This window comes from Gopherus flavomarginatus, chromosome 6 (assembly GCF_025201925.1).
Source record: "Gopherus flavomarginatus isolate rGopFla2 chromosome 6, rGopFla2.mat.asm, whole genome shotgun sequence".
NCBI lineage: Eukaryota > Metazoa > Chordata > Testudines > Testudinidae > Gopherus > Gopherus flavomarginatus.
This window is the reverse complement of record NC_066622.1, coordinates 19,784,957-20,938,389: the sequence shown is the minus strand read 5'-3', so window position 1 is coordinate 20,938,389 and position 1,153,433 is coordinate 19,784,957. Positions and strand designations below refer to the sequence as shown.

Sequence of the window (1,153,433 nt, the reverse complement as noted above, 5' to 3'; positions counted from 1 at the left end):
CTACCTGGCCAGTGCATCTGAGTTCAGATTGCTTTCCAGAGCGGTCACAATGGTGCACTGTGGGATACCGCCCGGAGGCCAATACCGTCGATTTGCGGCCACACTAACCCTAATCCGACATGGCAATACAGATTCCAGCGCTACTCCTCTCGTTGGGGAGGAGTACAGAAACCGGTTTAAAGAGCCCTCTATATCGATATAAAGGGCCTCGTTGTGGGGAGGGGTGCAGGGTTAAATCAGTTTAACGCTGCTAAATTCGGTTTAAATGCGTAGTATAGACCAGGCCTAAGACACATTTCCAGTTCCCCTAAGGGCTGCTTTAATTCTAGTGGGTGATTGCAGTGATCTCCTAGAGACTACTCTGCTGGCTGAGGAACAGGCAGTGTGCAATGCATTCTGTCCTGCCTGCCACTCCTACCTTCCCAACCCTCTGCTTGTGTGGAAGAGGTGGGGAATGCATGGCTTTCTCCAGGAAGTTCTCAGCTGTTGCTTTAGAGCAGTTATTTGAGTGCTTTACTCTTTACAGCACAAAGCAACCAGAGCTGGGTTAAGGATTAAGTGCACAATTAGGGGAATTTTCCCTGGATATGATTAGAGATGACCCAAAATGGAACTTTGGGTCCAGCCCCGTGCTCCAAACTTTGTGGAGATTCATATCCAGACTTCATGAATCAAGGATATTGCTCCAAACCATAACGCTGGATTCAAACATATCCAATGTCTGGGAAAGTTTGGCCTCAGAGCTAATCATCCTGGCTAACTACTAACTCTGAAATGGGCCCAAACAAACTAGGGTAGCTGAGATTTGGATTCAGATCTGGATTTCATAACCCACAATTAAGTTATTCAATTATATGATCTTGAAATAAACTCTAGAACTATTTATTTTAATAATTCATAAGCAATATCTTCTGTAATGTGACCTATAAGAGGCTATTGAAGTCTGTAGATGCATCTAGTACTTGTTTTGTTAGTACAAAGATGGCAATTAGCAATGGCGCTATAGTTTAAAGCAGTGGCTCTTCAACTTGTGGTCTGTGGACCCATGGGATTCCCCAGACTGTCTAATATTTCCAAAGGGTTCTGCATCTCCATTTGAAACTTTTTAGGGGTCTGCAAATGAAAAAAAGGTTGAAAACCACTGATTTCAAGCATTATTGGCTTATTTACAACCATAGTTCAATTAAAGTATCATCCCTCCCCCCAAACTGACAGCACATCACTCTTAGTTCCTGCAAGACTGAAGCTTGCTAAGAAATCTGTTCACAGAGATCCATTCATCTGCCCTAATCAACACTGTCTCCCTCCATTGCAGAAGTGGGCCTGAGCTGCAAAACCTGCTTCTCAGCTGTCCTACATTTCAGGGGATGACGCTCATTTTAGACACAAAGTTACTACCTTCCAGGCAAATCTGATGTGCTCTCATATTTATTGCTGAGTATTTATGTAAAAAACAAGACTCACTGTGCTGATGTTGTAGAAGGAACTCTTTACTGAAGAGGAAGAAGTCCCTCAGCGCTTTATGATTCCTGTATGAATAATTCTTTTTTTGTCCCTCATTTTGGGACTTTGTCTTATACTGTTCCACATTGCAGCATGCCACTCCACCTACTATGGCTGGAATGTTCAGAGCCAGGTCCAGATTTCAGGCATGTTCAGATCCCAGGTCATACTTGGGTCTATCTCTGCTTTCCAGTAGCTATTGATATTAAATCTGGGGATGGCAGTGTCAGCTAGTTTGTGTCTTGCTATAAAGAATAGCAGCAACAGGAAATGATATCAAGAGGCCTGTAATCATGTCAACTGATTGCATTTTTTCTAGGGATAAAAACAAATTCCTATTTCTCTACTTTACATTTCATCTGATTGATTTAAGACCTGGAAGTATTCTCTTTCTGGCTTCACAGGATCAATGTGGAAATAGATTGGCATTGGAAGCTGATATACACTGGTGATGGGAGTCCAGATTCTGATCTCAGTTGTGTCTGAAGTTGTATTGATGCAGACTTGTTAGCTGTCCACATGCCCAAATTTATTAAAGTCCTAATTCAGTGGGATTTTTTATTGTTTAAAAAAGTCATCTACATATCATCACACACAATCCTTTTGAGGGAATGAACATCCTGAGGCCTAATATCTAACAAACGTCCCCTCTATGCTCCAGAACCCTCCCCCACTCTTGTATGGGGCAACAAACAGCTGGGGGGAATCATATCAACAAGGTTCCACCAGAAGCATTCTGGCAAGGAACCTAAGGACAACCAGTAGGCCTAAGAGGCATCATAGAACACAGCCCCTCATTATGGATAGCCTTGGTCTTGGCCTTGGCCGGATTCCACAAGATCTTGGAGACTGAGCATGTTCTGGTGGCTGATGCCCTTGCTTCTTACCTTGGGGGAGAGGGAGCAAACCTGCTGTCCCAAAGGAAGACATTGGAAGAAACTGTATGTGGGGAACTGCAAAGAGTCCTTTCCATGAGATCTGAGCCATTGGGCCTCATTCTCATTTTCACCAAGACCCAATCTACGCACAGAAATTGCACTGATTTAATGAACTCATTTTTCTAAGTTAATTTATATTGATGCAACACCCTTTGTGGACTTGTTTAAATTGGTTTCAGAGTGCCCTGCATTGACTTAGAGAATTAAACTAACAAACATGTCACAGCTAATGATGACTAAGCAAAGGCTTGTTGAATGAATAACTTCCTGACATAAGACTTTGTTACTCTGTACCACAGCCAGGGATATAATCCAGATCTACCAGCTGCCATGCCTTCACTATAAATCCACTCATTCGTTGAAGCCAATGGAGTTACTCCAGATTTACAGTACAGTGATTGAGAGCAGAATTTGGCACCTTCCCTTTAGAATTTCCTGATTCATTGGTGTTTGAGTTCCCAACCTTCATAGAGCATTAATGTTAATATTTTACTTAAATTCAATTAAACGATTTGATTACACTAATAATCTTTGAATTAAATCTTGATTTAATACCTAGTTAGTCCATTATTTTGCAAGTTGGAAAACAGTATATACAACCTTCTATTATTCCTGAAAAGAGCAAGAGAAGTGTGTGATCAATTATACTCATTAGCCAATGAGGAGAGAACAAGATGAAATCAGCTTAAGTTGTAGCAAGGTAATATGGGTTAAATGTTAAACCTTTCTGTTAGAACAATTAGACTATGGAGCAAGCTGCCAAGGGAGATTGTGGAATCGGCATAACTGGAGATCAAAGATAGACTAGACACCTATATAGTAGAGAGGATTGTGGGATAAAGAAATCACTCCTGCAGTGCTTGAAGCAGTGGTATATACTAGATGATCCACTTTGTTTTTATTATTTATTTGTATTACTGTGGCATCTAGAACTCCTTAGCAAGACAAGATGCTATATAAACACAGAACAAAAACCAGACATTCTTTTCAACCCAAATTATTCTATATCCATTCCTATTTAAAATACAATATCTTTGGGTTCCATAAAAAGGGAACTGATGCCAACTTTCCCTCTTCCCCTTCCTCAAAATGCTCAAATATGATAGGTTTTCAGGATGCTGAATGGTTTATGTTTTGGTGCTTATGCACCACTATACAGTCTCCAGCAGTGTTTCTCAACCGTTTTGATACCAGCTTGTTGCTGCCCTAAACCATGTCAGGAAAATCTCAGGAATTGGTTCTGGTCCATAAACTGGTCATTGAGAAACACTGGTTTACAGCACACACACAAAACCTGAAGTCTTTCGTGCTTTTCAAACTTGGATTCCTTCTAATTTTCCAACTATGCAGCAAAGAATTTGGCTGGATGATCTGAGACTAATCAGAATTGTCTCTTCAGATTAGGCTTCTGGTATTTACTGAATACCCCCACACTGGCCCTCGCATATATGTTAGGACCAATCTTTTTTTTATTTTTTTAAATCTATCTTTTTTCAAAGCTAGCATTATGTCAGAGCTTTCGGCTAACCAATGAGTGAAAATGTGTCCACAGCTATGGACAAAAAACAAAACAAAACACACAGGCAATTTTCAGTGCAAAAGAAATAAAATTCAGCATCTGTCAGACACTGCTACCTCTCATGAGGCTATGTTAATGGAGAACATGCAAAACCACCATCTCAGCTGGGTTTTTTTGCAGGAGAAAGTCTTCAGGTTTTTTTTTTTTGGCAAGATAATGTAACAAGCTAGGCCCAAAAGCATACAATGCTTGAACATCATGCTGAGCTTCCACAAAGTAAAATCAATGCCACCTTCTTACAGCCGTGCACGTCTTCTCTAACTCCCTTCATGACAGCTGATTAGCACCAACATCCCATCTACAGTTTACAAAACCATTTTACAAACCTGACAAGGGTCACAGTCCCAGTGTGCCACCTTTCCTGCTCCAGCTCGTGAGGTGTCTGATCTTTGCTGTCCTGAGGGTCTCCTGACTGGTCCCAGACCCCCCACGCTGGCAAGTTACAAATTCTCCAACTTTGTCTATGCAGATTCTCATGGAAAATGACATTTTTGGGGGATCATCTAGTGATCATTTCAGCATTGATGGGTCTTTTAGAGAATAAACAAGGTTACATCCAAGGCAATGGTTCCCTGTGTTGTTTTTATCAGATCTCCTTTGTGAGGGATTGGCAAAGGCCAGCCCCCAGAGTCGCTTTATGCCATGCTTGGCAGTTGTTACCATTTCTGTTCTGAGTCTCTCTCCAATCCTTGTGTATCTGCTCTTTGATTCCCTTCTTGCCCCATTTTTTCTTTTCCTATGTATTTTTATCTACTTTTTTATTCTTCTTTGACTTTATCCTTGTTGTTTGATGACCCTCTCCCTGTTCCTTTACTCACCATAAAGCTATGTGCTGCTTGGCTTGGGGAAGGTCATCCAATGGCTGCTGCATGGGGCCAGATTGAGTGATCTCTCCTGGCAGATGTGAGTACAGTGGGAGCAGAGAGGCTTGATTGCCCATGCTATGCCCTAATCATGCAGCTTTGTATCTTCCAAAAGCTCCTGCTGCCCACTTCAGTGCTCATGGGAGCAGGGAGGGTGGTAGGTAGCTTTCAAGGAACCCAGTACAGCTAAACTCACAGGAGTAGGTTCTCTCTGGGGTCTAGGAAGGATCTAGGGTCATGCAGCTGTCTCTCTACCCCATTTATGTGCCATGTGACATCACCTCCTCCAGTAAGGTGACCAAATAGCAAGTGTGAAAAATTGGGACACTTTTTTTTTCCAGGGGTGGATTGGTGCAGTGAGGAGTGAGATAGTTGCCTATAAAAGACAAAGCCTGTAATATTGAGACGGTCCCAATAATATCAGAATGTCCGGTCACCTTATTCACCAGTCTTCTAAACACAGACAAAGTCCCTCTTTGTGGGATAACAAAAGGGATGAGGGACAGTGAAGGGAATTGCCTGGGACACAGAGAGCTCCAAGTTCAGAGTCAGGGACTGAGAGGCTCTGTTGTTGCTTCTGCATGTGATGTTGTCCAGTTATTAGAGCCAAGGACTGGCCATCAGGAGTGCTGGGTTCTGTTCTCTGCTCTGCCAGTGACTCATGAGCCTTTAGCTTGAATCATTTCACCTCTATGTGCCTTCATTTCCCCCTCTCTAAAAATTAAGATAATGAGTTCCACAATTGTGAAGCATTTTGGTGGCATTGGATGAAAGGTGCAATATTAGCATAAAGTACTCTGATCGTTAGTATCCACTCAGTGAACACATTCAGGGGAGGCCTAAAAATGTTTATTTAAACCAGCAACACTTTGCCTGATTATTTAATCAGCCATGAATAAACCCACTTGAAGCTAGAACAAAAATACTTGGGCCTGGTGCCCAAGTCATTAAAAGGTCACAGCAAGGGCAGATGGAGCCTCTTTCTCCAGAGGGGTCAAATTGAGTCTGATTAATCCCTCTGACAGCCAGGTGGCAGACCTACATAAGAAACCTAGATGCTGGCACATCACAGCTTCTGGAAACCCTAAGAGACAGGTGAAATTGTCATGGGGGTAGGGAAGGGTCTGTAAGCTAGTTCAGAAATGGCTCAAACACTGGAGCTTAAATTGATGATACAGGGGGTTGCATTCAGCTGAGGGTGTAGGTTCAAAGTACGTTCCCCAGCTCTTTCATAATGTGAACAATCTAGTAAGAGAGAGACCTTCCCATACATATCTGCGCTCAAACACACCAGCTCCCCACTGGTTGGGTTTATCCTGTGATTCCCCTCCCGCTCCCCTCCACCCCTGGCCAGGTTCTGAGGATGACTGATGGTTTGAGAACCACTGGGCTAAATTATGCCATGTATGAGGCAGAGCTGGGCTGGTCGGGAGTTGGAGTTTGCTGTCTGAGCAGCAGTACCTATGTAAACCCTTCTAAGTGCTGGGGAAAGTGAGGTAATTCTTGCCGCACTTAGGGTGCTGGTCAGGGCGCTGGGGTCTAGCTATGCCCAGCCACATACAGACACTCTCACTCTGGTTTGGTCGGCTCTAGCTGTCCTTCCACTCTCCTCATACACTGGAGCTCTGGAGGCCAAATTCTAGCTGCCTTATGTGTACACTGATGGGGAAGGGTGCCTGTGTGTCCTGTCATCCATCCCCCTCCCCCACACTCTAGCCCATCAGCACAGAGCAGGCAATATTTACTCTTATAGCGCCAAGGCTGGTTCGCTGTGTGAAGCAGCTCCATTAGATTTCTTTCTTGGATGGATTGTCCGGCCTGCCTTACGTGCACAGAAGGTGTGTCATAGGCTCAGCAAATTCAGGGCAGCAATTTAATTGCACAAGCTCTGAGAATTATACTCATTCGTGATGACATCTCAGGCAGTGAGCAACAGTCCAGAATGTTTGAAGGTTTGAAGGCCAAACGTGAGGGAAGGGTGGAGAGATGTTGCCACTGCCCCGTAGATCCATGCCAGGTTCAGCCTGAACTCCCTGTCCTGAGCTAGTAACCACCTGTTTCCTGGCTTTCTCTGGAGGGAAAGGTCTGCCTTTCCAATCCTTGTGTACCAGTCCAGCTGCTCCCAGCAGGAGCTTGTTACAGATGGATACACTGTCAAAAGGTTCCCTCAGGCAAATTAAATTGTCTGTTTGGAAAAAAAAGAAAAAGAAATGGGAACTTGCAAGCACAGAAGAACTGCAGTCAGGAATCACCAGGGTGCAATTAGCATTTAGAATGAGTACTGTGTTCCATCCTCTCCTGTGGCTGCAAGAGACCTACAGTACTTTCCCAGTGGGAGCCCAGCCTGCAGCCCTGACTCATAGAAAAGCGGCCCCAGTAAAGTCAGTGGGGCCACTTGAGTGAATTAAGCCTGTAGGATCAGGCCCTAAATGCGTATAGAGAAAAGACAGCTACTGTAAGCTTCACCAAACAGGCTGAATGAACTGTGAGCCCTGGGAATTTTGCATTGTTCAGTGAAGGGGCTAGTGAATTGTATGTCTGTGTGTGTGCACACATATGAGTGTTATATGAATATATGTGCATGTAGAGGATGCAGATTATGGATCCAATTATGCACACCACAAATCCCCTTTGAAGTGAATGGGAGTGTCATGGTTCACAAGGAATGTAGGATCTGGCCCTCACTGAGATCCATGAGGGAGTCACAGGAGACTGGCATTTTCATGGAGATGTGCAGAGTCTACAGGAATTGTGTAATCTGCAAAGTCTCATGGAAAATGACACTCTGAAAGTGATGCAACTTTTGAGCCTAAATTCTCTAGCACAGACGTCAGAATACTGGGCATATATATACCTTTAGCAGGGCTGGCTCCAGGCATCAGTGCAGCAAGCTTGAGGTGGCCAACAGAAAGGGGCGGCACGTCCGGCTCTTCGGCGGCAATTTGCTTGGGGAGGCAAAAAAGCTAGAGCCGGTCCTGACCCTTGGAAACATGGGTTTAACTCAGTAGCCCAGTTCTACCCTCAGATACAAAGGTACAGCTTTCATTGTTTTCAATAAGGATTACAACTAGGTACCTGAGGACAAAATTAGGTCCCTTGTGTTGGACATTTGTCACCATTAATACCAGAGTGCTCCTGCAGGACAATTATTATTAGTCTACACTCTGCGTTTACAGCTTTTGATCTAAATTCACAATCTCACAGGGAGATCTGTGTTCCTGTGGGATCCTGTACCTTCAGGCAGGACACCAATGACTGGATGTGTAAATGTGCTTCTGTGGGAGTGTACCTGTGTGGATGTGTGCCTATATAGGTCTGGGAGAAAGGCTGTCATCCCCTTTGATTAGCAGAAAGCAGATGGGGTAGAGATGAAAGGAAATGGAGTTCGATATTAACCCACTTATTGCTGGTCTGGCCTCCAGAGGTGGGTTTGCCCTGTGCACTGAACACCAGTATTCGACGATTAATCGCATGATGTCCCCCCTACTCTGGCTGAGAAATAGCACATACCAAGCAGTGCAGAAGGAAAAGTTGCAAGTGAGCTTTTGTTTCGCTATGCACGAATCCTGTCCTCCATTACCCTTGCAATGAACTCCAACTATATTGAGTGTTTTCTGTGTTATCTACTGTATGTGCTGGGAGACTGGAAGCAAAACAAACCATTTATGTCAAAGGCTAAGGAGGGTAGGAGCATTTTCTATTCCAGCAAAGAATCCTGTGACTTAATCAAGCCCAGAACAGGATCTTGAAACACTGCAGCAAAATATTCACATTAGGCATAGACTTTTTTGTGAGACTTTTCATGTGAGAAAAGAAGAGTATCTTCCCTTTCTCCTCCTCCTGCTCCCCAGATTGAGTGAGTTATGGATAATTAATGGGTAATCAATATTAACAACAAGGGGTAAGGAAGCAAGTCAAAATAGGGACAGAACAGATTAAAGAATATTTAGATAAATTAGATGTATTCAAGTCAGCAGGGTGAAATTCATCCTAGGGTACTTAAGGAACTAGCTAAAGCAATCTTGTAACCATTAGCAATTATCTTCAGGAACTTGTGGAGGCTGAGTGAGGTCCCAGAGGACTGAAGAAGGGCAAACATAATATCTATCTTTAAAATTGGGAACAAAGAGGACTTGGGGAATTATAGACCAGTCAGCTTACCTTCGATACCTGGAAAGATGCTGGAACATATTAACCAATCAATTTGTAAGCATCTGGAGGATAACAGGGTTATAAGGAATAGGCAGCATGGATTTGTCAAGAATAAATCATGCCAAAACAACCTAATTTCCTTCTCTGACACGGTTACTGGCCCAGTGGATAAGGGAAAAGCTGCAGATGTGCTATATCCTGATTTTTAAGGCTTTTAACAGAGTCCTACATAACAGTGTCATAAGCAAACTAGGAGAATGTGGTCTAGATAGAATTACTATAAGGTGCACACACAACTGGTTGAAAGAGAGTAGTTATCAATGGTTCATTGTTGAACTAAGAAGAAGTATCTAGTGAGGTCCCACAGGGGTCAGTCCTGAGTCTGGGACTATTTGATATATTCATTTATGACTTGGATAATGGAATGGAGAGAATGCTTATAAAATGTTCAGATGACACTGTTACATTCTGGGGTGCTATCCAAACCAGTCAGGTGTTTTGTCACTGCCTGCCCTGCAATCTTGGGTGTTTTGCAATGCTTTGTTTTGGTAGCTCCCAACCAGCCTACCAGCATGCAGGTCACACCCTGAGGGTCTGTGTGCTATGCAGGGATCCCTGATTCAGCAGCTGTAACCCCAGGAGCCCCACTTCTACCAGCCTGGGTTAAAACCAGCAAGGTCACCCCAATGCACCCCAGTCCCAAATTTTCCCAAAATCACGTGCTCTGCAATCTCCAGCTCTCTCCTGGACAGTTCAGAGAAACAGTATGGTTTGTTTGTTCCTCTAAAGCAGTGTTTCCCAAACTTGGGATGCCACTTGTGTAGGGAAAGCCACTGTCAGGCCGAGCCAGTTTGTTTACCTGCCACTTCCGCAGGTCCAGCTGATCGCGGCTCCCAGTGGCCGCAGTTCACTGCTCCAGGCCAATGGGAGCTGCTGTAAGTGACGGCCAGTATGTCCCTCGGCCCACGCTGTTTCCAGCAGCTCCCATTGGCCTGGAGCAGAGAACCATGGCCAGTGGGAGCTGCGATCAGCCAGATCTGTGGACGCGGCAGGTAAACAAACTAGCCCGATTCAGCCTGCCAGGAGCTTTCCCTGCACAGCCGGAGTCCCAAGTTTGGGAAACACTGCTCTAAAGAGACAAAACACATCACAGCTTGATAACTTCACTGGGGTAAATACACCCTTCCCTTTAAACACAGCACTGAGTTGGTTTAAGGTAAAAATGAAAGAAATTTATTAACAAAATATACATAGGGTTAAGTGAGTTCAAGTGTAAGGAATAGATATAGAAAGAGTTACAAGTAACATAAAACCAAGTATGCATCTAAAAGTCTAAAACTTAATCTAGCAAGATACAGGCTTTGTTCAAGATGGCTTCTCTCCTCAGTCATTCTTCTTCTCAGTCATGGCTATCTTTCCCTCAACCAGGACCTTCCACAAAAGTACAAGATACTGGCTTCCCTTGTCTTCTTTGCCTAAGGAGGTTTCTCTTCTATATTCTGTTCCAGAGACTTCAAACTGCCCCCCACTTTGGTTGAAGGAGCCATCTTTCTCAGCTTTCAGGATCTCTGTTCCATGGTGTGTGTCTGTCTGATGGATGTGAAAGATGGCTTCCGTCCTTGCTTATATGTTCCAAAGTTCACTGAACTTGTTTCAAAAAGCAGGATCAACTCATGTTGTTCTTCCCTTCCTGTGGGCTTCCCCATCCTCCTGTATGATTTCTATATAAATAAGGCTTCCGTTGTTTCTGATTTCAACATGATTAATTTACACAGAAGATAGGTAGATAGCTGTGACCTTCCCTTCTATCTGGGTAGACTGTACAGCCCAATATGAATGAGATTCCATAAATCCTTACGCAATATATATACCTTTCACAATGATTTTAATCACCAGTCCATCATTAGCTTTCAGAAAAGACCTCATTCTATACACTTTTATAATACAGTAATATTGTATACAATCAGTTGATTCAATTGCTCATCACTTGATATACAGGTCTCCTGTCCTTATAGACTAGTAAACCTTTGACATGAATTCTTCTGAGGGTTACCCCTCAAAGTAAAGTTTATTCAAGCAGGGAGGAAGCATGGAGTCTGGTGGTGAAGGAGGCTTCATACTTCCCCCCCCACACACTTGTGTATGCTAAAATGCAAATTGTTCTGTTCCCTGCCATCCACACCCCTGCTGTCTTGATGATCCTGTTTACTACTTACCTGTAAATTTGGACCTTCATTATCTTTGCTTGACTATCAGGCTGCTCAGAGAATCAAATACACATTCTTTTGTCTGTGGGCTGGTCTACACTAGGAAATTAGGTCCGTATAACTGTGTTATTCGGGGATGTGAAAAATTCACACCTCTGAATGATGCAGTTAAATTAACCTAATCCTGGTGTAGACAGCGCTAGGCTGATGGGAGAATTATCCCATTGACCTAGCTACTGTCTCTTGGGGAGATGGATTACTACGTAGCCCTGGGTTTTTCTGCTGTGTAGACATACCCTCAGACAAAGCTGCCACTAAAGTCGAGGGGAATTTGACTGCCCCAAAATCATGTGATTTGGCTTATTGACCTCAGTAATAGCTTTCCCCAAGAAAGGATTTGGCCCACAGAAAACAAAGGTCTAGAGGTTAAATACAAAATTATAAAGCAGGATCCAGAAATAGCATCATGTGTCATGGTCCCCTCTGCCCCACCTGCTGACCGTGCAGCTGCCCACACATCAGATGGACCCTGGGAGTTGAGAGAGCAGCTGCTTTTGATGCATGTATTGTGTGCTTTTAAAGAGGTTTAAGTTCTCTGGGCTGGCATTCAGTATAACAGTATGGACTGATTGGAGCATTTCTGCCTTCCGTTGTCCATGTTCTGCCAGAAAAAGAATTTGTGAGAATGTGTTACACTGGCACTAGGAGTTTTCATATGGTCCAAGACAAGCAGATAGCAACTCCAGGAACTGCTGGAAATGCATGTCATAGAGCATCAAAATACTGAGCATGGGATGGGAAGCTGAGTTCAGAGTCATTGTGTGTGTGTGTGTCTATGGCATGGGTGATGGAACTGGAACCTGGGCTTCAGATGCATATCAGATGGATTAGTCATGAAGCCTGAAGAGTTTTTTGCTGCCAGCCCTCATCTCCCCACCCCTGGAAGAGTTTTCAGGTTATTTGGTCATATCTACCCCCAGAGGCAGAAGCTGCAGGGTAGAGGAGGAGCAGGCCAGTTGGTGTAATGGGTGGTGGTGGTAAGGGAATGGACCCTGAGAATGCCAAGCATCTATTTCTTAGGGACACAGTCTGTTGACAAGAGGACTATGTGAGCTTGGATCTGGCTGCACCTTTACTAAAGCTGAATGATTTGACGGGGCAATGTCATGCCTCTACAGTTTCATTAGGGTAGAGAATGGGAATTTCCTTTGCTCCTTCTAACTCCCTCAGCAACTATCGACTGCTTGTCATTTCCCCATCTGCAGCCTCTACCACTTATATCATGAATGAACTAGCAGGAGACAGAACACCAGTTACACCCACTCAGACACCTAATGCATTTGCCTCCTTATCTGATGTCCATCGTCCCAAGAAGTAGGAATCCCAGGGGTTCTTCCCACAATCTGGTCCTGACCCAGATTTATGTATGGCGCTGCCAATTTTGCTAACTACAAATTTCTTTATTTTTAATCCTTGCTGGTGGTTTTCAAATGAGAAGGGGGCCCTGGGTATCAAGCGGTTGGCTCAAGGGACTAGGAGTCAGGAGACCTGGATTCTATTTGCAGCTGAGCTACAGACTGTGTGAACCTGAGCAAGATAGGCTGTATCTACACTAGCACTTATGTCGGTAAAACTTTTGTCAGTTTGGAGTGTGAAAAAAACACTGCCCTGCCAGACAAAAGTTTTACTGACAAAAGCGCTGGTGTGAACAGCCCTGTGTCGGTAGGAGATGCTCTCCTGCCGACATAGCTACTCCTGCTTGTTAGTTTAATTACGCCAGGGAGAGCTCTCTCCTGCTGGCATAGAGCAACTACACATGAGACCTTACACCAGCACAGCTGCAACGGTGCCCCTGTAAGGTCTGTAGTTTCTCCATCTCTGCTTCCCCGTCTTTGTAAAGTGATTTCAGATCCTTGGTGAAAGGACACATATACCTTTTGATGCTCTTTAAGTGCAAGGTAATAGTGTTCATTTGGAGCCAAACCCCGAAGCCCCCCACCCCATACTTACTCAATCCTTACTTAGGCAAACAAGCCATTAACTTCCATTTGGAGTTTTGCCAGTGTAAGTACTGAGTAAAGATGTCAAGGTTGTGCCCAGAGCTACTACTTAACTCTAATGTAGCCCTTTTCATCTTCAAAGCACTATACAAACATTAACAAATTAACGTATTCAGGAGAAGCCTCTGCTTCTGCTCAGCTAAGTTTGTGTTTCAGCTGAGTTGGTTTCACCTTATGGATTTAAAACTGCCAAGGTTGACTGATATGGCTGATACTTAATAGCACATCAAGGTTGGAGGTGGAGGGAGTGTTCTGGGAAAGCTACAGTTTCAGCTTTTGCCTCTCTAAGGAGGTCTTGAGTGATCCTGAGCCCCAACTGGAGTCAAATGTCCACTTCCCGACAAAACTGGGGATGTCTGTGTTATTTAACTCAGATGCCACAGTCACACCACTGAACTTGATCCTTTTTGCCTTTGTCCCTTCTCCCTTCTTGTGGTTGGGATCTCGCCCACTGTTCTTCAAGAACAGGGAAGATTCCAAGGCCCTTGGAAATGCAAATGATTTCATCTGGCTGTGAGTCCTGCAGCAAGTTGCCATCCTTCCACGTGATACAGTTTCAGCCTTCCTGCTCTCATTGGCAGTAATGCTATATAGATGAACAGATGGGAGGGATACAATGGCAGGACTCAACGCTGACAGCTGCTTTGCCATTATAAATCTGGAATGCGATTTGAGGGTTCTAAGATACTTAGTGGTAGGGCCTTAGTGTGGGGAAAATATACCAAGTAGGTCAGACCATGCACAAAAGACAGAATAATGCAGGGGAGAGGCTGCTGCATGCTGTGATAGTTCTGTCATTTCATCACTCGGTTTGGGTTTTAATGTAATTCTTGTGCTATTTTGATCATTCACTTTTTAGGCTCCTGCTTTTTCTGTCCTTCGTTTCTTTGCTTCATTCTTTGTGTGCAGCTTGTAAACCCGAGTGCTCGTGACATGGTACTTCCCATTTCTGATCTACTTAGATACTTACCATATATGGCCCCTACTGCTGTATTGTCTGACGACTTTACAAACTTAATGGATCTATCCTGGCAAGACTCCTGTGAGATAGAGGAGTGTTAATATCCCTGTTTAATGGGTGGGGAACTGAGGCACACAGAGATTCAGTGATTTGCCCAGGAAATCTGTGACAAAGCTGGGAACTGAATCCAGGGTAGTCCTTTTACCACAGGAATGCCCTTCCTCCCTGGAAGTACCTGAAATTTAGAGTGAGGCTGAATGTGGCCAGGCCCAGTGCCAACTTCATTTCATCCACAGAACAAATCAGGGGCAGCGCCGGCCTCTCCCCAGGGGTCGGGAGGCTGAGGCAGGTTAGACAAAAAATTGAGGGGGTTGTGCCCCCCCTCACCACAAGGGCCTGCCCCTTTGCCGGGCTGGAGGCCGGAAGCTGGAGCCAGGCATTGCAGAGTGGCTGCTGAGCTAGCCGATGCTATGGTGCAGGCAGCCACAGTGCTCCCCCGTCTCCTTCTGCTGCTGTGCCCAAGGCCCTGGGGCTGCAGCTGCTCCTCAGCTTCCCACCACCCTTTGACTGTTTGCAGCTGGTAACAAATGCCCTGGTGGAGGGACCCGGTTCTGGGGCCAGCAAAGCCATCAGGGAACAGCAACAGCAGGAGGGTGGGGACCAGGAGCCCAGGATGAAGCAGGTCAGTCTGGGCTGCTGTGGAGAGCCTTGGACCCTCCACCTGCGCTGGGTGGTGCACCCCAGTGGGTGGGGACACGGGCGGGGGTTGCTCCCCCACTGCCTGGGTTTACTCCTGCGCTGCTGCTGGTGGCAGCACTGCCTTCAGAGCTGGGCACCTAGCCAGCAGCCACAGCTCTCTCTGCTCTGCATTGGAGCTGGGTGGCCAGATTGCGGCAGCTGCTATGGGACAATTATGGGAGGGCTAAGGCAAATTTTGGGGTGGCTATAATCCCCACAAAGGCCAATGTACCTCAACCCTGACTTGTAATACTCCTGCATAGTCCAGTTCTGTGATGCCTTCTTCCATAGCTCTGCCAATGCAGCTCAACCTAGTCTCACAGAGCCACCTGCTAGTCTAACCCTGGAACTCACACAACTCTACCAATGCACTTCAGTCCTGCCCTGCACCGCACCCTGATGTGCCAGTCCTAGGCCTTTCCAGCACAGAGGCTGAAGTTCTCGCCAAACGGGTGTGCTCACCACACGGAAGAAGGCAAGGACACATGGTATGGGTTTAAACCAAGGTGCAACTTTAGTGCTCAAATTACGTCCAAGGTTCCCATCAGGGAACGGCCCAGTGCAGTCACTCAGAGCCCATTGATCCTTTGCCAATTCTTGTGGGCTCCCACTGCAAGGGGAGCAAATCATCACACTAGGAGGTTCTCCGAGTGCCTTCACTCACCTACTAGGATCCGTCCCCTTTTTGGAGGTTGAGGTGAGAGGGGATCTTGTCCCCCAGCCAGCCCTGCTGTCAAGTACATTGGTGCAGTGGTCCCTCCAAGGTAGCGTCCCAGCCACTGATTCACATTTGCCCCCCAGAGGGTAAGAAACATTGCCCACATTTCATAAGGAGATGCCCTTGAGATGCCCACTATGTTGCCTTTTTGTATTTGGTGCCTAAGTCAGCAAGTTTCTGCACTGGCAGCTGCCACAAGGAGGCAAACCAGTGAGTGATTTTGTAGTGTGAAAGACTGTCCACTGGGGACTAGGTTGAGACCAAGAGTACATCCAGACTACCCGCCGTATCGGCCGATAGCGATCGATTTTTCGGGGATCGATATATCGTGTCTCATATAGACAATCCCCGAACGCGCTCCCGTCGACTCCACCGGAGCGAGTGGCGGTAGCAGAGGCAACGGGGGGAGCCGCGGACATCGATCCTGCGCGGTGAGGATGGGAGGTAAGTCGGAATAAGATACTTCGACTTCAGCTACGGTATTCCCATAGCTGAAGTTGCGTATCTTACATCGACCACCCCCCCCCCCCGCCGCCACCCCCAGTGTAGACCAGGCCTAAGAATACCCACATCTGGCTCTAATCCAGTGCTTTCAATTCATAGATCTCCAAGTGCTCTGCAAAGGACTTAAGTACCATTACCCCCATTTTACCGGTGGGGAAACCAAATCACAGAAAGCAAAATGACTGGCTCAAAGTCACTCAGCAGGTCAATGGGAGAGCCAAGAATACAGGGCAGGTTTCCGGGGTTCTACTTCACTTCTCTGTCTTCTAGGCCATGCTGTGTCCCCCTAAGAAACTCACTTCCCACGTGAACTATGGTGGGATTTGAACTAAGGTCCTCAGACGCAGAAGGCTAATACCACGACCCCAGTATGTGTCCATTTGCGTCCAAACAACGTGTCCCTTTTTCATTTGAGAAAGATTAAACATGGAACTGACTAGCTCAGGTAAGTTACAATAATGCTAAAATATGGTAATCAAAAATACTTTTTTTTATGATTTGCCAGCTTTACCTGGAATGGTTGTAGTTAGGACCTGGTTAATCTGTGCTTGTTTTTGCTTTGTCTGTCTATTTTGTTACCTGGAGATGTAAACAGGAACTCATCTCATAATATGCCATGCATTTTTTACTTTCAGAAGTGAACTTCATTTATGCAAACCTGTTTGCATATAAGTCCTAGCTGGCATGTCATTTTTATCTCCCACCCTTCTGTGCTCAGAGTTTTACCTCTAATACATCTCTGCTCTGGGATTCCTTTTATAGACAGAAAAAAGGAAGCAAACATAGTGCCAAAAGAATTGTAAATTGCACCAGGCAGGGTCTCAGAATGTCAACAATGGAAGCTGTACTGGATATATGGGCTGCCAGCTCACATCAAGAGAACTATTGGGGTGAGTGCTATTCACAGGAGGATCACAGTTGCATCTTGCAATACCTTCTGCATTTGCAAACCTTTCTTCAACTTCAGTTCCTGTTTCAGCATTTCTGATGTCAATTTCCAACTTCCATTGGTGGCAACAAACAGTGGGATGATGTCTGGCGGTACATTTTAAACTGAAATGATGAGTTACGCAGGGTTCCCTCTAATTTCTCCCACACATGTGAGGAATGAGTTCTGTTATGTGCACCAATATGGAGGTGATGTGTGACGTTTCAGCTCCATATTGGTGCACATAACAAAATTCATGTGGCGTGGGTGGGGCCGAGGGGTTTGGAGTGTGGGAGGAGGACTCAGGGCTGGAGCAGAAGATTGGGGTGCGTGGGGGTGAGGGCTTCAGATGAGGGTGCAACTCTGAGATGGGGATGAGGGGTTTGGGGTGCAGGCTCCACCCCAGCTCTCTTTCCCCATAGCAGCACATGGTGCCTCTCCCTGCCGTGGCAGGTCCGTGCTATGGCAGAGGCATCTCTCACCGTTGCAGCCTTAAGCCCCTGTTCAGGGCTTAATAGGCAGCTGCGCAGCTGTGCAGCTTAGAGGGAACTTAGGTTACAGGCCTCATGCTTAGGCATGGCTGAGATAGGAGGATTTGTGAGTTTCTGGTCTTTCCTAGTCATCTTCTCCCCTCATAGCATGATGTATTTTTAACATCAAAACAAAGATGATGATGATGATAAAGGAACTCAAACAATCTTTATTCTTGATCTTAGGAAATAGGAGTTGCCATACTACATCAACCCATGACATTCAATAAGGACAAATGCAAAGTACTCCACTTAGGAAGGAACAATCAGTTGCACTCATACAAAATGGGAAATGACTGCCCAGGAAGGAGCACTACAGAAACAGATCTGGGTGTCGTAGTGGATCACAAGCTAAATATGAGTAAACAGGGTGTGACAAAATGGCAGATGGTGGGTCCCACGCTTTTCCTGGGACTTATATATTTCCCCTCTCCCACCACTCCCTGGCCCTACTGTATCACAAGTGTAACACTGTTGCAAAAAAAGCAAACCTCATTCTGGGATGTATTAGCAGGAATGTTGTAAACAAGACATGAGAAGTAATTCTGCTCTACTCCATACTGATTAGGCCTCAACTGAAGTATTGTGTCCAGTTCTGGGCACTACATTTCAGGAAAGATGTGGACATATTGGAGAAAGTCCAGAGAAGAGCAACAAAAATAATTAAAGATCTAGAAAACATGACCTATGAGGGAAGATGGAAAAAATTGGGTTTGTTTAATCTGGAGAAGAGAAGACTGAGAGGGGACAGTAATCAGCTGGCGGGCTGCGAGATGGTTTGTTTACATTAACCGTCCTCAGGCACGGCCGCCTGCAACTCCCAGTGGCCGCGGTTCACTCAATTCATCCAAAATGGACTTCAGCGTGGTCCAAGCTCTGAAAATGTCTGGAGTCATTTCCTGATGAGCCTTATTCCCGCAAAACCAAGGAATGGCCACTGCATTGTGAACATACAAATACAGCTCAGGCCTTTGCATGCCTCTTTGCATTAAGGAACAGCAGGTGGTGCCAAACCTTGCCACTGACCAATACACAGGCTTTTTCAGATATTCAAGAGGGTCAAAGAATGCTTCACTGCAAATCTGCGTCAAATATACTTCAGTGATGACACCTCCTTATAAGGCTTAATCCAGTTGACCAATTGTAAGTGTTCATCCTGATGGCTCAGAACATTTTTTTAAAGATGTGGTCAGCTGCTCTGAGAATTTGGGTACAAATTCATAAGCAGTTAAACTAACTCTGCATAACAAGTGTTTGGGATCCACAAAAACCAATAGCATGTCCCTGAGCAATCTCAGAGTGGAGATGATGTCGATATAACCGGAATAATTCCACTACCTCTTCTAATTGCTTGAAATAGCATCCACTTATCCAGACTCTCCCTCTACCTCCCATTAGGAAGAAGATATTTTACCATCACACATCATGTGAAAGATCCATATCAAACTAGAGATGGTTTGCTAGTAAAGCCCTAGCAAATATACTAAAGGACACAATCCTGCATGGGCAGAAGATCACCAAACTGGTCATTTCCACTTTCCTTTTCTGAAGCACGTGGGCCTGATTCTTCTCTCACTTACACGAGTATTACCTGTGTCATTCCACTGACATCAAGGGATTACTCTCAAATGACACCCATGTGAGAGGAAGGATGGTCTTGTGGGTAAGTCTATAGTCTAGCATTTAGGAGGTGGAGGTTCAGTTTCTCATTCTGCAACAGCTGTCCTGTGTGAGCAAATCATTTAGTCCCTCTGAGCCTCAGTTCCCCCTCTGTAAAGTTAGGACAATAAATTCCCTTTCTCATGCCATTTCTGTATTAGAGCATAAGATCTTTGGGGGCAGGAACTGTCTCTTGCCATGTGTTTGCATAGCACCCTGAAGCACTGCTCTTGGTTGGAACTACTGTGATACAAATAATAATGATCAGAATCAGGCCCCAGGATTTCTTATCCACTGATGAAAACATGAAATGCTTGAATTTCCCTTTTGTGCCTTCCTCGTGATTTCCCTTGTCCCTTCTGCTAATTATCGAAGCTATTTTTGTCAAGATATGATTTGTGTTTTTTCCTCTCTGAGACCATCTTCTTCTCCTGATTGATCTTGCACTAAATTCAGAGGAACAAATTCTGCCTTCAGGTGCACCTCTGCAAATCTACAATAGCGCCATTCACTTCAATGGATTTGCTCAGGGTTTGCATTGTCATAACTGAGAGGTGAATCTGGTCCAGAGTGCTGAACTGCAACTCCCTTGGTAACAGACTGCACTATCAGAAGCATAACGCCATTAGGCAGAAATTGTTTACTGGTTAGAGGAGGAGACTGAGAATCAGGACTCCTGTGCTCTATTCTCTGCTGTGGGATGGGAATGGATTTGTGTTTACATCAAGAGGCTGGCAGTTGAGATTCCTAGGTTCTATTTCTGTCTTTACCACAGATTTCTTTGGAAAGTTCCCTTCCTGAGTCTTAGTTTTCCATCCATTAAAATGGATTTATTATTAAACCTTGTGAAGTGCTTTTAGATCCTCAGAGGAAAGGAGCTATAGAACTACAAAATATTGTTAATATGCCTTTACATTAGGATCAGATAGAAGAAGCTGCATTGTTAGGTGGCAAATTCCTATACAAAAGCAGGTGTTTGTAATGGTAGCACAGAGAATGCAGAAAATTACATGTAAAGTAAATAAGAGCTTTTGTATATTCTGATATGTATTATTTTATTCCTTCTGACCCAAAAGGTTCTGACACAGTTTACAGTCCCAGCTCAGAATCAGCCAATAAGTGACGTAATTGGACCCTGAAATCCTCTTCTTAAATTGGATAGAGCTGCAAGTATTATCCAGGTTCTCTGAATTCTTTTTTTAACACCAGGAAGGAAACAGGCCACAGCAGTATTAACAGCTGATGTCTTAAATTCATTATGGGAATGGCATAAAAAGCAGTGTATCAAGGGAGACTGAGTTCAGGTCACACACATACGTGGCCTTTGGTCTGAGTCAAAATAAAAATAGAAGTACAAAGCAAAGAGTCTATCTTAATTTGTGTGTTCACAAGAGAAGCAAATAGAATTTGTTAGTTACATTGATCCCAGGAAGAGAACGCACACCTGTCTGTACCCCAAGCATGCAAAACTGCCTCTGCTCCTCCAGATGTAGAAAAGAGCTACTGCTATCCTCTGTGCATGTGCTTTTACTGCTTTTTGGTTGCAGCAAAGGGTTGTGTTAACAAAGAAGAGCTAGGCAAACACCAGGGGAGACAGACAGACGGTAACAATAGCTTCCACTGAGTCAGAGTGGCTTTCATAGAGTCCTCAATTTGAAGGCCTGAAAGTACCATTATGACCATCTAGTCTGACTTCCTACATAACACAGGCCAAAGAACCTCACCCAGTAATTTTGGCTTTGGTTCTGTCAACACCAGGGACAGTTTCTCAATGAGTGGAGCTGAACTTATGATAGCAATGGAGAGAAATAGGTAGCAGATTTCCCTATGAAGAAGGTGACGTTCTCGTGCAGTCAATTTTTTTAACCTTTGAAAGAAAACATCCTTCAAAAGCACAACATAAAAAGAAAAATGGAGAGTATATATCGGGAGTAGAGATGGGAGAGTAGAAAAAAGCCTTTTCATTCTACAAAAATTTATTCAGAGGAATCTTTTTGGGCATCAGAGTGAAAAAGCCATGATTACTGAGGGATATCTCCACAGAAATTTTTTCAAAGAGAAAATACTGGCAGCATGGCTGGGCAAACTGACCATTGCTGGTGATATTCGTTCTCTGAAAAGCAAAAACAACTCTTTAGGCTTGTTTCCCTGCATTGCGCTACATTGAAAAGGGGAGTGGATTACAGTTCACTTCCTCACAATGGGCCAGACTCATTCCTTGTGTCTGCCCATTGACTTTAGCAAAGTGCCCCTAGGGACTACTCAGCATCTTCTAGGTTGTATAGTAATTTTATGTTCAGATACCGTGGGGACAGGATGGAGAGTGATCTGATGGGAGAGTCTAAGGGTACTTCTACACTACGGGATTATTCCGATTTTACATAAACTGATTTTGTAAAACAGATTGTATAAAGTCGAGTGCACGCGGCCACACTAAGCACATTAATTCGGCGGTGTGTGTCCATGGTCCGAGGCTAGCGTCGATTTCCGGAGCGTTGCACTGTGGGTAGCTATTCTGTAGCTATCCCATAGTTCCCGCAGTTTCCCCCACTCCTTGGAATTCTGTGTTGAGATCCCAGTGCCTGATGGGGCAAAAATCATTTTCGCGGGTGGTTCTGGGTAAATGTCTTCACTCATTCCTTCCTCCGGGAAGACAACGGCAGACAATCATTTTGCGCCCTTTTTCCCTGGATTGCTCTGGCAGACGCCATAGCACGGCAACCATGGAGCCTGTTCAGCTTTTTTTTTCACTGTCACCATATGTGTACTGGATGCTTCTGACAGAGGCGATACTCCAGCGCTACACAGCAGCATTCGTTTGCTTTTGCATAATAGCAGAGACGGTTATCAGTCGTTCTGTACTGTCTGCTGCCATTGTAAATTGGCAGTAAGATGATGGTTATCTGTCATTCTGTACTGTCTGCTGCTATCATGGGTGCCCCTGGCTGAGGTTGGCCGGGGGCGCAAAGGTAAAACTGGGAATGACTCCCCAAGTCAATCCCTCCTTTATGGTTTCTAAAAATAGAGTCAGTCCTGCCTAGAATATGGGGCAAGTGTACTAGAGAACCAGTGTATCAGAGAGCACAGCTGCTCCATGTCAGATCCAGCAGAAATGATGAGCTACATGCCATTCACGGGGGGTGCCTCTGCAACAACCCCACCCGTTGCTTCCCTCCTCCCTCAACCTTCCTGGGCTATCATTGCAGTGTCCCCATCATTTGTGTCATGAAGTTATAAACAATGCAGGAATAAGAAACAGTGACTTGTTAGTGAGATAAAACGAGGGGGAGGCAGCCTCCCGCTGCTATGACAGTCCAGGCAGGACATTAAGCGGTGCGAGGGAGAGGACCCCAGCATCCCGCTGCTATGATAGTCCAGGCAGTACAGAATCTTTTCTTTACACATGAAAGGGAGGGGGCTGATGGAGCTCAGCCCCCAATTTCTATGATGAGGACAGTTACCAGCCATTCTGTACCATCTACTGGGAATGACTGGGAATCATTCCTATTTTTACCCAGGCGCCCCCGGCCAGCCTCACCTGAGGCTAGCCAGGAGCACTCACGGGCTTATGACAAGGACGGATAGCAGTCCTACTGCACCATCTGCCACCAGGGAGGGGAGAGAAGCAGATACTGCTCTTCACTGCCGCAGCATCGCATCTACCAGCAGCATTCATTAGACTTAGGGTGACATTCAAAGAAGTCAAGAAATGATTTCTTTCCCTTTTCTTTCACGTGGGGGCGGAGGGAGTAAATTGTCGAGCTATACCCTGAACCACGCCAGACAATGTGTTTGAACCTACAGGCATTGGGAGCTCAGCCAAGAATGTAAATATTTTTCGGAGACTGCTGTGGACTGTGGGATAGCTGGAGTCCTCAGTACCCCTCCCTCCCTCCATGAGCGTCCATTTGATTCTTTGGCTTTCTGTTACGCTTGTCACACAGCACTGTATAGCCTGCAGATTTTTTTCAAACGCTTTGGCATTTCGTCTTCTGTAACGGAGCTCTGATAGAACAGATTTGTCTCCCCATACAGCGATCAGATCCAGTATCGCCCGTACGGTCCATGCTGGAGCTCTTTTTGGATTTGGGACTGCATCACCACCCGTGCTGATCGGAGCTCCAAGCTGGGAAAACAGGAAATGAAATTCAAAAGTTTGCGGGGCTTTTCCTGTTTACCTGGCCACTGCATCCGAGTTCAGATTGCTGTCCAGAACGGTCACAGTAGTGCACTGTGGGATACCGCCCGGAGGCCAATACCATCAATTTGCAGCCGCACTAACCCTAATCCAATATGATAATACCAATTTTAGCGCTACTCCTCTCGTTGGGGAGGAGTACAGAAACCGATTTAAAGAGCCCTTTATATCAATATAAAGTAGTGTGGACGGGTACAGTGTTAAAGTGGTTTAACGCTGCTAAAATCAGTTTAAACGCATACTGTAGACCAGGCTTAACCTTGCAGAGTAGCAGCTAAAGAAAGTAAGGTTAATGGAGCTAAACGTATACTGCCAGACCCTAAAAGATTATTATGACGTGATTTGAAAACAGTCTACAAATATCTGACTGGCATCATCATTAAAGAAGGGAAAGAATTGTTGCGGGAAGCAAAACTAGAAGTCAGGGACGATGCTGAGCAAAGAAAACCTAGGCGAGCCATTGGAAACATTATTTCCTAGCAATAAAATCAGTTTAACTGTGGAATACTATAGTTTGCTAAGGGATTGGGCTTTCATCACTTTCCTTGAGTTCCTCTATAAAAGACTGTGCAAAAGAGCTTGGTCAGTTAGCCCATTGTCTTACAGTCATGAAGATACTGTAGGAAATTATCTGGAATTGATTAGGAAATGAACTAGATGACCCAGCCAGCCTTTTCAGTCCATGATTCAGTGGAGTGGTCCATTCAGATCAAAGCTGAAAACAAGATTCTAATTCATAGATTAATAGATTCCGAGGTCAGAAGGGACTACCGTGACCATCAAGGCTGACCTCCTTTATAACACCGGCCAAAGAACTTCCACCACATAATTTCTAGAGCAGATCTTTAGAAAAACATCGAATCTTGATTTAAAAATTGACAATGATGAAGAATCCATCACAACCCTTAGTAAATTTTTCCAATGGTTAATTATTCTAATTGTTAAAAAAAATTGTCTTCTTTCCAGTCTGAACTGGTCTTGCTTCAGCTTCCAGCTATTGGACCATATTGTACCTTTCTCAGCTCTATTGAAGAGCCTGTTATTAAAGATTTATATCCTGTGCAGGTACTTATAGATTGTAATCAAGATGCTTCTTAACTTTCTCTTTGTTAAGCTAAATAGATTGAGTTCTGTAGGTCTAGCACTATAAGGCAGGTTTTCTTATCCTTTAATCATTCTCTTGGCTCTTCTTTGGACCCTCTCCAAATTTTCAGTGAATGAATAAGTAAAATCCTAATGAGTTCTAACAAATTAGCTCAGTAAACTGAGTGAAGTCTGCAGTGTCTGAAGAGGCAATGGACTTTACATTTCTACATTTGATTTGCAGTGGGACCTCACCATGGGCAAGTGGGGTTTCCATGAGAATATTATATCACTGATGTGCAGATGTTAGAATCTTCTGTCTGCACATGCTCGTACAAAAGTGCCAGCATGTGCATCCAGAGGGTGTATGTAAGTGAGTGAGAGAGAAATTGCACAAGCATTGTTGGAACCTGGGGACCAAAAATCAGGGCTTCTGTGTGCAAGTGAGAGGTCACCTTGATCACTTTGATCTATCGATCCTTCCGTCCTCACATAGATCATGCCGATCACAACACATTTTCCATTCTTCTTTTATCATGGCCTTTCTTCTCCACTTGCGGCCATGCTTTTTCACAATAAATCTTCTCATCTCTTTGGAGGTTGGTCGAGTGGTCATTTCAGTTCCCGTGGGTACCACTTGGTGACAGCTGCGGTTCATTGATTGTCAGTGAGCCTAGCTATATGTCCGGCCCATTGTATTTTATTGTGCCTGCTTTCAACAATGACATCCTGCACTCCACTCTGCTGTCTGATCACTTCACAGGGAACTCGGTCGTGGATTGAAATCCCCAGAATTCTTCTTTCCATCACCCTCTCTGTGACAGACAGCTGTTGCTTCTCTATCCTCATCAGCGCCCATGTTTTGATGCCATACAACATTGCAGTAGTACTGTTGAGTTCAAGAGCTTGGTTCATGTTGCCTTGTTGATTTTTCCTTGGAGGACGTCCTTGATAGAGTTGAATGCGCACCAGCCAGCTTTCTTTCTTTGCAAGAGTTTGCCTTCCTGATCATTGCGCATATTGGCTGAAGATGTGGCTAAAACAACAACAATGTGAGAGGTAGGGTACTAAACTGCAGTGAGCTTATTATTATTTGTTTAACATCAGCAATGTCCTTGGCATTGTGCAAGATTCCCCTCCCCCCCAAAAAAATCCCCTGCCCAAAGAGCTGTGTCAAAGTGGTGAGCAGTATAAGCTGTTCCCTGCCCTTGTCTTGGTTAAATTATCCTCCCAGGAAGATTAAACAGAGACAGGCATGATTCTCTCTAGCTGTCACTTCCAATCATTTAATTCCACTCTCTTGGGGATTTGTGGTGAGGAACTGCTCCAGCAAGTCCCCTTGTATGATTATGTGCCTGTTAGCTTCACACCCAGAGCCCAATGTCACCGTTCTCCTGAGAAAAGCTCTTAGCAGTTGGCTTGGGATGGTTCCCATGCTGTTGCTCACGGAATGTAGTCGGTTAGTGCCAGCAAAGAAACCTTTAAAAAATTCCATGCTCGGTCAAGATTTAAGCTTCAAAGATTCTTCTAATAATTTATAATGACAGGTGTAATTTATTTTTAGATTTTGAAAGCATTCCCATCACATTTGGTCTCGGTAAATCCTGCCCTAATCTCCTCAGGTGCAGAAAACCCCATACACAGTAGAACCATGGTGTAGGCATAGGGAGTCAGCTAGCCAAGAACCCTTGCAAGGAGAATGCCTTCCCTTACATACCACAGAAAATACCTCTGCAGAGGCTCATGATGCCAAGGTACAGGTGGGACTGGAGGATCCCTGACAAGGAGCATCTTCCCAAGGAAGGGATGAGGACGTGAACCATGAAGGCTGCTCCAGCCATTAGAGTATAGTAACAGTAAATGGAGTGACATGTATCCGACAAAGTGGGTATTCACCCACGAAAGCTCATTCTCCAATACGTCTGTTAGTCTATAAGGTGCCACAGGACTCCTTGCTGCTTTTAGTAAATGGAGTATGGATCCACTGTCACTCCACAGTCAGATTCATTATTCAGGTTTGGGGTAGGATTTTAGGCCCAAGTACATGTAATTTTAAACCAAATGCACATGACTGTATCACCAGCTATTACATTAGGACAGTAACAGAGTCTAATTATAACTAGAAAAAAACCTCAGCAATATTGCTGCATCCCAACAGACATCCTGGCTTTGCAATAACAAATATAAAAATACATCTGTGTATTTATAGCATGTCAGCTTTGTCCACTCACACCACAGGGACGGGCATGCCTCCTATCATGTCCTTGTATATCCTGCTGTGTTTAGCAGGTAGCAGATAATGACCATCACTTATGTAGTGTCTTTCATCCAAAGAGCCTAAACTGATTTGCCATATCTATCAAGCTATTTTATCAATAGTAATCCCATAATCTTGTAGGATTCTACACAAACCAGTCCCAGTGACTTTTAGATAAGCCTCCAGGGTTGTGGTGCTATGCCTATTTATGCCAGCTGAGGAGCTGGCCCCAAGAATTTTAGGTGTTCTCTGAACTGAACTTGCAAACTTAAGATTCACTCATTACTGCCCAGGATCTAATTTTGGTGATTTCTGTTTTGTTTGTCCACTGCCTGGAGTTTGCAGATGTGTATATGACATTCTTATTAGCCTCACTGAGTCTAATTTGTGCAAAATAATCAGGGATTATTGACCTTCAGGATGTGCTGCTAGGCTCATCTTTTTGGCCAGGTGGTTGAAGAGGTTAGAGTCTAATATAGGTTGATTGTTTATAGGGAAGGAAGGTTTGGAAGGTAAAGTTTTGTCTATTGGGTTGTACTGGGATAAAATTCTGTTGGAATTTGTCTGGGTGAGTTGCTGTTGGTTTTTCGGTATTGTTGTTTTAAAGAGTGTCATACTAGAAGAGCAAATGGACTCCTTTTTAGATATTATGAATTGCAACAAATAAATAACATTCTGCTTCTGTTGAAGTCAATGTAAAATTTGCATTGACTTCAATAGGATCGAGGGGTTGGCCCACTGTGATTAGTAGCAGATTGAATCAAACAGCTGTGTTTTGGGCTAATCCCAAGGGGTTAATTACATTCTGTCTGCTTAAACTCCCCCTCTAGTTTCAGTTGGGTACAGTATCCTTCACCTTCTGTCCTGGACTGCTCTGTTGTGTTGCTGTATGCTTTGAAAGAGTTACTGTGTTCCATTTTGGAGATGGCTACATTTTAGTAGAGGTGGAAACCTAATACTTTGTAGAAACAGAAAGCTGTAGATGGAGACTGGGTGAGCCTCAGTTTGATCAGTAGCTACTTGGTGTGGCAGTGCTTGTCAGTCGGCGTTCTGAAGCATAGTGGGATGCTTGGTGGCTCTGTTTGCATGTTAGGATCCGTCAGAATCAGTGAGCTCAGAGGTAGTGAGGTTTGGTTTCTAAAACACTGGGAGCTCACTGAATACTTTTGGCCTTCCTTGTGCTGTTCGAGCCAGAATTTGCAAGGCCGTCTCTGCACTTCTTGTCTGTAGAAATGTGCAGTGTTTGAATTTTCTTTGGATTAAAGAAAACATCTTGCATCAGCATTCATGTAACTGTTCATTGCCCATGACAACTGAATAAACACAATTTTATTTGGTAAAAAAAATATAACTGGCTCAAGGCCAGTTGAACTGGAAAGGTTTGTTTTCTGATTCTTTTTCAACTGCAAATTATTAAACTAGTTCCAGGAAAACAAAAGAGATGATCCTACCAATTTTACTTGTGTGTAACCTTCATTGGGCCAAAAGCTTTTATCAGTTCTTTCTCAGGCAAGTTTTCCCTGTAGTCAATGGGCCAAATTCTCATCTCAGTTATGCTGGTTTAGATCAACAGCAACTTCATTGAAGGTTAGCCTGGATTTTCATTGGTTTAACAAAGATTCAAATCTGACTCAGTGAATATACAAGTCATTGGGAGTTATGTCTGAATAAGGATTTAGTAAAACTGATTGAGAACCTCAGGATTTGATACGATGATTTCAATAGGATTATCTGCTTGAATAAGGTTAATTGTGTGTCTAAAAGTTGCAGGTTGGGCTCAAAATCCCCCCCCCCGCCCTCTTTTACAGGATTTGATTTTGAAGTCTTTAACTGGTGAACTGAGTTATCAAAATGCGCATTTATTCCTAGCGTAGGAGAGAATTACAAGAGAATTCTGTAGTTACGATCATATCTTTTATGTGTTCTAAGAATAATAGAAAGCAATTTCACCATTAGACTAATTTCTGGTTTCATTTGCTCCTGCTAATTAAGGAATGGAGATCAACATAATGCAGGCATCTGATGTGAACACAAGTCCTGCTATTTAGGGAGGGCAGCATGCTGTATATATCTATAGAAGAAGAGCAGCCTGGGCAGCAGCAGGGCAAATGTCCCCCAAATTGCCTCTAAATGCTCCTACAATATAAATATTAAATAATAACAATAAATGGCTTTCAGCACTAGAAACACGGTGGTATCTGAAACCACAGTCCAGTTGGGAAAAAATCTGTATCCTATGGATATGCAGTTCATCACCTTATGCAACTGAAAATAAATAGGATTTTTTTCTTTTTCTCCAATACTAATCTGCTTAGCTCCATCCAATTTCATCCAGCATTCAAAATGAGCTGAGCTAGCCAAAAACTGTCCTGTATGCAATCCTGCTATACTCCTACCTGCCCTGTGGGTGAATTGTTGAAGGGGAGGAGAGGATGCTGATGCCAATGAATGTGAAAGTCGGGAACGCTTTCAATTTTAGTGCATTCTGTGTTTTCCATGCAAGACATTCCCCAGATTTTAAGGGTGGAAGTTATGAAAAACTCACTGATAAAAGCTCTTCTGCTAAGCAATCAGGAGTCCTGCCAAATGGGAACAATTCTGGGAAACAACAATTTTCACTTTGGTAACTAACATTCATTCAAAAACATTATAATTAATATTAATTTCTTGCGCTCAGGAAGTTTGTGTGGCTGTTCTTGATTCCTTGATGTGGACCACTTGTCTCCCTGTTATTCAGGTCCTGCAGAGTTGGCACTAAAAGAGAAATGTTTTTCAGGCAGTGTTGTTTTTTTCTCCTCTGTGCTCCTTTAAGTCAGTGGCAAAATTAACCAAAGCATCGTACAGTGAGAAATCCTGAATCTTGTCAAAGGATTTAGAGGGATTTGAGAGCTTTAAAGATTTTTCATTGTCATGATTTGGAATGATTTTTGGGGGGGGTACATATTTTCCATGTTAAGCTCATGAAGAATATAAAATCCTATTAAGGAGAGCGATGGGGCTGAAACAGACGCTCCAGCTCATGCAGAATGCAGCCACCCACCTCCTCGGTGGGATGGGATGCTAAAGGCATATCGTCCCTGGGCTCAGGGCTGACCTTAGGGGCGGGCCACCCGGGTGACTGCCCCGGGGTGCCATGGTCAAGGGGGCGCTGTGTGGCAGTCCAGAGGTGTGTGCTGCGGATGTAGAGTCAGAAACTGCTCCTGGCTCGCAGGACAGTGTCGCATGGCAGAACACCCAGATGTCTCCCTGCTTCCTCTTGGTGGAGGAACATGGGGGGAGGGGCGAGCGGTGACACACAGATACTGTTCGCACTCCCAACATTCCTCTGTGTGTCCCCTGTAGGGGGGAGTGAGGCGCAACATTGAGCACTCCATGTATTCAGGTCACTTTCCCCACCTGGGCTGCTGCTCTCTTGTCCTCCCCTTACACAGCCCAGGTGGGGAAAGTGACCTGGATGCAGGGAGCCCTGACACGGCTTCTCGCTCCCCACCCCTTACAGCCTCCGAGGGGGACGCAGAGGAGCAGTGTTGGGGGCGGGGGGGAAGCAAGCAGCAATGCCAACTACTCCATGCATCCAGGCCAGTTTCCCCCTGTGGGTGCAGGAGTGGGATGTAGGGGTTAGGAGCACAGGAGACGGGGCAGGGCTTAGGGCTGAAGGGGCACAGTATAGGGCCTAGGGGTGCAGGATCGAGGGGTGCTGGGGTTAAGGGAAAAGGGGCATAGTGCAGGAGTTAGAGGTGAAGGGATGCTGGGGAACCTGGGGAGCCCAATGGAGGGGCACCATGGGGGCCAGGAGCAATAGGTGGGGGTGCCGCACCCACAGGGGCCAGGGGCACCAAAATATAAATTTGCCCATGGTGCCATTTTCCCTAAGGCCAGCCCTGCCAGCCTGGGCTTCCATCCCTCCTCAGGTGCCCAGTCCCCTTTCTTTGCCGGCTCAAGGCCCTTGTTCTGCCAATCAAAGCCATGAGCGGGTCAGGATCCAGCTACCGCAGATACTGTATCTCCTTCCAGATCCCACCAACACAACTGCACTTCCCTGGAACAACACTGCTTATAAAGCCACGATGAAGCTACTAAAACTAGAGATAAAGTGTTATTGGTTGAGGGAGTTCAGCTGCGGAAGGAGCTTCCAGAGGGGATTAGAGTGTTCTGAAGTCTGATGGCCCCTAGGGCATGGCCCTCTTCTTGGAAAAATCTTCCCCATAATAACTGGAACAATTTAAAAGAAAAATTCTCTGTCTACTCCAAGCAGAATGTCCTATAACCAGGGCCTGGAAAAGAGCAGAAGACTCCATGAAATCCACTAGGGACCTAATTTACCTGGCAAATGCTAAGATAGCACAGACACGGACACTACATTAAACCCTGAGAAAGAAAGAAGAAAGAGGTTCTCCTATGTTTAGGAGTAGGATGTAGAGGATTTGCATTGGAGGTTTTGGTTTGCCCCAGATTAGAAAAAGAGGCCTGTTTCCAAGTTCAGAGCTGGATCTGAACTTCCGCAGTGCTCAGGAGATGTTTGAATTCAGGATTTTGGTTTGGGCCCATGTCTGATTAAGGGTAGAAGGTTATTCAAAGATTCTAGCCCGGGATGGGCAAACTTTTTGGCCTGAGGGCTACATCTAGCTACGGAAATTGTATGGTGGGCCATGAATGCTCATGAAATTGGGGGTTGGGGTGCGGGCACTGAGGTGGGGCCAGAAATGAGGTGTTCAGGGTGTGGGAGAGGGCTCTGAGCTGGGCAGGGGTGCAGGGGGGATGAGGGAGTGAGGGGTGCAGGCTCCAGGCAGTGCTTACCTCAAGCAGCTCCTGGGAGCAGCGGCATGTCTCCCCTCTGGCTCCTACATGGAGGTGTGGCCAGGCTGCTCTGCGCGCTGCCCCATCTGCAGGTGCTGCCCCTGCAGCTCCCATTGATTCCATTTACTGGCCAATAGAAGCTGTGGGGGTGGCGCTTGAGCCAGGGGCAGGGTGCAGAACCCCCTGGCTGCCTGTATGCATAGGAGCCTGAGGGAGGATGTGCTGCTGCTTCTGGGAGCCACATGGAGCAAGACCCTCACCCCGCTTCCCAGCAGGAACTCCAGGGCCGGATTAAAATGTCTGAAGGACCGGATGCGGCCCCTGGGCCGTAGTTTGCCCACCCCTACTTAGAGCCTAAGCAAGTGGGTGAGACCCACCAGTGTACTGAGGGAGAAGTCTCCCACCATACAGTCAAATTACACTGGTCTACAATTTTTGAGAAGTCGTCTGCTTCAGAGATAAAATGTGATATTTATTATGTATTTTGATGTGCTGAATTCAAATATGACAGTTAAAGCAACTGATTGGCTACTGTTTCTAAGATATTTAAGTTTTTACATTTTATGTCTATGTATATTGTGTAGATAGTAGAGTTTTAATCATAAATTGTAAACCTAGGTCTTTTCATGTGTTTATGGTTGCTTTACATGATAATATTTCACCTGTCCTGTTTATGTAACGCTTTAAAAATCAGCAAAAGGGTTCTATAAATAAAATTTATTATGAAACAAAAGGCAAAAAACTATTATGTACATAGTTTAGTCCTATTCAGTGTCTACTCGGCGCTTCTTGGCTTGTCTCTTGTATTCATTAAATGGAGCATCTCTTGTCACTGTCCAGCAATAGTCTGCAAGCATTGATGGGCTCCATTTGCCCTGATAGCCTGCCAGGAGATTCCACTGCTGTAGTCTGGAGCCCAACAGCTCTGCCTTACTCTTGGGTAGTTCCAAATCCCTGACAAGGTCATTCAGTTCACCTTGTGTTATGAGGTGTGGTTCAGAGGAGGAGAATGGGAGAAAATGTGGGTCCTGTGACATTGATGGTTCAGGACCAGAAGTTTCATCCTCTTCCTCTTCCGACTCAAGTGAGAATGATTCTGGTGCATCAGGAACCGGTAGTCCTTCTCCATGGGGTACTGGGCATATAGCTGATGGAATGTTTGGATAATGCACAGTCCACTTTTTCTTCTTTGACACACCTTTCCCAGCTGGAGGCACTATGCAGAAGTAACAATTGCTGGTATGATCTGTTGGCTCTGTCCAAATCATTGGCACTGCACAAGGCATAGATTTCCATTTCCTGTTCAACTAGCGGCGAAGATTTGTTGCACAAGTGTTGCAGCATATGTGTGGGGCCCACCTCTTGTCCTGATCTCCAATTTTGCATCCAAAATAAAGGTGATAGGCTTTCTTAACCATAGTGGTTATACTGCACTTTTGTGAGGCAAAAGTCACTTCACCACAAACATAGCAGAAGTTATCTGCACTGTTCACACAAGTACGAGGAATCTCTGCTCACTTTGGCTAAACAGAAATGTGTCCCTTTGCAAAATCAAACACTGACAAATAGGAGAGCACGACACTGTATGATTTCTAGAGCTGATATAGGGCAATTTGTTCAGCAGAGTGATGTAAGCTTCCTTATGATTGCATCATCCATGACTTCTAGGAATAACATGATGCAATTCATATCATGTATGATGCAATACCAGCTTCAGATTGCATCATTCATTGTTTTGCCTAAAAAGCAAGTACTGTCCAAACCCAGTCATAGATTTATTCATAGATCCAGTCAAAGATGTATTTTAGTCATTTCTGGTTTAAATTGAGATCCCTTCCCTTTATAACTCACTTATCCTCCGCCATTCCCAAGTCAAGGGTCGCATATACTGACCCAATAGCATATCTTGAAAACTAGAGCCAGAGGTGTAGCGAGCGCCCTCCGTACCCTCCGACCAGAGGGGGCCCCGCAAGGAAGAGGGCCCCTAAAAGTGGCAAAAAAAATGTAAGGTATAACTAGGTAAGTGACATTTATTGACGCTATTGCACAATCCATGTCGGTTTTACTGACAAAACTGTGAAGTCATTATGATACATCATAATGCTATTGGCTACATCAGTTGTCTGTCGGTCAGTTTCGACTTTAGTTGGACCCATTCAAAGAATGTGTATTTGCGTTCATAATGGTGGTCGGCAGGTAAATGTTATTAATTTAGTTGTTTAGTTTTTTATCGTTTCCAACGCAGAAGCGTGCTTTGTGATGTCTAAGAGAATGTATAAGAGCGGAGCTAGTAAACGAAAGGCAGCAAAAGATGCCGAGAAGGAACTTGAGAAAATTCCAAAGTTGTCAACATATTTTGCGCTGCAATCCAATGTACAGGTACAGGCACATGAAATGGACAGCGCTAGCAGCGACGAATCGTATCCAGAAGTGCTTCAAGTGAGGTCGAAGGTGAAGCCAGTTGTTCTACCAAACAAACTGTGACAGATATTCTAGCTGCTGCCGGGAAAGAAGTATCTGAATCTGAACCACTGACTGATGATCCAGGAGATTGGCCGTCTATAATATCGGACAGGCAAGTGTGTGACATTGTTGCACGTGGCCCACCGCAGGAGAATGAAAGTTACAAATTGCCATTTAGCGAGGAAAGACAGAGGTTCACAAGTACTCATTTCTATTGAACCATGGCAAATGGCGAGAAAATAAGACATTCATGGTTAATGTACTCAGTTCAGAAAGATGCCATTTTTTGTTTTTGTTGTAAATTATTTGGCACTGGCAACATACCGCTACGTCGTGGAACATCTGCTTGGAAAGCACTGTCAAAAAGACTTCAGCAGCATGAAACAGGCAAAGGTCATCAAGACTGTATGGTGAAATGGTTTGACCTTCGATCAGACATAGTAAACCGTACATCTATTGACCAACTCGAATTGCAGGCTTTTCTGAAAGAAAGAGATTTCTGGAGAAATGTTGTCAAACGCATGGTTGATGTCGTTATTTTCTTGTCCGAAAGAAACTTGGCATTTCGAGGAAGTAATGAAAAGCTCGGCGATACTTCAAATGGCAACTTTTTGGGACTGTTTGAATTGCTTGCAAAGTATGATACTGTCCTCAGCGAACTTTTACAGAGGATTAAGAAGGCAGAGACACATGTTCAGTACCTCAGTCCACAGATCCAAAACGAGCTGATTCAACTTGTTGCCAGTAACATTCAAGAGGCCAACATAGCGCAGCTTAAAAAAGCAAAATATTATTCAGTTATTTTGGACTGTACTCCCAACATGTCACATGAAGAACAGATGTCTGTGGTGTTATGCTTTGTTGAATGCAAAGGTGAAGATGGTATCAATATTCGTGAAGCGTTTGTTGGTTTTCTTAATGTTCATGATACAACTGGCGAGGGCTTATTGGAAGCGTTTCTTGAAACGGCAAACAACTTAGGAATAGACATTGCTGACATGAGAGGCCAAGCTTATGATAATGGCGCAAATATGAGAGGAAAGAATAAAGGAGTTCAAGCCCGCATGCTAGAAATAAATGACCGTGCCTTGTATGTGCCATGTGGAGCTCACACTTGGAATCTTGTGATCTCAGACACGGCAAAGTCATCGAATTATGCCGTTGACTGTTTCGGTCTGATTAACAGAATATACGTTATCTTTTCTTCTTCACCTTCACGTTGGGATATACTTCAAAAACATATGCCAATATCTGTTAAAGGGTTATCGGACCCTCGTTGGGAGTCGAGAATTGATCCTGTGAAGCCATTGCATTATCACCTTGAAGAATTGTGCAATGCTTTGTCATCTTTGCGAGAATATGCGCTCGAAAAGAAAGATGGCAATACAGCAACAGATGCCGGTGCGCTTTTAGACCATGTTACTACGTGGCCTTTTGTTCTGACTGTGTACACGTGGTACAATATACTATTTCACATCAATAAAACCAGCAAATTAATTCAGTCACCAGATGTGTCAATTGACGTACTGCAGGCAGAAGTCGGTGCTACAATGAAGTTTTTGGAAGACTATCGAAATACAGGATATAACTCTGTGGTCACAAATGCACGTGAAATAGCAGAGCATATGGGTATTGAGCAGGTGTTTCCAGAAACCAAGGTGCGATGTAAGAAGAGAATGTTTGATTACGAATGTGCTGATGATTCGAGTCGTCTTTCTGCCGCAGAAAATTCAAATCGCAGTTCTTTCTTGTTCTCACTGATCAGGCCATATCTTCTGTTTCGTCGCCATTTGACCAACTCGTGGAGTGGTATAAGTTGTCTGGATTTCTGTACAACGCTAACAGCCTGAAGCAGTGTCACAGAGAAAATGAACTGGAGAATCACAACAAAAATTTTGAAAGAAAAATGGGAGACATTGATGCCAACGAACTCATAATGGAATTGAATTGTTTTATTTATGTCATCGAGGAAGAGAGAGGACTTGTCACGGCAAACAATTTTTTAATGTACATATACAAGAACAGCCTTCAGGAGATATATCCGAATCTTTGCATTTGCATCAGAATTCTTCTGACCACACCAGTTACTGTTGCTGGTGCTGAAAGGAGCTTCAGCAGAATGAAACTGATCAAGAATATCCTGCGCTCAACCATGACAGATGACAGGCTTTCTGCACTTGCAGTTATCTCAGTCGAAAACAAGATTGCCAGATCTCTGGACTATGACGCATTGATTGACCAATTTGCGGAGAACAAGGCTTGAAAGAAGTGCTTTGCGTAAATATGGAATACATGTACACTGTAGGCCTATGTATACATAATATGAACCCTGTATATTGTATAAAATAAATACCGCATTCCAGTTTCTGCATTGTAAGGGGCCCCGGACATATGTTTGGAGAGGGTCACGTTCTTTGTTGCTACGGCCCTGACTAGAGCCAATCAACAATTTTAAGCATCATTTTCGTTCTCAGTGATCCAGAATTAGTAAAGTTGGATTACATTTATTTCAGAAGCATTTTGGCTGTAGAGCAGTGTTATCAGTGTTGAGTCCAATTTTATTTAACATCTATATCGATCATCTGGAGGAGGTGGTAAAAAAACAGGCTAATTGGGAGGTGAGGCAGAGCAAACTCCAGTCAGGTCAGAGAAACAAACCTCGAGTAGCTAAACAAATGGACAGGAAATAAAATGTGATTAAACAAGGGGAAGTGTACAGGGCTAGTACATCTAGGAAAAAATATCCCATCATTTTAAGAAGCTGGAGATACTAGGAAAGCAATTGGGTGGGGAGCTTGCAGTGTAACATTGTGGCAAACTCACTTAAAAAGTCCAGTGAAATTTTGGATGGCACACACAGACCCATCATGAAACGAACCTGGGATGCAAGTCACCCCCCTACGCTGTATTCCACCTGCAAACTACATCTATAGGTGAATGCTGTATTTGGGCACCTCAGTGCTGGAAAGAAATGGGTACCATACAGCCCAGATGACAGTGGAATGGAATCTAAGCCCTTCATTTTCAGCTGGCTGTGCTATGGTGTTTGTAATGAAAGAGACTGGCTAGGCGTGATGACAAGCTGAGCAGGTTCAGTTCTCACTGTGTCTTAGGGGGCTAGCCAGAAACCTCAAGCGAGGCCTTGTCAATAAAACATTTCCCCTGCAGAAGGATAATAAAAAAACTAAGCCGAAGATATGAGCAAGGAGTTTGCTGTGGTTAGACAGAGAGACAGACAGAATGGAGGGCTCCATCTATCTGTCTGTCTCCCATGCCACTGACCGGCACTGGGTCTAATTCATTGTATCAGCTAGGTGACCATCACTAACTGTACCTTCTTTCCTAGATTAGTTGCTGTTAATGATTGAGCTTTTCCATCTAAAAATAAACAATCTGTGTGTGCAGTTGTTTTTCTTTAATAGCAGGTTACAATTTAATGCTAAACTCTTTTGGCATCTGATAGACAAGCTAGTTTTTTTTAAAAAAAACCAACCCACAAACAAAGTAGATTACTTTCACATAAGTAGCAACAATCTCTTCCCCGGGGGCTCCAAAGATTGGGTGGATCTCACTATCACCCTCTCCTTAGCTGATTAAGGGTTTGAATGCCTACAGGCAGGGATGTAGGCAGGGCCGTCCTTAGGCATAGGCAACATAGGCAGCTGCGTAGGGCACCTGAAAATTTGGGGCACCACTGGGTCTTAGTGTCCACCCTCTTGTTTTTCTATCCCTGTTTTGACCCTTCCTGTAGGCTCCCACAGATGGCTGCTCTAGCCTGGTGAGTCTTCCTTGGGAGGGAATCTAGTAGCTAAAAGTGAAAAAACCTCCAGCCTGCCAGACCTATTAGCACAACATTGAAACTGTTAAAGAGACATTCAAGGGGTAATAAAGCCATTTAACAGGCATTTGCCAACCCCAAGGTATATACTGACAGGTTTCAGAGTGGTAGTCCTGTTAGTCTGTATCAGCAAAAACAAGGTCGAGTCCTTGTGTCACCTCAAAGACTAACAAATTATTTGGGCATAAGCTTTTGTGGACTAGAACCCATTTCATCAGATGTTCATCAGATGTCCACGAAAGCTTATGCCCAAATAAATTTTTATACTGTCAGTTTCTGACTTTACTGACAAAAACAGTTGTGCATTAATGTAATATTTACACAGAACATGTCAGTCTACAGGACCTTAGTTTAAAATTTGCTTTAAAAATATTTCATTAGTGAGCTGGTGAAGATTATAAAATCACATTTCTAAAAAATGCTTGCATAGAGTTTTAGATGCACAATCATCTTTAGCCTTAAATGTGTGGATCTTCACACATAGTTTTTTAAATAAATCCTTCAAAAGACCTCCCTTATCTAAAATACACTTTTTAATTACTATAGTTAAAAAAAAAGTGCTTCCAAGTCTTCCTGTCCATCCCTTCACCACCTCTCCCCCCACTCCCCACTGAAGAGAGCCCTTAAAGGGACAACAGTCCTTCCCTTCCAGATAGCTGGACAAAGAGTTCCCTTTCTTTACTTCTGACTATCCGACAAACTAGTTTTAAAAGAAACCTCCAGCAAAATCAGTACCTTAGTAAGACAAAATCCTTGTTATACCTAAAATCTTTGGAAACATATTTTTGTAAAGTTGGTGAAATTTCATAACCATGTCTCTTGTTATGGAGATCACACAAAGTAAATTACTGTTCCCTTTTTCTAAAAGCAATGAACATTGTTATGAACACACTAAATCTCTCTGATTAATTTAAAAGAATGTCTTTGTTTCAGTGAGTTAAATATGTAGTAATCTGGAATGCTGGCTTAAGATTTGAGTACATTTAAAATATAAATTCAACTTAGAAATACTGATGAAGAAAATGTAAACCAGAGAAGAGCTGCATCATGTATTCCATTATATGTAATGTTGTATTCAGCAGGACAGCTGACTCACCCTTACTATGAAGTTTTTGCAAATAAATCTCTGACAAACTTCAGGGCATATCAAAAAACCTGTGACTGACATTTTTTATTCCCAAATTTTAGTGCTTTTAATTAGGTACTTTCTTCATGTCTGTTCTGCATGAGGGAGAGTGCATGGAAGTCTCTGCGGGGAACTGTGACTCTCCGCCACCATGAGGCAGGCTGGGCATCTCATTATCCTTTGCTGTCAAGTCCCTCCTCCCCCTCCCCCATCAGGCTGTGAGCTTGGGCTGCCATCCGGCATAGGGGCACCAGTTTAATAATACTGCCTAGGGCCCCATAAATCCTAAGGACGGCCCTGGATGTGGGATTGCGTAACAGGCAGTTTGTTTGGAGGCCTAAAGGACTAATGGACATTCTGGGCTTTTTAGGCAGCTAGCTAGAATTTGTCATTGTTTTCTTTTAATGATAACTCAGAAGACGGAGAGGATTAATGCAAGAAATGGAAAGAAGTAGCATTTCTCTCTGTTACATTTTCTCACAGACAAAGAGCAAAACATGAAGGGCCAGATCCTCAACTGGTGTAAATCTGTGTAGAGTCACTGAAGTCAATGGTTTGCTACTGATTTTTACCAGCTGCTGATCTGGCCCATTACTTTTAGAAAAAATGGGTTTGTCCCTTTTGAATGTTTTTTCTCATTTGTGGTATGTGAATAAGGCCTAACCTATTTTGGATTTGATGTTTTAAAGACTGTTTTTAATACACTAGACCTTTAGGTCCAGTTTACCCTGTTTTTGATAAGCCTTTATGGACAGATGGGGATCTGTTGGGGTTAGAGTATCAGAGACACTTGGAAGTTAAACTTGATTAACTGAGAGAAGTGATTTTTATTCAGACAGTTTAAAATTCTGCCTTTTGTTTTTTATTAACATCTATTTAAATTACACATCTTATAAGCAGTTGGAGTAAAAGATTTTTTAGTTAAAGAGTCAACTGTGTTTGCACCTTCATTGAAAGGTTGAGACTGCTCACACGTTTTGTGTGCTCTGACAAAAGCCAGACCAGACTTGAAATTCCTGATATATTTCTGAGATAAAACCGTAGCAGAAAAAATTGGAAGCAATATTTAAGCCTTCTTTATACATTATAAAGATGCAAAAGAAAGAGGGGATAGACAGTTGACCTGGGAGAGGAACAAATCCCAATTTTATTCCCTTTCAAGTCACATTGCTTCTTTGGAAACCTGTATGTACAGGTATCCATGGGTGGCGGGTGAACCCCAGGCTTGGGGATGCTAGCCCCTGGCCCAGCCTGCCCCTTCTGTCTGAGGCCCCACCCCTCCTGCCGAAGCCTAGAGCTCCCCTCTCCCAGCCCCAGAGCACTGGGCAGGAGGGTGACACCCCTCCTGCCCCCAGCCCCAGAGCGCAGGCCAGCACTCATTAACCCCAGCCCCAGCCTGGGGCCCCAGCCACGGGGGGAAGAGACCCCCACCCCCGCAGCATAGCACTGGGAAGCAGGAAGGGGCATGGGGCGGAGCATGGGCGGGGCCACACAAAGCTGTTTGGGGAGGCTCAGCCCTCCCTGGCCTTCGATACCCGCTGCCCCTGCAGGTATCTAGTAGCAGCTGTGAGTATTGTACTTCCAAACACATAGAGCAAAACAACGACTTTCAATCTACATTTACTTTTATTTTAGATTCAGGCAAGCAGCTATAAGAAAGGGCAAAAGTAAAGTATCCATTTGAGAAAGCACAGTGTGTGCCAACTAGTAGCAGGCAGCAGCATGTCTAAGAACAAAATGGCTACGTCTCGTAGACAGGCAGCAGCGTTCTTGGAAATTTAAGCTGAGGCACACAGAAAACAAAGATATCAGAGCTTCAAGCTGCATATACCACAGTGGCTGGAGTGAATGTACGGCGATATGTGGTGGTGAAGAGGGAAGGCAGGTGTCAGATGTTCAGAAGAAGGTAAGCTGCAGTCCCAGCCTAAGGTTTAAATGGCATGTATGTATCTCTCCCCTCCCCCAGATCTCTGTGTTCTGCAGCTCAGACTGAACTACAGGAAGGTCAGTGGGTCTCAAGGGAAACTGTTAGAAAGTAAAGGTTATTAAAGGGCTTTGTACACAGAGAAGGCAAAAGAACTTGAGTTGCCTTGAGCATGAGTGCTGTGATCTAGATATTGAAGTGTGGCCCTCACATGCCTGGAACAGCAGTGTTTTTACTTTTACGTCTATTAAATATCTGTTTTGGTGAGATTTCTATGGCTCTAGAGTAACAAAGAAAGAAAGGATTAAACAGACAAAGGTGCTAGACAGCAGCTTCCCACTGTACCAAAAGGACACAAGCCTAGGAGCATTCTGTTATATATCATGACAATGTGATGTCAGGAAGACTCCATGAAGCCAATGTCATAGTGCCCCAGATATGTGAGCTCAGCCTCTTCAGAAATGCTCTGCTGCTAGCCATTTGTGTCTGATTCTGCTAGGTAAGTGAAACCGAGAAGAGTTTATCTTGTCAGTCAGAATTGTAGCTATTTGCCTGTTACAAAAGGCCTTTTTAATCCACTGTGGTGAGCCCCTTTAATCCAAATCACTGAAAGACCCCTAAAGCAGGGAGATTGGTTTGATCTGTATGATTTAAATGCCTGATTCCAGGATCCTTTCCAGACATCAATTTATATTGTTGAGGCAAAATATTCCTGTAACATAACATAGGTCTTAACACACAGAGCTGAAAAAGAAATGGCCAGTAAGACATTCCATGTGCTTAAATACTCTGTGCTGAAGCCCCATTGGGCAGGATTTGTCTTGCAGCCAGTGTGGGTGTGTTCATCATTCTTTGCTTTCTGACATCACAGTGGTTAAGCTGACATTCATTATTCTGTGCTTGCTCTAGAAGTCACTATAATATTGCTATTAGCGGTTTCAGGTGAGATCAGAACATGGTCAATCCCTTGCCTGCCTCTTCAGACAAACGAAATGCTGGGGAATTTTAGCTCAAACAGGAACTGAAAATGCTCCTCCATTTAAGCTCATGTCATCTCACCTGTAACATTGTAGATGTCGCTCATGTGCTCCACCAGGAAGAAAGGCTGGTCTTGTGGATAGTTAATTATTTATACAAGGTGTCACCCTCTGACAAGAGAGCCTGAGAGAGAGATAAAGAGCCTGATCATAGAGCTGGCTGGTGAGGGCACTCAGCTGGGATGTGAAACAGGCAGAACAGGGACCTGAGCCTGGCTCTCCCACATGAATGTCCGAACCAGCAGGCTATTGACTTTGTGGGGATTGGGGCCTCTGTCTTGTTTTTCATGAAAAATTTGCAGTTTTGTGCTGATGCAAAATGAAAACAGTTTCTAAAACCGCCATTTGTCTCCAAGCAATAGAACTCTGGTTTTCCAGCCAGCCCTAAGCGTGATCTCAGAGGTACAGATGGTTGGGTTCCCTCACCTCAGACCTAACAGTGTAAGTGAAGGCTCCCTATGCTTTATGGTGATAATTCCCCCTTCTGCTCCCCAGAGAATTAGGAAGAAGTCTGCCTGGCAGGGGAAGCAACATGGTTCATACCCCCCACCTAAGGGTGAGGCAGGGAGGCTGATGAAGCAACTGTTCTGGTCTTTCTATTAGTTCCATTTGTGACTTCCTCTGGCTCCAACCAAGCCTGTGAGTTTGCCTGACACGTGCTGTGGACAAGTGAGTTCATGGAACATTTTCCCAGCCTCCCTCTTTAACAAGCAAGCCATAGCGAGGTGGTGAGAATGGAGTGAAGTCCAGTGTCCCTTACATAGCTCTGAAAGGCTGCCTCCAGCTCCCTGATCCAGCGAGGTCTTCACTTTGTTATTTTGGCAACACAGTTTGGCATGTTGATGAGGTCCTGCTGCTGTGTAGAGTGTACAGTGTCCCCTGGGTCCGGGATCAAGGGAGTTCCATGCCTCCCCATCCCAGAGCAAGTCAATTAATTAATGTCTCCACTCACCTTCTTCTCAGACATTACCAGTTGTTCTGTGATCACTGGCATGGTCATTATTATGTGGCCAGTCAGCAATAATGCTGCCCCTGTATCTTTTCAAGGCTTAGGATCTTTTCCAGGCCACCCCAAATAAGTGACTTCTTATCACAGATCCTACTGAGCGAGCACTCACTAGTACTGTGGGGGCAATCCAGGCCTCTGGGTTCTAGATGCCTGAGGTGTTTCAAGCTCCTAGAGCCTGAACAGAGTCCAGCCACTGCCCCAATCTTGGGGTCCCAAGGCACATTCTCAGGGTGCAGACCTGGCACCCCAAATCGAGAGCTGGAATCTGCTGCCCAGCTGCCTAGCCCCCCTGGGTGCAGCACTGGCCCTTGTCTCCCCTGTACTTGAACGCACTTCTCTCCCAGAACTCCACCCCAAAGATGTGAAGCATCTGGTTTCCAGTTTAACTCTTTCCAGACCAGGCAGTAGCTGAAGCAGTCTGTTAGTGCATGCGCGTGCGCACATACCACACACACACTCTGCCCAGTCTAACAACTTTATGCTCTTTTATATTTAATCGTGGTAAATTATTTTATTGCTAAAGGCTGTTTGCAAGCAAACAAGCTCTTTGTTTCTTTGGGGGCTCCTCTGCATATTCCCAGCCCCTAATGACACCTTTCTGTTGGTGAAATCACAATAATCACTGTTATGTCACAGAGGGCGGGGACTCCTGGTGGTGACAAGGGGCCTAGGGGGTAAGCAGAAGAAACAGATGGCTGTAGGCTATGGTTTAAGTGCACAGAGTGCATGTGTGGAAAGGCTGCTCGTCTTTGCTCCCTCCTGATGTTGGTGCTGCTCTGTGTAGGGCCAGTATACCCCTGCACTGGATTAGAGCTGACCCGTGTCCATAGGTTCAAAAATACAGGCAAGGAATGGTGTAGCACAAGGGCATTCTGGTCACACCTTTCCTCCAGCCACAACCCCAGTTCCCTGCTGCTACTGCAGCAGGGAACGTGAATGATGTAACAGCTACATTGACTCGATGTGACCAAAGAACCTGCCTCAAACTGAAGTGATCGTCCCTGGACTAGTCACTCTATTGCTGGGGTCTGAATGCAAATATTTTCACACCTCTCCGCTTAATGCTACGTTGCCCCTAGATACAAGCCCAAGTTTTCAGTTGCTCACTAATTATAGCCAAGGTTCTCAAAAGTGGCTGGTGATATTGGAGGCCCAACTTGGGACACCGTAAAGGGGTCTTATTTCCAATGGTGAATGCTCAATGCTTATAGAGAATCAGGTCCCCTTTCAGGTGTCAGTCTGGGCACTCAGGTTGGAAGCACCAGAAATTAGTTTGTGCTTTTCTAAATTTTGGTCATGATCTTTTATAGAAATATGCCGTGTGCTTTTAGTGAATCCTTGAGGATGATGCTAGAAAAAATGAATCTTGCCAGTCATCCCACAAAGAGACAGCCTCTTCCAGTTGTGGGAGAGCCACTGGTGAATGAGCTTCATGAGCTATTGGCCTTTGAATCTCACTCTAAGTATTTCATTTGCAAGGTGGTGATATAGCTTTGAATATATACAGGATAGTGTTGATTCCAGGGTAGGCCCTAAGAGAGGAACAGCACTAAATACATTTATACAGACACATGTATAACTGATGGAGGGAGTGTTACCAAATGGTTAGTGCGCAGGACTTGGGAGTCATAGCTCCTGGATTCTATTCACAGCTCTGACACTAACTCTCTGTTATCTTAGGCAAGTCACTTAACCTTTCTGCCTCACTTTATTATCATCATTTTTAGCTAAAATTGTGATAATACCTACCTCATATCGACAGTCTGAGGCGTCATTGTAAAGAGCTTTGATGCAGATATTTAATGTCTTAAACATACTGTATATATTTAAGGGTGAGAGATCCTTGTGTTTTTATTGATTTCTCTTGTGTTTCTTGTTCACTGGTGTTAACTAGGCTAAAACTAGACAAATTAACCAGAGTTGAGTGGTGACTCACCAAAGTGCTCTGGCCCATGAGGAAATACCGGGAACCCTGGGCTTGTTCAGAATGAGAGGAGACAGGGTAGCTGTTTACAAATACTGTACATCAGTGGTCGGCAACCTCTGGCACGCGGCTTGCCAGGGTAAGCACCCTGGTGGGCTGGGCCAGTTTGTTTACCTGCCACGTTGGCAGGTTCAGCCAATAGCGGCTCCCACTGGCCGCGGTTTGCCATCCCAGGCCAATGGACGCTGCGGGAAGCGGTGTGGGCTGAGGGATGTGCTGGCCGCGGCTTCCCACCACCCCCATTGGCCTGGGACGGCGAACCATGACCAGTCGGAGCTGCGATTGGCCAAACCTGCCGATGCAGCAGGTAAACAAACTGGCCAGGCCCGCCAGGGTACTGGCCTGGCCCGCCAGGGTGCTTACCCTGGCGAGCCGCATGCCAGAGGTTGCTGGCCCCTGCTGTACATAGTGGGACATTCAAAAGAGGATGCAGATCAAATGTTTTCAGTAGCAAAAGGACAGAAAAAACTGTTATGGACTTAGGCAGCAGCAGGAAGTGGTTAGGATCAATATCAGGGGAAAACTTTATAATTCCAAGAAGAGTCATAACAATTGGAACAAGTTGTCCAGTCGTGGATTCAGTTCCAACCTCCAGCCATCACGTCGGGATGATGAAATCAGTCCTGCTATATGGCACGAGTTGAGATGGACTGTGTGACCCTCTCACAGCCCCTGAGATGGGTCTCGGAGTAGAAGAGGATGCTTGTTTGCAGAAGTGGCGGCTTGTATAATACACTGATTGTTCTTTAGATTGTACATGGCCCTTCAGGGCAGGGTCCATGTCTTCCTCTGTGTCTTCCCAGCATGTTTTAGGCACTACTTCAATATAAACAATAATAATCCTCAGTCCCCAGTTGAATGGCAGGAGGAAATCGGAAGAAAACGAATGCTCTGGGTTTTGAACAGTGGAGCCAGATGGTAGTGCACTCCAGCTGAGCACAGTCACTTAACAGCTGCCTGAAGGGCAAATTACTGTGGCTATAGCCCCAGACACACAAGGCTTGTGTCACTGCAGTGGGAGTTGCTCTGATTCCTCTTCTCTCTTCGCTTTCTTGAGTAGTCAGCAGTTGTAAGAACTGAACTGCAGTATCTTGCACCATGGCCCCTTTGTAAGGAGCAATCCTGTTCCTTCCAGGGGAAAGTGGGGGAATGGAGACATGACGTCCTCCTATCATTACAAGAGCAATCTTGCCTGCACTGGGCAGGGGGGCTCAGGCTGGACAGCTGCACCAGTGGCATGGGCACAGTTGCTCCTGTGGATGACAGCACCTGTTTTAGCTGGCTGGGGGACTGGTCATGTCCTGTGCTGGCAGATTATCATTGCTGGGTAAGCACTGTGTGCAGTCATGGCCTTTTAAAACTCCCACTGGCTCTGTGGGGGATTTCCTACTCTACAGGGTGCATTTTGTTGAGTTCCTCTAACTTCTCTCTTGCAGGGCTGCAGGATTATTAAAGGGCCAGGACTGTAAGGTTATTTGAAGCCAGAGAACTCCTATACAAATTAAGTGGGCACAAAATATCCAGCTGAGAACCTGCGAGGAATGCGAGTGCCCTGAGGTTCCAGCTCTTCCACAAGGCCAGTGGAAAGGTAGGTGGACCTATCAGTGTTGCGCCATTGCCACGGACTCTTTCTCCCAGAGTCAGCAGTCTCTGGTCAATCACTTCCCCCTCCCCATCGAGGGGGAATGGGAAGTTGGTGGCTAGAGTTTAGGGAGGGAGAGGAAAACTGAGATGCTGCTCCATGTGGGGCCCATAGGAATAAATGTGTGCTGTGTTCCCTGTTTGCTTTACTCTTGTGCAGAGATATTTGACCAGGAAGAATCGTATGTAGCTGACTCCATCTAGGTCCTGTGAGGATGCAAGTTCCTTCTAAAGTTACCTAGTGGCACAACGTGGTGGTCAGACTGCCACATCCGACACACTCTTGATTACCAGTCCCAGACAGTCCCTGCAGGGCTGCCTTCAATCACAACCACTTTAAATAGCTAAGAATCTGCCCCTGGTTGTACACTGAGCCAAGTGTATGCATGCAGTGCAGACATGTTCATAGCTACCTTCCTCACTATGGAGGTGCCAATTCAATGCATTCCAGCAAAATGCACGCTCAGCAAGCGTGGATTCAATAAGCATAATCACAGGAACGCCACCATTCTGTATGGCTAATTCATTAAAAAAACCAAAAAACCAAACCTCTAGAAAGGCATAGCATGTTCCTAGCATTGTGCTGCTGTGGAGCTGATAGAGGTCCTAATGTCACATTATCACAAAGACAGTGGAAGGACCAGACCGAACAAAAAGTCTTCTCATACCTCACTGTTGCATGAAGCACTCCAGCTGCAGTAACAAACTACTGCTTCCTTCAGTGTTTACATCTATCCTATCCTGTATTGTTCTAACTCCAAACTGGAAACCATTCAAAACAGAGATCTGTGTGGGTGTGGGTGTGTGTGTGTGTTTTTAGCACAACACTCCTATAACCTGTAGACTCTCTATGCTATGTAAATAATATTGGCTACAAGTCACCCTTATGATGTGATGCCACATAATTAATACTGGTCTCAAAGCACATAGAGAAATCCCAGGGATGTCAGTGGACTCTGTGCTTAGGCAGAAGGTGGCATATGGCCTCGAGGTTGTGACCTGGGAGGCAGCAGATAATACTCAGAAATGCCCATTTACAAAGCACTGTTCAAACAGTAGTATCGCCCATATCTTCAACCCCATTGGGTTAGGTCACTAAATATTATGATCTCCATTTTCAAGAAGGAGAAGCTAAGGCGCAGAGACATGAAATGACTTTCCCAAAGGCCACACAGCGAGTCAGTGGCAGAGCTGTATGGAGTAGAGCTCAGTGATACCTGAGTCCTAGCACTGCTTAATCCACGCTAGACCCCACTTCATCTTTAGAAGATGAAAGTCCTGTTGACTTTTATACCACCTAGTGTGGAGGGAGCTCTCCTGACTCATGTGCTCTGATTACAAACCTTTTGAATGGTAGGATGCACCTTCTGTGGGTGCATTTGAGTTTATCAGGCACACGCTAATATTAACTAGGAAGGGACCCAGGAGATGAGATTCACATCTGAATCTAGCTTAGGTTTAGGCTTGTCTTTGGGGGGTTGCATTTAAAAGTGCCCATGGTTCCCCATCAGAAGATTTCTTCCACATCCAAACTGGAAGCTGCAAATATTGACTCTGATTTGGAACCAAAAACCATAGAGGAGTGGAGATGCAAATCCAAACACATCCCTTTCTCCCAGAATTTCAAAGATGCTTGGATTCCAGATTTTATCTCCTCCCTGTTATCAGCATTTCAGTGGGCTGTTGGTGGATAATAGCAGCACAGCAGGAAGGGAGAGTGAGTCATAAAATGCTTCTGCAGATAACAATTGACAGCAGACCCAGAGGATGGGCGTTTCAAAAGTGCTCAGCTTTGGCCTGGCTCTGCTCTCATTGAAATCAATACTCTGCTCCCCTTGACGTCAACATGAGTTTTACCACTGAGTTCAATGGGAGCAGAGAGAGGCCATTGCTGAGCAGTTTTGAAATCTCCAAGATGTGCATTACAGACTAACTCCATGATGCAAAGGCCATGTCTCAAGACGTTTTGCTTGCCGCTGTCTCTGGAGTGGGAGGGTGCTGTTCTGAATGAGAGACTAGTTTGTTTTCCAATTAGTCACCCCTGTTCTTTTCATGATCCTGGAGGATTTTCTGTTCTGTACACTAAGCCATCTCTTAACTTGTTACTTTTCCTATGAAGCTCAGTAATGCCCTTCTTGCTGCTATTGTACTTCTGGACAGCTTACATTTGCTGAAGTATTTAGCCAAGCTGCAGTAAATTCTGGTCTGGCTCCATTCCTTCCTTGTGGCCTGATTCAAAGGGAGGTGTGCAAAGCTGGGGAGAAGAAAAGGAGATTGTTCATGGCAAAATAACGTCAGTGGCATTTCTCCCATTGCAATTACAGAAGATGTTTGCGCCGGTGCAGAAGATTATTCTTTCCCACTCTGGCTTCTTTTTTCTGTTAGATTTTCCCATGCAGTTACGGTCAAACTTTATTCTTCACCCATTACAAGTACAAAAATGAACATTGTCAATACCAATGACTAGAGGACCAATGGTGTAGCACAGCAAAGTTCAGGTGCAAAAGGCAATGGCAGGGCTTTAGCTGTGGAACACGTGACTGGAGGAGATTAAAGTGAACTGGACACCCCCATCCAGCAACAAATCCCCCATCAGGCTCTACAGCAGAACAGAAGTAGTTGAACTTCTGAGCAGTGTTTAGGGGTATCTCCCACTTTGAAGGGATAGCAGGAATATAGCCTTGAAGTGATGGAAATAGGGATAGCCATCATGGGAGGTGAGGTCACAGCATCCCTGCCAGTTAAAGAAGATAAAAGGACCTGGGTATCCATTGCAAACCAATGAAACACAAAGGGCTGGCATATCCCCATTATGGTTTCTGTTTTTAGTAGGAAGAGAAATGGTGCTGGGCTGGGGTAGAAAGGAATGATCCCCTGGCTTAAAAACCAGTCACCAGTATAACAGAAAAAAAATGGGAGGAACACATTTAAAGGTAAGAGGGTTTAGATTTTTATTGGTTGAAAATGGGCGTTAGCTGCAAAGTTAAGGTCCAGATCTGAATCTCTCCAAAACTCAGCTGTGGGTGTGGAAGGGGTGTTGTCTTAGGTCCATCTGAGCGAAATCAGAAATGTTGGGTAAGTGTTTCCTTGAGAGAGGCACATGGACGCACACTAACTCTGGGATGACTGACTGCTGCCAGTCACTGCTGCGTTTCTCGTTAATTGAAACCTCCAGGATGCTGACTCTTCCAGATGAGAAAATACTAGAGCATAGACATCACAGCCCCACCTCTTTTTGCTTTGCCTGTCAAGATGCAGGAACATAGGCACACAGCTGAAGCTGTCCTGTACGCTGATCAGGAATTTTTTGAGGGCACCACTGTTTGGCCAAGTTGAGTAGCCTATATGTTTCAGACAAGCCCCAAAGAAGGAAAAAACCCTTGAAGTTGAATTTCTTTCAGACCGACCTGTCCATTACAAGAAGCGAAAACTTTCCATGCTCTATAAAGCCACAGGCCTTTCTTTGTTTACAGGGTCCCCTTGATGCAATGTCACCGAACAGCCTGTAAATCAAAAACACACAATGTGCTTTCATCTCTTAACTCAGTTAGGAATTTATTACTAGGAACTGCAAAATACACTGGCCTGCAGAGCATCTGCTACTGTTAGCAAAGGTAGGGAGAGAAGAGACAAAGAGAAACTGGGCAAGGGGACAATATACTGAAGGCAGAGAGTAGGGAAAGAAGTTTGGTGGGTTTGGTTTTGCAAAACCAAATTCAAACCAGGTGTACTATGGAATCAGATCCTCCTTTGGATCAAGGATTGGATGCGACTGGGTAAATAGTTCTAGTTTGGGAATCTCCCTAGGATAGAAATGCTGAAGGTTGGATAGAAAAGAAGGGAAGGGAAGAAAAAATGAAGGAGTGGGAAATGAGGGGAAAAGGAGAGGAACAAGGAGCAGGAATAAAAAAAAATTGGGTGGAGAGGGGAAAAAATAAGAGAGATGTTGGAAAATATAGTACTGGTTACTTTAAAACTAAAACAGATAAGTCCAAATCCTGAGATACCTGCCCAGGTCGTACTCGGTCAAAATTCCCACTGAAGTCAATGGCAGTTTTACCTGTGCAAGTACTGCAACATTTTCCCCATAGCTTTATAAATACTGACCTGAACATTGGGCTGCTTCCAAGTTTTGAAAGAAATTCAGCAAGAGCAATCTGATAAGAGATGGCAAGTAGCACATATGTGCCCACAGACCTAGTGGTGGGGACCATACTAAGCCTAAATCAATGCTCTCAAGTCTATTTACATGTGGTGCACTGCCGGAAATCACCCCCAGTGCTACCCAGACATTGCTTCTCCTCCCTCATGGTGTAAAATGGGCAGCTTGCTGAACGCTGGAATTCTGGAGATGTATGTGTATATCTTTGACGATAAATGATGCACTTAAGGTTGCAGTCTGAGTGAGCCCACTCGTGGAACAGGGTGGCATTAAGCAGTTTATTATTCTATAGGACTGAGTAATTCAGGGCATACAGAGCCTTTCACCACTAGGTCATAGTTTCAAAACTAGTCTATGTCAGGATTAACTGAAGGTTACTCTGTGACAGCTGGTTGATGGCTCATGGAAAAAGAAATGCTGGGCTCAGTCCAGTTCCTACTTGGTCAGATGTCAGCATCATAAAATCCCCCATCACAACTGACACTTACTGGCAATTTCAATGGAAAGCCCAAGGACTAAATAAGCCAGTGAGGCTGAACTTCCCTCTTACTCGTAGAGGTAGTCACACACGGTCAGGATTGAAGCACATTAACAGGATGGAGTAGGCGAACACTCTCCACACAACTTCCTATGCAACATTGTTCTGTACAGACAGAGGGGCCTTCAGTCTTTGGTGCTGCCAGTGTAGCACCTTTCAGGAGCACTGCATTCATTGTGATAAAGCAAGAGGAGGCTAGCAGCTAGCCTCAGTGATAGTCTGTGTATCTGAATTTATGCAGAGCGCAATAAGCAAAGTAGTCTCAGGACAAATATATTTCACAGGAGCTTTATGAAACTTGATTTTCTCTTGGATGTAAAGCGAAGTTCAGATTTGCAATCATGCAAGTTCTGCAATCACACACCTATTTTGCATACACAGTTATCATGACTGCATGCTCAAATCAGGTAATTTAGCATGCAAGTCTAATTTAGCATGCAAGTCTAAGCCACTAAATGTGTATGAGCTATTGGGCACTTACTCTGTCTGAAAATCTGGCCCTGAGGTTTCCACTGGTGAAAATGTGCACACAATAGTAAGATGTAAAAGTCACTGGTTCTACCATCAAATTCCACATGTCTATTCTATGTAGGTTTTTATACTGCACTTATCACCATAGTACCTGGTGAAAAAATGGTGGATGGCAGAAATGTTTTCAGATTCTTGCTGTATGCAAAATAGCACCATTTTCACATTGAGAATAATTGTTTTCCTCCAGTTAGTATGTGAAAAATAGCAGTTTTTTGCTTTTAATTTCCATGGAGAACAGAAACATGCAAGGCGAAACCCACACAATGAATTGTTTTTCATCAAAACAGGATTTTTTTCCCCACAGCCATTGCAAATTTTAATAGACAACTCTGATAGCATTTAATTATCAGGCACTCTGCCGTACTTGTGAGATGCTTAGATTCAGTAGCATTAATAATAATTTGTTTACAAACTAGAGTCACACATGGACCTAACCTTAAGAAAACCAAGTCCAAGAGGAGAAGAAAACGGGCTATCCTAATGCCAAGGGAAGGTGGTAAAGGCCAAGTGTACAACCAAAGAGAAAGAAAAGGGCCAGTCCAGAGTCAAAGAGAATTGAAAAGGACAAGCCAAAAGCTAAAGGGAAGACAAAAGGGCAAGTCTAAACTCAAAGGAAAGACCGAAATACAATAGGGAGACAGCAGAATAGGAGGCAAAACAATCCTTTAAGCAGGTGCACTGGTTGAGGTAGACTACCCTATCCTCCATAAAGTACTTGATCTTGTTGGGCTTTCAGTATTAAAATATGGTTGGGGAAGGATGTTTCTGCAGCTGAGAGGGGAGATATGCTGGAAGGCCTTCAGAGTTGATGGTGTAGGTCCTGTTAACACCAGAGGTAGTGCTGTCTGTGTTGTTTCCGGGTTCTCTTCAAGAAAGACATGATCTCTGTTGTAGTCACATGGGGGCGCCTCTGTGCTCCCTGCTCCTGTGACGTTTGCTGCTGGAATCTCACTGAGATGAATAAACATGGTAGTGGCAGTGAGTTGCCCTTTCTTAAAGTGGAGATTTATGTTTCCTGAAGGCTGGCTCCGAGTCCTCAGAGGGAGGAAGTGGTATTCCATTCCATGCCACTGCCAACAGGTCTATGAAAAAGATCTGGCGGTGGCTCTGAGAGAGAGCTGTTTATCTTCCCTCCTGGCAGGAGTATTGTCAAGCCAATTCCCAATCCTAAATTGCATTCTGAACGTCACAGTGACTCCTTAGGAATTCACTACACCCTTCTCATACAGCCAGTGCTATGCATGGAGGCCAGCAAGAGAATTCAGATCCTCTGCTAGGCTGGGTTAAAGAGTGGGATGTTCTTCTCTGCAGGGCACACCGGCACGGCTGGATGAAGATGCCTGTTTATGCTTGGGGGTGGGGGCTCAAATGATAACCATATTGTGTGTTGTGCAACTCCCACTGAAGTCAAGTTTGAATTCTGAATGCATCATTGTATCAATGGCACACGTATGAAGTGGGAAATGACGGCCTAGGAAGGAGTGCTGCAGAAGGGGATCTGGAGATTATAGTGGATCACAGGCTAAATACACCTCTACCCCGATATAACGCTGTCCTCGGGAGCCAAAAAATCTTACCGCGTTATAGGTGAAACCGTGTTATAGCGAACTTGCTTTGATCCGCCGGAGGGCGCAGCCCCACCTCCTCCGGAGCACTGCTTTACTGCATTATATCCGAATTCATGCTATATCGGGGTGTCAGCAGTGTAACACTGTTGCAAAAAAAAAAGTGAAATAATTCTGGGAGGTATTAGCAAGAGTGTTGTAAGCAAGATACAAGAAGTAATTCTTCTGCTCTACTCCATAGTGATAAGGCCTCAGCTGGAGTATTGTGTCCAGTTCTGGGGAAGATATTTCAGGAAAGATGTGGACAAATTGGAGAGAGTCCAGAGAAGAGCAACAAAAATGATTAAAGGTCTAGAAAACATGACCTATAAAGGAAGATTGAAAAAACTGGGTTTGTTTAGTCTGGAAAAGAGAAGACAGAGGGGAGACATGAAAATAGTTTTCAAGTACATAAAAGGTTGTTACAAGGAGGAGCGTGAAAAATTGTTCTCCTTAACCTCTGAAGATAGGACAAGCAGCAATGATCTTAAATTGCAGCAAGGGAGGTTTAGGCTGGACATTAGGAATAATGTTCCTAACTGTCAGTTAAGCACTGGAATAAATTGCCTAAGGAGGTTGTGGAATCTCCATTATTGGAGATTTTTAAGAACAGGTTAGACAAACACCTGTCAGGAATGGTCCAGTTATTACATAGTCCTGCCTTGAATGCAGAGGGCTGGACTAAATGACCTGTTCAGGTCTCTTCCAATCCTAGACTATGATTATGCTTATTGGAACAGAATGAATGAGCTGAATTTTTGGGACTTCTGGTCCAGCAACTGGCTTTTAAAAAATAACAGAACTAAAACCAAAACACAGGTTAAGAATTATAACCTGATTCAAAGGCAAAAGCATAATCTGAGGTGACTTGTTCGAAGATAGTGCTCAGTGTGGGTAGCTAAACATATCATGTATTCAGTTTACTCATCTATAGCAGTGGTTCTCAACCAGGGGCCTGAGGCCCCCTGGGGGGCCGTGAGCAGGTTTCAGGGGTCCACCAAGCAGGACCAGTGTTAGACTCGCTGGGGTCCAGGGCAGAAAGCCAAAGTACCACTGCATGGGGCTGAAGCATGGAGCCCTGAGTGTGCCACCTGGGGCTGAAGCAGAAGCTTGAGCAATGTAGCTTCCCAGTACCCCCTGGGGCCGTAGGCAATAGTCCTACTTGCTACCCCTTAATGCCGACCTGGCTTTTATATGCAGAAAACCAGGTTTTTTTTGGCCCAGGTGGGCTGTGGACTTTTCATAACAGTTTGGGGGTGGGGGCCTCAGAAAGGCAAAGGTTGAGAGCCCCTGGTCTATAGTTCTGGTGCCACAGTGTTCTCCTTCTTTAAACATGTTTAAGAGGAGAGGCTGTCTGAAAACATCTCAGATCAATAAAAGGAGTTGTGAGAACGAACAGATTCCCCAGATCTGAACAGCTCGCGATCTTCAGGGAAGGTTGGATCAGGATCTGGATTTTGTAGCTGGATGGTATCTCTGGCTGAACAAAAACCTTGGATCTCCTCAGCCACTACAGTGATGAGCATGATGTTAATCCTTAGGTAGAGAGAGCACTCGTGAACTTTGGAGAAATTCAGACCTGTGACCAAACTCTCTGTCTAGGTCCTGCCATAAATAGATATAAGATGTCACAGGGGTTGATAGTTTAGGAGAGATTAGCCAACAGATGGCCTCTCAGCAAGAGTTGGCAGGACAAAAGTAAATCTGTGGAAGTGGGGCTGTTCCAATGTGACTGTGGTGAAACACAAACCATGAAACATCTGCTGGTCTGCCAGCTCCTGGGCAAACCATGAAAGATCTTGCCACGGCTACAGGGTGGGCCATAGCATGTGTCGAACACTGGACAAACCTATGATTATAGTGAAAGGACACAAGAAGAGGAAGCTAGCAGGGACCTGATATGTATATAAGAGCTTGTCAAAAAGTTGATTACTATTCACAGAAAATTTAGAATAAAAAGGCTTTAAAAAAAATCATTACAATTTTTCAGGTTTTTTTTAATTGTTTTTTTTTAACTAAAACCTTTTTTTAACTGAAGAGCTAACAGAAAAGGTTTTTTTCCACTGAAAACTGAAATTTTTTACAGAAAACTTTGTTTTGTTTTGTTTGTTTAAAAGAAAATGGAAAATTTGGGACAAAATAATTTTTAAAAAATGTTCATTTTGGTCAGAAATACATTTTTCATTAAAAAAATGTTATGATGAAAGAATGTTGACCAGGTCTGCCATCTATACAAAGATCAATTACATATTTGTATTTGTAAAAAAGCCTCTCTGGTCATAACTACATCTGTTTGACAATTTTTAATGAAACTTCAAAACAATAAAATGTGACCGGTTTCATGTTTTGTTAGAAATTCAAAACTCAGGAACGTGCATCGGAAGGGTCCTGAGGATTACAAACCATTCAATGACCAATAGGGTTTAGCTTCAGGTGAACTTGAGGTCAAGTTTTAGGGTGAAGTAGGGCTGCTTTAGGGTTTTATGTATAGCTTGGTGGTTTTAGAGGCTTTTAGCTAAGGTTCACTTGAACCAAAACTCAAGAGTGAAATTAAAGGGCCATGAAACCCAGAGAAAGCAAACAAAGGAAAAATTTGCATGATCATCTGCAAACAGAAGCTGTCATGTTTCATATAATGTTAGCCAAATCCACAGATGTACTCAAGCCTCAAAAATTGGATCCAGGTTTCAAATAACCCAAAGTTCTGAACCATGGATTTGTATCAGGCTTACTTTAGTCCAAACACAACATGAGACTAAGAATGTTGTATATTATTGCTCCAGAATGGAATAACTACTGGCAGGTCTTCATAGAAGGCCTGAGGAATAACACTATGAGAGACAAAAGGCTTATCTTCACAAACCTGCTACATTGGTGCAGCTGCATCAATTCAGCTGCGCCAATGTAGCACATCTGGTGAAGACACGCTATGTTGATGGAAGAGAGTCTCCTGCCAATACAGTGTGGTGTAGATGGCACTTTAAGTCAATATAATTTACATCACTGGTGTTTTTTTCACACTCCCGAGGGACGTAAGTCACACCAATTTAAGCAGTAATGTAAACAAGCCCAAAGTGAGAAATAGGAGTAGAAACACAGATCTGATCTGTGTCATTTTAGTGAATGAACAACAAAGCCAGAAACAAGCTAGACAGTTTGAGTTTCTCCAGCTGTGCGCTCCATTCATGTAACCCTTGCAAACAAAATAGCTGAGAACTAAGACTGTTTTTTCCTCTAAATAAATAGAAATTGTGAATTCTACACCCATAAAGAACACCTTATTATAAAAACAAGAACATCTTGGTCATCTGAAAACTAAGGCTGGAAGGAATCCAACCCACTCAATGCCTCTCCTGCAGAGTGTGCCACTGTTATAATATAACGTGTTTTGGAAATAATAACTCTTGATTAACAGTGTTCAGTGGGGTGGAAGGAAAAATAATTAGAAAATGTTTTAAAGCTCCATATGAATATAATCCGTGGGCAGTGATTTTAAGCAACCTGTCAGCCTTAGAAATATCAAAAGATGACTCATGCACTGATGACATAAAGGATAGTGCCTGGTAGTACTGCTGGAGTTTAGCAGTAGTTGCTGTTTCTTCAATAAACACAGTAGTTTCAGGGCTTTGTAATTTTGCTTTTTAAAATGTGCTTAAATTAATGAAGCTGTTATTTAGAGTGACCTTCTCAGCAGGTGTAAATCAACATATATCCAGGGAAGTCAATGGTCTCATTTACACCTGCTGAGGATCGGCTCAGAACCGATAAGCTGGGATTTTTCAAAAGCTCTCAGCATTGACCCAACTCTGCCAATGGAGTTTGTTCCATTGAATTAATGGGAACAGAGGCAGGTCAGTGCTACTGATCTCTTCAGAAAAATTCCCCTGGGCACATCTCCTCCCAGATTTTGAACTAAGACTTTGGAACTTTTCCCCAGAGAAACCATCCCAGCAATTCTGGTTAATTCAGTCCATGCTGCGAGAGTATGTGTGGAGCTTAGGGAGCTCTGAGAAGATACTTATGCAGATCTCCAAGTTATGTACCTCAGTGGTGAATCTTAGGGACAAAGCCAGTTCTAATTCCCCATCCACAGAGCTACCCCCAGCAGCAGAACTGACTTCTCCTCAGCTGCACAGGTTGGGCACAGGGGCAGGAGGGTACAGATTAGGCCTTTAATAGTGCAATTTAGGGAGCTCGGCATGACACAGTATTTGTGGGTGCAATTCTTTTAACCTTTTTTGTGTGGATTAAGCAACTTCTGGCTCCCATAAAAAATGTTATACCATCATGTTACTATGTGGCAGGAGCAAAAAATACAGCTATAAACATAAAACTGAATTTATAGTGAGTGCCTGACTGACTGAATCATGCACAGCAGCACAACAAAGAAACATTTAAAGAGACATCTGGGGAGCGGGGAACGCTCTTATAATGAAATAACTTTAGAAGATGGGACAAAGTTGGAATCTTTGTGACTGGCTGCCAGTGACATCATGACCATCTCAACAATGCCAAATTAAAGGGCTGATCCTAAGAGACGCTGAGCACCAGCAACTTCAGGTCTTTAATGTGTATAAGCCTGATTTTCATTTAGTTTTATTCATACATTCCATTCCACAATGGCAGCCAGGTAATGCTTGGGTGTTTCTAGTCACTCAGCCTATGGTTTCATGTTTTAGCTGTTACATCACCTAAGATGTGCTATAATTGTTCAGAAATGCATTGCCTGCAGTATCTGCCTACATTCACTGAACATTCTCTAGTCCAGTCGAACCCCAACCATGTTGATCATCACCTTTTGGTCTACTGGAGAACATAGACCGTGCATGTGGTAGTACCGAATAATATATAATCTTGATCTATTTCTATTTCTCATCTTTTTCTTTTAAGTAGGTAATTGTTTAAGGAAGGCTTTGCAAATAGAGATGTCTCTTTAATTACAATCAGAATTTAAATACATTTGCAGCTGAAAAAGCAAAGTTGTTTTCAAGTGTATAATAAATACAATTGGCTTTTTTTTCTCATGGGGAATGGCCTGGAGGGATCATAAAACGATGATTCTGTGAGCTGTATTCAAACAAAGCCCAATAATCTCCTTGTTTATAATATCTAGATGACAATAGTACCACATCTTGCAGCATGGTAAACTTAGCAAGTGATTAGCTGACCGTGCATGCTATCAGTTTTGTGTTATATGAGACAAAAATCTTAAAATCATTGCTAAAATTCTCCTATCTGATTTCACTGTTAAATGTTGAAATAGAACTTTAGTTTCTTTTTAAAGGCAGAGGAATGCAGTTACACTGAGGGCTCAAGAAGCTGGACACGGAGCATGCTGCCTTTAGCCAGACATGCCTGCAGGGATACAGCTCTTCCATGCCACGTCTGCCAGAGATTGTCCTTCCTCTGAACCAAGGGTGGCTTCAAAGCATTGAAAAATACCCATGGGTAACTAGACTGAAGGCAGTTCCAATTCCCTTGTTGCTATTAGTTTCTCCAGACCAAATCTAGAGTCCTTAATGTAGCAAGTCTCATTGTCTTCTAAGAGAGATGTGTTTGAACCTTATGCACTGGTGAACTCAGGAGAAACTCCACTGAAGGAGGAAGGACAGTCTTGTGGTTAAGGCACTTGGCTGGTATTCAGAAGACCCGAATAACTTCTGGGGCTGTACCACCAGCTTTCTGTGTGCCGTGGGGCAAGTTAGGTAATCTTTCAATGCCCCACGTGACAGCCTTCTGTGTGACCCTTTCTCCAATCCTTTGTCTTGTCTGTTTAAATCGTAAGCTATGCATGGCATGGTCTGGCTCATTCTATGTGTTTGTGTAGCCCACAAGCCAATATATCACGTCACCATCTGTTCCTAATCCATAGAGGATATTGGCCTGTTTAGCTCCTAGCTAGACAGGCTGGCTCTTTACCTTAGGCTACAGAGATTCTGGCCTTTGGCTCTGGGGGTTCATGGTTCAATCCTGGGATTTGCCAAGATGGCTATCTGTCACATTTGAAATGTCACATTTGAAAAGAGCTTTGCAAAATAGGGCCCTGATGTTGGCTGAGGCCTATAACAGGTGCTACTGTAGTACAGATACATAATAATAGTAGAAGAGGAAAATGAGGCCTGGAGTAAGGTTCCAGGAGTTGTCCCTCTGTGTACAGGATATGGGGGTGGGGAGCCAAGAGGCTAGGTTCAATATGGAATGGTGCAGCAATCTACCACATTAATGGGTATTTTTCCAGGATCCTTTTATTTTTTTCCTGTTACTGTTTTATTTTAATCTGCTCCTGACTATTTCAAACTTCAGCTCATCCCCTATCCCCCACTCCACCCCCCGATAGGCAATGCTTTTTATATTTGCTCTCTCAGGCTTACCATTCGACAGAGCAGAACGCTGGTGTTAGCTTTCTCACAGGGAGTGACTCAGTGAGAGATTTGTGTATGGACAGGAGCCCAGGGAAGAAAGTATGCTGGCAATGTACCATTTAGCATGGTGCCACGTTCTTCCCAAACACTGTAACTTTCCTCTTGTGAAAGCTGCTGGGTGTCAGGGAGGAATGATGCACTGAATGAGGGAAGAAAGTGTCAGCAGATCCATATCTAGAAACTGAAGTGGTGTGTATGTGATTGCTACTGGCAGTAGGAAGGTATTTCTCCAGAGGACAAAAAAAGGGTCTCTAGTGTTGTCTGGCAATTGTTCTCATCACACCTGTTACATGGTTTACCACTCTTGTTTCATGCCAGAGCCCATTTTTCCCCCCACGTGCACTTACTCGGTGTCCTAGAGGTCTTTCGGTATGATGGAAGGATGGAGGAATTAACCAATGGAGGAAGAGATTGGAGGCAAGGGTGACTTTCACACACAGAAATGAATATAGCAGGCCTATCTTACTGCCAAAGTCTTCTCTGTGTCATAAAGTGCTATGGTTTTGCACATTACTTGTGCATCAATGGGAGTCCTGTGGACAGAATGAAAGCAGAGTGGAGATTCATAGTGCAGATAAAAGATCTTCAGGACTGATCAGGAGGAGAGTTTTGTCCTTAGAATTAGGTTAGATGCAGCTTCTCACACGTAATGCACTGACTGGTCTGTGCCTTCTGCAGAATGGAATGACAGACTTGCCTAAGGATGGGGATCATGTTGTCTTCTAATGGCTGTGACTCACATATGATACAGGACCTCTTTCTGGGGATTGGTCCTGCTTTGAGTAGGGGGTTGGACTAGATGACCTCCTGAGATCCCATTCCAACCCTGATAGTCTATGAACCTCACTGCTACAGTAACAGAGATCGTTTAACTCAGGGGTTCTCAAACTGGGGGTCAGGATCCCTCAGAGGGTTGCAAGGTTATTATATGGGGGGTCGTGAGCTGTCAGCCCCCACCCCTGACCCCGCTTGGCATCCAGCATTTATAATGGTGTTAAATATATTAAAAAGTGTTTTTAATTTATAAAGGGGGGTCACACTCAGAGGCTTGCTATGTTAAAGAAGTCACCAGTACAAAAGTTTGAGAATCACTGGTCTCGTTCAACTGGTAGAGGCCTATATATGTACTGCAGAAAGGGATCTGGGGGTCATAGTGGACCACAAGCTAAATATGAGTCAACAGTGTAACGCTGTTGCAAAAAAAGGGAACATCATTCTGGGATGTATTAGTAGGAGTATTGCAAGCAGGACACAAGAAGTAATTCTTTTGCTCTAGTCTGCACTGATTAGGTCTCAACTGGAGTATTGTGTCCAGTTCTGGGCACCACATTTCAGGAAAGATGTGGACAAATAGGAGAAAGTCTGGAGAAGAACAAAAAAAATGATTAAAGGTCTAGAAAAGTGACCTATGAGGGAAGATGGAAAAAATTGGGTTTGTTTAGTCTGGAGAAGAGAAGACTGAGAAGGAACATGATAACAGTTTTCAAGTATATAAAAGGTTGTTTTTCTTAACCTCTCAGGACAGGACAAGAAACAATGGGCTTAAATTGCAGCAAGGGAGGTTTAGGTTGGACATTAGGAAAAAATTCCCAACTGTCAGGGTGGTTAAGCACTGGAATAAATTTCCTAGGGAGGTTGTGGAATCTCCATAATTGGAGATTTTTAAGAGCAGGTTACACAAACACCTGCCAGGAATGGTCTAGATAATTAGTCCTGACACAAGTGCAGGGAACTAGACTAGATGACCTCTCAAGGTCCCTTCCAGTCCTATGATTCTATGATTTCTATAGCTAAAAGACCTGACTTTTATTTATGTTGAGGTCCCTTTAGACCTCTCTGGCAGGTAAAGGACTCTTAGCGTGGGTGTAAGGGTAATTTGCAAGGCCCTTATTTCTATCCTCAGTGTTGCATGTTCATGGCATAGCTGATGTCCATAAAATCTGTACTTGTGGAGCCCAGTGATTCAACACAGTGCCACCAACTGCTGTTATGCTGAGCCCGCCTTGAGGTGCATTCAGTTGCATAGATAAATGCCTCTGATGGACATTGACTATCCATAGAGTAAGGTGCCATTCAGCATAAGTAGGGATCAAAATCAGGCCCTTGGTATTTGTTAGCCAGGCATAATGTTCTCTTGATGTTCATGATGGGGACCATCACTTAAAGCCTCAGCAGGATTTCAGACTGAAATATTAATAAAGAAAAACTCATGGCACCAAGCTGACAAAATTTGTTCTCAGCCTGAGCAAGTGAGAAGAAAAAAATAAAGACTGAGACAAGAGGTTGAAATCCATTTAACTCTCTGGGGGGAAAAAGATATAAACAGAAAGTCACATGTCAAAGGGGTTCTTAGTTTTACGTGTGAGCTCCATAGATGCCAAGGCTGGAAGGGACCATTGAGATCATCAGGTCTGATCTCCTCTATAATACACACTCTAGAACTTCCCCAAAGTAATTCCTAGGGCATATCTTTTAGAAAAAAACATCCAGTCTTGTTTTAAAATTTGTCAGTGATGGAGAATCCGCCACAACCTTTGATAATTTGTTCCAGTGGTGAATACTTTCACTGTGAAAAATGTACACTTTATTTCCAGTCTGAATTTGTCTAGCTTCAACTTCCAGCCATTGGATTATGTTAGCTCTTTCTCTGTCAGACTGAAGAGCCCATTATTAAATATTTCTTACTTATGTAAGTACTTATAGACTGTAATGAAGTCACCCCTTAATATTCTTTTTGTTAAGCTGAACAGACTGAGCTCCCTGTGTCTATTCCTAGCTCTGCCACAAGCTTGTTGTTAGACCTTGGGCAAATCAGTGAACCTCCACTCACCTATTATGACATAGGATGTGGTAATAGTCACCTGCCTTGCTCAGGGTGTTGAATCTTCAAGTGTTGCAGCTGTGAAGGGATGGCGGCACAATAGAAGGGCATAAATATCAGACCTTGGGGCACAAACACTTGGTTCCAGTTAGATTTAAAACAAACGTAATAATACCATATACTCTGCTGTGTCGAGCAAAGACAAGGCACAGCAGAAGGAAAGGCTTTGTTAGGGAACTGATTTCAGTTCCTAGCCCTGGTGCCAGGTGTATCCTGGCCCCAGAAGAACTTAAAGCAACTTGGGGACTTCTCTGAACTCCACAAACTGATAATGCTGTCTACCAGCTGGAGATGGTCCAGCCATGCTATCTCACCCTCCTGACCACAATGTGGGAGCTGCAGTGGTGGAGATGGAAGAGTCATCTTCACTGGCTTTAAACCTGTTGGAAACCCTAAGCATAGGAATCCCCAGCAGTGAAGACACAGCCAGCGTATCTTCCTTGGGAGTTACCAGAACAGCACAAAGTGAGCAGGCTGGAAACCAGGATGTGGCTCAAAGAACAAGTTAATAAGTAAGAACCCTGAGTTCATCTCCTCGGTGCTGAATAGATCCACTGAAATGTAGCAAGTGGGCTACTGAACAAGAGCAGCTTGTCATGTGTTTGATGAAGTTGGGAAACTCTCCTCAGAGACACCACAGCACCATGACACCAAAGCATAAGAAACCAGGATTCCAAAGCTCCAACTTATTCCTGGGATGAAGAAACACAGACTGAGTTTTTGAAGCTGGTTGAGGCAACTTTAACTTTTTTCTGCCTGGCTCCTCAGTGCCTCGTTGGCTTAAGATGCCTTTAAGTGAAACTCTTCAGTTTCACTGTTACGGAAATATTGTTCCATTCTATTTTTAGAAAACTTAACATTACATGAATAAGCCAAAACTCACTGGGCTCAGGGAGTTCCAATTGGCTTTGGAGTTCTGGCAGAAATAGATGTAAGCTTGCCATCCCTGATTGCCAATTACCAAGTCAAACATATTTCTGTCTTTTCCTGGAAATCTTATGATTTTGGGATTCTGTGTGGATAGATTTGGCTGTCAGACATAACTGGGATGATCCAATTTTAGAAGCTTGGATCAGGAAAACTTGTTAAGAAATATAATTTCATTAGTGGAGGTTTTTTCTGGTAACCATCAACTTCTTGGAATGATTTTCCTGGGTTCTCTAAGAGCCAGTAATTGCTGAGATACCCAGTCACAGTCCGTGAGGAGAACGGAGGGTGAGTGTAAGCTCCAGGAAAGGGGATGACTTGAATAACAGGAGTAAGGGGATGAAAATGGGCAAAAGGAATAAGCTGAATCTCAGGAAATATTTTCTAATCACTAGATCTACTAGACTATGCAATAATCTCCCAAAACCTATGGTGGAAGCCCTGTTGCTTAAGGCATTGAAAACAAAGTATTGGAGAATAGAATGATCCTGCACTGAATCTGGATGGACTAGATGAACTAATATGTTTTCCTCCCTTTATAAAAGATCATGATTCCATATACCTGCAAGTATTCAACACAGTCTTTATCCATTTAGTAAAGCCCTGAGCTTAGTGTGGCATCTATCAGTTAGGGTCCTTTAAACCATGACCTTCTGACCCCTAGGGTCCTGGTTAGTTTCTCAGCTTCAGGAATGTCTAGATCTCACACAGACATGGTGATCCTAACCGCCTCATGATGGATTCTGCTAATTCTACACTATATTCTGACCACCAATGTGCCAGTTTCGTGTGGTGAAAATATCCCAATAGGCACATTCACAAAAAATGAACTGAACACATGAGTAACCAAATGAAACTATGTGCCTGAATTAAAGCAGAAGATGAGCCTTTCAAACCTCCACATCCCACCTCCACAGCATGCACACAACTCAACACATAACCACAACAGTAGCCTAGCCCTGCACGATATCCCCAATGTACTTTAGTGCATGTTGATCAGGGAGAGAAATCTAGAGAGACAAACCCACCCTGCAGAAGGACCGGCTTCCCATCTTTTCCAGACCATGTCTTGGGATGTACCTCTGTCCTAGTCCTCCCAAATTTCACTTCCATTTTGTCATGAGGTGAGAAGGGGTTCTTCAGGAATGCAGGCTCTAGATTAATTAAGGCTTTAGTTCAGGGGTGACCAACCTGTGGCGCTGGAGCCACATGTGGCTCTTCAGAGGTTAATATGCATCTCCTTGTGCCAAATCTGGGGCTGGAGCTATATGGGCCAACTTCCCAATGTGCTACAGGGTGCTCACTGCTCAATCACTGGCTCTGCCCCAGGCCCAGGCCCAGGCCCCGCTCCACTCCTTCCTGCAAGGCCCCTATCCCTTCTCCTGAGTCTTCCATGCCCTTAGTCCTCCTCCTCCCCCAACCCTGAGCCTCCTGCATACCACAAAACAGCTGATCGTGGTGGGCGGGAGGCGCAGGGATGGAAGGTTAGGCACTGATTGGCGGTGCTGCTGGTGGGTAGGAGACACTGGGGGTGGGGGGAAGCTTATGGGGGGCTGCTGATGTGTTATTGTGACTTGTTGGCAATGCACACTGGTAAATTCTGGCTCTTTCTCAGGCTCAGGTTGGCCAACCCTGCTCTAGTTACTAAATGTAAGACCTTGAAGTGCATTGACGAAGACCTCGATGAACATATAATGCATAAAATAGGCAGGGCATGCAGGGAGGATCCTGAGTTGGGGCCCTCTCCCTTGCTCACCAGCTGAATGGCATGTACAGCATGGCAGATATATTTATACTACACCAGTGTAAATAGCATTTTCAAATGAGTTTTAGTGGTTAAGCCAAAAGCATTTAGAAAACAAAAACCCAAGTGTTTAGAAATGTCCCCTCGTGTATCTGAAATCTGCTGTCAGTCACTTCAAGCCATTGCTGTAAAAAAACCCTAGTGGATGTAATACTAATGGACAGCTTAATGCCAGCATCCCAGACTGCTGATGCCCCTTAATGAACTTCGCTGACCCAAATCAGCAGTGCTTAGGGTGCTCCATGTTCTAATAAGGATGAAGAGAGGTGTCAAGACTGCCATAAAATCACTTCATCTTTGGCAGCTCCTGGAAAGGGTATTAGTGAGAGCACTCCCCTTATTACCCAGCACTGAGCTCACTGGGGACAAGAGGTGGGGTCAGAGCAGGCACAGAACTGATGCTTATCTGTGATGGGAGGCAATGGACCATTTAGATCAGGGCACAACAATTCTGCCTGAAGTGATCATGAGCCTTCCTAGAAAGTGAAGTGGAAGCCGATACAACCCTTGGACAATGGCGCTACTTGCCCAGCTAGTGCAGGACGGGACACCACACAAAATCACTGCTAAGCTACCCTCTAAACAGGTTCTGATGCCCAATAAGCAGTAGTCACAAACCATAGCTCCTGGGGATCTCTCCTGACCTAACTACACTACACGGATGTGTAACAACAATGGGCAGCCTACCTGACAGTGTCATGGGTTGCATCATGCTCACCAATCTGCTAACCCATAGGCCCATCTGCACTGAGATAGGCAAATTGTGAAGCATCCATGATCAGGTTTACATTGCAATGCCCATACAGTGGTTCTGAACGTATGCTTGTTGGCAGAACATGCAGCAAAGAACTGTCCCCTCCCACCTCATCGCACCTCTGCTATCTATAATCACCTTCACCTTTTCAGGAACATACCAGCTCTTGGCATATCAGCTATTCATTGTGGAGTTCCCATCATTGTATGGGTTGAGCACATCCTACCTGAGATGAGCCATTCTGGGTGGTATTTGTTACAACTTGAGCCTCTTCCTTTTCCAGTACAATATGCATCAGAAGAAACAACCTTGCCTATGGAAGCACTGTTCTCATCTTCCTTTGCAGAGCTTTGCCTTGCCCGTATTCTCTCTTTCAGACTAATTCACACTTTCTCACGTCTTAAAACTCCCGCAAGCAGGATGTTTTCCTGGAAATGTTATGATTTTGGGAATTTCTGGCTCTTGGGTGGGGCCAAGGATGTGAGAGTGCAGATCTGATTTCATAAAAACTTGGATCATACTGAATTGGGAAGAATGATCTGATTGAATAAGCAATGTTTGTGTAACCAACATGATTCTGGCAGCAATTTTCTTAAGTTCTCCAAATTCAGTGCACAGCACAAGTAGAGGCTGAAATAATCAGACTTGTCCTGTGAGGAGAAATGCAGACAGTATTGATTAAGATGAGAGAGGAATAGTTTAGGGGCTTTAATGAGGAGCGATGGGATGAATGTGAGCGGAATCACAGGAAGGGTTCCCTAGAGCTGAGACTTGTTAGATTGTGGAATAGCCTCTTGAGGGAACTGGTGGGTTATTTGTTTCCAGAGACGGTTAATACTGAACTGTACAGGGCAATGGAGAATAGACCTGATTCTGTATTGACAAAAGGGGATGGAATGAATGATACAATATATCTTCTCTGTATCACATAGCAGACTCTAGAACTTCCTTAAGGGCCTTAATCATCTCCCACTGAAGTCAATAGGAGTCTTTCCATTTGTTTCATTGGAGTTGGATCTGGCACTAAGTTAGAGGGGGGTTTAAGTCAATGGCCCCATACCAAAATATCTCTGAATTTTCATATGTTCTAAGTCCAAATCTCAAATTTTACAGTTTGGGCCCATCTTTATCTTATGTCCAACCAAAGAGACATGATTAAACATAGAAATCCCTAGGCCATGAGTGCTGTACTGATGCTCCTTGTGTAATATGGTAACAACCCATTAAACAGAGATCTGATGACTATATTACTGTATAGTGTCTCTTTAATCAAAATCTCACTGTTATAATGATTATTGTTTTGTTTCTGATCTTTACGTGTCAAGGATTTGTAAACCTCTTAAAATTTCCTAAGTAAATAAATAGTAGGAAAATAATCCCCATTCTGGATCAGAGCCAGGGTCCATCCAGTCCTGTGCCCTGTCTCTACCAGTGGCTACTACCAAGTATTTCCTTTATCATCTTTATATTTGCTGCCTTTCAATTTCCTTGCTTGTCCCTTTGTACTATGACAGAGATAAATAAGAGTGCTTGCTTTTCTATTCCATTCATGACTTTATATAATTCTATCATGTCTCTTCTCTAAACTAAATAGCCCCACTCTTTTTTAACCTCTCCTCAGACAGGTGTCTCGTTGCACCTCTGATCACTTTCATTGCCCATTTCTGCTGTAGGGTTCCTAGAACTGAACATAGAATTCCAGTCAGGGAATGCCTTTGATTCATGGTAAGAGCCTGACTTCTTTGTTCCTTCTCGCTAACACAGTGATGAATTGGACATGACTGCTGGAGAAAATGGAACTCAGGCAAGTGCCAGCAGATGCAGCAGCTTAGACCAACTTTGCATTTACTGATCTAAACTTGTATCCATGTAGGTTCTCTGGGCCAAATTCAGTCTTGGAACAACTCCACCGAAGTTGTCGAAGTCATGCCGTGTATGAATTTGGCCTCCGGATCTGGATCATTTTGTAGCCGGCGAAGTGTTTTATATTTTCTTAGGCTTTACAATGCATGTCATGCCACATCCTTGGAGAGATACAGATATGAAAGAGAAGAATGAAGATTGCCCAGGTGTGGCCACTTGTTTGACCAGACTTTACCCCTTCATTTTCCTGCCTCATGGTTTTTGTAGAGACGGAGCTCTTCTTTTTTGACATGCATGTAGGGGAGTCATGCAGGTACTTCACACAGGGATGGTAGATGCATACCTGTTAGTTATTCAGTGTGGAGTGAGCACAAAAGAGAAAGAAAGATGTAATTACCTGATAGTTCTGAGCTGTTGAAGTGGATAATGAGGGGTGCTGATGCCATGTATTATATTTATTTGTTTTTAGCATGTAAGATACTGCCAGGTTTTAAGCTGTATATGTGAAGCCAGTAACTAGCCCAATTTTTCAGTTGCTAGGCTCTCTCTTCCCCTCCGCCCCCCAACTTCCTTCCTTCCAACAATGGATGGTTACCCCAATCCATATGCTATAGTTTCAGCAGGGAGATCATCCATGAAACCTTCAGTCTGCTTCTAAAACCACATTCTGGCTAGCAAGGATCCTTCCCTCTTCTTCCCACACCTTGCAACTCTTAGCCACAGGCTATGACTGCATAATTGAAATCCCTGTGTTCTCCTGATGGCAAGGACTGTATTCTGTTAATTCCCTTGGGACAGTAACCACCCCCAAGAGGGCAGATTTGCTGGATTACAGCCAGCAGAATTTTGCCCAGTGTTTTGCTTTGTTAGGGGAAAAGCTCTAGGAGGGCTTCTTGCTGTTACTTAAAAAATAAATCAAGCATAATATGTGAGCTGGTCCTCAGCTGATGTAAATCGGCATAGCCGTGTGGAAGTCCATGGATCTATGCACTGACACCAAATGAGGATCTGGCCCATGTCTTTTAACTGGTTTCAATTTGTTGCATTTTCACTCTTGAGATTTACAAACTGGATTAAAGTAAGCATCATTCAGGTTTTCAGGACTCAAATATCTTTTTTTCTGTCTAGCTATATATTGACGACTGCTTCCTATGCTTCTGCATTGCTGGGAGCCCTGGATTTTGCGACTTTCTGTATCAGTGGAACTGGAGTCAGTGGCCCATGTTCCCTGGAGGTGCTGTTATTGGTGGCACACCATGGAAACAGGCAATATGAGGAATCAGGCTGGAAGCAGCTCAGCCCCATGGACAGAGCAGTGCACAGGATCGAATTAAGGCCTTGTCCGCACTATCACTTATGTCAACAAAACGCATGTTACTCAGGGGCGTGAAAAAAAACACACCCCGAGCAACATAAGTTACACCAATATAAGTGGTAGTGTGCACAGTGCTATGTCGGCGGGAGAGCTTCTCTAGCCACCAGAGCTACTGCTGCTCATTGTGTGTGTCAACAGGAAAGTCCTCTCCCGTTGGTGTAGAGCAGCTACACGAGAAATCTTACAGGGGCGCAGCAGTACAGCTCTGCCGTAACCTGTCTAGTGTAGACATAGCCATCATTCCACTTGTTCAACTTAATCTGCATTCAGCTGTACTCTTTGTGAATGAAACACTACCTTGCTGCCAATTCTCCAAACACACATACTCCCAATGGTTTCTGTTGGTTGGTCTGATTTGTTTCTCTCAAGGAAGGGGTGGGGTGGGATGGGGAGCTGCTTTCATCATTGATCAGCCCAATCCTGCAGCTGTTATTCAGGCAAAACCACCACTAAGGGCTACTCTACATTGGCAATGCTAAACCACTGCCACGGCAGCACTTTAACGTGGCTTGTGTGGTCGCGGCAGAGCACTGGGATAGAGCTGTCCCAGCACGCTAAAAAAACCCACCTCCATGAGGGGCGTAGCTACCAGCACTGTCTACACTGGTGCCTTACAGCGCTGAAACTTGCAGCACTCAGGGGTATGTTTTTTCACACCCCTGAGTGAGAAAGTTGCAGTGCTGTAAATTGCCAGTGCAGACAAGCCCTTAGGTAGATCTACTCAGCCTCTCTACTTCTCATCCCCTCATTTCTGCTGCATACAGCCTTTTCCATGGGCATGGAATTTCACACATCATTGGTCTCCTTTATCAGGGCCTGCTTCAAAGAGCCCACTGATGTCACTAGAAAGACTCCTGTTGATTTCAATTGGCTTTGGGTCAGGTCCTTAAGGGCCAAATCCTTTCCCCAGTGAGTAGCCCAAGTGCCCAGGTTGTGCATGGTTTGGGAAGAGAGAAACACTTCTGTCTCATAAGCACATCTGTTCTCCTCAAAGTGAGCTGTGGCTTGCTGTAAGGTGTGGTGCCCCTGTGTTCTGCTCCATGCCGAGCAGTTTGTTGGGTTGATGCATCCCTTTTTAAGGTGTACTTTCAGTATGTCTTTGAAACACTTCCACTGCCGGCTGTGAGCCCTTCTTCCCTGACTGAACTGAGAGAAGAGTACTTGCTTCGGGGGGCGAGTGTCAGGCATATGTACACTGCAGCCAGCTCCTGAGCAGTTTCATCACCTGAGCTTCTATACTGCTGATGCTGTCTGCAGAGAGAATGCTGATGTTAGTGCATCAGTCTTCCCAGCTGATCCTGAGAATCCTCTTGAGGCAGCGCTGTTGGAACCACTCCAGCCTCTTGAAATATCGTCTATAGGTTACCCAGATCTCACACCCATAGAGGAGGGTGAAAGTAACAACTGCCTTGTAAACCAAGATCTTGGTGCCTATTTGCAGATCCCTATCGTTGAAGACTCGTTCGAGTAGTCTTCCAAAGGATGTGCTGGCACAGTGGATCCTGCATTCAATTTCTGTGTCAGTGCTGGCTGTTCAGGAGAGGTGGTTTCCAAGGTTTGGAAAGTGGTCCACATTTTCCAAGGGTTCTTCTATGGTGATTTGTGGAGTACAAAGAGTAGTTTGTGCAGGTGAGGGCTGGTAGAGTACCTTGGTTTTCCCAGTGTTGAGAGAGACCTAGGCTGTGATAGGCATCTGCTAAAAGTTTTAGGGTGCTTTTCAGGTCGGCCTCTGTGTGTGTGAGAATGACGCAGTCATCTGCATACTGAAGTCAGTGATGCTAATTCTCAAAAATCTTAGATTTTGTCTGGAGACTTTGGAGATTGAGGAGTTGACCATCCATATGATACTCAATCCTGATTCCATCAGGAAGGTGGTCACGGATGAGAATCAGGATCACAGCAAGGTAAATGGAGAAGATTGTTGGAGCAATGACACAGCCCTGCTTGACACTAGTGTGAATGATGAATAGTTCGGTCTTTGAGCCATTGCACAGAATGGTGGCAGTCATCCCATCAAAGAGTAGTCTGATGATGGAAATGAATTTCTGTGGACAGCCAAACCTACACAGTACCTTCCATAGGACATCATGATTGATAGTCAAAGGCCTTGGTTAGATGGATTAATGCCATGAACAGTTCCTGGTGTTGCTCTTGGCCAGGGTTTCTCAAACAGGGGTCGCCGCTTCTGTAGAGAAAGCCCCTGGCAGGCCAGGCCGGTGTGTTTACCTGCCCCATCCACAGGTCCGGCTGATTGCAGCTCTCACTGGCTGCGGATCGTTGCTCCAGGCCAATGGGAGCTGCTGGAAGCGGCACAGGCCGAGGGACATACTGGCTTTCACTACAGAAGCAGCGACCCCTGTTTGAGAAACCCTGCTCTTGGCACTTCTCCTGAATCTGTCCTGCCACAAAGATCATGTCAGTTGTGCCATGGATGGCCTGAAGCCACACTGTGATTCAGGGAGGAGTTCCTCGGCAAGGGGAAGAAGGCGGTTTAGTAGGATCCGGGCAGGGATCTTCCCTGCGATGGAGAGGAGGGCAACCTCTGTAGTTCCCGCACAAAGATTTGTCCCCTTTCCTAAATATTGTGTAACCCTTCTGCCCCTCTGAGTTGGCAGCAACAAGGGCCGGGTTCAGTATCCAGGGCTTCCGTTTCAGTAACACAATGCATAACCGGCTCGAGCCCCCACCCAGTGACCTGGGACACTCACATACCACACCCCCCTGGGCGCCTCTAGGAGGCAATACTTCCCCTCTCGCAAGCACGGAGTCTGAGTGTAGCAAAATCTTTTTAATAAAGGAAAGAATCAATGCGGCATCCCATTGGAGAAACACCACAAACAGGGTTATAACACAAACCATAAACAAAAACCCACCTCCAAGTACATTTGGCACTGTCCTTTTTCCCCTTAGGGTTTTAAGTCCAATCACCCCAAAGTCCAACAACCCAAAAGTCTCCGGTCAATGCCACCCCAGAGTTCGAGAGTTTATCTGTAGAGGTCCCTCCCCCCAGCCTGGGTAGAAAGGGGCACCTTACGTGATCCAGGGCCAACTGCCCTGCCTCTCCATGGGTTCTGCTTCCGCCTTTTCCACGAACTGCTCCGCTTTACCAGCTGCTCCATTCTGCTCCTCCAGCCGTCCTCAGAAACTGCTCCGCTCCACCAGCTGCTCTGCTCCATGAGCTGCTCCAGTTCTCTCTGCAAACTGCTCGGCTCTGCTCACTCTGTGGGCCGCTCCACCCGTCCCACAGCTACTCCACTCGGCCAGCCGCTCCGCTGCCACCAGCTGTCCCGTGATCCGCTCCAGCCGTCCTCACAACTGCTCCACTCCGCCAGCTGCTCTGTTCCACAGCATAGCTTCAGGCTCCCCCACTAGTTAGCACAGTACTCAGTGCTCTCAGCTCAGTTATTTCAGCTCTTTAGTGATTTCAACTCTTAGTGATCTCAGCTCTTAGTAGGGGAGCCCCAGTGCTAGTGCACCATTAGCCAAAGTGAGTTCAGCTCAGTAACCTGTATTTAGATTCTTGAAGGAATAAAAAAATCAACTTTGACATTCCACAGTGGAGAGAGAAGGGGGTGGAACTGGTGCTTCTGGCTCCACAAGGCGACTTCACCACCAAGCACAGATATCTGTCCCCAGCCTCTCTCAATTCACTGGGTTTTGGAACCCATGTCCCTTGTCTAGCAAGTACCACCCAACTGAGGGTGAGTCATTTGTCACCAAGCAGTCCCACAGCTCGGCAGTCTGGGATAGGGTAGGCGTGCCTATGCAAATACACTCTCTGAAATTCTTTCCACCAGATGTCAGGGTAGAGCTTATCCTGACTCTGCTTACAATTGTAACAATGTTGGTGATTTTAAAGTCAGGTGGAATTTCTTTTCAGGTCCAGATTTTGTCGAGGAGTTGGCAAAGTTTGGGCAGGGGTTTGCCCCTGTAATATACTTCGATTATCTAAATGGCTAAATTATTTTTCCATGGAGGGCCGGGTGGCCACAAGGGGAGTTATTTCTTACCAAGCAAACCCCAGCCTGCTCCACCTGTTTTTGATGTTAAGAAAATAAATTTAAATCAGATCTGTGTGCTGCAGATCTGAACTGCTAGCTGTTGCCAAGACATTTGTTTATAAAAACCTTCAAGGAGGTGACGCTTATTTGTTGTGCGAGCTCGCACTCCACTTACCACCTTACAGGGAAAACAACGAACATCTCATTTGAGGTGAAAGTTTGACAGCAGCAAATACAGAATGGCTTGTCCCTGTGAACTGGCTGGTGGGTGCACAGGTAAGTAGGCACCACCTGCCTGTTGCTACAAGTCACAAGAATGTAAAACTTAGACCCTTTTCTGTATTGCAACAGTATCAAAAGGACAAAGCCACTAAGAATACTGCGCTCTTTTGTAATGCCTTTGAACCCAAGATCTCAAAGCACTTCACAAATAACCATGAACTATGTCTCAAAATCTGCCCTCCACATATTAAGTAGGTCAGCAGCATTATCCTTGTTTTATAATGGGGAAATGGAGGTGCAGCATGGCTAAGTGCCTAAGGTCACACAGGAAACCTGTGGCAGAGCCAGGGCCAGCTCTAGGCACCAGCGCTCCAAGCATGTGCTTGGGGTGGCACTTTCCAAGGGGCGGCACTCTGGCTCCTCTTTTTTTTTGCTTGGGGCGCAAAAAGCCAGGAGCTGGCCCTGAGCGGAGGTGAGCTGCGGCGGTGGGGAGTGCAGGGGGGGCCACAGGAAGTAACCGAGGGGGGCCAGAGGAACCGCTCCCCCCACAGCTCACCTCCACTCCACTGCCGCCTGTTCTCTCCAGCACGCCACTGCTCCGCCGCTCCATTTCTCCCCCCCTCCCAGGCTTGCTGCGCGAATCAGCTGTTTTGCGGCAAGCCTGGGACAGAAGGAGGGGGAGAAGCAGAGCGGCGGTGGCGCGCTCAGGGGAGCAGGCGAAGCCGAGGTGAGCTGCATTGGGGAGAGGGCTTGGGGAGGGCTGCAGGAAGTAATCCTGGGGGGGGCAAAGGAACTGCCCCCCCAGCTCACCTCCGCCTCCTCCCCTGAGCGTGCCACCGCTCTGCTTCTCCCGCCTCGCTCCCCGGCTTTCCTGGGAGGGAGGGGTGGGAGGGGAAATGCAACACGCCTAGGGGAGGAGGTGTGGCTGGGGATTTGGGGAAGAGGTTGGAATGGGGCGGAGTTGGGGTGGGGCCGGAGGGTTGTGGGAAAACTTTTTTGTTTGGGGTGGCAAAAAAATTGGAGCCGACCCTGGGCAGAGCCAGAAATTTCCTGACCCCCTAATTCCTATGCTTTACCCACAGGAACATCTTCTTTTGAGCACTGTTTCCACTGGTGCAAAGACACACTGTGATATGAAAGTTACACAGCAGCTGATACCTCCTGGTGACCTTTGAAACCATTCCCTTGGGAAACAATTCTTGCTTTGTTTGGGAAATCTTTTCTCCTCTCTTGTTCTTTTTGGATTAAAAGATGGGATCTTTATGTCCTTTACATTTTTTTTTTTGGTAATGTTTAGTCCTTATTTATTAAAGTTTCAGAGTAGTAGCCATATTAGTCTGTATCCGCCAAAAGTACAGGAGTACTTGTGGCACCTTAGAGACTAATGAATTTTTTGAGCTTATGCTCAAGTACTCCTGATTTATTGAAGTGTCATTAAAGTCAGAACTTTGTAAATTGGCATCATGGGGTTCCCTTTTTTCCATATTCTCTGTCCATGGCCCCAGACTGAATGTTTACCTTACAGTCCCCACATATAAACTGGAAGAGAAGGACATGAGGGACATTCTTCTTGTATTATCACTGCAGCTAAATAGTAATAATACAACAAATAGCCCTGCACAGACCAAGGCCTACAGGCACAGGTGCTGAAACCAGGGGTGCTGCCTCACCCCTGCCTTGAAGTGGGAATAACAACCCATATACATTGTTTCCACCATCAGTACCCCTGCCATAAAAATAGTTCCAGTACCACTGCCTACAGTGGTGGTTCTCAACCAGGGTATGCATATCCCTGGGGGTACGCAGAGGTCTCTCAGGGGGTACATCAACTCATCTAGATAGTTGCCTAGTTTTACAACAGGCTACATAAAAAGCATGAGCGAGTCAGTATAAACTAAAATTTCATACAGGTGACTTGTTTATATTGCTCTATATACTCTACACTGAAATGTAAGTACAATATTTATATTACAGTTGATTTATTTAATAATTACATGGTAAAAATGAGAAAGTCAGCATTTTTCAGTAATAATGTGCTGTGACACTTCTGTATTTTTTGTCTTTTGTATTTTTGTCTGATTTTCTAAGTAAGTAGTTTTTAAGTGAGGTGAAACTTGGGGGTACGCAAGGCAAATCAGACTCCTGAAAGGGGTACAGTAGTCTGGAAAGGTTGAGAGCCCCTGGCCTGCAGGACAATCTTTATGCTATAACCAGTGCAAAATATAAATGCCAGCCTATCTCCTCAGAGTGATCACCGAACCCTCTTTCCATGCTGATCTCCCATCAGGATCAGCATGAGAGACAAAAATAAAACCCACCCAAAAACATAACCAGCAGATGGGGACTGTGTTAGTGGAAGGTCTTAAAGGTTGAAGGGGGTTCCTGAGGGGTGGGGAGAAATTCCCACATGGTCCCACTTGCCAGTCACTAGTGCCATTTTCGAGATTTCAGAGGTGATATGATCATCTAGAGTTTGTCAGCACCTTTGAAATACATTAGGTTCACGAAAAAGATGTCTTTCCATGAACCTAACATGCCACCATTGGGCACTGACATGAACAAAAACTCTTGAGTGTGAGCTTCAGCTTTCCATTTAAGACTGAAATCTTAACCCGTTATCACTAGATGGCAAGACTCATCATAGATAGTAGCTCTGGGGCCAAACAGTAAACATACCAAAGAAATCCAATGCTCACCTCAATGTTCCAGCTTCTCAAACTCAGCTTTGAGCATAAACAACTTCAGGGAAAACAACTCATGCAGCGAGGTTATACACTTTGCTAGTCAACATTTTCCCTTTGCACCCACGACTTCCTCCATGGTAAATGGAGGAACCTGCGGTGTATGAGACACTCATAAAAGGATTAATTTGCATGAGACTGCTGCTTCCACAAAGCCGCTAGCAACAGCGTCAGGCCTCATGGTCTGATCAGCCAATGCAAGTTTGTGCTGGAGACGCTTGTGACTCATGGTAGACTCATGAACGTTCAGTGAAACTTGTCAAATTAATCTCTGACTCTTTTTAATGTCAGTTGTTACTTTTCCTATTTCACTTGCAGATAATTAGGGCCATGAAATGCCATAACTCCAAATTACAAAGAACCATCAGCCAAATGATGGGCCTTGCCCAGGCCTTGCCCAGGCAAAACTTTCATTGCTTGTGTAAGGATAGTAGGAATTGGATTTATAGTTTTGAAATCAGCAGCTGCTTTGCTCACCAGAAATCCTAGCAACAGCTGAATATGGTGACTGTTTTTGTGAAAAAGTTGGGAAGAAAGGAACAAACCTTTTTTTTTTCAAAGTTTTTCATGGAAATGTGATGTTTTTACAAATGAAATACTGATAAAAATCATTTTAATTAAAAAAAAATTCAAAAGAACTGAAAAATTTCCATTAACATGTTTATTTTGAATACAGACCCTACCTACTTCATCACAAATATATATCCAAATGAAAAAAAATTGAATGGAGGTTGGAACTAGAGCTGTTCAGAAAACAGAATTTGCATCCTGGGAAATGTCAACATTTGGAAATTAGTTTCTGTTCTGAACACGAACAAAAAATCAAAATATTGAAACATTTAATGGCACTAAAAATTCAGAAAGTTTCAAATCACAAATGTCAAAACAAAAAGTGTCAATTTTTTTATCAAAATGAAACTACTCCATCTTAGCCAAGTGCTTTTTGAGACTGTCTCATTGTGATGTCCGTGGCTATGTAACTGTTAAATCTTTCTAAAGAATTCTGCTGTCTGTCGAGTTAGGAAGGCATTTTGTTTCCAGAATTGCTGCAGTATATTATAGAGGAGTCACACAGGCTGTGCTGTATTCTGGAGACTTTCTTTTTGTTCTTTCTTGTTATTTCCCTTAAACTAAAACTCATTTTAGTCTTAAAGTAAAGGTCTTGCTCTTTGTGTGTGGAAACAGAAGATTCACATTCATTCTCCACCCCTATCCCTTCTTCCTGATGTGAAATACAAATAGACCGTAGTGGAAAATGTTGTGAAAAAAAATCAGAGGAAGTAGTTGAGAATGTTTTTGATCAAATAGCCGTGCTTTGTAACTTTGTGTTGCAAGGTTGCCTAGAAACACTGGAAGAGCAGGGACACTTCTATATATATTAGCTAGTTTAAGTGTTTACTCTTGGAACTTGGAATGTAATTCTAGGCAACGTTTACAAATGTGTTGGACCAACTATTTCAAGAAAACCAAACAGAACAAAAAAAAACAACCCACCCATTGTTTCTCTTTTTCCAGCCATGTTGCATGCTATACTGATGGAAAGTAGATAGTATCTTATATAAGAAAATCCAGAACTGATAATGGATATCCTGAACTTAGAATAGATGCATACATATGGCTCTCATTAAAATCAGTGGAAGCTGTGCCTGTTGTGAAGAAGGGCTGGATGAATGCTGCAAAAAATAAATAAAATTACAGTGTCTCTGGATTTGTGAAGGAATTCTCTCTGGCTGTGTTTGTGGAGTCATCCTGATTCAGTGCATAAGGCACTGAACTGGGAGTCAGGAGAGTTGCTGTTTTATTCTATATAGGTTCTTATTCAGCCCTTATCACCATACTGCCTGAGTGCCTTCCAGTATTCTAGTAGTGCATTGTATAGCATGATTAACATCTATCACATGTGGTTTGTTCTCTCTTCCATCCTGTTCCAGGGAGAGAATTGTCTGTGCAGTGGAGTGTTCTCTTTTGGTAGGGATTTTTTAAAAAACATCTATATATACACACTACTCCATGTTTATGTTAAGAAGGGCAGGCCATAGGAGCACACCCTTGTGATGGTCCCTGATTTCTTCAGGAGTTCTTTCCACAGTACAGGACCAGACCCCAAGTCTCTGTCTCCTGGATAGACAGGCTTTACCCTTGTGATAGAAAGTTCCATTGTGCTTGAAGAGCAGAGTTGTCAACTACAGCTCTCAGTCCAGAGCACTAGGTGATATTGAAGATATACTGGTACCGGGCTATTGAGCATCTTGGGCAAAAGAACCAAGACCTTGAACTTGATTCACTATTCTATGGGAAGCCAGCATAGGGAGCACAGGACAGGCTTGATGTGTTTGCAGTAACCCATGTTGATAAAGAGACACATTGCGGCATTCTGTCCTACCTGGAGTTTCCTAAGAGCTGATGGCTTCATGCATTGCTACAGTCCAAACAGGCGGAGACAGAGATGTGTATAAATGAGGCCAGGTCATCAACTGTTGGGATGGGATGGAGTCTCCTACCCAACCAGAGATGTGGATTATCACTTGTTTGAAGGAGGAAGAAGATTCCTTCCCTGAATGAGACTTGGCTTCAGTTCTTGCTTCTGTTATCCTAATCAAGGTACTTTGGTTCCTTTTATTTATTCTGTTTAATTGTTTGCAGAGGTACTGTTTCTAGGATATGTAATGTCCTTTCGATCTCACTGCATCATTTTTATTTGGGCCTGGAATTGTTCCAGTTAATAATAATGAATAATCAAATGATCTAATCCGCTTCAGGACGGAATAGAGCTGGATCTTCTTTATCTACCTTTTAAATTCACACTGCTTTGGGGATTTTTTAGCTCTCTGGAGGGATCACTGACATATTGTAAGAAATCCAGGGCCATCTGGGGACCTCATAGTTGTTACTGTGCTGTACAAAGTGACCAGATGTCACTTCATAGCAATACCAGGAGTAGAATGCAAATCTTCCTGCTCCAAAATTCCAGGATCCTACCACTTGAGCCAAAGATGAATCATAGTTAGCTGGTATCAGTATAGGTCCTATGACACAGTTAAACATTTCTGAATCTATCAGAGGGCAAAGATATATAGAATCATAGAAGTGTATGGCTTGAAGGGACCTGGAGAGATCATCAAGTCCAACACTCTTCCCCCTCCCTCCGACCCCCCCCAGCACTGAGGCAGGACCAAGTATATTCACTGGCTAGTTTGCTGCCGTATTTTGTGGAAAACATTATCATGGGAACCTCAAAATAAGCAAAATGTTTCATGTATTAGCTTTCTTTACAAAATTAAAACACAGACCAGTTAGTCAAAAAGTTTGTGAATATCTGTACATAAAATGTATACAGTACCAAAGATGTGCATGGTGCATTACAGGAAAATAAGAGAACTCAACCTCTGGTCTGCTAAGTTTACATGCCCCTTAAGTGGTACCAAACTCATCCTGTGGAGAGGGACAAAGTCCACTTTGAATTATGGTCTGTGGGGCAGGGAATAAATATAGGCCTATACATTATCCTCAATCCACATAATTAGGTGTAATTGCAAGTTCAGTTGGGATACTTTCAATCAAAATCAAGGTGGGATTTGCTGATCTAATCTTTTGAAAGTCTCCAGAGTTTTCTTTGGAGTAGATTTTAGAACCCTTACTTACACTGACTCCAATGTGTCTGGTCATGCAGTATGGTATTTCTCAATGCAAGGATATCAGAATCTAACTCTCTAAAAGAGGGTTAGTCAATAGGTGGACTGCGGGTCAAATCCAGACCTCCAGATGCTTTTGAATGGACCCCAAAATCTTTTTATTTACTTGTTATCATTACTTATTTTTTCAAATTATTTTCTCTGGAGTCTGGGCCTTTGTGACATCTCCCTGGTGTTATCCAGACTGGTGATCTGCTAGGTCACTCCAATCCTTGACTCTGGGAGCCAGCCTTACCCTGCTCTGCTGTGAGAACCCCCACAGACTCTAGTTTGTAAACTGCTCCTTGGATTATGCAACCGAATGACACTAGCCAATATCTCCAGACCCAACCCTAGGAACCTCCGTCTTGCAGTGTCCAGTTATGCCCACTGGACGCTGCACGCTTATATGAGTTCATCAATTTAACAAAGAAATTGACATGTACCAGGCTTGTTATCCCAAGGGGAGTCACTGATATACTTCAAACCAAGTGCACTGCTTCAGGTAATATAAACAAACAAATTTATTAACTACAAAGATAGATTTTAAGTGATTATAAGTCAAAGCACAAAAAGTCAGATTTGGTCAAATGAAATAAAAGCAAAACGCATTCTAAGCTGAACTTAACACTTTCAGTGCCCTTACAAACTTAGATGCTTCTCATTACAGGCTGGCTAGTTGCCTTCAGGCTCTCCCCTTTGATCAGCGCTTCAGTCGCTGAGTGGTGATGTCTGTAGATGGAGGTGGAAGAGAGAAAGTTTTTGCCTGGGCTTGTTTTAAGCCATGAGGACACATTTTCAGCCTCATAACTATATACATAAAATTACAACCTGTAACATTACTCTAACAACAATTACTATAACATTCCTATAACAACAATGCTCAGTGCATCATGAGCCTTCTGAAGACACCCGGCATGACAAACTTTGCATTAGATACCACACAATCATATTATAAGGATGAACATGGGGGTATATGGTGTTCGCCTGAGATACAGAGTGTCACAGTCTTGACTATACCTTGACACAGAAAATTTATACCTTGACAAAAAATAATTGACTCCCCCTGCTCTAAAAGAAAAGCCAAGTTAGGTTTTCTATGTGCTTGCATATTGATTCCTGTATAATGTAACCTGCAGTGCTCCCTCCAGTGCCGTATCTGCTGAAGATAATTAGCGTAGAAAGGCCTCATTTTGCAGAGCTATCAAGCCAACATTTTTAATCAGCACTTATACTGAAAAATTATTAGCGTGAAAAAGTCAAGCACTGAAACATTTAACCCCTGAAGTGTAAGAAGACCTTAATCAAAATGAATGCTCTTTATCAGGATAGATTTTAGATCAATAGATTTTAAGACTAGAAGGACCATTGTGATTTGCTAGTTGGACCTGCATGACAGAACCTAGGCCTTTCCGGTATGAATTCCTGCTTCAGTTCCAAGCATATCTTTAAAAACAACAACTTTTGATCATAATTTTAAAGTTGCTAGTGATGGAAACTCCATCACAACCCTTTGTAAATTAACCGCTGGAACAATTACCTTCACTGTTAAAAAATGTGTGACTTATTTCTGGTCTGCAGTTGTCTAGCTTTAACTGTCAGCCACTGGATCTTGTTATAGCTTTGTTGTCTAGATTGAGGAGACCTCTATGATCAGATTTCTGTGCCCCTGGGAGGAACTTGATCTCGTCACTACTTAAACTTCTCTTTGATAAGCTAAATAGATTGAGCTCTGTATGTCTCCAACGAGAAGGCATTTCTTCCAAATCCTTTAATCATTCTCATGGCTTTTCTCTGAATCCTTTTCAGTTTTTCCAACATCCCTCCTTAATTGTGGACACCAGAACTGGCCACAGTCTTCTAGTAGTAGTCACAACAGTGTCTAATACAGAGCTAAATAACAACAGCCACGGAGGAGGGTGCACAGCCCCTGCTCTGGAGCTGAACGCAGCTGCGAGACAGGGGCGCACAGCCCAGCTGCAGCCCGCCCCTCCACCTGCAAGCCACAGGACAGAGGCTGCAGGGTCCTGGTTCCAGCCGTCCAGCCCAGTTGCAGCAGGGCAGGGGCGCACAGTCCCACCTCCAGCCCTGGCTTCAGCTGCTGACAGCTGAAGTGGAAGAAGTCACGGAGGTCCTGTAAAATCACAGAATCCATGACTGCCGTAACCTCCGTGACTAAATCGTAGCCTTACCCATCAGTTCTCTCTTCTGACCCAACCTCCCTCAATTCAGTGCCCCAGGCCCCATCTTCACCACTCCATCAGTTCAGTCCTCCTACCCCATCAACCCTCTCTGCCCTCAATTCACTCTCTCAGCGTTCACCCCATCTGTTCAGGACCCACCATCAGAGGTCCTGGGTGTTTTTCACCTTCCTCCGCAGCATGAGGCATGAGTCACTTGCTGGAGGCAGGGGAGGCTCTATGTTTTTGGCCACCCCAAGCACAGCAGTCAGGCAGCCTTCAGTGGTGTTTCTGCGAGAGGTCCACCGGTCACGCAGATTCGGCGGCGTTTCTGCAGGTGATCTGCTGGTCCATTCCTTCATCGTACCCGCCACCAAATTACCGCCGAAACTGCGGGCGGGATCGAAAGACCTCCTGCAGAAACACTGCCGAAGGCTGCCTGACTGCAGTCCTCACAGTGACTGGCAGGCCGACCTCCGTGGCTTGCCACCCCAGTCACGTGTTTGCTGCACTGGTGCCTGGAACCGCCCCTGGCTGGAGGATTCTCTGCACCTTGAAGTCTTTAAACCATGATTTGAGGACTTCAGTAGCTCAGACATAGGTTAGGGGTTTGATACAGGAGTGGGTGTATGAGATTCTGTGGCCTGCGTTGTGGAGGAGGTCAGACTAGATGACGATAATGGTCCCGTATGACCTTAAGTCTATGATTCTATGAATACAGCTCTCCCGCCCCTCACTTCAACCCCCTGGCAGGTCCCAGCCTCACCTCTGCTCCTTTGGGTTCTTCACCCTCCCCAGGCCTATAGGGGCTGCAGTGGGGTCCCTTCTCCTACTTCCAAGGCTGGCAGGGGAGCAGCTTTTGTAGGGGCTGACAGCTGGAGCCCCAGCCAGCCGTGCCTAGAGTGGTTGATTGGATTTCTAAGTAAAATTAAGCCTCATTTTTAGAACTCTGATGTTAGGATTTTGTTTTTCATTTGATTCAATTCCTTATTTGAAGGTTGGCCCTCCTTCCTTCTTTGTATCTCTGATGAAGTTTCTCTTCCCTGCTGGTGTGTAGCCACACTGTCTCTTGTTAGCTTGGTAGCTTTGTTTATCCGATATGTAAATGAATTGAATTCTCATTGTCTTTTAAAGTATTTTGGAATTACCTGCCTGGTGGAGGAACCACATTCTTTTGTTTGGGATGGAGTAACTCCTGTGTGACTGGAAACACTTTTGCGCCAAAACTGATTTAAAAAAAAAAATCCTGACATTTGAGTTTTATCGAGAGATCATGAGTGGGGCTTAATTTTATTCAGAAATTGCGACTCTCCTGATCAATTGGTGGCACCTCTGTACTTCTGGCCCCAGAGTTGCACTGGGAGCTCATGTCCAGCTGATTGTCATTTATAGTATGGTAGTATCCAAAATGGGCGAGGTGCTGTCCCCTCTTATAAAGCTGGCAATCTTTCTCCAAGAGCTCGCAATCTAAAATACTCTGGCCACAAGTTACTGTACATTTTCACAGTTGGTGTCTTGTAAACTGTTCCAGTAATAAAACACTAATTTTCTGATATGGATTCCCATGTACCACCCAGTTTCCTGGTTCTAGAAAAAAAAGTTCTCCAAATAGACCATCGGATAGAACATATCACAGGCTATTTCCTTTTAGAATTTTGGAACTTTACATTGGGTTCTTATTGTACTACAGCTAATACTATTTGAACAGAACAGGCGTGAGCACATGCAATACACATTTGAGAACATTAAAAGGACATTAGGGAAATAGTGAAGAAAAGAAAAACAAGACAGTAGGAGATGTTGAGTTTTTTGTGAATTTCCTCAAATAAAGATTCCAGTTCAATACTACCGACTACTAAGGTCAGCCTACAACCACTTTTCTTGAATGTATTCCTCTTCTGCCCCTTTCTCTCTCCTGAACCTGAGTGACTTTATCATTCATCACATTATCCAGAATTCATGCATTCTTCCAAAAGTTTACATGGACTCACAAGAAAATTCTCCAAAGAAAAATCATCAGCCCCAGTGGAGTCGGAAGGAATAAAACAAATCAAAACCCAAACAAAACACAAAAACAGCCCAAGAGAGAATAGAAATTGAATTCAGTAGGGAGAACTCAGGAAAAGTGCTGCGTGTGTTAGCCAGCAAATCTTAAACAATATTAACTTCTTAGCAACAATAATTCTGTTTTGTTTAACTAACAAAAGATACTATAAGCAGATACATGTTTTTGGGGCAGATAAGGTTTTCATTGGACAGTTCTGTTATTGGCATAGGACTTGGCAATTAACTTGTATTTAGTTATGGGATGAAAATATGACATGTATTTGCATCTAACTGAGGCAGAGGTTAAATATAAGGCTGTCTGTAATATTCCAGTTCCCTGTTAAATCTAAGTCTGAATACACTGGGCCCCATTCTGCCCTCACATATATCTGTGCTAATCTTAATGAAATTGGGAAGTGTGAGAATAACAGAGAGCAGAATTTAGCTTCTATCTACCTCTGAGTAGAAGAGTACCATTTTGCACATTTATATTGCTTTTATCCGAGGACATAAGGGGTAAGCTTTAATAGCCACTTTTTATAGATGAAGAAACTGAGGTCTCGTGTATATGGTGACTTAGTGCACAAAAAAGTAGGATACAAATCTACAGCACTGTGTGCTGCTGTGCATGAAGTCACCATGTTGACCTTGCTACTGCACACTCGAAGTTCCGTACCGCACTCTGACCAACGGTCCACACAGTCAGCATGGGTTTGTCTGCACAGAGCTGGGAGCATGCTTCCCAGCCCGGGTTGGCAGACTTGCATTAGCTCTGCTCAAGCTAATGTACCAAAAATAGTGTGCAAATTGTGGCACAAGTGGTGGTTCGGGCTAGCCAGGTGAGTCCAATCCTGTCCAACCGCCTGGGTCTGAGTGCAGGTAGCTAGCCTGAGATGCTGCCCATGCTGCAACATCCACAATGCTATTTTTAGTGTGAGCTCAAGCATTAGTGGTGCACAGCTGTCTACACAGGCTGGGAGGCTCACTCCCAGCTGCAGTGTAGACCTACTCTTCGTGTGCAGCAGGCTAGAGCACTGTAGATTTCCACTCCAGCTTGCCGCACAGTAACTATCTGTATAGACATGCCCTGACTCAAAGAAATTAAGTAACTTGCCTGATGTCAAGCAGCAAGTTGGTGTCAAAGACAGGATTAGGAAACGGACCTCCAGAGTACCAGTCCTCTGCTTTAATCAGTAGACACCTCTGCTTCTCCATAAGACCCTCAAATGTTATCACAGTAACAGCCTTGTTGAAAAATGTTTGTTCAAAAAGACCACCAACGAGGGCTGCTTGGGAATTTTTTGACAACAATTTTTTTTGATGGAAAATGCCAATTCATCAGAACCAAATCTTTTTTGTGGGGAAGGGTCGGTTTGGACAAATTTTCAACTTGTCAAAAAAATTCATTTCAACTCATTTTCCAGTTAAGAAACCCTTCATTTAGAAAGGTAAGCTAATTACAGTTTAAAAATGATTTTAAACTGATCAGAATCAAAATAAAATGATTCATTTGACCTGAATAAATTTTTTATGGGTGAGGAAGTGGATTTTTGGTTCATGAACATTTTTGAGATTTCAACTTCTCATCCTGAATCAGGATGGGAAATTTTTCTGATATCTTGAAAATTTTTGCAGGACAGGAAAACTATTTCTCTCCCAATTCTATCACTGATTACTAAAAAACAAAGAAGTTTTAATGGGAACTTGCTTAGTTTACAAACTATCATTTCTCTCTTTTACTTCCTTTATCTCAATGCTGGGCTAGTAAAAATCTCTTGACACAATTGTTTGAGACTCAGCTGGCAAATCTTAGAACGTATGTTTAATCTGGTCTTTGTAGGGCACATCCATTTCTTTTCCCCATGTATCAACTAACCAATAATAGTAGCACTATCTTTCTGAGGATCAGCTAGACCTTTTACAGAAAGGTTCCTTAAAACCCCAATCCCTGAAATTCATTGCATATGGAAGTATAGCTGCATCTTGTATGCAATGAATTGCAGGATCAGAGCCTATAAGAACCACAAGTATCAGAGGGGTAGCCGTGTTAGTCTGGATCTGTAAAAGCAGCAAAGAATCCTGTGGCACCTTATAGACTAACAGACGTTTTGGAGCATGAGCTTTCGTGGGTGAATACCCATTTCCTCAGATGCATGTAGTGGAAATTTCCAGGGGCAGGTATATATATGCTAGCAAGCAAGCTAGAGATAACGAGGTCAGTTCAATCAGGGAGGATGAGGCCCTGTTCTAGCAGTTGAGGTGTGAAAACCAAGAGAGGAGAAACTGGTTCTGTAGTTGGCAAGCCATTCACAGTCTTTGTTTAATCCTGAGCTGATGGTGTCAAATTTGCAGATGAACTGAAGCTCAGCAGTTTCTCTTTGAAGTCTGGTCCTGAAGTTTTTTTGCTGCAGGATGGCCACCTTAAGGTCTGCTATAGTGTGGCCAGGGAGGTTGAAGTGCTCTCCTACAGGTTTTTGTATATTGCCATTCCTAATGTCTGATTTGTGTCCATTTATCCTTTTCCGTAGAGACTGTCCAGTTTGGCCGATGTACATAGCAGAGGGGCATTGCTGGCATATGATGGCGTATGTTACATTGGTGGATGTGCAGGTGAATGAACCAGTGATGGTGTGGCTGATCTGGTTAGGTCCTGTGATGGTGTCGCTGGTGTAGATATGTGGGCAGAGTTGGCATCGAGGTTTGTTGCATGAATTGGTTCCTGAGCTAGAGTTACTATGGTGCAGTGTGCAGTTACTGGTGAGAATATGTTTCAGGTTGGCAGGTTGTCTGTGGGCAAGGACTGGCCTGCCACCCAAGGCCTGTGAAAGTGTGGGATCATTGTCCAGGATGGGTTGTAGATCCTTGATGATGCGTTGGAGGGGTTTTAGCTGGGGGCTGTATGTGATGGCCAGTGGAGTCCTGTTGGTTTCTTTCTTGGGTTTGTCTTGCAGTAGGAGGCTTCTGGGTACACGTCTGGCTCTGTTGATCTGTTTCCTTATTTCCTCGTGCGGGTATTGTAGCTTTGAGAATGCTTGGTGGAGATTTTGTAGGTGTTGGTCTCTGTCTGAGGGGTTAGAGCAGATGCAGTTGTGCCTCAGTGCTTGGCCGTAGACAATGGATCGTGTGATGTGTCCGGGATGGAAGCTGGAGGCATGAAGGTAGGCATAGCGGTCGGTAGGTTTTCGGTATAAGGTGGTGTTAATGTGACCATCACTTATTTGCACCGTGATGTCAAGAAAGTGGACCTCCCGTGTAGATTGGTCCAGGCTGAGGTTGATGGTGGGGTGGAAGCTGTTGAAATCGTGGTGGAATTCTTCCAGAGTCTCCTTCCCATGGGTCCAGATGATGAAGATGTCATCAATGTAGTGTAGGTAGAGAAGGGGCGTGAGTGGATGAGAGCTGAGGAAGCGTTGTTCCAGGTCGACCATAAAGATATTGGCATATTGTGGGGCCATGCGGGTGCCCATAGCAGTGCCACTGATCTGGAGATATATATTGTCATCAAATTTGAAATAGTTGTGTGTAAGTATAAAGGCACAGAGTTCAGCAGCCAGTTGTGCTGTGGCATCATCAGGGATAGTGTTCCTGACAGCTTGTATTCCATCTGTGTGTGGGATGTTTGTGTAGAGAGCCTCTACATCCATGGTGGCTAGGATGGTGTTTTCTGGGAGGTAACCAATGCATTGTAGTTTCCTCAGGAAATCAGTGGTGTCACGGAGATAGCTGGGAGTGCTGGTGGCATAGGGTCTGAGTAGAGAGTCCATATATCCAGACAGTCCTTCAGTGAGAGTGCCAATGCCCGAGATGATGGGGCGTCCAGGATTTCTGGGTTTGTGGATCTTGGGTAGTAGATAGAATAACCCTGGTCGGGGCTCTAGGGGTATGTTGATTTCTTCTGGTATTAGTGTAGGGAGTGTCCTGAGTAGATGCTGTAGTTTCTTAGTGTATTCCTCAGTGGGATCTGAGGGAAGTGGCCTGTAGAATTTGGTATTGGAGAGTTGTCTGGCGGCCTCCTTTTGGTAGTCAGTCCTGTTCATGATGACAACGGCGCCTTCTTTATCAGCCTCTTTGATGATAATGTCAGGGTGGTTTCTGAGGCTGTGGATGGCATTGCGTTCTGCATGACTTAGGTTGTGAGACAAGCGATGTTGTTGTTCCACGATTTCTGCCTGTGCCACAATACAGCTATGAGGGCCAGCGGGTAGGTATTATACATCTTCTGCAGATGTGGAAACTGAGGCACAGAGAAGTTAAGTCATTTGCCCAAGATTACGCAGCAGGTCAGTGGCAGAACAGGGACTAGAACCCAGAAGTCTTGGCTCTGTTATCCTAATCTAAACAATCGACTCCTTTTCACCTTCTGCTGCAAGTACCCTTAAGCTCCTGAATGGTATATTTTTAAAAAATAGATAAAGGTCATATATGCATAGAACAAACCTAGTGATTTACCAGAGATTGAAGAATCCAAGATTCTAATATCAATTAGCTACTAGGGCCTAACATGAAATGAGTTGAAGGTCTCTCCATCCAGTTCCTAGTGGACAGGTGTCCCCATCACAAAACCCACTGTCGCATTTGCCTCTTTTGTTGACAACCCCAGCAGGGACGCCAAAGATTAATGGGCCAAAGAGGTTGAATTCTTCTCTTATAGTCACTCCATCTGATGGTTCAGGCAAACTGAAGGAGGAAATAGGGGCACTTAGGGTGACCAGACAGTAAGTGTGAAAAATCAGGACAGGGGGTGGGGGGTAATAGGATCCTATATAAGAAAAAGACCCAAAATCGAGACTGTGCCTATAAAATCGGGGCATCTGGTCACCCTACTTGCACAGCTACTGCCACTACTAAACCAGCTTTGTGAATAATCACAAGATTTCAGTCTCCAGGGCTTCAAGCCAGAACCTCTCACCAGGTTGAAACTCACTCCCCACAACCCAAACAAAAACACACCTTACCCCTTTGAGAAAAAGGAACAAGCTATTGATCTGTGCTCAGCAGCTCATATAAGGAGTGGAATTCATTCCTCAGTAATTGGGAAAATTAAATAAAGCTGAGGCTGCAGAACATACACATCTAAATATAGTTATTTTAAAAGTCCCTGTTAAATTCCTGGATTAGGTGTACAAGAAGGGCATGTCTCTCATATGAAATTGCCTTTCAGTCCAGCAGCATGTCCCTCCCTTTGCGGGGAGAGGGATCTGAATGTTGGGGATTTCTTTGGTTTCTTTCTCTGTGAATTCGAACACATCGCACCCCCAAATTCCACTCTGAGTGGGACCCAACAATTTCAAAGCAAAGCTAAATTGAGATGGCCAGAACTACACATGAGAGTATGAAAACCACATCCCTCCCTCGAGTCCAGCGCAGCTCCAGAAGATAGTGGATTTTCATGCAGATCTGGGCAGTTTGAGAGATTCATCAGCCTGGATGAATCATTCACTTGACATTGTTCAAGGTTTTTGATGAAACGGAGCAAGGTGAACTGGAAATCTTTATAAAACCCAGCAATGAAAATCTGTTTAAGTTCCTGAGTCATTCACACAGCATATGCACAGGCCACGTGCTTTCTATATCTCCAACTGGTTTATATTAACCTGTTTCACAGGGAGTTTGTGAGGATAACCTAATGTTTGTACAATACAAATAGAAGTGCAATATGTGAAGTTTTATGATTCTGAGCCAGTTCCTTGCTACTCACATTGCATGACCTGAGTAAAGAGTTCTGTGTTTCCCTACAAAATTCTCATAATGCAGCAACTTTCACATCTTTAGATATTCTAGGTTCTTCAGCTGGTACAGGAGAAATGCCAGTGTGTGAACTCAACTATTAACAGTTTCATCTTTCAGATAGGCAAATGTGTTTATTTTCAATAGCAGCAAAACTTCACTCTTCATTATATTAGGAGAAAAATATCCCCCCAGTCCTAGAAAACAGGGGTAGATATTAATAGTGAGCCAAATTCAGCTTTTGGTTTATGAAGAGTGGCATAGGTTTAACTTAGGGCAGAATGTATGGTTTAATATGTGCAGGCACAAGAGCTTGTATAGAAATTACTGGGGATATTATTAACCTTTTACTTCAGAACTTAAGTCGATCATTGGGAGAGTGAGGAAGAAATTTCCACACCTTGTCTTAGTATTGCATTAGTTAGGAAAGGTGCATTATGAAGGTTTTACATTTTTTCCTTGAAGAATCCAGAAGTAATGGTAGGACCTCTGGGTAGGGGACACAGGTTGAGAGGAACAAGCACAAATGAACCAGATGTTTAGTGGATGCCCCTGTGGTGAAATCCTGTCTACATTATGTCAATGGCAAAACTCCTATCAACTTCAGTAGGACCAGGATTTCACCCCTAGGCTCTCGTTATCCTACATCCAACCCATATTTATTGCTCAGGAAAGGGAAGTAAAGAAAGTTTTATGGTTTTCCTGAATTAAAAGAATAAACTCATCCTCTTTGCATGGTTGGTGCTTGTGTTCAGATATTACAGTGATAAGGGTCATACAAATAGGTAGGAAGGTAGGTAGATAATTCCAGTCTGGAAAGTCTATTAGGGGAACTATAATGAAGAAGTCCTAATGTTAAATCCTTATCTCCTTATTTTCAAGCAAAGCTCACATTGCCTTCATTTGACCAATAGTAATTAGAGGTGGGAAAGACCTGTTAGATCATTTTTCTTCCAGTTCCATGTTGTAATCAACAGTGCATTCCCCAGGGTTACATCCAGAGGAGGTTTAGTTACTAATTATTTTATTAGGGATACAATTGTTGGAAAACACAAATTATTTTTTGAACATAAGAATGGCCATAGTCCATCTAGCCAAGTATCCTGACAGTTGCTAGTGCCAGATGCTTCAGAGGGAATGAACAGAACAGGACAATTTATTGAGTGATCCATCCCTGGTCATCCAGTCCCAGCTTCTGGCAATCAGAGGCTTAGGGACACCCAGAGCATGGGGTTGTGTCTCGGCTAAGGGCTTGGCTACACTTGTGAGTTAGAGAGCATTAAAGCAGCCCCGGGCTCCCTAACTCGCGACCCATCCACACTGGCAAGGCACTTAGAGCGCTCTGACTCTGTGGCTAGAGCGCTCCTGGTGATCCACCTCGGTGAGAAGAATAATGCTTGGAGCGCCTCGGGTGAAACGCCCAGGCGTCAGTGTGAACGAGGTGTTGCATTACTGCACTCTTATCAGCCTCTGGAAATGTCCCATAATTCCCTTAAGTCAAGTGGCCACTCTTGTCATTGTTTTGGAATCGCTGCAGGAATGTGGATATCAAAGCAAACCGTTACTGTGGAATGTTGTGTGTGTGTGAGAGAGGCAGGGGGTGGGTATCTGCTGCTGTCTGAACTTACAAGACAGCATGCTGACATGCTCTCAGCCCCCCAAAAATCCACTCTCTCTCTCCCCACATACACCACCACACTCCCTGTCACACTCCACACCCCCCATTTGAAAAGCATGTTGCAGCCACTTACATGCTGGGATAGCTACCACAATGCACTGCTCTCTGTGGCTGCTGCAAGTGCCGCAAATGTGGCCATATCAGTGTACTTGCAGCTGTCAGTGTGGACAGATTAGAGCGCTTTCTCTATTGCGCTCTGCGAAGGCTGGTTTAACTCAAAGTGCTCTACATCTGCAAGTGTAGCCATGCCCTAATAGTCATTGATGGACCTGTCCTCCATGAATTTATCTAATTCTTTTTTGAACCCAGTTATACTTTTGGCCTTCACAACAGCACCTAGAAGCAAGTTCTGCAGGTTGACTGTGTGTTGTGTGAAGAAGTTCATCCTTTTGTTTCTTTTAAACCTGCTGCCTATTAATTTCACTGGGTGACCCCTGGCTCTTGTGTTACATGAAGGGGTAAATGACACTTCCTTATTCACTTTCTCCACATCGTTCATGATTTTATAGAACTCTATCATATCCCCCCTTAGTCGTCTCTTTTCTAAACTGAACAGTCCCAGTCTGTATAATCTTTCCTCGTATGAAAGCTATTCCATATCCCCAGTCATCTGTGTTGCCCTTCTCTGTATTTTTTCCAATTCTAATGTATCTTTTTTGAGATGGGGCAACCAGAACTGCACACACTATTCAAGATGTGGGCATACTATGGATTTATATAGTGGCATTATGATATTTCCTGCCTTATTATCTATCCCTTTCCTAACAGTTCCCAACGTTCTCTTAACTTTTTTGACTGCCACTGCACATTGAGCACATTTTTCAGAGAACTGTCCACAGTAACTCCAAGATCTCTTTCTTGAGTGGTAACAGCTAATTTAGATTCCATCATTTTGTACGTACAGTTAGGATTATGTTTTCCAGTATGCAGTATTTTGCATTTATCAGCATTGAATTCAGTCAGCCATTTTGTTGCCCAATCATCCAATTTTATGAGATCTCTTTGACTCTTCACAGTCAGATCTGGTACCATCTGCCACCTCACTGTTTAGCCCTTTTTCAAGATCATGTATGAGTATGTTGAACAGCACTAGTCCCAGCACAGACCCTGGGGGGGACCCAGTTGTTTGTCTCTCTCCACTGTGAAAACTGATCATTTATTCCTACCATTTGTGTCCTATCTTTCAACCAGTTTGTCAGGGTTACCTCCCCACTCTGAACTCTGGGGTACAGATGTGGGGATCCACATGAAAGACCCCCTAAGCTTATTTCTACCAGCTTAGGTTAAAAACTTCCCCAAGGCACAAATTCTTCCTTGTCCTTGGATGGTATGCCTGCCACCACCAAGTGAGTTAGAGAAAGATTCAGGAAAAGGACCACTTGGAGTTCCTGTTTCCCCAAAATATCCCCAAGCTCCTTTACCCCCTTTCCTGGGGAGGCTTGAGAATAATGTACCAACCAAATAGGTAAACAAGGTGGGCACAGATCAGACCCTTGGGATTTTAGGACACTACAAACCAATCAGGTTATTAAAAGCAGAAGTTTATTATAAAGAAATAAAAAGGGTAAAAGAAGCACCTCTGTAAAAGCAGGATGGAAGGTAATTTTACAGGGTAGTAAGATTGAAACACAGAGGATTCCCCTCTGGGCAAAACTTCAAAGTTACAAAAAACAGGAATAAACCTCCCTTTTAGCATAGAGAAAATTCATAAGCTGAAACAAAAGATAAGCTAATGCATTTCCTTGCTATTACTTACAATTTTTGTAATCTTGGATGCTTATTTCAGGTGGGGTTTTAGGAGATGGTTTTTCCTAACCTGGTCCCTCTCTGTCCTGGAGAGAACAACAAAGAGAACACAAACAAAACCTCCCCCCACAGATTTGAAACTATCCTCTTCCCTTATTGGTCTTTTTGGTCAGGTGCCAACTAGGTTATTTGAGGTTCTTAACCCCTTACGATAAAGGAGGGATTTTATGCTATCCTTAGCTGTATGTTTATGATACAGTTACTGATCCATGAAAGGACATTCCCTCTTATCCCATGACTGCCTACTTTTTCTTAAAAGCCTTTGGTGCGAGATCTGGTTAAAGGCTTTCTGAAAGTCCAAGTACACTATATTCACAGGATCAACCTTGTCCACATGTTTACTGACCACTTCAACAAATTCTAATAGATTGGTGAGGGGTGGTTTCCTTTTACAAAAGTCATGCTGACTCTTTCCCAGCGTATGATGTTCATCTATAATTCTGTTCTTTACTACAGTTTCAACCAATTTGTCTGGCACAGAAGTTAGGCTTACCTACCTGTAATTGCCAGGATTGCCCTGGGAACCTTTTTTAAAAATCGGCGTTACATTAGCTAGCCATCAGTCATATGGTATAGAGACTGGTTTAAGCAATAGATTACAAACCACAGTTAGTAGTTCTGCAATTTCATCTTTGAATTCCTTCAGAACTCTTGGGTGAACACTGTCTGGCCCTGGTGACTAATTACCATTTAATTTATCAGTTTGTTCCAAAACCCCCTCTACTGACACCTCAATCTGGACAGTTCCTCAGATTTGGCACCTAAAAAAAATGGCTCAGGTGTGGGAATCTCACTCATATCCCTACAGTGAAAGACTGATGCAAAGAATTCATTTAGCTTCTCTGCGAGAGCCTTATCTTCTTTGAGATTTCCTTTAGCAACTCAATCTTCCAGTGGCCCTACTGCTTGTTTGGCAGGCTTCCTGCTGCTGCTGTACTTAAAAAAATTGCTGTTAGTTCTTGTGTCTTTTACTAGTTGCTCTTCAAATACTTTTTTAGCCTGCCCAGTTATACTTTTTCACTCAATTTGCCAGAGTTTATGTTCCTTTCTATTTTCTTCAGTAGGATTTTGCTTCCAATTTTTTAAAGGATGCCTTTCTGACCCTTTTTGCCTCTTTTTAAAGAGCCTCTTTCTCATTTTTGTGTAGTTCCCCTTTTTGAAGTTAAATACAACTGTGGTAGGTTTCTTTGGTATTTCTCCCCCTACAAGGATGTTAAATTTAATTACATTATGGTTGCTTTTACTGAGAAGTTCATCTATCTTCACCTCTTTGACTAGATCCTGTGCACCACTTAGGACTAAATCAAGAATTACCGTTCCCGTTGTGAGTTCCAGGACTAGCTGCTCCAAGAATGAGCCATTAGTGGTGTCTAGAAATTTTATCGCTGCATCCTGTTCTGAGGTGACAAGTACGCAGTCAATATGAGGATAGCTGAAATCCCACCTTCTTATTGGTTTTTCTCTTTTTGTAGCCTCTCTAATCTCCCTGAGCATTTTACAGTCACACTCAATTTTCTGACGTATGTATTAAAACAAGTATTAAGTAACAAATGTAAAAGACAAGGGAATACTGCAGAATGAAGATGGTATAAATGACAACTCATAATTCACAGCCTGTGAGTTATAGGAGGAATGCATAGGGGCCAGATCATCAGCTGGTGTAAATCACCATTGGCTTCAATGGAGCTATGCTGAGTTATACCAGTTTAGGATCTGGCCCACTTATTTTTATAAACATTATCAATTTTTTTAAAAAGTAGTTAATCCCATTTGGCCCATAAATGACCCAAATTAGGGATCTGCTGCTACTTTCCTTGGGAGCTTATTCTCACCATTAGGAATTTTTTCTGGATCGTCATCCTACATTTTCTATTTCAAAAATTCATTCCATTTTTCCCAGTTGGACTCCTTGGACCTCCTTAAACGATTCCTCTCCTTTCTTGGTGTTTTCCCCTGCCAGACCCTGGCTAGCTATTATACTCTTCCCCTCATCCATTTGGCCATGCCACTCAGACTTACTTCTTTTAATATTTCCTTATAAATCAATTGCTCATTTTTATACTTTTCTTCTCAATTTTTGACATGTTGGTGGCACTGACCTGCCCAGCTCTCAATAAGATACAGAGAGGCTGTCATAAACAGATAGCTAAGGGTTAATGTCTCTTTCACCTGAAGCACCTGACCAGAGGACCAATCAGAAAATCGGATTTTTTCAACTCTGGGTGGAGGGAAGTTGGTGTCTGAGTCTTTGTTTTCTGTCTGCCTGCTTTCTCTGAGCTTTGGAGAAGTAGTTTCTACTTTCTAGTCTTCTGTTTCTAAGTGTAAGGACAAAGAGATCAGATAGTAAGTTCTATGGTTTCTTTTCTTTGGTATTTGCATGAATATAAGTGCTGGAGTGCTTTGATTTGTATTCTTTTTGAATAAGGCTGTTTATTCAATATTCTTTTAAGCAATTGACCCTGTATTGTATCATCTTAATACAGAGAGAACATTTGTATGTATTTTTCTTTCTTTTTATATAAAGCTTTCTTTAAGACCTGTTGGAGTTCTTTCTTTACTTCAGGGAAATTGAGTCTGTACTCACCAGGGAATTGGTGGGAGGAAGAAGCGGGGAGATCTGTGTGTTGGATTTGCTAGCCTGATTTTGCATTCCCTCTGGGGGAATAGGAAAGTACTTTTTTTGTTTCCAGGACTGGAAACAGAGAGGGGGAGTCACTCTGTGTAGTTTCACAGAGCTTGTGTTTGTGTATCTCTCCAGGAGCACCTGGAGGGGGGAAGGGAAAAAGGATTATTTCCCTTTGTTGTGAGACTCAAGGGATTTGGGTCTTGGGGTCCCCAGGGAAGGTTTTTTCAGAGGGACCAGAGTGCCCCAAAACACTCTAATTTTTTGGGTGGTGGCAGCAAGTACCAGGTCCAAGCTGGTAACTAAGCTTGGAGATTTTCATGCTAACCCCCATATTTTGGACGCTAAGGTCCAAATCTGGGACTAAGGTTATGATATGGTGTAGCAGCGGGTGGGATCTAGACAGAATCCAGAAGCCAGTAGGAATATTATATTTTTCTTTTCTCTGCTAAGGGCTTTTTAGCAGACAGAAACAGTTTGGTTTTAAAAGGGAACCAGAGAGAATTTTTTTTTCTGCTCTCTCTGGCAGTTTGTGGCTTGCATGTTAAGCGAGAAGCCATTAAGAGACTGTTGAGGGTCTTTTGTCACACAATAGCACTCCCATTGAGAGTCATTACAAGCACTATATGAATGCAAATAAAGTGGTTTTTCAGGTTTACTTAACAGTGAAAATTAGCTAAAGGCACTGTTGCTAGGCAGACTTCAGGAGGCAACAGAGAACCTGCAGTTCAGAAGATAAACACCGGAGGGCACCCCAACACAAGAAAACAGGAATCATGACTTCTAAGGCAAAAATTGAGGCCGAAGAGCAATTCAAAGAAGCTGAACACAGGTGACAGATGGAGATGAAAGAAAAGGAAGAAAGCATGAAACTGGCAGCCTTCCAAAGAGAACAGGCAGCCCAAGAGGCAGCACACAAAAGAAAACTAGAAGAAGAAGAGGTGGCCTACCGAAGGAAACAAGCAGAAGAAGAGGCGGCCCACCGCCGAGACATGGAAAAACACCAAAAAAGAAATGGAAAAAACACCAAAAAGAAATGGAAAAAACAACAAAAAGAAATGGAAAAACAACAAAAAGAGAATGAAGAGAAGGAAAAACAGAGAAAACATGAACTGGAGTTGGCCAAAGCTGGGCTGCATGTGCCAGCCAACCCTAACAACCCGGCGCCAATTATTGCTCCACAGCACAGGAAATTTCCCACCTACAAGGCAGGTGATGACACCGAGGCCTTCTTGGAAAATTTTGAAAGAGCCTGTCTTGGGTACAGCATTCCCGAAGACCAGTACATGGTAGAATTGAGGTCACAGCTCAGTGGACCTTTAGCAGAGGTGGCAGCTGAAATGCCTAAGCAGCAAATGAATAACTATAAACTTTTTCAAACCAAGGCCAGATACAGAATGGGGATAACCCCAGATCATGCCCGTCGGCGCTTCAGAACCCAAAAGTGGAAACCAGAGGTGTCATTTCCCAAACACGCCTACTACATTGCAAAAAACTATGAGGCCTGGATAACAGGAAACAACGTTCAAACCTTGGAAGAACTGCACCTCCTCATACAAATGGAGCAGTTCTTGGATGGTGTTCCTAAAGACATCACACGGTACATACAAGATGGAAATCCCAAAGATATCGCTGAGGCGGGGGAGATTGGAGCCAAATGGATGGAACTGGCAGAAAGCAAGAAAGCTACTGTCAAGGGGAACGATTACCCCAGGGGGCACACAGACCATAAACCCTACAACCGAGGACAGCCAAAGACCCCACATACCACCCAAGTAAAGCCACAGATACCCTACCCTTCAACCTCACCAGTCTCCAGTAACTCACCTCGGCCCAGTGACCCATCAGATGGAAGATGCTTTAAGTGTAATGAACTGGGACATATCAAGGCCAACTGTCCAAAGAACACCATGCGAGTGCAATTCATTACACCACCATCACACCAAAGATCCCCAGGCCCGGATGCCTCTCAAATACCCTTGGAGCGAAGGGAAAATTTGAGAGTGGGCGGAAAGAAGGTTACTGCGTGGAGAGACACGGGGGCACAAGTGTCAGCTATCCACCAATCCTTCGTTGACCCCAAATTCATCAACCCAAAGGCCAAAGTTACAATTTACCCCTTCATGTCACAAGCTGTAGACTTGCCTACAGCTCAACTGCCTGTCCAGTACAAAGGCTGGTCAGGAATGTGGACTTTTGCAGTCTATGACAATTATCCTATCCCCATGCTACTGGGGGAAGACTTGGCCAACCAGGTGAGGCGGGCCAAGAGAGTGGGAATGGTTACACGTAGCCAAACCAGGCAAGCTTCCAGACCCATTCCTGTTCCTGAACCGTCCACAGATGCCCCGTCTGGGTTACCAGAGACCCAGACAGAGGTAGTGGACCCGGATTCCATGCCAACCACTGAAACAGCCACAGCACCTCCAGTCCCAGGCCCGGAACTGGAACAGCAACCAGCACCAGCAGGTGCAGCCCCATCTTCAAACTCAACGCCAGAGGGCGCCAGCGAGCCAGAACTGGCAGAAGCCAAAGACAGCCATACCCAAAAGGCTCAGCCAGAGCCTGAAATACCCACAGGTGCACCAGCGGAGAGCGGTTCACCAGCAACGGAAACAAACCCATCACCTACATCGCTTCCAGAGGGACCAAGTACACAGTCTGAGGAAGAACTGATGACCCCAGCCTCAAGGGAACAGTTCCAGGCTGAGCAGGAAGCGGATAACAGCCTTCAGAAAGCTTGGGCGGCGACACGGAGCACCCCACCGCCTCTCAGCTCTTCTAATCGATCCCAGTTTGCTATAGACCAAGGACTTTTATACAAGGAAATTCTTTCTGGTGGACACCGGGAAGAATGGCAGCCACAAAAACAGTTGGTGGTTCCAACTAAGTACCGGGGGAAGGTCTTAAGCTTAGCCCATGATCATCCCAGTGGCCATGCTGGGGTGAACAGAACCAAGGACCGGTTGGGGAAGTCCTTCCACTGGGAGGGGATGGGCAAGGACGTTGCCAAGTATGTCCGGTCTTGTGAGGTATGCCAAAGAGTGGGAAAGCCTCAAGACCAGGTCAAGGCCCCTCTCCAGCCACTCCCCATAATTGAGGTCCCATTTCAGCGAGTAGCTGTGGATATTCTGGGCCCTTTCCCAAAAAAGACGCCCAGAGGAAAGCAGTACGTACTGACTTTAGTGGACTTTGCTACCCGATGGCCAGAAGCAGTAGCTCTAGGCAACACCAGGGCTAACACTGTCTGCCTGGCCTTAACAGACATCTTTGCCAGGGTAGGTTGGCCCTGTGACATCCTTACAGATTCAGGGTCTAATTTCCTGGCAGGGACCATGGAAAAACTGTGGGAAACTCATGGGGTGAATCACTTGGTTGCCACCCCATACCACCATCAAACCAATGGCCTGGTGGAAAGGTTCAATGGAACTTTGGGGGCCATGATACGTAAATTCATCAACGAATTCTCCAATAATTGGGACCTAGTGTTGCAGCAGTTGCTGTTTGCCTACAGGGCTGTACCACATCCCAGTTTAGGGTTTTCTCCATTTGAACTTGTGTATGGTCACGAGGTTAAGGGGCCATTACAGTTGGTGAAGCAGCAATGGGAGGGGTTTACGCCTTCTCCAGGAACTAACATTCTGGACTTTGTAAGCAACCTACAAAGCACCCTCCGACACTCTTTAGCCCTTGCTAGAGAGAACCTAAAGGATGCTCAAGAAGAGCAAAAGGCCTGGTATGACAGACATGCCAGTGAACGTTCCTTCAAGGTAGGAGACCAGGTTATGGTCTTGAAGGCGCAACAGGCCCATAAGATGGAAGCATCATGGGAAGGGCCATTCACGGTCCAAGAGCGCCTGGGAGCTGTAAACTACCTCATAGCATTTCCCAATTCCTCACTAAAGCCTAAAGTGTACCATGTTAATTCTCTCAAGCCTTTCTATTCCAGAGACTTACAGGTTTGTCAGTTTACAGTCCAGGGAGATGATGCTGAGTGGCCTGACGGTGTCTACTACGACGGGAAAAAAAAACGGTGGCGTGGAAGAGGTGAACCTCTCAACCACCCTGGAACGTCTGCAGTGGCGACAAATCAAGGAGCTGTGCACTAGCTTCGCCCCATTGTTCTCAGCCACCCCAGGATGGACTGAACGGGCATACCACTCCATTGATACAGGTAATGCTCACCCAATCAGAACCCCACCCTACCGAGTGTCTCCTCATGCCCAAGCTGCTATAGAATGGGAGATCCAGAACATGCTACAGATGGGTATAATCCGCTCATCTACCAGTGCATGGGCATCTCCAGTGGTTCTGGTACCCAAACCAGATGGGGAAATACGCTTTTGCGTGGACTACCGTAAGCTAAATGCGGTAACTCGTCCGGACAACTATCCAATGCCACGCACCGATGAGCTATTGGAAAAGTTGGGACGTGCCCAGTTCATCTCTACAATAGACTTAACCAAGGGGTACTGGCAAGTACCGCTAGATGAACCTGCCAAGGAGAGGTCAGCATTCGTCACCCATGCGGGGGTGTATGAATTCAATGTCCTTCCTTTCGGCCTTCGAAATGCACCCGCCACCTTCCAGAGGCTGGTAGATGGTCTACTAGCTGGACTGGGAGAATTTGCAGTTGCCTACCTCGATGATGTGGCCATTTTTTCTGACTCCTGGCCCGAACACCTACTACACCTGGAAAAGGTCTTTGAGCGCATCAGGCAGGCAGGACTAACTGTTAAGGCCAAAAAGTGTCAAATAGGCCAAAACAGAGTGACTTACCTGGGGCACCAGGTGGGTCGAAGAACCATAAACCCCCTACAGGCCAAGGAGGATGCTATCCAAAAGTGGCCTGTCCCGAAGTCAAAGAAGCAGGTCCAATCCTTCTTAGGCTTGGCCGGATACTACAGGCGATTTGTACCACACTACAGCCAAATCGCTGCCCCACTGACCGACCTGACCAAAAAGACCCAGCCAAATGCCGTGAAGTGGACTGACAAGTGTCAAAAGGCCTTTACCCAGCTTAAGGCGATGCTCATGTCTGACCCTGTGCTCAGGGCCCCGGACTTTGACAAGCCATTCCTAGTAACCACGGATGCATCTGAGCGTGGTATAGGAGCAGTGCTCATGCAGGAAGCAACAGATCACAACTTCCATCCTGTCGTGTTTCTCAGCAAGAAACTGTCTGAGAGGGAAAGTCACTGGTCAGTCAGTGAAAAGGAATGCTATGCCATTGTGTACGCCCTGGAAAAGCTACGCCCATATGTTTGGGGACGGCGGTTCCAACTACAAACTGACCATGCTGCACTAAAGTGGCTTCATACTGCCAAGGGGAACAACAAAAAACTTCTTCGTTGGAGTTTAGCTCTCCAAGATTTTGATTTTGAAATTCAACACATCACAGGAGCTTCTAATAAAGTTGCTGATGCACTCTCCCGTGAGAGTTTCCCAGAATTCAGTAGTTAAAAAGTGTTCTTAAAATGTAGAAGTCTGTTAGTTATATACTTAGTAGTATGTGTAAAGGTGCATGTGTTGTATTAATCTGTTTATTTTCAAGTTCTAGAAGGAAATCGCCGCCAGTGAGCTTCCCCACTGTCTGCAATTTGGGGGGCGTGTCATAAACAGATAGCTAAGGGTTAATGTCTCTTTCACCTGAAGCACCTGACCAGAGGACCAATCAGAAAACCGGATTTTTTCAACTCTGGGTGGAGGGAAGTTGGTGTCTGAGTCTTTGTTTTCTGTCTGCCTGCTTTCTCTGAGCTTTGGAGAAGTAGTTTCTACTTTCTAGTCTTCTGTTTCTAAGTGTAAGGACAAAGAGATCAGATAGTAAGTTCTATGGTTTCTTTTCTTTGGTATTTGCATGAATATAAGTGCTGGAGTGCTTTGATTTGTATTCTTTTTGAATAAGGCTGTTTATTCAATATTCTTTTAAGCAATTGACCCTGTATTGTATCATCTTAATACAGAGAGAACATTTGTATGTATTTTTCTTTCTTTTTATATAAAGCTTTCTTTTAAGACCTGTTGGAGTTCTTTCTTTACTTCAGGGAAATTGAGTCTGTACTCACCAGGGAATTGGTGGGAGGAAGAAGCGGGGAGATCTGTGTGTTGGATTTGCTAGCCTGATTTTGCATTCCCTCTGGGGGAATAGGAAAGTACTTTTTTTGTTTCCAGGACTGGAAACAGAGAGGGGGAGTCACTCTGTGTAGTTTCACAGAGCTTGTGTCTGTGTATCTCTCCAGGAGCACCTGGAGGGGGGAAGGGAAAAAGGATTATTTCCCTTTGTTGTGAGACTCAAGGGATTTGGGTCTTGGGGTCCCCAGGGAAGGTTTTTTCAGAGGGACCAGAGTGCCCCAAAACACTCTAATTTTTTGGGTGGTGGCAGCAAGTACCAGGTCCAAGCTGGTAACTAAGCTTGGAGATTTTCATGCTAACCCCCATATTTTGGACGCTAAGGTCCAAATCTGGGACTAAGGTTATGATAGAGGCTGTGCAGTGCTCCTGATCAGTAAAGTTCCAAATCACTTTAGCTATAGGTTGTTTTTATTAAAACCATGTTGCACTGCAAGTTCCTATCTAATTTACTGGCTACTATCACCCCGAGGTCTCTTTTGGCATTAATAATTAACCAATGATTCTCCTATTAAATATCTATGTTTTAAATTATTTTCCTCCAGATGGATTACCTTGCCTTTTCCCAGGCTGAATTTCATTTATTACATGCTTATATTTGTAACACCCTTTGTATTATTTCTCTGTCCTGGTGTTTGCAATACCTCTGAGGTTAGACTGATCATCTAGGAATTTAATTAGCTTGCTCTTTACTCCTATTCAGGTCATTAATACAATCCACCAGCAGCAAACTGAAAGGCTGGGCCTGGCGCAATGTACTCTGATGGGAATGATCAGACAAATGAACAGCATTAAGTGTTAACAGAGGAATTGTTAAAATCAATACACCGCCTAAGTGAGGCAGCAGTGCTGATGGGATTTAAAGGCTGGTGAAACTGAGACATGAACGTTTAGTCTTAGGTGGCAGTTTTGCAGATGAGTTTGTATTAAGCTGCAGTGTATTCGTGGCCCTGCCTGTTAAAGCTGTCAGCAGGGTGTGAGGAATCCAGCCAAGATGTAACCCAAGAATGGATCAGCATCTCAGCATTTCCCTGGGATAACACACACTATAATCTAGCAGCATTCCTGAGATAGAAGTAGGGCATTTGAATGACAGAATGTAGCTGATCATCAAAACATAATCCTGGACTGAAGATAACTTGAAGGTTCTGGACCAGCGTAAATAGATACACTGAAAGCCCTCTAAATAAGAATCAAAGAAACAACAGAGCTGAAAAGATTCCTAGCTTGGATATACTGTATATTTTGGTCTTTTGGCTGTTGGTCCTTCTGCATCAGCAGCTGTGGGGCCAATGTTCTGTTGATGTTCCATTACAGTCAATCAGTTGCTAGAACATGTTTTGCACATTCAGCAGCAAAGCAGGTGTCCTTTGCCCAGTCATTTCTGGAACATTCCTCAGCATGGCAGATGAGCTCTACCCAGGTGTTCCTCATGTATGTACCAGCAGCACAGTACGTGCATTCTACCCGGATCTAATCTATCTATCGTTGATTGACCAACCTAAGCATTTATATTGCATTCATCACCATAAACTGAGGGCCTGATTCACCACTGTGTTATTCTAGTTTTAAACTTGCAACTCCATTGATTTCACACTTACACACAACTGTAGTAACACAGTGGTTAAGCCAGACTTGAGTGCCTGTGTGGAGCATTCAACAAATTCACAATACACTGGGCGTGTTCTTCCTGGAAAACTAGCCAGCTCAGCCTACAGCAGCAGCTGTATTCTTGCTGGATATACCTGGAACATTCAGCAGCAACATTTCATTTGTTAAGAAACTCAGAAGTATATGGGATGTAACCTCCACCAGTCATTAAGAGAGAGAAAAGGTTAATTCACAATTCAGCATAAAACTCAAATCTGAGTAGTAATTTAAATGTATTGTATATACGGACATCAAAATTCAGAGAACAGGCAAATATAACTAGGCTGTCAGTGGACTAGCTGGCCCTTAAGGCAAACTGGGCTGAGCCTTGCTTGTGGCCTTCCAGTTCACCCTCAGCTGACTGGTGATATGGCAGCATAATGATAATTAGTGCCCCCAGCTGTGAAAGGGTCAGGACAAGACTATATAAACTGAGTGGACAGAGACTCAGGAGAGAGGCATAAGAAGAGTTTCCTCTCTGGGAAAGGCTGGAAGGAAATTGGATTGGAAGAGACCCCCAAGGAACAGGGTAGGCTTCTGTGGGTGAAGCCCTAAGATAGGGCCTATCTGGGAGATCTCTGAGGTAAACTGCCAGCGGCCTGAGGGAAGGGAGGCTGTAAGGGAGTCCTACTGAACAAAAACAGCAGAAGCAAAATGCTGCAGGACCCAGGAATGGGAGCAAAGCAGAAGAATTTAGAGTGGCCTGAGAGAGGTGGAAGAGTTATTAGTTTGAAGCTATTGCAAAAGGGCGGGGCTTGAACTTAATGTGACTCGGCCTGAGGGCCAGACATGGAAGACCCAGCCAGTTATGGAAGACCCAGACAGTCTACTGTGGGGTCAAGGGAGTGGCTGTGGCAGTGGGGTGCTAGAAGTGAAGCCCCCATCAATTCTTGGTCTCATGCTAGGAGGTGTAGGGTGAAAAGAGCAACAGCCTACAGGGGCCAGACACTGCCCCTGTAATTTGCTTTAGATCATCTCAGTGAGTGAGAAAACTAGTGTGGTGCAAAAGAATTCTAATGCTCAGGGATTAAAACAAAGGGAGCAGCTTCCCCTCTCCTGCAGCTTGGGTAGCCAGTGCTCTTCCTCAGACCCTCTCCTTAATGACTAGTGAGATGAGAACTTCTCTCCTGTTTCAATCTACTTTAATCTACATGGGGTCACAGCTTTAATTGATGATGATAGTAATTATAACATATGATGAATCCTTCCCACACCATGAAATGTTACTAAGGGCATGAACAAGGTTTTACCATCCCTGGCTATTCAGGGCTATTTTTTGCATGGCATGAAACTTTTACCATTTTTTCTCCCTCCCCTCTAGAAAAACCCTTCTGAAACGAGTGAAGTTTCATTATGAAAAAGGAGAAACTTCCACCCCTCAAAGGAGATGGCACCTATGAGAAAGAGTAATGGTGGCACATTGGAGAGTAGGGGCCTGCAGTAGTAATGCAAAGAGGGATGCAAATCAGAGATGTATTTCAAGACTGTGAAAACTGGAAGATGGAGCTAGTGCTCCTGGTCAGTCTATTGGTGCAAGGCTGTAGGTAAGAAGGTGACTGTAGCTTGTTGGAGGGTCAAATGTGGGAAGTGAATGACTTGATTCTAGGGTTGTGGATTGGGAAGTATTGCAGGGAGATAGGAGCCCAGTAGAGGGTCATCGTGTGGAATGTAGAAGTTGGGAGTGTTGGCAGTTGGGGGATGGAGGTTATCTGAAGGAAGCTGAGTTTTTGGATTGGCATAAGGGCTGGAGATGATTGAAAGTGCAGGAAGTAGTTGACGGTTGTAACCACTCATTTTTTCCTGCCAAAATGGATTGTTCTTTCTTTACTAAGGGCTTGTCTACACTTATTGGAGGATCGACGCTGCGGCGATCGATGCATCGGCAGTTGATTTAGCGGGTCTAGTGAAGACCCGCTAAAACGACCAGCGATCGCTGTCCTGTCGACTCCTGTATCTACCTGATCAAGAAGAGTAAGAGGAGTCAATAGGAGAGTGTCTCCCGTCAACATCACATAGTGCGGACTCCGCAATAAGTAGATCTAAGCTACATCAATTTGAGTTATGCTATTCATGTAACTCAAATTGCATAGCTTAGATCGACTTTTCCTTTTAGTGTAGACAAGGCCTCAGAGCCCCCCAAAATTTAGTTACACTTACAGGACACTTCAGTGGCAGATCTAGACTGCTGCTGGCTTATACTGTGAGGATCTCTGGGAACATCTGGGTACTTCTAAACAGTTGAGGACCTGTCCCACTGCTCATCAGTAGGAGCAACACCCTGCCTCTACTGCAGATTCAGCACTACAAGATAGCTACTTGCTTGGACTACAACTTACAGATATATGACTTGAATCAGCTGATGGTATGACACAGACCTTGAGAATCAGTATGGTTACTGCATCTCTCTTGGTCTCCATTTAACATCTCCTTTCCACTTCTTCATCCCCTAGATTTCTGAGTGGAAATTAAAGTGTTTCACATGTCGTCTTTCTCCCACTCTCCTTACTGGTTACTTGTAGGGATGGGAAGAGATCCCAACATCTCCAGTCTGTTTGCTCAGAGTTCTTTGTGCTGCCTCAAATGTTGCAATATGCAGTCTCAGTAAAAACAGCTATTATGTTAGAGCAGTGGTCTCCAAACTTTTTTGATCGCGCTCCCCTATCAGGAAAAATCTTTTGAGCATGCACCCCCTGCTGTGCCAAAGGGGAAAAAAAAAAGCCACTCAGACTCCTGCCCGAACTGCTGAAAGGGAGGGTATGGGGGGAAAGCACCGCTCGGACGCCTGACCGAACCGCCGAAGCAAAAAAAAAAAAAGCGCTCCTCCTGCCGTGCACCCTCAAGGATCCTTTTGTGCACCCCACTTTGGAGACCACTGTGTTAGAGGACTAGAGAGTAGCAAAAGCTGTATCTATCTTTGAAACAGGCACTTGGGGTGCTCTTACCAGTGAGTCTTATCTTACTACCAGGTAGATCGGTACATGAAGTATAAAACCACTATATGCACATGTCATGAAGGCCATTGGCTTCTGTAAAAACATGATACCTCTTTAATCTATTAGAATTTTTTGATCATGTCAATGAAACAGTGTCTAAAGGAGAACCAGCTGACCTGGGCCAACACACTATTTAATCCACTTTCACAGTGATGTAATTCCATTAAAACAAAAGTTCACATGAACACTTCTTTCCATGGTAGTGTGGTCCCATGGATTTGGCACTGGTCTGAGACACCGGAGATCTGGGTACTATTCCTGAGCAAATCCCTTAATCTCTCTCTGCTTTAGTTTCTCAATCAGTAAAATGAGGCCAACAACCTCTATCGACTTCTATTAAGCATTTGAACAGAGAGATTTGAAACATGCTGTGTAAGTGCTAAATATTATCTGTTGTTAGTGTTTGTTTAATGATTCTTTGGTGCAGAAACAAATTAGTCTCTCCCTTCCTCCACCCATCTCAGGGAATTTCTATAGCCTGAATATATGACCCATTTTATAGGGAGCTAAATCAAGATGCAGGGAAAATATTTCGGGACATGGATGTCCCTGGTTATGTTTGCAGATCTAAGCCACACTCGTGGGCAGCAGCAAGGTGAGATTGGCACTGCACTCCATGAAGTACACGTGTCTATTCAATGAGGCTCATGTAGTATGAAGACTTGATACTTGTCAAGTTGAATTAAAAGTCTGGAGTGTAAATCTGACAGGCTTCAGAGCAGTGTCCTTGAATTCAAAAAAAGCACAGCACTAACCTCCTTCCTCCCCCTCATCCCCCTTTCAGTCAGAAGATGTTAAACGAATTGTAGAGGCTTTTAATGTTGAGGATTGAGACACTTTAAATTTAGTCCCATTAACTTGTGTTCATTTACAGGCCACTTGGACACAATCTCTAGCTTGCCTGAGTCCTATCATGTACCACAACCAAGACGATACACTTGGAGAATCATGTGTTTTTAAAAAAAAAAAAAAAAAAATCCTCATCTGAATATGTGGTTTTGTTGTCTCTGTAACTGACTGCAAAAAACTGCTTGCAGCTAGACCCATTCTACTGAACATATTGTACCTGTCAGCATTGCCTCTGAATTGCAAGTGAGGAGCCATCTTTTCACACATGTATTTACTGGAGCTGAGAGAAACAACTGGCCTGTGCTTGAGAAATGTTGGCAGGCAGCTATAAAAACCTGAGAACGGGGGAGCCCTTAAATCCAAGACAGGAAATAAATGCACATTGCACAGTGAAGGGATTTTCTATTCCTTCACATCAGTGAGACTAACACCACATGCCATCTGCACTCCTAGTGAACCACGTTGTTGTGTAGCATGCGCAAGATTCAGGTTACATCTCTTCAGGGTCAGTACCACATTATCAGTGGTCCCTTAGACGTGCTGTGGGCTTGATTGTGATCTCTCATGGGGGTAACTTTGAATATTTTTAATGAAGTTGCTCCTGATTTTCATTGAGGTCAGTCTGGCCCTGGAGCTGCCATACCATTAGCAGTAGCTGTGCTCTGTACTGGCTGTGTTGTTCATAAGTCAAATGTGTTTAATCTTCACACTAACAGCTCCCTTCTCTCCCCACGTCTGGGTCAGATCACAGCTAGCCTCGCATGGGTGCATTGGAAAGTGGGAGGCAGGAATAAAGCACTTTCCCCCTTTACCTATACCGGGGCGTATCAGGCATAATCTCTGTCCTTCATTCCTAGTCTAGGAGAAATGAATATGTACAGTCATGATGGTGAATTCAGTGAAAGGGACAAGGAGAAGCCTGGTGAACAGAGCTGCACCTGTGAGGCTAAGTATCAGGGGCAGCTCAGGTCTGCACTGCCCCAGCTCTGACAGTGTTTCTGCCTGCCTTGAGCGCAATGCCACCGGGAGCACAGCCACGGCTTGCTCCATCAGCTGGAGAGGTATCTTAAATCCATGCTCTCCTCTCAGGACTCTGGGAAAGTTCTGTCACTTCTGATTCCATATCACTTTACAATCTTCCTTTTCTTATATACCCCAGCTGCTTAAACCCCAGTTCAGTCCTCAGTCAGCTCTTGCTTTGAGTACTGCAGCAGCCTCCTCTCCTCTCCATCCAAAGTGCTGCAGCTAAAGTGACCTTCCTCTCCCATTGCTCTGATCATATTACTTTTCCTCTTCCTCTCACTAATCCTTTCCCTGGCTCCATCTCTCTTTCTGCATCAAGTTCAGGCACCTTGTCCTTTCTCTCTCTCTCGGTGCCAGTAGATGGGACAGAACACCACACCCAGGAGATGTGTGGGTTACATATGCACTCATACATATGAACACATGATCTATGCTCTTCCCAAATCTATCTCCTTAAGTCCCTTTGCCTCTGTGTGTCTTGCTTTTCACACACCAAATAATATGAAGAAACCACAAGGGCAGGGCTGCGTTCTTAATAACTGTTTGCTCAATATATGCAAGGCCTATTACATACAGACTGCTGCTTTGGCAGATTTCTGGTGGTTTCTAAAAGCACAGAACACAGTGAGCACTACTTGAGGGCTCACAAACTATTTAAAGGGGTGCTAAATTATTCCTATACAGTAAAATATTCTCCCAATTCTCAGCTGCAAGCTCCTTCGCCTCCATCAGCTCCCTCCTTAAAGTTCACTTATTTCGTAAGTCTTCCCTTGATCCTCTTCTCTCTTATGCTGAGCATGTCCCCCATGTAAGGAGCATGCGTCTTTGCCCCTTTTTAGTGGCTGGTCCACAGAAGAGGTTTGTGAGTCTGCTACAACTACCAAGTTGGAGATTTACCCCTTTAGCTCAAGTGGTAGAGCTTCATGCCTTGAACAAGGAAGGTCCTATATGCCAGCTGTACTGGTGTTTGTTATACGTACTCCAGTTCTTCTGCTACCCATATGTATTTGTGGTAGAGGAATCCAAACATAAACCTGGGATCCAAATTCCTCAGAGTTTGGAGAAGTTTGGATCTGAACTTGGTAGCTCAGGCTCATCTCTAGTTTGTGTTTGTCTGAATTATACTGAAGCACATTGGGCAGCATGGAAATTACCAGACTAGATCAGACCAATAGTCCATCTAGTTTAGGATCCTGTCTATGACAGTGGCCAATAGCCACTGCTTGTACTGGTCCATAGTTGGCCATTTAGAAAGCTGTTTGAGTCATCTACAGCTGAAAAGTATCATGTAACTTACTTGATCTTCCAGTAGTGGACAAATAAGGCCCTACATATGGTTTTATCTGTCTGAGTGCAGGAGCTGGTGACTTACCAGCACTAATGCTAGTGCAGGAAAGAGGAGAGACAGGTTTATGGCACCCGTAAGTCTGTCTGCAGGAAGGGGAAGCCCATCATAATTTAATTAAACTAACATCAACTGCAAATCTTATGACCAAACATTTTGAAATCAGCAGAACACAAGAAAATAGCAGAAGTGAGTAGGGCAGATTCTGCCTTCATTTTCATGTGACTGAGTGTAATCCATGAAACACTGCTAAGTTACAATATGTCTGACTTTCTGCCATCTTGGGTTCAATAAGGAAATGATGCAAAGAAAAGCAACTCACAGTTATGACTCATTGAAATACAGGGCACTGCTAGAAATGTGTTTGAGTTTTGAGACGATTAGATCCAGGCAGTCAGTAACCTTTAAGAATTAGGTAGTTATAGTCCTGGGGAAACAGATGGACTGACATCAGTGGGAGAGGCACAAGTGAAAGTGAGCAGAATGTAGCCCTGTGTTTCTCAGCTGTGATCTGGGGGCACCACCTCCATGGAGGAGAGAGGATACTTGATGCTCCATTAAGCCCTTAATTTTAGCCCTGCAGAGTGACAAGTGCATCTGTGGCACTTAAATTATGGGATAGATTTTGTCTTTAGGCTGAACCCTGGGCAAGGGGTGAGGAATGAGCTGCACCACCTGAGAGTAGCCCTTGGATGCTGCGTGGGTCAGGTCCTCAACTGGTATAAGATAGTGTAGCTCCATTTACTTCAATGGAGCTAGGCTTTGTGACTGAGAGAGACATTGCTGATCACAGTGTCTTCTCTGCTTCCTTCATGCTTCTAGGGATTAGTTGGCCTATACCGTGGATAATTTATTACCCTCCCCACAGGTGACAGAACTGGTGGGTCTGGAGGGGCTAGCACACCTCACACGCATGAAAATAGTCGTATATATGTGGGGGATGAGAGCAGAATTTGGAGGGATTGGAGTGGCCACCACAGCACGCAGGCTCAGGATGGGAAGTGGGACCTAGAGGGGCTGGAGTGGTCCTGGGAGCAGGTAGGAACTCTCAGGACCCTCTATCCCAGCCTGGAGCCAGTTCGCCTCCCGAGACTGAATGTTACTCCCTCCTCTCACTCCCCTTCCTATCCCTCCAACCTAGGGTTACCAGACAACAAATGTGAAAAATTGGGGCAGAGGGTGATGGATAATAGGATCCTATATAAGAAAAAGACCCAAAAATCAGGACTGTCCCTATAAAATCAGGACATCTGGTCACCCTACTCCAGCCCCTCCCATTCCAAAGGAGCTTCTACCCCTCCTTCTGCTACTCTGGCCAGTAAGTGTGAATGGGAGTGGAGGCGATGGAGCCAAAAGCTGTCGATTCCTCAACAGTCTGCTCTGGAGAGGAAGCAGTTGGGCATTGCTTACTCCAATGTACCTGGATCCAAGGTCCAAGTAATCTATGTTTGGAGCTCTTCACTTCCTTATACCCTTGTGTATGGACTCAGTCACAATCTAGCCCTAATAAAACTATTGTTCAAATCACTCCTGATTGCTTGCTTCTTCCATGATGCTCGCGAGAAGTACAATGATAATGAATAAGAACACAAAATGTCCCAACCAAGCTGAAACCTTCCTCTGGATTTCCCAATGCATTATGTCATCTTTTGGAATCAGCGAAAGACAAGTCCAATTGGATATGTTGTTTACTACCATGGGTAGCTTCCAGTTAAGTAAGCACTACCCCCATAGTTAATGCTTGCACAATATGGACCTCTGTCTACCTTTTAAACTGTGAGCATTATTGTCTTAATCTGATATTGTCAACAGTCAGATGTTGACCTAGACTTGGACTGTCACCAACTCATTTCACAAAGAAGCTATTAGTTGATAACAGCTTCTAGCTATTAAAGACCTGAGCTGGTTTCCAACCAGTGACCTTGGGGTAAAAGGCTTCATGTCCCATAATCAGGGCCGTTCTTACCCATACGCAAAGTACGCAACTGTGTAGGGCGCCAGGAAATTTCGCCCCAAATTTCCTGGTGCCCTGTGCAGCTGCGTGCTGCTCAAGCCCCTGCCCTGCTTCTTCCCCATGGCCCCCGCCCGGCTTCACCCCTGCCTCGCCCTTTCCCTGCCCCTGCTCCACCCCAGCCCTGGCCCTCCTCCCCTGAGGAGCACAGGATGGCCAGGCCTGCACTCACCGGCGGTGGGAAGTGCAGACCCGACCCCAGCCGTGCCGTTGTTGAGTGCTGGGGGTGGTTTCCCCGTGCCCCCCAAGCCAGTCCCGCCCCCTCCATGGAGGATGGCCCTGCCCATAGTAGTCTCCCAAGTCTTCCAATGTTATAAATTATTTTATTTTAATTATTATTTATAGAGTATCATGACTGCAACTGGTACAGAATCTCAAGGAAAAGATATTAAAAGCAAAATTCTTGGCTCATCAGCCTAAAACTTCAGGCTAAAACCAGGTACAATATGGTTAACAAATGAAAGGCTAAATCCCAAACTCAGGCTTAAGAAATTCCTTATATGAGCAAAACTCCTTTTTCAGGTTGGATGTCTTGCCTGAACAAGGAGTGATTAAAAACTGAGTTCAGAGTTCAGGATTGGGCTCAAGGAGTGGTATATGGATGTTCTGGTAATTTGACATTTTTAGCTCAAGCAAATTGTTCCTTTGTGTGAGTTTAGGACTCAAACAGCTCTATTAAAGGTAGACATTCAAGTTCTCTCCCTTCTAATCTGATCCTCTTTTCGATCAACTAGCATGAAGTGTTTTGGGATGAAAAGAAGGATGGTCCAGTGATTGGGACACTAGCCTAGGACATGAGAGATCAGAGTTCACTTCCCTTCTCTACCACAGACTTCCTGTGTGACATTAGGTGAGTCACTTTGCCTCTCTGTGCCTCAGTTTACCACACCTAAAATAGGGATAAGCGTACTTCCCTGCCTCACATCAGACTTGTGAGGATAAGTATATTAAAGATTGTGAGGTGCTCAGATACTGCAGTGATGAGGTCCATATAAGTACCATAGATAGATTTCCTCTGTACAGAATCCCACAAAAGCTGATTGGACCCTTCCTGCAGTTTCAGATTTGTTTCAGGGAATTCTAATAGAGCAGGGGTGGGGTACCTATGGCCCGTGGGCCACATCCAGCCCAGTACTTTATTTCATGCAGCCTGTGGCAAGTCTCCAGGCTGGAAGCACCAAGCCTTGGCACCCCCATGCGGGGCTGTAGCCATGAGTGCTGGCTCACCCCACTGTGGGGGGAAGCTAGGGTTGCCAGGCCATTAAAAGTCTGCTCAGCTCCTGGCAGCAGCTGGCATATCCCTGTGGCCCCTAGGAGCACAGGTGATCAAGGAAGCTCTGTGCACTGTCCCCACCCCCAGCACCAGTTCTGCAGCTCCCATTGGCTGGGAACTGCAGCCAATGGAAGCTGCGGGGGTGGCTGCTGCGGGCATGGGCAGCACGCACCATGCAGAGCCCTCTGCCTAGGGGCCGACAGGCCAGCCACTTCTGGGAGCTGTGTGGAGCCAGGGAAGGCATGGACCCTGCCTTAGCCCTGCTGCACTGCCAACCAGGAGCTACCTGAGGTAAGCACTACGTGGCTGGAGCCCACTCCCTGAACCTCTTGTCCCAGGTTGAACCCCCTCCCAGACCCTGGACTCCCATCTGCACCCCTGCCCCAGCTTGGAACCCCCTCCTCCATCTGAAACCCCTCATCCCCAGCCTCACCCCAGCACATGCTCCTCCACCCACACCCCAACTCCCAGCCTGGAACCCCCTCCTCCACCTGGAACCCCTCATCCCCAACCCCACCCCAGAGCTTGCATCCCCGGCCAGAGCCCTCACCCTCTCCCACAACCCAACCCCCAGCCCAGAGCCCCCTCCTGCACCCTGAACCCCTCATTTCTGGTACCACCCTGGAGTCCCAAGCCTCTGCCTCCCCACCCTCTGCGGGGCTGTGTGTGGCCTGCAACCGATTTTTTTTTCTATGGGTCAGTGGCCCCTGATAGATAAAAGGTTCCTCACCCCTGTAATAGAGGATCATGGCTCCTGTTACTAACATCTTGATTCCAAAGGCTGAAACCTATAGCAGCAGTGAAGATTATTAAGGTGCATACGTCCACTGACATTTTCTGTAGCTGGCATTTGTGTCTCAATTACTGAAAAGTTTGGCTTGACAGATTTAAATATCATCAGAAGGCTTCCCTGACACTTCCATTGTGGATTTACAACAGCTGAGTATCTAGCCCCTTTTCTTTGCACCATGTTGGTTCACAAAGATCCTCATGTAAGATATCATTAAAAGTAGATGTACTTTGCTCAGTAGATGCTCAGAATTTAGGTGTAACTCAACCCAGAAAACAGCCTTCTTCAAGAGGGTTAATAAGTCATTTTTATGTGTATTTACACATCAGTGGAAATTTCAAAAGGCCAGAAACATGGAAACATTTAAAGCAAGCTGATATTAAAAACCACCTGGCTTCAGAACAGAGGGCATTTTATCTCCCTCTTGTCCTGGAGGGTTTAAAGGGGCCTAGCAATAATTGTGTTTTCATATTTCTGTCCGCTTTTCATGACCTTCACGATCAGCTTGATTGGTGCTGAGTCATTTAAAAAATAAAATCTCCAATAACTTTCCAAAATGAGATATTTAATGACAAGCCTTGTAAGAACAAACTTTATCACAGAAACAAGCTGGGTGAGGTAATACCTTTTATTGGACTATCTGTTGTGGGAAGAGCAGAGGTGAAAGTAAGCCAGTACGGTCCGATACAGCGTACCAGCAAGAGCCAGTACTCCGTGCCGGACTGCATCAGCTTCTGTGGCAGGGATTTAAAGGGCTTGGGTCGGGTAGACCCAAGCCCTTTAAATCACGGCCCACAGCTCTAGCGGCTGGGCTGGGGCTGGCATTTAAAGTGCTGCTCCGAGCTTCCTGCCACCTCTGCAGCTGGGAGCCCCCTGGGTGATTTAAAGGCCCTGGGACTCCCAGCCACAGTTGGTGCCCCAGGGCCTTTAAATCTTGAGGCCCTACCTCTTCCGGATGAGGCCCCGCCTCTTCCAGATGAGGCCACTCCCCCTTTTACCCCCCCAGGACTCTGACCATACCGGTAAGTCCTGTGAGTTACTTTCACCCCTGGGGAAGAGACAAGCTTTTGAGCTTACCCAGAGCTGCTCTTCAGGACTGTGTCAGCTTGTCTCTTTCACTAGCAGAAGTTGGGCCAGTAAAAGATTTAACTTCACTCACCATGTCTCTCTAACATTGTGGGATCAACACAGCTACAACACCGCAAACGTTACCCTAGTTTACAGACCACCTTCACAACTGCAGGGAACTATACAGTAAAGAATGCTGCCTCTTAAAAGTGTCTTTAACAAAAGTGTTTAGTGTCTACAATCATTCATTTTAAATAGCTCACTTCAGCTCGACAGGACAAAGGACAGGTGTCAACTTTCAATTTATGTGTAGTACACCTCTACCCCAATATAACATGACCCAATAGAACACGAATTTGGATATAATGTGGTAAAGCAGTGCTCTGAGGGTGGAGGTGGGGCTGCACTCTGGCAGATCAAAGCAAGTTCCATATAACGTGGTTTCACCTATAACATGGCAAGATTTTTTGGCTCCCGAGGACAGCGTTATATCAGGGTAGAGGTGTACTTAAAGGGAAGAGAGAACTCCATCCTCTCTCAATCAAGCAGTCACTCTGGAGCATGAGGTTTGAGTACTCTTATCACTTTCTTTTGTTTGCAGGATGTATTCAGCCTAGGCCATAGCATTGTAAGTACTAATGCTAATTAAATGGAGCAAAAGTAGGTAAATGTAACACGTGTGAGAACACAAGAGGGAGATGAAGGAAGGAGATTGCAGGGGCTGTTGAGAGCTGTTCCATTTATTTATGTCCTTGAATAAAGAATCCAGTTTTATCTCACTAGAGTTCACTCGCTGCAGATAAATTCATTGTTGATTCTCCTTCTCATAAATACAGAACAGGGGAACTACAAGGCTCAGGAGATTGGATTGACCTCCAGCTCACTAGTTCAAAAGCAGCCCAGATCAATAGTAACTAAGGCTATGTCAACACTTGGCACTGGGGGTCTGATTCCCAGCTCAAGGAGACGTACTTGTGCTAGCCCTGGGGTGGGTTTGTACTCCAGATGGATTCTTACTCAGGGCAGCTAGCCCATGCTGCTGCTGTGCTGCTGCCTGTGGTACCGCAGACACGCTACTATTTTTAGCATGCTAGGTCAATGAGAGCTAGCGCAAGTATGTCTTCTCAAGCTGGGAATCACGCCCCCAGCTCCAAGTATAGACATAGCCTGGAAGTCATCACCTTCTGGAGAAGGATTCTACCACTTACTCACTGATGTGTACAATACTGCCATCTGAAACTTGAGTGGCCGAGGGAAATGATCATAATGGTGGGGTCTCAGGTCAGTTCCCTGTGGCACACCATAAAACCCACCTCCATAACTGAAATCATTACTGGCAGCCTTAGCAAAGAGGCCAATAAAGTCCTCTTTCCCTTTTAAAGCAGTTCCTCCAGAATCGGTTTGATGTGTTAGCAGGCAGGGCAGTATGGTGAAGCTTAGGCTGCTACGGCAATCCTTGCTGTAACTAACTATTCTCTTTAGAAATACAAGACTTCACATTTGGCTCCAGTTCTTAAAGCCATTAGCCAATAATAATGATAAAAAAGGCACCAAAAAAACAATCGATGTTTCACCTCTCCCACATTAGCTATTAATAAGATGAATTGACTTCCTTGAATGATAGCACATGTTCCCCTTCCTGATCCCTTTCCAGGCATGTTTTAAGGAAATTAGAGATTCCTATCAAACTGATGTCAAAATCCAATGTCTTATCAGGCAGGCTTCCTTTGTTGGGAGTATTGTTTTCCCTTAAAGATTAATTTTTACAAGGTTTACTTAGTTATCTTTGATCCTTTGGTGACCATTAAAGATCCCAGTTCCAAATGCAATGAATGAACCTTTCTTTATTTGTCCTCTATGAATCGTTTGTCTTGTGCTTCATCAGGCTCGAAATCAAGGAATGAACTCTGGGGTTGCATATGAGGGCTCTAGGTGGATGTCACTATAGTTCTAGTATCGGTGTCCATGCCTGACATTTCTGGTTGTATAGATGTACTTGAAAATATATGTATATTTATTAGAAACAATATTAAAAAGCTACGGTTTTTTCTTTTTTCTTTTTTCTTTTTTAAAAAGGTGTGTTTAGTACTAATACTCTTAGACAGGAGAAATAACTGTGATGCGCCAAATCTTACTCACAATCCCCAAATGTGCCCACTAAAATGATTAGCAGTGAAATGGTTAACATTGTAGCCCAATTGGGGGCGTTTGTCATTAGTTAATAAATACTTCAGTTGGGCTGGAACTTACTGTTTCATACCTCTCTTGCTATTCAGGCTCTCCATCAGGAGTTTCCCATCATGGTTCAGTTCATGTTCAGAGGTGTTTCTTTTCAGCTACAAAAGCTAGCATGAAAGTTTAAAAACAGAAGAAAGGGATGCACGCAGGGAAGTATTCATTCAGTGTAACATGGGGCTTAGTCCAACCCTCTGCTTCTAGGATTTTAAAAGCTGTCCATTCATTTCACAGGATGAGTGAGTTCTGAAGTCACACATTAAGCAGCTCTCACTTGCGCTAAGGAAGAGAGATGTTCTTATATTCACAGCCATATATCTTAGGCACACCCATAAAGAATAAATACCAGGGATGAATGTGTCCTATTTTACAAATCATTTATATTCTAAATTTATTCCAGATGTGACTCCATCAAATACAATAGGGATACAGCAGGGACCAATATGGCCTTGACTGATAGCAGTTTTAACCCATCTGATTTTTCTCCTTAGCATAGACTGATAATGGCACAATCTCCCTTCCCTTGAAGTGGTACCATGCAATAGTGAGCTTAGCATGCTCTCCCCTGAAGCTGAAGTCCCTTCTGGCTCATTGTATAAAATCTGTCCCCCACCATTTTCTATTAGTACTCCTCCAACCCCTGCTCACCTTACATCCCCACTCTTCCCGTTTATTGATATTTTCTTGACCAAAACTGCAAGGAAGGGGAAAGGGGATTACTATATATTCAGATCTGCCCACAGGCTGCAGCTCGGAATGAGGTGACAATCATTTTCTGGGAAGTGTGGCTGCTTTTTGTGTCAACAGACACCTTTATCAAAACCACAGGCCCTCATGAGGAAGCCCATTACAGGAAGCAATTGGTTAATAAAGAAGGGATGATTTATAATCTTGGCATAGCCAACATTTCTCTCCCTGCCCCTTTGGAGAAAATGGAAGACTCCATTCCACTTTCCATAGGGGTGTGTGGGTTATTTAATTTCTTCACAATCTGCTGTCTCATTCTGAAGCTGCAGATTTGATGTGTTTTTATAGTAAATTCATACACACAGTCACAGATGTCTCCGATGTGATAAGAACAGTGGCCAGTGACTGTTGTAGCTTCAGAGCTTCTCAGGATTCTCACCCAAGTTGCAGATAAGATATCGTTTTCTTATCAATTAAGAAACACCCAGCAGCAACTGTACATATAAATAATGTGTTACCAACAGTCAGTTCTGTCACCTCCATGCGGGTGATGGGGGACTGCGGGGGGTAGAAGCTGTGTGAACAGGAGAGCAGGGAGGGAGGCTCACGCACAGCCTCAGGGGAGCAGGTGGGAGGTGTGGGTGGCAGGAGCGCTGTGAACATGGGCTGGAGGACTCAGGAGGAGCACAGGGCAGCCGCACAGCCAGCCAGAGAGAAGTGATGGTTTGAAGGGGAAACTGCCGCCTCTCTCCGGCCTCCGGCAGCTTGGCTGCCCCCTGCTCCTCCAGCCTGTGTTTGCGCCGCTTACCGCTGCCTGATGAGCGGCAGCTGGGTGCAGCCCATGGGGGAGAGTGGGGGAAGGGGTTGGCCACTGGAACCGGCACAGAGCCCACAGGCTACAAAAACAATCAAGGTAGCCCACTTTTTTTTCATTTATTTCCTATTACTTATAATATAGGAGGAGGATGAAGAAAAAAAGAATGAAAAACAGAGGGCGATGAAGATAAGAGAGAATGTTCTTTTTCTTGACTGGGTCCCGTGGGGGGACCCCAAAAATGAAGCAGAGCACAGGGCCCCACTAACTCTAAATCCGCCACTGGACTGGACTAGAACAGAGGTTTTCAAATTCTGGGACGCGGCTCCGCAGGGTTAGCCACTGGTGGACCAGACATTTTGTTTACCTGCGGCGTCCACAGATCTCAGCTCTCAGTGGCCACGGTTCGCCATTCCCTGCTAATGGGAGCTGCAGGAAATGGCGGCTTAGCCCACACTGCTTCTCACTGGTAAACAAAGTGTCTCCGATCCGCCAGTGCTAACCCTGTGGAGCCGCGACCCAGAGTTTGAAAACCCCTGGACTAGATGACATTCCCCTTATAAGACTAGTTCAGTATTTCATTTTCCTATCCTCCATCCTTTGTCCTCTTTAGAAAACCTAATGCTTTTTGTAATTTTTAACTGCTGTTGGTGCAGAGTTTAAAGGTACAATATCATGTTAAAATAATTAATAATGATATATTACTAAAATCAATGTCCTTACATATAGTACAAAGAACACCTAATTTATTTTTAACTATGTTTTTATGCTCTTTGTTTGCTTTCTGCATCTCTTCCCACTTGGGCAATGAAAATAGACTAGTCAATTTCACTTTCTGTTTCTAGTCAATTTCTCTCTCATCAGTCCTGATGTACTAACATCTTGTTGTAATGTTTGGTTGCAAATGCTGCAGGGGGAGGTTTACTCTTTGTTAAGTTTTTGCTGGACATTTAAAAAACATTAACATTTCTATTTGTCTTAAGTTTTGTAAAAGCCTGTTTTTAGAAATTGTATAGGGCCAAATTTGACATGTGTCCCTTTAAAACCTCAAGAATCACAATCACAGATGCAAACAGATTCATGCCTGCTAGGTCAATAACCTTTACCATTACCATTCTGGTAATTGATCTGCTTGATGTTTTCTTAGACCATCATTTTGCCAGCCAGGGGTGTGGTTATATTCCTGTTGCAAATTACCTTCCGAGGAGGGGAACTTGACTGCAAGAATATGATTCACTGGCAGGTTGCTGGTGACATGCAGGTTTTTATCGTTTTAAAACTCTAGTTTCACCTTTCTCATGTTTCTCCTGTTAGATAAGCAGCAACCACTAACTACACTGTGAGCTACAAATAAAGTGTGATATAAGAATTAAACTTATTATCTGATTGGCAAACTGGGAACGCTTTTTCATGTTAAAGGTTTGAATGTATTTTAACAAAACCAAGTCTTGATCTACATTTTAGAAAGCATTGTGCTCCAAAAGATTAAAAAAAAAAAAACCCTGGCAGAAGGCTGCAATTAATATCTGTCTCTGCACAGCACCGGTGGCACAGAGAAACTAAGGCTTGTGACTTTAATGGAGTTATTTCAGATTTACATTGTGATGGCTGAGACCGGATTCTGGCCCAGAGATTCTGGTCCACAGGTTCAACAAGTTTGATGGACTCAGCTCAATCTCAGTCCCAGTTGAGCATTGTACGCGTAACAAGGGACAGTTAGGCACCATAATTCGGGATCAGCATAAAAGTGAATGAACTCAGAGCTAAATAGGAAATTGCTTTATTGTCATCTTAGTTGACAAACCGAACTATACAGTCATGTAGCCCAGATTGTTAACTAGGTCTAGATAAGAATTTAGACATGATTGCCATTCTAATCATTATAGCAGCCTCGGAAGATAACATAATCCATTGATGACTCCCAGCATTGTGAATGATTTACAATGATTCTTATGGACACCCACTGTGTTGTGCACCAGCTTGGATAAAGATCACAATGGCAATCACACACACCCCCTTGGGGCACAGGCTGACCATGAGCTTGTGTCAGAAACAATTTCTCTAGTAGAGGCTACACTTAGGGTGTGTCTTCACTGCTAATGAAAAAGGTATGCTTTTTATAGCATGATAACTAACAGGTCTCAACTATCTTGCTGTAAAGCCCAGAGGGAAGCAAGATACCATCAGTTTTCCATGAGGTAAACTAGGAGAGGTCATCCACAGCAGAGGGTATAGCACTGTCCTCTTCTAGTTTTCCTTGTGGTAAACTGACAGCATCTTGTCTCCACTAAGGTGTTACAATGAGATAACTATTGCATGTTAGTAATCTTACTGTAAAGCAAAGACTACCCAGGCTTGTTGATAGGATAGTGGGGGGTCAGAATGAGGGCAGTCGGCTTCAGCGGTATTACTGGGCATGCTCAGTCCACATGAACATGCTCAGTACAAGCCAAGCAGCAAATTAGGGGGAGTGTGTGTGAATGTGACCTCGCATGCCCCTTCCCCCCACGTCACCTCTTCTGTAAGCTCCCACTTTTTGGTAGTGAAGACATAGCTTTAGATGCAGGACATGGGGCCAGGTGCAATATTGGTCAATTCTGCTACAGGTTTTACAGATGCTAGGACAGGACATTTTGGTGTTTCATTCCATAGAAACTTGAAGCTGTGAGAAGCATTTCAGTAAAGCTGCTGGTTCTTTACCTCAATACTGCCTCTTAGTGTATTAATTCAGAGATTACAGTGACCTGGGGCACAACTGAAGACGTGCTCACCTTCTCAGGATGATCTGCCCTATAACAAGATTTACACCATATTTAAAGGGAAGATATCTTGCTTACCACGCACCTTTACAAGGCCAGAGCAGCATAAAGAGGCCTTAATGGGGGTGGAACCAGTTGCCTGTGGATACTCCCTGTGAAGGGGCCCTTCCTAACCAGGGCAGAGCTGGCATCAAACCCAGCTTGGGGTCCATGCCTAGAATGCAGTGCACTTAGGCAGTTTTCTGCTTCCTTGAGCCTATAGTGGACCTGAGAAGCAGAGAATAATTTAGAGCAGCCTGAAGGATGTTCTAGTTTACACCATTCATGGGCCAGACGTTCTGCATGGACTCAGAATCCGGGGAGCACAAACTTGGCTTTAAAGCAAATTTCAACCCTGCTTCCTATCCCTGTCAGAAGTGCAGGAATTGAATAACTAGGATCAAGTTCCTAGTGATGATTTTTCATGTCGGTTTTGTTCATACAACCAAAATATACATTTCAAGTCTTTTACTGTAGAAGAAACCCCTACATCCAGGATCTCTAGCTTTAGTGGAAAGATTTCCCTTTCTTAAGGCCTGTGGAGGAAACTGACTTTTCTCAGGCAGCAATCTGCCTAGAATAAACCTGGTTCTTATGGTATATGTCAGCCAAACAGAGGAAGAAGACCGATTTAGTACAGGAAGATGTGCAAGTGTTATAAACCGCTGTGCGTTTCAAGAGGATAGCCCCATTCAAACTACACTTTGCCCCCCGGCTCCAAATAAGATCTGCCTCTTGTTGTTATCTGGGTCCTGTTTCATTCCAATGAAGCTTTAAACTGCTTTTCTCTTCATTTGCTGAACCGCAGTGCCAGGCTGCTGGGCTTTGCCTCTCATTGTGAGGCCAGGGGCTGGGGGGAGAAGGCTCTGATACTGGCTTCAATGGTTGTCTTTCATGCTGCAACATTTTCAGCCTAATCTCTCTTTTTGGCAGCAGCCAGAGTCAGATGCTTAAACCTCACATGGAGGCTGATTCCTTGTAATATGGGATTATACCTGCCTGGCTCACACACTCACACACAAGCCAGGGTAGCACAGGCAAAGACAAACAAACAAACAAGAATCCTTTCACCTTCTGCAATGTCCTCTTGTGCCTTGACCCCTTTAACTCCATAAAGGGTGTTAACTCTTGTAGCACATACAAAAGAATTGGAGCTCGTGTTCTTCCCTTGTACCAAAGTGTGATGGTTTGTGTTTGCCAGAGACAGATACAAAGGTTGAGATGCTCCAAGGTGCTGTGGGTACTTCTTAGCAGCTGCTGTGCATTCTCTAAATTCCAGCATGTTGCCTCAGAGCTGAGATACCTTGTCTGCTTGCATTTGCTTGAAAACTGTTATATTGGAATATCCTGAGGTCAGCTGCAAAGTTAAACAGCAGCAGTAAGTTTAGGACAATAGTCATAGGACTAGGTCAGATCTGTGCTGTGGAGGGGGAAGGTTCGAGGAATTGACCTCTTAGGTTGTGTTGCAGCCATGGAACTACCTTGAAGAGAGACAGTTTAAAAAGCATCGAATCTGAGAATGAGGCCAGAAAGCACAGCAGCAAATCCAGACTGCAGTTCCACCGAGTTGTTTGTCTGCAGTTTAGCTACAAAGAACATCTTGTTATATACAAATATTCTGTGTGGCTCTGCCTAGCATGATTAGTCCATCTAAACACTCTACCTCCAAAATTAGGGGATGCCAGCAATCAATTTAAGTCCGTTCTTTCTATTTCATTGCACTCCTGGGAACCGATTCTTTCTCCCCTCCTCTGGGCCTTGTGTTGTCATTTATACCTGTGCAAAGGCTACCACTGGCATGAGTGAATGGAGAATTCTGACTGAATAATTGCTTTTCACCCACTGTGTGTAGGTGTAAAGCAGGGGTCGGCAACCTTTCAGCAGTGCTGTGCCGAATCTTCTCTCATTTAAGGTTTCGCGTGCCAGTAATACATTTAAACATTTTTAGAAGATCTCTTTCTATAAGTCTATAATATATAACTAAACTATTGTTGTAGGAAAAGTAAATAAAGTTTTAAAAATGTTTAAGTAGCTTCATTAAAAATTAAATTAAAATGCAGAGCCCCTCCGGACCAGTGACCAGGACCTGGGCAGTTTGAGTGCCACTGAAAATCAACTTGAGTGCCGCATTTGGCACGTGTGCCATAGGTTGCCTACCCCTGATCTAGACAGAGGGATGATCAGTTAAGTGAAAACCCACTGGAATATTCTTTTTCTTTACACTAATGGTCAAACGGCAACAAAAGAGACTTTTAAAGAAGGTGAGAAAACACGGTTTATAGGAGGATGCTGTGTTTTTTAAAAAGAAGAGTCTCATAAACCTGCAGGCTCATTTCTATCAAAGTTAGGGAGGTGAGAGAAAGGGAACTGTAAAAGAAAGAAATGAGATAAGCGAGGTAGGGGCAAGGAAGGAGGGTGGGGAGGTGGATCCATGGGAAACAGCAGCTACTAACCAGAAATAAGAGTCAGTAGTGGTGATGAAGAATGAGAGGGAAAAACATGTTTTCTAATGTACCTATAAAGTGATATGGTAAAACATAATGGCCATATTCTGCTTTAGTGTTGCATAGGAGTACCTGAAAGGTCTCCTTCTAGTGCCCCTAAACCCTGAAATATGGAAGGTGTGCATGATTTTGACTGAATTAATATATGGCCCTGTAGTGGACGGGAATATTTAAGTATCCCTTTAAACAGCTTGTGAGCCCTCTAATGGCTCCCACTAACTTCCATGTTTCAGAAAGCACTGTAGCTAGGCCTTACCTGTTAAATGTTTAGTAAACAGTGATTTGAATTCCACGGTGCCAGTGTGGTTTCTTTACATTACAAATGTTGCACAAAGAACAAAAGACACAAGAGGCCTTAAAATAATAAATATACATTACAATTTTTAGGAGGGGTGTATTTGGGTTATGCCCCACCACCGTTTGTGAACATTTCAAATGTTAATACAGTTTGGGTTAAAGTCTCTGCATTCCGAATGCTGGGGATTTTTCAAGTCACTCCCTGACACAGTGGTAAGTCTTGCTGTCCCAAACTTTCAGCAACGACCCGTGATTTGAGATCCTCAATTATTGGGTGCCCTGTTTGGGACACCTAAACGGGGCCTGATTTTCAGAAAGAGCTGAGGACACCCTCGTCTCTCCCCAAGAATCGGACTGCTTTAAGATGCCTCAAAGTAGGCCCCCCAAAGCTGATGGCCTCCTAGATCACTAGCCTCTGCTGAGAGTTGAGGCTGCTGTTTGCTTTCCCAGTAAATCTGAAAAACAAACACAGCGTATTTTAAAGTCATGCGGTTTTTATGATGCTAAATTAGCTTCAATATGAAAGGAATGACTGTGTCACAAAATGGAGCATAGAGTAATGTCCACCGAGCCTGGCTTGCCAAATTTAATGGAAAGCAGCAATCACCTCACACAGGGGAGGCTCCAGACCCCAGCAAGCCAAGCACGTGCTTGGGGCGGCATGCCGCGGGGGGCGCTCTGCTGGTCACCGGGAGGGCGGCAGACGGCTCCAGTGGACCTCCCACAGGTGTGCCTGCAGAGGGTCCGCTGGTCCCGCGGCTCCGGTGGACCTCCTGGCAGAGCGCCTCCCGCGGCATGCCGCCCTGCTTGGGACGGCAAAATGTCTAGAGCCGCCCCTGACCTCACTTGACCCATGAAGGGAGGAAGCAAGAGAAGTTCAGTAGGGTCAGGAAGGAAGGTAGCAGGAACAATAGAATTTATGTCAGTCAGTGTAGGAAATTGGCCCCAGATGTTAACAGAGCAACCTGGGGTATCATTGAAAAGCAAATGTCTACTTCAGTGTGGTATAAATATTTTTATTGCTGTCTATGTGCTAAAGGTAGGAAACACAGAGGGAAAATCAGTGCCATGGTACAGTATTTGCTTACTATTTAATAGTGTTATGCTGAAAGGTGTTAATGAATGCCAGCAGGTGCACCTTAGATCCAGCTGTATTCTCAGACCTCATTAGAGCCAGTGGTGTGACAAGAACTCTCTTCCAGGCTCAACAAAAAGCACGATCAGTTCCCTTGATGTAGTAAAAAGAGATTTAACATTTTTATTAAAGTTCATGTTTAAAATCAAATGTGCACAAGTTAAGAAGGAAGGTACTGTATATTAAACTGCTTGGCAGCTCAGAGCTAACTTGTGTGGACCCGAGGTTTCTCAGGTTGCAAACAGAGGGGCGAGGACTTTGATTGCAGACAGTGTGTGGTGGAGACAGAGAAAGCCAGCAGAAGCAGTTGTGAGTGTGACCCTGAGGAAAAGCAGAGACTCAGAGGTTCTTGGGCACAGAACTTGCTGGACTGGCAGAGATTTCTGAGCAAGGAAACTGCCTGCTGTTATTGGTTTCTACTGTGTTCAGGGAAACAGGACTTTGTGGACATTTTTGTAAGTAAACAAGCTCAGACCAATAACATGCCTGACTCAGAACATCAATTTCTCATCCTAACGGAAACAACCCTGCAAGGCTCTGACTATTGATTGGCCACTTGGGCAATACGGACATGAGTCGCACCCAAAGGAAATACACCCATATGCCAGTGGGGGCTGGGTGGATTTATTTTTCAAAGTATCTGATTTTGCAGGGGACACTGAATTCTTAATTACAAGCGGCGCAGCTGCAGCACTGTGAGCTCTCTAAAGTAGCCTCTCTGTATCGACAATGGCTTAACTACTCCAGCCCCCCATGAGGGCAGAAGCTATGTTGACAGAGTGCCATCAACATCGGCTTTTATGTAGGGGCACCATTTAGGTTGGGCACTGGGTTGGGCAGGGGAGAGTCCTGCCCTCTCCACCTCCAAGTTTCATTCTGGAGGTGTGCTCCCAGGCAGAGCCCCTAACTACAGCACAACATTAGTCTGGAATGTGAGTTGTGCAGAAGAGAGGTGGGCCTGGGGCAGTGTTTTGTTTACAAACAGAGGCAGGGTGATTAAGATAAGAAAGAGGTGGTAATTAAATTAAGGATCAGGAAGTCAGTCCTTAGATGAGCCTGTAAAACAGGAATCTCTCTGCAGAGGGTTGGGGGTGTTGAAGGGAAAACAGAGGGGACTCAGAAGAAATACAGCTAAGCCCTCAGAGACAAGGTTACATTCAAAAAAGAGGGAGGTTTGAGGGGCATTGGTGAAAAGAAGGGGCCAAAACCTAGGGAAGGGATAGCAGTGGCATAGAGAGGTTCCTACTCTACCTGTGGTACTTATGCGGCCTCATCACCATGGTATCTGAGTACCTCACAACGTCCCACCTATTTCTCCTCACAGCCCCTCTGTGAGGTAGAGCAGTGCTGTTATCCCCATTGTACAGATGGAGCAGTGAGGCATTTAGTGAGGTATTTAGGCACCTAGTGGGATTTTCAAAAATGCCTAGAAGGTTGGGCACTTTGTAAACCCCACTAGATGCCCAGCTGCATCTTTGGGTGCCTAAAAGGCTTTGAAACTCTGTCCCTAAAGTACTGGCTTGAGGTCATACAGAAAGTCCATGGAAGAAGTAGAACCTAGGTGTCTCAGCGCTAGCTCTCTATCCACTGAACCAACCTATCTCTCTGCTGCATGCTGAAAAAAAAAGAGGGCTCTGATAGATGGGAGCAAAGGAGGCCAGTTCTCTGAGACTCCAGCAAATGGTCCCAGGCAGTTGCGAAGGACGTCATGCTGACAAAGCAGCATAGACGTCAGAAAGGATGAAGAAAGAAAGAGAGAGAATGAGAGTCAGATGAGAGAAGATCACTTAACCGCCAAGGGGTTGCAATTTTGCCCCAGGCTGGGCTGTAGAGCAACGGCTGCTGTGTAATTTTACATTTTAACTGAAATCTATTTCTGAGTTTGAAAACAGGAAGGAATGAGAAAGTGTCATATGAGTATCGGATGTGTTTATGCCTCAAATTCTTAGGTTTTCAGCTGTATCCAGGCCAATTCCAGAACAGAAATTGCATCCACAGAGTCGATAAAGTTGATTATTGTCATGATTTGTATTATTCGCTGAGCACCATCTGTGAGCTCAGTACGGTTCAGAACATGCCAGAAAATGTAGTCCCTGAACCAATGTGTATAAAATGGCTCAGATATTTAAGTATGAAGTGTTGTGATAGACCCAAGCCAGTTGGGAACAGCAGAGTAATCGAAGGGAGATATACTGGCCACTGGATAAGCAGTTTTCTGTTCCCTGAGGCCATGGCTACACTGGCACTTTACAGTGCTGCAACTTTCGCGCTCAGGGGTGTGAAAAAACACCCCCCTGAGCACTGCAAGATACAGCACTGTAAAGCCTCAGTGTAATCAGTGCCGCAGTGCTAGGAGCGCGGCTCCCAGCGCTGCAAGCTACACTGGTAAGGGATGTGGTTTACGTGCAGCGCTGGGAGAGCTCTCTCCCAGCGCTGGCGCTCCGACTACACTCACACTTCAAAGCTCTGCCACGGCAGCGCTCCCACAGCGCTGCCGTGGCAGCGCTTTGAAATTTCAAGTGTAGCCATAGCCTGAGTGACCAGAGCAGGGCCTGCTCCAGGCTAATGAGAACACCCGACTCCAATTAACCTGCTAAGAGTCAGGTGAGGCTGTTAACCACCTGACTCTAATTAAGGCCCCTCTGATGCTATAAAAGGGCTCACTCTAGTCACCCCAAAGGGGAGCCAGAGGAGAGAAAGTGTGTGCAAGGAACTGGGAGCAAGAGGTATGCAAGAAGCTGAGAGTGAGTAGCAATATGCTGGAGGACTGAGAAGTACAAGTGTTATCAGATACCAGGAGGAACATCCTGTGGTGAGGATAAAGAAGGTGCTAGGAGGAGGCCATGGGGAAGTAGCCCAGGGAGTTGTAGCTGTTGTACAACTGTACCAGGAGGCACTCTAGAGAGCTGCAGTCCACAGGGCCCTGGGCTGGAACCTGGAGTAGAGGGTGGGCCCAGGTTCCCCCCAAACCTCCCAACTCCTGATCAGACACAGGAGGAATTGACCTGGACTGTGGCTTCTATCAGAGGGGAAGGTCTCTGGGCTGTTTCCTGATCCACAGGTTGAATCTGTGAGGCAAGCAAATCTGCCAATAAGTGCAGGACCCACCAAGGTAGAGGAGGAACTTTGTCACAGTGTATAGTTATTGAGCACAAGTTAATATCTATGAGTGGAGGTGCTGATGGCAATAGAAGTTTTACTTGATTAAGGGCTAGAAGATTTGACCCTCCAACTTTCTTTCAAGAGGAAGAGCTGCCCAGAACTCTGGTGCCTGTTTATATTCCATTCCTGCCTGCAGTGGCCCAGACATACCTCAGAAGTCTCAATTTTTTTCTCAATTTTAAAATGTTGAATTTTCTTGGTGTTTGGTTTTAAATATTCTCCCGTGAGAACTGCAACTCGATCACTGTAGTGTTGTGTTTAAGAGACTTCTGAAAAGTAACTAGCCTTTAAATAGAAGTGAAAGCCGTGTTGCCAACTCTCATGATTTTGTCATGAGTCTCATGATAATTGTTTTCCTTAAAGCACCAGCTCCTGGAGTCAAGTGATATGTGATGATTTCAGCCTTCATTCTTAAAGATAAATGAAGTCTCTAGCCCTTGTGGCTGTGGAGAAAGCTTCAAAATGTGACTGACCCCAGTGCACCCTAGAGGCTCAAAAAGCAGAATAAAAAGAACACCAAATCAATTATTTTTACATAATGTCATGATTTTAAAGCCAATCTCATGATTTTTGTTGAATCTGATTCATGATTTATTAACATTTGGGGGTTAGCAATACTGTGAAAGTGACTTGAAAGTATCAGTTTCGCTACTGTTTAAAGTCAGTTTCTAGTCTATTATTTGTAGTGAGGTAACAGCCCCAGAGCCCCGAGCAGGTGCAGTATAAACTCATGGGGCCTTGCCCCAGTAGGATGTTTCCAAAAGTTTAATTAAATGATCCATTCTCTGCAAAAGTCTTACTTTTAAAAATTTAAATAAACTAGTGTTTTTAAAAGTTGAATATACGAATATAATTCATCTGGATAGATATCAATTTTCATGCATGCAACATTTCAAGAGTGTGTGTGTGTGTGTGTTACTTTCATATATAAATATGTATGGAAATAAAATTTGTCCCAAAATGGCCTAGAAAAAACAGCAACAAATATTTTGTGATGAAATTCAGTGATGCTCTCAGCATTTTCACACACAACTAGTTTCCGTCCAGAGTAATAAACCTGTGTACAATTTACACACAGGACATACATTTTGTGGGATGGCTGGGCGGGATGACTCAAATGATTGCTCGGTTTGGAAAAATATAATCTACAGATGGAAAAACCCTATTAGCTCATCCAGTCCATCTCCCTATTAGTATAGACTTCATCTCCATTGTATGTTTATTAGTTGGTTTTCCAGTCTAGTTTCAAAAGTCCCCTTCAAATACCCCACTACCACCCTTGCCTAGGGAGACTATTCCTCAGACCACCAGAGCCCACTATCAGGAAGGTTAAACTGATGTGCAGTGTAAATTTTCCCTTTCTTAGGGTCTTCCTATTACTAATTATACTGTCCATAAATCCTCTGTGTCTTTGGTGTTGACACCTTTAAAACAAACGATTATCATGTTCCTTTCTTAGCCAAGCGATGCCACATCTATTTAAAGGCCCATGCCTCCACTCCTTATGAAACTCATAGATGTCAATGAGAGCTTTCCCTGGGTAAGGCGTGCAGGATCAGGTCCGACATTTTTAGGGTCTGATCCAAAGTCCTTTGGAGACAATGGAAAGACTCCTGTGGACTTCAGTGGACTTTGGATCTGGCCCTTAATTATCCCTTATGAGGCTATTTCTAATTTTGTGGAGCACTGTGTCTATCAGGTAGGGACTTAGCAACAGCTATGGCTTTGTCCAGTGGAAATGAGAGAAGACAGGAGGGGCCTATGGACACAGGAGGACACCAATCGGGATGGGGGTGAGAGCGGTGCCTGTGTGGAATGAGACAGGCACAGGTAGGCCCATGCAGGTGGAGATGGGCTCACGTAGGTAGGAGTGGGTTCATGCAAATGTGCTGATGCAGGTGGAAGTGGGCGCACACAGGTGGGGCCAATGCAGGTGGGAACAGGCTTATGTTGTCTAGGGTGGGGATGTCCTGTATTTTGAGGATGCACCAGTGGCTACTTTAAGTCAATACCTTCCTCAGTCTTCTGTGTGATTCAGAGATTCATAGATTTCAAGGCAGAAGTGACCATTGTCTGATCCCCCCCTGTATAACACCAGCCATAGAACTTCCCCAAATAATTTCTAGAGCAGATCTGATAGAAATACATCCAATTTTGCATGGGTGGTGCATATAATAGGCTGGGGAAGCTGTGCCTCCTCCCCAAACAGCCCTGTGTGGCCTTGCACATGTTCTGCCCTGAGGCCCCCTCCTGCTTCTAGTTGGCCCCAGCCCAGGCAGGCTGCTCCTCTTCTAGGAAGTCATCTGGGGCTGGGGCCACCTGGCGCTCCGGGGGCGGGGAGGGAGCCTGTGCACTGCCCACCCGGTGCTCTGGACCTGAAGGTGCTACAACGACCCTGGGCTGGAGTGGAGGTTGATGGCCATGGGGGGTAGGGGGGAAGAGGTTTCTGGGCTTCAAGGGGGCAGGGGTGGGAGGTGCGGGGCCTCAGGCAGAAGGGGTGGGCCGGGCCTCATTTCCAGTCTGAATTTGTCTGGCTTCAACTTCCAGCCATATGAAATAGAAGGTGCCCAGCTGCAACAGTTAAGCATGGTAAAAATTTCTAATAAAGAGAGGAAAAAATAAACAAGCAGCTCTTCTTGCTATTGTGGCAGATACAGACAGCTCCATTCATCTAATGAAACCCCTGTGGAATGCGAGTTTTCTATTTGTGGACAACAGACAGTTTTTATATAGCAGTATTAACTGGGCTTTTTTCTGAGGAGCTGTGACCTTTAATCTCATTATGTATGGAACTGTGTATGTAAATGTGACCTATACATTTGTTACCCAGATACCATTTGAAGCAAACGTCCTAGGGCTTTCCAAGTTGGCAAGGATGGTAACTTCTGAGTCATCCCTACAGAATATTTTCACATTTTAAAGACATTTTAGGCTGTTAAAAGAACATTAGCCATCTTATCTGACCGATGCTGTCAGACTTCTTCAATTAGTTTCAGAATGAATATCATAGGGACAGGCTGGAGACACACATTTCAGATCTGAATGTAAACTTTTCTGAAGTTAGTGGGGAGGCAGTTCAGCTTATTATAAAGATGGGGACCTATAAAATTTAGATCCAAATGAATCCACAGGTTGATGTATAGCAGGGGTAGGCAACTTATGGCATGCGAGCCAAAGGTGGTACATGAGCTGGCTTTCAGTGGCACTCACACTGCACAGGTCTTGGCCACCGGTCCGGGGGGCTCTGCATTTTAATTTAATTTTAAATGAAGCTTCTTAAACATTTTAAAAACCTTATTTACTTTACATACAACAATGATTTAGTTCTGTATTATAGACTTATAGAAAGAGACCTTCTAAAAATGTTAAAATGTATGACTGGCACGCAAAAGCTTAAATTAGAGTGAATAAACGAAGACTCGGCACAGCACTTCTGAAAAGTTGCCAACCCCTTATCTATAGCAAGGTAAATTCTCACCATGTTCTTACAAGCTTCATATTTAACATATGTAGTTTATGTTATTTATGTAAATAAACATATATATATACACATACACACAGGAGAGGAGCAACTCTGTTTTGCTTGAAAGCTTATCTCTCACCAACAGTAGTTGGTCCAATAAAAGATATTACCTCTCCAACTTTGTGTCTCTAATACCTGGGACTGGCACAGCTACAACTACATTACATATGTAGCATCTAACTAACTACATGGGTATGGTTTGCATTTTCATATTTGTTGCTGCCCTCATCTCTCCCCTTCCTTGTCATCATTTCCTATGTGTAGGTCTAACTTAGGACCCAATTCTGTAAACATGTACTGCCAAGTGTAGCGGTCACTAGTGTGAATAATCCCACTGATGTCACTGGGAATAGCCATGACAGTACGGCTGCAGCCCGTAGTTTGTCAAATCTTTAAGGTAGAGACCATCTGTAATACCCTGGTCCCACTGAACTCTGTGGGAGTCTTGCAGTTGTGCCAGGATTTCACCCCACTTGTTTAGTTTCTTTAAAATGCCATTCATAATTAATTACTAATAGGTAATAACCTGCTAAAACACAGCTATCCAAAGCTTTCAAAGATCCCAAAAGAATGACAGTGAGACACTGAGCAAATTCAAAAATGTTTGCTTAACTTTTTTCTCAGTATTGTACAGGGTTTATTTCTGAAATCCCCCTGGGACCAGAGGTCTGATTCCAGTACCACTAAGGTCAGTGGGGTGGTTTCCATTGACTGGGGATGAGGACTGGAAGACGGAATGCCAAAATATACACCTCTACCCTGATATGACATGGTCCTCGGGAGCCAAAAAATCTTACCGTGTTATAGGTGAAACTGCGTTATATCGGGAGGGAAGGCTGTGCCTCCCCAAACAGCCTGGCCCTGCCCCCATTTGACCCCTACCTACTTCCTGCCCCCCGACTAAACTCTCAGAACCCCTGACCCATCCAACCTCTCCCTCCCCGCTCCTTGTCCCCTGACTGCCTCCCAAGACCCTCTGCTCCTTATCCAACCCCTAGGCCTCAGCCCGGCATCCTTAACATGCCGCTCAGAGCAGTGTGTCGGAGCCATCCCTAGAGAGGTGCAGGGCCCGGGACAAATCAGCCTCCCCACTAGTCTCCTCATCGTCCATACAGCGCTCCCACCTGCCCAGCCACCATTCGCTTCCTCACCCCATGTACTCGCCAGGCTGCCCGCCTCTCGCATCCCCGCTAATCTCAGTGTCTGTCCAGCACACCTCCCCGCGTCTGCCTGATTGTCGCTCTCCTGCTCACTGTCTTCCTGCCTGCCTGCCTCCTCACTCCCCTCCTGCCTGCCAATCTCTTCCCCATTCGCCGCCTCACCCTGCTTGCCCACCCGCCTCCCATCCTTAACACGCTACTCAGAGCAGCATGTCGGATCCAGACATGCTGACCCGCCAGAGCGTGCAGCCCTGCCCCCCAGAGCGCTGCTTTACCATGTTTTTGTGGACCTGTGTTATATCGGGTCGTGTTATATTGGGGTAGAGGTGTAGTGAGAGAAGCTGTATTTCAGGTACATCCAATTTGACCAGAAGCAGGAGTTACTGAAGATCTTGCAGAAAGCCTGAGGCATACCCAGCTGTCAAATTAATGACACTTTACTAGCAAAGTACTAGAGCACCCTAAATGATATACCTTCCTCAGTACAAATAATCAGATCTTGGGAGACAGGCCAATCAACAACAATAATAATATGTTCTTGGAGAAAATTAAAATGAATCCATTCTTTCATATTCTTAGTACAATTAAATCTTCAGCTAGAAGGTGCTAGCAGTGCAATTTATTATTAGATTTAATTAGCCTCTTTCCCAACAATGCCACCATTAATAATTCAATTAATGAGATTTCAGTCCATGATAAGTGAGCCCAGCACTTTAAGGGGGACTGTGTTAGGCCCAGAAGGGTAGTTTCTGGGTGTTTAACAACAAGTAATAGAAATGTTTTCATGTTTGCTTGTTTTTAAAACACTGTTTGGAAAAAATTTCACCTCAGAAAAATGGATGGATGGATGTAGGGTCTGATCTTGTGTCCACTGAAGTCAGTGGAAAAATTCCTATTTACCTTAGTGGGATTTAGTCCATAAAATTTCCATTGCAGTGCTGAAAAGCAACACACAGCAGCACGTTGTGATTAGTGCCTGGGAAATAGAAAGTGAAACTGACGCAGCTATTTACACAGCAGAAGAAGGCTGTTATCAATAAAATCATGTGATTCCCAGCAAATGACAGTGATAGACTTCTAGGTAGAAAAAGCAAGAGAAAACCTCTGTTGTGTAAGATATAAAAAGTTTATTAAAGCTAATGTTAAAATTATATAATATACAGGTTGAGAAAAGAGTGTTTGTACATCTCGGTATAGTGCTTAGATTATCCACAAATACAAAATCGTAAGATGCATATAATGCATAATCAGCAATAACCCAAATTTAGGTGAATGAATTTAAGAATACAGAATTTCAGAATGGTAGCAGTGTTAGTCTGTATCAGCAAAACCAGTGAGGAGTACTTGTGGCACCTTAGGCCATGGGTACACTAGAGAGTTGCAGCGCTGGTGAGGGGGTTACAGCGCTGCAACTTAGGATGTGGCCACACTTGCAAAGCACAGCCAGCGCTGCAACTCCCTGATTGCAGCGCTGGCTGTACACCCGGTCGAGCCTCGGGTGTAGCGATTCCAGCGCTGGTGATCCAGCGCTGGTCAGCAAGTGTGGACCCCACCAGCGCTTTTATTGACCTCCGGGGTATAAGGAGGTATCCCAGAATTCCTGTCCACAACAAACTGGAAGAAAGGGAGAGCTCGGAGTTCAGCCAAACTGCTTATTTAAAAAAACAAACACAGCTCCTGTTTGCTGAGCGAGCGGAGGCAGGCAGGGGAATTACTTTGGAATGTTCACAGCTGTTTGCTTGAAGAGAAAAACAGCACGCTCACACGGCAGAGGGGGAGAAGGGAGTCCGTGCTGAGCAGCTGCTTATCTGGTCTGACGGCTATTTAGGAGTACATAATTTGCATTTAGTGAATGAGAGAGGGGTGGGGGAAGGGGGTCAGAACTTTTAAAATGATTGAAGGTAGGCACTGTGTGTCTTCCAGTCCTTAGAACTTGCAAGGCAGGGAGCTGAGAACAGTGTCAACTCCAAAAATCCATTCTGTCTGTCTCCTCCACGCTCCCTGTCACATTCCACCCCACCCCCCTCTTTTGAAAAGCACATTGCAGCCACTTGATGCTGGGATAGCTGCCCACAATGCACCACTCCCAACAGCGCTGCAAATGCTGCAAATGTGGCCGCACTGCAGCGCTGGTAGCTGTCAGTGTGGCCACACTGCAGCGCTGGCCCTACACAGCTGTACGAACACAGCTGTAACTACCAGCGCTGCAGAACTGTAAGTGTAGCCATGGCCTTAGAGACTGACAAATTTATTTAGGCATAAGGCCACAAAAGCTTATGCCCAAATAAATTTGTTACTCTCCAAGGTGCCACAAGGACTCCTCATTTTTTTTTTAAGAATATAGTTAAATATCTATTTAACATCCAAGTATTTGGGTACATTACTAATGAAAAAGGTAATACAGAGAATTAGTGGCAGAAAGCAAAATATATCCATGAGTGAAGATTGTCCTTCAGTAACTGAGAATTTAGGATAGGGTGTCCATTTAGAAAAAACAGTCCATCAGGAAAGTATTTGAGTTCCTTTCCCTACTGTGCTTCTCATCAGCACTCCAGCTCATTTCCTTTCCTCTGTCCAACCTATTGCATTTAATCTTTCTTCAGGATAGGTATTTAGAACACTTGTTCTAACAAACATATGTTCCCTCATTAGCTCTAATGGATTCCTCATTTTAAAGTTGGTTTGTGTAATATTGCAACCTGGAAATTAATGTACAATTTATTAGACATCTGGGAGAGCACCAATTTGCTACTTAATCAAATCCATTTTCTCATCCCTAAAAACATGTGCACTACATGCATGAAAGAAACCAGGGAATTCTGACAGACATCTAACCTAATCAAGAACAGAGTCTTTAGCTGAAGGTATAAACCTGTGCAATAGGTCAGTATTGCCAAATGGTTTTGCATGGTAATGGATAGGGCAATAGTTTATGCATGGTAAGATCCTGGAGATATTGCCTTCAGTTTTCTGATCAAGAGTTTGGAAAAAACTAAAAACACTTTGCACCCCAGGGAATTCTTCCTATGTTTTACAGTGAATCAACTGTATATTCGGACACAATTTTGGGGGTTTAGTCAGAGTACTGGGTGGATACCCATGCAATGTAGACACAATAAAGCTCATAGTCATGAACTTAATTACTGAATTTGATCTTGGGAGACAGGCCAGTCCGAATTTTGATCAGTCAGAATTTTGATCAAAGGAGCCCTCAGTAACTGGGGACATAGCAAAAACATCAGAAAAGATAGCATAAAAAGGCAAGAGTCTTTTCTATGTGTATTGTATCTTTCTCTCATTCAACAGAAAATCCTCAATTACTATAGTCACAGCCTAAGAACATAAGAATGGCCCTACTGGGTCAGACCAAGGATCCATCTAACCCAGTATCGTGTTTTCCGACAATGGCCAGTGCCAGGTGCCCCAAAGGGAATGAACAGAACAAGTAATCATCATCCCCTGTCGTTCATTCCCAGCTTCTGGCAAACAAAAGCTAGGGACACCATTCCTGCCCATCCTGGCTAATAGCCATTGATGGACCTATCCTCTATGAATTTATCTAGTTCTTTTTTGATCCCTGTTATGGTCTTGGCCTTCACAACATCCTCTAGCAGGGAGTTCTACAGGTTGACTGTGCATTGTGTGAAGAAATACTTCCTTTCCTGTCCCTGTCCCTCTGTCTGGATGGATACCAGCCTGTTGAGAGTGGACCCAACCACTGAATTCCATGTGCTTGCAAGCCCCCGGGATCTGGATAATGAATGATCATTGTTCCTAGTTCTGGGTTCCTCAGGAACAGTCTCAGGTGCAGACCCTGTATCTGATGCCTTTCTTGGGCAGCAGGACCCTTCAGTGAGACTATCTTAGGCCCTCAAACTAGCGCCCTAGTCCTCCCACAAATCACGTATATATGGTCCCTCAGAGTTTCACCTTGCTGTGGGTGCTTTGCGCTTCCTGATTAACCCCTTCAGGGAGCACACGGAAGGCAAGCAAGAAACACAGGCTAGCAGAGGCTACAGGAACTTTAATCTTGAAAGCTCTAGAGCGTTACAGATCTATGAAAAACAATAAAATCCTTAATGTAACTTCTGGAGTCTGATCTCACCCCACCTTTGAGTCCTGGGTTTGGTTAGTGTCCTCAGGCTAGGAAGCCTTTCCTGCCTTCCTTAGACAGTCTGGTCGTCTTGCATGTGGCAGTGGTCTGGCCCTCGCTTAGAGGAGCAGCCCTCTTTTAAAACAGGCTCTGTCATCCTTTGTCCAAACAGCTTCAGCCCTGGAAGTTCTGGGCTCCAGCCTCCATCTCCTGTCTGTTTTTTGTGTGGAAAGTCATTCAAAGTCAGTGGCCCTATTGCTAGAAACCCCGTTGTTCCAATAGACTAAGGTAATTCCGTATTGATGACCGCTGATTGCTCTGTCATAGCTTGTTAGACATAGTCTTTCCACTAGGTGACAAGCCCCTGCTACAAAATGATGCTCCAGTCTACAAAAGAGGTTGCAATTTAGCATCAAGATCACACTGCAAACTAAAGATTACAATATAAAGTAGAGACCCTGAAACAAAACAGAGTTCCCACTTTGACAGTCATGTCCCCAGTCTGTCACAGCCTTCATGCTTTCCTATTTATTAAGCTATTTTGTTAACAATCTTTCTGAATCTGAAGGGCAGAGATCTTGCATGATTGCATCTTCATAGTGTACATGGCAGAGGGACATTGCTGGCACATGATGGCATATATCACATTGGTAGATGTACAGGTGAACGAGCCTTTGATGGTGTGGCTGATGTGATTAGGTCCTATGATGGTGTCCCTTGAATATATATGTGGACAGAGTTGGCAACAGACTTTGTTGCAAGGTTAGGTTCCTGGATTAGTGTTTTTATTGTGTGGCATGTGGTTGCTGGTGAGTATTTGCTTCAGGTTAGGGGGCTGTCTGTAAGTGAGGACTGGCCTGTCTCCCAAGATCTGTGAGAGTGAGGGATCGTCCTTCAGGATAGGTTGTAGATCCTTGATGATGTGCTGGAGAGGTTTTAGTTGGGGGCTGAAGGTGATGGCTAGTGGCATTCTATTGTAATCAAGGATCTATAACCTATCCTGAAGGACAATGCCTCATGCGGATATGCCCTTTGAAAGCTTCGTTTCTAACATCCGGCATGCTTATCTGGTCCGAGACAAAGCAACCATTACTGTGGAATGCTGTGTGTGAGAGAGAGAGGCAGGGGGGCAAGGGAGTCTGCTGCTGTCTGAACTTACAAGACAGCATGCTGACATGCTCTCAGCCCCCCAAAACCCCACCCTCTCCCCCCCAGATACACAACACACTCCCTATCACACTCCACCCCAACCCCTCCATTTGAAAAGCACATTGCAGCCACTTGCATGCCAAGATAGCTACCACAATGCACTGCTCTCTGTAGCCATTGCAAGAGCTACTAATGTGGCCATGCCAGTGCGCTCACAGCTGTCAGTGTGGACCGATTGCAGCGCTTTCCCTACTGCGCTCTATGAAGGCTGGTTTAACTCAAAGCGCTCTACATCTGCAAGTGTAGCCATGCCATAACTGGGCCTCCGAGTTGTAAATGGCGCTCATCTTTTAAATTGACTTTCAGAGCCTTGTAGATTGTTTTGAAACCAAGCTTTTCTCCCATTTTAGTTCTAAAAAAATCTGCTATACCTTTGGATCTGCTTTGGTGGGGAAGATATGGAGGAAATATATTTATACAACGAAGGTCTACTTTAAGCTTTTTGAAGATATTTTACTAAGACTCTATTACTTAACGTAATGTTCTTCTGTTATGTAAAACAAGGGATAACACTGACCAAAAGCTGAAGAAACTGAGGATGAATCTGTGCTGCATATCAAAGTAGCTACACAAATGTAGCATAGATTAGTCCATCATCTTTTGAAGATTATTTGCACCTGGTGAAATAGGTTTATCTCCCCTCATGAAGGTACATGTCTCTGCTGTGACTCAATCTAACTCTTTTTGTTGTCTGTCTTTCTTATCTTTGCAAATAAATACATAAATAAATATATTAAAAATCCTATGGTAACATCAAGATCCCTTAATGCTTTGCATGATGGGAAATGACATGTGGTTTGAGGAGTTTTATGGTTCTTGTGCTAATTGCTTTGTGGATTTAGGGCTCAATCCTACAAAGTGCTGCACACACCACACTCCCATTGAGGTCAGTAGCTGTGAGGATGGTTGGCCCCATTCAGGAGGTGCTCAGCATCACCTCATAGGATCTGCCCCTTTTCACCTGATCCTGCACCATTGATCTCAATGGGAGTTTTGCCATGGATTCCAAAGAACTTGGCATCAAGGCCTTCAGAATGATTTATCCTCTTCTGCCTCATCCCTTGTTCAGTTCATATTATTATGACTATGGGGTGAATGTGTGGTGCACAAAACCCTGTGAGGTGCTTGTAGTGAGGCCAAGTGGCCTCCTTCCAAGCTGGAGACTGAGGGACCATTACACTCTCGTTGGAGTGCGGAGCCTCCCTCACTGGAAGTACCGGGGAGTGGCCAGGAGTATAAAAGGCCAGCCCTGCAGAACAGTTGGGGCAAAGCCTGCAGAGAATTAGGACACTCCGCCTGTTCTGCAGAATCCCAGAGCACAATCTATGCCTGGCTGGTGCCGATCCCCAGACACCGAGAAGGACTGGCCCTGAGTGCCTGCCGCTGTGTATCCCGAGGAGCTGGAAGAGGCCTGGATGCCACAGGAAGTGGCCCAGAGCAGCCACCTGCAGAGCCAGGTGTGGCTCAGTCGGCGTGTTGTGGCTAGATCCCCACCGACGCAGGGGCAGCCAATCCTGCCCCTGCCAGAGCCATGGGCTGGAACACAGTAGAGTAGGGTGGGCCTGAGTCCTCATGCCCTACCCCCAGGGTGGCCAATTCCCTACACTGTGCAGGGAAGCTCTAGCCCTGAAGAAGGAGCCTACCGTACCAGCTCTCTTATAGACTTTGTTTGCTGGCTGCCTGAGCCCTGCTAGGGTGACCAGATGTCCCAATTTTATAGGGATAGTCCCAATTTCTGGGTCTTTTTCTCATATAGGCTCCTATTACCACCCACTCCCGTCCCGATTTTTCACACTTGCTGTCTCGTCGCCCTAAGCTCTGCCCAGGCTAAAGTCAGCCCTGAGACTGCTTTGTTTGCTGACAGCCTGAGTCTCCTCAAGCCCAGGCCCCAGCTCACCTATGGACTGTTTTGTTGCTGACTGCCTGAGCCTCATCAAGCCCAGGCCCCAGTCCACTGATAGACTGTTTGTATAGACCAGAGATCGGTAATCTTTGGCATGCAACCCATCAGGGAAATCCACTGGCGGGCGGGCACGGTGTGTTTACCTGCATGTCTGCAGGTTTGGCTGATCGCAACCCCCATTGGCCTGGCGCGGCAAACCGTGGCCAGTAGGAGCCGCGATCAGCCGAACCTGCAGACGCTGCAAGTAAACTGTCCTGGCCTGCCACTGGATTTCCCTGACGGGCTGCGTGCCAAAGGTTGCTGATCCCTGGTATAGACTCTGTTTAGGGGCTGGCAGCTTGAGTCGCCCAAATCCAGGCTAAAGCCTGTCAGTGACTATTGGTCGTCCAGCCCTATTGTGAGCTCCTGATGGTCCTGCGGACTCTGGTCCTAGTCAGCCGGGACCGGACTGAGTGGCCTCCCTTCCCACGGGAGAGTGAGGAACCATTACATGCTTTACAGAACATGCGAAAACACATAACATGATATCTGCCCTGAAGTACTGACAACCTAATTTTAGACTTGACACAGTGAGGGAAAGTAAAAGGCAAAAGGGGAGAACAGAGTAAGGGTTATAGCAATAATGAGATCTGATTTAGTAGGTACATATCCTGATAGCTATATTGTTTAAACAGGATAACTCACTACTTGTGGGCTATAAGGAAGAGGTAGGGTTTTAGAAGGATATGGTGCACAGAGATTGGGAGGACATTTCATGCACAGCAGGGAATGGAACAGTTTCTATATCTAGCTTCATCATTGCAGCCATTTAAAACTAGACTGGGTAAAACTCTAGCAAATATCCCATACGGAATAATCTTGCATTGGCAAGATGATGGCTTGGATGACTTCAATGGTCTTCTTGAACTCTTTCTTTCTCGAGTCTTCTATTCTAGACAAAACAATTTATTCGTGGAGTTTCATCTTTGTCTGAACATCCCTGATCTGAAATGTTTACATTAGACTTAAAATGAGACTGGCGAATTAAAAAGCACACCTCACAACCAAACACCTTTGTTACTTTGTATTTCTGACAACACACTTGATTATGAATAGTGGAGGAATTTTAAAAATCCAGCATACTGTTCTCTTTCATGCCTGGTTTATTTTATTTTTTTGTATTTCTCTCAGTTTGTACAATGAAAAAAAATCAAATCAGTGATGTCAATTTTACATTAATAGTCATTTTCGTTTAGAGTGTCTTAAAGATGCAACTTTGGCTTTCAAACACTGCAAAGGAATGATTATTTATTTAAAAAACCTAGTCTTTTAGATTTTTTTTTGGTAAGCTGTGGAAGGATCTTAGATTTTATAAAAAGCCTATTTTACAAAATGTAAAACTAGAGTAAATCTGAGCTGCCAAAATCCCTTTAATGTTACAGTAACTTACAGAGAGCATTAGCAGTAAGCTCAGTGCAGGTTGAAAGAGACAATGTTGCTTCAGTTTCCCTTGAATTTTTTTCATCAGTCTGGTCACTGCTTGATGACACATTCTTCTGGGTCACCTGTTCATGAAAGATGGGCTATATGGGGACACACATCATGGAAAGTATTCTAACCAGGGATCAGTTGTGTTGATGAGCTCCACACGTGTTATATATTTGTATATTTCTCAAATGCATTTTATTAATAGCACGAGACAGAGGGAAAGAAAGAACCAGTTATTATTCTTTATCCAAACAAAAAAGAAAGTAGTTTTTCCTCCTTATAATGTCATACCTACAAATGGCTTAGTATTTCACATAGCAGCTTGCATATAGCAGGCTGGCATTAGCAAATGCAGTGAAGGTCAAATGAAAGTCATAGAGCACAGATCCCCAAGCCTGCCTAATGGTGTCTGACAGTAGCAAGGAGGAAGTGAGGCCAACAGGAGCGAGAAGCCAGAATTCATAATTTGATACTGAATGGGAGGAAATGGGCACAGACAACTATTCTAAAAGCCTCTTTAGACACATTTTTTTTAGGACCAATCTCAAGAACAAGCAAAACTAGAAGCCACCTGGGGACCCATGACCCAATGCAAGCTTTGCAACTCCTGGGCCAGCCTTGTCTCCTGCTTTGGTCCTGTCTACCACCAGAGGGAAAGAGATCTCCCCACCCAGGTTACCAACTTCCTCACCACCAGTAGAGCAGGGGGATTCTCTCTGGTAAGGAGATTGGGGGAGTAAATGCTTTGCTGCAAGGTTACCTTTATAATTACCCATATCATGGTTCATCATCATTAAGTCTTCAGTACTAAAAGCATGGGCTTCTACCACTTGAGCTAAAGAAGTAGCTCTTAGCAGTAGAAAGCCAGAAGTATAGCTAAGTTCAAAAAAGAATTAGATGGAGGATAGGCCCATCAATGGCTATTAGCCAAGATGGTCAGAGATGCAACCCCATGTTTTGGGTGTCTATAAACCTCTGATTGCTAGAAGCTGAGACTGGACGACAGGGGATGGATCACTAGATAAATTGCCCTGTTCTGTTCACTTCCTCTGAAGCATTTGGCACTGGCAACTGACAAAAGACAGGATACTGGGTTAGATGGATCATTGGTCTGATCTAGTATGACCATCCTTATGTTATTTTCTTATATTCTTCCTGGAGTGAGGGACAGAAGCAGAAGATGGGAGGGGACACCACACAATATGTCATTGTGTTACCTTGACTTCCCCAGGCTTCTCAGCAGCCAGAATGGATCAGAAAACTTCCACAATAGTTTGGTCAGTTTTGATTTTTTTTTCCCAGAGTCAAAGGAAAAATACACAAATGGAAAGGGCTATTATTTGGTACAACTTTCTTATTTTAACTCTGGAAGTATCACTCACTAGAGATGAGTCTGAACTAGATCCAAAGTCCCCAAGTGTTTGGAGCCAAGGTTTTGGTTCAGGGTCAACTCTAGTATTCACAGAGTCAGGTTATATGAGGTTACGTTCTTTTAACATGCTCTTCAGGTTGTCATTCATAATGTGGTAAGTTAAGATGAAGAGTGCTACCAGTTACGGTTAGTAATGGGTGGGCAGGCCAAATTAAAAATGAACGATCATTAATAATGCAGCATCTTTGGATCCTGTCTACTCCTGAAATTCTTTCCTAAACAATATTATAGCTCACAGGCTTTCAATTCAAGATAAATTAGCTTTTCAGAAATTCTTTCTTGAAGCCATCATAGAAAGGGCAGATGTCTCCGGCACCAGTCATATCTAACTGAGATGGGAAATTCAAGTCAACCACACCATTTCAGTGTTTAGACAAGGGAATGAGTATTGTCCAGTGGATAGAGCAGGCAAATAGGAGTCAGACTCAGGATCCATGAGTTCTGTTCCCAACTCTGCCACTAATTTGCATTATGACTTTGGTAAGTCACTTAATTTCTTGGGGGCCTCAATTTAACTATTTGTGAAATGGGTATACTAATATATTATTTTCAGGGATATTGCAGAGCTTAATTAATGGTTGGATGAAACGTGCCTTGAGTGGAAGGATTAATATTATTAAACAGGCAGTATATTGAAAGGTTTTCTCTAAGGAAGAACAATTTATCACACATAAACCTCAAAGCCTCAAAGCCTAGAGCTTGGAGGATGGAAATAAATGAGAGAGACATATTTTTTCAGTGCCAAGCACATTATGTCAATAGGAATAATGCATTTACATTTGTACTGGAGGCAGGGAATTCAGCAGGGTCTTGTATATAGTTAAAGCTCCTAGGTGATACAGGAATACAACTAATAATAATAATTAAATTAAACATGCTAGGCCAGTGGGGTTTTCTACCATGTTTAGGAGGATGATTTACCTCCTCAGCTGTCAAAATAAAGACACTTTAGTGGCTAAGAATGTTTAGTAAGTCTTCCGAACTGACATGATTTAATTGTAAGGAAGAAATCACACATTTAAATTCCACACATTTCTTTTCTCTTCTGACAGAGTAAATTCCCTATATTTATTCCTTGTAATCCCCCTGCTGCTGTTACTTACAATGGGTTGGAAATGTCATGGCACCATTGAAGTAAGGAACTTTTCTCCAAGGCACTTTGCTAACTTAATTAGATTAAGTTAATTAACTTAATTGTTATTTCCTTCTCCCTAGTATTCTCTTAGGCCCTTCTGCATATCAGAAATCTTTCAGGTGCACCAGTCATAGGGTTGCCAAGGTCCTGCTGATCACTGAGGCCAAAAGCTACTTAATGTAGTAGTTCGCCCAAGCAGTTTGCAAAGTAGCTTGAAATCCCTGTGGCTAATATAAGAGGTCAAATGGTGCCTTTAGACACATGCATGCATGGCTCCTGTTGACGTTAACAGGAAATATGCATGTGTAGCCAAAGACCACACTTGTTCTAAGGTCATTACCATCTGAGGAGACACAGATGTTCATGACTATTCCTTTCACGCCATAGTAGCCAGTAGAGTTGTGTTAAAACTGGCAGAAAGGAGCATCTTCTTTTCAAAGGGGCAGTAGGGGAGCTCAATACTGGCAGCGTCAAACAGCTTGATTGTCTTAAACCATCAGCACCATCTACAAGGTTTTTGTTGTTCTTGAGCAAACTGGCAACTGTTCACCATTCTGAGCCCTGCAACCAATTCATATATTAAACAGTCACTGAATGAACATGGTGCTGCTCTAGGCAACTGCCTCTATGATTGGGACAGCTGTGATTCCAGCTAATGCTATTATCCTATGAAATCTGAGGTTGTAAGAGCCTGCAGTCTATGAAACTAAATGAAATACCCAAAGATTATGGACCCTATAAAAACTTTTCTATGGGAATCTATATTTGTGCTTCTTGGAAAAATTAGAGAACAATCTTGCACCAACCAAGAGAAAAATGGACTTGAAGAAGGATAGGCCATAGGATTTGCATTCCACAGACCTGGCTACTAATCCTGGCTCTGCCATGGATAGCCTGTTTGACTTTGGTAAACCACTTAGGCTGCTGTTAGATATTTCATACTAGGCACCCAATGTTAGTGACCACTTCTGAAAATGTTGACCATACCGTAGATACAGCAATCATTTCCTCCACTTCTGAAATGCAACCACTTCTGGGCAGAAACATGGCTGCTGTTTAACAACGAATGATGAAGCTATACAGCAGTTTGTGATAGCAAGTGAAAAATACACATATGCAATTGAAACTGCAGACTTTTTTTGTATAAGCAGAATGCAATAAATGTATAAAAGTTTCTGGACCTGTAATTTAATCAGAATGCGGGAGGCTACACATCGTCACTCTTCTGAAGCGAACAGAGTGACCTTTAATGACCACAAACCGCTGATCCAAAAGACAATGTGGAACTTAGAATGCAAAGATCTCAGTTCTACCATATCCGAACATTTCTACAGCAGCCATCATCAGATTCTAAAGCTGCTCTTCCTGCTGTAATTCCCAGGGAAGGGAAGGAGCAGAATTGCCGCCACTGATTCCCCATGTATATCTCCCATGCAGTGTAGCTATCCCTTTGGGATCAGAAAGGTGCAAACTGAACCCTCATGTGTCAGTAGATTTGAATTTAGCCCTATGGCTATTATTATTATACAGTTTTAATGCAGTAGCACTAAATGCCCCATGCTTCTGGGCACTATACAAACACAGAACATAACAGCCCCTGCCTAAAGATCTCAAAGCTTTTTGATCACCCATTTGCTGCAAAATATGGTGGACGTGGTTAAATGCAGAGCAGCTGGTAAATAGCCCTCTTAAGAAGAAGGATTATCTTATGTTTAAGGTAGAGGACTAAAAGCCATGAGACTGTGGTTTCATTCCTGGTGGTCCAAGCAAGTCAGTTCACTTCCCAGTTTTCCCATCAGCAAAATGGGCATAATAATACATCTTTACCAGAGCAAGGTGTTATAAAGCTTAATAAGTCAATAGGGTTTGTATTTTTGTAAATATCTTCAGTATCTTTGGAGGGAAGGTGCAAAGTTGTATTAGTCTATTCATAGGTGAGGGGTGAACCCTCCCTTCGGGGAGGCTAGCCCGCTTACCCCACCCCTTCTGTCTGATGGTCTGCACACCAAAGCCCCAATGTCTCCCCCTTGACCAGAGGAGCCTCGAGATACACGCCCCCGTGACCAGAGGAGCCCTGGCCTGCCCATCCCTGCCACAGTGATTGCCCCCCACCACAGTGCCAGGCTGAGCCACTGGCCCTCGACCCCAGTGTTAGGCCAAGCCGCTGGCCCCCTCAAGTGCCAGGATGGCCCCAGTGCCCAGCCAAGTTGTCAACCCCCTCCCCTTCCCAAGTGCTGCACCAGCCTATGCGCCCGGCTGAGCTGTTGGCTTCCCCAAGCACCAGGCCGGGCTGCTGGTCTAAGTGCCATCTCTGGCGGCCTGAGCTGGCTTCAGGGTAGAGGGGAAGGGAGGGCGAAGCCTCCTGGGGGAACATGGGTGGGGCCACAGCCTGGGTCAGGGGTGGCTTAGCCTGCTCTGTCCTTTAATACCTACCGCCCACAAATCTATTCAAAACATCACAAAGAAAGAAATGGTAGTGGGCCAACTTCAGATCTTGAGATCAAGAAGACTAAAGGGGAAAACTTTCAATATGTCTCTAGAACAGGGACAGGCAAACTTTTGGCCTGAGGGCCGCATCGAGTTTTGTAAATAGTATGGAGGGCCAGTTAGGGGAGAGGGTCATGACCTGGCCCCCACCTCCTATCTTACCCCACAGGACTCCTGCTCCATCCAACTCCCCCTGTTCCCTAACAGCCACTCTGGGACCCCTGCCCCATCTATTCCCCCCCTGCTTCCTGTCCCCTGACTGCCTCCAGAACCCCTGCCCCTGTCTGCCTCCTGCCACCCCACTCAGCCCCCCTCTCCTGCCTGCCTGCCCCCCCCAGGACCCCTGCTCCCATTCATCCCCCTATTCCCCCTCTGTTCCTGCCCTGACCAACCCGACCTCCATCCACACCCCTGTCATCTATGCCACCACCCCGAACTCCCCTGCCCTCTATCCAACCCCACCTGCTCCCTGCCCCCTTACCGCGATGCTTGGAGCACCGGTGAGCGGTGGTGCTACAGCCACAGCGCCCAGCTGGAGCCATGCCGTGCTGCTGCCACCACCACGCAGCACAGAGACTGGGTCAGGCCAGGCTCTGCAGCTGCACTGCCCCGGGAGCTCACAGTCCTGCCACCCAGAGCATTGCGCTGGTGGAGAAGCGAGCGAGCGAGCAAGCTGAGGCTGCAGGAGAGGGGGGAAGGCAGGGGAGGGGCTGGGAGCAAGCCTCCCATGCCAGGAACTCGGGGGCCAGGCAAGACAGTCCCACGGGCCACATAGTTTGCCTACCTCTGCTCTAGAATGTAACCAAGTTACTTTTGCACTTAAATAGTGCCTTTTACCTGATATTGCAAGGCAAGCTATAAAGGGAGGTAAGGATTAACTTTTCTTTTACTGCTTGAGAAACTGAGGCACAGAGAGGCTAAGTGACTTACCCAATGTCACCCAGCCATTAGTAGCAGAGCATAGAATAGAACCTCATGTGTCTTTCCTCATAATCCCTTCATCATTACCACAACTCAATTCTCCTTCCCTGGTGCTTTCTTTAAGTTTTCTTCATAATATGCGTGCAAAGGCAGAATTTTTAATGCAAAAATAGCTGTACCATTTTTGGCACATTGAAAATTTGACTCCAGAGGCATGAGCAATAGTAAGAGATAAAAGATCTGATCCAGAACCCATTGAAATCACCTTACTTTACACTTCTTAATATGGGCATGGAGATTGAGGGCTAGGCAATATATCAGTGCTGGTAGCATTATAAAAAAACCCCTAAAATTCCAGACTTTAATGACATCTACAAATTGTTCCAGCTTTGTTCCTCCATTTATAGAGCTAAAATAATAAAAATAAAAATAATCTCTTTCCTAATGTTGAGCACAGTTCAAAGTCTGTATTATAGGGATATTTTGTCTAAAATATTGTCAGTGGCAGACACGTGATTCTAAAAATATATCTAACTCCTCTAAAGGGATTTCATTTTTCCTGTTGGTCTCATCCTCCTTCAGGCATCAGTAGAAATCATTGTAAGTTACTACCCCCAGAAAAGAAAACATGCCTCTGATATATATCAAGTCACATTTGAAGTCAGTTTGCAATCTTGATAGCAATCTGCACTGATTTTGCTGAGCATAACTTTACCTTTACCAAATCCCACAGACAAATGTTGCATGACCCAGCAGACTGAACAGTGTTAGTCTGGAGTATTGTGTCCAGTCTGGGCACCACATTTCAGGAAAGATGTAGACAAATTGGAGAAAGTCCAGAGAAGAGCAACAAAAATGATTAAAGGTCTAGAAAGTATGACCTATGAAGGAAGATTGAAAACACTGCGTTTGTTTAGTGTGGAAAAGAGAAGACTGAGGAGGGACATGATAATAGTTTTCAGGTACATAAAAGGCTGTTACAAGAAGGGAGAAACAATTATTCTCCTTAACCTCTAAAGATAGGACAAGAAGCAATGCACTTTAATTGCAGCAAGGGTGATTTAGATTGGACATTAGAATAAACTTCCTCTCAGGGTAGTTAAGCTCTGGAATAAATTGACTAGGGAGGTTGTGGAATCTCCATCATTGGAGATTTTTAAGAGCAAGTTAGACAAACACCTTTCAGGGATGGTCCTGATAATACTTAGTCCTTCCATGAGTGCAGGGGCCTGGATAAGATGACCTCACTAGGTCCCTTCCAGTCCTACAATTCTATAATTCTAAGTCTTCAGTGGCTGAGCAATGAGGCTGCAATATGTCAGCAGAGTAAGCATGTAGATGGGCAACAAGGTCAAGATAAACCGCAGTAACTATGAAGGCTATTTATACCTCTGCATCTGGAGAGGTCACATTCAAATTCATAATGAAAACATATTGACACTATATCGTCAGCCAAGCAGCACTCTCCAAGCTTAAAGAACAAAGCATCTCTACAATTTTCCTAGAAATGTTTCTAGCCTGAGATTGGCAGAACATACATTCAAAACAATTTTATGGATTTTTTTTAATGTAACAAGAACAGTGAATTAAAGTAAACCAAAGCACATCTTGTCTACCTCATCTAATTGCTGTTCAACCTCCCCATAGACTGCAGAACTCCACACAGTAACACTTTGCACTTACATATACTGCCTTCCATTCAGAGACTTAAAAGTACTTTATAAATGTTAATGGGAGCAGGAAAGAAGCATTAAGTCATACAAAAGGTCAGACTAGAGCAGACTAGAACTGTGGGGTGCGCCCCCCTTAGGGGGCATGAAGGAACATTCAGGGGGCTGTGGTGGGCATGGGCCATCCCCCAAGGGGGGCGAGGAAGTAATGCCACCCTGCCCTGGCCCACCCCCAGCTCTGCTCCGGCCCCGCTCCCAGCCATGTCTCCAGCTCCCAGCTCTGCTTCTGCCCCTGGCTGCGGTTCTGTCCCTAGCCCCGCTTCTGGCCCCAGATCCACCTCCAACCTGAGCCTACTTACCCCATCCCTGTCTCTCTCCCACACCCCTGGGAGCCACACCCCACTCCCAGCTCTGGCTCTTGGTGGACCTGGAGAGGGGCACAGATGGGTAAGGGGAGGCGTGACCCTCAAAAATTTGGGGACCATTGGTCTAGATGATCTGGTGGTCCCTACTAGCCTAAAACTTTCTGACTCTAAGGGTATGTCTGCACTGCAATAAAAGATCCATGGCACAGCCCCAGCTGGCCTGGATCAGCTGTGAGGGGGTTAGTCTCAGAGCCTTGGCTCCAGCCAAAGCCCAAATGTCTCCCCTGCTTTAGCTCTGCAGTCCGAGCCCCCTGAGCCTGAGTCAAATGACCTGGGCTCTAAGACTTACTCCCACAGTTGTTTTGGTTTATTTCTGCAGTGTAGACATACCCAGGTGACCACATTTTGCCAGGGTGTAACTGACTTCAGGGGAGTAACAGCAGGGGCATTTGTTCCATTGCCCTTATGTTATATTTGGGGAAACTGAGGCTTAGAGAAGTTAAGTTATTTAACCTAGTTTGCACAGGGAATCTGTGAAACAATCAGAAATAGAGCCCAGATCTTCTGAATCCTAGCCCGATGAGTTGGCCACAAGCCCGTCTGTCTCTTGATGGATATGGCTTCATAGTAAGATTCTTATAATTCTTCACTTATTTCTCTATGCTTCCACAGTAGATTGGTCATCTCTGAACCAACATAAGGTGTTAGTGAGCCTTCTGTTCTGGAATTCATTTCTGATTAACATGCACTCGTAAAGGGTGAAATATATTCCTCCTACAGACAGCCCGAATGATCAGGCTCTGCGTGGGAGAAGTGTGGGTAAGCTGGGAATACACCTATTCCTGGGGACAAGTGATATGGCCAGATCCTTTGCACAGGGTACTGGAACCAATGTATGTGCATAAACATGGTTCTTGTGGCACCTTCCCATGCCTGTTGCTGCCTTTGCATCAGTCTACTCATGGTTGGCATGGAGACACTTTCAGCAACATCCAGGGGGATATTCAGGCATCCCAATATAGCATCTCTGCTTACATGTGCATTGCCGAGTTCCAGAGCTGGGCGTAAGCGTTGTGAATTCCAGTCAAAGGTAATATTTATCTGCTGATATTGACAAACCAATCTCAGTTCATCTAAACAATACAAAGATATTAAGTCTGATTCGCAATTGTTCTCCAGCCCCTTTCCACGAAGTGCCCAGAAAGCTGCCAGCTCTGGGCCATTTGTGAGTTCCTCAAGTATGGAGGAGCTTTCTGGTGCCAACAGAACCAGCATTCTGTGCAACAATCTCACCCAGGCAGGGCCTAAAGAAATGGCATGGCAGGGGCATAGAGTTACACTGGCATAAATCTTATCTTACCAACTGGAGAAACAGGCCCCATGTATGCAGTAAAAATGAAATGGGTGTTAGACTCAGCTACTAATAAACTTGTCAGCAAAGCCGACAGATAACCCCATACCCCTAGGAACACAAAAAGGCTATATCAAAGAAAGAGCATCTGAGCTGCATCAACCATCTCCCCAAAGTCGCCCTGTCCTGGAAATCAAATTTCAAGTTTAATGACATATAATAAATTGCCCTCTGTAACATTAAATCGAGGCCTATTAATAATTATTTATATTACGGGGTGCCTGGATGTCCCAGGCAAGATCGGGACCCCACTGTGTTAGGCCCTGGGCAGACATGGGCCAAGAGACAAGCCTTGCCCCTTAAAGCTTACACTCTAGAGAGACAAAACAGACTGTGATGGGGTGTCTTAACCCTACACTGGGACAGAAGGGGTTAAGGAACAGTTCCGGGCCCACCTGAGGAGCCTGCTCCAGCTGGAGGAAGAGCTAGAAAGAGACACAGAGCCCTGGAGTAGGTAGGAGAGGCTTGTTTGGGGATTGCCTGAGTAAGGCTGCAGTAGGCATTCTTGCTGCAGGGGAGAGGGCTGCGTGTAGCAGCCTCCCCAAGCCCTAGAGGAGGGACTGACTCTCTCTAGCACTAGGTAACCCTTCACTCTAACTTGGATCACCTGTGAGGCTTTTGACCATGCCATGGAATAAAGTGGAAGGAAGTGGCCCAGGGAGGCAGCCTCAAAGCACTCTGGGATGTTTGCTTTGGTGTTTGCTGCCTTTTGTAGGGCCCTGGGCTGTAGCCCTGTGAAGGGGCAAGGCCTGGGCTCGCCTACCAAGCACACTCTTGTGAAGGGGGAACAAACCCCTCATCCCAGAGATAAAGGGGAATAGCGACAATGTAAGCCCTGAGACAAGGGTGCATAACCCCCAGAGGCCTGGAGGTGGGCTGAAGACCTTTTTCTGTTGTTGGGATGTTGGATTCCATACATTTTGTTGGACATGGTTACCCCATAATGGGGATGGACTTGACTGGTGACCTGGCTGGAGGGTTGAATTGCTACCTACTGGAAGGGGGACATATCACAGTGTTGGCGTGATGTCCTCCAAGGGACACTGGGGAGAGGTGGGGCCCAGTGACCTGACCTCTAGGCTGCACCAGTGACTAGCTCAGCCCTGTCACCCAGACAAAGGGTAGGGGAAAAGGATGAAACATACTGAGTGAGCAATGTGATGGCCTTAAGTGGCATTGTAATGCCACAATGTTTGTGTTTAAAATATTTTGGGGTGAGGTCAGCATAGGGTGCGGGCGAGGTGGTGTAATTGCTGTTGGAATAGCCCAGGAGCAAATTATTGCTCCCTGCAAGAGGGAAGCAGGGAGAGAACTCTCCCTCAGACAGGTGAGTCAGAGGTCCACTGCCTGGTGGGGTTACTCCTGAGGTGATGCTGCCTGCATACCATTCTTGTTCAGGGCTGAGTTTAAAGGCACACTCTAGCTCTGAACTCCTGTAGCTCAGAATTGCCTTGTCAAGTTTGCCTCAAACTCCTGCTCTGGCCTTGCCCCACACATGGAGCATGTCAACGGATTTTGTTCTGCTGAAGTTAGAGGCTGGGATGTATGTGTGTTGTAAACAGGGCTTATAATAGCTTACTTTGACCTTCACTATCGAGAGATTAGCACCATTCCATAACTAAATACTGCACCTTGTTCTAAATATCCAGAGGCAATTTCTGTTTACAGCACTGCAAGATGTGCTGAGCTGGACGATCCTACTAGCATTAAAGCCAGTACTGTCCTGTCATGGGGCCATGGGGATTCCTCACCAATCATTTCTTTATTATGTGGACTTCTGCCCTGTTCACAGAGGATGCAAAACATGTTTGTGTGCTGCTGCTGCAAGAGATGACTTGTGTTATGGCAATTTGCTGTGTAAAATTGCATCGTGTGTGTCTGAAACTAGAGAATTGTGGAGTCTGTTGCTACTTTGCCCTTACCCATGAGACACCTTTGGTTTCTCCCATCTCATTAAAGTCAGAGAAATGGTTTCAAACTGCTTCCCGGTGGCTAGACCATATAGACATATAGACCAGTCTAGATTCTTCCTGGTCTATATGTGTTGCACACTGCAGGGAGGAGGGAAGTAAGAAGCTTCTTTCCCATTTGCTCTGTCTGTGCAAGGGGCAGGTAGATTTGCAGCCCCTGACAACTCCTTTCTCCCCGAGAGCATGTGATGCCACAAAGGGGACAGGGAGAGGAGAGGAGGAGGCAGGGATATGGCCCTGTCTCCTCACATATATTGACCGCTAATCTGCAACCCCAAAAGGAATTTAACAGACATGCAGCTGTTCTGTGCTTAGGAGCCATTCATGCTTGACATATGAGATTTTCACAGGCACAGTATTGGCTTATTTTGCTCCCACTGACTTTAATGGGGGCACAGTTAGGCCAGCGTGGGGCACTTTGGAAGCCCAAACACACAATGTTTGTAAGATTAAGTATGTATGGTAATGATACCATTGTAAATTTACATAGAACAGAGCCTTTTATATTGAAGGATCCCCCAAAACTTTACAAACACAGGGTCCGCTATTGTTAACACATCATACTAATCTTAGTGCTTCCTACAATGAGCAGACTCACTGCAGACAATGGCACAGCTCAAGTTAAAAAATGTTGGTAGGATCAGACCCCAAAATACCAGCATTCAGTGTTTCTTGAAAGTACTGATCTGCCTTAATGCTATTTATCTACAGATTTAGACAGCTGATACTTACATGGACTCCAACCTGGGAATTTTTCTTAGGTTGTACACAGACGACAAAGAAGAAAAAAATAACAAACCACACAACCAAATAACTGAAACCCACCCTGCTAAAAATCATTTTAATCTTATGCCCAAGCTTTAGAGAGTTCAAATTCCCCGAAGATAAAAGGATGGTCATTTGGCTGTCTCAATTCACTGACTTCTCTGGTGTCTCCAGTTTCTCCTACTAAAGTAGATTTCACTGAGCATAGACTGCATGTTTTTTGGTCCAGACGAGAATGCTACCAATATTCCTGCTTCATCCATCTATATCCAATTCACCGCTAGCGTTTGGCCAGACCAAACAGGCTAGTCTTGTGTGCTAGGTGCACTACAAGATAAATTTAATCCAATCCCCATCACAGAGTAACCCAATCTTTGCTCCCAATTACTCCCCTGCATTCCTATTGACATCATGGTCTAGATTCTCGGCTGCTGTAAGTTGGTGTAACTCCACCAGAGTCAATGAAGCTACATTGACTCACACGGCTGTGATCTGACTCCAGGTGTTTTACTGCAGTGACAACAAAGGTGAAGGTTGTACAAATTACCTGAATTACCAAAAGCAATTTAATTGGTAGATGAATAACCTGTAGCAATCCAGCAACAACTATAAAAAATGACCAGATGAAGAAGAATGAAGACCAAAAATCTCTATGGCATTGTTATTGCTATTTCCAAGTCAAGGACAACTCATACATGCACAAAATATATCATAGTATGCTACAAAAGGCAATGATGGGGGGAAAGAGTCATACCCACATGGTTTGCTTTTCTAAAACATTAACCTTATCAAAGGTCGCTTAGTAGCCAGGCCAGAGTCTCTGCAGACTAGCTGGAGAGTTGGGATGACACACAGATTCCTAGGCCTCAGGGTTTCCAAAATTAAACAAATAGGTAGATTTCACTGCAGCCACTTCAAGAATCCAGGGAAAGTTGATCAGACCTTTAAGGCATTTACCATCTACACTAAAGAACCCATAAAAATAACCTCTGAACTCTTCCTCTTTTGCAGTTGCTTGATTCTACTAGATAGAACACTGGATGCAGCCTTGCATGCCCTGTTTCTGAGTACTCAGAATTAAGCCTCATTCTGCTCACACATACACTGGTACAACACCACTGACTTAATCAGTATAAATTAATCTAGAACTGGGCCCCTAATTCTGCTTCTAACATGCCCATTTTTTTTCAAGAAGTATCAAAGATCTCTAGCATAGCGATCTGTAAAAATAAAGATGCCAAAAAGCATATAAGTTTGTTAATAGCATCAGCATTAAGTTTTTGAAACTTTTTATTTAAATTAAGAAATATAAGATGTCTTTTTGGAGTAATATTCTCTTCTTGTCTATCAAGAGTTCAATGCAGGTCAATAGAGCATAATTTGAGAATTGATGGGCCCAACCTGAAAGCCTTTTACTCAAGTGAGTAACAGCAGGGAGTAACAGGATCAAACCCGTAAGCTGTCATGCAGATCTGAGGCGAGAATTTACCACTAGCAAATATGTAGATGTTACTCAAGGAATTTTGCCTCTTTTCTTATTCATTAAGTTCCGAGAGGCAGCTAGCAACTTCCTCAAATTTATTCATTATTCAGAATTATGTAGAGAAAGGAATTTGCCCAATAATTCTTGGTCTGTAGATCATTTGTGAGCAGTTCATTGCTGGTATTCAATATTCAAGCTAATCTTCTATTTATATGGTCTCCCAACCCACAGTGAATCTATCCTCACAACTTCCCTGTGAGTTAGGGAAAGATTACTATCCACATTTTACAATGAAGTGGTTAAGCAACTTGCCCAAGTTCACAGAGAATCATGGAATATCAGGGTTGGAAGGGACCTCAGGAGGTCATCTAGTCCAACCCCATGCTCTAAGCAGGACCAGCCCCAACTAAATCATCCCAGCCAGGGCTTTGTCAAGCCGGGCCTTAAAAACCTCTAAGGATGGAGATTCCACCACCTCCCTAGGTAACCCATTCCAGTGCTTCACCACCCTCGTAGTGAAATAGTGTTTCCTAATATCCAGCCTAGACCTCCCCCACTGCAACTTGAGACCATTACTCCTTGTTCTGTCATCTGCCAACACTGAGAACAGCCTAGCTCCATCCTCTTTGGAACCCACCCTCAGGTAGTTGAAGGCTGCTATCAAATCCCGCCTCACTCTTCTCTTCTGCAGACTAAACAAGCCCAGTTCCCTCAGCATGTCCTCGGAAGTCATGTGCCCCAGCCCCCTAATAATTTTTGTTGCCCTCTGCTGGACTGTCTCCAATTTGTCCACATCCTTTCTGTAGTGGGAGGCCCAAAACTGGACACAGTACTCCAGATGTGGCCTCACCAATACCAAATAATCACTTCCCTCAATCTACTGGCAATGCTACTACTAATGCAGCCCAATGTGCCGTTAACCTTCTTGGCAACAAGGGCACACTGTTGACGCATACCCAGCTTCTCATCCACTGTAATCCCCAGGTCCTTTTCTGCAGAACTGCTGCTTAGCCCCAGCCTGTAGCAGTGCATGGGATTCTTTCGTCATAAGTGCAGGACTTGGTACTTGTCCTTGTTGAACCTCATCAGATTTCTTTTAGCCCAATCCTTCAACTTGTCTGGGTCACTCTGGACCCTATCCCTACCCTCCAGCATATCTACCTCTCCCCTAAGTTTAGTGTCATCCACAAACTTGCTGAGGGTGCAATCCATCCCATCATCCAGATCATTAATGAAGATGTGGAACAAAGGTCAACAAAGATGTTGAACAAAAGTCAGTGGCCGAGCCAGGCATTATATACTAGTCTCTTCAAGGCCAGTCCAGAGCCTTACCCATCAAACAAGTCTTCCTCTTAAATCATCTTCCTCCTTCCAGCTGCATTGGTTAGCTTTGTTTGGACTCCCAGGACACATGGTACTGTTTCTATTCACAGAGTGGATGAGCCTATTGTCTCCTTACTGAAAAGGGAAGAAAAAGCCTCATGATGCACAAAACTGTTTTTTATTTACTTCTTTAACTTCACTCATGCAACTGACTTCTCATTTCCGCTCCATTACTGTGCAAATATCTCTTTCTATCTGGACACCCAACCCCCAAGCAAGTTACTTCCTCCTTGTAAACCTCAGCTATCTTTTTCTTACTAGCTTCTTGCAAAATTATTTTTTTAATTTCGGTGTCGAATAATGGTGCATAAAAACAAATGGCATCTTGCTGAGTTAGACAGAATTGTTCTCAGCTGCACTGTAGTTTTCCTACTGATCATGAAGCAGTGCAGGTTGCACAATGATTCAGATGCACATTTGATGATTCAGCCAAGTTTACAAGGGTTGAAGCGAGAATTTGCCATGGAAATGTACAGAGTTTCTAAGTATCTCACAAACTTCCCCAATTGAACTTGCAAAATCCCAAAACTTCCCCCTAAGCCAGTTTTGTAGAACAAAACAAACGTATCAGTCTGAGCAACTTTGCTCTAACTTTCCCCATTAACCCCCTGGCTATTGCATATACCTTTGTATCACCATACGCACAGTGTTGGTAGTGAGCAAGAATCCGTGGTTTTCTGTAAGGATGAAAGAATCAGGAATTCACTAGTTAAGTGACCTAGGCAAGTACAAAGAAGATACAGACACACTGTGGATTGTTAAATATGTATTCGTGAAATTAACACACAATCTGACAGTTTTTGTGAAATGTGCACATTAGGAATAGGAGAAGGAGCAAATAGGGTTGTTATGTTTTCAAATACTGACCTGCTAAGAAGTCTTCTCCTTTATTTGTTTGTTTGTCTTTTATGCATTCTTACAAATAAATAAAATGTTCTTCAAATTATCTGAAATGAGGCACAGTTTTGATTTACGGGATAAGAGAGAAGTTTGTCTGACAAATGTCAAATTTGTCTGTAAGAAGAAGGCTCATATCTCCAGAACTATTAACATAATGATCAACACAAATGCAGGACTCATTGCAAATTAAAGTTTTGCGAGAGTATGGACTGAGTAAAAATTGATGGCACAGAAGACACATGAAGGCCAAATTCTGGGGTCATTACTCGAGCACAATCCCCAATGTATCTCTAAGTTAGGTTTTCAGCCCAGCGCAATCAAATTAAATGCCCACTCCTGCGCTCAGCAAAGTCAACAGGAATTTTGCCATTGACTTTAGCTGATGCAGGATCATGCCCTTAGTCGTCTTTATGTTGGACCTTATAGTATACATATCAGAGTGAATCCTGCATGTTTGTAAAGCCAGGGAAGGGAGAAGCAAAGTTTGTCAAAGCCAGAGGAAAGTGCCATAAATCTGTGCTAAGCCAGAAGATAGAACACAGCATGCAATTGAATTAATTTAACTTGTAAACAAGCTGTGGCTAGAAGCATACAACCACACAGGGCCAGCTCATCTAGAGAGGAGAGACCACCAGAACTGCTGAGACAAGCCCCATTAAAGAAGACAGTCAACGTGGCTTACATAACTCACTCAAATTCCAGTAAAAGGCCCTGATCCTGTAAGCAGCCCCTTTTATTGACAAGGACTCACAGGACTCTGCAGAGAGACGGGGTGTGCCCAGGGGTCCATTTGCATGAGGCTGCTTGCAGGATCGTGGATTAAATGTGGATAATTTTGTATTGATTAGAACAATGATCACTCACGTAAAACAACAAGCTCTGATCTCAGTTGAAGTCTCTTAGTATGACCGTAATAATTCAAATAGTAATTAGTAGTTTAGGGCAAGAATGAGAGAGTAATTCCAAGACATGCACACTCAAGTACTATTTTAAATGGACTCTCTTAGTTCACAGTTTTGTATACAGAATGCAGAATGGATTGAAAATTCTCCCAAGTCCACATAGGAAAGTTTTAGAGACTAATCCGAAAGAGCCAACAAAAATTTAAAAAGATATTGAAGACTAGAAAACATACAGCACAAATCAAAGTAGACACCTTAAAGGCAGGAACACTGTACAGCTCTGTGCATCATGCAGCTCATCATGCTGAATTGTTCATGCTCAGAGCATATATGCTCAGTCCTGGACAAAGTAATCTCTTTGCAAAGCTTCATAATGCAGCTGAGTCCATTAAAAGGTGGTTATAAATAAGGAAGCTTATTTAGTTGTCAAAGAAATTTTTCAGCTATACTAGAACAGAACACGATGGGCAAAATTCTGCAATGACTTATGCCCTGTGCTACCCAGTGAAGCCAATGGAGTTGCATGGATGTGAATCAGTGCAGAATGTGGCCCAGCAGTTTGCAGTGTGAGTGGAGCACATGCCTAGACAGTATAATCACCCCATCCCTGTCTCAAATCATGATATCAGTTACAAAATGGTTGCATAAATTGCACTCCTTCTGCCGTTGTGGATGTCAAAGTTCTGCCCAGAGCAGTGACATCTTTGTTTCCATAGTAACCAACACCCTTTGGTGTGTGTGTGTTGTGGGGTTGGGGGAAGCAGAAGGCAATTCAGAAAAGCAAAAGAAGTGTAACAGGAGAAGACAAATCCATGGTGCAAACAAATTAATTGATAGGTTGGACTTATTAACAAATGTGTATTGCCTCTTCATGAGGGATATATTTATCTCACTCGTGGTTCCACCACTCCGGCTAATGTAATCACTGCAATCTCTTGGCAATAAAATCTATTCAGCATCACATACCTTCATATGTACTACACATAGTAATAGATAGTTGGTAATAAATGCCTTTACTTAGTGCAGTGGCCCAGAGTGGCCTCCACTGGGACACTGTTGTGATTCATGTGTCACTAGCAGGTGTTTCCAAGCCTCATCCTCAGCATAGGAAGTAGAGGAAGGATTGGGAAGTTACAGATTCAAACTAAAATTAATCAAAATACCTGTCACGCTTTCCAAAACAAGATGTGTGTGAGATGTGTAACTCTCAGGGGGCAGGGAGAGGCATTCTGGAGATATTCTCAGATTGTTATTTTGTCCTTGAAATAGCAAAAACCCTGTTAAATCACTTAATTTACAAATTAAAAATCTTGGGTAAAACAAACTTTCTACAACTTTTTGACTACACCCTTATTGACTTCAATGGGGCCAGGATATCTCTTGCACTTTTTTTTTAAACCACATCCCTTATTTTTCCCCACTTATTTCCTTTATTTTTTCCTGTTCTATGTTTCCTGCCAGAAAACTCTCTCTAATATGACCTTTCCATTGTCTTTACCTTTCTTTTTATATCTTAATTGTTTTTGTATCACCCTCCCCTTCACTTCTCTGTCCAAATCTCTCCCCAAAGTTCTCTCTTCTCCCTTTATCCCCCCAGTTCTGTTGGGATAGGACCCATAGCATGTGACCATTTCAATCTCCAAATGTGAGTAGTGAGTGTCTTGAAGAATGAGTGGGTGACAGAGGAAATGTGCTGGTGTCACCCTTGAAATGCAAGTGACAGACATGAAACAGCATATAGAGACCAGAGTGGGAAACAGAATTAGCTCCTTGATGTTTGTAACAATTGATACCTAATGTGTCTATAAAATTGGTTTAATATAAGCTGAGACCACAAACACTAGTATGTATCAATCATAATTGTATTGTTATTGCAGGGCGTCTCTGTGAGGCAGAGTTTGCCTTAACTGCTCTTCCATACCTTAACATGCTTGGATTTCTCTCAAATTTTGTGTTAACTAACAATTTATTGGTTTATAATGTGTATTTTGGGGATAAATACAATATGCCTGTAAAGTTTTAATCTTAAATTATGGGTACGTACCCTCAAATTTAACTCCCATTTTATTGTAGTTTTGTCTTGGAATAAAGAGAGAAGAGAACAGGTCCTAACCATGTAAATATGAATGCTAATGGAAAGACATAGCTACATTATTCTCCAATGAGTATATTCTGGGGTATATGTTTATCCCACTTTAGATATTTACATTTTCTAGTTGGATTCCCTATAAATTTGTTTTCAGTTTTTTTAAAAAGTAGATAGAGACCCCAATAAATTACCTGGATTGGAACAACTCCAGACACAGAGGAAGCTTGGATTCTCAGCCAGCATCTGAGATGCCATTGACTGCTATCTCTGTAGTTGGCAGAACAAGATCCCAGCTCCAGAGGGCTCATTAATGCCCATGAAAAATATTTGTACTTTCTTCTATGTTCATCCTAAGGGACTTCTGTTGGTCACAAGCAGTTGGGATGTGAGGAATTTGTGCCAGTGAGAATTACGAGCAACCTACTTCACTCTTCCTGGTTTTAGAAACTGCAGTACAAATTGGCAGCAAGAATCCATGTTTTCTTGCAGGCTACACTCGGTAGCAGAGCGCAAAATAGCTGCTTCTAACATTTACATGATTAGAGCCCATTCTATTCTATGTCTCTGTATATTTCAAGTGCACCCATCACTATGGTATCCAAGCACCATAGGTGACAATTAGGGACCTGCTTGCCAGTTCCCCAATGATTATAATAGGAATATTAAGCTAAGTGATGGGAAATGCTCTTGACTTTGCTGGCCATCTTGCTGGCTTTAGTTATTTTTTTAAAAAAGGGGTGGAGGAACAGAAGCAGTTTTCCAATATCTGGACTCCGAGGGTAATGTAAAAAACTTCTATTCTAGAGAACCATGAGGGACAATAATGTCGTTCCTGTCTTTATTGCTAAATTTTTTTCTTCTTTTGACATCAAACTTCTCATTAGAACTGTGTGAAAGGTTCATCTCAGATGCACTTGAAATCAGCCATGGTTTGAATCTTACCTCCATTCGTGAGCAAGCTATGGTTCATTAGGCATTTTGTGTACCTGCAAACACTCCATCAAAGTAGTATTTTGGGTTTTTTTGTTAATTTTTTTGCTTTATCTGGATATCCACAAACTATATATCTGATTCTGTGTCTCGAGGTTAATTGGGGTTCAGTGGGGCAAGTCAAGTGACACTGTTGCATGCCAGTGCATCTTATCATACCAAGACATATGTTAAAATGAACTAATATATGCTTAAGAAATAATAACCCACTTGCACTCTATGCCAGTTTGTTTACTTATAATAGATATTCACCAGCTGTCAATACCGTTTCTCATTTAGGATTAATAGTTTATCTTGTGTGTGATTTGTTGTGCCCAGAGGTTGGGTCTCATCTCTGATTTCATGATGCACTTTGGTACCAACGACGAATACAGATAGAGAAAGAGAGACAGTCTCCAACGTTTGCCACTGGCAGGCTGGTTGTAGACACACCTCAAGCAGCAACACCACAAGAAGTATCAGCCATATTAAAACTGTGCTGAGCAGAGAAGGAGATTATGGGACAAGACCAAGAGCCTGATCATGCAAACCATATTCATGTCAGTGGTCTGTACTCCTAGAAATGGTCCCACGGAAGTCAATAGGACTGAGTAAGAAGTGTTTGCATGAGTAGGGCGGCAGGATTGTGCCTCTGCTGTAGGGTACGTCTACACTACCCGCCAATCCGGCGGGTAGCGATCAATCTATCGGGGATCAATTTATCGTGTATAGTGTAGACATGATAAGTCAATCCCCGATCGCTCTCCCGTCGACAGCTGAACTCCAGCTCAGCGAGAGGTGCAAGCAAAGTCGACGGGGAAGCCGCGGCACGCCACGAGGATGTGAAGTAAATAATTTTAATTTGATCTAAGATACATCGACTTCAGCTACACTATTCTCGTAGCTGAAGTTGTGTATCTTAGATCGATTCCACCACCCCCCAGTGTAGACCAGGCCTTAAACACAAAACTAAATGTAAAATATTAAAAGCAAAATAAGTACTAAATCAATTCTTATGTAACCCTGAATGTATTGTTTTCTGTCTCAAAACAACATTTGTAATATGCCTTAACTTGTATAAACAATTGGACTATTTGAAAATCAACACTCTATCCAGCACTGGCTTCAATCTCTTCATGTCTTGTTTTGTTTCCTTAATTCCTTTCCCATTCTTTGGAATTGTGTTCCTAATTTTCCTCTTAACAGTGAAACTAGGATTGTGGCCTAGGCACACTTTCTTGTACATCTGGATTCAAAATATTTTATTCCACAGACCACAAGAAAGGCACCAGGGATCATTGATGACTCCGAGCCTACAGCGCGAGACCCACTATCTTAACGCAACTCATTGAATAAAATATCCCCTTTATGTTTGTCCTTTCCATTAATCCCGTTTACGTGGTTTGGTTTGAGAGGTATCAGAAACCACTAATGGAAAGTCAGTGTACATGAAGGAATTCACATTGGCCTTGTTTCAGGAAAGCATGTGCACATATTCTTAAATCCATCATGAAAACATGTAGGGGAAACACATCTGGGGGAGGGATAGCTCAGTGGTTTGAGCACTGGCCTGCTAAACCCACCTTTGTGAGCTCAGTCCTTGAGGGGGCCATTTAGGGATCTGGGGCAAAAATCTGCCTGGGGATTGGTCCTGTTTTGAGCAGGGGATTGGACTAGATGACCTCCTGAGGTCTCTTCTAGCACTGATATTCTATGATTTCTATTGGAAAAATGGGAGCATTCTTGCACTTTAAGGATTAAACTAATCTCTGGCCATAGGGCAAGCACAAGGGCTATGCATCCTGTAAGCCTTCAAATAGGACTCAGGTCTCACTAACCTGTTGCATACACCTAACACTGTCTGTCTGGATGCAGGTAAATTTTACCCTAACATAATAAATAATACAGTTTAAAGTACATTAGTTCTGATTCATGATCTTTATTAGACTCAAATAAACATGTCATGTTGGAGTTGAAGTAACATTGACATAAATATACTGTGGAATGATGTAAAACCACAAAAATAGTGGGCGGGGAAAGAGACAACAAATGGTCATTCAGGTCTGGAAGAGAATGAAAATTCTCCACTAGTTCTGCTGGGTTTCCTGCTGGAAGATTATTCTTTTCACAAACAGCTGTCTGCATGTCAATGAGTGGCCTGCTCTTCATCTGGGAACTAATGTACTGACATCAAACAGGAGAAAAAACTCACTTCTGGGGCTTCTGTTTTCCCCCAAGTCTGTTTGCTGTAGCTCTTCCCTCCTGTGGCAGGCCACTCTCACTCCTACCTGGCTGGGGTCTTTTATTTCTCCTATGGAGTCTTCTATCATTTCACCAAAAACAGTTCAAAATAAAGTCTTCTCTAGTCCATGCATTCACCCTCTTATCAGGGCTCCTCCAAGGCCTTTCCTGCTTCTAGTCTGTCCCAGCCAAGACCCAGGAGTCTCTGATCTCCCTGAGCATCTCCCTCCTCTGCAACTTCCTGCTGGCCTTATAGGGAAATCACCTTCTCCCTGCTCAGGTGTGCCTGCTTACTAAAAGGCAGCAGTCCATCTAGCCTGTAAAGGAGCAAGCCATTACACTGCCTATTCTTTTTTTCTTGAGCAATTTTGTATATCACAAGGCACTGGTAATCGGAAAAGATTCCAACAGTACATTACTGGCTTCTGGAAGTTTCACTGGATGCTATCAATGAAAATTTGATTTACAGACTGATAAAAAGTACCAAGACCTTTTAAAATGTTTTTGAATATGCAGCAAAACATAATGGTACAAATGTGTCCAGTCTTTTTATTACACTCTGTTTGACTCCAGTCCTACAAATACTTATGAATATACTTTACTCTGGTTGGAGAAATATTGCGGGCAGGGCTATGTTTGTAAGATTAGCAGCAGCAGCACTCGCTAGGTGCTTTCCAAACACTTCAGAAGAACCATCTCTGCTCCAAGAACCTCACAATCTAAGTACAGAGGTCAGAGGAAGAGGAATAACAATAGGCAGGCAATTTTGATACAAATCAGCAAGACTCACTGTAGAGACCATACAATAGAAGTGGGTCTCTAAGGGGGAATTAAATGTGGATTGGGTATGGGCCTTGCAAATAAATGCAAGGAGGGTGTACCAAGCAGAGGTGGCCATATGGAAGAAGGCTTGGAGGTCAGTGTGAGAGAATTTGATAAACAGGTAGAGTAGGTTGGGAGCATTTATGGAGCAGAGGGGACATGAAGTTTAACACAGGAGGATAAATAGGGAGGGGCAGGTTATTAAGCTTAACTTTGATACCCTATCAGAGGGGAAGCCAATGGAGGGATTCAAAGTTCTGCTACATATATAGCTGGAATCACTGTAAAACACCTTGTATACTCATTCCCATCAGTCATTTTTTTTAAAAAGTGATATTCCCAGCTGGTATAAGTCAGTATCACACCGCAGACATCAATGAAACTGTGATTTATACAAGTCAGGTATCTGTCCCGCTGTTTACAAATCCTAAATGTTTCACACATGTGAGCACAAAACAACTAGCTATTTGAGAATTCATTACGGAACTTCACTAGTCATTCATTATCCTCATGTTCAAGAAGATTCAGCCAAAGAAGTGAAACAATACTATACTAGTTAGGTGACTAGTTGTACAGTATGTAAAATGAATGCCGTTTTATCAAATTCAGCACTTGATGAACAATGCATTGGTTGAAAATTATTTGTCCAAACTATTCAGCAAATGCGTATGAACTATGAACAAGTTCTCAGCCATCAGGACTGGTTTGGGAATGATTATTCATCGCAAAATGGGCTCAGCTTGTGAACTTATACCTTGTGCAGAGGCTTAGGATAAAGCTTAGGCATCACTTACGTCCCATTAAAATTCTCAGAATACATGCATAGATCTTGTTTTGGGCCTCTGCACGAGGATGATTTTCACCCTGGTTGGTCAACTCTTTAAGGGAAGGCCCGCTGGCTGGGCTTCCATAAGTAACAGAGGAGAGGGAGAAAACAGCAGTACAAAAAATGTTATATTCAAGCTAGAATATATTGCACAAAACACAGGGGTGGGAGGGGATAAAAGAAATGCAAACAAGAAAGAATTGGAGAGTGTCTCTTCAAGAATCCACAGCGAAAAGCCGGTGTAAGAGAAATACAATAAATCCCATAATAATTACACTGTAGACTTGATATTAAGTTTGCCTGAAGGATGCCACCTGGTTAGCGTTTTACTGACACAGCTGGTTATTTCCATTTTCCATGAAAGACTGGGGAAGCTGAGCAGCTCTCTGGATTGATGACTTGGTTTTATTTAAAGTCTTCAATAAATAAAAATAAAGGCAAACTATGTGAATAATAAATCTGATATTGGTTTTGTGGACGCTTTTGCATTTTCCCAGAAAAGCCCCTGAACCTCAGCCAAAGTGAGCGTAGCCAGACTATCGACGGAAGGAGTCCATACAAGGAGGTGTGGGGGATGATTCTAGCAGTTGCTGTTTAAGTACAGTATTAACTGTTCGGATCCACTCCATCCACCTAAAAAAGACACATTATAACAGGGGCAAAAGGGTAAACTGTCTTCTTGGTTACAACTGGAATCAATCCCGTGTAACCATGTTGACCCTGTGGAGTCACACAGGCTTTATGTACCTGAATCTGGGAAAATCTCACTTAAACCAGCCAAACTCTTAACTCTGTTGCCTTCAAGCAAGTTCCTCCTCACTAGAGTAAATGAGCTCAGAATCACTCTTAGGGATAGGGTTTGAAGGCATATACAGGCCTAAAGGTGCAGATAGGCGCCTGGTGGGATTTTCAAAAGCTCAAGCCTAACTCCCATTGCTAGCTAAATCTTTAAAAATCCGGCCTCAATTCTGGAAGCTGTTCCAAGCATACAGGCTGTTGAACACAAACAGAGCTGCATAGATTCAAATGCAGAGGTATACCCAGTAGAAGCAGTTTGTAGGACTGAAATCTTGGTTTTGGAAACATGGCAACAGAGGTAACAAACTAATGAATGTTTTGCTCCATGACTCTTGCATGATTATTGTTTGCTGTTTCATTTTAGGTGATTTTGTATCCCCTCAAGTGCTCCTTTTCTGGAAAAATTAAACAGCTGTTTTGAAATTCCAAACGTCTCCCAAAATAGAACTTTAATTTCAAAGCCACCTTACTCATCCAATGGGACCCAGATTGTTCAGGAACAGCTTAATTTTCTTTGAGGAAAGAAGTGTGAGGAGATTTTTGTTTTTAAAACAAAAATTAATCAAATATGGTGATTTTTTTTCAGCCTCAAGAGCTCAGGTTTGAGTGTGTGGTGAAATGAAATAAAAATAAGTAGTTTTGCCTTTTGTTGCCCAGTTTTTCAGACATCTCCAGTGGCAATGCTTGTTGCCAAGATAGCCTGAGAGAGAAATGAATTCCAGAATGAAACTCTGTGTGTGTGTGTGTGTATGTGTGTGTGTGTGTTTAAAATAAATAAATTATTCACTCTTTTTGAATGTCTGGAGACACTTACACACAGCTCTCCAAACTAACACAGATCAAGCTGATAGGTAGGTAATGTTGATAATATTAAAAATGTATCTTGCATTTATAAACTGCCTTTCACACCTGAGGCATCCCAGAGCATTCTGTAAATTAGGAGCCACATCCCGGGCCCTGCTTTATCTGCTTTATGACACTCCTGCAGAGTAAAGCTGCCCTAAACCTGTCTTAACCAGTACCTTGAAGACTCCCTAGTGGATTCTCGGGTGACTTAGAGCAGATGCACTGACTCCTGCCCTGCCCCCTCTGTGCTCATAGGGTAGAGGGAGTGGATGGGGCAAAGACTTGTCTGCATTTGGTCTCAATGTGATTTAAAGTCACTTCCAACATGCTTGTCACATGGCCTCGGGGGAGGATCTGGGCCTTTGGTTTTGTTAAATTTAACGACTAATGACATTTTGGTTAAAGGACATCTTTGCTAAAGCTTCAACATCACTGCACCTTCAACTAAGATCAAAGAGCTCACAATAAACATCTTCAGGGACATCCAGCATGTCCTCTAGGACAGTGGTCTCCAAAGTAGGGTGCACACACCCCAGGAGGGCACAAGAGGATCCTTGGGGGTGCACCGCAGGAGGAGCGCTTTTTTTTTTCGCTTCATCAGTTCGGGTGGGAGTCCGAGCGGCTTTTTTTTTTGGTTCGTCAGTTCGGGCAGGAGTTTTGTTCCAGAAAGTGGAGGAATTAACTAGGGGGACAGCCATTTTAGACTGGATTCTGATTAACAGGGAGGAATTGGTAGCAAATCTGAAGGTGGAAGGCAGTTTGAGTGACAGTGATCATGAAATGAGGATTTCATGATTTCTAAGGAAAGGAAGGAGTGGGAGCAGCAGGATAAGGACAAGGAACTTTAAAAAAGCAGACTTTAATAAACTCAGAGAACTGATAGATAAGGTCCCATGGGAAGCAAATCTAAGGAAAAAAGTAATTCAAGAGAACTGGCAGTTTCTCAAGGAGACAATATTAAAGGCACAACTGCAAACTATCCCCAGGCGAAGGCAAGATTGGAAGAATAGTAAGAGGCCAATATGAGCTCTTTGATTACTTAAAAATCAAAAAGGAATCCTACAAAAAGTGGAAACATGGACAAATTTCTATGGATGAATACAAAAAAACAGCACAAACATGTAGGGACAAAATCAGAAAGGCTAAGGCACAAAATGAGTTACACCTAGCAAGTGACATAAAAGGCAATAACAAGAGGTTCTTTAAATACGTTAGGAGCAAGAGCAAGAGGAAAGAAAGTGTAGATCTGTTACCCTGAAAAATGGGTTTTGGGATGCTGCTATAACCTTATGATTGCCCACTTAGTGTGTTCTTCCTGAGGTAAACGTTTCCAGGGTTCTTAAGGAAACAATAAAGGACACAGATATATATAACTCTTTCCCAAAACAAAATACCTTTTTATTGCCGTAACTAATAATCGCTAATACAGTGTGTCCTGAAATCCTAAACAAAACACAAAATCCCAGAGACAGAATCCCTTATTGCTAGTTAAAGAGCATTCAAACAACAGTAGCATATAGTTCAAATGATTTTAAGCAAAGTGATTTGTTACAAGTGGCCAGTTAGTAACAAATCGCTGACGGCAGATCTTAAAGAACTGTTTGAGATGCTGAACTTTTGTGAAAATTGAAAGGAAAGTGAATGGTTCAAGTAGAGGTGAGGCCACGATGCAAAAATTCAATATCAGATCCAGATTTCAACTGCCGTCCCTTTTCCACTAACGTTTGGGGGTAGTCCTATCTAGAGTTCTGAGCGTGGCCCATCTCATTTAAAACCTCCATGCTTCTCCCCACAGGCCCATTTACTATTAAAGTTGTTTTGCCATGAGAGTCACACCAAGATGGGACTGAATTTTTCATTGTAATGCACTGGTTTTACTATGGGAACAAAGGCAGGAACAGTTCATTTAAGACACCCTCATGGTAAAATAGTGTCATCAAGGTAAGTAGGGGGAGCTGTATCTTTTTTATAACTCTTTTTTCTGAGCTCTTCTTGTAAATTTAGTTAAATGTCAGGATGTTCCCACTGGTAAACTTGGCAGCACTACACGTACCATCCTGCTGAATGTAGCTGGTTTGTTAGACACAGTGTGCCTAACATTGTCATTTTGGATATGAAAATACTTTTTCCTACTGTGTTCTGCAACGGCACAAAATTCCTCCTTCTGTCACTTGTAGCTATATGCTTGGATCTGCTTCCCCCAGCACTGTGGGTTCCCAAAACACCAGCTGAGGACTACTGAGTAAGGGATCAGATGTGCATGGTTCCAGAGAAGAAAGCTATTTGATTAAATCTCTGGACTAAGAGATCGTCCTGAACCAGACCCAGCTCTGCTCTGATTGCCCCATCAGCGTCTCTGGAATTTTCTGTCATTTAGATGTTGACCATGTTTGTGCACTTTAACATAGTGCTCTTTGAAACAGTACGGCGAATCAGGGCGACCACTCCGGGCCTCATGCTTTGGGGGACCCCACAGGCTGGCGTGATTGGCCAGAGCAGTCAGTCCAAGAAGTGATGGGTTGGTCCCAGAAGTGACAAACGGCCCTGGTAATAGGGAACCTTTAGTGCATGCCAAATAGGGTCTACGTGGACCAATTAATGTACAAGATGTTAGTGCACTTTTAGAAATCACACCTATCTAGAGTGCATGTAGACAAGCCCTACGTTTTCTAGCCTTTACCATTGTGAGTGTAGCCTTACAAATGAGAAATGGTGCAGTGTTGCCTTCTTGAAACAATAACTCTGGGACACGCAGTCTCCTGCCCCTTCATCTCAGTGGGGAACTAACTCCGGAGACTACTGAGAACTCCCATATTAGAAGAAAGATCCCATTCTGGGACTGTAGGTAGAGTTGGGGAGTGTGGGGAGACTCTGTTCTGTGGTTGGAGTTCGGGCAAACTACCACCTTCTCCCCCCACACCTCTGAAGTGTGACGTAGCTTGAATCCTGGTAAACATGTGTGTTGCGACAATAATCCAAATCTTTGCTGCTCAAGAACCAGAGTTATGTACCCGAGGGTACTGCAATTGCACAGCCAGCTGAGTGGGAGTATGGAACATCCAACAGCAAACAAACCACAGACTGATGTTGCTGGGTAGTAGTGATGTGTGTGGTCAAGATATGAGTAAGCCTGTGTGTGATTGAGCTATGGACCTGGAGGGGAAACATTTGTGCCAGCAGGATTGAGTGTGTGCTCATAGTTGGAATTACCTGAGCTCATTTTTCACTAGGGTATTAATAAACAAGCGGCATTTCTGAAGCAGAAGACAAGTAGCGGCATAGAGAAGAAGTGGCACGTTGGAGACATTCTAGCTGTCTCACGCCTCCCTCCTATCACCCTACCCTACCCCGCAGCCGGTGATAATTCATCACCCTTTTGGCACTTCGTTGTTTATTTCAGTAAAATGGAATTTATGATGATCCTGAAATTTTCAAAAATGTGTCATTCCAAAGTTATAACTGAGTGAATTGGACAATTAAATGAAATGCTGGAAAATAGTTGCTCCTAAAATCTCTCTGTGTGTGTTTACATCTCAGTCTGGTGTCTTTTATTCCTTTAAAATGAGAATAAGTCAAGGATCTCTTATAAAGGATCCTTTGTACAGAGCTCTCGGGTACGTAGGGGAAAGCAAGCACCTGTTGTTATGTATAAATTCTCCAATGTGTTGTCTGTTTACTGGCGGGTTAGGATGGCCTTGTGTCTAAAGCAAGCTCTGGGAGCAAGTAAATGTGGATTCTAGTTTTGGATCTACCACTGTGTTGCTGTGGGGCTTTTCTTCCAACCATAGAGAAAACAGCACAGCAAAACAGCTGCTGTGTAGTAGAGACAGACTGAGGGAATGGTTTGGGTCCAGATATCAACTAGGTTTGAGGCCAAATCATGGAACTGATTTGAGATTTATGGTGCTGAAATCTCACAGGCTCCTAAGATCTTGCTCAAAATAGGGCAGTCCTCAAAGATTTCCAACATTAGGCGGAATCTTATCAGAGTGGTTGCTTTTTATGAAGTTCCATCCATATCTAAAACAGGCATCTTCTAACTCCAAGCCAAAGCAAGCTGGTCTACACTGCACTTTCGTCGTTAAAACTTTTGTCGCTCGGGGATATGAAAAAAACGACAAAAGTTTTAATGACAAAAAGCGCCAGTGTGGACAGCGTTTCGTCTGCGGGAGATATGTTCTTGGCAACAAAGCTACCCCTCCTCATTGGGGATGGTTTTATTTTGTCACTGGGAGAGCTCTCTCCCGGCGACAAAGAGCGGCTACACTGAGCACCTTAGAAAGGCACAGCTGCAGCGGCACATCCCCACCACTGTACGGTGTGCAGTGCAGACATAACCTAACAGGGCTAGTTCAGATCCATGTATTCAGAAAAGACCTCTCTCACCCTGAAATTCAGAAGTTCTGGTTTTGACCTATCTGCATATTGCTATAAGACCTTGTCTATGCCTAGAAAAGGTAGCGCTATACCAGCAAACTGCCTTAGTGGAGGCACAGCTCATACTGGCAAGAGTTCTTTGTCAGTATAGCTTAAACCAGTTCCCTGACTGCAAGAGGCTGTACTGCGACAAGGACTTTTTTGCCTGTATAACCATGTCTACACTCATAGGCGCCAACTTCTACTGGAACCAGAGGGAAGGGCTGCCTGGGGGGGGGGAAGAGGGGCAATTTGCCCCAGGCCCCAGGCCCTGCAGGGCCCCCCATGAGAGTTTTTTGGGGCCCCTGGAGCAGGGTCCTTCACTTGCTCTGAGGGCCCTGAAAAACTCTTGTGGGGCCTGGGCCCCCAGAGCTTCCTCCGCTCCTGGTCTTCGCTGGCGGGGGGTCCTTCAGCCCCGGAGCAGAATGACCGCCAGCTGGCAAATTATTGTCGAAGCGAGACCCGCCACCGAAGTGCAGCCGGGTCTTCGGCGGTAATTTGGCGGCGAGGGGCCCTTCCATTACGGGCGGCCCTGGGTTCTCGACTCCCCCTTGCCCCTGGCTCCACCCCGACTCCATCCCTGCCCGCCCTCTCCCGTCCCCATTCCAACCCCTTCCCCAAAATCCCCGCCCCAACTCCACCCACTCCCTGCCCCCATTCCAACCCCTTCCCCAAATCCCACCCTGGCCCTATCTCTTCCCCGTCTCCTCGCCTGAGCGCACCACGTTCCTGCTCCTCCCTCCTCCCTTCCGGAGCTTGCTACAGCTGTTTGGCGGTGGCAAGCACTGGGAGGTAGGTGGAGGAGTGGGGACGTGGTGTGCTTGGGGAGGAGGCAGAGGAGGTGAGGCAGGGTGGGGCAGGGAGCTTGGCTGCTGGTGGGTGCAGAGCACAAACTAATTTTTCCCCGTGGGTGCTCCAGACATAGGAATCGGTGCCTATGTCCACTCTAGGGATTTTGCCAGCACGACTATGTGCGTTAGGGATTAAATTTTTCAGACTCCAAACCGACACAGCTGTGCCAGCACACCCTTTACGTGTACACCAGGCTAAGTCTGAGCCTTATTTTGTATCCGTGCTTGATAAAAACAGTGTTACAGTATTGTTGAAAGTTATCACATTCTCCTACATCTCTCCACTAAAGACAGACCGAGCCTCTGTTGAACATAGGGCTAAAGGGCTCTCGGCATCTCACTGGACTGGGCTCTTAATTCTTTGGTTCCTGTTTAAAGATATATTTATAATTAATTCTTTGCCTCCTTAGTTAACAAAGTTACTTCTGTAATGTTCTGTTCAAAGCTCTGACACACTTCCTCACTCCCATAGGCGGATTGCAGCTCCAGCACTGTTCAATACCGCAGTGGGTTTGATGTTACCAGCAGAATGTAGGAGTCATGTGACGTTGCAGACAGTGACTGTGGAGCAGAGAGGTTTTTGTGGATATGCAGATAAATGGGACTGTGGAGAGGAGTACGTAAATAGCTAGCAATGAGTGTTACAAAGGTTGCAGAGTGACCAACCCTCCCACCCTGTTTGTTTTGGGGTGTTCTACATCTCAACCTGAAGCTATAAGGGTGTGAGGATTTGAGTTCAAATTTCCTAGTTTTGGGTGATTTGAACAATTCTGCTGTTTTAATAGAGATTTTTTGAGAAACATTTAATTCCTAGTGATTTGGGCTGATTCTATTAGTCATGCATGAGGAATCAGGGCACAGTCTAGAGTAGAAAGCATTCAGCTCAGAGGCATCCCATATACAGACACACACACACACACAATTTATGCATCTAGTCTGCACAGACACAGAATCAAAAACTCTGTAGAGTTACGGCTGAAATGTCATCCTTTGCTCAGCTGGCTATGCTTAAATGTTGAATGGCCCTTCAAATGGTAGGGAAATGTGCATGCAGTACCCCATGTGCCACAATAATTATGTGCAGCAAGGAGGAATAAGGGACAGTGTGACATTGCATATCTTGGGGGAGCGTACTGTAACCCCCATATTCCTCATTTTCATATAATCGTGATCTTATGTATAAAGCATGCCTTGTAAGGTATCAGGAGAAAGGTTATGATCTGCTGAAAGTCATTTCTCTGTCCATGTATGTGTAACATTAATGCATATGAAGTTATGAGAATTGTGTTGTATGGTTGTCACTAAAACATCCCATAAGTTGGGGAATCAGCCAGATATTAGCTCCCCAGAGGCAACAACAAGGAAAGTAAGCAACACCTAGGTGGGGTGTCAAGCCATTGTCCAGCAAGGGAACTACAATGCAATGACTCACCTGCATAAGGCCTCACCAGGGGAACTGCTCAACCATGCTTGGAGAGATTCAGCAATGCCCCCTTGGCATGCCTGGACTTGTGCTCCCCAAGAATGTGAACTGAGGGTATAAAACAGACAGAATAGACACATACTGGGCCCTTCTCCTGCTCCTACCTTTGCTGCAAGCAACCAAGACACTGAGAAGAAGACTCCAACAGAGGAGACTGGCCCAGGTTTAAGGAACAAATCTGTATATTAAGGACTGCAATATCTAGTGTGTGTGTGTGTGTGTGTGGGTGCTTAATCTAGTTGCCGCCCAGTCTAATAGGGTTGAGAGTTTAGACTGTGTGCTTATATTTTATTTTATTTTGGTAACCACTCTGACTTTTTGCCTATCACTTAATATCACTTAAAATCTATCTTTGTAGTTAATAAATTGGTTTATTTATTCTGCCTGAAGCAGTGTGTTTGGTTTGAAGCATGTCAGACACTCCCCTTGGGATAACAAGCCTGGTGCATATCAATTTCTTTGTTAAATTGACGAAGTCATATAAGCTTGCAGTGTCTAGGGTGATTAGACAGCAAATCTGAAAAATCGGGACAGAAGTGGGGGGTCATAGGAGCCTATATAAGAAAAAGACCCCAAAATCAGGACTATCCCTATAAAATCAGAACATATGGTCACCCTAGCTGTGTCCAATGGACATGAATGGACACTGGAAGTCGGAGGTTCCTAGGGTTGTGTCTGGGACTGAAGATATTGGCTAGTGTCATTCGGTTGCACATAGCTGAGAGCAGCTGACATGCCAGACGCTGTGTGTGAACAGCCCAGGAGTAGGGGTTCTCACAGCAGAGCAGGGTAAGGCTGGCTCCCAGAGTCAAGGATTGGAGTGACCTAGCAGATCACTGGTTCAGATAACACCAGGGGAACATCACAAAAGCTTAAATGTTGCATCACCCTTCAAATGGTAGGGAAATGTGCATGCAGTACACCATGTGCCACAATATTTATGTAGGTGCAGCAACAGGACACAAGGATAACATTTCCAGCAAGGGGGAAGAAGGGACGGGTCACAGTAATGGGCACAAGGGCCCTGAAAATTAGTTAAAGGTCATCAGAGGAAGCCAGCATCATCAAATGCATGTCAAAGTTGGATGCCGTGCAGGCTATTGGTTAGAGTAGAGGACTGTGTATATGGAGCCTTGTATTCTATCCTCAGCTCTGCCACTGACTAACCATGGGATCTTGGGGAAGTCACTCTCATTACTCAATGCCTCAGCTTCCATGTCTGTAAAATGCTAAAATTTACCCCAACTTTTTCACAGGCAATTAATTGATGAAAGTTTATGAACTGCTTTCTGATAATCCCATGGAAGATGCTATTCAAGTACAAAGAATTCATTATTGATTATATTAATTATATGACCCCTGCAAATCTGCCTCTTCTTCCTTTCTTCTACTATTTCTGGTTTAACTGGATGCACTGGTAATCACCCAAGAAGCCTATTCTTGTGAGCCTCCCAACCCATTTTTGCAAATTCCAGAAGTTCAGATTAGTTCAAAAAAGTTTGAAATAAGTTTCCAAACTTCGGGTTGCTTATGTGAATAACCACTTGAAGGCTAAACCTGTAACTAAATCTGAATTTTGCTTAATCTTGTATTTTTATAGGGAACCAAGCAAACCCCTCCCTGAACATCACTGAATTTGGGGGTGTTGGAAAGCCAGATACAGCTCTGGATCAGAATTCTGGGTGCCCCAGCCTGTGCTCTTTAATTGCGATTGTACGTGTTATCCAGCTGGTTACATAGTAATCATGGAGATTTTAGCGTATCCAGTTACAGCAGTGATGGAATCCAGGTAGGGTAGGCAGAAGCACAGTGCGGTCATATTTGTTGGTATTCATGCCACCACTGGGATTTAATGAAAATGCTCACAAACTGAAAAAGTTTCATGAATTTTAGCATGAATGATTATTCATGCCAGGTGATATTTCTTATTTGCTGTTCACTGCTGTCCTCTTGAGAAGGTTTGTCATCCAATCAGAGCAGAAACAATACCATCGGACTCCAATGACCATCAAATACTCCTATGAATAACCAGTACTGAACAGTTGAAGCAAAGAGTTGGAGAACACCCTATAAGTTGGAAAATTACTCATCCTAACTGTTCGGTGAATATTTGCTATGAACAGATCAGCAGCCTATTTCCTGGGTGCTCAGGCCTGGCTTACGTTTGTTCTTTGCTACAGCCATAGCACTGTAATTATCCATAGTGTTCATGGATCTTTTCCCTATTGTCATTTAGTGTGAGCGTTATTGGTAAGAGATTAAGTGTTTGTGACATCCATCTGAATTTGTCCAACAGATGACAACCTGCAAGAAGATAGGGAACTGGATGTCTTAGTGGATTTTTAATGGTCTACAGAGACCTTGGGTCACTGGTTCAGTTTAACTTGTATCAGTAATGTATGAAACTTGCACTTATATAATAGCTTACTGTGGTGGCTTACTAGGAATGAGATAGTGGCCTCAGTCCTGTTGCCTCTGTCTGTACATCATACAAGCTCCCCCACAATTGGTTCTTGTTGACAGTCTCAACAGAGATGCCAAGGAATGAATGAAGATGGGAACTGAACTCCTCTCTCTCAACCCTGGAAGTAGTTCCTCAAGTAATGATTGAAGCACATTGGTTGAACTAAGGTGCAGGGCAAGCTTGACAAGCCACTGCCCTATTGTACCTTTTCCTTGGGGAGAGGACTTCACGCCCCAGGGCACTCAATCCAGGACCTTTCACAAGCACTAAATGTGGGGTTCATTTCTCTAAGCTGGATATTGCCATGCATGGTCCCAGATCAAATATTTATCTAAGAATGCACCAAATCTGTGAATGGTTCAGGGTATATTTGAGTATAAAATAAAAACATGGCCCCAGTTTAAAGGGACAGCTAAGTGGCACAGTGTGTCCTCAAGATTTAGCGTGTACCTTTTAAACAGATTTCTATTTCTGTATAAAACATGAGAGGAGTTTAGTCACAATGGAAAACCAAAGTACAGTAACTCCTCACTTAAAGTTGCCCCAATTAATGTTGTTTTGTTGTTACATTGCTGATCAATTAGGGAACATGCTCATTTAAAATTGTGCAATGCTCCACTCTTACTTTGTTTGGCTGCCTGCTTTCTCCACAGCTGGCAGCCTCCCTATGCCCCCCTCTCCCCGACAGAGCCTCCCCCCGCCGGCAGACCTCGCAGATCAGTGGCTTCCCTCTCCTCCCCCCGCCTCCTGCCTGCGGCAATCAGCTGGCTAGCGGCATTTAGGAGGCAGGAGGGAGGGAGAGGAGCAAGGACTCAGCACTCAGGCTCTCCCTCCCTCCCCTGCCTCCTGAACACCACAAACCAGCTGATTGCCCTGGGCAGGAGGCGGGGGGGGGGAGGGAGGGGAGGCCTGCACACCAAGTCCTCGCTCCCCCCACCTTCTAAAGGCTGCAAGCCAGCTGATTGACCCGGGCAGGAGGGAAGTGGAGGAGCGAGGACTCGGTGCACCTCCCCCCTCCCTCCCCTGTCTCCTGCCCAAGGCAATCAGCTGCTTGCAGCGTCCAGAAGGGAAGGGAGGGAGGAGTGAGGACACAGAGTGCGAAGTAAAGGGGGTGGAGGTGGGGGGGAGAAGAGGCAAGTCAAGGGTGGGGGTTTGGGGGAAGGAGTGGAGTGGATGGGCTGAGGGTTGAGCCTCCTGCCCCCCGCAAAGACAGTTTCTGTGCTTGCAAGAACAGCAAGAGAAGCAGCCGGACAATCCGTCCTCTTCCACTCTGACTCCACCACCTCAACTAAGCTTCATATTCAGCAATGACGATTGTAGTATTAAATTGTTTCTTTAAAATTGCTTAAAACTTATACCTGTATTAAATTACTTGTTTAAAATTGTTTAAAATGTATATAATGCCTTTTGTCCGGCAAATTTTTTTCCCCCATTATATACATTAATTCTTATGGGGAAATTGGATTTGCTTAACATCGTTTCGCTTAAAGTCGCATTTTTCAGGAACATAACTACAACGTTAAGCGAGGAGTTATTGTACTGTTTGTTTACACTTATTTACAATCCCACATAGAGCAGGAGAGAGGGCCCTGATGTCCTGGCTAATTTCCACCTATGTACACTCCACTGTAGGTTCACTTAGATAAATTGTTTTCCTTTTCCTTTTCTACACTGTTGGTAGATAGTGATGTTGCTGTTAAACAGGTACTGTGGTTCCCTTTTGTTCCCCCCAATACGTTGCTGCATTTCAGTGGTGAAGGAAGTCAATCATACACATATGAAGCCAGGTCAGAACTGGTGTAAATTGACGTAACTCCTCAGAAGAGCAACATCTGCTGAGGATCTGGTCCATGAGGTCTTGCATGTAATTTTTTTTGCTAATTACAGGTGCTATATAAATGTTTGTTAATTCACTTTAATTATTTTATTGTAATATATATTTAAGGACAGACTTCCAAACAACTGGAAATCTAAATGGCCATTTACATGCACAGTCACAGGAACTGCATATACACATGAGATTCAAAACTGCATATACAACTGTTGCATGTAGTCTTTTAGTAATTCCCCGACTGTTCAAAAATCTGGCCTTTTAGGGACCTTCTGAGCTCATGCAAAACTTCCGTTACCTCCAATAAGTTAGACAGGGCCTGTGATGTGTGTTGTTTTGTTTTGAACTGTTAAAAAATGTGTAGTGTTTTTTAAAAAAATCTCTCCAAAGCCTAGCAAGGGAATTAAGAACATGGAAGACTGCCCAGTAATTACTCAGTATTGGGAGATGATACATGCACCACTAAGCCGCATGCCACAGTCAATGGTCATTTACCATTGAGAATTGCAGCATCCGGTGTGCTACTTACTATATCAAGAGATCCTACCCCTTAGTCTGCTTTGGCTCATAGGTTTCATTGCTATGTGTCTGGGATAGCTGGATGACCCATGGCGAGCAGGTGATGTTTATCATCTGATTCTGCAGTCTATCATACGTGCATTCATGTAGTTATCTGTGTCACATACATGTATAGGATAGATTAGATTAGAGGTCAGGTCACGACCCAGGTAGTTTAGCCATACAAGGTGAAGGTATTGGGGTCTGGGAATAACACCCTTCCTACATATATATGTCTTCCCTGAACTTTGGGTCCAGGTGCATAGGGGTAAGTGGGCACTGCTTTTTGATTCATGTTTCCTTCCCAGATCTCCTCCAGAAGTCGTTCTAACTTGCCACTGGATGTCAGACTGACCACAGGCCAGTTCCATGATCTGATGGAGAGTGTATTAAGGTAACATAAAAGCCACCTATACTTTCCTTTGGATCCTGCAGATCCTCTGGGCCCAAGGATCAGGGGCCAGGACTGGATGTGATCTGGATCAGAGCCCTGTAGTGGGACTGGGATTCTGTAGGTCCTACACGACCCACTGCCATAATAGATGGAGCTGGTAAAATGTACTGTATTGTGGACAGGATTGGGTGGTACAAAACAAAACCACTATGGTAATTTGTGGAAAAATACTTAATTTTTGTAATACTTAAATTTAAGTGAGAGATAGAAAGAGACTTGGTGTCTATTATAACAGGAGTTAAAGTATTTTTTTAACATACTTTAAGGAATATTTGTTTTATTCTTTTAGTGGTAAAATTGTGTCTGAATTCCATTTATAGATTTAATATATTCATTGACCTTTTTTTCTTTTTTGTAGCATGAGGGAATCTGTCTCTCTTGCAGGATTTAAGGTTTTTTTCAGGTGGGAGAGGAATAAAAATGCAAGAAACAATGTGGGAGCAGCTGTGGAGTTATTGTTGTGGGATGGGAGGGGAGCAGGATTTAAAAAATAGTCCTCTGCAGGGCTCTAATCTGGATCTCATTTTACATGAACTCCAAAGTTCATGGGGTCTCAGATAAATGATCCTGGTTTGTCCTGTTTCTGAAAATACTGTTTTCTCTGTTTTTGTTTTTTTTTAATCCATGTGGCAAACAATTTCAGATCTTCCTCTCCTACCTCAGGCTACTGAAAAGAATTGAAATGAACATGATGTTTTGCATTTAAAAGGACAACAGCCATAACCCCAATTCTGACCTCCACTTTCTCTTCCTTATTTAGTAGCTGTTTGCAAAGTCAGTGTAACTCTTTTTATGTGTGTGTGTGTGTGTGGGGGGGGGGGGTTAATGCTCTTCCTTCAAAACAAAAAGTTTATGGGTATAAAACAAAAATTCATTGTCAGCTGCCTCTCACTAACAACCTTCCTCTCTCTCACTCTCTCACACACACACACACACACACACACACACACTGCTTTTATATCCACTTCCATGAGTGACAAAGCACAGGTTCCCTACCAATGTGACAGAGGAGGTAAACAACAAAAGCATGTTGTATTTACCATGCCGTTTCATTCCATCCCGTATCTTACCAATGGCTCAGTACTCACTCTAGTAGCTTTCATGCAACAAATCAAAAATTGCTTTGTACATAACAGTTAATAAAACCAGATAGTGCAATAATTCGCTACTGGATTTTTTATTAACGCTCATTTAAATCATACAAGCCTCCCTAAGACTTTTTCCCTTTAAGCCCAGCAGGAATTTACCCACTAAAAGCTAAAAGAGAGGCCTACATTCTAAACTCTGGGCTCAGTATGGCCCCTTGATTTAAAAAAAGGAGACCTCTTTAGTCACATGCCAAAAGTCAATGGGCCACATTCTCTGCGGTGTCCAAGCTGTGCTTAGAGTTGGACAGGAGGATGAGGAGGGCAAAAATATCTTGACACCACTTGTGTGGATTACTGATACTGGCTCTAGCCAGGAGCCAGTTCACTAATTGGTGCAACTCAGAGCAGCCTCCAGGCTACTCTGAATTGTGCCTTGCTATCCCTAAGTGGCTTTCTGGCACATGGGGATCACAGCAGCATTCTGGTCATGGCCCATTTTCCCTGGACATGCCATCTATGCTGTGAGCCAGGAGAGGGGTGTTATTGAACTGCTACACAACCAGATTTCTCTATGTAGGGGCATTCCTCAGGATGCTCCTTTGCAGCCCATTTGCATCATCAGAGCAGCACAAAGGGGTCGTAGTGTTTGTGAAACTCTGGGCTAATGTCTGTAAAGTGATTTGGAGATGTAATGTGTCTGTGCACAGCTTTTGCACAGACCTCAGGACAGAACATGTCCACAGAGCCAAAGCTTCATCCTACCTCCTTCACTGGAACTACTAATCAAAGACAGGGTAGTAAATCAATGGGAGTAAGGTAACAGATTCAGGCCTGCAATGAGTGAAAAGGTAGCTGACCAAGATCTGACTCTAGCTGTACATATAAAAAGAACAAGTTTGAAATCAATATGTTATCTATCCAGTTGCCATGGCAGAGGTTTGAGCAGAATAGATGAAAGTCCTAGTGGGTGCATTTTGCACCAGCTGGAGTTTGTACATAGCCCTATTAGGGAAGCCAGCCAATAAAGAATTACAGTAATCTAATCTGGCTGTGATTAAAGCGTGAATAACCATTTCAGTGTCTCACTGGAAAATTACCACAATTTGCCGATGCTCCTTAAATGGCAGAATGAGAAAATTTGATGATGTAGTCAAATTGCTTCTCAAAAGACAGAGCAGGGGTCACCTAGGACCACCAGACTCTTAAACAATAAAGAGGAAACAGTCTTTTTTTAATCAGAAGAAACAATGGATTACTGGGTGACTGGGCAATAAAATGGCAGATGAAATTTAATGTTGATAAATGCCAGGTAATGCACATTGGAAAACATAATCCCAACTGTACATATAAAATGATGAAGTCTAAATTAGCTGTTGCCATTCAAGAAAGAGATCTTGGAGTCACTGTGGATAGTTCTCTGAAAACATCCACTCAATGTGCAGCGGCAGTCAAAAAAGCTAATAGAATGTTGGGAATCATTACAAAAGGGGTAGATAATAAGACAGAAAATATCATATTGCTTCTCTATAAATCCATCGTACGCCCACATCTTGAATACTGCATGCAGAGGTGGTCTCCCCATCTCAAAAAAGATATAGTTTGGAATTGGAAAAGGTATTGAAAAGAGCAGCAAAAATGATTAGGGATCTGGAACAGCTTCCACGTGAAGAGAGATTAATAAGATTGGGATTTTTCATCTTGGAAAAGAGACAACTAGAGGGGGATATGATAGAAGTCTATAAAATCATGACGTGTGGAGAAAGTAAATAAGGAAGTGTTATTTACTCCTTCTCAGAACACAACAACTAGGGGTCACCAAATGAAATTAATAGTCAGCAGATTTAAAACAAACAAAAGGAAAAGTATTTCTCCACACAATGCACAGTCAACCTATGGAATTCTTTGCCAGAAGATGTTGTGAAGGCCAAGTCTATAACAAGGTTCAAAAAAAGAACTAGATAAGTTCATGGAGGATAGATCCCTCACTGGCTATTAGCCAGAATGGACAGGGAGGGTGTCCCTAGCTCTGTTTGCCAGAAGCTGGTAATGGATCACTTGATGATTACCTGTTCTGTTCATTCCCTCTGGGTCACCAAGCATTGGTCACTCTTGGAAGACAGGATACTGGGCTAGATGGACCTTTGGTCTGAGCCAGTATTGCCATTCCTATGTTCTTATGTAAAAAGAACCCAAGGATAGGCCCAACTCTGTGATGAGCTCCCTTCGTTCCTATTGGTGTCAATGATTATCAAGGACATTCAGTGTCTCGCAGGATCTGCCCTGTCCTGCACTGCCCAGGATCAGTTCCAATATTCTTATAGCATTTGCTTGGGAGCGAACATGTCAGGTAAGATTGCAAAACAATTTCCATTCTAAGCACCTGTTTCCATGCCTTCATGTTTCCCAGATAATCATTTCTTAGGGTCACTTTGGAGCAAAAACCCTTCCACCATTTTGGAGTGTGGACGACTGAAGAAAAAGAACTCTTTTCATGGTTTAGAAATGAATTGTCACATTTTCACAGAGACAAGGTGGGTGAGGTAATATTTTTTATTGGGCCAATGTTGGTTGGTGAGAGAAAGAAGCTTTTGAGCTATCCAGAGTTCTTCTTCTTCTATGTAAGCTTGAAAGCCCCTCTCTGTCACCAACAGAAATTGGTCCAATAAAAGATATTACCTCAACCACCTTGTCCCTCTAATATGCAGGGATCAACAAGGCTCCAACAGCACCACATTTTTACACACAGATCATGTGTGGCAAAAGGGTTAGTTTCACTCTCAGTGTACGGGAGACTTTCAAATGTCAAATTTCAACATATGAAAATCTGGGTCATATGGTATTCATAATGTGGACAGTTTTCACTCTGAAATGGGCTAGTTGTCACTGGAAAAGGGCTTGTTTTCAAGCAAACAATTAATAAAATTATTCCCATCCACCCCCGACCTTCCCATGGAATGGAACTGTTTTTGAATTTCTAATTAAATAGAATAAAATTCCAACCCTTTTTTTGCAAATGTCTCACACCAGCCTCCCTATGTGAGCAGCATAATGCATGGTGCTGGGGCAGGGGTGGGCAAGGCACTTATATTAGCATTTCTCTTGAGTTAAAATTCAGTATCTTCTTAAAAGAAATAACAGACTCAACTAATCTGAGCATCCAAGTAGCCCTTTTCTGTTCCAGCATCATCTCTTCATATGCTTTCTTACTGGACTGCAGCATTCTATGTGTCTCCTTGCCTCCACCATCACTTTCTTCCTTCCTGTTTTGAACATTGGCTTGGCATATACTCAGCATATCCCTTCCAGGACATCTCAATCCAGACCAAGATTTAGACAGATCCTGTGTGGTGACAACAGGCAGGACAAGCCGTGCTTTAGTCAGTCTGGAAGCTGGTGAGAGTCAAGGAGAACTCCAGAAGCCGGAATGTGTCAAACAGCCTGACTAAAGGACTGCCTTTATGTTACTTACGGCCAAGTCCTGTCTCCTCTTCTAGTGTACATGGAAATGCATAATTTAAATGTAAATGGCCTGATTCTCATTCACACTAAGGCCACTTTATGCTGCTCTAGTTGTTTAAAGTGGCAACACTTTAAGGCCCCTCTCCACTGCCCTGATAGGGCAAAGTGACATTAGTGTAAATGAGGCACAGACCCCAAATGCAGTAAGATATAAAGCAAGTGAAACTAAGGAAACCACTTCAGAATGCCATTTCCAACCAACAGTCTATTCTAGTCCCTGTAAGAAATCACTGAGAAAGCTTTTCATTTTGTTTTTGGAACTTTCCACCAACTCACGACAGGCAACTCTGATGAATAGTTATTCTGAAAGGTACCCAAAGCAGGGCTCTCTGTTAGGAGGGAGAGGGCTGACATGTTTGGCTAGGTTAAGGGTTGGTCAGTGCTGCTACTGCTTTCAGCTTCTTTGTTCTGCTCCTAGACAGACTGACCTGCGCTTAAGAAACTAGAAACAGGGACTCGAGCCACCATGTGAAACCTCTCTGTTTTCTCTCACTAAATCCTGACAGGGAGTTATCATCTGGGATTAAACCTTCCATTTAAGGAACCGAACCATTGCTGATCTTGACATTTAGTGCAACATGACGCCTGCATTTACTATATGACCTTGCTTATTTTTATGACTAGTGTTGGAGGGTAAGGTACAACCACACTACATAGGAGTTACACATGACTATCAAGTGAGATGATAAGAGCCAGATCCATAACTAATGTAAATCATTGACTTCAGTGAGCACACACCTGTGTCCAACGTTGTCCCATGACTTTTTGGTGTTTGTTGTATCCCCACTTGCCCGTCACGTCTATCATTTAGATAGTAAGTTCCTCAGGACAGGGACCTGAAGTTTATGAGCCCGATTCTTCTTTCATTTACACTGGTTTAAATCAGGACTAATCCGCAGTTCTCAGCTGAAGTCAATGGAGTTATATCAGTGTAAAGCCAGCATAAGTGGGAGGAGAATCAGTCCCTGTTTATGTTCTGCTCAGTGCATTGCACAAATGTGGGTGCTGTAAAATAATGAATAACAGCTTCCACTAACACAGTGCTTAATGAGCCAGTCTGACCTTGGATTTTCAGACAAATTATTTTAAAACTTAGTTTAAGAAAATTGTCCCCTTCATTCCATAATACAGTGGTTCCCAAACTTGTTCTGCCGCTTGTGCAGGGAAAGCTCCTAGCGGGCCGGGCTGGTTTGTTTACCTGCCATCTCCACTGGTTCAGCCAATCGCGGCTCCCAGAGGCTGCGGTTCTCTACTCCAGGCCAATGGGAGCTGTTGGAAGCGGCGTAGGCCGAGGGACATACTGGCTGCTGCTTCCAGCAGCTCCCATTGGCCTGGAGCAGCGAACCGCGGCCACTGGGAGCTGCGATTGGCCATACATGCAGATGCAGCAGGTAAACAAACCCTCCCGGCCCACCAGGGGCTTTCCCTGCACAAGCGGTGGAACATGTTTGAGAACCACTGCCATAAAAGATTTGGGAACCTAAAGAATTTAAACATTTGTTACACAAAAGCCCTGCAACAAACTGTTAACATTCTTTACGTAATAGTGTGCAGAGTAATCATGACTATTTAAATCAACCATCTTAGATTGTTTAGGGCCTTGGAAAAGGGCAGTTCACTTGCATTGTCCTGGGAGAGAAGATGTACCATTAAAATAATTGGCCTGGCCTTATAGGGTATGTTATTGCTACAATTAAAAACCTGCGGCTGGCCCATGCCAGCTGACTCAGGATCACAGGACTCAGGCTAAGGGGCTGTTTATTTATCGTGTAGATGTTGGGGGTCAGGCTGCACCCTGGGCTCTAGGACCCTGCGAGGAGGGAGGGCCCCAGAGCTTGGGCTGTAACCCAAGCCCTAATGTCTACACCAAAATGAAACAGCCCCTTAGCCTGAGCCCTTTAGCCCAAGTCAGGTGGGCTGGCATGGGTCAGGTGTGGATTTTTAATTGCAGTGTAGACGTACGCTTAGATACAGCTCTGGGCAAGTGCGGAGGTGAACTGTCGGTGGAAGAGAGAGAACACAAACACAAAAGTAACACAACATGCTAAAGCCTATAAATAGGAGGAAATCAAGAATAATACTGTGATAAAATACATGATGAAATAAAGACCAATGTAGCAGAGCCCATTTCCCCTCCCCTTCACCCCACTCCTCTAAGATTTGCTTATTTCCCAGAGCCGCTGAGATCATCTGATTGCAGCCAGTTAAGCATCAAGTTAAGTACTTTGGGCCTTACACAAAGTATTTAAAAACCCTGTTCATTTTTCTCACTTGAAGTATGTCTACACTGCAGCTGGGAGGTCTCATTCCTGGCACAGGTGGACAGATTCACAGTAGCTCAGCTCGAGGTAACACGCTAAAAACAGTAGTGAGGACTTTGTGGCGTGGCCGGCGACTTGGGTCAGCCACCTGAGCTTGAACACAGGGGGTTGGGAGGACTTGGACTCAGGCGGCTAGCCTGGGCCACCGCCAGCATGCAACGTCCACACTGTTATTTTTAGTCTGCTTGCTGAAGTTGAGATAGCACAAGTCTGTATTTCCACACTGGGAATCACATCTCACAGCTGCACTGTAGACATACTCTCAAGGTCCTGCCATGGTATTTATTTAGTTACGTTAAACCGTTCCCAACTCACCAACTTGTCAAGGAGAGAGCAAAAGGGGGCATGGTTTTGGGGGAGAAGGAAAATAAACCCTTTTGGAGTTGTAGAGTCATGAACAGTCTTTATGAAGGATCAGATGTTTTTGTGGTAATTCTGTGATGAACTGGGGTTTATTTTGCCATCAGTGTAACTAAATGAGGCTGTTTCCAAAATATGTTTGATGTTTGCCAGCAGAAGGCTGGATGAAATTAGAACATAGAAACTAGAACCTTGAGTCCAAACCCTGTTTAATATTGGGTAATTCTCCCATTGCTGGCTCTGAACTGGCCCCTGTAGATTTGGTTCCATGCTGGATCCAAAACCAAAAGGAGTCTGTGGTTTGTATGCCGCCAGAGTTTCTCCATCGAGTTCCTTGATAGAGTGGACAGTACAAGATGTCCACCATTCCTGTTGGCAGAAACTTTGTGAGATCAATTGCTGCTGTGAAATAGCCACCCTGTTCATGCCCAGCCCTCAGAAGAAAACCTGATCTCATGAAATGTCTGTTATTTGGGGCTGAAAAGTCATGAGAACAGCTTGCCATATTTCAGTGCCATTGAATTGGAACCTCAGACCCTCATTCAGCCCTGAACTCAAATTCCTAATCCCAGTTTAAACATAATGCAGACCCAGGCCATATTGTCTAGAACTACAAACTCTTTGGGGCCAGGACCATGTCTTCCTGTGTATTTGTACAGCACCTGATCCCCACCTGGGACCTCTAGGGCCTACTGCCATAGAAATAACGACTAATAATTAGGCACACAGTTGAAGTCACTTTCCCAAAGCAAAAGATGCCAGGGAAAATCCTCAAGTGGGGTTGATGTAGTGCCATTTATTTCAATGCAGCTTTACTGACCTACAGTAGCTGAGGATTGGGCCCTTCATGTCAAAATGAGAGGATTATACTTACCTCAGAGTTAATGTCGCAGCTGGGACAGGAAGTCAGGAATTAATGGGGCTCAGATCACTAGGCAGCTTCTCTCAGCTTTAAAGAGGGATGTTCATGCTGAGGAAAACTTCCAAGTAGATCCGATTTAAGTGCAAATCCATTGACTTTTCATGTGTTTTTTTATAATTTGTCTGGCTGCCTGTTTGCTAAGGATCACGCCTATCTTGCTCCCTTCTACCCCATCTGACCTTCAAATAGGAGCCCACTGTGGGGAGACAAGGGCAAATTCTGAAGTGACGTCAATGCTGGTGTCATTTACACATCTGTTAGTGCATTTAAGTTGCTTTAACTCGCATGCTGAGGTCAGGGGCAAGGGAGGGTAGCAGCAATCAATAGCAACCAACAGCACTCTATGAGAAGACATACAGTAAAACAGGAGCTTTGGTTGCTTGGCTTGGCTGGCCAACACACCTGGTAGGGCTCCTCACTCCATGGTGGGGCGTGGCTAGTGATTCTGGAGGGACGGCTTCCCTACAGCTGCTGGGAGGTGAGGTGGGGATAAGCTTTTTCCACCTTTCTGCATGAAGTGTAAGTGCTGCTCTTCATCACTCTGCCCCCTGCAGTCTATTAGCCATTGCTCCTGATTCAGCCCTGTGCAGGCGGAATGCCTCACAGCACCTCCGTGTGGTAACTGCACCCAGCTCTTCCCTGCAGCGTGCCTCTGGCAGCTAAGGCCAGATTCTGGCCCTAATTAATGCTCACGATCCCCCTGTGTGCTAACAGATGAGCATTATTAGTCCCATCTTTTGTTTTTACAAATGAGGCACTTTTGGTACAGAGAAGTTAAATTAGTTTGCCAAGCTCTTAGAGGAAGACAGAAGCACTAGAACATAGGCCCTCTTTAGAAATTCTCTACCTTCCAGCTGTAGTGTGTTACTGCAATATTTGAATGCGATCATTGTGGCTATATGTTTTGTTTCATTCAATTTATGAAAATGTAGCTTATGCTGCTTGATCTTTAGTGCATGATGCAGCTTGCCTGTATGACTGAATCTCAATCCTTATCTGAATATTTACTTCTGTATGACTTGCTCCTTAGCACAGAAGAATGACACGCTGTGACAGACAATGGACCAGATTTTCTGGTGCTCAGCTTGCACAATTGGGGCCAGATTTTGAGTCCCACTTAGGCACTTAAATAAGAGGCAGATGGATATTCAAAAGAAAAAATATGGCACGGTATTTTGGTGCTTAAATGGGGTCTGAACTCCTTTGAAAATCTGGCCTACTATGTGTATTCCTCTTCCTGCAGCCTATGTTGTTCCAAACCTCTCACTTTAATGCCTACTTATGTCCTCCTCCCACCTCTCTCTTCATGTCTTCTTTCATTATACCCCATACACTTGGAATAATCTACCTCTCCTTGTTGCCAAGCATCTCTCTTATTATTCAGATGTTGTCACCGTAAACACACTCTTCCTCCATGAGACTTTTCAGGGCTAACCCACCAAGTGAAGAACATATGTTAAATATAAATTAATTGATAAGGTCAACATCAGTTAACGTTTGCTCTTGTGTATGTTCTCTTATCCGCTAACTGACAATAAGCAAATTCAGTCATGTGGGTAGCAAGGTTTTACCACAGGGGTAGGCAACTTATGGCACACATGCTGAAGGCGGTACACGAGCTGATTTTCAGTGGCACTCACACTGCCCGGGTCCTGGTCACCGGTCCAGGGGGCTCCGCATTTTAATTTAATTTTAAATGAAGCTTCTCAGACATTTTTAAAACCTTATTTACTTTACATATAACAATCGTTTAGTTATATATTATAGATTTATAGAAAGAGGCCTTCTAAAAACGTTAAAATGTATTACTGGCATGCGAAACCTTAAATTAGAGTAAATAAATGAAGACCCGGCACAGCACTTCTGAAAGGTTGCCAACCCCTGTTTTACCATAAGGAAATAAAGAGCGCTCTGGAATATGTAGATATCTGAATGAGAAGCCAATAATTCAGCTCTGGAAACCACAAAGTGAAAGTGTAGACTGCGGGTACAATACAGATTTCTAATAAAATAACTTAGTGTCAGTTCTTATTATTTACCTCATTAGTTTGTCATCCTCACTCCAAGGTTCCATGCTACAACTACAGGAACAAGTCCAAAATGCATCAAAATTGATAGGCTGTTTTCAGTGGGAGTTATGCAATGTGTTAGTACCTCTAGTTACAAAACCAGTAGGATTTCTACTTGTACAGCAGATGGTCCAGGCATCATTGCTGGAATGCACATTCTGACCCTAGGGCAGAGCCTGAATGGACTTCAAAAGAGAGAATGAGCATGTTTCAAAGTGTTATTGTTTAAATGTTCCACTAAATGGGGACTCCAGAACAAAATATCCAGCTGAGGTCATTCTGAAAAATGTCAACAGATGTAATGAGAAAACAGCATGTCATGAGAGGAAAATATTTCATAGGAGTATTTCTAGTGTTTTTGGTTTGTAAAAACACTTTTTTCATATGCGTCAGCAGGTTTTCACAATGTCAATGTCATGGAGTAAGTTGAACCTTCATTTGCTTTTGTTGGAAAGAGCAAGAAGGGTATGTGTGTGGTATAGAAGTCTAGGAAAGGTACAATTTGTCCACTAAACAGGTACACTGCAGCTACCGATACCAAAGCTTCTTCCATCACAGATGCACTTTGGGCTCAATCCTCAAGTTGTGACTCAATTTTCACTGACTTCTTCTTTAGTAAAACAAAATTCCCACTGACTTCAGTAGGTATTTTGCCTAAGTAAGGATTCAATGAAAAGCGAAGAGCTTGATCTTGTGGTTGGTAATAGTGAACCCTATTCTATTCTATTCTATTCTGTATAGGTTTTATGACCCTCGGTTATAATGAGATCCTTCACCGTTGAGTTCTGCAATTGATTTCAATGGGAAAAGGATCGGGCACTTACTCACATGAGTAGTCCTGATATCAGTGGGATTAATCACATGAATAAAGATTTCTCATGTGGGTAAGCATTTGCAAGATCACTTTTTAAACAAGGAACTTATGATTTGGCCCTTCATTCCTTATTTTTGTTGGTTCAACTCTGGGACAATGAAGGCATCAACGGTCTCAATAATCATCTGACTAGAGAAGAATTTCCTCTGCTGGAAGCTGCTAACAGCACCCTGAACTTTAACAGCACCTTAACCTGCTGAATCACCTCTTGGTCCAGAGCCTTTACAATGACATTGACACTGAAAGTTAATTTACATTGCACTAGTTATTTGTCAAAAATAAAACACCAGTGAAAGTAATAAGCCTCATATTAAGTCATAAAGGGAAGATTCATCAATTTGTCACATCAACATGCAATGAGATCAACAGTTCTGGTGCACCATGGCCACAAGACCACATGCGAAGCTAACACATCAAAGAATTTGAGAGGCAATGATATCTGTGGTAAGGCGATAACTTGGGCCCGGTTTATAAAGGGCTTATGTTGTAACTGGCATAAAAGTTGATTTGTGACCAATGCAACTGCGTCAAAAGTGGCATGGCATTCAGAATCTTGGTTGCTGAAGTTTATACAACTAATAGTCTGTTAATTATTTCCCTGAAAGCAAAGAACTTAAGCATGAATTAAGGCAATGTGTTTTCAGAAAAGTAGTTAAGTCTATACTTAACTTCAGCATATGCTTAACTTTAAGCATGTATACAAGTGTTCTGCTGAATAAGGACCTGAGAGCTAGGCAAATAATTCCTAGCAAATCATTCATTTAAAGAGTTTTGTCTCTTTTTCTGTTTGTGAAATGCCTGCAAAGAGCTGACACTCAGCCTGCAGGTTGTAGATAGTCAATTAGTTGCGGGTTTTCAATATTCAAAATTCAAGCTGTGTTGGTTAGTCATCGGTCACATGCTCTCTTTCAGTTCCCTAACTGGAGGACTTTTAGTGTTAAAACCAGTTTTCCAGTGTGCATGGTTGCACTGAGAATTCAAAATTAATTCCTTACCAGAAGCGGCACCAGGGTTTTGCCACCCTAGGCGGCAGCACTCCTCCTCTGAGCATTCAGTGGTGGGGGGTCTTTCCGCTCCGTGTCTTCGGGGCACTTCGGTGGCGGGTCCCAGAGTGAGTGAAGGACCCTCCGCCAAATTTCCACCGAAGACCTGGAACGGAAGGACCCCTCGCCGCTGAATTTCCGCCGAGGGTGGCAAAATGCCACCCCACAAATCCTGCCACTCTAGGCGACCACCTAGGGGCACCTAGTGAAAGTGCCAGCCTTGCTCCCTATAAATATTTTACAAATTTAAAAAAAAAGCACTCCTAAATCTAACTTTGTTAAACTGTTCATGGAACATTAAAAAAGCATAAACACAGGCAAAGTGAATTGGTTTAAAAATCCTAATGTACTTTGCCAAACAGGGAAACAGGTTCAAGTGAACTCAGAGAAAAGATATTGCATTCATGACCCTGTTCACACTATTTCCTTGAGTATCAATAGAACTATAAACATTTTCTGTCAACAGCTAACAAAGAAACCTGTTCTAAAAATGATGCATTGTGAGAACTTTTACATCTAAATGGGATTCTAGAAACAATATGGTTTCATAGGTGGCTGTTAGTTAGAGCTGGTCATATAATACAAAGAGGGATGTGAAAATAAGCAGAGAGGGTTTTCTCCTCCTATAATCATAGTGTCATTATATTAATTGTTCATGGGTATTTGGGTGACTGCCAGTTTATTTGTGAAATGTTTAACAAATCTCAAAAGTTTCATGAATTTTACCATAAATGATAATTGGCCCAAAAATTCATACTGAAAAATGTGCTATTTGTTATTTTCCTCTTAAAGTAAAGTACGTGTTTGAGTCCTTTGCTGAACAGTGAAGGATTTGCAGGCATGTCCTGAATCAAGTCCTACAAAATTTCATCTCTCCAGTCAGGGAGGAATATGGCCTATTTAGAGGTTCATTAAATTATCTCATTCATTTACCTTAAACAAACACCCCAAACCATGAAGCCCACAAATTATGCATGTAGTTCGCCTATGTAATCATATGTTCTCTTAAGTGAGAACAATAACAAACCTTCTTGTGTTCCTTCTTCCCTCCCAGCCTGATTATAAGGTTTTGAATTTTCATTTGTGTGTGGGGTGTGTGCGCGCATGTGTGTATACAGAACTTTAAGGTAAAGCTGAATTCAAAAAATGAGTTCTGCATTCAGTTTTCAACAGAGTGTGGGGGAGGTTGCTTTGGTGCTACACCTCTACCTTGATATAACGCTGTCCTTGGGAGCCAAAAAATCTTACCGCATTATAGGTGAAACTGCATTATATCAAACCTGCTTTGATCCACTGGAGTGTGCAGCCCTGCCCCCCCCCTCGGAGCACTGCTTTACCACGTTATATCCAAATTTGTGTTATATCGGGTCGCGTTATATCGAGGCAGAGGTGTATTGTCTGTTGCAGTAGTCATAGAGTACTTGGAGTGCTTCTCTAATGCTTCTTCTATTTGTTCCTGGTTGGCTAGTTTTCTGTAACTTTTGGAATGTGGCAAGGTGCAAAAGTTCTCAGGGACAGAGCAGAGAGATTGTTTCTCCCTGACATGCAACAGGAAGAATCCTTATTTCTGCGTGGAGGAGGAAGTGGACTGACCAGTTCATAGGAGAGGTGGTTCTTGCATTTCTTATGTCCAGCAAGAATCCAGTCCAGAATATGACTGGTTCTGTGTGCATGTGTATCTGGAGATTGCCCATGAGACACTTAAGGCAGGGATCTCAGATAGGTTGTTTTTGTCTATCTCAGTACAGGTGCTGTTCATGTAGTTATTGAAGTCTACCAAGATGATGAGTCTCATGAATTTAATCACTATGTTAGACAGTGTTTCTATCATCCCTCTGGAATGCCTTTGATGTCTGGTGGTTTATAGATTAGCAGGAAATTAGTTTTGTCTGGACTCGCATATTAAGGGGACCCACTCAACATTTTTTCACTTGGAGTCAACTTGTCCTGCAGTCTAGTCCAGAAGGGGAAAGAATGGCTACTTAGGTCTGTCTTCTGTGGGTCTGGATCTGTGTGGAAGAGACTTTCTTGGGTGGGCAAGGTGAGCTAACAGTTTTGTGGTGTCGCTCAGCCATATTTATGCAATGCACACTAGGTTGAGAGGCTAGTGGTCAGTAAGATTGTGGATGGTGAAGAGCTAATTGACCACAGATCAGCGTTCTAGTATTTGCATTTGGCCATGAACAGCAAAATGAATGGATCAGTGATATATTAAAAAAAAACCCTCATAGGTGAACCCATGCTGACATCAGCTGTCCTTACTGCCAGTGGGTGGGTACACCTACGTATAGGAAGACTCCATGAACACTTGCTGTCTCCAACAGAAAGAAACCCAATTTCTACCAAGGGATTAGAACTCCATGTGAAGAAGTTATCCATGTGCAGTCTTGCAATGCCTTTTTAAAGATCTGGAGTCTGGAAGAGAATTAATGAAAAAAAGGCTTATGTATGTCCCATGTTTGGGAACTAGATAAATTGCTTACTTACAGGAATGAGATGCAGTCTTGAAAGTTTTAATTGGTGTCCAGACAGAGAGCTGACAGCAGCTCATCATAGAACTAGTTTCAGCTCATTAGGACAGTTGGCTCTCATCAGATTAGCTGGGCTTAGAGATGGTGTGAGACAGGAAAATATGTGACAAGAACTGGCATCTCAAATCCTCCTCTTACAGATACTAGCTGAAAACCAAGGAATGTTGCGGTCAACATTATCATTACAATAGAATATTTCCTCATTTAAGTACAGGCTAGCCAAGTACCATATGTGAATGGGAGGAGATTGTTTCAGCATATGGTTGAGCACCGACGGTATGTATAAAAGTTATGGAATCAGTTCTGGATTAGTTGCTGGGAACTGGTAATGATGTTCTTGGCATAAAACCACTTGCATCCACATGCTTTGAAGGGTTCCCATGCATTTGTTCATTGTCTACTAGAGCTATGATATGAGTGAAGTGAATCCAGAACACTTTGAAGAAACAAGCAAAGATGGAGAAGTCTTCCTTAACCTCATTTTGCTGTCTTCAAGTGAGTTCAGAAATGAATGAGATTGGGACAGCATGAAGAAGGGAGGTTTTAGACCTGCTCAGAGACAACTGCACTTGGAATATTGAGGTCAGCTCTGGACATCTCAGGACTAGAAAGATGCCAACAAATTGGAGGGGATTCAAAGATGAACAACAACGACAAAGACTGATTGAAAGGCAAGAGGGACTAGTTTATGAGGATAGCTTAAACAAGCTATACATGAATAGCTTGGCAAAGTGACAACTAAATGTACCAAGAGAAACAGTACCTGCCTATGAGTATTAGAAGAGTGTACTAAAGGAGGTAAATAAATTTAGTGTGGTGCCTTTCCATACTTTGTATACAGTTCAAAATCCTTGTGTTTTAAGCATATGCATTTCCCATAAGCTTGTGCCTATCTCATTATTTTTGCAAGCCAAGTGATAGTGACAATACTTTGTACTTCTCCTCCAGTGATCCCCAAATGTTTTACAAACATTTTATTAAGCATCACATTAGGCATCTGAGGTAAGGAAAGAATATATAAGAATCATTTCATCGATCTTAAATGCAGCTACTCCTAGGGTAAAACCAAACAGGGGTCAGAGTCTCAGACCTGTTCTGCTCCCTTTGCACTACCTTGCTGACACAAAGGAAGTGGTCATCACCCTTAACTCCACTACTGGGGAGACCTCCACTGTGGATGCAGCCAAGAATCTGCTTCCACGTGTGCACAGCAACTCTATGCAACATCTTAGGAGTAGAAAGGAAAACTATATTATCAAATTAAAATGACAATGAAGAATTAAGTGGGCAGAATGCAAGTTACCTGAATGGAATTTGGTCAGGTCACTAGCTCTGTTACCCTTACTCTTATGAATAGCATTGCAGGACCAATCAAGGAGTACAAACGAACAGCATTCTGGTTTGATGTCTCTTCTGAGAACAGCACAGTCCCTGTAATACCATGCTAGTTCAGTAATGACTGAAGGCAAGCATGCCCTCTACAGAAGTACCAAAATCTCTTCTTCCTGTAAAACTTTTCCCAGCACACACTGACACTGTTCAGCTTGTTAAATCTGATGTGGAAACACATCACAAAGGGTTATAGATGGGATGCTATAAAGGAGATTTACCTTCCTCCTTATTAAACAACTAGTCAAAGCTAGAGATGTTTCTACTCTGGGTGGCCGCATCAAAACAACATTTTAAAACATCTCTCAATGTTTGAGACAACGTCCAATCTGTTAATAATCGAGGTTAGAAAGTGGGTGATCCATTAAAGTTTATCCTTGTAGATATCTAAATTAATGAGTCTAAACCATCCTGGGCCTGTAAAGATAAGATGCACTTTTGCATCAATCAATCCAAACAGTTTCTTAACGTGTGGACATTGAAAAATGCTTGTAGTAAAATCTTTGTGAAATTACTTTAAACTCTCTTAAATTTGTTCACATTTAGTTTAGCTTTCATTCGCTCTTCCTGACAACTTCTGCGAATGACAAAGGGATTAAGAGATCTGCTGTATTAGAAACTACCCTGGTATGGAGACATTCTATGATTCTCTTTCAGCTAACTTGTGCCTAAGACAACTGGATACCCAAAGTTGTGGATATCTGCTGCAAGAGAGGTCTTGCACTGGTTTATCTTGCACTCCCTACAGTGGTTAGATTAAATATATACCTGTGCAAGAATTATTATTAATAATTATCAGGCTAAATCCTGACATCCTTACTTAGTGTTTACTCAGTTCTTTGACAGGCAACCCCCCCGCCCCTTTGAAGTTAATGAGATGTCCATCTGTGTAAAACCTGAACAAGGAATTCAGGGTTTGGGCCACTTAATAATAACCCTTTCGACCCCATCATTTCTAGAGAATTTGATTTTCTACTTTGTAGTAAAGATGTATTTACTGGGGAGGGAGGGTTCGAGACTTGCTTAACCTTGAGTTTGTTTTCCAATATTCTTTCTCTTATATTCTACCAACAAAGGCAGAATGTCATAATTACTGTTGACACCACAGATCTGCAGGTGTTCATTCACTATTTTGGTTACTTTTCTGTAACAATAATACGGTGATATCAGCTTAATCCCTTCCAACACCCAGAACAATCCATATTTGCAGCTGAATATGCGGAGCCATCATAACAACACCGAGCATGGGGAAGTGACGGTCTCTCTCCATGCAGTTCTAATGCAGCTTCACCTAGAATATTGCATTCACTTATGAGTACTACTTTACTAGAAAGATTGACAGACTGAAGAACAGCAAAAAAAGACAAGGGCATTTGTGGGACTGAAACACAAGGAAAGATTAAAGTAGCTAAATACGGCATTTGGGCTAATAGACAATATGAAGGCTATGAAAGGCTATGAAAATAGTTTATTACTGCCTGATGGCTGTAAAGTTTCAGAGGAATTTTCCATAAAGGTATGACAAAGGCCTCATCTCTACTATAGCTATAACTGACCCAGTTAGAATGTTTGGCCCCTGATCAAGCTACAACATGGCTTAACAAAGTAATGTAGATGGGACCCAGTCATGCCTGTAATCAGGTCAAAATCTCAGACAGTCCAATGATTTAATGCAGTTATGGGCCCACTGTTAGATTCCATCTACACAACAAATGTTTACTGTGTTGTAGCCAGGTCGGGACCAATTTTCCTAACTATGTCGGCTGACTTGGTCATAGTTGTATCAAGGAATAAGAATACTTAGACAACATTAAGAAAAGGAAAAAATAGATTGAATACCAGGAAAAAACTTTCCAATAGTGAAATCTTTCAGGCTTTTAAAAAGTCTACTAAAAGCAGGACAAGAGCTCTATTAATTTTGAGTCAGGAAGGCATTTAAAATGTTAAATATTAGGGACTATGTTAGAAGCAACAATCCTGGCCAGTCAGAGAGCCATGTGACTAGAGAGATACTAGAGCAGAGGTGGGCAAACTACAGCCCATGGGCCGGATCCAGCCTGCAAGCCATTTTAAGCTAGCCAACAAGCCGCATCATGCAGCTTGGCCCCATTCTGGCGCTCCACTCAGAGAGCTGGGTCGATGGCTGGACCAGTGGCTCGACCCCACTCTTACCAGGGTGCGGGTTTGGGGGCCAGACCACACGGTTCAGCCCTGCTCTGGTGCTCCGGCCAGGACGCAGGGTCGGGGCCGCACCACGCGGTTCCTGGAAGCTGTGGCATGGCCCTGGTCCAGCTCCTATGGGCTCCAATAAGAGCTGCAGGGCCAGTGCCTGTGGATGGGACGGTGTGCAGAGCTGCCTGGTCGTGCCACCATGTAGGAGCCAGAGAAGGGACATGCCACTGCTTCTGGGAGCCGCTTGAGGTAAGCGCCGCTCAGAGAATGCATCCCCTGAGCCTCTCCCCATGCCCCAAACCCTGTCCCAGCCCTGATCCCCCTCCTGCTCTCCAAACCCCTCGATCCCAGCCCAGAGCACCTTCCTGCACCCCAAACTCCTCATTCCCAGCTCCACCCCAGACCCTGCACTACCAGCCAGAACCTGCCCCCCCTTCCCGCACCCCTGCCCCAGCCCTGATCCCGCTCCCACCCTCTGAACTCCTTGGTCCCAGCCCAGAGCACCCTCCTACAACCCAAATCCTCATCCCCAGCCCAACCCCAGAGCCTGCACCCTCAACCAGAGCCCTCACCCCCTTCTGCATCCCAACCCCAATCTTGTGAGCATTCATGGCCCGCCATATAATTTTTAGTTCCCAATGTAGCCCTCGAGCAAAAAAGTTTGCCCACCCCTGTGTCAGAGGACTATAAGAGAGCTTCGGAGGTCTTTTCTTTCTTATGCCTATGACTTTTTCTTTCCCAAATTTGAGTGCATTATCCTGTCCTATCATGTGAGTCATTTGATAACCCTGAGGGAATGGCTGAATTGCTTCCACAGCAAGAATATTTTTTTGTGATGCCAATGCCATAACCTTTATTCATGGCAAACAAAGTACCAATGGCAAAAGCAGGATGGAGACACCTCAAAAAATTAATGTAAACAACTACAAAGCCATGGCTGTTCGAGTCAAAAGCCAATTCACACCAGGTAGGAATTTGAGCAGTGGACGTTGCTAACATAGCAAATACGCTACCTTACATTTTGTTAGGCTAATTGCATACCTCTAAATGCATGATCTAATAAAAATTGCCAAATTTAATTTCGAGTTAGGGAAAAAAAAGAACTAGAAAACGAAAGGAAAAGAAAAAGCAATAACAGCTTATAAAAAGGGCTTTGTAGAAACATTCCCACTACAGGTGCATTCTCATGTTTAAAAAGAGGCTAGAGATATTTTTGGTTTACGTGAAAATAAAAAACAGTTGCTCTATGAGAAAAGCTTCCACTTTGTTGTGGAAACAAACTCTCTCACTGCACCTTGACATCTCAGCCTGGGGCAAGTTTGGAAAACAAGCACACTTTTGCTCTTTGCAAAATTCTGTAATGTTAGTAGCAAACAGCTCTGATGGTGGTGCAAATGGCAGAAATCTGATTTGGATTCAAATCTGTGCACTGTGCACTACTGCGTAGAGTGACCAGACAGCAAGTGGGAAAAATCAGGACAGGGGTGGGGACTAATAGGAGCCTATATAAGAAAAAGGACCAAAAATTGGGACCGTCCCTATAAAATCAGGACATCTGGTCACCCTACTACTGGGGAAACACAAGTAGTTTTGCATCCCTTAAGTGATGTGAAATTCATTAAATAAAGACTGAGGATGAAATCCTGGTCCCACTTACATCAGTGAGAGTGTTGCCATGGACTTCAATGGGGCCTGGATCTTGCTCCAAATTTAAACCTGAGATGCTGTGTAGGGGGAGTGTCCCAGAGCCCATGCGGTAGCTCAAGCTGAATGTCTACCACAAGCCCAAGTCAGCTGTGCCACGGGTTTTTTATCATAGTGTAGACATACCCTAACAGCTACTGGATGAAGAACATCCAAGGGATCACTATTATAACCATCCTATTCTATTTAGAGCTACTTAGTAATTTATGAGTCAACAGTGTGATACTGTTGCAAAAAAAGCAAACGTGATTGTGGGATGCATTAACAGGTGTGTTGTAAACAAGACACGAGAAGTATCAAAGGGGTAGCCGTGTTAGTCTGGATCTGTAAATGCAGCAAAGAGTCCTGTGGCACCTTATAGACTAACAGACGTTTTGGAGCATGAGCTTTCGTGGGTGAATACCCACTTCGTCAGATGCATGTAGTGGAAATTTCCAGGGGCAGGTATATATATATGCAGGCAAGCTAGAGATAATGAGGTAGTTCAATCAGGGAGGATGAGGCCCTGTTCTAGCAGTTGAGGTGTGAAAACCAAGGGAGGAGAAACTGGTTTTGTAATTGGCAAGCCATTCACAATCTTTGTTTAATCCTGAGCTGATGGTGTCAAATTTGCAGATGAACTGAAGCTCAGCAGTTTCTCTTTGAAGTCTGGTCCTGAAGTTTTTTTTGCTGCAGGATGGCCACCTTAAGGTCTGCTATAGTGTGGCCAGGGAGGTTGAAGTGTTCTCCTACAGGTTTTTGTATATTGCCATTTCTAATATCTGAGTTGTGTCCATTTATCCTTTTTCGTAGCGACTGTCCAGTTTGGCTGATGTACATAGCAGAGGGGCATTGCTGGCATATGATAGCGTATATTACATTGGTGGAGGTGCAGGTGAATGAACTGGTGATGGTGTGGCTGATCTGGTTAGGTCCTGTGATGGTGTCGCTGGTGTAGATATGTGGGCAGACTTGGCATCGAGGTTTATTGCATGGATTGGTTCCTGAGCTAGAGTTACTATGGTGCAGTGTGCAGTTACTGGTGAGAATATGTTTCAGGTTGGCAGGTTGTCTGTGGGCAAGGACTGGCCTGCCACCCAAGGCCTGTGAAAGTGTGGGATCATTGTCCAGGATGGGTTGTAGATCCCTGATGATGCATTGGAGAGGCTTTAGCTGGGGACTGTATGTGATGGCCAGTGGAGTCCTGTTGGTTTCTTTCTTGGGTTTGTCTTGCAGTAGGAGGCTTCTGGGTACACATCTGGCTCTGTTGATCTGTTTCCTTATTTCCTCGTGCGGGTATTGTAGTTTTGAAAATGCTTGGTGGAGATTTTGTAGGTGTTGGTCTCTGTCTGAGGGGTTAGAGCAGATGCGGTTGTACCTCAGTGCTTGGCTGTAGACAATGGATTGTGTGATGTGCCCGGGGTGGAAGCTGGAGGCATGAAGGTAGGCATAGCGGTCCGTAGGTTTTCGGTATAGGGTGGTGGTAATGTGACCATCACTTATTTGCACTGTGGTGTCTAGGAAGTGGACCTCCTGTGTAGACTGGTCCAGGCTGAGGTTGATGGTGGGGTGGAAGCTGTTGAACACGAGAAGTCATTCTTCCGCTTTACTCTGCGCTGGTCAGGCCTCAGCTAGAGTATTGTGTCCAGTTCTGGGCACCGCATTTCAAGAAAGATGTGGAGAAATTGGAGAGGGCCAAGAGAAGAGCAACAAGAATGATTAAAGGTCTTGAGAACATGACCTATGAAGGAAGGCTGAAGGAATTGGGTTTGTTTAGTTTGGAAAAGAGAAGACTGAGAGGGGACATGATAGCAGTTTTCAGGTATCTAAAAGGGTGTCATCAGGAGGAGGGAGAAAACTTGTTCACCTAGCCTCCAATGATAGAACAAGAAGCAATGGGCTTAAACTGCAGCAAGGGAGATTTAGGTTGGACATTAGGAAAAAGTTTCTAACTGTCAGGGTAGTTAAACACTGGAATAGATTGCCTAGGGAAGTTGTGGAATCTCCATCTCTGGAGATATTTAAGAGTAGGTTAGATAAATGTCTATTAGGGATGGTCTAGACAATATTTGGTCCTGCCATGAGGGCAGGGGACTGGACTCGATGACCTCTCGAGGTCCCTTCCAGTCCTAGAGTCTATGAATCTATGAATCTCTACTTTGCTCATCACCATAGTACCTGAGGGCCTGCTGCACCAGATTATGCATGGTCAGTGGTTTGTGGAGTATAGCAAGTCCTGCAAAGCCCGTCTGCATACTTCCCCTAACAGAGCCACTGCAGGACTTCAGTGGTGTAGAGAGGGATTTACATGGGCCATTTACCAAGGTGAATATTACCCTTAATCCTGCAGTTTTTTCACATGCAAAACTCCCCCCTCCCCCCAGCTTTAACTGCTGTTCATTGTGTGAAATAATGACACCAGAATTAGGCCCATCAAGATTACATTATTTTGTATAGCAAATGCCTACAGAAACTCTTGGCCTTTTCAGTCTTGTCTCTTGTCTATTAATAGTACTCTTAGACCTAGTTGGAAAATGCGATTCATATGATAAAAGAGGAATTTAAGAATATATCAAATACTGGGAAGGAACTGACATTCCGAGTATTGTTATGAACACAGAAGTGGCACTAAAGTTATGTTCCATTTGATCTGATTTGATTTAGTTAAAAAAAACCCTAAAACAAAAACAATACATGTATTGCTGATCTTGCAGCGCCACTGAAGTAAATTGGGACTTTTATGTCAGCACCACAGGATTCAGCTGAGGGCTATTGTGTGGTAGCTACCTAAAACTAGTGGAAAATTCCTTAAAATCGATATTAAAAAAATGTAGCATGAAGTGAGTTGATTTAGTAAATACTTTAACAACTAGAGTTTTCTGGGAAAGCCATGTAATTGTTTTTACCTGCGCCACATAAAATAAATGATGATTTGATTGTTAGCGTATAGCAAGCGTTCAGGAATGTACTGAAGGAACAACTCTTTTTTTGGCAGGGGAATGGTCAAAGGAAACAAATATTTTCTGTCTTCAATTGCTTTGATTCCGTGAAAAATGAGCAATACCACAACACTGAGCCCGTAGAACACTGTTGCGAAAGACGACAGCAAGCCACTCGTCATTTCGATGAGTAACAACAATAGCACACTTGGTTATTTTAACGTAAGGAAAAAGGATTTTCTTTCTTTCTCTTTTTGTACAACAGTGGGTCTATTCTCCCTCAAATATCCACGCATATTTATCATTAACCTGTAATCATGAAAGGGAAACATCAGCTTTAAAAATTACATTCTTTTCTGAATTTTCTAAAAGATCTGCTCTAGGACTTATTTTGAGGAAGCGCTACTACAGCCCGTGTTAGCCAGTTCAGACTCAATGATCACAGTTGTCCTTTATGGCCTTAGAATCTAGAAATATACAAAATTCAGTGTAAAAAAGTCTACTGAAGAGAAGCCCCTAATGGCCAGGCAGTTTCAAATCCAACTGACTACTGTACTTTCCAACAGTAGAAAATGTACTGTATTTATTTTGTACATTGTGCGTGCTTGAGCGCTAGATGTTTGGAATTATCTCTGGGAGGCCCAAGCCACAAAGCCTTGGTCTGGTCTCCTGAGTTCTTGTCTTGTGTCCTACCTGCTTGTCCACACGCCCTCTTCATTTATGGTTGTTAGATGTGTAACCTTCTTTGAAATCCCACAAAACTAAGGAGTGTTCAGGTGTGAGATTTTAGTTTGGAGACTACATAGATAGATCCCAGAGGTCTGTAAACATCCCTAAAACCTGAGTCTCAACCAAGCTGAATGCAGCCAGAATTTCAGTGGCAATCATCAACCTGGGAGTAAGTTAGGGTTGCGGGTTGTAGGTGCGTGTTGAGGATGTAGGGGAAGGGTAGAGCTTGATTGTGTTCCAATTATTGTTGCCCTGGTTTCAGTACAGCCTGATACTTGGTAACAGAGAAGGGAACTCTTTGTAGGGAAAAAAAAAAAAAAGGCTCCCCAGCCAAACCTCCACAGCCTGCAGCATGAGTGTGGGAAGGTGGTGATGACCCACAGCAACTGAGAACTGCAAACAGAGAGCGAGTTGTTATATCTTTCACACGAGACATCCAACCACCTAAAAGCCATGCAGGGAAAGAAGGTTTGCGGCTAGGGCACAACAAATTTGGATTAAATCTCAGGAAAAACTCCCTTTCAGAACAGTAGGACAATGGAACAGACGGCCTAGGAGGGGGGTTGGGGGAAGCTCCTTCACTGGAGGGTTTCAAAAGGAGGCTGGAGCCATCTGCCTTGAATGGTTTAGGCACAACAAATCCTGCCTATCTTGGCAGGGGGTTCGACTAGCTGACCCTTGTGGTCCCTTCTGACCCTGTGGGTGTAGGATTCTAGGAGCCCCCCAGTGCCTGGATGGAGACAGGGCCTGGCACCTAGGATAACTGGGGGGGGTGGGGAAGGCTTGGATTAGAGATACAGCGTGACTCCACTTGTCACTGCAACTAAACGCCTCCAACGCGGATCGGGGCACTTGGCGCCGCTGTTCGTGCCGCGCCGTTCTCAGTTACACCCCTGTCAATCCGGAGTGACTCCAGCGGGGGCGGGGTGATGCGCTGAAGGGGGGGGGGGCTGCAGCCTGCTGGGGGAGAAAAAAGGGGGGGGGGCGGGCTGCCCCAGCAGCGGGGAAAGCTTCCACTTTCCCTTTCGCCGAGCTCAGCTGCTGGCCTCGTGTCCGCCCTCAGCCTCCCTGCAGCAGCAGCTGTCCGCCCCCCCCCCCCCGCGCCTGCCCCCGGCCCTGCTGCCCCTCCCCGGAGCTGAGCAGGCTGCCTGCCAGCCCAGGCTCCCGGGTTGCGTGTCTGAAGCGTGGCCCCTCCTTCCCCCCACCCCTTCCTCTAGCACCCCCGCCCCTCCACCAAAGAAGAGGCTGAGCCGGTGTTTTTCCACTCAGCAGGATGGGTGATGCTCAACGCTCCCTCATTAGACAACAGAGAGGAGAGGTCAGGAAGAAAGCGCTTATAAATCACCCCTGCCTCCCTCGCAGCCCGGCTAGTCGGGCGCTCCCTTGCCCCAGGACACCGCGGACGGCCGCCTAGAGCCCTGGCCAGCTACCTGAGCCCGCAGCAGGTAAGAGCCCCTGTCTTGTCCGCCAGCCGGGGAGGAAGCCTCGAGCTCTGGGCGCTCGGAGGCAGACGGGAAAGGAACAAAGAAGGAGCTGTCGGGAGGCAGCGAGGTTTTTGCCTTTGCCGACGGAAGGAAGGAAGATCTGCCAGGCAGGAGAGGGGACGAGGGAGGACTAATTTGCTGCTTTTCTCTTGTTCCTACACGACGATGGCAAAGAAAGGACCCTGCGGAGGGACAGGGGGGCATCGCCTTGGTTGATCAATGCTGCAAATGTCTCAGCTATGCTCAGGGTCTCTTTCCCTCCTGCCCCCACCCCCCGCCCGCCCCATATTTTTGCAGGGTTTTGCCGTATCCTGTGCTAGATAGATTACAACGTGCTGTTGCTTTGCATCGCGCAGGCCACTAGCGCCGCTTCTTTCTTTTCAAGTGCCTTAAAAAAACAACACATCTACCTATATTTAATTGCTATCTAGGCTACCGTGCGGTTTCTCGAGCAGCTATTTCCATCTTGCCCTCCATACATGCTCCACCACCTTGTGTTAACTTTTTTCAGATACCAGTTTGCAGTGTGAAATTAACCACTTGCTTGGCAGCTCTCCAACTGTTAAAAGTACATTTGTTCTTTCCCCCCCTGCTGTTTCCTCCAGTGAAAAATGCAACATATTTTTGAAGTCTATATGCAAACCTCCAGTCAGGTCCAATTGAAAGACCAATACAGCCAGTAGTGCTGCAGCTGCTGCTGCTACTAATGGGTCTGACTAGGGTCTGACATTCTTTTCTTCATAGGCAGTTAAAGTTTCCATAAGTGTCATAACTTAGTTGGTCAAGATTCTGATTTCATTTATCTTGGTGTCAAAAAAGTAAATCTGTATTCACATCAGTGTGAAATGGATCAGAATTTGGCCCAGTGAGTTTAAGGTGATGAATATTCAGTGGTGTATGATAATATAACAAAAGACAGACTTTGGAGACAGCTTTAAGTTTCCATATATGAAGATAAGGGGTGTGTGTGTGGGAGTTAATTTGCATTCACACAGAAGATAAAACATGCATAAAAAGATGGAGCATTCAGAATATATTAACTTATTTATGCTTCCTCATTTTTGAGAGGTGAAAAATATATTTTTCTTTGAGAATTACTTTTTTCCTTCCAAGTGACAAAATTCTTACACTTATATAAGTTCTGAAATCTTGTTTCTTCTCTTTATTATTAGTTTTTAAATGACAAATGAAAACAGAGTGGGAAAAGAGAAGTTCAGAACCAAGTTTGAAGAAACACGACCACACACGTATGAAAGATTTTTATGTTTCAGGACAGTTCATGCCAAGGTGTAGAGAGGCTTTTTTTTTGGTTAGTTCCCATTTTTTAACCGTATTGGGAAAGGCATTAAGAAAATGTGCCAAGAAGAACTGGTTGTGTTTATAGTGCTATTTTGGTAACCACTGTATCTTTTTGCTTATACGTCAAAATGTTTCAAGTGTTGGACCAACAAAAAGTGGAGTCGTATTGTTCAGGAGACATGGAGTTAGTTGTAATTTGGTACTTGGATGACAATTGCTACCAGTTTAGATTCTATGGCTTTAGCACTGTAAGGAAATCAACCCAATAAAACTTGGTGTTATGGAATGTTGAGGAGAGACACTTTGGGCAAAACTTTTACGATTTTGGCATATGGATTTGTTACTTCTAGATTTGAATTCAAGCAGAATTGACCAACTCTTTTTGGCCCTGTTTATCTCCAAAGAAATATTATGGAAAGATTTTCCCCGGGGGATGTTGGTGGAAGATCATTTCCTTTTACAGAAGTGTACAGTATGGGCATGGCGAGAGAGAGAGATATTTTAGTTTTTGCAAGGGATAGCTACCGCACTGATAATGCCATTTGCCTCCAATATCAGGGCGCAAGTTGAGGGTGAATTATATGTGTCTGGAGGGAGGGTACCTTTAGTAAACAAGGGTGAGTAAATGTTAGCTAGGGCCTGTGAAACATTCAGAGATAGCCCCTCTCTCACGTCAGTCTTTATCTATCTTTTTGTTCACACCCCCCATCCTCCTCTCCTCTTGTCTCTCCGTTTCACCTTTTCCATCTTCACTACTCTCTTCATCTTTCCCATTCCCTTCCACCTTCTCTCTCTTATGGTTCATATTCTCTTTAGGCTGCAGCCAGTAGGGGGTGACATAGTTTCTCAGTCTCTTCGCAGGCAGATGGAACTATGACACTCCAGCCATTTGAGGGCAGGAAATGGAGGACAGGCAAACTTAATGTGCTATATGAGTGATACCCAGACCGAAGCTTCTGAGTTGAAAGTGGCTCTTTAATGTGTTTCCTGTGGCTCTGATTTAATTATTAACCAAACTAAGTTATTAACCAGTCAGGATGTTTTTACTGTGTTTTACTGTGTTATTACTGGTTGTAGTTGATAAAATAGTAATAATTATATATATATATAATTCTCAGAGCAAAATGACTGGCCTATAAATTCATATTTAAACAGTAGGACAGGGGAAATATTTAGTGTATATATATATTTCCCCATCATACTGTTTAAATATGAATATATAGCACTATAGTAAATTAAACAATGAATTCACATTACTGTGGCTCTTTTGAGTAATGTTGATCGCTAATTTGGGTACTGAACCACTGAGTCTGAGTATCTCTGTACTATAATATAGATGGGGAGAGAATGGAAAGGCAAGGGAATTCCTTTTTAATTTTTAAATTTCTGTTGTTTTCCATTTACCAACCTGCATTTTCCAGTGTCAGACAACTGGCTTCAAAATCCTCTAGCTACCTGCTGCTTAACTGCGTGCAGTGCTATGGTACTATATAAAGAGCAGTAAACCCCAGCCAGCATAAAGCAATCTGGAGGCATTAAGGAGATGGACAGATGGGTGGAAGTGCTTGTCTAAAGATACCCTTCTTTGGTTTTAGGGATATCATGCCAGATTCTGGTGTAAACCTGGAATAATTCTGCAGATGTTAATGTACACTAATGTAATAGAAGACAGAATTTGGCCCTTCAATTTTAGTTGGCAGTCATTAGTTTATGTATTTTTATTTTTTTTCAAGGTTTGAGATTATTTTTTTAAATGGCACAATGTATGAGCTGAGGTAAGAATGGATCTCCAGGATGTTTGAAATCATGTATGAACAAGAGGTGAGCACTGCTGTGGAACAATACAAAGAAACCTTAGACTAGTTTACTGTTTGTGCATGATGTTTGAGAAGTCCTGCCTGCCAGAATTTGATTGCTTCTGTAGGATTCTTCATAGTGACTTGTTTTACAGCTAAAACTAGGGAGAATTTCAAGGATTAATTCCCTAATTTGTAATCTGAATACCAAGCAGCCTAGTGATTTGCACTTAAAGCCTCCTTTCCACTTGGGAATGCTTTGCCAAAGAGGCTTTTAACTGAGCAAGTCCTGCGGATTAGAGCCCAGTTAGAAAACCCGATATAGTGCTTTGAAGCGATACTCCCTCATAGCCTAATTGTTTTGTGCTGTGTGTGCTTTCCATAGCAAGGAGGTGTTCCATTCTGTCTTTCTAACTTTGGCTGTTCCCACTTGGCTCTGCATTGAAAGTGTAATCTGCATTTTGCACCCAAGTGCACCAGCAGAGCCAACTGAGGGTATAGATTGTGTGGCAGAGAAGTGTAAACCGTAAAGGAAAACTAAACCATCATTGCACAGAGAACTGAATTTAGGGTAAACCAAAGTCTTTTCACTTTACTGAACATTCTGAATTTTCAATTTAGTACAATGGCAGAACTGTTTAAACCTCAAACAATCACATTTTATTTCATTAAGCTTTCCCTTCTCGGAGCATAACAATATAATCTTTCAATCTTCCAAATCTTTATTTTCCTATAGATTATTTGCTCTGCAGTGTCATTACATGTACCATAGCGGAAGCACTTTGGGGAGAAAAGCTTAATTGTTTTCTTATTCTATTGGATCTGACAATATCTTATTTAAAGAAATGAGTGCTGTAAAGGCAATCACTATCTGATGAGATTTACTGATAGAAAATTGTGCTTACAGAATGCAGGTTAGGGTCAGTTCTATTGCTAAAGCTCTTTCTGTCCATTGCAGATAATAATGCTGTCAACCCTAGTATTGCTTTGGAAAGCCCTTTGTTTCCAATATTAAAAAAAACCTACAGTATTCTGCAGTAATAGTGGGTTCAGAACACTGGATCTTTTGTCTGAGGTCTGTAGTATATTTTTAAAAAATGAGGCAAACAACATAGTCAACATCATTTAATTTTTAATTTTAGATATATAAAAATAATTAGTCCCTGAGCCTTCTCCTGTGTCTGTGATTTCCCCAAGAGCACTAAAACACCCTTTGTCTGTTTCTGCTAACAGGGTGGAGTTGGTGAAATGAAAAATTGGTAGCACAGTATAGCACCAGGTACTGCATTTAGTCAGTGCAAGCTCCTCATCCCACCCCTCTGCCAATGTTCCCCAGTTCTCATCTCCAGCACCTCGTTATTCCATTGCTGTCGCTTCCTTCCCAGTCTGCCAGCACACCTCAATCCTGACCTAACACACCTGAACCAATACCAAACAGGGGCTCTGTTCAGCTGTGCCATACTCTGTAGTGTTTTTATAATGTAGAGAAATGACTCCATAAAGATGTTTTTGCCTTCTTAAGAGCACTTTAGTTCAGTTTGAAACATGCAACAACTACAGATGAATGTGCAAGTTGGAGGAGTTACAGCTTTTTAAAAGTAATACCTTATCTGATTCATCACCCTAATCAATTGTAGATGCTTTAAAATTGCAGTTTTGAATAGATTACAATGGGAGATTAGTGATCAAAAAGGTCAAATGCACTAACCTGCATTTATGCTACAGGATGGCTTTTAAAAAGTAATCCTGTAGTCCCATCGTTTAAGCATTCCATACAGCAAATTCCCACTTAACTCCATTAGCACTTGGTATAGTACACTTATAGGAATCATCCCCAATGGTTTGGAAGGAAAGTCAGAGTATGAAGTTTCATTTCTATGTTCATTGAATTTCCCCCCAAAAATGTATGGTGGGATAGGTTAAGCTAGAGCCTCTGCTAGTGTAAATCACTTTAACCCCACTGATTGAGTTGAGTTATACCTGCTGAGGATCTGACGCAAAGCATTTTTATCTGTTCAGAGAATGTAAATGCTAAGCTCTGGCCATTACTACATTGCTAAACTTATACCGTGGTTGACATTGGTGTAAAATACTCCAGCAGAAGTTTGGAAGTAGAGGTGCAGTAAAGTTATCCATTACCTTATTTCCAAATTTAAGTATGGTGGTTGCCATTGGAGGGCCAACATTTACCTATATTATTTTACCTCAGGATCTGAGCTTCCAAGAATAAAAAGAGAGGAGCAATAGCAGTTGGCTTCTTCTATTGTGACCACTGTATTCATGTGGTTTTTGTCTTTCTGAGGGACTGTATGTACACCAGCAAAACGGAGATCAGAACGAAATGTATCTTAGTATCCTGATGGACTTTCCCCCTGTTTTTTATTTTATTTGTGTTATTTTATGTCTGTTTATTTATTTGCTTTCTGTTTTTTTTCTTTTTCTTTTTCGCCCCCCTCCCTAACCCCACCCCAAACAGGAAGAGAAAATCCATTCAGGAGAGACTCTTCTTCATGTAAGTGTTATTTATGCTCATTTATGAAATTACAAAAGGATTATAAAAATGATTAGAATGTTCCAATAGTGAACGCTTACCATCTGCTCATAGAAACCACTGAATAAAGAGCATGTAAAAATAAACTGCAGTTACACAATAGCAATACTCAATACCCGCTATCTCAAATCTATATATGCAGTTCTATTGTGTATATCATGGTAGTACCTAGGCACCATTACAAAGTATTTTACAGTATTGGTGGGCACACCCCTCCTGTGATGTAGGGATGTAGTAACGTCTCACTTTATATATGAGTGGCAACAGATGCATAGAGGTCGAGGGTCTCTACTAAAGCTCATTGAACTTGATGGAAAAACTTCCGTTGACTTCAGTGGGCTTTGGATCAAGCCCTAAGTGGCTTGGCCAAGGTCAAAGAGGGAGTCAATGTCAGAGCTCAGCTTAGAACTCAGGGGTCCTAACTCCCAGTCCTATGCTAAAAATAAGCTTCTCTCTCTTGGATTCTTCTACAAAATCCAAGTTGTGTCAGTAAAGTTGTTTTTGTTTATTTATGTGTGTGGCCTTTTGTAGCATACAGATATTTCAGGCCTTTTTTACAACCCATGGGCCCTCTAAAATGAGAGTAAATAATATCAGCCATCGATGAATATTGTTGCAAATTTTTTGTGAATACATTTGCCTCCAGAATAAATGCTCAGTCTACATCAGGCTGATGAATCTTGTACAGGACTCTCCATAGAGTATGTAAAGCTACACATCATGGAGCTCAACAGTTTTACACATCGCCTAGCAACTTGCTTTGCTTGCAGATCTCTGATTTTAAAACTTTTAAGTGGTCAAGTAAGTTCTGCTCCAGAATCTCTTTCTAGTAAGTAAAGTCAAGAAAATGTTTCAAGAAGCAGCATAGATAGATTAAGACTATTATTGCCTGAGTGCAAAATGAGCCTTAATGAGGAAAATGACTGCATTAATTGCAATGCAGGACCTGCTTTGTATAACTTTGAAGCACGCCCTGTATCAAGTGGCGTGGCAAGTCATGAGCATTCACATCAAGCTGACTTCTCATAAATCAACATTTTTTTTCAGAAAATAACATACGTCTCTGAATTATGGCACTAGATTAGACTCAGATAGCAACTCCTGGTTAATATGTAGCAAAATGCTGTGTGGTGACAAATGGGTTTTTTTTGTGTTATTGGCCTGGAATGTTAGTTCCGCTTTCAGATAAAAGGAGCTTGCGCAATGCACCCTTGTAGACCATTATTTCCCTGGCTAGTGTGGTAGTTATGTAGTCAACTGTGTTCAGCTGTTTCTCTCTTACACTACCCTTTATTGTGCATTTCTGTAAGAGGAGGGCTTAGGTGTAGGCAGAGATTGCAGCCTCTTTGAACCTAGCAAGACACAACTATGTGGTCCCATTGCTAGTCAAAAATCTATTGAAAACTCGCTCAATTCCGGCTATATTTCTGGCAGAAATGTTATAAGAATTTTATTTTGTATCTTTGAATCATGAACATTCTTTTGGCTGGTTTTATGGACATCACTAGGACAATCAATTGAGGATAAGCTTTTTCAAAGGAGAAGAGCATGTGTATATTAAATGAAAAAACCACACCAGCAATTAAAAAGAATTGTCTTTTACACTGGGATGCTAAAACTGAGACTGAGGGTATCTTTGAGAAGCTACGGTACCATTTTAAAAAAGACAATAGGATTGGAAAAATTCCAGGAGTCATATTACTCATATTTTTCAACATAGGACCCCAATATAGAAAATTCAAGTCTCTTGAAAACAGTTTAAAGGACACATTTCCCCCAGTTTTTTAAAGAGGAATCATCAGGGTAACAAAAAACATCTCTAAAGGAAGAGGCTCCAAATGGGAAAAGAAACCTAAAGACATGATGATATGGTATCCCGACATTGTACACCAGAATCTGGAGCCCATTGGAATGCAGATTCAAAGGTCTCCCTTTAGTGACTTTAATATCATAAAGCTAAATATCTGGATAATCTAGAGCTTTGTAACTGGAATATATTCCATAAAATGGATCTGTGATGCAAAATTTATGGCCTAGAAGCCACATGCAGTACAACCTTCTACCACCTGATGTGGCATTTCAGCAGCCAAAGGCAAGTTTTGAGCACCAGAGCCTCTCTCTCCTGGTTCTGTGCATGAAATAGCATGACTCAGATTTGATGTCTTTAACCTGTCTCTATATGTGCCTTAGTGCCTTGGCTCCCTTTGGCTTCTTCAACAGTATGAATTTCCAAAGGAGAGTTTACTCCAGGGATGTGAATAATCAGAATATTGTCAAGTGTCGGAATTATGAAACTTCCAGGATAGAAACCTCTCTGTGCAGTGTGAATTTTCAGAAGGGTCTAAACTTCTACGGATATGAATTCTAGATTGGGATTAACCCCATCAACTGTGAATGACCAAAATGAGGCCTCTTCAGTAATGTTAAACTTTCAGAAGCTAATAATCCCCTCAGAATGTGAACTCTGAAGAGGAAATTAAGCCCAGGGATTTCAAACTTCAGATGGTGGATCCCACTGATATATCTGAATTCTGAATCACAGGACACATGAAATATTTGCAGGGGCCACATCCTGCCATGTGACATTTTGAAAAAGGACTCCTTGTGATAGTAAAAAGGCATTTGTATTATAATGATAATAAAGGGACCGTCTTGTGATTGTCACTTTGCGACAAATACTACCACCATTCATTACTTTCCATCAGTGCCTCACCCTATGGAGGAATCACCACTGCCCATCCACAGTGAGGAGGGGACAGAAGTCCCAACTGGTGAGTGCAGTTGGGATGGGATATTTGTAAAGGGTGGGGGCAATGATGCTACATGGATTTATATGCCTCGTGTGTGTGTACCCATTTGTTCTAGGACTTGTTACCAGTGCCCCTTTTTTTTATATTTTTTAAGTGTTGTGTATTTTAGCGTTCCTGAAAGGTGATATATTGGCAGTATTGGTTCTCAGCTGATCCACAGACAAGGTACAACATGAACAGCAGCCATGTTAAGATTCCACTTCACATTGTCGTACTAATGTCTCTGAACTCAGAGCTAGAAGGTTCACCTTTATCTGTTAAAAAAGGGAAAAGGTAGTTCAGATTTCATGCCCTTTCAGCCTTTGGCCTCAGTGCTGAAACTGCCCATAAGTCTGCTTATTGGGATGATGGTTTTTGCAATGACGACACTTGTTCTTCCAGAAATCCACCAAACTCATTTTAGATAAGCAACAGGACAACCAACTGACCTGGGTTGGATTTTAACCAGATATATAGCAGCAGAGAGGGCCAAATACTGTGAGCCTCATATATTATATACCTCTGTGTAGGAGCACCAGCCTTTCAGATAACCAAAGTAAATAGAACATGAAAAAAACAAAAAGATTGCCTAGTGTACGCCTTTGGATTTTAAGAGGGCTATTGTCTACATCTTTTCCCCCTAGCTTCTTGTTTAACCTGTTCTTGAATAGAGCCAATGACTGTACCCACACTACCTCCTTTGGGGTTCTGTGCCATTGCTCAGGTGCAGCACTTTAAAGAACTTCTTACTTCCCATCCAGAAGTTTTCCTTACTTAATTTCAATAAACTGCTCCCTATTCTGCCATCTTTTGAGCCTGACTAATTACTTACCTTCACACATATGATTACCTTAAAGGTATTTATAGATGGTCTCATGGCCCACAGATTCTTCAAACTTCTAGACTGTATTAATACAATTCCTTCAGTCTGTCCTTGGATCACGTTTATTGCCCTTATTTGTGTTTCCTTTAATTTTTCTATATCTGTTCTGATCTGTGGAGAGCAGAACTGCACACGCTGTTCCCACTATGGTTGTGCTCAGACTGTGTTAACACGACACTGTTATCACTTTAGCTTTCCATATGATCCTTTTATATATACAGATCCCAAAATAGCATGGCATCTCCCCCTAGCAGCATCACACTGAGACTCTGTATTAATTTGTGATCACCCTTAGATCTTTCTTAAATTCACAACTAGCTACCCCTCAATTAATAGCTGTGCTGTTTATTTCCTCTCCCTCAATGCAGGAATTTACACTAGTACTGAATATCATCTCATTGCATGCAGCCTGCTTACTGCACTATGGTTTGGTTGAAGACATTATGATTATGTGTTCATTTTAATGCACCTAGATTTATCCTATATTTCATAGTGTAGTTGTTATTGTTTTGTTATTTACAGTGCAAAGAATTAATTGAGAAACATAACATTTTATGTTTTAATACCCCTCCTGCACTTGTCCTCTGTATATGACTCCAAACCCTATTTCCAGCTCCGTCATTTTTATCTGCATCCCTGCCCTTAATTTGTTTGATACTAGTTTTAAAATATTAGTAAATAACGTAGAAACTGACAAGTTTAGCATTTTTCTTTTTCTTCATGTTGTAGCTTTTCTCTCTGTATAGTTAGTATATTGTCATTATATGGCATGGAAAGAGGTAGCCTTTCACACAGTGGAGATAATCTCTTTCGCACCCATGTTGGAGCTCTGCTCATTTGAGCAACGGGGTGACATCAGTCCACCCTTATAGAACTGCTTAATCTAACTCCCTCATATACACTGGTATTTTTATCATGTCTCTTCCATTGCCCTGAGGGAGGCTGGATGCTGGGATTGTGGCATCTGCGCCAAGAATGAAATATAAAGTTTGGTGAATCATGAAAAATCAAACAAACATACAAATGTGAGTGAAAGCTTTTTATTTAATGTTTGCTCACTGCTGTCATGGAGTGCATTTCCTTGACTCTGTACTGAACTCTGGTGTAGCTGTCAGGTTCAGATCAAACCAGATCAAAGGTGATCATTAAAAGGTTAAACTAAATGGCTGTATTATACACATAACGCCTTGTAGCAGAGAGGAAACAAGTGGCCAAGGTGAACGATGGTGACAGAGATGGGTGAGAGCTGCTAAAAAGTTGGAATATGGGGTCTGAATATCCAGAGAATTGGATCTGGGGTTTTAATTGGGCTCATTGTATTGTGTAGAGCTAGATGTCAGCTGCAAGAATATGATCTGTGTCTGGGTTCAGATTCTGATTATAGTCTCCCTTCAAAAATGTTGGAATGATTCAGGTGTGAGGTTTCCATTTGGGTCATTTCCCGAAAATAGAAGGGAGTCTTGTCACAGGTTTAGGTAGGTCAAAAAGGACCAGTTAGTAATTCTCTCTCTCTCTCTCTCTCTCTCTCTCTCACACACACACACACTCTCTCTCTCTCTCTCTCTGAAAGTAATTGATTGTAATAACTACTTAATTAGAACAAAAAGTAATTTTGTGAAGTAATCTGATTATCTTCTGTTCCGGATGATAATTTGAATTACATGTTAAAGCTATCTTGTCTTGCCTCTCCCAGATATGAGTTGGGATGCCAAATCACTTTGCAATTCACATATTTGATGCAAAAGACTTGCAAATGGAGTCAGTAACACTCCCTATGCAGTAAATTTATTTGTTCAAAGAGTACATTTAACAAGGCTGATTTTAAATAATAAGGGAAAGAAACATAAATCCAGCTAGTTTATTACAGTTGCTACATGAAAACAACAACTACAAATAATACACACCCATGAAATATCACAAACAATAGATTCACCAATAAAAGAACCAACATGTGCTCATGCCTGAAACACTATGTCCTCCAGTGAAATACTGTATAGGTCCTCAGAGCTGAGGAATGGGAGGTTATAACAAAATAACATTTTCATCTCCTTGTGATCCGGTGAAGACATTGGCATTTCTGCTGAAAGCTCAATGAGACTTTGGATTAAAAAGGATCCTGCTTGTTCTTGATTTGTTTTTGCATTTTTATGAAATACATTCCCATGCAAAGCTAGGGGAGAAAAACGCCAACAAATGTGTTAATAAATCAAGTCTGTAGATGAAATGGTAGAAAATAGGAAGTACTGAAAAGGAGGCTATTTTATGCGTAATAATTATAAGAGAAGATAAAGAGTAATAATAAAAGAATACAGGGCAAATATCTGGCAGTCTTTGTTCAGGCAAAACTCCAGTTGGCTTACATTCTTGTGACAATTAAATGATTTAGTAGACTCAAGGTGAAAAAGCGAGCAGAACAGGTCATTAATTCATTCTTATTTATGTTAAGGTCATGGCCAAAGGCCCCAATCAGCAATTGGGTCCTGTTGTGCCAGGCACTGAAAAAACACATAAGACAACACAGTTACTGGAGGGTTTACATTTTAAAAGGCAAAACCCAGGAATGAGGTATTTGTAATTGCAGGAGTTTCATTTAAGTCACACAGTATTGAAAAACATCACTGAGGCAATAATTGTCATCCATGGGACCGAGGAGCAAAAGGGCTGTAGGAAGAGGTGTTTATTCATGTGACTCCAAGTCACAGGGTATGTGTACACTACCCGCTGGATTGGCGGGCAGCGATCGATCCAGCGGGGATTGATTTATCGTGTCTAGTCTAGATGTGATAAATCGACTCCTGTACTCCACCGCCGCGAGAGGCACAGGCAGAGTCGGCGGGGGAGCGGCAGCAGTCGACTCACCACAGTGAAGACACCGTGTTGAGTGGGTCTGAGTACGTCGACTTCAGCTACGTTATTCACTTAGCTGAAGTTGCGTAACTTAGATTGATCCCCGCTCCCCCCAGTGTAGACCAGGCCAAAGACTCCCTTCTCAAGTCCCTATCTTCAGATAGCATTAATGTTGAGAGGGAAGCTGTCAAAATTCTATTCCAAAGAAATGCACATATAGGACCTGATTCTGAGCTTATTTACACTGTGATAGCTCCTGACTGCAAGGTTGCTACTATTGATTTACCTTTGTATAAATGAGATGAGAATCAGGACCTTAATTTCCATAAACATGGGGCCACGTTTTACAGTCCTTACTTAGGATCGAACCTAGTCCCCTTGAAATCAATGGAAATCTTGCAGTAATGCTTAGTTGTTACTCAGACAAGATCCCATTGGGCCATATCATTCCCCACTTGTAAATCTGATGACCACTGTTGACATCAGTGGACCCTCTCCAAATTTACAATGGAGTAATTTAGGCTCTGTTTACCTGGGGAAAAATGTGTGTTGTTTTTTTTAGTCGAGTTACCGTAACAGGATTGAAGCCAAGTAGACACAGTTTAGCACCGTTTCAATTATTAGCTGGTTATGTTATAAGCTTAGTCTAGGCTCTACTAAGAACCTATGAATGTCCATACTAGGTCAGACCAATGGTCCATTTAACCCAGTATCCTGACTTCTGATGGTAGCTCGTGCCAGATGTTTCAGAGGGAATATATAGAACAGGGCAATTTCAAGTGATCCATTTCCTGTCATCCAGTCCCAGCTTCTGGCTGTTGGAGGTTTTTAGGGACACCTAGAGTATGGGGTTGCATCCCTGAGCATCTTGACTATTAGCCATTGATAGACTAGTCCTCCATTAACTTCTTTAATTCTTTTTTGAATCCAGTTATTGTTTTGGCCTTCATAACATCCCATGGCAATGAGTTCCACAGGTTGACAGTGCATTGTGTGAAGAAGTACAGCCTTTAGTTTGTTTTAAACCTGCTGCCTCTTAATTTTGTTAGGTGACCCCTGGCTCTTGTGTTATGTGAAGGGGTAAATAACACTTCCCTATTCACTTTCTCCACATCATGCATAATTTTGTAGACCTCTCTCATATTGTCCCCTCCCCCTTTACTCATCTCTTTTACAAGATGAACAATCCCAGTCTTTTTAATCTGTCCTCGTATAGAAGCTGTTCCATACCCTTAATAATTTTGTTGTCCTGTGCACCTCTTCCTATTCTATTATGTCTTTTTTGATATATTGAACTCAGGGCTTTAGAGCAGGATTTGCTCTATGCTGCATGCACTCTACTGTTAAGCTTCTCAAGGCTCTCATTAATGACGAGTTCCTTCCTGAGGTGTCAATCTATTCCTATCCTAGGTCAGACTGACTGAAAGACGGATGATCTATCTTCTTTCCCTTAATGTGACTGTGCTCCTCAGAGGCAGGGCTGCTCTTCAGGCAGAATGAGCAAAGATAGCACATCTTTGCCCTAATAGAAAGAACATAATTTGCTCTATGGAGTACCAGTTATCTGTGTCCCTTCAGTAGGCTGGCTGTTTTCTGAGGACAAAAGCAGAATGTTTGTCTCAACCTCTACTGATTTTGCCCCTTCATGGGAATGATCACACATAAAGGGCCTGACTTTGCCAGGGGCTGAGAGCCTTCTGTGAGGTGTTGAATAGTCTTTGCAGCCAAAAAGAGCTGATTGTTTTTTGCACCAGCCAAGATGTGCACTTGCAATACCTGCGGATAGCACTTACCAATTACGTGTTTTGACAAACTGGAAGTGGCTTGGATAGATTTCCCTGCAATGCAACATGTTTCGAGCATTCACGACACTTTCCAGCCACTAAAAACAGTACATCACCATTCGAAAAGAAGAATAAATAATAATGATGTGACTATTTCTATATGGCCTACTGGGAAATGACAATTAAAAAACCCCCCAAACAACTAGTTGTTTAAAACCACTCCAAATACATTACACAGTGAGTTATACCATCCGGAACTACCGTGTATGCCAGTTTACTGCGGCATGGGGAGCCGGTCACAGGACATGTTGTGAATGCAGTAATGATTATTTGGAATATGTTGTTACATTCAGCATTTTCTGTTTATTTAAAGGAACATGCTTTGTGCTTTGAAGATAAAATGAGTGTAATCTAATATAGTGCTAATGGGGGCCATTGCTATTTTATATTCAGCCCAGAACTGTAATTGATCACTAGGGTGACCAGAGGTCCCAATTTTATAGGGACAGTCCTGATATTTGGGGCTTTGTCTTATATAGGTGCCTATTACCACCCACCTCGTCCCGATTTTTCACACTTGCTATCTGGTCACCCTGTTGTTCACCCCTATGATAATGCAATATCGTCTCTAAATTTTTCTTTCCAATTACTTATTTTGAATGTGTGAAATATCGGAGCATTGAAATTTGCTTTTCATACAGTATTGTTGTTACTTACTTTAATCTTTGTCCCTCTTTTCCCTAAGCGCTCCTTCCTCTGTCTCTTATTTTAAGGCCCAAGCCACTTACAACAGTGTAACTTCATTTTAGATCAGATTCCAATCTCACTTACACTAGCGTAAAACAGGAGTTACTCCACTGAGGTCATTTGAGATCAGAATCAGGATCTTGATGCTAGAAATTTAAATTGTAAGCTGTTTGGGGCAGGGACCCTAGCTGATGTTTTGGTAGCATTGAAATCAGTAGTTTTGCCATTTATTTCAATGGCACTGGGATTTCATCCGATGGCTCTTTAAATCTCTGTTAAGTGCCATGAGACGTTATTGTGATCTAAAGTGTTTAATAAATAATTATGTAATAATGATTATAACAGTTTGGGACACTTAAATGATAGATACCCTTTCAACTCCCACCCTACCCTCCACCGATACGAAATTCCCATTTTCTATTGGTACAATCTTAAATAATTATGAAAAAGAGCCTCCGGACATTTAGGATCTATATAGTCACTCATTGCTCATGCCACTGTGCGATGCCTCCCTGCAGCAGATAGAGGTCACACAAGGTAGTTAGTGCTGCACAGAGCAGCTGCTTCTCAGCTTAGCTGTTTTTCAGTTCAGCAACTCCAAGCCACAGAGCCTTGGCTCTGAAGTGGGGCTTCTTTGAGCTTCAGGAGATAGCAAATGTTTACTGGCCAAATGGGCTAACAGAACATTCCTTTTGTCAGAGTAAATGTATTTTAACCGGCCTCAAAGATATGCAGAACTACGTACAATTTCACTTGTCACTCCAGGTAATTTTCAAAGGTATCCACTGCAAAGACATTACCCACAATCCCCAAACAATTATAAACAGTAAAACATAAGGAGATGCCTTTACTTAACTGCTGTTTCTACTCCAACAGCCCGACTCTTTCCAGGTCTCTGGTTTATCTTAGGGAAGGGTGTTGTTAATATGGACTCCATCAGGCCTTGTCAGAAGCCAAACCTACAGATATGGCTGCCATAATGGACTACATTTCCTAGCCTGCTCTGCTTCCCTGGATGTCAGAGAGAGGCTGATTGGGGGCTACTAAAAGCCAATCTTGCCCCTCTCCCTGGAAGGATAGGACAGGCTTATACACTAGGAAATAATTTAGCCCCATCTGTTCAGTTTTCTGAACTGTACCTTCATAAAGTGGTAAACAGCAATAGATTACATCAGTGAAATTTACAAAGCCCAATGTTGGAATATAAAAGCAATATATAACTAAACCCATCCGCTGAAATCTGTCAGAAATGATAGAAAAGATAAGGGATGGAGGAAAATGGTTGAGTTGCTATGTTTTGTCTAGTCACACACAGAAACATGTTCACCCACAAAGACCAACAACAGGGCAACATATGGACAGCTGAGGGGAGAGACACTGGCATTAGGCTGGCACTGTTGGAATTCTTTGCTCATATCAGAGGTGATCCTGTACTCCTCACTCGCACCAGGGTTGTTGAGGTCAAGGTGGCACTTTAGTGGACTCTTTCTCTGAGTTTAAAGTGTAGGATCAGGCCCTTTTGTCTGCATGTGGAGTAGCTATGCCATGTTCAGAGCATGGCAAGCAGAAGTGGTCTGCATGTTCAGTTTCCTTAGAGAAGTTAAATGTTTGCTTTAGGCACTATCTGCTTCTTATATCTCTCGATACATAACCAACAGTGCAGCTTTCCTTATATGAAAGCAGTCAAAGCTATGTGGCTAAGCAGAACTGAAGATATACTTCTGGTTTAAAAATTAATCAAAGCCATGTGATATTTTGGAGCGCTCATTTGTTTAAATCAGGTCACTAGTGACCAAAATTACTTTCTGTTGGAGGCTATTCAGAGGCCCTGTATAAAATGCGTGAATGATCTACCTCCAGTACAGGAATCCCCATCAGAGCTGACACCCTTGTAGGGAGTCTCAGCAGAGAATCCAAGCAGTGGATGGCCATGAAGGCTGAACTGCCCTTTTATGACTGGATATGATGATCCCTCCGGGTTATAACTGAGGCACATTGATGTTGGGGGGCGGGAGGGAATGCAGGGGAAATAGACACTGAACTGGGCTGGCCCATCCTTAACCATTCAGTACGTAAACAAAGAATTTCAGTCTCCTGGCTGTCAGGCTGGCACCTTTCACAAGATGCATGGAAACAGAAACAGAGAGAAAACATCATATGATTTTTATGATTTTGCTTCTTTATGATGTTTGACAATTTGGAGCAGAGCAAATTGTGCAAAGTTTACCGTCTCCACCAGCTTATGCAGCCAGTTAATCACTTCTTCTTTTGGCATATCCTCCTCTGCAGAAACATCCTGGTCTCTGTTTCCCTCTGTATACCAGTAACCACTGTTAGATTTCATTTCCTATGCAAATCTTGATAAAGTTTAAAGCTTCTGTTCAGCTGCTGTTTTCTTGAAGTAAATAAACAACATTTCTCTCCCCCCGGTTTCCAAACCGAATGAAAAGCTCTTATTGTTCAAGGGCTATGAACTAAGATTGTCTTATAAAGTGCCTTAGAAGCATTCTTACCTCAGTAGGAGAACCAAAGATTCTTATCATATCAGCGCTGGCCTGCGTCATTTTAAAAGTCTACAACTAATTTGTCTCACTGACTCATATTTCTGTGAACTAGAGGCCCCACTGCAGACAAGAAATCGAAACAAACCCCCAATGTAACTCATCATTAGAGCCCAGGGCTCCAGTTACGCTCAGTGGAATCACATTCTCAGCGCAGTTGGACTCTTGTTGTGTTCCTCTGCTGTGGGCACAGCTGACATGGCTCAGGGCACTCACACAATCCGGTGTCAGTACTGTTGGTCAACTCTAACCTGCTGTGCTGCACAACCATGTTGCTATTAGTGCATTCTGGGCAAATTTTTGTGCATAGACACCTTATTGGTGGCGGAGAAGGGTGGGGAGAAGTGTGATGCTGGGGCCAGGGCATGGATTTTTGTGAACAATGCATTTTGGGATGGCCTCCCTCCCACACAGAGATCAGGGATTTGGGAGGACTAGTTTGCCCAGCACACTGACATAATTAATACATAATTAACCTACAGAATGGAGTCCCTATGTTAGAAACCACTTACAATCTGTTGTTTATGTTATAAAAGTCCTCATAATCAGGATTAGAATAAGTCCTCAAATACTATCTAAAACTTAGATGGATACATAAGGTTAGTAAATAATGTAGAAATACAGTCCCATCCACATAGTTAGGATCTCATCCATGCTACAGCCTGGTTATAAAATTGGTCAAAATCTGTGAAATAACTTCTTGTATGAGATATTTATGCATTGCAACAGCTGCTCCTCTGCTTACCACTGGGTATATTACAAGGAAATTTGAATGTTCCTCACATTTCCCTTTTTTCTCTTCTTTGCATAGTGTCACATATTACTTATGGATAGCAATAGCCACCCCCCTACCAAACCCTGAATGAGATTTAAAACTGAATGTTTATTTTCCCCCAGAGAGAGAGAAGGTGGGTGAGGTAATATCTTTTTTGGACCAACTTCTATTTCACTCAAACATTTATTCTGATGTATTTGGAGTGAGTATTTGGAAAACATTATATGAAAAAATGTGACCAGCCTTTGAGACTAGCCCATGAGTAAACAATATGGGTAAATGTAGAATTTACATTGAGAATTTGTTGATAAAGCAAAGCATGCTAGGGGAAAATGAAATTATTCCCAAGGGGGAAAAAAAGCTTTAACATAAAATATTTATATATCTCTTTGTATGTTGCTTCATCCAATGCCTACTTTATTTTTACCCTACACATTTGAGACCTACTCAAAATGCACAGGACAGATTCAATATATTATTAATCACATACATAAAGGCAATAGGTACTATACCAAAACATTGCAAATATTCAAGTTCATAAGGTCTCTTTTTTTTTTTAGAGTTTACATTATATGATCAAGTAAATTTCTCCAAAGTCCATATTGTGTAAGTGTTTGCTTATGGTTTATCAGAGGTTATAGAAAAGGTTAATGCTCAGGCACACTAATGAACTGTAACTTCATTATATAACAGCCCCTTAGAAGCAAAAAACCCAAACCAAAATTAAAAGACTTTACTAGGTTTAGTAGGAAGGTGAATTATTATTTAGTGCAAACAAATCAGTCAAAAGGAAAAAAAAGAGATTTTAAGGGACAAAACTTGAAGGGTCCTCCTTAACCATACCAGCAACATTTGGGAATGTATCCATTGTGCCATGTATATTGCATGCACACATACATTTTGTGGGGACAGTCAAGGCACCACTCGTAAAAATTAGGGACTTTAGGTGGTATGTAGTGCTGTAGAATAATGTATTGTACTTTCAAACTTGGAAAACAGGTATATCAGGAGCAGTATAGCAGGGAAAGCAGCAGGAACATGGTGCTCACTTTAGCTTGTTGATAATCGCTATACTTTTAGCTAACACAGCCAGGGGATGTTAAATTAGGTCAGTAGTTGGCTTGATGTGAACAAAAACAAATTTTTAACTGGACATCCCCACTACACAGTTACCAGTACTATATATGAAGAGCATAATAGCTTTAATCAGTTCTTCCTACCTCTGCAAACCACCCACCACCATTGCATTACTCCTCTCCCCTATATGGGATCTTCACTTGTGGTGGAAGCACCACAAGAGTCCTGCTGATGAACTTACCTGTATCTGGGTGTGTGGTGGGACAAGCTGATTGGCACGAGAAGACAGTGGCTGAGATTTAGGCCTGTTGGCATGAGAGCAGATTGGCTGTGGCTGTATGATGCAGAGGAGTAGCAGTCACCCTGTGCAGGGATGCTCTGTACCCCATTTGTACCATTGGGAGGGTCTCCACAGCTCCTGGCTGGGGAAGGGGAAAGTGAGGTGGGTAAGGGAGAGGCCAGTAGGTCAATATTCTGTGATCTGCAGGGTGTGACCCAAAACAGCCCTGTGTTCACACCGTCCCCACTACTGTAATAACCCTTGTACAAAATGTGCCTTGTGAGGTATCATTTGAAAACTAGTAAGTCGCTGGTCAATAATATCATGGTGAAATATAGGTAGCAACATTATATGTAAAGTTATGAATTCTCCCTTGTGATGTTATTAGCACAGGTTCAAAACCAGACTGCCCTGCTGAGGTAATAGTTGTTAAGCAGCTCGGTCCTAAACAAAGGATGTGTGTTTACATATAAGTAGTAAATAGGACCAACAAGGCAGCAGAGGGAGGAGATGTCAGGAAACAGAAGAATTTGTATTTCAGCAAACACAAGTGGGGAACAAAAGAGCATGGCGCTTCCTTCACCACCAGACTCTGTCGTCTTCCTCACAGCTTTCATGAACTTTACTTTGAGGGGTGTCCTTTGGAAGAATCCACTTCGAAGAGTCACTGGACTATAAAAGAAAGGCACAGAGAACCCCAAGTTAGTTCTTTCACCTAAGAAGACAAAGGCACCAGCACCTTTGGGCCTCTGGAAGACATCGTGACCGAGGAGAGGGCCAATAACCATCTTGCTGGAAGACTGGGGGTGAGAAAGGGCATCTTGAACAAAGCTTTGAACTAAAACTTGCTAGATTAAGTGTTAGACTTTTAGATGCATGTTTTCACTTTTATTTGCTTGTAACCATTTCTAACTTCCTTTCTTATTATTGAGCTCACTTAAAATCCTGTCTTTGTTAACCAACTTGTTTTACTATTAATCTAAACCAACCATGCTGTGTTTGTGCTAAAGTGAATGTCAACTCCAGTTAATGTTGCAAATTAGTGGGGTTTGTTTCCTTAAAGAAGATTATGGATCTTATTATTCCTCAGAATGTTGCAGGAGAGGGCTGGATGAATCCGAGCACATGGGTCTGGGGAAGTTCAGGACTGGGAGTGTGTTGGGGTCACCTGCTAACATTAACCAAGTCTGGTAAAGACAAAGGTGTATCTGTGATAATTCCTGAGAGGCTGTTAGATTCATAGTGGTTGAATCAAAAGCTACAGCATACAGAACAGAAAGTGCATGCTGGCTGTATGTCGTATCCAGTTGCTCCCCATCGCCTGTACTGAACAGGCCTCTTGGTGCAAGACTCCCTCTCCATCCTTGCAGTAATTTCACATGGACCTTTTTTTGTTCAGCCCTAGGGTGTGGGGGGCCTAATTCTTCTCCCACTGAAATAAATGAGAGTTTTGCACTGACTTCAATAGGAGCTGGATTGGTTTCTGGCTTTCCCCTCTTCTGCTCACATGGGAAACGCTACAGAGCTCTCACTCCCCTCAGTCAGGATCAAAATACCTTCCTCCCTTTCCCCAAGTCCCATATGGAAAAGGTGACCTCTCACTGTGGAGTGTTTTGTTTCTTTAGGCTTCATGATCTGTTGTGAGCAGAACAACACTGCATTAAAATACAACCCATTGTATTCTCTTTGTAAGCACAGAGTAGTTTTAAGTCTTCATCCCCACCTTTATCCTCCAATTAGAGAGGCCAAATCCAAAGTACAAAGGGCAGTGGGTTTTTTATTTTCCCCTAGTCAGCTACTGTAATCTTCTGGGTTTAGTGGTGATCGATGTATTGGTTCAATAAAGAAATATGACAGAATAAAAATTCGGAGGATTATATGATTGCAGGTTTTCTGTTCCAGCTAGTGTTTCATAATAGCTCTGAGCTGAGACACAGTGCCCATTTACAGCACTTGACGAGTATGAACACAAGCGCCGCATAGAAAAGACAGCTGGAAAAAAATAGATGCCTTTTGTCCAGGATACAATTGATTAAAAAGAAATTGCAACAAGCCCAGGGCTTTCCTTTTGTAACATACCCCAGCTAAATAAAGGAATATCTGTTACTCCCGGAATTTTCTGTAGCAACTTTTTCAGATGTCAACCTTCGAAGGAAGAGAAAAGGAGTATAACAGTGAAAGAAACAGGCAAAAAGAGAAGCGGGACGAGAGATGATTTTGAAATGGGAGGGAGTAGAGTGAGGGAGAAGAAAGGAAAGAAAGGGAGGATGGATAGATGAATAAATAGACATACACAGAGAGAGAGAAAAGAAATTAAGAAAGGAAGATTGAAAAAGGACATAAATGACAAAGAGGAGAAAGTGATGGAGATGATAAGGAAAGTTTATAGAGAACCTTTAAAGAGTATTAGAGAGGCAATGAGTTAAATGGAGGGTTGGTATTTTCCAGAGAATATTGGGGAGTGTTTTGTCTGATGAAGAAAAAGAATTGGGATAGGAGTTAAGGACAGTAAATGGAGTCAGGCATTCTGTGGGTATTGGTACAGGCCACCAGGGTAGCCAGGTAAAGACGTGGATCAGTATTTCCCCCCGGACATAAGAAGAACCTGTAAAAAAGCCAGAACTTTTATCTGGAGTTACATGTTTTACTCATCTATTAAGTAGGCTAACCACTCTGATATTCTAAGGCGGGAAAGTGACAGACTGCAAAAGTTGCATGGTTTAGAGTTCTGAGCTCCTAGGAAATGAGCCAAATGTAATAAAGATTTTATTTGGGGCCTGATGCTGCTCTTATTGAAATCAGAGTTTTTCCCTGTTTTCCTCAGGTACAGCAGGAGTGGTGAACTGGTATGAGCTGGGAATCACAATGCTACTAATATTGAAATACTCATAAATATAATGATATGAAAATTAAAGGTGGTGCCAGCAGGCTTACAGTCTAGGGATGGCTGATTTTGTGAAAATATGAAATGGAGATGGAAATTTTACTTGTTTCACAAATGTACAGATATCAAATAGGAGCTCTGATAAAGCCTAAACCGGCAAAGGACACTCTGGTTAAGTAGGAGTATAAAATTAATTATAACGTGAGAAACAGAAGGCTTTAAACAGGTAAGTCTGGTAAGAAGGAAAATTAACAAACACAGAAAACACAACCTGAAGGAAGTTACCATTAGGGAAGTCTCCAAAACAGAAACAAAATCAGCTCCTGAACATCAGCCTGCAGAGAATATTCCAACCCTCAGTAAAAATCATGGGCCAGACTCTGCGGTCATTCTTCAGGCACAGTTCCCATTAAAGTCCATGGGAGCTTTGAGTGTAGATCAACTTCTCTTCTGACTTCACGTGGGGGTGGGGAGTAGCAGGCTGTAGAGAAGCCTAAACAAGGGGCCCAAAGCAATTTCTCAGTCCATATTCAAATAGGAAACTGGCAGAGTCAGATCTCACTCCTATTCGATTTGTATTCAGTCCTATATTAGACAAAACTTAGGCTGATTTCGGCAGAAGGTTTCCATGAGTAAAAACTGAGTAAAGTCTTCAGGACTTTACCCAATAACCATACTTAGTATTTACAGAGCACTTCACAAATACGCCTCTACCCTGATATAACGCTGTCCTCAGGAGCCAAAAAATCTTACCACCTTATAGGTGAACCCGCGTTATATTGAACTTGCTTTGATCTACCGGAGTTTGCAGCGCCCCCTCCGGGAGCGTTGCTTTACCACATTATATCCGATCACGTTATGTCGAGGTAGAGGTGTACTAATGATCTAATCCAGTGGTCCCCAACCTTTTCGTCTGGGCGGATGCCAGACGAAGGACCACTGTGGCGATGGAGCACCCGCCGAAATGCTGCCGAATTTTGGCGGCGACGCCTCTCGATAACGCCACTTGCCGTCGACAAGTGACCTCATCGAGAGGCGTCGCCGCCGAAATTCGGGAGCGACTCCTCTCGATGACGTCACTTGTCGACGGCAAGTGGCATCATCGAGAGGCGTCCCTGCCGAAATGCCACTGAAATTAGGCGGCATTTCGGCGGGTGCTCTCCTGGAGGCCAGGAAGCGGTCGCATTAAGATGCCCCTGTGGGCGCCATGGCACCTGCGGGCACTGTGTTGGGGACCATTGATCTAATCCTTCTCATATCCTGGTGAGGAAAAGAAGTAGCCTTCTCAGATTTTAACATATAGGAATGGAAAATAAATGACTTGGCCAAGGCTGCAGAGTAAGTTATTGCCAGTACCAGGATCAGAACTGAAATCATCCTGGTAACCAGTTTTGCACATATGCCATATATTGCTCCTTTGCAATGTTGCCTTTCTCTGGTTCTGCTAAGAGACGACTTAGCCAGTGTGCAGCTTGTGAGGTAGTTTTCAAGATGGCTATAATCTATCAATCACCTACACTCCGGAAGCTACTAAACTACCTGTATGTATCATAGCTTCTGCTTAAAGTGAGTTTTTACAGAGTATTTCTGGCCCTTTTAACATTCTTTCCTAACTAGGTTTCTTAGGATTTTGAAGGAACTTAAATAAAACTCCAGAGATCAGAACCAAAAGGGTACATGTTTGTTTATAATCTTCAAAGGCACACATGCAAAACTGTGTGTGTATTGTGGCATGCACAGATACTTGTGCAAAAAAACCCATGTGCACAAGCAAGCCTTGATTTGCACAAATGCATCAGTATATTTGCACACCTGAACTGGGTGCACATGCTTTTGCTGATTTGGCCCTTAAAGATAACTTGACTTCAGTGGAGATAAACCAGGGATGAATTTGACGTTGACTCCTATTGAAAGGTGCTGTTTTGCAGTGGTTCTCAGCCAGGACTCTGGGGACACTGTAAGGCTGCGAGCTGGTTTCAGGAAGGTCTGCCAAGCAGGGCTGGCATTAGACTTGCTGTGGCCAGGCCAGGAGAAGTCCCGCTGCATGGGCCTGAAGCCAGGTGCCCCGAGCCCTGCCACCCGGGGCTGACAGCGAAGCCTGAGCAACTAAGATTTGCAGGGCCTGCTGTAGCGTGGTGCCCCTGGCAATTGCCCTGCTTGCTACCCCCTAATGCTGGCCCTGGCTTTTATATGCAGAAAACCAGTTGTTGTGGCTCAGGTGGGCCACGGAGTTTTTATAGCATGTTGGCGGGGCCTCAGAAAGAGAAAGGTTGAGAACCCTGCTATTTTTTGTTGTTTTCCTTTATGAGAAGTGGGAGAGTGAATCATTATTCTAATGACAGAGGTAGCAGTTACGTAACTATACCAGAGATGATGTACTGTGTGGAGCTGCCTGGCATTAGCTGTGGGCATTCTCTGCCTAAGGCCGATCTCTTCTGGAGTTCTCCGCTGAGGTCCAATAGCTAACTGGTGGTGGGAGAGCAGCAACTGAGTCTGTGTTAATCAGACAGTGAGATATTCTGAGTAAGACATTTCATGCACCTGCCTGACAGGTGGGAGTGGGGCTGATGTATGTGGAGACTGAAGTTGTGCTGCAGAGAAAAAAAAGGAGCTAATATGCCAATTATATAGAGTGTGTGGAGCAGGTAATGATTATGCTGAGAGCCAAAGAGAGAAAAATGCAAAGGGCCACATTTAGCTACTGAATTATATTCTCCTACATTATACCAGCATAAATCCAGATTAATTACATTAGCTTCAGTGGAGTTAACTGAGTTCACCCCAGTGTAAATGAGAACAGAATTAGCCCAGCAAAAGTTGGATTTTTTTCCCCTTTTCTCCAGCGAGGTTCTACATATTTGGCTGCAGGCTTGGCTGCTGTTCATTGTTTATCCATCTTAACTTTAGCGGATCAAGCCAAGTCTTCCTGGAGATAGCCAAGGCTTCATAGAGGGAGCTGCTCTGGAAGGCAGACATGTGTCTCCTGGAAGGCAGACATGTGCCTCGTAGTTGGATTACTCATGTTGGACTCCACGCTTTTAAAAGTAGTTTTTTCCTTGGGGGAATTAGAGGGACTTGGATCTCAGAAAGTGCCCCACTAAGTGATTCCGTAAAACATAATCTATCATTCTCTTGTTCTGACCTGAGCAGTGAGCAAGTATTGTTTCAGCATCTCCATCAGGCTATTTGATTGTTATCCCTTAGGAACCTCACCCAGTGGAACATAACTGAAGGAAATGAAACTCCACCCCCATTAATGATACAGACAATGCCTTTCACTAAACAAACTCAGCTTTCTTGACTTTTCCTTGCCAAACAGAATGGCCCCTGCTCCTCCCTTAGAGACTCCGTAGGCACTTCCTGTAACTGGGAGTGGTTGTGTAGCCACCAGTAGTTGGCAGCTAATGGGATAAAGTCCCACAGTCCCTAAAGGTAACATATGACATAGGCTAGAATTGTAGTCACAAGTGGCAGTTTAGTGTTAATTCCTGTGGCACTGATGGACAGTACGTGTCTGCCAGCCATAAACAGACACTGTATCTTAATGGACAATAGAGTAGAGACCTTGCCAACAATAGATGAATAGATTCATAGCAAAAAATAAAATGTTACAATGAGGGAAATAAAAGATCCAGAGCTGCGCGTTGCACAGCTATCAGGTATGTACTGTGCCTCACTATGCAGCTGGTTAAATGCTATAAAGGCCTTATAATTAGTTTCAAATCCTGCTGTCTTCTTCATTCAGTGAAATTCCTACTGATAGACTAAAAACCTAGTGTAGAGCTGAGGGTTTGTCACTGCAAGATTGCAGAAGTGCCAAGATCCATCATCAAGTTCCAAGTTATTTTGGATCAGAAAATAAAACTCAAGACTTAAATTTTCCAAAACGAGACACCCAAAATGAGTGGACAAGTAGAGCACACCAAATAAGAATGCCCTTTAGAAAATGTAGTGCCATGTGTTACAAAATTAGACTCCCAAAAGACAGCAATTAGCACTTAGCCTGTAAGCTATTAACTCTAACTACAGGACAGTCAACCATCTCATAGATAGATAGAATTTATAGAACACAGCATGCAAAAACTTGGTTAGGTTTGCAAATTCTAAATGAAATTAACTTGCACTTTGGTTGAAATAAGACAACAGCTGGTAAGATTAGACTGGATTAGCAAACTCACTAAATAATTAAATAAAATAAGACCTCCATAGAGGAGCAGAAGCATTATCTCACTGCAGATCGTTGATCTGTTTAGTCAGGTATCTTGTCTCTATGAGTGGCCAGTTCCTGATGCTTCAGTGGAAGGTACCAACCCCCCCCCCCCAAACAAACAAACAAACAAAAAACCAAACCGTAATGGTTAATGATGTTTAAGGCTGGGAGTTGGTCACGGAAGTAATGGATTTTGTGACTTTCCAGGACTTCCATGACTTCTACAGCTGGCAGGTGCAACTGAACCCAGGGCTGCTCAGCAGCGGCAGTCCCAGGTGATGGGGCTACCTCCCGCCACTGGCGGCGGTCCCTGGTCGCTCCCTGCCAGCAGCAGCAACAGTAGTCCCGGGCTGCCTCCCCTCCTCCCAGTACCAGCGGGGGGTGCCCCAGAGGCCCCCCTCCCCTTCGAGCACCAGCAGGGACCCCGGAGCCCATCCAGCACCAATGGGCACCCCGGAGCCCCTCTCACCAACAACAGCGGGTGCACCAATGGGCGCACCAGAGGGCTCCCCCCCCTGACCAGCAGGTGCCTCAGAGCCCCCCACCATAGCACCAGTGGGAGCCCCAGTGCTCCCCCTCCAGAGCACTGGCTGCACCCCTGGAACACCCCAGAACACCCAAGATTTAGTCAGGGGTATATGGTACAAGTCATAGGTCATGGGGCTGTGAATTTTTGTTTATTGCCCATGACCTGTCCATGACTTTTACTAAAAATACCCATGATTAAATCTTAGCCTTAATGATTATCCAGCATCTTATCTTTCTCCTTCCGCAAGCTTCCCCTACGGTTCACTAGTATGTATATAATAACAGACCTTTCTCTGAGAATACCATAGTGATTAAGTAGTGCTAAAACAAATGGTTTGTTTTTTTAGCTGTCAGAGCAGTAGGGAGCTGTTGTTGCAGAGGGGCCATCTTACAAAAACACTGGGCTTTCAAATGTTTAAGGCACTGGGGCTTGACTGGCCCAGGTTTGACTGGCATAGAGATACATGGTGTATGGAAAGGTTTTCATCTCTATATCTCATACGGATGCATGAATCTCAGAATCATGTTCCAGTTAAAAACTTCTTGTAGAGTTAATGTCAACACAAGCTTCTAAATCTGTTTACAAATCAGAGAGCAGCAGGGAAGTACTAGGCTTACGGCTATCAAATGGGATAATACGAAACATGATTTTTATGACTGTGCCCACATTATAACATGTACCAAGCAAGGAATGGCTGTGGCATGGCATAAATTTGCTGGTTTGTTTGGGTCTGATGAAAATGTTTATTTTCAGCATCATAACACTGTGTAAACGTAACAAGCCAGAGTCAGCTGAAGTCATTTGAGTTGCATGCAGAAGAAATTTGACCTAATGTCTGAATTTGGGTTTACCATTTATTTGCCAACACATTTTAATGAATGCATAATTTTAAATAGTCTAGCTGTAAAAAATATATATATATATATTATTCCTATACTGTTTTAGTTAAGAACTCCTGGATAAAAAAGGCACTTATATGTAAAATTATGTCATGGTTTATTATTTTCACATGGCAATTCATCATTTGCCCACTATTAAATTAGCTGGCCCTTGTGGTTGCATTTGCTTTTGGTTTGAAATAAGGGTCAGTCATGCCCTCGGATTTTTAATTAACTAACCAACCAACCCACACAATAGGAAAATGTGTAATTTTATACATGCATATAAGAAGTTAACTGAATATGAAAGTTATTTGCTTTTACTGATGCCAAGTGAAAGCAGTGTCATTGTGAAAATAGAATAAATTGAAGATGCTTTTTCAGATCCTATGGTCCAATTAGGAGAAATGGCTTCCCATTCCAGCTTGTTAAGGATAAACCATCACAATACTTTAGTCAGAGCGAGACTATGGCAGGCTGTAAATGATACAAGATTCTAGGAAGAATTAGGGCAGCGGCAAAGAGCAATGGATGTTACTTAAAAAATGTGAGAGTACTGTACACTCCAGCGGAAGACATCAGAGTGCAATATGTATTTCATTTGGACTTACCCATTGAGAGGAGTTAAGAGGATTCAGAGATGCGTGCATCGAATAAGCAGCAGCAACCTGAGAAACTCTGCCCCTCTGGTTAAGGTGTAGTCAATGTCCAGACTCCAGAGAAACATTTTTCACACTGCAATAACAACAAGGACAATAAAAAGATTTTCTGGTCCGTTCAAAAGTGTCCGGCAGTCTGGATTTGGCCCGCACTCAGCCTGTTAACTATCTCTGCTGTCGGGGGTGCTGAGGCTTAGCACCATCACTTACTGGTGCAGCATGCGTTCCCTATACACCCACTGCCTGCAGCTAGTCAGCACACAAGGACTGCACATCTTTTACGCCTCCTAAATCTGGCAGCTGTCACCCTCTTAGAGCAGTGAGGCTCCAGTGCCAATGTACACAGCCTCTCAGTGCTCACTGGCCTGATCCCATGCCCAGTGTTGTCAGTGGGAGTCTGAGTCAGTGGAGTGTTGGCAGGGGTAAAAGTAACTTAAGAGACTTACTGGTACGCAGGGCAGCCAGGGTCCTGAGCAACGGGGGGGGGGGACCTCTGCGCCCCCGAAAGGGCGGGGCCTTGGGCAGAAGAGGCAGGGCTGGGGCCAGACTCCCCCAGCCAGCCCTTCAGCACTGCTCGGCCCGCACCGCCTGGGGCTCCAGGGGTGATTTAAAGGGCCCGGGGCTCCGGCTGCTGGCGCGGTAGCAGTAGTGGCGGCTGGGAGCCCCAGGCCTTTTAAATTGCTGCCGGAGCCCCATGGTAGCGGTAGAGGCAGCCGGGATCCCTGGTGCGCTGGCGGTGATTTAAAGGGCCAGAGGCTCCAGCTGCTGCCAGGAGCCCCAAGCCCTTTTAAATTGCCGGGTCTGGAGGAAGCTGCCCGTTTTTGCCTCCTCCCCCATCAGTGGCCCTGCCAGTGATGTGGGCTGTGTACTGGCTCTTACTGGTACGCCGTACCATACTGTACCGGCTTCCTTTCACCTCTGAGTGTTGGATCAAGCACAGGAAGTGTTTGCATCATATTCCGACAAGGTCTTGCATAGGTGGAGACTTCTGTGTACTTTATGAGGCTTATTTGTATCCTGGTCAGTAAAGGAAACGTGTGCATTAGTAATGGGTGACCTTTGAGGGAACTTAGTTTGGTAAAAGAAGTTTTGTACATTGGAGTTCTTCCAATAATATCTGTTTAATACATTCATGCCATTTTTTCTCTTTAGAAACCAGAAACATGGCAACAAAGGAGAAGTTGCAATGTTTGAAAGATTTCCACAAGGACATCCTCAAACCTTCCCCTGGCAAGAGCCCTGGGACACGCCCTGAGGATGAGGCAGAGGGGAAGCCGCCTCAACGGGAGAAGTGGGCGAGTAAGATTGATTTTCTGCTGTCCGTGGCTGGTGGATTTATTGGTTTAGGCAATGTCTGGCGATTTCCGTATCTCTGCTATAAAAATGGCGGAGGTGAGTATTTTTCTCTCTCTTTCTAATTCCTTTTCATTCAGCTATACATTCGTCCAACCATCCATCCTTCCAATACTGTAGCATCGGAGTGTCTCTCACATATTTAAAATCGAAATAACCGTAACAATCTCTTTTCTCTTTCCCAACCTGTAGGAGAAATCACTTTATTATTTCATAGGTAATATTCAAGCTCTGTTATGAAAATACCCAACAACCTTGAATTTTACTATTATTATAGTTGAACTTCACTTTTAACTTAAAAATAAATATATACATTAATTATATGGATCAATATTCTCAGTGTAAATGTAGAATAACTCCAATTAATGGTGCTACTCCAAATTTATAGTGGTGCAACAAAGGCAAGACATGCAATGAACATTTCTTTTGGGTTTTAAATAAAAATACTGTTTTAGCTTAAATGAAATGAAAGTAGATCTAATCCTCATCATCTTTATAGATGTTCACTTTAAAAAGGAATGAAAATGCCTTTTCACTTTGTTTTTTAACCATTCTATTTTTAATCTTTGAACAGGGGAAATAATCCCAGAAAAGTAAAATTGTTATATGGGTACACAAGGGTATCAAATGTGTTTCCCTGTTACATATGTCTACCGCAGCATGTGTATTATTCTTCATTTTGAATTCTCTTAATCTTTATTGTGCATCATTGTGTTTTCTCTACAGGTGCATTTCTTATACCTTATTTCATTTTCTTGTTTGGGGGAGGTCTTCCTGTGTTTTTCCTGGAGGTGGCGCTAGGACAGTATACCTCTGAAGGAGGAATTACGTGCTGGGAAAAGATCTGCCCTATTTTCACTGGTTAGTTATTTTCCTGCCATATCATGACACAAGACACAGTTAATGAACGTAATGACATGTTACTTGGAAATTTTCAAAACAGCTCTGCTAGACGCACCAATGGCAGAAGATGTTATTAATGGGTAATTTCCATTTCGGCAACCAGTCCTGCAAAGTGTGGAATGCTTTCAACTCTCATTTTTTCAACACCAAGGCCCCAGTTCATCAAAGCCCTTAAACATTGCCAAAGATTGCTACTGTGGGGTTTATGCATAAATTGAACTGCCTTTGTACATAAGAATGGGATTACTCAGCTGTTTAGCACTGTGAATGTGTTTAAGTGCTTTGCTGAAGCACTGAATACACCATGGGGGAAGTTCACCCCTGGGCAGAGGGCCACCATGAGGCATATATACCACTTAAGCTGCACTTAAATCCTCAGATATTAGGGCCTGATCCTAGAAAGGGACTCCCATTGATTTCAGTGGTCTTTGGATCAGGTCTCTAAGGTGCACCTTCGTTGTGGTTTATTGCTTAAAAAACAGGGGGCAAGTATATTCCCTTCATGTCCATCAGAGCTGCTATTTGTGGTAATAGCTGACTATAGGATATTGGTTCCTGGAAAGGTAGAAGTCTGAGAGTATAAAGGAGAAATCACAGTATTAATTTTTGTTGCTGTCATCTTGTTAACTGACAGAAGTGCCAATAAATAAGAAAGAAATTGCATGTTGTGCTCTAAATAGGCCCACAGCAAGAGGCTGTGCAATCTGTGAGAAAGAGAGAGGGCATTTCACATTGTGTTGCTGAGAGTTGGAGAAGGTAGTGTTCCCTTGAAATACTAGGGGATCAGAATCTTTTCCATACTCTCATATCCTTTTGCGAAAGTGCCTTTCCAAATATTACCCTGGACTGGAAACCAAACCCTTTTTGCTATGCAAAACCTTGCCATTGGCATCACAGTTATATTACATGCACAGCGGGAATGTGAATGGCTTTCTGTGGAAAGATTCTGGCATAGAGCTTTTGCAATAATTAGATCAGACTGTGAAAAACAACTCTGATTGCTCCATACTATTATTAAAGGACATTTGCCAACAAATGAAGAAACACTTGCCGTTCACAAGAATTGTGCTAATGCCACTCTGAAATTTAATGGGAATATAAAATTAAAAGCAGGTTACCAACATCCTTTAGAACCCCTAACTGCATCCCACACATTGACTGGCTTCAGAGAGACACTGGGAAATGAACTGATTTGTTAGAATTAACCCCCATTAATTATGAGTGATTACACTGGATAGCTAGAGATGCACTACTTTCCTTTTCAAAATTTAAGTGGGAATGGGCACCTTAAATTGACTTAGGCCTTGATTCTGCCACCCTTACTGATCCTAAGCAGTATCTTACTCCTTGAAATGAATGGAACTACCCAAGTAAGTAAGATCGTATCCAATGGGCCAAATTCTCAGCTGTTATGCTGAAGTCAGTGGAATTATCCTGATTTACACCCCTTTCTTTTCTCCCTCCCCTCTCACTAGGCCATGGGATGGGGGGAGAAGGGAATGCTCTTGGTTTAACTAAAAATCACCTTGGTATCCCTGGAAAAGGAAATTTATGGTTCTAATAATATGGCTAAGTGAATGTTCTGACTGAACTGTAGAATAGCTAGTACACTCTATGTGGGCGGGGGGAGGGGGTTGCACTCAGCACAAAATTCTTGGCTGTGGAGAATCACATTGCAATACGGTTTAAGGCTGTGCAGTATAAGGCAGATCTGCCAGGTGTTGACACAGTATATCAGTAAACACCTTTCATATAAACCTATTTATTTAATGTAATTCATTCATTAATTCATTCATTTTACAAACTATTGTAAGTCTTTGTTGAGAAAACAGTTTTTCTCACTCCCATTCCTAAATGGAACATTAGCTTCAGAAAGCCCTTTAAGATTCTAAATACTAGTGGTCAAAAGGTATCAGAAGAAGGATCTGTATACAGGCCTTTTGTTTCTTATTTTAAACAAAGAGACTGGTTCTCCTCTGACACAGAGGTATAAATCAGAACTAATGCCAATGAGATTACGATGGTGTGAGAGGAGTCAGACCCACAGAATAGTTTCGGAATTTAATTCTGCCAGAGCTGCATTCCATCACCTCCTTGACTGCCATTTTAAGTTGTGGAGGACGTGGCCTTATCTGCCCATGACCCTGTGTTTAAAAACAAACAAGGGACATTTTTTATTGTCAAGTATTGATAGCAGAGTTAAACATTGATCTCATTAGTAATAACAAGCACAAATAGCAGACTTTCTTTGCAAAAGAGAAATGAGTGCCTAGACTATGGCTTTCACTTCACTCGCTTTGGAATTTTTAAATACTCGTCTTATTTTGCACATCCACTGAACCTTCTTCCCAAAGATCTTATTAACACCGCTGCAAACACTGGTGCTAGTGAGAATCAGTGACAATAGCTTGATTATGCTTTAGTTGCATGTGTTGTTTAATGGGATTCAGTTTCTAATAGTGGTATATCCTACACCAGGATTTAAATCCACAGAGTATTAAAAATAACTTTAAATATCTGAGATTTCATAGTGTTGGAACAATAAGTGACCATTATTTATGTGCTTTATTTATTTATTTTGTATTAGGAATCGGTTATGCTTCCATAGTGATTGTGTCCCTTCTGAATGTGTACTACATCGTCATCCTGGCTTGGGGAGTGTACTATCTGTTCCAGTCATTTCAGAGCATCCTACCTTGGTCACTTTGTGGTCAGAAGTGGAACACACCTACTTGCGTGGAAGACACTCTCAGGAAGAACAAAACACTCTGGTTGTCATTGAACATTACGAACTTCACTTCGCCCGTCACAGAGTTTTGGGAGTAAGGACTTGCATTATTATCTTTTAGAGCACTTTATTTAAAGGACAGAAATCATAAATGCAAATAGCTTCTTCTATTGAAACTCCATGGGGAATTTTGAATACGGGAAAATGAATAGATCTAGGTTGGAGGCCTTGCCTATAGCCTGACTGAATAATTGATGGCCAGCAATTAGAGAGGGTGCACTGATGCTGACCCCAAAGTGTAGACAACAGCAAGCCAGGGTGCTGAATCAGGGTTATACCCAAGCATAGATAAGGCCATAGTGTCACCTTCATATAGGGTGACCAGATGTCTCGATTTTATATGGACAGTCCCAGTATTAGGGGCTTTTTCTTATAAAGGTACCTATTACTCCCCAACCCCTGTCCCTATTTTTCACACTTGTTATCTGATCACCCTACCTTCTTAATGCCAAATGCAATGTGCAGCACTGATCCTGGCCAGTCCTTTGTGTTATCCCATCCAGGTACTAACAATACCCAACTGTTCTAGCTTCTGAGATCTTAGCCTAAGGTGGTATGGCTGCAAAAACCCAGCCTCAAAACAAAAATCCAGCCTCAGAAACTACTTCTAAAGTAACGTTAAGGATCTTATTTGAACCCACAAAAGCAAGTGAAAGTGCAAGCTTGTGCTAACAGTATTGTCTTAATTCTTGTGGTACTTGGGTATTGCTGCACACATGAGGGTAAATTCAGACCTACTGTAAGGGCTGCAATGCCATGGATTTCACTAAATCCATTGTATTTGACCTGTGGCATAGAAGATAGCTCAGTCTTCTCAGATCCTTGTGAAAAAAAGAACAATGATCAGAGTTAATGGATAATGAACAGCCTGGGTTTTCAATCATACATTTAGGCCTGCTTTACACTGGGGGAGGGATCGACCTAAGATCCACAACTTCGGCATAGCTGAAGTTGACGTATCTTAGGTCGACTTACCTCGCATCCTCACGGCGCGAGGTCGACTGCCACTGCTCCCCCATTGACGTCGCTTCCTCCTCTCACCATGGTGGAGTACAGGAGTCAATGGCAGAGCAATCGGGGATTGATGTATCGCGTCTACACTAGACGCGATAATCCCCGATAGATTGATCACTACTCACCAATCTGGTGGGTAGTATAGATGTACCCTAAATTGTAAAAACAATGAGGAGTCTGAAGAAGCGGGTTTTTTTCCCACGAAAACGTATGCCCTAATAAATCTGTTAGTCTTTAAGGTGCCACCGGACTCCTCGTTGTTTTTGTGGATACAGACTAACATGGCTACCCCTCTGATACTTGGTACATTTAATTGTGATTTTCTTTGCTTCTGGAGAGAAGTGAACTTCTAAATATTACATTAAACCTCTTATTTTTCATTGAAGGGTGTAGGAATGTGAGAGGAGGCACAAAGGCCCAGATCTGCAAGGGTATTTAGGCACCTAATTTAGATGCCTAAATACCACTGTGTATCTGGGCCAAAAGATATTCATATGTAGTGTATATAAATGCATAGGTTCACCCAATAGAGTACAGCAAGTCTCCTCAAACCTGTCTTGGTTTGAAAGGATTTTGGTTTTGGTTTTTATTTGAAAAATACCCATTCATCTCTGGGGTGTGATTCTCTATATCAGACATCAGTTTGGAACACTTCACTTACAAGTACCTTGAGAATAGGAGTTTACAATGGAAACAACGACAGACCATTAATTATGGTTTTGTGAGCACAGCTGTTGTTGCCTTTCTCCTGCCCTTCCTTGTTAATACACTTTCTAAATGTATAACAAATCACTTACTAACCTGGCGAAGATGCCAGCCAATAACATGGCAAAGAAAACTGGCAGAGATATTCAACACTGCCCGTTATTGTACTTTTCTGTGATCATTTGTCTTGCACCAGCCTACTGTGTAACCTAGAAGAACATCTTGCTTTTGCCAGAAGCCTGGAGTTTATCAGGCTTAAGCTTCTTGTCACAGTTTCTTCTGCGTTTCACATTATAAATTCTGTTTTGCACAATCTGATTTCTGAATGGAGAGGCACCTCTGCAAACAATGTATTTGCACAGGCATCAAAAATTTGCAGAATAAAAGGGAATTCAAAGAAGATCTGTGTGATATAAGACCCCAAAGAACAGATTCAGAGATTATTTACCTGCTTGGCTTGCCCTGGTGGTTTATTAAGTGTAGCATATGCTTCGATCCCAGGTTGACTTCTTCAGGCCACTTAAATTCCAGTTTCACTCCTTGAATCAACTTGAACGCCCTTCTGTATTTTATAAATAAACGTAAGCTAGTTGCCACACCAGAAATGACATCCACGCTGCAAATATTTGGCAGGTGTTACATTTGGAAAAAGAATCCTAGAACTGTGCTGAAACTTGTAACCCAAGAGCTGCAGATGAGCCAGTAATGTAGAGTAGGTCTTGGACCATCAGGTGATTGGTGTAACTGACAGAGTGCATCTTGTATTACCAATTTTTTCAGTGTGTCATTAGCACTGAGTTTCTGCGCTACATGGCAGTTACTTTCCCAGTTCTGATTTCCTGGGTGGTGGACTGGTCCCTCTAAAGATATGGGGAGTTGAAATGATTTGCTAGACCGGGGGTCGGCAACCTATAGCACGAGTGCAACATGCAGCAGCATGCCGTTAAAAATCCTGCACGGCCCGGCCCATTCTTCTCCGCCCCCCCACCCCTGCCGCGGGGGTAGGGGGCAGAAGTTTGGTCCTGCCGGCTCCCCTGCCTCTTCCCACAGTGCGCTGGGTTCCTGCCCCTCCTCCTCCTCTCTGTCCCTCCCTCCCTGCAGGCTGATCAGCTGATGGCCCTTGTGAGGGATGGGGTGGGGGAGGAGCAGAGTCAGTGTGCTCTCTGCTCTCGGCAGAGGCAGAGAAGAAGCAGGGGCAGGGCCTTGGAGAAGGGAGTGGTGGAATCAGGGCATATCCCCTCCAGCCCCCTGTTGTGAGCACCCCACGACCCCAGCCCACACCCTAGCCCTCTGCCCTGCCCCCCCATACACACACCCAGCCCTCTGCCCTGAGCCCTGTAGCCCCGCACACCCTCCAGGCCCCTCCCCTAAGCCCTGTATCCCCCTCACACACACCCAGCCCTCTACTTGACTCCTTCACATCCACACCCCAGACCCCAGCCCTGACTCTGACATCCCACACAAACCCAGGCCCCCCACACTCCATGCCCTGACACCTGCACCACCCTCACATGCCCCCAGCCCTGTTTCCTGACTCTTACACCCTCCCCACATACCTAGTCCCCTCTACACCCTATGCACCCCCCACATCCTGACTCTTGCACCCCGCACATCCCCACCCCCACCCTGAGCACCAAACAGGAGCTCCTGCACCCCCCACCCCCAAACTCACATTCCCACATGCACCCCTCACACCAAATGGGAGCTGCCCAGGTAAGCGCTTCACACCCAAATCTCCTGCCCCAACCCTGAGCCCCCTTTCTCATTCTAGCTCCTGGCCAGATCCTTTACCCCAATCCCCAGCCTGCTGCTTCACCCCCAGCCCTGTGCTCGGTGCACTCCCACCCTCAGCTCAGTGCAGAGAGGAAGAGAATGGGCCAGAACCAGGGAGAAGGTAGGTACCCACTGTATGTGGGCAGGGCCAGGACCCCAGACCAGCAGCGGGCTGAATGGCTCTGGCAGCCAGGATCCTGGCTGGCAGGAACTGGTGGATGGAACCCCTGAGCGGCAGCGGGCTGAGCCGCTCAGCCCACTGCCGATCTGGGGTCCCTGTCGCTGTTCCCGCACAGCCTGGGTCTGGCGTTCTGGCTGCCAGTTCCTTGCCCGCCAGGGTCCCGGACGCAGGCCCCACTCAGTCCGCTGCCGGCCTAGGTGAACAGAACCCCAGACCAGCAGTGGGCTGAGTGGGCCGTCGGTGTAAGATCAACATTTTAATTTAATTTTAAATGAAGCTTCTTAAACATTTTGAAAACCTTGTTTATTTTACAATACAACACTAGTTTAGTTATATAATATATAGACTTAGAGAGAGAGAGACCTTCTAAAAAACATTAAAATGTATTACCGGCATGTGAAACCTTAAATTAAAGTGAATAAATGAAGACTCGGCACACCACTTCTGAAAGGTTGCCGACCCCTGTGCTAGACAGATATTCCACATCAGGAAGTCAAAGACCAACTGGAACAGGACAAAATGCAATCTTCTAGTGTGGATAACAAATCAGACTAAAGAGGTCTTGCAAACATCTAAGCATGAAGAAGGACTCCCTGTATCTTTTGCACTGCCTTCTCCTTACCTCTATCTTCCTCAGCTCTGTTAAGCTTATGCTGTCTCACTTTTACATAAGAATACCCATATGAGTCAGCCCAAAGGCTATCCAGCTCAGTATCCTGTCTTCTGACAGTGGCCAGTGCCAGATGCTTCAGAGGGAATGAACAGACCAGGGCAATCATCAAGTGATCCATCTCCTGTTGTCCAGTTCCAGCTTTTGACAGTCAGAAGTTTAGGGACATCCAGAGCATGAGGTTGCAGCCCTGACCATCTTGGCTAGTAGCCATTGATGGACCTATCCTCCTTGCACCGATCTCATTCTTTTCTGAACCTAGTTATACTTTTCTGCACATGCGGAACAAGGACAACTTACGAAAAGTCAATGATTAGAACCCATAGGATATACTTGGAGCTGGAGGTGTGGTTCTCAACTCAAGCAGATCTACTTGTACTAGCTCTCATTGAGCTATGACAGCACAGACAAGAGGGTGGGCTAGCTGCCCCGAGTACATGCCTATGGCCTTGGATGGGTACGTATTCACTGCAGCTAACCCGTCCTGCCATCCATACTGCTGCAGATTCCTTCTATTGTAGTTCGCTAGCTGGACGAGAGCTAGTGGTGAGTACATTTCCCTGAGCTGGGAATCACACCCCCAGCTCCAAGTGCAGACATACCCTTATGGGCAATTCCTTCTGCACCTGGCAGCCTCATTAACTTCTATGCTCAAACAGCCATGTTAAACATCATAGGCCAGATACATCTCTGGCTTCAATGGAGTTATGCCAGGGAGGAGTTTGGCTCCAGGATACTGTTGGTGTGCATGCACTGCCCTCGTCGACCATTATTCCCTCTTGCGTTAAACCATACCATCACGAGACAAGCCGTGTTTAGAACTGACAACTCTTACAGGAGAAGTAAAAAAAAAAAAAAAAGGACCTCGATTCCTTTCTATACAAGAATGCATATTAAAGAGTTAAAGTGTTAATGGGCACCTTTCAATATACCATATCTAAGGCCAGGCCAGACTTTATACAGTACATTATTTTTAATCTCCATTCGCTCCCAGCTCCCTAAAGTCTTTGATAAAAGGCAATGGTACAAACCAGCCAGGTTTCTCAGGTAAAAATATAGCTGCCGCCAGATATTCTGCCGTGAGAGGCCATGCTACCACTGTTAGTCAGCTATCTGAATAGGCTAGGAGGAGCCCAGTGTCCAGGAGGAGTTTTACCCTGGAAGGTAGAGGAATATCATCTTGTAAGGCTACCTGCCAAACTTCACTCATCCATGGGAATAAGATCATTGGCCCTTATCATTTTTATTTTTAAAAGCTTGTGTTATTGCCTCAGTCTTAAATATCTCATCAATGAGACCCTGCAGTCCCACAGCTGTAAGAATGACCTAGTCATGTCTGAATGAAGGAGAGAAGACACAGACTTCTTTCAAGAAACACAATAACATAATCTGGGGACAGTTAACAATAATTTGCGTTGTCAACCTTACTGGTCTTGGTGGACTCTTCGGGCCTGAGTTTTATTGGGACTTCAACATTGCTTCTCCTTGTGCACCACCATGGCCCCCATATACACACTTTTTGAGCCTTAACACACGTATTTTGCACATGCAGAGTCTAGCATCCTTGTGGCCAGGGCTGCCCAAGGAGGGGGCAAGTGGGGCAGTTTGCCCCGGGCCCCGCAGGGGTCCCACGAGCCCTGGCCCGGCAGCAGTCCAGGTCTTCAGTGACATTTTGGCGGCAGGGAGCCCTTCAGTCGCTCCACCTCTCTGGCAGCACTGAAGGGCCCCCCGCTGTCGAAATGCCGCTGAAGACCCGGACCGCCGCTGGGTGAGTACAAGTGCTGCTGCTCCCCCGCTTTTCCCCAGCCCCCCTGAATCTTCTGGGTGGCCCTGCTTGTGGCCCCAAAGTGTGTGCAAATGCTAGTTGTACATGCAATATGTGATTCTGAAAATAAAGCCCTTTTCCTTAGGAGCCAGTCAGCTAGGAAACTTGTCGCCCACGAGATATTTATATTTGCCACTCAGTGCTCAAGCATTAACAGTCATACAAAAAGCCCACAATGCTTGGAGAAGAGGCTATTATCCTGTGATTGAAGGAATCCACACTGTTTTGTGGTACAGTTAATATTTAATTTTTTGTTTCTGAAACTAAATGCCCTTTTCAAGCTAGGAAACGGATGTGGTTATCTTCATCACTAGTGCATGGTAAAACTGACACCACACTGACATAATTGGCCCCACTGATACATTAGCCTCTTCGTGCTGAATGACGTGCCCCTTCCCTATCCTGCTGGACATACTGTGGAGCCTGACATTTTAGTTAATCTGAATTAACATTCTGTGCAAATCACATGCTTACTTGAGCAGCAGTAAAAGGGGTTAAGCAAATCTGGCTTTATCTCAGGAGACTTACATCTTGCTATCATGTGCTTTAGGTCTTATTTCTTCAGATTTTCTTTTAAAGTTCTGAATTTTAAAGTCTTACAAGTGCAGTAACGCAAAAGGGGTGAGAATTATGGGACAGCTCCCATTAAACAAGAGCTCTGATTGTCTGATGCTGACCAAATGTTTATAAATGGCTGGTAATCAGCAGACCTTGTTCATCCAAATCCAAGAAAGCCTGTCACATGTTCCTGGCATGTAACCCCGAGGAAAGGAAAACAAAACTAAACAAAATCCGACTTAGTCTTATGTGCCCTTGGAGGCAAATAAGATTTATGAAATTGCTTCTTTCATAGCATTCCCTTTAGTGAGTTCCTTATACACCTGATTATAGTACTAGTTGTTATTGCTCGTTCTGTGTTAAAAAGCACTTCCTCTCTCTTGGTATGAAATGTCCTGATGGCATTCATGTGATTAATTGACATGAGACACCCTTCAAGGATTGCCTGACTCCGCTCATTCTATTTTTGTGCACATTCTGGAACCAGTTACAACTCCTGTTTTTACATTCTTTGTGATATTAGTCCATACTGCCTCTGTGAAAAAAAGCCCAAGAATCTATGTTTGATATGCAGGCTTGCTAATGGAAGTTTGTTCATATCATCAAAGCTGTTGTGCAATACATTTCTTACTCCACCTAGGAATGAAATTATAAAGGTGTTACAGATGCAGACTGAAGTGCTTCTGCTACAGAAATATGTTGGTTTTGGTTGCCTGACAAAACCTAATGCAAACACTGTAGTAGTGTGTGCTGAATTGGCTCCATGGTATTCTACCTTTGCAGGATAGGGTGGCTGAAGACAGCAAGGGAGCACATCAAACAGTGCACTTGACTAGTCCTATATAAAAGAAAAATCTACCTGGCTCCTAGCAGATTCTGTTCTCTTCCATAGAATGTGAGCCCAGAATCCTGGGTCCATTCTAGGTAAGGAGGCCATCTGCTTTTGAATCTATAAGAGAAAAACAAAGAGTGGTTCATGGAACATGCCACATACAGTCTTAGCCACATACATTCACAGATCTCCAGTTTCCGAAAGGAAAAAGGCTATTCAGTGTTTTCTTGCCCCAAGTCATGCTGGTTGCTTATTAGCATGTTATTCCAAACTGTCTTTCAGCTTAGAAAGTTAGGCTTCATTTTCTTCTTCCACATACACACACCGGGCTGGATCCTGCTGCTGCTGACTCCAGTGAGCAAGGACTCACTCATGTGAGCAAGGACTGCAGAATTATATAATTGTTTGTTATCATAGGGTTGCTATTATTACTGAGTAGCTACACTGTTTGAGGACCATCTGTTCTATTGAGTTCCATGAGTCTTTTTCCACAGCACCAAATACACTCAAAAAAATGTTTAAAAAATGTAAAGCATTTAGTTCTGAGCACACACACACACACACACACACACACACACACACACACGCTCAAATTATTGTAACAATTTTGCAAGCTAATATTTAAAAAAGGCAACCATTTGGGGCCTTCTAAACTGGTCCGTTTCTTTTTATTATCAAAAATGTATAGCACTTTTAGGTCATTGGTTTTATTTATTGTTATTGTTTTTTCCATTGGGAACAAAAAAGCTTGAGAGACCTGGGATAGTGGGAGAGGGGGTGAGGATGGGGGTGAAGCTTAGTGCATCAGATTGTTATGATCTTGCAGGGTTTGGTAAATGTTTTTATCCTGACAAAAATCTGTTTACACTAAACTTGTGTACCTCATCTGCATGTGCAGACACACTGACCTGGTGTGCCCCTTGCACTCCTGATAATGGGTAAAGGTTGGCTGCTGACTCATTGTTGGGCAAAAAACAAAACTCAGCGGCATTCTTTTATTGAACAAATTCGTCCATGGACAATGTCCTGCAGTTCCAACACTTTCATTGACTACAGTGAAAGTCTTGCATGACGAGTTCAGGACATGTCCCACTGATTTCAGCAGTTTTGCTTAAGTAAGGAATTAGTAAGAAAAACTGAATCAGGACTTCAGGATTTGGTCCTTTATTGTAGGCAATGAGTAAAGCCTCTTCACCTTAGAGAAAGTGATGAACGTGCCATTTGGAGTGTGTACATTGCCAGAGAAAGGAAAGGAAGAAGTTTTATTTCGATATTTGTTCTTACCCATGGAAATTGACAAAAGAAAGAAGTTAATAAAAACTTGTTTTTATGAACCTAGCAATTCTGATGCTCATGTTTTTGCCTCCCCAGTAGAAATTTGTGTTTATTTTCTAAGTTGAATAACTAAATAAAGTTTATCAAATATCCCTGGTCACCTAAACAAGGACCTACTTGTGATGACATTGACTACCCTTGGCACTCACCAGTAATGTTTGCATGCATCTGAGCCAAGATAAATTGAAAGAGTAACAGAAATGGTAACAAATCCAGGCTCTGCACTGCAAACTGAACTCCCTAATGTGTTAACTTGTCTCACTATTGTCTCTGATCTCTATAATGATAGTCAGCCTAACAGACTGAAAAGAAAACACCGATGTATTGTGGCCTTTTAGAATAAGTCTGTCAGACATTATGGGTGATATTGACATACAAGTACACTGGCTTCAAGGCTGTTTTGATAAAGATGCCGGCAGAGCAGTGGTTCTCAAAGCCGGTCCACCACTTATTCAGGGAAAGCCCCTGGCGGACCGGGCTGGTTTGTTTATCTGCTGCGTCCACAGGTTTGGCTGATTGCAGCTCCCACTGGCCGCGGTTCACTGCTCCAGGCCAATGGGGGCTGTGGGAAGCGGTGGCCAGCACATTCCTCGGCCCGCGCTGCTTCCCGCAGCCCCCATTGGCCTGGAACGGCGAACCGCGGCCAGTAGGAGCCGCGATCGGCCGAACCTGTGGACCCAGCATGGACTGGCTTTGAGAACCACTGCAGTAGAGGTCTGGCTTCTGTCTCCATGAAGAACAATTATAGTAAATAACTTCAACAATTGCAACATACTTATATGATCATTAGCTTCCAAAAGGAGCCTTGGTCAAGATGCTGTATAGTATGTTGGTCAGAAGAATCCTACAGACAGCAGACATACCCAGGGCTTAATCCTGCAAACCTTTAGTCATATGAGTAATGCTGAGTTAAGCAAGTACATATGCATAAGATTGCAATTCTGAAGTGCAACCAGTCCAGTCACTGCCATAAGTAATGTGTGTAAACTTGCAGAGCTTATAAGAAAACTCCTGACTAACTGCTTTGTTGCATCCTTGTCTTGCTTCTTTTCCTTTCATGCATTAAGGCGCAATGTACTGAGCTTGTCTACGGGGATTGAAGATGTCGGTGTTCTCAAGTGGGATTTAGCACTGTGTCTTCTCTTTGTCTGGGTGATATGTTTCTTCTGCATTTGGAAAGGCGTCAAGTCTACTGGGAAAGTAAGTGCTCTGTCTGCCCCTTTACGATCACTCCCTTAGAAAAGTCAGCAGTACAGTGAATACTAGGCTGTGTCTTTTGTCAATAAATAGCGACAGCTTCCATGCAAAAAATGTATTTTCACGCTGATTAAGAGATGGACTTGACTGGTGTTGGAGGGCATTGGCCAGTGCCACAGTACAGAATGCCTCTGAACCAAGCGAATATTAATGGAATGGCATCAAGAATCATATAAAGACAACTCAGCAAGCTTTTTAAACACCGTCATTTAAGACAGTGGAATCTAGCCAGTGCTCTCTATACTGGAGAGGTGCCTCAGGCTTTACTGAGCGGTACACTACTTGCCTCTTCCTACATAATAATAATAGTTATACCACGGTGTGCTTCTATGACATGTCATCCAAAGAGCCACCTTCAATTCTGGTGCAGTACCACTGGAATAAGTGGATCCACAGAGAGGACAAACTGAAGTCACTGAGAACTGCTGGATGCTTAGCACTTTTGGAAAAATCTGCCCACTTATTTAGGTGCCCAAAGACAGATTTAGGAGCCTAACTTTAAGCACTCATTTATTTAATGAAAATGTTCGTCCTAAAACAGCAGCACCATCTTCTTCGCTAGGGTCATTGTCCAAGGTCTGCTCTGACACTCAGATCGATGCCCTGTTTATGCAGTCATTTCGAGTGTGCCTCTCACTGAAGGGCCTATTTGGCGTATTGAGCTCAGGGCTAAGTTCAACAACATTGATATCTACACTCTATATTTTAGATGCCTGCTGAAGGCCACAGTAATTAAACATTCACAGACTCCAGACCTTTGGGTGCTCTGAGGTCTTTGTTGAATGGGACCCATCTGTGGTTCTTCCCCTCCCCCACGCCCTTACCACTGCACTCCAAAACCACGCCATTGCATATGGTAATAATTAGACAGCATCTGAACCTCATTCCATTCCAGTAGCATACCAGGAACAAAGTACAGAAGTTTCCACACTGTCGATTAACGACACGATGCCTGGTATTTATTTCCTCTTTAAATATATGGTAGTGGTTCTGCACCATCATTTCTCTCTCCCTTTGACTTTATCATAGGGCCTCATTAAAAACATGGCACCTTATCCTTCTGGTCGCCTGCTAGTTTTAGGCCCAAAGAGCAGCTTCCACACCTCTGAATCTGTGCTGACCGAAGATGGTTGTATTCCCTATTGTCACTGGTTGGCATGACCTGTTGAGTTGGCTTGTCAAGGGTCACGATGAAAGTGAGCATAGTAATCTCCCCAGCAATAGTAGAATGGAAACAGGCATTTCCTGAGTACCTTTTGCGATCGTGATGGCTGTTTGATTCACACCACAGTTCAGACAGCACCAAAAGATTTTCCAAGCTGCTTATTGTGTACAAAGAACAAACACTCACTATAATGCACCAGCATAATCAAAATCAGCGAGGGTGTATGCTAGTCTGAGAAGGTCAAAGGGCTGCAGTGACTTGAAAAATTCAGAGGTTTGCTGGGAACTTCCACGGGTTTTCCAATAAACAACAGCTGAATATCTATTTGGTGGGTATGTTTTCTTGTGCATCCCAAACTCCCATAGACTTGAGATGCACAACAAATGCAAGACTGGACTCTGAAATGTTCCCTCTGCTCTTGTATTTCTGCGACAGGAAATTAACGCTGAACCTTTTGAAGTTAAAAAAGCAAAAAGGAATGGTTAAAAAATATAAAATAACCAGCAGTTTTTTCTGGAAATTAGGTGTATCTCAGAACTTAATCAGAATTTACTATCTGTTCCTCCACTGCGTTTTGAGGACATAGGGCCTGGTCAAAAGTCCATTGAAGGCTATGGAAAGACTCCCATTGAAGTCAGTGGAAAGATTCCTGTTGACTTCACTGGCTTTGGATCAGGCCAAAGCAAAGTGAAGAACTCTAATGTAGGCCTGGAGTTATTGGATAAGTGATTAGCCCATAGTTTAATTTTATAGATAATTTTTTACACACTTAAGTGCTTTCCAATGTATGAATAACTTCCTGAAGGGGAAAAAATAATCTTTTAACAAAATCTTGTTGCAATATATTGAACAAAAGAAACAGTCACAAAAAATAATAGCCCAGTGTTTTGAGAACATTTTGTATAGAGTGCTGGAGCCTAAAAATGCCTTCAATCATGCAGGGGATTTCCTGCCCCCCAGGGGGGGAAGTCCATTGTGTAACACTGAGTTCCTATGAATGCAGACACAGCCTTGTTATTAGAGAGCACGGATTTTTATGAGTCAAGATTATATAAAAAGAGATCATACAGGACAAAAAGTAAATAACTTTTTGAAAGTTTTTAGATGAAACTAGGCTAATGTATAATCCATATGATTTATCAATGAAAAATATTACTGAGTTCCAAGAGGAAAAGGAAGAAAACCCATATGCATGAAAAGGTTTTCTTTGAATTTTATCAGTCTGGCTACCTGAGGTATAATATCAATGCCGGCTTTGATTTCTCCTGGTTACTCTCCTAGCACACACTTAACAGACCTGTGGATGCATCTCAGGAGCTTTTCCCTGATTAAACTAAATGTTGAAAAACAAAAATGTACTTTTAAATAAGGCAACAGTGCTATAATTACCTGGCAGAAACTTCTGACTCCATTGAAAAAAAGAAACCAATCCTTTTTGGAAGGCAGAGATTATCTGCAATAGAGTGTTAGTGCTTGTCTGCCCAGGGAAATTGATCAGCATAGCTATTCTGAAATAACTGTTCTGTAATAGTTGTTCCTGAATAGCTCCCTGTGTGGACACGCTGTTTTAGCATAAAAGTGCTTTTATTCAGGAATAATTACTCCATTCACAAAGCAGAGTAATTATGGAATAAAGTCCCTTTTATTTTAGAACAGGGTAGAATGTGGGTTATTATGGAAGAGCTATGCCAGTAAGCTTCCCTCCTCTAGGCTAGCCCTCAGCCTTATGTTCTGAAGATAGTGCCCACAAGGTTTGGGTGATTCAGTCTTTAGTTCTTAACTGTTGTATCGTACTCTGTCTCTCCAGCATTCCCAAAGCCTTTCAGCTGAATTCCTTTTTATTTCTGAGAAGTGCCTTTAAAATCCATACAGATGATAGCAGTATTCTCAGATAGAACAAGCCTGCAAAATCTTCAGTGCTCATGGACTTCACTGGTCTCTGCATGTAATCTTGTGTATATCTAAGCTGCCTCCCTGTTAGCAAGGTACATGGCAACACCTGTATCATGAGAGAGACATGTATATTGGCCTGATAGATTAGAAGTAGCGCAGTGCATAGCAGTATAAGAGATTCAACTCTGGGTGCGGGGCTGGCAGCTGGGGCCCCAGAACTCGGGGGAGAAGGGGGTGGCAGCCAGGACTCAACGTGGGGCTGGCAGCCAGGACCCTGCGTAAAACCTGGGGGTGCTAGAGCATGCCCCGCATCCCTAGTTCCCGTGCCTGTGACACCTTTCTTACATTCCCAGTAGTTAGATGAATAGGTAGAAAAATGCTTTAATTGCTCCCCAGAACCTGTCAGAGGCAGTGGGTTAGGGGAGTGGTTGGAGCAGGTGTCTGGGAAGTTCATTTCCTGGTTCTGCTCTAATAATAATAATAGGAGATATACCAATTTCTCAGAACTGGAAGGGACCTTGAAGGGTAGTTGAGTCTAGCCCCCTGCCTTCACTAGCAGGGCCAAGTACTGATTTTTGCCCCAGATCCCTAAGTGGCCCCCTCAAGGATTGATCTTGCAACCCTGGGTTTAGTAGGCTAATACTCAAACCACTGAGCTATCCCCCACTCCCCTTGGGTGAGTCTCTCTAGGCCACAGCATGCCTGTCTGAAAAATAATTCTTACCTACCTTACAAGAGGGCTAAATTCACTTATTTTTGTAAAGTACTTGGAGATCCTCCACTGGAAGGTTCAAAGGAAGCTTGACATAACCCATTAGTGACCCTTTGGAGTGGAGACTGTTACTCTTCACTGCCAAAGGTGAGCCTGTGATAAGAGAAGGTGGCAGGGGGCAAAAAGAAAATTGCAACTAGTGTGAACACTCAGCAGAATAGGCCTTTGCAGCTGTAGGCTGCTGGCCGGCAGGACTAATGCTCACTCAAATGGGTTCAGGCCCTTCCTTCAGGGCATAGCTTATTCTTCAGATAAATAACTCATTAACACCAAAACTCAGCCTGATCTCAGCCTGCTTCCAGGGTTCAGAGGCCTTTCTCCTTTCCGCTCCAGGGCCCACCACAGGAGGCTTCCTGCTGCTCCTTCCCTCAACAGTACTTTTTCAGCCCTTTTATAGGAATCACTTGACTCCTTCCCAGCTGGGTCAAACAAGCCCCTCTCCCAGGCATGAATAGCTCCCTTTAAGACAAGCACTATCTCCAAACAGAGCAGGGCGCTCCAGGCCCGGTGGGCCTCAAAGGGGCAGACCACCCTGTTCCAGCATCATCTTTGCCTGGAGATGTAGACAGCCACTTCCTGGAGACAAATCAGACCAGACTCTTATCTTTGCATAGACTGAAGATTGGAGGAATTTAAGGCACCAGTTGAACACTACAAGCCAAGAGGACAGTTGAGAGTGGAAGAGAGGATTAACTAAAAACGTGCTTAAACAACCAGAAACTCAAATCTGAGCCTCATGAAATGCCAGGGGGATTTGAAAATTCCTGGATCTCCGTCAGTTTTGGTTCTGGGTTGAAAGGACACTAGTTATATATTTTGTTTCTAAACTAATTGTCAAGGACTATACATATTGTCACTTTGTTTTGGCAGGTTGTGTACTTCACTGCTACATTCCCATTCGTCATGCTTATTGTGCTGTTAATCCGTGGTGTCACCCTGCCTGGAGCTGCAGAGGGCATCAAATTTTACCTTTACCCTGATGTATCACGGTTAGCAGATCCACAGGTATGGGACCACTAAGTAGGAGCAGGGAGACTTCCCGTGCTCTGAAACAAGAGGGACATTTAGAGGTGGGTGGTGGTGGTGCAACGTTGGGGGATTTTTTCCATGATCTTTATCAATCCAAATATAGCATGGACATTAAAACTGGGTTGTATTTTTCCATTGTATCTGGTTGAAAAGGTCATTGTTAAATGTGTTAATGCATCTTTCCGTGTGTGTATTTTTGTGTCAAAGGACTCTGAGGCTGTAGACTCTGTCCAGTTATAGAATCTCAGCTTTCTTGTTGGTATTAGGCTCTGGACAAGGTAAGGGAGATACATTTTTTTTAGGAGGATAGTCTTTAGTTTCGAAGGGAATTGAAAGAAAGATGAGAAATATGAGCGTAGCAGATGGCACACCAAGGAGCAATTGTGAGTATCTGTTTCACTCTGCCACCACCTCTCAGGAGCAGGACATTGGGGAGAGAAATGAACAGAGTAGTGGAAAAATGAAAACCATTGCAAACACGTGAGAAATCTGTTTTCTCATGCAAACACATGAGAGAATGCATGGAAGATGACTGCTTAGCACTGGGTAAGAGGAGTTGCAATGTTTTTTCTCTGCAAGCTACAACTGGAAAAGGAAAAGACTATTCATTTCCATGGTACTGGTGTAGCAATGTGTGAAAGGCTGACTGCCAGCTCTTTGGTAATCACATGAGAAATGCAAAACTCTCTAACCAATAGCAAAAAACAAATGCAAATGATAACAGTAACTTTTTTAAAGTGATGGACGGAGGCATAATAGGGTGAAAATGCCTTTCTTTGTTGTTTCTTTTCTAATGATTATCTAGTAAAAAGTCAAAATACCAAGGGGATTTGGGCCCTGTAAGTAAGCAGGTAAAGTGTCCTTGAAAGAAACTTAGCCAAATGTATGTATAAATATCTCCTGTCTGTGTGTTCCATTCTATGCATCTGAAGAAGTGAGCTGTAGCCCACAAAAGCTTATGCTGAAATAAATTTGTTAGTCTCTAAGGTGCCACAAATACTCCTGTTCTTTTAGCCAAATGTAACAGTCTCTGTGATCTGCCCTTCATTACACCAGCCATTCAGACATGCATCTGCCTCCTTCCCTGGTAGCATGTAAATGTTATGAGTTATTAGCCGTAAGCTTCATGCCCTAAAATGTGATGACTGACAACGCAGGAAAGATTCAGATTCTTTTAGCTCCCAGGCTCCCTCTTCCATGATGGCATAGCTCCCTCCAGAGTTAAGCTATCGTGGACTCCCCATTGAAAAGGCTCATCTTCTTTCACCAGGAGATCCCTGTGGTATTTTCAGGTGGATGAGGCTGACAATGGTAGGAGAGCTGTGCTACAAAGCTGCTGCTTTCCCCCCATTCAGACCTCCTGGATGTTTCCCCCGGTATTAGTAGAGAGAAGTACATGGCCATGAATGGTCAGGAATAGATGGAGGGGTTACCACATATGTATTAAGCTGGAGTTTCTCACTGTAATGATACTGTGTATTGCATGTTACTGTACTAATACCATCAGGCTGATGAGTCATGAACTGACGTTAGTAATGGTGTTATTGATGTTAAAGAAATGCATTGTGTTATGCTTGTGTCCCCTCTGCAACTGCAGTGTTTGTCCTTGTGCCACCGCTGGTTGAAAGGTATGGTTGGGGCAGCAACATGAGGCCATTCGGAAAAGTGACAGTCAGGGTGTTCGTGTTTGAAGTCCAGTGACTCTGTAGGCTGGTTCTAACCGAACTTCATCAGATACAAGTGTATACAGGACTTTACAGCTGCCTTGGTGTTATCCATTCCTTTGGGAAAGCATTGATGGTTGTGCAGTAAGGAAGGGATCAGCTGAATGGCAGACAAACTAGAATTATAGACCATCTTTCAGGCAGGGTTGTTTGAATTGCTGACAGAACTGTGAAGTTTTCAAGTGGACTCTGATGCTAACAATTTATTTTCCCTTACGATGTGGTCATTTTAAAATGAGATGCTCTCTTTTTTCTCCTCCTTTGCCCCAATATCTGGCTCAGTGGAAGCAATTTTTGTTGTTGCATAGCCTGACTGACTGACTAACTGACTGTGATGCATGTTGCTATGGGGATTGCCTTCATTAATGATGCTTTCTTCCATCTTTTCTTTTAGGTCTGGATAGATGCCGGGACACAAATCTTCTTCTCATATGCAATCTGCTTAGGAGCAATGACATCCCTGGGAAGTTACAACAAGTATAAATACAACTGTTACAGGCAAGTTTCTAACCAAGGGGGTTTAGTGTCTTAGCTAAATGATGTAAATAAGTAGGGACAATGGGTTAAATTTTTTTTTTGAATTAACTTGCTCCATGACATATGTGTGACTTAGGGACTGTTTGCTGCTGGGATGCCTGAACAGTGGTACCAGTTTTGTGTCTGGCTTCGCAATTTTTTCCGTCCTGGGCTTCATGGCACAAGAGCAAGGGGTGAACATTGCTGATGTGGCAGAGTCAGGTACGATGATATTGGTGGCAGTGGTGGTGGGCACTGCCACCTAGTGTGTGAGCAAGTACTGCGGCCTAAATCCGCCAAACAAAATAAAAGAAAAGAAAAAGAAAGACAAAAAGAATTCCCACAAGCATCAGAAAAATGATTAAATGCGCACGTTAGTCTGGTTTTCTTTTAGAACAGTAGTGGGTAGCTGATTAACATAGGACTTACTTTACCTTGATTAGTGTGGCAGTTTGAACACATTTTTCCAAAGTGCATTAATAAAGTTTAGCTCAGATTAGTTAAAAGGACCACACGCATTGTTGTCTCAAGTCCAGACATGTCAATCCCTTTTGGAAGTCTACACCAACCCTCTTGTTACTGTAGCTGTGATTGCCCACTGGTGAGAGATGCCGTAGGAATAAAGATTGGCACTTCCAATGGGACATATGGGACCTGGATGCCCAAATCTCATTGAAAGGCAAGGGAAGTTGGACACCTAAACCCCATAGGCTTCTTTGGAAAATGCCTTCCACCATGACACCAACTCTTGCAACTCTATACATTTGAATCTAGCTCCAAGGTGAAGCTGATACTCTTTGTGCAATGTCCATTCTTAAACTGTTTACAGAGACACATTTTCCCCTTCTTTTGCATGTAATTATTCCCATTACCACTCAGCTATACACATGTATCAGAGAGAAGATACATCCAGCTTGTGAATATACACTGAACAAGGTAGCCTACATCTTTCCCTTGGATATACTTGATAGGACTTGTGGGCAGGAGTGGTACTTTTAGGCTGTCATAATGATGGTGAACAATTATATCAGGCTAGATCAGTATTGCCAACCCCAAGTGTTCAGAAATCATAGTCAAGCTCCCAAAATCTTGAGATTGGCTTAAAATCATGAGATTTAAAAGAATAATAGCACATTTTGGGTGCTTTTTCTTTTCCTTCTGATTTTTTCAGCCTTTAGGGTTCACTTTTTCACTGTAGGGTCACATTTTTCAGCTATTTTTTTGTCACCAAGGACACTAGAAACTTACTTTTTTTTTTTAAATAAAAGCTGAGATTCTCTTGTAATTACAGTGACTCCTGGAGCTGGATCTTTAAGAATCACAAAATTCATTATGAAATTACAAATGTTGGGAACACTGCTAGATTCTCAGCTGGTGTAAATCAGCATAGCTCTATTGAAATCAACAGAGCAAATGCCATTTTACATCAGCTGAGTATCTGGCCCATAAAGATAATTTTGATCAGATACTGCTTTACTTGCATACAGGAACAAACTAAGGAAATAATTCTGGTGAATACACCCTAACAGCTCAGCACTCATTTCAGATGAACTCTAAGAATTTTTGTATATTTGGCATTTTTTCTATTCAGATTCAAAATTTACTGTAATTGACCCAAAATAAAAAAAAACATAATCCATTGTTAAATGGGCACCTTTGTCCATGATATTTGATATTTTTTAAAGTGGCACCACTGATCAATTTTAGACACTGGACTTCAATCCTTTATTTTGGTGACCATTTTAGTTTGTGTGATTTCAACACACGTTGATGGTGGCCAGAAGCTGTAGCCATCTGACGGCTATTCAGTGGATTACATAGTATATATCTATGATGGTTTTAGGCTAAATTTTAATGGACAGGTAGCCAAATCACAATCAATGGCCATCGAAACTGGTACCAGTTGGTATACTTGTTGCCATTCTCAGCTGAGAGGCCAAGAATTGAATAAACCTGGGAGCGTGCTCTACCCCTCTCATTCCTACGAGGTGGTTCCTTCAGTTCTTGGTAGTGGCACATTGGCAGGAGTTGTGGGGCAAACTTGTACTGCTGCTTCCTGTACTCTACCTGTTCTGTGTCAAAGAGGAGACTTCATTTTCTAGTGCGGGCAACCTGACACCATTTACCAGCAAAGAGAAATTGAAATAGATTTGTATTTTTTCCCAGATATATTCCCACTCCCATCTTTTTTTTTAACCCTAATTTTGCCAGTATGCAAATCCAGGCCTATTCTTCCAGGTAGGAAAAAGAGAGAGGGAGCAATGAGCGTCTGCAACTTGATTTTGCGGCTTGGCAGAGGAAGTTGTGTATTGGGCAACCAGACGATTCCTCCATTCTGTATCCTCCCACTTGCCTTACTCACACCTATGGTTCCATTGACTTCAGTGGATTATTCTTGTGATTTGGGCACAATCTAGTTCACTCACGACAGAACCCCAGCAGCACTCTGTTGCTTAATTACACCTCTGCCAAATTCACCCCTTATGTAAAGGTCTTGAGCTGAATTCTCAGTGAATTCACATATGAGTAGTGAAGAGCTGAAGACAATGGGAGTTACTCCTATCATTCATTGGGCAAAGTGGACTCATTGATTTCAGTGGAGTTACACAAGGACTGAATTTGGTCTGTCTCCATCCCACATCCCTCACTCCAGATTGGGAAACTGCCTGATTTTTTAAAGTTCATTTTTCTCCTTTATTTTTTCCCATAACATTACATAAAATAAAAGGCCAAAAGCATTGTTGCTTTTTTTTTTTTTTTTTTTTTTTTTTTACCCTAAGAAATGCAATGTGGGAACAAAGGAAGCACAGTGAGGCCTGGCTGTGTGCCTGGCTGGATGAAAGATATATTGCATGTACAGTATGTACTAGTGATAAAGCCATTGCAAGGCTTCCTTTGTTTTAATGCCATTTGCAAACTGATTCAGATTAACCAGGTCTGACTATCATGTCTGTCAGCTGATGGAGAAGGTTCGGCCTCCATATGTTGTATTAAAGAGTCCTGTGGCACCTTGTAGACTAACAGATGTATTGGAGCATGAGCTTTTGTGGGTGAGTACCCACTCCGTTGGATGCATGCGACAAAGTGGGTATTCACTCATGAAAGCTCATGCTCCAATACGTCTGTTAGTCTATAAGGTGCCACAGGACTCTTTGCTGCTTTTACAGATCCCCTTTGATATTTTATATTGTTGCAGTCTACAAGCCACAGTTCCTTCTGCTGACTGGATACAATTCCAGCCATAATATTTCATTTAATCAGCAAGTGGCCAACAAATAAACTATGGTTATTACTGTTCTTTTAACAACAACCGCAAGCACAGTGCATTTTAACAAGATTATATTTCAGTGGAACGGCACTCCATGTTAAATGCAGTTTTCAATTATTTACATTAAACTGAAAGGATGCCAGAAATGTTATGGTATTTTACATGGACTTTTCTCTTTATAGTTCAACATTTGCTTTCACAGAAAAATACACACAGACCATAGAGCACATGTCACCAGAAATTAACATACACAAACACACACTTTCAGCCCTGGTCTACACTAGGATGGGGTGAGGGGGAATCAATCTAAGTTACACAACTGAAGTCGACGTACTTAGATCGACTTACTGTGGTGTCTCCACCGTGGTGAGTTGACTGCTGCTGCTCCCCCATTAACTCTGCCTCTCGCAGCGGAGTATAGGCATCAACGGGAAAGGACTCGGGGGTCGATTTATCGCGTCTAGACTAGATGCGATAAATCGATCCCTGCTGGATCGATCGCTACCCGCAGATCCGGCGAGTAGTGTAGACATACCCTCAGTGAGTTTTAGCTAGAAATAGCAGTTTTACATCTGTCTCATCATTTGCGCAGACTGGCTACAAATGCAATCTAATAGCAGTTATAGCTGGGAATTCAATTTTTACTGAGAGAAGACATGATGTCCAGGGATTGAGGGAAAAGCAGAACCCCAGAAATTTTAGCTACTCAGCCAGTTTTGTGTGTGCGCGCTTTCTGTCACATAAAACCACAGACATGTTTCTTTTTAAAAATTAATGAAATAAAATTAATCAATCAATTGCTGGCTAATTTGTATTTATTTCTATTTAAATTACTTAAATTTTTCTTTTAATTTAAAAATGTCATCCTCCTGCTCTCATCTTTTCTTTTCCTTGCTCCTTTCTCCATCTTTCTTGTTGGAAAGGAAAAATGGGAGTTAGGAAGAGCATCAGTAGTGATTCTCCATGCAGATTAAACAAGAGAATTCTGCTCCTGTGATTTACCGGACTTTATCTTCCCTACCGAAAAACAAGTTTAATTTGAATCTTCTCACCAAACCTGGAAGATGTCAACACTCCAATCCACCATCTTTTGAAACAAAAAAAAAGTCCAGATTTTAATGTGCATGTAAATCTGTCCTTGCAAGATTTCCCCACTGTAAAAATTACAAAATCACTTTTAAACCAGTAGTGACTGTCAGATTCTTACTGCCCCTGTTGCCCAATCAGAGATGGCATACTCACTTTACAAAAGTTCTCATGATGTATAACTAAGAGTTATTTGAAACCTGTGTGACACCAGGTGAGAACTTCTGTGAAAAACAACATAGAAGTGCAGTGCGCTGATGCTCTGTGGGTAGGTGGGTGTGAGTGAGCCCTTTATTAGCCAGGCCGCAGAGCAGATAAGGCACATTCTGTTACTACTGGCTATGGGGGAGCTCCTTTAGCTTGAGTTTTAGAAGCCTGTGATTTTTGGAGCAGAAGGACCAAGGTTTTAGTCCCTGGTCTGTGGGTGTGTACAGCATGTTTAATTGGGCTAGTAGTTGTGCACGATTGTTGGCAGGACCCAGATTTGTTATGGCACAACTTAGGAAGCCTAGTGGTATAGGAGAATCTGACTAAGGTGGCTTGTTAGCAGTATCAGCATTAGTAGTATAATTTCCAAACAGCAGGGAACACTTTTGAGAACCCATAGGCCCAAATCCACAGCTGGTGTGAATAGGGGCAGCTCTATTGATTTCAGTGGTGGTTTACAGCAGTTAAGGACCTTGGCTATTGCAGTGTAAACCAAAATCTGGAAGGAAAGTGTATGAGAGATTTATGTTTTCAGAAAGATAGGTTGAGTTGGCTGCAGCATTGAAGCTTCAGGAGACTATTTGGAGCAGATTCCCTCTTGTTCCCCCCATCACTCAAATAGAGATCATGTGTGCTAGAAACAGGATTCCTTCATTCTACTGAGGCAGTTACCTTCATTCCTGTTATACCTCCTGAATGGCTGGTGCAGGAAGTGATCCATTACTGGCATGTTTGAGACAGATGTTAAAACTGGTGGTCGGTTAGCGATGGCCTTTGGATTTTCTTGAGGTTTCTGCTGTAGTCATGCGTGCTTCTTTGTCAGATGAAAGCTCCAAACAATTTCACTTCTGGTATTTCCAGCTGGGTTTGGGTTTATCTGAAAGGAACCAGGCATCCCTGCATTGGTGGGTAGCTATCTCTAGGCACGAACTGAGTACTTACTATCTCCATTCCCTTTCTCCCTGCTCCTGTTTTCTCTTTCTCCTCCTCTAGGTCCAGGCCTGGCCTTCATTGCCTACCCAAAAGCTGTGACCATGATGCCGGCGCCTACTGTTTGGGCTATCCTGTTCTTTATTATGCTTCTGTTGATTGGACTGGATAGCCAGGTTAGTAACCATGGAAATGGACATATATGTCTTAGTTGTCGCCATGATGCCAGCAATGGCAAGCCCATTATAAATGGGTGGATTAAAAATAATAGTAAAATACCAATAAGCCTGCGTAAATGAAGTTGCCTGTGCTGCAAAATCCATGCGTTTGAATGGAGAAGCTGCTTTAGTCTATACATAGAGACAATGAATAAGTTAGTGGTGGCAGGGTCAGCATGATCTTGTGCATTAACGTTTTGCTGTCGGGACCCGGGGGAGTCCAAGGGGTAGAGCAAAGCAATGCACCATGGCCCAAATGCTGCCCCACAACACACCACCATTTGTGGTTGGTGTGCAGCATTATCTGAGTCTGGTGAAGGAGAAATATTCATCACAAAAAGAAGGAACAGCAGGGGTCTGTGCCTGCAAGGTGCTGGGTGCCATTGAAATCAATTGGCACTGAGGTTTCTGACCACTGTAGGGCTTGTAGACTACGTGGGAGTGAATTGCAGAATGCGCCAAAATGTTGTGCTGTAACTGCTCCTCGTCGACCCTGCTCATGTGAACTGCAAGGTGCCTAGTTTGTTGTAGTATAGTGCTGTTCAAAGAGGAGTTTTTTCACAGAAATATTATCATAAATCCCACAAAGGAATCTGTTAATCATTTCTAGATAGTCACAAGTAAACAGAGGCAACCAAGGATTACGCAGTAACTATAAACTGAGATTGCCCGAGGTTTCAGAGCGACAGACAATTTTCTATACTCCAGTGGTAAAGTAACTCTAACATTATAAAAATTCACTCGACAAAGGCAACATGTTTATTGAACTCAAATCCTCTCTTATATGAGGAGAGATTCATAAGTGGATTTTTCCCAGTGGTTACCCGCTTAATCTCTCCAATTTGTAAAGTGTGGCATTTGTTCTAAATCACTCTTTACTGCTTACTCTTTGAACTCTACTAAATGACTTTCAGTCCCTTCCAAACTAATGTTACAATGCCCAGGGCTGCAGTTCTGCAATCAAGTGCTTATACAAATGTTAAGCTGTCTAGTAATTCTAAATAGTTCCTCACTGTGTAGAATAATTGAAACTAATTGGAGCGCTTAATTTCCTCTTCCTCCACTCCCCCTTTTTGGAGTGCACTCAAGCAGGGTTTGGGAATGCCAGAGCATCTTAAGATCAAATCCAACCAATGGGAAGTGTTACATGTAAAAAGAAAAACAGTTTTACATAAGACTTTAAAATAGGAGTTCAAGCTAGCATTCAGTATTTAACACTGGAAGCTAGCTGGGCCAATAATATAGCTGCTAGCCCTTGTCAGTGAAAGGTACAGAGTACAATGTGTTTAAAGGAAGTTTCTGGACATAGTAAGTATATTAATGCAAAGACTAGGATGATTTGTATACGCCAGAGTATTGCTGCGTCATGAACTCACTGCGATATGTCACTGACTGTGGGATGAGCCGTTTACTTATTGACAACTTAATGGGGCCAAACTGCCCTCCGATACATCAGTGGAGCTCAGTGAAGTCACCCTTGTAAGGGCCTGATGCAAAGCTCAGTCAGTGAGCTTTGGATTGTGCCAGATATGAGAGCAGGATTTGGCTGTCTGATTTCTTTGTTTCTATTAGATTTGTTTGTGCACCATTAAATGGTCCCTTTTCCTATACAAGAAGTTCTTCTGGCTGTCAATAAACTAGAGCCCTTTCCCCAAGGCTGAGTTTGTTTTATTTGGGCAATTCTAATTATATTTGTCTTACATTCATCTTTCTGTTGCAAAGATGTTCAGATAATTTTTAAAAAATAAAAACCATTCTAAGATGCTGAATTAGACAAAGTAAGATATTAGCTGGTCTGCTCCAGACTTCAGTTTCTGTTGCAAGTGAGAATATTTTACCTACTCCCTGTAAAGTGGCTGTATCATTACAGCTATTAGAGAAGCACCTAAGGGTCTCAGGCACGAACCAGATGGCCCTATTATGCTAGGAGTTGTACATGCATGTAAAGAATCATAGAATTGTAGGACTGGAAGGGCCTGCAAGAGGTCTTCTGTTCCAATCCCCTGCACTCAAGGCAGGACTAAGTATTCTATTTGTACAGCGGCCAAGGTCAGCCCTGGGGCTGTCGACAGCTCACCAGTGGCCCACTGCCCGAGCAGCAGTCTCCTGCCTGCCAGAGCAGTGGCCGGGGTTGGGTCAGCCCCTGGGGCTGGAACAGCAGTGGTCAGCTCCTGCCGCATGAGCAGTAGTGGGGCTGGAGCAGTTGCAACCCTAGCAGTGCTCTGTTTGTCCACTCCCACCGCAGGGTATTCTTAGTAAAAACAGGGACAGGTCGCGGGCTTCTGTGAATTTTTGTTTTTTGACCGTGGCCTTTCCCTGACTTTTACTAAAAATACCTGTCACAGAATCTTAACCCTACCCATGTGCGTTTCCTAAATAATTGGTCTATTTACAGTGTGTAAAGTATCTGCAAGAAGTTTTGCAGGAGTAGGGCCAAAGTTTATGACAAGATGCACTAGGTGGATGAAACAAACAAACAAACAGAGAGGAAGTGGGGTTTTGTGTAGAGAAAAAAGTTTGCAGGGCTTTATTTCATTGAATGAATGGTCACCAATATAACTGAAAACAGAATTTGGCCCTAACTATGTACTTTAACTATGTGGTTCATATAAATTTCACCAGCACATCAAATGAAGACAGAGATTGAGAGTTGCTGCCACAGTTCAGGAGGTTTAGCTTTTCAAGTATTTTTCTCTGTGTCTTTTCTAACATGCACTTTTTGTTCATCTGAAACATCTACAACATAAAAGCCATATAAGCATTTTCCTTTCATCACATTCATTTCCTTTAGCCTCGTAGCTTATGTTTATAAGAAAACCAACTTAATGTCTTATAAGTATGTGCGGAAACTGACTTCAATTCTGAAAGCTTCTTCCAAACTAAAAACTGACACACACACTTTAACCTTGAGGCTACAAAGAGAAGGACTGTTATTTGATTATTCAAAGTACTATATAGTTCCATAGAGTGTAAATGCAGAGCTTCTAGGCAGTGTGTAATTAAGACAAAAGAGAATGAAACGTATACTGTGTATATTTCAATTTGTTTTTTTTCCCCTTTAGTTTGTTGAAGTTGAAGGACAGATCACGTCATTAGTTGATCTGTACCCATCCTTCCTAAGGAAGGGTTACCGACGGGAAATCTTCATTGCTATAGTGTGTTTCCTTAGCTATCTTCTGGGACTAACTATGGTAACTGAAGTAAGTAACACTGGTGATGGAGAGCTTTAGTTTACTGTATTTATTTCTTTTACAATCAGCATATATCCTCATTGACATTTTGAATCAGATGGCATAAAGCAACCCAGTTGGAAGAACGCCACCACTTAGCTCCTACATAGCTCTTTTGATCCCTAGATCTCAAAATGCTTTGAAATGGAGGTAGATCTCTTTATGCCCATTCTACAGAGGGGGAAACAGAGGCACAGTGAAGTGAAATAGAACCCAGGACTTCTGACACCCAGTCCATTAGTTCTAACTTGGGGAATGGGGATGTCATGAACAGTTTCCGGGATATATGGCTACCCTTCCTTTCTTTATGGCTACATAGGATGAGGGCCCCAAACCTTTTTTCTGTTATAAAATGGGGTCACAGTATAGAACCATTGCACTAGCCAATGAGGCCTCATTGCAAGCCAAAAAATAAAGCACATGGAATTTCCAGACGTATCTACTCAGCAATATGACATATCTAGTCTGAACATAAAAAAATAAAAAGATGGAAAATCTGACTGTCACTCCTGTATAACCTAGTTTAGAGCTGCTTCCTAATCAGATAGTTGCAGAAGAACAGTTAAAGATGTTGGGAATGAAAAGCTTTTCAAAACAAAAAGCTTGAAAATTAATCACACCATTCATAATGCAATAAGAATGGCAGAAAGGGGCTTAAAGCAAAGATTACTTTAAAGAGCTTTGCATCTTATTTCTGATTCTGAAACTTTAAAAACATATATATAATTCTAATAACTCCAGATAAAGTCACTCATCTGCTCTAGTGTAATTTGTTTATTATGCTGTATATGTCTGTTTGATGTGGTAGCAATTTGGCTGGGGAACTACATTGTCCCTAGCTAAATTTCCTCTACAGTTTTAGTTGAATATGGTCCAATTTTTCATCTCTTGACCTAAACTGTTGGCTAGTGCTGGTCTGCCAAGTTGAATAGCTTCTGACTTTCTACTTCTTCCACAAGGAATCTCAGTAATTTCAATTGTGGTGTCTAAGGTACTCTACAACATGAGTGAAAATGCCAGAAATCTGGCCCCAAATCATTGAAAGGTAAAATAGGTTGAGATTTTTAAACTCAAATCTAGCATGATGTGTTGGGGTATATAGCTTCCATCTAGTACATTCAGTGAAGTAGGTTCTGATTTTGGTTACAGAGATTTAAATCAGTGAAGTTATTCTGGATTTAACTTGGTTTAAGTGAGCCTAGAATCTGTTCCAATAAGTGCACTAATGTGATAGTTATCTTAGAAATAACACAAGCCTTCTTCAGAAGATCAGATTTAAAACAAAATCTGAGGGATCTCTGTAGGAATTAAAATAATGTCCATAACTGATATTTTGAATACACTGACAATTTGTCCAGTAATGTTTATGTGAAACTAACATAAGGAGTAAAGAAAATGACATCCATATTGAAATACAGTTCAGCATATTTAGAGCAATATGTGGCAATGAGACTGGACATAGCTATGTAATATTTAAAAGTAATAGAGAGAGAGAGGTAACACTGAGAAAATATCTTTCTATTAGGCTCATAAATGGAATACCTCTATGAGGTGACGTTAGTCTCATTGGAGGAGTTTATGTTAAAGACCAATTATTTCTTTCCATCATATGTTTCTATAAATGCCCATACAAAAATATCTTTAAGAAGGAAAGACTTAAGTGTCTCAGTCGATTATACTAAGTGGCTTAATTTTGCTCAATAATCTTCTGCTTTAAAATGCTTTCAGTGGTAAACGAGCATCTTTTCTAGGGAGATTAATGCTAAGTACTTACCTTTAATAGTTGATTGACATTTGTACTTGTCAAAAAGCAATAAGATATTTTGGTAGAATTTTACTTTTTATAAACAGTAAAGAATTTGGTACAGCATGGTTTTCTGTTCATAAGGATATTTTATTTGGAATTGAGTATAGAGCACTCATGGTTTTAGTGACTGACCCTAACCCTTGTGTGTGTCTCTTTTACAGGGTGGCATGTATGTGTTTCAACTCTTTGACTACTATGCAGCTAGTGGTGTATGCCTTTTGTGGGTTGCATTCTTTGAATGTGTTGCTGTAGCCTGGGTTTATGGTAAGTAAGGATCCCTAGATCTAATATGAATCTTATCGTGAGTCAATAATACCAAATTTTATCTATTTGTTGGTCAAAGCTAGCAAGATGCTATTCAGCAGACTGAACCATCTGTTCCTGAATGTTCTGTGGAAGCACCTGATATTTTCTCTTATTGTCATTTTGTTCTTCATTCTGAGGGCCACATTTTCAGCTGGGCTCAAGCCAGCATCCAATTTTTTTCACACAGAATTGAATGTTTTTTGCATGCTCATTGGTAGCTAGATGTGCAATTAAGCATTTGCATGTGTAAACCTAAGGTCCAGAGCTGAACTTTCGGCTGATAGTGAAAAGCTCTGACTATGTCTCAATGACCTATCTTCTTCTAAAACTGTAATCTCTACATGGGTCAAGCCAGTCAAATGAAAAACAGCTAAAAGAGCCTACAGAAAAATGTATTATGTCTGGTTATTTTTAGGTGATGCAAAGTTCATAAGTCTGACAATAACCTATGTTGCTGTTTTAACTGGCTAGCTAAGACTGGTCATTTCCAGGTTCTTCGTGAACTATTAATATTATAGTATTAACTATAAATACCATTTTTTTTACTTCATATTGAACAACGGTCAACTTTAGATTGAAGTGGGCTGTATCAGTTGTTACTCAATGCTCACTTTTGCCAACTTCCGTGGTAGCTTTGGGGTTAGTATTCTGCTGTACTAACGCAGTATTCTACTGCAACAGTATGAGAAGAGAGACTTCCCTCAACCTTTCAGTGCCACCATGCAAGGTCTTTTTGAAAGTCTTGCGCATCACCCTTCTTGAACAACATTGTACACAACTCTTTAATGTAACATTTCCTCTTTACTGTGGAAATTAGCATCCCCACATAGCCACAGACACTCCTCTCTAAACATGAACAGCTCCCATAGACTCAAAACAAGCCACTATTTTCCCTCTTCAGCACCTTCTCAGCCCCAACTGTGCAGTTGTATTAGTGCAATACCACTTGGTTACTTATGTCCTATATTATGTGGCTTTCATATACAGGCTCCTGATAATGCTCTTTTCTTCACTAAATCACCAAGTGACTATGTATTCCAGGCGCTGATAATATTTACAATGCCATTGAAGATATGATTGGATACAGACCTGGTCCCTGGATGAAATGGAGCTGGATTCTAATCACACCACTTCTTTGCGTGGTAAGTACAGAATCACACTATGTCTCATCTTGCACTTGTTTCTCCTTCCAAACTTTGTCCTGGTTTTTTGTCCTGTAAAGGGGAACATCCCAGAGGGCCACTGTGTGCGGGTACCAAACGGAAAGGGGTACACGTAGGTTGGAAATGCTCCGTTTCTCATTCAGTATTATATGTAACACAAAAAGCTATGTTGCAAAGTCAAGCATTCAGAAGTTCCAGTACCAGCCTTCCTACCCAGCCACACACAGATCTCACCCCCCCCCCCACTAGCTCCCTGTTCTTGGCTCCTGATCCAGCCAGTCCTAGTCTATCCTCAGCTCCAAGTCCCAGTCTCCTCCATCTCCCAGTTACAGTTACTCACCCCCCTCTACTTCCAGTCTCACTAGGCTTCCTGTCTCAAACCACGTTTTCCCCCTGCTTTGTCCTCTCTGTATAAGAGTTAGACAGCTTCATCCTCCACATTGCCTGAGGACCAGGGGAATCACTGAGCGCACAGGAGAGATAGGTTTCCTATTCTAATTTCTGGTGCCTGACCCTGTGCTCTGTGTGGATGGTACATGCACAATCTGATCAGCACTAAGACCTGTGAGGGCCTTGAGCATGCTCAGTGAAGATGGACTCGTTGGAGATTTTAGTGTTGAGCTCTAGCAAGTCTCTACTGAGCATGTGTGAACTATGATTTTTAAAAGGCTTAGTTATAACTTGGTCATTGGGGCATTAGAGCATTTCAAAGAAAGGATCTCAAGAATTTTTTTAAATGGGCAAAACAATATATTTTTCCCTAGCCTTGTCTTCAGAAATGACTGAACCATTTTGGCTGAAATTTTCCAATCAATCAATATCACTCAACCTTAGGCTGACACTCAGCATGGAAAACTTCAACTCAAATGGTTAAAGTTTGGTAAAGTTACAAAACAGCTGAAAACAAGATCTTATACTGGGAAGTATTGAGCAGCCTTAAGCATAGGTAGTGCTACCAGCCCTAGCTATAGTGGAGCAGTGTCAGCTAATCTTGATGAAGATGTTGGATGTTTTTATGCCAATGCTGTGTAAATATTAACAATTTGAGGTGGACAGTTGTAGCACATGGCCTCAACCCAGCAGAATTCCTATATACAAGGCAGTGACTGGAGAAAATCAAGTCCCCTCATATTCATATTTCCTCTTTTCTTACGAACACACACACACACACACACACAGAGAAAATATTTCCTTTCTCACTGATGCATGTTAATGCAACACAGTAGATTCACATGTCCGATGTAAAACCTCATTACTGTCAAAGCAAGTGGGCTTGCTTGTTGAGTGTAGGTGTCTGATGAGTCATCTCCCTCCCAGTCTTTCTGACTGCTAGACTGCTTTGCTGTCATCCACCTGACCCAGCTCCAGGTCACAGACCCTTCATAATCTCCAGTGTCAAAGCTGACTTCAGCGTTGCAGGATATATAGCTTGACATGAGTGAACAGCACTGTGGGAAATACATAATATAGTTAGGTTAACACAACTGCACATGCTGAGTATAATGTAGTGTGCATGGCACCTAACATATATGTGTTGGCTAACACCATGCGCAGAAGCGAGCGCAGGTGAGGAGAGTTCAGGAGAGAGGAGACACCTTAAGAGTACTGTAATAATATCCTGACCAGGACTTTGGAACAACAAAAGAAAAGTTTGTCCCCTTAGAATCCATCACTGGGTTTACACTGCGATCACTGTACGATGGGACAGGACTCTGGAGGTTAGCCAGTGCTATATGGATGCCCATGCACTGCAGCCCTGACTCACTGGGCTTATGGCGAGCTACCTCACTGTTAAGTGGCTGTTTGATTTAAAGAGCATCCAAGAACCTGGCATACAAACTGAAGCACAAAACCTAGCTGTGTTGGTTGCAGAGCAGAAATAAGTAGTTTTCCTAAATTTGCAAGGAGAAAGAGCATAATATCTTTCCCTTTCAAAGTAACCAGTACTGGAGGACAAGCTGGTCAGTGTTAGGAAACGAGGTAAAGAACTGCACAGAGAACTTCATTTGCAATGCGCGAGGGTTATTGCTTCTACAAAATAGAGGAACTGTGCTACGTTTGAGTGCTATCTACTGGGGCCATATCTGTTAAGTGGCTATTTACATAAATATGCATATTAACTGACTATTTACGTACATATGCACATATAACGCTCTCTTGTAACAGTTTCAGTGTAGAATATCTTTCTCGTAGTTTAAAACGGGCAGCAAAGTTGGCCAGTGCTGCCTTTTACTGCCTTCCTTTTCTGGGTCCCAGGGATATCATATCCTGTGTAAGCTGCAGTGGATCCACAATGCTTGTACCTATGCTATAACCCTTCTTCGTGTTTTGTTTTCCCTCCCTCACAGGCGTGCTTTGTCTTTTCTCTGGTCAAGTATACCCCCCTGACCTACAACAAAGTTTACACATACCCTGAGTGGTCAATTGGCTTGGGATGGGTTCTTGCTCTTTCCTCCATGATCTGCATCCCACTGGTGATGGTCATCCGCATTGTTCAGTCAGATGGCTCACTTATTGAGGTAAGAATGACCACATAAATGGTGGGTGGATGGTTACTCTGTGGGTGTGGGTCTCTCTCTCTCTCTCTCTCTCACACACACACACACAAGTTTAACATTTAAGAGTAAATGGTGGCTTGAGTTGGGAGGGCCACTCTCTTTGTATCTGCTTTGTTGATTTGGCCCCAGGTATGTTATTTTAACATACAATGGATAAAGCAAGCCACATGGGAGAGGTACAATATGGCGCACACTTGTCCATGTCTTTAATAAGGAAGGGCTGCCAGTGGAGAATTCAGACCCCAGCATGCTAGCCTCCACCTTCTCCATCCTGATAAAGCTGGAGCATGGCATGATGTGACATGAAGTTGCCTTCTGTACAAAAGATAAGCCAGCTGCAGCCTGAGTCATGTTGTGCAAAATGCAGGCAAGTCGTATCTTACGCAGGGGTTCTGTTCTGCGGTTAGCACGTAAAGCGAAAACTGCGTATAGTCAAAATTACATTGAGTTGAATGACAGGTGGAATCACCCACACTACAGGTACAGTATTAAAATTGTTATTTGTATCTTTTTTTTTTGTTTTTGCTGACCGTGTAAAGCTGAAATTGCGCATGTTAAATGCGCGTAAGCTGTGACAGACCTGTAATCACAACCCTTGGAAAGCTGCCATTGTGGCTCTTGATAGGGCAAAGTTGAACACCTCAGTTTAACCAATATAAATAAATAATCACTTTTCCGTTCACCAGTTCTTTCAGCAAATATTATGAATCCTATCTAACTAAATTAAAACCTAAGCCTTCTGGCCTCAAAAAAAATATCAGCTGATATTACTTGCCTCTCAGGGCTGTATTCTTTTTGTTTTAACAGAATGTTACCTCTCTGAGCACAGTTGTTTTGTTTGTCTAATTTCACACAGGGACTGAACTATGCTTACATGCACCAGAGCTCAGTTCGCAAGGCAAAGGGAGCTCAACGCACAGGTGAATAGGTAAAATAGTAGTAGAGAGACAATTAGAGCTAGAAAAGTTAGCGAGAAGGTAAAATTTAAATCCTGCACCCAAGAACTCAAGGAATTTTGAGGCTATTTAGTACCACATGTGAAGGCCATGCCTAACCTCATCTCTAGTCAAAAACTCAATTCCCAAATTTTAGGAAAACTCTTTTCTGAACTTTTTGGCTCTTCTCGCTCTCCTGCTCTCTCTTGCTAAAATGAACCAAATGAAACATTGGCTCCAAATGCTCCCAAACTTTGGGGAAACTTGGATTCAGCTCTGAACTTTATAGCTTGATCCTACCACGGGCAGATATATGCTTAGTGCATCTCAAAGACAACTACATTCTTCTATTCGCTCTTTATAGTGTTTCTTCATCTTCTCTTCAAACTGTGCTTTTTTTTCAGTAAAGAAAGTAGCTTTTCCCAGAACACAGTAGTACACTTGAATTTGTGTGTTCTCCAAGTTTTAATGGTCTTTTTTAGTGCTGGCTAGGACATTTTGTTGCGGGGGGTTATTTTCCTGTCTGCATTCTCACCATCTATTCAGAAAGAGGTCTAAAAGTAGCCAAAGCTGCCTTTTAAGATCATCTTAGGGAAGAGAGGAGGTAACCACTTGTCTCGTTCCTGCTTTGTGAACTGAGAACTAGAAGAAAGGTTGCAGCTTGCCAATGAACTACCCTGTTTAAAGGCAGGCTTCTTTTCAATATGAGAGAGACCTCATGAATTGGAGGAGACTCTACAGCACTGAAATTCAGCTTGTGTTTAATCAGACAGTTTGACTTCCCATCCAGTGAGGCCTTGGTGCTCCTTTGTGAATAAAATATTAGGGTTGAAAAGGCCATTCTGGGTCATGTAGGCCACACTGCTGCACAGCAATAGTACAGTTTCCATTAGTCTTACAGCATCCCTGAATATTTATTTGCCAAGTTTAGCCTCAAATACTGCAAACGATGGTAATTCCACAACCTTTCTTGAACTACTAACATGCTTTTCCTCTGTGCTCCAGTACTTAAAGATACCGAGTTTCATTCTCTAATTGAGGCCAAGGGCTCAAAAATAGACTGGACTGCTACATGGATAATGAGATAGTTACATTAGCTAGGATAAAAATAGCTTTAGTGGAATATATATCCATATGCTTCAGAGCCTTCACCAGCTATGAAGTGGCTAAGGAAGCACGCGCGCTATTGTGCAGGTTGGTTAGCAGCTCGTACCAGCCAGTCTTGGACTCAGGCTACTGGACTATGGGCTGAGCTAGTATAGTGTTTAGTAATGACCTAGTCTAATTCAGATACTGGGTTTAATGATAAAAATGAACGTGGGCTCCCTGACAGTGATCCCAGATTAACTGGTAGCCTTAATAGAGTTGCTCATGGCAGTAGGCACTAAGCTTGCGGCAAAGCAGCTGCAAGATTAAACCCGTCATAAAATGCTCAAGATCATTTGTTTTATGTTTTATGACAACACACTTTTCAAGACTCTTGCTCTTAGGATCGATGTGGCCATTTTTCTAACCCTTGGCTGTTGCTCTTTCCCCTTTCAGAGAATAAAAACAGTGGCTGCCCCTAGGGAAGTGACTCGGTGGGCCAAAGAAACGGAAAGCACCACCTCGTTCTGCCCCAATGGAACTCCTAATGGTGGATTGATTAAGCCAACTCATGTCATTGTGGAGACTATGATGTGAGCTCTCTCTGTGAGAGGATAAACCTGCTTTAACTGCCATTTACTAACATAGATTCTCATAGGACCGGGTTTACAGAGCTTTATATTTGCACTAGGATTTATTTTTATTTCTCACAGAGAAAGTTATTTTTTGTGGTGTTTTTTTCTTTATTTTCCTTTTTTTTTTTTTTTTTTAACATATTTTGTAAGGTAGTCACAGCAGAAGCCTCTTGCAGGAGGCAGTTTTCATATCAGACTAGACCTATTACAGGAACTTACTACCATTTGGGTTTTTAACATGTGTTAATAGCTCTCTGAATATTATACATTTTATCACTTGAAATTGATTTTCTTGCCAGCAATATATTCAAAGCTCAGAAAGCAATTTTTTTAGGTGCTGATGTGGTTGGGAATAAGGTAAAACCTAGAACTCACAAGTGAGCTCTGTTGAGAGAAATTTCAAAAAAAGAAGAAAAAAGGTGGATGTTGCTTCAAGGGATTGGGTTTCAAAGGTGTAGTGCTTTTCTTCCTCTGGTTCAGGCAGGGTGAATGACAGATTTCTGAGTCATGATGTTACCTTTGCTATGTTCCATGTAAATATATATATCTGTTCAGCTGGAGGAGAGAAATTTATGGGGGAGGGGGAATGTAGTTAGGAATTAAATACCCAATCAGTATGCCTGTCCCTCCTGAGCATTGCGTAAAAAGTCCAGTCACCGTAGAAGACAACATACATATTGCCTGAGGAAGGAGTTTTGTGTACATACCCTTTAGTTTCCTGCACACTATAGGTTAGCTGAGTTGTTACTGGTTTAAACTTGCACTGTGTACAAACAGAGCAGTAGGAGGAGCTTGTGTGATAGCTAAGATCTGAATTATAGAGAGGCAGCGTTCGTGTTTTATGGAATTTAAAATATATATGTATTTTGTAAACTGTTGGGCTTTGGTATCAAAAGAAAAATATATTGAGGACAATGATTACACCAAGCTTAACACCCAGCATGTTATTCATTACCACAGGAGCAAAGCAGCCCACGTATATATTGTGCACCGGGCCTTTCAGGCAGGCGCAGTTTTAATAATAGTAATTAAATGAAGAGGACAATAATGCTTAGCACACCCATAGGCGCTGTTCATCCACATACCTCAAATTGGTGTCCCTGTTTATTTATGTATTTATTTGACTGTTGTTGGTGCACTTGGGGAAGCAGGGCCCAGGGAGGGAAAGTGACTTGGCCAGGGTTACAGCAACTCATTGGCAGAACTAGGACTAGAACTCAGCTCTCCTGACTGGCTTGTCCTGGAGGACCATGCTACCACCATTTTGTTTTTTGGGTAATGCATTTATGGGGGACAAAAAGGGGGGAATTCAACCTACTATAAACTAGGCCTTTATGTAAATTAAGAGAAAGAAGTATGTAATTTTTCTTTGGTTAAAAAAACATTACATACCATTCCAATTTAGACTTAAGAAAAATAAAAAGAAAGCATTTAATGCAGTACAAAGCTCCTCAATGGATTTTAAAGCTGGGTGGCTGTAGGTAAACTGACCACTGATCACATAGGCCAGGTCAAGAATTCCAGTAGATATTTGCTCCCTGAAGAATTTAAAAAATCTAGATCACTCTTGTTTCATAAACCTCAACACACGCTGAGAAGAGGCTCCCTGAAGAAATCCAGCCCTTTCCATTTGGGAGATAATCCTCCTAATCATAGTACTACAGTTAGGCTAGCCAAAGGGATCTGGGGAGAGATTCAGCAGCCGAGTCTGTCCCTACTTATACTATTGCCAGTTCAATTTGTCCATGGGTTGATTTTTGCAGTTTAAATGGGAACATAGCCAGTCCTTAACATTCCTAAATGGGCCATTTTAAAAAAGATGTCCCATGCATTAACTGTAGGCAGTGTTGTTACAGCCATGTCGGTCCCAAGCTGGGTGGAGTAATATCTTTTATGGGACCAACTTCTGTTGTCGAGGGAGACAAGCTTTTGAGCTACACAGAACTCTTCTGCAGGTCATGCGCTAACTGGTCATTGCAGCAGAAGCACGTCAAGTTAGTATTAATGTAAAACAGAAGGGTCAATTTGGAAGTCAGAAAGGGACCAAAAAAAGTGTCTTGCATAGCTAGAGAGTCTTTGAGTCTCTGTTTTGAAGTCAGAGAGGCTGAATTCCAGCAACAAAAACAGCCAACACCCGACTGCTTTTGCTTTCTTTTCCAATTACTGTATTGTGAGAGCTGCGGCTGAAACACTTTTATGGCAAATAGCACATGTCACATGCTAGCCTGATGGTAATAGCTACCCTGAAGCTACTCTGGGTGTCTTAACCATCTCAACAGAAGAATTTTCTAAGCCAACATGATTACAACTGGATTTTGATAACTCTACTTAAGGAAAAAAAATTAAAACCAAGTCCTGTGTTTAATTTTTTTTTTTATCTTTAAGTATCAAAAGGCAACTAAATTAAAGCTAAAACTCTGTCATGCATGTTGTTGTGTATTCCAGCCTTTGTGGCAACAGAGAAGACCTGAGCCAAAGCCTGCTGAAGTCAATGGAAGGATTCTCAGTGGGCTTTGGATCAGGCCCTTTGTCCTTCACAAGATCTCGTCAGACTTTGTGTATAGGCACAATGGCCTGAGTTAAGGTCAGAATAGCAACTCAATAATTAAATTCCTCGTTTCAGTTAGTGTAAAATATAGTAGCATATAGTAGCATATAGACTCACATTTTGTGTGTGCGCACATACTCTATAAGGGGTATATCTGAGAGGGACGCTAATTAGAAAAATAGTTTAAAGGTTGAAATTTCATAAGTAGCTGGTGCGTCAGAGATGGATATTTCACCATGCTTCACACATGGTGCAGGGGAGATTTGTATTAGGAACCAGAGGGTTAATACTACACCTTTAAAACTACAAATAAACAAGAACGAGAGCCCAACTCAATTGTGACTCAAACTGTGCCGTTCAAATCAGTCACTTCCAAATGAAAGTGTCTCACACACATATGCAATGACCTCACTGAAGTTCTGTTGTACGTTTCGCTGGCCCTGACTGTGCTGTTCAGCCTGACTGCAAGAAAGGGCCAGATTCATGATGTGCTATTAAATCATTTCTGTAAAAGTCACCCAGAACAATGCTGGTCACCATCTCATGGTTTTCAATGCATGTGAGCCTATTCACATTTTAGAATGTTTCCTAAAGGTTTATCAGATTTCTAAATTTTACCTGGTGGTAAACTTTCAACATTATAGTCTGCTAAATGAAAAAAAAACCCAAAACAAATGGTAAATGATTCTTTCAAGTTTATATTTTCTACATATTTATGATTGCAACAATAACTAATTTTCTAATTTACTTCGTAGCCATGTGTGACGTATTTTACCTGTCCTTTGCAGCTGAGGCACTAAATATCATGACTAATCATAGGTGAACTGATTTCAGTTAAGGGGAAAAATACCCCAGAGGTTGGCCCCAAAAATCTTTGGGGAAAAAAAAGGTCTCATTTCATGCACCTTTATACTTTGTGGTTTCTTTTGGGTTTGGAAATGGCAATATTTCCAACTTCACTGAAATCAAGTACTGAAAATTTCATGGGGGAAATCTTGCACCCATAAGATTTTTTCAGACCAAAGCAGTTCAGATAATCGAAACAGGATTCTTATCTAAACCAAACCTTCCAAACTCTTGCAGTTCACCTGTCACTTAGTCATGATCTCATTAAAAGTCACGCATAATGATGTATCCAGTAGACTGTATTGGTACAACATGGTTTCATGAACAGAATTTGTTTTGAGTCTCATTAATTTTCCTTTTCATGATAACTCTGATCCAACCAGATCTATGAGCTTCCATATGTTCTCAATGAAGTTTGAGATCTGAAAGCCAACATGGATCTGTCCCTATGCAGCAAATGAAAATAAAAAAGCACAGTAGTTCTATGTACCACCTTAAAATATGTTGCTATCCAAGATGCAGTGGAAGGTCAGCTTTTGAATGTGGGTTTGGGAAGTGGATCAGCATAACTGAGCTGCACTGATGCACTTGAATAAAAAAAAGGCTGCAGCCTTCTAATTGTTTTAACAAGAAAACAGCAAAGCATTTTATATCGTCACTCTAATCACATGATCAGTGGCTGATCAGAACTCTGGCTTGTTTTTTTAATATAGTATGTGCCCTAACTGCACACCTGCAGATGGACATGGCTACCCAGCCTCTGTCCCAAATAGCTCCAGATCTGAAGAAGAGTGAAAATGTCCAGCAGTCAGTAGTACGTTGTTGAGCAGAACTGACAATCTGGTAAGTGCGTTCAACTCCTGTACCCACTGATAACAATAGCTTAACCACCATTTGTCTTCAGTGGGTGAAGGACTGAACACTTGGAATAACTGGTTATGAAACCATGGCTTGTGGTCACTGTGGGATCAGGTGAGGAGACAGTGTAAATAAGTGTGTATTGAGTGGAGGGCACAGACTACTAAGGTATTTCAAGTGCACAGGGAAAAAAGATGGCCATCACCTCACATCCAGGAAATTCAGTGCATTTGGCACATTCCCTGTAGCAAACAACTATTTTCAATTAACATCTCAAATAAGACCCCCACCACAATTAAACACAGCCTTAGGGGAGGTGCTTCTATGTCCAGTCTTCAACGTATTTACGTCATTCTTGGGAGATGATGTGATCAGGTATTGCTGGCAAAGAAAACTGTACAAAGGAAAAGCTCTTTTGAATGCTCTGCAGCACCAATGCCACCCCACCTTGTTTGATGATTCACAGGAGTGCACTGAAGTAGGGTGGGACAGGTTAGCCAGTATTCATAGGTTGAGAAGCCTAAACTTCAAGGAGCCAAGATCACCTCTTCTTAACTAGGGATGGGGTGAAATAATAGCTGAGAACCAACCACCTTGAACTTGGGGGGAACCTAGGTTAAGACTCATGGCTGCCTCTGTCATAGGCTGAACTGAAATCCCAGGTCCAAAATACCCCCAGATTGTACAAGAGTTCAGCTATGGATCAGAAGGTCATAACTTGGGCCCATTTCTCCCAGAGTTCGATGCCAAAGCCTTGTATATAAAATTAAAGGTTATTTTTAACTCCCAGCTGAGAAGCGTTCAGGAGCTACTAAGACACAACCTTTAATCTAGGATATTTATTCATTTTTAATCTAGGATGAACATGCTCCTAATTGTACTAATTTGTTTACGGAGGAATTAATGTTAAATAGGACACGTTGGTTTACAGCTTTTCGATGTATTACTTTTGAGTTTATTCTAAGCTACTGTAAGAAGGACATCAAAGCATCAGATCAAATCCCTAGCTACAAAGCAAACATGCCTCAAGCATCTGGGGACATGGAACATAAGAGAGCAAGCCAAATGCATAAAATAAGACATTGATCCTGCAGGCCTTGGTTAAAAAGCTCACTGATTTCAATGAACAATTTAATTTCAGCAGAAATTGTACCCAAGACACTGTCCAATCAGGACTACAGCTGGGCAAAAAAAAAAATTTTTTTTAAGGAAACACCCTACCACCACCAAACTGAAAATATTTCATTCAAAGGGGTCTATTTTTTCTGAAGGCAAACATTTTCATTTTTTTGCTTGTCCACTTTTTTAATAATAAAAAAACCATTTTGAAAAAAAAATCTTCAAAATTTCCATTAACAAAAAACAAAAAACCCCCACCAAGGTGGCATTTTTTTCAACCATTTGTAATCAAAAGCTAAAACAAGATCTGAAAAAGCTTAACCAAAGTGCAGCTCTAGTGTTGGTTTTAAACCTGGAAACAAGCAAGGATCAAAGTCTGAAAAATGTGTGTGTGAGAAAAATTCTGTTAATTTAGCCTTCCATTTTTCCCCATTAAAATCAGAATTTTAGGCCCATTCAGAGGATACAAGACAACTAGGAAAAGAAACTGGATTTCTTTAGCTTGGCACTTCTTGTCTGTAAATCTTCTGCAACTGAGGTGTAACAAGGTTTTTACAATAGAAAAAGTGGCCGAACACCAGTGTTAAAATTTTGTTGGAAGGCTGAACACTGGGGGCCAGATTGAGGTGGTCCATCATTTGCTCTTGTCCAAGAACTCAAGGATGTTCTCTTAGCATTGGATTAATTGAAGTACTGATCTGAAATGCTCATTGTTTTGCTAGGATTTTTTTTCCACTGTGGTGTTGTGATTGTTACCCAATATGTCTCCAGGGACTTCACATAGTAAGCGGTGGTCCATCTTGTTGGATGTAGTTAGCTAAAAACAGTGGTGGTGGTGATTTTTGTTTTTTATTTAAATGCCTAATAACTGTAACTACAGTATGTGATAAGTAGCACATGGCAGAGTGAGGATGTTTAAGTCACCTGACCTTTTTAAAGACTAACAATCATTGTTTAAAAAAAAAAAATTCTGGTTTTGTTCTGAGCAGGACTGTTTGTATTTGAATAAGATCCTGGAGTGTAATTCAATCCTTAAAACTAGCCTTTGTGTATACAGTAACTGTTTGTATTTTGCAGTATCTGTTTTGATTTTTAGATAAATATGTATATTGATATTTTTAAGTCATCTTTGCTTTTTTAGATGGAGTTTGTAATCACCTTATAACAGAAAATAAATCTTTCCTTTATAAATCAAATGCATCCATCAGTTATTTTTAAGTTTCAAATGAACCTCAGGAGGCAATCTGTTATACTCTATGCTTATTGCAAAATACGCACAGGGCATTTTATGCTTTGGCATAGATTTCAGAATAGGATACTTTCAGATAACGGTATTTCATTAAATTGGGTCCTAACAGCTACACTACTGTTAAACTTAGCAGTCAGTGAACTCACCGCCAAACACGTTCAAGTTCCAAAAACAGTGGCTGATTATTCATACTCACCCAAAATTTGGGGTGACTTCCCCCAATGTGCTTCATTTCAGTCTTGCTCAAGGTTTCATAATTTCCTTGCTTTGGATTCCCCCCACCCCAGCACTTCCCTTAAGTTCAGCTCTGCTCACTCCATACTTCCTCATCCCCACCCTCACTCACTTTCACCAGGTTGGGGTGTGGGTGGGAGTGAGAGGTGCTGACTCTGGCCAGGTGGTGCTTACCTCGGTTGGTGGCAGCAGGGCTAAGGCAGCTTCCCTGCCTGCCTTAGCCCCACGCCGCTCCCAGAAGTGGCCAGCACAGCCCTGTTGTCCGGGGCGGAAGAGGGGCGCAGGGGGCTCTGCGTACTGCTCCTGCCTTCAGGCACCACCCCCTCATCTCCCATTGGCTGCAATTCCCGGCCAATGGGAGCTGTGGAGTCGGTGCAGGCAGCACATGGAGACCCCTGTCCCCTCCAGGGGCCAGAGGGATGTGCTGGCTGCTTCCTGGAGCGGTGCGGGGCCAGGGCAGGCAGGGAGCCTGCCTTAGTCCCACTGTGCTGCTGGACTTTTAGCAGTCTAAAATCTCCCAATTTGGCTTCAGTAGCCTCTGGGAGCTAAAACCCAATTCTGGGAGACTCCTAGCAAAACTGGGAGGGTTGGCAACCCTAGTTAGAGGCAGGACAGGCATATTTGTGTTCAGTGATATCAACCGCTGCAGAGAAGTCCCGCAGGTGAATATGATGCATTTCCCTTGTCTGTGGAGGAAATAGTGTAATGAAGATAGTAAAAATTGTTTTTCTTAACTTCTCAGGTTAGAGTGAGAAGCAATGGGCTTAAATTGCAGCAAAGTGTGTTCAGATTGGACAGTAGGAAAAGCTTCCGACCTGTAATGGTAGTTAAGCACTGGAACAAATTGCCTAGCGAGATTGTGGAATCTCTGTCATTGGCGGTTTTTAATAACAGGTTAGACAAAAACCTGTGAAGGATGGTCTAGTTATTACATAGTCCTGCCTTGAGTGCAGGGGACTAGACTACATGTCCTACTGAGGTCCCTTCCACTCCTACACTTCTATGATTCTATGGGTACAACAAATTTTCCATAGATTGCACTGGCTTCCAGTTCCAGTCAAAGTGCTCTTCATAGTGTTCATCTGTATGTTTTATATGACCTTGGGTGTATTAGAGATTCTTGCCCATTCTATTGCCATGACACTTGAGCTCAGCAGGACTGCTTTGACAAGGCTCTAGATTTGAATATCTGGGCAAGGGGAGACAGGATCTGAGTCTGACCCGACACCTGTGTAAATCAGGAGCCACTCTAGTGAAGGTCATGCAATTAGCTGAGGTTTTGGGTCTGTTACAGGAGTGGATGGCTGCGGTTCTGTGGCCTGCACTGTAGAGACAGTCCCTTCTGGCTTTATAGACTATGAGACTAGACTTCTGCACATGGGTTTAGTCATAGACATAGGAAGGATTAACAAGAAAGTCCATGCTCTTAAATTGGCATGTTTTTTCATTTTTAAATACAGAATTAGATACATACTATGATTTGAAAATAACACATCTGGTTCACAGTGAATTCAGTAACAAGTGGAGAGTAATTGCACAATCAGTTATTTCACAAAGAGCTTTCAGCCTTGGATAATCAGATCAGCTCCCGTTTGCTCTTTCAAAGAAAGGGACTAACTACATGGATCTGTTGCAGTTCAAACAAAAGAAAATCAATTCAGGAAAGGCCTAGGGCCTGTGTTATACAGACATTCCCTGGGTTATGCAAGACCCGACTTATGCAAATTTGCACTTACGGAAAAAGTTCTATGAGCCAGAAATAGGATTTTCGAGTTGCGGAAATTTTTGCGTAATGTACGGGTATATGTTTCCGACTTACGCAAAATCTGAGTTATGTAAGGCTTTCTGGAGTGGAATGATTGTGTAAGTTAGGGGGCGTCTGTACAGAGATCAGATGAGGTGATCACAGTAGTCCTTTGGGTCTGGGAATCTCTGAACTATCATGTACTGTTCTAGTGTTTTCAAGTGAAGTTTGTGAGCTAAAAATATGGAATATGTGCCCATCTTCTAATAAAGATTACTGGACTTGTTTGACATGGAAACGGCATCAAACACACCCAGTCACTCTCAGAACAGAGTTATATTGGGCATTACACTGCGGGGCATAAAATGAATATGAATGGAGAGCTGAAGAAAAGAACTACCAGCCCTGGAGATTTGCACTCTGTTTATCCCCAGAAGACTACAGCACAGGCAAACTTAGGGCTAGCTCCCCACCTCACCAGCACACATTCACCACTCATCTGGTAGCTGTAGGCAGCACCTTCTTCTCTGAGAGGGTAGTTCAGTTTCCACAGACAATGAGGTGACAGAGAAGTCTCCACATCACACATTCTAGGGAACGGACCATGAGGGTTCACCAGTTTATTTCACATATCTCACTGAACTACTTCTCTAGGGAAGCAACCTTCTGCCGTTACCGTCTTCAGCAGCATCTCAGATGGCAACTTAGGGAGAAATATTTCATCAGGAGGAGGGAGAAAACTTGTTCACCTTAGCCTCCAATGATAGAACAAGAAGCAATGGGCTTAAACTGCAGCAAGGGAGATTTAGGTTGGACATTAGGAAAAAGTTCCTAACTCTCAGGGTAGTTAAACACTGGAATAGATTGCCTAGGGAAGTTGTGGAATCTCCATCTCTGGAGATATTTAAGAGAAGGTTAGATAAATGTCTATTAGGGATGGTCTAGACAGTATTTGGTCCTGCCATGAAGGCAGGGGACTGGACTCAACGACCTCTCGAGGTCCCTTCCAGTCCTAGAGTCTATGAGTCTATGTGTCTATATTAACATCCATTCATGCCGGTATGGATGTTACCAGATCATCACAAACCTACAGGGATGCCAGTCTCTCTCTCACTTGTCTGAAGCCCGGGGGCGCGCAGTCACACTCTTGACTGTGAAATCAGGATCAGATTTGGTTCTGTCTCTAGTTTTCCTTCTGTAGCTAAGATTTAGTAGCTGAACTCCTTTAAATAGTTTTCATCAATATTATGATGCAGCTTAGGGCTGATTTCTTTTCAGAGAGAGAGAGAGATCCAGTGATAGGCACCCTGTAAAGACTGTAGATAGTAGGCCATGCCCAGGACCTGCACTAGTGCAATGACAAGTGTCCAGACTGTGCCTACAGATCATCTTTAAATTAAGAGATAATAACAGTTTAGACACTCCTCCCTCCTCACCCGTTTTTTTTTTTAATTTTTATTTATTTATTTTAAAGGCTTGGTCAATCAGGTAGGTTACCTGCCTACCACCGAACCAGACATCTCAAACTGGGTATTGATGGAGCCCTCTAAGCCTCTGACCCCTTTCACTTTAAATGCCTCCTTAATTTTCCCCACCTCAGTGTCCTCCACACTCATTTCTGAGCTACTGGTGATTTAAGCCCCAATCATAGCACAAGCAAGGGTTGCTAGAGAATGATGATCCTTATGAATTAATGTCTCCTTCTCCCTCAAACACTGAGCTCATTTGACCAAATTCATCCTCAGGGGCATAACTTCCAGATGAGCTAAAGGAGTCCCACCAGGGCTGAATTTAGCTCATACACGCTCAGCATGCTCTTAAGATTCCATCCATCTGAAGAACAAGAATCCTACAACAGCTGCCCAACCTCCAGCACCCGTGCCACCAAGCAGCCCATGTGAAGGAGCCACTGTGCAGTTTGTGTGACACCCAGAGAGCAGAATACTTACTCCTCCTCAACGAGAAGGTCCCCAAGTCCGAGGAGATTCTTCACATGATCTTGTAAAGTTACCAACACCACACAGCAGTGTGGTTTGTAAGTAAGGTTTTGTAGTGCAATGTGTATTTTATTACAGGGTAGGTGCCTCCAATATTAAGACAATCAAAAGCATTCCAGAGGAGCTGCCAAATGTGATAACTTCCACCTTGTGTACAAGGGAGGCAGGGTTAAGAGGATACTGAACTGCTGAAACCTCATTTGCTCCATTATACGTAACAAGATTTTATGCAATGCATACAGAGCCCTCGGGTTTGCCCTGCGTTGCTTTGGCCGTTGATTCCAAGTATCAGGTGCCAAACATCTAAAGGTCTTTGTTCTAAAGAATTTGCTACCTAGAAAGACAGCCAAAGATCACAGATAAGAGCTGTTTACTGTAGCAATGACCTGACCACAAATATTTCTATACAAAGATTAGGTAAATTAGGAGGAATTATCACAAGCCAATCAGGGGCTTGATCCTGCAAGGCACTGATCATTCTGGGCTGGATCCAGCACAGCATTTAAGCATCCAAGTGCTCCTACTGACTTCAGTGAAACTACAGATCTACTTAAACCTTGAGACACTTAACAGCGTAACAATGTGGCTGTAAAATGATACTGCCCAAGGCAGCAAATTGAACAAGTGTTAGGTTATGTCTACACCGCAATTAGACACCCCCGGCTGGCCCATGCCAACAGGTTTGGGCTGTGAAGTTGTTCAACTGCGGTGTAGGTGTTATGGCTTGGGCTGCAGCCAGACCTCTGGGACCCTCCCACCTTTTAGGTCCTAGAGCCCAAGCCCAAACTTCCACTCCCACTCCTGGGTCTGTTGGCACCTAATTGCAGTGTAGACATGCACGTAGTGGCTTGGGCAGCAAAACTGTTCAGCCACACAGTTACGTTAAGTACATGCTGTAGGGTGACCATCTTTTCAAAAGACAAAAGCGGGACATGCAGGACTCCGTGGCTCTGCCCCTACTCTGCCCTGCCCCCTGACCAGGCCAGAAGCAGAGCTGTGGTAAGAACTGCCCAGAGAGCCCAGTCTGCAGTGGGCAGCCCCAGACCCTCCACTTGCCCTGGGTGGGGGGACCAGTTGCCTGAGAGCAGCCTCTGGCTTTTGTCCGCCCCCACCCTCACCCCCTGAGGCACTTGCCCAGGATAGGTAGAGGGTCCAGGACTTCCCTTATTATTGCCCGGCTCTGGCGTCCGTCCGTGCCATAGGGTAGGGCTTCATATTGAGAGGGGGGCTAAGACCCACCTCAGACCCCTCCTCGCCCCACCAGGAAGAGGCTGGCACTACCCCTGAGCCTCGGGCAGGCGCAGAACAGGGCCACAGGTGATCCGGGACAAATGCTATCCTGGAATAATTCAACCTGGGACTGGAACTTGAACTCTTCATTTCAGGACTGTACCACCCAATTCAGGATGGGTAGTCACCTTAGTCTCAAGGTTGAATCAGAGGGTTTAACATAGGTACAGAAGAGTCATCTACTTCAAGCTTATTGTGCCACATTATACTAAAGACTGAGGGCTGCTTTTAGGGGTAGCAGCACATGGAGCATCATAGGAAACCATTACAGATGTGTTAGATCTGGAGCAGGAGCCCATGGATATTGAAAAATACTATGCTCTGGGTTTGAATTTGTGCCCTTCTCTAAAAGCACTCCTATTTCGCCAGTCTAAGATCAGATCCAAACTCACAAAGTGTTTCAGTCAAACTCACAGCCAGGTTGGGCCTGGTGCAAACATGTAGGGAAGGTTCAAGGAGCCTTTACTCACAAGTTCCAGGGACAAGAGAAAGACCCTGTCCTGATGTGGGGGAAGGGAAAGGATTTCTCCATCCTAGCAACCAGGAAATTGAATTCTCCACAAAGGGGAAGGGAGGAGAAGGGAAGGCCACGTCCCTAATCACCTCTACATTGAGTGAATGAACGTGCATGCTAGGGAGCAGGCTGGACCATCCAACCAGCCAGTATTATCTGGATTCCAACCTTTAGCAGAAATGGACTCAAGAACAAGGCCAGATGCATTTCACTTGTTTTTATTTATTTAAAAAACAAAGTCATTGCAATCCCAGTTAAATACAGAGATTTACAAATAGGTCCAAAACAGGACTAAAATATTCTTTGAAATGCTGTACCTTTAAATATTGTGCTTTCATAGATACATAAGAAAATTAGCATATAAAAATACTTTACAAGGAATACACTCTAATATATGGATAAAAATACACATTTAAGTAATGCATTTCAGTTTAGTATCATTCAAAATGCATAGGAAGGGATACAAGGACCAAGTTATTTTTTTAAAGCCTTTTTAATAAAAGTCTTCATCAAAAACCCATTAGAAGCCACACTGAGCTTCCGCCTTTTAGAATATTGCATATAAAAACACTTTCGGCTATACTGTCAATGCTCTGCAGTATCAGTTATGGCACATTATCTAGTTATGGCAGCAATGGTATGGGATATTGCATACTTGAGATGAGAATGGTTGCACCTACGAATAGCTGAATGTGAGAGACAGTTGCAAATTTGGCTAGAGTACAGACATGGGAATTAGTCCTGGCTCAGCCTAGGTGGCACAATGAACATTTCGAACTACATGGTATCCCGAATACGCAACAACAAAAATAGATAAATAAAATGAGAACAAGCAGAAGGAGGAGACCCAGTTCCACTAAGAAGGGATCTTAAAAGGATATTCCCCTCCCCCAGGAAAAAAAACAGGCCCTTATAACATCAGTTAAAAAATCATAATAAAGTGCAAATACATGAAACATGGAGCAGGTGATCACATTTGCCATGTGAAGAAACTGACACATGCCAGCGATTTTGTGTTTGGAGACGAGAAAGGAAGAGATCACGCCCTTGGTTGCATCGCAACTAGTTTGCTGCAGGCAAATTTTTAAACCAATTCAAATATCACACCCATATCTTCTACAAGGAGCTGGGCTGGGTGCAGGGAGATAGAGGGTGAGGAAGAGCTACCGAAAAAGGCATCGTGCTTACAAACCACAGAGAGGTTAACGATAGGCAAAGGAGGGCAGCTATGGCAGACTACAGGGAAGTGTCCAAAACCCGTCAGACATTTAAAAAGGTGTACACAGTTGTACTTGCACTAAGGTGACCCAATCTGGGGCACACTTGGGAACTGGAAACACAACATCAATCTAGCAGGGGACTTTTTCATGCCAGCATTTGGCAGGAGACAACAAGGATTTATTTATTTATTCAAAACACTGGAAAAAAAATAACCCCAAAGTTGGCCTGAGATGAATGTTGTTCAGCTGTTTACTTGGAGAAACAACCCAGGTTTTCAATGAGAGGAATCTCTGTGATGGTCTATGTGAACAAGAGGGCTAGTGATTCAGGACAGCCATTCAGTGACTTTCCTGGATGCTGTGTTCTACTAAGTGCTCTATAAAAATGTATGAAGAAAGACAACCAAATTGTGTCTTGCAGTCAACTAGGAGGACAAAGTGCTTCCTTGCATTTCCAAAGGGGTGGGATGAGGAGGGTAGGATTTCCAGCTAGAGACAGAGACGCTGATCAATCAAAAGGATTTAGCTTTCAAAAGAAAGTGCATCTAGCCACTAGCATGTGAGTTTTGAGCTGTGCTTTAAATGGGACGTAGTGCTGCCTAGTGGGTGGTGAATGTTCAGGTGGAAAGGGGATTTTCAAATGTCAGATTTGGTGGTAGTGTTTTAAAGAGGCCTGGGAAATGAAGTAGGGTTTCCTTTCAAAGAAACCAGTACATGATTAAGAAAACAAACAACAACAACACACACAAAAAAAAAATAGCACCATGTGTGTTTAAGGGATGGCCAGGTCCTTCAGGATGAGGGCGTTAGAGGGGCAAGGAGATGATCCACTCTCCATGAACCCATGCACAGTGAAAGCTCAGGCCTACTGGAGTTGAACGATGACTGAAGGTTGCCCTGCCAAAGGTGAATCACCCTGGATGCTGTTTTCTGTTATCAGCAGCCCGTTTTACCATTTGCATTAACCAAGGCCCACGCTGTTCATCTGGTTTAGCTTGCACCTTCAGAGCAGTGCCTGGTGGTCTGAGAGTCACAGCGAGTTGCAGACCCACCCGCAAGTTACGTTACATACAGCATTACAGTGACCAGTGCAAAAACAGAAAACCACAATGGATACTCATCAGCTTCCCACCCCGGCAGGGCCCAAAGGTACGTTCCATTCAAGTCTTCCCTCATAGTGTCTGCATGCTCATTTTGACCTCCACGCCCAAGGACTGTGGGACCAACTCCCCACTGGCCTCCAGCTGGGCATTGGCAGCGAGTGCCAGGGGATTTCGACTAATGACTAGGTCCAGTTTGTCTCCTGCCTCGGAAATCAGTGGAACAGCCAGACAGCAGTCAAAGTCTCTTGTTCGAATGCGATTTACCTGCCAGAAGGAGGCCGGGGAGTGTAGTGGGAAGGAACAAAAACACATTTGTTAACTGCAAAACCCCAGATGCCCCTAGAACTGAGACCTGGCACGGAGAGGAATAAAGCCTGTCCTGAGGCCCTGAAACTCCTTCAGCCCTGAATGGGATTTACCGGTATGGTAGGAACTGCAGCACCAGTCAGATCAATGCACCACCTAGTCCAGCTATAAAGTCTCCTTCATAGGAAAACTATACAATCCCACAAATAGAAAAGACAAAAAACTCCCTGAGCTTCCACATTCTGCAGGGTTCAGATCTGCGGGGTTTGTTTCAGGCGGATCTCTAATCCAATCTCATCAGATCTTGGATCTGGTATCAAAACAGAATCTTTGCCTGCTTTGAAGTGCTGTCCTACTCCCCATTATCATCAAGCTGCTCCCCAAGCCACAACAGATACTCCACCTATCGGCACAAGCAGCAGCAGGTCCACATTTTCATTTTATATCCAGTTTAAGCCTGGTCCTGATTCTCAGATTCTGAGCACCTGCAGCTCCCACTGACTAACTGAAAATAAGAGTGCTCAACAACTGGGAGAATCACACTTCTGGTCTTCTAACGCTCTACAGTTAGATGAACAGAGCAGCATCTTTCAGCAGACATGCATTTGTGTGGATTATAGGCACCTGTTTAAGACTCTCTTATATACATACTCAACTAAAAAAAAAAAATACACATGCATTGTAGAGACTGCTAAAAACAAGCTCTGTTCTTCCAAGGATTTGCAGAGCATAGCTGGTATGCAGTGGAGGCTTCTAAGGCATTCTCTGGAGACCGCAAGCCCTTCCTGCAGGACTCAGAAGAAAGAGCCAACTTTTCCAGCTGTTTTCAGTGGAAGTTCAAACCTATTCCAAGGTTAAATCACCTGCAATATGAACTACTTAGGGGCAAACCCTCCCCCTCCTGTGATTAGCCAGAGGAGAGGAGCTTGATGCAGGGATGTCCCCAGGGTTGGAGACTGGAATTTCCCTTCCACCTCAGCCCCCACCTCACCAGAGCTGAAATAGCATTGGAGCAAGGCTGGGCCTCCTTTACAGGGCAATGGATGGTGGATCCATGTAGCTCCCTCCCGCAGGCTCCTCTGGGCTCATTAAGTGCCCACGGAGCTGCACTCAGTGACACAGGATGGGCTCCCCAATTGCCAATTGGCACACGTGCTGTAGAACTGCTCTGGTTCCAAGGTAGACAGGCCCCTTCACAGCTATGGAGGAAGGAGTGACAGCATCTACTCCTCACTGAGAAGTGATATAGGAAGACCTTTAGACTATCAGCTCCATGTTGAAGCATCTTCAGTGCCCCTTCTCTGTGTTTTTCCCTTGGATTCATCTATAGCACTATTTCTGCAAAGTCTTCATTCAGCACAACACTCAACGCCAGTACAATAGCTATAACAGAAGACAACCTTGTCAACTTCTATGTCTACAATGGGCCAAGAAGAGACATTGACGTTGGGGATTGTCAAAGTCTCTGCTCCCATTAAGATTTCATGCACATACACACAGAACGCTTGGCATTCACTTGGATAACGACACATCCAGCATTCATCAGAAATGCGGCTGCAGAGCCTAATTGGTGCAAGAACGTACAAGATGCTAATCTTTTATTTGAGGCTGAGAAGGAATAGCTGTATAGCAGCCAACTGGCTACGAACCATCACAAGCTCAAATAAGGCTCCCTGTGTTGCTGCCAGTTTTTCAGTTACCGGATGTATATAATATATTTCAGCTAATTTGGGCACTGACCCCTCTCCTCACTTAAAATTAGTAAAAATAAAACATCCTTATGAGAGTTTCAAGACTTCTAACATGGTTTTGTAACCCGCATTTCCAAGCGGCAATGCCTGCTCTAGCTGACTGTGCTCTCCCTATTGTTATCAGAGTTGAGCTTGCTGCACTACTGCTATATATTTAAGTCTCTTGGAAATATCTAAAGCCAATCCTCACCCATCCCCCATTTTTATCCTCTTCTTGGTGGTCAAATATATCTGCACAGGTTGTTGACTGTGTTTACTGCATATTGTATTTAGTCTCTGCAGCAAATATTCAGGGGATCGGGAGTCATTAGGGGAAGTGAGTCTACGAACAAAGTTCACTTGAAGAGTATGTTCTCTAGAATTCTCTATGCATATGCCAAATGGTTATGTGCTGAACTTCAAGCATACCATTTACATCCATAATGAACTGCACATGCTGTCTTACTTTGACTGATGTGTGAAACTCTGGTATACCTGAACACTTCCCCTGATGCACCAGGGAAAGGATGAAAAAGACTTTACACCTAGCACTAGAGAGAAATCTAGGTGTTGTAGTCTGGATCTGGATGCCAACTACCCCAAAATGTGAAATTATGATCTGGAGCTCAGGTCCTATCCGCTACATAGTAATCTCTCAGTGTAAAACTCTAGCTGGCTCCAGATGCACTGTAATGCTAAGGGCTGAGTAGCTAGCTGCCTACCTACTAGCTTTTATAAAGCTGGTGTCACCTTAATGGAATCTTACAAACTTCTCTCCATCTCAGTCACTCACTCATTTCCTATCTCCAGAGATGTACTTTGCATCCCTTACCTGAAGGACTCTGTCGTAAGGTTTGAGGCCACACTGATCAGCTGGCCCATTGGGACGGATCATATTTACATAGACACCTTTCTCCAACAGGCCATCAGAAACGCTGAATCCAAAGTCTTCACTCTCTGGGTCCTTGTGGAGCGTCATCTGCATGGAACGGCATTGAACAAGAAATTCTAATGCAGTATGAGCCACAGATACGAGAAAAGCATGGCAGGAACTCCTCAGGTAATGTGTGCAGTACAGTGGTGTGATTCTGCTCTGGGTCTCCTGGTGGGGTTTTACTTGGACTGGGGAGTAAACATTGGTTGTCTATTAGAATTGGGAGGAGTTTAAATTAAACTTGTGCACACACGGCCAGCTATTTATATAGGGTCACATGTTCAGATGCTTTGGCTAGGGGCACATAAATCACAAACAAATCTTCTGCCCTTGCTTGGGGGAAACAAGAACAAAGTTTAAGTAGAGTTATAAATCACAAGTTTTTGGATAACCTACAACTTCAATATTAAGTCACAAAGAGGTGGACCGTGCTGGTCAAATAATGGAATTTTTAATCAATGAGGCAACTCATATTTGCTTTGAGCTACTCTAGGCATCTTGTGTGTCCACCAGGCATGCTTACGGTGCTGAAAATCTGAATGAAATTAATCAACAGACATTAGTGTTTCCAAGCAGGTTGTTGAATTATTTACAGCTCTTACAGATTTTTCATCTTGGTGGCTTATCCAATAGCTTGCTTCAGAGACATCACACTGATGAGTTTTACCACCATTAAGAAAATGTAGCAAAACGACAAAACCACAGTCTCCTCAAAATTGGGTCAGTGTTCACAATTTGTGACAGTGGATTGGGGTGCGACTAGGCTTCAAACTGGTCCTGTTTTCAGCTTTGCGCCATTTTGATTTTGCCCTTCTACCGCCTCAGCCTGCTCTGCTCTATCCTGGACGCTCCAATGTTAGGAATTGCCAGACTGTGGCGTTATCAGCACCGACAGCCAATCACTGAGTGAGTAGCACCAAAAATTCATAACAGTGCTGGCTGGGACAATAGAGCCCAGCCAGGAGCTTCTGCCTCCCTCCTGCTTTTCAAGAACTAGAGCATCTCCACCACCAGCCATTCAGATAGCTGACACAGAGCCAGCTGCCTGGGGTCAGATCAGAGAAGAGCTGCTGTACCGTGCTGAATCCACTGTAAGCCTCTCTCCTCCCTTCTTCCCTGCTCTCCAGCAGCAGAGGCAGTTGGTAGCTCATCCACCCCACCAGTGAAAGCCACATTTCTGCCTGACAGGAGACACATCAGGACAGTTCTTTTCAATGCCGCCAGCCAGCCAGAGAAGCAGTGGCCCTCAGCCAGTGAGAGCCAGCTCAGCCAGGAGCAAAGACCAGCACACCCTATTTTGAGTCATTTTGGCAACACAGTTGGAATTGTGGGGTTGTGGGCACAACATCTCCCCACAAATTAAATCCAGAAGGTGGAGGCAGTGTATTACTACCATCACTACCATCATTAGCTACCTGTGACAAATACCATTGTAGTCTCCCTTTGCCCCCAAGGAGCTTGGCATGCAGGAGCTATGCTCTAGCTCAGTGTTAGACTTTGACCTAGTAAACACAGAGGGGTGCAAGCCAAAGTTGGCATTAGAATTCTCCCAAAGTTTGGTGATGTGAGGTAGAGATTTAGGGTCAATATGTCTGAGTCCATCTCTAGGTGGGAACAAAGACTTCTGCTGCTGTGTTCTAGTGGGAGGCTGCCTTCCCATTAATCTGACACCCTGAGAACATGTACCAAAGAGATAAATGAAGTGTTAATTCAAAGTGACATTTGAAATGTTTCGTTTGACCCAAATGAAATATTTTTCATTGGGTGTGGGGTGGGGAAGGGAACCATTCCTCCCCTTCCAGTTTCAGTCAAAACCAACCAATTTATTTCATTTTTCAGTTTGGTGGCTGATCCGGGAAAATATAAATAAAATATTGGCTCAGCTGTAGACATGGCTGACTTGTATTACGTCAGGAACAAATCACAGAAAACTCACTTCCTAGCAGAATATTTCTCCTGCTGCCCCTTTTGGCAGGGAACATGCAGCATAAGCAGGGCTGGCTCCAAGTTTTTTGCCGCCCCAAGCAAAAAAATTTTCCTGCGTCCCCCCAGCCCTGCCCCAACCGCGCCCCTTCCCCCCCCTTTCCAACCCCTTCCCCAAATCCCTGGCTCCACCTCTGCCCCTGGGCACGCCGCATTTCTCCTCCTACACCTCTGTCCGAGGCTTGCCTCAGGGGAGCAGGTGGAGCGGAGATGAGCTGCGGCGGTGGGGGGCGCGGGGCGGGCCGCAGGAAGTAACCTTGAGGAGGGGACAGAGGAACCGCTCCCCTCCCAGCTCACCTCCGCCTCCTCCCCCAAGGGCGCTGCCACTCGGCTTCTCCTCTCTCCCTCCCAGGCTTGCAGCAAAACAGCTGATTCGCACGGCAAGCCTGGGAGGAAGGGGGGAGAAGTGAAATAGCGATGTTCTAGGGGGAGGAAGGAAGCAGTGGAGCAGAGGTGAGCTGGGGGGGAGCGGTTCCTCTGCCCCTCCCCCTCCAGGTTACTTCCTGTGGCCCTCCCCCTTACCGCCACAGCTCACCTCCGCTCAGGGCTGGCTCCCAGCTTTTTGTGCCCCAAGCAAAAAAAAAAAGCCAGAGTGCCGTCCCTTGGAAAGTTCCACCCCAAGCACATGCTTGGAGCACTGGTGCCTAGAGCCGGCCCTGAGTATAAGGGCAAGTTCCCTGACAGTTTGTCTTTGCAATCCCCACTGTAACCCTGACAATGTTATTTATAACCGAGGGATCCTCAGAATAACGCTAAAGTGAACTCGTTCTAAACACAGACCTTGTGCAACTCGAGAGGGGTTGGAGACATGATTTCCTGCACCACCTCCTCAATCTTCTTCATCTCCAGATTCCTCTCATTCTTCTTGGTGGGAGCGATGCTGCTGTCGCTCTGCCCTTCATCGCAGCAGTTGGAGTTTCCTTTCCTCAGTGGGCTCAGTCCAGACTCACTAACAGAGTCCACGAGCAGTTTGCTCCCTTCCAGGCCTAGACTGTGCACGCTCCCTGTCATGATGGATGCCTGTGGATAAGATAAGTTAGTTCAACTGGGCTAAACAAAAGTTTGAGTGGCAAGAGACTGATGGACCCAAGAAGAACAAAAGCAACTGAGAGAGAAGCAAGTGACACACAATGTTCAACACTAACCACAGGAGATGTAATTCTGACCCAAATGGTAGAAATGTGGTCACTTCTGGCTGACTACAGGAGCCACTTACAGAAAGGGCAGGTATCTTGGCAAATGCTCTTTGTTTCTCGTCAGAAATCTTTAGCCAGTTTTTCCCCCATGGAAAAACGGAGGGATCGTTTTTGATAACACACACTTGTACACATTTTATGTACACACACAAAATGAAGGTACTTGTTCAAGGAACTGATAGAAAAGAATGCTGAAATTAGTGCAGATCTAGCTGCAATTCCCTTAACACAACCATCAACTCCCAGCAGTCTTTAGGAGGAGTTCAAGGTTATCTTTTCTTGCATTCAGAATGGTCAACAGACAATGGAACAAGCTTATAATCAAACTATTGTACAGGAAAGTCCTTTATCTTTTCAATACATCAAAATATGCAAGTTATACTGCCAGCTACAGGTTGTTTTGAGCAAGGTTAGGCTTTCATGACAGAGAGAAGTTTCCTTCAAACAGTCTGGGCCTGGAGAAGTGATCTTTTTCCTCCTGAAACTGGTTTTCCTCTTAAGTGACAGGTTTTGCTTTTGTTTCACAGAAACTCTAGGTCATATTATAGACATCTTGGGAAGGACATTAAAGGGTCTGAAACACTGATTTGCTGACACCACTGTAGTTCACAGACTAACAGTTCAGTGAGGCAGCACCAGGGAAATGATACTGGCACACACATTATTGGGAAAGATGTGGACAAACTGGAGAAAGACCAGACGAGAGCAAAAATTTTCATCAAAGGTCTAGAAAACATTGCCTACAAGAGAAGACTGAAAACACTGGGTTTTTAGTCTGGAGAACAGAAAACCGATGGGGGAACATGATACAATAACTCCTCACTTAAAGTCGTCCCGGTAATGTTGCTTTGGTAATGTTGTTTCGTTGCTGATCAATTAGGGAACATGCTCATTTAAAGTTGCGTAATGCTCCCTTCTAATGTCCTTTGGCAGCTGCCTGCTTTGTCTACTGCTTGCAGGAAGAGCATCCCCTTGCAGCTAGTGGGGGCTTGGAATCAGAGTGGACCGGCAGCCCCCTATCAGCTCCCTTCTCCCCTAAGTTCCCTGTGCTGCAGTCACCCAGCAGGCTAGCAATTGCAACTGTTCCTCCTGCTCCTGCCCTCTGCCTTGGAGCTGCTGCCTGAGACTCCTGCTTGCTGTGCCGGGGGCGGAGGGGGAGGGAAGGAAGAGGGAGGCTAATGTCAGGATGTCCCCCTCCCTCCTGCTCCCCGCTTACTCCATCTTCCATAGAGCAGGGCTCAGGACAGAGGGAGCTTGCAGCAGCTGGTCTCAGCAAGCTGATCTAATTAACAAGGCAGTGTACTTAAGGGAAATGCACATATCTCCCTCCATTCCCCTGCCTTGCAGAGTGAGAGAGTTAACCCTTGAGGGCTCAGCCAATTGCTAGTTCATCATTTAGCAGTAAGGGAAATATCCCACCCTCTGACTCCTCCACTCAACCAAACTTCACAATCATCATCAATGTGTACCAGTATTAAATTGTTTGTTTAAAACTTATACTGGGTGTGTGTATGTATCTATATCTATAGTCGCGTGTGTGTGTGTGTATCTATATCTATAGTCGCGTGTGTGTGTGTGTGTGTGTGTGTATCTATATCTATAGTCGCGTGTGTGTGTGTGTGTGTGTATCTATATCTATAGTCGCGTGTGTGTGTGTGTGTGTATCTATATCTATAGTCGCGTGTGTGTGTGTGTGTGTGTGTGTGTGTGTGTGTGTGTGTAAGTAACTATAGTCTTCTGTCTGGTGAAAAAAAATTCCCTGGAACCTAACTCACCCTATTTACATTAATTCTTATGGGGAAATTGGATTAGCTTAACATCGTTTCACTTAAAGTTGCATTTTTCAGGAACATAACTACAATGTTAAGTGAGGATTTACTGTAACAGTCTTCAAGTCCATAAAAGGTTGTTATAAAGAGAAAGGTGATAAATTGTTCTCCTTAACCACTGAGGACAGGACAAGGAGTAATGGGCTTAAAATGCAGCAAGAAAGATTTAGATTATACATTAGGAAAAAAATTCCTAACTGCAAAAGTAGTTAAGCACTGGAACTAATTATCTTGGGAGGTTGTGGAATCTCCACCACCGGAGGTTTTTAAGAACAGGTTAGACAAACACCTGTCAGGGATGGTCAGAAAATACGTAGTCCTGCCTCAATGCAGGGGACTGGACTAGATGACCTATCAAGGTCACTTTCAGACCTACATTTCTATGGATTATGGGGCAAATTATGGCTTCTTCATTATGCAAACACACAGGAAACCTCCTCCTCTTCAGCATCCTTGTGCAGAAAGAGCTCAGAATGCTTCAAGCCAGCACTCTTTGAATGTAAGGGAGTGAGAGCCACTAACTCTGCAAATAGGGCTAAATATCCTGAAGAGATGTGACTGGATTGGACAAGCAGCAGGAGGCAGACATGAGGGGAGCACATGTTACATGTGTTCTAGAGATACAACAAAGACAGCAAGCAACATGCTTACCCCATGCCTGTGCCTGCCTACTCAGGGATAAAACCTTAAGCCAGCTGCACTCTGATTTTGTACCATCTCCCTATAACATAGCTCTGGGAATTTATGGCATTAAAAAGGATTGGAGGATAGTTTCTTGGCATGCCCCCATCCTTCCAGTTTGCTAGCCTGCTCTGTTCTTATGAGCAGGAAAGGGACTGAAATATACCAGAATCTGGATCACAGGGAAGGATTCTGATAGGTTTTGGTACTATACCTGCTTCCAGAGCTGCAGTATGTTGCATGTGCATTTGTCTGCAATGGCTAAGCAAGACAATACCTTGAGTTCCACAACAGCTTTTCCAGTAAAGAAATTAGAATTTTCTCAGGAGTGCTGGAACTATTTGTACAGTGGGGATACTGAGAGCCATTGAACCAAACTGTAAATCCTGTAGTGTATATAATGGAAACCACTTCAAGCTAGGGGGGTGCGGCAGCTCCCCAGCACCCTTAGTTCCAACATCAATGGATTTGATATGTCAAGAGGTGGCAGCCTTCATTTAGGAAAATTGATCAAGCCTTTAAAAAAGTTAATATGAAATTAGGTAGTATTTAGGACCAGTCACCCTTCATAGCATCCCTTTAAAGAGCCCTCTATGTAGAAAAGTCTATTTGGCAATGTTTTTCATTAAAAGGATTATACTGCTCAAAGCTAAGGAATGAATCAAGAAATCAGTGTACGCAACCTCGACTGGCTCTAGGTCACCCAATCAATTTAAATTAGTAATGAACATCTTAATTCCAAGATTCAAGCTCAGAAGTTCACTTGAATGTCAACAGGCACAAGAAAAAAAAAGAAAGGTAGGGAGCAGTTAGCAAAGCAAAGCTCAGCAGTGGCAAGTCAATGACCAGTCACTGGCATGCACAGTGAAAGAGCCATCTGATTAAGCATCTAAACAAACCCCACCCTCCCAAATGGAGGATTTAATTCACCTGTGCTAGTGTCAGATAGCTAGAGAAGATCAGTCTGCTTTGGCTTGGAACAAAGGAGGAGAATAATCAAATAGATTCTTGTGGCTGTGTGAATAGATCTGCAATATCCTCATTTTCCTAAAGAGGGTGCTGAATGGAAACCTTAGGTTTTTTAAAATTCCCTACCACTTTCACTGCCTTGTGAACTGGAAAACTCAAATACCCAAACTTTACTGGAGAAAATGGGAATCGTTCCATGGACTTCAATGGGCTCTGATCTTAAGTCTAGAAAGTCACTTTACAACAATGTGCTCTAAGTAGGGGACGAGGGGGCGAGCAAAGTGGAGCCAAGGATCCATGCAGTCCTCAACTGCCTGCACAGATCAGGGTGAGAAGCACCTGTGCAGAACCTGCTTCCATTCCAGCACTGAAAAATGTGATACAGGCAGCTTGCTGTACACCCCTCACTCCTTTGCATCACTGCAAAAGCCAGGCTATAGTCTGGTCTTCTGTAATGACTGAAACCTAGATTAGAAGATGGATACTCTGCCAGTCCTGCTAGTGCAGGGTTGTTCCTTACAGAACTTTCTAGTGGTTTCTGAAGAGGGCTTTTCTGCTTTACTTTCTCCACAAGGTTTTAAATTCCAACCTGCCCATCCCACAGCCATAGACAATAACAGGACTTTCAAATTGTTGTGGATAAAGACAAGAGAGAGAAGCTCATGAAGAAAGGAAACATTATGTCTACAGGAAGCTGCCACCTTCTTATACATTTTCAGGGGTGAGGGGCGAGGGGAGAGGAGTAGGGGGGTTGGATGAAAACCTACCATTTATCCATCTTACTGAACCAGCAGTGGGTGTAGACATCTAAATGAAAGGTACGTGCTGGGCTCTCAGGCATCTAAAATAACTCAACTGTTCAATACCTACATTGTTTGGACCCATTTTGGCCAACCTGCAGAGCTTGTCAATCAGAAATACCTCTTCAATAGAGTATTTGCCATTTGATAGGAAGATTTAGACATTTTATGATTATTGTTTGGTGAGCTCTGAAGCTGGTCAAAACAAGAAATGCTTTTTGTGAATAATTTGACAGTTGATGGAGAAAAAGGCTGAACAGACTATTAACAGATGAGTCGAGTGATCTGAAAGTAGAAATATTCCAAGGGATCAAACTCAGATAGAACCCTGGCCCCTCCCCCACAGAGATATGGTCAACAATTAGCATACAAGGGGAATCACTTACTACAAGTGGTGAGAATGGAGTGGTTAGAACAATTCCAAGTTGATTTACCTCAATCTCCCTCAAAAGTTCAGACTGGCCACATGTTTCCAAGTCCTCCAAAGCTTCTCCAAAAACACGCCAAAAACTATCCTCGTGAGCAGTCTCGAGGCCGTTTTGGCGGTTGGGATATCTGCTGTAACGTAGGAACCAAAAATGGTCAGCACTCTTCTGCAGCGGGAAGAAAGCCGCAAGGCTAGAGCAAGTGGTTCACCAGTAAAAGCAGAGACTTGAAGAGTCTTCATATACAACAGCAAAACAATATGAACTTTTCAGGCAAGAGAGTCCAAATACAAAACCTCCATGCACTTACTAACAGGGCAAAAGTCCTTCAAAGGAAGAATTAAGTTGGTGTAGCAATGTCACGTTCAAAAGGGTAAATAAAAAATGCCTGTAGGAAGACTGTAGGTTTGGGAAGACGTTTTGGTGAAACAGAGAAGTGAAAGAAAAAAGGATGCATTATGGGTAAACCAGGAGCCTCAGAGACTGTTAGTACAAAGGCGGATGGGACAGAGTTCAGATCTGAGACACAGAACACCTGAGAAGAGAGAAAAACACAGAGGGTAACAGACATGGTGAGAAAATGATAAATACATTAGGTCTCTGTGAGAGTAAATAATGTAGAGAGATGTATATAAAATGATTTTCCCTGGCCTAGACAAGTCAATAAACACTGCAATTAACAACACAGGGAACTTCAGAGTGCAACTCATATGACCCAGCATCTGCTTTAACTTAAGATGTATTTATCATATGGACAGTAACAAGGGGAACTGGATAATATAGTGAGATAGATCTTCTCTCATGTCTATAAAACAGTGGCTGCACTTACAACATTACTACCTGTTGAAATGTTTTCACCAGATGTACCAGGGAATATTGGTACATGTGGAAGAAATCTCTCTCAAACTGCAGTGCAATACTGGACAGATACAGACACTGCCATGATGGGAAAATCAGTATCTTCACTAGCGAGCCACTAAACATGATGCGGGAGTACTGTATTTAGACCTCTAAAGCAAATGGTAATTGAATGCACTGAAGTGGCTTGAGAGCTTCATGGAAAGGGAATTAGCAGCATTGTTTTGTGGGTTATGGAAGTGCCTAAAATATGCCAGGCACTGTGTAAAACAGCACTTGAGACCAGGAACTCTCGATCTAATATCTTAAGGTCTCCAAGAAAGTCCTCTCTATATGTCATACTGAGAAACAGCAACGCATTATAAACCCAGCAGTCAGATAGTTCTATTGCATCTAACCTCAGCAACGCTTTCTTCTACCAATATTATTAGTAACTGCATGTTTAAGATTCTATCTCTGTAGTGTCTGGTGACAGTTTACATAGCTAAAATTGAGCATTAACTTTTCAAATAAGAGACGCTTCTCCACCAGTCAATGCTATTTAAAAAAAGATCAAATATTCTATTTGAACACCAGTCAAAAAGGAGTTGATTTTTTTCATCCAATTAACTGAATACTCCCCATTTAAAAAGGCCCACTTCCAGATCCATACTAATTTAGGCCCAGATCATGCAAGGTTTTAAACACATGCTTAACTTAATGCACGTGTGTGTGGTCCCATTGGGGTCAGTGGGACTATTCACACTGCGTAAGTTTAAGCACACAAGTCAGTCAGTCTTTGCAGGACCAGGGCCTTAGTTTATTCCACTAGAGAGGTCCAAAATTACCCAGTGACCGATTTTATAAAAAACAAACAAAAACCCCTTTAGACTAAGACTGAAACCTGCTATTATAATGCCAAAGACTCAAACTTTGCTTCCCTTCCCTTCCTCATTCTCTTTCTTTGCTGTAAAGTTTCCGGTGAGATAGACACTCCCTACAGTGGGAGTCCCTCACGTCTTCAATCAGCAAGTCAAATCTATCATTATAAAAATGCATTCAGAACTCTAGATTGTGGATCTTACATCACGGGCACCAATGCCTTTTCCAGGTTGGAAACAGCTGGGGTTAGATAGGTTAATTGTTTTCTCCCCAAGATGACGACATGGTCGAATTGGCCCTCTGACTTGTGCGTGTTGGTTTTCCAGAGCTGAGTCAGAATGGGTTTGGCTTCAAGTGCCATTACAAAGGCTCAGATATGGTAGCTACAGCTGTCAAGCAGCCACCCTATAGGAACCCTTAAAGTTTAACAGCCTCTGTGATGCAAGCTGTTCTAGAAGGACCAAAATACAGACAAAATATCAACTACTGATGGCTTTCCTTCCAGCTTTACTATTTCTAAATAGGTGGAAATGTCCATGAGATGGTCTAATTTTTTGTTTTGACAAACAAAAATTAAAAAGAAAAACCACGCAACACACATAACTATGGGGCGTCTGGAGAATGTCAAGGGCAGGATAAGTCAATGAAGTAGGAATTCCTTTCATTGCGCATCACTCAGTGAGGGGTCAGCCCCTCTTCCCCCCTCAGGGAAGCCCTGCATAGAGCTGCCTAGCAATATTAGGGGTAGGAGCAGGGAAAAAGCAGTTGTGAATCTCAACAACAGAAGTTCCATGGGAAAGTGAAGAGTAGATTTGTTCCCTTGCACACCCAGTGTTTATTTACAGGCATTTCTGTAGCATCTGCAGTAGCCTGAACAAAGGGCTTGATTCTGCTACTGTTGGTCACCTTGACTTCTTCAGCTGGACTAACTGGTGGAAGAACATACAACTCAAGGTGAGCCAGAGTGGGAGCAACAGGTCATAGCTTTAGGAGGTAGTGCTACCAAGTTATTCTTTCATTGTAAAGTACAGTGAAACCAGCAGTAAGACCTGCCTCTAACAGGTAATGCATTGTTGTAGGCAACCATGAACAAAACTCCAGGGGGGTTGCGATACAATTTTGTTATAACAACTGAAGACCCGCCTGTGTTAGGAAGAGATATTCTGCTGGTCTTTAAAGACCATTTCACTGTATAATGTTCCTGGGAAACTGCAGTGTTAATACAAAGTGTCCTGCAAACGCAGTCCGAAGTGAGTAATTCATGGTGCATGATCTTTACCAAAGCCTGTTGGTTAAGTTACCAATTTACTACAGGTCTAATTTTTTTTTAAGAAGATTACATAACTGAAATGAGAGATTTGGTAGCAAACTGCAGTACTGCATGCATCTGATATCCCCCACTTGCATCCTACCCCCAACATACACACACCCCCAAAGGTGCATAGACTTACAAATCACCTGAGATTTAAATCTCAAAGACAAGATGGTTGAATACTGTAGACTGTCACCATAGTACCCATGGCAAGACATGTCATCAACACTCTGCACTGTACTTGTTAAATATTGTAGATAATAACTGAATTCTCAGCAGGGACAACACAACTTAAGAGTTTATATGAACTGGGCAACCATTAGATTGTAGTTGGGAAGAGATTAATAGGAACTATCCTGTCCATTCTCCATCCCCGACTCAACTGCTCCACCACACACATGCATGCACAAACACACCCTACACGTTGCAAATACAATATGATGGACAACACAGTCAGTATGGACGTGCACATACACACACACTCCTACCCACCTCCTCCCTGCTTCTTCCAGCCCCTACATACCTGGTGGGTTTGTCCCAGTCATCTTCACGGAAGCTTCCATCCAGATAGGGATAGTTCTTCCTGGGATCCCCAGGAGGGGTGCTGCTCTTCTGCCTGCTAGGTCTCCATTCATGCGGATGAAGGGCAATGCCAACAGCCTGAGGTATGTATGTACCTAGGAAAGGTGGGGAGAGAGGAAGAGAGGGGGAAAAAAAATCACACTGGGTTAGACAGTCATAATGAAACATTAGATCCCAGGGAAGGATGGTCATGTGGTGAAGGCGCTGGATTTATTCTTTAAAAGATCTGAGTTCCATTTCAGCTCTGCCACTGACTTCTTGCACGATCTTGAGGAAGTCACAATCTCCCAGCGCTTGGTTTCTCCCATCTGTAAAATGGGAATTTATAATACTTCTTTCCTCCCACCTGTAGCTATGTACACCATAGGCTCTTTGGGGGCAGTGACTATCTCTTACTAGGTGTCATCTTGACTGGGGCTTCTATGTGCTACAGTAATACAAACAAACAGTGAGATCAATAAAACCTGACCAAATATTTCTTGCTCCTCTGTTGTTTCCATCGTCCCCACCTCAGCAGGCAGGAGTAACTGTGCCCATTCATAATAGGAAAGCTGAAGGAAGATACCTATACTCTGATACTACGACTAAGAGCAAAGTTACCCTTAAGTGCTGAAGTGGGTCAAAAACCCTGGTCCCTCGCACAACTGCATTGCCATTGGGTCAGAACTTTTAATGTGAACCCACCTGCTGGGGTAATGCAGCCGGCGGTATGAACTGGACCATTGCTAGTTGTCATTTTGTACTTGGCAGAGATCATCCTTAATGGCAGCAAATTAGATGCAGGAATTATTTCTTGTAAATTTCCAAAGCTGCTTAAAGGAATTTGGACACTCAATTCCCGTTACTTTTAAGGGATTTGGATGCCAGGTCCCATTAGAGAGCTCTGAAAATCCCATTGTGACAGTGTACCCATAAGGCTTTATGGGGGGTGCTTATAAAAGGTATGTATGATGTAACTGGAATAGAGTTTTGCTACTTATGCCATGTAACATATCTATGTAAAGGTTATGATCTACTGGTTATGTTCATCCCAGTTGTATGCAGGCACCATTTGTGTGTTGAGAGTTATGAACATTGGCTGTATAATGGCTTGATTTATAAGTAGCCTTAGTTAGAACTTTTGGTCACTCCTTGGGAAAGGAATGTGCTCAATCAGGAAACATTTAACAGACAAAAGAGCTTGGAAGACTCCAATCCACATAAGAAGTCTACCTGAGGACATTCAAAGTAGCATGTGGGTAATGACTCAGGACTTGCAGGGAGCAGCCATGTATGGGCAGGTGACGTGCCCATGTGACTCCAAATCTCCATTTTGTGATTGGATTCTACACAGGGTGAGGAGGGGGTCTCCTCCCACAAGAGAGCGTCTATTTAAGTCCCTGGGAGACCCCTCCAGGTTGTCTTCAGCTGGCTAAAGAAGGAGTCTCTCCACCCCCCAGAATACCGAAAGGAAACTGGAACAAAGGACAGTGTGCAAGGGGTGTGAGGTGATTGCTGGACCCAGGCTAAAAGGAATAAGCACGCCCCATAAAGCCTTATGGGGTACATTGTCACACCCATTGTAGGTTAACTATTCCAGAGTCCTAATGAACACTCTCCCAGTTCACTTTAGTGTCTCAGACCCACTCTCAAGCTTCCAAATCTGCAGCTGTTGCCTCCCTTCCATGGGGAGACGGGCCCACTTCCTTCTAAGCAGGGAATTTTCAGGCTGCATAGTTCTCTGCCTTCAATGCATTTCCCACCACAAAGATGTTACCCAAGGATACCTGCTTGCTTTCTCATCAGAAACACAGGTGTGATAGCTATAGTTATAAAAGTAGCAAACAGCACTTCCTATGCAAGCCTCCTTTATTCTGAAGGTAAAAAGCATTACATAAAACATAATAAAAACAACAGAAGAACCTTCACACATGCTAATAAGTTTGCCAGAGTTAACCCCAACCATAACATGGAGTTTTGGGAGGATCAGTCCTTCAAACCTGCACCCAAAAGGTGATTTTTGTGCTTACCAGTTCATCACAGCTTCAGCTCAGAACAAGCACTCAGTCCTTCCAACCCCACCTCTCCAAGGGGGTGGCTTCAAAGGGTTGATAAAGGAGGAAGTTCATTAGCATCCCCCCATCCCTGGTAGAGAAGGTACATGCAATATCACGATAACCCATACACAACTGCATTTTTAATATAATGTACCCAAAAGGTATTAACCCTAATTCAATAAAGTTTAACTTAATTCCATAAGGTTTGTTCAGGATAACACAGGATATTGTCAGTCTGCCATAGACACAAAGGAGAGAAAGCCATAAGAAGCAGGACAACATGAGTTTGGAAATAGCATCCAAATGTTGCATTTCATATCTTAAAATCCCTCATGGTGAATGGAACTCTCCCCTTTCAAGGAATTTATCCATGTTGATGCAATCCATTGGTTGGTACCATCAGAGTCACCTGCCTAGGTGCTATTTTGCTGCAGAAAATGTGAATTCTTGTTGGAAGAGAGTAAGGCCTGGTCTACATATAAAAATTAGGTTGACCTAGCTATGTCACTCAGGGCTCTGAAAAATGTCATTGTGCTGTGGTTAGGTAGACCTAACCCTGGTGTAGCTGCAGCTGGGTCGATGTTGTGACCCCACTACCTTCTGTCACCAAATGGCAACGGGGTGCAGAGGGGTCACAGGAATCTTGTGATTCTGACCACCACAGAATGCCATGTGAGGTCTGAAATGAAACCCGATGTCACATCGATCATCAATAATCATTGTATAGACACTGAAAATGTGTTCTTAAAGTCTGTCTGGGGGGATTTGTCACCAGCAAAGGCAAAAAAACAGGTTCTCTGCCAGACAAGAAGATGTTTATATGTTTACATGTAAACTGAGCATTGCCTCATTCACAATAGGTCTCCTATCACCAGTCTGAACTGAAGGCAAATGAAGGATTGTGGGGACTTCAGAAAGAAACTAATAAGGAGAGAAAAATCAGCAGGGATAGGGGAGAGAACTCCATCTGTTGGGATACATATCAAAAGCTTTACTCCACTGTATTTGGGAGGCAAACAGGACACCCTGGTACCCTTCATTGAGGGGGAAAAGGATAGCGGTTTTGCTTCATGGGGTCTCAACTACGCTTGGCTGAAAACTCTGGAGAGAGCTTTGGGTAAGACAAACTTCTTTAGACAACCTGTCAGTTAAAGTTTAGTCTTAAAAAAAAATAAAAAGCATTTTATGATTTTGTTTGATATAGAACCATTTGTTTCCAATATTTTTTACTCACTATACCCAAATCTCTGGTCTTTGACAATAAAACATTCTTGTTTCACTTTAAATATATCTGAGTGCTGTGGTGTTAAGCCAAGCGATGCTCTGGAGTTGAGTCTTACAGGCTGGTTCGTACTAGTGGGAACAGTGGGCCTGATCGTTCTGTGAGTGTCCTGCAGGAAACGCTTGGAATATTCGGGAGTTGGGGTGCACCTATTGCTACCTGCACAGAGAGTGCGAGGCCTGCAGGGGCCTGGCAGTCATTGCTTGTGCTGCTTGAGGCTGTTGGTTTCAGGAAGCTGGTCCACAGCAGGAACAGACAAGACAGCTTCATGCTCAGGTCAGGTGATGGTGAGGTGCCTCCTACCCCTGAGGAGTACCACAGATGGAAGAACTCTTCTGCAGACCTAGCTACTGCCTCTCAGAGAGGTAGTTTAACTACGTCAATGGAAAAACCCCTTCTGTCCATGTAGGAAGCATGTACTTTATGGCACTACAGTGGCACAGCTACACTGCCAGAGCTATGCCGCTACAGAAACTGTAGTTTGGACATACCTTTAGACCCTGATCCTGCAATGAGTGCCCCAGTACAGACCCCTGTGCCTGTGAAGAGATCTGCAATTTATCTGGAGGAGACATGAAGAAGTGTATCTAACTAAAATCTACACGTGTGCCCAAAGAGCAGCAAGAGAAGCTGGTTCATAGCTAGCACAAAGTAGTATGCTACAAAGCAGTATCTCTCTTATGAGCACATTAAAGCCCCACTGATCCCATATATGATTAACTCCTCCTTCCCCTTCATATAGTAAAGATGAAAATATACAAGCTTCCCCTATTCCTTACGCTAAGAATAATTCTTCACATAACACGCAATTTGAGATACAAAGATTTGATGGCCCCTGAAGCAGCAGAGACAGTGGCTTTTCCAAACAGACCATTCATTGGTAATATAGGTGCTGTCGGCAAAGGAAATAACCTCACTTGCATCCCCCCTCCCCACCTTCCTCACTCTCCGGCCTAATCAGTGCGTTTTTCAGAGAAATTCTAGCAGCCTTTCCAAGAAAATTTGCACACTGCCATACACACTTTGCCAAATCAACAGGAAGAGGTAGCGGAGCAACACATAATTAAAGGAGACTTGACCTCCTGGACAGCCCAGAGCAATGGAAATGCCAAGGGACAATGCCAGTAATTCCTATGAAAATGCCAAGGTCTATTATTTTTCTTAGCTGAGTGTTCTCTGTGCTTAAAGGTTAGAGCGTCCCGGAGAGAGTGCCCCAGAAAATACCAGCAGCACACAAAAGCCGAGAGCATCAGCCATTTCCTGGGTCAGGAGAACATCATGGTCCCTTTGCCCAAACCCCTATGTTGCTAAGAGTCAAGTTCCCCCCCAAGTACATTAGAGCCAGAATACAGGAATATATTTGGCTGTCAACCTGGGTGTCCTCGAGCTCTCTCCTTCCATTCAGTCCCATAAGCACAAGTGTTTCTCTGGCTTCTCTCTTGGGAAATCCAACATAAAATCCTACTGCACTGGAGTCCCCTGGTGGTACGTTCATGCCACAGTCTAGTGCAAAAAGAACAGGAGTACTTGTGGCACCTTACAGACTAACAAATTTATTTGAGCATAAGCTTTCGTGGGCTACAGCCCACTTCTTCGGACACAGTCTAGTGCAACAACCTCAACCAAATCCTTCATATTTTGAGCTATTTTGTTCAGTTAACAGCGGCGAATTGTAGGTACAAATGGAACATGAGGTAGATTTATTTAATCTGATCCTGTGCTATTATTTCACTGAATGGGCTTCACAATCAGCCCTGTTAACCCTACTCACACACACCATGGCATTGACAACACTTCTGGCCCTGCAGTGGATGAGGACAAGTTCTGCACTATTACTACTCAATGCTTTTGCCCGCCAGGAATTTGAGTCTATGTCTGAGCATCCCTCTGTCCATTCCACACTCACTTCAGCCAGTGTCAGTATAATGCAATGAAGCATAATGCAATAAACAGAAAATACAAGAAAGTCCCTTTTAGCCAGGCTGCTTTTCGCCTGTGGTTCCATTGCCTCCAGATAGTGAGTCTCTCCTTTCGTGTTTGAGAGAGCCAATCATATTGAGTTACTTTGCAGTATCTTTTGCTGTTATGCAATGGTTTCATTAAGCCCTTTCCCCCAGCGATTAGGGAAGAGATTCTAATATATTGGTTTTTCATTATCCCTAACACATATAAAGTGACATATTTGCAGAGGTTAGAAAGATCCAAAGTGATAGTCATACTTCATTGAATGAGGTATTCAGTGTGTGGTGAGCCCAAGTGCTACTAATTACACAAAGAGCTTATGGATTTCAAGCAACTTTCCCTGCTACTGGCTAAAGACAGATATATTTCAAATTGATGAAAATAAACCCAAGCATCAGGTATGAAAGCTATTTAAAGTGGCATAATCCAGAAGCTAAAGAAAGTGGTTGGGTGTTAACAGACTTGGGTTCTATTCCCCAATTCTGTCATTGACCCACTGTGTGATCCTGAGCAAATCACAACCTCTAGTGGCCTCAGTTTTCCCCATCTATAAAATGAGGATATTCATTTATCTTTGTAGAGGGCTTTGAGATTCTCAGGCTAAAGGCACCATAAGTGCAAAACAACAATAGTAGAACTTGTAATGGTAGCAAGGGCTTGCTCGGATAAGCACCCAAATGTTGGTGGCTTTTGAACCTTTGCACATAATTGTTCCGGAAATCTTGCTTCACATTAGGCTGAAAATATCACAAGAACAATCCTGCCCATGGAATTTCAGCAATTCAATGCCCCAATGCAACCAAGAAATCACGTAAGAGGGTCAGGCTCAGTCTGAGTTTGGGGCAGCTCTTATTATATCCAGCTTGGCTCCCATATCTACAGTAGAGACCCTGACTCACCTTGGCTTCCATAGCCTGCATCAATGCCTGAACCATCCCAGGATTCCATAGCGCTATCCACACTGGGGATGGTGGTGGAGTAAATCTCGGAGAGTTTGCTAGTTTTCTGAGAGTCAGTCAGTTCATCTTCTGGGTCACTCACTTCATTCATACTCCCCGACTTCTTGGGATAAGACCCTGGAACCAAAACAGGTCACTTGTTCTTATGCATTTTATTGAGTAATGGGACACATTACTTGTCAAAGACCATCAAAGACTGAAGACCTGTTCAGATAAACATCATATTTACAAATGTGATGGGCGAGCATCAGAGAGGGATGTATGCTCAGATATTTTTGCAAGCCAGAGCAAAAATATCCACTTCCTGCTTCTTGGAAAAACAGGCCTCCTATGAAAGGAGTCATCACTCTTAACTGCAACTTTTATATTTTGCTAAAACACGCTAAACTTTGCCACCAGGTGGTCAACTGGTATTAAGAGTAGATTCTTGGCCTTGCAAATCTGAGGAAACACTTTGGAACATCTGTATCCGAGAAGGGAGATAATACTATTGGACAGTTAGGATGACTCCATACATAATATGGCTGCTGTCACAGAGCCCTAAAAAAACTGGCCATCTTTTTATGTTGTGCATCTTCTTATATACATGTTGTACATAAAAAACTAATCACTGGGCTTATTTTGGGGATTACAGAATGCAGAGACTTCAGAGCTACACTAAATCCCCAAATCCACCCCTTCTTCCTTCTGGAGCAGGGCCCATCAGGGCTTGCAATCCGGCCCACGGGATTGCCAGCTCCCTGCCTGCCCTGGCCCCGCGCCGCTCCTGGAAACGGCTGACACCATGTCCCTGCCGTCCCTTGAGGAGGGGAGGCACAGAGGCCTCTGTGCTCCGCCCTCGCCTGCTGGCACCATCCCCTGAAGCTCCCACTGGCCGGGAATGGGGACTTGTGGCCAATGGGAGCTTCGGGGGTGGTACTCACAGTTGAGGGCATTGCGCAGCGGAGCCATCTGCCCAACCTCCAGGAGCTACTGCTGGACTTGCTGGTCACCCCAGAGCTGCTCAAGGTAAGTGGCGCCTGGCTGGAGCCCACCCTCTACACCTGAGCACCCTCCTGCACCACACCTCTTGCCTTGAGCTCCTTCCTGCACACCACAACTGCCTCCCCCCACACACTCTTCCTCCTGCACCCCAACTCCCTGCCCCAGCCCTACTTTCATGGTCCTGCATACAATTTCCCCACCCAGATGTGGCCCTCAGGCCAAAAAGTTAGCCTCCAAAACAGGGGTGGGCATTCTACACACATCATCACTGATCAGATTCACCTCAGATAGGACTATTCCCTGTTAGGAAGGGCTCAGGGACTTCTTTCTCACCCCCATGTTACTTAGATTAGACAAGGCTTCAATGCAAACAGTTTCTAACATGGTTTGCCAGCAGAGACAGGACCCAAATTGTGTTTGAACAGTGGTCTAGCATGTGAACGGCATTTTGGACACAATGGGGGGCTTCACAGTGTTTGAAACCATTTTAGCAAGGTTATCCCAACGGGGATACAAATGCAATGTGGACAGGAACCTAAGCTGGTTAAAGTAATAAAATGCTGGAAGGTGAATATGAGTTTATTTAAATTCAAATGAACCACCCCCCATCAGAGGGGAGGGCTTGAGGAAATTTAAACTTGGATCAGGATCTGAATGTCACAGCTCAGGCAGGCCCCTCTGTATATATTATTTTAGAGATAACAGGCCCGATTACCATTATATTACATCCTCCTTTTAGCAGAAGCTACTGATGGGATCAGTTTGTGTGTGTCATGATTTAACTTTACTTAACACCTCATCAACTAGATAGGTTGTTGGGCTGCACCACCTCTGTCTTCCATCCCCAACATTTTACACTCAGTGCATCAGCATTGTCTATCCAATCATAGAATATCAGGGTTGGAAGGGACCTCAGGAGGTCATCTAATCCAATCCCCTACTCAAAGCAGGACCAATTCCCAACTAAATCATCCCAGCCAGGGCTTTGTCAAGCCTGACCTTAAAAACCTCTAAGGATCGAGATTCCACCACCTCCCTAGGTAACCCATTCCAGTGCTTCACCACCGTCGTAGTGAAATAGTGTTTCCTAATATCCAACCTAGACCTCCCCCACTGCAACTTGAGATAATTGCTCCTTGTTCTGTCATCTACCACCACTGAGAACAGCCTAGCTCCATCTTCTTTGGAACCCCCCTTCAGGTAGTTGAAGGCTGCTATCAAATCCTCCCCTGCTCTTCTCTTTCTGCAGACTAAATAACCCCAGTTCCCTCATGAGGACAGATGACTATTTTGCCAAGCAAAGTTTATTAGCCTTAAAAAGTCCCTGCATCTCTAGCAATAAAAGGATCGCTTGCTATGATTAACCTAAGATTACCTTGAGATTTCAATTACACAGCCCTTATACTTAGAATGTTAATGTGAAGCCACTTTTCTGACCACAACTTGGCATTTCTTCAACCATTTCAGTGACCTACAGAGAAAGCACCCACAGAGCATCATGGGGGAAAGGTTTGTTTTGGAGAAGGCCCTAGAAGTTAGGCCTAGCAGATTGATGCTGGACTCAGACTTGGGACACCTGGGTTTAATTCTCTGATCTGCCACTGTTTCCCAGGGTGACCTTGGACAAGTCACAGCTCTCCCAATGCCTCAGCTTTCCCATTTGTAAAATGCGAATGATGATACTGACCTCCTTTGTAAAGTACTTTGAAATCTACAGAATAGAGCTAAGTAAGAGCAAGGTACTATTATTATTATTATTTTGTCAAACCTCTTGGACTTGCAAATCTAGGCAAGAATAGGCTTCCTTGGAAGAGAGTTTCTGATGTTTTCTGCTATTAAGTAGAACAGGAAGAAACTGTCTCTCCCATGGCACTTCCATATCTGGCCCCAGCCAGACCTACAAAGTGCAAAGACATGATAAAAAAGGCAATACATAATATGGGAAGGGAAGGAGGGATTAGAGACTGGTCACGATATTTTTGCATATTGATGGGAGGGGTTTTGTGTGGTTTGCATTTGGCAGGGGCCCTGGAGGAGAAAACATATATATATATATATATATATTTTTAAAGCTTACCCAGATTGATTATCTTGTCCCTACTAAAAAATATTAATTTTAAAAATGACCTGTCTGTCCTACATATGCCTCCTCCTCCTCTGATGCTATATCAGAGTGGAATGACTTCAAAGCTACACAGAGGTAACTAGGTGGGGGAGAGTCTAATGTAAAAAGAAGGCAGCTTTGAAGATCTCAGGACCACAAGCTAGGAGAAGCTTTTAAAAGGATAACAGCCAGTGTGACACCGAGTCAGTTTCAAAAGGAAGAGTTAAAGGTTGTTTTTCCAGGAACTATACCTGCTAATTTTTGTAGCTTTAAAAAAAAAAAAAAAAAAAAAAAAAAAACCCCACATTTTTAATTTTAAAAAGATTTCTCTCTGCCCTCCCTTTTGTGGTGTGAGACACCCACACAGATGGGGAAACTGTGAAACCACTGACAGACAAAGTGCTATCTTGAAAAGTACATTTTAACTAAATTATACATTCCCCATCTAATCTCTTTTCATCTCTAGTCAGTTTAGGTGTTACTTGGAATAGCAGCAAGTTAACATTTGCAAACTGAGGTGCAATTTTTATTGCTGATTGTGTCCTATATTTTACTTTTAGTAAAAATAAGTTAGTAATTATTTTCCCCAAAATTGCTCCCCAGGCCTTTCTTTTCAGATCTGAATATATGGGATCTGCAGGACATTTTGCCCTAGACAGCCAGGTAGTAGAAAACCAGGGTGTGGAATTAAATCCCGATTCTCCTACAGCATTACAGAACACTACCTGTTACACCATGAGGCCCCAACCTCATTTCTACCGTAGCTGTAGACTTTGGACAGAAAGGTTGCAAAGGCTTCTGCCCTTACTTTCGGTTTGTTTCTTGATCTTCAGCGTTACAGTCTCTCCAGCCATTTGGAGTAGGTGGATGGCTTCACTAAGTGGTTTGCCCTTGAGACTCACATTATTAATAGCTAATATCCGGTCACCCACATGGATTGCTCCAGTCCTAAAGAGGAAAGACACAAAGTTAGAAACTTTAAGGAAGGCTGCTGTCTTCCCTAATATAAAAGGCTGCTAACAGATCGCCATTATTTTAAAGCAAACTAGCCTTCAGTACTTTATAAGAGCAGGGACAGCATCTTCTTGTATGTGTGGAGAGTGTCTACCATATTATGGCTGGCAGCAGAATACTAAAATTAAACATCACTAGGAATCTCTCTATATAAAGGCCCAGTCACCAGAATAGCTGTGAATCTGTAAGAGTGCAAATAAAGTTCAGCTTCTAAAATTGGCAGCTCCTATACTAAGTCAAATCTATATGAAAAGGACAAGCATTCACAGCGTGTGATTTCTGTGAATACACATGCATGCAACTTTTAATATTTCTTTCCACATTCATGGAAAGGACACAGAAGAAGGCAAAACCAAAGACTGCAAATGACTTTCAAAATTCAAACCAACGTATGTGCAAATTGTTTTGCTTGGCTAGCTGAGTTATCGCCTTGATTCAACAAAGCAGGTGACTTGATTTTAAGTCCATCCCTAAGCAAAAAGGACTTGTGCACATGTACTTAGATGAGTGAGGACCACATTGCCGAGCTTCTACTGGAAGACATTTGGTTACAGCTCTAAAAGTTTTTCCATGGTTAACTTCTGCGATCCAAGTTTTCAGACTTGAGAAATGGCTACAGTTGGCTTCAGCTTGTTAATTACACACTGTGGAAGCAATAATGAATCATGCCAAGTCTCACTCTTTATTGCTCAGTTATTGCATTACTAATCAACAACAGTGACACACATTCACTTCGCATTTGCCACTGATTGTTGTGCTGGCCGGCAGCTGTGGTAACTGTGGGAAATACAGCAATATACTCACCCCAACGACTGACAACTGGGAGGGAAGATCTAGGTGCTTGTTGGCTCTTACTTATGGTACCAATGTTAATGCTAAAACATAAAAATCAAAGGAGAAGCTTCTTTCCCCAGCAGTTCCACAATTTTTGGCTATATCGTGGGAAGCTCACGTGACTGAATCAGAAAGAGTGCGAGTCTGGAACATCACACCTCTCTATCAGAGCTAGAGTTCGCAGCTAGGTCACTTCCATTCATTTAGCAAATTACGTTTGACTGCAGTTCCTCTAAATACAAGCCTTTTGCACTTTGCCAGCTACTGACAAGAGCAGATACTTATCTCCTCCTTTAAAATCACATGCTGTTACAGTGAGGACAAATGAAAGTTGGAAACCACCACCTGTCAGTTTTAAAAATGTATTTTACAATCGCAAAGGTGCAAAATTAAGCCATATTCTAGGTAAGAATTTTCAGCTGAAGTACACTATTTCTCTAACTGGCCCCTAGATGTCACTATAGTTCCATTCAAGTTCCACAGAAAAACGCTTAGGGAAAAATTGAAGTCATTCAAGTAAATTACCGATTCAAACTGGATCTGGAGTATCTGCCTTAAAGTTTCATCTATACAGACAAATTAAAAAAAATTTTTTTTAAATGGTGGCACATTACAGCAGACACTTAACTTGCTACAGTAGTTCTAACACTTAGAAACAACCTCTCCTAGCAATAAAATCAATCACTGAACCATGAATGGGACCAAATTCCCCTCTTCCACCCACACCATAAACCAGCCTAGCTAGAAGCAATCTGAGTAATGCAACTATTGTTCAGCATGTATAAATTGGTTAAATGACTCAGCAGAAGGAAGAAAAAAAAAGTCACAGTTAGCAAGGTCTTTTCCTCAAGTATTAGGAAAAATAAACCAAAACACTCAGACTACCTTGGGTATAGAGATGGCCTAACCAAAGGTTTTCCTCCTAAGCAGCCGCTGATCTAGCCTGTCCCATAAGCACTTGTGCAAGGGAGAGGGAAGCTGAGCCGGAGCTAACCCCTTGTTAACTAGAGAGCATAGACTCAGATTCATAGAATTTAAGGTCAGAAGGGGCCATTATGATCATCTAGTCCAGTGGTCCCCAACGCAGTGCCCGCGGGTGCCATGGCGCCCGCGGGGGCATCTTAATGCGCCTGCGCCCTGGCACCTGGGAGAGCACCTGCCGAAATGCCGCCGAATTTCAACGGCATTTTGGTGGAGAAGCCTCTCGATGACGCCGCTTGCTGTCAACAAGTGACGTCATCGAGAGGCGCTGCTCCCAAATTTCAGCGGTGATGCCTCTCGATGACGTCACTTATCAACAGCAAGGTGGCATTTCGGCGAGTGCTCCACCGCCGCAGTGGTCCTTTGTCTGGCGCTCGCCAGACAAAAAGGTTGGGGACCACTGATCTAGTCTGACCTCTTGCACAACGCAGGCCACAGAATCTCACCCACCCACTCCTGTAACAAACCCCTAACCTATGTTTGAGTTATTGAAGTCCTCAAATCGTGGTTTAAAAGGACTTCAAAGTACAGAGAATCCTCCAGCAAGTGACCCGTTCCCCACCTGCATAGGAAGGAGACAAACCTCCAGGGCCTCTGCCAATCTGCCCTGGAGGAAAATTCCTTCCCAACCCCAAATATGGCGATCAGCTAAACCCTGAGCATGTGGGCAAGACTCACCAGCCAGCATCCAGGATGTAGGTCCCAATACCCTGTCTCACACCCCCCTATTTATTGTGAATCATGCTACCCTTTCTTTTAATGCTGCTCCAATGCAAAACAGTCTAAAGAGTTTCTGCTGACAACACAATAGACATCTGCTGCCAGAACCAAGACACAGAGGACTGGTTTGCAGTGAACGGGTCGTGGCTCTAGCAGTGGTCTGATGTGGATCTGAGACAAGGCAGCTTTGCACTCCACCAGAGGGTATTCGAAGAGCCCATGCAAACCTGAAAATTCTGGCAGTGAGACACACAACACTTCCTGGTGACCGATTTAAACCCTGGCCAGGATCTCACCCAAGCAGTGCTGACCTGACATGAGAGCTCACCATTGTGTGTGTTTCAGGGTCGGGAGAAAGCATTGCATTCCCACAGACTGTGGCTGCCCTTGGGTAGTGCAGTTGTGCTAACGGGCATAAGGATTAACAGTGGGATACAGCTGTTGGTTCACAATGACCCTGTTATCCTGAATCCTCCTCTGTAAGGTTTATACCAGATCAGACATTTGCAACATAAAAATACTCAAGGTTGAGATAAAACTAGTCACTTGATCTGGAGCCTTCTAAACCCAGCCAGACAGTCGGTCGTCCAGTATGACATACATGTGGCAGATCCTACAAGACACACTGCCTTCCCCATTATCCAGAAATCAGTAGCAGCTGCAGTCCAACTACGAGCCAAATCGGCCAGAACGTTTCCATTGTGATCACAGGAAACACATCCACTGCATGATGTGATGTCTACCGAGCGGCATGCTGTGCTCCTGCAAAAGCTATATACATAGGCTTGGGCTTCAGCTTAGCTCTGAATTCGCTATAAACCTATGGTATGTCTTCTGGGGGCCTGGCTCATTTCGAAGAGTCATTGCGCTAAGGAGGAAGGGAAGGAGGATTGCTGGATGCTGGGAGAGGGGGCAGAACAGGATGCTTGGGATTAGCTATTCCCATCCTCCTTCTCCCTGTCGCTCCCACCTCCCCAGATGTGACCTGGCAATGCCTCCCTTCGCTCCTAACTTCCTAGCCTATTGTTTTGGGAAGGGCATCTTAGAACAACAATATTCACCCTATCCTCCAGGCAGACTTCATCCCAATCATTCCCTAAAGGAAGCCAAGGTTACACAGAGATGTCCCTGCTGTGACTTTTCTATTTTATATCTATGCTGCTGCTATGGACAGGCATTTTTTTGCTAGATTGCTACAGTATACACACTAAAAGATTCCACTGCTCTTCTCGAAGGTTTTTATTTCTTGCTTTGTGCCAGTACCAGTCAGAATGCAATCTCACTGCAGCACTTGCCTGCCCCTGTGTGACATACAGTTCTTTACTGATCAACTGTGCACATCTCTGAGGAAAGAGGGGAACAGCCAGGAATGCTGTATAAGGGAAGAGAAAGCATTATGGGTATAAGACCACTGTGCGCTGATCCCAACAGTATTCCAGCTTCTCATACCGACGTTACTTTATGCTGTGCAGAATGGTCCAGCTTCCAAAAACAATGCAGAGTTTTTAGCCTGAAAAAGGGGAAAAATGCCAGAGTCCATCAAGTCCACTGAGGACGTTGCTACTGATATTCATTTTACATGGAAGACACATAGCTACTATGATGGGCTGCAGCATAAAATCCAAAAATAAACGAAACAAATTAAATCAAGAGGAAGATAAAGCCCTTGGATATAGCAATTTAATTCCACGTATCTCTCTTCCCTTCTTTCCCAGAGCACAGAATTGATTTGCCTTCTGTACAAAATGAAGCACATTGTTGGAAACATTTAGCTGGTACCTGCCAAGTGAAAATGAACGTCCGAGGTAAGCAGAGAATTTATGTGCAGAATTCCTCTAAAAAACCCAGCTGCAGGAGAAAATTTGCCACAAAAAGAAAGATGAACAGAGTTCAGCTCTGGGGTGCAGGGTTTTGAATGATGCCAGCCCCTAGTCCCTGCGCCTCCTCCCTAACTTGGGAGTTTGAGTCATGTTTTGATGCTTGCTGCAGCTCTACCCTTCGTGCAATAGGGGGCGCTGCAATCCTACAGAAAGTAGTCAACAAGCAGGTGTGGTGCAGAATACCTATACTTACCTACGCTTCAACATAAGAAGAAATTAATTAACATACAAAGTGTAATTCAACTCCACCTTAAATTTACAGAAGGAACAGTTTATATTCTGAGCAGCCTCAAACTCCTTCCACCCCCCCAAATTTAGGTTGCCCCCCCTTTCCCTCCATCTTATTGGTTGTTAGAACCAAAATAGCAGCTGTATTTACCTTGTTACAGAGGTACCTACTGTAGTGCTGTCCAAATCTACAAAATGAGCAAACCCATTCACATTTGGATCCAGCATTTCAACTAAAATAATGGAAATCTAGCAAAGACAGTGGCAAAGGCTTCTGGGATTTGTAGCTTCTGCAGGTGGTACTAGAAGCGGGGAGTGCAGCTACCACACTCGTGTGTTTAGGCAGAATCTCCAGAAACGTCTCACCAGATTAGATGAGGTGATGGTAGCTCAAGCTGACAGGGCAGTCTCCTAATAGAAGGGGAGGTGGAACTAAAATGGAACCACAGATGGGATTTCTGGGATGGTGCTCCTGCGGTTGCCGGGTGCACACCGTGTAGGGACCGCAGAGGCATGAGTGGAGAGCCCTACATGTATGTAGGTATGATAATACTTTGCACCTCTATAGCACCTTTCCTCTGCAAAGGTAGGCCTCGGGACTCTATGGACGAGACACTCCTTCAGAGCACATTAGACCAAAGAAACATCCCTTCCGTTGCTACTTTTTAAATTTTGCAATACAACACGACCCCCTCCAGCTTCCACCGTAAACCTCCACCCTGCTGGGGTTCCTTTGCACCAGAGACAACGTGTGCATATAGAGAGGGACATGTGGGGCCACATGTCCCCCATGATTGCTCAGTCACATGGTGTGGCCAGGCCCCCTCCCTGCGGGGCAGATGAGCAGCAAGGGGCAAGGAGAGGCAGCTGCTTTAACGGTGCTGGGAGAGACAAGACGAACAACTGGGAGCTACAGGGAGGGGCTGCTGCTTTCCAGGAAAGAGGGGTTTATAGGGGGGCATGATTCAGCTATTCCAGGGTCGTTTGCCCCCCACTATCAGCAGGCAAGAGTTGTCTTTGCTTTGCACCTCACCTTTCAGCCAGCCCTCGTTTGGTCAGGCCTGAAATGACGATCGGATCAAAAGGTTCCTCTGTTCCGGAGATTGTTATTCCCAGAGGGCCACCGTACCGCTTTAGTTCCACTGTGTAAATAATAGCACCGGTCGTCTCCTGCTCATCTGAAATGGGAAACAGGGAGGCTGGAAAGTATTTTAAAAATAAATAAGCCACGAGGAAAGCTCAGAACATTTAGGGGCAAAATCCTGACGCCTCCTGCTGTGCACAGGATGAACAGGATTTAAGCCTTCCATGCCGTATTTAAAAGAAGGGGGGAAAAAGATGCTCTATAATCAACTGGAAAGTGGTCAGCAGACTGACTGCCAGCCTCATCTTTGTTCTTTCGCATTATATCTGGGCAAATGTCATTAATATGGTCAGACAGTGCTTTGCGTCAGAATTTCTATACCAGAGTTATCTTCATCCTTCCTAATCTTCAATTTGACTAGGTCTTCGCACTGCCTTAGAATCTGCACTGCATCCTCCATTGAGCAGTTGTCAAGTCGGATGTTATCGATGGCTAACAGCTTATCCCCCGGCTCCAAGGTGCCTGTTCTGTGTGGAAAAGAACAAAAAACGGTCATTTCTGTTAACCTTTCAGATCTTCTGACCATTCATTCATTTTAAGGATTAAGGCAACAATATTGCCTTTTATCCTCCAAGACCACCTAGAAAAGCCCCATCAGGGGCAATAGAGTGTGGGTGCAATACCTGGGTCAATCTAGAGCTGTGTAAAAATATTCACATCCAACCCCATACCTGCTTGGAACAGACCACTTGTGCCCAATTTGAGGCACAGTGTAGGGGCCTGATGTTCAGTGCTTTTCAAGAAGCAGTCCTCTTTAAAATGATCTCAGAAGCTGCATATCCAAAAGCACTAGTCCTTTTGATAGCTTTGGTTTAGATGAGTTCAGGCCCAGGTTCATAAAGGCTTAGCTAATAAGGTTCAGGTTACACACCAGTTGAGATACACCACTGCTTCTCTCTTCTCACAATAGCTACCCCTATATCTTAGTGGCCCTCTTTTTTCCCCCCATAAGACAGCCAAGGTAAGGAGTAAGGTCCCTCACTGGACGGCAGATGGTGAACAGTGATTCCATGTGTGGAGGAGTGGGAAGAGACCTATTTGAGAGGCTAGGATTTATTTCATTTGTGCTCCACTGAAACTGCAGCGGTTTGCTGCAGCAAAACTCAACATTAAAACCCCTTCGAGAACTGAACGCTGCATGGTTAGCATAGACCAAGTAATCCACAGTGAAAACGTCTCCAAAAAGAGCACTTCCATGGCAGGTTGGGAAGGAGTTTGGAACCAGCTGGCCTTCTTGAGAAATAGGCCGCTCCCAGATTTATATATAAAACTCTAAGAATGTCCTCATAACATCACTTAACTCTACGGAAGGAAATACTGTACTCTGTTCACCTATGCAGGAGATGCTTGCACATTGGGACAGAGTGAAGGACAAGGCATGACACTTGATGCATTGTGTCTGACGAGCCACCTTTACTGAATGCATTGCCTTTAAATAGAGAGAAGGGGAGGTAAAAATCCATGTACAAAGGGGCCAGCTGAACAGTTTTGGCTCCAGATCCAGAGCTAACGTCTTTGTTGGCTTAATTCCTTTGACTGCAGTGGAGTTATCCCAGCAGAGAATTTGAACCCCAAACTCTATAATGGACTGAGCCAAACCTCTGTAACCGACGTTCCCTTGAACTATGATGTATTCCAGAACCAAACGCTATGACTTGGGCCTCTCTGCATTAAATTCAGGGCCGGCTCCAGGCACCAGCTGAGCAAGCTCGTGCTTGGGGCGGCAGATTCTAAGGGGCCCCTATTCCCTCGAATCCTTTTTCTTTTTTTTTGCACCGCTGCTTCAGCCGCACTTCAGGGTTTTTTTCTTTTTGGTTTGCCGCTCCAGTCGCCCTGTAGGGGCGGCGTCACAGAGGAGGGGAGCGTCCTGCTGGGAGCGGGCTGCACCCTCCATCTGCCCCAGTTGGTGCCAGATCTGTAGCAAGCTCGACAGGGCAGCTCGCGTCCTTCCCTCCTTGCCAACCGGAGTGGTGCGGAGCCCTCCTGGCAGGCGGCGCGGTGGAAGCCCTAGTCACCCACTTTCTGTCTCCCTCTCTCCCCCACTCCATCCCTCTCCCGCCTGGGGCACGTCTGCAGCGCTGGAAGTCCCCCTGCATGGTTTTTTTTGATCTACCGCTCTGGCAGCCCCACAGGTTTTTTTTTGGCTTGGGGTGGCAAAAAAGCCAGAGCCGGCCCTGATTGAATTACTGCATTGCAAATTGTCATACAGTAAACAGCTGCACTCACCTGTGAGCTACGCTCCCCTTCTTGATATCAGAGATAATTAAAGGCTCACCAGGCTTTCTACTTGCAGCTGCAAAAAAGAGATGCATGCATATAAAACACACTTCAGGCTCTGGAATCTATCACAGTGACAGCCAAGGGGAGAAAAAGAAGTTACAGGGAGGGGAAATTTACATTAATTTGACACAAGTGCAGCTTCACACTTGGAATTTATAAAAGACAGACCTGCAACAATAAGGGTTGAGCCCAAGCAATTTTTGCATCCTGTCTAAATTAGCCAGCTGGTTCCAAGGTGATAAAACTGTGGAATCAAGTGATTCAAAGCAAGAGCTTCTGATCTCTGTGTATCTCCATCTGCCCGGGTCTAACACAGATGTCCACATCTTCCAAAATCTGTGAAGGCCACCCAAAGTGAGCCTCACAGGGAGGTAACAATAAGGCACCTAGGAGCAGTTGTTTCCTGAATCTCTCTCTGTACATTATTATTATTTGGGTGGTCTGAATAAATGAATGGTCAGCCTGGAAATCTGCTTGATCTGCTAGTAGCTGGCAATCATGCAAGTGTTAAATAGTCATTCTTCTCCTACATTGTCTGTAAGAAATTGGATGTGACCCACTTCCCTGAATTCTAAATCACAAAAATGTGGCCATTCTTAATAAACGTGTCCATTGATCTGAATCCCTCCAGTACAGAGTGTCCTGTAACTTGTAGTTTCAGAGTTCAATGTTGCTGGCACTAGCCTGAGACCAGGCCTAATTTGTCACTATGTTACACTAGCTTGATGCAGATTTAACCCCACTGGTGTGACTCAGTGGAGGGTTTGGCCAATGATCTGTGATGACCATGAATCAATCTCTCTACCACAGGGGTTCTCAAACTAGGGGTCGGGACCCCTTGGGGGTCACCAGGTTATTACATGGGGGCTAGTGAGCTGTCAGCCTCCATCCCAAGCCCTGCTTCACTGCCGGCATTTGTAATGGTGTTAAATATATATAAAAAAGTACTCTTAAAGTATAAGGGGGGGGGCGCATTCAGAAGCTTGCTGTGTGAAAAGGGGTCACCAGTTCAAAAGTCTGAGAACCCCTGCTCTACCAAGACACATCTCTGAATCCCACCTAGCTCATGAAATGCTGATAGCAAGGAAAAGTTGTAGATCTAGTATAACGCATAAGGTGGTCATGATTCTCTCTCCCCACATCATCAGAGATGGTTAAGCCAGTTATGCACTGGGTCTCATTTGACTCAAATTTATGACTTTATTGGAGTGAGGATTCTGCCCACGGTGCTGCAGAGAGGGAGTACACACCAGCAACATTTAAACTGGTTCTCCAAACCCCAGGTGTTTTTATAGACTGAGTGGAGCCATTGCAAGCAAGAGAATGAAGGGAAAGATCAAGAAGCCGATCTAAGAAGCTGAACTCCAAAATGCCAACATTTAAATGAAACAAGATGGCAGCACACTGCCTACCATGACCTGAACTATCTCCCAATATCTTTATAAAAGGTGATCTGCAAAGCTTTTTCAAGTTTGATCATTTCAGCTCACAAGACTTGTGATCCATGAAGGGCCACATCTGCTTTATTTTAGTCAAAGCCTGCATTTTCATGATTGTTTACATTAAAGATAGTGGCTGTGGGCTCCCTTCCTCACTCAGAAAAACCCAGGTAAGGGATCTGCCCCCTCATGACCTCACTGCTATTCACATGCCAAGAACATATGCAAATAGCATTCTCCTGTCTCTCTTTCTCATACGCTGCACTTATACATTGCTACATTGCCTTGGTTACAGTTGCTATTGTCTCCCAACACAGGGGAAGGGGCGGGAGGTGGGGAAGACAGTGGAGGGCAAAGAAAGCTCAAAGCCTATGAGCATCTCAGCTTACAGCCAGGGATGAACATGTTGAGGATTTGTGATGTCACTATTTCACAGGGAAGGAATTTACATGAGCTGCTGCGAAAAAACAGCAGTCAAAAAGGAAATTCCAGAGGAATCCAAAGACAGGAAAAATTGTTGGCCTTTTTTTCCTTTATGTTCTTAATTTATTAGCATATATGTTTTTAAAATCCACTAATATGAAACTTGTTAGGAAAAAAAAAAAGCTTTGCAGGTCACTGTTAAGGATAAGCTCTGCCTGACTGCACGGTCGGCTGTATTTAATAGTGTAAAATGTCACCAATCCATGCTCAAGCACAGCAGAGAACTAAACACAATTGCGCGTACTGTGCTGTAGGAGTGCTTCTGTCGAGTGCTACAGAATCCAAAAGAGCTGTCCTCACAGCCTCTTTGACAATGCCCTGATGCACATTCCATGCATTTGCTATCTGCAGACTGAGTGCCCTCAAGTTCCATTTAGAGCTAGAAGCTAAACTGAGAGACGGTTTGGTTGCTCTAATTCACTGAGTGGTAGAAAGAGTCTAGAAGGAAAAAAAAATGAGCTAGTATCCTGGGTAGCATAAAGACCCAGGTCCATTATAAACCCAATCATGAAAGGGATCAAATTACCACGTGGTTGTACTTCACCATTGTTAAACTTGTTTCCATCCTGTGATGCAGATTGGATCTAATGGTGTTTTAACAGGATCCTCAAACCAGCCTCCTAAAACACCATTATGTGTTGACCATCGGGGTTGGGGGGAATGAATGGAGACAAGTCTGCTGTAAGCAGGTTTCCCACAGAAGTGGTTTTTTGAGCGCACAGACAGGGCTCAAGAGAGTTTGGAACCTCAAGCCTAACCTCTGCGTCCGATGGCAACCTAAGAGCTTAAGGGAGTGGGGGTAACACTGGAAGTGCCCCATTGTGTGAACAGACACCTGGGAACGTGTCCTGGGTGATCTTAGTCTTTGGGAGATTCTGTTGACAGAGAGGCTCAGATCCATGCTGCCTCACAAGCTTGGGAGAAGCCCCCTGTAAGCTTCCACAAAGCCACCTCATTGTTCTCCTTCGAATCCCTCCTTAATGCTCTCCTCTGCCATAATGCCTACAAAAAAACAAAACAAAAACAACTTTGCCAATGGCTAGGTGACTGGCACACGGAGACCTCTGCCTGTCACGCTGACTCATATTGTCTCATTGCTTCCATCTATACCATCTGTTGTCTCTTGTCTGATGCTTAGACTGCAATCTTTTTGAGGCAGAGATCATCTTTTGTTATGTTTGTATAGTACCTAGCACAATGGGATTCTGGGGCAGGACTCAGGCACCTAGCTGCTACTACAAAATAAAAGAAATAAATGACTAGGAGTTTGGGGTGAATACATTTCTTTTGTGGTGTTTTCCTGGGCATACCATGTGCTTTCCCTTCTGTTACAATGTCTACATAAACATTCTTGTTTTTATAATCCTCTTGGGGTTTTTAATAAAGCCAATTTTGCCCCTCACCTTGTGTCCACTGCATGTAATCATATGGAATGGAAATGAAGGGGGAATACAAGCAATGTCTTGTGACCAAAGATGGGACGAGGGAGAGGACGCATAGTCTTGATCACTGTACAGCCAACTAAAATGAAGGTTAGCTTAATCAATTAATACTGTGATATGATTGACCGCACAGCTATCTGGTGGTATCAAGCATTTGCCAGCTGCATTCACAAATCCCTATAGAAGCCCATATGCTGAGCCTTCAGCATCTCCCCTTCGGTCCCACCCCCTGCCTTATGACCCCTGCAACATTTTGTCATAGCTGCTGTCCTTCAAAGAGAAGCCTAACACTAGATCATTCTATTACTCAACAATAGGTGTCACTGTTGAGTGAAGCAAGACACTTCCCACTCCCAGAATAGAGTATGCAGCACAATAGGATAGTCTGTCCTTCTACTGAAATGTATTGTTTCCTAAAAGGGAATTGATCTACACTAACAGTTTAAATTACATTTCTCAAATACGCTTACTGATATTTAATTTAGATGTAACCAAACAAGTCTTGTACGTTATTTTACATAATGATAATTGAAGAGGAACCAAATTAAATTTTAACAAAGTGGTAGGCCTTCCAATTCATTTTAAATAAATAATTGGTTTGGCACATAATTGGCAATCTGTACAAAAACCAACCTTATTAATTCTAAAGAAGATGCAACAGCTATAGAAATGAAAGGTTTGCTAAATATAATCTAATGCCATAATCACTTTGCCCCAATGATGGCAAGAGATACAAGTCTATTATATCAGAACAAACCCTCAAGGTGTTTAACAGTCACTTAGTATTCAATTAACACAGAATAGCTCTTATTAACTAAATTAAGTCTCCAATGCCCTTCCCATTCACTGCAGTCCACTGAAGAGCTGGGCTCCTTACCTCCAAACCTTGAATACAGATTTTCCCAGTTCTCAGTTACATTAAGTCCCTTTATATTTCACTTCATATTCACTTTCAAACCCCTTTAAACTGCCGAAGTGGCGTGAGGGGTCTTTTGTATAACTGACGCCTTGTCCATACAAGAAAATTATACTGATTTCAGCAAGTCAGTAGAGAGAGCAAAGGTGGCCCAGTGGGTAGGACGCTAGGCTGGGACTCAGGCCTTGTCTACATAAAAAAATTAGATCAACCCTAGCCACATTGCTCAGGGCTGTGAAAAACTGAGTGCCTTGCACAACGTAGTTAGGTAGACCAAGGCCTCAGTTGAGACGTGGTTAGGTCAATGGAAGAATTCTGCCTCTTCGAGAGATGGATTTCCTTCATCAATGGAAAAGCCCTTCTGTCAATGTAGGAATCATCTACACTACGGTGCTACAGTGGCACAAGTGCACTGCGGTAGCTGTGCTGCTGTAGCAAGTATAATGTAGACATGCCCACAGGAGACCCAGGCTCAATTCCATCCTCAGCCACGGACTTCCTGTTTAATCTTCAGCAAGTCACTTAGGCCCAATCTACACTTGAAAGTTTAACCGAACTATTTCAGTCAGGAGTGTGATTTTTTAAAAATGAAATAGTTATATAGGTAAAAGCCTTAAGGTGGGCGCAATTATACAGATATAAAGGTGACTTATACCAGTACAGTTATTCCCCATCCTAGACGGGAATAGCTATTCCCATATAAACCATCCTTACATTAGTACAACTACATCCACAATAGGGAGGTTGTACCACTATACTAGCGTAATAAAAGTGGTAAAGCTTTTTAGTGTAGACAAGGCCTTAATCCCTGAGCGCCTCAGGCCAGGTCTACAGTACAGACTTATATCGGTATAACTATGTCGCTCAGGGATGTGACAAATCCACACCTCCTGAACAACGTAGTTATACTGACCTAAATCCCTGCATAGTCAGCGCTGTGTCAGAGCTTCTCTTGTCCACATAGCTGTCACCTTTCAGGGAGATGGATTAACTATGGTGACAGGAGAAGCTCTTCCATCGGCGTAGTAGTGTCTTTACTAAAGCGCACCAGTGCAGCTGTACCACTGTCTGCTCTAAGTTCCTCATCTGTAAAATGGGGATAATAGCACATCCTACTTCACAGGGGTGTTGAGAGGATAAATACACTAAATAAATTATACAGTATGAAATACTACAGAAATGGGGGTCAGCTAAATATCTAAGATAACAAAGACTGCCATCAGTGCAGGCCCCTCATTTATTTTATTTATTTTTTTATAAACTGCTTTCAGTTCCCTGCCATGTCTGCTGGGATTCTGGTGATCTCAGTGTTAACAATATGATGGATGAAGAGACTCAAACGCACGTCCACTTGGTGTTTTTAATAGGATGCATAATGATTTGTATTGGTAAATTATTCCCCTCCAAGGAGTCTGAGCACATAACGCACACGCACCAGCGCTTCCACCGGTTATAAACACCTTTTGTTATTGATTGAGACAAAACAGCATTTTGTCAATGTGTAATTAAAGAAATGGCACTAATGTCATAAAACTACATTCAAGAATAAACATGTATAATAGGGGGCAGGGATACCTAAGCAAAGGGACCAGGATAAAAAAAAAAGAGGTGAACCTGAGTCAACTACAATAAACTAGTCAAAATACAATTCCCACTACTTGCTTATTCCTGTATCATCCATTAACTTTAAAGACAGGTTCATAATTAGAATTGCTTCCAGCAGGATATTTATGCTACCATGTATCTATTTATTTTCAAAATCTTTAGATACTGGGCCAAGGAAGAATATTCTGTTTCTGTAAAAGTGCTGAAGTGGAACAGTTCCACATATTAGCTGAAACTGCAATATTACCAGAAAAGATCACTGTAAATTGCAGGCTGGCACAGGCCACGGGCCCCTCCCTAGACCCCCAAAGTGGTCCCAGTATGTGAGAGGGAGGTGTTGTCTGAGCACATGGATGAGTTCTAATCCTGGTTAGGACAGTGACTTCCTTAGTAACCGTGATCAAGTCACTTAATCTTTATCTCAAAATTCTGCCTCCATCATCTGCAAATGGAATAATACAGAGATTTACCTATAGCACCTTGCCAGGGGCACTGGGATAGATTTGTTATTTAATTTTCAAATTACCTTACATACTCTATAAAGTGTTACTGTATTGTTAAGAAGAAGGACAGTTTAAATGCTTATTTAACAGCAACAACAAAAATGCACCCTGCAGTAAGACTCCACTAGCCATTAGCGAAAAACATTTTATATAGGTAAAAAAAATTCCTTTTTCTAATCAACCAGCACTTTCCTGAGGCTAAAAACAATCACATGACTTATTTGAAGGAGATCAGATACTGACTACACAATAAAACGCAACAACTAGTTTGCATGCGCACCCACATTTGGAATACATATAGGGACTATCACTTGAAGAACCATTATTAGTTCTTACTGCCATAGATTTTAATCCGTAGAAGATTTAGAACAAATGTGTGTGATTTGAACAGAATGTACCCAGAAATAGAGGAGAGACTTCATGGCGCACATTCAGCAGTCTAGATGAGCAGACAGGTCATTATGAGCCTGTTCTCTGCATTGTTGGGTCTACAATCACACATTGCACTTACTTTCAACTGTACCACCCAGAGTACCTCAGAGTCCTTTGCAAACAATTAAGCTTCCCAACCCACATGTTGCTCTGAACCAGGGAGAAATAAAGTATTGTGTTTGGAGTCCATAAAAACAGTTGTTTTAAAAACAGGTGCACACTGCCTTGGGCTGCAGCTCTGGGTGCCTCACCTGACTGAAATATAAGTAATGAGCTGCCAGAACAAATAATGAAAAATATCGTTTTTAATTTTTTCCTTTAACAACAAGCCATGATTTTCAGAGAGAGGAGTCTAGAATTAGGCTCATGTTTAGGTCTGTAAATAAAAGGCCTGACATACAAAACTGTTCAACACTTAGGAACTTCAATTCACAACTATAGTGAATTCAGATTAGTTTTCTTGAGCATTCCTGTGTAGACAATTACTCTCCCCCTGCCTATTTAGTCCATCAGACTAGCTCTACTTAGATGTTATTATACAACACACAGGAATTACTGGGTGAAATTCTATGGCCTGTGTGCTGTACAGATGGTCAGATTAGATTATCACATTGGTCCCATATGGCCTTAAAATCTATACCCAAATTCTTGCCCAAATGTCTTGTCCCAAATCCATAGAGTGGGTCAATATAAGAAATGTGAATAAAAATCAGGAGCCTAGATGTCCAGTTCCCAGCTCTGAGCACTAGATATGCTTTCCTCCCTGAAAGGAGAAAAGATTTAGAAATTACCTGTGAAGCCTATTTTGGCATTTGAATCTACAGTAGTGACGGAAACGGACCAAGACAGAGGGTTTTGTTTTGTTTTTCTCTTCTCACTTGCTGCTTATATCCAGCATGTGCCTCTTCTCTATACCTAAAGGTTTGCAACTGTTGTGTTCATCTGGTGCATGGTGGATAGAGAGGAAAATGATCTAAACCTCACAGAGACTGACAAAGATAAAATCGTGAATCCAACTGCCATTTCTTAATTGTCACTGTATTTTCTGGCTGGCAGTTTAAAGAGTAGGAAGTAAACTGGGGTCTCTCTCTCTCTAAACACACATTATATATAAACATGACCCAGGCCTTGATTCAGCAAAGCTTATGCTTATCTTTAAGCATGTGCTTAAGCCCCATTGATTTCTAGCACATTGTGGGCACTATCAAAAGCAAGTAATTTCTGTCTTTATTGCGTTCCTCTAGCAAGTTAGATTGGAAGCCAGTGGCTGCTGCTACTGCCAGCTGTTGCAGCTATAATCTAAGCAATACTTACAGCTGATAGTAATTCCAAGCTCCACACCTCTTTTCTTGGGCAGTTTAACATGGAAAGTACCACTGCTGGGAATGACAGATTCTATAAAACCGAAAGAGAGAGAAGAATAAAAGTGGGAAAGGACAGATTTTTCAATTGTGTTGATAGACCATTCTGAACTCTCGAGAAAATTAGTTTTAAAAACATATATCATAGGTGTTGATAAATGTAACATACTACATGATTTAGTCCATTCAGTGTACTCATGGTTAACAATGGCAGTCTAGATTTTTAGAAAAATCTGATTTATTAAAAATATACATAATTGTATGTACTATATCAGTATAGAGAGAATAATCAGGATGTGCAGGATTCAGAGGCAACTCTGCCAACACACACACCACATGTTGGCACCAGCCATTGCCATTAGTCCTCTCACTAGCTTAAGTCCATACATTAATAAAATATCTGGAGGGGGGGGGGGAAAGATGGCCTCTTCACTTATTAAGCATGCATGCCCACTAAGAGACACAGTTTCTGGATAAAACAGGATTTAGACAGGGATCTATTGTATGTCTGCATTGCTAGCTCACATCAAACAGTGACTCTTACTAAAGCTATAGAATGTTTATGGAGGCGGCTTTCCCTACATTGGGGCTAATAAAGAACTACCAGAGCCTTTTGGGGGATGCTGTGAAAGAGGTGAATGCATTGGTTACATACCCGCCACGTCAAATTCTAACTCCAGCACAACTTTGTTGGTAAGTGCTGCATCACGCAAGAGCTGATTGGCTTCCTCCATAGTCCCATCTTCAGTTGCGATGCCATTGATGGAAAGGACTCTGTCTCCAACTTGTAGCAGCCCACACCTGCAGTCCAGATCAGAAAACGATGAGCCACCTCTGCCGGACAAGTCAGTCACAATCTACAGATCTACTTGGCAGAATTCCATTTTTATTTTTTCCAACCATTTTGATGGATAATATCAATGTTTATTTTTAAGCATTTTTTCCTAATTTTAATCCATTTAAATTTTCACAGTTGTGGGAAATAAGATGGGGGGGCAATCAATAACTATGATGACAGTAGTTGCTTAGATTAAAAAAGTTAAAGCTTTACATACACTGTTAAAATACAAATAGCCAATGTAACATGTCAAAAGATACAAAGTAAACATCCTTAAATTAAACTAATAAATTCTCAAGCAGCATTTTTCGTACTTTGCCTACCTGCAAAGTTCAGTTATCAATGAAATTTTGTTGTTGTTGGTTTGTGCGTGTACAGTGAACTAGACATTTACCAATAAAAATCTGATACTTCCAAGTCTATTTATAGAAGACTATAACAGCTGACAGACACGATACATTGGGGAGCCATGCGGGGTCATGTGACCTCCCAGATTTGCTACTTGGCTTGTACTGAGCATGCTCTGTAATACAGCTGAAGCCAGCTGCCCTTACTCTGCCAGTCCCCCTGACACCAGCAGGCATGGGTCATCTCTGACCACTGAGAAATGATAACATTAGGCCACAAAAACAAGATACATAGCTCTAAAATACACAACCCAATGTAGAGAACCTACTAAGATCATCAGGAACAAATTCACAAGCATGGATATTTTCAGAGTTTGACCAATATTTGCTCAGTCATGTTCTGCTCGCAAATAGCAGGTCTTCGGGTTTCCTGCAGTGTACAGAGAAATCTCCTTGCCACCCCCAGAAACCAAACCCACAGCTGTGAAATTGGATAAAAACTAATTGCCTCTCTCTCTAACCATATCTAATGGTACACAGCTCTCCATGTGTGCATGCCTGAGCCTCCTGGAACCCAAAGTAATGACACTGAAAATTACAGAGTCCTCTGATTAATAAAGGATTAACATCAAAGTTACAATCCAATGAACTCACCAAAATGTCTCAGCAAATTGGATAATCATTCATCTCTTGTAATTGCATTTTCTGAAGCCAAATGTTCATTGATAATGTATAATGGCCTTGAAAGGCCAATATTATTGTTTGATACTGTTCCAATATAACCACAACCGACACTTCCCTTTAAACATAACTGTGTAACAACTTTTTAATTTGGAAGAAACCAAAGAACTATAAAGTTGGGTTGGAGTTGCACAACTGTGGCATGCATGCCACATATTGTGGGTTGCATCTGTGCATATGAGCAGAGTTTTTGCAAACACTAAGCAACATGTTTGCAAACCAACCCCACTCTTATTTGCCTTAACCTCAGAAGGAAATCTTAAGACTTCTGTGCCATCCACCACAGCTCATCTGACCTACCACGTTATTCCACAAAGGCATGAATGCAGTGCTGTACCTGGGCTTTCCATTGCCCATTAGGCAGTTCTCTCTCTCTCACACAAACATTTAACCATTGAGTTATGGCTAGAAGGGACTAAACATGAAATCTTTCCAAAATTTTCTTCTCTTGCATTCCTCTTCAGTTACTACAGCCAAGCACTGGTGCAGAATTCCAGGAGTTGTAGGAAATTCTTCTTTCAGTCAAGTTAGGATGGTCTCCAAAATCTCTCCATGGTTATTGGGAGAGTTCTCTTTCTCCACCTGTACATTTAAAGCCGTGTTTCAGAGCTCAGGTTCTCCAGCTCCATGGGATCTTTATCTGTTACTAACCATGCAAAATCTTTACCTGCCCAATTTCAAATATCAGACTTTGTTGACGTTTCACAGAGCAACCATATCTTAACAATCCCATACCTCACTTCAAGCATGATGGGATTGTAAAAGAACAAGTTATCTGTGGTATCAAGGTTTGTACTACAGAGGCCATCGTGGACAAAGGAGACTAGGAAGTAACTGTCACTTCAAACAAGCCCTGGATTCAATTGGCCGGGTTGTCATTAGAGCACGCTTACATTGTGGTGTTGAAAAATTCACATGCTCATCTCTCTCTAGAGGTTGGAGAGGTGATTTTGCTGGGGGGAGGGCATTTATTAAATCTGTATTATATTATGGTGCTGCCTAGCTTACATTATCTATGGAAAAATGAAGACATCTATGAGATGTATTTTTAAAAAGTGTTTGTCAAGGAGACCCAGAGACTATGCCAGGCACTCTTCTGTGTACTATAAATGTGAATAAATGCAGTAAATTCACTGTGCAATCAGTTAGATGCTTAACTAGTCTTCAGTATGTGCAGCTACTATGACTTTATATGGCTAGATGTGGAAATTGTGGCTTATAGAATGTAAGATTCCCAACGGCTGTGACAGAAATATTTCCTTCAGCACTATGAACTCTGTTGCTGTGGCAGTATGTCTTACTTAGAAGGAACCAACAGCTGCGTGACAAAAAGGTATTACATTATCATCACAAAGTCAGATAAAAACCCAACTAGCTGTGACACAGCCATTGTTTTCATCACAGGACACCAGGGTCATTGGGTGCCTTCAAACAACAGAGAAGATAGCTGCCATTTCCCCCACTCAAGCTGCTTGGACAGGAGATGCAGGTTCTTACGTTCCTTTGTTCAAGTTAGATTTTCCTCACAGGTTTATAAAATGTTGTGAAGTGAAACAGTGACCTCATGTCCCCCTTGATGAAGGTGCTGAAGCCAGATGTGCCTTGTTAACTCTACAGTATCATCTAATGGTGAGAGGAGGAGACTGGGAGTCAAGACTCCTGGGGTTATTTTTCTAGCTTTACCACTGACATGCTGGCCTTATGCAGACCAAACCCTCTTTCAGTCATTTTCCCCACCAAGATGACACCCACCTTATGGGTGGGCTGTGTGGCTTTCATCATTGTTTGTAAAGTGTTGTCAGATCCTTGGAAGAAAAGTGTCACCAATGAAAAGAATGAGGAGGCTGGTGTATTCTTGAGTGAAGGACACACTTCTTGTAACACTGGAGTTCACAGTGTTGGATGCCTTCACTTGGGTTTAATGTCTGCTCTAAATGAGCTTTACATTTTGTTATGGCTGATACAATGCGCAGGTCGCATCCTAACCTGATTGAACCTTGTTGGCAACTTTCACTGGCCACTAATTTTTCTCACATGTGAGCTCTTAGCGTTACTGGCTTCCAGGTGCTATGATCAAATGACAAAATCTGAGCAGAGCTGGAGAACTTAGAACCTAACAGACTTAAGATTTTTGGCACCCAGACACAGACAAGAAAGCCTCGCCCATTCTCCTGGCAAACATGCACTCCTCAAAGGGCTGATTCTGCAGACTCTTCCTCCCACAGATACTGCCCTGAACATAGGCAGCAGGTTTGTGTAATTTTTGGTGGTGCCCAAAATGGTGGTGCCTGCCCCCTCACCCCCGCTCTCACCCTGTAAGCCGATATAAAATGAAGCTACAACGCGTCAGCACCACAAGATTACAAGGGTCAGTTAAAAGTGGAAAGTCAGAAGCAGCACTTGCCTGCTTCAATATACGGTATTATATTTTGTTGCACTTGTTGTGACAAAGTGGGAATGTTCTTAATGTTTTCTCTGAATACTGTATGGGTGCCTCAGTTTCCCCTGCAAGGTGCTAGGGACAAAGAGATCAGAAGAGACCCAGAAGAGACACAAAGACTAGAGGAGGGAGTGTCAGTTTGGAGCTGGCTGGGGAAATGGGGCGAGGCCCACAATTTGGGTCTAGGCTCCCCACCCTCCAAGATGGACCTGACTGAGGGGTCCTGTTTTCTGTACCTACAAGCTTTGTTTTAGACTGTGATCCTGTCGTCTAATAAACCTTCTGTTTTACAGGCTGGCTGAGAGTCACGTCTGACTGCAGAGTTGGGGTGCAGGGACCTCTGGTTGCCCCAGGACCTGCCTGGACAGACTCACTGAGGAAAGCGCACAGTGTGGAAGGGCATGCTGAATGCTCTGGGGTCAGACTCAGGAAGGTGTAAGCTTCTTGCCCTGGAGATAGTCTGCTCAGAGAGAGGAGGCTCCCCCAGAGTCCTGACTGGCTTTGTATGGAGTAGTTCCAAAGCATCTCTGCATCCCCTTCCACAACATGCACTTCCAGGAAGTCCACACAGGCACTGACACTCTCTCCTCTGGCCTTTGTCTCTTTTTCAGGCATTAAGAGGCCACCTGATCTCTTTGTTCTCCAACACCTTCAGTTGGCACATTGCAGGAGAGGGACCCAGGCCATCAGTTGCCCGGAGACAGAGTTTCGGCCATTCTCTGTGCAGATGGCATCACACTGGCACTCCAGGACTCTACAACAATCACACCCCCTTATCCCATCATCTAGATCCTTGAGAAATTCATAGGGGAAACTGAGGCACCCACACAGTATTCAGAGAAAACATTAAGAACATTCCCACTTTGTAACACCTTTATACTTTAAAGGGTGTAAAATAATCAAGTATTGTGCTAAACACAATGATACTCCAAACTGACCACCAAATTTAAGTTGCATGTTTTTCTCCTCAAGTGAGGGCTCTGGGATGGGGCTGGGGATGAGGGGTTCACAGTGCAGCAGGGTGCTCAGGGTTGGGGTGCTGGGGGCGCAGGCTCTGGGGTGGGGCAGGGCTGGGGATAAAGAACTTGGGATGCAGACAGGCTGCCCCAGGGCTAGGGCCAGAGAGGACTCTCCCCCCTCCTTACTGGCAGCAGGGGAGGGACTCCTCCTCTCCACCCCCTCCGCCCCCCCAGCACACTCACTCTGCACCACAGTCACTGCACATGCTCCTAGGGACTCTCTCAGGTCCAGAGAGCCCACTCGCTTCCCCCATAGTGGGTACCAGGGCAGGGGGTTGCCATCATGTGTGGCCTCCCCACCCCTGCTGCTGTCCCTGGGTGCGGGGGGTGGGGGAATGGGAGAGAGCTCCCAAGCACATGTGTGCCTCCTTCCCCCTCCTCTCTCCCTCTTCCCCTCCCCCGGTGCTCCAAGAGGCTGCCTGCCGCTGATCTCTGTAGCCTTAGGCAGAAGCAGCACAAACAAGGGAGAAAGGGCTTGTCTACATCACAAAGTTGCAGCGCTGGTGAGGGGGTTACAGCGCTGCAACTTAGGAGGTGTACACATCTGCAGGGCATCACCAGCGCTGCAACTCCCTGTTTGCAGCGCTGGCTGTACTCCCGTTTTGTCTCGGGTGTAGAGGATCCAGCGCTGGTGATCCAGCGCTGGTAATCAAGTGTAGACACTTACCAGCGCTTTTCTTGACCTCCGTGGAATAAGCAGGTATCCCAGCATACCTGAGGAAGCCTCTCTGGTAATCAAGCAGGTCTCCTTCCCCGCGGTTTGCTCCGGTGTTCTCCGAATCCCCCCCCCCAAGCGGGTCTCCTTCCCCGCAGTTTGCAGGGGGGTTCGGGGAACGCGAGAGCAAACCGCGGGGAAGCAGGTCTCCTTCCCCGGTTTGCTCTCGCGTTCCCCGAACTCCCGTGCAAGCAGGTCTCCTTCCCCGGTTTGCTCTCGCGTTCCCCGAACTCCCGTGCAAGCAGGTCTCCTTCCCCGGTTTGCTCTCGCGTTCCCCGAACCCCCGTGCAAGCAGGTCTCCTTCCCCAGTTTGCTCTCGCGTTCCCCGAACCCCCGAGCAAGCGGGTCTCCTTCCCCGTGGTTTGCAGGGGAGTTCGGGGAACGCGAGAGCAAACCGCGGGGAAGCAGGTCTCCTTCCCCGGTTTGCTCTCGCGTTCCCCGAACCCCCGTGCAAGCAGGTCTCCTTCCCCGGTTTGCTCTCGCGTTCCCCGAACCCCCGAGCAAGCGGGTCTCCTTCCCCGCGGTTTGCAGGGGGGTTCGGGGAACGCGACAGCAAATCGCGGGGAAGGAGACCCGCTTGCTCGGGGGTTCGGGGAACACGAGAGCAAACCGCGGGGAAGGAGACCTGCTTGCTCGGGGGTTCGGGGAACACTGGAGCAAACCAGGGAAGGAGACCTGATTCCCCGCGGTTTGCTCTCGCGTTCCCCGAACCCCGCTTGAAGCCACCCAACAGCGCTGCAGTGTGGCCACATCTAACACCACTTGCAGCGCTGGTTGCTGTAAGTGTGGCCACTCTGCAGCGCTGGCCCTATACAGCTGTACTAATACAGCTGTAACAACCAGCGCTGCAAAATTGTAGATGTAGACATACCCAAAGTCACTGGCTGTTTTCTTTCAGGCAGGGAAGCTCCGAGGTGGGGGCAGGGGAGAAACCCAGCTCCAACTCCTGGTGGAGCACAGCCCCCAGCCTTGAATATTCCTGGTGCTTGAGCACCTCGAGCCCATATAAGCTGCCGCCCCTGGCCCTGAAGTCACTCTGGTAAGGAAGAGTTGCCTTACTTGTTTCAGCAGCACGTTAAGTTACAGGAGGGAGAGGGAAATAGATTAATTTAGAGGCAAAGAGAAAATGATAGACACACATCTTACACCACGCCAGCTACTGATGCAGAGGGCTGAGTCAGTCTAATTTCAAGCCCAGAGGGCTCGACCCAGGGCTGCCCGGGGGAGGGGGGAGACGGTGGGGCAATTTGAGAGTTTTGGGGGCCCCTGGAGCAGGGTCCTTCACTCACTCTGGGGTCCCCGGAAAACTCTCGCGGGGCCAGGGTCCCCGGAGCTTCTTCTGCTCCTGGTCTTCAGTGGGAATTCAGCAGTGGGGGGTCCTTCTGCCCCGGGACCCGCCACCGAACTGCTGAGTCTTCGGCAGCAATTTGGCAGAGGGTGCCCCCTGCCACGGGTCTTCGAGGCACTTCAGTGGTGGGTCCCGCAGCGGAAGGATTCCCCCCCATCGCCGAATTATCACCGAAGCGGGGGCCCCTCGCCGCCGAAGACCCCAGGCCCCCTGAATCCTGTGGGCTGCCGTGGCTCAACCTGCCCCCATTAAGCAGAGTGACTGATGGTGAGGGAAGACCTGTAGGTGCCACCAGCTGTAAAACTGATCATGGAGGTGTCTTTCCCTTGAAATGTCTCTCACGTGGTAACTGAAAACAAACACTAGTTGGGTGACACCTTGACTTGTTGCTAAGGAGAACTTAGCCTCTTCCAGTATCAACTGAAAGATGCAGTAAATTCTCTTTCTAAACACAGCCTGGTGCTGCTGCCTAGTGTATGATGCTGACCTGAAACAGAGCGCTCTGGAGGGGATAGGAATCAAATCCTCTCTCCTTCGCTTGGATTCTCACAGATCATTCTACAGCAGGCACACAGCACTCTCAGCCAGATGTTGCATCTCTCACTCCGTAGCTATTGGGAACTGGCTAGTTGCTTTCAAGAGAATAGCGGCTATACCGGGAATTGACTCAACTCACCTGAATTGCATAACGTCCCACCCCATTAACCAGAGAAAAACCCAGAGGCGGTGAACGGGTGAGACCAGCCAATGAGAGAGAGAGTTATGATGGTATCACAACAGAGGCAGACTGCATGCCCCTGGGGGAAAGCAGGATGAGAAAAAGCAAAGACCATGGAAGGCAAAGGTACATTCCTGGGCCTTGTGTCCTTACTCACACTCAAAGGGCTTTCCTTCCCTGCTCCAGAACGGCTCCCCTGCTACAACTGCTCAGCCAGCCTCCTGTTCCACAAGCATAGCTGACCAGGCAAACGCATGCGCTCTCACATACAAACCAGGAAGCATAATTTGTCTGCACAGGTGGCCATCCAACTTTTGTGCAGCATAGTGACTGCACGCACATGGGCGAGCATGTAGAAATGAAGGCCAGCCACGAATGACGATTTGGTCTTGTAAGCGTAAGAAAATGGCTGCGATATCTGGAGTAGCAGTTAGAGCAGTACCTGTCAAGGAGGAGAGAATAAAGTTCCTGGCCTGAAAGGAGGTTAGTACAATTTTGGTCTCCCTACATATCTCCTCTCTCCCTCCCCCCAAACACCTTGCATTCTATTACACCAGGAGGGCAACAACATATGAGGAAGGTATTTTACAGTGACTAAGAGGCTAGAAAAGGTGGCCTGCCATGTTGAAGCTAGCACACATTTCAGAAGGTAATTTTCAACATCAAAATAATCCATACTGCAGAGCAGGACGGATAGTTCTCTGCAATCTGAATGGATGAAGGTGACGACTGGCGGAGCGAGAATCCTGCTGGGTGGGCAGTTAAGAAGAAAAGCTGCCTGCATGACATGTTAGATCCAGGCAAGACCATGCAGCAAGTCTCTGCTCTCGCTTGGGGCTTGGCAAGAGGATAAGAGAAGCAGTGCTGATTCCAAACCCTCCTGGGAGCGAAGGCTTTGTTAATGCCTGATTTATAAAAGCAATTTGGGATTTCACAACACGGTCCAACTCCACCACATTAATGGGAAATAAAACCACCGTTGCTTTTACAAATTAGATTTTAAATCCAAACAATAAAGGCTCAGAAGGCTTTAGCATTCCTACCAACTGGTGCCACAGCAGGACAATATTTTCAGGGAGACCTCGGAGAACAGAAGTTACTTCTTTTCTCTTTTATTTTTGCCACCACCACAGTCTCACAAAGTTTGATCTTAAGTACATAAACTATATCTGCTGTGATTAGGTACAACACAGGCTGCCCCACGACATGGATATCGCAAGACAAAGATGCAGATTTTTTTCTGCTAGGGATTCTTAAATGCCACTCGGCCCTCTCTGTGGAGTGATCAATGTTTTATTTGTGTGGTGTGGTTTGTGGCAGCTGAAGCCTTGCCAGGCAGATAAAACATTAATCAAGCCTGCAGAGATTTGTTGTGCTAGGGAAAGATCCACAGTAGGTACTGGGAGCTATTTGTTACTTCCATCACAGCATTAGACAGGACAGCTCATCAGTGTAAATCACAGCAGTTTAAGGAATTGTCCATAGGGGTGGGTGTGTGCCATTAGTTTTGAAGCTAATGTACTTTGTTCAGTGGGAATTAAAAAAGTGAGGCTGTAGCCAGAGAATGCTATGTAAAAATGATTTCTTATTCAAACCAGCAGTGGTCTTGTTTGAGTCCCCACTGGTGACTTTACTGGCAATATTTAAAGACAATATTTGGTCCTGTTATCCCACAGGAGCCACTGTAACTCTAGAAGTACAATCTGGATTCTATTCTGCTCTATGAATAATCATTGCTAATTACTCTGTCTCACTCAACATTGTCAGCTAAATTTGAATTGCAAGGGTCTTTTTACTGATAACAATGTAAGAGGGAGGAGGTACAGACTGATTTTTAGAACTTGAGAGTTATGTGGGGGGGGGAGGGGGAGAAGCCATCTGTGCAGTCCTTGGGCTGGAATACACAACTTGGGTTCATGACACCAGGATTTTAGCCCCAACTCCGGCACTGGATTGCTGCACCACCTTTGGCAAGTCATTTAACTATGCTGTCCCTCAGTTTCCCTGTCTGTAAAATGGAGATAATGAAGTTTAGCCACCTTTCTGAAGAGCATTGAGACTCTGAGCTGGAGAGCAGGATAATATTCTCTTCTGGTCTGTGAAGCAAACTAACCTACTCCTGAGTCTCAGTGATGTACACATGGAATCAATAGCATCAGTTTTAGAGAGTCATTTCTGTTTCCAACTGGCACTTTTTTTTTTTAAAGACGTCACAAAGCACGTGGCAGGCAGACAGAACGATAAACACCAGCATCCAACTGCCACAGAAATAGGTGCTACAGATAACGCTCACACACTGAAAAACAGATATCAGACAGCAGCACAACTCCTCCAGGAGGTGATGGAGCCATCCCAGAGAAGGAGCAAGGTGCTTTTCCGGGTGCGCCTGTGCAATGCCAGAAGATCCCGTGGTGCTTCACTAGAGCCCACACATAGTTTGATTTAGGGCACAGTGCAAAGTGTGTTTCTTTATACAGGTCTTTGACTAGTCAAACCACAGGCCTGCTGGGCCAATTACAGTTAATTTTAAATGAACTGTGACCATTTCGTGGTACACTGGCTTTAATGGTTGTGAAAACCCAAATGTTGCTGCAGTGGCCAGCGCCTACAAATAAATATTCCCGCTCTCCTAGATGAGAAGGAGATTAAAATTAAGCTCCATGCTGGAATATGAGGAAATGCAGCATCTGAAACAAACCACCGGCAAGTCAGCCCTCCAATACAGTAAAGATTTCCTTCTCTGTACTGAATGCACAAGCACTAAGCCACACCCAGTGAAGAACTGGTGATAATGAAAAGATGATAAATAAAAAGAAGAGTTATGGGTGAAAGACATCTCGGAAAAAGGAAACCATCAGCAACATCATGCAGTGATCAAGAGCAAGGGCTCTAACCTCTCTGCTGGGCTGTCGGGCTCAATAAATCGGACGAGGGGCGGGGAAGACAGGGTTTCAGTAGCAAAGATCCCCCCCTGGAGCTGAAGGCCAAAGCCATTCAAGGGGTCTCCCCTTAGGATCACCTCTGTTGTTTCTGTGTGAACAATCTGCCCACCGGGACCCACTGTACTAGAAGCCAGCGACACTGAAACGAGAAAAAGCATTAGAGGCTCCGGTTAGCAGCCAGCTTGGTGCAAGGTCTGTAGAAACATGGCTGCAAGCACCCACAAGCCATTCTCAACTGGCCATTCTGCATCATTCCACGGTAAAGGAACGCTGCCAGGGGAAGGGAGCCTGCCGTGAACACACATGGAGGTAGATGCAGTACGTTGCAGGAGCAACACTTATCAAGAGGGACAGGAGGGGCAAGCTCATGATTTGCAAGGTCTCAAGCGAGAGCAAGACCTAAAAGATGCAGGCAGGAGAGACTGGGGGATGAGGGTAGGGGGTTGATTAACTTGGGCCAGGCCTCTGGCCCCACTGCAGGAAAGGTTGAAGTAGGAGGAACAGTACAAATTAAGGGAGAGGAGCTATACCCATGACAAGTTTCCCCAAACTCTGATCCCTGCTGGCAAAAGGTGGGGAGGGAAAGGGGACTGCAAGATGCTGTCAGCACATCATTCACAAAAGCACAGGGCCCACCACAGTCTCTTCTACTGCTTGTGTCCAAGGCTGGCCATAGTGAGGGCACCTGAGTAGGAACAGGGAGGTGTTGGTGGCACTGAGATCAACACACTCATCTAGCCAGGCATCCCACTTACATGAGCTCTTGTGGTCCTTCTTCCTCTGTCTCCTCCTCATCATGGTGGCACGCGGGCTCATGGGGTGGGAGCTCCGAGGTAACGTATTCGAATTCTGGCAGGGGAAACCTTGCGTGTTCATGGTGGGCGATGAGAAGTTGGCAGCCACAAGAGCTATGCAAACACGGAACATGTTACATACCCACACAAAGAACACATAACTCAGCAGAAAGAGACAACAAACCTGGCTCACCCGCATGATTAAATGCAAACTTGTATCTTGCCAGTTATACATCAAGCAAGCAACTACTTCAGCAGATTAAAACAGGACGTGCTTTCTGCTGCAAACTTCCATTGCCTAATCAGGTGTGCACACAGTGGCGTGTTTTCTGTAGGGTTGCCCATGAATATGCTGGGCACACTGGTGCGTTACTGTAGGGCTGTCTCCTTGTTAACCAGATATGCTGTTATCATTAGCATAGAGCTGCCTCCTTTGCACATGTCATCATTATATTGTAGAGCTGCCCCAGAGCATGCCTAGCTAGATACACTGGTGCGTTATTATAGGGTTGCTCAGCACACCGGCTTTATTGTAAGGTTGTCCCTTCACTTCCCCCATGCGCTGGACTGCACACGCTCACTTAACAATAAAAACCTTATTACGGATTTTTGGACACAGATTTAGAGACCAAGGAAGCGGTGGGTCACGTTCTGGATCAACAATATTTTTTAAGCTTACTGAGGGAGGGGAGCGATCAGTAAGCCTGACAGCAGAGCTACTAGCTCTTGCAGAGCGACACACACACAAATGCTAAGTGGACGGGTTACATTTGCAATAATCTTGGCTGGAGGTCTGGTTCCAGGTGGGTGTCTTGCAGTGCCCTGGATGGTGGGTGTGGCAGTAGTTGACACAGGGATCCCAGCAATGGTGATGGTCACTTTTCTGCACCTTGACTGCAATCAGCACACACAAGAAACAAAACCACAGAGACAGGGAAAAGAAAATTAAGATAAGCAACAAGGAACAGAAGCCTTTGAGGAGTCAGCCATTGGGAGAGCTGTGTAAATCAGTGGGTCAATGCACTAGCCTGTGCCCACTGGGGACTTAGGGTCAAGTCATGTTATCGTCACTTTATTGAGCCAGGCATCATGCAGGCTTCTCATGCACACAGTTCTGCCAGTCTCGACAAGGGCTGCAACATATACCAAACTTCTACATCCCCACCAATGTCCCATTGGTAAGGACATCCATAATTTTGTTTGGGTAGGAAAGCAGTGTCAGGGTGCATTGACAGAGAGTGTCAGCAGCAGGGATGTGTCACTAAGTAATGTCACAGCACAACAATTGGATGATGCGGATGTTGGAAATTTGCTTCCCAAGAACTAGGCTTCCATTCACCTCAGAGCCGCTGGCCTGAATGTAACCCAAGTCGGTAGTGCCCAAAATTCATTACCATCTGAAAGCTGTTGTATAATCACAGGTATTGCTTACACTAGAGCATTTTAGCAAGAACTGAAAGCCTGTGGAGCCTGGTCTACACTGGGGCTCCTGCTGGTGCTAATACTACTTCAGGGGCACCATGCACTGGGAGCCCTACTGTAGACAAGGCTGCAGGAGGTTTTGGAAGGGAGTCTTGTCTTCTGTAGGGTTCACACTGGTGCAGTGGAACTAACAGTCACACCAGTGGGATTTTCCCCCTAAAATGCCCGTAGTGTAGATAGAGACCACAAATTCATTTTGTATTGGCCCTATTTTTTCACCGGTGAGCAGGCATCTAAATAAAAAATGACAACCAGAAAAAACCAAAGATTGAAGGGTCTCTGTGACAGAACCATCCTCTTACCAGGGCAGAGCTGAACCATATTAACAGAGCACCACAGGGGATTCCTGCCAATGCTGAACACTGTATGTGCATGCTGAAGGGAGGTCAGCTTTTAGAGCTTCATCTGGCACCTTTAACTAGCATTAAATTAACCAACCAACAGATAACGTTACACCTAGGCCAAGGCGAAGGGTGATGGGAGGGACTCCTGTTGTGTTGAGTTGTGGGCTCCAGAGTGCTCACCAAGGCAGAAGAAAGAGGGAAGAATTTGTTGTTTTGTTTTTCATAAATCTTATTAAACACAAAAACCACACCCACTGCAACCCCACCCAAACAGGAAGAAGGGCCTACACTACAGCAAGTCTACCAAAAAAAAAGAAAAGCTTTAAAAACCAGGGTGCTAACATGACGACACTTGGCAAACATGCAGGAAGCCACTCAATGGTTTTGCTTTTTATCTCTTTCCTCCAGTCCAGCACTTCAGGGGGTTCCATATAGGCACAACGGTTTGCCTGTGCAGATCTGATTGTAGGATTAGGGCCTTAGAGCATAGTCTCCATGCAGGAGGGACCTTGGCTTCACGATGTCTATTTACTGTGCCATGAACACACTTTGAGGAGAACAGATAAACGAATATCAAGATGTATGCACATTTTCACTTCTGTCTGAAGTGATATTTGAACATTTTCTTACTAAGGCCTGGACCAAGAACTGGTCATGAGCACTGAGAAGTTTGATTTCCTATTCCCAGAGCACTGGGATCTATTTCCCAGGCTATGTGCACCATGCTATCTATCTATATTTATTTTTGTTTCCTGCTGGGCAATGCTTGACAAAACAAGCAAGTTTGCAACAGTCCCTCTTTTCAGCAGCATACAAAACTGCATCCCACAGCAGACAGTCACCATAGCCATGACTTATACTGGAGCTCTTTTAACCTTGCACAGACTGATGACCATCCTTCACAGATGAACTATTTGCTGCGAATTGAACTCTCTCTCCAAGTGTAATTGCTGGCAGCGCAAGCAGGATCAGATCTTACCCAGGAACAGATCTCTGACACGGACACCCTCTCAACTAGTGACTTCGCCACACAGATTTGATCTCAAAAGTCATCTTCCCTGATGATTTAAACACTGGAAGTAAATTCCGCTGGTGTGATACTCATCACGCCATAGGCCTCCACAGGCACTTTATACCCATCACGCTGTTCAGCTCAGGCATTTCCTCTGCAATTCTGTGTGCTTGTGTCTCTGCTTCCATTGTGATTTATTCAGTGAATTGAGCAGATAGTTTTTCATCTGGTTATTAAAAGATATGGCTCCAGCTATGACGTTTGCATGCTGTGAATATAGGAACACTGTTCAGTAGTTCAGATTAGGGTTGCCAACTCTTCAGGCTCGGCCTGGAGGCTCCAGGGAATTAATGATTAAGCCATGTGTTGAAACCTCTAGGAACACGTCCACCCAAAATTGGCAACCCTAGTTCAGATCCAAAACACAGGAGCTTTGTTCTTATAAAACCAAATATTCAGCAGTGTTGAATGAATAGTAATGAACAGTCTTTATCTCTATGGGATGTCAATGGTGTCTACCCACCTACGCTCTGCTGCTTTCCAGAAGGCGATATTCTGGGCCTTACACACCTGCCAACCACTGAGGTTTACCCATTTTGCATGGCATGGCCCATTTTTCTTACTGCCCCCATTTGTTCCCAGATTCACACGAACAAGCTACTGCAAAGAGGGAGGCAGAGTGACACCCACACCCTGCTCCATGCACAGCACTATGTACCTGTACAAGATCAACCACCTGAAGCGTATTATGTCGCCCTAGGGGTTAATCACTATGGGGAAAATTCATCCCTGTGCTGGTGTGAGCACTGGTGCAGGGACAGAGAGGAGGCAGCTTGTGCTTCCCTTACTCTGAGCAGCCAGGGTCCCACCTCCAGCCTCCTACAGCCTGCCCCTGCCCTTGCAGTGGGGGAGAGGGAGGGACTCCCATGGAGGGGGCAATAAGACCCTTTGTGCAGGGGTTATTCCTGGGGGGTGGAGCTTTGTGTCTGCCCTACAGCCCTTTTATGCCATCTAGGTTGATTCAAAGAGGCTGCCAGGGAAATATCAGTTTGGCCCTAGGAGCTCAATCACTTACGATGCAGAGGGCCACTCATTCCCACTGAGGTCAACGGGAGCAGAACATCTTCAGCTTCTGCAGGACCTGTCACCCCAAGAAAGCTGCAGATGGCTGCAAGACAGCATGGTTCACCAGTTCTCCAGCTCCTGGACCCCGCAGATGGCAACCAATTACCCCACTAAGTGCTCAGCTCTATGGTCAGCTCTTCCTGGGTCAGAACTGTGCAGCTAGGAGATACCCTCCTTGATACACAGGAGGAGGGAACATTTAAGGACATACACTGCTCTGGATCCACAGCACACAGAGCTCTGCTTCATATCAACGGCCATTCAATGTGCAGCTCAAGGGCATGTTTGTTTTGACCCTTCGGTCGTTCAAGAGTTTAAATAACATGGGAAGAGCTGTCACTTTCATGCTCTTTGCCTTGAAGTGCCATGATCATGCTAAGAAATTTGCACTCTGGATTGCTACCACGGCTGGCTGATCTCCTAAGTGGGGATAGCGGAAAATGACTGGGCACATACACAAAGCCATCCCTCCATTAAACGTACCTCCTGAATGCATGTGTTTTGAAAGGAGATTATGAACTAAAGCAGGAAGGAGAATGGCTCATTTTAACAGCTGTTGAAAAAGGATTCGTTTCCCACTTTTTTTTGGGCACCTGGGTCAAGTCATTAGCCCCTCTGTTCAACTGCTATAATTCTGCACAAATTAATCTAGGCATTTCAGAGCTTTAAACTTCTAGAAAAGGAGCACTTATTAGGAGTTTTATGTTCCAGTAGATTATGCTAAAGGACATTACAAATTCCCCCTTTCCAAGTTATCCTGGAGGGGTAATGAAACGTGAGTTTCGTCTTGGGCTATCATCGGTCACCAATAACTGAATGTGTGAGAGCAAGATTGGTGCCCAGCAAACAGGCAACTGAGAAAGCACCACAGAGGTGATTGAAACTGGAGGTTATACTATCTGATCCTGGGCACCATGAAACACGAACAATCAGCCTCGACTTATCCAGGCCCCAGAAAGTGCAGGCCTGCTGTGCAGAATGTGACCTTTACCCCATAACAGAGCAGGCTGGAACTGCATTAAATATGATATCGGCACTGAAGTCAGCCTAGGTTTAGATGAGGATCCAACCCACTGCCAGCTCTGGTTTTATAGAAGGAGAGATTAAGGCAAGGTCTACACTTGGAGCTGGGGGTGTGATTCCCAGCTCACGTGGACATAATCATTGCTAGTTCTCATCTGAACCAGTGTGCTAAAAATTATAGCAGAGTCACAGTCACATGGGTCACAGCAGCATGAGCTATCAGCTAAGAGTATAAACCCACCTGGACCCCGTTGGTATGGCAGCTAGTCTGTGCCACGACTGTCTGTGCTACCATGGCTACACTACGATTTTAGCACGCTACTTCAGACTGGAGCTGGCACCAGTATGCCCACACAAGCTGGGAATCACTCCCCCAGCTCAGAATATGGAAGTAGCCTAAGGGCACATCTACAGTGCAATCAGAGGTGTGACTGCAGCACTGGTAGCTATACCCATGCTATCACAACTAAAAATATCGGCATAGGCGCAGCAGCACTGGCTTCAGCGTGAGCTAGCAACAGAAGTATATGTCCAGGGTCCCTGGCATGCTTGTCCAGTCTGCACTGAAGTCCATGCCACTGCATCTACATTACTATTTTTAGTGGTGCTGGTGTCGGTAAGTCTGCCTGCACTGAAATCACACCTTGGGTTGCAGTAGAGACTTCCCCAAAGATGGATAACAATGAGGCTTCCTAGGGTGAAATCCTGGCTCCATGAGGGTCAATGGGAGTTTTGTCATTGACTACTTCCTTTAGGAATATTTCCTCTCACTGAGTCTTCCTCCACTAACTTCTTCTGTTCAGACACAGCAGCAATTACAACAGTGCTGAGCTGGAAGACCAGCACTCACGTTTCAGCATTTTTTCCATAACTGGAACAACTTGTAGTCTAATTCTCTATCTACCTGCATCATTTACAAGGTAAGTGCCAGACCCTTCACAAGTAAAGGATGCACCTTGAAAGCCAGATGCCTAAGGATTGTTCAGTAGAAAAAAATTCATTTTGGTGTACCCTTGTAATAATTGAGTTTACACATTTATTTTAATTGTAAACTCAGTTATAATCTCATTATTATATATCTAAGTTCATAAAAATATCACAATAACCTATAACAAATATTGAAAAGTACGACCCCCCCAAACCTCCTAAATTAGTCTAAACAAAAAATATAGTTCAAGAAAACTTAAAATACCTAGTAAAAACAAAAAAAGTAACGCCAAAAATAAATCAAAATTAATCTCAAATGTTTAGCCCAATTAATAAACAAAATGACAAAAATAAGCTATTCCACCAGCCAGTTCCTTTATAAAGCCTTAAAAAACAACAACAAACTTTAAAACACAAATTAAAAGCTGAAGAAACTAAAGCCATTTTCACCATCATAACTGCCAGCCCCAATACCTGCTAAGGCCTCAGGTTTCATCAGCCCAGGCCTTCATCGTCATCATCATCATCATCATCATCACCATCACCATCGGGGCGGCGGCTCCAGGCCCCAGCATGCCAAGCACGTGCTTGGGGTGGCATGCCGCAGGGGGTGCTCTGCCAGTTGCCAGGAGTGTGGCAGGCAGGGTGCCTTCGGCAGCGTGCCCGGGGAGGGTCTGCTGGTCTCGCGGCTCCACTGGAGCCACGGACCAGCGGACCCTCTGCAGGCACGCTTGCGGGAGGTCCACCAGAGCCGTGGGAACGGTGAGTGGCAGAGCACCCCTAACGGCATGACGTCGTGCTTGGGGCGGCGAAACGTCTAGAGCTGCTCCTGATCACCTCCCTATGATGTCCTGACCAAACAGGGCAAAAAGATCATCAAGGAACAACATCACTTCCTCTACCAACTCCAGCTAAATCCCAAACACTATCTACAATAAAATGAAATCAGACTTTAACAGTAGCAGCAACAACGGCAGCTCCAGACTATCCCAACTAACTTTTCTCCTTTACCCAATAACCTGTTTGTACCATCTAAAATACTGTCAAACAAGGGTTTTTTTCTTTTAAACTCTCTCCAGCTGAAATTTAAAAAAAAATTAATTTAAAGCCTTAATACTTTATATTTCAAATCTTTTAACTGTTTTTCCTATTAATAATGAACGTTAATAGTATATTTGCACAAGAGTAAGGGGAAAGTCCCTGTAAACCAAACCTGCATTTAATGTTAAACAGTAAGTGAGTTATGTTAAAACCTTTAGCCCTTTTATTCCATCCAAATTAATACAACAGTACTAAGGATGTGAGTTTAGCACAGCTTGTGACACTGCACAGCAATGGATTCCCAAATCTAATGTGCCCATACAAGCCTAGAGGCTAAATCAATTTTTCTATTCATTCACTTGACAAACTTGGTCTCATCCAACATGTTTCAGTAAAACGTCTATTTTTCTCCCCAGATGTCTCTCCCTGCAGCTATCCAACATTTTATGAGAACCACGGTACAGATATTACATCAGCATTAAAAACAAACAAAGTTTGGCTTCTTACTGCAAGCACACACCTGTGTCTGGAGGTTTCAGGGGGAGTCTGCTCTGGTGAGCAGGGAGTATTTCCAACTTGACATTTTCCGAAGTGGTGGCTAAGAGCTGAGTGGCCTCTAACAAGGAACAGTGCTCTGTGCTGGTGCCATCGATGGAGAGGATGTGATCACCAATGTGCAAGGCCCCACATCTGCAGAGACAAGACACAGCCCATTATTTAAGAGCACAGATTTGCATCATGTGGTTAGGACGAGAGTTGGGCAAAATTTAGCAATTTTAGTTACCAGGGCTTTCACGTGAACCGGTTTTCTTCTCAGTTTTCTGATCTCCCCTTTAATTTCCAGCTTCTAGCAAATGAAGCCAAAACCTCAAAGGGTGACAATCAAGTCTGGATTGGTTCAGTTGAACACAAATCAAAAATCTATGAGTTTCTAATATTTTGCCCCCACAGCTAAGGAGGATAGGTTGGATGAAAACCCAGCCAGCTTTTTTTTCCTTTTCTTTTTTTCTTCTTTTTTTTTTATGAACACAGGCCGAGTTACAGTTATATCTCAAATCCTGGCAGGCAGTGAAGGAATTCAATTACAAGACTATTACACTAACCTGTGATTGTAGAAAAGCCTGTATTTCCTATACCCTAGCATAAAGCGATGAAGTGTATCTAACAAATGGGCTCAAGCCAGAAACGTCAGCTCTAAATTTGTGAACATCTCAAGGCTTGAAGATATTTAGATATAGGCTTTATATTTAGGCTCAATTCTCATATGCATTGGATCAAATTTTTGTTCCTGATGAATAAAGTCCAATGAGATTTTTTTTAATCCCACAAATTTTGCACAGAATCCTTGGACATCGCTAAAAAAACCCCCACAAGATTATTTTTTCTAGAAACTAGTTCCTTTCAAAAGGGGGAGAAGTGGAATGTAACTAAAGGGTACAAAGGAAGCAGCAGAGAAGACAAGTGCAACACTGCCATCTTGCTTGGGTTCATACCTGTCTACTACACTGGCTGGCTTGATCTTGTCAATGACTATGACCTGTTTATTCCGATGTGTGCCTGTTGTCAGAGTGATTCCTAGTGTCGATCCAGGAGTCTTGGCTATTTCCACTAATAATGGACCAGAAGCATTGGCTACGGTATCTGAAAAACAAAAACCGCATGGAGTTTTAAGACAGTTCTATTTAAGTTTTTCCAACTATAAAGTACTGAGGAAGGCAAAGACTTGGCAATTTGCACGTTTGCCACTATAGATGGAATCTTAAATACCCAGTTCTCTGTATCTGCCCCTTGCTGCACCTTTACTTCCTCTTGTCAATATATAAGCTCTGCAGCTTGTAAACAAAGATGTGGTAATAGGATCTAGCGCTCTTACAAAGTTTCACCAGTTTCCACATGACCACCTTTTACTGCATTGATGAAATAAGGTCAGGCCAGACAGTACTCTAAGACTATGTAATACTGACATAAATAATATTAAAAGCAAGCCACAATGCTCATCTCCTGGGAGGTTAGAGAGGGTTGCAGAGTGGAGAGACAATGCACTAGTTCTCGTCCTAGAAAGGTACAAAGAAACCCAGGGAGAGAACAGAATCTTACATTACCAGCTATTCAGAGACAGGTAAGTGGGTCTGCACACAAGACTGGGAGCCAGGAACTTCTCAATCATCATGGCTTTGGCACAGACTCCCTCTATGGCCTTGGACAAGTAATTTCACCTCTCTGCCTCAGTTTAATCTATCTATCCATCAAATGGGGCTAAAGACTCAGACTTGCCTATTACCTGACAGAAATGAGGAAATTTTGTTAATTTGTTAATGTCTGCACATGTATTTTCATTATAACGAACCATCAGATGCCGTATTAGACACTGCCTGCTCACAGACACACACACAGATTCATATATTAATATCTTAACTCCCTTCATATCCGATAAACTATTTCAAGAGAAGAGGGGGTAAAATCTGGATACCAGGCATCTGACTACCTAAATAAGGGTCCTCCTCATCCTGTGAGATTACCTAAGGCCACTGTAAAGCAGCAAGATTTATGAAGCAGATAAAAGTTTTAACAGTACGCAGTCCACAGCCAGAATTGGAGCCCTCCCCAGCACTCTGGGATGTGTGGAGGTGGAGAGCTTCACAGAAAGCCAATCATCTGCTTCAAAAGAGAAGCAGATAGAATCACCTCTGAGAATTCCTGCATTTGGTGCCTCCAAGGCCCTTGATTATTCTGGGCAAGGCTTTTCTGTTCTACACTGTGCGCACACCTACGCTGCACTAAAGTGCTGATATTATCGGACTGCAGTGAGAGACAGGGCTCACTCCAGCTTTCAGGTAAATGGGAACGCACTGATGTGGGTCTCAGAAGTGTCGCTGTTCCTCATAGAAACTCACTCTCTGGACACAACTAGGGACATGTCTACATTACGCACTGGATCGATGGGCAGCGATTGATCCAGTGGGAGTTGATTTATAGTGTCTAGACTAGACGCAATAAATTGACCACCGAGTGCTCTCCTGTCGACTCCGGTACTCCACTGGAGTGAGAAGCGGAATCGACGGGAGAGGGTCAGCTGTCGACCTACCGCAGCGAAGACACTGTGGTGAGTAGATCTAAGTACGCTGACTTCGGCTATGTTATTCATGTAGTTGAAGTTGCATAACTTAGATTGATTTCTCTCCCTCCCCCCCGCCCACCCAGGGTAGACCAGGCCTAGATGAGCAGAAGTTTCCATTATCTGGGCTTTTGCCAGGAGATGTGCAGCGCTTCAATTTTCTAGATCTCAGTTAGGCCCTGTTCACAATGGCTTTTTACTCCCAATGGGGATCCATGTTTAAGCTTGGTTTGAATAAGATTCGAGCTAAAATAGTTTTAACATGTTAGTGTCAATTAGTGTGCCAAAGCGTGTGTCACACATTCTTTCAGGATGCAATGAAAGGAGCAATTAAATTAAGCCCTCTTTTGGTAGTAGAGAGCTGAGTACAAACAATGGAGGTATTGCCCAAGGGACCTTCTAGGTTAGAGCTAAGCCATTTGGGTTCAGGGATTTAGGATAGACTCATAGACTTTAGTGTCAGAAGGGACCAATATGATCATCTAGTCTGACCTCCTGCACAAAGCAGGCCACAGAACCCTACCCATCCACTTCTATAACAAACCCCTAACCTATGTCTGAGTTATTGAAATCTTCAAATTGTGGTTTGAAGACCTCAAGCTGCAGAGAATCCACCAGCAAGTGACCCATGCCCCACGCTGCAGAGGAAGGTGAAAAAACTCCAGGGCCTCTGCCAATCTGCCCTGGAGGAAAATTCCTTCCTGACCCCAAATATGGCGATCAGCTAAACCCTGAGCATGTGGGCAAGACTCACCAGCTAGCACTCAGGAGAGAATTCTCTGCAGTAACTCAGATCCCATCCCATCTAACATCCCATCACAGACCACTGGGCATACTTACCTGCTGATGATCACAGGATATTGGTTTTGCAGCCTGTGGGTGTTAGATCTTGTCTATGCTGGCAAGTTTCTCCACAGTAAAGCAGTTTTCTGTGTTGTAACTCCCAAGGTGTACACACTGCCAAGCCACTTAGGGTGCAGAAACTGCACAGCTGCAGCGCTGTAAAAAATCCAGCCCCACTGAGAGGTGTACAGCTTTCTGCACCAGGGGTACAGAGCTGGTGTGCTAGGGTAGACTTCCTGGTTGATTACAGCACTGCAATTGGCCCCCGAGAAGTGTCCCACGATGTTTGTTCTTGACTCTCTGGTCATCAGTTTGAACTCTACTGCCCTGCCCTCAGGTGACCAACAATCATCCCCACCCCGTAAATTCCTAGGGAATTTGGAAGTCCCCTTCCTGTTTGCTCAGTGATGCATGCAGTCGTCTCAGCGCATCTTTCCAGGTGGCCATGCCTGCTCCATGCACCAGTTGATACCCCACTTGGAGCAATGCCAAGCTGCTGGACCTCATCAGCATTTGGTGAGAGGATGCTGTCCAGTCCCAGCTGTGCTCCAGCCGTAGGAATTACGATACCTATAGACAGATTTCACGATGCATGACAGAAAGAGGCTATGACCAGGACACACTGCAGTGCAGGGTCAAAGTGAAGGATCTGCGCAACGTCTACCACAGGGCACGGGAGGCAAGCCGCTGATCCGGTGCTGCACCCATGAGCTGCTGGTTCTACAAAGAGCTGGACACGATACTCGGTGGCGACTCCAGCTCCACTGAGAAGTCCACTGTGGATACTTTGGTGGCTTGCATGCCAGTCAAGAGTGGACTGAGCCAGGAGGAGGAAATCTTGGATGAGGACTTGGAGAGGGAGGGGGGCCCAGAGGCAGAGGACAACTTGGAGGCCAGAGACTCACACTAGGAGCTCTTCTGTACCCCAGAGTTATTCGGGGCAGGAAGGTTGCAGAAAGCAGGCTTGTGTCTATATGCTGCATGTACCACCACATACCTAGACTGAGTGGCGGAATAGGAATCTGCCTTGGAGATCTCCAGGAAACTCTCATTGAGATACTGGGCAATCCACTCAAAGTTTCCACACACACAGTTTCACAGAGTTAACTAAGTCAGTTTAAAACACACACCATTAGTAAAACCAGGTCAAACTTGTGTGTGTAAACAAGCCCTGAGTCACCACATGCTGCTGACCTCTAGGACAATGACCAGGGATTGCCCTCTGTTCATTTTAAAAAAGGCATTAGTTGAAGAGAGACCAGCCATTCAAACTTATGTCATTGTGCTAGGGAAAGACAATTTACTCTTCTCCCAAATTAGGATCAGACACCTGCAATTTAGCAAAATTAGTATGGAGCAATTAGCATGGGGCTATTAAGTTCAAAACTAATTTAAAAGAATTGTTGAGAAAAGTCAGCAGGCAAAGTGAACGTGCACATGATTGAATCAATTTCTATGTGTCCCTTCGGCATTAGGGAGATGTTACTGTGGCATTAGGCATTTCAGCACCTTCCTCAGGCATGGAAAGAAGGTGCTGGTGGCAGCAGCAGAGAGGGATAATAAAGGAGCCCCTAAAAAATTAGTCATCTGGGCATTTCAGGTGTGTAGCATAAGTAGAACAAGGCAGAGTAGGCGCTGCGCTCTGTAACAGGGGGAAGGTACACCAATCCCACTACAGATCAGAGTAAAGCCCAGTTCACTGTGGGTAAGATTCTCTCTCACAAACCAACGCAGTTTTAATCAGCTGTTTGGAGGCTTAGAGCTTAAGAGAGATCCAACTCACACCTTCAGGGTCCCCCCAAGGGCCATACGTCCGTTACTGCTCAGCTAACAAAACATAGCCCACTGCTGCACAGCCTAAAGATACACAGCAGCTTTTCTAATGCGTGTCATATTTTGTTAATCACTAAAGGAGCCAAGGCCCTGTGAATCAAGTAATACCTTGCACTATTATATTGACTTTCACATAGGGATCTCAAAACACTTTATGGCCCATTTTACAGATGGGGAAACAAAGACATTGAGATAAGCGACTTACGCAAGGACACAGTGAGTCAATTGGTAGCAAAGATGTGACTAGTAGAAGCCTTTTGACCCCCAATTCCCTGCTTTGGGCAAAACAAATCATCCATCTCCTGATAGGAATGGGTGTGCCAGCTTGGGGAAAAATTCTCTACCCTCACACTTTCCCCTCTCTTGAGAAGCAAATCTGAAATGATCCAATTGTGATCCAGGGAATCCCTCCGTGCCAAATGGCAGAGGACACAGCATACCATAAGCCACATCAGGCTGACACACTCATTGCCCCTGCTCACTGCTGTCACAATCTGTGTCTAAAAGGTGTCATGTGAGGTACCGCATGCAAATTGGTAACACACGGGACATTAATATTACTTGTATGATGGATGCACAGGCAGTGTATAAAGGTGTGTGCTGGAAATATGCTCTTAACAGGTGTTTGGAAAGCAGTGCCTAAGCCCAGCCTCTCCTAGATAAAGGAATTTTGTTTTGCCTGGTTTCCAGTGTCTCCAATGTAAATTGAACCAGGTAGTACTGCAGAGGACAATGAAAAGTACATCTACATAAAAGGCAAACAAAGCCATCAAGCTAAATGAGCAGGGGGCGGGGCAGGAAGACGGTTTAACTGTTATAATGGGAGTTGAAGCCTCCACCCCAGGAAGTCTTCCTGGCTCTTGAAACAGAGACAATAGATTTTAGGAAACATAAGCAGAATCAGAAAGGCATTTTGGCATCCATAACTTGTGGGACACAAGAGGCCAGAACTCTTGTATTCTAAGAAAGGCAGATCCTTCACCCAAAGGGATTAAAATCTCTGGGGCCCAACTATAGGCGAGAAACCTGCTTAGACAAGGACTGTAACTTGCTGAAATTAAGTTTTAGCCAGAAGAACACGTTTTGTTTTGTTTTACTTGTACCCGTGGCTGTCTCTTCTGGTTTTACTTCTCACTTTAACCTCTGCTCTTTATTAATAAACTGACTCTTGTTTTATTACCAAAGCATTGCAGTGCTGTGTGTTCAGCTGAATGATGAAGTCCTCAGCTAAAACTACCAGGTTGATGTGTGCTCTGTCTCTTCGGAGGCAGTGAACTTTATAACTTATGTGACAATCCAGCTAGAGGGACTGGACAGTGCAGGGGAGACGGTTTGGAGAAGACTCGGGAGTGGAAGGGCTATTGGTGTCACCCTGCAAGGAGTAACCAGGCTGGGGGAAGCCAGGGTGAGGCCACTGCAGCTGTGAGCAGGTTGCTGTGCCAAAGCTGCACAGCACAGAAGCACTCAGGGATATAGGGCAGGTGCTGACACAGACCCTTATTGGCCTGGATAACACCCAGACGAATCCCTAACTCCTCAACCTTTGTCATAAACACCTGTATTAATGGCCTGATACAACTGCCACTGAAATGAATGGAAGTGCTCCCATTGACTTCATGAGGAGTTGAATCAGGGCCTTATGAATTTCAACACTGGTTCAAGTATACCAGGAGAAAGGCCCATGATGAGGCTTCAAGCTGATTCAAAGAGGCGTTAACAGTTCACAAATGCTGCCAAATCCTTCCCACGCTTCTCCATACTGAAGCCAGCCCCTGACCCTGTCAAGGGCTGCCCAGCACTAGCTTCTAAGAGCTGCCTGAACCTTCAGGTTGTTCCCAACAATCTCTTAAACCCTAATTTTCTTCCGCAAAAACAAAGCATTAAACACCATCAAGGTTGTTTAGGTACAATGAATCCACCTCCCTGTCAACCTGGAGAAGAAGCATCCCAAGTCAGACCACAGCAGGATGTCCACACACACACGGTTTTGATAACTGGCTGCCAGCTGACAGGCTACTCATGGGATGAGTTCATGGATGCTATGGAATCAGTGTCCTCTTGGTTCAGTTCAGTCTGCCAAGACAAATGTTTCACAAGTACAGGAAGAACTTGTCAGCCAACCAGCCCACAGGTGGGTTTTGTGGCTGCATTTTAAGACCCTTGTCCTCAATCACAGACATAGGAGGCACTACAGCATTTCTTCTCTGTTTTGCATGTTGCTCTCGATCCCCTCCCAGTTTTGTTAAACTCCCTCTGGATAGATGCTTTGGCAGCCAAGCATGCACCGCGAGGAGCGCAGGGAGAAAAGGCATATCCCATGCTGAAAATGCACCTCCATACAGAGGTTCCTGCTTACTGACACTAAGTCAGCTGTAAATTCATTCAGTTCTCAGAGTTTATGTAAGTTTACACAGGTTCATGGGTCACCCCTGAAGGCCAGACAGATACTGCCACTACTCAGCTCATGCAGAGCAGTCAACCAGGGATGCCCAGAGGATTCAGGGGGCCTGGGGTCTTCGGCGGCGGGTGGGCCCCTGCCGCCCAATTGCCGCTGAAGACCCGGCACTTCGGTGGCGGGTCCCGGAATGGAAGGACCCCCCCTGCTGCCGAATTGCTGCTGAAGACCTGGAGTTCATATAATGCTGCAGGACATTAGTCTCTCTCCGCTTTCTCACCAGGAGAGTCATACAGAACTGTAGTCTGCAGCTAATGTTAGTGGGCTGGTAGGCAGCTGGGAAGGGAGAGAAGGTAGAGAACACAGCAACCCTCTGGTCCATTCATCTTCTACAGCAGATAGCTTCCCCAAACAGTGAGTCAATCTTAAAAGCCTTCAGCCCTGTGCAGCAGCAGATATGGCTTGTTTACAAAGTCACTATTTAAATGCTGCATATTGCTTTAGAAGAGCCCATGAAATATAATGTTGACACAGGAAAATGTTTGCTACTGCTGCTGCTAGATAAATGCTACAGTAAATACCAGGGCAAAGACTTTCAAAGCTGCCTTCAGGATTTGGACACTGAATTCCTATTCATTTTAATGGGAGTCCAATTTAACTCCTTAGGTGGCTTTGAAAAATCTCAGGTAGGAGAGCAATTTAATCATGAAAGCACCAGTTAAAAAGAGCACACCATGTGGCCCAGTTCCACCCAGGTTTCCACTGGTGAAAAACCTTGGAGCACAGTCCCCACAAATTTTCCCTCCTCCATGTGAAACATCTGCCAAGGTGGGAAAGTCCTGTGGCAATGGAACTCTACTGCAATCTCCCTTGCGTTTGGAGGAGCTGTATGGAGCCCAGTTGCTCTCAAAAGTGAGCAGTGCTGACCAGGAACAAACTGCCAGTGTATTTGGGAAACGCTATAATTCAGAAGATCCCCTCAGCACCTTCTATTGACCAGGCTCCTATGAAGGACAGCAATCAAAACAATACCTGCACTCCACAGTGGTCACTCCTCAACACGAGTTATATTTTACATTTTCCCAGATAGCTTATCAGTGTCCAAGTTCATTTGCTTCACCGCTCCAGGCAAATGGGTCTCCATGGCCCCAGTGAAGTATTAGGAAGTACCCGAGACACTTCAGCTTCTTCCTGCCATCTCAACTGAAGGGAGCAAATCCCAGTGGTTAGAGCAATGCCCATGTGAGAGAAGCTCTGGGGTCTGTTCCTAGCTCTGTCACCAATATGCTATAGGGCCTTGGACTAGTCACTCAGTTGCTCTGTGCCTTATGTTTCCCAGCTGTAAAATGGGGACTATTTAATTGAATGTTTGAAGGGGTTTTGATGTCCTCAGATGGAGAATACAAGCTGTACAAATTATTAATTTGCCAATGTTCATTCTGGCCCCTTGGAGGTCCATGTACCCTACTTCAGGAGCAAACTAGAAACTAACAGTTGAATGGGGGAGAGAGGAAATCCACACTCCTAGCACACACTTTCCCTTTATTATTGTCTGAAAGAATTAAGGTTGTTTCTTCTTTCAGGCCAAAACAATCTCAGGAAGAGTTAAACCAGTGTGAGAGGAACAAGCGATAAAGCAAGGAACTGTAAAAACTAAATTAAGGAAAAACCACGGAGGGACAATTAAAGACTCATTTTTAATTCACTTTAAATCAGTATAACTAAAAATGCTCCATCCTGCTTCAGGGGGCGAAGCCAGCATCTGCAGAGCCACAGGCAGCCTTGCCAGCTCTGTAGACAGAAGTTCCTCACCAAACATTGGTTGCACATCTATAAACATGCACATCCTGTGGGGAGACTGTTGCCTTCACGGACAGCAGAAGAGAGGAGACTTCTAATGGTTTCTCTGCCCCACCTCAAAATGTAAAACATTAGCCCAATCAAAAATGAATTTGCCCAACAAACAGAAGCTTAGAAATAGCATCATTTCCCCTCCTGTATTTGGATTACGGTAATAAAGAGAGTTAAAATAATTTCCCTTTAAGTTATGATCAATGATGCTGAGAAGCAATCAAAAACAAAGGAACAAACATTACTATCCACAGGACAAGTGGCAGGGGGAGCTCGCTCGCATATCAGCTGCTATTTTGATGTCTCACACCTTCCTCCTACCCCACTTCCCTTGTGGAAGGCTGGTGAACCGTCCTCTTTAGACAACAACATTTAAAATAACAGGTCACATTTTTGTGCTTCCCATAATAAATAAATAAATAAAAGCTCTGTCCTTCCAGTCTCAGACAACGAAAGCAAAGAAAGTACATCATGATTCCACTTCCACGGGATTAGAAAGAAACTCTTTATGGAGAAACTGTCCCATATCTATCTATCTGTCTATATCTATACATACATACATACACACACACACACACACACACACACGGACTCGGCTAAGATTGGCTGTACAAAGTCAGGCCACTATTCTGTGCTCCTTCAACCCTAATATTTAGGTGTAAAGTTATGAAGAAATGCAAGAGAGACTTGAACTGATCTCTCAGTGTGACTAAGTCAGGTTTTAAAACCAACAACCCTATATAAAATATGAACCAGGAATGTATCTTAGAAGCCTGCTTCTCACCCACCTTTACCTGTTTGCATTTGCACAGACTCTTGGAGTCATGAAACTCCACACAAGCATTCCACTCTGCAGAACATTCCTTAATCCAGTCCATCTGATTGTCCAACAAAAAGTTGAAAAATTGCAACAACTAAATGAAGAGAGTGGATCTTCCCTATTGAGATTTCTGGAACTGTTAGTATTCAGAAAATTAAGAATAAACTAGAGCGATAAATAATACCACAGAAACTGTGGAAAGGACTTATTCCATGTCAGGCCTCTCTCTGGTTCCCCCTTATGCCTGGAAGGTGCCCCACAGGAACTTAGCCTCAGCTTCCTGTCCTTCCTAGTGTCAATCCCTATGCTTCTGAAATACCACTTTCTTGGGTTGAGGACCCTTGTCATGGGGTAACCTACTACACTCTGATCAATGTAACTCAAAACACCTCAGAGTCTGCCACATTTTTTCCACTCTTGACTCTTCTTGAGTCTTTCTTCAAAGAAGGCAATAACAATGTCCAACCATTCTGGGCTTAATACAAGTTCTGTGCCTCCTGGGTGTTCTCTCTGCTCCCTAGCTCTTCTTCATGACAGCACACTATGTACTTCCTTTGGTCTTCCCTCATCAAAGCACTCCAAGAGATTATTAGCAAATGTCTCTTCTGCAGGCCTTTGGCTTTCTTCACGCTCAGTTCTCTGACCCTTACACAGGACAGTGGCCACAGGGCTGCTCCCCTGAGCCTTCCTTCCTGGAGCTTTTCCCAGCTCAAGGGTCTGCATGCAGATTCTCTTTGCAGACAATCCTTTTCCCAGCCATTTGCTGCAGCTCTTTATAAGGAGCCCCTATGCCTTTCATAGCCGTATCTGATTAATGACCTGGGCTGGCTGGCTCCAGGCATCTGGCCCTTAAAGGGGCATGCCACCCTGTTACAGGGCTCAAAAACCTTGTGGCAATAGATAAATTATGAAAGTGAGACTGCATTTGAAACATGGACAGAGGTGGGCAGTGGGCAGGTAACTACTGTGCAAGCTTCCTTCACACACCTCTGCCAATGCAAGTCAGAGTTGCCTTCCAACACCCAGGAGCGGCGCCAGTGTTTTTGGCGCCCTAGGCGCACGGCCATTTCGGCGCCCCGCGCGCCGGTCCGGCGGCTCCGGTGGACTTGCTGCAGGCGTTCCTGCAGAGGGTCTGCTGGTCCCGCAGCTCCGGTGGAGCTGCCGCAGGCATGCCTGTGGGAGGTCCACTGGAGCCACGGGACCAGCGGACCCTCAGCAGGAACGCCTGCAGCGGCTCCACCGGAGCCGCCTGCCGCCCCCCCGGCAAAATGCCGCCTCCCAATAATCCTAGCGCCCTAGGCGATTGCCTAGGTTGCCTAAATGGAAACGCTGGCCCTGCCAACACCCCTGGCTATTCCAGTCCCAGGTCACTCTTGAGGAGCGATTGTGGACTGTATTTATTGGTGAGGAGATTTTGATGGAAGCAAGAGAAACAGGAATGGGAGAAGAGAGATTTTAAGAAAGTGTGGTGGGAGGGAACCAAGAAAAAAAAAAACACTCCTCTGACAGACATTTTGTTTCTTTGTCTAATGAGTGAATAATTCTGGAGACATTTTCTTATGACCCAAAACACATTGTGCAAAGCTCTCGAAAAGATTTCAACTGGGAAAACTGCTCTTTAGCCCTCTAATCCTTTTCTCCTTGAGAAACTCATTAATGCTCTCTGAACTGCAGCCACGTTTGATTTCCTACCTTGCTGGCAAATCAGGAAACAATCTGACCTCATTAGCCTCTTCTCTTGCTGGCTCCAGACATGCTGACCCGGTACATGGTGTTGGCAGAAAAGGCTCCAGAAATAATTGTGACTTGTACATGCCATCAGAATCTAACCACAGCTCACTGGGCTTCGTAGCCAACACAGCTTTGGGCTCTGGTAACATTAAATTCATTAACTATGCTCGCTGAAGTAACGTGTGTGTTACAGAGCAGCTCTAAGCTGTTATACAGCAGCTAATTCCAATCCCTCCCCCATGGTCTGAAACTCAGACCCTCAAGGAAATTGTTTAGAAATATCTCCTCATCCTCTGTCCTTTTCTAGCAGGTGTTCTTTAATTGGGAGTTTCCATTGACCACTCATTGTTTCTATTAGAATCTGAACTAAAACCCCTGAAACTGAACCTCCCCAAACAGACATGGTCAAGTTCCAGAACCAAAATATGTCCATGCCCAGTATCCGTCAGTCTGTCTCCTGCCCAGATTTACTACAGGCATTTGCTGCACAGCCATATAGCCCCTCTTTCTGTACCTCTTCAGTCCCAGCCCCTGGGACTTCCTGTCTGTGGCCTTGCCTACACTAACCATTTCCTCTCATAAAATGAAACACTGTTGCCATCACTGATGAAAACAGAGCATCATCAGTTCCAGGTATTCCAACCCCTTTATCATCTAAACCTACTCAGAGCTCTACCAACCATGGGCCAGAGTCTGCCTTTCCTATGTTGAGAAGTACCTTACTCAGTGATTTCCCACAGAAATCAACTAATGCAGCTGGCATAATCCCTATGATCAAGTACTCAACCTCCCAGGCACCTGCTGAAATGTCCATCCCAGAGCAACTCTTTCAGTCCCCCCAATTTGCTTGTCCTTACCCATAATGGTGACATCATACTCAATCTGGAAGAGTGCCTCCTGGCTGCACTGACGCAGGATGTTCAGCGCATCGGCATGAGTTACACTGTGAAGGGGAATCCCATCAACACTCAGCAGTCTGTCCCCGATTTTCAAGGACCCTTCCCTGCAGGAAGCCAGAGGCAGAATTCAGTAGAAATCTTGATCAAACATGATCTGAACATTCCCCTGGACAATAGTTTAGGGTATTTATAGTCTGATGTCCATTGTGTTTAATTAGCAACATGAGAATAAAGATACTGCCTCAGACCCCTTGTTATGTTACCCTCTATCATAGCAATGGTGGTCCTTGAGAGATTTACATTCAGCTAATTAAGTGATCATTTTGGAAGAGGTACTCCTAGGCATAACAGACATCCCTACTGGAGACCAAGATATATCAAGATAGACATCCTATGGCTACAACTTCACAAGACCTCTACACTGAAAGCCGTAATTAAATACCCAGGGAAGACAGATGAGATGGGCCACAGGCTTTTATATCCTGAAGTTTGCTTAGAGTTGTGCATACATTTTGCTAATCTCAATTGCAAAAGGAGATAAAACCTGAGCATTACCTGTCTGCAGGGCCACCTGGCCTTACGTAGGTGAGTACTAATGGTCTGGATTTGTGCCAATCTTCATGGGCTCCCCCTAGAACAAAACCAGAAAAGCCATTAGTAACTAATCTCTAGAGCTGAACACCCTTATTGTCTTAATAGTGGTGTTGAGGGACTAGACACATTTTTCATGTAATAGTTGACAAAGCTTGCAAGCAAAGACGGTTCTGGATAGTCAGCCAGCAGTCCTTGAAGGTTGGTCAGTACATACTTCAAGGCAGTTTTGTGTCTCATACAAGATTTTCAACACTCATTTTCACTCGTCCCTTTCATTCCTGCATTCTCAGAGGCACCCCAACCAACATTTTGCACATCCAGTCTATACCATCCTCCTCTGAGAAGTCACTGACCTCTTAGCACGAAGCCAAAACTGTTGCCCTCCTTGTATAGGCACACCTCTATGGTCTTTGGAATAATGCCAGAGCTGCTCTCTGGTGCTATATGCGGAGGGAAAAAAGGAGAAAGATGCCTGTAACCCAAACATAAGCGCTCTTTCCTCTTAAGACTAGGAAATAATAGCATTAAAATACAGCATTTATATTCTAGATTTCCCCAAATCTGCCTAGACTAATACTTTGACATTGAAGTGAAACCCTACCGTATCTCAACCAGTTTCACTGTGTTCTGTGCCATTCAAAAGCCAACAGCCTCAGTCATAGAGATGCAAAGTTCTTGATGTTTTTAATTAAAACACAAACACAGTCAACTGTTGACCTAAAATATAAAAAAATTCCTAAGCCAACCTTTTAGCAAGGAGGATCTCCTCCCGCATATTTTGACTTTTAGAGGGGGAAAAATGAAAGTGAATGCTTTAAACTGAACCTAGGGGAAAATCAGTAACTTTATGCTGAATATACTGCTCCACTTAAGGTCGAGAAAGTACAGTGAATGAGGAAGAACAAAAATGTCCATTCTCTGATGCGCAGCCATTAAGGAGCGTATTTATTTTACCATTAATGGTGCTCCCTGCCACTCTTCCTCACTTTGGGTTCTTTACCCAGCTAGCTTAGGGCATGGCTACACTTGCAGATGTATAGCACTGTGAGTTAAACCCACCTTCGGAGAGCGCAGTAGGGAAAGTGCTGCAGTCTGTCCACACTGACAGCTTCAAGTGCACTGGCGTGGCCACATTTGCAGCACTTGCTGCAGCATTGGGAGCGGTGCATTATGGGCAGCTATCCCAGCATGCGACTGCAACATGCTTTTCAAACGGGGTGAGGTGGGGTGGAGTGAGACAGGGAGCGTGTTGTGTGATGTGGGGAGGAGAGAGTGGGTTTTTGAGGTGCTGAGAGTGTGTCAGCATGTTGTCTTGTAAGTTCAAATCCCCCTCCCTGCCCCCACTCACTCAAAGCAAACAGTAAATGTTTGCTTTTTCTCAGAGCAGACTTCTCCGAAATGGAGTTTGGAAAGGGCATTTCCTCATTCCTGCAGTCAATTTCACAATGACAAGAGTGGTCACTTGACTTAAGGGGATTATGGGACATGTCCGGAGGCTGATCACAGTGCAGTAGCGCAACACCTCGTTCACACTGGCGCCACAGCCCTCCAGCGGGGGCACAGCAAATGTTATTCCACTTGGTGAGGTGGAGTACCAGCAGCGCTGTCGCCGTGGAGTCAGAGCGCTCTATGTGCCTTGCCAGTGTGGATGGGGAGTGAGCTAGTGTGCCCGGGACTCCTTTATTGCGCTGTAACTCACAAGTGTAGCCAAGCCCTTAGAGAGATGTAGAGTGAGCATGCTTAGTAGAATGAGGGATTAATTTTATTAATTTATTTTTCCTTTTTGGTTTAGGTTGATTTGTTTCAAGATTTTATTTTTTTGGTAGTTAGTTTTTTTTGGGGGTGGGGAGAGGTTGGGGCGGGAAGGGAAATCACAGGAGATGGATGTCAATATTGAGACTGTCATTCTTATGATGGAAAGGCCTCAATGAATGAGTTTTCCAAAAAAAAATTTTTTTTGCATTATTGCTTTGCTCTTAATAACAATTTTTTTTGGCTTAATATTTCAACTCTCGTAACAGAATCCTTCTTTTATCTGAACTGGTTCATCTGCTTCTGGGTTTAAGACCCTCTAGCTACAGAACAGTTTTTCAGCCTACCTGTTGAAGACATGTAGCAAATGGACATGTTCAGAAGAAACAACGTTTAATACAGTTCAACAGAGAAAGCAGAGAGGAGTACTAATTGGGTAGTTAGGATTTGAATACTTTCCTATAACCACGGTACACAAAAGAGAAAAAAAAAAGGAGAGAGAGGGGGTAGCGTTGGGATGCAGATCAGGGATTTGCTGCCAAGTCACAGCAAGGCAACAGAAATCTAATCAGCCATCTCCAGCCAGTGTGCATGAGCAGGCACCCATTATGCTGGAAATAGAGAGAGAACTAACTGCACTTGAAGAGTGGATCTGCAGCCTCTACCAATGTTTCACAGACATATTAAGACAGAACATAATGATGCCCCATTACACATCCTTTTTGGTAAAGGGCATAACAAACAAATCCCATCTGTATCACAGAATGAGACAGTCAAGCAAAGAAAGTAACATTATCTTAGAGACACACACCAGCTGGGGGCAGTTCATACTCCACCTCCAGTACCACCCTTTCCCCTACATTCTTCAACAGGCTTATAATTTCATCATGTCGCAGTTTAGTCAGGTTAATCCCATTCACTGATTTGATGTAGTCTCCAACGTTTAACTGATCACTTCTGTAAAGAAACAACAGCAACAATAAGATTCTCTATTATGCTCTGCCTGGGACATCATCTCTACTGGAGAATTTTGTTAAAAAAAAAAAAAAGCCACCAAAGATTAACCAATTTTAGCTGTATTATCAAAAGGAATAGGAAATATTTCCACTTGGCTGGAAAATGTGCCCATCAACTATTTTTCTAGGGGCAGGCCTTCAGATTCAGACAAATAATAATAATTGAAAAATGTGTTTGCAACTTCCCTCCACGCCACTCACCCTGCTCTGAGAGGTTATCATGGGAAAACCAGAGACCAATGTCAAGCGCAACATCTGGAAAAAGTTCAAGCAAACAAGAAAAGCTCTGTTTTTTTCCTCTTTCTGCTTGCTCTCTGCAAAATTATTCTATTATTTCCCCCCATTGTCTCCCCTTCTTCACTCTGTCTGCTCCTCCACTTCGCTCCACAGTTTCCTAGTTGATCATGTGTCCTACAATGACAATGTTAGTGCTGGAGTTAAACTTTTAAGCCCACTGTTCGAGCTGGTTCAGAATTAGGCCAAGTGTATTCACTCCCCCTAGCCAGGATATAATCTACTATTTAAATGCATTCAAAAATAAAACTGCTTGGGTTTTGTGGAACCACTTATGTTTGTAACTGATGGGATTGAGAGAAACTACAGAAACTGGTTTTGTTTTACCATTCCAAAACCTGTTCTAAAACATTTCATGATCATTGCATGGCTCACAGGAAATAACTCCGAAGGGAACAACAGGCTTTTCTTATGAGATGAATAACTTGACATCTCAAGGTACTATTAAAAATAATCCAAAGCCAACTCACTTGTCCTTATACATATTCCATCGAGTATTCAATACATCCACATACAACACTTTCCACACAGATTTTCTCACCTTGCTGCCAGCCCTCCTGGCCTCAGGTTTGAGACCCTTGGCTTTCCATCTTTGTCTGTGCCACCGGATATAGTTAAGCCAAGGGTGCTTCCCTCTTTCTTAATCAGCTCCACAATGGTGACCCCTCTGAATTCCTCTGAAGAGAAATATCAGAAACAAAAACTATAACTGAATGTTTCAGTGGAAGGTACCTTTGGTTCACACCCTGGGAGCACTATATCCCAGAGTATGGTGGGACCGAGCATAGAACTAGTTAATTTCTTTGAAAAAATACAGAAAAATTGAAACTGGGGTATCAGTAGCAGAAGGTTAGAGGAAAGGGAGACAAGGGGGAGAAGAAGAAAAAAAATGGACAGTAGATGGTACCCTTTCCTGGCAACTTGTTCATCTCATTTCTCCCTTTTCATTTCTGAAGCAATATCTCCTTTTACGGAAACTCAGGCAGAAACTTATGGTTTCTTCCAGGTCACTCCTACCTATTTTGGATCATGACAAAAAAATTTGTATCTATTTAGACATTTGATGCTTCGGAGTAACCCAAACCACAATGTAAACAATTACTACTACTAAATATTACACTAGTGCCCAGAGGCACCAAACAGAATCAGAATCCAGTTATGGTGGGTGTTGTCTCAAGTCACGCTCCTCAGGGTAGTCAATAGGCGGACCGTGGGGCAAATCCAGACCTCCAGATACTTTTGAATGGACCTTTTTAATTACTTATCTTTATTGTTATTGCGGTGTGAAAAATGTTTTTCTGGAGTCTGATTATACCTTGACCAAGAAATGTGAACCTTGACAAAAGATAACTGACTACCCCGTCAGCTTACATTCTAAAACAAGTGATATACAAAAGTTGAGGTGAGTAGTGGGATGCAACCATATATGCACAATTGATTTTATATGCAGTTTTTTTTTTTAAGTGCCAGCTCATCTTATCTGCCCACACAGTGCCCATTGCACCATTAAATTGGCTGATTTCCTTTTTTCTGAGGGGTGGGGTGGGGTGGGGTGGAGTGCAGGGGGTGTCTACACAGCAAAGAAAAACCTGTGGCTGGCCTGTTCCAGCCAACTCGGGCTCAGGCTGCATGACTGTTTCACTGCTGTGTAGACTTCGCTCTAGGACCCTGTGAGGTGTCTAGCTGCTGTGCAGACATACCCTTACAGGCCTTGAAGTAGAATTGTGTCCTTAGGAGAGATTTGGTGTAGGCCTGGCTGTTTGGATCAGCTGAGGAAAAGTATTCCATGTATAAGTGGTGGGATGGAAGAAGGTGCTGGGGGAAGGCAGGGCGTTGTAAGAGCATGGAAGGCATGCAGATGGAGCAAGAGAGGCCAGTATTACAGACAAGACAGACAGTTAGGGAGGAGAAGAGCTGCGAAGGACCTTGTGTGTGAGGACAAGAAGATTGAACTTGATCAAGTAAAACAGAGGGAGGCAGTGGAGGGATTCAAATGTGATGTGATGAGATCAGAGCAATGGCCAAGAGCATTTGTTTCAGCAGCTCTGTTTTGTATGGACCAGAGAGGGGCAGCGTGGGTGTGAGGGAGGCTGGGGAAGAGAAGGTCACAGTAATCAAGAGGGGAGAGGTGGGCCTGAACAGACAACACACGATTGATCTTAGAAAATTTTGTGGTGGAAGAAGTGGTAAGATTCGGACGTGCAGGGTATGAGATGGGAAGGAGTCAGATTCTGTTGGCATATGGACAGGCAGCTAGGGAGATATGGATGGATGGATGAAATCCTTTCATTTAGGATAGTTTTCAATTGCAACTGTAGTCCACCCTTCTTCAGCTTGCCTGGCTTGTCACAGGTATTTTGACATTTTCCATATCCAGCTGGAGTCAAAAGTACTGGACACTTATAATGGATATAGGCAGAGCATGTTTTACAAGACAAAACGGTTAACAATATTTATAACTGAGTCAATTATGTGGTACTTAATCCCCTTGTCTACCGTGTTAGTGTCAGTTCTCTTTTTCCTGTGGAGATGACATTCCTCACTTCCCCGCCCCTTCCATTATTTTAAGAGTGAATATTTGTTTGTTTACAATTGGGGAACAATGTTGCCCTTGCATACACAAGAAATGTTAAACACTGTTAATTGGTGCCAGTTTTCGACACCTTACACCTAGTGTTCGAATGGTTTGAAGCCAGCCTCCTTAACAATTTACATTTGGATATATTACATGGACAGGGAAGCAGAAGGAAAACAAACGCTGGTGGAATTTTCAGAAGTGCCCGGTATTGGTGCAGAGGAAGAGGTAGGGCATTGCCTATCTCTGGACACTGGGATTCAAATCTCAGATGGGTTGCAGCTGAATTTGGTAGCCTCAGACTAGTCTCCTGGGGCTATTTGTCTGCATCACAGAAACAACATATTAGGAGCTCTCTTTGCTCAGGCAGAAGACTAGGAACAGCAGAAGACACTGGCGGGGTTGGGGGTGGAACTTGGGTGTCTTCTTGACAGAGCTTGGTAAAGGAAACTTGCACAGCATCTGCCTATGCTATGAGCTATTAGTCTCCATTTTTCATAAGCTTTCAAATCATTTACAATGTTTTAAAGAGACAATTTTTAACTGTAAGAGGAAAAACACTCTGATACAGAAGAAACTCACAAGAAGGGGATGCTGGCCACTTGCAATGCACTTTAAAGAGTGGCTCCAGATCAGGGCTTTGGAGGCTGCAAGCTAAAATCTTGCATCTTTACATTGAATGGTCAACAATATGCTTGTCTGGATGGAATAATGCAGGAGGCTCAAATAAGATTTGCTACAGAAAGGGGGAACATTTAAAGATTTGTAGAGTTTGCATTTTCAGGCCCTGAATATTGCTGTTATCATTTATCACTACAGTAGCTCTCTGCAACTGTAGGGTTGTTTTTTCCCCCTTTTGCTCAGTGTATACATTGTTTTAATACTTTTGGTGCCAAATGACAATCAGTCTGCGAGGTCTGGCTGGCGCTTTGCTCTTTGTGCGATGCCACAGTAACAAAGCAAGGTGCAATTTCTTTGAAGTCAATCTGCGTGTTCCTGTTTTGTAAAGCACATCCCCCCACCACCAGGAGTCTGTGCACTTGATTAATGTGAGCGGGGAACCCCTTTGTGACCTAGCATCGTTTGGAAGGTATTCAATCTCTGCTGTGCCCCCATTTAACATGGCAAGCATTGATTCATTCTCAAATGTTATGTCCATTATGCTCCTGGTCTTTAAACTCAAACAATTTTGATCCACCGCCAAGTACAGTAACAGTTTTCAATTCACCAATCCAGGATTACAGTAACTGCCAGAAACTTTCCCACTGTTCTGAACAGAATGCCATCCGGCACTATCTTGCAAATTTCCTCTTAACTAAAGAGACTACTGATCAACATAGATGGTGTCACAAGCGGTAGTTATTAGCTCTTTGATGTGGCTTGATTTTGGTCCTTGACAAGTGTTAAAAATGAGAAATCCCATTGTGCAATTATCCATCTTGTGGGTTCAAGGAGAAACTCAACGCCTAGAATGAAGTTGGAGAATTGTTTTTTTTTATCTATCCGTCAAGATAAAACAATGTCCGTTAAGTGAGCTGACTAAATGGGACCTAGGTCTTCTAAGATACCTAAGACAAGCCAAGACAGATAGCTAATTATTGGCAAGACACCCAAGATCCACCTGCAAAATCATTTTATGAAACACCTGACCAGGGGCCTATCTGAAATGAGTTTGGGGTTCCAGTGTGGTTCCCATCATAATTCACCACCACCTTCGTTAGTAGTCTCAGAAGAGAGACCAGTGACTGGCCAGGCTTGGTGAATTAACCACCCTCTCATCCCTAACAATGACCCCTTCTAGATCAGGGATACGTTACATCAAAACGGCTTCCCAACACCTTTTCGTCCCCTTCACATACAGTCAGGAACTGATTCAACCTCCAGGATGAGTTAAAATAGTCTATAGTTTCTTGCTCCAGCCCAGGATTGCAACAGCACAGCGCACACCAGGCATGAACCCTCCCATCCCTGGAATATCCACTACCCCAGGGAGGCCAAGAGCAGGAGGCACAGACCTGGCTATGCTAGCTTGTTTCCATCTGAGGACTCCCAAGGGGTGCAAAAGCAATGGAGAAGGGCCAAATAGCTGCCCCATCCCCACCCCTCAAAGACACATTTAGTACAAATCCCACAGATCCTCGCTCTACTTTTCTTACTTTCATCTTTCAACATAAATGAGGATACCAAGCCCCAATCTTTCTTAGAATGTGTTGTTCATTGTTCAGGGTGTCTCTCTGACACTGTTCAAGAGCATTGTAATGATCTACAGAAGAGGTCCACCACCAGTAACAGCAGTGAAAGAGTCTCCATTTCCACACTACATCTTTGGTCCCCCATGGGCTTTTCTGCACTGGAAAATTACATCATGTTAGAATGTGACTGAGGAGTCACGCTACCTAACACAATGTTAAACACAATTTAGAGGTTGGCAGAGACTCGGACTATCATATTTAACATTGCACGTGGTCAGGGTTAACCCTAGAGGCACGGCCGGCTCCAGGCACCAGATCAGCTAGCAGGTGCTTGGGGTGGCAAGTTGGGGTCTTCAGTGGTGGGTCCCTCGGTCTCTCTCAGAGGGAAGGACCTGCTGCCGAATTGCCGCTGAAGAAGAAAGCAGCGCAGTGCAGCTGCTGTCTATCGTGGCTTTTTTTTTTGCCACTTGGGGTGGCAAAAACCCTGGAGTTGGCCCTGCCTAGAGGACATCAGTCACAACTAACTACAGCATGAACTCAGAGTGGATCATGAAGAGCTGATATGCCTGCTAAACATCTCAGTCCCAGTCCACAAAGTGTTTAGCTCTGTTTGCTCCCATGATGCCTCAGTAAAATTTTTAAATCTGGTAGAAGTTTGTCAAAGCAAAAAAAAGTTTTTAAAAATGAAGAATTTCACAGGAACTGCCCTCCTCCCACCAGACTTTTCTTGAAAAGGTTTAATTTTTTGCAATTTTTCCATTGCCTTTAAAAAAAAAAAAAAAAAGAAAAGCAAGCAAGCAAACAAAAACAACCCTATTATAGACGTTTTTCATTTACTGAACACCAGGGATTTGGTAAACCATTTACTGAAAAACCTGGGTTTGGCAGACGGAAAACATCAAGCACCATTTTGATAATGGTTCTGATTAAAAATTCAGTGTAAACAAAGTCCCAAAAAATACAAAGAATGAGTGTTTGGAATCCTGTGAAATAGAAAAAGCTTAAAGTTTTAAATGTTTCATGTTTCCATTCTTCAGCCAGCTTCAGTACATTTGTACAGGGCCCAAATTTAAGAGCGAAATGGAGTCTCAAGTTCCAAGTTTAGTCATATCTCCAACTTCAAGCTGTACCTCCCAGATCAGCTGCCTTGCAGACACTTGCCCATTCAGAACTAGGCCTAGATCACAAACTCCTTTCACCGGGTTCCAATCATCACGCACTGAATGAGCAAATGGCCAGTTTTTGTCTTCTCACTGAATACATCTACCCTGCTGTCAGGAGGTGTGACTGGAATCTGCGTAGACATAACCAAGCTAGCTTTGATTGAGCTAGCTCTTTAAAAACAGCAGTATGGCAGCCCAGGTCATCAGCCTGAGCACGTATCCAGGATCTTGGGTGGGCTTTTATGGGCCTGTGCCACTGTAGCTTCACGGCCATTTTTAGTGAACTAGCTTGAGCACGTCTACATGTGCTGCAGTCACACCTCCAGATTACAGTGTAGATTTGTCCATTGAGCCAGAACCTCTGGAGTGGATGGGAGCAGAGGGTGGCTGTACTTCTCATGGGGCAGCAATGAGGGAGCTGATAGACTAAGATTCTTTGATCAGGACATGTGGAAGGGAAGGTTTTATAAAGCTTGAATTAATAGGCAAGGGGTAAAAAAGTTACCAGTATAAAATAGGCAAGGAATAGTTAGCAAGTAACAGATAATGGCAGTCAAGAGAACAACAAAAATTGCTGGGGAGACAGGCAGATGTGCGTAGTCATATCTACCAAATACATTAAAATATCGAACTAGCAAGTGTCATAGTATAATTCCCAAATCTGGACCTTAGCGTCCAAAATATGGGTACTAGCATGAATTCCCCTAAGCTTAATTACCAGCTTAGATCCTGTACTGCTGCCACCAATCAGGACTCAGAGTAGAGCGCCTGATAGACTCTGGTCTCCCCCAAAACCTTCCCTGGGGGTCCCAAGACCCAAATTCCTTGAGTCTCACAACAAAGGGGAATAAACCATTTCCCTTCCCCCTCCTCCCCTCCAGGTGTTCCCTCCCTGGGCTCCTGGAGAGATATACAGATTCAAGCTCCGTGAATCTAAACAAAGGGATTCCCCCTTCTCCTTTCTTCCTCCCAGATCTTTCCCGCCCTGGGTACACTAGCAGATCACCGTGATTCAAATTTCTTGAATCACAACACAGAGAAATCAGGTGGGTTCCCCCCCTTTCTCTCCCCCTCCCTTCTCCTTCCCTGTTAAGTACAGACTCAATTCCCTTGAGCCTCAACAAGGGGAAAAATCAGACAGGTCTTAAAAGCAAAACTTTTAATAAAAAGAAAGAAAAAATAAAAGGTCTATCTCTGCAATTTAGATGGTAAAAAGTTACAGGGTCTTTCAGCTTATATACAACAGAAAGAAAGCTTTCTCTAGCAGAAATACAATTGAGAATACTTTCACCCAAATACACAGTAAAACTCTACCAGCCAGATACACAGTTGCAAATACAGAAAAACAATTAAAAAGACTAAACTCTCTTTCTACTTTTGTACTTACAAAATTGGAACAGAAGATTAGAGAGCTTGTAGGTATGTGTGGTCACTCTCAGAGCCTAGAGAGAACAAAGCAAAACCCAAAAACTACAAACAAAGGCTTCCCTCCACCCAGATTTGAAAGTATCTTGTCTCTTGATTGGTCCTCTGGTCAGGTGTTGCAGGTCACTGTTTGTTAACCCTTTACAGGTGAAAGAGACATTAACCCTTAGCTATCTGTTTATGACAGCAAGACATTTGCCGACCACCCTCGCCACTTCTTTCCTCCTGCCTTTCCCTCCACCTCCTACCCCTCCTCCTTTTAAATTGTAAGATCTTCAGGGCACAGATAGTCTGTCTCCAGACCTGTATAACGCTTGGCACATTTTAACCACTATTGTAAAAAGAAGAACGCAGAACAAATCTGCACAGCTTAGTGCCTGTTACATTCCACCCACAGTGAGACCAACCATACAGCGGCTTGTTGCTCTGATTACTGCTACATCACTGGTTAGGGATGACAGCTACATTAGAGTGGGAACAAGCAATAGTTCTTTCATTTACCTGGAATGCTTTGCCTTCTGGAGACGAGGGCTGTGTCCAGTCCACCTGAGTCTTTGCTCCCCTTCGCGTAAGGGCCATCATCTTCCAGGGAAGAAAAAATAAACAGAAGCTAAGATTATACTGAAAGCAAAAGCTACTTTTAAGAGTTCAGCCGTGATCACTTCTATAGATAGTGTCTCATCCCAGTTCCTGGCTTCAGGTGAGAAAAAGGTTTTATTAACCACAGGACCACTTCACAACCTAAATTGGCTCTACAGCGTTTGGGGGAGGGAGAGAAAGAAGAGATAAGTGGGGTGATAACACACACGGATTTATTTCTCTAGGAGCTAATCCTTTAGGAGAGAGCAAACTCCCTTAGTCCTGTAATCATGTGCAACAGCAGAGAGGAGGAAGAGCTGTAACATCAGTCTCAAGTTTTAAGCCTGTCATCATGCTTGTGAAGAAACTCATGGTCTTTGGAAATGGAGTAATACATCAGGATACTAACAGGGCACTCAATCACCATACTTGAATTAAATTGCCTATTCTTAGAGATCCTGTTCTTTCAAAGTCACATTTCCTTGCTAAAGCTTCAGCTACTGTACAGTAGAGAAACCACCTTCTCTTAAAAAAAAAAAGGCTTAAAAATGCAGGAATAGAAGGAAATAGTATTAGAAAGAGAATTGTCTGACATCAATTTAAATCCACTGCAAGTATTAAGTATGATTTATCTATTCCTACTGGAAGATGCATATAGTTATTCATGGGGAAATCAGGATACTGAAAAAAAGAAGTGGAAAAAAGAGGTTTTTAAAATTGACTGAACCAAATACACCAGTCCTTAAGTCTTCAGGATACGTTAAAGCAAAGCAAATGTCAAGGAACTTAGGAATGCAATGATTGGTATTCCACTGTATCTGGTTTCTATAATCGACAACAAAGAGACTTAAAAACCAATTCTCTACAATATAGATATTTATTAAGTTTCTAATCATTGCAGTATCCACTGGGGATGGGTTTCCAATCATTTAGGATGGAAGAACTGATTAGATAAAGAATCAAGCTGAACTATCACTCAGAACTGGAAAAGCTAAAAATTGTAATGTTCTTGTTTAGTTTGAACTGAATAAACACTTCTACTCATTCCACTATCACACATACATGAAGTGCCTTTAGTAACTAGGGACTTTATAAAATGCTGAACATTGCAGAGCAATACATTTTCAGTAAATCCTGGTTTAGAAAGCTAAGGAGACTATATTAAAGCAATGCAGGATCAGATAAACCTGATTCCCATTCATTGCATTCCTGCGGTATCCTGAAACTCTTATCTTCAATAGCTGTAAAGATTACAAAATTTAGTTAAAATAAAAATCTGGAGAACAATCTCTCTTATTTCCTCCCCCCCCCAGTAAATTTACATACGGGTCAGAGACAACAGGAGTTTTGCCTCTCTACTAAGGTAAAGTACCCAATTTACACTCCATTTAAACTTCAACAAAAGACAATTGTAACTTGCTGAAAACGATGGGCTTCTATGGGGTATAAATCAGGGGAGATTTTGGCCCCACATGAGCAAAGAAAAATGCTTGGTTATCTCCTGCTGCTACCATTCTGTTGTTGTTATTAATGCAGGTCTATGCACTTCCTGCCTGACCACGTCATCAAGTGCTAGGAACCCAGCAAGTACAGGCACTCAAGATTTTCAGCCCGCCTGAAGCAGTCTTGGAGCTAGACAGCAACTAATTGCCTTGCCAATCTACAAATTTGCCATTAGCGCAACATGTAATGATGATCTCTAAAATGGAGTGAAAGGCACTTCCTTTAAAAAGAAATAAACGAGTGGAGCAGGTAAGGCCTCTTCGGAATGAAACCACATAGTGTGAAATCCCCCTTCCAAGATCTGACAGCACAACACAAGCAGTCTATACCAGCATTGAAACAGGCTACACTTGTTCAGATAATTAAAGCAATCAGGCCAAGCCACGATTGCTGATAGGAGCTTGTATAGCTTGGCCCCAATTCTAGGATCAAAAAAAGTGTGAAAGTTAATTTGCATTTATAATAAAAACAATCCCTTGGGTGATGCAGAAGTGGGGGATGGGTTAAATCTGGGCTTAATATTCTGGATATAGGTTTAATTTACTAAGGACAGTTTAGCTGCAGCAGCTGGTTTAAAAATATATAAGTCACTCTCCTGACCTCTCCTCCCCACCAATATGTCCTTGATGAGGAAGCCATAAGCACCAGGAGACCTTGCACTGTGGTGACCTCAGCCATGAAGGTCATTACTATGATAGGAACCACCTGCCTTAGAGGGGAGCCCCCAACTTTGACTCCTTGCCTTGCAGTGTCACTGAAAGGGACAGCTAAGAACAGCATAATGAATTCAGTGCTTCACAATGCTGCTCAAAATGCATCAACATACAGTCTAAACTGCCCCTCCAGTTTCGGTCCCTCAGTCACTAACTGAGGCATCGCTGTCCTTTGGCCATGGAGTATTGCCAGGCACCACAGCTGCTCCCCAGGCACATCTCCCAGCCCTGACCTCAAACTCTAGGCCTGCTGTGTCCCTGCAGCAGCAGCAACCAGCTGCTGGGCCCCATGCAGTCAGACAGCATCATCACCATCCTGTGGGAGGAACAGGAAATAGAAGGGGGGGAAGACATCTCCTACCTGCCCTCTAGCTAACTGGACTCTAGGGGGATGGAGAGGCCACCTTCCCTTTTTTTTTTTTTTTTTTTTTTTTTGCTACCCTTTAACTAATCCGGGCTCTGGGAGCAAGCCAGTTTTCACAGCACTGCTGCCACCATATAGAGTGGGGGCTCTACACTACAAACGGGCACGAAACTCCAAGTCTTCTCCATCTCTCTAGCAGTCAGGGGAGTGAGAGTACCTAGTAACCGAAGAAAGATTTCTGGAACAATAACACAGGGCCACCTCCTTTCTTTAAACAACCGCTTCTAGCACTGCTGACTAAGCCATATAGAACGCAATGCCAAGGTTCACACAGCAGTATCCATATTAGCCAAAATTAGAGGAATCCAAAAGCAAGAGAATGCTGCTTTGACCATGTGAACATCCAGCCTTCTGAATAACACACCCTGTCATGATGACAACATGCAGGACTTGCAGCATTTCCCTTGATCACCATAGCCTCAAACTTAAAGTAAGCAGGCCAACTGCTATGTTTCAAACAGGATTTCTGTTTCAGCAACCGTAGTCAGAACAGAGCTCTGCCATGTTTGGAGCACAAGGGATCAAGATCACGTCATTAGGAAATGGCATCTTTGGGTCTGAGGCCGCCAGTTAATTCAGAATGACACCAAGCCATTTGCGTTATGAACTTGTCAAGAGGAAAAAACACTTTTTTTAAAAAAAATCATGAAGTATAGTGCAAACTGGCCTGACAGAGACACACAAGGTGCTACCTTGAGGCAAAATGCTACCATATATAGCAAATGCAAAGCCAGCATTACCAGGAAACCACAGAAGAGGATCTGAAGCCAGCTCAGTAATCCGATGGCAAAGTACAGCATCCAACCATCTGCTTCACATGAACACACCACCCTAGACTAGTTAGCCACCAGAGCACTTCTATGCTTAATTTCCCTGCAGTAGCCCAAATAAACACTGAATGTGAAGTCTCACCTTAGTAGCTGCTATCCTCTCTCATCCAGAAAGTGCTATAGCTGTTGGCAAACAAATAGGCTTTCCATTCTAGGAAACAACCCAAAGTAACTAAATTTCCCTCATATTAATGGCAGCCATCATCAACAGCTAAGCAGCTAGGACAAGCAATGAAGTTCCATTCAGTGCTCATGATTAGATCTGCAGAAAGGATGCCTGTCAGCAAAATCCTCTGGTATTTCATTGACAGACAGTTCAGTTGGCAAATAATTAGCACCAAGATTTGCCTCCCTCATGCGTTCTTTCCTCCAAAGCAGTTTATTATGCTAAAACATTTGGTTTTGCTCATTATCTGGCTAAAATGTTTGTGGTGTTAAGGAAGCTGCCGCAGGAGGCTGTCGAAGTGTGAAATGGCTTTTGCTTGCGTTAGATTCCCCACTGTGCAGCCCTTTGTTCATTTTCGGCCAATTTCCTGCTCTGCCACTCAAACTGGCATTAACGGAGTTATTAAATTTGTTAAAGGTTTAATGTTCTATGCTTAGGAATCTCCATTCTTCTTATCTCTGTTCCCTTACACAAAACATATTCCTAAGAGGCTCTGGTAAGCACGAGAATCACTTCTTTGGCATACATGGTATTGCCAACTCCAAGTGTTCAAAATTCATGAGCCCCCGCTTCCTCCCCCACCCAAATAACAAAATTGATAAATGAGGTGTGGATATTAGCCAATAAAAAGAACCCAGTATAGGTTACTTTCTGGTGCTGGAGCCTTTGGGGTTCATGTCTTCAAGCTTCTCACAACCAGGACACTAGAAACTCATTAAAAAAGAAAAGTTGAGATTCTCAAATAGTCATGTGAATCCAGGAGCTAGGGTTTTAAAAACCAACAGATATCACAAGACTAGTGATAAAATCATGAGACAGAGCAACACTGCACGTGTTTTTCTACTAGGATCTGTGCCAATCAAAAGGGTTCTACTAAATTCTTATATGCCTTTTCCAAATTTCAGTTCCAGTATTAATACAGGACAACCTCCCACATACCCTTCGCACTATGGTATGGTGCTGGTGTTCTGCTGCAGTGTGAACATGTTTCTATAACAGGAGCACACCTGCAGTAATAAGCATCAGGTGGGACGAGTAGGGAAACAAGAACGGTGACAAAACCACTTGGAAGTCACCACTAGGGAGATGAGAAAGGAAGCAGAAGAATGCACCAGAGTCAGGAGTCAACTCTAAGGCCCTGGGAAGGTTACAATGCTTACCACAGTGGATAGACAGTTAATGGTATGATTGACTCAGAATGATATATGCCCAGACACCACAGGCTTACTAGCAGTTAGGTATAGCATTTTAGGTATAGCTAGAGATCTAGGTTGGCAAATGGTGTCTTCCTGGTCTCAGCACACCATTTTAGACCACATCTATCTAGCCAGCTTGGCTTGTGCTCCTATCTCCCAAGTCTGTGCCTAGGACATCACAGCAGCTGCACATACGACTGCTGGCACTCTCCAAGCATCTCCACCGGGCACTATCCCATGCTGAGGCAGTATGGGATAGCTACTGAAGTTTTCCTAGAATGCATAGGTGCAAACATAGTCAAGCAGCATGGCAGGTGTGGATACACAAACCTGTCAGCAGAAAAACTGCAGCAGGGCACAGCTGAAGAAATGATCATCGTACATAGATTAGACAAGAATGGAGGTCATGGTTGTGCTTATACGGACAAGACCAAGGTGCAACCCCACTTCTCCTTAAAACATTGGTACTTCCCTCTTCCCAGCAGGTTTCTCTCCATAGCCCCTGGAATCTGCTCCTTGTGATGGCATAATAGAGGGAAAGGTGGGGTGGAAGAATGTTGCTAAATTTTCCACATGCAGGGATACCTCAGACATGTGCTGCCCAGCCAGACTGTGCATATTGGGAATTTGAGAGAGGCCTGAGAATCCTAAATTCAATCTAAAATTAAAGTTAACTTACTGTTTATTTTTAAGGAAAAAACCAAACTATCAGGACACAAAGGGTCTTTCCAATTATGTATTTTTTCGTAGTAGAAACACACAGAAATCTCAGCAGCATCCCTTCAAACTTGTCCTGGCTATAAATGCTCTCATGGCATAGCACCAGATGAGGTCTATTTCACTCTGTGAGGTCAGTGGCAACATGACCACTGAGTGCAGAGTCTCAGGATACCAGAAAATCTACCACAGGATAACCGAAGAATGAGATGTCAAGGTAACACACTCCAATCAGGTTTCCTGGCAGCTCTGTGAACATCTATAGGTTTTCAATGGAAATTCAAAGACTGAACACCTGCTGAAAATTCTGAATGTCTGTATGGCTGCAATCAATCAATCAAGTAGTCTCCACAAGTGGAGTTGCCTTGCGATCAAAGACCTGCAATGCATTTATTAACATTACAGCTCAAAGAGAGGGAGGAGATGGCTCAGGGGCTGGTAACAGGATAGGGAGCCCTTCACATCCCAAGACTACAATTTGACAAGATATATGAACAGGGGGAGCAATAGCTCAGTAGTTTGAGCATTGGCCTGTTAAACCCAGGGTTGTGAGTTCAATCCTTGAGGGGCCACTTAGGGATCTGGGGCAAAATCAGTACTTGGCCCTGCTAGCGAAGGCAGGGGCTGGACTCAATGACCTTTCAGGGTGCCTTCCAGCTCTATGAGGTAAGTATATCTTCATATATTTTTATAGCTGGTGCCTGACTTTCAGCATGAGAGTTCTATTGTATTTAATGGGACAAATCACACTGAAAGTTGGGCATCTGCTTAAGTACCCTGCTGAATTCAGGTTTACATCACTAGTTCAAATCTTGCCCAGGTTAGTAGGGATCAAAAGATGTTCCTATGGTACAGCTGTTTGGTGGTTTATGTGAAAGAAACTAGTAATCGTGATCCAAGTTACTAACGAATATTAGTTACTATTAAATATTACTGCCAACCTCACTCCCTCCTCTCAGAGGTCCGTGACTGATTAACCCTTGTCAACAGCAGACAGTCCAAGGATGGCTGGGCCATAGAGACAGAGCAATCTCATCCCTCTAGAGGGGTTCCCTTCAGTTCACAGCTGAGGCACGTCATCCAGGCAACATGGGGCAGCATGCTGTGTTGTTTTCTGTTCCTTGGACTTCAGTCTCCAGAGCTGCCAGGCTGTTGGCTTTAATGATCATTAAACTCATGCCAAGTTGTAACAACAGAAGCCCCACCACCAGTAAATGCAGTTGGGTGCCAGATCACAAGGTACCTACTAGCACCCACACAGTGGATACTGGAAAGTAAAGTAAAGTAAATTCCCTTGTTGCTAGCAGTCTAACCCACTTCTCATCCTTGAGAATTTGGATTACATGTTCCAGGCCTAAGACAAAAAGTATGCAAACATGGAGATCCAAGGCCAGAGTTTTAGTCTATCAGCAGGCAGGGCCGGCTCCAGGCCACAGCGTGCCAAGCACATGCTTGGGGCGGCATGCTGCAGAGGGCACTTTGCCGCTTGCCAAGAGAGCAGCAGGCGGCTCCGGTCAACCTCCCGCACGCATCCCTGCAGAGGGTCTGCCGGTCCCATGGCTCTAGTGGAGCATCTGCAGGGCTGCCTGCGGGAGGTCCACCAGAGCCGCGGGACCGGCGAGTGGCAAAGCGCCCCCCACGGCGTGCCGCCGTGCTTGGGGCGGCGAAATGGCTAGAGCCGGCCCTGTCAGCAGGACCCTACCAAATTCACGGCCATGAAAAACGTGTCATGGCCCGTAAAATCTGGTCTCCCCTCCATGAAATCTGGTCTTGTGTGCTCTTTTACCCTATACTATATAGATTTCATGGGGGAGACCAGCGTTTCTCAAATTGGGGATCCTGATCCAAAAAGGAGTTGCAGGTGCAGGGGTGTGTCACAAGGTTATTTTAGGTGGGCTGCAGTGTTGCCACCCTTACTTCTTTGCTGCCCTCAGAGCTGGGCAGCTAGAGAGCAGTAGCTGTTGACTGAATGCCCAGCTCTGAAAGCAGCACCCAGCAGCGCAGTAGAAAGGGTGGCACCACCATACCATGCCATCCTTACTTCTGCACTGCTGCCTTCAGAGCTGGGCTCCCAGCTAGCAGCGCAGAAGTAAGGGTTGCAGTACCACAACCCCCCCTACAATAACCTTGTGACCTCCTTTCCCCCCCCCCACAACTCCTTTTGGGGTCAGGACCCCTACAATTACACCACCATGAAATTTTAGATTTAAATATCTGAAATCATTAAAATTTATAATTTTTAAAATCCCATGACCATGAAATTCACCAAAATAGGCCATGAATTTGGTAGGACCCTATCAGTATAGGGTAGGAGGCAGAGGTCAAGACAGTACATGTCATTCAAAAAAAAGGCGTCACCCAAATACAAGCAGATAGTAAGTTTAGTATGTCAATACCCATCTACCATACACAGAAGGCAGGCCCACCCAACCCATGTTTGATGGGATGGAGTACCTGAGAATTATGTCAGGTGTTCCTACATCTCTATTGCCTCACTTTCTTCTATGGCAACAGAAACCAACCTGCTTCTAAAAACTGCTGAGAGAGACAGGGTAGGTGAAGCAATATCCTTCATTGGACCAACTTCTGTTGGTGGAGAGACAAGCTTTCAAGGTCTGAAGAAGGGCTCAGTGTAAGTTTGAAAGCTTCACTCTCTCTCCACCAACAGAATTTGGTCTAGTAAAAGATATTACCTCACCCATTTTGTCTCTCTGATATACTGGGTCCTACCCGGCTACAACACAGCATTATGTCAATAGACAATCATCTGTTCAGACAGCAAGAGTCTATTTAGGAAAGACTATAACTGAAAGAACAAAGGGCACATCACACTGAGTATCTGTGAGCAGGTATGTCTAAAAACCTTGTTGGAAAGCAGCTGTGAAAGGTAGAGTCTGATGCAGCAATGAGTCAGAGACAGGCAGTTAAATTTTTCACTGTCTTCTTGTGCTTTACTGGAGTCTTTTCCGTTCCCTGATAAGAGAGATTCTGCTGTTTTGCATCGTAACACAGAATTTATTAGCCAGGAAACCAGGGTCCATGACTGTAAAGCACCACTCTGCTTCTTCCCTGCCTCCCCTTTTCATATTCAGAACTTATTGCCGTCAACTCCTGTACACAGATCCATGCCTAAGTGTTGCTAGGTTGTTGCAAAGGAGGACTTGCAGGTGCCCAGAACATACCTCTTGCCTGCTGTTAAAGGACACAGAACTACAGAGTCAGAACTGAATTGCTTAACTGTACAAACACCATGTTACCGAAGTGCTGGTCATATCAAATATGCATTACAAATTTACTGCTACCTGCTTTCTAAATAGCCAGTGCCTCCCTTCTCTGTTTCTTCAGCCTCACTAGCTGAGGATCTTTTGCTTTGCAATATCTTGGTGGGGGGGAGGGAGGTTGGAGGTAGGGAAATGAGAATGAGAATTCATAGTAAGGGGGATATCAATCCAATCAACTTAGTACATGAGGGAAAAATGGATCTGCATTATAAAACTCTCCTTGACTGTCTTTTTCACATCCAATGGATTGTTGCGCTGATAACTGCCCAGTTCAGATCTGAACTCCCTCAAAGATTACGGGCTGGGGAATCATTTTGAACACACAAGCTTTACAACCAGGTTAGCAAAGAAGATGAACTGTGCCCCACACCAATCATAATGGTTAAATATTGTACAGAAAGGGTGGTCCATTGATTAGGGTGCTGGCCTCAGCTGCAGGAGACCAGGGTTCAGTTCTCTACTTCACCATAGGCTTCCCATGTGACCTTAGGCAAGTCAATTAGTCATTCTGTGCCTCAGTTCCCCATCTGTAAAGTGTGCCTTGTAAGGAAGAGCGCCATTGTGAGAAGTACATTAAAGAGGAGGTGCTCAGATACTACAGTAGTAGGGTTTATGTGTATGTTAGACAGATGGAAAACACTCGAGGCCACCGCAGTTTAATGCCCTGCTAATGCAGAATTATTCCCTGCCATATATTTTCTATTAGTTTGCCCTTTTCTAGATTTAAATCATGTCCTAAATAATGGAACTTCCACAACTTCCCAAGAAACTGTTCTCAATCCAAAACAGATCAGTGCACAAATAGCAGGTGCTAGATCTGCTAAAAAAAATTAGAGACAAAGCATCCAACAAATAATCTCAAACAAAGAGCTGGTCTCAAAATAGCATTTTCCATGAAAAAATTCAATATATAAATTTTTTTTCCCCCACAGAAACGGACCATATACAAAAATAAACCACATCACAAAAATCTTGTTGGGGGTGTGGGAAATGAAATTTGCAAAAGAAACCCACTGTCTCATTTTGAATAAAGATAAATTTTCATTCAAACATTTCCCTCCCCTGCCCCCCATGTATCTTCTCCACTAAAAGATACCAAAGAATACACAAACATGCACATTCTCACACAAGATTCCCACCGATCTCAGACTGTTTGGCAGGGGACTCTCAGGGTATGTCTACACAGCAATCAGAAGGAAGACTGCAGAACACGTCCTTTTTTTTTTAAGTCTGCATCAGTGGGAGTCTTCCTACGGACTTCAGTCAGCTTTGGATCAGACCCCTAAGTACAGCTGAACAGATTTCCACTGTCAGGAAGCTTTCCCCAGTACTCAGTGCCTAAATTCCTTTACAAAAATTCCTAGTTTTGCTATAGCGACGCCTGGGCCTGGTCAATTACAAAGTTAAACCCAAGTTGATGTTTTTGTTGTACATTAAAAAAACCAAACACAAAAACCATAGCATAAATCTATAGCAATGAATATATAGAATTCTTATGCCAGGCACTCCAGGCTCCTGTTGAGGTTTTAAATGGAAGATTCACTTTTACTTTAGGCTATTGCAGCACATGCTCTTTTTATTATTCTCAATATTTTGCTCATTGCACCAGAAAAAAAAGGGGGGGGTAAAAATGTGTTTTGCATTTTTGTTCTCTAGGAAACTGGCTGGAAGCATTTAGAACTGCACAGGGCTATCTCAACCTCCACACAGGTAAACTTCACAAAACTCACATACATTTACATCCAGGAAGCGCCTACGCTTTCAAAAACTGTTTATCAGCATGATTCTCCCGTTGGGAGCTGCTCAGACCTGAATGGGCCTTTGAAAGTGGTGTTCTTCTCCTCTTTTGCATTTGAGATATTCTTAAAATTGCCATCCTAGCAACCGTGCAGTTCAGCCTGAGCAATTTCAAAAAGTTATTTCTATGTTAAATGAACATATTTACTGATCAATTCAACGGCCAGCCAGTGATGGGCTGACAATATTTTAAACAAGGGCTTAAAATTTCCCATTTAGTCAGTGATAAACCCACATGCGCCAGGTATTCAGGAGATAACAGAGAAGAGAGATGAGGGATTAGGTGGGGAGGCAGAGGACCTTTTCTCTTTTGGCTTCCCTGTTAAAAACTAAAACAAAACAAAAGCCACACACAAATGTTTTCTCACGACAGCATAACCAAGGAAGGATGCAATACCATATACAGAGTGCAAAACTTCTACTTTGTTCCTGAGAAATAGACCAGCAGAGTTTTCAGTTTGTAGAATTTGCAGTCGGATAGTGGTGGTGGGGGGGGGTGTCTGTCTCTCCCTCGTGGAAAGCTCCAGGGCTACCTTCCCTTGGGAAAACAACTTGATAATACCTGACATTTAGTGAATTCCAGAGTCTGTTTACTCTTCATAAGCATTTTTGAGGCCTAGGGATGAGTAATCTCTGGCAGCAACGATCCAGCAGCAATCAGAGAGGAGGGAGACTCCAGAGGCAGAGAAAAATCCCTCCCCCTCTAACCCCTCAAATCTTTTCTTCAATTTTGTGGTGGGACTTTAACTAGGGATTCCTGACAGGATCTTCCAGAGCATTGCTGGAGCCATCTGAAAGGGGTTTCTCCTCCCCACCCCAGAAAGGTCATCATTCAGCACATACCCAGGCTGTTTGCTAGACCGAAGAGCCACTGCATCCCAGCTACACAACCACCCGCCAACCCAGTGTCCTCTCACTCTCTTTCCATGCGACTCCGTACATCTGGAGGCCACTCAGCCTTCCATCTGCTATGCCTCCAACATACAAACATACTTCTTCCAAAAAGCATAGTGGGCCCTAGTTGTCTTCATTGTGTGACAAAATGCCATCTTCCGAGAAATCCCCTGAGCAGCTTACTTAATGCTCCAGTAAAGGATCCACGTTTTAAACAGAACGACTAACCCTTTATTATTAAAGCTGCAAGTTTGTCACGATTCCATGACATTCCGGGATCTCTGACTTCTGCAGCGGCCGGTGTGACTCTGGGCCAGCCACATCGGCCGCTGCTGGGGTAGTCTCGGGCCACTGTAGCTCCCTCCAGCAGCAGCAAGAGTTTGGGTGTGGGAGGAAGCTCAGGACTGGGAGCTGGATGCAGGAGGGGGTGAGGGCTCTGGGTGATGCTTACATCAGGGGGCTCCCTGGAAGTGGTGACATGTCCCTCCCTCCCTCAGCCCCTAGGCAGAGACCGTTCAGTGCCTCCACCTGCAGACTCCGCCTCCATAGCTCCCATTGGCCATGGTTCTCAGCCAATGAGAGCTGCGGAGCCAGTGCCCAGGGCAGAGGCAGTGCACAGACCACCTAGGCGCCGAGGGAGGGACATGTATCGGCCCTTCTGGGGAGCCATGTGAAGCTGGGTTAGGGTAGGGAGCCTGCCAGCTCCACCAACACCCTCCCCTCAGCAGAAACTTTGGGTCTCCTCCCCCAGATCCCCACCAAGATTTACTCAGGGGTATATAGTACAAGTCATGGACATCACAGGCCCTGAATTTCTGTTTACTGTCTGTGACCCTTCCACGACTTTTACTAAAAATACCTGTGACTAAAACGTAGCCTTAATTATTATTATTGTTCTTAGCAGCAAGACCTTGTATTGCACGTTATTGGAAAAAAGCGATGTCTCTTGTGCAGTCATGGTATAGTAAAATATGGACTGTCCCTGTAATGGAAAAAACATACACAAAAGCGGCGGCAAAAAGATAATAGGTATTTAGAAAGTTGGTCATCCTTTTTAGCATACTCGGAGGAGGGCTCCCCAGCTAGAAAGCCAGAATCCTTAGTTAAGTTATTTGAACATTAACCTGATCTTGAATAAGTAATAAGCAACGTACAATGTAGTAGGTCAACATTTTATAGCAACTTTGCCTTAATAATAAAAGCTTCAAAATAAAACATGCCATATGACCTACAAAACCTCTTCCAACTGTCACGTCTCAAACATCTGCTTTTCTTGCATCCTGTCTTCTATCCTTAATCCATTCTGGTTGTAAGCTCCTCAGGGTGTAAAAACAACAACAACAAAGTAATCTTGTCTGTAAAGCACTTGCTTTTGTTACTCAACAAGTAACCCCTCCGCAGAAGACCAGAGAAGTCTCAGATTTACCACTCTGTAATGCCTGCTGTATGATGGCAGGTCCTATTATTAGCATAGAAAAATGCCCCAGTAATTGCAATTACCTATTGCAGCAATTGTAGAGATTTTAAAGATGTCTGTGTCATCTATTTGTGCAATCGCTTCTTTCGGCACCTGAGCCACAGAGATTCAGTCTGAGTGTCCCAGCCCACTCCAGAAGCAGGTTATGTTTCTTATTAGTTCCCTTCCTCCAATACACACAGAACACATTCAATTTTCCCCCTTTCTTTCCTCTCAAGTCTTTATCCATTCTCCTACGAACCCTACTAAGGCATGTCAGTTTCATAACCCCTTGCTGCTTTATTCATGGCAAGTAGGTCTATAAAAGACAATAGCTATTGTTCAACTAAAAAGCTACATACCTGCTTTGTGTATTTGTTCCTTTAAAAAAAAAGTTGAATTTTAAAGGCACATTTCATTCAATACCATTTTAAGCAGCTATTTGAAATCATGACTGATGTAATGACTTCGGAAATTATTTGTACTGCAGTAGCACTTAGCACAATAGTCCATAACGAGGGTTCCTATCAAAAGAAGTGGGATTCTGATGGATATGACATTGTTGAGAAATCAGATGGGCAATTCTTCTCTACTGCATACCTTCCACAAGCGTATAAAGCCAGCGGAACAAAAAGTATAGGACTAGCAACTCTATAACCACTCCACACAAAACATTTCTGCTGTTCAGGGAAAAGTGGGAGGGGAAATTCAGTACCCTCTGTATTTGTGTGCACAGAGCCCATTTACTCTGGCTCTGCATAGAGTCCAGGCTTTGGCTCAATGTCTAACTCAGTGGTCCCCAACCTTTCCAAGTGGCAGGTGCTGGATGACTAGCCACCGAGGAGCATGGCCACTGGACAAGCAGCCACTGAAATCCCGCCTAGAAGCGGCGTCACCAAGAGGTGTCACCACCGAAATGCCGCCAAAATCAGCGGCTTCTTCATCACTTCTTGACGTTGCCACTTCTCGGCGGCATTTCGGCAGCTGCTTGTCTGGCGGCCAGTAGGCGGGTGCACATAAGAGGGCATTGCATTGGGGACCACTGGTCTAACTAGTAAGGGTTGGCATCAATGCCCATTGGCTTTAACAGGATTTTGAGCAGACTCCAAGGACCTGAATATTTGCAGTCACTCTGCCGTCAGCCTTATAACACCAGACACTGCTAAGAGTTATAGCCACAAATGCATTGCCTGTCGTCTATTATTGGTTTGGAGTCCAAACTAACGCCATTTATCTAATCAGTGTACCTGGGGAATGCATAATACACAGTTTCTAAAAACAAAACAGTCATTTAGTGTACATTGAGTGGAAACTAAAGAGAAGAATTACTTAAAAATGTGACTGCAAAAAAATTCATTTAACTGAGCTCATTATCTAATTTGCTCTTCTAATGAGGTTTTCACACCTTTAAAAGTTGTTGAAGAAAAACAGGTTGTGTGGTTTTTTCCTGCCTGTTTTGGTTCTTTTTACTTGAGAAAAAAAAAAAAATCAAGATTGGGTGTCTGTGTGTGTGTGTGTGGCCCTCCCACCTGAACTGAAAGAGAAGGCCTACTTTAACATTTTGGAGACAGGATGGCATAGTTAATTTTTCACTGAAGTTAAACAGATATTAACAAACAAAAAAACACACAACCCTTCCCCACAAAGTATCCAACTAACTATACCAGGGGTGGGCAACCTGCAGCACGTGAGCTGATTTTTAGTGGAACTCGCACTGCCCAGGTCCTGGCTACCAGTCAGGAGGGCTCTGTATTTTAATTTAATTTTAAATGGAGTTTCTTAAACATTTTAAAAACCTTATTTAATTTACATGCAACACTAGTTTAGTTATCTTCTAAAAACGTTAGCATGTATTACTGGCACATGAAACCTTAAATTAGAGTGAATAAATGAAGACTCGGCACAGCACTTCTGAAAGGCTGCCGACCCCTGAACTATACCTTCCCTGCCAAATTGCTTGGTTTTTCACTCTAAGATCTTGCCATATTACTATTTCACTAGCTGAGAGGTTCTCAACTGGGAGAAAAGGGGCCTGAGCAGGTTTAGGGGGGCTGCCAAGCAGGGCCACCATTAGACTCGCGGGGGCCCAGGATAGAAAGCTGAAACCCTGGTCCCTGAATCCCATCACCCAGGGCTGAATCCGAAGCCTGAGCAGTGTAGCTTCACGGGAGCCCCAGGCAATTCCCTGCTTTCTAACCCTGACCCCGGCTTTTATAAGCAGAAAACCAGTTACTGTGGCACAGGTGGCCCATGGAGTGTTTACAGCAAGTGGGGTAGGGGGCGGGGAAGGGCCTCAGAAAGAAAAATGTTGAGAATCCCTGCACTAGACCAGACTAACTTTGTGCGAAAAACCAAGCAGCAACACCCCTTCCTCCACCCAACCCTTTTCCAAACCCCTCTCCAGCATGAAGAAGTAATTTTAAGAGGGGGAGGGGGAGGGAAATCTTTTTCTCTCCCACTTGCAGGACACCTTTAAATACCCAGAAGAGTTTCCTTTTGCATGAGGGACATAAAAAAAAAAAAACGCTCAGAATCGAAACCTTCCAACTCATTGTGAGATTATATGCCAAGGCCTGGATTTTTAAAGGAGTTCAGGTGTTGCTGCGCTCAACGTTGCGATGCCTAACTGAATTAGGAAACTAAATCTCATTTTCAAAAATGATTTAGGCACTTCAGAGCCAAATTCCCATTGACTGTTGATGGAATTTAGATTCCTAAGTGTCTAAACTCCTCTTGGTTCCTAAATCAGTTAGGCATTGCAATGCTGTGCACAGTAACACCTAAATAGCTTTAAAAGTCTGGGTGTAGAACTATTGAAAAATAATAATAAAAGTGATGTTATGAAAGTTGCATTTTCCAGTCAATCTGGCAATTTCTCTTATTCAGCATTGCAGACTGTACTGGGGAGAATCCAGCAACAGGATAGGAAACTGAAATAGTGATAATACAGTCAACTGGTGCACCTGGGCAAACTACCTTTCAAACTAAAATTAAAAAGAAATAAGTTACAGTTCCAAGTCAGTCTTTTAAAAGCTATTCAACTGAGTGACTAAGACAGTGAGAAATGATGACTAAAATCTAAAGCCATTTCACAGGAAGAATGCCTCTCTAGATACAACAGGGTCTGTTAATCAGTGGAATAGACAGCAGTAAATCTGAGAGAGCAAAGGAATACATCTCTTCCTATTAATTATGATCTGTGGTTGACTCTCTTGTATTTGGGAATGGATCTAAACCCTCTTGGACTTTCAGGGGGAAAAACAAAACACACACTCTGATAAGAAAGAGTGGAGGAAATGCTACTATTGGTATTTCTGACCTGGATGAAGCCACAGAATTTCTTGTGAAGAAAATAAGTCAAATTTAATGACTATTCTTTTGAGATTTAGCATCTAAATTTATCGGAGACTGGATTCTTCAGGTAACTGGGAATGACTGTTAGGGGGCCTTTTCTTCCTGCCTGACTAAAATACTTTCCAGCATAGTCAGTCAGGAAAGGAAAGTTACCATCTATGAAATGAAAGCAATTTCTCTCTTCTTTTCCCCACCTCCAAAACTGATTTTAAAAAGTAAAAATAGATTTCAAAAGGTTTGAAATGACAAAATGTTGTCAAAACAAAAAAAATCTCTGACCAAACAAACAAGACCCCAAAACACACCCAGAGCGTTTGGTAAACAAAAAGTTTTGATAACTATTTCAGTTGCTATTTGCATAAAAATGTGTTAAAACAAAAAAAGCATCAATAATATTGATTAGTTTTGAAAAAATCATTTTATGACCTCCTCCCCACCCCACACATGCACTTTGAAAGATTTTGACCAGCTCTCCCTAGCACTGTGTTGGCTCGATCTTTAAAGGAGGTTAGTGCAATCACTCTGTTACAACAGTATGTCTGCAAATTGTGCAAGTACACACAACAGTTTGAGTGGCAGAAATAAGAGGGAAAGAACAAAGCTCTGTGTCTGTGGTACTGATAACAAGAGGCTTGCGGATCTTAAAATGCAAGCCCCAGTTAAACAGCAATCTTGCTGAAATAAAAATACATTCTTTGATCTATTTTACCTTTCGTGAACTCACTTTGGATCCTTAAGTGCTTTGGTAAGTCTGCACCTGCTAAAGAATTACCTGTTGTATTATGATGTTCTCCCAGGCCAAATCAAAGAGTAAGGGTTATTAACTTGCCATCTAGGAGAAACAACTTCCTCTGATTTTAGAGAGAGCTCCACTCTGAATCCAAATATTACAGGTCTGGAAAGCACATCTCATAGTAAGGATTTGAAGCAGCTCAATTTAATTTTGTTTATTGACAAGGTCAAGAGGTGACTTGATCATAGTCCACAAGTACCTACACAGGGGAGAAAGTTAGTACACAACTCTTTAATCTAGCAAAGAAAGAGATGAGAGCTAATGATCAAAAGCTAAAGCTATACAAATTCAGATGAGAAACAAGTCAGATTTAGTTAGTTAGTTTTACAGTGAGGATAATTAGCCTTTGGAACATTAATGGATGCTCCATTACTTGAAGTCTTAGACATCCATGCTTGATTTCAAAGCTATGCTACAGCTCAACCAGAAATTAATGAAAGATGAGCTTCTTTATACTAGAGGTACGATTACATCATCATAACAATCCCTTCTGATCTTAAAATATATTAATATGAGAAAGTCATTCTGAGTGGTGCTGGCTGAAAAAAGTTTGAAATTTGATGAACATAGTGACAATTTTTTCATGAAAAGTTCTCAGGAATTTTAACCCGCTCTAAATTTGAGCTCTAATTCCCACCAGAATTAAATGATGCATTAAGATCCATCTGGAGTAGACAAGCATTGGACATCACATTGAAGTTGTGCTAAAGTTTTGCTCCTTCTGTTACTAGTGAGTGTGAGCGTGTAAAAGAATAGCTCTAGAGCATGGAGCTGAAATACAAATATAAAGGCGGGATCTGTAGACCTCCTTACTAGATGCCCAAAATATATTTTATGAGGCAGCAACTATTTGTTGGACAGGGGCATTAAAAACAGAGGGCTGCATTGTGCTCTTGGTTAAGCCGAGCTACCTTGCCAAGTTCAGTGGGGTTCTCTGAGCAGAATTCAGCCAGTCTTGCCTTCTCAGATATAGATATTTATAGTACACATCAAAAAAATTCAACTTTCATATCCCCAGAATTCTACAAGCCACTTATAGGAAACAATGTGAATTTAAGGTTGGTAATTTAAAAAGGGGGCAGCCTTAAAATCATACTGCTAGAGCTTTTTTTTTTTAAAACACGTTCAGTACTTCTGAGAAAGCATACTACCCCGCAAAATAGAAGTGCTCCTGAAAGTATACATAAAGTTTTAGCTCCTGTGCTAAATTTTATGTGGGGTCTAGCCAAGTATGATAAAGCAATCTTAAGGAAACCTGAATTCCTTAATTCACATGTAGTGTAGACGATATTAACCCTTGGACAGGACAGAAAACATACCCCTTAGTGTAGTGAATCTTATCTGTGATACAGCATGGCCAGAGGGCAGCAGGAGAGGGTTAGAAGGGACCTTTATTCCCTGTAAGGGGAAGAAAGTTTGCTATAGATTAACTAGAGCACCTGAAGCCAATTAGAGCACCTGAAGCCAGTCACATGATAAAAACCCCTGCTTCAATCAGACAGTGTGGAAGTTGGAGTAGAAAGGATTGGTGTTGGAGAGAACAGTTTGAAGGAGTTGGAGAAGAGAGGAATTGGTGTTGGAGCAGAGAACAGTTTGAAGAAGTGCTGCGGGGAGCTAAGAAGTCCAAGACCCTAGGTAAAGGGGCACCTGGCTTGTACAGAGGGAGGGCAGGAAGCCCCCCACAAACTGAAGAGCAGGAGAGGGAAGTAGCCCAGGGGAAGGAAGTATCAGTTCAAGTGGTTCACCACTATCCTCAGGGCCCCTGGGCTGGGACCTGGAGTAGAGGGTGGGCCCAGGTCCCTCCCTCTCCACTCCCCTCCTCTAGGACACTAGTGGGGCAGTTAATATTCCACTGCAGGGGCAAGAAATGGTGCCCTGAACCCACCCCCAAAGAAGAGAAAGCATGAGACCCATCAAAATAGCAATTTACCACATATCCTAGTCCTCTTGTACTCCTCACCCCACTCCTATGTACATATCCCAGATCAATACATAAGCCTGATCTACACCGGGGGGGGGGGCAGGGGGTAAAGGGAAAAATCGAGCTGAGTTATGCAACTTAGCTACATGAATAATGTAGCTGAAGTTGACATACTTAGATCCACTTACTGCGGTGTCTTCACTGCAGTAGGTCAACAGCTGACATTCCCCCGTCAACAGAAGAGCGAGCGCTCAGTGGTCGATTTGTCGCATCTTCACTAGACTTGATAAATCGCCCCCCACTGGATTGATCAATGACTCTGGAGGTAGGTGTAAACATGCCAATCGTTTGGTACAACTGGCAGCTTCTGCTCCAGAAAGACCCAACAAGAGAGTAACAAGCCATAGTAAGTAAGGAAGTTCACAGTGCAACTGGCTCAACACAGCCCTGTGGCACTTTTACATGTACCAGATTCATCCCCAAATGAAAAGACCGGTTAGGAAGGCAATACAAGTCCAGAGAATGAAATGAAGAACCAGTATGAAAGATTAGGGTCTGGTCTACACTAGGGGAGGGGATCGATCTAAGATATGCAACTTCAGCTACGTGAATAATGTAGCTGAAGTCGAAGTATCTTAGATAGAGTTACCTACCGTCCTCATGGCGCGGGATTGACGTCCGTGGCTCCCCGTCGACTCCGCTACCGCCGTTCACGTTGGAGTTCCAGAGTCGACAGGAGTGCGTTCGGGGATCGATATATCGCGTCTAGATGAGATGCGATATATCGATCCCCGAGAAATCGATTGCTACCTGCCAATACAGCCGGTAGTGAAGACGTATCCTAGGTTGCATCAGGTGTGTAGCTGAGATTTATGCTCGTCCAGGTGTCCTGTGAATCAATCTTGATGGTAAAGGGGGTTTTGGGGTGGTGGTGGGGAAGAAGATACACAAGGTAAAATGAAAAAACACAATGACATTTAATAAAGGTCTGAATGAGAGATACAGGTGGGGTCAGGGAAAAAAGAGAACAGATACATATAAAAAACAAAAACAAACAAACAGAGTGGATGCCATCTGCCCTAGGATGAAAAAATCAAATGAATTATGAGGAGCAGCTATCAAGGCTGTCTAAGATACTGTTCGTTATTGTGCTGATCTTATCATTGCTATGCTATGCCTGCAACAGAGTAATGAAAATTAGGGCATTTAAGAGATCCAAGACAGTTCTGCCCAACAATAGCCTTATGCCAGGTACATATACATAACACTATACAATGATTTGTTACTGGGGGGTTGCTCAGGGGAGCTGGGATATTGATATCTTGCACCTATAGGGTATGGTGGGGGTGGGGGCAGAGGAAGTGTAGGGAAAGAAAAAAAACAGGAGCAAAGGCTCTGTTTTGGAAAGCAAAGGCTGATTAGGAATGAAAATGTATCATTGCAACACAAGAGATCAGATCTGGGAATTCACCACCAGTCCTTTGAGATGAGGTGCCCGACGGCGGTTGTTTTTGAAGCTGCCATCTACCAGTTTGTTTTGCAATAAGCCCAGTTAGAATTTGGTTATCAAGCTACACTAGAATGGAGCAATCCCCAGTTTTAGCCTCCAACTCCATTCCACTTTACAGCCAAAAAAGGATTTGAAATATTTTGAGATTACCTACGGTGAAGGCGGACATCTAGTACTGCAAACTGGAGTTGTGGGGGAAAATGTTCAATGCAGGAGGTTGCAAATCAGTTGCTTTAATAGGATTTGGACTGGATTTTGATTCTATGAGCTTAAAACAGTGAGAGCAGGAACGGGGAAGAGGCTTCAGAATGGCATCAACAACAACAAAAAGTTTCCATGCTCCATTTAGGACCGTTTCTAGCTTTTTAGGGTCTCCGTGAAGCTCCACTAAATCTTACTAAGATTTAATGCCCCAAATGTGATTTTCCCACCAGCATTCTGCTTGATAGTGATATTGCAAATAGTAAATACTGAATTGCTGGATTTGGATTATTCATGTTGGTGGGAAAAGCCGTTATGTATGAATATATATAGATGTTTCCACTTCACAACTGATCTAAACATATGTCAGTTTTAGACTTTGGCACACAAACCATCCACTGTGCAATGACCCATGTACGCAGCTGGGATCCTGTATGAGGAAGAATCATAGGGGTTGCTGAATAGATGGAATAAACTTATAGTTAGATGAGCAAAGAGCCAGGGCACATGCTCTATCCTCAGGCAATGGCCCCCTTAAAAAGAATTAAAAAAAGAGATGGAGAATGGCAGATTGAGATGTAGTAACACACAAGTTAACAATTTGAATTTTTGAGGCAAGACATTATCAGATGAATGCCAAGATTCTGCTCAGCATTGTACATGGCCCCTCCCAGAGTTTACCACATTGGGGTGAGATTCACCAATATCCCCAGATTGTGTTGTGCTGCTCCCATGATGCAAAGCAGCTGCAAACAGAACACAACTGACCCTTTGTACTGAGCTTTAGCAGCTTTACGCAAAACTGGTGAATCCAGCCTGCGCAAAATACTCCTAACAAAACCAAGTGAAACACATTGGCTAAAGTCAGGACACATTGCTTAAAAAGACAATGGGTTTGTGAACCCTTTAGCATTTCAGAGTACACGGGATAAGAAAGATTGCACTGTTTGGTGCAGGCTTCCCTATTAAATCTTACAAAGTACAAGAAAGAGTGCTCACAAAAAAAAAATAGTATCTAAGATGATCTCAGAATGCCTCACCCTATAACTCAGATTAAACTTGTGTTTAAAACACAGATTCTCACAACAGACATTAATAGCTCCAAAGAGCTTTAGGGCTCTGGATAGTACACAGAACTGGGAACCCACCGGGGCTATGACCCAACCACTAGTCATACAACAGCAGCTTCGCTCAACAGCAGCTACAATAGAACCTCAGAGTTACGAACACCATGGGAATGGAGGTTGTTCGTAACTCTGAAATGTTCCTAACTCTGAAGAAAATGATATGGTCGTTCTTTCAAAAGTTTACAAGTGAACAGTGACTTAATACAGCGTTGAAAATTTACTACGTAGAAGAAAAATGCTGCTATTAGCCATCTTAACTTAAATGAGACAAGCACAGAAACAGCTTCGTTACCCTGACAAATTTTTTTTTTTAAAATATTACTTTTTTTTTTAAAAGTACATTTAACATAGTACTGTACAGTATTTGCCTTTTTTTGTTTTGGTAGTCTCTGCTGGATTGCATACTTCCAGATCCAAATGAGGTGTGTGGTTGACAGGTTAGTTTGTAACTCTGAGGTTCTACTGTACCTCTTATCTTCTGGAAAGGGAGACCTAGCCCAACTTTTTTTTTGGTATCCTGCTTCAGTCTGGCTCTTTTTAAAAAACCTTAGTTTCTTATGAAACATCCCGTTTGGGACTTTATAGGCTTGACAAATTCATGGGAAACTCAGCTGCAACTAAAGACTCCAATGTTTTGAGCAGACAGCTAATATACTTTTACCATTCTAGAACACACACCATTAAGAGTAATGCTTCAGATTATGGTTCCCATATAAGCATTTAATTTAGATTCAACAAGACAATTGCATGTTAATAAAAATTAAAAAAAACAGTGAGTTCCATCAAGTGTGTAATAGATGCATGTGTGTCTCATAGCATATGAAAGTAAAGTAATCATCAAATTAACTACTAAAGCTGCATTATTACATTCAAAATTTTAAGTGTCCTATGAAACATCACAAACACATCATCCTGATACACATTCTGGGTGGAGTCACGCAAAACTATGTAGGTATTGGTGTGTAATATGTGAATGTCTCACAAGGTGGATAAAAATAAATAATTTATTTGAAAAAAAATCAGATTTAAATTTTTTCTTTTAAAAAATGAAGCTGTTTAAAATGAAATTTCAATTTATACACAAAATATGTTAAGGCCTAAAACTATAATCTCTTAAAATATTTAAATAAAAAAATGAGGAACCCATGAGTGTCTATCAAAAACTTGGCATTAAAAGCTACTTTTCTATCTGAAAAAAAGAATGTAGGGAAAAACAGCAGCTTTTGAAGTTAAGCTTTTTATATCTATATCTATATCTATATATATAAGCTCTTGTACCCAAGAGCACAGGCCCTTATTCTCCTCAGGATCAAGCCCTTAACACAGTGCATGACCTATTGTGCTTATAAGCATATTATAGTTATATGGCACAAATAGGTCATATACAATATTAAGAGCTTGATACTGAGGGGACCCAGGCAGCGGCGGCTCCAAGCACCAGCGCTTCAAGCTCATGCCTGGGGCAGCAAGCCGTGGGGGGCACCCTGCCGGTCCCTGCTAGGGCGGCAGTCAGGCAGCCTTTGGCGGCTTGCCTGCGGGAGATCCGCCGGTCCCGCGGTTTCGGAGGCAGATACTTGAAAGCCGTGGTACCGGTGGACCTCCCACAGGCAAGCCGCTGAAGGCTGCCTGACTGCCGTGCTTGGGGCAGCAAAAGCGCTAGAGCAGCCCCTGGACCCAGGAGTTATGCTACTGGGTACAAGAGACTGGCAAAGTGATCATAGGCATTGCGACCCAGCCTCCGACTCCAGGTTTATATTGGATAAAACCAAAGGATATTTGGCTAGATGGACCAATCTTTGGACAGTGATCTTCACAGCTGGAATTCATTTGCAAACTTGCCACCATCAAATTAGGCCTGAATAAAGACTGGGAATGCCTGAGTCACAACAAGTAGTAATCTCCCATCAACTGTTGAGCATGGGCCATTCATCCTGATGGAACTGGCCTCGTTAACACAAAAAGTAATCTTTACTCCGTTGACATTCACACCTTCTTGTCAACTATAGGAATGGGACACCTCCATCTTGATTGAATCATAGAAACTCCGCCCGCCCAACACACACTTGATAAGGCAACTCCCATCTTTTCTTGTGCTGTATATTTATGTCTGCCCACTGTAATTTTCACACCATACATCTGAAGAAGTGGGTCATAGCCCACGAAAGCTTATGCTCCAATAAATGTGTTAGTCTTTAAGGTGTCACAAGACTCCTCGTTGTTTTGACTGGTGCCAGGCGCTTCAGAGGGAAGGAACAGAACAGGATAATTTGTTGAGCGATCCATCCCGTAGTCCAATCCTAGCTTCTGGCAGTCAGATTTAGGGACACTCCGAACATGGAGTTGCGTCCCACACTTTCTTAGCTAGTAGCCACTGATGGAACTATCTTCCATGAACTTATCTAATTATATTTGAGCCCAGTTATACTTTTGGTCTTCATAACAGCCCCTCACAATGGAGTTCTACAGGCTGATTGTGTGTTGTGTGAAGTAGTATTTTCTTACGTTTGTTTTAAACCTGCTGCCTATTAATTTCATCAGTTGATTCCTGGTTCATGGGTTATATAAAGGGATAAACAACAGTTCAATGTTCACTTTCTCCACATGATTTTGTAGATCTCTATCATATCCCCTTTATTTGTCACTTTTCTAAGATGAACAGTCCCAGTCTTTTAAAATCTTTCCTCATATGGAAGCTATTCCACACCCCTAAATCATTTCTCTTGCCCGCCTCTGTTTTTTTTCCTATTCGAATACATCTTTTTTGAGATGGGATGACCAGAACCATACACAGCATTCATGGTGTGGGCATACTCTGGATTTATATAGAGGCATTGTGATAGTTTCTATCCCTTTCTTAATGATTCCAAACATTGCGTTAGCTTTTTTGAATACTGCTGCACATTGAGCAAATGTTTTCGGAGAACTATCACAAAAGTAGATTGACTGACTGCTTTGGCTGTGATAGTTCCATGTAGAACTGAAGAGAAATGTAGACAATATGCAGAATATCCTGAACCCTATTTCTATAGCCTTGGAGAAACTGCAGAAAGATTGCTGCTCTGTTACTGGTGTTGTTGAGATATAGGAAGAATTTCAAGAGACGTCAAAGAAACACCCAACAACAAAGTTAAATTGCAGGCAGTGAAGAAGTGGATGGATTAAGCACCTACTCCATCTCATTTTCTTGCCAATATTCTCAACCCAACATACCAGCATAGATACCTAACTACTGCTATGATATAGGCATCTAATAAGTACCCATCAGTCATGGCAACCATAATAAATGTCAGGGCTGGACATGAATAGTTTAAGCAGTACATATTTGCTGATCAGAGTCAGCTCCAGGCACCAGCGCAGCAAGCAGGTGCTTGGGGTGGCCAAAGGAAAGAGGCAGCATGTCTTGCTCTTTGGCGGTGGGTTCCTCAGTCCCTCTCAGAGGGAAGGACCTGCTGCTGAATTGCCACCAAAGAATGAAGCGGTGGCAGTAGATCACAGCCTTTTTTTTTCGCCGCTTGAGGAGGCAAAAACACTGGAGCCGGCCCTGTTGCTGATTTAAAGACAGTCACATCACTGACTTGCTGCAGGAATGTGGATGACACACTGATCTATTTTTTATACCCTTCTTTCCTAGATGATTGATGTCATCTTTTTCCTGTTCCTCTTCGGTGTGTGAGTGGTGGCCTTTGGTGTGGCCAGGCAGGGCATCCTGAGGAAGAATGAGTACCGCTGGGAATGGATCTTCCGATCAGTTATCTACGAGCCTTACCTGGCCATGTTTGGCCAGTACCCTGATGACATGTAAGATGTTTTTGCTTAATAAAATATATATTTTATTTGCGGTTTTGTGTGTTTTAATTAAATTTCAGTTACCGTCCTAATGCAGCTTGACACAAGCCATAAGCAAAAAGTTAATTATCTGGCAAATAAGTAATATAGCATTCATCTTTTCTAAACATTACTAAATATGTGCAATTAATAAAAATTTAAAACTTTAAGCTATATATTTAAGCATACCTTCCTTGGTAGTAAAAAGATGTACCGAGTCTAGTATAAAGGCTCTATTTAGTTGTAAATCAACATGTTTTAATATTATATCAACCAATGAGAATGCACCTTTCTGTAGAAAGGAAGTACCAATTGGAAATTTGAGTAAAAGATTAAAATCAGGGCTTTCCACTTGAATTAAGGAATCATTTACACCGCTGATTTAAATTGCCATGATTTTAATCAACCAACCTTGGTGTCTGTCTCATCAGCACGAAAGCAGGAGATCCCTATTACTGGTGCAATCCAGATTTCCTCAGACAACATAACCCCAGCCTTTAGATAGTGACTGAGCACGTCAGAAAGCAGACACTGCTAACAAGTTTTTCCTTACATGAATTGTCTCTGCTCATCATCTAAACTGAACCTAAATGTGGTGCCACAAACACTCACTTCAGAGGAATTGTTCTCCATTTACATCAGTGACAGAGGAGCAAAATCAAGTCCTGTGAACATTAGATACAACAGATCTGTTCAATCATTAAACACACATGATTGCTTATAAAATGCAAAGTCACATAAATCTGCTAGGAGCTAATTGCCTATTATAGCTCACGGTACTGCTAGAGTCAGCACAGAATGATAAAGGGACTTTTTAAAAGGAGAGAAAGCTAGCAGAGCAACTGCTGTTAGCCTGAACTTGCAGCACCTGACAAGCTTGGTTCTCCAATTTCAACCGAGGTATGTGCTTCTATTTCCCCTCCAGTTAATTGTCAGGATCCCTCTGCCTAGCTCCCTTCAATTTTAAGATAAGATCATAGGGGCAAAATGGAAGAGAGGCATTTTTTTTTTTAAATTCACCTAATTTCTTCATACCTCCCATGCCATTACTGCAGCTCTCTCAATTGTAAACTCCTATAACAGAGTTACAACACTGGATTGAGTAACAGGACGATGACAGAGACTGAAATGCTCAGTATTTCAACTTCAATGCAGGGAACTTAAGGGAAGGAGACGAGAATTGGCTGGTGCCTGCCAATGTTACTTTAAAAAAAAACAACACAACATTTAGTTTTTAATTGGCTAGAGTGGCTGGAAAAAGGATGGAACAAAACACAAGATAAACATGGGATGATATGAAATAGTGAGCAGCATAACTGAAGAAAATCATTTCCCAGTTAAGACTCGCTCTAATGAAGGTTTACCAGATCATGGCTTTACAAGAGAACTTTTCGGGACACAGATGTCTCTTCCTGTGAATCAGGACTAGAACATCTCTATCTCTTCAGATCCACTTGGGGAGGAGGTGGACTCTACGTGCATGGAAAGGGGGCTCATAAAACCCTTCTTCTCCTCATCCCCATATCTAGAAAGCCCTTGCCACTCAGTCTGGATGACAGGGCAGAGATTAGGCAACTCATAGAAGACTGCAAATAATTCTTTGTTTCTTCCAGACAAATTCTGTGGAAGAACAACATAACACAGGCTGGGGCTGTACTATTGTCTATGTAGTCCCACAGGCATCTTAAGGGAAGGGTATTGGGAGAAGTCATGGGGGTTAGAGCCAGCATGGATAGTCCTGGCCTTCCTGGAATCTGCCAAGTTTGGGAGCATGGCTCTCACTGTTTTCCAGGGGAGATGCCACAAGGAAATCCTCCTGGAGAGTCCCATCCTAAAATCTCCCTCTGGTGATTTTTAATGCAGGAGGGGATGATTTGGCTGCCTGACTGGAGTTTCTAGGTGCTACTGCAATATGAATAGGGAAGAACAATATACTGTGGGAAGGAATGTGTATTCTGAAGAGGCCGTGAAACGCCAGGGCCAGCAGCTTGAAGTAGGACATTTGGTTAGGAAAAGCAATTGACTGGAGTTATTATATAATTGCATATTCACCAGGGCTTGGGGGGGGGGGGGCGGGGAGGGCGCGCACAAAACTTGCAACATTCCAAAAAGGGATGGGTGGTGTATATCATACCAGCAAGATGGTTTAAGCTGTGGAACAAAGAGAGGAGGAAAATTAGTTAAGAGAAATGGAGCAGGAACTTGAAGGAAGGGTAGTAACAGAGTCATTTTAAATGGGATGATTTTTAGCAGGTAAGGGGAGGGTTGTTCAAAAGCTAGACTGTTGTATTAATCACAAAACAGTATTTCATAAGGCAGCTCAGGAATATTCAGCAGTTTTGACAAGGAGGGTATGTGGAAAGAATAATCTGCACACGCACACACACACGGAGTTCTAATGGAGCAAGGTACTGTCTCCCACAACAAGACCCTTATACCTCACATTTTAATATCCCAAATGCCTCCCACCCTAATTCCATTATTCCTTTCTCCAGACTGAATTGGCACTTAATGTGGTCTCATTTGACTATATTGAATGGTGATGCACCTCTACCTTGATATAACGCTGTCTTTGGGAGCCAAAAAATATCTTACCATGTTACCTGCCCCACCCCGGAGAACTGCTTTACCGCGTTGTATAACACCAATTTGTGTTATATCGAGGTAGTGGTGTAATTCTATCCATATTTTCAGACTGGGAACCTGCTGTGAAGAAAATGGACAAATTTCTCTCCCCTTTCTGGTGTCATTTCATGAACTTGCACGACAAGAACTGGATCAGTTGCAAGGCATGATTAAGTGAGATCATCTTGGCATCTTGATGAGGCTAAATAGCTTTCACAAAGCCATTTTGGGAACGGATATGCAAAGCAAATTAATGTGACTTAAGAAAAGAAAAGTGCATATTCTACCCTTTCATGGTTTCCAGGTGTAGGGACCAATTTGCTTTGTACCAATTTTCATTTCTGGACTCTTTTTACAAAACCCTGCATCTGCCAACTATGCTGGCATCTAATGCAGTTAGGAAACAAATTTCTCTGTGAAGCAAATTCTTCCAGGATGAATTGAGTGAAGGCAGAGTTCATAATTGCATATTACTGCAAACATTTCTGATAAAAACTGGAGAGATATTTTTACCCACATCTCCAGCTGAAAATTGCTGGGAAAGATGCCTTTGAAAAGCCTTCATCTCCAAGCATATAATTACCAGGTCCCTGAACAAAACCACATGACCAACAGGAAAAAAACCCCATTCTTATTACAATAATAAAAAAAAAGTTGGGGATGGCTGTTGGTGGGAATGGAGAAGAAGGCTATTACACTAACTCCTATATGATTTTACATCTCTAGGTAAAGTTATGCAAGTGACTTTCCAAATCACAAGTTGAAAGGAAAGCTGAAAAAGAAGTTACCAGTTTGGAAGTTGAGAACATTCATGTTAGTTAATAATAATAGTGATAAAAATATTAATGTATTAGTAAGTGAAGAATAAAAATGTCTCACACACACAGATAGAACAAACCAATCAGAAACAAGCTATCCATTATCTGTAGTTGGGAAGAGGGACTCAGCCTAGAACTAGAGAGATTTCCACACATACCAGGTGAGCTGTCTGCTCTTAAGCAACGGAACCACCTTCAGGTGAGGCGAGTTTACAGTAAAGAAAAACTTGGAGCCCCCATCCTGTAAAGACAGAACTTCATGCATTACCCAATGCATTTATAAAGTCAGGCATGGATTGCTTGCCGAAAGGGACTTTACATTTTTTTTTAAACTGAACTACTTTCTTGCTGTGCAGCGATCGCTGGTTTCTTCATTAACAGGGTGAACTGGCTCCTTTCAGCCTACAAAATAAATAAATATTATATATATGCATGCAGCTGGATACAAAACCAAAAAGCCACATTTAACATGTGGCATCCTGGCTGGAATAGCATCTCCTGCGACATCTTAGTCAAAAGGAAGCCAGAGCACATACAAAAGATGTACTTTTACTATTTGACAGTGATGTGAAAACAGGTGTTTAGAAATTGGACTCTGGCATTTATTGAACTGTTGACCTTGCAAAATAATGATTCCATTAGTAATGCTAAGTGGTGTCAATGGGGTTAACGACAATGCCCCTGCACTGGAACACCATCTTTGCAATGCTGGACTTAGATAGGAATGGAACACAGACGAGCCCAGAGACTGTCTGATCAGGGCCGGCTCCTGCGAAGGAAGCAGGTGCTTGGGGCGGCCAACAAGAAGGGGCGGCACATCTGGATCTTCAGTGGCGGGTCCCTTCAGTCCCTGGGAGTGAAGGACCCGCCGCCAAATTGCTGCAGAAGAATGAAGTGGCACGTTTGAGCTGCTGCCGAAGTGCCACCAATTGGCTTTTTTTTCCTGCTTCGCCACTTGGGGCGACAAAAAAGCTGGAGCTGGCCCTGTGTCTTATAACAGGGGCCGCTGGGCATGCTCAGTAAAAGGGCAAAAAGAAGAAATTTAGGCCACTGGCCACCCTGTTTGGTAGCCCTGGGAAAACTGGTGGGAAAGTTTTCCTAACGTTCTTCTCCTCCCCCAAACATGCACACTTTTTTGTTCTTTTGCCAGTTTTCACACCCCTGAAATTTCATTCCTTTGCACGTTTTCTACAGTGGAGAAAAAAAAAAACAGTTTAAACAGAAAAGGGCTACTTTTGCAAGAAAGCTAGAGACCAATTGCACTTTGTAGACAAGGTCCTTCAGATTTAGCAAAGAATGACTTAATGACACCAGGCAAGGCAGAAAGTCTGGTTGCAGGCGCAGCGAAGCAAGGTTGTCTGTTTATTTGGCATTACTGAGTTATCAGCTAAGAGACATTTAATCTGTTAAATGAAATTTAGATTTGCATCTTGTCTTTCTCTTCTTTGTCACTTATGCCAAAGTCAACAAGTGGTTAAACTGAGTTAACACCCCTCAAGAATAAAAGCTACTTTTGATAATACCACCCTGAAAAATCCAAACAAAATAAAAGGACTTCTGCTAGAAAATGCAAGGGTGCTTTGCGGTCCCTCATGGATATCTACTACAAAGCAGAGACCAAACGATCTCAGCACACCGCACATCCGATATGCCAGTTCCTTAACTACCAAGGCTCAGCGGCTTCCCGGTTAATAGTGCTAAGCAACTTTGTTTTCCATGGCTGAGTGTTTAACAGAGAGTGCTGCAAGGACTATACAAAACTGTAGAGTTACTTATCAACCGTATCAATAGTTACTGTATTAACTGTAATTGCTATGCTAAAGCACAGAAAAATTAGAACTAGGGCCTGACTAGGAAAGGGGATTTGTAACGGAATGTAGAGCTCATCACTTCTAGACTATCAGTGAAAGTCTAGCCTGGGTTAGAAGAGACTCAAAGTCATTATACCACGTACGGGGTGTTCAGTGGCCTGTATGAAGCCACTTGGTGGTCTCTAAAGTTTTCACACCAAAAGCCACCATCATAATTGACACCATAGTTGGCAGCTTCAGCAGAGAGGCCAAAGACTTATTGGTCGTGAAGAATGAAATGCTTGCTCAGCCCTAGAAGTCTTTACAGATGGGGTCTGAAGCACATTGGTTGGGGATAGCATGGAGAAAGCTTGCAGTACCACTATTCCTGTGGATGGAGGAATGGAGGGATATCAAGCCAACACTTTTCACTAGCACTAGAAATAAAGTCCTAATTATGGGGGGGAGGGGGAAGAGAGAGAGAGAGACTCTCTTATCTTACACATTTTTTAAAAAATTACACAAGCTAGCCAGATGCCTTACATTGCAAACACAAACTCTATGTGCATATCGCTTGCCAAATATATAAAACACTGGAAATTCTCCATCAGGGCTTCCACTGTGATCAGGAGAGAAGCTCATTCAAATAAATGAGAATTGACTCAAACTTCCCTCTAAATCTTAAACAACTCCCCTACCTTGCAAGTCAGATTATCTTTAAAAATGGTTCTGGGCTGCTCTGCATTTCCTGGTGCTGGCTGGGACTGTAAGAAAACATGACAATGGCCTACTCAGACTTTTTACCAGGGATCACCAAAAATCAGGAGTAGTTAGCCCAACTGGTCTGGAGACATCTGAACTTTTGGGTGCTTCTCCAAAATAAGCCATTGGACTTGATATTTTCCCATCACTTTTAAATGCCAAGTAGAGTGACTCATACACAAACTCACTTGAAAAAATGGAAACAGTGATTTTAATGCATTCATCTCATTCACCAGCCACCAAGAGGATTTCAAGAGAGAAACAGATTAAATATTTCTAATAGAGAAAAAAATAAGAATCCCATTTTGTTTTGAGTGTTCAAGGAAGAACTACTAACCACCCCCCCCCCCGCAATTAAAATATTGACCAGACATTAAAGATCCATGAAATGCTACTCTGTGTACACCAGTCTAAAAGAGGGGTCTGAAGAGAATGGAGGAGGACAGGGCTGGGAGACAAAACTGTCAGCTATCTTTCCCTTCTCTTTTGTGATACACTGAGTCTAGTTTTGGTAAACGAGGTCACAGCTCCGCTATATATTCACAGAATGGTGAATTCCTGGGCAATAGAAGTGAAAGCCTGGCCCTAGTCGCTCAGTGAAATGCCCCACCTGCAATCTGAAAGGGTCATCTCTAGCATACAGAGAAATTCTGATTTTAAGATACTGTAACACACTCATTCAACGTGGTTCTCTGTCTCCTTCTGGTGATTGGACCTGATATTGAGGTTGATAAACCTCCTGCAGCCTTATCCAAGAGCTTTGGGCCTTTTCTCAAGCCGTGAGTCTCCACTGTCTGAGATCCAGAGGTCTAATGTTTAATCCCCACTACCAATGACCCACTTAGGAGTGTCACATTACACCATCAAAGGGTACCAACTCTCAGGTAGGGGTCTACTTAAAAATAAATAAAAAAATCATCACAAAAACACCACATTTTTCACAGGTTGGTCACAGTATAAATAGCAAATTTCACAGATGTGTTCACACAAGTATTGCACTGTATTACTGTTACACTTGTAAGTCACCTTGGATAAGGATTCTCAAAGGGGCTCAAATTTTTTTTTGCTGGGATCCTGTCATAAACAGATAGCTAAGGGTTAATGTCTCTTTCACCTGAAGCACCTGACCAGAGGACCAATCAGGAAACCGGATTTTTTCAACTTTGGGTGGAGGGAATTGAGTGTCTTTGTCTTTGTTTTCTGGCTGCCGGCTTTCTCTGAGCTTTGGAGAAGTAGTTCTGTTTTCTAATCTTCTGTTTCTAAGTGTAAGGACAAAGAGATCAGATAGTAAGTTCTATGGTTTTCTTTTCTTTGGTATTTGCATGAATATAAGTGCTGGAGTGCTTTGATTTGTATTCTTTTGGAATAAGGCTGTTTATTCAATATTCTTTTAAGCAATTGACCCTGTGTTGTATCATCTTAATACAGAGAGAACATTTGTACTTATTTTTCTTTCTTTTTATATAAAGCTTTCTTTTAAGACCTGTTGGAGTTTTTCTTTACTGCAGGGAAATTGAGTCTGTACTCACCAGGGAATTGGTGGGAGGAAGAAATCAGGGGAGATCTGTGTGTGTTGAAGTGGCTAGCCTGATTTTGCATTCCCTCTGGGTGAAGAGGAAAGTACTTGTTGTTTCCAGGATTGGGAACAGAGAGGGAGATTCACTCTGTTTGGATTCACAGAGCTTGTGTCTGTGTATCTCTCCAGGAGCACCTGGAGGGGGGAAGGGAAAAAGGATTATTTCCCTTTGTTGTGAGACTCAAGGGATTTGGGTCTTGGGGTCCCCAGGGAAGGTTTTTCAGGGGGACCAGAGTGCCCCAAAACACTCTAATTTTTTGGGTGGTGGCAGCAGGTACCAGGTCCAAGCTGGTAACTAAGCTTGGAGGTTTTCATGCTAACCCCCATATTTTGGACGCTAAGGTCCAAATCTGGGACTAAGGTTATTACATGGTGTAGCAGCGGTTACGGGATAGACAGAATCCAGAAGCCAGTGGAAATATTGTATTTTTCTTTTCTCTGCTAAGGGCTTTTTAGCAGAGAGAAGCAGTTGGTTTTAAAAGGGAACCAGAGAGAATTTTTTTTTTCTGCTCTCTCTCGCAGTTTGTGGCTTGCATGTTAAGGGTCTTTTGTCATGCAATAGCCCTCCCATTAGGAGGCAAGTACCAGCACTTATAGGCATGCAAATAAAGTGGTTTTTCTGGTTTCCCTTCATTGAACATTAGCTAGAGAGAGAAAAGGAAAATTAGCTAAAACACTGTTGCTAGGCAGACTTCAGGAGGCAACAGAGAACCTGCAGTTCAGAAGATAAACACCGGAGGGCACCCCAACACAAGAAAACAGGAATCATGACTTCTAAGGCAAAAATTGAGGCCCAAGAGCAAGTCAGAGAAGCTGAACACAGGCGACAACTGGAAATAAAACAAACAGAGATGGAAATAAGAGAAAGAGAAAGAGAGGCGGCCCACCGCCGAGAAATGGAAAAACAACAAAAAGAAAATGAAGAGAAGGAAAAACAGAGAAAACATGAACTGGAGTTGGCAAAAGCTGGGCTGCATGTGCCAGCCAACCCTAACAACCCGGCGCCAAATATTGCTCCACAGCACAGGAAATTTCCCACCTACAAGGCAGGTGATGACACCGAGGCCTTCTTGGAAAATTTTGAAAGAGCCTGTCTTGGGTACAGCATTCCCGAAGACCAGTACATGGTAGAATTGAGGTCACAGCTCAGTGGACCTTTAGCAGAGGTGGCAGCTGAAATGCCTAAGCACCAAATGAATGACTATAAACTTTTTCTAACCAAGGCCAGATACAGGATGGGGATAACCCCAGATCATGCCCGTCGGCGCTTCAGAACCCAAAAGTGGAAACCCGAGGTGTCATTTCCCAAACACGCCTACTACATTGCAAAAAACTATGAGGCCTGGATAACAGGAAACAACATTCAAACCTTGGAAGAACTAAACCTCCTCATACAAATGGAACAGTTCTTGGATGGTGTTCCTGAAGACATCACACGGTACATACAAGATGGAAATCCCAAAGATATCGCTGAGGCGGGGGAGATTGGAGCCAAATGGATGGAACTGGCAGAAAGCAAGAAAGCTACTGTCAAGGGGAACGATTACCCCAGGGGGCACACAGACCATAAACCCTACAACCGAGGACAGCCAAAGACCCCACATACCACCCAAGTAAAGCCACAGATACCCTACCCTTCAACCTCACCAGTCTCCAGTAACTCACCTCGGCCCAGTGACCCATCAGATGGAAGATGCTTTAAGTGTAATGAACTGGGACATATCAAGGCCAAGTGTCCCAAGAACACCATGCGAGTGCAATTCATTACACCACCATCACCCCAAAGATCCCCAGGCCCGGATGCCTCTCAAATACCCTTGGAGCGAAGGGAAAATTTGAGAGTGGGCGGAAAGAAGGTTACTGCGTGGAGAGACACGGGGGCACAAGTGTCAGCTATCCACCAATCCTTCGTTGACCCCAAATTCATCAACCCAAAGGCCAAAGTTACAATTTACCCCTTCATGTCACAAGCTGTAGACTTGCCTACAGCTCAACTGCCTGTCCAGTACAAAGGCTGGTCAGGAATGTGGACTTTTGCAGTCTATGACAATTATCCTATCCCCATGCTACTGGGGGAAGACTTGGCCAACCAGGTGAGGCGGGCCAAGAGAGTGGGAATGGTTACACGTAGCCAAACCAGGCAAGCTTCCAGACCCATTCCTGTTCCTGAGCCGTCCACAGAGGCCCCGTCTGTGTTACCAGAGACCCAGACAGAGGTAGTGGACCCGGATTCCATGCCAACCACTGAAACAGCCACAGCACCTCCAGTCCCAGGCCCGGAACTGGAACAGCAACCAGCACCAGCCATTGCAACCCCATCTTCAAACTCAACGCCAGAGGGCGCCAGCGAGCCAAAACTGGCAGAAGCAACAGACAGCCATACCCAAAAGGCTCAGCCAGAGCCTGAAATACCCTCAGGTGCACCAGCGGAGAGCGGTTCACCAGCAACGGAAACAACCCCATCACCTACATCGCTTCCAGAGGGACAAAGCCCAAGTCCACAGTCTGAGGAAGAACTGGTGACCCCAGCCTCAAGGGAACAGTTCCAGACTGAGCAGGAAGCAGATGACAGCCTTCAGAAAGCTTGGGCGGCGGCACGGAGCACCCCACCGCCTCTCAGCTCTTCTAATCGATCCCGGTTTGTTATAGACCAAGGACTTTTGTACAAGGAAATTCTTTCTGGTGGGCACCGGGAAGAATGGCAGCCGCAAAAACAGTTGGTGGTTCCAACTAAGTACCGGGGGAAGCTCTTAAGCTTAGCCCATGATCATCCCAGTGGCCATGCTGGGGTGAACAGAACCAAGGACCGGTTGGGGAAGTCCTTCCACTGGGAGGGGATGGGCAAGGACGTTGCCAAGTATGTCCGGTCTTGTGAGGTATGCCAAAGAGTGGGAAAGCCTCAAGACCAGGTCAAGGCCCCTCTCCAGCCACTCCCCATAATTGAGGTCCCATTTCAGCGAGTAGCTGTGGATATTCTGGGCCCTTTCCCAAAAAAGACGCCCAGAGGAAAGCAGTACGTACTGACTTTAGTGGACTTTGCTACCCGATGGCCAGAAGCAGTCGCTCTAGGCAACACCAGGGCTAACACTGTGTGCCTGGCCCTAACAGACATCTTTGCCAGGGTAGGTTGGCCCTCTGACATCCTTACAGATTCAGGGTCTAATTTCCTGGCAGGGACCATGGAAAAACTGTGGGAAACTCATGGGGTGAATCACTTGGTTGCCACCCCGTACCACCATCAAACCAATGGCCTGGTGGAAAGGTTCAATGGAACTTTGGGGGCCATGATACGAAAATTCATCAACGAATTCTCCAATAATTGGGACCTAGTGTTGCAGCAGTTGCTGTTTGCCTACAGGGCTGTACCACATCCCAGTTTAGGGTTTTCACCATTTGAACTTGTGTATGGTCACGAGGTTAAGGGGCCATTACAGTTGGTGAAGCAGCAATGGGAGGGGTTTACGCCTTCTCCAGGAACTAACATTCTGGACTTTGTAAGCAACCTACAAAGCACCCTCCGACACTCTTTAGCCCTTGCTAAAGAGAACCTAAAGGATGCTCAAGAAGAGCAAAAGGCCTGGTATGACAGACATGCCAGAGATCGGTCCTTCAAGGTAGGAGACCAGGTTATGGTCTTGAAGGCGCAACAGGCCCATAAGATGGAAGCATCATGGGAAGGGCCCTTCACGGTCCAAGAGCGCCTGGGAGCTGTAAACTACCTCATAGCATTTCCCAATTCCTCACTAAAGCCTAAAGTGTACCATGTTAATTCTCTCAAGCCTTTCTATTCCAGAGACTTACAGGTTTGTCAGTTTACAGTCCAGGGAGATGATGCTGAGTGGCCTGACGGTGTCTACTACGACGGGAAAAAAGACGGTGGCGTGGAAGAGGTGAACCTCTCAACCACCCTGGAACGTCTGCAGCGGCAACAAATCAAGGAGCTGTGCACTAGCTTCGCCCCATTGTTCTCAGCCACCCCAGGACGGACTGAACGGGCATACCACTCCATTGATACAGGTAATGCTCACCCAATCAGAACCCCACCCTACCGAGTGTCTCCTCATGCCCAAGCTGCTATAGAACGGGAGATCCAGAACATGCTACAGATGGGTATAATCCGCTCATCTACCAGTGCATGGGCATCTCCAGTGGTTCTGGTACCCAAACCAGATGGGGAAATACGCTTTTGCGTGGACTACCGTAAGCTAAATGCTGTAACTCGTCCGGACAACTATCCAATGCCACGTACCGATGAGCTATTGGAGAAGTTGGGACGTGCCCAGTTCATCTCTACAATAGACTTAACCAAGGGGTACTGGCAAGTACCGCTAGATGAACCTGCCAAGGAGAGGTCAGCATTCGTCACCCATGCGGGGGTGTATGAATTCAATGTCCTTCCTTTCGGCCTTCGAAATGCACCCGCCACCTTCCAGAGGCTGGTTGATGGTCTACTAGCTGGACTGGGAGAATTTGCAGTTGCCTACCTCGATGATGTGGCCATTTTTTCAGACTCCTGGCCCGAACACCTTCTACACCTGGAAAAGGTCTTTGAGCGCATCAGGCAGGCCGGACTAACTGTTAAGGCCAAAAAGTGTCAAATAGGCCAAAACAGAGTGACTTACCTGGGGCACCAAGTGGGTCGAGAAACCATAAACCCCCTACAGGCCAAGGTGGATGCTATCCAAAAGTGGCCTGTCCCACGGTCCAAAAAGCAGGTCCAATCCTTCTTAGGCTTGGCCGGATACTACAGGCGATTTGTCCCACACTACAGCCAAATCGCTGCCCCATTGACCGACCTGACCAAAAAGACCCAGCCAAATGCCGTTAAGTGGACTGACGAGTGTCAAAAGGCCTTTACCCAACTTAAGGCAACGCTCATGTCGGACCCTGTGCTCAGGGCCCCGGATTTTGACAAGCCATTCCTAGTAACCACAGATGCATCTGAGCGTGGTATAGGAGCAGTGCTCATGCAGGAAGCAACAGATCACAACTTCCATCCTGTCGTGTTTCTCAGCAAGAAACTGTCTGAGAGGGAAAGTCACTGGTCAGTCAGTGAAAAGGAATGCTATGCCATTGTGTACACCCTGGAAAAGCTACGCCCATATGTTTGGGGACGGCGGTTCCAACTACAAACTGACCATGCTGCACTAAAGTGGCTTCATACTGCCAAGGGGAACAACAAGAAACTTCTTCGTTGGAGTTTAGCTCTCCAAGATTTTGATTTTGAAATTCAACACATCACAGGAGCTTCTAATAAAGTTGCTGATGCACTCTCCCGTGAGAGTTTCCCAGAATTCAGTAGTTAAAAAGTGTTCTTAAAATGTAGAAGTCTGTTAGTTATATACTTAGGAGTATATGTAAAGGTGTATGTGTTGTATTAATCTGTTTATTTTCAAGTTCTAGAAGGAAATCGCCGCCAGTGAGCTTCCCCACTGTCTGCAATTTGGGGGGCGTGTCATAAACAGATAGCTAAGGGTTAATGTCTCTTTCACCTGAAGCACCTGACCAGAGGACCAATCAGGAAACCGGATTTTTTCAACTTTGGGTGGAGGGAATTGAGTGTCTTTGTCTTTGTTTTCTGGCTGCCGGCTTTCTCTGAGCTTTGGAGAAGTAGTTCTGTTTTCTAATCTTCTGTTTCTAAGTGTAAGGACAAAGAGATCAGATAGTAAGTTCTATGGTTTTCTTTTCTTTGGTATTTGCATGAATATAAGTGCTGGAGTGCTTTGATTTGTATTCTTTTGGAATAAGGCTGTTTATTCAATATTCTTTTAAGCAATTGACCCTGTGTTGTATCATCTTAATACAGAGAGAACATTTGTACTTATTTTTCTTTCTTTTTATATAAAGCTTTCTTTTAAGACCTGTTGGAGTTTTTCTTTACTGCAGGGAAATTGAGTCTGTACTCACCAGGGAATTGGTGGGAGGAAGAAATCAGGGGAGATCTGTGTGTGTTGAAGTGGCTAGCCTGATTTTGCATTCCCTCTGGGTGAAGAGGAAAGTACTTGTTGTTTCCAGGATTGGGAACAGAGAGGGAGATTCACTCTGTTTGGATTCACAGAGCTTGTGTCTGTGTATCTCTCCAGGAGCACCTGGAGGGGGGAAGGGAAAAAGGATTATTTCCCTTTGTTGTGAGACTCAAGGGATTTGGGTCTTGGGGTCCCCAGGGAAGGTTTTTCAGGGGGACCAGAGTGCCCCAAAACACTCTAATTTTTTGGGTGGTGGCAGCAGGTACCAGGTCCAAGCTGGTAACTAAGCTTGGAGGTTTCTAAGGTTATTACAGATCCCCTTTGAAAAATATATTTCAGGCTGACGACACCCTCCATACCCTGCTACCCTTACCTCTGCGCTGCTTCTGGTGATGGCACTGCCTTCAGAGCGGGTGCCCTGCCAGCAGCCGCCGCTCTCTGGCTGACCAGCTCTGAAGGCCGCGCAGAAGTAAGTGTGGCAATACCACCACCATCCTACAATAGGCTTGCGACACCCAGTTTGGGTTGGGACCTCCAGTTTGAGAAATGCTGTGTTCTTTTACCAAAGTACACAAGAGACCAGATTTCATAGTCCATGATGTGTTTTTCATGACCGCGAATTTGGTAGGATGCTAGTCATCGGTGACACAATCAGAGGAACTGGAGTGAGACTCACCAACATTTCATTTAAACTACAGGACATCCACCCACTGGTAACCACTTTGCATCACTAGATAGCAACCAGCAGAGGTGAAAAGTCCTATATCCCATACTAATTCTCAGAGCCAATCAGGGTCCTACCAAGAAGTTTCCAGAAGTCTCTTCATGTAGTGCCTGCATCCATGGCCTGTTAGAGCAGCTTCTCTCTGCCTAGAGAGAGATACTTCAATGGTTCAATCAGCTTGAAAAATGGACATCTTAACTTGCAGATTTCCACTTACTGCCTCTCAGTATCTAACCTCCATTAATGTTATTAGCCATCACTTAAGCAGGGTAAACTAGCTTATGCCAGCTTCATTTTATCCTTTTATGGAGATCTAACAAGTGTATGTTATAGATTTTGGAGTGGAGGAAGGAAGAACGTAGCATAGTTTTTTCAGATCGATTGACCTGGGTTCATTCATTCAGGAGGTAGGGAAGAAGGCATCCCCCCACTAGATTGCTTCAAGCAATGCAGATTTATTTGGAATCCAAAATAACCCCTTTCTCCAGGCTCTGATGTTTTTGCTTTCACAAGGGGGAGGGGAGAAGAACACTTCATGCAGCATTATAAATGAAAAACTATAACAAGTAGGGCTGTAGCATGCAACCACGAAAGTGCTCCAACATTTTAACCCCAGTACATTTTCAGGACCACCCCATTCTGAAGGGCCTGGTGCCAGGCTTCTGTATCCAGAGCCTCATCCTCTTAAAGCCTTCATCTCTGCACAGGAATATGGGGGATAAAGGAGGCCTGTTTGATCCATATTAGTAGTTTACAGCCTTGTATGTCCAAACAGGGGTTTATCATCATACTAGAAAATTGCTAGTCTAAGATGAGACAAAATAATTCTGGTAGGCAGTGTAACAGTAGGTTAGATCTGTGACACAGAATGGTGTCAGGGATCCAGCTCTGCTCAGCAGGGTCCATTACTAACAAACGCTAACACACACATCTCAGCTTTTATACACCTTGATCTTTAAAGTAAAAAAAGAGAACAAGAGAGTACAGAGTTACATGAAGCCTCCATGAAACGTAATTGCCATACGATTGTTCACAGAAGAGCAAATACAATTTTTTGGGTGTCTTAAGAGCACACTGTACACCATGCAGCTTTTAGTCAGATAAGGGGAGAGGCAGAGCGGTATGCACGGTGCTCTCCAATTGTTACAGAGAGAAATTCTTTTCAGAGGAGCGGAGGCACATTTTACAAATCAAAGCAATTAAGACAGAGTAAAAACCAAGCTCTTTTGAAACACTCCAGTAAAGGTGGCCATACATTCGTTATTGGGTTTGATAGTTGTAAAAAGAAATCAAGTGACATGAAAGTAAACTGGTGGGGGAGGGGGAAAAATACAGGCTCACTCACCGAAGTCGGACTGCAAATCCTTTTTCAGTCCACAAAGCATGTTTGCTATTATCTATCAAAGCATTCAGCTAATTGCAATACCAGCTCCTTTCTATCTCTCCCCTGGCTGTACTGGAATCACTTCACAGCAAGCTCACTTTCAGTCTGTCTCCCACAGCAGAGCAGGGTTACAATGCGCACTATGCTGCTCTACTTAAAGGGACCAAAGTCCTATTGACTCCACTTTAGGAAGACTCCCAGCAAATGTTGCCCTCCCTTTAACAAAATTCTAAACAGGGCTAGTTAAAATGAGAAGCTCAAGATCCAGTCTTGTTTGACAAGAACTAAACCAAACCAGAAGCTAAAGGATCTTTAGCTGTTCTTAAAAATCCAGCAATAGATCTGTCAGACTGGCCACTTGGCATTTGTGGTACACAAAAGTTATAAATGCAATGATTAAAATGAACAGCTGGTTGAAGGAGCAGCGACAGCTGAGCACTGGCTCGCTGGCAGATGCAGCAAACAGGAAGCACACACTTCATTCCCAGCAATATTCCAACAACTTGGACCACGTTGGTTGAGAGCAGCCATCATTCCACATGGGCAGTGTCCTTGCCCTTTGCACAAAACCTTTTGTCCCGCAGCATGGAATTCACAAAAAATCCTGGAGATGGTGAAGCTCCTGCCCTGGAGGAGATTCCCTTCTGTGCCTCCAGGACCTTTCTGTGCACGAACCCAGTGGCAGAAGTTGGACGACAGCTAAACCTTATGGCAATCTCCAAGTTGCAGCAGCATTTCCGAGCATGGGAATAGGTTGAGACTGCAGTACTGCTTGACAGGCTTTCCTTTCCCCCACCCCCTTTGGCAAATGCCTAGAGAGCTTCCAGCACCTTTCAAGGCAATGTCAAGCTGCTGTCAAAGCATTCGACTCCCTCCTCAAAACTGAGTGCAAAAGAGAATGAAGCTGCAATTCTAGGTCCTGCCTCCTGCATTTTCTGAAAACTCAATTTAACCCCTTCTTGGAAGGGCAGACTGGCAACCTCTGCATGTTTTCTTTGCTCAGTTTAACTTTCTCTGGAGAGGAGAAAGGATTAAGATTTTTTTTGGCGGCGAGGAGGGAGGCTTTGGTCACAAGTGCACCCAGGGACAGATCTAAAAGATCTGTGTTTTGCCCAAACTCCATATAAGGTGACCAGATAGCAAGTATGAAAAATCGGGATGGGGGTGGGGGTGGTAATAGGAGCCTATATAAGAAAGAGACCCAAAAATCGGGACTGTCCCTGTTTAAAAAAACAAAACAAATGCACACCTGACATGGGACATCTGGTCACTCTACCCCATATACATTCTGGAAATGGAGAAAGGGCAAAAGGAACACAAGCTCTCAGATACTTATAGGAAGAATAGTAATGTCTGCAATTTGAGTAGGCAGGATACAAGATAATATGGTGATCAAGTCTCGTGCTTAGGCTACAAACTGATCGACAGCAGGGAATTTTATCCTCTGCTATAGGATGCGTGGCGTGTTACACTGAAGCATCAGACAAGAGTCACCGGACAAGAAATTGTCATAACAGACCAATATTCCTGCAAACTGCTTCCTTCCATTATTGGACCAGGAGCCACACACGCTGTCCTGTGAGAATGCCTCTCTGTTCCTGCCTCACCTTCTTCTAATGCTGAACCAAGACTGTGCTGTGAAGTCAGAACTTCTCACGTAAACTGGACCTTAAGAGCTCTTGCTGGGATAGCTATCTTGCCAGATACCGCTTAAGAGTGCTTTTGGCGGCATAGCTCATGACTAGGGCCCTACCAAATTCACGGTCCATTTTGGTCAATTTCACAGTCATGGGATCTTTAAATTGTAAATTTCATGATTTCAGCTATTTAAATCTGAAATTTCATGGTGTTCAATTGTAGGGGTCCTGAACAAAAAAGGAGTTGGGGGGGTGTCACAAGTTTATGATAAGGGGGGCTGAAGTACTGCTACCCTTACTTCAGCACTGCTGCTGGCAGCGGTGGCTGCTGGTCAGGATCCCAGCTCTGAAGGCAGTGCCCTGTCAGCAGCAGCGCAGAAGTAAAAGCGGCATGGTATGGTTTTGCCACTCTTAATTCTGCGCTGCTGGTGGTGGGGTGCTGCCTTCAGAGCTGGGAGCCTGGCTAATAGCCGCTGCTCTCCAGCTGCACAGCTCTGAAGGCAGCACAGAAGTAAGGGAGGCAATACAGTGACCCCCTAAAATACCCTTGTAACCCTTTGGCAACTTCTTTTTGGGTCACAACATCCTATCTGAGGAATGCTGGTCTGTGAAATCTGTATAGTATAGAGTAAAAGCACACAAAAGGCCAGACTTCATGGGGTGAGATGAGATTTCATGGTCTGCAATGCGTTTTTCATGGCCATGAATTTGATCGGGCCCTACTCATGACTTATGCTGGTTCTCCAAACAAAATAAGTCATACATGTATTTGCTAGTGCTTTCTTGTGGTGGTGGTGGTTTTGTTGTTGTTTTCTTGCTGGTATAACTGCATCTACAGTAGAACACTTGCTAGTATAACAATGTCATAACCAATGTTGTACTGGCAAAAAAAAGTTTCTAGTGTAGACCGGGCCTAAATATTCAAGATCCCTGTGGGCTTAGCAGTGGAGTGTGAACAGGCGGGCTTCACGGAGGGAAGCCTAAACTTTCTGCTGGGATTGAAGTGCAGCAACATCTTTATCTTGGCATGAAGGCAGCTGCTTTGTGCTCAGATGCCTTACACAAAAGAGATATAATTAGTAAAACAAACACAGATGATATTTTGGTCCATAATTTGTGTGGGTTTTTTTTTTTAAAGTTCTGTTCCATAATAGATGTAGTTAGTAATTGAGCTGTAGTTTGTAATTAAAAATCTTTTCATACTGCTATTAATGTCTTAAATTATATTGTGCTATATTTGAAGATTTCTTTTTAAGAAACAAATATAATCAGAAGCTGATAATTTGAGGAAGATGCACTGTATTGGTTGCAATGAAATGGACATTAAATCTACAACAGATTGCTTTTAAAAAGTATAAATACCCTGATATGTTTAGTGCCGCCATCAAAATGATCAGCTATTGGAAAAGGACAACCATAGAGGATGTGGGAGGAGGGTAGAAGAACGAATGAAGATATTTACTTTATGGATACTGGCCAATGCATATAAACACTATGCCTACTTGAAATTGATGACGGCAATATTTTATAGTGGAAGTGAACAGCTTGAATCTCTTCCAAATAATAATTTTTTAAAGTAGTACACCACATATGTGGAGACCAATTACACAGCCAAAAATATACATATAGATCTTCATGTTGTCATGTATGGTTACCAGAAACGTTAGTATGAGGCATCAATCCAAATTGTGGCTGGATGAACCAACGCAATAGTAAGTAGAGCTTTGATTTGTGATAATCTACACATCCTCTACCTCTTGACAATAACTTTGATTGAAGTGTCCTGAATTAAATAGCTATCCAACCATACTTCTATATGGATGTATGTATAGAAGTGCCTAACTTACAAAAAAGGGTTCTTACTGAAACTGGATGCCAATTGGGATCTTTTAGCTAGAGAAAAATAAAAGTGAATTGAATAGTAAATGAAATACCAAAAAACCTTTCACAGGGAATTCTGCATTCTTGGCACTCCCAAAACTTCCACTAACTTTTGTGAAAATGTTGGATGTGCAAAGAATGCAAGATCAGCTTAGCATTTGAAATAAGACGTGAGGCCTGAAGACAGCACAACTTCAAGACAGCTTCATCATAAAACCACATTCCATGGTTCATAGTAAAACACATTTCCCAGTCCAGCTTCTTGAGAATTACACACTACTACACCTGGATGAAAGCCAGCTGAAAGGCCATTAAGTTTATGTAAAAGGGTGATTTTTTCCCTCAGGGAGAGGTGGTCCCTAGAGAAATCACTCATCAGCCATCTGTTTAAAATTTAATTTGTACTAACTGTTGACCAGCAGCAACCAGGAATATCTAGATTTGCATATATTCACAAAGAAACATAAAAACTAAGTTTATACCTGCCATTTCTAGTCTTCCCACCTTTGAAATTTTGTAACCAATCACTGAGCACCTACATCTAGTCCAATGTAAAGCTCATTAAAAGTAAGTTCCATCGGATCTAGGTTGGCTTGGCACATTGTAAATACAGAATACACTTTAGACAAACAGAGGTGGGGGTAGAAGTGAGCTGAGAAGCAGCTTATTCAAAACATTGCTATGGTTCTCTGCTGTGAAGCACCAAAATTTGCTGCCCCATGCTGATCCAGCACATATTTAACAAGGTGTCTCCCCCTCCCCCCGATCCTATAGCAATGATCCAAACCCTGTGTGACATTAGAGCAAAATATTGTAATGGCTTATTAAGGAAAAAATACACACTGTGTTTGGAAAAATGTAAAAGCATCCAATATCTCTCTACAGTAGCCTATCCCAGGAGATTCTCCAAAGACAGCTATATTGCTGCTGTCCAACAAACAGCAAGCACAAAAAATGGCAAGTAGAAAAACATTGCATAGGAGACACAGACCACACGTGAACCCGTATTAGCAGCAAACGAAATGCTTGGGTTATGGCTGGTTCATAAGAAAAGGATCCAGAAACTTTCAGCTAAAAAGATGAGGTTCAAGGGAGTTTGGGTGACCTCCCACACCCCCAATCCTTGTTTTTCCCATTTACATAATCTGGCTCTATGGTTTCACCTGGGACAGGAGATCCAAAATTGCCACTTTTTGTCTTGGTCATGCTAGAAGTGTAAGAAATACTGGACATCTCAGAAGAAAGCCAGTTATTTGTGAGACTTCCCAACCCCGTTTTGCATAATAAAGAGGTTCAGACAGTTTAGATAACTAATCCCAACCTCACCCATTTTCAGAGGTTTGCCCACCTCTCCCTATATATTATCAACAGGATTTCCTAGCTGGTTACCTAACCAGCCACCACCTACTATAATTACTCCATTCTATTGCCACAGAAACCACACTTAGCTAGCTGTGCTTCTTTAAAATAGCCGGACACCTATGGGTCAGATTCAGACCTGTTAGTGGGGAAAGCAGATGCAGAGTTTTAGCTACATAGAGCCAAATTGCAACATACAACCACTAATTTTCTTTGCATGAGCAAAAAGCCTTGATCTTTAAAGATGCCTTGTATCCAAGAAACTTGGACACAGAGCCAGAGGACAAGCATTTCCGTATTGCTCTATCCATTAAGAGCAAATTCCACCAGCTAGTCTTAAAAGCAAATTTATTATCAATAAATGGATACTACACAATAAATTGACCCATCTAATAGGCAGTTAAGGCCCCTGCTTCACAAAGATATACAGGCTGTTAGAGCACCAAAAGGGAGAGTATTTTAAGGGGCTGCTTGCTAAACCCCCAATCTATTTTCCTCATCATTAAAGGGAAATAAAAATGATAACTATACATTTTTCTCCTTAAACAACAACATTCACATCTATCGTTGCCCACTAGCAACGACCATGTCTGTGAGTGGGAGCAAAAAGGGAATTGAATAGGGGATGCATCCCAGGAGTGTGATTAATGGTGAAAAAGGAGTGCTGCAATGACTCCTACATCTGACATTGGCCCATGGAAGTTTGAGGATTATGCATTTCACATGTCTGCCAGCCATCCCTACCGAGGCTGGGATGCACATTAAGATAATAGACTCTTATTCAATAACCCCCCCTTACATTACGGTAAGTGGAAGATCAGATTTTAATAAAACAACCCCCCCACGCGCACGCATACACACACACACACACAGAAGCCAGAGGTCATTTGGAGTTACAATGTTCCTGGTGAATTAAACAAACACTGCACTAATAAAATGGGGTAGAGGTGTCTTTCCTCTTCAATATGCATAACTTTACCAGGGGAAATTGTGTGCAAGATGCATTTAAACAAAGATAGGATAGAATTCATCCCAGGACAAACTCCACTGGCCTCCTGGGGTTTACACCAAGTATGGAAGTACCAGCCCAGCTTCCTGCATTCAAGCCATAACACTCAACTTGTGATAGTTTATTTTTCAGGCACCCTGCCTCTTTTAGTGCCCCCTGTGGGCCTCTTAAGAACTGCATGCAGGCTTTCATATGCACAAAACACCCACTGCCTGGAGCTGGTTTAACACCACACACAGTTCTTAATCTTAAGTGTCCCAAAATAAAGCCCACCACCACACAAAAGTCCATACTTCGCTCTGGTGTCTTCTCTCACCGTCAAAGCTCCTCTTCTTCTGTCCCAGTCTGGTCTCACCACCTGTCCTCCCAGTTCTTTCTGTCCGGAGCTGAGCCTTTCAGCACTAGCCTGTGGGCCCCCAAATGTCTATACCACCAAATTCCATCCAGGTGACCCACAAGAGCCTCCTGCTGCTGGGCTGATCTGTGTCACAACTCCCTTGGTCTCAGGATCTTCCCTGCAGGAGCTCTTCACACTCCCTATAGTCTCTCTACACTTTCTTCAGCATCCCCTCCTTCGTTGCAGCTACTTGCTGCTTTTCATAGGGCAATCACCCTGATCTCTCCCAGGTGCGACTCGTGTAATCAAAGCTGGCTAATCCCAGTCCTCCAGCAGTGAGCTGCCCTGTTACAGAGAGACAAGGTGGGTAACAGGGTCAAGCTTCTGAGTGTCTCTCACAACAGAACTTGGTCCAATAAAAGATATTACCTTACCCACCTTGTATCTCTCATATCCTAGGACCAACAAGGCTACACCACCACTACATATCCTGTTAGAAATATTCAACTTGAAATGGACTAATTTTAAAAAAACTACCACTGAGAATATTCTCACAGATTAACATAAAACTACCTAATTTATTGTCTAACATTTGAATAGTTTTTTCCTCCCTTTCCCCTGCTGAAGTTTAGAAACATCTTTTGGGTAGATTGAAGAGCACTACCACCAAATATGTTCAGGCCCACCTCTCCATCCCCTTGCCTTCCTCTCTAGGCACTCACCTGCCTGCTGCCTCTGCAAATTCAGCTTTGGTGCTGCCATTCCTGGAAAATGTTCTCTTGCAGGACATTGAGGAAAAAAAGGGAGCACGAGTACACCCTCCAGAGCAGGGTGAGAGTGAAGTCAGCAGGCAAGTGAATGAGATAGGAAGAGCAACTGCCCATCAGCAAAATAATGGAGCTGGACTACGTGAAACACTGTCAGATGGGCGTAGTAACCAAACCAGAAAAGCACTCTCCCCACAGTTGCTGTCCGTTATAATGATCTTGTGGTTACTTTTAACAATAAAAGTCAACTTTTTCAGGTAGAAAATGTGCTTTTAATTAGAAATGGCAATTTATAAAAAACAGTCATGGCAGAGGCGGAGTAGTGTTTTGTATATGCATGCCCCACTGTTAAAGAGGAACTTTTACAAAAGCCCTTGGGGTCTGAACATTCCACTGTGATGTGTCAGATAATTTTGCCTGGTGCTACAAAACAAACAACTTTGAATGTGGCCCAAAGATCATAAATTATAGGATACAACTCTTGTGCTGGCGTTGCAGCTACAGTGAAACCAGCTTTACGAAACAAACACCTTCAACAAGCAACTATCTTAAACCACTTCACGGTGTCTCCCAAGTTTCTATGTTTAACTTTATTTCACCTTTAGTTAGAGAAACAACTACATTAGATGTTTAAGGTCAAATTACAGTTTTAAATAATCAACTGCCCAAGAGTTAATTCCCCAACTTCCCCTAGCTTAAAGATCTCTGTAGTGGGAGGACGTTTTTCTCATTCTAATACATGTGGCTTGTGTGTGAGGTGTTTCTCCTTCTGCATAGACAATCTGAAGTGGGGAATGAGACAAGAGACTGGCCTGGTGTTAGTAGAGACCCTGCACTGTTTATGCTCAGTGCAGAGCTAACAAGAAGAGGAAGCACTAGTTTGAGAGAAAAGGCTAGTTCCCAGCCCTCCTTCCGAACCTGCAATGACACTACTGCTCAGGCCATAAAGAGGCGGCCATGGGGAAGTAGCCCAGGGAGTTGTAGCGGTCATGCAGCTGTTACAGGAGGCACTATAGACAGCTGCAATTAACAGGGCCCTGGGCTGTAACCCGGAGTAGAGGGTGGGCCCGGGTTCCCCCTAAACCTCCCAACTCCTGATCAGAGACAGGAGGAGTTGACCCAGACTGTGGGTTCCACCAGAGGGGAAGATCACCGAGGTGAGCAAATATGCCAATAAGCGCAGGACCCACCAAGATAGAGGAGGACCTTTGTCACACCTTATAGTTGAAAAGTTTTCCTAATATCTAACCTAAATCTTTGTCCTTCTTCCTCAGCCTTCTCCTCTTCTCTAGGTGCTCCTCCCTTATCTTGTTCTAATGCCTTGGGCTGTCCTCTGCTCTCAATGCAGAGTTGCACAGCAGTACAGGAAGTGTTCTCACCCTCCCTGCCAAACACATTGTTTTCCATCTGTCTTGCAGCATTGCTCTGGATTCTACAGCACTCATATGGACTTCTCTCTGCAGAGTTGGCTCAGCTTGGGCATTGGTGGGGGGCTGAACTCACCAGTGCCTTGAGGCCTTTTGGTGCTAGCCTCATTGGCATAAAAGGCCTGCAAAGTAGTCCACAAAGCCTCTCTAGGAATACCTTGATATGGGGGAGAGGCATCCCACTTCCCTGAAAGGCCTCTGGCCAGTTCTACTCCTACCCTCAGCAAAAATACAATATCTGCTGGTCCAATCTTTGCCTTATGCCCCCAGTTGTCAATACAATAAAATCCCTTACAAAGCTAGAGTGAATTGTCTTGTGTAAAGTACATTTTATACAGCCCAGACTTAACTGATTCCTTTTTGTATAGTGTGGGTAGAAACTTCAAAAGCTCAACACTGACCTGATGGGACTGCCATTCAAGTCACTGGGAGTTTTAACCATTAACTTCGCAAATTAGTTTTCAAAAGCTTATCACTTCAGCATGAGGTTGATCCCAGTTGCTTGTTGGATCCCTACATTTTCAAAGCCATCTCCCCTAGAAACTTGGAGTGCAGAGAGAAGGTGAGATTTATGTTTATTGATGTTAATCCCCAAACCCCCACCCCCTTCCTCCCCCAGGCCATTCCTCCCACCCCCACTCTGCCTCTTCCCACCAAGTACCACCCTCCTCCCGCAAGCGCACCCCATCCCTGCTCTTCCCCCTTGTCTCCCAGTGCCTCCTGCACCCCATGGAACAGCAGATCATGGCAGGCAGGAGGCGCCGGGAGGGAGGAGGAGGAGTGGATTGGTGGGGCAGCAGGTGGGTGGGAGGCGCTGGGGGGGCAAGGTGGGAGCTGACTGATGGTGGGTGATAAGCACCCACTAATTTTCAGCACCTATGCTTGAAGCACGTATAGAGCTTGTACATTACAGCAGCTTCTTTTCCTAGACTAAATCCTCTGTGTGTGTGTGTGTGCGCACACACACCTGCTTTAACCTCGTAAATAACATTTCTTTTTCCTAGTTAATAACATTTTAGTCAGTTTATTATAGGACTGGCTACAAACATTGTCTTTGGTGAGAGATCTGCAGTGCAGTTGACATAGGGTAAGTGAGTGGCCCTCCGGTACTGGGAGTAACCTGAATATTATTGTGATTTTTGGTGTAAGGGACTATCTATCACAAAGGCAAGTTCGTCTGGGTGGGAAGAGAGAATCATAGGACTGAAAGGGACCTCAAGAGGTCTTCTAGTCCAGGATTCCTCAATTTTTTTCCTTCCTGAGGCCCACTCCAACAAGAAATAAAAACTCCATGGTCCACCTGTGCCAAAACTACTGGTTTTCTGCATATAAGAGTCAGAGCCAGCAGTAGGGTAGCAAGCAGGGCAATTGCCTGGGGCTCCATGGCACAGGACTCCCCGTGAAACTAAGTTGCTCTGGGCCCCAGGCTTCAGCCCCATTCAGTAGGGCTATGTGCTCCTGCGGAGCAGCATATCTAGCTCTGTGTGGAGCCTCATGGTAAGGGACCCAGGGCTGGGGGGTTGGATAAGGGGTCGGGGCAGTTAGGGGACAGGGAGCAGGGTGGGTTGGATGGGGCGGTGGTGAGGGGCGGGGGGGTGATTAGGGTCATGGGTGTCCCGGGGTTTGTGAGGGGGCAGGGGGTGAATAGGGGTCAGGGCAGTCAGGGGACCGGGAGCAAGGAGGGTCCGTGGGGGGCAGTTAGGGTGGAGGGGTTTCTGGAGGGGGTGGTCAGGGGACAAGGAGCTGTGGGGGTTGTATGATTTGGGAGTTCTGGGGGTTCTGTCAGGAGGCAGGGGTGTGGAAAGGGGTTGGGGCAGGCAGGGAGTGAGGGGGTTGGATGGGTCGGGAGTTCTGGGAATCCTGTCAAGGGGCAAGGAGTGGTTGGGTAGGCATGGGAGTCCTGGGGGTCTGGCTGGGGACGAGGGTGTGGATAAGGGTCGGGGCAGTCAGGGGACAGGTAGGAGGTAGAGTCCAGTCTGGGGACAAGGAACAGGGAGGCTTAGATAGGGAGTGAGGTTCTGGGGAGCATTTGGGGGCAGGGGTCCCAGGAGGGAGTAGTTAGGGGACAAGGAGTAGTGGGGTTGAGAGTTTTTAGGGGGGCAGTCACCCAGCACTCTCCTCTGAGCCCCGACCCCCCCCCACACACACCATGCCCTCTGCCCTGAGCCCTGCACCCCTCCCTCAGGCCCCTGCCCTGAGCCCTGTACCTCCCTCATACATACCCAGCCCTCTGCTTGACTCCTTCATCCCCCCCCACCTGCAACCCTAGCCCTGACTTTGGCACCCCCACCCATACCCAGCACTCCCTCTGCCCTGACACCTACACCCCTCCACATACCCAGCCCCCAGCCCTGACTCCAACCCTCTGGGTCCTAGCTGCCAGTCCCGCACAGCCCACTGCTGGTCTGGGGTTCTGGCTGACGGACCCTTCCCAGCCGGGGTCCCAGCCACAGGCCCCGCCCAGCCCGCTGCCGGCTTAGGTGAACAGAACCCCAGACCAGCAGCGGGCTGAGCGGGCCAGCAGCGTAAGATCAACATTTTAATTTAATTTTAAATGAAACTTCTTAAACATTTTGAAAACGCTGTTTATTTTATAATACAACACTAGTTTAGTTATATAATATATAGACTTATAGAGAGAGACCTTCTAAAAAACGTTAAAATGTATTACCAGCATGTGAAACCTTAAATAAGAGTGAATAAATGAATACTTGGCACACTGCTTCTGAAAGGTTGCCGACCCCCGGGTTAGGGGTTTGTTACAGGAGTGGGTGGGTGAGATTGTGGTCTGCGCTGTGCAGGAGGTCAGACTAGATGATCATAATGGCCCCTTCTGACCTTAAAGTCTATGAGTCTATGGTGTGTTATATATTCTGCGGTTGGGCAGAGGAGCACTAGAATTGCTGTTCAACATGTGTGCACCTTGGCACCCCGTATTGTGCATAAGAGTTGTTGAACAAGGCTCATTCTCTGCATGTCATTCCTGATGAGTTTTTTAAAAAAAGGCAAGGTTCTGTCCAAAGTTATACCTGAATACTTCTAATAAGGCTTATTTCAGACCCGGTGATCACAAAAGGTAACATGAGGTGGTTTCTTGGCAGCTTTGTTGTTTAGGTGAAAGGCTGTTCCTGAAGTTTTGGAGGTATTGGGGCAGAGCTTCCAATATTGAAAGTATTCCGCCATTTTGAAGTCAGTCGAGAGGACATTGCCAATAGCGGTGAATAGTGCCAATAGTACTGCCGGAGGAACGTCATCAGCATAAGTGAATGTACGCGCAATTGCGTCAGGTAAGTCATTAATATGTACACCACTGAATAGGTCTCCCAACCATGCTTGTCCCTTTGGCCCATAATTCTTCAGAAGACAGGAGAAACACAGTCCTTGCCAGCAGCTGTTCTGCTTCTAGTGGCTAGAAGAGCCTCATTTATTTCTTCTCTAGCAGTGGTTTTCAATCTTTTTTTCATTTGTGGAACCCTAAAAAATTTTGAATGGAGGTGCAGACCCCTTTGAAAATTTTAGGCAGTCTGTGGGCCCGCCCAGGCTTCCATGCACCACTGGTTGAAAACCACTGTTCTATAGCATATGGGAATGCTAGTGGTGAAGTTGCAGCTCTTTTCAGAACTTCCTGTATAACCTTCTTATCAGTTTAGGTCTTTGAATTATGAAGACCACCAACAATATTGGCCATCACCGTCAGTTGATAGTGTTTTACGAAGTCAGTGGCTCCAAGCTTATGGAGCAATGCTCAGGTTTTACAAACTGAACGAGGGAAGTCAAGATCCTCCACTGTCTCATTCCATCTCTTCAGGTGAGCATAGTTCAGCGACTATTAGTCCTTTTTCATCTATTGTAATAGAACTGATCAAGAATTTTGCATTGGAATGGATTTTCAAAACAGAAAATGCAGTTTCCACATGAATTTTTTTATTTTCCATCAGGAAAATTGACATGACATTTAATTTAAGTCAGTTAGATTCAAAATCAGAATATTTCCATTTTTTAAACTGACTCAAGATGTTTTATTTTGAATCATTTTCACAAAACATTAGACTGCCTTACAGGAGGGGTCATTCAGGCTCCATTCCATCTAATGGATTGTGCTCCCTAGAGGACTAGATCTCCCATAACACAATGCAGATTCTCCTCTAAGTGAACTGTGTGCGAGCTGTAGTCCAGCCAGGGAGCTTGGTCCATATGGGAGAATGGGAGCATGAGGCTCCCAAACTACAGCTCCCATAAGTTAATGTGCCACAATGGGAAAATACAGTTTCATATTCAATTAAGTCTAAATTAAGCATTTCAGGGCAGTCCAATAAATCAAAACGAACACATTTTGATTTTGGAATGTTTGTATGTTTTGTTCCAATCCAAAATTCCCAAACGAATATTTCAACTTTCTTAATTCTTTCTATGGAACAGAAATTCTGAAATTTCAACTTTTCATCTCAATTTGGAACAAAAACAAAATGTTAAAGTGTGTCAGAATTTCCATCCCTCCAGAAATTCTAATTGTCACATTCACCGTTAGTTGTAATTTGTAACAGATCTGTGACCCCTAAAAATGCAGTGGTGCCTGTGCTACATGTAATGAGAATTCAAGACTTCACAACAGCAGCACTCACCCCCCTCCTGCTGAAGGAGCATAAAAGTCTTTACCACTGGAGCTAAAATAAGATCTTCTTTAGCTATTAGCAGTATAGGGCATAGGATGTGAAGTTGAGATATCCTAATTCCATCCAGTGGAGGGAAGTAGCTCAAACATATGCAGAAACAGTTCTTTATATAGTTTCAAGGGCAAGTACTATCGTTAGGCAGAATTCAAGTGCACCCCTTCCTCCAATTTACATAAGAACGCTCTTTTCCACTTGCAAGATTTCCCCTGGCACCACTATCTTCGCAGGGACATTGTGCCAAATCAAATGGAAAAATAAGCGAGCAGGTCACAACTCTTAATAGGTGTCACAGTTTCTTTTCAATAAGTAGCAGTGTAACAATGCATTAGCGAGAAATGAAACACCATGTTAACATGAATTTGCATAGTATTAAACCATGAGGCTTTGCTTTTCTAGTCTCCTTCCAAACCTTCCTGACTGGCATATGAATCAAAAATGAAATTTAAATTGCCAGGGTATTCAGCAAAATCATTGAGTTTCTGCTTAATAAAGTTTCATTTGTACGCTGGTGCATCAGACACCTCCCCTCCAAGGTACTATATTAACTAGTGCAGATGTGAAATATTTTGCAGGGTTTATTCTAATAAGCATTTCAACAGAGAAAAAAAAGAAGGAAGATGGATAGTGAAGTTTTACAGAAGAGCTAGAAGAAGTAGAAACTGAAACCTGCATTACGGTAACGCAAGCAACAAGACAGTACTATTTATACACGGCAGCTTAAAGAGCATTCACATAGAATCACAGAAATGTAGGACTGGAATGGACATCGATAAGTCAGCTAGTCCAGTTCCCTGCACTGAGGCAAGGCTAAGTATTATCTGCACCATCCCTAACAGGTGTTTGTCTAACTTGTTCTCAAAAACCTCCAATGATGGATATTCCACAGCCTCCCTAGGTAATTTATTCCAGTGTTTAACTACTCTTGCAGTTAGGAAGATTTTCCTGAAGTCTAACCTAAATCTCCCTTGCTGCATTTTAAGTCCATTACTTAAAATTACTCCATCGCCACCCCCCTCCTCTTTATAACAATCTTTTATGGATTTTGAAGACTTATGTCCCCTCAGTCTTCTCTTCTCCAGAAGAAACAAACCCAGTTTTCTCAGTTATTCCTTGTAGGTCATGTTTTCTATACCTTTAATCATTTTAGTTGCTTCTCTCCTAGGTCAGCCCTGCCTCCTCGTTAACACACAGGGAAAGATGATCAGTCACCAGAAATCGAAAGCCTTGCACTAGTTACTCCTGAGGGCATTCTGTGCCAAAAAAGTTTAGAATTCTGTCCATCCCCATCCCCCACCCAATTAAAAATTCTGCAAATTTTATTTGTGAAATAAAATCAGGAGTCTACACCGTGGCACTGGGGAGCACAGGCCCACAGGGAGATCACTGTGCAGCTCCCCCCCAGCACATGGGCTCAGTGATGAGGCTGAACCCAACCCTTACACAGTGCAAGGACCTGGCCTGCCCCAGAAACACCCCAGGGCCCTGCCCCTCTGTGTCAGGTGCACCAGGTGTGGGCAGGCAGGCAGGCAGGCTCAGCAAGGGAGGATGCAAGTGTGGAGGGACTTAGTGTGGGGGGGATCCAGGTGTGGGTTGAGAGGGTTCTATGTGGGACAATCTGGGGTGGGCAGCTCAGTGGGGGATCTGGATGCACTGGGGCTTGTTGGGGGATTCTGGGTGCAATGGTAATGGGACTATGCAAGGGGGTCCACATGAAGGTAGTTGGGGCTCAGCAGGGAGTACTGGAGGGCTCAGTGGGGGCAGATCCAGATGCTGGTGCAGTGGGGTGGGGATCCAGGTGCAGCTGGTTGGAGCTCAGTAAGCTGGGGATCCCGGTGTGGGTGGCTTGCTGGGGTGGTCCAGGGGAAGTGGGGCTCATCAGGGGGCTTCTGAGTCTGGGGAGAGGTGCAGCTCGGTGAGAGGGTCTGGGTATGAGGTGGTCTGGATGCACAGGGATTGGGCGGATGGCGGAACAGCTCCCTGTACAGGGATCCTGCACCCATCACACCTCAGCTGCAGGGGGAAGGAAGTGCGGGCGGTGAAGGGAGAGGAGAAAGAGTTTGTAAAGCTTCCTACAGCCAGGGGAGGGTCTGACATGGATGACATGCAGAGGAAGAGGAAGTTCCATCCTCCCCAGCCCAGCAATGACTAGCAGCTGAGCCCAGCACAGGGTAGGAGCCACCAGCCAGGTCCTCCTCAGTCCCACCCTCTGCTTCAGGTGATTTACCCCTCTACCAGCTGCCCTGGGCATCTCAAACATACTGCTGGGGAGGCTCTCATAAAACTGTTCTTGTGGCTTCCCTGTCAGAAAGTTAATTTTTTTCCTGTGGGAAAGCAAAGAAATCTGCAGGGGGCATAAATTCTGTGCATGCACAGTTACGCAGAACTCTCCCAGGAGTTGCTAGTGCACACTCTGTTAGGTGGTCTCTGCCCCAACTTAAAAGGTAGTATTCTTTTCTTTGAGTCAGCACCACACACTAAATGCAAACCAAATGCAAAACAGAGGTTTTAAACCACAAGGTAGCCCATGGAACTAGCCTCATTTGTCCAAGACAAAAGAGGTGAATTCCATTTTTGGGCAGTTGACTACGGTGTATAGTATTTCCCTGACATTTCAAGCATTTTTCACTTTGTCTTCTTAAATTGTGTAGTATTGCTGCGGACTATTAAAACAGCTGTCACCTTCCACCACAGGCAAGGCGCTGTTTCAGTACCAGGTAAAGGGATTCCTGTAAGAAAAATACTTTAGCATCCAAGGTACTGAAGAATTGTGTGTGTATATAAATTCCTGCAGCTGGCTTAGAGAAAGTAGAACAGGGTGATGCAGTGAGAATATGGGTGCTGAGGATGTACGGCTGGAGTGGCCAGAGGATCAGCACCAACCCTGTGGAAAAATGTGATCAAGTCTACTTAGGTTTTGGAGCTTTGAGCACAGTGACATGTTTGTGCCAAGTTTTATCATCATGATCCTTTTACTGTGTAATAAAAAAATGCATAAAATGGCATTGGGAGATTGCATGTTTTTAACTCGTCTAGTCAAGAGCCTGCCCTCTTTTCCCCTTCCCCCCCCGCAAAAATAACCTACAACCTAATAAGAGTAACCAGATGTATCAGAATGTTCTCAAGAACGTCTCACCTGTGAGAAGTGAAGGGACACCGATATCCTTGGTATAATGGTTCAGAACAAAGAGACCTGACCCCAAAACGTGCTGTCCCAACAGCTCACTATAGCTATTCATCATCATTTATGACACAAGATTTCCAACGTACAGGCACACATCACTACACAATTCACCACCAAAACTGCGCCCCTACCCCCTCAAAACAGGCCACAGAAACTAAGCTACCCTATGTTGCTACAGTTTGTCCCTCAGGTCAGGGATCATTGGAAAGACAGTATACACATGCAGAGCTCTACAGAAAAGTTTCCAGTGCTGCTGGTGGTGCTATACCTGTCCCAGGGACACAACCACATTTGCCTTCAGTCTCTAAGGCTGTCAACCAGATACCTTTGATATGTGCTAAATATAAGCAAAAAAAAAAAAAAAAAAAGAGTCTGAAATTTCCAATCCCATTTCATATTTTGTGATCACTTGTTATTGGATCAGATTTATGCAACATAGAGCATCTTGCTGGTTATAGGAGTCAAACTGTGATTCTTGAAGGTATCAAAATATATTTCTGTATCGAAGTCGCTAGGGCTCACAGAGCATCTCCTTAAAAGCTAATACACATACCAAGTCATGTATGTAAATATCTCTAAAACTCCATCAGATGAGGACAAGGCACACAGTTTGGAACCAGATCTGAATGTTTAGAGCAGTGTTGAGACAAGACAGTGTACCTAAATCCATATAAACTCATCCTCTTCTGGCTAGTTACAGCATGAGGGGACATATAATCAGTGAAGGCAGATTTTGATTCAGTTGCCCTCTGTGGTATTGCATATTGGTAGTAGCAGATTAGCATGAGTTATAAGAGGCCAGAATATGGCCCAGTGATTCAGCTTTGTTTTACAGGGAAAAGGGAGTAGAGAGGAGTAGTGTGGAGAGTAACACAGTCCTGTTATCTGAGGACAGCTAGCGATAAGGACATAAATGACTAGAAATAAAACACAGTCAATAATAGCATTTACGAAAAAAATCTGGAAGTGTTAGGCCATTATCTTTCCAGCTGAAGAGCTGTAATTGAAAGAGACTAATCTTCCAGTGGGTTCATGAAGGGTTTACAAGCTAATTGTTCTCTTTTTGTCTTCAGGATTAATACTACCTTCTGTGAATGGAGGGGCAGCAGACGTGCAGCCTTTGCTCTCTTTAATCCAAATGCCTGTACTGCCACAGATGCTCCCGACGGTGTACAGTGACATAATAGAATCTCTCTCTCGCACAAAGTGGCTGTTCTGAAATGAGATTCCAGTCATACTGATATGAAGAGAACAATAAGTTCCCTTATATGGGGAGGGCAGGTGAGTGAGAAGAAGATATATCGGGAATGTGGGACAACAGAGGAACTTCCCCTTCTCTCCTCTCATGACATGTTGTTTGTGCCATTTGGAAATTGACACGATGGGAAATTATCCCACTGAAAATCAGTGGAGAAACTCCCATACATTTCAGTGAGGTTGGGATGACTTATGCAGAGGTTTCTCCTACATCCACCAGGCCTAGTTACATCATAGGCCTGATTGTGCCAAACAGCAAAACACTGAACATCAACAGCACCTGACAGGAGATACTATGAGATAACAGCAGAGAGAATGTGTGATTTGTAAAGCTCTTTTAAAAAACAAAACAACCTCCCACTCCAACATCTGTTGAGCTATCCAGTTCAATGGAGATTTCTGAAATATACCAAAAGTCTGTGGGAAAGGGTTCAGGCATTCTACTTCATTACAAATCCCATATGAGAAAGGCACAGCTACTATCAAAGAGGAAGGGCTCAGAAGAGTTCTGGATCAAAACACTGGGCTTTCTGGTGTCTACTTCACACAGGGCTGGATTTAGGGGCAGGTAATCCAGGCGACCACTTGCCGGGTTTGGGGGTACCGGGCTCTCTGGCAGGAGCGGCTCCGTCCCACTTCCCGCCCAGCTGCCAGGGAGAGCGGCCAAACGTACCAGGGGAGAGAAGGACAAAACCCCACTCCCTCCTCACCCCCAGCAGGCCAATCAGGAGGGCATTTTACCATGCTCCCTCTACACATTGCCTCTGTTTGCTTATACATGGCATGAATAAATACAGGATTTCATAGAATCCTAGATTATTACGGTTGGAAGGGACCTCAGGAGATCATTTAGTCCAACCCCCTGCTCCAAGCAGGACCAATCCCCAACTGACCCTTTTACAGATCCTAGTGCACAAATCTTATATAACAGAGATAAATTATGCATGCAAATCATGCAAAGTCATGAAATGGACTACAGATGCAATAAAAAACAAACTATTCAAAGGTTTAAAAACGGGGGGAGAGAGGGGAGGTGCAACAATTGGAAATATCAGAAGTTCAAGTTCAAAATAGTTTTGATTCTAGAAGGACAAAGTAACTTCAAAACTTCTGATTGTTTCGGGCAGTGGTTATAAAAAGATGAACAGTCACTGGCCCAAGACTGCAGTTGTCCTACATCAGGCCTTTCACCTGCAAGGAAGATGGAATGTAGAGAGTGTTCAACTGACAAAGAATTTCTGTTGCCATGTCTATTAGAAAGTCTATCATGGTAACTGTAGTGAGCAACATCCCTTGTCTTTGCAATAAATATTTTTTATTCCAAGTACAAAAACTCCTTAGAGTAAGCAGAGATGGAAGGCTCTCCAGCAACACAGTGATAAATGATCTTATTAACCATCTACTAGGTCTTGTATCTTAAAACGGACACCCTATTATCTTAATGGGCTACTTTTTCAGAAAAAAAGGCCTGGCATTCGCGCACCTTTGACTGGGAGGTCTTCCCCTCCTCCCCATGCAATCATTTGCATGTGTACTCAACCAGTTACTTCTCCAACTGGCTATTTGTATGAGCCACTTTGGCACACAAATGACCTTCAATTTTTCACATGCAGTTGTTCCCAAATTCTTAGGGCAATATTTATACAGAAGCCATTTCCTTGGCACATCATTTTCTGTGCTCTTTGTATCAGCATTTGCAGTGTCTCTTAAGACAGCTCTGTCCCCCTATCAAATCTGCTATTCTAACATCAGTGCGTTGCTATGGGGAAAAAGTCCTACATGGAATAATATACCGACAGTCATAAAATATAAACCCCAGCAAAACTTTCATCCTGAGGTAGCAAAAGATTCTTGTGTTTTTAATATTTTCTAATCACAAGTTACTATTACAAATGAGCAAACACAGGAGAGACAAAAGCTCTCACAAAGCAAACATTACCAGGTTTTGTTACCTACTCAGAGCTTTGCCTGGGTTGCCAAACCTTGGCAAACTGATGGAGGTTATTTAAAGGAAAATGGAGGGGGTACCCTGCCAGTTCAGCTTTGCAGTTCTGAGCAAGTTTTTGATGTCTCTCATGCAAATGGAATACAGCAGGAGTTCCCAAACTGTGGCCCTCTGGGGGGTACGTAGGAGAAAATTGTGCAATGGTGGATTTATTATTTCTTGCATTTTCCTAATAGGCTCCTCAGACAAAGCGTTTAAACTTTGTGGGAATTTGTTATATAAAATACGGTAGTTAAATTTACTTCAAGATCTACCAACAAGAACAGAGATACACAGAGGGTACGTCTTCACTACCCGCCGTATCAGCAGGTAGCAATCGATTGCTCAGGGATCGATATATCACGTCTCATCTAGACGCGATATATTGATCCCCGAACGCATTTATATCGATTTTGTAACTCCACCAACCCGAACGGAGTTGCGGAATCGACAGGGGGAGCCAAGGACATCGATCCCGCGCCGTGAGGATGGTGAGTAATTCAATCTTAGATACTTCGACTTCAGCTATGTTATTCACGTAGCTGAAGTTGCGTATCTAAGATCGATTTTCCCCCGTAGTGTAGACCAGCCCAGAGACGCTGAATGTCCAGAGCTCTCATCTCCTATCACTGCACAGCACGAGTTCAGTTGCCCAGCAATTCTCTGGTCTAATTGAGCTCAGGACTTCGAATCTTTTTTTGGGTTGTATACACATTACGCTATATCTGTACTTAATAGTGAAATATGGACAGATGGCTACAGACAGGTAGTGTTAAGAACACACAAAGTATCAGTGATGAGAAAGGTACGGGAATGCAGGCTGCAGTTAGATCTGGAATGGGGTACATGGGCAGCGAGTAGGTCTAGAAGGGGATATGCAATAAGAAAAGTTTGGGGCCCTCTGAAATAGAGCAAAGTGAGCAAGAGTGCAACTCATTCTTGAGAACTGTACAGGGAGCCCAGAGGAAACAAGATTGGCCCATTTCATTTGCACATAGAATCTAGCTAACTCCTTGCACTGGCTCGCATCAGCCAAGCTACAGCAGGTTTGTTTTGACTTGTGGGGTGCTACTGGAGAATGTGAAACCATTAACCAGAATAGCTGTATTTTGCTTTCAAATACTATTTTTGCTCCCTTTGGGAGTTGGGGGGGGGGGAGAAGAGAAGAGGCAGGGTAGGACAAACAGTAGGGAATTAAGGGTTTGCGATAAATCCTGTATACCACACAAATCCCTCCATTCTTCTAAACAAAAAGCTGTTAACCTGTCCTAAAAATCAGAGGATACAGTACCTGCTGCTAGTGACATGGTACACAGCATTTTCACATGCAGATCTCCAAGCACTTTATAAAAGAGAGGCAAGTAGCAGCATTATCGCATTTTATAGATGGGGAAAAAGAGGCACAGAGGAAGATATGACTTGCCTAAGTCACAGGAAGAGTCAATAGTAGGACCTAGGTCTGATGTCACCTAGTCCTGTGTCCAAACCATCAATATCCCACACTTCTGATCAGGAGGCCCATTTTAGAGTACTAGGGAAAATTATATTTGCCCCTTCAAAATATACTATTATCACAAAAGATGCTATTTTGTTCATTTTGAGAAGGATAGTTTATTAAGATTTATGCTTCAAATCTATACCAGTTCAACAAGCAACAATTTCAGTGACACAAGACCACACTCTGCTATTAATTATCAGAGGGTAGCCGTGTTAGTCTGGATCTGTAAAAGCAGCAAAGAATCCTGTGGCACCTTATAGACTAACAGACGTTTTGGAGCATGAGCTTTCGTGGGTGCATCTGAGGAAGTGGGTATTCACCCACGAAAGCTCGTGCTCCAAAACGTCTGTTAGTCTATAAGGTGCCACAGGATTCTTTGCTGCTATTAATTAGTTGCCAAGACAAGGTGTGAACCTGCCGGGCTATGTGTGAGAATTGCTGGGTTTGAGAATTTAGTGGAGGGAGAACTGCAAGGTTCCTCTGTATATGGATGAGGGATGGTTGGAGGGGTCTTGAGGGGGATTTAAAAAAACAAACAAACAGACCAACAAAGCTTACAGATGTGCTGAACTAACAAGCAGCCACTAAGCCATGGTGGGGAATATTAATGCTTCCTTACAAGATTTCAGGCGCACATTAACATTATTAGCACACTCTTCTGGAAAGGGTTGTGCGCCAAACAGATGGAGAAGCAGGTGTAATTGTAGAAATTACAGTATATTTTCCCCATAATTTTCAATTGAAATTAGTGGCTCATTTATTTGGATATACTAGCATTTTTCTCTTAGGTCTGCAAGGGTTTCTTTTTGGGAGCAATAGTTCTTTTGCAAACCAGTGTTGATATTTAAATTGCATATGGATTAAGACTGCCTAAAAACCCACCTTCACAGCTTCTAGAGTACCTCAGGGAGAGACACCCACCCGTCCGTTGTAATGTATTCCTGGCATCGTGTCAGAGGAGTGTCTGTGAATGGGTTGAAATTTTCTGTCAACAAAACTTCCCCCCCCCCATAATGAAAAATGGTCTTTTGATGAAATACTTGCAGTGTTCAAAGAAGTGAACACCACACAAATTCTAGAAGTTGGTCCAAAGGAGTAAAATTTAGGGGTGGTCAAACTAGTTTTGAAGGAAGAATCATGCCCCTAAACCTTCACTCCTTTTAAGAATCACACCTGCAAGGATCTCAGCTATTCCCTTACCCTCTTCTTAAACACATGTCTACAGATCAACATGCCACTTTTCTCAGCTGAAGATCTCCAGGGGAAGAAACCCCACTGGAAATAAGTTTTCATGGTTTGCAGAATCCTGAAGTTCTGAGAAGGAGCCAATATTTTCAACGTGTATTTGAAACAAATGCCAAGAACTTGCTAAGGGTCACTCATCACAAGACAGAATTCTGATTGTGGCATCACTCCTCCTTCCTGATGCTTCAAAGTGTGCATGGGGTGGCGGTGGCGGGGAGGTGAGGAAGCAGGGCCGGCTCCAGGCACCAGCACAAGAAGCAGGTGCTTAGGGAAACCAATGGAAAAGGGCGGAACATCCGGGTCTTCATCGGCAATTCAGCAGCGGGTCGCTCAGTCGTACTTGGAGGAAAGGACCGGCCGCAGAATTGCTGCTGAAGAATGAAGTTAGAGCAGCTACCAAAGTGCTGCTGATTACAGCTTCCCCCCGACCCCGTTTGCTGCTTGGGATGGCAAAAAAGCTGGAGCTGGCCCTGGGCAGGAGAAAGATGATCACACACAGCACTCAGGGGTTGGTGGGCAGAAGGAGCCAGCCACACGTGATCCTGCAACAAACAATCATGTCATCAAAGGAGAGCAAACAGCTTAGGGCTCTGAAAGGGGCTTGTATCTCTCCAGAGCGCAAGGTGGGTTCACTAGCTTCACTCTCTTGTCTAAACAGGGAGTTTCTTTGGCAGGATTTTACAGACGAGCAAGAGAAAGAACATAATCCAAGATGAAACAGGCCAGATCAAGGGATTTCTTCATCATTAAGAGCAAAATAGGTACTAAGTACCCTAGCTCAGTGGCTCTCAACCTTTCCAGACTATTGTACCCCTTTCAAGGAGCCTGATTTGTCTTGCATAAGCCCAAGTTACACCTCACTTAAAAACTTACTTACAAAATTAGACATAAAAATACAGGAGCATCACAGCCACACTATGGGCTGATTTTCTCATTTTTACCCATATAATATTGCACTTACATTTCAGCATATAGTATACCGAGCAGTATAAACAGGTTATCATCTGTATGACATTGTAGTTTGTATGGATTTTGCTAGGGCTTTTTAATGTAGCTTGTTGCAAAATTAGGCAAATATCGAGATGAGTAGAAGACCTCTGTGTCCTGCCAGGGATACACACACCCCTGATTGAGAACCACTGTCCTAGCTCACTGAAGGGCAGTGTGCATAGCACTGGCTTCTTCCTTACTGCAGGAAAGCCAGACTAGGTCTACACTAGCACTTTTGTTGGTGTAACTTATGTCGCTCAAGGGTGTGAAATAAAACAAGTTACACCAGCGGCGGCTCTATGTATTTTGCCGCCCCAAACGCAGCAGTCTGATGGCTTTCGGCAGCTTGCCTGTGGGAGGTCTGCTGGTCCAGCACCTTCAACATACCCGCCGCTGAATTGCCGCCAAAGCCGTGGGACCGGCGGACCTCCCACAGGCAAGCCGGTGAAGGCTGCCTGACTGCCGCCCTCACGGCGACCAGCAGGCACCTCCCTGCAGCTTGCCACCCCAGGCACATGCGTGGTGCACTGGTGCCTGGAGCTGCCCCTGAGTTACACTGACAGACAGCAGGATGTCAGTGGGAGAGCTCTCTCCTGTCAGCATAGAGCAGCTACATGGGAGGAGATCTTACAGCAGTGCAGCTGCATTGGTACAGCTCTGCTGTGGTGGTTTCACTAGCTAGATGCTTTTCTTTATTTTGCTTTTAAAGACCTTGGTGTCCTCAGGACAAACCCTTCTGTTTACAACGTTAGGAACCCAAAAACCCTGTGCAATTCACAAAAGTTAGGGAAAAACAAAACAGATTTCCTTGACCAGATTCCCCCACCCCCAGCTTGGAGGCATTCTCAAAGCAGCAAGATGGCTTGTGTGTTTATCCAAGGCTTCCAGTTCAGTTACCATAGCAACACAATGCAAATGTAATCTAAGTGTTTACACAGCACAGATGATTTATGCCAGCCCAGCCTTGCTAAGTAGTTGAAGTGGGTGGTGGTGGTGATGCTACCTTGGTGCTTTGGAACAATCTCAGTGATTTATCTGGATAGTTTTTCCATCCCCCACCTGACACTCCTCCTCTGTCTCAGATTCTCCACCCATCAGAGAGCTCTTAGATCATGTTCATTCCCTGGTCTATAGATCAGAGGGTTGCCTGTTAACTCAGCCAAGGAGTAGGATAGTGACTGCTTTGCATAAACTTGGTCAGATCTGAAGCTTAAAAAAAAAAATCTTTCAAATCTTCTTGGCTACCTAAGCTTTTGGAAACATCTAGTCCAGACAGCACCTACATACTTAGCTGCCCTCTAGCCCAAGAAGTGGGTAAACACTTTGAAAAAGGATAAAGCTGCATAAGAACATTAAAACAGGACAGCTTTGCTTGCATAGTGTCTAAATATCCACTCAGAATTCCCTGAAAATCCCCCTGGAGTGTCAAAGTCATTATCGCTGATGTGACCATAAAGTTTCCATTCTGTAGCTCTGCTGAAGACTTCAATATGCAGGAAGGGAAATGACAGCGTTTGTGCAAAATGGGTTCTCCACTGAGCATGGCATGGTCAAAATCTAAAGGAGTGGCTAGCAGCAAACAGGGCTGTGACAGGTTGGATCCCAGCTCCAGGTTGGGAGCTGCCACCTGATGTGCCAAGACTACTTCTACCCCTGCTTCCCCTGACAGCTCAGGGTATGGCTACACTTGCAGCTGTACAGCGCTGCCACGGGAGTGCTCCCGTGGCAGCGCTTTGAAGTGCAAGTGTGGTCATGGCGCCAGTGCTGGAAGAGAGCTCTCCCAGCACTGCAGGTACTCCACCTGCCCGAGGGGGATTAGCTTACAGAGCTGGGAGCTGCGCTCACAGTGCTGGGGCACTGTTTACACTAGCGTTTTACAGTGCTGTAACTTGCTGCACTCAGGGGGGTGTTTTTTCAGGAGTCCAGCACCCTGTCTTGCTGAGCCAGACACTCCCGTCTGCTCCAACACAGAACGAGGGTCTGAATTACTTGCCCCAAAGCTGCAGGTTTACCTGAAAGCAGCTCACAGAAGTGGTCTTTAACACTCTGATGCCCAACTCCCAGTGGGGTCTAAACCCAAATAAATCCATTTTGCCCTGGATAAAGCTTGTGCAGGGTAAACTCCAATTGTTTGCCCTCTATAATAGAGAGAGAGATGTACAGCTGTTTGCTCCCTCAGTTATTAATACATACTCTGGGTCAATTAATAAGTAAAAAGTGATTTTATTAAATACAGAAAGTAGTAACAGACAGAACAAAGTCAGTCACCAAGCAAAATAAAATAAAATGCACAAATCTATGTCTAATCAAACTGAATACAGATAATCTCACCCTTAAAGATGCTTCAGTACGTTTTTTCCTCAGACTGGACACCTTCCAGGCCTCGGCACAATTCTTACCCCCTGGTACAGCTCAGGTGGTATCTAGAGGATTCTTAACGATGGCTCCTCTCTCCTCTTTGTTCTGTTCCATCCCTTTATATCTCTTTTGCTTAAGGCGGGAATCCTTTGTCCCTCTCTGGGTTTCCATTGCCCACTTGCCAGCATACAGATATACAGAAGGACTTACAGGTAAAAACACACTCATCTGCAGACAATGGTCCTGGTTAATGGGAGTCATCAAGATTCCAAACCACCATTAATGGCCCACACTTTGCATAATTACAATAGGCCATCAGAGTTATATTTCATATTTCTGTTAGACCCCCAAGTTGGGCCCTAGGGCCAGACAGCAGGTGCTCCGGCCTCCACCCCCCAACGGAATTTTCCCCCAGCCCCCAGAACTGCCACTGATCACATAGCTGCTCAGAAAGCAGAACTTGTAACAGGAAACAGCACCTTGCGGTCGGCCGACCTGAGGAGGGGAAGTTTCCCCCAGACGGTTGCTTCCTGGGTAGAGATGCTGGGGGCCGATTGCCTCCCTTGTATGGGCATGAGCCACTCGCGACCCTGCAATTGGCTTATTATAAATTATGACGAAAAATTCGTTATATATTGTTGGCCCCCCCCGGGGACGGGCAGAGAGAAATCGAATTCCCGTCGAACCGTATCCAGGCTTGATCACCCTGCAGTCTCTCTCCGGGCTCACGCGTTTCCTGAAGCCTGACAGCTTGCCGGCCGTAATGAAACTTTTGTGGTTTGTATGTGTAAGTAAAATTAGCTGTTAAGGATATCTGTATATCTGTATTGCTAGATAAGAGGCAGAGACTGGTTCCAGCCGCCCCAAGGCTCCTGCTAGGGGAAACCCGTTGACCAGGAAACCTTGAACGCAAGGGGGACCAGTTGAGCCTCACAATTTGTGTTTAATAAGATTAGTTGCTGCATTTATGATTACTAATAGCACCAATATCACTTTTACTAACCCCTGGGACGACCTGAATAATTACTGGGACTTAGAAAAATACCAGGGTCAGCTTCTATTTGTAATTGTAGTGTTTGTGTTATTTGTTCTAGTATTATATTGTAAGCCCAAGCTGTAACTAATTGTGTTATCCCTTATCCTTATCTGTGACTCATTTAATAAATCCTCAATCTTTAACACTACGACTGATTGCTTGCGTTATCCCCGTCACTACCCTTGGGCACTTGTCACCCCCCCCAGGGCATCCAGTGATCGAACCTCCGCCCTATTCCAACGCTCATTACCCGGTAGATAACGGGCACCTGGTGGCCATATCGGTGGAGCGAGGGGTGAGAGCAATCTGTAATCAACAATTTCTAGTTTCAGATACAAGAGTGATACATTTATACAAATAGGCTGATCACATTCAGTAGATAATATGCTTTGTAATGATATCTTACAAGAGACCTTTTGCATGAAGCATATTCCAGTTACATTATATTCACTCAGCAATTTTTTTTTTAAAATCATATAGACTGCAATGTCACAAGGGCTTGTTACTCCATGTCAGGGGTTGAGGTAACATGTCTCTGTCCCCAATGAAACAAAGACACGTGCAGATAATTGCCATTTAAAACTAGTGGTAAGCTGTGTCTTGCTAATGCAATGCTTTAGAGTCCCTTAGCTGCCTGAGGCAATGAATGTCTACAGGTTGTCATCGGCTTCAATATCACAAACTGAAATGAAGGATCATAGTGGCTATATTAGTTTATGGAGCAGAGAAGTACAAAAATAACCTCGTTCCATTAAGGCATCTAAACAAATTCTCCAGGAAGTGTTTCTTCTTGCTACCAGAAGATTAAGACAAAAGGTCATGCACATCTTGTTGCCAGTGTGGATATCTTGCAGGCCATTGTTGCACATAACCATTACATGAATGGTCTTTGATCACCTCAATTATGGACAAATGTCATCACACCCATAAATTCACATGGAAGCAATAAATATACCATTAGGTACCAAAGTGAGTTCCTTCCTTAAGGTAGAAGTCTCTCCCCGCATAAGGCTGAGGTCTTGTGATGATTACTATCTTAACTGATATTAGGGATTGAACCAGCGACCTCCAGAGCTAATAGCATGAGTCTCTACACTCGTATCATCTATGGATAGGGCACAGAGGGAGACGTAACACACAAGGATCAGTATATTTCACACACTCACTGAAATTTCTCCGTAAACTAGGGAAGATGAGCTCAGCCATGGCTTAAGAGGTTGGCCATCAGTAATAGACTGTGTGGATGTGTTCCATCTTACTCACTAATTTTTCCACATTACCTGTTTCTCCAACTCTTTCCACAGATCAGAATGCAACATTGGTATTGCCAGCATGTTCCAATTCTCGTATCTACTATTCTGTTTAAGATTCATGAGGCAGACTCTCTACAATCAGGGAGGTTCAGAAAAGTTAAAAGTAGAGATGGGCTGAATTGCTGTGTTTGAACTGGATCCAGACAAGACAAGACAAAACAAAAACAAACAAAAAAGCACACCACTCCAAAACTTTTCTAAGATTAATAGCTGGAGTTTTGATTCAGGCCCATTTGTACCTAGTCAAAGGAGATCAAGCATGCATAGAGGGTGTTGCTTCTCAGATAACATTTTCAGCCTCAAAACAAGAAAAATTAAGCAGCTCAACTGTTTTGCCAGTAAAAAAGAAAAAATATTTTGAAGAATTTCAAATGTGAGCAAGGAATTGAGCAAATGAATTTGGGAAAAAAAGGATCTGAATCTGGATCTGAATGTTTAGAAAGAATTTCGTTAACAGTTTTGGTCTTTGACTTATACATGCCTCTAAATTTCTTTTTTTCCTCCCATCCAAGTCCAGAGGCAGAAATGCAAGAATACTATGAGGAAAAGCTCATCTTATGATGGTTTGCTGGACAAAGTCAGCAAGTCCTAAAAATAGTTGCAGGTCACCTTACTTACAACCGGATTTCCTGAACCAAAAGAGCACCAGAGAGGCCTTCAAACAAACATCATGATACTTCTCAGGACCTTACTGTTGCAAAGTTTTGAAGTGCACAAATTGTGATTTTAAGCCAGAGGCAGCAGACTCACTAACTCGGTGTAATTCAGAGATTTTTAAAGCCAAAAAGGACCATTGTGATCATCTAGTCTGCAGAACACAGTAACAGGCCGGAGAATTTCCCCACAATCCCCACTCACCTACCATTGTAATGAGCATAATGTAAATGCCTAAATAGATACATCGCCTTTTTTAGGATAGCACGGGGGATTAGTATTGAGTATAGTAACACCTGCGATCCCTGCTACAAGATACCAGCCAACTACCTGACCTATATTAGGAAGCTTCCCTCTAACAGAGAGATGCTTTTTAAATTCTTGTTCCTCCTGACACCTCCATACCCTTCATGTCTCATGCTTTTCCTTCCCTTGGGCCATGCGCAACATTCTGCTAACACAGGTGGAATTAGCCCATCTGACTCAGGACTGCCAGCTCCTAGTACACATCAGTACTTCAGAGGGGCTTCATGGGGTGAAATAGGTGCTTTATTTTCATTCCTGGATGTGAGTCTACATGCTCCTGCTCCAGCTCAGTTAGCACCACCCGCATTTAGAGTCCTGGGCTTGAGGAGGATGAGAGCTCTTGGCATTAAGCCAACAGAAGTCAGGCTGCTAGACTCACCGAGCTTTGTCTGGGACTCGCATTTTCCCCATTCAGCCTCAGCTTAAGGCAACAAGACCACCAATCTGTTATCATGTTGTCCTCCTCCAAACAGCCTCCTCAAGGGCAAAGCTTGATTTGGCTTTCAGATGTCAGGCACCTGCATTGTGCTTCCTCCAGTTTTAAAGAGCTAGTGAAAACCTCAAAGCGAGCAGGTTTTGACAGCTCCTGAGGGCTCCCCCATTGCCCTTGTATTAATGTTTCCAGCTTCTGAAAAGATCCCCCTCTACATTTCCCCCCCACCCCTCATGGGAGCGTGGTGCACAGGCAGTTTATATGTTAAAATCAGGAGTGGGCAAGGAGAGAAAAATGTGTGGATTGAGGCGAGAGCAGATTAATAGCCTCACATTTATGACAGTTTAATAATAGAGCTGTCACAATAGGAGAGATTTACTAATTGCAGAGTCGTTTTCTACTGGGTTCCCATCGTGCTGCCATTTATGATCACTCTGCAGCTCTTTTTGGACCCCTCTGAGAAAAAAAGGCAAAGGGGGAGAGAAAACACCCACATCTCTTATTCAGCTAAATTTAGAAAACAATTGAGTTTCATTACAGAGAAGCGAGTATATGAGGACAGCAAAGAGAAGGCTTTGGAGCATGTAGAAAGGTCAAGGAGCCAAACCGCAAGTACCAGGACAAACCAGAAAAGCATCACGTGTGTGTGTGTTGGCCTTTGTGATGAAATTCAGCTGATCTTAGGCACTGAACTCAGGACAACCTTGCAAGACTTTCAAGTGGGCAAGCCCCACACAGGTTTAGAGATGACCCTCAGGTCTTCCTCTAACCTTGATCTATTGTTTCAAGCTGCTGTTCCTAGAATTAAGGTCTCCCTTAATCAGTATGAATTCTGGGAATGGCAGCAAGGAGTCACCAGGAAGCAGAGCAGACACCTTCCCTAAAGATAGTCAAAGGGACGAGTGGTTCTCCCACAGAGAACCACTTGAGAATCAGGTTAGCTGGAAAAAGACAAACCATCTTTAAAAAATAAATAAATAAATAATTAAAAAAAAAAGTTAAACTCTTAATTCAGGCATGTTCTCCTCAGAAAATGAAAGAGCCTTATATTATCTGGCCCCTTTCATCTGAACACACAAAGCTTGTGTGAACTTGTCAGACACAAAGAAGAGACAAAATGCCTATTGAAGAGAAATAATTTCCATACCCCATCACCTAGACAAAAAAAAAAATCTCCTCTCCCTCAGCCCCCCCATAACACAAAACAGTTGTGGCCTGTTTTTCCAGAAGCACCAAGCACCTACAGTTCCCTTTGAGTTTATAGGGTCCAGCTTGCTTTAGGATTTCTGAGGATCCATCAGCAACTTTGTTTGCACTACCAAAACCCAAGAGATTTATAACAGGACCTTTTGCATTTAAAATCCAACTAGAGTTCTGGAAGGAGAAGAAAACACATGAAACAAACGTTACCAAATGCCAAACTGGTAAAACTAATCCAAAAATAAAATTAGGAAACCTTGAGATAAACATTCCTTTTTTTTTTTTGCACATACAGGTGCACAAACATAAAACATATCTCACTGGTGATGAGAAAAACCCTTTGGCATCTGTTGGGAATTTGATCTGTTCCCCCCATTGGAGCCCCACCCCTCACTGGTATGAAGCGTACATCCTACATTAACAGTATTGGCCCTCATAAGCCCCAGTAATAATTGCACTGAACCATCATTAAAAAAAACAGACAAAAGAAAAAACCCCAACCCATGGCCTAAAGCTAAAAGTTGGAGAAATGAAAAACAAAAGAAATAATGCAGCGACTTTTTTATGGAGCGGGAGAAGAGAGTAAGGAGTGCCTAGATGTTTTTTCAAGTTTACTATAAGGGCTCGAAGGATTTACCTACCAACCAACATTTCTAATTTAAAAGAAGCCTAAATGCACTGTGCATGTTGTATTCAGCTTTTGAGCTGGGAGAGCTCATCTGAGATCTACACTAGTTTTTAGGCACTCTGCTAAGGGAACGGGCTCCAGCAGCAGGAGCAGCCTAAGCAGCTCCTTTGTTTTGGTGTCATGTACCTAAGTGTTCATTGCAAACTGACAGACTGCACAGGAAAAACAATTGAGCTTCAGAGCAGATGCTCAGCCAGAGATAAGGACCCTTTGAGATGCTCCTGTGGCACAGAAGGGGACACAAGGTAGCAGCAATGGTTAAGAATCCCCTTAGAGTAGAGGTCATTCTGAAGAATGTCAGGGCAGAGCTGGAGCACAATGTACTCCAACAATCCTGGCCAGCATGGAATAGCTTATTGATGGAGCAGCCCCAAGGTGTCTTCTCCTGCCTTAATGCAGGTGGCTGCTGGACAGGTTGGGAAAACTCATGCAGGGCCATGTACACGTAGTGTGCAAGTGCTGCCCACTCACCCCTGGGGAATTTAACACAGTGACTTTCAGATCAGTTACTGTGGTGCAATGCCATCCAATGGCTCAGGCCAGAGTGCTGCTGGCCATATAAGAAACAATGATGAGATTCAGTTTAAACGTATATTTTTATATTTGGGTGGTGGGGTGCAGAAATCATGTTTAACCCTTAAAAAAAAATTCTCTCACCAATACTAGTTCTGCCACTTCCTTGGGCAAGAGTGGTAGAGATGACTGTTTATTACATATGAGCCACCAAATTACTAAAGTTAAGTATATGAACAAGGCTGCCCCCTCCTGGATGGAATCATTGGCATTTTAGGCCCCACATTGTTAGAGGAGCCTGGTCTCTGGAGGAGGATCAGAGTTCTACCCTTGCCGTTCCTATGCAGTGCAGAGGCTCTGTAGTGCACTGCACGGTGGTGACTGTCAAGTCCTATGTGGCAATGGATTTGTTAGTATACACAAAGTCAAGTAACAGCATGGAGCAGTCTGAGAAGTATTGTTTCAAGGGTAGAAACAAAAAAGTAGGCTCACACCTCAGTCAGGGACACACAGAAAGCTGTGGTCTATCCAGTTATGAGATCGAGTTCTCTCAGCTCAGTTTAAAAGAAAAGCAAAGCCAATTTAATAGATGAAGGGATTAAAGTAACCCTTTTCATTGGGGGGAAAAATCTCACTTATATAACAAGTTGAGGTTTGGGATTTACAGTGCATCAGCAATGGGGCACTCTGTGACCTTTAAGGTCTCCATAATAGGATTATTATTAAATTTAACAAGGTAATACATAGAAACACAGAATATCAGGGTTGGAAGGGACCTCAGGAGGTCATCTAGTCCAACCCCCTGCTCAAAACAGGACAGTCCCCAACTAAATCCCCAACTAGGCCCCCTCATGGATTGAACTCAGAACCCTGGGTTTAGCAGGCCAATGTTCAAACCACTGAGCTGACCTCCCCCCACAAGCCAATGTCTCTTAGCACCCCCCCACACACACTGCACAAATTGCATTTGTGGACCACAGCACATTTTCATCCCTCCCCACTGTGTGTGTGTGTGGGGGGGGGGGCGGAAATCCCCACTTACAGGACTAATTGTAAGTGGAATTCTAAAACAATCTGACATACCAGATGCAGTTTTGATCACTTATGTTCAGTGTAGTGCCAGATCATTGCTGGCAGAAGGCACTTGGCAAGTATGTGGATCACTGTGTTGTCAGGGAGATATAAGTCACTCACTACCATCTTCTCCTTCAAGAAGAGATGGGCCAGAATCAGCCCAGACCAAACCATGCCCATCTTAATTTGAGGAAAGTTCAGATCAGAGCTCTGCAGTTCTTGCAGGTGCTATATTCAAGTGGATCAGAATCTTGAGATGGAAGAGACACATGATGTGACCTGTTCCTACCTTCATGATGATTGTAACAGGGCATGCCTGCTGTGTAGCATATCCTCCTGGACACGCACCACCCTGCAGCACCCTGCCATGGTTTCCCCTTCTCAGGCTCCCCAGTAACTCCACAAAGGAGCGTCTCTAACACCATCACCCCCTTCTTGGGGCCTGGTTTATTAACATAAACAACCCTCAGAAATAAAGTCTTATCCACCCCAGTCTCAGACCACTCACAAAGCCTTCTTCCTGAGGTCCATCTCTCTGCCCTCCCAGCACATCTTACTGGGAGTTTGGCCTTCTCCAGAAGACTTTTCATTGGCATCTCTCCCCCCACACTGACTCAGGGTCCTGCAGGAACCTTAGTACATCCTGCAATGTCCACAGGCATCACCCAACCCCCACCTTGGAGCTCTTTCGGGTCACCCGACCCACTGGTCACAGAACCTTCATTCTCTGCACTCTGTGTAATGGAATGATAATGAACGAACAGTATAATACAGTTGAAGTGGCATTATGTATAAAATACCTTATTTACACAAACCCCTGTTATACTTGACAGAGTATTAAAGGATCTTACAATGAATACAGCTGGTGTGTATAAGCAAGCTCTGACCAGTCCAGGAGTAAACCAAGAACAGAAACAGAAGGAAAAACAGCAACAAAGGCTGCAGTTGGAAGGAACCAAAAAGTTATAGGATCTCATCAACATGTCATTCTCCAATGCCCCAGAGAACTTCAGCTTTGACAAATGGGCAATGGACAGACTGGAAGCAGTATTTTGCAAGATTTCAAGTTGCAAACAAACTCTACAAAGAAACAGAGGATATTAAAAGGTTCCTTATGTAATTTATGCTATGGGGAAGCAAGCAGAGTCTCTCTTCAAAATCCTTTGACTTTACTGAAGACAGTCAAAGAAAACTATGAAAAGGTACTGGCTATGTTTGATGGACACTTCATACCCCAGAGAAATGCTCTTTCATAAATCCCATGTTTTCACCAGAGAATTCAGGAACCAGGGGAAAGTGTTGAATGTTTTATAACAGCTCTGCATACACTGGCTGAAAACTGTGAATTTGGAAATGCCAAGCATGAAAATAGCCCAATAATCAGCCTGTCTCCGGTAACAGATAAAAACCTTTTCACAGCAGCTACAATTGACGAGTGATTTAACCCTACCCACAGCTATTGACAGTGAACTGGGCTGAGGGCAGTCTAGTCTAGTGGTTGGAGTGAGTGTCAGTAGTTCAGAGCCAAAGATCACACTGGAAACAGGAACTGGATAGCAGAATCAAGAGTCAAGCCCAAGTCTGCAGTCAGAAGCCAGAACCAAGGGTCAGACTGAAGGGCAGGAACTGCAGCAAGCAGGACAGTAGGCAGGGCAAGGCTGGGTGCAAAGCAGGAGCAGCAGGAAAAAGGTAATATAGGAGCAAGCACAGCCACGGGCATGAGCACTGAGCAGCCATCGTGCTGGCATCTGCAGCCAGCCAAGCAGGCAGCATGGCTAATCAGGCAGCCTGCTGCAGGCTAGCTGTACTGATGAGGCTGCCTGGAGACTTGCTCTGTTGCGGTCCCTCATTCCTGAAAGCTATACAGCTAACAAAGCAGTCAGAATTAGTAAAAACAGAACAAAAAAGACAGGATCAACTTGAAAAACCTAAAACCAGCTCAGAAGCTAGACACACCAAAATGTTAAGAAGTCCTTTTCATAAAACCCCTGAGGCAAGCAGAGAGAACTCCCAGACAAATTCCAGCCTCTATGCACAAGGCATGGAAAAGTCATATCCCAAGAGATGATGCATGTCCAGCCAAAGGCATGTGGTGTAATAAATGTATGAAATATGGACATTTTGCAGCTGTTTGCTATCCAAACAGGCCCTATCATCACAAATGGTAGATCCCAGAAACTATTGCTCTTGATTGTCTGTAATATGAATCAACACCCTGACCGCTTTAGTGCAGCAAAGTTGAATATTCATGGTAAGACTATTGACTAATACTGTGAGGAGCTGATGTCAGTCGTCTCAGAAAGGATTTACAATCACCTTCAACCTCTCCCAGAGCTAAAGTCACCTGACAACTTTGATTAGCCCTGGTGATATTCTGATTTGCATGGGACAGTTCACCAAAGAAACAACTTACACAGACAAAAGCTATGCATTCAGAGAGTATGTGACCAAAGAACTACAGGCCAACAGCCTTCTCAGCTGCACCATGGTAGCCATGATGGCGCTAATGACTGAGAAAGGTGAGAGCACTCAAAATATTTGGCGATTTTGGACTTTTGAAAGGAGACCTGGTACAAATAACTTTAAGAAACAATACTGAACCGTACAGTGTACATCTCTCTCACAGGATTCCTATCACATTAGCCCAGTTATTTTATGGAGGAAAGAGAATGGAGTGAACTGCTATAATTGAGAAAACTCTGAGCCAACAGCATGGTGTGCCCAGTGGCACCAGTTATAAAAAAAAACAAACAACATGGAAAAATACAGATTTGATACTGGCTGACTTCCGCCTCAAGGTAAAAGGAGCTATAGAGTTCTTCAAGTTGGATGCCTTGAATGGATTCTGGTAAATTCCTTTAGCCAAAGAAAGTGTTAATGGACTACCTTTATCACACCCTTTGAGAGATTTTGCTTTCAAAGATTACCCTATGGGATTATCAGTGCACCTGAAATTTTCCAAAAAAGATGATGGCAAAACTGCTAATGAACACCATTGGAGTTGTAGTTTTCATGGACGATATTTTGAGGTCTCTCCCCCCAGTGGGAAAGCACAACAAAACCCTCAACAGCTCCAGTTCTCAAGTACTACATTGTGCACAAACCCACAATAGGGGGCGGGGGGATGTCAGTGGAGATGCAAGCAGCTGTGGCTTAAGTGGTGTAGTGTTGCAAAAACATGGCTCCGAGTGGAGGGCAGTTGCATTTTACTCTCTCGCACTTACAGAAGCTGAAAAACAATATGGATAGATTTTAAAGAGTGTGCCTGCCAAATGTGTGGGCATGTGAGAATTTTTACAGATATCTGTGTGGACTGGATTCATTTACACTGACCATAAGATGCTTGTAGCCAGGGGCAGCTCCAGGCCCCAGCACGCCAAGCGCGTGCTTGGGGCAGCATGCTGTGAGGGGCGCTCTGCCGGTTGCCGGGAGGGTGGCAGGCGGCTCCGGGGGACCCTCCTCAGGCACGCCTGCGGGAGGTCCACTGGAGCCGTGGCTTCAGTGGAGCCGTGGGACCAGTGGACCCTCCTCAGGCACCCCCGCGGGAGGTCCACCGGAGCAGCGGGACCGGCGAGCGGCAGAGCGCCCCCTGCGGCATGCCTCCGTGCTTGAAGTGGCGAAATGTCTAGTGCTGCCCCTGCTTGTAACCCTCATCAATGGGAAATATCTGGATGAAACACCACTGAGATGCCTATGTCTATTGCTAAGAGTAATGTGATTCAACCCAGTTGCTAAATATGTTATGGGAAAAATCCAATAGTTGCAGATACTGTCACAGAGCCAGGGCCATCCTTATGCATATGCAAAGTACACAGCTGCATAGAGCAGCGGCCCCTGCTCTGCCCCCACTCCCGTGAGCTCTGCAGCATGGCTGGGGCGCTGCACTCACCGACAGCGGGAGTGCAGCGACCTGGCCCCAGCCACGTCGCTGGCGAGTGCTGGGAGGTGGTTCCCCTTGCATCCCAAAATTAGCACCACCACCCCGCAGAGGCCTGGGGCCTGCCCCCCCATGGGGGGCAGTGTAGAGCCCCAGAATAGCTAGGGATGGCCCTGCACAGAGCCCAGCACTGCACTCAGCTACCTGTGATTTATAAGGTGACAAAGACAGTATGTGGATGCTGTAGTAGGGTGATTACATGAACAAAATATCTGAACACATAGGGTGGGCAGGTCCGGAGTGCCGCCAAAAGCAAAAAAAAAAAAAAGAAAGAAAAAAAAAAAAAAAGCAGCCCCGAGCCAGAATATCAAGACAAATGGCATCCTGACCATACATCCATCAGGATGCAGGACAAATGACTGAATATCAGGATGGTCCTGATTTTATTGGGATGTCTGGCCACCCTATGCTGTGGACTCATACAGATCAGCATTAGCCTCCCCCTCCACAGACACACAACTTCAGGAAGTTCTAAGGGATGGCTGGCTCAAGTACATAAAGGATACTAAGAAAGTGACAAAAGACTACTTGTGGTGCATGGACAATTCGAGTCAAATGGACTCATGCATTGTAATTCCAAATGACATAAAAGGAGAAATCAAACCTCATCCATGAAGGATGTCAAGTGCTAATTAAATGCCATGAATAGGCCAGCAAGTCAGCACGGTGGCCAGAAATCAGCAAGGACACAAAGAATAAAATATTTGCATGTGAACATTGCAGAACTAACAGATCAACACAAAATACCTTTACCTTCACCTTTACCAGACAGGCTTGGGAAGAGACCAGCTGCAAATTTATACAAATTCAGATATCATTACCTGGTCATCATGGACAATTTTTCCAGGTATATAGAAATAATGTACTTGAAAGACATAACATAGCACAGTGTTATCAAAAAGTGAAGTGCACTTTTTGATATTCCAGAACGGACTGACTATGGACCACAATTCATTGCAGCAGACTTTAAGTCATTCCAAACGAAATATGATTTTGTTCATATTACTAGCAGCCCACATTACCCACAAGTGAATGGAGAGGTTGAGAGAGCTGTCCAGACAGCCAAGAATAGATCTGCCTTCTGTAGGGTATTCTGTGCTCTGAGTTACACATCAACAGCGATATAGCCCAGCAGAACTCCTGATGGGAAGACAACTCAGAACTATTGTTCCAACTTTGGAAAGGGATCTATTTCCAAAATAGCCAGACATGCAGAGAGTAGTCAAATAAAATAAAAAAAGGCTAAAAGTGCATAGGAGCACTTTTACAATAGACATCACCCAGAGAGCTGCCAGGTCTAGAACCTGGTGACCACCTTCATCTCAAATTTGATGGAGAAAAGGGATGGACAACTCCAGCTGTTGTGAAAAAAAAAATAAAATAAAAAGAATTCAGTGCCCATATCATATGCGATCAAGACTGATAGAGAGTTCAACAGAAGCCACCAACATCTATGGTTTGTTCCTCAGAAAACAAAGAGCAAACTCTACAGATGGCAGATTCAGAACAAGACAACGATGACTCCTCAAGGATTCCAAACCGACCACAGCCAGTCATTGTAACTAAAGTACAGCTTGATAACCAAGTTGTTACACATTCGGGTCATGTAATTAGAAAGCCAGTATGATCCAGAGACATTTAACAGACTGAACTTCAAAGACCGTGAGATAGTTTAAATCCTAGGAATGTAGAACTTAAAGGGAGAGATGTCATACAACACTATGTTGTATTATACTCTTCAGTCACTTATCTAAAATGAACCTCAGTCATACCTGGTAGAGCATTAAAGGATCTTACCATGAACACATCTGGTGTGTATAAGCAAGCTCTGTGTCCAGTCCATATCTGGTACACAGACTTGACACCTGAGGAGATGAGTTAGCTTGTCACAGATGGATAGAGGCTCATCTCCCTCCAGGGGGCCAGTCACCCTGTGACACTGATGCAGGATTGATCCCCCTTTAACATTTATTTATTGCTGGATGGACAAAGCACTAGCGTCACAAGTAATTTCGGTAAGACCCCTGGTATAGAAGAAACAGAATTCTGCTGTAATGAAACATAAGAATATTCTGTATTGAGGTTGCTGTTGCAACCTAGGGGGAAGTTAACGCTAAAGCAGCTTCAGACATGTTAACCTTCATCTTTGATGGGGCTTTTCAATCATGTTGCTAAGCTAACTTGATTGTGCTAGCACAGCTGAACACACTTTTTGCCCCTCAAGACAGTTGCCCTCATTTCTCTGATTAACTGAACTGCTGTGTCTGTGGTTACCAAATTGTCTCCCTAAATCATACAATGAAAGGGACAAGTCATGCAGTTATGCAAAGGACTGCAAACATGCTACATTCACGCGGGCATGGCTGCTGTGTAACTCCCCCTGCAGGCCTTTGGGGGATCTCAAATCTTTTGTTCCCTCTAGGATGGGTTTTAATAATAAAACCAAACCATACCTGGAGTTATGGCCCCCTATATCATCACAGGGCTTTGTTCAGCACATACGTACAGCAATAAGAAAGTGAGTAAAACGTGCATCCTAGAAAATATAGTCTCTTCATTTGTGACATGAAAAACCTGAGGCCTAGTTTCCAGGCCCACAGGGCAAAGGGGCAATCTTGCCTTCCCTCGCTCTCAGCATCTAAAAGGCACCAACACATTTTGTCTCTCTTCCCCTCCCTCCATGGCTTCAGGATCTATCAGCTATTGTAGATCTAGAATATGAGCGTAGCTCTTTGCCTTCGACAAGGTACTTCTTTAAATGATTTATTCATCAATTGATTTCATAGTTGTGACAATTGCGGAGGATTAAGTCACCAAATCTCACAGGCAGAGGGCTAGAGAATACAAGAGCAATGGATAAATGATGAGGTAGATTCTCTAACTCTTGTGTTCATGAAATTGCAAGGTTTGGTGAGAGGATTAAAGTACATTTATTATTGATATGCACCCTAAATACCAGAACTTTTGCAGTTACATGAGTCTCCCTTCCTGCCAATTGCCTCATGTTAACCTTTATTATAGAAGTTTCACATTGCATCTGCAGCAGGAATAGGCAAAAATATATATAAAGGGTAAAATTTTCTAAATTGTCTAGGCGACTCAGGAGCTGTTGGGTTAATTTAGATAGAATATATGGGACCAACGCATTAATGGTGTGAACATGACCTTGTTTCTGTCCAACATTAAACAGCGTTAACATTTTGGGGTTTGGTATAAAGATCACAGCCTGCTTAGTACCATGGTAAAAACACCATTAGAAATCCTTTTAACCTTTTATTAAACACACAGAAAAGAAGGAAAAATGCAGTTGAAGTATTAAATAAGACTCTCTAACTTCCCTTGTGCCCTTTAGCTGGAGAGAGGCTTTAGAAGGAAGAAACCCTTGTTTGACAGTCTCTTAGCTGGTATTAAAGATGACAATAACTGTTCTTTGGGCTGGGGGAGGGAGGGGAGAAGAGAAGAGAAGAGAAGAGAAGAGAAGAGAAGAGAAGTTAGTTGAGATGAGTTGAAGCTGTTGGTGGGAAAGCTAGATCCCCATTTCCTAGAAGGCAAAACAAGACAAAAACACAGAAAAGAAGATAGGCAGAAACTGCATTTTGTTGGTTTTGTCTCTGATGTTGATTTTCAGTTGCAGCCTCACTGCTAGACAAATACAGGTACAGTGCACAGTCTTATCAGCCAAATCAAGACCTTACAAATTTGTACCAGCATCAGGCTGTTAAGGGCATTGCTTTCAGCCATCTCTTACAGGCTTACTGCAATGTTGTACAATATACAGCAGGGGTCGGCAACCTTTCAGAAGTGGTGTGCCGAGTCTTCATTTATTCACTCTAATTTAAGGTTTCGCGTGCCGGTAATACATTTTAATGTTTTTTAGAAGGTCTCTCTCTACAAGTCTATAACTAAACTAGTGTTGTATTGTAAAATAAACAAGGTTTTCAAAATGTTTAAGAAGTTTCATTTAAAATTAAATTAAAATGTTGATCTTACACCACCGACCCACTCAGCCCACTGCTGGGCTGGGGTTCCTTTCACCTAGGCCGGCAGTGGGCTGAGTAGGGCCTGTGGCCGGGACCCCAGCTGGGAAGGGTCTGGCAGCCAGAACCCCAGACCGGCAGCGGGCTGTGTGGGGCTGGTGGCTGGGACCCTAGACCGGCAGCGGGCTGAGTGGCTCAGCCCACTGCCGCTAAGGGGTTCCATCCTCTGGCTCCTGCCAGCCGGGATCCCGGCTGCCGGACTCGCTCAGCCCAGTGCCGGTCTGGGGTCCTGACCCTGCCCACATACAGTGGGAACCTACCTTCTCCCTGGTTCTGGTCCATTCTCTTCCTCTCTGCACTGAGCTGAGAGTTGGAGTGGACCGAGCACAGGGCTGGGGGTGAAGGGTCTGGCCCGGAGCTAAAATGAAGGAGGGGGATCAGGGTTGGGGCAGGAGATTTGGGTGTGGGGGCACTTACCTGGGCAGCTCCCATGTGGTGTGAGGGGTGCAGGTGGGAATGTGAGTGAGGGTGCAGGGGCTCCCATTTGGTGCTCAGGGTAGGGGTGGGGATGTGCAGGGTGCATGGGATGTGGGAGGGGCTGGGGATATGTGGGGTGCAAGAGTCAGGGGAGGGGGGCTGGGGATGTGTGGGGGTGCCAGTCAGGGCTGGGGTCATGGGGCAGTCAAGGAGTCAACAGAAGGCTGGGTGGTACAGAGCTCAGGGCAGGGGGCTGTGTGTGCGCGCGCACGCGCGTGTGTGTGTGTGTTGGGGGGGAATCAGGGCTCAGGGCAGAGGGCTGGGTGACTGCACCCTCCAGAACCCCCAACCCTCCCCTTGTCCTGACTACCCCCTCCTGGGACCCCACCCCCTATCTCCAGACTGCCCCCGCTAGGACCCTGCCCCCTACCTGTCCCCTGACTGCCCCAACCCTTATCCACACCCCACACCCAGACAGACCCCCTGGACTCCCATGCCTATCTAATCGCTCCCCACTCCCTGACAGGATCCCCAGAACTCTGAACCCATACAACCCCCCCACCCGCTCCCTGCCTGCCCCAACCCCTCTCCACACCCCTACCTCCTGGCAGTCCCTCCAGAACTCCTGACTCATCCAACCCCCCAGCTCCTTGTCCCCTGACCACCCCCTCTAGAGACCCCCCCACTGTAACTGCTTCCCCAGGACCCTCTTTGCTCCCTGTCCCCTGACCCTTATCCACCCCCCAAACAGACCCCGAGACTCATATGCCCCATCCAACCCCCCCTGCTCCCTGACTGCCCCCTCCAGAGATCCAAAATCTCATTTTCAAAAGGGATTTAGGCACTTAGGAGCCAAAGTTCCCCCAACTGTGTTAGTCATTGTACAGACACATAGTGAGACAGTTCCCCTCCCTAAAAGTTTGCAGTCTAAGTAGATAAATCCAAGTGTGAGGAGAAATTGAGGAACAAACAAATGAGGTGATTTGCCCATGTCCACATATCAGGGCCAGCAGCAGAGCCAGGCTCAGAACTCAGGTCTTCCAAATCCCAGTCCAATGGCTTATCCACTAGACTACACTGCCTTCCTTTTGCAAGGACAAAAACCCAGTCTCTTGGTTGAAGACAACCTTCAGGTGCTTGCGTTTCTCTGAGAGCAGCCTTAAAATACTCAAAGTATTTAAGTGGAGGTGTGGTTATTATGAGAGGCAGTCCATGGATTGTCCTCCCACTCCAGGGTTGGGGGGGGGAAAAAACAAATAAACAAACAAACAAAAAAAACCACCACACACCACATCCACTTGCATTCAACCCCCCCAAAGTCATATTAAAATAAAAAACCTTAACTGCCACATTAGCTGTGCAGTCATTTACTAACAAGTAGTAATGACCAAGGTACACACAGCATTCGTGAAAGTTTATCTCAACTCTTTGTATGCAGTAGGTCACATGATATATTCTTAGACAAGGAACTGTTCAAAATGTCCTATTGCTGCTAATTCAACAGGCATCTGCTAATGAGAAATGTTAATTAGGTATGGCACCTCTGCTATTTTAAATAGAAGTACAGACGGTCGGTTTTATTTATCACACTCATGTGGTCAAGGACAGACATTATGGTGAGCCTACCAATGCATAATATTAACAGTGCCATTCAAGTCATCGTTCAGATGTTAATTAGGTACCAATTTATATTTTCAAGTCCAACATCAATATTAATAGAATGCTGCTTGCAATGTCCCTATAGCCAAATGCTCAGGAGAATTGCATGGATACATAGCTGACCTTTCAAAGTTACTGAGAACATTCTTTGGTCAAACTTTTTTTACCCACTGATGACATCAGCACTGAGGGCCAGTCAAAAGTAGAGAACCACTTTTCTGTCAACAGCACGCTGGTCCTGCTGTGATCAACGCCATGGACGAGGCCTGCTCCAATTAACATCTGGCAGGTCCATGGGATTAGGGAATTTGGAAGCTGTATGACAACTCTGCCCTCTTGTGATACAGTAGGCCTTAAAGGGCTCAGTAAAATCACTGTCACTGAACTGGAGAGACAGGGAGCAATCCAAACCCTAGGCAGACACCGGCTATTGTCTGAACTCCCGGACCTATCAGAAATCCTTGAACAAGAGAATCGCAGCTGAAGGATGACCTTTTCATTCAAAACCGGATTATGAAGATCAGCTGTGCTCTATTCTGCACCAGACAGCAGCCTATTGACCAGGCTGGGAAATGTTATTGGTCTAATCACCCTGTTGTAGAAGAAAAAAAAAAAAAGTTGCCCATGACCATTAATACATTTCCACAAGCGTGAGAAGATTGGCAGGGTAGAGAGTAAGGATTTTGCCCTGCTAGTGCCTTCTCTCCAGCAGCAAAGCTGGCTGCAGAATCTTATGCACAGCTCCATTCCAGGTTGGAGATGCCACTGTTTCACAAGAGAAGGCTTTATTTGCCCCCGACCCATTTCTGTCAGACAAGGGACGGTTCCTGGGCTCTTGGTTTTCAGCAGTGTTGTGTTAGAAGGCTCATGCCACCAACCCACTTGGTTTGAGTTCCACCCCAAATGGAAGGTTGGGGCATTTTCCCTCTCTCTGATTCACTTAGAATTCCCCAGAGAGGTGACCAAGAGTCATCACCACTTATTCAGCCTCACACAGCTAAAGAGCTTTTATTCTGGCATGCAAATTAAGCCCAAGTGCCTGGTATGGAAAGCGCCCAGGGGAGGATACTTCCCTAGTTCTTCTAGGGAATTCTCATATTCACAGCTCTGAAGTGCAGAAGTTGAATCCTGGGCTCCCCGGTTTGCCTAGCACTAGGCACTTCACTGAGGCCTGGTCTACACTACGCATTTAAACTGATTTTAGCAGCGTTAAACCAATTTAACGGTGCACCCATCCGCACTACGAGGCCCTTTATATCGATATAAAGGGCTCTTTAAATTGGTTTCTGTACTCCTCCCCAATGAGAGGAGTAGTGCTAAAATCGGTATTACCATATTGGATTAGGCTTAGGGTATGTCTACATCTACAATTTTGCAGCGCTGGTTGTTACAGCTGTATTAGTACAGCTGTATAGGGCCAGCGCTGCAGAGTGGCCACACTTACAGCAACCAGCGCTGCAAGTGGTGTTAGATGTGGCCACACTGCAGTGCTGTTGGGCGGCTTCAAGGGGGGTTCGGGGAACGCGAGAGCAAACCGGGGAAGGAGACCAGCTTCCCCGCGGTTTGCTCTCGCGTTCCCCGAACCCCCCTGCAAACCGCAGGGAAGGAGACCTGCTTGCTCGGGGAACGCGAGAGCAAACCGCAGGGAAGGAGATCTGCTTGCTCGGGGGTTCGGGGAACGCGAGAGCAAACCGGGGAAGGAGACCTGCTTGATTACCAGAGGCTTCCTCAGGTATGCTGGGATACCTGCTTATTCCACGGAGGTCAAGAAAAGCGCTGGTAAGTGTCTACACTTGATTACCAGCGCTGGATCACCAGCGCTGGATCCTCTACACCCGAGACAAAACGGGAGTACGGCCAGCGCTGCAAACAGGGAGTTGCAGCGCTGGTGATGCCCTGCAGATGTGTACACCTCCTAAGTTGCAGCGCTGTAACCCCCTCACCAGCGCTGCAACTTTGTGATGTAGACAAGCCCTTAGTGTGGCTGCAAATCGACGGTATTGGCCTCCGGGCGGTATCCCACAGTGCACCACTGTAACCACTCTGGACAGCAATCAACTCGGATGCAGTGGCCAGGTAAACAGGAAAAGCCCCGCAAACTTTTGAATTACATTTCCTGTTTGCCCAGCGTGGAGCTCTGATCAGCACGGGTGGCAATGCAGTCCCAAATCCAAAAAGAGCTCCAGCACGGACCGTACGGGAGATACTGGAACTGATTGCTGTATGGGGAGACAAATCTGTTCTATCAGAGCTCCGTTACAGAAGACGAAATGCCAAAGCGTTTAAAAATAGTCTCCAGGCTACACAGTGCTGCGTGACAAGCGTAATGGAAAGCCAAAGAATCAAATGGATGCTCATGGAGGGAGGGAGGGGGTACTGAGGACTCCAGCTATCCCACAGTCCACAGCATTCTCCGAAAACTATTTGCCTTCTTGGCTGAGCTCCCAGTGCCTGTAGGTTCAAACACATTGTCCGGCATGGTTCAGGGTATAGCTCGTCAATTTACTCCCTCCTCCCACCACGTGAAAAAAAAGGGAAAGAAATTGTTTCTTGACTTTTTTCAGTGTCACCCTATGTCTACTGAATGCTGGTGGTAGACGCGATGCTGCAGCAGTGAAGAGCAGTATCCGCTCCTCTCCCCTTCCTGGTGGCAGATAGTACAATATGACTGCTATCTGTCGTCACCATCCGCCCGTGAGTGCTCCTGGCTGGCCTCAGGTGAGGCTGGCCGGGGGCGCCTGGGTAAAAATAGGAATGATTCCTGGTCATTCCCAGTAGATGGTACAGAACGACTGGTAACCGTCCTCATCATAGCAACTGGGGGCTGAGCTCCATCAGCCCCCTCCCTTTCCTGTGTAAAGAAAAGATTCTCACTGCCTGGACTATCATAGCAGCGGGATGCTGGGCTCCTCTCCCCCGCACCGCTTAATGTCCTACCTAAACTATCATAGCAGCGGGAGGCTGCCTCCCCCTCATTTTATCTCACTAACAAGTCAGTGTTTCTTATTCCTGCAGTCTTTATAACTTCATGACACAAATGGAGGGGGGACACTGCCAGGAAGGTTGGCGGAGGAGGGAAGCAAGGGGTGGGGTTGTTGCAGGGGCACCCCCTAGAATGGCATGCAGCTCATCATTTTTGCGGGATTGGACACGGAGCAGCTGTGCTCTCTGATACACTGGTTCTCTAGTACACTTGCCCCATATTCTAGGCAGGAATGACTATTTTTAGAAACCATAAAGGAGGGACTGACTCGGGGAGTCATTCCCAGGTTTGCCTTTGCGCCCTCGGCCGACCTCAGCCAGGGGCACCCATGATAGCAGCAGACGGTACAAAACGACTGATAACCATCTCTGCTATCTTGCAAAAGCAAACGAATGCTGCTGTGTAGCGCTGCAGTAATGCCTCTGTTAGTGGCATCCAGTACACATACAGTGGCAGTAAAAAAAAAAAGAAAGCTGAACGGGCTCCATGGTTGCTGTGCTATGGCATCTGCCAGGGCAATCCAGGGAAAAAGGCCGCGAAATGATTGTCTGCCATTGTTTTCCAGGAGGAAGGAATGACTGACTACATTTACCCAGAACCACCCGCGACAATGATTTTTGCCCCATCAGGCACTGGGGCAAACTCAACCCAGAATTCCAAGGGGCGGGGGAGACTGCGGGAACTATGGGATAGCTACAGAATAGCTACCCACAGTGCAACACTCCAGAAATCGACGCTAGCCTCGGACCATGGATGCACACCACTGAATTAATGTGCTTAGTGTGGCCGCGTGCACTTGACTTTATACAATCTGTTTTACAAAACCGGTTTATGTAAAATCGGAATAATCCTGTACTGTACATGTACCCTGACAGTGAGACAACAAGATTCTTGTCCCTCTTGGAATACGGCTCAAGGAAACAAATTTTGTTGTTATGGGAATCCACATTAAGAGAGATTCCCCAGTCCCTTGTGCCCTTTGCAAGCACATACACCCCAAGTCACAGGGTGCAATCAGAGGCTAACAAGGAAAATTTAGCTGTTAGAACGAGCAGCATCTCACCGCTTACCTGAAGTACACAAGCAGGTTTTGCAGCTTTAGGCTACCTACCCACTATTCAAACCAATGACAAGTTAACCTCTGTGCATCAGCTTTCCTTCTGTCTTCTCTGAAGGAGGCTTTCCCCAGGAGCAATATCTTCTATTCTTGCGTTACAGGAAACACAATCGCAATCACTTAAACCCCCCACTATTTTAAATTGATACTGTCTAGTCAAGGAGAAGGGCTGGCTGAAGAACAAAGAAATAAAACAACCCCCCCTCCCCCCCACTATTTTCAAGGCATTTTCCCTCCTAAGAAAGCGTATGGGAGATAACTTCACCTTTTCATTTATTCACATCTCTAGACGAATCAGTATGATACTAAAGTCCTGAGTCTGGTAGCGTACAAAAGAAAGTGGTGTGGTATATTTCTTACAGAAGCCTGTCTCATTGCAGTACCCAAGGATCCACTAGGGAGCAGTGTGCACCTTCATTTCGGATAGCATTAGTCTACAACATCCCTTTTTAAATGGCTAACGCCATAGTGAGGGTTAAGATTTATTTTTTGTTTTAAACATCCCTCCAAAGTCAGGCTGCAGTATCATTTGGCTGTGCCGAAGGAAGGTGGGTGCCACCGAAATAGTGAGGGGAAACTAGGAAACCCAGAAGTATATATTATACAGACATGTACATGAAGCAAGAGTAGAAAGCATATCCTACCAGTTCAAATGGACAATTTTCTGCAAGAAAGAATGCAGGGAAAAAGAGCCTTGTAATAGAAAAAATAAGGTTTCAAAGACAAATATGCAGCACTATTTCCCCTCTCCCCCTCAAATCCCTCAAAAAAAATTCATGGGTCAAGCCCTCAGATGTCATAAGATTGGCTTTAATATCATGAGATGTTTAAGAGATTACAAATTGTGTTCCTTTTATTTGTCTGCTTTCTGAGCCTTTAGCAGGCACTGGGGTCAAATTGTCAAGCCTGCCTCTAGCCCTCCTGGTTGTAGAAATTTACTTAAACTCGTCCACTCCCACCCCTAGACTCATGCAGTCACATGACTCCAGAAACTGGGTCTTGAAGGGAAAAAAAATTCAAATAGTGGGAGCCTTATGAAAAAAATATGCAAGAGATGCAACCCAATTCAGAGACTTCTTTCATGAGAGGCAAGATAGGCCAGTGGTTAGGGCCCTAACTTAAGACATTGCAGGCCCTGGTTCCAATTCCTTATTCTCTCACAAGTCTTTCCATGTGATTTTGGACAAGCCATTTAGCTTGTGTGTGACCCTTCTACAAAATGGGGCTAATACTCTTTCCCTGCCTCCCATACATTACAGACTAAGAAGCACTTTGAGATCCACCGATGCAAAGTGCAATATAAGAGCCAAGTATTATTACTACTTAAAGTTAAGCCTCACAAGTAGTAAACAGGCCAAATCCCATGGGTTATGATGGGAGGAGGTTAAAGCCACACACACAATAATTGTATCTTCCGATCATTGGGGAAGGGAATATCATCATCATCAACCCCATTTTTTGTGGAACAAGATGAAATCCCAAGAGCTGGAAAGCTGATAGCTCATCCTCAAGACATGGCCACAGGTACAGTGCCAGGGAAAGCCGTTCACATGGGAAACTGCTGAGACAGAGTTCTTCTCTGGGGCATACATTGACTCAGCAGCATTCAGCATGTTCAACGAATTAACTCCCTGCAATTTCACAGCTAAAATCAAGTTTCAATTGTAAGCAATTCAGGCCCAGTGCAAAGCCTTCTTAAGTCAATAGGAATCCTTCCATTGACCTTAGTGGGCTTGGAATCAGGCTCGCTGTTAAGAGCAAGAGAGAGGAACATTTGTTTCTAGTTCTGATTTACATTTGCTCCCCTGCGAGAGTCATTTGGCTATTGGCCAACACACTTCTCTCAACTTGACTGACTAGGCAGCTAGAGCATGGACATTTTCCTGAGAAGTGGACTAATTTTGCATAGAACTTGCCTATATTAAAGCCCTTGATTTGCAAGTCAGCTTTTCCTGATATTTGTCAGTCTGATTTCTCTCTCAGAAATAGCTGCCTGCCAGCCATCTTGGCCCCTTAAAAAAAAAGGGGGGCGGGAGAGAAAGAAAGAAAGAAAGAATGCACACATACAGCCAGAGCAGCTTCATGAATTAGCATAGTCCCAGGTCCGTCAAACTCAATAAGCACTGACTGATGTTGCCTTCCAATTAATATATTTTGTCAGGAAAAAGGAGGAAGATTACAGGACTGCCCAAACACTCAGTATAGCCTGGAGATGTGACTTTCCCCAAAGCTTCTGCTTCATTCTGACGACAGATCTTGGTTCCTTTCTCATACCATCAACTACATGAATTCAGGAAGATGGATGGAAAGTAAAACAAAAATAAAAAAACCAACCACACCATTTAGTTCCATCAAAACATCTTTCCCACAGCAATTACCTGAAAGGCTGGCTAGTGCTTATGGAAAAGACTAAGATCACAGCCCCCCTAAGTCTGTTCAGACCAATCTACTCCTATACATTTGTTTCTGTATTTCACTCGGTTAGTACTCAATCCGGCCCAGGTTAATAATAAATGAAGAAGGGAGACCTGTTTAGTGGTTAGACCCAGATGCTGGAAGTCAGCACGCCTGAGTTCTTTACCTGGTTCTGCTCTTGTTTTCTATGTGACTTGCAAGAGTCGTGCTCTACATTCTTTTTACTCATCCCTAGAATGAGATGTCAGGAGATTAGAGTATTCTGATGAACATTGTGGCGATGCCAAGAGACCAGTGGGGGCTCCATTGTGCTAGACATCATCCTCACATAAAAAAAAAAAAAAGAAGACAGCCCCTGCCCTTGCCCCTCAGCATTTACAGTACGAACTAATGTTTGCAATGAAAGGCATTACAGAAGCATGATGCAGAAGGCATCATCATCCATCAACTGTTCAGCATCATAGAATGGGTGTTGGTTGTCATTCAGTTAGTTCCTACATGAAATTGACAGGGTATCACTTGCAGAGTACTTAGTACTGATTGGGCCATAGAATCAGGGCTACCTTCTCACCCCTAGCTTTGACCCCTTCAGAGCAGGGTTGACAAACAGTATGCTGGCTAGAGGAAGCTTCCATCATCAGCTGCCAGTGCTGTACTGGTTCTGTGGATAAACTGATTGCTTCCCTCAACAAGGATGCCATCCATCATGCAACCTGTCACCCACACTTATTAAAATCAGTTTAGAACCATTAATTGAGGAGGCTTGGTAGTCTCTTTATTTTTCAAAATCAGCAATAGGTTCTCTGAATTGAACAGGCAATGCTGGTTAATAGGAAATGTGATTTCAGCCAAGAGTCTAGAGCTCCTAGTCTACCCCATTTCTGATCTCAAACTGCAATAGATCAGGACTAATCCCATGATGGGGGCTGAGAACTTCATTTCTTTAGCACAAAGCTTTTCTATAACCAAACATGCGATGCAAATAATTTGCCAGGGAGATGATACAGCCACCATCTGGGTGGACACATCAGGGACTGAACCAGGGACCTTCAGAGCTAAAAAGCATAAATTGCTACAGCTTGACATAAAGCTCTGAAGTCTAGGGCTATTACCCCAGAGAGGGGCCTGTAACACATCAGGTATGGCTGCGTGAGTGGAGGTAAACTGGAGTCCTTTAAAAAACACCACCACCACCACCACCCCCACACATTAATAGCAACACTAGTATGAGGAATGGTCAAGCAGCACTGAGCAAATACTTAGTTCCAGATGCTGGCAGCAGTTGGATGTTACCACATTCCATGGCCTGCAGCTCTGATTCTACTTACACCCTCAACCAAAAACACACACAAACCATCTGCCTCATCTTCCTCCAAACTACCCAAGCCCTCATGTGCGTCTTTTACCATTTAACGTCAGCCAAAATGAGGCTACATGGAAATCTCCCTAGGTGTGGCTGCCTTTTCTGAGGCATAGAATTGAATTTGGCCAAGCTGAAAGTAAAGCATTATCTCTTGTCCTGTACCCTCAGAGTCAGGGAGTTTTAAGGCATTTCATTTCATTATTTGGGGGGCCGGGGGGGCAATACCACTGCTGATTTTTGCACACCAATGATGCTTGCAGATGCCCACTATGGGTGCTTGTGATTCATCCCGAGGAAGTTCAGGATTAGATGACATAGACCACTGGTCTGGTACAATCAGTACTTTCTATACTGTTACAATTGGGCCAATAACCACCTTCTGACAATGGCCAATATGTTTCAGTACAAGCCTTAGCTAAATTGATCTAGGTAGTACTGTAATTAGGAAGAGGGCTCCTTTCCCTACCAAAATATTAATTTACACGCTGAAGTGAGACACTGATTACAAGAAGACTAAATTCTGTACCCATTTATATCCTCACAGCCTCCAGCGACTCCAATGGGGGAGCTTGCTGGGAGGTAATCAAGGGCAGAAGTTGGCTCACCAGCTCTTTGCAGAAAACTTGCCCTCATCCCACAGATAAACGATAGCGGTTAGAATAAGGGAATTGGGTGTTAGTAGCAGCAGTACAATGAAAGCTCACTATATCAGCATGCAGACAAATAGAACGTTCCTTACTAGCCGCGCCTGAGCTAGGAGCTATGCAGTAGGTCTGAGAGAGTTATAAAATTCTGTAGAAGGGTAGCAGTTATGCATGCCCACTGATTAAATCCAGAAACCTCCCAAATCACCCAAACAGTTAGCTTGATTGGGGACAGAACTGCAGAAGCCATAACCATAGCCATCAAGATAGGGTCAAGGAAGACACGTGAAGGGATGGGATGAGAACGTTGTGCCTTGCAAACAGTCAAGGTGCAGCTAGCTTACCAAAGGCCATTGCTTTGGCACAGCAAAGACAAAAGCAAAGTCTCTTTTACTAACATGCTCAGCCATACGGGCACGGCATTCAGCTTTGAGCAACAATGAGACCACTGTCCTCCAATTTTCACTGTTTTTCTGCAGACAGATAGTACAGCATCATCCCGAGCTAGCAGGGCTCATATGGAGCGAGTGACTGCTATGCAAAGTGAACACTGGAGACTGTCTTTTAGAGCCATCCATTGAAGACCTCCCAACCTCAGATTCAAGCTGGGGCAACCATGCTGGTAAAGTTACAGCCCCTGTCAAAACTGGTTACACGGGCTTTTTGGGTGCCAAGCATTCCTAGTAAGCCACAGGGCACTGAAACTTAAATGGCCATCAGCAGCTGGGCTGAAGGCTTGCTAGAGAGTGCTGTACTGTCACACAGGCGATCTAAACCTGTGTAATAGCCTTACAGAACCAAACCCTGGCTTTGATTAGACAGGGAAATCACCCCCTTCTCCTTCTGTACCCCCTTCTAGTAGATTGACAGAGTGGACAGGGATCCCAGGGTTAGCTCTGCACCCCCCACCTTGCAGGAAATGAATTGGTATCGCAGCTAGAGTGCAAGTGCAGAAAGTCTGTATAATCTAAGTAGTAAAACATCCAGATAAAAAGATTATACAGCACATTAAAAACATAATTATGGCAAGTCACTTCAGAGCTTGGATGTTAAAGTGACAAGGGTAATATTTTAAGCCTCCAGAAAGAAGAGCCGTCCTTCATTTTTAAAGCTGATGGCTCGTGCAGCATGTGGCTACCATCGTGAAAGGCAGGTGGCAGGGAAAAGTCACGGGAGCCTTTTGGAGAATTCTTTCAACTTCAGTCTGCAAGTTTAGGTCTTACCAACTCTAAGCCCTACTTCTCACCACACCAGGCATTAACAAAAAAGGAGTCTTGCATTATCAAAGCCACAGGGAGTTCAATGCTGAACTTTTCAGTGACTGTTCTGCAGTGTTACAGCAATGGGAATAAGGAAAGTGCCAAGTATTTTAATAGCACTGCACTCAAAGTGCAAGTGAAGCCCACGCTGTGCTTCAGCTCAAACCATAGAGGCTCATGCTTTAGTTCTGGTTCAATTCCCTTTGACTCTTAAGGATGGGCATTTCAAAGTAAGCCAGCCTCTGCCCTTAGGCCCATTACTACAAATGATACACCGCTGTCATTGTCCCAAGAGCAGACACAGGCATACTCCAGACACTGCTTCTACATTCAGTAGCACTGACAAAACTACTCCCTGCTAGAAAAGCAACTTCCAATCAATTCCCCCCAGGTGGTGATAAATTTTTGCCACGCTGCTACCTCTAAACAGCTAATGGGCAGCTTTTCACAAGGAAAAGCCTTGTGTTATTAAGCAACACAATTTAAATCCAGTGCTATTTACACACATTAAAAAAAAAAGAAAAAAAAAAAGGGTCTCCCAGTGGATATCATCTTTTGATATTACAAAGCCCACAAGAGACACACCCTAAAAAAAGAGAGTGATAACCTTGTACACAGACCCCACTCCACCTCAATTAACTCAAGCAGCACGTCAGTTTCCAGGCAGCCAAGAGAAGGTAAAGTTCTCCCTTGGTTAATAAAGCACCACCACCTAACAGTATGTGAGGCACACACATCTCTAGGAGGAATCAGCAGCACAATTCAAATACAAGCCATGGACAAGCATTTAGCAGCCCACCCAGGTCCCTCACAGAACAGGATTAATGAAGCCGTAAAACAAATGAAAACCACAACCAAGAGCACAATTACCTCCTAGTGCCCTCCCTCGGAGGAAGGTCTGCAAGAAGTGCATGCTCTTTTTCTTCAGCCCCAGAGGAGGTAGCAGCATTAGCCAGATGTGATCCACTCTACTGTTACCACCACTCCAGCATCCGTCAAGGCTCCTCAGGCCAGGCTTAATGAAGTGCACCTGGTCTGATCTGCTAATCACTGATGTGGAGACTGGGGCTTCTCTCTCTGCATTCTCTCTCCCTTTCCAAATAAGCAATTAGCATGAATAATTACAGCTCCGATGATAATACCCAGCCACCTTTGAGCGAGAGGAAAAGACTGTAATTAACTCTTTCTTGGGGATCAGTGTGAGGTTGAAATAGCACAGGGTCTATTTAGCTATTTCTGGGGATACCTCCCAGCTGCCAAGATGCTTTGCAAAGAGGGTGGGAATGAAAAGGTCAGGTAGCTGCCAGTTGGAAATCTGTCTGTGAAGCTGGATTTCATGTCTCACTTACCAAACCTGGCATTAGAGGCACGGGCTTACTGAGAAGAAAGCTGCCTTAGTTTTCTCCCTGTGCAATTAGTTGGTAGTGTCTGGAGGAGGGGACGGGTGGGCTCCATCGTATGTTTCAAGCCCCTCACGTAGTGAGAGGCTGCCTACAGCACCACAGGGTGACAAACTGTTGACCATTCAGAACTTTACAGCAGTTACATGCAGAGTCTCCTACTTCAAAAATCAGAGGCCCCTACCATGTGACCTAATGAGAGGCACTGTGAGCAGTAAAGGGTCTATGACACACTTCAGAGCAGTTCTGATTCCATACAGTAGAGGGGAGTGGTGTACATGCATACATCTGTGCACATACTAGCCAGTTCTCTACAATGCCCCTCCGTTACATAGCAGAATTAAGAGCTTGTGGCAACTCCTTCATGAACCTTTCCCTTTATATCATTTTCAGGCACCTCAATTGCACAGTGTATCTTACAATCTCCTCCCCTTTAGAGAATTCCCAACAGGAAAAATCACATCACCAGCCTCTGGTGGATGCTAACTGGTGACTAGACACTAAAGCAGACTTAGCGACACAGATTCTAAGCTGCATTTGAGTTGCAGGCAGCAGGGGTAAAAGTGACAGTATGGGTCCGGGGTGCTGAGCATAACAAGAGAACCTCGAAGGCTATTCTAACTGGCAGGCGGCTGCCCACAGACCTGTTCCAGTGGACTGGAACAGTTGAGTACAGAGGTGGTCTGGCCACACTCCTTCGGGTCAGGAGGTCCAGAGAGAGTGGAATGGAAGAGTTTCCACAACACATGGGAATTTGCTTTACATGAGACAATAATCAAAGTCTTCATCAAGTGGAATGGAGACACTGCATGTGTGTCCTGAACATAACTGATGTTTTCACTGTGTTAATTGAGAGCATTGGAAGTTTTACCAAAGGAACAACCAAAGGCACCAGGATGGAGGATAAACAGCAAATAGTTTATAACAAGGCAATCAAAGTTTGGCACTCCCAAGATCATCATGGATAAGTCCATCCATAACCAGGAACTGTAAAGTAAATGACACCCTTTAGACCTTGATCCAGACAACTGAGTTATGAGGCCTGAATCCGCAGTAAATCCTGCGTCTTACCCCCTGCACCCAGACCTGGCTGCTCTGTCGAAAGCTTGTGAGCACTGTGGCTTTCACATGGGTTATAATTTTTTCAAATGGCTCATTCCTGACAGCTCCATTGTGGATGCATTGCTTGACCTCCAGGCCTACACTTCAGTGTAAATCTGTAAAATCTTTATCTCTGGGGGCCTTTAAGCAGACACAGAGTTCAGAGAAAAATGGGCCTGGTGTGTGTTTTGTATCCCCACTTGGAGGCCAGAGTTTGCTGTTCAAAACTGCTCTATCCGAATGGATAAAGATGCTTACAAAGAAATAGGTGTGTGCACTGGACCTGAGGGGTTGGAACAGAATTGCCTGCTGGCTAAGCATCCTGGGAGTAGAAGCTGAGACCAGCCTGAAAAAAGAATGGGATGCAACTCTAACAGAAATAGTTTATAACAAGGCAATCAAAGTTTGGCATCTATGGCAAAGACAGGCATCTGCCTGATAAACTTCTTTTCTGCTTCTGCTAGCAGTCTAATGCCTACATGCCCCAAGAGTTTGCTCATTAACCCCCCTGAAATACAGGCATCTCAAACACTTTTAAATCTCAGAAGAATCTGGGCTGATTTGGGAGGAAGGTTCAGGTTTGTCCTAACACGTTCATCTGGGCTCATAATTCCTCATCATAGAACTACACTTACTAATGCTTGGGATCTTAGATGCTGTGGTTATTGTTATAAAAGGGGCCACAGCATGTGGTTTGCGTTTGTTTGTCTTGCTTGGGATGACTAGATACCTCACAAGCGGTGGATCAAAGCTATAAGTAATTTGCTAGTTCAAACCAAACCACTGAAGAGCAGCACATTAATTCAGCTCTTTGCCTCTGTGAATTATATTAAGGCTCCACTAGGAGAGGTGAATGGGTTTTGTTTGTTTTTTTTGAGGTTTTCCAAACTGTTTTAACGATTTGTTTCATTGTTAATTGTGGTGACTTGAAATTGACTGGGTTGCAACTGGGTTTGTGCAGCATCAGGGAGTGAGTCTGTGTCCCATAGTAATTCACGGTGTAGGTAACCCTAACTTTTACTGCCTGAGGTTTGTTTTGGTAAATCTAATATATGGTTCTCTTTGGGAAAATGCCTTTATTAAACTGGCACCATGGGACTCTATTGTCTCTTCAAGGGTTTAACTTTGCAGTTTACCGATGGAAGATTTTTTTTCCAGCTGTTTTTCTTTCTGGCTTGTGCATCATGGTCTAGTTATTATATAGTGCTGCCTTGAATGCAGGGGACTGGACTAGATGACTTCTTGAGGTCTCTTCCAGTCCTATACTTGTATGATCATTACGACCAATCATTCATATCATGGGAGTTACCCCACATAGGCAGATCCCTGAGGCTGAGTGGAATCCCACTGAAGTGACTGGAACTCCACAGTGGTGCATGCATCTACCCAAGCAGAAGAGTTTGCAGGATCAAGGCCTCAGGCAGGGCCGGCTCTACTGTTTTCTCCGCCCCAAGCAGCGCGCCGAATTGCCACCGCGGACGGCGGGGGCAGTCCATGCGCTGTTAGGGCAGCACGCGCATTTCCACAGCAACAGCAATTTGGCAGCAACTTTTGTCTTCAGCTGGAAGACAGAAGCTGTGCCGCCGCGGACAGCTGAACATAGAAGCTGCCGCCAAATTGCCACCACCGTGGAAACGCATGTGCCACCCTAACGGCACACGGACTGCCCCTGCTGTCTGCGGCGGCAATTCGGCATGCTGCTTGGGGCCAAAAATGCATAGATTTGCAGATTGCTGCCCCAAGCACCTGCCTGGGATCCTGGTGCTTGGAGCCAGCCCTGGCCTCAGGTCCAATTACAGAAGCATTACCACAGTGCACAGAGGTGTCCACCTCAAGCCTACATTAACTATGCCTCTAAATTATTCAGCTGGGCCAGAGCAGATGATGATAATGCATGAGCCAGAAAGAATTCATCTTGACTTCCAGATTTCAGGCTGAGTTTGCAGCCTGGCAGTTAGATTGCATAAAAAAATCATTTTACTGGCAATGTGGACAAATCCTGGAGAGACCCGTTTTCTTTTTAGAGCAGAACTGCCCTTTAAGGTTCCGATCCTGCAAACACTGAAATCAATGGGATTAGTCATGGTACTAAAGTTAAGCACATATGTAAATATTTGAAGAATTGGGATCTTACAACTCTGCTTAACTGCACACAGGTGCCTCCCATGCATAAGTGTTTGCAGGACTGGGACCTTAAAACTCAAAATATGTTAGGGATGTGAATACTTTCATCCTCTTAATTGTTCTTTTTTCTTTTAAGAACATGGGAGGGAGAAAAACCCAAAGTGCTCTGACAGAACTGTGTCTGGGCTAAGGCCAGATTTAAAATAGACATTCTGTGCAACAGCTTCGTAAGTCCTATTTAGAAAACTGTTAAAAAGCGCACAAATTATTGTCTCCATAAATATTTTATTGCATTTTAATTTGCTTTTGTACATTGTATGGTGCCCTGAGCACTTTGACTTCATAAATGAAAATATTGTTATATTGAGAGACTTTTCAATGTGAAAATTAATGTTTAAATGCTCAGGGGCTTATAAAAATTTCAGTAGTTTTTCTAATCTACTGATGGCACAGATTTCTCAGCTACATACCAGACATTGCTGGTCAATAGTCTACAGAGGAAAAAACATAGCTTCTCCTATTAAGAAGGGGCAGGGTGAAGTCAGCATTCTTATCCCCAACACAAAGTGACCCGCTCAAGGTCCCATGTAGTAGAGCCTTGTAGAAATAGAACTCAGATCTCCCAATGCCTAGTTCTGGGCTGTAACCACTAGACCATACTTCCACTTTTACAAAACTTCCCTTGTGACTAGGATACTGAAACCTTCTGCTGCCCTCTTGCAGCACTACCCAAAGCACTACTGATAGGCTGTAGCAAGAAGTTGCAATGAGAATAGCAGATAAAAAGCCTGGGGTGGGGAGGCGGAGGGGGAAGGGGACGGGGAAATCAATCCCTTAAGAAAATGTGGCTAATTTATTCCTAATTATTGGGTTGTTACTAAATGCAAAAGCTGTATAGATGTGGAAGTGTTATGTTGCATACACACAATAAGTGCAACTCCATTGAAGTCAGTAGAGTTGTGCCCACTTACATGAAGGCTCAATTTGGCAGGTGTGCGTGCACACACATACACAATGTATGAAACTCACATGCTCTAGTACATACCTATAGCATCTAAATTCGTCTATTGCTGTTTGACACTTGAGCATCGACAGATTGACACAAAAAGAATAGAGAGACTCACATACGTTCTAATAGAATCATAGACTTTAAGGTCAGAAGGGACCATTATGGTCATCTAATCTGACCTCCTGCACAATGCAGGCCACAGAATCTCACCCATCCACTTCAATAACAAACCCCTAACCTACATCTGAGTTATTGAAGTCCTCAAAAATCATGGTTTAAATATTTCAAGGTGCAGAGAATCTTTCAGCAAGTGACCCGTGCCCCATGCTGCAGAGGAAGGCAAAAAAACCTCAGGGCTTCTGCCAATCTGCCCTGGAGGAAAATTCCTTCCCGATCCCAAATATGGCAATCAGTTAAACCCCGAGCATGTGGGCAAGACTCACCAGCCAGACACCCAGGAAAGAATTCTCTGTAGTAACTCAGATCCCATCCCATAAACAAGCCATTGGGCATATTTACCACTAGTAGTCGAAGAAGAATTAATTGCCAAAATTAGGCTATCCCATCATACCATCTCCTCCATAAGCTAATCAAGCTTAGTCTTGAAGCCAGATATGTCTTTTGCCTCCACTATTCCCCTCGGAAGGCTGTTCCAGAACTTCACTCCTCTGATGGTTAGAAACCTTCATCTAATTTCAAGTGTAAATTTCCTGATGGCCAGTTTATATCCATTTGTTCTTGTGTCCACATTGGTACTGAGCTTAAATAATTCCTTTCCCTCCCTGGTATGTATTCCTCTGATATATTTATAGAGAGCAATCATATCTCCTCTCAGCCTTCTTTTGGTTAGGCTAAACAAGCCAAGCTCTTTGAGTCTCCTTTCATAAGACAGGTTTTCCATTCCTCAGATCTTCCTAGTAGCCCTTCTCTGAACCTGTTCCAGTGTAAATTCATCCTTCTTAAACATGGGAGACCAGAACTGCACACAGTATTCCAGATGAGGTCTCACCAGTGCCTTGAGGTCTCACCATGCCTTGCCCAGACATGCCCACACTCATGTGCAGACATACCTCGAATTAATATGCAAATTAGACACAATTAACTCAGGCCTAAACAGAGACTGGGAATGGTTGGGTCATTACACTAATTGAATCTATTTCCCTATGTTAAGTTCTCCTCACACCTTCTATGGGTCATCTCAATTATCACTTCAAAAGTTTTTTTTCTCCTGCTGATGATACCTCATCTCAATTGATTAGACTCTTCCTGTTGGTATGCATACTTCCACCATTTCATGTTCTCTGTATGTATAAATATCTCCTGTCTGTGTGTTCCATTCTATGCATCCGAAGAAGTGAGCTGTAGCCCACAAAAGCTCATGCTGAAATAAATTTGTTAATCTCTAAGGTGCCACAAGTACTCCTGCTCTTTTTGCGGATACAGACTAACATGGGTGCTACTCTGAAGCCTGATAAAGATCACTTGCACATGTGCACTCGTGAAGCAAAATAAGAAAAAAAAATGCTGGAGACGCTACAAGGAAAAGAGTACAGACACTTGAACTGAAAGCCGTTCAAAATGTATCTGAAATAGCAACAACAACAAAAAAAGTGTGGGGAGGTGGTGGTTGACATGTCTGGCTTTTGGAATAAAGTCACTTATCTGACAACGTATCCTCTTGTCTGTGGTTCGCGTGCCAGACTACATTTGGAGTCAGAGCAGACACTATCTAATGTTTCTGCGGCATGCAAGTCCACCTCGTAGTGAAAAAGATGACATTGCTACTGATAGAGAACTCAGGGACCGAACTCTCCAGCGCGCGCGCCACAAACTTTATTATGTGCATTAGTTGGAACTGATTGACGCCTTCAGCTGCCTGGGAGTAAAGAAAGGCTACAAGAGCCAACAGCATCACAGGGTTGAGCAAAGCAATGAAGCCAGTCAAGGATGGGGGAGAGAAGAGGAAAATGACTCACTGTTCCTTTAAGAGCCTGAATACAGAGCTCATCATTTTGCATTTGAACATGGCATGAAGCACTCGCAGGAAAACTGAAGAACCGTGAATCTCAGCAGAAACGAGGGCTGCTATTATACCCTGGTACCGAGGGAGAGGATTAAATAATTAATCACAAAAGTAACTGAGTGTTAACAAGCCGAGCTGGATCAAACTGCATGAAAGATGCAAGAGCCCCGCAACCCTCTTCAATATGCTGACACATCTAATTTTAATAACTTTACTATCAGGATTCCAGAGGATAGGCTGTAAATTAAAAAATACCAGCTCGATTTCACCAGCCCTCTCCTGCCGGAGAAGGAACGCAAATAGAGTAATTGAAATCTCTTGCTCCCTCCAGCTGGACCAGCACCCGCCTAAATCAGCATTTGGGGGTGGCAGAGCAAAGAGGCATGGCATGCAAAAATCTCCTGTAACAGAGGTTATGATTGCTGCTGGGATCTGGGACCCCTTGTATTCCAATGGTCTGGGATGAGGTGGAGTGAATGGGAAATCCAGATATATGGTGCTGACTCAGTTCCGTCTCTAGCTAAAAGGGGTTGGGAGTTCAGGATTTAGTTGCAAAAGTCTGGTGGTTGATGCCGTGGTGATGGGTAGGGGATGATTAGATAGATAAACAGATAGACACCTCCCAGCTCAGTCCATAATAAAGCTGGTGAGTTTCTCTCATTATTATTTTACACTGCTGCCAGTGCCCATTCTTGACCCAAGTACCTATGCTACACTATGTCATGACTACAGCATAAACATTATCAAGTCACCCTACTAGGTTGGGGCAATCCGTCCTGCCAGGACATGATTCTGGTTGGCAAACTGGGGGAACAGCCCCGCTGTCTTGTCCTACCCTTTCACTTTAGAGTGATGATCTCTTAAGTACAGCCATTCTCACTGAATGTATTTGACCTATTTCTGTCAGATTTTCCTCACCTATCAGCAATATAGTTGTGCCTACCACGGAGAATAAGATCAGTTGTACAGATAGTTCTGAAGGGCTCCACCATGCCAGTAGCTATAGAAATAGTCTAAATACTGAGATCTGTTTATATAGTAGCTTTTTTCTCAAAGGATTCCAAAGGGCTTTGCAAAATTAAACTTGCCTACAGACAGAGATAACTCTATCCTTCTCTAACATGGAGCCACAAATGGAAGGGGCACCTGTTAACCACACAGAGGAACTTGTAATAATAGGTGTAACTTTGTATACTTACTAAGGTACATTCACATGCACCACTGAAATAGACCCTCAGAGTGGTATTTTGGTTTGTTTGTTTGTTTTGATTTTGGCATTTTAATCCTTTTGAGGTGGACAGATTGATTTGAATGCAGTTGAGTGTGTGATGGTGTTTCAAATCAAGGTGCGATTTTCAAAAGCATCTAAGTGACTTTGAAGCACAAGTATCATTCCAAGTCTTACTGCAAGTCAAGGACCATTAGAGGAGTGAAGTTCTGGAACAGCCTTCCAAGGGGAGTAGTGGGGGCATATCTGGCTTCAAGATCAAGTTTGATAAGTTTATGGAGGGGATGGTATGATGGGATAGCCTAATTTTGGCAATTAATAGATCTTTGATTATTAGCAGGTAAACATGCCCAGTGGTCTGTGAAGGGATGTTTGATGGGGTGCGATCTGAGTTACTGCAGAGAATTCTTTCTTGGGTGCTGGCTGGTGAGTCTTGCCCACATGCTCAGGGTTTAGCTGATTGCTATATTTGGGGTCGGGAAAGAATTTTCCTCCAGGGCAGATTGGCAGAGGCCCTGAAGGTTTTTCGCCTTCCTCTGCAGCGTGGGACACGAGTCACTTGCTGGAGGATTCTCTGCACCTTGAGGTCTTTAAACCACGATTTGAGGACTTCAGTAACTCAGACATAGGTTAGGGGTTTGTTACAGGAGTGGGTAGGTGAGATTCTGAGGCCTGCATTGTGCAAGAGGTCAGACTAGATCAGGGGTCTCAAACTCAAATGACCACGAGGGCCACATGAGGACTAGTACATTGGCCCGAGGGCCACATTATTGACACCTCCCCCCGCCGTCCTCAGCCCCGCCCCCACTCCACCCCTTCCATGAGGCCCCGCCCCTGCCCTGTCTCTTCACACCCCTTCCCTGCCCCCATTCCAACCCCTTCCCTGAAATCCCCACCCCCACTCCACCCCCTCCCTGCCCCCAGTGGCTGCAGGAGGGGTGTGGCAGGGGCTCAGGGCAGGGAGTTGGGGTATGGGGTGCAGGAAGGATGAAGGGTGTGGCAGGAGGTCAAGGCAGGGGATGGGGTGCAGGAGGGGTGCAGCAGGGAGCTCAGGGCAGTGGGTTGGGATACAGGAGGGGTGTGGCAGGGGGTCCAGGGCAGGGGGTCGGGTTCAGGGTGCAGCAGATGGCTCAGGGAAGGAGATTGGGGTGCAGGAGTGGTGTGGGGTGCAGCAGGGGGCTCAGGGCAGTGGGTTGGGGTGCAGGAGGGGTGTGGCAGGGGGTCGGAGTGCAGGGTGCAGCAAGGGGCTCAGGACAGGGGGTTCGACTGGAGGAAGGTTTCGGGGGCCGGGCTCTGAGTTAAGGGTGCAGATTCAGGCTTTACTTATTCACTTCTTGACTTCGGAGCACCGTGCTGTGGAATCTCAACCAGGCACTAACATAATCATTTGCATTTCTCTATACACAACCCCTCCCCCCTCTCATCTAAAATGAGGTCAAGTCCCCTGTGGTGCATCATTTACATTAAAAACTCCCCTGTTTCTCTGAATTACTTTCATGTCCCCCATTCCATTTCTATCCTTGAAGTATGTGTGTATGTTAGGGGAGGTGCGGGAGGGAAGGCATCTCCTTCCCAAGCATTCCTTCAGCCTGCAGGCTAGAAAAGGCCAACATACAAAAGGTTCAGCTGATGTGGAAATGCAGCTTCTCTTTGAAAATGAGGAATTGAGCCACCAAAACAGGTTCAGTGCAGCTAAACTGATCCCCTGAGTGCTCGTGGTAACTGACGCCTTCAGCCCAAATAAGAACCAATGGAATATTCAGTAAATAACATTTGATACTTCTGTACTGAGGGAAGAAGCGATGAAACACTTGGAAACTGGCCATATCACGTTACCCTGGGCTAGAGTAAAAGACTTGGAGAAATTGATTGTTTGCAAACATACTATGTGTCAAGGAGTTTTGACTGCTGCATCAGTAATTGTGGTGTCCTGCAGGAATTTGAGTTGATACAATGATTGACTCACATGGATAGGTATTTTTCCTATGGAAAGGATGTTCTGGGGCTCCCCATCGCACACACTTTCCACTCTTCTGCCCCATTTACTCCGCAAGTGTCATATCATGACAACCCACCCTCTGGTAGAGAGTGGTTGCACTGGACTCCCCCCAGGTCCCATCAAAACTGCTCTAAGCAGGGTCCAGAGTTGCACAACAGTGACACGAGTTGCTCCTCCGGTCCTCTCCCCAAAGGCTTAACCGCTGCAGGTCTGGAAAGGGAGGGATCGAAACTGGGACCTCGCCTGCCTATGACACCAAAATGCACAGAGAGTAGACCCTCTAGGGCTGCCTCTGAACTTCATATCTAAGGTATGAATTTTTCCTTCAGCTCTGAAAGTATTTCAGCTGTTTTCTTATGGACATTTTGTGTCAGTGATGAGTGTTGAACTGGCAGCCCTGGTGACTGAGGCCAACATTTTCATACATTCAGTGTCTAAAGCTGGGCTCCTAAAACAATATTTAGGCACTGAGATAAAAGTGGCCTGGGTGCAGATCCTCTGCTGGTGTAAATTATCATACCTCCATTGACTTATCATAACAATTTGCACCAGGGGAGGATCTGCCAACTGATTGGGTGAGTGTGCGTTTTTTTAAAAATTGGGCCACTTACAATACAGGTAGATGCCTAATATGTGTTTAGGAGCCTAACTTTAGAAATCAGCTTTGAAAATGCTGGCCTCAAGCCCTCTGTTTCTCCACAGAAGAGGTATAGCATAGCAGCAGCCATGCCTCTCTCCCTTACTGGATCCTACCTTGGATGAGAGCAGTGGTTTGAGGGGATCTCAGGCTCCATGGCCCATTCGGTCCTTGGCTTTCTGCTGAGAATTCCAAAGGAGGTACAGGGAAGGATGTAGCGTTAATTGCACTTGTATGTTCACAGATTCGTAGCTTCTATGGCTAGAAGGGACCATTATGATAACATAGTCTGACCTCCTATATAGCACAAGCCAAGTAATTCCTGCATCAAGCCCAAAACTTTTCATTGAGCTATAGCATATCACAAAGCTTTGTGCAGCGTGGACACTAGCACTAGTTGGACTGACACTACTGACTTATTTCACACAGAGCACCAAATAGCCTTCAAATGGTGGTGACACCAATAGCTGCTCTTCTAGGCCAGATTTGACCTGTTGAACCAGAGCTAAAAGATTCTAGATCCCATTGTGAATGTCAGCAGTTTTAACTATCAATACATTCCCTATACTGCTTATGACCTGAAGCCAATAACACATCAGCACACACGCACGCGTGCCCACACACACAATCTGAAATTATTTGGCATGGCAAAAGCCCAGACTCTTGATTTCTTCCCAATGAAACATTTCACACAAATATCTAGAACACTCCAATCACTTTAATTCACTATAATCAGAGCAGATCTGCTGGAATTGCTTCTTATTCTTCAAAACAGTCCATATATCAGGTTACTGTTTAATATTAAACATAGAAAGGGCTTTATCCTAATCCCCTAGTTTTTAGGCTTTTGGTCTTGCCAGAAAAGAACAGGAATTCCGACTGCACAAGTGCCTGAATTTCTCAGGTTAGACCTGCTTTGTTTTGTTTTTTTAATATAACCATTGCTTGGTGACGCTCATAAGCAGTGGCCGTTTTCAGGATATTAAGGAGTTAATCAGAAAGCATGAGAGGAAATTCAAAGAAAGAAAATGCACAAGAGATCAGCTGTTCTGGGAAGGGACTCTCGCTTTGCAGAGGGAACATGAATATAACATTGATATTTAAATTACCTGCATTCTGCAGTTTTCTCATTTTTATGGAAACTTCGAATGATCGTTTTTCGGTTACAAGAAAGGGAAGAGGGAATGATTTTCCCCCTACTTTTTCATTCTGGGGTAAATTTGTCAAATGTCCCCTCCCCAAAAAACCCCCCATCAGACTCTGCCCATAGTTCTGGGGCAAAAGAAGAGGTGGTCTGTTCGATGCAGAAGGGCAGTATTTGTTAGGTTTGCTGATTGCCCACTGTTGTGTTTTCTAATTCTCACGGGGGTGAGGAAGGGCGTCTCCAATGATGAGAAAGGCCTGTGCTATTGGACCCACATCTTGTACCTATTGTTATATTGGCAGGCCTGTATGAGGTGGGTTAGTGAGTCTGTATCGCCTGAATGGAACTTAATCAGAGAGAATACGGAGATAAGGCCTGGTCTACACTACGTGTTTATACCGATTTTAGCAGCGTTAAACTGATTTAACGCTGCACTCGTCCACACAACTAGGCCCTTTATATCGATATAAAGGGCTCTTTAAACCGGTTTCTGTACTCCACCCCAACGAGAGGAGTAGCGCTGAAATCGGTATTACCATATCGGATTAGGGTTAGTGTGGCCGCAAATCGACGGTATTGGCCTCCAGGTGGTATCCCACAGTGCACCATTGTGACCGCTCTGGACAGCAATCTGAACTCGGATGCACTGACCAGGTAGACAGGAAAAGCCCCGTGAACTTTTGAATTTCATTTCCTGTTTGCCCAGCGTGGAGCTCTGATCAGCACGGGTGGCGATGCAGTCCCAAATCCAAAAAGAGCTCCAGCATGGACCAAAAGGGAGATACTGGATCTGATTGCTGTATGCAGAGGCAAATCTGTTCTATCAGAGGTCCGTTCCAGAAGACGAAATGCCAAAGCATTTGAAAAAAATCTCCAGACAGAGGCCACAGCAGGGACTCAGCATAGTGCTGTGTGACAAGCGTAACGGAAAGCCAAAGAATCAAATGGATGCTCATGGAGGGAGGGAGGGGGTACTGAGGATTCCAGCTATTCCACAGTCCCCGCAGTCTCCAAAAAGTATTTGCATTATTGGCTGAGCTCCAAATGCCTGTAGGGTCAAACACATTGTCCGGGGTGGTTCAGGGTACTGCTCGTCAATTTACCCCCCCTACCCCCTCTGTGAAAGAAAAGGGAAAAAAATCATTTCTTGACTTTTTTATATGTCACCCTATGTCTACTGAATGCTGGTAGCAGACACGATGCTGCAGCACTGAACAGCAGCACCCTCTCCCCTCCCCTCCCCGGTGGCAAACGGTACAATATGACTCCTATCCATCGTCATCATCAGCCCCTGAGTGCTTCTGGCTGGCCTCAGCTGAGGCTGGCCGGGGGCGCCTGGGTAAAAATAGGAATGACTCCTGGTCATTCCCAGTAGATGGTACAGAAGGGCTGGTAACCGTCTTCATCATAGCAACTGGGGGCTGAGCTCCATCAGCCCCCTTCTTTCATGTCTAAAGAAAAGATTCTGTACTGCCTGGACTATCATAGCAGCGGGATGCTGGGCTCCTCTCCCCCGCACCATTTAATGTCCTGCCTGGACTATCATAGCAGCTGGAGGCTGCCTCCCCCTCATTTTATCTCACTAACAAGTCACTGTTTCTTATTCCTGCATTCTTTATTACTTCATCACACAAATGTGGGGGACACTGCAACGGTAGCCCAGGAGGGTTGAGGGAGCAGGGAAGCAATGGGTGGGGTTGTTGCAGGGGCACCCCCTAGAATGGCATGCAGCTCATCATTTCTGTGGGATCTGACATGGAGCGGCTGTGCTCTCTGGTACACTGGTTCTCTAGCACACTTGCCCCATATTCTAGGCAGGACTGACTCTATTTTTAGATACAACATAAAGGAGGGAATGACCCCCCGGGGGGTCATTCCCATTTTTGTCTTTGTGCCCCCGGCCGACCTCAGCCAGGAGCACCCATGACAGCAGCAGATGGTACAGAACGACTGATAACCGTCATCTCATCACCAATTTACAATGGCATGGCAGACGGTACAGAACAACTGATAACCATCTCTGCTATCTTGCAAAGGCAAATGAATGCTGCTGTGTAGCGCTGCAGTATCGCTTCTGTCAGCGGCATCCAGTACACCTACGGTGACAGTGACAAAAGGCAAAACGGGCTGCATGGTTGCCATGCTATGGCATCGGCCAGGGCAATCCAGGGGAAAAGGGCACAAAATGATTGTCTGCCGTTGCTTTCACGGAGGAAGGAATGAGTGACGACATTTACCCAGAATCACCCGCGACACTATTTTTGCACCATCATGCACTGGGATCTCAACACAGAATTCCAATGGGCGGGGGAGACTGCAGGAACTATGGGATAGCTACAGGATAGCTACCCACAGTGCAACGCTCCAGAAATCGACGCTAGCCTCGAACTATGGACGCACACTGCCGAATTAATGTGCTTAGTGTGGCTGCGTGCACTCGACTTTATAAAATCTGTTTTACAAAACCGGTTTATGTAAAATCGGAATAATCCCGTAGTGTAGACGTAACCTAAGAGAGCATTTGCCAACAGCTATTGTATAGAGGGAGCTGAGATGACCACTGTTTTCCCCATCACTTAGCACAGGAGGTACCTCTGGTAACTGCATCGGTAAAGGGGTCACACTAGATAACCTCCTGAAGTTCCTTCCAACCCTGATTTTCTATGATCATCACAGCATTAAACGAATAGATGGAACTGCAGGGGTAAATGAGTCCAGCATAAATACCTAGACAGTTGGCATATATTGACTTTTAATTGCTTCTGTTTTCATACTACGGGTTTGCAAAGCACCTGGCACAATGGGGCCCTGATCCACACTGAGACCTCTGGGGTTGCTTTAAACGACATAGATGATAACTCATTGTTAATAAAGATGCTCATTTTCCTCCCTAGGCTACAGAGCTGCTTCTTTGCCTGACTCTTAGGAGTTAAATGGTACTGTGCTCTCATGTGGGGATGGTATTGTGGCTATAATGGCTCTCGATAACATGCCATTTATTTGAGAATGGGAGTTGCAGAGTGTTTCTTAAAAACCCTGTAAAACACCTGACATACAGACAGACTATCCTGGGCACTGTTCTACGTGTGTGGCTTTTTTTTTTTCAATAAGGAATAGAGTCCACACCACATCAATAATTAATCCCTGAATTATACAGTGCTGGAGAATTCTCTGGCTTCATAATTAATCCGGCTGCACTATGTAAAGGGGAAAGAGGAAGAAAAGGAAATCACACACACAAAACTAGGTTAAAATAACCTTCGAGGTCTGTGTGAAATCAGGAAGAGGAAGAAAGTTCAGCATTCAGGCTTTCAGTTGTGGACTGAGATGCAGTCCCAACTCTGGAAATGCTGAAGAAGTTCAAATATGTGACCCAGGATTTTAAAAAGTGTGACAATGACAAAATTTGGCAGACACAGCCAAGGAAGCATGACATGATGCAAGTGTCATTTATTTAAAGGGACAGAATCCATTGATTTAGGTCCTGATATTTATATTTTGTTAGGAGAAAAAGTTTTACAAAACCTAATGGGGGGAACCCTGAAAATAATTTTTTTTTTGTTTTAAACATTCACCACTAGTATTGAAAAATCCAGCTACTACAACACTGTTAGAGCAGATCGAAAAATGGATTTTCTGTCCTGGGGGAAAGGCCAATGGTTCAACATTTGTTTTTGTTTTTTTCCAAATCAGATGCAATGTTGAGACAGCAAAACTTTTTGCAAAATGAAAAGTCTCCCAGGGACACATCACAGCAGCTCAGCCATGCTGGTCACAACGTACCATGAGAGATGTAGTCTGGCCAGTGAACTGAACCTATATTGGAGAATAGGGCATGAGGGGACCTGGAACTACAGCTCCCAGGAGGCAACATGGCAGCTCATACAGAAATTAATACTGAGCTGAAACAAAATGTTTCATAGACTATCAGGGTTGGAAGGGACCTCAAGAGGTCATCTAGTCCAACCCCCTGCTCAAAGCAGGACCAATTCCCAACTAAATCATCCCAGCCAAGGCTTTGTCAAGCCAGACTCACATACAATGTTCCCATTCCAAAACACTCCCTCCCCTCAGCCCATATTGCAAACTAGATTGGAGGGACCCAAGCAAACCACATAGCTCTGTGGCATGCAAAACATGTGGACTTCCTTCAGCCCTAAGCAGGAGAACCATATTGGTTCCACTGCTTCTTGGGCCTTCCATGCCCACAAAGGATTGGGCAGGGGAAATAGAGAGGCCACGATTTTTGCTCCTTAAACTCTTCTAACCTGGGCTGAATTTGAATCAATGATCTAAGATCTGGTCCAGTTTCCACTGAAGACAATGGGAGATTTGCCATTGATTTTATCTGGAACAGGGTCAAACCCCTAGTTTCAATATCCTACTGCCAATCTTGATCTTCTTTTGTGTGTATCAATATGTTTGCCTTTTTCCAGCTCCCCACTCAGAACACACAGCAAGGGGACAGAACTCTCCTTATTAAAACAGGAGGTTCAGTGTTATGCATCTGGGGAAGGAACAGAAGGAAGGGGAGTGTCTGTTGTTATCAGACAATTATTGCAATGGTAGTGCTACCAGTCACCACCGTAATTGTTGCACTCATTAGAAAATATCCCTAAATTTAGCCTACAGCAAGCTAATCTTGTTCAGCTTTGTGCTTGTTCCTGTAATTTGCAGCAACATCTCCCTTGCCAGATTATGAACAGACAAAATACAGACGTCAGTGCTTATCCTACAGCCTTATTATTAAATTCAGGTCCCCCTCAGCTTAAATATCTTTCTGGGAGCACAAATTCAGTTCAGCTGAATGCTGAACCCTTATCTAATGCTATTGACATGTCCTGTCCCCAACTTTTAATAGAAACATTATCAGGCAAATTTTTTTGTAATTAAAAAACACTCCGATATTCACTTGGGTTCATAACAACTCATGGAAAACATGAAACAGAAACCTGCTTCCTCCTCAGACATTTTCTACTGGGACAGGGGAAGGAGGTCTACATCTACCGAAAGGGCAGCGAAACACACAGAATTATTAATGCCAGTCAGAGGAAGACTAGAATTCAATTTTCTGGCTCCCAAGCCAGTGCTCTGGTTTCTAGACCAAATGTCAAATAAGAAGCAGAGGAAGAGGATTCAATTTGGCTGTGTCTGGGGGTGTGTTTTGTGCATGTATGATGCTTCAAAATCATACTGGAGGTTTAGAGGGCCATGGGAGCACGGGTGGTATAGCACAGTAACAAGTCAGACTTTGAGACAGAACATTGTACAAGTTCTACTATGGATACGCAAATAGTGATTTTTGCTTTTAATGCAGACAGATTTGGATGGATTTTCATGGGAACAGCAAAAGGCTTTTCTATGTCCACAGGATTGTCCTCCCGCCAAACTTCAAGGCCCTAACCAAACCACAGCACTGCTTTGGCAGTTTAAAAAAAAAAGGCAGGGAATGTTTTTACAGTGACAAAAGTACCTGTTTTTGTCACACATTTCATTCATTTCCAAAAATATCTTGAAATACTTCAGGCCAGGTTTTAAAGTCTGACAGAGTTATAAGCCACTGAAAACAGACAGTCATAATATAAAGTGTTAGGCAACCTTAATAATAGGTCTCATTTTGCCTAGAATGACATGTATACATATGAGCACTGAAGCACTTCTTTTAGGAAAAATACTCAGCTAGAGAACTTCATAATAACCCTTAAACTAGGCTGGAAGCAAAAAGGTCCTGTCCTCCTATGGGCTTGGTCCTGTGAGGTGCTGAGTGCCCTCTAGTTGCACTGGGAATTGAGGGTGCTGAGTGTCTGCATTTTTTAACACATCTTCCTAATATGGAAAGATCATTCTCAGTAATACCACTATCAGGCCATCTGGGGAGAGTAAGCAGACTGGATTTTGGACTAGCTTGGATCCCCTACACCAGTTTCAAGCTGCACACCTTTTGGTCAGCCTCTTTAGAATGGAGGTTCTTAAATGTTATCGAACCGTTTTTGCTCATTTCTGCAAAAGTGTGACTTTGGAATATTGATTTAAATTGTTCGTATGCGTGAGAGACAGACAGATGCTGAAAAAAAGTTCTACAGATGACAGGGAAAGAGTAGATTTCCTTGCTTACTTTGAGTGACGGCACCCAGTCTGCTTTACGTTGTTCACGGGCTTAGAAAAGTTAGGCAAGCTTGCAGAACAGGATGTTAGGCAGTGGCACAGCACTGCTGTCATTACATACTGAACAAAAATCTGTGTTATGAAGGGAAGTCTGTAACCCTGACTTCAGGTTGAGTGTTTTAATGTGCGACACGCCCAAGTTCCTGGCTGTCCATACACAAAGGAGAAAGTCAAACCTCTGACACAAGTTTGGCTTGGGATTATAAACAGAAAGCTGTCATGTATTTAAATAATACCCAGAATGTATTGTCTGCATTGACCCTTGGGCTCCTGGCATCTTGGAAGCTTTGGAGAATTTTTTTGTACTTAAATGGCTCCTGTCAAACAATATTATCAGCCAAGTACATTATTTCCCTCTCACAACGAGATTCTGTATATTTTCCATAGACCGTACATTGGCTGGCAGTGATCTCGCTGACCTTCCACAACATCACACATTTCAGATCTGTTCTTTTTCGGTTTGTTTTAATTTGGGATGACCAATGCTCTCTGAGGACAAGGGATGTCAATTTTCCCAGCATCCAGATGATCACTGTCTGACCCTACACTAAACTCGAGGGCACTGCTCAGTTTGTCTGTCTGTAACGCGTTAGCTGTTCAATGCCACATCTGATCAATTCCAAAATTTCATGGAATGTTCTTGGTATCAATGGGCAGAAGCCTATTAATTTGGGTAAAAATCAGAAAATAAGAAGGGGGAAACAGGGAGGAGACATGGTTAGCATAAGCTTCAAGCAGCTCTGTAACTGTCACACACGCACACAAAAGTTGAAAGCAGCCATTTGCACATTACAACCTAACAATGTTCCCATCGCAGCTCTGCCTATCATCCCAATACAGTTTAAAATGTTGACACCCTTGGGACACTCACTGACAGGTGCCAGCTCATGCCAAGGCCCCTTAGGTCTCACTGACCACTGACAAATGCATAGCTGGAAACCAGTCTGCATCACCTATGTGTCAGTATTGTTAAACAGGAATTAGAGTTATAAAAATGTGTTTAGTGTTTAGACTTTATGAAATGCTTGTGAGTTGTTGTCTGCGTTAGTCTCACCTATAGTAGCTGTATCTCATGTTATAAGGTAGTAGTTAAGTGTTTGCTCTGAACAGTAAACCACACAGGCAGGAGAGACCCATCACCAAGTGTGAAATACTAGTTTTCCACAAGAGGTGTCTTCTCCTGCCCACCACAAGGCCCATAGACACCAGACAAACCATTGCAAAACTTCAGGGGCCCAAGGACTTTGCTGATTGCTCCCCCCACCCATGAAGAGGAGACATGCAGATGAACTTGCCCCATCAGCTTGAACTCTGGGGAAAGGGAATAAAATCCCTGACAAGAAGGAACTGCATCTCTTTATGCTGCTTGGCCTCTGAGGGGCAAAGATTTCTGAGCATAAGCAAGGCATCCCCAGGTGCTTAGCCTGAGTTAGCCCTAAATTACATATAGACCTTACTTATTATAGAAGCTTCTTTTCTCTTTTGAAACATAAGACTTTAACTCACTTGTGTGTGTGTTTACCTGTTTTAACCTTGTAAATAACTCACTCATTTCTCTCTCTCAGTTAATAAATCTATAGATAGTTTATTATTGGATTGGCTACAGGTGTTGTCTTTGGTGTGAGGTCTGAGCTGCAAATGACCTGGGGTAAGCAACTGGTCCTCTGGGACTAGGAGCACCTGAATATTGTTGTATTTTTTTGGTGTAAGGGATCATTTCTCACCAAGGCAAGTTTGCCTGGGTTGCAAGATAGACCAGAGTGCCAACGGGACTGTCTGTGACTCCATGTTAAGGTTGTTATAGTGCCTGAGGAGTTCACACTGGATACTTGGTTGGTGAAATCTAAATATAGAACTCACATCCAGTTTGAGGTGTGTGCCCTACTTCTTAACAGTCTGCCTGAGGTTGGTACTCATGCTCTTGAGCCGTTCCAGACAGCTTCACAACCCTAATGATCTATCTCCCAGATAGAAAGAAAAGAAAGAAGAATTTGTAGGGGTGGGGAAAGTTGGGGGGGGGGGCACAGAGATCCTGCAATGAAAGGGAGAGAATGGGGAACCCTGATATGAGGGAGGGGGAAATGGAGGTATACAGAGTCCCTAGCATGGCGGGAAGGAGGAATTGGGGGACACATAGAACTATTGATATGGGGGAGGGGGATGGAGTTGCATAGAGTCCCTGAAAAAGAGGTGAATGGGAGGGTGGCATACAGGAACTTGTGGTGGGGATGGAGGGATGCAAGGAACCCCTGGTGTGTGCAAAGTCCTTGGCCTGCAGAAGCAATAGAGCGTGTAACTAGCGTAGTGTTCAGCCCTTAAAATCACATCTTTGCAATCCATGTAAGATGCCTGTATGAAACATGTGGACTAATTTTTCCTTTGCCTAACGTAACTCATATTACCATAGAGCAGGCTAGTGATCTCATAAGAGGTTTATGAGTCTACTACCTAAGTGGCCCAACTTCTTCAGCTCATGTACTAGAGCAGTGTTTGCCAACTTGGGATGCCACTTTTTTAGGGAAAGCCCCTGGTGGGCTGAGCTGGTTTGTTTACTAGCTGCTTTCGCAGGTCCGGCCGATCGCGGCTCCCACTGGCAGCGGTTCGTGGCTCCAGGCCAATGGGAGCTGCTGGAAGCGGCAGCCAGTACGTCCCTTGGCCCACACCACTTCCAGCAGCTCCCATTGGCCTGGAGCAATGAACCGTGGCCAGTGGGAGCTGCGATCGGCCGGACCTGTGGATGTGGCAGGCAAACAAACTGACCCGGCCCGCCAGGGGCGTTCCCTGCACAAGCGGCGTCCCAAGTTTGGGAAACACTGTATTAGAGGTTCATGTTTTTGGTGCAAGAGGCCCCAGGTTCAGTCCCTGCTGATAATCCCAGGCTTGCAGGGCAGGCCCCTCACCAGTCTGGATTGCACCCCAGAGCATGACACATGCTAACACACCATACTCCCTCTGACACACCACACGTCAGCCAGAAAGCTACTTTAAAACACCAACAAAGATTATCAATGAACAAAGGTCTCTTTCTGGAAGTGAGAAACACTTCAGATATTCATTCTGAAGAAAGATAATGATACTGTAGTTTAGCAATCAAACAGCAATTTTATTTTGAGAACTACTTTATAATCATTAATCAATCCTCCCAACACGCCTATGAGGCAGGTAGTTGTTGTTACTCCTATTTTTCAGATCTAGCAAGACAGGCTGAGTGACTTGTGCAAGGTCACAGAAGGAATCAGAGCTGGAATTAAAACTCAGGAGTTTTCAGTTCCCAGGACTATGATCAAATCACTCTTGCTCTGTGATGGACATCAGATATTTTTGTTGTGCTTGTCAGACTCTCCAAATCCTTTCCACATTCTGACATGCTTTCCTCTTTTCAATGTGACATTTTGTTTGAAAAGCTGTATATTGCTGGGGGGAAAACAGCAATGTCCATAATTCGTTTCTCAAAGGTAATTCCATAGCCCTTTGCCCATTGAAATAAACCCTGAAAGTTGGTTTCCCCATATACTAAGATCAATTTACATTTCCAGAATGACAGACCTGAAGCCATTGGATCAAATTCATGGCTGGGGTTACTATTAGTAGTATTATTTGTATGACAATAGCACCCGGCTGCCCCAGTCCAAGATCAGGGCCCCAGTGTGCTAGGCACTGTACAGACAAATAACAGACAGTCCTCGTCCCAGAGCCTACAGTCCGGATAAGCAAGTGCAGTTGCATTGACGAAGAGTTGCACCCATTTACATCACCAGTGAATTTGGCCCATAATCTCAGCATGGGTTATAATTCCCCTTTTAAAAAATCCCTAAACATCATCTACTTAAAGGGTTTACCATTATTTTGAAAAACTGCCAGTGGTGCACGCAACAGGATCAAAAATATATTTTGAAAGGGCAAAATTGGTCTATTTCACTCGAAGTGAACTGGGAAAGAAAAACAGAAGGGGGCTGAAATAGTGCAGGTGGAGAGTGGTAGTACTGTCAACCCTAAGTGTTCAAAAATCAGGTGACATTCCCCCCTCCCCCCACCAAATCATACGATTATCTTTAGAATCATGAGATTTTGAAAAATGATATGTATCCTTCTGCCTTTAGCAGTCATGTCTGCAAGCTTTTCTCTGCAATCATGAGTGTTAGAAATGTTTTTTTAAATGAAAGATGAGATTCTCACCTAATCCCTGACTGCAGCAAGTGGGACCACCAAATATCAACAGACTCTTGATAAAATGGCAAGAGTTGGCAACACTGACCGGGTTATGCCCGTCTGAGGAGCTGCCCCTCAGTCAATAATGGCATAAGAAGGTAGCTCTTCTCACAGTCCCTTTCATTAGCCATGTGAGTGTGTTTCATCTCATCAATCCCCCTTTCTAGCACAGCCCCCATATTGCTCACTTCTGCCATTAGCTCATTTCTCCTCATTTACCCCAGCCTCCCTAATGTACCTCTCTCAACTCACAGCCAGGCTCTCCACTTCCTAATTACAGCCAGTTAACTGGTTTGTCAGGTTCCATCACACATTGATAAACCATCAGTGTTTTCTGACGAGGGCTTTCCATGTCATGCAGGACACGTGCTGGCCTGGCACACTCACAACACAGGGGCCCCTTCCACTTTCCCCAGCCCAACAAGAACACACTCAGAATACCCTCACAGTCTCCAAATCCTACAACTGGCTCTTTTTCGTTGTTTATTATCAATTATTATTATTATTATTATTATTATTACTATTGTCCACTTATATATGTAAAAATGTTTTTGGTGAAATTTGTCATTTTGGCAGAAAATGTATTTTTTGTGGGAAAAAATATTTCAGTGAAAACATTTTGACCTGGGGTAAAAATTTTCAAAAGGGCCTAGGGGCCACATTTTCAAAGGTTTCAAAGGTTTACATGTGTTACCCTTTTTGACCTGAGCAGCTAGACAAAGTCTAGGTCCCCCATGTGGGCCATTTCTGTTAAGAGGAGGAATGTATGTGGAATCAGGTATCTTTGTTGCAATCCTGTTTATTTACAAAGAATGCACCCAAAATCCTGTTTCCCTGACCACAGGAGGATCAGACAACTGGAGATAGTTTCTTTGCTCACAGTTCCAAGCCTCTTTCTACCAACACTCAGCCCAAAAGCTCTCTCTCTTAGCTCTTTGCTCAGGGTCATGCTACCAGTGCTGCGGTGGTGGTGGCTGGTGCTTCCCTGATGCCTTCTCTCCCAGCTTCTCTGATCTAGCCACTGTTTCTCTCACAGACACAAACAAAATACAGCTCCAATCCAATCAATGCCCTAGCCCCTTGTGTTAGCCATATCAGGGAAACTCATTGGGCCATAAGGTTAAGATTCTACCCAAGCCTTGTCATGTGCTTGTGTTTTTGGGGCTGCTCCTATTGCTTTAGCTACCTGTTTACATAAAGGAGTGTAAAGCCTTCTTATAACTACAGTAGAACCCCATTTATCTGACCCTCCATTAGCTGGCTCTGTGTGTTAACTGGACAACCAGTGCACACAGATCTAGAAGAGGTGATCTCTCCTGTGACCTCTAGGAGGCACTGCTGCATGGCACTGTCCCGTTCTCCAGTTTATCCGGATTTTTATATTATCCAATCTGGCCCTGATCCCAATTAGTCTGGATAAATGGGATTCTTCTGTATCCTAAATTAAAGGCAGTGGTCACACCCTCAGCTTCCGAGAGGTTTAATCCAACCCATAACATGCACCTTTATAGAGAGATGGCTAGTGACCTCCCTAGGCACTTAACTTCCATTGAAACTAATGGCATTTACACCTAACTTTACTTATCGGGGGTAGCCGTGTTAGTCTGTATCCACAAACATGAGCAGTCTGGTGGCGCCTTAAAGACTAACAGATTTATTTACATCTGTTTAATAACAGATTATTAATAAATCTGTCAGTCTTTAAGGCGCCACCAGACTCCGCATTGTTTTTCCCACTTAGGCACTTGGGAAAATCCCTCTTGGTGCCTATCTGCACCTTAGGAGCCTAAATACCTTTGAAATCTGACAATCTGCACTTTGGAGCCTATGCCTCATTGTAAGTTAGGATGTAAGCTCCTAAGTGCCTAAATCACTTGGGAAAGGGGAAAAGGCTCCTGAATCACTTTGGGTCATAATTTCATAGGTATTAGGCACCTTAAAGACGTAGATGGGCATGTGCCTAAGATGCCTAGGAGTTACTAGCAATTGGTTCTTAGGATCTTAATGGACCTTCTGAATTTTTTACCCCGGATCTACCATATACATAGGCTTGGAAGATATTGGTAGACGTCAATAAACGCTGATTTCACTGTACGCATACAAACCGATGAAAAAATATTTCCATCAATGATGATGACAATTTACAGCTTGGCAAAGTAAGAAAAATGCTATTTGAGAACTTATTACAGTTGATTTAAGGCTACTTACTTTGTATATTTTGACATGGGACATTGACAATTTGGGTTTAAATGGTTACAAACTTTAACTTTTTGAATCTCAACACTTACTGTTGTTAAATAATTATTGTCTCACCCCGCTCCATAATTTCCCACAGCTGTGAAAATTTAAAGGAAAATCGAAAAGAAATGCTTAAAACTCATAATTGTGCACCAGTGTGAAAATTTTAATTAATATATTAAAAAATGTTTTAAAATAAACATTCATAGTACTCGTTGAGATTATAAAAAATAAAAATAGAATTCTACCAAGCCTACATATACGTATCATCTGCATGAAATGTTGAGTATTGTTAGGTTTTCCTTGTTGTCTTTTGGGTCTCAGTGGCCCTCCACAGACAGCATTTAAAGAAAACACTCGGTTCTCAGTAACCTCTCATCCACTCCCCCTCTCACTGGTAGGCAATGGCACTTTCACGCCACATAGGGTGACCAGACAGCAAGTGTGAAAAATCAGGATGAGGTGGGGGTAATGGGAGCCTATGTAAGAAAAAGACCCAAAAATCAGGACATCTGGTCACCCTAACACCACATGACAATGGACTTTGTAGTCACATACTGTCAATGCCACTACATGAATTCTCCAATATGGAATGCGCTGGCACAGTGCCAGAAATCAAGTGGGTCATCCTAGCTTTGGATAGAGAATTTGTTTAGTAATGGTAGAAGGGACTCACAGCATGAAACAGGCACTCTGCAGTTTCCCCACACAGCTCTGCCAATGCGTCTCAAATGCTAACCTGCAGCCGGCCCTTTGCTATTCCAGTCCTGGGGCCCTTAAAAGCTCTGCCAATTACATTAGTCCTGACATGCAAACTCTCTTGCAGTTTCAGTCTGGGGCCTTTCCTGAACAGAGATTCTCAACTGGGTAAATTGGGTAATTGTTTTATACAGAAAATAAAAGACCCATTAAGGACCCTCAGATGTGGCCACAAAACTCACTGAACCCAGAACTCCCCAGTTGAGTAGCTAGTGCATTAATCCAACGGCTCTCTAGCGCCACTTTTTAAAAAGGTTCTTTTAAAAAAATGTCTACACATTTATTAGCTGATATTACAAAGAAAGAACCACCCTCTTCTGTGCTAAATTACTGTGGAGACATTGAAGTAACACTTTGCAAAAGCAGAATCTAACACTATGTGTGCAGTTTTTTACTTTATGTTTCTGCACGCACCATTTTCCATATGTAAATCTTTTGCACTTGAAAGCTGTGTGTTCAAATGGATTAGACAGCCAGGAGGTGAAGTCTACTAAACACTGACAGTCTGTTAAAGATTTGCGATCTCAATCTTTCTTTTTTCCTCTTTTTTTGCATTTATGCCTAGGGCATACTTCACTGACCTAGCCAATTTGCATGTGCAGATGAAGTGTGCATGCAGGGCCGGCTCCAGGCCACAGCACGCCAAGCACGTGCTTGGGGAGGCATGCCTCGGAGGGCGCTCTGCCGGTTGCCGGGAGGGCGGCAGGCGGCTCCGGTGGACCTGCCGCAGGCGTCCCTGTGGAGGGTCCACTGGTCCCGCGGCTCCGGTGGAGCATCCACAGGCACGCCTGCAGCAGGTCCACTGGAGCTGCGGGACCAGAGGACCCTCCGCAGGGACACCTGCGGCAGGTCCACCAGAGCCGCGGGACCGGCAAGTGGCAGAGCACCCCCCGCAGCGTGCCGCTGTGCTTGGGGCGGCGAAATTGCTAGAGCCGGCCCTGTGTGCATGCGCTACTCCTGTTCATACAACATTTTCACAAGGAAATTTAGAAGCGAGGTTCAGTCCTCATGGAAATGTGGCTTCTGATTCCCATGTGCAACAGAAAAACTGCTTTAGGCATAGCCCTGAGCAGTGAGTGGTGTGTAAGCTGCATCCCTGCAGCAACACTACTGGGAATCACTGGATCTTACAGACATGCCTTAGGCACAGGTTTCAGAGTGGTAGCTGTGTTAGTCTGTATCAGCAAAAAGAATGAGGAGTACTTGTGGCACCTTAGAGACTAAGGCCTGGGCTACACTAGCAGGCGGGGGGGGGCGGGGTTCGAACTAAGATACGCAACTTCAGCAATGCTATTCACATAGTTGAAGTCGAAGTATCTTAGTTCGATTTACCTGGCTGTCCTCATGGCAGTGAGTCAACTGCCACGGCTTTCCCGTCGACTGCACTTACTCCTCCTGCCAAGGTGGAGTACGGGCGTCGATTAGCGGATCGATTTATCGCATCCAGATAAGATGCGATAAATCGAACCCCGATACATCGAATACTACCCGCCGATCCGGTGGGTGGTATAGACGTTCCCTAACAAATTTGTGTAAGCATAAACTTTCGTGGGCTAAAACCCACTTCATCGGACCCATGTTTCTTGCCCCTTCCTGGCATTGGCCAACAGCAAATTATGATGCTGGCTCAGCTGACTGGCACATTGGAGGGGTGGGAGCCAGGGTTGCACCCACTACCCACCCACATGTCGTGGAGGTTGGGGAGAGCAGACCTTCTTACTCCTGTGTCCCTGGACCCAAAGTCCAGATAGATTGTGCTGCAGTGTCTAGCGGGTTATCACCCCCTGGTCTGGGCACATAGGCCCCACCATAATTTGGCCCAGATATTTTGATGCAGTACCCTGCATCCTGGAGTTGTCTCTCCATCTCACACCAGGAAGGATTTACTCTTTCTCCCCCAATGCTGCAAGGTTTTATTGCTTTTAATTTGATTACCAGTGTAATGGAGTAATACACTCTTTGCTATTGCTGCCCAGAGAAAGACTAGGGATGAGTATGGAGCAAAGGGAGCTGTGGAGAGTATAGCGCAGGTGATACTCACCTGGGAGGCCTCTCCATCAGTCTGAAAAATTGGCTTCATTAATAGACATAAATAAAGTATGCCTGGACATTAGTTATTAATGAATTATCGAAACTGCTGAAGCGTAGCTATGCTTACAAGAGCAGAATGGAGAGAGGGCAGTAATGTGCTCACCAATCGCTGGCTTGGATTCCGGTCGCTTTCCCTGGTCCCACATTAGAGGATATCCTGCTTGTGCTGCTGAAGAAGGAATGACCCCATCAATATTAACTGTAGCAGTTTCAGAGATGTCACCTGCTATGAAATATTCATCTGAAGTCAAACCCTGCAAGGTTCTGCTTCCCTTGAAGAGAAGGTGTATAAGAAAGTCTTAGGCCCTAGCCTAAAACTCGGGAGACCTTGGGAGTCCCTGCTTTGCCACAGACATCCTGTGGGACACTTACTTCTCAGTGCCTCAGTTTCCCATCTGTAAAATAATAGCGTCCCTGACTTACAGGAGCGTTGTGAAGATGAATGCATTCAAGACTGTTAGTTGTTGAGATGCTATCGTAATGGGGGAGCTGTACGTACCTTGGGGAGACAGCTCTATTCACTCTCACTTTTTAAAAAATGAAAAAGGTTGATTCAGCACCATGGTGGAGATTAAAGCAGATATGAGCCCTATCACGATATGTCCCTTATAATGGGATATTTCCAGTTCCTCTGCAGTGAGCAATTCTTATTTTGTGAGAATACCAGTCTTGATATGAGAAAATACAGTCTGCTGTGTAGCACAGCCGAAATGTAACATTGTGGTGATGCTATAGAGCAGGGGTGGGCAAACTACGGCTCGTGGGACCGTCCTGCCTGGCCCCTGAGCTCCTGGCCCGGGAGGCTTGTCCCCAGCCCCTCCCCTGCTGTTCCCCCTAGCGCTACACATAGGAAGACTTAGACATGACAAAAGTAAATATATTTTTAAACAAAATATTTGAAAATACATTTCTCCTTTATGCACAGGAAATCAGTTTAGGGTTCTGGATTTCCACTGCCAGAGATGAAGACACCGCTAACACCAAAAGCACAAAGAATGCAGGTGTTAGTGATCCTATCAGCTCTTGCAAGACAACCCAGCTCTCTGGGCTAAGGTTGTGGGAAGTAAAAAAGAAGTCAGTTAGTTCACCTTTAAATTCCATTCATTTGTATTTTTCAAGCCTACACATGTATCTTGTTAATGATTTAGGATCTCTTAACAGTTTTATTTATTTATAAAATCATGTCAGTTCACTTCAGTAACTTAAGAACAATTCAGAGAAGCCAAGACAGAGTAGAATTTAGGCCAGATTTGGTGACTGGCTGAACATCAGAGTAGGTCATATGGAAATGCCTGGCAGATGGACATACTGTAATAGCACAGCTACAATATTCACCGTCCAAAGGGGACCCTCTTAAAAGAGATGCTTGCACCATGGCATCTACAGTTTTTGCTGTTCTTGGAATGGAAAATACGCCAATGCTGAGGAAAGGTTCATGACTGCATGGTGGAAATGATCAGGGTCAAGTGGAGCCCGGGATCTGGGCTCCCCTGCCAGAGAATGGCTGGCTGCAGCAGAGAGTCAGGGACAGAGTAGTAGGCAGTGGTGGTGCCAGCCAGATGCCTGCTGGGTTAAGCTGGGATGCTTCCCTTGCCAAGGAAGATCAAGAACTCAGGAACGGAAAGAAGACAGGCATTCACGGGTGCTAAGAGGAATAATTTCTCCCAGGTCATGGTGCCAGAGGATTAGTTTGGGAAGAAGAGCCTGCGAGTTTGCCTGCTGAGTGAAGATGAGATAAACTTGGAAGAAGAGTGTCTCAGGGTAAGTGTGTGACTAGAAAGGACGAGAGGGGGGAAAAGGGCTAGCCTGGGAGGAACAGTCTGTCTATCTGTAGGGAGGGAATTACAATTAGTTTAGATGAAGCTGGTGTGTCCAACAAACCACCCTCAATATCATGCAGTTTAAATCTGACAGTTGCTATTATGGGTCATTGCTGAGGACTGAATCCTGGAATGATACCGTTGAAAACATCTGCCTCTGTCACTTGAGCTGAAGGAATAACTCCTCCAGCTGGTAGCTGTAGTAGACTCACATCCAGTATGGGCCTGCCACTTGAGTGGAACACACATATGGAACAGTGGGTTACATAAACACCTTAGTTAGATGATAAATAGGTGTGATGGGGTTGGGGAGGTATATTTGCTGCTCTCATGTCTACATTCTTCTCTGGCTACATTGGATATTTCTCCCTCTCTGTACAGACTTTGTTCTTTGAAGCATAAACTGATTGATTAGTTGAGGAGGGGTGTGGGGTTTGAGATTGACAGATGTCTTTTGCAGGGTTGAGCATCCCCAGGGATGCAATGAGCAGTTAGAAAGTATGCAAAGACTAGAGCAAAGTGGGTCCAGGGCTGAAGCCGAAGCCCGAGGGCTTCAGTCCTGGGTGTTGGAGCTCAGGTTACAGGCCCCATGCCTGGGGCTGAAGCCCTTGGCATATGGTTTTGGCCTCCCAGACCAGGGCAGTAGGGCTTGGGCTTTGGCCCCCGCACCCAGGGCGGTGGGGCTCAGGAGGCTCAGGCTTCGGTCCCCTCTCCTGGGATTGTGTAGTAATTCTTGTTGTCAGAAGGGGGTTGTGATGCAATGAATTTTGAGAACTCCTGGACTAGAGCATTTATGGATGGGCAAACTGCACAGTTCATTCCTTGCTGGTACAGTTCATATCAGCTACTAGTTCTTGGATACCTCCCATTAGTAATATCACTGATATGTTAAATTTAGTGAGACTGGCTCATACATTTTTCATATTTATTGTTTGGGGATTATTTTAACTTTAAACCAGATATCCCAATTTACAGACACTGGGTGTGTTCATTTGAAAGCTCTAGCCCCAAAAGCTAGTTCCAGCTCAACTTAATCCTTGATCAAAGCAGAACAATTTAGCATCAGATTAGTGATTCTCATATTTAAAGTGATGAGTAAGAAATGCAGGGGATCCAAGCCAACTCCAACTTAACCAAAGCTGGGGAAACTTTATAAGGTAGCACTGGAGTAACATTTTTTCTAAATCTCATTGGCCTTAGCATATAGCACACCGTTACCCCTCCCTCTGCTTTAGGAGTGTTTCCTAGCATTCCTCACAATCCATGTCAGAGGAAACTGTTCTAGCAGGTTTCATTCAACAGACATTTTCAAGTACACCTCTACCTTGATATAACGCTGTCCTTGGGAGCCAAAAAATCTTACCGCATTATAGGTGAAACCATGTTATATTGAACTTGCTTTGATCCACCGGAGTGCGCAGCCCCACCCCGCCGGAGCACTGCTTTACTGCGTTATATCCAAATTCGTGTTATATCAGGTGGCGTTATATCAAGGTAGAGGTGTATTTTAAGAACCAAATAGAGGGTTTTCTTTATAAAGGGGGAGGGGTGAAGTAGGGGAATTGCAAAACTTAATACCCAGGGGCCAAACTCTCCCCTGGAATAACTGCACTAAACAGAACTCTGGATGTATTTGGGATCCAGGGATTTCTAAATGTCTTCCAGTGTTGGAATCCTGAATACAAACAACAGAGCTGGGCACCAGAGTGGGCGTAGGAAACCGACTATGTGCTGACATTGAAACTGACCAGGTTAGTTACTTTGCTCAAATAGAAGTGCAATGAGCAAACAAACATAAACATACATTGTAAAAAGCAAATGGCTTAAAATAAAATCTATCCATTTTTAATAATCTGGGACCAAATGGTGCAAGATGCTGAGCTCCCTTAACTCCCAGTGACTTCCATGGCAGTAGAGAGAGCTCAAGACTCACAAGGTCAGACTCCTAAGGTGTTATCAGGTGAGGAAACTCTTATTTTTCATGTAGGATTTGGGCTATTCCTGGGTCACGCTGAAGCTGCTTTTCTGGTGCAAAGTGAGTGTAAAGCTTGCACAACTGGCCCTCACAGACTCACATTATTATCCGCTAGGGGGGTCGAGCTGTGGCTGGCATTGGGCACATGGCCATCACATCTGTGTGCTCAACCCATCCCCGGCTGCGGTCACAGCCCCTCGGGCTGCTCTGATTTACAGTATAGGCCAGAGTACAGCAGCCACAGCATTGGGGCCTTTATCTGGACAAGTCCCTTTTGCTAAAGGGACAAGGTGTGCACGGCAGTTATGCTCTGGACTCTAGCGCTGGTCTAGTTCATGGACATACATGCAATAAAATGCAGCCCCTATGGCTAATACAGATCAATGCCCACTGCTGTCCTGACAGAGTTCCAAATGCCTCTGATGCATCAACTCCCTGCACCAGGCAATAAGGCTCTCTCTAAATGAGGGAAAAGCTGAGTCTGTACCTTCCAGGATGCCTGAAATCAATAATACCTGAGTTACACTGAGCCCCTAAAAGCCACTGCTCTTTAAAGGTCCTTGTAAAAATGCACATCATTTTCCTTTATGTGAAGCAGGCTTTGATCCGCAGGAGGTAGACTCGGCATTTCTGACCACCTTAAAGGCTCATATGGCGGAGTATAGCCTCCTCTCTATAGGAAACTTTTCAACCCATTAATGTATTAGACATTTAAAAAAACAAGACAAAACTGAACTGAACACCTACTGCAGAGCACAAGAGCAAGTGCAGGACTTTACGATGACAGGAAAACTGTGTCACTCCAGCAGCGAAGTTCTGAAATCAATTTAACACTATTAAAACTAAAAGGCTTGCAGCTAGGGTCTACTTGCCCAGCAGATGCATTCATTAAATTTGTCTAGCATGATACTGTAAGTTGTAGGAAGAGAAACCCAGCCACGCCTGGAAATAGATTTTGTCTGAGATCTATTTATAATATTACTAGCTTCTCGTTTCACAGTGGCATTTCTTCCCAGAAGTAGATTTCCCCTGTACTCTATTGACATGTCTCTGTCCCACTTTTCCTTGAGTCCCCTATTCCAACCCACCCTCCAGAAGCTGCTCACGGGTGGGTCAAACATCAGAACTGGCAAACAATGCTATGCAGCCCAGCAAAACACAAAACTGCCTGTCTCTGCAAAGTAATAACTCTCTTCTGGGGGGCATGAGGGATTCTTGTAAGGGTCCGAGGCACATCTAAATCTACTTTATTGCAATGATAACCACAACAGATGGATAAAATAAAAACTCACAAGTCCAATGATCTCCCCTTGAAAACATATTGTACATAAAAAAATAAAATAACCCTCCAACCTACACCAATGGTGCAGATCAGTCACAGGCTATACATTATTTTTCTTCTTGTCCATCTATGAAAAAGTAAATATTCAAACTGGTCCCCACTGAGTCCCTCTTTCAGACAGGAGTATGCTGCTCCCTCTTCCCCATCCCACTGTACCTTTATTCTTCCGTCTCATCACCCCTAGCCGGCACTTCAGCGAAACAGCAAACATCTTCCCGCATCACAGCTTCCAGTGCTCCACTCACATGGCTCCGTGCAGCATCTCCCTCAACACCTCTGCCTGGCTCTGTGAGGGGCTGCTGGCTCTCAATTAATTTATGATTACTGTGAAATAGAGTCGCGCTTTGTGTTGTGGCAGAGGGAGCGAGCCAGAGAGGAGATCAGGGTGAGAGGGGAAAGGAAAGCGAGAGACAGAAAGAGAGGGGGCATGGTTTTCAGTGCTGACTGTTTTATTATCATTTTGTCCAGATGAACATGAAATCACCAATCGATATTTATAAATCTATATCCAGTCCTCTTGTTCTTAAGGGATGGGAATCCTATAGTACATTACCGTACCACTTTGCAAAGCAGTATTATTCCTTCCTGGGTGTGCGTGCACACTCACACTTCCCCGTCAAGATAATCCTTACACGCTTACTATAGCAAAGATTCAGAGCCCTTAATTTTGTGGTGCTGAGACAAATAAATAACCCATATGTAGCAAGGGCCAGATTCAGCCCTGGGTCTGTGTTGGCAAAGGCCCTCAGTAGCAGAAAGTCCACCAAGGGGGAGGCCATGACAGTGAAAAGCATCAATAATTTCCCCTTCAGTTAGGGGTTTAGTATGGTTCAAAGTGGGGGTGGCACTGGCTGGCCAGGGGGTAAGGCTAGGACAGGCAAGGGATGCGCTGGTTCAGCTGCTAAAGGGTTGGCAGGATTCCAGTGGAACCCTGAGCATCATGAAAAGCTGCTCCCTACCTTCATTATGTGGAACCCCTGTCAGAAGATGGCAGTAGAAAGACAGCTTGGGGTGAATTCCAGGTGGGGCGGAGGAGCCAGGCTTCTCCTACCAGTTTCAGTGAATCTGGCCCTTAGGATCCTCCTTTGAAGGGCTGGATTGGAATCCCAGCTGGCTGAGGGAGGACTTTTCTATAGAGGCTAGGAAATGGTGGGTTCCCATTTTACACTGGCTGCAGAAAGTGCTTTAACCTTTCTTCTCAGGATAACAGCATTTGCTGTTCCTCCTCAGTCAGCCACACAATAGCACTCAGACGACCTGCATTAGAGCTAGACTTCAGTGTATGTGTCTGTTATACCTGGACTTTGACTTCCTTGCTGGAAAAGAACAAAACAGTTCCACAACCAGGTATGAAAATAAATATAGACATTGGCTCCAATAGAGTAACGCTGGTGTCAAATTGCAGTAATGCAGTGAGGAATCAGGCCCCGCGTCTTGTAGTTAGTGCAGAGTTTAGGGTTTTTTTTTTTGTTTATTTGTGTGTTTGTTTTTTACGTGTAGGCCACTGCATCTAATAGAGAATTCAGGACAGGTTCTCAGCAGGAGCCCCGAGGACTTCAATGTGATAGAAAGAGTATGGCTGGCTCTGGGGAGGACAACCAGGGATTTCAGAGTAATAGAGAATACAGGGTTTGTTTTATGCAGAATTCCCTGGGACTTTAGGGGACTGGAAAATACAGGGCTAGTTCTGGGCAGTGACCCCAGGGATTTCCGTGGTTTACTGTACGTAATTCTAATAAGCCAGTGAACGTTTTCACAATATCACTGTTAGCCTCCCTGTACCTCAGTTTTCCAGTCAGCAAAACAGGGATAACAATCCTTAATTCATCAGTGTGGCTTAATACAGCCCATTGCACCCGGCAAGAGTTCTAAGTGCTAAGCGGGAGGAGGAGAACTACCAGCACTTTTGTTTATGGTGGCTCAGTAAACGACACCATCCCACATTGAGCGGTGGCACCCAGTCTTGTGAGCAGTAGGGTCCCTTTCCAGAGGGAATGGCAGTGCCCAGATTAGTAAAACTAGGCAAGGTCCTGAAGTGGGCTTCTTAGTGTTAGCCCTTTACTGTCAATAAAGTACTGATGATGAACTTCTCAGTGCATTCACTCAATGCTAACCATTAATATGGAACCACATTCTTAAGTTTATTGCGAGCAATGCTATATGGAGATGGCACCTCGAGAGATGACTTGGATTATTTTCCAGCTGCATTCCTAGGAAACTCTGGGTGGGTCCTGGATGCGAGTAAGAACCAGCACAAATCTGTGAAAGCACCAGCCTTGCTTTGTTGGTTTTATCTGGGGTGGGGAGCAGAATGTGTTTGAGAGACATACAGAAAGACTTAGGAAAGAGGGGTTTTGCCTTTACCCAAAGGTATAAACTACAGAGTGGATTTAGGATGTAAAAAGTAAATAAATGCTTGAAGAAAACAAATGTTCCATTCCCTTCCTTTGCGAAGAAATCCTGTGCAGTCTGGGAAGGGAAATGGAATATCAAGTATGCTACTCCTCTGGGTTACATTTTACTCCAGCGTAACTTCACTGAATGCAACACACTAGAGCTAAAATGCAAAGGAGTTATACATGCATAAAACTGAGGCAGCAGAGTGGAGAATCAGGCACTCTGAATCCAGAATAAAACACGAGAGGGACGGACACACACATACACACACACACAAAATTCACTTGGGATACAGAGAGATCCAGTTAACATCAAAGCAAATTACACTGTTATCTGTTCTTTTACTACTAGCACTGAACATCAGACAGCCAATTAACAAGACTGGATTTTTGACTGTCCATGGGAAGAAAGAAGGTATATTATGTATTTATAGTGGTTGGCCATATTCATTGGTTGAAGACTGTGGCAGACACATATAATCACCTAGACTGAACAATTCCTGGAGGCTGTGGGTTACAGAGCCTCAGTGGGTACAATTTTAATATGGTGCAAGATAATTGGGGTTATGGGTTGCATTATCACTGGACAATTCCCCGTTCTATATACTATCTCCAGAAATGTACCAGTTGGAGATGGGTTTTCTTTGCTTTATGTTATCTGTATACCCACAAAATACATTCTCAGTGCAATACGAGGGGTTTTTCAGGGCTAGAACAGTGTGCATTAGTGAATGTATCAGCTTCCCAGTGGCCTTCTTACATCCTTTTCTATTTCCCCTGCACCTTTCTTCCCACTCCCAACTACCAGCTGCTCCTTTCTTAACCCCAGGCACATTTAGATCCTCCCCTGCCTGATTATACAAATCATTGACGGCTTCAGAGGGCTGCAATCCTTTATGTGAAGTGTAGCCCTTTTTCTCAGTTGTTGGAGATACGAACCTGAGGTAGGTTGGCAATCCAAGGGGCAGAGATCCCAGCCTCTGCATCAGCTTAGCTTTGATCATTGTTGGAGTGCTGCTGCCTGGGTGAAATGTACCTTCATGCAGAAGACCCACACAAAGCCTATGCACCAGTTAAATCCCACTTAAGTCCTATTTTTAGATAGGACTTGAGTGGTACATAGACCTTGGCTGACCCTTTGCACAGGGCTGAATTTTACCCTAAGTGTTTAGCTGTTGAATAAAGCTGCCCTGTCTTGACCTCTCCTACACGGCGTGCATTCATACAATGGCAGCAAAGGTTTTGAGTGACATGCCAGAGTATTCCCAGCTAATGTTAGGGAAATCTCCAAAATTTATCCCAGGAGATGGAGGAACTTTCAAAGCAATGGTTTGGATAAGCACCCCAACATTTAAAGGTAAAATTGAAGGGGAAAACAAATGATGCAGGTTCGGATTTGATGTGAGCAAAAGTAAAACACCTGAGTCATTTTCTATCCAAACTTGTTCATCTACCCCAGCCATGATTTGGAAGGTTGCAGTTTGGTTCAATGGATTGACTGTAATGCTGACAGACCCCGGTCGTCGGTGGGCGGGATTGAACCTGGGACCTCTGAAGCTAAATGCATGAGCCTCTACAGCAGAGGTGGGCAAACTATGGCCTGCGGGCCACATCCAGCCCACGGTACTCTTCTGCCCAGACCCTGAGCTCCTGCCCCGGGAGGCTCGCCCCTGGCTCCTCCCCCGCTGTTCCCCCTTCCCCACAGCCTCAGCTCACTCACTCCTCCGCTGGCGCAATGCTCTGAGCAGCGGGGCTGCAAGCTCCTGGAGTAGTGCAGCTGCAGAGCCCATCCTGACCTGGTCTCTGTGCTGCACGGCTGGCTCCAGCCGGGTGCATGGCTGCCTGTCCTGGTGCAGTCATGCCGCCAGCCACTGGTGCTCCAGGCAGTGCAGTAAGGGGGAAGGGAATGGGGGATGGCAGTTGGATAGAGGCCAGGGGAGTTCGGGGTGTGGTCACGGGCCCGGGGTGTGGATGGGGTGGGAGTGGTCAGAGGGTGGGGAACAGGGGCGTTGAATGGGAGCAGGGGTTCTGGGGGCTGTAAGGGAGAAGGGGTGGTTGGATGGGGCAGGGATCCCGGGGGGGCAGTCAGGAAGGAGAGAGGAGGTTGGATGGGGCATTGGGGGGCAGTTAGGGGTGGGGGGTCCATGGGTGGTTAGGGGACAGACAGCAGGGGGGTGGATGGGGCAGGGGTTCCAGGGTGGCAGTCAGGGGGCGAGAAGCAGGGGGGGTCAGATAGGGGGCTGGGACTAGGCCACACCTGGCTGTTTGGGGAGGCACAGCCTCCCCTAACCAGCCCTCCACACAATTTCTGAAACCTGATGCAGCCCTCAGGCCAAAAAGTTTTGCCATTCCTGCTCTGCAGCATGAGCTAAAAGCCAGCTGGCTGTCAGTGAAGGCTGTAGAGCAGACTCATGCTATCACTCTCTCTCTCTGAGTGGTCTCGGTGCCACTAGATGGCACAGAACATCACACCCAGGAGGTGTGTGGGTTACATCTGCATCGGCAACAATGAGTAAATTCTGGTGCTATTTTTATTGGCTTCCCCAGCTTCCTCACCAGCTGAGCCTCTTCAACCACACACACTCCAATGACTGAGCTCAAAACATTTCACATGGGATGTAACTCCAAGAGCAGAAGGGAAGGGCCTAGAACCAGAGGCTGAAACGAAGCCAGGTGTAAATTTGGACCCAAAGCAAAACCTTACACAGAGTGATTCAAAAAACTTTCCAGCAAATAGGAGCAAAGAAAGACACCGTACTCTGTACTTGGTAAAATTCATTCGGCTATTTCCCCACAGTGAGTGGTTACAAGCGCAGCGGCTCCACTTGCTCAAGTGCCAATGAGGTCCCAGGTGAGCAGGGTTTGTCAGGATCACAGGGCTGCCCATGCTAGGATCCATAGACTCATAGACTCTAGGACTGGAAGGGACCTCAAGAGGTCATCGAGTCCAGTCCCCTGCCCTCATGGCAGGACCAAATACTGTCTAGACCATCCCTAATAGATATTTATCTAACCTACTCTTAAATATCTCCAGAGATGGAGATTCCACAACTTCCCTAGGCAATCTATTCCAGTGTTTAACTACCCTGACAGTTATGAACTTTTTCCTAATGTCCAACCTAAATCTCCCTTGCTGCAGTTTAAGCCCATTGCTTCTTGTTCTATCATTGGAGGCTAAGGTGAATAAGTTTTCTCCCTCCTCCTGATGACACCCTTTTAGATACCTGAAAACTGCTATCATGTCCCCTCTCAGTCTTCTCTTTTCCAAACTAAACAAACCCAATTCCTTCAGCCTTCCTTCATATGTCAAGTTCTCAAGACCTTTAATCATTCTTGTTGCTCTTCTCTGGACCCTCTCCAATTTTTCCACATCTTTCTTGAAAGGCGGTGCCCAGAACTGGACACAATACTCCAGTTGAGGCCTAACCAGCGCAGAGTAAAGCGGAAGAATGACTTCTCGAGTCTTGTTTACAACACACCTGTTAATGCATCCCAGAATCACGTTTGCTTTTTTTGCAACAGTATCACACTGGTGACTCATATTAAGCTTGTGGTCTACTATGACCCCTAGATCTCTTTCTGCAATACTCCTTCCTAGACAGTCTCTTCCCATTCTGTATGTGTGAAACTGATTGTTCCTTCCTAAGTGGAGCACTTTGCATTTATCTTTATTGAACTTCATCCTGTTTACCTCAGACCATTTCTCCAATTTGTCCAGATCATTTTGAATTTTGACCCTGTCCTCCAAAGCAGTTGCAATCCCTCCCAGTTTGGTATCGTCCACAAACTTAATAAGCGTACTTTCTATGCCAACATCTAAATCGTTGATGAAGATATTGAACAGAGCTGGTCCCAAAACAGACCTCATGCGGAACCCCACTTGTTATACCTTTCCAGCAGGATTGGGAGCCATTAATAACTACTCTCTGAGTAGGGTTATCCAGTCAGTTATGCACCCACCTTATAGTAGCCCCATCTAAATTGTACTTTCCTAGTTTATCTATAAGAATATCATGCAAGACCATATCAAATGCCTTACTAAAGTCTAGGTATATCACATCCACCGCTTCTCCCTTATCCACAAGGCTCGTTATCCTATCAAAGAACGTTATCAGATTAGTTTGACACGATTTGTTCTTTACAAATCCATGCTGGCTATTCCCTATCACCTTACCACCTTCCAAGTGTTTGCAGATGATTTCTTTAATTACCTGCTCCATTATCTTCCCTGGCACAGAAGTTAAACTAACTGGTCTGTAGTTTCCTGGGTTGTTTTTATTTCCCTTTTTATAGATGGGCACTATATTTGCCCCCTTCCAGTCTGCTGGAATCTCCCCCGTCTCCCATGATTTCCCAAAGATAATAGCTAGAGGCTCAGACACCTCCTCTATTAACTCCTTGCGTATTCTAGGATGCATTTCATCAGGCCCTGGTGACTTGCAGGCATCTAACTTTTCTAAGTGATTTTTTACTTGCTCTTTTTTTATTTTATCTTCTAAACCTACCCTCTTCCCGTAAGCATTCACTATATTAGACATTCCTTCAGACTTCTCAGTGAAGACCGAAACAAAGAAGTCATTAAGCATCTCTGCCATTTCCAAGTCTCCCGTTACTGTTTCCCCCTCCTCACTGAGCACTGGGCCTACCCTGTCCTTGGTCTTCCTCTTGCTTCTAATGTATTGATAAAAAGTCTTCTTGTTTCCCTTTATTCCCATAGCTAGTTTGAGCTCATTTTGTGCCTTTGCCTTTCTAATCTTGCCTCTGCATTCCTGTGTTATTTGCCTATATTCGTCCTTTGTGATCTGACTTAGTTTCCATTTTTTATATGACGCCTTTTTATTTTGTAGGTCACGCAAGATCTCATGGTTAAGCCAAGGTGGTCTTTTGCCACATTTTCTATCTTTCCTAACCATTGGAATAGCTTGCTTTTGGGCCCTTAATAGCGTCCCTTTGAAAAACTGCCAACTCTCCTCAGTTGTTTTTCCCCTCAGTCTTGATTCCCATGGGACCTTACCTATCAGCTCTCTGAGCTTACCAAAATCCGCCTTCCTGAAATCCATTGTCTCTATTTTGCTGTACTCCCTTCTACCCTTCCTTAGAATTGCAAACTCTATGATTTCATGATCACTTTCACCCAAGCTTCCTTCTACTTTCAAATTCTCAACAAGTTCCTCCCTATTTGTTAAAATCAAGTCTAGAACAGCTTCCCCCCAAGTAGCTTTTTCAACTTTCTGCAATAAAAAGTTGTCTGCAATGCAGTCCAGGAACTTATTGGATAGTCTGTGCCCCGCGGTGTTATTTTCCCAACATATGTCTGGATAGTTGAAGTCCCCCATCACCACCAAATCTTGGGCTTTGGATGATTTTGTTAGTTGTTTGAAAAAAGCCTCATCCACCTCTTCCACCTGATTAGGTGGCCTGTAGTAGACTCCCAGCACGACATCACCTGTGTTTTTTACCCCTTTTAGCCTAACCCAGAGACTCTCAACACTTCCATCTCCTATGCCCATCTCCACCTCAGTCCAAGTGTGTACATTTTTAATATATAAGGCAACACCTCCTCCCTTTTTGCCCTGTCTATCCTTCCTGAGCAAACTATACTCATCCACACCAACATTCCAGTCATGTGTATTATCCCACCAAGTTTCAGTAATGCCAACAATGTCATAGTTGTATTTATTTATTAGCACTTCCAGTTCTTCCTGCTTATTACCCATACTTCTTGCATTTGTACATAGGCATCTAAGATACTGGTTTGATCTTGCCTCCCAGCTTTGCCCTGACACTCCTTTCTCTCTGCCATTATAGCCAGTGCTCACTCCTGTTTCCGACCCATCTGCCAGGTCTTGTTCCCCATTTACCTGTGGGGTTTGCTCACCTGTCCCCATCGAACCTAGTTTAAAGCCCTCCTTACTAGGTTAGCCAGTCTGTGCGCAAATAAGGCCTTTCCCCTTCTCAAAAGGTGAACGCCATGTGTGCCTAGCAGTCCTTCCTCGAATAGCATCCCGTGGTCCAGGAAGCCAAAGCCCTCCTGGCGACACCATCTTCGCAGCCAGGCATTCACCTCCACGATGCATCTGTCTCTGCCCGGGCTCCTACCTTCGACAGGAAGAATCGAAGAGAATACCACTTGCGCTCCAAACTCCTTAACCCGTACTCCCAGAGCCCTGTAGTCACTCTTGATCTGCTCAGTGTCACACCTCACAGTATCATTTGTGCCCACGTGGATGAGTAGCATGGGGTAGTAGTCAGAAGGCCGGATAATCCTCAACAATGCCTCTGTAACATCTCAGATACGAGCCCCTGGCAGGCAGCATACCTCCCGGGATGAACGGTCAGGGCAACAGATGGGTGTCTCCGTCCCCCTCAGCAGAGAGTCTCCAACCACCACTACCCTACGTTTCTTATTATCAGTGGTGGCAGCAGACCTCCCAGCCTTAGGGGTACAAGGCTTCCCCTCCTTAACTGTTGGGGGTGATTCCTTCTCTCCTGTATCAAGAAGAGCATAACAGTTATCTATTACCACAGCAGGAGGGTTTGCAGCAGGGGTGGAGCACTGCCTGCTGCCAGAAGTAACGAGCTGCCAGTGTCCACCCTGAGCCATCTCCTCCTCCACTGGTGTGTCAGTAGTCCTGTGAACTGGGACAGCTACGTCAGCTGTCTCCACATGGACACTGTCCAGGAATTGCTCATGGATACGGATGTTCCTCAGCCTAGCCACCTCCTCCTGTAGCTCTCCCACCTGCTGCCTGAGAGATTCCACCAGTAGGCACCTTTCACATTGGATACCACCCCCAGCCTGGATATCAGTAAGTGGAAATTGAAAGTTACAGTCTTTGCAAGCCCACACCAGAATCTGGGTAAAAGCATCCATGCTTTGGTGCTCTGTCTGGCTACAGGCGCAGGTGGAGGAGACAGAAGCAGTGCTGCCACAGGTGTTGCGGGTCCTCCTCCTCACCATCGTAAGCCTCCCTCTGTCAAACTCTTTCAAATTCCCGTCTGCAGCTCCCTGTCCGCTCTGCTCTGCTTTAAACAGAAAGGTTTTGGATGTGGCTTGGTTTATAGGTTCAGGGGACCAATGGGTCACAGATGAGACCGACAAGGGACCCCCAATCCCTTCCTACTCCCCTTCCAAACTCCCTTGCGAAACTCCCTGTTAGCAGCTCCAGATTCAGTCTCTTCTTCCTTTGGGGCTCGAGTACTTTCTTGAGACTTTCACAGCTTCAGGTCTCTCTGTCTTTATCTCCAGCCCAAAACAGACCAGCCTGGAGAGAAATGGGAATGACTTACTAGCTCATCCAGTCACCCCTCCAAGCTGCTAATGCAAGATTGTTTCTTACAGATCATTTTCTAATATTTTGTCCAGTCTAGTTTCTAATGTTGCTGGTGACAGCGATTTTCCTTGGGAGACTGTTCTACAGCCTCATAGATCTCACTGTATTATTATTCAGCCTAATTTTCTTTTCCTTACTATCCTCATTACTTCTACTTCTGCCCATTCTACCATCCTAAAAATTCCACTCCCTACATGGCATTTGATCTGCAACCATCTGTAGAGTTTTATTGTGCCTCTGCTTAATCATCATAAGGCATACATTTTAAACTGTGAGGGTAATTAACCATTGGAACAATTTACCAAGGCTTGGGTGGATTCTCCATCACAGACCATTTGTAAATCAAGACTGGATATTTGTCTAAAAGATCTGCTCTAAGAATTATTTTGGGGATGTGTATGGCCTGTGTTATACAGGAAGTTTGAAGAGATGATCACAATAGTCCCTTCTGGTCTTGGAATCTATGAATCACTATACAAATTTAAGGCTTCAACTTGTCATGAAAGCAACAATCTCTTCAGAACCCTAATCACTGTTAGTCTTTTATTAACTCCCTTTGGATTTGCCAACATCTTGGTGGTAATATTCCAGTTGCAATGTTCTACAGAGGGATGCAAAATGGGCTACTGGATCAGGCACTGGACTGGGAGTCAGGAGAGCTGCAGTGAGACCATCACCTCACTCTTTTACAGCAGATAACAAGACTAGATCGGTATAAGGAGGTCCTAAAAATCCTGGATACAACTAAGTGAAGATTTCTACAGCGCAGGCACAGCAGTGACTATCCCCCACAGCTCCATCCTCCCAAATCCACTCCTATCCTCCCCATCTCTTGTCACTCTCCCCTGCTCCAGGCCCCTCCTTTCTCCTTTCACCTCTCAGTTCCTACCTCCCACCTCCATCTCCTGCCCCTGTCTCCTTGCCCTGCCTCTCTTCCCTCTCCCCTCATTCCTCACCCCTTTGCATTTGAGTCAGGCTGTTTCCTCCTTCATTTCTCTGCTGCCTTGGTGCCAGCAGTGGAAGCACCGCGAGCCCAGGAGACACACTGTCCTTGCTCAGCTCCTGCAGTGCCGGACTGGGACATGCTCAGTCTCTTTGTGGAGATGGTGAAGGAGCAGTTTGGTTGGCAAATAGGAACTGTGAGGGGATGACGCACGCTCCATGCATAAGGAATCTTCAGAGAACTTAGCTGCTGAACTCTAAAAAGTTTCTACTGACCATATGCAAACTGAAATTTTTCAGAGGCTTATAACTTGGCAAAGACACACCCTGCCTGCTAAAGTGATCCCCCCCCTCGCCAAATTTCAAGTCCTGGATCCAAAGCATGGATGTGTTATAGCTTCTCAACCAAAAGGGTTAATAATAAAAAATCAATGCGGGAAAAGCAACATATTTTTCCCTAACCTGAACTGTTTCAGACAACATTTTCCAAAACAATTTGGAAGACAGATGGCATGGAAATTTTCAGCTGGACAATTAAAGGTTAGCATGATTATAATCACCTAAAAAGAAGGTTTTTTAATATAAAGTGTTGGGCAACTTTAATGATAGATGTCACTATCTGTGGCACCTACAACAACAGTCTTGCTAACATTAGGAGATGCCACAAAATACAGAGCTCCAAACTGGATCCTTTTGTGTCCATACCACATTACTTCTCCCTGGTTTATTACAGTAATTTACTCCCCCCCTCCACCCCCCAAGCTGAATGATGTTTTAGACCAGTTTCTGCCTCCCTTACTCATACTGAGTGGTACATTTCTCTGCGAATAAGATTGTGATAGAACATGGCCCTTTGTTACTATCTGGCTATATTAATGTCTTTCCCTCCCAGGTATTATTTCTCTGTTTGGACTGGAGTTCACAACTGCTCCCATTAGAGTATCATCTGAGTGTTTCATTGCTGTTTACCTTCCGCCACCAGGAGATTCAAAAAAATTCTTCATTCTGCGGTACTACCAGGTTTCCCCCATACTGGTGTTTTGTCCCCACCACCACATCCAACAGGTGCAATTATAGCCACAAAGGAAGGAGGGCTGCTTCTCTTAATGTTGAAATCAATGCATTTCCAGCTCTCAAGCACATTCATCGGATAATGGTTGCAGGGACATTGGCCATTGAAAGTGCACAAGACATGGAGAGAGGAATGGAGCAATTGGAAAAAGAGGATAAAAGAACTTTTTTACAGGAAAATATCTTTTACCATTTATCACGTTTGGAATCTGAAACGTCTCCACCAAGCCATAGAATTCATTTCCAATAATACAAAGGAATGATGAGAAGATGTACACATGGAGCGCAACAGAAATAGTGTGAAATCCAATGTGGTTAATGCACATTCAATATCCAGAAACCTATAAGCAAGGTTGAACATGGTTATTAGGATATGATTATAGTGATTCAGTAATAACAAACTGCAAAACAATGGATTGCAAGAAAATAGCCTTTCACTATACATATATTCTATCTGAAAAACATATTTGAACAAAATAAAAAGACACAAAAAAGTAATTTGGGTTAAATACTTTGTTTATGTGCAGACTTATTTCATGCATTTCTTGAGGCTGATCAGCGGTTTGCAATTTTTCTCAGACATAATAATATAAAACATTGCATAGTATATGTACGTTTCACATACATTGACAAAATTACATATACCATTAAAAAGTATTACAAAAAGTAGCATTACTCCTCAAGTGTGCAAAAATACACTACACATTATTAAATTAATGACTTGTGTGAACCTATCTCCTTTGTGAATATGTTCAGATTATATTCTTTAAATTTATTCTTTATAAGTTTAAAAATAACACATTTTACTGCATATACACGACTTCAATTCTACACTAAATATGTATATATGAATATATAACTACAAACTGCATTTTGAAAATGATTAATAATTTTTTAGTGAGAACAGGTTTTTCTTTTGTTTGCATTTAAACATTCTCATGCAGTGTTTGCAGAAAGTAAAATGAGTTATAAACTAGGATTTTGCTTAGATTCCAAGATAACAGGCAATTTATAAATACCAAAGATTAGATTAATAGAGTAAAACTGACTAATCTATGTTTGTTTTCCAATTGAACGAAATATAAAAGTAAACAAAAAGGTGGCAACAAAGTGATTATCAGTTACAGAGAGACTAATTTACAAATTTTTAATAGTGAGGGTGACTCATCATTGGAACAAAATACCAGTGGAAATGCTGGATTGTGATGGAAGTGATTGGATGTCTCCAAATCAAGGCTGGATACTTTCTGGAACAGATGCTATAGTTGAACACAAGTTATTGGGCCAAGTAAAGGGACAATTGGATGAAGTTATTTGGCTTAAACAGAAAGTCAGACTACAGAATTGAATGACTCCTTCTGGCCTTAAAATCTATGACTGAATCTGAGATCAACATTCTCTGATGGTATTACTGGCATGTTGTCTCCAGTGGAGCTGTGCCAATGTACTCTGGCAGAGAATCTGGCCTTAAGGGAGTTGCCTAAAATTCACAGAGAGCCTGGAGCAGAGCTGGGAATAGAAACCACTGCCAGATTAGCGCCTTAATCATGAGACCATCCTTCCTATCTAAAAACAAATGATTTCTCCACCTTATTTTAAATGTTTTCCCATACATACAGGGCCTGATATGCCTATCACAATTAACTGCAGATGTAGAATTAAGGCACAAGTTTTGGTAGTCTTATGGTATCGCTTGGATCAAAGGCTCATTTTGCTGGACTTTGTACAAACACACAGTAAGCAGCAGTCTACCCCAAAGAGCTTACCATCTAAACAAGACAGAGAGCGGGAGAAAGGAAGTTCTACTATCCCCATTTTACAGATCGACGGGCAGTGATCGATCCAGCGGGGGTCAATTTATCGTGTCTAGTATAGACACAATAAATCGACCGCCAGTCACTCTAGTATTGACTCTAGTTCTCCAACTCAATGAAAAGCGCCAGGGGAATCAACGATACCACAGTGAAGACAGCACGGTAAGAAGATCTGAGTACGTCTACTTCAGTTATGTTATTCACATAGCTGAAGTTGCATAACTTAGATGGATCCCATTCCGTAGTGTTGACCAGTCCTATCTCTTCTTTCTTAGAAGCTGCAGAGATCACCGCCAGCTATTAGTTTTCACTTTCAAACCTCCGCTATATACTAGTAATTGTCTTTTTGAAACAATGACTGTTACAAACAGGGGAGAAGTGGTCTCCTGAGGGGGGCCATTAATAACCTAACTCTCTGACTGTGTTCGAGAGGAAAAGAAACAGAGATGTTGAGGGTTTTGAAAGAGCTTCAGGATTTGTATAGAAAATATAGTTTTCTCTTTCAACAAGCCTCCACAAGGGAAATCACTCTGAAAGGCAGAAAAAGGCAAATCTTGCTAGCTCTATAAAACATCTTGTAACATAAGCACATAAATATAACTGTAAAAAATCCTCCAGCTGACAGCATGCCCTCCAGTGCTGGACTCATGTGGGCAGGATATTTGGCTCCTTTTCCTGCTTTCCCTCCTTAAGGACCCTTTCCCCGACCCCATTCTCTGCGTGTGTCTCCTCTGCCTTCATAGTACTGACTATCCTTTTCTGACCCACACAACAGCTCTCTCTTTCTTGGGCTTTGCCTCATTCTGTAAGTCGTGTCTCTGCTACCACTCTTGGGACCTCTCTCTGAGCTCCAGATCTTTAAGATCTCCTTTCCTGTTACCTCTTAACCTCACCACAATATCTGCAGGCTGCACCCTTTCTCCACTGCATTCCAGTCTCATCAGCGCTCTCTGATATCACTCTCCTATACCCTCCTGCCTGCACTGCAGCACTGCTCAACAGCTAAGGTTTGAAGGGCTAGGGGGGTGTCACCAGCTCCTGGTGGGGTCTTTCAATGGGGCTCTGCTGCTCCTGACTGCCCCCTGCCCAAGTTTGCCCACAGAGCAATTCTTGGACCCTCACCTCTAAATGAGTCAATCAGTCTGCTTCAGTCCCTTGGATGCATTTGCAGAGACAGCCTGGTGCAGGGGTGTTACATCTTTGCTGTCTCACACCTTTCTGCCTTCCCTCTTGCTCTGTACTCTCTCCTTTATAGCCGTCCTGGTTTCCTCTCTTGACTGCAGCTGTGGGTGCCTGACTCCATGATTGGCAGTTATCAGCTGGGTGGGGGTGTGGTCAAGCTGCTTATCTGTTAACAGGAGAGGCTCTGCTCCCCCTTCCGTCCATGTTCAGCATGCTGTGCCCATTACAAGAGGGCATGAGCTGCCACTGAAAGTTCTGCCCATCCCCGTCCCCAAGCTGGCCTTAAAGAAACAGAACAGTGAAATAGAATTTCATACTCAAATAGTTTGGCTCTATCTGGAATTTTCAAGCTTGTGCGGGTTCAAACCCCTCCTCCCCCATTCAAACTTGTCCCTGCTGTGTGTAATTCTCCTTGTGTACAGCTAGGACAACACCAGACATTTATCATTTTTACTACCTGTAGGAGGGGATGACGGTGGGGGCAGGGCTACAAGAAACAAAGCAGGCAGCATGATCTAATCATTAGATCAGGGGCAAGGAATCAGGGAGGCCTCCTTTCCACGCCCAGTTCTTGACGTGTGATCTGGGTCACATCACTTAACCTCTTGTGCAGCCTCTTTTATAGATAGGGAAACCATAAAATGGGAAAACTAACAACATCTATATCATAAGCAAGCATTTTGCGGTTCTCCAATTAAAAGGCACAATCCATATACAAATTATTACTACTGCCATTTTTATCCAAACAACAACAACTTCTTTACTTATTGGGGGGAGGAGAACTGGCTATACAGGGAATGATACTTCTTCAAAGAAGAGAGATGTAGGAAGGAAGAAATCTCCTTTCCCAAAGACTTGATTTATTCCTTGAAACAAAAGCATCAGCTTCCCAGTGATCTACTGCAGCGCAAAGAGATGTGTGAGATATAAACAAAGGGGAGAACCAGGCAGGACAGTAAATTGTCTGTCACAAGCCAAACTATTGTAATAAAAACAAAAGGCAAGTGAATGCAAACTTGGTTGAGTGGCTCCATTCCTCTCTTTTTGTGGGGACCCAGAGGTCCTGTAAGGCAACTGCTCTTCTTCCCCACAGGTTCTTTAGCGTGGGGTACAGCAGGATTTGTGTCTATCACTTCTCCTGATCAGTGCTGGATGAGGTATTGTAGCTGTTTGGGCTGCACTGCCATCAATGTGCTGACAATACTCACTCCGACGTCTCTATTTCATAGGATCCAGAAGGTGCAATCTCTTGCCTTCCCCACTGTCCAGCCAAGACTGGGGCTCCGATGAGAGTTTGTTGGCTGAAGTTCAACCCAGTCAAGAAAGAGGCTGGCAGGGGAGGAAGCATCTGGGAGAGATGTCGTAGCTGATGTCCGCCCCTCAGTAGAGAGCATGCTACCCTGGGGAACAGGAACATCCCCAGCTGCTAGATGGGGATGAAGACACAAGTAGCCAAAACTGACCACCTGCCCCCACCTGAAAAAAAGAGATATCGAGCCTTTCTTATCAAATCCAGACCTCACAACAATGATCCGTGTCTTTGTCTCCCCCTGCCCCCTGATCACTGCAGCCTGCTCTATCTGAGGCTACACCTGAGACCACATGGAAACTTCAGCTGGTGCACAGCACGTGTCCACCTACTTGCTTAACAGTCTCCTTGCAGGGAACATGACACCTGGGCTCAGTCTGCACTGGCTCCCAGTTCATTTGTAGAGGCATGTCCAGGGGCTGATTTTGATCTGCACACACCACTGGGCTGATTTTGATCTGCACACACCACTGGGAGAAGATTTTCAAACAAGGTGAAGCACCCAGCCACTGTCAATGTAACATGTCTGGACAGATTTGAGAGAGCTCAGCAATCAACATGCACCCAATGTTGAGAGCTCTTTTGAAGATCATTTAGGTGCCTACATGGGAGTTAAGATCTTTTGAACATCTAGCCCCACTTGTGGGTGTTGACTCCCTCTGAAAATTCTACCCGTAGTTTGTAAAGCACTTTGGGGTTGGTCAGGACCAAAGGTGTGTTCCGCTATGAAAATACAAGCTATTACCACAATGATCATGCTTTCCTATCTGTCAAAGACAGAACGTCTCAGTGGGATCTTCACACCTTTTCAAATAGTGAACACACCAACTTCAAAGCCATGGGACAGCAAATATTAGGAGCAATGTGAGTGGATTTATGAAGACAGCTCAGGTTTAATTACGTGTCTTGGGGATTTCTTTTGTAAGGCTGAAGCGACCTGCTACTGATGGCATGGTTAGACTTAGCTGTGGGAGCACAGGAATATTTCCTGGGATGATCTGAAAGGCTGTGCAATATTCCTCTGAACCTAAAGACAATTTTTCAACATAGAAGGTGAATCTACCTTCCTATCTCTGATACGTCTAAGGCACCTGATATTCTGTGGGGAAGTGACAGAAATTCAAAGCATTTCAGTGTAGAGAGGGGTCTGAGAAACAGAGTTCAGGTCAAATGTAGATCTGAACTCTCTCCAAAATCCAGGATTGTTTGGATGGAAGGTTTTGATTCAGACCCCAAATCTCATATAAAGAAAACCACAGTAGAATATAAATAACTTTGTGTGAGGGACAGTCCCCACAAACTAGATTTTCCCTCCTCCCTTTAGTCTGTAGGTATAAAATACAGGTGTACAAGATACATCTCTACCCCGATATAACGCTGTCCTCGGAAGCCAAAAAATCTTACCGCGTTATAGGAGAAACTGCGTTAGATCAAACTTGCTTTGATCTGCTGGAGCGTGCAGCCCTGCCCCCCTGGAGTGCTGCTTTACCGTGTTATATCTGAATTCATGTTATATCAGGTCGCATTATATTGGGGTAGAGGTTTATAAATTAAAGGTATAAGGCAGTAATGTAAGAAACCAACAGGTCCAAGCCTGTAAGACCGGAGTTCTCAAACTGGGGGTCAGGGGGTCACAAGGTTATTACATGCGGGGGTCGTGAGCCGTCAGCCTCCACCCCAACCCCTCCTTTGCTTCCAGCATTTATAATGGTGTTAAATATATTTAACATTGTTTTTAATTTATTGGGGGGGGGGGGTGCACTCAGCATAAGGATGTGAGGCCTACAAGTTTTAGCATAAGTTAACCAGCAGTGACCTTAAGTCACAAGATATCATAAGACGAATTGCTGTAATGAATGAATATGCTGACAGGTAACTGCAAGGAATCAGTTGATGCCAGTGTGGTCTTTTAGGACAGGAACATCAGCAGATGTCCAACTGCAAGATTGCTGCAGCAACCAATTGATGTATACGTTAATACGTTTGAGGAAATTTAATATACTAACCTGTAGTTAGTATACTAACCCAGCATTGTTAGGATGAGGAAGTTAGGTATGGACAAAGGAGGCCAAATATAAGAGGGCTAACGATGGCCTAGGCCACTGAGACCTTGATCACTGGGATCCTTTGGCACCCCAGGGATAGGCTGTCACTCTCCTGGACCACCACCTTTCTCATTACCTCTAGGTCTCCCCAAGGATGGCATGAGTATGTGTATGACATGATGCTGGATGTTAAATTAATATTACATTACTGCTACTCACTTGTTTGGGTTGGAGCGTTTGTGTGTTTACACCTTGTGTTAATGAAACTATTGCAAATTCAGATGCTTATTCCTAAGTGTGAGTGTTGCAACTGTGGACCTCGGGGTGCCCAAATTAACAGTAATTCCAGCAACTCTGGTCCAGCTCTATGGACCACAGCCTACCAAACTTCAGAGTGTTAATTGGGAATTCTCAAGTAATCAGTGTAACTAACACACAATCAATAGATCAGGCAACATCCTGCAAAGAATCAGATGGATTCTTCCAAGTGGCCCTCTCCTCTACTGCTCAGTCTACTGCTGTTTACAGACACTGCAAAGCTGGTCAACTTGCATTTCTTTGAAAGAAAAAACCCAAACAAACCAAATCCAAACCAAAACAAAAACCAAGAGGGAATGTCAGTGGGGAAATCAGAAGAACTGCAAGAAGAAAGAGGAGGCGGGAGAGATCTTATGAAAATGTATGAGATAAGGAAAAATGACAGGCCAATTAAAAGACTAAAAGTAAGATTACAGATTATCCAAATGCCACCGCCATATCTTACTGTTATTTCCCTTCTCTTTCTTCCCCCTCCTCAGCCTATCAAAGAGCACCTCTCAGACATCCAAGAGTCCCCTGCTCTTCCTTCAGACCTAATTCAGCTGAACAAATTACCATCTCATCACAACTTGTATTTATTGTCTGCTGAAATATTTCTTACCAATCTTGGGCCAGTCGATGACATTTCTGCTTTCTGTGCATTGCTTCTAAAATCCTACCACTGCAAAATCCTACCTCAGGGCCTCATGGTGGTGCAGTGGTGACCCTGGCCATCTGACAACTATGGTAGCGGTGCTTATGCCCTGGTAGGTTTAACCATGCTACAAAGGTGTCAAACTATCCAATCCAAGGAGGGAGATTTCTCTATCAGAAGAAAGACCATTTTTCCTTCTCCTTAGAGGCTGAAAGCTAGCTAAGCTTGAGAAGGTATGCATGCCTGCCCACATAGCCAATAGGATGGCTTAAAGTTAACAGCTAAAACAACATGAGTAAATGAGTCTTAGTTCCCTGCATGTCATCAAACCGTTCTTCAGTGGTGGAGTGGAAACTAAGTGATGAGAGACTGCTAAAAATGTCACGTACTAGGCCAACATGGAAAAAGACAACCCTCGCTGTGTGTACTTACAATTGTAGGTCACTGGCGAGAGAGGAAACGTTAAATCATCTGAGGAGAAGAAAAGGATAAGATGCGATATCCTCGGTATCTGCGAAACCTGACGAAAGAAGGAGTTGGAAGTCAATTGGAAGGACTGAAGCACTGTCAACTGGAAGGATTGAAGCACTGTGAGGCTCGGAAAGGGAGATGGCGCTAGAAACATTGAAGGAGTCAGATTTATCGTCAGTAAGGATTGGGTTTCGAAAGTCATATCATGCCAACTAATATCATCACGTATTGGTGTGCTGCATCTTCAAATGGAGTCAAAAGCTATCCTCAAGGTCATCCAGGCCTACGCTCCCACAAGCGCAAGTGAGGACGAAGAAGTGGAAGAATTCTACCAAGAGCTCGAAAGAGCCCTCGCGCAAAAGTCCACTTACACTGTCACGATGGGAGATTTCAACGCTAAGGTCAGGCAAGGGAAAGCGAGTGAAAAGTTAATAGGGAGATACGGCAGCGGCGAAAGAAATGAAAGAGGAGAAAGGCTGGTAACGATGGCAGTAACGAAAGAACTGTACATGGCAAACACCTGGTACAAAAAGAAGATTGCAAAAAGGTGGACATGGATCTCGTCAAATATGAACAGTAAGAATGAAATCGACTATATTTTAGTCAATAAAAGGTGCATCATTCAAGACGTCTCTGTGGTGCAGCCCTTCAACACCAGTAGTGACCATCGCCTGCTTAGAGCAAAGCTGATTTTTGATGAAGTAGTGGAAAAGAAAGCTTTACAGATGGCAAACAGGAAACAGCGCCCAAAGACATTTGATGAAGCAAAGCTGAAGAAAGCGATTTCTGGGTTTGACTAGAGCCAGATGGAAAAGTGTGACGAGGACTATAGTATTTTTGCAGACAAGCTGAGACGATTCATAAAAGCAGCTGAAATTGAAAAGATGAAGGGGGCAAAGGGAAGAATCTCTAACAAGCTTTTTGTTTCATTCAAGAAGCAGAGAAATATGAAAAGATGCTCAGATAACAACCTCAAGTACTCCATTCTGTGCAAGCTTATATGGCAAAAACTGAAGGACGATTGAGAACTTTGGAAAAGAAAAGATCCTTAAAACAGCTGAATCACGCAAGAGCCTCAGGAACTGGCGCAGTATAGATTGAGTGTAACAGCATCGAAGAACGAGGACGGAGAGACAGTAATTGACAGAGCAGGGATGGAGGAGGTCTGCAAGGACTTCTATACAGAACTGTTCAAATCAAGAATCACCGTCCCTCTCCCAACGCTCCAAGAGCAATTGAAGAAGTGGAATAGTACATATATTTGGGCCAAGAAGTTAATATGTGCCAAGACATGAACGGAGAACTCTCGCGAAGGATTCGGGCAGGTTGGTGTGCGTTTAAATCCATCAAGGATGTCCTCAGAGGAAAAATTGACAAGAGCACAAGTACAAATATCTTCAGTTCAACAGTGCTGCTATATGGCAGTGAAATGTGGGCACTGACTAAGAGAGAAGAACAGCGGCTGTTGGTAGCTGAAAGAGCAATGGAATGAGCTACGTTGGGAATTTCCCTTCTGGACTGAATCACAAATGAAATGATTAGAGAATGCAGCAGTGTGAAAGATATTGTCGTGGAAAGCAGATATAATAAGATACAATGGGCAGGCCACATAGCACAGTTCACAGACAATAGGTGGACCGCAATCATTACTGAGTGGTATCCGTGAGAACAGAAAAGACCACCTGGTCGGAAGATGGGAAGATGACATTGTAAAACGTTTCAGATGAACATGGAGAAGAAAGGCAAAGAGGCGAGAAGAATGGCAGACGTGTTGTGATCGGTGCAGTCTTAATGACAGCTGAAGACCGATCAATCCAGGTTATCCAGGTGCTTCTAAAGAATCTATATAAATGCAGGCACCTTGGGGACTGACAGTTATGTAAATGACATGCTAATCTGTTTAAAGCATTACACTACCATATATGTCTTTTTTAATAACAAAGGCAATATTTAAATGCTGGCAAGGTATCAGAGAGAGAGAAGCAGAAGCAAGAGAGACCCCTCCATTATACAAACAATGGAAAATGCGGTCTTATCTTTTCACTCGGGGCTGCAAGATAATTTATTGCATTCATTTTCATTTTAGTTTTAAGATACAATTGGTTAGAATAACCGTCTTCAGAGAACGTGACTGCAAGAATGCTCAAATTTTCTCGGCTTTTGCTTTAACAGATGTCTTTGCAGCAATTCATCTCTACCATTTCCATATTCCAGATGGTGGCAGGTTGTCCTGACCCAATGCCTAGCTCCCATTAAAAAAACAAAAATGAAAGTACCAACATAGCCTGTTTTGAAACCACCTCATGACGGGCAACAATGTTCTATAACGGACCAGCTCAAAACACCAAAGCCAAATGTCTCCATACACCCACTACACATAAGCTGTCCACACATAGCCCATACACCCCCTACACATGCAATCTAAGGGGTTATCATAAGGGTGGACCATTACTTCCAGGTTCCATAGCTCAATTTAAATGCATTGCATTTAAAAGCCCCCATAATGATGGGATTTTAACAAGCCACCAACCAAATAGCCAAGTGAGTGCTTCGAAGGATACATATTAAATTTAGAAAGTTTGGATGTGATTTTTTCACCTGAAGCTCATCTCTTATAAATATAGAACAAAATTCATGTAAGAGTAGAAGTGGCAGCTAAAGTCAGCTACAGCTACCACTGAACCTAGGTTTGGATGGGATTTTCCATGAACCTTCGTGTTTTCTTTTCAGAGTGGTAGCAGTGTTAGTCTGTATTAGCAAAAACAATGAGGAGTCCTTGTGGCACCTTAGAGACCAACACATTTATTTTGGCATAAGCTTTTCATGGGCTAAAACCCACTTCAACAGATGCATGGAGTGGAAAATACAGTAGGCAGGTATAAATACACAGCACATGAAAAGATGGGAGTTGCCTTACCGAGTGGGGGGTCAGTGCTAACGAGGCCAATTCAATAAAGGTGGATGTGGCCCATTTCCAACAGTTGACAAGAAGGGATGAAAAACAGAGGGAAAATTACTTTTTGTAGTGCTAACGAGAAGTAATTTTCCTTCTGTTGCTATTCACCCCTTCTTCTCAACTGTTGGAAATGGGCCACATCCACCCTAATTGAATTGGCCTAGCTAGCACTGACTCCCCACTCAGTAAGGCAACTCCAATCTTTTCATGTGCTGTGTATTTATACTGCTTACTGTATTTTCCACTCCATGCATCTGATGAAGTGGGTTATAGACCACGAAAGCTTGTGCCCAAATAAATTTGTAGGTGCCACAAGGACTCCTCGTTGTTTTTCCTGTTTTCTGTTGCTCATAAGTTTCCAGTTAAATGGTCGAGCTATTTTTGAGCAAAGAGAGAGAGTGGGGGAAAATACACTTAAAAAAATGTGCCATAGACTTTTGAGCATCCTGGTGAGCTGCTGATTTTGATTTGACTGCATTCTGAGCCTTTGAAAAATCACACTTTGCAGATGCACAGAATATTTTGGCCTTGGTTTTCTTTGAACAAATTTGTACAGTGCACAGTTAAGGAAGAGTGGCTGCATATTGAAAGATACAACGAAGCTGCACTGGGACAGAGGTAAGAATTGCACAGGAACCCTTGGTTGACTCAGTCCTTGCGTTTCTTGTAAGATCAAAGGGGTTAAGAGGAGTTGAGGGATGTGTGGTAAAGTGTGCTGGGTCTAGGATGACCAGATGTCCCAATTTTATAGGGACAGTCCCGATTTTCTTATATAGGCTTCTATTACCCTCTACCCCCTGTCCCAATTTTTCACATTTGCTGTCTAGTCACCCTAGCTGGGTCTGACCTAAGCTTTGAGAGAAAGACTGTGTAATACGATTGCAATGTATTGTTTGAGAATTCATGCGATAGAATTAAAGGTGGTATTACACAGCAGAAACATAAGGTGACAGAGTCTGGGTTGTGCATGCAGCCTTAATCTTGCTATCTACTGACTTTCAATGGGTTAGTCATGTGACCTATTCTTTTAATATAAATTTTAGTATGAAATATTTGTACATACATGCAAAGAGAGAGGGAGTGAGAGAAATGCCAGGGGTTCAAATCAAGACACTGGTCTGGGACTCAGCAGACGCTGGAGTCAATTCCCAGCTCTGCCACAGACTGTGTTTGTGACCTTGGGCAAGTCATATAACTTTTCTGTGCCTCACTTCTCCATCTGGAAAATGAGGCTAATAATACTGTCCAACCTCACAGAGACACTGAGAATCACGTCCATGAGGTGCTCAGATACTGTGATGATGGGACCATAAAAGTAGCTGTACAGAGTTAGAGACAAAGAAATACATAGATTAGAGAGGGAAAGAGAGAGTCCATAAAGCGTGGGAAAATTGCACCTGTACTATTGTAATTATACTATCAAATATGAAAAGAAGGATGACATAAATCAAACACCACTACAGTTTCATCTGTTCCATATAAGTAGGTAAGATCCCTTTGAGGCTTTCTATATGAAACAAAGAAAAGCTGCATTTAATAACCAAGTCCACCAGCTTCTGGGATCATCCTCTTGTACTTTCACCTGGTACAAGATTGGGTAGATGACACACACAAGGTGAATAGATGAAAGCACAGATACACTGGAGAGGTGCCAGTGAATTCCATATTTTCTATGCATCATTGTTCCAATTGCCTTTTTTTTAAGTAGAACCATTTTTCTGATTAACACCCTCCTGTGAAAGTTTATGCAAAGGTGGAGGGACGGATAAAATGGCACCTGAGTCCAAATCAACCTTGGGTTTTGCAAATAAATTGATCAAGGAGAATTTGCAACCCCCCATTTTGCTCATTCCACATTGTTTCCTACACATTTTTCTGAATATAGAAGCACAGGACTTGGATGCTTTTTATAACTCCAATGCTTTTCAACCAAAAGCCTCGAGGAGCTTTACAAACTTGTTTTAGTTCTCAGAATGCATCCTGTAAGAGACGAGGATTACACCAATTTCATGAATGTCATAAAATGACTTGCTCAAGATCACAAAGAGTTGAGAGCAGAAATGAGGAAAGGACCCAGCGTTCCTAGTTCCCTGTCCTCTGCTCTAAACACTACTCCCTCCAACACTTTTAAGCTCTGGAAAAACTGAACAGTGATGCCTAATTTTAGGAGCGTCTTCCTGTAGTATCAGAGATTGACTTTAAATATAGATGCATATCTCCCGTTAATCAGTAAGATCAGTAACGTTTTTTCCTTACCACCAACACAGAGGTGTAGACTGCATAAGCCATCTGGCTCACACGATCTTTGGCTTTCCACCTCCTCCTCTACCCTGAGCTCCTCTTTCCATCTTCTCCTTCTCGAGGACTTTTTAACGATCTTCAAGACCTTGTTAATTTTATTCATTTGTCCACACAGCCACAGAGAGGATTACAAATCTTCCCCACTCCTATGTCTCAGCAGCTCCAGCTTTTCTTGAAGGAGGGACAGCTATAAAGCAGCCAGGTCACTTGGAGGCATGAAAGCACTGGTGTGTATACCAAAGCTTCTTCCCAGCCCAGGGGAGCGTTTGGGGGGACAAGGGAGAATGATTTCTGTAGCCACAACCAGTCCATAGTTCCCTCGGAAAGTGTGGGCAGGCATGTCTCCTCTCCGATGACTTATGAAAGCTAATAACTCATAGGGGCAGCAGCTCCTTTATAAGGTTTTCAATTTCTGTTTTCAACTATACATACATTCTGGCAGATTTCAAATGCTCCTCAGGCAAAAGAGTCGGCATCAGCTCAGAAGAAGCAGTGACTCCTCAAAACACACACTCACGCACACACACACACACAACTTGGCTTCATTTCAACAATTAGAAATAGCTAATGCAGAATGAACATAATGTCTTTGGGAAATGGTAAATATCTGTCCATTCCATGCATTCCCTCATGTTAATAAATATTTGCATGAGCACTTTTCTTCTAAGCCTTAATGCATTAGAGATCTCACATTCGACCCTTTGGAAACAGGAAAGTAGAACTATCCCCATTTTCAGATGTTGAAACTGAAGTGTAAAGAAGTGAAGCAACTTGCTCAAGATCATATGTAATAGATCCCTGAGAACAGTCTACCCCACTGTAAACTTTGGATGACATCTAGGGTATATACTAGAGTAGGTTAAGCTATCCCCCATCATCTCAGCCAGTCACCCCCAGGAACTTAGGAATTGCCATGCTGAATCATACCTGTGGTTCATCTAGTCCAGTATCCTGTCTCTGACAGTGGCCAGCAACAGACGCCTCAGAGGAAGGTGCAAGAACCCCATAGTTGGCAGGTGGTGCACAATATACCCCTCACGAAGGTCTCAAATATTCTCTATTTGTTAAGGATTGACTTAAACCCTGAAGCAAGAGGTTCTATATTCCTTCCACTACTCTTTTTTAGCACTCTCTAAACACAGTGAAACGAGTGTGGTTTCCCTGAAATAAACATTTTTAAACTGTGGTGTGGGGAGATTGAAGAAATAGCTCTGCATGCTCAGGACAGGCTGTTTGGGAAGCTAGCATTTTTAGGTGGATCAAAAGCAATGCTGGGCACATTCATTAGAGCTGCTAATCCTTACTCTAATATCAGCTCTTGTGGTCTGATTTTCTGAGGTGCTATATAACCACAACTTCTGTGGAAGCCAATGGGAGCTGTAGGTGGTCATCCACCATGAAAATCAGGTCATTAGTGAATTCAGTGGAGGCTCCGAGCGATGCATTATCCCTTCTCCAGCCCCAACGAGACATATGAAACATTCTAAACAAACAGTCTGGTTTTAAAAAGCTATCAAACTGACCCATGGGTAATTTCCAAGAAATTGTCTCCCAGTAATTTCTGGGCCAGAAGGGAGGAAAGATGGTTTCTTAGGGGGAAAATTCAGCTATATTCTGGCCAATGAACTAATAAATAGAAGGAGCATCTTCCACTCCCAAGAGGGAAGAGGTTAACCAAACACAAAGGTTCTTCTCCCAAGTAAGAACATAAGGCAAAAGTAATATTTACATGGGTCTGCCAAGTAGTGGGATTTGGAGCCCATTAATATGCCTAAAACTACGTTTATAGTGATATAATTAAGAACAAATCCTGCAGTAGATAGTATAAATGGACACACAAATTAAATTATTATGCGCTTCATTTAAGGCATTATAAATAGAGTTATTATTGTCATCATTGATCAACCCATAATCCTCCTCCTCAAACACACAGTGAGAGCCAGCCACAAAGCAAAAGGCTGCTCATCAGCTAAGCCACATTCAGTATCTTTTTAGCCCTTTGAGATCCGAACACAGTAACTGATGAAATGCAAAATCTCCACCACCATTTCTCTAACTGCTAGACGACGTTCCTTCCTAGCAGTAACTTTAATATATAAGGAGGGAGGGCTATTTTGTTTACCAGTAGCAAATATTCGGATACTATCCTGGCTGAGAGAATATTTAATTCCAAAAAATATGCAAAGGTCATCTTAGAACATCTGATCTAGACATCAACCAAGCCTCAGCCCCAACCTCGCAGGATTGAGAACAAAATATTATCTTTGTCCTCCAATAACTACCCTCCATTCCCACCCTCAAAACCCCCAACCTTCTCTATTCTCTTCTTTTGTTCTTTCCTGTGGATGATGGTTGTAATCCTTCAGAAATTCCTCATTGGTTTAGGAGATTTAGGAGTACAATTCCATTTTATTTTGATGGTTAATATTAGCATTAATACTGCTCTCATATCTACATAATTAGTAACAAGACTAATAATGCCAAACCAATCTAATAGTCATTTTAGTGGCCTCCAGCATCATTAGTTAGAGCTGACATAATCAATTTGCATTGCCACTCACTGGGCCAAGCCAGAAATAGCCCTTTTCTCTTGAAATAAAAATTGGGCTCAGAACTGTATAGTAGCTGGGATTCTCACAGCGGGAGTGATCAATGGAATATCATACGATGGTCAGTCCTCTTGTGATGCTATAATTAATATTATTGCAGTCTCCAAAGGATTACGTGTAGAGAGACTGCAAGATGGTTTGGTATGGTACAAAGGTTTTACTAGAGCGAGCTTGTGACAGCTGAATTGCTTCAGATTGACAAGATCTCACATCCACCTGAGTGTGGATGTAACCTTTGTATCAGATCTTCATGTATCCTGTGCATGCCATATGTTTTATAGAACACTGCATTACAGATGTATTAGAATTTTTTTTAAACGTCACTGTTCTTATACTTGATTAGTCTCTGCCTGTAAAGCCAGGTCCAGTAGTCCAAAAGAACAGGCTCTTTGGGGACAGGGACCATATTTGCACAATGGGGCTTGACTGGGTGCTACTATAATAGAAATAAACAAACCACAAAAACATAGGCCTTGTAGGGAGAGAAGAAATATCCATGGGGGGGGAGGGATAGCTCAGGGGTTTGAGCATTGGCCTACTAAACCCAGGGTTGTGAGTTCAATCCCTGAGGGGGCCATTAAGGGAACTGGGGTAAAAATCTGGGGATTGGTCCTGCTTGGAGCAGGGGGTTGGACTAGATGACCTCCTGAGGTCCCTTCCAACCCTAATAGTCTATGATTCTATGATTCTATGTTTGAGGTCTCTCTAAATGACCGAACACCACTGTTCATTGCATAGCAATCTTGTCATTTTAAGGCTTGTTACCTTGCAGGCTAACAACGCTAAGCCCAAAAGCCTTCTCTTGCTAGAAAGGGGAAGCGCTGACAGATTTCAAGATGTCACACTGCAAATGTGTCACTGGTTCAATACGGAACACAGCCCCTCGCAGGCCGGCGCAATTCTGAAACGTTTCTCTGGTTTGCTTTTGTTTTTTAAATGACGGCTGTTTGAAGCTGCTCAAAGATTTGGAATCCTAGAAGTGGTCCCGACAAAGAAAGAATAATAGGCAGAGAGCAGGTCAGGTGGTTAAAGGAGCATTACAGAAGCAACTGATCACACCATGAGTGGCCTAATATATACTGGGTGGGTTACGGTACACACACAGGTAGCCATAAAACCTTGGCTATGATCTCAGATATCATAACCTGGAGCTCATGCTAAGCAAGATCTCAGCCCAAAACAAAATGTGTAAGCAGTGGCTGAAGCAAAACACAAATCAATGTCTCTATTTTGGGGTTTAAAGAGTGGCAAATGTCCCCCTATCCCTATGGGAAGTTAGTACTTTTCGAGCTCTTTCCTTCCCTAACTCCAAAATAGCTTTGGTTTTCTACAGTGACTTTTTGCAGGCTATTAATCCACAGTGTAGATTAGTGTCCCTGGGTGCTTTGGAGGCCTGCCCAGCTCCTCGGAGTTGACTTCCCGCAGTGGGATTAGCAACTGCAGCATTCCTCATTTAGCAGCATGATTCATATTCAGCTCGCTGCTGCTAACTCCACTGATATTAAGATAACAATGCCATAGCGCTGCGACAACAGCCTCACCAGAAGAATGGAGGAAGGGACATAGTGCTCCTCTTCCCTAGTCTGTCTGGGTTGAGGCTCTGGAAATGGCAAAAACGGCACTTTCCTGCCACAATGGTATGCATGTGTTGATGTGTGGCTAATAAACACAATACAAAGGCAGGCTCCATCCCTGATTTGAAAGAACAATTTTAATCATCTAATTCCCTTTAGGTTACACATTTGCAGTACCACCTACCTTGACATTCAGCAATCATGAGTCAGGATACCCAAAAATCATGAGATTTAAAAAAAAAAAAAAAAGCCTTGGGTTCTTTTTATGTGCATCCTAGTTTCTGAGCTTTAAGTTGCACACAAGTCACATTTTCAAGCTTTTCTCTGTGACCATGAGGGCTAGAAACTTACTTATTTTTTAATATGAAAGTTGAAGTTCTTGCAAAATCACTTGCTTCCAGGAGCTGGGTCCTTAAGGAAAAACACTCAATATTGCAAGCCTCAAAATAAAATAGCAAGAGCTGGCAGCACAAGCATTTTGACTTGACCAGTGACGGGTCCATTTCATTGTCTATTCCTAGTTAGTTTTACTTTCTGTTTCTAATTCAAGGCATTTGGATTTGGGTTCCACGGTTCATTAATATTTAGAAAAAATAAAATACGGAAGGTTTTTTATTATCATTAGTTATAATGCAATATTTATTTCCTTCCCCTCCTCTGACCACAAAATTTGTGGAGCAAACTACAATGTCTCTAAGTTTTTCCAAAGCAAAACCACAGTCATTTCAAATTGGTCTCCAAGTAGCAGTTTTATTTTTCTTTTTTAAATGATAGGGCAACAGTGTTAACACAAGGGCCATTATGTGAGTCAGCAGCATGTCTCTTGCTTGACAATGCAGAAAACTGATGACTGTCATTGAGGGTAAAATGCCCTTCTATGCTGCTTGAATCATAGTTCTCCCCTCCCCAAACACCTCTTAATCACACCCTTGCAAGATGAACTGCCATGCACACCAAGAAAGACACTGTTTCCTAACTAGCAGTATTGTTACTGCTCAGATGTTGGAAGGCCAGTGTACTCTAGGATGAGAAAGCTGACACCTAACTGCTTTTCTACCATTGTTTCATAATTTGCATGGACCCAGATCATCCTGCACAGATGCCAGTACGGATGGAGCCTTGTGGAAGAGCTCTGCTTCCTCTATGACATGGTGCAGATTCTGAGTGGTCCACACTGGAAGAGTGGCCAGGGCGGGTGAAATAATGCACATCACGCCCAACCACATCTGCCCCACAGATAGGACTCAGAAAACATAATACAGTCCTTCACAGTATTAAATTGTCTATGAAGCCCTCAGTTGGAACTGGGGGCAGCTGACACCAGAGGACATCCCTGATATTACAGCCACAACAGGGTCTTGGTCTTGGGGTGCTGGGATGAGGAGGCACTTCCAGTGGCTCTAGTATCTGTGTGGGTCTCTGGAGATCTGCCAGGTTTGAGAGCAGACAAACCTTGTCCTTCCCACAAGGGCAATGCGGGTGGGAGATCTTGGCTGAGATTTCCTTCCCCTGCCACTTCTCCCTCAGATAGGAAGAAATGACCTATACCAATGCCCCCAAGCTGAAGAGAAAGGACAGAGTATTCACCCAGTAACCAGACCTCCTAGACAGACTATGGCCCTAGATGGGCTGCAAGAAGGTACGGCGTGGTTAAATCTCTCTTATACTGGGATGGCAATTACAAACCCAGCCCAGGTTGGTAAGATATTAAAAATCAAGATAATCTAAAGGCTTCTTTGCCAACCTATGTGAAACAAACTGTCTATCTCAGACCAGTTGCTAGTGACGGAGGGACTCATGCCACAAAACTCACCAGCACAACAGCCAACCTTATCAAAGAGGAAACTAAGCATAGAATGGGCCAAGAAGAATGAGTCTCCCCAATAGCCCAAAGATACCATGCAGTCCAGGCAGGGCTCAGGCTCATTTGCTGGCCATTGACCCTTCAGGATGAAAGACACTGTAGAAATGCTGACTAGATGGCCACAATATCCTAGATGAGTCCAGTAATATAAAATGATGGTCTCTAAAGGCCAGATCCCATAAAGTGCTGAGTGCACCTGAGAGGCGCTCATTGGCTTTCGGGCCAAAAGGGACAATTAGATCCTCTAATCTGACTTCTGGTATAAAACAGGCCACTGGATTTCACCCAGTTACTCCTATACTGTGTTTGGCTAAAGCATACCTTCCAGATAGGCATCCAGTCTTGATTTAAATATTGGAAGAGATGAACCCATGACTTCCCTTGGGAGTTTGTTCCAGCAATTCATCACTGTCACTGTTAGATATTTGTGTCTTATTTCAAATTTAATTTGTCTGTCTTTAACTTCCAGCCATTAGCTCATTTTATGCCTCTGTCTGCTTGGCTGAAGAGAGTCTTTTAGTCTCAGTATTTTCTCTCAGTGAAGACACTTCTAAGCCATAATCAAGTCACCTCTCTATTTTCTTTCAGATAAGCTAGATGAGCGGTATAAGTCTCTCACTCTGTCTTCTCCAGCCTGGAAATCATTTTTGTGGCTCTTTTCTGCACCGTCTCCAATTTTTCAGCATCCTTTTAAAAAATGTGGCTACCTGGACTATAGGAAATATTCCACTTTCTATCTCGCCAGTGCTGCATTCTGAGGTACAATCCGCTCCCCACTCCTACTCACTACTCCCATTTCTACATCTGTAGCTAGGCATAGCTGGGCCCCTCTCACTTCTGCCCCTGCTGTCCCCACAAAACCAATCAGGTGGATGCAATCACCCATGGTATTTTATTTATAGTTCTTTCCCACCACCAGCTTACTACCATCTATGTACTGGGTTTTCCAGCCAGACTTCACCAGCAACAGACCAGAGCCACCAGTCCCTTTCAGCCTCTGGCCTCTCTCTTCTCCCACTCTGGCTTCCTTCATCCTTCCCCCAGCTAATTAGGCTGGCAGCTGTTCCTAGCTGCCAAGCAGATAGGGCTATTCAGCCAACCCCAAACCATTGCCCTTGATTGGGTCTGACGTGGTCGGGACCTGATTAAGCACTTCATGCCCAGCACCCTGTCACAACATCCAAGGATCGCACTCACTCTTTTGGCCACAGTATCATACCGGGAGCTCATGTTGAAGTGCTTAATTTGTGCCAAGGCTTGCCAGGGCTGAGCCCTGGCACCTCTGGGCTGGGCAGTTCATAGTCCCGGGCATCTTCAGTTATGAATATAAAAAAAAATTGCTCAAGCCCCAGCACCTCTTTCATTACAAATTAAGCCCTGGTTGCTTGCCCACGGTGAGCCTTCCTGAACACCCTCAGCTTCCACTGAACTCGGCGGGAGCTGCGGGCAGTCCCAAGTGCTGTGTAAAGTAGAAGCCATACAAACTGTTTTCTAATCGACACTCGGCCTAGCGCACATTGTGTCAATCAGTTCATCAGTGAAGATTATCTGTCCATCCTGGTCTGCCATGCATCAGGTTCCTCACTTGCTCCCATCACACTGGAAACAAAGCCACTGGTGCTGGATATGAAAACCTCTTTGGTTTACAAAATAAACACACTGAGGCCTCTTATTGCAGGGGAGCTATAGGCAGCCCTGCACATCACTTCTTCCCCATTGCAAGAGATGGTCCCTCTGCACTAGAATGTATTCCACCCACTGTGCATAGCTCAAACACCAGGTACGGATGGGGTGTGGTTATGGTGGTGGCGAGGGGGAATGAAATTTCTGCTAGCTTATTGAAGTTATACATCATACCATTGGTGATCAGACAGCACACGTGAAAAATCGGGACAGGGGGAGGGGGGTAATAGGAGCCTATATAAGAAAAAGACCACAAAATCTGGACGTCTCTATAAAATTGGGACATCTGGTCACCCTGCACACCATGCATGAAGGCAGCAGATTTGCTCTCATGAAGCTTTTTGTTAGTTTTAGGCCAATCTGTATAATTGATTTCCTTGCAGATTTCTGCTGACACTGTGGCCTTTAACTTGTTTCCTTTGGATATTTTCTAGCTGTGGTTGACACCATGAAAAGTTCTGGAAATGCACCTGCTCAGTTTGTAACTGCTGAGGTTGGGAAGTGAGAATTAGCTAGAGAGAGAAAGAGAGAGAGAGTGTGTGTATGTGTGGTGTTAAAGTAACAATAAACCTAACACAACAGAGGAAGCAGTAGGGACTGAACTTCCCCACCCACGCCACCTCACCAGGGGGCCTGCAATCACAGGAGTAAAAGCCATGAATTTCAAAGGAATCCAGCTATGGGAGATCAGAAGCCCCTGGGGACGGAGGAATTAGGATTCAGTCTGATAGTTCTAGCCTCTCACTTTAAGTTCAGAGGTCATACACACACATCACATGTTTCTAGGAAAGATGAGATCAAAATAAAAACAGAACTGGATAGTAAACGTTCATATCCAGATCCAGACTTTGGGTCTCATGTTCAAATCGAGTTTTTTTCAATTATTCATGGAGGACTAAAGGGCTGTTACAGGCCAAAATCAAGGTGCAGTATGAAAACAATGTCAACAGCAAAATGGTAGCTCAAATGCCTAGACTGCAGGAGAGAATAGCCGTGTGAGTAGCATGTACCATTAGGGACGGTCCAATTTCTCTGGGTAAAATAAGAACTGCTTGTCAGGTTCTGGGGTGCAATTCACACCAGGAAGAGGTTGTGTCACTGCTTGCATTCTAACTGTGAGTGCCCCAAAATGTTTCTGCTACTTGTGGCTCCCTGCCTGGGACATACATACTGCCAGCAGACAGCATGTGCATTGAGTTCTGTATGCTGTACAGCTCTGATTCACTGTGAATCCAAGCCTGCCAGCAGTTATCACAGACACGCTTTTGTCTTTATCAGACTTGGCTAATGTTAGCAGATGACCCCAACCCAGTCCCTAGCATGTGAACACAGGGCTGCTTTCAGTCACACTGCTCCATCTATCTGACATATTTCCTTTCCTTACTCCTTTCTTGCATATTATCTTCATTTCCTGTGTGTGTCTGATGTTAGAAGGGAAGCTTTTCAGGCAGGAATTGTGTCCTTTTTTGCTGCTGAAAACTGTTATGGCCCCAGGACCGGCTTTAGGCACCAGTGTTCCAAGCATGTGCTTGGGGTAGCCCTTTTCAAAGGGCAGCATTCCAGCTCTTTGGGGGTGGCACTTTTCAAGGGGTGGCACTCCGGCCTCTTTTTCTTTTTTTTTGCTTGGGACAGCAAAAAACCTGGAGCCGGCCCTGTATGCCCCTATGTAAACATTAATATCAATCAACTAATAATCCTAATCCAAACCCTGCAGGCTGGATGAGAAATGCAGCCCTGGAGAGGTCGGGGCAAAAATGGTTTCATATCACCTATGCATCTCCATCATTTTGGACAGGTGCCTCTGGGACTGCTCTAATTTATGGCAGCTACCCAAAAGCACAACTGGGCTGCTCTAAAGTGTGAAGCCCAGATTATTCAAAGTGCAAAGTGCTCCATCCACTCTCCCTCATGCCCGTGGCCACTGTCTTAGTATGTCCCTCTGCAGGGGAGTAGCTAAAGGCACTCAAGCCAGCCCCTGCATAGGGCTATTCCCCAGGGGCTGGTTAAGTGGGCTTTTCCAGCCCCATTACCATGGCTAAGCTGGAGCAAAGGGGCTGCAATAGAGCCTAGAGTTAGACCCCAAATCTTTTCTGAGATTTCAGACAAGCTTAGCTCCTAGGTTCGGCTGCACTGAAGCACCCAATTAAATACAGGAAAAAGGCTGATCTGTCCACACCCAGGTAATACCAGAAATCTCACCAATGGACATCCCTTCCTGTACAATTTCCAACCTGATTTCCATACTGACTACAGTAATTTCAGAGAAGCATCTGAGCAATTAGGTGCTTATCCACATGGAACTCTGAGATTCATCCGTCATTAAACCCAATGGACCTGAGCCTACAGCCATGTCCTTCTGTTAGAATTAAGTGGATTTGTATAGGGCCTGACCTGCAGCCCCTATGCTGGCAAGATGCACACTAAAATGAATGACCCAAATTCTGCCCTCCTTCGCGTCCCTGCAGCCCCAGAGGCTTATCAGTTATGGGCTGAAAAAGGAAATGGTATATGGGCATTATTGTACTGAAAAAGAAGCAATACCAAAGCAAGGCAGTGGAGATGGACACTTGGCTTTTAAAAAGCGGAGCGGCTTAGGAAATTGCCTTGCCAGGTCAAATGTAGCTCTAGCCTACAGTGCAGAAAAGGCATTATCTGCAGGTTGTTTGTGCTAATGAGCTGCTGGACTCTGCCCAGATCCTCATAAACAGCTACCTACCTCACAAACGGCACTAACTGATACTCCTGTTGGCAGTTCAAACAGGCTTAACCGAACACAGACTAGAGTCTCTTTGTTTCTGGTAGGGAGGATCCAGAGGGTGTCTGCTCTGTAACAGCGTTGAAGCCTATTGGCAAAGTGGAGTACCCCATGGGGCCGTGGGTGGGAGAAGGTTGCCGTACTTCCTCTCAAGTCATATCTATTCTGTAGACAAACAGACCACCATCACCGTGAATTTCTAGAACATCCTCCACGGGAGGCTTTCAAAGCACTTTTCCAACATGAACCATGCCTCACTTGAGGCAAGGAAGTGTTGATCTCCTGTGTCCACAGATGTAGAAGCTGATACCTAAATTCTCAACAGCTTCCATTTAAGTTTCTCAGCCAATAATAGTGTGTTCCCTTCTGAAAACTGAGACCACAGTGGCTTGCCCAAAGTCTGAGGTAAAGCTGAACCTGCTCTCTCCCATGCTGGTGTCAACTAGAAACAACTCCACTAAAGTCAATGGAGTCACACTGGTGTAAGTCAGATTAGGATCAGGCCCTAAGAACCCATGGCAGAGTGAGGAACAGAATTCAGATCTCCCGACTCTGAGTCTGGCACCAGACCATCATTCCCTTTCTGTAGAAAAAATAACAAGGAGGCATATTCTTGACCAATGGGAAGGGCGGATTGCTCTCTTTACATGTAGCCTACACTGGTGCTGTATCGAGGGGCTTAGGAAATGAGACACTCCTTTAGGAGCCTTTATTGTAATTTCTGATAATAGTCAAGAAAGTGGGGATTAGGCATGAGGCATTTTTGGTTTGTTATTCATGCTGGGATATGCTCCTTAAATGGCGACACTATTTCTATAAATACCTCAGCTAACAGATAATTAAAACGTCCTTAAGCTGTAACGGAAACCAAATAGCAGGGCTTAAATACAGCTGGAGCTCTCAGGAGCAGAGCTCTGGTAAATATTTTCAAACCTGTGGGGTGACCCCGGCATGCCCCCCAGGGCTGAAGCCGAGCCCCAGTACCTCTTCAGCCCCGAGACCCAGAAGCCCTGAAACTCCTGCCCTGCAGCTGAAGCCAGGAGTCCAAAATGGTGGGGCCATTGGTGGGGGGGCTCTAGGAAATAGTATATGAACATTTAAACCCTGCCAAACACTGATGTAAAATTAAAAGGAACTATAGTGAGAACAACTATAAGAGGAAGGAAGGATGGAGTGCCAGTGATTAGAGTGGTAGCTTAGCACTTGGAAGACCTGGGTTCAGTTCCTTAGTGCTCTTCTAGAGATTTTATGTGTGATCTGAGCAAGCTATTTAGATTCTCTGTGCCTCAGTTCCCATCTGTAAAATGGGTATAATAGCACTTTCCTATATCACAGGTGTGTTATGAGAATAAATGCCTTAAAGATGTGTGAGCCGCTCAGATACTATGGTAATGGGTGCCATACAAGATAAATTAGGATGAAAAAATTTCCAAAGATGCCATTAATTCCCTAGAATTTAGCACTACGGGAGTTTATGACTCAGCTCTAGCTAAAGTGATTGTGGCAAAAGGGCTGTTCCTGAATATCTCTCTGCCCTTCCCAGCTGCTTTTGTCAAGAAGGGAGTCAAGAATGTGTAAACTTCAGTGCCAACATTTACCAGCTGGTTCTCTGCTCCATATTAATTATCATGCTGTCTGAACCCTGGAGCCCCTATTTTGCAGCTGAGATGCAGCCAGCTCGCTTCTGTAAAACTCCATGTTGCTATTAATGTTCTCAACTTGAGAGATCATTAGGAAATGAATTCAGCAGCTTATTGCAGCTGATCAGTAACTTTGCTCTTTGGGTTCGGTGCTGAGCAGATTTTTTTTTTTTTTTAATACTCAGAAAAGATAAAGCCACACAGGAAGGAAAGGCACTTTAATGCTTTCAGATGAGGGGACTGAAATTCTAGGGGGCAGGAAAGGACAAAATCTCCAGGCCAAATTCTGCTCCCATTTATGGCAGTGCAGTTCCACTGACTCCCATGAGAGTTGCACTGGCTTACATCTGGATTTGACTCTGGGAGCACTGGCAACAATGCCATGTGAATTACCGTGTGGAGAAGGGTGTGCTTTCTCTTACAAGCCCTGTTAGTTGCTTTTCATGCTCCTCTTTTATCAACATCAATATACAATTTACACTTGTTTTACCTGCCCAGAGAATGCCACTTACACTATTTCCTGACCTCTTTGCACCAGACAGGTTATTAACATTGTTGTTGACATTGCCATTCAATTTGGCTCACATACACTCATTGCAGTTGCACCCACTTATTCCAGCTCCATTTGGTTGGATGTGATCCCAGGTGTTGGGGTGATACCAAAGGCCTCTGTGTCCCAAATACACCACCATTCTACTGGTGGGGTCAAAACCCTGCTGTCGTGCAGCCTGTACCATCTTGGAATAGCCTTCACTTTACCATCTGTTTTGATTCCTTCTGTACAAATAATATCTGCCCTTCCTTGCTAAGCCCTTTGACATTTCTTGTCCTTCCCCCAGAAATATTTAGTGTTTCACTCTGTAATACACTTTGGGGTGTCGTTTGCAGCTGTCCCAAACAGAGCTACACCACCCTATAGCTATAAGAACATAAGAATGGCCCTATTGGGTCAGACCAAGGTCCATCTAGCCCAGTATCCTGTCTTTCGACATTGGCCAGTGCCAGGTGCCCCAGAGGGAATGAACAGAACAGGTAATCACCAAGTGATCCATGCCCTGTCGCCCATTCCCAGCTTCTGGAAAACAGCTCATTCACAACTGGAGAGAGAGGCATTATTAAGGTACTTTGTTCAAGACACTGGCTAGCATATTCGCCGCCCCCTCCCCCTTGGACACCCACGCATAAGTCCCATAAACACCGTAGAAATAGGAATGTGAAGTTGAAGCTTTTATGGGAACTCATCATCATGCTGCAGGCCAAAGCAGATTATTGCTCTTACAGCAAAGTTTTCTCATGGTAAAAGCCCCATTGACTCTGTCAGGATTAGGATTTGGCTCAATGGCTTTCTCTCTGTAACACCAACTGAAATATGTACATTATCATTTTGGCCAGCAGGTGGTGGTGATTGGGGGACTCATGTTCTTACGTTCTTAAACATACTTGACCTATCTCGTGTTTGCAATGTGTTGCTAGTCCAGTATTTTCCCCTACCAGCCAGGCCAGACACACAGAAGGCTCCTTGGAGCACCATTCTGCACTGCACTGCACTGTCCACCACAGCATCTTTTAGGAGCAGAGAAGAAGGAGAGCCATTGGCGTGGGACCTGCATGCTCCTGCCCGCAGGGGAAGGTGGGAATGAGATGATCCCTAGTGGTGAACAGGAGAGTGGTAAGGGAACCTCCCATTCCTTCCTGACTGCCCCCTGGGACTCCTGCCCCCATTCAACCCCTCTGTTCCCCGCTCTCTGACTGCCTTGACACCTATCCACACCCCCGCCCCTTGACCATCACCCCCAAACTCCCCTGTCCTCTATCCAACCCCTCCTGCTCCCTGCCCCCTTACGTGCTGTCTGGAGAGCCGGTGGCTGTCCTGCCCAGAGCACCTGAACAGGCAGCTGCGCTGCCCAGCTGGAACCAGCCATGCCACCGTGCAGCACAGAGCACCGGGTCAGGCAGCGGCTTTGCAGCTGCACTGCCCGGCAAGAGTGAGCAGCCCTGCCGCCCAGAGCATTGCATCGGCAGCGCAGTGAGCTGAGGCTGCGGGGGACGGGGAACAGCAGGGGAGGGGCCACGGGCTAGTCTCCCAGGCCAGGAGCTCAAGGGCCAGGCAGGAGGGGCCCGTGGACCAGATGTGGCCGCAGTTTGCCCACCTCTGATGTAGAGGAAAGATTGGGGCCGCAGTTAAAAGGAAGAGGTAGGGGAACAGAACAAAGGGAAAAGGAAAAGGGAGACAGAGTAAGGGGAAAGAGTGATGAGTAGAGAAAGGACTGGCAGGAATGCGAAGGAAAGATAGACAACAGTGAGATTTCAGACCAAGATGAATTTCAGGTCCTTTCCCCAAACCCTCAGTCAGTTCTATCACAGTCTTGAAAGCAGACTTGTTGACTGCATCACCAATCCACTTCAGCGTGAACAGCTGCCAAGTAAAACTCCTCCACACACATTTTCCAGATTGTTTAGTTCCCACATCTTCGTCACTACAAACATGGCCATCAAGCCTAGAAATGGCAAGGAATATGGGAACTCCCCTACCAGACAGCCCTCCCCTATACTGAAGGGCTCAGATGAAGGTGTAAAATGGCCATAATTCTCCCAGGAAAACTGAGCAATAAGATGGAAGGGAAATTTATTTCTGCTCCCAGATTTTGATCAGTGTGTACACTGAGTCCTAAGAATAGACTGCCCTTATTGCCTGTATCTTAGCTAGTATAAATGCAGATATTGTTTATATTCACCTAAGCCTCTCTCTAAATCTTTGCTGAATCTCACTTATATACTTCCCTGAACAATACCCAACAGCAGTCAACTCCATAGGTAAAGCATAATATAGTATCTCCACGCATCCATTTTGGACAGAACTGAAAACCCTCTTGTCAAGACAAAGGAGAGTGTTTTAAACTTTTGAAGAAAATATTATAGCCGGTGGGAGTTCAGATTTGTTATCACCATCCAACAACCCAAAATGGGATGTTTCAAGGGTACTGACTGACTCAGCTGTCAGAATTGTCCTCTAATATCTAGGCTTGTAGGAGCATGTGCATGTAATGGATCTTCATTCAAATCAATCATCCAGCCTTTAGCAAATAAACACAGCTCTTTTCTGTAGGAACTTACCAATGCATTGTCTTGCCTGATCAACAGGAAGCACTGGGTAAGTCAGACCCATAGCTCTCACCTTCTCCTCAGATGACAAAGTGGGATGGCTTTGTTTTATCTTCTTTCCACTAAATTTCCCACTAGTAGAAGTCAGAAAACTAAAAGATGGTTATTATGGCCTAGTGGTTAGAGCAGGACAGCTGGTATCTATTCCCATCTCCACCACACATTTGCTGTGCCTTGGCCAAGAGCTCATTGGACCTCAGTTTTTCCATTTGTGAACAGAGATATTTATAGAGGCCTGTGGAGAGGTAGAGAAGTGACCATTACTGAAATCTAATCTCTCTGGATTACAAAGAACTTTCCTTTTCATTCCGTGAACGATGAAGAACTGCCGAATCCAATCAGATATGTCTGAAAGAGGATATCTAATGGCCACACTGTGACAAGCTCACAGACTGAGATATCTATCCAAGATATTCCTAATATACCTTTCACTATAGTATCTAGGCAACAGTGAAATCTCACCAGGTGAGCAGGGTCAACTCTACTCAGTCCTTAGAGCTGTAGGAATAAAAAAGAATGCTGCAGAAAGTGGTGATGATCATTCATTTAAGACTTTCTTATCTCCAAGTCAGTAATGAACCAATGCTCTGAGCATGGAGCTAAGGGTCTCTGTGCTTCTGTAGGGGCCAGACATACAACTAAGCCTCTGACCACTTGTGCTCAATACAATTCAGTGGCACTTTCCCCCAACCTAAATCATCCCTTCTTAGTTCCAGCTAGATATTTGTCTTTATTCTTGCCTTACACTGCCGGGTAGCGTTGCTGTGTGCTCTTGAACACTCCAGCCGTGGCTGCATTTCAGTGATAGGTGATGTTATCATTACACAGAAATAGGAATAACTTCTGTGCCAACCATTCAATTGAGTTCAACAGGATGGCAGGAGATGTTAGAGCAGAACTGAGCAGCCCATAGTCTGCAAAGCACTTTGGGATACTTCTGGATGAACAGTGCCGTGTAGGTGTGTGACACAAATTAAACATGACTAGCCAGCAGTTGTTACTCAGAAGAGAAATAATTCTTCTAACTGCTGCTCACGGATCATTCTTTAATAGAAATGTGAACTAGGAGACGCTCTCAGTAACTGCATCACAAAAACACCAGCAAAAGGGAAAAGGCAGGAAAGGAGGCCAAACTTGTTGGGATGTGACTGAAGCTCCAGGACACAGCTGGCCCAGAGCTGCTGTGCTGCTGCTTTCTCCAGCACATAGATAGGGGCTGCCCAGTCTCATGCAGGATTTACTACCACGTTTCCCTTTGGTACTTTGCATTGGGCCTATCTTCTGCCTTCAGCCCTGTGACGTGTCATTCCATATTCTTTATGGAAATATGCTTATGAGATGTATGACGTATCAGAGATATACTTGATGCAAGATGGCTCGTGTGAGATATCATTGGAAAGGCGATGATTTACTGAATGCGATTATCCTATTTATATGCATGTTTCATTTCTGTATCTGAAATTAGGAATATTGACTATGTATCTGTATTTCACCTATGCTACGTTGTCTGACGCCCATGGCCAACACTTCAGGTACAACAATGGAAAAGCCAGACAGGGCGGATGGCCCAACAAGGTCAGTGGACTGTAAAGAGCCTAGTCTTCCTGTGAACGTGTGGGTCAGCCTGTGAAGAATGGCTAAAAGGGCCCTACAGAATCAGGTGGTCTGGTCACCTGATTAAAACATTACCTGGGACTTCCTGTAACTTTCCACTGTAAGGGGGGGGAAGGGGTCAAACTAGGAAACAAAGGGCTCCCGCGTTATGCAAATCCTACTTAAGGGCAGGGAGCGAGGTCATCCAGGTCATCAGTTTTCCCTGCAACCCCGCCCAAGATGACTGCTGGAAACAGCTAAGAACAGGGAGAAAGAACTGGGCCAGGCTGGAAGGGCATCTTGCCTGTGAAGAAGATTATTAGAACCACATTTAGGGTGAGAACTCACATGTAACCAGTTTCTTTGGTGTATTAAGCTTAGTTTGCATGCTCTGTTTCATTTTCTTAGTAACCTGCCTGTTCTGTCTGCTACCACCTTTACTTCTTAAAATACATCTGTTATAGTTAATACATTTCTGGTTTATAATATAACTCAGTTTATGTGATTCCTAACGGGGAGTGAAAAATTGTGCATACCTGACATAACCTTAGTCCCAGATTTGGACCTTAGCGTCCAAAATATGGGGGTTAGCATGAAAACCTCCAAGCTTAGTTACCAGCTTGGACCTGGTACCTGCTGCCACCACCCAAAAAATTAGAGTGTTTTGGGGCACTCTGGTCCCCCTGAAAAACCTTCCCTGGGGACCCCAAGACCCAAATCCCTTGAGTCTCACAACAAAGGGAAATAATCCTTTTTCCCTTCCCCCCTCCAGGTGCTCCTGGAGAGATACACAGACACAAGCTCTGTGAACCCAAACAGAGTGAATCTCCCTCTCTGTTCCCAATCCTGGAAACAAAAAGTACTTTCCTCTTCACCCAGAGGGAATGCAAAATCAGGCTAGCCACTTCAACACACACAGATCTCCCCTGATTTCTTCCTCCCACCAATTCCCTGGTGAGTACAGACTCAATTTCCCTGAAGTAAAGAAAAACTCCAACAGGTCTTAAAAGAAAGCTTTATATAAAAAGAAAGAAAAATAAGTACAAATGTTCTCTCTGTATTGAGATAATACAACACAGGGTCGATTGCTTAAAAGAATATTGAATAAACAGCCTTATTCAAAAAGAATACAAATCAAAGCACTCCAGCACTTACTTTCATGCAAATACCAAAGAAAAGAAACCATATAACTTACTATCTGATCTCTTGGTCCTTACACTTAGAAACAGAAGATTAGAAAACAGAACTACTTCTCCAAAGCTCAGAGAAGGCAGGCAGCCAGAAAACAAAGACCTTAGACACTCAATTCCCTCCACCCAAAGTTGAAAAAATCCGGTTTCCTGATTGGTCCTCTGGTCAGGTGCTTCAGGTGAAAGAGACATTAACCCTTAGCTATCTGTTTATGACACGCCCCCCAAATTGCAGACAGTGGGGAAGCTCACTGGCGGCGATTTCCTTCTAGAACTTGAAAATAAACAGATTAATACAACACATACACCTTTACATATACTCCTAAGTATATAACTAACAGACTTCTACATTTTAAGAACACTTTTTAACTACTGAATTCTGGGAAACTCTCACGGGAGAGTGCATCAGCAACTTTATTAGAAGCTCCTGTGATGTGTTGAACTTCAAAATTAAAATCTTGGAGAGCTAAACTCCAACGAAGAAGTTTCTTGTTGTTCCCCTTGGCAGTATGAAGCCACTTTAGTGCAGCATGGTCAGTTTGTAGTTGGAACCGCCGTCCCCAAACATATGGGCGTAGCTTTTCCAGGGCGTACACAATGGCATAGCATTCCTTTTCACTGACTGACCAGTGACTTTCCCTCTCAGACAGTTTCTTGCTGAGAAACACGACAGGATGGAAGTTGTGATCTGTTGCTTCCTGCATGAGCACCGCTCCTATACCACGCTCAGATGCATCTGTGGTTACTAGGAATGGCTTGTCAAAGTCCGGGGCCCTGAGCACAGGGTCCGACATGAGCGTTGCCTTAAGTTGGGTAAAGGCCTTTTGACACTCATCAGTCCACTTAACTGCATTTGGCTGGGTCTTTTTGGTCAGGTCGGTCAGTGGGGCAGCGATTTGGCTGTAGTGTGGTACAAATCGCCTGTAGTATCCGGCCAAGCCTAAGAAGGATTGGACCTGCTTCTTGGACCGTGGGACAGGCCACTTTTGGATAGCATCCACCTTGGCCTGTAGGGGGTTTATGGTTCCTCGACCCACCTGGTGCCCCAGGTAAGTCACTCTGTTTTGGCCTATTTGACACTTTTTGGCCTTAACAGTTAGTCCTGCCTGCCTGATGCGCTCAAAGACCTTTTCCAGGTGTAGTAGGTGTTCGGGCCAGGAGTCTGAAAAAATGGCCACATCATCGAGGTAGGCAACTGCAAATTCTCCCAGTCCAGCTAGTAAACCATCTACCAGCCTCTGGAAGGTGGCGGGTGCATTTCGAAGGCCGAAAGGAAGGACATTGAATTCATACACCCCCGCATGGGTGACGAATGCTGACCTCTCCTTGGCAGGTTCATCTAGCGGTACTTGCCAGTACCCCTTGGTTAAGTCTATTGTAGAGATGAACTGGGCACGTCCCAACTTTTTCAATAGCTCATCGGTACGTGGCATTGGATAGTTGTCCGGACGAGTTACAGCATTTAGCTTACGGTAGTCCACGCAAAAGCGTATTTCCCCATCTGGTTTGGGTACCAGAACCACTGGAGATGCCCATGCACTGGTAGATGAGCGGATTATACCCATCTGTAGCATGTTCTGGATCTCCCGTTCTATAGCGGCTTGGGCATGAGGAGACACTCGGTAGGGTGGGGTTCTGATTGGGTGAGCATTACCTGTATCAATGGAGTGGTATGCCCGTTCAGTCCGTCCTGGGGTGGCTGAGAACAATGGGGCGAAGCTAGTGCACAGCTCCTTGATTTGTTGCCGCTGCAGACGTTCCAGGGTGGTTGAGAGGTTCACCTCTTCCACGCCACCGTCTTTTTTCCCGTCGTAGTAGACACCGTCAGGCCACTCAGCATCATCTCCCTGGACTGTAAACTGACAAACCTGTAAATCTCTGGAATAGAAAGGCTTGAGAGAATTAACATGGTACACTTTAGGCTTTAGTGAGGAATTGGGAAATGCTATGAGGTAGTTTACAGCTCCCAGGCGCTCTTGGACCGTGAATGGCCCTTCCCATGATGCTTCCATCTTATGGGCCTGTTGCGCCTTCAAGACCATAACCTGGTCTCCTACCTTGAAGGAACGTTCTCTGGCATGTCTGTCATACCAGGCCTTTTGCTCTTCTTGAGCATCCTTTAGGTTCTCTCTAGCAAGGGCTAAAGAGTGTCGGAGGGTGCTTTGTAGGTTGCTTACAAAGTCCAGAATGTTAGTTCCTGGAGAAGGCGTAAACCCCTCCCATTGCTGCTTCACCAACTGTAATGGCCCCTTAACCTCGTGACCATACACAAGTTCAAATGGTGAAAACCCTAAACTGGGATGTGGTACAGCCCTGTAGGCAAACAGCAACTGCTGCAACACTAGGTCCCAATTATTGGAGAATTCGTTGATGAATTTTCGTATTATGGCCCCCAAAGTTCCATTGAACCTTTCCACCAGGCCATTGGTTTGATGGTGGTATGGGGTGGCAACCAAGTGATTCACCCCATGAGTTTCCCACAGTTTTTCCATGGTCCCTGCCAGGAAATTAGACCCTGAATCTGTAAGGATGTCGCAGGGCCAACCTACCCTGGCAAAGATGTCTGTTAGGGCCAGGCACACAGTGTTAGCCCTGGTGTTGCCTAGAGCGACTGCTTCTGGCCATCGGGTAGCAAAGTCCACTAAAGTCAGTACGTACTGCTTTCCTCTGGGCGTCTTTTTTGGGAAAGGGCCCAGAATATCCACAGCTACTCGCTGAAATGGGACCTCAATTATGGGGAGTGGCTGGAGAGGGGCCTTGACCTGGTCTTGAGGCTTTCCCACTCTTTGGCATACCTCACAAGACCGGACATACTTGGCAACGTCCTTGCCCATCCCCTCCCAGTGGAAGGACTTCCCCAACCGGTCCTTGGTTCTGTTCACCCCAGCATGGCCACTGGGATGATCATGGGCTAAGCTTAAGAGCTTCCCCCGGTACTTAGTTGGAACCACCAACTGTTTTTTGCGGCTGCCATTCTTCCCGGTGTCCACCAGAAAGAATTTCCTTGTATAAAAGTCCTTGGTCTATAACAAACCGGGATCGATTAGAAGAGCTGAGAGGCGGTGGGGTGCTCCGTGCCGCCGCCCAAGCTTTCTGAAGGCTGTCATCCGCTTCCTGCTCAGCCTGGAACTGTTCCCTTGAGGCTGGGGTCACCAGTTCTTCCTCAGACTGTGGACTTGGGCTTGGTCCCTCCGGAAGCGATGTAGGTGATGGGGTTGTTTCCGTTGCTGGTGAACCGCTCTCCGCTGGTGCACCTGAGGGTATTTTAGGCTCTGGCTGAGCCTTTAGGGTATGGTTGTCTTTTGCTTCTGCCAGTTCTGGCTCGCTGGCGCCCTCTGGCGTTGAGTTTGAAGATGGGGTTGCACTTGCTGGTGCTGGTTGCTGTTCCAGTTCCGGGCCTGGGACTGGAGATGCTGTGGCTGTTTCAGTGGTAGGCATGGAATCTGGGTCCACTACCTCTGTCTGGGTCTCTGGTAACACAGACGGGGCCTCTGTGGACGGTTCAGGAACAGGAATGGGTCTGGAAGCTTGCCTGGTTTGGCTACGTGTAACCATTCCCACTCTCTTGGCCCGCCTGACCTGGTTGGCCAAGTCTTCCCCCAGTAGCATGGGGATAGGATAATTGTCATAGACTGCAAAAGTCCACATTCCTGACCAGCCTTTGTACTGGACAGGCAGTTGAGCTGTAGGCAAGTCTACAGCTTGTGACATGAAGGGGTAAATTGTAACTTTGGCCTTTGGGTTGATGAATTTGGGGTCAACGAAGGATTGGTGGATAGCTGACACTTGTGCCCCCGTGTCTCTCCACGCAGTAACCTTCTTTCCGCCCACTCTCAAATTTTCCCTTCGCTCCAAGGGTATTTGAGAGGCATCCGGGCCTGGGGATCTTTGGTGTGATGGTGGTGTAATGAATTGCACTCGCATGGTGTTCTTGGGACACTTGGCCTTGATATGTCCCAGTTCATTACACTTAAAGCATCTTCCATCTGATGGGTCACTGGGCCGAGGTGAGTTACTGGAGACTGGTGAGGTTGAAGGGTAGGGTATCTGTGGCTTTACTTGGGTGGTATGTGGGGTCTTTGGCTGTCCTCGGTTGTAGGGTTTATGGTCTGTGTGCCCCCTGGGGTAATCGTTCCCCTTGACAGTAGCTTTCTTGCTTTCTGCCAGTTCCATCCATTTGGCTCCAATCTCCCCCGCCTCAGCGATATTCTTGGGGTTTCCATCTTGTATGTACCGTGTGATGTCTTCAGGAACACCATCCAAGAACTGCTCCATTTGTATGAGGAGGTTCAGTTCTTCCAAGGTTTGAATGTTGTTTCCTGTTAGCCAGGCCTCATAGTTTTTTGCAATGTAGTAGGCGTGTTTGGGAAATGACACCTCTGGTTTCCACTTTTGGGTTCTGAAGCGCCGACGGGCATGATCTGGGGTTATCCCCATCCTGTATCTGGCCTTGGTTAGAAAAAGTTTATAGTCATTCATTTGGTGCTTAGGCATTTCAGCTGCCACCTCTGCTAAAGGTCCACTGAGCTGTGACCTCAATTCTACCATGTACTGGTCTTCGGGAATGCTGTACCCAAGACAGGCTCTTTCAAAATTTTCCAAGAAGGCCTCGGTGTCATCACCTGCCTTGTAGGTGGGAAATTTCCTGTGCTGTGGAGCAATATTTGGCGCCGGGTTGTTAGGGTTGGCTGGCACATGCAGCCCAGCTTTTGCCAACTCCAGTTCATGTTTTCTCTGTTTTTCCTTCTCTTCATTCTCTTTTTGTTGTTTTTCCATTTCTTTTTGTTGTTTTTCCATTTCTTTTTGGTGTTTTTCCATTTCTCGGTGGTGGGCCAACTCTTCTTCTGCTTGTTTCCTTCGGTAGGCTCTCTCTTTTTCTTCTAGTTTTCTTTTGTGTGCTGCCTCTTGGGCTGCCTGTTCTCTTTGGAAGGCTGCCAGTTTCATGCTTTCTTCCTTTTCTTTCATCTCCATCTGTCGCCTGTGTTCAGCTTCTTTGATTTGTTCTTCGGCGTCAATTTTTGCCTTAGAAGTCATGGTTCCTGTTTTCTTGTGTTGGGGTGCCCTCCGGTGTTTATCTTCTGAACTGCAGGTTCTGTTGCCTCCTGAAGTCTGCCTAGCAACCGTGCTTTTTTCCTTTTCTCTCTCTAGCTAATGTTCAATGAAAGGAAACCAGAAAAACCACTTTATTTGCATGCATATAAGTGCCGGTACTTGCTTCCTAATGGGAGGGCTATTGCATGACAAAAGACCCTTAACATGCAAGCCACAAACTGCGAGAGAGAGCAGAAAAAAAAATTCTCTCTGGTTCCCTTTTAAAACCAACTGCTTCTCTCTGCTAAAAAGCCCTTAGCAGAGAAAAGAAAAATATAATATTTCTACTGGCTTCTGGGTTCTGTCTATCTCCCACCAGCTGCCACTCATGTAATAACCTTAGTCCCAGATTTGGACCTTAGCGTCCAAAATATGGGGGTTAGCATGAAAACCTCCAAGCTTAGTTACCAGCTTGGACCTGGTACCTGCTGCCACCACCCAAAAAATTAGAGTGTTTTGGGGCACTCTGGTCCCCCTGAAAAACCTTCCCTGGGGACCCCAAGACCCAAATCCCTTGAGTCTCACAACAAAGGGAAATAATCCTTTTTCCCTTCCCCCCTCCAGGTGCTCCTGGAGAGATACACAGACACAAGCTCTGTGAACCCAAACAGAGTGAATCTCCCTCTCTGTTCCCAATCCTGGAAACAAAAAGTACTTTCCTCTTCACCCAGAGGGAATGCAAAATCAGGCTAGCCACTTCAACACACACAGATCTCCCCTGATTTCTTCCTCCCACCAATTCCCTGGTGAGTACAGACTCAATTTCCCTGAAGTAAAGAAAAACTCCAACAGGTCTTAAAAGAAAGCTTTATATAAAAAGAAAGAAAAATAAGTACAAATGTTCTCTCTGTATTGAGATAATACAACACAGGGTCGATTGCTTAAAAGAATATTGAATAAACAGCCTTATTCAAAAAGAATACAAATCAAAGCACTCCAGCACTTACTTTCATGCAAATACCAAAGAAAAGAAACCATATAACTTACTATCTGATCTCTTGGTCCTTACACTTAGAAACAGAAGATTAGAAAACAGAACTACTTCTCCAAAGCTCAGAGAAGGCAGGCAGCCAGAAAACAAAGACCTTAGACACTCAATTCCCTCCACCCAAAGTTGAAAAAATCCGGTTTCCTGATTGGTCCTCTGGTCAGGTGCTTCAGGTGAAAGAGACATTAACCCTTAGCTATCTGTTTATGACAATACCCTTTTCCACACTGAAGGAAGAAGTGAATATAATATATCTTTGGGTCTGCACTCCAAGGGAGGGGGACATCTGAGTGCTGGAGCAAGTCCCTTAAGCTGAGTCTTCCCAGAGTTGATCTACAGCTGGGTGTGGCCCTGTGTGTGTGTGTTAGAGGAGGTTTTAAGAGCCTGGCTCAACAAGACAGGTTAAAGGGGCCCAGGCTGGCAGAACAGGTAGACTCAGTGGTATCTCAGCACATCAGGTGACTTCCCAAGGGATCCAACCCGTCACAATCCCTATTAACTCCTGGCTACAGGGAGCAGGTGATGGAGTAGACTGTGCCACTGGCTGCAGAGCAGTCCCCATATGGGGAAGTTTCTACTGCAAGCAAGGCCCAGTGCTGTGAGAAGGGGTTGTCCCATTTGGCTCACTAGGGCACACTTTGATACTTAGATATTACAGCGATAGACACACACGTTATGTGTGCCATAGATAAGACACAAGGGCTGCTGTGACCAAAACCAAAAATGCTCATAAACTGTCTCACTGTTTGATCACAAGAGCTTGGGGACCTTGGAGAAATGTGCCTGGTGACCACTGGTCTCTGGGGAGAACTTAAATAATGCCTTTTCTTCTGGCACTGCAAACCCATCTCAGGTTTGTCAAGTCTTTCCCGCTAGACGATGACAGCTGCAATCCGACTGGCCCACAGGCTGATTCTCTACAGTCCAAAAAGAGTTTCACATTGGTGCAATTACAATTCACTATACTGGCACATGGGCCAGAAATATCATGCCACAGTCTCATCTCAGCATAACAGACCTGCCCCTTCTTATCCTGAGCTACCTACTAACAGGGGCAGCTCCAGGTACCAGCACACCAAGCGCGTGCCTGGGGCAGCAAACCGTGGGGGGTGGCCTGTAGAAAAGCATGGGAGCACAAGGTACGTGATCTACAACACTGTAAGCAGAGTCAGGATGAGCTCCACCCTGACATCTCGGCCCACGTAAGGTGCCCCTTTACACCCTGTGTGCCCCCCCATGTCCCTCCAGGCTGCGGAGAGCAGTGGTGTAACACTCTACAGATGAACTTTTGAACTCTGGAGTGGCACTGACCAGGGACAGAGACTTTTGGGGTTGTTGGACTTTGGGGTGGTTTGGACTTAAGACCCTGAGGGGAAAAGGACATTGCCAAACTTACTTGGAGGTGGGTCTTTTGCTCTTGGTTTGTGTATAATCCTGTTTGTGGTGTTTCCCCAACGTAATGCTGCATTGTTTCCCTCCTTTATTAAAAGGATGTTGCTACACTCGGACTCCGTGCTTGCGAGAGGGGAAGTATTGCCTCCTAGAGGCACCCGGGGGAGATGATATGTAATTGTCTCAGGTCACTGGGTGGGGGCTCGAGCTGGTTTTGTATTGCGTTATTGAAACGGAACCCCTGGATACTGAACCCGGCCCTTGTTGCTGCCAACTTAGAGGGGCAGAAGGGTTAAAACACTCATGTGACCCCACAACAGCATTTCCAAATTGAATTATTTTAATATCAGCCAAAATGTTTTTGTTGTTGTTTTTGGGTTTTTTGGCCATCAAGTCGAGAGAGGCACAACTAAAGCCGTTGGGCTGGTGGGACTGGAAAAATGTCACGCTGTAGATGATGGTACATTAGCAGAGAAGGAAAGGGGACCCTAGGCTGAATGATAAGACATGTTGCAGGTCCAAATGGAGGTGAACAGCAGAGCTGTGTGGTACAAGACTGATAAAGAGGAGGAGATGCAAGTCAACATTGAGTTGTCATTTTGAGGCATCTCCCATAAGGCTTGCCCAACATTGTGCAAGTAGTTTCAGTTTCTAACTTTACAAGAAACAACAAAACCTAAACTCATCTGTGGTGGGGCAGATAAGTCCCCCAGCCAGCCAAGAAGATACTAAAGAGAGGAATCCAGCCTAATTGGGGGCAACACTTCGTAACAAACAAAACTGGGGCACAGGGCCCCCAGGTTACTGACTAAGAAATGGCTTGGAAGCATTGCCAGTCTGAGCCCTCTGACAAAGATGGGCTGGGGGTTTTCTTTCCTTGGAATCCCTGGGACTAAGCTTTGGCTTTAACCATGCGGAAGGGTAGGAGTTAAGACTTCCTTTGGGGGCCTGAAAGACTCCTTTCTCTTTCTGACATGAAGCTGTGGGGAGCTCAGCCTCCCTTCCATTTCGACTGCTTTGTCCTCCCAGAAAGGGGGAGGGGGATTCTAACCTGAAAAGCTGTACTTCAGACCCAAAAACCAGTCCACAGGACCACTGTCCCCCAGGGAATGATGGATGAGGTGAGATAGATGCCTGTCCTCACCCCACAAGGTTACTTAGAAGACTTAACCCTTAACAGCTTCCTTAGCAAATAACATATGGCAGCTATTTAAAAAGTTCTATAAAGCATATTAGTGTGTAAAGGGGGAGGGGGAGCTTGGAAACAAGAGCAATTTATTGGGGGATCGGATGGGGTAGATGATTCATTCTCTTCTTCAAGCTGCCTCTCTCTCTTCACAGTATTTCTCGTCCCATCCAATTATTGCTAGTTGCAGGCTGCATGTTGAATATACAGAGGTGATAAATGAGTTCCTTGCTTTCATATTCTCGCTCTTTATTTTGACAAATGATTCTCCTGGGCTCCAGGGTCATTGTTTCTTCAGATTTCCCCTGATGTTTTCCTGATTCTTCACTTGCAAGGTGTCACACCCCAGCCTCCAAAGGGCTGTTGGTGCATTGATTCCCTAAACATGAAAGGTGACACCACTCTGGAGGAGAGGAAGGGATATAGGTAGGTTCATTCATTGATGTGGGAGTTCAAAGGCATGCAAAGCTGTTCAGTATGCCAGCCATTTATTAAGCTTAACAGTTCACTTCCCCTTCACTGTGTATATATTGCAGGATTACAGCAGCCTGTAGCATTGCATTCTCTGGAATGACATCACCATAGAAAGAATACATTGATCTATATAATGTGGTGCAAGATAAAAAGAACCTGGATTTGCCCTCCTGGAAATGGGTTGTTTTCTAACCGTTTCCCCTCTCCTAAGAACACTAACTTGCTGACCTTTTTACATGGGCATCCCATGTAAATTTCAGATATTTTTACCAACATCTGGATGCTCAGATTTACATTGTGGCTCAGATGTTCTCTCCCATTGGACCTTAATATTTAGAGCATCTTCTGCCTCATCTAGAAATAAACCCAGAGTGTTCACTTTGATGTGTAAAGTCTGCATTAATGAAATGACTGAATTAACATTTCAAGTCACTTGGGAGGAGAGCAAGGGGAATCTGTTGGCCTATATTTAATCAGATTAATAAATTCTCTCGGTTTGCACATATTCAGCAGTGATATGATAGAATTTAGCCTCTAAATACTCTGAATATTCAGTCTTGGTTGAGCCTGCTCCATTCCTACACAGTTTCCATGTGCTGAACAGGCTACACATATGCCATCCCACAGAGTGACTGAGCATGCTTCTCCTAGGATTGCAGGGGCAGAGCAGGACTTTGCCTTCCGTTGCTCCTTCTAGAAACCAGGGGTTGCTGGACACCAGGCACAGGAATTGAGAGCAGAGAATGCTGCCCTGGACAATTAATTCTGTCCCTTCCTGTGTCACAGAGTTCCTAGATAATGCTAGTCAAGTCACTTGAACCTAACTTTTCACGGGTGGGTGGCCATTAATTGCATGTTCCTCATATTCTGGATTCCCAATGGGAGAGCTGGGCTCTGATTTGCAGTAATGCTGAGCACTCAGAACAGCAACTGAAGTCAGTGGGAGCTGTGCTTTGAACATATAAAGAGCTATAAAATGCTCAATTATCTGAAAAACATAGGAACTTCACATTGGATAACCAATATTAGTGTACGCTTTTGACATTAATGTCTCTGTGCCTCTACTCCCCATCGGTAAAATGTTTTGAACATACATTCATTAACGTTCCTGAAGCACTCAGACACTGCAGAGATGAGCCCCATAGAAAAGCCCATGAGGAAATCAGTAATTCTGTATTCAAAGCAGACTTTGAATAGAATGCAGCAAATAGGGCACAGAGTCACCGATGAAGAGTATTGTTAAAACAAAACATTGAATAGCTGCTCACCATCTAACATGTGCACTGAATGATGTAAGGGTCTTGTGGAAAAATGTACATGTGATCATGTAATGAAAGACTGTATCGCAATGCATATGCACAAATGCCTATGCGTGGCACAGACAAGCTTAATTCTGCATTTCCTAACATTTGATTGCTTAGCATTTCACTCTTAATGTTCTTTTAATGTGTTTTTTGTATGTAGTATACTTGTATTTCTGTCCACTGCTATGGAACAGGACTAGCAACAACAGTGTTTAAATAATGTTATTTCTAGTACAGTTTCAACCATAGCTGGCCAGGGCATAGAACTGTAATTCCTCCTTGTTCCTTGAGTCAGTGGGCCTATTTACATGTCAAATTTCCCCATGTGGGAGGAGCATGTCATGCCACAGGGCTCTGCCTATGTGGTAAAATGGCTCTCCCAGGGTTATGTCTACATGGTTAAAAAAAAAAAAAAAAACAACAACCTCATAGCAGCAAGTCTCAGAGTTTGGGTCTACAGACTCAGGCTCCTGGGGCTCACGCTACGGCATGAAAAATAGCCATGTAGATGTTTGGGTTTGGCTGGAGCTTGAAACCCACCCCTCTCCCCAGGCTTCAGAGACCAAGAGCCACCCTGCAGCCCAAGCCCAAATGTCCACACAGCTATTTTTAGTGCTGCAGCGTGAGCCCGAGTCTGTAGCCCAGGGGTCCCCAACATCAGGGTGTCTAAGTGTTCCCGCCGAAATGCTGCCGACAATCTGCATTATCCAGAGGCTTCGCCGCCGAAATGCCGCCAATTTTCGGCAGTGACACCTCAGGATGATGCTACTTGTTGGCGGCATTTCGGCAGTGATGCCTATTGACGTTGCCACTTGTTGGCGGAATTTCAGCAGATGCTCGTCTGTCGCCACAGTCCTCCGTGGGGCTCGTCGTCTGGTGCCCGCCAGACGAAAAAGTTTGGGGACCACTGCTGTAGACCCAGGCTCTTAGATTTGCTGCCGCAGGGGAAGGGAAGTTGCTGTGTAGATGTACCCTCACACACACTGTATTTTTCCCCAGTAAGCTAGGCAAATTAATTCCCTGGTTGTTCCGTTCAGATTTACACAGTGTTCTGTGGACCACATCCTGCAGGGTGCTGACCACCCTGTTGTCCTAATGCAGTCATTGGCAGGGACTTATTCGGTATTTTGAAGGAGTCGGTCAACCCCTCACAGGATCAGGCCCTAAATTATTGCCATAACTGCAGCAACTAGAAATTGCAGGAAAAGAATAGGGGGGCTTAACTTTTTCTTCTTCTGAAAGACTGGATCTTTTATTCTCCTACCATACAAAATTGCTGTAAGAGTTGTTACATTTTTCTCTGATAACACCGATTACTTTCCATTACACTCTTTGAGAGCCTCATTGCTGGGAGAATATATGTGGTTTTGGCTCTTTTTTTTCCTTTCTTTTTTCACACAAAATGCTCTCGGGAATTGATTCCGAGGCAATGGTAATCTAAAGTAACAGAACAGGCTTGAAATGAGTGGAGGAGTCCGCTGATATTGTCCCCATGCAGGATTTCCTGACTGCTAGCTAGTCCCCTTCATCATCTTTATTTATTCAGTAGAAACCTACTGAGATTATAATCTTTTCTTCCGGGGACACTTGATCACATCTAGCAGCTTTGAATAACAATGCTCCAGTCCTGAAACTGTCTCAAGGGTGAGACAGCCTGTTTCCTTTTGACTGTTTGCAATCAGTTCTGCTGCTCCGGGAAGCGGTAGATGGTTTCTGTGTTTGTTCCACACAGCTCAGTAAATCTTTCCTCTCGTGATCAGATTCCAACTTACGACTTTTCTAAGGATTTGTGAAGACTGTCCAGATGGGGACGGCAGTGAGGAGTGCCAAACAGCCAGTAAGTCATTGATTCATGGAGCAAGCAAGGAGCGCAACTTGAAATCATGGCCCAGCTCCCCTTGGGGACTCTTCCAAGCCCCTATCAGAGCTCTGATGATCCCCCTCCCATTTTTTTCATTGTACTCCTCTGACCCTGCATTGTGTCTACTGATCTTGTGACCTGACAAGGACTGGATAGCAGCTCCTTCTAGGGCTAGCCAATGACACAGGAGCAGGGGGTCACTGGAGCATTCGTTCCTTTTCCCTATGGGCCTGAACATTCACCTTGACAGATCTTCATCCTGCCAGCTCTTCGTCCTCCACCCTGCCAGATCTTCTGTCCCTTCTAGGTTCCATCTAGATAAATCTTGACCAAAAAGGCTTGACAGAAAAACTGGATCTGAACACCTGAGTTGGTGTTTCCTCCTTGCTTAAAATAAGCCTTCTCTCTTTCTTCCTTTTATTTTTTTCCTGGTTTGGTCAGATGATGATTTTGAGGAGGAGGCAGGTGAAGGTTGCCAGAGGCTGTTGGTTTCAGGGAGCTGCGCTATGGCAGGCATAGACAAGACTGCTTCATGTTAAGGACAGGAAGTGGTGCCTCACAACCGTGGAAAATGTTACACCCAGGACTTAACCACCTGCTTAAGTTAAGCATCTGCTTTAGTGCTTTAGGTGATGTGAGGCCTCTCTGAGTAGAACACCTTTCTTCTTCTTCTTTTTTTTTTTTTTTTTTTTTCAAACTCAGATACAGTAGAAAAGGCTGAATGGAACTTTTCCAATCTTCCCAAAATTTTCCTTTGGAGTTAGGAATAAACATGAGAAATTCTCATCCCAAAGGATATTGTTTTTTCTTTTTCTTTTTTTCTTTTTTGGAATGTTGTCTGAAAAAAGTCTCTCTAATGAAAGTGCCTGATCAGTAATAACAATTTCACTGCTCGTACAATGCTATAGCTGTAATTGTTTCTTTGCCGATGAAAGAGAATGTTGTTAGCTTATTTTTCAAGTCAAGAAAACGGTGAAGTAGGCATGGTGTAGGGAGCTTTCTTAGTGGCAATAACCTAATTCCACAGGATGTTATAATCATGACATAATCATACGCTTGAGATATTACAGACACTTGTCTGCTCCTTGTGCATCCAAATACCTCAGAGATGTATTTAGCTCATGGCTAGCATACTCCCCGATAACACTTCTTGCTTAAATATTGCAAGCCAGGAACAGAGATATGTACAGGAAAGCATTAAATATTCATTTGGTGGTTCTCTTATTTAGTAAACTATAATTTCTCTGTTGAATAAGTAATATCTTTGGGTCATCTAATTTTGTAGCTGTGGAGATATTTGACTGGAGGATTAAGGGAGTCCATGTTCATTTGAAGTCCTGTCTTCCATTCATCTTGAGAAAAATGAACTGAGTAGCTTCATGGATAATACACTGATTTGTCCCTGTTGTGGAGAGACAGAGAAATAAATATGTCCCATAGCACGGACTAGCTGGAAGTCAGCACACATGCCCCCCAGCCTAATTCACACACGCAAGGCTGCCATCAGAATTGCAGTTCTCTGTGTCCTCTTTAGGAGATAGCTAAACTGACAAGAGGCAATGATGCCCATGGTCTGGAGACAGAGGTCACTGATAGGCCATGAGGGATGAGGTAAGGCTTCTGCTACCCAGCTCCTTGACTGTTTTGAACAAATGAATTCATATTTTTTTATTTTGCAAAAATATTTATATTTTACTAAACATGACCAAACCTTTGAATGCTCCCTCCCCACTGAGGCCCCATAACTGACATAACAAGAGAACATTGTGTCCTCAGATCCACTGCCTTTCAGAATCCCTTTCCACCATTTTGAGCCATCTATTTCAAGGCCCAGAGAAAAGCAGTGTTTTCTATTACCAGGTGACTTCTTACTATTGTATCCAGCTGCAGAGAGCATAGGTGACTCATCATGTGGCCTAGTCAACACAAGGAAAAATGACTCATTGCTTGTACAAGTGTCAGACGTAGCTGCAGCTGAATGGATGCAGAGCATAGCTTGCCCTGGATCAACACCTGCAGGTAATGCTCAGGCTCAGCTGCACCTACTACTAATACCCATAGTAAGCAATGTGTAATTTTTCTAGCATTGGCCAGCCTTTGTGTGTGTGTGTGTGTGTGTGTGTGTGTGTGTGTGTGTGTGTGTGTGTGTGTGTGTGTGTGTGTGTGTGTGTGTGTGTGTGTGTGTGTGTGTGTGTGAGAGAGAGAGAGAGAGAGAGAGAGAGAACAAACTGTCATGCTCACTTTGGAGTCTGCTTCTGTCCAGTATGTCTATTCAGTTCCAGATATTGCTGCAGCAGCTGGCCCTGGGTAACAGGAAGTGTAGGTTTGTGTCTTTTGAGACACCCGTGATGTAGGCAGCTGCACCATTAAAAGGGGACCAAGGAGGGAACTGGGAATATCTTGGGCAAATCTTGATCTTGAATTTCATTCGCAGGAGCAGTGCATTAGTGTCCCTTCTGATATCATTGAAGGAACCTAGAAGAAGGAAAAGACCAGAGAACCCAAGAGTTAGCCTGGCTGATTATCTAGTGATTTGGAAATTGCTAATAAAGCTGTCAGAGGTGTGTATTTGCTTCTGGATGCTGCTTCTGGTTCAATACTCCAGTGAAAGTGATGAATAAAGCTGAAAGCCTGCACTTTCCTCAATGACATATTAAATCTTCCCATATATCATTTCTTGTGCTGAAAGCTGCCAGCTGAGCAATTGAACTTGTGCTTCGCCAAACAGCCAAGGGACAGAGGAAGGCAGGCAAGCCCTAATGGAACAAATGCTACTGAGGAAGATTGGCCTGCCTGTTGATTGTAGCCACTTGCCAACACATGAACGGCCATCCTGCCTAGATCCAGTGTGTGTAAAACATAGGAACATACAATTTGCCATACTGCATCAGACCATTGGCCCATCTATAGGCTATTATCTGGTCTCCAGCAGTGGCCAATAACTGGTGCTTTAAAGAAAAGTGAAATGCTTCCATAATACATGTAGTTATTTCTATGAGGAGGCAATTCTTCATGACTCTAGCAAGCAATCAGCTTGTGGCCTGAAGCATTCCATTTGCTTCCTGGTATTATAAGAAGTGTAATGGGATCCCTCAAGAGCAAGTGGAAAACAAGCCCCTGGTGCTGCACTTGCTGAAGAAACCAACCCCCGCTTTTTTAGAAGCTGTGTGGGTTTAAGCTGTGGGGAATCTTTTTAATTTGAAAAGGAGCCACACATCTCTCTTTCTATGCCAGGCACCGAAGTTGTTTTTCCGTCTTCCTGCAGCATTTTGTTGTTGTCATGCATTTAATTTTACATATCAAAAAGAAAAGGATCCCTTGGGTCAAATAGCTTCTTGTTTTGCTATGGTGTTTTTGTTCTGTGCTGAAGAAGCTCTTCCATCAGACTAAGAGCTTTATTGCTGAAGTATATAGATACTTACCTGTTGTTTGCAGGAGAATGGCCCTTTAATATCTGCCCACTTGGATTTTTTTATTCCAAGGGAAATTAAATAAACTGCTCCTTTTAGTCTTTTAAACTCTTCACCCCTAAAAGAATGTGAAGCCAGGTGGAACCAAGAAAAGGATATATCAAGCAATTTGCCCATGAAATGCATTTGTTTTTAATTGCCTCATTAAATCAAGTTATGATGGACTGTATGACCTAACTCAATGCAATCTGACATAATGGGATGCTTTCAGAAGTTCTAGAAAAATGAGAGCCATTCATTTAACTGAGATTTTTTTTCCAATGGCAAATAGCTGTACAGCTCACATGCAATGGTTACATGCATTAGGAGCACCCCTATCAGGAGAAAAGGCTGCACCATTAATGCAGTTTGTCATGCCCAGGCCACTTGATTGGTGAAATAATGGTTTGTAGGCAGGGGCGGCTCTATGTTTTTTGCCACCCTAAGCACGGCAGTCAGGCAGCATTCGGTCCGCTGGTCACGTGGATTCAGCGGTGCTTCTGCGGGTGAGCTACCGGTCCCGCGCCTTTGACGTACCCGCCGCTGAATTGCCACCAAAGCCACAGGACTGGTGGACCTCCCACAGACATGCCACCGAAGGCTGCCTGACTGCTGCCCTCACAGCAACCTATAGGGTAAGTGCCCTGGTCAGACAACATCTCCTATGGTGCGTCATGTTCTCCCTTCATCACAAGGGCAGGCAGTTGCACCAAGGGAGTCGCTGGCTGAGGTACATCATAGGAGATGTAGCCCAGCTGGGAAGCCAGGCTCATAGAGAAGAAGGGGGACATGAGGAAACTGAACTACAACTCCCATGAGGCATCACAGCAGAATATCCAATTGAAATATTTCATTTTTTCAAGCATTTTTATGTTTTTCACTGAAAATCTGAAAATGTCTACAGAAAGCTGACACTTTTTGTGAAAAATTTCTATCAAGAATCCAATTTTCTGTCAAAAAAACATTTTCATGAAAACATTTTCAGCCAACTTCACTATTGACACTAATAATACCTTCCTGTTTATTTCCATTCCATAGTGTAAACACCAAAAGACTGAGCCATATCAATGGTTCCCTGATGTGGCTGATTTGGCAGTGTAGATAGGATCTCTGGAATACAGCCACCCAACAGCTCTAGGATTTTCAGTTTTCATGGGAAAACATGAGACTTTCAACCATGTGTCCCTGGGACCTGGAAACTGATTCAAGGAAGGAGACAGCAGGAACCTGGCTCTGCAATTTCTTGCCAAGAGCTGAAGAAGACAATACAGGAGTGACAATCTTGACTGCAGCCCCAGGGCATTGTTAGACTGATGAAAGGAGGTGTCATTTGTTTTCCTTTTCCAGCACTTTAATTCCAGTTTCAGGAGTGATTGAGAGCACCCTGCATCTCAGGATTTCAGACCTCAAGCAATACAGGGTTTAAGCAGGGAATGGGAGCAGGGATGGAAAAGAAAGGCTTGTGTGAGTATGATTTGAACATTCTAGATGGCAATAGAAAAGCAAAGCAGAAATACTGACTGGGCTGATGAGCGACAAACACTGAATAGTTGACTCAAGGAGCCTCCTTCAGTTTAATTAGCAATTCATTAAGGAAGATCTCACAAAATCACGTCTCATGAGAGTATACATCTACAGAGCAGAAAAAGACCTGAGGCAGTGAGTCTCCGAGCCTGGGTCAGCTGCCTTGGGTCAGCTCCCCAGCTTGTTCTAAAGCAGAGGTTCTCAACTAGAGGTAAATCTACCTCTAGGGGTCAAACGCAGATTAAGGTTACCCAGGGCCCTGGGCCAGAGCAAGTGAGGGTCCCTTCCCCACCCGTTCTGCCTGTGGTCCCACCCCCATTGTGCCCCTTCTGCCTGTGGCCCTGCCCACAGCCCCATCCCATGGGCCCAGTGGCTAATCCACCATTGCTGGGCGTACACAGAGATCTTCACCTCATCTAGGTATTTGTCTAGTTTCACAACAAGCTGCATAAAAAGCACTAGCGAAGTCAGTAGAAACTAAAATTTCATGCAGACAATGACTTGTTTATACTGCTCTATATACTATACACTGAAATGTAAGTACAATATTTATATTCCAGTTGATGTATTTTATAATTATATGGTAAAAACGAGAAAGTAAGCAATTTTTCAATACTAGCGTGCTGTGACACTTTCATATTTTTATGTCTGATTTTGTAAGCAGGTAGTTTTTAAGTGAGGTGAAACTTGGGGTATGCAAGACACATTAGACTCCTCAAAGGGGTACAGTAGTCTGGAAAGATTGAGAACCACTGCTCTGGAACAGAGGTTCCCAAACTGTGATACATGTACCCCTGAGGGTACGCGAGACATCTCGGGGGGTTAAGCGGGAGAAATTGTGCAATGGTGGATTTTATTTATTATTTTATTTCTTGCATTTTCATAATAGGCTCCTAGATGAAGCTTTAAAACTCTGTGGGAATTTGTTAGATGAAATACTGTAGTTAATTTACTTCAAGAGGTACCAATGAGAACACAGATCCGAAAAGACACTGACGTACACAGCCTTCATCTCCAATCACCGTACAGCATGGGTTCAGTGATGAGAAGGGTAGGGATATGCAGGCAGCTGGTAGATCTGGAAGGGGGTACGCAATAAGAAAAGTTTGGGAACCTCTCCTCTATAGGGCTAAAAATAGCAGTGTAGATGTTCCCAGAGAGAGAGCCACCCCATGTGTACAAAACACCTCCATCTCTCTCTCCCTCCCACACACACATTCCTCACTTTTTAATGCACCTAACACAGACCCACAATAATCATGTCCAAAAATACACCAAAAAGAAAGAAAATCACCACCGCCACCAAATCCTACTCAAGCACTTCCTCATTAGAAGGATTCCTTGGCAAGTACAGTCCATCAACTTCGCCATGTGCCCAGAACTCAGTACAAAGCTGGGGAGTGTCAGCCTAAGAACCTCTTTTCTCAATGACGGGTAGAGTGAGAGAGGAGGTGTCTTAGGTGCCCAGGACCAAAACCCCAATAGGTCAAGACCACAGCTGGAACGTGCTCTCCAGGAGAAGTAAGTGAGCAATTGCATGCTGCACTGAGCTTTTCACAATGTCTTCCTGCACTGCAGAAATCTACAGTGCGCTCTCTTTCCTCTCACGCAACACAGGGCATGTCTACACTGCAATCAATCACTCAATCAATAAATAAAAAGAGAGACCTGCCACAGTGAGTCTCAGAGCCTGGGTCAACTGACTTGGGTTTGTGCTTCAGGGCTAAAAATAGCTATGTAGACATTTGCGCTTGGGCCGGAGCCAGAGGCAATGGATTCTATCTAAAAGTGTGGGGTGGGCATGAGGTTCTGCTCCCTCCATGGCCCTGCTCCTGCCCTTCCTCTTCCTCTTCCCCCGTCCCCTGGGCCCTCCACTCAGGGCAGCTGGAGGATCCGTGGCTCCCAACAGCTGCCCACGTGGCTCTTACCCCAACCCAGCTCCGTTTCTGGCCTAGACTGGGGGTGGGATCTTAGGGGCCAAAGAGACGCAGCTGGGCCATTGTAAGAGCCACCCAGGCAGCTGTGGGGAGCCGCAGATTCTCCATCTGCCCTGGGTGGGGGACCAAGAGGGCAGGGACACGGTTTGGGGGCTGTTCTCGGCCCTCCTCATCTCAGACAGATGGAGGGTCTGTGGCACCTCACAGCAGCCTGGACTCCCTGGGCCGGGCTCCAGCTTCTGGCCTGGCTGGGGCTCAGGAGGAAGAGGAGGGGCATGGGGCTGGGCTGGAGCTTGGGCTCTGAGACCTTCCCCCTTTGCTTCAGAGCCCATGTAGAGTTGGCAACTTTCTAATCGCACAAAACTGAACACCCTTGCCCTGCCCCCAGCCCCATCCTTTCTCTTAGGCTCCACCTCGTTCATTCTATTCCTGCCCCCCCATCACTCGCTCTCCTCCACCCTCACTCACTCGCTCATTTTCACCAGGCTGGGGCAGGGGGTTGCAGGGTGTGGGTTCTAGGAAGGAGTTTGGTATGGGAAGGGGCTCAGGGCTGGAGGTTGAGGTGCAGGCTGTTGGCTCTGGGAGGGAGTTTGGGTGCGGGAGGGGGCTCACGGCTGGGGCACGGGGTTGGGGCATGGGGGGGTGCAGGGTGTGGTCTCCAGGAAGGAGTATGGGCGTGGAAGAGAGTTCAGGGCAGAGGGTTAGGGTGTGGGAGGGGATGCAGGGAGTGGGGTCTGGGCGGTGTTTACTTCACGGGGCTCCCCAGAAGCAGTGACATGTCCCTTGGCACCTAGGCAGAGGCACAGCTGCGCGGCTCTGCACGGTGTGTGCTGCCTCGGTCTGCAGGCACCACTCCCACAGGTCCCATTGTCTGTGGTTCTCAGTCAATGGGAGCTGCAGAGCTGGCGCACGGGCAGCATGTGGAGCCCCCATGGCTCTCTCTCCACCTAGGAGCCAGAGGGACATGTTGCTGTTTCTGGGAGCCACATGGAGCCAGGTAGGGAGCTTGCCAGTCCTGCCAACCGGACTTTTAACAGCCCAATCAGCGGTGCTGACCAGAGCCGCCAGGGTCCCTTTTTGATCAGATGTTCTAGTCAAAAACCAGACACCTAGCAACCCTAAGCCTGCATGGGAACATATACACTGTTGTGCAAGCCTGAGTCAGTTGATCAGGGCTCTGAGACTCACCGCTTCTTTTGGGGGGCTTTTTTGGTGTTTTTGCAGTGCGGACTTAGCCACACGCACACACACACACTCCCTCACATGTACATCTCTTGCATCTGATTCTCCCCCTTGCTCATCAGGATGGACAAAATGATAATTTGCCACTGCAGGTTGCTAGCCAAGAATGTATGACTCAAAGGGCTTCAGACAACAATTAAGAAGGTTGCCCCTTGATTCCTACCTTGCTGAACAAAGAAAAACAGGAAATAATCCCTTTTTTGAATAGCACTTTAGTGACAAGCTCTATAATCTAAGACATGCAGTCCCCTTGTCATTCTCTTAGTTATTGATTCACAATGACTTGCCACAAAGCAATAAAGTCACCTCTTCTGTTCCTCTGCCAGGCAGACCGCAGAGCTGTTAACAATTACCCCCATTATCCTTTAGATAAGCGGGTGGAGGTTGTTAAAGCTAGGAAAGGAGGGGCTCCGATCTGTGGTGGTTCCAGTCAAACACTAAATCCGACATCTCTCCTGATTAAGCTCTAGTGATGTTTTGCTTAGATTGATTGGCTCCCCTAACCCAGCCAGTGCAAGAGGGTCACTCTGTTTCCGCTCCATCCATTCGGTTTGCGCTCGCTTCGCATGACAGATGAAGCTTTCCCGTATGCCCCCTCAGCTTGAGATGAAATTACAGACTACTCTGCCTCCAGTAACCCGTGCTCTTTGGAAGAAGTTTCAGAGATTCATAGGCTGAAGTCCGAGCTCCACTGCAGTCAATGGCAAAGCTCCCATTGACTTAAATAGTGCCAGGAGTACAGCCATTGATTTTAAGGCCAGAAGGGACCATTATGATCATCTTGTCTGACATCCTGTATAACAGACCCCATGATTCCTGCATCTAGTCTACCAACTTGCCGCTGAACTAGAATACACGTTTTAGAAAGACATCCCAGTTAGATTGCGCCTTCTCTTATACAATTTCCTTGCTATAGAAAGAAACAAGTTGAAAGTGGCAGGAATGAGGATCCACACACAGCTGGACAGATACTCAACAGGCATCCAAAGTTAAGTAGTGAAATTCTCTCTGAAGTTTCATTTTTTCCTTGTGCAACAAGGAACAGTATATAACCATATGAGTCAATATAAACAGGGCAGCTTTTTATGTCTGCAGAGCTCTTTGTCCCAGTTTCTGGTTCATAGGACTCTCTTGGTTTTTTTCTGAAAGGGGAAAAGCTTCAGTTGAATTTCTGGGTCCTCAGCATCTCTGAACATCAGTCCCTTAAGTGTCTAAAGTAGGGCTTCAAAACCTGGGGCACCCCAAAATTATATGCCATATATGAACGTTCTGGCCTCCACCTTTCTACATACTTTAGGTGAGCTAGTCACTGTGGTTTCCAAGTAGAACGGCTAAGTATTGTTATTATTGTATCACTGTTGTACTGCAAATTGCAATGAGTGTTCTTGGAACACAGTGGGTTTTTATACAAAATCTGGAGGTGTGCAATGGGCTGGTGGAATGGGCTGGTGGACATAAAAGAAAAATAAATAATGAAGATGATCCTCTGGAGAAAAACTGAGCAGAAATATCCCTAACAACGGTGTAAAAATGAGTCTCAACTCTGCAAAAACAAACCAACCAACCAGCCAAAATACACATACAAACAAAAAGAAACCAAAAAACCCAACAGATTTTACACAACACAATCCAGTTCTTTTGCCAGACTTCCTCATTGGAGTCTGCTGGCCTGTTCCACTGGACAGGGAGCCCCAGGGCTGGAGCTCTGAACTGATGTTTGAAAGAGAGAAGGCGTTTTACACTGTGTGGGATGCATTTTCAGAGAAACAAAAGGTTTGCAAGAAGCAATTAAGCATTTCCCATCAAATTTGACATTTGGCATCTGCTCAAGCATCTGTTGAGACTTGCTTTGTTTCCAGTTAATATGTACAACACAATATGATTTAGCCTTTAGCCTAGTAGCTCACAGAATACAAAATCTATTTCTGGGGATAAAAGAAGCAGGGAAAGACTTTTTTGGCTTTACTTTTAAATTAACACAGTCTCTTCTCCCTTTACTGCTAATATATTAGCTCTCCTGTGAATTTAACAAGGGGGAAGGAGAGAATTACCCCCTCAGACAGCTAATCCATCGACCTCTCTCTGTTCTCCCTTTCCTTTTGGTGCATTTCACTCAGGTTTGTAAATGGAGAACATTTCAAACATATCCAGCCCTAGGATGGTAGAGATGACACAAGAACAAGAAGGGCCAGAAAAAGACCATTTTGTGTCCATCAGCTCACAGCAATACTCTCTCATTGGGCCTGACTCATATACACAGCTAAGCCCCTGCTCAATCAAAAATATACCCACCTTTCTATATCCAGGTCTCCTCTAAGGAAATTTTTTAATCAAGGACCTGAGCATGGGCTTCCTCTTCTCCCCACTCCATGCCCTTTTTTCTGCAACCTTCTTTGTTTGAGAAAGGCTGCTTCTAATTCAGTCAGATGAGTTACTATGGGACCACATGCTTCCCTGTTACACAGGTTATACAGAATGACTTTTCTATGCTCTTAGTCTTGCAAGCTTGGGAAGCGAAGAGTCCAGCATATTGAACTTGGAGTTATTAGTAATACATGGTGCTCACTACAGAGCCACAGGCTTGGATTTACCAAGATCCATCTTGGATCACAGGAGAAAATTCCTGATAGCCTGCTACTTCTGCAAAGATCAAGGATTTTTACAGCAAGAAAAATGGTAATTTTATTTTGCAAAAGCAGTGACAACACAATGTAAAGATCTCAATAGGTGAGTGGATCAGGGACAAGTGCCAGGGCTCCAGGGCCCAAATAAGCTATCCTTCCCAGCATTTTCACAGAAGCCCAGCCAAGTATGGCACTCAAGGCTGGCTCCTGTGGATTGTGGGTACTCGGGTAACTGAACCCACCCAAGCAGGTGGCCTAGAGGCCAACACTTTGGCTAACAAGAGGACACGATTCTTTGACCACTTAGAGGTCTGATTTCTATGGTGTCGATCTTTCTCCAACCGCTGATAATACCTAGTCTAATGGATGGGACACTGCTAATTAAAGAGCCATTCCTTCTTAATCTTCCCCCTCCACAGGTCACAACAACTACAAATTGTGCTATTCATGTGTATAGCTCAGGTTATCCATGAATGGAAGCACTTTGCAATTAGCTTGAAAACATTTATTTCAAGGCTGCTTGCAGCGTAAAAGCAGGAAAGCAAACTGAGGATGCAGATGTGTCAGGTACAACTGACATAGCAGGATGAATATCTCACAACAGAGCTTTGCACCATTGATGAAATGACGGAGGAAAAAGAACACAAGGGAAAATATAAGTTCACCTCTGAGGATAACTCTCCGAGTCTAACCTGAGTGCCACTGAAAGGATATTTATTTGGGTTTCTGTTAGAAGTGTAAAAAGCAAAAAAGGGTCCTGTGGCACCTTATAGACTAACAGACGTATTGGTGCATAAGCTTTCGTGGGTGAATACCCACTTCGTCAGAACACATGAGTATTCTCCCACAAAAGCTTATGCTCCAATACATCTGTCAGTCTGTAAGGTGCCACAGGACCCTTTGTTGCTTTTTACAGATCCAGACTAACACGGCTATCCCTCTAATACTTGTTAGAAGTGTGATTCTCTAAGAATACATTCAGCTAATTCAATAATATAAATTCAAGTTTGAGCCTCAAGGGAAAGTTAGAAAAGACTTTTTAGCTTCATGAACCAACTAACATTGCTGGAAAAGTGCATTGGAGTATAGGCTTCTAAATGCGTGCACACGAACGCACGCACACACAAAAAGTGCAGAAAAACATACCATAGCTTTAAGCAGGTGAGCTATCCAGTTTCCTCGGGCTGTATGTTAGGATACAGGATCACCAGACTTCAGTTATGTAAAGACGACTGCTTCACTCTAGTGGTAGATCCACTGAGTAGCCCACCGCTCCTTACTCTTAGCAACCCAACACTGTTTTTCCAGCTTTGTTTAGAGATGGCATCTCTGCTGGCTTTCAAGTCAACCTTCCACCTGTGACCAGTCAGAGAGCCTCGAAACAAATAGTTTACAAGCCCACAAACAATGAGAAAGGGGAACGAATTGTGAATTAAAAACAATCTCTTTCATTTACCAAGGACAGGCAAATGATTTGGTCGTTGCTAGTCTAAGGTTGTGGTTAGCTCACCCCTTCTTCTCTTACAGTAAAAGAACAAAAGGTGACACTTCCCCTAATCCACAGAGGGCTGGAGCATTAAGTTCATCCAAGAATCAGCCTCCCTGGCAGCATTTTTTCTTTCTTTTAATATTCAATTAAATTTTAGCGTGCAAGAAAGTTGCTGGATCGGCAGCCCTGAAAACTGAAATCCTCTATTTAGGAAAGCAGGACCGGAGAAGCCTTCTGGGTCATGGAGTCTAGTCCCCTGTGTTTGCTGGAAACTCTGTCATATAATCCCATTCATATTTACCCAGAAAACAGGTGCAGGACAGGCAACAACAAGGCAAGCCCCTCCCACAGCACTAACACTCATGTCTGGTCCTGAGGGACTAATTTTATTCCCATTCAATCCTTGACCTCTCTGATGAGACTGTCAATAAGGGTGCCAGTTTTGTGACATGGTCACCTGTCCACTAGGGACTTTACGGAGGCCACCAAGTCATTTCACATAAGCCACTGACAGCTATTTTATGGTAAAGACTTTCATCTGGAAATGAGCTAGTGACCTAGAATGAAAAGGCTGCAATTCACCAATGAATGCCTGAAAACAATTATACAGGTCAGCACACGTCAAATTAGGATGTGGATTTGCTCTCCTCAGAAGATAAGCCTTCAGCATTTCACTTTGCCTTTACAAAAAGAGTAACCTCTGAGCCACAGGACAATAGTTTTGAGCACTTCTGCATAGTAACAGCAGCATATCCAATTAAAAATACGTATATATGAGACTAACACCAAAAGGCCTCACTTTAAAGAGCTGGCTGAGTGAACACTGCTCTGTACCCCTCTGTCCATAGCATGGCATGCTTATCCAGCATAGGTCAGATAAAGTAGATGGTGCCAATACACTCATTCTCTTTCATACAAACTGAGGTGATTATAGAAGGAAGATTATGAGAGTGTATGAATGGGGTTCATGTAAAATGATCCCTATGCCTCCTCCAGATAGACCTGGACACGATTTTGTACTCAGAAAATGCCAACAAGTACTGATATTGACACTGACACTAAACCACATTTGCTACCTGTTCTACACAGGAACGGTCACAGCAGTGATGCTGCCATGTAACAGAGCGTACAGATGATGAGTCTACAATAACCGTTCATCGGTAGTGTTTTCATCTGGGAATCTCCAGGACTTTAAAGTTAATTAAACTTCGCCACCACCTCACACTTTTCAGTGAGACAGGTATGATGATGATGATAATGTCTATTTACCGGATGGGTAAACCGAGGTACAGAGCGCAGCTCAGTGGCATAACCCAGGAGTTTCAAACCCCAGTCCCTTGCTCTAAAGAGAGCTCATATTGCCTTTATGTTCTACTATGTTAATGATAGTATACAGCAGTTGTGATTTCATTTACTCTCCTGTTAGCTGAGATATGGTAAATACCATTCTTTCACTTTCTGGTCATTACCTCCTAAATGGAAACATACTGACCACTTAATCATCAAGAAAAAATCCCACACAGAAAACAAACGTCAAAAGACATCCAGTTAGTTGTTCAGAAGGAAAAGGAAAAATTGAAACTGGCAAAGCACCCATCACAGTGGCTAAGCAAGCAGAATTAGAACAGAGAGGGTTGTAGGGCCACTAGCCAGACTGAGAACTTCTAACTATCTTAAAAGGAACTATAATCAATTGTACAAAAGGCGTGGCAAGACTTCCACTTTCCATTTTCATACCTTTATATTATCCTTAACCAAGCACTCCTGATTGCTACCAAACACTCCAGATAGCTCCAGGCACAGCACACCTGCTTACTGATTAACATTCCATTTACAATGCACCTCCTGGTCATTCCTGGAGCAATACACTTTCTATGCTCTGCACTGGTGTGTCCTTGATTTCTACTCATTTCACGGGCAAATGAATGGAGGCCAGCAGGATCACAGAAGAAGAAAAGGGAAGGTGGTGCACAAACCTTTGGAATACTGCCAGGCCAAGGATGAGTCTCAGCAGATTGTTAGAACATCCTTTCAAATCTATGCTATGTAGGGTGACCAGATGTCCTGATTTTATAGGGACAGTCCCTATATTTGGGGTTTTTTCTTATATAGGTGCCAATTACCACCCACCCGGGTCCCAATTTTTCACTCTTGCTATCTGGTCACCCTAATGCTAAGTAAATAATCCCTTTTGTCCCATTGACTTGAATGGATGTGCCATTAAAATGGATTCTGAAATGCCTCACAGCAGCGAATACGGTTAACATGGACATCTTCAGCAACAACAGCATGGTGTGTAATTGTGCATGTCAGCATCTTGAAGCGGCAACTAGTGCCAGAGCAAGTCAGTGTGAATGCATTGTTGTCAGTCCCCAGCAACACAGAAGATAATGTAGCTCCACCAGTGCAAGCCCTTCAGAGAGCAACTATGTTTATATTTTACAGTGTGTGCTCAAGGAGGATGCCGGATTGATAACTATCTGGTACAGCACAGACAGTGCTGAGGTAATCTTCCCCAATAGAACACGCACAGCCATTCTGCTTTTATCCTGACTTGAAGGAGCCACCTCTACATGCAAGAAGGGAGTTTATGCTCCCTGAACAATCAGATCTTTGGTCTCTCTACTGCAGGGATGCAGGTTTTGGGCGGCGCTTATCTCATGCAATTCCCGGAAGCAGCAGCATGTCCTGCTTCTGGCTCCTATGCGGAGGCACATCCAGGCAGTTCTGCATGCTGCCCCATCCACAAGTGCTGCTCCTGTAGCTCCCATTGGCTGTGGTTCCTGGCCAATGGAAGCTGTGAGGGCAGCACTTGGGGTGGGGGCAACATGCAGGAGCTCAAAGGCCGGATTTAAATGTCTGACGGGCCAAATGTGGCCCCCGGGCTGTAGTTTGCCCACTCCTGCTCCACTGAGCCTGTCAGTAAGAGTTCCAGTGAGGATTGGGGAATTTCTCCATCCACTTGGAGCTGAATTGAGACTATTAACACAATTTTATATAGGCTACCAAGAAGCCATCCGACCATAACAATGTGTAATCGCTAACAAACAGCAGACTTTGAGAAACACTACGACATGGTGAGGAACATTGGCAAAGGAATTTCGGGCTGAAGTAAGAAAGAGGCCTCTAGGACTAAACTGGATTAAGAATGTAAGCAAACCCTGCGAAGGTAACAGTTCTCCACTATACTGTTCTCTTTGCTCTTCTCCAGAGTTTTTCTTCAACCTCCCTCTAGTGTTCTTCAGTAGGTATTACTAACTATGGCTATTCTTTTAGCAGTAAATGAGAAAGAAAAAGAAAAAGAAAAAGAGGGATAGTGTGGAAGCAGATACATGTTGAAATGGGGAGGAGAATGAGGCAGTCCAAACCAGTTAAAATCTTAAAGTGTCTGACTCAGTTCGATAATCTAGCTGGGATTTAGGCCAGTTATGTTTTTTCTCAAACTAGTTCCCTCATCTCTCAAAGATGTATGTTCTTTTCCATAAGCAAAAACAGGACAAAGTTCTGTTCTGGAGATGATAAAAGAGTATTCCTTCTCTGAGGCAAAAATGAGAGTGATGCCAGCATCACTGACCCAGGAAGAAGACCCCAAAATGTCCTCTTTTATCTGTTAAAACAGATATGTCCCTGTCTGCTCCATCTATGCAGCTACTGATTTGTTCAGGAGTGTGATTAGGACTGGACCTATGCCAATCATGTAGCGAATATATAAGCACTTTGTGTCATTCCAGACACAATCAATATAAACAGGTTTCAATCATATAAACTGTGATTATCGGGGGCTGTCAGACATTCCTACTGATGTCTGATGCCATCTGGTAAACCTATCTATTGGCTTTGTTAAGTCAGCCAGAGGATTGTGCAGAACATTCACCACTGTGATTTCAGAATGCAACAGAACAGAATGCAAATCTTCCAGCTGGCCTGAAGGAAACTGGTGAATAATGTATCTGACATCTCTGCTGCTCTCAGCTCGACTTCCCTCTGTGGCATTTCATTCTACCTGAAGGGCCTTTTGCTATTTAGGCCTAGTTCACCAGCATACTACCACATTACATTTAAGTCATGTTGAATCAGGAAAGGCTCCAGACTTAAACTTTAAAAAGGAGAAAACGTGCTGCTAATGAGAGGTTCTCCTATAGAAAATTTCTTTGGTGACAGTTCACTTCCTCTTTCCCTTAAGTGGAAGGCTTCAAGTAGAAAATCTACCTCTTTAATTTCATTTCTTCTTTGCATTTATCGCCCATATCCCTAGACCCTGTAGGGGTTAAACATTGAGCCTCTGGGTTTTCATGATTATCTCCCTTGCAGTACAGGGGACATTTCTTGGTACACTGCGGTAAAGTGACCAGTCACACTAGCTCACCTCTTTATAATGGGGTTATTCCTAGGTTTTCAGGGAGCCATTCAGAAGATACAGCTTTGCCATGGCAGACCATTGGTCTGTTCCAGGACAGCAATTCCTATGGAGTGGTTCTGGTACTGATACATTGTAGCAAGGGCAAAGGGAAATAAAATCAAATTGATAAACATTTACATTGCAATGTTTCCTAAAATGATGTAGCGCGGAGGAATTTTTCCTGTTTTAAAAATCATTTATTTTATTCATGGTTTCTAATAATCTCTTGAAAAAAAAAGATAAAAATAAGAACAAATTGGTGGGAACAATTATCTTTGATAGTTTCCCTTTATGTTATGTCTTTGTTCCCTCATGTAGCTAGGAGGTTAATAATAGAAAGACAAAGTGAAAGCTAACTAAAAAAACCCATTAGCAATTAAAAGTAATTGGTCCATATACGGCTCTTGATAGTCACATGGAAGAATTCCATAAGAGCCATGTGAGGCTGTACATGGTCCCCAGTATTGTGTTTCCAGGGCTACACAAAGCAAAGGTTTGTGCTGAGACCAAACAAGGGTTACGGTGGAATCTCTGAAGGTGCTGGGTGGTGTGTGTGTTTGTTTTTGGAGAGGATTTGCCTCCTCACAGTTCTTTGCCCTGCTGCAGGGACTGAATATCCAGTCACCCAACATGGAGTCTGAGTCTGGGAAAGGGGTTGTAGAGCCACTGGATGAATCAACTTTTCCCCTTTGAAGTGTGCAGGGAATTTAGTGCTAGTGGATGGCCCAAAAGAGTGCTTGGTATCACAGATCACCTGTGTAGCACCACACCGCCCTACCAATCTAGAGATACCTCTTCTAGAGGCACGTGATGAGATCAATCTTCATGGCCATTCAATCCCTGGCCTCTTTTCTGAGAGTGCAACAAGGGTGCCAGTGATGGCAATTCTGTAATGTAGACACCTGCTCACTAGGAACTGCAACCAACTCACTGCATGTAGACTACTGAACAATAATGCTGATATCAACCTGGGGCCTTATTTCATGAGTATGCTCAAGGGTGTCAGGATGGGGAGAAGAACTCAGGCTGAGCTGGATCCGAACCTATGTACAAGTCTCTATACATTAATCCTCCAAGAATGGCTGTTCTAGCTACTTGTATTACTTAATATGTATTACTCTTATCTGGTGTCTGCTCTGTCCTTCCCTTCAATTCAGTGACTGGACTGAAGTCTAACTACTTGTTTCAGCACTTTATCCATCCATGCATGGTTTCTGTTCCTGAGAGGGATGGATCTATTACATTTTTATTCTCATCTCTCTGTGGTGATGCCTGAGGGAGAAAGCTATGTTCGTAAATATACTTAAGCAATTTCTGAGGGGTTTACAGGAAGCAAATCTACACCTTGCTTGGTTTATCTCATTTATCTTCTAGACACAGATTGTGCAACTCATCTTCAATAAGCTTTATTTCCTTTTTGTAGTCAAGCTCCAAGTAGTCAGCTGTGCTTTAAAGTCTCACCTCTTCAGAGTTTCATGCCCTGACACCCAGAGACACTGCTCTGACCCATACTCAGGTGACCCACCTGTTATTGGAAGAGTTATATACACTATTATAATTCATAGAGTTATACTGTCCCATTGGTGCAATTACCCCATAGCGGTCATTGGGATAGCTGAGCAAAGTTACACAGCTGCTAATGCACCAATGTCGAGATCCTGTGATTTACATGGTGGCTATTATTTGTATGTTTATGCTTTCCTATGAGCATCGTTACCTTGCTACTATTATCCGTGTAGTTAGTTATACCCCCCCAAGGGTATTGTTACATTGCTGGCCATGTTAAATTGTCTTCCACAGTTGTAGTTACATTGCTGGCTTTATCGAAATACTGTGGTTATACCACGCAGTCAGCACGCGGTGGTTGCCCTGTTACTATTAGTTATATAATACTAGCCTCCCACTGATATAAATGCCTCACTCTGAGAGTAGGTCATGGGAGTTATATTGCTCTATGTATAAATAAATAGTACCAGTCTGGTTCTATGATGTGTTACACTGTTTCTACATCAGTGTAAATCCCAGTGTAAACTGGTTTAGAGTGGAGAATCAGTCTCTCGGGGCACTGAAATCATCACACTTTGATAGTTCATTTGAAAAATAGGTAAACCTCCAACTCATCCTAATTAATTCAATCTCATAAGAAAAAACGGTTACTCACCTTCTCGTAACTGTTGTCCTTCGAGCTGTGTTGTTCACGTCTATTCCAATCAGGTGTGCACGCACTGTGTGCACAGTTGTCGGAAAGTTTTCCCTTAGCAGCTCCCATCAGGTCGGCTAGGGAGCCCCTTGGAGTGGCGCCTTCATGACGCTCAATATGTGACTCTGACGACCCAGCCCCACCTCAGTTCCTTCTTGCCAGCTACTCCAACAGAGGGGTAAGGAGAGTAGGTATTGGAATGTACATGAGCAACACAGCTCGAGGAAGAACAGTTATGAGAATGTGAGTAACTGTTTTTTCTTCTTCAAGTGCTTGTTCATGTCAATTCCAGTCAGGTGACTCCCTAGCTCCACCTTGGAGTTGGGGTCGGAGTTAAGGAAACGCTGATTGGAGAACCGCTTTGCCAAATGCTGCATCATCTCTGGTGTGTTGGGTGACAGCATAGTGAGAGTTAAATATCTGTACCGAGGACCATGTTGCTGCCCTGCAAATTTCTTGTCTCAGGACTTGGGCCAGGAATGCCGCTGATAAGGCCTGTGCCCTCGTGGAGTGTGCCTGGGACCTTGGCACATGCGGATGTCGGATGTGATCCAGGAAGAGATTATTTGAGATGAGACCGGGAATCCTTTCATCTGGTCTGTTACAGCTATGAACAGCTGGATCGACTTCCTGAATGGCTTAGTGCACTTGATGTAGAATGCTAGCGCTCGCCAAACGTCCAAAGGGTGTAGCTTCTGCTCACGGCTACTGGCATGAGGCTTAGGATAGAAAACAGGTAGGAAAAAATGTGTTGGCTAGTATGAAAGAATGACACTACCTTGGGAAGGAAGGCTGGGTGAGGCCTGAGTTGCACCATATCCTTGGAAGACTGTGTAGGGTGGATCAGAGGTAAGGGCCTTTAGCTCTGACACACTCCTAGCTGATGTGATGGCCACAAGGAAGACTACCTTCCATGATAGATAGAGAAGGGAGCAAGTTGCTATTGGCTCAAAAGGGGGCCACATTAATTTGGAGAGAATAAGGTTGAGGTCCCACACTGGGACACGCTGTCTGGTCTGAGGATGTAGACATTCCAAACCCTTGAGGAAACAGCCTACCATGGGATTAGCAAATACAGATTGGCCAGATGCTCCTGGGTGGAAGGCTGAAATAGCCGCGAGATGTACTTTGATGAATGCTGCTGCCAGTCCTTGGTGTTTTAGGTACAGAAAGTACTCTAGAATGAGTGGTTTAGACACCTACAGTGGAGGTGTACACCGCTAGGCACACCAGCAAGTGAACCTTTTCCACTTAGCAAGATATGTGGCCTTCGCAGATTGTTTCCTACTGCCAAGCAGGACCCCCTTTACTGGTTCTGAGCACAGAAGCTCCCTGTGGTTTAACCGTGAAGCTTCCAGGCTTTGAGATGGAGGGACCGGAGGTCCAGGTGGTGAAAGCGGCCATGGTCCTGAGTGATCAGATTGGGATGCAGTGGTAACTCAATCGGAGTGTCCACTGACAGCTCCAGGAGTGTGGTGTACCAGTGTTGTCAGGGCCATGCTGGAGCCACCAGAATTACCTCCGCTCTGTCCCTGTGGACCTTGAGAAGTACCTTGTCACGAGAGGGATCAGGTGGCCTCCCTGGCAAGCAGAAACACATCTGTGATTGAGCCAGGACTGTGACGCTGGAAGGAGCAGAACACTGGGCACTTTCTGTTGCTCCTGGTGGCGAACAGGTCGACCTGGGGAAACCCTCACCTTTGCAGGATGGACGGTATGACGTCTGGACCACTCGTGATTTTTTAATGATCTGCTGAGATGGTCTTCTAGTGTGTTCTTCACTCCTGGGAGATAGGATACCTCCAGGTGAATGGAGTGGGCTATGCAGAACTCCCACAGCCAGAGGGAGTGTGGGAGGAATGGGCTTTACCCTGCTTGTTGATGTAAAACATGGCAGTGGCGTTGTCCATCATCACAGCCATGCACTGACCTCATAGACGGGCCTGAAAGGTTTGGCATGCTAACCATACTGCCTTGAGCTCCTTGTGGTTGATATGAAGGGGAAGCTTCTCCCACGACCATAGGCCCTGTGTTTGTAGGTCTCCCAAATGCACGCCCCATCCCAGAGCTGACACGTCTGTTACAAGGGACAAGGACGGCTGCAGGCTGTTGAATGGGACTCCCTTGCAGACTGCCCAGAGGTCGAGCCACCATTAGAGTAAATAGAGTACTTGCCCTGGCACCATGATCACTACGTCCAGGCTGTTGCATCTTGGGTGGTAGGTCGAAGCAAGCCACGCCTGGAGTGGCCTGAGCCTCAGTCTGGCATGGCATGATGGACCACATAAGTACAGGCCGCCATGTGTCCAAGGAGACTCAGGCATCCCCTTGCTGTGGTGGTCAGGTACCGCCTCAGGTTTTGAATAATGTCTGTTATGGCTTGGAATCAGGGCTCTGGCAGGAATGCCCTTCCCTGTACCGAGTCCAGCACCACTCCAATATACTCTGTTCTTTGGGTCAGTGATAAGGTTGACTGGTTCACACTGAGGAGTCCCAGTCTCTCGAAAGTGGATCTGACTAATCTGACTTGAGACTCTACCTGATCCCTGGTGCACCCCCGTAGTAGCCAGTCATCGAGGTAGGGATATACCTGCACCTTCCTCAAGGCTGTTATGAGCGACATGCACTTGGTGAACACTTGCGGGGCTGTTGACAGGTCGAAGGGGAGGACTGTGAACTGATAATGTTTTTGGTTGACCACAAACTGTAGAAATTGTCTGTGTGCAGGTTGAATAGCTTTGTGAAAGTACACATCTTTCATGTCGAGGGTGGCGTACCAGTCTCCGGGATCCAGAAAAGGGATAATTGTACTTAGGGAGACCATGCAGAACTTCAACTTCATCATGAATCTGTTGAGTCTTTTCAGGTCTAGGATGAGTCTGAGACGCCCTTTGGCTTTGGGGATTAGGAAATAGTGGGAACAGAACCCCTTGCCCCTTAGCTGCTGAGAAACCTCCTCCACTGCCCATGCTGTGAGTTGCGTCTCACCTCCTGGATAAGGAGTTGCTTGCAAGAAGGGTCCCTGAAGAGGGACAGGGAAGGGGAGTGGGAGGGAGGGGAAGAGCAGAATTGGAGAGAATATCCCACTTCTACCGAGCGAAGAAACCAGCGGTCTGATGTTATTTGGGACCAGGCATAGTAGATTCCACCAGACTCCAGAGCTGAAGTGGGACAGATGATTCATAAAACAGGGGGAAGGAGCCGGTGTAATGGCAGGTGCACCATCCTCGGGCGCACCTTCAAAAGGCCTGTTTAGAGCCCGATGAAGGTTTTGTTGGGCCTTTGCCCTGCCCAGAAGGGGGATTGGAAGGTTTGCACCTGCTGTTCCTGCCCCTATGCCTATAAAAATCCTGCCTTGGCCGAGGAGGATATGGGCACTGCTGAAGAGGCTGGGGCTTGAAATGTTGTTGGATTGCCGGGGTGTGCATAGCCAATGACTTCATAGTTGCCTGGGGGTCTTTGAGACTGTGCAGCTTGGAGTCTGTTTGCTCCAAAAATAACCCTGCACCTTCAAATGGTAGGTCCTTCAGGGTTTGCTGCAGCTCCAGGGGCAACCCGGACCCCTGTAGCCATGAGTTCCTCCTCATGGCTAATCCTGAGGAAAGGATGCAGGTGGCCGAGTCTGCAGAGTCCAATGAAGCCTGAAGGGAGGTTTGCGCCACAGCCTTCCCTTCATCAATGATAGCTGAGAACTCAGCTCTGGAGTCTAGTGGAATCAGCTCCTTAAACTTCAACATGGAGGCCCATGAGTTGAAGTTGTGCCTGCTGAGGATAGCTTGCTGGTTAGCTATCTTTAGCTGCAGGTCCCTAGTTGCATAGATTTTCTTGTTGAAAAAAATCCATCCTTTTCGACTCTTTGGATTCAGGGGCAGGCTCTTGCTGCCCTGTCTCTCTTTTTCTTTCACCCCCGATACTATGAGGGAGCATGGTTGCAGGTGAGAGAACAGGTACTCGTATCCCTTGGAGGGAATGAAGTACTTGTGCTCTACCCCCCCGGCAGTGGGTGGGATTGAGGCAGGGGTCTGCCACAGAGTCTTAATATTGCTCTGGATCATTTTTATTAGTGGCAGAGCTACCCTAGATGGTCCCTCTGGCGCAAGGATGTCCACTATGGGGTCTTCGGGCTCAACCACCTCCTCCACCTGTAACCCCATGTTACGGGCAATCCTTCATAGAAGGTCCTGGTGGGCCCTGTGGTCAATTGTGGGAGGGTCCAAGGTTGAAGCTCCTGCCACCGCTTCATTCGGGGATGAAGATGAGGAGGCCAGAGGAGGTATGGGATCCTCCTGCCCTCCGGCTCCCTGACGTCCTCCTGTCTCGGCCGTCTATGGTGACCATAGCCGAGGTGGCAGTAGCCTGGTCTTGCAATGGGTCATGCCTTGGAGTTTCCTCAGCGGCGACCTGGGCCTGCTGTGGGGGTTGCACCAAGGTTGCCTTGGAACCACGGGGCATAGGCCAATCTTTGGCTGTCTGAGGTGGTCGGTGCTCTGAGGCCACCAAACAGGGGCCCCTGGAAAAGAAGCCTTGGGCCTGATGGTAAGCCCAGGGGGTACAAAAAGGCCATTATTCTGGAGGCTGCCACTGGGGTTGCCATGTCATTGGTGCCTCCCTCAGTGCCTCCCTCAGTCACTTGTCGGATATATGCCTGCTGCGATGGGAATAGTACGAGTCACCATCCGAGTCCGAAGACACAGATCTCAACTGAGATGACCATGGTGGCATCACATGATGCTGCACCGGTGACCTACGCCGAGTTGATGATGCAGGGGACAGATGTTGAGATGCTCAGGCCGGGGTCCAAAACCGAGAATCCAGCGTTGGATCTGGTGCCGGGGACCGGTGCTGAGGATCCGGTGCCAGGGACCAGTGCCAAGGGTCGATGCTGGTCCTCTCTTGGAGCCAGGGATCATTGCTACTCCCTCATCGATGCTTGGGAGCATCATGCCGCTGGTGCCAGGGAACCCCTCATGGAGTCCAGTCCGGGAGAGCAGTGCCTTGAGGATAGCAATCTGGAGAAGTGCCAAGGTGAATGGTGCCAGGCAGGAGATGGTGACCATTGCATCATGGCCGGCTTGTTTCCAGATGGCATCAATCGCAGTGACGCTGGGGGCCTCTCTGATCACCAGGGGCTGAGGAGCCGTCATCGCTATTAAGTCTCTAGCAGCTTCAAAAGTGTCCAGGGTGGAGGGTAACTCCAACTCCAACACCTGGCACTGCCCATCCTGAGAATTGCTGTGCGCCAGACTCGATGGTCCCCCCCGTGGCACCAACCAAAGTCGATGGTGCCAATTCTTGCTGCCTCGACACAGTGGGCTCCTTCATAGGATATCCTGGTACTGCTGTTTTCTGCACCGGGGAGCACCCCCTGTTTGGTTTTCCTATGCCACTTGTACAGCACTGGTGAATGCGAGCAGTGCTGGATTGTCTGTTCATCCTGAGGTGCTGGAGAGCACCGGTGCCAAGGGTCTCTTAGACTAGAGTCCTTCCTTGGCACCGTGTCACGTACCGATGTCGAGACACTTCGTATGGACGCGCTCGGTGCAGAATCCTAGCAGTTTACAGCAGACTGGGGACAAAGGACAGATTCCATGAGCAACTCTTCAATCAGAAATCTCACTCCTTTTTAGTTCTGGGGCGGAAAGCTCTGCAGATCTTGCACCTTTCTGTTTGGTGCGCCTCCCCCAGACACTTCAGACACAAATCGTGGGGGTCACTCATTGGCATAGGCTTGCTACAGGTTCCGCAGGGTTTAAAGCCCTGGGCTCTCGGCATGCCCTGGAGCCCACTAGTGGGGGAAGGGGAGGAGGGACTGGGGAAATCCTGCTCCCAAACCTCACTATATATGATATATATACTAACAACTAAGACTAACTACAACTAAACTAGGCTAATCTAACTATATGAAAGAATGCTAAGGGAAGCACTTGCTAAGCAAGTGACTGGAGTTCCAACAACCGTCACTGGCAGTAAGAAGGAACTGAGGAGGGGACAGGTCAGCAGAGTCATATATTGAGCACCATGAAGGCGCCACTCCATAGGGCTCCACAGCCGACCCGATGGGAGCTGCTAAGGAAAAACTTTCCAATGACTGTGCACACGGCACGCACACCTGATTGGAATTGACATGAACAAGCACTCGAAGAACAACAAGTTTTACTTTTTAGGGTCAAAAACTGTGTCCGTCTGTCTAAGGTATTTCCAAGGCACCCATCATTGCAATATCTATATGTCAAATACTAACTGGCTATAAGGATAACAATCAATAAAATATGGCCTTCAGTGAAAAATAACATAATTCTTGGGGTCTGGTGTAGTATTTTGGTTAATATTGCAGACTGAGGGGAATATGGAAAATTTAAGAAGCTATTTCTTCCAAGAACAGTAAACCTTAATGTTGTTATACTCACAGTCAGTCGATATTTAAGATCATATGGAAAATATACAAGACATGTTGGTGTAGTGGGATATAATTATCTTACTGGCATGATATTTTGAAGAGATTTTAATTATATATACAAATAATTATTATATAATTTCATTGTTTTCAATAGCTAGATAGTCCTGCTGTAGTTGTTTTTGGAGGAAAAATAATTTTTTTAAAAGCATGTTTCTAACAACTGGAAACCTATGCTATGCAAATGAGAAAGATTCTTCCCATAAATAATTTGCTCTCTGGCTGTAAGGCTACCGAGATGATACATGGTTTGTTTGTTTGTTTGGCTTAAATTTACCTGTCTTGAGAGGTGAAAGGGTACAATAAAAAGTCCAGAAGCTGTGTTCTCCGCTCAGCTTTCAGAGGGAAAGGTATGTTGGCATCATTCTATAGCGACATCTGCTGGTCTGTCAGCAGCAGCTTTACCCAGCTTTGCTCATTGCCCTGTCTGGAAGTATTCAAGTCCCTGGGGGTTAGAAGAAAGGGGTTACGCCAGCACGTAAAGCCAATGCATATTTGTGGAGCTTTACTGATGGGCTGGGAAGTCTCTTTGGAGGTGTGATTCAAAGAAAACAATACGAGTTCAAGAAAGTAATGTAATGGGCCACAGGTGAGACAAAGACCTTGATACTCCCAGCTGCTGGCTATGCATAAAACTATTTGGAAGCTGCTCCCTCTGTACAGAAGTAAAATGAAACGCTTTATCAGCTCCTGAAAAAAAGGAAGAGGGCACTTGGGAGTCCTTACTGACTCTTCTAGCCCCATCTGGCTATGTTTGTCATGACTCAGTGGTTTCCAAGCTGGGATACTTGGCATCACAGATCACATGGGTAGCACCTCACATGCCGAGATCAACGTCCCCACCATTTTTCACACCAATAAAAGACGGCAAGTGTCTTTCTTTAAACATCCGGAAAAGAAACAAGACATTAACCTACTGAAAATAATCTGCGGATAGAGATCTTGGCACATTTATTGTATAAATATATCACTTAGCAATGAGTGAGAGATGAAACATATTCCCCAAGGTGGCTGCACAGTCTCTTTATATCTTTCACATTTCTTCACACTTTTCTCCTCCTGTGGCGCAAAGGCCACAAACACATGCCCTTCATATTCAGGCTTTAATCAAACATCCACCAGCTCCATTCTGATCTCATGTGCAGCGCTCAAGCGAGACCTTCCAGTGCAGAGTCTGTGGGAATGCAGAGACTGTAGGTATTTTTGCATGCGGATTAATCACTTTTAATGTTTTCTATATATACTGCCTCTTTAATCAGAGGATCAGGATCTCAAGGCACTTTGCAAACATTAATGATACTTCACAGAACCCCTGTGAGGTTGGCAAGTATTATATCTATTTTACAGCTCTGTAAAATGAGACTCCAAGAAGTTAAGTGACTTGCCCAGAGTTACATAGCGAGCTGGGAATAAAACCTTGCTGTCCCGACTCCCAGTTCCTTATGTGAAGCATTACAGGCTTCCTGTATTATAAACAAGGATACATCCAATTTTTAAAGTACTGAATTTTTCCTCTCTGTCCACAGTGCTGTTCCCCCCAGAACTGTCTGACCTGGCTTGAGAGGATAGGGGGTGAAGGAAGCAATACGTGATTGAAACCTAAAACCAGACAATTTTTTTGAGGTTCAAAAAAAGTTCACGTTTTCTCGCTTTTCATTTTCAAGAGTTTCTTTTAAAGTTATGGTTTTGGCCAGGAACAGGCTCTGAAAGACCACAAGGAAAGTACCAAAACAAAGTTATCTTCTCATAATTTTTGACCTAGCTGGAGCCAACATGTATCAAATTCATAACCTGATTGCTTAAATTAATAGATTTTAAGGCTAGAAGGGATCATTAGATGGTCTAGTCTGAGCTTCTGCATATCACAAGTCATTAAATTTCACTCGGTTACCCCAACCTTGAAGCCAGTAACATGTGTTTGGCTAAAGCATGCCCTTCTTGATTTGACAACATTAAGAGATGAAGAATCCACTACTTCCCTTGGTATTGTTTATTCCAGTGGTTAATCACCCTCACTGTTAGCAATGTGTGTCTTATTTTTAATTCAAATTTGGCTGTCTTCAGTCCACCCATTGGTTCTTGTTATGTCTTTCTCTGCTAGATGCAAGAGCCCTTTAGCACCTAGAATTTTACCCCGGGAAGGCAGGAGCGATGGAAGCTTGCTAAAAGTGGGGTGGCCACCAGTGCCCAAATCATGGCTCCGTTCTCACACAGCCCATTCCCCTGAGGTCCCGCCCTCTCATCGCTCCTTCCCCTGAAGCCCCATCCCCATACCACCTCTTCCCCCCAAGGCGCTGCCCCCTGCTCACTCTTCCCTCTCCCTCGTTGCTCACCCTTATGGCTGGTAAAAATGAGAGAGCATAGCCTTCCCACTTTTAAAAGTCCCAGATCCCCATTCCACCCTGTTCAGGTGCCCCTGCATGAAAATACTTTTACATTGTAACCAAATCACCTTTCAGTCTTGTTTTCGGTAAGCTAGTCCAAAGGGGATCAGATAAATGATTGGATAAGAATCTGGACATCAGTCTGGTTATATGCCCTTGACATCTGAAACTCTGAAGTTTCACCCATCAGTATCCAAAAAAAACTTCTCTTGTATTCATCAGAGAGAGAGAGAGAGAGAGAGAGAGAGAGAGAGAGAGAGAGAGAGAGAGAGAGAGAGAGACACACACACACACACACACACACCTGCTACAGGCTAAGCTGTTAGCTAACACAATACCTTAGAAAAATTGAAATTCTCCCTTTATCCAAAAAGTTTATGACAAATGCCTAGATGTAAGATTTATCTCTACTTGAGTTAACAATGAGACATCCTGAGATTCTTCCTACTAAGTGACCTTCCTTTTTCTCCACATAGGAATGGATGGTTTTCTTTTTTTCTATCAAAGGTCCTATTAGACTAATACCCTTGGATACAAACTGGATGTTCTCTTGGTGTGTTAAATCATATCCTCCTCACAGATCTGTAGCCCAGATAAATGATTTTATGCCTATAGATCATGTTAGTCAAGCTTATGTGAACATTTGGCTTGTCCTCTCGGTATTTGTATGTTTCATTAAAATTCTTTGATCAGAAAAAAAATTTTTTTAAATGTCATATGCCTATAAGGATATGCTAGAGATCAGAACAGCCATTCTCCCAAAACCTCTGTCCTCTGCAGTGCCATATAACTGACAGGGGCCATCATTTCAATATTTGATTAATCCAAACCATAACCTTCTCAGAGGAAAGTGTACTCGGTACCTTTGCTGCTAATGAATACAATACCTGACCAGAACCTGTCCATTAAGCACCACTCTGAGCTACAATGCATAGGATGCATTTCTTGGCTTTTCAGAATCGCGTTGTTCAACAGCCTTTGCACAAAAATGCCCACCACAAAATATTTGTCCTTGACGCCATACTTTGCTTGAAGCCACACTTTCAAATTTAGATCCCAATCCTGCAAACACACATACTCATCACTATTTGATCAAGGTTACACATGTGTTTAAGTGTTTGCAGGACTGGAGACTTAGAAACAGGCCTACATATTTAAAAAAGTATTAATAACTGCTGTCTACATTTCCAATCCAGCATCTAAACAACTATGTTATTTCAAATGAATAAAAAGAGACATACTTAAGGTGCTAAAGGGCAAGATTTTCCTTCCCTGCTTTCTCAGTTTATCCATGAAAAAATGTGACTAGGAATGTCCACAGGAAAAATCAGTGGTGGAATGGCCAGAGTAGTTAATTGCAAAGGTAACACTGACAGGGCCTATTTTCCTAACTATTAAGGCAGAAACCTGTGATCCACAGTTATCATCTTTAAGCCACCGGTTCAAATCTGGGCCAGCTTGGTGGGAAAAGCTGCTACCATCAGATGCTTCTTTGCTAGCTTGTTTGAAGTAAGGTTGCAGTCCTAGTTTTTAGTGCCTGTTTGTTCACAACCCAAATCACATATAAATGCAAATATGTGGATGCTGAGAACCATTTGTCCACTCCATCTCTCTATTCATCAGGTATATCCAATTGCCAGTTATATTTCTGTATTGCTATCACAGTATTGCCACACATCCTTCATAGCAGTCGAAGGAGAGAGGGCTTAGAGCAGAATGGATGTGGAAACTGAACTATCTTCTCATCCATAGAGTTGGTTTCTCCAAAACAGGAGACAGAGCAGTATGAGGCTCTGTTTGTACAGGAACTGGGTGCCCCATCGCTGTTTTGTGGTTGAACAGAGGACGTCAGTCTGGGGGGTTGTTAATCTGGCACCTTTCATCAATAGAGAATTACCTTTACATTTTAAAGGTTGTGGCTGGTCCTGTGTGGGAGAACAAGGTGGTGACAGGGAAGATAGGGGACAAGGGACAATCTTTATCCCCTTGCATCAGTACTCAGGACTCAGACACAGTCCCAGCACAAGGCCTTCAAAGAGGATGGGGAAGGGCAGGGATGAGGGAATTGCTCTGCCCCAACTTCTGCACCACTCACTGGCCTTGCACAGCAAGAAGTGTGTGCCTGGATCCCCAGGGAGAGGTGGCAGAGGTCCCACTGCAGTGTGCACTCTTCCAGAGTCCCAGGATGAGTTCTGGATGAACTGGACAGTCCTTTGTATTACCGTAGAACGTAGAGGCCCAAAACCAAGATCAATTCTAGTTGCATCTGCCCGTCTAGCTGCAATAAAAGTGTTCTGTGTAAAACTGTCAGTGTCTGCTTTACTCAGAAATCCCCATGTCATTTAGGACAGTTGCTTTCAACCAGTCATAGTCTTTTCCAGAATCCTTGTCCAGGATCAATAAATTGTCTGAATCTTTCCTGTCAAAGACAGCCACCTAGATGACGCAGGTATCCCTTTCCACACAACTATAGTAGTTGCCCTTTTGGAGTCATCACAAGATCCCAGTCTGGAAGGGTGGGGTCTGGGACTGCCAGCCAAACCAGGAGGTAGGACTTCGCCAGAGGATGATAACAGACTGGTGAGCTTGTGGACTAACTGATCCTGGAACTCCAGTTGCTTCTGCTCATTCATGTGCCTTGACTTGTGCTTGCTGCTGTTGCAGAACATCTGCTTGATCTTTCACCAGCTATAGCATGGCCTGATGTGTCATCCATTTCACTGAATGTTCCCTCTTTCACCTACAAGGGACAAAGAGCTATCCAATGGAACCAAGGCCCAGATCTCCCTAAGTTATGGATACATCAGACCCTCTGGATGACTTTTTTTTAAAGTCTTCCCTGTTTCTTAAGATGCTGTGTTTCTTTTAGGCTGGTAGCACAACAAAACAAGCAGAAAACATAAGGCCCACTATAGGCCCCCCTCCTGGCCCCAGTCCCAGACCCACTCTTTCTTTATAGTTACCAGAAATTGTAACAAAGAAAACCCTCATACATAATCAAAAGTACAGGAGAGCAATTCCACAATCCACTCTGGAGTCCTTGTACGCTCCCTGGCCACACCCAGAAGGCTATACCATTCTGAGCTAGCCAATTAACAAGGCCCACCTACCAAGTCAACCCTCTTGTTCAACTCTGTTGGTCCTGCAGTGGCAGGAGTAGCAAGATTTCCTCATATGGACCAGTTAGGGACATGGAGATGTCGTTTCAGAAGGGTTCTTCCAGTGAATCCCAATGGGCCTCTAGACCCTATCACGGTGTCCATCACCATGGTATCTAACTGCTACTAAGGATATCTTCACTGAGCTGTACAGCAAAGAGCCGGATTTGACACAAATGGAAATTGGCAAAGGAATTAAATGTCACAGAGTGATACACTGGGATGGCAGACTTAGCAAGTCGAAAAAAAAAATTTCAGCTAAATGGAAAAAGTAGACTCTGAGGAGATATGGCTACAATTCCAGAAGTTATACAATAATGTAACCTCATAAACTGATTCCAACAGTATGTAATAACTTCCTATAAATGTATAGCTACCCCATTAGAAAAAGGGAAAATTGGCTTCTTTTGGATCATTTTCTAGCTCTACTCTAATTATCGTGGGCTCTTCCTCAGGGACCTAAGCCTGGCTATGAAACTACGTTCTTTAAAACTTATTACAAGTTTGCAGGATGCTTCTGCCTTAAATCCAGCCTAATCCCAGTGGGGTCTTTCACTGTCAGGGCTCTGCCCCACTCAGGAAATATTAGAAAATGCAATCAAATTAAAGTAACATAAAAACACCTCCATTATAATTCAGAGTAATCATAAATTAACAGTGTAACTCTCTCCAGCCAGTGGATCAAGTGATTCAGGTGATGTTGGATACATACCATAGGGACACTCAGAACAGAAGCAGGACTCCAGACAGTGGCAACTACCCGTCTTTCCATAGCCAGCCACACTGGAGAACTAAGGGACACTGTTAAAACAGCCCTGAAATGATAAGCACAAGGTATTTCTCATTCCCTCCAGGAGCATGGGTCTCTCTTTGGATCAACAGAGTTTTTCCTTTGAAGGGTTGAGATGGGGACTACAGCTTTGGGACAATCAGGCTATTTGCAGCGTGCAAGATGTGGGATGAGTGTTTGGGGATTAATGTGGTCCACTGCATTGTATCCTAACGTGCACCAGAATGTTGCACTTGGCATGCAGAATTTTACTATTTCCCAGGCAACTGTGTGTCTCCCTTAAACCCTGCAGCGATTTTTAGTTCACAGTGCCCTGCCTATCATTTTTACATGGAGCCAACATTGTGCATTTCCCTTTCTGCAGGAAGAAGAACATTTACTCATTCCCACGGGGTCTCTTCACAGAATATGGACGGCTTCCAAATCATGTGTGAAAATAGTGTGCTTATGGCCAAGATTTTCAATAATGCTGTTCCCAACATCAGGTTCCTAAATCTAGAAATAGGCCCCTAAATAAATGGCCCAAATCTCAAAAGCGTTGGGCACCTGCAATTCGCACAAACTCAGATGGCGCAAAGGCCCCAGGTGCTTATCAATTAAGGCCAGTTTTGACTTCCACAGATTCCTCAGAACTTTTGAAAAATCGGGCCATTTATTTTGGTCCTGCATATGGACTTCGGAGCCTACTTCAGTCAGCCATTTTGGAAAATCCTGGCCTACTTACACAGTGCCATAGGTGAGCACAGTGCTTACTCAAACAAGAAACACTTTAGCTAGGGAAATATGAATTACATGGCTATAATGCTACTGCGATCTTTATGGTGCTGGCATAAACCTTCGAGCCAGGCTTTCCTAAGTCATCTTTTTTACATTTGATAATGCCGTGCATGTCTCTGAATTTTATTTTCATGTCCCCTCCAATCTCCCACTTGATCATACTCACTCATGTTCCATCATATTCCCTTCCTTTTCCCTCTCATTCCATATCCCCCCTTCTTTCCCCTCTGTTCTCTCTCCAGTTTGGCTTAATTCCAAATGGCTCTGTTTCAAAATGTAAACATATACAAGTAAAAAGGCGGGACCATGCCATCATGAGAACTGGTTCAGCAGCTGATCTCCTACCCTGGTATGTCAGATCCTATTGTATATGACAGCTATGGCAATTTCACTCTGCTCTTCATGCACTATGGGTGTTTGCACAGAAAAACAAACAAACAAACAAAAACAATCTGTGTGCTGGTCTAATGCTAATGGGAACTAATTAGCACTGATATTTTCTCTTTCCTTTTTTCTCATATATGCTCCAAATGAGCTCAAATTGCTCATTTCAATCTGAATCTCTTTGAAATGCACTGGTAATTTCACTGTCAAATTCCTGAATTCAAACCAGGTTTGGTTCCTTGTCAGTTCAAGTTGGGATGTGGCAGGAATCTCCTGAAAATGGCTCTCTTGAGGAGGAAAAAAAAAATCTCTCAAGACATGAGGTAAATTGATCCAATGACATTTCTGTTATTCAGGGCTGAAATCTTATGAAAGTTGCTCATGAGATTTTGGTGCCATTTTACATGAACATTGATAAGCCTAATCTAGATGCAAGCACCACCTGCTTCAGCCCATCTCAGATATATCCTGTATGAGCAAAAACACACTTTGTCTGTCTTTTAAGCCTGGATTTCTCCCTAGATATGCAGTGAAACTTGCCTTGTTGGAATAGACTGTCCCTGTGTCTATCAATCTGTCAGGGATAGTCTAGGTATTTTAATCCTGCATCAGTGTGGAGGATGGATTAAATGACCTCTCTTGAGGTCCCTTCCAGTCCTACATGTATAGGAGCTGTATTAATCATAACTATTGCTTTATTCCCCCCAAACAACTCTGTATCCTTCTAACTCCATGACATTAGTGACTCAGATAAAGTGTCACCATAATAGGGAGTCAACCATCTCTCACTGTGCTGACAAATAACCTGCACTCAACAAGCTTAACGCAACACTGTACCAAACAGGTCACATGTGGACTGCAGAAAAAAAACAACAACACAGTGATGTAAGACCCCTGCTCACCACCTTCATGTAGACTGATTTTCCTGTCATCAGTAGAAAAGGAGAGAGCGGTCACATAAATCACGGAGATGCAGAATCATTCATGGCACATGCCAGAAGGAATAGTCCGCACATGCCAGAAGAAATAGTCAGAAGAAATAGCTGAAGAGTAGTGCAAACAGAGGTTCAATCAAAGCGCCATTATACTTAAAAGTGGGATGCAAAGCAAGCTCAATCTGTGTCAGCATGAGGCACGCAACAGAAATAGAAATCCAGAGCATCCTGCATAGAGTCACTAAGCCGAGTCATTTCTGAAGCTTTAGATCTGTCCACAAGAAACACAAGTCCAGTCTTGGAGCAGGACAGGTCTATCTTTTAAGGAGCAATACTTCCATGAAAGATACGTAAAATGCACTGTCACTATGAGAGCGATATCTGGGATTACGAAGAGAGAAAGAAGGCAAATGCTAGCAGGATCAAGCTACTCCAGTAATGGGCACATTAGAAAGGCATACGTAGGTTAGAGAGAGAGATTAGATATAGGCATTCATCAATGCCCACCCAACATCCCTGCAACTGTAGGAAATTAATCTTAGGGAATAGGTCCGTCTGATGTGTATACTGTAGGTTGTGAATGTCTATATGATAAGGCTCATTCAGGCTGTGTGCTGAGGAGGAGGAAGGAATATTTATATTGGGTAACCTTTTTTTTCAAAAGCATCTAAACCCTATTTTCAAAAGCAGGTTTTGGCATTTAGGCTCCCCAGTGCCTAAGTCTGTTTTGGAAATGGTCTAGATCTAGTCTATGCTAAGGGGATTTTGGCGGTTTAATTATACCAATATATTTAAACTAGCAAAACCGCCCTAGTGTAGACACAGATCATTATAACAATGGGTGCGTTCCGCAACCGATATATGCCATACCAGTAAAAGCACTTTTATATAGATATAATTGGGTCTGCATTAGGGCAATCACTGGAATAACTATACATGCAAAAAATGACACCCCTAACTGACACAGCCATGCCAGCAAAACTTCCTAGTGTCAACCTGTCCTTAGGTTCCAAAGTCATGAAGGTGCTTTTGAAAATTTTACTCATTGATCTCTGAGGCTGAGATTCTTAAAAATATGAGGAAAATTGTAGCAATATCACTAAGGCAGGTAGCATACTGTATCTAAGAAACCAACAATCATTTTAAATTATTTCTTTTCATAATATATCTTTTCAACTGAGTCCTCTAGGGCAGGTGCAGATGAATGCGAAGGCACGAAAGGGTTTTCTCTGGAGTAACTGAGCTTTCCATTTATTAGCAGTGGTCTGGCCAAAAATCTAGAGAAGATCTCCACCTTCCCAAACCTGCAAAGAAATTTCTCATTTCTGTCTTCAATGGTGAGTTTTACATCCAAACCTCTGTAAAAATGGCCCAACACTCTCAGTGTGCCAGATGGTTCAGTGCTTCAGGCAGTGAGGCTAATGATCAGGAACGTAACACAATACAATTTATTTTCTACATAGCATCCTTGATACAAAACAAAAAAATGGTTCTAAAGAATAAGGGACAGAGAGGTTCAGGGAGGATACCTCATGCCAGGAAGAAAGAACACCTTAGCATTTAAAGGGGCACATTTAAAATGAAGTTGCTGGACATCTAAGGAGCTTCAAAAGCTGTGGACAAATAAGTACCCGTGTTGGGTCATACACTGTGACACAAAGGCCTTTTGTTGATGTGCTGGAGGAAGTCCACGGCAAATCTTTAAACCCACAAATCTTCTGCAGCATGGGGGGTGGGTGAACCGCCAGTTGGGAGACCCTAGCCACCGGCCCTGCCCCCCTGCCTGAGAACCAGCCCTGCTTCCCCTGCTGGAGCCCTCCACACCACCCCAGCCCCCGAGTGCAGGGCAGGTGGGCGGTATGCAGCCCCCCCATCCCACTCAAACACGGTAGGCAGCCTCAGCGCCTCCACTCCTCCCCCACCCGAGTGCCAGACAGCACAACCCAACATTCGGGGGCCCCCAGCGTTAGGCAGCCCCAGTCACCCCAAGTACTGGCCACCCTAGTCCCAGCCCCAGCACACTTCCCTGAAGAGGAGCAGCCTGTCTGGGCTGGGGCCAAGGGGGAAGGGCAAGCAGAGATTCAGGGAGGAGCATGGCGGGGCCAGGCCGGGCTGTTTGGAGAGAGAAAGCCTCCCCCCAGGTTATGCGCCATGCCACCCTGTCCTGGAGGGCTATAATAGAGCCTCACCATAATCACAGTAGTTTATTTGCCACTAAAAACACACCACTGAATTATGCCTAACAAGTTTCCATGCATTAAAATTGCTAATTTGCTCTTAGCACAGCCATTTCATTGTCATATATAATATCACACGCCAGTGTCACAACCATAAAGTCACATGTGACAAATGTTATCCAAAGTTAACATGCAACATCATGCAAGATGAACAAATAATTGGTGCTAACATTGGATTCAACGATTTCGTTTTTTTTTTCTGTTTTTCAACTGTCCATTAGCAATTTATGATTTTTTGGATATATTTATTCAAATTATTTGTGATTTTATTTTTGTGAATAACTCTTACAAACAGTATGGGACAGGGATGGGTTTTCATCTGCATTTGCACAACACCTAATACAATCATACCACAAGCCTGACATCTGGGTACTATTGTAATACAAATAAACACAGCATAATAAGGGATGAAATCTGGGCCCCATTGTACTGAGTGAGAATTTTGCCATTAACTGGAACGGAATCAAGATTTCGTGCAAGAAGAATATGGCGGTAGATTGTTTGCAATCAGTCATCGTGACCATTCAAATTGGGCTGGCTTGTTCTGATTGAACTCATATGTCACATGGTACTGTTTCTGTTCCTTGATTGGATAAGTCTTGGAATTATCTTTCCTGTGTAAATATTCACATCTACAAGTTCAAAATTAGAGTTTGGCAAATATTCTCTCATTATCTCTTAACATTTCCTCTTTCTGGGTGAAATTTCCACTTGTACAGAGGGGTTAGCAGAGGGCAATGCACCACTTACACTATCAAATTAAAGCCTTGTTCTGGCTCATTTATGAATATCCCCAGTGTTGCAAACTTGCAATTTTATCACAAGTTTCACAATCAGGGCTGCCCAGAGGGAGGGCAAGTGGGGCAATTTGCCCCAGGCCCCCATGAGAGTCTTTTGGGGCCCCTGGAGCGGGGTCCTTCACTTGCTCTGGGGGCCCTGGAAAACTCTCATGGGGCCCGGGCCCCCGCAGCTTCTTCCGCTCCAGATCTTCGGCGGCAGGGGGTCCTTCCACCCCTGGACCTGCCGTCGAAGTGCCGGGTCTTCAGCAGCAATTCAAAAACCCCAGGCCCCCTGAATCCTCTGGACAGCCTGTCATAAACAGATAGCTAAGGGTTAATGTCTCTTTCACCTGGAAAGGAGTAACCTGAAACACCTGACCAGAGGACCAATCAGAAACAAGACTTTTTCAAATCTGGGTGGAGGGAAGTTTTGGGTGTGAGTTCTTTGTCTTGTGTCTGACCCTCTTGGCTATGAGAGTGATTTTTCTATCTCCTGGCTTCCTAATCTTCTGTTTCCAAGTTGTAAGTACAAGATAGTAAGACGATAAGGTTTATATTGTTTTTTTTTGTATTTACATGTGTGTAGTTGCTGGAATGTTTTAAATTGTATTCTTTTTGAATAAGGCTGTTTATTCATTTTTTTTCTTTTAAGCAAATTTGTCACCTTAATACAGAGAGATCATTTTATGTCCTTTTCTTTCTTTTTTATATAAAGCCTTCTTTTTAAGACTTCTTGGAGTTTTTTCTTTAGTGGGGACTCCAGGGAATTGAGTCTGCAGCTCACCAGGGAATTGGTGGGAGGAAGAAGTCGGCGGGGGGGAAATCTGTTTGTGTTTACTAAGCCTGACTTTGCATACCCTCTGGGTGAGGCGGGGGGAAGTACTTGTGTTTTCCAGGACTGGAAACAGGGAGGGTGGAGTCCCTCTGTTTAGATTCACGGAGCTTGCTTCTGTATATCTCTCCAGGAACCCAGGGAGGGAACACCTGGAGGGGGGAAGGGAAATGGTTTATTCCCCTTTGTTGTGAGACTCAAGGAATCTGAGTCTGGGGGTCCCCCAGGGAAAGTTTTGGGGAGACCACAGTGCGCCAGGCACTGTATAGATTCCTGGCTGGTGGCAGCTTTACCAGGTCCAAGCTGGTAACTAAGCTTGGAGGTTTTCATGCTAACACCCATATTTTGGACGCTAAGGTCCAGATCTGGGAAAAATGTTATGACACAACCCTACTCACAATATTAGGTCTTTTTCCTTAAATCCCTAGCTCTTGGAGTCAAGTGATTATGTGAGATCCTCGGATTTCCTTTAAGAAAGTAGTAACTTTCTTGCCTTCATGGTGACAGAATAAAGCCTAAAAATGTGAACCAACTGTGCCCTAAAGGCTTACAAAGCCCAAAGTGAATTTTACAAAATCCCTAATGTTTTTATTTATTTATTTATTTGTTTTGGAGCCAAACTCAAGTTCTGAGCAGGTGGCATTAGCCATACTGTATTCCTGTCTGGTAAAGGTTTGTTTAGTAGAATATTCCTGAAAATGAAAAAGACGCAAACAAAGTCAAGTCAATATTGTATTTGAGCAAATGTCCTCAGAAACTCATGCTGAGATATTTATCCAGCTCTAGTGGTAATAGCAGGACATTGAGAACACTATGATAACAAAAAGGCAGCCTATTGCTCAGTGGGGGGAGGGGGGCCGCGGGGAAATGGGGTGCCTTCAAAACAAGTGCTGAGTCCAATCAGGTGAGATAATGTTGTTTTTATACAGTACTGCAAAACGCGTGAGGCATTTCTATACTAAGCCCCTGCCTGAAACAAGGAAGTCTGTAGTGCACTAGTGATTCAATACCAGCACCATACACCCAGAAACAGCAGTTTGCAGGGCCTTAGCAATTACGTATCCAGAATGTTGATTTCAGTTAATGAATTATTTATTGCACTTCCTTTGGCGCTCTTGAAAGCAAGGCACTAATTAACACTAACACCACTGTCCTTCGCGCAAGGATTCCGCACACACAGCTACTTGTCACTGCGTCTCAGCCATCACCCCCCGCTACGCTAGTTCTTGGAGTGCCCTGCTATCGCACTACACAGCCCCCACAACATCGCCAACGCACCTCCCTCTGAAACCGCCCCGGTGCCATTCCACACACTCAGAGTCAGTTGTGTGATAGTCTGAGTTGGTGCTGTGACGTGGAGAAATGTATGGCAAGGCTGAAATTTTCAGAAGTGGCCACTGATTGCAAGTGCCTCCCTTTTTGGGTGCCCAACTTGGCACACTGTGGATGTGCTTTCCAAAAGTGCAAGGCACCCGCAATTCTAATTTGAAGCCAATAGGATCAATGGGTGCTCAGTACTTTTGAAAACCAGTTGAATCAAGCTGGGATATCCAAACTCCCTAGCCACTTTTGCAAACATTGGGCTCAGTGATTAGGCTGAGATCCTCAAGCATATTTTCATTTACAGCCCGAGGGTAAAATTTCCAAAGTGACTTAGAAGACTCTTGACTTTCAATGGGACCTAGGCTCCTAAGTCACTTAGGTTCTTTTGAAATGTTTACTCTAAATCAGGATGTCAAACCAAGTCTCTTGATGTGAACTGCTAGAGCACAAAACCTTGGAACCAATCATCCCTGAAATTATTTGGGCAGGATTCTGACCTCATTTACACAGCTGTAAGTCAAGAGTTAACTCCATTAAACTCACTGAAGTTACACCGGTATAAAACCCTGTGAGCAGAGGCCCTTTATTTTTAAGTGAATAATCTTGCCTGGTAACATGAGGATGACATTTTGGGCTTAAAAAAAATGCTATTGCAACTGCAAGCTGCCACCTGAAAACAGCCTTAGAAGTAATGAACGATGCCTGTTGTTACTAGCAAAACAGGGTATCGCTCATTCTGATAGCATAATGTATGGATTTACCACAGATACACAATGCATGAAAAGACCTATACAATTCATAGCAATTTTACAGTGGATTATTATACAACATATTTGTATATGTTTAGGCAAATTCTCCATTTCTTTATTGCTTATTCAACCCAGAACCATTTAGCTATTAGGCAGGCCCCTTTGTTTTACAGACCCCTGGTAAGTGTGACACAGAGCGAGGCTTAGGTAATGCTTTGCTATTCTGCTCTTTGCACAAAGGTTACTAGACCTGTGGAAGACTCTGGGCTGGTTTACATTAGGGGAGGGGACCGATCTAAGATATACAACTTCAGCTACATGAATAACGTAGCTGAAGTCGAAGTATCTTAGATCAAATTACCTACCGTCCTCATGGCGCGGGATCGACGTCCGCAGCTCCCCCTGTCAACTCCACTACTGCCACTCGCTCCGGTGGAGTTCTGGAGTCGACAGGAGCGCATTCGGGGATCGATATATCGCGTCTAGATGAGACACGATATATCAATCCCCGAGAAATCGATTGCTACCTGTCGATACGGTGGGTAGTGAAGACGTAGCCTCTGAGAGCTTCCATTGGTATACACAGGGGCCCAATGTGACAACATGTTAGCTAGAGCTCAGAGTCAGTGCCCCCCCAAAACCGTGAGCCATTATTACAGCTCTGACAGGCCCCAACTGAGATCAGCCTCATTGTGTTAGATGCTGGGCCTGTCCCAGAGAGAGGTTACAATCTAAATAGACTAAGACAGACAAAGGATAGGAGGAGAGAAGTTCTTTTTTAATTTCCCTTTGTACAGACACACAGAGATTGAGGGACTCGCCAAGGCCACACAGCAGGTCTGTGGCAGAGCCAGCAATTGAACACAGATAACCTGGTTCCCAACCCAGTGCCTTAACCTCTCTCTGGTTAATGGTAGGTAGAGCTCTGTGTGGAATTAGCATAGAGTCCTGCAGTAGAACCGGGATCCCATGAGTCCCACAGGACCCACTTCCATAATAGCGGGAACGGGTGGGAATGGGAATGGGTATTGCAGGCAGGGGCAGGAGCAGGATTAAAAATAGAGCCACGCAAGCCTCTAATGATAGGGATGAACACACCAGCTTTGAATAAAATCAGAGCAACTCTGAATCTTTGCCCCTGAAAGTCAAATTGAAACCCTGGAACTTGGTTAAGACATGCAAGATACTCATTAGTTTCTCTGGCCATCAGTATTTCCTAGTTTTGGTCACAACAGGAAGTACAAATCCATTGAAAAGAGCCAGTCTCTTAGCACTTGCAGCCTACATCACAATTAGGAAGCACATGACATTGCACTAGGAAACCAAATCTCAGGTTTTTCAGCCTGATTGCTAGAAAGAAAAAAGAAAAGTTGACATCATTCCAAGTTATTCCCTCCTCTGGGCCTCCCAGCGTCTCATCTTCTCCAAGTCTCGCTTTCAGACGGCAAGATCCTCAGGGTAGGGGTCATCTTCTGTGTGCGTTCTGAATATTACTGAGAACATTCCTGGTGCTTAACAATATATTAAAGAATAAATTAACAAAATAACAAACACTAGAAGGAAGAGGTCTGGCTATGTTTGAATAAACATGACCTTTCAACTGTGGAAACATGCAAGACACACACATATACTCCTGGTTTCCAGACAGGAACCCAGCTGGATCCTGTTTTAGTCTCTGGCCCCTAGTCTGCCACGTACTGAGCTGGTTCTAATGCTGCTGCTACTGGCTAGCAGCAAGCAGAGGGCATGTGGGAGGACAGCACAAAGAAATCCCTCCAAAACCCAGATCATTATTGCTGTTTTGTCCTATTTTCCACTAAATACATTTCTTCTGATTGCCCTTCAGCAAACAATATGACTCATGTCTGACAGGTAAACTCCAAATTCTGCTGCTGTGCCAGAGCCACAAAAAGCTTTAAGAAATTGCAAGGGGGCTGAGGGTGGAAGAAATATATTTCCTTCTCTCTGATAAAGCCATCATGCTCTCATGACAGATAGTTGCTGTTTCCCAAACTCTTCTCCTGCAACAGAGATTAAGGAAGCACATCAGTAATCAAAGGCAGGTGCCAGAGATACTGCCACCGCTGGGAGGGATCCCAGGACACACACAATCCCAAACAAATTGGAGAGAGATGGCACCAAATCAGATAGAGTCAAATGAACAACCCCAACCAGAGACCAGAGAACTTTCCTGGGTTCCACAAAGGAGCATGTGTGTTAACTCACACAGGACTCAGGCCTGACTAACCAGGCAGGACTTTTCACCAAAGACCAAGGCAGACCCTCAGAGGGAACCCAGGAAATGATAAAAACAGCCATCAGAAGCAGCACTTGCCTCTGAAGAGAGAATACTAAAGGGTGGGTTTATAACTCAAGTTGGGGGTTTTCAGGCGGGAGCTCCAGTTACACAAAAGCATTTTTCTTTGTCGTCTTCTTATTGCAACTCAACACGCCCTAGGCCTCCAACTTGAAATCTTAAGGACTGTACTGTCACTGCTCAAGCAGCTTATATCCCTTGTCCCAGATGCTGGCACACATTCCCACAATCCCCTCTTCTCAAATCCTTGCCCAACCTCTGCCCTTCAGCTCTGGGTTTGAGCTGGCACCAAAACAAACTGTGAGAAAGGCTGGTTCTCATGGGATCTGCAGCCCAGTCAGAAGCAGATATGGGAAACCTTGGAGTAGCTGTATGTTACAGACCCCAGAATAGCACTGGAGAGTTGGAGATGGGCAGTGGTTAAAGCAGATTGAAAAAGGAGGGAGAAGCCAAGCCAACCAAGGAGGATGAGGAAAGCAAGGGAGATCCCTTCTACTTTTAGCAAAGATGGAAAAGCTGTGCCCCTCCCCTCCCGGGCTCCCGCTCCCATTAGCCCCTGGAGAGCACTTAGCACCCAAACTTTTAGACACTTTTCTGAACTGAACCCAGGGGCGGCTTTAGGGATTTTGCCGCATCAAGCACAGCAGGCAGGCTGCCTTCCGCGGCTTGCCTGCGGAGGGTCCGCTGGTCCCGCGGCTTCAGCGGGACCAGCGGACCCTCCGCAGGCAAGCCGTCGAATGCAGCCTGCCTGCCGCCCTCGCGGCAACCAGCAAAGCGCCCCCCATGGCTTGCTGCCCCAAGCACGCGCTTGGCGTGCTGGGGCCTGGAGCCGCCCCTGACTGAACCTGAACTCCAAACCTTTTGAAGTTCACTCCTGCTAGTGTCAACAAAGCAAGGGATTTCAGCAAAGGCAAAGTCTATCTGACAGCGTCTTATACCAGACACAAAAACACTAGCTAAACGCATACATCTGGGAAAATGCCTCCCCTCAAAACTGAGACTTGCATTTGCATTTAAGATGACTCTCCAAACCGGAAACTTAGGTATCACTGTGAGTTACTCGGTAGCACCCTCTCCTGAGGCGCAGTTGTGGGTTCAAATCCCCCACTCTCACATAAAGCCCATGGAGGGCTGACCCTGTTGTGCAGAACTAAGGGCATGGTGTAAACACCCTACTTCCTACCTTTGCTGAAATCAGTCCGAAGCCAGCAGCTGCCTTTAAATCTTGCAAATTCAGGGGTTGCTCTAGGTTTGGCAGGCAGAAGCCAATATGCTCTCAAGCCCCTTAATGCTGCAGAAACGCTGAAGGTGCAAGATTTCACTACAGAAGCTGACCAAAGTTCTAGAGACAAAATGTGCCAGAACTAAGACAACTCTTCCCTTCCCACACTGGAGTTGACAATAGGCAGGCAGAAAAAGGAGAGGGATCTGTGTGGGAGAACAGAGAAAGGCCTTCAAAGTTTGAGACCCATCCAACCTTTTGAGGCCTTGCCCATTTGAGCCACTTTTCCTTTTGTTGTTCACCACCCACACCCTGACGAGCTCACCTGCCTCGCAGCAGAAACAACGTCAGCTAGAATAGCAGTGGTAATGCCACAACACTGCTCTTCACAAATGGAGACAGCTCTGTTAACACACTTGTTTAGCAAAGCAATGAAAATCTGTGTTGATTGTCATTACCATTCCATTTACACTGTGTGCAGAACGTTAGGCCGGATGGTTTACTCAGCAGCATATGATTATGTGATTGCTCAGATGCAAGGTGGGTGGAGGAAGCAAGAGCTCAAGCAGGAGAGAAAGGAGGTGGAATAAATTGTATTTTTCCCAATACCTTTTGGACAGAAACTCACGGAAGTTTCACTCATATTCCTCCTTCAAGCAATCGTAACTCATAAAACCTAATGCAATATACAGTACGAAGGAAGATCTTTGGGGGAAGATTCAAAGGAGAAGGCGACTCTGTGCCTGGTATGAGAAGCATTCCAGACAGTTTACTGTCAGGAGTGTTGCTCCACAATCCATCTATTTACAGACACCTGAGGGACACATCCCTCATCGGGTATAAATCAGCATAATTCTACTGACTTCAGGGATGAGACATCAGTTTACACTGGCTGAATGAGCCATAGAATTAGGCCATGGACAGTAAAATCCTTTCCATGTCACCTCCACTGCAATCAGAGCTTGAGGAAGCAAGCAGGACACGACTGAAGAGTTTGAAAGGCTGCCCCCAGGCAGAGCTCTTGCTGCTCCATTTGCTCTCCCATGTACCCCAGCGACTGGAGTACTGTAGCTCACTTTCACTCAGATACACACTCACAGAAAATTGAATAGTTTGGGGTTCACATCTGAGAGAGTTTTTGGAATGAAGTAAAAATAACAGTATATTATCTATCCACACCCTGCCTTTCACCTCAGGGTCCCGGAACGCTCTACAAACGGTGTCTCTAATTGCTGTGTAATGACACCAGCCAGAGAAGGCAGAAAACTCCCAGAGCTTCAACTTTAATTCCTGGCCATTCTTTCAATGGGGAAAAAAATGAGTTGGACCCCAAAAGGGAAGGAGGGGGAACAATGGCTCTTTGAAACTGGAGGATCTTGGGAGTTCTACAAAGGCCTTCTGTTTCCAAACAGCCACACTACTGGCCTTCTCTCACTGTCAGCATGGCTGCGCAGTGGTTGCTGGCTCATCTTCCTTACTCTTCCCTTGTTGATGGCTGGTTGGCTCTACATAGGCATTCACGATATCTTGATCCCATTCAGCTTTCAAGTCGGAAATCTGTGGGCTAGAGAAAGGAGAGTACCTGCTCCCTAGTGCCATTCCTCCTACCAGAATGCCTTGGTTTTCCACCTTATCCAGATGGTATACAGGACTGCTAGCTAATGGAGAAGCTAATGATGGTGCAGGTATAATGGTGCAAAATGCAGTCTGACCTGCCAACTGGCTGAGGACACAAAGACTATCAGTCCTACTTTTACTGAGATCTGTTAGGGATTTTCCTTCATTTCAAATCGTAGAGCTGCTCTTCATGATCTCTTGGTCCCTAATTTAAGTCCCAGTGGGGAAAAATACCTTACAATACACACAACGTTTTAACTGCAAAACACAGATTTGGGTCCAATTTACTTTTTCTTTTTTAATTAAAAAGACTTTCTAGGGACAGGTGAACTGGGCTGGATAAAAGCAACCCCCCAAAACCAACCTGAAATTCACCCCAAACCCACCTGAGAGTCGGTTAATTTCTCACACTGATTTTTCCTATCTGCACAACCTTGGTTCAGTACACCCTGGATCAGGACAAAGCTAAAATAAAAGCATCCCAGAGGGAAGGAAGTGAAATTCTGCTGCTGCCGGGAGCTTTGTGTTACCCTGGCCAATTACTTGGCTCATTGACCTAACCTTCCTTGCAGCTTCCTTGCAGAGCTACACCCAGTGCTGGATACAGTTGAAGATTGAACCTAGAGTCTTTTACTTCCAGGCTGCTAATTTAAAGCTCACTTTGTTTGCTAGCAACTGAAAGCTGTTACCATCCAATGGCTATTCAGTGGCCAATTGTGTTAGTCTTAGTGCATTTCCCATCATACAGGCCACTGCCACACTTTGCCCCTGTGTTGGTAATCTCTGCAGAGCTCAGTGACAGACTTGGGCAATGGGAACCCAGGCACACAGAATATGGTATATTGGCTGGGGGGGTCAGCATGGGGAAGTGCAGCCAGCCTCGGCCATGCTCTACCTGATCTGCAGAGAAATGCAGGACTCCGGTCTCCAGGTCTCTCAACTCAGCCCCTTTCACAAACTCTTTGTTAAAAAAAAAAGGGGGGGGGGGGTTACAGTATCTGTAACTATTTCCATTGTCCGAAATTAAAAACCTTGATAAGTCATTTAAATAGGTCCCCAGCTAAAAGAATAGAAACTCTAGAAAGTTGAAATAGAGGGTGAGTGGGAGGGAATGGGGTTTATGGATTATAATATCAGCTCAGAAAGTTTCCAGCCTTCTCAGAATTTTGCTGAAGAAATCACTTGTGCACAAGTCTTCTCCATCAACAGGCTGTGAGCTCTTAGGGACTAGATCTTTAAGCTGGGTGCTTTCAGGCTGTATAAAATACTCCACTCCGTTCTCTCAAGTAAAACTACACAGCTGTTCAAAAGGGCCTTACTAAAGCAGTGCAGTGATTCACAGAAAGGGAGTAAAATATATAATACATGTACAGATTAAGAATTTGAGTACTGACAACAAAAGTACCTGAAGCTCTTGGTGCTGCTGCCAACAATTTCAAGTCTTTCTTAACTGACGTGTCTTTAGGGTGATTGTTGTAGCATAAAGACATGGTCAGGCCCATCATAATTATCATGTGAATTATTTGTACTAAAACAGAATGGCAGGCTGGGATCCTCGGAGATAATTTATCACCAGACTCTAGCTCAGAAGGAGATGAAAACAGTGCTTAGTTCTGCGTTCCTATGGTTGGGATTTATTTTGTTGTTTTTTTCCCCCCCCTAGACACTAAACACCTCATTAAAATCCAGTCCTGTAAGGTACAGTTTTAATTAGTCAGTCACTGGATCAAAGTGATAAGTGGCCACCCAGAATTTCAAACTCAGAGTTCTTTGGCACTGCGCAGAAGGGAGTCCCTACATCCCCGAAGCTGAAAGGGGAGTAGTGGGGGCAAAAGACATATCTGGCTTCAAGACCAAGCTTGATAAGTTTATGGAGGGGATGGTATGATGGGATAGCCTAATTTTGGCAATTAATTCGTCTTCGACTACTAGCGATAAATATGCCCAATGGCTTGTTGATGGGATGGGATCTGAGTTACTACAGAGAATTCTTTCCTGGGTGCTGGCTGGTGAGTCTTGCCCACATGCTCAGGGTTTAGCTGATTGCCATATTTGGGGTCAGGAAGGAATTTTCCTCCAGGGCAGATTGGCAGAGGCTCTGGTGTTTTTTTGCTTTCCTCTGCACCGTGGGGCATGGGTTACTTGCTGGAGGATGCTCTGCACCTTGAAGTCTTTAAACCATGATTTGAGGACTTCAATGGCTCAGACACAGGTTTGATACAGGAGTGGTGGGTGAGATTCTGTGGTCTGCATTGTGCAGGAGGTCAGACTAGATGATCATAATGGTCCCTTCTGACCTTAAAGTCTATGATTCTTTGATTCTGTGTGACCCTACCTCCCTAGCTAACAGGAAACTCACTAGGAAAGCATTCTTATGCTGTGTCTTTATAAACAGGACATAGGTCACAAACTCAGGACAGAATGAAACAGTCTTTCACTTAATCCTTAGTTATTATGGACAAAATGTGTCTTGAGATGCTAGGGTCCTTCATCCCCATAAGTGTTCTGCGTTTTCTGCTGCCATTGTTCCATCAAACACATCCAATTTCTTACTTCATCAGTTCCTTCTGTCCAATCCCTGATTGGAGGGGAAGAAATGACATCAAAAGGTCTGATCCTTCTTCCCTCCTAGAATTTTAAAGAGATAGTGGCTTATTTCTACAGAACCAAATTGTTCATCCACATGATCATCCATAGCATATTGCAGTGGTAGTGGTGGAAATGTCTGGGTGGGGACTTTAATACCCTTATTATTTCTTCATCTTCATCCGATAACCAGATATTCCAAATTAGGTTCTCAATTAAATCGGCTATAATTTTACCAATGATATTTCCAAGTTCCAAATGCAGGCCAAAAAGTGATCGTGACATTTCCTACACCTTCAGATATCACTGATGCAGGGCCGGCTCCAGGCCTCAGCACGCCAAGCCTGTGCTTGGGGCGGCATGCCACGGGGGGCGCTCTGCCGGTTGCCAGGAGGGCGGCAGGTGGCTCTGGTGGATCTCCCGCAGGTGTGCCTGTGGAGGGTCCGCTGGTCCCGCGGCTCTGGTGGATCTCCCGCAGGCGTCCCTGCGGAGGGTCCGCTGGTCCCGCGGCTCCGGTGGACCTCCTGCAGGCCTGCCGGGAGGTCCACCGGAGCCGTGGGACCGGCGAGCAGCAGAGTCCCCCCCGTGGCATGCTGCCGTGCTTGGGGCAGCGAAATCGCTAGAGCCGGTCCTGCACTGATGTGGCTTTTTCCATCGTCAAAAACCAGCAGCTAGGAAAAAGCAGCCCTCAAAAATGTTGGTCGACTGGTTCAAGTCTCATCCAAACTCCTCAACTCAGCAAAATCTGGCTAGAAACCTTGTAAATCAGTGGTTCTCAAACTTCTGTACTGGTGACCCCTTTCACATAGCAAGCCTCTGAGTGTGACCTCCCTTTTATAAATTAAAATCACTTTTTAATATATTTAACACCACTATAAATGCTGGAGGCAAAGCGGGGTTTGGGGTGGAGGCTGAGAGCCCACGACTCCTCCTGTAATAACCTCACGACCCCCTGGGGGGTCCCAACCCCCAGTTGGAGAATCCCTGTTGTAAAAGGCTCAATCCTATAAAATGCTGAGTAACTCCTGGAGATGCTAAGTGGAGTTGATGATATTGAGCATCTCCACTTCTTGTTCAGCACCTTGCAGGATTGGGCCCCCCAAACAGGGTTCCACACAAGCTTGGTCTCTCAGATGTTCTGCCCCAGGAGGATAATCTCTCAGACAGGAACTATCACAAGCTTCCAGCTGGAGGAGCTTGGAACTTCTTAACCGTCCATTTCAAAGCGTTTCAGTATGTCCGATGGAACCCGGAGATGGGGAAATAACATAAAAATGAAAAGTAAATAGCTACATGTTTAAGAAAAAAGTTAACTCAACATTATTACAGCGCAAAGGATTTGGTTAGGTTTTGTCTGAATTTTGAATGAAAGTTCTGGTTGATTTGTTATTGTTCACAACCCGATCCACTCATTTTAACCACGGGAGTGATACTGGATGGCACAGATCAAAGTCCAAATAAATATACACTAGCCTCCAATGCAATTAATGTCTCCTTCTATTCTCACTCCCCTCCAACCGGAAAGCCTCTGTCAGTATTGTACTGAAAATCCTGCAGTAAACTACATTGAAAACTAGCCAGCCTTTCAACTCAGCCTGCAGGCTGCTGTCTGCGTCCTCCCCTGAACTCAGCGTACTTTTCACCTCTTTAATTCCGGTGACCATAAGACATGTAACATTAAGCTCACTTTGCAAACTGAAATGGGAATGCATATAAATAAGTCATACCTAAAATGAACAGACAGGCAAAGGATTCCAAGAACATATACAAGCTAACTGATCAGTTACTCTCAGACACTTACATTCCATAATTTAAACTAACATCATTCACTATTGCATTCCAGTGTTGCATAGCGTCTGTTCATCACATGCCACAGAGGACCAGACACTACTCCTGCTTATCTCAGAGGAAATCTGCTAATCCATGGTGTAAGCAAGAGGGGAATCAGTCCTCAGCTAGTGTGCAGTCTGCTGTATGTAATTCCTATGGATAGGAAGTGGTGTATGACATTCCTATGGCACTGAGAAAATACACACGATGTCATAATAAGAGAGGATAGTTTAATGTTACAAAAAATCAGTTTTTGAATAACATCAACAAAAGAATCAAAAATCAATATTGTTACCACTCACAGCCCCCAGTAAAATGTATCATTCCTAAGACTACTGGCATAATTTCTATTGTTTCTGCCTCATTTATCACAAGCAACAATTATCAAAAAATCAACACTGACATATCTGGTTAGCAGAATGAAACGAGTCTGGGTGCTCAGAAGCCAGGCTAGGCCTGTAGGGCACAGAGTTCTTCCAATTCATTTGTTACCACTAAAGCAAGAAAATGTACATGACATGTTGTAAAGGGAATATGGGTGGGCAAGCAGCTACAAAGAATCCATTGTTTTATAACTAATGGCCATTTTCAACAAAAAGTGGGGTCATGAGGGAAATAAACTCGCCCGGGGGTGCTCTGTGCTTCACTTCAGCTTGGACTCACCTCTACAATCTTCCAGTTGGGTTTTATCTCATCTGTCAATGGAAAAAAGGGTCAGACCTGCAAAAGTTACATAAGCGGGACTTAATTTTCAGAGGTGCTAAGCACCCACAGCTCCCAGGAAAATCAACGGAAGCTGTGGCTGTTCAGCAGCCCTAGAAATCAGGCCTGTAAATACTACTGTCTCCTAATGCCTTTACATCAGGCCCAATCAGGAGCAGCTGAAGCGACCAAAAAGTGGTGATGGGTGGGGACCCCACAGGTGCCTGAACCATGGCCCCTCCCTCCTGTGCTGCCCCTTCTCCCGGAGCCCCTACCGTCATGCCACCCAAGCCATCCCCAAGACCTGGCCCCCAAGCCACCTCTTCCCCCCGAGGCCCCCTCCCACGCTGCCTCTTCCCCCCAACAACCTGCCCCTCCACCCTTATGGCCAGTAAAAAGTGATGGGACCATGGGCCCCTGAATGCCCCTGTTCCTGCATCCTGGGCCCAATTACTCTCTGAATTATTTGATGTCACTGTTGGCCCTAAATAATTAACACTCGGATGCACGTTTAGTCTAGCTCGGTTCTGCGTGGTCATACAAACTGGGATCTGATACAGCTACACGCGCTTCGTCGGGAAGCTTAGATCATGCTTATATTCAAGATGACAATGAAAGAGGGACTAGGGCTAGAGGATCTTTCTCACATATTCTCTTCCTGCCACAACCCAATTGCATTTCCTCAGCAGACAGGCTGCTGTTCTTTAATGGCAAGGAATACTTTCATGAGTAGATTCAGTCAGGTTGCACACTGTGGAAGCATAGGTGCTGGAAGGAGGGGTGCTGGAGGTGCGCCTGCACCCCCTGGCTTGAAGTGGTTTCCATTATATCCAGGGTTTACAGTTTGGTTCAATTAGGGTGACCAGATGTCCCGATTTTATAGGGACAGTCCCGATATTTGGGTCTTTTTCTTATATAGGCTCCTATTACCTCCCACTCCCTGTCCCAATTTTTCACATTTGCTGTCTGGTCACCCTAGATTCAATGGCTCTCAGCACCCCCACTGTACAAACTATTCCAACACCCCTGGGCAGAAGCTATCAGAGGCCCTAGGAAAACTAGGGTTGGTGGGGACTTTGGAAATGCAAGACAAATGCAGTCCCCTTTCCCCCTAGGGGAAGTAAAGAGCCAGCACAGCCCCAAAAGTGGGAAGATCTGCTGGGAATAGGGCATAGCTAGGGGTATGCTGATTTTGTACATCCTCCACCAGCAAAGCTTCTATAGACACAGACTAAGCTGCTTTCCCTAAAGTCCCAAAGAAAATCCTGAGGATGAAAGTGGCAGTACTATCCCCTGCTCTTCCTCACATTGATTCTGCCCTGTGCTGCAGGGTACTAGATTACCACTTGCTATGCCAATCAGAGTGAACTAGTCCCTGTTATATCGAGAGTAGACAATGAATATGGTTAGACATTTACATAGCACTTCTCATCTCAACAGACCCCTGTGCACTTTTGGAAACATACAGATGGGAAGCAGTTCACCAGCTATGGACATGCAGCAACTACAGGTTAAACACGACAGCAGTTTAACGGCACAATGGAACACCACACAATTTATGACAGGAAGTAAAGAACACTGTTTAATAAGGGTTAACATTTGCTCCATTCTTATTTACTACATTGGTTAGTATTTGCTACATAAAAAAAAAATCAAATTGCAGAATTCATAGCCTGCATTTCTGAGAGGTGAAATCAGGGCTTCTGTAGGCACTCTTATTACCCACAAACACACACACAAATCAGGGCAACTGTATGCAGACACACACGCACTCTCTCTACCCACAATGTGCAATACATTTGATCAGACATATGCCAAATGTGTGCAGCTGCTGTCTCTGAAAAAGGTTAGTGTCTTGTATGGAATGTGAGACATCCCCCTTCTCTCTCTCTGTAGGGAAAAATGCATTGAAATCTCTGCTGCTCAAACACTCGCCCATTCTCTTCGGCAGGGATTACCTATTGTCTGAGTTCAACCCTCGGCAACAGCCCAACAGCTTATCGATGTAGTAAAATGTGAGATACATCTAAGGAAGAAAAGGGTCAAGCCCTCGACATTGAACCTGTAGGGTATCTGAAAGGAGAAGAGTAGAGACGTTGTTTAACATCACTGAAATCCAGCTCTGTGCAAGGGCAGAGTGAAAGAATGATAAGTAACCTGCTCAAAATCACGAGCTATCCTTCTTAAATTAGGGGGAGGGGTTGGTTGGCAGCCATGCCTGCCCCCGCCTCATTCCTCAGTTACAGCTGGAGGTAGGTGGGAACTGGGTTGTTCATCTTAAAGGGAATTCTGCACATTAGAATTTTTTTCCCTAGTCTGGAACAAGAAAAGAAAAAATTCAAAATTTCATCATTTCAGGTGAAAACATTCTGTTCCAATTTAAATATATAACACTGACACTAAAACTTGTTTCAAAAATGAAAACTCCAAGTCCTCTGTTCTGAAAATGTCCAAAAGATACATTTAAAACCTTATTATTATTTTTTTCTTTTTCCTCCCTCAAAACAAAATGTAGTGGCACTTGATGCATTTCCACAAAACATCTCACTTTTGCCAAATCTGCATTTTCTGACGGAAAGACATTCCATCAGAAAACTCCAGCTCTGGTTGTAGCCCAGCAGCTTGTTGCACAAAACTAAGGCCCTGTCTGCACTGGTAAGTTTCTGCCCAGTAAAGCAGCTTTCTGCGCTGTAACTCCTGAGGCGTATACACTGCCAAGCCACTTAGTGCGCAGAAACTGCACAATTGCAGTGCTGTAAAAAAAACCACCCCAACGAGAGGCGTACAGCTTTCTGCACTCATGCTACAGCACCACGGTGCCAGTGTAGTGTGACAAAGTTCTTCCTTTACCTTGGTGGGTCCTGCGCTTATTAGCAGATTTGCTCACCTCAGTGATCTTCCCCTCTGGTGGAACCCACAGTCTGGGTCAACTCCTCCTGTGTTTGATCAGGAGTTGGAAGGTTTGGGGGGAATCTGGGCCGGCCCTCTACTCCAGGTTCCAGCCCAGGGCCCTGTGGATCGCAGCTGTCTATAGTGTCTCCTGTAACAGCTGCATGACAGCTACAACTCCCTGGCCTACTTCCCCTTGGCCTCCTCCAAACACCTTCTTTATCCTCACCACAGGACCTTCCTCCTGGTGTCTGATAATGCTTGTACTCCTTAGTTCTCCAGCAGCACACCTTCTCCCTCTCCCTCTCTGCTCCTTGCACCTTTTGCTTCCAGCTCCTCACACGCGCCCCTCACTGACTAACTGGGAGGCTTTGAACTAGTTCCAGCCAGCCCTTGATTGGCTTCAGGTGTCCCAATCAATGTAGCTATCTCCACTGCCTTCAACAAAGATCTTAACTGGCCCCAGATGTCTTGATTAACCTAGAGTAATTGCCATCTTGTTACCATGGTACCAGGGATTTGTTTAGCCTGGGGCTAACATACCTGTTCCTCACTACTTTACTGTAGCCATCTGGCCTTGCCCCATCACAGTAGACACCGCAGGTTCTTTGGCAGAGCTGCTTTGTTTCTTGCCCCACTAAGGGTAACTTTCCTGCACCACTCGACTGTCACTTGGGGCAGGTGGCGGGGGGTGTGGAACTTTGCTGCACACAGACAAGTGGCATAAAGGCCAGGCAGAAGCCGCAGTCTTGGAGAAGACCCTCCCTTGATTCCCTGCTCACCCTCAGCAGTGAGATATCTTCCATAATGAACACAGCCTGTGGGAAATGTGGGAACAGTAATGATTATAAGGCTCCCCCTACAGTGCTGGCTCTTCCCAAGACAGTACGGTTCTGGAACACTGACTTCCCCTGCCCCTGCGCTTGCGGCTCACCATTTTGGGGGTCTTGTGACTCATGTTTGCTTGCCTGGGGTCAGCCAGATAGTGACAGGTGTGTGAATAGTGGCTGTGCTTTAAATCACTGATTCAGTGGTCTGTTTGTTGCAAACAATCCTGCTGCTGTAAAATGTTGCATTTTGACTTCACAGATATGACTTGGGAGCCCAGCCTCCCTCTTTGTTACAGCTGCTTAGAATTAGAAAGCGGCCATGAAGAACTAAGGAGGATTTTCCGCATGATGTCACGATGCACTCTGTGGCTGAAAAACAAGAACTGAAGGAGTGGCGGGACAGTGAGAAGAAGGACCGAAAGGAGAATGCGGCACACCAGAAAGAAGCCATGGAGCAGCTCTTTAAAGTTATGGAGCGCCAAGTGGACACACTCCAGGCGCTACTAGCACTGCAAACCAAACAGATCCGTGCTCACCCTCCCCTGCAGCTACTGTCGCAAAACTCTTTCCTATGTGCCCCCCAGACACCACCAACACACTGTTATCAACCTCCTGGCTCCAGTCTGTACTCACTGCATTCCACTCCTCCCTCGTCACAGTCCAGCACTGTGGACTCCCACTACCCACTGCACTCAACACCCATCCCTCTACAGTTTAGTTCTGCTGAAGTACAGTACCAGCTGCACTGTACTCCAAAAGACAAGACTGAATATGATACCTGGACATACACAAATCTTAAACTGTCCTGGGACCCCACCTCCTTCTGGGACCCTCCATTCCCCCATCCCCTACAATGCTGATGTGTTTTCTTGTTAGTCTCTCTCCTCCGGTTGTTGTTTTTTAATAAAATAAAAGTATTGGTTTGAAAGTAATCTTTATTCCATAAATTGAAAGCAAACAGAGCCCTGCAAAACAACAGGCAATTTTCTTAAACCTTCATAGTGCATCATCTGCACCAATCACAATCACCTTCTAGCTTTACAAGCACTGCACTCCCAAGCACAGCAACAAATATTAGCGCTTTCAGCTTCAAATTACTGCCTGAAGGCACCCCTGATCCTTATGGCCCTGTGCTGTGCCCCTCTAAAAGCCCTGGTCTCTATGTTCAACTTCAGACTCCAGGTGCTGAGCCTCAGCAGTCCAGCCCTGCGTGAAGCTTTCACCCTTCCCTTCACAAATATTATGGAGCGTACAGCACGTGGCTATAAGCATAGGTATATTGTCATCGGCCAGGTCCAGCTTCCCATATGCGCAGCGCCAGCGGGCCTTTAAACTGCCAAAAGCAAACTCAACAGTCATTCTGCATTTGCTCAGCCTGTTGCTGAACTGATCCTTGCTGCTGTCAAGGTTCCCCATGTATAGCTTCATAAACCGCAGCATTAAGGGGTAGGCAGGGTCTCCCAGGATCACAGTGGGCATTTTGACTTCCCCTACGATGATCTTCTGGTCTGACAAGAAAGTCCCTGCTTGCAGCTTCCAGCACAGGCCAGTGTTCTGAAAGATGTGTGCATCATGCACCTTTCCAGACCAGCCTGCATTAATGTCTGTGAAATGCCCACAGTGATCCACAAATGCCTGGAGAACCATTGAGAAATACTCCTTGCAATTTATGTACTCGGTGGCAAGGTGGTCTGGTGCCAGAATTGGAATATGCGTCCCTCTATTGCCCCTCCACAGTTAGGGAAGCCCATTTGTGCAAAGCCATCCACAATGTCACGCACATTGCCCAGAGTCATGCTTTCAGAGCAGGATGTGATTAATGGCCCTGTACACTTTCGTCAACACGAGTGCAATGGTCGACTTTCCTACTCTGAACTGGTTAGTGAGTGATCAATAGCAGTCTGGAGCAGCCAGCTTCCACAGTGCAATTGCCACGTGCTTTTCCAACGGCAGGGCAGCTCTCATTCTTGTGTCCTTGCACCACAGGGCTGGGGTGAGCTCATCACACAGTCCCATGAATGTGGCTTTCCTCATCCAAAAGTTCTGCAGTCACTGCTCGTCATCCCAGACGTGCATGATAATGTAATCCTACCAGTCAGTGCTTGTTTCCCAAGCCCAAAAGTGGCATTTCACTGTGGTCAGCACCTTCCATGAATGCCACAAGCAATCTCGTGTCATAGCTACTACGTGCGGCGAGATCAATGTCGCACTCCTCTTGCCTTTGTAGTTTAAGGAATAATTTCTCTGACACCCTTGATGTGTTAGTGAAAGTGAGCAGCATACTGGTCAACAGTTTGGGATCCATTCCTGCAGGCCAAAGAGGCAGAGCGCATAATATACAAACCGTTGAAAGATGGTGCCAGATGCGGATAGAAGTACAGGGATTACTGGGATGAGCAGCAATGCATCGTGGGGCATCGGGACAGGACCCAAGATGCCCCATGACCTTCTCCACCTTCCCACAACTCTTAGCGGCAGAAGAGGAAGAGATGCTCTGTGGAATAGCTGCCCAGAGTGCACCGCTCCGAATACTGTTGCAAGTGCCGCAAGTATAAACATGCTATTGTGCAGGCAGCTGACAGTGTTAACACACAACAGCGGTTTCTCTTCAGCGCTTTCTGAGCAGCACTTTGACTGCCAGCAATGTAACTCTGCCAGTGTACACATATCCTAACTTTCTGGTCCCTGAATGAGCATTTCTTCACATGGGCACCAAGAACAATGCAACTGAATTACATGCATCTGATGAAGTGGGTTTTAGCCCACGAAAGCTTATGCCCAAATAAAATTGTTAGTCTCTAAAGTGCCACAAGGACTCCTCGTTGCTTTTGCTGATACAGACTAACACGGCTACCACTCTGAAAACTGAATTTGCAAGAAACTCTAGTGCCAGAAGAGTTAACTACTGCCCACACCGGCCTCTTCTGACATGAGGGTAAACTCACGTGGTAATAATTCCACCTACAGTTCCTCTGCATCAAATATTAGTTATCAGTTAACTTACTTATTAATCTAACTGTATCCATTATCGTCTCTGGAATATTTCACTCTCTGTACGCCTTCTCTGGGGTTTTATGCCATCTGCTGAAGCCTGCCGTCCATGCACGTAATGTTCAAACCAGAATAGATGCTAATGCCAGTGCTCCAAGGAGGCACTGGAATTTGTGCGTGCGCATTGGGAGAAGAGAGAATCTTTTGGGGGGACTTTGTTGGCTGAACTATCAAAATTCTTCCATATCATTCAGCCACCAGATATAAACACAAGCTCACAGAGGGCTCGTGCAACCCTTTAGCTCCTGCATTTGCACATGTAAATTGGGGGACCGTGCGTGCAAACAGATTTTGTACAGTGGGCCTGGTCGAACCTCAGGCAGTGCAACCTTCCAGAACTATTTTCAGAGGTGCACAGAGCTCGAGTTCATGAACATTTTCCCCCTGGAATTTGAAACCACGATAGAATTAAGCCTTTAAAAAACAAATCTAAACATAAATAAAATACTATTTTAAAACAGTTCTTCTAGCTGGAGGGCTGCCTGTGGTTCATATTGTGGATAGATGAACACACCACAACCAGTACCCCCAGAAACCTAAGTTGGTATGGGTAGATGCCTTGCAGCATACAGCTGAGGAATGAACGTTCAGCAGAATGGAACACATTTTCATTAGAATTCACTACCGCTGTTCTTTTTCTCCCCCCAGTTCCTCTGCTAAGCAGAACAGGTGGGAATTTCAAAAGCAGCTCAGTGATTTAGGAGTACAGGTCTCACTCAGACTTGTGCTCCAAAATCACTTAGGTGGTTTTGAAAACCACCCAACATGCACAATGTGGTGTGTGAATGAATATGATGCCCTCTAGTGGTGGTCCATAGGTAAAACGTAGGAACTACTACAGTAGAACCTCAGAATTACAAACACCTCTGGAATGGATGTTGTTTGTAATGCTGAAATGTTCGTAACCGTGAATAAACATTATGGTTGTTCGTTCAAAAGTTTACAACTGCACATTGATTTAATACAGCTTTGAAGCTTTACTATGCAGAAGAAAAATACTGCTTTTAACTATTTTAATTTAAATGAAACAAGCACAGAAACAGTTTCCTTACCTTGTCAAATCTTTTGTTTTTTTAAACTCTGCCTTTATTTTTCAGTAGTTCATGTTTAACACAACACTGTACTGTATTTGCATTCCCCCTCCCCCCTCCTGCTGCCTGACTGCGTACTTCCGGTTCCAAATGAGGTATGTGGTTGACTGGTCAGTTCATAACTCTGATGTGCATAACCGAAAGTTTCTACTGCATTAGTTTTTGTGAAGGAATTTCTCCTTTAGCTCATGAAGTGGAGTCTATATTTCTGGAGATGAAGAATCAAGGCAATAATCACAACTCCCCAAGTGTCTCTCTGTGTGATATATATAGGAATTGTGAGTGGGATTTTCGAAAGCACCTAAAGCTCCAGTCCTGACACATTTTACAATAAAGGAAACTGAGGCACAGAGCAGTGAAGCAGTTTGCTCAAGGTTACACAGGAAATTTATGGCAGAGGCTGGAACAGAATACAGATTTCCGGGCTCTTAGACCTGTTTATTAGACTGTGCTTCCTCTCTAATTCGTTGTTGTAGTTAGCTGCTGTTGAAAGGTGTCGTCCCAAACCACCAATAGCAAATGCGTTCATAGTTTTCCCCCTCACCCCGCATTTATCTTTTTCTTTTTTTAAAAAATCACTTATATCACATAGCACTAGGGCACACCCCAATGCGCTTGTCTAGTGGTGGAAGTGTGGCCCAAGATTTGGTATTGTGCCTCATGCCAAGACACCTTAATTATTCATATCACTCTTCAGCCAATTAATTCCTTCCATTCCCTACCTTCTCTGGGCCCTTTCTGTGCCATATCTGTGGCCTATACTGTGGAAATGGAATGATCCATCTTCAGAGAGGGGTGCTTGCTATTCAATTTATTTGTGAATGCATTTGGACCATGAAAATGTACATGGAAAATTCTCTCTTTTGACATCAACTCCTCAAATGATTTATAAGGAAATGGATTCCTCTGCACAATTTTTTCCCCCCAGATAGCCCCTCTCTCAGGGGTGCACATGGCAAACCACAACTGCCTTTTGTTGCTGTTGCTTTGCACACGCTAAATGACTGGCATTCCCAGAGCAAAGTTTACAGTAATTCAGTAATCATACTGTGTTTGTTGGAAGGCTTATAATCTGGCAAGCAAAGACATTCAAGCGGCTTAAAGAAGCAAGAAGCTGCTGACAGCAGGGCACGCAAAGAGTCAGTCATAATGGCTTCTTAAAAAGGGTCTGTAATCAATGAGATACACATGGCACCGGGAGTCAGATTAAACGTGTACGCTTTTCTAAAGTGATTTGAAATGCGACATGGGCATGAAAATGAGGCAGACAAATAAAAGCCTGCTTAAAACTAGGGCTAGCAAGAGAGACAGGCTTGCATTATGATTTTATTCAAGTCACCCGTGAACGTTTCAAGGCAGAGTCATTCTGTCTGTTTCCTGGAAGTTCCTTGAGCATTTAAATTAAATGGGAATTTTATTATAATTTACTGATTTTCAGTTCTGGTCAGCTGGCATTTATCTCTCTCCCCTCCATTCCCTTTATACATTTTTATTTTCTTTTAGTGAATTTAGTGTTGGGGAAAGGTTCCATATTTATAGCCCTAGAGAATGCAGTCTGTCCACAGAATAGACACAGCGTCAGTTCCAGCAGTGCAAGCTCCCTGTTGATATCCCACCCACACACTTTATGTTTGGGAACACCTCGAAAGTTGAGAGGGGAGACCAGCCTCCCCAGTTCATTTAATCCTCACCCTCTCTGAGCAGACGCCCAAGAAGAGTGCCAATCAGTTCTTCTGTTTTCTGTGATGTCTACATCTGTCCCACTAGGAACTAAACTAAGCCTACCAACTAATTTCACATACATGCTGAAGAGCTATTAGCAGGGCCCGGGAGATGCCTTAAAGCCACTATTGACCCAGCCTGGATCTGAACCAGTGATCTAGAGACAAAAGACTCAGCGCACCGTGAGATGAGAAGAGAAAATTATCCCCTAGTGAAGAACAGAGCACACGCAAAAAAATTTCCATCAGTTCCCAGGGCTCAGACAACATCTGTGAAATTGCTGCAAGCTGGAAGAGCTGTCCAGGATGCTGGCATGCATGTCAGTGCAGACCTTGCTTCCAGAATTCTGAAGATCTGGAACCAGGGTTCTGAACGCCACCTGCAGGATGCTAAGCTGTTTCAAACCCCACCAACTTCAATGAGATTTAAGGAAGTTCAGCACTTCTAAGGATCCCACCTTACATTTAATATTGCTATAATAAACAACAATTAGCTCTTCAGATCTCCAGGTGCTATATACAAAGAAGGTTAAGCATCATAATCCAGCATTTATGGATGGAAAAACTGAGGCACAGAGAGATGATGCGACTTGCCCAAGGTCACCCAACACAGCCATTTTAAATATATAAATATTTATATTGGTGGAACCTAGAGGCTCCAATAAAGGATTAGGGCCCCATTATGCTGGGCACTGTACACACACCTAACAAAAAGACACTCCCTGCCCCAAGAATTTTGCAATCTATAAGCTGAGACACAACAGGTGGATACAACCAACGGATCAGGGGAGCACAAGATAACAGTGTAGCAATGGAGCCAGGACTAGAACACAAATCTCCAGGTTCCCAGCCCTGTATGTTATCCATTTACTTGGTATTTAGTATGCAGGGAGGTAAAGAATGTAAAACTAATGAAAAGAACAATGTTTTTTGTCAGTTACACTTGTTTTGTAATATCGTCTCATCTTAATTTAAAATTAAGGCAAGTGTCTAAAGGAGCATTTCAGCTATGACATTATTCAAGGGGATGAGAGGCGCGCGAGAGAGAAATATTATTCATAGACATCTGAAAAGCAATGAAAGGTTAAAGCAGTATCCATTAACAGCGAGTCAAACTGGCCGACAGTGACCTTTCATTCATCACAGGTCCCAGAGGTGATGCAACTAACCAGGTTTGCGATCCACATCAACAGTGCAATCAAATGCAGAAGTTTAAGGGGGAAAAGAATTCCTGGGGAAGGAACAGAGGGACTAAGTGATATGAAAGCTAATACTATTTAATACTTTGCACTGATATAATGCCATCCACCCGAGGATCCCAAAGTGCTTTACAAGGACTAGGAAATTCAACTACACACATGCCAGTGAAATAAGGAAGCATCCTCCTTGTATAGATGGGGAAACTGAGGCACCAAGAGGTGACATTAACTTGCTAAAGGTCATCCGGAAAGGCAGGGGAGTGCCCAAGTCTCCCACCTCCCAGTCCTGTGACTTAACCACAAGGCAGTCCAGAAGGACTTGATTATTCCTAAAGGTCTCCAGCGTCTCTGGATTCACTGGTAAGTAATCAGAGGTGGTTTCCAGCCTTTGGAATAACTTGTGACTAGCAATAATTGCAATAAGGAGGAAAGTTTCTGTACCCATGTGTTGACTGGACCCAAAGAACCCATGCAAAATATGCCCTACAAGCATGAGGCAATTTTGCGACTGGAGTTTGGTCTAGTTGGGATGGGCAGGGATGTCCAATTGGGTTCATCACATGAATGTCCAGGGAAGAGCTCCCTTGTGTTCTTGACCAGGTCTGTAGACTGAGCAACAGAAGAAAGAGACACCCCCCCCGGCAAGGAGTCTACTCGGGGCTTTACATGAGATTCAGTGCCTGATAGGACAAAACATTTGGGAATGTTCAGACCAGTGGTCCTCAAACAGTTTCTTCAGAGCACTAGCTGATGGCCTGCATAGAACTGCCTGGTTACATGTTGTTACAAATACATTAAAAATACTTCGCTAATGTCACTTTGCCATGTAAACGATTGCCCTTGCCACAGGTTTGTTGGGGACTCATCAAAGGGACGGGGTAGCTCTGCAGTTATGAATGGAAGGGAGGTGCTCCGTGTGCTCAGCTATGGCAGAGAAGATGCTCTATCAATTATTTCTGTATTAGGATGTGGTCCAACTCATGCTTAGTGCTAGATTCACAAAAGGACGCAGGGATCTAACTGCTACTTTAGGCTTTTAAGCCCCAGAATCGTCTACCAGGGCCCAATTTGGCAGAGATCTTACACAAAACAGAGGCAGGGCAGGAGCTCCCTCATAACTATTCATCCCAGTGGTTAAGATACTCACCCTGACTTCTTGCTAGTGTGGGCACCTGACCCCAGAGACGCTGAGAATCACAAGCAGAGGAAGGCGCAGCCTGGCAGTCCGGATTTAGGCCCCTATCTCTGAGAGACGGGCGGGGCTTAGCTCACAGCTCTTTGCTTCGCACCCCCTTTTGGCTAGCTAATGCATGGCGCAGCCTAGCATGCTGGCTTTTGTGAATCCCATTCTGAGGCGCCATCTCCCCCCATTCGCGGTATAGGGAGCTTAGGCACCAAACTCAGGCTGTGCGAATCCCAGTGATTTGCTAGGTGAATAAAAGTGAAGTGTGGTGACACTCGGCATCATGGCGCTGCAGATCCTTTGTGAATCTAGCCCTTACACCATTCCAACCAAGACCTCCAGCCCATGCTGGATGGTTCAATAAAGTTGCCCTGTCTTTAACTGAATGGTGACTACTCTTAGGCCTGGCCTACACTTAAATTTAGCTCAACATCGCTACAATGCTCGGGGTGTGAAAAATCCACCCACCCAAGTGCTGTAGCTATGCTGGTCTAACCCCTCGAGTGGGCACATCTAGGTCCATGAAAGAACAATTCCACTGATCGAGCTACTATTGCTCCAGCAGGTGGTTTTTCTACATTAACAGAAAAAAAACCCTTCCATTGCAGTAGGTTGCATCTCCGCTACCGGGTTAGTGGAGCTACAGCATTGTAGCTATGCCACTCTAGCCCCTGTAGCGTAGACAAGAGTTCAAAGTATTCAGCGCTCCCTGCAACACAGACGCTCATGCTATTGATGCCTGATCCAGATCTGCCCTCCTTTATTGTACAGAAATCCAATGCATTCTGGTTCTTGGCAGGCACAGCACCAAAATGCAGCACAGCAGCACAGGCACTGGAGCCACTGGAACTGTTTTTTGTGGTCTCAGCTGATCTGAATCCCACTCAGGGTTTGGTCTTGCCCGCAATGAGCATGTGGCACTGAGACCCCTGGGCCAGACAAATCCCTGGGTCAACTAGACATAGCACAGATTTCATTTCGGAGACAGTTCTGCAGGATACACAGGCAACAGCATCGTGACCAGTCAGTCACATGTCTGTCATCTATCATGATTTGACACATATGCTTTCCAGAGCGCGCGCGCGCGTGTGTGTGTGTGTGTGTGTGTGTGTGTGTGTGTGTGTTGGGGGGGCGGAGGAGCAGATGTAGGGGTGGGAGGAGGGAGAGGTTTATACTAGAAATATTGGTTCAAGCAGGTTCCAGATTAATGTGTCTCAGAATCTGGGCTGGATACAACCCTGGAAAACAGGAAGCATATCTTCATTGGCCAGAGGTGGGGAACAAAGGTGGATAGGATGACTTCATGGGTCTTTTCAGTCTCTACAAACTATTATTCTGTGATCTGATGAGACAGGCGGTATTTCAGAATTCAAAAAAATCACCTTAGATTTGTAATCAATTAAATAATCCTGTTAAATAAACACTGGAAACAAAATTGCTGCCAGTGTAAAGAAATCTCTCTCTTAGTGCTAATGGACCAGAGCTGCTTCAACTGGTTTAGAAAAACAAAAATAAAAATCTTTGTGCACCTCTAGACTTGAACCCAAATGTAACCTTTTGCAAACTTCCACAATGTTCATCTAACTATTCCCTCCCTTGTTCTCTGTCATTTTCCTGGGCATCTTCATGTCTGTTTCCCTCCAGGGATCAAAGCACAAGTCTCAAACTACTCCAGCAGAGGCGCTGCTTCTGGATACCAGGCCTTTGTCCCAACCAAAAGCAGAAATCTCACACAATGGGCTGTTCTCTCAAGATTCTTTGCTCCCTTCTGCTGATCACAGTCAGCTAGTCCAGATAAACTTCAGCTAAACAGTCCAATATTTAAATGCTTTCCAGATTTGAACCCACATTCCAGATATTTTAAACCTTAATTTACATTTGAAAGGGCCCAAGGAAGAATTAAATTGGATTTCATAATGCACTTTATTCTGGGAAAACAGCGATTAGTTTCAAAGGCAGATTGGAGAGATGCTGGAAAAAGTAAATGCTAAAAACAAAAAACTCAGAAAAATCATGCAAGAATCCTTGCAAAAGGTTCCAAGCGCAGTCTGGTTGGTGTTAAAAATAGGTCTGACCTTAGGCAGTGTCTGTATAAATTAGGTGCTACCTAATGTTAAATGCATACGTTTCTCTGGGGCTCTCTCTCAATAAATAAATGCATGGGTCCTATGTGTGGATACAGGAGATCCAAACCCTGTTCATCCATCACCTCAGGATGAGCCTGCAGCTAGAGAAACCTGTTCCTATGCTACTGTAGTGCTTCTGCCTTCAAAGATCACAGGGATTTCCCAACTTGTTATGCAAAACTTGAAGCCTAGGGTCTATTCTGCTAGTAGATCATGTTTTCTGTTCTTCTGCTTCACCTGTTATTGTTACTTACGGGTGTTTATATGTAAATGGGTTGTCCACCGAGGACCAGTTCATCTGCTCCTCTCCTACTGGTTATTCTTCTCTTTAAATCTTCCTCCTCTGTGTGTGGCATCATGATTATTGACAGAACAATTGTTACATCCACAACAGAGGATTTATTATAGCTCCAGATGGGGCTGAAAAAGTAGATGAAGTTTTACTTGGAGGTGCCTTTATTACATCAGGTCTAGATTAAGGTGATCAGATGTCCAGTTCTGAGCCAGAACACCCGGTCAAAAAGGGATCCTGGAGGCTTCGCTCAGCACTACTGACCAGGCCGTTGCCTGTCCGGTTGGCGGTGCCACTGTGCCATGCTGCGGGGCTGGCAGGCTCCCTGCTAGCTGTGATGCAGCTCCCAGCTTGGGAAGCAGTCGGCAGGTCTGGCTCCCAGCCTTAGGGGTTGTCAGGGGGTCCGGATGCTGCCCCGCCCACCGACCGCAGGTGCAGCTCCCATTGGCTGGGTCAGGGCCAGGGAGGAACTAGTGCAAGTGCGACTCATGAGTGCTCGGCAGGCAGCTGTTGAGGGGTCACGTGGTGCACGTGCCTCTCCCGCTGCTGCCAGGCCCTCTTCTCCTCGTGTGGCTGGCTTGAGCTGCGGTGCATGCCCTGCAGCGAACCACGGTCTGTCTATCGCTCCATTGCTGGCACCCGGGAGTTAGAGATATGTGTATCCCCATCTCTGAGTGCTGGGAATAGGGCTGCACCCCATTCCCCTCACTTCATCCCTCCCCATCCCACCCCTCACCGCATCCTTCCCTGTCCCAACCCCCCGCACCCATCCCCCTCACTACATCCCTCCCATCCCCACACTTACCTCTGTAATCCTTACAGTGCTCTCACCCATCTTCTCCACGTCCCAGAGCCGCCACCCCATGTCCCTCACCCCCCACAGCCCTGCACCCCTTTCACCGTCATACACTGCTGCAATCCCATTATGCTGCTATGCACCCCTGTGCCCTCCACATCCTCATACATCTGTAGCCTTTTGCCTCCCCCTGCATCCCGATCCACCCCACATCCTCTCCTCTCTCCTTCTCTGCCCCCTCTCACCCATGCCCTGCTCTTGTCCTTGGCCTCTTTCCTTCCCCATCCTCTGTCCTCCGCCTCCCTCCCCCATCTTTTCCCCTCCAGCCCACCCTCCTCCCTTCTCTCTATGCAAAAGAATAAATGGACACAAATCTGAAATCAGGAATCATAACATTAAAAAACCAGTAGGAGAACACTTCAACCTCTCTGGCCACTCAGTAACAGACTTAAAGGTGGCAATTTTGCAACAGAAAAGCTTCAAAAACAGACTCCAAGGAGAAACTGCTGAACTTGAATTAATATGCAAACTAGATACCATTAACTTTGGCTTGAATAGAGACTGGGAGTGGCTGGGTCATTACACAAATTGAATCTATTTCCCCATGTTAAGTATCTTCACACCTTTTTGAAGAGAAGTTTAACCTGGAGAAGTGGAGTCCCGGAGCGGGATCGGGAACCCAGAAAAGACGCTAACCCAAAACCCAAAGGATGTTCAAGGGTAGTGAGGAAACTGAAGCAGTGACTTGGTGCAGGTGTTTCTTATTCTGCCTAGATCTGTATAGCTTTTGTGTCATCTAAAGTAAAGTAAAGAGAAATCCTATACATAGGGCCCTACCAAATTTATGGTCCATTCTGGTAAATTTCACGGTCATAGGATTTAAAAAATCTTAAATTTAATGGTTTCAGATATTGAAATCCGAAATTTCATGGTGTTGTAATCATGAGGATCCTGACCCAAAAGAGCATTGTAAGGGGTCGCGGTATCTCATCCTTCCTTCTGCACTGCTGCTGGCAGCAGCGCTGCCTTCAGAGCTGGAGGGCTGGAGAGCGGCGGCTGCTGGCCAGGAACCCAGCTGTGAAGGCAGCGCCGCTGCCAGCAGTAGCACAGAAGTGAGGGTAGTATGGTATGGTATTGCCACCCTTACTTTTGCACCAGCGCCAGCAGTAGCGCAGAAGTAAGAGTGGCAATATCATATCATGCCATCCTTCCTTCTGCACTGCTGCTGGTGGCAGTGCTGCCTTCAGAGCTGGGCTCCTGGCCAGCAACTGTGGAGCTTCCTGCAGTCAGAAGAGATTCCTGGAGGTGGTCTGACCTGCCCCTGGGAGTGCCCCTGCAAGGGAAGAAGTCCCATTCCTCCCCAGTCTAGCCAAGACTAGCAGCTGGAGCCCAGTGCATGGTAGGAGCCCCCAGCCAGGATGCCCCAACCATAGCCCTCCCCAGCTCTGGGCTTAAATGGTCTTTGGGCTGGCTGTGTGGAGGTGGGGTGGGAGGTATTACCACAGCACCCCCTGACCACAGTGCCCTGGGCAGTTACTCACCCATAAGGCCAGCCTTGCCCCCCCAAAAGTGACCATCCTCCCCATACCATGCCACCCTCACTTCTGGGCTGCTGCTGGCAGTGGCGGTGCCTTCAGAGCTGGGTGCCTGGCCAGAAGCTGCCACTCTCTGGCCACCCAGCACTGAAGGCAGCACAGAAGTGAGGGTGGCAATACAGTGACCCCCCACCCCAATAGTCAGATTTCATGGGAGAGACCAGATTTCACGGTCTGTGACATGTTTTTCATGACCGTGAATTTGGTAGGGCTCTATCTATACAACAGTTCTATCTGCTTAAACTGTTATGGGTCCCCAAAGGAGTAAATTGTAAACCAGAGTGCCCCCAAGGTTGGCACTATGAGAAAGGTGTGGAGCCTGGCACTAGTGTCAGCCTGGGGGAGCCGGCACTAGTATCACAGCAGAGAAGTACCAGCTCTCAAAATGAGGGTCTAAATGGAAGATCTGTACCCTGAACGTGTGCCTAGGGACCCACAGCCAGAGACAGTGCCTGGACTAGGCTCAGACCCAGCAAGCCGAAAGCACACGAGGCTAGTGTTGGGATCCAAACGCAGCTGCCTGGTGAGTGTCCAGAAGGGGAAGCTAGACCAGGCCTATGAAAATCATAAATCTAAGGGTACATCTCTGCTATGGCTAGGAGTGTAATTTCCCTGCTCATGTACACAGACTCATGCCAGCTCTTACTGAGCCTGTGTGTATATAAACAGCAGCGTAGCCACAGTAGCAGAGGCAGAGCTGAGCTGTGCTGAGTACGGACCCACCAATTTCAGGCAGGTTTGTATTCGGATCAGCCACGCCTCCACTGCCATTACCTGTGCTACCACAGCTACACTGCTCCCAATAGTCACACTAGCTCAATGAGAGCTAGCACAAGAGCATGTACACAAGAAAGAGACTCACACCCCAGCTCAGAGTGTAGACATGGCCTCTGAGCCATCATTTTGGATCATGCAGGGAATGGAATGAACGCTGGTGAGCACAAGAGGCCCTAGGTTGTTTGGTTTGAAGACAAGCTTCCTTAAGCTCTCTGTGGAGAATTTTCCCCAAGGGATATTTTAAGTGTACATGATTTCCTTGTTCATGCCAATTCACCCTAGGGTGACCAGACAGCAAATGTGAAAAATCAGGACAAAGGGTGGGGGGTAATAGGAGCCTATATAAGAAAAAGCCCCAAATATCAGGACTGGCCCTATACAATCAGGACATCTGGTCACCCTAATTCACCCTAGCTCTGAACCAGGCCTGGGGAACCAACAACATTCAGTGACGGATCCAGATTAAAAAGCAGATAGACTGGAAGGGAGCAGACTCCTTCTTTCAAATAGAGATTGTGCCAATCCCCAGTATTTAAAAAGAAATACCTAGAAACCTAAAGTCACTACCAGCAAAAGCAACAAAGTCAAAAAGTACTTGAATGTTTATCCATTGAACAAAACCTGCTCTTTAGAGGCCACAGCTGTAGCAGCCTCCATTGCTTTGAATTTCCTGCACTGTGTAGGCTTATGCCACAACCTCTGTGTGGATTTCACATTCAGCCTAGCCTTTAAGTGAAGGTGCTCTGTGCAATCTGCCCTTTGCCTGTACAAACTAACAGAGCATCTGTGTGCTTGACATTTCAAGTGGCATTACCACAGCCTTCCCCATCCCAGCGACAATGTCACAAGGAGAACCGATGGAAGCGAGAGGCAGGCAGGACTGGTCCAGTAGGTTATCATTTTAGCTGCCAAATGTGTTTCATGGAATAATGATAGCAAATTAAATCAAATTAATGAACTTGTAGATGAATGAACTTAAATGTCTGCTACCTGCAGTCTTTTGTATTTGAAACAGAAAAGGATATAATTAATCCAAACAGAAAACCTACCAAAGCCTGAATATTTATTGTCATCGTTCAAAAAATATTACTGTTTGACATGTATAACAAACAGCCCCTTATACTCTGAAAGGTCCCAAAAGGCTTTAAAGACTGCATGCAGGGATCACTTTGCCTAGCACTGCAAAGCATCCATCTCTGTGATGGAAAAAGAGCAGCTCTTCTGTAGTAGCAGCAGCACCATCTAACAGCTGAGAGGCAGCGTGGCTAATGGACAGAGTCCTGGCTGGGGCTCAGGAGACCTGGGTTCTATTCCTCACTCTGCCATTAGCCTGATGGGTGACCGTAGACAAGTCATTTTACCTTTGTGTGCCTCAGTTTCACTATTTGTGAAATGGAGATAATGGTCCTGACTCCTTTGTAAAGCACTTTGAGAACTACTGATGCCAGGGATGATTATTATTTAGGACAAGTGGGAAATAACACACAAATTAAAATCAAAGGGAAAGATCGCAACTTGGGACCAGATTCAAAGCCCATCAAAGTAAATGGGAATCTTTCCAGTTACTTCTATAGGTTTTAAACCAGGCTCAAAGTTGCGTACGTTTGGATTTGGTCGGGAAACCATCTCTTGCAAAAAAACAAAAAACAAACAAACCAAAAACAGCACCAAAAACCAACCCTGCCCCTCAAACAAAACCACCAGCCCTTTGGATTTTGAGTGGCCACGCTTCGCAAAGGTGGTTTTAGGGGGGGAAATGGTAAAGAGACTGGACTAGTTTAATTGTCAATAACCTGCTACTAATGATGGATGAAAATCAGCTGTCTCTGCTGATTCCTTTCGCTCTATCAGCTGTCAGTGATGCTGTTGACCAAAATGTGTTGTTGACACAGCTACATCCTGGCAAAGAGATGGAAGCATTAAGAGGTGCCTGATTTCTGGTGGCGAAGACCATGAGGTTAGTATTGAGAGACTGTTTTCTGCCCTAAAGGCAGGGTTCTGGGGCTCCTACTGCTCCTACTGCTCAGAAGGAACGTGAAGCCCATAGGGGATACAGTGAAGTGTGGTGTGTCCAACACCTGTCACTTAGGTTTGCAGCCTCTGGCTTCATCCGGACCCAGTCTGTTTCTAGATGTTCCAGAAGCAGCAGTGGCCAGGAATGCTGCCGATCATGTGGCTAGAAGGTCGTGAACTGTTCTTTCAGCTGTGGGGACCTTGTCACAGTGATCTCTGCCTTTGTCACCTGAGGTTGGACTGCTGCAGGGCATGGTACATGGGAGCGTGCCTTCCACCTGCACGGGCCTTCAGCCTGCGCAGAACACAGCAGCCTGGCCATGGAAGGGCATTTCCTTCCGGGACCCAGGGCCAGCTCCAGTGTTTCTGCTGCCTCAAACGGCAAGAAAAAAAAAGCCCCTGTGATTGGCGACGCTTCTACTGCTGCCGCTTCATTCTTTGGCAGCAGATCCTTCCCTCCGAGAGGGACTGAGGGACCCGCTGCTGAAGAGCTGGACGTGCCGCCCTTTTCCATTGGCCGCCCCAAGCACCTGCTTGCTGCGCTGGTGCCTGGAGCCGGCTCTACCGGGACCACATTGTGCCCTTGATCCATGATCTGCACTGTTGCTCCAATTGGAGGTGTTGCATTTAACCTATGAGCCCTTTCAGAACATGTGGTGGGTTCTCATTACCTCTGATACTGCCTTTCCTTTCTGTCATAAAGCTGTAGTTGAGATCAGCTAAGGCTCCTGAGGTAACAGCCCCCTCATCTAATCAGGAGGGACCTGTAGACAGGATATTTTCAGTGTGGGGGAGGGGGCAGGGGGGGCTGACTCTGGAATTCAGTCCCCAAGGCCTGGATTTCACTGATTTTCAGGTCACACCACAAAGCCTGTCTGTTTTCCCAGGCATGGGTTTAGCCCTAACCCAGAGGGATGAGTGCCAGCCAAAAATCAGACAATATGACTATCTGCAGCACCTGTTCTTTCCCAGGTCTCCCCACCAACACAGTGCAAACCAGATGCTGCTTAGCTTGTCACAGGGTGATACTGCTGGATGGCTGTAAAAACAACAACTTTGGTGTTCCATATTTATTTCCCTCTCAATCATTTTCATGCCCTACTTGCTCTGGTTAGAAATCTGAACATGATTTTTCCTGAACAGACAGAACCTAGCATGCTCAGCCTGGTATCAGAAAAATCAAGCAACTTTCTTTATGCTTCACACATCATTGCTGACCATTAAGTTTAAGAAATCCGAACCAATTTGGCAACAGTATTAAAGATGCATGAGCGGGACTCGCTCCAACTCACTCTTCAACAGCTACAGCACATTGATTCTGTGGCATGAAGGGATTTGAATAACAAGACCTGAATCTTTGCCTCAAATACAAACTGACTCTTTCATCAAAGTTCCAAAAACCATAGAGAAAATTTTTCTTTGTTGTTTCTCATTCTTATGCCTCCTCTACACTTCCTGTTAGCAGACAGGACAGGAAGTTTGAATTCCAGTCCAAGTCTGGAGAGTCAAGGGGCTAACAAAATGCATCTTGCCTTGCATTGGTCCTTTCCATACATAGCTTTGCTTTGCCACTCCGAAAAGGAGCAACTAAGTCCTAATCAGATCACTCTTGCCCACAAAGCATTTTTTTTTTTTTACAGTGAGTGCAATTTGGTACTATTTTACATGATGACTTTGGGTTTTCAGCTGTGGGAACAATGAAGAAAAGATGGCTTTGAAAGACATTAAAGAGGAAAAAAAATGACAGCATTCAGGAAGAAACTGCACATGTGAGAGAGGAGAGACAGAGAGGAGCCAAAGAGGACACTGAAAATATGGGTCAGAGAGACAGGAATGATAATGAAGATCTCAGCAGAGATAGAGACAGGGCTGCCCAGGGGAGGGGGGGCAAGTGGGGCAATTTTCCCCAGGCCCCACAGGGGCCCCGCGAGCCCTGCCCTGGCCGCAGTTCAGGTCTCCGGCGGCATTTCAGTGGCAGGAGGGCCTTCAGTGCTGCCGAAGATGTAGAGCGAGTGAAGGGCCCCACCGCCACCGAAATGCCACCAAAGACCTGGACCGCCGCTGGGTGAGTACAAGCGCCGCAGCTCCCCTCCTTTGCCCAAGGACCCCTGAATCCTCTGGGTGGCCCTGGACAGAGAAGGGAAACAGGGGAAAGAGAGAAGGGGAAGTGTAGAAATTCAGTTTTAGAAAGTTTGAGTTTGAGATGGCAGCTGAACATTGAAGAGGTGTCACCAAAGAGGAGAGGCTGGACAGATGGGGAGTTGCAGATAGGGGAATAGTCAGCACTAGGTGGCAGGAGATAAGCTCATCACAAGAGGAGCCAGAACAGACCACTGAGGCCCAGAATACATTTACTTGTCAGTTACATATCATATTATGGTGCAATCTGTACAATCTTTTGCCTGACCCTAAACCGCACACCAAGGTTGTCCCCCCTCCAGACTTGCACGTCTCCCCTACAGCATAGCAGGGCTGGTCTGAAAGGTCAGCAAGGAGTTATGTTCTATTGCTGTGGGTTTACTATCAAAAACAATCAATAATGCTGAACAGAAACAACCTGATCCTGCTGGCAAGGCTAAATAAAATAATAGATTAGAGCTCACCTTCAACATCCAGCGTGTTCAAAGAATGCAGCTAGTATTAGTCCAAGAAAATCCAGTCCACTCCTCCCAGAGGACTGATGTCTCAGAGAACATCTGGACATAGGTTACTCATCAAATCAAATCCAGCCCAGGTCAGTAGTGGCAGAAAGCCACCATTTCTGCATTGGGTGCCTGTGCGGTCACTTATGAAATGGGTTTGGTTGCCTTTCTCTGTGCTTCCCAGTGGATATGTCTTATATAGCAAAAGCCATTACCATACCTACTGACATAAGTTACCAGCGGAGATAAGAATAACCTTGGATCTCACCTGCTCCCAGTTTTGGAGGTGACAGGGGGAAGGTCAGATTTAAAATCTCCAGATCTGAACCCGCCCCTACAGTTTTAGTTCCAGGTCTGCTCCAAACCCAGAATGGTCCTATTTTCCTGTTCAGGATCACAGTCACACCAATTCTCATGAGATATCAGTTGAAGGTGCTGGAAATCTTGGGAGAACAGCTGATCCTATAAAATTTCCACCGCTTAGGGCAGAGAATTTGTAAGGTGAGCGTGCCAAATGTTGGTGTGATTGACTACAATTCCTTGCTTAAGGCTATTCTGGGTTTGAACACCAAATCCTCAGCTCAGCTCTTCTAGATACTTACAGTAGGGAAGACTTAATGGGCATGATCACTGAGCTACCTTCTCATCCCTAAACATAATCCCCCAGGTGAGCGTGAGGGAAGCACATATTGCTACTACACTTGCCGTACCTATTCTGTGGCAAAAGGTTGCCAGGAGTTGTCAGTACAACTCCCTTCACTAGCACTAAATTCACTTGATTTGTTTTAATTGAAGAGGTCTAAATCCTTGCTGCATTTTAATTATTGGAGTTAGGCGGTATAAGGAGGACAGTCTAGTGCCTAGGACACAGGACTGGGCCTCAGAAGACCTGAATTCTATTCCCAGTTCTGCAAGAGACTCCATACAACCTCTGCTAAATCACTTACTCTCTCCCCATCTTACTTTCCCCTTCTGTTAAATGACGTTAATCAAACTTTGCTACCTCAAAGGGAGGATGTGAGACAATGTCTGCAAAGTGCTTTGCGAACCTCAGATTCAGATATATGGATTTACTATTACTAGTCAGATTAATTGCCTTTTTCCCCCTATTCTTTTTAAGTTCAGAAGCAAAGCAATGTAAAATTGAACCATGTGCATGTTTCACGTAAGACCTTCCTAGCTTTGGGGGAGGATGGGAAAGAGGGGGCGTTTTGCTCTCTCCTGCTCAAGATCTGACTATCCAGAGAGAGAGAGAGAGAGAGAGAGAGAGAGAGGAGCCCACACCTGTGAACATTAATTGCTTCCCTATACTCTGCACTCAATGAAGAAGTTGCCCAGGATTAAACAGTGCAGCACTGCATACAAATATCCCTCGTTGCTTTCATTATAGTGCAGTGCTGCAAATACAGTACAGACCCGTTTATGCGCAAATTTGCTTAATGCGTGGTAGCCCCATGCCTCCCAGTGCTACCTATTTAACACGCGAGACTCGTTAACACGCGGTAAAGGAACTTGCTACGTAGCACTACAGATTTGCTCACTAACTCACTGACATAGAAATCGACAGGAAGTGCGGAGCGGAAACGTGTTGTACGTCTTTACCGCCGATGGGGCGGATGTTAGAGCACTGCCGCAGCAGCGCTTTAAGGACAGTCCTTTGCTCAATAGCGCTGGGCTGCCAATGGAGGGTGGGGGCGCAGCAACGTTAAAGCACTGCCACGGCAAAGGACCCTGCAGCACTTTAAGGTCCCTGCCCCTTTTGGCCCCCCCTTGGCCGCCAATTTAAATGGGCCTGGGGTTCCGGACATCGCCACCGGGGCCCCAGGCCCTTTAAATTGCCACAGGAACCCCAGGTGGTGTGGACCAGACGGCCTGGAAGGGCTGGCTGGGGGATGCTGACCCCAAGCCCCGTCCCTTCTGTCTGAAGCTCTGCCCCTTCAGGGGCCAGAGCCGCTCCCGCCCCATACTGGTAAGTGTCCTGAGTTACTTTCACCCCTGTGTAGTAGTAATAATATTTTTATTAGATTACATATTTGAATTTATAGTCTTACAAAGCCTTTAACAGATAGGCCTGCAGTATTTGGGATGCTGTGAATACGTACATAATCCTAGATAATCATACATGTATATATTGATATCTTAATATTAAGATATTTCAGCATGGCCCTCTTAACCCGCAGTCCGTTAACACGTGGTTGTGACGGCTTGACTCCCGAAATCCATGTGTAAATAGGTCAGTATTGTATAGCCTTCCAAGTTTACACAGAAGTAGTGACAGCACTTCAGCTTTCTGCCAGAGACCAGTGAACCTCGCAGCTTTCTAAATACTCTGTTATCTGAACTATTATGCACTGAGGTGCTAAAGACAAGTACAGTTTTCTCCCGTGCCACCCCTAATCCCCTACTGCACCATGAGCCCTTCCTCTCCCATAGAGACAGGTCAGAAACAGAACCCCAGATCTAGTCTGAGTTGGGAAAGTATTGGTGTGAATACAGATCCTGATCCAAAACGTGTGAGTCCAGCCTGTCTCTCTTCTCACAGCCAACCTGTTCCCTCCCACATCTCCTTTCTCCCCCCCTCCCCTCTGAAAACTGCCAATGCCTGCACTCTTCCACCCCCTTTCCCACCCCAGGCTTCCACGGTGATTTTGCCATGGCCTCAACTACCAATGTGACCCACGTTCTCCTGCTGCCTCCCACCTTGAGGGTCAGGTCAGGAACCAGTAGGGGAAAAATCAAGTCATATCAGCAGCCCACACTGGGGCTAAAAGCAAGACAGGGGTTCTGGTGGCCCAGTGGTAAGTGGAGTCCTAGGGAGAGCAATTCTCAAGCCTCAACAACTGGAAACCATCCCTTTTCCCTCTCTGCTAACTCCTAAAGAATGCATCACTCCAGCTCTAAAAGGGAGCCCTTTTATCTTTGCTTGGGAGAATGGCAAATGTGATGTGAGAACTTGAGTCCAGGAGAAGAGGGGTTAAAAACAAGGACTAATTGGGGGTTCTTGGAAGCAGGCTGGACTAAACGTTCTCCTCTTCTATGAAAACCACAGTTAAGTCAATACTAACTGATTATTACAAGAACAGCCAGCAATGGTCAGGACGCAGCACTCCACAGTTCTCAAACTGCGTTTGCAGTGGGAAGGGTAATGGTTTTGTGTTATGTAATGTGCTGAGCGAGGAGGCAGGGAAGGGGGCGGAAAAATATCATTCAGCATTTCATCTACCCCGGCCTTTCAGTACCAGAGTCAAAGCAATTACTTCCACAGCTTCACAAACCTTTGCACCTCTCTGTTAATGTGTCAGATTTTATTACTTTAATTGTACCTTATTTTGCCTGTGGAAACAGAGAGTGCTTCACTGGAACATAAACAAGAACTCGCTTTCATTTCTTTCATTTGCTCCTTTAACACTCTATTCTATTGTCTTCAAATTGTCCTGTGATGAAACAGGTTCCTGAAGAGAGATGGTCCACTGCAGAGACCCTTCTTCCCTATAGCCATCCCATTCCAACAGAACCATACATGTTAACTCCATAAGTTCCCTACGGTTATATAGCGCTATTCATCAGAGAATCTAAAAGCACTTCACAGAACAAGAGTAAATATTCATCATCCCCATTTTATATATTGGAAAATGGAGAGAGGGGTTGAGAGACTTGTCCAAGGACACAGAAGGTCAGGGTTGGACATCTCTCAATGCCCATCCTAGTGCTTACGCTACAAGACAGCACTGGCGCCTGTTAAAAAGTACCACTCTTATAAATATTATCCATACCAATGGGATGAAAATCCATCACCGGCTAGTGGAAAGGAGCAACGGGAGTTAGCTGCTTTTGAAAGTCCCACTAGATGCCTATCTACATCTTTAGGCACCTAAATACCTTTGAAAATCTGGCCCTAGAAATCTATTCACTCCATCCTCTGCCTGTCAGGTAAATATCTTCTGTGAAACTGTCATTCCTTAAGCACTTATCCATTCTAGGATTCAGTTCTGTTGTCCTGTAACCCCATTGTGGGGTCAGCAATTCCACATAGTAATAAAATGATCTTCTGGTTGGGAGGGAAAAAACCTTCCTGAATTACAAAGCCTATATCCAGAGCTTTTCACTCCAGGCTAGTTTCCGGATTCTAACCATACCAGCAAGGCTGGAAAGCAGGGTTCTTGTCAGTGTCATGAACACGAATCAGCCAGAGATGACTAGAAGGATGGTGATTCATGCTCATGCTTCCTGCAAAACAAAACTGCTAAATTTCCCCTTTTTAAAAAAAATCCTTGATTGAATTTGGTGCTATTCACAAGAAGGGACTAAGCGGCAGCATAAGCCAAGCAAAGCAGTCGTTTGATCTCTCTCCAGTGTGTAAAATGACAGTGAAAATGTTTTCCTACCTCCCTGCTGTGCCACAGAAATAACTCAAGTGCACAGATACTACAGTGACTGGAGCCTCATGAGATGCTCATTGTTGCGCTGGGAGGAGTCCAACAAGTTTCCTCATGATGCACCTCTGTCCTGCCTTGCAGCACCCTGTTCTACACTAGCCATCACCACATACTGCCACATGCGGGTTTGGTGTTCTGGACAAAGCTGAGAGCTTCACTGTTAGCATCACTGCGTATTGCACTGACATTATATGCAGTGTTAGCGCCACACTCAGACTGTTAATGGAATAAACTCACCCCTCTGTAGAGTTATACCAGCCACTGGCTTGTGTCAGGTCCTACATAAGCAGAAGCTCTCAGCCACACGTTTGGCAAACCCTTTGTCATCTCCGGAAGCACTGGTCTTTTTGTGTACAAAGGCAGAGGGGTTTTGATGCTAGTTGACAACTACAGAGTAGAAGAGGTCGTTCAGGTTTGACAAATGTTTTTATTTATATACCTGGCAGAGAATTCCTGTTCTTCCAGTGTCCCACCAATAACTAGTGTCAAGGCTGAGCAGTGCTGACCAGCAACAGATTTTCCTGCGGCTAGGTCAGGTTTTAGCTTATGATGACCAAACACATCCACAGGATGACCACAGGATGCTATTGGAGGAAGGACTGCTAGGCAGAGATGGCGTTCACCTTTCGAGGAGGGGAAAAACCCTATTTGCACACAGACTGGCTAACCTAGTGAGGAAGGCTTTAAACTAGGTTCGACGGGGACAGGTGAGCAAACCCCACAGGTAAGTGGGGAACATGAGGACCTGGGAGATGAGTCGGAAACAAGAGGGAGCGTGGGCTATAATGGCAGAGAGAAAGGAGCGTCAGGGCAAAACTGGGAGGCAAGATCAAACCAGTATCTTAGATGCCTATACACAAACGCGAGAAGTACGGGTAATAAGCAGGAAGAACTGGAAGTGCTAATAAATAAATACAACTATGACATTGTTGGCATCACTGAAACTTGGTGGGATAATACACATGATTGGAATGTTGGTGTGGATGGGTATAGTTTGTTCAGGAAGAATAGACAGGGGAAAAAGGGAGGAGGTGTTGCCTTATATTAAAAATGTACACACTTGGACTGAGCTGGAGATGGACATAGGAGACGGAAGTGTTGAGAGTCTCTGGGTTAGGATAAAAGGGGTAAAAAACAAGGTTGAAGTCGTGCTAGGAGTCTACTACAGGCCACCTAACCAGGAGGAAGAGGTGGATGAGGCTTTTTTCAAACAACTAACAAAATCATCCAAAGCCCAAGATTTGGTGGTGATGGGGGACTTCAACTATCCAGATATATAGGCACAGATGGCGTTCCCCTTTCGAGGAGGGGAAAGGCCTTATTTGCGCACAGACTGGCTAACCTAGTAAGGAGGGCTTTAAACTAGGTTCGACGGGGACAGCTGAGCAAACCCCAAAGGTAAGTGGGGAACAAGACCTGGGAGATGGGTTGGAAACAGGAGGGAGCACGGGCTATAATGGCAGAGAGAAAGGAGGGTCAGGGCAAAGCTGGGAGGCAAGATCAAACCAGTATCTTAGATGCCTTTATACAAATGCAAGAAGTATGGGTAATGAGCAGGAAGAACTGGAAGTGCTAAATAAATAAATACAACTATGACATTGTTGGCATTACTGAAACTCGGTGGGATAATACACACGACTGGAATGTTGGTGTGGATGGGTATAGTTTGCTCAAGAAGGATAGACAGGGGAAAAAGGGAGGAAGTGTTGCCTTATATATTAAAAATGTACACACTTGGACTGAGGTGGAGATGGACATAGGAGATGGAAGTGTTGAGAGTCTCTGGGTTAGGCTAAAAGGGGTATAAAACACGGGTGATGTCGTGCTGGGAGTCTACTACAGGCCACCTAATCAGGTGGAAGAGGTGGATGAGGCTTTTTTCAAACAACTAACAAAATCATCCAAAGCCCAAGATTTGGTGGTGATGGGAGACTTCAACTATCCAGACATATGTTGGGAAAATAACACCGCGGGGCACAGACTATCCAATAAGTTCCTGGACTGCATTGCAGACAACTTTTTATTGCAGAAAGTTGAAAAAGCTACTAGGGGGGAAGCTGTTCTAGACTTGATTTTAACAAATAGGGAGGAACTTGTTGAGAATTTGAAAGTAGAAGGAAGCTTGGGTGAAAGTGATCATGAAATCATAGAGTTTGCAATTCTAAGGAAGGGTAGAAGGGAGTACAGCAAAATAGAGACAATGGATTTCAGGAAGGCGGATTTTGGTAAGCTCAGAGAGCTGATAGGTAAGGTCCCATGGGAATCAAGACTGAGGGGAAAAACAGCTGAGGAGAGTTGGCAGTTTTTCAAAGGGACGCTATTAAGGGCCCAAAAGCAAGCTATTCCGATGGTTAGGAAAGATAGAAAATGTGGCAAAAGACCACCTTGACTTAACCACGAGATCTTGCGTGATCTACAAAATAAAAAGGCGTCATATAAAAAATTGAAACTAGGTCAGATTACAAAGGATGAATATAGGCAAATAACACAGGAATGCAGAGGCAAGATTAGAAAGGCAAAGGCACAAAATGAGCTGAAACTAGCTATGGGAATAAAGGGAAACAGGAAGACTTTTTATCAATACATTAGAAGCAAGAGGAAGACCAAGGACAGGGTAGGCCCACTGCTCAGTGAGGAGGGGAAAACAGTAAAGGGAGACTTGGAAATGGCAGAGATGCTTAATGACTTCTTTGTTTCGGTCTTCACTGAGAAGTCTGAAGGAATGTCTAATATAGTGAATGCTTACGGGAAGAGGGTAGGTTTAGAAGATAAAATAAAAAAAGAGCAAGTAAAAAATCACTTAGAAACGTTAGATGCCTTCAAGTCACCAGGGCCTGATGAAATGCATCCTAGAATATTCAAGGAGTTAATAGAGGAGGTATCTGAGCCTCTAGCTATTATCTTTGGGAAATCATGGGAGATGGGGGAGATTCCAGAAGCCTGGAAGGGGGCAAATATAGTGCCCATCTATAAAAAGGGAAATAAAAACAACCCAGGAAACTACAGACTAGTTAGTTTAACTTCTGGACCAGGGAAGATAATGGAGCAGGTAATTAAAGAAATCATCTGCAAACACTTGGAAGGTGGTAAGGTGATAGGGAATAGCCAGCATGGATTTGTAAAGAACAAATCATGTCAAACTAATCTGATAGTGTTCTTTGATAGGATAACGAGCCTTGTGGATAAGGGAGAAGCGGTGGATGTGATATATCTAGACTTTAGTAAGGCATTTGATACGGTCTCGCATGATATTCTTATAGATAAACTAGGAAAGTACAATTTAGATGGGGCTACTATAAGGTGGGTGCATAACTGGCTGGATAACCGTACTCAGAGAGTAGTTATTAATGGCTCCCAATCCTGCTGGAAAGGTATAACAAGTGGGGTTCCGCAGGGGTCTGTTTTGGGACCGGCTCTGTTCAATATCTTCATCAACAACTTAGATGTTGGCATAGAAAGTATGCTTATTAAGTTTGCAGACGATATCAAACTGAGAGGGATTGCAACTGCTTTGGAGGACAGGGTCAAAATTAAAAATGATCTGGACAAATTGGAGAAATGGTCTGAGGTAAACAGGACGAAGTTCAATAAAGACAAATGCAAAGTGCTCCACTTAGGGAGAAACAATCAGTTTCACACATACAGAATGGGAAGGGACTGTCTAGGAAGGAGTATGGCAGAAAGATCTAGGGGTCATAGAGGACCACAAGCTAAATATGAGTCAACAGTGTGATACTGTTGCAAAAGAAGCAAACGTGATTCTGGGATACATTAACAGGTGTGTTGTAAACAAGACACGAGAAGTCATTCTTCCGTTCTACTCTGCGCTGGTTAGGCCTCAACTGGAGTATTGTGTCCAGTTCTGGGCACCGCATTTCAAGAAAGATGTGGAAAAATTGGAGAGGGTCCAGAGAAGAGCAACAAGAATGATTAAAGGTCTTGAGAACATGACCTATGAAGGAAGGCTGAAAGAATTGGTTTATTTAGTTTGGAAAAGAGAAGACTGAGAGGGGACATGATAGCAGTTTTCAGGTATCTAAAAGGATGTCATCAGGAGGAGGGAGAAAACTTGTTCACCTTAGCCTCTAACGATAGAACAAGAAGCAATGGGCTTAAACTGCAGCAAGGGAGATTTAGGTTGGACATTAGGAAAAAGTTACTGACTGTCAGGATAGTTAAACACTGGAATAAATTGCCTAGGGAGGTTGTGGAATCTCCATCTCCGAAGATATTTAAGAGTAGGTTAGATAAATGTCTATCAGGGATGGTCTAGACAGTATTTGGTCCTGCCATGAGGGCAGGGGACTGGACTCGATGACCTCTTGAGGTCCCTTCCAGTCCTAGAGTCTATGAAAAACACAAGAGGACACACTGTTGTCCTTTCATTCTGCCTCCCCCTTGGGGGGCAACTTGCTCAACAATGGAGTCAACTCTGGCCCATTGATGTCAGGCTATCCATGTAACAAGGTTTCTCCTACACAACTGGACGCAGTCTCTATCTCAGTCTCCACACTCTCATACACTGAAGCCATCTGTATCAATGAAGTTCCACCAGCACCAGTATTTCCTTCCCTTTTCCCAGGGATGTATTTATTATTCACACCCAAACAGTTTAAACATCAGTTAAAACATGTAAACCAGGCCCTGTCACATAGTCCCTCCTAAGCCCTCTGCCTCTGAGGCTTCTCCTACTGCCTATACAGCAGATATCCCTCGCCAGGTTTTTCACCTAAGTGGTGTGCCAATTCCCCTTCCAGGCCCCTTCCCTGACCACGGTCTCCTCCAGGATCCTCCCTAAAACACTTTCCCCAACTGACCTGTTTAGTGATGTTTTATCTCACCATCTGGGAGGCAGCTTGTCAGTCACATGTAAGGGCAACACTCAATTCCCTTCAAGGGGCCATCTGTGCCGGTAACAATGCAGTATACGGAGGACACAGATCACAGTCCGCTCCTGAAAGTCAGAGAGCTTTGCTCCTCTTCTTGAATCCGTCCACTAGGATTAAGCCTGGGATTGACAAATGTGCTCAGCATGGGCCTAACCACTGAAGTCAGTGGGAGTTTTCATATTGACTTCCATGGCAATGGAGTTAGGCCAACATTGAGCGCTCTTGAAAGCCCCACTCCAAGCTTCTGCTCCTCACTTTCAGAGCTATTGACAACTCCAACTCCACCTCCACCTTTTCCCTCTGTCCTCATTTCCTCCTATGTTCTCAGCCAGGCCAGGCCAGGCCAGGCCTACACTACAGTCCTGTACCAGTATATACATCCCTCAGGGGTGTGAAAAACCCACTGTTGAGCAACGTAGTTATACCAACCAAACCCCCTGTGTAGACAGTGCTATGTTGATGGGAGAGCTTCTCCTGTCGACAAAGCTACCACCTCTTGAGGAGGTGGATTAACTAGGCCCAATGGGAGAAGCTCCCCGTTGGCGGAGGAGCATCTTCACTAAAGCACTGCACTGGTGCAGCTGCGCTACTGTAGCACTATACGTGAAGATAAGCCCTCTGTCTCCACAAGTCTCTCTCCTCATCACTCCTCCCACTTACCTTCCTTCCTCCTCTGTATGCTTGGGACTTCTAATTACTGTCACATAGGCCACTCCTTTCTTCCTCCCAATCTCTTCTCAAACCTCAACTATTTTTTGTAGCACCAATGAACCAAGTGCAGCCAGGCACTGTGGCTTATATTTTATGAGCGTACATTGGCACGCCTTTCATAGAATCATAAAAACATAGGGCTGGAAGATACTTTGAGAAGCCATCTAGTCCAGCGTGCTGTGTGTTGAGGCAGGACCAAGTATACCCAGATCATCCCTGACAGGTTTGTGGTTAAAAATCTCCAACAATGGGAATTCTACAACCTCCATTGGGAGCCTATTCCAGTGCATCCTTTCCTCAAGTATTCTACTGAAAGAGCTTTACAAGTGTGAATACTCAGGAAAAGCAAATTTTATGCTCAAGTGTGCAAATATTTGCAGGCCACAACTTCCAAACTACAAACTAGCCCTTTGCAAACATTATACTCAGATAGGGTATTAAAAAATTATGCTGTGGATAGTAGATACATAAATTGTCCAAACAGGGAACAGAACCAATGCCATGTGACTTACATAACTAGTCAACACAGCACGAACTGCAAATAGTTGTAAGGAACAAGTTGCAGATAAGGAATTACAGGCTGTAAAAGTTTGCTAATACATTTGAGTGCTGAATAAATATGGGAATTTTGCAATTTTTTCACAGAGAAAAGAGGAAGTTAAATTTATGGAATAAATTACTTGATTCAAATTTTTTGCCCCTCCCACTCCCACGTCTTCTCTCCTGCATTTGCTCAGTTATGTAGCTCAATCTCTGTTGTCCTTCTATCCCCAAACTCCTGAAATGAGTTTCTTACTGAACGTCTTCAAAAGGATTGCATTTGGAGAAAGTTACAGAGATTAAACTAAACCATCTGGTTCCTATGAGAAAGAGAAAATGATTTTGTTTATGCCTTTGCCTATAGATTACAGGTCACCAAACTGAGATTTATTCGAACACAAAAACATTTACGGATTTGCTATATTTAGGAGAATAAACATAGATTTATTTTTGAGATAATTAACAAGCTACTATTTAAAAAACAATCTAAATCCAGCTGCAAATTTCAGTATGAGCCACATGCCTACAACATCGACTTTGTCCATATTCAGAAATCCTGGCAGAGCTGCTCATCTGGAAGGAGAGACAGGCCCATATGCACGTTGGGTCTATGGCATCCATTCAACAATAAATTCTACATGCTGAAAAGTTTTTTCTTCCTTTTTTGCAGACCAACTGGCTGCAGTTCCATAAAGCAATCCTGTTCCCATCAGCCTGGGCAAAGGCAGCCAGGGTCAGATTTTTCACAATTGCAGGTGTGTAAAATTGTGACTCATTTGTGCACACACACAGCTACAGCCACTCCACACACAATGGCAGTAATCAATGTGCAAACATGGCACACGGTCACACATGTGATGTTATGCAAATCTGACATTTAGGGGCCTGGTAATTCCCCTCAGTGCAGCTGAGTTTAGCTGTGGGCCACTATCTTTGGCATCACATCTAAGGGAACAGTAGTGCACAGACCATGCTAGTTTTGAAATAACTAAGGCCATATCATTGTCAGGTAACTGTGTTTGGGAGCACCATGTCCCGCATTCACAAGGAAACCAGCCCAGTCCTGCCCCCTTGATTCCTACACATACTTGCCGTACACATGCAACACAATGAGAACATATAGCAATCCCCCCAGTTTCTTCTTCACAGATTGTTCAGTCCTCACATATGAATCTGTAACTGTTTCAAATGGGGCAGGTTCCCAGGGGGATATGGGAACTCATGGGAGACATGGAGCTTCTCGTTTTCTCCTATCAAACAGTTCTGTTTTTTCATTCTCTCCTTTCTGTCAGAAACCATGATGGGGATAGTTGAGCCTAGTGATCAGAGTCAGGGGCCAGAGCCAGAATCAAGAGTCCAGAGCTGGATTGGAGCAAGACTGGAACAGGACTGGAGTGAGAACAGCGCTGGAGCAGGCTATAGCTTGGGGAGTCTATTGCCACCATCAGGCAGGAGAAAGTTCCAAGTCCTGGAGTGACATTGAGCAGACTGAGCTGCTGTTCTTTCTGTGGGGCTTATATACCTGCCCTGGCTTATGGATTGGCTGGAGCCCAGCATAGGAGTGACTCATCACCTTGCACTTTCCCTTCCCCACTGGCAGGGCTGGCTCCAGGCACCAGCAAAGGAAGCAGGTGCCTGGGGAGGCCAATAGAAAGGGGCGGCACTCCGTCCATTATTGGGGCGGCACATCCGGTTCTCCAGCAGCAAGTCCTTCTATCCCTGTATACCTCTTCGGCACAGGCACCTCAATCGCTCTGGTTCAGTCTTCGTCAGCACCTCAATTCCTCCGCTTCAGTCTTCGGCGGCAATTCGGTGGCAGGTCCTTCACTTCCTCTCAGTCAGGTTTTTCTTTTTTTTTTTTTTTGCCTTCACTGCTTGGGGCAGCAAAAAAGCTGGAGCTGGCTCTGCCCATTGGGGAGGCAAGACTTGGGGAGGCAAGACAGAGCATATTCCATATTTATCAGTGTCAGGTGTTGCTATTGGCCAGTGTTGCCTCTGGGGTGATAAATGGCAGCTCTGTAACAGTGTACAAGAGTGCTACATACTGCTTTAGGACAGGAAGTGAAGAAGAATATTGCATCCAGAGGAAAAGGCAAAGAGAAGTTTTAGCCAGGCAAAATATAGACTTAGAATCTAGCCACGGCACCACAGCTAGCACCTCTATTCCCGTGAAAGGTACCCTGGGATATTTAATAATTACAAATTGTCACAAGATCCTTGGTTAAAGATTAACCCGGAGGAAGGCACCGTCACCACGACACTGCTCCCCAGCACCATACCAGGGCATTAGCTCACTAAAGCACAGAGCAGAGCTCCACCCGTTGGGTTACTACGCCCCTTCCTGTAGCAGGGCTTTCCTTGAGAGGTCTTCCGTCCCAGTACTGACTATGCTTGAGCCCTCATTTGCCATCAACCTAATAAAGAGTCTTGTCCTTTGCAAATGACTAGGCTCAGTCTTTATAACAGGACACATAGCTATAAGATGGTGCTTTTTTCAAATGAGTATTTAATGTCCTGGAAAGCTTCATTCTTCACAACACAGCCAGCAAATGTCAGTGAATGGCAAAGACATACTCCTGTTCAAAAACCCTTCTGGATGTGATCCGAGCTGTCAAGAGGAATCAGAGCAGGACTTCATTCATGCCAGCAACTCCTCTCAAAATGCCCTTTCTCTCGACGAGCCGAGTGCAGTGCTGGCAGAACCCTCTCCTGCAGGCGAGTCTGCAAGGCCTCAGCTCTCCCGCACTCACGGATTTACTGTCATGTATCGCCTGAAAAGTCAGTCTTAATAGAAAGGAGAAACCCCAATTCATTATCTAAAAGAAAGAGCAAGAGAGGAAAAGGGGTCTGCAGAGAACAAAGCAGACCAGTTACCAGCTTTACTAAGTGATTCCCTCAAACAGCATGTGGATCGGTAACAAATTACAAATAATAACTAACTCTATTGGAATAAAACAAGCAGACAATTCTGCTGCAGTCTTATAAACCAAAGCCTTTGGGAGAAATTTTCAGGCTTTTGCTTGGTAACACACGCGTCTTTGTAAGCTACTGTCATAAACAGATAGCTAAGGGTTAATGTCTCTTTCACCTGAAAAAAAAAAGTATCCTGAAACACCTGACCAGAGGACCAATCAGGAAACCAGACTTTTTTCAACTCTGGGTGGAGGGAAGTTTGTGTCTGAGTTCTTTGTCTTCTGCCTGAATCTCTCTCAGCTAGAGAAGGATTTTTCTATTTCCTGCTTTTCTAATCTTCTGTTCCAAGTTGTAAGTACCAAAGATCAGATAGGGGACTTTTATGTTCTTTTGTATTTACATGTCTATAGTTGCTGGAGTGCTTTGAATTGTATTCTTTTTGAATAAGGCTGTTTATTCATATTTCTTTTAAGCAATTGACCCTGTATTTGTCACCTTAATACAGAGAGACCATTTGTATGTATTTTTCTTTCTTTTTTATATAAAGCTTTCTTTTAAGACCTGTTGGAGTTTTTCTTTAGTGAGGGACTTCAGGGAAATTGAGTCTGTACTCACCAGGGAATTGGTGGGAGGAAGAAGTCAGAGGAAAATCTGTGTGTGTTAGATTTACTAGCCTGACTTTGCATACCCTCTGGGTGAGGGGGGAAAGAGAGATTAATTCTCGGTATTTCTGTTTTCCAAGGCTGGGAATGGGGAGGGTGGAATCCCTCTGTTTAGGTTCACGAAGCTTACTTCGGTGTCTGTCTCCAGGAACACCTGGAGGGGGGGGAAGGGAAAAGGTTTATTTCCCTTTGTTGTGAGACTCAAGGGATTTGGGTCTTGGGGTCCCCAGGGAAGGTTTTTGGGGGGACCAGAATGCCCCAAAACACTCTAATTTTTTGGGTGGTGGCAGCAGTACCAGGTCCAAGCTGGTAACTAAGCTTGGAGGTTTTCATGCTAACCCCCATATTTTGGATGCTAAGGTTCAAATCTGGGAATAGGTTATTGACAGCTACAAAGAGCAAAATTATATTATATGTAATCTCTCTCTCTCTCTCTCTCTCTCATACAGACACACACACATGGCCAGACTCTGATCAGTTACACCAGTGCAAATCTAAAGTAACTCTAGATAGATATGGGTGGGTGTAAATGTAATTGGAATCTACCCCAGAAATTGACACACAGTTGTACAACAGAAAGCTAAATTTGGGGGAGACAAGGAAATTCCATTGGAAAAAAAATCAACAATATTTGATACATAAAGAACCGATATCCCACATCAGTAGCAGCTAGCGGTTCTGCTGCAAAACACTGGAAATAAAAAATCCTCACGCAACATATAGGTATAACAAAATTTGGGAAACATCAAAGATGGAAAAAATATTTTAAAAAACTCTAAATGTGTAAAGATATCTTGAAATGTGGAGAGTTTTTATGAGATCCATATTTTAAAAAAGCCCTCCCAGATAGTCAAGCTCACACAGTTCAACTCATGCCAAGTTCAATTTAGTGCATTTCCTTTTTTCTGCAATCATTATTATATTTACACAATAAACTCAATAAAATAAGCTATCTAAGCATTTGTAAGACACCTGTCTCCAAAATCTTTAAGGGCAAAATAATACACAAATATATATTAGTATCATCATAAATATAGAATCAATAGTAAAGTATATATTAAGGAGAAGGTTGTATTTTTATAGAAGTTTCTGGCAATAGTATGAATCAGAACTAGGCAGTTATGTGCATGTGTAATGTACTGTACAGAGAAGCAATATATAAATATATATCATCTGCATCTTTTACTTTTGTACTTCGCCATGGGGCAGGCAGGCTCTGTACTGCTAGCAAGAGGTTGGGTCTGAGTCTGCAGTGAGCTGGAGTATTAAGTCAGTGCTCATCAATGTTAACTGCAGGTCATCAGCTTATACTCAATTCAACTGACTGACTCAGCTTCGCCCTCAGTGTGTTTCTATGCAGCCACACATCGATCTCTCCTGTATTCACGGAAGAACAAGCAGAACCCCTTCCAGACTGTCAAGCCAATTACCTATTGAAATGGTGCAAAGCCATTTCCAGATTCTCAAGAGCAAAACTGAGCACCTATAAATCTGCTCCTCTCCTCACATCCTGGGACAGAGTGACTCTCACTGCATTAACTCTGGCACCAGTAGGGGCCATCAGAAACAAACCCGCAGGCCTGTGTGGCTAAAATAGAGGCTTTCCAAGTCAAATGAATTCTGCATGAGGGGACATTGTCCAAGAGGCAGATAGAGAATTTAGCCCTGCAGCTAATGTTGACTTCAATATCAGGAGTAGATGTGCTCCCTACTTATTAGGGAAGGGGAGTCCATATCACAGATGCCAATATCAAAATGAGCATTAGCAGCTCCCCCATGTTGGAAATCTCAGCAGAGAGGCCAGGAAATGAATTCAACAGCAAACTAACCAACCAGTTATCCCAAAAGGAAGTAGCAGGATGAATTTGTAGATCTTGGTTCTTAGGTGTCCCTCACAAACATTGAAGGGATTATCTTCATGTTACACCTGTGAGATAGGAGAGTATGATCCGTATTTCACAGATGGGAAACTGAGGCAAAAGAGAGATTAAGCGACTTTTCCAAGGGAACTGAAGTCAGGTCACCAGTGTCTCAGACCAGTGCCTTAATTACAAGATTGTCCTCCTTTTCCCTCACCAGAAGTTAGCACAAGGGGCTGGGAGTCACAAGCACAGATTCTATTCCTAGCTGTGCTGTGTGAATTTTGGGCCAGTCACTTAAATGTCATGTGCCTCAGTTGCTCACTGATAATAATGGCATCTGTTTGAAAACACTTATGAAGCCCAGACGAAAGGCATTATACAAGTGCAAATTATTATTTCAAAGAGGGTTCTTCCAAATAAGGGGAAAGGCATCACAAGGGGGGCAGCACTGGGAGAACTTACACTACCACTGCCCATGTGGTATCTGCTTAGTAGAGAAGTAGAGAATGCCCCTCTCTAGGGCAATCAATCCTGCCCCTTAAATTCAAACGCTTTATTGAATATTTATTAAATGCAAACAAACAAACTTCTGCATAGACACAAAAATTAGAAAAAGATACTTGACATATTTACAATGTAGTTTAGCAAGACCTAAGGTACATTAATATTTATAGTGCACTGAGAAAATTAACAGAAACATTCTAGCTACTGTGTTAAGAAATGGACCCAAATGCTTCCTATGTGGCAGCATTTATTCTCTCAAACACATACAATCTCAGGATAGACCTACCCAGAGATGAGAGGAGTCTTTCTGGTGCAAAGGAAATTTTTAATCTCGGCTGCTATTAGGATATCTATAATCTGGCACCTTTCACCAGTAATAAATTCACATGGAAATTGTAAAAGGAAGATGATTTAAAGAGTGCGCGCGAGAGAGAGAGTCTTAAATATGAGGTGAGTGGCCAAGACATCACTCAGTGGTTTAAGCCTTTGAAAGCTTTCTATGAACAGTAAGCTCAGGCCTCAGCCAGCCTACTTCTTAACATCTCCTGGACAGCAATACACATCTTGCCTCCTTAACTTGGTCAATGAAAATGCCACCTTGTTCTGCAACTAAAATCCTCCTTTGCTTCCCTGACTGAAGGCAGAAGAACTGCAGAAAAGGCTTGACAAAGCATTAAACAAAGATAAAGTAAAAAAACAATCCTGCTCTGCTTGGATGGCGCAGGAGTAGATAACTCAATAGCTGTTTTTCATATCCAGCTTTGATGAGAGGCCTGGCAGGTTGGTTCCTGGTGATAGTACCTGAAGCTATTAAAGGAGAGCTCTCTTTGAACAGCGATATTCTAAAAATCCAGTTTACGAAGCCATAAGAACCAGCAATGGAAACAAACAAGGAGGGAGAATTTCATTACAGATATAAGACTCCTACATTTTTTCATTTTCACCTGTTTTTCTCTTCATTGAATTCAACCTGCCTGGATTGATTCTATCCTAACTACCTGATTTCAATGGGGACACCAGAATATCGAGATAGATGAGCTAGACAGATTCAAATTTGCAAATTCTTATCCAAATTCTGAATTTATAACCTGAAATTCAGCCTAGCTCTAGTCAGATGGTAGAGACAGGGAAACCAGAATGGAGAAGACAACCCACCTATTGGTATTTATATTTAGTTATTCCCATCAATACACTAGAATGCTTTCACAGTTCGTATCCCACTGTGTATTCCACAGAGCTGAGTGAATGATTTGTAATTGATCATTTATATGAATTTCACATGTAAACTTATTTGCTAGAATATTCACAGAAAGCAGAGCCAGAAAGGAGGGGAAAACACAGCCTCCGATAGCAGTAAGGAGGGCAAACACCTAACTAGTTTTAAGATGCCGCTTGATATGTTTATGAATGGGATTATGTAACAGGGTAGCCGACAAGACCTGATGACCCCAGAGATCCCTTCCACTCCTGTGTCCTATGTAAACAAAACAGAATCTTTTGGAAAGTTCATGACAGTTTAACATATTTGGGCTTAAAGTACTTTTTTCCCCACTCTCCCACTTACTGATTCCAGTGCACATTGGAGGCACAAAGAACACAGTGGTTGTTACTGGCAAAAATAAGCATTTGCCTACTTTTTGCACAATGGTATCAAAGACAGATGCTGGCTCCCTTCCCCACATAAAATAGCAAGCAACTGGTGACTATCCAGGAACTTGGCAAATGCTGAAAATTGAGTGGTGACTGCTGTCCCACAAGGTGGATTTCTTGGTGGTACTGGAAGCAAAGAGTATCCAAAATCATCCCAGAAAGCCCATTCTCATGACATTCTCACCCAGTTTTGCCAAACCAAGAGATGGTGACAGTTTGGAAAGCAGCCAAAAGGTTGGGAACTGTTCTGAACAAAACCTCAATAGGTTTGGAAGTTCAAGTCAGTAATGCTCAAGTTGCAAATATCATTGCTTGCATTAATCACGCTACTGTCACTATATGACTATTATTATTATGTCTTAGCTGTATTATCGTATTGCCTAGGAGCCCCAGTCACGGAGTAGGACCCCATGGTGCAAGGTGCTGTACAAACACAGAATAAAAAGATGGTCCCCACCTCAAAGAGTTTACAATCTAAGTATCTGTGTGCATTTGACATGTCTTAAATTAGATCCCTACCAGTCCCAAAGGGTAGACCAAAAAAGAGAGAGAGAGAGAGAAAGTCTTTATTCCAATGATCTTACTAACTAATTACTGATTGGCATTTGGAATTTCAGCCAGAGGTCTATACACAGCAGGTGCAGGGAAGCGAACATAGTTGTCAGGTGTTCTAGTAGGCCCACTGGACTAGGAAGGCCCATTCTGCACTAGGTGGAGATTCTGATGGCTTTCAAGGTTACTCTAAGATATGGCCCATTGCAGCAGACAAGTCACTAGATAACCAAGGTGTGGGGTTACTAAAACAAGATCGAAATTGCAGATGTGGGGTGCAATTTCATTGTGGGCTATGGATTAAACACCTTTGCTCCCCCAGCCCCCGAGAGTTTTCTGTCTCTTATAAGGAGGCCATGGATACTAACAGACATTACTAATGTTCAGTCTCCCCAGACTGTTCTCAAACTTACTTTCCTTGCTTTGTATTCCTTGCAATCACAGCTTCAGTGCACCAAAGCCAGCACAAATATAAAACACACATATTCAGATTTGATACTATTACAGTGGCCGCCCAAAAGCTTTTATGACATTAAACCTGCCCTGATGATCTCTTTATAGTTTTATATACTGCATGCACTCTAATGAAAGGATGTCAAAGCCATGTTATCTGGGCAATTCACACTTGCCTTCATCACCATACGCACAGCATGCAGATCACTGGCTCTGATACTAGATTGCAGGACAGGTTTTTTATTAATGAGAGTATCTCTGCACAACGGGAATTGTGTGTGTATGTAAGCAAGTGTGTGTGTCTGTGTGAAAGAGAGAGAGAAAGGAAGTAGTGAGGGGGGAATGAAGTGAATCAAGGATCTTTCACAGCAAAACTAAGAGAGGAGCTTTAAAATTAAAAAAAAATCAAGAAAGAAAACAACATGAAACAAGAAATAGTTTCCTCAGCATGGCACTTGCAGAGAAGCAAATGGCAACTACATTTCATTTCCTCTCCTCCGCTGAAAGCAGAGGTAGACTGCCCTCTCTCCTCCCTGCTTTGAGTAAACACTGTATCCTCTGATACTGTTCCCCTTCCTGTTCCAATCTGCTTTAACCTTGTCAGTTATTATCTATCTACTGTTGTTATTCATCTGTTTCTAAAGCACCGCCTGCAGATGGATCTCAAAGCACCTGGGAAACATGAACAAACATAGCCTCACATGGCAGGTAGAGAAGTATTGCAGTTCCTGTTTTTCAGATGAAGAAAGTGGGGGACAGAGAGGTTCAGTGACTATGGCCACACTCAGAGTGAGTAGCATAGCACAGAAGAGAAACCAGGTGTCCTTATGTCAAGTCTTTTGTCTGATCCATTAGACCAGTGGTTCTCAAACTAGAGCCGCTGCTTGTGCAGGGAAAGCCCCTGGCAGGCCGGGCCGGTTTGTTTACCTGCCACATCTGCGGGTTTGGCCTATCACGGCTCCCACTGGCTTCCTGCAGCCCCCATTGACTTCATTGACTTCAGTGGGAGCAGAATCAGGGCCTAGGTGCTAATTCTGAGCTTTGATCTTCGCAGTGTGAAGATCACATTGGATCAGAGTGGTGGAGATGGTGCCTGTGGTGGTGGATATAATTAAAAGAGGATGTATGGAGCACAAACGTCACTCCTGAAACCAAATCTGCCCTTTACAGACATTCTTAAAAGAAGATGTACACTTTGCTCTAGCCCCAGTTCCACTTATTTTTTTCCACATTTTAAATATTTTTGTCCATTACAGCTATTCCCCTATTCCATTTTGTTTCCCCAGACTCCATTTTGTTTTCTGTTCTCCTGTGGCCGCCCTTCCCTGGCTGTTAAGTTGTTTACCAGGGCCACTGCCCTTCTCAAAGGGAGGGCCCCTTAAGTTGTTTAACAAGAGCCATTGCCCTTCTCAAAGGGATGGCCACTTGTGCTGCATGCTAAGTGGGACCACTGCCCTTTTCAAAGGGTTAGTCCTGTTATCACCTCGTTGAACCTGGGCTTGGTGTAGGGTAGGCAATATCCAGAGCTGCAAGGCCTATTGTGGTTTTAAGATCCTGGGCATGAGTCATAGTCTCATGTGCTCTTGAGTCACCTATTGCACAGGACTATGTCCAGGCATGTCTCTGGGCTTACCTTCAGTTTTTCCCCTGTGCCCCCTCCCCTGTGACAGAGGGAGCCTATCAGGATTACTGGTGGGAAACTGCCCAAGTTTGCCTTTAAAACCAGACATTTTTGAAACACACCTCAGAAAGGTTCCTGCATTGCTGCCTGGTCTGATCAGCCAGGGGTTCTGGGGGGTCCTTTCTCCGCTCTCATTTTATTTTTGAGCATACCCCCGTTTTTGAAAACCCCCCCACGAAGAACGAATTGCTACCTGAGAGATCTCCTGATTATTGAGACTGTACTGAACCCTCCTTGCCTCTTCTGATGTTGCTGCTGCTTCTGCCTTTGCTGCTGCCTTGGGGACTGGTAAGAATCCCTCTGTAAAACTTTCTATACTTTTATTTTATTATTTTAGCTGCTGGCTCTGTTTCCCCAGCACAGAGACTCAAGCTAAACCTTGGTCTGTGTCTTAAAACCTCTCTTAAACTACAGGGCTCTTTGCCACTGCTAAGCTCTGCTCCTGTGGGCTTTGCCTTGGGGCTCTCTGCTTTCAGCTGTATCCACCGCTGTAGCCACCATCCCTTGGCTTCCTTGGGAGCTGGGTCCTGGATACATACCACTCTGCCCTCTGTAACCTCCCCATAGCATAAGGTGCACCATAGGTCTTGTTTTTTTTTAATTTAATAAGTCATAGTTTGTTAAGATTGTAGAACTTGTAAGTTTCTGTGATATTTGTTGTGTTGCCTAATTGTTGGTTAAGATAAGTTTAGAAAATCATTGCCTGGTTGTATTCTGTAGCTGCTTGTCATTTTATATAAGTTTGATTAAGTTAGGGGATAGATAAGGTTTTTACTATTTGAATTTGTCTTCCCACTGCCCCAATCCCCCCCCTCGAGCTCCCCAGTCACTCATTACAGTCTCTCTGCTGTTTAAACTTGCAGCCTGTCTGCTCTCTGTGTCTCCCTGAGTTTAAATCTCCCTCTGTAGCGCCTCTATCTTTGGTTTCTGCTCCACCACGTGCTCCTCTTCCCCCATCCCCTAACCTCATTCCTCTACCACTGCCTTTCTCTCTCTCTCTCTCTCTTTTAATCCCTTCCCCCACGTGTTCACCCCGCTCCTACTGCTGCCAAACCTCAATTGTATTACTGAAGTCTAGCATAAAACCCCATTGGTTACCCTTTTTCTCTCTCACACACCTCACATTTTATATTTACACCACTGTGACACATTTTTACCTAGAGTTGTTGGTTATTTAACACATTTTACCCATAACTGTTAGTTGGTTATATGCTGCTGTGACACACCCTTTACCTAGAAATTGTTAGCTACCTGTTACATTTATACTTCAGTGTTAGTTGGTTACCAACTGTATTGTACCCCACTGTATTGTACCCCACTATTGAAACCCCCTATACTATACTAAAAGAACTCCCTCCCCAATTGCCTACCTTAACAAACCCCATACTCCTCACTATTAAATTTTCCCTGTTTTTGCATTTTCTTAATAAAGTTTATTTTGCACCCCACCTGTGTGGTAATTGCTCCCCAAGATCCCATATACCTGCAGGCAGGGACAATTTTAAATTTAACATGTTAATTATACCATGGAAATAACATTTTTTTCCCCTTTCCAGCAGTGGGTACAGACAAACATTAAATTGCTGACAGCTCAATCTCATTTTGTCTGCCTAGGGATGAGGAAACAGCAAAGCAAGACAATGAGGGCATATTTTTTAAGAGAGTAATTCTTCTGCTCCATGCTAATGATAGCCAGGTGAGTGATTTGTGGAGTAAAGACACCACTCTGTGGCTAAAATGCAAGTGTGCAATTTCTTATCTCAGCTGATTTTCATCAAGGGCAAGAATTTAAATACAGGTATGTGCACATTAGGAATTATCCCTCTTCTCAGAAAGTCCCAACTATACATATAAAATGATGGGGTCTAAATGAGCTGTTACCCCTCAAGAAAGAAATCTTGGAGTCATTGTGGACAGTTCTCTGAAAACATCCTCTCAATGTGCAGCGGCAGTCAAAAAAGAGAACAGAATGCTGGGAATAATTAAGAAAGGGATAAATAATAGGACAGAAAATACCTTGTTGCCTCTATATAAATCCATGTTACACTCACATCTTGTATACTCTGTGCAGATGTGGTCGCACCATCTCAAAAAAGATATATTGGAATTGGAAATGATTCAGAAAAGGGCAACAAAAATGATGAGGGATATGGAACAGCTTCCGTATAAGGAGAGATTAATAAAACTGGGACTTTTCAGCTTGGAAAAGAGACAGCTAAGGGGGGATATGATTGAGGTCTATAAAATTATGACTAGTGTAGAGAAAATAGATAAGAAAGTAACAAGGAGTTTGGTGGCACCTTAAAGACTAATAGATTTATCTGGGCATAAGCTTTCGTGGGTAAAAAACCTCACTTCTTCAGCTGCAACCCACAAAAGCTTATGCCCAAATAAATCCATTAATCTTTAAGGTCCCACTGGACTCCTTGTTGTTTTTGTGGATACAGACTATCATGGCTGCCTCCTGATACTAGATAAGAAAGTGCTGTTTACTACTTCTTGTAATACAAGAATTAGGGGTTACCAGATGGAATTAATAGGCAGCAGGTTTAAAACAAATAAAAGGAAGTATTTCTTCACACAATGCACAGTCAACCTGTGGAGCTCCTTGCCAGAGGATGTTGTGAAGGCCAAGACCATAACAAGTTTCAAAAAAGAACTAGATTCATGGAGGAAAGGTCCATTCATGGACCCTAGCCTCATTTAGACCCCATCATTTAGACCATTCCTGCCAGAAGCTCGGAATGAGTGACAGGGGATGGATCACTTGATGATTACCTGTTCTATTCATTACATCTGGGGTACCTGGCACTGGACACTGTTGGAAGACAGGATACTGGCTAGATAGACCTTTGGTCTGATCCAGTAGGGCCGTTCTTATGTTCTTGGCCTGTTCTTTTAAACAATGAGCACAGAAATTTCTAGAGCTTTCTGGTCTTGAAAATGTAAACTGATCATTCAGGATTGCTTTTGACCTTTGAATCCCATGCCCATCACTTCTCAGTTCTGGAAGTGTACTCAGAGCAGTTTTCCACTGAGGTGGTTAGCTGTCATTGATGGCCCCAGAGCTGCTTACTGACTGACTGTCTCCTCTAGTGAACAGATATTGTGTCATCTGAACAGGAGAGGCACAGTGTAGTATCTTAGGGGACTGCCTGGACTAATAGATTATGCAAGGGATTCACCTTAGTCTAACACCAACTCCCTTAGCAACCTTAGTCAAGTCACTGAACCAGCCTGCCTTCATTTCCTGCCATTTTTAAATGGGGATGATTACTCCCTCCCTCATACGGGGGGTCGGGATTGGTAGCTAATGTTTATAAATTCCTACTTTTTCTGTGCTCCCATTCACCTGAATGCAAACGAAATGCTCCAGCAGTTGGTAGCCTAGTGACCTCCACCTTATTTGAGTGGCTGTTCTTTGTGTGTGGAGGGGGGAAGGGGAGGCTGTTTTTAAACCTTGGTGGTTATGCAGGGACCCCAACACAGGCAGCTGGGCGCCACTTCAACTACAGGAGGGGCAGAGGGAGATGGTCTAAGATCCCCAACTCTCTTTATATATAAATAGTTAGCTATGTTTGGGTGCATCTACCCCCTTCCCAAACTCCAGAAACAATCCAAAATGTCACTTACATCGAGTGGTGTTATTACATGGACAGGAGTCAGATATGTAGAGGGGAGGGGCTGAAAAACTGTTTCACGGCTTCATCCAAATCTCTTCAGACTGACTCTTTATAACCAGTAAGTCAGGGAGGCTGGAAGAAGTTGTGAGAGGGAGCAATAGCTACCTCAATAGTCCATGGATCTACTAATTCTGGCCCTTCAAACTAAGAGCGAGGCCTGGGCTAGATGAGTTCAGAGCCCTGGCCAAAATACACAGTGCAACAAGCTCAGAGTAATAGGACGGTGTCAGCCCTGGAAGACTTAGAAATTGGGTTGTTAAGAACCAGAACTTTCAAGTGCATTGATGCACAATGCCAGCTGACTCAAGGGATAAGTGATATGGTCCCTATGCCATGCTTTCAAAGTCTGCTCAAGTTGGGAGATTTCAGGTCAGGGATCTGACAGGCTGCAGATGTTTTTCTGATATTCCTGCCTGACACGTAGGAGTGAGACTTTCAGATTTGCTGCCAGACCATAGACGAGGCTGTATGGAAGAGGCCCTCGGCAGGAGCATTAGTGTCAATGAATGGCGATTATCGAAGCAGGACAGGATGCTCGGTGTGAGAACTCTTCTGAGGGATGGTGATGGATTGGTGTTCCAGAGAACAAGCTGCCGTTCTGCATGCTGTCCACAGCAGCTGAGCAACATTAGAACTAATGGACCTGTTGCAAACTGTGGGGATAGGAAATTATGTTGCTGCTGCTGTCTCAAAGAAGGAGACAGTCTGATTTGTGTATAGCTCTGACTAAATTCCTTGCTTTTTTTTTTTTAACCATCATTTTGCGCAGGAGTTATTCCTCTTAGACTAGACGCTGAAGCAAACATTAGCTCAAGACAACCAGATGTTAAAGATTTATGGCCTAGCTTTGAAGAGGCATTGAGCACCTGCAGCTCTGATCTGACTTCAAAGGTAGATGAAAGTGCTCTGCATTTCACAGGATCAGGCCCTAAAACAGATACCAATATTACTGAGATGCAACACTCTGCCATAATATTGCCCAGTGAATTAAAAACCAACACATACCCCAATTTCTGTTTGTTTGCTTGCTTGCTTACAAGGTTTACTCTGGTTTTCATCATTGCAATGTCTCAGGATACAGCACTTTGGGAGAAAGGGACATATCTTATCCCTATTCTGTAGCTAGGGAAACTGAGGCACAAATTTCCTGCACTTTTTGGGGAGGGTTGGGGGGGGGGATTCAATGGAAAAACTGGAAACTAACACAATTTTGGAAACTTGATACATACAATTATTTTTTAAACTGAAAATTTTCAACTTTCAAATTTAACTTTTAGCTCCTTGTTTTTCATGAATTTTTTTGTTTTGGTTGAAAAGCCATTTTTCTTTGGAAAAATGTTCTGACAAAATATTTTCAGCCACCCTCTGCTTTCCCACACATGCATTACACACACTCAGTGTCTCTTATCCACGCCACACTCACTACATCACACATATACTCTGCCATGTTTTTGTATTAGCAGTTTTAAGGAAAATTCTTTTAGTTATTAAACGCATTTCCAGCCCTATAAAAGGCTGCACCATTTCACCATTCAGACACGGAAGGAGGAAAGTGATTCCAATCAGAGAGACTAAAGTTAGTCTGTCCTCTAACTTATTCAGGATTGGACAACATGACACCCAGAAATGTGCTACTCCCATGCAAATAGACCCACTCTATAACCTTCAAATTAAAACTATAAGAACTGCCATACTGGGTCAGACCAATGGCCATCTAGTCCAGTAGACTGTCTCCAAGAGTGGCTAGTACAAGAGCTTCAGAAGGAATGTACAGAGCAGGGCAATTTTGGAGAGATCCATGCCTCTCTTCCCCTCCCGGTTTCTGGCAGACAGAGGTTTAGGGTCACCCTACACACTGGGTTACATCTTTGACCATCTTGGCTAACAGTCATTCAATTTCTCCTGCAGGAAGGGAGGTTCTTTTTCACAGGAACCCAATGCATAGGACACACACTGCAAGCTGTGGGATTTTAGAAGATCCTGTCTGGTGCTTCTGAATGTTCATCAGAATGGACATTACAGAGGAAACAGCTACCAGAACATCTGCAGATTCCAGCATCCCTGAAAGGGTTAATCATCACCAAGGGACATGCTGATGAAAAGCTTGTTAATGAGAATTGCTGGAGTTTTCATCCCAAGAAATCCCAAAGAAGTGGAGATACCTAGAGAAATTAATTAGAGTTCCCCCACTTTTATATAGTGCAGTACAAGAGAGATTTCTCTCCCCTCCCCCACTCACCATAGACTCATAGACTCAAAGGTCAGAAGGGACCAATCTGATCATCTAGTCTGACCTCCTGCACAAGGCAGGCCACAGAACCCCACCCATCCAATTTTATAACAACCCCTATCCCAGGACCGAGTTATTGAAATCCTCAAAAATGGTTTGAAGACCTCAAGCTGCAGAGACACCACCAGCAAGCGACCCGTGCCCCACGCTGCAGGGGAAGGCGAAAAACCTCCAGGGCACATGCCAATCCGCCCTGGAGGAAAATTCCTTCCCGACCCCAAATATGGCGATCAGCTAAACCCTGAGCATGTGGGCAAGAGTCACCGGCTAGCACCCAAGAAGGAATTCTCCGCAGCAACTCAGTACCCATCGCATGCAACATCTCCCCGCAGACCATTGAGCAGACCTGTCTGGTGGTAATTCAAGATCAATTGCCCAAATTAACGATCCTATCATAACATCCCCTCCATATACTTATCAAGCTTTGTCTTAAAGCCAGGAAAGTCTTTTGCCCCTACTACTTCCCTCGGAAGGCTATTCCAGAACTTCACTCCCCTAATGGTCAGAAACCTTCGTCTAATTTCAAGTCTAAACTTCCTAATATCCAGTTTATACCCATTCGTCCTCGTGGCTACATTAGTACTAAACTTAAATAATTCCTCTCCCTCCCTAACGTTAACCCCCTTGATATATTTATATAGGGCGAGCATATCCCCCCTCAGCCTTCTTTTGGCCAGGCTAAACAAGCCAAGCTCTTTGAGTCTCCTTTCATAAGGCAGTTTTTCCATTCCTCGGATCATCCTCGTAGCCCGTCTCTGAACCTGTTCCAGTTTGAATTCATCCTTCTTGAACATGGGACACCAGAACTGCACACAGTATTCCAGATGGGGTCTCACCAACGCCGTATACAACGGTACTAACACATCCTTATCCTTGCAGGAAATACCCCGCCTGATGCATCCCAAAATCGCATTTGCTTTTTTAACAGCCGTATCACATTGGCGACTCATAGTCATCCTGCTATCAACCAGTACCCCAAGGTCCTTCTCTTCCTCCGTCACTTCCAACTGATGCGCCCCCAACGTATATCTAAAATTCTTATTATTAATTCCTAAATGCATGATCTTGCACTTTTCACTATTGTATTTCATCCTATTTCTATTACTCCAGGTTACAAGGTGGTTCAGATCTTCCTGAATAGTATCCCTGTCCTTCTCCGTGTTAGCAATACCCCCCAGCTTCGTGTCATCCGCAAACTTTATTAGCACATTCCCGCTCTTTGTGCCAAGGTCAGTAATAAAAAGGTTAAATAAGATCGGACCCAAAACCGATCCTTGAGGGACTCCACTGGTGACCTCCTTCCAGTCCGACAGTTCACCTTTCAATACGACCCTCTGGAGTCTCCCCTTTAACCAGTTCCTTATCCACCTTACAACTTTCATATTCACTCCCAGCTTTTCCAATTTAACTAACAGCTCCGTGTGCGGAACCGTGTCGAACGCCTTACTGAAATCTAGGTAAATTATATCTACCGCATTTCCTTTATCTAAGTAATCCGTCACCTTCTCAAAGAAGGAGATCAGATTGGTTTGGCACGATCTACCTTTAGTAAATCCGTGTTGCAATTCATCACAATTCCCATTGACCTCTATGTCCTTAACTACTTTCTCCCTTAAAATTTTTTCGAAGACCTTACATACTACAGACGTCAAGCTAACAGGCCTATAATTACCCGGATCACTCTTATTCCCTTTCTTAAAAATAGGAACTACATTAGCAATCCTCCAGTCATATGGCACAACCCCCGAGTTTATCGATTGCTTAAAAATTCTCGCTAACGGGCTCGCAATTTCACGCGCCAGTTCCTTTAATATCCTCGGGTGGAGATTGTCCGGGCCCTCCGACTTCGTCCCATCGAGCTGTTCAAGTACGGCCTCTACCTCAGTTGCAGTAATATCCACTTCCATATCCACATTCCCGTTTATCATCCCTCCATCATCGCAAGGTTCCTCACTAGTCTTATTAAAAACCGAGGCAAAGTACTTGTTTAGATGTTGGGCCATGGCTAGGTTATCCTTAACCTCCATTCCATCCTCAGTGTATAGCAGCCCCACTTCTTCTTTCTTTGTTTTCTTCTTATTTATGTGGCTGTAGAACCTTTTACTATTGGTTTTGATTCCCTTTGCAAGTTCCAGTTCAATGCGGCTTTTAGCCTTCCTCACTTTATCCCTACATGTTCTGACCTCAGCAAGGTAGCTTTCTTTACTGATCCTGCCTTCCTTCCACTCCCTGTAAGCTTTCTGCTTTTGTCTAATCCCCTCTCTGAGTTGCTTGCTCATCCAGTTTGGCCTACAACTCCTGCCCATGGTTCTTTTCCCCTTTCTCGGGATGCAGGCTTCCGACAGTCTCCGCAGCTGTGACTTAAAGAAATTCCAGGCCTCCTCCACATTTAAATCCACTAATTCCTCCATCCAGTCCGCTTCCCTAACTAATTTCCTTAACTCTTTAAAATTAGCCCTGGAGAAGTCAAAAACCCTAATCGCAGATCTACATTTGTTTATCCTTCCATCTAGTTTGAACTGAATCAGCTCATGATCACTCGAACCAAGGTTATCCCCTACCACCATTTCTTCTACGAGGTCCTCACTGCTCACCAACACCAAGTCTAAAATGGCATCCCCTCTTGTAGGTGCTTCAACTACTTGATGAAGAAATCCATCCATTTTGAACTGCGGTATATACTGGAGATTATCTCAATGGAACTTCCTGAAACTAGGCTATCCTAAGTTCCCTCAGAGATTCTGAAGACATTGATTTGTCAGTATTCAGGGTGAAGAGCCAGTTTTGTTTTTTAACCAAGGTGATGACCCAACACACATGAGTTCAAAGCCCCTCCAAAATAGATCGTTGCTGTTTCATGTTTGGGTCCAGGGGTTTTGTGGCGATTAAGAGTTTGGTGACCTTTCTGAACCTCTAAGGCAATCACACTGGAATGAAGCCTGCTGCTTCATGCTAGGGCATGAACTGCACAGCTGAGAGCTGTTTCAGTCAGCTAGCACAGAAAAACAACATTTTTAGCCAAAAGCTCTTTTCAGTTTTTGGCTGTAAATTTTTGATTCTTGGTTTTTTAGCAGAAAGTGGGAGACTGCTGTGGAAAATTTAGACAAAAAACACATCCTCACCCCCAATTTAACTGACATGTTCTGTTGGAAAAAACAAACATTTTCTGACCATCTCTAGTTATTTCATCTACCAGGTCACTCTGAATCTTGGCTATCACAACTCAGTGAATGGCTCTTTTATTTGTCTGAGGCAGAGAAACCAGGCTAGACATCAGTGGGAAAATCTCAATCAAGTGAGCTTCTGTGAAGAAAAGTGTGCTGTTATTGCAGGGAAGCAGTATTTGAATAGATTAGCTGGTTTCTCATTACTCAGGATTCAGAGGCAGTACTGCAGAAGTTTCCACACTGAAGCTGGACCAGCAGGGTTTCTTATCAGCCTGAAGCGGGAGTAGATCTTTGTTCTACATAGTGGAAATGATTGGCAGCAAGAACTTTTGGATAAGTTAGTCATCCCCTTTGCTAGGCATGCACACGTACATCACAGGTCAAGGAGATCTCTTCCTAGATTTATCCTTATACCACTTCTGATGAGGGATCCTACTTCTGGACCTCAGCTGCCATCAAGAAGCTCATGAACTCTTGTCAGAGCAAAGATCAGGGTGGGTCCTACCCATTTGAGAATGATTGGCATGACACTCTTCCTGCTCAGAGCGCTGCAACCAAAGCCACCTCAAGCTTATTGCGGCCCCCTATTCATTAGCACTACCCCTTCCTCTGCTCTGAGTTGGGAATGATCTTGTGGGATGCAGGTGGTAGCATGCTGAAATGAATTCCTGCCTTAGCTTAGATATGTCACAATAGGCACTGTAAACATCTGGTCCCTGGAGTAAACATGTTGGATTAGACAGATCTGGGTAGTGGGAAAAAGCAGCTACTGGTCATAAACCACTAGCTCTGGACTGGACCATGAGACCACAAACTGTACTGGCAAAGATCAGATGTACACCTCCAATAGCAAGCCTCCCTTGTGTAACAACTGAAGGAAGGATTTATGTACACGCAAGTAGCAGTTTAGCAACACAAGATCAGAGTCAACCTGGCTAATCTAAAACATGCTAGCAGCTGCAGCACAGAAGTCTGGATCCGTAAGAAGATCTGGCTTGCTTTAGAGAGGAAGGAGGGTCTTGTGATTAAGGCACTGGATGGCAACACTCCAGAGATCTGGGCTTACCACAGACTTCCTGTGTGACATGAAACAGGCTGCTTAATCTATGTGCCTCAACTCCCCATCTGGAAACTGGGGATAACACTACTTACCTACCTCGTGGGGGTGCCGTAAGGTGCTCAGACACTACTCTTACATTGTAAGCTCCTCAGGACAGGGAACCATGTCTTTATACAATGCCTAGCACAACAGAGCCCTGATCCAGGCCTCCAGGCACTGCTGTAATATCATCAACAATCAGCAGCAGCTCCAGGCACCAGCGCTCCAAGCACGTGCCTGGGGCGGCAAGCTGCAGGGGACACCCTGCCGGTCCCTGCGAGGGCAGCAGTCAGGCAGCCTTTGGATTCGGCGGCTTGCCTGCAGGAGGTCCGCCAGTCCCATGGATTCAACGGCAATTTGGCAGCGGGTACGCCAAAGCCATGGGACTGGTAGACCTCCTGTAGGCAAGCCACTGAATCTGCGGGACTGGAGACCACCCGCAGGCAAGCCACCAAAGGCTGCCTGACTGCCGTCCTTGGGGCAGCAAAAAAGCTAGAGCCACCCCTGTCAACAACTGCGGTGACAGGGCCATATTAGTGCCTGGGTGGAAACAATATCATGGAACTAACCCCTGGAAGTTTTTCCACTCACCACAATACAGGATATGCCAGATTGAAGCTTTTCCTTGGCTTTTGAATCCTCATAGGCTGCAACCCACATTCTGAAAGAGATGCTGCTGTGAGAAGGAATAGGGTCCCTTTTTGTCTGGTGTGTGGTGGGGAGAGTTGGGAGAAGGGGAGTAAAGGAATAAGGATTTTGTTACATTTAATGGCTGTGATTTTTCTCTTTAACTAGTCTGTTGATCCTAGTCACTCTATACTATAAACACATGAGTTCACCCAATTAAATTAAAAGGCAACACATTTAAAATAGACTAAAAAGGTATTTTCTTTTAACACAATTATAATCAACCTGTGGAATTCATTGTCACAGATTATGATCAAAGCAAACAGCTTAATAAGATTTTTAAAAAGTTAGACATTTAAAATGAATCAGAACCACATCTGCAGTCACAGTAGTTGGAACAACAACAACAAAATTCCCATGGCGTATCAATCCTTAGGCTTCAGGGCAGAACCTGATCACCAGCTGGAGTCAGGAAGGCATGTCTCCTGTGATATGCAGTACCGCATGGTTAGTTGCATCATATGGGTTTTACAACATCCTGTGATGCAGGCAGCATTGGCTGCTGTTGCAGACAGGATACCAGATTAGGTCGACCACTAATACAGCGTGCTGTGGTATGTCAGCTCCTATGTTCTTGTAGTGTAAAACTGTATACTCCCGGCATTAAATACACAAACACATTCCCTAACCTAATGTGACTTCAGAAGGCCGAACTGCACGCTATTTCAGGAAACATGCCTTGAGCAACACTTTCATTAATCTACAGCTGTTTGAGCGAATTATTAAGGGTAGAAAGCGACAGATTTTTTTCCCCTTTAAATCCAACATAATTGCAAGTGAATATTTCTCATGGGCTTTGAGAGTCTGCTCTTCGAGCAGGAAATGTGTAACAGCCACTCCAAGTACAATTTTATGGTTGGATTTTAAACATGGGTAAATGAAGCAGACACAATACATGAAACACAACTGGAGCAGCGGCTTTAGACACTTGCATGATGGCATCTCCAGGATTTTAGTACACAATAAATGTTCACCACAAAACCCTCTTGGCTAGTCTAGTTCTACCAATCTATGCTGTAGAGTCCTCCCACTCCACCAGACCCACCACTGTTTGCCTTCATCACATGATACACTGACAAACTCCTCTGAAATTGCACAGCAGTCCCTCTGCTCTATGGGGTTCCCTTCATAATCCACCTTATTTCTTCCTTACTGAGTGTGGCAGAGAAACACAACCCTTTGGGGGGAACAACTGTCAGTACAGCACCTAGCACAAAGGGGACCCAAGCTGGTTGAGGATCGTAGGCACAATCATAATATAAATAATAAGGTAGGAAGAACCAAGATCCTCACATTGTCACCCACACTGTCCTTGAAATTGAAGGTAATAAGTAGTGCCTCAAAACCGTAAGTTTTGTGATAGACTGGACCCTCTGGGTGTCAGTAAGGATGCAGTGGAGCCCAGGAACCTGTACTCCAAAAATATAAGTCCCTAATATCTGAGATCAAGGAAGATCTCCAATAGCTGTTGTGATAATAGGGCTGTAAGCAGAGTCAGGATGAGCTCTACCCTGACATCTGGTGGTGAATTATGGGGAGTGTGGAAAGGAATTTCAGGTATTTGCATTGGCACACCCACCCCACCTAGCACAGCCCACGACAGCCTGGGATGGTTATTTTGACAGCTCTGGGATCCCCAATTTCTTTGTTATTGGGGCAGGAGGAATAAAGTGTTGTCGCCCCTGATAGTGTGAATGAGGAACTCTGAGACTGCTTTTTGACGGAGAGTCTCACCTTCAGTGAAGTACCACTCACCAGACAAGGGACATGGGTACCAAAATCCAGTGAATTGAGAGAGGTTGGGGATTGGTGTGTGTACTTGATGGTATGGGCCCCTTTTGAGGGCCTGGAACACCAATTGCACAGCCTTCTCTCTCTTTCTCTCCACTGTTGAAGAGCAGAGCTAATTCTGATTCCATCTAGAGGCTGCTGAGCTGAATTCAATTTGGGCCAATGGTGCACCAGCACCAGGGCTCCCCTCCTACAAGCTGAAATCACTAAAAGAGTTAAGCTTACTGAGCTGAGATTACTGAGCGCTGTGTTAACTAGTGGGGGAGCCTGAAGATCTATCGCTAAGCAGCTGGCAGAGCACAGCGGAGCAGTTTGCAGCATGTTGGAGCAGCCCATGGAACAGTGAGCAGAGCGGAGCAGCTCACGGGTCGGCTGGAGGAGCGGCACAGCTGGTGGAGTGGAGCCGGTCGTGGTGAAGGCTGCAGCAGAACTCCACGGAGAAGCAGAGCAGTCAGCCCTGACCCATGTCAGGTGCCCCTTAACACACTGTGTGTGCCTCCCCCCCATTTCCACTCAGGCGGAGGGGGTAAAACTCTGCAGATAAACTTTTGAACTCTGGGGTGGCACTGACCAGAGACAGAGACTTTTGGGTTGTTGGATTTTGGGGTGGTTGGACTTAAGACCCTAAGGGGAAAAGGACATTGCCAAAACTTACATGGTGGGTCTTTTGCTCATGGTTTACATTATGAATCGTGTTTGTGGTGTTTCCCCAATATGATGCCACACTGTTTCCCTCCTTTATTAAAAGGATTTTGCTACACTCAGACTCTGTGCTTGTGAGAGGGGAAGTATTGCTTCCTAAAGGCGCCCGGGGGTGTGGTATGTAATTGTCCCAGGTCACTGGGTGGGGTCTCGAGCCAGTTTTGCATTTGCGTTATTGAAACGGAACCCCTGGATACTGAACCCGGCCCTTGTTGCTGCCAACTCAGAGGAGCAGAAGGGTTACAGGGCTTTTATTTTCTGTGGCTCTCAAGCCATCAGAGGGTAACATGCCTACATATATCTCAGCAGGCCTGACATTCCATCTAGTAGAGGGCTGTGGTGATACATGAACTGGACAGTACATTGCAGACTCCATAGCATCTACCATCAGAGCAACTCAAAACAAACAATTATTTCTTACAACATCCCTTTGAGTTGAGTATTATTATTGCCATTTTACAGCTAGGGAAACTGAGGCACAGAGCAGTGACTGGCCCAAGGTGGCACAGAAAGTTAGTAGCAAAGTTTCTACTTTCCTGGCTTACATATTTCTAATGCAGCCATCACTTTAATATCTGAGAGCCCTGGAAATGGAGCTAGAAATCTTGACTCCTCATCCCCTGCTCTAACTAGTAGACAACACTCTCTTTAGCTGATAGGCCTACTTTATACTAAAGGCTGGATCTTTGCTCATTGCTCCTGAGGAAGGTACATTGCACAGTTCTCCTCCAACATCCTTCTCCAGTCCAGTACTTTTGCTGCCTTTATTAAACCCCTCCCATTGGCAAATCCTCTTTCTTCTTCTGCTCCGCTCCATAATTCTTGACTGCCTAGAATGACTGTAATCTCTCTCATGCAATGTCGCACACAGGCTATAATCCTTGTCCTCCTACATCAAACGCACTGGGGGTGTAATCCTTCACTTCATATGTCAGAGGCACTGCAATCTTCCTCCAGCATCCCTGGTGCCCTCTCTCTTGTTCAATCATTCACACACGCACGCATACACAGATGCTAAAGTTCATCATCATCTTCCCCAGGCTCAAAGCAAAGTGCCTATTTTGGCTCAAATAAATGAAAGTCTTCATTTTAAATAGGAAAATAACCATTTAGTTTATGGTCCCATATTGACTATTGGGTGCTGCTGCTGCTTAGCAAAGCCATTCCAGCTGTTCTCCTGGAGGTTTGCCATCCGGACAACCTGGGGTACTGACTAACACACTGCTGATTAGATTTCCACTGGTAGGGATTTTATATCTATCTACAGATCAAGCCAGATATATACAGTAGAACCTCAGAGTTACGAACACCTCGGGAATGGAGGTTGTGTGTAACTGAACAAAATGTTGTGGTTGTTCTTTCAAAAGTTTAAAACTGAACATTGACTTCATACAGCTTTGAAACTTTACTGTGCAGAAGAAAACTACTGCTTTTAACCATCTTCATTTAAATGAAACAAACAGAAACATTTTTCTTACTTTGTCAAAAAAAAATTTTAAACTTTTCTTCTTTTTTTTTAGAACCATACTGTATATTTGCCTTTTGTGTGTTTGTCTCTCTGCTGCTGCCTGATTTGCATACTTCTGGTTCCAAATGAGGTGTGTGGTTGACCGATCAGTTCATAACTCTAGTGTTCATAATTCTGAGGTGCTACTGTAGATATATAGATATATATAGCTTGTTGTTCAAACATATATTTTATTTGCTATGCCACTGCAGTTCAGTAAGCCGTGCACATTTTCAAGCAACTGATCAATATGACTGCAGGTTATACTTGCTCTTCTGAAGTGACTCTTGCTCGGTGTTCAGTGGTCTATATTTCCACATGAGACAGTCAGAGAGGCCTGTTTGGTGCTGGGCAGTCAAAGAAGTCTGGCAGATCACCCTACTGCACACAGTCCCCAAACTTGCAAACCCAGTAGAATAATGAAGAATATTACATTCTCAGAGAGGGGTGTTTATTTCCCAGCTAAACCATCTGCCTTGCTAGAAAATGAACTGGATGAAAGACACACTAATGGAAAACTTGGACCTAACTCGACTGAATTCAGTGTAGTCACACCAGCAGAGTATCTGGCATGTAGGTAGCAGACATCCTAGTAACAGAAGAGAATCAGGTCAGATTCTGATCTAAGTTATGCTGGTGTAAATCCAGAGTGACTCCACTGACCACAGTGGATTTACTCCATGTAACTGATTTAAAAATCTGTTCTTTAGTTTTATATAGTCACTTTCAACCATGCTGGAGAGAATGAGTTCCTCCTTCCCACAAAAGGTAGTGTTTTCATAAACCTACTACAGCTGTTGGGGCCATAGGTGCCAACTCTGTGGGCACTCTGGGGCTGGAGCACCCATGCAAAAGAATTGGTGGGTGCGGCAGCTCCCCATGGCCCCACCCCACCCCCCTGCTCCAGCTTACTTCCGCCTCATCTGCGAGCGTGCTGCCATATCCTGCTTCTCCCTGCCCCCTCTCAGAGTTTGCGCCATGACATAGCTGATTTGTGGGGCAGGGAGGAAGGGGGGGAGGGGAAACGTGGTGCGCTGGGGAAGAGGCAGGGCTGGGGCAGGGATTTGGGGAAAGGATCCAATAGGGGCAGGGAGGGGGCGGAGTTAGGGTAGGGACTTTGGGGATGGGATTGGGATGGGGGTGGAGTCAGGGGCCGGGATGAGGTGGAGCTGGGGCGGGGCAAAGGGTGGGGAAAGGGGCAGAGGGGTGCAGGCACCCACCAGTGCCGAGAAAGTTATTGCCTATGGTTGGGGCTTCTTTGGATTTTTCTACTCCCACCCCCAACACGTTGCCCTTCAGAAATTACTAGAGCTTCAAGTGACAGGGCAAACTCTTTATCCATCACCTGTGTTTAGATCTTGGGTTTAATATTCCACCATTCAGGCTAATTCTATACATTGCTGAGCAGATCCCAGTGTGTCAGCTCCAACCCTTCTATGCTTCTTCCAGCTGGGTGGCAAGCACTCCCTGATCCAAAGCCCTATGAAACCAATCAGAGTCTTTCACCCCATGCATCTGAAGAGGTGAGGTTTTTTACCCACGAAAGCTTATGCCCAAATAAATCTGTAGTCTTTAAGGTGCCACCGGACTCCTTGTTGTTTTTGTCGATACAGACTAACACGGCTACCCCCGATACTATTCAAAAGACTTTGGAACACCAAGCTTCCAGAGCAATGGCTGTTCTAGCATTCTACTGCCTAGGTTGAAAAGGAAAGAAAATAATACGAATAGCCTGGCAGCCCATTCCTCTCTAGTAACACTGAATACATTGAAAGTCTTAGCTGATTTCACCGGCATGACTCATACATTATCCCTTCCCACTGAAATGATATGCAGGAGACACTGAGACCACCACAAATCCAAATCTCAGCTCTTCTCAATTCCGCCCACGGGACATTTATTCACAATTTACATTCTCCGCACTGGCTCCCAATAAAGCAGTGTAATGATTTTAGGCTTCTATTAACATTTCATGTTACTCCTCTGTCTGGTCCCTCTATCAGCAAATTGCTTGTCCTAGAAGTTCCCGAGCCAGCCATTCATTCTGCTGGTGCCGACATGAGTTCTTAATACAGTTAAATGTTTCAGCTCTCCCAACAAATAGGAACATTGTTGCTATGCTACCACATTTCAATTGCTTTGTTGGGACATAACGGGTGTAAGAACAAGCCAAAACCTTGGTCAAGTTCAAGACCTCCTTTTTCAGTGTTGTTTTTCCCTGGACAGGTAAAGATAGCAGCCTGTGAAGACATTCATAACATCGCTGCAGGAATGCGAGCTATCACTTTAAATGGTCTTTTCACACTACTGATTTAGAACAAGGCACAACACCTGGATGCTATGAATGAAGAAAACAAGTATCAGTTAGATGTTAATGAAACTCTTTAGTACAGGAGCGAATAACCTCACCGGTATAAACCACACAACAGGCAATCACAGACATGACTCAATTTAGGTATAATGGTTCTTTCCATTACTCATCACTCTCTATTCTTTTCCAGGGATGGGGGAGTTGGGCAGAGGATTCCTCCATATCCCAGGTGGAGCTCCTAAAATTTCCCCATATCCAGAATTTTAACCTTTGTGTTCCTTCAACGTCACAAGCCAGAGCTACAATCCTTACAGCCAAGGATGCACTCATCAATGCGCTAATTATTTCTTAAATGACTAACGAGATCCCTTAATGCAGCTGAATGTGCTATTTCTGTCCAATACTTCACTATTCAAGGAGTGAGAGGCCAAGACGAGGATCAAGTTCTCTCACTGGGCAAGCCTCACTCATAGTACTTAGAGAGACAAGGGGGATGAGGTCGTATATTTTGTTGGACCAACCTCTGTTGGTGAGAGAGACAAGGTTTTGAGCTTACACAGAGCTCTTCTTCAGACCAAGAAGAGCTCTGTGTAAGCTTGAAACTTGTCTCTTTTACCAACAAAAGATATTACCTCACCCACCTTGTCTCTCGGGTATCCTGGGACCAACATGGTCACAACACTGCAAACATCCTAGTACTTTTCTCCTTTGTCCCTGGGCTCCCTTTTATGACACTGATCATAGCTTGTTCTAAGCACGTTGTAACTTTAGAAGTACAAAGCCAATCCAAGCCAAAGCTCACTAAAGCCTTCCAAGGCTCCGCACATCCTGCACTGCAGGGGCCTCAGTGCATAACTGCACAGCCTGGACTCTATAAAGATTTTGTCATTTGTCTGTCCAGGCTTTTATGCTCTAGGACCACCCATCTCTTACGCACTCACTCACTGCCCTCACTGTCTCCATCTTCCTTCCCTTGCAGGAAAAAGTCTAGGCTTAGAATTATGGTTCAGAAGCTGTAATTTAATGCATCTAACCCAGCCTACTCTACATATACATGCAATGTAGAGTCCAAACTCACCATCTTCCCATCTTCTGCGAACAAAGAGAACAAGATTAAAATAGCATAAAAAGCAGCTCACACCATCTCCCCAGGCTTAGTTGATCCTAGAGTTCCTCCCTGAGGATTGCTTAGCCCATACCTTAGGTTCCCTCTTTCTAGAGGGTCACTCTCTCCCAGAGGTGGGCAAACTACGGCCCGAGGGCTGCATCCAGTCCTTCAGATGTTTTAATCTGGCCCTCGAGCTCTCACCGGGGAGCAGAGTCTGGGGCTTGCCCCATGTCCGCGCTCCAACTGGGGAGTGGGGTTGAGTGCTTGCTCCCACACGTGCCATGGCTCTGCTTGGCTCCTGGAAGCAGTGGCATGTCCCCACTCTGGCTCCTACGCGTAGGGGCAGCCAAGGGGCTCCGCACGGTGCCCACCCCAAGTGTTGACCCCACAACTCCCATTGGCTGGGAACCACAGCCAATGCCAGCTGCAGGGGCAGCACCTGCGGACGGGACAGGGCACACAGACGCCTGGCTGCACTTCTATGTAGGACCCAGAGGGGGGACATCCTGCTGCTTCTGGGAGCTGCTTGAGGTACATACTGCCTGGAACCTGCACCTCTAACCTGCTTCCATGGCCCAAACCCCTGCCCCAGCCCTGATCCCCCTCCAGTCCTCCGAACCCCTTGGTCCCAGCCTGGAGCACCCCCCTGCACCCCCAATCCCTCATCCCCAGGCTCACCCCAGAGCCCGCACCACGAATCAGAGCCCTCACCCCCTCCCACACTCCAACCCCCAATTTCGTGATCATTCATGGCCTGCCATACAATTTCCATACCCAGATGTGGCCCTTGGGCCAAAAAGTTTGTCCACCCCTGTTCTATCCTGTCTTATGCCCTGGTAGATCCAGCAGAACCCTCTTGACCTTATCCAAGCAAAATCAACATTTGTCAAGAGGATGTGAGTGTTTCAGACCGACACTGCCAGCCTATTGCAATGTTCAATTATGAACATGTATAATTCTGCACAAACAGTTCTAAAACTCCAAGCCTCAATAGAATTCAAAAGTATCCACCTTGGAAAGGGTTCTGCCTTCCTTTTTTCAATGCATCTTTTTTCCATAAACCTAATTTCGCTTTCTAGTACATTTCTCACAAGCCTGACAAATCCTCTACACCTCCCTAATTGACAGTCACTTTATATTTCCTGTGGAAATATACTTGCAATTTCCCAAAGCATAGTCATCAGCAGAGAATGTTCCCTAAGACATATCAGACAGGTACAACATACTGTCCATGGTACTTTCAGCCTCCCACTGGGGAATGGTATTTAATGTATTTCACTCCACTATGGCTGTTGGATTACTCTTAAGCAGCAGTAGCTATATTATGAACATGATTACTAAAACGGTATTAATATTTAAAGTGGCCATTAGCTTCACCAGCCTGGGAAGAAAACCAGCTAATATTCTGAAAGCAGTTTCTGAAGGCAGCTACTACTAGCTAAATATCACGAGATAAGTAAAAGGAAATAGAAGGACTCAGGAAGCACAGAATTATAATTAGGAATGAATTATCCAATTGGGTTAAATTAAGAACTTTGCTCTTAGTTCAGACTCAGTCGTAACTCTTTGTTTGAGGGGCAGAGGGGTCTTGAAAAGAAAGTTACGTTAAAACAAAAAATTCCTGGTTTATATAGAAATGAATGGAACAATACCTTCTGTGGATATTTCCTTATATCTATATCCCCATTTAGCAGATGCACTTGGGGCTATTCAAATGATCATACACTGAAATACAAGTGGTTTTGATCCTTCCAACTTCTGCACCTGCAAAGCCTCATTCCTATGTGTGTGTTAAAGGAAGTAAGATCCTGCTCAATTCTATCTGAAAATACTGTAGAACTCCAAGGCCAAAATTTTATTTTAAATGTGTGTCTAAAGTTAAGCTCCTAAATCCATATTTATACATCTCTTTTGGCCATAAGTGGCCAAATGTTATGAAATGCTGAGCACCTAACAGCTTCCACTGACTTTTCAGTGGGAGTTGTTAGGTGCTCAGCACTTTCTGAAAACCTGGCTGCTTATATGAGTGCCTAAATACGGACTTAGGAGCCTAACTTTAACCAGACATTTTTTGAAAATGTTGGCGTAAATTGTCAGGGCTCCCTTTTTCTATTTGGAAAATTCTCCAACATAAGAGAGAAAGAGCATTTTGAAATTTATAACCATTTTAAAAAAAATATAAAAACATTGAAAATTTCACACGCAAAAGAAACACAAACTTAAAAGGTACCCAGAATGTACAAAAGCAAGCTCAGGGATAAACAGTCTGCTATCAATTTCTCTTGGGTGTTCCAGAGGAAAAAAGAACCTTTCAGCACTTCTAGCTGCATGAACATCAGAGATTTTGGTACAACTGAATCAACTGCTTAAGAGGTATGTTTAACATATGGAACTCCCTGCCACAGGATTTATGAAAGCAAAAAAATTAGTACAATGCTTAAAAAAATTAGACCAGGCATATGAATAATTGAAACACTTGCAATGATAGGAACTGAGCTAAAAAATGGCAAGTGATATTGATCCTCATGCTCCAGAGAAAAAGCTGATCACAGGCTGGGATTAGGATAAAATCCTCTCTTACATACCTCCCTATGATACAACACTGCACAACTATAGGCCTGATCCTGCAAGGTGCAGAGCACTCTACTTCCATGTCAGTGGAGACAGAGTACTCAGCACTGCAAAGAAAGCACAGCTTTTTTCAAAGGTTCAGATTCTGATTCTATTGTGGTGACGTTGGGAGGCGAGACGCTGGGCAAGATGGACTGTTGGTCTGTTCCTGTCTTTCATGTCAGCACTGAAGAGTGACGGGATGGCTTCTCATCACACAGTGTTGAGGAGCAACCTCCGTTAATGCCTGAATAATGAGCTCGTTAACTTTCTTGCTATTCAAAGCAGCAAAAAGAAGCAAAGCGACTCATATGCCTGATCATGCTGTACCTTGGTCATTATTTATTTAGGTATCAGGTTGTCTGTGATATATTATTTATATAAATATGAATATTTATTAGAGAAGGGGGAGAAATAAATTACTTGTTGTCTGCATCTATCTGCCTAAATTAAACCACCCTCATGCCCTATGGCAGTGAGCGATCTTTCCACACTGGTGGTATCATTCATCTGGTGCTTACACCTCTCTTCCAGCCCGAGTAAGTGGGTATACCTGGAAACTTAGTGACAGAGGGGCAGTGAGTAGATCTTTGCTGACAGCACAGAGGTGGCAGGGTAATCATCGTTCAGGGTTAGTTCCATGGGGCAAAACACAGTTCCTCACAGCACTCTGAGTTTTATGTCATGATAGATCACAATGACATAATGTCCTGGCATGCTATAACTAGAGTTGTGTGCATAACTAACTTTTTGGTTCACTAGCCAAATTGAAAAATTTGAAAATATTTGTCTCAGGTCCAACAAAATGTTTTAGTTCCATTTTTGAGGTTTCTTAAGCTCTTTAAAAAAACTGAAGTGAAATTCTAAATGAAAAGTCATTTCAAATAAAAAAAAAGTTTCAGTTTGAAAAGGTCAAAATGAAATGTTTTTATATTTCAGAATTTTTTTCTTTTGACAGAAACAATTTGGCAAATTCAACACACATTCACGAAATGTTTGGTCAACCCAAATCTACAGTTTGTTGAAAAAATGTTTTGTCTGAAAACATCACCTAGCTCTAGCTATATACTCCTTGGCAAACCAAATCCTAATACGTACGTACATACGTACGTACGTACGTACGTGTGTGTGTGTGCGCATGCACAAATCAAATCCTAAAAGGCGTGCATGCGTGTGTGTAAGAACATGAAACAATTTTGCAGGGCATTGGAGGCATATGAAAATCAGGAGTTGGAATTCAGGATGGGAGGTAAGTTAATACTGAAGGATCAAAAGCTACGATGCTGCTATCTGAGGATCGGTCTTATGATCAGAGGCTGTGATCTTCACAGCATTCCTTAAGAGTGTTAATGTTTATACTTAAGAAAATGATTTAACTGGCCAATGATGCACTTCCAATATTTTAACAAGACACTATCACCTACCGATTTTTTTTCTTGTTAGCTTGTGAAAACCCTGTGTCTCAAGAGTGAAGCTGTTTATAGAGAAAAGGGGTGAGAAAATAGGGAAATCATTCCACATCCTGTCCCATTTAAAGAAAATCACTCTCTCGTAACTACAAGCATTTGACAATCAAAGCACTATTAAGTGTACGTGTTCACATGCCAAGGTGATGAGTGCCATGGAAACACCTGCACAATAAATAAATAAATGTGTTCTTATATACACTTTGTTCCTGAAACCTCTAAGTATGTTGCTCAGATAGTGTTCAACTTCTGTGGTTTGAAACAGAGTTGATGAGTGAAGACCTTAGAGGAGATTTTCAGAAACAAGTGAAGGTTATGCACCTACCTACCATTTGTGCCTTTGAAAATCTGTCCTTTTGTATTATCATCCTCCTTGGGTTGTTGTGGCAGTTTTTTGTAGACACGTGTCAAAATTTTCAGATGAGGCCAGTGACACTGGGCGCTGCCTTGGGCCTCATTTTCAGAGGCAATAAATATGTGCAGCTCTCAAACACTTCAATTGGAGATGTGAGCCCTTCAACGCCTCTGAAAATCAGGCCCAGGGTGTCTCAAGTTGGTCACCCAAAATCTGTGGCACCTAAAATCAGTGCTCACTTCTGATAGTGCTGGCATAAGTATCTACCAGTGTTGGCCTTGAAGCCGGTGCATTTTAAAGGCCCCTCTGAAACACTGTCTATGAGTTCTAAGGACAAGCTCTCTCTGGCAGAAATGTTTTAGCAGTATATGATGGCAAAATTGTAACAAGGGGCTCATAGATGCCACTTCCAACACAGTCCCTTCCTGAGCAGTCAGAGTTGCACACTTGAGCGCTAGTATAATATAAACCAGGCGGTTCATTTTTCAGTGATTACATAGCACACTGCCATTTGTGCTATGAGACCAAGACCAAAAACTACCACACACAGCCTAGGAGCTTCCTTAATGGTCCTAAGAGTCCAGAAATATAGCAGTCACCATCACAGCAAAGAATCTGCCTGCTGCTAAAAAAACCTCCAAATAGCCAGTGGTACAGCAGTGACTACCCTCTGCTACTGGGCCATTATTGCCTTGCATGCCTACTTTTTAAGGGGATACAATATTCTTCACTTTATTATAGCTTATAAATATCACTGCTTTGAAGAGCAGATAAAAACCCCAATGGGACATGCCTGGCTCTCACAGCTCAGAACTGGCAATCCCACCCTTGCTGGGCTGATGGGGAAGAAAAGCAGAAAGGTTTTGTTTGGTTAATTAAAACAGGCTTCAGAATGGAAAGCATCATAAAGCTTTTAATTAAGGATCTCAAATAGGCTTTAAATGCCAGGCTAATAAGACAATCAGTTCATGTTAATTTAATAGCAATTAATAAAGCACAAGCTGACCACAACCTTTGCCCAAAACTTGAACCAAACTTTTTCTGAGGTTCCAGAAAATCCTGATCATGATGACTTCAGCTCTTTCTAGAGTTAGCCGTTCAGTGTTACCAACTTAGTTTTAACATGAGACATACTATGTTTGTTTTTGTCTTGAAGCCCCAGATCCTGGAATCATGTGACTACAAGAGAATCTTAGCTTTCATTAACAAAAATATAAAGTTTCTAATCATCATTGTAGAGAAAATCTTGAAAACATGATCCACACGCACCCTACTGGTTCAAAAACCAAAAGGTAAATATAAAGATATGGATTTTTTTTAAATGGTGATTTTTTTAAAGTCAATCTCATGATTCTTTGAACCCAGGGTCATAATTCTGAGCACTTGGGGTTGTCAATATTGGTAATTTTGACCTAAATGGACAAGATACAGACACAGGATCATGGAAGAGCTGCAATTAATGCGCAGGGAACAAAGAACTGACTTTCAAAACTACCATCCTCTTCTTACTTAAGGAAAACTTGGCTTTCCTGCTAACTCCCTCAGCACAGGCTCAATCCTCAGCTGGTGTAATCACAAGAGCTCCACTGAATGCAACAGAACTAAGCTGATATGCACCAGTCTGTCTGCAAGCACTGGGCTTCAACTATGCTATCTAAAAGTAGGGAATATATCAAAAGCCCACTTGTAGCCACTAAAACTCGCCATCTGAGAGAGATGCTCTCACTGTGAGCTGTTCATTACAGTAATACTTTTACATACAAGTGGCATCTTTCTTCCCAAAGCATCTCAATTCACTGGATGTTATAGGTGATGCTGTCATCGGTCGTTAAGATTGCTCAGTACTTTCCTTTATGAAGACCCTGCTTTCAGTTGCTAATAACTTTGCCAAATGTTAGCTGATTAGGCTGAAATTTTGCATGCTAGGTGTCTGTGTCAGGCTGATTTCATTTCTTCTTCTTCCTTTTTTTTTTTTTTTTTTTTTTTTTTTTTTTTACAGTTTCTGTTTAAATGGTTCGGCTGTTTCTCAGAATGAGGTTAAGGAAAATGTGTTTCACCTGCATTAAAACAATTCTTACAAGCATTTCATTGAGAAACTCTTGAGACACCAAGCTTTGGAGCAAAGGCTTGAAATTTGGCAGTGGTTACGGTCACCTTGGTTTCAGGGATGTGCCTTTTGCTGCTCCTTAGAAAGTCTGTCCCAATTTGGTCAAATCAGAAACCTTTGCAAAACTTCCATTCACACATATTCAATAGAAACTTCTTAAGAGTTTGGCCGTAAATTCTATTCCATCTGCACTGGGCATCTCCTGCAATTGCTCCTCTTTTCTGCTGAGGGTACAGGACCTGAGGGCAGGGAGATCATTTCTACTGTGTCCTCAGTGTTCCACCTGCTGCAGCCAAAGGGGGTCTTAATTCTGGCAATTCTTAACATTTGATTTATTGACTTTGCAACCTTCCCTTTCCTTCAATGTAGTTTTTTGGATGTAATAGGCACAGACATCACTCCCCTCCCCCACTGATAATTATTTTGGTATTTGCTTAGCCATAACTCCAAGGTCGGATGTAGTGGCTGTTTAGTTACACAGGACAACATTAACCCACAGTTTATGGCAGGAAATTTAATTCCTTTTTCCAAACAAAAATACAGGGGAAATTTACCTTAACAGGATGTCATCACCCAAGCTGGAATGTGGCCAGAACACTTAAGTTACTACCCCTCCTAAATCCCATAGAGCACAAGTATATAAATGTGTAGCCACATCCTTTCATCAGGGGGCCGGCAGTCTCAGGCTCCCTAGTGCCATCCCATATCCATGCCTGTTGCTCTCCATCCTGAGCCTGACCTCGTGATTGGACCTTCCTACCTTCTCTCTTGCTGGTTCCTGTACAAAGGTAGAAATCAAGGAGTAGCAGCACGGAGAGGATCCTCATACTGTGAGTAAGGTGGAGGAGAGCCAGTCAGAGTGAAGTCAAGTGAAGTCCCTCTGCGTTTTATGGCTCCCAAGCGGCCCTGCCTGTCAGAAGCTAGATGCTATCCTCTCCAAAGCCCCCTTTCCTTAACATTAGGAAATCAATCATTCATCATTAGACTGAGAGACATAGAGAGGGGGAAACAGAGAGCTGAGATTTCAAAATAGATGGACTCCATGCTCCTTATCCACTTTTAGACAAACTCCAGCCACAGAGCCAAACTCTGCTTCCTCACAGCATCTTGTCTCATGTGACTCTATTGACAGCCCCATCAACACCACTGTAAGAACACCACTACTGCCGTTCAATACCAGAAATTACTGTTATTTAAAAAGAAAAGAATGGAGAGAGAGGAGGGAAATAAAGATACCATGAAAAGATGTGAATCCTCTCTACAGGGAGGAATCCTTAAAAAGGCATTACATGTAATTGCTTTGAAAAAACAATCACCAGTATCATAACAACTACGGGAATCAAAGCAACTCTCCCCCTCACAGAGTAAATCATTGATGTGAGGCCAAAGGCAATCCGGTTCCTTTGCAGGGCAAGAAGGAGGAGGCAATTACCTCCAGAACCATCTTCTGTATGCCACTAGAGATGCTCCACTAACAGGCCAATCATGTTCACATTTCCATGGTAAAAGGTCCAATTTGAAGTGTGGTTGTGCCGGAGGGTTGGAGGTGGGGTGCTGTGCTAATGATATTCTTATGCCAAGAACTATGTATCCTCCTCTCAGGGATGCACAGCAAGGGCAGGAGTTGATAGCCCAAGTGCTACTGATGTTAATTCAATGGAATCTGTAGAGTTTAAACATGGTTTTAAATCTTTTATAGAGCACCATAAATCCACTTCTCATTACTTTTTCACACTCCCTCCAGGACATGTGCTGGCGCCTCTGATTCTGTTCGTTCCTTTCATTAAGTTAAATTGCACCCTAATAGAAATTTGTTCCCACTCTCCTTTTCCATGTTCACTAGCAGAAAAAAACAGAACTGAACCCAAACAGAGTTTTTGAAAGGAGATAAGATAAATTACACATACAAATAAAAAAAAAAAGCAGGAGATGGCTTTTTGAGTGACAGGGTCACAGGAAAGTACTCAGGCTGTGAGTCGTTGTGGGTATGATGGGGTCCTCCTGCTATCAAAAGTCTGAAGGCAACAGCAATCTCTTGTCCTGGGTGTGCACAACACCAGTCCTGAACTTATTTATTGGTGGCCACTGCTGTCTCCCACACACATAACATACGTATTTATTAGAGAGAGGCACACATCCCACTATGCTACCAGTGCTCTGATCAGTCAGTCATCTCAACATTGCCTTCCTGTCCAGTACCACTCCTTGGCCTGTTTATGCAGAACTTCGGCCAGTAGCTTTAGATCTTTTTAAAAAATCATATATATATATATATATACACATGAATACAATAAAGTTCACTTTGATTGAATTACAGGGCACCTGGTTAGGTTAGTTCTTGAGATGGCCTGAATTGAAACCTGGGACACAGATACTTCAAACTTTGAAGCTGTTCAAAATCTGAACCTGAATCTAAATTTTGTAAATGGCCCCTCTTCGCAATGAACTGAACCACCATAAAATCCCTCCCTGGCTTTATTCTGAGCCAAGGACATGCTGGGAGAGGACTTGGGAAGTTTCTATATGGGTACCTATGCACATAAGTGCTGGAACTAGAGCTGCTAGGGGTGCTGCCACACCACTGGGCTTGAAATGGTTTCCATCACATACAGGGTTTATAGCTTAATTCATTGACTCTGAACACCCCCACTATAAAAATTGTTCCAGCACCCCAAGCTATGCAGCACAGATGGGATCAGTGGACCACACAGTCATGGATCTCATTACTGATGAGTTTCAAATGCCTTGGTTTTAGGAGAAACCAGTGACAGACATAACACCAGTCCCAAAGGATCCAAAGAATGAGCAGTGATTACATTTTTTGAACAAAGAACAATCAAAAGAAGGGAAGCAATCAGCATAAACCACCCAGAAACTAAGAACCATGAACAGCCAACAGAAAAGGTAAGTACAGATCAATGCAGCAATGAGACAGCAGTAAAGGCTCGCTGTGAACCACAGAAGGCAACAAAGAAATGCACAAGAGTATACATACTTGTTCTGAACACTTTCTCAGCTTGACCTGTATATATGTTTGTGCAGCTTCTCTCAACACAACACTAAAATCAGATATCCAGCACATATATAAAAGAGTATTGAACAGCACACTCGGTGGGGTTCCATATGATCAAAATACAGCTGGAAAATTACAGCCATGCACCCTGTTATTTTAGGCACTCGTAAAATAATCTCTACCATCATATCCAGAGTGGTCACTTTTAAAGGTAAAAAAAAAAAAAAAAAGAGGAGGAGGAAGAGGGGGATTTGTCCCCTTTTTTCTTCTTCATGATGTAGGCCGGACAATGTTTATTTATCAGAGTGGTAGCCGTGTTAGTCTGTATCCACAAAAGCAATGAGGAGTCCGGTGGCACCTTAAAGACTAACACATTTATTTGGGCATAAAAAACCCACTTCTTCAGATGCATGGAGCGAAAATTAAATATTTATTTAGTTTATATCCAACAAGAGAAATTTAGGTATTGAATACTCTGTAAACATGATGGAGCACTGTTAGGACTGTCAGGTTCATGATATCACAGATTCCAAAGAAGTGAAGTGATTTAAATGCAGACTGCTTTCAAAAACAATTTTGGGACTGACTCTGCTCTCATTCTGGTGTAAATCAGGAGAAACTCATTTTAAAATCAATGGATTTACACAAGTCTAATAGTGGTGTAGCTTAGAACGGACCTGAGTTTCCAGTGTTGACTTATTTTTTAATTAACAAACCTTTAACGCAAATGTCCTACTAACCATGTTCTTTTTGTTAAAAATTCAGTGTGCATGTAACACCAACAGACCCCGCTCGTTGGCAGGATTGAACCTGGGATCTCTGGAGCTTCATGCATGAGCATCTACTGCATGAGCCTCTACTACATGAGCTAAAGGCCATAGAACAGACTCATAACATAGAATCTAATTTAATCTCTCTCTCCTCTCCTCCGCTCCCTCTGTGCCATTAGATGGGACAGAACACTACATCAAGTAGGTGTGTGGGTTACATGTATACACTCTCACTTACTCTCACTCTCTTCTTCTCTCCAAATAGTGTTGAAAAAGCTCACAACACAGTGGTCTGAAATCTCTAATGAGTTCTCAGGTAATATTAGGGGAGACCAGATAGAAATATCAATAATGTCCTAAAGTTCAAATAAAACAAGAAGGAAAAAAAATTAAGAAAACAAAACGAAACTCTTCACAGGCCTTTTCTGTATTATAAAGAAGGGGAAAGGGCATAAACATTTCCCCCTCTTTTTGATCACTTTTAACCTATTATAGGTTTTCTCTGGTACTTTGTTGTACAGTTGGAGAATGCATCCACCTAGGAGGCAGATCTCCAGCTGGTATAATTTTCTTAGCTCCACAATGGTGCTTTGGCTATAACCCCAACTGAGGATCTGCCTCCTGGTGCTTTAGATAGTGCTCTCCCCACCGTGTCAGAGTGTCCAGCTCTTTGCACCATTTCTATTAGAGAGCAGTAATTATTAACAACCTCAAGAAGAAACTTGGCTAATAATAAAGGGAAAGAGATCGTGAGCATTTTAAAGTAGGTTCATCATTTTCACCATCTTCCATTGCCATGGCTGTCCCCATCATAATACAAAGTGAGAAATAAAAGACCACCACCACGTTTTTCAGGTGTTTCATAGTCCACTTTGGAAACTCATGCATTGTTCATTTTAAAGTGATGTAATGGAATCTGATCAGCTCTGCTAGACCTCTTCTTTTGCAGCTTTGGCATAGTGGTATAATTGGCTAGTGGGGTATTCCAAAGCAAGAAAATAGCAGCAAACCCTGGGGGATTTCTTAGTATATTCAGCAAGTCTGTTATCCTGCTGCAGACCAGGGTAGAGATAGTTTCAGATAGGCAGGACTGAGTAGATTAGCAGATGAAGACCATGTGCTTCAAAGGGTCCAACAAATTCCATTAAAAGGTTCCCCAATTGTGCGACTCCAACTTTTTCCACTCTGGAAATGTATAAATAGACCCTTCATTGTGGCTGATTTCCTGCTGGCTGAGCCTGAATCCATCCCTGCCGACCTTTAACACTTGCAGAGTTCTTTGCCACCCTCACATATTACACTCAATCAGTTGAAGCGCAGAGGCCTTTGATCAGAAGCCACTATTCAATGCTGGATATAATCATTTTTCCGCAGTAGCTTCTGTTACACTAGACACCTGGATCATAAAACCAGACTATGTTAGAGCACATCTCTTTGTGTTTAGTTTAGTTGATGATCTGGTCTCTGGTTCCAGCAGCAATTCTTCCAAGCTGTGTTACACATGGACTACACTTATGGCTACACTTGCAGCCATAGAGCGCTGCTGCGGGAGCACTCCCGCCGCAGCACTTTGAAGTGTAAGTGTGGTCTCAGCGCCAGCTCCACCTCCCCGAGGGGATTAGCTTGCAGCGCTGGGAGTCGCGCTCCCAATGCTGGGGCACTGTTTACACTGGCGCTTTGCAGCGCTGTAACTTGCTGCGCTCAGGGGTGTGTTTTTTCACACCCCTGAGAGAGAAAGTTGCAGCGCTGTAAAGCGCCAGTGTAGCCAAGGCCACATGGAGAAGGTTAAATAAATGGACCATCTTTTACGTCTGACCTTTAGGAATCCTACAGAAAGATTATCAACGGCCAGCTATGTGGAGCCTATTCTAGCTGCCTTTTCTCCTGTTTGAAGAAGAATACAGGGTTTCATTGGCATGCTGTGCAGGAGATATGGGGGAGGGGCTAGGGTAACTCTGGAGGCCATGAACACAAGTTTAATGGCTTCAGAACAAGAGGACATAAAAGTATCTAATAATCTAACCCAATTCCATCTCTCTGCCCAGGAGACTGCAACAAGGATATTACCCAGCTGCAGGAAGAGGGGTTTCAGTACAGCTAGGGGCAGTGAGAGGAAAGATTGGAGTTAACAGAGGTTCCAAATTGAGATCCATTAACAGCTGCATCAGATGCATACACAGCATTTGCCCTCATGATGCCTAGATCCACTGACATCATTCCTTCACATGACACCATTAACCCCAACATTATTAAATTCCTTTTGTAGTACAGCTGGTCAAAAAATTTCATCAAAACTGTTTTTGCAAGAAAATAGGATTTTCAACTACATGAAATTTTACATATCCACTGTCTGCTTTCCATGGGGGAAAAGAGATTTTTGGTTGAAAAACTGAACATGCAAAAACCAAATTATTTTGGTTGATAACCAAATTATTTTGATTTGGATATGCTCTTGCAGCGCCTGCTGGAAGTAGTAGTTTGGGTGCCTCTTGTTTCCATTCCCCTCTGTGGGCTGGACTCTCTAGCCAGACTACTTCTCCCATGATGCACCACAGTCAAAGTCACCCATGTTGCACCACCGTCACTCTGGAAGACTTTTGTTCATTTTCATCAAATTTTCTGTGACAAACCCCTCATTTTCCAGCCCCATTTTTTGACCATCTCATACGTAGATATGCAAATGTTTAGGCTTTTGTGTATGTGTTCTACCATGGGCAGGTCTAAATGGGTAAGTATTTTCTGTGAAAATTTTCAAGAAAATCACATCTTTTTGTTTGACATTGTCACAGATTTTTATTTTATGATTAAGTGAACCAAGGACAAAAGTTTACTTTGTTTTGATTCATTTGGTCAAAACATAAAAATTTGTAAATGAAAAAACAATTTACTAAATATTTTGTCATCTTTGAAAAGCCATTTTACATAGTGAATGAAATTCTAATGAAAGCATTTCAACCAATTCTAATACTGAGGTCTCTAGGGGTCTCCTACTCAGCTGCCATTTTGAGAGACAGAAATGAAGTAGCATGTTAAGGGGAAGACTCTCTTACAAGGGACACTTTAGTTCTTTCTCGTTTTGCCTTCATTTCCAATAAAGGTCAATGGAAATGAAAACATTCTGCAGCTGCTCTTTGTGTGTTACGATAGATAGCTACTGTCAAGGTTCTGACAGAATAAACAACAAATTAAGCTATTTAAACCCTTTGGGGCGGGAAATGTCTTTTTTTGTTCTGTGTTCGTACAGCACCTAGCACAACAGGAGTGAGGTGCTACTGTAATTCAAATACATAATGATAAATATTATTAGTATAGCAGCTGCTGGGATAGTCATCCAAATCTCACATTCCTGAACTTCCGTTTTTAGCAGTTGTACGGTGACCAAATTGTCAATCTTTGCCAATAGACATCCCAGAAGTACCACATTTATTTTCCTATCCTGAGCACAGAGAATAACTGTGGTATCACAGAAACCAACATGTGGGGAATGTGGACAATGATGCCCGCTGTTCTTAGCTGCCGGAAAAAGGCATTGCCAACTGTGCATCAATGAAGCAACTGCGACATCTAGTGACCATCTTAAAAAACCTCCGAGTCTGTATTCTTCAGTTTGTTACAAATTGTATGCACAAACTTGTACCGAAACTGCCAAAGTTGTGAATTAAAATGGCTTTAGTTATTTCACTGCAAGTCTGCTTGAGGGCACTCTTATTTCAGAATGGGAACGGCTAAAGTCGTTAGCTACACGGGTCTTAGTTAAACCAGCTCTTATTCTAAAATAAAAGTGGCCATACACAGACTTGTACCAAAGTAATGACATCAGTTTTAGAAAGCTGATTTAGTTAAATCAGAGCAAGTTGACATATAGGCCAACCCTTAGTGGTGGAATATTGTCCATAATATTTTTAAATTAGGGGAAACAAAGAGTCGTATTTGAAAAGTTATTATGGCAGAGCCGGACATAGGATACATGCCTCCGTCATGCAGGTTGGTTTTGCACAAAAATCCAATAATTAATTTCCAGCCTACAAAAATAGCTCTTTATAATTTCATCCACCCTGAAGTTCAATACTGCTTTCCATTTAATTTCCTCGGCGCTCAGGATGTCCGTCACTTTCTTCGCTCTGCAGTTAATTATTGTAATGTATTCTGCTTTTCTGCTGGTTCAATATTTTCTTTTCCACCAGGACAGTGCACAGTAAGTTTTATGAAGGGTGACTCCAGGCAGCTTCATCCAGATCTATTTCTCTTTCATGCACACGCCATCATATTTGATCCTATGTGTGTGTGTCAAAGAACTCTGGAGAATTACATGACCTGAATTCTCCTAATGTTGCCCTTGGGAGTTTATCCTACATATCAAAGGTTCTCTGTGTAACAATCTGAGGCCGCCACTGCGCTGCCATAAAGGGTTGTAATAATAGTATATAATAATAATGCCTAGCTTTTATATAGTGCTTTCCACCAGTAGATCTCAAAGTGTGTTATAGAGGGAGGCCAGTATCATTACCCCATTTTACAGATGGGGAAACTGATGCACACAGCAGTGACATGATTTGCTCAAGGTCCCACACCCAGGCAAGAAGCAGAGCAAGGACTAGAACCAAGGCCTCCTAGGTCCCAGCCAGATGCTCTAGCCTCTAGGTCACATTTGCAAAAGTCTTTACAAGTGAGAATTCACCCAGTGCAGGCACTGTGTACAATGACAGCAGGCTGCTCTACACAGGCCCCCTCACAGGCTCTGCTGCAGTGGGACTGTAGAGGCGAGAATGGAGTTCTCTGCTGCTGTGGAGCTCTGCATAGACAGTCCTGTGGGGAAAAGGTGGGGCCACCATACATTGAAACAGCTCCTGGCTGCTCTATTTTATGTGTGGGGGGCCATACTAGGATCTGGAGCAGAATTAGAAGGGCTCAAAGTGGGTTTAACGCCACTTTGGTCTCCCCTCCCCATAGGAGTGCATTAGTGCGTGCAGTCTCCCGAGGCACAGCCCAGAATCTCAGCCATGATATCTAAATATCATGCCTGTCCAGCAGTTAGTGTTTTCCCTATCCATCACTGAAACAATCGTGTGCCATCTCTCCCCTTTCACCACTGTTTAATGCTTTCCCTGCATGGGGCAAGTAATAACCATTGCGTCACCATATTGTAACTAGACATGGATCGGTACCAGAACCCTGATTCTAAAGCCTACTAACCTCTGGGGAACATCAGGTCCATTTTCAAATTTTGCAGCTCAGGTCTATCTCTAACTGTAACATGTCATTGCACCCAGGGCCGGCTCCAGCTTTTTTGCCGTCCCAAGCGGTGAAGGGGGGGGGAGGGAAAGATAAAGCTGTGATTGGCAGCACTTCAGCAGTGGCTCTACCGCGCCACTTCATTCTTCAGCAGCAATTCAGTGGCTGATTGTTCCCTCCGAGAGGGACCAAGGGACCTGCCACTGAATTGCTGCCGAAGACCTGGCCCCTTTCCATTGGCCGCCCCGAGCACCTGCTTCCTGCGCTGGTGCCTGGAGCTGGCCCTGATTGCATCATATTAGCATACTGCACATAACGGGATTTTGTTGTTGTTTTTTGGTAGACAATGAGGCAAATTCTTCTCTTAGTTACACTTGTGAAACAGAAGACACCAACAGAGTCGCATGTCTGTAAGTGAATACCCAATTTAAACTAGTGCGCCTAGTACTAGAGAAAGAGACGAGAAGGCCTGATTCTCTTCTTACACCAGTGCAAATCAGGAGACACTCCACTGAAGGCAAAAAGCTGAGTTTTTCAACTTGTTACACTGGTTTAAAATGCTGATGTAATGCCACTAAATTCAACAGTTACACCAATGTTACAGATGTAAGGAACAGAGGAGAATCAGGCCCTAGGATTCATTTTTAATCATGCAAAACATTCCAGGATGTGGATCAGATCAGATCCATATAATCTCTCTTTTCTCTCTCTTTCCCTTTGCTGTTGATCAGGCACATGGCACATTAGTATTAAGTGCTGTCATGTCCTAGACCATATATGCCAGGGATGGGAAAGTCCTATCAGATCACCTAATGGCTCCTCAGTGAGGCAGCATTGTTCTCTACAGTACCTTTTATATGGACTTACAGTTTTATATATAGCTTCCCAATCCTATGTACAGGGTAAATGTCGGGAGTTTAATTAAATAAATCCACTACCAAGCAAACTGCCTGTTAAAAACCAAACCAAACCAAGCAGGTAGCAGATAATGAAAAGATAAACATGTGTCTAATTCTCTTTCCGAAGTGGGAGTGTAGACAGGTCATTATTTATTATTTGTACAGTGCTCAAAAACCTAATGATCAAGTCCACTGTAGGAACATGGCATTTACTTTGTATTTGATATTTATTAAATCAGTGGTTCTCAACCTTTCCAGACTACTGCACCCCTTTCAGGAGTCTGATTTGTCTTGCGTACTCCAAGTTTCACCTCACTTAAAAACTACCTGCTTACAAAATCAGACAAAAATACAAAAGTGTCACAGCACATTATTACTGAAAAATTTCTTACTCTCTCATTTTTACCATATAATTATAAAATAAATCAACTGGAATTTAAATATTGAACTTATATTTCACTGTATAGTATATAGAGCAGTATAAAAAAGTCATTGTCTGTATGAAATTTTCGTTTGCATTAACTTCGTTAATGGTTTTTTAACAGCCTGTTGTAAAAGTAGGCAAATATCTAGATGAGTTGATGTAGTCCCTGGAATACCCCCAGAGGTACACATGTGAAAGAGACACACCTTTAGGCTAATTTGCCTGGAAGCCAATTCACAGTGTTATCCCTTCTGTTAGAGAGCAGACTGGGAACTGTGGGTTTGGGGCTTGTCTCATTAAGAGGTTGCTTATTTGGGTTTTTTGTAATAGGTGACCAACATAAAGTTATAGTTTAAAAATGGTTGTAGGAGTGGTTTCAGTGACTGATTGGTGTCAATGTATATGCACTTCCTTAGAATTTTAGAATCTTTCTTTCCCCACTCCTGTTCAACTAAGATAAAACACCTAAATTTGTGAACTTTCTGGCCCGGCCACTCAGCACAGCCTATGTTCCAATTTTTTGTCCCACTCTAGGATATGCTTCAAAGGGTCAACATGGCAATGTACCTGTCACAGTACAATTCCCAAATCTGGATCTTAGCGTCCAGGATATGGGTACTAGCATAAAGTCCTCTAAGCTTAATTACCAGTTTAGAACAGGACCCTGGCCTTCCGCGAGGCCCGTGCCCGAAAGCTCAAAAAATACACCCCCTTGGCGGACACTCTGAGGTCAAAGGGCTACGAGGTCTATACCGACGCCCTGATCGTTGGGGCCCTGGGCGCCTGGGACCCTTGTAATGAACGCGTGCTTCGGGCTTGCGGGGTAGGCCGTCGCTACGCGCAGCTCATGAGACGCCTGATGGTCTCGGACACTATCAGATGGTCCAGAGACATCTACACGGAGCACATCACCGGTCACCGCCAATACCAGAAGTAAGCGGGCGTGACTCCGTGCACCCGAAGGGGGGAGGAGATCTTCACACTCCCCCGTTGGACTCTATCCCCTGAGCCCTGAACCCACCAAACCAAACTCCACTATGTGAGGGTCGCCCTATCCTCATCACCCAGCTCGCTCCTTTATTCCCACGACTATCTGTAACCTGTTTGTATGAGCGATGTACCCTCACTGCCTCTCGACTGTATCTTGATCTCACCCACCGTTCACCCCACATTGGGGACATGACAGACTGTATATGGTATATGCTGCCCAATACCAAAATACTGAACCCCCCCCGTAGTCTGTATGCTATCCCCGATGAAACAATAACTGATGCTTTAAACTCTCTGTATCGTTTATTTTCAAATATTCACTAATAAACATTAAAATCTGTAGCGCTACCACCAATCAGGAATTTCCAGGGCCTGATACCCTCTGGTCCCCCTCCAAAACCTTCCCTGGGGACCCCAAGACCCAGATTCCTTGAGTCTCACAACAAAGGGAATAAGCCATTTCCCTTCCCCGCTCCTTTCTTCCTCCCTGATTACACTAGGAGACCACCGTGATTCAAATCCTTGAATCACCACTTCCCCTCCCTTCTTCCCCGGAGAGAGATACACAGATAAACACCGAGAGCAGGTTTTTCTTCCCTCCTCCCCCAGGGGCAATACAGATTCAAGTTCCGTGAATCTAACACAAAGAGGAAATTTATCTTTCCCTCCCTGCTCTCTTTCCCTTCTCCCCACCAATTCCCCTGGTGAGTACAGACTCCCTTCCCTGGAGTCTTACAAAAGATAACCAAAAAAAAAAAAAAAATCAATTAGATTCTAAAAAAAAGAGGAAAACTTTAATAAAGAAGGAAAACATAAAAACCGTCTCTGTAATCAAGATGGTAAATATACACGTTTTTTCTAGCTATTAGCCAATAGAAAGAAGCTTTCTCCAGCAGAAACACAATTTAAGCTACTTCCAGCAAGTACACATATGCAAATGGAAAAAAAAAACAAATTAAAAGACTATGACCGCCTTTGCTTACTTACAATTCTGAATAGATAAGAGACTGTAGCAGGGAGATTGGCAGAAACCTGGTTGCACCTCTAGTCCCTTCCAGGACCCAGAGAGAACAAAGCCAAACCCAAAACCCACAAACAAAGGCTTCCCTCCACACGAGATTTGAAAATATCTTGTCTCCTGATTGGTCCTCTGGTCAGGTGTTACAGGTCACTGTTTGTTAACCCTTTACAGGTGAAAGAGACATTAACCCTTAGCTATCTGTTTATGACAGTACCACACTGAGGCAAGAAACCATGAAGGATGGAAAGAGCAAGAATGACCTTTTTAAACAATATAAGTGCACACAAATTTATTATGTTGATTTTTTTTTAATGTGTAACCATGTTAGGGTGACCAGACAGCAAATGTGAAAAATCTGGACGGGGTGGAAGGGTAATAGGAGCCTATATAAGAAAAAGACCCAAAAATCGGGACTGTCCCTATAAAATCAGAACATTTGGTCACCCTAAATCATGTTGTATGAAGCAAAACTAGAACTACTAAAAACATGGAATTTGTATAAACACCCCCACTGCTCTCCCTCTGAAGCAGGTAAGGCTTGTTTTGAAAAGCAGTGCCACTTTTTTTTTCTCTTGAGACTTGGCAACACATGATTTTCTAACAACAATGTGCAGCTGCTATATTTCTTATCTGTAACTAAATGCACGAGGAAAGATTACAAGAGATAAACATGGATAGTTTGGCTTAAGACAACAAAGTGGAGAAGTAGAGAAGACTTGGGAAAACATGTCGACTAGCTGTTAGGGAGACCAGATGTCCCGATTTTATAGGGATAGTCCCAATTTTGGGTCTTTTTCTTATATATGCTCCTATTACTTCCCACCCCATCCCAATTTTTCCCATTTGCTGTCTGGTAGCCCTACTAGCTGTACAAATTTGGAGAGCAAAATGCTAAGGGAGTGAGGATTATTTAGGGCAATAGATGGGGATATGGAACTAGGACTGATGGGAAGAAACTAAGAAAGAGAAAAAACAGGCTGAATATCAGGATAATACTGTTATCTTTTTAAGGCAGGCAACTGGTGTCTGTAAAGTGCCACTTATGCACATTCCAAACAGTGAGCTCTAGGAGGCTGTGGAGGGGTCTCTAAAAGGAAGTGGTAAAAGCCCCATCATTTTGCCAGGTTTAAAATTAGATTGGGTGGAACATTAGGAAATGTATTGTAAGGAATAATCCCCTACATTAGCGAGGGATTTGCAAGCATAAATCAGGCATGCACATAAATACATGAATGAATGTAACTGCATAAGTATATGTGCCAATTTTTGAAATGTTGGCCCTAAAACCATTAGTTATTGAAATTTTTGCCAGATTCAAATGCACTAAAAATAATGTAAATTGTATCAACACAAGGCAACACATAAGTAGACCAGGGCACTTTACAGACGCCAGTTGCCTGCTTTGTAAAGATGACAATTACCTCAGAAAACAGTGACAGTGGTTCAGTTGCAAAAATCCGTGAGGCCATAAATGAGCAGATCAGAACACTCAGTGAGTTATATCAATGGAACTGGAACATGTGCTCATAAAACGCAGAAGGGCTGCTTTTAGGTTGGCACAGCTGGATACCCAAATTAGAATTCATATCCATTGTAATTCTTAAATAAGAGCTTTCAAACTTTTGTGTGCTTACGTTTTGTAACGCTGACTCCCTTTCAGAGCTCTGTTGGGTCAGAGGGGAACAATTTAGCAGCCTTGGCCCAGCTCCTCAGCTGGTGTAAATTGGAATAGCTCCTCTAATGTCTAATGCAGCTATGTTGATTTACACCAGCTGCAGAATGGGCAACTGAACTCAAAGCAAACAAAGCATTTTAATTAGGAATTTCAATAGATACAGACAAGCACTAGGGAACTTGAGGGCAGAGAGCAATTAATCAAGGAATGAGAGTTTACTCATCCATAGAGTGAAGAGCAAATTTAAGAAGCAGAGTATGTAATGAACACTTAACCCCAACAGAACTGAAACCTCAGCCTTCTATACCAAAGTCAGTCTCCTGACAAAGCTACAACCTGTTTTGATTTAAAATAAAACAAAACAGACTTTTACGCTATCAAATTAGCCACCAGAGGGAGTTCTGGAAATGTAAAAGAAAAACAGTTTAATTGATCAAAAAACCCAACAATTAATTAAATGTTGTAGAACTTAAGATACAGAGTTCAAACAAAGTGCTTCCCTCATTCTCTAGGTCTCACCAGCCCCTTCATGCATGCAAATAAAGCTGAGACAACAACACTTCTGAAGCTGTGTCTGGGCCTCACTGCTTGAATAGAGATCCAAAGAGAGCAAGCTGTGGCATGGATTTCCAGGTTCAAAACTGCAAGTGCATCATTTGTGTGCAGTCATAGTGAACATGCATGTAGTCACAGCAATTGGGCATGTGAATTACCTGGATGTGTGCTTGCTAATCTAAGTATCCAGGCTCAGATTTTTAGACTACCAAATGCACATACAGGTAATTTGCACGTATGCATTATAGGGTTGCCAATCCTCCAGGACTGTCCTGGAGTCTCCTAGAATTAAAGATTAATCTTTAATTAAAGATTATGTTATGTGATGAAACCTCCAGAAATACATCCAGCCAAAATTGGCAACCCTAGACTACTTAGCATCAAACATTCCAAAAAGACCTTGATGCCTTATGGAACACATTGCGTTCAGCAGCGATTCTGCTTTGCAACCATTTGCCCTTGTTGCTTACTCCTCACGTGAAGTCACAGTCCCCTCCTCCTGCTGTTTGTGTCCAGTAATTCTGTCCAGTAACAAACCACTATACAGTGCCCAGGGCTGGTGCAACCACTTAGGCCACCTAGGCGGTCGCCTAGGGTGCTAGGATTTGGGAGGCCGCATTTTCTTCGGCGGTAGCCAGACCTTCGGCCACCCTGGTCACCGCCGGCATTTAGGCAGAGGGAGCTGGTGCAGGGAGGGCCACCTGCAGCAAGTAAGGGGGGTGGCGGCAAGCGAGGGAACTCCCTGGCCCAGCTCACTCCGCCCCGCCTCCTCCCCGAGCACACAGTGGCTGCTTCACTTCTCCTGCCTCTCAGGCTTGCAGCACCAATCAGCTTAGGCGCCACAAGCCTGGGAGGCAGGAGAAGTGAAGCAGCGACGATGTGCTCGGGGTGGAGGCAGAGCAGGGGTGAGCTGAGGCTGGGGGGGGCCTCAGGGCGGAGGTGGGGAGCTGCCGTGGGGGGGCACCTCAGGGCGGGGGCTCGGGGACAGGGGAGGGCACAAGGTGGAAGTTTCACCTAGGGCATGAAACATCCTCGCACCGGCCCTGAGAGTGTCTATAATGGGGCCCTGATCCTGATGGAGGCCTCTGGGCATTCCCGCAATATAGTCATTAAATAACAACAATAATAATTAGTGCAGGGAATGCACTACGTAGAACTAAGCCCTGCTTTTTTTTGTGTCCAATTGCCAGGATACTGTGCTTATCAGCATGTCTGTAGTAGCAAGCTGTAATGTGAGAGCTCAGTTTACCCAGGAGTAGTTGCTCCCTCTGGGAGCACAGATTCCTTGTTCAGCCATCCCAGAACCCCCACTCACTTTGGAAAGGGAGATCCACCCAACAGGAAAGAAAAAGGACAGGATCAGCTGGGAATAGGAAGGGGGAGAAAAGAGAACTGTCCAAAGCTTGCAGAAGGGGAGGAGCCTATGTAAAGTTTTAGATGAAGTTTTGGATGCTTATCTCCTTTCTAGTATAAAATACAGACTTTTGTTAGTGACACTTACGATTCAAGTTCTTCACTTTTTTATTTCAGTTTGAATAATTGCTTTAAAAAGACACCTATCCAAAGCTCTAGGCACTCTGACACACAATATTACATAATCATTGCTAAAGGAATTCTGCCAGCCTGCCACTCACAGAAAAGTTTCTTGGAGCTGCTGGTACGGGAACCCACAAGGGGAGAGGCAACCCTCGATTTAGTCCTGAGTAGAGCACAGGAGCTGGTCCAAGAGGTAACTATAACAGGACCACTTGGAAATAGTGACCATAATATAACAACATTTAACATCCCTGAGGTGGGAAGAACATCTCAACAGCCTCACACTGTAGCATTTAATTTCAGAAAGAGGAACTATGCAAAAATGAGGGGGTTAGTTAAACAGAAATTAAAAGGTACAGTGACTAAAGTGAAATCCCTGCAAGCTGCATGGACACTTTTTAAAGACACCATAATAGACGCCCAATTTAAATGTATACCCCAAATTAAGAAACACAGTAAAAGAACTAAAAAAGAGCCATTGTGGCTTAACAACCATGTAAAAGAAGCAGTGAGAGATAAAAAGGCATCTTTTAAAAAGTGGAAGTCAAATCCTAATGAGGTAAATAGAACGGACCATAAACACTGCCAAATTAAGTGTAAAAATGTAATAAGAAAAGCCAAAGAAGAGTTTGAAGAACAGCTAGCCAAAAACTCCAAAGGTAATAACAAAATGTTTTTTAAGTACATCAAAAGCAGGAAGCCAGCTAAACAATCAATGGGGCCCCTGGATGATCGAGATACAAAAGGAGCGCTTAAAGAGGATAAAGTCATTGCAGAGAAACTAAATGGATTTTTTGCTTCAGTCTTCATGGCTGAGGATGTTAGGTAGATTCCCAAACCTGAGCTGTCCTTGTAGGTGACAAATCTGAGGAACTGTCACAGATTGAAGTGTCACTAGAGGAGGTTTTGGAATTAATTGATAAACTTTACAGTAACAAGTCACCGGGACCGGATGGCATTCACCCAAGAGTTCTGAAAGAACTCAAATGTGAAGTTGCAGAACTATTAAACTATGGTTTGTAACCTGTCCTTTAAATCAGCTTCTGTACCCAGTGACTGGAAGATAGCTAATGTAACACCAATATTTAAAAAGGGATCTAGAGGTGATCCCAGCAATTACAGACCGGTAAATCTAATGTCAGTACCGGACAAATTAGTTGAAACAATAGTAAAGAATAAAATTGTCAGACACATAGAAGAACATAACTTGTTGGGCAAAAGTCAACATGGTTTCTGTAAACGGAAATCATGTCTTATTAATCTATTAGAGTTCTTTGAAGGGGTCAACAAACATGTGGACAAGGGGGATCCAGTGGACATAATGTACTTAGATTTCCAGAAAGCCTTTGAAAAGGTCCCTCACCAAAGGCTCTTACATAAATTAAGTTGTCATGAATAAAAGGGAAGGTCCTTTCATGGACTGAGAACTGGTTAAAAGACAGGGAACAAAGGGTAGGAATAAATGGTAAATTCTCAGAATGGAGAGGGGTAACTAGTGGTGTTCCCCGAGGGTCAGTCCTAGGACCAACCCTGTTCAACTTATTCATAAATGATCTGGAGAAAAGGGTAGCAAAGTTTGCAGATGATACTAAACTGCTCAAGATATTTAAGACCAAAGCAGACTGCAAAGAATTTCAAAAAGATCTCACAAAACTAAGTGATTGGGCAACAAAATGGCAAATGAAATTTAATGTGGATAAATGTAAAGTAATGCACATTGGAAAAAATAACCCCTAATATATATACAATATGATGGGGGCTAATTTAGCTACAACAAATCAGGAAAAAGATCTTGGAGTCATCGTGGATAGTTCTCTGAAGGCGTCCACGCAGTGTGCAGAGGCTGTCAAAAAAGCAAGCAAGATGTTAGGAATCATTAAAAAGGGGATAGAGAATAAGACGGAGAATATATTATTGCCCTTATATAAATCGATGGTACGCCCACATCTCGAATACTATGTACAGATGTGGTCTCCTCATCTCAAAAAAGATATACTGGCACTAGAAAAGGTTCAGAAAAGGGCAACTAAAATGATTAGGGGTTTGGAACGGGTCCCATATGAGGAGATATTAAAGAGGCTAGGACTCTTCATCTTGGAAAAGAGGAGACTAAGGGTGGATATGGTAGAAGTATATAAAATCATGAGTGATATGGAGAAAGTAGATAAGGAAAAGTTATTTACTTATTCCCATAATACAAGAACTAGGGGCCACCAAATGAAATTAATGGTCAGCAGGTTTAAAAGAAATAAAAGGAAGTTCTTCTTCACTCAGCGCACAGTCAGCTTGCCTGAGGAGGTTGTGAAGGCTGGACTATAACAGCGTTTAAAAGAGAACTGGGTAAATTCATGGAGGTTAAGTCCATTAATGGCTATTAGCCAGGATGTGTAAGGAATGGTGTCCCTAGTCTCTGTCTGTCAGAGGGTGGAGATGGATGGCAGGAGAGAGATCACTTGATCATTACTTGTTAGGTTCACTCCTGCTGGGGCACCTGGCATTGGCCACTGTCGGTAGACAGGATACTGGGCTAGGTGGACCTTTGGTCTGACCCAGTACGGACGTTCTTATGTTCTTTCTGCCCTCTCATCATATGGGAAGCATAATCTTACCTGTTTCTAAATGCACTATGGTACAGGTTTCTGTTCTAACATGCTCATGAAGTCATCAAATTTAGACTATTTCAGATCAAGTGGAAGAGCATGTTCCAGAGACCTGCACCCCTCATGGCGAATGCCTGGCCAGCTGCCCCTGTTCTTTTATAACATGGGGGAAGCTGGTTCAGGACCCCGATGACCTCAGCTGTGGCTGGGTACAGAGAGAGGCAATCCGTCAGGTAGGCTTGTCCCAGGCTATTTAGGGCTTCATAGATCATAACCAATACCTTAAATTCCATCTGCCAGGGCAGATTCCAGCACACTGGTGTCAGTTACTTGTCTTACACTCTCTCTTAGGAACAGCTCTATACCCTTCTTCTCTCTGATGACAACTTCTGGCTCCTGACTGGAACCTCACTGACTGAGGAAACTGACTCTTCCGTTACATTAAAAGTCTCATGGACCTTGCCCTGTAGTTTCTCAGGTACTAAATAGGCATTCTGAGAATGCCACAATGCCTCCTATGATACCATTAATTCATTTATAGGCAAGAAAAATCATCTTGAGAATTGGATGGCTATATGACACATAAACGCCTCAATGCCAACTAGCAAGGGGGTATAAGAACATTGTCATCTGAGTACATACATTCTGATATACCAAAGAATGTCATGTGTTGTATTAAATAAAAGCCAGGGTCACATGGCTCATCAATATAGTTGTGAAATGTATGTACAGATACCATGTAAGGAGTCATGTGTGTATATATTGAAAATATGCCCTAAAGTCTGTCTCAAGGCAGAGTTGACAAAGGCTTTCTGTCAAACTAATGATGTTTATGCATCGGTATCTTGCTTCGCATGTAAATTAAGCCTTGAAAGCCAACACAAGGGAAGTTCTACATATGCATGAGAAATCAACAGGGAGACAACACAGTGGAGAATAAACTACAGAGGGTTATTCTGACTCTCGGTACAAACCATGAACTTTGGAGGATGTAAGGAGAAGGCGAAGAAGACACCCGTTATCCTGTGCCTAAGAAGTAATCAGGCAACGTGACTACATTTGTGAAAATTGGATCATAACCCGCCCTGGTTGAAACACTGCAAAGGGCATTTAGAGTGAGATAAACTTTAGCCTGTTAAGTTTAGTCTCTAGAAATGGACTTATGATTTTCTTTTATATGTAACTTTTTTGGTTCAATTATCCTCACTCATTTTTTCTTGAGCATTGATAATAAACTGACATTTCTAGTGAAAACAAACGATATCTCAATACTGTGGTATTATACAAGGAGCTGATCTTGAGCTGAATCATTCAAGTTGGTGTGTGTATTGTTCCATTGGGAACAGCAGCCCGGGTATTTGTTCAGTAATGAGGAGGTCTGGACACTGCAAGGGAATGCTTCAAAGGGATGGGGATCTGGGTACATCTATTGGTAGCCTGCAAGGCAAAGTAAGGGCTGGCATAGTCCAGAGGAGATTGTTTGGGTGGCTGACAGACTGATACTCAGGCAAGCATGAGCAAGTCTCCCGCTCATGGGTGGCAGGGGGGAAACTGTGACATTAAGCCCTATATTTTTGATAGAAATATTGTTATGATATGAATATGGCATAACTAAGATATGTTTTATGCAAGATGGATTGTGTGAGATATCATTGGAAAGGTTATAATTTACTGAATGTGATTATCCAATTTGTATGCATGTATCATTTCTGTGTCTGAAGTTAGGGATATTGACTATGTAACAATTACAACTGTGTGTGTACTTGGGGAACGCCCACCAGACAGTATGTAATCAGCCTGGATGGGCCATTAGGAAGGATAATAGGACTTTGAAGAAACTAATCTTCCTCCTTCCTGAGAAGTTTCCTGGGATGCTGCTTTGACACTGCAGGGTCAGGTGATCATGTCACCTGGTACAGGATACCATCCTGAAATGCTGGTACTTTTCTATGGGAAGGGGATGGGCTCAAACTAGAAAACAAAGCACTCTCGCCATATGCAAATCCTATTTAAGACTCAGGACTGGGGCAAAGGGTTCAGGGTGTGGGCTCTGGGCAGCACTTATCTCAACTGGCTTCCAGAAGTGGCCAGCACGTCTGGCTCCTAGGCGCAGGGGGCTCTGTGCACTGCCCTCACCTGCAGGCACCGCCCCCACAGCTCCCATTGGCCATAGTTCCTGGCCAAACGGAGCTGCAGAGCTGGAGTTCAGGGTGGGGGCAGCCCCTGCGCCTAGGAACCGGACATGCCAGCCACTTCTGGGATCTGCAGGGAGCCTGCCTTAGCCCTGCTGCACCGCCAACCAAACTTTTAGCAGCCCGGTCAGCAATGCTGTGGGGCTGTAAAATTGCGGGGGGGGGGCGGGAGGGGGCGGTCCCAGATCTTGGGTTCCAGCCCAAGTCTGAATGTCTACACAGCCATTTTTAGCCCCAGGGACCGAGCCCTGCAAACCTGAGTCAGGTAACCTGGGCCAACATGCCACAGGTCTTTTATTTCAATGTGGATGTACTCAGAGGCACTTACAGAGCTGGCAGCTGTGACGGGTTGGATCACAGAAACCCCCTTGGGAACTGCCAACTGATGTGCCAAGACTACTTCTGCCCCTGCTTTCCCTGACAGCTTGGGACTCCAGAGCCCTGCCTTGTTGTGCCAGACACGCTTGCTGGCCACAAACCCACACCCAGATCTGAACCATGTCCCACAAACTTAAGTGAAAGCAGCTTAAGAAGTGTTCCTGTCTTTAACACTCAGATGTCCAACTCCCAATGGGGTCCAAACCCCAAATAAATCCATTTTACCCTGGATAAAGCTTATACAGGCTAAACTCATAAATTGTTTGCCCTCTGTAACACTGATAGAGAGATATGCACAGCTGTTTGCCCCCCTCAGATATTAATACATGCTCTGGGTTAAATGATAAGTAAAAAGTGATTTTATTAAATACAGAAATTAGGATTAAAGTGGTTCCAAGTAGTAACTGACAGAAAAGAGTGTATTACCAAGCAAAATAAAATAAAACATGCAAGCCTATGCCTAATACAGTAAGAAATTGAATACAGACAAAATTTCACCATCAGAGGTGTTTCAGTAAGCTTCCTTTTACAGACTAGTCTCCTTCTAGTCTGGGTCCAGCAATCACTCATACCCCTTGCAGTCACTGTCCTTTGTTCCGGTTTCTTTCAGGTATCCTTTGGGGCTGGAGAGGCTCTCTCTTGAGCTGGCTGAAGACAAAATGGAGGGATCTCCCAGGGGTTTAAATAGACTTTCTCTTGTGGGTAACACCCCTTCCTCCCCCTGTGTGGAATCCAACTACACAATGGCGTTGTGGAGTCACATGGGCAAGTCACATGTCCATGCATGACTCAGTTTTTACAGGCAGCATCCATTATCCACATTAATAGGCAGCAGGTTTAAAACAAATAAAAGGAATTTCTTCTTCACGCAGCACACAGTCAACTTGTGGAACTCCTTACCTGAGGAGGTTGTGAAGGCTAGGACTATAACAATGTTTAAAAGGGAACTGGATAAATTCATGGTGGTTAAGTCCATAAATAGCTATTAGCCAGGATGGGTAAAGAATGGTGTCCCTAGCCTCTGTTCATCAGAGGATGGAGATGGGTGGCAGGAGACAGATCACTTGATCATTACCTGTTAGGTTCACTCCCTCTGGGGCACCTGGCATTGGCCACTGTCGGTAGACAGATACTGGGTTAGATGGATCTTTGGTCTGACCCGGTACGGCCATTCTTATGTTCTTATGCTATCTTGAATGTCTCCAGGAAGACTTCTTATGTGGATTGGAGCCTTCCAAGATCCATAGTTCATTAAGTGTTTCTTGATTGGGCACTTAATTTGCACATTCCTTTTCTCAAGAAGCCGACCAAATGCTTTACTAAGGCTACTTAAAATCAAGCAAGCACACAGCCAATATTCATAACTTCAAATACAAAAATGATACATGCATAAAAATAGGATGAATAGATTCAGTATAGCATAACCTTTACAGAGATATGTTACATGGCATATGTAGCATAAAACATATTCCAGTTATGTCATATATACATTCATAAGCATATTTCCATAAAGCCTTATGGGGTGCACCGTCACAGCAGCTGTCTGCCTTCCACACTCCTCCTCAGAGCCTTTTCCTGAGGCAGCAGCATCCAGATTAGAGAGGCGAGTGCCCCTTTAGAGATGGGTAGGGCGGGAGTGCTCTTCTTTGTATCTAAAGAACCTATTGGGATTTATACATTTTTAAATGCCATCATCTCCAGAACTGCTGCTATTTTCCTTCCCCAGTACCCACCACTATCAAGGCCTTGACAAAGCTGTCCTGTTATTCAAGCTGACACTAAAAGCTTGGATGGGAAATTAATATGAAGACAATTTAGATTCTTCAGACCCAGGAAGCATCCATTATAGTTTACCAGTAGAATTTCAAAAGCTGATGATAGACCTGCTTGCCACTGGCCCATCAGACAGCCAATTCCTTTCCCATTTTCACTGAAGCCAAACAGGCATCATGGTGCAAAGTCTTATCAAATACTCTTGCTGCAGAAAATACACAATATAATCCTCTGGTTCATTACCAGATAAGATCACAGGCAGTATTTTTGGAGATCCATCAGCATTTCAGTAACAGCAGTGCAGATGTTCTTGGGCTCTTTTTTATCTTAGCTTTCTCTCTCTCTTCCCCTTAAATTTCCCATCAAATTGGTACATTTGGCAGATTATCCATTTCTGGCACTACCAGAGGAATTGTGCTTGAAGGTCTTTTTCAGGATTCCTTGTGGGTGTTATGATGAAAAATGTTTAAGTGCAGTATTGAATTTCCCTTTAAAACTCATTTTTTTATTAATGAAATGTGCCACAGCACACAAAACCCACTGGGAGAGCCATAATCCTCATGTGGGAGGGATGACAGAACATATCTGCGACCTATCTATTGTAGGCACTTATATGGCCTCCATCACTATAGAATCCAAGCATCTCACAATCAAATATAATTACCCTCACAGCATCACAAGTACACAATAAAAGAGAAGCTGGACAGCTCAGGGTATTGCTATAGAGCCAGGTTGCCAGCTCAGATCCAACACAGATCTTTCACAAACAAAACTTGTTACCAAGTGAGGGGCGTTCAGCCAAATTAATTTGGTTATCATCTATATAAAAAGATTCCAGGATTGTCACTCCATGTGTCACTCAGAAGCCTAGAATGTCTGTCGAGTTTGTGTGAAGTGATGTAAACAGCTACACACATGGCTGAGATCTCTTTTCGTACTGAATATCACCAGGTCAAATCATCACGGGGATTCGCAGTCTCTTAGCATCTGATTTTTAATTTCACAGCATTTTCTGGCTTGTTTCCACTTACAAATTATAACTGTTCCACAGCACAGGCTTTCACCTAGTTACTATTTGTATTTCTAGAGCAACTTAAAAGCCTCAGTCAGGAATCAGGCCCCCTTGGGCTCGATCCTGTAGAAACACAGAACAGAAAGATGGTTCCAGCCCCAAAGAGCTTACAGTCTAAGAATAAGACAAGACACAGACAGGGGAGTACAAGAAAACAATGAGAAAATATTGGTCAGCAAGATAGACAGTGGTCTCACCACACCAAAGGCCTAACGTTATCAACTTTATTGTAGGTGTCATGACAAAGGAGCGTTTTAAGGAGGAATTTGGAGGAGGAGAATAAGATAGCTTTGCTGATATTTATGGGGAGCTCCTTCCAAGGGCGAGGGGCAACATGGGAGAAAGCATGAAGGTGCATGTTTGAAAATTCAACAAGTGAGCAATAGGAGAACATAAGAGGTCTCATACTGGGTCAGACCAAAGGTCCAGCTAGCCCAGTAACCTGTCTTCAAGAGCAGCCAATGCCAGGTGCCTCAGCGGGAATGAACAGAACAGGTAATTATCCAGTGATCCATCCCCTGTTGCCCATTGCCAGCTTCTGCGAAACAAGCTAGGGAGACCATCCCTATTCTCCATTAATTTATCTAGTTCTTTTTTGAACCCTGTTATAGATTTGCCCTTGGAGGCTGGCATGGACATTTTGATAGTGAAGAAGAGCTGATAGGCTATGAAGGGTATTCAAAGTGAAAAGCTGCAGCTTACATTTGATATTATAGAGAATGGGGAGTCAGTAGAAGGATGCATTATGAATGCACGGTGACTGGACGCTGAATGATCATGAGTTGGGTAAGACTGTATTTGTCAAGGCCAGAGAATAGGATGTTGCATTGATTGAGACACTAGGTGATGAAAACCTGAGTGAGTTTTAGCCGTGCGGATGGATAGGAAAAGCCATGAGTTACAGATGTTATGCAAAGAATCTGCAATGGAAAGGTGTCTGTACCACTAAAACCAGAACCAAACTTGGCAATAATTGCTCCTTTGTTGCCAGTATCAGCAGAGAGGCTGAAGATCGAATGGCCCATGGAAATCAAGCTCCTCCACTAACTACTAGAGCTGTTTCCTCCAGGTAAGGACAGACACACACTGGTGGCGTTGTGTGCGCCTAGCCTGCCACGCTGCACTCATTCTGTGGTTGAATAGTGGACTTCAGTCTCCAGGGCTGTTTGTCTAGAACTTTTCATCAGCACTAAATCCACAGGGCCAGGATCTCAGCTGGTGTAAGCCAGCATAGCTACTCTGCTGTCAATGGAGCTGCATCAATTCACACTGGCTGTGGATCTGTCACACAGGGTCTGTCAAACAGAACCAGAAATCTCTAATCCTTGGGACTTGCCAAGTCACATTACGAGGACAGCATGTAAGAACCAGGTTTAGTGGTTCAAAATGGCTGTGAAATGTCGTTACCTGACTTTACATCTTTGAGTAGAAGAGCACGTGAGTAGCCCCATTGCAGCACTCTGGGAATGAAGGAGAAAGCCCTGATTGCATTCTCCCTTTTATCCATATGTATCAGAATTCTTGCGGATGACAGGAAGCATTGATCCCTGAGTTCTTTGATCAAAGAGGGAGGCATTAAGATTGCCTTTTAACAGTCCAAACAAAATGATGGGATAGCTCTGAAGAACAGTTGTGGCACTCCTTGTCCCTGTAAAAACGTCATGGTTTTCGTGCCATAGCTACAGCAATTCTACCCACTGGGCTTGACGGCTCATCCTGACAACAATCCAGGACAAAAAAACCTCACAATCGTTACCATCGAGTCCTTCCTAGGAAGAAAAACATGCTGAGCTGTCTGGGTTTAGTGTCTGCTGATTTCCCTGTTTAAATTCATTTTGCTCTGACAATAATAGAAAAAGAAGGGGGGTGGGTTAAGATAGAAACTCATCATGCGTGCAGAGGAATTCAACCAAACCTTCGCCCTGTGCAAAAGGATTTTGTGGTTGCTTAGCATACACATAGCTATGAACCCTTAGGGTAAAATCTAAAGAAGTTGCACTGATTTTCAAATGTCATCAGCAGGAGCATTTGCATGCATATTTTGGATCTTTACCAGCAAAAGGGTTTAAAATCAAACTAAAGAGGTCCCTTCCCCCACCCCTGCTGTGGAAGGAGCTAAACAATATTGCACTATTTTATGTGATATTTGATGTATTCCACGCACACGTTATCAGCAGAGTGGTTTTGATTATGAGGAGCCTAGAAATGCTTTTCTACGGAAAAAACTACACTCGGAGGGGACTGTGCTGAGCTGCTTTCAGTTTCCAAAGGTTCCACTTGGTTTACTCAGAGGTATTACAGGGGCACTCATCACCAGGGTACCTGAGCATCTCACAAATACTAACGAAGGGACGTATAGCCCCATTTTACAGCATGGCAAACAGGCACAAAGAGGTTAAACCCGATTTGCTCAACAGCGAGCCAGCTGCAGAGCCAGGAAAAAGCTCAGGAGCCCTAACTCCTCATCCAGTTCTTTAACCATCTGATCTTCCTTCTTCCTAAATGAAGCAAGGGGCTTAGTTTCCAACAGAAGGCACTCTGGTTTGACAGCCGTAAAACAGAGCCAGGAGTGCCTGCTCTAGATAGCATTGTCAAGAGTGTTATATAAACCATGACTGGCCAATCCAGCCATTCTGAAAACATTCTAATCTCTCTGTTACTGTTGTTTTGTGCTGCAGTTGTTGTTTGGGAAACAAAGTCCTGATTGGCTGGGGTATGGATGCTGGGAACAGTGTTGTGTCTTCAAAATATGCTCAGCCAGGGAATATTTGCTCAAAAGCTTTACTACTTCTCTCGCATGGGAGAAAGGCCCATGCAAAGCACTGCTCACTTGTGACAAGAGCTGGGTGAATAATGCAAAACCATTGGGGGCATCTCCACTGGAATGGTGCTCCTTCTATCTGCAAACATTTTACTGGCACCAACCTTCATGAAAAGCATATTGCAAAGTCACAAGAGCCAGTAGCAGCAGAAACAAAGTTTGACTTATCTGACCAATCATAACCAAGTGACACAGAGTGAATTTTCTAAATATTCACAATTGGCTCTTACTGGAAAAGTGATTAAAAAAAAGACATCTTGTTTTTATCCTTAAACACTGAGTATGTTTGAGGAGATTGCCCCGCCCTTTCATGGTGGACATAATTCACTCAGCTGGCCTCAGACAGAGAGAAAAAAATCTCATTGTTTCCAAAAATATAGAAATTAAACTTGCACCCATTTAGCCACCTGGATTTTAATTACTTTATGATGGAGGCAGTGTTAGAAAAGTGGTTAGAAAAGAGGAAATGAAAATCAGGACTCTTATGGTATGTCTACACTGCAATTAAACACTCATGGCTGGCCCATGTCAGCTAACTTGGGCTCATGGTGCTTGGGCTATGGGGCTGTTTAATTGCAGGGTAGACTTCGGGCTCAGAGACCCTGAGGACGTAGCTACACTGCAACATATACTGTTGATTAGTAGAACTTGAGATAGCAGACCCTGGGTTTGTTAACCTAGAGCTTCAGCATGTATACTCATTTGTAAACCTAAGTTAGGAATTGTTGAACCCTGGGTCCCAACTTGAGGCTCCAGCATCTGCACTGTATTAGACAGGCCTGAGTCCAACCACTCATATTCCAGACTTCCTAGCACCCTCCCAAAACATGGCCACTCTAGCCTTTTGTTTGTGGTGATTGTGGGAACACTTGACTGTCCAGAGGACAAAAAGTCAGCCCATTTGGTGGACTCTCAGAGTGCACATCCAGTGGGGATCCATCTACACTGCAAAGCAATAGGGCTTGAACCCTAGGTCCTGGCTTGACTTGGGCTCATATCCTCCATCCCCATGGGGTCCTGGGACCCTGGGTCTGAGCCCTGGGTTAGTGTGATTTGTTTGTAGCTGGAAGGGGAGTTAGCCTTGAGCCTGAGTTCAAACCCTGGACTTACATCACAGTGTAGACATACCTTCTGAGTGTGTCTTCACTGCAGAGTTAACTCAAGCTTTCACTCGGGTGCTGCCCCATGACCCCTCCTGTCCAGACACAAAGCCCTCTGATTCAAGTTTAGTGGTGCTTTCAAGCTGGACTAGCTGGCATGACTTGGAGTGTGGGTTAGGTGCCGCTTTCACTTGGACTATTAACCTGCCCACTTTGAAATGAGGATGCAGGCTAAACCATTCAAGTGCTGATAGTCCTCCAACATCTTCCCACAATTCCACCCAGGTACCCAGAAAGACAGACAAGTTCTCCCACAATTCACTGAGGATCACTCAGAGCAACTCAACTTATTGCAGCACAAAGAACCATAGGGTACGCCCCCAAAAGTCCTATCAACACACCAGGGAGTTCAGCACCATTGAGCACCCACTATCTCAAGAAAGGCTTTGCAGTGTTGCTGCTCACAACAGGGCAAGGTTAACCCAAGAGTCCAGACCTGGTTGCTAATCATTTGAGTGTATTCTGTAGCAGAGATATCCCTTGGTTCTATTTCCAGTGTTCCACCTCTGGGAGGCAATGCTTTTAGTGGAGAGAGTAGAAGCACAGGGAATCAGGACACTCCGGTTCTGTTTCCAGCCCTGAGTGGATTTTTGTGTGATCTTTAGTAAGTCACTTAACAACCCCGTGCTTGTATTTACCTGTTTGTTAAGTGGTTCATAAAAACCCATATCATAGTTGGGTTATGAGATTCAATGAATCATTAGGGATCATTAGATGTGAAAGATGCTACATACCACATTTTTATGTATGTAATAACTAAATCCTGTTTAATGGACATTTTCCCATCTGTACTCTGGCACGTAAAAATAAGCCAGCCCTGTGTATCTTGGGGGGAGGGGTTGTTCCTCCGACATGAAAATGTGACAGTTCTGCATCTTCCAGTGAAATCTACAAATAACCTTTTGCAATTATCTTGATTACAAAAGGTAAAAATTTCAAAAGTGTCTAAGTGACTTAAGCATCTAAGTCCCATTTTCAAAAGCCATGTGGGCATGTAGGAGTCAAAGACTTGTTGAAAGTTAAGCCAGTTTGAAAATGGGACTTAGCCACTTTTGAAAATTGTTGCTGCTGCTACTCAGACACACTTTTTTAGTTTTGAAAAAAATAATCCTTCTCTCTCTAACCCTCTCTAACTTCCCCCTCCCCCCAGGTAAGAAAAAGCTAGTCACAGAGAACATAACACAGAAGCAACAGGAAACCCTCATGCTATACACAGGAAAGGTTGTTTAAAAAGAATGGAAGTTCTTCCTTGGTAACGAGCGTGCCTTCTACTGCCTCTTTAACTGTCAATGTCTCCAGCCTTCCAACTGTGCTATGAGCTGGTCCCTTCATCTAAAACTCAATTTACAAGCAGTTTTGCTTCAGATTCCCTTCTGCTTATTACAGATGCCATTCTCCTGGCAACACGACATCACAAAAAGCCACAGGCCCTCCTGTCATAAAGCTTTTCGCGACATCCATAAGCACCACTCAACTACCCGACTCATCAGCATGCTGAGATCTTGTTACAGTCAGTATTTACTGTGCAGCATTGTCTCTCGGCCTTTGTCCATCACACAGTAATACTAATACATTGTAATAACATGGTTTTTAAAGTCTCTTTCTCCATCACCAAGCCCTTTGGAGTGATGCACAAATAGCTGGACACAATTATAACCATAAACCCCATCAGAATTCTAAGATTCAGACGTTCACAAACTTTTCCATAGTGTGGGTCACCCTTTAGTAGATATTTAATCTCTTAGGCACCTCTTCATCCCATTCACAAGTAGCTCCCTACATCCCAATAGATTGTTTTGTGGGCCCCGTCCCTCGTATGCACAAATCAAAGAATCATAGAAGATTAGGGTTGGAAGAGACCTCAGGAGGTCATCTAGTCCAACCCACTGCTCAAAGCAGGACCAACCCCAACTAAATCATCCCAGCCACGGCTTTGTCAAGCTGGGCCTTTAAAACCTCTAAGGATGGAGATTCCACCACCTCCCTAGGTAACCCATTCCAATGCTTCACCACTCTCCTAGAGAAACAGTTTTTCCTAATATCCAACCTAGACCTCTGCCACTGCAACTTGAGACCATTGCTCCTTGTTCTGTCCTCTGCCAACACTGAGAACAGCCTAGCTCCTTCCTCTCTGGAACCTCCCTTCAGGTAGTTGAAGGCTGCTATCAAATCTCCCCTCACTCGTCTCTTCTGCAGACTAAATAAGTCCAATTCCCTCAGCCTCTCCTCATAAGTCATGTGCCCCAGCCCCCTAATCATTTTTGTTGCCCTCCGCTGGACTGTCTCCAATTTGTCCACATCCTTTTCTGTAGTGGGGGGCCCAAAACTGGACGCAATACTCCAGATGAGGCCTCACTAGTGCTGAATAGAGGGGAATAATCAGTTTCCTCAGTCTGCTGGCAATGGTCCTACTAACGCAACCCAATATGCTGTTAGCCTTCTTGGCAACAAGGGCACACTGTTGACTCATAACCAGCTTTTCGTCCACTGTAATGCCCAGGTCCTTCTTTGCAGAACTGCCACTTAGCCAGTCGGTCCCCAGCCTGTAGCAGTGCATGGGATTCTTCCATCCTAAGTGCAGGACTCTGCACTTGTTCTTGTTGAACCTCATCAGATTTCTTTTAGCCCAATCCTTCAATTTGTTTAGGTCACTCTGGACCCTATACTGACCCTCTAGCATATCTACCTCTCCCCTCAGCTTAGTGTCATCCACGAACTTGCTGAGGGGTAATGCATCCCATCATCCTTTGTGGATTTGAGCCACAAATATAGTCAAAAGCACCATCTCCCCGTCATAATCACATATCATCCCTGTGGCAACCATATGGAAAAGTAACTTTAGGAAAACATTTGATGTATTTCCAGCTGCTGTTTAATGGCATGCACTAGCTGGACTGATGGGAAGAAGCCAGAACCACCACTTATTAGTCTGTGGATCACCAGCAAGCGCGCCATAAAGCAAAGTTTGGAAATTTCTGCTCTGAGTATGAGAATCCTGGGCAAAGGTAGGCAGGACTAGTAGCAGGAGCTAAATAGGCAGGAACAACCACTGGGGTTTGGAGTCAGTATCCAGGTGAACAGTCAGGCCAGTGGGCAGAGCTGGGGACAGGTCAGGGATCAGACTGAGGGTCAATACCAAGTATCAAGGTGTGAGAGGGTGTTCCAGTGGAAGTCAAGGTCCAAGGCAGAGCAGAGGCATTCAGGAACAGACAGTGCAGTGTAGTCATGGCAGCTAGATAGCTAATGATCTGCTTTGTTGTCCAGGCACTTCCTGGAATGGCTCCTGGGTTCTTATAGGACAGGGAGCCAATCAGGTGAAAGAAATGTCAAAATATTAGAATTCACCTGGGGATGGAAATTCCATTTTCTGACAAATTCTAGCCCAGAACCTGAAAGCTCCGCCACAACTCTGGCTTGTAGGGTATCCACACCCAACTCAGGGAACCCATCTGCACTCCAGACCATGAAAGAAGATAGCTAGAGCTGCTACATCATCACTGCTCTCATGTGGCCAGGAGCTGGAAGACAATGCTGGGTGCTGATACACACATGAGCACTCAGAGAAATCTCCAAGGCACTTGTACATCCACCTTTGTCGGGACAAGTAGTTTTAGCTGTTACACTAAGGTTTATCCAGTGCAGGTGTGAGACAGAATGGGCTCTGCTACAAAACTAAGAGGAGTATGAAATCCTTCCTTAACATGGTGTGGGGGGAAGCTATATGGATTTTGCTGAGGGGATCAGAAGCCTTTGGATGGACGATGTGAAAAAAAAAGCCGGACTTCTTATATTGCAGGTATTTTGTCTTCCTGCACAGAAGCCTGTTTGTGCACTGTGCCAGCATCTCACTGGCAAAATGACTGATCTAAGAGATTCAACAATGCCACTGCCCTCTCTGTGCCAGCTCCACATGCCAGGCCACCACTGCCCCTGCCTTGTATCTGTCCCCTGTGCCAGAACACCACCCCAGCTTTGACTGTACCTGTCCCCAGTGCCAGACTTCTACCCAGGGCCGGATTAACTCTCCTGTGGGCTTGTAGTTATTAGATTTTGTGAGGCCCCTGGAGGTTTGGAGTGGGGGAGTGGGCTTAGGGCTGGTGCAGGGAATTGGGATATGGGAGGGGGTGCATCTCCAGCTGGGGGAAGGTGGGATTTAGGGTGGGGCCAGGGATGGGATAGGGGGTTGGGGTGCAGGAGAGGGTGCAGGTTCCAGCTGGGAGGAGCTTACCTTGGTCAGCGGTGCAGCAGTGCTAAGGCAGGATCCCCGCCTGTCCTGGCTCTGCACTACTCTGCTCCTCGAGGTGGCCGGCTTGTCTGGCCCCTAGGCATAGGGGCTAGGCTGCTATGCATGGTGCACGCTGCATGTGTCTGCAGGCTCCGCCACTGCAGCTCCCATTGACCACGGTACCCAGCCAATGGGAATTGTGGAGACAGCGCTGGGGCAGCGCACAGAGATTCCATGTACGCCCTTTGCCTAGGGGCTGCAGGGGCACATTGGTGAGCCAGTGCTCATGGCTCCAGCCCCGGGAGGGGAGAGGAGGGGGCGGGTGATGAGGCTCAGGGACCAGTGTGCGGCCCAGGGTGTGGAGACTTGCCATGGGGCAGATTAAAAGAAGCAGCAAGCCGCCTGCGGGGCCCCCCTTAGCCTGAGGCCCCGGGCTGCAGCCCCTAAAGCCCCTGCATTAATCCGGCTCTACTTCTGCCTCCACCCTACCTGCACCGGGCAGCCACTGCACTGCCTGCATCTGCCCCATATTCCAGGATACCACCACTGCCCTGCCTGCCGTGCACTACAGCTGTGCAGCTGTAGCACCTGGAGTCTAGACAGGCCCTCAGTCCACATAGGGAGTGCAGAATAGCTATTATGCTTTGAAATCACACCTTCACTATTTCACACTAACTCATCTTTGAATTCCCATGTAGATGACGGGGCACTAGCTCCACCCAAGAGGAATAACGTACATGACAGTGGGCACAAAAACTTTAATCACATTAATCATTCTGACACATGGATTCGCTTTACACGTCTATGTACACTGTGTAACATGGGTGGCTCTGTGGGCAAATTCTACTTACCAAATGTATTAGAGAGAGCTGGGCAGATACAGCAGAAAACTTGCTACAGCTACTTAATGATTTAAGGAATTTATTTCAGCTACATTTGAGCCATGTTTGCATTCCAGAATCCAGATTCTGGCAGCGGCATGGTATGAACAGGCGCACTCGAGGAAAGATAGTTTAAGCTTGCCCCAAGTCCTCACAAAAACAGAATTTTCACTTTTCTTTCTGTGAGCATTCACAGTACAAACCCAACCCAACTGGAGCACCAAAACAATACCACGTGATTTATGTGACCTATCATAACTAAGCCACACAGCTCCATAATGAACGTGACCCATAGATAAAAGGAGATTGCAAATAATCTGTATGATCAGTTTGGTGTATGGTTTTGTTTTTTTTGCTGTACATCACCATTTAGTTAGATTATAAACCAGTTCCATCATAATCAATCATAACAGTAGGCTATTTAGCACAACAAAGAAATACCAGCTTGCCTTCTTGACAGCAGGCATTCTTTCGTCTTGTTTTGTTACACTTGAAGGGAACAGCCACCAAAATCATTTGAAGAAACACACAGCGGGAAGGGAGAAGAGATAAATTAAGTTGTAAATAAAATGGAAAAAGCTACAGCTGAGTCATCAGGCAGCTCAGACTTTTGCAGTTTCAGAGATTTGTCAGTCAGTCCAAAAGTTCGGAGATGACACTGGTTCAATGACATGATCACTGCCGATGAGAATGATGCTGCAAAACTGGGATTTTCTGCACCCAAGGGTTAATTTAAGGAGCAGAAATCCTGGAAAAAGACCACAGTCTCAAGACTGGAAAATGCCACCTTGGATCCCCATTTCCAAGGCCTTACGGTTCCATTCCTTAGCAGCTATTTTCTTGTTTAACTTGCTTTAGATCAGATTATTGAGATATGCATGAGCCAGAACTATAGCATGAAGTCGAGCTGCAGAAGTTGGGCATCACTGCCAGACATCTGGGTACCAGAGAACCTCCCAATATATCCTGGCCTACACCTTCCTGCCTTCTCACTGATAAAAACCCTCGGCACTACTGAGACCACCTGTGCTCTGTTCCAATCAAACTCCTTCAGCTCTTTTTTTTCCACAACAGGAGTATGTAAAACGGTAGGGTCACCCAACAGAAGTCTAGTGCAGGAAGAGAGCTCTCTCACAGCTCCATGTTGTCAGGGAATTTAGCAGATCAAGTTTCAAACTAAAACAAGGGATTTGACACAAGAAGGGAAAACAAACAAACAGAAACCAGGCCTGCTCAGACAGACATAAAACTAGTCTTTCTACCTTGAACTAGCTTATCCAAGGCGCCTCCTCAGCTGGTTTGCTACTGATCTTCTCCCATGCCTCTAGAATGAGAGAGAGACTTGGCCTCCCAATTGAGCCTTCAGTTGGATGCCCCACTTCCTTACCCAAATCCCTACCTGTTTGGATGTGGGGAGCAGGAAGGTGTAACAAGGAGTTAGCTCCCTGTTGGCAAGCAGTAGGTTCTCTGCTCACTACCACCTACAGAACAGAATTACTTCAAGACTGTAACAAAACTCCCATTCCCTGCTCTTGAACTGACTTATGGGTTAAATCAAAGGCTTAAACAAACAAACAGAGAGGTCTTACTTTCCATTCCAAAGCTCACCAGAAAGTCTGTCTCTGAGAGACAACCAGAATGCCAGAGGTGCGAGCTTCCACTGGGGACTCCTGGTCACTGGTCTTGGACAGCTTTGCCCCAGCAACTGGCGGTGAGGGTGACCCAATAGATTTCAACCAAGAAAATCCTAAATAGATTCACTGCAATGCTGCTACTCATACGTTAGGCTCAGTAAACAGTTGAGTTTTCCTCCCAGCTCTTGATATACTGAATATGCAATGGTTATCTCAATTCACTCCCATTCCAGGGTTTGCCATTATCATTAATTCAAGCAACCAAATCTTTCAAGAAGATTGTATTTACAGATATAAACTGTAGAAAACTTTGCACTCTTGGTTTGGCCATGTTAAGGGATTTTTCCTGCAGGACCTTTAATACTTTCCCATTTCTTCCTCTTGCCTCAGAAAGATTCATCCTATTTTTTACACATCTGAGTTTGAGTGAATGAGGCCCACCTGCTCTAATTGCCAGTGTGAGTCAGAGGAAGGGTTGTGTATCCGCCTCCAAAAGCCTAACATTCTGACGCAGGCTCATTTGGAGAGGAGGGACCAGAAGAGATTTGGTATCATGCAAGTTAATCTGCCTGGCCCTGCATTTATTTTGTAGATGCAGTCCATATGTGAACCTTCACAAAGGCCTTCTGAAAAGTTTTGGCCATGCCTATGCTTACAGGTCAGGATGTAATGTGAGCAACACGGCATATCCACTGGCACACAGAAGTCCAATCAAAGACATGTAGCTGCAGCTCATAAGCACAAACCCACTAGAACCTGACAAACTTAGCTGAGCTCTGAGCCCTTTGGTGACATGAGATAAAAGAAATAATGGAAGTGTTTCACACAAGAGGCTAAAATGGAGAGGGTGAGTGTGAAGAGAGGTGGGGAAGAGAATGAATTATTTCACAGAGAAACCTGAGCAAAATCCCCAGGTCATAACAAGATGTGAAAGCTCAGCTGTGTAAGCAGTTTAAGGCCTCTCTAACAAAAAGAATGCAACACAAACGATCATTCAAAATCACTGTAAATCTTCTCATTCCAAAGCTGACCACAGTCAGTTTTTTCTAAAAATCAATCAGATCAAATGCCTTCCCCTTAGATCAACAGACTGACCTTCAGAGATGTTCTTTCCTCTTTTTTGGTTTACAGATGATCAAAATGGCTCATTCATTTTGACAGTTTATAATCCCATAAAATATGCCTCTCTAGATTCAGTACTCAGTGAATGAAATGTTGGGGGCCCGATTCTCTGTGGCTTTGAATATGGTGATGTTGTTTACACCAGTGCAAAGTGAACACAAAGTGGGAGTCAAAACTACCCAATCAGATTGGCAGTGTTCTACGCACACCTGGCACTAGTGTAAATGACTACATATGGTGCAGGGCGATGGCTCATTAGCTCCTCAACGTTGCATATTTATACTCCAAACAATGGAGGTCCACTGAGGTCCTTGGGAAGCCTCTCATGGAATTGAGTGGGAGCAGGAACAGGTTCTGTCCTTGCATTATCTTTGCCAATGGCGATAACCAAGAAGAAATCGGCCAGTTCTGCCGTCCTGTTTCCCCGTGCAAAGAAACACAACCTTAGCTCTGTTCATGGAAATCTGAGTTTGAAAAGGCGAGTTTCTTGTTTCTGACTGTGGAATTTTAGCTTAGAAAATACAGTGATGAATGAGGTTTCATGTACTAGCATCACAGCTATCAAGGACTGCCAAGCAGCTACTTTGATAAATAGCTCTGATGGAGAAGAAGGGGATAGTAGGAGAAAGGAAGGGGCGGGAGGTAAGAGTGGATATCAGCCTATTGAGGGCAGCATTAGTACATGGAAGCGAGATGCAGAACACCATCAAAATGCTTTGACATGCAAAGGAACCTGATCGTGATAACTGCCTGATTTATTTTGCTCCTTTCTGGACACAAAATGTTCCATGCACAGTGGCCCTAGATGAGGTGGGGTGATGTGGGACATGTAATAATGTTAACGTGAACTTCCAACTGCATGTTTTCTTGTTGTGGGAAAATTTGCTCTGGGCAACAGAAGGGAGTTAATCACAGCCACCAGATGTAATTTCTAACAGAGTGAGAGCTCGGCAATGCAGCCAGCTGAAACTGGGAGAAATGCCCTTTGACTTAGAGAAAGTCTGTTGCAACCCAAGCCATGCCACCTTGGTCAAGTGGTTGACTTCAATGGGATTATTCACATGCTTAAAGTTAAACATGTGTTTAGCTTCTTTTGTACATCAGGACCAGAGTGCTGAGCCACTGATTAGATCTCACAAGCTAGGCAGACAGAGGCCTGGTCAAACCTTGGATGGGAAAACACCACGTGACAAGTCAAATTTAGGTGCTGCTGGACATGGTTCAGTGAAGGAGACAGAACTGAACCACTACCAGGGCTGGTGCAACCATTTAGGCGGACTAGGCGGTTGCGTAGGGCGAGATTTGGGGGCACCAAAAAGCGCCCCCCAATTTTTCTTTTTAAATGGTTGAGCAGCCGCTGCTGCTGGGACAGAGAGAGAGTCTGGGCTGCCAGCGGCAGCCGGCAGCCCAGGGGGTCCCCCGGGTCAGGGCGCCATCGCGGCAGCCGGCAGCTCAGGGGGTCCCTGGGTCAGGGCGCTGCCGCGGCAGCCCGCAGCCCACGGGGTCCCCCCGGTCAGGGCGCCGTTGCCGGCAGCCCAGGGCTTCCTCTGGGTCAGCGCGCCGCCGCAGCAGCCAGCAGCCCAGGGCTTCCTCTGGGTCAGCGCGCCGCCGCAGCAGCCAGCAGCCCAGGGCTTCCTCTGGGTCAGCGCACCAGCAGGGCCGTCCAGAGAGGGGGTCAAGAGGGCCAATTTGCCCCAGGCCCCGCAGGGGCCCCGACGAGTTTTTCGAGGCCCCTGGAGCGGGGTCCTTCACTCGCTCCGGGAGCCCCGGAAAACTCTCGCGAGGCCCAGGCCCCTGGAGCTTCTTCTGCTCCCAGTCCTCGCTGGCGGGGGGTCCTTCCGCTCCGGGGCGGAAGGACCCCCCGCCAGTGAATTACCACCGAAGCGGGACCCGCTGCCGACATGCAGCCCAGTCTTTGGCGGTAATTCGGCGGCGGGGGGCCCTTCCGCTCTGGGACCAGTCGCCGAAGTGCTCCAGAGACCTGTGGCGGGGGCCCTCCGCCACAGAATTACCGCTGAAGACCCGGCTGCACTCGGCAGCTGGTCCCACTTCAGTGGCAATTCGGCGGTGGGGGGCCCCGCGGCGGGTCTCCGGGGCACTTCGGCGGCGGGTCCCAGAGCGGAAGGGCCCCCCGCCGCCGAATTACCGCCAAAGCGGGGGCCCCCCACCGCCAAAGACCCCAGGTCCCTGGAATCCTCTGGGCTGCCCTGGTGCCCCATTGGCAACCCAGGGAGGAGCCCTGGGTCAGCACGCCACTGCCGGCAGCCGCCAGCCCAGGGGTTCCACTGCGCAGTCCTGCTTGGAGAGGATGCGGAGCAGAGGTGAGCTGGGGTGGGGAAGTACCGCAGGGCTCCTCAGGCCAGGGGGTGAGGAGCTGCCATGGGGGCGGGCGGCACACTTCAGGGCTGAGGGGGCGAGGGGCGGGGAGCTGATGAAGGGCTGAGAGGGGGTTTAAGGTGGAAGTTTCGCCTAGGGCGCGAAACTTCCTTGCACCGGCCCTGACCACTACCCTAACAAAGGGCTATGAGGTGCTGTGTTTCATATGAGATACAAAACTAAGATCCTTTCTACTCCTGGTGACAACACATCCCATGATACTTCAAAAAGAGGAGTAATAGCTTCAGCATCCTGACCAAACTCCATTTTAGGTTCACACATTTTATATGCCTAAAATTCTCCTTAATGTTTCCACTGCATACAACAGTCTTACTCACTTTCTGTTCAAAACTACTTTCTAGTATTGCTGCCTGCAGTTAAACAGATGCTAAATTTTATCCCAGCGGTGGCTGCATTTTAATGCTGAATGAAGCAATTCTTGTATATATGCACTGTATTACATAAAGCATGTCAAGTGTTTTGGGATAACCCAATATGAAAAATATCATACACATGTGCTATTACTACAAACATTTAAGAGCACTATCATAGCTTATCTGCATGTCAGGCTGTGGAGTTACAGAATCAGGTCTATTTTTAAATGAGAATTAGACAGGGCATAGGGCAAGCTAGCTATAAACTAATAACATATGTTAACTGGAAGTCCAAAGCCCTAGTAAATGGGAGGTACAGTACAGGGTGGAAAAGAAGGGCAATGAAATACAAACCCCCTGGAGTTCAATTACTTCTGACTCATCCTCCCAAATGAGTTCTTTTCCTCCATAAATGACAGGAAAAAGAAACACTAGCATTGCTAAGATAGAAGGTAAATATTCTTGCACAGTGAGAGAGGAAAACACACGTTAACGACTTTGGCTCAGGGGACTGTGTTTGTGTCAGGACAAAGAAAAAAACACTCTTAAAAACGGGCTTGGCTCATGGTACTGCACAGGTATGTGCCACTGTCGACATTACTGGACTCATTGTTAAGTTCCGTCCGTGTCCTTGGGCAAGAGAGTTTGAGATCTAGATGACCGCAAAGGGTAGAGGACTTGGAACTAGGGTTAGAGTTCCTATAGGTAGGGCTTCCCACCCTAGGGTTATGGTTCCTAAGGGTAGGGCACTTGGAGATAGGGTTAGGGTTCCTAAGGGTAGGGCTTCCACCCTAGGGTTATGGTTCCTAAGGGTAGGGCACTTGGAGATAGGGTTAGGGTTCCAAAGGGTAGGGCTTCACGCCCTAGGGTTATGGTTCCTAAGGGTAGGGCTTCCTGCCCTAGGGTTAGGGTTCCTAAGGGTAGGACTTCCACCCTAGGGTTATGGTTCCTAAGGGTAGGGCACTTGGAGATAGGGTTAGGGTTCCAAAGGGTAGGGCTTCACGCCCTAGGGTTATGGTTCCTAAGGGTAGGGCTTCCTGCCCTAGGGTTAGGGTTCCTGAGGGTAGGGCACTTGGAGCTAGGGTTAAGGTTCCTACTGATAGGGTGCTTGGAGCTAGGGTTAAGGTTTCTGTGCGTAGGGGTTCCCACTCTAGGGTTAGGGTTCCTAAGGGCAGGGCATTTAGAGCTAGGGTTAGGGTTCCTATGGGTACAGCTTTCCATCCCAGGGTTAGGGTTCCTAAGGGTAGGGTACTTGGAGCTAGGGTTAGGGTTCCTATGGGAAGGGGTTCCTGCCCTGGGGTTAGGGTTACTAAGGGTAGGGAAACTGGAACTAGGTTAGGGTTCCTATTGATAGGGCTTCCTGACCTAGGGTTAGGGTTCCTATTGGTAGGGCACTTGGAGCTAGGCTTAGAGTTCCTATGGGTAGGGCTTCCCCCCTAGGGTTAGAGTTACTATGGGTAGGGCACATGGAGCTATGGTTAGGGTTCCTATAGGTAGGGCTTCCTGTCCTAGGGTTAGGGTTCTTAAGGGTAGGGCACTTGGAGCTAGGTTGGGGTTCCTATGGGTAGGGATTTCTGCCCTAGGGATAGGGTTCCTAAGGGTACGGCACTTGGACCTAGGGTTAGGGTTCCTAAGGGTAGGGCACTTGGAGCTAGGGTTAGGGTTCCTATGGGGAGGGCTTCCTGCCTTAGGATTAGGATTACTAAGGGTAGGGAACTGGGAGCTAGGGTTAGGGTTCGTAAGGGTAGGGCACTTGGAGCTATGGTTAAGGTTCCTATGGGTAGGGCTTCCCGCCCTAGCATTAGAGTTCCTAAGGGTACGGCACATGGAGCTAGGGTTAGGGTTTCTACGGGTAAAGCTTCCTGCACTAGGTTTAAGGTTACAAAGGGTAGGGTACTTGGAGCTAGGCTTAGGGTTCCTATAGGTAGGGCGCCCTGCCCTAGGGTTAGCATTCCTGTGGGTAGGGCACTTGGAGCTAGGGTTAGGGATCCTATGGGTAGTGCTTCCTGCCCTGAGGTTAGGGTTCCTATGGGTAGGGCTTCCCGCCCTAGGGTTAGGGTTCCTATGGATAGGGCTTCCCGCCCTAGGGTTAGGGTTCCTAAAGGTAGGGCCATTGGAGCTATGGTTACGGTTCCTATGGGTAGGGCTTCCCGCCCTAGGGTTAGGGTTCCTAAGATTAGAGCACCTGGAGCTAGAGTTAGGACTCCTATGGGTAGGGCACCACACCCTAGGGTTAGGGTTCCTATGGGTAGGGCAATTGGAGCTAGGGTTAGGGTTCCTATGGGTGGGGCACTTGAAGCTAGGGTTAGGGTACCTTTGGGTAGAGCTTCGAGCCTTAGGGTTAGGGTTCCTTAGGGCAGGGCACTTCGAGCTAGGGTTAGGGTTCCTATGGGTAGAGCTTCCTGCCCTAGGGTTGGGGTAGGGCTTCCCGCCCTAGCGTTAGAGTTCCGAAGGGTAGGGCACTTGGAGCTAGGATTAGGGTTCCTATTAGTACGGCTTCCCGCCCTAATGTCAGGGTTCCTATGGGACAGGCAGTTGGAGCTAGGGTTAGGGTTCCTATGGGTTGGAGTTCCTATGGGTAGGACAGGACTTGGACCAGAGTCACAGCAGAACTCAGGCTCTGATCTATGCCCCTAGCAGGGTCCTAGGACCTTGGTCATGAGTGCTTGCTGACCTGAGTCAGACTGAGCTGTGTCTGCACAGAGGAGTGGCTTGGGCTCAAACCTGAGCAGCAGCCCAGATTCAGTGTGCAGTGTAAACATACTCATGAAGATGCTCATTCATTCTTAGGTCACCTGCTCTGATCTGGCTCAGGTCTTTAGTACCTGACAGCAGGTTTGTAAGGAGTGTGTCTCAAACCAAATTCCTTAAGGAGTCCACACCACAAAAGCCATCATCACAAGGAGGACGTGTGCATAAACAGAGGTGTCTAGTTTCTAGGAGAGAAGGCTTAGCCAGCATGTGACGCTAGAAAAATCTGGCTAACCAATAAATTTCCAAACCAGGCAAAATGCACATGAAATCCACTCGTGACTGTGTGTACAGTTGCTCCTCTGTGCCGATCCACACAGAACATGAGTTGCTACAGACCGCAGCATTAGAGCCCGGGCTCTTGTATTCAAACTGTAGCAGCTCATGCCTTTAACTCTGGAGATCTCTGGGTCAACCCCTGGTGTGTTGACCATGAGTGTGGCTCTCGCACACACACAGAGACTAAATATGCTACTCCAAAGAACAACAAGCAGAGACATAGGTGTGAGTGACAAAATCTTTGTTAAAAGAATCTTTGTAACAACTAGCCTAACCTGTTCCATCTTCATTGTAATACTACTGAAAGAACTTGACCACCAGCACATGTAGCTTAACGAACAAAAAGTCGTTAGATAAGCCATTCACTCTGTCTTTCCCTTCACAATTTGCTTAGAAAACAACAGCAGCTGCAAAAATGACAAATCAACCTGAACAGATACTGTTTCTTCTGAGATCTTTCTGGGAAACTTTCCACTGTCTGGTCTCTCTGTTTCTCAGGGATTGTATCTGAAGAGTGTGTTTGCACATCAGATGACATGCTGTGGCCAGTTGGTCTGATTTCCAATCTCACTTACAATGTACATTGGCAGTAACTGAGGCTCAATACCTGTCAGGTTATGTATTGTGGATACAGGATAGATTTAATGAACGTATGGTGTTCTCAGCTCCCCTTCTAAGCAGCACTTAATTGGACTTCTCAGGAACCATCTCTTTTTTTCTCTCCAGAGCTGGAGGTTAGCTAGGTCTTATCTACCTGTAAGAACCTGAGTGAAATGCTCAATTTCTGATGCCTGGATTTAAGATTTTTGACAGTTGTTCCTTTAAAACTTGGAAAATCAGGAAATTTCTGTGACCTTTCCAGAGAAGTGTAGATTTGATTATGAAACATTTGGTAGTCCTAAACAGCATGGAAGAAAGAAGAATACAATCCTTCTTGTACCATGTGTTACTCACATATGAAAAACATACTATTAAACACCTTCATCTGGCACAAATTATGTGCATCACTGACCAAGAAAAATATTTGGCCAGCTCCTGTATAGTATGGTTACTTTTATGTGCCTAAATAAGAAAAGGGTTTTATCCTGTATTTATTAATTCCAAACTTAGTTTGTGGGAGATTGAATTTCCTTTATGAACTTTGCCCTTCCTTAAAAATTTTATTACAATAATTCAATGAAAGACAATAGCTGAGGAGAAATCTCAGGTCAAGTATCCAGAAGTCCTTACATTTTTACAGACTCATTTGGCTGAAGAGCTTAAATTTAAAGTTTTCTTGGAAATTAGAGCTGGGATTTTCAACAGAGCATGCAGGAGCTAGGCACCCAATTGAGATTGAAGTTTGTAACTCACTAAAGCTCTTTTTAAAATCCAAATGTAACAGGGTATTTTCTGAGTGCAATTTATAGGAGTGAGTGCATGTTGGGGGAGTGGGGCAATCAAAATCCCAGCTAGCCCTCAGTTGCCAGAGCATCAGGCTCTTAATCTGAGGGTGTAGGGTTCAAGCAGAGGGTTAATTTTGATAAACATCTGAATGGGATTATATGGTGGGGCTGCCTGTGATAGGAGAAGATTGGATTCGATAAATGAATTAAACATAAAGGAGCCTTTTGGGTTAATTTCTCATAAACATCTACATTTTGGGATTCTTTTCCCAGAGTTATCAGAATGCTCCAGAATCTGTGAACCTGCCAAATTGGATAAAAATGCTCAAAAAGAAACACAAAAGAAATCAACCACACACAAGTGGAAGGAAAGTATCTGAGAAATAAATATGAGCAAGAATACAGCCCAAAGAGACAAATTCCTACACATTTATGAAAACCACCCACTGCCCCCATCTTAATCTTCCCACAAAAGCAATTCAGGAAGTACAACATTAATAGCAAATGGACAACAAGTAGGAGTCCTACCACTTTAACAAGCATAGAGAAAAACAGTAACATTATGAGTGGCATACAGTTCTAGATGGGTCACACATCCTATCTGTCTGGTGTCTATGTGAGCATGCAATGAAAACTATTCACTGAAATATGCTGTGTTTATTTGTAGGGAAGCCATCTGTCTTTGTTACATGCAACAGTAAATGCAGATGGCTCTAGGATGTATGCATACCAACAAAATGCCAAAAAGAGTACTCAAAAAAGCCTTAGCACGCTGACTAGTCAGATGCATTCATGTGAATGGATCAATCTGTAAATGATAATATGGAAGAGGAATGCAATACATTATTATTACATTTATATAGCACCATTCATCCCCAGGAGTCTCCAAGTGATTCACTCTAATAACTGATTCCTCCCCTTCCCCACAAGACTGAAATGCAGCCACCTCTGCTGTGGAATACAGCAGCTACGACTACTACATTGCAAAACTTCACAACCGTTTAGGGCAGGATCTGGAGAAAAATACTGAGTCCTACTAAAACTGCAGGAAGGATTTTCAGTAGGATGAATATCCCCAAATTAACAAGGATCCCAGGATTAGCATGGTGCCTACACTTGCAATGTGCGTCATGGAGGCTGCGATGATCACAAATGGCCACATCCTCCATTTTCTATATTACCTAAAAGACATCCCTTCCAGCAGCACTGCTGTGGGATGACAGGCCCATTACTAACTCAAAAGGAAAACCACCACTTACTGAATCACTAATGCTGTTTCCTGAAACACACTGGGTTTTCTTTGAAGATTCCTCCATACATGCCTGGACCCAGGCCAACACTACTTGTTTGTTAGATCTGACAAGATCACAGCCAGAGGCGGAAAGAATTCAAGTAGAACAGAATATTGGACATCTAAGAAGAGCATCACTCTGGCTTCAGTAGAATTGAGAGCTTCCTTCAGTTTCATGTTGGACCCTCCCAATGAGTAGACCATGACTGGATCCACACAGATTTCAGAAGCCACCAAGAGACAGGTAAGCATATGGTCACGTTAATAATTACACAGCCAGCAAAAAGGCACAGATTCCCAGAGCAATCACATGGAGTTAAAAGGTCAAAAACAAGACAGAGGGAAGCCAATGGAATAGCAGTTTGTGCTAAAAAGCAGCACAGTAACACATGAATTATACTGGCAACCTTAGGGATACTTACAGAAATGTGTCCAATAAAATACAAACTAACAACAGAGAACAAATCCCAAAATGGGCCTTGGCTTCCATTGCTCTCAAGCTTTCCTATTCTAAAAAACCGTTAATACACTTACACTGAGCAAGGGACTTTTCCCCACTGTATTTTAACACTCAAGTCCTCTTCTGGGGGCGGGGGGTGTCAGTGGCAAGGTGCAATGAATTTAGAAGTCTTTTCCCCCTTCCTCTAATTTTTTCTTTTTTTAACATGGAAAAAAAAAAGACTCATGATAGCCAAGAGCAGACTCTTGCCCTTGATACTTTGCCCAATGTCTGACCTCATTTATACTGTAGTAAATCAAGAGTAACTCCAAATGGAGTATATTATCCAATGGTGTAAACAGAGCTATACCAAGACTGCATCATAGACTCTCAGACTATAAAGCCAGAAGGGACTGTGATAAGCATCTAGTCTGATCTCCTGCACCTCACAGGCCACAGAACCATACCCACCCACTGCTGTAATAGGACCATCTGTCTAAATTACTGAAGTCCTCAAATCTTGATTTAAAGACTTCAAGTTTACAGATAATCCAGCCTTTACTCTAATTCAAACCAGCAAATGACCCTTGCCCCATGCTGCAGAGGAAGGCAAAACCCAGGGTCTCTGCCAACCTGACCTGGAGGGAAATTCCTTCTCAACACCAAATAGAGTGATCAGTTTGCCCCTAAACATATGAGTGAGACCCACTAGCTAGACACCGGGGAAAGAATTTTCTGTAGTAACTCAGAGCTCTCCCCATCTAGTGTTTTATCTCTGGCCACTGGAGAGATTTGCTGCTAGCAGTTGCAGATGGGCCATATGCCATTGTACATGTTATCATTATACCATCCTCTCCATAAAACTTATCAAGCTCAGTCTTGAAACAAGTTAGGGGAGTAAAGGGAACAAAAAACCCTTGGAAGGCTGTTCTAGAATTTCACTCCTCTGGTGGTGCGATGTTATTGATATAAACTGGAACCATATAGAACATGGTCTGCAATCAAGATCCTCTAGTGGCACCAAATCTTATGTAAAGGGGGTCAGATAAGGTGTCTAAGACCAGGTTATGGGTTGCTGGTTATGATTATGCTGTCTGTATGTCTGTATCATTTTGTAGTTGAAGTTATGAGTATTGGATCTATACTATGTGTATTTCAAATTTGTGCTGTGTTTCTGGGAAACATCCCAGACAAGATGGTGTTAGCTCTGCCTAGCCTGCTTGATGGCCCGTTAAGAACCATCAGCTACACAACTGACCCACGTAGAGAAGGCAGATATGCCTTGTAACTCAGCAAAGTATGCAGGGACTTGCCCATGTGACTCCAGATTCCATTTTGCTGTAACTTTCCACAGTAAGAACAAAGAGGTTCTTACACCTGAAAAAGCCTATATCAGGCTGATGCCTTATCTCCATCTTGTCTTCAATCCTGCTTCTTACCTCTGCAGGGACTTTGCTACAAACTGAAGCTCTGCATAAAGGACTGATGACCCATCCCAGCGGGGGATGTTCTCCAGAGACTTGATTTAAACCTGCAGTTTATTCTATCACTGCTACAAGCCTGAACTAAACTTTGCCGTTACTGTATGTAATTGATTCCATTTAATCAATTCTAGCTCTCATCTCTATCTTTTTCCCTTTATGAATAAACCTTTAGATTTTAGATTCTAAAGGATTGGCAACAGCATGATTTGTGGGTAAGATCTGATGTGTATATTGACCTGGGCCTGGGGCTTGATTCTTTGGGATTGAGAGAACCTTTTTCTTTTATTGGGGTATTGGTTTTCATAACCATTCATCCCCAGGACGAGTGGCACTGGTGGTGATACTGGGAGACTGGAGTGTCTAAGGAAATTGTTTGTGTGACTTGTGGTTAGCCAGTGGAATGAAATCAAAGTCCTCTTTGTCTGGCTGGTTTGGTTTGCCTTAGAGGAAGAAAAACCCCAGCCTAGGGCTGTAACAGCCCTGTTTAAGCAATTGGCCCTGAATTGGCACTCTCAGTTGGGTCCCGCCAGAACCGCATCGTCACAGGTGGTTAGAAATCTTCATCTAATTTCAAGCCTAAACTTATTGATGGTCAGTTCATACCCATTTGTTCTTGTGCCAATAGTGGCCCTTAACTTAAATAACTCCTATATCTCCCTGGTGTTTATTCTCCATCTGTCCCCTGAGCCTTCATTTTATTAGATAATACAAGCCAAGCTTCTTAAGTCTCCTCTTGTAAGGTAGGTTTCCCATTCCTCTCATCATCCTAGTAGCCATTCTCGGCACCTGTTCCTACTGAATTCATCTTTTTTAAACATGGGAGACCATCACCATAGCTGAGTGCAGAATCTGGTACAGCATGTCTTACTATGCATAAAAGCCAGAGATCAAATAAGGTGGATACAGGTAGGACTCTCTCATGTGCAGTTCCACCAGTCCTGAGGTGTAAGCCTTCCATCTATTTGGCTGAAGTCCATTAGCTTCTGCTGAAGTTAATGGGAGCAGTGTCCACACAGGAATGTAGAATACAATCTATCCCTCAGGTTTTTCAGCACCCCTTCTAATACAAAGTCTAGGCTATTATTAGGGCTCTGTATCTGTCACAGAGGTTGCAGAAGTCCTGGATTCTGTGACTTTCTGTTACCTTTGTGACTTCTGCACAGCCAGTGTGGCTGACCTCAGGGCCACCCAAGCAGCTAGCCCCAGTGACTGCCTGAGCAGCGGCCGATGCGGCTGGCCCCAAGGACTTCCTGAACAGCGGCTGGCTCTGGGGACCACCTGAGCAGCGGTCCTGGGAACGGAAAAGAGCAGCTGCAGCTCGGCAGCCCCCAGCAGTGGTCCCCGTGGGGGTAAGCCCCCAGTGGTGGCTGAAGCAGCCGCAGCTTGGTGGCCCCAGGGCTCCCCTCCCAAGCAGCGCCCCCTCCTCCAAGATTTAATCAGGGGTACTTATGGTGCAAATCATAGACAGGTCAAGGGGATGTGAATTTTTGTTTATTGCCCACGACCTATCCATGACTTTTATTAAAAATACCCATGACTAAATGATAACCATAACTATTATTGAAAAGAAACTGCCAAGTAAGAAGTGGTCTTGTGATAGGGGTAAACATCAACTGATGAGCAGATTGGACCACCATTACAAACAAGACCACAGTAAGGAGAAATAAAATTGACAGGCCCAGCATACACCTCTTTGCATATTATGCCCATCCACTATCCAAAAAACACTTCATTAAATATTTGTTGTGTGTTTATACTAACTCCCATCTGTTCCTGTGGGTCACATCTTATTGTATCTACAACCACTAAGGGCTGGTCTACACTGGGAGGGGATCGATCTAAGATATGCAACTTCAGCTACGTGAATAGCGTAGCTGAAGGTGAAGTATCTTAGATCGATTTACCTCAGGTCCTCATGGCGCGGGATTGATGTCTGTAGCTCCCCCGGTTGACTCCGATACCGCTGCTTGCTCTAGTGGAGTTCCGGAGTTGATGGGAGCGCGTTCGGGGATCGATATATCGTGTCTAGATGAGACACGATATATTGATCCCTGAAAAATCGATCGCTACCTGCCGATACGGCGGGTAGTCTAGACGTACTCTAAGCTAAGGGCTGCTCTACACACAGTTTTTGTACCAGTATAAGTATTTAGATTAAGGGGATGATTTACTGAAATCATTATACTAGTACAACCCCCTAGTGTGGATGCAGTTATAACTGTGTTTGTTTACAGCAGACGTGGGCAAACTACAGCCCACGAGAGGGAGCAGTTAGGAGACAAGGAGCAGGGGGGGTTGGAGGTTCTGAGGGGGGGCAGTCAGGGAGCAAGAAGTGGGAGGGGGCGGATGGGGGCTGGGGCCAGGTTGTTTGGGGACGCACAGCCTTCCCTACCCAACCCTCCATACAGTTACACAACACCAATGTGGCCCTCGGGCCAAAAAGTTTGTCCACCCCTGGTTTACAACTTGCTATCTCAGCACTTGCTATAAGTTCTAAGCTTCATGCGACTTTGTGGAAAATTTTTGCAGAAACAGATGTTTCAGATGCTTTGGAAATTTGCTCAGCCACACACAAGAAAAATATGCCCCCATATGCTTCCTGTGTAATCTCACAAAGGCTCCTGTCCCCATCTACCTTTGAAATTATAAAGCAGTGGTCGGCAACCTTTCAGAAGTAGTGTCTTCATTTATTCACTCTAATTTAAAGTTTCACCAGTAATATATTTTAACATTTTTAGAAGGTCTCTTTCTATAAGTCTATAATATATAACTAAACTATTGTTGTATGTGAAGTAAATAAGTTTTTTTAAATGTTTAAGAAGCTTCACTGAAAATTAAAGTAAAATGCAGAGCCCCCCAGACCAATGACCAGGACCCAGGCAGTGTGAGTGCCACTGAAAATCAGTTCACATGCCGTCTTTGGCATAAGTTGCCTACCCCTATTGTAAAGCATAAACACTGCCCAGACATCGCTACAAATTCTAATACAAACATTTTATTTCATCTCTTGCTCCTAAGCCTCCTCAGGGAGTACAGGCTCATCTAGCTCTAACTTTATTAAAGGCTGGTGAACATCTCATGGCAAATATTTACTTGGGCACTGACCCCTGAAATAAACTCAACTCATTTCATTGCTGATTCAGTCAGCACTTCAGCACCTGGTACTCACAGTGTGTAAGATTCCTGGTGGCGTGAGGTCTTTAGACTCTCTCCCTCTCTGGCTGTCTAGGAATTTTAAATGGCCACTTATCTTAATGGTGCCAAATCTGACTTGTGTGTTTAAGGAGAGATTTTTAAAGAATCCTACGGGCGTTAGGCACTTGCCTACTATTGAGTTTCAAAGGTATTTGGGCATCTAGCTCCAATGGGAGCCTTTTAAAAAGCCCAGTCAATGTCACTGCCCACTTCTTTAGAGTAATTAGCATTTAGACATCATGGTGACAGGCAGACAGAGTAGTTTAGATAGACAAATCAAGCAATAGATTGCAGCTCACTTGAATTTTGTCCTGGAAATCATGGATTCCATCTGGGATACCAAACAGCACCTGTGACTTTTGATTTCCTCCCCAGCCTCATTCCAAAATTTTCCAACGGCTTTTTCATGTTTTTCGCTGGCACCTGCTAAAATTACCATGAGGAGGAAAAATGAGCCTTTGATCTAGGGCTAGATCAGTGTCAGCTAGGGGGAGGGATAGCTCAGTGGTTTGAGCATTGGCCAGCTAAACCCAGGGTTGTGAGTTCAATCCTTGGGAGGGCCACTTAGGGATCTGGGGCAAAATCAGTGCTTGGTCCTGCTAGTGAAGGATGCAGGGTCCCTTCCAGTTCTAGGAGATATATCCTATCTCCATTATTTTATTTTATTTTTTTTTATTTAGTGTTCAAGTCCCTCAAATCCCTTCCTTGAGCAGCTCCCAACTCTCACAAATTTCCCAGGCCAGTGACTCTTCACAGACTTGCAGATGTGACATTTGGTTGGGTGATCCAATTACAGATTATTTCCTGGATTCGTGGGCCAATTCAAGAAGCAGCATTGTATGAGGATAAGATACGTCATGGAGAGTTACAAAAGAAAATCAAAACTGTGGGGGGGGAAATGGGGGAAGGAGTAAGGATAGTGCAGAAAACGAGGAGACAACTGGAAGTAGATGCCAATGATGTCACAGATTGAAAGTAGAGTCTGGTAGGGGCAGGGGAGAGTGCTGTATTGTCTAGGTGCTCCCTGGCTTCTAAGGGAGCCACTGCAGATTCTTGGGGTGGTGGGAGGGAAGGGGCACAGGCTGGTGCCCTCACTGGCACCTATAGGAGAGGCTGCAAGTGCTGGCTGCGAAAGATTTGACAGATGGATAGACAGAGGAGAAGGTGCTTAAGGGAAATGTGCACATGCCTTGAATTCCACCTTACATTCAAATGAAGTTTAAATAGACCTGAACATGAGAGAACTTCTGCTGATGCAAAATGCTGACCTTTTTATTTCTGTTTGGCTTCTCTTTTGCCCGTGTATCCCCTGCAATTACTGTAGAGTCAGATCCTTCTGTAGAAGTAACAATTTCCCAAGAGTCGCCTAAAAACATGAACCCGAGTTCTACTGCAATTTGCAAGAGACAACAGAACACTACATATGTACCATGCAATAGGAACTAAATCTCCTCATTATGGTTTACAATGCTGGGCAGACAGTTTTGCATTTTAAAATTACATTACGAGGGGAAAAAAGCAATTTCCCCACAGCAGTCACAGAATACTAATGTTTGTTTGATTAATTTAGAACTGAGAGTGGGTGGGGTCTCTATAGATTCAAGATGATAAATAATGACATCAAAGGTAAGTCTGCAAGTTAAGAGTACCTGTTGTCAGGAGTCAGGGCCTGCAGCTGAGTCTGGGACTCCTCTCATGTATAAAGTTAGCTATGTTCTTAAGTATCTTGCTGAATCAGGGTCCAAGAGCCTGACCCAAAGTGCATTAAAGTCTCTGATTCTGGCCCAAAAGGCACTGGTGACAAAGGATACCAACAATATCTTGCATGGCATTGGTGAGGCCCCTGAAAAAGCTGGCCAATGCCCATAGTATTGATGAAAAGCAGGAATTCATTTCCACTGCACACAATGGAGATCACATAGGGCAAGAATTCAAGAGTAATATCTTTCTCATTTCCCATGCAAGCAAGATGCAGAATGAGCAAGAAGGTGCCTGCAGTTGAAGTGTCACTGGAATTGAGCAAATAGCAGACTGGGCCAGGAACATCAGGTCACACCTTAAACCACAGAATAATATTTAGAGAGCAGATAGAAAATAAGAAGCCCTGAAATAGGACATTCCTTCTATATGCTTAAAATACCCCAGATGAAGTAAAGTAAAAAACATACAAGTGGGAAATTGAACAAGGTGGAAAACAGTGTTTGCTGTTGAGGGTGGATCAAAGGGGGGAAGTGATTAAATACTTTAGAGCTATCCAAAGAGAAATGAAGACAAAGGTTAGAGGCCAAGTCTACACTACATAGTTACTTCAGTATAATTATGCAGCTCATGGGTGTGAAAAATCCACCCCTCTGAGCGACATAATTATATCAATGATAACCTCCCATGTAGACAGCTATACGTCGGCAGGAGAGCTTCTCCACCTGACGTAGCTACCACCTAGGACACTACACCCAATAGTCTTCATAGCGATATTGTTATGATATGAATATGGCATAACTAAGATATGTTTTATGCAAGACAGATCATGTGAGGTATCATTGGAAAGGTTATGATATACTGACTGATTATTCTATTTGTATGCATGTATCATTTCTGTATGTGAAGTTAGGAATATTGACTATGTATCAATTACAAAAGTGTTTGCACCTGGGGAACACCCACCAGACAGTAGGCAATCAGCCTGGATGAACCATTAGGGAGAACAATCAGACTCTGAAGATGCTAATCTCTCACCTTCCTGAGAAGCTTCCTGGGATGCTGCTTTGACACTGCAGGGTCATGTGATCATGTTACCTGGTACTGGACCCCATCTTGGCCTACTAGTATTTTTCCACTAGTAGGGGGCGGGGACCAAACTGGGAAACAAAGAATTCCTGCCATATGTAAATCCTATTTAAGGCAGGGAAGTGAGTTAATCAGGGCTCTTTCTTCACTGAATCCCCACCCAGGATGACTGCTGAGAATATTTATAAAACAAGGACCCGGGGGAGCTGAGCCCAGGATGGAAAAGGTGTCTGGCCTTTGAAAGAAAAGCCTAAAACAACATTTAGAGTGAGAAACTACCACTTGTAACCAGTTTCTTTAATGTATTGAGCTTAGTTTGCCTATTTGTTTTATTTGCTCAGTAATCTGCTTTGATCTGTTCGCTAACCCTTATAATCACTTAAAATCTATTCTTTGTAGTTAATAAACTTGTTTTGTTTTAAACCAGTTTGTGCAATTCATAACTGCAGGTAGGGGAAAGTGGTGCAGATCTTCCTCCACTTTGAGAGGGGGCAATTTTCATGAGCTTACACCGTACAGATCTCTGTGTGGCACAAGACAATTTGGGGTTTACCACTCCAGGGGGGCTGTGCACTTGAGTGCTGGGCAATCCCCGAGCTGAGTCTTCTCATCCAGAGCTGATCTCAGTGTCTGTGTCTTTCTGCAGCTGGGTGTGTCCCTACCTGTGTGTGCTGGAGGAGGCTTGAGAGCCTGTCTCAGCAGGACAGGGTGAGGGAGCCCAAGCTGATGGAACAGGTGGGCTCGGTGGTATCTCAGGATATCAGGTGGCACCCTGGAGTAGGGGGTAACCCATCACACTGCCTCTCGCAGAGGTGGAGTTATTAAGACAGCAGAAGAGCTCCCTCCTGTTGGCTTAAAGCATCTTCACCAGAAGCGCTAGAGTGGCGCAGCTGCATCGGTGCATCTGTGCCAATGCAAGTTTCTAGTGTAAACCTGCCCAGAGTGTGGCCCCATGTACGCTGATGTAAGTCTGGAGTAGATCCAGTGCCTTCAATGCAATTGCTATAGATTCAGATCAGCACAGAAGAGATGAGAATCTGGAACAATGCGAAGAAAAGAAGACTGCAAAGGAAAGCCCACAGAGAAGATGGCAAAGAAAACTGTGGCTATGCAACATGAAGTGCTAGCTGGCAAGTAACATTTTCAAAAGCCCTAAGTGATTTAATAATCTATGGCTAGGTCTACACTTAAACCACTACAGCGGCACAGCAACAGTGCTCAACGGCACCACTGTAGCACTTCAGAATAGACACTCATCCCAGCAATGTGAAGAGTTCTCCTGTCACTGTAGTTAATCTGCCCTGAGAGGCAGTAGCAGGGTCAATGGAAGAATTCCATCAAACCTAGAGCTGTCTACACCAGGGGTTAATAATATACTATGTCACACAGGAGTGTGGATTTTTCACGAACTTTTTAGTGTAGACCTGGCCTAAATCCTGTTTCCAAAAGGGACTTAGACTCCAAAGGGCTTGTCTGCTCTGCACTGAAAACTACATGGGTGTGAACTGCAGAGTTCTAACTGCCCCGGGTAGATGCTGCTGGCATGAACTAAAGGGTACCTACATTGCTTAACACAGTCCTTTTTCAAACAGGACTTTTTGAAACGCAAACTAGATACCTTTTAGGTTCTTGCCAGCAACCACATCCCCCTGGCCCGTGGAGGGGATCACAACCCCTAGGTTGAGAACCCATGAGTTACATTCTTACTGAGACTCCCATTGGAGACTTACTTGGCTGAAATGGGATGGAAATCTAGAGACTGTGTTCTGCATCCAGCACAAGTGGATCAGTGCCTTCAGAATCCAGTTCTTCACTGTGGTTCTCTCTTAGAACCACTTCGTGAACACAGTAAGAGATGCATGGCCTTGCTCGCTAAATTAAAATGACATCCACTCACTTAACTCTTAGGAAACTGGATGTAACCTGTGGACTGGTTTATTTCATGGATTTTTGTAAGGCCATTAAGAGCACTGCACTGGGGAAGAGGGAGGGTCTGTCACCAGTGTGGGGTCAGGACCCTTGACTGCAACATGCAAGCTTCAGACCCCCACCTTAAAAGGGATAAAACCTGATCTTCTGATTTAGTTACCCATCTGCCATGACAGACGGTGTGTCAGAAGGCTGCATGACTCATACTAGGTGAACAGAAAAGTTAAATATTTCTGATTGCCCAGTGATTGCAGTTTACATGTAGACATGACAGTTCTCTCAACTGAGATGAACTCTCTTTATGCACAGGATTCTTCTTTAAATCTAGACAATATGACGGTTGTGTGATGATATAATTCAGTGAGCTCCCTCCTCCCACATCTACTCCAGAGGACAAAACAGAGAACTCGAAGTGGGTTCCAGTATAAATACATATCTGTCCTACGCTGCTATTTTTGACAAGCTCCCAATTTCAAGTGAGGCCACCAATGGAATGCTTGAGTAATTACTTGAATGATTCCCTAGTGTCTCTCCTCCTCTTGCCAACTAATTCCACAAATTCTAAATGCAAACATAAAAATCTGTGCTTTTAGCACAGATGTCCTAAATGTGCCCATTGGGCCTTGCTCGCATGAAAGCATCATGGTAAATTGCATGCTTAAATTTGAAACCCTGGAATTTTGAAAATCAAGGCTTCTGTGCAAGATGACTTAAACAACAAACAAAAGCGAGCTGAGGAGTGTGGAGGATTTGGACCAAAGCCGAATCTGACCACGTGTCAGAGAATGGAGAGTTGGGGCTGACGTCCATCTACAATCCCAATTGTGAAATGAAGGGTCTCCTCACATCACTTCATCTGAATATTTTCTTGGAAATGCACTGGAAATTAGTTCCCTAATGTGTGACCTTTATTGTAAAAAATGTCTCAGCTCTCGCTTCTATTTTTGAATATCATCTCAGGCAGCTGATCTACTTCAAGTTCACTGATCAAAACAAACAAACAAACAAAAACACAGGCAGACAACATAACATTTGATGTTGGTATTTAGCCTTAATGTTAACTTTGCCATTTGTCTGTGATGATCTGACACAGGAATCTTTTTACACACAAAGAACACAAGATAAAAGTTTAAAGATGCTAGCAAGGAGGGCATGGAAAAAAGAAATCTATGCACCTTTCTAAGCCAAAGAAGGGGAATTTACACAGCAATGTGACTGAGAAGAGCCAAGCCTTTGCAGTAAGAGAGGGTAAAGAGCACCCCAGGTGTGGTAATCTTATTTTCAGGCAAGGGCTATGAAGGATTTGTTCCTATGGCTTTTCGGAATCTCATTTTGCATCTTCCTTTACGTCTCCTGTACAAACAGTGAGCAGCATAAATCTTTCAACAGCTCCGTAATAAGCTTAAAATCATACCAGAGCTTTCTCCTGAAAAAAATGATAACTCCAACACTTCAAGCAAAAAAACCGAGGCTTCCCATCCAGCAAATGCAGATTACGATGAATGGAGTTGATGGCAATTACTGAGAGAAGGGCAGTTCATCTAGCCCATGAAATTGCAGACTGCCATCGGAAGCTATTTCCTCCAATTCAGAGCATTCCCTCCCTTTCTCCCCTTTAACAATAGGCCTAGAAAAAGCCTGAGACATCTGTCAAACCCAGATGGCTGGCTCTGAAAATGACTGTGTGTATGTTTGTAAGGAAAAAGAGACAGCGACAACAGAGAACGTTTGGATATGAGGAGCTTCCAAAAATATTGGAGACTTGATCTCACTCCCAGCTGAGTTGGGACTAGGGAAAACATTTAAGGAACCAGTTAGCAGTACACAATGGGCCAGGTTCAGTAATGCTGCTGCACAACGTGGTAAGTTGTGCCTCCCTGAACCAACAAGGTCTCTTGACCCGCAGGATGGGAAATTCACTTTGAGTGAGGCTAGAGGATGTTTACTTCCCCACCCATCCTCAGAGTTTCCACGAAACAAGAGCAACTGCAACTCCTGTTGAGGTTCTATAGGGGATCTGTGAATAGGAGCAGGTACGGTGAGGTGCTTGCAGCCTTGGCTGCACCCACTTACAATCCAACTTCATCCATCGTTGGGGCTTCATTGGCTCCCTACAGGCTTTAATGCCACGCCTGGTCCTCTTATGGATTTCCTGCTGCCAAGGTTTTCATTGGAACACATCCTGGAATGTAGCTAGGTATATCACAGATACATCTGATATAAGAAAACCACACTAGAGCATCAGTCAGGTTGCAAAGTGAAGTGCTAAACAGCCAGGAAATGTCAAAGTTAAGGCAGCCTGAGTAACCTTAACTCTGCTCCTTCTGTATTTGCATTACGATGCACTCTTTAGCTACACAATCACAAAAATTATCTATGAAAATTGAAATTCTATCCCACACAGTGATGCACGTATGTGCACACCCAGTGGATTCCCAAGACATCATCAGTGAGGTGGACATTTTCACGCAGTTTACATACACACTCATGCACATCACCAGCAGGAGTGGGTGGTGCGAGTGTGTGTGACATAATCCAGCTCACTTGAGCAAAGTATGTTTTTTAAAACCTTACAACTCTGACAAAGTTAATCAGATTTTGACTGGATTGATGAAAGGCAAATCAACAACGTAGGGGCCTGCAGAAGGTGCTGCCTAGTGCAGTGGTTCTCAAAGCTGGTCCGCCGCTTGTTCAGAGAAAGCCCCTGCAGGCCAGGCCAGTTTGTTTACTTGCCACAACTGCAGCTTCGGCCAATCGCAGCTCCCACTGGCTGTGGTTCACTGCTCCAGGCCAATGGGGGCTGCTGGAAGCAGCACGGGCTGAAGGATGTGCTGGCCGCTCTTCCCGGACTGGCGGCGAACTGGCTTTGAGAACCACTGACCTAGTGGTCAGGTGAGGTTGGCAGGATGTCTCCCCACTGAAGCACCGGGCTTAATTCAGTGCCCCTGCCCTGAGGGCTCCCAGTCCTCCCTTTTAGCACAGAGGCTCTCAGAGCTGGGCACTTTAACACTCACAGTCTTTTCCCTCTGGCCTCTTACTGGATTTGAAGACTCTTGCATTGTCCTCTCGGAGTGAGTAGGTGAGCTCAGGCCCATTCTCTCCACCAGGCTCTGGTCCAGGGCCCCATGATGGGCAGCTACACGCAACACTTTGGGGTGCTAAGCCACTGCCCCCCTCGACCACTTCCTACCCCAGTCTCTTTCAGCTTCCCAGAGGAAACCACCCTAGCACATTCTGTCCCCTGCTCCTCCTTTGTGGGTTTACACAGGTCTGCGTTGTCAGGTCCCAAGCAACGAGCCCCTGGGCAGCACTTTCCCCTCAGAGCAGCCCTCTGCACCTTTCCACTGCCGGTCTCTGAACTGCTCAACTTCCCCTTTTAAAGTCCTGCCTGCAGCATGTGCAGGCTTGGCAGGTGTGCCTGGGTGGGGCTGCCTGGGCCTAGATCTGTTCCTTAACCCCTTGCTCTGTGGTGTGCGGTCTGCACACCTCATCAAAGGCCACGTCCTTTCTTTGAGCCATCAGAGCTGTTCAAAAGTGAACATCATTTTTTCTTAGCAGGACAAGTGATTTCCCCCGACCCCTACCCCTATTCCTTCAGTGCTTGAGAGCGGCTCAACTGTTTTGAGTGGAACTTTCAGAAGAAAATTGCTCCCTGGCTCAGAGTAGGCGTACCAAATTTCAGCCAGACAGGTAAAAAGTTATCATCAACATGAAAAGACCTTTTTATAATGGCAACCTGAAGTTAGGTATTCCATATGCTCCTTGCATATACTAGGGAGAGAACAGGACAGATGGACAGGTCTTCGCCAACTAATCTTTATGATTAAAACTTGGAACTCAACCCATATATTCATGACTTGGTTGCAAGTTATGTGAATTTGCACAACTGAAACTCTGGATTTCTCCTAACCTGCAGCTGGAAAGAGTAATATTCAGTGAGTCAGTATATGATGGAACAGAAGACTTCAGATCCTGGGATGAGCTGTAAATAAAATGTAATTCTACCCTGACATTTTTTTAAAAAAAAGTATGGGGGGGACGACACAAAAATAGCGTAACTCCATTCCAAAAAATGTAATTTCCATCGGATTAAGCTATTGTGCCATTTGCTCTTGTCTGTTTTAGCCTCTGCTCAAGATGTTAACCTCACTATTCCAAGTGGAGCAATGAAAACAATTATCTAGCTGGCAATGAGATTTGCTGCCACAAAGAAAAGTGTATTACGAAAGGAGCGAACGTGCCAATATAAATAACGGTTTCTAGTCCCAGCAGTGAGCTATAACCTGCGATAATGCAATTGTGTAAGCAGCACTGGCCTTAGCAAGGGGGTGGATATGTGGGATGGGGAGGAAGGGAGTGACACAACCACATATGTCCATAGAGGCAAGAATACAAATATTTCAGAGCTGGAAATGCAAGAAAAGAAAGTATCCATAAGGGACTTTGTTGTTGCTCCAGGGCTCCTTTTACCACAGGTGCCACTAGAGCTAAGTTGTGACAAGAAAACAAATAGTAGGAAAAGGAGTTAAGGGCACAAATTCCCTTAGTGCCTGGCACCGACATAGACAGACAGCTACATTTGTTGAAGATATTTAAATCAAAAGTAAGATTTACTTGCTAGCTGGGTTTTTGCAGGGGGAGTGAGGGGTAGAGAAATCAAATGTTCCGGACCCAAACCCCAGTGGAAATAGGATAACTATTGATTGATATAGACACTTGTGCTGTGCCAGCATGCAGAATTTGTGCTATAGAAAAAAAATGTGATTAACAAGGCAAATGAAAGGGAACGATGCTGAATTCAGCGCACAGTCTTAATGGCTTCTCAAAAGCCTTCATACTGTCAGCCAGCTACAGTAATGCTGAATAACCCCGCATGCTATTTCACTGGAAATTAACTGAATGTAGTACTTGTGAAAGGTGGCAGATTGACAGGACTAGAAACAGAAGCCCTCTACTTAAGCAAAGAGGACGGAGGCAGAGAATGGGCCCTTGTCGACAGAGGCCATCTCTAGGACTCAGGCAGCAGTTCACATTCCACGGCCCACTACAACCGTGGCAAATTCTATTGTGCCTCTCCAATGCTTGATCCTGCGCCACCAATGTTGACGGGTGTTTTGCTACTGACTTTAACAAGAGCAGGAGCTGGTATGAGGAAGCCATTATTTTTCCTGATTTCGTCTCACAGGAGAAGAGATGAAAATTCCATGTTTCTTGGGAGCAAACACTCCAGTGTTGCATCTTTCTGGTTTTCTGTAGACCAGAGAGTTCTGAAACACAAATCCATTCACTCACACTGTTTGCGCTGCAAGTAAATAAAGAGACAGCTTTTGTCATTTCCACCAGCGGGATGATGCAAATACCCCTCACAAGCGTTCTATCCTCTTGAAGATTAACAGCAGCCATGCACCATAGACCATTAGTCAGTGGAACAAGACCCAGCAAGGTCCTGGTAGCCTGCCATCCCCAATAAATCTCTCAGATATTTCATTGTCTCCCACCAGCACAGGCTGTCACCATGCTAGTGATGAGTCATCAGGGACCTTCCGCTCCATCCTGGCAGTTTCCTTGCTGATTACGGAATGGCTAATGGCTAATTTCATCTGACGAAGTGGGTATTCACCCACGAAATTTTATGCTCCAATACATCTGTTAGTCTATAAGGTGCCACAGGACTCTCTGTCGCTTTTTACAGATCCAGCCTAACACGGCTACCCCTCTGATAATAGCAAAGAGATCATTTTAACTGCTTTGCGGAGTCCTATGCACTTCCTCTGTTCCACATCAGAGCTCTAAGGGTTGCTTCTTTGCGGGCTCCCTTAGGTTAGTTTGATTAAGCTGCATGGGCAATGCTTTGCTGAAGACATATCCAGTACATTGCTTGCAGGGAAAGAATATTTTTCATTATTTATATATTGAAATTTAAACAGAAAACACCCATGCAAAACTCTAGGTGCCTTAACAATTAATAAGAGATAAAACCATATAGGAGCAGAAAATAACCAAGACACAAATAATAAAATAACTCAGTCAGCCAATAAATCAGAGCAGCAAAACACCCCTTTAGCTTCACCGCAGCCTTCCCCCAAAACCCTGTCAAATAAATGGCATTTGCTGCAGGACCAGAAGGTCATTGAGTCTGGGCTATTTTGAAACAAAATAGGGGTGGGAGGAAATCATTACTATTGCGGAAAAAGTTGGGGAGTTACCGTTCTGGCACTGGTTACATTCTTCAGCTTTGACTAATACTAGTTTGTGCAGCCGATCACTTGAGCAGATGAGACAACCTGCTAATAGTCACCTTCGGGCAATCATGTAGGAGCACACTACAGTGAGGGCCACTTTCTCAGATCGAGCTACATGGCTTCTCTGCAAATTCTTTTAAACAACAGTAAACGGAAGCTACATCAGGAGAAATTATTTTAGGTCAGTTGTCAAATCATGTCCTGTGGAACCACATTGGTCCACAGGCAGCATGGTGAAGTGGAGAGAAGGCAGGATGGACTGGGATTTACAAGACTTGAGTTATACTGCGGCCTCTGCCATTGCCTCAGTTTCTCCCTCTGTAACACAGGGGTAATAACATTAACCATTGCCCTTAGTAAAGCACACTAAATTATACAGAGGAACGTCAGTGCTAAGTGTTACTGTTGTTAATCCACAAACACACTGTTCAGGTTCCGTGAAATCTCACTTCAAAGCACCAGATTCCAGTCATGCTCCATCTATACACACAGAACTTTCCTTAGAACCAACCAATACCATCCTGGAGGCATTGCTGTCGAGCAATGCCAGGCACTCTTTCCCGCTCCCATGATCTGAGACCGCAGCTTTCAAATGACTGCCAGGCCCTACTACCCACAGGTCTAGTAAAACCCAGAGATGGGCCTAAGCCACAAAATGTAGATCTGGATACAAACTTCCCCAAAGCCCAAGGAGTTCAGATCTAAAGTTTTAGGTCATGTCCTTTTCATGTAAACATGCGTTTTAACAGCAAACTAAAGACGTACAGTTTAGAATTCCATTAAATTGAGAAGAAGAGGATCCCATTATTCAATCTAATTCAACACGATCTGTTGAATTTCATTAGAAGTGGCTGCACTGGAGACCCAGCAATAAGACTCCAATACTTGGGGATCCTGACTGTTTCTAATCCAATCTGCTAACCTGATGTGGGCAGTTGTAATTGCATGCATTAGCTATTGCACCTGTAATGTACCCTGGCTGCATTTTAGGATGAAGACAGCAAGATTATAATGAAACAAAATTAATGGGAGAATATCAGCTCACTTACCATACACTCCTCAGCAGGGGGGATCACAAACCTGTGGGGGTCAATTTCAAATGTTTGCAGGTGCCTTCCCTTGACTCAGGCTGGGGAGAGCTCAACACAGGGAAAAAACAGCCCTTGTTAAGTTCAGCTAATTAGTTTAATAAACCTAAGTACAAGACAGAAGATAGGGAGAGTTTCTCTACTTAGACATTCCTCCTACAAGCTCTGCCAATAGCTAGAAATCACACATTGGAGTCATTTCTGAGGATACCTGAATGTTATTTCCAAAGTAAAGCCTACTTGGTACTTCACAGGCACAGAAGCCCCAAACCAAATTTATTCAAAACTCCACTGAAAGCAATGGGACTTTACTTTGAGTAGGAATTAATCAGGACTACAGGATTTGGTCCATAGGAAGACCAGATTCCTGCTCAAAGGAGTTTAAGGAACCAATCCAGTAATCCCTTCATGGGCAAAGCACACATCAGCTTCAAAGTTTTGTGCAGAAGCTATAAAATCAGGACAGATATTATCTGCGGTTCTAAAACGCACCCTGTTATATGTCTCCAGGCACTGTGAAGAGATCACTTGAACCCCACCATCTCAGGAAAAGCCTAAACAGTAGACACCCATTGCACCGTATCAACAAGTATGGCCTTTACTGCACTCGGGAGGAAGTGAATTCCAAAGTCAGAGGTCTTCCATGAGTAAGCTCAGCCATCAACCCACAGACCATTAAATATAGGGACTGTTTGCTTGAGAGCCCCAGCTGACCTCATCTGGGTGCAGTGCTTGGAGAGAGGTTAGAGCTCTTAAGATGGCCAGCACCCAGACCAGGGCTTCATAAAGCAACATCAACAGCTTGGCTTACTCCTGGAAGTGAGCAGGGAGACAATACTTTCTCCCCTTTGCTGAGAAGCAATAGTTTGGGAGGCTACAGAGTAGGGGAGGTTCTTGTTGGAAGACAAGTTAGTTGTCACGATTCAGGATATTTCCTAGGCTAATTTGTTTATTTACAATATAGACGCAAGATCTGTTTGCCTTGAAAACAGGCAAGAAAAACCACTGCCAGGCTACACGCAAGGAATTCCACATGTAGAAACCGCAGTCAAGACACCACAGAATCCAGTCCTATAGCCACTTCCTCTCTGACCTCTCTCTCCAGTTCTCAGCACAGTCCAGTCCTGTGTCCCGCTTCCCTCTGTGTCCTCACTAGGAAACCATCAGACCTCACTCACCCACCTGATAACCTAGAGGCCACTGTTATCAGTACAGAGCACGGGCTAGTTCAGATGGGCCTGGCTGTTAACCTGCTTTAGTCCAATTACACTGAAGCACAAAGGGCCTCTTCAGACTGGTTAAGCCATAATCAGTGTCCACGGGAGCTGGCTTCAGTGCGAGACTCCATCCACATCGAAGAGAGTTGTATCCCACACAACCTCCTTAACAATCATCCAAGTGCAGTTGCTGAAGCCCTTTGGGCAACACCCTCTCTACTGAACCCTTTTTGTACAGATGTTTCAGATCAAACACTCAGATCAAGAATTCACAGCATGTCTTTTGCTATCACAATAGTAATATATTCCCTATGGCCTTCACCGTCAGGCAGGCAGCCTGCCCCATTCTGCCCTAGCTGCAACCACCAAAGCACGGATCACATTGGCACACATAGCTTCCCAGCTCTGTCCTTCCCTCTGTTGTGTATCGGTGGTGGCAAAAGAGCAATAACTGAGAGGTCTGCACAGGCAGTGTGCTTAGCTCATGAAATGGAGGTATCATCTTGTGGCCACAACGAGCTGCTAGCAACCCCACCTTATGCTGATAGTAAGAGTGACCATCATTGGCTTCTGCGAGAGATGTGATTTCAATCCCCTGAAGTCAGATCAGGAGAGGCCCTTGAGGAACTGATAGAACAAAAGGTCAGAAAGGACCCTTGTGATCATCTAGTCTGATCTTCTGCATAAGACAGGCCATAAGACTGCCCTGAATTAACTCCTGTTTGAACTAGAGTGCATATTTTAGAAAAAATCTTAATTTTAAAGTTGCCAGTGATGGAGAATCTACCAGAATCCCTGGCAAGCTGTTCCAATTGTTAATAACATCACTGTTAAAAATTTGCACCTTATATCTTGTCTGAATTTGTCTAGTTTCAACTTCCTGCCATTGGATCTTATTACATCTTTGTCTGCTAAACTGAAGAGCCCATTATCAAAGTTTTGTTCCCCATGTAGGTATTTATAGTCTGTTATCAAGTCATCCCATAACCACCTCTTGGTTAAGCTAAACAGATTGAACTTCCCGAGTCTATCACTATCTGACATGTTTTCTAATCCTTCAATCATTCTCATGGCTCTTCTTTGAACCCTCTCCAATTAATCAATATCCTTCTTGAATTGTGGCCACCAGAACTGGCCCAGTATGCAGGATAAAGAGGCGGAACATTAACGAGGTGACTTGTGGCAACCCCAAAGACAGAGAGCACCCTGGCTGTGATGGGGCTGATCATATTTATGGCTGTAAATATAGCCTCCTTTAGGATTATCAATAAATTCCTAATGGCGGAGTGGAACATATTTCAATATAAAAGCAAATACAGCTGAACCCACTCAAATCATTCACATTCCATGACAAAGTCATATTGCTATTGATTTCAGAATTATCTTTGAATTACAAGCATAAGATTCACTGTATGAATTTCAAGAGTTATGCTTCTCTTGCTATTTGACTTACTGATCAAGCTGCTACCGTGGAAGCATTAAACTCTGAAAAGCTAACAATGATGATTACTGTGCTGCTACTGCTCTCTTTCCATTTAATTTTAGGAATGTGCCTTGCACCAGGTATTCTGGGAATTGTAGTTCAAATGCCTTTCTTTGACTTATGCTTGATGCAGATGCTTCCAAGATCATAGAATCATAGAATATCAAGGTTGGAAGGGACCTCAGGAGGTCATCTAGTCCAACCCTCTGCTCAAAGCAGGACCAATCCCCAACTAAATCATCCCAGCCAGGTCAAGCCTGACCTTAAAAAACTCTAGGGAAGGAGATTCCACCATCTCCTTAGGTAACCTATTCCAGTGCTTCATTACCCTCCTAGTGAAAAAGTTTTTCCTAAAATCCAACCTAAACCTTCCCCACTGCAACTTGAGACCATTACTCCTTGTTCTGTCATCTGGTACCACTAAGAATAGTCTAGCTTCATCCTCTTTGGAACCCCCTTTCAGGTAGTTGAAAGCAACTATCAAATCCTGCCTCACTCTTCTCTTCTGCAGACTAAATAATCTCAGTCCCCTCAGCCTCTCCTCATAAGTCATGTGCTCATAAATCAAGATGGAAAATTGCTCCCAACTTAGCGGACAATAAACTCTTTCATATCAAACAACAATGAATACTTATACGGGGTAAATAGCCTGCTATATTTAGCACCCTGCGTTGATCAGATAGGTGGAAAAAGTTACACAGCCCTGAGGAACAAGAGATCTCAAGGGTTTATTCCTGGAGGACAAGGTATATTTTAAAAACAGCTCGGACCAAATTCATCCCTTATGTAACTCTGTTGGCATCAATGGAATTACACTCAAGGTGAATATGGCTCATCCTTTAGAAATCTGAAGAATAAGAACAAGTTTGCTGGCTTCTGTGCTTCTCAGAGCAACACACAAACATTTCACAAACTGCATTCACGGAGCAAGAACAGTTGGAAAACCTTGTCTGTTACAGGTACAGCCTGTGAAAATGACTTGGCATTGTACTCATAGAACTAATTGGGTTGAGCATATTATTCCCTTTGCTGTGTTGATGCTGCTGCTGCTCAAATTCACCTACTAAAGCTACCGTTACAAATGCTCAGCAGCCTTCAACTCATATCTCCAACTTCCTCTGTCTCCCTAATTAATACAGTGTAGCTGAAGTTAAGACAGAAAACAATTACAGCAGAGGTTTATCTGTCCTCCCCATTTATCATTTTGGAACAGGTTTGACGCTAGCCTTGACTCCAGGCAGGAAGGTTGGATACCAAAAGTTTTCTAGTATTGTGTATTTTAGGGGGAGTTTGCTTATTTATTTGGAGCAAGCTTCACAGAGTCAGATCTGGCTGCAAATGCAAGGATTTGTGTAATCTCGCTATACTGCATATAGGTCTTGTGAAATTCTGCCTGGCAACTGCCACCTTTGCAAAGCTGGTGTCTGAAGGTTGGACTCTGTTGCTTCCCTAATTATTTTGTTTTTCCAAACTAAACTAAGCTAATAAGCTATACTGAATGCTCCTAGCAGTCCTTAAACTGCCAAGAGAAGTCTCATAGTACTTATATTCTAGAAATTATTCTGATGATTTAGGATCACACTTTTCCTTCCCTTTTCTCTATTGTTTCATGAAGAGAGACCATCTGCATGAAAACTAGACACCTGCTTTCACCACTGTCCTGCACTCGGTGTAGTAAGTTATACCTGTGCAGCGTGGATACAAAAGGCTACCCATTGCACAGGTGTAAGTGACTATCCAAAGTGCAAAGCAGTGGAGAATCAGGCCCAGGATTTACTGTTTAGACTTGAAATGCAACAATATAAGAATATCCTGGGCCAGATCCTCAGCAGGTGTAAAACAGTGCATCTCCATTAAGCTCTTGAATACTACACTGATTTATACTAACTGTTATACTAACTGATGTTGCTCATTATTATTACTATTTATCTCTGTCATGGTAGTGCCTGAGGCAGGACCCAATGTGCCAGGTACTGTACAAATACAGAACAAAGAGACAGTCCAGCATGAAAGAATATACAATTTAAGTATTCTAAATATCTTGAATGCCCCCTTCTGGCAGTACAAATTATAGGCTCAGTATAGGAAATACCTGTCAGCCAACATTAGTCAGAATCCTCTAGCACAAGGGTGGGCAAACTTTCTGGGCCGAGGGCCACATCTGGATGGGGAAATTGTATGCAGAGTCAGGGCAGGGGGATGGGGTGTGGGAAGGAGTGCATGGTATGGGAGGGGGTGTGCTGTGCAGGAAGGGGCTCAGAGCAAGGGATGCAGGGTGTATGGGTGGCTCAGAAGGGGTTTGGGATGCTGGAGAGGTGTGGACTGCAGGACGGGGCTTAGGGCAGGAGTTGGTGCAGGAGGGGTGCAGCAGTGGGCTCAGGGTAGGTGGTTAAGGTGCATAGGGGTGCAAGGTGCAGCAGGGAGTTGGGGTTCAGGAGAGGTGCGGGGTGGGGCAGGGGGATCAGGGCAGGGAGTAGGGTGCAGGAGAAGTGTGGGGTGTAGGTAGGGGGCTCAGGGCAGGGAGTTGGGGGGTGGGGTGCAGGCAGGGTTCAGGCTCCGGCTCAGCACCGCGTACCTAAAGCAGCTCCGGGGAGGCAGCAGCGCACACCGGGGCTGAGGCAGCCTTCCTGCACACTTGCCCTGGCCCTGGCCCCATGCCGGTCCAGGAAGTGCTGGGGCCCCTGGGCGAGGGGAGGGGAGAAAGAAGGCTCCGCACGTGCTGCCCTTGCCGTGCCTCCAGGTACCTCCCCCGAACCTCCCATTGGCCACAGTTCCCCATTCCCGGCCAGTGGGAGCTGCGGGGGGCGGTGCCTGAAGACAAGGGCAATGCACAGAGCCCTCTTCCCCCTCCACCCTGGGATGGCAGGGACGTGGTGCTGGCTGCTTCTGAGAGCAGTGCGGGCAATCCCGCAGGCCGGATCGAAAGCCCTGAGGGGTTGGAATCAGCCTCTGGGACGTAGTTTGCCCACCCCGCTCTAGCAGGAAGTTGAGCATGTCTATACGTAACCCACACACCTCCTGGGTGTGGTGTTCTGTCCCATCTAGTGGCACCGAGACCACTTCAAGAGAGATTAATGGGTCTGCTCTACAGACCTTAGCTAAGGGCCATATTGCTTTTAGCTCATGCAGTAGAAGCTCCTGCACTAAACTCTGGAGATCCCAGATTTGATCCCACCCGCCAACAACCGGGGTCTGTCAGTGTTATATATGCATGAAGAGAGAAAAATAAAGTGTGATGTATTGTTAGCAGCAAACCTCAACGTGTCCACCTGTCCTTACAAACATATACCCCCTCCAAAAAACCTCATGTATGCACAACAGGCCCTGGGAATTTGTTGCCTATTCCTCAACTGAGATTATATCCTCTATCCATGACATCAAATTTGAGGGGAGTATGATGTAATAAGGAGAAGTGAGGTTCTCTGGTGGGGAATAAGCAGCAGGAGCAGAGGGAATTCTAAGCAGCAGAGGTCTTCTTGTGTTCATGTAAACATCCTTAATACAGCTGCTTGCAAGGCACTGTATCATTCACCTTGTATGTCTGCACATGGGCAAGCTCATTGTCAGTGCTCAATAAATAATGAACAAGAGAAGGTAAAAAACAGACAACAAACCAGCACAGCCCTCTCCAACGGGAATGCTTTTCAAAGCTTGTTATGCACAGGCATGCATGGTTCTTTACTCTGAATCTTATTATTGACTTTAAAGAGGAGCTCAACTTTAAATTTGCATCCATGGTTTCCCAAAGCTCAAGGATGTCTGTGTGCAAAGTTTTGGTGTGTGCTCATCTCCAGTTAAAACGGAATTCTTTGCCAATAGGGAAACATTTTCCGACAACAAGCAGTGCGGGGAGGGGTCATTGTTTTTAGTTTGTTTGGATTTTTGTTTGGTTTGTGTCACATAGACAAACATACCCATTCCACTTGTCACTGTCATCAGGACTAGATGGGAAAAGACCTTTGCAGTCACTACCTGAGGGCAGAATGCTGCTATACTGATGGTACAAACTACCTCTTCATGCAACTCTATGAGATACCATATCACCAGGTAACTCCTGTTAATCTCTTGAGGCTGGATTGTAACCCTACAATGCAACCTGAAAACGGGGCAGTGCATAGCTACACTGCCACAGGAGCAGGACAGGAACCACCTGATGATTCTAAGAGGAACAGTCCAGTTCCTCAGGACTCTTTGCTGCTGGGAAAAGCAGGGATATAATCTATGCTACCACTTCCCCCTCTGTGCTAGCTCCTGAGATGGATGGGTTAACTCTAACCCATGGATTGTCTATGCCTTCTTAGTGGGAACATGGGCTTGAGAGAGAAAAAAATTCCTTATATGAAATTGAAATGTCTGACTGAGATTTTTGAGTGTAAGGTCCCTGCATGTGGGCAGAAATGAACATTCTCTCGTACTCACTGGCACTTAGCAAGGTGCAACAATCTGTATGCACACTTTCAATACCTGTGCACGCAGTGTTAGAATTTGCATTCCACTTGCCGCAATGGGTTTTGCATTGCGAATTCTAACACCTGCATGTGCGTGCCCAGGTGTTACAATTTGCAATGCATATGCAGTGGTCAGACCTACCAAGTGTGGGCATATGTACCTTTCCAATTTTAGGGACATACAAGTAGGAGCCATGTGTGCAGAGCTCTTTTGCTGATTTTTGCCGGCATCCAAACCAGGTGGGTCCTAAGGAGTAAAGAAAAAGAAGCCATCAAATCAGCATTTGATCTGACTTCAGTTAAATGACTGAGCTCTGAGATGGACTCAATATCAAATCTAGCTCATGCCAAAGAATGTTATCTAGCTATTGAGTAAACAGCCTTATAGCTGAGCATAACAGGGGGTTCTAACTTGATTTATATCAGGGACACTAATGCATTGAATAGTACAGCTTCTCCAATGAGAAAAAGTCTGACAATTTACATATTTTGTCCAGATAGGAGGGAGGGAACAAATGATGGAAGCACATGTGAACAATCTGGTTCTGCTGAACTGCTAAGGATTAGATAATTAATCCAATGTAAGATTGGAGAAGTGTTTCCCCATGCAGAGAGGATTTTTTTAACTAGGAAAATAACATGAAATTATAACAGCTGGACCCATCATTATGCTGAGCCTGTTAAGTGAGATGGTTTGCAGCAGTCACAGAGCCATTAAAGAATGGTTCTCAGACACTGACTTTCTGCAGACCACGAAGAATGAGGGAGAATTTCTCAGTCAAACCACTGCCTCTTCTCAATCATTCACATTCCCTGCAAGCATCTCAAGGGCTACTGATATGCCAGGATGATACCCCACAAGAGCATTCCGGAAGGAGAAATGGGAGTACTGGCAAGTGTTATTTTGCTATACCAGTGTTACTGGTATCTATGCAGATATCCAAATTGTGTGGGCATAGCAGAAGGAAACAGATGTCAGGAGAAATATCTCCAGAAAAATGAATCTGTTTGCAAAGATGCTGTAGATCCATCCCAAAGAAAGCTACAAATGCTCCTGACCACCCAGAGGCAGAGAGCATTTCTTTCTGAACATGATGAATTTTTCAAAAAGATGTCTCTGACTTTCTAGGATTTCAAGGTTGTGAGTCACTTTACTACATGCCGTGGCTACTAAAAACTTCACAGTGGCAACAAAGATAAAACTTAGATCCTTCTCCTTCCAAAGCCCAGTGCCCTGCCATTGAACTATTATACTTTGCCTTGTAGTAGTATAGGGTCTATGACACACAGCTGAGCTATTCTGACAAAAATCCAGTAGAGGTCAGGGGCAGTTCATTGTAACACAGTCCACCTCAACAATCCTAGAGAACTGGATTAGAAATATGCAACCTGCATGATCTCCTGGGGCTGTAGTTGCAACAACTAAAAAAGGCCTGAACAGGCAAACTCAGACTCCCTTAGATTCTCTGAGACTCACTTCTGAATTGGGGCCTACATTTTCTTTTGGCTTCCTCAGCATGACAGGCACACTAACAGTCTCACGGCACATCTACACTGCAAGAAAAACCACAGCACAGAGTCTCAGAGTCCAAGTCAATAGACTCAGGCTTGCGGGGCTCAGGCTGCAGGGCTCAAAATAGCAGCAAAGATGTTCAGGCTCTGGCTAAATCCTAGGATCCCAGACCCTCCCCATTTGCTGGGTTTCAGAGCCTGGGCTCTGAATTCTGAGTATTTTACTGCAGTGTAGACAATACCCACAGACCCCTTGTAATGGCACACAAGGTTCTAAAACCCTGCACCAGCTGGTCTGCTGTTTGTCCTTGCTGTCCAGAACAGGAAGATCCTGTTTGCTTGTGGGTTTGAGCATCTATCTGAGGCAAAGAGAAGTAGGGGGAAAGGATAGAAGGATTGTACAGGGAAAAACCCAGTGAACAAGCAAGCACAAGAGAAAAACAGTCTGAGTTTCATGCTTTGTTGGTGTCATTGCTGCAAACACTAAAGACGAATCCCTGGAAAGGGGTAAAAGTTTGGACCAGACAGAGAGTGCGTGTGCGCACATGTGTACTGTCACTGACAGAAGATGCAAAGCCACCTAACTGTAGTCTGTACTCCCGAGACTTAGCTGGTGTAATTAAGCTAGCAGAGCCCCCTAGTGGAGACGAAGCCAAAGCTGACACAAGGAGTTCTGCCAGCACAGCTACACCACCCAATGATGTTAGCCAAGTCGCTTGCCAGTGAGCACCATCGCTAGGGGGTGAGATTTTTTCACACTCCAAATCAACATAAAACTATGCCAGCAAAACTTTGTAGACTACCCCTTAGACTCTCCCCCATGCACCAACATGTAGCTTACTCCTCTACTTCTACGACTTCTGAATTTGGCTCTGAGGGTGCGTCTACACAGCCTGCAGCAGGGAACTTCCCAGCTCAGGCTGACAGACTCGGGCTTGTGGTGGCCTCACACGACCATGCTAAAAATAACTGTGTAGATGCAGCAGCTCCAGAAGCCTCGGGGGGGGGGGGGGGCTTCAGAGCCACAGCTGCAGTCTGTCCACAGCTTTAAAACAATGTCTACACAGCTATTTTTAGTGTGATAGCCCAAGCCCAAGCCTGTGGAGCCTAATACTAATTTAACTTCCTACTGCGAACATTCCTATTGCCCATGCAATAGTGGATGGAAACTTACATAGAAGCTCCTGTCAGTTTTGCAAAATAAGGAAGCCTTAGGAAACAACATAAAGCTGCCATAGATTAGAAATTTCCTAATAAACTTATTTTTTCCCCCTCCATCCTCTAGTGTCAGCCTTGGGATAGATAGAAGGGGATACCACAGCAATTGAGGCAGATAGATAAATTATTCAGGAATAAAATACTAGTCCCTCTAAGGCTGCACCTTTATCTGCTGCTCTCCTCTGCTTCGTCTCCTCTCCCTGTCACCTGCTCTTCCAAAGTAATTACATTCCCCAGGGAACATGCGGCAGATGCTGTTTGATCAGTTCCATGACCTCTGTGGGGAGTAAATTAAAAAACCAGGGGGATCAACCACCATAGGGGGAAGACATCCTTCATGGCTAAGTTTCTGGCCTGAAGGTTAAATGGCTGCTGTTAGCCGTTCTAAAGTCAACTTTGAGATGGGGAAGTCTGCCGCAAGGGCTCCCATCTTTCTGCTCCCGCCCTCCCAGGGCTGAAGGAGGCAGAGGACAGCTGTTAATGCAAATGACTGTATCATCACAGTTGCTTGCTCTAGGACATGGGACTCCACACACCATTAATCTGCATGCCATGCATCCTATTAGGCCCCCTCCATGGTGTGGAATGATAAGCACATGCCTTTCTGGGTAATGGTCTGGATGTTTGGTTCAGATAATAATATAATCCTAAAAACCAAAGGTCTGGCTGTTTAGCTGGACCCCGACAGAGCCACTCAAGTTTGCAAATCCTAACAGAAAGCGCCTCTCTCACAAGATTTTGGGGATTTCCTTTTTCCCCAACTAGCCAGAATACCCCTCTTGTGGTATGTCATCTCTTTCACGCACTACATTTTGGGTCCTGGTGTGAACAGAACTCATGAGCCTTCTGAAATTAGCCTGCTACTAGTACTTTAGCAGAGATCGCTCCGTTTGTACCAGATGCTGCAGATTAACTGAGGTTGGCTCAGGCAGCAGACAAGTCCACCATGGATTGCTGGGAAGATCCTTAAATCCAGGTACTGTGGCCTGGTCCACACTACAGCGTTAAATTGATTTAAACAGCGTTAAATCGATTTAACGCTGTACCCGTCCACACTACAAGGCACTTTAAATCGATTTTAAGGGCTCTTAAAATCGATTTCTGTACTCCTCCCCAACGAGAGGAGTAACCCTAAAATCGATATTACTATATCGATTTAGGGTTAGTGTGGACGGAAATCGAAGTTATTGGTCTCATTCTTTTACTGAGCTACCCAGAGTGCACCGCTCTGGAAATCGATGGTAGCCTAGGACCATGGACGCACACCACCGAATTAATGTGCCCTAGTGTGGACGCGTAAAATCGATTTTATAAAACCAGTTTTATAAAACCAGTTTTAATAATTTTGATTGTATGCTGTAGTGTAGACGTGGTCTGAGACTTTGAACTTTATTGATCATGTCTGCACTGCACAGCTATTTGCATGCCACTGACTATACCACTCAAAATCTTGTCCCAGCACGCACTGTGCTCTCAGTCAAACCTGCAAATGATCCGCTGGGGGTAAGCTACTCTTGGTTGGGAATCTGGAAGGGTATTGGCAAGATATACTAATTCAGTTGCAAAACAGGTCAGTCCTGAAGATAAAAGAAATCCTGTTAAAGGAGAGGGATAAAGCCGTGTGCATGTGGAAGAAACAGACCTGAATTCCACAACTGCAGGAGCTGCCAAAGCAGGAACAGGGATCCATGCTGAAGAGTGTTTGCCAGATATTTTCATGCAAGGGAAGTGTGCAGGGGTAAGCTGGGCTGTGCCAACCTTTCATCTTAGCTCTTTTTTTCCAACTGCATTTTGGGAAAGGACTCCCTTGCGTCAAGCAACTACCATGTGAGGGAAAAGTGACAGTGGTTCCCCCAATTTGTCAGCATCAACTTAGGAAGTGCTTAACCACCTTAACGTCAATCACATTCTCCAACCAAAGGTCCACAGAGAGGCCAAGACTTTCCATACAGGGGTCCAATGTGCTTATCATCCCCCTACCCCTTAAGTTTTAACCCCATTCAGTGATCTGAGTCTTAGACTACAGAGAGGATGTCCAGGAGCTGCAGGGATTTGTGTTGGAGAGAGAGAGGGGATGTTCATATTCTGGAGGGAATAAAGACGTTGGGCTAAAATATATTCTTAGAGGGAGATTATAATGATTCTGTGATCACGGACAGAGCACTGTGACTAAGTACATTTCATAGTCTGCCAAGCATCAAAATACCAAAATGCCTGCTACACAGGCTCTCTGTAGCAGAGGAGGGTATAAGAGAAAACCTTTAGGTTTAATGGAATAAAATTGCAACAAAACCCTAGGTGCTCAATTGCTCGTGCACGCTTGGTTGCTTCCTTACTTGCCTGTCTGTGGGCGGGGGGCGGCAGTATTTTTGGTGCATGTACTTAATTTGCAGCATGACAATCTTCTGCCCGTTGGGACTCTTTCATGTTGCTTTGCTGATCCCCAAAGCATCAGATATTTACTAGCACTTGAAACTTCCCCTCACACTTAGCCATGAGCTCATGCTCTGTACAGGAGGAATATTGCAGCCAAGCTGCGGAGTTCTCTCCCCATGCTCAACTGACTTTGGTAAAAAAAGGGGTGAGGAGGGGGTAGAGAGAAATTCTAACCACTGCCAACCTCTTCTACTACAAGAGAGGTGGAGCCCAAACATTGAATTGCCACCATCTGAAAATGTTTCCAATCATCAGTTTTCCACATAAGTTGGGGATCTGGCTGGTTGCCAGGCCTTGACCATCAAGGAGCTGCATGCACATCCAGGTCAATTTACAGTGATTTTCCCCATCGTTTTATTAAATCATTTAACTCCAGAGTCGCCGGCAGTATGAACAGCAGTGCTCAAACCTGCCAACCACACCCGTCCCCAGAAGGTACAGAGCTATAAGACACCTGCCAGGGAAGTACAGTAAAGTAAGGAAGCCTAAATACAACCTAAAATCTGCTTGGGCCTGTGTATATTATCTTGTTTTTTTCCTTCTCCTTTCTTTCCTTTACCCCTTCCTCTCGCTCATCCCTCCTCTCTCTCCCCCACACATAAGAGGTGGGAGCATTTATTCCATCTCTCACTTTCAAGTGCCATCCCTCACTTTCCTGGACCTTTCCTTTGCAAGCGGGGATACCTCATTCTTGGCTACTTAAAGGCACAGTCTCACCAACGAAGGACTAGTAGGGCTGGTTGAAAACTTTCTGTCAAAACTGATTTCAGCTGAAAATTTCAGGTTTTTGGTCAGAATAGTTGGGCCAAGAAGAGAGAGAAAACATTTGATTTCCAGTCAACACCTTTCAGTTTTTGAGTTTTCAGTCCAAAACTCCAACATTTCCATGGAAAACTTGAAAAGAAATTGAGTTTTTGTTGGTTTTCATCAAATATTTCTGTGGGGAAAAATAGTTCGGACCAGCTCTAATTTACTACAGTCAGCCAGTAGTTGTGTTCCCTGCCGTGTTTCCCTGTGCTCATCTGGCTGCACAGGCTCTTAGCTTAGCCACTCTGAATGGCACCTTGGCCCCAGTGCTCCTTTCCCATTTTAAGTTGTTTATATATTCCAGGGTTTAAAATTAACCATTTTCTGTTCTTTGTTAACTTTGCCATGATTTTTGTTTTGACAAAAAAATTAAATCAAAGTCATTTTCAATTTTTTCCATTTACTGAAAACCTATAAGTGGGAAATTCAAAAATCATTTTGGTTACCATGACAATAAAAAATGATCACCAAAAATTTCTTGTAAAAAAAGAGAACATTTTGATAAAGGCTAATAATGTTTGGTGGAAGTGTCGAGGATTTTTTTTAATGCCATTTTTCCAACCAAAAAACCCAACCCAACCAGCTCTGCCAAGTACCCAGATGAATTATAGCCCTCTGTGAGTTATTTTCCTGCTATTTCTTCCAAAGGAAAGGAAATAATCAGTGGTATTTCTTTTCCTGTATCCCACCTTCACAGGGATTTCCACAGTTTTCTCTTCTTCCCACTTTGTGAGTGTTTCCCTCCATCTCTGCATGACCGTTAAGTCATGCTGGCAGGTTTTTAGTTCCCTGCCTCTTCATTCCAACCATCCTTGACCATGCTGCAAGACATCAGCTTCACTCCAGCCTGTGCAGGCCTGGTCTCTTTCCAAAGCTGTTTTGAAATATATCTGCTGAAGGCTCCCCTATCTCTTTTGACACTTTATTTCGAGATCTAGGGATTTGCAACCTTCAGACATTTGGATTTTGTGATTAGCTGTTTTAGCGTGACCCTAATTTCCTTCAGTAACTCCATCATGCCTTGGAAAATTGGTTCTGGCATCCGTCCCTCATTCTCTCTGATGAACATTAAAGCAAAGAAACCATTGCTTTTATTTATTTTGTTAATCAATGTCTCTCTGATCTGTCAAAAGATCCTCTCTTGCTGTCTCTTAAAGGCCCTGTTGGCTCCCTGACTTCTTGGTCATGGAGGACATGTGTTCTTCAGCACAGCTCTTGGACAATCATCTTCTTTCCCACTTTTTCCTTTTATCGCATTTTATTCTCTCTCTTCAGTTAAGAACTTTGTACAGCTCTCTAAACCCTAAGCGCTGATCTCGGAGTACTCTCTCAGGGTATGCCTACACTTAGTGCTAAGGGTGTGATTCCCAGCTTGCCAGAGTTGTCAACTGCCCAGGATTGTCCTGGACTCTCTAGGAATTAAAGATTTAATCTTTAATTAAAGATTATGTCATGCGATGAAACCTCCAGGAATAAGTCCAACCAAAACTGGCAATTCTATTGAGGAGATATGGAGATATACTCACACTAGCTCTCATCAAGCTATAGCACTAAATATAGCCACGTAGCCATGGTAGCAGAAACTGTGACCAGCTGACCTGCCAAACATCCCCAACATTGTAGTGTTAGAAGATCGTTTCGATGCTTACCACCTTTGGGCCCAATCTGGGGAGTTTTTAGGTGCACCAGGATCAGGCCCAGAGAGTTTGACCGGCTATACAGGAATCTCTGTGCATTTCTATTTTAATTTATTGAGCAGTAATTTAGCAGCTTGTCTGCAGATGGCACCTTGGATCTTGGAGGAAAAGTTCCCATAAAAGTGAACGGAGCTCATTAGAAAGAATGCAAACAGAGCATGAAACTGTCATCAGAGGCTATTAATGTTTTCTTAAATGTGTGAATTGAGCTGGAAAGAGAGAAAAAACAAAAAGCTTGTGCAGAGTCGGACTGCGCCTCCCTTCCCCCTCCTCCCTCCCTGCACATTCAGAGACGTTTACATCAGAAAAAACTTTGCGTCCCTCTTTCCCTCAGTATCATTGAGGAGGCACAATGAGGCTTCACGGAACACTATGAAAACCAAAACTGCCTAGTGAGGGATTATTCTGGTTTGTATATCTCTTATTGTACTTCCTTCCCTAGTTATTCACAGTGAGAAAAATTCATGCTAATGCAGGATCTTCCCTCCTTTAAATAATACTTTGCACCATCTCATCCTGAGTACTTTATAGAGGTGGGTGAGCATGATCAACCCACTTTTAGAGGAGAAAATTGAGGCACTGAAAGGTAAAGTGACCTGTCCCAGTTCACACTCATTGACTGAAACAAGAGTAGGGCGCACGTCTCCCACTTCCATTGTGATGCTCTACTGACTGGACCTGTCTCTCAAAACTCCTTTAAGTTTTCCCTGCGCAGCTGTTTACTCATCTCCTGCTGTTTGCGCCATCACAATTAGGTGGCGTAGCAAGGTGTCATAAACATGCAGATAAGGGTAGCACAAAATCCCTCCTGGGCAGTTATACTGAATCTTTACCTGTAAATGGTTAAGAAGCTCAAATAACCTGGTTGGCACCTGACCAAAAGGACCAATGAGGAAAGAAGATACTTTCAAATCTAGGGGGTGGGGTGGGCTGGTGAGGGGGGGGGGAGTTTTGTTTGTGCGCGCTTTGTTTTGTTCTCTCTCCAGATGGAGAGAGAGACTAGGCAGGGACAACATCTCCTGAAAACATACCTGAAATGATTCATCTAAGATTACAAAAATTGTAAGAAAGGCAAGGAAATGCGTTAGATTATCTTTTGTTTTAGCTTGTGAATTTTCCTTATGCTAAGAGGTAGTTTTACTCCTGTTTTTGTAACTGTGAAACTGAGTCCAGAGGGGGGTCCTCTGTGTTTTAAATCTTTTTATTACCCTGTAAAGTTATCTTCCATCCTGATTTTGCAGGGGTGATTCTTTTCCTTTTTTTCTTTATTATAAAGTTCTTCTTTTAAGAACCTGATTGATTTTAGTATCCTAAAGATAAAGGGTTTGGTCTGTGCTCACATTGCTAACCAGTTGATTGGTATATTATTCTCAAGCCTTCCCAGGAAAGGGGGTGAAGGGGTTGGGGGGGATAGGGATTCCAAGTGACCTCTCCATGTATTTTTGTCTAAATCACTTGGTGGTGGCAGCAATACTGTCCAAGGACAAGGAAGAATTTGTGTCTTGGGGAAGTTTTTAACCTAAGCTGGTAGAAATAAGCTTAGGGGGTCTTTCATGTGGGTCTCCACATCTGTACCCCAGAGTTCAGAGTGGGGAGTGAACCCCGTAACACTGACACAAGGATTATGCCTTAGTCTACACTACAAAGCATAGCTACAATGGCTAGAAGTGTGGGGAGGGGAGTGGAAATTACACACTCCAGCTGACAGCTATGCCAGCAAAACCCCTAATAGACAACTACGCTAGACTGGCGGCATGGCTAAGCCACCTCCCAGAATGACATGAGCTATGCCAGCACAAAAACTCCTTCTGTCAGCATAAACTGTGCCTACAGTAGGGGGCTTTGCTGGCATAGCTGTATTGACAAAGCATTTGTAGTATAGGTGGGCCCCATGTCACCATGGACTTTGGATTAGTTTGGAAAAGGGAATTTCAGAATGAGAGGAGCAAATGATCTCCTAAATCAGGGAGATATTCTAAATGCAAATGTCCTTGGAACAGAATATGATAGAAAAAAATTAAGACACTTGAAAATATAGGATATATGGGGGGCATAATTGTGTCTACATGGCATTTTTTCCTAATTTTCTAAGAGATGGCGGGTCTGTAAGGAGGCTAAAAGATGTGTCATTCAGAAAATCTGACCTCTGATGAGCTGCTCTTTTTATAGCTCAGTTGCTCTCTGGGATTATCAACCATTTGAGGAGCGGCAGAGGTAGGAAAGGATGGGTAAAAATGTATATATATTTATTCTATTTGTGTCAGTGCAAAAAAAGGAGGAAGCAGCACCTCATAGCATCTTGGGATTCTGAAGAACTGAGTTCTAATGTAACTTTTGCCATTGCTTCTCTGTGACACCTTGGGCAAGTCTGAGCCTTGATTTCTCCATGTGTGAAATGGGGGTGAAATTCCTTTGACAAGTGCTTTGAGAGCCTCGGATTAAAGACGCTATGACACATGTACATCCCTTGTGCATAGGTAGCCACCCATTTCAGTCTGCTTCCTTTTCAGTCTGTCCCTAGTGGGTTGTTTTTTGGAGTGAGGGTTATAAATGGGATAGATTTGGATGCCCAGGAAAGTGACAGATTAACTGAACTTGTTGCAGGTGGACCTATTAGTGGCTGCACTAGAGAGGTGTCCTACACATAGCTGTGCTAATGTACCGCAGTCCTGACCTTCTAACCCCACTACTAGGCACAGAATGCCTCAGCAGCAAGCTCTGCTTTGTGGACAAGGATCAGAGAAGACAACTATAAATTTGTACCAGAGACTCCTTTACGCACCAATGGGAACATGGGATGGGATTTCCTGGAAACTTTTAGAGGTTATCTTCACAAAGTTGCACTCATTTAACTACAATCAGTTCAGCTACAAGTGGGTTGATTTAATTAAACTGGTGTCAACTCCTGTCTGGAGATTCATAAGTCAATTTAACCCTAGTTTTATATCAATTTATCTTAAACTGGCAAGGAATTAACATAAAGTAAATTGATATAAACCAAGGTTAAATTGATTTAAAGAGTGTCTACACAACCGGGTCTTGCACCAATTTAACTAAATCAATTTTTAATAAAAAACCCAAAACACACTTTCATTTAAACTAGAGAAACTATGTGAGTGCATAAATGCACCTGGGGAAGAGAAAATGGACATTTGTGCATTTGAAGATCCATTTTTTTCAAATTCCATTTGCCAACACAAGAATCCATCCCTGTCACTTACCTCCTTGGTTGGAGTTTTATTTCATTTTTTGTTTACACATAATTCATTTTATCAATGATTTTAAAAAATATTTGCCAAACAGCACTGATAAAATGATTGACATTTCTTGTTTTGATCGGTACAAGGCACGCTAGCTGAAGATCATGATTTCAGAAAGCATGCGCTACACAGCTGCAAACTGAACTGGAAAAGTGTTGATATTTGCTGGGATAATGAAAAGTGCTGTGGTTTTGTGAACATTAAATAATTGACCTCAAATTAATTCACTGCTCTGAATACACGTATAATTCTAATTGGAGGCTTTTAGTACTGTGAAATTTTCAGTACAAGAGGAAACACACATAGCCTGCAGACAATGAGACACAAGCTTTCCACAGGCAATTGTTACAAGGGGGTAGTACTACGTATCTTTTTCATATAGCAGCAATTCCAGTGGAGGAAATGAATTTAAAACTCATCTTCACATGCACTAGAAACACTTCACTTTGTATGATTGCTGGAGAGCAAGGAAATGTAAATACGGGTTGGTTATTAACACATGTTGAATTTATATATGCATCATAGCACATAGTCAACGTAGTCTTTTAAATATACTAAATCATAACTATGTGCTGGGAACAACTTAATTTTCCTCCCTCTTTCGTATTCTGCAGGTGGATATGGGCTATTTCATTTTTGTTCATTTCAGGTGAATTTCATGCTGGTAAGAGGTGCTAATCAATTTCAGTTCTGGGTTGGTGGGTAAAGATCACCAAAATATAAAAAGTCACACTCCAGATGAGAGAGGGGCCACAGCAAGGGCGGCAGGCATCATAGGCTGGGGGAGGCTGTGTGCCTCCCTAAAGCCAGACATAGCCCCACCCACAGTCCATCCTCAGGCCCCCCTCCTTCTTCCTTCTCTGTGGTTCCCCCTGTGCTATGGCCCTGGATCGGGTTGCGCTGCCCACCCTCCCAGTACTCTAGGGCTAGGACGCCAGCTTGTGGTGGGGGCCGGCAGATGGGGTGGGGGCCTCTGGGCTCTGGCAGGTGGGTGCAGAAGGGGCGGGGCCTCAGGAAGAAGGGGCGGGGCTGGGGGCTAGCCTCCCTCAGCCAACAGTTCATGTGCCACCCATGGGTCACAGTGAGAGGTGCTGAGCTATTAGAATCCTGGAAAGGTGGGTGGAGCCCACACAGAACTAAAGACCCGCCCCCTCAGGTAAGGGAGGGGCCACAGTGAAGTTCGAGTTGACAACACCAGAGGCTGAAATCTTCTATCTATCCACTCTCAGTGATTGCCATCCATACAAGCTACACCTCTACCCCGATATAATGCTGTCCTCGGGAGGCAAAAATCTTACTGCATTATAGGTGAAACCACGTTATATCGAAGTTGCTTTGATCTGCCAGAGTGCACAGCCCCGCCTCCCGAAGCGCTGCTTTACCACGTTATATCCGAATTCATGTTATATGGGGTCGCGTTATATCAAGGTATAAGTGTACTTCTACAGTCTCCCCATCTGTGTAGGTCAGCCATACAAAGCAAAGTCCTTCACATGGCAGGAACCACAGTCTCTATGGCCCATTCACTCTCTGTCGAGTGTGTCAACATGAGGTGGCCAAACAAAATGGTGGTTTTAGTGAAGTGGAGCCAGCCTCCTGAGAGGTGGGCTGAGACAAGAACCAATTCATTTTACATGGACCAGCACACAGAATAATATAGTAACAATTTTTGGCCTCTGCTGACCTGAGCTGCATTTAAATAGACAACCTAGCAGCAAAAGGCTCTATACAATCCTGTTCCCAATCTCCTGAGCCATCTGTTTCCCCATTCCCTTATATTCTGTATGTGAAAGTAACACAGTGGGTCCGATCTAGCAAAATCATTGTGACTTGAGAGTACTCAGCCCCTCTCAAAGAACTGAGCACCCAACTGGACTATATTTCCTGTGGCAAGGCAGTGAAAACACCCAATACAAAGGCAATAAAAGCCAGATATTGCCAGCACTGATTTATAAACACACTGTGTACAGTGCAACTACCAACTTAATCCTTAGCTCAGCTTTTATTGGGTGTGTCAGCCTGGAACCGATCCATTTTGGTTTAACACCAACCTCTCACCCTCACCCCGTGAAAAATGAATTCCCTCCTTGTATTTAAACACCACAGAGAAGAGGCTGAATTGGTGACTGGGCACCTTGCTACAGGTCAACACAGAGAAACCAAACTGATTTATGCCCAATTTAACATCACCACAGAGCCTCAATACTTCTCTTTCCTCCAGGGAAGAGCCATTTCAAGGCTGACCTCTGCAGAATGTGACGATGTGGAGTGTGGCCATTATGTGATGGTGTAGTATGGGGCCTTGGTCTGTTAGCACCCCATTGTGGTGAGATGGGGAGTAACACCAACCTGGCTCCATCCCCCTTATGTCACCAATTCTGCGTTTCTCAAATCCTTTTTATGACCTGAGACATCCTGGCTGGATCTTCAATAGCCTCTGACTCCTTCAGGATGGTAGGGAGTCAGAAGTTCTGTGGCTCTGGCAAGGGCTAATCAGCTCTAGGTCTCCTGGATTTAGGTGCGTCTCCAAAAGCCCCTGGCTGGCTTAGGAAGGGGAACTCAAGCCCACCCACTTCACTGGATCCCACCTTAGGGCCCTTTCTTGGAACAGCCAGAGCCAGTCCTTCTCTATGCCTTGCCATTTCCTGAGCTACTTTCTACCTCTCCTCCTCTGTAGGCTCCCCCAGTGTCTTGCCCAGCTTCTCTATCTCTAGAGTGTTGGTTTGTCTGGCAGCTTCTCACCTCTCCACTGAAGGGATCCTCTCTCTGCTGCTCTGGCAGTTGCCCCGCTCTCCAGCTTTGCAGCCCTTTTAACCTCACAGCTGCTGTGAGGCCACCAATCCGCTCTGGCTGAGTAATCAGGCAGTTGCTTCATTAATCCTTTGGCTGCCAAACCACCATGGGGTGTATAGACCTTATGGCAGATGGGTACAAACAAGTGAGACAGAGGTTCTACACCAGATCCCCTCTGCAGGACACTGTGCCTCCTGCTGGACATTCCCCGCAGAGCCTTGGAGATTCCTTGACACAAGAAGAGGAACCTCTTGGTAGTAAAACCCACAGATCCTTCATTGCAAAGTTTTCACTTGCAGAGGATCTCCACTCTGTTTAGAGCACTTGCAGTGTGGCCCAGTAGATAGGGCATAGGGGTGGGAGCCGGAATATTGAGGCTCTAGTCCGGGGTAGGCAACCTATGGCATGGGTGCCAAAGGTGGCACGCAAGCTGGTTTTCAGTGGCACTGGCATTGCCCAGGTCCTGGCCACCGGTCCGGAAGGCTCTACATTTTAATTTAATTTTAAATGAAGCTTCTTAAACATTTTTAAAACCTTACTTACTTTACATACAGTAATAGTTTAGTTATATATTATACAGTTATAGAAAGAGACCTTCTAAAAACGTTAATGTATTACTGGCACATGAAATCTTAAATTAGAGTGAATAACTGAAGACTTGGCACAGCACTTCTGAAAGGTTGCCAACCCCTGCTCTAGTCCTACTGCAGCATTGACTTGCTCTGCGACCTTGGGCAAGTCACTTCACATCTCAGTGTCCCCATCTGTAAAATGTACCCCCATCTTTATAAAGGGCTTTGATGCAAAGTGCAATATAAGTGCTAGGTACCAGTATGTGTTGTCTAGAGATTGTATATAATCAAATACTGCAAACTATCTTAATTCTCAGAGCGGTAGCCATGTTAGTCTGGATCTGTAAAAGCAGCAAAGAATCCTGTGGCACCTTATAGACTAACAGATGTCATCCATCTGACGAAGTGGGTATTCACCCACGAAAGCTCATGCTCCAAAACGTCTGTTAGTCTATAAGGTGCCATAGGATTCTTTGCTATCTTAATTCTGTATTTATATGAAAGGTTGTGGGAGAGATTGGTTGTTTTGGTATCTTTACAGATTTCTAAATTTTCTCTTACAATGGATGCTTTTTGGACTTCAAATGTTCGATGACCCTCCTTTCTTTCTGCCTAAAAATAACCTCATACACACTATCATTTAAGGTCTGGAGGGATTGTTAGTTTGTTTTAATCATTTTATATAAAGACTCAGCATCTAGCTGGTTCATCAGTCTCTGTGTGTGACTGTAAGAGACATTCCTCTTCTAATATTAGCCACATAGCTGAGATCATGGTAATTCCACCACTACCACCACCTCATAGAATCCAGTCACTTTCTCCCAATCTGAGTTGGATTTACTGCCATGCTGAAGGAAAAGTAGCTGTGGCTGAGCTAGAGAGAGAGAGAGAGAGAGAGAGAGAGAGAGAGAGAGAACAGGCCCAATGACTTTTCACTGCCATTGTGGTGATGCAAAGAGGGCCTGGATACATGGCTACTTGCCATTTGGAACTAAGCAAGAATCAGTTGTCAGATGATGAACCTATCTGTGACACTTCTCACCTGGGCTGGATTTGAACTGGTGTCCTAAGCCCAGGGCCAACTCCCATTGAGCTCAATAGGAGTTTTTTCACTGACTTTAATGGGAATTTGATCAGGCTCGGAGAGGTGGAAGGCCATGTTTCCCATTACTAATCTCTTGAGCCATCTAGTCTCTCATTTTAAAAACCAGATCTCTATCTCCTTTACCATGATGGGTATCTGGCAGAAAGATACAATGGACAGGATTGCTTTGTTGCCACATTTAACAACTCCATTTTTCAATCCTAGTGATGTTATTGTAAATGGCTCCAGCCCAGGAGTAGCAAGGGACAATATCACTAAATGCAGAATCAAAACTGCTGTTAACTGCTCTATCTGGTGTCATACATAAGTTCACAGGAAGAAAAAAAATGGGATGAAAGATAAGAGGCTTGCTATTATCGGACTTTTGAAAAAGAATAAGAGGCCGGGGGCCTCCTAGTTACAGATAAAATCTAGGAGGCTCCTCCATTACTTTATGCACTGGGTAGTCAACCTGCAGAGTCCCTACTGTTACAAGAGTGTTTTGTGTCTACGTGTCAATAGAAAATGTGTCAGGTGGCACTAAAGAATATGCAGCATAGTTTATGGATTGGTAGCACCAATCTAGTTCATTGTCGTTGCGTGCTGCAAATGACTTCTCTTGTGCAGCTCTTAACAACTGTTACTGTTGAAGATCATGTAACTTTGGACAGATAATTTTGTGATCGCTGACAACAGTTTTAGTTATGGTGATTAGGGCAAATCAAATCTCATGCTTCAGGATGTAAGCCAATCACCTGACAGGATCCTGGAGAAATTTTTCCTGTGGCAGCCGATTACAACATTACACAATTTGCTATGGTACATTATCAGGCCAGAAGGAGTTGACTTTCTCTGAAGCATCAGATGAGGTATCATACTGGATCAGATCCATGCTTCATCTTTTCAACTGTCCTGTATCTGCCAGCACCAGATGCTTTGGAGGAAGATGTTAGTATCCTGTAGGATAATCTGCCTCCCATGAAGGTCTCACCCTAGTCCCTAATAGTTTGAGATTGTTTTAAGCACTGAAGCATGAGAGGTTTTTTATCCCTTCCAAAATTCTTTGTTTGCATGAACTAATAGCTCTGGATATTCTTGTTACCCAGGTAAACATCCAGTCCCAGTGGGATCTTGCTAGGTTCTTGGCCTTAATGACATTCTGTGGTAGTGAGCTGAACAGTCCGATTATGTGTTGAATGAAAAACTATTCCCTTTAATCAGTTTTGAATTTGTCACCTTTCAGTCCCCCCTTTTTTTGTGTGTCACGTGACAGGAAGAATAGATGCCCCGACTTACTTTCTAGGTGATTATATAATGATGGTTATATAAAAATGAGGAATATGGGGGTTACAAGATGCTCCTCCAAGGTATAGTATGCCACATGTATCACTGTACATGGTGCTGTAATGACCACCATCTTGACCAACACTGGGGATTGATCTGGGCACCTTCAGAGCTGAAGGCATGAGCTACTCCAGCTTCAGCTAAAGCTCTTTAATTGGGGCTGTAACACATTTGTAGCCTCTTTGGATTGGGCAGAGAAAGGGGACATGTCATACCCAGTGGGTTACGCTGCTATAAAGTGAGAGATTTGGGTTTGAATCCCTGACAAACCAGCTTTAATTACAAAGGAAGAGGCAAACTCAGCTTCAGCCCAGGAGAGTATGTGAAATAGGGAGGGTGATTAATCATTATGTCATTCCTAGCCCCTTGCCACACATGATGTGTAGAGATCTAATACTATATATTATCACATGCTGTCCAGAGGGAAGCATCTGGCAGACAGTCCCTAGATACACCCTTTCCTAGGCAAGTCACTTTACTTCCATACCTCCAGTTTCGTCATCTGTAAAATGGGGATAAAAAGACTTACCAACCCTCTGAAGATGTTACGGGTGAGAGATGCATAGCATGTTGAGACCCTAGAATAAAACACAACAGAGTAGAGCAAACACCTCCTGAGTCATCTTGAGTACACATTGCTCCAGTATGGATTCAGATTAACCTGTTGCCCCTAATGGTCCAAATGCAAATGAGATCAAGGTCACTGCATGCAGTAGTATTGTGCTTGCCTAGGCCAGTGGGACATTGAGCTGGAGAGGTGTTTTCATAAGCATAATAATATTCATGAGCACATAATTTTAAAAATGCACTCTCTCTAAATTATATTTATGCACATAAGAACGGTAGAGCAGGGACTGTCATTTACTATCTACGTGGACAATGACCTACACAAGGCCTCTCAGTGCTACCACAATATAAATGTTAAATAGGACACACATCATACAAGAGACAGCGAAAGAAAGGGTGAGGGAAACCCAAACCTTAACTCCTCCCCCAAATTATTCAACCAGCTGCACCAAACCTATTTCCTCTGCAGTGCTGAGAGGCTGCCATCCACATTTGCTCCTTGATGCAGGTGCCTTTTTTTTTTTTTTTTTTTTTTTTTTTTAATATAGCAGCCTCCTGTTAAGGTTGCATAGATCAATAGCCAGGAATGGCACTGATCTATCTTTAAAGGGAATAACATATTCTCTCTCCTTTAGTAAACAGCTGCATACATATGATATGCCGTTGCTGCCAAAACTCTAAAAGATTCACTGGGGATCACACTAATCAATTTTTATTTCTAATTAAACGGATGCCTGCATTATGTTGGAGGAATTATGGGCAGAAGAGACCACAGTGCACTTCGATCCTTTGGAAGGAGGTGGTGGGGTGGGAGGAGGGATTTAGATGGTACAGTTGGTCGTAGGAGTATGAAAAAAATTAAAAAGGGCAGCAGCAAGCCACCTGCAAATCCAGATTCATTCATTTTCAATTTCTCCCTCCTAGTCACTTTCAGAGGTACATGGCTTCTGAGATTACCTTGCAAAAGCTTGGTAAATACAGCCTGGTTTAGTACAGCAGGCTGTAATATGCTAGTTGGTGTGTTTGTACCACTTGGCACAGAACTGCTGAAGTTCTATTCCGACTGAATTCTGACTACTACCTTTTATTGGTGGGCAACTAATACGGAGATGTGCTGATTTCATTTTTGTCCCTTTCCTGGTCTCTCTGAATGCACCCCCTCCGCTATTAGGCCTTTACCTGCCTTAGTGCAACTCCCCCACTCCTACACTGGGGTCTGGGTACAACATCCCATGTATGCCAATCACTTATTACTATACAGGTCCAATTTGGACACCTGCTTCTCTTTCCCTTGGGAGTCCGTGAGCAGTGACCATCAACCTTCTTATAACAGGTACGTTTATTAGCAAACAGAACAAAGCATTAGAGAAAATTATTTCAAAACAACAGACAGTTTACACACATATTTAGTCTTATCTAATCTTAGGCTTCCTTATAAGCTAATTTGATGAATTTCCCTCTCAAGTTACACAGGAACAGAGTGCTCCCAACTTACATTCTTTTAGGAGGCCCCAAAGCTCTTGGAACCCAGTTAGGTGTGCAGTTTCCTTCCAGACAATGTGACCTCCCAATTGATTTACTTCTCCCAGGGAAAACTTCCTAATGCCAAAGACCCACCCTCCTTGTATTTGCTGAGCCCAATTAATATATTGCTCAATGGCTTTTGTTACAGGGCCGGGTATGAAGTCTTCCTTTTGCCTCACTCCAGTTTCTTTCAGCCAGCCAGCTAGGCCATCTCAGAGAATGCCCCTGTGGGGGTTGCTCCATCATTTCCCAGGTAGATCGACTCACCCTTAATGGCTTGTGGCAGTCACAGGTCTCCTGCCTGTGGGGGGCACACTGGAACTGTCTGCTTCCTTGACATTCCAACATACCACCTCAGAAATCCTATACATCAAATTTTGGGGCACAGATCCATAGTCATTACTGAGCACTCCCACATTCATCACAGGAGGCCATAAGCCCCAACATTATCAATTACTAATTGAGATTTGCCTTTTGCTCACGTGAGGCAAGCCTGTGTTCTCTGAGCTGAACATCCCGCGTTCTAGTGAAGGTACTGCATGCATGTGCTTTAGCAGACAGATATAAGTATGGATATGGCTAAAGGTTCATGACAAATACAAAAGGATACTTATTTTCTGAAAATATTTCCACTCCATCAATTGTTAAAAATGGGACGGGGGGGAATTAATAATTACACAGTATCCTGTGAGGTCTGGCTTGATTCAATTCCACAAGCGTAATGCTCAGAGTGTAATCTGAAGAATGTGATTCTTAAGGTCTAGAAAACAGCTTCTGGTCTCCCTGTGTGGTACAACATAGCTTTATATCCCTGAGGGGCTACAGAAATTATAGCCTGAAAGGGTCACAAGTTCCTTAGAGCAGGCAAAAATATAGGCCTTTTAGCACTCCAAGTGTCTTGAGCTCACCCACTCCTGCTCTGAGCTCCAGCCATCAGATAACATCTTCCCATACAACTTCCTCTTGTGAAATACCTGCCAAGCACACCGTATCTCGACACCATTTAGGAAACTAAATCATATAGCTGCACAGGTAAATGGGTAATCAGAAGGGAGAAAGAAATTAAGAGGCAAAGGAAATAAGGAAAGGACAAAGGTTTTCAAGTGACATTTGAAATAGAAAGATGATAAGGCAGAGAGATGCAGGGAGGCTATTCTGGATGGCAACTGCTTTAGAGGAGAAGCTCACACACCAGCATCAGTGATGTTGTGTGATGGGACTGGAAGTGCAGGTCACAGGTAGATGGTCAGGGAGGAAATTAGAGAGACAAGGTAGTTGGAGCAAGTCCATGGGAGGCTATAGATATCAAGGAGGGTTGTTCTAAATTGGAGCCTGAAATGTATGTACTTGCTCCTGTACTCTTCTCCATGACCCTCACCCTCTATGGCCTTTCTAAGCTGGGAGAGGGGGAAAAGAATCAGACATTCAGCTTGCACATACTCATGGAAATAGGCACAGTTGGCTCAGCACTGAGAACCCACTGTCACTGGCTGTTCAGGAAACTGGTGAAAAATGATTGACATTCACTGCCAAACTCTGTGAATAATCAATGATTGCACCCCACACCCCTCCACCTCTTCTCTCTCCCTCCTCCACAAGACCACATTGATTCTGTATCCATTCAAGTGGACTGACACAGCGCTACAAGGTCAGGCACAAACTCTGCTGCCCTCAGTCTAATCTCAGTGCCATAAATTTGCCATTGTTGGCGGTAAGATTACTAACACATCATGCAAGGTAGACCTGGACAAAACGTCTTATATTAAAGTGGCAGCTGTTGTCTGTAGATGCAGACATCAATGGGTAGATGTGGAGAATCACACAAATGTGTCGGAAAAGCTTCTTTGTTACAACAGCATGACACTCAAAGCCAGGATCAGGACACCTGGTCCTTACTTGGTTTCATGGAGTTTGGTTACTCTCCAGTTAGGCAACTTTGGAATGCTTCAGATTTCATACCTATCGTGAAGGGCAGGCTTTATGTTCCACACTCTAATGAACAGACTTGCTTCAAGTTTATTCAATTACAACATGGTCTTCCCTTCATCCCTGCAAAAAAAAGAGTCCTTTTGAAAACTTCCACCCCCCCCTTTTTTTTTTTCTTTTTTTTACCAAATTTAAATTAAAAACACTCTTGAATTTTCTCTTTTACTGAAAACCAAGTTTTTTTCAGGAATAATTGACTAAAAACAGGATTTTTGGTAAACAAATTATGGAAGCCAATTTCAAGAATGTTTTCATCAAAAATTTATGCTCAACAATTTTCCAGAAAAAAAAAGTGGGGAGTGGGCTGTTGTACCCTGAGAAATGAAAACAACATGGATATACTGAAATTTTTCACAACAACTTTTTCCCTCATTTTTGATCAGCTGTACCAATGAAATATAGTCAAGCAAAAGGGAAAAGCTAATAGCTACTGTATCTCAATATGTGATGGTAGAACTGGTTTAGATAAATTAAGAATATATTTGAGACTTCACCCAATATTAAAAACAGAATTTAATTTTTAAATTGCTGGAGACAAACTGCTGTTTCCAGCCACAACTAGACAGAGAAGAGATGAGCTTTCAAGATTTCCAATTCAGTTTTGTAGACCTGAGAGGTTTGGATATTGTGGAGAAAGTTTGTAGATGCATTTAAATGTCCAGGTATTTGCCTGAGCCAAACTTTAGAGGTTTATCCATTACTAATAGGATTATGTAACACCAGATTCAGATATAGAGTTTTCTTCATTTGGTGGGTTCAGATCTGCTAGGCTTCCTTGGCTGGGGTTGAGAATTTGAGAGAGTTTCCAATAGCTAGAAAGGGAGAGCTAAGGTGAGTGTTTTGGTCATGGTGGCAGAGGAAGGAGTTGAGATGGACTTCTTGATTGGGAAGGACTGCTGGCATCTGGGAGGAAGGATCAGGTGTGTGTTTTGGTCAAGAATGAGCATGAGGGTTTATGGTGTTGGGTCAGGTGGGAAGTGGATCAAACTGAGCATCCTTGGTTAAGAGGATTAGGGACCTGCAGTAGATACTAGTTAACATTAATCATGAGGCTGAGAAAGAGTGAGTGCTTCCTTGTAGATAATGGTCCTCATTTCCATGGAGGGGAGAGAAAAATCAAAAGAATTTCATAGTTAGGAAGCAGGCTAGAACCAACATATGGAAATCTCAGTGATTCAAGATGAGAACATTTCTGATCCTTTGATTCCAAAAGCTGCATTATATTTGGGATTCTTTTCTTAAAACAAACAAACAAACAAACATACATACATAAATTTCTTTCCCCCACACACACAACGTTAGGTGCTATGTACGTCCCCCATCCAGAGAAAGCTGAGCAGGACAACTGAAGTACCAAATTTTTTAAAGTAACCATTAAAACCAGGAAGGAATTTGGGAAACTGGTAGCACCAGTTTATTCAACAGCCTGTACGAGTTGTAGACCAAGCCTCAAGAGCTCTGATTTAATCTACACATTCCTTGTAATTTCTCGAACAGGCGCACATAGTTAACATGACAAGGAGCAACATGTTGAGAGAGTGTGTGTTTCTGGTAATTTATAACCTCAATTTTATTCCCAGTGACCAACATTTAAAATACAACCTTAGCCAAGTACCTCCACGGCAAGGCTTCATAAAAACACTAAAAGATAACAATTGTAAAAATTCTGAAAACATAAATTACAGACCCATAATGGGAGGTTTAAGTCTCCAGTTCACTTGGAACAGAAGTGAAGCCATAAATTAGAAGAAATGCATGCTCCAGAGGAATACCTCCTTGCTAGATTTCACTTTATACACTCAGAATAAATTACCATTGTAGACAGGAGTAGAGCTGTTTACTTATTTTGCTAAAAAATGGATGCCGTGGAATGGATTTATTGAGAGTACAATATATTATTTCCTAGAGTACCTTGCTGGATGGCAAACGGAAATGTAATTACTGTTAGCTAAACTCTTAGGCCAGCGTGACAGACTTTTTGCTAAGTGTACAATAACCGTTTAGCAAGAACCTGTTGGAAAACAACATAGGGATCTGGAACACATCAAGAGCAGCCAGCTAAACCCTTGAAATACTAATAATGCTCTTTTCATTTCTATCACTTAAAGTTTTAAAACTCCAGGAAATGTCATGCTCCTGTAGCCTCTATGTAGAAATTGGTGCACATTGGCTGTAAAACAACTAAGCATTTATATTGAAAATGGGAATAAACAGATTATGTGTATAAGAAAGAAACATTCTTATTTTATTGTGACCAAATGTATTCTAGATGCTAGAGAACACACACAGAAAGACAGAATCCCCATTCCAAAGATCTTACACTCTAATTAACTCAATTAACCACATTATTTCCCTAGTTATTGGGGAACTCCTTAAATCAAGGCACTGAGAATCAGCGGTGAAGTAAATAAACTATAAGCTTTATTGATCATATCTACAGTTCACGGGCATGTACATAAACTACATCACTGACTGAACTCACAAAGTCCGATCCCAGCATGCACTGGGCGCAGCATGGAGAACCTGTGAAAGATTCTCTGGGAGCAGGCTCCTCCTTGGTTATCAAGCTTAGGAAACTAGGAGGCAGGAGAAGGTGACAGTGATGAAGGCGCAAGATGGTTTAGGATTTTAACCGTGAGATAAAACGGAGAACAGCAGCAAATAAAGTACAAGATGAATATTAATCCCAAACCACGGGAACTGGTCTGAATTATTTAAATGTGCTCACTTTTATCTCACACTGATTTACATTTATTTAGCACTTCTCATAGAAAAGGATCCCAGAGCATTTTACAAACCGATTAATAATAATGATTCACATTTACAGAGCATTTTCAATTCAAATAAATATCACAAGATGCTGCTCAAAACTTTGATTCCGCCTCATAGGTTCCTGTTCTATCCACAAGACAACATTTCCTTGGTGCATGTGGATCACTTCATTTTCCACTACATAATGTATCCCGGTCTGGGGTGTTACATGCTGATTGTTTAAACAGGCTGCAAAGTTCTCTGAAGAGGAAACATGCTGTAAAACTGATTACATGAAGCCGTGCCAGTAATACTACTCAGCAGTTTGAGACAGGAAGTTAATATCTCAAAGTACAGGAAACACTTTGCTTTGCCCAAGAGGGATGACAGCCATGGCCCCACTGCCATTTCCCGGTCCACCCTGCAGATGTAGCAAGCATTTAGTAGCACCAAATCAGTGGATTCCCTGAGATCTACAGATCCCTTGTGCCTCTACATTAACACCACACTCTCTTTGGGGAAATCAGGTAATTTCATGTAGTAACTTACCTGCTAAAGTTCCCCCAGGTTATCGGGGGAGCCTGACAGTACAAACAGGGGTGGCGGGTTTGTAGAAATTTTGGCGGTGCCCAGAACCTGTCTGCCCAAATTCCATGCCCCCACCACCTGCCTAAGGCTCTGGGGAAGGAGCTTGGGTTGAGGAGGGGGTCTGGGGTGCAAGCCCTGGGGTAGAGTTTGGGTGGTGGGTGCAGGATCCAGGCTGGGGCAAGGGTGGGGTGCAGGAGGGGGTGAGGAGTGCTGGCTCTGGGAGGGAGTTTGGGTGCAGACTCTGAGAAGGAGTGTGGATGTCTGGGTCGCAGGCTCTTGGAGGGAGTTTGGGACAGGAGAGGGTGTGTGGGAAGGGGGTGGGGGTGCAGGCTCTGGGCTGGTACAGGGGGTGGGTGTGCAGGAGATGAGGGGTGCAGGCTCTGGGAAGACGTTTGGGGGTGGGAGGTGGTGCAGAGGGAGGTGATGCAGGCTCTGGGAGGGACCTTGGGGGCTGAAAGGGGTGTTTGGGAAGGGGAAGGGGGTGCAGGCTTTGGGAGGGAGTTTGGGGATAGAAGGGGGTGCAGCGGTGAGGGCTGTGGGTGGGGCTGGGGATGAGGGGTTTGGGGTGTGGGAGAGGCCTCAGGGCTAGGGCAAAGAGTTGGAGTGTGAGGTGAGGGCTGTGGGGTGCAGCTGGGGATGAGGGGTTTGGGGTGTGGGAGGGGCTCAGGGCTGGGGCACAGATGTGGGGGGATGAGGACTCTGTCTGGGGCTGGGGATGAGGGATTGGGGGAGATGGAGAGGCTCAGGATTGGGGCAAAAGGGTTGGGGTGTGGGGAGTGAGGGCTCTGGCTGGGGGTGTGGGCTCTGGGGTGGGGCAGGGCTGGGCATGAGGAGTTTGGGGTGCAGGCAGGCTGCCCTGGGGCTGGAGCCAGAGAGGACGACTCCCCCAAGCCCTCTCCCCACTGGAAATAGTGAGCTCTGGGGGAGGGGCCCCCTCATCACTGTCACTGCACGTGCTCCTAGGGCTACTTGCAGGTCCAGGAAGGCCCCTCTCTTCCCCTGTGGTGGGTGCAGGGGCAGGGCTTCCATCACCTGTGTGCTCCTCCCCTGCTGCTGCCCCTCACTGCAGCCTCACTGGGGGTGAGGGATGAGGCTGCCCCTTGCCCAGTCTGGGGCAGGAGTGGTGCCTGTGGGCAAGGGGGGACCTGTGCTGGTGGAGGGTCCCGCCAGAAAAGGGAAGGGTCTGAGGCAGAAGGGCAGGGGAATGGCAGCCTGCTCTGCCACTAGTGGTGGCAGCATTAGGACCCTGCGGCAGCACTTGATGCCAGGAGCCAGCAGAGCAGAGTCAGCGTGAGCTGCAGGCTCCAGGCCCGGGTAGATGAGTGGGGGCAGCAAGTGGAGGCCGGAAGACACTAGGGGGTGGGGGAGAGGGACAGCAGGCGGGGCAGGAGAGAGATCCGGACCCAAACATTGGTGGAGCCGGGCCCCCAGGCCCTGAATATTGCTGGAGCCCAGGCACCACAGGTCTGTACAACTCACCGCCCCTGATTACAAAGACTGTAAAGAGTGTGGCATGGGAGACCAGCTGTTCAGGGAAGGGCTGCAATGAGCCCTAAATATAGAGCGTGTATCCTCAGTTTTGCCTCCCAGCCATATAGTGGCATCGGGATTTGTTTCCTTGATGCTGATGACTCTCGAAGCTGCCTGCTTCTGCCCAGAGTATAGTAGGTAGAAGCATGGCACACAGTCAAGAACAGCGGTTCTCAACCCGCGGCCCAGTTAGCACACAGCTGCGGCCTAGCTGTGTGCTAAAAATAAAAATAAAAAATTCAAAATTTGTGGCTCTGATCTGAAAGGGGGCAGGGCTGGCTGAGAAGGAGACAGTGTCTGGCAGCCTGCTGGAGTGCTCCTGCCAGCAAGGGGCTGGTGAGTGTCGCAGGGGGAAGGATGTAGGAGAGCGGGTCTCTGGGCAGGTTTGTGGGGAGGGGGTACACTCTGGGCAGTGAGGGGGTGGGGGACGCTGGGAACTAGGGGTTTGTAGTGGTGCTGCAGCTCACCAAGATTTTAGGCTGCTTGGCCCCACGTGGCACGGCCTGGCTGCCTGGCCCTGCAGTGCTGAGTCCAGCCCTGCAGTGCGGGATGCGGGTCCCAGCTACCCAGCCCCATGCCCAGGGCTCTGCTCCTGGCCCCACTCTGTGGAAGGATCTCTGGGCGTGGGGCACTGGGCATGGGGACTGTGGGAAGCTTGGGGGGCACTATGGCTCTCAGCCTGTGGCCTACATAACACATTGTGGGCTGAGGTTGAGAACCAGTGGTCAAGAGCAATGGCTGGCGTGAAGGAGCATCTCTAATTCCCCTTTCAGCAGGCCTCATTCAGGTTAATCCAGCACTAGCGTTTAATGACAGCATGAGGGGGTTGTTCCTTTTCCAACAGCTCCTTATTTTAACCCACTTTCCCCTACTAAAAGAAATCAATGAGCCCTTGAAATAATATTATCCCAGCAGGGTGGGGTTTTATCATCTTTCTGACACTGAAAGCACACACCAGGTTAGGCTCCTCTATTGCGGTGCTCGCTCACTTGTGATGAGACACAAGAGTGGACTTAAGCTCCAGTGGGAGACTGCTGTGAGTTATGCAAAGGGCTGGGATTCAGGATACCTGATTTGTTCCCTGACTCTGCCACTGACTTATTTTGTGACCTTGGGCAAGTCACTTTGCCTCTCGGCTTCTTATTTCTCTCCTCTGCAAAATAGGAATAACTCTGACTGGAGCAGAGCTGAATTTTACATAACAAATATAGCAATTTCACATTCAGACAAAGCAGTCACAATCTCAAACATGTCACATTTAGCTGCAAAACTCAACAAACTCCAATACATCCAGAAATCCAATTAGTAAAAAACAGTGAAAACATTTTTTAAAACCCCACCAGTTCCCCCACCCCAAAAAGTTATTCTGCACTTTTGCTTAGTTAATGCTTATCCACATGCTCCTAGGGACCAAGTCCTCACATGCCAGAGATCAAGAAACAACCATGATGCTCTTGAATGAACTTACACAGAAAACTGATAGATGACAAAAACACCATATCACCTGTGGGTGAACACTTTCACACAGTGCTCACTCAATATCTGATATTTCAGTCCTCAGCCTCAAAGGAAACCTACACAACACCTTCAAAGACAAGTGTAGGAGTTTAAATTCATAACTTCACTAGATATTAAAAATCATAGTCTTAATAAAGATGCTGTATAGATGACTTAATACAATCTGTATCTCACTAACCCTCTGCAGAGGCTGTCAGGGTTGCCTCCCCACTCTGAACTTTAGGGTACAGATGTGGGGACCCCCATGAAGACCCCTAAACTTATTTTACCAGCTTAGGTTAAAAACTCCCCTATTCCTTGGATTAAGTAATGCTGCCACCACCAATTTTTTAAACAAACATTTAGGGAGGGCCACTTGGAGCCCTACCTTCCCCAAATATCCCTCCCAAACCCCTACACCCCTTTTCCTGGGCAGACTTGAGAATAATCCCCCAAACCCCGCACCCCCTTTCCTGGGGAGGCTTGAGAATAATATCCTCACAGATTGGTACAGGTGAACACAGACCCAAACCCTTGGATCTTAAAACGATGAAAAAACAATAGGTTCTTAGAAGAAGAATTTTAATTAAAGAAAAGGTAAAAGAATTACCTCTGTAAAATCAGGATGGTAAGTACTTTACAGAATAACAAAAGACTCAAGAACATAGAGGATCTCCCCTCTAGGCAAAACCTTAAAGTTACAAATCCAGGGATAAACCTCCCTCTAGACAAGGAAAATCACAAGCCAAAATAAAAGTAAGCTAACGCATTTCCTTATTATTACATACTAATTCTAATTGAGTTGGATTTCTTGCCTTCTTGATCTTTCTCCAGCAAGCACACAGAACAGCCAAAGAACAGACTAAACCAAAGCCTTTTCCCCGCTCCCCAGATTTGAAAGTATTCTGTCCCCTTATTGGTCCTTTTGGTCAGGTGCCAGCTAGATTACTTGAGCTTCTTAACCCTTCACAGGTAAAAGGATTTTGTGCCTCTGGCCAGGAGGGATTTTATAGTACTGTATACAGAAAGGTGGTAACCCTTCCCTTTATGGTCTGTTAACATATATTTTAACTGCTTACTCCAAACAATCTATTCCACCAATCGATTTAACTTTAACATTCTGAGCACCTTTCCCACACCTGAAGAGTTCTGTGCAGCTCGACAATTTGTCTCTCTCACCAACAGAAGTTGGTCCAATAAAAGATATTACCTCACCCACCTTGTGTCAACACCACAACATACCACAGATCAAGGTATTTATGCTATATGATAGGAGCTATTTTACCTCCAACATGCAGCCCTGGCTAACACAGTATGTCGGAACTGTCTAATATTTTAATATCTTGCCCTTGGCTAACCAACTAAGCTGGCTAGCAGCAGGTTTACAAGGTGACAGGCTGCTAGAAAGCAGGCTTCATAAACTGTCTGTCAGATCAGCTCTGTGGAGTATTTTATCACAGGATAATCTGCAGCGCTCATATGGTAAATCTTTAATAAGGAAAAACTACGAGAAGTCCTTGTGGCACCTTAGAGATTAACAATTTTATTTGGGCATAAGCTTTCATGGGCTAGAACCCACTTCATTGGATGCATGAAGTGAAAAATACAGAGCAGGTATAAATACATGAAAGGATGGAGGTTGCTTTACATGGACTCCTCATTGTTTTTGCGGATACAAACTAACGTGGCTACCACTCTGAAATCTTTAACAAGGGGAATTCCTAGCAAAGAGGGAGGAGGGGACTTAGCAATTTGGCAATAGGAAACAGAATCTTTCACTTCTTAGGCATGGTCTACATTACAGAGTTAGGTTGCTATAAGCTGCCTTACGTCGATCTAACTCTGTAAGTGTCTACACTACACTCCCACTGATGTAAGTCACCCATTGTGCCGACATAATAACTCCACCTCTGTGAGAGGTGTAGCACTTAGGTCAATGCAGTTAGGTCAAAGCAGTGTCAATGTAGACACTGTGTTGTTTACATCAGCCTGTTTTGGCTGTCAGCCAGGGCCGGCTCCAGGCACCAGTGCAGCAAACAGATGCTTGGAGTGGCCAACAGAGAGGGGCGGCACATCCGGCTCTTCAGGGGCGGGTCCCTCATTCCCTTTTGCAGGGAAGAACATGCCACTGAAGTGCCACCGGAGAATGAAGCGGCAGCAGTAGAGCTGCAGCCAAAGTGCTGCCAATCGTGGCTTTTTTTCTTTTTTTTTTTTCCTGCCACTTGGGGCAGCAAAAACACTGGAGCCGGCCCTGCTGTCAGCTCCCCCCGGGGTGAATTTCCCACACCGATAGTTAAATTGGTGCAAGCACTCCTGGTGAGACATGCATCACTGACAGAAGAAGCTAGTGTGGACATGCAAAACTGATTTAATTACTGCAGTGGCTGTGTGTCGACATAACTGAAGTCAACTTAATTTTGTAGTGTAGACTTGCCTTTAGTCACTGGTTCAAATGTAGCCCAAATCTGTAACAACCAAAACTCATGACTATCTGGAAGCTGTTTTGTGGTGTAAGTGAAATTAACTGATGGTCTGAAAACACAGTTTTTAGTGGAAGAGAGTTCACATCACAGAAAAAGCCACTGTCATAACTGGCATTAACTGGTACCATCATGAGCCATGGAAGCAAGGACTGAGTTGGTCCTGAAAGCTGAACCATCCTCCAAAAGTCTCCTGATCAGGTTTGAGGCTACATTACCAGGCGACAGCATAGGGGAAACGTGCACTGCTGCTGCCCAACACATTTGCTTTCTGGATATGGAGAGGACCTCTGCTGCCAGGTCTAATTTAATCCAGAATTACATTTACTAAAACAGGGGAGTTCCTTAGCAAAGGAGGCCATCTTTCCCCTGGTCCCTTTTAATGTAAGTCCCGACACAGACTGGCTGAAGAAGTCGGTCTCCCATTTCTATTTAGATGGGCATGTTATAAACACCCAATCATTCTAGTACCTGAGCACAAATGACCTCCTAGCAGGGTAATTCAGCAGAGCTCATTCACACAGGTAGTTGAATGGCACCTATTGCCCACTGCTGAATAGGTACTAAAGTTGGGATTTCCAAGGAGTTACAGGGAGCGAGATGCCCTGTTCCCATCGAGTCAGCAGCCTCAAATAGGAAATAACTGGCAAAACAGAGTGTTGCTGGAGCTCCACTCTTCCTGAACAGCTGGGTCCTATTTGCTCCCTCCCTCTCCAGTCCGTTCTTTATCACGTTCTATTTCCCTGCTCTCTTCCAACAGTGCATGGGTTTTGTGCAGTCAGGCAATAAATACAAAGCACAGTGTTGTTAACTATCTTCCATCTTTCACTCAAAGCTCACAAACCTCGCATCACATTTTACAGATTGAAAAAGAGACCCAGAGAGGTTCCACACAGATGACTTGCCCAAGGTCACACAGCAAGGCAGTGGCAGAGCTGGGATCAGAACTCAGATTGCCTGACTCATAATCAAACCACTAGGCAACACTCCTTTTATTGTGCTTCTTACTCCTACCAGCCCAGTCCCCATATATGACAGGCCACAGCTGCTCTGGACAACAATGTTGTGTGGGAGATAGCATTTGGGGGAGCAGATGGATAGCAAAGAATGGCACAAATTGCTCCCTTGCTGAAGGCACAATTTCTTCTTTTAATTATTTAAAGCCATAAAGAGGATGCCATTTGCGGCAGTTTTGTCTGCCCTAAATTACTACTGTGCAGTGCCTGAGCCTTGGCAAGAGCTAAACTCACTGCCCAGGCACGCCACCCTAAATTGCTTTCTCTGTTAGGGTGGCATCTGGAGTGGCAGAGCAAGGGAGATTTATATGCAGGCCCATGGAGTATGTTCAGATTTTATTTAAGAGGCCATGATATGCCCACTTCTGGCAGGTGAGGGCTGCAAGGGAAATGTTTCAGTGCATAAACCTTTGAACTATAATCCACTAGTGAGTCCTAGGAAGCAAGGAGAAGAGCTCCAGCTACTGCCTGATTTCTACAACGTAGATCTTATCTTCCCACTCTGGGCTCCGCTCTCTGCCAGCTCCCCTCATAAATATGGTGATGTTGGAGGAGCGAACAGACAATACAATCAAAGTGGGACAGGGAGTGTCAAAAGCAAAATTATAATGGACATTCAAAAAACATCTCCATAAATACTGCGCATCCTTGACAGCACATGGGAGTGGGGGAGGAAAGAAAGAAACAACTGATCATCCTCGCACTGGATGTCAAACTCAGATAGTACAGGCTAGGAGAAAGCACTGTGGAAGACAAATTAAAACCCCAAGGCAGTTGTGCAACTAGAGTTATGGGTTGAGTTGTTAACAGTCCCTGATCTGTCAGGAGTTGATTGCTTGGCAGAATCGTTGGAAATGGGGTATGTATGTCAGGAGGCAAAAATACAGACACTTAGAGGGTAAATTGGTGACAGTGACTGCAACTTTTAGGGCACTAAAAACTGTTTGCTCAGTAAAATGATAAACAGGGTGGCCTTTCGTTCTCAGGACCTTCTGAAAAAGAAAAATACAAACTGCAAACTCTGGGCACAATGGGATGTCCCAATCCTACATGGGCGAGATGGGGAGTGAGGTGGAGAAAGAGACAGACACTACGGTCTAATAGTTCTCTTTGATTCTGTGGGCCAAGTTCTGCAAGTTCACATCCCCATGTGTAATTTCCACCCGAAACAGTAAAAGTTGTGTGAATGTAATGGCAAAACTTGGCCCTGTGGTAGGATCAAGCTCCGCTCTTTTATTCGATGGGTTCTAGAAGTGTTTTATTGATTTCAAAAAGATAGCATCAAAATTGCTGAACACCTGGAGAAGGACCTGGTTGCTCCCATTCCTGCAACTCATGTAGTTATTCTAAAATATTTGTTACCCCAATAACAGTAACCCATTATCTACTGCACTCTGGCCACTCTTTTCTAAGAGTTCAGTGCACCTACAAGCATTCTGTACACAGCGATGAAATGCAGTAATGAAATTACACCCGTAATAATACACTGCACTTATATAGCCGCTGTGATCAAAGTACTTTTCAAAGATTGCCATTATCCCTCTTTTACAAATGAGAAAATTGAGGCAGAAAAAGGTTAGTGACCTGATTCTCAGAGTTGCTGCCAGTTCCCACTAATTTCAATGGGAGATGTGGGTTCCACACAGCTTGGAAAATCAAGCCGTACTGTTTTTTGTTCCTAGCTACCCTCCTTCAGCACCAGTCAGTGGCAAAGCCAGGAACGGAACCTTGAAGACTTGACTCCCAATCCCCCTGTGCTAAGCTAACTAAAATGGCCCTTCTACTTAGGGATCACTTTGTTCACTACTGAAATGCAGCCAGTTCTGGGGTGCAATACAGAAGCTATTTAACAGATCCTGGCAGCACTTCACAAGAATTTAGGGTGGGAAATGAAGAAGGACACCATATCCAACTGACATCGCGGGGAGACAGAATATAATTACCCACAGTGGAATTGGCCCAGACCATCAGGATTAATACCTCCACTTGTCTGAACAATTTCACAGGATTTGCAGTGGGCCTGAATTTAAGTTTCCTTTGAAGGATGGCACCTAAGAAGCACAGCACTCTCCTACCCACTCTGGGGCACAACGTGCAGCTCCAACTCACTCAAAAGGAGCCTTGCTCTTGTGTTTATCATCAGTTTAAACTGTTCATTTAGCCAAAAGCTGGTTACAAATGCTGGTTTAAAAAAGGGTTGAAAATATTTCTCTTTAATCCTCATTCACTTTCCAGCAACTGCTATTGATTTCTGCATTACGGAGTTAAAACGGCTCTTGTCTTTTATCTTCTCTCAATACAAACAGCTCCATTGTCATATTTCCTGGGACAGAGCATTAGCTCTGAGATTTGCTCTTCCGAGCCTGGATCTTTCAATTGATCTAAACTAAAGACTGTTCCTTATTTAAAATCATCCTGTAGGTCGACAAGGAGCCCAACAGAAATCTCTTTTACCTGTAAAAGGTTAAGAAGCTCAGTAAACCTGGCTGACACCTGACCAGAGGACCAATAAGGGGACAAGATACTTTCAAATCTTGGTGGAGGGAAGTCTTTTGTTTGTGCTCTTTGTGGTGTAGTTGTTGTTGTTGTTCGCTCTCGGGACTGAGAGGGACGGGACATCTATCCAGGCTCTCCAAATCTTTCTGAATCAGTCTCTCATGTTTCAAACTTGTAAGTAATAGCCAGGTAAGGCGTTTTAGTCTTATTTTTGTTTTCTCAACTTGTAAATGTTGCTTTTTTGCTGAGAGGATTTTACCTCTGTTTGCTGTAACTTTGAACCTAAGGCTAGAGGCGGTTCCTCTGGACTATATGAATCTGATTACCCTGTAAAGTATTTTCCATCCTGATTTTACAGAGATGATTTTTACTTTTCTTTCTTTAATTAAAAGCTTTCTTTTTAAGAACCTGATTGATTTTTCCTTGTTTTAAGATCCAAGGGGATTGGATCTGGACTCACCAGGGATTGGTGGGGGGAAAGGAGGGAGGATGGTTAATTTCTCCTTGTTTTAAGATCTAAGGGATTTGGATCTGTGTTCACCAAGGAATTGGTAAAGTCCCTAAAGGCAACCCAGGGAGGGGAAAGTTTTGGGGGAACAGAGAGTGCTCCAGACACTGGAATTCTGGATGGTGGCAGTGTACCAGATCTAAGCTAGTAATTAAGCTTAGAAGTGTTCATGCAGGTCCCCACATCTGTACCCTAAAGTTCAGAGTGGGAAAGGAACCTTGACAAAAGCATAGAAGAGACAAGGCTCGTGATTAAGGCCATGCTGATGTACCGCAGGTTCCTACTCACCATCTTGGTCCCTCAGAGCATAGAACAGTGTTATGGATTAATTCCATACCAGTGGTGAACTCTCCTGCTCTCTGACAAGCTCTCTCCACAGACATCAGGACCACGGGAGCAGTTATTTATCTGGCTATAGAGCATCCTGTTGCTGTAAGAATTCATGACATTTGACCCAAGAGTTTGTCCCTCATGTCCCCACTGAAGACAGATAGCTAACTAGGCCTGCTTGAAGTGGGAAATTACCATTTCTTAAAGGAAAACCCACAAAAAGGGGTCCTGAAGGGAGGAGAGCTCCATATGGTTTCCTCCAGTTGCTCTGTCACAAGGATGATCGGTCCTGTAGTCAAAGCCCACCCCCTGCACAAGCAGAGGCAGGGTTGGTTCATGTGGATCTCGGGGGCACATTTAGGCATGCAAGAAAAAGGATCACTGCTTCAGGTTAGGAGATTAAATTAAGCAAGCAAAATTTAATCTGAACATGAAATATATCCTAGCAGGGGCCTCTATTAAGGTGCTAATCCCTAGCATGGATATAGCCATCTACAAACATTAACTGATTAGCCTGCATAGCCCCCTTGTAAAATAGTGACAAGGAAACTGAGGCAGATTCATGTGCACGGCAATTTTCAAAGGACCTCAGTTGGGCAACTCAGCAGAGAACCTGGGGACTCATTCCGGGCACCCAGACAACACAGCGAATTTTTGAAGGATAGAACAGGCAGTGCTTACTCCTGCAGGATACCAGGACTGTCTGGAACAGAAGCAATAGCAAATGATCCTGCCCTGGCCAGGTATGTGTGGCCACAGGGTACGTCAACACTGCAAAATATATATATCCCACAGTAGCAATTCTCAGAGCCTGGACCAACTTGATTTGGGCTCTGTGACATGATGAGTGTAATATAATATCTCATTGAAAGGTGACATAGGGCCAGAAAGAGTTAGTTAACTCACAGACTGACCTCACCCATGGCCATCTTTAAAGATTTGTTAGGAAGATATGTAAATGAATAGAGCTTTCAAATGCAAGCCTGCACTGTTAGAAATAGAAGGGTAGATGTTTGTTCAGGTCTTGTGATGTAACCAGCAACTTTTGTCTGTTACTATGGCTTTGATTCAAAGCTCCAAAAAAAAAAAAAAAAAAAAAAGTATTAATATTTAGGAAGACACTTGAATGAAACAGTATTATTGTCTATATGTCTCTTTGAAGGTTGTGGTAACCTGTATCTGAACTGTTTAATGGATAAATTACCCTGTGCTAATTGCCATAATGTTTAGAAGGAAAGTTAAGCCTATTGTTTTCTCAGGCCAAAGGGCTGCTGAATATGTATAAAAACCTGAGACATGATCCTTCTTCATCTCAGATCTGCTTTGGGTTTCAAGAGGGGGAAACCTTAAGCCACAAGGTTTGAAGTCCCCAGTCACTGACTGGAGTCACGCTTAATATGGACATTGGACTATAACCTATGGACTATTTCTGAAAGGACTTTTGGCAACTACAAACTCATCTCTGCTATGTATCTGAACCTCAAGTACTGAATTCAAGTCTATAGGTATACTGATCTTTTAATCAATACTCTACATCTTTTCTTTTTTAATAAATTTTAGTTTAGTTAACAAGAATTGACTATAAGTGTGTATTTTGGGTAAAATCTAAACTATAATTGGACCTAGGTGTGTGGCTGATCCTTTGGGGTTGGAAGAAAGTTTTCTTTTATATGATGAGATAAGATTTTCAGTAATCATCATATCTGACATGTGTGTCTGGATGGAGGCCTTAGGCTGGGCACTTTACGGGAAATGCATTATTTGGACTTCTGAGCAATCAGTGAGGTAATATACAGGCTTTTTTGTGCTGGCTTGGTAAATCTAAATATTGGAATATGCACCAGCGTTTGAGGTTTGTCTGCTCCATTTTGTTTGCAGTTCACCCTGATTGAGTGACCTCCGCCAGATCCCACAGGCAGCATCGTTACAGACTCACAGGCCTCATGTTACTCAACTGAAAACAGCAGTGTAGATGCTCCCATGTGGGCTGGAGCCCGGGCTCTGAAACCTGTCAAGATGGGGCAGGTCTCAGAGCCTGAGTGGGAACAACTACACCGCTATTTTTAGCCCTGTAGTGCAAGCCCCACAAGCCTGAGACAGTTGACCAGGACTCTGAAACCTGCTGCCCCAGGGGGAAGGGTTCTGCAGTGCAGACACACCCAAAGTACCTAACAGGAATTCTCCATCTCCAATGACACTTGCTGCACTCACTGACACCTTGTTTCACTCTCTCGTTGCGCTTTATCTTTTACCTCTTTTTGCCCAATAGTTTTGCTAAAGCTTCATTAGAGACAAACAGGCATGGAGGAAAGCCCTCCACAAGATTCCCCACATCTCACTCTACCATTCTGCCTTTCCCCGTATCATACAACATTCTAATCTTCCACTGCTGGGATTTTCCTGGGCAGATGCTGCCAATGGTGCTAAACTGTGTGGTGTTGCAATGATTATTATTATCTGTCCATATTGTGGAAGAGGCCTCAACCCAAACAGGGGCCTCATTGCACTAGATGCTGCATAATCATATGGTCCTCCTTGCTCCAAAGAGTCAGTGTGGACAAATGTTGATAGAGATCTGAGAAACTGTGCTGAGCTCCTCCTCTCCCCGCTACCCCCACAACTCATCTCACATAGGATCCAAGTTGAAATCTCCCACAGGTCTCCAAAAGCTGAACATACAAAATAGGAAATGACTGCCTAGGAAGGAGTACTGCAGAAAGGGATCTGGGGGTCACAGTGAATCACAAGTTAAATATACAAGTCAACAAGTGTAACGCTGTTGCCAAAAAAACAAGGATAATTCTGGGATCTATCAGCAGGAGTCTTGTAAGCAAGACATGAGAAGTAATTCTTCCACTCTAATTTGTGCTAATTAGACCTCAACTGGAGTATTGTGTCCAGTTCGGGGTGCCACATTTCAGGAAAGATGTGGACAAATTGGAGAAAGTCCAGAGAAGAGCAGCAAAAATGGTTAAAGGTCTAGAAAACATGACCTGTGAGGAGAGATTGAAAAAACTGGGTTTGTTTAGTCTGGAGAAGAGAAGACTGAGGCTACGTCTTCACTACCCGCTGTATCGGCAGGTATCAATCGATTTCTTGGGGATCGATATATCGCGTCTCATCTAGACGCGATATATCGATCCCCGAACGAGCTCTTGTCGACTCCGGAACTCCACCAATGCGAACAGCAGTAGCAGAGTCGACAGGGGGAGCCGCGGACGTCGATCCCGCGCCGTGAGGATGGTAGGTAACTCGATCTAAGATACTTCGACTTCAGCTACGCTATTCACGTAGCTGAAGTTGCGCATCTTAGATCGATTTCCCCCTCAGTGTAGACCAGCCCTGAGAGGGGACATGATAACAGTTTTGAAATACATTAAAGGTTGTTACAAGGAGGAGGGAGATAAATTATTCTCGTTAACCTCTGAGGATAGGATAAGAAGCAATGGGCTTAAATTGCAGCAAGGGCGGTTTAGGTTGGACATTAGGAAAAACTTCCTAACTGTCAGGGTGGTTAAGCACTGGAATAAATTGCCTAGGAAGGTTGTAGGATCTCCATCATTTTAGATTTTTAAGAGCAGGTTAGACAAACACCTGTTAGGGATAGTCTAAATAATACTTCGTCCTGCCATGAGTGCAGGGTACTGGACTAGATGACCTCTCGAGGTCCCTTCCAGTCCTATGATTCTAATTAATTATTCCATGTAGGGAGCAGTTCCTCCCCTTTTCATTACACAGGCAGTGTTCAGACATTAGCTGAGACCCTTATTTCCTTGTGCAGATGAAATGAAGTGTCACTCAACTGACTAAAAGCATCGCATTAGCAGAAAAGGTGGCAACATCTATAATCCAAATAAATACGTATCTTCTAACGTCTGCAGCCAAGAGCACACCAAGGTTAATATAACTGCTAAAACGAAGCTCTGTAATACTTTGGTCACTATAGCAATAGCATAGTTTGACAGAAAATGTACATTATTTAACAGGACAACACAACAACTTGAAGACCATGCAACTGAATTTATTTTGCAGCTTCGGAGAGAGTGTCTTCTGCTGTATTATCTTTGCCCTCTGCTCACCAGCAGGGAGCAATTAAGTTGGCAGGGTCAATGACACCTTCCACGTAATGCCTGGATTTAATTGCATTCTTATCCCTAACATTCCTTTGAACTCAAACAGCACATAGTAGCCCCTTCTGCTTAAATGCAGTGCAGGCTCACCTGACGCTGAACGTGTCAGTGGAAAGCATGTTCGATTGAATGAATTCGCTGCTGGAAGGCAACATTTTCAACACTGCCATTGGAATCAGTGAATTTAGTTTGAGCCAAAGACAGTTCTGGCTGGAAAAAATCAGAGCCAGTAGTTACTGGATGCCAAGAATATCTAACATTAATGAGAGGGGGAAAAAATAGAGAAAATGTAAATAATTATGAACTTAGAAATTGTGTATGTTTCTTTTGTTCTATATAAATTACTTCATATTCCAGGAATAAAAGGATAGAGGTAGCTCACTTCCCTGATAAAGCAAGATGACTGGAAAAATTATTACACATGAATTCTAAAACAAAAAGCTTCATTACTCTTTCTTTCTATGGAACGAATCCACAGGAACATCAAAAGTAATTGGACAAAATGCAAACCCTTTGAATAGAAACTGTTTTAACACAGCATGAGATTCAGCTGACTTAAGCACCGGAAAGAAGAAAATCTATCATCCTCTATAAGGACCAGTGCACCAGTGTGGAATCTACTCTCTTACAATGTTTCTCATCATAACCCTCAGCCAAGGCTGGGACTCGCTCTGATTTCAGTTATACTGATGTAAATCCACAATAGCTATATTAGTTTCAGGAAAGTTATTCCTGATTTACATTGGTGTAATAAGATCTGTATTTTTCCCCAGCATGTGGGTCTAAGAGCATATGCAGTGTTGTTGTAACCATGGTGGTCCCAAGATAATAGAGAAACAAAGTGAGTGAGGTAATAACTTCTATTGGACCAACTTTTGTTGGCGAGAGAAAAGCACAATCTATAGACAACCAAGGCTTGATTTTCAGAAGTGTTAATGTAACGCCAATAGATCACGGTTGTTGGTAGGCAAGATTGAACCTGGGACCTCTGAAACTAATGCATGAGCTTCTACTGTATGAGCTACAAGCCACAGGCCTCTTAGCCAAGGCTGTAGCCAACTCATCCATCTTTAGGTGGTTTAGGTGCCACTAGAGGGAGACAGAGCACCATACCCTGCAGGCATGGGTTACAGCATTAGTGTAGACCAGCCCTTAGTTTAAGTCGAACTAAGATACACTAGTTCAGTTACGTAACTGAAGTCAATGTAAATTAGGTCGACTTTCAGACAGCGGTGTCTATACCGCACCATGTAGATAGGAGACAGTCTCCTATCGACATAGCTTCTGCCTCTCACGGAGGTGGAGTACAGACGTCAATGGGAGAGTGCTCTGCCATCGACTTAGCATGTTATCAGCAGACTCACTAAATCGATACTGCTGCATTGATCGCAGCAATGCCAACTTAGCTGGTAGTGTAGACATGGCCTTAGTGTCTGCAACTCCAGTGGAAGTCAGTGGGAACTGGACTTGCTCAGTTCATATGAAAAAAAATGGCCCTTAATGATTCAGGGGTTATTTCCCATTACATTCATGCCAGTTGTTTGTACCCACTAAGGGAAGATTATAGTAAATAAGCTTTCCTTCCCCTGCAACCAACCCAATGGTTTGCTGGACATTCCAAGTCATGCTTTATGTACCTTGCCTAACATAACGTGTGATATGGGAACCTTTAAAGCTCAAGAACTAGGACTGCAGTCTCGAGTTACCATACTGGACTTTAACCTCTAAAGGCCAAGGCTCTGTTTAAGTGAATTTAGTGCTCTAAAACCTGCCTGGTTGACAGTCTTAGGACTTGTCTATATGGGGAAGTTCCCTGGCATAGCTACACCAGAATAATTATCCCACTATAGTTATACTAGTATGAGTCTCTGTATGGACACTCAATACTAGAATAAAAAAGTGACTTTATTCCAATATAAATACTCTGCTTTATTATAGCTATTATAATATAACTATGCCAGGAAATTTCCACATGTAGGTAAGGAGGTCCTGGATGACTGCAAAAAGGCTAATGTAGTGCCCATCTTTTAAAAAGGGAAGGAGGAGGATCCAGGGAACTACAAGCCAGTCAGCTGCACCTCAGTTGCTGGAAAAATCATGGAGCAGGTCCTCAAGGAATCAATTCTGAAGCACTTAGAGGAGAGGAAAGTGATCAGGAACAGTCAGCATGGATTCACCAAGGGCAAGTCATGCCTGACTAATCTAATTGTCTCCTAGGACAAGATAACTGGCTCTAAGGATGAGGGGAAAGCAGTGAACATGTTATTCCTTGACTTTAAATAAGTTTTTGATGCAGTCTCCCACAGTATTCTTTAACTTGCCAGCAAGAAGCATGGGCTGGATGAAAGGACTATAATGTGGATAGAAAGCTGGCTAGATCATCAGGCTCAACGGGTAATGATCAATCGCTCCATATCTAGTTGGCAGCCAGTATCAAGCGGAGTGCCCCAGGGGTCGGTCCTGGGGCCAGTTTTGTTCAACATCTTCATTAATGATCTGGAGGATGGCGTGGACTGCATCCTCAGCAAGTTTGCAGATGACACTAAACTGGGAGGAGTGATAAATATGCTGAAGGGTAGGGATAGGATACAGAGGGACCTAGACAAATTAGAGGATTGGGCCAAAAGAAATCTGATGAGGTTCAGCAAGGACAAGTATAGAGTCCTGCACTTAGGACAGAAGAATCCCATGCACTGCTACAGACTACGGACCGAATGGCTAGGCAGCAGTTCTGCAGAAAAGGACCTAGGGGTTACAGTGGACGAGAAACTGGATATGAGTCAACAGTGTGCCCTTGTTGCAAGAAGGCTAATGGCATTTTGGGTTGTATAAGTAGGGGCATTGCCAGCAGATCGAGGGATGTGATCATTCCTCTCTATTCAACATCGGTGAGGCCTCATCTGGAGTACTGTGTCCAGTTCTGAGCCCCACTCTACAAAAAGGATGTGGAAAAATTGGAAAAAGTCCAACGGAGGGCAACAAAAATGATTAGGGGGCTGGAGCACATGACTTATGAGGAGAGCTGAGGGAACTGGGATTATTTAGTCTGCAGAAGAGAAGAATGAGGGGGGATTTGATAGCTGCTTTCAACTACCTGAAATGGGGTTCCAAAGAGGATGGATCTAGACTGCTCTCAGTGGTACCAGATGACAGAATAAAGAGCAATGGTCTCAAGATGCAGTAGGGGAGGTTTAGTTTGGATATTAGGAAAAACTTTTTCACTAGGAGGGTGGTGAAGCACTGGAATGGGTCACCTAGGGAGGTGGTGGAATCTCCTTCCTTAGAGGTTTTTAAGATCAGGCTTGACCAAGCCCTGGCTGGGATGATTTAGTTGAGGATTGGTCCTGCTTTGAGTAGTGGGTTGGACTAGATGACCTCCTGAAGTCCCTTCCAACCCTGATATTCTATGGTTCTAAGCCCTTTGGAACTGAAGGGCTCTATTCACCCACAAAACAAGTATAATATGAGCAATGAATGGCAGTGCCTGTTTTTCCCACACCAGTGGCCTCTCTACTGAGAACCAGACTTAAAGAACTAAGGCCACAGACAGCCTTCGGGTGGTTTTGTCACTAACATGCTGATCTGAATTTGAAACTCTGAGCTACAAGTGAATGGCACTATGGACAGGACTCTATCCTGTGAGTCATCCTTCTCTCCAAGAGCAGATTTGGATGTCACTAGGTTGCCAGTGAAAATTAGCATTGAACCTCCTCTCGGGCCCATCTGGATATTGGGCCACATCATATAAGCTGCCCACAACTTTGTGGTAATTTGGCATGCTCAGCAGCAGCCTCTCAGAACAAGCCCAGAAATGGAAAAGGCAGGGTGCCAGCAGCTAGAAGCGTGGCATATTTGCAGAGCACCCACGCTAGATTACTGCGATTTCTATTTATAAAAAGGCAACTACTGGGAACTCTCATATAAATTATATCAACCCCCCCCACCATTTCCCACTAACAAAATTCCCCAACCCCACAAAATTCTCAGCCCCATCAAGAAGCCCCTCACTCCCCATAAGCTTTTTCAGAGTTTTACCCTCTTTGCAGCGTGCTCTGAGCGCCAACAGACCCAGGCTATTCCCGAACCCAAGAGCAGGGAGAATAGCTTCCAAAGCTGAAGGACCCCAGCTTCCTCTCTTTGAAACGAAGGTTGAACCAGCTTGAGTATCTCCTCTGATTGCAACTGCCGCAGTATGACACAAGCAGAGTGGAGGTCTCCGAAGTCAGATAGTGCCAAGTCGTTTCAGCCAGCACTATGCCACTGCATGTAGTATTGTGCCAGGATTAACATCTTATCACTACTCATGAAAAGCCTCTTTTCTGGAAAGACCTGAACAACAGCCCGTCCAAGTGAATACAAAATTATAGCCATGTTGGAGAATTCTGTAGCCTTGTTCAAAAAGACAGTTATAAACTATCTTGTTTTTATAGCCATTTTTCAGAATCCCAGGTTTCATCCCTATGAAAGACTTTTCCGTAAGGGTTGACTGTTATGGCAAAGTCAGGGACCAAACACCACACCTGAAACAGGCACAGGGTGACAGAGAGTTGGGGGCGGGGACGGGAGGGGTCCCAGGAAGCGCTTACCCAAAACACACTGATGTCACAGCCGTTTGTCCCTCATTTTAAGTGGTGCTGCATGCACATCAACATTTTAATGAAAGAAAAAGAACCCATCACGGTCTAGTAGGATTTGCTCTGCCTGTCCTATCAGTTTGATGAATGAACATTGTCCTTTATGCATTACTACCACAGACTTAAAGCCATTCTAATTCCCCACCATACGTTGTTGGAGGTCAGAACCTCTATTTGAACATTTTGTTTAAAAGCAGTGGCCTGTATAATTAGTATTGCCAACAAACTGCGGCCCATAAATTTTTAAGCACCATGTGTGCAGCTCTTCATCTCTGGCAAAGATTCACTGTAAAGTTAGGTGCTGGTATCTAGAAATATATTAGAAGACACACTGTTTATACAGACAGCCGTAAAGTCTTTTCAGTCTTTCAGCACCCAAACACTATTTGTACTTACTGCAATCCAGCAGAACTTCTATATTTAAAAGGTGCCAATAAGATATTAAACCACATTGCTATAGATTCAAATGCAGGGATTCTTCAAAGCAAGACACTATGCTAAAACTGCATAGCATCAGCCTGCTATTTAAATGCATTTGTAGTAAAACCTTGCTAATTCTCATTAATAAGTAGGAGATGTATTGTGAGTTACTGAGTTAGGGCCTGATCCTACCCACACTAATTTAAGCAGGTGAATAGTACAACTGATTTCAAGTTAAGCATGTGTGTAAGAGTTTGCAGTATTGGGGTCTTCAGGAGTAAGTGAACAAGCACATTAAAAAATAATGCAAGTTCTTTTCCATTTGTCGGATTCTTTTTATACTTTATTCTGTCTTACAGTCTCATGTACTACATACATTACATATATGTGTGTGTGTATATATATATATATATATATATATACACACACACACACACACAGATGTCATTTTTATGAAGTCCCTCAAAAATCTGTATATTTTCTGATAAGTTAATTGTGAGATTCACAAATTCCCTGGCTTTGACTTACTGGGGCACTGCACTTCGAGATGTTATCATACATAAATAGAATCCCAGTCCTAGGCAGGATCATATCATTTCACAGTTCTGAAAAAAATTGCCATCATTTATGGATATAACTGAGGACAGAATCTGGACTAGATTTTTATAGCACAGCTGCAGCAGCTGAGATCTTCAACATATAGATGCTGTTACATTTCAAATGTAAATTTAAACACTTCCATCAAAATCATTAAAACACCCCTTGTAAACAGTCAAAAACTACTTCCAGGTTCCCACTTACTATGTCAAGTTTAACCCGCTGATATTTAACATAGATTATCCCACTGCAAGGTAAGCAAGTAAAATTTTATCCCATAATTTCATTTTTTCTTTCATTTTACAAATCAAAACACATTATCAAGCATTTCCTCTTCCTGGGCTACATATGCACGGATCTACCATGGGAAACCTCTGCCCACAACCCTAACAATCAGTGTGACCACAAAGCCAATAAAATTACATCGTACACTGCTACAGCTGTTTCCTAGGTAACTAGCATGAAGCCACATAAACTGACTGGATGCAGTGGATGGAAATAAACAGCAGCGACATAATCCTGTAACATTTTTACTTTTCAAGAACAGCTTTAACTTGTTACAAATTTATTCTTTTATCTTCCCCAGTCGATTTGCACGTGAGGAGTCAGTAACTCACTTTAGATTTTATAATCCCCCTGTATTACTACTCATGTGGTATTCCAAGGGGGCGGGGGAGCAGAAATCACCACACTGGGCTTTGTAATGTACAAATTATAGGCCAAACCTTGAAGTCCTTACTCAAACAAAATGTCATTGAAGTCGGTGGGAGTTTATCCACAGTAAAGATTTAATGATTTGGTTCTATATTAGTGACCTACACCTTTATAATCACAGCCTATATTTGTCTCCAGTAGTATATGAATCACATCTAAGGACTGTGTAAGTGTCTAGATATGAAAGTGACAGCATAGGTCAATACAGATATTATATTACTCATACTTGTTATGACAAAAATGTCTTATTCTCTTGTTCAGTATACATGACTTAGTCCTATGTCATTATGGCCACACTCTGCCCTTGGTTGCTTAGAGGTACTGAAATCAATGGGAACTCTCCCTCCCACCCACCCACATGTATGCACAGTCCTGAAATCAGAATGTGGCCTTTATTTTTTCCCCCACTACTGACATGCTGAGAAAACCATGAATAAGGGCCCAGTCCTGCAGTCCTTACTCAAGCTAAATTCCCATTAAGAACTGCAGCATTAGGTAGTTAAATCCTACTTACAAGCATTGTGGGCCATAACCTGCAGTCTTCACACAGGCTTCATTCACAAGCCACTGAAATCAGCAGAATAGTTTTCTCCAGCAGGACTGCAAGAAGTGGCCTGACAACTAACCAGAGATGAGCAGAATGAACATGACCTAGTTTGTTCTGCCGTTCTTGAGTTATCATGATCGTTAGAAATTCAGCGACACATAATATTGCTCCAACCTTTATTAGTTTATAATTTATGTGGTACTATTTGGCAAATAATCCAATATAATAAACTATAATAAGGGAATTATATCTTAATGTGTGATACTGTAATTAAGGACATGATTATAAAGCATGAGTACAAAATGTGTAATTAAGGACATGATTATAAAGCATGCAGATTTGTTTGTGTGGCTGCCTTACCAGGGAATTTCCAACCTTCAAGCCAGATCCTGCAAACAGTCAGCTGAGCAATACTTATGCAATATGGCCTGACCCAAAGCCGCTGAAGTTAATGGGAGTCTTTTCATTGACTTCAATGTGCTTTGGATCTGGCCCGTAATGGTGCTGATGGACCTTTTCATACGAATAAGGAAGTAGTCGCAGGAACTGGTCCTTGACTTGGAAAGAATAAGGCTGTTTACATAGAGAGCATATGTGTTGGGAGTAAGGTAACGTGGAATCTTACTGGCAACATTCAACTTCTTTAAAGTAATTAATGTCAATTCTTCCTCAAAATTAAAAAAAAAACCCAACAATTGTACATACCATGAAACTCTTTTTTGATGGAGAATGAGAACTTATTCATGATCACAGCCATTTTGTGCTTTCTCCTGGGATCAGACATGCCAGACTGTAGCCTTTTTACAGCAAAACGAGTGTATAAAGAAAATACCTGTGGTTGGTTTTCGCTTAAAATATGAATGAATGCCATATTTCAGCACAGCCTGTGTGAATTTTACGTATTTTAACTATGTTACTTAATGCACTTGACCCTTTGAACACCGTTCTCAATAAATGAAGCTCCCACTCTTGTACAGAATGGCTGAAAGTAGCAAGCGATGCCCATTGCAGCAATATGGAGTAACCAAAACGTACCACTCATTTTCATTGACTTAAATATACTCCTTTTCATGACTAGCAGAACATTTACTTTGGAAACTCAGGGCTATGGGCTATGTGCAAAATTTACACACTGAGTGGTGAGCGTGTGTTGCTCTTGCAGTGCTGTTGCTCCTAGTCGTGGTATGGCCGAACTGAAATTGCCACATTTGAACAATCACAAAGCGACAACAGGCAGAGATGATTTGTTCAGAAAAAGGATAACTAGAAAATAATATTAATAGGATGTTTGGAGTTTGGCTTGACCAAAAAAAAAAAAAAATCTGAATAAAATCCTGTTTTCAGGATGCTGTTATACAAGATGAGATGTGAAACTTTCTCTGGAGCTTAGTTATACATTGTACTGTGTCTGTTCAAATATTAATACTACAAAATTTTAACTGGGCCCATATCTGTTTTCCCCATAGAAAAACAGAGTCTTACACTGAAATATGAACAGCTGACTATTTAGCATCGTAAAAAAAGAAAATCTCTGGTAGAAAAGGGATGGAGATCTCTTCCCTGCATGCCCTCACCACTAGTCCATTGCCATACATATAGCTTGTCCTCTACACATCAAACCAGCTTGTCATGCTCCCTATCATGCAAGATTTCTTCTTTCAGATGGTTAATCAGACAGTAGTTAAGTCATAACTTCCAAAGACAAACTGCTCTTGAGCTGTGCAAGGCACTAAGGACAATGTTACAGGGGAATCTGGTAAACAGCCTATAAGAATATGGATAATGTAGTGGCATACTCAGGTAAGAAACCCACTGCAGTGCTGTGTGTCAGAGGAGGGGGGCGGCAAATGAGGGGGAAATCAATTTCAAAGACACAGGAAGGAAGAACCATTAAATATCTGTGAAAGTCATAGAAAGTAATAAAACCAATCATGTTAAAACAGTGCAGCTAGTACTTCAGGAGCTCGGTACTATAAATACTGTTCAAGAATTACTGGCCTCCAAACCTCCACTGGTGCAAGAGCACCCAGATGTATTACTGCAGACCAGTGTTACATAGCACTATATCCCACGGTGACTGCATCAAAGGACTAGTTTGAGGACACTATGGATTTGTTGAAAAAATGCTTTTTAATAGAATAAAATCTCTGATTTTCAGCAGAATTCAAGTTCTCAGTTTACTGAGCCTGGAGTCCAAGTTAAGTGGAAGCAGTAGACTCAAGAGGTTAAAAAACACTATGTTGTTATCTTGAAACAGAGTGCAAGAAAGAGATAAGTAGCATCAGAAAAAAAGACTCACTAAATATATCAGTTAAACTATTCAAACCTGACCCGTCACAAAGCAGGTAACAGTGAAATTTGTTTCTATTACTGGTAACCAACAGGGTTGAAAAGTCTGATTTTTGCATTACTCACTTGGTGCAACTGTAATGCTTTAAATCATTCTTGAGCCCTGCTTGGCATTGCAACACAACTCACTGCTAACCATCTGTAGCAAAGCAGCTGAGGGGCAGCATTGAAAGGAGAAGCTGCAAAGGCAACCAGAAAAGGAATTCCTGCTCATCTCTGACCCTAAAAGCTTGTCTCAGGTTAACTCCCTGAAACTACTGTCATGGGATTGAGACAGAATTATACTCCATTTCTGACATAGGTACTGTCCTCAACACTATCATCCCCATTCATACATACTCCCCATGAACCAAAATAAACTGGCATGTAAGATTTTAAACATTCTTTAAGTTGCCACCTTGTGAGAGTTTCCTTCCAACTTTTATGAGCTGCAGATCCAACATTAATTTAACATCACACTGTAGAACATAACTCCCAGATGCTGGGAGTAATAGTATGAAAGATATTATGAGCAGTAGTAAGCTTGCAGGACCGCAGTGAAATTCACAAGACCCACATCGCTGTTTGAAGTTAAGCACTGAGAATAATTGCCATTTGGAAGCAGCAGCAGCTTTAGAAAGTTACATGCAAGATGCTGCATGCTACTCGACTGCCAAAAATAAATATTCAATTTCCCCTCTTTCATATCGTCTCCCAACACTCAACACACAAGTAAAAGAACACCACCTCCAATCTTACACCCAGCATGACGGCTGGAGGACAGAGGTGCTGCTTTAAAGTTTATTGGCATTTGGTGTATTTCACCCCCTCAGCCAGAGCATCGGACATCTGATTTATGCTGCTGTTCCTGGCAAACAGGTAACCACCAAACAGGGCTCAAAGTGATTTGTATTTGGGGAGGGGGGGAATCACTACCAGAACCATTGTAAACACGCAGTTCAAACAGGGGCCTCAAAAGAGAGGCTGCATTTTCAAGCATCCCTCCAGAGACAAAGAAACAGACACACACACACCCCTTCCAACCTCATGAAAAACTCCAAGGCAGTTTCTCAATGCAGTGTAATATCCCCCTTGCTTCTGTAGCCAGCCTTACCTTCCTCCTGCATTCTCTGCAGACACAGGGTCAGATTCTTCCTCCAGCCTGGCATCCCGGCACCGGAGCAACCTGCGGAGGAGGCGAGGGGGCTTTTTTCTTCCTTCTTCGGCAAGTCTGGACAGGGCCCCCGCCCCCACTCCAGAAGTGCTGTGGGTACAGCGCAGCGAGACCGAGGGCTTTACAAGGCTAGACATTGATGTGCGATGTGCTCCATCAGTGCTTGTGCAGGAACAAGGATGGGGAGGGGGGGTAGCAAATGAAAACACCTCGCCGTGCCGCTGGCTAGTGCTGCTTCAGACGATCCTCTCCTGGCCCGTGGCATGGGACTGGGGCTCTGCTGAGGCTTGTTACTGCCCTTAGTGTAGCCACGGGAGCTGCAGTTCCCAGCGTGGGGGTGGGGATCGTACTAAGTGGCAGGAGAAGCCAGGGGGGCGCCACGATAGCGAATTTCCTTCCTCCCTTAGCGAAGCCTTTGGCCAGGGGAGCGCAAGCAGCGTGCTGCTAAGGGGCCCCCGGAGTGGCTGCCCTGCGGGGAGATCCTAGCTGCGTGCCGCCCTGGCTGCGATTCCCGGCAGGGGTGCCCGAGGTAGTACAGTCCGGCTCCAGGCTGTATCCGAGTCACTCCGTTTCCCACAGCTGGGCAGGTAAGAGCAGCCGGATGAGCCTTTCCCCCGGGGTTGGGCGTGATTTTCTTCTGGCCCGTGCGGGGGGGGGGCGTTAATTTGGGGAGCCCTGTGCATCGCAGGAGGGTGCACCCCGAAGAATTCCAAAGGGAGCCGGGGCAGGGAGGAGGCGACAAAGAGCGCTTTGGTCTGTCCGTGGGAAGCGCATGGACCATTTGTGTCTAAACGGGAGCTGCGACTGAGGGCCCGAAACCGCGATACTGAGACTGATTACACCAGGCGCCGCTCGCACGATGATAGGGAGCGATGCCTCTGAGTTTTGCCTTTGATCACTGTATCATCGCCTGGTTTGTTTGGCAACGGAGAGAGGGAGAAAAGACACGCAGCCACCCACTCTGCTGAGCACAAATGAGCCTGCTGCCGCCTCAAAGCCCCGTGGCAGGTGTGTGTCATCAAGTCCTAGAAGATCGCACGTTGCGGATTATTCAGCCCCCGCCAGATTCCAGAGGTGTCAGACCAAAAACCCTATCACACGCTATTTTAATTAGGTGTTTTCTCTCTGCTCAAGCCATTTCAATGGACACTTTCAGTTTGCAATCTAATCTATCTGAATAACTCTACTTAAAGGAACTACACCTGCTTCTTAGTTCTTTCCTGCTAATTGTCCTGGTTTTACCTCCACATTTTCTTATTTTTTTCCATTATTTTCTCTCCCCCAGTGCAGTGTGAAACCCCACATAAATAATGGAGGACTGTCTATTTTACCATGTGTTATCAAATGCACAATGTAAACAGATCTTTTAAAGGAAAATATTTTTCTGTTCTCTTTTTCTCTAAGCTGAGGCATTACTTGTAACAATGGTAGCTTAAAAATCAATCAGACTGATTTTAAGTTGATGGTGTCCCTTTAAAAATTGTTTAACATTTACATTTTATGATGAAAACCTGAGACCAAGAGAAATATTTGCATGAGTAATTAATATAATTGATTTTGAGCATAAGCATTTCCTGGAATGTCTGAAACTCAAACCCTGAAAGTGAAACTGTCTCTAAACAAAAAGTGAAACGTCGATTTCAGTTCAAGCTGAGCGAAATTCAAAGAGCAAATGAGGAGCACAAAGAGGGACCAGTAAATAGGACTGTAAAAGTTCTTTCACCTCATAAACTAAGAAGTTATTAGTAACGTAGGGAAAGAAGTTTGATAAATAACTAAATTGAATGTATCCCTTTAATCTGACATGTTGTGTGTGTTTTTACCACAAAGATGTGATTGTAGCACAAATAGGCATAAACAAGTTAGCACAGGAAACAATAGTAGCGAAGATGTAGTGACACAGGCTAGCAACCCAAGCATGAGCCCATCAGGGATCCTGGGTACATATTCTTGTTGCTAGCCTATGTCACCATGTCTTTACTCTTATTGTTACCTCTGTTAGCTTAATTAAAGTCAGTCCAGCTGTGCCTACCTGTGCTACAGTAACACCTTCACTTTGGAGTGAAGACACATCCAAAAATGGTCTCTAAAGCCCTGATTCTGCACCTATGTCCCAATCCTGCTAACATGCCTGTATGTTACATGCAACATGTACTGTTGCAAAAAAAGCAAACGTGATTCTGGGATGCATTAACAGGTGTGTTGTAAACAAGACACGAGAAGTCATTCTTCCGCTTTACTCTGCGCTGGTTAGGCCTCAACTGGAGTATTGTGTCCAGTTCTGGGCACCGCATTTCAAGAAAGATGTGGAGAAATTGGAGAGGGTCCAGAGAAGAGCAACAAGAATGATTAAAGGTCTTGAGAACATGACCTATGAAGGAAGGCTGAAGGAATTGGGTTTGTTTAGTTTGGAAAAGAGAAGACTGAGAGGGGACATGACAGCAGTTTTCAGGTATCTAAAAGGGTGTCATCAGGAGGAGGGAGAAAACTTGTTCACCTTAGCCTCCAATGATAGAACAAGAAGCAATGGGCTTAAACTGCAGCAAGGGAGATTTAGGTTGGACATTAGGAAAAAGTTCCTGACTGTCAGGGTAGTTAAAGACTGGAATAGATTGCCTAGGGAAGTTGTGGAATCTCTATCTCTGGAGATATTTAAGAGTAGGTTAGATAAATGTCTATTAGGGATGGTCTAGACAGTATTTGGTCCTGCCGTGAGGGCAGGGGACTGGACTCAATGACCTGTCGAGGTCCCTTCCAGTCCTAGAGTCTATGAGTAACACTTTGCTCATGTGCGTAGGACTACATATTTGAAACTGCTTATGTAAAGTTGCATGACTTGGACCAAAGTTTACAATGTATTTTTCCAATTGTAATGACTATTCACAAGTATTTAAAAAATCTGGGGGTGCTTGCAAACTATCTCTGATTTTTTTTTTAAGGATACCAGAGTTTTGTTCATTCTTGAACATGCAGTTAAAAAGGAGACATTTATTGCATATGCCATGATCATGTTTTTAAATTTCCTGAGGGCAACATTTCTTATAGTGATTGACAGGCTTTTTGTTCTTTGTCAGGCCTTTTACAGGCACTGGTAGGCCTTCATGTATATCTCTGCCTTCATGGTGGTAGCTATTTTAATGTGTGTCATGGCAGTTGTAACCTTATAAGATTATGGACCAGATTCTCGCTCAGACCCCAGAAGGTGGGGTGCAGTAGATCAGCCAGTTTGTGTTACAGAGAGCTGTCCCTCTGGCCCACTTTGGATGGTTGGGACAGCCGCATCACTATAGGGACACAGTAACCTAGGGTGTCTGTCTATTGCAGCTTAGCTGGGGGGAGGCAGGAAAAAGAAATTGCAGTTTTGTTTTCCCTTTGGGTAAGAAAGGGAAAAGAGAACATAAGAACAGCCATACTGGGTCAGACCAAAGATCCATCTAACCTAGTATCTTGTCTTCTGACAGTGACTAATGCCAGAGGGAAAGAACAGAACAGGTAATCATCAGGTGATCTAAGTCTGCAGCTAGGAGACCCATGATTGCTGCTGAGGTAGCAGTAACTTCTCCCAGCATCTTTGGGTTAGATCTCAGAATGTTTACAATGTGTAGCATCAGGGGTGAAAGTAACTTAAAGGACTTGCTGGTACTCAGGAATCCTGAGGAGCAGTGTGGCCTCCACCAGAAGAGGCAGCCTTTAAATCAGGATTTAAGGGGCCCAGGGCTGGGGCTGTGGTAGCAGCAGCTGGAAGCCCTTTAAATCACCTCTGAGCTCCCAGCTGCAAAGGTGGCTGGGAGCCCTGGGGTTTGGGAGCAATTTAAATGGGGCAATTTAAAGGGCCCAGGGCTCCAGCTGCCACTACCCTCCAAGGCCCTTTAAATCATTTCTGGAGCTCTGCTGCCGGAGCCCTGGGGCAGCGGTGGCAGGGCTCCAGTGGCTATTTAATGGGCCCAGGGTGGTAGAGGCAGCAGGAGCCCAAACCCTTTCAATAGCCACCAGAGCCCTGCTGCCACTACCCCAGGGGTTTGGCAGGCTCTGGGGGCCCTTTAAATTGTACCCAGAGCCCTGGGGTAGTGGCAGTGGGGCTCCAGCAGCAATTTAAAGGGCCCCGGGGCGGTAGCAGCTGCAGGAGCCCTGGGCTCTTTAAATTGCCACCCAAGCCCTGCAGCCACTACCCCAGGGCTATGGCAGCAATTTAAAGGACCGTGGGCTCCAGCCCTTTAAATTTCTGCCTCAGGAAGCCAGTCCACCCTGGTATGGTGCACCAGCTCTTGCCAGCAGGGGTGGTAGGTTTGTAGAAATTTTTATGATGCCCAGAACCTGCCCCTGCCTAAACTCTGCCCCCCAAACTCCACCCCCCACCTGCCCAAGACTCTGGGATGGAGTATGGGTGAGGAAGGAGGTCTGGGGTGCAGGCCCTGGGCTGGGGCAGAGCACTGGGGTGCAGGAAGGATGCAGGGTGCAGGCTCTGGGAGGTAGTTCGGGGATGGGAGGGAATGTGAAGGGAGGGGGTGCAGGTACTGGGAGGGAGTTTGGGGATAAGAGGGTGTGGAGGGAGGGGGTGCAGGGATGAGTGCTGTGGGGTGAGGCTGGGGGTGGATTTGGGATGTGCTGGGGATGAGGAGTTTGGGGTGTGGGAGGGGACTCAGGGCTGAGGCAGAGGGTTAGGGTGCAGGGGAATGAGGGCTCTGGCTGGGGCTGGAGATGAGGGGTTTGGGGTATTGGAGAGGCTCAGGGCTAGGACAGAGGGTTGGAGTGTGGAGGGGATGAGGGCTCTGGCTGGGGGTGTGGGCTCTGGGGTGGGGATGAGTTTGGGGTGCAGGCAGGCTGCCCTGGGACTGGAGCCAGAGAGAAGGACTCCCCCCAGCCCTCTCCCTGCTGGCAGCAGCGAGAGCTGGGTTAGGGACCCCCTTCTCGCCTCGCAGCAGCACAGTCAGCCCCCCAGTCACTGAATGAGCTCCTAGGGCCCCTCTCAGGTCCAGGAATCCCCCTTGCCTCCCCCGTGGTGGGTGCCATGCCGGGGGAGGCTGCTATCACGTGTGCCTCCTCCCCGCTGCTGCCCCTCGCTGTAGCCTCATTGGGGCTGCCCCTTGCCCAGCATGGGGCAAGAGCAGTGACTGCAGGCAGATGGGTTGCTGTACTGGTGGAGGGTCCCACTGGAAAATGAAAGGATCCTAGGGGGAAAGGCAGCCTGCCTTGGCAGTCGTGGAGGGGGGCACTAGGACCCTGTGGCAGCAGTTAATGCAGGCAGGCAGCATGGAGCTGCAGGGGACAGGGAGAGACAAACACTCTGCTCAGGGACCCAGGGAGGTGCATGGGGGCAGCAAAGGTGGGGTCAGGGGGGAGACCCAGCCCTGAACATTTGTGGAGCCGGGCTCGGACCCTCAGGATTGCTGGAGCCAGGAGAAGGAGTCAGAGAGGGAGAGAATGCTCCATTTTCTTGCCTGTAGTTACTGCACCTTTTCTTACCGATCCTCCGTACTGGCCCGTACCGGCTTACTTTCACCTCTGTGTAGTGTAGAAGCCAATTGTTTTAAGGGCAACATAAGGTGGATGGATAACATAGCCCACCGCCAAACTGATTAGCAACATTCCTCTGCATTCTTGTGAAACGTGAAGGACTTTCACACACAGACACTTTAATCCCCCTGCCCCCTTAAGGAACCAGTGCTGCAGCTACCATCCCCTGGCTGAAAAGGATTCCTTTTGAATGTCACACCTGTATTGGCCAGAGGAGCGGGTGGTGGTGAAAACAAAACTGTCCCCCTCTTTTCAAAGAAGAGTGACATCATCAGTTCCTGCAGACTTAGGCCTTGATCCTGCAAACATTTAAGCACCTGCTTAATTTTACTCACATGAGTAATCCTATTGTATTCAATAGGACTACTCACATGTCTAAAGTTAAGGACCTGCGTAAATGGTTGCGGGACTGAGGCAGTAAGCAGTCAAGCCCAGAAACTGCACTCAAGTTCTCAACATAGTGGTGCAGTGAACCACCACTAACATTGCTCCCTTTGCCAGTAATTTCTAACTCCTGGAGCTATCCCAACCGGGAAATATATCTAGATGCTGGCAACTGAAGATATACTTTAGAAAATCAGCTAATACAGTCGGTAGGCAAAGGTGTGCAGCTTGCCTCTTTTTCACTGTAGCCAGCTCTAAGGGACATTTCATGATGAAAATCAGCTGGTAGCAACAGCACCGCTCTCTCTCAAGCTCTGGCACATCCACTAGTGGCAGCCCAGCAGCGAAGATTACAGAGGATAGGGTGGTTATGTTGAAACACAGAGGATGAGAGGGAGGGGTACATTTCTTGTCTGACCTGCTGCTGGAGGAATAGCTAGACTGCAACCCCAATACAGTAAACTCCTGTTTATCCAATGTACTGGGGGAGAGTGGAAACTTTTGGCTAACCAGGCCTTCGGAGCATGGAAGGGCTGTAGCCTAACATAGTGTGACAAAGGAACATGCTGTGGATTCAGATAATTAGAGCCCTACAAATTTTGCATCTTCATCCAGTCTGTGATCTGCAACAATGATCCACAGATTTGCAGCGCTTTAAGTATAAAATTTGGATCCGCGTGCAGCCGTGATCTGCAAAAATGGTCTTTGGGTATCCACATCTGTGAGTTCTACAGATAACTAGGATTTTTGGATAAAGGATTCAGATAACTGGAATTATACTGTAGTGATGAATCCCCCTCGTCACCAGCTGGAAATCTGACATGCAGAAATCTCTTGGAAAAACAATTCTCTGTAGTTTTGGTGCAAAAGTATGTGATAACTTGCAGAGCTACAGTAAATCAGAATTCTTTAGCTGAATTTGATCAGTGAACATCACCCTAACTTGCAGAAAGTTTGTGATGCACACCAAATGTACTAGCTGACAACAAAAAGATTAGACAGACCCTTATCAAGCCAAAATAAATGCTAATGAAGGAGACAATGTTTTCTAGTAGTTAAAACATGGAAGTGGAGTTCTGGACTGTGGTGTTATATTCTGGCTCCACTACTGACCAAGACAAGTCCCTTGACCTTTTGGTGCCTTAGTCTCTCCATCTGTTAATTGGGTACAATACTCAAATTCCTCACAGGGCTGTTGTGAGGCTTATTCAGCATTTATGGGCTGCTCAAAAATATTCACAGGAAAGGTATAGAATTATTAGGAAAGGATTTTCAGAAATGGTCCATGGTGGCCCAAATCCTCTGCTCCCTCTGAAGTCAATGAGAGTTTTCAGAAGTGTGCTGTTTGAACATGTGCGAACATGAAGATGACAAGTGTCTACCTTTTAAAACAGCTGAGTGCCAAGGAAATAAATACAGATACAATAAGCAGAGTATTAGCTGAAAATATCACCTTATGAGTTTTACAATTGTATGTGCTATAGTCATTACAATTAAAGTACCAATGCTACTAGGCTGGGATTTTCAGACGCAGCCTATGTGAGTGTAACACTGTTCCCTTGAAATCAATGAGTCAGTGCTTGAATAGGAAACTGCTACCTATTGAGCCACTAACATTTTTGCTGCATTCTGGCTTTTCCTCAAAAAAATCTTCCCTCTGAGTCAGTACTGAATCAGTGCCCCAGCCTGGTGGTAGAAGGTTCTATCCTTTCGCTGGCAACCACCACCAACTGATTTTTCAGGCAAATGGAAATTGAGAAGTGCTGATTGGATACATCTCCTGAGCTGTGTTCTGCCCACATGGCCTCTAGAATCAGTGCTGCATTTTCAGAATACCCAGCTGAAGGAATAAGGTCGGCTTGGATACTGCGATGATACTGATATGAGCCTAACAGGGGACATTGACTTGTAAGTGCACACTACAGCTGGGTACAACGTACTGCAAGGGTTGTTGTCAAACAAATGATTTCTCCTGGATGACATGCACTGGGACCTGGTGACTAGTTCATGTCAGTGGCTGATGGTACTGAATATGTCCTCGTGTGTCTTCACGCTTGCCTAGTGCTCCCCTCCTTGCTAAAAGGAGGACCCAGGCAGACTGCAAGACACAGCACAAAAGCCCGGAAGTCCTCATAGTGGTACGAGCTGTTTTGCTGACAGTTATAGCCAAGTTCATGGCGCTGAGGCTGAGAGAAGGACACAATCTAAGATAGGTAGTTATGCTGCTTGAATAGGGGGGAAACGAAGCTGATGATCAGTTTGGTTCAATATCACAGCTGCTCGAGTGGAGTGGGTTGTTGAACTCACAGGGGCTGAAGCTAGTGATGGAGGAAACATCAACGCTCCATTTCAGCTAAGCTCCATGGTGTTCGGCTTGGGGGATAACAACCCAATCTCATTTGAAAAATTCTAGTGAAAATCTCACTAGAGGAGAGGCTCAGTCAGGTGAGGCTTCTCGTGCTGCTTGTTTCATTTGGGCAAGAAATGTATTTCTAGAGCCCCAGCTGTGTGCTAGTTGCTTTAAAGACAAATAGGTGCATAAGGGCCTGGCCCTGCAGAGCTTACAGTCTAAATGGCAAGGACAGTGGGGCTGGGATATGGCAAACCGCAAGTGATTAAGAGGTGAAGTTGATTATAAGCATTGCAGCGTGCACACAGCAGCATTTTACAGGTGTAATGGAGGAGAGAACTTGGCCCAATGCAGTTTAAGACAGAACTCAAGGGGTTTTACAGCCCCTTTCAGAAGTTCTGTTCCATGCCCTATGCATGAGGTTAGTGATGACAGTAGTGTTTGCATGTCATCATAAGAGGTCTTCCAAGCAATAAGAATGGAGCTCATTAGAGGGGTCCTCACTTCATCAGCCTGTGAAGAGTGGGAGCTGAGCTGCCGGCACCCGAGAAAGGCAGTGGAGTGAGAGCTCCCCCCACTGTCCCCCTTTAACCTCTGACCATGTGGGTTGAGAGTTTACTTCTGCAATGCTTCTTTATTTGTAATGAAAGAGGTGCTGGGGCTCAAGCAATTTTTTTTTTAAAAAACACACTTTCATAAATGACTCAAAAAGCCCAGAGATGCCGGGGCTCAGCCCTGGCACAAATTAAACAGTACCCTTCTGTCCTAAATTTTGAACCTGCAAGGACCTTCACCCCCACACTGAGCTCCATGAGAAAGAAAGAAAGAATTGGTGATATACCAGTCTCCTAGAACTTTAAGTTACCTTGAAAGGTTATTGAGTCCAGCCCCGTTGCCTTCAATAGCAGGACTAATTTTTGCCCCAGATCCCTAAGTGGCCCACTCAAAGATTGAGCTCACAACCCTGGGTTTAGCAGGCCAATGCTCAAACCACTGAGCTATCCCTCCCCTTGTTTGCTTGACTGTTTGATCCAAACTTAGTGGTTGGTGATGCATTCTTCCTACCCCCTCTCCTTGACTTGTTTTAAATAAGTACTTTTTGCTATTCCCTCCAAGCAAACTTCCCTGTCCTCTAAGCCATGTTACCCCACCCTTGATGGAGTTCCTGGACAGCCCTTCTGGGAAATGGGAGGGACTGCTGAGGCAACAACCCAAGGTGCATTTCATTTTGGAGCAGGCTTAGATATCTATATGTGGAGGCTTTACCTTACTCAGTGAGCTGCTGCCATACAACAGTTAGAAACGACGCCAGCACAATGTTACTAGCTTAGTTTTGTTTAATTCTGCAGAAAGGAAACATACTTGGATAATTATTTCCAGACTCATTCTCTCTCACTACTGGACTTAATTTCATTCATTCAGTTTATTTTTTTCTTTCACTAAAAGTTCTTGCAGGGCAAACAGTGTTTTGTAAATACATCAAGGGAAAAACAACATTTACATAGGGCCATCTCTGGTCATGGGTTTTGATGCAAACTTCCCATTGACTCTCAGTAGGAGTCTTGCACACAAAATGATGGCAAGATATTGCATGTAAATTATGCTGTCACTGTAAATTAGTATTTAAAATTGATTCCACCTATAATTCAAGTATAACTTGTCAGTAAACACAATAAAAACTCAGATTTTAAAGTGGGTTTACATGGCTATATGTAAATACTAATACAAACTAGGTTTTGGGGGGAAGGGACCTTGCCTAACTCTATGGTTGTACCATGGGTAGCATAAAAAAAGAGCCCCAGTCCTGGTGGGGGTACTATTGTAAAGAAAAGGAAGGATAGCCAAGTGGGTATGGTATTAGTCTGGCACCTAGGAGATCCAGGTTCAAATCTCTGCGCTTCTGCAGACTTCCTACATGGTGATGGACAACTCAGCCTCTCTGTACTTTGTTTCCTTATCTGTACAATATGGATAATGGCACTGTCTTATCTCACAAGGGTGTTGAGGATTGTGAGGTGTTCAGATACCATGGGGATGAGAGGCATAAGCACCTAAGCTGATAAATAGATATTTAGTAGTTGTTTACAAAATGTTACTCACTTCGGAATAGTTTGTGGCCAGACCTGCACAGGAGGAAGAGAATATGAGCAACCATTTCTGCCATAGGTCCTTGCAGAAAGGGCTGGATGTAATCCGGGCTTTGCACTTAAATTTCACTAAGAGCCAACAGAGTCCTCTCCTTCATTGGCTAGTTCAGTTGGCCCTGGGTGGGGATGGAGAGGAAGTGCACTCTGCATCTTGACTGATCCACCACTCTATAATGTTCCCCACAGCTCCAGGAAGCTTTGTGTCTGAGTAAAGCAGGATCTTTCCAGAAGTTTGTCATGCAGCAATCTGCCTCCACTGTGCTCTATTAAGTAAATGTTTATTTTCAGGCCCCAGCCACATGAAAATGAGTCATTGTTAAAAAAGTAAGTAAGTCCAAATATTGGAAACATCACAGTAGAATTTTCAGAAGCCTTCACGATTGCTAACTTCAAGCACTCAGCAACTGACCTTCCAGTGAGCTGCAGATGATCCATCTATCTTCTTGCTGGTCATTCCCTACTACAGTGACCCTCTACCACGCCTTTGATAATAAACTTTCACAAGGTTATTTCCATTTCTACACATAACGTGACAAAAGTTTGCATCTGCTGATCTCCAACATCAGGGTCTGCTTCTCTCCCATAATATTTCAAACATCAGCAGTCATACTTTTCTGTCCAGGAGATACTCAGGGGTCTTCACCAGCGCCACCTTTCAAAAGCTTCAGTCTTCTTCTTGTCAGCAGCATTAACTTCCATTGATTCAAATCCATAAGTCACTACAGAAAAAAATTAGGATTTTCACCAATTTCAATATGCCATATTTTTTCCCCACACTTTCTTAAAGGAGCCCATATCTGAGAAGTCATCCCTACTTCTGATTTCTTTGGAAGAGCGTCCTTGATTGGATATATGAGATCCAGATAATTAAATTCATGTACTACCTCTACAGCTTGTCCATTAATCGTGATGTCTGCACGCATCTTGTTTTTGTTAGTCATGTCACCATACATGCATTTTGTTTCATCACATTCAGAAATAGTCCATATCCCTCACTAGCTGTTTTCAAAGACTACAACATTTGTTGCATTGTATCAGTAGTGGTAGCAAAGAGTATGATGTCATCAGCATATATGAGGTCAGATAAGGGGCACCACAGTGGAACTCCCAGCTCCTTCCTCTTTGTCAAAACCTTCCAAAGCTCCTCTCAGAATAAATTCTGTGTCTGTGTTAGAGGGCCATGGTTACAAAAGGTTAATACCCCTGTTCTGTAACAAGGGATCAGAATCAATTTACTTCAGTGGCTACTGTTACAACTCCCTCCTATGTAAGTCTGTGCCTTGGGGGTGGGTGGGGGAACACAACTGGTTCATCTAAAGCAGTGATTCACATTCACTGTGTAAATCACATACCTTGAAAGGTAATACTACGAGGTTAAAAATCACATCACCTTCCTTCTGTTACTGACAACATGCAAGATTGATACAAAGTTTACTTACTGGTGCAGCTTATTTACATTTTGCACTTCACTCAGTATGGACAATACACTGGTCAGTTTCACATTTGTGTAGAGTGGGGCTATGTCTATGCTGCAGACTCTGTTCCGGAGGAGCTCCCCAGTATAGATGCAGTTTACACCAAGTGAGGGAGCTTTGCTGCCAGTGTAGGAACATAACAGTCACACCGGGTCAGACCAAAGGTCCATCTAACCCAGTATCTGTCTACCGACAGTGGCCAATGCCAGGTGCCCCAAAGGGAGTGAACCTAACAGGCAATGATCAAATGATCTCTCTCCATCTCCATCCTCTGGTGAACAGAGGCTAGGGACACCATTCTTTACTCTTCCTGGCTAATAGCCATTTATGGACTTAGCCACCATGAATTTATCCAGTTCCCTTTTAAACATTGTTATAGTCCCAGCCTTCACAACCTCCTCAGGCAAGGAGTTCCACAAGTTGACTGTGTGAAGAAGAACTTCCTTTTGTTTTAAGCCTGCTGCCTATTAACTTCATTTGGAGACCTAGTTCTTGTATTATGGGAATAAGTGAATAACTTTTCCTTATCCACTTTCTCTACATCACTCATGATTTTATATACCTCTATCATATCCCCCCTCAGTCTCCTCTTTTCCAAGCTGAAGAGGCCTAGCCTCTTTAATCTTGCCTCGTATGGAACCCTCTCCAAACCCCAAATCATTTTAGTTGCCCTTTTCTAGTGCTAAAAATATCTTTTTTGAGGTGAGGAGACCACATCTGTACACAGTATTCGAGATGTGGGCGCACCATGGATTTATATAAGGGCAATAATATATTCTCAGTCTTATTCTCCATCCCCTTTTTAATGATTCCTAACACTCTGTTTGCTTTTTTTGATCGCCTCTGTGCACTGCGTGGACATCTTCAGAGAACTATCCACGATGACTCCAAGATCTTTTTCCTGACTCGTTGTAGCTAAATTATCCCCCCCCCATCATATTGTATGTATAGTTGAGGTTATTTTTTCCAATGTGCATTACTTTACATTTATCCACATTAAATTTCATTTGGCATTTTGTTGCCCAATCACTTAGTTTTGTGAGATCTTTTTGAAGTTCTTCACAATCTGCTTTGGTCTTAACTATCTTGAGTAGTTTAGTATCATCTGCAAACTTGGCCGCCTCACTGTTTACTCCTTTCTCCAGATCATTTATGAATAAATTGAATAGGATTGGTCCTAGGACTGACCCTTGGGGAACACCACTAGTTACTCCTCTCCATTCTGAGAATTTACCATTAATTCCTACCCTTTGTTCCCTGTCTTTTAGCCAGTTCTCAATCCATGAAAAGGACCTTCCCTTTTATCCCATGACAGCTTAATTTACATAAGAGCCTTTGGTGAGGGACCTTGTCAAAGGCTTTCTGGAAATCTAAGTACATTATATCCACTGGATCCCCCTTGTCCACATGTTTGTTGACCCCTTCAAAGAACTCTAATAGATTAGTAAGACATGATTTCCCTTTAGAGAAACCATGTGGACTATTGCTCAACAGTTTTTTTCTATGTGTCTGACCATTTTATTCTTTACTATTGTTTCGACTAATTTGTCTGGTACTGATGTTAGACTTACCGGTCTGTAATTGCCAGGATCACCTCTAGAGCCCTTTTTAAATATTGGCGTTACATTAGCTATCTTCCAGTCATTGGGTACTGAAGCCGATTTAAAGGACAGGTTACAAACCTTAGTTAAATGTTCCGCAACTTCACATTTGAGTTCTTTCAGAACTCTTGGGTGAATGCCAACTGCTCCCGGTGACTTGTTAATATTGAGTTTATCAATTAATTCCAAAACCTTCTCTAGTGACACTTCAATCTGTGACAGTTCCTCAGATTTGTCACCTACAAAAGCCGGCTCAGGTTTGGGAATCTCCCTAACATCCTCAGCCGTGAAGACTGAAGCAAAGAATCCATTTAGTTTCTCTGCAATGACTTTATCGTCTTTAAGTGCTCCTTTTGTATTTCAATCGTCAAGGGCCCCACTGGTTGTTTAGCAGGCTTCCTGCTTCTGATGTACTTAAAAACATGTTGTTATTACCTTTGGAGTTTTTGGCTAGCTGTTCTTCAAACTCCTCTTTGGCTTTTCTTATTACACTCTTGCACTTAAGCTGGCAGCGTTTGTGCTCCTTTCTATTTGCCTCACTAGGATTTGACTTGAACTTTTTGAAGGAAGTCTCTCTCTCACTGCTTCTTTTACATGGTTGTTAAGCCACGGTGGCTCTTTTTTAGTTCTTTTACTGTGTTTCTTAATTTGGGGTATACATTGAAGTTGGGCCTCTGTTATGGTGTCTTTAAAAAGGGCCCATGCAACACTACCTCCCTGAGTCTTCTGTCAACATAGCTGCATCTACACTGGTTTTGTTGGCATAGCTGTGTCAGTAGGGAGTGAGGATTTTTCACAGCCCTGACCAACTGAGCTATGCTGGTGTAAGTTAAGTGTAGACAAAGCCTATGTTTCATTCTTAGTTCTCATACACAATCACACTGCTGCAGTGCTTGGTTGCAAACACTGCTGAGGAATCCATATAGGGTTTGCTAGAATTTTAAAGAGTAGTTTCATGAAGATATTCCTATTGCAGATTTGGTTTAAAAAAAAAATAAATAAAATAAGCTTCTTTTTGTGCCTTTCTACTGTGGCTGAGAAAGGCTTACCCATCCAAGATACTGGTATAAAGTACAGAATCATCTTACATTACCAAGAGTTTATGCACAAGTATAAGCTTTGTTCACAAGTATGGAAGTGGAAGCATCCATTTGCCTGCTGTGTTTCCAGAGGGCACAGCAACAGTTAAGTTGCCTTCAGCAAGAGGTATGTTATTTCTCTCTCTCACACACACACACACACAATCCCTGCTGTACAGGAGAACTACAGCATGAGCAGCAAAGGGCTAAGGTCAGTTCATGGTTACTCTCCAGTGTGTCTGTGCCATGAGGGTCTTGCAAGATAAGGACTCAAAAAGGTTCTTACTGTTAAAGCAACAAGTCTGCCTGCCAGCCAGAGTCAAGACAGAGTGAAAGTCAGAGTGGGTTGATTGGTAAAAAAACAAAACAAAAACACGCAAGATATCTTTGCTTATTTCTGAAAAAAAAACTGTCAGCTCAGCCTCTTCTCATTATCACACGGCCTGTCTGTAGTCGATCAGCACTTGTGGCCAGGGCTGATGGTGTCTTCAAACAGGTCTACAGACATGCTATGTCTACACTACAGACCTTACAGTGGCACAGCTGTTTTGAGTCTGCTGAGCCATTCCATCAGGATAATACCCTGAGATCTATTAGAGAGTCTTAACAGGATTTGTTCTGCAATGCTGTTTCCCACTTCAATGTAATCTTGTCCCCCGACAGCTGACGACTGCAGTACAGCATTGCAGGAGTTCCACACTTCTTACTTCCAGTTATGCACTGGCACTAAAGGTTATGGGCCTATAGGACTATGGCAGAGAGCAAGGCAGAGCCAGAGGAGCCCGTGTCTTGGTCAATGCTTACTCGAAAACATCAGTGTTTAAGCAAGCCAGAGAGGACTGGCCTTTTTCCTGCTAGCACTGTATTGTTTATAATAGTGTTGTGCACACAGCTCCACTGTAGCTGCTGTGTATTGATTTCAGGTCTGCTGAGGCAGATTCTAGTAATTCAATACACTGTGGTGACTGACCATGTTAGTCTATGAAGTCTCCTACTCCAAGTAGTCAGCAAAGTGCTTGAAGCACTAGTTGCTGACACAATTGCTTAACACCATTAACATTTGCTTGTAATTATATAATGTAGGGGACAACAGCTACTGGTCCAGTTGTTTTTCTGTTTGGAACAGTCACAAGGTTGCTAGTCGACATCTTCCTCACAGTACAGCAGAGCTACTGCACAACTTTGTGTGTTGCTAAACCAGCCTGAGTTCAGCCAGCAGTATGTTTAAGGGCTACTTCCATCTTTCCTTGGAATAGGTAATAGTAGTGTTAGCATTCATTTGTCTTTTGAAAACCTGCATGTTTTCTTGTAGTGGGATGGAAGCTCTTTGAGGAGAGAAAAAAAAACTTCTGATAAAATTCTGGATATTTTTTCATTCTTACAGATCGGATGTTATCTCCAATATCCTTGTCTCTCCTCCCCAGCAATCCTTTCAATATCCCCCTTCTTTCTTCTCTGTTAACTCCTATCCACCCTCAACTGTACATTCAGACATGGTGACAGGAGAGAAGTTGCACTTGCTTACACCAGTCCACATTTGGCCCTTGCTGCTGGGTGCAATTATATCCATAGTAAAACATACAACTAAAAATGGGTTTACCACAGTTGTCAAGCTCCCTGTACAATTATATGTGCATTGCTGGAGGGAATGCTCTTTTTACAAGGTTCAGTGGCATTAATGGCTAGTACATAAGGGTTTCATCTCGACTCAGCTTCTCCTTGGACAGGTGCTCAAGGAAAGTTTCATAAGTCAGCTAATTGCAAAAGTGAGGGGCATTATGGAATGCTCACTTCTCATACACACTCAGGTCATAGGTTGTTGGGTTTAGTGAGCAGATGCCAGGTGGTGTTGGTAGCTTGTGATATACAGGAGGTCACACTAGATCTGGTGGGCCCTTCTGGCCTTCAGCTCTAGGACTTGGCTTAACCCCAGTCAGGGAGAGTTTCCAATTAGTATGTGATTTTTTTGGTTTGATCTCAGCTTTATAAACATTTTCACTTGAGGGGGAATAAACCCTTGCTGAGTTTGTCTACAGTTCTACACCCGTTGAGCCATTCTCCCAATTGGCACCTGTCTCTTGGCTGCCAGCCCTGCAAGTAAAGAAGTTCCTCACCTGGATCTCTATCATCTTCTGGGAGCGTTCTTATGCCTGTGACACTTTCACATGGTGACAATTCGCAGCTGCTCCTAGGCCTCCTTTCTAACAACAGCCAGGCCTGCCATGCTGAGAACATACAGACTCCTTCCTGAGATGTCATTAAAAAAAACTCAGTGGTGAGGACAATGGACACCCTGACCACTCTGCCTACTGAGCTATTGAAGTTATTATGATTGGTGTATTTACCATACACTTCACAGTAAACAACTTCAAATCTTGTATCTTATATAAAGGCAACCACCTCCATTAACAGCAGATATTAAAACATTGTCTCAGATCCACAAAAGGACATAGGCATCACAACGCTGAAGAAGAATCACAGGAACACCACTGTGATCCCCAGCGCTGGAGTTAAGTGCTTAGGCTCCCTATACAAAGAACAGAGAGAGATAGGGGCCTTAGAATGCAATCCACAAAAGCCACCACTCTAGACAGGGAACTGCCTAAGCTAGCCATGGGAGATGCCTACAAGAGAACAGTGTCTTAAGCCTCACCCCTCTCTTGGAGATAAGCACCTGAGCCAGAACTGCAGGGAGGCACCTATCTCTGCCTAGGTATCCACGAACAGGCACCTGTCTCCTGGAGGCAGGGGGCTCAAGTGCCTCAGAAATTGCTTGTACAAATGAGTTTTGGCATCTGTGCACAACAGCAGGAGAAGATGGTGCCACCCACCTTATAACTTTTAGCCCAGTGATTAGAGCGCTCACCTGGGATGAGGGAGATCCAGGTTAATTTCCCCTTCTGCCTGAGTGGGAGACCCTGCTCAAATCCTCTCAGGAGAGTGCTTTAACCACTGTCCTGTGGGATGTTCTGATGTGGGGCTCTCAGTGACTCTTCTGTTGAAGCTGTTCCACTGTGGATGATGAATTCAAGAATGATTGACTCAGGGGGATGGTCCCTAGGTTTCCCATCTCCCACGCAAGTGTCCTTACCACCAGGCTATGGAGTCTGTCATGTGCATGCATCTGCTGACTGTTCCACTTTGGATAAATAAATAGTCATTAAGCCAGTGAGAGAGAGAAAGACACACACACTCTGTAGCCTGGGATTTATATATGGAGATATACCTATCTCACAGAACTGGAAGGGACCCCAAAAGGTCATAGAGTCCAGCCCCATGCCTTCACTAGCAGGACCAAGTAGTGATTTTGTCCCAGATCCCTAAGTGGCCCCCTCAAGGAATGAACTCACAATCCTGGGTTTCGCAGGCCAATGCTCACACCACTGAGCTATCCTACACCCCAATCCACTAATGTACTTTCCTTTTTCTGACAGCCAGTCCAGAAGTGGTTTGACAAATGTATTAGTCTGGAAACTATATGCACTGATCTGTCTGTACTTCTGCACCCCTTTCATTCTGACATCGATTTTAGCTCTCAGTATCTCACTAATGGTTAGAATTTTATATGAACAGATCAAACCTTTTCAAAATAGGGAGGGGTAGCTTGAAGTTAGCTCTCAAGAGAATGACTGAAATCATATTGGAAATGGGGTGTGTGTTGGGGGGCTGGGAAGCAAAACAGAAATCCCATCATCCTGATTACATGTTCTAATGCCTCACAACCCAACTCGAGTGAAAACAAAGTGTTATGATAGAGTGAGAGAACTGAGATTACCCCCAGCCTTCTACTGACACTCGCATAATATCCTGCTCTGATGTTCTGCAAAATATTGGACTTTAAAGTCTTTGTGGATCCTTAGTTTAACAGAGTCATTTCTTGACATTGATCCAGCATGGACCTTAACCCAATGTAATTTTCATCTCCTCGGAAATATCACAATTCTGTCTCATTCTGCTCCTCTGTATTGGGCTGGTGATAGCATGCAACATACACTTGTAAGCTCCCCAGGGGCATAAAGCCTGGTTCAGTTTCGCTCCTTACTTCAATTCCTAGGGGAGATATTAATAATCTTACTTTGAATTTTCTTTGCCAGCCAGCTACACAGACATTTTTTGTGCCTTCTGGATTTTTATTTTAAGCCAATTTAGTGCTGGAGTGACAGTCCTGGAGATTGGCGTGCTCCAATCCAAAGACAGAAAAAGAATAGTTCAGGCAGGAGCAGTGCTAGCTTCCCACAAACTGTCTCACTGATGTGCCTTATTTCTGCTCTAGAGGGGTTACCCCTGGGGGAAACAGAAATTCAGTTTCCATGTCTCTTTGGTCCTTAGCCTTGCTGCAGAGACTGCCAGTGTCAGTTGCTGCCAATTATGGGGGTGATTGGAGATGTAAGCACTTGTTTTCCGATCACTGGCTCATTTCACATAGGCTACCAAATCACCATTAGAGGGTAATGACTTTTAGCCCCTATTGACCCATGCTGAACTGGCAGTGGCCCATCATCTGAACTAGTTAGTCCCGCTCACATTTTTGAGTTCTTCTTTTGCCATATTTCCAGCATTATTTTATTTCTATAAGACTATGGAAATAGAAGATCAATGCCATTTATTTCTCATAAATGTAGCAGTTTGAGAGAGAGGGTGGGCTATGGAAAGGTAAAGATGTTCTCATTATGCAGAGTAAATTCTGCTAAGAGTGCTGTGCTGTGCGGATCTAACCAGCCTGTACTGCCATCTACTGTACTGAGAGCGAGCAAGTCACCAAAGGGGGTGATTACCTCCAGGCTGTTGATGCAGATGGAAACCAGGAATGTGTTTTTGACCACCTACAGCTGGCCCTTTTTCTTCCCAACAGGTGGACCCCTTTTTTCTAGGTAAGTTTTACTTGATAATCTCAACAGTAAGTGTTAAAAAAAACCAAACAAACCACACACAAACACACCAGCTGCTTTGACACCAAACATAATTCCTTCCCCTTCCCAAAATGTGCTACAAAAATATCTAATTGAGAAAATGTTTACGTAGGCTATAATAAATGAGCAGATCAAGACTCAAACAATATACCTAGCCACTTTAAATTTCAGGGTGCATGGATGTTGGAAGGGAAGGGGGAGACAGAGGGGCATGTTCTTCTAAGTGATCAGCTATTTACTTCAGACATAGAGATGGTCCCAAACTAGACTGACCAATGATTTGATATACTATGAAAAGTCCTTCATTTCTAAAATGTTTTATAATGTAAAAACATATACAGGTTAACAGCAAGTTCTTGAACCAAATAATAGTTGCCAGTTCCCATGCTGGCAAGAATGGTTGAGGATGACAGGTAATCCTGTGGGCATGGTATTTCCAGGGATGAAAGTAATTTAAAGGACTTGCCAGTACTCCAGAGTCCTGCAGAGGGGGAGGGGGCCTCAATCGGAAGAGGCATGTCCTCTATCGGAAGAGGTAGGACCTTTAAATCTTGATTTAAAAGCCCTGGGATTTAAAGGGCTCAGGGATTCAGCTGAAGCTAGGAGCCGGACCTTTTAAATCACCCCTGGAGCTACTAGCTGCAGAGGCAGCTGGGATCCCTGGGGTTTGGGCAGGGGTGAAAGTAATTTACATTTCTTACCCATATGGTCCAATCACAAGCAACTCATCTCTCCTATGTACTTCATGGATCCCTCCCCATTGCATGACATAGATAGAGAAAATAAAGTTACTATTACTACTATCAGTAATAAAACTTTACTGTTGGAATAAGACTGAAAAAGTGAAAACTCACTGTCACATTTTTCTCCGTGTCTTCTCTCCTCCTCCAGCCAGGCTGCTGACACTAGGCTCCATGCTTTCTCCCTGCCTGACACTGAGCAGCAGCTGCAGGGGCTTCCTTCTAGCTTGCAGCAGGGAGACTAGCTGAGGGAGGGAGAAGCCTGCTTCCTGTGTAAGAACAGTTTAAACTCAGCTGTTCCCTGTGTGGTTCAGTAACATTTCAAAGAGGATCTGCAAGCAGTTTGGACATCACAACCATGATCCTCTGCTGGGGAGTGCATGGGATAGATCTGAACTTGGAAATGGTTCCTGATTTTGATTGTGTTTTTTGTGTATAGGAGATCCCCTCATCCCAGGGGCAGAAAAGAACTGCCCCTGCCATGGTCACACACACACACCCCCTCCTCCCCCAAAATGGGAGTGATATTAACAAGGATGCCAGAAAGGTCTTCTAACCCTGGGGGCTGAACTGCGCAGAGAACAGCTGAATTTAAACTGTTCTTATGCAGGCAGCAGTAGCAGGCATCTCAGCCAGTGTCCGTACTGCAAGCTAGAGCCTAGAGGAGAACCCCTGCTGTGGGGGAGGAATGCAGAGCCTTGTCTGCAGCCTGGCTGGAGGAGGGGGAGGGAGGAGATGAGAAACCAATGTGATATTGAGTTTTCCCCTTCCACCTGCTTTTATTAGCTCTGGATTTAAGCTGTGCAGCCAAATGTTTGTTGTGTATATTAGTACTGGAGAGATCCCTTCATCCCAGGGGCAGACACACTCTCCCCATTCCCCTCAGCTACTGTGAGTGAAATTAACAAGGATGCCAGAAACCACTCCTAACCGGAGGGCTGAACCACTCAGGGAACAGCTGAGTTTAAACTATTCTTATGCAGGGGGCAGGCTTCTCCCTCCCTCAGGCAGTTTCCTTTTCTTACTAGTCCTCCCTACCAGCCCCCGCTTACTTTCACCTCTGGGTATTTCTCTGGCAAATACCCTGATTTAACCATTTCTGTGCATCAAGGAATCACATCACACATGTGGAGCCACAATCTCATTAATTAGGCCAGTCTACCTCCTCTTTACTGAGCATCAAGAATGAAACCCTCCATAAGCAGAAATTGTGCAGAATACTTGGACTTTATGCACTAGCCATCAAAACCCATGTCAACAATTGCTGATAAAACTGACATGGCAACAGAAAAAAAAATTAAGTAGGGCTTTTTGGGGTTTAAGTGCACTGCATGTATTTTAAAAGGAATTTCCAGCCTCAAAAGCTAAAGACAACCTCAGGTTAGTTTGCTCAGATTTCCAGAACAGAATCTGCTACTTTTCAGTTCACTGCAATCTTGCCCATGTACCCATTTCAAGTTCAATATATAATTTATCACTTCTCAGCCATTTATATTTTTAATGCCTTAATAGCAGTTCAGAGGCATTGTACTAGGGCTAGTAAATTCCCAAAAGCATTCCATTGAAAGAGGCCAAGGAACATTCTGTAGGACCCAGATTCCTGCCACCTTGTGGGGATGCAGCCATGAACCTTCTGGTATAAAAATAATTCTATCAAACAGTGGAATATAAGCAGAATCATGTCACAGGCAGTGCCACTGCTATAGATACAGCTCATAACATCACCCTGAGGATGTCATTGGAGGAATGTAAAACAGGGTTTAAACACGGAGGTTAGAAAACAGCATCTTTGGAAAGAAACAGCCACAGTGAAAGGTAGCATGTGCTTCTCTGCCTGCCACAATCAGTACTCCAAAGATTTCTTTAAAAGAAAATCAAATCGTGCTTAATGATGATCTTAGTTAAGTTTCCAGCCATTTGATATCATCCTGTCATTAACTGCCACTTAACATGTACACTTCAACAGCGTAAAGCTACATTTTTAGGCCAGGTACTGATTTTAGGAAGACTAGTCTAACAGGAGTTAGAGTTCCTCTGGATTTACACCAGTGTAATGAAGATTGGAATTGGGCTTCACCAAGGATTTCTTTGGAAAGATCATTTGATTGGAAGAAATTTTGTGCTGCCCCCATTTTTTCAAGAAAGCTCTATCAGAATTATATTTTTAATACTCAGTAGGCAAAGGTTTTGGAAGAGAGATATGGAGTTGGTTGAATCATCCATGGATAAAAAAAAAAGGGGGGAACACTGGATCCTCTTTTCCCATTGCTGCCCCAAGATTACAAAGCATTAGAATCTCCACTTAGTAGTAGTCCTCTCCAGCCTCACTTCCATGCTGCATTCTCTGCAGACAAAGAATAAGGCTTTTCCTCCAGCCTGGCATCGCAGCGCAGGACAGACAGAGAACTGCAAGTCTGTAAAGTGGCTTGTAGATGTGCAGCTGGAATTGGAAATCCAGCTTCATTTATAGGGCTAGACATTGATGCGCAGGCAGTTCCCTCAGTGCTTGCGAAGGCATGAAAATTCTCTGATGTGAAGCACCTAGACCAAATTTTGCTGCGGGGATGGAGCAACTTCCTGTCCGAAGCAAAAGAAACAGAGGGCTGGAGAGAGGAAGGCTGGATGGCCCGGCAAGTTTCAAGAGGGCAGGTGAACCTTTAATTCCTGTTACAAAAGTAACTGATGATGGCAGAACAAAGGGGTACATGATACAAAATATTTGAATGGCTTAGAGAATGCTTATCTGTGGGGGTGAAAAAGTGTTTTTAAATCTATCACAGTACACAGCTATCTATTTTGTTTTAAAATTATTTTTCCCTGCTTTTTCAGGGCCCAGGTGGTGAAAGCACTTGAGCGTGGACTTAAGCCCAGGCTTAAAGTTAAGGACCTTTGACTCCAATGAGACTTAAAAACATGCATAGTTGCCTTCTTAAGTAGAGCTCAATATTCCCATGTTCAAAAGAACCTACCAAAAATTTTATTAAAAATAAAAAAGATTAAGGATGTCAACACAAGTTTACTAGAAAAATTATAATTGAATTACATTCCTCCTCCAGTTTCTATCCTATATGGTATTATTCTCATTTCCTATCAAAATTGTTGCACACTGTTGAACTATTGCTTTCTAGCTGTGTTGCAGTGATGGAGAAATACAGTTCACTTCTATTTATTTTATAAAGTGCCTCAGGGTCCTTTTGGATAAAAAGTTGCCCTCTCTCATATGTAGAGAGAGACAAATTTAGGACGTACAAGTTTATAATGCACTTAGTTAAGACAACCACAGTATGTAAAATGCAGGGTTTTTTGGAGGGGAAGGGAGGGTTAAACTAGAGAGTTGCTTAATGTTGTAGTTATGTTCCTGGAAAATGTGACTTTAAGCGAAACGATGTTAAGCTAATCCAATTTTCCCATAATGTAAATAGGTTAGGTTCCAGGGAAATTCTCACCAGACCAAACAAACTATATTATATAGATACACAGTATAAGTTTTAAACAAACAATTTAATACTGTTCACAGCTATGATGATTGTGAAGCTTGGTTGAGGTGGTGAAGTTAGAGGGTGGAAGAAGGAGGGATATTTCCCAGGGAATGCCCTGCTGCTAAATGATGAACTAGCACTCAGCTGAGCCCTCAAGGGTTAACACATTTTTAATGTAGCCTCTCATCAGGCAGCACAAACAGGGAGGTAGGGGAGACAGCATAGCAGACAGACACACAGACCTTGTGTGTGGGAGAGGGAGAGGGAGAGGGGGAGAGAGAGAGAGATGCGCATGCTGCCTTTAAGTAAGCTGATCCACTCTTAAAGGCACTGTCTTTTTAAGTGGATCAAGACGTTGAGACAGCAGCTGCTGCCCCAAGCTCTCTCTGTCTGTCCATGTCCCCTCCCTGCTCTATAGGGAGAAGGGGTAAGTGGGATGCAGGAGCAGGGGGACACCCTAACATTAGCCCCTTCCCCCCTGCACAGCAAGCAGGAGTCTCTGGGAGCAGCTCCAAGGCAAAGGGCAGGAGCAGCATGTGGCAGTGGGGGGAGGGAGAGCTGAACTGTTGATTGATAGCCTGCTGGAGGCTGCAGCACAGATAACTTAGGGGATTGAGGAGCTCATGGGGGGCTGCTGGTCCACCCTGGTTACAAGTCCCCATCAGCTAGCTGTAAGGGGCTACTCTGCTTGCAAGCAGTGGACAAAGCAGGCACCTGCCAAATGATCTTGGAAGGGATCATTGCACAACTTTAAATGATCATGTTCCCTAATTGATCAGCAACGTAACAACGTTAATCGGGACGACTAAGTGAGGAGTTACTGTAGTCTAGGAGCAGAAAGAAGCTAAAGGATTCCATAGCAGCATCCTTTAAACCTAGTTCTGAAGGTTCAGGCAGGCACTTATTACAGACACTCAATGCTTATGTGCTACTCCTGATCAGAGGTTTTGACTTTCTACCTAGACTCAGACAACAGAAGTAGTAGTGTAACCCTTCTGCCCCTCTGAGTTGGCAGCAACAAGGGCCGGGTTCAGTATCCAGGGGTTCCGTTTCAGTAACACAATGCATAACCGGCTCGAGCCCCCTCCCAGTGACCTGGGACACTCACATACCACACCCCCCTGGGCGCCTCTAGGAGGCAATACTTCCCCTCTCGCAAGCACGGAGTCTGAGTGTAGCCAAATCTTTTTTAATAAAGGAAGGAATCAATGCGGCATCCCATTGGAGAAACACCACAAACAGGGTTATAACACAAACCATAAACAAAAACCCACCTCCAAGTACGTTTGGCACTGTCCTTTTTCCCCTTAGGGTTTTAAGTCCAATCACCCCAAAGTCCAACAACCCAAAAGTCTCTGGTCAATGCCACCCCAGAGTTCGAGAGTTTATCTGTAGAGGTCCCTCCCCCCAGCCTGGGTAAAAAGGGGCACCTTACGTGGTCCGGGGCCAACTGCCCTGCCTCTCCGTGGGTTCTGCTTCCGCCTTCTCCACGAACTGCTCCGCTTTACCAGCTGCTCCACTCTGCTCCTCCAGCCGTCCTCAGAAACTGCTCCGCTCCACCAGCTGCTCTGCTCCATGAGCTGCTCCAGTTCTTTCTGCAAACTGCTTGGCTCCGCTCACTCTGTGGGCTGCTCCACCCATCCCACAGCTACTCCGCTCTGCCAGCCGCTCTGCTGCCACCAGCTGTCCCATGATCTGCTCCAGCTGTCCTCGCAACTGCTCCACTCTGCCAGTTCAGGCTCCCCCACTAGTTAGCACAGTACTCAGTGCTCTCAACTCAGTAATTTTAGCTCTTTAGTGATTTCAACTCTTAGAGATCTCAGGTCTTCGTGGGGGAGCCCCAGTGCTAGTGCACTATTAGCCCAAAGTGCGTTCAGCTCAATAACCTGTATTTAGATTCTTGAGGGAATAAAAAATTCAACTCTGACATTCCACAGTGGAGAGAGGGGGTGCAACTGGTGCTTCTGGCTCCACAAGGAGACTGCACCGCCAGGCACAGATACCTATCCCCAGCCTCTCTCAGTTCACTGGGTTTTGGAACCCATGTCCCTTGTCTAGCAAGTACCACCCAACTGAGGGTGAGTCATTTGTCACCAAGCAGTCCCACCGCTCAGCAGTCTGGGATAGGGTAGGCATGCCTATGCAAATACACTCTCTGACATTCTTTCCACCAGATGTCAGGGTAGAGCTTATCCTGACTCTGCTTACATCCGTGTATAATAAACATACAATCATTCTCATTCAGAACCCATGTCCATCTACAGAGGATTGTATCAAACTGAAAAATAATAAGTCTTCTCTCTTTTTTGGAAAAGAGACATTATTAAATGAACATCCACCCCTCCTTACTTCTAATCTGCAAATGCAGTTTTGACCAGTGAAGGAGACAGCTTAATTTTTACTGGAGACATTCTTGACACTGCCACAACCACAACACTACAATCCAGACTTCCAGATTCTACTTTAGGTGAACCACAGAGATTTAGGTTTGGGGGATCAAATGTAGTTACTTCCTTGGACGTGTTGTGAACCTCATTCTTCACTTCGTAATCCAATTGCTCCTCCTTCTCTCCCTTTGCTATGACGACAACGGCAATCTATCCAAATAATATCAGATATGAATAAGGGTCTAATTCTGCTTCCACTGAAGTCAATGGCAAAACTCCCAATGGACTTCAACAGAAGCAGGATCAAGCCTCAAGAGACCATTTTATTAGAAAACCTCCTGTCAAAGACTACCCTAATGCATCCCCAAATGTATTCAGTACAACCAGAAGACCACTTCTAGATCATATCAAGTGTAATGGGCAATGCACATTAGCAACATGTAGCAATTTGGCAGTTTCTACAACATAAAATTCAGTAAAAATATTGAATATTAGGAACTAGTGTGGAATCATGAGATACAGAACGAGTTAGAACTCTATTTGTGCCGTGATTTTTTTTTTTTTAAATATAAGAGACTACCACAAAGCCTCCTTAAAAATGAGCTGTCGTTGTCTTTGGTTGTATAGAGAGATTGTCAGTAGAAAGTGGGAAAACTCTTGTGACCCAGTCTGACAAAATGCACCCCTGTATTCACACCCAACACACTATTGTAATAATCTTTGTACAAAATATGCCTTGTAAGGTATCATTTGAACAACAACAACTTGGTCATTAATGTCATGGAGAAGTATATGTAGCAACATTAGACAAAGATATTAACCTATGCTGAAATCATGACTGAAGTGTGTTTACCAGACAAGGATGGGAGTGGGTAAACTGTTTCTCAAAGACAAAGGACAAGCTGATGCCTTTAGCCAGGTGTCAAAGCTGATGTACCATCACCTATCAAGTGGCCATTCTTTGGAAAAGAAGGGGGCAGGAGCAAATAGATGGGCATCTTAAACAGCAAAAAACCTCTCCCCCACCACACCCAGGTCTCATTACTCTTATCTAGGGGTCACTCTCAGGAAAATGCATTTCAAAGGGTGACTGAACTATAAATGTGAGAGGCAAAGATATGCCAAATTATCACTCTGTACCCATCTCTTTTTGTCTCCTAAGAAGACAAAGACTTTGGGAGGAGATCCTGGCCTGAGAGTTTGGTCAGCAATGTACTGAAAACATGGTAATGGCCTTCACTCTCAACCAACGCTAGCTTAAGTTTTTTAATCTTAATTTTTCTTGTAAACATTTCTGACTTTAATGCCTCCTTACTTGTACTTAAAATCTAGCTCTCTGTAGTTAAATAAACTTGTTTTCTTTAATTGAAACTAATCTAGTGTTGTGAATTGTTTGGGTAACTCCCTTTTTAAAGGTAGCAGACTGTTGTATGTCGATCCCCTTAAAGGGGCAACAGACCTAGTATCTGCACCGTCCAGAAGAAGGCTGGACAGTGCAAACAGGCTTCTGGGAGGAAGTCCAGGACTGGGAGTGGTTTGGGTTCACCCTGTAAGTACTAACCAAGGCTGCTAGAAGCCAGAGTGCAACTGCTGTTTGTTGACAGGCTGCTGGAGTCAGAGCTATGTCTATACAGACAGTCAGGGTGTGACCTCCATGCTGTTCAGTTGTTCGTGAGTAGCCCAGGGTAGGAGGTACAGCAGAAAATCATAGGAAGGCACTCCAGGTTGCAGGACAAGTGGTGACACAGCCCCTCACTGGTCTGGATTGCACCCCGGGTGTCATACCCACTTTTAAAGGTGCATGTTGACGTGGTGCAGATTGCTTCCTAAGAGCAACTTGAACATGAATGGGGGTGGGGAAAGAGCTTGAAAATTCCATGAAGAATTTCTCTCACCTAAAAGTTGTGTGGTATATGAGATGAGATGTTGTAGGAGAAGGTGGTGTGCCAGACCAGAGACCGTGGGTTTATAAAGTGTATGTTTGTTACCTGTCCATAACTTGAATCTTAAGCATGTTTTTTAAAGCAAAGATGCAAAATAGATGTTTTATTGTATTTTGAGGCTTCACTGTTCCCAGCAGCTATGGTATAAGCATCAATCTCAAAATAGCAAAATCCATTAAAAAAATAAGTTGTAATTTTTTAAGCCACATATTCTAATTTTAGTTGATACAAAAAAATCCTAACTTCGCATATGGCCCATTTTAAGATAGCTCAGGATTCTACCCAGAATCCTGAAAGGTGCTGAAACTCCTTAGTTCTCACTGACTTTATTTTTAAAGCTCCTTTAATGCAATCCACTATGAGCATTATCGTCACCAAAAATAACAACCAAGCTCCTGTGTTAATGCAGCTACATGGAAGTAAACACAGTTAGGCCTCTAGTATGCTGCTCATTTTAGCATAAAAATGAGACATACTGAATCAATTATTCCTAAGAGAACCATGGCCATCAAACAGCTTTCGGTTATAAAAGCTAGTTTATTTAGACTTCACATTTCTGATAAGAAATTGTGTTAAGCAGAAGACAAGTACATTGAATTTGAAAAATTCACCACTTTATTAATCCAGTTCATCTGGTTTTGCTTCACAAAAGTTCAGAGCTGTTCTTATTTTAGTCCCCCCGGTGCCCACAACTACTATATACACACATGAAAACCCTTGATAAATTGCTTGTATGCCAGAGACTAAGACAGTCCCCAGTAGGTTGGGGTTAACATCAAGCCTTCTTGATGAAACCATGTGTAAAAGCTTGTCAGTTCTTAGCAAGAATGGGACTATTGAATTGACATTTATAGAGTGCTTTTTAAATCATCTGTCTGAATGCACACTACAGAGCATTGAATCACACATCTAAAACAGCTCTTGTGTGCAGACCAATCCTGCACCCATTGTGAGCTCAACAATCACATATCTGCCTAAGTTTTCATTACTGCCTGTTGGTCTTCCTGATGTTAATTGAGGAAGGGAATGCTGGCTAATGGTTCTCTCATAGCTTGAGTCCATAAGTTACACAGTATAAAAGAAATGAAATTGATTGACTTGCTCCAGAACATATTGTAGAGATGGCAAACCCATGCCTTTCCCACTTCCAGTATTGAAGATTCCACTACACTTTTTGCAACTACTTAAATTCCTCCTGCAGTTTCACCTGGGTACTGTTCTTCTGCAGCTCCTTTCCTAAAGGAGTTATGTAAGGCTTAGAAACATGCATGCTTATGGCACCTGCAAATAGACCACGTGAGGACTTCTATGTAAATGAGGCATTGCACTGCAAGAGTTAGAGGCTCTCAAGTGGAGAATTCCCCATCCCAGAAAAGATGTGGGGAGATGGATAGGTTACTAAAAAGTCAGAACCTGCACTCGGTTCAGGTTAAGGGCAATTTATATTTAACAATTTGCCTGTGGTGGGGTGCATGTATCTGCATGTCCTGGTGTGATTTGTAGCAGTTCTATTTTACTGAAATGAGAAGGGGTGGGGTGGGGGAGAGGGGAAATCTATGCTTTTTTCCTACTTTCCAGCAATGCTCACTTTTCTTCCTCCCCCCACCCCCCCAGCCTGAAGGAGGCCAATTTTGCAGATATTATGGCCATAAACTTCTGCTTCTGTCCCTGCAACTTCAGTTTTCTGTTACTGAACCATAAGTGAGTCCAGTCAGCTTTATTCAGTTTGTTCTTTCAGAATTTCATGTTTATTCACTTATCTCTTAGAATACAGACATACTGTATTAAATTCCCAAGTATCTAAAAACAGGATGATTTGTTGATTTTTCCCATAAATGTATCTAAATACACTTAAATAGATATGGGCCTGAACCAAATTCCCAGATCCAAACACAAATGTTGGAGACATCAAAATTAAATTTTAGACGTAATGTTTAATGACAACTGTCATACATAATAAAGGCCACAATGTTCTAGTATCTTACTTTTTTTGTTCCATGAGTTAAATGAGATTTTCACATTCCTTTTCTAACACTGAGACTAATTCCTATTCCTCTACTCAAATGGAGGAACATCTACTGCCACAAATGGTCCCATTTCTTCATTGGGAAGATGAGTGGAGTAAGGAGCTACTCAACACAAATAAGGAAATTGGAATTAAGTCAACTGAGAACTATCAGAGTTCTTCTTCCTTTCCTCCTGCTATGTCCATTTTTAGGTCTGTCCACTCTGGGCCTAATCCAGAAACCACTAAAATCAATTGAAAGAACCCATTTGACTTCCATGGGGTTATAGCTGGAAGCCTAAATACACAATGTATTGGGTATCAGATCCCTTACTCATCACAGCTCAGAGAGATTGTAATCCACAGGTGAATGTGCATTACAGGTTCCCCTCTGTGCTGATCCACAGAGGATACAAGTTTAGTTACAACCCCTGGCCATAGAGCCTTGGCTCATGCTTTGTGTGTGTTTGCCACAAGGATGGCAATCACAGGATCAAAAAAGGAAAAACTATTTTTATTCCCCACAACCATGACACTTGGTCGTTGTGGAACTACAATAATAAAATGCTGTATATATAGCAGAACCTAGACTACCTACAATGCCTTGTCATATGAAACAACTTTGTTTCCCAACATTATTAATTATATTGAAAATTCCTTCCGTTATCTAAAATCCTTGATTATTCAAACTTATTCTCCATCTACTGCCCCCTACTCCACCCCTTCATGACATTCCACTAATTCAGGTTGTACTGTATTGCCAACCTTTAAACACAACCAGATTCCGGACAGATGTTGAGCATCCATAAGTACCAGTGGACAACCCCCACTCTTACACGAAAGGCCACAGCATCCTTAATGGCCAAGCAGATGGGACCTCAGTTTTTTCCTCTCTCTCCAAAAGGAGAGAGAGAGACAGACAGACAGACACGTAACTTGATTTATCTATCTGAACAAGACAAAGTGCAGAGCTGGTCCTGTGGCTATTTGAACAGCTATTCCAAAAAGCTCACTCTCAGAGAGGGAGGGAGATAATCCAAAAGGGAGTAGTTCTTGGGCAGATTTTAAAGCTGTGTTAAAGCAGTGGCTCTAAACCTTTCCAGACTACTGTACAGTACCCCTTTCAGGAGTCTGTTTTGTCTTGCGTACCCGCAAATTTCAACTCACTTCAAAAGTGCTAACTTACAAAATCTGATATAAAAATATTAAAGTGTCACAGCACACTATTACTGCAAAATGCTGACTCATTTTTACCATATAATTGATAAAAAAATCAATTGGAATATAAACATTGTACTTGCATTTCAGTGTATAGTATATAGAGCAGTATAAACAAGTCATTGTCTGCATGAAATGTTCGTTTGTACTTTTTATGTAGCCAGCTGTAAAACTACACAAATATCTAGAGGAGCTGATATACCCCTGGTTGAGAACCACTGTGTTAAAGCTTGTTGTACTCTGGTTCAATGAGACATTTTAAATCTCACTTATTTCTCATTGTCACTCACATATATTGACTGCTGTAGGGATATAGTCTTCTTTTCTTGTTGCAAATAAGTGTAGGTACTGCAAAACTAATGCCTAATCCACTAAGACCAGTATCCTGGTTTAGGCCCAAATTGAGTTCTGTGAATTTGGATGCTTTCATCTGCACTGGATCCCATTACTTCATGGCCACAGTGGGGTTCCAGGGGTGCACCCACAAAGATCCCCATTGAAGCCATTAAGTTAATAGGGCTTGATTCAGGCCCAGTGTTCCACCCTAACAGAGCCCACTGCAGGATCAGGGATTTGGTAATCAATATACGATAGAACTAGGATTTTTTTCTGAAGAGTTACAGTCAACTAAAAAGAAAAAAAAATACCAAAATGTTGTTATGTAGTTGTTGTAGGAATATCACCTTAAAGGACTATAAGATCTCATGCAACAAAAGGGAAGAGAAATCATTTTTTAAATGGGAAAAAAAAATATAAACTTCCCAAATTGGCAGGGAGACTCAGGAGGAGGGGCAATAAGGAACATAGCCATACTTTTGAAGTTGAGTCGATTTCAAGTTGCCAGTATCTCTTTAAATTACTCTTTTTCCTTATGCAGCACACAATAAGGATTCACTGAAATTTTTAGTGGACAACACTAACTCACTTAGGGGATGATCATTACTCCAGCATAGCATTTCGTTCTTAAATAATGGAAATTGTGTATACTGTAATTCAGGGAGTGTAATTTCCTTTGTGTGGCACTTCATATATAGATATATTATAGAAATAAATAAAACTTGGCAGGCAAAGTCAAAATATGGCTGTTAAATATCCATGATTACACTTGTCACATGAATGAGCGGGCACGGCAAAAAAGGGCACTGGATTACTAGCTAATGAGGAACAAAAACCATGCAAGCCCTCCCCACCCTTATCAATTGCCTCTCTCACAATGTTTGGTCGTTTTCCTCTGAACCCCAAGGGATTTTGAGAGCTGAGGGGTTTTTGTTTCTAGACAATGTAAGCGTCTTGCCTTCCAGGCTGCAGAGAAAAGCTTGAGAATGGCCCCTGTGCCCGCTAAGGGCTCTATACCCAAAGGCAGATAGAGCCCCCGACTGGAGAGAGAAAAACAAAGTCTCAGGGTGTCCGCGGGCAGCCCTGTGCCCTGGTTTCTGGGCGCTGCTCAGGCTCCCTGCGGGCGCACGCGGCCGGTCCGTCGGCTTTAGCGCGTGGTTCCCAGGCAGCTGCCGGCAGCGCCACGGCGGGCTGAGGAAAGCGGGGGTCTCTCAGGGGCAGGGCGCGGTGACTGGAACGAGGGGCCGCGCCGGGACTGCGAGCCCGGCGATTCCTTCCCCCCCCCTTGGAGCGCAGGCTGCGGGGCGGGGCGCCCGGGCGGGGAGTTAGAGCGCAGCAGCAGGACGGTCGCGGATCCGGGCAGGGCTGAGGGCTGCTCCCTAACCCCGTAGGCCTAAGCCACAGCAACGCCCGCCGACCTCCCCATCATGGCGCCGGGGAACCCACCATCCTCCCATTCGCGCTTCACGGCACTGTCGCGATCAGTCAGGCTGTCTCCGCTCAGCGGCGCTTTACGGCAAGATGGCGGCCAACAGGGAGCCGGGCTCTGTGTTGTTTACGGGCCGGCTCTGTGCGCCGTAGCCGGTTTCCTGTGCCCCGGCGCAGAGGCGCCATGGACCGTAGGAAGAAGCCACTGGAGGTCACGGTCGCCTCGGTGAGTGCTGCTGGCCAGGGTGGGGAGGTCTCTGGCCTCTTCCCCCGCGAGCCCCATGTCCTAGGCTGGTTCCCGCTGCCCGCCCTGCTCCGTTCCCCAGGCTGATTCCCCCTGCCCCAGCTGGGGAATGGGCCCACGGGGGTGGGGAGGGGAAGGGGGAGACTACACTCGCTCTCCTCTCCCAGGGTGCTGAAGAAACGCACCCCCTGGGCCGAGCAGGGTAGCTGCGTCTAGCTGCTCGTCACCCTACCAGCCTGGCTCCTCCTAGCGCTGGGAGCGCATCAGAGCCAAGGTTCTGCACAGTGCAGGAACTGCCGTCGTGTTGTGACTGTACAGCTCCAGCTCATCCCCTTTTGGCCAGGGTATGTGAATGGCAAGTCTCCAGCTGGCTGGAGTCAGTGTGTGCAGTGATTCTGCTATGTGAAGACACAGATTAAAGTGACGTGGTGCATCATAAGACAGCGCCACAGGGTGTTACCAAGATGCAAACATTTGTGGGGGTGGGTGGGGGGGAAGGAGGGTGTCCAGATTCATAGACTTTAAGGTCAGAAGGAACCATTATGATCATCTAATCTGACCTGCACAATGCAGGCCACAGAATTTCATCCACCCACTCCTGTATCAAACCTATGTCTGAGCCACTGAAGTCCTCAAATCATGGTTTAAAGACTTCAAGATTCAGAGAATCTTCCAGCAAGTGACCTGTGCCCCACACTGTGTTTCTGCTAGTCTGCCCTGGAGGAAAATTCCTTCCTAACTCCAAAGGCCAAATATAAAAAACCCCTCTTACTTTCTGATGTACTGCAGCAAACAGTAAAGGATTTTAGAACCATCTATAAGATGTTCAAGGTTCAGGCAAGAACAATAGAAGGCCATTCACATCAGTTTTAGTCCCTCCTGAAAAGTTCCCTTGGGTTTTTAAGTCAGTTGGTTTGTAGCTCATTACAGATAAATTAAATGGTTTTGTATCTGAGCTATTTTATTTTATTGTGGTTAGTAATGACACTTACATGCAACACAAATTAAATTAAGCAAAACTTGTACTTACCCAGTTTTTAAGAGCCTTCTAGGAATTCTTTCCTCCTACCCAGGTAGTGCCTCTTTCTGAGAGGATTTGTATTAGAATTGCAGCACTCATCTCTTTGCCCTAATTGGGTCCTGGTAAGAACACAGTAACTTTATACCCCCTCTAGAGTAGGTTTGGAGAAACAGCTGTGCCTTGTATATCCCAGCTTGTGATCTTTATTTTCCTCTGCCTATTGAGTGTGTTTATTATTTGAAATAGGGATGAGGTGCTACTGGACAATGAAGGTTCCCTTAAGAGCTGTAAAATGGTCTGTGTGCCCTGTTACATACCCACAAAGTTATATAATCCTTGGGTTGGTCTAAATACAGAAGGTTCAACATCATCTAAGAATAGTCTTTCTCCATCCTTCATGAGAAAACAAAATGCCATTAAGTAAACATGGGGTATTGTCTCTTGCCTCACCCCCAACACCTCAACCCTATTAATAAAAAATAAATCATAATGTAAAAAATAGTTTGCACTTAATACCTTTTATCCAAATATCTCAAAGTGTGTCTTTCTGTGGGATGCTGCTGTGCTTTGGCATGGCAGTTGTAGCCTTGTGACCTTACACTTTCCCCTTCAAACACAGCACACTGAACACTTTACCTGTGCACGTATGTCAGTGCTGAATTTGCTAATGTTACTCAGGCTATATTTAGGGTTTGTATTTTGTGAAGGAGATGAATGTGAATGTATTTTCTGATTTATTTATTTTTTGGAGGCACAAGAAATTTTTGTGAAGATGCATAGTCTCTGACTGTCATTGGAAATGTCTTCTGTGGACATTAGGGTACAGCTAAGTGATTTCCCATAGCTTGATATATTCCCTTGCTGTTAAGGGTATGCTTAAATGGAATTAAAGTTGGTTAAGTGAGACATTCCTATCAAACATTAAAGATTTGTTTATGGAGCATCCTTCATGGGAGGTTAAGTTTCTACAAAAGTCCCAAATATGAAAGCAGTAGGTAACTTCATTCATACCTAAGAGGTTGTCAGAACTTAAACATAACCTGAAATAAGGTTGCATTTTGCTGTTCATTTATTTTCTTTGGTATACTTTTGTTTGCAGTCTAAGCATCTTTCATTGATTCATTAAAGTCTTTGATAGTTTCACTCCATTATTTTTATTAATGCTGCTTCAGCGTTTTGTGTGTCAATATAATGTAGCAACTTAATTGAAACACAGCAGTGAAAATAAGTAGGGTTGTATCCAAAACATACATCTAATTAACTTTTGCATTAGCACTTCTGACAGTTCAGGAAAAGCTTGGATGGTTAGCACCATTGTGTTTGTGGAAAATTTTAATATCAAGGGCAACCAACAGCTTCGTTAAATTTCTTGTAGAAATCAGTTTACTGTAGGACTGGCTGAAGAAGCCATCAGATGATAAATGTTTGTTTTGGTTGGTTGGTTTTTTTTAAAAGGGCCTCCCAAAGTCCTGAAGGCAATTGTTCAAAAGCAATGCTCCTGCTGAGTGCAGTTTCTTGGGCCCAGATTCTCAAAGGTATTTAGACACCTAAGTCCCATTTAAGTCAATGGGTGTTAAGTACCTAAATACCTTCGAGAATGTGGGCCTTGATAACTAACATTTGTGGTGGTGATTAATACCAATGGGATTTACATATTCATATTTATAAAAAAGGAAGTCTAAAAGCAGCAGGGAAGAATGTACTTTTAAAAAAGAGTAACGTCTATCAGCTAGTTCCTTTTTACAAAAAAACCAAAAAATTTTTGCTTGGCAGCAAATCTCCTTAGGGGTTACTTTTTTAAATTAAAACAAACTATTGTTTATTACAGTCTTTGGTTGCTGAAAACTTTGCAGGAGATTATGCCCATTTTGTTCCTGCAGATTTTCCATTTTGGAGTGAAGGACAGTAATATAAATGGAAGTTTTTAATTAATTTATTTAACCACCTAATCATAAATTATGTCCTATCTCATTATTTTGGATTACATATTGCTGCAAATGTCACAACGTTCTTCCTGTTCAAATCACTGCTCCTATTTTCTACATCAGAAATGCAATCAGTGTATTTTTTTACAGGTGTAAACTCTTGATTTCTCACATAAGACTAGAAATTCCCCAATTATTTTGTTAAAATGACTTTTTGTTGTTTTTTATTGTGGCTGATGTAGTTGGTAGATTTAAAAGCTGAACTCTTCCGAAAGCAAGAAGAATTCAAGAAGGAAAAACTTCTGAAAGATGCTGGACTTTCTGTAAAACCCCAAACAACAAACAAGGTAGAAATAAAATATCCATCATTACTCCTTATTTTTCTGATTCTCTTTCAGTTTTTCTAGGCATCTCCCAGAATTGAAGAACAAGCCGTTAGAAAATCTGAAAAGTTATTAATACAATGTTTCATTTCCAGTTGTAGGACAAAGGTTGTGATGGCTTTATTTATCAAAATTCTATTGACTCATTTCCGGTTGAGTGTCTGTCTCAAAAAACAAAACTCACCATTCAATTATATTGCAAAGCTGCATTTAAATAATCTCTTAATCGATGTACTCGACCCATCTGTGAGCCCCAACTTCCTTAAATGCCAGCAAGAAAAAATGAGCTTTGAATTTTGACAAATCCATGATCAGTTGGACTAGGAAAGCAGTTTCCGGAGTCAATGAACCTTCTTGGAAAATGCCCTGCCATCAGCTCCTATTCATTTATATTGAGGGAAATAATATCAGATGCCCTGCAATCTCATACTTCAATCTCTACTGCAGTAAAACCTCTGTTCATTTTTCTAAAATAACATATTGCATAAACCTGACTTTTCAGTCATGTTCAGACTTACTTTTAACATTCAGACCAAATGAATTTGTGTGATCTTGTGGCTATCTTGTTGTAGACTGTAGTATTATTGCTATGTTTGAAGACCATGCAGCACTTTTGCTTTTACATGCTAAAAGTTAGACTTGTCACTATGTTTGTTATGTGTAGAACTAGAAATAGACATCTGGAAGAATTATGCAAACAGATCGGAATTAGGTGTCATTTTGAAGAAAATGGTCAGGTTATAATGCTGAAAAATATCAGTCTCATAACAGGCTATGTAATTCTGTATGAAAAGGTCAGTGACTAAGGTATATGAAGCTTTAAAAATGTTATTTTTGTTGACCGTATCTAATTAAGAACCCGAGTTCTCATAGTATATAAGAGATACTGTACACTATACTTGTATCAGTACTTCTCACACCAAGTCTTTGGCTTCCTGATAATCTTCACCTCCAAGAACAATATGAATTTATTCTTAGATTTGCTTTTCCTTTAGTAATATTGTCCAGTAAGCAACTATTATCTTTATCTATAGCTGTTCAAGAATAAAATGTGTTCCAAATTTTTTAAATAAAAAATCATAAACTCATGTTAACCCCTTTGTTGGTTCTCCTTCCTGTGCTGTCATAAATTTAAGACGCACATGCTATTTGCCACATCACAGCAGCAGGATTATACGAAGAATGTTTAAGCAGATAAATAACTCCAGAGCCTCTCTTTGTTTTATTTTTATTTTTTTTAGTGGTCAAATAAGCTTGAAATCCTGTGTTTTAAAAACCTGTGTTCCACAGAAACCAAGCATTTGGAATAAGCAGAACACAGGGGTTTCAAGTCGAGCTGAGAAAGATGTTGAGCAGAAGATAGAAGAAGATCAAACATTCGAGAAAGCGAGGTAAACTTTAAGTTACAGCAATACAAATAACTAAGAGGAACAAACGCTTTGTAGAATTTTTTTACATTTGTAACAAATTGCATAAAAGAAATCATGCAAATAGCAGAATGCAGGTAAAAGTGGTAGCTATTCAGTTTTTACTGGGAAGCAGCTGGTTCATTGCTTGTTCATTGCTCCACTTGCTGCACTGTGAGACGTCTACACTTACATTATTGTATCCACAGAAATTTGACAGAATATAGATTTTCTTTTAAAGCATTTTCTTCCATTTCAGTAAAAGCATGGATACAAACATCACAATCAGCATTTTGTACTCCAAAGAATACTTATTTATAATTTTTGCAGAAAACTGTCTCTTACCTATTTAATAATATATATATTTTTGAGAAAATTACAGGTCAATGACCTGTTTTGGTTAGTTGTACAATTAAAATATACATTGAAAATGTGACATCTGCTGGTTCTCTGCTATAAATTCCCCATCTCTTATGAATACATAGGTGTAAACCATTCCAGGAGCTAGTTTTAAGATATTCTCCCTGGTTTCTGTGTCCATTTAGATCAGTGGTGGGCAACCTGTGGCCCACGGGCCACATGTGGCCCGTCAGTGTAATCTGCTGGTGGGCCACGAGACAGTGTTTACATTGACCGTCTGCAGCTCCCAGTGGCCACAGTTCGCCGTTCCCGGCAAATGGTATCTCATGCCTTGTACACTGTGCTCCATATCTTGTTGCCTTGTACACTGTGCTCCATATCTTGTTGCCTGAAAGTAATTACCATAGAGAGGTTCTGGGCTGATGTACAGTTTATCTTGGTCTGTCATCTAGATAATTGTAATTACAGAGATGTACAATATTTACATTATATGTTGTTGCCTATTTGATCATTTCATTGAAGGTGAACTATGTTACTTTTTATTAAAAATTGTTCACAATACAGAATAATCAGGAATCTGTATGTTCGTAGAAATGTCAGTTACAGTTTAAACAAAATTCCTCCTTTGCTTAGCAGTTAAGATCTGAATTCTGGGTTCTATGATTCCACTTGCTATGGTTGATAACTTCACTGATACCTTCAGCAGTATAAGAAAAATAGTGCTTTTCCTGCAGTGTCCCCTAAGCCATTGTTTGGTTAAAAACTCTTGCAGTTCATCTCGAAGGGAAAGTATCAAACATTATTACCATTTATTCCATTGTGGTCTAAATACTGAACGACTATTCTGTTTGTGATGTACTTGGAATCATACTATAAATATAACCTGCTTTTCCTTTAGGCAGAAACTGGAAGAGAAAGCAAAGCTGTATGAGAGGATGACAAAAGGAGACTTTCCAGGTGAACAAAACCTGCATAAAACCAGTATACATTTTAAAAACCTTGCTTTTATTTGGTCACTTTAGAAGCTGGCCACCTTAACTGTCTCATAGTTGACAGCTATTATGCTATAAAATACAGTACTTCTGTTAATCAATAAATGTAGCTTTTATACTAAATAAGCTTTTTGGAGGCATAGCGTACAAGCTGATTGATAAAGATTATTTTTGCTGAGAGAGAAAAGCCAGTGCTAAGGAAAGAATATTACTTTTTGAAGGACAGTCCGCCCTAGGAAAGAAATATGGGAATCATTTGGCTTGATCATCAAGAAAGAGAAATATATTCTGGTTTCTTAGTATAGAACCCTAGAAAAGTAAAGTTACTTTGTCATTTTGACATCCTTGGCTTTTATCTATGCTTCTGCATGCTTCCTTTTCACTATATGAAGAGTTTAACTTGGGAAAGAGAGGAAGTGACTGGCTGGTCCATATGTGAATGCCACTAGCTAGTAGGGTCTGACTTCTCACCTTCCAGCTTTAACCATCTCTAATGCATATATACACTTCCACTTTCCTCTCAGCACATGTCCAATCCTTTGTGTCATGTGACAGTTAATAGTAGAAAGGCTCAGATTCAATTTAATCCTTCAGTGCTATCACTTTCACTAGTTTCTATGTGCAAGATCCATCATATACAATGTAGTCTCATCATTCTTCCCCCTTTTGCAAAGAGAACTCAAGTGACTGCTTAGGTGCATTCTACATGCAGAGTACATCCTTATGTTAAATTCAGTCTTAAGTAATTGTCCTCTATAAACACCATCATTGGAAACGAACTATTGAATGTAGTGGCCTGCTGTACCCGTTCATCTCTTTCATATTCACAGTTTACTTGTCAAAGAACTATTTTGTTCTCTCTTTAATAAAATTAGCAATTTTAAATCTGTTACTTCTAGTTTCATTTTCATGTTAGGACTTGAATTAGTATTGTAACTGTTAATTAGCATAAAGATATTTTTTTTAAAGATGGTATCAGCACAGTTGCTGTGAAACTTTTTTCTAGGGTGTATATATATAATTAATTGCTTTAAACAAACAAAGTTTACATACAGAAATACGATTCATCCCATATAGCTGAATTTTCTTGACACTAGATGAGATTAGAGCATTGTCTGATAGTATAGTCAAGGGCATTGTTGGCAGCTGCGAAACTGATTGTGGCTATTCCATATTGATTTCTTGCTCAGTTGTGTTCTTTTGATGCGTGTTATCTGAGAATTGATTTTTCTGCCCTAGATGAAGAAACTGAGGATTTGTACCTTGTGGATTTCACTCAGAAGATCATAGACAAACGGAGAGAAATACATGACCTGTGTGAGAGTGAAACTGCTAGAAAGGCATCAGAACAAGAGGAAGATAAAGAAAAGACACTACCTGAAATAGAAATACCACCCCTACAGGACCCAAATGAAGAATGGTTGGTCATACTGTATGGACAGAACAAGTCTGACAAATCTGTTTTTTCATTTTTTTTTATAATCTCGTGCATTTAGTCTAGTTTATAAAACATCTTGAATAAGAAACCATTCTGGCTGATACGAGTCCATCACTTGTGATTATAACATTCTTTCCCTTTAAGAAGCATTTTTTCACATGTGTCTTCTCATCCTGCAGGAAAGACTCCAGGTAGAATAGGTTATTTGTGTATAGTTTAAGATTAAGTTGTTTTTTAAATCTTTGTAAAATTTTTAGTTTAGTTTTATCTAAGCACAATTATAGTCTCTCTTCTTATGTCAAAACTAGGAGCATGTAATTGTGTGAAGATACCTCCTCAAATCCAACTCTTTCCTTTGGATGGATAACCATGCAGGCATTATTGAGCTTTATGAACTAGCTCAGGGAAAGACTTCCATTACATAGACCAGATTATGTAGATTGACCTCCTTTCTAAAATAGGGTTACATTTTCAAAGTGAGGAAATGGGATCTTTAGACGCCAGTCCTATTAACAAACAAGATTTTGGGGTCTGATACCTGTGTAGCTGTTTGATTTTCAAATAGTTAAAATTTAGCTTCATAGGGTTCTTGTTTTTTACCCTTGAGATCACTGAGACAAAATGTTAAACTAGGTAATCTACCAGTTATTTTTCTTTTAATGCCATTATATAAAAGAGAATGCAATAGGTTTAGAAAACATAATTTATATGCCTTACGGAACACATTATTTCCCCTCACTTTGTCTCATCTCTCAACAACATTGACTTGCTTAGTGCAGCTGGACTTGGGAATTCTAGAAGTTTCAGTGTGTGGGGAAGGCTAGGCTGTATGAAAGCTAAATCATTCTTATCTAGTGCATAAGGTAACTAATTTAAACTGAGCCTTTTTAGATTGAAAAGGGAAAACCTTTGATCTTCCAGAAAGAGATCCAGAAGTTCTAAGTTTCTCAAACTGCTAACATATTTGCAAGTAACATTTCCTTCCACAACTATGAATTTTAAACTGCTGACCCACAATAGATGCTGTTTTAAGTACCCATGGTTTTGAGATGTAGATGTACCCATGGTTTTGAGATCAAGAAAATGTGCTGTAAATAAGAATGGTATTAAAAGGGCTCATATGTTTTCCTGCTGAAGTTATGGGAGTTCTGATCCACTTATCGATGCAGATGGTACATCAGACTTCCTGCCTGGAAGCATTATTTAACTAGACTAATTTTTACTGAAACAACCCTGCTCCCTTTCAAGTAGTAATTTCCTCTGATCACATGACTTTCAAAGTCAGCAGGAGTTTTGGGTTTCTGGCATTACTGTATGTACAGATTTTCTCTATATGGAGGAAGACAGTGCTTTACCAGCATTTCTTTAAGTTCCAGAATTTTAAACTACCCATAAAAACCCTTCTGTAGTTAAGTTTCAGGTGGCCAGTAGTCTTTCAGCAAAGATACTATAAATAATTATGAAACCTAGCTAGGTATTTTTTTCTTGTCTGTTCATAAAGAAAACAGTGTATGCAGATGGAGGTTTTACTCCTGTAATCAGCTTTGAACGACAATAACTAGTCTGAAAAGTAGAATTATAGTTTTTCAATTTATTAGTTTAAGACAGGAGAGAATGTCATTTTGTTTCTTACAGCGTATGGGGGTAGTAGGCCCATAGTGAAGAATCAGAAAGCTGAAAACCTGAACAGAGTAGAAATATGTAATACTAGTATACTTCTAGGTCTAAGGTGAAACTGTCTAGTTATTCTGTGCCCTTATCAAGTTTAAATATCAGAAATGTAAGCCAATGTGTTCACCTTCTATATACTTGTCTTCACCCCACCTCAAGAAAATGAAAAAGACAGTTCTAATTATTTACTGATAAGCCTCCAGGAACATTATTGTCTCAGCACCCTGCACAGTGGGGCTCCAATCTCATTGGAGGCCTTTGGGCAGTACCATAGGATTAATATATACTACTAATTATTCTCCAGCCATGTGTATACTCTTGGACCAGAGGTCACAGATAGAAATATTTTTTCAATTATCGTATAATTTACTTGGTAAAAATAAATGGCACTAATACTAAGCTCTAAGAGTATGTCTGCCCTGCAGTTAGACCCACAGCTGGTCTGTGGCAGCTGACTTGGGCTCGGGCTAAGAGGCTGTTTAATTCCAGTGCAGAAGTTTGGGCTCGAGCTGGAGCCCACACTTGGGAGCCCTCTCCCCTTGCATGGTCCTAGAGCACAGGCTCCAGCCCGAACCTGAACGTCTGCACCACAGTTAAACAGCCCATTGGCCCAAGCCCTGCAAACCTGCGTCAGCTGGCACAGGCCAGCCATGGGTATCTAATTGTAGTGCAGATATACCCTCAGTGCCCTTAACATTTATTTAAAAAGCATAACTTAATGAAAGAATAAATCTTTAAAAGTTTAGTATTTTGGGACTATTTTGTACTCTGGTTCAGCGATATTTTGTCGTCTGTGTGTCTTGAGTTTCCTAAAACGGCATAACTAGAACTGCTTAATGCTAAAGAACTATGTAGGATTGGTGGACAATAAGTACCTCTGTTTCTTATTCTCCCCACAGTTCTAAGTGGAGCATTCACTATGATAAAGAGCTTTACCTAAAGCACACTATGTAAAGGGAGCTTCAAAGGAACAACATTCTGCTTGATTTCCTAGGCTTTTGTTAAACCAGTTGAATGATTACTGAAGCTCTTAGTAAATGAGCCATAGACTGATAATTGCATTAGACTATAGCAGTTTAATATTTGTGTGAGAAGTCAGTGCTGCATCATTATTTTCACCACAGGAAGCAAATATTATGCTTGCAATGTTATTTTGACTTGGGAACTACGTGACATTGTAACTTGTAAACAGTTTTCAAACTGTCTTATGAAGGAAGACAGTTGGCTCAAAATGAGTGATATTTTATTCAATGTGATAAATCTGTCAGAAACCTTGTTTAAAAATATGTCGTTTTAATTGTTAAACTGGGCCTGTTAACTGTTAGGATGGAGGTAACTTTAACACCCTGAATGTGAATGTTCTCTGTGGAAGGTATTCAGTTAATTTTTTTATTCTTTGGATAAGAGTACTATAAATATGAGAATATAAATTGTGTGAAATTCTTTTTACTTTCATTACAGGGTTGATTATGTGGATTCCTTAGGCAGATCTAGACGCTGTATGAAGAAAGATTTGCCAAATCTGCTTAAAATGGATAAAGAACTTCAGGGGAAAAGGTATGGCTTCTCTAAAGAAAGATTGGTAGTGGTTTTATGAAAACTTCCTCTGTGAACACATGCATTTGTCCTAAGCTATTTATTTCACTGGCAACTGAATTAATCCTCTAAAAAGTGTGTGGTAGATTCACATTTTAAATGGTGCCTGAGTTGAGGCCATGTATGCCAAACTTAAATACAATGAATTTTTATAAACTACTAAAGCTCAGAGTGTGATGGAAAATGCTAATAAATCCAAAAACTTCACTGTAGAGCATAGGCTCATATTTGTCCTACAAACAAAGGTTTATTAAATTTAATTTAGCAGCCTATCGGGTACTTGACTTGTTTTTTTTAAAAACTGTCGTCCTTCTATAGAAGTTGTATTTTAGTGTGCCCTAAACCTAAAGAATCCCAGCAGATATATATATTTTTGTCCTGGATGATCTGATTTCAAGGCTTTTAATAAAGTCAAATACATGACGTTCTGAGTGAATTTGTTAGAACTCCAGTTGAATAGTTAATTACAGCTATTCTGATAAAACTAATGGCAGAAGTGAAAATTATATTGGAATGAAATGTGCCATAATTGAGCATTTATATTATTGAATTGTAAGATTTGCTCCTTGAAAATTCTGCAGCCTGTTCTTTATAATTCAAAACAGAATGAAGAATATAAAATTGCATAGGAAGTACATTCTCTGTATTCACCTAGATAAGTGGTCTGCAATCATATTTTGCTCTAGCCTAGCTAGATTGAGGGAGAGAAATGTTTCTGCCTCCCAAGGGAAAACATAAGTATTTTCTCCCTCAGCTACTGAGGTTCCTCATTTAAATGTTTCGTTATTTTACATTAAACAGATAAATGCTATTCACGTTTTTGTATCCAGTTCACACTGGTGAAAGTGTTGCTGTTGTTCTACTTTTGGTGACTATTCTATTGAGTACTGGTCATCTCCCACTTCTATTTTCAGTTATTAGTGACTTCACAATGCCTGTGAAAATGGTATCAACTTCTTTTTAAGGATGTTTAATTAGAATTATTTTACTGTGCTGTGCCAGATGTGGTATCATATCCTTTCCTCCCTCCTCTATTCTGTAATGTACTATAAATTCCCATACTGTGCTCACAACTGTAGTATCTTGGTGCCTTCCTTTAGTGTTCTGCAAACTATGTCCACACTTCTGTTGAGTAATTAAAAATGGCTTAGCTGTTGTCATACTTTCATTGTTCAAATAATACCAAAGAACCTTTACACTTTGTTGTTTGGGTTTTCTTTTTTACTAGACAAGGCATTGAGGAGAAGACTCTGTTGTCTGAAGATATGAGACGAGAACTTCAGCGGCAGCAATGGGAAAGAGAGGAAGAAGAGGCCCTAAAGAAACCTGTGGGACCCATACATTATGAAGACATTAGAGAGAATGGTTTCTATTCATTCCTTTGTGTGGTTTATCTTCACTGGAAGATGGTTTTTAGAGGAAGAAGGTGTAATTTATCATGAAGTATAAAAAATACTCCTGTATAAGTATATTCTCACCTTGTTAAACTGTGTTAGAAATAGCCACCTAATTTACACAGGGATAGCATGCATTCATCTACTGACAGAAAAAATAAATAAGGAAAAAAGCCTCCTAGTCTCCTAAGAGAAGTTGCTGTGAAGCATCATCACATGAGTCAATTAAAACTAAACTGGACATAACACACTAATGCTATTGTTAGGCAAGGCAGTGGGCAAGATGACCTAATGAGTCTTTCTCCAATAACTTGTACCCTGGTGATTTCAAGGCTGCTGCAGCTGTAAATCTGATGAAACCTAACTGCTGAAAATTGTTCTTTTCAGAGGCCAGACAACTTGGTGTTGGCTACTTTGCCTTTGCTCGTGATGGAGCACAGAGAAATAAGCAAATGGAGACTTTGGAAATGCTAAGAGAGCAGGTATGAAGCTAAAAGTAGATCCGTAGCCTGTGCTGGGAACAGCCTTGGCTCCCTATCTTTATATAGAATTTTGGAACCTTGCACTGTATACCATGTAGTAAATGTGTTGGAAAATAGTAGCAAAACCAAAACTACTTGTGTAAGATGTTGAACTGCAGAGCATCGACACCTGTAGTTGTCCACTCATGATCTTTGATGCTGAAAGGCAAAATATTTAGAAATAAATTTTTAGTGGAAGTAACCTGAAGTTTGCATGCAAGAAAGTGTTACTGTAGTTGTCAGTGAATGGATATTTTGACTTCAGAAAGCCACTTGCTTGCACAGTTGCAATAATTGTACATGTGCAGTCTTGATAAATACACAACCATGGCTCCTACCCACTGGAATTTGGCCCCTAAAGTTGGGGAACTACTTTTCAATTATTACATTTTTGTATTAATTTCTCAGTATAAAAAAATGTTTAAAAGGCTTTTATCCCATCAATATAGAGAGAGGATTGCAGGAACAGGTACAAAGTTACATGCATAAAATAAATGTTGAAATCCTAAAATAAATCTCTCCCCCATTTTGGCTGATCATTCATGGATTTCTTTTGAGTTGAGATTAGGTGTAGCTTCAGTGAAAAATCTGTTTCTTCTACTCTCTGGAAGTTTTCATCTTGTATGTGAAATAAGTATCTTTACACCTCTTCCACATGCCTCTCTGTAGCAAGCTGCTTAGAACAGAGACATGTTTTGTTTGGCATACTTAGCCAAATTTTACTGTACCATGTTCACAGCTTAAATCAGTGGTAGTAAGTATTATGCCTGGTAGAGTGTGCAAGTTTGGATTCAAGAAATGGGGTCATTTTCCTCCCCATTGAGACAGTGCAGCTGATAATCAGTTCATTTCTGGGTAGAATTGAAGGAGATGCACAGTTGACTACAACCAAATACAGGATTAACTAATGAACATTTTCGGTTACTGTTAAGACCACAGACCAGAGGACTAAACGTGAACATTTAAAGGAAAAACGAAAGGCAGTTCTGAAAACAAGGCTTTCTAAACTTAAAGCAAGAAAGATAAAGAGACTAAGAGAAGATGGATTAGAGGAAGAAGCAAACAAACTAGAAAATGAAGGTATGGTCTGTAACAAGTATCTTGGTTCTATAACAATCAGTCTCTCGGTATCGTGGAAAAGTATTCTGTTCAGATTGAATATCTGTGTTTGAATATCAACATTATATATTTTGAATATATTAAATTATATGGCTTTGAAAAAATTAACAGTTGAAATTAATTGCACATAGGTATAAAATCATATATACTAAAAATAGTTATTTCCATGGAGAGGAAAGTGTTGTGTTATGTACATTGTCCTGCCCTTTAGATTCACACCTGCCAGGAATTATGCAGGTCACCATTTAAATATATGCAATTCTAGCTTGGAATGATTTTTTTAATGAGCTAGGATAAAAATGATAGGCAATTAATTGAGGTGTGAAGAAATACAAGCAATTTGTTTAGAGCTGTCTTGTAGGGAATGTCAGATACTGTATATTCATAGAGTTAAAGTGATTGCAGGTGGTAATTAAGGACCAGAATCTGTATTCAGATGACTGTGCACAGCTATCGGAGGCATACGTTTGCTATTAAGCCTATAGCTTAATTTATGTATGCAGAAAAACCCCTTCTGCCATGTGATTTTTGTGAGTTTTTTTAAGTAAAAGGTTCAGTATGTACAAATGGACACATTCCAAAGCTTATTTGTAACTTGGTGGTATAAAAAAGAATACCCTCTAGTAACAGCAGTCTGTGGGTGAGCATGATGAGATTAAATAATGCTACACAATTGAGTGTGTGTCTTCACTGCAGAGTAAACTTGAGTTATCTTTTAAATTAATTCCACTTTAGTGAGAGTGGCCACACTGTGAAATCACACTCAAGCTACACAGAGTGGTTGTGTTCGTAGCTAAGTTGTGCCAACTCAACCTTTAGCCTAGACCCTCTGATGGGTCAGCAACCACACTCAAATTAAGGGTTTTTGTGTGGAAAAACTCAAATTTGAGGCAACACGCAAATTACAAGCTCTGAAAAAGGTGAATGTCAGAAATCATGTAAAGGGAATGTGGCCTCAAGTCACAACTTGCAGACATGAATTTTTGAGTTCTAATCCCAGCTCTCCACTGGCTCCATCTATGGTATTAAGTCACACTATCTGCTTCCTCATCTGTAAAATAGATTTAGTACTTTCCACTTCCCAGTAATGAGAGAGTGCTTAAATGTAAAGTGCTTTGGAAATGCAGAACAGTAGTATATCAATGTTAAGTAGTATTCTTTCAGATCAGAATAAGAACACAACTTTTTTCTAAGATCACTGAAGTGGAGATATGTGCGAGTAATGTTTTCACTCTTTCCTAATTTCCCATTGCCAGTAGAATACTCAGCCTATTCCTAGGTATGTTATTAGGCAATACATTTTCAGCCATCCCTTCTTTTACACTGAAAATCTAATGAAGGGTCGTAGATTCATTTCTAGATTATCTGGCTTGTCCACTATGGCTTCTGAACTAATACACAGTAAATTAAAAACAAACCAACAAAAAACACCTGCCCAGTGAGGAGCATTTCAATCTGATTAGATAACTGCTGTAGACATTATCAGTGTGAATGTGGAGTAGCTCTTGTCATGTATTCATCCTATACTATTTGAAAAATAAACCTATAACAAATTTCTTTTCCCTTTTTCAAAAGAAGAGGAAGAAGTTATTGGACCACTGCCAGCTGAACCAGAAGCCCCTGTGGCTCCTAGAGTTGCAGAAAGTAGAAAAGTGGAGGTGGTCATTCAGGAGAGAAAAGATACAAAGGCTGGTGTGCCCTATGTTCGAGAGTGGGATAAAGGGAAAGGTAAGAAAACTGAACTATGAACATAACATGGTATAGTCAAACACTGTTTATTAATGGTATCAGAACTAGTGTCATTTTTATACATTATGATCCTGAGAAGTAAAGTAATCTACTTTCCCTTTCGCTTTTAAATTTACAGTGTCATTACTTTATGGTGAGCCCTAGAAAGAGATTAACAGCCTTGACTATGACATGAGCAGCTGCTGTAACATAATAGTCTTACCCTTCACACAGGTTTTTGCTTTCCATATAAAGATACTGATGGAAGAAGGTCGAAGTGTGAATTTTTTTTTAGTTTATAACCTATCCTGATATGCAAAAATAATTGCTGTAACTTTACACTATGCCAGGGGTAGGCAACCTGTGGCACATATGCCGAAGGCAGTATGCGAGCTGATTTTCAGTCACACTCACCTGCCCGGGTTCTGGCCACTGGTCCGGGGGGACTCTGCATTCTAATTTAATTTTAAATGAAGCTTCTTAAACATTTTAAAAACCTTATTTAGTTTACATACAATAGTTTAGTTATATATTACAGTCTTATAGAAGGAGCCCGTCTAAAAACGTTAAAATGTGTTACTGGCGTGCAAAAAACCTTAAATTAGAGTGATTAAATGAAGATTCAGCACAGCCCTTGTGAAAGGTTGCCGACCCCTGCACTATGCGGTATGGATGGGCAGGATGTGTCACACAGAAGAGTCTAAGCCCTAAATGCATGAGTAGGTAGAGTATTGCACCAAATTACATAAACAGACACCATAGAGGCAAATGTAGTGCGAGGTCACTTTCCCTAAAGCGCTTCATGGTAGAAGTGAATTTTAAGGGAAGGATTTGAAGGAAAGGCAGAAAGACTGTTGGCACACAGTGAGTGGAGGCTGTTCCATGGTTCTTGTGAAGGAAAGTGCATGTAAGAAGATGGGAAAAGTGGGGGAAAGAGCGGAAACAGTGAGAGATGTAGGCAGCGTTGAACAGATCCTTGAAGGTGTGGACAAGTAGTTTGAACTTAATGCAAGAGTGTGTATGTGTGTGTGTTAGAAAGTAGTAAATTAGGAACTGAAGAGAGGGCCCTCCCTCATAATGAGGTATAGTTACAAATTGCTGTAGCCACATATTCATCAAATTGTCAAGAGTTAAGTGATGTAGTTAGGACCACCATATTAATTTATAGTGAATACAAATATCTGGCCTTTGGCCTTCTGGTTACAAGGTAACATCAACCCTACTACAGCACATGGGGGTAAACTTAGTTTAACTGGCCAAACTTTTTCTTAGAAGTGAACAGAAGTGCTCTATGAAGAAAGTAACTAACTTTATATCTCAGTCTTTAATGTATGTGCGCCCTCCGCTCTGCCCTTGCCTTTATTCATGCTGTGGTAACACTTGGCAGCATCTTCCTTTTCCTGAATGCTAAGTGACTTTGCTGTCCTTCAAATCCTTTCTCAAAACTCACTCCCTGCCATTAATCTAATCTCAGGCACTCTGGCCAGAGTGCACCAAAGGAGCATTGTGACAACGCCTGACCTCTAGGCGCTAGAAAACCACTGGAACAACACTGGGATTTACAAAGTCTGAGTTAGGCACTTAGGCTCATATACAATGAATGGGGAGAGAGGCACCTTAGACTCTGATTCACAAAAGCCAACATGCTAGGCGGAGAGCTGCCTAACCTACCCCAGGGGAAATGCTGACGAGGGCTGTATACATTTGCATGCTCGCTCTTTCTCTCTCACCCAGTGACTGTTCCACTGTGGATAAATATTTAAATAGTCATTGGGCCAGAGAGCAAGAGAGAGACTCTGTAGCCTAGTGGTTAAGATACCCACCGGGGAGGTAGGAGACTCCGGGTCCAGTCCCCCTGCTCTAATCATTCCATTATTTATCCACAGTGGAACAGCTTCAACAGGGGAGACAGAAGGCCCCACCTCAGAATAGCCCACAGCATAGTGATTAGGGTGCTCTCCTGAGAGGTGGGAGACCCTTGTTCCACTCTGTTCTCCCTCTCTGTCTAAGGGAGGAAATTGAAGTTGGGACTCCCACATCCCAGGCAAGTGCTCTAATCACTGGGCTAAAATTTATAAGGTGAGCTGCACCATCCTCACGTTTATTAGATCAGGCCACAACTTAAGTGGGCAAATGCTTATCTTCCTCTGGTTTGTGAATCACTCTGGGGCATAGGTGGAAGACACAGGCATCCAGACACCTAGAAGGAGGCAGTAGTGCACATGCCAGAGGCAGACACACAGATGCCTAAGGACAGTTACCCTGAACCATGAGTGAGTTTAGGTGCCTACAGAGATGTCACAGTTCTCAGGCTGCTGACGGGCACCTCCTACTGGGCAGGCACTGGAAAATCCTTAGGGCTCTCCCATCTGCCTAGGTAAGAGTCCCTGTGATACTAATTATGTTAAACAGTCCTTTTATGTAGAGGTGACTCTTGGCTCCCATTCCCCATGTCCGTTGTGTATGGTCTCAGATTCCCTAACCGCAACTGCCTGTTAAGTTCATCTTGGGACTTGCTGAATATACTGTACCTGGCCAGTACCCCCGGGTTGTTCTCCTTGTAGGCACAGGGTAGAGGGCTCCCTGAGCCATTCTCCGAAGACTACCAGATGGCCTCTTTAGGAACTGTAGAGCTGCCATCTGCTCTCTCCCAGACCTGCCCAGCAACTGTTGGGAACTTCATGTTTTTAAGCCCTTTATTCAACCCTTGACATTATTGATAGGGCTGGAGGAGTGGAACCAGCCTTTCCCACAGCAGCTCTTTAACCCTTAGTTACTGGTTCAGCATTTATACATTCCGTCACAGGGGTTTAGGCAGCAGTTTTGTGCATCGCATTGGAGCCAAAACTAGGTCTTAGGTACCTGAAATAGGGAATTAGGCACCTGAGCATTCAGGCCTCTTGCTTCACATTCTGGCACCTGGGCCCCCTGAAACCTACTCACTCCGCATAGGGTGTCCCGGACCCCTGGTTGAGAACCACTGGTATAGATAATACTTATTCCTGCCTCAGTGCAGGGGATTAGACTAGATGACTTACTGAGGTCCATTCCAGTCCTACATTTCTGTGATTCTATACTATCGCAGTACTACTAATATAAATGGTACTCTACAACAGGGGGTTCTCAACCTTTTTCTGAGGCCCCCTCAACATGCTATAAAAACCTCTATGGCCCACCTGTACCACAACAACTGGTTTTCTGCATATCCAGTAGATTAAAAGCCAGGGCTTGTGTTAGGAAGTAGCAAGCAGGGCAATTGTCTATGGCCCCACACCACAGGGAGCTCCACAAGGCTAAATTGCTCAGGCTTTGGCTTCAGTCCTGTGCGGCTTGGGCTCTTGCTTTCTGTCCTAAGCCCCAGCGAGTCTAATGCCTACCCTGCACTGTGGTTTATTTTGGGGGAGGCCCTGAAACCTGCTCACGGCCCTCTAAGGGGCCTTGGATCCCTGGTTGAGAATCACTTCTCTACAAATAGTGTGTAGACCTAAATTACAAATAACATTTGAAAAAATAGTTACAAATCAGTGATTTGTAAATCATTTTGTAGGACCAAAAGCACTGTAAGATGTGCAGTTCCTTGCTCTGTTTAGAAACTTTTGTTTGCTGAAGTTAACATTTGTATTGGAATAGCATAAAAAGGCTGTCTTCAGAACCAGAGCCCCTTTTTGCTGTATGTTGTACAAATCCCCAGCTTATAATCAGTTGATAGGTTCCTGTACCACTGTACATGGGGTAAAAAGCTGCTCAGGTCATCTTCAATGTAAAACGTATTTATCGTGAACTTGAGCTGTCGTCACGTCATTTCATAGCTACCTTTAAAAATTTGTCATGGGTAACGATTGACTGTAATAGAAGTTAAAATGCCTGCCATTGTAATGAAATAGGCACCATCGCAGGTCATAGCACATTCTGACCTCGTTGACTACCCTAGCCTCATTGTCATTTTTAAATATCTTTGGGTTGTTACTGCTCTGATCTCATTTAGAACATGGGCTTCCCCTTACAATTAGCATCTGTCTTCTTAAAATAACCAACATTCTTTAACATAAAGAGTAAAAGTTGTCTTAAAATATTTTTTAAAGTGATTTGGTTCCTAAGGTTTGAAGCAAGTGGAGTGTCAACTTAATACTGATGAAATTAAGTGAAAGGCTCTAGTGCAGATTGCTTCAGTGTTTAACAGAAATGGAAAACTGAATTGCTTGAAGAATAAATCCCCTCACAGGAAGGGAACATAAATTATCTTTGTACAGTAAAATTTGTTTTCAAGTTACCATGTTTTTCCTATCTAATAGAATTTACTTTTGGACAATGGTCAAAGAAATGTGCAGATGAACGAGATCCAGAATTTGCACCACCTTCCAATTACTTTGTTTGTCAAAAGAGAGCCAATAACTACCAAAGCCAGAGTTGGAACAAGCTTGGATCCTCTCATGAGAAACTGGGACAGGAGTCAACACAGAACAAGCCGTTTCCATCGATGCAGAATTACAGCAACAATTCGGAGGATCAGCAACCAGTTTACCAAAGTCTAGATGACATGTTGTCTTACTACAAACAAATGACTTGAGCTTATCAAAAGCATAAGCAAGAATCTTAACTTAAATAAGTGAAATAGAATTATGTTCTTAGCATTCACCTATTGTTTCTCTCAGCTTTTGGGGAAATAAGGTTCCTGTAAATAGTTACCTTATTAATTAAAGAAATCTGTCATGTGAAGTAATGCTCTCTGAACTGTATCACACAACAGCCACACATTTGCTTCATCAGTGCTGTATTGTATTAAAAGGATAAGTTTTGATGGTGGTATTTGACACTTATTTTTTTACCCTATAACCCTATTCTTTGTCATTTTCCTGCATTTTGCCAGTTTTGAAATTTATGAATAGAGATGTTATTTTTAATAGGTAACACTTGTTTTAGTCCTTTTTCAATGACTCTCTTCCCCCCCACTCCCCCAAAAAAAGGATGTTATTATAAGAGCTAACTTCTAAGAAGTGTCAAATTGAGAATACTCTGTCAAACTGAAAATCAAGTCCAATGATTATATGGTAAAATACTTCTAAAGAAACAACATTCAGCCAGTTACTCCTATTTGCTAATTAAACCATCTGGTGTTTAAATACAAAACCTTCATTTTTTTTTTATGAGAAACTTATTTGCCTACCTAATGTCACCTGTTGACTTTACTGGCTAAGGTAGTTCACTTCCTATCCCTAAATAGTTGTGTGGGGTTCCTTATGTTGTTGTTATGCCTGCTGCATTCAGGAGATGTGTGTATAATCTGTAATTCTGTAAAGCACTTCAAAGCTTGAGAGGCACTGCATAAATCAATATATAATATCCATATGAAGGGGTAGACCAATCATAAACACATGTTTCAAGCAGAAGCCCTAGCACGTGATACTACCATCTTAATAGCTTAAACAGATCTGATATATCAGTGTTTCCAAGATACATTTTTTTCTTGCTAGGTGTATATGGCTTTATTTTATGTTTAACCCATTTACCAACATACTGACATTACTTTTATATGCTATTCCAATAATTATTGTATAACTAAATTGATATGCACGCTACTACTACACTTCAGATAGCTAATAGACGGTGGTACTTGATATTTAGAAAAAATAAATTTGATTGCAGGGGGCAATTTGGATCATTGGAGTTATTTTGAAAGCTTATACGAGGACACCAAGATAGAGTACATTTGAAATGAAATTTCCCAGATTACCACTGTCACTTAACCTTATAAATACTATCAAAGTGATAAGCATGACAGAAAATACTCAACTTGGCATGGAGACTGTCAATGTTTTACTCTTGTAATAGTGCTTTTCATCCTAGGGTCTCAGAGTGCTTTGCAAAGGTTGGTAAGTAATAGTATCCCTATTTTACCAATAGGGTCAGGAGTGTCAAAGTAATTTTAGTTTCATATTGCTGTTTAATAGATTTAGTGCTTGTAAAAGATGTTGCAGAATGAAAATTTTAATCCACCCAGTGTGTGCAGCTCAGCTAACAGTGCAAATTTCTGTGCCTTCCTCACTGATGTTTCAACCCTGACCTAAACCAATTTTTAAGGGTTGAGAGGGGACATCCATCCGCATATCCCTCTCATCCTCTGAGTTTGTCCCAATGGGAATGAATTTGAAGCAGCAAACTAGAAGCAAACAGTTCTTTGATAATAATTGTTTGGACCATCCAATCCCCTCTCCTTCGTGCAAAACAAAAACATATAACCATGGATTTCTTTTTAAAGAACTCAAAACAATTAGCCAATTTACACTGAAGTAAAATGAGAGGAAAATGTTCTAAATGTGGCCACTTTTACTGACCGTCAAAGTTTAACTTTCTTTATAATGATAGGTGGCACAACAAAAACATGCTTTTCAATTCTGATCTCTCTGATTTATGAGTCAAAGTTAACGTCCACCAGATGGCAGCGTAGTACTTACTTGCTAGTAACATCTCACTGCAATTGCTTTCATCCATGTGTGCAATTTATGTACCATTCCCTTCCCATTAGCATTGAGGAATTATCTATATGTATCTCCAGTACATTGACAGGCTATTACAGAACCCATAACAATTATCCCAAACGGTACACTGAAGAAGGTATAGCTCAGGAGCTTTGGGCTAGCACACAGCCATTTCTACATTTAGGCAGCTGCATTCAACAACGCCATCTGCAGATGGAACCCAGAGCTGAACATGAAACGGGCAGGGTAGTCTCAATAGAGTGCCATCAGTTGTGGAATTCACAGACATCAAGCTAAAGTTAAATCTTGCAAACTTTAGGAACTAATGCATGGCTGAACTCGTGTAGCAAATAGCTCAGCTATACAATGTCCCCAGCACTGTGCCCCTGGAATAAATAACTTAGATTCCTCTTATAAACAGCTTCAGTGTATGAAGGAGGGGAGAATGGTTTGCTAGTCTAGAAATGTTGACATATTTAAAGAATGTAATGGTAGCTAGAATGTACGGTAATGGAATCTGTTGAAAAACATAATTGGCTTTTGATCAGAGATTCAGGGATCAAAGTCCTTTACAAATATTAACTAATAACACCTTCAGGAGGTAGGGAAGTAAATATTACCATCTCCATGTTATGAGAAGGGAAACTGAAACCAGTTATGTGACATGTTCAAGGCCACAAAGAACCACCAGCTGAGGAGGATGAAGATTTGGGAGTTCCTGATTCCCAGTCCTATGTTCTGGCCATTAAGCCATACTGATACTCTACTATATAATTCTGAGGCTCTCTTTCCCCCTAATTTACTGCTTGTTAATTTACCAATCAAGATATGAGAAGAACTCTTCTCCTCTCACAGAGTCAGTTGAAGCCTATGCCCATTGTGTACATTCTTAAATTCCTCTTAAATTTTAGGCCAGAGTAGTTTTGAAATTTAGGTGAGCAATGCTCTGTACCAGCCAAGTGGTTTATACTGTAGGGTTCTGACCTATTGTGACATGTAAATGTTCAATTTTAGAATGTAGAACTTGGAGAAAATCACCTATTCTGTTCTCGTTGACAACTAATATAGCTTATAATAGCAACATTCATGTTTGGAATACCTTTGTTGTTTTTTTTAATCAAGAGTAGGCTGCATTTAAAGCTGTGGGTTTGATGCATCTTAAATGATCGAGGTAAGAAATTCAATATATTTTACTGTAAAAAGTTCTAATCTACTGTTGATTCCCATTTTGAAGCTGTGTTTTGTCATTACTGAAAAATAAAATCTCTGGTGTTCATTAACTAGATGTTTGTAGTAGACTTTTGTGTTCTGATCAAAATTGGATCAAAACCACATCCAGAGTACAGGAAAAAAAAAAAAAACAGGTTAAGAAAACCAACAGTTGGTTGCAGCTAAGTGAGCAAATCACCCAGGTTGGAAAAGGGTTATGTCATGGTTAAAACACAAGACACAATTAGAGCTGATACACATGATGTTTAGAGGCCCAATGCAGATTTCCTTGTCTGAATGGCTTGAATAATTTGGTATTGGACTTGTGCATGTGAGTGCACTAGTGGATTTTTCTGCATGTTTATCACAATCTGACCCTAAATATCTTGTGCAATTAGGTATAAAGGGTGGGTTTTTAAAGGTGCCAGGCACCCAACTCTTGCTAAATTTCAATGAGATTTAGGTGCCTAATTCCGTTGGGCCTCTTTAAAAATCTAGCCTAAAGGTATACGGTGAGCCCACAAAGATATGGCAGCTAGAAAGTAGCAACATGCCTTGTGTGTTGGACATTTAACATTATTTTAAAGTGGAAAAATAGACGTGAGTGCTGTAATAGACCTGCAGCAGTATAGTCCATTCATCCTCCACCGTAGGAATGTCTCCTCCAACCCAGACTTCAGTACTTTATCCAATTCAGGTTTAAATGACCCAAGCAATGTGAGCCATTAGGGTGTTAATCATGGAATCCTACTCAAATTCCAGCAGGAGCGAGCCTGCGTAGTTTAAACACCACACTAGTATTTATTTATTGTCCTAAGCTGGTGTGCAATGTTGCTATACACTTTTACACTCCTATTGGATTCCACATCAGAAGTGGCTGCATTTCTGCAGTGGGTGAAGCAATTCCTGCATGAACGTTTTTTTGATTGAGTAATATGTTTGCGCTACTACTTTCCTCCTAGGGTCTCAACGCTGCAACTATTTATGAATCAAGACTCACATCACTGTTCTGAAATAGCAGAGTGTTGCTGTCCCTACTTTACAGATGAGGTGAAATTGTAGCACACTATGTCTATCATTCAAAGTCACACAACGAGTCTCTGGCAGAGCAGAGATTTGAACTCAGGTCTCTTGTCTCCCAGGTCTGAGCTTAGTGCACTACTAGACAATGCTTCCTTTAAAGGCACTATGTAAATCAACGAATGTAAATCATAATTTGGAGTCGAAGCAGAGATTTAATTGGATCTGAGCAGACTCGTGCAAAACAGCAGCCAGAATGTTTTAAATGTTGGCCTCAACTTGAATAACAAGTTGTTCGTTATTGTTTCCTTTGAACTACATTCACGTCTGTCCCTGTTCTATGTTCCTATTTTGCATCCCATTTTAATCACTGACAAAGCTTTCCACCATCCCCGTTCCACTCAGGCTTCCTGTTTTCTGGACCTTTCTGATTCTTGGGTATATGTGACTTGAGAACTGTAATGTCCTGGGTTTGGTTCTGAAAACTTGCCTGAAAAGCTAGACTTGGAATAAAATAGAATAACTGAAGGCAAAGGGTACAAATTTCTCATCTTATATAGTAAAAATGGCAGAACAGAAATTAAAATGAATGTAAAAATTTATCAGGAGTCAATTTGCATGCCGATGTCTGGATTAGCTAACCCCTAGCCAGCCATAGAAATTTGAACTTACATAAAAATCAGACTGACACTTCATTAGTTCCAGCTGAAAGTTTACTCTGTAATTGAGAAAATTTGCTTCCTTTTCCTAATTAACCCAAATGTAATTGATCTTTCACACTGAGGCACCTGCAGCTATATTTGGGATAAAAGTAACCACTACCACTCTGGAAAGTTTAAAATATCTTTAGTTCCAGGATGGTACCAGACTTAAGCTCTGCCACTAACTCACTCAATGGCTTAATCTGTGGCACAGATATACCTTGCAATAGCTACCTTTATAAATTCACTAATTAATGGGAAAGTGCAAGGTGATGGTGGCCTTATAATGCATTTTGGTCTCTTGAAACCCAGTCTTTGCCCTGGACAACACTGTCATCAATGTGGTAAGGTTGGCATGTTCATGTTGAAGACGTGTGCTGACCTCCTTGCTTCTTAATGACCTAAAGTCTTTATCATCTCCTTCTCCTCTTCTATTATTCTTTGCCTCCTTGCCCCTTCTGTATCTGTAATTCAGTTTCCAGGACCCATACAGTTCTCAGCATCTCTGCTGGGTCTGCCAACAAGAGTACCTAACTTTGGGAACTGATTCTCTGAGGTGCATATCTGTGCAGCAGAACTACAGCAGTCAGCTTACTTCCTATACCACCAAAAAGCTGTCAGAGGTAATAACTTTGAAAAGCAGGCCTAAAAAATAAATAAATGATATTCAGTGCATCAAATAGTTTAGTATCCAATTGTGCACCCAATATTTCAAATGCCAGTACTATGATTACACAAGTATTTGTGCATGCAATTAGCTAATTAAATACACATGTGTACAACATCTGTATGATTTCTGCATACAGGTATAGCAACTGTCTATGCAAATTAGGGATACAGCTGTGCCTTCATTTTGCATCTACAATTGCATACCTCAACTATGAGAATCAAACCCTATTTTTCAGTTGATCTAAATATGCACACAGAGTTAGATCAGGCATTAAATACATAGTACTGGCCAAACAAATACTCATATACTCAATTAAGAGAAGCTGGTGTAGCCTCATGTGTACAGAACGGGGGTTGTCAAAATCATCTATAGACGTAATCTGATGTTTATGACAAGCATTGCAGTTTGACAGCCTCTGAGACCTGGTACCACAAATGACTCGTATTCAGAGAACTCTTTTTATATCTCATATACATTTAAATTCCCTTTGCTGTTTCAGCTGCATATGATATTCCCATTCACTTTGTCCTTCAGCTGAGACATTGCACTAGATTCTGTTCTCATTAATACTAATGTAAGTCAAGCTGATTTATCTAAGATACATGTAGCATGCAAAACATTAACTTTTAGAGGCCAAATCCAGAGTAGATCCAGTGCATCAGGATTTGGCCCACTGTCCATAAATGTGAATACATTAATTTTAAAAAGTCAAAACAAGTCAAGTACATAGCAATTATAGCTATCTTTTTATTATCTTTCACCTTTCTACCCTCTGTTCTCTCTCATGCTTTACCCCATCCCTCGTTTTGATGTGACCAACTTAAACTGTAAACTCATGCACACCCAGGGCATGCTTGAAACAACAAGAAAAACAGTCTGAAATTCCTCCGTTGAGTTAAATAATGGCCACATTCCAACAGAGGTGGCTTCATTTCAGTACTGGGGGAAGCGATCCATTTGCAAAGCTAATCCACTTCACAATCCACCAGGATCAATTAATACCTTCATCAGTAAACTATTAATCAAATTTAACCATTACTAACACCTTTTACTATTATTCCAGTGGAGCATATTCCTTTTGGTCACCTCGTCTGCAGTGTAGGTCTATGATGGAAGATAGATGATAAAACAAAATCTGTTTTCCCATAGATCACATCCAATGAAATACCCACAAGTGAAATAGCTACGTGGGTGATATGAGTGCCAAAAGAAGTGATGCCAAGTTATATGAAAAGTTTAAAGTGACAGCACCGGAAATGCTGGCCCAAATCATCCAGGTACTTGCATTATGCCATAAACTGGACATCCATGTGCCACAAGGGGTCAAGAACCTCTTTGAGTTCACATGGGAGGAGCTAACAATAACGACAGAGAGGAAAGTCATCATTGGAGAGTACTGTCCTGTTGTCCATTTAGTCCGTACCATGGAATCATCTTTCTCTAGCACTACCTACAAGAGCCATACAGTGAGGAAATCTATCCCCAAAAGCACAATATCAGAGCCCAGCTATCTGTCTCCTTCAGCAGAAAATCAACAAATACTCCTCAAGTTCCAGCAAAGGTCAGTCCACCTGCTGAGCGAACTCCTCAAGCTGAAGATGAAGGCGATGATTGATTCTGTTACTGGTAAGGACACCTCAGTTACCTTTAGTTTTCTTTCACTACATCGATAGAACACAGCAGTCACCACAATGGAACCTGCCCCTGGTCTGGGAAGCTGTGCTAGAACCTCTATGGCAACCCCTTGCCCTCATTAACCATGTTAAAATATGATTGTAGCAAGTGTGCCTGTGACCCTAGCATGGCGAAGCCCTTAGATATTCATTCAACCCAGTTATCTCTACGGCCTAGTCCACACTACAGCGTTAAATCGATTTAAACAGCATTAAATCGATTTAACGCTGTACCCGTCCACACTACAAGGCACTTTAAATCGATTTTAAGGGCTCTTAAAATTGATTTCTGTACTACTCCTCAATGAGAGGAGTAACCCTAAAATCGATATTACTATATCGATTTAGGATTAGTGTGGACGGAAATCGAAGTTATTGGTCTCATTCTTTTACTGAGCTACCCAGAGTGCACCACTCCGGAAATCGATGGTAGCCTAGGACCATGGACGCACACCACTGAATTAATGTGCCCTAGTGTGGACGCGTAAAATCGATTTTATAAAACCAGTTTTATAAAACCGGTTTTAATAATTTCGATTTTATGCTGTAGTGTAGACGTGGCCGACATCTGTTCAATGCCTTTGAGCAGATAAGGCAATTCAGGTAACTTTCTACATAGTTGTCAGTCACAGAGTTTAAGGCCAGAAGGGATCCACAGATCATCTAATCTGACCTCCTGCACATCAGACTACTACCCACACCTTGTTACTCTTGAACTGAGCCCCATCACCCGGATTAGACTGAAGTCTTACAGCCCTCTGGAGCAGGGCAGCCCAGGGCGGGGCCAAGTGGGGCAATTTGCCCCAGGCCCCACAGGGGCCCTGCAAGCCCTGGCCCGGCGGCGGTCCAGGGTCTTCAGTGGCATTTCGGTGGCAGGGGGTTCTTCAGTGCTGCTGGAGACGCAGAGCAAATGAAGGCCCCCTGCCACCGAAATGTGGCCGAAGACCCGGACCTATGCCAGGTGAGTTCAAGCATCGCAGCTCCCCCGCTTTGCCCCAGGCCCCCTGAATCATCTGGGCGGCCCTGCTCTGGAGAGTAAACTACTGTGTGCCACAGGCAGAGAATGGGAGGGATCTAGGTGCATCAATGCCTGAGGCCCCTGCAATGGCAGAGAACCAATGTGGTGAGTGTGCCCAGATGAGCCTAGTAAGCAAGCACTCCCCCCACCCACATGCTAGAGGAAGGTGAAACCCCCCTCTCCCAAGTCCCTGCCAATCTGACCCGGGGAAAACTTCATTCCCACTTCCTAGAATGGTGATCCCAAGCATGTGAGCAAGACCCACCAGCTAAGCATCTGAGAGAGACAATTTTCTGTACTGCCTCATATGTCAAACTGTTTGAATCACATCATTATCGGCTCTAGAGGAGAAAGCATATTAACACTTCTATGCACTTGTTATCTTAGGGAGAAACTCTGATTTATTGATAGAAGACGGCATTAACAGGAAGAGACTTCTAATTTTTTTCAACTTGATTTTTTTCCCCTCAGGATGTAGTTCCGATGAGGTTACCAGAAAGTTTTTGGAGGCAGGTCAGCTGCTATGTCCCAAGAACCAGGAGGAGGCTGCTGAATTAATGGCACAAGCACCCAGAAAAAGAGGTGGGGATAGAAAATGGTATCCAGGTTTTTGAAGGCTGTGATACAATTGTATCCTTCTTATAGGAAATAAAATAAATAAGCCTAATGGTTTGCCTGTATAAGTGTGCCTTTTCTTACAAGGATCTCAAAAGGGATTTACACATACTGATGAATTCTCACAGTATTCCATGAAGGTATCCATTTTACAGAGAGGGGGGACTGAGGCACTGAGAAATTACTTGACAGAAAATTAATGGCAGAGCTAGGAAAAGAACCCAGGATTCCTCAGTCCTAGTGCCCTCCTCTGTCCACAATAAATAGATTTCCCACCTCTTTAGTACTATTAACTGTACTATATTCATTATCATTAAGGGTTCCAACCAAATGTGGGACCCTACTGTGCTAAGCTGTGAACAAAGAAGAGCTCCCAGGCTACATAGACAAGACAGACAAAGGGCGTGGAGAAGAAAGTATAACCATAACCCCATTTTACAGATGAGGCAAAGAGAGATTGAGTGACTTGCCCAAGGTTATGCAAAAGGCTATGAAAAGTGGGGAATTGAGCCCAGATCGCCTGAGTCCCAGTCCAGTGCTTTAACCCCAGGAACATCTTTCCTTTCTTCCTCCAGCCCCGGGTTTATGAATCAGGCTGGCAAGAATTGTGACACAACTGAGGCATCTGTCTTCATTTCCACAGCTAGTTTCATTTGCAAGTTCTTGGTTGGTTGGTTTTAACTTCTAAACCCTGGTTTCTGCTTAATCCCAGTGTCACATGGCAGCTGCAAGCCCATCCCTATTTCCTCCACCATTCAACTAATACACCAAGTCTCTGTGTCCTGCCTCACCTTCTCACTCGCATCAAAGGAAAACAAACTACCAAAGGCCTCAGGTAAGCACGATGCCCTCACCATGAATAGCAAGTGCTTTACCTTCAGCTAAAAGAAAGGCCCATATAGGAGTTTGTGGCAGCCAGGGTGGGGGATCCCTCATCTGCATTATTAATATCAGCTTCACTCCTGACTACAGTCTACACAGGCAAATATACCAGCAAACAATGGGAGATGCTATACAGCCTGGGTGAGGTTTTGCCCTGAACTATCCATCTTAGGTACATATATGGCTCCCATTACTATACTAAGTGCCTTACAATTTTTTAACATATTTATTTACCCACCCAGTGCCCCTTTGAGATAGGGTCAGTGCTATTCTCTCCATTTTACGGATGGAGAAGTAAGGCACAGAAAGGCTAAGTGACTTGTCCAAGCTCATACAGGAGATCTGTAGCAGAGCAAGGAACTGATCCCACATCTCCGATTTCCTGGCTAGCAACCTAACTCCTGGATCATCTTTTCTCCCCCCATCTAAACAAGCAATCTTCAGGATCTTTTTATTCAAATGACGGTACCATTGTGTTCCATTTTGGTATTCTACTTTTTTCCTCTTCAAGGCTTCTTCCCAGAACCCCTTCTAGTGTTCCCATGTGTGTATTGCATATACTGACTTCTACTTTATTCCATTACAGTTGCAACTGCTCATAAATTTTCTCATGAGAAAGGCGAGAACATTTTCATGAAAAATATTCCCATTTCAGATGGCTTTAATTACAGTAGCGTGTAGATGTGACAGAGCAGGGGCTGAAAAGGGTACTATGAGGGGGAATTAATATAGCTTTCTGATAGGTACAACTTGTCTATGGTGAAAAGGGGGTTAATGTAATCTCAGCTCCCCCATCCCTTTGCACAGATTCTCAAGGCAAGGGCAATAAGAGGGACGGTTTAGGAGACTGGCTGCTTTTAGTCTTTGTCTCAACATTTACTTTTGCAGGTTCCCCTAAATTCAAACCTATGCAGGAAGCGATAAATGTTGACCATCAGCATGACCCGTGCCCTGAAGCCAGGCAGAAGCTCAGAGAAATGTGCCGACATATGTAAGCATCTCCAATGACCAAGGCTAAAGCCTAAGGCTTGGGTGGGAAAAGGACTAAGTGGTGGGACAGGAACACAGAAAAGTCCATGCCAGATCAGATCTATGGTCAGTCTTGTTCAATATCATGTCTCCAGCAGTGGCCAGCAATATATTTTTGATAGGAAGACAACCCCATAAGGGACAATTATGGAATAATCCACCCACAGGAGAAGTTTCTTCCTAATCCATCTCAGTTAGTGGCTGGTTTACATTGAAGCATGAGGGCTCATATCTCTAAAACTATTTTTGGCTGATAGGTTTCTCTTGTCTGATTAACTTCAGGTTTCAAGGAAATAGGCATTTTAAAGAGTTGTGTTTGTTTATCTGTCATAACACTCTGTATTGGCCATGGGCTATAGGCCCTCCCTCTCAGGTAGCTGACTTGAATTGAAAGACTAGAATGCCAGCAAGGTTCTCTGGAAGATAACTTCTCACAACATTATATATTCTATCTGTGGAATAGAACATAATATATATAATGTTGTGAGAAGTTATCTTCCAGAGAACCTTTATATATATATATAAAATTAATTAGTGCCTGTCATCCTAAGAATGCTTTAAAGACCACAGAGATTTCAGCCATATCTGGAGTAGAAAATAATTTCCAATCTCTGTCCCACAACAGTATCAGAGGAGGGGAAGCAAAAGGTTAGTTTTTTGAAATTGAAACTGCAGGGGAATTTATGATGACACACTCTGTAATTACTCAAATTGGAATTGATTGAGGATACTATGGTTAAGGCTTCTATTTGTGAGAAATGTTCCCTGTGATCTTTTCTGACCACAAGAAGATAGTCTAAGAACAACTCTCTTAGAAATTTAAAGCAGGGGAAATGATCAGTATTAGAAAATGGAAGAGGATGAATTCAGTCGGAGAATAGAATATTACTTTCAAGAAGTATAGAGTATTACATCACTGGGGGCCAAAAACAAAATTAAAACTATAGCCAGTAGAGTGCTATAAAAAGAAGAAATGGGTGGTTCAGAGAATTGCTAGTGAGGAATGATCTTTTCATGTCTATATTGCCAGGCTGATAGTTGTTACAATCGGATGGCTAATTGGTGACCAGTCTCTCATCTGGTACCCATTGGCTAGATATCCACATGACAAAAAATTGGCACTGAAAGATGCCCTGTGTGGTAATCCCAATAGAGAGGCCAAGAACTGACTGAACGAGCCCTTGTGTTTGAACATCCCTCTCATTTGTAGAGATGTTCCCCCTCAGGTCAGAGATGAAGCACGTTAGCAAGTGGAGAGGCTTGGCAGTAGCTTGCACTGTATCTCATTGTGTGTTATTTGTTTTGTGAATGCATTTCTTTTCATCCGGTACCTTTCAGAAGCAGTAAACTCGCCACTTTAAAACAGAGAGAGAGAGAGAAAAATTAGTAAGATTGTTCAAAAAGAAAAGTGGGCAGAGCCCTTTCTTGACAAAGGAGTCAAAAAAAAAAAAGCCTGACTTGTACAATAGTAATTTCAAAATAAATGCAGAGGGCCAGACCCTCAGCTGGTATAAATCAATGAAATCAATAGAAACACACCTGTTCATGCCAGCTGAGGGCCTCGCCCCCTGGCTTCATGAATTTGGACTGTTTCAGGGACAGACAATTCATTTATTCCTGTTCACTTTAGAGAGGAAGAGAAGGCTGCAATGAAAGCAAAGGGCCATACCAAGCCCCTAATAGTGCGAAACTATACCACTGTGCTCGGGTTACCGTCCATCTCCTCTAGAAGAGGTGGGCAGATGGTCCCACTGCCAACAGAACGCAAGCCTAAACCACCAAAGCTCTATTTTGCCTTTCCTGATGGGACAGCATTTATTTTGTATCCTTCTAGTGAAACCAAGGAAGAAGGGGGGGTTATAACAGGATTTACAGGGAGATGCTTCTTCTGTGCCACTCCACAGCCACAAACTGGTCACTTAGTATCTGGCCCTAGATTAACATAGGCTCTGTCGACACTAATCCCCCTGAGCCATATAATAGCAGCGCAAGTACAATTGCCTTTCCTTGGTGAAATATCCAAATGTACAGTACACAGTACAAAGAACGAGTTGCTGAGGGAGCCAGGCTTTCGGATTAGTTCTCTATGGATGTCCAAAGAGAAACAAAATATTGTAGATAGTTACTGAATGCTCATACTAAGGAGAAATCAACCCATGGTATATCCTAGAAGAAAATAGTGTTCATACATGATTTAGATATTTTTTGGTGAGGGACTGGGAGGGGAGGATTTATAGTGGCAAGATCTTGAAATAGAAGGAGAACAGTGCTTTTTCATGGGTCTAAGAGAAAATTCAGACTGGACAGTGATCAGATTTAGTCAGGCATACACATACACACACACGCACTTCTGACTGTTACACACCCTTGTATTACATAACAACTCAGGCTAACACATTTGAGAGAGAAGATGAGTTCTCCAGGTGCTTTGAGGCTCAGTGGATTCCTGCAGGCTACTTTGATCTGATTTCCTGCAAGCACCCAATGGCAGATTAACCTTTCCTAGTCCCTCAGTTGAAACTAAATTGTGCCACCCTTCCAACACAGCCTACTGCATTTGTCTTGATCCAAGAGATCGGAAAGCCAGCCAATGGATTCTAATAAAAGATGTGCTCAAGCCACGTTGAAACAAAAGGTGGAAGCATGGTCTATACAAGCATCGTATAGCATTTGTTTTGGTTCTTTCCTGACTGCTGGATGAAGTCCCACGTTTAGGACCTAATCTCCCTCTGACTGAAGTCAGTGGGAACTGGAGAAGGTAATTTGCTTTTTCCATGTGAACATAAGAACAGCTATGCTGGGTCAGACCAATGATCCATATAGCCAAGTATCCTGTCTTCCGACAGTGGACAGTGCCCCAGAGGGAAGGAACAGAACAGGTAATCACCAAGTGATCCATTCCCTGTCACCCATCTGGTCCATTGCTAACAGCGAGGGATGGGTGAACGCCAGAAGACTCAACCGTTTGGTTTACCAGGCACTAAGAAGCTCGGATACTCAGCCAAACCTCCCCTAAGGCATCCAGATATCATTGGCCAGCCAAACTGTGATGTGAATCTCATGGGAGCAGGTGATTCTTGAGGCTTTTTCCTGGGCTGGAAAGACCATAAGAAAATCCCCTTTTGAGACATTTACTACGGTCACACTTAAAATGTTTCTATTCGTTTGAAAGATTTTACTGGCCAGAGAGAGATTTCTATTATAACTGGTGGAATCTCTCAAACTGGTAGAAAGTGCAACCACTGCTGGCACTCAGATGCTGGGATGATTGGGGTAGTGTAAACATTTAGATTAGATAGATGGAATAGATTACATTAGATTTTGTCCCTTATACTTCTGGTCCTAATTATGATCAGGCTGCTCAAAGACATTTAAAGGTATTATTCTTCATATGGTAGTAGTACCTGGGAGCCCCAGGACCCCCTCTGTGCTTGGTGCGGTACAAACTCAGAACAAAAAGATGGTCCCTACCTGAAAGTGCTAACAATGCACTTTAGTACGTTTAGAAATTTAACCAGGCTGTTTTGAATCCCCAGATAATTCCAGTTCAGGTTCAAAGAACACACCAAGTTTTGGATCCATTTTTTGTGCTCCCCGAGCAAGTTTTCCCAATGCTAATTGTAGGCCGGTGATTTTCACTGAAAACCCCTTTGCAGAGCACAGCTGGAAACACTGGTGTTCAGCTGCCATTCATAATTAATAACCCCGTCCATCCCCCAAAAGACTCTGAAATTGTTGGGGATAGTGGGGAGAAATGCAGCTTCTTGCCCAGCATAATTTAATTTTCATAAATTAAACTTTCAGTTCCAGTCCTTCAGGGAGTTCACAGACTGTTAAGAGGCAATGAGGGACAAGAGTACTGTCTGAACTACCACTGAATCCCTCACTCCATCTCGGAGCCAATTTCTGCCCACTACCGTTCAGCAACTTTGTCATTCAATCTGTGGTAGTTTCACAAGAGCTCATGTTCAGTTTGACCTTTTGACTGAACTGGCAATTAAGAATTTAAAGCTCCTAGTCAAAAAATTCATATCATTTCTCTAGTTTCAATGAAGCCATTCATCACGTTTTATCCAGTCTCTGCTTTCTAACACCGTATATAAAACACAAAGGGCTCATTTGGTGTCACACTTCCTTTTTGGATTCTGTTTCTAGCTCCTCACTTTGGTTAATAGAATCAATCGCTGCAGTGTTGGTTGTGAAGACGTCAGTGAATTAAGCCCTTAAAGAACTGGCGCTCGAGCGAGAGACAAACCCTGTGCTCCGTCAGACAATCTTTATTCAGCCTAATCTCTAATAGTTTAGCAACATGCACATATCATCAGTACTAAGGATGGAAAGGAGCTTTGGAAGTTTTTGCAGCCAGGATCTGGTGTTTGCCACTATACCAAGGTGCTATATAATGGGAGTAATTGGTAGCATGGCAGTAACTTTGTAGCTGATAGTTATTTCTAGATGGAGAAATTGCTCTTAAGTTTTTCTGCACACAAAGGCCCACCCAATTGCCTTTCAGGCTTAGTGACTTATTTTAGCATCAGAAAAACAGCAAGAAAGAACAAAAGTAAAGTTTCCATACAAGAACATGGTGTATGTTACCCTCTTTGTGACAGTCTGCAGCAGAACTGGTTGGAGATTTTTTTTTTTAAACATACACGATTTTCATTAACATTTAAAAAAATCATTCTTGTCAAAATTGTAATTTCAAAATTTTGACTTTTTTTAAAAACTAAAACCCCCACATTTTTGGGAAAACATACCATCCAAACACCCAAAAATGTTCAGGACCAAAAACATATAGATTTTTTACTGCAAATTTTCAGGTCTTTTGTTTTCTGATGAAAAATCAACCATTTTCAAGGATGCAGACACTCCCTGCAAAAATTTTCACGTAGTCAATTTTCTGTTGAAAAATAGTTTTGAGATCTTCATCTAATTCTCATCTGCCTCAACCATGAGAACACAATAGCTACTGTCTCTACCCATAAACAAAGTTCTTTGAAGTACATGAGAAAAGATATTCCAGTTTCCTAACTACAGACACCACACTTATTATTTATTTTAGTAATGGATATTGGTGCTGTTTATCAGTAAAGCTGTCAATTACAAAAGACATTTTAACAAACTCCTTGCTCGCTAAGAAAATTCTCTTGTTCCTTAATATTACAAAAGTTTGATCAAAAGTATAGCCCAAAATCATAGATCTCATACTGTGCCCTGAATATTGTCAAACTCTGGTTCGAGTGGACATGTGAATGGAGCTGGTTCCAGAGATGTAGGGCAAAGGTATTCACTTAGAGGCTATTATGTGGTCCAGAACTTAAGTTTCTGCCAGGGTATTGTGAGCTTTAGGAAATGGGGCTGGTCTGATGGTGAGGAGAGGAGGGGAACAAAACTAATACAGTATGATTGCCTTGGAGGCCAAAAATGTCTGTGAGGTCCAAATGCAAGAACTGGAGTTGGTGCTACTTATAATGTGGCAAGATGTAGTTGAACAGAGCATCCCAGAAGGTCTCTTATATACAAGTGTTGACAGTACTTAACAGTATGTATAAGTTACCCAACAGGAAATATTGCTGCTTGCCAGTTCCCCATGTGCTGTGTGGGAAAAACAATCACCCTTCTCTTTAATAATGCTCCAAGTCTAGCACTTCTGGCTTCTTTTATAGCTGACTACCAGGCATGTGTGCGTTATTCTTTCAAAGCCAGGTGAGTGGATTTTAACCTCCTTCTATAGTGTAGATAATATGTATGCGGGGGTGGGGGGGCCGGAATACCGATGCCCATTTTCCAGAGCTGTTGAGCAGCTTCCATTGAACCCTGGGAAATGTAGCAATTCAACACCTCTGAAAAATCAGGCCAGGGGGATCTAATTTCAGTAATTGACTGAGTCCCCAACAACCAGAAATGGTGGCTTATTGCACTGGTATAGGTAGTGGTGGAAACAGTGGGCAGAGCAGTAAATGATACAGTGGCATATATCAAAAACAGATTGAAAGAAACAAGAACCATAGCTCAAACACAGAAGAGCATCTTTCATGAGAGAACTTAAAATATTTGCAGCTAGCATTGTAACCTGTGCAGTACATAAAGGGAGAAAGCCTACTGATGCCTAGTGCATGCAATGACTTTCAGTTACAGGTGCAACCCTGTCAGAGCACACAGCTGACAAATGGCAACCCCAGGGGTTTTAAAGCATCCAGAGGGCTGATGGCAATGGGGCTGGGCGGGAGAAGTCTTTCTAAACTGTAACATTTCATGGTCTGAGGACTTGTCAGTGCTCTCGGATTTTGATTTTTAATACTTTATGATTATTTATTTATTTGTATTACCATAGCACCTAGCAGCCCCAGACTTGGATCAGGATCCCCTTCTCTAGTGTATCAAACAGATGCTGCTTGTCTTTACTTTCAAAGCCCTTGCAGACTGTCAAGGCTGAATCCCCACTCTGTCACTCCAAGTGCAGTAAGTGGGGGCTTTCAAGGATTTTAAAAATTAATACTGGCCCCTCCAGGCTTGTATTAAACTCCCAAGGTTACAGCTTCTGTCTGACCTTGGCTAGGTAAACGCTGCCACCACTTAAATGCAAGAAAACCCCTTTGAACTCAGGAAGGAGCACTTGGGAATTCGGTGTCAGGTACCTTCAAGCACTTTCACACTCTCCCCTCCAGGGAAGAGCTGAGAAAGAAAACAAAGGAAATTAGCTGTGGCTATCAGCTAATCAAACAACATATGCACAAGCCTCTTAGGACACCATAAATCCAATCCTGTTCTTTAAAAAGGTAAACGTAGGCTTTTTGCTTGATCTTAAAAGATACAATTACAAAAATTAATCACCCAAAATAGCTTTCTTGGGGGCTCAACTTAAAGATTACAAGCAAACAAAAGCATCTGGGGTTAGCACAGAGCAGATCCACAAGCCAAAATAAAAAATAAACCTGATAGCATCTAACTAAACATTCCCTATCCAATTAATTTCTTCTAGGTATGGAACATGAATTTTCATACCTGGTTCAAGCCTTATACAGCATTGCTGCTCTGTCCCTGCAGCTCAGAGAACAACAGACAAAGGGAAAGTTTCTTTCCAAAATTTAAAAGTTCTAGCCTTCCCATTGGCTCTTTGGATCAAGTGCCCACTCCTTTCCTTTCACCTGTGGGCTTGTTAACCCTTTACAGGTAAAGCAAGCAGAGAACAGACACCAAGAGGGATTTTACAGCTAACTGGCTGGCTGGGTGTTCATAAACAGGGGCTTACCTCCCTCCACCCCCCGCTTCATTTATCTCACAGGCCTTTCCCCATCTTCTGCTCTGGATGTTCATTAGACAATGTTCCCATATCAGTTCAAGAAGAGGTGTGCAAGGACATTTTAATTATTAGTGGTTATTTTGGTGGGTTCTCATCAGTTTAGACCTCAATCCTGCGAACACTTAATCACCCAAGTAACCTTTATGCACATGCACAACTATCCCAGTGACAGCTCATGCATAAATTTACTCATGTGCTCAAGTGTTTGCAAGACTGGGTTCTTGGTAATTCTGTATTGCTTCCATTTGTGTTGTGCATAAGACTCTACACTCCTGGAGTGCTTTCCCATTGGAGGATACCAGCATACTTTACAAATATTACCTAAGTAAGCCTCTGAGCCCTGTGAAGTAGTCATTATCATCTCTATTTTACACATGAGTAGGCTGAAGGCACAAAGAAGTTAAATGATTTTCCTGAGGTCACATAGCTGGGGAGGTGGGGGGAGAAAGCTGGTACAAATTACCAGGCCCCTGTGGTCCAGAAAGGGGCCCGGGGCCCAGCTTCCCTGGCTTTGTCAGCCCTGTTTAGCCGGCTCGCCCTTGCTGGGGGGGCCAAAATATTTTTTTCACAGAGGCCTGAACCCACTCTCAGTGGCCCTGCACATTGATGGCAAACAAAGGAACAAAACCCAGAGGTCTCAATTCCAATCAAATGGTTCCTTTTCATTAATAATAACTGAATATACTATTAAAAAAGTCTCCTATTACTAAGGATAGGATTCTGTCACAGAGGTCACGTCAAATAGCTGGCCGGCAGTCAGGCCTGGGGTCACTGAACAGCTGGCCAGTGGTCAGCCCCGGGGCTACTGAACAGCCACCGCCAGCACAGCAGCAGTGGTCAGTCCTGGGACTGGCAGAGCAGTAGTCCCCAGCCTGCGGACCAGTGGCTGAGGTTGGGTCAACCCATCTGGGGCTGAAGCAGCAGCAGTCAGCCCTGCCAGAGGAGCTGTGATGGAGCTGGAGCAGCTGCAAGCCCTGGCAGTGCTCTGTTTGTAAAAGTCAGGGACAGGTCACGGGCTTCCATGCAATTTTATTTAGTGCTCGCAACCTGCCCCTGACTTTTACTAAAAATACCCATCACAGAATCTTAACCTGACCTTTTGCTTACTGTTTATGATGATCATCCCCATCATTCTTTCTTTAAGAAAGATAATTAATTCTCCTGACCATTAGTCTTTGCACAGAGTGGTATTGGTGCTTATTAATGGGGCATGTAAGAGTTGAATACCAGTGGGCGTAACTGATGGTTACAATGCAGGCCATAACTCAGGTAGAAAAGGTCATCAGAGAGCTGAGCAATGTGTATGAAAGGGGAGGGGAGCAGAACAGAGCAAAGCTGTTGAGTAGTGAAGCCCAGATTTGCACTGGTTTTATGTGATTCTCCGTAAGAGTGTAAAGATCTTCATTGAGAATTTTCCCCTGAGTGTTGGATGTTTATTATTATCATTCCATCCAATCAACATAAATCTAACAAGTACTTCCCCTTCTGTCCTGCCCAGCTGTTCACTTGCACTGATGATGGATCCTGAAGGAGGAGCAGTCAGGGACAGAGATGGATATTTGACTCACAAGTGGAGCTGGGCTTCAAAGACGCAGACTTTACAGTCTTTAGAATTTCAGGTACAAAACTGAACTCCCGCTAAGTGCCAACATTCACAGACCTAACAGAGTCAAAAATTATGAACATTCGCAGACTATAAACTAGCTGTCTGTGTAGTGTGGTTTTGCACCAGGAACACCTTTGATCCTGTCTGAGTTCTTCTGTTCGATGTGATGATGGTGGATGCATTGTGTTTTATTTCTGCCTATTCCCTTTGATGCTACTTTTGCACCCAGACTTAACCTGCAGATTATTTCTAATTTGTCAAACCTGCAATGATATGGCCTTGGAAAGATGCAACTTGTCATTTCAGTTTCCGGCTATGGCTTCTTGGAAAAGATGGGTCTGGGGCATTATTAGTTCGAAAAGAAGCTGTGTGCCACCAAACTGAGGAGACCTTCATAAATTCAGCTGAAATTTCCAAAGTCTCCTAAGGGATATGGGTGCCTAATTCTGATTAGTGTTAATGGAAGTTGGGGATTGGTCCTGGTTTCAGCAAGGGTTTGGACTAGATGACCTCCTGAGGTCCCTTCCAACCCTGATATTCTATGATTCTATGAAATTTGGCATCCAAATCACTTAGGTGGCTCTAAAAATCTCAGTTGAATTATTTAACGTTGACTCGGGACAGGTTGAATGGACCGAAGATTTGCAAACCAGAAGCTTCTTTGGTTTGTGCTCCCTGAAGAAAATGTAGCTGACACTAGGCTATCTCCCAAGAATTAATTACCCTGTGATTCTAATTTGTTTCTGTTTGAGGGTGTTCTCCTGGAAAACTACAGACTAAAGCCCTAATCCTGTGAGATGTTGTTTTGAGAACCCTCAACTTCTGGTCTGAATGAAGCATGTCAGAAAATCACATCTGAACATGTTGGAAATCACAACCCTGTGGGGCTGTGACAAATTCACATAATTTAACTTTGAGGAGTTTCTCATACTTCACCTCATGTTACAGAACCCTCTGCATTTCTTTTTAGTCACAGTTTTGACAGAAGAGAGATTTTCCCATCAAAATCATTTGAATGTCTGCATGTTTTCAATATAGAAACCTGCCCTTGATTAACAAATGAACTCAGTTGTGCGCTAAGGAGGCACAAACCCTGGCAAAATGTGTTAGAGGTGTTTCACAGACCTGGGAAGCTGTCAGGTGAAGAGATGGATAAAAATCTCCTGGAGTACCATGTAGTAAGAAAATAGTGGCAGCAAAAACTAAGGCTTAATTTACCGTGTCCATTATCTTCCTCAGATAAATGAACAGCTAAAACTGAAGGTACTTGGTCAAAATTCCATTACTCTTTCTTTTTCCTGTTTGAGTGAGACCGTCAATATGTCTTTGTCAAGAGCTCCATGCGCACACACCCCCAAAGCTAACAAACGGGTAAGCAGCAGTCATGCATGTATGAATTACATCCGGAAGGATGGCTGATGGGTGCCCAACTAATTGCTAACCAGTTTTAAATTAATTAACCAGCCGTATTATGTGAAATATGGCTAAACTATTGCTGTTTTCACTGACTTAGTCAAGCCTGTTTACCAGAGTGATAAAATAAGGACGGATCCTAACCTTGAACCAAACATAAAACTTGTTTTGTATAATGGAAGCCATTAAAACTCCCAGTGTTTGTTCATCTCTCCTCTCAGGTTTTTCAAAGGTGCAGGTCACCATGAGACACAGTGCAATAACTAAGGAGCTATCTCCTCTTCTAAGAATAGGAAGGTACCATAGTCATTGCAGGGGACTAGAGAGGCAAATGTTGAGGTTTTAATGGTGTCTACTCTAGTTTTAGATAAGTTCAGTTAATATTTTGAACTATTGTTTTGCATGTGACTTTGCATTTCTTGATTTTGAAGCAGACCAGAAGCAGAAACGATTCAGTGTCAGGCCTGATCCTACATTCCTTGTGTACCCCAAATGCCCAATGAACTGTCAGACTGTACTGGTGCTGCACCTGGTGTAACTGAGAAAGGGGCAAAAATAACTTTTTCCTACCTCTGACCCCCAATCCACTGGCTATCTGGTTACAGTGTGCTGCTGAAGCAGTGCAGGAGGGAGCTGAAGATCTGGCCTTGGGTGTGCAAAAAATGCAGGATCAGGCCCATAGTGAGACATAAATGACCTATTTCTAAACTATAGGATGTTAGAGATGTCCTTTGCATTTGTAATTCTTAGACTGTGAGCTCTTCAAGCAGGGAAGGTACTTACTGCACTGTGGTGTGACTATACTAATAATAATCAGCAATATTTCTCACTGGCTTGCAACCAGAAATGCTAGAATTCACATGAAAGGGCAGTTTTCTTCCAATTTCCAGCCTATTTCCTGAACTGAGGGGGTGTAGCTAAATTGGGGGCTATGTTTCACCCACCCTTCCTATGCACTAGTGCTGAAATTTACCCCAGGACAAGGGGGCTAGTGCCAAGCCTTATGCACTTGAAATCCTATGTTAAGGGATGGGTCTGTCTGAGTGAGGCTTTTTATGGTACATAAGTAGGTAGTCAGCAGGAATAAACCTTGCATGGGACCTCTGTACTAGAGAGAATTGCCCCCCGAGCTGCAGGCATTATAGTACAGTGCTGTTTTGCTTGCAGATGCTTTTACCTCGGGTTTTGACTTATCAGCAAAAGTAAACATTACATTTAAGGAAAGTAGATAAACAATACATCCCCGTTTTAAGACTGGATGTTTTTAAATTGCTTCCCAAGGCTCCCATTGACCTTTGAAAAATAACCCCTGGGAACTACATTGAAACCTGCCTTAAAGACAACCCTCTCTTAAGAACCATTCACAGGTCCTTCCCTAAATATTTATACTGTGGATGCACTTTTATAGAAAGACAATCTTTCAATGAAAATGCTTTATTAGCCCAGAGGCAGCCTTCATAGGCTGCCTGAGTGACATATTTCTCCACCATTTGGTGTTAATTGGCCCAGACTTTCTACTTAGAATTCATCATCCTCCCAGCTGGCATTTTTGTTTTTACTATTTTCACTTTTAGAAGACAGATAAAATAAAAAGATTTATTCATCATGCAGAGAGGAAATCTGTCAACTTCAAAACCAAACAGTATGTGGCAAATAAATACGTCTGTACTTGCTGCTAACCTCTTAGCCAGTTTAAGCTGAAAGAATGTTTGAAATCCCATTTATGTTTTAAATCTTTTCTTTGCTTTTCACATTTCTCTCTTGGTGACATTTTTGTTTATGGGCAACTTCATTTTCAGGTTTTCAGTGCTGAAAAGGCAGGACTGCAGGGGAATGTTTATTTGATGGGAAAACGAATGTTACCATTGAATTAAGAGAGGGTAAAATCTTGGAAGCATTTTTAGTGGTGATAGATTTGTAAAAGCTTGTCTAAATTTTGGGCCTGATTATAGAGTCCTTTAAGAACTTTAGATTTGGAGTGGAATGCTAGCTTCATTTTTCTGGTATCTGAGAATGGGCCAGATCTTCAGGTATAAATTAGTGTAGCTCCATTGACTTCAGTTTACACTAATTAGGGATCTGGCCAATTTAAATCACATATATGTAGATGCTAGACATTTTGGATAGCTTTCAAAATGTTCTTGCTCTCCATGTTTGAAATTGCAAGTTTCACTGAAATATATAAATATCTATTAAATATTTAAAAATCTATTCTCGCTATTGTCAAGGAGAGTTTGCATTCAGTAGGAAACATTCTTCATATTCAGTGCTGAGTCAATATGGAACTGTTACGCTGTAGGAGGTCACAGAATTTAAGGCCAGAAGGGACCACCAGATCATCTAGTCTGACCTTCTGTATATCACAGGTCACCAACACCACGCAGCACCCGCTCACTAAACCCAACAACTGAAATTAGACCAAAGCATTAAAGCCCACAGCAGACTAGATTATTATGTGTCACAGGCAGAGAACAGGAGGGACAGGTGCATCAATGCCTGAAACCCCTCAATGGCTGCAAACTGTTTATGTGAAATGTACCCAAAGGATCCTGGCAAGCAAGCAACATCCACACACTGCAGGGGAAGGCAAAAAAACCCCAATGTCACTGCCAATCTGACCTGGGGGGGGGGGAATCCTTTCCCAAATGTATATATGGCAATCATTAGACCCTTAGCATGTGAGCAAGAACAAGCCAGTGAAGCATGAGAGAGAGAGAAAGAGAGAGAGAATGCACGGTGCCACCTCAGAGCACTGGCACATCCTGTCCAAGGTTTCATCTCCAGCTGTAACCATCTCTGATGCTTTGGAGGAAGGAGACAACCCCCCCAGAATACATGAGGGGGGAAGGAGGGCAGAAGGGCAAGATCCCTTCCTGATCTCTGCAGGTGTCTGGCTGAAGCCTTGAAGCAGGAAATTTTAGGAACATCCCACATGAACCAGAAGAGACCCTCAGGGCTGCCAAGCCCTGCCCTCCACCATCACAAGTGACACTGTCATACAATCCCACTCGTACATTTGTCCAGCTCTCTCTCAAAAATAATCCTTCCACTTATCTGAGTCTCTATGGACTTGGTCTCTTCTTTTATATACCCCAAACTCTTCATAGTTAGTGGTCATTCTCACTTTGTACAACACTTTACAGTAACTTCAATGCCCTCTGTGTGAGTTAAATCTTCTCTAAAGCTCACCTTAAAACTTCATTTACCTTTGTTTAAAACGGACACATTTCTACTCAACCTTCCCTTTCTATAATTACATCCTTCAAGACATCTCTCACTACAAATAAATACAATAATCAGCCTGTAGGAATATTTACCTCTATCTTTTATCCCATTTAAATTTCTGTTTAAAACAAAATCACTCTTTCAGTTTTGTACATCATTTTCCTTTTCTCTGTATCCAACTCTGTCAAATTTTTCTATTTCACCTCTCACTGTAGTGCTTGATACTTGGTAGGAAAGAAACTATATACAAATTTATGCTGCATATTTAGTGCCTCTGGTTTGTTTATTATTATTTTTTTTATTTCAGAGATTTTGGTTTAGTGTTCTAAATAATCTATTTTATGCAAAACAGTAATAAGTAACAATATCAGACACACATCATTATGTGTCTTAACTAATATATATTAATTAATAAAATCCAACAATAAACCGAACTCCCTTCCCACTAGACCCAGAGACCACCTCTTCCCTCATTCTCATGGAAACAACCAGAAAGTGTTCATCCGGGTGAATTATGGAAATCCTAGATGCTAAGGGCTCCTTCCCCAAAGCACCGAGCATCAGGTATAGCTCATCCCTCTTACTGTGTACCCAGAGGATGCACCTGTAACACCTGTAGACTCCAGTTTCTCTGTAGTAGTAGAAGCCAGGAGAAGCTCAGACAAGAAGACTACAGAAATCTCCAGACTTTCAAGTCTCCTTCCTCAAAGCAGTGAGTACGAGATACAGTCAGGTGTGAAGTGATTAACCAGGGCCTCCTCACCTCTGAGATAGAGAACAGCAGTAGCCAGGAGGCACCTTCACAGACTCATAACACCATTTGCTCAACACTGAAACTGGATGCTGGATTTGTCCTTTTCATTTCATAGAATCATAGAAATGTAGGACTGGAAGGGACCTCAGTAGGTCATCTCGTCCAGCCCCCTCCACTGAGGCAGGACTAAGTATTATCTAGACCATCCCTGACAAGTGTTTGTCTAACCTGTTCTTAAAAACCTCCAGTGACGCAGATTCCACAACCTCCCTAGACAATTTATTCCAGTGCTTAACTATCCTGACAGCTAGGAAGTTTTTCCTAATGTCTAATCTCCCTTGCTGCAATTTAAGCCCCTTACTTCTTGTCCTGTCCTGAATAGTTAAGGAAAACAATTGATCACTCTCCTTTTTATAACAACCTTTTATGTATTTGAAGACTGTATCACGTCCCCCCTCAGTCTTCTCTTCTCCAGACTAAACAAACCCAGTGTTTTCAATCTTCCCTCATAGGTGATGTTTTCTAGACCTTCAGTCATATTTGTTGCTCTCCAGACTGTCTCCAATTTGTCCACATCTTTCCCAAAGTGTGGTGCCCAGAACAGGACACAATACTCCAGTTGAGTCTTACCAGTGTGGAGTAGAGGGGAAGAATTACTTCTCATGTCTTGTTTACAACACTCCTGCTAATACATCCCAGAATGATGTTTGCTTCTTTTGCAACAGAATTGCGTTGTTGACTGTACTTAGTTTGTGATCAACTGTAACCCCCAGATCATTTTCTGCAGTACTCCTTCCTAGGCAGTCATTTCCCATTTTCTATCTGAGCAACTGATTATTCCCTCCTTTGTCCTTATGAAATTTCATCCTATTTATTTCAGACTATTTCTCCAGTTTGTCAAGTCATTTTGAATTCTAATCCTGTCCTCCAAAGTGCTTGCAACCCCTCCCAGCTTGGAATTGTCTGCAAACTTTAGAAGTGTACTCTGTATGCCATTATCCAAATCATGTATGAAGATATTGAATAGAACTCGATCCCCATAGGACCCCATTCAATATGTCCTTCCACTTGATTGTGAACCATTGATAACTATGCTCTGAGTACTCTTTCTCAACCAGTTGTGCACCCACTTTATATTAGGTTCATCTAGGCTATGTTTCTCTAGTTTATTTATGAGACAGTCATGAAAGACAATATCAAAAGCATTACTAAAGTCGAGATATATCACATCTACTGCTTCCTACAGGCTTGTTACCTTGTCAAAGAAGGATATTGGGTTGATTGACATGATTTGCTCTTGACGACTGTTACTTATCACCTTATCTTCTTGTTGGTGCTTACAAATTGATTGTTCATTTGCTCCATTATCTTTCCAGGTGCTGAAGTTAAGGTGACTGGTCAATAAGTCCCTAGGTTGTCCTTATTCCCCTTTCTATAGAGAATTACTATATTTGCCCTTTACAGTCTGCTGGGATCTCTCCCATCCTCCGTGGGTTTTCAAAGATAATCACTAGTGGTTCAGAGATATTTACAGCCAGTTCCTTAAGAATTCTAGGATGCATTTCATCAGGCCCTGTCAACTTGAAGAATTCTAACCTGTCTAAGATTCTTAACTTGTTCTTTTCCTATTTTAGCCTCAGATCCTATCCCATTTACGTTGCTATGTTAGTTGTCCAGTCACTGCTAATTTTTTTGGCGAAAACTAAAACAAAAAGGTAATTTAACATTACAGCCACTGCAGTGTTTTCTGTTATTTATTTTCCCCTCCTGATTGAGGAATGGATGTACCCTGTCTTTGGTCTTCCTCTTGCTTCTCGTGTATTTGTGAAATGTTTTCTTGTTATCCTTTATGTCCCCAGCCAGTTATTTAATCTTTTTTTTTCCCTTGGCTTTTCTAATTTTGTTCCTATATGCTTGTAGTTTATATTCATCCTTTGTAATGTAACCTATTTTCCACTTTCTGTAGGACTCTTTTGAGTTTGAGGTCATCATCTTTCAGATGAGAAGTAAAATCAGCAGGTTTGTTAGCAGCCATATTCTGCTTTGCCTTCCTAAACTCCCCCTGCAGTTTCAATTGGGCCTGCTCTACACTGGGTCGGGGGGGGGGGGAGTGTCGATGTAAGATATGCAACTTCAGCTATGGGAAAACCGTAGCTGAAGTCGACGTATCTTATTCCGACTTACCTCCCTTCCTCACGGTGTGAGATCGACGTCCGTGGCTCCCCCATCGACTCCACTACCACCGCTCGCTCCGGTGGAGTTCCAGAGTCACTAGAACACTGTTTAATGGCAATCAGTTATCTGTCTGCATTTGTGTGCAGAAAGGTCCTTCTACCATTCTCAACCAATCTGCAGGAGAGAGTGGCCTTTCGAATTGCATTTTTCTGTAGCTGTTCATGGCCCTAAAATAAAACTGAATCAAAAATGTAGTTTATAAATTCTAAAGAGCTACAAGAATTTGAAGACATTTCCATCCATAGGGTTTCAAGATGCAAAGGCATTGGAGAAAAGAGGGAGATTGATTATTTGGCTAACTTATTTTTGATGTCACGTTTCCATTGGATAGGAAAGGAAAGAGGAGTAACACAGGAGTGTTGTGATTAGGTGATTTATCTCTGATATCATATTCCTGCTACCTAATAATGAACTATTATCAGCAGAGGACAGGGATTAAAGGAGAAGATGAGGGAAAATGAAATCATCACCGAGTCTTCCTCATGCTGGGAGGGGCTACCAGTTAAATGGGTAAAAGATCCACTCTTTCTGTGAGACTTGAACACAGGACCTTGGATCTTGACTAGAAAGTAAGACTGTTACCAACTGAACAGGTCTCTAACAGGACTGCACCTGCCTCCCCTCAGTCATGATGTCATTCAAAGTTTGCAGGGCTGGAAACTTAATTCCAATCTTAACTAACAATGGTTGGGTTTCTCCTTTTACTCTTTAAAGATACTTGCAAAAACAAGTGACAGTGAGAAGAAGGAGGAACAACTGGAGAGAGCCTTGGAAGAGATTAAGAAGCGATTTCAGAAGACAGTGAAACAATTTATAAATGCCATTTTGATAGCTTCAGGTATAGTATTTTTTGCTGCATGCCAACAAAGTACTTAGTCCTGTACATACGTATATAAGGTCTGGTGTCTCCACCAAGGGACTTACAGTTTAGCTCTGGCGCATATTAATATAAGGATGATGATGTAAGGTCAAAGTACTGGAGAGGCTGGGAGAAAGAATTGCAGAAAGGCTTTCTGGGAGAAATGGGCTCAAAGGAATGAGTTGAAGGGAAAGAATGATGTGGGTACTGAATAGAGTGGAGCAAATAATTGATTCCTGGTTCAGTGTCTGAACCAAACAAATCAGAAAAAAAAATCATCTTGGATTGACCCCAAATGGAAATGTTTTGGGTTTTTTTGCTGAAACAAAAAACCTGAAAAAATCTTGTTATGGGTCAAATGAAATGTTGGTTTTGACCTGAAATGATTTTTTCCCCCAGTTCTTTGTTTTTGTTTTTGTGTGTTTTTATCCTTTTTTAATTTGTTAAATTTCTAAACAAATATTGTTTCAAAACTAAAAGTTACATTTTCAAAAAGTAACATATCAAAATGTTTTGAATTTTTTTGAACAACTTTTATTTTTTGGAGCCAAAACTATTATCCAGATTTGACCTGAATTCGTGAACACATTCGATTGACTCTGAATTTTTCAGGGAATTATTTTTTTCATCTGGAAAATTTCAACCAGCACTAGAGCTGAAGTTACTTTGATTAAAATATTTGAAGTCATTTAATACTGAAATATTAATGGGTATGTTGAACAGCAGATTTCAAATGGGTGAACTAGAAGACCTAATAGAAAATTTGAATAAAGCCATAGAAGTTGGAGGTGGACTGAGTAACTCCAGAATACCTACGTACACTTGGGAAGGTACATGAATCAACAAGTTACTCAGTGTCCCATTCACCTTTGGGAACCTTGCTCAAGTTCTCTTTCTTTCCCAAGTGAGCATACCCCATTTTGCTTCATCAAACTATCATGGAACTCAAGGCTGACTGACTAACATGAACTAATTTTAAAAAGTGAATTAAGAGCACCCAATATATGCAGCCAGGACAAGGCCAATCACACACAACCTGTCAGAAATAGGGGAGTGTAGGCATAGTGCGTCCAGGGTTGTTTAGATTTCATAGGTCAACAGCTAAAGAGTCACTGTGGTTGTATGGATTTCTGCAGGGGTAAAACGCTGGTGGCCTTTCAAACCAAAAGCCCAAAGCACCCCCTTCAACTTGAGCTAAAGAAAATTCTCTAACAAGCACATCCTTAAGTGTTGTTTTTTATTTGTCAGGTATGATTCCTATAGAATATCCAATCCTAGAAGGAGCAAAGTATGTCAAATTTAAAAGGAAGGAACTGTCATCTCAGGCCTGGGCTAAAAGAGTGAAAGAAGAACATGCTCCAATAGCTTCAGAAACGAAAAGGCCTCAAAAACCTCCTAGCAGACCGATTGACCGAAGGATTCCTCCCAAGCCTTCTCACGGACCCGTGGATCAAAGGAAACCTTCCAGTCACTTGGATACCATGACCCAACCAAAGCCTGCACCAAGGTTTGCTTGGAGATGCACACACTCTTCCTGATAGGGTAGAGGACACAGTGTCACTGAAATTTTGGGTTCACAGTTTATTTTGATCATAGAGGAAATGGTTGTGTGGTGAATGAGGTAAGCAGGCAACTGGCAGGATTAAACTGGATTCTTTGAGACAAATCCTTAGCTGGTGTTCATCAGCATAGCTCTAATGGATTCAATGGAACTCTGCTGACATACAGTAGCTGAGGAACCAGCCCTTTACATCTTGCCTTCTTTTTCAACCTGCTCCACTATTCCTGCTGCAGTTCCCACTAGAATTTCTAAGTGCATAGTACATTCATTCCTCAGTGGGTAGATGAAATCCCCATAGATCTCTATACACAGGAAGACTGAAGAGAGTTTTATGATCCTATCCTACAGAAATCATTTAACAACAGTTGCCCAGTTTGTTTGACGAGTCAGACTATCTTCACCACCACAAGCCCTAGAAATTGAATGTTCCTGTAAGATAAAGCTTAGGTGCTACAAGAACTGATAAAGGGCCATCAAAAGAGTGTGGGTATAGGCCCTGATCCTGCATCAGTAGAATCAATGGGAGCTTCACCACTGACTTCAAAGATTGTAGGATCAAGTCTTAGTGAACCACAGTGAACCAGCTCAATCTGACCTGATGCCCTCGTATTAGTTTCCAAGGGTTCGTCTGCACCTGTTGGAGGATTCTTCCCCTCTGCCACACATTCCTGAATGAACACAACTGTTAGTGGGAGAGAAGTTTTGCATCTTCTGCCTCTTAAAGAGCCACATTCCTTTGATGTTAGGGAATATGATGCTTTTTAAGTTGAGACAGCCCCAAGATGCAAAATCAGGCTCTGGATGCAGGTTCAAAGCCTTCGGCAAAATTTTGGAGGTTCAACTGAATGTATTTTTGGTGTTTTGAGTTTTTTTAAGCCTCTATTTTACATGCGAGCCCACTCAACTTTTTAAGGGTCAGATTTCCATGTTTTAGACATACTGGAGCCTCTGCCTGAAATCATGGTAACAAAGTGACTTGTATTTAACTACTTTCTTGGATTACTGTAGAATACATAAATATATACTTCTGGTATATATGTATCTAAACTGAACTTCATATGCTTTGCAGAGTTAAAACCATTTCAGGTGCAGGTGCACGCCCTGCCAGGACCTGGGCATCATCTATTGCTGACTGCCCAGTTGTGCTCCGGAGGCTGCTATCAAAACAGGACGCTGGTCTGGGTTGCAAGTGCGTCGTGAAAATTCCATTTGTTACCGACTTGGAGTTTGACAAGTTTATTTCAGCCCCCAGAAAGTCCGATCAGATCCTGGTGATCTTTGTCTTGTCATCCCAAAACCCTTCCTATTCTCCCTTCTTGGAGTGGATGTTACAAAGCCTGTACATGGAAAAACAGCATGGCCGCCCATCCCCTTGTGTTCAGGTAAATTGTAGTCAGGGTTAAGAATTGGAGGACAGGAAATGCACATAGGTGATCCACAGCAAGGGGACTGCCTAGTGATTTTCAAGAAACATAAAATGCAGAGTGAGTGACACTAGTGAATGGTGTTAGACTGACAGTCTTGGGGATTATTTTGGGGAAGATCTATGGAAGATCTATGGCCTGTGTTACACAGGAGGTCAGATGAGATGATCACAGTGGCCCCTTCTGGCTTTGGAATCTATGAATCTGAGATGGAAGAACTCTTCATGGAGCAGCTACAACACACAGCAGCAGCAGTTCAAGTTTTCTCATGCTGTCCACTAATGTGCTCCAACTTTGACTTGGGGTGTGGTCGGGGGAACCATTACTAGCAATGAGTGGGGTAGTTCAGACTCCACATTCATTACGTCACTGTTAAATTATAAAATTTGTCCCCAAATGACTTGATCATTTCCCCTTGAAATGATAAATATGAGGCTTTTTGCTTACCACTGAGCTGCAGAATGTCACTGGTGTGATAATATGCAGAGCCCAGGCGGAAGAGATGTCTAATCAACACAAGATGTCATTCTGATTGCTACTATTAAAAGATAAGGCTTCATAATGGCTGCACCCACATTTTGCAAACTAGCCACCAGGATATGCTGCTGTTCTAGCAGAAACAATTGCAAGTGCAATTATCTCAATCTCACTAGGGGTCTCTAGTGATGTCTCAGAACCAGCTGCATGTGCACTTATAAGAAAAACAGCCCTTAAAGAGAGAAACTCAAACTGTACATCAGTGTCTTCAGTTCAGTTCAAATATTGAGGATGTTGCTACATCCGTATTATACATATTCAGAAGATAGGTTCTACTCAAATGAGAGTATCAGATTAATTACTGAGTTAACACTTTATGGTGAATGTCATTCCAGACTGGATTAATAATAAAACCAAGCAAGTTTCACTCGACAGTGACAGTGAAATGTTACAGCAGTGTCAGAGCTCAGAGCCAGCATATATGTAAGGATTTGAGAATTGAATTTCCAACCATTTTGACACACAGCCCTACAATTTAAAGGGAGTCATTGAATGCTGGCCTGGATTCCAGACATGGTGACATGAGAGGTTACAGTCCTGTATGTACATGACCATGTCAAGTCTGAACCTTCCAGCGTTCTTTAGCGTATCTGGCAAAGTGTCACAGTCAGTGAGAAGAAAGAAATGATACAATCAAAGAGCATTTTCTGTGCCGCTAAGGCTAGCTAAATGACATCTCTTTTGCTGCAGTACTTCAAGGCCCTGATCCAAACAACCTTGCACCTGGCCCCAGATGTAGCAGAGTAATTAGACTGTAATTTCATAACACTGTAGTCCTAAACCCCAACCCCCAAAAAAAATCAAAACCCCAACTGCTCCCCTTACTTTGAAAAGGGAGAAATGCCAGAGACTCCAGTCGGGCCTCTAGTCGGGCCTCTGATTGTTGCTATTGGTTTTATTTGGAAGGTGCTCAAATACTATGGTGATGTGCAGCAGTAGAAAATCCTAAAATAGACAGGTTTCAGAGGGGTAGCTGTGTTAGTCTGTATCAGCAAAAACAACGAGGAGTCCTTGTGGCACCTTAGAGACTAACACATTTATTGGGCATAAGCTTTCGTGGGCTAAAACCCACTTCATCAGATGCCTGGATTGGAAAATGCAGTAGAAGCAACTCTCATCTTTTCATATGCTGTGTATTTATACCTCTCTACTGTATTTTCCACCCCATGCATCTGATGAAGTGGGTTTTAGCCCACAAAAGCTTATGCCCAAATAAATTTGTTAGACTCTAAGGTGCCACAAGGATTCCTCATTGTTTTTGCTAAAATAGACAGATGTCAACCTCTTCTGCTTCAAGAAATGCAGTGCGGCAACTCATTTCTATCGAAACCTTCACAGATAAAATATTTTGGTGACTCCTGTTGACTAGTGTGATGTCACTTGTATCATCTAAAACTAGACTGAATACGTCCCTCACAAATACTAGTAGGGAGCAATACCTTTTCATCGGTGGGATTGAGAGAGGCTGACAAAAATCACTTACGTTCTTCTCCATCGTCAATTTCAGAGATTCTAACACTGTCCATTTTTAAATGACAACGACCAACACTAGGGCTTTATTTTTTAGCTGAGACCTGCACTAGAGTTCCCAAAGACCTATTTTATTCTATGCAAGTTTTATACCATGCTCATCACTGTAGTATTAGCCCCTTCCATTAGTGCATCTGTCATATGGAAAGAATGAGTGTGTTTGTCCATCTCTAGTGCAGGTGTGACCCTTACCGCTTGCTGAGGTATGACATGGACAGTGTCACAAGACGAAAGCCCCCCCTGCCACCTCTGCTTGTGCGGAAGCATGCTGTCACTCCGGGAATGGTGCTGGTAAGTCTGGAAGTTTTGCTGCTTGGAAGGACCCTGAACCTTTGACTCAGTGACTCAGTCAGAACACTATGTCTCTGTGATGTATGGTACTCATGGGTGACTACATTACACATAGTGCTGCCTGCCAGCCAGCTCCATTGTGAATGAGGCTGAGTGCCAGCATGAGCTGAAGGAGAAAGAGTCACTGACTCATTAAAACATCTGTTTGTTGGCTATGAATCGTATTAACCCTAGGAAGGATGGTGGTTTAAGGTAGGAGGAAAGTTCCTTTACAAAAAGTTGAGATGGGCCAAAGCTGAAATATTTCAATATGGATCCTGATCCAAACTTCCCCACTTTTGTGTGGATTCAGATTTAATGTCACACAGTTCAAATTCATTTTATAAAGATGGGACCACACCATGAATTTCCCCCAAAATTTCAGGCGGCTGAATCCAATGCCTCTAAGAGGAACCAAGGCCATGCTGTATATGTTCCTCCAGTGCACATCTTGTCGTCTTTCATTATCCATATGCATTACCAAATCAGGAGGTGAATGTGTGACAGCAGAGTGTCTACAACTGAAGAACAGAAGGCACTTTTCTGTTCGGTCACCAGTTACATTCCTGTTCGGCTGTAGAAGTCGTCCTTATTTTGTTTTTACCAATACAACAGCTATTCAGCTTCATCCAGCACCTTTTGTCCCAGGCTTTCTGAATGATGTACAGTCTATGTCAAGACTCACCTTACCTCTCCCTGAAATGAAGCCACTTCTGTGGTGGTTTGCACCAGAGCAAGACTACACAGCCCAGCAAGACTACTGAACACTTTAGGACAGGCACTGAAGAATAACATATCTGGATGAAACTGCAGTAGCAATTTAGGGTGGCAGAATGTTACCCACACTGGAATTTGGCTAGGACACAGGGGTTGGCATCCTTATATTATGAAAAGTTCCTAAAGGGCTTTTAATGACCACAAGTGGCCCTGTCTCACCTAAGTAATGGATTTTATTGTGAAATACTCACTCTGATTCTTCTACCACTGAAGTCAATGGCAAAACTCTCATCCAGTATTGCAGGGTCAAGCGCTCTGTGTGGTAATATTGTGCCTTTATAGCCCTCTAGCTTAACATTTAAGTCCATGCTTAAAGTGAAATAAGTAACCCTAAAGAGCACTCACTCATGATTAAAACACCCTACAAATAATAGACATAGCCATCTCAACTCTAACAGTAACAGCTGCCTCACAAAATAAATAAGTATTCATCAGATATTCTAGATAATCCTTGTGGGTCAAATCTCTCATTCACATCAATGAGAGTTTTAACCAAATAAGGACTTCAGGATTTTGCCTTCAGTATTTAAGCACTCAATGAATTTCTGTTAGTATAGACTCTTCAGCAGTTCTACTCCAAAAATGTGCCAGTCAGTGTTAGTATGTTGGCTATTCCTAATCAGCTGATGACTGTGAATAATTTCACCAGCCCTCTCTAATATCCAGCCAAAACCCTGCCCTCACCCAGTCTCTGCTGTTACATGGCACCATCTACCCAAAGATCACACAATTTACAATGAATCCAGTCGCTCAAGCTGCCCTGTGAAATAAGCACCATCTCCATTTAGCAGCTTGGGAAACGGAGGCAGGAAGAAATTAAGGGCTTTGTCCGTATTTCGCACTGAGTCAGTGACAGAGCTGAACTCACTTGCCAAAGGCCCAGGTTTTGTACAGAAGAAACACCGTGATATTGAACGGCTCAACATTCCACTGCTTTGGGAAGGGCCATTTACATGGAAGTACAGTTCCCATCTTGGGAGTCCTGGCTCACACAGGATTTTATTTGGGTTCACTGAAAGAGGTGCCAAGTCAGATAAGACTGTATTAGAGAGCCTTTTAATGAATGCCCTTCTGTGTTCTAGAATGGCTCTTTTACAGCCTTTTAAATCTCAGACTGTGGAAGTGTAATGCTCTTGTTTCATTGGACAGACGAGACCAGGGATTAGAATGGTTATAAGGCTATTATTCATTCCCTTTAGCAACCAGAATCCATTGGCTGACCTCCTCAACACAGTTAGGCTTATTGTTAATATACAGTCTGGATGTACAGGCAAATAAGATTTTATGGTCAAAACAGAGGTCATTGCAGAAGCATTTGAACTTCATGAAATGGTTTTGCTTGAAAGGACTTTGATTTGTGTAACCAAGAATTTACTGCTAAAGCTTTTCGAAAGTAAGGACCTAGATGAAGGGATGAAATTTTAATGACAGAATTGTTTAAGTGTAGTTATTAAAATAAGGTTTTGATCATTGTCTGACATGAGGAACTTTAAAGCACAAGGGAGGGGGGAGGATTTCAATTTTGAAAAGAAAACTAGGGATGGTTGAGGGAGACAGAAATATAAAAAAACTGAGCCAAGCCAAGAAATCAGCATGAAAGTCAGGAAACCTTGATTCTCATTGCAGCTTTGCTACTGACTCACTGTATGTCTTTTGGCAAGTCACGTAACTTATCAGTGCCTCAGTTTCTCCATCTGTAAAATGGACACAATAATATTAGTTTGCCATTGTGTAAAGTGCTTTGATAGCCCGAAATGATAGCTGCTGAATAAGTGTCAGTTATTCCAATTGTTCAATAGCTCTTACTATGCCTGTTTAATCTCCCCTCCATGTGGCACATTGCACCAATTTTCATCATGCCACTCAGTCCAGCTCCCACACCCTTGTCCCTGCCCCACAATTTTTTTATCTTTGCTGCCAGCAGTAAACAGATCCCACACATGCCCATGTCTGACCCCATGAAATGCACCAAATCACTTGGTAGGATTTAAAAAGCCCTGTGTGGGTGGTGGCAGGAAAGGGGAGAGGAGTGTCTAGGAAAGGTCAGTTGGTCTGCTTGGCTGGGCAGCATGGTGTGATTTCTTCCTGGACAAATGCCACTGTTTGAAAATGTGTAAATGCCTCTTGACAGCAACTGCATTGGTGGGTATCATGTGCTGTGCTGAATAACTGAGCTGAGCTAATCCTGGGGCTGGAGTAGAAAGCAAAATTGTAAGGCTCTCACCCAGGGAGGAGTTCTTTATCTAGGAGTATTTGAACAGATGAAGCTGACATTGCCATTCCACTCTAAATGACCCTTCCTGATTCCCCTTCCTCTTCCATGACAGTCACAGAGAGACTGACTCTTATGGACTGATAATGGTGTTTCACCTTACCGAACCTCTTGCATGGGGCTGCTTGTGGACATGCGCTCTAATAGGTACTAGTGTGATGGGAACCACCCAATTGTCTTTTGTGACGTTTGCAGTTTCTATCTTTCTGCTGCATTATTAAAAGCAGAAATGAGTTTGGTCCTGAGATGCAGATACTGCCTGACATCTCCTTTGTTATCCTTGAGGGTAGGCCTCCTGACCCTTGTACCCAGTGCTTAATGGGTAACGAAAGAGGTGTCAGAAATCAAGCAATTAGGTGCCAAGGCTCAAGCAATTTCTTTTTACTTTCAAAACTGACACAGCAAGCCCAGAGGTGCCGGGGCTATGAACAGCCAAGCCTAGAGGTACTGGGGCTCAGACCTGGAAACCCTTGGCATAAATTAAACATTGTTTGTACCCCCAGTGTAATTAGCACTGAACTTAATAGTTTGCTAATCACTTGAAGAATTCTCCAGCCTAGCCCCACAGCAAAGAACTATCAGGCGGAGCAGAGCCAAACAAACACTGCTCTGAGTCTTTTGTAAATAATTTGGTGACATCTAAATCACGTTCCCTTTCCCATCATGCACAGCCCTTTCCCACAAACACTTCTGAAAGCCATTTCTTTTCCTGTTTGTGCACAGCAAAAGAACTCGGGTAATGCCCCAAGTACAGATTTGGGGCAGAGAGGGTTTACCTGCTGACACCTCTATGACTGTGTGTTTGCATGATGGTTCATTATAGGAGTGCTCAGGTGGCCATCTTGAAATGTCTGTCGGGGGTAGAAACAGGCCCATGCAATTTAGGTGACCAATTCTATAGTGTGATTATCATATTGTGACTATCCTGTACTTAGAAGAATTCTTACACTGAAGATTTCCTGAACAAATGGTGTGCTGGAATTTTGTTTGTGAATAGCCAACACACTTGTAAGGAATGCAGTCCTGGCTGGGCAATAAGACTGTGGCCGCTCCAAAAGACCTGACAAACCCTCCTCAGATTGTGATGTCGCCACAGGAAGGGACTTTTAAAAGTCTAATAGCTGCAGTCATTTTACCGAACTGTTGCTTTGCCTGCAGGTGGGCTGGGAAATTAAGTATCTCCCTGAAAGGGGCTTATGAGAAAATAGATTGATAGGGTCAGATCCTCAGCAGGTGCACATTGGTGTAGCCTCATTGCCTTCTTTAACTTTCATGGAGCTACCCAGCTTTATACCCGCTGAGGAACTGTCCCATAACATATAAAATGAATTAGGGAATCTTGATTATTTTTCTTACCACCTTCCTGTTAGTTGTTTTTTCCTGCTAAGTCCCTTCTGACAGAAGCACACACAACGTCACAGAATGAGCTAGGATTAGAATCCAGGAGTCCTGGTCCTCCATCCCCTGTTGAAGCTACCAGACTGTTGTTGGGGTTGCTTCTACACAGCTGTCAATTGAATGTCTGCCAAACTAGCTGAGGTTTGCTGCGGGATCTGTAGATGCAAAGAGTTGGGCTTAACCTGAAACCTGGTGAAAATTAGGTTGCTTGCTATGAGCCCTCCAACAACAAGGCCCTGCTGTTGCATCCTGCGATGGTGAACCTGGACTCTATCATCCGTAACATTCCTGTGGAATGCAGTCGTTGCAATTAAAAGTGGAAAAGGAGATGGTGCCTGGGATAACATGGTCCTTCCCCTTTCCAGGGCTTAGAAGCTAAGCAACAGATGCTTGAACATTGTGCAGGGTCTGATGGGCAGCCAGTGAAGATCACACATTGGGGACATTAAGCACTCTGGTTGGCTTGCTCCTTTTAGCAGATAGGATGCTGCATGTTCACCCATCTGTAACTTGAAGTTGGCCACCTGGTATAGGCCAAATTAAACAGAGTTGCCCAAGCCTCAAGGTAATAAGCTAATTCATTCAACACTACTACTTTCCTTCAGTGCCTGCAGTCCCCTGTGCTCCAGGGGTTGATGAATACAGCAGCCAGAGATGCAGAATACTTGAGCGCATTGAGACTCATTCCAGTTTAGAAAGACCACCCTGCAATGAGAAACATATTTCAACTCCCAGCCCCCTTACGTCTCCCACCTCTTTCACACGGAGGGTAGATCTACAGGGAGAAATCAGGATATGTACCTGTAACTATCTCAGGAGACACTGAGTGGCACAATAGCTTTGTTCAAATGGACATGGAAACATCTATCCAATATTGTAAAGTGTGGGTAGGCGGGATAGGAACACTGTAATTCAGCTTGAAAGTTTTTCAAGTAAATGGGTATATTGCACCTCGGTTTCAGACACACCTGCTCCTTTTCCAGATACTGTAGTTAGATGCCTGATGTCTTTGGTTTTCTAAACACGGAGCCCTTCTGGCTTTCCTTTTGTGAGAAGGTATGAAAGTGCTGGTAGCAATCCTAACAGCAGCGCTGGCTTTCAGTGCTTTCTACACCCTGTGCTGCTGCTCCTCACAGTTCAGACAGATTCATCGGATAACGCCAGAGGGAGCTGCTGGCATTCAGAATTCAGGCCAGCTGCCCACACACTGCACTTTGAACAGAAGAGAGATTAACTTGTAAGGCAATCAGTGAGCTTCAGCTTTGAAACAACCCTTTTCTTCCTCACACAGATGTACAAATTGAGCGAGCATGTGGTATCCAGTGATCACCACTGACAATTGCCCATGCACTTTCCATATCTCCCTGCATTCTGTGCCCCACCATCCTGATCTCTCATCCTTCTACTCCCTCCTCTCCACCCATTCACTCCACTCCTTTTGTCCCACCCTGCATATATCCACCTACTCTCTGCCTCCACCCTTTTGCTTTGACCTCACATCTTCCTACTCCACCTCCTTCCCGCTACCTAATCATTGTGCTCCTTCGATCTCCACCTTGCTGCTCTGATCTCATATCCACTGACTCACTCTATCCTACAGGTCTCCACACCTGTTGTCCCCCACATCCACTTGCCATCTCACTTCTCCACCCATCTTTGCCACCTTCATTCCAGATCTCCTCCCCAGGATGGTCTACAGCTGACGCAGCGTGGCTCCTTCATTTGTGCTACCCCCTGGGCTGTGTTCCACTGAATCACCTCTCCTCTGTTAAGTCTTGGCTTGAAATCTTCCCTTTCCCTTATGATTTTATGTGCAAAGGACACTATGGAAAAAATAGAATGCACAGTACTGAATTGCAATACCGCTTCTTCTGCACTGCCCCAACCTGGGAACAGAGTTTCTAGGGCTGTCAAGACTATGTTATATCATATTATTATATATTACATTATATGGATCAGGTATATATCTATTCATTGCAAATCCTGAACTACACAAAAGCCGCTGCAGAATGTATCCTGCTGTAAGGAGAAAGTGGAAGCTGAAGGGCCTGCTACCATGCTGTGCCTAGCAGGAGGCTCAGCCCAGGAGAGGTGGGTGCAAAGGTAGCTTTGTGATAACTTTGAGGCTAGGAGAGCCCTAGTGGCCTAATGGATAAGGTAATGGCTTTCTAAGTGAAACATTGTGGGTTCATGCCCCATCTGGGGTGAAAAAACTTTTGAGGATAGGGATTTGGCCCCCAGTGTAAGCTGGAGCAGATTCTAAGGCTGGTCTAACTGATGGCAGTTGCCATCAACCACAGCTGTGCTCTTCTGTATTCCACAACAAATGAAGTACTCTAGACCGGGGTCAGTAACCTTTTGGAAGTGATGTGCCAAGACTTCATTTATTCACTCTGATTTAAGGTTTCGCATGCCAGTAATACATTTTCACGTTTTCAGAAGGTCTCTTTCTATGTCTATAATGTATAACAAAACTATTGTTGTATGTAAGGTAAATAAGGTTTTTTAAATGTTTAAGAAGCTTCATTTAAAATAAAATTAAAATGCAGAGGCCTCCAGACTGGTGGCCAGGACCCAGGCAAAGTGAGTGCCACCGAAAATCAGCTTGTGTGCCGCCTTTGGCACGCATGCCATAGGTTGCCTACCCCTGCTCTAGACACGCCTCTCTTCCTGCACCCAGCCAGCCCCTTGTGCTCAGGGTTGCACAGGTTGTGCTGTAGGACTACCTATGTCGTCCCCTTCCTGAGGGAATTTTCCACAGGTCCATTTAGGGTGACCAGATAGCAAGTGTGAAAAATCAGGACAGAGGGTGGGGGGGTGTAATTGGCACCTATATAAGAAAAAGCCCCAAATATCAGGACTGTCCCTATAAAATCAGGACATCTGGTCACCCTAGACCCATTTCAACCCTTTTTGACACATATACATCACTGGAGTGGTATGAAGAAACTGCAGAGAGGGCTAGAAGACTCCCTGTAGTAGAGACTGATGAATCTCAGCAGACTCAGCGGTTCAGCTTGAGTTTTACCCAAGAATTTAGAACCCAGATTTGTAGAAAGTTGAAAATCTGGGCCCAGCTTTGGACTGATTTCCGAGCTAGAGTAGGAAAACCAGAAAGCTCTGGATTCAAATGGTTTCTAACTAGAGATCAGACCATGGAATGTAAGCAGAGGTGCCCATTACTAAAAAGGTTGCCCACAATCCCCATTACCTGGAGGTTTAAGTTAAAATGGTCAGCAGTGAAACAAGTTATGTTTCCGAGTTAACTTGTCATTGATTAAAAAGGGTGAAATGTTCATGAATATTTTTTTGTGAAAAATACATCCCAGTTTTCAAGAGATGCTTGAAAACATTCAAATTTTGACACACACACACACACACATAGAGTTAAATTGATGAATTTTTGCAAAAGTTTTCACAAAAAATCTTCCTATTTTTCAGCTGGCTGCAGTTTTCATCCCAACCCAGGAAAAAAACAGCTGTTTCCAGTGGGTATTATTTTGAGAATTTGGGTTCATTTGGCCTTAAATTCCAGGGAAAGGGGTTAATAAACCCACATAGACTAAAACAAATGATCAAAAGAAAATGTAAATAACCCTTAATTTTTGCACTGCTCTAGTGCTTCCTTGATCCTCTGATCTGCAAGATTAGGCTCGAGGTCTCAAGAAAACAGGGCCCAGGAGTTACCTGATATCATATAAACAGCATCCATCTTGAATTTTCAGGCTTCTGTTTCTATTCCTAACCAGCACTTATAAGTAAAGTGAGGCATGCAAATGGAAAAAGTTGTCCTGTATCGACACACTCACATCACCAGCTTCATATTTGTCCCATTCACACGTCTATTAATTGCTCAGACATCCTGTCCTCCAGCCTCTATGATGCTTACAACAGTTATTCCAGAGGAAGAAGAGGGAATGTTTTGAGATTTGAGATTGGCTCAGACAAAACTCATTGGGTGTAAAACTACCACAAATCAGAACTTACAATATTTTCCCCAAAAAAACTCCTGAGAAGGGAAATCACCAAACTCTGCATAGCTTTCTGATCTTGAATAGCTCCGGAATTCATGCAGCCATATGTATGTTATGATCTCATCCAATCTACCCTAGGCTGTTCCTAAAGTACAGTGTAGTATCTAGCTGTCACTGATGTCCAGCGGTTTCACAGAAACATTGCCGGCAAAAGTGCTTTCACAGTGTGGAGGACAGTCCCATACTTTTCCACTTCAAAACCCTAAGTTGAATTCCAGTCAGCACTGATGGTGTTAACTGCTCTGAAGACAGAAAGTGTGTTTGCAGCACTCAGAGCCCCTAACCACTGAGTGAAAACATCCAAGAGTCCTGTGCAAAACAGGAAAGGGAAGCCATTTGGCCGAAGCTTTCACGCTTGGTTTTATTTTTTTTTTTATGGCAAAGCATTTTTTTCCTCTTTCTTCTTCCTGCCTGTTTGTCAACAGATGTACGCTGGAGGGAAGCTGCTCTTCGGGGGCTGTGTTTTCAACGGATATGGCTGCAGCAAGAAGGACCTGCTGAAGCAGATCGGCCAAGCTCGCCTCTACTGCAAGATGGGTCACTTCCTGCCAGAGAGTTTCAAATTTAGGTAAAGCAGGAAATGCGGGGAAGGGGGCCCCATGTCACACTGAGGTCTGTTTGTGACATGAACCTGGCTAACTAGGAGAAATCGAGGGGGCTGTGATAAGGAGCGTGGGCGCATTGATAATGTCATTATCGGCCATTCCAGTTAATAAACAGGGTGAACGGAAAAAATAATGGAAGTAAAAAAGTAAGACCAAGTGGGATATTTTTCCCTCGTGTGTTCCTGGAAACTCCTTAATTCAGAGCACTGTGACTGAGGTATAACTAAGAGCTTTATCGATCACCTTTCTGTGTGGGCATGCCCAGAGCTCAGGCACAACTCCCTAAGACCTGGCCTAGCACATACTGGGAAGGATGCTGTTGAGGGATGTGGAGGAGATGCTGCCATGTTGTTACATTTCAGTTAAAGAAGTCAGTGGGCTGCCTTACACTTTTGGGTTGAGCTTTTCAAAGCCAAGTTGAGAATTTAACCACAACTGAACATCTCCATCTTGACTGCCTGAAATTTCAACAACCCCTTACTCTGCTACACCTGCCATCAAGACATGGATATTTTGCCACACTGAGGCGTTCACCTTTATTCTGGTATTTGCGGGTTTCCTTATCTTTGGAATGGGAATCTGTTCAACTTAGTTACTGCTGGGAGTCAAACTGCAGTTTTTAATGGCCCACCACTATTCCGCTGGGAGCTACATTGTAACATCATGCCCCACTTGCAGTTCAGAGACATAGCTGAACTATACCACAAGCAGGACATGTCTACAGTGAGAATTTAATTCACTTTAAGGTAGGGTGTGAATTTAAAGCAAAATAATTATTCCGGATTAACTCCATGTGTGGATGCCCTTATTCCAGAAGTATTCTGAATTAAACTGATTTGGAATAAGGCACTCTTATTCCAGAATAAGAGCATCCACACAAGGAATTATTCAGGAATAGATATTCCAAAATAATTCCCTGTGTAAACAAACCCTTAAACTTTCCCATACTTTAGGCTGTATCTTTTAGGTAGGGAGATGCATTCATTGGAGTCACCTTGAGACATTTACTACTATGCATATATTTTTACATTCATTGACAGGTTTTTCTCCCTTTATATCTGAAGAAAATATATATATATAAAATGTAGCCCTTACATTGTAACCAGCAGGCAGTTATCTACTTCACTGCACCACTCCAGCCTCTGTGCTCTTGCCATGGTGTTTTAGCGGTCCACAGAGGTCCCAAGGGAACTGCCTGGCACATGCAAGATGCATCAAGTGTGTGCTTGTTTGGCCAGTTTACATGACATATTAGATGCCAAGGAAATGGCAGTTTTATCACTTAATTCAAAGCCAGTTATACAGGCAGGATGGGAAGCTAGTTCCCTCCCCATCCACCTCAAGCACAGTCCAGGCCTTTGAGGGTGCTTCAGTATCAACACTCTCCTCTCTGTTTTATAGCAAGGCTGGAGTCTGAGCTCCGGGACCTGACTCAAAGTTTAGGGTTATGCTATTGAGTATCTTGACTTCAGTGTTTACAAGCCAGGCACATGGAAGGATTTTCCCATTCTGAGCCCCTTTGCTTTTAGAGGCAAATCCTGCTCCCCTTCTCCCACCCCACAGGCAGGGACGGCTCCAGGCACCAGCAAAGGAAGCAGGTGCTTGGGGCGGCCAATGGAAAGGGGCGGCACGTCCAGGTCTTCGGTGGGAATTCGGCAGAGGGTCCCACAGTCCCTCTCTTCCTCTTTGAGCTGCAGCCAATGTGCCACCGAAGAGGAAGAGAGGGAGAGAAGGACCCGCTGCCGAATTGCCGCCAAAGAATGGAGGAGCACGATTGAGCTGCCACCGAAGTGCTGCAGCTTTATCTTTTTTTTTTTTTTTTCACTTTGCCGCTTGAGACAGCAAAAAAGCTGGAGCTGGCCCTGCCCACAGGCATAGAAAAATCCAGAGGTCACTTCAATCTAGCAAACAATAGCAGTGAAGCCAGAGCAGCGTGGGCTGCACAAGCCTGCCTAGGACCCTGGCTATGTACTCAAGCAGCTATCAATCTGATTTTCAATGAGATTTGTGCTTCTGAGTCAGGGTTTGTCTACAGGGGGACATCCAAGAAAGTTAATCCAGATCAACTAAAGGTGTGAACTTGAAGTGGGCTAGTCAAACCGCATTAAGTTCTTGGCGGATACTGTTATTCCAAATTAATGTGATCTTAATTCAGTTTATCTTAATTCACTTCCAAAGTGAATGTCTACACATGCTGCAGTCACACCTCTGATTACAGTGTGCACATGGATACTTTTGAAAATCCCATTCTAAATCCAATTAAATGGATGCACAAAAGGTGCACTAGACAAATCAAAACCACAGCTCAGCTATAAGTAAAATAAAATAAATGAAATCTACAGTAAAGAAATAAATATACAAATGAATCAAATAAACACAGTATTCAAAAGGTAACAGCCTACTTGAACTGGGGGCCAGCATGGCCCAACGGATAGGACCTAGACTGGCAGTGCAGAGATATCAATATTATTTCCCACTCTGCCATTATCTTGATGTGTGACGCTGGGCAATCACCAGGTAGATTTTCAAAAGCACCTAATGGATTTAGGCGCCCAATTCCTTTCGGTGAGAGTTCTGCTCCATAAAATCCCTTAGACCTTCCCATGTGTAAAATGAGGACAATAATGCTGAATCACCTTGGTAAAGCACTTACAGAGCCCCAGAGGAAAAGCATTAAACATTAGCTGTTATTGAAAACAGGTAACTCCAAATAAACCCCTTCCCAGTGCTTCAAGGGAATATGTCATGCTGTGCATGCAGCAGGCATTGGTCTGTAAACTAGCAATGAAAGGTCCGTGCCCAGATTCCATCCACAATCACTGCACTATGCTAAAGTGTGTGCCCCAAAAAGCACATCTAGCATCCAAAGGGTTAATTGGTGCTGGGTGTCGGGAGTTTATTAGGTCAGATGAGAAAATCCTGAGCTGCACGTATTATATAGGAAGGGTATGAACTCATTCGCAGTCTCTTACAGTAACCCTTCCCCACTGCTGACTAATGGCTGTTCGTTCCTCTGGTATGTAACATTCTCTGCCGTCATGTGCATGGAGGCCGACGTTATTTTTAATATAGCTGTAATATGGGTAGCAAAAATATCCAGGAACAGTGTTAACTTGTTTCCTTTTTCACTTTAATCTTGCTGCTCTTGGACAGGAAGCACAGACTGCACTGTGTACTGGAACCTGTCTCAGTGTAGTAGATGGATACAGCAAGGGTGGTTGAACCTTTCACTGCTGGGCACTAGTGATTTGCCTGCAGGAAATGTATGCCTTTGTAGGGCTAAGGTAACTGAAACCTCTATAACTGCAAGTTCCCTTTAAGACACTGACAAGGTCAGTGCATGCACTCTCTTTCTTTCTCTTCCTTTGTTGTTCATTTTCTTTCTTGGCATCTTATATTTCTGAACTGTACTAAAATTTGAGGGCCTGATACTTTATTCAGTCCTTGCTCCAAGCAAAATTCCCATTGACTTCAATGGATGTTTGTCTGAGTAAGGACATCAGGTTTAGGAAGAAACTTTCTCTCTGGGCAGGTTATTCTATAACTGTTTTCTATGAGGTTTCCTGCACCTTCCTCCAAACCATCTGATGTTGTCCATCACCGGAGACATAATAGTGGATTAGATGGACCCTGGGTCTGATGTGATATGGCAGTTCCTATGTCACTGTGAATAGAACATAGAAAATCCTGCAGGTTCTATATGGTATAGGGCAGGGATTTGCAACTTTTGGCACACAGTCCATCAGAGAAATCCGCTGGCAGCGTGGGCTGAGGGATGTGCTGGCCACCGCTTCCCTCAGCCCCCATTGGCCTGGATCTGCAAACTGCGGCCAGTGGGAGCTGCGATCAGCCAAACCTGTGGACGTTGCAGGCAAACAAACCATCCTGGCCAGCCAGAGGATTTCTCTGACAGGCCATGTGCCAAAGGTTGCCGATCCTTGGTACAGGGCTAAACTGATCAGCCCTTTTAAACCCAGGACCATAGACATTTTCCAAGCTGCTTACTTGTAGTAGGGGGTCACCTCAAAGGGGCACTACTTTGCATGGCCTCCAGGTAGACAGAGCAAATTTATCAGATTTTGTCTGGGGACCATCATACTTTCTCACTGTGTGTTTGGGTATAAAGGTTTAATAAAATGCATTCTCAGAGCCGAGAGGAAAGCTGCTGACCCAAATCATGCACATTCTGCAAACCCCCTCTCTAGAGGAGGAGAGCTCAGTGCAGCCAACTCTGGAGCCAGTCCATGCTGCTTGGCTGTATGACTTGGGGGTGGGGGTGATGGTCAGTCAAGAGTAACACAAAGCACTCGGGTCCCAAATCCATCCCTGCTCCATTTCCATTAATGTCAACAGGCCTAAACCTGGGATAGATTTGGCCCTATTTCTCTTCTGGGTCTTAGTGTGCTCCCAGCCTTTGTGCATTTGGAATGGATTTGAGAGCTTACATGTGAGGCTGTGATCACTGTGGAGGGAAATTTGGAGCCAGCCCGCTAGTCTTAAAATAAAGGCACAGGATAGATTAAATTGGATTAAAAAGATGATAGAGGAACCTCATTGGGATGGACTTTTAGATCACAGCCAGGCACTAACCAAGTGCAATGAGGCTCAGATGTCTGGGGGGTGGGGTCTGTTCAGAAGGCACAATGATGGCATAAGACTCAGGTATATCTGGGGGCTGTTGTGTCCCAGGGAGTGACCCTCAGTAGCGATGTTTGCTGTATTTCAGACTGAACAGCGTTTCACACAGCCCTGGGGCAGAACGCTACAGAGCCCCAGACGGCCCCATGTTTCAGCACACATCCTCTTGGAGTGGGACAGTAGCATGCTGATAACAAGATGTCTCCGTGCGGTGGGATGGCAGAGCTTTGGGAATCAGGAAGCCATTTTACGTCACTGGGGCTTGTCCGTGATCTTACACTCAGACTGACGGATGAGGCCGAGATAAGGGAGGAAGCAGAGAAACATTGCGTCATGGCTGCAAGCATTCATTCTCCCTGCAGAACGTGCTGAATGGGGAGGAAGGACGGGTGGGAGAGTGAGGTGGAATGTGGCTCCTCCTCAACCAACCCCTCCCATGGTCATAAATATATTGGCTCACAAAAACAGGAGAAAGGATCAACTGTTTATTCCTAAGGGCTTCCACCTTCCCTTCTGCTGGACTGAAGCCAGGAATCTGTAGTGTGGAAAATGTATAAATGTAAGGCAAAATTCTTCCTTCCTGCCTCAGCTGTGGACCCCTAGAGACTACAGCAGGCGCAGGTGAGACAGGGAGGAGGGCTCAGTAAATGGCAAGTCTTTTAGCTGTCAGTCTGGAGAAGAAATCACAGCTTGGCTAGATGCTGCAGTGGAAGAACGAATAGAGTTTGGCGACAGCCTAGAGGTGCGAGGGAGATGAACAGGGCTAAGTCTGATAGCAGTGCCCTTCCAAACATGGGTAATGGGGAGAATGGCACATTTGGTGATGGAGAAAGGAGACAGTGGAGGAGTTCAGTTCCAATTGTGCTGAAGTTGACTTGGGAGTGGGAGTAATTGGAGATGTGGGACTGTGCAGAGGGGAGAGGTGAGGGCCATCAAGTTTTACACGAACCTAATAATTAGAAGATGACTTGTCATAGACAAGAAGAGAACAAGGGCTGCAGTCAATGGCTGGAGTCTCCCAAGGATTTAATGCAGGTTAGTGGTGGTGTATTTTTTAAAAACAAACAAGAAAACAGAACCATGCTACCACGTTCAGCCAGTAACAGGAAATGACCACAGCTGTGTTCTCTTCTGTGCGTGCCATTGTGAACTGCCTGGGGAGAGGGCAGGAAAATAAGCTGAAGGCTTGTATAATAGGATGTATTCAACATAGAAAAGGAATGCTAGAAAGTGGCAAAAAAAAGGAAAACCTGTCAGTCTGAAGGTCAGTGAGACAAATCTGTGGCACTGAGTTTTCAGGAAAGGTCAGACGTAGCTGAACTGTTTATGAAACATTTAAAGACAGGTCCATATCCCACCCCACCCGCTTGGGTTCCTAAGAAGTCATAGCAAGTGATCAATATTTTTCTTGTTGAAATAAGTCAGAGAGTGGGAGTAAGAGGAAGGTGAATACATAATGGCTTTGTCACAAGACAAATATACAATCTAAGACAGAACTGAGCTTCCTAGAGTACTGCCCATTTTGTACTATATATTTTAAAGGCTCAACATGACAGCAGCAAAATATGCAGAAGTCATAAGATTTGCTCAGCTGCTTTAAGAGTCTGAGGTCCCTGCTGTTTCTCAGTGCTACTGCTATTATTTTTTATTAGCATTAATAATATTGCAATAGTGTTGCTATTGCATTGAATGCACCTACAGTGAAATTTATCCCAGGAGAGGGTATGCAGAAAACAATACAAGACTGTGTCTCGGGCAACCACTGGTGCCTTAAATCCCACCGAGACTAAGGAACTGGGTTATCCAGTTAATGTTTCAGGTAGTGATGGATTATGCATTGCACATTTATCGTAAGTAAAGTCCCTGAGTTTCTGCTGGTCTGCATAATCGGCTGTAATAAATTATCAGAGTGCCAGGCGCCCCCAGTCCTAAACTGCATTAATGCCTGTGCAGTCCGTCAATGTCTCTGTCCATTGCTGTGAATAATTGAGTGCGGTGACACAGGCTGGAACTTTGCTAATAGTTAAAATGCTTTCAAATTAAAGCAAGTAATGGAGGGAACAAAGGAAACTGACTGAAAATCAGGTCTATAGGCGGGTCATTTGGAGCTTTGTTCTTGTTGTTGGAAGTTTGACTAGCCCTCCATATACATTGGGGTGAAACTTTCTGACATCCCCCAAAATCAAACCAAAACAACTTCTGCCTTTTAAAGGCTCTTGGCTAAAGCCAATGTTGATTTGATCCCAGCTTTTCTTTTCTTCTGACATTCATTTTCGTATTTCATTTCTTTCCTGGTGCTTTTCTTCAATATTCTGGAGGAAACTTTCAAAGCACCATGCAGGAGAATCCTGAGAATGATGTTACTTCAAGCATTAATTTTATGGGAATATTCCCTGAAAAGCACAGCCCACTGAAAACTGAATCCAGGTCTTCAGAGAACTTGAGTTCTGACTGATCTTAGTGCTTAAAACCACAGGAAATCCTCCCCCATAGTATGCAACCACAGAGCAATTTCTTGCTCAGGCAAATACCGGGTGGCAAGAGTCTATGCTTGCATGAAGGATTTCCTCAGCTTTATAACACTTCATAGGATGCTTTTCATTCATGGCTTTCAAAGCACCTTACTACAGTGGGAAAGTGTCATCTCCATTCTTCAGGGAAACTGCAGAGTAAAGAGATTAAGTATGGCTGGTCAAAAATGTTCTGTCAAAACTGTTTTTCAAAGGAAAAATTGGTTTTTGACAGACTGAACCTTTTGGTGAAGCGTCACCTTTCTCTGGAAATGTTTGATTTTTTTCATCAAACAGGTCCCCCAAAACTGAAAAGTGTGTTGTTCTTGGCTGAAAACTGAATGGAGTTTACTTGCAACATGTCCCCATTCTCCTCTCTGGGCTGGACTCTTCAACTAAACTTCATCTTCTGTGATGCACTGTGGCCATGGGCCTTACCTGATGTACTGCCTTCCCTCAAGCGAAGGGAGTGATTCATCATGAGAGATGGAGGCTGATCAGGGAGTCTGGCCTATAGAGGAGAATGGGAGCATGGAACACCCAAAGTGTAACTGCCATAAGGCACAGTAGCTGCATTTCCACACTGAATATTTCATTTTTCATCTGAAAGTTTTCAGGTTTTGATTTTTGGCCAAAAATTCAACATTTCAGTGGAACTGCACCCTCTCCAATATTTCCAACCAGTTCTATTATCAAGTGACTTTCCCAAGCCCAGTCAGGGGCAAATCTGTGAACAAAGCCTAGATCTTCTGTCTTCCAGTCCTTTGTCTTCGCCGTTCAATCACAGTGCCTCCAACTTCCGAATAATGTGGACATTGTTGGAAGGAACAGAAAAAGAAGATGTAAAAGACTGCTAATTGCACTGGTAATAAACAGCTCATATAGAATGTGCCTGTCTGAGCCAAACGGGCAGCCTCTGTCCAGTGCTCTGAAAGCAGGGTTACAGCTGACCATTTAAAATGTGTATCAGACTTGCTGATCCATCAGTCTCCTCTTTGCAGTATCCCCATAAGTCTCCTGAGGTACAGTCACCTTCGCACACAATATGATCATTGACACAGTCGGTGCAGTTAGCTGGAAAGACCCAGTACTAATGTTAATAAAAATTCTGACAAGAATAATGAAAAATGTGCCAGTTGCAACACAAAATATTGTTCTTCTGGAAAATTAGAGGTTTTATTCTATGGCAGTATCCATGACTTATACCCACCACACCCCTTTTGCACAGGAAGATGACAACAAAATCCTAAAGCCTGTGTGAATACATTTTCCCCAACCTAGGACACAGTTTAACCATGCCCATGTTGACAGCAATTGCCACGGCTAGTCATCTCATTACATTATGCCCAAGATACCCTCAGTATCTAAATAACAGACCATAGCAGCTGGAGCACTTGAAATTAAAGCTGTTAGCTCTTGATTGGAAAGGGCAGCAGCTCCAAGGCATGGTCTCACCTGTGGACTGCTGGCTTTCCTTGGATAGCAGCCATTTCTATTGCTTAAGCTGCAAGTTCCTTTATGGATACTTCAAAGAGAAATCTCATTTTGTTTTATCATGAACAATCCAAGATAAAATGAGGCAAGTAGTGAAAAATAAAGCCCAAAGCATTTCCACCCTTAATGTAAGAGATCCTCCACCAAGCTGTGATTTTCCACAATCTATCCTGCAAAACAGCATGTGATAACTATATCAGGTCAGTGCAAAAGGGAACTAAGCTTTCAATATCTTCCTCCCAAAGATCTCATAAAGCAGGCTGATTGGGGTGCTTCTCAAAGGACGTGGACCCAGCTGAGGGATGCAATGACTCCTGCTGTCATCTGTATTGCAGTGTCACTCTGCATTCCTTCATTCAGTGCTGATGCAGTTTCTGACCTGGACTGACATAGCGAGATTCCAGCTTCTAACTTGGACAGCAGTGCCTCCCTTGGCACTGCTATTGTATTATATAGCTGAGGCCATTGATACGATGTTATATACTGAGGGCTCTTTGCTAGCATCTAGCTCTCCAAATGTGGTATAGAGTCTCCTTTGACATGTTTTCCTCATCAATTTCAGTTGCAACTCTGCAGTCCCTCTCTCTTGCTCCATACACCAGAATCTGCCTATGTACATGCTGAGATGATACCACAGTGACAGGTGTCTTAGAAAAACCTCAGCTAGATGGGTCATTGTGACCTTGGGTAAAGCGAAACTCCACTTGTAGCGAAGTAGAATGAAAGCCTTGACCTATTTCAATGCATTACAGTGTACAGACGTCTACTTATAGCTGAATGAGACCTCTGCCTACCAGGTAAGTCTTCTGTGGAGATAAAAAATTTCTTCTCTGTGATCCCTATCCTGAAAAACCGAGCAAACCCCAGTTAAAGGAGTAGCATGAAAATGTGCTAAAGCACAGCAGAGCTGAAGGGGCGGATACTCAGCCCAGTGTTGATCATAGGGCCCAATCATATGTGTCCAGCCAGCTCGCTGATGGCTAGTGCTGGGTGTTAGGGCTGTGGGAGGCTGCTACAGAGTGTGTGATACTTTAGAGATGCAAATGACTAAATTTCCTGCCCTGCGAAGATTATACTCTACATAGGCATGGGAGCAGTTCTCGTCTGTCCCCTCCATAAGGTAGATCCATATTGTCTTTGGACCATGTGGCCATTTCGCGTTCATTTCTCCCTCCCCAACTCTGCCTCCATTTCCCTGGAAGGAGACACCATGGCTATCACTTTTCCAGCATGCAAGGTGGGTGTACTGCTTTGCTCCCCTTCCCTCCCCCAGCCAATGGAAACACACTGTTTCCACTGTTTTAGGCCCTTATGTGCCTATTTAAAATTCCTGATGCTTTCACCCTATAAAGAGGGTTCACGTGTGCATGGGTCTGTGACTGCCCATATTTACCACAGCATATTTTTTTAATGGTTTGTGTTTAGCTACAATTGGTTTGGGTAAGCTACAGCGAGTGTCCAGATCATGGACAACAGAACTAAGACCCATGAAGTCCTATAGCGCAGCCAGCGTAATTGCTGATGCAGGGGTGCTGCCTACAAGGAGTTGTCAGTGCTGTCTTTACTTGGGCAAAGTTTGATGCCTCTGATCCAGATGGTCTGTTTCAAGTACTAGTACTAAATTGTACATCAGGAGCCTGCTGGGATTGTGAGTAATAAGGCTTATGAATTAATTTAGCTAGGAAGAATAAACGACACAAAGTCAGAAACTATTAGAAGGGAATAGCAGGTATGCATTCTCCCTTAACAAGAGAATGTGATCACAGGTGGATTTCATAATGGACTCTGCTCATCACTTCATTACCCAAAAGCTATCTGCTCCATTTAGTGTAATGAAGTTTCACTATTCACTTCACCCTTTAGCAACCCTCTGGAAATTCGGTTTCTTGTAAAGCAAGTGCTGCTTTATCTGGGGGCTAGCAAGGGTATAAAGAACTAGTTAGGAAAAATGCATTTTAAAGGGAAATTGTTGAAGCTCAATGAGCCCCAAACTTGACTTTTGTCTCACCTTGTTCTCTTTGATTCTTGCATGTGATTTCCTGCCCCCATCGCCCAGTGCTCTCTTTTCTATAAACAATGCCAGCTACCCAGTCCTAAAATCTACACCACCACCGGAGTAACCCTCTGACCACAAACTACTGGCCCTGGCTTAGTTCTCATGAGTCACGCTGCAAAAATGAACGAAAGTCTAGCACTTATAAGCAGCCCTCCTTATCAGCACAGATCTGCTTTACATGGATGAATACACATAACTGTCTCCATTTTACAGGTGTTCAGAGAGGTTTACCTTTGCTAATATGGTGAGGTAATGGCACAGCTGTGAATAGGACCCAAATATTCAGGCACTGTGTACACTATCCGCAGAATGATGGTCCCTCCCTCACAAGCCGCTGTGAGCTTCTGGAGAGATTTAGAAAAGGGTGGTAAGGTTTTAGTTCCAGCTTGCAAGGAGTGATGATAAGGAATTGTGTGTTTGGCTTTGTATTAAATAATGTCGCATTTAAAGACCACACGTTTATTCTGAGGCATGATTCCACTCACAGCTCTGTGGGCAATTCAGGACAAACTTTGGATCATTTCCACCAGTGAATATGGTGCTTTACTAGGAACAAGGCAAAATATCAACTTGGGCAAAAGCTTTCTTTTCCCCCTTTCACTTTGACGCAGCAAATTTTTGCCATTTTCCATGGTGAAGCCTAGTTTTGTTTAACCATTTGGCAGGGATTTAGTCTCCCTCACTTTTATAGAAACCAGATAGAGAGTGGGCAAGATTCAGAACTGGTGTAACTGGCTGCAACAAGAACAATGCTGGAGTAAATGGTGTGTATGTGGACACAGTAACTCTGAATTTTACTGCTACCATTTATATTACAGTAGCATCTGCAGGCCTCAACTGAGATCAGGCTCCCATTGTGCTAGGTGCTGTACAAACACAGAGGAAGACATAATCCCTGTCCCAAGTTCCTTACAATCCAAATAGACAAGACAGACAAAGGGTGGGATGTGAAACAGACTGAGAGAGAGGTGACGTGACTTGCCCAAGATCACACAGCTAGTCAGTGATAGAGTTGGGAATAAAATTCAGCTCTCCTGACTCCCAGTCCAGTGTCCTATCTACTAGACCAGCTTGCCCCTCTCCATTTGGCTATTGATGGAATTCAAAAAAGGGCTAGATAATTTTAGATCCAATATTTAGTGGCTGTTTAGGCTTAGGTAATAACAGTTACAAAATCTCATTCTTCAGGATGTAAGATGATGATCTTGTGGTCAAGGCAGCAGACTCTGGATTCTGCTCCTGGCTTTGCCCTAGACTTCCTGTGTTCAGGTCTGGCCATCTGGTTCTGGCCCTCCGCTGGCAATGCCAAACATGCTCTTGAAATGCTAGTCAGCAGTGCCAAATGCAATTCCTTTTGTCTCTGCAGCGCTATCCCTGTGGAGGACCCTGACCAGGACAAAGTGAAGAACCAACAAGATTCAGCAGAGGCAGCTAGTGAAGAGTCTTCCTTAGTGCCCAAGAGGGAGGACACTCCCCGCTCAAAGCTAAAGATGTAAGTAGCTGTTCCAGGGAAGGCTGCTGCCTAAAAAGCCAGGAATTAACTGAAACATCTGCAGGTGTTCCCTATTAGCTGCCCTCTGTTAAAGACTTTTTTTAAACCAATGGCTTGGTCTTTAGAGAAAGAAGAGGCATGGGAGTGACTTATTTTGCAGGCCTCCTGGGGTTTCTGCTAGTTCCTCTCTAACCCTGATTGTCAACTACATCTTTTTTTTAAAAATTGGTGCAGGGAGAGGCTAAGGAAAGTATTGGTGTCTTTTTAGCTTAGGATGCCATTTCTCTCCCTCCACTCAGGAGACAACTTGCTACAGCGGAAGTGGCGAGCTTAATGGAAAAGGTGACTCTGTGTAATCTGACCTTTCCTTAAAAGTGCTGTAGGGAATGTGGTGATGCACAGAGATCCTCAGGAAAACATACCATTCGTTTTCCTGCCTGCACCGCTATGTTAGTGAAGATGAACTTTTAAACACTCTGTGTTTGGACTGATGAGGGTCTCTCCTCTGTCTCACCCTTCACCCACTGATTCCATTTGGATATCATGCCACCGTGTGATACCTCTTGGTAGATGCTGACTTTAGCACAGTGACCATAAAACTGAGCTCAAGTCAGTAGAAGATTTGCTTGTGAGAGGCATCATATACGTATGAGAGTTTTGGAAGGACAGAGTTGTATTCTGCCACTGGGCCCAATTATGCCCTCACTTGCTCCCATTAAAGTCAAAGGGGTTGTGTTGCATGAAGAACTGGGTTCATTGATTTTGTGGTACTTTCAGCACCTAAACATGGGCTTCAACCATGTTAGCTAAAGGAGAACCCTTCTAGTTGTGAAATAGTAGGAGGCTCCATAATCACTAGAACTAACCAGTGAAGGGAGACATTATCTCGTGCATTAGGCCAGTGCATTATCTCAGATACTGTGATGATGAGCACCTTTGAATTGTGATGGCTGGTACTGATGGCAGGATGGATATGGGGATCAGTTATGGCTGATGAATTTTTCCCCACTATTGAAAAGGTGCTGGATAGTCTGACGAGCTATCTTGCTGTTCCACATTAATTTTCCATCAGTGGCTTCCATAACTACGATTGCCCAAATTCAAGTCAACCCAAAATTTGTTTTATTTACAGTGTCATCATAATTTCCATATCTGTCCATTACTCAGCTGCTTCAACATTTAGCATAAATGATATGTTCTACTTAGGAGAGGCCCAGCAGTGGCTTAACAAGGGGTAAAACAGGTCAGGTATGAGGCACACTGGCAGACCTGTGTAGAGATCTGAAGATTGCAACAGGGGATATGTGGGGCTATGTGCCATTATATTGAGATGCATTTACCAAGCTATGAGTGCTTGAGGAAAGCCTGCACAGAAGTGGAGGAGCCCACTTGGTCCTGTAGTTCAGCTGACTGGTACATCACCTCTTAGATGTTGGACCCTTAGATGTTCTTGTTCTGATGAGTCAGTACTGATTACATCAGTCATGTTATGGTAGTCAGTATTAAAACAGGACTGACAGACTGGACATTCACTCCTGGGGAATTAAAAAGCATGCTTTTCTAAAAGGAGTAAAATTGCATTGTCTTGTGAAAAGCCACTTGCAAATTAATTTTTTTTAAATTAATGACACAGTTTTTTTAGTGTTTCCACAATAAGGGGGAGAAGGGAATCTGATTTTGTGCCTCTGAAGCCCTTAATAAGTAAAGTGGTGTGTCTACAGAAACATCCCCCTCATCTGTAGAGTTCAAGATGGCAGATCTTAGTTGTAGAGGGGTGCTGTCTAAATTTTTAGGCACCCTAAATAGGTAGAACTTTTGCAATCATCATAATCCTTAGTAAGGGCGAGAAATTGTTTAGGGTGGCCCAGAGGATTTAATGAGGAGCAGTGGGAAGAAACTGAAAAACTAACACGTTGGGGGATTATTAGTAAAAATGTCCTCAGAGTGAGGTCTCAGACTGTAGGATAATCTGCCTGGGATAGAAACTCCATCCCTTGAGTCATTTAGAACTAGCCTAGACAAAGCAATTGACTGTACACTCCAGAGAATGGTTCTGGATGAATAGGTGAATGCTAACATGCAGTAGGCCTCTCCCAACTCTAAATTTCTGTCAGATTCCACACTGACATATGCCTGTGAATTTCCTACTGGACACAATGGGAATCTGCCCACAGAGCCTATCAAAGCCTAAAATGAGACATTAGAGGTTGAATTCTGCTCTAAGGGCATGTCTACACTGCCCCGCAGTTTGGACTATGAGGGTGTGAATATCAGCATGCAACAAAATGCTGCGCTGTAACTCCACCATCTGAATGCTGTGGGCTCAGATTTACACATCCCTAGTTCACGCTAATGTACTCCTCCTCAGATGGGACTAACTGATTTGATAGGAGTTTCTCTGGTATAATGGAGAGCTAAAGTCAACCTTATGTTGTGCCTTTCATTTGGTTTATGTGCAATTTGCTCCAGCTCTCACGGGTAAGACTAATCTAGCCCTCTCCTATTTTCTAATCAGAGCCCCAATGGGTGGAGTAGGAGTGTGGGGTCAAGTCAAATAAGACACAATTAGGACTGTCTTGGGCATTTAAATGAGTTAGCCCATTTCTAAGGAGGCTGTATTAATAGGCATCATATCTTTATATTGCTGAATTGTGCTCTTTCTAACACGGCTTTATTTTTCTCATATGAAATATTTAGGATCTGATTTATAGATACCTTCCCTCAAACTACAAGACAGTTCAACCCCCTTTACCCTCTCTGTATTTTCCTTATTAGATTAAAGACTTTGACAGCCATGAAGTGCATCTTTTCAATGCAAGAGCAGCAGCAGCAGAAGCAGAAGAAAAACCAAAAACCTCAGATAGCACAAGCAAAAGACAGCAGAAAAAATAGTGACACTAGTAAATAGACACCCCAGGCCTCTACTTTGTACAGAGATATAGACATAGCTACATCTTTCTAAACCTCCTCTGCCATTTTGTCCAATCTGTTATATTTTGATTGTTAGTAACAGGAAGTATTTACTTTTCAAGTCTCAATATAAAATTGCAGTCAGCAAATGCTTCTTGGTTTGCTTGATCTTGTTGTCCTCACTTAAAGAATGTTCCTCCCGATGTGCACTGACCCCGGTGATTCCAGCTCGATGGAAGAACCAGTGAGAAACCAAATCATTGAGGATCCATGTGAACGAAGTGTCTGCTTTTAACAAGTGTCCAAAGACATCCTAGAATGTCTTTGCAATGGAGGTAGGGGAATGAGCTGACACAGAACAAGTCCAGGTGAGTCAGGAATATAGAGAAATCTCTGCAGTAAGCTGGTTTGAGGACCTGCATTTTCGAGGGCTTGCCGTAAAGGTTCAAGAAGCAAAAAGGAGAGGATAACAGCCTGTTTAGATAATACTCCAGCAACCAGTGTGATAGTACACTCAGTTCTATATGACTGGAGAGTCCCAGGACTGGGATAAACAAGAGATGCTGGTGAGCAGTACTGAGGTGCCCTGGCAGAGTTGTGAGAAGGGGACTCTCCAAAATAACTAGGAATAAAGCAGGTTGGGATAGAGGGATTTTGACAGAGCTATGGGGGTGACCCCACAACTGGAAATGAACTGAGTTTGATCCATTTCAGGATGAAGGCACATTGGCAGAGATACTTCAGTGCATCTCCAGGCAACCCCAACCAGTGGGCTCCTGCCATATGGCACTCTGTTCAGAATTTAAAGCTGCTGCACACCCTCTGAAATAGGATTCCTATCCAGTGCAATCTGTGTCTGTCAGGAGGACATTTCAAATCCCTTTGGCAGCAGAAGTGAACCTGCCGCATCGTCTATGGATAAAAGAGGAAGGACAGCAGGGAAGAGCTCCCAGCTGATTGGAGGTGGAGTTTATCTAAGGTTAAACACATAACAAAACTGCACTGGCATAGTGTCCTGGTTTTTAAATACATGTGGAGACATACCTTACAATGGCATTTAAAGAGAAAAGGTGAGTGAGGTAATATCTTTCATTGGACCAATTTCTGTTAGTTAGGGAGATAAGCTTCTGAGCTTACACGGACCTGAAGAAGAGTCTCTCTAATATCCTGGGACTGACCCAGCTACAACACAACTGCAGTGGCATTTAAGGCAGGCTTCTTTCCCCATCAGTACCTATAGCTAGGCTTTTCTCTAGCACATTTCATTAAACTCACTTGGCTTCCAGGGGCACAACAGCCTCAAAGAACTCAGTTCAGAGTCAGCCACTGCAATGTCTGTAGATGCCAATGTTTTTTTAGCAATATTTGTTGTTTGAGTTTTATTAATACATTTGTTATGAACATCTATCCAGACAAGGGGCGAAAGAAAAATCTTGGAGCTCTTGTCTTATTAGATTTGAATTGTCCAGTAGATCATCACCAATTACACAGATCTGGATTTTCCTCTTGAATTAAAGTGTCCCTTCAGGGCTCCCAACTATTGTACATTTTTCTAGGAGCCAAAGGAGTAAGAGGGTATCCTCAAGCAATGGGAGGCACATTTACTTTAAAAGAAGAAATGGGTGAAACAAAATGGACGTGATCACTGTCTAATTATAAGAAAAGTAAAAGAGGGTAAGATTTTCACAAGCTAAGGGATTTAGATTTCAGAAATCTTGAACAGATATTGTACGTTTGGGTCAGCCTGATTAATGAATGTGGTTGAATAGCAAATATTGAAACTCATCTTGCAATGAACGCATGTGCTGCAGACAGCAGCTACAATTACTGTATAAACTGCACACCCATACATATGGGGAACTGAGCCCAGACCCTCAGCCTTAGTGTCAAAAAACACAGCCCTCTGCCACTTTAGATCTCCTTCAGCTAGTAGTAGTAGCAGAACTCTTATCTTCTCTCTGAAGTAGACGCTGGAGATCAATATTTCTCATTCAGAGTATTACAGTATTTCTTTGTTTCATCACATTTTTTAGTGTAACATTTTTCTGTAGACCATTAAGGACATATGTCATCATATTTAAAGGGACATTACCACAATTCAGATTCTGGATTTTAAAAAAGTGTTTTATACAAATTGGCTAACATAAAGCAATCTGGATATCTCTGAAGAACTGTGTAAGTAGTAAATATTATCATCTAATGTAGTTTACTAAGATGTAATATGCTTAGAACATTTCTGTTTCATTTAAACATTCACACGCATCGTTTGCAACTCAAAAGAGTATCAGAATTGTCTTCGGGCTGCTGAAAAACCCCAAAGTGAAGTGAAACTGTGAAGTGAAACTGATTACGATTGAGAAATGAAATTGATCCACTTAGTTTTACTGTCCACTTTATATGAAGTGTAAGGGGGATGGGGGCAGAAAAGAAACAATAATAGTGAAGAAAACAAATTAGAATTTTAAAAATTCTTTCATCTTTCTGTTATTGGTGTCACAGACAAAGCTTTTTCTGTTACATTTCTAGGTCTAGAATTTGCCCTGACTTACATTGTAATTTCTGTTTTCACGATGTCCCTTTAATTTGTTCACTTAAAGGTAACTGAAAAAAGCAAAGGACTAGTACTAGGTGTGAGCGCATTGCTAAAGCACAGATGTGTGTGGTGGGGAGAGGGTTATGTGCTCCCTAGGAAGGGCCCCACCCTTACAGTGCTGAGCACTTCCTCGAAGGTGCTGAATACCCTCAAGTGCAGTGGGGAGTTGAGAATGCGCAGCTCCTCACAGGATGGGGACCCAACCTTGAGTATCTGGGAGACACCTCTGTGTTTCAGTAATTGAAGGGGAGTGCCGGGCTGAAGAGTCTCCCCTTCCGGCAGCTTGTTGCGTTGATTTTATTCTTGACTTCATTTGATTATTTCCCTGTCGTGTTTTGTTAGTGTCAGCAAGGAAGAAAATCAGTGCCATGAACTATCCATCAGACTTACAAGTTGCCCTCCAAGCCATAATTCCTAATTATTATCCAGCTGCTACATGTATCCTGTGTGGATTGACAGGGCAGATGGGCACGAGAGTGAGATGTACAAAGCCATTGTCTGAAATGTGCTGTGACCTTTATTCCTTTGTTAATTTTTTTTCTTCTCTAGGAATAAAGATACCTTGGGAGCAAAACATAGATCTTTAAATAGAACAAAGGGTACAAATAAAAAGCCCCTGCCATGAGAAATGTGCTTGCCAAAAGAGCTCATGTGAAGAGCGCACATTGCAACTATAGTGATCCTGGATCAGAGTGCTGACCTTTTAAATGATAATATTCTATCAGCGAAGCATGATGTACAGCTTGGATGTCAGGGCTGTATTACCGTTATTGTTCCTTATTATGTAGCGTATAATAATGCATTGCGCTAGTATAGCACCTTTCTGCTGAGGATCGCAAAGCTATTTAGAAATAATTATTAGCCCCACTTTACAGGTGGAGAAAATGAAGTAAACAGAGATTAAAATGCTCTGCACAAAGACACCCAAGGTCTGTCCACATTGCATGGGACAATCGCTGGACTCGGGTGTCACAGACATGCTAACGTGGCCACACTGCACTACGAAGACTTTCTGATATGGGTCTGCAGCTTGATCGGCATCCATACTGCAAAATGACAGGATTTGGACCGTAGTTACAGCAGGACTCAAGCTGTGATCCACTCCCCTAGCAGGGTTCTAGGACCCAGGTCCTGAATGCTTGCTGAGCTGAGTCGGACTGATTTGTGTGTGGACTGAAGCACAGGCTTGGGCTCAAGCCTGTGTCAGAGCCTGGACATAGTGTGCATAGACACAGCCATCAAGACAAAGGTGAGATTTGAAGCCTGACTCCAAGTCACTTGCTATAATTACATAGCAATGCCACTTCTCTGACTAGCAATAGGAAAGAGTGAACCTCAACAGCTTTGGAGTTTCAGATAAGCATCAAAAGTTCAGACGTCCCTGCTCCATCCCAAACTGTATCTCTTGGCTCCTCTTCTGTTCCTCAGTCTCTTTGAATGGGTCTTTTGTCTGCTTTTCTCCATACACAATTCACTTTGATGGCTCCTTTCATACCATCACCCACTCCCACAGTGTGACAGAGTTGCTTGTAAAAACATTTACAGTTGGAAAAGCAGATAAAATCAATGTGAACATTTCCTCTGTCACTTTCTTCTGTCTCCGCTTCCTCTCTTAATTTTAACCTCAGCAACGGATGACAATAATAATGTAAACATCTGGATTTTTTTTCCACACCATAAGGTTCCCAAATGGAACCTTGGGAAGTACTGTGACTTCTGTTCCAGTGCATTCCCAATAGGAAGAGGGAAATACTGTAAGGAAGGTTCTAACTCTGAACAGAGATAACAAAACAGTGGTGACTGATCTTACATTTTCTGTGTGCTAAGAGTTTTAGTCTCCCCTGGTATTGTGCTGTAGTTTTATGATTCAGGACAATTGTTATGTGAAATTTGCCCTTTGAATTGTGTCTCCAGCCCTATAGGTTCCTTGGGGCTCTCCAGGGGTCAGTGAATAGTTTCCAGAAGTCAGATATGTAAATGTGACCTAATAGTGTGGAGTGAGCTAAGCTTTCATTTCTTCTTGGCCTTCCTCATACCAGAGCCAGGGCCAGCAGGCAGACTTGGATGGAACATCATTTGACTCTGTTTTGGTGATGCAGCCTTATGAGCCAGCATAGCTTACAAGGGGTGAGTGAGGCATAATTGTTCAAACACATGCTACAGGGGCCTCCTATGGATGTTAGTGGGTATTTAATGGGTATCAAAGGGACAGATTATATCTGTAATTTTCTGACAGCAGATTCTGAAAACTGGACATTTTTACCCAAGGGCAAAACTACTGAGGAGACACCGCAGACAGCTTTAGACATAAGTTATGTAGGGTTGCCCATCTGAGGGCTGTAGTACTAGGCCCACCAGAGTCACATAGACCCAAATCTCCCTTCTTCGGCTGTGAAGCTTCTGCTTGCCCCAAATGGCATAATGTGCATCTGAGGCCTTGATTCTCAGCTACAGCTAAGAATGATTTGTAGAGTTCCTTAGAGCCCATGCAAAGGATTCTGGGGACCAGGAGAACATGACTGGAATAGAAACAGGGATGTCTTTGGGAGGGAAATGACACTGGGAGGGGACTTGTTATGTTGCTGAACTGGATAAATTGATGCAGGGGGGAGGTGGCTGGGAGCAAGAGGCTCAGGTCCCCTCTTCACCTACCTCAGCTCCCGGGCCCTTTCCTGGAGCAGAAGTTTGAGCTCTTTCCTTGTTTTTGCAATGGGCTAGAGTTACTCCTCCAGACGCTCCCATCAGTGATCTTTAGTGGCTGCTTCCATATCCATTCAATACAGACAGCAAGTTATCAAGATTGTGAGAACAGTTATAAAATTCCTCTGCCAGCTCTCGGAACTTTTTTGTTCTTCACCTTTCAATAAAGCAGGCAAGCGTTGGATGCAATAGCTTCATAACAAAGTGCCCTCTGAAGCATGTGATAAATTAATATGGGCCAGAAAATTGCCATCATTAAAACAACATTTTATTGCTGTAGCTGTCTATTTCTTCTTCATATTATCTAAGCGATGCTGTGTGATTTTACACAACTGATGCCTGTATTAATCCTCTGGGGCAGAGGAGGACAGAAAGGAATCTAGATGAATAGTTAAGATCACAAGGGAATAATTATCCTTTTGTTTATCATCTATCTATGATATTTTTGAGTCACTCACCATGGTATCTAGGCAATATAATCACACTAGACCAAAGGGAAACAATCTACCCCACCATGCTCTTGGAGAACATAAAATACTGGATTGCTACTACTAAACTCAGCCCTAAGATTTAATCTTTCTAAAGCAGTGAGCATGAAGATATTAGGCCTGATGCATGTCTCACCTGCAGTGATGTAAAACCAATTTAACTCCATTTAATTCAGTGGAGTTACACTGGGGTAAAACTGGTGTGAGAGGAGAATCCAGCATCCCCAGACCTTTAAACAATAGCCCAATTATTTATCAAGGAACTACACTCCCAAAGGGGGAAATTAATCTCTTCCCTTCACAAAGCCCAGGTAATCAGACTTCAGGCAAGGAACTAGGCAGACATCAAGGGAATGGAATTCCCCAATACAGCACAGCCCCTCTGCCAGCTCATGGGCTCGAATAACAACTAGTGCCCCTGCCCCTCTGTACCCCCTTCAAGGAGGTTTTGGCTACTGGATCTATATAGTCACAGATCCTCTGAATTTGTGATGCAACCTCCCACACCCACACTTTGTTCCAGCTTATCTAGAGTGTTGTTCTGGTGTACATTGGATATGGGTAATTCCTCAATGTACACCCAGCTTCAGCAGAACCAACAGCTGTCTGGATTGTCATCTTCAGGTAGGGTGACCAGATGTCTCGATTTTATAGGGACAGTCCTGATTTTTGGGTCTTTTTCTAATATAGGTTCCTATTATCCCCCCCCCCTCCCAATTTTTCACACTTGCTGTCTGGTCACCCTATCTCCAGGCATCTCCCTCCATCTGAAAACTGACAGCAGAGCCTCAACCCGGGCTGCAGCTATGCATCCAGGAAGTAAAATGAGGCAGACTCTCACTTACTACCCCTTGGGTTAGCCTTAAAGCTGAAGCCACACAATTTCCCGTAGAATCATCTCTCACTTGAAGAAAAACCACCCTCTCGTCAGGGTGATTTCATGTGAATTTTGTTGTATAGTTTCTTAGCAGCTTCCTGAATCACAAGGACTGAAACAAGAGAGCTTTTGGATTCACCATAGCCTGCTGCCCTGAGAAAGGGATATCATCAGCCATGATGAAGACATGCTGCACCACATCTCCCTACCGGAGACACTTACAATCTGTGTACCTCAGTGATGCGCTCTGGTAAGGGAAACCAATGCCAGCTGGGAAAATGTAACTTATCTCAGCATGGGAAAATGTAACTCATCTCAGCAGCCCAAATCCATGTGGAACACCTCCCAGCCATATATTCTGTAGACAGCCTGGATTATTTATACTGAAAATCATTGGTATGTAACAAATTCAAGCCTCCATTTAGTACAACAGCATAAAAATCAATATATTTAGCCAGTGGCATGCACTCAACCGTGAGTGCCAACCTCAGGGCAGGCTGTCAAGCAGGGCAGAGCCCCCTAGACTGGTTGTATGTTCTATAATTAGATTTTACCAGCCCAGCAAGAAATGTGAACTCCTGAAGCCCTATAACAGTCTTACCACAGCATCACAATCAGTCCCCTTGGACATGCCAGTCTATCTTGCCACCCAAGCAAGCTGGACTTAGTTATAGTTGGTTGCTATACACCAATAATCTAAAAAGATTCAGGTTGCTTCCTGTCTCAAGGGACCAGTCACTTACCCCATGTCAATTTGTACCCCATCTCTCACCAAAGACAATGCTTGTAGCCAGTCCTATAATAAACTAGCTAAAGATTTATTAGCTAGGAAAAATAAATCAGAGGATTATTATAAAGTTAAAGCAAGCAAACACATATACACAAATGAGTCATAATCTCTCTCCTGCCATCCATCTCCACCCCCTGACAAACAGAGGCTAGGGCAGGGGTAGGCAACCTATGACACACATGCCAAAGGCGGTATGCAAGCTGATTTTCAGTGGCACTCCCACTACCCGGGTTCTGACCACCAGTCCTGAGGGGCTCTGCATTTTAATTTAATTTTAAATAAATCTTATTAAACATTTTTAAAACCTTATTTACTTTACATACAACAATAGTTTAGTTATATATTACAGACTTATAGAAAGAGACCTTCTAAAAATGTTAAACTGTATTACTGGCATGTGAAACCTTAAATCAAAGTGAATAAATGAAGACTCAGCACACCAGTTCTGAAAGGTTGCCTACCCCTGGGCTAGGGACTCCATTCCTTGCCCATCCTGGCTAATAGCCATTAATGGACTTAACCTCCATGAATTTATCTAGTTCTTTTTTAAATCCTGTTATAGTCCTAGCCTTCACAACCTCCTCAGGCAAGGAGTTCCAAAAGTTGACAGTGTGCTGTGTGAAGAAGAACTTCCTTTTATTTGTTTTAAACCTGCTGCCCATTAATTTCATTTGGTGGTCCCTAGTTCTTACATTAGGGGAACAAGTAAATAACTTTTCCTTATTCACTTTCTTCACACCACGCATGATTTTATATACCTTTATCATATCCCCCCTTAGCCTCTTCTTTTCCAAGCTGAAAAGTCCTAGCCTCTTTAATATCTATGGTTAAAACCATAGTCTATGATTTTAAAAGGTGACAAAGTTCTAGTAACCTCTCAGCTCTGAATGGCTTTTAGGACTAACCAAGGTTGACCCTGGGGAATCTCTGATTCTGTTTTGTAGCTCTGGCCTTGTGACAGTCCAAACAGCAAAGAGAGATGAACATTTTTCTTGTTTTTATTTCGTTCGGAATTCAAGATAGTGGGACAATCCCTGTTGCATTACCCTCTTCATGGGTGTGTAGAGGCAAATAAAGTTTTTCCATTGTGATGTCTCACAATGGCCCAGTTAGTTTTGATAGGCCTTCTTGATGGTTACAAGACAACCCCTCCTGACTGGGTTCACAGTTTCAGAACAAATATTTTTACAGGCCTAAAGAAAAAAATTAACTATTACTTTACAGCATGTGATAACGATACTGTGAGTGAGATTAGTGCATGCAGTAATTTACAAGTCTTAACACATTTTTATAAATTCAACACCCATATTAACCATACTAACAAACAGGTGAAACAGACTGATTTCCAGCAGTGAATTTCTCAGTGCTCAGCTGAGGCCTAAAGCCTTGGCAAGAGCGGACACCTGATCTGCCACACTCACAGACAACTGATATGCTCTGCAACCATTGTGGGAATTTGTAGTAATGGTGTCTGCTAATTAAAGCACAGGACCAGGAACCAAGAGGACTAATCTCAGATATTTAAAATTGTACACAGGCATAATTTGCACATGCAGTTACCATAATTAGCCATGCAATTGCAGACCTAAACAATGCATATGTATAAGCACTAAAAAAACCAGAGCCCTGCATTCACTCCATGTGAACTTGGACAAGTCACTTAACATCCCTGGGCCTCAGTTTCTCAATCTACAAAACAGGCATCATAAGAACTCATTTCACTGGGGTGTTGCAAGGCTCAGTAATTAATGTGTTTAAAAAAACTTTGATACGCTCAGTGAAAGGCACTAGAGAAACAAGAGCCATGCTGTACATCCACTCTCCTGATTAAAAGATAACAAAGAACTGGCTTTCCAACCACTTTTAAACAGAATACGGAGAATTCCAAAGTCTAACACCTGAGAGAAAATCGGAAGAGCTCAGACAGTGGATGCACTCTTTTTTGTATACCTTCCTGAGTATGCTCTTCCAGTCCATTATTTAGATGTCAGAATGAGTCAAGGTTTACATTCCTCTTTCCTCTCATATCTGTGCTTGAGGCTATATAGGTCATCTCCTATACCATATGCTCCCCCCCGCCCCCCATTTATACTCATTCATTTACACCAGAAGCATTGCAATACATAGTACCTTGTGACAGCTGTGAAGAAAGCTGTCAACCACCCCTACAATGTAACAGCAACTTCGGGAGGCCAGGAATAGCCATTTGAAGAGGTGAAATAACCAGGATAAGGCTAATGGAGCTCCTACCGTCAAAGATACAGCACATCTAGAGGACTTCTGTTAGAGGGACCCTGTGCACATGTTCTGTTAAGAATGATGAGTTCCCCTACCATGACACTAGACTTGACTGATTCTTGCTGTACAGTATAAAAGAGTACCTTCCAGATGACTGACCAAAGCTAATTATTCATACATGTTCAAAAAAAGCAAGTAAAGTGGTAGTTCAAGGAAAATAATACCCAATTACTGGATGTTCCCAGAGAGGTCCAGGACACTAATCCAATAGAAGAGGTTTGGTGCACAATGAAATCTCATCTGTGTATGTAAAATCATGTAACAAGTTTAGGAAAAAAACAAACAGATTTAGTGGATGCAATAAGGCAGGATGGAAAAAGTGGAGGGGTGGGGAAGATGTCTGGAAGAAATAATGGGCTAACCTCCTCCCCCAGATTAACTGGTTGTAATAAGGTTAAAAAAACCCGAATTAATAGTGGACAGTTAAAGAAGGTTCATTTATCACAGCTACATGGTTCTCTTAGCCTCAGTGGAGGAAATTATCTGTTAGAATTTATAGATTGTAATGTTATCCTAAAAGCCACCATTGCAATTGGCACAAAGTGCACCTGAGCAGAGAGGCCAAAGATCGATGGGACACAAAGACTCAATTATTATTTCAGCCCAGCAAGGGGTCCCTCCCAGTCTGGCAGGGAAGCACATTGCTGAGGTGCTGTGGGGATGCTTTTATTGCTGCTGCTTAGTCTAACGACTGACACTTTTGACCACCACCAGCACTAAGGCCCCAACTCCGTGAAGTATCTACCCACTTGCTTCACTTGAAAAATGTGTTTCTGTCCCATTGAAATCAGTGGGCTTTAACCTTGTGTTTAAATGTCTTTTGAATAGGGCTAGAGTTAAGCACATTAATTTTAATTATTATTATTATTTGTATGGCACTAATGCCTAGTAGTGTGTGAGTCATGGACCAGGACTCCTTGTGCCAGGCGCTGTACAAATACAGAACGTACAGCCCTCAAAGAGCTTATGCTTAATATTAGCACGTGTGTAAATGCTTTGTTGAACAAGCACCTAAGTCTTTCCTGACATACCATATTACTAAGGGGAAAAATCAACCATAAGACAAAGTATACATTTTATTCATGCCAAACAAAACAGAATTCTTAGAATGCTGAACGTCAGTGGAGTTTTCTAACTGCCTTCCAGTCACACCTCACCCATCTCATAACATAGGCACTGACTCTGTGGGTGGAGTCAGGGCTGGAGCACCCACGGAAAAAAAAATAGTGGGTGCTCAGCACCCACTGGCAGCCCTGTGGGTCGGTGCCTCCCCCTCCCCCCAGTGCCTCCCATCCACTGATGGCACCGCTTATCAGCACCTCCCACTCCCTTCCAGCACCTCCTGCCCACCACGGATCAGCTGTTCTGCAGCGTGCAGGAGGTGCTAGGAGGGGGAGGGGAACTGGGGCAGGAAGAGACGGGGTGTGGGGCAGGGACTTGGAAGAAGGGGTGGAGTGGAGGCAGTGCCTGGGGCAGAGGTGGGTTTGAGCACCGCCTGGATAGAGAGGAAGTTGGTGCCTCTCATAATACCCAATAAACAGCCATATAACCCTAAGCCCAATGGAAATGTTTCTGTTAATATTTAAGAACTCCAATCAAAATAAATGATTTTAAATAATCATTTTTTTATTCCCCTTCTCTGTGTGCAACAAACATTTTTCAGGACTGAGAACCTGAAAGTGAACTGGAGTGTACACTAAAGTGAAGCTGACTTCATTGCTTTCCTTTGCCGCACTGAAAGAAGTACACAAAACAAACAGGCTCAAACAGTGAAAAGTAAATTGGATTTTTTTAAATTCTTGCAGTTGGTTACCTAGGTAAAACCATTTGTTATATGACTTAAACCAGCAGTGTCCCCTTTAAAAAAAGGCCAAAAATGCAGAAAGAACATAAATTTGGAGTCCCATGTCTGTAACACTTCAAAATAATGGTGACGCTAATGAATGCTAAATTACAGTGGAAATCCGATGCAAGGATTCCTGGCACCTAAATTATAATGACAGGACTTCATAATGCATAATGAATATACCATAGGAGTGAATAATGATTAGCTCATTATATTAAAATGTTACCTATTTTTCTCTATTAAGGAAACATTCATTTCATTTGCTCTCCCAACAAAACAAACACTTCAGGAGTCCCTGTTCTTTCTACAACATTGTTTGGTTGTCAGTGGTAACTGTCTTCTTGGGTATTGTGATATATTGAAGGAGATAGCAAACATCTTGTTGTTGTCTTAGAACAAAGGAATATATTAATCTTATAATGAACAAACAACTAATTGCTGAGGTTTTTTGGTTGCTTTGTATGGATTTCACTTTCCTGTTGTATTTTTCAACCCATCTTCATTTTTTTTTCTGTTTCATTGAATGTATTTAATTAGTGCTGGTGAAAGGCACCAGAGTGACAGGGAAATGACGTCTTCTACTTATCCACAGAACAGAGGAAGCAAGCACAAGGGCAGGAAAACCTCCCCAGTTCTGACCCACTCAGCTCTGTGCTAGAGGAATCACCTCTAGGGGTTAGAGGGTAGTTTGGTTTTTCCAGGCCCACTCACTCTTCTGCTAAGACAAAGAAACCAGATATAGTTTTGGTGGGTTTTATAAAATGGGTACATGTCCACACTAGGAGCTGGGCTTAGAGCCCCTGAGACATATAGGTCATGCCTTGGCCATCATATAGTCATGACTCTCAGTGATTGGTCTCCTGGCTTAGATTTAAAGCAGAGGCCTAATAGTGAAAGGATCATCTATATATTAATTGTTGTAAGTGTGTTAATGTAGTTATAGACCCAACAATATCTTCTCTTAGAGGGTTGCTGGCAACCCAAAGAAACCTAAATATTTTCAGAGAGAGAATGGGTGGCTTTCATGTGATCTGAGAGTGGGGCAGTAGGCTAATATGACAGATGTCCTCAGGACAATATTATTATATACTTAATGAGGCTTTACATTTGTCAGCCTAAACACTCTAAGGTTAGAAAAAATAATTAAACTCCCCCTCTATTATAGCAGCAGAACATTCACTAGGTGGAGATGTCTTTGTTTGAAAAAACAGCGTTCAGCTAACGGAGTGTTCTGGCCCTCTGTGGGTGCTGTTGTATTAGGGAGATGAACCGAGATGCTTGTCCTATTCCTGAGCCGACCCTCAACTGGTTTTGATTCACATTTGAACCGATAACAGGTTTAGTAGCTGCAAGTTGGATGAGATTCATAAATGCTTCTGTGGTCCAACCACCAGAGGGAGACAAAGAGCAACCCTCTTAGTGTGAGTTACATTGTTACCAAAAAGATGGGCCTGAACCAAAATTCTGGATCCAAACACTCCAGAATTTTGGGGAATCCAAGGTGCTCAAGCCCATCTGTAACTGTCACAGAAAACGGACATCTCTATCGGCTATAACAGCACGTCTGCTGGTTCCCAGTCCAGCACAGAGGAAACTCCTTTGGATATTACCCCTGTGCCTACAACTTCTTCCAGTGCAGAGGATGTATGAAAGTGACATCCTATGACAGACATCCCCCCTCAGTGACTGAAGACCAGGCCAGAAGCAGCAGCTGTGAAAATGTGTGCTTCTCTTTTAAATAGCAAGATGGAAGAGGAGGAATCTCCTCAGGAGAGGTTGAGTGCAGGAGCCTCACACTATGAGGCCAGATGAAGTAGAGGGGTAAGGAGACAGACACTTCCTCAGGAGATTCTTGCTGCTTCTCTGAAAATCCATTAAACTAATGGTGTTGAACATGTTGCGTAGTGGGATTGGGGTTCCTGATCCAGGCAGGAGCACAGCAGCCTCCAGCCATGGAGACTTCTGCAGGGAAGGCTTCACTGTCTGTCTGGTTAATTGAGTGATTAATGAAATATGCCCCTGACAGACAGTTGCATGTACCCGGCAAGAATGCTAATTTCCATACGCACAAAGTTTACCAATGCAGCAGGCAGAAAAAGTTCCTACTTTCTTCTTAGAGCCTGTATCAGGATCAATAATAACCTCAAGCGAAAATACTGGACCCCTCCATCCTTTCTCACCCTTTCAGCTACCTGTAACAATATATGGGGTGTCAACATGTCCAAGATTAGTGATTAGTCTGAAGCAAAAGCCGAAACTTTGCTCAAGGTCTGAATATGGTGGCTCAGACCTGTTTCTCTCAGGTATTCTAGTGAGGGACATTGTTGCTCTGCAGAAAAGCTACCATCAGTGATTCTTTACTTCAATATCTATCATATTTGCAAAGCACTTATAAACTTGGTATTCAAGTGCTGGAAATATAAATCTATATAAAAGATGGTCATTCTGCAGAGGAAATCCTACATCCTTTCGACCATGTGTTTGTAGCCCGTATTTGGTAATGTCAAGAATTAACATGTTATGGTCAGAATAGTGATAGTGTTAAAAAGGCACCATCTTACTCAATTTATATTCATTCTTCCCTGAGTGTCTTAAAGTCACATCTGATTACTGGGAGAAAAGCAGTTTATGCTGTTCTTCAGGAGCCAATACAGCTTCTGGAAGCAGGTTAGATTCCATTCTGCATTGTCAAGAACGCCTGAGGAATGTTAATTACTAATAGTGTGGGAAACAGAAAGAACCCAGCTTGATTTTCAGATCCCTGGTGGAGATTGCTGTGGTAGAAATTAGAAAAATCATGTTTTGATTTGCAAAATGAGCAAATTTGATTTGGAGTCACTGAAAGAGACTACAGAATTCTGTTGTGCTGGTAGGCACTGAAAGTTAACATTAGAGACCTCACAACAACCCTGCAATACTGAATGAACAAGTCCTCTTTCCCTCACATTTGCCATCTCTAAATCCCAACTAGAAATGGTAAAAACAATTCTAATGTTGCTGAATTTTTTAAATTGAAATCTCAAATTTCAGCAGAAAAAAAGCGGGGGTGGGGTTCCTGAAAAAGTTTTTAATCAACTAACCAATGCCAATTATGCAATCACTCTTCTGAATTCAAAGTGCAATGGTAGTTGAAACAAAGTGACTCTCTCAATATCTGGTCTCAAGAGATTTCCAGCCCAGTTTTGCAAATGCAGGAGATGCAGATAGTTGGGATAAACACTGAAACTTATAGGTAGTCACCTGACTTGAAACTTTAAGCGGTTTGAGGGTCTCCAGTTGTCACGTGAGGTTCTCACAATTTCTTCAGTGTGACTTTTAGCTCTTCCTTTGACTTTGCATTTATTCTCAGCTCCACATACACCAAGCTAGAGGCAAATGCGATGTTAAAAATGTCAGTAAAATAATTATAACTCTTGTAACCAACTGCAATGTAAAGGTTTAGACAATGCTCAGCTAAGGAGGGAGTATGACATCTATATGCTATGTTAATATAGTGAGGAGTCCTGCAAAATCACAGTATGGTCCTATTCTAGCTTTTCTACCTATAATCTGTGGTCCTCATTCATTGTGTAATTCCCACTGCTTTCTGCTGTTCTGACACTATAAAGCAACAGTAAAATCAACTTAATTGGCAAGTTGAGCTGAGTTTATGGCTGCTCTGCATCATTGGAGAGGCTCAAAACAACCAGAGTATTCTGCTTAATCTGGCCCTGTATCTTAAACAGAGATCTATAAAGAAGTCATATTAATCAGCTTTTATATCTCTCCGCCACACTGGCTTTCTTATTTGCTCAGTCCTCATCTAGAGGAGTCTAAATGCAAGTGAATGTGTGGGGGTAGCATTTTCCAGGTGTGCTACTGTCCACTAGGTATTTGAAAGTCTCTCCATTAATTAAGATTCATGGCATTTTGGGGATGACTTTAAAACAAGGACAAAATGATAAAAAGCTTTTCCCCATTGCCCTTGCTCCAAATATCCTAATCTGTCACTAGGCTAGAACATGTGCCAACAAGGATGCAACTACTTTATAGTAACCACTCTCCTTTATTCCCTTACTGACCCCATGCGTGTTATCATTTGTCATAGAATCATAGAATATCAGGGTTGGAAGGGACCTCAGGAGGTCATCTAGTCCAACCCCCTGCTCAAAGCAGGACCAATTCCCAACTAAATCATCCCAGCCAGGGCTTTGTCAAGCCTGATCTTAAAAACATCTAAGGATGTCAAACTCTTTGGGGCAGTGACCATGTGTTTTATTCATATGCACAGCACCATGCACACCTCTGGTGCTAAGTAGCTATGCTTGTATAAAAAGATAACGCTGTGCAGCAGCAGAAGAAATAACTTTATACTTCTTTTGTCCTTTAAAGGCAGCCCCATCCAGGAAGGCTGGGGCACACTGGAAAGTTCAGAGAAGGGTAGATCTTGCACTGCCACTGTCTGAGGTGTGAATAAAGAGTGTTTTTTCATTCTCCAGGGCAGTCAACATGGCTGACGCTGGCCGACCATGTGCCAGCTCATGCAAGGCCCAGGACCTTGCTGAACACTGACAAATACATAGCTGCAAATCATCTGTGGGTTAGTGTTGTTAAAATAGATAGTAGTGTTATAAAAGTGTATTTAATGTATAGACTTTATGGAATGCTTGTAGGAGGCTGCATGTATTAATCCTGCTTATAACATCTGTAGCACATGGTATGAAGTTATGCTGAGTGTTTGCATTGTAAACCTCTGTAATTGTGTAACTCACAAAACAGGGAAAAAAGCATTAATTAAGGTAAAGTGCTCGGTCCTGCATTCAAGATGGCCCACTGAAGGCAGATGCGGCATTGGGTAGCATCAGAGGACAAAGACCTTATTTGCATCCCTAACTCCCTTAAGGAAGGAAAAGCCCACACATGAACTCACCCATCAGCTTGGACTCTGGGGTGAGGGGGGGATAAACATGGAGAAACTGGGTGGATCTATGCTGTCTGAGCTCTGAGGGACAAAGGTTCCTAAACATAAGCAAGAGATCCCCATGCTCCTTGGCCTGGGTCAGCCCTAGAGGACTTATAGAGCTGCTTATTACAGAAGCTGATATTACCTTTTTAAATCTAAGACTGTAATTCATTTGTGTGTGTATATTTCCTGTTTTAACCTTGTAACCAATTCAGATTTCTTTTTCCTTGTTAATAAATTCGTAGTTAGTTTTTTACAGGACTGGCTACAGGCATTGTCTTTCGTTTGAGACCTGTGTCCAGTAGACCTGGGGTAAGTGACTGGTCCTTTGGGACAAGGAGTAACCTGAATATTGTGATTTTTGGTGTAAGGGACCATCTGTCACATAGTCCAGCTTGCCTGGATGGCAAGATAGTCTGGGATGCCCAAGAGAACTGTCGGTGACTCCATGATAAGACTGTTATTTAGGAGTTCACGCTTGTTACTGGGTGATGAAAGCTAATTAAAGAACATCTTGGGGTGTCTGCCCTTCTTTTTTGACAGTCTGCCCTGAGGTTGGCACTCATGATCGGGAACCACCCCAGACAGAATGACAGTGGCTATGGCTGCCTGTCTGCCTGTCTGCCTCTGGGAGAGAAAGAGAAAGAGCGATGGGTGGGTGAGTGCACACCTGCAATCAGTTGCTACAAATGAGCTCAGAACAAGATATCCCAACACATTTCATGGCGGAGGAGGGCTAGAATCTGAATCCTGAACCACACCCACATTTTGCAGCAAGACCAGATCTCTAGACTGGCCTGACTCTCAGCCTCACTTTGGGGCGTTCCAAATCCAGAGCCAAATTCAGTGGCTCAAGCCCACTTATAGGAATTTCCTTCTTTGCCATATCCCCAGCTATGGAATGATAAAGAGGGTCACATACAATGTCTTGGGGAGCAGCACCCTAAGGGAAACACACCTGGAGAAGCTGCTGAATGGCAGATTTTTCTCATCCAGTCAAACTTAGATTAGAACTGAGCAGCTGCAGTTCCATTCAAATGAACGGAGTTGCCTCTGCTTGCAGCAGTTTGGAATTGGGACCAAATATTCATCATTATGATTTCACAGCATGTGCCTATTAAAGGGCTGTTTCCACTTCATTTATATCAATGGCCAAGCTCTCGCTGTCGACCATAGGAGTGGGAGCGGGTGCCAAAGTGCACAAGTTTATCTTAGGGTGAGCAAGCAGGCGTGAGGACCCTGCTGTTTAGATAATAAGCCAGGCAAATAACTTATCACATTCTTCTCTGCCTGAAGATATCTGGTCTGTGCAAGTAACCCACGCACCCGCCTCAAAAAAAATCCAAAGGCATTTTCTTTGTGTGTGTTTGACCGTTCACGTTCAATAACCTTGCCATTTAAGAAATAGGGTCATTAATATCCTCTTTTTTTATTGGGATTCACTTTAATTCTCCATTATTTATTTCACACATAGTCAGACTCAAAGTGCTGCAAAGGGAACCAATATCTGGGTTTTACAGCAGGTCTTGGCAGCGGTTGCTGCTGCATCAGAAGTAAATATCTACGCCTGCCCTCTGCATCGAACAGAAGTTTCATGACTGTTGCATGAACGTTGGACTATCTGACGTAGTAATTCCAATAAGCTTCTCTCTCGAGCCTTGGGGACAGGGGAGAAAAGCTAATATATCTTGATGTTTATTTCAGGCTTCACTTCTTTCACACTCTGATGAGAGAGAGACAACATTGAAAGCAATGTGGAATTTTACTGCTCTGGGGAGGAGTTCAATATAAAGTGAAAATTACAGTGTATGGAAACCACGAGATTGGAATAACAGACATACAATTTTATTAATACCCTAGAGCCATAATGACTGCAGGGCAGTGTCTCCAATAGACACCACTTCTCGTTTAAGGGCTGGTTAATAACTGCATTTGCTTCATTAAGGTAAGCGTGTGTTAACAATTAGACACAGATTCTGATGGCTTTTCTCTTGCTTTTGGCTTTTACACACAGGAGATGGCAATTTGTATGGATGAGGACAAAATGGGGAAGGGGGGGAGCCTAGAATGGGAAAGAATGGCAGTTAGTTTTCACATTGTTTGAATATGTAACTCTCTGACGTCTGCTTTCCCGACATGTGACTGGGACTGTGCAATTTCCCCTTTCCACTAAACAAATATGCTAGAAATATACACAGCTATGCTTTACTATCATTCCGTCCATAAAGATTAAGATCACACCATTTAAAGCTGAATGACAGTTCCTGGCATTTACCCTAGCGCCAAGTGGAAGTCTACTGTATGGAGCTTCCTTAAACTGTAAATTTGAGGGAATCCATTGGGAACATTCAGATGACCCACACACCAGTTGCTTTCAGAATCTAGACTTGAACAGAGAGAGCAGGGACTTGTTTACTAAAGAATGCAGGATATAAAAAATAGCCTAGGTTAGTGATTTGCAGGCTGGATTCTATATATCCGAACACTGAATAAACCCAAAGAACTTTATGCTGATGGAACAATGAATACACACACACACACACATGCGTGCACGTTTGGATCTAGATACTGACCCAGATTTGAACATCCACAAAAAGATGAGATTTTAATTTTGGTTGTTTTTCTGTTTTGTTTTTTTGTTCAGGAGACCGGGAGACAAATTCGCATCTGATTCTAAAATTTCCCTTAATTTATGGGTGTTTGGATCAGAGGGTTGGTTTGAAAGTGTCCCTTACAAGTATCAAGGACCACTCCAGCTGTATTATATAATTAACCAAAGCACTAATTGTTTTCAAGACACCCTGATTTAAAAGCAGCCTGAAAGTTATTAATAGATATCTAGGGCCAAATTCCCCTCTTGGTTACATGAGGGGAGAATTAAGCATCTGAGAGTAGTTCTTACAAAAGTTACTGGGAGAACAGAAAACATGTCAAGGGACCATGATGCTAGCAGGCTGTGCCAGATCAGGATTTCCGCTTATAGTTACATAGTCTTAAATACAGTTGCTACTGAGTAGCACAGCAATGAATCGTGCTGTGGCATGTGCTCTTAATTTGTAGGGATTCATTTAGTATTTATGAGGTGTTGGGGATTTACAGTATTAAAACCAGGGTGCTGTGTGCTGCTCGGCAAATGCAAAATGCTGGCTTCTCCTTCTGCTTGTCCTCTCTACCTTCTCTTCAGCCCACCAAGGCAGTGCTAAGAGTGCAAAAGAAGTTAACTCCTTACAACTTCCACCTATGTAAAAAACTGCCCCGGTCTTTTCAACTAGAGAAGTTATTCCACTCTCCCTCTTTTAAAAATATAAAGGCTGCACCACGGTGTGCAGAAGGGCTGCTATGTTCCATCCTAGAGGTGGCTACAATTTCACTGGTGAGTGGATAATCCCTATATTGTACGTGGAAAGCTCCCTTTTCAAATATATTCTTTTGAACATCCATGTCCCACATTTTGATGCTCACTTCAGGGACTAGATGTGGAAATTCATAGTTTACATGCCTGAGTGTTGATTTGCAATCCAGCTGCATGATTTGTATTTCCAGTTGACATCCACAGTCTGAAAACGGGGCCCACAGTTAATTCTAGGGTCCTGCGGGGTCAACTACAGTCTAAATATAACAATGTTATTATTATTCTCAATGTATTATTATTAGAGATGGTTTCAAGCAGCCATATTTCTGCTGGATCTGGATGGTTTGCATCTGGATTTTTAATATCCCCAAAGTTCTAGGGTGTCTGGGATTGAGATTGGAGTTCAGATCCATCTTCATTTATTACATTAATGCTACTAATTTTGTTGGCTAGTTCTGGTATGTCCATAGTAATAAACTGCATTAGGTTTCCTGGTCTGCTCTATTGATTGTGTGTAAGCAATGCAAGAAACTCACAATACCTTATGTGAACACTACAGTATTTACATTTTGTTATGATCCCTTGTCCAGCATGACACCAAGTGCATTAATCTTACAGTTCATTCAAAAGTTTCTTGGGCACAAATCAGTGGAACCTACATTACAATGCATTGTCTCACTGTTCCCTATACCAACAGAAACAGGAAAGTTTGAAACAGTCTCCATTGTATTTCATTTTATAGCTCAATGGAGATTAATGTCTAGGTCCCAGATACAATTAACCTTTCTTTGGGATTGCTACAATCCATACACTCTTCCCAGACCCAACCAACTGTATTTAACTGAATATACCAGTAGGTGATGGAGATGTACATTGCCCAGTGAAATAGGCTGTACGTCTGAGTGTAAGCTTGGATATGTCACAGAGATTAATGCGTAGAGGGGACTGGATAGCTTGGGGTTGATAATGGCATACAGAGCCTGTTATCTTTAGGTTGAAATCCAGCCAAGTCAGCAGTGAGCAAATGTCATTACCATCTGAGGGCTGTTTGGCAATGCACATACAATAAATGAGTGATTTCAGTCCACATCCTATAAACAAGTATACGCTTTACAATACTAGCTTACTAGTTCCCTCTCAATTGGACAACAGATTGATCAGGGACTGAATGGAGATGAACCCTCCCCAAGCTTGCAAGGAGTCATTTCAGGACAGGGGAGAGGCACATGGGCAGGATGGTGGAGAAGACACTTGAATGCTGTACTTGCCCCAAAAGTATTCAGTACTCCATGCTGTCAGCCTCAGGACCTTTCACCACCATGGAGGGTATGACTGCACTGCTATCGGACATGCGATTGTAGCTCATGTAGGCATACCTGCATGGGCAAAAAGACACAGCAGCACAGATCCCTTAGCAGGCTAGGAATTTACTAAGGGTTATATAGCCTGCACGGAAGCCCACACTGCCATATTTTCACTGCTATTGGAACTCATCCTAGGTAGATTAAAGCTTGAGCAGATATGCTGCAATCACACCTACAACTGCCATATAGATGTACCTTCCATTCGCTAGACAAATGAAAACACAGCTGGCCAGTTTATTTGCTGGGTAGGTATGCAACGGAAAAGGGGGAAATCAATGGTGCTTTTATTTTTGCAAAACCCAAAGCAGTGCAGATCTGAGTCCAATTTTATCTGATCTCCCAGATTTGAAGGATTAATTGTTCTGGATTTCCCTGTTTCCAATGTACGGCAAAGATTAGAAAAGCCAGGAAAGGGTTTTTCTAACATGAAAACGAAGAGCTGGAAGCAGTTATGCAAATCTCATAATATATATTATATTATAAATATAAATTGTAGCCAATCTTATTATTATAGATTATTATATTATTATTATATTACAAAAACAAACAAATATTCCACCTCAAACCATAACAAAAATAACATTAATTCTGAAGTCGGGTTATTTCATTTGGAGGTTTGCGCTAATGCATGAAACAATTAATTGCTCTGTCTGTCTAATGATAATCACATCATGGCTCTTGTATTTTTCATCACCCATAAACATTGTAACAAAGGGCACAAGATCCTTCCAGGCCTCAGCCACACTTCATGCCCGGTGACATCTTATAGCACATTTCAAAAATTCATACAGTACATACGACAAGAGGGGATATTAATCAGTGACACGTCTTTGGTTTATGAGTCACAGTGGTTCTTCCGATGGTATAGGGAATGCAAAGCAAAGGTGGAATTGCTCATATCTGACAAAAGCAATGGTTAATATTCATAACCATCTGGGCAAAATACACGTTATCTGATTGCTTTGCAGGAAATAAACTCCACGCTCAAATCTTTTAATCTGCATTCGAAGTATTTTTTCTCTTCTTCCCCCAGCAATGTTATGATGCTCGCTGAAGGAAACAAAGCCCCCAAGCTCATCTCCATATGTGCGAATAAATGTTGAGATCATCTACTGGCTCCTCTTCCTCTAGCTGAAGCTGGGTACCTCCCCCACAGCCCACTGCTGGTTTGGATTGTGTTTACATGTAGTAGCACTATGTCACTCAGTGGCCACTATATAGTGTAATGGGGTGTCCATTTAAGGACACCATAGAGATGCAAGATGAAAAGTCTATCCTCTGCTGGGTTTATAAATATTACTACTGGCCAATTTCAGAGTGCCCTTCATCCAAGGATCTCAAAGTGCTTTGCAAACAGGACTAAATTAAGTCTTACAACTCTAGCAAGAGAGATAGAGATATTTTTATTCCCATTTCACAGATAGAAAAGCTGAGGCACAGAGGTCCTGCCAATGGTCACACAGAAAGTTTATGGCAGAGCCAGGGGCCTGATCATATAACCTTGATCCACTTGAGTAGTCCTATTGATTGCTCAGTGGAACTAAACACCCTAAGTAAGGAAGATAAGTGTGAGTAAGGGTTGCAGAACTGGTCCTCACAGGTCCTGAATCCCAGTCCTGCACTTTAACCTGACCACTCTCCCATCCACCATTGATTAGCCCTCTGTATCTGGATTTACTTCCCATGAGGTAGTACTTGCCTTCTTGAGATGAGTTACTGCCCATCTTGTTATTGCCATGAGCAGGGTAAAGCTCAGCAAGGACTAAGACCATTAAAAAGAGAGTATAATACAATGGGAGAAGCCTTAGAGACTAACAAATTTATTGGAACATAAGCTTTCGTGGGCTACAGCCCACTTCATCAGATGCATATAATGGAACATATAGTAAGAAATATATATACATACAGAGAACATGAAAAGGTAGAAGTAGCCATGCCAACTGTAAAAGGCTAATTAATTAAGATGAGGTATTATCAGCAGGAGAGAAAAAAACTTTGGTAGTGATAATCAAGATAGCCCATTTTAGACTGTTGACAAGAAGGTGTGAGGATACTTAACATGGGAAATAGATTCAATGAATGTAATAACCCAGCCACTCTTAGTCTCTATTCAAACCCAAGTTTATCTATTTCCTCACGTTGTTATCACTACAAAAGTTTTTTTCTCCTGCTGATAATACCTCATCTTAATTAATTAGCCTCTTAAGGTGCCAAAAGTATTTCTGTTCTTTTTCCTGGATATTACAGGCATCCACCTTTGTACATTCATTAATGTTACTCATTTGGTTAGCCATTTCTGAGTTAATGGTGCACATTGCATCCATTCATAACAAACAAATACGTTTTTTCTCTAGCATTGCACCAAGCCTATGCTAAGTGCACTGCACACATTAGAGGTTCTCACCACTCAGGAGGCAGGAAAGCATTTTGATTTACGAAGAGCCACTTTCTAATTTGATCTGATAGCCAATAGCTAGGAGTCACACGACTGACCAATTGGCTAATCATATACAGGAGGAAATGGTTTGGAGGATGGATTATTAGAAGTTACCCCAAGTCTCCCTTCTGTTTCAGAATACAGAAATGGATTACAATAATCCAACTAACCACTCTGGTATATTTGATTATAATGGCTCAGGATCTCCCAATGTCACAGTCTGTTGCATCCAGGTGTGATTGGGTGTTCCAAAATCCAGCACATTGAGGATTTTGCCTACAAGTTCAAAGATTGTTGCACAGGCCTCCAAGGCAACTCTGCAATGCTCTCTCCTCACCTGCAGTTCGCCATGATGTTCAGGTCCTAAGCAGCACCCCCCCACCCCATATTCAGCTGTAGTCGGGTGGTTTGGGAATGAGCAGTAAAGTCCTTTGAGCTGAAACCACCAAACTTGTTTTATCTGTAGCCTAAGACAAAGCAACTTTTTTCTCAGGCTAGTTCTATCAAGCACTCGATATGTCCACGTGAATCTAGAGATTGGCTGAATTTCTTCTCTATCTCCTCTTTATTGTGCCAGGAAGCAACCTGAAAAAAATATTGTTGTAAAATGAATGAGAATTTTTCTTTAAAAACCAACCACTCCTGCTGGCTGAGATTCTGGGCTGCATCTTTGGGGGAGGAAGGGCAAAGGGAGCTTCACAAAATTTTGCCAGAGATATTCAGGCTACTCTGGAGGCTGAAACAGCCCCCTCGTAATTTAGCTCAGGCTCTGCTCCCTGAAAGCCCCCTCTCAGCTCCAGGGCCAGCTTTAGGAACTGTGGGGCCCAATTCAAATACCCGGCAGCGGTCCTGGTCTTCTGTGGCACTTCGGTGGCAGGGGGTCCTTCACTCTCTCCAGATCCCCTGCCGACAAAATGCTGCCGAAGACCCAAAGCAAGTGAAGGACCCCCTGCCGCTGAAGTGCCGCCGAAGACCTGGACCGCTGCTGGGTATGTAAAAAAAAATTAAAAATTAAAAAGGCATCCACGGTATGGGGCCCTCTTAGGTGCAAGGCCCAATTCTGGGGAATCAGGGGAATCCGCCTAAAGCCAGCCCTGCTCAGTTCCACCCTGGACACAGATGCAAGACTGTCACAATCCCTATAACTCTGTAAGGCCTGGTCTACACTAGGTGAGTGATCGATCTAAGTTACGCCATGTCGATGTACTTAGATCTACTTACCCCAGTTGACTGCTGATACTCCCCTGTCAACTCTGCCTATGCTTCTCACTCTGGTGGAGTACCGGAGTTGACGGGAGAGTGCTTGATTTATCAAATCTTCACTAGACATAATAAATCAACCCCCACTGGATCGATCACTCCAGAGGTAAGTATAGACTTGTCCTTAGATACATATACAGTATTCATCACTAGAATATCCAAGCACTTTACAATCATTAACCTATTTATCCTCCCAACAGCCCTCTGAGGTAGGGCAGTGCTATTATCCCATTTGACAGATGGAGAACTGAGGCACAGAGAGGCTAAGTGACTTGCCCAGGGTTGCATAGGAAGTCTGGTAGTACAGGGAATTGAACCCAGATCTCCTGAGTCCTAGGTGAATGCCCTAACTATTGGTCCATCCTGCCTCCATTTGCTCAGGCAGCAGTATACAGAGGCCAGGTTTGTGAGGAAGCCTCCCACCCCACATTTGTTGAAGTTTGCCAATAAGCATCAAGAAATATGTGATCGATTTTCTCTGTGTTGCATAAAAAAGCAAAGAAGTAATGCAAATCTATGAATAATAGTGAAGAAATAATGTCTGCTCTCATAGACAGTAAACATTGGGGGTCTAAATTCTCCTCTCCGAGCCACTGGTACAAACCCATGGATTTTTGAAACATTGCACTGGTATAACAGAGGAGAATTTGTTAGTAACACACTCCACAGAAAAGACATTCTCGCTGTTCATAACATGTCTGGGGTAAATCAATTTTCTCTCTAATGGGGAGTTTTATTATAAAAAGACCGACAGTTTTCAGATCATGCCCAGTACTTAGCTATGAAACACTGCATTCAACTTCCTAAACTAAGGATTTGTACTGTGATATTTGGACAAGTCCTCGATCACTATATGGGACATAGCCAGGTGAATTACATGTATAACCAATGCAGCTGTTCTCTGCCAATGCCCATGTGCCTGTCACATAGACTGTAGTTAGACGAGGCACGCTCGGTTGATTTGTGGCTGTCCATCACTCCTGTGTGGTGATAACTTGATGATGAGCCTCTGAAACCAGAAGCAAAATGTTTCCACGCTGCATTGCCCATTTGTATTCATGTTCCCTTTTTTTATTGAGAGAACTCCACAAGAAATGGAAATGCTTTATCCAGGGGACATCCATTAAAACCCAGTTTGCTCCATGGAAATGTTTTCTCTTTGAAGCCTCTCTGATAATGCTAATGCCACAATGAGACTTCATGTCTTAGGGCAGAGCCATTCTCTGTTGCTCGTGTTTACCTGATGCTTATATACAGATCCCATTTCCTGAAGTCAGGGTGTCCTTCATGGTCCCAAGTGTACAATCTATTGCTTTTCTGTTCTCTTATGCATAAACTCCTGATTATGTATTGCTTCTCCCATGCACCACTAAATGGCATTTTCTCAGGTGCTGAATCTGACACCTCATCCTGTCTAATCATCATACTCTAGAAAATGACCTGTATTTTAGTGTTATAGACTTTAAGAGATGGATAAAACCTATTAGATCATAGCTTGTGTCCCCCTGCTAGGGGAGGGTTAAGCTCCCAAAAAAAGACAACAGATATTTAAGCTGAGTCTTTTAGAAATAAACACGACCCCTTTGTGAATTCAAGTCACAAGGCTTAAATTAAGACATTATATGGACATGAAAGCAGCATAATTCTGAGGTGCAGTGTGGGAGGCAGCTAGGGAAACCAGATATCCGGATTTTATAGGGACAGTCATGATTTTTGGGTCTTTTTTTTATATAGGCTCCTATTACCCTCCAGTGCTCACCCTGCCCCAAGTTTTCATATTTGCAGCATATTTTGTGATTAGAGTAGGAGTCAGGAGACCCGTGATGGGGCCTACATAAAAACTTGCCCCTGTTTAAATAATGGTGTGTTTTTAAACTCATTGTGTGCGGACACTTTTATTCCAGTTTAAGAATGGTTTATATCAATTAATTGATTCCTTAGCAACTTATGCACAATCAAAATAAATCAGGTTTCAATCAAAAAGAGGTCTGCAGAGGGTTTGGGCCAGTTTAACTAAATCTGCTTTCAAACACTGGTGCAACTTTCTTGTTCAGGCAAATACTGAGTCAGGAAGCTTGACCCTGCCCCACTGACTCATTGGGTGATGCTAAGCAGGTCACTTAACTCTCAGTGCCCTCCCTTTCTCCAGCTGTAAAATGCAAATAATAATGCAACTTTCACAAAGCACTTTGAGACATGCAGATGCTAGATAAGTGCAAAATGATATAACCTATTTCTGTCTTCTGACATAGAAATTAAGATGACCAAGAAACTGATAATTACATAACAGCGACGCTTGAAACTACTTAGGGACTTTGTGTATCAATCTCAAATAATCTCCTGGACGTACAATGGTCAAGGTAATAATCATAGCAGTTTTGCATTTGATAACTAGATAATGTCACAGAGGTTCAACATCTGACTCTAGACCATCCTTCAGCAATCACCCACCTCAGTTTGCCCTATCTATTAATTACAATACACGATGGAACTGCACGTCATTGGACAACAATAAGTCATTCATTTAGAAAATAAAATGCACATCCTCTCTGTTCTGCCATTTCTGCCAATCCCAATGTGAGTCTCCAGTGGGCGGGGCAATGGACTGGAGCTCAAAAGCGCTAGGAACTATTTCCAGCTTTGCCATTGGTCTGCTGGATGACCTGTAGCAAGTCATTTCACCTATGTGCCTCCGTTTCTCCCTCCTTTGAAAAGTGCTTTGAGATCAATGGATGAAAAGCACCATGCGAGAACTAGGTATTATTACAGTTATTGTCACAGTATATTTTCCCAGCTCTTGCCATCCTCACCAAGGGTTAAAGTGCTCAGCCCTGGCTCCACTTCATACCGAGCCTTTAAAACAACCAAGATGTCAGCATGTTTCTCTATCTGTTGATAATCACTTCATCTCCCAGTAGATCAGGCAGTAGGAAATGAAACAGCCCCAACAGCAGCAGTATATATTTAATGATGGAGGCCACATGAAATTGGCTGTGAGCTGTCTGTGAATTTTAATGACTCCTGGTCCTTCACCCTTTCATTCTGCAATGGCTATTTCTTTTCCTAGAGCTTATTTTTGAGGGCCATATTGGCAGATCGTTGTCAAGTGCATCTTGGTGCAGGATGGTTTTGCAGCTAAGCCAGTTTAGCTGGTTAACGATAGCTGTCAGATCCAATGTACTAGAGGGATTAGGCTATCGTTTCGAGAAAAGTAAAATACTTATGTCTCCAGCCTCCTCTGCTAGGCAAGATCAAAGTGACATGGGGATTTCTTGGTGGGGGCAGGGAGAGGTCTTCAGTGAGGACTGGGACAGTGAAGTAGCAAACAGCATAAGTCTCTCTTCCTGCTGAGTTTTTTGTGCCCTTTTTTCTCTCTTGCTCAATAATCTCCTTTGCGCATTCTTAACACGATACCTCTTTCCTCAGTGAACATAGCCACTGCATCATCCCCCTCATAAATATCAGATCAGAAATGAAAGGCTCAAGATGTCTTGCAGAAGCTGCAGCACGTTGCAGGGGCAAAATCTAGGCTGACCCTTTCCTGCTGGAAGCCAGATAAAACAGAGCAACAAATCAGTGAAATGTTTAAGTTGCTATAATAATTCTAGTAGCTGTGGCAGGAGTTCCCTTTAAATTGATGTAATGTGTGTGTATTTCTGAGCCAGAGGGTCCAAACTTTCATATGTGACTCAATTCTCTCCTTTCATTTTGTTTTTTAATAACCTGACCAATGTTGGGACACAAAGGTGGAGGGTGAAAAATTCTGTAGGGAGTAGAGCTGGTACATATCTCCAGGGACTAAGGAAGGTCAAGTATGACACATTGCCTGAGTAACACTCGGTGTGACCAATCGTGCATCCTTGAAATTAGACCTGTCAGGTCACTGAGTTTAAAGGGCCAAGTTTACCTGCATCCCACAGAAATCCAATATACACTGACATTTTTCTTGTCATTTTTGTAATAAATAAGCTTTGGCAATTTCTGTAGCACTTTTCACTCTATCAATATGCTTCCTGGCCCTTAGTTAATGGAGCCTCACAACATCCTGCAAGGTAGAACTCCTGGTTTCTATCTCTGCCTCTGAAACTGACTAACTCTATGATACTGGGAAAGTCACATGGACCAAAATTCTCAAAATCAGACAGTGCTTTGGGGCATCCACTCAGAGACACCTTGGAGTCTAACTTGGGCACTCAAAAGTGGAGATACTCCAGATCAGTTGGCATTTGGGAAACTTTGCGGTTTAGCTTCTCTATGCCTCAGTTTGCCCATCTGCAAAACAGGTATAATAATGTCTATCTCACAATGATGTGGTGAGGCTTCGTTAGTGTTTTTAAAATGCTTTGGCATCTTCAGACATAGGTGCTGCATACATGCAAAGTGTTATTAACGTGTGATCCCCCCTGAGCTCAGAGAGCCATATAAACCATCTGAGAGATATCCATTCTTTGAAGGGATAAACAACACCAGGATGAAGACAGGACTGGAATCACAACTCTTGACAGGCATATTGAATTCCTTGGCATAACGGCATGCTTATGAATATGAAATTCCACATTGGGGCGGGCCCTTCACATTACCGGGTAAGGAGTCACAAGAAGTGGGCCTTATTATGCAAACATTTCCACCTTAGTTGCACAGTTAGTGCAGTGTAATTAGAGCTTTCTTATGCTTCAACAATTGTTCCAAATTCATCAACATTCCTGGATCATCCTCCAAAGGTTAGAAGACTATTGATTTGAGATCTGTTTTCTGAAAGATGGATGCCTCCAGCCCAGGCAAAGGCTACAGAGAGTAAGCAAGATGCACCTTTGACATGCCCTACGAAAATTAACTTTGCAACAAATAAGCTGTCCTCCAACAAAGTATCATTCTACACATGTATTTGTTATAACCACATTATTATGCTAGTCTTCAAACAGTAGCATCCTGAATCTGGCTTGGGGGTATATCCATGAGGAGGGACCTGAAAGGACACTGATCTGTAGGAAAGGTAGTGCCAAGTATGAATATTACTTGGTTGCCATGTTTAGTAGTGTTTCAGTTGTCATTCCCTGACCTTTCAGTCTGACTTTTCTCTTCTGCCTCCTTCCACTCCTCTTGTTGCTGTTCTGTCCTTTCCCTCTCTTTGAGGCTATCTCTAGTTCCCTGCTGCTGAACCCTCTTCCCCTGACATCAGTACTCCCGCAGGGACCCTGTGGGACTGTATCTGACACTTGCCCATGTCACTTTCCCTTGTTTCTGGCCCTGTCTCTCCCGAAGCCTGGGAAACCATCCTTGGCACATTCCTATGCAGTTAGCATTGTGTGCTGCTGTGCATGTCGTAGCATGGTGTTTAATGGTAGCTGAATAGTGAATAGCACAAAAGTAAATGTGATACAAATCTGTGAATCCTTTACAGAGCCTAAGGAGGGAATGTAGATTCCGCTGTGGAATGCATCCCAAAATGGGATGGCTACAGGATTAAAACTCAGGAGACTATGGTGTATCAGGCAGACAGACTACATGAGAGAGGAGAAGGAAGAAGATAGGAAACTAGGGGTACGTCCAGACTACCAGCCATATCAGCAGATAGCAATCAATTTCTCGGGGATCGATATATCGTGTCTCATCTAGACGCGATATATCGATCCCTGAACGCGCTCACCGTCGACACTGGAACTCCACCGCAGCGAGCGGTGGTAGCGGAGTCGACACGGGGAGCCGTGGACGTTGATCTCACGCCGTGAGGACCCGAGGTAAATCGATCTAAGATACTTTGACTTCAGCTACGCTATTCGCATAGCTGAAGTTGCATATCTTAGATCGATACGCGCCCCATCCCCTAGTGTAGACCGGGCCTAGCAAGCTGCTGGAAGAGAAACATGTCTGTGAGTTTCCTTGAGTGAAGAATCCAGTGTCGTTCTGCTCACTGCTCATTCACTTCAGTCAAAATAGGAAGAAGGGTAAGATGCTCAGATGATGCCAATAGTGCCTCTCCACTGGAACCATGCCAGTGAGGATGTAACCCATAGGCTCCTCCCCTTCACTTTGCTAGGCAGTGGTCCTATCCTGGAGCCCTGGTTTCCAGGAAGAGGATAGCTTCTTCACAAAGACACTATAGAAATGAGTAAACAGAATTGATTCAATTTCTACAAAAGCTGCCTTGGGAATCATTGGCGTGGCTGATGATCAGCTCCACAAGAACTCTGACCTATATTAAATCTAATGCAGGAAGTAGAAATCTATAGTCCATAATGCCAGATTTGCTATTCATTCTTATTGACAACCCTCTCCTGGAGCAAACAAGCCTTCATCCTACTTAGGGTTCTACTCAGGGGAGAATGATGCAAAAGATCCCATCTGTTTTACCTTATTATTCTTGCATGAGCACTGTCCTCTCCCTGAAATCGTCACGGTTGGGAATCTGCTACATACACCATATATCAGTTGTGTGGCAGGAAATTTACAATGTAAATTAACTCATCGGCCAGTTTGGTTTCCTGGACAAAGAGGTGTAAGACACACAGCAACATCCAGCTCAGACAAGTTCAGCACAGTTGCCACCATGTCAGCCAGGCAGAGGCTCACTTGTGGCTTGGCCATCTGGTAGAGTTGCTATCCCTACTTTGTGAAGGTCCTGGTTCAAGGCTTGGCAGCAGTAACATGCTGCATGTAGACAGGTAAAGTGTGGTCACCAGATATAAGGCTCTTAATTGTCTATGTATCTTCTAGTGCCTCACCCAAAAAAAAAAAAAAAAGAATATCACTATATATGGTGTGAGTAGCCAGGACTCTTTGCCTGTGGGTGGTGAGATGCCATGCCCCCTATTCAGCAGTGAGAAGAGTACATATCTGTAACACTCATTCAGAGTTGTGATATTTCCTTCCAGCCCTGGTTTGGTCCTTCCTCATTAGGGAAGCACTGGGTGGTTTTTCTTGTCCTGTTTCTCACTGAGCATAAGCCAATATGGCTTTATTTCCATACAGTCACACCTTCTAGGATGTCTTCTACATAGATCTGAGAATCAGGCTCATCAATAGGTGCCTGTTTCCTGTCCAGAGAAAACTCTGTGAATGGCTCCAGTTTTGAGGCAAGATTCTCCATCATTGCAGAGAGAATCAAGTGGGCTAGTCACCATGCAAAATGGCTAAATTGGCACAGCAGAAGGAGAAAACCTGGAGCCAGGAAAGCTGATCTACTCTGTATTATTTTCTCCCTCTCCTCCACTCCAACAGTGTGCTGTTCACTGATTATCCATTCAGCGGCTGCCCTCCAACCCACAGCTGGCTGCATTTCATTGGTGGTGTATATATGATATACAGCGCGTGACGTGCCAAAACTTTGAAGTTTAGAGCTGAGGCCCATCTCGAGTTAAAGGTTAACCAATAGCATCAGCAATGGAGGGGGAATTAAATGAATACAAGCTTCAGATTGCACTCCATGTCCCTCGTGAATGTCTCTTTTGATATGGGAACTGCAACGTGCATACATCCAATCAGCCCCAGTGTGGATGGGTTTCTTGGCATCTCCGAACCATAACAGCAGAGGAAAGAAAAGAAAACCACCAGCGAGGGAGAATCCAAGTTTATTTCTACACCACTACCACTACATGCCAGTGGTTCATGCTCATTCAAATTTCATAGGAGGCTGTGTGCGTTCTGGTTGAAGACAGCATCTGGTCATTGTGTATGTTAGTGGCAGTGCAGGAGGGCTGGCGACCACCCAGCAGATCCAGAGAAGTAAGCAGTTATGCAGCGAATGACCTTTCCAGGGACAGCTCAGAAGGAAGTTAACTGTTTAGCTACTGAATTTTTTATGCCTCGCACCAGAGTCTGCATAGGGCAAAATTATTACAAAGGAACCCGACTACTGCACTCGATGCAAGGCTCAAGGGTGCCTCTGGCTCTCTCCCTCAATGCCCCACCTTCCCTGTCCCAGCCTTGCAATCGCTGAAGTAGCCTCACTAGGCCACAAGATGCTGCACATGGGGCCACTGTTTCTGAGATGACACAAGCCTCGCAAGAGCACAAGTCAATCTTTAAAGATAAATTAAAGGCGGTTAGCCAAAGGCGGTTCGCACAGTTCTCCCCTCCATGCAAACCGCTCATTCAGACAAACTAATTACAGCCATGTTAGCTTTTTATCACTCAGATGTGGTACTTAAAAATGCAGACAAACCTAACTTAAAGCATGTCATAAATCCACCCGGACAGAGAGTCAAGGTTGTGAAAAAAATGGCTTTGCTGATGCATGAAATATCAACTGTAAATGAACTAGTGTGGCTGATGTTAGTGTCAGCTTTTACATGGTTGAGGACATGGAGGAAAGCCAATAATACACACCTCGCTGTGAGCTAGGCGGTAGTCAGAAGCTTTGGTGTCTTTTGGAAGAAAAACAGGGATTTAATTCACAGACTGCAAGGCAGTTTTTGTGAAGAAGCAATTACACAAGCCTCGGTAATTCATGGCAATGCAGATATTTATTTCCAAATTAGTTGCTTGTTGTTCTAGGGGGAAGGGGGGAGTTTGTTTTTCTTACAATGCTGTGATTTAAAAAAGAAATTTTTTTGCAAATGGCTCTGAAATCTTGCATCTTGGCAGGGGATTAGACTAGAGGACCCTTGCGGTCCATTCTAACACCCTATGCTATTGCTTTAAAAAATGGAACTGCAGTTGCATCAGCTCAAGCTGTGAACTCATCCAGACTCAAACTCATATTCATGCAGGGCGTCTTGTGGGCCATACAGAAACTGCTCTGACAGTGAGCAAGAAGGAACCCTTTCTCTGGCTGAGCAGATAGGAGCCATGCAGTGCTGGAAGTTGCTCTTCGTACAATGTCATTTTACATGTGATCAAAGTTTATTGACATTTGGTGAATAGCTATAAATGGGAACAAATCCTTATTAAGTGAACAGTTGTGAATTAAGTTGTAGTTACACTAAGGAATTCAATATGCTGGTGATAAGCTGTGATTCCAGGATTGAGACACATATTGTAGACGCAAACACTCCTGTACTCAAGAATGTTCAAAATGCAAAGCGGGACCAGTATCTATATTTTGCAAATGAGCCTTTATCTTTATAACCGGCCAAAGACCTATCATCTGAACATCTCATCAGAGCTTGGATTAAAACGAGAAATTCCTGGACCCTGATCCTGTGTGCTGCCCACACTTAACTTGATATACAAATACTAAAGATAGTTTTCCTTATAGCAGAAATTATGTCATGCAATAATGAAGTGTCACATTTCTCCAGGGGAAACACAATGCCACAACTCAAAAGAGCTTGTGTCTTGCCTTGTTAGTATATGTCAGAATTCTGTTTTTTCCAGGTGAGGTGCAATAATTGTAGAAATCCATACTCTGGAAGTACTATCACTTGCAAATCATTGATTTAAAAAAATCTGATTTAATGGACTCTGCAGGAACTTTTATCTAGATTTTGCTTTACGTAAATATTTCGATCCTTTAATCATGTTGAAACTTGTGGGCTTTACATCCTCATTCTATGTAATCTGCTTGGAGGTATGTGGATATCTGTGGCGATATAGGAAGATCCACCAGACTCTAGGGCCGTATCTGTGCCTCCAACTTGGCTGGTGCCCCCCTGCATCTCTCCCCATGGCCCTGAGAACATGGCCCTAATGGAACCTTGCTTCCAAAACTCCCTCTACCAGTCACTGTCTTTGGAATTCCATGCCCCCCCAGGCGTGGGAAGGAGGAACACCCAGTTCAGAGAAGAATCCACAAGAAGGTTAATGAAACCCTTGGCAAGATTTATTTACTTTAGTGTTCTCTGCCCAGCTGGTGGGGGAACAATTCATGTCCCACACACAACCAGCCCACTCCCAATCCCAGTCTCTCCCAACATGTGGAGTCCCAGACTTGTGGAGGGTCACAAGCAGCATCTATGATGGATGGGGACAATGCCATGGAGACTGATGAACTCCTCCTGCATCTGGAAGGGATGAGATCAGCGTGTGGAAGTTCCTCTCTGTGTCCAGAGCTTGAAGATACAATCCTCTCCCCATATCCAATCATTAGGGCCCTACCAAATTCATGACCATGAAAAACACATCACGGACTGTGAAATCTGGTCTCCCCCTATGAAATCTGGTCTTTAATGTGCTTTTTACTATACAGATTTCACAGGGGAGACCAGCCTTTCTCAAATTGGGGTCCTGGCCCAAAAGGGAGTTGCAGGGGGTCACAAGGTTATGGGGGGGGGGTTGCAGTATTGCCACACTTCTGTCTGCATGGCCAGAGAGCAGTGGCTGCTGACTGAGAGCCCAGCTCTGCAGACAGCAGTGCAGAACGAAGGCTGGCAATACCATACCACGCCAGCCTTACTTCTGTGCTGCTGCTGGCAGTGGCTCTGCCTTCAGAGCTCAGGTCCCGGCCAGCAGCTGCCGCTCTCCAGCTGCCTCGCTCCGAAGGCAGTGCTGCCACCAGCAGCAGCGTAGAAGAAAGGCTAGCAGTACCACATCAACCTTGAGACCCCACCACAGCTCCTTTTTGAGTCAGGACCCCTACAATTACAACACCATGAAATTTCAGATTTAAATAGAAATCATGACATTTATGATTTTAAAAATCCTATGACCATGAAAATGACCAAAATAGACCGTGAATTTGGTAGGGCCCTACCAGTCATTATTTGGTCCTGATCCAATGTCCATTAACCTCTATAAGTGTCTTTCCATTGACTTCAGCAAGCACTATCTCAAGATCTAAGCCAATAAACCCTTCTAGGCAGGGACCGATCATTTTCAATATGTCTTCAGATTGCCTTCCATACCTACGGTCCAATAATCATCATCATCATCATGCACTATGATTGCTATGATTCCTTGACCAATGCAAATTAAAAGGGCTGAGATAGCAAACCCAGAAATCTATGGTTTGATGCTGGAGACATATGCTGATTCTGCATTATGAATAGGTAGGAATGAGTCTGTAAAAGACCTTTACGTAAACAGATGGGGCAAATGAGGAGTATGAAATGTAATTGTCATTTCCAAGTGTGTGATTTGCATAATGATTAAACAATAGACATTCTGGGAGGGCTTACTAAATAAATGTCAATTACCAGGATATACCGTCCTTGGCTAATTTGCAAAGCAAAAGGAATTCATTTGTCCTGCTATGCAAAATGATAACAGGATTTATGTTACTGTCTGGTGCACTAGCAGCCTTCCCAGAAACACTAAGCAACCTTTACAGTCTGAGTTATGTTCGAATTTATTGACGATACATGGCACATCAGACACTCTTCTACAAAGTGCCTTTATTAAATGTGCCTTTTGGTAGAAGCTGGCAATAGAGGAGGAATAGCTTGGTTGTTACAAGCTAAGAAAAATTGTCTGTTCAGGAAGGGGCCCTGAGGAAGGACATTCGCTTAAGAAAAATAATTGGGGATAATGGAGGAAATATTGGGAACAGAGAAAAGTAATGATACAAGAAGGATCATCCAGCACTGAAATGCAAGGACTCCTGAGGGTGGAACACAGCAGCTGTTTAACACTACACAAAAGTTTAGGACAGGAAGTGAAGAAGAATACTGCATCCAGCGGAAATGGCAAGGGGAAGGGAATTTGGCAGAATTAGGTGAAAATTTGGCCAAGAGACTGTCGTTAACATTCCAATCTTTGCAGAACCCGCAGTGAGATCTTTAATGACCCCAGGCTGTCAGTGGCTTGGCTATAAATTGTATCTAATACTTGGCCCCTCCAGCAGCCACTGCGCTCTGGGGCATTACCCAAGTATCTACTTACAAATAGCTCACCTATAGAACCACGAAGACTGTATGAAAAATTCAAGCCATAGGATTTTGGAGGCTCTTCATTTTACTTCAACCATTATTTTCCTTACGTGTGATTTCTTTACATTTGCAAAAAGGTTTTGGTCCTACATTTAAAAAAATTATGTATCATAATGGCCACTCTTCTGGGAATGCTGCCAGCTAGGCTTGTAAGAAAGTCATTTTAATTTTCCAAACTCAAGGCATTCACAACTGCATCCAGATTTTTGGATACTTATTTGAACTGAGCCTTGGGCGGGTCACACATCACTAATCTGAGCAAGCCCATAGTAAGTTGGTTGCATCACCAAAGTAACACCTCTTTGGCCCTAAGTATCACATGGAACATGGAAGTGAGTCATCAGGTTTGGATCTGATTTCATTTAGAGAAGAACTTTTCACCACACACTCAGACACTCCCAAACCTGAACAATTGAACTTTGAGAACTTTTGGGAATCAAATCTGCTTCCAGATCTAATTTTCCAGCTGGTTCCCATCTTCAAAACGAGTCAAGCTAAAACCCTTGATGCAAATCCCCCCACAAACTCAAAATACAGATTTGGACCTGGAATTTTCAGCTTTGCCTGCATCTATGTACACAGCTCTGTCTCTTTAATTCATATTCATTTTGATCTCTCAGAGCAGAGCACTACATTACGTGGAGGCCTCTTGAATCTTGTAGATTTCTGGGAATTTCATTCAAACTTTTCAGATTTATTTGAAATGGCCTTTTATTATTTATAATGCTTGGCTATATTATTATTGTCCTTCAAGACCTTCAGCCATTATTCCAAGGCATAAACACATTCATATATCAATGCTAACCCATTACATGATGAAAACTGAGGTCAGCTCACAGGGAACAAACTAACTGCTACTGGCCCTGACTATTAAAAGTCTCCCCTTCATTAGAGAATATTCAGGGAAAGTTTATATTTTATGCTCTAGAAGTTGGCTACATGACTTTTCCCCTGCAAGGAAGGACAAATAAAAATTGCTGTTTGTTATGTAAAGCAAGGAAAGATCTGCATCTATGTTCAGGATCAGCACATTGGACTGACTGAAGAAGAACCCTCACATAATTCACCCCATGATTAAAATGAAACCCAGTGCATGCATGGCTGACCCTGTGGAGGACTGTGGCTAGTTACAGGCCAGCCATACTGACTGTGACCAGTAAACACCTTTGAAATCTAATACAGAGCTGTAGTAACACTATGGGACCAGACCATAGGGCCACAAACTTTTAAGATCTGTGAAATCCAGATCAAGCTCCAGATTTTGTTGCTTGAACCCAACTCAAATCTTAACTAATGGTTCTCAGTAACCTGGAACACAGTGGAACACACAAGAAGCCAAATTCTGCCTTAGCAAATATGTGCACTACCCCTTGCTTGCTACTAATGGGGTTATATTGGTGTAACAGGGTAAAATAGATCCCGATTTTTCTAAGACCTGGAACATTGTGTAATTCAGGGGCAGCTCCAGGCCCCAGCATGCCAAGCATGTGCTTGGGACGGCAAGCCACGGAGGGTGCTCTGCTGGTGCCGAGAGGGCGGCAGGCAGGTTGCCTTTGGCAGCTTGCCTGCGGAGGATCCGCTGGTCCCGTGGCTTCAGCGGACCTCCCACAGGTGTGCCTGCAGAGGGTCCGCTGGTCCAAAAGCCGCAGGACCAGCAGACTCTCTGCAGGCAAGCCATGGAAGGCAGCCTGCCTGCCTTGCTTGGGGCAGCAAAATGACTAGAGCCGCCCCTGGTGTAATTCTTGCCACTAATGATGGGTGTTAAAGCCAAATGAAGTATCTTTTCTCCAAGCCTCCCAAACTCACAGGGCATTTCAAAGTCACTCACTGAATAGTTCTGGGTGGTGTAAAACTCATGATCTGACTTCTCTCCTTCTGCTTTCCTTCCCAGCCAGCAGCTGGCCGTTGTTGATAGCTACTGGATTTGAACTGGCATTTTACTCCCGACGGGCTGTGAGTTGTATGATCACTCCCTGTTTTCCCTCTGCTATACTTCCTGCTCTAATGCTGCCAACCCAGACTGTATACTACTTTTCTGTTTCTTCCCATCCCTTTGCTAATCTTTTGCACAGAAACGTTGTGGGTCCACCCGTTTATCCTCATTACATCAGGCGTTAGGTACAGGCATGCAGCTCGCCAATTAAACTGAGCAGTGGCTTAAATACTGGCTGTAAAAACTGCCACAGTCACTATTTAGTTTATCAGTTTTATTGGGTCACCTGTGTTTAGTTGAGGGTCAAAAATCATAACTCCCCTCTATTTAATATGCCAACTAATCATCGCAAGTGTTACAGTATGAGAAGAAAATAAAAACAAGCTGATGATCATTTTTATGGCCTCCTCTGTCACATCTGTGGCTAAAATAAATCACCCAAATAAAGGCTTTAATTTCATGTTAGTGCACGCAGCAGTTTATCGAGTTTATGGCTGATGGTTAAGCTTTGCAAAAGCACTGCAGTATTTCAGGGCTTCAAGGAAGGAAGTGCTGAGTGTAGACCGTTTGCAAGGAGTGATAATAGGATAATAAATTACTGCAAGGTAAAGAAACTCTCAGCTCCGTAGACTTATCGCTCTTATTTATGAAGCAACAATATCTTAATACATTGTGTAATAAGTTGTCAACAATGCCTTGCTGGTGTTGAAAGATGCATAGATACAGGACACTCTGCTGGTGCTTAGGGGATGGGGTTTGTGCTTGTTTCATTCAGCGTGATTGCAGTGTTCCCTATCTCTATTTCTTTGAGTCCTCATTTGATAATACAGGCTGAGCAGGTAACCCAGACTGAAGTTCAAGGATGCAGTTGCAGAACTTTTGAGATTGGCAGAGGGGACACTGGGTAGGTTTCATCGGAGGAGAAGATAGTCTATTGCTTGTGTCACCAACAAAGGGGGAGTGACTAGTGATTCCACATTTGTCCAAGTAAAGTCTAAATGGTGTTCTTCCCAGTCTGAGTGGTTCACACTTAAGAGTGCCCAGAGCCATGGATCTGAACCCATTAGACTTGGAGAAAGGTAATTCATACCTGGCTTCTATCTGTCTAATCAGCTGACTCTCTGCATAACATACTTTCTTTATATAGCCTATCCCAGCAATGTTCCCAAACCAGAATCCCAGATCCAAATACTCTTGAACTAGAGACAAGGGCAGATCTGGGTCTGAATTTCATAGCATGGGCTTAGTTTTGCTTAATATGTGAGTAATCACAGTGCAACCTGAAGAGTTTTGCCCTCTCTCCTCAAGGGCCAAATCCGGTTCTACTGAAGTCAATGGAGACACTCCCATAGAGCCAGTGGGAGCTGGATCCCATTGTATTGCACTACTGGGGTACATATCAGCATGGCGCTGCACACCCCAGTATGGTATCAGGGACTTGGCCTTTAAAGGCCAAGTTTCCTAGGCAGAGTCTGCATGGAGGGCTATGAAGTGCTAGTTGCTGTTATGCCCAGGCAGTTGGAACTAGGGCAGGCACAGAATAAAGCACAGAGGTTGCAAGCACCTTACGTGCTGAGTGATCACTGAACCCCACATCCAAGATGTCTGGTTTTGTGGGATTGTACCACCATTCAACATCGTGTGAAAAATGTAAGATAAAATTCACTTCCATTAAAAACCCACTGTTCAATAGAGGTTATAATGGTTGTAACTTTGATGTTTGCAGAGCTGTTGTAATTGTTGTCCGCAGGATATTACAGAGACAAGGTGGGTGAGGTCATATCTTTTATTGGACCAACTTCTGCTGATGAAAGAGTCACCAGCAGAAGTTGGTCCAGTAAAAGATATGACCTCACCCACCTTGTCTCTCTATTATCCTGGGACCAACACAGGTACAGCACTACTGCAAACATCAAATCTACAACCATTATACCCTTTAGGATCTGGAGAGGAGCTCTGTTTGGAAGAAGAGCTCAAAAACATTTCTCTTCCACCAACAGAATTTGCTCCAATAAAAGATTACCTCACCTCTTTGTCTCTGTAGATTTTATGACTTTACGCTTTTATATCCAGACACAATTTTGCAAAACAGGTGCAATGAGTTGGTTCACGGGGAGGTGTCACAGTGGCCTTTGATGGAACAAAATCTGGCCAGCTATGACGTTTAATTGCCTTGTTTCTACTAGCATATGTGATTATCCTCTATTTGATCAGAGTGAGAACTGACAGCAGATACATTCTTGCATACGCTACCTAGCCACGTTCCTTAACATGTGTATCAAAGTTGTCACCACTTGAAATTCCTCAGAAACTCACAGGTCTGTGAGTCTCTTTTTCTTGCTTCTTCCAGGTAGATCATAAGTGAACCCACTGGAGCAGAACGAATGCACCTTTCTGAGCACTATCTGTGTTTGGGGCATGCATGGGTTATGTGTTTCAATTAATTTCAGTTCAACACACTTGCTTTTATTCCCCCTGGTGCCAGCAGACGATGTGCAAAGGGCTGTGGTAGGCTGGAATCACTAATTAAACTGCCTTTCTCATTTAGAAGACAGAAACTCCCTGTGAGGCAATTGTGCTTAACAGGCAGGGGGAAAAATACATTACGGCAGATCAATAAGTAAAATGTTCTCCCTCTTTTCTGCCAAGTTTGCTGCTTTTCCAATCCCTGTTTAAACTAGTCACTTTCTATTACTCAGGGATAAAGAATGTGAGAGAAGTAGGGACTTTGCTTACATCCTGTAGAGAGGTGCAGGATAGACTTATGATGAGACATTGGACTGGTATTTGGGAGCCCTTCCTGTGGGACTGTAGACATGTCACTTACAAGCTCTTCACCTTAGTTTCCCATCAATAAAATCTCCCAACCTCTCCGGGGGTGGAGTGAGAATACATACATGAATGTTTATGGTGGTCAGATACAGTGGTGAAGGAGGCAAGGTGGACACTCGTCCATCTCATCTATACACTCCCCTGTTGGGACTATGAGGTCACTACAAGTCTACTTAAAAGTTGAACACAGTGAACATGGGGTCAGAGGAGTCAGTTCTGACATGTTTCCAGCATCCCCTAGTCTCTAAGTGCCAGTAATTTATCTGCGACTCATTCACCGGGTGGGAGGGGAGCCACTGGCTCTGGCATGCACTGGCTTCAGATTGCAGTCATTCATATTTATTATTCAGAAGGCATATGTAAATTTCAGAAGGGGGATGTATGGGCAGACAAATGTTTGTGAACAGTGCCTGGCTCCAACACCAGCGAGGTCTGGCTGGAAGACAATGGGTTTGCACAGGGTGTAAGTGCCACAGACACTCTGCTCTTTTTATCTCATTAATACTGTCTTGCACTTTACAATCTACAAGCCCCATTCCCCTTTCCAGGGATTATTCCCACCTGAGCAGGGCAAATTTCTCAGGGTTTTAATCTCTCCATGGATAGGGAGAGGAGAGGCAGTTTTCTCCTCCCTTCACTTCATCCGAGGGCAGTGACACGGAATCAACCTCTGTCACTGACCTGCAGACCTCAGAGGGCCTGCTATGGGCAAGAGGCATCTGCAAGAAGGCAGCTTATCGCCACGTTGCTGTCTGGCTCCTTCAGATCCCTGAGACCCCAGCACAGCCCCTACCCTCAGGGACAGAGGGTGCACCATGGCACAGAGGGAAGAGCAATATAAGTTAGTGCAGAGTCAGGACTTGATTGTGCTCTCGCTCTCTATGTTCATGTAAGTCAGAGGAAGTCCAAGGCAGCCCGGCCAAGTGATGCCCGTGTAAAGCTTTTGTGAGCTGAGAATCAGGCCTGAGTCTGCCATAACTTATTCTGCTTGTCCCTGCATGTTTACAGATGGGGAGAATCCATCAGAGACAACACCCCCTCATATATGAAACTTCCCAAAACCGCCTCTCTGTTGTCTCTCAGTGTGGTCTTGAACAACAGGCAACATGAAATGAGGACTGAGTAAAATATTTGCAATGAAAGTTGAAAACCTTGACATTTGGGATTTTTGTGTTTTGTTTCCATTTTGTGAAATTCTCGACCTCAGCGAAAAGTGTGAAATGCAGAGATTTTTCAGTCCAAAATAGGCCCATTTCCAAGTGAAAATGAGCCTGTTCTCATACCAAAATGGTCCTGGTTTTGAGAGAAATCTTCAAAATTGAATGCTGATGAAAATCCACCCTCATGCTGAAATATGGGAAAGTTTCAGGAGTGGCAAAACCAAATGAGGAGGCACCAAATGAAATGATGAATATTTTGAAAGACCAAATGGCTATTTTCAGACCTGAAAAAGACTGGAAGGGATCCTGGAATGGCAACTTTAACTAATATGTAACATGCTGCTGATCAAGCATTTCTCTCTAATGGCTTCTTTTTTTCCTGTCTCTGTACTTGCCTCTATACCTGCTAAGCTCCAAATATGGGGTGCAATGCATGACAAACACCCCAAACAGACGAAACAAAAAAATATGTCATGCAGGAAGCTTACAACGCTGCGCGATTCCTACCATTGGTGTGGACAGCTCCTTCTAGAATCTCAGTGCCATGTTTCTTTATGCCCGATATAAACGATTTCCAGCATTAAAACTGAGGAGATGCCACATTTGTGCAGAAGGTAGGAACAGCTGGGCATGAAAAGGGGACATTTGAGAGATAAGCCTGCACTTGTCCTTTTCTTTAATTACTAGCCTTGCACTTTGCAATGTGACCTTAACTCAGATCCATTAATAACACCAGTCTTGTATACTAAAGAAGAAAAAATGCTCAGCTACCAAGTGCTGAGAACAGCACCCCTTGTGCCTGTGCTTTGCTATACATAGTGATGAAGGCTAATGAAAGACGTGGTAGCATATTGAATTTTCTGGGTGACTGGCAAGAACACGCTGCATTTAGTCTGCATCTTTAATATATTGACTAGAAAGATATTTTGACTACACAGAGCCAGCAAAATCCATTATCCGTTTTATTTTTTGATCAATATGATCACTCTATTATTCTATTGGAAAAGACGGATCATTGAGGTTGATTTCAGAACCCATCACATGAGTCGGGCTCTATCTATAAGATGATCAGCCTTGACTGTGCAAGTCTGTGGTACACAGAGCAGTGGTGGAAAGTTGCCGAAAGACCTACACTGTGGTACTGCAAAACCACAGCTCAATGGAAGGCTGAGCATCTGAGCAAAGCAAAGGCGGTGCGGAGTGGTATCTTCCAAGTCTTCAGAATTCTGTATCTATAAGCTGTGCAGCCACCATAAAAAATTGTCCAGATATATTCACACTCTGTCCAAGTTTGTGCCCCCTTCATGTGTGCTTCCCATGAGCATTCAAGTGACCAGCTCACAAAGAGCTAGCACTTCGGAGTACTTGTGAAAAGAACTGTTTGAAAAACATAGGTATTCTGAAAAAAATTTTATCCTGAAATGGGACAAAAAATCCAACACTTTGAAATTCCCCCCCACACACACACACAAAATTAATTTGGGGTCAGTTAAAATGTTTTATTTTCTTTTTAAAATGTTTTACATACAGTGCAGTTCAAAAAGAAAGTTGTTTCAAAATGAAAAAAATCTAAATTTTCTTACTTCAGAAAATGTCAAAATGGGACAGATGGACATTTTCAAAACGTTTTCCCCAGTGCTTTTCTCAACAAAGTGTTGTCGAACGCTATACGATTTCACAAAAAGAATTCAGTTTTGTTGAATGGTATTTTCCAATAGAAAACTCTTTCAACAGTTTTTTTCCTGCCAGCTGTCCTTGTGAATGGAATCCTGGTTAACAAGGCATGAGGAAAACCCCCACAACATAGCCCTGGTACAGAAGCCATTAGATGACAAGGATCGTAGCACTAAGTTCACACAGTAACACACAGCTGGCTTTGTGTGGTCAACTGTGATGAGACAGTTACATAGCTGGAATATTTTTGCTGGGCTGTGAGGCTGCTTGACAAGCCAGAGGGGTGTGTGGGTTTTTGGAACAGTGATTCAGAGCCTGGGCACAGAGGCAATTAAATAAGGATCTTACCCATTTATAGCTAGGACAGCACATGCGTGTGCAATTATTTTCTGTGCATCTAACATACATTTTACACTAGCTGAATTTTTCTAGGAATGATGTCTTCTCAGTCAAAAGCAGTGTGGCACAGACAGGTAAAGTTTTTAAAATGTCTAATTATCCATAACCCTGTTTATCTTCTCCCTTTTCCTGAGAGATTCAAGGGCCCAATGGCTGATTAAAACAGTTATGCTCATCCAGTCAGGTATGTAAGGCAGCTAACCATAAAATCTAGGGAGTATGAGGAAGAGGCAGGAATTGAATCCCGTTCTCCTGGCCCCAATCTTTGACTTAACTAGGAGACCATCCATCTTCCCCTCCTGTGGTGTACCTCATTATTTAGCTCATAAATTCATTATTTACACTGTAATCTCTTTAGGCCAGGGCACTTGTCTAGAGAGCCCCGTGCTCAGCAGCGCCACTAAATAAATAAAAGAGTAATCACGCTAACCAATGCTATCACCATGGAGGACACTTCCTAGTGCTCTCTGCTGACCTAAGGCACATGCTTCCATTCCTTTATTAGGCCTCCTGGGAGAGCGAGAGGGTTTAGAAGCGTCATTAATATTCATCTTCCTGTGATATGATTTGGTTTCAGAGGCTCCATGGGAACCGGTCAGATTAGAATAATAAAATAATAGCAAATTGCCCACAGCAGAATTTGTATATAAAGTCTCTCTAATACATTCAGTCTCTGGACAGCAACAAGAACATGATAACTGAATTATACTTTTAACGAGATTTCAACGATTGATGAAACAAATACTGCCTTAAAAAAATAAAAGGTTTCCCCCCTCCTAGCCATGTCTGAACTGTCAAGCAGGGACATCTGGCCCAGCCCCTTCATGAATTAGTCATTGTATTTATGTATTGCCTCTCTCACGCTCTCATAATTCCCATTTGCTGTGAAACAGCCCAACCCAGCTTATTTTGTCCAGGCATTATTAAAATTACTATTACCATTGCAAATGCTTCCAGGGGAGATAGTATTAATAACAGTCTGTTCCATCAGATCCTGTCAGTTCCCAGGGTGATTAATATTCCTGTCTGCAAGAAGCATTATATCGTTTAGAGCGAGCATATTGCTTGGCTGGTAGGCCATTCTTCATCGGCTGTGATAAGTGCATTGTGAGCTGCCATTATTGCATTACTGTTTACACAGCTTGAGATGCCTCATAAAGCAGTTAGGAATGAGACCAAATGCACATAGATTCAGATCTGCAAAATGAGCAAACCCATCACAGTTATTGTTGCTTGGACTGTTTGGCTCCCCTTCCCCCGGTAATTGTCATACGTGTTTTCTCTTTCCTCTTATGTTTGGTGGGCGGGACACATGAATTCCCTTGAATAAGAACAGTGAAGGAATTCTTACAGAACAAAGGTGGCTAAAGGCAGACTATGTAGTGCCACAAGACAGAGTGTAGCTACCCTACATTGATGCCAACCTGTAACTCACAGCAACTACAGGTCCTACCATGCAAGGTTCCAAGTGATCCAAGTGATCCAAGTTATCTCCATTCAAGCTGTTTAGCATATGTTGGCTCAGGTTAGTTGAAATCCTGCTTTTATTATGTCAGAGGCATCCAAACTTTGAATGAGATGGGATTCCTGAAGAGTGTCTTTTATTTGTATAATAAAGTAGGTTTCAGTAGTTCTCACTTTCAGTAAACAGGTATGGCCCACAGATACTACAGTGCCCACCATACAACACTCTACCCAGAGATATAGAAAAGACCAAGGCTGATGCACTCAATTCTATTTTATATAAATGATGTATAACCCTCAGGTTCCATAGCAAGTCGCCAGAGCCATCCATGTCTGGGTAAAGTCTGAAGGTTCCTGCCATAAACAAACTAGGTTCTGAGCACCTTAGGCACTTGGTTTTACTGTCTGGTCTAACACAAATCCCCAGGAATGTTCATCTTCACAATGTTACAGCCATCTGATACCTTCAGTGCTTAGGCTGCAGATTATGTAGATGGACTCACCCCTTGAGCAGTTGCCTCAAGGGATCTTTATGGAGTCGGTCAAATCCCATTAACACCACAAGGCTGGACAGGAGGGGCTAAATGGAGTCTGGGAAGCTGGCCAGATTGCCTTTGTCTTGAAAATAGCATGGAGAAATGGGGATGGATGCAATATTTAAGTTAGGTGAGAGCATTTTCAGTGACTGAAGTCTCCACGGCACCTTTTGTTCAGAAGAAAAAGGGATGGATGCAGCAGCCATCGAAGCATACAGCAGAGGACTAATTAATTGCCATTTTCAGCTATACCTTCCTACCCATATAGACAAACAGGAATGCAAATGAGCTAACTTCCTACCTAGCCCTAGAACACAGTAGGAGAAGAGAATAGACCACCTCCATTTCAGTGACCTCCAGGGAAGTAGGAGTGTCCAGGAATTGGGGAGAGAGAGTTTATGACAGGGATAGGGAGATCTGAGTGAGCGTCATCAGCCTCTCTTTGTGTAATCATAGAATCATAGAATATCAGGGTTGGAAGGGACCTCAGGAGGTCATCTAGTCCAACACCCTGCTCAAAGCAGGACCTAATCCCCAACTAAATCATCCCAGCCAGGGCTTTGTCAAGCCTGACCTTAAAAACCATTAAGGAAGGAGATTCCACCACCTCCCTAGGTAACCCATTCCAGTGTTTCACCACCCTCCTAATGAAAAAGTTTTCCTAATATCCAACCTAAATCTCCCCCACTGCAAGTTGAGACCATTACTCCTTGTTCTGTCATCTTGTACCACTGAGAACAGTCTAGATCCATTCTCTTTGGAACCCCCTTTCAGGTAGTTAAAAGCAGCTATCAAATCCCACCTTATTCTTCTCTTCTGCAGACTAAATAATCCCAGTTCCCTCAGCCTCTCCTAATAAGTCATGTGCTCCAGCCCCCTAATCATTTTTGTTGCCCTCCGCTGGACTCTTTCCAATTTTTCCACATCCCTCTTGTAGTGTTGGGCCCAAAACTGGACACAGTACTCCAGATGAGGCCTCACCAATGTCGAATAGAGGGGAATGATCACGTCCCTTGATCTGCTGGCAATGCCCCTACTTACACAGCCCAAAATGCCATTAGCCTTCTTGGCAACAAGGGCACACTGTTAACTCATATCCAGCTTCTCGTCCACCGTAACCTCTAGGTCCTTTTCTGCAGAACTGCTGCCTAGCCACTTAGTCCCTAGTCTGTAGCAGTGCATGAGATTCTTCCTTCCTAAGTGCAGGACTCTGCACTTATCCTTGTTGAACCTCATCAGATTTCTTTTGTCTCTAATTTGTCTAGGTCCCTCTGTATCCTATCCCTACCATCCAGCATATCTACCACTCCTCCCAGTTTAGTGTCATCTGCAAACTTGCTCAGAGTGCAGTCTACGCCATCTGCCAGATCATTAATGAAGATACTGAACAAAATGGACCCCAGGACTGACCCTTGGGGCACTTCACTTGATACCGGCTGCCAACTAGACATGGAGCCATTGATCACTACCCGTTGAGCCCGACAATTTAGCCAGCTTTCTATCCACCTTATAGTCCATTCATCCAGCCCATACTACTTTAACTTGCTGGCAAGAATACTATAATCCATGCCGGAGTGTGGCACTCTGTCAGTCTCTAATGGTGGCTGAGCCACAAAGAGCTCAATGAGCCTGCTAGTGCCCGGGCCGACAGACAAGCAGTAGAAGCTCGTGTGGTAAAATCGCAAGGTCCCAAGTTCAATCTCTCCTGCCAACGATCCACTTGGTAACCAGGTTCCCTAACATGTGGAACACTGAATCCATGGCTCAGTTCAATCAGGTTTGAGGTTCAAAGTTAGTCTTTCCCATGGTATTGCTAGGATGGGGTTGGGGCAGAGGGATAGCCAATCTGTCTTTCCTTCCTTCTTTCCTTTTGTCTCATAAGGATAGCCAAAGTGCCTTTATGAAATGTTTTCACAGCTCTCTGCTGCTGAACTGTAACAGTATGTTCCAAGTTGCAGCCTGGAGCACATTTTTACAACTAAGTTATAAACTCTTGTAAAACAGAGTTTATAATGGAAATGCTGACAGACCCTTAAACCCAAGCAGATGCTGCTAGAACACCCCATAAAGATTAAAAAATGTATCTCCAGCTCAGATGACCCACTCACTGAGACAGGTCACCTGCCAACTGGTACACAGAGGGGACTCTAAAGAAAGTACAGTAGAAATTACAGAGCTCTAGAGACAACTAAGGGGTAAATTGTAGCTACATCATCACAGCCTCTGTGCCAGGAAGGGTGCGCTCTACAGGCACACTAGCCCAGCAGAAGCTCCCAGAGTCACTGGGCCTGACTTGGGGGCATCTGAGGGGAAACATGAGCCAAAGCATCTACTCGCTTTGAGAAGGGGTAGCATATAGTTCCCTACCCTGCACAGCTTAGCTCCACTGCCTGGTGCACAGCTCCAGCCTCCTCTGCAAGGGGTTCAAAGGCTGAGACTATGACTAGTGCCACACGCTCTCTGTCACCCATGCAGGCTTAAGCACAATCTAGCCCTTAACATTTGGGCAGGTATATCCATTAGGAAACAGATTTTATTAAGCCGTGAGTTGCTTGTACATTTCCCTGATAAATCATTTTATTTGCATTCCTCTGTGTGCTGTCTCCATCAGGTCACAACCTGAACATCTGACTCAGGGACCACTAATCCTTACTTCCGAACCATTCACCTCACCAGAGCACACCCACAGGAACCAAACATGTTGAATCTCTGGCACTCGCAGACACACACACACACAAAATGAATCATTCTATTCAGTTTCTGTGCCTCCCAGGCAATACGCAATGAAACCAAAGTCTAAAAAGATCTTTACAATGTCTCTAACTAGCAGGGGTGAAAGTAACTTAAAAGTACTTACCGGTACACCGGAGTCCTAAGCAGGGGGTGATGCCTCAACCAGAAGGGGGCGTGGCCTCAACCGAAAGAGGTGGGACCTGTAGATCCCCCGGGCCCTTTAAATCTCAATTTAAAGGACCCAGGGCTCTGACTGCAGTAGTGACAGTTGGGAGCCCCGGGCCCTTTAAATCACCACCAGAGCTCCACTGCCACTATGCCAGGGCTCCAGCAGTGGGGCTCAGGCAGTAAATTAAAGGGCCCAGGGCTCTGGCCGCTGCTACTGCCCTGGGCCCTTTAAATTGCTTCCAGAGCCCCACTGCTGGAGCTGGCAGAGATTTAAAGGGCCCGGGGCAGTAGCAGCGGCCAGAGCCCTTTAAATTGCCACCCAAGCCCCACTGCCAGAGCCCTGGGGTAGCGGCGGCGGGGCTCCAGTGGTGATTAAAAGGGCCAGCTGCCACTACTGCAGCAGAACCCTCAGCCCTTTAAATCGCCACCAAACCCCCAGGGGTCCCGGGCACCTCTGCTACCAGGGGCTCCAGCAGCGGGGTTCTGGTGGCAATTTAAAGGGCCCGGGGCTCCAGCTGCTTAAGCACATGGTACGGCACGGTGTAGCGGCTCTTGCCAGTACACCGTACCGGCTTACTTTCACCCCTGCTAACTAGAGAAAACATTGCTAGTATTCCCAACATTATTATAGAAGGTACCAATCCCAGCTGACTCCCCATCCTGACGTGTGTATGTACTATGGATGTGAGCCTACTGTAGCTGCACAGGACGTTTCTTCTGATATCCAGTAAATATCAACATCTAGAATACATTTTAGGACACACAAATTTCTGCTATTATTGAGTTTAGAGTGACATGGCTTAATTTGGCTGTGGACTTCCAGAAATAGAATTGCTGCTGCTCAAAAAGACTGGATGGGAGCTGGAAATGCACGTCTTTGCTGCTGAGACACACATGCATTCATCTTCCCTAGCTGACGCTTATAGCTTACTAATATACCCGTGGCCTTGGCAGTCATGATAATGATGTGCAAGCCTGTAATTTGTGAGCATAACATACCATTGCGCCCACTGGTTTATATACTGCATGGCCCTGACAGTCAAAAAAATGGGAGCACAGTTGCATGCTCAAAAGTACACTGTTAGACTGGTGGTGTTATTCCCATTTTACAGATGAGGAAACTGAGGCAGAGAGCCGGTTTCATCTTCAGACAGGAAATCAGTGGCAAACTAGAATAGAACCTACCTCTTCTGATTTCTAACCCTGTGTTTTAACCAGTAACCCCTGCGCATCTCAAGAGCTGTCCTCCTGGTGTAGATCTCAAATGACAATAATTGGTCTACATTTGTCACATCACAAAACCACCACATTTTCTGAGACAGTCTGAAGTCTCTATTCAGGAGAAGCCCCAGTCGGGGTACTGTAGGTCAGAATGGAGTTACACTCAGAAAGCTGGGTGTGGGGTTGGTTTAGGCGGGAAGGCTGCGCTGCAGGTCAGAGTTGAGGTGCATAGGCAAAATGAAGGGCAGGATATTTTCACAGCTCAGCTCCGTTCCATGCTATTAATCCCTCACTTTTGTTAATATGAAAATGACTGATTCAGAGACAAACCCCAAAGTCCTTGTTCAGGCAAAACTCACAAAAGCTCAAACTCTGATTGGTGCCAAGCACCATTAAGTCTCTGAGAATTACAAATCTCTCACGTTGACCCATTGGCTTGAAGGGGAGTTTTGCCTGGGTGAGGCCCTCAGCATGTGGCCTTTAGAAAGTGTTCTCAGGAATAAGTGCTGGGGTGGGGGACATAACTGCCGGCGTGTCCACGGGTATGTTGTGCTCAGAGGATTGGGAACAGATGCAGGGAAGATTAAAGGCAATAAGGTTAAAAAGAGGGGGGTTGGGGGTATATAATACAAGCAACAAGGATTTCTTTGCTGGTAACAGACAGTGCAGGAGTGACCGGTTGCCTGTAAATTAAACAACGGCTGATGGAGTGTGCTCGTGTGGGTTCAGATGGGAGATACGATAATAGGTGTGGCAGCTTGCCAATGCCAGGGATTTACAGTAGAGTGCTGTTGAATAAACTATGCTTTATTGTGAGATTATTACACTGCCCCAGCACTTGATGGCTGTGTGGTATTTCAACCTGGCAATAGACCCCAGTGTCTGGAGCATTATTTGATTGAACAACTTACTCTGTGCCTTTGTAATCACCTTAGTGCCTGGGCTAGCCTAAAACAATGGTACTCTGGAGTGTAGTTCACTTCCACAGCTGCCTGTTAAATCACCTGTACAGGGATCATTCTTAGAAAAGGTATCTGGGCATTTGGACCTTGGTTAATGGTGTTGCTGCTCTGTAATTATTGTGATAGGCTACTCCATGTGGTGAGACCCCAGCACAGGGCATCTGGAAGATAGATTCACTAGCGCGCTGTGTTTGTGGCCCGGTGTCTCATAGATGGCAGCCCCCCAAAGTAGTTAAATCTGTTTATTAAGCAAACAATCCATATGGTAACTGAACTTCAATTTGTTAGCCTTGCTAATGCAGGACAGCTTACTGATAGGGCCCAAATGCGGCTGGTTCATATACTTGATCTAATCAGGCTTCCCCTTTCTGTTCCTCTTTGTCATTTTAAGCTTTCAGGTGCCCTGTAGAAAATTGGCCTAGGGCCGGAAAAGCACCTGTACTCTCTCTCCCGCCTCTCTCTGGCCGACTTTGCCTTTCTGTAACAGACTAGGACCTCTGGTCATGAAAGGGAATTCATCAATCACAGATAACTGTGCTCAGCAGTCTTTGGTCACTGCTCTGAGCACTTCTTATGATGGAGGTGCCTGAACCAAATCTCTAAATCTTAATGACCACAGACTTCTGGGAGGTTCAGCTTTGGCTCTGAACTTTGTAGCTCGTTTCTATACTGGGCTAAAACATGGCCTCCTCGGCCCTCCGCTAGGTATTAGCCTGATGCACACAGGCCAATGAGCTGCTGTTTTATAGCTATCCTAGTAACCCACTATCAGTACTGTCTGTAAAGAAAAACTCATGAAGTGTCTGCTCATCAGGCGATCTATATCTCTGACAGCTTAGGCCAGGGTGGTATATGACTTGTCATGAAGGAGGCAATGACAGACACACAGAAATCTATCTCTCCAAAGATAACCAATGGCAAAGCTAGCGACTAGAGAGGCACGTAGGAGCAAGAGTCATACTTTTTGCCTGTGTGGGATCAACAGCATCTGAATACCTGGCTCGTGTCAAGGTGACATTTAAGTTGCCATTCAAAGATAAACCCACTGGTTGTCACCTGGGGAACCCTTTCTCCTTAGACAAAGAGCAGAGGCCTCCCCTTTCATTCCTTGAAAAAGGGCAGAAAGCATTTTGTTACTTGCATGGTTAAAAGGAATTTGATGTCATATCTGGGGGAGGGGAAGCAATGGCTGTATTTTTAATTCGCAGGTTCTTGGATGTCAATAATATCCACAATGGGAAACTAGAAGACAGAGCATTTTCCTTTCAGGGCCTTTAAATCATCACATTTAATTTTACCATGGTATTTGCAGCATTCCCGGTGCTTAGAACGGGGATGTCAGAAGAAATGTCAAGACTGCCACTAGTAATTGTCAAGCTCTTAATAGTGCTGGGTGTAGCTATGCTGTGTTGATGATATAAATAAGAAAAGGCTAAGATACAACTGTGTTACCAGTGAAGCTCCCTATTTTAGCAACAGGGATAAATTCAGCCCTGGAACTAATAAGAATTCTTCACTTTGGCGCCCAGTGGAAATGCAGAAGGCTTGTTCTACCCCACTGCCTTCACAATGCAATAATTGATCCTTTGTGGTTGCTAATATGCTTTAATAATAACCTTTCTTATCCCTCTTTTTGTGAAGGAAACTTCCCTGAGGATCACTAGCACAGTTTATTTGAGCATAGAGAACTAATGGGGTAAAAGCTAGTGATGTGGAGTCTTAATGGTTTCCAAAGGATTCAAATATGTCCTGTTAAGTGTCCATAGAATGACTTTGTTTTGCAAAAAGAACAAAAAGTACTTGTGGCATCTTAGAGACTAACACATTTATTTGGGCATAAGCTTTCATGGGCCAAAACCCACTTCAGCGGATGCATGCAATGGAAACTACAGTAGGAAGATATATATACACAGAAAACATGAAAAAAATGGGTGTTGCCATACTAACTATAATCAATTAAGGTGGGCTATTATCAGCAGGGGAAAAAAAACTTTTGTAGTGACAATCGGGATGGCCCATTTCAAAGAGTTGACAAGAAGGTATGAGTAACAACAGGGGAAAAATTAGCATGGGGAAATAGTTTTTACTTTGTGTAATGACCCATCCACTCCCAGTCTCTATTCAAGGCTAATTCAATTTATACTCACTTCTTCAGATGAGAGCTGCTAACAGCACAAGAAATGCATCTACCAGTGTGGCACTGTAATAAAATCCCTAAATTATTGTTAAGGCCAGGTGATCGTTTGCGTACTCTTTTCACTTCGACTTCTTGGAGTCTTCACTAGAGCTGGGCAAACTATTGATTTTTTAGTTCGCTGGCAGCTATGAAAAAAAAATCAGTTTGGCTTAAATTAAACATTTGCTTTTGAGCAGAGCTAGCTTCACAAGCTACAAGAGGAGACACCCACACACACCCCCCTTTAAACCCTGTGGCCAGGGCACACATTTTCAATATGAGATACGTGAGTTCTAATCCCCTCTCTGGTGCAGGGGTCTCTTCCCTACCCACCAGGGTATAGAGTGTTCTGGGGTGAGGCACTCTCATTCTATCCACTTGGCTGACCTGCTACTGGAACTAAAGGATCATTTAACCTAATCTGAATCAGAGATTCTGAGTTGCATAGAAAGTTTAGGGTGGAGAGAGCCACCTATCTACCAAAATGCATCCTCCTGCTCTTAGCAGGTAATCCTACCTATATCAGTACAGTATATTCTGATATACTGTGGGAAGTCTAGGAAATTGCCATTTTCTTAAGCACCTTTGCACTAACTGCTTCTGCTACTCCTTGGACAAATTGTTCCAGACTCCTGTAACCCTCTGAAAGTAAAAGCTCTTCCTGACTTCTAGCCTAAAGTTTCCAGTCATGACCATGTGTGATGCTCTCTTTCTGAAAGCTGGCAAAGTCTTTTCCTAAATCCTTATATAACCTCTGATGGTATTTACTGCTGTATGGCTTTATTATATCTCTCCTCTCTGTCTTCAAAAACTGTTACATCGGAGTCAATACCTACAGTCAATACCGACCGGCTAAGCAGCAGTTCTGCAGAAAAGAACCTAGGGATTATAGTGGATGAGAAACTGGATATGAGTCAGCAGTGTGCCTTTGTTGCCAAGAAGACCAATGGCATATTGGGCTGTATTAGTAGGAACATTGCCAGCAGATCGAGGGAAGTGATTATTCCCCTCTATTTGGCGCTAGTGAGGCCACACCTGGAGTATTGGATCCAGTTTTGGTCCCTCCACTACAGAAGGAATGTGGACAAATTGGAGATACTTCAGCAGAGGGCAACAAAAATGATTAGGGGGCTGGAGCACATGACTTACGAGGAGAGGCTGAGGGAACTGGGGTTATTTAGTCTGCAGAAGAGAAGAGTGCAGGGTCAGCTCCAGGCCCCAGCGTGCCAAGCGTGTGCTTGGGGCGGAATGCCGTGGGGGGCGCTTGGCCGGTTGCCGGGAGGGTGGCCAGCGGCTCCGGTGGACCTCCCACAGGCATGCCTGCGGAGGGTCCGCTGGTCCCGCTGCTCCGATGGAGCATCCGCAGGCACGCCTGCGGGAGGTCCACCAGAGCCGAAGGACCAGCGGACCCTCCGCAGGGACGCCTGCGGGAGGTCCACCGGAACCACAGGACCGGCAAGCGGCAGAGTGCTCCCCGCGGCGTGCCGCTGTGCTTGGGGCTGTGAAATGGCTAGAGTCGGCCCTGGAAGAGTGAGGGGGGATTTGATAGCAATCTTCAACTACCTGAAGGGGGGTTCTAAATAGTATGGAACTAGGCTGTTCTCAGTAGTGGCAGATGACAGAACAAGAAGCAATGGTCTCAAGTTGCAGTGAGGGAGATCTAGGTTGGATATTAGGAAACACTATTTCACTAGGAAGGTGGTGAAGCACTGCAATCGGTTACCTAGGGAGGTGGTGGAATCTCCATCCTTAGAGGTTTTTAAGGCCCGGCTTGACAAAGTCCTGGCTGGGATGATTTAAGTTGGGGTTGGTCCTGCTTTGAGCAGGGGGTTGGACTAGATGACCTCCTGAGGTCTCTTCCAACCCTAATATTCTATGAAGCTTGGGAGGACCCACATTCACTGCTCTTTGTCTTCTACCTCGTTGCTTCCGGCAGAGGGGGGCATGTAGTAGGACCATGGGGCCTCCTGTAGGGAGCCACAAAGGCAAGGTACACCCTTCCCACCTTCCCTCAGCTACTGAGGGTTAAGACAGTTAGGCCATATCTACACTACTGCAGCTGTGCCCATTGTAGGACTGTAACACAGATGCTTCCTACATGAATGGAAGAGGTTTTTCCTCAATGTAGTTAATCCATCTTTCCAAGAGCCAATAGCTAGGTCAACAAAAATTCTTCCATCAGCTTAACTGCATCTACAGTGGGGGTTAGGTTGACTTAATTACATCACACAAGGAGCAAAATTTTTTACAGCCTAGAGCAATGTTGTTATGTCAATCTAATTTGTAGGTGTAGACCGACAATAACATGCCTGACTTGCTCATCAGTGTAGATGCAATCACTAATGAAAAGGAGGTTCAGCAATCATCTTTACCATCTTCACTTAAACACCTTATCCCTCAGTAACATTCCACAATATAAGGTCCCAGTGGAAGAGGGCAGCAATCCATTTTGTGTACAGCAAGGCAGCAGGCATCATTGAGCCAAGGTGCTAGCTGCTTACTATTGTTAATATGACAATGATGAGCATGTCATATTAGCAGCAAAGAAGAATACAAGCTCCCTACCCTAAGGAGCTTACAGTCTAAATTAAACACCTAAATTAACAAGTAATAATATCCAACACAGGCAGAGAAGGAGCAAAGAGTAAAAAGGAAGATGGATACTGCCCCAAGGAGAGATCAAGGACATTAGATCATCTGAGTTGCTTTGTTTAATATATTATGTGTTCATCACTTCAAGAAAAACCCACCTGGTCCAAGTGCAGAGCAGGACTGGATAGTGCAGGAGTGGAGATCAAAGGTAGAATACTGCCCAGAAGATATATCTTTGGAGGATGGACTGTGGACAATTTAGTGTATAGTCCTTGGTGGGCTGTGATCTAACCCAATGTGGATATACCATCAGTTCTAAAACTTTGGGAATCCACTAGACACTAAATGATCCCCGTTCTCCAGAAGTATCTTTAAATGTCCAGAGTGAAATTCAACTCAAACTCTAATGGATGGCTTCTTTTCGGTCACTTAAGACAGTATTGGTTTTCTTCTTTTTAAGACAGAGGAATTATCATAGAGTGCAGGGCCTGAATTTTCACTTCTTTTAGAATAGTCTGTTATGATCCGATAGAGTGTCCTCCAGGCCGGAGAGAGAGAGAGAGTGTGTGTGTGCCATATAAAATCAGCTATTTCAGATCGTGTGTGTGTACACCATATAAAATCAGCTATATCAGCTACACTACAAGAACATTGTCTATTTTCTTAAACTTCTGGGTGTAAGCATTTTTGCTTTAGAACGTCTGGGCTGTATGACCAGCTGCTGAGGTTTTGGTTGGTTGGTTTTTATGTAGGGATGTAAGACTGAAAACCTGCTCCCAATGCCCCAATCTCTGACCTTCTGATGAAATGGATCAGTTCAGATATTTTACAATCTATCCGTTTATCCAAGTAAAGCATTCATTTTGCACTCATTACCATAGTGTCTAAGTCCCTTAAATACATTGTGTAAAATCCTTTATATACTCTAATATAGTTTCCTCCTTAACCTCCCATTCGTAAGCACCTGGAAACTAATACAAAGGATTCTGAGAGACAGCATGCATTCGAATTTGAGGCTGTGAAATGAAAAAAGAAGAGGAAACTTATTTAGATTCAGGGCTGTGATGTTAATTTCAACCTCTTCCTTACTCTGTTTGAATAAAATACAGTGTATATTATATTCGTTTTTAAAAGTCATTGGCTCTCTCCGTAAAACTCTTTTTGCTCTGTAATCGTAATGATGTGCTTCCACTTTTGGCTTGCTAAGGTCAGTAAATATAACTAGTAAAACAGCTGTTTTGCCCAGGACTTGATTTACTTAGCTCCAAGAAGCCAGTTTGTGAGGCTGAAAATGTAGCAGAATTCCATTCAGGTGCTAGTCTGAATAAATTGCTCCAATCACCGAAGACAGGGATGCCAAGGAATTCCCAACAGCACAATGACACATACACACTCTTCTGGCACCTGAAAGTAAGAGCTTTCTCCTGGGTAGACGCTAGTTGCATTGGCAGGGCAACAACATGCCTCCATCTCAATTTCACAAGACACTGCTGATTACAAACACAGATTTTCTCATTCCAGACAGTCGCCAGCTAATTTTAGCGTCCCCAAAATTGTGGCCATCATGAAGGCAATGTTGGGAGACCCCTGTTGCCTCACCACAAAAATTTACTCCACCTTTCCTCAGAGTTCTCTTACTCCAAGGGGGCTGTAATAGCTTGTAAAGCTTACAGCTGTACTTATTAGCTCCTGCTAACATTATATTGGGCATGAGTAATCCACAATTAAATCTGAGGCGCAAAATCCACTGATCATTCACCTCCAGGAGGTTGTACGATATTTGACTGGCAACGGCTCAGTGTGGAAAGCAATCTCAATTTAATGGGAACTAATTATATGGGAGAAAAATCAATTTCCACAAAGTCTTTTTGTGTGTGTGTGTGTGGATGTATTTCAAATCCTTGCAGCTCCTCCCATCTTCTAGTCTTCTCACAGTAGGAAACACTTTTGTAATGAGCTGCTCCTTTTCCAGCTGCACACTCTGATAATACTCAGGGGGAAGTGGCAAGGATAAGATACCATTATGTAAAGGGAGCGCAGTCAAGTGGCAAGTTAGGGGAAGTGATGGAGGCAGAAGGGTAACTGGACCATGGAGAAAGGCCTTGAGCAGAAATAGAGAGGCCTTGAAGGACAGAAGGGGACTTACAGGAGACGCAAAGAATAGCGAGAGAAGCCGAACTGCATTAGAGAGGGGAAAGAGGCTCACAACCAGAGGGTAGCAGGAAAAGAGGGACGTTACCACCTGCAGAGATGGAGAGAAAGATCCAACTGGAAACTATCAGACCCATTTTTGCTAAGATAGGGTCTATGGGCCCGATCTGCAGCTGGAGTAAATCAGCATCTTTCCATTGATGTTAATGCCACCACCAGTTGAGGATCTGATCCTATATATTTGCTCTGAGATTTTTTTGCTTTTCATTCCATATCATGTTGATTATTCTCCTATGGTTAGTAAGAAATAAATACTTGGTGCTGCACTGAGGAATTTCCAGTTGCAGTCAGAGTTTTGGGGACTACTTTAAAGTAATCCAGACTGAAGAAATAATGTCTCCTCCCTCCCCTCTACACACACACACACACACGCACATACACACACACACACAGAGTGTAGATTAATGCAGTCCACACTTTATGACACTGGACGTCCAACATTTGAAACTCACCAGATTCCCAATGGCAGCACTTGACTTGAGTTGGGTCTGAGTGTTCCTGTAGATTGGAGATGCATCTGAGGTGCAAAATCTGGATCTGGATTTTGAATACTCCCTAGTTCAGGAGTGTTTGGATCCAGGGTTTTGGTTCAGCCCATTATAGAGAGAAGAGCCTCCTGCACAATTCAAATCCAGATCTCAGATCAGATTCCAAAACTCCCTTCTTTCAGGTGCGTTCAGGCCCAGGGTCTAGGTTTGGGGCCATCTCTCTGGAAGATTAGATAGAGATTATAAATACAATCCTCCTATTTACTTTCATATTGGTTAAGGATTTCTACTTGGGGGCAGAGAGGAGGAATGGAAACTTTTCTAAAGTTTTCTCAGAATGTTTTCCCCCTTTTCTGACCAGATCTGATTTGCCCAGACTCATATTTTCCTCAATAGATGGTGAGGAATTGCTACTTTTGCAGCAAGAAACTCCTGCATTTCATCTGCTGTGTTGTCACCTTGCGCATACAGGAAGATGACAGCTCTTAGAACATGGTGCTCATCCTTTTGGTCTTAGATTATTCATAGACGAATGTGTGGCATTCAGTGGCAAATGATTTCCCATTTCTCTTCCCTAGTTTCTGGAAAGCATCTCTTCTTCATCAAAAATTAGACCTCTGTTGCCAGACAGCAGCTTTCTTCTCATGGTACAGCATGCCTTCAGTTCCAGAAAATCCCCACTCACTAGGCTGATGATGGTCTCCTGGAGTCTCCCTTGGCAATGGTATTAGGCCATTGTGCTGTTGTATTGCTAATTGATATATAATCCATGTACCGTGTCTCACATGGGGGCACTTTCAGGTGATTTTTTTTTCACCGTGTTCTTTCCATTTATTGTAGCTCTGGAGAAGAGCTAAGCCATAAAAATTGGAAACAGGCCCAAGCTACAAACCTCAAATCCAAAGTTGAAGATGTTTGGATTCAGGTGGCGGTTTGTGCCCATCTCTAATAGAAACACGATGTCTTTCGGACAATAGCAGTGTGCACACTTCAATAGCTGTGCATACAAATGAAATCCTAAGTGACTGTCCACCTAATTAGCATATGTGCTAAGTGATCTGCAAGTTCAGAGAATGGATCACAACCATATCTGTGGCATTACACCCATACACACCCACAAAGCCCTATGGAAAAACCTGCACCCTAATAATAAACACTTTGCATTTCTACAACTTCTTTATACCTGAGAAGCTCTAAGCATTTTATTAACGTTTATTAAGCAAGCTTCAACACCTCTCTTATATAGATATTATCTCTGTTGTAAAAATGGCTCCGCAGCCGAGAGGGATTAAGTTACTTGCTTGAAGTCACACAAGTCAGTGGCAGAACTGGGATTGGAACCAGTCCCAACCTCCAGCCATGAGGCCACATTTCCTCCTAGAAGGTTAGTAATTAACCATTTTCTGAAGTCCTCTGAACTGCAGTGGCTGCTGCTGGTATTAACCTGCTACCCAGGTCTTAACTCTGCAGCACTAGCAGAACCTGCTCCTAGTCAGTGAGAGAGAAAGGACTCAGCTTCCAGAAATAGCAGGCCACCCTGACAGCACCAGAGCAATTCAAGCAAGAGAAGTTAAGCACCCTATGTCCAATGGAACAGACAGCACAGGAGGAAGGGACAGAGGAAGGCAGGAGGAAGGAGTGAGAATGCCACCCACCTGCCTCAACATGTGGAAAACTTGAGGGAACCAGTGGTGATTGCAATAGTCTAGTAGGAATGTGGGAGATGAGCATTCAGTTAGTTGAAGCCCCAATTTTCCACCAAAAAACAGTTTAAATGGGAAATTTTCAACTAGCCCTACTAGACATAGATGGACTAGTGGTCTGGTAACTGCTATAATCCTCTGTTTCTCTGTGGAACATCAAACCCACAAAGTGGCAAAATTCACTCTCTCTTGCACCCACCCTCAAGACAATTCCATGAAAAACCAGCCACAAAAAGTGGCTGAATAACTACTCTCTAGATCTGACTCTGAGAGCCAGGCACCTGCTTTCCCTATGTGTTGGAGGAGAAAGATACATACCCACCAGCCTCCTGTGGAAAAGAGAAAACTGCAAAAATAGGTTACCAGACAAGAAGAATGATACCCATACCCATCCTGTATGATGCTGTGCATCCTACTGACTTTTAGTGAGGAGTGAAAGTACTCTGGACCTTGCTGACCTAGAAGACTGAAAGACTCCAGCAACTAATGGGTTTTTACAAATTGATGACTTCTCCTATCTCATAGTCTGGCTTTGTGACATGATTATAAAAAGCAAAATCCAGCTCACACCCTCATTTTCCCCTGCCCTAAATGCTTCCATTGTTTGAGAAGGACCAGCTTGCAGAAATCTCTAAAGAGGAGTGTGTTTGAAGAGTGAATTCCCTCTCCTCACTAAACTGTGTGAAGCACAAGCCTTCCTACAATGGATCATCTTTGCTACAAGTACCACAACAGCAAGCTCTCGAGTTAGCCAAGAAACACGAAATGCTTTTAACAGAACAGTCAGGAAGCTGGTGAGAGACCCAAACACTGTTGCTGGGAAAAATACATTCCAGACCTTCACACATCTGGATTTTGCAGCTGACAAGGTCACCTTGTGTGCAGGGATGCTGGCAAGATGCTTCAGAAGTGCACTGCTATCTTTAAAAGGTCAAGCTGCACGCAGCATGGTCAAATCAAAATAGAAAATGCAAATGGAGAGAACTGTAGCAAACGGGAACATTTAATTGTTTCTGCTTCTGCACAGCTCCTATATTTAGAACTTCTTGCCAAGGTGTTGAGTGGAAAAGACAGTTTTTGAATCTTAGTTGTAAACATTCATCTCACTCGTGAGCTTTTTTTATTCTTTTTTAAAAACTCTTCCACAAAAACATGACTGACTTCTTACACGGTGCATGCAAACGAGTGTACGCACGCATGCACACACACACACATAATCAAAACACAGCCTTTTTTATTCTAGGTTGAAATTCATTTTCTTTTTCTTTTTCAAGCTATTTTTGTAGCTTTCTTTGCCCCTACGAATGTTGTTCTGCTGAACAGAAGATTATTACTGTATCTATTTCTCAGAAGTAATCGCAGTAGCATTTGGGTGTCACTTGCAAGTCCCATTAACTCAGCACCCTTCAAGACCAGGGCCTTAACTAGCAAATGGAACTCAATGAGAGCTTGCATGGGTTGGCAGATGGTATCACCTTGGTGTTAGCAGAGCAACTGACTCTAATACAATAACCAATGTATCAGACAATCAATTGACCAATTCAGTTTAATTCAATGAACTGAGGTCGTCTATGTGACACTCAAAATTATTCAATGATAGAAGCACTGAGCTGAAAGGGGATGCAAGAGCAGACCCAGGGACCAATTAATTCCTGGTGTAACTTCACTGAAGCCACTGGAGTTACACTAAGGATGAATGTGTCCTATTATATCAGATGAGCCAACTATTGCTTTGGCTGAGGGTCACCTGGTGAGTCAGTCAGACCCTCAGGGTAGCAAAATGAATTTATCTTTACAATCAATCTATTGTATTTCAGTAATGAGATGGGAGGTTTATGGGGGACTTCTGCAAAGAGCAGGGTTGATATTATTACCCAATGTAGCAATGTCAATTACTCTTGAATCCACAGACCTTAGGGCAGGTGCCATGGCCCTTCTTTTATCACAGGAATACTGGTAGCGTTACATGATACTGGGAATGGTGCAGCAAATCTCTCCTTGTCTCTCGATCTTAATGCAGAAGGTGATCAGAGTCAGAGCCATTTGTATAAATGTCCCCACTCCCTGCCTGTTTTTCTGCGCTGCCCCTTAGTCACAGAATCCATTCCACATTATGATCCACCTATGTACCACCGTCTCCATACTCCTCCTGCAATGCCCACAAGAATGAGTCAATAACAAGGACGACCTTAATAAAACATCCAAGTCAATGCTGCCTCGAGCTTCCCCTCGCCTCCTATCTGCTCTGTGCCTGTCTTGTGTAGACTGTAAACTCTGTGGGGCAGGAGCTATCTGTTTTTCATGTGCTCTGTAGTGCTGAGCACATTGAGGGTGCTTAGCAAATACTAGTAGAAATTCCAGCTAAGAGCTCCTTAATGCACAGACCATGTCTACTAGTGTGTTTGTAAAATGTGCAGGTGGATCTTGATCCTGATTAGGGCTTTTGGGTGCTAAAGGTCACTGAGTATTTTGGCAGGAGGCACCTTTATAGTACTGATTAGTGTTAGTATGGATTGCACTGTCCTGGGTTTCTTGTACACATAAGAACACTGCTTTTTATTCTGTTTGTAACAAAGTAGATTATTTGTTCTATTAATCTAGATTATGCATAGGAGATTAGGGATTTAGATATCATGAGGATGAGACAGACAGACATTTTCTTTCACAGATGATAATCCTTGAAAATGAAATCTCCATTCTGAGTTTAGATGATTAAAGAAAATTAAGAAAAGGGCTAATTATTATCAATAGATTAAGTAAATTCCCACTGATCCTATCTGCCCGTCAAGCCATCACTGACTGGCTGATTTCTTACAGGTCTGTGGCTGAGGTGGGTCTTGTGGAAGGCTATAAAGGAGAAGGAAGTGTGGATTGGTTCAGGGATGGCATTCTATGTAAGGAGGAGGAGGAGGAGATGTGGAGCTATTTGCAGGGGAAGCTGAAGGGCAGATGAGGCTTGCAGGCAGGTTGAGTCAAAGAAGCAGAGAAGCCTATGCGGTAACAGACAAGCAGAGCTGTGAAGGACCATGAAAGTGAGGACCTGAAGGTTGAATTGGTGCGATGAAATGGGGAAATATGGAGGAATTCAAAGTGGCATGGGGTAGTTTGGTCCCAATGGCAAGCAAGGAAGATGATGATCAACTGTGTTTTGTATGGAATGGAGTAGGGGTGATGCGTGTGTCAGGGAATCTGGAAAGGAAGATGTTACAGAAATCAAGAAAGAAGATGTTGAGAGTCTGGAGAAGAATTTTGGAAGAGAAAGGACAGCTCTTAGAAAAGTCATGGAGGCAGAAGTTATTCTGTATAGCCAAATTATCAGTTCCCCTGTAGCATTTACAGATTTCCCAGGATTTTGTTTACTCTTTTAATTTCTATTTGATGCTGTTATTGTCAAAGCGCTTTCGAAAGCCATGTAAATTTAGTAGCAGGAAAAAAGTTTGTTGAGTGTAGAATCCACCCCTGTTGCTCCGAAACAATTGGAGACAGGAAAAAGTAATCAAAGGGGAGTTTAATGAGTTATAGAGCCATTGTTTACTGAGGAGAGCTGAAAGACTGAAGCCCAAGCCTGCAGGACCTCCATGACCCTGCACTGCCTCTTGGTGGCAAAATATTTGCTTGAAATTACGTCAAAACAACACAATGTGTATGTCTGAAGGCCAAGAGGAAAAAAACGTTGAAAAAAATAGTGGAAATTCCCTAAGTCTCTGAATGTACTGGAGGCTGCTCTTGAAAAACAAGGAGGTAAACAGCAGCTGTATTTACATGTTAAGCTTACAGTAGGCAGTTTCTTTCTCAACCAATGGGAAGGTGCAGGCTTTATCTGACTAGCACCTCTAAAAATATTTCTAAACCTTTGTTCCACTCACCTATTAGCAAACCTAACCCACTTTGGGTGTCAACAGAGGGACAGAGAGAGAGAGAGAGAGAGAGAGAGTGTGTGTGTGTGTTCTGAATCAGGAAGTAAAGAAAAACACTAGTAGTAATCCAGAGTCTGTCATGTATGCAATAGTTCCAGCTGGGAGCTTGCCTACAAACTTCTTTGATCTGGAAAGCCCTGGTTCCCGCTACAGTAGCTCAAGCAGGACATTTTGGGGTTTGGCTGCTTTGTGAGTGAAACAAGCCACCCCAAGACAAGACACATACTCAAAGTAGAAGTGTCAATCGGTCTCAATGAAGTTCTTGTGGAGAGGTTCTAAGAATAGGAAATTCATTTTCTTAGGAAATAAAAGTATGAAAGGGTTTTTTTGGCTCTTTTGTTTAATACCACAGCAATTCCCTCCAAGGCATACAAGCAGTTACCGCTAAATGGTAATATTTACCCAAAGGAGAAACAGAAAAATTGCCATGATGGAATAGAGCAAAGGTTCATTTGATCAAGAATCATGTGTCTTTCAGTGGAGAATGCCAGATGCTTTTGGGTAAGATATATCAACCCCAACAGCACCCCATGATGCATTTCATTTTGGATGTAAGGATTTCTTCCTGAACCTCCATGTCATGATAAGTCTATGTCCAGAAGAATGAAGATTCAGTTATCTTTGCCAGAAGCACTGCAGATGCTATGTCTAGTCCTTAAACTTACTAACATATTTGCATTAATAACTCCCTGCAGCAGTGAGTTCCACACATTAATAATACATTTCCTATTCATTCATTCCATGTTCTCCTCTGGGAAATCCAGTGAGAGGTACATGGTCTGAGGAGTAATAACATTGGTTGTTTTGTTGTCACTAATACAAACTTAATTACATGCTAGAGTTAGTTAGAAATAAGCTTGAGCCAGGAGGTGTCAATATTTTATTGAGAACTCTCTGTAAGCTCGCTCTCGAAGCCATTCCACCCTGCATTTGAAGGCAAAGACTAAATATTATATTTGTGCTGTGTGTGTTAAAGGGCCTGATCCTGGATCTTCATAAGGAACTATCATAGAAGTAAATGGGAGCTCTTTACATTGGGGGCTAGGCAGACTGAGCATCTAGCCTTTATTGCAGACCGCAGGATCTACTATACAAATGCAGACCATTGTACTATCCTGTCCCGTATCCTGCCTACAGAGTGGCCAGTGCCTGACGAAAGCTGAATCTATTACCCACAGTTGCACAATTGTGCAAAGCTTTATCAAGGGGGGAGGGGAGAAGCAATTCTTTGTACATTTGATCACTTATGCCCTGAAGCATGTGGGCTGTTATCCTTCGTGTTCCAAGCTGTATCTAGCTTCCTTAGTTCTATGAAGTTTGATGTCTCTGTCATGCTTCCTTATATCTGGTCCTTCTGGAAATCCTTTTTGACAAATGGTGCAGCTAGCAACTCAACAGGAGAGCTGCTTTTAATATTCTGCTGAACTGCTCAGACTGCATGAGAGCCTCCTCTACAGTGAGCTCAGATGCATTTTTAATACAATATATTGATTTTAGAAAAAAAATTGAGCTGAGATTCTGCTGGTGGTGCATCTCAGTGTCTGGAATTCTCATTTGCAACAAATGATTATAGAAATCCTTTTGGATCAAAAGTCAGACAGGGAATGGAAAAAAGAACAATGGATTTATTGGGACACAACAAATAAATAGACATGCTGCCTCTGCTGCCACCCCAGCTTGATCGTGGTTTGCTTCGTGGGTTCGCTAAGAAGGCATGCTAAAAGGACCCATTGCATTTGCCCAACATCACAACCAATAGGCAGGTTTACAGGGGTTTCACTCTGCAGAATTAGACCAGCGTATGGTGCAAAGCTGATGCAATGGTCAGTTAATGGCGAAGCAAATGAGAATCAATGAAAACAAAGGTGCCAGAGTGGGAGAAAAGTCAATGGGGACAAAGATAACAAAGATGTTAAAATGTTCGGGGAGGAAATGTCCTGTTTAAACCACAGTAGACCTGCTACTAAAGAAGCTAGCTCAGAGAACTATTAAAGACTCAGTGAGCTGAGCGGGCTAGTGATTGCACTGGCAGCATGAAAGCAGATGGATTATGGCATAAAATCATAGAATCACAGGGTTCAAAGGTACCACAAGCGTCAGCTAGTCTAACCCCCTGCCAGGATAGGCAGGATTTGTTGTGTCTAAACCATCCAAGACTGATGGAAAACCTTCTGAAAACCTTTAAAAAGTTTAAAAAGTGGAAGTCAAATACTAGTGAGGTAAATGGAAAGGAACATAAACACTGCCAAATTAAGTGTAAAAATGTAATAAGAAAAGCCAAAGAGGAGTTTGAAGAACGGCTAGCCAAAATCTCAAAAAGTAGTAACAAAATGTTTTTTAAGTACATCAGAAGCAGGAAGCCTGCTAAACAACCAGTGGGGCCCCTGGACGACTGAAATACAAAAGGAGCACTTAAAGACGATAAAGTCATCGCGAAGAAACTAAATGGATTCTTTGCTTCAGTCTTCACGGCTGAGGATCTTAGGTAGATTCCCAAACCTGAGCCGTCCTTTGTAGGTGACAAATCTGAGGAATTGTCACAGATTGAAGTGTCACTAGAGGAGGTTTTGGAATTAATTAATAAACTTAACATTAACAAGTCACCGGGACCGGATGGCATTCACCCAAGAGTTCTGAAAGAACTCAAATGTGAAATTGCAGAACTATTAACCTATGGTTTGTAACCTGTCCTTTAAATTGGCATCTCTACCCGATGACTGGAAGATAGCTAATATAACGCCAATATTTAAAAAGACTCTAGAGATGATCCTAGCAATTACAGACCGGTAAGTCTAACGTCGGTACTGGGCAAATTAGTTGAAACAATAGCAAAGAATAAAATTGTCAGACACATAGAAGAACATAACTTGTTGGGCAAAAGTCAACATGGTTTCTGAAAATGGAAATCATGTCTTATTAATCTATTAGAGTTCTTTGAAGGGGTCAACAAACATGTGGACAAGGGGGATCCAGTGGACATAATGTACTTAAATTTCCAGAAAGCCTTTGACAAGGTCCCTCACCAAAGGCTCTTATGTAAATTAAGTTGTCATGGGATAAGAGGGAAGATCCTTTCATGGACTGAGAACTGGTTAAAAGACAGGGAACAAAGGGTAGGAATAAATGGTAAATTTTCAGAATGGAGAGTTTAACTAGTGGTGTTCCCCAAGGGTCAGTCCTAGGACCAATTCTATTCAACTTATTCATAAATGATCTGGAGAAAGGGGTAAACAGTGAGGTGGCAAAGTTTGCAGATGATACTAAACTGCTCAAGATAGTTAAGACCAAAGCAGACTGAAGAACTTCTAAAAGATCTCACAAAACTAAGTGATTGGGCAACAAAATGGCAAATGTCATTTAATGTGTATAAATGTAAAGTAATGCACATTGGAAAAAATAAACCCAACTATACATACAATATGATGGGGACTAATTTAGCTACAACTAATCAGGAAAGAGATCTTGGAGTCATCATGGATAGTTTTCTGAAGACGTCCATGCAGTGTGCAGTGGCAGTCAAAAAAGCAAACAGGATGTTAGGATTAATTTAAAAAGAGATAGAGAATAAGACGGAGAATATCTTATTGCCCTTATATAAATCCATGGTACACCCACATCTTGAATACTGCATACAGATGTGGTCTCCTCATCTCAAAAAAGATATACTGGCACTAGAAAAAGTTCAGTAAAGGGCAATTAAAATGATTAGGGGTTTGGAACGGGTCCCATATGAGGAGAGATTAAAGAGGCTAGGACTTTTCAGCTTGGAAAAGAAGAGACTAAGGGGGGATATGATAGAGGTATATAAAATCATGAGTGGTGTGGAGAAAGTGAATAAGGAAAAGTTATTTACTTGTTCCCATAATACAAGAACCACCAAATGGCCACCAAATGAAATTAATGGGCAGCAGGTTTAAAACAAATAAAAGGAAGTTCTTCACACAGCGCAGTCAATCTGTGGAACTCCTTGTCTGAGGAGGTTGTGAAGGCTGGGACTATAAAAGCATTTAAAAGAGAACTAGATAAATTCATGGAAGTTAAGTCCATTAATGACTATTAGCCAGGAGGGGTAAGGAATGGTGTCCCTAGCCTGTTTGTCAGAGGGTAGAGATGGATGGCAGGAGAGAGATCACTTGAACATTACCTGTTAGGTTCCAGGGCCGCCAGGGGGAGGGAGGCAAGTGGGTCAATTTGCCCCAGGCTCTGCAGAGGCCCCCACGAGAATATAGTATTCTATAGTTTTGCAACTTTTTTTAATGGAAAGGGCCTCTGAAATTGCTTTGCCCCAGGCCTCCTGAATCCTCTGGGCAACCTTCTTAAGTTCACTCCCTCTGGGGTACCTGGCATTGGCCACTGTTGGTAGATAGGATACTAGGCTGGAGGGACCTTTGGTCTGACCCAGTGTGGCTGTTCTTATTTTCTTTTGAAAACCTCCAGTGAAGGAGCTTCCACAACCTCCCCGATCTGTTCCATTGTCCTACTGTTCTTACCATTAGAAATTTTTTTCTGAGATCTAATCTAAATCTGCTATGTTGTAGTTTGAACCCACTGCCTCTTGTCCTGCCCTCTGTGGCAAGAGAGAACAATTTTTCTCCATCTTTTTTATGGCTTCCTTTCAAGTATTTGAAGACCGCTATCAAGTTCCCCCTTAATCTCCTCTTTTCCAAACTAAACATACCCAGTTCCTCCAGCCCTTGGTCATATGGCTTGCATTCCATCCCCATGAACAGCTTCAGGTTGAGTATTCTTATCCTAAGTATAGCAGTGAAAAAAATAATATTTTGCTTGCCCATCAAATTAATTTTCTCATCCCAAATCCTACTCATGTTCAATATGGCGTGGCTTGACTTCCATGGAGCTATGCTAATTTATCCTAACTGAGCATATCATCCCACATCTATATTGATGGCTCCTATTATTCCATTTTCAATGGTGATACCTGTGCATGGATTTATGATGTCAACACCTGGACTGAGACCACCAAACAGTTAGCAAAGATTAAACTTTTGCTCACTGCTGACACAAGTAGTGGCCTAGAAGTGAAGTGCTTCCTACCTCCTGATCCCTCCAGTTTCCTTGCAAATGTAAATTCTTCCAGTAACCATCAAGGAAGAAAGCCTTCCTTTGGCATATAAAACTCCAGCTGGCTTTATTTTACTAACAACCTCTAAACACTGTAGTTATTGCAATAAATAAAGAGTCAGCCGAAACAGATATCTCTTCATACTGTCCATTAATGGCAATAGGGATGACAGCCAGCAGCTCAAGTGGTGAAGGGAGGAGAGGCATGCTTGTTGTTATAGACTATGTGAGTTATGGGAATTGCATTTGCCACAATATTTGCAATGTTAACTCTAACTTATCAGCTCTGAATGTTATTATCCCCATTGATCTACATCTTTCAGGACTCCAAACTGGCCCAGACCTTTTTATTTAGCCATACAATTGCCATATTACTCATAAACTAGCTTTCATGGATCATTACAACGGTGTAGGTACCTATACATTATTCCTGGTTTGCCTGTATGAAATCTATATTTTGCTATATAATATAATAGGATCATTTGCTGGAGTACCTCATCATAAATGGGCATGGCATTTCCAGGCAAATGTATGGTCATGTCACACACACACCTGCAATCCCATCAGCAAGGGTATTTGCATGAGAACAAGGGTGCAGATGTAGGGTCCAAGTTTAACAGAGTATTTAGTGATGGAACACACCTGCAAGATCAGGAACATACATTTTCAAAAGCCTCCATTTCTGGGAGTCCATTTTGAGACATTTGGACCTGCTGAACTTTCACAGCCTCTCTGACCTCAGATAGAATATCACACTCTCAGGACCGCCGAAAATTGAGCACAAGGGGTCTCAAGCTGGACTCCACAAAATGAAAGCACCCATAATCAGTGACTGTATTTCAAACTTCACATAGACTATCTATAATACATACACATATGGCCCTGAGTCTCTATTACCTTACACCAGTGCAAAGTGCACGTAAAATACTACCATTCTGAACTGAGAACTCTATAACACTAGTGTAAATAACTACAACAGGTACAGGACAATGGAGAATCAGCCCCATATAGCTATATACATATATAAAGTAACCCGCACATCTATTACCTACAAATATGTGCCTATATACTGTAATGTTTTTGATTACTACTTAAGCTATTAAAAGTTTACCTAAATATATACAGCATGTGTAGTGTAAACCAGCTGATGTTACTATGAAACTCTTAACGCTTGTATTGCTGATGTTTTGGGTCTGTCTAATTCTGCTTGCAGTTCTGCCAGTTAAAATCCAGGATAATTCCAATGAAGCCTGTGGATTTACTCCAGATATACATGGTGCGAATGAAAGCAGAAGCTGGGAATTTCTGTTTATATATGTAAAGTTAAGTCTCATGAACACAGGGCTTTTTTTGCATTTACAAGTCATCACAAGCACTCATATGGTTGTCAGTATGGAAAGTGCCAGCATACTGCAAAATATTTACAAATGAGATGCAGGTCATAAAGGTAATTTCTAGGTTAGAAGGGGGAGGTGTTTGTTTTTTGTTGGGTTTTTTTTTTTAAGCTCTCAGAAAAAAATAGCTGTAATTTCCTTTCTTAGTGAAGGAAAACATGTTTTGCCTTGTTTTATGTCTGTAAGCAAAATTGGATTAGGGAAATAGAAACCTAAAGGTAAAAGGCATGATTATCCCCTACACTTTCCTAGTTGCTCTTTTAGAATTCTGGTCTAAAAATGAGGAAGTAAAAGGCTCAGACCGACTGCAAAACTGTTTTCCTGTTTTCCTTTCCGAGTCCATCTGTAGAAATATTTCTAAGTTGTTGGGAAAACACCAAAAAAACGAAAAAGTCAAAAACAAAAGTGCCCCCTTTCTCTGAAAAACAGAGGATGTTTGAAATATTTGCAATGAAAACATGTTTTTCAGATGCTGGTTTTTCTGTTTCTTGCCCATTAGAAGTGGTTGAACTCACCTTGCCTGCCTCTCAACTGTTTTCCCCAGGCTGAAATATTATTAACCCCACAACAGACTGGTTTGTTCTGACCAGACACGATCTTCACCCTGTAGGTGTGTCTACAGTGCAATTCAGCTCAGGTAGACGTAGCTGAGCTAGCATTGCTAAAGACGTCAGTGTAGATGTGGTGGTGTGGGCTTCAGTGGAAGCTGCAGAGGCATGCTGGAAATCCTGAGTACATACTCATGTTGCTAGTCCTGGCGGAAGTGAAGCCTGTGTGGCTGCATATACACTGCTATTTGTAGCCATACTATAGCAGGTAAAGATAACACAGGCATGAGAGAGAGGGCGCCTGGGAGCAGCCCCACCAATGGACCAGGTAAGTACTGTGCAAACACAGAACAGTCATGCCATGGAGGTTAAGAATCCCTTTGATGCCCCTGGATGGTCCACCCAGATTTTGGGTCTAGGTGTGCAACAGTACACATGCATGCCCCATAAAGCCAGTGGACAAGCAGTGCAAGGGGGCCAGGTGAAGCCTCCAAAGCCTCCCTCTGCATGAGCTGGCCAGCACAGCTGAGAAGGCAGATGGAGTGCTATAATTCCCTGTTGCCCCAGGCCAGCAGCAAATTATTAGATGCATATTCCCAGAGCAAGGGCAAAGCAAGACATGAATGTTTCCTCAGAGGTGTCTTTCTGGGCCACGCTGCCTCCCAAGGAGGCGTGCAGTTTACTCATCATCCCTTGACCAGGGTTGTGCCAGGCATGATCTAGCCCATGGTAAAAAGCCATCCAAGAGCTTTTGTTAATTTATGCATTCATTTATTACATGCCCATCCCATTATGTGGGGACAAACATAGCAGCTGATAGAACAAAACACTACCCAAAATGGACACTAAATGAAACCGTTCCCCACCGACTGATATTAACACACACACAGGTGGCCATCATTGAATGGATGTATCTTGCACCATGCTCTAAAAGTTGCTGAACTGAAGACTTCATAGTCTGCCAGAGGGAATGAACTCCAGAGCCTAATAGCCGTGATTCTGTTATGAAAGCATCCTGCTGTCCAGTCCCAAAAGTCCTGTCCCTGAAACAGATCACATCTTCTATGCTGGGGCAAAGAGAGATGAGCCATGAGAGAATTATAATGGCTTGCTTTTAAAGAAGTGGAAAAGAAGGCTAAGGGCCAGATTCATTTAGGATGCTTCAGATCTATTAGATGTGATTAAGTTAGGAGTCTGGGTCTAAATAATAAACAGTAGGTAACACGACTACTTTGTCTGGGGCTGGACTTATGGAAAACCTGGGTCAAAGTCAGAGGTGATGTGTGTGTGGGGATAAATGAGTCCAAAGAATATTTATCATTTATATACTGGGGTAGGGGGGTAATCAGAAAAAAACAATTAGCAAAGAGGTGTGAGATGGCATAAGGTGCAATAAACCCCACACATACACACTGCAATGTATACCTATTTCCAGCTCCTCACCATGTAAATTATATATACTCAGACTCCCTTAGAACTGCTTACACTCACATGCCAATCCATCCCCATGTGGGGACCGTTAGGCACTCTGGATGGTGCTAGCCAGTCTGTGAGTGGAGCCAGCAAGAACTGCGGAGATCTCAGTATCTTTCAGGTTTTACTTTTATATAAATAAAACTAATTATGATGTCCAGCTTTGAACAGTCTGTTGAGGCATGAGAAAAGCAACCTGACAGTCCGTGAGAATCAGAGAACAAAACTGCCAGGAACCGACTGAACGAAACCAACTACTTTATTTTCAGCAATGAAGCAAAGAGCAAAAAAAAAAAAAAAAAAAAAAAAAAAAGAACACTCAGCACTAATGCAGAAAATATATTTTAGGAACATTTGCCCATTTATAATAATCTCAGGGGTTATGACGTAAAGGGAAAATGTATGAGCTGGCCAAATTCTGTGTTCAAAGACATACGCAGACAATCCCAGTGATTTTATTAATGTCAATGGAAGCCTGATTTGCATATCCAAGGAAAGAATCTGAACCAATATGTTTTAACAAAGAACTGAGCGTTTATAGGGCTATACAATTTCTGCCACAGTGGGGCTCGAACTTGACTGGGGCTTCTGAAGGGACCCGAATTATGAATATTAAATAATAATGATGATACAATAATTAATGAACAAAACAGATTTGACTAAAATAAGAACCATCCCAAATCAAATTTTCTCTTGAGGTTTAATATGGCTGCATCTCAATGGTAGTTAAGCCATTCAATCACATTATTACAGCAAACTGATGTCCACTTAGTTAGTCACAGCATTGTATACCATGTGCTGTATACCATGGGCATTCAGAGCTGTTGAATTAATTAAAAAAAACAAAAAAAAATGGTGAATATCAGCTCTTCCTGCTTCAAGAGCCTAGCTCCTTAGTGACTGCCCTCATGGGGCTATGACACAGTAGATTAGTTAAGACTCTCCTGAAAAGGGTGGTGTGTGAATACACACTAGACCATTCATTACACTATCCTGTCTACACAGATTCTGAAGTGCTTTTGGAATCCTTTAGGCTAAGAAATACGGTACAGATGCAAAGTATAATTATTACCAGTGCTACATATGGGTGAAATGCAACTTGATTCTACTCCAGAGTAGCAATTTACGGGTGATTTCTTCAGAAACTCAACACCTGACCATCCTTTTTCAGGAGGCTGTTGTTTCTGACTTTGAAACCCTGGATGTTCTGGGTATTTTCCTGTTAGTTTAAGAGGGTGGGGATTATCTCAAATTCCATCTCCTTTGTTTTCCTTCATAAACTGATGATCAGTGAGACTATTCCCTGCTTCACTGCACGCTGTTGATTAGCAGCTTGGCTAATGGCAGCTCTCAGCATCTTGTATGGTTTTTGTCTTGGAAAAGAGCAACACAAAGTAGGAGCCACTTTCCTATCATACCCTGCTGCCCAAGTAAGAGTCTTAAAAAAATGTGCTCTCTCCTCTGTCTCTCTTGGTTCACCTTATGCTGGGAAAGTTGTTTCTGATCCCAAAGAAAACAAACATTTTGAATGTTCCCTAAAGAGAGCTCAGTGTTACCCTCCAAACTGGACTTAAACTCTCCTTCCTGGTGCCCTGAAAAAGGGATTTGGAACAATGTTCTTTTCTTCTTTTCCCACTCCATTTCCTAAGTGTCCATTATGCTGAAATTGCAGCAGTTCTTGAGACTGTGTAGAGCACTTCACTATGGGACAGAGAAGGCCTCTTAGAAAATGTGGAGCTTCAGGGCTTAAATCTCCCAGGACTGCCATTCCCAGAATCCCAATAACTTCAATAAAAAGTTGTGTAGAGCACTGCAAGAGATAAAAAGAAACCGATGTATCTGCTGGCTGGAATTATCTGGAGGTAATAGGCCAAATCCACTCCTTGTTTAGGCTGGCTCCTTCCTGCTATCTCTCTTTTGCTGAGCCACCAGTAAAACTTGGCAAAGATGTTCAGGGAGGGGTCATGGCTAACAAGGCCGGGACATGCACTGATTCAGTGCATCCCTTCAGTACTCTCCTGCAGAGGAAACTGAAGCTATCCTGTGCTGGCATAACCCCAAGGGATGGCAGTAAAAACATTGACTGCCTCAGGCTGAGCGAATTCCCCCTGGAAGTGAAAACCCTGACCTTTCTGAGGTGCGGACATTAAACAAAGCCCCCTGACTTCCAGGGGAGTTGGCAGGTACGCGGCAGTTCTGAAAATCAGCCCATAAAGGGTGAAGGTCAGAACACCCAAACACGCTGCTGCCACCAGGTAGCTCATACTGAGGGAGGAGACACCATCCCCATTATTAGACTCAATTAATTATATTAATGGGTATCCGAAAAGAGGGAATAAAGAGAGCCACAGAGCTGCGCAAGCACATCAATAACAAGTTGGGTTGTCATATCCCTGCTTGTAAATTGAAACACTTAAGCAAATTAAATGGCCTCTAATAATGTTCCTTGATTTAATGGCATCCTCTTTTTTCCAGTTACATTTGGTGTGAAACCTCTGGCTCAAGATTAAAACAGCAAGAAATAATGGAACCCCAGCATTAATGGTGATAATTTCTCTCCGGGTTTCTTCCACCACCACCCCGTGTTCAAATCCTATAGGCTTGTTTCCCCCCATTCGTCCACTGACTCACCTCTTCGTCTCCGGGGTGGAAGGAGCAAGCCTGGGATGGAAAGAGTATATGTGAGGAGCATGGCGGGTGGGTGGTTTCTCAAGCTGATCCTGAACTAATTATAGGTATTAGGGATGGTGAAAGGAACATGTGAGTTCATCTAGTTGCCCTCCCCACCAGCTGGCATTGGCCTCACTGGCCTTTGCCTATTAGATCACTTGTACAGGAGAGTACTTATGCCACCAATCTACTTGACCATATTCTTTCACCTTGGCCTGAACCTGAGCAGCCTCAAGCAATTCCCTCATTGGGACACCACACACATAAATGACACAACACATCACATCACCCTTAGCAGGCAGACCACCCAGCAACTAATGAGCTGACCTGGACTAAGCCATCTGAGCCCAGGAAGATAAATAACAACGCACATCACTGCGGATGGCCTTTCAAGCCAATCAGAACATATTGGATCACTTTAATAACAGTTCAGCTTTGAAAGGCTGCAGCATTTTGGAAAAGCTTCTTGTGAAATGCTCAGTGAGGCACAATCATTCCGTTTGGAACAAGCCCATCATGCTCTGCTCATGTTCCAGAGGAGGAGCTTATCAGAGGTGCAGAAAGCAAGGTTGGTTCTGTGCAATAGGTTTCATCTCCTCTGTGTTGTCTACCCTGTAATCCCAGATCAATGCTCAGATGCTTTAATTAATGATCAATGCCCTAGAGCAATCTGAAAAAACTATCCCAGAGTGCAGTGATGAGTGAGTCAACATTCTTGGAATGCTTCACGCCCTTCCTCAGAAGCGCGCCCACTTGAAGTGTATTGGGCTGCATTGCAACTCAGCAATATATTAACCCACATGCAATCAAGAAAGCACAGGGTTGGGTCTAAACACACTGGAATAAAAAACAAATGGTCTTGCTGATAAGGACAGGAGAACCATATAAGATGAAATAAGCAGATATGAATCATCAGCCAGAGCTCACAATAAAGCCAAAATTAATATTTTGGGGGTTCAGAATTGTGGAGCTAACTTTTCTTTTTTGTTTCATACTTCTGGGCCCTGGCAGGACTGGAAGCAGAGGATGGAAATACCATATGAAAGGCAGTTCTTGCAGTATTTCCAGCTCACTCTGAAATATGGGGTATAGATCTGTAATTGTTATGGCTCTCTTTTCCGAATACTGCTCTTCAAATTTCTAAGGAATAGGCCTGCCTGCGTGCTATGAGGCCCTCTATTTTAGACAAGTTTCATTTTCAAGATGGCTACTCTTATGGAATAAGTCACACTTACTGTGATAGAACAAATGTAATGTCTCTAGTTTTTCTTGTCTCATTGCGCTCCTTAATTTAAATTCAAAGTCATTCATACTAAAAGGACATATTTCCTTCTGTGTATATGGAAGACATAACAGAAAGTACAGAAAATATCATGAACACTGACCAGTTTGCATGAGTATCTGAGTTTTGGAGATAGGTTGGGACAGATTTGTGGTTTTGCACTTGATAGTGAAGGTGAACCAAGGAGCAAACTTTAGTTATGAATAAAGATTTAACACAACTGTTGTTTTACTTGTTTTTTTCCCTAGTCATACTCTGTCTGCCTGTGTTCCAGATTTATCTGATCTATATGTCTTTAACGGAAATGAGTTTTACACCTAAGTGGGTAAAATTTTCTATTCAAATGTGACTGTTTATATTAATCTGAAATTACCAAATTTAATCCATATCCAAATTTTGACCAAACTCTAATGGATATAGTAGATGTAGATATAGCCTCAGACTCTGATCCTTCAAAGTCACATATGCTTATCTTTATGCGTGTGTATACATTTTTGCAGGATTGGGGGCCTACAATTTTCAAAAGTTGCTAGTGATTTTTTTGAATGCTCAACTTAAGAGTTCTTAAAAGGGCCTGATTTTCTTAGGGCGGGTGCTCAAAGTCTGAAGTATCAGATATATTGAATTATATTGACGATATATAAATGTATAGTATACGACCTAGACTGCGCAATAAATATTATGCCAACATCTTCACAGATTGTGACCATATTGCTATTTAACATCATATCTTGCCCATGAGGTTTGATGTACCGTATTATGAAATTATGTTTCAGATATAGTTGACAAAGGGTCAGCCCTTAGACACTAAGGTGAAAGGTGTCTTTAAAATGCTTCACATAGTTAACTAGGACAGTCATCCTCTAATTAGCCTCCAGCAAATTTAATGATGCAGCAAAATATATAGAAAAGGACATTGAGCAGTGATGATGAGGTAGAGACTACACAGTGAAGGATCATTCCACCCTTCAGGGCAGGATTGTGGTTTAAATTATTACCTCCTACAGTATTCATTATGGCACCCCAGTGGTTAATAGAAGTCCACTTTGTCCAGCGGTTGCTAGGGAAACAGTTCCTGTACTTCAGGAAGCAGGGAGAGCAGTTTCCTGTTTTGAAGAAGGTTTAAGGACTGTTTTCCTCCAATCAGACAGCAGCTGCCTGAACAGGAAATGGAGAACACAGCTGCCAACACCAGTTTGGGTTTTTTAACTGTTGTAATAGGCAAAGTTTACAACACCTACACCAAGCCCCATAAGATAAATGGGTTACTGAGTTAAGGGAAGGACTTGCTGTGGAAGGAGGCCTGGTCTGAGAATGACACTGGATGAAGACCAAAACAAATCCAAATACTCCGAGGAACTGGGCGTTTAGTTTCCTCCATATATGTATCTGACACACGGTACATCACACCCAATGTATAGCCACAATAAACGTGCTACAGGGGCTAGCAGGAGTTTAAATAACTGCATCTGACTCAAAACAAGTGTGATTGCCGACAGTGTAGTCACTTTCTCTCTAGTAAACGATTCATCGCTGAGGACTTGTGTATGGTGAGGACTTCTGCATGTGTCCGTATGTGTCAAATGCAGGAAGCAAATCAATTACTCTAGACACATTCCTTTCTCTTTAAGATCAAGTTAAGTGCACATTTGTTTACCTCAAAAATTAAAGTTCAGCTCCAGGCCACACTGAAGTTAAAGATCCTGTTGATTTCAGTTGTAGCAAGATTCAGCTCTTACAACTCAGGACCTGTTTTGCTTTCACTTATATCAGTTTTAGGAGTGATGTACCTGAATATTTGAATCCTGATATTCAAATTGTACTGTTAAATGTATTAACTCTAATTTGGGATTTTGCAGATTATGTACTATATGCATATTAAGACTTTTTAAACCGAACTTGCTCCTTTTGGATAATGTAAGCGTTATGCCCAGATGTGCTCCCCCATGGCTGAGTTTTGGAGTAAAGAACCCAATCTTACCCAATTACTGTGTTTGCAACTCATCAGTTACTTTAGTAAGTGCAGGTACAGTCAAGGACATGTCTGGTGGCTCAGTTGTCAGCCCTTTTGTGCAAGGTGAGTACTCTTCGCCAGTGTGAAAGTTTGCTAAGAAATTCAAAAGGGAGAAAACCAGTTTTCTGAGAACTAATGCTGGCATCCTTCTAGGCTTCCCTAAAGCACTAATTGTCTTTATATTTCAAACTTCCTTCGAAATCTATTGGCCTCCTACGGTATGTCTTTACAGCAATTAAACAACTGTGGTTGACCCACATCAGCTGATTTGGGCTCGCAGGGCTCAGGCAAAGAGGCTCTTTAATTGCAGCAGAGACATTCGGGCTCAGGCTGGAACCCAAATTCAGGGGTCCACATAGGGAGGAAGGTACCAGAGCTCAGGCTACAGTCCAAACCCAAACATTTACATCACAATTTTACAGCCCTGCAACCCAAAGTTGGCTGACATGGGCTAGCCTCAGTTGTTTAATTGCTGAGCAGGTATACTCACACTGCTCACAACAAACTCCCTTTTGCACATAATAGCATGTTTTCATTGTTATTCACGAGTAACTGGTCATCATAATTCTATTTACAAGAGAATTTTAAAAGCCTACAACAGATCAAAATAACTAACTGCCAAGTTGTGTGTGGAATCATCAAAGAAAATTCATCATCTTGTCATTGTAACCCTCTTCTTCCTCTCTCCCTACCCACTTCCTCTCTGTACGTCTTCACTTGTCTTTTCTTGTCTTTGTGTAGAATGATAATTCTTCAAGGCTGAGAATGTGACTTATTTGTCTGGTTGAGCTCCTAGCTCTCGTCTTGGGTAGAAGGAGAAGAGTATAAAACAGAGCAAAGACATTGAGTAAGCTGTCTATAATGAAAAGCATGTTGACTCACAGGGGAAAAGAGATGAATTTTGCATTCAAGAATGTGTTGAGCATTTCACTGAGCTGAGGAACTAACCCTGTTACCTTCAGCAAAAGCAAGCCCAGAATATCTGATAAAACAGCAGTAACTCAGGACTGTCTTTCTAAATAGTCTGTAGCATTCTGCACTGCAGAAAGTCAACGATCTCAGCTCATCACCCGAGTGACTTAGAATGGTTCTTTGGCAGGTATTTGCATTAATTTATTCCTTTCAGTAAAGTAAGGGATCAACCACTCTAATTTCAGTCAGGCCAAGAGTAACTAAGTGTCCGGCGAGCCTTAACTCTACCTACACACAAACAAAGTTCTGCTAATGAACCTCAGTCCTGAACTGCAACATCCCACCTGGTATTTCAATCCTAGGTCACATGTGCATTCCTCCCAACACTCCTCAAATCTTAATACTGAGCATCCCTTGCTAATGGTCTCCTGGGTCCCCATGAAACTCTGCCAATTCTGCTCAGTCCTGATTTACAGCACTCCCTTCTATTCTGGTTTTGACCCTGTCATGAAAAGAAAGACTTTTGTGGAGTAGGGAAGAGGGCTGGAGAGTTTACATCCTTTCCTTCCCCCCACCCACCCACCCCCAATTCATATGATAACAAAAAAGAAACAGTAGCAACTGCAGTGAAATAATAAAAATACAAAGGTAATGTCAGTATCAAGCCATATTAATCACTCCACACAAAACTGTTTTCCGTTTGTCCACTGCTTTATATTGGGAGAAAATTTAGGGAAAAAGAACAAAAGCCAAGAAGAAGAAGAAACAAGGGATAGGAAATGAGGGAAAGATGACACATCAAACATTGCAGGGCAGACAAAATGCCGGGAACACACGGAAGTTGTCATCATGCAGCAATGACATCAGCTTACAACTGTCTCTAGCATTGTCATAAAAACAAAGATATGTCCTGAAACACAAAGTCACCAGCTGTTGTGGCCTCAGGGGAATTACTATATGCAGCTGGTCAAAGTCACCCAAACTTTTAACATATGTTTTATTTCCAGTCATTCAGAATGCAAGTTGTCTTATAGTAGTGCCTAGGGACTCCAGCTGAGATCAGGGCCCTATACAGACATAGACTCTGAAGCAGACCTTTCCTCGAAGAATTTACCATTAAGTAGACAAGACAGACAAAGGGTTGGGTGCAGGGGAAGGGTTCTCACAGCAACTTCCCCTTGATCAAAAGGTTTTTCTTTTTGCAGATTCTGTAGCAGGATGTCTGCATAGGGAGGCCATGACAGCTATTCCCAGATAGCCTTCTTCAAGCTCCACGGATATAGATTTACTCCGTAAGCTGATGAACTACACTAATATCATGAGCTGACATATCCAATATTTAGTCTTCTGGGTGATCTGTATGGTGGATGGGAAGATGAGGAAGTGTGTCAAGTTTTACATTCAGTAGGTGCCAATAGGACCCTGTGATTCGTGTATTATAAGCCATTTAGGAATGTGCAAGATGGAGAACACGCCTGAAAGTTTTCTAAAGGCCTCTTTTTAAGAGATGACATACTGACTTGTACAGTGAATAGCAACAGGCTTTTAGATTATCACTCTTTTGAGGAAAGAGTTCTTTAAACTGTTTCTGAACCCTGCATTATTCTTCTGTTTCAAAAAATCAGCTGTGAGTGAATTAACACACCAGAGTCAGATTCATCACAAAGGTTGATACAAGTTTAAACTCTCATTTACTACAGTTTGAATACTACAGCAGCATCTCTAGGAGGTACCATTAACATCCATGTCTCCCACTGGCACTTTATGTGATATATTCTACCAATAAAATCAAATCTGAGTAATGGGTTCCATAAAAAATATGATCACATTCGCCCAGGATGTATGAATGCCATTCAGAGCTGGCCAGAAAACAACAATTCTGTTTTGGAGCAGTTTTCAAGGTTTTAATTTTGAATTGGAATGAAAACAAAACCTTTCAAAAGATTTCCCAAATTGGAATTGCATTGAAATGTATGTTTTTGGATTGCAGAGATCAGGGTTTTGATTTGGGTCTCTCTCTTTTTCTCTGGAAATGACCAAAGAATCCACCATGGACTTCAGAAACTGTCCCACAGAAATGGATACATATCTGCAAAATGTTTTGGCTTTGATGAAAAAAGTTTCATCAAAAAATGTTCCAACCAGTTCCAGTGACATTTATTCAGCTTATTCTGAATTTATGAAATGCATCCATCAGTTATCCCTGAACAATTAAAATATCAAACTACAATATTAATTAAATTGATTGATACCAGATTAATGGATTCACCTTACAAATTAACCCATTTATATAACCCAAGTACCCCTTTAAGGAAAAACCTGAAAGATTAAATGCACCTTACAATGTACCCTAAAGGTCAACAGACTCAGGCTTGTCAGGACACTGATGGAAGTAAATTTCAAAGTCAAGAGTTCCTCCCACTGATTACATCCAATGCCTAGATTTTCCAGTTGATGGATTGTTAATAAGAGTGCTCCCAGATAATCTCAAATAGTATGATGCGTGACTGCACTTAAGAGAAAGTTTCGCAGGCAGCCAAGACCTGATCCATGCAGAGATTTATAGAACAATGTTAGATTCTTAAATTGCACCCAGAAGGAAGTAGGACATTCAGTGGTGTCTTTGGAGAACTTATTGTATTCTTAGTGCAGCTGCCAGAGTTTATTTTGGCCATTTCTGTGGCTCTTTACACCCTAACAGTGGAAGGGATGCTATTGGATGTAAGCTCCATCTCAAAAAAGATATATTGGAATTGGAAAATGTTCAGAAAAGGGCAACAAAAATGATTAGGGGTATGGAACGACTTCCGTATGAGGAGCGATTAATAAGACTGGGACTTTTCAGCTTGGAAAAGAGATGGCTAAGGGAAGATATGATTGAGGTCTATAAAATCATGACTGGTGTAGAGAAAGTAGATAAGGAAGAGCTGTTTACTACTTGTCATAACACAAAAAGTAGGGGTCACCTAATGAAATTAATAAGAGGCAGGTTTAAAACAAATAAAAGGAAGTATTTCTTCACACAACACACAGTCAATCTGTGGAACTCCTTGCCAGAGGATGTTGTGAAGGCCAAGACCATAACAGGGTTCAGAAAAGAACTAGATAAGTTCATGAAGGATAGGTCCATCAATGGCTATTAGCCAAGATGGACAGGACTGGTGTCCCTAGCTTCTGTTTGCCAGAAGCTGGGAATGGGCAACAGAGGATGGATCACTTGATCATTACCTGTTCTGTTCATCCCCGCTGAGGTACCTGGCACTGGCCACTGCCAGAAGACAGGATACTGGTCTGACCCAGTAGGGCCTTCTTATGTTCTTTAATGAAGTGCAAATATCAGGGTGAAAGACTATGAAAAATGCCCACAGGAGGCTGCTTACAATGAAGTAGACCTCGTCCTAAGTAACCCCATCTGTAATAGTACAGAGAAGCTTTAAAAATAGCAATTAGGATGCATAGTTAGTGTAGTATGATGGATGAAGGTCTTGGAACTTCATTAAAATGGCAAGAACAGTGGTAGTCTATGGTAATGTGACAATGGTAGGAAATAAAAGAACTCCACACTGCTATAGAGTCCTGATCCAGCAGAGTACTTGAGCATGTGAGTAACCTTGCTGAAGTAAATAGGACTGCTCACATGTTTAAAATTAAGTATGTGCTCAACTGTTTGGCTGGTTTGAGCAATTTAAAGCTAGTCAGACTTACCAAAAGGACACTTAGACTGCAGATTTTAGAGTAGTGCAGCCCTGTTAGTCTGTATCCGCAAAAAAAACAGGAGTACTTGTGGCGCCTTAGAGACTAACATATTTATATGAGCATAAGCTATCGTGGATGAAGTGGGCTGTAGCCCAGGAAAGCTTATGCTCAAATAAATTTGTTAGTCTTTAAGGTGCCACAAGTACTCCTGTTTAGATCACAGAGTAGTTTAATAGAATTTTAGATTATTAAACCGAAAATAATTATAAAAATCTCATTTAGTTTTCACTGTTACTTCATTTGTTTACCTTTTGCATTTCTTTGGCTTGGGCAATGAAAATGGATTAGTCAGTTTCACTTTTGTTTCTAGTCAATTTCACTCAGGTACTCATCCACTAACACAAGGCCAGAGTGGTTGGATTGCAAATCTTGCAGGGAAATGTTTACTACTATTTTTCTCTCACACACACACACACACACACACACACACACACACACACACACACACACACACACACACACACACACACACACACACACACACACACCATCTCTTTTCATTGCACTTTAAGGGGAGGTGTAAAGAAAAGGTTTTTGGTGGTTTTAAAAGCTTGTTTTGACCCAACATTGTTCCTTGAACGTGTTCACATTTTTTTCATAGAATCTAGAACTGGAAGGGACATAGAGAGGTCATTGAGTCCAGTCTCCTGCCCTTATGGCAGGACCCTTTCAGTCCTTTTATTTTTAACAGTAAAGGCTAATCCAGTTAATTCTCTTCTGCATTTGCTTGTTGGTGTGGGGCCAAAAAAATAAATAAACACACAGACAAATGTAAGCAGTTTTATTATTCTTATTTGCATTTAGCTATAAAGCTCTTAAATCTTTTCATTGTCTTTGGTATAGGTAATTATACCCTAGATTATCTTTTAAACTGACAATAAAAAGACCGTGGGCCTTTTGCTTGCTGCAACAGTTTCAGATCTTTTAAGATGGAAACCGCTACATGGAATATTTTTTCCCTTCCTGAATTGTAGCCTAACTTCCCATTGAATTGAGTTCTCTGATTCAAGAATTAGAATGAACTGATCAAAAATAAATTATTTGGTAAATTAGTAAATACAGATTTACCTACTAATGGCAATTTTAACCCAATATGAACCAACAGGGATCCAAGTTCAATAACAATTGGATTGATTGCTACCCAAGAGCCCAGTCTATGAGGTTCTGGGTGCTTTTTGTGAGATGCCCAGGGTTGTAGAGCTTTCACTGTAGTGCAGGGTGTCAGGGTTCCTTCCCCACTCTGAACTTTAGAGTGCAGATGTGGGGACCTGCATGGACACTTCTAAGCCTAATTACTAGCTTAGATCTGGTATCGCTGCCACCACCCCCAAGTATTACCTTTTTCCCTGGGTAGTCTTGATGGACTTCACCAACTCCCTGGTGAACACAGATCCAAACCCCTTGGATCTTAAAACAAGGAGAAATTAACCATCCCTCCTCCTTTCCCCCCACCAATCCCTGGTGAGTCCAGATCCACCCCCGTGGATCTAAAAAACAAGGAAAAATCAATCAGGTATTAAGAAAAAGGCTTTTAATTAAAGAAAGGAAAGGTAAAAGAAAACCCTCTGGGAGAGATTAGCATACCAGCTACTTTTACAGACAACAGATTCAAAACACAGAGGATGTTCCCCTGGGCAAAAATCTTAATACACAAAAAGAATACCCAAATTTGATAATTATGGTACCATTATGATCTTAATGGTACCAAGACAAGTTACATAGAAAATAAACATAAACCTATTTATCCCTTTCTAAAACTTACTACTCTGATAAGAGGCTGCTTCCTTGATCTTTTTCACTCCGGGCTGAAACTGAAACTCTAAACAAAGGAAAACTTCCCTCCTTCCTTTTGAAACATCTTGTTCCCCCATTGGTTCCTCTGGTCAGGTGTCAGCTAGGCTAGGTGAACTTCTTAACCCTTTACAGGTAAAAGAGGCATTAACCCTTAACTATCTGTTTATGACACAGGGGTAGGCAACCTATGACACGTGTGCCGAAGGTGGCACGCCAGCTGATTTTCAGTGGCACTCACACTGCCCGGGTCGTAGCTGCCGGTCCGGGGGTGCTCTGCATTTTAATTTAATTTTCAGTGAAGCTTCTTAAACATTTTAAAAATCTTACTTACTTTACATACAGCAATAGTTTAGTTATAGATTATAGACTTATAGAAAGAGACCTTCTAAAAATGTTAAAATGTATTACTAGCACGCAAAACCTTAAATCAGAGTGAATAAATGAAGACTCAGCACACCACTTCTGAAAGGTTGCCGACCCCTGCTGTAGTGCATGGAAGTTGAGGACATTCAGCACCTTGTTCGAAGCACTCAACATCTCCAAGGTTCAGCTCTCAAAGGCACTGTTAAATAAGGCCAATGTTCAGCAAAGCTCTAAGGCACGTGCCAGTTTAAGCATGAGAAGAGTCATATTGTATTAAAGTTAAGCATATGCTTAAGTGCTTTGCTGGATTGGAGTCAAAGTGCTGAGCACCTTCTGGAACTGAGTACCATAGGATTTAATGCAATTTAAACACATGCTTAACTGTAGAGAGATATAAGGACTTGCTTAAGTATTTCTCTGAATCAGTCCTAGAGCACTGAGCCTGATTCTCCTTTGCCTTGCATCTTTCGTAGTCATTTACATCGGTGCAATGCGTGGGTAAACCACTACCATTCTGATCTGGTAGCATTTTACACTCACTTTTCACTGGCGTAAAATAACAACCATGGAGTGAGGGCATTAAAGTACCAGTCCTATTGCTTTTAAAGACTGTTTCCTGTCAAAAGCAAGAACATGGGAGAGAGGACTTCCTTGTTCAGCATTAGAAGAAAGCAGCTCTTTCCGTTTTGCTTTATAATCGTCACACAGCATCTTCCCTCTTAACATAAGTTAAATGAAAATATATGAGAGAAACTGACATATTAGTGAGATGGAACCTGGCTTTGTATTATAAGTCTCATATTCTGCACTCTACTCTTGCAAAAACAGGCAAGAACACCTATTGTTTGAAGCGATCTGGACTATATGTTCATCTTTTCTTATATTAAAGAACACATATTTTTGTAACTTTTAAAATTATTTCTTCTCTCACAGTAATTTAGAATTAGCTCCCAAGAAGCTTGAAATTAATGTGTTGATTCTTACTGGTTTCCAGGGGGTGCTGTACAGAATAGCAGAACAGATGTCTTGCACTCCTGAGATATCTGCTAATATCCATTTTCATCCAGAGTCCAGGGCCCTGACCAAACCCTCTCGCAATAAAGGAATAGGTACCCCCAAAATCTCAGCAGGCAAAGGTTTGTCTAGTGGGAGCTCTACAAGTTGCCAAAAAACAAGGAGAACAGAGACCATGCACTCCCTGAGCAAGATGGTTGGCTGCTGAGGGCACTGTGTCTATGATGACCATGCTGGAGAAAGTTGCTGCAGACACAGCAGATATCAAGGCCACAAGACAACTGACTGTTACCTTGATTAACTCCTCTCTACAAGCACTGACAGATGGGTGAATGAAGCGGAAGGAATAATATAATGGGGGGGGGAGATCAGGTACAAGGGCTCTCTGTTCAGGTGCAGAGAAGCCTCACAAATTTAGCTTCTCTTAAATCTAAAGTAGCAGACCTTGAAGAAAGGTCTCACCACAATAATTTGAGAATTATAGGAGTATGTGACGGAACAAAGAAAGGCAACCCCCTACAATGAGTTCACCAGCTCCATTCAGAAGTGCTTAGTCTGCCAAATGATTTTAAATTTGATTTAGAGAAAGCTCCTAGATCCCTGGCTCCTAACCCAGCCTCAAATGCCAAACCTTGTGCACAGATTGTCAGTTTTTTAAGATTTACCGTAAAAGAAAGAATAATGCTATCATGTTTGGGGGGATGCCACAAAATAAGATAATGATTTTTCAAGACTTTGCAAAAGATGTGGTAAAACAGAGATCAGCCTGTAAATGATCAAGGAAACTTGCCAAGCAGCAAGGGCTCAAATATTGTATGAAGTTCCCAGGTGAGGAAGTGCATCTGGTCCAAAAGCCACAAGACGCAGAATGTTTTTTAAATAGCCTGTTCTTTAAATAGCTTGAGTACCTGTTCTGTTTTATCCCAAGTTTACTTCCCAGTTGTTATGTTTTCCCCAGCTGCACTGATGAAGTTATCCAGTTACTGTTACTAACTTACTTACAGATTTAGGTTATCTCTGGTGCGCCAAGCTTATACTGTATAACTTTGGGGACATGCATATCAATTCTCATCAAATGGCAACTTATTGACATTTTATCAGTGCAATATGATGACCCCAAACCATATTAACCTTAGAGATGGAAAAGGTGCTTGACAGAGTGGGCTGGAGGTCTATGTTTCATACCCTACAAGAATTTGGATTTTGACTCATATTTAGCTCCTGATCCAACTGTTATAGTCTCACTTATCCTTTTGCATTACAATCAACAATGTGACCTGGGATACCTCCATCCTCTTCTGGGCGCCAGGCAAGGATACCTATTGTCTCCATCACTTTTTGATTTGGCTCTAGAGCCCTGGCAATAGCTATACAGACTCATTCAGATATCTGAGGCATTCAACTTGGTTCCATGGCGTATGAAGTGACGTTGTGTGCAGACACCTTTTTGTGTATGCGCAAACCACAAGCCACTATTCTAACTCTCCTATCACTAATTCAAAAATTCAGAGAAATACCTGGTTACAAAATACACTGGAAAAAAATTGGAACCATTAGAAATCTCCCTGTTGTCATGTAGTGGGGCTTTTTCTTAATGGAATTTCCATAGGACAAACTGACGCAAATAAGTTCCTAGGTATAAAAGTACCAAGAAACCTTAATAAACTAGTGAAGATAAACTCAGATCCTGTAGTCTCTCAAATAACTAGCGATACATAGGTGGTATATATATACAAATACATACATATAATATCCTTCTGTCTTAATTTAGAAAATGTAACATTATCAGAGCCCTTCTGTGGGGCTCTGGTCAATATCCACAACTATCACTTAAAAAACACCAGCTCCCTATAGTCAAGGGACTTCCAAAATTACTATTATGCTTTTATCATGTCACAAATGTCAAATTGGTCCCAGCATGCTAACACCCTTATTCCCACATGGGTGGAAATTCAATGGGTATTAATAAATCCAGTTCTCCCTGTGGATCTGCTTGGTTCCTATTTTTCTCCATCAGCCAAAAAGAAGGTGCCTGCAGTGATGGCTACACAAAGTATCTGGGCTATCCTAGCTAAGAGGTACCAGTTTCATTCTCACCATCATGAAAAAGCATGTAACTGGAGTAACCCAGACTTGCAAGTTGGGAAACAGCCTGATTTGGAAGAACTGACTGAGCAACAGCATCATATGGCTTTCCCAGTTAGTCAGCAATAAGGGCTTTGTGTCTTTTCTAAGATTAAAGCAGTGGTTCTCAACCTATTTACCACTGCAGGCCGCATAAGCAGCTCTCTGTGTGTTATGTGGGCGCCGCATCCACACAATAGATACAATACCTGTATGGCTCTGAGGGTGTCACATGGGCTGCAACCGTGTGCTGATGGGGCCACCGAACGTGGCCCGCAGGTTGAGAACCACTGCTCTAAAGCAATGATATGACCTTCCACCCTCAGTGGAGTGGCAGTACTTACAATTCAAACACTTGCTAACATTATCAGTTTGGTCCAGATGCCCTAGGATTGCCAGAGGGAAATTTGGGAATGCTTCATAACTTCACCAGGCCAGTGTCCACTGAGAAAGAGGAACTCCATTACTTTGGAGTTCTTTGTGAAAATGTGTGAAGAGGAGTTATCACAGCCCTTAAAAGAACTCCAGGGGTAGAGCATATTATGGAATGTTAAAAACACTTCTGCAGATCTCAGGCTACACCTAATACAGCAAAAGATTCTGTTCAAAACATAGTGGACACCACAGAGGTTGTGTGAGACAGGGGCCTCGGGTTCTGATAGTTGTTGGTGCTGCAGAAAAGAAAAAGGAACCCTGATGCATATGCTGTGGGGCTGTCCAGCAGCCAGAAAGCAGTGGGAAGAGGTGGACATAGGGATGAAAGTAGTGCTTGGCCTCAGACATAGGCAATACGTGGGTGGGGGGAATGTGGGGTCAAGTGACCCCGCAGGTTGCTGCTTGGCTGCCAGTGCGGTTGGAGGCAGAGGGGCTCTGTCATTCTCCTGTTGCACCTGCTCCCCAGCACCCTCTGCCCGTCCCTGTCAGCAGGGCTTGAGCAGGGAGTAGAAGGAATGGAACTAGTCACATCTCCTGCTGGCTGCTCTGAGTTGATGCTCTGTGCAGCAGAGCAGCTGCCTGAGAGAGCCAGGCTGCGGAGACGGCAGTGGCAGCCGCCCCCTGCCTGGGCTCAGCTGCAGGGGACGGGGACCATGCAAGCCGGAGTCCACTCCCCCCTCTGACACATTTCTAGCTCACTCATCCCCTGTCCCCAGCAGCCAGGACCTGGCATGGAGCGGGCAACCCCTACCATCTCCCCAGCCAGGGTGTCTCCGGCAGATGCTGCGCTGCACAGAGCAGCGACCTGGAGCAGCGACCTTCAGCTGCACGAAAAGTGGCTCCATTCCACTCCCTGCCCAGGCCTGGCTGCCAGGGAAAGCAGCAGAGCATGCCGGGGCTGAGGCACAGGGGGAGAAGGACAGAGCCCTCCCCATCCCAGCTGGTAACATTGGGTGGGGAGAGTGCAGCAGCCCCAGGCTGGGCACAGGGCAGGGGGTCGCTGGGCAAAGAAGACATGTGGGGCAGTCATGTGTCCTCCCCTTTAGATTGTGCCCCCCCCCCCAAATATAGAGAGGCACAAGTCATCTATGGTCAGCAATCAAACCTCAGCTGAAACTGATATCCTAGGTTATGTGCCTACTACACCGGGTTTACCCCACCAGAAAGACTTTGGTGCTTGAGGGCCTCAGTGATGCCCTGGTGCATGATTTTACAAAAATAGAGGGGTATGCGTATGCCCAGAATAGAGCAGCAGTATTCAGACCTGTCTGCATTTTCAGCGGAAGAAAGACCAGCTTATCAATGTAGAGAGCAATTACATAATTCAAAGAAATTTGGACCCTGTTTCTTGATACATTTGAATAAAGAATGCTGGGGTAGTTCAAATAAAGCCAAACTTCCACTCCACCTGACCTCTCTGCTTTTCCCTCTTCCCACCTTTCTAGTCCCCTACTTCCTTTTGGTGCCTATTTGTGTATGTCTTTTATTATTGTTGTTACCCTCACCCTACCATGCTGTGGCTATGCAAAATGGTCTGATTTTGTATTAGCTGGTCTTAGAGCTTTGACAAGTTGTAAAGTTGTGTAATTGCACAACTTTATTGGATATCCTGAGAAATGCGTGATATCTCGTAATATAGACAAGCTGTAAGTCATTTACCTTTTGGTATGTCATTATTTGTTTATGAAAATTAACAAATTAATCACATCCTCCCCTACTCCCGAAAAAAACAGCAACAACTGTAGTCACTTTTAACCTGGACAGGATCCTTTCAAATTCTAAAAAACAGGGCTCTGTGACTGGAGAACATATTTGCTGGCCCTCTTGAACCAACTGCAGAGTTAAAACCAATTGAAGAGACTCAGATGTAGGTGAGAAATATCCACTCTGGTTCCACAAACAGAGGAGAGAGGGACAGTTCAATCACACTCTCCATGAAAGGCTGTTGAGATTTGGGACAGAGATCTGTGAATTTTCCTGGCTTCTCTTTACCCTGTAGAAAAATGCAAATCATTATGGGTGAAGAGAACTTTGGACAAGCTGTGTTGGAGAAGCTTCTATGAGACCTGGTGGTCTAATATTTGTGACACCGATTGTTCTATTAACTTTCCAACATTGTTCAAATAAAATATTTGTCAAATATTTTGTCCATTATCTGTCTAGCTCAAGTTAGGACCTTTGCTGCTCAGAATTAGTTATGCACAGTATAACCATACCCAAGCTTGCTTCAGTGGACATCTCCTATAAAAACAGGATAAGAAAATCTCCTTTTGTGTGTTACAATATGTAGAAACTGCCTGTTTCCCTTTGAACAAGTTCTCTTTGCATGAATACTGGAAAAATAATAAGGAGCACAGCTCTTAAATTTACTAAAAATATGCCAAATGATATCTAATAACCAAGCTAATGACATGAATTCCTCTGATTCAGAGTAAATCTGCTGCAAATCAGTTGGTTGACGTTGCTCAATAGTAAGAAACTTTTTTTAAAAGAACTGATCAGGAACCAATTATTTTTCCCATGAAACATTTTGAGAAGAACACTTTCTTGCTTGTTTTCAGGAAAAAATTTCAGTCACTGAAAACCTAAAGAAATTTGGTGCTTCTTTTCCATTTTTTCCAACCAAAAACCACTTTTTCACAAAAGTTGATTTTTTTCATGAAAATTTCTGTTGAATCAAAAGGCCATTTTCCTTCAAAAATGTGTTTCAATTGACATTTTTCAAACCATTTCTGCTTTGAATACCTGATAACTACAGTCTCTGGACCCTGGTCTACACTACGGAGTTAGGTCAAATGTAGCCGTGTTAGATCGATTTTAATATGAATGAGTCCACAAAACCAACTCCATTCTGTCGACTTAAAGGGCTCTTAAAATCAACTTCTGTACTCCTTCCCGGTGAGGGGAGTAGCGCTAAAATTGACCTTGCTGGGTCGAATTTGGGTTAATGTGGACACAAATCAACGGTATTGGCCTCCGGGAGCTATCCCAGAGTGCTCCAATGTTACTGCTCTGGACAGCGCTTTGAACTCCATTACACTAGCCAGGTACACAGGAAAAGCTCCAGGAACTTTTGAATTTCATTTCCTGTTTGGTCAGCATGACAAACTCAGCAGGACTTAGCAGCACAGGTGACCATGCAGTCCCCCCAGAATCGTAGAGCGTAGAATGTTTCTATGCTCCCTCTATCATCTCCATCCCTGAGGTTATCACAGGTTAGAAGGTGAGAAAAACACACTCTTGATTACATGTTTTCCAAGCTCATGCAGTCCGCCCGCACTGATAGGGCACAGCTTAATGCATGGAGGCATTCAGTGGCAGAGGCCAGGAAAGAATTAAGTGAGCACAAAGAGCAGAGGCAGGACACGATGCTGAGGCTAATAGGGGAGCAAACAGACATGATGAAGCATCTGTTTGGGGAGCAAACAGACATGATGAAGCTTATGTTGGAACTGCAGGAAATACAGCAATAGCACAGACCACCACTGCATCCACTGTATAACCGCTTATCCTTCTCCCCATGTTCCATAGCCTCCTCACCCAGACGCCCAAGAACGTGGGGGGGAGGGGAGGCTCCGGGCACCCAGCCACTCCACTCCAGAGGATGGCCAAAGCAACAGAAGGCTGTCATTCAAACAGTTTGATTTTTAATGTGGCTACAATAAGCAATGTGGCCTTGTCCTTCCCTCCTCCCCAATCCCACCTGGGCTACCTTGTCCATTATCTCATTTTTTTTAATTAATAAAGAAAGAATGCATGTGTCATGGTATAATTCCCCACTCTGAACCTTAGCGTCCAAAAGATGGGGTACCAGCATGAATTCCTCTAAGCTCAGTTACCAGCTTAGTACTTGTAGCGCTGCCACCAACCAGGAATTCCAGTGCCTGGTACACTCCGGTCCCCCCAAAAACCTTGCCCGGGGATCCCCAAGACCCAGTCCCTCTGGATCTTAACACAAGGAAAGTAAACCCTTTCCCTCACCGTTCCCTCTCCCAGACTTCCCCTCCCTGGGTTACCCTGGAAAATCACTGTGATGCAAACTCCTTGAATCTTAAAATGGAGAGGAAAATCCACCTTCCCCCCTCCTTCTCTCTCCCCTTCCCAGACTCTCCCTGAGAGAGAAAGTAATCCTAACACAGAGAGAAAATTAACCTTTCTCTCCCCCTTCCCTCCTTTCTCCCCACCAATTCCCTGGTGAATCCAGACCCAGTCCCCTGGGGTCTCACCAGAAAAAAAAAACAATCAGGTTCTTAAACAAGAAAAGCTTTTAATTAAAGAAAGAAAAAACAGTAAAAATTATCTTTGTAAATTTAAGATGGAATATGTTACAGAGTCTTTCAGCTATAGACACTGGGAATACCCTCCCAGCCTAAGTATACAAGTACAAATTAAAATCCTTTCAGCAAAATACAAATTTGCACTCCTTCCAGCCAAATACACATTTGTAAATAAAGAAAACAAACATAAGCCTAACTCACCTTATCACCTAGTACTTACTGTTCTGAACTTATAAGAGCCTGTATAGGAGAGATTGGAGAGAAACCTGGTTGCACTTCTGGTCCCTCTGAGCCCCAAGAGTGAACAACAACCAAACACTAACAGCACACACAAAAACTTCCCTCCCTCAAGATTTGAAAGTATCCTGTCCCCTGATTGGTCCTCTGGTCAGGTGACAGCCAGGCTCACTGATCTTGTTAACCCTTTACAGGCAAAAGAGACATGAAGTACTTCTGTTCTATTAACTCTTAACTATCCATTTATGACAGCATGGTTTCAAAACAATAGTTACTTTATTTCGAAGGGGGGAGGGTAGTTGGCTTACAGCGTATTAAAATCAACAAAGATGGTGGGTTTGCATCAAAGAGAAACATACACAACTGTCACACCGAAGCCTGGCCAGTCATGAAACTGGTTTTCACAGCGCGCCTTGGTGTGCTCTTTTAATCACCCTGGCGTCTGGCTGCTCAAAGTCAGACACCAGGCAATTTGTCTCAACCTCTCACCCCGCCATAAACGTCTCCCCCTTACACTCACAGATATTATGGAGCACACAGCGAGCAGCAATAACAATGGGAATGTTGGTTGCGCTGAGGTCTGACCTAGTCAGCAAACATCACCAGAGAGCTTTTAAACATTCAAAGGCACATTCTACCACCATTCTGCACTTGCTCAGCCTATAGTCGAGCTGCTCCTTACTACTGTCTAGGCTTCATGAGCCACGGGAGCAAGGGGTAGGCTGGGGTAGGTGCAACCGCATGGTGCTGCTGGCTGGGAGAGCAGCCTGAGGCCCGGTGCTGCTGGCTGGGAGAGCAGCCTGAGGCAGAAACCTCCAGCTCACATGATATTCCAGGCAGGATTGAATCTCCATGAGATGAAATTTAAAGAAGAGAATGACCTGGAGTCTCTGGCTCCCATTCAGTGCTCTAGGAGGAGGGTATCCATATCTGTCCAGGTACCCCTGATTGACCTCACCAAGGTCTGCCAGGAGCACCCAAGAGACATACAATAGCTATCAGTCCTACTGCACCGTCTGCCGCGAAGGCAAGGAACTGGTGCTGTGTAGCAATGCTGTACCGCGTCTGCCAGCAGCACCCAGGAGACGTACGGTGACGGTGAGCTGAGTGGGCTCCATGCTTGCCATGGTATGGCATCTGCCTGGGAAACCCGGGAAAAAAGGCGTGAAACGATTGTCTGCTGTTGCCTGCACGGAGGGAGTGGGGCCTGACAACATGTACCCAAAACCACTCACGACAATGTTTTTGCCCCATCAGGTATTGGGAGCTTAACCCAGGATTCCAATGGGTGGCGGAGATTGCAGGAACTGTGGGATAGCTACCCACAGTGCACTGCTCTGCAAGTCGATACTAGCTATGGTAGTGAGGATGCACTCCGCCAATTTAATGTGCTTAGTGTGGACATACACAATCAACTGTATTAAATCGGTTTCTAAAAATCGACTACAATAAAACTGATCTAATTTCATAGTGTAGACATACCCTGGCTGTTCGTCATGTCCCTGGCCTTAATTTCCACTCCCAGTTTCTTCTTATGTAGGTTCATATTTAGCATTTTTCTGAAGTTTTTAGTTTCTTGCCAAAATTCCAGACATTCTGCTCTGTAATCCACCTGAGTGCTATTTGAAAAGCAAGTATTAAGTTTGCTCATTTTCAGATTCCATATTTTGCCCTAGATGATCAGACACTTTGGATTCACACAAACTGATGGTTCTGGAAACATTTCTTAGATTAATTTGATTTGACTAGGTGGAGTAGGGCCTGCCCTGGTCAGATACCATAGTGATGAACGCAGTGCAAGGCCAGATTATTCACAGTGGCCAAGGAGCACTCAACACAAGTCTAGTCCTAACTGTTTTGCTCCTGTTACCTATACCTGTTTAGAGTGAAATCTGTTTAATATCAGTCCCAAGGAAACAACAGTGAAGAATGTTTTGGAATGTCTTTAGTCTCTCTCTTTTCAGCTGTGTATTATAAATTGGCAGATAATAATGATGTTTGTTATTAGATGCTTTATAATAAAATAAACATGAAACAATGCTGCATCAAATAAAGCTGCTGTACACCATCAACTCACTGATAAACCACCTTTAGTAATACTACTTGTCTTCTAACATAAACCACCGAACACAAATAATCCTTTCAGTGCATAAACTATTTATGTCACTTGTAAGATATCCTAGGGCCAAGTATGCTGACCTTCTCACTTTGCAATCTTACATCTGACTTTTCTGCTTCTCAGTAAAATCAGGTTAGACCCAGCCATCTTTGGGACCAGACAGATTGCTCTGTGTTGCACCAGTGCAGAGACCTGTAGGTGTGAATGGGGCTATAGCAGGCACCTACCTGCACACCGAACCCCTTGGCTCATGGAGCTGCAGCCTATGATGATCCTGCCATTACAAGAGGTCAACAGACCAGCGTTTCCTCTCTTAGCCCCATAAATTCATAATAGTGAGTTTACCAGATTGGGAGGGGGGATCTCTCACCTTTGTAGAATGGACATTTTCTAGCCCCACGGATTTATTTTTGAAATTCCTGAGGACAGTGGGGGACCACGCCAAGGTCTTGAAGCTTTGGACTGAAGTTACCCGAGCTGACAGCACTCACTCGCACGAGTAATCCTTACTCTCCTGAGTAAAGACTGCAGGATCGGGGCTCTATTTTGCAAAGTTTACTGCAAACCCCACAACTATTGAGCGGGGGGGGGGGGCGCAGGCGGATTCACGGCGTGTTTAGAGCCAGGACACAGACACACGTTTGGTGGGAAGGAAGGAAGGAAGAGGGAGAATTGCTGTCTCCCCCGTTAGTTCTGCGCAGAAAAGGCTGATCACAGACACGAAGGCAGGGCTGGCTAAAAAAAGGGGGAGACCACGCACACCTTTCCTTTAAAATGCCTTTGCGTCGGGGCAGGGGCTGCTCTAGCTTTGTGCGGGCAACTCCTCCCTGGTTTTCACGGCCTGTCACTTGCCCCTTATCCACGCACTCGCCCGGTGGCTACCGATCGTTTCACACAGACACTCTTTGGTTCTTCTTGCGGGGACGGGCTCCGTTCTGGGCTCCAGGGGAGGTGGGTGAGCCGCCCTCTCTGCCCGCGGGGTGGGGGGGAACGCACATCCCGGGCTAGTCTGGGAAACAACCGGTGCTTTGCGAGGCTCGTTCAATCCTCCGCACCCTGCGGCTACAGGACCTGGGGAGGAACGGCCGAGAGTGCCGGCTTCCCTGGCCTTTTAGCTTCATGCACAAACTTCCACATTCCTGATTTCTTTTTCCAAACTCAGCCAGGGAGGAGAAGCCTCTCCCGCGCCCCCCCCCCCGGCTTGTGCAAGCCCCATTCACACTCCCGGAGCGTCTGCAAGATCCTGAACTGTGTGTCTGTGTGTGTGTGTGACCTACAGGGGGTGGGAGACAGAACAGCTGCTGTCCCTTTAAATCTGTTTGTTTGGCATCCGTGCTCTCTCCACCCCCCCACCCCCCCTTGTTTCACTGCAGCTTTCAATCCCTGAGCGAGCCAAAGGGCTTCCTCTGCAGGAAAGGAAGGGAAATGCCTGTGAGGAGGAGGCGGTGGCGAGCCGGGGCCAGTGCGCTGCGATCAGAGCGGGACCCGACCAGCTGCCTGCAGCCAGTCTGCCTCGCCAGGCTAAGCATGGGGCAGGGCGAAGGCTGCTAGCGGCAGTGATCTCCGGCTCCCCCCCACCCCCCCAGCCAAAGAGGGCTCCAGCCACTGCTGACTAGTTCTCCCCTCCCTTCTCAGCCCCACACCGGCCCCCGCCCCAGCTTCGGGGGTGAAGGAGGTGCGCCCGACCCAGGCGTGCAGGACCATGATCTGAGGGCGGGAGCCCTGAAAGTTGGGGGAGATGAGCAACGCAGGTGAGTGCCGGCTCCTGGGGGCCTGATGGGGCTTGGGAACCGGGGGGTCTGGGGCGGCAAAGGGCTCACTCCTGGGGGGGGACACCTGACCCACGCTGAGCGGGTGCAGTGTCTCCTCTCGCCAGCACAAGTTGCTCCGATAGGATATTATTGCCTCGCTAAAGTTGAGCGCAGCTCTTGTGTAACAGGGCTGTGCTCAGCATGGCCACAGGACAACCTAGGGGGAGAGCGCTGCGCCTTCCCCCACTCCTCTCTCTCTCCTTTTCTTTAGCCCTTCACCCCCATTTCCTTCTTGGTGGTGTTTGGCCCCTGGCAAATCAGGGGCAAGGGGCTTGTGGCGACTGGGAGGCTAGGCACGCATTGGCTTCCACTCCGAAATGATGGCCCGGTCCTGGTCTGCTCAAGATGCGGGTTATAAAGGGTGCCTTGGTCCAGTGAAACCTGCCAAACAGTGCGGGGGGCTGCAGGGGGTGGTGGAGCAGTTCCTGCAGTGGGGCGCTGAGAGCCACTGAACCGAACTGTACCCTGGATAGCACGGAAAGCACTTCAAGCCAGGGGGTGGGGCCGCTCGCCTAGGTGCACTAGAAAAGTAGGTGGTTGGAAGGTGGATTGTGTTAATCACTAGCCGGGAGCTGCCTGGCACACACACACAGAGAGAGAAATGCGCTGTAGGCTCGGGGAGGGTGGCTGGGTGATGTGAGAAACTCTTTGGCAGGCTGGAAAGTTGACACCCTGATGCTGAAGCCTTAAGGGCCGGTTTAGCTCCTTGCTGATTTGGCGGCAACTTGGAGATGCCCAACTTGGAGATGCCCAACTTTTCTCCCCCGCCTTGCCCCGTTTGCTCCTCGGCGAGTAGGCGGGCTGGGAGAAGGGAGGAGCGGTGCTTCACTGCGGTGTCTGTTACCCTGGTCCTGCCTGACTGCGGTTTACTTTGCGGTTGACTTTGTGGCCAGATTTGCGGTTTGGAGTAAAGTGGGCGGGGGGGGGGTCCTTCCTCTTCTCCCTCGGCGGCGAAGTGCTGGCTGGGGGGACTGAGCACATGTGACATAAACGAGACACTTTGAACCTGTAAGATCACAGCATCGTTTGCCACGAGCAGGGATTGTCCGCCTAGAACGCACCTGATGCAAGCAGAGGACGCTCCTAACTGCGCGCCTCAGAGCAGGCGGATTTTAATCCGACCCGTCACGTATTGTAACATACGAGTTTCCGCCGTCTGTCTCTGGCCATGTCTCCTCCGTTCTCCTGCCCTGAGTTCCAAAAAGCCAGGTCCTAAAGCGACCCTGCCCGGTAGCAGGAGGTTCACCAGGCGGAATCTCTTTGCCCAGAGTTAGGGGACAGATGTCAAAATTGCTCAGCTCCCATTGAGAATGAAGAGGTCGGATTTTGAGACGTGCTCAGGACCTAGGAGGTCCCACTCAGAGCTGGGTGCTGAGTAGAGCTGGAGAAAAGGGAAGTGTTTATGGTGAACATTTTGGAAAGAAAACTTTAAAAAAAAGGTATTTCCCACATTTTTTGACAACACAAATTTTTGTTATTGCGTTTTTCCCTCTTTGGTCTTTTTTTCCCTACTGGGAGAGGGGGCAGAGGAAAAATAGTAAACCCCAATTTTTGAAAAATAAAAAAGGTTTGGTTTTTCATTGAACGATAGGAATGTTTTGGCCAAAATGAACATTTCCCAGGGATCCGTTTGTTTGCGGGGGGGGGAGTCAATGAAAAATTGCAATCAGCTCTAGTGCTGAGCTCTTTTGAAAATACAGTGCCACATCCAGGGGGTTGGTGGAGACAAACAGGTCCCCTTCCCCAGCCCCCAACTCTTCCATTTTGTTTCATTCCCTCAGATGATGAAGGCTATTCAGTGCCCTGCTTGAGATGAAGCGTCGTGGAGCCCAGAGGTTTTCCTGCCATAATCACACTCACTTTCAGACCCACATGCGTTGGGAACTGTGAATCGGTGTTTACCAGACTAAAGGTTTCAGAGTAGCAGCTCTGTTAGTCTGTATCCGCAAAAAGAACAGGAGTATTTGTGGCACGTTAGAGACTAACAATCTTAGTCTCTAAGTACTCCTGTTCTTTTTATCAAATTAAAGGCTCCCTAGACAGGTGGTGGTGGTGGTGTGATGGGGGGGGGGGTGGTTGCAGTCTCTTTGCCCACTCAAAAAGTAACATTTTAATTCTCTTTTCCTAACCCTCCCTGGCCAGCTTGGACTTCTTTCTGCTTTGTGCCAGAGAAACTCATTCCAAGTTTAGCCATCTGGTGAAGAGTGGCTTTCTGGCATTGGTTTAAAAACTTCATCTTGACACAATTTAATACACAGGGACTCCAGCCTGGTCCCAGTCTCAGAGCAATGTGTACTGTCAGCACTCTCAGGCTTATTACTTTATAAGACTGTGTTATTAGCAATAATTGTTATTTGATCCACACCAACATGAAGAATGTGTGAACATCAGTGTGAAGCACAACTCTCCATTGAGTTCAGGGGAGAGTTTTGCTTATTAATTGATGCAAGTCCATGTGTTCCAATATATTATTTATATTACAGTAGCAATTAGTGGACTCAACCAAGATCAGAGTGCCATGGTGCTAGGCACTGTACTAGCATATTAGGTATAGTCTACGCCTCCAAAGAATTGACAATCTTCATAGAAAAGGGAGAATGGAACTATGATTATCCCTGTAGAATGGGAGTTGAGGCAGATCAAGATTAAGTGACTTGGTCACTTGAAAGAGAACTGGATAAATTCATGGAGGTTAAGTCCATTAATGGCTATTAGCCAGGATGGGTAGGGAATGGTGTCCCTAGCCCCTGTTTGTCAGATGGTGGAGATGGATGGCAGGAGAGAGATCACTTGATCATTACCTGTTAGGTTCACTCCCTTTGGGACACCTGGCATTGGTCACTGTCGGTAGACAGGATACTGGGCTTGTTGAACCTTTGGTCTGACCCAGTATGGCCATTCTTATGTTCTTACTCTTATGACTTGTTCAAGGTCACAGAGGAAGTCCATGGAGGTTCCAAAAATTGGAACCAGCTCCGCTCCGCTCCAATCTAATCCAATCCAATCCAATCCACAAGGGATCACTTGGGGGAGAGGGATAGCTCAGTGGTTTGAGCATTAGCCTGCTAAACCCAGGGCTGTAAATTCAATCCTTGAGAGGCCATTTGGAGAACTGGGGTAAAAGTCTGGGGATTGGTCATGCTTTGAGCAGGGGGTTGAACTAGAAGACCTCTTGAGGTCCCTTCCAATTCTATGACCATCCTTCCTCTAATTATTCAGTGGCCTTGTGAGAGCTGAAATCATGCCACACAAAAGGAAAATTACAGTAAGCAAAATACTTCCAGTTGTTAAAAAATGTAAACCACCTGGTATCATTTTAAAAATTCTTATCGAATATAATAAATGTGAAACCACTTTAAGAAAGCTGCAGGAAGCTACCAGCATACCTGCTCTTTAAATTGAAGCCATATCCTACTGCCATAGACTTTCATGAAACACTCCTCTTGATTTCAATGGGACCTCAGCATATGAAATGACTGGAGGGTATAAGCTCTCTATTTTTGCAGGCAGGGCTTCCTGTTGGGAAGTAGCAGTAAAATTGTAGCTTTCATTGAGACACCAGAGCCATTTAGTTATTGGGATATTAAACTAATGGCATATATTAAGTTTTGATCATTTGGATGTTGTACATATATTTTTTTCTAGATATCCAGTCTAAGCCCCCAGTCCTGCAAATATCTGCAGGTGCATAACTTTTCAACCCATTGAAGCAATGATACCACTCACATGACTAAACTTCGATACATGATTAAGGACCAGAGCTTCTGGTATTTGAATTAATCATTTCCATTTAAAAGCAGGCTTTCCACTCAGTTTGGTACATGTGGACTTTAGGTTGTAGCTTTCCCCAGTAATGCTCCTCTGTAGGATGGTATATGACTGTATTATGTTTATGAATTGCGACAATAAAGTTCAATAGTAAGAGAAAGTTGGAACCTATTGTTTTGATATTCCAAAGTCATAAACCATTGATCCTATCTCAGAACAACAGAGTCCAATAACTGTATTAGAATGCATTTTTATCTTTGCAGAGTGGTATCTGCTCTGAAATCCTGGCTACTAATGTTCCAATTAAAAGACAAAATGACGTAAGAGAATTATGGGCTTTTTTTTTGAAAATTCAGATCTGCCACTTAAATGGGTATTCAGAAGACCTTATTTTAAAAACAGTCAGGTAGGGCCTGATCTAAGCCCACTGATGTCTGCTGAATTCTGACAGGCCCTTAAAGCATAGACTCTAATAAGTGAGAGTAAAAATTTTGAATGACTTAGGATCCACAGTCCCACAGAAAATTTTATGTCTAGGCTCCTAAATCATTTAGGTTCTTTTGAAAATCCCATCCTATATCACTTTCACTTATTTCAAATGGTTTGAAACACACAGTGAGGGACCCATATGTCATAAATATAGAACAACAAAAGATCTGCAGTCAGCGGTGTGAAATTAATGACATCTTGAAGTTATTTACCGTACATCCTAGAGTCCTGGTGATGACAACTCCAGTGGTTTACAACACAAGTGGTGTCCCCTCAATGGAATTACACTTTCCTTGTAAATCACTCTAGCTCATCTAATTTCATCTCTGTAATGTATCAGAGCAGGTTGCACAGCATATGCTACATATTTATCTAAATTCTGAATGATGGTAAAATGGCTTATCTACAAAGGCCTATTAAACATTGGTTTATTGGCGGGTTTGGATAGCCTGCAGAATGATAATTGCCATTTTGGACCCAGCGCTTCAATGTGGACATAAAATAAATGAGGTTTAGGATTCCACTCTCTGATTACTTTATACACCACATAGCATACACCATTATTGGTGGCAGAGGGGGCAGGGGGTTGACAACAGGCTGACCAGCTGAGAAGCTAACTCTGATTTTAGAACTTTAATAGCTTGCTGTCCCCTCCACGCGCACAAATTCAGGATTACACTTTCTATGGAAACATTATTCTGAACAAGAGTATCTCTTTACCATATGCACATGGGGCCAAGTTCATTCCTGGTTTTGCTCCATTAAAGGCAAATGGAGGTAAGCCAGGGATGTTGTTAGCCCCTGAACACAATCCATTATTGACAGATACCTTTTCTTCAGTTGTGATCACAGCTGCATAACTGAGGAGCTTGATCAATCCACCAGTAAATACAGGTCTGAGGAGCAAATTACAGTGGTTCAGTTGAGCATTTTGGCTGGGTTTGGTAACTCCAGAGGGAAGGAGAAGAACAGAGGAAGAATGTGTCCAGTGATTAGGAGACCCCTATTAGTTCTATGGCCAGCTGGAGAGTAGGAAAAGACACATCCATTCTGCCTTTCATGCTAATGGATAGTACTCTGAGCTTTCCAAGCTAGAGGTTGGGACCCATCTATATTCCTACATTTCATTCAGGTCCAGAATGTTATGATGTGACAGATTCAAAGCATGGCCCAGTTTTCCATTGCTCCATCATAGTGTGTTCAGGGAGTGATTGACATAGCATTCCATTGCTCCATCCCCTGTGTTCGGGGAGCGATTGACTATGCTCAGAATTCCACTGTGGGAATCCAGCAAAGAATGCTTTGACAATGTCAGCCCTCTCTTTGCATCCTTCTACTGGCTCTGCCTTCTCCAACACATCAAGCAGGAGTTATTTGTTTTCATTTTCAAGACCCTCCATTGCCTATCCCACCCTACCTACCATCTCTCATTTACTATTAAGATGTCAGCTCCCCCCTCTGATAGGCCGTTGACGCCAGGCTCCGTCGCTCGCTTGTTAAATTTTCAAACAAGCACCTTTGTGCTTTTTCCCATGCTGGCCCTCACACTTGGGAGAAGCTCCCTGCAAACATGGTCAAAACTACCTCACTATCCTCCTACAGATCCCCCCTTCAAACTCTCCTTTTCCATGATGCCTGCACAAACCGTGACAACAGTTAGACCACTAGTGAATTCATACCATCACCTATCAAACTGAATATTGTACCACTGTTTCCTTGTACTCCCCCATCTGTCTGCGTCTATTGTCTCTTGTCTTAGATTTAGATTGTAAGCACTTTGGGGCACAGACTGCCTTTTTGTGTTTGTGCAGCACCTGGGACAAATGGGATCCTGCTCCATGCACGGGGTCCTACGTACTATGGTCATACAAATACATAAATATTAATAATAGTGCTGAGAGATATGAGAGACTATTTCAGCAACATGAACATGCAGAGATTCTGAATTGCCTAGAAGGCTGGTCCTCACACTGTTTCTTCATTTCCTTCCCTGAATCCTCTGTATTCCTTACAGCAATTACAGTGTTTGGCTACATGGATGAAAATGAGTTTGCTTTGGGTGATTCTGGCCCTTTCATTCAGTTTATATTTGTGCTACTTATTCCCTGTCCCTCTGGGAAGGGATTTGTAAATGTGGAAGCTGCCCAGGTCAAAAGCCTGATTTAATTCTTCGAAAAGATACAGGTTTGGTTTATAAAGGTAACTGAAAAAAGAATAGGAGTACTTGTGGCACCTTAGAGACTAACAAATTTATTTCAGCATGAGCTTTCGTGAGCTACAGGTCACTTCTTCGGATGCATAGAATGGAACACACAGACAGGAGATATTTATACATACAGAGAACATGGAAAGGTGGAAGTATGCATACCAACAGCAAGAGTCTAATCAATTGAGATGAGCTATCATCAGCAGGAGAAAAAAAACTTAGATTTCTGTAAGGCTTTTGACTCAGTACCACCTGACATTCTGATTAAAAAATTAGCACTATACAATATCACTAAAGCACACATTGAATGGATTAGGAACTGGCTCACTGACAGATCTCAAAGTAGTCATCAATGGGAAATCATCATTGAATGGTGATGTGTCTAGTGGGGTTCTGTAGGGATCAGTATGGCCCCTGATGCTATTCAACATTTTCATCCAGCAGAAAATATAAAATCATTGCTGATCAAATTTATGGATGACACAAAGATTGGCAGAGTGGTAAATAATGATGAGCACAGAGCTGTCAGACAGAGAGCTCTGAACTACTTGTTAAGCCACGCCCATTCAAACAAAATGAGTTTTAATACAGACAAGTGCAAAGCTATACATCTAGGAACGATGAATGCTGTCTGTACCTATGTAATTGGGGACTGTGTCTTGGAAAGCAATGACTCTGAAAAGGATTTAAGTTTCACAGTGGACAAGCAACTCACCGTGAGCTCCCAAGTTCACTGCTGTGGGAAAGAGGGCTACTGAAATCCTTGGTTGTATAAATAGGGGAGTAATGAATAGGAGCATGGAGATGATTTTGCCTCTGTATGTGGTATTTGTGAGACTGATCCTGGAATACAGTTCTGGTGTCCTCATTTTTGAAAAGCTGTTGAAAAATTAGAGAGCACAGAAAAGATCCTCAAAAACGATTCAAGGATTGGAGAAAATGCCTTATAATGACATCTACCAAAAAGGGGTTGAGGGGCGACCTGATTACAGTGTATAAGTGTCTTCCTGGGGAGAAGTTACTCAGTACCAAAGAGCTATTTAATCTAATGGAAAAAGGCATAAAAAGAACAGATAGCCAGAAGGTGAAGCCAGACAAATTTAAGTTGGAAATCAGGCACCCATTTTTAATAGTGAGAGTGATTAACCACTGGAACAGAACACAAAGGGACATGGTGGATTCTCCATCGCTTGATGTCTTCACATCAAGACTGGATGCCTCTCTGGAAAGCACGCTTTAGTCAAACATACATTATTGGGCTTAATACAGGAATAAGTGGGTAAAATGTAGCGGCCTGTGATATACAGGAGGTCAGACTAGATGTTCTAATGGTCCCTTCAGGCCTTAAACTTTGTGAAACAAGGAACTATGCAGCTTGGTCTGTCTTCCTCTGTGCTAGCTGCCTCTCCAGTTTTGGGTTGTCTGAATATTTGCTCGTGGTTGAATTTAGAATCATAGAATATCAGGGTTGGAAGGGACCTCAGGAGGTCATCTAGTCCAACGCCCTGCTCAAAGCAGGACCAATCCCCAATTAAATCATTCCAGCCAGGGCTTTGTCAAGGCTGACCTTAAAAACCTGTAAGGAAGTAGATTTCACCACCTCCCTAGGTAACCTATTCCAGTGCTTCACCACCCTCCTAGTGAAAAAGTTTTTCCTAATATCCAACCTAAATCTCCCGCACTGCAACTTGAGACCATTGCTCCTTGTTCTGTCAAGTTTATGCCAAAGAAACATCCAACATAAGAAGTGGAGCTGCTAAATGGGCTACACGGAGGTGCCTGAATTTCTGTGGTACACAAAAAGCCTTTTGGAATTCTAAAAGATTCCTGAACTGAATCCTAGCTACCAACAACCTGGACTGTTGCTAACAGCATCTTGAAGACTCATGGATGCTTCACGCTTGTAGCCAAAGCAGCACTGCAGACCACAGCTCAAGAACCATTGGCCTAGAACATATTTACAAATGTGCCTGCTTTGCTTGAAATATCAGCATTCAACTAGATGTTCAAACCAAGTCCACCAAGTCCCTGATGGCTTTACTTAAACCTTCAGTAAATATGAAACCATATTCATTTTGACGAATGACCAGGTTTGGAGAATATTAGTAAATGGACATTTTGCAGTGTTTCAGGCGATAACAGCTGCACCCTGAAGAGCACTTTCCTTCTCTTTTCTTGCCTTCAAGCTCCAGCACAAAAGATATCTAAAGGGACACATGATCAAATCTACATATCATTAAAAGGATCTTTAAGATGATGGCAGTGTGGTTTGGATGCCATTACCGGATGGGTAATGAGCTGCCGTTCACTCCCTGATGACTCAGCTGGTGGTCAGGGATTGCCATTTAATGTGCATTGTGAAAGAGATGCAGCCCTGTTGGAATTCATGCTCACCAAGAGGAAGGTAGTCAAGGAGAGGAAGAAACAGTGGCTAACTAGGAAGCTTCAAACAATGAGGGGAGGAGAAGACTAGAAGAGCATCTGGTCCCAAACAGCTTCCCTTGGGCACAGGGTGTCTCTCTCTCCCAAACACAAAGATTCACAACTTGAAATAAGCATGCATACGTATTACTTATAAACAAGCACATTTCTTATGGTGTGATGTTATTTTTGCCCTTTAATAAGTTATGTTAGAATCGTCTTAAGTGGCTCAGAGTCCAACGGAAGCAGAAACAAACATACCCAAAGTGGAATTGCCCTGATCATCAAAGGCTCATAGGGATCCATTGTGCTGGGACAGATTTGCTTTTATTTCATAATTTTTTAAAAAGAAAAGAAAAATAAACATTTGTAAGTAAAAAAAAGAAGTAAACAAACAATTTCACAAACTCTGTGAAGGGCAAGAGCGACATGGTGAGCAGTTATAACAGAGAGAGGAAGCATCCTGAAGTGAACAAAGGCTGGCACAGTGGGAAAATTAGGCCACTGATCGCTAATTCATACCAGCAAATTACTGTGAACAAGGCTACAGACTGTACCAGTCATGCCACTGAAGGGCTCTTCTGGTAATCACTAAATCCACACCATTTTTTAAACAATTGAAGTTTGTGTATATGGAAATTATTTGAGAATAATTAAATACTCCTTAAATACTTTACATAAAATGATGCACATATTGCTGGCAAAAATTTGGGAGTTTTGTATGTAATTCTAGAAATGCATCTCTTAAACATGCATGAGATGGATAGATAGAAAAATCCTGGTTCCCTGGCCAGATTCAGATACATTCTGTGTCCCTTCATTTTCAGCTGGGTACAGTATTCTTTACTTCCTGTGCCGAAACGATACATAGAGTGGTTGCTTTGGTAATGGTAAAATTATTTCATTCCAAAAAGTTTGTAAAGTGCTTTGGAGTGAACAGTGGTCTATAACATTTAAGACATTATTAGTCATACAACCTGATTATTAGCAGCAGAAGGTGGTGTGGAGAGGAAGAAAACAACTATATTGGAGACTGTGAGATTATATAGCTTTCTTTTCTTACTGCACACCTGCTTTAAGCCTCTCTTATTTCCCCCCATACATTGGTATTTCTCTTCAACTCCACTGAGGCAAGATATCTCCTTCAATATGTGTGCTTTGTGCTTGGCCTGGAATGTCTAGCTCCTTCAAAACAACTGGCTACAGAGTTGACTACCTTTGAGTCACAGATGTCTCAAATGAAAACTAAGGAAGTAGAGGACTGGAAGAAAAGTCTCAGGATCAGTTGAGAGGCAGAGAAGTTGTCTCTCTTGTTTTTTGAGCTGTTATCTCTCACTCTGCACCCAAGTCTCCAGCCCAGCTAATGATGGGGGAGTGATCAAGGTGAAGAGCGATTCCTCTGTCTTCTGATGGACCTTCAACATGCTGAGATTCTCCAGAGACCATCTGATTTGTGGAAAGAAAAAGTCCTCTTTTATTAATGGAATCACTGGTGTAGCAGATTCCTAAAGTGAATAAAATGATCATTGTTTAGCTGAAATAATCCAATCGGTGGATTTTTATTTTTACAGACTCATTTAAAGATGCCAGTTGCAGAATGTGTTGATTGAATTCATTTCTGGAACTTGAGGAGGTAAGCACCTGCAGAATGTTATACTCTGACTGCTAAGCAGAGGAACATCTCTGATGCAGATACTGAAGACAAAGATGGAAATAACAGAAGCCCAACTCCCTTTGTCTTCAGAACAACTGTCTGATTTGGTATTAAGGAATCATCATAGAGATTGGACACTGGAAGCTACAAATACTACACTAAATGTTTGATAAGGATGTGCTCATATTGTCATTTTACCTTTGAATATATGTAGCTCAGTTTTTTTGCTATGTGTAATATTTCTAGAGCTAGCATATATGTTATCCAGCCATTGTTATACATTTAGTTGCATTTTGTGGCATGTTAAAAGTACATCAAAACTCCCAACATTGACAGTTAAGTGAAATTAGACTTTTTTTTCTTTCCTTCTTAGCATCCAGTAACTGTAATCTTCTTCCCTTATCAAGCTTGGTTTTAGTGGTCAGTGCCTTTGCAACTGGCTCAGCTGAAGTAAGGATAAGTGTGTTGAATGACCTCCAATAGTTGCCCATGCAGAATGCTGGGATTTCCTCATCTTCCTTTTACCCAACCATCAGAGACCTTGCCCCTTACATTTGCATTTCCCCAATTAAAAGCCAATATAAAGAGCTGCCAGAAGCCATTTGCATTGTGTAACAAGTTTTATTAGTTCTACAAGATTCCAGATCTAGGCTACATATTCCTGAGTGCCATCTACTGGCATTTTATCTATTAACTATTTACCTATATATCATTATAGAGCACTCCTGTAACATCCATCCAGTTTGTCTTAAAGTAGCCAGAACTACTGGCAGTCTGGACCCTGCTACTATATACATGTGACTTCTAGATAGGATTTCTCCTCTATCTTCCTGATCAGGAGACATGTATCTGATGAACTCAGCAGCAGCAGTTTTGTTTGAATAGGGTTTCCTTCTTAGGAAATGGGAAACTAGATAGGACAAATCATTAGAGAATGTACTGTAATAATTTTTCATTGGTTTCTGTGAGATTGGGATGGATCATCCAATGAACAAATTTATTCTAATTCTAATTTCTATGGGGCAAATTCTGAGATCCTTTGCTCAGTTTTAACTCAGTTCTTAAATCTCATTGGCTTCAAGATGTGGCTTTATGGTTCTGTGAAGATTGTTTTATGAATAAAACAAAGAATGCAAATCAACAGCATCAACCAGCATATTAGAAGCAATTGCAGCAAGGGTAGGAATTTCAGAAAAACACTCCAGTCATGTCTCTGAAAGTCCAATAAGCCAAATATACCCTTTATCTAATAACAATGTATACTTATGCATGTGCTTTAAGAAACAGAAACTTGGTTGCAGAAGTTTGGGAGCAGTGCCATATAAAATCTTACTTGTGAGAAAAACATTATTTTGTTGAATGGAGTTATCAGTGTATTCTGAGATAGTAATTCAAATGACTTTTGATTAAAAATGGGGCACCATGGAGGCTATGGGATAAGAAGCCTTTCCATTCTAGGCTGTTGGGTCAAATCCAGTCCAGGATGGTTGTGAGGTAAAATTGTCACCATCTGTTGACTATTCAGTGGCCCAGGTTGGGGTCTCAAGTCCAGTAACAGTGGGCTGATATGTCTACATCACAGGCATGATGACCACCACCACATCTCACACATATTGACCACCTGATTGGCAGTCACAGGGGAGCAGTGTGAATGGGCACAGATGCTCTCCTCCCCTCTCCCTCATTGAGGTGGCTCCTCTCTTACAGAAATGAGACATCTTGCCAGGGCTATATAGCAACTTTCACTAATGCTCTCCATGCTGAACCTCTTCCAGGGATGAACAGGGCATCTGTAAATCTCTGGCTTGTGTTCCTGACATGTCCACATACAGGCATGAATGATGTATCTGCTGTTCATTAACAGACTCGATCCCCCATCCTTGAGTCACTTTATTCTGGTGCTTACCTAGATGACCAGCATAGTTAAACGCAAACCTAGAGTGCAAGAAACTGACATTTCACCTCAGAAGACTGCAGTGTGTGTGATACCCTGTAGAAAACTTCCCAAATCACATAGCTTGCCACAAATTGTATCAAAGAGACTTAATGCTTTGTAGCCCACATAGGCCATTAACACTAATGTAGAAAAAGTCTTGGTGAATCCGAAAAGTTGCAGGATAATATTTGACAATTTTAATATTGCAGCCCTGCAGTTTCGCTTCTGAATATCTTTGGGTTTGGTGGGAATCCCAATAGAAAGATGATTTTAATCAGGATAGTTTTCTTGGCTCTGATTAAGGTGTTTCAAAACAATGCTTTTAGCATTCTAAAAATCATCACCAAAAAATTGCATTTGGTAAAACTTCTATTTTCACAAAATGTTGCAAGTGTCCATGAAGTGCTTGAGGTGCAGGGTATTAGAAAACTGCAGTTTATTGCTAACTTGCTGGGTAGTTCCACAAGGGAAGGAAGCTTTAAGTTCTGGCGTTAGGAAAAGGAATCAGTGCAACTGCTAGTCACACTGGCCATGAACCCTAGCATGGTCAATGGCACCCATCTGGGGTCTCTGATATTCAAATTCAGAGCTCTCCCCCAAAAAAGACTGGAGGTTGCAGATAGCCTGAACTGCTCCAACCCCTCTCTGAATAAACTTTCTGTCACCAGGGAAATATGGGCATATGCTGGGATGAATACAGCCTAACAATGGGCTTTTAAAGTATCAATAGGACCTTAGTACTGTACACATTTTCCCCCCAGATAAGGAACTCGTAAATTAAATTGTTTGAGAAAGGTGATTGGATAGCTCATATGAATAGTGATGAGATATTGAGCCTTTCTTCTCAACCTCACTGCTTCATGCCTTGCCCAGGTCATCTGATGGCTATTCTGTGGCCTGTGTGACCTGAACTGAGGGTCTCAGTCTAGTTTGTAGTGAATGAGTCTCTACATCACAAAACTCACCACAAATTGGCATTAAATGGCTCTCTTTTTGGCAGTATACCACCAGAGGGCTGAATGTACATGGATAATTAAATACCACCTCACCCTATAGGTGGGTGGCCACGCAAGCCCAGGTTGACATACTGGCGTCTATATTGGTGGGCTGGAAAAAGCTTGCAGTGTCCTATGGTCTTCTTCAGCTAAAACATGGTCTTCAGTTTCCAGGGCCATCCATGTGCAACTTTTAGGAGCACCAAAATGTACTTTAAATAAAAGAGAATTGCTTACCAAGTGGGATCGTCATTTACATTGTTGTTGTGTCTTCTGAACAGTGAAGCAACTGAAGAAGTTATACATTTTGAAAACTGAACTTAAGTTGACACCAATTACCTCTTCTCATTTTAGGGCACAGAGATTCCATTCAGTGTCTTGTAGCTCAGCTACATAATTAATGTAAAGACTTAACCAAGCCTTCAGAAATTCTTTCACTCTGGGTGAATAAATTAGTTGACCATCAAGTAACATATCATTCAGCTTTTCATTATCAGTCACCATAGTAAAGGTGGGAGAATAGATTTTGTGCTGGTAAACATTCATGTCAGTTTTACAAGTCTGAATTAACCATTTAAATTGCTGGCAGAACAAACTGAGCATTGGATTTTTTTGTTTGTTTGTTTTTTTGCAGTCTACAATACAGATAAAAGCATTGCTACAAATTGCTTGCACTGCATTTTTATGGATTAAAACTAGAACTGGTCAAATTTTTTTTGTTGAAAGACTGTTTTATGATGGAACTGGGTGTTCCAATAAAGATTTGTAAGTGTCTCCTTTCCACTGACACTTTTGATTTTTAATTGAAAAGCTGAACATCAAAAAACTGAAAACATTTGGTCAAAACCCCAACATTTCATTTTGGAAATATTTAAACATTTTTTCTACATTTCTGATTGAAATTAAAAATTTTGACATTCCTGTATTGATAAGTTTCTGTTTGGCTCAGCCTAATATTAAACTATGTCCTCCTGAGTGGCCGCAGTGCTTCATGGGAGTTGTAGTTCAGTGCTTCCTGCCACCATTTTTGTCTATGCTGCGCTACAATTCTAGTCAAAATTACTATAAACAAATAAAGTTAATTGGCGTGGATTCTCTGGTGGCTTCACTGCCACTATGTTTCTATTAAACCAGCGAATAGATATTTGTTGAAACCAGGATGGCAAACTGCTAATATGGCTTTTCTTTGTTTCTTTTCCAGACTTCACAAAACCACCACTAGCACCAAAACCAAAGATTATCAGTCATCTTTCTTCCGTGGCGGTCTCCAAATTTCCTCCTTCATTGTCAAGGCCTGATATTATTCATAATCCAAACTCTATGTCTAGGGGTCCAAAACCACCCATTGCTCCCAAGCCAAAACTCTCAGCTGACACTGAGGGGAGATCCAGTGTTTATACCAACAATAACTTAAATAAAGTCACAAATGGAAAACTGATATGTCCCGATGGAGAGCTGTATGAAGGAAATCAATGCAACATTGAGTGCTCGGAATCTGAGGCTGGTGATGAATACATCGTAGTTCCTGAAGCTCAGCTGACTGATAAAGACTGTGATGACTTTGAACATGTACATGACCCGTGTTTAGAGTCATCTGCAGAGAATGAGGTCTTAGAAACTGCAGAAGCATCAGGGGAGGAAGAGGATCATAGCATAGCTAATGACGAGGAGATCTGTAATCCAGAAATAACTGAAACCGAGGACAATGATTCTTCAGATGCTGTGGAACCAGACTCAACTGGAGCAACAGAAATGAAAGACTGTGACAGGTCTGAAGCACTTAATCAAGTGTCTTCAGGAGCCCTTGAAGTAGAAGATATTGCTTCTAAGAATATGGATGAAGAAGTGGACTGTGTAGATGACCCCAAAAACTATTTCAAAGGTGAGGCTGAGGAAACATTTAATAACCTCAATCTGGTAAAGGACAATAATGAGTATAACCTGGAAAACTGTAAGATTTTGAATGGAGATGAGGATTTGAAGGGCAATATCTGTGAAGACATTATTCTAACACATTTACCTGTAGATGATGAGTCAACACCAGAAGAGAATGATGAACTGCCACAAACTTTAGAAGATGAGCTATCAAACAATGACACAGAAGTGAGTCCACCAAACAATGGTGACCTGGATGATAATGCAGAGTTTGTATTGAGTACAGAAATGGAATTAGTAAATTATGGTTGTGCAAATCCTGATATAATTCCTGATGATGTTGATGAAGAAGAAACAGACATTGGGTTAGGACTGAAAGAAAATGAACCTGATGCAGAAGAGGATTTGGGAGGTTCTATCAATGAAGCTGCTGCTGAAGAAGAGAAAGTAAGTCCAGATAGTGACAAAGAAACAAATGTGGAAAGGGAAGACTATATAGATGATGGGTACCAAACCATTGAGATGAAGAGTGAGGAGGAAACATCAGAGACAACATGTGAGGCTAGAGAAGACTCTGAAAAAGAGGAAGAAGTGGTGAAAGCAGAGAATATAGATGATAGTTGTCAAATTGTTCCTTTTGAGAGTGAATGCAATGAAGTTGTCACTGATTCACCCCAAGAAAACTTAGATGAGAATTTGCAACTGGAAAGGACTTTTTTGGGTAATGATAGCCAGCTCTCCAGCCCTCAAACTGTTAGTGAGCCAGAGCTGGAAGTGGAATCTAAACTAAATGTGTTTGTTGAAGATTGTGGTGACAATGAATGTGTCTTGGAAGAATCTGAATCAGATGAGCAAGTTCTTGAAAGCAATAAGGTCAGTCATAGTAGTTTTGAAGAAAGCTCCCCAAATCCACCTGAACAAGCACCAGTTGAGAATAAATACCATACAGCAGAAGAATTAACTAGATGTAATCAAAGCAAATATAAAGCAGACTGTGCTAGCGAACATGAGTCTAGTGAGTATTTAGCAGTCCCTGAAGTGGTTGTTGTACCTGAGGAAGGAGAAACAACCAGTGATTCTCTAGACGATCCTTATGTGATGCCCTCAGAGAATGCAACCCCTCATGTTAGAGAAGTGGTGCAGACTAATTTAGAAGATATTCCATGTGATTACAGCATAAGAGAAGAACTAATTGTCGACACTGAAAACAACCTGCTATCCATTGATCGAAAAAGTATGGTCACTAGAACAAGGTCACTCTCTGGGAAAGTGCCTGGCTATGTGCCAGAAACTGTTCCAGAAGAAACTGGACCTGAAACGGAAGTACAGTCCTCAAATGATAACTCTCTGACTGAATATTTAACCAATAACTTACCGCTATTGGAAGGAAAACCAATGGAAGTCAATAGGGCCTTACCAACCACGTCAAGACGCTTTATTTTATACCCACGGTCTTACTCGGTAGAAGGGAGAGAGATACCAGTCTCTGTTTACAGAGAAACCGATGGCTCTACATTGGATGACAATAGAATAAAGAGGACAGAAGACAACCTCTTTTTGCCCTGTGTAATTGGTTCTTCAGGTAGCTTTTCGCAGAGGAATCACCTTTCATCAAGTGGTGTGTCCACACCATCCTCAGTTGTTGATATACCACCTCCTTTTGAACTAGCCTGTATCACCAAAAAGCCAATCACTAAAAGTTCCCCCTCACTTTTAATAGAGAACGAATCTCCTGATAAGTACACTAAGAAAAAAAAATCATCTTTTAAGAGGTTTCTCACCCTCAAATTCAAGAAGAAGACAGAAAATAAGGTCCATGTAGATGTTAATGTTTCCTCTTCAAGGTCCTCTTCAGAATCTAGCTATCATGGGACTTCTAGGATTATGGAACTGGACAGAAGGAGCTTGAGTAGTTCACCTCAGCTAAAGTCCCATACTGGGAAGCTGCGAGCTTCTGAGTCTCCCTCTACTGTTCTTTTCTACAAGGATGGTAAAAGAAAAGGGATACCCAAAACCTTTAGCAGGAGTGTGTCGAGAGTGGAGTCCTTTGAGGATCGATCTAGACCTCCTTTCATGCCACTCCCCTTAACTAAACCTAGGTCTATTTCATTCCCTAATGCTGATACTTCTGACTATGAGAACATTCCAGCTGTGAGTTCTGATTATGAAAATATACAAATACCTCCTAGAAGACCAACCAGAGCAGGAACTTTTACAGAATTTTTTGAAGATCCCAGTAGGGCATTATCTGCTGCTAATGAGAATGACGGCTATGTGGATATGAGCAGCTTTACAGCCTTTGAGAACAAGCAGCAAACCACAGACCAGGAAACAGAAAGGTACTGTAGTAAATTATTATGTAAGACCTGCTAGCCTTGACCAATCAAGACTTCCTCTGTTAGGTGTCATAGGCAGATCCTCCGTTTTGCTTGGCTTATTCTCCTTGTTCAGGCAATGCTTTCAAGAAAGAGTTTGGAAGAAAACAAGATAAACCATTATCAGTGAAAAGAGACTAAATTAAGATGTATTGAAACTCTTTTTGTAAACACATATTAACAAACCCAGTGGAATTGGATGATCATATCTGGGTAGAGGACATAAGTCAAACAAAGTTCATTTAAAAATAATCATTTTACTCTGGTGGATCTATTCTTTTATGAGCAATATTTCTGAGTTCTTGTTTGAATGGAATTTATTACAGATACAAACAATCTTACTGGGTCCTGAAATCTCTGCTTTCATTTCACCATTCTTGCCAATTTCCATATGCAACATTGTGTACTTAATTTATCCTTCAAAGTACAACAATTAAATATGGACCAAAAAATGCCAAGCAAACCAGGACCTAATCTGAACAGTCTATAAATTTATTAAATTGCTTAAAAGTCTTTCATTATGGAGTTTTGGGAGCTTATGACTTCTGAATGAATTACATAAATGGTTTGTCTGAAACTGCATGTGTTGCATTTTGTGATTTTTCAGCTTCGCTGTAACTATTTGTTCTGGTGCGACTCTATTTGGGACCATCTGTCTTCTCCTTGATATTCCACCATAACCTCCCTATTAGCATTTTATAATCAAGCCAGTGGGGTGAGACTAGCGTAAAGGAGAAGGGAATTTAATCCACTGGCTCCAGTTAGAACAGGTAACAGGGAAAACAAAGGAAAAAGCAACTGAATGAAAAATCTGGGGTGAATGAAATGAGTCTTCCAACCATGTTTTAAATGTACCTTTTGTTCTTTCCCCCCCGAGCTGTTTCACACTCATGTTTCACTTTTTCATGAAATGTGTATTTTCAAATCTCCTCCTCCCACACATTTTGCATGGGGCAGGAAATCAAAATATTAACTGCTTGGGGAAGCTCACATTAGTCAGATCTCACTAATGAGCTGCTAGTCATTTTCCTTTCAGCAGCTCCATTTCCATTGGCAAAACTGATATTTGCTTTGCAGCTGGGCCATTTGTTTGTATCAGAGACATACCACCCATTTTGGGTTATTCTTTAAGGTAAAAATATCGAACTTCGTAAATTGCTATGACTTAGACATATTTGTTTCCAGGGGAAAAGCCAACCGGAACTGGTTCAAGGAAGTCTCAAGGTCAAGGCGTGAACATGATATTTCATGTTGTTTTTTGTGTGTGCTGTTTCTGCTGCTAGGGGAGAAATGAAAATTGGGCATTCCTAAATAGCCCCTTTCTCAGTAGAAGGCTGTTTGGGAAGCAGAGATGTGCAGGTTGCTAACAAGTTTTTATTGAGCTTCAGTCATGATTTCAGTGCTGTAAAAATGAAAAAAGACCATGCCCAAAAAGGATTATCAAAATGGATGAACAATATAGTCAGTTCCATAATGCCCTGGGTTAGAACAGAACAGTCTAATCTCAAAACAGGGTAATTATACATATTGTGTGTGTGTATGTATGTATATGTATGTGTATATACAAATATATATACAGTTAAAATGTTGCTTCTTAAAATGGATTTCAAGGGACCTAAACCTTAGAATATGGAATCATATGAGAAGTAACCCTGCCACAGAAAACCACATGATGCTATTAACTTAAAATTCCTGGCCTACTTTTATTATGATGCTTATTTCACTCATCTGACTTTTTTGACACAGCACATATGTAACACATGTGGCACTTCCTGTCCTCACTATATTCACCTGCATTGTGTTGATAGCTAGCATCTGTCCGTATATTGGTGAAGGGCTACGTATTTGATGAATGAACCAGTGCAAATCTTCATTAAAGTTTCAATTAACAGAATTTGAAGAGGATATAGAATTATAATGATCCAGAAACCACCACGTTCTGAATGTTTGTGATTGGGTGGGGGGCATTGAAGCTGACAGATGAGAAGATTCACTTTTTAATTTTAATACGTAAAAGAAAAACCATATGGAATAGATTTAAACCAATAATTTTTAATTAAATGCAATCAAATTTCTAGAAAGAGCTCAATAATGCAAGTCTGCTAGAAATACATCTTATCTTACAATTACCATCGCGAGGCTAGTGCTTGCTATATTGTCCTCTGATGGGCAGTTACTGTAGATCCCCCAAATTTAGCTATGTGGTATTAATAATTAAAATCTGATTCAGAAATGCAACAATACAGATGGTCATTAGCACACTGCGCTGTGGGGAAAAGAGTTAGCCGTATGTGGAACCAGCCTTTAGGCCCCTCAAACCCCCTTACCCATTAAACCTTCCTGATTTGGGCAGCCAAGAAATGTAAATTTCAGCGTTTGCTTAGTTTTTAGAAAGGAACTGTCCAGCCCTTTCCTTTTGCAGAGATGGCCTTGAAAATGTAAATGGACGTAAAACGACAGCTAGCTTGGAAAGGAACATACAGCTGGGCTCCGCATCTGCAGTAGGAAGCTGATCTGGCCTAAGCATCCTCTTGCCACCTATACACACATTTTGGGCTAGATCGCTGATGCTAATGGAGCTATGCCTATTTACAACTAGCCAAAGATATGGCCTGTTAAAGAAAACAAATTAATTATGTTTGGGGTGTATCCCAAAGAACCATTTCATTTGCCCTACCCAGAGGGCACCAAGTGGTGTGATAATGGTTGAAAAGAAGCTGCTATTTTGGGGAAGGGAAACAGGCACAGCAAACACTTGTTTCATAGGCCGTCTCCAGTCACAAAACTTCAGGAGAAACAGAAGGGTGCCTTTGCCACAGTTTTTAGAGTGATGACAGGAAAATGGTGCAGTGAAGCATCTGCCAGAACTGCATTTCCATCATAACCTTCCTGTTACCAGGGTTTATCACTTGGCTCCAAGAAATTTGCTAGGCCCAAATAGTCCCTTCTGCTTCTCTGCTCAAACAGTTAAAGGGAAGCAAAAGGAAGATAGCAGCAGCCCCATACAGTGTACTTTCACCTGGGAATTCAGACTTCCTGGGAGGAGATGAGCTGGGAAGACGCTGCTGTCCCTCCTGGGCATTGACCACCCAAAAGTCCACAGGGTTCCCATCCACAATGGTAATCCATTCTGCACACAGTGAGCCACAGTCAGAGGACTAAGGGTAGCCAGCAGCAGGGACTATATGGGACAGGAGTCCTGAGGTTGTGGTGCTAAGTGGTCCAAGGAATGGTGTGGAGACCCCATGCCTCTGTGCAGATGGTCCAAGGCCCATGGTATTTCCCAGTAGGTCTCACAATACATGAGGGTTTAGAAGGCCAAGCACCAATCCTCTGATGGGACAGTTTGGAACAAAGTCCAGGTTCCTTTCCACAGATGTCTTTATGGAAGGGGAAAATCTGGTCATCCATTTGCTCAGCTAGTGGCACATTCCTCTCTCTGTGAATACATGCATCTCTCTCACATACATGGTGTGGGGAGTCCACAGAGTTTGAGCCTGGGAGTAAATTTATCTACAGGTCTTTAGGAGAAAGATGAGGCCACAGGAAGGCTTACATGGATAAGGCAAGTGGGATTTGGCCTTTGATTTGACCAATCCAGACTGAGCATTTGCTCAGTGACCAGCGAGCAACGTGGCTGAGCTAAAACATAAAACATTTAAACTGGATACAATATTTAACATTGCAAAGCACTGACAGCCCACGTGCAGGCACTGCTCAGTAAAGAAATTTCACATGGATTTTCCCCACAAATACTGACTGCACATACATGCTGTACTTGTGCCACAATAAGTACACACACAAGGGCTCTGTCAGCTCAAGTAGATCCAAAAATCTAAAATGTATAAAGTGCCAGATTCCAAAGTTCCATGCTAGGTAGGGCTGTTATGGTCTACTCAGCACTTAAATTACATTTAAAATAAACCAGATCTAACGTTACATTTGAACAGTTGGTTTTAACAGCTAAGAAGGAACACACAGTTTTTAATTTCTTCAATACTTGTTCATTTCCATGGGAGATTCCCCTGACACACATACACTTTATATTTTTTTTAATTATACAGTGGATTTAGTGGCAGTGACAGGTACAGGACTGATAGCCCTGCAGAGTGAAGTCCTCTAGCAAGAGACATGGGGCACAATGGCCAGTGGAAATGCACACTTGCCCCACTCCACCAAGATAGGAATAGAGATCAACAATGGGGTGAGAAGGTACTTTAATCTCCAGAATATGTTTATTCCTCTGCCTCCAGGATGAATCTACTGACAGAGGGTTTAACCAATTAGCGCCACTGGTGATGGTGGCTTTGTAGTACAGACACTTGCCACTAGGAAGTGGACTGAAACCATCAGCTCCATTTCACGTAGGTCACCAAACAGCTATCAAATGGTACAAATGGTTAGTCCCAGCTGTCTGGGGGCAGAGTCAAATCCGCAAGCTAGAGGTGATAGGCTCCAGATCTCATTGGTGAGGCTCCTATCACGTTTTTCCCCCTTTCCCCTTTTGTAAGGAACACTAACAAGGCTCAAAGAAAAGTCACACAAAAATATACTTAGAAGGTGAAAATTCACGCCATTGAAGAGGGCCTGGTTAACAGACTGTGCTTCTTAAAATGCATTTAAAAGAGCGGAGATTAATCTAAGCCACGGTGGTAAATTTCACTCAACTAGCATTCAGAACCCAGTTTTGACCAATAATCAGGAAGCTGTATCCTCAGCTCTCCCGTATTGTTCCTTGAAATTGCCAGCACATACGTTATATAAGATAAAATCACTCTCGCTTCGGAGACTGAGTGCAGTGTCCACGTGCAGTAAGCTAAGGCTAAAGTGCGGGTAGAGAGATAATACATGCAATGGATGGTCCAGGGTAAGTGATGTACATTTTGAAACAGCCAAACCAAGGAAAGCATGATCAGTGTTTGTGTATTGAAGCGGAGCAAGAAACCTACTGAAATTCTATAGATTGCTTGCCTAATAATAAATACAGCGAATCACTATTGTTGATATAGCAGAGCGGTGCACGATATGTTAATGTATGTAACACACTAGCTAGCTTGTAAACAGAATGTTCTTAGGGACACCGTTGAGACTGCCAGGCCAGAAATGTGCCGTGCTAGATACTAGAGAGATGAGGGATTGATGTGCAGATTATGGGAGGCAGCCATGAAAGAAACTGGAATGGGTATCTCAATGCTTTTATTCACACTTTTACCATCAGCTCTTTATCGGATACATAGCCAGACCTCCAATTCAGCTCTACTCTCTGCAATTATTGTTAATCAGATTTATTACGGCAGTGCCTCAGGGCCAGGCAAGAATGAGGCTCCACTGAGCTAGGCACTGTACATAAGAACAGCCATACTGGGTCAGACCAAAGGTCCACCTAGCCCAGTATCCTGTCTTCTGACAGTGGCCAATGCCAGGTGCCCCAGAGGGAATGAACAGAACAGGTAATCACCAATTGATCCATCCCTGTTGCCCGTTCCCAGCTTCTGGCAAACAGAGGCTAGGAACACCATCCCTGTCCATCCCGACTAGTAGCCATTGATGATCCTATCCTACATGAACTTATCTAGTTCTTTTTTAAACCCTGTTATAGTCTTGGCCTTCACAACAGCCTTTGGCAAGGTTGGCTGTACGTTGTGTGAACAAATATTTCCTTTTGTTTGTTTTAAACCTGCAGTCTATTAATTTCTTTGGTGACCCCTAGTTCTTGTGTTGTGTACAACCACAGTAGACAGTCCCGGCCTCCAAAGAGCTTGTAACATAAACAGACAAGACAGACACAGGCAGGGGGGGAAAGTAGAACTCACAAGCAGTGTGAACAATGTGGTAGCAGCAAATGTCATGTTAGTTCCACAGAGTTGTGGGGATTGGATGGGTTACTTACAAAGATTTCAGCTAAAAGAGAAGGGAGGTGCGGGGAGCAGGGCAGAAGAGAAGAAGCGGGGCAGATGTGGAGTGAACTCTCAACTCAGACTAGCCATATACTAAAAGTTAGACAAGTCCAAGTATGGATGAGAATTTTGCCTGGTGATCAGAGCAGGAAGGTCGCGCAAGAGGAAACGTTCAATGTATGCCAGTACACACGCCCCTGTGAATGTGCAGCACCAGACTTTGGTTTCAAGTATCAGAGGGGTAGCCGTGTTAGTCTGGATCTGTAAAAGCAGCAAAGAATCCGGTGGCACCTTATAGACTAACAGACGTTTTGGAGCATGAGCTTTCGTGGGTGAATACCCACTTCGTCAGATGCATGTAGCGGAAATTTCCAGGGTCAGGTATATATATGCAAGCAAGCTAGAGATAACGAGGTTAGTTCAATCAGGGAGGATGAGGCCCTGTTCTTGCAGTTGAGGTGTGAAAACCAAGGGAGGAGAAACTGGTTTTGTAGTTGGCAAGCCATTCACAGTCTTTGTTTAATCCTGAGCTGACGGTGTCAAATTTGCAGTTGAACTGAAGCTCAGCACTTTCTCTTTGAAGTCTGGTCCTGAAGTTTTTTTGCTGCAGGATGGCCACCTTAAGGTCTGCTATAGGTGGCCAGGGAGGTTGAAGTGTTCTCCTATAGGTTTTTGTATATTGCCATTCCTAATATCTGATTTGTGTCCATTTATCCTTTTCCTTAGAGACTGTCCAGTTTGGCCGATGTACATAGCAGAGAGGCATTGCTGGCATATGATGGTGTATATTACATTGGTGGATGTGCAGGTGAATGAACCGGTGATGGTGTGGCTGATCTGGTTAGGTCCTGTGATGGTGTCGCTGGTGTAGAGATACACCATACCTGAAACATATTCTCACCAGTAACTGCACACCGCACCATAGTAACTCTAGCTCAGTAACCAATCCATGCAACAAACCTCAATGCCAACTCTGCCCACATATCTACAGATCAGCCACACCATCACCGGTTCATTCACCTGCACGTCCACCAATGTAATATACGCCATCATATGCCAGCAATGCCCCTCTGCTATGTACATCGGCCAAACTGGACAGTCTCAACGGAAAAAGATAAATGGACACAAATCAGATATTAGGAATGGCAATATACAAAAACCTGTAGGAGAACACTTCAACCTCCCTGGCCACACTATAGCAGACCTTAAGGTGGCCATCCTGCAGCAAAAAAACTTCAGGACCAGACTTCAAAGAGAAAGTGCTGAGCTTCAGTTCAACTGCAAATTTGACACCGTCAGCTCAGGATTAAACAAAGACTGTGAATGGCTTGCCAACTACAAAACCAGTTTCTCCTCCCTTGGTTTTCACACCTCAACTGCAAGAACAGGGCCTCATCCTCCCTGATTGAACTAACCTTGTTATCTCTAGCTTGCTTGCATATATATACCTGACCCTGGAAATTTCCGCTACATGCATCTGACGAAGTGGGTATTCACCCACGAAAGCTCATGCTCCAAAACGTCTGTTAGTCTATAAGGTGCCACTGGATTTTTTGCTGCTTTTACAGACTTTGGTTTGTTACTGTAGGGTTGTTCATATCCAGCAAAGAGCAAGCCACTTGCGTAAAGTAAGTAAAGTGGAGCTAGACCCAGGGTCATTCTCTGGATTTTTTTTTTTAAGTAATCAAATAAACCAGATTTACAGCTGTAATTCTGTTACTTTCTTCTCTTTCTTTTTTCATTAGCAACACATTTGAAACAAATTAATTTAACTTTTAAAATAGATTAAAGCCTCTTAACACAGATTTAATCCCCAAGCATGATAGACTGATGCTTTTGAACATGTGCACTATGTCTATAATATGCATGCTCTCTCTTCATTACTGGTATCTGAAATTTTGTTTATTTGGCAGCCTAACGTTTGTATATTCGGGCTGTCGGTCAAGTAAATGTAGCTGCAACAGTGGCCCATAAACAGCTTTCTTCCCTAGAAAAAAGGATGATAGCTTTTTACAGGAGTGAGGTCTGTTTTACTGCTTTTGTGAACAGACACAGTACAGTTGAACTTCTTCCAAGAATATAACAGAACTGGAAAAGGTTTCCAAGGAGTGTATTTTAGAAATGTTGGAAATCTCCTCTTTATGATTTGTAGGTTAAAGATCCCTCAGATTTAAACATTGTGGGGAAAATTCTGATCTTAGTATAAATCCCCTCAAACAGCATTGATTTCAATGGAGTTTACATCAGCATCACAGAGATCAGAATCTGTCCCTGTTTCTTCAGAAAAAGGCTCTCTCTTCTGATTATAAACAAAAGCACGTTTTTTACTTTAAAAATATAGTTGCATTTTATTCTTTTAAAAGTTTTGTCTTTCAATACCATTTTAAGAACATAGGACTTCCCTCCACTCCTGTGCTTTCTGGCCAACCCACTTATGCTTGGGCCACCTCCTCCTCTGCTGCATTTGTTTTAACTGATTGGATCTGTAGTCAGTCGCAGGTGGATGGGTTTGTAAAAGCTGGCAGAAGCAAGTGGGTCAGGAAGCAGCGTGGTTACATGCTGCAAAGCAGCAGATATTCCATCTGTTGTGGGTTTAGCTGTGCTGCTCCCCAAACTTACTGGCTGCACAATGTAGCCCTAGCGGTCGCTGACTTCAGAGGCAGTAGCTCTAAGCAAGTTGTTGTTATTAAAGGTGGATGTGGAGAGGAAGTCAAAAGGTCTCTACTACAGAGGCAATTGTTAATAATTGAGGCAGGTTGTTTCTCATGAGGGAAAAGGAAAGGGGAATGGCTTGCAACCACAGATTTGTCATCTTAAAAGCTTAATTATGCTGATCCTTCCTTGAGCATACAGGGTAAAGGTGTTAATCAAATAGGGTTGGAGAGATTTATGCCCATGGTTCAGTTCCAGGAGCAGAGGTTACCTGTTAGCGTTAAGTGAGCGTATCTTGGGTTCTCCTTACTGTTGCCCTGTGCATGAATATCCCACATCCACACGGTCTTTCTTTTCTTATTACAAGATGCAAACACAGAGTCCCTGCCCTAAAGCATTGACAGCATAAACAGACAATATAGACAAAGGAGAGGAGGAGGAGAAAGAGAGGAGCAGTGATCTGACCAAGGCTACACATAGCTGGTCCAAGGCCCAGCTGGGACTTGAATCCTAGCCTCTGTATTTTAAAATGGAATTAGTGCTGGTGACAGGTGCGGGATTGGTAGCCCTGGAGAATGAAGCCCTGAGCTGTAGAACAAGGGCACGTGAACTATCTACTAGACCACACTGCCTCCTCTCAGGTATGCATTTGCCAGATACTGCTATTGTCTTGGATGTAATGCACAAATTCATTTTAAGGACAAACTCCTGGATCCCTGGGCTATATCATAGGGGATTTCCGCAAGGGTGGGAAAGAAAAAACCTTTCCCCTCTGTGACAGCAACACAGCTGATGTCGAGCCACCACTACTGCCAGATGATCCCACACCAAGGGAAGAATAGCTAGTGAATCTATATAGCTGTGCATTCAGTGGCACCAGCCACCCTTACCCCCACTGCAACCCTGTGTGGTGTGGTGCAGTGCAAGAATTCTCCAGGGAACAGTGCTCTGTGGTACACAAAAAGTGTGGACTACCCACGGCTAGCCTGGCTCCTGTCACCATTTTCTGCAACAGTTTCACTGAGCAAAGGCTCTCTGTGGCTGAGGAGGAGGGGCAGGATCTGGCCAAACAGAAATGATCACTAGTTGCTAATGTATTTGCTGCCTACAGAGGATCAAGCCAGCATAGGCTCCTCAGTAAATTAGTAGCAGATGGACTAACCAGGTAATGCAATTGTCTACCATTTGAAGGAGGCTTGTATGTGATTAGCAGAAGGAGAAAGTCCCATCAGCCACAGGTGGCTCAAAGGATCAATTCTGACTGAACAAAAAGGGTGTGACTGGGCAACATGCTGCTGTTTCCTGCCATACTTAGATTATTTGTTCTGTAGTTGTACAGCACCTAGCACAGTGTGGTCCTGGGTCCATGGCTAGGGTTCCTAGGGGCTAGAGCAATACAAATAACTGCTACTACTATTACTTCACAGGAGAACTGAGCTGGAGCATCACTTGGGGCTTCTATTTCCTGGACTAGCAGAGAAGAAGCAATCAGTTTGGTTGAAACATGATCTCTGTCTCTGAAGGTGAAAAATGCCCCAGCATGGACTGGGCAGACAATGGAAGGGCAGAAACTCTGATCTTAAAGGGAACCGCCTGCCTTTTTTGTTACTATGGTTCACAACTCTGGTGAGAGCAAAAAGGGCAGTAGTGGCAAATGAGAGGAGTAATATCAGAGCTACATAGGGAGAAGTCAAAGTTCCAGCACAAAGGGCTGGGCCTGCTACACACTCTGGAGCCCAGGGCTGACCTTCCAGCAAAGAGAGAACTAGAGCTTGGGATTTGTGTTTGTGAGTCACTTCCCCAGGAAGAGTCAGCTCAGATAGAGCAGCTGGTTTCCAGGGTGGTCTCAGGTTTTCCAGCTGCACAGGCTGAAGCACAAGGGAGCCAAGCGACTTGCTAAAGTTACATAAGGAAGCAGTGAGCCCAGCTAGAGTTTAAAGAAGGTTTGGTTGGGTTTTGCCTTCCTTATTTTCCTCTGGGCATTCTCTTCTGATTGGGGGAGGGGGAGCTGGACACATGATGCACTCTCAGGTCATGCTCACCTCATCTCCTCCCTTCACCTCCATTTAAAATGTGAACAGAGAAATTAAGCAGCCATTTTTGGAGAAAAGTCTCCCATATTGTCCTCCCTTCTTTCTCAGGAGCAGCATTACTGGTAGGAAATTCTACCTATAAATAAGTATAAGCTAAGCCTATTTCTCTGCCTCTAGTCATCCGCTGTACCATCAAACTAGCTACTGTGCATCCATGAAGTGCTGAGAGACAGCTTCTCAAGATGGAGAATGTTTTTTTATAGGAGAAGCCCTGCCCATGGGTAGGGACTATGTTAATTAGTGAGTGGATTGCTTCTGAGAGAAATGGAGCTGGGAGGCCCTAAGGAAGTTCCAGCCCTTAAATCAAAGTAGCTCCTCAGACTCTGCAGAAGGTTAAGCAAGGGAGAAACAAGGCATATTAGGTTGCTTTAAGCTGTTTTTAAAAATATATATGGAGCTTTTCCTGCATTCTTGCTTTCTCTGATTTTTATAGCATGCTGCACCTGTAGCACTGTGCTGTGGATATTCCAGTACCACACAGCCCAATGGGCTATTTTACGTTTGTCCAGCAGAGAAACCACCACCTCCAACAGGCTACAGGAAGACATTTTTAGTAGGTACTTTGTGGAGTGGCTGTGCAGCTCCTCAGTGGGTCAGTCATGCTGTCCTTGTGCTGATCTTGGGATGATGGTTGTGCTCAAATCTCCCCCTTTCTGTGCTCCATTGAGACTTCTCCAGGGACAGTGCTCACATTACCTTCTGGGATGCTTTGGAGCAGGATGCTCCATACTGATAAGAGCACAAGGGCTGCTCATGTATAATGCAGGGCATGCAAGGATCAATTTGATGAAGGGAAGGCTAGTTAGAAGGGCAGGGTGCTACTCTAGGAGTTAGGAGACTTCGGGTTAATCCTTACCATATTACTGGCTCCCTCTGTGACCTTAGGCAAGTTTCTTAGTCTCTCTGTGCTGCACTTCCCCGCTGTAAAATGGCAAGAATGTTTCCGTAGCTCTCAGGGGTGTTGTCAGGCTAAATAAATTACAGTTTGGGAGATGCCCAGATGCTAGGGTGATAGAAGACCAGTATCCTAGGCAGACTTATTTCAGGAGCGATGTGGATAGTCTTATAGTTGGGACACAAGGGGTGTGTGTTCAATTTCTGCCTCTACTCCAAACTTCCTATCTGACTTTAGACAAGTCATGAGATCTCTCTGTGCCTCAATTTCCCTTCTGTAAAACCTCCATTAAGATGGTGGGGATGGGACAAGTTCATTAGTGTTTGTGAGGTGCTCAGATACTAAGCTGATAGGGGTGCTATACATACCTAGATAGATGCAAGGGTGATTCCTACTGAAGACACTTTTGTGCCTTTCATGTGTGACCCTTGCTATTTTGGAGCCCCAGATAATACAAAGTATGGACAGGAAAACCAGCCTGGACCTTGCAAACCTGTTAGGACCCCAGGATGCAAATATCACCAAAGTTGGGCCTGTTGGGGGTCTGGGAAATGGAAGAGAGCTTTGTAAACAGAGACTACATCTTATTGTACTTCAAGGAAGGGAAGCGGGGTTTGGGGTTAGGTCCAGAGCGGGGTGGAGAAAAAGACAGATTTCCATTTGGAGTCAGTGGAGGGGGAGGATGCAAAACAATGCAAGAAGGAGACCTCAGAAAATTTAGATCAGCTGCTGAACTTTTGAGGATTCATCCGAACCAAACTTTTTGAGGTTCACCCATTGCAAATTAGAATCCAGGTTCCCAGTGCTTTACGCTGACCATCAGACCACACATAGCCTCCTATTTAAACCCTTGACAATAGATATGGTCAGCTCAGAGATGAGTCACATTTTTCCATCTGTTTACTTTAAAGTAGTTTGAAATGCCACTGGGAGTTAGAAGGTGATGGCATTAACACAGGATTTCCAGCTGCTCAGTGTGAAGAGCAGTCTGCATGGAGAGAGAATCCTTCCATACTCCGAGATGGGCAGAAATTGTGCCTCTGCCTTGTATTGGATGTAAAAAAATAGAGGGAACATTGCTATGTAGTGTAGATCTAGCCACAGACTTTGCAAATACAAACTACGTATGGTACTGGAGGTGAAATTTGTACCTACCTAATGTAACAATGTCTTTGATTATGTCATCAAAAAGAACCCCTTTCGAGGTGTTACTTCTCAAAGCATGATGCCCTTTAAGATGTTATAAATTATTCTTTGCATAGGCCAGGAGACCACAAGTGGGAAGTGCAAAATTCAGAGCCAGGTGAACTTGAGGCAACTATTTGGATGCAATAGCAGGTGAGCTTTGCAGATGAAATGCAACACTGGCATATTGCATTGTAATGCTTTAAAGGTGTAAAATCCAGCACATGTCCCACACACCACTTAAGTCTTCATTTGAGCCGCCCTTCAGAGAACACCTTGAGCCTATCTATAAATGTACAATTTAATAGAAGGCACATTGGATTTATATAAGCTGATTTCTTAGTGAGTGAAGCTTTGTTGTCTGGTACTTCTAGTCGTGGGTAACCCTGGTTCCTCATCCCTCACAGTACATGCTCCCAGCAATCTGATAAATTGTAACACACTCTAATTCGATATCATTTTTCTTATAAATTGGATATGTTTCAGAGAGTGACTTTGTAATCAAAATCAGAGTGCTGAAGGGTGCCTACCACATACTTGGGGCCCTTCATTTGGGGGTTTTATTTTATTTTTTCCCTGGAATTTATCAGAGTTTATTACTCCAACAACAAAAACATGTGAAAATTAGTGGAAAAAGCTATTAATAATTTTTCTTGGTAAATATTGAGGTTTATTTTTTTGGATGGCAGCACAAGGGGGAAACTATTCTGTAGATTCAAGCTTTGATGAACGGAATTCAGTGTGGTTTGTTGCAGAATTAAAACAGAACTCAAAACACAATGTCACCTCGGAGTTTAAGAAAACAATAAATCTCTAATCTCCAAATAAAACTTTTCATTTGAAAAACAGTTTACTATTGTTAACTTAGAATTATTAGCCTGTAAATATTTAAATTTAGTAATTGGACAATACCATTTGCAGAGCATACTCTCAACTTTATCCTTTTCTTCTGTTTTGGACTTTTTAGAAAACTTTTGAATACTTCCTTGTGTTCCGAAACATATTCTGCTACAGATTTTCATTTTCTTCCTGTAATGGGGTTCGCTCACCACTGTGGTGCCTCCTGCTGGCTGTCTTGAGAATTAGCTCTGCATGTGAGTGTGCCCTCTTTCAGTGATGCCTCATCACCATCACACCTGCTCTAGGACCCACGTGTCTCCAAGGACTGCAGCATCCTCTTCAGTGACACAGTCCTCCAGCCATACCACACACTGTGCTCCCTTTCGGGGGACCTGCAGTCCGCTGTTCAACCACTTCCCTTAGTGACAACTGCAGCAAATTGTTCAGCCACTTCCTCATGGCCCCTGCATCCTCTTTGCCCTCACCTCAGGGCCTCAGCCTACAAACCCCAGCAGCCAGCCAGGAGCTGTCTCTCACTCCTCTGGTCCCTGCTAGCAGCTAGCAGCACTGCTCTGTCCAGCGTGCTGGCAGTTCTCTCAGCCCTCCAGAAACACAGCCTTTCCTCCCTAGGCTCCCAGCAGAGAACTACCCTCCTCTGCCCTGCAGCTCCTTTTTTATATGGGCCTACTTGGCCCTGACTGGTTGCTCCCCTCAGCCCTTCTCTGATTGGCTGCCTTCTGCACAGCCTCCCTAGGGCTCTATTAATCCCCTAGAGTCCAGTGTGGGGCAGGTGCCCCATCACACTTCCCATTTTAGTGTGTCAGATCTTTAAACTGTTATCTGCTAACAGCTTGAAATGTGTACATGGTGGGTGTGAGATTCATCAGTACATTCAGATGTGCATGCATTTCTGAGTTTGCATGCATGCCTATTTGTTTATTGTGTGTATCTTTTAGACTAATACATAGCCTTACTTCAACAGGCAGCTTTGCATCTACACACAGACTAATGTATTATCGTAATACATATATCTCATGCAATGTATTATATTTTCCTAATAAAACAAGTTATATTTTATATATTTGAATAATACAAAAGTAGAGTGAAAATCAGAAAAAAAAATGAATAATTCTTTTTGTAAAACCTAGGACTTGTTTGATAAAAGTTGGTTTAAACTGAAAACGAAGGGGCTTGCACAGGCTGTATCACCCGAAGCATGGATATAAGAACCCCTATGCCATTTATTCCACAAGGTACAATTCTTAATTTCTTGGAAGTAACGTTTCTGATTACGGTGACCAGGACATTACTCCTTTATTTGGCACATGCCAGATTTCCTTGAACTAATCTGTTCGCGATCATATGGGACAAAAGTCAACCCTCCATCAATTGCAAGGAGTTAAACCAGGGTTGAACTGGATCTCTTGTCCATAACAACAGAGTTACCTTGGATGGTGATTAGAGGACATAGGATGAAGTCAGCGAGGCATAATGGTACTCAACACTGTGTGAAAGGAGCTCAGCTTCAAATAGAGGCAGGGAGATGAGGTGTGAGAGACTGGCCAGTGCATGTACAGATTTCAAATGGCCAGGTCCATCCTTGTGGCAGAGTATCCCAGGCATGTGTTATCTCCCACACAAACCCTGGTTGAGTCTTATATTTATATTTGAGATTTATAGAGTGAGAGATTGGTATCACAATTCTGTGGCTGTTCCAGAATCCTCCTTCCTTCGCTGCTAAATAATACAGTGTATATATACCATAGCATTAAAAATGCAATTGCTTTTTTGTTGTTGTTACAAATCTAATCCAATAGTTTATGGTTTGTTGTTCACTCCGACAAAGTTATTTATAGCTGATAGTACACTTTTAATTATCCTGTAAGAACTCTGCTTTCATGGGACCCATGGGGGTTTAATGTAAAGCGGCCTTAATATTGACTTTTCAGTGGCACACAACAATTAATTTTATCTTAATGGACTAATTAGAGTTAATGGATGGGAGAAGGTATTTAAGAGGCACTGTCTGTTTTGCCAGGACCCCCTTTTAAAGAGCTAATAAAAGGACCCTTTCACTTGGGTAATTTGTTGGCTTAATTAGATGGTATCTCTTCAAAGGCCTAAAGTAAGCAGACTGAGACCTATCAGCAGTGAACACCTTTCTGTGCTGTCACGCATATGCTGAACCTACTTCACGTTTGGTTTATGGGTAGCACACAGGGGTTCTTCTGGCTTATCCTTTGCCTCAAAGGGACAATAATTAGGCTACCAGTACCTGCCAGGCTGTTAATTTTTAGATCCTTATTTCTCTGGCAGTCTTCATCCTTCTGCTCAACCATTTCTTCTTAGCCCTCTGATAATAAAGGCTTCTTCATTTATTCTTCATCTTGCTAAAGGATTTGAACCCATCTATTGGACACAGTTAGCCAGTTTGGGACAGCAAATCATGTCTTAGCCCACTGCATCTCCCTGCCAACTTCACCTTCACTGTCTGACCTTCTGACCTCCCCACCCAGACTATCACTCCAGCTTCTGGAATGGAACTTGAATTCCATGAAATTAAAGCAAAGCTCTGAGTCAGAAGAGGACAGAAATTTCTTCCTCCTCAGCTGATTTTACTTTAGAAGCAATGAGTTGTAAATAGTATGACACCTCCTAAGGGCCAGATCTTGTAGACCTTACATGGGTAAAACTCTGATTGAAACCAACAGGAATTATGCCTGCGTAAGTACTATAGGATTGGCCACTATAAAATCTTTCCTATAAACTTGAACCCCAAATGCTTCACAGACTTAAATAATACAAGACAGTATATGGCAGTGATGTAAAGAAATTACAGGGTGAATAAACTCAGGCCAATGATTGAAAATGAGATAGACACATAATGAGACAAGGGGAGAAAAAGACATTTTAAGCAGACAGCTAAAAAGGGGGCTGGAGGACTGATGAGGTGAAGTGTTAGCAACGCTAGCCTGGGATTTCTGTGAATATTATGTAAGGTTGAGAGACTTAGGAAATGCATAGAGTGCCTTCAGAACTAACTGTGCAACCACTTCACTGTCCAGATTTCTTGCTGTCAGACATTACAGCAGATAATTGGAAGCCCAATTTCCTACACCACACACGTTAGCAAATCTGACTTCCAGAGACTGGAGGTTTAAGGGAAAGATGAGGGGATGGGAGGAAGTGTTCAGACTCACACAGCTTCTTGTAGAGTCCCAGATGTTAAGCATTCACTTGGTTTCTCTGCTTTGGAGAATTTTTCAGCTCCTCCACTATTACAGAGAAGGTTACTGCAATACAGGGAAATTAATGTTACTACATGTTGCCCCCTAGTCTTTGGGAGATATAAGCCAGAGAGTAAGGCCCCAATTATCTGTATTCATGCACTTGCAGAAGAGACCACTGAGCAGCTTCAACATTCCAGAAGCTCAATTTATTTTCACAGTAGCTGAGTCATTAAGTCTTAAATCTGCCATGTGCTTTCATATCCAATGGGAATCCCTGCCAGAAGGACATCCATGAAGATAATAGCTTTCTGACTAGGGCTAGCAGTTTACTCCATTCCAATGTCTTCCCCTCCCTCTGACGCTTGATAGGAAAGGCTGCCACACCTCCCCCTTCTTCTGATATGGACACACTCACATCACATGCAGGTAAAGTGGCCTAATAACACTGAAGCATAGGACCCATGTCATGTTTTCAGTTTTTGGAGACAGGTGCAAGGGAAAAGGATGGCAATCTCATGAAAATCTCTACATTTTTTTGAGCTCATTTTCCCACCATGATGGAGTTTAGAAACCGCTATTATATATGGATATCAGAATAAAACACTTAATAAACAGTGAAAACATTCTCCTGCCTCATGCCCAAATATCAGGGCAACAGCATGATGGGCTGAGAACGACCTGGGGACTCACATTTGCTTATGCTGCCCTGCAATCTAAACCTTCTAAGGTGCTCTCTTGGTAACAAAAGGACATTGCCATTCATAGCATGGAGTTTTCAAAAGCATTCATCATTGGCCTAACTTTGCTCCCATTGAATGCAATGGTAAAACTCCCCATTGATTTCAATGGGAGCAGAGTTAGGCCTTGCTGAATGCTTACAAAAGCACCACTCACAAAGCGCAATAGACTTTCAGTCAAGAACAAGCAAGATTGCGTAACCTCTGTAGATCTTTTTTCATTGACCATGCAAACAGCTGGAAGATTCATGCTGTGGGCTATGGTAGATTCACTGCTTAATCTCTCACTCCAGTCGCAAACAGTTTTAGGGGGGGTTTAACCAGGGGAAATACTTCTGTGATCTTTACAGGTTTCTATGTGAGCCCACCACGGTATATTTTCCTCACCCTGTTCCACCTGTTCCCAAGCTGGCTGCACACAGTTAATAAAGTAGCTGATCCTGTTAAGTCCATACTGCTCCGGGGAATGACAGTTCCTCTTCCATCTTAGAGTCCTCCAGAGCAGAATGGAGCTGATTATGTTGAACTTGTGGTGAGTATTTTTTATGGAAAGTATGGAATAGAAAACTGGCAATAAAACCAAAATAAAATGTAAAGAGTCTTGTTCCAAGTTTTAGTTACTAAGTTATGGTGCCAAAAGTAAACAAAGGAAGATTAATCGTTTGGCTAAAAAAGGAAAGAAAGGGAGGAAAAGAATAATCAGGGCCATGCTCACAGTCCCAGATCTACAATATGTGCTATGTTATCAGTGAATTACTTTGTGTGATATGTTCTGTCTTCTTCCTAGTGAATCTAGAGTCAGAAAAACAGGGAGAAGCCTTTGTTATAGTCAGAAAAGGGACCACACAAATGAATCCAGATGAAAAAAGAATGAGCTAGATGCTTATTCCAAGTAAAGTAAATTGGTGTTGCATTATTGACCTAAATAGCACTACGCCATTTTATACCAGCTGAAGATCTGACCTGATATTTCTAATTGTCAGCCATGCTAATTCAGCATAGAACCTGCAAACTGAAGTTGGTCTGAAATAGTTCTGACTATATGAAATTTTGACAATGGTAAATGTTGCTCAGAGTTGGATTGGTTTCGATATGTGATTCTCAGATGCTATAGCTGGTGGTTGGGGTACTAGCCTGGTTCGAGTACCTACTCTACTATGTCAGAGGATGAAAAACTCTGTTCTAAATCAGACAGGGCAGGGCCTGGGTCTCCCATATCCCAGGGCAGTGCCCTACCCGCCAGGCTATACACACCCCTCTCCCCAAATCAAGAAGCTTAGGTTTTAGTCCAAACATGGCCATTTTGACACAATCCTGTTTTCATGGAAACATTAAGGTTTTGGACAAAACCAAATTTTGAAACCTAGAAAGTTCCTGCAAAATGGAATTGCCATCCTCTGGCCAGCTCTACTGAACACCACATTGGGTTCTTTCTGCCACTTATATTAACAAATATTCTGCAATCAGAATTTACCATTCTGCTGGTTATGCAAGAAGCAGAATAGAATGCAGCTTCCTCTCCCGTCGCAGCATTGATTCTGCAGTGCTTACGGAAGTTAAATCTTACGCTATCAACAAAGCAGGTATGTGACTGCATACACATGGGGTTGCAGATCTGTTGAGTGAGAAAGTACATTTCTTAGACACTAACTTGAATGACTGAAACCCTGGAGTTTTTTATTGTTGGCGGCATTCAGGAGCTAAGACAGAGCTTGAAATGATTGTGTTAAAACAATTATCCTTCTCTTTTTTTTTTCTGTTAACCTCTTCATGTGAATTTAAGGTGATATGGGGACTTCTATTTACCCAGAAAAATGCATGGGTATCCCCAATTCAGCTCCAACAATAAGCCTCAACTCAAACATAAGAGGACCACAGCTAGGTGATAGAGGGTAGTTCCATCTCCGTGGCCTTTTGGCCTCTCTACTGAGGCCTGGTTTACCCCTAAAATTTAGGTTGCCCTAGCTGTGTCACTTAGGGGTGTGGAAAATTCACACCATGTGAGACTGAGTAAAATGGACCAAAACCCTGGTGTAGACACTGCTAGTCGGCAGAAGAATTCTTCCATTGACCTAGCTACTGCTTCTTGAAGGAGTGGATTTACCACAGAGAAGAAATAAAAACCTACCATTGCTGTAGCAAAAGTCTGCAGTACAGTGGTACAGCTGTAGTGCTTGTAGTATAGACATACCCTGAGACTGCCAACAAGGGGACCAATTAGACCCAACTGTGCTGATGGGTTTTGTGGTATAAACACTGAATCCCTAGGAACTATGCCGAGGAGCCACCAATTCCTTTAAAATAGGTCAAAAAGGACCCATCAAATAATAGTAACTCGCAGTCAGTTTTCCTTTTTGTAGGGTTTCCTTCCTCTCTTCCAAGATTTTACAGGATCCACGCCATCATTGTCAGGTGACATTTTGTCAGTGCAACAGGCCACGAGCTGCAGCAGTACCTCTCAAGGCATGACACTTAATTGTGAGATACCTCATTGCCCCATTGTAACATGTTACAGAGAGTCCCATCTCATAGGAGAGATACTCAGAGAAGTAAGAGAATATCCAGGCTCTGCATGAGATGAAATGTCTCTGATGAAAAATCAAGAGAATGGGATGATAACCCTCCCCTCAGTGTGCTACAGGACTAAAGAGAAACAACAGGATGTTTGAGGGAGAGTTGGGAATGCATATTCCACAGATGATGGTGATATCACCTGAGCCATGGCTAAGACACGTGGGTGGATTCTTTTGGAGGAGGGACTGAAGGAAAGTAGAAAAGAAAGTCTTTGGGATATGGGAGGAGGCTTGTTAGGTAAGGAGTGATTTACTGGGAATTCGTTGAGTGGTCCCAGATGAAAGATGCCTCTATTTGCGGTGTGTTTCATTTCAACAAATGATTAAACAAAATCATTTCTGATCTCCCATGATTTTGCTTCCCAGCTTCACCTCATGTGATCTGGTACGGAGCTGGGACAAGCTCTTTCTCTTGCTAGCTGGAGCTACGCCTTTGTCTGTTTGTAGCCTTTCTGCCAGTGTCTTCAGCATTGTGGTTTGTGCCTGACTACATATACACAAAGATATTCTTGAATTGGGCAGCATTTTTCTTTTTTCAGGCATCTACTTTATGTGTAGGACTAATTGGTACCTGTGAAGAGCAGAGATGGCTGGACTACTGATTATACTGGTATGCTTCCATCCCCGGAGAAAGCGAAAACAAATAATTCACTATAATGCTCCCATAGGGTTTAGGGATAACTGTTATCAATCAGTGTAGAGTATTGTTGTAGAGAATCACAAAGCAGAATTATAGCAGAGTATACTTGGACACTTTCCGAACCTGTGATGAGATTAGACAGCTTCAGGGCTTTCATCCAGGCTCTCACAGATCGCATTTTCCAGGGCAAAATTCTCCTTTCTGATTCACTCTATGGTTCTGAGCTGAGGATTCCACACTTGTCAGTTTGCAGAGCTCTCAGTAAAGTCAGTGGACGTACCGCTCACAAAATGATGGCAGAATACATTGCAGAGGCAGGTACGGTCACTGAAAGATGAGAATTTTGCCCCCTGGCAGGTAAAACAATAAATACTGAGTTAAACCAAAATTAATCGGCATCCAGAGCATTTTGTTACATAAGCAGAATCAAGTTTAAGAAATAGAAGAACCCTTGGCTCTTGCTAGCTCTTGTCTTTTGTTTTCCTGCCTAAAGTGGTTATAACTGGGCCATGGCTTCTGGCCATTTAACTACACAGGCTCCATGAACTGACACTTCTGATGCTGCTTGTATTGCTGGATCAGTTGTTTGTGGGTTGGAAAGGAGTGATATGTGGTGTGGTAGAGCACTGCTGATCTCTTTCTTGGAGTTACTGTATTTACAATTCTCCTTAGATTTGTTTCTCTGTCCCAATAACACTTCTTACTGCAGCAGGTTCTGTTTTATACCTCTGCTTATTTCCCCTCTGATCTTGTTCCTTTTTAATGCAAGTATTTTTTTCTTTGAAACCTTTTGCTCTAAGCCCTTGGAAGGCTGCCACAAATCATCTATCTGTCTATCTATCTAGACATTTATACTAGCTCATCACTATAACATATACGTTTGATGAGAGCTTTGGTCTCCATCTTAAGAAATGACCAGGCAGATTCCTGGTATTTCATCCTAACATAAATATGTCCATTAAGTTTTGCCTGTGTCTCCCGTTCTTCCCTCCTTCAACACTTTGTGTCAACATTCCAGTTCTGGATCTGGGCAATAAAGATATAGGATTCAGTGACTGTGTGTATGAGCAGCATCACATGTATTAGAACTGTCCATCATCTGGGTGTCATGAAAAGTTCTCGGTTCCATATCCCTACAGCAGCTGATGATATCAAACAATACCTAAAATTAAGCAGTTAGCATTTTCCAGAAGTGCCCACTCTGCTGTAAGTGTTTTTAAGTGTCCTTATTTGTTGCATGGGAACCATAGAATCCTAGCCTCAGGACTTAGTAGCTAAGTGGAGGGGACACTGAATTTAAATATTCCATCTTCAAATGTCACATGTAGATCTGGGCCTGAACCAAAACCCATGATACAGGGGTTGAAATCAGCAGCTGAATGTTGCAGCTTATGTCTATCTCTAATAGCCACAGAGTTTTAAAACCGGCATTTGGGGTCTGCTAATAATTTGGGACCTTAAACCCTTTGTTTAGTTAGGTTCTCTGAAGCCCATGAAAGCCCATGTGAGTTTTACTGTTGGTTTCAATGGAAGCAGAAGGGGGTACCCTTCACACTCACACAAAGCCTGGGTGGTAGCTGCCTATTACTAGATTTCCTTCCTGCAGCATTCTTGTTGCTTTTGCCTTTAGGTCCAATTTGACTCTTCATCAGAGTCACATTCCTGTAGAACACCTCACCCGAATTTCACTTCTTCCTTGCGGTTCTGGAGGTGATTGTTTACCACTCTCCAAAACATACCGGAAGTCATTGGTTTCTGCCTGGTTACTAAAAGGTTAACCCTTTGATGACTGGAATTGGATCTTCCAGATGTAATACAACAATATGAAATGCACTGTGGGAGACCCCACCAGCTAACTCCAAAGCTTAATAATTTTGAGAGGCACTCCCCACCTTCTCTCTCTTAGGAATAGCCCTTGGACCTTGGACATTGATGTTGTTACTGCACTGAAGAAAATACCCTTAAGCAGCCTAACAGAGAGGTTGTCTCCACTTTAGAAGTAGTAAAAACAGACTATGGGTTTCTCCATATATTTGGCACTGTATTGCTTTTGAAATTCCAAGTTCTGTTCTCCATTGTCTTTCCCTCTCTGCACATATCCAGCTGTTGGCCGATTTTGTGCAAGGATGAAAGTGAACTGAAATCAATAATGCTGTAAATGTTTAGAGGTCATGCTCTGATTTGGGCTTACTTACATGCAGGTTGTTTGTAATGCCAGTTCTAAGCAGGTTGATTCTTTTGAGGAATCTTCATATTCACTTGCACTTGCTGACTCAGCCTTTGTGAAAATTCTGGCAGTGCATCATTTTCCCTTGATATACCCAGCAACCTTTCCTGATTTGAAAAAGATCATTCCTAGGTTACAGAACTCTTGAAAAAAAGATGAAATATGGAAATTCATCATCTGCTATGGAAAGATCTCTGACTCTATTATCATAAACACTTGAGGAGCACTAAATTTTATCCTCTTTCCTGGCATTATTCCCAAAAGTTGTAGAAATTCAAGAACTCATCTCACTGTTAAATTCTGCCCTCCTTCTTCAGCCAACTCTGTTGTCATCTCAGGCCTGTTGAGTTAGATGCCAAACATTTAGGGCTGTCTATTAATAAAGAGATTATTAAAAATGCTGACTACAGCAAGTGGTGCTTGAACCTTTGTACCTGGTACAGTGTGTTGTTTGCATCCCATTGTGTCTGTTTCTAAGGTGGCATCTTTTGTTTTAAGATTTCACTCTCCTTAACTCTAGGGGAATTGTGCCAAATTGTGTTTTCTGTGAGGACTATAATGTGTTGCCTTGCTCCATTCCCCTGTTTAATGATCAGATTTACCTAATCCGTTAAACTGAGTTCCTCATATCAAAATCCCGAGTAGATGAATCAATGCAGGGCATATCAAGGCCTACAGTTTTAGAATTGCATGTGCAAAGATACATGTGCAATTGCCATATTGTTTACACCGAAAGCCACCCAGAGAACAGAGCTTCAGAAAGTAACACTTGATCCATGTATCTCCCACAAGGCTAAATTCTCTTTCCAACCCACAGGGCATTGGTGCATTGCACATTCTTTGAGAGTCAATTGCATGCATGGAGCAAGACAGCAAAATATCTGACTCAAGATCTATTGTGTGAATTTACTCTCCAAGCACTGAGCAGTTCAAGCAAACTCCACTGCATGCTATTATTATGTCTCCACTCTGTCTAGCCTCATAGCCTTGTGAAACTTCCTCAGGATGACATGATTTTAATGTGCTCTAAGATGCTTTACTGCATTTTTCTTTAACTTGCGATTCTATGGGCAACAGCAGTAGATAAATTTTCCGTTGTTTGGCGCTCTTGTCCTCCATGCGTATTTGTACAGAAAGCATCATGCCAACTGTCTGCTCGAAAGGAACTCAGGGCACCCATAACTCAAGACAACCCTCCAGCAAGAAATGACGAGATTAGCAAACACACATGCTAAATACTTCCAGATACATTTCTGCATCCCTGATTGACTACAGGAATGTTATCATTAATCCACAAACATTTAAATAAACATGGCTCTGCCACATCAGGATAGAGCCATGGGGGATGAATCCTACTTACCTTGGAATAAATGGCAGTTTTGTTACTGGCTTCACTGGAGCAAGACTGTGCCCCCAAGGAGAGTGCCCCCAAGTTAAAGAGCCAGTACAGTTTTATGTTAGATACTGTAGTATCTGAGCACTTCACAATATCCCTGTGAAGCAGGGTATTGCTATTATCCCCACAGGGAACTGAGGCAAAGAGGGGCTAAGTATCTTGCCCAAGGTCACACAGGATTTTGGTAGTGGAACAGGGACTTGAACTCAAGTCCTTGGCTAGTACCCTAACCATTGGGCCATCCTTCCTCTCAAACATAAATATCCACTGAATGACAGGATGATGGCCAGATCTCCCAAAGGTGTAAATAACCCTCTTCTTTTTTCATATAATATTATGCACTATTTTCTTTGCTGGGTAGCACTGTCAGGGTTTATGGGAGAAACGATTGACAGAAGGATATGACCAGAGACAGAGGGGGACCATATTCTGCGCTCAGTTCACTAGTGTAAAGACCATAGAGTTACTCCAGATTTACATCAGTGTATCAGAGACCAGAATATGACCCAGGGTGGTCATCTGACAGAGAAGAAAGGGAAGAAAATGCCATATGATTTCATTGTCGGTGGCAGTTGTACTTGAGTTGAAGGTACAGGATCAATTCAGGCATGTCCTTCTGAATAGTGGGCATTTTCCCTATTTTCCTCTAGTTTTCTCTAGATGAGATAATAGGAATATTCAGACATGATACAGATAAATGGCCCATACTATCTGAAGAAGGCAGAGGGGTTTCACATTAACAAAATAGAGATTCCTATTGTTACTAGCTTGTAAGATCTTCATTTTACTTACGCTACCTAAGACTTCCGAGTGGTACCAGTGGGTTTGTGCCTCAGCTTTGTTCACAGTTAACTACTGGAGCTGTTCAAGTGTGAGACCCATCCACAAAGAAGGGGAGGAGAGAAAAGAGAGAATTGACAAAGTATAAATAGTTGTGCTGATCCTTTAGAAGAGGCTTTGCCAACTGTGTCCCTTACTATTTTCTTTTGATAGAAAAAGCTCTTTCTATGGAAAGCTAATAATTTAATGAAAGCAAAAGCTCTGCAATTGCTAACACTCAATGTAAATAATGCATGCTGAGGAGTCTATAAAGGGCACAGCAGATTTTAATAACCTATTATGTATTATCAGCCTCCCATTGTACCTTCTGGCACAGCAGGGCTTTGGGTGTGGTGCATCCTAACGTCAGCCATTGCTAGTTCATTGCCAGGTCATCTCTAGGGAGGAAGTGTTCCCTGTTTACAGGAAATGCAGGACAAGGGCCTGTGAGCCAGGCTGAGCTGCAGGCAGAGGTCTGAGGCGGCTGAAAACCTTGTCAAAGTTTGTGGTGGAACTGTGGGTGTGTGCAGCTTGTCAGCGTCCCAAGGACACTGTGTTTGTTTTCCAAAATTCCCTAAATTTTACTGGTACTTTTGTTTTTCTCAGACGCTTTAGGTTTCCCCTCCTTAACTCGGGGAGTTGAGGGGGGTGGTGGTCTCTTTTTAAATCAAGGTCTAGATCCTGATCATGTGCCAAGCCCAATAAATAGGTTTAGTACAGGGGTTCCTGCTGAGAACAGGCTTCTCCTCACAGCCTCTGCAGCCATTGGAGTCTCAGGGCTACAGTAACTTTAGCAGCTGATGTGCACCCCCTTTCTGTTACGTTTGGGGCTCTGGCTGGTGAATTCACACAGTCAGAGATCCAACAACTATGCCCTTATCTCTCCCCTACTTCCGTATCCCCTACAGGCCGGAGTAGAAGCAACACAGAAATATGGAATGCAGACCTCCCCTGAGTGCTCCTTGTATCCTGCCCTACCTCAGAGAGTGGGAAACTGCCCAGCTGGCAGCATGTACACCTGGGATGGATATTTGGGCAGGGGAGGAGAAGGGGAAAATTTTACCTCAAAGTAGGTCACATGGGAGCCTAGGCTTTGCCATATCTGATCAGACAATTCATCTATCAAATCTTGTATTGCTCCACATCAGGACTAAAAAAAACCCAAACAAAAATGAAATGTACCTAACCAGCTGCACAATTTTGTGATCTGGGAGAAACAATTCCTTCCTGACCCCTGCAGGCACAGACTTAATGCCCTGAAGCATGAACTTTGATTATCCTCTCATAACCTTGGCTTTCACAGCTGCAGGTATTATTAGCAATCATAAAATTATTTTGGCATCCTTCAGAACCCAGCTGCAATATTTGTCCTGATGATCTGCCTTAGCAGTGGGTTGGCTGGTGGGATTCATGCTACATTAATAAGTCTTTCCTTTGGTTGGCCTTTAATGTCCTCAGATAATGAATCACTGGGGGGGTTTTTTCCCAGAAAATGTTCCAAACTAATTTACAAATTGGGTCAAAAAGAGAAAAGAAATATGCAGTTTTTCTAAAACAAGGAAATTCCATGGCTATTAATTTCTGTCAATTATCACTGGTACATTAAGTTGATATGTATTTAAGATATTACAAAGGGGAAGTCACTGCCTGAAAAAGATGGAATCTGATATATTAATTGCTGGTCACGGGCCTTTAAAAATAAGGCAGTGGATCTGCATTTACAACAAGAGCTGAATTTAATCCTTGTTCTCTCTGACTTTGTTGATAAAGGGCTAACTGAAAATTTCCCACCAGCTTTAATGAAATCTGGGCTCACAACGTTTTATTTGTGTTGGCCCATATAGGTACAGGTGAGGGAGCTGGAGTTTATTCTGATGCATTGTCAGCTACATTCTGACTGAAGAATCTTGTGATGGAGAATGTAAAAAGGGCACAGCTGGGTTCTCCAACCCCAAGGAGAGTTTGTAGCAATGGCAGCTAGAACAACTGCCTTTTGACTAGTGAATCAGACACATCTGATTTTAAACCAGTGCCTCAAAGCCATTCCTGGTACAACTCTATTGGCTTCAGTAAAGCTGCATATATAGACAAAAACATATATTAGATGAGGAAACATTATATTCCCTGATGACAGCGGAGAATATACAGTGGTAGCCATTAAAAATCAACATTTATCAAAAGATACCTCATACACAGCACAGTTTTTTTGCTATTCTAAGTACAGTGGAAATGTGAGTATCATATATATATCGATAACTGTTGGCCAATAGCAACTTTTTAAAGGCAATTGTACTGTAGAAATGGATCAATGGATGTGTTTGTTTGCTTTCCTTCTTTCTTACATAACCAGATTCTGCCCTGATTTACACTTATCCACGCCCCTGTGAAGCCAGTTGTAATGCAAAGGAAATAAATCAGTGGATTATTTGGCCCTTTAACTATTTTGATGATGCTGGGAATAATTAAATTGCATCATCCACTCTGCAGTTTGCTGTGAATCCAAAAAGAGGGGGAGGGGGAATGGTGGATGGGAGAGAAAGACTCTCTTGAAAATGTTGTTTGTGGTCTTTTGGGGGGAGAGGTTGTTGTTATTTTTATTTTTTATTTTTTTAGGCATTCCTGTTAATAAACAATTGAAGACATTTATCTCTTTTTTTCTGTCCTGGAAATGCCAGCTGACTTTGGGGTTTGTTTTGTTTTTTTGTAATTAATTGAATACTGCCACAATATTAACCAGGCATATGTTTTAGATCATGTTTCTGGGAAAAGTTACAGGCCGTATCATTTCGCTGACCTCTGAATGTTGTTAGCTAGTGGTGTCCTTTTCACTGTATATAAGTCATAACAACAAGTTATGAGTTTGGTTCAAGTGTGAATGAAACAGAGGTTCCTTAAGTGCTACACCTTTTTGTATCCGTAAGAAGGCATTCTAATCTACCTTCCAAAAGAACTGATTCAGTTCCAGGAAGCTACCTTAACTTAGCTGATGTTGGTGTGTAACGTTCCTACATGTTCTTTGATTAGGAATACGGCATCAACAATCCATATCTGTTTCTCCAGACATGGCATTCTATAACACTTGTAAGGCAACTTCCAAAGGTCCAAATTTTAGAAACAGAAAACTGGGGCCCATCTGTCTCTGTGAGGTAGGTGCAAGAATGAGGGAGGGGTTTGGCAGCTGAAATGTGAGCAGTTCAGCTGTCTTTTTGGACTTCATCCTCTGGCCACGCCATGCCCCTTTGGTCCTGCAGACTGGAGGCATGGGACCAGAATGTGTAGACTCTATGGATCTAGTACAGCCACAGAATTGTCCCATTGTTTTGTTCCCCTACACAGGGTTCATGCAGGAAGGGTCCCCACGGCCAAAATGACAAAATATATAGATCCTGCAGAAAAGATCACTAGATCCACCTTACGCAGCTTCCTGGAGGTGCCAAATCACCTCTATTCACCTCGGGAAGATACTGAATCAGTCCTTACCTCCCGCTTGGCCAGACAATTTCTTTCACAGTTAGACTATCAGTGCACATTCAGCCGTAAGAGATAAATGCCTTGTAAATGTCTTCTGGTGTTCTGAGGTCATGTGCCTGTGCACAGCCTGTAGATATTATTTCTTATGAAACTGCGGTGTTGGAGTTTGCAGGTACATTAACTGCGCTGAGCATCCTTTAACAGCCAACATTTAGATAACATAGGCTAATAGGTCTTTTCCATCTTGGTAGCCAGCTGCCTTCCAGGCTTCTAAGGAGCCATCTGATGGAGAGATGCATGCTTCAAATGTATCATAAATCATAACTGAGAGCCCAAGGGGGACATTAATGCAGACACCTTATCAAACAGGCATGTTGCCCCAGGAGCATCTGAGGAGCAAGAACAGTGAAGTGGAAGGCAAACAAGATGAACTCTCTTTCCTATCTGATCAGACATGTCATTGCTGTAAAAACTCATTTAAAGAAAATCACAATGTGCCAATCCTGATAGGTGCTGAGCACCCTCAAATTCCGCTGACACCAATAGGAGCTGCACCCCTCAGGTTTTGGCCTATGTTTCCTTTTCCATTTTATCTTTGAGACAGCTGGTGATTCCAGAGCAAGACATTTGGAAACCGGCTTTCCATCCCCGGTGTCATGCATGTACGTGGCTAGACAGGTGTGCAGTTAGCCATGTGTGTGTGCAGTTGTGGATTTGCATGCACACTTCCAGTGCGTGAACACAAATGTGTAGCCTCCTTGGGCACTGAAATGTGGTCCCCTCATTACTGAAGTCCTCTTTGATTCCCTTCTTCCCTCTCAAAGCCCCCAGTCAAATTCATATTTCTCTCTAGTGTTGGGTGAATTAAAAAAATAAGTTTAAAAAAATCATTTGCTCATCAATGGGGCGAAAGTCTGCAAGCAAGTTATTTGATGAACCATATTTGGCCATCCATAGAAATGCTTGAACAGCAAAAATTTTTCTTTGGGAATCGTTTATTTGGGGATCATTTATTTTGTCTATTTATGAATAGCATTCAACCAGCTCTTCCCTCTGCTGGGTATACCAGTGCTCACTGCATTTTCCTGTCCACTTATTGCATGTGTTCAGACACCTTTGCCAACCTGCTGTTGTCATAACCTAGTCCCAGATTTGGACCTTAGCGTCCAAAATATGGGGGTTAGCATGAAAACCTCCAAGCTTAGTTACCAGCTTGGACCTGGTAAAGCTGCCACCACCCAAAAAATTAGAGTGTTTTGGGGCACTCTGGTCCCCACAAAAAACCTTCCCTGGGGACCCCAAGACCCAAATCCCTTGAGTCTCACGACAAAGGGAAATAAGCCTTTTCCCTTCCCCCCTCCAGATGTTCCTGGAGAGATACACAGAAGCAACCTCCGTGAATCTAAGCAGAGGGATTCCACCCTCCCCCGTTTCCAGCCTGGAAACACAAGCACTTTCCTCTTCACCCAGAGGGAATGCAAAGTCAGGCTAGTAAATCTAACACACACAGATTTCCCCCTGACTTCTTCCTCCCACCAATTCCCTGGAGTTCCCCACTAAAGAAAAACTCCAACAGGTCTTAAAAAGAAAGCTTTATATAAAAAGAAAGAAAAATACATAAAAATGGTCTCTCTGTATTAAGGTGACAAATACAGGGTCATTTGCTTAAAAGAAATATGAATAAACAGCCTTATTCAAAAAGAATACAGTTCAAAGCACTCCAGCAACTATAGACATGTAAATACAAAACAACAAACCAACTTTGTACTCACAACTTGGAAACAGAAGATTAGAAAGCAGGAAATAGAAAAATCCTTCTCATAGCTGAGAGGGACAGGCAGAAGACCAAGAACAAAGGACCCACACACAAACTTCCCTCCACCCAGAGTTGAAAAAATCCTGTTTCCTGATTGGTCCTCTGGTCAGGTGCTTCAGATACTTATTTCCAGGTGAAAGAGACGTTAACCCTTAGCTATCTGTTTATGACAGCTGTACAGACACTGAGCACACACTATGCAGAGTCCACACTTGGCCCCTTCTGGGGTTTCACTTTAGTAACACAATAATCAATAATATAATGATCAGCTCAGACCTTCTCCTTCTCCTATAGTTCCTCTCTTGCTTGGGATTGCTGAGGCCACATATTAGATCCTTTCTCCCCTGAGAGCTACTCCCCTCTCCCTTATATCTAATGAGCAAGTTACTTTAACCCTTGCCCAGAAGCATCAATAGCTGCTAATGGAGTAAGGTGTTTCAGGCAAACACTGCCAGTCTGTTACGCTGCAGGTGTACAAGTTCTCTTATCCTGGATGTACCAACTCTTCAGCTACTTATGATGTAAGTGCTGCTGAACAAAATGACTTTTGTTGCAAAGTCTCCTTTTGTACTGATTCAGTCAGTTTAAGGTTAGCCTGTCCCAGTAGGCCCATTGCTTCCTCTGTTGTACTGGCTAACTCTTGGAATGATTACAGGCAATTGCTGGAGGAGCCGCAGATAATGTGTCTGCAATCTGCTCTCATTCAGCCATATCATTGCTACAAGCAAGAGAATTAGTTGGGGATTACAGTCTCTGTTGAGATATTGTCAGCCAAGGAACTTTTTGTCCACCCACTTTTATTAGCATCTTTTGCTGCATTCAAGTTGATTGCTTACATTAAGTTTTACTTTGCAGTAATTTTAATGATCTAAAGAAGAGTATCATTTAGCCGACTTAAGAAATGCACATCGCCTTTTACAGAGGCTTTCAACATTTATGACTCTATAATAGATAATTTTATAGAAAATCTTAGCCTCGTTTCAGGGATAGTTTACGATAATAACTTCGGGGAGGGCACATTTTACATGCTGAAAGTATGTGCTTTTTACGTTGACCTAAGTACCAGGGTCCATTTGAACACAGTGTGAGAAAGGTAACACAACTAGAGTGGCGGATGAACATTAGTATCTCAATAGACTGCAGTCTCATCATGCAAATTCCTGATGACTTTAGAGGTGCTGGGTTTTGAGCTGAAATAACAGGGAAAGTGAAGATAAATTTCCTATTGTAGCATATTTTCCCCTCCAATCCCACTAAAGGGACATTTATTTTGCAGTAGGCTGGCAAACAAACACGAACCCCATTGCTGTTCTTTTTGTCTGCACTCCAGCACAACCAAAGAGCTGGTTGCTTTCTAGAAAGAGATCCAAGTTCGCCCAGCTGTGTATGCTCCAGTTCGGGTAATCTGATGCTGATCATCTGTAAGGGTCAGGAAGGATATTTTCCCCACCACATATAATATTGGCCAAGTGCATTATGAGAGATTTTTGCCTCCCTCTGAAACACTGGCTTTTTTCAGAGATAAGATTCTGGATGTGATGGACTTACGGGCTGATCTAGTGTGGCAAGCCCTATATCCCTATGCTGTGGGGTTTTAGGGAAGGAAGTATCAAGATCTTTTCCTAACGAGCTCCAAGGGAACACCAGATGGCAGCTGAGATGAGAAATGCCCTAGCAAAGATAGTTCAAACTACAGCATTTTAGTTGGGGCAGCTGCTACTAGATCTGAATAGGCTGCTTGGCAAAAGATTGTAGCTAATAACAAGTTGCTAATCAGCTGTTAAGCAGTAGTACTGTCCATCTTGATCAAGATTCAAGGCAAAAGACAAAAGAAATAGGAAGCTGCTCGGGATAATGTGTAACTATTGTGGTGCTCCACTTTACTGAGAGCTTCTTAATTCAAAGCACTGAGACTGGATAGTGAGGTGCATAACTATGAGTTTTATTGATCATGGCTGCACCACTTGGGTATTCATGCTGCACTTGACTCACCAAACTCCTGTCTAAGCATGTCCTGGGCTCACTGTGAAACCTGGCATGGATTCCCTCCCTGGCAGTATAGGGGGAAGGAGACGGGACTCATCTTCGATAGTTCCAAAGACTCAGTCAGGGTCTATTATCTACTATTATCTTTTCAAAATAATTTCTAAACAGATTTAGTATTGAAATATCAAGAGTAGCACCAGTTCCCTTATCAGCAGAGATTCAAACCCCCTTGCAATAGAAAATAAAGGCCAGGTTGCTCTTAAAATATTCAGAGTGCCTATTGAATTCTCAGCCTTATCCTGTCTTCCTAATGACACTGACCTTTGCAGAAGACGTTTGGCCAAGAAGATATTAAAAGGGAGCTATCTCGTGGGACCCACTCAAGGGGTTCAGTGAGAGAATCTCACAGTAAACTCAGAAGAGTTTTCAAGCAGAGTTGCAGCCTTCACTGGTTACTGTTCCAAGGGTGGAAGCCAGTGGAAAGACATAAGCATGCATGAGCCGAAATACCTTTGGAGCTCTGGGCCAGAGCGCTTTATTAAAAAAAGTTGGATGCACAATTCCACATGAAAAATGCACATGTGATTTTATGCCCAGGCCATGTGTGCAATTGCCAAGACTGTGTGTGAAAAGTAAGTGCATGTTAATTATGACTGTTGGGATACTCTGTTACCCTATTCGCACACATAATATAAAGTTAGTTGCATGCACAAATAGAGCATGTAATTGCTCCAACATTTTATATATACTGTTGCATGCCTCATTGCTTTAATAAACTATTCAGGCCCATTGAATAAAATTGGGGTGGATGATCTGAGATGCTGAGACCATTTGAAGTGTGTGGTTTTATGGGCTACACTCCCTGACAGAGGAAAAGTCTGCTCACTAGATGGGTTCTCCTGAGGTCTCACAGTTCAAATGGAGCACATGGTACCAGAGAAACTCCCGCTGAAGTAAAAGGGGTGATCATTTCTCAGATTCAGCATCTCAAGGAATTCTTTCTTAAGCAAATTTTCAAAAATCTCACATGGCATGGAGGAATCCCATTTCCCTTGGACAGATGTGCAGAAGAGATTGTCTGCAGGGATATAGAACACAAACTACTAGAGTGAGTGCATTCGAACCCAGGTCCATTTCTTAATAGTTTGAAGCAGGTCTATCGCAGATCCCAGCTTCCCAGATTGGTGGCTATCAGAGAGTGAAGCCCTATATTGTGGCGCAGAGAAACCAGCATGCAGGGGCGGCCCCAGACTAGCTGCCAGCAACTGGCGCCCTAGGTGAACCATGCAATCGGCGCCCTCCACCCCCAAATCCCAAAGGCAGATCTAGGCTCAGGTTTTTGATAAACTGGGAAACATTTTGCCCTTTTTTTCCTTTTAATGTTTTTTAGGTTTTTTTTTTAAACAGAGGCTTAATTATTCAGTCTGTCCATCCATCCATCCATTTGTCCAACCAATGTTTTTTTTTTTTTACAATTTGATTTTTTTCCCTCAAATTTAGCACCCCATTTAACTTGGCACCTTAGGCAACCGCCTAGTTCGCCTATATGGATGGGCCCCTGCCAGCATGAGAACCAAAACAAAAGGACCACAGTGCGCAGCAATCCGCAGTATGTTCTCAGAGATGATAGAATAAACATGTGCTCTTTCCATGCAGTTATTTAGGGCCAACATGTGAGTGGACTGGAAAGAAAATAATCTCTGGAGAGCAAATGTTAATCAGCTTTGATTCTGGACTGCAATCTTTCCAATGTTGCCAAACGACAGTAACAAAACATGTACTTAAGAAAAGTGGAGAGCCATTTGGATCCCAAAAAAAGGAGTTTACTCCATGCCCAGGGTCAGCTGAGTAGTTGGATGGATTTAACTTGAGCAGCTGCAACAGCCAGCTAGTTCTGTGTGAGTCCCAGGGGCTCCAGAGGGAAAGAGAAAAGTTTAAGGATGAGTTTTTCAGTGTCATCTGAGGGAAGTGAAATACAATGGGAGTTGTGTGCCCCAGCACCTTTGAAAATCCCAGCTACAAATTGGACGTTACCCATGAAATTGAAATTAATGCAAATTTGTGCTGAAGATGCAGCATTGCAATCTACTGCTCATGGCTCTTTTTCCTATTTACCTGTAATTAAAATAACACTTTCTTGTAATTGAACAAACCATGAGACTTCCAAAGCATAGTACGGGGGGGGCTGATGTGAAAGTAAAAAGGCAGCCCCCAGTCAGTCAATGATGAGGTCATTAGTAGGACAGAACAGTGTAGATCACAAACCCTGGCCTCTCCTCAAAGTGATTATTCTCCTGTTTGGCAATCAAGACGGTCTGTGCTCCTCATTACATAATAATTCCTTACACTTGTACAGCACATGTCATCCTAGATCTCAAAGTTCCTTCTAAAGGTGGGCAAGCATTATTATCTCCATTTTTCTGAATACCTAAGAGAAGTTAATTGACTTGACCAAGATCACACAATGAGTCAGTGTCAGGGAGGGGATTAGAATTTAGCTGTCAAATTCCCTGCTGGAGCAACTGCACTGAACTCAGTGGAGTTATACCGTAACAGAATTTAGCCCTAGCTCTCTTGATTTCCATTCCCAATTCACGCGCCCATTACTCCCCTTCATTCATTTCTTTCCTGGGTAATAATAGTGTCTTACCTGTAATTCTGGAGGATCTTAGCATACTTTAGAAACTCATATGCAAGCAACACACACACACACATTTCTCTGAAATGTAGCCACTTCTTGAATATGACAGGGATTTTTTTATCTCCAGTTTTCTTCGCCTCTTTAGCAAGACCCAGTAACCATCAGAATTTGTTTGAATTTCGGGGTATGTGTGTGTGTGTGTGTGTGTGTGTGTGTGTGTGTGTGTGTGTATGAGAGAGAGAGAGAGAGAATGTAATGATGATGGAAGGTGCTGAATTGACAGTCCTGGACAATTAAGTCCTTTGTTTAGCTATAGAGCAGGTATAGCCTGGTCAGCTGCAGTGAAAACTTCCCCCACACACTTGACAGGATCATATAGGAGTGAGAAGTGATTTCATTCTCCATGGTCCATTCCATCTTTGGCTTCTCTCCAGAGACTATCAGCAAGGGGCCAATTAGTGCTACTTGTTATATGTACATCTGCCCTTTAGGAAATGGACTGAGATCCACTAACCCATTTCACACAGCTCAGTGTTTTTGTCCTGGGCTGGAATTGAATGGCACTTTAGAGGTGTAAGGCTCAAGGAACCTTAATTTGTTAGGCTGCAGAGCTTTACCATAGCTTACTGTTGGGGTCCCTGGAACAAATTCTGGTCATAGTTTGTCCATGGATGACTACTGTCGCCAATATTCTACACCAAAATCCTTGACAAACACCTGGAAATGAAAATGTCAACAGGCCTAAACCAAGTCCCCCAAAGAACTGCAATGAAGTTGGCTGTGATTGTTTTCCAAAGCCCTAGAGTTAGAGATGAGATTGTGTGTCATGATCACTGGAAAAATCTCATGAATACAGACTGATTCACTTGTCTTGATTGGGCATGCTTATTTTTCCATGCTTAAATATCCAGAATGAGAAGATTCCCATAGCAGTAGAAATTTAACAAAATTTAAGGCAACTTACATAGCAGCTTATCATGTGCCAAGTCATGGCCAGGTGATTGTCAAAAGATATACATGAGATAAATGACTGACTGACTGTTCACGTCTGAAAGGTCTAAGCACTGAGAGGAACGTTCCGCCCTGCAATAAAGCTACTTTGCACACTCCTTGACACAAAAACTGCTTTACACCTCATGGATCTGGCCCTAAAAAGGCTCTCTCTTTCACAGGGGGATCTTCACATGGCAGAGCTGCCACACTGGATCTTAAGTCACCCCTGCAGCTGGCACAGGCAGCATGACCAGGGGAAAGGGTGTGTGGGTTGGGCATCCCTGCACCCTGGTGATTATCCACCAGTGGAACAGCCCCATGTGCTCTTAGACAATCAGCACAATTTATAGCACCCCACAGGCTGCTCTAAGCAGCCCCAGGCAACGGGACCCAGTGCAGAGACACCAAGAATGAGGGAGTGGAAAGATGACAAAGACACATTTGCACAACACATCCCTTGCCTAGTGTTCTCTCAGCTGCAGCTCAGGATCCATGCGCCAGAAGGGAGAAATGTTTAGCATAGCATAAGAACATGGGAGCATAACTAGGAATAATGGTATGTAGTTAAGCAAAGGAAAATGGATGCTGAATGTCAGGAAAGACTTTCTGACACTGAGATCTATTAGACTATGGAATAGTCTCCCTAGAAGAATGGAAGATGCCCAAGGCCCGCAGTCATATTGGTCAGGAGAAGGTGCTGGAGAATATATTGTAAGGAACAATCCTACATTGGTTCTGGAGCTAGACAAGAGGACCAACTAATTTCATAACAGTGCAATCCACTACTATCCCTTTAAAAATAAACCAGTGCTGCTAGAATGAAGTGCTCCTGTAAATGAGGTCCCGTGCCACAGGAAGACAATATTGCAAGGTTTGCTAGTGTACTAGCTTTTAATAGCCTCATTCATAATGATTACCACAGTAATATACTCCGGCATTCTTACCAAATTATAATGTGCTCTTACATGAGCATAATGTAGTCATTTATCTTTGGGAGAGAGCGGGAAACTTAATTCTGCGTCTGCTGGGACAAACAATTACAAATTGCAGAAAGGCAGTTTCAGAGAGGCAGGAGAGAGAAACAGGCTAAGCTGTTCATAAGCCTCCCAATCTATTCCTCTATCTGCTTCGCTGGTGCTTGTGCTTGTGCTGAGCTAGCAGCTCAGATCATGGCAGGCCACACTGCAGCCTCTTTGCCACTTCACAGCTCATCTCTTTTGTGAGTTTTTAATAAAGAAAGATACAGGGCCACGTAAATATCATCTGCAAGTTAACAAGACAGTCTCCCATAGGTTGCTCTCTGGCTTCACAGCTGTCATCATGCTATTAGGTACCCTTCTTTGGGAGCAGGTAGAACTGTCCCCCTACACAGCCAAGTATTCTTGTAAGCTGTAGTCTGTTTCAATCATTCACTTATGAGAGAAGGGGACCATGACCCTGGAATTTCACTGTTGGGATGTAGGAGAGCTGGTCTAAAAAATGCCAATTGTTTTTCACTGGAAATATCAAAATGTTTTCATTTTTTTAAAATGTTCCTGCAAATTGTTTGGTTTTTGTTGAAAAACCATAACCAAGAATGTTTAAGTTTTCAAAAACTGTTGTTAGCTAAAAAAAGGTTTTACTGAAAATTTAAAATTTTCACTTTATTTTGGGGTTTTCATTAAAACCCCAGAATATGTCAGCCATAAGGGACATTTTCCATAGACATTTTCATTTTGATGCAAAAGTCATTTCTCATCAGAAATGTTTCAAACAATCAGCTCTCCATCGAAGAAAGGGGACATGGAGGCACTCCCATCTCTTTACAAGTGAAGCTGGGTGAAATAATAGAATCAAACATGCTCCAAATCTGTTGGTGAACTTTGAGAACTAATGAAATAGATGGGGTACATTTTTCTTCTCTGATCTGAACTTCTGATCTCTATACCTTTGATGGAGCTTCTGTCTTCTGTATGGACTAGAAAAGAGAACTTTGCCCCACCCATTTCAGAAGTAGACTTTCACCACCCTTTGGGTAGCCCCAGGAAGCAGTCTGCCTCACATATAGCCACTGAGTCACTATTCCTCACCCCCTTCCTTTGCTCCAGGTAGTGCTAATTTTCCTCTGGGCTATATCAGCAGAGAATGACAACATTCAAACAAGAAGGGGGGTGAGGCTAAGGTTCTACCCTTTCCCCACACTCTCCGGATCCACCTGTTCCAGGATGGGAGTAAGTGGGTGTGGGGCAACTGGTTACTCCAGCATGGATGCAGCTGATAAATGGGTTTTACTCTCTGTTATTCCCTGCATGGACATGTGGGGCAAGTCTAAGTATCTGTCCCTTAAAACACCGAACAGAACATTTCAGAACAATCCATCAGTCCGCAATGTATTTTGAAATGCATTTCTAATGAGCATGGAAACCTCATTGCAGGCAAGTCTTCATTCCCTCTAATGGGAGTTTTTGCCTAAAGAAAGTTTCCAGGATCAGGCCCCCATATCTAGGGAGAGGGGCACAGAATGAAACGGAAATTCTGTCGGCTTTAGCAGTTGAGATTGGCATTTTTGTTACTGAAACTGCATTTCAGTGGTGCCTTCCCTCCAAAGCCTCACAAATTGCTCTCCTTTCCCAATGGCTGCACTGTTCTCCTCCGCTGAATTCTGCTGACTTCTGCTCTGTGTTCCAGTGTTTCCTCTGGATGCTCATTCTCCCCGGCTGCAGTGTTGATTCCTCATGCTTAGCCCAGAATTTGGGGGATGGGGGAGAAGCCAACAAAGCAATAAGTGGAATGGTCTTGAGTTTGCAGCACTGCTTGCCTCCCAGGATGGCTATAAAAACAATCGTTCTGGAGTTATTCTCTGAATGAAGCAGTTGCACAACCACAGTAGCTGGCAGAGCCCTTGGGCAAGTTTGCAACTGATATAGTTCTGCCTCCTTTAGCATAAAGAGCTCTGCAGAATTAACCAGATTTTGCACATTGAGTCTGAGAATCAAAAGATCCCACTGATACTCAAACATCTTCTGTCCTAGTTAAGTAAAGCTAAAGTAATGAGCTACTTACAAGTGATAATAAATGGTCTGTTTGGGATGAAAAAATGAGACGGAATCAGAGTTCAAGGTTGAGCATGTTCCTTTGTAATTTGGACAGATACTGAGACGTGATCTGCTCAGCTCCTGCTTGGCAGGGAACACCCTATATCAGCATCCCATGGTTCTCTGCACATGGGACAAGAGCAGCGGGAGGAATTGTAGAGAACCACATCCATCCTTCTTTGGTTGGAGCAAGTGTCATTATTATGCAGGACCTGTGGAGCGGAAAGGCATATATGGCAAGGGTGTGCAGTCAATGAGACCAAGTTTGGGTTTTGCATATTTGGGTTCCAAGTTATCTGAACCACCTACATTCAGGGGGAAGGAGGGGAGTTGTCAGGTGAAGGTCCAGTTATGCCCAATCTCAGTAATGGTTTAGGGTTTCAAAAGCAGAATGAAAATGAGGTGTGATTCCAACCTGGGCTTCTTTTTATCTGGATCATTGAAGTTCAAGGGGATGGAGCAAAAAGTTCTAGTTTTACTCCCTCTAGTAAATGGGAGAAGAAAATGGAGGGACTCCAGAATGGCTTGCGTTCTCCCGCACTATACAGTGGAAAGGAGAAAGTTTGAGTTCTGAGACTCTTGTAGTGAATATGAGGAAATGAGGGCAATAATACATGTTCAATAAAAAGTGACAGGTACAGCTCCCGGCAGGTACAACTCCAGGGCTTGGATTGCAAACTCAAAACCAGGAGCAGTAAATAGGATTAAAACATGATTAGCTTTCCCCTCCACATGGTCAATGGATGGATTACCTAACAGGCTAAGCAAAATATCATCCATCATTATTTTAGGTCTAAGTCCACAGATGTTTTGTCTGAATGAAGGAACAGTTAGTTTCTTTAGCTTCTTTCCCAAAGGAGCACATAATTTTATCAGTGGTAATAGACAGCAGTTAAGGGGACCTGGGCATGAAGCAGAATAAAAACATTTGCTACTAGAACTGTGTGAAAAGTTTATGGAAAAACTAGACATAGGCCTAAGTCTCAAAGTTTGAATTCAGATTTAAATCCAAACTTGTCTGAAGATCAAGAGGGTTCAGATTTTTGGAGTTGGGGTGGGGGAGCAGTTTGGATTGGTTTGTTATATAAACAAAGGGCCAGCTGCTAAATTAATATCTAATCTGATTTTTCCCCAAGTTTGTGAGGTTTTGAGATGTGGGGCTGAATGAATACCTTAAACTAGAGAAAATATAGAGGGCAGTTGTTGCCAGTCCAAAGCTCACTCTAAATTTACCCAGATCTAGGAACCTTTCAGCAAACTTGGAGTGGAGTTTCAAGCAAATTTGGAGTCAAATTACAGGAGAATCCTAACAATTTGAGGTTTTGGGGGTAAATGGCACGAAAGCTGATTTTTTTGCCTGGTACAAATTTAAAATCAGGCAAATCTCTTTTGTCTGAGTTTATCTTTGGATCCTGCAGTCAAATACATATGAAGCAAAACTGGGGATACAATGTACACAAAATCTCTGTGAACCAAACCCGTCTGAATTTCACACACTCTGGTCACCTCTGTCCCCAAACATATAGGACATCTGTGATTTTCCTAGGACCTATATCTTGCCAGCCTAGCACTCCGACAGCAGTCAGATAATTTGGAATATTACAGTTTAACATTGCAATAAAGCTCCTAAATGCGATGATATTGCACCTTCACAGTGTGACTCCATCAGTACATGACACCTTTTTACATCATCATGAAGCAACGGGGGGGGGCACCTTGGTGTATTTCATCTTGTTGATATAAACTTCATAAGAACTGCCACACTGGATTAGATCAATGGTCCATCTACTCCACTATCCTGTTTCCACCAGCGGCCAATACTGGCTTACTCTAGAGTTAGGAAGATGCAAGTAACCCTGCAATTATGGGTTAGCAGTAGGCAGTTGTTGGGATATCATGGCACAACAGCATCCTGAGCAATTTTCCCCCTGAGCAAATATGAATATTAGACAATCCTTGGTGTGTGTGAGATGTATTTTAATTTCTAGACTCAGCGATCCAAGACATTACTATCATAACAAGTCATTGCTCTTTATTTCATCATCAAGACTCTGGCGTGGCATGTGAAGCAAGGTGGCTTTGCAACTTTGTTTATTTCTTTTACGGTGGCCCCCTGAGCAGTATCCAAGATCTACTAGGTAAACAGATAAGCTTGTCAGAAAGAGGGAATTCCTGATATCTCAAACCCATTTAGTTTCTGATCTCTGACATGGGACTAAGGGGGATTTTAGGAGCACTTATTTCTCTATTACTGGCCTATTGCCCCCTAGTTCATAACCCTGAACAGGCAAAAAAACTTAGCCCAGCTCCTCTGTCTTCTTCCACTGCCCTTTCTGAGAGTCTTTCTGCTTAAAATTCTTACGCTGTAGAGAATAATAGCTTCTGAGGAGAAGAACATATTGCCCACCATAAATAATCAGGGTCCAATATGAATGGTTGCAGAAGGGATACATTTGTAATTGTGCAGTTTGCGTGCCCTGAATATCTATGGCACCAAAACCCATATCTCATTCATATATCTTTCCTGCCCCATTCAGAAGATAATGCCACTAAATCACTTGTCATTTTAAAAATGCATGATGGAATTAATGAGATATTATTAAATTATTAATTGTTATTATAATCCTTTGGGAAGAAGCTTTAGGTTACCAGGTCTTTCCTCATCCCCAAGATCTTGGATAACAAGTTATGGTGGATCCTAAATGAAATAATCTTTAATCTTTTAAACAGGCAAATTTCAAACCAAAACTGGCAGAAGGAGATGGAATTCAAGAGCCTTTTTGTTCTTTCTGTTTAACTCATGGACGTTTATAATGAGAGATGAGTGAACCAGTTCAGATAAAATATGATCCTTCAGCCAAACTCAAATGGCACATTTTTGGGTAGGGAAGGGAGGTAGAGGAAGAGAGAGGAGTTCTCTTAACTTTTCTTTTTATCACAAATCACCTTTGCCTGGCCTCAGAACTTTCTGCCCTCCTCCCCCCAGCTCGGGATCAGAAGTTGAAATGCCAAAATATCAATCATCATCATGTATTGTCAGGACAACCATCCCCATAGTACATTGATACAATTTGCACAGCTTAGATTCTCATCAAAAATATTTCCCAAGTATACGGAACTAGTACCCCATGACCTTATCTTGCCCTCAGTACTGTAATTGTAAAGGGAGAAGGAAAATTTGTCCATAGAATAAGTGTTGTCAGGAGAAAGATCTGGCAGTTAGTGAAAAGCCTGGAGAAAGATATGGATATTTCAATACTTTCAGTGTCATCAGCTTCAAGTAATTGACGCTGCACTGTAGTGAGTGAAAACTTTTGACTAGCACTCTAGCATAATTATCATCCTAGTTTATTGATGGTGCATTACACAGAAAAGTAAATCAAGACAGGTCAGGAAGTGAAGGATTCAGAACCTACAAAGATCCTGAAGGGAACCCTGCCTTACAGCATATTACATTCCAGTATCCAGTATTTTCCTTGATTCATGGAATCAGTGGTCCTGAAAGGCTGGAGGATCTAGCCAGAACAATACTGCATTTTCCAGGCATCTTCATTATACATCATCATAAGACAAAGTTCATTATCTTTGCCCTTTCCAAAGCTAATGAGGCAAAATAACTTAAGAGGCTCTAGTGGCCAAACTTCCTTCTCCTCTCACTTACAATAGTTTTCCATTGATTGCAGCAGGGTTACTCCCTCTGTACGCTGGTGTGAGTGAGATCAGACTTAAGCAGGCTTTGGCTCAAGCAATTTCTGTAGGTGATTGTGGCATGTTTTTATTTCTTATACTTAGTCTTCTGTCACTGTTCACCTGAGGACTGGCCAGCGGTGATGGCCCAGGATCAGAATGTGCGGCTTTATCAGAGGGCTGCGTCACCCAGCGGGTTACAGAAGTGGGGGAATCCCTGTCTATTCACAAGGGTGGAAAGAGGAATCGAAAAATAAAAGCCTCACTCTTTTCACTAGTGACTCATGTGCCAACAATTAACAGAGGTTTTCAGCTACCGTGCTGTGATATCACACAAAAAGCCCCCGCAGTCATTAGAGCAGTTATCACTTAGCACAAGTCATTCACCAACCAACGCGCTCTCTGCTGGTTAGTGTGTCCTGAGAATAAACAGATGTCATTACGCATCAAAGAAGTGGATACTCTATTCCCAAACTGTATGTTATTTCAGGCTCTTTGGCCAGCATGGCCAATTTTTTCTTCCGAATAGTCAGTTCCTTGCCCAGGGTACCCAGCTCAATAGGGCATATCTGTCCACTGCAAAGAAGGCTTCTGTACATGGTGGCTCCATGGTCCCCTTTCCCTATTGCAGGCAGGGTTGCCAGGTGTCCAGTTTTCGACCAGAACGCCCGGTTGAAAAGGGACCCTGGCAGCTCTGGTCAGCACCGCCAACCAGACCATTAAAAGTCCAGTCAGCGGTGTTGCGGGTCTAAGGCAGGCTGGTCCCTAAGTGTCCTGGCATTGCACTGCGCCCTGGAAGAAGCCAGCAGCTCTGGCTCCTAGGTGCGGGGGGCACAGGGCTACATGTGCTGTCCTCACCCTGAGCACCGACTCCGCACTCCCATTGGCTGGGAACTGTGGCCAATGGGAGCTGGGGGGCAGTGCCTGCGGGCAAGAGCAGCGTGTGGAGCCTCTTGCCCCCTCCTCCCCACACACATCTAGGAACTGTACCTGCTGGCCGCTTCCAGGGTGCAGCGTGGAGCCAGGACAGGCAGGGAGCTGCCTTAGTCCCGCTGCATCACTGAGCAGGAGCCACCTGAGATAAGCCCATGCCCCAACCCCCTGTCCCAGCCCTATCCCCCAGAATCCTGGAGCCCCCTCCTGCACCTCAAACCCTTCATCCCCAGGCCCACCCCAGAGCATGCACCCCCAGCCAGAGCCATCACCCCCCCACACCCCAATCCCCTGCCCTAGCTCAGAGCCCCCTCCTACACCCTGAACTCCTCATGCCCGGCCCCACCCCAGAGCCCACACCCCCAGCCCAGAGCCCATACCACCTCTCACATCCCAACCCCCTGCCTCAACCCACAGCCCCCCACCCCACATTCCAAATCCCTCAGCCCCACCCCCCAGCATGGAGCCCCCTCCTGCACCCCAAACCCCTCATCCCCAGCCCCACCCCAGAACTTGCACCCCCGCCTGGAGCCCTCCCCTTTCCCCCACACTCCAACCCCCTGCCTCAACCCGCAGTCTCCTCCCACATTTTGAATCCCTCGGCCCCACCTCCAAGCCTGGAGCCCCCTCCTGCACCCCAAACCCCTCATCTCCAGACCCATCCTAGAGCCTGCACCCCCAGCTGGAGCCTTCACCCTCACACACACACTCCAACTCCCTGCCTCAACCTGGAGCCCCCTCCCACACCCCGAGCCCCTCATTTCTGACCCCACCCTGGAACCTGCATCCCCAGTTACAGCCCTCACCCCATCCCGCACCCCAACCCCCTGCTCCAGCCTAGTGAAAGTGAGTGACAGTGGGGAGAGCAAGCCACCAAGGGAGGGGGAACGTAGTAAGCTGGGGCAGGGCCTTGGGGAAGGGGCGGGGCCTTGGGGAAGGGGCGGGGCTAGGGTGTTCAGTTTTGTGAGATTAGAAAGTTGGAAACGCTAATTGCAGGCCCTCAGACTCCTCGTGTGGGTCAGTTGTCATGCCTGCATTCTCCACCAAACAGGGTCTACTCGTCACTGGGCCTCCCCCTTGTGGCTGCATCTGGGGATTAGCTCTGCCTGGGCGGAGGCCCCGTTCTGTCACTCACTAGTGCTGCAGCCCCTCTTGCTGTCTAGGAGTCGCAATGCTTCCTCTCCGAGGCCTGGATTTCTGGCCAGGACACTATACAGTTTTCCCCTCCAGGAGTAACAAAGTCTCTTCAGACCTGCTGTCTGGTACTATTCCACACAGTCTTCCCAGTCAGGACTGTGCCACTTCCACAATAGCTGGTAGGGAAACCTGGGCCTGCCCACTACTGTGTTCCAACCCAGGGACCTTAAGGTCTGTACCATCTCAACCATTGCTGCCATTTCCATGGCCTTCTTTCAACTCTGCCCTCTGCTGGCTTTCTTCTCCAACACCCTTCTGGGTAACTCCTTCCCTCAATGTATGGATCCCCAGGCATCTGCTCCACCCCTGGGTTTCCTCCTTCACTCCTCCCTAGACCCAGAGAGTGACTGCAGACCTCCACTCTGTCCCCCTCTGCTCTGACTTCCTGGCTTTATTCAAGCCTCCAGCTACTCCTGCCCAGATGGGCTACTTGTCATCAGGCCTTAATCTCGCCCAAGGTGCAGCCTAGCCAGCTAATTAGCCCTTCTGAGCCACCTTAACCTCTCCATTATAGTGTGGGGTGAGCACCCCATCATAGAGGACTAATGGCCATTAGGAACAGCTGGGCTTTCAGAAGGATTTTGAAGGAAAAGAGAGAGGGCATGAAGTTTATATTGGGTTGGGAGGCTGAGGCATATGTAGATGAGGGAGAAAGGAGTGGACAGAAAAGTCAAAGAGAGCAATGAGGAGAGAAGATCGGGGCTGGTAGGGAGTAGGAAAGGGTGTAAGATGAAATGAGGCAGAGCTGGTGGAGCAGAGTTAATACATGAAAAGGAGACACTTGTATTTAGGGCCTGATCCAAAGCCTGCTAAAGTCAATGGAAAGCCCGCCACTGATTTTAATGAGTTCTGGATCTGGATATTAGGATGGGAGAAGAGTTTAAGACAATCAGAGGCCTTGGCTACACTGGTTCTTTACAGTGCTGCAACTTTCTCGCTCAGGGGTGTGAAAAAACACACCCCTGAGCGCAGCAAGTTACAGCACTGCAAAGTACCAGTGTAAACAGTGCCCCAGCGCTGGAAGCATGGCTCCCAGCACTGTAAGCTAATCCCCTCGGAGAGGTGGAGTACTTGCAGCACTGGGAGAGCTCTCTCCCAGCGCTGGCGCCGCAACCACACTCGCACTTCAAAGCGCTGCCACGGGAGCGCTCCCGCGGCAGCGCTTTGAAGTTGCAAGTGTAGCCATACCCAGAGATTTAAGAAGAGAGTTATGCCTCGAAGCCTGACTCAGCTTGAGGACAGACCATAGGTAACAGAACCAGAGAAGGATGGGATAGCAGTAGAAATACTAATAGAGTTTGTCTAGACACCCCTTTAAAATGATGTGCTTTGGGAGCATCTGCCCCTAGCGTTCTGCTGCTAATGCCACCCACATACATCACTTTTAAAATAGCAACCTGTGACTCCACATAGTCAGACTCCCTGATGGATGAGAGGGTTAGTGAAGATAAGCTGGCCTTCGAGTTGTATATATTTCAGGCACTGGGAGTGAGGAAAGTAAAGTAATAACGCAATTACCATCAATAAAAGCTTGGAAGTGAGGGGTGGAGCTGATCCACAGAGGCTCCTTTGTTGTTGCAGCTAGGCAGGGTTTAGGAAGTGCAGTGATGCCGCCCACACTGAAAAACCACAGACACTAATAATAAACAAGGGAAAACAATGCTTAGGAACAGAAGAGGCTCAATCTCTACCTACCACCATCCTCTTGCAGCAGAGTATGCAGAGCAGCTCCCTGAAGCTTCTCTCCCCTCTGAGCCATTGGAGGGATCTCCACTGCAGTCCGGCAATGAGGATCTTGGAGGAGCTGTGGCAGAGCTGTCTAACTGTTTATAAACAAATGTAAAAATCAAACAATTTCTCCTCAGCAGGAGAAATTGCATTCCTGAATGAAAAATCAGGCCTGATCCAAAGCCCATTGAGTCTCCTCCGTCATTCTCTTCAGCAGGTTTTGGATTGGGCCCTCAGAGAATTGGGACTAAGGGCTAGATTCATACTCTACCTTTGGCAAAAAAACTTTTTCTGTGTCAGTGGGTGTCCAGTCACTGTAGTGCTCAGGGGTGGCTCCAGGCCCCAGCACGCCAAGCAGACCTCCCACAGGCGTGCCCCCACCCCAGGCCTGCGGGAGGTCCGCCGAAGACGCAGGACCAGCGGACCCTTTGCAGGCAAGCCGCGGAAGGCAGCCTGCCTGCCGTGCTTGGGGCAGCAAAATTCCTAGAGCCGCCCCTGGTAGTACTGATTCATATTGAGGAAGGGCAGGTGATGTTTCCACCAGCAGCATCACAGTATCTAAGCTTTATTATTAATTATCATTGTTAGTCATTATTATTTTATTATATTCATTTTGGGGTAGTTGTATCTAGCAAAGGGCAAACCAGTTAGAATTGTGGCCCTAAAATATGAACCCGGTCAAACTTCTGCCCCAAGTTTGGACTGAACCAAAACTCCAAACATTTTGTGAGGTGTAAAGAGTTTCGTTAACTTTCCTCCTATTATTACTATCAAAAAGCAGGAAGCTCCAAGAATCCTGCTTCCCAAGTTTAACAAACCTACAGGGTTTACCTCCCACTAGCTGTGTCTGGGCTGCCTATGGAATACTTATGTCTGAGTAACAGTGACGAGGAGTGCATGGTGAGAATGTGATGGGCTGATCTGTTCCTTTTGCTTACAGTGCCTATACCGAGCCTTACAAGGTGTGCCCTGTCTCTGTGGCACCCGTGGAGGACGTCACATCAGACGAGGAACAGAAGAGTTCAGAAGATGAGGAGAGTAGCCAGGGGGATCCCAGCCTCGTCCATAAAGTAAGAGATCTGGAACAATCTGGGGAATATAGGAAACACTCAAGGGGGAAGGGAAGAAAAACAAGGATGAAAACATCCTTGACTCTTGGATATGTTTTCACAGCCCATGGCAGCGAGCCTCCCAGCCCAGGTGGACAGACACGTGGTTGCGAGGCTCACGGTAGCACTTTAGAAATAGCTGTATAGACAGTGCTTTGAAATTGCTGCTCAGGCTGGAGGTCAGGATCTGACATCCACCCCCTCTCTAGGCTTCAGAGCCCGAGCTCTAGCCCACGCCTCAATGTTTCCACAGCTATTTTTAGCATCGTAGTGCAAGCCCCATGAGTCTGTCCACCTGGGCTGGGAGACACACTGATGTGGGCTGTGTAGGTGTACCCTCAGGTAGCCATCTCTCCCCGCTCTGTGCTTACAGCTAGCCCAGGAATATCAGAGCTATGATCATTGCATTTCTTCAGAACTATGGTAAGGAGTTACTTCTGTTGAATATGGCAGAGCCCACAGACCTAAGAAGGGAAGCTGAGGCAACCAGCCAGCAGGCTCAGGTAGGTCCTGATCCAATGCCCACTAATGTCAATGGGAGACTTTCTATTGACATGAGTGGATATGGCACCAGATTCACAGATCTGGAGTCTCTTGGAGGTTGAGGGATGACACATGTGATCGTTGCAATGAGATCTGATCTGAATAGTTGTGAGCCTCTTTCTTAGTCCTACACTCTAGGGAGTGGAGGCAGGGAGAAGTTGCTGACAGATGGGCAGAGAAGAGCCCATGCCATAGAACTTAATCTGCAGAAGGAAGAGAGGGGTCACAGCACTGAGCCCTCCACTTATGAAGGAGAATTCCACCCTCCAGAATTTCAGGATTATGGAATTCTGCCCGTGGCCCTGCATATTCAGCTTTCCAGACTCCCCAAAAAAACCTTGGGCCATTATTGGTCATTGTGATTGATGGTGAATAGAATAAATTCCAACTCTCTGTTGTCCTTCCCTCAGAAAGTGCTGGTATAGTTAAAGAATACTGACAGTGGATTGTATTTCCTACCCCCACCACTCCCACTTCCTTTTGTTGTCTTCTCACACAAATCTTCTGGATGATTAGCTAGTTAAAACACAGCCTTGCAATGATGAAGTGCAGAAAAATTGTCCAACTACCCAATGAAGTGATGTCTTCTCCCTCTTGTAGCAAAATCTTCAGACAACACAGAGCGGTTGTAAAACATGAAAGAGTTCAGAAGCACAGTCGCTTGGGGAGAGTTGGCAAAGGTACACATGTCTGGATGCCAAAAATAGTACCATGAATTTGGAAATGAGCTAATCTTGCTAAAACAACTGTTTTGGGCTGGCCTAGTAGAGCTGAATTTGGATTAAAAAAAAAACTCCAACAACTGGAGTTTGTTGTTTTGGTTTCTGGTTTCCCCCTCACAAGGGAAAATTAGCCTGAATAAAGGCATGAAATCACCTAGCTGATAAGATCTTCTTGCTCTGTCCAGAACATGTGATTCTGACTGGTGTCTAGCTGGGATATACTTACTTCACTCTGCTGAAATGTGGATTGTCAATCCCCAAGCATTATGATTTGCTTTGCACGCTTGCTTTTTGCCTGTTCATTGGAGACTTCCAAGGCTTCCACTTTGGGGTTTGGGGTGGGGGAGGTGTTGTTTTCTGTTGTTTCTTTTTTTAAGGCTCATTTTCTGAAGAAGAAGGAAAAAAAAGTCAGATTTGTACAGAGGTTTCCTGGAATTGTTTGAACAGCTGGCCCCCTTTGAATCCCTGCTCTCCTGGGGATGAGCTCTGTGTGAGTACGAAGGAACCTTTAGGACTTGCCGGCACCTCCATTTTGCAAACAATTTAAATGATGGACAAAATGATACATTTGGGGTGTATTGGTGTATTCGTTTTATAGTCAAACCAAGGGCTTTGATTTCCACTGGGTTGCATAATTTTTACAGCAGTCTAACTCCATTGGACCGTGCTGGAATTGGACTGGCATAAAAATGATGTAAAGATGTAGAAAAGCAAGCCTGTCTTCTCCAAGTTTTGTTTTGGTCAGGGTTCTATAAGTGCACCCTTAATCCAGAAACCCTTAGTAACATCACTTGGTGCTTTTGATTATTCAAGTTAAAGCTGATTTTGAGAATGTGCTCTTTTTGGTTAATTATGCACTTGAATCCCCTTCTTTAAATCTCTGGCAGATGGTATCAGGTTAGAAAACTCCCAGATGAGGATGCTGTTGTTTTTTTAACCTCTGTGATTCTACTTGGTTAAAACCACCAAAAGGGTGCACTTCTCTTACATAACTGAGGGAGATTGTCTCTTTTTCCACCCCCTGCTTAACTAATTTATAGGAGCTCTGGAATCATCCTCAATGTGCGTGCCTGCTACATATGCTTATTTATTTACATCCATCCAACTGGTAGGAAGGTGACACTTGACCTTTCTGTTGCAGACTCCGAAGGATAAACAATGGATTTTGAAATCTTCTTTGCCTGCATAGAGGAAAGTATCAGAATTAGGGATGGCAATTGGCAAATCTGGGTTCCAGTTAGGTATAGGCATATACAGGTTCAAGTGACATAAGGGATCTTTTCATTTCCAAACCTTCACTCAGTACTAGAAAACTTCCAAACCAAATCCATCCCACCCTTTGAACTTGATCCAGACTTAAAATTGGTGCTGGTTCTTTGTGCTACAGTGAGATGAACTAACCGCATAGCTGTGAACTTTAGGGATGCTCAGATCTGGATATGAACTTGCAGTTCAGATCCCACTAACCCACAAACTCAGACTGCCCTCTCACTTTGCCTATGCTAATACTTTTTGCAGTTTTCTCTGAAATTCCTACAGGACCAGAAATAGAAACAAGACGATGCCCTCAGAAGGGCTGCTTTTGTGAGATAACCAGCCCAGTGTTGTTCTCTCGAGATTCAGAGAAGGTTTGGAGAAGCACAAGTCTTTGGGTTCTCCCATGCTAGCTTTGCTTTGAATGCCTCAGAGCATCCCAAAAATCTTGAGGAGAATCCTGCACTTAGAAGGTCTGAACCACAACCTAGGTTTAAATTTAACTACTCTTCCAGAGATAAGGCCTCAGACTTTAGTGTCAGGACTCGGGGAGTCCAAGCGGGAATATTCAGCCAGATCACCCCTCCTAGCTGCCACTTAAGACAAGCTGCCCTTCCTGATGTGATCCCATTCCCAGCTACACCTTTATCTCCTCAGCAGTCTTCACCCTGAAACTGAAGTGATTCCAAGGACAATTCCTTTGCTAGGCCTGACACTTTGCCCACGAAGACAAGAGACTGTGTGTGTAGGGAGTCACTTCCACACTGGATCATGAAAAGAACAAGTGAGAGGATGCTATAGACTAGGGTCACATTTTAAGCTTTAATAACTGGTGGCGAATTGGAAGGGGTTGTGGGGCCAGTGTTGGGGTTCATTTGGGGAACTTCAAATCCAATGGAGTTTGCTGGATGGTTTCAGTTCCCCGGCCCCTGAAACACCTCCATCCTTCTTCTGCATTGTAGTGCCAGCATGTTGAGAGCTCTGTCAAAGACAAACAAAAGCCCAGTAGAAAAGAAGCACTTTTCGGAGGGTTCAGTGGGAATGCACGCATCAATGCGTGCACCTCCAACACACCCACAACAATGCGTGCGCTCTCACTGCAGCCACAGAACTCCAATATCAAGCAATATAAGGCTGTGAAGCAAAGATTGTGGGGTGTGAGCTTGTGGGGGATGTAGATGCAGCCCCTGAACTGGGAGTTAACTTCTCCAGCCTCCTTTGTTGGGAAGCCAGGCCAAGGGAAATGTGACAGCTGCAAGGCATGAGGATGCCTCAGGCTGTGTTTTGTGATGTCTGGCAGCCTGACCCAGCCTGGGTGTCGCACACATCGAAAAGAGTGTTGGTCACAGGAAAAGGCAATGGGCTTTAAAATAGCCCTAGTAGTCAATGGAAGGCATTTAGACTGACAAGTTGCACCATTGCTGATAAGGAGCCAACCTTCCTATACAATGGCGGCTTTGGAAGGGTACAGTAGTAACAGGGTAAATATCAGCTCGCTAGGGAATATTGTATCAGCATCAGCTATTTCAGTGTTCCTGTTATACTCAGGGGTGATATACAGTGAATCCTACAATAAACCAGCACTCAGGGAAGAAGGGTCTATTAATAAACGTAGCTGGGTGTTTGACATGAAGAATTGAAGGGATTCCCAGGAAAGATTCAATTAGCCTGGTTTGATGCTGCAATAATGTGATTGTTTATAAAGCATCAGAATACAAATACTGAAGTGCTTTCATTGTAATACAAATAATAAAGCCATATTTTAAATGCAGAGAGAGCCACGTGCATCCGCAACGTGGATCTGTCTGCCAATTAACCTCAGTATAGGGAAAATAAAATAGTAAAGTTGATCACATTTAACTACTGCTTAGTGTTTCAGAATAAAAACGTGAAGTGATGCATGGAACTATGCACAGAGCAGTGCACAAATGATCTGATCCTCCCCTCACACTGGGGGAAATCAAGAGGCACTCCACTGACGCCACTAGCCATACAGCTGTGTACAAATGGTGTAAACGAGAGTAGAATCAGGCTGTGCCTTATGGCCCTAGATGTCCCAAATCATTTTAGCTGCTCACCTAGGACAGGGTGCTGTTATATGTGGATACAATGCTGGTCATGCTGGAGAAGTGGTCACCTACTAACTTACCTTTGTGTAATGCTAGTGGATACATTGGCATAGCAGAGGCTTAATAGAGGAAATTGGTAAATTATTTGATCCTGAGGGCAGCGTTGGAGATAAACTACCATGATCCTCTCTGAGGTGCCAGGAATGTAAGGCAGCAGTGGGACAGGGAAGGCCGTGAACCATCACAGTACACAGAGGCGACCTGTGTTGTGTGTAATGAAGGAAATATCAGGCTAGAATACAAAGGTTTTGCAAAGAGCAAGGCAGCAACCATCTCACTATTACTGCATGTCAAATTGCCTTTGCTGTTCCTTATCTTTCCACTGGGTGGGGTCAGTTTCCAGGCTCCATTAATCACTCTGTTTTGCAAACCTTTAACTTTCATACGCTGAAACACACACACCCCACACAAAACCCAAACATAAGCTGTACTTGGGAGCAATGGATTTATGCCCCGTAAGGAAGCGACAAATTTAGACAGCTCTTAACGGGCGATGTTTGGCCTTTTGTAACTGAACAGATTCCCCAGGACAGGTTGCACTCGAGCCTCAAGAGCAAGCCATTGGAAGACGACTCTCCGGGATTCCATCTCCAACTGTGTCACTATTTCATTATGCAGCCTCAAACAAGGCCCCTGCTATTTCAGTACCTCCGTTTATCTATCTATAAAATTATTAATAAGAATAAACCTCCATTACAGCAGTGTTGTGAGGGTTATTTAATATTTATAAATCACTTTAAAGTCCTCTGATCATCATGACAGCAGAATTGTGCTAGGTGCTGTACAGACACACAATCCCTACTGCAAAGAATTTATAATCTAAAGCAGTTAGACAGACAAATGGTAGGAGGGGAAGCAGAGAGACAAAGCAACTTGGCTAGAGATACACAGCCGGCCAGGGGCACAGTTAAGAATGAAAACTAGCTTTCCTGACTCCCAGTCCAGTGCCTTATGCACTACACCATGCTGCCTCTGACAAAACACAAAACATTCTTATTACTGCTCTGTTTCTTGAAGCGCTAAGAACTAGGGAACAAAGTGCTAATACTTCAAGCTACTTGGATCTCCCTGTTCTTGTGTCATGTATGAAATGTGTAATCAGATGTCCACTTCCATGCTATGCACTGGCACTTGGGCAAGTGACATGTTAAGCATGCAGATGAGTGGTAGGCAACGGGTATTGACAGGTCCAGTAGATGTCTTAGGCTTGGTATTGCCCAGCCCAGGTGCAGAGTACATAAATACAGTCAAATGTGATGCTCTGGAGGGATAACCTCGTTCCTGCCTCAGTGAGTTTACGGCTTTGTCTCTTCCATGCCACTGCTGTCTCACTGGAGCAGTGAAGCCTAACAGGATGCTTAAGTGCTGTATTAGCATGCTGAGAATGGTACCTCCACCTCCCTTTCTCCTCAGACATGCTCATACTCTGCTCACCCTAGTCTCACCATCACCCTTTTTTAGCCTGAACCCTTGATATTAAGGAAGTAGATGCAGAAGGGACTTGAGACCCAAGACTGCTCAGTGCTGAGCACTAAGCCTAGCACTGAACCTCAGCTGGGCTCACACATGACCTCTGCTCACCCCTGCACACAAGTGCCACAGTCTTGTGCTCCCTGCTTGTGCACTCCATGTAGATCTAGACCTTAGTCTGCAAAAGTGAAAGAACTGATTGGCCACCATTGAGCTGTTCTCTAGACCTTTTCCACAACACTGGTAACCTTTGGTTTGGCCCATTCCTAGTTTGTCTGTTTTGTAAGCAGGCAGCTGAGACTCTTCTAACAATAACTGTCTCCTCAGAAACAGGACATTAATCATCAAGTCTAGTTTACAACTACCTGGAAAGAGGTTATCCTGCAGGAAAAAAGGGAGCATGGTCACTGGAAAGCAAAGATCCTATCACCCCCATGAAGAGTAAGACAATGGGATGGGAGGATGTGATCAATGTGCCTTGTGCATGTTAACACCCCGTGAAAGTGCAGCTCTGTTGTGAAGCATTCATGGGCTCCTGATGTGTATGAGCTTTTGATAGCCTGCAATGCTGAGCATCAGCCACTGGCCTTCGTTTCCTCATTATTCATCATGTTATTCAGCTCCCTGGCAGACAATGAAATAATATCGATAATAGATGTCTATTCAATCAAAGCAGAAAATTGCTGTTTTTAGCCAGGCTCTCTGTGACTTTTCCTGTCTTTATCTGTGTGATGCCACCTGAGCAAACATTGTCTCAAACAAGCCAATTGCACTCTGAGAGCAACGAAAGGGAAAATAAGAATGTGAAGAATGTCAGGAGAGGACACAGTTAGGGTTGCCAATTTTGGTTGGACGTATTCCTGGAGCTTTAATCACATGGCATAATCTTTAATTAAAGATTAGTCTTTAATTCCTGGGGGACTCCCAGACAATCCTGGAGGGTTGGCAACCCTTGTTGGAGTCTCCAGTCTCAGCAGGCAAGGTCTGCCTCTCCAGCACTCTTGCCACCCTCCTTTTACTGGTCTACTGAAGGCCATTAGAGCTTTGATGTGGAGTCCTACACAAATTGTGAATCATGCTGTTTGCTAGAGTTTGCTTAGAGACAGAAACTGACCTTGGGCAAGTCACATAGCATCTCTGTGCCTTAGTTGTCCCATCTGTTGGGGGGATTGTAAGACATAGTTCATTAATCTTTGTAAAAGCAGTTTGAGATCCTTGATGAAAGCAGCTATATATGGTATGTGTTGTTATTTTTATCTGAGGTAATAAATATAGTAATTGTGTTAGAGTATTAACATTAAAAGCATTAACACTTGACAGTCAATTCCTGAAGAAAAAAGTTGATTTTAGTTTTCTTAATATTGTAATGAATCAGAGTTTGTGTGTGTGTGTGTGTGTGTGTGTGGCCATGTGTGTGCACACATCACTGCCCTCTTCAGGATGGAATCAGAATTGCTAAAGTGTGTGTCTTAAAACCTATACTGCTAACAGCTGAGAGGCGAGTTCTCATTGGTTCAAGGCCTATGCTTTTGGAGTGGGATGGAATCTGAATTCTGTATATTTTGTCACTGTGAAGTTCTGGGTGGCCATGATATATATCATAATGACAAATGTGTTGTTCTAGGTGGCCATGGTTTTGTTATAGTACAATATCTATTTTTCTTTTCTTTCTCTTTCTCTTTTATTTAATCCTTTTTATTATTTCATTTTATCTTGTTTCCATTTCATATTGTGAGACCTTAATTCTCAGTCAGGAGGACATTCCTCTGGAGCTGCTTTGTGACCCAGATCAGGGCACAGGGGTGCCATGAATTGAAAAGGGGTCATGTGGAGAATATCCAGGTCATCATCATTCCCTTGTGACCAGACCATGCTGCTGTAATCCTTGAGAGCTTGGAGACTGAGATGAGAAATGCAAGAAGGTGGAGGAGTTCTTAGAACAAGGCTCTGAAGCACTAACAGAGCAGGGAGATTGGATAGAGATACACCAGAGCTAGCTGCTTTCTGGGTCAAGTAGTCTTTTTCCTGTCCAGCAAGACCTTCAATCTTTAAGAAATAATCCACTGATGTGGCTTTATACTTTTCTAAATGAAGGACAGTGCCTAGGCTGAGCAAACTCAACATTTCCAAGTCTGGTACAGTGAGCTGTCAGTTACACAAAGCTCCGTGTCTTTCGGAAGTCAATGGGAGTTCTGTATGCAAAAGGCTTGCAAAATCAGGGCCATTCGAGTTTTAGGTTCCCATCCTGCTCTCATTGACTGCTCTGGCAGAAGACTGGGCCCTAAGTTTCAGGTTGCTATCTCACTATGCACAGTGTGTAACCAATTAATCTGCTGATTCTTTATCCTAATACAGAGTCTGTGTGTGTTAATTAGATGCTTCTGGTAATTTGAGGCACCACATCTGCCCCTTCTGTCTATTGCGCCATCTATGAACTGGAATAGGTTATGTCAAGTGACTTGCAATCAGCTGTTAGTATCCATATATGATAGTTAAAGCACAGTGTTTGATATGCAAACTAGAGATTGCCATTGAATGAGGAATATTGTGGCCAACTATTTGGGTACAGTTTTGGAAGAGTCACAAAAGCATATTCTTTGGGTAGGTGTTGGATATCAGTTTTGTCTAGGACAGGGGTAGGCAACCTATAGCACGTGTGCCAAAGATGGCACGCAAGCTGATTTTCAGTGGCACTCACACTGCCTGGGTCCTCGTCACCGGTCCAGGGGGGCTCTGCATTTTAATATAATTTTAAATTAAGCTTCTTAAGCAATTTTTAAAACCTTATTTACTTTACATACAACAATAGTTTAGTTATATATTATAGACTTATAGAAAGAGACCTTCTAAAAACATTAAAATGTACTACTGGCACGCGAAACCTTAAATCAGAGTGAATAAATGAAGACTAGGCACACCACTTTTGAAAGGTTGCCGATCCCTGGTCTAGGAAAATGTGCAAGACAGCTTGATGATTAGATTTCCTGCTTTGCACTCTCTCTCAAGAGATAGTTTAAATCCAGAGAGTCTGGTTTTATTCCCGTAGGCCAATGGGAGTTGGAAGCAGCATGGAAATCACATGCTTAACAAACAGGGCACTACATGGCCCTCCCCAGACCAATAAGATTTCATAGTATTTAGAGATGGAAAAGGCCTTTAGAGTAGTTTGTCTACGCAGTGCTCCCCAGCATATTCTCCAGTGCTCTGTTCAGTCCAGTTTTAAATGACCTAGCAATGAGGCTTCCACAACATCCCTCAAGAGACCATTACCCAAAGTCAGAGATCTCACTGTCAGGAAAGTATACCTGATATCCTGACATAGGAGCAGCTTCATTATCAAATGAAAACTCCATTGACTGTTGAGGGCAGGCAATCTGAGGAACCATTTTGCTTGTATATAGCATATATTTTAGATTGTGGGGCAGATGAGGCTAATAAGGACAACAAAACTCAGTTAGGCACAGAGCCAGAATCCTCTGTCTAGATCCATCTGCTGAGTACACACAAACAGCAAAGATTGGAGTACACAGCTACTGAAGCAGCAGCCTGGGGAGAAAGAGTACAGAAGTGCTTACTGCTGGGCTGAAGAGTACACAGTAAAGATCACTACAAATAGGGTAGCTCAGTCATGTTTTAATAATCACTTGGGCTTTGTTTTAGAAAGTTGATAGTTGAGGGACCCGCACCCCCTACCTCCCGCTATTCCCAGAAGTCCGTCTCCTGACACTGTCGTCAATCCCAGAGTTCATTTCCTGGTTAAGCAAACAGTAATTAAATAACACAAGACGGGCAACGCCTAGAGACACTGTCTCAAAACTTGCCCTAGACTGGTCATGTGACACCAGGGGTCCCAGTGTTTTGTCTCTCGACTAAGACATATTAATCACAAGTAGAATTGCAGACTGCGACAATCTGTATACACAAAAGGCGAGGGGGCCCACACCAACGGTGAAATATACTTCGCTTCTTGGTCAAGCCTGTCAATAGAGGACGTGCAAACTGGCCAGTATTAGGTTTGGTAATCCAGAAATAAAATTCCCATTCAATTGATTTATGTCTGCAAGTCAAAAGGGCGAGGAAGAAAAAGAGCCCAGAATATTCTGATGCTGACCAGCGACATGTGGTAGCTCCTGTGTGCCAACACTAGTGTATGCCATGTATCGTCACTGGTGACAAAAAGAGAGAAACAGGGTAACCCTTTAGGAATGATTGTAAAGTGTAAACACAAAAATATAGTGTAGTACAAGGAGCATACTACAAATAGTGGAATGAAATTAACAAAGGGAAAAGATGACTTTCAGGGAAAAAATGCTTATACTAGATCTGTTCAACTGTAGTAGAACTGTCTCCCAAATTAAAATAGGAGAAGCACCACTCTTTGGACCATTTAAAAAAGAATCAACAAAGCACTAGGTAACATACCGTAGGCAACAATCTTGTATTGGCAGAGAGATGGATTAGATGACTGAATCTAACAAATGATTAGATCACTAATTTCTTTGAGTCTCTAAATCTTCCACTTGGCTCCCCGTCAAATTACAGTGAAGCAGATGAAAGAAGGAAAAGACAGGTTATTTCCTTCTCTTCTGAAGTCTCATTCACCTCACATAGTGATAGCAACCCTCCCAGACCTGGTCATAATCTTCCCCACTATGGGATCACCACCCCCAGGTTGAGAACCCGTGACCTAACAAAATGGGGTTCCTGATTACTTTCCTGGTGGAAAGTCATTCCTTTCCTTTACTCATTTGTACAGTAAAAAGAGATTTACTTGCAGCGTATTTTGAATAACCCTCTGTTGCTCTGTTATAGACAGTTTTAGGATTCATTTGTTGCTGCTGAACATTTTTATATTAAAGGGGCACTGACAATATAAAATGCACTACTTTTAAAAAAAATAATCCTTGTGTAGGACACAGCACCTTAAAACTGAAAGAATTTTTAAAATGTAACTTTGCTTTTCATTACTTATTCCAAATATTTTCTTTTTGTGATTTATTAATGATGGGCATGGAAACAAGATTGGTTGGTTTCATTTCCGTCAATTTTGCATCTGGGTTTTCATGGTACAGCTATCATGCTGCTGGATTTCAGTTTCCAGCACTTCTAGGGAAAGCTTAAATCTTCACTAAGCTGTTTTCAACCTCTCTTATTTCCAGTTTGAGTGAAAGCAGGAAGGAGCAGAAACATTGGGTAAAAAAAAACCTGATGTCACAAGATTACTTGTTCAGAGATGCAAAAGGCTGGGGGAATTTGGGGAATTACTGTTCAGATTTCTGTTACTAATGTTTAAACACTGGAGATGAACTGCCACGCTTGAATGTGCTCTAAACTTTAGCAAAGGTTGATGGAATTTGAATCTGGGATTTTGGTCCGGGGCCCTACAAATTTTTCTCATTGAGGGGCTGAATTAAATGATTTCACCATGACCCCTAACAACCCAAGCAATTCTCATCCAGAATCGGTGGTGATGAAGGACACTATTTCAGGCTGCCACCTGAATTACAATAACCAGCCTAGTGCACGACAGCTCAGCATCTCCCACCTTCTAAAGGAGGCTCTTTAAGCAATGGATTAATGACACACCTGGTCCCTTTAAACAATACGCTTGATGCTGCCTCCTGCTTGTTAAGAATAAATGGCATGTTGTATGGCCTCTTGTTCATTGAAGGTTGCTTCCTTGCCTTGTTATCGCTGCTGTGTAAGTCAAACTTACTTTAGTATAAGATTTCTTTCTCAATAAAGGTTTCAACGCTTTGTCCATTTCTTACCTTGGTAAAGAGGCTCACTCTGTAATATGGTAACATCCTTTTAAATAGAGGAACCTGCTGATGATATCACTATATAATGTTTCCCTAAACAAAAACTCATTCTTGTAATGATTAGCATTTTGTCTCTGATATTTATATCGCAATGATTTGTAAACCTGTTAAAATGTCCTAAATAAATAAATAGACTAAATAAGTAAATAGATTAAAAACAAATGATTCATGAAACCAGAGCAAAGCAGCATAATTAGCCTCTTGAGCCTTGAAGAACCACTGCCATTGCTTCTTTGGCAGGTTTCTGTGTCCTCTGAGATCTCTGCTGATTTAAATGCATTCCACTGTGATCTCAAAGTGATGTTATTTGCTTTAACACTGCACTGTTTGCTTTCAGGATATAGGTACCACAGTTTAATTTAATCAAATCTCCTTAGCACGCAATAAAGCCCTTTGAACTTGTTTGCTTCTGTAGCTCGCACTGCAGTGGGAACAGTTTGGAATATAACTATTTAGAAAACAAAAAACGTTTCCTTGCACATGATTGGCCTGAAGAAACTGGATGAGCTTTGCCTCCTGCAGTCATGAAATTACCCTTCTGCCTTTTTGCCCTATTGAAATCAATGGGAAAATTCTCTCTGACTTCAGTAAGTCAGGAGTCAGTCCATAGCCACCAAAACAACTTCTTGAATCTTGAGAGCATGACCTCATTTCAGACTGTATATTTTTTATTTATATTGAGGTAGCAGAGCTGCAGTTGTGGATCAGGACTCCATTCTGCTAGGCAGTGTGCAAACACAGAATGGAAAGCCTCAAGGATTGAAGTCTGTTTAAGCATTGGCCTGTTAAACCCAGGGTTGTGAGTTCAATCCTTGAGGGGGCTATTTAGGAATCTGGGGCAAAAATCTGTCTGGAGATTAGTCCTGCTTTGAGCAGGGGGTTGGACTAGATGACCTCCTGAGGTCTCTTCCAACCCTGTGATTCAGATTCAAGGATCATGTAGATTGAGGGCATTCTCTGGCCCTTTCTGTTTTGGGATGGGAGATTTCTTAACACTTGTGGTTTCCTTTTCAACAGAAAGAAGGACAGTCCAGAGCTTACCTCATCGCCCAGGAGCTGGTGTCTTCGGAGAAAGTGTGAGTTCACTGTTAAAATCTGGCTGTTATCTTGCAAATGAAGCTGTACATTCCACCCTGATTCATTCAGCGCTAGCTTGATGGCAATTAATATAATTCTGTCTCTTTCTGCAGATATGTGGAGATGCTCCGGCTGTTACATGTGGTAAGTAAATCATTTTAATTGTTGAAACCTAATTGCCCTCTTACTTAGCTGTAATTTAGGAGACAGAAAAAGCATTGAAGAGACTAAGGTGAATTCTATTAGAAGTGGCTTACAGCAGGGAGGTGCTCGCTGAGGCATTGCAAAGAAATCTGTCTTCTGATAAACTACTCTTTCTGTGGGTGCCAAACATCTGGAGTTTCTCATCCATAAGAAAGAACTATGGGCAACAAACCTCACCAGGCTTTTATTTGTGGAGAGTATTTTTCTTTAGAGAATAACATTTCACAGGTAGAAGAGAGAAGGAGACTGAGTCAGAGAAGGAGATTGTGATTGAGATAGAGAGATAAGAATTCTATCTTAGGGGAAAGAAATGTAGGTGAAGATGACTTGCAGAGGGTCCATGCGAACTAGCTTTTGGTTCTTGTTTGAGTGGATTCATTTTGCTCCGATTAAGTTGTGTTTTCTGTTTGGGGTACAGACAATCATGCCATGGCCAGGGCTAGGCCCCCACCAAGCCAGAGACAGCTAATGGAGAGCAGGCAGGCTAGGCAGTGCTTGAGGTTTGCTCACAGAATCATAGAAATTAGGGACAGAAAAGACCTAATAAATCATCCTGTTCATCTCCTGGCCAAAGCAGGCCTGTTTCCTAGGTCCTCTGATGTTTTGCCTATATTGGTTCTAAGTGCCCCAATCCACATTGCTTCCCTAGAGACTGTGCCACAGCTTACTAGATCTCATTCCAAAGTCTTGCATGGCTGTGTTTGGGAGGCAGGAGGGGAGAGCAAATGAACAGAGTTTACCCGCCACTGCTGAGGAATAAACTCTGTGACAATGCATAAGATAGCACTGGGGTGTCCTTGGAAAATTCCCCAATCCTTAACAGTGGGGAGCGTCTTTCACAAAGAACAAAATAAGGAAAATAGGAAGTAAATAGAGCATTTCTGCCTCCTCCTTGTGCCTCTCTCGGGCCGGTTGCCAAGGCTGAAAAGCCTGCCCAAGCTTGGGCAGCAGGACAGCAGTCTCCAGTATGATGAACACCTTGCAGACAATTGCTTTTTAGAAAACAAACTGGAGATTGCTGAGCCTGCCAACTGGTAGCCAGTCATTAAAAGAGACTTCACCAGTTAGTGGAGTCTCTCATCCATTGGACAAGTTGGTAAAAACAGCACTGCTGCCAATTTTGTCTACATGGGCACTCGCAGCAGTACTAACCCCAGTTCAGCCAAACTGGTGCTAGCACATTTTTTTAATAGAATTCCCTACCTAGACATGGCTAGTAGGTGTGTAGCCTCCATGTTACTGCAGTTGGGACTTGCATGAGGAGCTTCATGATCTGGAGGGAACAATTCTGTGAGGTAAGCCAAAGGGGAGCTTCCCACTGGCTAAACTGGCTGGAGTTATGCTAAAGTCCATCTCAACTGAAAGCTAAATAGCACCAAAAGTTATAGGGTGTTTGATTCTGGGGTGGTGTGCAAGTTATAAGAGCATTTACTGCCTGGGAAAACCATTTGGAAAGAACAGGAAATGTCTTTTTTGCTCTCACTTCCAAGCTGACAGCTATATCCAGGGGATGGGGCTTTTGTTTTATGCCTGTGCTTAGAAGGTTTTAACTTAGAAACATTCATGTGAGAGAGTGCACACTGCTCCATTCCAGCTGGAAAGAATCCTAAACTTCTGGTAATCCATAATGGAAAGAACTCCCATAAAAATTACAGCTCGTGGGCTAGTTACTGGAAAACTGAGCTTTGACGCTAATTTTATCTACTTAGTGCCACAAAGTTGGCTTGAAGGTACAAGTGAATGAAAACAAAGAGGGCTTTCCTGGTCTGACCCCAAATGTAAACCACTCATTGCTATCCCTTGGGGGAAGGAGTATAGTTTCCACACAGCCAATGTGTATTGCAGAAACTGGGTAGCATTAGCTGTAGATTTGTTAGCCAATATTGAAATGCTGTTTTAAGACAGGAGGGAAATCAGCCCAATTTTCATGATGATTAAAACATATGGCTTAGATCAGCCAGTTAGCCTCATTAGAGCGAGGAAAGGATACCTGTGATAGCTATGTTATTATGCCGGGTGATTCTCTGTGTTCTTGTTAGTCATCAGTTTCATGCGGAACAGTTGGTGTTTTGCTTTCAGTGTAAGTGTCTGGGTCTGTAACTCAATGTTTCACTAAATGATCTTCAACTAGGGATTTCATTTTCTTCCTTGCCACTCATTCATTCACTCTTTGAGGAAGAAGCATTGTTGTTTCCCTTTGTGCTTTATTATATTAATTTTTAAAAATTTAGGGAAATAAAAGAACAATTTTAAATTTAAAAGGAGAGTTGGAGCCATGCTAGTCCCTTGTGTTTGAAGACCTCAAACTCCGAAGGACTCCAGATCCATATTTCACAGCTCTTTCTCCCTACACCCTTTCAATTTCCTTGATGAGCCAAACCTCAGGATCCAAACAACCTCAAACTTTGGTCTTGAACCTTGCAGCTGGGGTTCATCTGTGGGGTGCTGAGAAGCTTCTGCTTCAAGTGGGTTTATTTTGTTAGCCGTATTTCATTTTAATATTATTACACACACAAAACCAAAGTTACTCATGTCAAAAGAACGTTAAAGTTGCAAAGCTAGGAACTCAAAAGTTAGAAAATACCACAATTGATATTGGCTGTGCACTCCTCCCCTAACCCGTTTCCACACTTCCATGTTGTTCATCCCAGTCAGATGCCATTTTTAAGATAAGGTTCCACCTTCACAACTTTAGTTAGGTCATGTTTCTGTGCTGGAAATATGCCCCTCCATCTTCCCAGAAATCTACAGTTGCTGAAAGAGCACAAGACTCTGGAGGACTGTTGTCCATAGAAATAATCAGCAAGTTTATTTTTTCAGATTAATCTTGATTGTTTCTGTTCGTTAACTATCTCACTTCTTGTGAAGAGACAAGGTATAAATGGTTCCTTGGAAATAACATCATGAGAAGGATGAATTCATCAGAAAACTGGAGAGGGGAGATTCTTTCACCTCTTGGTCACTGGTTCAAATCCACCTCAGGTTAGCAGGGATGGAAATCCTTGTGAAATGAGTTTGGTGGTGTCATTCACATCCTTAGTGCACAGGTGCCTACATCACAAGCAAACTTCATCACATGTGGCAGCAACTGGTACCCTTGCTGGCTACCGCAGCACAGTGGCACTCAAAAATAGCCAGGCAGTTGATACACTGTGACAGCTGCTTGTTATACTAAACATGATCATGTCATTATGACCGTGTCTTCTCCCACTGCCATTCATTTGTTGTATCCAATTATTGCCTCTCAGCATATGCTGAAATTGTAAGCTCTTTGGAGGTGGGACTGTCTTCTTTATTGCATGTGTGTGCTGTCCTGAGACCAATGGGTTCTTGACCCCAGATTGGAGCTCTGAGATGCTATTGTAATACAAATAAATAATAATAATAAAGATATTGCTTTGTGTATTTGCATAGTATTGGGGATGCCACTATAAATACAAAATAGGACTTCTCTTTGCACCTCAGGTTGGTGTAAGTACCACATTGCATAACTGAAGCTGGTACAAATACCCCTTGTGCACAAAGGTCCCAAGAAAAGCAGTCACTCCTTATCCACAACAAAAATGGCATTGAGGGTGCCCCTGAGGAAAACTGAGCTTGGACAAACTATTATTTTTGTTTTATTACCATCTCTCTCAACAAACCCTTTTGAAAGTGCTATTTTTAATGTCTCGTCTTCTTTTACAAATCCACATCTCAATAATGAAGACTGAAAACTAAACCACACCCTGACTGGTTTTGGAGGGGGCGAGGAATTCTTTTCTTAAGACTGCAGCAGGAGCTGCATTTTCCATCTCATTTGCAGCCTCGTCCGGAGCAGCTATTTGTTCAGCCTAACAGAATCAGTTTGGCCTTTCAGCAGAGACTTTAATAGTTTGATTGATTGCCAAAATGATGACATTTCCATACACCCACTCTGCTATTGAGCTGAAAGAGTGGAAACATTGTGTTAACTAAGAAATTCTGTATCAGTTGGCATGGTAGTTGTGATAATAATCTGGAGGGTTAGATGTTATTTGCCCTACTCTAAGGTAATGCAGTTCTGTGGGGTATGTTCTTTACAGGACTCAGACCAGGTGAACAAATCAGGCAGTCTGGACCTTGCATTCCAAAGATTCCCCCAAACTCTTGGTAATGGGGCTGTCTTTCCCAGCATCTGATTTGGCTTCCTCACCCATTCCAGGGTTGCTTCTCTTGCATTTTTCATTTTTTTAAAATTTAGGCCATAATTAGCCTCAATCCATTCTTCGCTCCAATGTGTGTGCGTAATTCCCATTGAAATTATTATCACTTATGTCTTCAAGTCAAGGAGTGAATGAAATTAGCCCAAGAGATTGGTCTGCACTGAAAAACCAACACCCTAAATTCCCCAAAGTTTAAGGAGATCTGATTTTCTATTCTGGTTCAGATTCTTTTCGTAAAGATGGGTCAGAACTTCTACGCTCATATTAAGATCCAAATATGAGTTTTATCAGCATCCAAGGTGGTTTGGGTCTTCTGTTGCAGTTTGGCCTCACCTCTAATTTTAACATGTGGCTAAGGTTTGCTAAAGGCATCCCTCCATCTTACACAAAGAATTTCTCCCTGGGTAGCAATGAGTTGCACAGAATGGAGCAGATTGCACAAAGGGCAGTGTACTAATAGATGCAAAATATGCCAGGCTCTGCACAAGCTGGGAACCCAGACTTGGGCTGGACTCCATAGCTTCTCCAAGGCTAGTAATAGAGAAGTAACACAGGAAACAATTGAGCGCAAAAATATATCAATATGCTCTAGCTGTTTACTTGAAAATGTAGCAAACCTGAGTTTTTGAGGTCTAAATATGGCTTACCTTCAAAGTTTGCTGTGCTGATTGAGTTTAATTTCCAGAACTCCTCTGAGGTAGCACTATCTCACCAATGTTCTTTCATGCACAAGAAAATAAGCAGCTCCCGATTTAATTCCTTGATACAAACAGAGCTGTGACTATACGTTATCAAATTCAGTGTGCAGTGCACTACATCTATTCAGTACTATTTAGATGGACATCTTGTAAAGATCTAGACAGGCATGCTAGATAACATAGCATGCAATCTTCTCTCTACTCTCAGCACACTTCTATGCTGGGAGCAACGTTTACAGAAAAGTAACATTTTTGGCCCTAATGCCTTGATAGACCAGTGATATCTTAATCACTGCTTAAATGGAAAAGTTTGGAAGAGATCACCTGGTGAGTGAGTGGCTGAGGCATATTTTTGTTTCTGCTGTGGATTCCTTGGATACTGTTCAAAGTTCGGTTGGACCAATCAAGTGATTATTTTCCTAATGAAATGCTTTAGTGAATGGGGAAGCCTGGCTAAAGGAAGAGCTTGTTTGGCTGTTACACTGTCTGAAATGCTTGACAAAAGCCTAAAGACAAATTGTGTCAGAGAACAATAGCCCATCCTCAGTTTCATTAGGCTGAATTTATTTTCCTTATTTATTTATTCATTGTTCTCTTCATCTGCAGTGGGAAAATAACTTTGCATGGGCTAGAGTAATTTTACAGTGGGAACCCTGAGCCAAAATGGCTGTCAGACCATTTTGTACATCTCTTAAAAGGAAAAAAAAAATCACGCTTGGCATTGGGTCAAGTTCCTTGTAACAAGCCCTATTGATACAGTATTCAAAACGTGCACACTACAGTTTGCCAGTTCTTAAACTCATTTGCAGTGTTTTGGATTAATTTGTGTGTGTGTGTGTGTGTGCACGCTGAGGTCAGGGTCCCTGACCTAGATTGTACCTAGCAATAGCAAGATAAGAGACTAATTGTGTCTGCTGCGATAGTTAGAATTTCCTGCCATTCATCTGGCATTGTTTCTGCTGTGCTCAGTAATGAGAAATTTGGGACGATCACTGTTCACTGTAGTGCGTAGGCCACTCACTCTGCCACCGTAGAGGTGCCACTTTTTAATTAGAGGTGCCACTTCCCCTTTTAAGACCAGGAGAGAGGTTGAAGGTGATAATGAGGAGGCCCCAAAGAGCAACACGCAAGGCAAACATGGCTCACAAAATATTAAAAGGCAGCCCATGGCTGAAATCAAAGACCAAATGTCCCTCTAGCATATAATACTGGGACAGTCAAAGAAGACTGGAGCATTACATCTTGGGACATGTAGTCTCTATGGGCCACTCCACCATATTAGAGGAGAGGGTGGCTTTAGAAGTATGCAAATTGTTATGTTCAATGAAGACTTTGATTGTACAAAGATTAGGACTCCCCTATAATTATACTCCCCCACCATCCCTCATACCTCCCCAATGGGCTGACACTACTGGCCTCCCAGTATTGGTATATATCATATAGATTATCAATTTGGTTTTTTAGATAATGAAAACTCTACATAGACACACAAGGCAATTTCCATTAATATGTAGGTCTTTATTGACTGAAAAGTGTAGAACTGGACATGAGTTTTGCTGGGATCAGGATAAACACTCTATGTAGGCAGAATAGAATTACCCGAGTAGGAACATAGCCAGCACCTGAAGGTTAACTATTCTGATGGAAAGAGCCATGGAATCTGTAATGGCCACAGGTGGTCAGGACCTCATTTTCAAGCCTCATCTGCCACATGCCACCCCTTGCAGAGTGTCCCTTAACATTGTGCTGGATATTGATTCAAAGTAAAGAGGGGTTCAAACCTGAACACCAGATCTGAACACCCCAGATTGTTGGGGTGTTTGAAATCCAAACACACTTCTGGCTCTGGATCAGAATTTTAACTAGAGCCGGTATTCACTTCAATGTTTACTCAGAGAGAAGAGTGCCACATACTGATATACCAGCACCACTTACTATGAACATTCATCTCACTGTCTATGTCTACACAGCAATTAAACACCTGCAGCTGGCCTGTGTCAACTGACTTGGGCTTGCCGGGCTTAGGCTGTGGGGTTGTAAAATTGTAGTGTAGATGTTTGGGCTCGGGCTGGAGTCCAGGCTCTGGGACCCAGCAAGTGGGCAGGGTCCCAAAGCCCAGGCTCCCGCCTGAGCCCAACAGTCTACCCAGCAATTTTATAGCCCTGCAGCCTGAGCCCTGTGAGCCCATGTCAGCTGACACAGGCCAGTCACAGGTGTTTAATTGCTGCATAGACATAACTTTAGTCTCTCTGTGCTCCATGACTTTTGCAAGATCCCAGTTATACGAAGTGTACATTTCCAGTGGTGACTGAGGCTCAGAGATGCTGTTGGGTGCTTTCCCTAGGCAAATATATCATGAAAAGTAGCTGTGGGCACAAATGAAAAAGTAAAACATTTTCTTTGCTTTAATGATAGTTGTGATCATCTTTGTGCCTCCTTTTCCTCAACTTCCAAATCTATACAACTTAGTTTTCTAGGGCTTCCAGCTGTCAGGTGGTCCAGAGACTTTTATACCGAACACATCACCGGACACCGCCAATACCACACCGAGTAACCGAGACCGCCAACTAGGGAAATAATCCACTTCCTTCCCCAATGGACCAAGGGACGCACCCCACCCATGTACTTATCCGCTACAGTGATACTGACTTGGACTCCTTTTTCATCCCATGGGTGGTGTACCCAAGCCCACTTATCCACTGACACTTTAAAAAAAACCTTACACCCCAGTCTGGGTCTATGCCGGTTATGCGATATGTATGTATCTTTTCATCCTTGCAAACGATATCTGTAACCCCCCAACCCAAGCCTGACCCCAGATGTACAGTACCTACCTTCTCAATTTGTGTATATTTCATTTCAAACATTCACTTTAATAAAATTTTTAAATCTGAGCAATGCTGGGGGTAATAACACTAGAGCAGCTTTTACTATGTAGTGTAGTACTGTGCGCTCACGTATCAGAGTGCAAGACTGAGTCCTTTTGGGGATCGGTTGCTATGAGCAGAGCTTGAAATGGATTGATTTTGGTTCATGCCTCTATTTTAGGAAATTTTGATCCATCAGGAAATTATATGGACTCAATGTTTGGTACCTTCTGTGTTTGGCTGGGTTGTTCAGATGATGAATTTTGAGACCTTCAGGTGCCATAATGGATTGGAGTTGGACTGCACAAGCACTTTACCTTTGATTAATGGCTTCCCAGGAACTCAGCACTTCCAGCAATGGCATAAGTTTTTGGAAATGGATGTTTCTAGCTATTACTATTATATTTCAAGATTTGGTACTAATCATTGTAAAGCTGGCTATCTGGGCAATTGGAATTCAATAATTTCTCAGAGAGTTAATTATAATCCCAAGTCTGGGCAATTAATGATTAATTAAATTTCCTGAGATTGAGTGGAAAAGAGGTGCTAGTTTTTTTCATTCCATTATGGTATAAAATGGGTAGTTATTTGTTCTGTGGATGTTCATTTGGAACGGGTGGCAACTCTAACATTCTAATTAGTTACTGAAGCAGATTTGGGATATGCTTGCTACAGCTGCTAAGCTTTTCTTTTCTAAACCCTGAATTAATTGCAATGACTGAGGAGCTTCAAAATGATTAGTAGATTCATTTCAATTAGGAGAGGCACCTAGAAGGGGGATTGGTTGCTACAAAGAATGAGAAAAAAGAATATGAAAGTCTTCCATCTCTGTATGAACAGTATCAATCTAGCTGGGGTCTTTAGTGTCTGAAATTGTAACCAGCTGGGCATGTTTAAATGAGGAAAACTTGGACCTGTAATGAGATAACAATGATGGAAGGATCCGTGGTGGAGTAATGTAGATGTGGCACAGATTTGACAACTAGAACTGAACAATTTTTGAAATTTTGATGGAAAAATGCAATTAAATTCTTTATGAAAATTTTCACGAGACTTGCATCTTGCTCGGGGCCAGCCACAGAGTTGGTCAAAACATTTCAAAATTCAAAAATTTGCGTGGAAATGTTCATGATTTTTAGTTCTCTTTTTTTTTTTTTTTTTACCAGCTGTAGTGGCACAGTGGTAAAAACACCTGCCCCCGTCTACACTACAGCTTCTGTTGTTTGTTGGCCAGTGGAGAATTATCGATCCAAATGTTCCCAGTGTAGATACAGCTTCTGAGCACTGTTTGGTGGTTTAAATTAAATGAGTCCCATTCTGGTTCCCAGTGAACTAGCATGTTCACCACACCTGGCACTAATTGGCTGTTGCAAAAGAGAAGCCAAAGAATGAATGGACCATATTCACTCTTACCCATAGTCAGTTCTTCCGGGTAAGGTGGAGGATTACATTAGGCCATAGGACTGGAAAGGACCTCCTGGATCACTGAATTCAGTCCCCCGCTATCAGAGGCAACCCCATCATATAATTCTGTTCATAAGCTTATCAAGCTGCATCTTAAAACTAGTTAAGTTCTTTGCTCCCACTGCACCTATTGGGAGACTGTTCCAGAACCTCACTCCTCAGAAGGTTAGAAACCTTCAGCTAATCTCCAGCCTAAATTTATTCATGGCCACTTTATACCCATTTCTTCTTGTGCCAGTGTTGTCCTTTTGCTCAGAATAGCTTTTTTCCCCAGCTTTGTCTCTGTCCGTGCTGTGCCTCTTCTGCAGATAGAGAGAGCAGTACAGATCCCGGTACTGTTAATCTAGCACCTTTCACCAGCACTAAAATCACACCTACGTAGCCCTCAGATGGGGTAAATCCAGATAGCACACTGAAGTCAATGGAGCTACCGTGATTTACGTGAGCTGAAGGGCTGGCCATCACAGTTATTGGAGATGGGGCCAAGGTAAAATTTAGATCCACATTGGAACAGCCTCAGAATTTGTGGGTGTTTGTACCTGGAGGTTACGAGGTTTCATGGAGGTTTGTACTTCCACTGGAAAGGGAATGGAGAAAAAAAAGATAATTTTTCAATCCCTAAAAGTTTGACATGTTGGGAGGCTACTAGATCATGTCTACTAGATCTAGTGGGAAAAGATTCTTAGCTTCTCCAAACTGATTTACTCATCCTTATTCAGGGCTGGCTGGAAGAAGCAGTGCATCGTTGAATGAGATATATGACCGTAGCGGTTTCTTTTTATTGAGCCCTTGCTTCCTTTCTCAGCACATTCAACCACACTACATACGGTGCGGCAGGAGGCCAGGAAATTGTCTCTGAGTGGAAAAAACTTGCTGCCATTTCTATTAAATCACCCAGCAGAATCACCTTCCCATGGAGTGTTAAAACAGCTGAATTTTTTTTCGTCTGATGAATGAGCTTATTTGGGCAGACAGTGTATGTTTTTAATGTATCATTTTTTTTAAAAAGTGGAATATTGTTTTTAATAATAACTTGCAGTTTGCACAGTAGCATGTGAAGAAATACATTCACAGCATGGGTTCACCCAGACCATTATGATACGGACTCTGTCTGTCTCAAGCCAGATTGTTCGGACTAAAGCAGAATTCAGCCTGTTTGAACCTGCTGGAATAGTGACTCCTGATACTCTGTGGTCTTTTGGCTAAAGCCCTGCATTAAGAGACCGCAGACTAGGGTTCTATTCTGAGCTCTACCATGACTTGTGTAATACACGTCTTGATATTAACTGATGGGGCTTTAATTCTATCAATGGGGTTGTGCTTACTTGACCCTTGGTCTCCTCATGTGCAGTGTCAACAGAACCGTCACTGGAATTCTTCATGATTTAAAAGGTTCTTCCTGCTTATTCTATATGTCACTGTCAGGATAGAGTGGAGCTGAGTCTTCGTATCAGGTACAAACATCCACCCTGAGCTAGATTTAGCAGCTAAATCCCAGTTTAAGTATATTTTTAAGAACAAATTTGAAAACAAATAGTCCCCTGGGCACAGATATCCACATCACAAAAACCACCAACCCCCTTTGGCTCTGATTGGCAACTGCACTCAGCAGAGAAACTAAGTGAACCGTGGAGGCTGAGCTCCCCTCTTGTCTCTAGAGGTGGTTGCTATGGTCAGATGAGAGGCACATTCATGAGGCAGTGGTAAGGAAGCTAGCTCTGCTGATACCTATTCTGTAGACACTGAGTTTCAGTGACTGGGGCAACCAATCTGTTGTGTCATGATTCTGAGCCTCCCTTGGATCTCTCACATTGCAGTGTTTCCTTGTGTGTTATATGCATGTTAAAATATGTGAAATAGACCCCCAACCCCACCTGGTAGGTGACAGTACATCATCAAGGCCTACATAGACACATACACACAGAGAGTAAAATATTCCTACAGATGAAAACAATGCTGGAATAGGAGCAGGAGAGAAGGTGTAGATCATGTGAATCGTAATGAAAGAAACAGGCTATCCTGTGGTCAATTACATCTTTTTCCAGGATCTGCTTATGTGACTGACCAGGCTATGTCTTTCCTGGTGCTGTCTTCAGATTCATGCAAGGATGTTTACCTTTAGCAAGAGCTAATGGAGCTTCCCTTGCTATATGGTCTCTCAGATAAGGACAGATCATCTTTTTTATGAAACAGGAAGTTTTATAATCTCCACATCTGCCACTGCTGCTCTGTAAGTAGTCATTGGGAGCTTTCAAACCCTCCAATTAATGGGCCTCGGTTTCAAGCTTGCTCTGCAATTAACTGTGCTCCCTCTTTCTCTTTCTTTCCCTTTCTCTTTCCTCCCACTCATTCCTGCAATAAAACCTCAGACACTTCCTGGTTTATTGAGATACAAAGGAAGGATTGGAAAAAGTTCTGTATGACTTTTTAAGTGATTTTGTATGGCTCTTCAGCACCTGCTCTCATCACGAGCTGGAATGTGCTTCCAAGCTGATTTATTTTCCTAGACAACATGGGATCCAGTTATTTCACCTATAAAGATCCCATTGATGGAAAACAGGAAATTTGACCACAAGAGCCCTACCTGGTCCAGACTAAGGAACACCCAGCTGCCTGGCTCAGACTCATCTCCTAACATCCGTTTTAGGGGAATAAAAGGGAGAATTTGTATCCATTAACAGTTCTGCATGATGCTCTCCAGACATATTTATGGATTGGCTAATATCCTCTCTGTTTAGTCCAATAATGCTTTGTTGTTGTAGTGATACTGAAGAATTAGGCGCTGGAGTGTTATGTGTCACAGTAATACCTCTAGTTTTGTTCTTTAGAATTTTCTTGAGCTAGGATTGCTACTCTCTAATAATCTGTGCTACTGTGTAGGAGACCTGACGTCTAGCCCCCCAGCTGGCAAGACACAACAGTAGCACTAGTTTAGGGTAAAGATTCACCCCACTCAATACGAAACTATTAACCTTTCTACTACAGAACGTGATTTTGCTGCTATGCATTCTTATAAGGACACACTATTCCAATGGAATACCAGCATTTTAGTTCAGAAAGCTCGTAACTGGATAGATTATCAGCTCTGAAGCCATTAAAATGGCTTCTGAAGGGCGTTCCATACAGTTGACCTTGAGCAAAAGAGATAATACACTACATTTTTCCCTGATGTTCGTTTCCACTGAATCTAGTGGATGCATTTAATCGAATACAACCATCTTTCATTTATATAGACTTTGCATAACAATGTACTTCCAAAACTATATGTACACAAAATGGAATTACTTTCCCACCATGGAAAGGCAGTCACCTCTGATTTTGCACACCACCCAGCAAAATACCCCTAGCCCCTCAGGAGAGGTAGTGTAGAATATTATGTTTGTGAGGCTTCAGGCTGGAAAAAAAATGGTGGCTTCAAAGTGATATTAAAATAAAGAAAAATTGGGGGAAGCATTAGAGATCATTAATGGTCCCATGAGAAAATTAGTCACTTCATTAAAGCCTTGCCCCAGATGTATCCCTTGTGTAATTACATCATTCTATAGTTACAGTAGAATGATTTTGGACTACTATATTTTCTTTGATTTCTCATACCTTGTTTAGCAGGGCTTCAGAAAATAATGATATTTAGGTACTTTATCTGCAGTTTTAGCAGTTTTGGTGATTTACCTCCTATTTTTAGTCTCACGTAAATTCTTTAGAAATGGATCCTCTGATTATGCCCAATGCATTGTCCTGATATATGTGCAGTTAGATTCTTTGGGAATGTGAAAGAGATGAATAGATATCAACAAATTTCTGAATTAAAAAAGAAAGCAAAGAACATTGGGAATTTGATTTACAATACCAACAAAGAGATAAGAATTACTGTGTCCAAGACTTTTTTCAAGTTCTCCCTGAAAAACTCCCTAGTAAAGGGTTTTATTTTATTTTCTCATCCCGCTTAAAATCCTGCTACCCATGTGTGACATGTCCTGATGAGCTGCATGTAAATTGTATTCTTGTGAATGTAACGTACGGAATCCCCCACCTTTCTTGAAAAATAAGAGCTCCCAGTACAATATGTTTCTTTCATCTAATTCATTCTTTTATCTCTTTTCATGTCATGACAGTATTTCAGGAATATGTGTATTTTCTATCATGACGTTTGTATTAACTAGACTAGAATATGATCAAGCACCCTGATGTCAGTGTTAATTGGGAAGAGTGAGATGCCATAATGATACTGTAGTAATAGGTACTATCATGATGCTGTAGTATTATATTTTCTTCATTTTCTAAACAGACTGTGACCTGGACATATTTTAAAGTCAGTTTCTGTATGAAAGTTCTAACTGATTTTGTGCCATATTTTGCAAGAATAGAAGTTTGTTAGCGCCACTGTTTTGACCATCTTCTAATCTGCACACCTACTGTAAAGTCCCCCTGCTGTTTCAGTTGGATGTGTGATTCTTCACTTCCAGTGCTAAACTATTGGATGATTTTGTAGTACGCTGTTAAACAGCTGTCACATACCACACTAGAATGGCTGCTTTTGACTTCTGGAGAAATTATTCCTATGTGCATATAGTATTTAAACCACATTGAAATTAAAGGTATTTTCCAAATATATTATCATTATTAATTATTATTATTATTATTGAAAAGTGGGTCTCAGTTATAGTGGATAGTTAAAGTGGATTTCATATAGGAAATGATTGGTTCTGTAGCTTAATTTATATCTCCACCATCCTTCCCTCAGTAAATTAGGAATTGGATTCAGTGTTGGCAATTCTTCCAATTTTTATGACAAGCCTTGCAATATTTGATCTTTTCCATAAAGCTCCAGCTGCTGGACTCATGGGGTTATACGAGACTCGCATTTTTTTTCTTTTTCTTTTTTAAAAAGGAAGTTTCTAGCCTGACAAATTCTTGAAAATGTAACCCCAATGCAACCTAAAGGCTCAAACCCAGAAAGCAAAAAGTATCCAAATTAATTTTTTTAAATCATCTGATGGGATTGGGGGGAAGCGGAGCTATCTTTTTTATTATTATTATTTTAAATGTTTTGGGTAATCAATATGTGGACTTTAACCTGAAATTTACAGTAACCATGAAACTAATGGGTGAAAGAAAATGCATCCTATGTTCTCCTTCCTCTTTTGCCCATGATATGCTAGTATTTATGGTGTATCTTGTAATTCCCATAAAGTTTTCTGACTGTTTGTAAATGAATTTTGGAATTTAAAGGAAAAATAGTAACGGTTTAAGTGCCATAAAGAACCTCTGATCTGTTGCCTTAGCTGCTGTGTAACAGGTGATGTGTTCACAGGATTTCCATGAAGCAGTCTTGAAAGTGCTGGGGGATGAAGATGAAAATGAGAGGGAGGAGGGGAAGCTCAAGGAGGGCTTGAGTGAGATCCCTGAAATCTACAGACTACACCAGGAGATACTGGGAGAGCTCGAGGAAAGAGTCCTCAATTGGTAAGTGACAACTTAACGGCCTCATCTCATCCTCAATCTATTCCTTTATTCTAAGAACCACTGGCAACAGGGTTAAGATTCCAACAGAAGAAAGAAAAGATGTTAAACACCTTTAACAGGGTTTGTGCATAGGTTGAGGGAGGTAAATTTACAGGGACACCGTAAGATTGGGAGACTGCATTTTCTTGTCTATGCCATGTTTCTGTATTGTTATTTTACCTCCCCCCCCGCAAAAAGTCTCAGTGCTCCTGCGCTACCCTACAATGATAAACCATTGCATACAGCCCCATAAATCAGTGTGCGTGCAGCCCGTCTCACGTGAACTGTCATTTGCTCTGTGTTTGTACAGTGCCTAGCCCACTGGGGCCCCAATCTGGTTGAGTCCTTTAGGTGATTGTCACAAAACAGTCTAATGTGTGTGAACCATGAGTCATAGACTCAAATACCAGGAAGGGGGAACAGGCAGAAAAAAACCCTCAGAGGCATTAAGAAATATAGGAAAATGTCTTTTTTTTAAAAAAAAAAAAATTTTTAGATCTCTTAGAAACTGAAATAAGTTAGAACAATTCTCGTGGCAACTTCCTAATATTATAGCTCCCAGTCAAAGGAAACCCACTCAGAGTTTGAACAAGCCTTTGCTGGGCTGAGTTTCAGGCTAAACACAGTCTTTCAGGGCTGCTGAGGGTCTCTGCCTAAACCAAACTGTCCTAGCTGGACTAAATCTTACCAGGATAAAGCACGTCTCTGTCTTGCCTAGACAAAGGCTATCAGTGCTAGAGCAAATCTTTTAAGCTAATAGGCCCCTGTCTGAGCCACGCTTCCAAAGTAAAATGTATCAACTAGCTGGGACAAGCTTCTGGCTAAGTCGGGCTAGCTTCAGTCCCAAACTGACTAAATCTATGAAATCCACGGAAGGCATCTATCTAAGTCAAACTCCCATGCTAATCTGACTCTTTGAGAAGCTGGGGCAAGCTTTATAGCTCCTTACCTCCACCCCCACTGAACTCCAGCCAATCAGCAGTCACTTTCAGTGACAGACCACTCTATCCCAGGGCTTCCACAAAATAGATTATCCATAAATAATAGTAACAAGCCTGTATGCACAGTGCAGGCAGCACTCCTGAACAACTCTACAATAACAAATCAGAGTGCACAACAGAGGAAAAGATAAGGGGATATCATATGTGGGTTTCCATCTTCCAAGGGAATTGTTGTAAACAACAGTGAGGTTGAAAACAATTCTGTAAATGGTTATGCTAAGTATGCTATTAAGAAATGTGGGTTCCCGCTCCCTCTAGCTGCTGTAGATGTTCCAGGGACCTAAAATAAATGTGCAGTGAAAATCTGAAAATGTGCACTGTCTTTAAACTTTGAATACTAAACAGGCCCTTGAATCCCCAATACCCCTCCCCACATCCGGCAGTGCGTCCTCTGTTACTCTCAGGGCTGCTGGCCAGTCCCTCTGCTGTATTCTCAATCATCCTGAAATTAACGAGGCCGCTGTTTAAAACCACAATTTCTGTTACCCTGATGTCTCCTTGGCCACTGCTCGTTAGCAGCCCTGTACCCTCCGTTACTGCCATTTTTGGCTGGCTCTCTCTCCTGTAGATAATTCACCTTCGGTAAATAATTACATTGTGTACCCAGATGAGGAACTGTAACGTGGGTAAGAAGAGGGAGCTGTGAGTGAAGGGGATCTGAGGATGGAGTTATTCTCCCACTAACACCAGCACTCAGAGCAAAGGTTCTTGTTCTCACCCTGGTGGATTTGGAAAGCTTGCTTGGAGAAGTGTGAGCTATGTGAGCCCATTCTGCCCAGCATGTACATATATAGCGGTGGTAGGTAGTGTTACAGAAAGGGGACTGGCCCCAGACAAGGCCCATTCTTCCACAGCCCATTCCATTGCTCAGCACTTCAGTGCAGTGTTGTCCATTTCCTGACTATTAAACCCATGCCTTAACTGAGATATCCTAATGGCATTAGCAGGTATGGGGCTGATGAATAGAATTTGTGTAACCAGAATGAAGTGGGGCATTTTTTGTTACTTATTGGTTTGTTCTTCTCTTTCTGTGGCTTTAGGGAGGAACACCAGAAAGTGGCCGATGTTTTTCTCTCAAGAGAATCAAGGTTCAATCACCACACAGCATATATTATGCAGTTTGATAGGAATTTGGCTTTGCTAGATGAAACCTGCCTTAAATCTTCCCAGCTGGCCACTGTCATCCGGGAGTTTGAGGTGAGGCCCCTCTGACTTCTCTACTTGCATTAATTTATGGTTGCACTGCATTGCTTTCTCAAAGATATTCCTGTCTGCAACTTCACCAGCCTTCAGACAGGGTGTGGAGGAAGAATCTTAATGATCACTTGCAGAACACGCTCTGGAGAGACACATGGAGTGAAGTGTGTGTGTGTGGATTTGCATGTGTATATATGCATGGATATGTGAGTACGTTTGCTCATGTGTGTATTGGGGAAATCCATCTCAGCCCTCTTTTTCTCTCCCCTTTCTTTATTTGGCATATTTAAAGCCCTTTGAAGCTGTATAAATGTTATAATATATAATTGTATAATAAGATGTACATTATTATCATCATCATCATCCCTTCTCTTCTCTTCCCCTCCATCTCTCTTCTCCTCCTTCTCTTTAAAACTGCATTTCATTACATTTTTAAAAGCCTCTTACTACACCTTCTGCTGCTACCCCTACTTATCTGTCTGTCCTGCTGCCCTGTGAAGCCAGCATGCCTCCATAATAACCAATAGGATGTGCCATGGCAGAGAAGCAATAATAGGAAAAAAGGCATGCAAAAAATCCACTGACAAGACCAGAGAAATGTGGGAGTCAGAACTTCTAGGCTCTCTTCCCATCCCTGCCACCAACTCACTGTGTGGTCTTCCGTGAGTCAAGTAACCTCTCTGACCTTGTCCTGGTGGGCAAAAAGTGTTTTTCAATTATGTTTAGCTCAGCTGACTTCACATAATTAACATACTGTGATGATAATCGTGGCATAAGAACTTACACAGAACAGATTGAAAAGACCACCAAGATGCAGGCTAGTGCCTCTGAAGCCATAATGGCTGGCCACAGTTTAGACTAGCTACAACATAGCCAGCTGATGTGTTAGCCTGTGTCTTGATGGGGCTTTTCAATCAAGTTAAGCTAACCTGACTAAGTTAATACAATTGAAAAGGATGCCCTTTTTTGCCCATCAATATAAGGCCTCTCTCTCTCATTTCCGCCATCTGTAAAAAAAGGGAATAAACAACATTTAGGTGATAGGGAGGCTGTGAGGATAAATAGGCTCTGATATTTTAAAGGTTATTTAGAATGTCAGTTCCATGAGGTATGGATCATGTCTTCCTCTGCAGCATGTCTGACATTTGAAAGTCAACATTTGCCAACAGATGCCTTATGGTTACTGATGTAATTTCCTGTTCTAAGCAGAGGAGAGGACTGGAATCTCACACTCCTCTGGGCAGAAACTTGGCAAATGCAGGCTTTTTATTGACAACCACTGTGCTCCTCATCATGCTCAGCCAACCGACCCTGCACCTTCTTATCTTCCTGATACAAACTGAGGGCCAAATCGTGCTTAGAAAGAAGCCAATGGGACTGCTCCTATGAGTAAGATAAGCAGGATTTGAACAGAAGGCTCATCCAGAAAAAGGAGTAACATTCAGACCCTTCGTATCTCATTCTTAGAAATAGGAGCACCTACGATTTATTACCCTTCTAGCTCATCGACTCAGAGCTGAGGGCCCCATGTTGATTCTGCTGCAGGCTTGGCTCCCCTTGACTTTAATGCTTGGGGTTGAGTATGCTACACATCCAGGGGCGGCTCTAGGTATTTTGCCGCCCCAACCACAGCAGGCAGGCTGCCTTCAGTGGCTTGCCTGCGAGAGGTCCCCAGTCCCATGGATTTGGCGGCAGCCTGCGGGAGGTCCACCGAAGCCGCGGGACCAGCAGATCCTCTGCAGGCATGCCACCGAAGGCAACCTGCCTGCCGCCCTTGCAGCGACCGGCAGAGTGCCCCCAGTGGCTTGGCGTGCTGGTGCCTAGAGCCGCCCCTGCACACATCACCCAGGAGTTGGTCAGCACTTTGCAGGATTGGGCCCTTAATCCTCTTCATGTTGTCTAGGGCAGTGGTTCTCAAATTTTTATTTTCACAGACCACTTGAAAATTGCTGATGATCTCAGTGGACCACTTAATGATCTTTCCAAATGCTGTTTGTACTGTTAGCTAACTATTGTAAAGCGCTTTGAATAAAAGCGCTATATAAAAAAACGTATTAATAAACTTTTTTTGTTTTACAAATAAAAGTACACAACTCATATTTTAATATCAGTAGTCTTACATTTCTAATGCCATAGATATGCCCTCTCTCCTCCTGCCACGGCAGCCCCCGAGCTGGGGCTGGGAAGGAGGGGGGTCTTTCCCCCACTACAGCAGCCCCCGAGCTGTGGCTGGGAAGGAGGGCCATCTCTCCCCGGCAGCCCACAGCCCTGAAGCTGGGGAAAGTCACCTCTTTCTCTGGCTGCCACAGCCCTGCACATCCCAAATTCCCCCCACCCCTTCTTCTCAGCCCACTGCCTCCTCCAACCTACCCGCTATTCCCACCACCTCACCTTACACCTTCTGCAGTGTCCAGGCACCTAATTAATTGAGCTACGCCTGCACAGCTCCACTAATTAGGAGGGTGCTCCGCCATTCTCTCGTGTGCGGCCACCCAGGTGCGCACCTTAGAGGGAACTATCTGCGGACCACCTGAATGGTGCTCACAGACCACTGGTGGTCCACAGACTACAGTTTGAGACTCTCTGGTTTAGGGCATTCATCAGTTCAATTGTTTCCTTCTCAAACTGTCTTTGGAGTTCTCCAAATGATTCTGACTGTCGCCTTTGCCATCCACTCAATGTCTCTGGAGGCAGAGGCAGAGCAATCATAGCGGTGCACCTTGGCCCCTGGTACACAGTAAAGGATAAGGGCTCCGGTGTTAACGCTTTTCAGCAGTGTGTTGCTTTGAAGTTCAGCTACAATCAGAGTTAATAGGGTTTTGATTTGAGTCATAAATCCAAGCTCAGGAGCGTACTATGCTTTTGCTATCCTGGAGCTTCTGTTCACGCACGACTGTGTAAAGAGAGGAGTAAATAATCATAAAATTAATTGTGCATTTAAAAAAGAAAGGAAGAAAGGTGAGGGGGGTTTTCCCCCTGATTTTTAAGCTGGCACAGCTGTTTGTAGTTTTCACTGCTTTAGGTGCTAAAGGACCAATTTTTCAAAAAACAGGATTGGGATGGCAATTGCAAAATAGGTGCATAAATATTTGCACCTCTGTGGTGAGTTTTAAGAGTGAAATTACATGAGAGGGAGGGGGTGATCTTCTTTCTGTAGTTCTAGCCAGAACCAAGGCAGCCCAAGTTATCCCAAACCATTAAATAGTCCTTCAATGCCAGATGATCCTTATGTATCAGAGGGGTAGCCGTGTTAGTCTGGATCTGTAAAAGCAGCAAAGAGTCCTATGGCATCTTGTAGACTAACAGACATATTGGAGCATGAGCTTTCATGGGTGAATGCCCACTTCGTCGAATGCATGTAGATCAGGGGTAGGCAACCTATGGCACGCGTGCCGAAGGTGGCACATGAGCTGATTTTCAATGGCACTCACACTGCCCAGGTTCTGGCCACTGGTCCAGGGGGCTCTGCATTTTAATTTAATTTTAAATGAAGCTTCTTAAACATTTAAAAAACCTTATTTACTTTACATACAACAATAGTTTAATTATATATTATAGACTTATAGAAACAGACCTTCTGAAAACATTAAAATGTACTACTGGCACATGAAGCCTTAAATTAGAGTGAATAAATGAAGGCTCGGCACACCACTTCTGAAAGGTTGCCGAGCCCTGATGTAGATGATCCTTATGAACCTTTAGAGTTGGCCTAAACACATCCGTGAACTTGACTAGGTTTCCTTGGTTGAAAGATTGCTGGGCCATTAATGTTGATTTTCAGTAAGTCTTGGTGCACTGGGGAAGTTCCAGAAGACTGTGGAAAAAGCTAATGTGCCGATTTTTAAAAAGGGTAAATGGTATAACCTGGGTAATTATGAGCCTGCCAGTCTGACATAGATCCCAGGCAAGATGATGGAGCAGCTGATATGTAACTCGGTTAATAAAGAATTAAAGGAGGATAATGTAATGAATGCAAATTAACATGGGTTTATAGAAAATAGATCCTGTCAAAGTAACTTGTTATCTTTTTTGATGAGATTACAAGTTTGGTGGCTAAAGGTAATAGTGTTGATGTAATAGACTTCTGTAAAGCATTTGATTCAGTAGTGCAACATTTTGATTAAAATAACTAGAACAATATAAAATGAGCATGGCACACATTAAGTGGATTAAAATCTGGCTAACTGATTGGTCTCAAAATGTAACTGTAAAAAGGGAATCATCATTGAGCGGGGGGTGTTTCCAGTGGGGTCCCTCAGAGATCGGTTCTTGGTCCTATGCTTTTTAACATTTTTATCAATGACCTGGAAGAAAACATAAAATCCTCACTTATAAAATTTGCAGATGACATAAAAATTAGGAGAATAGTAAATAATGAAGAGGACAGGTCACTGATTCAGAGGATAAACTGGGCACAAGCAAACAATGTGTGTTTTAATACAACTAAATGTAAACGTATTCAACTAAAAACAAAGAATGCAGACCATATTTACAGAATGGGGGACTCTAGCCTGGGAAGCAGAGACTCTGAGAAAGATTTGGGGGCATGGTGAGTAATTGGCATAATATGAGCTCCCAGTGGCCAAAAGAGCTAATGCAATCCTAGGAAACATAAACAGGGGAATCTCAAATTGGAGCACATAGGTTATTTTACCTCTATTTGGCACTGGTGCAACTGCTGCTGGAATACTCCGTCCAGGTCTGGTGCCCACAATTCAAGAGGCATGCTGATAAATTGGAGAGGGTTCAGAGAAGAGCCACAAGAATGACTAAAGGATTAGAAAACATATCGTACAGTGATAGACTCAAAGAGCTCAATCTGTTTATCTTAACAAAGAGAAGGTTAAGGGATGCCTTGATTACAGTCTGTAAGTATCTACATGGGGAACAAATATTTAATAATGGACTCTTCAATCTAACAGAGAAAGGTACAGTGTGACTGAGTAGCTGGAAGTCGAAGTTAGACCAATTCAGACTGGAAATAAGGTGAACGTTTTTGACAATGAGTGTAATTAGTTGTTGGAACAATTTGCCAAGGATCGTGGAGGATTTTCCATCATGGACCATTTTAAAATCAAGATTGGATGGTTTTCCTAAAAGATCTGCTCTAGGAATTCTTCTGGGAAAGTTCTAGAGCCTGTGTTATAGAGGAGGGCAGACTAGATGATCACAGTGGCCCCTTCTAGCCTTGGAATCTATGAATCTGTGGCATTTATTGCTCAATTTATATACTCCCTCGGCTAAATCAGTCTGTATTTGTCCATCTCATTCACTGTCTTGGTGTAATTATCCACTGGTTAGTTTCACAGCTGCCATATTTCAGTGAACAACATGTTCCCCTTTTGCTGATAGATGGAATGATTCTTAATCGCAGACAAAAATCATGCCTTAAAGGTTGATAGGATTGGCCACCCAGAGGGCAATGTACTGATCCTTTCCCATGTCTCACCACAGTTAAGGGAAGGAAGGGTTGATCCCTCATCTGTACAGGTCCATTCATCTAACTTGCTATAGCATGGGATGATGGGCAGAGCTAGTGGACTGAACACACCACTAGGTGCCAAGAACACAAGAGTTCTCATCGTGTTTTTCCCACCGGGTCAGTGTGTAACCTTGGGCAAGTCATGTAATAACCTGATTGCATTTCATGCTAATAATTACCTCCTTCAGAGAGGTGTTGTAAGGGTCTGATAAGTTACTGTTTACATAGCATTTTGAATATTTAAGACTGTCGTAAAGTGTTCACCATCTGCGGCACCCTCTGGCATCAGGCAGCAGCACAACCAGTGTGCTAGCCTCAGTTTCTCCTTGAATGGTCCCAGAAATAGTCCAAGCTGTCTTTCTGAGTATAAATAGCCCTTGCTGGGTTAATTTATTACAAAAGAAAGCCCCATGCGTATAAGCTATAACAAACCAGGTCCCCAACAATCCATCAACATACAGCCCTGACATTTCTTCCCATGCTCAAGCTCTCTGCAGCTCCAGCATCTCTCACCACAAAGTGAGAGCCCTCATCCCAACCTCCAGCCCTCTCTGATCCTCCAGATTCAGCTCTCTGGCTCACACAGCTAGCAGGCATCTCCCTCTGCTGCTCTCTGCCTTCAGTCCCCTCTGGCCAGAGCTCTCTGGCTCAGGAAGGCCAGCAGGCAACTCTCTGCAAGCTACCTGGCAATTCCTTCCTCTTTCCAGTGACGGCCTATGGAGATTTCTGATTGCTGTAGGTTTCCCCAAGCAACTCTCTACTGCTCCTTCTGTCTATCCTCTGTGCTCAGGGAGTTCTCACCTGCCCCTTCCTATCTTCCTTCAGGGACCTCCTCCCTCTAGAGCCCAGCTGCCCTCTTTTAAACCTATCTAGGGGAGTCAGGTGCACTGGCCTCTTAAAGGGCCAGTGTCACACTGTGACACTTCAGTGTCTTTGTTGTCATATCTATCTCTCCATCTACACTACCGTATTTCCAGAGTGCTCATGGCTAGCAGCTAAATATAGCAATAACATAAAGCATCATTGCTGTCTGAAACCAGCTCTTCTTCTGTCTGCCTTCTTTGATTAGATCATATTTCTATCACTATTAACATTGTCCCCCTTCCTTTCTTTCCAAGTCACTGCTAGAGCTGTGCAAACATTGAACAATGAAAGCTGAAGCCATATGTAACTCAGCTAGTTTTGGGAGTTGGACATGGAAATCAAACCAACTGAGGGATTGTTGGGTTTTGTTTTGTTTTGTGTTTTGTTGGAGGACCGTGCAAGGTGTTTGGAGGATCAGCTTCCCCAGTTTAGTCTCATTGGGGTATTTTGCTGTATTTGGCCCACGCAAGCCTGATTCTTACCGTAAAACCCAATGGACATAAAATCTGAAAAATGGCAAAAAGGCCTATGGGAACCCAGCAAGCTTCATGCTGATTTAGTTGCTTTGGCTCCTTGGATATCATTCTAAAATCTCTCTTATGACCTTAGTTTCTGCTTGGTTCTCTGCCTCTCTTTTTCTTATTTCCTCCACCTTGGCCTGAACTATTTTGTGATATTGAATATGAATGGTGCTAAACGGTGCTAAATTTTCCTGTATTGGTTCTTTATAGAGATGAAGATTCAGATCTAAGCTCCGATATATATGCAGCTAGGCGGATAAATGGGAAACAGCTCAGTAGCACTTGTGTATGTCGTCGCCATGGGAGAGTCTCCAGGGGGTGCATTAAGCATGTGAGGTTATAATCCAGGACTCAGACTACAGAGCACTGACTGTTGTGTTTTTCCCCTTCTTTTGAGGACAGCAGAATCCTGGCGGCAGCCCCCTGAATGTGAAACACCAGTTTTTGAAAGTGGTGCAGCGCATATTCCAGTACCGCGTGCTACTCACAGGTCAGCAAGATTAAAGCACTTCTAAACTTGCTACAGCAGAGACCTGTCTTTCCTGCACTGTGCTGGGGCCATATGTAGATGGCAGGCCAGGGTTGGGGAGGACAGAATACGGTCAGAACAACAGGCTGGAATCCAAATGTGTGATCTAGCTTTGGCGAATGACTGAATTGCACACTGGACAGGCCACTGGGGGTTAATGACAGCTGTGGGCATAGTGAAGGGAGAAAGACCCCTGTTTAGTGAGATCATGCTGAAGTATAACTATAGGATTGGAGTGTGCAAAGTCAGACTCTTGTAAGCCTCATTTTCCTGGACTTACCCATATTGGTATCCATTGGCAGGGAAGGAAGAGTGCCCAGACACTTGTTGTCAGCACATATGTTTGATTTTACTTATGATGCCATTCATAGCTTAGCCCATACCTGGGTCACTTAAAGCTAGAGATGATCCTGAGCCAACACCTCTGAACTCTGGAAAAACTCCGGTCTAAACTTTGCCACACCACAGAATCTCTCTTTATGCTCCCCCCTATCCCTGACATGTGTCACACACTCTGTAGAATGCTCTTTTTCTCCTCAGAATGTCCCCTGAGGTTCTGGCTCCTTGTGGCTGCTCCTTCTCGTCCTGCCCACTGCAAATCCACTCCAGCCAAAGCTGTAGTTTGTGGGAGGAGCAGCCGTTCCAACAGGGATAGGACCCAGCAACATGCAATGAACACTCAGTGCACTGAATTAGGATATTGAGGCTCCCTACAAGGGAACAGCAGTGAATTGGTTGGGGAGGGATGTTACAGCACAGCACAGCAGAAGTGGGGGCAGGTCAGTGCATCAGATGGAATCACAGGAAACCAGAGATCATTAGATGTACAGATAAAGAACCATATTGGGTGTATGTATGTGGGTGGGTGGGTGGGGAAAGATGGGAGATGACCTAAGTATGGAACAGTGAGAAGGAAGCAGCAAACCCCTCCCATACGCAACAGCTGATAAAAGGAAGAGCATATTAGAGGGGACTCCTATAAATGCAGCAGAACAAAGGGATTGTCTGAAATTTTATTCACAGCACAGATTAGCAGCAGTTTCATCTTGCTCCAAATACATTGATCAAAAATGCAACTCATTTTTCACAGCTGTTTCTGCTTTTTTAGTAACAGTGACTCAAGTGAGCACTACATACCAGTAGGAGGATATTTTGGACTGATTTGTTTCCCTCTCTGGGTATATCTACACTAGGAAATGGAGCCTTTCAAGGAACAACAGTTGTATGTGACATTTAGCTGTCATGCTTTGTCCTTATAGAGGTTATGTGCATCCATACAGCAACACTGTTCTGATAGAATGGATTTGGTGTGTCCACACACACAGTGCCTCTTACCACCTCAGTATATTCTGGGACTTCAGGTGCACTTAATCCTATGGGAGCCAGCACTATTGCTGAGAGTTTTAGGGCGGTTACCAAACACGAGGAACTTCATTGTCAGACAAAGTTAGGAGAAGCAGTACAGCTGCAATGCTTGTGAGTTCCCATTCACACTCGGGAGAAACTATTATAGATAGTATTGTAGATAGCACTGGTACACCCAGACATGAGATAGTCTTTGTTCTGGGCATTGCAGCCACCTGGTATAACCAATGCTTTTAAATCACCTAGGATGGCTGTTGCATACAGATACAAGGTATTGTATAGGCATTGCAAAACATTCTAAACAATGGGTGACTGCAGCAGTTCATCTAGGTTTAGAGAAGTCCATGGATGCTAGCAGATGCCCTCAGATGATAGGACAGGCAGGGTTTGCTAAGGTACAGTCATTCAATTTCTCTGCACAGTGTGAAAAATAAAATACACCGGCTCTTATGTTCACAACTAGCTGTTTCTACCCAGATAAGGAAAGGTATTTAATCTCAACACTGGTTGCCAATTACTGTGCTACAGCCAAAAGGAGTTGCCCACATTAGTTAAATGTCTCTAGCCAAGTGCAGAGCATGCAGCTGGGAAAGGGAAACCTAAATACGGCATGCCAGCACCGCACATTACCTCCCTGCCAGACTAGGCTTTGAAAGGCACAATAGCAGACTCCTCTTAACCTTCCAGAATCCAGATGAGAGACCAGTACAGTTGAGAGGTATGGGAGGGCCTGGAAGAAGAGAACTCACATGAGTGGGGGAGACTGAGGACAGGGGGGTTCCATGATCCACGTTGCACTTTGGGATATAGACCTGATTCTCAAATGTGACATTTGGGGGCTTGCATTAATCAAAGAGCTAATTTAAAAGAGTAAATATTTTCAGGATTGGGATTTAATAAATAAAAGCACCCAGATACTACAGTGATGAGGGTCACATAAGGAACTAGAGAGAGAGAGAAATACCCTGACTGTCATGAGTAGCTCTACCGAAGCCAATGGAACTATTTGAGTGAATAAAGGTTTGCAAGATTGGCCTCTAAGTAAGATTCCTATTATATATAGTTTACAGAATCTATTTTCAAATTTTAATTTAGCTCCTGTGATCATTATTTAAATTCTCTATGTCCAAAACACTGGAACATTGAGAAATATTGAATTGTACTATGTCCCTTTTCCTATTAACATAGGAAATCAGTAATTCTATCTAGTACCATGCATTCAAATGTGAAAATAGAAAAGGTTCATCAGAAGACCATTTATTAATCAAACTGTGTCACACTCACCAGCTTCTCTTGGCTGAGAAACAGCGAAACATTTTAGTTAGTTCCAGTTTGTGAGGTTTTACACCTGACATTCTTTGCTTTGAATCTCAGATTTGAATAAGCCCAAAATTTCAAAACAAAACTCAGTTTAAAAAAAAAGCCAGGTTTAATTTTGGAAGGAAAATCTGTCCAGACCTCCCTTTGTTTCCCATATAGGTGATTTTATAAAAGAGTAAAGGGTTATGGGGTATTACAGTTGTGTGTTTCAACTAGTCAAACCAAACTCTTTAATTATCTGGGAATTTACTGGATGTTCTATATCTGATTGTTTCCTACAGATTACTTGAATAACCTTTGTCCTGACTCTGCAGAGTATGAAGACACACAAGGTAATTTCCAATGGGTAGAAGAGAAACTTTTATTTAGTATTATCAATAACTAGCAGTGAGATCTGTCCCAGGAATGTGTGAATGAAGCCCAGACTGCGATGGCATAGGTCTGATCTGAGGTCTCACGGCTAATTTAGGGGAGTTGCCTCTCCAGTATAAACTCTTTGAGCAGAGACTATACGTTTTTGGGTTTGTACAGGGCCAAGTATATTAATTATTAATACAACAATTTATTGCATGACCCTCAACTCCCAATGGTATCAGAGCAGTCTATGTCTGACCAGTCATACATTCAGAATGACCAAATCTGCTAAAAAATCTGAAACTTCTGGATAAAAAATGAAGTGGTCTGATTTTTCTAATAGGAGAAAATATTGGCCAGAGTGGTGCTGTGTTCATTAGTACAGAGTGATCTCAGGTTGCATGGGTCTCACTGTTCTCTTAGTGTAAATCAAGAGTAACTCCACCGGAGGGAATGGAGTTTATAGCAGTGTATAAATGGTGTAAGTAAGATCAGACTCAGGCACAATGTAAAGCTGCATTCTGTCCTGTTTCCATATTTCCTGTGGAATGGCCTGAGGCAGGGTCTTCTCACTGAAATGGAAGTTCAAATTCAAATTCAGCTGCCGTCGGTCATTTCAGCTCAGCATCAGAGGCCTATGGTCACATTAACAGGGAAACTTGACCCACCTCCTAATACTGTGAGGAAGAAGGAGGAGGCAACCTTATGTGCAGGGCAAGTAAGAGGGAAGTCAGACTGCTGTTGTCTGTCTCCTACCTTGCCTTCTCAGCCTGTGAATAAATAAAAGCAAGCATGAGCCACAGAACTGGGACCCAATCCCAGATTTCAAAAATTCATGAAGTTCTGAATTGTTTGGGCTCAGCACATTGTGCTAGCCAGAGAATTTTAATCCTGATCTGGATTTGATTGATTAAGGATTGGTTCATATCCAGCTCTAGAACGGAGAGCAGAGCACAGTTTGTGACAGTCCCTTGCTATTTCACAAGCACATGCAGTAAAGATCTGGAGGTTAAGATTTGGGGAATTCCTATAGCTCCAGCATGCAGAGCCTACAGAAAGAGAACTGAGTGCACACACAAGCCTAGCTCAAACTTTTTGATTCATTCCCAGAGCTCAGCCGCCAGCTAAATCCTAATCCAGTCTTGGCATACCCATGCTGGGTATGATACTTCTGAAGCAAAGTGGGATGGCCTGATGTGTTTATTTGCATGCCATTACCCAGAATGAACTTGCAGCTCACCATTGTTTTACACTGGTGCTGATGCTGCAGCGGTCTGGAATCAGCAAGAAGGCTTGATCTATACACCTCTACCTCGATATAACGCTGTCCTTGGGAGCCAAAAAATCTTACCGCATTACAGGTGAAACCGTGTTATATTGAACTTGCTTTGATCCACCAGAGTGTGCAGCCCGTCCTCCCCCCCGGAGCACTAGTTTACCATGTTATATCCAAATTCGTGTTATATCGGGTGGCGTTATATCAAGGTAGTGATATACTTGTTCCTTGAGCTCTGACCAGCACACACACACACTTGAGAGACAACATATCAAAATCAGCTTATTCAAAATAAAGAACCAATGAGGTGCTCAGCACCTATCAGGATAGGGCCTTCTAGTTGCTTTGGAATAATCTTTGTGGACTACTCCCATTGAAGTCAGTATGAGATCACATGGGGATCAAGGCTAATGTTATATTAATCAAGCAAATACTGTTCTCAGCACATCCAGTGTGAACCTGGAGTAAATCAGTTGAAATGAATTGGGTTACTCCTGACTGACCCTATATATAACTGAAAGCAGAACTTGGCCCACCATTTAAAGCACTAGTCATAAGCTAAAGATAAACTATCATGCTTACAGAAAACTGCTTCTGGAAGATATGTCACAAGATGATTTGGTGAAATTCCAAAGCACCTAAAGACGGTCCCATGAGCTTTCTTGTTTGGGGCAAGCTTGACTCATGGTGTTATAGCAAGAGGGAGACAAAGGGAAGGAAAGAGGGGACCCGATGTGGAAAGCAAGTAGGACTGTTTGGGATCCTACTTATTAAGGGCATTTTAGCCAATGCATTTCTTTAAAAGATGTATTTATAAAAAGGTGGGATATAGGTTGCTTTTTCTAACCTTTCATGTGCTTTGTGCCTTTCTGTGTTGCTTCACCCCTCAGCTGCCTTACTCATTGTCTCTGAAATTACGGACCGAGCCAACGACAGCATGCAGCAAGGGGTGAGTTGTTTGATGATTGGTACTGTCTTCTCTATGAGTTTGCTGAGGAGTATGTGGCACCCCACTGTACTATCCCAGAAACTCAGATCCCTTTAGCTGAGGGTAAGTACTCCATGGTGTGCTCCAGATCTAGGTTCCATGAGTTAAATTCTGCTCTTGTTTATACTGGAGTAAATCTAGCGTAACTTCACTGACTTCAGTATAGTTTGCACAAATAGTCAGTGCACAATTCAGCCCAAAGGCTTTGTTTTCTCCTTGGCTGTGGATGTGTTAATATTGTACACTGAGGAATGAGTGAGTGGGACACTGGAAATTTCATAGACTCTGCTCCCAGTCTGGGATGTATATAGGTATGTAACCTTAGTTGAAGATATCATAGGTCTGATCTTGCTCCTACGGATGTTAACCCTGATTCTGAACTCACTAAGGTTATGTCTACACAGCAAGAGCTGTGCATGGGCTAACCTACCAGCACTAGCTTGGACCAGCCAGCAGAGGTAATAATAGCAGTGAAGATAGCACAGTGTGGGCTTCCGTGCAGGTAGTAGAAGCCTGGCATGGACCCTGGGTGTGGATTTGGCATACTAGCCAGATCTGAAGCCTGTATTGTGCTGTCTTTACTGCTATTGTTACCTGAGCTAGCTGGTTACCCCATGTACAGCTTTTACTGTGTAGACATACCCTTATGTGGGTTATACGTTTTTACTAGTGTATAATTCCACTGACTTCAGAGGAGTTACTCCTGATTTACTCTCATGTAGACCACAATCCAGTACAGTTGGACAAGATTTTCAAATATAGGATCCTATTAGATTAGGTGTCTGAATACAGATTTAGATATCTTAAATAAATGATCGATCTTCAAAAGTGCGGAGCACTCAGCAGCCTCCGTTGAGGTCAGTGTGGGTTACTAGCACCCTGTGGCTGGAGATTAGAGGCCCAGGATGTTAGTGATGATAGTCTGCAGATAACTGTTCTAGCTATTTGTTCACAGAGAGCAAAATCCTGTTTCCATTTAAGTCAGTAGGAGTTTTGCTATTTACATTAATAAGGAGCAATATCAAGTTCAGAATACAGGAGGTACTGGGCTTGATTCTGATCTTACATGTATTGTTTTTATAACAATGGAACAAGTTCCACTTGAGTTATTGGTCACTAGTACTTTCCCACGGGTTCCAGTGGAGTCCCACTGTGGTTCTCTATACTGCATTATACCCGCCATTTTTATCTTATATAATTTTATCCGGGGCTAAATGTTATCCGTGGATGCATGTTCTGAGTTAAATGCTATCCCTGGATGCATGTTTTGTGTTCTCAATCCCATTGACTTTAGCTAAAGCACGAGAGACAGAATTTAACCCAAAGAGACAGCTAAGAGCACCAAAGTTTTCTACAGTGCCTTGAAACATTGCCTTAGAAATACCTTCACAAAACAACATAAAATATTAATAATATTATTTATGAAGCATATGCTCCTCCTCTCACCAAGGCACTCTGGTCTCTACACTGACCATTCAAATATTATTATTTATTATTATTATTTTATTATAAATAATATGTAGATTTTAAGGCCAGTGACCATTCTGACCTTCTGTATACCTTGTGACTGAAATGAAGCATTTCTTTTAGGAAGTCTCTAATCTGAATGTAAAGAGTTCAAGTGACAGGGAATGTATCATGTCTATGGTCTTACCAAATTCACAGCCATGAAAAATACATCACGGACTGTGAAATTAGGTCTCCTCCTGTGAAATCTGGTCTTTTGTGCGCTTTTACACTACACTGTACAGATTTCACCGGGAGACCAATGTTTCTCAAACTGGGGGTCCTGACTCAAAAGGGAGTTGCCGGGGGGTTGCGGTATTGCCACCCTTACTTCGGTGTTGCCTTCTGAGCTGGGCGGCCGGAAAGCGGAAGCTGTTGGCCAGGTGCCCATCTCTGAAGGCAGCGCCCCGCCAGCAGCAGCACAGAAGTAAGGGTGGCAATATGATACGATGGCATCTTTACTTCTGCGCTGCTGTCTTCAGAGCTGGGTGTCTGGAGAGTGGCAGCTGCTGACTGAGGGTCTAGCTCTGCAGGCAGCAGTGCAGAAGTAAGAGTGGCAATATTATACCATGCCAGCCTTATTACTGTGCTGCTGCTGCTGCTGCTGGCGGTAGCTCTGCCTTCAGAGCTGGGCTCCCGGCCAGCAGCCAGTGCTCTCCAGCTGCCCAGCAGCAGCTCAGAAATAAGGGTAGAAGCAGTACCACAACCCTCCCCACACACAATAATCTTGTGACCCCACCCCCCATAACTCCTTTGTGGGTCAGGATCCCTACAATTACAACACTGTGAAATTTCAGATTTCAATAGCTGAAGTCATGAAATTTACCATTTTTAAAATCCTGTGGCCATGAAATTGACCAAAATGGACTGTGAATTTGGTGGGACCCGAATCATATCCCTGGGGAAGCTGTTCCAATGCATATTTACCCTCCCTGTAAAACACATTTTATGTCCCATTTGAACTTCACTGACTAACTTCCAGCCTTGGGATCTTGTTATGCCTTTGTCTGCTAGATACCTTTTCCCTGAGCAGGTAATTATATACTGCCATCAAATCACCTCTTACCCTTCTCTTCAATAAGCTAAATAATAATAATGATGACCATGATGACAATCATTCATACTTCATAGAACGCACAATCCAAAAGATGAGCAAAATAGACAAACATCGTGGCATCAATATGGAAAGGAAGAGGAGAATTAGGTGAATTAAAGTATCAAACAAATGCTTTTGAGAAAGGGTTTATTTTCAGACATGATTTTAAAGCTGACAGAATGGATGGATTTAGGCAGAAGCTATGGGGCATGAGATCCACCCCTTTGGAGCTGCCACAGCAATGTACTTGTCACCTGCTGGCCTAGGGATTCTCTAGGTGCTCTGCCAGCATGAGGAATGAGAGCCTTTGGTAAGAATTGTCCTTCATCTTCTGAAAAGGAAACCTTCATGTTTTGTTCAGAGGAAAAGTGGAAGCAGCTGTTTGCAGCAGATGAGTTCTTGGAGCCAAGAATGTCAGCTTTTCCTCACATCTGGCAAGCTCTGATGCTTAGGTTTAAAAGTCATGTCTCTAATATGCGCACCAAGGCCATAAACACAGCCAGCATTTTCGCCAGCTGTTTTACAGCACAGATTTCAGTGACACTTTCCTCACGGATCAAGACCAATAAATTTTTGCTCTGCCACAACTTTTAATGTTTGTACAGAGGGATAGGCAGCAGGTAAAACTGTTCCTATGTTTCCGAAGGGGAAAAGCTGCCTTAGCACAGCCGCTGTAAGCAGTGCTAGGGGAAAAGACTGAGACTGTAATCCAGCTCCCCCGAAGCCAGTATTAAAACTTCTGTAGCATTCCAGAGGATCAGAACTGGTCCGAACATTTTTTTGCCATAAGCCCTGAGCAGGTTTCTCTGTTCATGCAGAGATGGACTCCAGCCATGAGAATTGCATAAGTAGTTTTAGGATCTAGGGTTTTGGTTTGCCCTGAAAACCTGTACCACAGATAGAGGTCATTTGCAAAATTCTGATCTGATTCTGAACATCCCAAAGTTCGGGGATGTTTGGATATGTGATGTTTGGTGTGAGTCCATTTCCACTTCTTTGTTTTAAAGTGTATTCCTCCTTCTTTGCCATCTATCTGGGAACAAATCTCTGTTATCCCTTAGTTCAGAGGTGGGCAAACTATGGCCTGCGGGCCACATCTGGCCTGTGGGATCCTCCTGCCCGGCCCCTGAGCTCCTAGCCCAGGAGGCTCACCCGTGGCCCCTCCCCTGATGTTCCCCGTCCCCCGCAGCCTCAGCTCACTCCACCACCAGCGCAGTGCTCTAGGTGGCGGGGCTGCAAGCTCCTGGGGCAGCGCAGCTGCAGAGCCCGGCCTGACCCGGTCTCTGTGCTGCGCGGTGGCGATGACATAGCTGGCTCCAGCTGGGCGGTGCAGCTGTAGTGCCACCAGCCACCAGTGCTGCAGGCAGCGTGGTAAGGGGGCAGGGAGCAGGGGGGGTTGGATAGAGGGCAGGGGAGTTCAGGGGGATGATCAGGGGGCAGGGGTGTGGATAGGGGTCAGGGAGGTCAGAGGGTGGGGACCAGGGGTTGAATGGGGGCAGGGGTCTCGGGGGCAGTCAGGAATGAGGTGGAGGGTTGGATGGGCTGGTGAGGGGCAGTCAGGGGCAGGGGTTCCCGGGGCAGTCAGTGTACAGGGAGAAGGGGTGGTTGGATGAGGCAGGGGTCCTGGGAGGGGCTTCAGAGAACAGAGGGGGTTGGATGGGGCAGGAGTCCCAGGGGGGTGGATAGTGGGTGGGGGCCAGGCCACGACCCCCTCCCCTAACCAACCCTCCATACAATTTCCAAAACCCAATGTGGCCGGCAGGCCAAAAAGTTTGCCTGCCCCTGCCTTAGTACAACAGTGTCACACATTTGGCCCAATTAGTGTATGTATGTGATCTCCATGACACATTCAAATTCTGCAGAAGCTACACCTTCATCTGAAAAATAGCACCAGAAAGGTGAACTCTTCCATACTTTGAAGCATAGATTCAGTTCCTATGCAACTGGCTCTCTAATGCCACCACTCCCCCACTTCCTCCCCTGGAGGGCACAGCAGAGAATCTGGGCCATAGTTTGCACAGCATCTGGAGATTCTTTGGGCTTTACAGAAGTGATGAACTGTATAATTTTTGCTGATTAAGAGTTTATTTCAGAACCATTTCCTCTAAACTTCCATATTGACTTTTGCACTTTATCAGATTATTATCGCAGTAATAATATCATAGTGTTAAAGCAGTGACCTGGAAGAGATTAAACACAATTTCCTCCTTCCCCAACCTCTGTAAATGCACTTTATTTTCTTGAGGGGCAAGTTTCATGAGAGTCAAATTGCAGGTCTTGGAAGCTGTATTCCCGCTATTGTAACCCACTCATATACAAGCACACACAAATCCGCAACTGCTTCTTCTCTTTCATAGATTATCAATGCTGACTCTAATTACGGAACAAACTCAACAGAGTCATTCAGAATACAGTATTAATAACTTGACATGTACCTGGATGAATTCCTACACTATAATTTAGATTTGGGACAGGAGGGAGAGTCCTGTTGGTACTAACACATCATACTACACTTCCAAATCTGACAGGAGCATTGAATTACAGCCTATGTTTTCTATTGAACAGCAATAATTAATTTATTAGCATTTTCTTTAATGGTAACAATATTCTAGCACCTTTTCCCCTAGCAACTTTTATCCCAGGATTTCAAAACACTTTACAAATATTAATTAGCCCCACAGCACTCATGTGAGGTACGAAAATATTTGCATTTTACACATGCACAAACAGAAGCTCAAAGTAGACCACTGTCACACAGTATTAGAGGAACCTACTGCTCTAAGAAACATTCACTACTCTGAGCTAAGAAAGGGCTGTATTACCCTTTAAACCTCTACAGTTTATTACAGGCAGCACAGTCCTCATTTTTAGACACCTGTCCTGAATGTATCCCAGTGAGGTCCCATTACCACTGCTGGGCAGCTTCTTTTGGTCTCCAACTGCAACAGTGATCAGAAGAAATCCTAACTAAATTGCCTGAGTTTGTCATCCCGATCCCTTGGTATCCAGGATATCAACAATACCATTTGCCAAATAAAAAGGGACCAGGGTGGGTGGAGTGTCACCGTATAACAGAGGAGACCTGAGATGCTGATAGAGACTCTTTATCAAAGTTGTCAACGTAATGACAATACACCTCTACCTCGATATAATGCTGTCCTCGGGAGCCAAAAATTCTTACCGTGTTATAGGTGAAACTGTGTTATATTGAACTTGCTTTGATCCGCTGGAGCGCACAGCCCCACCCCCCTGGAGCACTGCTTTACCGTGTTATACCTGAATTTGTGTTATATCGGGTCGCGTTATATCGGGATAGACGTGTAATTAAAACCTCTTCCCTTCCCCCAGCATAAATAAGTGCCTTCTGATTGATATTGTTCCTTTAATGGGAGCATTGTTTTGGTTAGATTCATTTTACATACCATGCTGGGTGCTAAGTTGACACAACTTGCTGGCACTCATTTATTGTGCCTGTGCTGCTCAGGCCAGGTAAGCAGTTAACAGTATCAGACTTTGGTAATGAGCTTCCTGATCTTTGCAAGGCTTTTGAAAGGAAGGACTGTGCTCGCTAGTTAACCTTTCAGACCCCTGGTACAAATCTATTAATCCTGAATGTAAAACCCCAGATAATCCTAGCAAGGTTCTAAAGTATAAAGACGTGCTTTCAATTACCTTTGTCACCTCAGCAAGAGCAGCTATTTGGTAAAAGGAGACAGCAATGCGTGGGCCCTTAGGGGGTGTATTTACGGGGGAGGGGAGCAGCATACTTTGCCTCCAGCTCCTCACTTCCTGGATCAGGGAGGAAGAATGTCACTACAGAGTCTAATGAATCTATGGACTATAAAGTGGATAGAAAGCTGGCTAGATTGTCGGGCTCAGTGGGTAGTGATCAATGGCCCGATGTCTAGTTGGCAGCCGGTATCAAGCAGAGTGCCCCAGGGGTCGGTCCTGGGGCTGGTTTTGTTCAACATCTTCATTAATTAACTGGATGATGGGATGGATTGCACCCTCAGCAAGTTCGCAGATGATACTAAGCTGGGGAGAGAGATAGATACACTGGAGGGTAGGGATAGGGTCCAGAGTGACCTAGACAAATTAGAGGATTGGACCAAAAGAAATCTGATGAGGTTCAGCAAGACAAGTGCAGAGTCCTGCACTTAGGACAGAAGATTCCCATGCACTGCTACAGGTTGGGGACCAACTGGCTAAGCGGCAGTTCTGCAGATAAGGACCTGGGGATTACAGTGGATGAGAAGCTGGATATGAGTCAACAGTGTGCCCTTGCTGCCAAGAAGGCTAACAGCATATTGGGCTGCATTAGTAGGAGCATTGCCAGCAGATCAAGGGAAGTGATTATTCCCCTGTATTTGGCACTGGTGAAGTCACATCTGGAGTATTATGTCCAGTTTTGGGACCCCCACTACAGAAAGGATGTGGACAAATTGGAGACAGTCCAGCAGAGGGTGACAAAAATGATTAGGGGGTTGGGGCACATGACTTATGAGGAGAGGCTGAGGGAACTGGGCTTATTTAGTCTTCAGAAGGGAATAGTGAGAAGGGATTTGATAGTAGCCTTCAACTACCCAAAGGGGGGTTCCAGAGAGGATGGGGCTAGGCTATTCTCAGTGGTGGCAGATGACAGAACAAGGAGCAATGGTCTCAAGTTGCAGTGGGGGAGGTCTAGGTTGGATATTAGGAAAAAACTATTTCACTAGGAGGGTGGTGAAGCACTGAAATGGGTTACCTAGGGAAGTAGTGGACTCTCCATTCTTAGAGGTTTTTAAGGCCCAGCTTGACAAAGCCCTTGGAGCAGGGGGTTGGACTATATGACCTCCTGAGGTCTCTTCTAGCCCTAATCTTCTATGATTCTATGATCAGTAATGGGCAGTGTGTGGGACAGGAAGCAGCAAGTAGGAGTATCATGGACAGACAGATGTATGGCAACCCAACCATAGGTGGGGAAGCAGCTCAATAAAGCCCCACAAAACAGTTAGGACCCAGTAGGTCAATCTGGTCCTAATATCCCATTTGACCCAACCTTGTCTGGGTGTCTCTGCTCTGACTCCAAACTGCTTAATGTCAATGTTATCTCTTGGTGGGGAGTGAGGGGAGGATACGTCTGCTTGTCTAAAGAACAATCACCATCCCACCTCCTAAACTCTTTCTCTCCCTCAGGAAAACTTGCAGAAGCTGGTACACATTGAGTACAGTGTCAGGGGGCAAAGCAACCTCCTCCAGCCAGGAAGGGTGAGTGCTGCAGTCGGACCTCCTCTGATAAGGACATTGTTTTCCACCAGCTTTATTTCTGTCTGGGTGGATGGCGAGATTTCAGCCCTCATGTCTACAGGTGTTGTTTACTGGGCCATTCCGATAAGAGTTGAAGCCCTGGTTTCTGTAAAAGGCCTTCACTCTGCCAGCACTGAGACAGACATGCCAAGTGTCTCTTGTTAGGAGTGACAGAGCAGCCCCTATTTTCTAAGCAAAGGAGCAATCAGTTTCCCACTGTAGCTGTCCCCAAAGCTCACCGGTACAGTGTATTTCATTAGAGTCGCTATCGTTTTCCCCATAATGTTCATGTTTAAAGTTCTCAAGTGCTGGCAAGTACAGACTGTCGGTCTCGGAGCTTTGCAGTTGTATTTGGCTGGGTGAAGAGCTTGGAATGAGGGGAAATGACTTGTTTTCATTATTGTTATTCTTCTCATTCCCTAGAGGTATTTTTCAAGTAATATATAATTTATAAGTGACACAGAAATAGAAGTGTCTGTATCACATACAGACACACACACACTGTACCTAAGTATCTCTTCACATGCTTTGCCTTGTCTTCCACATCAGATTCAAGTTGCTTGTCCTCACTTTTAAGCCCGCACAGTTCAGCTTCCCTCCCCCATCCCTCAGCTTAATCTTCCTTTCTTGAGCCCTACAAACATGAAACTTCCCTTCAGTATAACAACATCTTAAAACAAAAACTTTTATGTAACTCTCAAAATGTTCACACTACTAACCTAAGGAACTGCAGAATCTCACCATTGCAGACCTCATCTACCTTTTCCTCTACCACGCCAGGTAATGTTTTAACTTGGGGCCTGATTTTACCATCCCTAACGCATGAGATTTGCAGGATTTGGCCCTTCTGTAAATTATTCTGGAAGGGCACACTAGGTCAGATTCTGATCTCATTTACAGCAGTGTAAATCTATATTAATTCCATTGACTTCAACGGAGTTACTCTAGATCTACTCTCAAGTTACTGAGATCAGAATCTAGTCCATTGTCTTGACTGGTGTGAGAAGGGCCATATGTATCTGTGGTGCTGCATAAATAATAATTATATAGGGACAGAGAGAGACAGACTATATGTCTATGTGTGTGTTTGCATATATGCTGTGATTCTAATACTCTTGCAGCCCATGTTCACCTGGTGTTTGTTGGTTCATTCTCATTGTAGGGGATATTTAAAAGGTGAATGTCCTTTTCTCGGAGTCCGTTAAATGTTGATTCCAATACCCTTGACAGAGTCATTTCTGTATAAACACAGCGGATAATAGGGAAGCGAAGTAAGCAAGAAACTGCCCTGTCCCTGACGAATGTATAGTACTGGTATGAAAGTAAATGGTAAAAAGGAGCAACACTGACACTTGGCTGACCCAGGACAGATAGGACTGATCTGAACAATGAATAGACTTTATTGTCATGAGGAGGATCAGGCTAGCGAGACAGGAGTGTTAGAATCTCCTCCAGTAAAGGCAAAAGCATTCAATTCCCTGCGTTCACTTTGAGGGGTGTTCGGTGTTCACAATAATGATACTGATGCCCCTGTTTCTTCCCTCAGGAGTTTCTGAAAGAGGGAACACTGATGAAAGTGTCCGGGAAAAACAGGCATCCTCGGCATTTGTTCTTGGTAAGGATATTTCATTGGTTTGTTGCCTCTCTCATATCATATCTTGGGTTTCCATGACTACTAACGAGCTGAATATGGCCCTGAACTACAGCTGAGCCTATGCATATTGGGGCTGCCAGGTAATTTTAAATAGCACTGGTGACGTAACATATTGGCATGTGTCAACGAGTGAGATGTTGACTTCTAGGATGTAATTTTCAGAAGGGTTCAGCACCTACAACTGGCACCAGAATTTCAGAAGAGCTCAGCACAATGAAAGTGGCTCTGACTTTGAGCTAACAATTAATTCAGTTTCTCCTCAGGTTGAATCTCCCAATCTTCCAGCCTGGTTTGGTTGCTCCAGTGATTTGACCTTCCAGCTAAGCCATTAAAGAAAAGAGTTCACCCCTTTCAGGGTATTCAAGTCCAAAACACACACACAAGAGTCTTCCACCCCCAGTCCCAAGCTGGGCACAACCCCTCCTGCCTGAGGGTCGGTCTGTCTTCACTCTGGGGAACTTCAGACACTCTTCAACCTATGCTTTGGGCTTTGTTCTCACCCCTCAGGCCCTCCTGGGCTCCTCTGAGACCCTCCCTGCTCTCTACCAAGCCGTGACTCTCAGGCCTTCCTGCTTAGAGTCTCTCTTTTCTCCACAAGTTTCTGTCTTATCTCCATACCAGAAGGCAAGACTTAGCTACATGATCTGTCTGCCCCATGATTGCTCATTTTCTCCACTATGGAAGGTGAGCTAAGGGTGTCATAGGTGGAGCTGGACCCATCTCCCCTTAAAGGGCCGATCACCCTGTGAAAGGCTGGGTGCTGAAAACCAGACTCTAATTGGGGGAACTGAGAACTTGAAAATCTGCCCCTGAGCTCTTTTGGAAATTTGGTCTCTAGTGTCTGACCAACAGGGAGGATAAGGAAGCCACTACTAGCAAGAGCTTAAAAAAATGATTTTGGCTCAAGAAGTAGAGCCTTGTTTTTGGTGCTCAAGGATGTGAGTTCTAGTCCCAGTTCTCCATTTGTGCAGGAGTGTATGGTATCTAGTTATTATATCTGTTGTCTGTGGCACATTCTTTCTTCTGGAAACATAGCATCTCTGCACATTTGGCTAGAGGAACTGCTCCCCCAACATCTTTTGTAATGTGTTTTTTGTTGTGGTGGTTTTTTTAACATTGATGATTTTCCTTTGTATTAGACAGTATTGGCTAATGGCTAGAGCAGAGATCTGGGGATCAAGACTTCTGGGTTCTATTCTCAACTCTGCAGCTAGTTCACTCCATAATTACAGGCAAATAATTTTGCCTTTCTGCATCTGATTTAACCCCTGTATACCCTGGGGATAATGATACTTACTTGCTTTCTAAGGGCTTGTGATGCTTAATTTATTGATGACTGAAAAGTTCTTGAGATCCTCAAGGGAAATGTGCCATTGAAATACTGAGTAGTGTTGTTACAATACTGTGTTGCAAAATTTAATTTAAAGTCATGGGATAAATGCTTAAAATACTGTATTTTCTGCAGATTTTCTAAATCTTGAACAGGGAAATTTACACTGGGGCAAATATGAAAATAAGAGAATACTTATACCAAAGTCACATACTTTACCATGGATTCTTCATATTTCCTCTTCTGATTATTATTTCATAGTTATGTGAAAAAACTTCCTTGCTCACTGCTCAGCTTCTCTGCCTGCTTCCTCATGAGAGGCTTGATTGATTTTGTGTGGGACACCATGCTGCCCTTATGCTTCTTTAATGGCCTCATTGATTTCTGCAAAACTCAAACTTTTATGTATTGGAAGTAATGGGTCTAGCCAAAATCTTCATGATGTGATATCACTGCAGTGCTCTTTTATTGAATCTTCCTGGACAATCTGAAACAATAGCACTACTGCCTGTGGCAAAATTGCCATTGATTTCAACTGGACCAAGATTTGGCCTTAAGAAAGTGACCCATTCAGCTGTATGGTGGTTAACTCTGAAACTTACTGATGCCAGTGTGAATGTTGATATTGTTAATTGTTTTACTGCTGATTATTTTAGCAGAAATAGCTAACTGTTTTAGTGCTGTGAGTGGATTTTGGAATTGTGGACAGAATTTGAGCAGACTGCCATGATGTTCATATGGTCATAATTCCACTATCAGAATCTGTGGCTGAACTACAGGACCAAACAGGAGGAGCAAAAATCAGATAGAGAGACAATCTAGTTTAAGTAATAAACAGGGATAGGAGAGTAATTTAAACTCATGGGGAAAGGTAAGCTGAGCCAAGTTTCAAATAAGATATATTTGAAAGCTTATCCTCAGCTTGAAAGTCACAGAGGCAGAAAATACTACCAAAATGAACGAAGCACTGAAATAAGTGTAAATTTATTATTAGGGGGCTTTGTGGTGGCAACTACCAGTTGAGGAACAATATGACGCTTCATTTAAAGATTCTGCTGCTCAAAGCTGGATGTCAGCTGCAGGGAGTGAAATAATCCCTTGGCAGATGGAGATATTACATTGTGTAGCCCAGTGGTTCTCAACCTGTGGCCCATGGGCCACTTGCAGCCCAGTCAGCACATAGCTGCGGCCCATGTGACATCCTCAGGGCCATACAGGTAATATATATACGGTGTGACTGCAGCCCATATAACACATGGAGAGCTGCATATGCAGCCCACGATGGTAAATAGGTTGAGAACCACTGTTGTAACCCATGAAAAAGGGGGAAATGATTGCAAAATAAAATAACTCTCACGTTAAACTCTGAATATGTTTGCATTATCTCCCTGTCCCCAGTAATACTGCAGAATCTGTCAATCGCTCAGGGAGTGTGCTTATTGGACTATTTGTCCTGTTAAACCAGCAAGGAGACTGCTGCACAGCTCTGGCACTTATCTAATTCTTGATATATAGCACACCTCCTATATGAGCCCTGAACCCGTACCGTACATCTCTGCCAGTGCAAGCAATCCTGGCCTGCAGCACAAGCAATCCTGGCCTGCAGCACCCCATCCAACCACCAGCACTGGACATGTATCCATATTACACTTGGTTCTGCCAATGCACTTCATCCTCGACCTGCAGGAACCTGCAATAGCAGTCCTGAGGCCCTAGCTCAGGGATCCATCTCAGTTCTGACCTCCAGCAGCCCCAGCTATTCCAGCTTCAGAATCCTCTGGATTTGGCTTCTAACTGTACTAGAAAAAATAACTTAATACTCTCCCAAAGGAGGGGAAAGCCTAGATTTTAAAATCATTATTCATTCAAAACCCTGACAAATCTGTTAAGGGTGATATCCTAATCCTATTGAAGTTGTTTGCAAAACTCCGTGGGGACCAGGATTTGGCCTGACATGTTTTGCAAAATGTAATTTTCAGATCCTTTGCGGATTTTTTATGGGCCCTACTGTGTCAATTGCTATTCCAAAAAAGTGCATTAAAATGGGATACGTGTGATTGGGTTTTGCTTTGATTTTGTTTGGGTGAAATAAGTAAATGTGTCTGAATAGATCTAAAAAAAAATCAGAAGGAAGGATTGGATTTCAGAAATGCTCGGGAGAGGCCTAATTCTGCTCCCATTGACATCAAGTTAGGGCAAAGCGAGGGCTGGCTCCAGGCACCAGCCCAGCAAGCAGCTGCTTGGGGCAGCCAACAGTGAGGGGCAGCACATCCGGTTCTTCAGCGGCGGGTCCCTCACTCCCTCTCGGAGCGAAGGACCAGCCACTGAATTGCAGCTGAAGACTGACGCAGCGGTGGTAGAGCTGCAGATTGTGATCACGGCATTTTTTTTTTCCTTTTTGCTGCTTGGGGCAGCAAAACCCTGGAGCCGGCCCTGGCCAAAGCTGAGTGCTTTGGAGAACCTCTCCCAGAAAGCACATGCTGGAGCAAAAGCCTGAGAAGGGATTTTATCCCCCAATTTATCCTAGAAATAAATCAAACTCAAGTTGTGGTTAGAACATGCTGTTAAAATGGTGTGTGTATGTGTGCCATGCCTCATGTGTTTCAAACCACGCTTTGTGTAAGTCTTGGTGTTGTGTGTATTTGTGTTCACATGTGGGGCATAGGTCTGTAATGTGCAGTTCTGTGTGTGTGTATAAGCAAGTGTGTGGCATGTACATGCATGTATTTTATGCAGGTGTGTAAACCTGCGTAAGTTGATGAATGTCTGTTGTGTGTATTGCGAAGCTACTGAGCTGGCTGTCTTGTGTAGGCCAATGGTATTGTTGAATCTGGTGTTTCCTGGCAGGATGTTTGGTGTGTTTTGCTGGGCGCCTGTTTCCTGAGTCCAGTCTCTGTTTACACGGATGTTGGAGCCTCTTTGCAGAGAGCACAGAATGGGCTGCTGAAGCTGGCAGGCCTCCTAATCGCCCCCCGACTACAGGACTCTTCGACTCAGACACTATCTCTTATTTCACATGTCCAAGAATTTCTCTACAAAAGCTGCTTGTGTTGGACGTGAGGCGGGGGAAGCTGCCATTGACTGGGAGATTTTGTTCAACACTCCAGACAACCAGGCTGGAGTTCAGCAGGATTCTGAGAAGTGCAATGTCATCCAACATGAGGCTCAATCCTGCACCTTTGAAGTTAATAGGAGTTTTATCATTGAGTGAATTGGGAGCAGTATAGGGCTCTTAGAGAACAAACTTAGGACAATCAAATGTGTGGCAGAAGTTTCTGGACAGTAAATGCACTGGATGTAGTTAGTACTAAGGGTGGGTGAACTTGTCTGGCCTAATTCTGAATCCACTTGAACAGCATAGGTTTGGAAATTCAATGTGAATTCTAATGTTATTGGGTTCACATCACACTTAGAAGGGAGTGTGATGAAAGGAAGGGAGGGAGAAGAGTTAGAGCAGAGAATGTATTGGTGGAGTGTGTGTATGTATTGAGGGGCACAGAATAGAAATACTGGTTCCATCAATATCTCCTGTGTAGTTCAAGAACCCCAGACATTTAAATCCCTCAGTGATCTCTGGCACTGACTCTCTTTAATCTCACACCCCTACAATACAGTATGTATTGCCATGCAAACCGCCATGACAGTTGCATTCACTGTGGACTTCCTGATCCCAAACTGGTGCCCAACTGACTAGTAACTATCCAAGGCAGCCAATTTGCACAGAACTCTCGTTTTTTCTGGAAGTTTTGTCCTTGTGGTCTGGCAATGCAGTATTGAGGCTAGCTCTCCTTCAACTTATATAGTTAGTTCTGTTCATCCCAAGTCTTGAGAACAACTTACTCCACCGATATGCAGTTGTTGTCAGGACCCAAAAGTAGTGCTTCACCTGGTGATTATCAACCTCGGGTACTGCATGAAGTTGGTTATGCTGGGGCAGATGGTGCCTCACTATTATAACAAAAACTCCATCAGCTGCTAGTCTTGGTCTCTGGCTCTTCACAGGCACTGCCAGAAGGGCCTCCACCTCCTTGCCTCAGACGCCCAACAGCTGGTTTTCAAAATTTCAGTAGAAATCAAGTCAATAAGAGTTTTACCATTCACGTAAGTGGAAGCAATATAGGGACCATAGAGGGAAAATACTGTAAAATCCTTAGGACAATCAAACATATGGCTGGAGTTTCTGGAAACCAAGCAAGGAGTGAGAGCTGAGCACATTCATTCTGGCCTACATTTTGAGAAAAGGCCTAGGAAACGGAGTCAGCAGCCAGGATTTTCCAAGGGATTGGAGCAGTTTGATCTCCTCTACCACAATTCCCTTGGGATTCCTGAAGGCTGCCAGAAAGTCTTTCATTACCTTTCAGAAACCACTACTTCGAGAAGCTGTATAGGGATAGGTACCCAATGGGCAGTGCAACTGCAATGGTGTAGAAAAGCGTACATGGGACAAAAGGCAAAGCTACAACTGAAATACCCCGGCTACTGTGGACCACTGGACTGCTGGTACTAAGACTAGTATTAGCCAACCAATTCATTTACCCGCAATTCAATTCTCTAGTGTACACAGCCAGGGAAAGCAGCAGGCATGGCAGCGCCTCTGTGCCTCTTTTACATAGCATCCGTCTCCTGGCAAACAATGAAATATTCATCCTAATTTCATTGCAAGGAGTCATTGCTAGTGGGACCTTATAAGAGATTGGAGCCACATTTCTCCTCTGTGCACCATGCCAAAACAGAAGGAAAAACAAACTCCACCTCCTGTGGGCAATTACAAAACAAAGCCATCATCAAGGATTAATAAAATCTTGGGATACTAATCAGAGCTGCCATGGCAACAGTATGCACTTGGGTTTTTTTTAAAAAAAAATTAATAAATAAAATAAACAGGGTTTGCAGCCAACGAGGCACAGCAGTGCATGCTAGGAAGATCCTATGTTTTTTATGAGATTTTTGTGTTTGTGTGATTTAGTGCCCTTCATTCACTGCCTTTTCTGTGGTTTGGAATCACCCCGAAGTATGTGGCACTGTTAACTGGCAAAGGAGGAGACTGCTTTCTTCTGTAATCCAGTAACCTTTGAAAATTCAAGGGATGCTTTCATCCACCAACTCTCTGGCAGAATCTCCAGGTGGAGGTGAAAGTAAACAGAAGAGAATTGAGGTCATTTTCAGATGATAATAAAAAAAACAAGTCTTTCTTTCTTTTTTTTAGCAATTGCTGCTATCCCAGCTGATACTAACTTCAGTTAAAAAGCTCATCCCTCCAGTGAGATCAAGCAAACAATAGCTCATTCCAGCTGCTTTTCAATGAACAGTTTGCTAGGTTTACCTCCCTTAACCTCTCTGATCCCCAATTTCCAATAGGCTGTGATGAATTCCTCTCTGTAGCTAGCACAGCCCTGGTTAAACTGAGAATCATAATATGATCAGTACAGTGCAGGTGTCATTGCGCTGATTAGATTAATGTTAGCACAATTGGTAATTTATGAAGCAATAAGTAAATGGTATAAAAACTCCATGACAAGCCATTTGTCACCCAGTTCTATGGAAATTCTATTGTTATACCATTAGAGGAGTAAACACTTCACTTCAGAACAGAGAGACTACAGCCTGAGACTTTTCTTCCTTCTCAGAGTTATAGTTTCAATGTAATAATAATACTTTTCGTCTGAGGATCTCAAAAGAGCTTTACAAATACTAATGAATTAAGCCTTACCACTGGGATGTAGGCACCCCATTTTAAAGATGGGTAACTGAGGCACAGACTTGCCCAAAGTCAGACAGTGGCAGCACCAAGAACAGAATCCACAGGTGAACTCCTGACCCCTTTGAAGTCAATGGGATCTTTGTCATTGACTTCAGTATAGCCAGGATTTCACTCTACAAATCCTAACTCCAAGTCTCCCTTCTCTAGCCACTAGAAACTGTTCTGTCTCTGAAAGAAAGCTGAACCATGACCTTCTAAGAAAACATTCAGAGGGTCCTAAAGGTTCCATTTTTTCAGGCAAGGGCATTGGTGGAAGCAGAGGACAGAAAAACATTTAGGGCCCAGTAAAAGAAATGACTAGGTGGCAGCTCAACTTCTCATGATGTCCAGTGCCAGTGACATCCTTGTGATCAGGAAGGGGGTCAGCAGGATTCAAATCTAGATCCATTAAGCCTGGCAGAGTTACACCAGGGATGAATTTGTCCCTTTTTGTATGAAGCTATTTTATAAACCAACAAGTTCCAGGCAGAAAGATGGGACTTTAAGTAGCAGATGGATATTTCTCATAAATGGAAAAGAGCTCTCTCAGCCCTTTGGTGTATATCAGATGCAGCACAAGCACTCAGTGATATGGTGGTCTGTTGAAGATAATGCTTGTAGGGTTAAGTCAGACCACAGTAGGGCCTTGGAAAATAAATAATTGGAGATGTACCAATCTCCTAGAACTGGAAGGGACCTTGAAAGGTCATTGAGTCCAGTCCCCTGCCTTCACTAGCAGGACCAAGTACCGATTTATGCCTCAAATTCCTAAGTGGCCCCCTCAAGGGTTGAACTCACAACCCAAGGTTTAGCAAGCCAATGTGCAACCCACTGAGCTATCCCTCCCCCCTAATCTCACAGTAGGGTTCCCCAAGCAGCTTCCCCAAGATCATTGCAACTTACATCCACATTTCACTGTTTTCACCGAAGGGCCGCAGAGAATGGAAGACCATCTGATTCTGTGAGGTCTGTACATGCCAAGGCCCAGCCCTAATCACTTTTCATTGGCATTTTCATTGGGGAGATAATGCAAAGTTGTTCACGGCTCAGTGTGAAGGATAACATTTTCAATACTAGGGGATGGCATCTCCATTGCCTTTCCCGAGCCTAGAGTGACCAAATGTCCTGATTTTATAGGGCCAGTCCTGATTTTTGGGGCTTTTTCTTATATAGGCACCTATGACCCCTCCACCCCCGTCCCAATTTTTCACACTTGCTATCTGGTCACCCTACCCGAGCCTCTTGCACCCAGTCTCTCAAGATTTCTCTGATGGTGGATGCCAAAGTTTCTCCAAGTTCTGAGTACTAATGTGTATGTGCAATAGCAAGAGCTCCAGAGCCACAGGTTCAAAAGGGGTTAGCTGGGATGTGTATGTGCTGAGATGGTGCATTCAGACCATCTGTGGCCTTTCCCTTAACACAAACAGTCATTCCACCTACACTGAGCACTTAGTAATCAACAACAGTCGAAATGTGCCTGAAATGTGCCAAAAGCTAAACACTCTGGAGCTTTGTAGAAGTTTGGATCTGGATCTGAACTTCGTGGCTCATCCTTGTCTTTAGTAACAATTCATGCAATTTGTTAAGTCACTGCTGGCTCTGGGCATCCCTCCTACCCAAGAATAATGGTTAGGCTTGCAAGACATATGGCAAATTATTGATTTTGCCTTTCTCTTCACATAGATGAATGATATTCTGCTGTACACATATCCCCAGAAGGATGGCAAATACCGACTGAAGAACACCTTGGCTGTGTCCGGCATGAGGGTAATGCTTAGTTCAGACAGCAACCTGGCATTAAAGTTTATTTGGGGCTTATTGGCTGCCTTGTTAATGCTTTGCCAGTTTATGTCTCCTTTCCAGTTGACTGAAAGGAAAAAGGGCATTTTATCTAATGAGTCCCTTGCGGGTTCCAGGAATTAAAGAGGAAAATACAAAGTACACAAATAAAAGAATATCTGAAAGGTTGCAGATTACCATGACTGCCTCATTTGGGCTGGTGATGAATAAAGCAAACCAAACTCAAAGTTACTATCTGATCATGACTTTTCACAGAAGCTAAGGAGGAAAAAGACATCCCATCTAGTCCTTTTCCCTCTCCCTATTTCCTACAATATACTAACCAGGGTTTTAGCACCTCCTAAAAATTCACGCTCACGTCATTTGCTTCTCCGGGAGCTTTCACGTCCATCCCCTTCAGCCTATGGGGCAAACCACCCTGCTAGACCAAGGCTGAAATGATTATTTGGAGAGTCCCTATGTTTTCTGTATTACACCTGGCATGTTGGAGGCTGAGTTTGGAATCAGGCTGGAGAGTTCGCGGTTGGGTTTGGGTTCTGTACCTGAGATGGAATGAGATCAGGATAGTCATCTAGGGAAACAGTTGCAAGAAGATGCCACAGCTAAGAGGAAAGAAGGCCCAGACTGGGGACCTGTCAGGGGTAACAGGACACCAGACCTGAACACCCCGTTTGTTTGTTTTTTTAATCTAAATCTGAACACAAATTTTATCCCCTATCTTTATAATGGGCCAAACACAAACTCTGGCTATACCTGTCTCTATATCCAAGACATCACCATAGTATCTATACATGGAACACACCCCAAATTGGCAATAATATGGACCAAAAATCCCACCAGGATCAGCCCAACTGACCCTGGACCCCACTGTCACATTGTGCTGGGCTGCCCACTATCTTGTCCCCACTAGCCTCTTAGCAACTGAGAACATTGTGAGTACTAGACTTTGATGGTTAACACTCAAACTGTTCGAGTTTCACAGATCTCTGTGCATCAAGAGTTTTACCATGTGCTGACTATAGATGGTTTAAATCACTCTGTCCTTCATTTATGTGTCATTTGTTTCTAGGTCAGCCGCCCAGTGACAGAAAAAGCCCAAAACGTCCTGAAGATTGAATACGCTGAACACTGCCTGACCCTGTCAGCAAGGTATTCTCTCATACCAGCCATGGCAAAGGGTGTTTATTTTAGCTATATCTCTAGACCAGTCCAACCACTGTCCAAGACTAAATTGGTGTCCCACTGTTTTTAAACTCCATTTCAATCTATACAATTGTGACAGATAATGGCCAAGTGCTTGATTATAAAGAGGGCATTCATTTCAATGTAAGGCTCATAAGACACAACTAATTCAATACTTATAATGAGTAAAAAGCTGGGACTCAGCACTTGATAAGATTTTGAGCAGAGTAGAAAATCCATTTCTAATAAGTCTGAGCCTTCTTCCTTGATCTTTTACAACTTTTTCCCTGTCTCGCTGAGAATCCAGCTTTGTCTACTTCCCTTTTATAATTTTACTTGTCAGTTCACATCACTGGGGTTACCCAAGGGCTAATGAAAAATAGTAATTAGCTAATTCCACGCCATAGATTTAAAGGCACTTAAAGGTACTTAAATGACAGTTAAAACAGAAATTAAACTTTACTGACGATGTAATGAGGTCTTTTTGTTAAAAGGAATTTTTCTAAAGAGTTTGGACAAAGTTGGTATGGATCACAGTCAGGGAGGGCATTCTCTGTCTTGTGATCACATGCTGACAGCAGCGAGAATTTGTACATTAATTTCTGAGCAGGAGGAGAGAGTATACTGTGTTCTTCTTGGTTTTAACTCCAAAAGTGTCAACAAGAGAGACAACAACAGAAAAGGAGCGGTGTATGATTTTCAGATACATAATTAAAATAATTTAGTCTCGGCGACAGTTGATCGCACTGATGTGGTTATCGAAGTTTTGAGAACTGAAGTTCCCATCTCAAATCTCCACCTACAGTATGGTTGGAAGCACAGCAGGCTTCCCCGAATGGCATGCACACTGGAACCAACCTAATAGACTGGGAGGGTGATTTCTTTTCAACACACTTTGAAATCTAAATCCTTCTCTTATAAGGAACATATGTCATCTGCACCCAATGCTCAGAACTCTGCCAAAGCCCTTGAATTTAGTATCTTTACACACTAAGTAATAAGATGTCTAGTACTTTTATTATCAGTATTGGATGCCCATCCAGTTCCCCCAAGGATCCAAAGGGTGCATCTGCACTACCCACTGTCAGTTTAAAAAAAAGCAGGAGGTATATGGATGTGTGTTGGCTGGGACAATAAATAACTTGACACCTACTGCCTTAGTGTAGAGAAGTTCTAGTGCAGATGAAGCCCACGAGTCAAGGCAGAGATTTACTTTGGAGCATACTGAGAGCTGTGCCTGGAATTAGGGTTGCCAGGTGTTCAGTTTTCAACTGGAATGTCCAGTCAAAAAGGGACTCTGGTGGCTCTGGTCAGCACTGCTGACCAGGCCATTAAAAGTCCAGTCGGTGGCACAGCGGGGCTAAGGCATGTTCCCCACCTGCTGTGGCTTGCACAGTTCCCAGAAGCAGCAGCATGTCCCCCCTCCAGCTACCTGGCTGTGCCTCCACATAGCCCAGAGCATCCTCCTATGCCCCAACCCCTCATCTCCAGTCCCACTCCAGAGCCTGCACCCCCAACCAGAGCCCTCACACACCCCCACATCCCAACCCACTGCCTGTGCCCAGAACCCCCTCCCACCTTCTGAACCACCAGCCCTAGCCCGGAGCCCCCTCCTGATCCCCAAGCCCCTCATCCCTGACCCCACCAGGGATGGGAGACACGTTACTGCTTTAAGGAGCTGCCTCAGATAAGCGCTGCCCGGATCCTGCACCCCTGACCTCCTCCCATGCCCCAACCCCCTGCCCCAGCCCTGATCCCCCTCTTGCCCTCAGAACCCTTCAGTCCCAGTCCAGAGCATCCTCCTACACCCCAAACCTCTCATCTCCAGCCCCAACCCAGAGCCTGCACCTCCTGCCTAGAGCCCCCTTACCCCAACCCCCTGCCCCAGCCCTGATTCCCTCCCACCCTCTGAACCCCTCATCCCCAGCCCCACCCCAGAGCCTGCACTCCCAGCCGGAGCCCTCACCCCCCCACCCACATCCCAAACCACTGCCTGAGCCAGAGCCCCCTCCCACCCTCTGAACCCCTCAGCCCCACCCCAGAGCCTGTATTCCCAGCCGGAGCCCTCACCCCCGCACCCACATCCCAACCCACTGCCTGAGCCGGAGCTCCCTCCCACCCTCTGAACCCCTCAGCCCCAGCCCCACCCCAGAGCCTGCACCCCCAGCCGGAGCCCTCACCCCCTCCTGCATGCCAACCCACTGTTTCAGCCCAGAGCCCCCTTCCGCACACTGAACCCCTCATTTCTGGCCCTACCCCAGAGCCTCCACCCCCTGAGCCAGTCCAGGGGAAATGAGCGAGTGAGTGAGGGTGGGGAGAGTGAGCTGGGGGGGGGGGTGGAGTGAGTGGGGGTGTGGCCTCGGCGAATGGGTGGGGCAAGGGTGTTTGGTTTTGTGTGAGTAGAAAGTTGGCAACCCTAGCCTGGGTCCTCCATTGTTCTTTTTGTGCTGACATGCAGCTGGTGCTCTTGTAAAGGCTGAGCCAGTGACTCCAGTGAGAGTCATGTGTGAAATTAGGGCTTGAAGCGGAAAGGCTGCCCTTTGGGTACTAGAGGTAGGTAGTGCTCTTTCACAGGGGTCAGTCACAAGTACAAGGAGTCTCTCCCTCCTTGTGCTGTTCATTGAAGGGACAACCATAAGTGAAGTCCCTGCTAACACACCCTAGGGCAGAGGAGACCAAACTACGGCCCGTGGGACCATTCTGCCCGGCCCCTGAGTTCCTGGCCTAGGAGGCTTGCCCCCGGCCTCTCCCCCGCTGTTCCCCCTCCTCTGCAGCCTCAGCTCACTCACTCCTCCACCAGCGCAATGCTCTGGGCAGCGGGACTGTGAGCACCTGGGGCAGCGCAGCTGCAGAGCCTGGCCTGACCCGGTGCTCTGTGCTGAGTGGCTGGCTCCAACCAGGCGGCACGGCTGCCTGTTCTGGTGCAGCCGTGCCACCAGCCACTGGTGCTCCAGGCAGCACTGTAAGGGAGCAGGGAATGGTGGAGGGGGGTTGGAGAGAGGACAGGAGGGTGCTCAGGGGCCGGGGGTGTGGATAGAGGTGGGGGCAGTCAGGGGACAGGGGTTCTGGGGGCAATCAGGAGACAGGGCGAAGGGGTGGTTGGATGGGGCAGGGGTCCCGGGGGGGCAGTCAGGAAGGGGGGGTTGGATGGGGCGGCGGGAGGCAGTTAGGGGTTGGGGTCTGGGGGCGGTCAGAGGACAGACGGGGGGGTGGATGGGGATAGAGTCCTGGGGGGCCATCAGGGGCCGAGAAGCAGGGGGGGTCAGATGGGGGCAGGGGCCAGGCACAGCCTCCCCTAACCGGCCCTCCATACAATTTCTGAAACCTGATGCAGCCCTCAGGCCAAAAAGTTTGCCTGCCCCTGCCCTAGGGCACAAGTCACCTCTAGGGGGCAGAGAGGAGGCCTGGCTATTGCCCCACTTCCTCTCTACTCTGGCTGGCAGAACTGAGCACAGATGGGAGAACATGCTACACTCTCCTAAGAGATGGTACCATGGGTGCACTCCACAGGGCACTAGGGAATGCCAGGAGGCTTTGGGCCTCCCTGAGGTAACATGACTTCCATTGTTTCTGGGTTGATACAAGCCCCTGACAAGGGCCAATTATCAGCTGCCAGCCCTTAAGGCCTTTGCACTTGGAGGAGGCAAGAAATACACGTAGAGGAACAGAGAACATGGCATAAGCAGCAAAGACCAAGACCACAGAAAAGGCACTAAAATGATAAGCAGGACCTGTGGTTCTGGTTCTTACAGCATTGCTGTATGAAAAGAAGGTAGTGGCAAGCACTTGAATCTACCACTGAAAATGTCCCACCCAGAGATCATAAATCTTTGGCTTACAGGGAGCAGGTGATGGTACTGAGCATGCAGCCCTTGCAGAGAAGGGATGGATGCTGCTAAACCTTTACACGCATTTCAGAATTCTCTTCTTCAGACACAATCATAAGCAGGTGGTACCCATATGAAACCTACAAAAGGTTATGTCTACACTGCGGTTTGGGGGGGAAGGCAAGGCATTGCAGCACATGTGGACATATCCATGCTAGCTTTAATCTAGCGAGCTCACGTACTGATAGCAATGAGGCAGCTGTACAAGCCCACCCAGTACTCATTCAAGCAGCTAGCCTGTGTGGTCATGGCTTCACGACTACTGGCGCTCATGAATGCTGCAATCACACTTCCAATTGCAGTGTAGACATGCCCTAAGAAAGCCAAGTGAGAATGCAGTCAATCAGTACAACGATATAGAAAGGCTGCAGTGGCATTACAATCAGAGACAGAATCCTATTCCAGACCATGTCGAGTTTTTATTAATAGTGACTTAGCCATAGGACAATATACAGAAAACAAAAGTATGTTCAAATAAAACTGAAAATTAAATCCATAATTATAAAATACAAAAATACATGTAAATAAAGATTTTAAAATACATAAACCAATAAACCATACATAATCACTGTGCCATTTTCCTTACTTTAGTGGCTGACCATGCAAATAGGGCAATCTCTTGGATCACAGGTACTATGTCTGTTCCTAATAAATACTCTGTTTTCTGAGAGACCATAGAAAAAGGCATCTGGGGTAAAAACACAGAAAGGCCTTTTGACCTCAAGTGGCAACATAATTATAGTGTAATAAATAGTGGAGTAGGTCGTTCACCTGGCCTGAGCCACATGGACAAAGGCAGTGGCTTTCTCAGTGCCAGCATATCAACCTTCTAGGAAAACTGTCTGCATGGATTGAAAATGGAGAGCTGCAAAGGCCCTCATTAACATGTTATTACAACAAACTATCTAAATATCTGGCATTCCCCTTTTAACAAGGGGGACGAAGGTGATGTTTTTGACATAGAAACAACCGCCATATCCGTTTGCTTGCTAATATCCTCTATTCTCGATTTAATTACACATTAATTTCACATTTTTAAATTTATATTAAATCATGTCCAAATCTGAGAAACCTAAAAAATGCAAACAATATTGAATAGACTCTAATCAAGGAAATTACATGAGAAAGCCCTACTGAACTGTTTCTCTAAGCTTAACCTTGACAAACACTGTGGATGCATGCTGAATGCAAAGCCAAAAGTTAATATTACTGTACTGCACTTTGGACAGACTAGAATTCATGCCTGTCCTGCTCTAAGAAGAGCAACTGGAGTATTATTTGAAAGACCAAGAATCTTCATGAAAAATTAGTTTTGAATCACTTCCAATCCCACGGGATCATTCCATCCCCATATCTTCATACCAAACAAATTTGAATGCATACCTTGCCTATTCCAGGCCAGTTTCTCTGCTGCACAGGTATCCCCTGCAGTCAGTGACAGTGTAGTGACATTTGACTTTCTGTTTTCTGTTAGACTAAGCTTACTGTAAGAGTAAATGAGGTGTCACCTTGGCTAGACTCCCAAAATCTTTTCCGATGCCTAGTGTGATAATATTGAAGTTTGTGGGTTGTGCACTCTGAGCTGTTCACAGCCTCCAAAACTTCAGCAAAAATCCCTTTGATCCTCCATACAACCAGTGAGTTAGTTAATTGGGATCAGGTCAGTGCCAATTGACATAATTCATTTTACAAGCCAGCAGCCATGTGTTATCCTCACACTTAGACACTATAACAGTCTGTGATTATTGCCCAGAGATGTTTAATGGAGTGAAGAGTAGGTGGTAAGGGCCTGTTGGAGATTAGGCTTTTATTGACAGATCATCCCTAATCAGCTGTCCTTGCCAAAATGACTTTAATTCACAGCATTAAGTCAGCCATGTTTTTATTATTTTTAAAGTGAGGTCTTGAACCTCAAATGGTTAGAATTTTATGGCAAATGAGAGGTTGATAGAGGGGGGGAAATTTTCTTCCACAACTCTTTTTAATGAAGAATGCATTTTAAGCAACCTCAAAGTGTTTTGCAAATTTGTCAATTTCACCAAATTGATTTGTTTAAAAAAATTGAAATGTTTTGATTTTTTTTGTGCTTTGAAATGACTTTTCATTTTTAAATTTCCTTTTGTTTTATTTTTTAAAAGCAAACACCTCACAAATTGGTCAAATTGAAACAAAATGTTTTAATGTTGAAATAAAACGTTTTGTTTGACCCAATACAAGTGTTTTAGGGACTTTTCAAAATTGCCAAGGAACTGACACATCCATTATTTACCCAGCTCAGGAGGTTAACCCTATGTTGGTGTCACCTCCACTAACCTTTTGGAGACTGGGGACATAACTACAGCCTTGTGAGTCTTCATTTGGCTAGTACAGTCGTTCTCAAATTTGTTTGATTGTGTCCCTCTTCTTTGTGTCTGTAGTTGTTTATGCCCCTTCCTCCCCCCTGCTACACAAGTACATATAGCACTGTCCAGCTCTGAAGGCAGAGCCCAGCACAACAGCTACTGGCCGGGTGCAGAAGCATGGGTTGCAATGTGAAAAGTGGTATTTGTCAATATCACTGTTAACAGACTCAACGTCCCATTGCCACCTTTACTTCTGTGCAGCTGCTGCCACCTCAGGGCTGACAGCCAAAACCCTGCCACCACTTCTAGGTAAGAGACTGGGATAGAGGGGAGGAAGGAGAGCCTGAGCCCAGGCTGCCTCCCGGTGAAGGATTGGGAGGGGGGAAGGCAGCCCAAACTCAGGTAGCAGGGCTCCAGCTGTCCCCTTTATCCTCTCCCTCCACCTCCTAGGTGTGCACGGCCCTTCTCCCCAAGCCTCAGCCACTGGGGGCTGACAGCTGGAGCTCTTTAAAAAAAAAAAAAAAAAAAGCACACAGCTCACGCCTCCCTTGACACATTTCCACACCTCCATAGTTTTGAGAACCTCTGAGCTCGTAGGTTGGGAATTCTAGGCATCTTAGGCTTAATATGCTTTTCATTCAAACCAGTCATATTTCCCACAAAAACTGCACTGGCAGTGGAATTTGGGGGGAAGGGAGCAGAGTTGGCTTTCACTAGTGGAAAGGATTGAATAATCCTGTAACTCTTGGCAATGAGGTGATATACAGTATTGCAATTCTTTGTCATGCAGCAGCTAATTCAAGACCAGTGTGTATTATACACCTGTCCCAGACCCTCTTTGTTCCAACAGGGTCGTTAAGTTTTACAGAGGCTGGTGTTTTTCACAGATGAGTGCTTGCTCACAGGGTGCAAGGACTTTAAACCAGGAGTTATTGATCAACTCATGTGTTTCCATGTTTGTTTGGGGTTTTTTAAGGTTATAAAAGCCAAATTATTCTCAGATGTCTTGTTCGTTAGCCTTCTTGTACACAGTCAGAGGAAATCACAGCTCAACAGCAGCTGGCATTAATTTTACAGGGCGTCCCAGTGGGAAGAGCGCTTAGCTTTAATGTAAATGCCTGGTACAGCTTGTGGAGGACAGACTGCTCTGACCCAGGTTCACACTTGGAATTTACACCTGACATAACTGGAAGGTGGCACCATTTACAATGGAGAATGAAGTACAGCATTCCCTTGCCTGAACCTGCATGGAACTGTTGGCTTCCCTGTTGGCTTTTGGAAATTAATTTGAGGTTTATAGAATTTAGAAAGAGTGGTCCAAACTGGGAAGTCATAGTACGGACAGGATTCAGGGAGGGGGCCATACACAGAGCTGCTACATAGCCTGGCACAGTGGTTTTCTTCTCTGCACACACTGGCATACCGGTGAACCTCAGTCAAGTCACTACTCCTATCTCAGCTTGAGACGGTGAGCAACTTTGAGTCCCTGCAGGAAAACTAACTGATATAGGGAAGGTGGCTAAATGGGGATTTTGTGTATGCAAGATAACACACATTAAGCTCCACGTTTCATTTCTGGAATCAGCAGAATCTCAGTTCAGGACCCGGGAGATTGGCAGGAGAGCTGGATGGCGGATAAATGCACTACCAGCTTGTTTTGATGGTGCAAGCATGACATCTAGTGGCCACTTTAAAGAATCACAGGATTGCATTCTTGTAGCTTCTCCAATCCAAGGGAATGCAAAATTTCTCTAACAAAATGTCACATTGGCATCTTGCCAATATCTTGAGGGCGGTATCTAATTTGCCTGAAATGGAATAAACTGAAACCAGTCTCATTTTTAATATAGATATGTTCCAACATGCAATTTCCCTCTTTACCTAAGCAGCTAACACAGAGGTGACAAGTATCAACATGAAATACTTTACCTTGATCTGAGCAACCCAAGCAGAGGTTACATGCCCTGGAATGGAGTTCTCTTGCTTTCTGAGTGGCAAGCACAGAGATGAAAGAAGCAGCATTGAAGGCTGCCACATGTGGTTTAGGTTGGAATCTCCATATTACAGTAAGAGTGGCCTTGAGCCACATTGGAAAATCCGTGGGCCAGATATGGCCAGACTGAATTTTAGCCATCCCAGTCATGTTCATAATGTCTCAAGCATCCTAGGTTTAGCTGATCGCCATATATGGGGTCGGGAGGGAATTTTCCTCCAGGGCAGATTGGCAGAGGCCCTGGAGGTTTTTCACCTTCCCCTGAAGCATGGGGCATGGGTCACTTGCTGGTGGATTCTCTGCAGCTTGAGGTCTTCAAACCACAATTTGAAGACTTCAATAACTCAGGCATAGGTTAGGGGTTTGTTATAGAAGTGGATGGGTAGGGTTCTGTGGCCTGCTTTGTGCAGGGGGTCGGACTAGATGATCACATTCGTCCCTTTTGACCCTAGAATCTATGAATCTATGAATCTAGGTATCATCAATCCAATCATAAATATCAGAAGTCCAACATTTAATTTTGTTCTTGGCCAGAGAATTAATAATTCAACATGTTGATGGGAGAAGCAAAATGACAGTAGATTGGAGCCTTCTCCCTTGATCCAGAAGCCTCTTGATTCGGTCACTGCAGTTCATACATTGATTGTGTTGCTGTATTTCATTCCACAGTTCATGCTCTGAAAGGGACGAGTGGTATAGCTGCATCAGCAGAACCATTCCAGATGACTGCAAAGCTCAAAATGCATCTACCTTTCACAACAGTATTGAGGTAAGAATGAGTCCTGGTATTGCCTAAGAGGATGCAAAGCCATCCAAAGAGTTAAAAAAAGGAAAAGGGAAAAGTTCCAAATGACAGAGTATTCTGATTATTTTTATATAAATCACCATGCTAGGGCTAAATGACAAAGGTCACCACAGCACTTGTGTTTAATATTCAGCCTGCTGTGGCCACTACTGGAATTTTAAATGTGTTGCAATTCCAGTTCATACTGTGGGTTTCATTTAAGTCAGTGGGAGTTTTGCTGGAGTAACACTAACCAGATTTAGCCCTGTATTGCTACCATCCTAGATGCTACCAAAAAATAAATGTGTGCCTTGCAGATGACTGTAAGAAAGCAATACTAGCCATCAGAAATGCTTTTGTCACAATTATATCACAAAGGGTCATTAACTCATCAACACTAAAGCCCATAGCAAAAGGATCTGATTGAGACCTAACAATCAGTTTATACTGGTGCAACTCCATTGACTTCATTAGAGTTATTCCTGTCTATACCAGCATGAGAGGAGAATCAGATCCAAAAGAGTTTTGCTAAGGCTGAATTCTCTTTTCCTTCTTCCTGCATGAGTCTAATTCTCTCCATACCAAACCTACCTGGGTGGGGTAACAGACTTGTGCAAATATGAGTAAACAGCAAAGGAGTTTATGAGTGCTGAACGGTGATAAAAAACGTGGGCCAGATTTGTATCCCATTCATTCAGAGTAACTCCACTGTCTTCCGTGGAGATCTGGGTCCAAATCATGGTCTGAGTTACAAGTGAAAGGAGTTTGGTGACTTCTAAACAGTCCCTTCCACTGGTCATAAAACCATCCCAAAAGATAGTGGCCTGCACAATAGTCAGCGTAGCCTTCTTCATCCTGAGGTTGATATATTGAGTGCCAGGCAGCTTATGGTGGGGATGAGGGATTTTTTGACTGAGACCTAAAAACCATCTGCTTTTCCTGGATATTAAACTGTCCATGAGTCTTGTAATAAGAATATGAGTATGCCTAGGTGGTCTTAGCCAAAATTGCACATAGATGTTAGATGCTCAACTAATGTAAACCAGTACAGCTCCATTGATTTCAGTGGATCTGAACCAATTTACACCAGCTGCAGATGGGGGCTGTACTGTTATATCATATGCTGTGTACTAGTTGCGATCACCTTCCACCCCAGAATTGGCTGCATCTCAGTGCTGCTGTGTGTAGAGTTTGTGGAACCCTTTGGGATCCTTCAGAATTAAAGTGGAGCCCAGGACTGGAATAACAGGGATTGTGTGCCAAGAACGAGGTGGATTGGCAGAAATGGGGGTGGAGAAAGGCGAGCACAGTTCAGCAGATATTGCTGCAGGTAAGGCGGGAGTTGCATTAGCAGAATTGGGTATGCTTTGGAAGTCTGGATATTTCTTCACTTTTTGTTTTAAGCTAAGGGAAAGGCTGGGAATATCCTTGGGTGAGAGGCCTCCAACATTGGTACCTGTGTCCCATGTCATGATGTGCATGAACTGCGGCTCTGATTTTACCCTCACTCTGAGACGCCATCATTGCCATGCATGTGGGAAGGTAAGTTTCACATAAATTCAGCTTCACTCAGACTCAACAACAGTAGGGAAAACCTCTGGGACAAGTTCTCCTCCTCCTTCTCTTCATTACGCTAGCTGCAACTGCACTGACTTCAGCACAGTTGCACCTGCATACAGAGAAGAGAATCTGACTCCTCACAAAGACTGCCAGTAGAGCTTTGCAAATGAAATTTAAGCATTCAGATTGTTAGGGCTGGTCTACACTGAGCGGGGTCGATGTAAGATACGCAACTTCAGCTACAGGAATACCATAGCTGAAGTCGACGTATCTTATTTCGACTTACCTCTCATCCTCATGGTGCGGGATCGACGGCCACGGCTCTCCCGTCAACTCCGCTTCCGCCGCTCGCCCTGGTGGTGTTCCTGAGTCGACGGGAGCGCGTTTGGGGATTGATATATCGCTTCTAGATGAGACACGATATATCGATCCCCAATAGATTGATCGCTACCCGCCAATCTGGTGGGTAGTCTGGATGTACCCTTAGTGACTTTGGTTGGAACAATATTAAGATTCTGCTGAGTAGCAAATGAATCCTAAAGACTAGGTACTCAACCAAATGAAAGGGTCATGGGACATACATTGCGGAACAGAGCTTTCAAATGGGACATGTGGGTAGCACTGGGGCAATGCAGCAATCAGACTACCAGTTTTCCAGTTGCTGAGTTACATTTTAGATATGGAAAGCTCCAAAGCTTTGGGAATGTAGATGCACAAAGCTCCTTGTCTCTATGGCCATTGTTCTTAAATCACTTCACAAGTGAGTGATGCATAGGAATTGCCAGACTGGATCAGACCAGTGGTCCATCTAATCCAGTATCCCATCTCTGACAGGGGCCAGCACTGGCTATTTCAGAGGAAAGTACAAGAAACTCTGCAGTGGCTCTTATTTGATAATCTGCCCCCGGAGATCATTTCTTCCTAACCCCCATTAATTAGTGATTGGTTGATGCCCCGAAACATGCAGGTTTATATCCCTTTCGGTGTTCTTGATTCTTGTGTTAATTCTTTCTGTTATAATTCTGGATAGCCACATAGAACCTCCAATCCTATTCTGAATCCAGTTTAGCTCTTAGCCTCAGTGATGTTTCCTGGCATTGAGCTTCACAGGGTACTATGCCTTGTATGAAAAAGCATTTCTTTTTATCAGTTTTAAATTTGCCACCTTTCAATTTCAGTTAATGTTCCACTATGTCAGTTTTAATCTGGATTTTAATTTTAAATTCCTGTCCCACTAAAAGTATAATCCTAGTTCAATGATCTTTCAGTTTCACGAACAAAATATTTCTCTGCCTCTGCCAATCCACTTCTGAAAACGATACTAACAGCATGATCAACTCCAGTTTAATGGTATCATGGCCAGCATGAATTTTTATATCCAGGAATGTGTAATCCCCATGGAGACAGCCATAAGACTATTGTACAATTATGTTTATTAATTTTTATATTATTGTAGCAGCTGGGACACCCAGTCATGGACTAGGTCCCCATTGTGCTAAGTACCGTGTAAACATAGAACAAAAAGACAATCCCTGTCCCAAAGAACTTACACTCTAAGTATAAGACAAGGCACAACAGATGAATACTGACAAACCATCAGGGGAGTATACATTGGTCAGCCTGATAGACAGTGGTCTTGCCACACCAGCAGCCTAACCATTGTCAAGCTTTTGGTAGACATAGTGCTAAAGGAGAATTTTAAGGTGAGAACTGAAGGAGAACAATGAAGTGGCAATTAAATGCATTGGGCTAAATTTTGCTCTGAGTTACAATGACAAATCTAGAGTAATTATGATTAAGTCAGGGGAATAATCCTTATTCATACTGGTCTAGCCAAGAGCCAAATTTGGCCCATTCTGCCTCTTCCCCTGCCAACCAGCCCAGAGAATCTGTTTGGTAATGTACACTGGTATGGGGAAATGTACATATATATATACATATCTATCCTTTCTGTGACAGATTGTATGTCGAAATTGTTCAAGAAATAAGCATCCCCTGACGTACCTCAAAGACCGACTAGCAAAAGTCTGTGATGGCTGCTACTCAGAACTGAGAAAAAGAGGTGAGTCCTCTTCATTCCTTGATGAGTTGAATGAAAATGCTACCTGCATATGAAGAGAGAAGGTTCTGCTTCATTACAGAGAATTTCTCCTTCAGACATAGATATGAGCTATATTAAGAGTAATACAAGTGCAAGCTCTGGGGAAATAGCAGGCTGCATGGTGGCTGAGAAGCTTTTAGTGAGCTGGAACCTCAAATTCTTCCTGTGACTTCTTGATGCACTAGAATAATAAGCAATAATACTTTGTACTATCTTGCTGTTTACAGCTAACAGCACTTCCCTGTAATTTCCAGTGAAGTGCTAATGAAAGCAAAGCAATGGCTTAAAAACAAAGACGCTATCGACAACTATCTGCCTCAGTGCAAGGAGTTAGCATTTCCCATTGTGCAGGGCTAAGGTCAAATGTATGGACAACTTATAGGCAAGAGCCTTTTTGTTAAGGGCTTAGGCACTAGGGACAGGTGCAATTTATTTTTTTCTTCTTGGTTAAAGAGATCCACACATCAGTTTTAACAGCATAGCAGACATGCACTGTTATTGCTTAGTGAAGGAAGATGTGCTCTGACCCCGTCAGAGTGGACTGAGCCACGTGACAACTCAAGGCTGTACTGACTCAGGGCTGTGCTCCATTCAGATTTTCCAGGTGACATGTATTGACACAGGTGAGACTCAGAAGGATTGTAACTCAGGTGATGGCACTGACTGGTACAATAGTGTCTTCGTTGATAGGGCTATAGGGTTTCTTGATAGAGTATGTCCCGGAGATGGAATAAATTGTCTCCTGTTCTCAGAACACAGTGGAGAGACATTCAGGCTTGAAAGAACATCGCCGAAATGAAACTATTGGTGGCCCAGGAAGCAATCAGAATAAGTAGAGTGCACAGATGACAGAGACACATGGACAATGCTCTTGAAAGATCATTAAGTGTGAGAACACAACATAACACAATTATTTTCCTGATTATCTTCCATGCAAGCTGTATGTATTTGTAGGGGATGCTTCCATCATGCAATGCCATAAAGTTCATTGAACAGTAATTCTGCTAACCAGACTTAACCTGAGAGTTTGATAGAAAATAGCTAAAGGAAGATCAAGCAACTATAGGTTAGGCATTGCATTTTCTTATCCCTATTTGCATTAGCCTGGAGTTTAACATCTACTGTTGTAGACTTAACTTAAGGGTTTGCACCAGTTAATCCATTCTTTCCCACTTCCTATTTCTTCTAATATTGTAGAGCGGCCAGTAAGTGTGAGCTTCCCTCCAACTTCATCCAGGTTTTCAGGCAGTGCCTTCTCCTCCGTCTTCCACAATATTCATTACTCATCCTTCAAGAAACAAAAGAAGATCCCTTCTGCTCTTATGGAGGTAGGACCAACGCTGCCTGAGAAAAGGCAAGGAAACTAGCCTGAGAGGACTGTGTGTTGGCACTACAGTAGCTTTCAATCTCATTGTTTAGAATTTGTTCGGTATGCTGCAGGATCAGCCCACTGTCTAGATCCTCTGTATCATGAGATTACATTTTACTCAGCGTAATAGGGCAAAATACAAAACACTTCAAGATCGGATGCTATCAGTACAGTTTCTGCATCCTATTAAGACCAAGTCAGCACATTTAACCTTCATTTTTCCCAATAATTTAAATTAAATCTTCACATCTACATCAACCTCAGAAGGTCTAATAACAAGCTCAGGGGAAGCATCAGAGTGATGGGTTACAGAAGTCACTAGTTTGAATACAGGAGTTTAGTACTGACCAGAAGTCACTGCCATCCAGCAGTTGTTCAGTGGCCTTACTACAATCCTTATTTCCAATGTGGCCCCAGGGATTTCAATCGAACTAACTACGTTCAAATCCAGTCAGTGTGAGTTGTGGGCGGGGGAGTTAAAAGCTAGCCCTTTCTAAGCAATTGGTGAATGCAACTGTTTAATTGTGTTGCCTGTAGCTCACTCTAGCCTATCTAAAATAAATGGATAAAATCTTGACCCTACTGAAGTTAATGGCAAAACTCCCATTGACTTCACTGGGGCCCTGATTTCACCCAGATATATTGTTTTCCCTTCTGGAACTAAGCATCAGATTCAAAATCTGACTACATTAATATCCTCTGACTATCCATGCTGTCTACCCACCTAAACATGTAGGGCCAGATCCTGGGAATTTAACTTCAGTTAACTGATTTCAGTGAGATCATGATCTGGACCTTGTGCTGTGCATGCAGTTACCTTCCATGAAAGGGAGGTACTCTCACAGGACTCTCTTAACTTTGTGATCAATTGAAACAGGGATAAATGTGCAAACAGTATGTAAAACATTCATGGAAGATACTGCATAAACCAACATGACCAAAGTTAGAGAAGTAACATTTCAGCTCCATTTATTTATGAAAAATAGAGATTGCCACTTTAACCACAAGGTGGTGGCACACATTTATTAAAATGAAGATTTCTATGGCCAGGTCCACACTACAGCGTTAAATCGATTTAAACAGCGTTAAATTGATTTAACGCTGTAACCGTCCACACTACAAGGCACTTAAAATCGATTTTAAGGGGTCTTAAAATCGATTTCTGTACTCCAGCTAAACGAAAGGAGTAACCCTAAAATTGATATTACTAAATCGATTTAGGTTTAGTGTGGACGGATATCAAAGTTATTGGTCCTATTCTTTTACTGAGGTACCCAGAGTGCACCGCTCCGGAAATCGATGGTACCCTGGGACCATGGACGCACACCACCGAAGTAATGTGCCCTAGTGTGGACGCGTAAAATCGATTTTATAAAACCTGTTTTATAAAATTGATTTTACTAATATCGATTTAAAGCTGTAGTGTGGTCATAGGCTATAACAATCTTGATCCCAAAGCCATTCCCAGTTGACTTACATGGAGTATGGTGGACGTTCTCATGCTCCAACCTGCTACAGAACAATATTATAAATACAGTTAATTCCCCTATTGTGTCTGTTATCAAAGGCTGATTTTCAAATCACTTCCCCTAGTTGACACTTTGCTTTTATTCAGATGTCAGCATTATTATTATAATTAATCATGTATACTATGTTGCAGTTCTACAGCATCTTTCACCCACCGATCTCTAAAATCTTTACAAACACTAATGAATTAAGCTTCATCGCTTCTTCCCTTCCTCCAGGGTGGCAATTATTTAATAATACTGAGGAAAGGAGTATTCACAGATGAAACTGAGTATTAGAGAGGTAGCCCACCCGAATGCACACCACAAATCCATTGTCAAGCCAACAGAACCCATATCCCTTCTGCTTTATCCATAACACTATCCTTCCCCCTGGAAACATGCACCCTTGAATATATAAAAACAAGGAAAGAAAAAGGGGACAAATTCAATTTCTCTACAGCACCAGTATAAAGCAAATAGCTTCAACGACTTGGCTTCCAGAAAAACTTAATTGGCTTCTTTGGTGTCCGTGAGAACAATATTTGGCCTAAGATAAATACTGAAATGCTCTTATGCAGAATAGCATTCTTGTGTTTACATTACTCTCAGATTCATGCCATCTCACTTTTTTTGATTCACTCCTTGATTATATTCTTAAGGAAACAGGAATATCTGTGTAGTTTTTTTTAAAAATGGGCCTTGTTTATGGCATGCTTGCTGCTTTGGAGGGGGAAAAGCATTTGATGTCATGGATCCCTTGATTATCCCCTATACAGGTGGCAGCTTCAGGAGAGGGATCTTCTATCAGTGGCTATCTCAGCAGGTGTAAGAGAGGCAAAAGGCACTGGAAGAAGCTCTGGTTTGTTATCAAAGGCAAAGTCCTCTACACCTACATGGCAAGTGAGGTACTGCCTGCCCTGACGTGACAATTTCCCACTCTTTACATGTGACAAATGCAATTTGAGGGGTGTACTTACTAGTTCTTGTGTAGTCGTTCTTATCGGAAATAGCTTGTGTTGATGCGAAGGCATTATATCACTTCAATATGTTATGCTGCCCCAGGCCTGGAATCCCAGCCCCACCCCTGGATGACCTGCTTTCCAAATTCCTTAGCCTCAGTATATTTGTTACATTTCATGCCGATTATAAATGCTCAGTTACAAGAGGCCTGGTTTAATGTCAGGAAGCTATTGCAGATCAAAGCATAAAGACTTAAAATCCTCTGACTTTCCTCTGGTGCAGTACCTATATGTTGTCAAGTATCAGAGGGGTAGCCGTGTTAGTCTGGATCTGTAAAAGCAGCAAAGAATCCTGTGGCACCTTATAAACTAACAGACATTTTGGAGCATGAGCTTTCGTGGGTGAATACCCACTTCCTCAGATGCATGTATCTGTTAGTACGTCTGTTAGTCTATAAGGTGCCACAGGATTCTTCGCTGCTTTTACCTATATGTTGTGAGATAGTAGCTGAGAACTGACTTACATAAATAAGAGCTCTTTCTAAAGAGAGGAAGTCCCAAACTTTGCCCAATCAAAGTTCAAAATGGCAGCTTTCAAGGAACTAGTGAACTGCCCCAATTTCACTGGGGTAGACTGGATATGCCCATGGGAAAGATTGCAGCTATGAACTTCAGTGTGGAGGTGCAGCTGGTGAAGAAGAGGAGGAAGTATGCTATGCTTCATATTGATCTGAGCAGCCTCTGCAGGCCTCTCCTCCCTGTGAAAAGGAAGGGTGGCCACCAGCTGCACTTCGATTGTAAAAAAAAAAAAAAAAATGCAAGGGTGATCTGACTGATGGACTTCATAACTGAACGCCCTGAAACAGAGCCACTTTTGCAGAATGAAAAAGACAGAGCTCAGACCACAAGCAACTGTAATAATACTACTTGGCATTTTAAATCTTCAAAGCACATTGCAAACATTAACTATTTAAACTTATCATACCTGAGAGGTAGGGAAGTATCATCACCTATAGATGACGCTGAGACATGGAGAGGTTGCATTACTTGACAAAGGTCACAAACCAAGTCAGGGCAGATCAAAGATAGAACTATAGTAATGTTGACACCCATTCTTCAGTTTTATCTGTTGGCCTAGATTTCCTCTAGGGTTAAAATAAAACATCTTGAGCCTGATTTTCAGAGCTGCAGGCACCCTATAGCTCCCATTGACTTCAGTTGGAGCTGTCTGAGCTTAGCTCATCAGAAAAATCAGGCCCGGAGAACCAAGTCCTGCCTCTCATGGGGTGGACAACTCCACAAAACTTAAAAAGAGTTGCACGTGGTGTTAGCGATAACCCCTCTTGAGATGTGAAAGAGCAGTGGGTACCTAACTGCATTGTATGCTTCACCTTGGTAATATCTTAAACAGAGTTAAGCTAAACTAATCTAAAAAGACAAAGACCAAAACCCCAACATTACCATAATAGAGGTATAGGGACCAAAATTGCAGCCATCAGTAACAGTTAAACTGCAATTCAATTAAGGCTTATTGTTTTTCTTTATTCCACTTGTACAGTGAACTCTGGCAAGTGAAATTCCTGGATGTTTCTTGGGAGTAAATTAACAATGAATTGCATTACCAGCTCATAAATTGTAAAGTGGTGTCATTAGAAGCAAGCATGCTGTGTGAGACAGTGAAAATGAGTCTGGTAAAAAACTGCTGGGGCTGTGGAGGGAGGGGGAGCCGGATGCCACCAAACACAGGTGACACTCAGAAAATAATGGTTTACGGGACAGGTAGTAAAATATAGGATCTTTCTTCTCTATACCCTTGATACAAACCTAGCCAAAAGATCATAGTAATCAGGTATCATTCCCATCAGATCTTCCATAGCCTACAGATTTGTGAACTAAGTCTGATCCACATAAGCCACTAGAACTAAATTGGAACCTCCTGTTAGTAGTCTAAAGAGGGCTGAATGAATATGGAGAATTTCATCTCAGTGGGGGTTCTCTGAGTTCAGGGTTTTGGCAGAGCAGTGTGAGAGAGATGCTTGCACTGCTGCTGCCAAGGCTGCACCTAGTAACTAGACAACAATTCTCTAGGATTTTCAATCCAGCACCAGATTATTCATTTCTAATACTATTATTGCAGAAGCTCCTGGTAGCCCTATCAGGCACTTTAGATACTGGGAAGACATCCCTTGCCCCAAGTAGATTGCAGCCCATTCTGAAGTGCTCCTTCTAAAGTGTGTTTTCCCCTCCACATTGATTTTAGGATAAGGTCGCCACAGAGAGTCTGCCTTTGCTGGGTTTCACAGTTGCCCCAGAAAAGGAAGATGGAAGCACGGATGCAGTTTTCCATCTTTACCACAAGCAAACCTTGTTTTACAGCTTCCGCACGGAGGATAACAATTCAGCACAGAGGTACTGCACGTGGAATTGCAATTACATACTAATCCATGAATGAGTATAATGTAAGCAGCACTCTTCACTCTAACATGCCTCTTCCCATTTCCTTTCCTTTTGAACGCACCTCAGCTACAGATAAAACTGAAACATCTTTGGATATGCTAATTAGAGCCAATTATAATACAATTGCCTGGAGGGCATTAAAGCATCAGGTAGAAATTACTCCATCTTGGCAAGATGGAGATTTCACTTCTTTGTATAGGTGCAACCGCAGAAGCTCAGATTCATAGATCCACATGTAGCAATCTGTCAGATGTGATAAGGATAGCCATATTAATCCAGTGTATTTGACTTAAATTTGATCTTTAATGAACATTTTCTATACTTTAGATGCTTTATTACTATTGCTGCACACTAAAGTTATGGAACTAATGATAAAATGATGATGCCTTAAAATATACAGGCAGGAGTGTGGGTGGTTGTGGAGGTTTGTTTCTCTTCCCCCAATTTGCATGGTCTCATCTCTCTCAACACCCACTCTCAGACAATCCAAGATTACACAGTAGGTCAGTGGCAAAGCTGAGAATGAAATCTAGGAGTCCTGGCTCTCAGGACCCTGTTCTAATCACCAATCTAAATTTCCTCTTTAGACACAGATATTATATGCAATACAGTCTTCTCTGGGCCCTGTGTTTTAATATATGCATTGGCTTGATCCACAAAATAAAATCTGGCTCCTCTACTTTTTTCTTTTTCAGGTGGATTGAAGCCATGGAAGAAGCAACCATATTATAGCAGTAATCAATCAAGAGGACTTGCAATAAACTCTCAGATTTCTCTACATTCCCATCAGCCCATTTCTGTTTCAAGAAGCTGAGTAGTGTATGTCAAACCCTCTGGCTACACACACACTGGATAGGACTGTTTCCAGATTGCTCTCTCTCTTTTGCTTCTTTCATTTTAAATCCACTTTTTTTGGCAAGTTGAAAACTTTAAAATAGAGAATATTCATAGTCCTCTTTGTCTGTGTGAGTTCAACCTGCGCTATAACTTGCTCCCATAATCCCACAGTAAATTAAGTTTTAACATCAAGGCATGAAATAGATACAAATTATTTCTGAACTCACATGGAAGTACTGGCTCAGTTTTATTTACCCTAGAGAACTATCAACTTTCATTTTGTTGGTTTTGGTTTCTATCATGAAATAAGAAACAATGCAGTAAACCATAGATTCTCATTTAAAGCACTTTATTGTTTTATTGTATTACAGCTTCATTTTTTTCCAGTGTTTCCAAGGAATTTTGTGGACTGATTTACCACCAGTCCATTAACAAGTGCCAGCATGAAGTCATGCACTGCATACATTAAATTGCTTCCACAGACAATGAACGAATACATGCAATGCACTACGTATGGTCTGCCAGTACTCCAATGGCTAGGATCCAGGGCGATTACTTACCAATTTTTCATAAATCACTGTATAATTTATTTAAGTTTCATTTCTTATCATGCACTGCGGTAGCTCTCCAAACCCACACTCTGAATACCGTTTTCCCCTGTAGATTGTATCTGACTGTAATCCAAAGGATATTTTAATTTATTGTAAGCCTTAAGACAGTTTTCATTTGACACCGGTCGATTTATTAGTGTTAATTATTTAAATATTTGATAGAATCTTTTTATTTTAAAAAGCCATGCTGTTACTGCTTTTATGACTTATGATAAATGTCATCAAAAATTTAATTCCTGTTACCAGCATATAGTAATAGATATGCTGGCTGGCTGAAAAACACTTGTTTGAACATGGTCTGTCAAAGTGCTTTGGAATTCCTGTGGCTAAATGCTACTGTGCAGATCCCCAGGTGCTGTACATCAACATAGCTCCACTGAAGTCAATGGAGCTATGCTGATTTACACCAGCTGAGGATTTAGCCCTATAGGTTGAGGGCTGTTTTTTTTTTTAAATATAAAGAGAAAAATAATGTTATAAATATTGTAATAAAATGATTTAATGTCATACACTTCTCCTAATACTAGACTGAGGAATAGAATGGCAGTTATGGTTAAAGTAGATCTTTGTATAAAATACAACAATCAAAGATGTACTTACATTAAAATATGTTTTCGGGGGGAAAATTTTTTATTACTAGCATTTTTTATATTTTTCTTCTGTAATTTGCATCAAAACCTGAATTTCTGGTTCAAATGGTGACTGGTTAGAATTGTCCATATTTTTTAAAAGTTTACAAAATGTATTCAGGTGAAACTAAATAGTCAGTTCTGTTCACCATTTGAAAAAATAAATTACAAGTTTAAAAAAATCAAACATGGACCTAATCTATCAGTGAAATGCAGTGGTGTAGTTTTGTTGATACATCTCAGTCTCTGATACTCTGTTGCATAAAGCACAGTCATATGCAAAGGGGAATTAAGAATAAAGCTTTTGTATTATCTTATAAGTGGGGAAACTCCAGTGTTAACTCTGTACATTGTGTTACAACTATGGCCTTGCTTCCATTAGACTGTAAATGTTTTCTTTTAATTTTTTTCCCTTTAAAAGTCATTTGTTGGATTTGCACTGACAAAAACAAAGAATGTTAAATACAAAGTATAACAGATTTAAATCACTAACCAAGGTTTCAAACAAAACTGTTACAAGTAACAGTATTATGAACATTTAGGTGCTGACATTTAGGCCCAGATCCTCAAAAGGTATTTAAGCACCTAACTCTCCCACTGAAATCAATGGAAATTAGGCCCTTAACTACCTTAAACGATCTGGGCCTTGGTGACTTGTATGAAGTTTTCAGTAACTGACAGGAAATGAATACATGAAAATATTTTGTTGTAAAAAAAAAAAAAAATACAGTGCTATTAAACTTCTTGTTTTAAGTAATGTGGAAAAATTAAAAAGCAACATACAATTCCACTTTCACTGGTTTTTCTTTACATTTTTATTAATTAGTACATTATTATTTTCTTTCTATTTCCACCTTAGCATTTCATACACTCCTATAGTACTAACTAGCACTTACTTTGAGGCTGTTGTGTCCAAATCTCTAAAAATGGGAATCTCCAATACCACCAATTTTGAAAAGGAGAGAATGAAGAATGGGTCCAATAGTTAGGATGTTAGTTAGGACTAGAGTGACCAGATATCCTGATTTTATAGGGACAGTCCTGATAATTGAGGCTCTCTTATATAGAGGCCTATCAGCCCCACCACCCCGATTTTTTACACTTGCTATCTGGTCACCCTAATTAGGACATGACAGAACTGGGTTCAAGTCCCTGCTTTGCCATAGACGTCCTATGTGACCTTGGGCAAGTCACATTAGCCTCTGACTACATTTTCCATCTGTAAAATGAGGATTACAGCACTTCCCTACCTCACAGGTAGGGTGCTACCAAATCCATGGGTGTGAAAAATGCACCCTGGACCGCGAAATCAAGTCTCCCCCATGAAATCTAGTTATTGTAGAGAAGTAGGAAGGGCAGGGTTTGGGGTACCCCAGCCAGTGGCTCCTACCATGCACAGGGCTCTAATTACTAGTCCTAGTGGGTCTGGTGAGGGATGGGACTTCCTCTTTCCCTGCACAGTCACTCATGGGGGGCGGGGGGAGTCAGACCCACCTCTGGGTACTTTCCCTGGCTGCAGGAAGCTCCATGGCTGCTACCTTCACAGGCCCAGCTCTGAAAGCAGCGCAGAAGTGAGGGTGTCAATCCCACGACCTTCCTACAACGGCTTTAAAATCCCCTTTTGCGTTGGGACCCCCCAGTTACAACACTGAAATTTCAGATGTAAACATCTGAAACTGTGAAACTATTTTTAAAATCCCATTACCATGAAATTGAGCAAAATGGACCAGGGATGTGGTAGGACCTTACTCATAGGGGTGTTAAGGATAAATACATTAAAGATTGTGAAGTGAAGTGTGTTCTCATACTATCATAATAGGGAGCCTATAAGTACCAATGATAGGATAGCTCAGCTCCAGGACAGTAGTGGTGCTGGGGAACTGGGGAAAAAAGGCTACCACGAGAACCTAATTTTTCAAAAATGATAATGATTTTGGGTGCCTGAATGGAGACACCTTAATAGGTCCTACTTTTCAAAAGGCAGGTGCTCTACACTTTCTAAAAGTAATCATCTTCAGAGCAGAGTATTATTTCTAAGGTAGCCTGCATTCAGTGCAGTCAGACCGGCTGCAAATTATAAAGTTATCAGAGAATACATCCATCAGTTTTAAAGCATTTTACTACTACTGACAAAATTACATGCAGAGACAGTCATCAAAAGGCACATAGTATTTGTTTCTCTGATATGAGATCTTTCCTTTCCTGAAGATTACAGAGTAAATTGCTCTTAATCTTATTTCATGAATGCTAAGTGATTTGGCTCAAAGTCTGCACCTCAAATTTGAGTAATCTCTTCATTAGGAAGGGAAGAAATGGAATGGAAATATTCATCTTTGTGTTCCTTTGCCCAACACAAACGTAACAGAAGTGACAGTTCAGCCTACCAAGGATGGAGTATTGCCACATATTCACATGCCTACGCTGGAATATAATGCTTGAATAAGGGCAATGGGAAAACAAAATTAAAAAAAAGCAACAGCTCAAGTCTTAAAATCTGGGGCTTTTATACATTTGACAGCTAACTTCAAAGCAGTTTCAGAAAGAAACCAGCACACACCTTTAAGTACATTTCAAAATCATTCATTCAATCTACAAGGCTGAATTTTTGCTCACAGAGCCAGATCCCTGAATGATCCTGTGAAGGCACTTCCTTTAAAACTCCCAATGTCACCTGCATTCCAAAAAGACATGGCTGTAGCAAACTGAGAATGTAGCACCAGTGTTAGAGTGGAGAGGGGTACATCAAGTCTGAAGTTGGTAGGAGAGGTAGAAAGAGATCTTGACATAATGCTGTAACCACGTTTCAGTCTATATTTCGCAGGACTCTGTTCCCTCTAGAGAACCACCTCCCACCTATCACCAGCACTTTGGACATGGATGTAAGAGACCGTTTTAGTACAGACAGACAAAAAGGAAGGGGAAGATTTCTTCAATTTCAGTCTAACTCTTTATCCCTACTGAACCGAGTCAAACACACACTTATACAGCAGGCAGAAATGACCTTAATTTGCGTTGAACCAATAATCCAGACTGGGATTAGTGTTGATGCACCTTTTGTAAAAGGGATTTACCATCTCAGAACAGAGGCATTTAAAACCGTGGTTTGGCCTCTGCTACCTCTATGCCCCTCTAAATTACATACATCTCAGTTATGTCCCTCCTGATTTCCTTGTGGATAATAACTGTCTCCACTTTGTTATAATCTCTATCACCAGTTCTTCTCTTTTATTCCTTTTCAAATGTTGCTATTATATAGTTCTTGTAATAAGGCACCCAAAACTGTGCCCAATACATCAGACACTTTGTCAGTGGCATAGTGATGTTATTCAGTGATTTAGTCCAACGTTGTTTGCTTTGTTAACTGCTGAAAGACATTTTAACTGCTATAACAAGCAAGCAGTCTTTTTACCTACATCTTGCAGTATATGCCCACATAAAACTTTTAAAATCCTCTTCAGTTTTTTCCATGCCAAATTATGTCACTTGTGCATCTAGCTCAGCACTTTTTCTTGTTGCTTTGAAGCCACTCTCCTTCCTCTTGGCACTAACGCTGTTGATATGTAAATACGTACACCTTCTCATAAATCCCTTCCCTTAGATCATTATTGGCTACCACTCCCCAGGACTCATGCGATGCCATATACATTAACATTGGGCTAGATTCAGATAGCTTTGCTTATGGTGAACAGCACTACTCCACAAAGTCCCATTTGCATCCGTATTTTAAAAGAGCCCAAATGAAGAACAAATTACAGAGCTATGTGAATTGTATCACAGGAATACCACTAGTGTAACTGATGAAGAACAAAATGGCCTTAAGCCACCTTTGTGGACTGCTCCCAGCATCGGTGCAGCCCTGGGACAAGTTACAACAGTTTCAGAGGCTGTTTAACTTACAGCAGACACCCCATAGCTTTGCAGTCCTATCACCGATATGCCTGATCTGGTTCTGGCTTGCCTGTACAATGGGACGTATGGGTACGGGTACAGTAGAACTATGTACACTAAACATATGCTGCTCCTGCCCCATGGATCGCCCTAGGGGTCACTACAGACCCCACAAACTGGGGCAACATACAAAGAACTAGAATCTTGGGTGAATTTCAGTGCTCATGAAAATGAAATATCAGAGCACAGAGGGTTAAATCTGCCAGTGCAACTCAGGGTGCTTATCTGCAACATCAAATTATTAGAACAGTCCTCTTTTTAGCCCACTTCCAAACTGCATGTGGAATAGGGTAAAGAATGAGGTAATGTGAACAAATATTATCTGGACTTTATACTGAGACTACTAAAATCTTCTTTCACTTGTGACTACCTTGATAGAACCAAGGCTCTGTACTCAGCCCAGGATCTAAAGCCCGTAGATCCTGAACTTCCAAACTCTCTTTGTATGTAACTATATTCACATATAAAAACCATGGAACTACTCACATGAGTGAAGCTATTCTCATGTGTAAGTGCTGCAAGATCAAGCCCTTAATCTCAGCAATCTCTAGGAAACTACTGGGAATTTTTAAAAATACACATAAAACTGCAGGATGGGGTTCGTTTGGTGTGGCTGGGTGCTGGAGGGGGTAAGGGATTCTGTAATATTTGAGTTTATTTTAGCACAGCAGTCAAATGTGTTGGGTGTGATT

The 1,153,433-nt window shown here is 43.8% G+C and overlaps 5 protein-coding genes and 2 long non-coding RNA genes across 22 annotated transcripts; 5 read left to right on the top strand and 2 right to left on the bottom strand.

Annotated features, from left to right (window-relative positions):
- Positions 1–16,493: 16,493 nt before the first annotated feature.
- LOC127053536 (uncharacterized) lies at positions 16,494–20,692 on the top strand. Its single transcript, XR_007775077.1, has 4 exons — positions 16,494–16,668; positions 16,986–17,113; positions 19,080–19,344; positions 20,417–20,692. It is a non-coding gene; the product is annotated as an uncharacterized LOC127053536 (long non-coding RNA).
- Positions 20,693–155,962: 135,270 nt separating this feature from the next.
- LOC127053534 (uncharacterized) lies at positions 155,963–174,919 on the bottom strand. The gene is made up of 3 exons (XR_007775076.1): positions 174,486–174,919; positions 158,019–158,070; positions 155,963–157,468 (listed from the first exon to the last, which is right to left on the bottom strand). It is a non-coding gene; the product is annotated as an uncharacterized LOC127053534 (long non-coding RNA).
- A 29,771-nt stretch (positions 174,920–204,690) lies between these two features.
- On the top strand, positions 204,691–274,878 carry SLC6A6 (solute carrier family 6 member 6). Of its 9 annotated transcripts, none has more exons than XM_050958376.1 (17): positions 204,755–204,927; positions 210,538–210,573; positions 213,318–213,383; positions 224,966–225,161; positions 234,668–234,907; positions 235,595–235,729; positions 238,359–238,593; positions 248,520–248,652; positions 253,410–253,544; positions 255,687–255,790; positions 255,906–256,030; positions 261,363–261,475; positions 264,580–264,717; positions 266,716–266,818; positions 267,902–268,002; positions 270,372–270,542; positions 273,059–274,878. In XM_050958376.1, exons 5-17 carry the CDS (start codon positions 234,679–234,681, stop codon positions 273,197–273,199), a joined length of 1,863 nt encoding a protein of 620 aa, XP_050814333.1. In that variant the 5' UTR covers positions 204,755–204,927; positions 210,538–210,573; positions 213,318–213,383; positions 224,966–225,161; positions 234,668–234,678; the 3' UTR covers positions 273,200–274,878. The 9 variants fall into 9 exon arrangements, with proteins under 9 accessions (XP_050814328.1, XP_050814333.1, XP_050814336.1 ...); XM_050958379.1 differs by lacking the exon at positions 213,318–213,383 and adding an exon at positions 209,295–209,340; XM_050958373.1 differs by lacking the exon at positions 224,966–225,161 and adding an exon at positions 209,295–209,340.
- An 11,012-nt stretch (positions 274,879–285,890) lies between these two features.
- Positions 285,891–790,814, bottom strand: GRIP2 (glutamate receptor interacting protein 2). Of its 4 annotated transcripts, none has more exons than XM_050958363.1 (24): positions 790,457–790,814; positions 372,870–372,950; positions 365,555–365,690; positions 364,515–364,660; positions 362,305–362,391; positions 361,913–361,988; positions 361,316–361,461; positions 349,364–349,511; positions 348,391–348,560; positions 341,685–341,810; positions 340,878–341,030; positions 340,075–340,261; positions 329,670–329,815; positions 328,968–329,048; positions 320,780–320,846; positions 318,875–319,020; positions 318,443–318,587; positions 312,561–312,700; positions 308,605–308,781; positions 302,367–302,520; positions 298,822–298,945; positions 293,693–293,932; positions 290,828–290,974; positions 285,891–288,223 (listed from the first exon to the last, which is right to left on the bottom strand). In XM_050958363.1, exons 1-24 carry the CDS (start codon positions 790,509–790,511, stop codon positions 288,029–288,031), a joined length of 3,273 nt encoding a protein of 1,090 aa, XP_050814320.1. In that variant the 5' UTR covers positions 790,512–790,814; the 3' UTR covers positions 285,891–288,028. The 4 variants fall into 4 exon arrangements, with proteins under 4 accessions (XP_050814320.1, XP_050814321.1, XP_050814318.1 ...); XM_050958364.1 differs by lacking the exon at positions 790,457–790,814 and adding an exon at positions 500,372–500,446; XM_050958361.1 differs by lacking the exon at positions 790,457–790,814 and adding an exon at positions 467,822–467,918.
- A 32,765-nt stretch (positions 790,815–823,579) lies between these two features.
- On the top strand, positions 823,580–847,066 carry CCDC174 (coiled-coil domain containing 174). 2 transcript variants are annotated; one of them, XM_050958403.1, is made up of 11 exons: positions 823,580–823,738; positions 826,945–827,049; positions 828,376–828,476; positions 829,750–829,808; positions 831,083–831,263; positions 834,414–834,509; positions 835,777–835,913; positions 836,330–836,424; positions 837,396–837,543; positions 839,161–839,310; positions 843,603–847,066. In XM_050958403.1, the coding sequence occupies exons 1-11, from the start codon at positions 823,697–823,699 to the stop codon at positions 843,875–843,877; spliced, it is 1,389 nt and encodes a 462-aa protein (XP_050814360.1). In that variant the 5' UTR covers positions 823,580–823,696; the 3' UTR covers positions 843,878–847,066. The 2 variants fall into 2 exon arrangements, with proteins under 2 accessions (XP_050814360.1, XP_050814358.1); XM_050958401.1 differs by having other exon boundaries at positions 839,158–839,310.
- Positions 847,067–850,579: 3,513 nt separating this feature from the next.
- Positions 850,580–907,100, top strand: C6H3orf20 (chromosome 6 C3orf20 homolog). Its single transcript, XM_050958399.1, has 18 exons — positions 850,580–851,012; positions 852,549–852,659; positions 853,405–853,527; positions 854,463–854,565; positions 856,234–856,425; positions 860,157–860,309; positions 863,405–863,525; positions 864,752–864,883; positions 871,854–871,977; positions 873,247–873,505; positions 874,629–874,941; positions 875,856–875,943; positions 876,254–876,255; positions 877,225–877,341; positions 886,287–886,429; positions 898,531–898,656; positions 901,432–902,636; positions 904,709–907,100. Exons 1-17 carry the CDS (start codon positions 850,583–850,585, stop codon positions 901,562–901,564), a joined length of 2,670 nt encoding a protein of 889 aa, XP_050814356.1. The 5' UTR covers positions 850,580–850,582; the 3' UTR covers positions 901,565–902,636; positions 904,709–907,100.
- Positions 907,101–999,430: 92,330 nt separating this feature from the next.
- FGD5 (FYVE, RhoGEF and PH domain containing 5) lies at positions 999,431–1,147,987 on the top strand. Of its 4 annotated transcripts, none has more exons than XM_050958355.1 (21): positions 999,431–999,731; positions 1,014,462–1,017,474; positions 1,065,161–1,065,290; positions 1,078,287–1,078,345; positions 1,078,460–1,078,490; positions 1,093,075–1,093,226; positions 1,095,307–1,095,463; positions 1,102,736–1,102,820; positions 1,105,826–1,105,876; positions 1,108,065–1,108,123; positions 1,115,940–1,116,011; positions 1,117,597–1,117,665; positions 1,126,458–1,126,541; positions 1,127,644–1,127,723; positions 1,136,648–1,136,747; positions 1,138,167–1,138,304; positions 1,140,282–1,140,384; positions 1,141,621–1,141,751; positions 1,144,077–1,144,205; positions 1,146,520–1,146,668; positions 1,147,412–1,147,987. In XM_050958355.1, exons 1-21 carry the CDS (start codon positions 999,719–999,721, stop codon positions 1,147,446–1,147,448), a joined length of 4,842 nt encoding a protein of 1,613 aa, XP_050814312.1. In that variant the 5' UTR covers positions 999,431–999,718; the 3' UTR covers positions 1,147,449–1,147,987. The 4 variants fall into 4 exon arrangements, with proteins under 4 accessions (XP_050814312.1, XP_050814313.1, XP_050814311.1 ...); XM_050958356.1 differs by having other exon boundaries at positions 1,102,733–1,102,820; positions 1,144,077–1,144,196; XM_050958354.1 differs by having other exon boundaries at positions 1,102,733–1,102,820.
- Positions 1,147,988–1,153,433: the final 5,446 nt, after the last annotated feature.

Excerpts from the sequence above, each read along its gene's own strand:
- CCDC174 (XM_050958401.1), top strand. The coding sequence starts at position 823,697 with ATGGACCGTAGGAAGAAGCCACTGGAGGTCACGGTCGCCTCG. Across the intron at positions 831,264-834,413 it reads CAGGACCCAAATGAAGAATG|GGTTGATTATGTGGATTCCT; the intron begins GTTGGTCATACT and ends CTTTCATTACAG. Across the intron at positions 839,311-843,602 it reads AGAGTGGGATAAAGGGAAAG|AATTTACTTTTGGACAATGG; the intron begins GTAAGAAAACTG and ends CCTATCTAATAG.
- C6H3orf20 (XM_050958399.1), top strand. The coding sequence starts at position 850,583 with ATGAGTGCCAAAAGAAGTGATGCCAAGTTATATGAAAAGTTTAAAGTG. Across the intron at positions 873,506-874,628 it reads CAACCAAAGCCTGCACCAAG|AGTTAAAACCATTTCAGGTG; the intron begins GTTTGCTTGGAG and ends TATGCTTTGCAG. Across the intron at positions 886,430-898,530 it reads CCAGAGAGTTTCAAATTTAG|CGCTATCCCTGTGGAGGACC; the intron begins GTAAAGCAGGAA and ends TTGTCTCTGCAG.
- FGD5 (XM_050958354.1), top strand. Across the intron at positions 1,127,724-1,136,647 it reads TGCCTGACCCTGTCAGCAAG|TTCATGCTCTGAAAGGGACG; the intron begins GTATTCTCTCAT and ends TTCATTCCACAG. Across the intron at positions 1,140,385-1,141,620 it reads CTCAGAACTGAGAAAAAGAG|AGCGGCCAGTAAGTGTGAGC; the intron begins GTGAGTCCTCTT and ends CTAATATTGTAG.
- GRIP2 (XM_050958361.1), bottom strand. The coding sequence starts at position 467,900 with ATGCTGCTACCTCCTCTGGGGCTGAAGAAAAAGAGCATGCACTTCTTG. Across the intron at positions 362,392-364,514 it reads GTATGAACTGCCCCCAGCTG|CACCAGAGAGCAGCTCTGGC; the intron begins GTGTGTGTCTCT and ends CTCCGCATATAG. Across the intron at positions 293,933-298,821 it reads AACTTTTGAGGGAGATTGAG|GCATCCATCATGACAGGGAG; the intron begins GTAAATCAACTT and ends TCTTATCCACAG.
- SLC6A6 (XM_050958371.1), top strand. The coding sequence starts at position 213,329 with ATGGAGGAATCACCACTGCCCATCCACAGTGAGGAGGGGACAGAAGTC. Across the intron at positions 234,908-235,594 it reads CTGCTATAAAAATGGCGGAG|GTGCATTTCTTATACCTTAT; the intron begins GTGAGTATTTTT and ends TTTTCTCTACAG. Across the intron at positions 261,476-264,579 it reads TGATTGGACTGGATAGCCAG|TTTGTTGAAGTTGAAGGACA; the intron begins GTTAGTAACCAT and ends TTTCCCCTTTAG.